Source organism: Lissotriton vulgaris, chromosome 9, assembly GCF_964263255.1.
Source record: "Lissotriton vulgaris chromosome 9, aLisVul1.2, whole genome shotgun sequence".
Lineage (NCBI taxonomy): Eukaryota > Metazoa > Chordata > Amphibia > Caudata > Salamandridae > Lissotriton > Lissotriton vulgaris.
Genome location: NC_141697.1, coordinates 27,698,856 through 28,674,030, shown reverse-complemented (window position 1 = coordinate 28,674,030; position 975,175 = coordinate 27,698,856). Strand labels below are relative to the sequence as shown.

Here is a 975,175-nt window from a genome sequence, read left to right as displayed (position 1 = left end):
GCGCCATACAAGCTGTAGTTAACAATTAACTTCCAAAGACTTTCCAGGACAAAAACAACTGCAAAAATCAGGCCCAACACTAGGTGGCGACTTATTCACAGTGTGTAATCTGCAGCTCATATGCCTCGAACAAAATATTTTCTTGAGGAAGACAGCACTGTCCGCTTTGGAGCAGTGTCAGCAGGCGAGGAAAGAAAGGAGCTGATGTCAGCACACAGGGTATTGCATATATTTGAGCCCCACGTCACATCTGCGGCACAGAGCAGCACGTCACCCACCGACGAGCAAGAGAATTGATGTGAGGTTTCCGAATGCAGTCTGGCACCTGGGGACATTCACAAGGTGAGGAATCTGCGGTTACAAGTCTCCATCACAAATAACAGTACTTTTATAACTAGATTTGTACATTGTACACAGAAGTACATTAAGCCTTAACCTAACCCACCAGTACTCCCTTCCTCATCCCTAATTCTAAACTCCCTCTATACATTGTTATCCATACATCGGCTGCCCCCATATCATCTCTCGTACCACCCTTTTCCCACATCTTTCACTTACATCATCACTTACACCTTCTATTACTCTATTTCCATTAACCCCATTACTTACTCCAAACCCAACCCTACCGTCCCATGTTTTATTACTCTAACCCTTACACAAGCCTTAAAGTGGACTTAAACCTACACAATACATTACCTCATGCCCAACTCTGGCCCAAACCATACATTCTACCCTGTATTATACCTCACACCATATCTTTCTTAAACTCTATATCTAATCCCTGGATTTAAACTAGAAGTAACCCTAAACTCTTCCCTGATCCGTCCCTCAACCCAAATAGAACCAATGCATTTTCATCAAGTCTTGAAGTCTTGTATATCGCTGGGTTTGAAGTAATTTTTTTTTTTACTTTACTACATTTTTGTTTCTAGTTTATTCTATCTTTTTATTTCTTTTCCCCTGAAATAAAAGGCTGACGAAGCACCACCTATCACAAAAAGCACAACCAGCTGAATGTCCAGAAATAAGATTTTAATTTTAGGCACATTAGAAAAAAACATACTTTTGTTAGAATTTTGGTCAAATTGTTATTTTACAGTTTTATGTACATATAGTACAGTTAGTAAGACACAATACGGACTAAGACTTGACACTTTCTTCCTTTCCCTGGTTTTTGATGCCTCTCCAGAGGGCAGGGCCATCACCAACACGCCACAGTGTGCGGCTTTTGCAGAATTAACACTAGTGTAACCAAATGAAAAGAAAGCTTTTGGGGCACAAACCACACGAATGCACAGCTTGAATACATGTAAGAAGTGTGCTGACACATAAGAGGTATTCCTGGAAGCATAGTAGGCGTCTCACTCAGAATCCTACATTGTTTTGCATTATCAGTGCGGTTAAACATGCCATGATTGTTAGTTCATGGCAAAATGGTATCCTACGCACAGGTGCCCGCTTGTGACATCAAGTAAAGGTCTGACATCAAGGGAAGCTTGAACCCTAAGTGAATAGTTCATCAAGTTAGACATACTTTGAGTTTCTTTTGGGCCATAGTCGGGATAATGAGTTGAAGGCAATGATGAACTGTCCTAGGGTGGTCAGGCTGCCAAACTGAGGAACAGTACGCACTTGCTGCTGCTAGGACTGATGAGTAGGATCCCCAAGCAGCCTCCCTGGTTAGGGTCAATACCCCAAGCTGCCAAGACCTGCTAATTTTGGTGTGAATCTTGCAAACCCCATCCTTGCAACCCAGTTAATCCCATTATATGAATCAAACCTACTAGTAAACACTAATTGGGTGGAAATAGTCACTGTAATAGGTTAGTGTAACTGGATACTCTTGCAGTCCAGTTGTTAAACACATCCTAACAAAACCCCCCTCACCAACGCCCTACGCCTCAGACACTCTCCTCCAGCATTCCCATCCCCTATACGGGGTTTAAGGATAATCTGTGCTTCCAGGAGACAGGAAAACAGAGGTTTGGGTGTATCTTTTGCAATGTTCATCTAAAGGAATATTAAACCATAAAGCTGTTGCCACATTCCAATCTGGAGTTATTCTGATAGTGAGAGTGTGGTTCAATTCAAGATGGTTTTAGGACTGGGGTGAGGGATAGGGGGTGCAGTCAGGACTTGTTTGTGGAATAGCGACATGGGAGTTAAGAGGGTTTCAAGTTTGGAAAAAGCCAACTCCTTGGGCCTTCGAAAGATCAAGGGAGCGAGGTTTGTCTGGTGGGTTTCATTAGGCACTTGCTATCTCGGCCCTCCAGCTGCCACGGGTGCTGCTGATGTTCGTGCCTCTGGTGGTCAGATGGATGGGGGTGGAGCGCGGGTACCTGGACCTCATTTCATTCTCAGATCATATCCCTATCAACTGATGAGTGATTAATTAATGGCAACATGATGCCAAATCAGCCTTATTATGTTAGGGTTTATCAATTAATGTTGAAATAAATGTTTGAGACAATAAAAAATTAAAGTTAAGATTTGATGATAATTTCAAATGTTTAAAAACGTTAAAAACTGTGGGTGGCTGTCCCCTCCCCGATTACTTCCACACAACTACGACTGACCATCACATCCAGCTGCAGTTGGGGTAGTTCACCTGGCATCCATATAAATATGATGCTATCCAACTGCTGTAACACTGAGAACGTGATAACACCTCCTTAAGAGAATAGAAGCTTCACCAAGGGCACATGGGTGAACACACATACAACAAAGAGCTAAGTCAACCATAACAAGGGTGCAGCTTAGAACAGATAAAAGACCAGAGTGACCTGTGCAGCAAGTTGGTTGGGTACTGTAGAGGGAGTTTCTCTTCCCTAGAACAGAAGAAAAGTCCAAAGGTTTTGCAAATATCGCGTTTGTGTAAGCGTGTCACTAAAGGGTAAGCAGAAAATGGAGCTCACATAGTCCCCATAGTTGTCCCATTGGGATAAGGCAAGAGCAGGCCGTACCGAGCCTGGCAGAGGGGTGTGGAAGGAGGTGTGGAGAGAGAGATGGGCAAGCCCACCCCAAGGAAAAATGTGTCAAGGCCTTTGCAGCTCCAAACTAAGACAGTGCTTTGTTCGAGTGGCGTACAGTCTTCCCTTCATTTCATAATCTGTTGCCTAGTGGGCTACAGTGAGAGCTCATCTGAAGACACTGATATCTCAATTGTGCAAATACATTCAAAGAGAAATTATTTTCCTTTTCTGACAAAAACAGATTTTACCAGAAATGCCCAACACTGGAACAAGTTTGAAAAAAGGCAGGTCCTTCGGTTTTCACTGAACTATCTCAGTTTATACTTCTTGTGCTTCATGGTTTAGGTTCCTCCATGTCGAAGAATAAAAAAAGCCCTTTTTGGGTGTAGCCTGATGAAGGCTTTAGAGTTTGGGTTTATAGTCTGTGCTCTTGGTAGACAGTTAATGGTATCCTTTCCTCATGCTTGGATCAGTGCAAGGAATCTATAGAAGAAAGGGCCGGCTATAGTCCAGGGACCCTTCACGAGTACTGCTCGGGACACGGACAACAGTCAATGATCAGTGTACTCAGATTTACCCTGGAACAGAAGGAACACCAGTTATTGCAGCTCATACTGTTAGCGTTCATCCATCCAGCAGAAAGGGTTGCAGGCCATGGTTGTAAGCTACCTAACCAAAAGCATGTTTACATCTTGAATCAGTGAATGGAATCGTCCTATTGAGGTTGAAAGTATTTTTACTTCCACATGAAAATGTTTCTGCCATGGTCTTAATTCTTCACCATAAAAGCATTTAGCTATTTGTTCATGTACAGAATAAATTGGTAGATTAATTGAACTGAACCCCAAATATCCCAGAATTATTAGTTGCTGAATCTCTGAATTACTCGCAAAGCAGTTCTCCACCTCTCTAGTATTTACCATAGAATCCACTGTCCCAGGATGCAATAGAACAGTTCTTGAATCTGCAAAAGCGAAGCATGGTCTGTAGAATTGTTTCTTCTTTAATTATCTGAGCATGTACCCCATTCAAGGCATGTTCTGTAGACTGGTTTCTCTCCTTTTAATGTGAAGATGTACCAATCCAGGGTGTGATTTGTGACACTGATGCATGTTCTGTAGACTGGTTTCTCTCCTTTTACCAATCCAGGGTGTGATTTGTGACACTGATGCATGGTCTGTAGAAGTATGTCCCTTCTTGTGGGGTGACGGTAACCCCACACAGACCTCTCGGTGTGTGGCGTTAAAAAGTAAAGAGGAGTCTACAGACTGTTCTGTCCTCTGATGGGCTGAGGGTGATCCCACCCAGACCCTCCTGAGCGTTGTGTATCCTGACCAAAGCGGCTTCACTACAACATAAAGTACAAGTACAATCTACCTAAGACGCTAAGGTCTAACACAAACAGAACTTCAAACTGTGCCACAGCCGGGTGTATGATACGCAGTATACAGTGTGTAAACAAAACTCATGATTTTACTTTTTCCGAGGAAACAAAAAAGAAGGAAAATCATTCTTTGTTCATTTCGGAGGATGTCTGATAGCCTGTTGAAGGTCCCTCAATCACAGTGACATCAGCCGACCGGGAGAGTGACCTCCTCCAACTTTATGATCAGTCAAGGTTGCATCAACTCCTGACAAGGACCACTCCAATCACAGTGACATCGTAATACCAAGACACGAGAGCCCGGCCACAGTGATATCTTAAGAAAGCAATGAGAGTCACAGTGAGATTACAATAAGACCATCTTTGACTCGGTCACAATGACATCATCATCATGAGACAATGACTTCAAAAGCCCAGTGAGCTCCACATACCGTGGCAATGACTCCCCCGGATGCTTAAACATTAGGCAATGATAACTTCATCTGCTTGGACATCTCAGGTGGATACCAATGGCAGCCATGTAAGCTGACAGGCGGTGACTGATGTGCTGCCCAACAACAGAGGATTACAAGAGCAATCAAAGGGAGGAGCCTCAAGGGCGCATTTTTTAGATATTTTTTTTTTACCATAAAGTAGTCCCCTTTAAGCCCTCTCCTCACATAAAAAGGCATGTCTTGGTATCTCTGGCTGTTGACTGCACAGCACAGTGCAACACTTGTTTATATGATCACAGATTCTCTCCTGTGTCTAGTGACCTCTCACAGGAAGTTGGTCTTGAGTTGAATGCTGGGGGAACTCTTCCCTGGAGCTTGAGGATGTCTGGGAGTTGCTTTGGAGCGCAAGCTTTCCTGGTTTCCTTTCACAGCTGCCTCCAGTCGCGCTTTCATGGTTGGGGAAGAGGCCATCAAGCTCTTGAAGACTGAGGAATATTGAGGTCCAATTTGCATCAGGTTATGGAGAGCAAACTCGTGCAGGCTCCGGGCTGGGTGTGAAGCAGATCCTAGTGTGTTCTCATCCAGGAGGAAGGAAATCAGCACCGGAAGCAGCAAGGTCACTAACTGCGATCCTGTACAAAGATAAAAGGAGGAGAACTGAAATCTTATAATGAGCTTCAGCAGAGAGATAAAGACCAACTGAGCAATAAGACAGAATAACAACTGAGCTGAAATGAGGGAAAACAAATAATGAAAATCAAAATTTTATACAGAAACAAAAAAGACAAATGAGCTCCTTGGGAAACAAGGATAGTTATGCAAATACAGAAGTGAGCAACAATAGTGATTAAAAGGTTTACAACTAAAGTTCTAAAGTAAAAGCTATTAAGCTTGCACGTAGAGTAGAACAACCGAACAACAATCTAGCCCCCACTGGCGCACACTGATAAGAATGCAAAAGATGGCAACTACACTTCTACCGAGTGTCTTAAGAAAGACAATCTCTTAAACGGAAACCAAATAGCTGATCTAGTACATGGAGTAGGGAGACAAATGAGTGAACAAAGCAAGTCAGATGTTGACAACTGAGATTCTACAGAGACAAGGAGAACAATAACCAAACAACTAAGCTAGCAAGAACAAATTAGTAAATGAGTGAACCCAAAAGAGCAAAGGACAACTAAAGTCCCAAATTGAGACAAAGAATCACATATAGAATAGTAAGTGGACAAAGTCAGAAGGATAAATGATGGAACCAAACTTTTAGGAGTCAAAAGGCAGCAAACAAGCTCCCACAAGGGGATGCGTGACAATGTAATAACAGGTGGCCAGAGACTAATTTGTGCGTATACAGGGAACAGAGGGAGAAGACTAAACTTTAATTGTGAGAAAAAATAATCTACTACAAAAAACATAAAATACAAGGAAACATACCAACCGCAGCTATCCCTAGGGAAATGAACAGCTATGAAGCTCATGTAGGGGGGCTAAGGGGAACTGAGCAGGGACAAAGTGGTTGACAACTAATTTTGTACGGTAAGATAAACAACTGATCTGACATGACTACTCGGCTGCAGTGTGGCAGAGGTTAGTAACATTGGCGATCAGGAGGGCCTCATTTCATAGGGAGTTGTCACTGTGGGTCTTGGGGTTGTTCCACCAGATGGAGGAAGCCATTTAATTTCAGCATTGACTCGAGGGAGGCAGTGAGTTGGTCAGAGGCCTGTATCCTAATGAGGTCTTTATATCCTTTGTGGAGGGGCAGACTCTGTTAGGGCTGGGAACCTGGCAATTTTGCCTGGTGCATCGGATACAGTCAGGGAGGTTTGGACATCTTATCAGGTGGCGCCACCTGCATCGGCCACACGTGGGGCGCTATTGACACTGGGGTCAGGCAACACCTTATTGCGTATGTTTACAAGAATCGATATGATCAGTGACATTTTAAGAGTTCGGAATGTTTGGTAGGCAGATCTTGGGGCCCCATTTTCGAACATGGACTGGGCTCGACTATGCGCGTTAATAAAGTCTGTTTCCAGTAATGCCCAGTTCCAATTGATAGCACTTTAATTTTGAGCACCACACTTATATGCCCCCTGTAGATATATATAGAACCAATCCGAGCGCCCTGCTGCGTGTCCCTGATGCAGAGCGGAAGGGGCAGACTTCATGCACTTAAAATGGAGCTGCCTGTTGGTGAGAGACTTCTGGGCGAGAGTTATCGAGAGGGTGACCCGCACCACAATGCTGACTTGCAAGCTCACACTGCAGCTCTTACTCCTGGGCAACTTGGGGTGCCCCAGGAGATGCAAAGTGACGTACAGGCTCTTGCAGTAGGCACTGGTGCTGGCGAGGGGGCGGGTGGACATCACTTGGATGGCGGTTAGGGCCCCTGCAGAGGGTGTTTGGGTCTGGGATGCCACTGAATGTTTGGTGGCAGAGGAAAGTCAAATGCAACGATGCTAAACTCCCAGTTGATGGATGCAGCCGTTGGTTGCGGTGCAACATTGGTTCATGTTGTTCTTTGTTTATAAAACAATAAAGGTTTAGAAAAAAAACCTGACAAAGGACTGTGGACAAGCGGAGTCCTACAAGGAGACACACAGCAGTTGTGTTTCTATAGTCACATGAATTAAGGAGCAGTAGCAAGGAGACTAAAGACAACAGACCACCGGCAGTTAAACATAGAAATAAAAGTAATAATACAGCAGGACATAGGAGGCACAGACAAGTAAAAATAAGCGATTACAGGCAAACAGAAAATGCTGGCTGAAGTAATAGAGGCAGATAAACCATACCAGCTGATCTCATACTGGGAAATGAGCACATGCACCCTACACGCCACTGCATGTCTCATCCACGGTCTAAAGAAATATAACCTCACCCCTTCCCGGATGGAACTCCACTGGCTCCTCTTGCCGCCTCCAATTTTCTCCAAGCCATCTTCCAAGGCATCTCAAGCCGCGCCCCTGTCTCGCTGACAAGCTCACCATCCCCGGTGGCTGTCAGCAGACAGACCGCCAGGACACCATCAGACTGGAGGCAAGTAAGTGTAGCAAAAACAGAATGAAGGCAACATGCCTTTTCTATCTATGCACATAGGAACTGGAAAAACACTGCTGTATCCTTTAGGAGGGTCACAACATCGCTCCAAATGAGGTAGCAGTTGAAGCGACACTATTTCGAGAACCCTACATCACGATGCAGTAACAGTAAAGTACACCCCTGCTCCCTGAAACCAGCTCCCTTGCCAATCACTTGTTGACTGTTTCTGGAGGGTTTTGTTGCCTTTGAGCCTGTACAGCACGTCACTGTATTTTGGCTAAGTTTGGGTTATAGAAATATGACACATACATGTGTACCCGCGGGTACACACAATAGCCTAACTAACAGAAGGTGACAAACGAATGCAACCAAACGTATGCATGTAGACGAGGAAGATGAGGGGCGACAATAAGACAGCCAGTGAAAGAGCAAAAACTTAATTAATGTAGGCAGATAACGGGTCACATCTACACTTCAGCAGGGAAAAGAACAACTGAACAGGCAGAAAAGAATAATGCATAATAACAGAAGACAAATGCCAACTGAGCTACACAGAACAACTAACATGTTTTGAGTGTTGTGTATGATTCACAAGAAAGGGGTGATATTTCAAGCTGAAAAAGTAAATGTCAGCTGGGCCTCCAATATATAAAACAGACAAAATAAACATATTCGTAGATTGAGATTATATTTGTAACGGTTCTCAAGCCAACCTCTCGCTGTGATTTTGCGAGTTGCCACTTCAGCCATTTAGCAGTTAGCTGTATATTTGAAGATGAAAAGCTCTCAAGATGCAAAACCAGCGTTGCAAGCAAGTCACTAAGCAGTTTCTGACTTCTGTAGCGGTACTTCTGGTAGATACTATAGTTGTCAATTCCACACATTAGGAATATTCTCTAGCATGGATTCCGAAACTTCGGGCTCTAGCAATGGCTCTCCTGTGCTGCTAAGGGAGTCCTCACTGGACTTCAATGGTGGTTCCAACCTTCCATGAAGTGATGACATTATCTTTACTTTTGTTTTCCCCATGCAGAATCGATGCATAAGGAAAGGAAACAAAAGATCGTGCCAACAGCAAACTCACCAAGTTCAATGCCTTAGAACATTCTCATGAAGAACACTACCCGAAAGGCAGGAGGGAGTGTGGGGAGGCATCCACAGTAAGGTACATTATCCATCAAAAGGAAAACTGGTCCTTTCCTTTTTTTTTTTTAAAAAAAAAAAAGACCTTTATTGATAGCAAAGCCATTGACATCACCAAGTGTAACACATGGGCACAGTGTACTTCCTCATACATTATGAATATCACAAGAGCAGCAAAGTACTAGACCGTACACAGCCTTATTGCCGGCATCCCATGGGCCCGGCGGCGTGGTAATGCTTTGATTGTATAACAGTGCCATTAGAAGTGTTATGTCGCAAGCTACGTGTTGGTGCGGTGTGGCAACTGGCAATCTACTACTGCAATCGCGGTCAACAGATCTAACACCGAAACAAGGTCAAGAAAACAATCCCAACTAAACTCCCATCCCACCCTCTAGAGTGTGTCTGTGTGTCTGCCAACCCAGCCCCAACTATCATGTCCCCATGTGTACCTACTCTGTGTCCGGTGTCTATCCTCCCTCCGGGAATGGTCCCCCCCGGCAGCCCCCATTCTCCCCTCAGCTCAGAATCCTCACAGCAGCCCCCACTCAACTCGGAGCACCCCCAGCTCTCCCCCCTACTATATAGCGATGATCACAGTCAGAACCTTACTCCCCCACCCTATCCTGTAGTTCAACCGCCTCGGATGTGTCAGAGCCTTCCTCCTCCCCCTTCTGTAGGTGCTCTTTATAAAGATCCCAGAAATTCTTGGGCCTACTCCTGGGCGGTAACAGGTCGCTGTATAGTTCTGTCTGGGTGCAGCAATACTGTAGGTCTCGCATCCATCTCGTTTTGGTTGGCAGGGGCCCTCGCATCCAGCAAGCCGCCACCACCCTCCTCGCCAACAGCAGCGCCATGTCCACCAGACGACGCTGAGAAGGGGCCAGTGGGTTAGAATAATCAATAAGCGCTAGCGCCGGAGTGCGGGGAAGAGTCTCCCCCAGAATCTGGTCTAGTTCGTCAAACACCTCCCCCCAGAATGCCTGCACCCCAGGACATAACCACGCCAAATGGAAAAAGTCCGCCACCATTGTCCGGCAGCGCTCGCATTCAGCTGTGGGGCGAAGGCCATAGCGGTGCAAACGCTCAGGCGTATAGTACACCCGCTGCAGGTATTTGAAATGCACCAACCGGTGCCTGCCATTCAAGGAAATCTTACGCGTGCTGGAGCAGCAGTATCGCCACATAACATCATCTATGGGGGATTGAAAATCAACCTGCCAGGCCTCCCTGGCCTTAGAAGGCTGTAGGCGCTGATGCACTACACCCAACTTGTTAACCTGCGAAATGAGCTTCGCCGACGAGGTGGATTTAATTACATAGGTCAGTTCCGGGACCTCCTCCGGTTCCTCCAAGTCTGGGCATAAAATTTCACGGAACGCAGAACTGAGTTTTTTATATTGGAATTTCTGTAGCAGGGTGGGGCCTGACTCCGTGGCAGTCAACTGGTCCCAGGTTTTAAGTGAGCCATCCGCGAACAGGTCCTCCATTCTCACTATGCCAAGGGTCCGCAGGGCTTTAATCACTCCTTTTTCACCCAACGGGTCAAGCCAAAGGGCCCACTCGACAGGCAGCAAAGGGGAGTATAGTAATGTGCAGCCACGAGAACTCATCAAGTAGTTCCAGGCATGGTTGGTCGCTTTAAGTGAGTCCATCTGGCCAACCGTGCGGTCCGTGGGCAGGCAGACAGTGGCAGGCAGAGGGAGCGGGTCCGCAAACAGCCGCTCCAATATGAGGTGCGGGGTCCGAGCATCACCATGAATCCACGAGTGTAAATGCGATGCCTGTGCTACCCTATAATAGCGTTCTAGGTCCGGTGCTCCCAGGCCCCCCATCTCGCAGGGGAGTATCAGGGTCGTCCATCGGACTCTGGGCTGCTTGCCACCCCAAGCCAGCCGGATCATGACTTTGGTAAGTTGCCTAAAGAATACCTTCGACAATACCACAGGCAAATTCAGGAAGAGAAACAGGAATCGGGGAAGCACCACCATTTTCATTAAAGCGATTCTACCCGAAAGGGAGAGCGGAAGCCTGATCCAGGTATCGACGTCGTCGACCAATTTATTATATGCCACCCCGTAGTTGTCCCGAATTAGGATCTCAGGATCTGTATGAAGGCGAATGCCCAGGTAACGGACAGAGTCGGAGGACCACTGCAGCGGGTACTCCATAGCGAACGGTCGTGTCACCGGGGTGAGCGGAATGTAATCGACTTATCCCAGTTCACCATCAGGCCCGACAGTGAGCCGAAGCGAACCACCTCACGGAGAACCGCGGCCAAGTTAGCCTCCGGGTCTCTGACATACAATAACGTATCATCTGCATAAGTCGATATCCCTATTTTATAGGTGGGGAAGCTAATACCCTCCAGGCTGTGGTATTCCCGTATGGCACATGCCAGGGGTTCCGCCACCAGAGCATAGAGCAACGGCGACAGGGGGCAACCCTGTCGCGTGCCCCTTCCAATGTAGATCGGCTCCGTCACCCTATCACCCAGACGTAGCCTGGCAGTGGGCCGATGGTACAGCGCCCCAATCCGCTGCATGAACGGCTCGCCCAGACCCAACTTTCGCAGTACACGTACCATGAAGGGCCACTCAACCGAGTCGAACGCTTTTTCCATGTCAAGGAAGATTGCCAGCGCGCTGTTCTCCTGCTTGACATGTTGCATAGTGCCCAGTACCGTGCGTATGTTGTAGGTCAAATTTCTGCACGGGACAAACCCGGATTGCTCCGGAGCGACCAGTCCAGGGACCAGTAAGGCCAGCCGAGTGGCTATGAACTTTGCATAAATCTTAGCATCGACATTCAGCAGGCTGAGTGGTCTGTACGAGCCGCAGAGGTCAGGCGGTTTCCCCGGTTTAGGGATAGCGATGAGCAGCGCTTCGCGCATAGTAGTCGGCATTTCACCAATCTCACAAACGGCATCAAAGAGGGCGACCAAGTGTGGCAGCAGTAAGTCCTTAAAGGCTTTATAAAAGCTAACCGTGAGGCCATCCGTACCCGGGGCACTGCCCGATCTCATACTCGCTAGAGCCTCCAGTATTTCGTCCTGGTGGAAGGGGGCCATCAAGAATTCCCTATTCGAGTTCTTGAGGAACGGCATAGCAATATGATCTAGATAGTCCTCCATTTCGTCCTCTACTCCCTGCGTCTTGGACTGATATAGCCCTGCGTAATATCTTCTGAAGGTCTCCAGTACCTGCTCCTCATCTGTGACTGTGTCTCCCTCCGGAGTCCTCAGCTCCTCAACGACCAGTGGGCGTCTAGAGCTTCGGACCATGCGCGCTAGTAACGCGCCAGGCCTTTCCCCTTCCCCGTACACTCTGGCGGTGGCATATTTGCCCATGTAAAGGATCTCCCTGTCCGCCAGAGCCTGAAACTCGGACAGAAGTTGGGTGAGCGCCGGTCCCTCAGTATCACCGCCTGACTTCAGTCGCCTAGCCTCCAGCTCCGCTATCCTATTCTCCAAAATGGTGAGGTCCCGTCTGATGGAGCGTAACACACTCGAGTGCTTTGACATAGCCACCCCCCTGATGTACACCTTAAAAGCTTCCCAGACCGTAAAGAAGTCGTCGACTGTGCTTATGTTTGTCGCAAAGTATTGTTCAATGTCTTCCGCGCTCTCCCCCCTAAAGGCGTCATCCAGCAACGCGAAAGGGGGGAACCTCCAAGTGAAGGCCGGGATCCCCTTCCTGGCCGTTAAGAGGTGTAGGAGGATAGGGGAGTGGTCCGAGAGTGTGCGTGGAAGGACCTCGCATGCGCTAATGTTACCAAGTACCTGGGGGGACGCCAACCAGTAATCTATCCTAGTGTGGACATCGTGGAAGGCCGAGTAATGTGTAAAGCCGCCCTTCGAGGGGTGCCTTTCCCTCCAAACATCCACCAAGTCTGATTTAGTCATTTCAGCTTTCATATATGAGGCCGAAGCCACCGGGCGCCGAACAATGCCCGCGGAACGGTCCACAGTCGGGTCAAATACAAAGTTAAAGTCCCCGCCCCATAACGTCCAAGGCTGTGCATGTGACCTGGCAAGAGCAGATAGAGTCGCGTAGAATTCAGGGTGGTCATAATTGGGGCCATAAACATTCACCACCAGTAGATCTAGGCCCTTACCCACACATCTAGCCAGTACGTACCTGCCCTCCGGATCAGAGTGCACTGGTATGAGCTTCAGCTGTGATGAGGGATTGGCCCAAATTAACACCCCACGGGCGTGTGTTGTGAAGCCCGCAGCGACTATGTTCCCAGCCAAACCCCTAGATTGTAACATCCTACTGGAGTGTGGTAAGTGCGTTTCCTGTAACAGGGCTAGGTCCACGTGATGTCTACTAAGATAGCTAAGGACCTTCCTTACTTTACGGAAGTCGTTCAGACCCCTCACATTCCAGGTCATCAGTTTCAGTTTATCCGGGGCATTTGTAAGCAAAGTCGGTGCAGCATTAGACATTACAAAGGTTCACTTGTGCATAATTAGCAAGGATGGGCGAAGCAGGACAAAGCAGTTCACATAATCTCAAAATCCCCAGCCGGTGCCTCCGAACAGGTACAGCACCACACGGCAGTTCACACTCCGAACAACCAAACCCCAAAAACAACCCCAGGCAACAACTTTCCCCAACAAACCAGATCCTAGTCCCCACCCCTCGAGCACCAACCCACCCACAGCCGACCGCCCCCAACCAGGTCAGACAGGTCCCAAGAACCCCTCCCATCAACCCACAATCAGTATAGTGTTCAACAGTTCAACACTAACCCCTCAGTGAGTAGCACAACCAAAGGCGCCAGGGCAGAGCGCGCCAAAATAGTGCACCAACAACTGTTCCGAAGGAATGTCTGATCAGCGCCTCAGTCCGGCCCCACTTACATGACAGTGCCCCTCGAATTGCAAGTGTAACAGCCCTCTCTCACCCATACTGGCCCCCCCAATTCTGCAGCATTTGTCTAGGATACCCTCCCACGCTGCAACTACTACCTTACCAGCAGTGCGTGAGACCTGTGTCCGATCAGCATCTCCACCCCCTCACAAAACAACCCTAGTGCAGCGAATGTGGGCCCCTCGCGCCTCTGCAAACATGGAGTCCTCGTGGTGCCAGGGTCAGGTGACTACCTTCATTGAAGAGTTCCAAACCATGCTACAGTAACCTCTAGTCCTGTTCGTCCAGGTTCGATGTCGAGCCGGCTTCATCCTCCTGGCCTCGCCGAGCCTCCTTCCGCTCCCGCGTCCAAGTCTTCAGGGACTTTTGAAGTTCTTTAGGGTCTGTGAAGTAATACGACCTCCCACCGGTGTTTATGCGGAGCTTGGCGGGGTACAACATCGCGTAGTCCAGGCCCAGAGTTCGGAGTTGTTTCTTATATGGCGCAAACTGTCGCCTTTCTTCCTGCACCCTGGCTGTGAAGTCCGGGTAGATGGAGATATCCATACCTTCAAGTTGTAGTTTGCCCTTCTCTCTCGCTACTCGTAAAGCTGTGTCTTTGTCGCGATAGTTAAGTAGCTTCGCAATAATGGGGCGAGGAGGCGCGCCAGGCTGAGGTTGTGGGCCCAACGTGCGGTGCGCTCGTTCCACAATGAACATGGGGGAAAACACCTCCTCACCCAGCAGCAGCTTCAGCAGTTTCTCCACGTACAACTCCATCTTCCCCGTTTGTGTAGTTTCTGCTACGCCTGTGATACGGAGGTTGGATCTGCGTGAGCGCGCCTCCAAGTCCTCTGTCCTGTCTCGGATAACATGTAAAAGTCTATCGAACTGCTTTCTTTCTTTGTCCCACTCTGTTTGGGCCTCCTCAGCTTCGGTGAGACGGCGTTCCGCCATGTCTAGGCGCTCCGCATGTTTGTCCACTCGCTCCGCCATGCGGTCCATGCGGTAGGACAGCGCGTCTATCTTGGTGCCCACAGATGCAATGCTATCCTGAATGCCCTTCTCCATTGCAGCCAACATTTCTCGGAGCTCCGTGGGTGCCGGGGCCGCCGCCGCGGCTCCCTTCGGCGATGTTTCCGGCACCGCCACCTCCGACCCTTTTGGCCGGCGCCGTTCAAAGGAGAGCTTCCCCTGGGCCGTGTCGTTCTTCCCCATCGCAGTCCCCAATGTGTAGAAGTTCAGAGCAGGGGAGCCCCTCTTCGGCAGCAGGCCGCGTATGCAACCCCAGGGTCCTCTTAAGCAAGCGAAGTACTGCCACCAGTCTCCGGGTGTCCGACGCGACCAAGATGGCGTCTGCAATGGCAGGCGAAGCCCTTCCCTTCACTGCAGCAAGTCTCGCACCATCATAGCCCAGGAGGCAGTCAGGACCACAGTTCCTGCCCCGGTCAACCTTGCTCCACCGTGACCAGTGGGCGTCGGGATAGCGGTTCGCCGCAGAGGGGAACCTGAACGGCAGTGTTACCAAGTTAACGGGCGCTCCAACTCGTGGCGCATGAGTTCAGTGTTGTTCGCTTCCCTCCGCTGCCGGGCCTCCAGGCCCTTCACTCATGGGGCAGTCGCCGACTAGGAAGGAGAGGACGCCTCAATCAGTGACAAATCCAAGCTATGGTTCGGACCGCGCTCGGCCCGACCATTCCCAGCGCTGAAGCCGCACGTCCGGTATAGTCGCCCGGCCACCTCTCCAGGATAGTGCGCGGCTGCCGGCCTAGTTCTCCATTGCCGCGCCGCCGGGGGCAGCACCCTCGAAAAGTTGGGAAGGCTCGCCCGCAATCGGTCCAAAAGGTCCCCAAAGGCAGCTGGGGGTGCCAACAGATGTTCGAGAGCCCGCAAAGGCTTGTTTGGCACGATTAAGGATAGTTTAACAGGATTATTCCGGGGCTATGCGAGGAGCCGAAGGCTCACGCGTCCGCCATCGACGCCGGCTAGCTCCGCCCCCCAACTGGTCCTTTCCTTTTATCTGCTGGTAGCGCGTACTGCTGTAGATTCATACGCTTTACACACTCCTGCCATCTTTTGTGGGTGCTGACACTGCGAGTTTTTCTTCCTAGTAAAGTTTTGGTTTTGAGATAACTTGTGGCCCCTCCCCGAAACCCACAATGCTCCGGGATTATTCACCTCACTCAGATTGTGTTTCTTTCCCAAAGGATAAGTGAAAGGTAAGGTGAGTATAGTGTAACAGGACAATAAACATCTAAAGGTGCACAGTGTCTGAGAGTATAATGTGTGGTTAATGTGAAGCTGCTGAAGCACCTGCGTGGAGGTGGGAGGGCGCATGTGAATCCTCAGCACTACAATTTACAGTTACAAAGTAAGTAATCCTTTTTAATTCGTAGCATGTGTAGTGGAAGACCACATGCTTTGCATATACTAGAAACCACACTAAAGCGGTGGCTTGGGAGCAGATGACTCAGATGTGTGAAATAACATTTTAAGGACAGTTCATACGACTTCTAGCTCTGGTCAGGCTTAAATGTCCACACAGAAGAAGTTACTTACCTTTGTTAACACCTTATATGCTAGAGACTATCTTGCTGCAGATTCCTTACCTTAGAATTATCCCCAGGCATCAGACTGGATCCAGAAGTTTTCTTGAGCAGTACTCCTGCACACCCGTAGGTGGCCTCGTTCTGCTCCTCCTGACATGAAATAGCCGCTCCAGAAGTGACGTGCATGGAATCCTATACAGGAGTCACCCCAGTGCACTGACTTTCCACACCAGAAGTGCGGAGCCACAAAGTACTCTAACCCTGGGAAACTAGGGCCCTGAAAGGGGAAAGCCTTGCCCCAGAAATCAGTTAGCAGAGTGGGGAGAATGGGCGAGTCGGTAAGGAAGCTGTGGCTAGATAGTCTCTACCAGATAAGGAGTTACTGTAGGTAAGTAACTTGTTCATCCGATAGAGATTTCTAGCCGCAGATTCCTTAGCTTACCATAGATATCCAAGCAATGCCTCCCCAGGGGTGGGTCTGTGGACACAAAGAAGTCCTGCAGGACTGAAAAGGCAAAGAGCCCATCCCTACGGACATGACTGTTCAGGCAGTAGTGGTTGGTAAATGTGTGCAGGGATGCCCATGTCACTTCCTGGCAGATGTCGAGGAACGGAACTCCGCTGCTAACACAGTGGTTGCACTTTTAGCTCTAGTGGAATTAGCCAAATTTGATACAGAGCACAATCAATTGTGAAATGGTCCTCTTCTGTTCGGCCTGTCCTTTCTATGCTCAGACATACCACACAAAGAGTTGGCTGTCCACCCAGAACTCTGGTGTGCCAACATGGTAGAACGACAACGCACTTTTTGGGTCCAGACAGTGAAGTTGCTCCTCTTCATTGGAGGGATGACGCAGAGCGTAAACAATAGGCAGACTGATGGACTGTCCTACGTGAAATGGAGTGAGCACTTTCAGGAGAAAGGAAGCTCTCGTACAAAGCTCCCATTTGTCTGTGTAGATGTTCAGATAAGGATGCTTGGATGATGACTCCGGGCAGAATATTTTACCACCAGGAAGGCAGTCTTGACAAAGAGCCTGAGAGGGCAGTTGTACAAGGACTAAGGGAGCACATATAAGGAAAGTGTGGACAAGATTTAGGTCACATTGCTGCATGAGAGGAGAAAGTGGAAACATATTGTAACCCCTTCAGAAACCTATTTTCAACAGGAGATTTGAAGAGGGATGACTGATCAGGCAACTGCGAAAAGGCTAAAATAAAGGAGAGCTAACCCTTCAGAGTGCCTAGAGCAGAGCCCTGCTGGACAACAGAAAGGATGAAAAGGAGAACCTGAGAAAGGAGATCTATTTATCTTTCTACACCATGCTACAAATTCTGCCCAACGGCAGGCATAAACCACCTTAGTGGAGGGATACCTGGCTGACAAGATAATGTCACAGACTTTGGGAGAAAGGTATGAAGCTGTCAACTTCTGCAACAAAATATCCATGCAAAAAGACAGAGCATTGATAGGTTCGAGTGGCGAACCCTCCATGGCTGCTGTGATAGAATATCTTCCCGAAGAGGCAGCCTGATTGGAAGACCAATGGCCATGCTCAACAGCTCAGGATACCAGACTCTTTGTGCCCAGTCAGGAGCCACAAGGAGGACATGGGCCTGGTCGTTCCTGATGTTCTTGAGAACTCTGGGCAGGACTGATCGGGCGGAAAGGCATACAGGAGGCCTGAGCTCCAATTGAGACAAAAAGGATCACCGCGCGAGAGCCGCCTTGGAAACTCCAGTGCGTAGAATTGCTGACATTGACCGTGCTTGTAGGTGGCTAACAGATCTAACGAAGGCTCTCCCCATTGCTGAAAGAGACTTTGTACCACCTCCACATGATGAGGCCAGTTGTGATCCTCTAGGTTTTTCCGTCTGAGTTCATCCGCTCTGGCTGTCAGAGAGCCCGCCAGATTTTGAACCACCAGAGAAATGCCCTGATGTTTCAGCCATGTACGGAGATGCAAAGCCGCTTGAAAAAAGGGGCCATGACCCCTCCCCAGCCTGTTTGTTTGGTGCAGTGGTGTTATCTGTGAACAGCTGCACTAACCTTGCTGGAGGGTAGAAAGACTTAATGCCAGCTGGATCGTCCGGAGCTCCAACAGGTTGATGTGGAGTCCAGATTCTGCAGGAGACCAGAGACTTCTGATCTTCACCTCTTCCAGATGGCCAACCCATTCCACAAATGCAGCATCGGTCACCACTGTCAGATCTGGTAGGGGAAAGGAGAGGGTTTTGCTGCTGACCCAATCGTGGTTTGTTAACCACCACTGCAGATCTTGTGCATCCTTATCTGAACACCTACCCAGACAAATTGGTGCTTTGTTCCCTCAAAGATCTGGGTCATGTCGGAGAGATTCCCCTGATGCTGCGCCCGCTGGAACTTCAGGCTCCACTGGAGAGCCTGCATATGCCAACAGGCAAGAGTCACCAGCAGGATGCCATGAGGCCTACCAGCCTCAGAGTCAATCTCACCAAAATCCAGGATAGCGACAAACATCGTTATCACAACCTGAATATCCTGGACTCAACATCCAGGAGGATAGGCACGAAATTGCACCGTGTCCAGAACAGCTCTGATGAAGGGCCCTTCTTGAGAGGGAGTCAGGTGCGACTTCGGCACGTTGATATTGAAACCCAATGAAGTTCCGCGGTAGTCTGGAGGTGGAAGGGGACAGCCTGGGGCGAACCCTCCTTCAACTGCGAGTCATCCAGATAGGGGAAGACTGGAAACCCTGATCACTGCAGATGAGCTGCAATCACAGACATCACCTTGCTGAACACCTGAGTGGGTGCTGGTGAGGCCAAAGGGCAGTACAGAACGGAAAGTGCTGGTGGCCTACTGTGAAGGGAAAGAAGTAGTCCCTTAGGACGATCTGCAAAACCCACCTGTCTAATGTTATGGACTGCCAGTGGGGCAGGTGAGGGCGAATCCTGCTGTCCACTGGGTGCCCATGATAAGCAGGCAGACTAGGAGGGTTTGGAGGCTTCGGCTGCCGGGAGATGGTGGACTGACCCGACCGCTGGCTACCTGACCCACGCAGAGACTAGGAAGCTTGCGTGTCACCATGGCTGGACAGGTAAGAATGCGGCTGGAAGCCCCTTCTGTGGTCACAAAAGGAGTGAAAGGTGCATTAATGGTGACGAGGGGCCATGGAAAGGCCCAAGGCCCTGCCCGGAGCCATGCTGACCTTAAGTCGCACAATCGCTGAATCCGCCTTGTCTCTGAAGAGACAGGAGTCATCAAAAGTTGTGTCAACGAAAGATGTTTAGATATCCTCAGAAAAACGAGTAGTCCTCAAACAGGCGTGGCATCACAGGGCCACTGTTGAAACTGCTCTGCCTAGTGGGTCGGTGGTGTCCAGTCCTCATTTAACAGTGAACTTGGCTGCATCCCTCCCATCAGCAACAATCTGGGAGAGCATGGCCCAAGCCTCTTCCAGCACCGTTGTCATCCTCTGCACAACCATATCCCACAGAATGTGGGAATAGTGGCCCAAAAGGCACGCAGTGTTTACCGACCGTAGTGCCAGGCTAATGGAAGAAAAAATGTCTTGCCTAAGTTGTCCAGCCTCTTGGATTCCCGATCTGGCGGTGCAGTTGGGATTGAGCCAGGATTTCCATGGGAAGTGGAGACTTGGACCACCAAGTTCTCCAGAGTAAGGTGTTCAGTGAGGAATTTGGGGTCCCTGAAGCACAGTGGCGATTGTCCTGTTCACAAGAGCGCTTGTGTTGGGCTTGGATGAAGTCCCAAGCAGGAGATCAGTAAAAGCTTTGTTAAATGGGAGAAGCGGTTCTGTACGAGACACTCGCGGCTGAAGCACTTCTGTCAAGACAGTCTGAAATGCCACCAAGGACAAGCTAAGGTCCAGGACCCCAGCCGCCCTCCACGCTACCACTGCGACTGAAGCCACATTGGGGGGGGTGGGAAGAAAGCATGCCAGTATCTGGAGAGGTATCCAGCCCGCTGACATCCGCCAAAAACTTGCACCAACCCATGTTGGTATCATAAGGCTGGTATTCTTCAGAGTCTAGTGACCCCTCCCAATCCTCCCCGAGTCCTAGCACATGAGAAAAGGGCTCAAGCGCTAGCCTGGAAGGCATGTCTCAAGTCAGCATCAGGCGACACCCCTCCGGCTCAGTGGCAGGTATGTAAATGGGAAAGGTGGCGCAGGGAATGTCGGCCTCAGGACCGACACTAGGGAAGGTCGACATCAATCAATCAATCAATCAATTAAGGGTTGTTAAAGCACAACTACTCACCCATGAGGGTCTCAAGGTGCTGGGTGCCAATCCGAATCCATCTGTGGATCGCTGGGGCCAGACTGGCCCGGAGTCGCTGGCATGGAGAGGAGGGGAGTTGGCCTAATGGCTAGGGCGGTCGACCTTGAATCTGTGGAACTGGGTTCGAGTCTCAGCAAGGACGCTGAACATCCTGTGATTCTGGGCAAAAATGAATGTGTCCTCATGTAATGCAACTGGTGCTATGTAAAGCGCTCCAATACCTGATTCGGTTCAAGTTTGCGCTATATAAAAGTCTGTAAAAAAACAAACAAATGGATCTAGTAGGTACCACTCCTGAACTTGTGGGCCTGGAGGTCCATAGACTCCTAAAATTCTCTCATTGGGTGGGGGATGCTCTGGCTCCCAGAAAATCGGGGAGGCGCAGAGACAGCCCAGGTTAAACAGCGGAGCCAGGCATTGAGTGACGCTTCCTCGCCTCGTTGGCCAATGGACATGGTGAATCTGAAGCACGCTTCGACGGCGACTTCTTGTGGCGGGACTTACCCATATGGCCTGACTTAAAGTGCGACAAGCTTCTCGCACTCCGCAACCCAGGACCTTTCTCTCGACTGGAATCTGGATCATCATTGAGTCACATGTCAAGCCGCCAGAAGCTTGAGGGATCGCTTCCTCAAGGCCTTCTGGTGCATGGCACAGCAATCGGAACAGGTCTTTGGTTTGTGGTCGTGCTCGAGGTACCAGAGGCATACAAGGTGTGGGTCACTCACCAACATTGAGCAGTGACGGGAGCCACAGGGCTTGAAGCCGGCCATTTTGGATGAGATACCTCCCACATTAGATGGGAAAAAACTCAAAAGGTTGAAAAATGTTAGTCAAAAATAGACTGGGGGCAGCTTTTCCCAGATCTGTGTTGACTGGCACAGAAAGAAAAGAACTGACAACAGTGTGATCGAGTGGCGCCTATATAGGCACCGCCCACGTAATTTTCGGCACGGACGTCATACAGAGCCAAACGACGCCACCTATCGGACGCCTGGTGATAATTCTAAGGTAAGGAATCTGTGGCTAAAAGTCTCTATCAGATAGTGTGTGGTGTGGACCATGTTGCAGCCTTACATACGTCTGTAAGTGGTATGTTTCTCAGGGAAGTTATTGTGGCTCTCTTTTGTCAGGCAGATTGTGCTTTGGGCACAGTATGAAGAGTATGTTTCTCTTTGGCATAGCATACCTGAACACACGATTCACCATCTTGTAAGACCCTGCTTGCAGATTGGATTTACCAAGTGGGGTTTTGTAGATGTAACAAGAGTTGCTTCGTCTTGCAAATGGATTTGGTACGGTCAATGTAATACATTAGCACCAACAACTAATGTTTGCAGGGCTCTTTAAACTACTGTTGGAGGTTGCAGAAAGAAAATAGGCAAGTCAATTATTTGATTGAGGTGGAATGGGAGGACAACCTTTGGTTGGAGAAACTGATTCGGCCTCAGGATGATACTACTATCATGAATCTGGATAAAAGGCTCCTCCACTGGCAAGGCATGCAATTCACTAACACTTTACAAGGTCAACACCAGCTCTCCCTACGAATCAGTGCCAGTTCTCCCTAATAGTCAGTGATATGTGAGAGTGCCATTTCTCCCTTCAGATCGCTGTCAGCTTCCCTCTGCAGGACCACCGGACTGCTCCTACTTCAGGAGCCAGCCCCACAGCCAGCAGACTCTGTCGCAGCTCCTGCGCCCCTGCACTCCAGGCACCACCTTGCCTTCCTCACTGCTGCTCCCCGTGCTGCTTTCCCACTCTTCTCACCTCCCCAGCACTCCTCCTCTCTCCTGACCAAGTTATTGCAACCACAACGCGGCTTTAGTGAGCAGGTCAGCACCATGGTTGGACTGGCTACATCGGGCGTTTTCCTGGGAAGCTGGAAGTGTGGGGCTGGTTTTGTTACTGGGGGAAGAGGGGGGAAAGATTTGTAGCACAAACGTTTTCAGATAACTGTGGTGAAAAATGTACCGTACGGGGCTGGTCTGAAAAAAATTACCAAGACTGCTTTGGGTTCCCAGTCCGGCCCTGGTCATTGCCAGCTCTCCCTACAGGTCAGTGCCAGCTCTACCTTCAGGTTACTGCCAGACCACCAGACAGCTCCTACTTCAGGAGCCAGCCGCCCAGTCAACAGCTCCTGCACTCCAGGCCCAGGCCCAGTGCCCCAGGCGCCACCTTGCCCACATCACTGTTACTCCCCTGTGCCGTTTTCCTGCTCTTCTCGCCTCCCTAGCCTTCTTCCCCCGCTCTGACCTATTTAATGCAAGCCACAGTGCAGCTGGCTCGTCAAAGGCACTCCCACAGGTACTCAGCCGCAGACCTCCGTGCACTGGAACGACAACATCTACTGCCAGTGATCACCCCACTCCACAGTGGGACCGTTCAACTTCATCCCAGGACTGACCATCCTCACTGAAACCCACACTCCAGCTGTTACTTCCCTGGAACCACTCTGATATCTCCTGATCAATACCAGATCACTCTGCAAACAGACATCTGGGACACCTTCTCCACCCTCGCCCCGACGTGAACTTCATCACAGAGACCTGGCTCACTCCAGCTTCAGCAATGGGCATTGCCACCACAACACCCTACGGCTACAAGAATAAACACAGAGACCGCACCAACAAACACGAAGGTAGCATTGCAATCGTACACAAGAAATCAATCACCTGCACCACCAGTGAAGATGACACCATGCCAATCATGGAACACCTAAACTTCCGACTCTACACAGACTACAAAACCACCATGAAGGGCATCCTCACATATAGACCCCCAGGACCACACACAGGCCTCATTGACACCATCACAGAATTCAACACCCGCTCGCCATTGAATCCGAATAATAAGTCTCCTTGGGAGATCTCAACTTCGCCCTCGACAACCCCACAGACATCAACTTTACTGACCTCCTGGAACGAATGGAGACCATCGGCCTCATGCAACTAGTCCGGGCTCCCACTACACAGAGTAACACACACGCTGGGCCCTATCTTCATGTCCAGCAACAGCGTCAGATCTAGCCACACCATAGAACTCAAGTTGTCCGACCATTTCATCGTACACTTCATTCACCATCACTGGCCCACATTGCATCCACCCCAATTGCCACAGAGCCCCCTTCTGCAGCTAGGCCAAATTCATACAGTATCAATGGACCAACGCCCTCAGCATCGTCCGGCCAGACGTCTCCACCAGCCTGAATCAGGCAGTACAGAACTTCAACGCCTGGATCACCAGCGCCACCGACCAAGTCGCCCCCACCAGAACAGCCAAAATGCACAGATCCAATAAACAAGCCTGCTGGAACTCAGTGTAGCGAAACGCACATGCAAACAATTTGAAGGAAAACAGCGCCTAAGACGACATGACACAGATCGAAAAACCTTCAAGTCCGCCCTCAACAACTACCACCAACTCGAAGACGCCAAAAAGGCTCTGGCAAACTGCACTGAGGCAAGTGCCAACAAGACCAAGGAACTCTTTGCCATCGTCAGAGTTCACCTGCCCATCAGCCACCGAAAACTCAATCCCCTCCTCATAGGGACTCTAACGCTCTAGCAGACCACTTTCTCAACACGATAGCCACAATATACAGGAACTTTGACTCCCCAACCAACCGATGGGCCTCTCCAGTCTCCCCACTCCCACGAACTGCCACCAACCACCCGCACACCACATGGGAACAGCTCAGCACACCCAACACTTATGCCTTAATGAACTCTATCCACTCTGGAGCACCCTCCGACTCATGCCACCATTATCTCTTCAACCTCGGAAGCGAAGAGATCAGCCATCAACTCACCACCAATGCCTTTATCGCCACAACCACCTTCCCCGACGCCTGGAAACACTTGGAGGTCAGATTCCCCTTCTCAAGAAACCTTCCGCAGACCCCAGAGATATCCAGAACTACCACTCCATCTCGCTACTCCTGCTTCCTGCAAAAGTCCCAGAGAAGGCCATCAACCACCAACTCACAGATCACATGGAAAGAAACAACCTGCTGGGGCCCTCCCAATAAGGAGTCCGAGCCAACCACAGCACCAAGATGGCCTTGATTGCCACGACATACTCACCCTACTCGACAGAGAAGAATCGACCGTCCTGATCCTGCTCGACCTCTCAGCAGCCTTCGACAGTCTCCCACCACACACTCATTAAACGTCTACACCAGATCGGAATCAGAGAGGATGCTCTCAGATGGATGGCATCATTCCTTACGGGGTGTACCCAGAGTATCTGCCTCCCTCACTTCACCTCACAACCCAAGCGCATCACGTGTGGCATCCCTCAAGGTTTGTCCCTCAGTCCAACCCACTTCAATATCCCCATGACGCTGCTAGCAGATATCATCGGAACCCACAACATCAACATCATCTCCTATGCCAGCGACACCCAGCTCGTCCTCTTGCTCTCAACGGACCCCTACACCACAAAGTTCAACTTACACGACTGCACGAAGAACATCTCAACCTGGACGAAGGACCTCTGCATGAAGTTCAACATGGCCAAACCTAAGTGCTGATTTTTGGCAGCCCACCACCCACTGGAGTCTAGGAGCTTACTTCAGGGGTCAACATTGGTGCTGAAGACAGTATTTTTTTGGTGTGTATGAGCCATGAAAGCATAGTCTGGCATCGAGGCTCAGTACCCTTAGCTTGAAATGCTTGCGTAGCCGAAATTGGCTGTCTGTGCCAAGTAAGCTTGGGTAAGAGGCTGGAACAAACTCACGAGGTCTCTTTGGCATAGTCCTAGGACTAAAAAGTCCTGGTCCCTTTCGAGACTGGTACTTGTTCTAGCTTTGAGACTCTTGCCGATGTCGAAACTCTCAGTGGGGTGATCCTTGGATAGTGTCTTGGTATCATTAAAGCAGACTGTGTCCTGAGGGCAGGTTTCTCTGCGGCCCCTGAAGACTGTTTCTCTTCATAATCGGAGCCCTCTGAGGAGAGGATTTCTGCATTCCAGTTTGGTTTACCTTCCAGGATACCAAATGGATCTTCCACTTCTGAGTATGTTCGCTCAATGTCTTTGGGTTCAAAGACCACCAATGGCCCTGTAGTGTCCTGGTGAACAAGTTACTTACCTTTTGTAAAGCTCTTTCTGATAGAGGCTATCTAGCAGCATATTGTTCACCTTTTGTATCCCCGGGCCCGAGACTAGATCGGGAAAATTTTGAGCTGTACCTCTGAATACCGGTAATTAACACTGTGCGGCTCTGCACCTATGCTGTTTGTAATATGGCTGGCCGATGGCTGGAGCAGCCGAGGAATCCAAGATGGCGCCCGGCTGGGCGCCCTCCGAAACAACAGCGAGCGGTCTAATTTCGCGGCACAGGGAAGGAGAGAACTCGCGGGAGGAACAGAGAGTCGACAGTTGGCCCAGCTGTGGAAAGTCGGATGATTAAAGGGAGACACAGGAGGAGCAATAGACAACGAGGAGGTAGGAGGAACTGAAGAGCGGAGCAACGGAGGGAGCCAGAGGAGACCAGAGGGAGAACAGAGGAAGAAAGGGCGACGCTTCAGAGGGAGAGTTCCCCACCAGATACTGTGTTAGTATCTGGTAGTTCCCTGAGGCAACAGGACACCGAGATACCCAAGGGGGGACCGTAGCTCCAGGCAAGTGGAGTGGAGGGAAGGGTGGAGGAGGAGGTTGGTGGGAAAGGGCTTCTGGGGACTGTGGCACAAATAAGAGCACTTACCAGTGAATGAGTGTTAAACCCTACACAGACCCCTACACTTTCCCCGCCCTGCAACCAGTCTCTCGGTGACCTAGGAATGTTGGTGATGGGGAGCACACTGTAGAGTATAGATATACCAGACAAACAGTGACAGTAGTGTCCTTTTCTGTTTGCCTTTTGGGGAGCGCCGGCCCTGGTCGCACTACAGAAGGATTAAAGCTTGAAGATGAAGCCCTTCCACTGAAAGACTATAGTCCAGGACTGCGTAGTTCCTCTTTGTGTTGTGGTGCACTCAAACTGTCAGGACTGTTGTTATTGATAAATATTGCTACCTTGTGGTATTCTCACAGGCCACGTGTATTCTACTAATTGGAAGACTGATATTTCAGGGTTCACCCTACGTGAGAGAGGGGTAAAAACCATCACACTGCTCCACTCTGGAAATGATGTGTGCAGCCTATATAGGCACTACTTCTGTGCTCTGACATCAAATGCTTTCAAGAGAGTCCGCACACCCAGACACAGAGTTCCAAAAGCAAATTGATGTGACCAGTGTGCAGATTCCTAAACTTGGGGTCTTATTAATGGATAGTCAAGGGTAGAGGGATACTCTGCCTCCTTGTTAGTAGGAATCCCCCATTCGGGGAGGACTAGGGGCAAAAATAAAACAGATACACTGTGGAGTTTTACAAGAGGGATGAGGGGCAAGCAGTACAATACAATATCAATGGAAGATGACTGTCCTGATGTGTGTAAGACATGTAAGTTGGGAACATATGCTGATTGAATCGCTTGTTATTGTCTCTTGCCCGAACTGCAATAAAAAGATTTTAAAAAAAATTAATGGATAGATCCCAACCACAGAATGTTGAGGATGGGAGGAATAGAATCTCCACCGCAAAGAACTTTACCGAAGGTTAGTTACTTGTTTGTCGGATAAGACACTTTTAGCAGTAGATTCCTCACCTTATGAATGGATACCAAAGTAGTACCTATTCCGAGGTGGGTCAATGGGAGGACTCAAACCAGAAAGTCCTGCAGGACAGAGAGGGCAAAATGCGCCTCGGAGAACCATTCTGCCCAGACAATAGTGTTTTGTGACCGTATGGAGGGACACTCACACAGGCATTATTTATTATTTAAAGAGTTTTATATAGCGCAAACAAGATCTTCACAGATATCAGAGCGCTTTACATAGACGGGTACATGAGGGAGCAAAGTCAAGCAGGTGAATCAAGCTTTACATAGAAGGGTGCATGGGGGAGCATATTCAAACAAGTAAATCAATAAATCACAGTATAAATAGTACAACTAAGTGACAAAGCCAAGCAAGACTAGCCAAGCAAGTCTGGGCAAGACTAGTATTCCACGCAGTCCTTCTGGTGGCTTTTTTTTAGCCAATGCTAATCAGATTCAAATGCACGTTCTTGACTTTTTTCGCTACAGAGAACCCCTAAAAGATTGGATCATCCACTCGGGTGTTCTTTGGTACGATCTATGTAAAAGCTCAAGGCTCTCTTGGGGTCCAAGTGATGGAGTCTCTCCTCCTCCTCCTTAGAGAGGTGAGGTGAAGCACAGAACATGGCAAGGTGATGTTCTGTTCGACATGGACAGCGTCACTACTTTATAAGCAAGAAAGATGCCGGTATCAGCAAAACCAGCTGGTTTGGGAATAAGGTGGTGTACAACGGGTTGACACAGAGAGCCGGAAGCTAACTCACATGCTACACCAATGTTTTGGTGACAAGGAACACTATCTGGAGGGTGAGAAGCCGCAAGAAACTGCTTTGGAACTGCTCCAAGAGAGTGCACATCAGAATCAAAAGGACCACGATAAGGTCCCACTGTGGCATGACAAAGGGAGAGGGAGAAAACAGATTATGTAAACCTTTCAAAAAGCGCATAACAACTGGGGACCTGAACAATGAGAACGAATTCAACAATTGCAAAAAAGCTGAAAGGTACCCCTTAAATGTGCCCATAGCAAAATCTTGCCGGGTCAAAGACAAAACAAATAACAAAAAGTCAGTTGACTTTGCCTGGAGGGGGTTTATCTGCCAAATACTGCACCAGCCACACATTTGTCCTAACAGGTATACACAGTTTTTATTGATGAACGGCTGCCTGCCAAGATGTCATCAACCACTTCCGGAGGAAGGTCGAAGGTGTTCAGCTGTTGCTATTTAATCTCCAAGCATGACGTTGGAAATTGCACAGGCCTGGGTGCAGATCCCCGCCCTGCTGCTGTAACAGCAGATCCTCCCGAGGGGGCAGCCTGATAGGAGGACAGATGCTCAACCCCCAGGAGTTCTGGGTCCCAGAACCTCCATACCAAATCTGGGAGCGCTATAAGGACTTGGTGCGTACTGAGTGGCGAAAAGGCATACAGGAGTCCTGAGTTCCACACGAGAAGGGACGCCTCTCCAAGCGAGAGATGCCTTGGAAACTCCAACACACAGAAGACCTGACATTGTGCGTTCTTGGTGACGGTGAACAGATCAATCCAAAGTTCCCCCCATTCGGGAAATAGACCTTGCACCGGCTCCGAGTGCAGCGGTCACTCGTGATCCTCTCAGTGCCGATGGCGGAGCTTGTCCACCCTGGCATTCTGTAATCCTGCCAGGTGGTTCACAGCCAGGAAAACTCCTAGGTGGCCCAACTATTGTCAGAGCTGCAGAGCTTCCCTGCACAGGGTCCGTGACCCCTAACCTGGTCTGCTTGTTGCAGAACCACATGACAGTGGAGTTCTCCTTGAGCAGCTGCACCAGCAGCCCTTTGATGGAAGGAAGGAAGGCTCTCAACATCATGTGGGTGGCCCTCATCTCCAGAGGGTTAAAATGGAGCCGGGACTCTGCTGAAGACTAGAGCCCTCTGTCCACCTGTGAGAAAGTGCCACCTTTCTTGCCTTGGTATGCCCCCACTTTTTTCTGAATTGCTGATGTGCTTTGACTGAGTGTGCCCTGGGCTCCTGCCAACCAGGTACTCAGGGCCTGTGTTCCTTCCCCAAAACTGTACTGAAACAAAACCCAATTGGCATCTATGGCCACCTGTCAGCCTCTAGCAGTTGGTACCCTAGGTACCCAGGGCCTGGTGACCAGAGAAGACCCCCGAGGGCTGCAGCACTTATTGTGCCACCCTCGGGGGCCCTTTACCCTGGCACCCACACACTGCCTTTGCAGGCTGAGTGCCTAAGTACAGAACTAAAACCAGAGTCGACATGGCACACATCCCCGTGTGCCATGCCCACAGAACCCACTTCCCTGGCATACTTCAGTCACCCCTCTAGCTGTGTGCCCTATGCCAGAGGTGTGGGCAAAAGTGCATGAGCCCTGTGCCCCTACATTACCCAGGGCCATTCCTGGGCACTGTGCAGTGATGCCATTAAGAGTATATGGTGCTGGGAGGTTGGCATTACGAACTCCACAGCATTATAATGGCTACACTGAAGACTGACAAGTTTGGTACCAAACTTCTCAGCATATTAAACCCGCACTGATGCCAGTGTGGGATTGAATGTAAAATGCACCAGAGGGCATCTTAGACATGCCCTCTGAAACCCTAACCTACAATCCACGTCTGGCTGAGTGGCTGCAGAGGCTGCCACACAACAGACATGTTGCTGGACCCCTGGGTGGAGAGCCCCCCACTCTCATGGGCCTGCAACAATGCACATCCTGGGCGAGGTGCTAGGTCTCCTCCCCCAGGATGGGCAGGGGGAAGCTTCAAAGGCATGCGGCCTCTGTGAGCTTCTCCAGACAATTTGCTGTACCCAGCAACCAGCCCTGCCCCCAACCCTGGCGGGAAGACTGGCGGGAAAAACTACGTCAGGAAGGGGGGTGGGGGAGGGGGTGCCAGCCTGTGCCAACCTCACCCCTCAGATGAGGGAGACTAGGTGAAGCACGACCCCGGGCTCCGGCCAGCTAGGCTCCTGCCCCCCTCCCACAGGAGAGGAGCAGGTTAGGGGGTGTACCCACCCCAGGGCAGGAACCCATTGGTCTCTGACCTTGCCCTACCTGTAACGCCCCTAAATTCAGTATTTAGGGGCTCCCTGAACCTTCCTTCCTTCAGATTCCGATACCAAAAAGAAGAAAGAAGATCAAGAAGAAGACCCACCGTGCAGCTGCTAACAGGACAACAACTGACTTGGCCCCAGCCCTATCGGCCTGTTGATCCTGGAACCTGCTCCTGCCTAAACCCAGGGAAGGCATGGCTTGGCAGTTCGGGCTCGACTGTTCCCATGAGGCACAGGGTCAGACTGATTTGCATATAGCCATGTCTGTACTGGGGTGGCAGAGTGGGCTAAAGAACGGTGATGGATCAAACCCAGATCTTTTGACTGGGTGTGAGTATTTGATTGGTTCAGATGCTCCGTCCATCACCACCCCCTTTTGTACCGCCTGCCTAAACCCGGCGACCCCCGCGGACAGCAACCTTGGGACACCCAGAGGACCAGCCTGCCTTGACCCTCTTGAAGATTGGGACTGCCCATCAGCAGAGGCTCTGATGCAACAACCCACCTGGTGCCTACCAGGAAGCTCCGGACCAGCCCACTCTGCACCAGCCGAGCCCGGGCCGGGCCAACCTGAACCAAGACCACGAGGACGTCCCCCGGCGACTGGGATCCGAAGTCCAGTGCCCAAAGACCCTCCTCGACGAACCAGCCGACGCCAGCAAACTCAGAACCAGGGGCCACCCCAACCGCGAGCAGCAGAAGGTAAGCTTTTCCGACACCCAAAGACACCCCTGCACACGGCGCCCTACAGCCCCCTGTGCCGCCCTTTGGGGTACCTACCTGTGCTCCAAGATCCCAACTTACCTCTCGAAGTGCTTGTCGCCTCTGGAGAGTCTCCGTCTCCGAGCCTGCAGCCTTTGTTCCTTTTTGACCTTTCCCATTGGATAACATTGAGCGCCCGACGGCTCAAAAGCACCCTGCACCTAGCCGCCCGAGTGCCTCTAGCTGTGACCCCTGTGTCCTATCCTACTTCCCCCCTTGCCCTGAGCAAGTGACCAGGAGCCCAGCACCCACAGCCGCGTGGCCTGCTAGCCAGCAGCTACCAACCGAAGGCCCCCCTTCCCTCATTGGGCCTACCCACCTCTGCACCCGGCCGCCCCTGTGCCGCTGGGAGTGAACTAACTGTACTTACCTGACCTTGGGGGACCCTTGAGTCTTTGCCCAGAACCTTAACTTTACCAACCAGGTACTCACCTGGAAATATTCACATAAAATCAGCCATAGTCCGAATTCCGAAGTACTCACCTGTGATCAGGGGAGAAGCCAGTGCTGCACCTTTCAGCCCAGTACTGAACCGCAAAAGTAATCCCTAGCGGGGTTACTAGCAATCTGTATTTTCTCCATAGGAACCCATTATCTGCTTTTCTATGAAATTTCTTCTGTCTACTTTTGAAAACTTGAAATATTCTTTAAAAATCACACGAAATACTGAAACACAATTATCTACCTGTTTTGAGTTAAGCCCCCAGTGCTGGGGTACAAAAGTAACGCGATCGTACTTTACCTGACACCGGAATTTTCTCCCATTAATTAACATTGACAGTTTCTAAGTGTGAACTTTTAAAACAGCTTTATATTCATGAAAATTCACTACAGTAACTAAAACGTTTTTGCTAACCTGGTTTCAGCTTAGACCCCAGGACTGAATCTCAGATCTAGTCCTGGGACTACTAAAGTAATCTATATAGTAATGAACTGTACTTACATGTGGAAAACCCATTGAGCTCAATGCTATAGTGGGCTTTAGGATTGTGTTGCTTACTGTCAATACTGTATTAATTGTGTGCACAAACTTTATTGCTGCTTTGCAAAGTAATTACATGAGAGAACTCATAACAAGAAAAGTATATTTTTATAACTGTTGGTTCTAAAAATAAAACACCTATATCTGTGGATATAAAAACAATTGGCATGGAGTTCAGTCCTTGAGTGTGTGAAACCTTTTGCTGACTGAGTGTGTACTAAAAATGCTTTACACTGTCCTCTGGTACTGCCTTACTGCTCGACCAAGCTACCACTTTGGAAAGTAAGGTCAGTTCTGACTTTAACCTCTGTTATACCTCTGGGGTTGGTGAACTCTATACACACTGTACTTCATTCTAGTCCAGAATATATAGAGCCACTTTCTCACACCACCTTTCCCAGATGTCCACCCCACTCCAGATGCATAGCATCGGGCACCCCTGTCTGCTCCAGGTGGTGAAGGAAGAGGGGTCTACTGCGGACGCACTCGCAGCCAAGTAACCACCACTACAAATCTTATGCAGTCTCATGCAAAATCTGCCCGTGTTCGGAGAGGTCCAGTGCTTAATTTGAACCGGTTGTTTCCGGTAGTCGGCACTGGCGCTTAATTGTCAACACCGGCGCTTGTGACAGTCCGTCACAAGGTGGCGCTGTCTCAGATGACCACAGCAGTCAATTATTAATTCAATATTCATTAAAATGACTATGACATGCCTCCCAAGCCATTCTTATATCTTTGGGGGCCTGGAATAGTCTGAATTGGCACACTTGTAGGGGTGTAATGGTTCGTAGTTTTGTTGTTACTAGCACTGGTAGCATGGCAGGGGCAATGTGTGGTGCGAGCTGTAGTGGTTTCCTGAGTGCCCTGGCACTTATTTATTTGCAAATTATGCGCTGGAGCGGTCCCTTTGATGTTGGACCCACTGAGACTTAGGATCCCACTGCAGAGGCTGCGTATTGTAATTGCATTTATATAGCGCTTACTACCCCTGACGAGGCATCCAAGCGCTTTTTCGGCGAGAAGCACACTAATCCGGAACTCATATTGAATTAGTGTTGATTTAGTTAGGTGAAACATGAGTGTAATTTTAGTGGTGGATTTGTTAGTCAGTTATTTGGATTGAGAAGGGGAGGGATAGAAGAGGGAAGGAATATGCTACTTACCAGTATGCATCTGTTCTTGGCATGTAGGGCTGCTGACATTCTTATCTGTGCATAGATCGCCGCCTAGTGTTGGGTCCGGATGATTGCACTTTGTTGTCTTGGAAGAGTCTTCGAAGTATCACGAGATAGGTTACTCCCCCCCCCCTGGACTACAGTGCGCATGGGCATCCTCTCCATCCTCAGATTGTTTTTCGCCATTGTGGCAGAGATGGAGATAGTAAAGTAAGAGATGGCCATGCAAAAGATAATGCTGCAGCTGCGACAGGCACCGGGGAGGAGGGCGGGTGATATGAATGTCAGAAGCCCTACATGCAAAGAACAGATGCATACTGGTAAGTAGCATATTCCGTTCGAGGCATGTGGGCTGCTGAATTCATATCCGTGCATAGACTGTATAGCAGTATCTCCTCTAGCGGTGGTTACCTGTGCCAGCTGCAGCAGTTTGAAAGAGTTTTGAGGACAGCCTGGCCTACAGCAGCTTGCTGCTTTGCTTGCACATCTACACAGTAGTGTTTTGTGAATGTGTGTATAGTAGACCATGTGGCTGCTCTACATATGTCTTCAAGAGGAATATTCCCTAGGAAAGCCATGGATGCCCCCATTTTGCGCGTAGAGTGTGCTCTTGGGGGGACAGTTAACGTGCGTTTAGCTTTTTGATAACATATTTGAATGCATTTAACTATCCATCTGGCTATTCCTGACTTTGACAAGGGATTTCCTTTATGTTGTGGTGAAAAAGCAACAAATAATTGCTTTGTCTTTCAAAATGATTTTGTTCTGTCTACATAATAAAGCAGAGTTCTCTTGACATCCAGTGTGTGTAGGGCTCTTTCAGGTACTGACTGGATTTTGAAAGAACACTGGTAGTTCTATCGATTGATTAATATAGAAATTTGATACGACTTTTGGCATAAACTGAGGGGTTGTTCTAAGAACTACCCTGTTAGCATGTACTTGCATGAAAGGTTCTTGAATTGTTAGTGCTTGCAATACGCTAACTCGCCTGAGTGAGGTAATGGCAATCAAGAAAGCTACCTTCCACATTAAGAATTGTAGTTTGCATGAGTGTAGAGGTTCGAAAGGAGGTCCCATAAGTCTGGTAAGTATTATATTTAAATTCTAGACTGGGGAAGGAGGGTGTCTTGGAGGGATCACCCTTTAAAGACCCTCCATAAAAGCCTTGATTGCTGGTACTCTAAACAGTGAAAGGTGTTGACTGTCTTGAAGGTATGCTGCTAAAGCAGCTAGGTGCAGCCTTATTGAAGAGTATGCTAGGTTGCATCTTTGAAGATGCAGCAGGTAACATATAATGTTTTGTATGGAAGCATCTAATGGGTTGATTTGGTTATTGTTGCAGTAAATAACAAATCTTTTTCATTTAGCTGCATAGCATGCTCTAGTAGTTGACCGTCTTGCCTCCTTGATAATGTTCATGCAATCTGGAAGCAAGTTAAGGTATCCGAACTCTAAGACTTCAGGAGCCAAATCGCTAGGTTCATCTGATTGGGATCGGGATGCCTGATTTCTCCATGGTTCTTAGTTAGAAGATGGGGTGCGAGGCACAGCCTTTGATGAGGAACTACTGAAAGCTCCATGAAAGTTGTGTACCATGGTTGCCTCACCCATGTGGGAGCAACTAGGATTAGCGTGAGTGACTGTTGCCGCAGTTTGCGTGCCACCAGCGGAATCAGCGGTGCTGGGGGAAAAGCGTACGCAAATCTGCCTGACCAGTTCATCCATATCGCATTGCCCTGTGACAATGGATGTGGGAACCTGGCGGCAAAGTACTGGCATTTCGAGTTTTCTTTTGTGGCAAACAGGTCTATTTCTGGGTGACCCCACTCTTTGAAGAATGGCTGGAGAACTTGGGGGTGAATCTCCCATTCGTGTAGTTGTTGGCTGTGCCTGCTGAGCAGGTCTGCTATTTGTTTGTCTTTCCCTGGAAGGTGTTCTGCTAGGAGAAAGATGTCTTTTGGAATTGCCCACTTCTATATGCTTTGTGCCAAGTGGGACAGTTGTGGGGAGAGTGTTCCTCCTTGTTTTTGGATATAGTACATTGCTGTCATGTTGTCCGTCCCGATCAACACAGTCTTGCTGTACAAGTATTTTTGGAATGCTTTCGGGGCTAGGAATATCGCTAGCAACTCTAGTTGGTTGATATGCAGTGTTTTTTGTTTGTTTGTCCAGAGCCCTTGTACTGAGTAGTGAAGGAGGTTGGCTCCTCAGCCTGTCAGTGATGCGTCCGCTGTTAGTACTAGTTGTGGAATCGGCTCTTGGAACAGTCGCCCCTTGGAAAGGTTTTGTGGGTTCCACCACTGCAGAGAGTTGTGAGCGCGACTGTCTACCAACAATAGGTCTTTTAGTTGTCCTTGAGCCTGGTTCCACTGCCGTGCTAGGCATTCTTGCAATGGATGCATTTGAAGTCAGGCATGGGGGACAATGAATATGCAGGAGGCCATCATGCCTATGAGCTGCATGAAAACTCGAGCTGGCAGAGTGTTGTGGCTGAAATTTGCAAATGAGCATCTGCATGCTGGCTATCCTCGCTGAATTTGGGTATGCCTTTGCCACTGAGGTATCTATAGTGGCTTCCAGATATTGTTGTATGTGGGATGGTTGCAGATGCGATTTTGGGTAGTTTATCGAGAAGCCTAGGCTGTGTAGCAGCTGGAGTGTTTGGGACGTGTTTTCTGCAGATTGTTGGTACGATTTTGCTTACATTAGCCAATCGTCCAGGTATGGAAACACATGAATATGTTGCCTCCTGAGATGTGCTGCTACTGTCGCTAGGCATTTTGTAAACACTCTTGGAGCCGTGGTTACCCCGAAGACCTTGAATTGGTAGTGTTGACCTTCTATTGTGAACCTGAGATATTTCTTGTGAGCTGGATGGATGGGTATGTGAAAATACGCGTCCTTGAGGTCCAATGTTGCTAGGAAGTCTCCTTGCTGTAGTAGCGGGAGCACTTGCTGTAGTGTGATCATGTGGAAGTGCTCCAACAGTATGTATTGATTTAGGGGTCTGAGGTCTAATATTGGTCTGAGGGAACAGTCCTTCTTGGGAATAAGGAAGTATAGGGAGTATACCCCTGTCCCTTGGTGTTGGAAAGGGACTGGCTCTATGGCCCCCTTTTCCTGCATGCATTTCACCTCTTGTTGTAGCAGGGTGATGTGTTCTTTGGACATAGGACAGTGTCTGGGTGGTATGTCTGAGGGGGTAAAAGTGATTTCCAGACAATAACCATACTGGATAATTTGCCTCACCCACCTGTCCGTGGTAATTACGTTCCAGACAGGTAGGAATTGTTGGAGTCTGCCTCCGACTGGTGTTAGGTGGTCCGGAGGTAGCGTGATGAAGTCACTGTTTTGTGGCAGTAGAGGCTCTGGTATAATTGCCTCCACGTCCTCTTCCCTTATTGTTGTTTCCCCAATAACCACCTCTGTTGGAGTTTTTTGTAAAGGAACTTTGTGTTGCCTTTGTATGATGATGTTTGGGAAGAAATGCGTTACTTACCTGTAACAGCAGTTATCCAGTGTTGGTGTCTTTCATAGATTCACATGCCTGAATCATTCCCCGTCGCCGAGACGGGAGCCTCCGGTACATAGAAAAGTAATGTCGTAAGGACATACATAGAGAACATAGGCCGAAGGGCCTCCCCTTTGGGGCCTTTCCACGTCCTTATGTAAAAAGGACCGAACTCTCATCGTTAGCCAATCAGCTCCGACCTCCCTCTAGAACCTTCCCGGGAGGAGCCTCCGTCCCTCAGATTTTCGTACGCACCCAGCTAGGGTGTCGCAATGTAGACATAGAGGTACGTGAGACCTTACCGGGGAGGCGGGAGGGTTGCATGTGAATCTATGAAAGACACCAACACTGGATAACTGCTGTTACAGGTAAGTAACGCATTTCTTATCCAGTATTTGGGTGTCTTTCATAGATTCACATGCCTGAATCAGAGTAGCCAGCAGTTATACATGCATAGTGGTAAAGCACATTCTCACTTCCAGCAGACCTGCATAAGGTACAGACAACATGAGAGAAACATGGTAATATACAGTCATGCATATAGCAGAAAAAACCATGAAGAATGTGCATACCTGGATGGCGGGACGAGGTAAGGCTCACCTTATTGGAAGAGATGGCGTAGCACCGCTTGTCCCACTGCAGCATCCTTCTGCAGCTCGATGTCCAGGCAGTAATGCCTGGAAAAGGTGTGCGGGGACTTCCAGGTCGCCGCTCTGCAGATGTCTAGGACCGTCACTCCAGCGAAGAGCGCCGCCGACGCGGACATCGCCCTGGTAGAGTGGGCAGCCACTCGGTCCGTTAAAGGCCGTCCGGCCTGATCATGGCAAAACGCAATCGCTGATGAAATCCAGCGGGAGATGCTCTGTTTCGTTAGGGGCAAACCCATTCGCGGGTTGCTGTAGGCTACAAACAGTTGAGAAGACTTTCTGACCTCTTTGGTTCTGTCCAAGTAGAATTTGAGACATCTTTTTAGGTCCAAGGAATGCAGCGCCCTTTCTGCCGCTGTGGAAGGGTTCGCAAAAAAGGACTTGAGGACAATTGGTTCGTTCAGATGAAAGTCTGAAGGCACTTTAGGTATGAATTTAGGGTTGGGCCTGAGTACCACTCGGTCGTGCCTGAATTGGAGATACGGTTCCTGAATGGACAGCGCCTGAAGTTCGCTGACCCTTCTGGCTGACGTCAGGGCGAGCAGGAGTGCCGTTTGCCAGGAGAGATGTTTGAGAGAGGCCCGGTGTATGGGCTCGAATGGGTGTTTCATGAGTTGGTTGAGCACCAAGTTCAACTGCCAGGTTGGAGGGACTTTCCGAGGCCTCGGAAAGGATCTGTAGAGCCCCTTCAGAAATTGCTTTATCAGTCGACTGGACCACAGTGAAGGCCCTGATGAGGTCCTGGTGAATCTAGAGATCGCAGCCAGATGGACCTTAATGGAGGCGTGAGCCAGCCCCGATTGAGCCAGGTGGAGGAGGTACGGTAGCAGCTGCACTGGGGTAACCCGTAGAGGGTGTAAGCCCTGTTCCGAACACCACAAGCAGAACCTCTTCCACTTCAGCGAGTAGGTCTTGTTCGTACTGCCCGCCCTTGCTTTGGCTAGGACGTCCCTGCAGTCCTGCGGGATCTCTAGGTCTCCGAAATCTCGGTGCTCAGGAGCCAGGCCGATAAGTTGAGCGAGCGGAGGTTCGGGTGGTGTACCTGGCCTCCGGACATCGTTAAGAGGTTCGGGTGTTGTCGCAGGTGAATCGGGGGCCTGATGGAGAGGCGAAGCAGGTCCGAGAACCAGTGTTGTCTCGGCCAGTACGGAGCAATCAGGATCAGGGTGCACGGCTCCGTCTTCATTTTCCGGAGGAGCCTCGGTATCATCGGGAACGGAGGAAAAGCGTACGCAAACACGCTGAACCAGCCGATGGAAAAAGCATTTCCCAACGACCCCTGTTGGGGATGCCAGCTTGCGTAGCTTGGGCATTTGGCGTTCCCTGCCGTCGCGAAGAGATCGATCCTCGGGGCTCCCCATTGCGAGAAGATGTGGGCCACTGTGTCGCCGTTCAGCTCCCATTCGTGGGAGAGAGAGGTCTGCCTGCTGAGGGCGTCCGCGATGGTATTGTCTTTCCCGGGAACGTACTCCGCCTTGAGGGAGAGCCCGCGTGCCACCAACCAGTTCCAGATCTTCTGCGATTCTCGTGAGAGAGAGAGAGATCGCGTTCCCCCTTGCTTGTTCAGGTAGTGCATCGTCGTGGTGTTGTCCGTTTTGACGAGCACCGGGGAAGTTCCGATACGTGGCAGGAATGCCTGCAGAGCCAGATACACCGCCCTCAGCTCCAAGAGGTTGATGTGTAGTAGTTTCTCTTGGGCCTCCCATTTGCCGCTGACTCGAAGGTCTAATAGCACAGCGCCCCAGCCTTCCAGGGAGGCATCTGTCATGATGACCAGAGGTGCCGGCGGCAGGAGGAACTGCAAGCCGGCCGTCAGGTGTTCCCGCCTTCTCCACCACAGAAGGGCCTTTGTGATGGCCGGTGTGATCGTGATAATGTCCTCGAACGAGCCGGAACTCTGTTTCCATTGCCTCGCCAGAGCCTCCTGCAGGGGACGCATGCGGAGCCTGCAGTGCGGTATGAGGAGAATGCAGGAGGACATCATCCCTAGCAGGGAGGTGAATGTCCCGACTTTGATGCGAGATTTCTTGGCCACCGCCGCGGCCAGAGACAGTATTTTGTTGGTCCTGTCCTCCGAGGGGAAGGCCTTTGCGCAATGCGTGTCTAAGGTAGCCCCTAGGAAGGTGATCCTCGTTGATGGAGTAGTGCAGGATTTTTTGAGGTTGATCGTCAGACCCAGCTGTTGAAAAAGTGCGCTGCAGGCGTTGGAGGAAGCGGTCGCGCTCCCCGGAGAGGGCGCCTTCACCAGCCAGTCGTCCAGGTAGGGGAATACCTGGTGACCCCTTTGCCGCAGGAAGGCTGCCACCGGTGCCAGGCACTTCGTGAAGATACGTGGCGCGGATTTGAGGCCGAAAGGCAAGACCTTGAACTGATAATGCCTGCCTGCTACCTCGAACCGCAGGAACCTCCTGTGCCTCATGAGGATGGGGATATGGTAGTAGGCGTCCTGTAAGTCCAGGGAGACCATGGAGTCTCCCCTCTCCAGCGCTCCCAGTATCTCCTGGATTGTTACCATCCGGAAGGATTGACTCCGAAGGAAGGCGTTGAGCGCCCGGAGGTCCAAGATCGGTCGCCATTTGTCCCCTTTTTGTTGGACCAGGAAGAAGTGGGAATAAAATCCTGTCCCCTTCTGGGACGCTGGGACCCTTTCGATGGCTCCTTTGACCAACATGGCGGATACTTCCTTGAGAAGGAGGTGCAGGTGTTTGTGAGCACGCTTCAGCAGAGGAGTGTTGGGAGGGGCGTTGACAAGTTCTAGGGAATGTCCAAATTGAATTATCTGTAGTACCCACCGATCCGTAGTGATTTTTCGCCAATTGGGGAGGAAGTGGGTCAGTTTTCCTCCAATTTGAAAGGATTGAGACGGTGGTGGGACTGGCTGGAGTAAATGGTCACTGGCGGCCGCCAGTGCCCTTCTTGGCGGATTTGCCTCTGAAGGACGACCTCCCATAGGACGACTGTCGGTTCTGTTGTTTGTGCTGGGGCTGGTTTCTGTTGCCGTAGGAGTAGGACGACCTATTTTGGTAGGAACCTCTGTAGGAGTACTGGCCTCTGGAGCGGCCACCCCGAAAGGACTGGTTCCGGGACTGGAGGGAGCCCAGAGCCCTTGCCGTGTCGGTATCCTTCTTAATGGCCTGGAGTGCCTCGTCGATCTTCTCTCCAAAAAGAAACTGACCATCGAATGGCATGTCCAGCACCTTAGATTGGACCTCTTGTCGAAAGGACGTTGCTTTGAGCCAGCCTTGGCGGCGGAGCACGGCAGCCCCGGCCAACTGGCGGAATCCCGTCATGGCTGCGTCGATGGCGCAGTCGATGATCTCAGCAGCCGAATTTTGTCCTTCCGCCAGGAGAGCTTTCACTTCGTCCTGGACCGTGTCTGGCAGGTCTTGCAGGTAGGGGGCAATGTCTTCCCATAGCTGGCGGTTGTAGCGCCCTAGCAGGGCGATGGAGTTTGCCACTTTGATGGCCATGGCGGATGTGGTAGAGAACCGTTTGCCTATGGTGTCCAATTTTCTGCCTTCCTTGTCGGGGGGTGCGGACAGCGGCGAGGATGGGTTGCGGGATTGCTTTTGGGCCGCCTGAGTCACTACCGAATCCGGTTTGGGGTGGCCGGTCAGGCAGGCTGGCGCGGTAGTCGGGGCCTTATATTTTTTGTCTAGGCGCGGAACCACCGCAGGCACCGAGGCAGGCGTAAGCATCAACTTCTTGCCTTGTTCCCACAGAAAGTCTATAAGTGGAATAGACTTGGCCGACTTCTGGCTGTGCTCCTTGAAATCATGGAGGAAGCATTCTGTTTCCGTGGATTCCACCGCCATGTGAAACCTCTTAGCCGCCCTGTCCACCAGCTTGTGGAAACCTCCAACGTCCGTCGCTTCAGTTTGGCGCGGTTGTGGGGATGCCGGGGTTGACGAATGGTGGGATGACACAGCATCGGCCTCGTCGTCTCTCTGGTCCGAGTCGACGTCTTGCACTTCACCTTCCTCCAAGTCCGCCTCCTCCTCCTCGTCCTCAGAGGAGTCCTCTACCTGAGGTTGGGGCCGAGCACGAGGCTGGGGTTGGTTCCGAGGTCGGGCCGGGAGAGCGGAAGGGCGCGAGGCAGACGGTTGCGCCTGGGTGACCGGTACCTGGGTTCCGCTGTCGGCATCCGGGAACCGTTGCTTATAGTCCTGTACTAGGCAGCGCAAATCGTTGACCAGAGATACGGGCAAACATATCATCGGGGTGCGGACGCTTGAGTGTACGGAACGTTCCTGATACATGACTTCCTCCTGGTCCTCGTGAACGTCCGATAGGGAGGTGGCCGGATCGGGCTGGTTTTCCTCCTCGGAATCCTCACTCTGCAGAGCTACCTGCTCCTGCTCGGGTGGCAACCCCTTCGTTGGGGGAACCGAGGAAGGCGGAATTGAGTGAATGGAGACCTCGACCAATCTGGATTCCTTCCAAGATGGCGCCGGGGTCCCTTCCGACGACGTGCTTGAAGATGGCGCGCCCGCCGTTTGGGTTGGCGACTGTAACGATTCCGATATTGTCGATGGCACCAAAGTCTGCGGGGACAATTGAACCGTGGACTTACTGGTGGTAGAGCCTTCAACTTGAGATTTCTTGGGCGAAGGCGGGCCTTTTGAACTTGACCTTGACTGTTTAGGTGACGATCCTTCGGTTTGAGATTTCTTCGGCGAAGGCGGACCTTTTGAACTTGACTTGGATCTCTTAGGCGACGATGACGCAGACAGAGGGGACACCGTCGATGGTCCTGTTTTGGTCTTGGACGAAGACTTTAGAGGAATGGTAGAGGAGACCGGTGCGCCTGAGGACGCAGTGGTGGTATTGTGGCCGTCGCGGAGGGCGATGAGGCCGTAGTGGTCGACACGGTGGTCGAGACCGAGGTGGTCCGCTTAGTAGATGGAGCGGGTTTCTTGAACCTCTGGTCGTCTCGAACAGACACGGAGGAGGTGGTGGAACGTGCCTCCGAAGGCTTCCTGTGCGCCTTCTTGGGAGGAGTGTCTGTCTCTCCAGGGGACTGCTCCCTGGGTCTCTTCTTGGAGACTTTTGAGGACACGGAGACACTACCCTCGGAAGATTCCAGAGTGTCTCGGTCCTTAAGCCTGTCGAGCCATTCGAGAAGGCGAGCCTCTCTTTCCTTTACAGTCTTCTTTGGGAAGGCTCTACACACCCTACACTTGTCAGAGACGTGGTCAGGGTACAGGCAATACAAGCACAGATCGTGCTTATCCTCCGCTTGAATCCGCTTCTTGCCGCAGGAGGAACAGGCCCTGAGAAGGGCTTTCTTTTGCGAGTCTGCCATGGATGAAGCCTTTTTATTGGATTCCGACATGGGAGACGGCAGTCGAAGATAGGATAATTATTCCTTTGAACAAAGGGATTTCCAGAGAAGGTTGAGACTTCGAAGCAAAAAAACCTGAAGAGCTCAGGTTGGAGACTCCCTAGCACAACGTGCGGTAGAAAATCTGAGGGGACGGAGGCTCCTCCCGGGAAGGTTCTAGAGGGAGGTCGGAGCTGATTGGCTAACGATGAGAGTTCGGTCCTTTTTACATAAGGACGTGGAAAGGCCCCAAAGGGGAGGCCCTTCGGCCTATGTTCTCTATGTATGTCCTTACGACATTACTTTTCTATGTACCGGAGGCTCCCGTCTCGGCGACGGGGAATGATTCAGGCATGTGAATCTATGAAAGACACCCAAATACTGGATAAGTATTGCCTCTTGTAGCCGCCCTGTATGAGGAGCGACAAAACGAACTTCTGTGTTGCTGAAACTGCAATGCACCCATTAATTTTGCAGTTTCTGTGTCCTTCTTCATTTTATCTAAAATGGTGTCAACAGCAGGGCCAAAAAGGAAGTCTGGGTTGACTGGCTGATTAAGGATGGTGGACTGCACCTAGTTTTTAAAGCCTGAAATACGCAGCCAAGCATGTCGTCGTAGTAAAACGCTAATGTTAATAGACCTGGCTGCGGTGTCAGCTGCGTCAAGCGCACATTTGATGGAGGCGTTTGTGATGAACTTTCCCTCCTGTATGAGGTCATCAGCTTGGGCTTTAAAAGGCTCGGGTAGGTGTTGCATTAAGCTTTCAAGCTGGTCATAGTGCGCCCTGTCGTAACGAGCTAGCAGAGCTTGTGTATTGGTAATCCTCCATGAATTGGAGGCCTGTGATGCTACCCTTTTACCTGAGGCTGCTAGTATCTTTGATTCCTTATCGGGGGAGGGATTTCCCACGTTGTCTGAGTTAGCCCTTTTTCGTGCATTAGCCACTACTAGGGAGTCTAATGGTAGTTGCCCTCTGATGTATGTAGGGTCTATTCTATACTTTTTTTCAATCCTGGGATTGATTACCCTTGCCCTGGCTGTATCCTTAAATATGTCAGGTGCGTGTTTTAATACTCCTTTTAGCATAGGAAGTGTTTTGACACTTTTTTCTGAAGTGGGGAAGGTGTCAAATAAGAAGTCTTCATCTACATGGTCATTGTGCATATCAACATTGTGGTACTGTGCAGCCCTGTCTATTAATTGGTTGAAGACTATGGAGTCATCAGTAGGTGGAGGCTTAGTCGGATAAGAGGAGACATCAGGGATGGGATGGGTGTTATAAGGGTCAGTTGGCTCCTCCCATGGTTCATTTCGGGGCTCAGGATCCTGTGGATAATCATAATCAGGCTGAGGATCCTCCCCTGTGTACCCCTCATTGTCCCCATAGTAAGAAGGAGAGTAAGGAGGAAAAGGTGCAGTAGGCATAATGGGATAGAATGAAATGAAGGGTCTAGAGGGAGAAGTCCCAAAGTCCTTCTTTTGTAGTGGAATAGGGGAATGAGAGTCAGTGTCCAGTGGCCTCTTCTTCCTGTGCAGGATCGTCACTTTACCAGTCTCTGGATAAATATAAATTTTTGCCTGGTCGTCTGCTGGATCAGGATGGAAGAGTTCTTCCTCCACTGTTTTTGGTTGTGACTTTTTTGGGTCGACAACACCTTCTGCCTCAACGACTTTTGGTGCCTTAGTGCTTTTCTTCGGTGTAGGAAGGTGGATATCGGACTATGGTTGCCCCCAACGTTTTGCCTGGTGTTTTGCTGGTTTTTCGACTTAGTTGACCTGGGACCCTGCTATTCAGGGCCCCAGGCCCACTGCTCTCTCTGTAAAACTGATTCCATGTACCTTAGGTACATATCTAATTGGATACTGAGTCACCTTATCAGTCCCTGTACAGTGTACCTTAGGTACCCAGGGCAAAGGTGTACCCAGGGCCTACCAGGGGCTGCAGCATGTATTATGCCACCCCTGGCTGGCCATCCAAATCTGACACAACTGGCTGCACGACAGCTGGGGCAAGGTGGTGTAATCACCCTTTGCTTTAGATATAGTATTCCTATATCTAACCTTAAAATGGACACATGTATTCCTATCAGTCACTCCTATGGCAGGCCTTATCAATCCTGAAGGCAGAGTGCTTGGAATTATGTGAGATGGTGCTCTGGCATGAGCTGAGCCCGTTTGCAGCTTGCGGAACCAAGTCCTAATAGCGGTTCCATGATAACGCGTACCATATACTCTTAAGTGCCTTATAATCCTCGCGGTTATTTGCCAACTTTGGTATCGCTTTATCAAAACATGTCGAGTAAGGTGTCAAACGAATTGGAATACTAACCCCTCGCCGATTCTGGCGACGGGGTTAGCATTCCACCCTTTTAGAGGGACACGACATGTATGTAACTGTGAACCCCAGTTAAAGCTAACTCGAGCCTCAGCATCACAAAATGGATGCTGCCACCACAGACACAAGTCTGACCCCCTGCAGCTGGGAGTCCTTCCAGCGAGGGGAGCTTGGACAAAGGGTTTCATGTCAGGGGCGGTGCTAGCACCATCCCAGACAGGGTTTTGTGTATCCCAGGTAGGCAGGGCTGAGAGGAAGGTGACTGCAAGTGGCACCCCAGTGCTCACTGTGCATATGCCGGCTTAAACCAGTTCCAGGGGCACACCAGCCCCTGAGCTGGGGAAAGTCCGGACAAGGGAGAGGGGTGTAACCACCCCCCACCTGGTCCCACCCATGGGCAGGACCTAGTCGCGTGCCAGCCCCTTTTCTTAGAATAAAGGTAGGAGCGGGCCCCCTTCCCAAATTAGATAATTCTGAATCTTGACTACTTTCCACGAAAGAACTCTTGAACATTTCTGAAGACTCTCCCTTGTGGCTAAGGAGTAGCCACCCTGCACCAGCGGGCACCATCTAAGCGCTTGCGGTTTGCTGTAAGTCCATCCTCCGGATCAAGACTGCCCAACTCGACGAGACCCGGATTCCCTGGCATCTCTGACCTCTACCTGCATCATCAGCCCAGCTGAGATTCGTGGGTGTGACGAGACCTGAAGGGACCGGCCATCTTCAAGACTGCACGACGCTTATCCAGCACGACCGCCGAGGGATCCTCGAGTGAGTGCTTTGGGGTTTGAGAAGCCCTAACCCTGAGCAGCTCCAGCACCGAAGTCCAGGCCCCCAGCATCCACGAGATCTGCGTGGGGCCCTTCTGCTCTTTGCTGCTCACCGCGTTGTCCGGTCACTTGCCTGCTGGCTAGTGGCCCTTCTGACGACGAACCACGACGATTACACCGCTGGTCTGGTTGCGCCAAGAGAGGAGCACCCCGGACCCTACTGGTCCACTCCAGACGTCACCTTGAGTCCACCGCGTGGGCTTGCCTTTGCCAAGGTTTGTTGCCCCAATCCTAGGTACAGCATCGCCGACAGCAGACACCTTCGTGGGACAGCTCGCACCTCCATCCTGGTCGCCGACAACGCCTCCTGGTCCGAGAGACTGCAGAGCCCAGCGTCGCCCACTCACCTGGTCGAGGTGACTTCATCCGGTGCCATCCTGGTGCCCACACAATCACTGGCTAGTGATTAAGAACTGAGTCCCCTCTGCTTTCAGGTCGTCTCCATCACCGATCCAGGCTTGGATCCCATCGAACATCATCACTGGTCGCCTGCCAGCAACTTCTTCTTTCAGGCTCCATAGACTGTAACGAGGATTCCAGACGTCTTTTGAACCATATGCAGCCACAGCCCTTGGGCTAGGTAACCTGAGCATTTCGGTGCTCCAACGTAGGTTCACTATCTAAGTGTCCAGATCCTTTTTTGTTTTTAGCCTAGCTAGTCGGATTCGTCCGATAACACTAACTTTACGAATACTAGCATCCATAGACTTTGTCCCGTATCCCGCGTGAGAGTGCACACTCTGCACCCGATCTCCCTAGGCCTCCTGCTCCTAACCTGAAGGTTCAGTAGTGTAGTCCTAGCGATCCTGAAGCCTCTGGATCTTGTTACTTACCTGCTAGTATTTCGCATTCCACTTTTGTAGTATATGGTTTTTCGTGCCCCTCGGGCATTTGTGTAAATTGTGCAACTTAAAGTATTTTCTTAAGAGTTTTGTTGTGTGCTTAACTCCCTGACTCATAAAGAGTTCAGGGTAGACTTGTTATAAATAAATATCCTTTTATTTTCATAACAACTTGTGTGGTGTCCTTTCACTTGGTGTTCAAGGGGTATATGTGATGGTATAACAGCTGGCTTAACACGCCCTCTAGAGTTTAGCCTAAAGACTGCTCTTGTCCATGCTACTAGGATAGCTGGTCTATAAGGTTGACTTACAACCAATCATCAATAAGGGTCGTTTGGAATGATACACAGTGATCACTAGAATAGTGAGCACTATATATCAGGCCAACTTCTCACATTCGGCTCAGGCCCTTTTTGGGTCGACCGGGTCTTTCGGTTTGACACCTTTCTTGTGCTCGACAAGTTTTTTTGGGTGACTGTCCTTTCCTGAGTCGATGGACTTTGTAGGATCGATTGGTGTTTTTGGAGCACTGGTCTTCGAGTCGATATCCTTCTCCGGCCGGATTATAGGCTTCGATACAGCACCCTTCCCGTCGGCGACCTTCTTTGGTTCGGCTAATTTTGGCACAGCCGGCCTTTTCGGGTCGACGTCCTTTTTTGTGTCGGCGCTCTTTAGCTTGGCGTCCTTTTTGGGCTCGACGGCCTGTTTCGGGTCGACGCCCTTCGGCTCGACGGCCTTTTTCGGGTCGACTGTTTTCTTGGGGTCGACGCTTTTAGGCTGCACGGCCTTCTTTGGTTCGACGTTGTGTTTTGGATCGACGCCTTTGTGCTGTACGATTTTCTTTGGGTCGACGGCCTTCGGGTCGACAACCTTTTTAGGCTCTGGAACCTTCTTTGGGATCGAGGTACTTGGCCCAGGGGTCTTTGAAGGTTTCGGTGCCGAGCCGGATGGCGGGGCTGGCGAATATTTCTTTGGATCTTGGCTAAGCCTTTTGGCGATGCCTCGACCGGAGCCATCGGTAACGGGGTAATCGGTGTCGGGGGCAGTGTACTCACGATTTGCCCCGTGGGATCTCGTCATCGGAGTCAGAGTAGTCCTCGACGGTGACGATCTCTAGGTCCGAATCTGGAGCTTCTTGCAGTTCTTGGTCATCATCGAAGATGTTGTCCGGTTCCGGTGCCTGTCGCTGCATCTCTTGCCTAGCGGCCCGTCAATTCCGTATGGTTTTCTTCGACCGAAACTGGGCCCAGGCTGGGCAGGTTTCTTCCTTATGGTCTGGAGAAAGGCACTTGTTGCATACTTGATGCTTGTCAGTATGCGGAAACTTTGAGTGGCATTTTGGGCATCTTTTAAACTGGCTCAACAGCACGCGTCGACGACCGATTCGAGATGAAAAGGTTTATCGAGTCAAGAGGTACAGAGCGAGAACAATACCGTCGAATTCGAAGGCCTTTTGGCCTTTATAAAAGTTTTGTTTCGATTCCGAAGTTGGAGTGTAGGAATAACATCCGAGCCCAATGGCGGAGAAAAACAATCTGAGGATGGAGAGGATGCCCATGCGCACTGTAGTCCAGGGGAGGAGTCCCCTATCTCGTGATACTTCGAAGACTCTTCCAAGACAACAAAGTGCAATCATCCGGACCCAACACTAGGCGGCGATCTATGCACAGATATGAATTCAGCAGCCCACATGCCTCAAACATAGGTTTGTATTTATATAGTGCTTGCTACCCCTGATGAGGTGTTGAAGCGTTTTTTCGGCAAGAAGCACACTACTCTGGACCCCATAACGGATTAGCGGTGAATTTGTATAGTGAAATATGAAATTTGAGAAGTGGACATGTTAATCTGGTATTTTGATTGAAAATTATAGTGGAGGGATAGAAGAGTGAAGGATTCAGACTTTTTGTTCGTGGTCAGCATTAGGAGGCGGCTTGGGATGAGTAAAAAGGGATGTGGAGGGGAAGAGTCAGAGGTAGGAGTTTAGAAAGGCTTGTTTTGGGGGATCGTTATAGTAAAAGGTGTCATATGATGCAAGGAGGGGTAGAGTAGGGGAGAATCTAGAAAGGGTTATTTTGGGGGTCACAGTAGTGGTATGGGGTTTAGGATAAATGAGAGAGTGGGTGTACAGGATATAATGATAGCTGTATGGGGTGAGAAATAGTGTAGTGCATTGGAAAGAGTAGTAGAAAGAAGTTTAAGATGAGTCAGAGTTGAGGTAGAAGATTTATAGGGTGAGGAATAGGGTAGTGCATTGGATATGCTGAATTAGAAGAAAGTAATAAATATATAGATCCATAAGTACATGGAAAGTATATAGATACATAAAGGAGGTAAGTATATGTAGATTAAAGCTATTGATCGAGGTATAGGATGAGAAATAGGGTAGTGCATTGAATATGCTTTTTTAAGGAGAAACATAATAAATATATAGATCCAAGTACGTGGAAGGTACATAGATGCATAAAGGAAGCAAGTATATGTAGTTTAAAGATGCATTAGATAAACTCTGGTTTTCAAGTGTTGTACTCAAAAATGTATTTTTTTTTTAAAACAATTATTCTACATGTTTATACAAAGCAATACACATATATAGGTAATTATCTATAGTACAGATAAATGCTTTTAAACCGAGGGATATGCTGTACATTTCTGTATGCATGTGGTGCTCATGTGGGGAAGAGCCAATTCTTGAGTAGTTTTATGAAGATAAGGTGCCACCTGGAATGGAATGCTCAACGATAAAGGATGCAGGAGGCGATCAATCCCAGCAGTCTCACACTCTATCTCCCTGGAATCCAGGATAAACAGGCTTAAAGATTGCGATTATAGCCAGAATGTCTTGGACACTTTTTCCCCGGTGGAAAAGCATGAAACCGAACTGTGCCCGGAAAGGCTTTAAACGAAGAGTGTTTGAGATGGAGTCAGATGTGACTTCGGCATGCTGATAGTGAGCCCAGGTAACAGGAGGTTCACTGTAGTCTAGAGGTGGTTGACAACTGCCTGGGGGAGACCACATTCAACAGACTCGTTTGGGTAGGGGAAGACTGGCACCCTTGACATCCAAAGATGTGCTGCCACCACCGCAGTCACTTTCGTGAACACGGGGGGCGTGTGGGCACTGGTGGGAGCAAAGGGGAGCACTGCAAACTGAAAATTCTCCTGTCTCTCACGAACCCCAGGTAGCACCAACTGGCAAGCAGGACGGGTTTATTGAAACAGGTATCCTGCAGGTTGAACGCTACCATCCAGTCTCAAGGTTTGAGAGTAGACAAGACCTGGGCCATTTTGAGTATTCTGAATGTGTCCTTTTGGAAGATGTCAAGAGGGTGCAGTTCTAAAATAGGGCGAAGGCCTCCGTCCTTCTTGGGTATCAAAAGTAGCGGAACTCAAAACTACATTCTATTTCTGGCAGAGGTACCCTCTCAATAGTAACTTTGGCCAAAGGGGCTTCCATAGCCATCCACTAGATGGAAAGATGGCAAAAGGGCTTCCACATCCTGTCACAAGTTGGAGGTATGGCAAACGGGCATCCACAGCCTGCCGTAAGATGGAGAAATGGCAAAGGGACTTCCACATCCTGTCGCAAGATGGAGAGATAGCCTTCCCTAAGTAGTGGGGAAAAGAAGGAAGGTAAGGCAGTGAGAAAATTAAAGGTAAGGCATATGCTCGCCAAACAAAAACTTTGCAGGACCCACCAGTCCGATGTAATGGCCTGCCAACTTGGCAAGAATGGTCAGATCCTGCCTCCCAGAGGGTGACCTAAGGGCACTCTAAATGGGTTTGGCAGTGGACAAGGCAGCCCATTAAACTTGACCACAGGAGCGGCTGGCACCACTACCTTGACAGCAAAACTTTTGGGCAACTTGCTGAGGATGGATTGGCTAACAACTTGGGGCCCCTTCTGCCGAAGCCACGATAGAAGCAATAGGGCTGATGCAGGTGGCAAGAAGAGGAAGATAAGTTGTGCCATGGACCTGCACTCTTTGTCCCCAAACAGACTAGTTCCATCAACCAGCATGTCCTTGAGGAATGACTAGACATAACTTAAAAAACCAGTGGATCGCAGTGAAAATTGGCGGTGAATGGTGACACTGGTGCCAATGACCTTCTCGATGGAACCAGTGCTGTCCAAGCTACAATGAATTGTGAACTTGGGCGCGTCACGACCGTCCTGTATATAGCCTGGGCGAGGACAGGTGGAGATTTTCTGCAACACTTGGGATGGCCCAAGTTTTCAAATCCCAAACCGTGTGGCAATAGCGCCCAGGCTGGCATTTACAGATCAAAGTGCCAAGCTGGTGGACTGAAAGACCCTCTTTCCTGAATGTCTCCATAAATTTTGACCCCTATCGAGGGGAATAGTTTGGAAAATGTCCCACTTAGGGCGACACACTAAAGTATACAAAAAACTGATGGATAGAATGCTTGAATTAATTTCAGCCTCTGGTTATTACTTGGGACCACATTTCTTTACAATGTTATCTTGCTCACCATACCACCTTAGTTAGGACCCAGCCATATGAAAATCAGTCTTGACCCTGCGCTCAATGGGAACACTCCAGCACGAACTGCCAGGCCGGGTCCTCCCTGAATCGGAACACAAGCAACCTAGGACCCGGATGACCCTGAGGTAGGTCCGGATCCGTGTCTGGTGGTGTAGAAAGTAAGAAACTGACAACAACATGCGGGTGCAGCACCTATAAAATCTCACGGAGGTACTGCTGAAAAGATTTTGGGATACAGTCTGACCCCTGCGGAATATTCAAAAGGTGAGAAATTTGCAGCTAAAATGTTTGAACCCTGATACATTAGGCAGTCACATTTGACCTAGTCTTCTAAGAAGGCAATATAGTAGTTGAGAAAACTGCTGAAAGAGAAGAAGCACTCTGTTGCCTTGTTGGAAAGGTCCAAAGAAACAAGAATGGATGCCAGCATGCTAGATGGTGCTATGTATAATATTGCACAAATTCTTGAAACCATTCAACAAAGAAATAGACGGCACTCCAGGAAAATACTTCACCGATTAATTTATTCAACTGGCTGATGCATTTAACCTTACGGTCTTCGTCATAGCCATGAGTTGTGCGGTACCCCTGGATGGTGCCGAAGAGCCATTGCTAGAGGAAAAAGCTTCTGGATCCAGTCTGGCACCTGGAGATATTCTGGGTAATTTAGGGGGGAACACTCCCCATTACCTTCCCTGCACAGAGCACCGAACGTTTATAACATGCAGTTTGTCGGTCTGTTTACAAAACTTTCCTGTAGCTTATTTTTCGCTTTCCAATGTTCACGTCCCCTATGTATGCCTCGCACGTAATGTATTACGTCTTATGTTAATCCTGGCTCAGGAATATCTACATAACCAGCAGATTCCAACCCCTAATCAAACTTTCAATATTGCTCTCTGTCAGACTTTGAAGTCAAGACTTGATGCTAAGGCCCACAGTACCCACACAAAGTCTGTGATACATTACTTACGATGCTTTTCCTCCGCTACTGTCACCAGCGCTTTGAGGACCCGAACTCCTTCCTGTATGACCTGCAACTCAGCAATGCTCTGGGGCCTCCTCCTCTCTGCTTCCACCAGTCGGCTCATGATTGTGGGGGCCAAGGCGTGGATGTATGGGGATGAGACAGCACGGTCTGGGTGCTGGAAGAGTGAGAGCACAAGCTGGTAGCACTTCACCTGCACCTGAGAAGAGAGATCATCAAAACATTAATCACAAGCATACGGTCTGGCAAAGTGATTTTTCACGGACCAGTGAAACTATTATAGTGGAGTAAGGGTTTAAATAATTGTCTGTTGCCAAAGGGCCCTGTTCAGAACAGCTAGACTCGTCCTTTTTGTGACTACATTTCAAGCAGTGGTCTCCAGTTTTAATGGATCTGGACACAGGTTATTTTCAACACACAAGATTGTGATGCGTCAAACTGCAGATAATGTAACCAATAAATAACTTTGCCCAAAGCCACTGGGGCTCTGACCAGACTCCAGACCCCTTATCAAGTAGATAAGGACGGGCACAACTAAACCTCTAGATCCCCTAAACGTGTACACAAGCCCACACACTCTTCTGGTACAGTAGGTTTCTTAAATCCCCTTTCCTCTCCCTCCACTCAACTATCTGGTGAGCTGACTATATTCTTTTCAACCCTTATCATGTCCCACTAGCAGCAGACATAGGAGCCGGAACCTCCAGTTTATCAGGACTTAAATTACATCACACAAACCATGGCTGTGATCTTTCGCTTAACAGGGCTTAGAAAGGGGCCCTGAAAACCAATGGCGGCAAAACTAAATCAAATGGGAAGGACAGACTTGGACTTTGGAGAAGTATTCTAATTAAGAGACAATTCCAATCACTGTAATCACTTCCACAAGGAAGCAGGCGAGAGGAGCGGAGACAGGTGCTAATCAGGGGACTCTTCTGCTGTGGCTCTACAGAGATGTTCCTAACAGGAGAAAGGTCTTAAGTTATGTATTACATTATTTGAGGGACAGACAAGGGTTGTGGAGTGGTGTTCTACTTATCTTAGACATTACTTGAACAGAGAGCGCCATGCTTGAGGTGTGTACGTCGGAGGGGGGCGGGGGTGCGATGTGTATTGCACTCACTTCAGGATCCTTGGTCTCAAGGCCTGTCTGGAGCTTCTCGATGCACTGTTGTTGAAGGCACTGAACAGTGGATACCTCAGGATCCACCGATAAAATGAAGACAACTATGGCGGTGAGCAGACCGAGTTGTGCTGCTTCCTGCTGGTTTTCGCCTGTAACAAAAGTGCTTTTGTTTAAAATTAGGTCAACATAGCAGGGTACGCTGCTTTTTATCAGACCACCCCAAAAGAGGACTATACCTGCTGCTACCTGTGCAGACCCTGCCTCCACCCCTTTAACATAGACCAAGGGTAGTCCTGTCCAACCGCGGCCGAATATGCACATGTCATTACTGCTAAATGACTAACCAAGAGAAATCTCCTGCAGTATTAGGTAGAACGTGTTAATGAAACGGTGGAGAAAACCATGCTCTGAACAGCAGGCAGTCACTTAAATTGACATGTGAAGTGCTTAGACAGCACTACAGCATAATGAATAAATTCATATACTGTGAAAAAGACCAGGCTCGAACATCAGTCATTCACAGAAAGAGCAGAACAATGCTATTGAACAGAAGAGATACTTAAAAGGCACAGAACACCTTTTTTCCGATAGGCAAATAATGCTGCACAACACATTCAAGGCAATGACAACCATAAAACAAAGTGAACACCAACACACTCTGAACAGCCACATACACAAGGTGAAGTATGCAAACAAGGTAAAGAATACAAGAACAGACATACAGGCAAGGAGCAGATCAAACATCTGCAAATGGCAGCAGTACACAGCAGGTGTCATATATAACACAAGAACACAGGGGGTCTAACAGCCACTATAATATAGCTGAGCTGTCCTTCCGAGCAACCAGGATCTCGGAGTGCATAAGTCACATAAAGACAGCTTATTCAGACAAGGGTGAATACTATGTTATAGAAAACACCGACACTTTATAGGTCATTTAGAAATGGGTTAGCAAAATCCATACCTTTAAGCAATGGGTAACCATCAAATTGACTTTGTGATCAGTCCTATCATCTGGCCATACCCAGGTGTTAGTTGGGCTAGTCCCCTAATCATTGGGACATAGAGAGCCACACCATTCGTTGCTGGTTTAGGATTTGGTCCACCAACACAAATGAGCCGCCATCTGATTGCTAATCTTTGATGGTTTAGTGAATTCTAGTGCAACAAAAACAATATAGTGAATTAAAATAGGATGGTGTGTCCTCCTTTCATAAATTTTATTCTCCGGCCGAACAACATCTCCTAATTAAAAACTAGAATAGTGCAAGAAAGACAGTCAACAAATATCTGTCTGGTAATGGGCCAACATGTTTCTGCCTATCGGGCAACCTGTCCCCTGGCTTTCATCAGGGCCTCTGTTCTTTACGTCGTTGCACTCAATATTGAATAAACGGTAAAAAAAAAAAAAACGCCACCACCACAAAAGTGGATTAATTTAAGAAGCGGTTGAGTACGATACAACCTGTAACAACCGGAAACATTAACCCTCCATTTGACTTGGAAAGTAAAATTTCTATGAAGGAAATATACAATAATTAGTATGACCTAGCCATGTCTTTTTCCAAAACATGTTTTTCACCAAACTTATTAACACGTTGAATAAACAATTTTATGCTCACCCTTCATGGTAGGCGGATTGACCACGCCTCACCTGGACCTTGCTCAGGTTCTACGAGGCCCCGCACTGTATAGATAGAAGAGATAAAACAGAAAGAAGGAACACCATGAAGCCAAACTGCTAGCCTTTCAAGAATAGTGTCTCATGCTCCTTCGGTTATACATTCCCACTCCTATCTAGGTATCAACAAATAAAAAGACTCCAGTCCACCAACACTTGTGTAAACCCAGTCTCAAAGTATCTCAAAATAGTCATATTACTCTTAAAAAGTCTCTCCTCCATACTAGTCTTCTACTATTTATATGGAGAAAGTGGAGGTTCCAAATCAGTAATCCCTGGTTAATACAGTGTAAAGGGCCCCAGAAAAAGAAGTTATACATAAGTAGAAAAAGAGCCCAGACTGACCTCTCCGTCGGTGCCTCAAGCTCTCATCTGAGTCTTGGGGGAGGTACCGACCCGGAAGAGGCCAGTTCTTTTAAGCTTGATGTCGATCGAGCACTATGAATGTAGCCCTCCGCATTGTTTTGCGTGTCATATGTCAGATAGAGAGTATGTTGATAATCTTGACTTCTATGTGCACATCTACAGGAACAAACAACCGGGATTGAACCCTTACCGTTACTTCACTGTCATTCTCTGTATGCACTACTTTGCGTTCAAACTCGCGCAGGCAGATCTCGCGAGTTCGACTACAGAATGATGTCATCCCGCGGACATTAGTAGTTTAATGGCCAGCGTGCAACCGATCGTGTTGTTGAAATGATCAAATGTGCCCCAGCCCATATCTCGCGCTTGGGTGAAAGCAGTCTAAACGATTCTTGAATATAACAAGAATAAGTGTATTATATCGTTTCTTTCAAGATCCTGTATTTAGTATTTGTACTACAGGATGACGTCATTGCGGCCATCTTAGTAGTTTCCTAGCCCCATGTGTACATTCATATCGTTTTTTATATAAATCCAGAAGACTTAGGGATCTTCAAGTAGAGGCTCTTAGAACATAGTTAATTATATATAAATCAAACGTGAATGATAACAAGAATTATAGTGCAAATAATGAATGGGTCTCATTTAGAAAAAGTGCCACCAGGTAAAGTGCATTAGACTATTTCTTGCTCATCCACTTTGCCCTGTGTGAATATGTAAGTCAGGACTACGTAGTGCAGTGTGTAGGATTCGTGGTGGTTCGCCATAGAGTTTGTTCATCATTCTAACCCTACATTATTACTCTCATTCAAGGTCTTACTTTGCTAATTAAAGCCCGGCATTTCATTTGCGGCTAGACCTCTACAACAGGGTCCAAGGAATGTCGTCATTCAGTCCGTCTGAATCCGTACGGAGCTTATAAATCCATTTCTGTTCCTTTTGGAAAAGATATCTCAACACATCACTTATATGCCCAGGTATAAAGGGTTTTTCGAGAACAGTCCATTGAAAGTCAGTTTCACGATGTTGTTTCTCCAAGAAATGACTCGTAAGTTTAGTCAAAGCTTTCCGGCAACGAAAAGAGCTCTTATGCTCCAACATTCGGATGCGTACTTTTCGGGTTGTCATCCCCACATACCGAACGGAGCTAGGGCATGTTAGCAAGTAAATTAGGTTGTTACTACTGCAGTTGCTAAAGCTGCGCTGTACCCAAGGTCTGTTGGTACCTATATCTATTTCTTTGGAATGTTTGGTCTGTGGGCAAACGGAGCAGATACTACATGGGTGGTGCCCCACTACAGGACGTAGGTTCCACAGGGTTTCTCCGTTTTTTTTTAGAAAACTCTTTGGGGCGAGTGTGCACCAGACGGTCTCGGATATTGCTTCCCCGTTTCCTCGGTCCTGGGTACAGCGCAGCTTTAGCAACTGCAATAGTAACAACCTAATTTACTTGATAACATGCCCTTGCTCCATTCGGTATGTGGGGATGACAACCCGAAAAGTACGCATCCGAATGTTGGAGCATAAGAGCTCTTTTCGTTGCCGGAAAGCTATGACTAAACTTACGAGTCATTTCTTGGAGAAACAACATCGTGAAACTGACTTTCAATGGACTGTTTTCGAAAAACCCTTTATACCTGGGCATATAAGTGATGTGTCGAGATATATTTTCCAAAAGGAACAGAAATGGATTTATAAGCTCCGTACGGATTCAGACGGACTGAATGACGACATTCCTTGGACCCTGTTGTAGAGGTCTAGCCGCAAATGAAATGCCAGGCTTTAATTAGCAAAGTAAGACCTTGAATGAGAGTAATAATGTAGGGTTAGAATGATGAACAAACTCTATGGCGAACCACCACGAATCCTACACACTGCACTACGTAGTCCTGACTTACATATTCACACAGGGCAAAGTGGATGAGCAAGAAATAGTCTAATGCACTTGACCTGGTGGCGCTTTTTCTAAATGAGACCCATTCATTATTTGCACTATAATTCTTGTTATCATTCACGTTTGATTTATATATAATTAACTATGTTCTAAGAGCTTCTACTTGAAGATCTCTAAGTCTTCTGGATATATATAAAAAACGATATGAATGTACACATGGGGCTAGGAAACTACTAAGATGGCCGCGATGACGTCATCCTGTAGTTCAAATACTAAATACAGGATCTTGAAAGAAACGATATAATACACTTATTCTTGTTATATTCAAGAATCGTTTAGACTGCTTTCACCCAAGCGCGAGATATGGGCTGGGGCACTTTTGATCATTTCAACAACACGATCGGTTGCACGCTGGCCATTAAACTACTAATGTCCGCGGGATGACATCATTCTGTAGTCGAACTCGCGAGATCTGCCTGCGCGAGTTTGAACGCAAAGTAGTGCATACAGAGAATGACAGTGAAGTAACGGTAAGGGTTCAATCCCGGTTGTTTGTTCCTGTAGATGTGCACATAGAAGTCAAGATTATCAACATACTCTATCTGACATATGACACGCAAAACAATGCGGAGGGCTACATTCATAGTGCTCGATCGACATCAAGCTTAAAAGAACTGGCCTCTTCCGGGTCGGTACCTCCCCCAAGACTCAGATGAGAGCTTGAGGCACCGACGGAGAGGTCAGTCTGGGCTCTTTTTCTACTTATGTATAACTTCTTTTTCTGGGGCCCTTTACACTGTATTAACCAGGGATTACTGATTTGGAACCTCCACTTTCTCCATATAAATAGTAGAAGACTAGTATGGAGGAGAGACTTTTTAAGAGTAATATGACTATTTTGAGATACTTTGAGACTGGGTTTACACAAGTGTTGGTGGACTGGAGTCTTTTTATTTGTTGATACCTAGATAGGAGTGGGAATGTATAACCGAAGGAGCATGAGACACTATTCTTGAAAGGCTAGCAGTTTGGCTTCATGGTGTTCCTTCTTTCTGTTTTATCTCTTCTATCTATACAGTGCGGGGCCTCGTAGAACCTGAGCAAGGTCCAGGTGAGGCGTGGTCAATCCACCTACCATGAAGGGTGAGCATAAAATTGTTTATTCAACGTGTTAATAAGTTTGGTGAAAAACATGTTTTGGAAAAAGACATGGCTAGGTCATACTAATTATTGTATATTCCCTTCATAGAAATTTTACTTTCCAAGTCACATGGAGGGTTAATGTTTCCGGTTGTTACAGGTTGTATCGTACTCAACCGCTTCTTAAATTAATCCACTTTTGTGGTGGTGGCGTTTTTTTTTTTTTCACCGTTTATTCAATATTGAGTGCAACGACGTAAAGAACAGAGGCCCTGATGAAAGCCAGGGGACAGGTTGCCCGATAGGCAGAAACATGTTGGCCCATTACCAGACAGATATTTGTTGACTGTCTTTCTTGCACTATTCTAGTTTTTAATTAGGAGATGTTGTTCGGCCGGAGAATAAAATTTATGAAAGGAGGACACACCATCCTATTTTAATTCACTATATTGTTTTTGTTGCACTAGAATTCACTAAACCATCAAAGATTAGCAATCAGATGGCGGCTCATTTGTGTTGGTGGACCAAATCCTAAACCAGCAACGAATGGTGTGGCTCTCTATGTCCCAATGATTAGGGGACTAGCCCAACTCACACCTGGGTATGGCCAGATGATAGGACTGATCACAAAGTCAATTTGATGGTAACCCATTGCTTAAAGGTATGGATTTTGCTAACCAATTTCTAAATGACCTATAAAGTGTCGGTGTTTCCTATAACATAGTATTCACCCTTGTCTGAATAAGCTGTCTTTATGTGACTTATGCACTCCGAGATCCTGGTTGCTCGGAAGGACAGCTCAGCTATATTATAGTGGCTGTTAGACCCCCTGTGTTCTTGTGTTATATATGTAGCAGTAGCTGGGGATATTAACCAGGCTTGGGTCTTCAAACTTTGAATCCCTTTGACCCTCTCTCACCGGTTGGTTTTTATATTTTTACACAGCAGGCGTCAGACAAAACTATGTAGAAAGCATTACACTGGTTGGCATTTCCTCGTCTGAGGACTGAATGGCAAATTAGTGCTCTTCACTTTATCATGATGCAAAAGTTGGACAAATTGCCCTCATTTATTCTTCTTCGGAAAGAAGATATGCTAAGAACTAGGCAGCATTTGGTTTTCCTCAAAGAGGATGAACAGCTCAGCCTTACCGGCATGGATTTGATCAAGTGACCATCAGGTTACCGGAGCTCAACCACTCATCACTGCAGTGTCATCTGTCCAGGTTTGTCCTTAAGAACTGGTGTATCAGTGTACAAACTCCCCACCACACATTGGCCATCTCTCCCCACCCACTTCCCGAGCTTCTGTTTGGAATGTAATGCCAACAAGGGGGCAGCAGTCTACAAACAGGAATATCACCCAAGTTACCTGGATTCCAGGCATTCAGAAGCGTGGCTAAGGCACTACGAAGCAAACTAGTCCATGCGGAGCGGCTCTTCTCAACACGGGCCATTGGAGAGGAGACAACTCCTCGGAGCGCCTGCAGGGCAGCAGAGACCGTCCCAGAGAGCTGGCCTGCAGGTGGGTGTACAGAGGTTTCACGCAGGATCCCGATAATCAGGTACAGTATCGTGGGAAGTATTGATACGCTTCCTAGAACACAAAGCACATGCACAAAGTGAAGGTGTACATAAGATAGAAATCACTACAGACAACATATGAAGCTCTGTGCTCAAGAAAATACTCTAAATATTCCAATGCTACCTGTGTGCTGCAATAGGAGTGTGACCTATTTCTTTGAAGGTACCAGTAAAGCAAGTGTGGTCTCCTATTTAGCTCAACATGAACTCTGAGCAAGTCCTCCCAACTCACAAAATTATCAGTGTGATCGCAAATGGTGTTTTCCGGTTTCACAGGGCTAGAACCCCTTTCACAAGGGGTAGTGGGCACAACTGTGGTGGGTGAGGCCTTTTACTCCTGATGTCCCAGGGTCCGACCTACTATGGATCCTGAGCAACCAGGCCTAGTGCCTCGTCGGCACTTGTCTCAGTGGTATCTGTAGACGGGCAGCCAAAGGCTCCCTCGGGGAAGGAAGTGTAGATGCAGTAAGTGAACACGACCCATAAGTCAAAGAGCACACAGCAATATCAATAAATCAAAGTCCGGTCAAATACATATTTTTATAATAAAAATAATTTTATTTTGAACTCTACACATTAAAATGCAGGTTATTACATTTATAAACAACAACACATTTCCCTCTTGAGGTCAGGACTCTAATGTTTCTCTGGCACATCCCTGTCCTACCCGCTCTTTGCAATCTGGTAGGGGTTATTCCCCATTCACTGGTGGCTGCATACAAGGAATGCTCACTAGTAAGACTCAACTCATGAGTCCACTAAGACTCTTAGAAAATAGTCACAAGTGTCTTGGAGCAGCGGCGTTCTTAGCAGCGAGTCCCTCGGGGTCCAGTAGGCCAGTTCCCAGTCTTACATGCTCCATAAGAGAGGAAACTTGCAGCGCCTCACCAGGTGCCCCCTCCACGGGAACTCGCAAGGCTCCGGTCTTACTCGGTGAGTTGGCTGCACGCAAGAGGAGCGGCAGCACTTGCCAAGCTCAGGCTCTCCTCTGAGCCTATGCAGTCATCTCCCACAGTGGTCGGAGGTGTTCATGTGCTCCTCCTGCATGGGGAGTCCTGCGCTGTCCAGCAGGATGGGCTGTATTCTATTGAAGTACATACTTATTCTCTTCCTCTTGAAAGGCCATGTCACAGCAGGAGAGATTCTGAAGCAGACAGCACACAACACAGGTCAAGGAAGTGACTAGAGTTCACACCTGGATGTCATCCAAAGTGATATATGCTGGAAACCCGCCGAACTCAGTGCCCTCCTGAAGAAACCCACAGCTGACCCCTCTGAACTTAAAAACTACCGCCCCATTTCCCTCCTCTCCCTGCCAAAGTCATTGAGAAAGCCGTTAATAGCCAGCTCGCCGCCTTCCTTGAATCCAACAACTCCCTCGACCCCTCACAGTCCGGCTTTAGAGCCAAACACAGCACCGAAACCGCCCTCATTGCAGCAACAGATGACATCCGAACGGTTCTGGACAACGGAGAAACAGTTGCCCTCATCCTACTCGACCTCTCCGCCGCCTTCGACACAGTCTGTCATACATCCTCATACAACGCCTCAGCAACGTCGGAATACATGGAAAAGCCTTGGACTGGATCATCTCGTTCCTTGCCGGGAGAACCCAGAGAGTCCGACTCCCCCCATTCAAATCAGAGGCCACCGAAGTCATCTGCGGAGTCCCACAAGGATCATCACTCAGTCCCACCGTCTTCAACGTTTACATTAGTCCCCTCGCATCCATCGCTCGACAACACAACCTCAACATCATTTCCTTCGCCGACGACACCCAGCTGATCCTTTCCCTCACCAAAGACCCTAACACCGCCAAAACCAATCTTCATGAAGGCATGAAAGAAGTAGCCGAATGGATGAAAAACCGCCGCCTAAAACTTAACTCAGACAAAACAGAAGTTCTCATCCTAGGATCCTCACCCTCTGCCTGGGACGACTCTTGGTGGCCATCGGCCCTGGGCACAGCACCCATGCCTACAGACCACGCACGCAACCTGGGCTTCATCCTAGACTCCTCCCTCTCGATGACCAGACAAGTTAACGCCGTCTCATCCTCTTGCTTCAACGTACTCCGCATGCTCAAAAAAATCTTCCGTTGGATCCCCACCGAAACAAGAAAGACCGTCACCCACGCACTGGTCACTAGCCGACTGGACTATGGAAACACCCTCTACGCCGGAACCACAACCAAATTACAGAAAAAACTCCAACGTATCCAAAACGCATCTGCCAGACTCATATTGGACATCCCTCGCCAAGCATACCGGCCACCTGAAAGACCTCCACTGGCTTCCCGTCAACAAGAGAATAACGTTCCGTCTCCTCACCCACGCTCAAAAAGCCCTCTACAAACTAGGACCCGAATGCCTCAACACACGACTGTCCTTCTACACACCCACTCGCCAACTAAGATCCTCCAACCAAGCACTTGCCGCAGTTCCGCGCATCCACAGATCCCCCATGGGAGGAAGATCCTTCTACCTGGCGGCCAAGACCTGGAACTCTCTCCCCATTCACCTCCGCCTCACACAGAACCACATTTCCTTCAGAAAGGAACTTAAAACCTGGCTATTCGATAAATAATACACCCCCTCACACAAGCGCCTTGAGACCCTATGGGTGAGTAGTGCGCTATACAAATTTCTGAACTTGAACTTGTGCAGCACTTTACATCTAACTGATGTGGGCCAAGGGTGAGTTAAGCACACAGCAGCGAAACCATATGAAGGTGAGTGAGCCTGTAGACCTCACTCCAGAGACACAGGTTAAAAGGGACCATTTCACTCCTACTGTCACTATGCTGCCACCACCGCGCTTGTGATGCTAAACTCCTGGTGAAGGTGGTAGCCTTCCACCGCTATGACGGCAGTGCTTTGGGCGCCACCTGCACCTCCCATACTCCTCAGTCCAACCCCTTACCCCCCCACCTCCAACCAGGCCAAGACCTCAAGACACGAGACAGGACTAGGTCATGGCACACACACATGAACTGTGTTTGCCTACAGCAAACACAAATCAGCATTAGGGATCCAGACAACAGTATAGTTGGGCAGTCAGGGCAGAGGTACAAGTCCATTACCATGCAGAGGACTTTTCAGTCACCACAACAGGATACTCAGTCTTCACCAGCATACTCATACCACAAGATGCCAACCCTTTGCTCCCATGGTAAGTAGAAATTCTCAGCGTTTACAAACTCGCGTGCCATGGGCTCATTGCTGCAGAGGCCTTCTCTTCGGATTCTGAGGTATTATGAAGCATCCTGTCGAAGGACTGATGCTTACCGTTGACATTCAGGGCTTGCACCAGGAGCTTGAGGGGGTTAAAACTCACAATGTGCCACTGACGCAGTAAATATGCATTTAAGTCAAGTACATTGTATATCTCAATTTAAAAAAATCATTGCATTGTAACAGAAGTACAACTGGAAAATACTAAAGCACAACTGAACCTGCCCAACAATCTAGAACCTAAAACAAAATGTAATTGCAGCGTGCTTCAGACATACGTTAAATTCTACACAAAATGTCCAGTAACATTAAGTGGTCTAAAATACAACTTAAATCTACAGGATATTAATTTATTAAAAACATACATCTTGCCGACAAAATACTTTGAGCAAAGTCATATATTCACTTCCATTACTCCTATGAATATGTGATTCATAAACTTCACCACTGACCGAGTGCACTGTTTTTTCTCCAAGCAAATAATGCAGAGTGGCCTATTTGCAGGTGCAAACCCAAGTCAGAAACAACTTTTAAAATGTGTCCCTGGTGCACTTACAGATGTTTAAAACAGGACTCAAAGATTCTCCTGCAAAGCCTGCAGGTATTATTCCGTCCAAAGCGTAGGTTATAGGCACCTTGGTCAACTGGCTGCCCAGAGTTAGTTCTGTATCTTCTGAGATATAGCCAAAAATTTGAGTTCAAATGTTTTTGACTGGGCTATAGAAGTCAAGGTAGATTTAAATATTGCAAAGATAGCTGCGCTATCCACAAAGTGGACACATATATGTTAACTAAGATTTCGAAGAAAGAAATGACCCACAGTTTGGCACAATAATGGCCTTACATTTATTTTCAAAGGAGGCTTCAGACAGAATATTGTCCAGCATTCTTTGTCCTGAAATAAAATTTCAGAAAATGTGCCTTCAATACAATGCACCTGCCTATCAGATAATATTCAAGGTGCAAGCAGTAAAAACCTTTACAGCAATTGTTGACTTGGGTAAGTTGGTAGATTGTTCCACTGGCTGGCTGCGGCTCCTGTAAATGATGCGCTCTGTACTTGTTTGGGCGTGAACTTGGTGGACTTTGAGCATTAGGATGCTTTGCTTCTTGAGTTTCTAGGGCCACCAGAGAATTTCAAGAGGTTGGACAGGTAGTGGCATCTTTTCTGGTGGATGGCTTTTATGTTAAACAGTAAATTGTGAAGTTTATACTGGCCTCCCATGGGAAGTAATGGAGAACAAGTACAACTGATGTAACAATGTGATTCTGTCTTTACTTAACCTCACTCTAGTGTATGTTTAGGATGGCAGTCAGGTGACTAGCTGGAATATCCACGAACATCTTGTTGATGTAATCGATTCTCAATGCGTTATCTGCAGTTTTGACCTGGGTGGACAAAAAAAAGGATTTTTATTTTCATGCGTGGAAGTAGAAGTCAGTTTTCTAATTTTTCGTTTTCCAAGGATATGTTAATTCAGAAATAGATTAGGTCAATTGTGAAGTCTTGTGATTTAACAATAGATGTAACAATAGGTGTGAAACTGTCCAGTTTGAGTTCTAGAGTAGCTCTTGGCTTCCTTTGCTTTGGATTTTGGCGACAGGACATGGTCTCAGTTTTTCTGGAACTTTGACAATCGACATTCTCTTCAACCATTTTTGTAAATACTTGAGACAATGCTGAAGAAATGTGAGGTCCTGGATAGAGGAATGATTTAAATTTAACTGCATTTTGTCCACATAATGATACATCCGGACACTCATGTCAAAGAGGTATGGGCTTAATGATTCCACATATAGGATTAATAATGTCGGGATAATAAAGAACCTAATGGGACTCCCGTAGGCATTTCCTTTATTTCTGATGTATATTTGCCAAGTTTTACCACGTGGTCATAAAGGTGAGAAAGGGTGCACGCATTTTGAGAATGTGAGTCTATGAGTCAAAAAGGCAGCCTTAAGTTAAATACAACCAGATTCGTTTTACTTACAATTACTGCTGATTCACTATTATAATCCCTAAAGCAGGGATGGATCTCTACAGTCCATTCTTGGTAGTAACTACAAACATATACTATATCATTTTGTTTGGAGAGGGGACGACGACCTAACGCCTGACAATGTGCGCCTCCGGTTGGTCATCTTCAGATTCATAAATAGGGAGGAGAGGTCGCACGCCGCTTCAAACAATGATTTTCACAGAATTTTTCCAAGAGGTTTTTCCATCCCCGAGCTTGATGCAAACCCATGTATCAGTGTACCGTTCCACAACTGCAGGCAGTACAGTACCTGCTATGGCTCATATTCCTAATTTATACCATGAAAGTCCTCGATTGACTTGGTCCAGTGCCATTTCTTCATCAATGAAGCAAGCATGAAGCTACCCCTTTGGGCTAACACATACTTCTGAATAGGAATGGTGAAAGCCATTCTATTATCCACTGTTGAGCAACTTGAGAGGAAACGGTTTGATATTGTGGAATTCAATATCGTGCCATGCCCCAATCTTCCAGTACTTGTAGGAGTGCTCTTGCATATCATTTTACTTAGGCTGGGCACTCCTCCAGGTTATTTTCTATATCAAAGAGTGAGGATGGCCTCACTCCAGTTATTTGGTATTCCCTGCTTGACCGAGCTGTGGCCTGTAGTAAGCAGAGTTCATTCCAGCATCCTTAAATATACCTGATGGAGTGCAGCATCAGCCCTTGCATCGCTAATTATTCTTACAAATGCTGCAATGCTTCGCGCCTCTGCCCCACAGAGTTCCTACTAATTTGAACGTTGTTATAGATACTTTCAGAGTTTATTACAGAAAGCCCTTCACACATCTCCAAAATTTCTTTACATCCTTATTCCTAAAATAAACACACAATAATATGAGACAGAGGCAGTGTTTTACTTCCGGAAAAGAAAGGGACTTTATTAGATGCTTAAGTAAACAGGCGAGGCCTAAAATATGCCTCAAACTTATTAACAATTCCTTACTGATAGATGTTTGTTAACATTAGTTCTGTAGGGTAATGTCCTCCCACAGGTCTTAGGTCAGGTTGATTCTGGTATCTCCAGAGGCATCTAGCTTCAATACTTAGAGGCCAACAAGTAGGTAAAGGACATGGATATCCATCCATGGGCTGTAAGGAAAAGTCTCTTTTTGTATGATCACCCCCAACGTTTCGGACTGATGCTGCTGATTTTTCGACTCAAAGTGCACAGAGGCCTGCTGTTAGATCTGGGGGTCTCTAATTGGCAGAGGTAAGTACCTTAGACCAAGTAGGGACCCTTGCTTCTAGTCAGGGAGAAGGAATACACACAGTAGATAACCCCTGCTCTCCCTCTAGGTAGCTTGGCGCGAGCAGGCAGGCTTATCTCCAAGGCAATGTGTATAATAAATGCACTTAACACAACAGTAATCCCCAATCCACCACAAACTGAGACCACTCAGGTAAGTCTATTTATAAAAAATATATCTTTATCTAGTTTCAGCAAGGAGAATAAAACAGTTGCACGATATTCATCACATTAGAAGAATGTAGCACTTTATCTTAATGGTTGTACTTAATTTCAGGAAGTTCGTATATCAAAAATTGTCTCCAGTCACTTAAATCAGCCTTTAAAAATAAGGTCACTGATTTATGTCCAATGGGGTCTAAAAACGAGCAGACCAAGCTATGCCAGCGGTGAATTATCAGAAAAGAATCAACCCACTAAGCCAGGGGACCCAAGCGCGGCAAGCGCGGCTCACCGATATGCTGGGGACTCTTTTCTTCCGATCGGCACTTCCTTATGGCCTCAGGCGCACCGCGCCAAATAGAGCACACTCGCTCTCAGCCCCGGCGGGTCCCCTCTGCTCTCCCGCCCGCTCTCGACAATCCAACGAGCGGCGGGGGAGTTGGCGTAGCACACCTCGGGGGACGACCGGCCAGGGATGCGGGACACAACTGGGCTCCCTCGGCGAGGACTGGTCGGACGGCTGATTCGGCTGTTGGCTCCTCGCTGGGGTTTGCTTCGGTCACGGCTCGCAGCGTGTCCTCCAGAGGTCCAGATGACGGGGACCAATCCTGTTGCGGCGTTCGGCTCGAGCCTCCTTGCACACCCGGGAGTCAGCCAGTGGCAGTGCGGCTCCCGGGACAGGCCTGCGATGACGCTCCTCTCTTCAGCCAACCACAGCACAGCAACAATAATGACGCTGCGGCGCGTGGGCCAATCCCGTTGCGGCGTTAGTGAGGGGGCTCGGCTCCTTCAGCTAATAGAAGCGCGGCGGCTTCGATCTTCGCCGCGGCAGCCTCCGCTTACGAACGGCAACTTCTCAGGGTATTCCTGGCCCCGGGCAGCGGCGGTGAACAGGCGGCAGATGGTTTTTGAGGGCGCAGGTCAGGGACAGACCGCCCTCTCGGCCTCACAACCTCTCTGGAGCAGAATTCACGAGGGGAGGCACCACAGACCTCCGACCCTCGCTAGGAATGTGCCGATGAGCACACCGATCTTCCTCCACGGACACAATTGCAAGCCACGCTCTCAGCAGTAATCAGAGCATGATCTTTCTGGCGTAGTTCAGTTACAGGGGAACCTTTTGATCCTGGGTTCCCAGACAGGAGGCCAGCTCTTCTCAGGCCCTTGGAGATACAGTAAGCAGACAAAGCACACAGCAAAGTCTTTGTAGGTCAAGCAGGCAGGGTCACAGCACACAGCAAAGTCCCTTTCTCCTCCTCAGCTTTCAGTTGAAACAGCAGAACAGGTCAGCCCTTAAAGCACACAGCAAGGCAATCTTCCTTCAGTTCTCCAGCAGTCCTTCTTCCAGCAGAGGTTCCTCTTGATTGTAGAATCTGATTTTCTGTTGTCAGGGGTCCTTCTCTTATACCCCAAAAAGTCTTTGAAGTCCTTTGAAGTCTTCGTGCAAGTGGGCCCTGAGCCCGGTCCAAACCAGTTCTGGGTGTTGCTGGGGCTCTGGGGGTTTCCTGGCTTCCTTCTTTCTTTCAGTATCAGGGACAGAGGTGACAGTCGCCCAGCGGGAGGTGGAGCCAGCATTGTGGTCAGGCAGGCACAGCCCTAGTCACTCCCAGGCGCTATCTCCTCCCACTTCCTTGGCAGCAGATGTAGCCTTTCATCCAAGGGCTGGCTCAGATACCCCCCTGGGGGCTCTGCAGCCCCTGTCACCCTCAACCCAGACAGTCAATCCACAAACAGTCCCAGGCACACAGAAAGGTTAGACAAGAGAACAGCCACTTTCTAAAAGCACTATTCTCAAACACAGAATTTAAAAACAACCTTTCCTAAAAGATTTGTTATTAAATTCTGAGTTCAAGGATATCAATCACTTATGTCCCATCTTGTTCCTATGGGAAGGTAGGCTGGGATCCAATGGGACCAGCCTCCCCCATGCTACTCTATGGAGCAAGATAACCTTGCAGCAGTGAGCACACAAAATGGCTGCTGCTCACTACCAGAGCATGTTACCTGCACTAGTACATGCTCTACCTGACCCATAAACTGCACCCTGCCCAGGGGGGTACCTTGAGCCTTCCATAGGGGTGACTGGTGTGCACAGACAGGGAAGGGTTAGGCCCAGCCAGTGGGGACACTGGCTAGGCGGACATGGCAGTCCACTGACTGCACACAGGTCCTGCGCTGGCAGGCCTGGGATCCCATTTTAGGGCTACTCATGCGGGTGGCGCAATCTGTGCTGCAGGCCCACTAGTAGCATCTGTCATCACCAGCCCTGGCACACACAGTGCACTTTACTAGGGACTTCATGGTGATACAGATATGCCAATCAGGTATACCCAATCAATATGACAATTTACATAGAAAGCACTTACACTCTGGCACTGATCAGCAGTGGCAGAGTGTCCAAAGCATCTAAACCAGCAAAAACGAAATCCAGCACAGCATCAAAAATACAGGAGGCAGAGGCAAAAAGATGGGGGAAAACCACGCCAAGGGTGTCAGGTCTAACACCTGCTAACCACACCTCAGTGCTGGTGCCCTGACTCGAAGTTGTGTATGTGTGATTGGCTTACACCCAATTGGTGTAAGCCAACTTACCGTTTAGTATATGATACCAGGGTACCCAGGGCCTGTGTTAGGTCACTCCAGGGACTGTAGCTCTGCTTGTGCCACCCTGGGTGTGACCAGGGTAAAACATGGCTCCCCATCTGCCACTGCAGACTGGAAGGGCAGTTTCAAAACTGCTAACTTGACTTTGCTATTTAAAGCAATGAAAAGGCCCAATTGTCCCTTTTTAATATATGTTTAAGTCACCCATATAGCACGCCTAAAGAGCCCTAAGGCAGGGTCTTTTCTATATTAGAAAGTTGAACATTTACTTTTTCATGTTCCAGCAATAAAAACCTGTAATTGTAGTTTCTGTGGACAAAGCTCGTAGCCCCATTGGCGAGTGCAGAGTTACAAGCTGACACTTCAGCCCTGCTAGCTTCTGGCTGAGAATACTAAAGTTGATATTGTAAGGTATCTTAACTACTGATTATATTCATTTTGACTTAGGCATCAAACCGGGCTTAATGTAAACTGTTGCAGCATGTAAGGAATATGCTACTTACCAGTATGCATCTGTTCTTGGTATGTAGGGCTGCTGACATTCATATCTGTTCATAGATCGCCGCCTAGTGTTGGGTCCGGATGATCGCACATTGTTGTCCTGGAAGAGTCTTCGAAGTATCACAAGATAGGTGGCTCCTCCCCTGGACTACAGTGCGCATGGGCATCCTCAGATTGTTTTTCGCCATTGTGGCAGAGATGGAGTGTAACACAGTAAGTGATGACCATGCCTGAGAATGATTCTGAGTGCTACAGCTGCGACAGGCACCGGGGAGGAGGGCGGGCGATACGAATGTCAGCAGCCCTACATGCCAAGAACAGATGCATACTGGTAAGTAGCATATTCCGTTCGAGGCATGTGGGCTGCTGAATTCATATCTGTGCATAGAATGAATAGCAGTTTCCTCCTTAGTGGTGGTTGCCCGTGCCAGCTGTAGCAGTCTGAAAAAGGGTTTTGAGAACAGCCTGTCCTACAGCAGCTTGCTGTTTAGAGTGTACATCTACGCAGTAGTGTTTGGTAAATGTATGTATGGTGGTCCATGTGGCTGCTCTACATATATCCTCTAGGGGAATGTTACCTAGGAAAACCATGGATGCCCCTAACCTGCGTGTGGAATGCGCTCTTGGGGGAACTGTTAATGTGCGTTTAGCTTTTTGATAACAGATTTGTATGCACTTAACATTCCATCTGGCTATACCTGATTTGGAAATGGGGTTGCCTTTGTGTTGTGGAGAGAAGGCAACAAACAGTTGTTTAGTCTTTCTAAAATCTTTTGTCCTGTCAATGTAATACAGGAGAGCTCTTAACATCTAAGGTGTGCAGTGCTCGCTCTGCCACAGAATCTGGATTGGGGAAAAAAACTGGCAGTTCTATGGTTTGATTAATGTGGAACTGCGACACCACTTTAGGCATGAATTTAGGGTTGGTACGTAGCACTACCCTATTAGCATGAATCTGTATGAAAGGCTCTTGAATAGTTAGGGCTTGAAGCTCACTAACTCTTCTTAGCAATGTGATGGCTACCAGAAAAGCCACTTTCCATGTAAGAAACTGTATTTCACAGGAGTGAAGAGGTTCAAAGGGTGATCCCATTAGTCTGGTGAGAACTACATTTAGATTCCAGACAGGTGAAGGAGGGTGCCTGGGAGGGATCACTCTTTTGAGTCCTTCCATAAAGGCTTTAATGGCAGGCACCCTGAAAAGGGAAAGATGCTGCCTGTTTTGAAGATATGCTGCAATGGCGGCCAGGTGTATCCTGATGGAACTATATGCCAGATTGCATCTGTATAGATGCAACAAATAACATATGATGTTCTGCGTGGGCGGATTAATGTCATTATTGGAACAGTAAATAACAAACCGTTTCCATTTGGCCGCATAGCATGCCCTAGTTGTAGGTCGCCTTGCCTCCTTGATGATGTTCATACAGTCAGGGGGCAGGTTCAGGTAGCCAAACTATGACCTCAGGAGCCATATCGCAAGGCTCAACTGTTGTGGATCTGGGTGCTGAATGTCTCCATGGCTCTGAGCGAGGAGACTGGGTGTGAGGCGCAGCCTTTCGTGAGGCACCACTGAAAGTTCTAGGAACGTGGTGTACCAGGCCTGCCGTGCCGACGTTGGAGCAAACAGGATGAGCGTCATTGAGTGCTGGCGCAGTTTGCGTGCCACTAGTGGTATGAGTGGTGCTGGGGGAAAAGCGTACGCAAATCTGCCTGACCAGTTCATCCATATCGCATTGCCCGGAGACTGCGGGTGTGGGAACCTGGTGGCGAAGGTTTGGCATTTTGTGTTTTCCTTTGTGGCGAATAGGTCTATCTCTGGATGACCCCACTGCTGGAAGTACGGTTGTAGCACCGAGGGGTGTATCTCCCACTCGTGCATCTGATGGCTGTGCCTGCTGAGCAGGTCCGCCATCTGGTTGTCTTTGCCCGGGAGATGTTAAGCCATGAGGAACATGTTCCTCTGAATGGCCCACTTCCACATGCTCTGGACTAGTTGAGACAATTGTGGAGAGTGTGTGCCTCCCTGCTTCTGGATGTAATACATGGCAGTCATGTTGTCCGTCCGGATCAGCACAACTTTGTTGCACAAATGCAATTTGAACGCCTTCATCGCCATGAAGATTGCCATCAGCTCCAGCAGGTTGATGTGCATCTTCTGCTGCTGTGTCGTCCATAGTCCCTGCACTGTATAATGGAGGACATGCGCTCCCTAGCCCTGGAGAGACGCGTCCGTCGTCAGCACTACTTGTGGTACAAGCTCTTGGAACGGTCGTCCCCTGCAAAGGTTTTGTGTGTTCCACCAATGCAGAGAGTTGTAAGCACGACCGGTCACCAACACTAGGTCTTTCGGATGTCCACGAGCCTGGTTCCACCGTCGTGCTAAGCACTCCTGGAGGGGACGCATGTGCAGCCTTGCGTGTGGGACTATGAAGATGCAGGAGGCCATCATACCTATCAGTTGCATGAACACCTGCGCCGGGAACAAGTGTTGGGGTATGAATTTCTGAATTAGCAATTGCATGCTGTTGACTGGTTGGGTTTGGCTGCGCTGTTGCGGTCATAGTGTTTAATGTTGCCCCTAGGTACTGTTGTACATGTGCGGGCTGAAGGTGTGATTTTGGGTAATTTAGTGAAAATCCTAGACTGTGTAGGAGTTGAATCGCGCGGGACATGTGGCTGGCACATTGCTGGGCTGACTTTGCTTGAACAAGCCAGTCGTCCAGGTAAGGATAGACATGGATGTGTGGTCTCTGAAGGTGCGCAGCCACTGTAGCTAAGCACTTGGTGAACATCCTGGGGGCTGTAGTGACCCCGAAAGGCAGGACCTTGAACTGGTAATGCTGGTTGTTGACGGTGAACCTGAGATACTTCCTGTGACCTGGGTGAATGGGAATGTGAAAATAGGCATCCTTCAGGTCTAGTGTTGCCAGGAAGTCCTCCCGCCTGAGCAATGGTAGAACTTGCTGTAAAGTTAGCATATGAAAATGTTCTGACAAGATGTACTGGTTCAGGGGTCTGAGGTCTAGAATGGGCCGCAGGGATCCGTCCTTTTTTGGGATCAAGAAATACAGTGAGTACACCCCTGTACCTTGCTGTTCTAAAGGCACGAGTTCTATGGCTCCTTTTTGCAGCATGCAGATTACTTCTTGCTGCAATAAGTGCATGTACTCTGCGGACATAGGACGGTGCCTTGGGGGAATGTTGGGAGGAGTGGAGGTTAGTTCCAGACAAGAGCCGTATTGGATAAGTTGTCTCACCCACCTGTCTGTGGTAATGCCTTCCCAGACTGGCAGGAACTGCTGGAGTTTTCCCCCGACCGGTGTTATATGGTCGGGGGACAGTGACAAGGCGTCACTGTTTATTGGTGGCAGAGGATCTGGCATTGTTATTTCCACGTCCTCTGCCTTTGGTGCTGTTCCCACGATATCCACCCCTGTTATTCTTGTTGTAGGTGGTCTGCGTGCTCCCCTTGTTGTATTGGGCTTGCTGCAATGCCTGACCTCTAGAAGCTCCCCTGTTACCGGAGCGACGAAAGGAACTGCCCCTGAACTGCTGTGACTGCAGAGCCCCCATGGATTTTGCTGTCTCAGTGTCTTTTTTAATTTTTTCAAGGGTCGTGTCTACATCAGGACCAAAAAGAAAGTCAGGGTTAACTGGCTGATTGCGCAAAGTTGTTTGGATCTCTGGTTTGAAACCAGAGATGCGGAGCCAGGCATGACGTCTCAGCATTACACTAGTGTTGATGGCTCTAGCTGCTGTGTCTGCTGCATCTAGTGCACACTTAATGGATGCATTTGAAATTAACTTTCCTTCCTGTATTAGCATTTCTGCTCCCTCTTTATAAGCATCAGGCAGGTGTTGCATCAGCTGTTCTAACGTGTCGTAGTGAGCCCTATCATATCTGGCTGATAGGGCTTGTGTATTTGAAATTCTCCAAATATTCGCCGCTTGAGCTGCTACCCATTTGCCAGAATCTTCCAAGATTTTGAATTCTTTGTCCGGAATAGGAGCATCACCACTAGTTTGAGAGTTTGCTCTCTTGCGAGCATTAGCCACTACTAGGGAGTCCAATGGGAGCTGGCCCTTGATGTACGTAGGGTCCACAGGTGCAGGCCTATATTTTCTTTCAATCCTTGGGTTTACAACCCTTGCCCTTGTGGTTGTAAATGTCAGATGCATGTTTGAGGACACCCTTTAGCATAGGCAATGTTTTGACTGATCTTTCTGAGGTGGAGAAAGTATCGAATAGAAAGTCCTCCTCCACTGGCTCAGCGGGCATTACAACGTCCTGGTTAATGGCCGCCCTTTCAATTAAAGCGTTAAACGCCGCCATGTCTTTAGTAGGCAAGGTAGTCTTGACGTTATAAGACTGAGTATCAGGCGTAGTGTGTGGATCATCAGGGTCAACAGGGTCAGTCCAGTGTTGAGGTTCCCCTTGATCTGTGTCAGCATGATAAATAAATCCCATATGACTGTAGTCATCTCCTACATCCTCATCGCTGCGTGTGGGAGAATCGGCATCGTGCTGTGTATATGACTCAACATGTTCAAAGAGAACAGGTGAGGTGGCTGAATCCTTCTTCCTTTTGAGAGGGAGTTTGTATGACTCTAAAGGATGTTCTGGAGCGATTTTCCGTTTGTGGATGGTGAGTCTGCCAGAATCCGAGTCGATGAAGAGCTTCGACTGATTGTCATACGAGGGTGCCTCGAGACATTACCTACTTCGGAATGGACTGAGACTTGGAAGGTCCCGATACCTTCTTGGAGGTTTCGGCGCTCTTTTGTGTCTCGAACGCTTTGGGTCAAGCGGTCGGGGGCAGTCCGTATTTAATTGGTGGAGGGAGCACCGTAGACGAACCAACCTTCTTAGAGATTGACGTCTTCTTCGATTCGATTTGCTTCGGTAGATCACCAGCATGCTTGCGGCCTTGCGTCGACTCGAGCTCATGGCGCGCAGCAGGTAAGGCCTAGGGCTTCGACGCGATATGCTTTTTCGGGTCGGGTTTGGTCTTCGACTCGAGGGCCTTGCTTAACATGGTCTTCGAGTCAGCAAGCGTCGGTTCGACAGTCTTTTTTAGTCTGGAGTCCATTGGCAGTGTCGCCATGTTTGGAGAGTGACGTGCTTGACTGTCGAGACTGGCTTCGGCGCCCCGCTCTTCGGGTCGACGGGCCCTTGTGACCTCGAAGGGTCGACGACACTATTAGGCGTGAAATGAGCCGAGGAGTCTGAGGGCGTCGATCCTAGGACTGTCTTCAACAGTTTCGGTTTCGCTTTCGCCTCTGTTGGTTTCGGTTTCGATTCTGAGGGATCGACCGATGGCTCATTTGAAGTATTCTTAGCCGGGCCTTGACACGGGGCTATAGAATGTGGAGTAAGATCTCGGCTAAGGCCTTCCGGCGATGCCTCGACCTGAGCCTTAGAGAGCACAGTGTCAATATTAGGCTCCGCGACTGCGGGTGGGCCTTGCTCATCGCTCGAGTCGTCACCGACGACTCCGATGGCCTCTGCGTCGTCTCCTACCTAGACGACGTCTTCTTCATGGACGTAGTCTTCGTCCACATCGAAGTTAGAGTCTTGCTCCGACGCAGGGTCCGACTGCTGGTCAGGATCCTCTTCATCGACGCCTTCATCGTCATCGGCCTCGAAGATGTTCTCCGGGTCGGGCGCCGCTTTCTGCGCCTACTGTCGCGCTGCGCGTCGAAGTGTCTTCTTCGACCGGACCTTTGAACAGGCCATACAGCTGGCCTCGTCGCTGTCCGGGGATAAACATTTATTGCACACTGGGTGCACATCAATGTGAGGGTATTTTGAGTTGCAGACGGGGCATCTCTTGAACGGGCTCCGTTCCATCGTTGTCGTAGTTGGGGCCTGTGGTGTCGAAAAGGCAAACGGCCTTTGACGTCCTGTTCGAAGAACTGGATGAAGTATAGGCACCGAACGAGACAATACCGACGCCCCGAAGGCCTTTTGGCCTTGCGCAAAGAGTTTTATATTGATTCCGAACTTCAGTCAAGAAAGTACATCCGAACCCTATGGCGGAAAAAAACAATCTGAGGATGGAGAGGATGCCCATGCGTACTGTAGTCCAGGGGAGGAGCCACCCATCTCGTGATACTTCGAAGACTCTTCCAGGACAACAATGTGCAATCATCCGGACCCAACACTAGGCGGCGATCTATGCACAGATATGAATTCAGCAGCCCACATGCCTCGAACCTTTTGCTACCCAAAGTCACCTGTGCCTGTTGCACAAGTTACTTACCTTCGGTAACGATATATCTCCAGGGTGTCTAGAAGAGCTGCAAAGGTGTCAGGACAGCTGAGAACTGAGAAGACCTCAACGCTCCCGCAGCACTCAAAGGAGGGAAACGCTGCCTCACTGCAAGCTGCATGTTTGGGATCTGCCCATGCAGCAATACTACAAGCACTGGAAAAGCCAAGAGGAAAGAGTTGCTTACCTTCATTAACGATATATCTGTAAGAAACAGTAGCTAGTATTAGATTCCTTACCTTGAAATATCCCCAGGCGTCGGACTGGATCCGGAAAATTTTGCGTAGCAGTACCCCAGCGCGTCGGTAGGCATCGTCTGCGGCTCCGCGTCTGTCCTCGGGATAACGTCGCCGGAGTACTTAGACGCCGCCCTCGCGCGCGGACGTCAGTTCTTATACACAGCTTTACCGCGCCGGAAGAGCAGAGCCATGATAAAAACCAACACTGTGCCATGAAACTAGGGCCCTGAAAGGGGATGACCTTACCCTAGATATTGGTTTGCAGAACGGGGAGGATGGGTGGGGCGGTAAGGAAGCTAATACTAACTACTGTTTCTTACAGATATATTGTTACCGAAGGTAAGTAACTTGTGCATCTGAAAGAAACAGGTTAGTATTAGATTCCTTACCTTAGAATAGATACCCCAGCAATACCAACCCCGGTGGTGGGTTTGCAAACCAATGATCACACCAGAAAGTCCTGGAGAACGGAACGGCCGAAAAAGTCATCTCTCAGGACTTGGCTGTCCAGGCAGTAGTGCCTTGCGAACGTGTGGAGCGAAGCCCATGTAGCTGCCTGACAGATGTCTTGCAAGGGGACTCCACGACCCAGGGCAGTAGTAGCCGCCGTGGCCCGAGTGGAATGGGCACGTAGCCCCACAGGAGGCTCCTTTTTAGCCAGTGAATAACAAGTCTTGATGCACAAGACAACCCATCGGGAAATGGTCTGTTTGTGCACCGCCCATCCCTTCTTAGCGCCCATGTAACCAACAAAGAGTTGGTCATCCACCCGGAACTGGGGTGTGCGATCCAGATAGTAGGATGGTGCAATGAGCTAAATAACGGTGATGGATCAAGCACATCGTATTGAATTCCGCGCTGCGTCTCTTCCCTCCGCGAGGGTTTGAGCGGGCTTCACCCGGGCTACCTCCGGGCACTCAGGCAGCACTTCCGCGACCGTATCCCACAGAGAGTGGGTGTAATGGCCTAAGAGGCACGCGGTGTTGACTGACCGCAATCCCAAACTAAGGGAGGAGAACATCATCTTGCCGAATTGTTCATACCTCTTGGATTCCCGATCTGGTGGTGCAGTCGGGAATGCGGACTGGGATGTAGAGGCCTGGATAACCAGGCTCTCGGGGGTGGGTGGGTGGACAAACTAGGGTCGCCCGGAGCAGGGCGGTGGCGCCTAGCGACGTTCCTATCTACAGGGGGACCTGTAGCAGGCTTGGAGCAGGTGCCCAACAGGACGTCCGTTAGAGCCTCATTAAACGACAGTAGAGGCTCTGGGGAGATTACCTGCTGTTTAAGGACCTCTGTGAGGATGTTAGACCTCACCTTTGCGACGGGGAGCTCAAGAGCCTTGGCCGCCCTCGTCAGCACCACACTATAAGCAGCCCCCTCCTCCGTAGCCATGGTAGGAGGGGAGACAAAACCAGTGTCTGGGGAGGTATCCAGGCCACTGGCTTCCCCTAGTTCCTGTGTCCAGTCCTGATATGACTGGCACTCACATGCTAGAGGGACCTCAGAACCCTCCCAGCCTCCCTCGTCGTCCATCTCCTGGTATTCAGGGGTAAAGGATGGACCCAGTTTGGAGACAACAGGATGAGTTGGATGCAGTCCTTTATCTTCTTCAGAACTTGGGCAGGAGAGGCATTGGAGACAAAACTCACAGAAGTCCATTCCAGTCAGAATGACTTTCCTAAAGTGTGTTCTTGTGGAAACTCAAACACACAAAACTGTTGACACTGCACATTCTTGATTGTGGCAAAAAGATCTACTTATCAGACAACTGCACACACAATATGGGGAGGAAGGAACAAGGAGGAGTCGGGCTCCAAGTCACTAATTGGAGTCACTAAGTGGAGAAGTGTGGCTCAGGGGTTAGAGGCGGCAGACCTGGAAGCTGAGATCGGTCCTGGACCAGGGTTCAATTCCCCGCCTCGGTGGGTCTTGGGCTGAAAAATTCCACGGACTCGATAATTCTCGTTCCGGTGCCTACTCGACTCACAGGTTCACACTCTGCAACTCTGGGTAATAGCTTGCTTAATCTCCACTACGGCCCCTCGCGGCGGGATGCCTGGCTTTCACCTTGTGGATACCCTGCTGGGTTTATCTCACAGGGGAATACCCGGATGGGTTCCCAAGGCAAGCGCCTAGATGCCTTCGGGTGATACGTGCGCTATATAAATCGCAATACAATAACCAACACAAAATAGGCCAAATGAATGTCCAGAAATGTGTGTCAACACAGGCAATTTGTCTCTTCTTACTATCTTCTGAATTGCCTGTGTTGAGACAAATTTCTGTACATTCACTGGGGAACCTAGAATTCGCTAACTTCCATGGTGACTCCATGCATATATTTTTCAAACCAGATTTGATATTCTGGTGTTGGCGAAAAGGTTCCCCCAACCCCACTGGTGGAAGATGCCTTCCGTCACCCGAGGATGCAGATGCCACTTGTGATCTGCATGTGACATCCTCTTAGTTAGTACGCTCTGGCATTCAGGGACTCGGCTAAGTGGTTGACTATCCGAAAGATGACCTGGCATGCTACGCACCTCCAGAGGACCAAAGCCCCTTGGCACAGGCCAGTGAACCCTCCTCGACCCTGCGTGTTGCAGTACCAGATGGCAATAGTTTTGTCCATGAGAACCTTCACCAGCCTGCACTTGGTGGATGGAAAGGCCTTCTGGACCAGACAAATGGCCAAAAGCTCTAGCCCGTTGTTGTGAAGGTGGCCCTCTACTGGGGACCATAAGCCTCCATTCTCTACTTCACCGTAGGTGACCCCCCCCAGTCTAGCAACTATGCATCATTCACCACTGTGAGCTCAAGGTGGGCATGGGAAAGTGGCCTGCCGCAGGACTGAATGCGATCAGGCAGCTACCACCGCAGATCTTGATCAGTTTCCTCCAAGACCTGGAAGTTGTTAGAAAAGCAGTTCTGATGCTGGACCCGGTGTCATTTTAGGTTCATGTCCGACTTGGGCAAGCCCGCCTTCAGCAGGCAGTCGTCGAGGTTTGGGAATACATGAACTTCCATCATCCAAAGATGGACAGCAACCATTAATTTTGCAAAAACACACGGGGTGTTGGTGAAACTGAAGGGGAGCATGGGAACTGAAAATGCTACTGGTCCACCTTGAATCATAGGTTACACCAGTGGAACTGCATGACGTAGATACAAAAATAAACATCCTGCAAGTCAAAGGACATAATTTAGTCTCCCGGATACAAAGCAGATACGATCTGAGCCAATGCAATCATTCTGAATTTGTACTTACGCAAAATGAACATTCAGGGGTTGGAGATCCAAAATAGGCCCGAGGCCCCTGTCTTTTTTTGGAAGGAGGAAATATCATGCACAACAAGCCCAGCCGTCCTCGGAGTTCCCTATCCTCACTATGGCACACTTGACAACCAATAGTGCAGTTTCTTTAAGCAAGAGCAACAGGCATTCTGCTGAAATTTGTTGTCTGGGAGGAGTATTGAGTGCAGAACAGAGATAAGATAGGTCATTGCCTGCTTGCCCAATTTTTAACACCCATCTTTTGAACGAGGTAGATCACCAACCAGGGAGGTAGTCCAGATCCTGCTTCCAAATGGGTGGGCATGCACCACTAAGGGCAAAGTAAAGGGGTTTGTTGGCTGGTGTAGCAGAAGAGGACAGACCCACCCGCCTGATGGCATGCAGGTTGTCTGCGCCGCAGCTCCAAAAAGGACTGGGATGTCGCTGCATCACTGGCTGGCAACACAGCCTATATGCCATAGCCATGGACTAGCCCCTAAATTTCCTGAAGTGGTGCAGGAAAGTGTATAGCCGGGATGAACAAATCCTACAAGTGGAGAGGTGTGGTGCAGCGACCAGGGCAGCTTACTCCGTAACCCAGGGGCTCACGGTTCGATCCCTGGTGCCGGCGGCAGATCAGCTCAGCACCATGTGTCTCTGGGCAATAGCTCACTTAACTTCCACGGCGGCCCCCAGTGCCTTGAGACCCGTAAGGGTGAGTAGTTTGCACTTTACAAATGCTGGATTTATTTATTTATTTACAATTTCACTGTAACTCTTGGCTTTAAAGCATTCCAAAGCAAAGTCCACCTTCTCTCCGAGCAGATGAGACCCATCAAAGGGTATTTTCATTAGTGAAGCCTGATGGCCGTAAAATCCAGCAGCCCTCGTTCAGACATGCCTCCGAAGTACAACACGGTTACCGACCGACCTGTCAAGGCAATCTGTGTTATCCATACTGATGTGGATAATATACTAGGCCCCAACCTGCCCATCATGTGTCTTTTGAGACTGGAAGGCCCTATGGAACTGCTGACAAGAGCTTGTTGGCCATGTCCAAAAGGGAGTGTATATCAGCCCAACAGACAGACCTCGTTTATGGATAGCAGTGCCAAGAGGCAGAGGGAAACTTACATTTGCCGGACGTGCCAATCCTTTTGAATTTTCTGTCCGGAGGATTGGTTGGAAATGAGTTAGAATTTACATTACTGTCTGATGCCTGCACAATAAGGATCATTGGAGTGGGTTGCTTGGTGAAAAAATCCAAGCCACCAGGGCGGGCCTATTACACAGTACACAGGCGGCAAGACAATGGTTTCGACAAATTAGCCACTAAAGCATCTGTGAGGGCATCATTAAATGCAAGTAAGGGTTCAAACATTTGTCTTAGTGAATGGCAAGTGTAATGCTGCTACTTCAGCAACCCTATGAACCAGAACTGAAAATGAGGCACTTGCTTGTTGATGGCCCATGTGGCGAGTCAAGCTCCATCTTGGTGGTGGTGGTTGGGGGGGAGGGGGGTCTCCCTATTATCATCAATATCCGGGGTGCACCTTGCTCCGGCACAGGGTCAGAATCAGAGCCAAAAATAGAGCCTCTACTAGAAGTAAATGGTAGAGCCATGGTGCACGACAACAGGTCACAGTTTCAGAATCACATAGCACTACACTGGTCATGCTTAAGCAGACGTGCTCAGGACCAGATATGGGTGTCTGCACCAGTGGTATCAGCACCGGTGTTGGGGTGTCAGAAAGCAGCATGGGTATAGGGGCCGGAGTGGAAGTCTGTACAGGAATCCGTAAGGGCCCGGTTATGGGTCCAGAGGGGCAGAATGTGCTCAGTAGGGTAAAACTGGCAGAAACTCAACAGAAGGCCCCGGAAAGCGAGCTAAAAATTTGCAGCATGGACTCTCCTGAAGAGCTTCATCTACTGTGGGGCTGGTGATGGCCTGGAAAGCTCTAGGTGCCTCAGAATCAACTGAGGGGTTGCTCTGTGGCTGTAGACCACGATGGAATGCAGGTCTCGAAAAATCATAAAAACGTTACTAGACCAGCAGGTAGAGTAACTTGAATAATGTAAAATGGTCTCAAATTGTATGATCATTGGTAAATATTTTATTTTCCAGAGTCACCTTTTTCTTCATTCTCACATATCCGTGCACCTTCAAATATGTGAGTTCAGCATTTCTGCTGTACAAAAAAAAAACTTTTATTTGATTAACCAGACCAAACATTTGATCTGTGTGTAATAAGAACCTAGCCCACATATAGGCTAGACGTGATCCATGGCTTACCTCTCAGTTTAGCATTGCCATTAGGGCGGGGGCAAGAGTGTTACTCAGTTCATGTTTAAACACTCACTTTTAATAAATATATCATTAAGGCATGAAGTGATTGCGCACTGTCATTTACAGAGTACATTTTCAAGAAATGCCCAAAAACATTGCCACTACCTTGCAGCTTTACTGATAAAACTATACAGTGTATTAACAATAAGCTGTGAAAATTGGGGTTAAGAAAACATTTATCATTTGCACATCACCAATGAAAGTGTTCTGATTTGTTTTTCATCCTATTAAAAAAAAACAATCATACAGAAGTACTAGAAAATGGGCTTTCAAAACGACTGAAATATAATTTGAAATGTTTATACAGTTGACTTATTAGCTATTTAAATATGTATTAGGGAACACCCGATACCCTCCAGCCTTTCATTTCATACTTTGTACAGGAGGTCAGACAGTTCACTTTACAAAATCCTGGAACTTTGCATTCAGATAAGGAAAAGTCATTGTAAACAGACTTCTGACCGGTCTCTGAACACAGAGCAAATGTGACAAGATAAAATCAAGATTTAAAGGCATCTTTATTGCTCCTTCACTTTTCTGACTGAACAGAGCATGTGTTCTTGGTCAACTCGCCAGACAGGCAAGTAGGTCCAAAGAACAAGTTACTTACTTGTGTAACTATATCTCTGTCAGAGACATTAGTTAGTGATAGATTCCTTACCGTAGAATATTCCCAGGCGTCAGACTGGATCCGAAAAAGTTTTTCTGCTTAGCAGTACCCCTGCGTGCCAGTAGGTGGTATCCTGTGGCTCCGCGTCTGTCACTGGCGTTGTAGGCCCTGACTCCCCACCCTTCTACAAGCGCCTTGAGACCCTCTGGGTATGTAGCGCGCTATATAAATCTTTTGACTTGACTTGAGGTGACATCACGGAGGCTACTTAAGTGCCACCCATGCGCGCTGACATCTGTTCTGTACACAACTATTCCGCGCCGAAACGCAGAACCATGCAAGAAACTGACAATGATGCATAAAACTAGGACCCTAAAAGGGGATGACCTTAACCCTAGTAACCAGTTTGCAGAACGGGGAGGATGGGCGATGCAGTAAGGAATCTATCACTAACTAATGTCTCTTACAGATATATCGTTACACAAGTAAGTAACTTGTGCATCTGAAAGAGACACTTTAGTGATAGATTCCTTACCTTACAATAGATATCCCAGCAATACCAACCCCGGTGGAGGGTCCACGAACAAGATTACACTAAAAAGTCACGGAGCACAGAACGGCCAAAAAAGCTGTCTCTCCGGACAGGACTGTCAAGGCAGTAGTGTTTGGTAAACGTGTGCAGTGAGGCCCACGCAGCTGCCTGACAAACGTCCTGCAAGGGAACGCCTCGTCTCAAGGTAGTAGTGGCTGCCGTTGCCCTGGTTGAATGGGCACACAGCCCCACAGGAGGCTCTTTCTTGGCCAAGGAGTAACATGCTTTTATGCACAGAACGAACCATCGGCAGATGGTCCGCTTGAGCACCGCCCAACCTTTTTTGGCGCCCACTGAGCCAACAGAGAGTTGATCATCCACGCAGAACTGTTGTGTACGCTGCAGATAGAATGTGACAGCAACTTCTGGGTCCAAACAATGGAGTCTCTCCTCTTACCTTGAAGGAGGCGGAAAGAAGGTGGGCAAAGAGATGGTCGGCCCGATGTGGAAGGGCATGATAACCTTTGGCAAGAAAGAAGGACGGGTCCTCAGAACCACCTTGTCCGGATGAATAGAAAGGAAAGGAGGTTTGGAAGAAAGAGCCTGGAGCGCACTCACTCTTCTGGCAGAGGTGATAGCTACCAGGAAAGCCGTCTTGAGAGTAAGAAGATGTAAAGGGAAGTTATGAAGGTGCTCAAAGGGAGCGCACATCAGCAAAGTCAAGACAAGGTTCAAGTCCCACTGAGGCATGATGAAGGGCACAGGTGGAAACGTGTACGTAATGCCTTTAAGAAAACGGTTAACAACCGGGGACTTAAAAAGTGAAGGCTGATCTGGAAGCCGTAGGAAGGCAGAGATGGCCGAAAGATAACCTTTGATTGTGCCCAGAGCAGAGCCCTGTTGGCCCAAGAGGGAAGGAACAGAAGAACTTCAGAAAGAGGGGCAGAAAGGGGATCCACAGTCTTAGCTCTTCACCATACCACAAATCTGTTCCACCTGCAGGCGTACACCGTCTTAGTGAAGGGCCTCCTGACCGCCAGAATGACATCACAGACTTCGGGAAGAAGATCAAAAGGTGTCAACTGTCGCTGCTCAATAGGAGGTGGAGACTGGACAGGTTCGGGTGGAGGAACGTCCCCTCCTGCGACAGGAGATCCTGCCGAAGAGGCAGACCGATCAGGAGATTGAAGCTCATATTGAGTAGCTCGGGATACCAGACTCTCCGAGTCCAGTCCGGGGCCACAAAAATGACTTGGGCCTGGTCGTGCCTGATGTCAGTCAGTCAATCACTTTTATTCGATTTTTGAAAATCATAAAAAGACACAGGATAAAGTTCATAAAATACACAAAATATAAAAAGACAATCTCAAAAATATGTACATAATGTATTTACATAATGAATCATAAATCATATCATCAAGGAGAATATTTTTAAAGTGACATGTGCATAAACAATATATACAATCCAAATGTTTAAAAAGACTATTAAAACATCATAATATCTGATATCTGTTATAGATACACTTAAGGTATTTCGTTTATAATTAATCCATTGTTACCTTTACTGCGCATTTTGTTGATACGTACTCCTGCTACTAAAAAATTAGCAACATGAAAAGTGATTTGTGCATTGTGCAAAAGTTGCAGAAATAGGAGTGCCGGCCTAACCTGTAAAAAGCCAGCCTCTCTAAGGATGGGAACAAGATATTTTCTTCTTATTTTAGCGTAGTGATCGCAAAACATAATAAAATGTAATGTATCCTGAGATGAAAAGTGATCACAGTCGCATGGCTTATTGTTATCAGGAGTATCCCATCTGTAGTATGTGCCCAACAGAAAATTTATTAAATTCAAACGAAATCTAATGAAAAGAAAGCGGTAAAATGGTTTATTAACAAATACCAGATATGGTTCTGGACCTGGGACAGTTTTAAGCGCAAAATTTCTTCTCACCGTTGTTTTATTTAATTCTATTTCCTCCCGCTTTACTGTAAAAAAAATTATCAGTGATGCCTTTATCGTTTTGACATCCTCCTTTTGGATGCCCTCAGGGGAGTTAAAAAGATCAATACGACCCACCTTGGTTAACATTGTTTTTACGTACGTCAACCATGGGATCTTTAAGGCTCCATCCATACTTAAGCAATCTTCAAGGATTTTATGATTTAATGAAATCTCATCGTTTAGCCAAGTTTTTAGCCAGGAAATGACAGGGGCGGATTTTATAACGTCTGAGACATACCCAACACCCAGCTCTGAATGGATAGTAAAGGTGGGGGTAGACTGGGGGACAGTGAGTAATGATCTGAGAAACCTGTTTTCTGCCCTCTGAATGGGGACTTGACTTGTATATCCCCAAATCGAGGCCCATAGGTGGCGATCACCATGCTTTTAGCGTTATACACTTTAAGAATGGCGTTCGTTGGTCGTGACCCCAATTTCTTAGCGAAATTCAAGATGGCTCCAGCAGATCTATTCACTGCATTCGATTTGACCTTATGGTGAACACCCCAAGTACCTTTATCATCGAATAAGACACCCAAATAAGTAAAAGAAGGGACCCTATGTACCTCCTTTCCTGTACAAACAAAAGTTATGGGTTTCTTTTTTCTGCCATTGAGTCCCATAATCATAACATGTGATTTTTGCGTGTTTATTTTTAAATCTAAGGAGCTCATGAAGTCCCCGAAAGAGGCCAGTAACTTGTTAAGGGCAACACCTGTTCGTGCCAAGAGGACCGCGTCGTCCGCGTACAGGAGGACCGGAATGTTAATCTCTCCTGCACGCGGAACATCGGCCCCCAAGGCAGAAAGCACCGGCTCAAGTGTGTTTATATACAGTGTGAAGAGGAGAGGGGGAAGGATACACCCTTGCCTCACTCCACTCTCAGAGTTAAAGGGTTTAGTGCATCTTCCATCCCTGGTAACTCTGACCGATGCCTCCAATCCTTGGTGCAGATCAGCCAAGAAGCCTACTAATGAACTCTCTATGCCTATTTCCAAAAGGACCCCCACAGCCTTGACCTGTTAACCAGGTCAAAGGCTGAGGAGAGATCCATAAATGCCATATATAAGGCCCCTTTTTTAACAACGGTATATTTGCTGATGATCAAATGCAAATTAAGGCACTGATCCAATGTGCTTCTTTTGGGCCTAAAACCATATTGTGCGTTAGATAAAATTCCCCTGCCTTCCAACCAAGATGTTAACCTCCCCAAAATGACTCTGCCCAAAATTTTAACCGCAGAGTCAATGAGGGAGATAGGTCTATAGCAGGCAGGGTCACTCTTTAGGCCTTTTTTAAAAATCGTTACGATAATAGATGTAGCCCAGGACTGTGGGATCGTACCTGTCCTGGCGGAGTTAAACACATTCGTCAGGATCCTAGCCCAGAATTTAGGTGCCGCCTTTTACAGATCCGCCGGGACCCCCATCAGGGCCCGGAGCCTTATTTTTGGATGTCTCATGTATAGCTTCTTCAATTTCCTCTGGTTGGAAAGCCTCAATTATATCGACATTGGGATGAGTCGGGTTATCCTGTGGTTGGTCAGATAGAGGATGTCTATAAATATTGCCAAAGTGGGATAACCACAGGTCGTCAGGTATGACACACTCCACGGGATGACTATCTACTCCTGAGAAGTATGGATGGTTAATCACTTCCCAAAATTTGGAGCTATCCCGGAGGACCTCTGGTGATTGAAGATCCAACCATGCCTGTTCCTTAATGTCCTTCCTAATGTAAATGGCCTGTTTGTACTCCTTCCTAAGTTGTATTATGGTGGATGTATTTCTTGGTGACTCTTTTAGTGCCTTTAAAAGGGCAGAGTGAGCCCTTGAGCAGTTAGAATCAAACCACCGTCTAACTTTCTGTCCCCCAGTTTTTGTTTTCAGGGTTAGGTCATTATTAACTTGTTGACATAGTCGATTAAAGGCCTGTACCATAGTAACATTGGGAGAAAGGGGGTCCAGACAAATGCCTACCTCCTTTTCAACTTTTGTTAGGACTTCTTTTAAAAAGCTAATCGGTGTATCATTAGACCATTTTAACCTTCTCCCCTTATCTTTGGTTATTAAATTTATCACTGTTTGTACACAAGATTCTTTAGAATCTTTAAAATCAATCAATCCGTCCTGTGAGACCTCTAGTACCACAGGATTGTGATCACTAAAAATAGAGTCTACAACTCTATAGCTTAGAATAAAAATCAAAATAAATGAAGAAATAAAAATAAAATCTATGACTGAGCCTGTGTCTTTCCCCTTATATGTTATTGGTCTTGGTCCTAATGGACAGCAACTAGATTCATAGAGATAATGGGTGGCCAAAAAGTTCTCCAAACCCTCCCCGCCTTTTGTATGTTCAAAATGTGTAAGAAGCGCGAGGGGTGGGCCATCCTTATCATTAACCATACAGTTCCTACTACAAAGGTGAGTGTTAAAGTCGCCCAGCAAAATAATCTCAAAAACACATTTACATAATTTATAATTTTCCAAAAATTCCTGAAGTAATAACAAAAGTTGGTTAGTGCTGACAAATTCAGGAGAGTTATAAAAATTAATCAACAGGATAGTAATCAAATTTGACATTGACAATTCTACAACCAAGAAGTGTGGTGAGCAAGTCTGTAGCGGTTTGGCTTTCCCTTTCAGATTGAGTGAGATTGATGTAGATAAGCCGCCTTTTGCTCTACCCGACGCACTTGGTGTAGCCAAAATATTAAAATGAGCAAATCCATCTAATTCAAAGTTGTTATCTATATCCCAGGTTTCCTGTAGTGTAATAATATCAAAATATGAGATAAAACTCAACCAATTCTCATCCTCAGCCTTAGATCTTAGTCCTGCGATGTTCCAACTGAGGATCCTACAGGTCTTCCCACTCGCCAATAGGGGGGTCTGGTTAATGTCATTTATCTTCTCTAGTCAAACCAGATTATCTGTGGGTGAAAGTGGGGAATAACGATTAGATAAAGGGACACCCTTTGTGTATTTGTTATTCAACTGCGATGTCATTGTCGTGAGTCGTGGAGCATGCTGAGTGGTAGGTACTGAAGGCCCAGCCTTAGATTGCATTGCAAAATCACATGGCCCTAGAGTAGGACTGCTTTTGTTCCCAACTAACTTTTGTGTGGATAAAGTAGCTTTTGGGCCCCCCCGCGGTGGGTAGAAATATCCCAGCGGGAGTGGCCTGATTGCATTATTTGTTATCGGTGATCCATCCCAAAATAATTTATCTGCCACTTATTTGTCCGAGAAATTAATGACTATACAGTCTCCCATGATGTTCTTATTTCCATGTCCAACCCACCCCACCCTTCTAGCCATAATGATATAGGGGGTAATATCAAGTTCACCACTGGAATATTGCTTACACCATTCCTTAGATTTGTCTAGGAGATCTCTGGTAGACTCTCTCTCATTATGGGACAAGGGTGGAACACCACCTATTACTGCTACATAGGGAGCTGCTGGGGTGGTAAATGCAGTCTAACAGTGCTAGTTAAATTATGGTTAGGTAAGTTGTGGGCGTTATTAAGGCCTAACACGGTGTTTTCCTGTGTGGTGGATTGGGTACTAGCGCCACAAATAGGCACATGAGATGAAGTTGACAATTGAGTTGATGGAACAAGTATTTGTTGTAATTGTGCGTTAGATGGAATAGTTTTAATTGTAGTGCATTCCATTAACTCCACGGTATGGGTAACATTAGACTTAGTTACATCATTTGATATTTGCTCTTTAGCTCGAAAATCATTAATGAATGTATCGATTCTCTCACACCTCTTTAGCAATCCCGCCAAGCAGCTATTCAGGCAGTCCACAATGTCTTTACCAATTTCTTCCAGTATTGGCTTGAGGCGAGCGGTAACCAAGTCTTCCAGTTTGTCCCCCATAATTAAACAAATGTCTTTAACAAGGTCCTGATGATGGGAAGTGGGAACACCTTTCCTCCCACTTTTCTTGGATTTCTTTCTGAAACTATTGGGGGACATATTCTGTCCCAAACCCACATTCTCAGTGTGCTGCTCCGGTAAATTGGTGATGTCGAGGTTACTGGCAGGCAACTCCTCAGCCGAGGGGATTACCACCGTGGGGTGTAAGGGTTCAGTATCAGCGGGGCTAGAAACTTTGCCCAGTTCCAATTCCTTCTCGGCATTGGCAATTTTCTGATTAATGGCTCCTACCGCTGATGTAAGGTATGAGATAATTGTATCTGCCTTGCGGGGGACTTTAGCATCTTTAGCCCCCTGTCCCTCAGGACCCAAGTTTTTTCACTTACCCATTTGTCCGGCCAAGGGGGGTGGCCCGGCCTGGCCTCTTCTGGCCCCTGACGGCCACAGACGGCCCGCCCTCTGCCCGGGCTCAGCCCGGCGCTGCCCGCGCGCGTCCCGCGGGGCGGGAGAAGCTCCGCGGTGTTATGGCGCCAGCCGGCGCTGCAGGAGCGTCACGGGAGCGCCGTGGGTCCGGGGCTGCTGGGGGATGTAGTCCCTGGCCCTCGATGTTGTGGATATGCTGGCCGTTTCCCTCACGGCAGGTCTCCTTCGTGCGCTGGCCGTTTCCCTCACGGCTGAATGGCAAGGTAAGTTGATTAGCAAGGTCCCCACCGCCCCGCTCGAGCTCCGCGGTGTTATAGCGCCAGCCGGCGCTGCAGGAGCGTCACGGGAGCGCCGTGGGTCCGGGGCTGCTGGGGGATGTAGTCCCTGGCCCTCTATGTTGGGGATATGCTGGCCGTTTCCCTCACGGCAGGTCTCCTTCGTGCGCTGGCCGTTTCCCTCACGGCTGAATGGCAAGGTAAGTTGATTAGCAAGGTCGTGCCTGATGATCTTCAGCACTCTGGGCAGAAGTGGTATAGGCGGAAAGGCGTACAACAGACCGCATCTCCACTCGCGACGAAAAGCGCCTGAGCGAGTGCGGTCTTGGAAATTCCTACGCGCAGAACTGATGATGTTGCGCATTCTCTTTGTGGCGAATAGATCTAACCAAGGTTCTCCCCACTGCAGAAAGAGACCTTGCGCTACGTCCGAGTTCAGATGCCATTCGTGATCCATCAAGCACCAGCGGCTGAATTTGTCCGCCCTGGCGTTCAGAGAACCTGCCAGGTGTTGTACCACCAAAGTAATGCCTTGACGTTCCAGCCATTTCCAGAGGCGCAGAGGCTCCTGACAAAGCGTCCAGGACCCCACCCGCCCTGCTTGTTGCAATACCACACCACATGGCGTTGGTGTTGTCCATGAACACCTGCACCACACTTCCCTGGACCGAGGGAAGGAATGCCTTCAGTGCAAGTCGGATCGCCCGCAGCTCCAGAAGGTTGATATTGAGCCGGGACTCCTCCGGAGACCAGAGGCCTCTGATCTCCGCCGCTCCCATGTGGCCTCCCCATCCCAGGAAGGACGCATCTGTCACCACTGTGTGCTCCAGGTGGGGAATGGAGAGGGATCTGCCACTGACCCAATCGCCGTCCGTGAGCCACCACTGCAATTGCCGTGCAGCGCCCTCCGAGATCTGGACGTGATCGGGCAGGTTACCCTGATGCTGTGCCCACAGGAACTTTAGATCGCACTGAGGAGCCCACATATGCCGACTGGCATGCATCACAAGCAGGATGCAGGAGGCCATCAGGGCCAGCAGCCGGAGGGTCATCCTGACTGAAACCCGGGACAGAGGCTTAAAGATCGGAATCATAGCCTGAATATCCCGGACTCGCTGCGATGAAGAGGAGCTTCTGATAGGGACTCAGGTACGACTTCGGCACGTTGATGCAGAACCCCAGCAAATGCAGGAGATCGGCCGTAGTCTGGAGGTGGGTGACGACTGCCTGGGGCGAGCCCGCCTTTAACAGCCAGTCGTCGAGGTAGGGGAAAACTAACCCCCCGGACCTACGCAGATGAGCTGCGACCACCGCCATCCCCTTCATAAACATCCGAGGGGCATTGGTAAGGCCAAAGGGGAGCACGGCAAACTGAAAATGCTTGCGGCCTACCGTGAACCACAGGTAACGACGGTGGGCTGGCAGGACGAGGATATGAAAATACACGTCCTGCAAGTCCAACGCTACCATCCAGACTCCAGGGTCCAAGGCAGCCAGGACCAGAGCCAGAGTTAGCATCTTGAACTTCTCCTCTAGGAGGAAGCGACTGACATCCCGGAGGTCCAAGATGGAGCGCAAGACCCCTTGTCCTTCTTGGGGACCAGAAAGTAGTGGGAATAACAACCACTCTCTACTTCCTGATCGGGAACGCACTCGATGGCCCACTTGGCCAGGAGGGCCCTGACTTCCTGACGGAGAAAAGCCAAATGATCCCCCGACAGGCGGTGGAACCGAAGCGGCATGGCCGAACACAAAGGGGAGCGAGTAACCTTGGCAGATAATCTGCAGCACCCACTTGTCCGATGTAACCCCACGCCAGTGGTGGAGGTGGTGGCGGACCCTGCCACCCACTGGCGTGGGGTGCTCCCTGAAGCTCGAATTTGGAAGATTTGGAAGCGGTAGCAGCAGGGGTGGAGGTGGACTGACCCACGCGCTGGTTCCTAGACCCGCCCCTGCGGAATCCATGTCCGCGGCCACGCTGAGGCTGGTTTTGCACCAGCTTGTTGTTAGAGTAGCGTGCTTGGATGCCTCTGCCCTGACCACGAAAGGAACGAAACCCAGTAGTGGCAGGGTTCTTAGTATAAAGGCCCAAGGACTTGGCCATGGCCCGCAAATCTTCCAAAACGCTCCAGGGCATTGTCGGCTTTATCGTAAAAGAGGCGGGAGCCATCAAAAGGCATGTCCATGAGTGAGCTCTGGACATCGGGCGATAACCCAGTTGAACGCAACCAGGCATGGCGCCGCAAAGCTACAATAGTGGAAATCGCCCTGCCGAAGGAATCCGCCGTGTCCAGACCACACCTGATGGCAAACTTCGCTGCATCCTTGCCCTCCACAATCGCCTGGGAAAGGACAACCTGGACCTCCTCAGAGAACTGAGGGAGGACCTCCGTGACCGAATCCCACACCGTTTGAGTGTAACTGCCCAACAAGCAGGCGGTATTTACCAAGCGCAACCCCGCGCTGGTCGAGGAGAACAACCTCTGGGCATATTGATCCAGCTTCTTAGAGTCCTTATTCGGCGGAGCCGTGGGAAAGGCACTCTGCGACGTAGAGGCCTGAATGACCAGGCTCTCAGGTGTGGGGTGAGTGGTTAAGAAGTCTGGAACACCGGGCACTGGGCGCTGGCGTCCAGCTGCGTTCTCATCCACCGGAGCCCCTGAAGCCGGCCGCAACCAAGTGCCCAAAAGGACTAAGGTAAGGGCCTCATTGAAGGGGAGCAGCGTCTCCGACGACGTAGATGCCGTCTGGAGCACCTCCGTAAGGAGGTTGGTCTTGAGGGCCAACGTAGGGAGGTCGAGGTGGAGAGCCTCCGTGGCTTGACGCAGCACCATAGTGTAGGAAGGGCCCTCCTCCATAGTAGGCAGGGGTGATGCAAACTCTGGGTCAGAGGAGACATCAAGCTCACCCGCATCGTGGAGATCATCCACCCAATCCTGCTCGGAGTCACACTGCCGCGCAAGGGTGTCCTCGGAACCGTCCCAATCCTCATCCGGCTCCGGAGTAGAAGGAGCCAGCCGTGGCACCGGCCAGGGCCGGAGAGGCGGTAAGCGGCACCAGGAGCGGCGCCGGCCAAGGCCAAACTGGAGCCGCCTCCTAATGCGGATCCCAGGTCGGAACGAAATGGTCCGAGAACCGGGGCAGGCACGGGATAAACGGCATCCAGTGCAGCGCCTGTGGCAGAACCAAGGACGACCCTGGGGCTGGAATCAAGGTGCAGCGCCGGAGTCGGAGCCAGCGAAATTGCACCTTGTGGCGCCGGAGCCGAGGGCGCTGGATCCAGTGGCACGGAGGCTGGCGCCAGAGGCGGTGCCGCCGGGCCAGGATCTGGATATGGGACCGGGGGTCCGTAGGTGCGCCGGCAGGAGCCCAAGGCCTAAACAGGCGGTCCATGGCAGCAAGAAACTCTTGCAGCTGTTCGGGAGTCAAGTCAAGTCAAGTCAGATCATTTATATAGCGCGCTACATACCCAGAGGGTCTCAAGGCGCTTGAAGAAGGGTAGACCTGAGTAAAGTGGGTAGGCTTTGCCCCTGCGGCTCCAGAAGAGTCGCAGGGGCAGAGCCCCTGTCCCCCGCATCAACCTCCATGGAGTCACGGGGGGGGGAGGGGGACGTCAGAGAGCGAACACGCTTCTTTGATTTCTTACCGGATTCCGAAGGGGAAGACTTTGAATCCGAGTTGCGACGGCTCCGGTCCCGCGAATGGTCCCGCAAAGGGACCCTAGACCCATAGCGGCAGTGAGAGGCGCCGGACCTCCAGCAACTTCCGGCGCCTCTCCCGTAAAGCCTTCGGCCCATAGCCCGGCAGTCCCAACAATCCCTGGAGTCGTGATCATTATCCAGGCAATTGAGGCAGATGTCACGGGGGTCCGCCAACGACATATTACGGTGGCACGACCCACAAGACTTAAAACCGGGCATCCCTACGTGCACCAGGAGACAAGAGAAGATGACAAAAAGTCTAAAAAAAAGTGGTAAAAAGCGACCGAGGTACGTGCTCAATCCAGATCTGCGCTTTTGGCGTGGAAAAAGAAAGAACTGACATCAGCGCGCATGGGTGGCGCCTAAGTACTCTCCGTGACGTCACCTCGGCGCCTACGACGCCAGTGACGGACGCGGAGCCGCAGGACGCCACCTACTGGCACGCAGGGGTACTGCTAAGCACAAAAACTTTCCGGATCCAGTCTGACGCCTAGGGAATATTCTAAGGTAAGGAATCTATCACCAACGTGTCTCTTTCAGATCTATAGCTCCACTAGAAAAAATCTAACTCGCCATACTGAGTGGGCGAATAGATTTTTTGGAGGCCTGGAATATGACCGACAGCACCTTTTTCTCACTTGGATTCAAAGTGACAGGATAGGGTTGAATCACAGTGCCCCATTTACTAAAGGACTCAAAACGGGAAACTGGAGCAGTCACAGGAGCAGTTTAGTTATCAGAACCAAGACAGGCATGAGATTTGCAGCTCAATTTATGTGAAGGCAGCAACTGTTCAGTGACATACAACTAAGCACCTCATATGTGTCTGTGACTGAGATCTGCTTCCTGCACTCACAGGATGTCATGCATCCAGTTGTTTTTAGTGGACATTCTTTCCTAGCACAGTCAAAACAGTTTGTAGACATCGAAAAACTGAAATATGGGAGTCTTGGTTTGATCTGCATCAAATGGCGCAGAAATGAGAAACCAATGTCAGTGAGTAGGGGAGGCACTTCTGTCCGGCTCTGCTCTCTCTCTTCTGGGCCAGTCTGGAGTCAGCGTGGAGCCGCATAACGCCACCTAGCAGCTCCAGGGCACTGCTTTGTAAAAACTCTGGATTCAGACTGCTACCTGAGGAATAATGTAAGGTGAAGAATCTGTAGTTGGAAGTATCAACCAGAAACCTTATCTTTGTAAGATATACCGCCTAGGAGCCCAGACATCAAATAGACTGTACATAAGTATGGACACAGAATCTTTTATAGTACATACGACATAGATGAAGAGATCTTACCTTCAGGAGAACAGATGGATGGCAGATCGGTGAGGATGACCAGTGCTGCCTCAACCAACCGGCTACCATCCTCCAAGAGAGGCTGCGGGCTTGTTGCTTTTCCCTTAGGGCCACCAGCCAGCTTAGGATTCAGCTGTGGTAACTGCCGGATAAGAATACAGAGGCACAACTCCAAAGCAGCAAAGACAAGAGAATGGCCTGGCACGAGCCCACCTGTATCTCGACCCTCCCCAAACTCCGGCAACGTCTCCTTCTCCTCAGCACCATCATCCACTGTAGGAGAAAAAGAGTGAACGTTTTAGGAGGGTGAAAGATGAGTGAGTAGAAGTGCAGGGGATAAAGGGATATCTGAAGAGGAGTAAGCAGTTGAGTGAACAATAGTATGTAAGAGACGAGGGGAACAGAAAGGTGGTTGGGTGGAAGAACATGATCAGAGAGGGAAAAGCCAAGAGAAGGAAGAACAGAGGAGCGTGAGGAAGCGAAGTAAGAGCTGACAAACATGGAGGTCAGAAGTATGGGAATGCTTTGTTCATCATTCAGCCCTGTTGGCATTGTAACCTGCAGTTGTCTACAAGCAAGATCTCTAGGAGAAACAGCTCTTATAACTGGTAGAATGTATGTAACATAGTAGCTCAGCAGCCTAAGGAAGGACCAGGTCAAAGATGAGTAACCAACACATCCCATTCCAACTGGGCATCTCCTCTCCATCACTACTGAGAGACTGGACAGCTTCCCCTCCTGTGCTGCAGCTTTTGTTCTATATTACTGTGACCAGCCAGGTGGCCTTTCCTCCTCCCCTGGTCAACATTTGCACATGTAGGTTAGCCTGATCTCTCCAAAGAAATGGTCCCAATGCCTACAACCCGGCATCCCCAGATAAGCGTTTTCTCCTTGACTGGGCAGTCCCTATGACTACAGATCTGCCTCCTCATCCACAAAGCAGCCCCTATGTCCAAAGAACAGCCCTTACTCCTCTACTGGGAGCCCCTACTGCCACAGGACAGCCTGGTCATGGCAGGCCTTGCACTGACAAATGGGTGCGTTTCACAATGCGATTGAGGAACAGTTTAAGTCATCCAACCCAAGTCAGTGGTATGAAGTACCTGTTCATCTCAGTGGGGAGAGGTGTGGCGCCGCAGCCAGAGCGACTGACGCTGGAATCTGGGGATCACAATTCGATTCCCGGCGCTGGCGTGAGATTAGCCCAGCACCGTGTGACTCTGGGCAATAGCTTGCTTAATCTTCCCAACGGCCCCCAGCGCCTGGAGACCCTTACGGGTGATTGTTCGCGCTTTACAAATGTGGATTAATAGTGTTGTGTTGTTCATGAGTAACTGAATGTAGGCAAGAAGCTCTCCCCTGGGAAACTTCTACAAAATAGCAGCCTGCTGCTGGTAAGTAGTCTCTCCTCACTTAAATAATAAAATGTTTCTATCCCCCACCAGTGAATCAGTTTGTCTCCTTTCTTATAAAAGCTCATTTTTTTGCAGAGAAGTGTTTCCTCACACATCAGATTGCACCCCTCCCCTCACAGACTCTGAAGCGCCCAACCTGCTGCACTCCTGCGCCGCTCCTTGACATGCTCCTGCGTGGCTCCCAGCACCTGCTGAGCTACTTCCAGGGCAGCGAGCTGGATGTCTGGGTATTCGCGTGTCAGAAGAAGTCTGTGTAGCACACTCAGTAGCTCAATGGCCAGATTCTGAAAGGGAAGGGACATGCAAACTCAGACCAGCATTGGAACAACAGATCACAGTCCAAGCACAAACCTTCCAACTTCAGACTGAACTTTTATCAGCAAATCACACACATGAAAACATTAATGAAGCAAGAAAAACTCAGAACAGACCATGAAACAGCAAATCATACAGTCATTATCAAACCCTTCCAAAGCTCCCTAAAGAACGAACATTAACAAAGGCAAATCTGTCACTCTACTTATTTTTATGTGAGATCTATCCACTCAGTCATGTGCTTAGTGCCAAGGGGCACACAGGTTATTAACAAGGACACATAGTCCATCCACCTCTTAGATAAAAGCCTAGATAAAATGTTCTTAGTTACGTGTCAGATCTTTGATTCAGCAAAAATGAATAAGCATTGATTGTGCTGCTTAACCTGGTCTGTTAAACTTGGAGTGCGGTCCGCTCCATCTACTAGTTTGTCTACGAGTCTCAATAGTTACCCTAGTATTCTTATACCAGCAGTTGTACCAACAACCAGCTATATTCCACCCAACAAAGCCTCTCTGCAGGTAGTAAACCGGGTCCATTCCTTTTCATACTATTGCTTCTTGTACTAACCTTTCTGATGGATACTTTGAACCACACATTCTTCACTGTAGAACATTCCCCAGGCAGCAGGCTGGATCCAGAACATTTAGTAACAGTGATCCTGAGGGCCGCTAGGTGACATCATGCTGCCCCGAGCTGCCTCAATGCTGCCTGAAGTCGATCAAGGGGAGCTGTATATAAGCTCCACAAAAATGGGCGCTGAAGTCAGTTCCTGTCTTTTCATTCCTTCCAACGTGGATCCAGAGCTCTGGTCCCGAACTGTTGGTTTTTGGACACATTCCAATTTTTTTTGCAGTAAGCTGGGGAAAGATGCCCCTTTGGAATGCAACACGATTCACGCATTGCCATGAAAGCAGATACTGGTGATGGACCTGCATGACGTGTGGCTTTGGGGCCTGGGTTTGGAAAATGACTACGCATAACAACCGTAGCAGCATGAAATACAATATAAGGTTCCTGGCAACACAACGCCTGAATTTCACTCACCCTGCGGGCCGATGTGATGGCCACGAGGAACGCCGCCTTCCAGGACAGGTCCTTCATCAATCTGGACAGCACCACATTCAATTCCCATGAAGGTGAAGGGAGCCGGACAGGAGGGAACACTTTCTTCAAGCCTTCCAAAAAATTCTTGATCACAGGGATCTGGAAGAAGGAAGTCTGAAGGGCATTTCCTGTAGGCAGTCAGCGCAGCGAGATGCACCTTAATGGAATGGAAATTAAGGCCAGACTGCGCCAAATGCAGAAGATACGGAAGGATGAAATCTTCCTTACATGTCGTTGGATCATAGTTCTTGGACTTGATCCAGATGCAGAATCTCTTGAACTTGTAAGCATAGGAAGTCCTAGTGGAAGGTCTCTTAGCCCCCTTCAGTAGGTCCATACAATCTTCTGGTAGATTCAAATGGCCATATTGCACTATCTCAGGAGCCATGCCGCCAAACTCAAAGACGAGAGGTTGGGGTGTGCCATCTGCCCCCCGAACTTCGTGAGAAGGCCCGGCCGGCACGGCAGCCGTATGTGAGGAAGGAGGGACCGGTGAAGCATGTCAGTGAGCCACCAATGCCTGGGCCATTCCGGGGCAATCAGGATCATCCGCGCCCTGGACTGGGACAGCTTGATGAGCACCCCCGGAATCAGGGGAATGGGTGGAAAAGCGTACAGAAAGCTGTTCGAGCAGTTGATCCTGGCCTGGCCTTACTATTTGACACAACTGGCTGATCACTCAGCTGGGGCAAGGTGGTGTAATCACCCTTTGCTTTAGATATAGTATTCCTATATCTAACCCTAAAATGGACACATATCCTCCTATCAGTCACTCCTATGGCAGGCCTTATCAATCCTGAAGGCAGAGTGCTTGGAAATATGTGCGATGGTGCTCTAGCATGAGCTGAGCCTGTCTGCAGCTTTCGGAACCATGCCCTTTAGATGTTTCCATGATAGTGCCATACCGTATACTCTTAAGTGCATTATAATCCTCGTGGTTAATGCTAACTTTGGTTTGGCATTATCAAAAACATGTCGAGTAAGGTGTCATACGATTTGGAATATTACCCCCTCGCCAGTTCTGGCGACAGGGGTAGCATTCCACCCTTTTAGAGGGACACGACATGTACAGAACTAGAACCCCGTTTAAAGTGAACCAGAGCCTCAGCATCACAAAATGGATGCTGCTGCCACAGACAAGTCTGACCTTCTGTTGCTGGAAGTCCTTCCAGCAAGGTAGGCCTGGACCAAGGGTTTCCTGCCTGGGGAGGTGCCAACACCTCCCCAGACAGGACTTTGTGTATCCAGATAGGCAGGGCTGAAAGGAATGAGACATGCCTGGGGCACACAAGGTGTCCCTGTGCATACCCAGCTTCAAACCAGTTGCTGGGGAACTCCAGCCCCAGCTCTGGCGCGAAACCTGACCAGGATAAGGAGTGTAACCACCCTCCTTCCTGGTCCCACCCATGGGAGCGACCTAGTCGCTAGTACAGCCCCCTTTAACAGGATAAAGGTAGGAGCTGTTCCCATTCCAAATTAGATTATCCTGAACAACTCTACAAAGAAGAAACTCTGGACTTCGACGTTCTGCTCGACAGAAGACTGAGAAATGTCCCTTGTGGCCATGGAGTGACCACCCTGCATCCGCAAGCAACCTAGTGATTCACTTTGTCGTCCTTCCTGGCGGAACCAGACTTCAGAGCCCGATGAGACCCGGACTTCCAGACCTCTCTGAGTGCTTTGGGGATTGAGAAGCCCCAGCCCCGAGCAGCTCCTGCAGCGAAGACCAGCCCTCCAGCATCCACGAGATCTACGTGGGGCCCTTCTGCTTGATTGCTACTCGACGTGTTGTCTGGTCACTTGCCGGCTGGCTAGTGGCCTCCTAGACGACGAAATCTTGAAACTACATCGCTGGTCTGGTTGTTCCAGACTGGTCCTTGCTTCCCTGCAGAGGAGAAGTACCCCGGACCCTCCTGGTCCGCACCAGACGCCATCTTCACTTGCCGCGTGGGTTACATTTGCCAAGGCCTGTTGACTCAGATCCTGGAACCGACACCGCCGACAGCGAGAGCCTGCGTGGGACAGCTCCTGCCTCCATCCTGGTAGTTGACGATGCCTCCTGGTTCACGTGGCTGCAGAGTCAAGCGTCACCTATTCCCTTGATCGCGACAACATCATCTGGTTCCTTCCTAGTTCCACTCTGGTCACTGGCTAGTGACTTTTAACACTGTCCCCCTCTGCTTTCAGGTCTCCATCTTCTTCGATCCGCCCTTGGATCACTCTGGACATCTTCCTCCTGGTCGCCTGCAGCATCTTTTCTCCAAGGCTCCATTGACTTCAACAAGGAAACCAGACACACTTTCACACCTATGCACCCGCAGCCCGTGGGTGAGGTAACAAGAGCATTTCGGTGCTCATAGGTAGATTGACTCTCCTAGTGTCCAGGTATCCTGTAGTTTTGGTCTCAACCAGTCGGAAGGAGTAGTTTCTGTCCTGTAACTCCAGTTCTGTAGTAGGGGTATCTCTGTTATAGTCATAATCTAGTGAATAGTCCCGCCCATGTGCGTGGAACCCGGCAATCCAAAATAATCTCTTAAGTTGTCAAAATAATGCAGAAACTGCAAAGACACTTAAGAGAGAATTTAAAGACAAATAATGCAGCCTATATCCACAGGCTACACTGTCCAGTACTTCAACTAGAAATTCCACCAAAATTCACCACACACAGTACAGCCTGCAAGTTTCTACCATAGAGAAACCTGCCTCCCCCAGTCAAAGACTCAGGAATGATAGAGAGGAAGGCAGGGACAGACAAGCCCCATAGGCTGCCATTATGTGGCTTAAATAGGATACTGTGCCTTTAAGAGAACTTTCCAGAACTTCTCCCAGTATCCCAGAATGCATAGCAGGTCCCTCTTACTTCAGTTCTTTTTGAAGGCGAAGCACGCCAGACCTGTCGCATTCTTGTATGATGAAAAAATCTCCACCGGGGAGGAGGGCGGGCGCTTATGACTATAACAGAGATACCCCTACTACAGAACTGGAGTTACAGGACAGAAACTACTCCTTCTGTAGTAGGGGATCTCTGTGTATAGTCATAATCTAGTGAATAGAATGGCAAGCCCATCCCCACACCAAAGCGGCGGTGGAGAATAAATACATAACGCCACTACTGTGCGAACAAATTTCGCAGCGAAGCCTGGCCAACCTGAGCATCTGCCCTGGCGTCAGTGTCCAGGCAGTAATGCTTAGCAAAGGTATGAACCGACTTCCAAGTGGCTGCCTTGCAGATTTCAGCAATCGGCACGTTACGGAGCAGAGCCGTCGTGGCAGCTTTGCCCCTGGTGGAATGAGCCTTAGGCTTACCTCCTAAGGTCTTATTAGCCTTTTGGTAACACAATTGTATGCAGGACACAATCCACCTAGAGATGGACTGCTTCGAGGTCGCAAGACCCGTCCTGACCGACCCATAATTGATAAACAACTGGTCAGACCTACGAATATCCTTGGTTTTATCCAGATAAAATTTCAACACCCTCCTAACATCCAGGGAATGGAGAGACCTCTCCGCTGGGGATGAAGGGTTCTGAAAAAACGTAGGCAAAGTTATAGTCTGGTTGACATGAAAATCAGAAATAACCTTGGGAAGAAATTTAGGGTGAGTACGCATAACAACCTTAGCAGCATGAAATACAGTATAAGGTTCATTACAACACAACGCCTGAATTTCACTCACCCTGCGGGCCGATGTAATGGCCACGAGGAACGCCGCCTTCCAGGACAGGTGCTGCAACGAAGCCTTATGAATAGGTTCAAAAGGCTCCTTCATCAATCTGGACAGCACCACATTCAATTCCCATGAAGGCGAGGGAAGCCTGACAGGAGGGAATACTTTCTTCAAGCCTTCCAAAAAGTCTTTGATCACAGGGATCTGGAAAAAGGAAGTCTGTGAAGGGCATTTCCTGTAGGCAGTCAATGCAGCCAGATGAACCTTAATGGAATGGACATTAAGGCCAGACTGCGCCAAATGTAAAAGGTAAGGAAGGATGACATCTTCCTTGCAGGTCGTAGGATCATGGTTCTTAGACTGGCACCAGATACAAAACCTCTTCCACTTGTAAGCATATGAAGTCCGAGTGGAAGGTCTCTTAGACTCCTTCAGTAGGTCCATGCAATCATCGGGCAGATTCAGATGGCCATACTGCACTATCTCAGGAGCCATGCCGCCAAACTCAAAGACGAGAGGTTGGGGTGCAACATCCGTCCCCCGAACTTCGTGAGAAGGTCCGGCCTGCACGGCAACCGAATGTGAGGAAGGAGAGACCGATGAAGTAGGTCCGTGAACCACCACTGCCTGGGCCACTCCGGGGCGATGAGTATCATCCGAGCTCTGGACCGGGCCAGCTTGATGAGCACCGCCGGAATCAGGGGAATGGGAGGAAAGGCGTACAGAAAGCTGTTCGTCCAGTTGATCCATAACGCATTCCCCAGAGTCCCTTGTTGGAAGTATCTGGAGGCGAAGTCTCTGCACTTGCTGTTTTCGGCGGTGGCGAACAAATCTACGTCTGGAGTTCCCCACCTTGCGAAGACTTCTCCTAGTACTTCGTCGTTTATGACCCATTCGTGGTTTTCCTGCAGCTGTCTGCTCAGTGCGTCTGCCTGAACATTCTGCACACCTGGTAGATGGGTGGCCGTTATCGTCAGTCCTCTGGCCAGGAGCCAGTGCCAGATCGTCTGCGTCTCCTGCGACAGGGTGCGCGATCTCTAGCCCCCCTGCTTGTTGAGGTAATACATCGTGGTGGTATTGTCCGTCTGTACAAGCAGAGAGTTGGTCTGGAAGGACGGAAGAAAGGCCTTCAGCGCCAAGTGAACAGCCCTGAGTTCCAGGAAATTGATGTGATACGTGGTCTCCATCGGTGACCACGTGCCCTGAATCTGTAGAGTCCCGGAGTGCGCTCCCCATCCCAGAAGAGACGCATCCGTCACGACAGTCTGCGTGGGAATGTCCTTGTGAAAGGGAATCCCTCTGAGGAGATTCTCCGCCGAACACCACCACTTCAGAGACTGAAGAGCATGCAGCGACAGTCGAATCTTGTCGTCCCAAGATACTTTCCTCTGATCCCACTGGTCCTCCAAGCACTCCTGCAACGGTCTCATGTGCAGCCGTGCGTGTGGCGTCAGGAAGATACAAGAGGCCATCGATCCCAGTAGAGAAGACACCGTCCTCACTGTAGTAGATGGAGTCGTCATAAGAGCCTGAGCCTTCCGAAGGAGTGATAATCGTCGCTCTTCCGAAGGAGACACGCTTGCTGACAGCGTATTGATGGAGGCTCCCAAGTACTGTATGCATTGGACCGGAGTCGGGACAGACTTGGCCATGTTGATGTGCAGCCCCAGCTTGTTCAGGAGAACGCACGTCTTCTGGAAGTGTGCTCGTGCTTCCGAGAAGGAGGATGCCTTGATCAACCAATCGTCCAGGTAAGGGTAGACGAACACCTTGGAACCGCAGGAACTTCCTGTGTTTGCGTGCAATGGGCACATGGAAGTAAGCATCCTGTAGGTCTATAGCTCAAAGCCAGTCTCCCTGTTACAACTGAGGATAAATCTGATGCAACGACAGCATGCGGAACTTTTCTCTGCGAATCCATTTGCTTGCCTGCCGCAAATCCAGAATGGGCCTGAACTCGTTCTTGTCCTTCTTGCGAACCAGAAAGAACCGGGAGTACAGACCTCTTCCTCTCTGAGACAGAGGTACATCTTCTATCGCCCTTTTCCTTAACAGGACATCCGCTTCCGCCTGAAGCTCGCGCAGCTGAAACTGCGAGCCGACCGGGGGAATAGCCGGAGGAGGGCTGGTGAATCGAAGACTGTATCCATTGCAAACAATATTCAGCACCCACTTGTCCTGAGTAATTTTTCTCCACTCTGCCAGAAAAAGTTGTATGCTTCCCCCTACCGGAGTGGGTAACGGATCCGGGGGAAGTAAGTTCCTAGGGCCTAGACCCCGCCTGGCCCTTGGGCGCTGGAGCCGACTGCTGGCCTCCCCTGCCCTTCTGCCGCTTCTGGAACGGCTTACGGAACGGCTGCTGCTGTTGTGAGTGCCCCGAAGCCTGTCCTCGTCCACGGCCTTGTCCGCCGAACCGCCGTTGGAAGGGGCGGTACTGCTTTTTGGTCTCTTTGGGCTTCTCCAGGCCCACAGCCGTCAGCGTTTCTGACTCTGCCTTCATGCGGGCCATTTCATCATCCGCATGCTTCCCGAAGAGGGTCTCACCGGAGAACGGTAGATTGGCCACCCTCTGCTGTGCGTCCGGTTTCAGGGACGTAAGCCGGAGCCAAGCGTGGCGCCGCTGGTTGATTCCGTGGCAAAATCCATGAGCCGCCAACAGGGAAGAGTCCGCAGCCGCGCTGATTATCTGGTTGGCCACCAGCATCCCCTCACTCAGGACTTCCATGAAGTCTTCACGCTGCTCCCGGGGCAAATGCTCCGCAAAGCGCTCAAGGGAGTCCCAGAGGGCGCGGTCGTAGCGTCCCAACAAAGCCGTGGCACTTGCCGCCTTCATGGAGGTAGCGGAAGTTCCACAGACTTTCCTCCCCGCCGAATCCATCCACCGAGATTCCTTGTCCGGGGGGACCGTGGAGGTCGGGGTGGTGGCATGCTGCTTGCGGGCCGCCGTGACGATGACGGAGTCAGGCGGGGGCTCAGCTCTCAAAAAGGCCGGATCCGAGTCGGGAGCCCGGTACTTCTTTAGTAATCTCGACGGAGCCGCCCTCGTCACCGCCGGGGTGAGAAACAGAGCCATAGCCGGTTCTTCCAGGCCCGGCACCAGAGGCAGGAGAGGACGAGACAGATGCTTCTGATGTAGAGTCTCGAAAATGACCGATGTCTTTGGCGTAGGCACTGTCAGGGATATGCCTAGCTTCGCCGCGCCCCTCAACAGGACGTCCTGAAAGGCAACCAGGTCATCTATCGGGGAGACACTGGTGTCCGGTGACCCCGATAGGGTAGGTGAATAATCCCTGGTCCCAGACGACCTCGTGTGTGAGCGCGATTCGCGCCTCCTATGGCGGTGCCGCGATCGCGTGGATGATCTGTGCCGCGATCTCTCCTTCCGCCCAGAGCGAGAGCGAGACCTGCCAGCTCGTGGGCGCTCCTTTGGTTTCCTCGGGGGGGTCTTCCGTGGTTCATCACAGGGTTTCTTCGGTTCCTCCCGGGGTTTTGGTTTCGGAGTCCCTTTAGGAGGAACAGGCAGGGACGGCAAGGAAGTGGACCTCGGAGGAGGAACCTTCGGCTGCGGTGTGGGCCCATGCGGAGGGATCGGAGGTGGAGAGGGATCTCCTGAAGGCAGTGGTGGTTTGGGTGGAGGGTCCTCCTTAGGCACGGGGGGAGGAGTAGGAGTCCTGGGCCGAGACGGAGTGTACACTTCCTCGTACACCGAGCCCGGTGATCCCTTAGGCGAGGGGTGCGGAGAGCCATCCCCATCAGCAGGCGACCTCTTCCTCTTGCGACCTCCACTGGACGCCGCGTGACTCCTGGGACTAGAGTCCCTTTTCCGCAGTTTTGGAGAGGGTGACCTACTCCTCGACGCGGACCGCTGTCTGCTGGACGCAGAACGACACTTCTCCGGCGTCGAATGACGTCTCCTGGACTCCGGCGTCGAACGCCGTCGACCCTCTTCTCCTCGGCGTCGAACGCAGACTCCTCGACGTCGACCTCCTCTTTCGCGACCTCTCCCGTCGTCCTCTCGACGAGCGCCGCCGTCTTGATGATCCCGACGTCGAGGAGCCCCTCGACGTCGATCGGCGGTGTCGCCTCGACGGCGATCGACGGTGTCGCCTCGACGACGACCGACGGTGTCGCCTCGACGGCGAGCGTCGGCGCCGCTTCGACGGCGAGCGTCGATACACGTCACTGTGCCTTCGTCGACGGTAGGAAGATCTCGACGTCGACGACGACGATGACGTCGGCGGCTTCTCCTTCGCCGTCGAGCCATCACGCCGTCTCGACCCGGAGCCCCGGGGAGAAGGGGAGCACGCCGTCGTCATCCCTCTCGACGCCGTCGTCGATGCCATCGACGTCGACGGAGAATGGGACCGATTGCTGGACTTCCTGCCCCCGGGGAGCCCCCCGGGGGCCTCAGCAGAGGCAGAGGGAACCTTCCCAGGCTGCCTAGACCCACCTGCAGCCCGCAGACGCCTATCCTCCAGGCCAGCCAGCCTGATCTTCAATCTGTCCCTCAAGGTCCGAGCAGAAAGCTGCTGGCAGATTACACACTCCTCAGGGACATGATCTTCCGGAAGGCACACGATGCAGACCTCATGGGGATCACTCTTGGCCTTCTTCCTCTCACATGCTGGGCACTTCACAAAAAGGCCAGGCATCTTGGAGCCCCAAAACACCTAAAAACAGCACAAAAGGGAGAGGAGAGCACCAAGAAATAAACTGTAACACTTTTAAAATTCAAAAGTGCAAAAACAATTCCAATAAACCCTTGAGAAAGGGAGAGCTCAATGCCAGGGTCCTGTAAGCAGGAGCCGGAAAAAAGAACTGAAGTAAGAGGGACCTGCTATGCATTCTGGGATACTGGGAGAAGTTCTGGAAAGTTCTCTTAAAGGCACAGTATCCTATTTAAGCCACATAATGGCAGCCTATGGGGCTTGTCTGTCCCTGCCTTCCTCTCTATCATTCCCGAGTCTTTGACTGGGGGAGGCAGGTTTCTCTATGGTAGAAACTTGCAGGCTGTACTGTGTGTGGTGAATTTTGGTGGAATTTCTAGTTGAAGTACTGGACAATGTAGCCTGTGGATATAGGCTGCATTATTTGTCTTTAAATTCTCTCTTAAGTGTCTTTGCAGTTTCTGCATTATTTTGACAACTTAAGAGATTATTTTGGATTGCCGGGGTTCACGCACATGGGCGGGACTATTCACTAGATTATGACTATACACAGAGATCCCCTACTACAGAACTGTCCTTACTTACCTATTTTGTAAATTGTTCGTGCCCTTTGACTTTGCATTGAAACCCGGGTGTGTGTTCTAGCAATGCACACGCGTTCCGTGGGCATCCTGCTCCTTCCCTAAGGTTAGGGTAGTGTAGCCCCAGCGATTCTACAGCCTCTGGGCATACTCATTTCTTCTATCGTTCTATATAACCCATTTACTTAGTATATGGTTTGTCGTGCCCCTAGGTCACCATTGTAATTGTGTGACTTACTGCAAATGCTACTTACCAGTATGCATCTGTTCTTGGCATGTAGGGCTGCTGACATTCATATCTGTGCATAGATCGCCGCCTAGTGTTGGGTCCGGATGATTGCACATTGTTGTCCTGGAAGAGTCTTCGAAGTATCACGAGATAGGTGGCTCCTCCCCTGGACTACAGTGCGCATGGGCATCGACTCCATCCCCAGATTGTTTTTAGCCATTGTGGCCAAGATGGAGTGAAACGTAGTGAGTGATGACCATGCTATGAGTATATATGTGAATACTGCAGCTGCTACAGGCGCCGGGGAGGAGGGCGGGCGATATGAATGTCAGCAGCCCTACATGCCAAGAACAGATGCATACTGGTAAGTAGCATTTGCAGTTCGAGGCATGTGGGCTGCTGAATTCATATCTGTGCATAGAATACATAGCAGTCCCTCCATTAGCGGCGGCCGCCCGTGCCAGCTGCAGCAGTTTGGAAAAGTGTCTTGAGAACAGCCTGCCCTACAGCTGCCTGCTGTTTGGAGTGCACGTCTACGCAGTAATGCTTAGTAAATGTATGTGTGGTAGACCATGTGGCTGCTCTACATATGTCCTCTAAGGGAATGTTTCCAAGGAAAGCCATAGAGGCCCCCAACTTTCTGGTGGAGTGGGCTCTTGGTGGAATGGTAAGAGTGCGTTTTGCCTTTGCATAGCAGATTTGAATACATTTCACGATCCACCTAGCAATACCAGCCTTGGAAATAGGGTTACCTTTGTGATGTGGCGCAAAGGCGACAAAAAGCTGCTTAGTCTTTCTAAAATCCTTGGTCCTATCAATGTAATACATGAGGGCCCGTTTAACGTCAAGGGTGTGGAGCATCTGCTCCGCCAGTGACTCGGGATTTTGAAAGAAAACCGGCAACTCAATGGTTTGGTTGATGTAGAACTGAGACACAACCTTGGGTAGAAATTTAGGGTTAGTGCGGAGCACTACCCAGTTTGAATGAATTTGGAAGAAAGGCTCTTGGATTGTGAGGGCTTGCAGTTCACTAACCCTCCGTAGCGATGTAATTGCTACAAGGAAAGCCACTTTCCACGTCAAGAACTGAATCTCGCAGGAATGTAGTGTCTCAAATGGAGGACCCATCAGTCTTGTAAGAACCACATTCAGGTTCCATTCAGGAGCTGGTGGAGTCCGTGGCGGAATGACTCTTTTGAGGACTTCCAGAAATGCTTTGATGGCAGGCACCTTGAAAAGTGAAAGGTGCTGTCTATTTTGGAGGTATGCGGCCATCGCAGACAGGTGAATGCGAATGGAAGTATAGGCCAGATTACACTTGTATAGATGGAACAGGTAACAGATGATGTTCTGAATAGAAGCATCCAGCGGATCAATGTTGTGGTTTGCACAATAGATGACAAACCGCTTCCATTTTGCCGCATAGCAGGCTCTAGTAGTGGGCTTCCTAGCCTCCCGAATGATGTCCATGCAATTGGGAGGAAGGTTGAGGTAGCCAAACTCTAGGACTTCAGGAGCCAGATCGCCAGGTTGAGCTGTTGCGGATCTGGGTGCTGAATGTCGCCATGGCTCTGAGTCAGAAGGCTGGGTGTGAGATGTAGCCTTTGATGCGGTACCACGGACAGTTCCAGAAACGTGGTGTACCATGGTTGGCGAGCCCATGTTGGAGCAACTAGGATGAGAGTCATCGAGTGTTGCCTGAGTTTGCGTGCCACCAGCGGAATCAGAGGTGCTGGGGGAAAGCGTACGCAAATTTGCCTGACCAGTTCATCCATATCGCATTGCCCTGCGACTGTGGGTGTGGGAACCTGGCGGCGAAGCTTTGGCATTTTGCGTTCTCCCTTGTGGCGAACAGGTCTATCTCCGGATGACCCCACCTTTGGAAGTACGGTTGGAGTACAGATGGATGTATCTCCCACTCGTGCATTTGGTGGCTGTGCCTGCTGAGCAGGTCCGCCATCTGGTTGTCCTTGCCTGGGAGATGCTCTGCCATGAGGAAGATGTTCCTCTGAATGGCCCACTTCCACATGCTCTGAGCCAGATGAGACAGCTGCGGAGAGTGTGTGCCTCCCTGCTTCTGAATGTAGTACATCGCCGTCATGTTGTCCGTCCGAATCAACACGACCTTGTTGCACAGATGTACTTTGAAGGCTTTTAGTGCCATGAAGATCGCCATCAGTTCTAGAACATTGATGTGCATCTTCTTCTGTTGCTGCGTCCATAGTCCTTGCACAGTGTATTGGAGTACATGCGCTCCCCCATCCCTGGAGAGAAGGGTCCGTTGTCAGGATAATCTGTGGCACAGGCTCTTGAAACGGTCGGCCCTTGCAAAGGTTTTGTGGATTCTGTGAGAAGGTGGCCTGATATGCAGTGCTCACTATTCTAGTGAACACTATGTATTAGTCCAGCAACCCTTATGGATGATTGGTTGAAAGTCAACCTTATAGACCAGCTATCCTAGTAGCGTGGATACGAGCAGTCTAAGGCTAAAGACTCGAGAGGGCGTGTTAAGCCAGCTGTTATACCACATATACCCCTTGAACACCAAGTGAAAGGACACCACACAAGTGTTATGAAAATAAACAGTTATTTATTAAAGATCACAACAGCCCTGTACTCTTTATGAGGACAGGGTACTAAGCACAAACCAAAACTCTTACAAAAATACTTAAGTTAGCACAGTATATACAAATGCCCGAGGGGCACGGAAAACCATATACTTGAAAAGTGGAATGCGAAATTACTAGCAGGTAAGTACAGTACTAATAGCCTTTGGAATCGCTAGGACTTGACTATAGAATCGTTAGATTACTTCTAGGAGACCCAGGGGACTCGGGTGCAGTGTGTGCACTCTCACGCGAGATGCGGGACAAAGTCTATGGTAGCTAGGAATTGCAAAGTTAGTGTTCTCGGGCGAACCCGACCTGGTAGGGAGAAAACGAAAGTAGATTCTGACCCTTGGATAGTGAGGCTATGCTGGGGCACCGAAATGCCGAAGTTACCTAGCCCAGGGGCTGCAGCTGCGTAGGACTCAAAAGACGTCGGGAATCCTCGTTGACGGACCAGGAGCCTGGAAGAAAGAAGTTGCTGGCAGGCGACCAGTGAAGAAAGTTCGGTGGATCCAAGCCTGGATCGATGGAAGATGACACCTGAAAGCAGAGGGGACCAAGTTCGAGACTACTAGCCAGTAGTCAGTGGGCACCAGGAGGGCACCGGATGGTAGCCACCTCGACAAGGCGTGTGGGTGACGCTGGGCTCGGAGATCTCACGGACCAGGAGGCGTTGTCGGCGACCAGGAAGGAGGATCGAGCTGTCTCACGAAGATAGAAGCTGTCGGCGTCGCTGGACCCAGGATTGGGCAACAAAGCCTTGGCAAATTCAAGCCCACGCGGTGGACCTAAAATGGCGTCTGGAGTGGACCAGGAGGGTCCGGGGCGCCTCTCTTAAAGAAGGAAGCAAGGGCCAGTCTGGAGCAACCAGACCAGCAGCAGTGATGTCATCGGGCGTCGTTCAGAAGGCCACAAGCCAGCCGGCTAGTAGCCAAACAACGCGGTGCACAGCAAACAGCAGAAGGGCCCCACGCAGATCGTGGAGATGCAGGGAGGCTGATCTTGGATGCTGGAGCTGTGCAGGGTCGGGGCTTCTCGGACCCCAAAGCACTCACCCGTGGAGGACACGGTGGGCTTGCAGTAAAGATGTCGTGCAGTCTTGGCGATCGTCGGTCCCTCGAGGTCTCGTCGCACTCACGGTTCTCAGCTTGGCTGTAGAGGTGAGTAGAGGTCAGAGGTGCCAGGGAAGCCGGGTCTCGTTGAGCTGGGTCGTCGGATTCGTGATGAAGGACTTGCAGCAGACCGCAGTGTTCTTTAGGATGGTGCCTGCGGATGCAGGGTGACTACTCCTTAGCCACAAGGGAGAATCTTGATGAAGAAATCGTGAAGTCCTTTCGCAGAAAGTCGTGTCTTGATTTCAAAGATGATCTAATTTGAACAGGGGGCCCGCTCCCATCTTTATACTAAAAAAGGGGGCTGACCCGGTGACCAGGTCCTGCCTATGGGTGGGACTAGGTGGGGGGTGGTTACACCCCTCAGCCATGCCGGACTTCCCCAGGCCAGGGGCTGGTGTGCCCCTGGAACTGGTTCAGACCGGCCTATGCGTAGTGAGCACCGGGGTGCCACTCAGCAGTCACCTTCCTGTAAAGCCCTGCCTACCCAGGATACACAAAACCATGTCTGGGACGGTGCTAGCACCGCCCCTGACAGGAAACCCTTTGTCCAGGCTCCCCTCGCTGGAAGGACTCCCAGCTGCAGGGGGTCAGACTCGTGTCTGTGGTGGCAGCATCCATTTTGTGGAGCTGAGGCTTCAGTTAACTTTAACCGGGGTTCACAGTTACGGACATGTCGTGTCCCTCTAGAAGGGTGGAATGCTAACCCCGTCGCCAGAATTGGCGAGGGGTTAGTATTCCAATTCGTATGACACCTTACTCGACATGTTTTGATAAAGCAATACCAAAGTTAGCATTTAACCGCAAGGATTATAATGCACTTAAGAGTATATGGTATGCGATATCATGGAACAGCTATTAGGACTTGGTTCCGCAAGCTGCAGACAGGCTCAGCTCATGCCAGAGCACCATCTCACACGATTCCAAGCACTCTGCCTTCAGGATTGTCAAGGCCTGCCATAGGAGTGACTGATCGGAATCTGTGTGTCCATTTTAGGGTTAGGTATAGGTATACTACACCTACAGCAAAAGGTGATTACACGACTTTGCCCCAGCTGTCATGCAGCCAGTTGTGTCAAATTTAGGAGGCCAGCCAGGGGTGCACCTATGCCCTGAGTTACAGGGTCTGATAAGGTGGCCCAGTACCAATTGGAAATGTACCTAGGGTACATGGAATCCATTTTAAAGAGAGAGCAGTAGGCCTGGGGTCCTGATTGGCAGGGTCCCAGGTCGACTATGTCCAAAACCAGCTAAAACACAGGGCAAAAAGTTGGGGGCAACCATAGTCAGGATGTACCTTCCTACAGATTCCACCAATGCAGAGAGTTGTATGCCCGACCGCTCACCAACACTAGGTCTTTCAACTGGTTGTGAGCCTGCGTCCACTGACGTGCTAAGCACTCCTGAAGCGGACGCATATGTAGTCTCGCGTGCGGGACAATGGAGATGCAGGAGGCCATTATGCCTATCAACTGCATGAACACTCTTGCTGGAAGCGAGTGTTGAGGTCTGAATTTTTGGATCAGCGATTGAATGCTGTCGATTCTCACTGAATTCGGCTGTGCTGTAGCCGCCAGAGTGTTTATGGTCGCACCCAGATACTGTTGTATGTGAGCGGGCTGGAGATGGGACTTTGGGTAATTCAGTGAGAACCCCAGATTGTGCAGAAGCTGAATTGTTTGGGACACGTGGTCGGCGCACTGCTGGGCCGACTTCGCTTGAATGAGCCAGTCGTCCAGATAGGGGTAGACGTGAATGTTCTGACGTCTGAGATGCGCCGCCACCGTCGCTAGGCACTTTTTGAAAACCCTGGGTGCCGTGGAGACCCCAAAAGGCAAAACCTTGAACTGGTAGTGTTGGTTTTGTATGGTGAACCGGAGGTATTTTCGGTGTGAAGGATGTAGTGGAATGTGGAAGTACGCATCCTTCAGATCCAGAGTTGCTAGGTAGTCCCCCTGTTGGAGCAGTGGAAGCACCTGCTGCAGCGTGAGCATATGGAAATGCTCCGATAGGATGTAAAAATTGAGTGGCCTGAGGTCTAGGATGGGCCTGAGGGATCCGTCCTTCTTTGGAATCAGAAAGTACAGGGAGTAAACTCCCGCTCCTCTTTCCTGCAAGGGCACGAGCTCTATTGCCCCTTTTTGCAGCATGACGTTGACTTCTTGCTGCAATAAGTGCAAGTGCTCGCCGGACATAGGACGGCTTTTTGGGGGTATGTTGGGTGGAGTGGATGTGAGCTCCAGACAATAACCGTATTGGATAAGTGTTCTGACCCACCTGTCCGTGGTGATGGACTTCCACATGGGCAGGAACTGCTGGAGTCTCCCCCCGACCGGTGTTGCGTGGTCGGGGGGCAGTGACAAGGCGTCACTGTTTGTTAGTGGTGGAGGACCTGGAGCTGTTCCCATGTCCTCTGCCTTTGACGTTGTTGCCACGGTATCCACCCCGACCTTTGTTGGTATAAGAAGTTTGGGTGTTGCTTTTGTAGAATTGCGTTGACTGTGCAAGTTGACCCCTTGAGGTGCTTCTAGTATTGGAGCGACGAGAGGACCCACCTCGCAACTGCTGGGATTGCAAGGCACCCATAGACTTTGCAGTGTCGGTGTCCTTTTTCATCTTCTCGAGGGTGGTATCAACCTCGGGGCCAAACAGGTGGTCTGGGTTGACCGTCTGGTTCAAGATGGTAGTTTGAATGTCCGGCTTGAACCCAGATATCCTCAGCCATGCATGTCTACGAAGCATAACGCTAGTGTTAATTGCTCGCAAGGCGGTGTCAGCCACGTCTAGAGCACACTTAATGGAAGCATTGGTGATAAGCTTCCCCTCTAGTATCAACATCTCGGCCGCTTCCTTATATTGATCGGGTAAGTGCTGTAAAAGGGTCTCTAGAGTATCATAGTGTGCCCTGTCATAACGCGCTAGTAGCGCCTGTGTGTTGGATATGCACCATATGTTGACTGCCTGCACCGCCACCCTCTTTCCAGAAGCCTCAAAGACCTTTGATTCCTTGTCTGGGGGAGGAGCATCACCCGTAGTCTGCGAGTTGGCTCTTTTGCGTGCATTGGAGACAACCAGAGAATCCAGAGGCAACTGTCCTTTAATATAAGTAGGATCAGTGGGCGCTGCCTTGTACTTCTTGTCGATTCGTGGGTTGATGACCCTTGCCCGGGTGGGCTCCTTGAACACCTCAGCCGCATGTTTCAACACCCCTTTGAGCATTGGCAGAGTTTTTACAGTCTTTTCAGAGACTGAAAAGGTGTCAAAGAGGAAGTCGACGTCCACTGGGTCAGCATGGAGCTCGACGTCGTGATTGGCTGCTGCCCTCTCGATGAGTGCATTGAAAACCGCAGAGTCCTCTGTTGGGGAAGTTTTGGCTGAGAAAAGCTGAGGCTCCTGCCCCGAATGCGGGACCCCAGGATCGCCACCTGCGGACAATGGTTCAGTCACATCCTCTGAGTCAGTGTAGACGGGATAGGTATACTCATCCTCGTCGTCGCCGTCACCTGCCTCGACATGGGAATGAGTGGGTGAAAGTTCCTGTGCTTGTGGTGAAACGGGCTCTATAAAGGAAGAGGCACCAGCAGAGTCCATCTTTCTTTTGAGTGGAATCTTGGAAGGCTCCAATTGTGGTTCAGGGGTGATCTTCCTTTTGAGGAGGGAGAGCCTGCCTGTGTCGGCATCGATGAAAACTTCTTGACGCTCCTCTTCGGTCAGTTGTCGTTGCCGTGGGCCTGGGACCACCAACGACGGTTTCGGCGTCGAAGACACCTTCACGGGCACTCCGGTTCCTGATTTTGCTGCGAAAGCCTTCGGCGCAGTCTTTGGCGGCAAGGTGAAAAGTATCGGCGTCGGCGCCTTCGCCGGTTTCTTTAGGGGCTTGGGCGGCACAGGGTCCTTTGGTTTGACTGCTGCGGCCCCCTCCCTAATACGTTGAAGGGACTCCGTAACCTTTTTAGTGAACGAGGCGGAGGGACGCACCGGCTCGAGAGAGTCTTTTGCAGCTGGTTTCGGGGTGGCAATCGACGATGCGCTCTTCGGAGTCGATGCCGTTGCCCCCTTGGCTTTGTCGAGTGGAAGCGAGGCAGTGAGGGACTTGGGGTCGTCCTGCCGCTTCTTCGGGTCGAGAGTGGACTTCTTATGGTCGTCGACCTGCTTCTTGTGATCGAGTCGACCCTTACTTGCGTCGACCGTCTTCGGTGCCGATGCAGCTGCGTCGGTCCCCTTAACCTTTGGCTTCGATGCAGTAGCCTTCGGGTCGGCCATTTTGGCGTGGCTCTTGAGCTCGATGGCCATTTTAGATTTCTTTGGCGCCGAGGCCTCCGAAGTCTTCGACCCGACCAGCGGAATCCGCGCTTTTGGTTTCGATACGTCTGGCGTCGAGACCGTGGGTTTCACTTTCGGTTTTGGCTGTACCGGGAGTGGCGCTGTATCAATGTCCGTGGCCGGGCCGGAAGGCGGAGCCGTGGGACGGCCATCAAGGTTTTGGGTAAGGCCCGAAGGCGATCCCTCGACCTGGGCCTCATAATGGGGGATGGCCCCGGAGTCAGTCTGAGGAAGCTCCTCGTCCGAGCTATCCTCTACGGTGGCAAGGGCCCCGTCGTCGTCCCCTACCTCCTCGACGACTTCATCGAAATCCTCTTCCTCCGCGTCGTAGTCGTCCTCGAATTCCGACGCTGGATTAGATTCCGTGATCTCCTGGATAGCATCGTCCCCGACATCCCCAGCATCGAAGATGTCCGTAGGAGGTGGTGCAGAACGCTGGGCCTCCAGGCGCGCAGCTCGGCGGAGCTTGAGTGTTTTCTTGGATCGGAACTTGGAACAGGCCATACATTTGGCCTCGTCGTGGTCCGGCGACAAGCACTTGTTGCACACCGGGTGTACATCGATATGCGGGTACTTCGAGGCACACACCGGGCACCGTTTAAATGGACTTCGTTCCATGATGGAAGAGGTTGGAGCGTCAAGTAGGCCCGTCCGCGCCGAAAGCACGCGGAAGGACATTGTTGGTTCGGAGCCGAGGAAATTACGAACCCGAACGAGAGACAATACCGACGCAAGTCCTAAAGACCTTTTGGTCTTAAGCAAAGTAAAGTTAACAACTATCGATTCCGACAGAGGGAACCAAACACATCCGAACCCAATGGCGGAAAAAAACAATCTGGGGATGGAGTCGATGCCCATGCGCACTGTAGTCCAGGGGAGGAGCCACCTATCTCGTGATACTTCGAATACTCTTCCAGGACAACAATGTGCAATCATCCGGACCCAACACTAGGCGGCGATCTATGCACAGATATGAATTCAGCAGCCCACATGCCTCGAACTGTATTTTTCTGAAGAGTATTGTTATGTGCTTAGCCCTCTGATCGCATAAAGAGTTCAGAGGTGCTTGTTAGTAATAAATATATTGTTTATTTTCATAACAACCTGTGTGGTGTCCTTTCATCTGGTATTCAAGGGGTTATTGGTGGTAAAACAGCTGGCTTCACATGCCAAAAGAGTTTAGCCTAAGACTGCTTTGTCCATGCTACCATTAGGATAGCTGGTCTGTAAGGTTGACTTACAACCAATCACCATAAGGGTTATTTGGACTGATACAAGGTGATCACTAGAACTAGTGAGCATCATATATCAGGCCAACTTCTCACACCCCTGACCTGCGCAGGTGAGCTGCGACCACCCCCATCACTTTCGTGAACACCCGAGGGTTGATGTTAAGGCCGAAGGGGAGCACGTCAAACTGAAAATGCTCCCAGCCTACCTTGAACCGCAGGTAACGCCGGTGGGCCGGCAGGACGGGGATGTGAAAATATGCGTCCTGAAAGTCCAACGCTACCATCCCGTCTCCAGGGTCGAGGGCAGCCAAGACCTGAGCCAGAGTCAACATCATGAACTTCTCCTTCCGGAGGAAGCGATTGACGTTCCTGAGGTCCAAGATGGGGCGCAAGCCCCCTTTGTCCTTCTTGGGGACCAGGAAGTAGTGGGAACAACAACCACGCCCTACTTCTGGCCCAGGAACGAGCTTGATGGCCCCCTTGGCCAAGAGGGCCACAACTTCCTGTTGGAGAAGCGCAAAGTGATCCCCCGACATGCGGTGGAACTGAGGTGGCATGGCTGGGGGGGGTAGACTCGAAAGGGAGGGAGTAACCCCTGTGTACGAGTTGCAGCACCCACTTGTCGAAGGTGACAGAATGCCAGTGGGGAAGGTGAAGTCAAATCCTACCGCCCACTGGCGTAGGGTGAGGCCCAAAGCTCAGACCAGGAAGGCTTTGAGGCAGATGTCGCAAGTACGGAGGTGGACGCCGGCCCCTCGAACCACCACGGCGGCCTTCACGCCCACGCGGAGTCTGGTTCTGCGCAGGCTTTTGACTGAATAAGCAGGCAGGGGCGCCCTTCCCATGGCAACGAAAGGAATGAAAAGGAGACATGGCCGGGCGCGTGGCAGAAGGGCCCAAGGACTTGGCCGTAGCCAGAGAGTCCTTAAAACGCTCCAGCGCACTGTCGGCTTGATCACGAAACAGACGAGTGCCGTCAAAGGGCATGTCCATGAGCGAGCTCTGGACGTCCGGAGAGATCCCGGTAAATCCCAACCAGGTGTGGCGACGAAGCGCCACAGTCGTTGAAATTGCCCTACCGAGGGAGTCCGCGGTGTCTAAGCCACAACGAATGGTGAATTTAGTTGCATCCTTACCCTCTGCCACAGCCTGGACAGCACAGCCTGGACCACTTCCGGGCAACACCTGAGCAATGGTATCCCACACTGCGTGGGAATAGCGGCCTACAGACATGCTTTGTTTACCGAACGCAGCCCCAAGCTGGCAGAGTTGAACAACCGCTTGCCGAACTGCTCCAGCCTTTTAGAGTCCTTATCCGGCGGAGCCGTGGGAAAGGCACTCTGGGATGTCGAAGCTTGAATGACCAGACCCTCGGGCGACGGATGAGTGGTCAGAAAGGCAGGGTCACCCGGCGATGACGCCTGGCGAAGTTCTTATCCATAGGGGCCTAAGTGCCCAACAAGATGTCAGTGAGGGCGTCATTAAAGGGCAGCAGTGGCTCCTATTAAGTGGACGCCGACTGGAGCACCTCAGTGAGGAAATTAGTCTTTAGGGCCACCATAGGGAGATCAAGGTTAAGTGCCCGACGGAGCCCCAGAGTGTACGAGGCACCTTCCTCCATAGTGGACGGGGGAGAGGCGAACCCCGGATCAGAGGAGGCGTCGAGGCCGCCAGCCTCCTCCAAGTCATCTGCCCAATCCTGCTCAGTCATACTGACGAGCAAGACGGTCCTCTGACCCCTCCCAGTCGTCCTCCACCTCCACCGTGTGCGGCGCAGACCGCGGCGGCGGGGCAGGGACCAGGAAAGGAACAAACAGCGTCGAAAACGGCGCCGGGGTCAAACCGGCGCCGTGTCCCAATTCAGATCCCAGGCGGGGACAAAACCGTCCGGGAACCGAGGCGGAACAAATGGCATCCACTGCGGCACCGCAGGCGGAGCTGAAGGGGCCACTGGGGCCAGAGCCGGCAGCATGGGACCTCGTGGCGCCAAGGCCGGAGCCGCTGGCGGTGCCGGGGCTGCAGGTGGAGTCAACGGTCCGGCAGGATCCTGACACAGGACCGTGGGGCCCAAAGGCGCACCGGAGGGAGCCTGATCCCTAAACAGGCGGTCCATGGCAGCAAGAAACTCTTGCACCTGTGCGCGGGAGTCGAAGACGGACCCTGGTAAGGCGGGTAGGCCACATGACTCCTAGGCTCCGAAGGAGCGGCAGGGGTGAAACCCCTATCCGCATCCGGGCACTGACTGGGGACGTCGGAGAGCGACAACGCTTCTTCGACTTCTTTTTGTGTTGTCTCTTACCCGAATCCGAGGGTGAAGACTTGGAGCCCGAGGAGCAGTGATGGTGGCCCGCAAGCGTTCTCTAGAATGGCCCCTGGACTGCGAACGGCGCTGGTACAAATGCCGAACTTCAAGCAACTTCCGGCGCTGCTCCCTCAAGGCTTTCAGACCATGGCCTGACAGTCCAGACAGGACCGGGAGTCGTGGTCGCGCTCCAGGCAGTAGAGACAGACGCCGTGAGGGTCCGCCACCGAAATATTTCGACGGCAGGCCCCACAGGACCTAAAACCAGGCATCCCTACATGCATCAGAGAAGACTAACAAGAGACAAAAAGTCCCAAAAAAGATAGTCAAAAAGCTATGTGCTCTAACCGGATCTGCGCTTACTGGCGCAGAAAAAGAAAGAACCGACGTCAGCGCGCATGGGTGGCGCCGAAGTAGTCTCTGTGACTGTGAGAAGGTGGCCTGATATGCAGTGCTCACTATTCTAGTGAACACTATGTATCAGTCCAGCAACCCTTATTGATGATTGGTTGTAAGTCAACCTTATAGACCAGCTATCCTAGTAGCGTGGATACGAGCAGTCTAAGGCTAAAGACTCGAGAGGGCGTGTTAAGCCAGCTGTTATACCACACACATACCCCTTGAACACCAAGTGAAAGGACACCACACAAGTGTTATGAAAATAAACAGTATATTTATTAAGAATCACAACAGCCCTGTACTCTTTATGAGGACAGGGTACTAAGCACAAAACAAAACTCTTACGAAAATACTTAAGTTAGCACAGTATATACAAATGCCCGAGGGGCACGGAAAACCATATACTCTGAAAGTGGAATGCGAAATTACTAGCAGGTAAGTACAGTACTAATAGGCTTTGGAATCGCTAGGACTTGACTATAGAATCGTTAGATTACTTCTAGGAGACCCAGGGGACTCGGGTGCAGAGTGTGCACTCTCACGCGTGATGCGGGACAAAGTCTATGGTAGCTAGATTTCACAGAGTTTTGTTCTTGGGCGAACCCGACCTGGTAGGAGGAAAACGAAAGTGGATTCTGACCCTTGGATAGTGAGGCTATGCTGGGGCACCGAAATGCCGAAGTTACCTAGCCCAGGGGCTGCAGCTGCATATGTCTCAAAAGACGTCGGGAATCCTCGTAGACGGACCAGGAGCCTGGAAGGAAGATGCTGGCAGGCGACCAGTTGAAGAGAGTTCGAAGTGATCCAAGCCTGGATCTTGAAGATAGATGACACCTGAAAGCAGAGGGGACCAAGTTTGTGACTACTAGCCAGTAGTCAGGTGGCACCAGGAGGGCACCGGATGGTAGTCACCTCGACTAGGTGAGTGGGTGACGCTGTGCTCTGCAGATCTCACGAACCAGGAGGCGTTGTCGGCGACCAGGATGGAGGAGCGAGCTGTCCCACGATGGATGAAGCTGTCGGCGTCGCTGGACCCAGGATTGGGCAACAAAGCCTTGGCAAATTCAAGCCCACGCGGTGGACCTAAAATGGCGTCTGGAGTGGACCAGGAGGGTCCGGGGTGCTCCTCTCTTGGAAGGGAGCAAGGGCCAGTCTGGAGCAACCAGACCAGCAGCAGTGATGTCGTCGGGCGTCGCTCAGAAGGCCACAAGCCAGCGGGCTAGTAGCCAAACAATGCGGTGAGCAGCAAAAAGCAGAAGGGCCCCACGCAGATCGTGGAGATGCTGGAGGGCTGATCTTCGGTGCTGGAGCTGCTCAGGGTCGGGGCTTCTCGGACCCCAAAGCACTCACCAGAGGGACACTCGGCGGGCTTGTTGTGAAGAAGTCGTGCAGTCTTGGCGATCGTCGGTCCCTCGAGGTCTCGTCGCACTCACGGTTCTCAGCTTGGCTGTAGAGGTGAGTAGAGGTCAGAGGTGCCAGGGAAGCCGGGTCTCGTCGAGCTGTGTCGTCGGATTCCTGAGGAAGGACTTGCAGCAGACCGCAGTGTTCTTGATGGTGCCTGCGGATGCAGGGTGACTACTCCTTAGCCACAAGGGAGAATCTTGAAGAAGAAATCTTGATGTCCTTTCGCAGAAAGTCGTGTCTTGATTCCAAAGATGATCTAAATTGAACAGGGGGCCCGCTCCTATCTTTATACTAAGAAAAGGGGCTGACCCGGTGACTAGGTCCTGCCTATGGGTGGGACTAGGAGGGGGGTGGTTACACCCCTCTCCCATGCCGGACTTCCCCCAGGCCAGGGGCTGGTGTGCCCCTGGAACTGGTTCTGACCGGGCTATGCGTAGTGAGCACCGGGGTGCCACTCAGCAGTCACCTTCCTGTAAAGCCCTGCCTACCCAGGATACACAAAACCCTGTCTGGGATGGTGCTAGCACCGCCCCGGACAGAAAACCCTTTGTCCAGGCTCCCCTCGCTGGAAGGACTCCCAGCTGCAGGGGGTCAGACTCGTGTCTGTGGTGGCAGCATCCATTTTGTGGAGCTGAGGCTTCGTTTAACTTTAACCGGGGTTCACAGTTACATACATGTCGTGTCCCTCTAGAAGGGTGGAATGCTAACCCCGTCGCCAGAATTGGCGAGGGGTTAGTATTCCAATTCGTATGACACCTTACTCGACATGTTTTGATAAAGCAATACCAAAGATAGCATTTAACCGCGAGGATTATAATGCACTTAAGAGTATATGGTATGCGTTATCATGGAACAGCTATTAGGACTTGGTTCCGCAAGCTGCAGACAGGCTCAGCTCATGCCAGAGCACCATCTCACACGATTCCAAGCACTCTGCCTTCAGGATTGTCAAGGCCTGCCATAGGAGTGACTGATAGGAATCTGTGTGTCCATTTTAGGGTTAGATATAGGTATACTATATCTATAGCAAAGGGTGATTACACGACTTTGCCCCAGCTGTCATGCAGCCAGTTGTGTCAAATTTAGGAGGCCAGCCAGGGGTGGCATAATACATGCTTCAGCCCCTGGTAGGCCCTGTGTACACCTATGCCCTGAGTTACAGGGTCTGATAAGGTGGCCCAGTACCAATTGGAAATGTACCTAAGGTACATGGAATCCATTTTACAGAGAGAGCAGTAGGCCTGGGGTCCTGATTGGCAGGGCCCCAGGTCGACTATGTCAAAAACCAGCTAAAACACAGGGCAAAAAGTTGGGGGCAACCATAGTCAGGAGGTACCTTCCTACAGTGACGTCATCTCAGCACTTACGATGCCAGCGACGGATGCGGAGCCGCACAACGCCACTTACTGACGCACAGAGGTACTGCTAGCAAAACATTCCAGATCCAGTCTGACTCCTGGGGATATTCTAAGGTAAGGAATCTATCACTAACGTGTCTCTTTCAGATTAATATTGTATGTAATGTTTACTTACTTATCACACTGATATAGGCTTGCATTTTGCCCAATCTTGCAGTGTGATAAGTACATACTGAAAAGTACATAGCCCGTGGGTCTACATAACGTATAGGTCTTATTTACTGTACAAATGGAAAACTAATTCTCAATTTACTCATCTGGCAAGCATCTGTATTATGTGGACAAAACCTAGCATTCTGCAACTTTTAGCGCATATTGCTATTCCTAAAGAAAAGGTGTCCAAATCTCGCAGAATATGCAACTATCAAATTTCCTGGTCTACACAATCCTGATTCCTCTTACCTGGTCACTGCCGATCCTGGCCCTTGGCCAGGGGATATCTAGAAGGACTTGCAAGGCACGCAGGCAGGCGGTGACATCCTCCCGGGGGGCATCTGAACGGGGAGAGCAGAGGAACTCCACACTGATGCCTGCAAACAGCAATGAACACTATGAATTCATGAAAACGCACACTACATTACAAAACAATACAAAGGTTACTGCAAGCACCAATGTAATACAAGGCATAGTCATGTGGCGTTTGTGCTGGGGGGACCTATACTATACAAAAGGACAAATGGCATGCTTGGTGCCAGTATCATCACACAGTACATGGGAGGATAGCAGGCTTGCTGAGGATGAACATCCGGCAGAGCACAAACAGCAGGCTCCAATGAGATACAGATGACAACGACAGCATGCCTGCCGCAACCACTGATGTCCAACACATTTGACACGTGTTATGTCTACTCCAGGTACCAATATAATACAGAGCAATGCTCTAAGTGCACCTGCGATGCATCTTGACCACAGACGGTTCTGGTCAACTTCTTTGTGTTTTAATGTTTTAACTACTTGTAGAAAGATATAGCAATGACAGGACACGGAGTTGTTTACTGGCATGTTTTGTCTGCTTTTCCAACTGCTACCTACCACCTGCTAAAGAACAATTGTTACTTACCTGTAAACAGGTGGTTCTCCAGTATTGGTGTCTTTCATAGATTCACATGCTTGAATATTCCCCGTCGTCGGAGTGGGAGTCCCACGGTAAATAAAATAGCAATAAATACTAATATATATATATATATATACACATATATACCAAATATAATTAGAAGAAAAAACCCAGAAATAAGTAAAGAAGAGGCATAGAGTGCCTGTCCAAAATTCTACATAGGACTGCATGGGAATAGAAAAGACCCAATGCAGCCTACCTTGTCATTATGTTGGTCCAAACTACAGCCAATCAGGCGACAGCAGCCCTCTAGAACCTTCTCCTCAGATCTCAGCTCCTCAGATTTTCGTAGCACAGAGTGACCCAAAGAGTCTATGAGGAGAAGAGAGCCTCTGAGGGGAGGAGGGAGGGTCGCATGTGAATCTATGAAAGACACCAATACTGGAGAACCACCTGTTTACAGGTAAGTAACAATTGTTCTTCTCCAGTATTGGGGTGTCTTTCATAGATTCACATGCTTGAATATAGAATAGTTAGCAGTCCGTACTATAACACAAAGTTTCCATAATACAATGCATAAGCAAAGATGGCAAACAATAAGGTGTAAGAACACATGCAATAGAAAATATACATACATATGTATACATAATAAATCGAATAAATCATATGGAAACTAATAGGAGGAGGGTAGAACAGAGGCTCACCTTATTGAAAAAGATTACGGAGCACAGCTTGTCCTACTGCGGTATCCCCTTCAGCCATGGCACCCAGACAGTAGTGCTTCGTGAACGTGTGCCTGCTGGACCACGTGGCTGCTCTGCAAATCTGATGCAATGGGACACCGGCAAAGAGTGCAGTAGAAGACGCCATAGATCTGGTGGACTGGGCCCGTACTGCAGTCTGTAAAGGCTTTCCCGCTTTCTGATGGCAGAAAGCAATAGCCGAAGCCACCCAACGGGCTATTGTAGGTTTGGTGACTCGTCGTCCCTTCTGAAAGCGGCCATAGGCCACGAAGAGCTGATCCGATTTTCGGAACTGGGCTGTTTTGCTGATGTAGAACTTCAAACACCGTCTAATGTCTAAGGAGTGCAAGCGTTGTTGCGCAGGAGACTGCGGGTTAGCAAAGAAAGACTTCAGGATAACAGGTTCATTAATATGGAAGTCTGAAGGCACTTTTGGAAGAAAAGAAGGGTTAGTGCGTAATAGCAAAGAATCCGGTTTAAACTGAAGAAAAGGTGGTTTTATCGTGAATGCATGCATGTCACTCACTCGACGAGAAGACGTCAAGGCAAGAAGGAGCGCAACTTTCCAGGTGATATACTTGAGGTCTGCTCTATGGATTGGTTCAAATGGTGCATTCATTAACTGTGTTAAGACAATGTTGAGGCGCCACTCGGGAGGGGGACGCCGAACTGGAGGAAAAGTTCGAAAGAGTCCCTTGAAAAATTGGCGTATTAACCTGGAGGAACATAGGGAGATGGAGCCATCATGGCGGAAGCGTGAAATTGCTGTCAGAAAAACTCTTAAAGTAGCATGAGACAAACCAGACTGAGCTAGTTGAAAAAAGAAAGGGAGGAGCTCAGCGGGCGTGGCACGCAAGGGATGCACCCCGGCGTCAGCACACCAATGGCAGAAGCGTTTCCATTTTAACTTGTACGCTTTTATAGTTGATGGAGCTCTGGCCTGAGCAAGGATGTCACGACACTCTTGAGGAATGGTTAGATGTGCAAATTCACAGTGCTCAGGTTCCAGGCTGATAAGCTCAGAGAAGAGGGGTCCGGATGGTAGATCAGACCCCTGTCCATGGAAAGAAGATCCATCCGAGGATGAAGAAGGATGGGCTTGCATTGAGACAGGAGGAGCAGCTCCGAGAACCACGCCTGCCGTGGCCACCTGGGAGCAATAAGAAGGATGTGGCAGGGCTCTCTCCGCATTTTCCAAAGCACTCTCGGCACTAGAGGGACTGGAGGAAAGGCGTAAGCAAAGAGATTCGACCAATTCATCAAAGGGGCATTGCCTTGCGACCCTTTGTGGGGATGCCAACTTGCGTAAGCAGGGCATTTGCGGTTCCCTGGAGTTGCGAAGAGGTCCAGTGCTGGGTGACCCCAGTGACGAAAGATCATCTCGAGTGTTGGTTGATGCAGTTCCCACTCGTGGGTGGACGGTCAGGATCTGCTTAGGGAATCTGCCAGGAGGTTGGATAACCCCGGAAAATGAACTGCCGTGATTGTGATTTGATGATTGATGGACCAGTCCCAAATCGCCTGTACTAGGCGGGATAACACTGGAGACTTCGTTCCGCCCTGCTTGTTTATGTAGTGCATGCAGGTTGTGTTGTCTGTCTGTATGAGGACAGACTCTCCCTGCAGCACGGGTTGAAACGATTTTAGGGCTAAAAAGATAGCCATGAGCTCCAATTTGTTGATGTGCCAGGCCTTCTGGTGCTGAGTCCATTTCCCCTTGATGGACAGGTCTTGGAGGTGCGCTCCCCAACCCTCCAGAGATGCGTCCGTAGTTAGCGTCAGATCTGGGGGGTTGAACAGGAAGGACATCCCTGCTGCAAGATGACGTGGCTGTGCCCACCATCTGAGCGCTTTCTTCATGGGAATGGTGATGGCGATCTGATCGTTGAAGGAACCGGTGACTTGACGCCACTGTCCGTCCAGTCCCACTTGAATAGGTCGTGCTCGTAGTCTGCAATGAGGGATAAGAGCGATGCACGAAGAAGCCATCCCTAGAAAGGACTTCAACAGACGGACTGAAATGCACCTCTTTATCAGTAGAAGCAAGACTAGCCGTAGAATCCTTTGCTGACGTTCCAGGGAAACAAACGCCTTTGCCACCTTTGTGTCCAGCATGGCCCCTAGGAAATCCTTGCAAGTTGTTGGCTGCAATTTAGATTTTTCCAGGTTGATGGACAGACCCAAGGAACGAAATACTGTCTGACAAATGGAGGTATGGTACAGCAGCTGTGAGTGGGACTGCGATTTCAGGAGGCAGTCGTCGAGATATGGGAATATCTGGATACCTTGGAGGCGAAGAAAGGCCATGACCGGAGCCAATATCTTGGTAAAGACTCGGGGGCCGACCGGAGGCCAAATGGAAGGACCTTGAACTGGAAATGAAGGTGCCCCACCTTGAAGCGCAGGAACTTCCGATGACCTGCGAGTATAGGGACATGGAAGTAGGCGTCTCGGAGGTCGATGGTTGTCATGAAATCTCCGACCGAGAGCAAGCGCAAGATTTCTGCAAGCGTCAGCATACGGAAGGATTGATCCTTGAGATTGTGATTGAGCGCTCTCAAGTCCAATATGGGTCTCCATTCTCCGTTTTTCTTGACAATAAGGAAACAAGCATTTGCAATGCAATAGGTCTTGCAGCATTAAAGTTTGAGTTATTGGCATTCCCCTCTCTTGTTCAATCTTTATATCTATCCTCTGATTTTCGCACTTCAGCAACTGGAGGTCACTGTCTACAATTATGCAGACGACCTCCAGCTCATCTTCAATCTGTCCTCTTCCTCTCACTCTATTTCCAATTTTCAGTCTATTATGATATTTATCAGGGACTGGATGAACCACAACCATCTGAAGTTGAACCCTGACAAAACAGAATTGGTCCTTACGGGTGGTTCCTCCAGTCCCTGGAATTCTTCCTTTGGCCTTCTTCTCTTGGATCCTTTCCCACACCCTCTCCCTCAGTTAAGACTCTGGGCATCAAACTCAATCATCAGCTCAACCTTCACTCACAAATCAGTTCTGTTGTTTCTTCCTGCTTTCTTGTTCTTCGAACTATTCGCTCTGTCTCTCGTTTTTTCTCTCTTCCTGCACTTAAGCTAATCATGTCCGCTCTGGTTGTTTCCCGGCTGGACTATGCCAACGCCCTCTACAACGGCATCCCAGCGTATAGTCTGCGGAAGCTCCAGCTGGTTCAAAACCAGGCGGCCAGACTGGTGCATGGCCTCTCTCGTTCCCACCACTCTACCCCTCTATTGAAGGCACTACACTGGCTACCTGTTAGGGAGCGATCCCTTTTTAAAACAGGCTGCATGGTCTTTCAGGCCCGCCAGGGCACTGCCCCGGCCTTCATCTCTTCATTGTTAAAAGAATATACCCCTGCTCGTGAGCTTCGCTCATCTACTCAAGCTCTTCTTCAGGTTCCCCGGTACAGACGTAAGAAATGGGGTGGAACCAATTTTTCATTCCTAGCACCATCCTTCTGGAATTCCCTCCCCGACCACTTACGTCTGGCCACACAATATTCCACTTTTAGAAAAGATCTCAAGACCTTTCTATTCACTCAGGCTTTCTGCAATGTAAACTGACCCCCCTTCTTTTTTCTTTTTGCCAGTTCTCGTCCCTACTGCTAAAGTTGCTTCCACAGCGCCAAGAAACCGCCTGGTGAATGATGCGCTATATAAATATTTTAAATTCAAATTCAAATTCAATGGGTTGCATTAAATTTTTAGCAAAGTCTGTATTGGTGTTACTAAAGTTTCTCGCCCACAAGGCCTAGTACCTCCAAACAACAAGCAGCCATCTTTTTTTCCAAGCCACACTTGCAGCTTAATGCACTGCCTTCAGTTTCCCAAAACATAATCGGTGCGTTATTTTGTGTGAATGCTGTATGTCTAAATGATAGGAGTGTATGCGTGTGTGTGTGTACGGTGAGTTTTTGTGTAAGTGATCGGAGTGTGTGTGTGCTGTATGTATAAGTGAAAGGAGTGTGTTATATGTGTGATAGGAGAGTAAGTGTGTGTGTGTGTGTGTGTGTGTGTGTGTGTGTGTGTGTGTGTGTGTGTGAGAGAGTGTGTGTGTGTGTGTGTGTGTGTGTGTGTGTGTGTGAGTGTGTGGGGGTGTGTGAGGAGAACAAATAAAGAATTGGTAGTAAAGTAAATGTATTCTAAACAAGCAATGCTAAAGAGCAAGTGAGATTAGGTTCAAGAGAACTCCCACCGCACAATGCAGGTCTCTTTGCACAAAAATACACAAATCACTGCCATGATGTAGAGGAAACAGGTGATTATGCAGGCAGTGAAGTATGCGGGCTGGGGACTCCTGACATAGTGTGGAAGATCAGCTACCTAGGTAGGAGCGGTACAAAAAGGGGGGGGTGACAAAAGGGGATGGTAGGAGCAGCAGTCCTGGACCCAAACCCTCCCAGGGCCTCTCACAGAAGGTGCGCCTCTTTTGGAAGGGCAGATCGGACGACACAGCTTGGGTTCTGAGCTCACTGGATTAGCCTCTACACACTCGTGCTGACGTCACTCCAAGTTCCCTTAAAATGAAGGAGAGTCACAACATCTTTCTTAAAGGGGAGTGCATGCATGCATACATCCTCAAAACAAGTCAGATTTACTCTCTGCACTCTGTCGTAATTAATCATTCTTGCTCAACACGGTTCGAGTGGCCTCTTCTCACCATTGAAAAATAAACAGTTTAAGGTCCAGAATTCACTGGCAATAGGTTACATTGGCCTCAAGGTGCATTCTATACCGGAAGAATTGTAAAGAAAGCAATGCAAACTGGGCGAACAGTCCATCTGAAAACCCAATCTATCCAAGGCGGACTGACATCTTGTGTACTAGGCTGCCCTGCCCACAACACAGATGCCGGCCCGAGTTTCCTGCGGCTGTGGTAAGCCCCCCTCATCCCCTTAACAACTTTATGTAAACTTACTGTTCCAAGAGACCGCCCATGCCCTCTGACAGCTGCCGCGGGGAGCTGATAAGAGCCCTGACACCACCCCACCTCCCACCACTCGGCAAGTCGCACGAAACAGGCCCAAAAACACAGCTGTTCGTAAGTCCGAGAACTACATACAGGAGAGGAGTATCACATGCTCAGGATTCATGCTAGGCAGCACCTGGGAGGCCACAAACAATAAACATTCCCGGATGAACTCCTTCAGCTCCTAAGGGCTTTGGGCCTCAGCGCCTGTCGAACCGAGACACACACTGCATTTGTAGGGAATGAAGGCGGCAGCAAGAGAACAGGCAGTGCGGACGGGAAAGGGGGCGAATAGCCCACTGTTTCCCCCCCCCTCCTGCTCGGCCACCATCTTGCTCAGGCACCGCTGATACCATGCACAGCATGTGGCCAATAAGCGTGCGCAAATAAGTTGTGCAAATACGTAGCTTTATCTTCCGATTTAAAAGTTGATTCTGCACAGAAAACACGTTGCTTGATTGTGAAAGCTTACCGAAAAGCACATTCAGTAATGTCGGCTTGCCGGAGTCACAGACGGAAGCACTTCACGGTAAAGCAGCAGGAGTGCACGCCGTATGATTGCCTCCGTTCTCAAGTTGCCCAGATGTTAGAAGGTAGCGAAAGCAACCAGCCGCCCGGCCGGCCAGCCAATTGCATTGCGGCCCGGCCGGAAGTCCCGCCTCCTCGAGCACCCGAGAAAGGAGAGGAAAAGTCTTCCCGCGGCCTGGGGCTCCCGTGAGCTGCGGAGAGCCCCGGAGCCGCCTGCGCAGAGGAGTAGCTTTTGTCCCGCGGCCCCGCAGAAGAGCTGCAGAGCTGAGGAGTCACACCGGGAGCAAAGAGAAGTGCTGCGGAAAGAGCCCCGAGGAGCGGGAGCTCTCGTGTAGCCCCCGCCAGCAGAGCCCGGTGAGTGTTGTCAGGTGGGGGGGAGGGGAGAGCTGCGGCGGGGGAGGGGGGGGAGGTGTCTCTGTATGTATGCGGCGGCCGGGGGCGCTTCTGTGTATGCGGCGGGGGGGGGAGTGTCTCTGTGTGTGTGCGTGCGTGTAGGTGCGCTCCTGCGTGTGTGCGGCGGGGGGGGGGGGGGGGGGTGCGCGCGTGTGTCTGTGTGTGTGTGTGTGGCCCTTCCTGCCTGCGTGTGCATTTGTGTGTCTGTGGCAGGCGACGTGCACCGCGCCGGGCTGGGCGTGCGCGCTCACGAGGTAGAATCTCAGGCAGGAGACGCTCGTGACAGTCTGCTGTCCACATTGCCCTGAAAGCGATTACATAAGTTGTCGACCTAGACAGCAAAGCTTCGCTTTGCTTTCGTCTAGGCTCGACCTAAAAACAGGAATAAAACCCCTTTCCTCTCTGAGACTTTGGCACTACTTCTACCGCACTCTTCTGAATGAGAAGGCAAACTTGATGAAATAGTTCCTTGAGGTGCGGAGGTGGTGGTCCGGAAGGTGGCGTTGGAGGAGGTATTTCGACAAATTCCAATGCATGGCCTTGTTCCACAATGCCGAGTACCCAACGGTCTGTTGTAATGGAGGACCATTGAGAACCAAACAGAGATTTGACCTCCAATTCTTAGATTGACAGGCAAGTCATTGACGTTTGTTGGAAGCTCCCCTGAAAGTGGACTTTCCTCGATAGTTTCTGACAGGCTGCTGACGGGAAGACTGTTGTCAGTTTCCGGAGAAACGTTGGTTGCCTTGGTTATAGGACCGATATTGACTGTTTCCTCCTTGAAAAGTGGAGGTAGTGCCACGTCCTCGAGCACCCCGAAAGGGCTGCTTCTTTATGGATTGCAACGCTTCGTCAATATGCACTTCAAAAAGTGATTCGCCGTCATATGGCTTATCTAGAATCCTTGTTTGAACTTCCTGCCGAAAAGAAGTCGAGCGTAGCCAACCTGGTCGACGTAGGACGGCCGCTCCAGCGAGTTGTCGAAAACCAGTGCAGGCCACATCCACTGCACAATCAATTAGCTCTTCGGAAGTTCTCACCTTCTTGCAGAAGCTGCTGCGCTTCTGCCTTGGAAGCATCTGGAAGTAACGCCACACAGGCGGACATATCCGCCCAAACCTGACGGTCATAACGACCTAAAATGGCCATAGCGTTAGCCACTCGTACAGTGGTAGAGGACATGGAGGAAAACTTACGCCCTATTGCATCCAGGCGTCGGCCCTCTCGGTCTGGAGGAGTGGTGATAGTAGATGCTGGATTTCTCGATCCTCTCTGAGCTGCCTGTGTAACGACAGAATCAGGTTTAGGCTGGCCGGTAAGGCATGTCGGAGATCCCAACAGCGCCTTATATTTCTTTTCAACCTTGGCAATTGTGCTGGTAAAGAGTTTGGGGTCTTCATGAGTTTTACCCCTTCAGCCCAGATGAAATCTATAATTGGGACAGTGTGAATCTGTTTGAACGGTTGGTTCTTGAAATCAGAGGAAGCAATCTTCCTCTCTCTGGACTCGTGGTAACTTGAATCGTTGCACCGCCCTGTCCATCAATTGGTGGAAGCTGGCAATATCTACCGGAGGAGAATCCCCTGGCGTCACCTGAGATGGGAATGGTGTCTGAGCACGATAGTCATCCCACTCCGCCAAATGTTCATCACCATCCACATCCGAAACCTCTCCATCCTCACGCTCTGGAGGATTCTCATCATCATCATCGGGATAAAGAGTTGCGTGAACTTGAACTGATGTGCTTCTATGAATGGTAACAGGCGGTGCTGGTTGTGAAGGAGCAGGTGACGGCTCCGTAATCGGGTTCAAAACCGATGGGACATTAGTTACTTGTGGAGATGGCGGGAATCGCCGATTGTAATCGTCCAACATGTTTTGGAGGCTTGAAATCATAGATAAAGGCAACATCGCAGCTGGTAATTGAGAGTGAACTTCTTGATGTTGGCCATACTGCTCATCTTCATCATTACTGAAGTCCTGACACTTTATATTCAAGTCCGAAATACTTTGAGCTTGGCCGTCAGACTCCTGATCTGAATCAGTAGCAAACAAAGGAGAGGGTGGAGTAGCCATTTCCCTTTCTGTGAGAGTTCCGAAATGGTCCGATTTGCTGGACTGCAGAGGCAACAAAGGCAGTGAGGCAAAAGAAGAGGCTGTCGTTGAAACGGTGTCCTGCGACTGTGTCGACGGCGCTCTATCGGTCGTATTCTTTAATGGAACTGTCTTTGAAATCGTCGTCGACGAGGACATCGTCGACGGAGACGTTAGCAGTGGGGCCGTCGACGGAATCTTCATGGACATAGTCGACAACGGGCCCTTCAATTTTAACTTTTTCGTTGACGAGATAGTCGTCGACGGAACAGTCGTCGACGGAGTAGCCGTCGACGGAGCAGACGTCGAAGGAGCAGACGTCGAAGGAGCAGTGCTCCGTCGACGGGACAGAGGAACCAGACACTCTCGTTGACGGGGGAACCGTCGACGGTACACTCGTCGTCGAGGGCGTCGACGAGATCAACACCTTCGAGTCTTTCGTTGACGACGAACGGGCTGTCGACGACTGAAGTTTCTTCGTCGACGAGAACGAAATAGGAATAATGGAAGAAATAGTCTTGGAGCTGTGAACAACCCTCATCGACGACGAGGACGTAGACGCAGAGGCGGACGACGATCCAGAGGCCAGCGTCGTCGTGACTGTCGTCGTCGACTTTGATCCAGAGACAGCCATTCTCGTCGACTGAGTAGAAGCCACCGTCGTCGACGGAAAATCAGATTTCTTCACAGAACAACTGGAAGTCGAAGCAGAAGGAGCCTGAGAGCCATGTCACGTGGGCCCAGAAGTGGTAGGCAAAGGTGAAGACACCGCAGGGGCTAAAGAGAGAGATTTTCCTCTTCTTTAAGAAGGGGGAAGGCACCTCCTGCACACTACCACGCTTTGAAGTTGCTTTTGACTGGCCTGAAATGACACTTTCAGCATCAGAAAGTATATTGTCCTTATCCTTCAGCTTTTGAAGCCAGAGTAGTAAGCGGCCTTCTCTATCTTTAAGAGTCTTAGTGGAGAAAGTTCTACAGAACTTACAGCTTCCCACCTCATGGTCAGGGTAAAGGCAGTAAATACACTTACTGTGTGGGTCCTCATGAAACAGTTTTAGCTTTCCACAGGAGGAACAGGCTCTGAAAAGAGACTTCTTACTAGAAGACATGGTAGAGAACAGGAAAAAACCTGAAGAGAAAGAAAACGGAGCAGAGCTCAGCGAGACTCCCTTACACACGACGTGCGGTAGAAAATCTGAGGAGCTGAGCTCGGAGGAGAAGGTTCTAGAGGGCTGCTGTCGCCTGATTGGCTGTAGTTTGGACCAACATAATGACAAGGATAGGCTGCATTGGGTCTTTTCTATTCCCATGCATTCCTATGTAGAATTTTGGACAGGCACTCTATGCCTCTTCTTTACTTATTTCTGGGTTTTTTCTCCCAATTAGATTTGGTATATATGTATATATAATAATACTAATGAAGGTGACTTTGACACGCCGGAGGCCCACTGGGGGCCTTAACATGACAGTGAGGGCGAGATAAATCACTGTTTATCCTGACAATTGGGAAGCGATACTGAAGCACCCACTGGGGGTCATTTACATAATACAAGTCCCACAATGCACGCTACCAAGCAAAGCAAAATAAAAGCTGTGAAAAAACGTGAGACTTTTATCAGAAGCTTCCATACCCATGAAGAAAGAGCGCCATGCTCTGAAACGCGTTGGGAAAAGGTTTGAAATGACAGATGAGAATTCACCTTCACATGCAATATTAAAGGTGCTGAAACCTTACTGCTGCGGAGTGCTACTTCAATGCAGAGCGCTTTGTTTTACAAATATTTTACACGATAGCTACGTCGTGGAAGATGCACCACCCTGGTTAAGGAGGAAGAAGCCGTGGGGAGAAAGGGGCCGTCTGCAGGAGAACCTTCCAATGCGAGATGGCGCAGCAGTGCTAACAACTAATGAAGGTGACTTTGACACGCCGGGGGCCCACTGGGGGCCTTAACATGACAGTGAGGGTGAGATAAATCACTGTTTATCCTGACAATTGGGAAGCGATACTGAAGCACCCACTGGGGGTCATTTACATAATACAAGTCCCACAATGCACGCTACCAAGCAAAGCAAAATAAAAGCTGTGAAAAAACGTGAGACTTGTATCAGAAGCTTCCATACCCATGAAGAATGAGCGCCATGCTCTGAAACGCGTTGGGAAAAGGATTGAAATGACGGATGAGAATTCACCTTCACATGCAATATTAAAGGTGTTGAAACCTTACTGCTGCGGAGTGCTACTTCAATGCAGAGCGCTTTGTTTTACAAATATATATATATATATATATATATATATATATATATTTGTAAAACATATACATATATATATATACATATACATATATACATATATATATATATATACATATATATATATATATATATATATATATATATATATATATATATATATATATATATATATATATATATATATATATATATATATATATATATATATATATATATCACGCTCTGGAGGTCACCACACAAGCAGGAAAGCACACGAACAGCAGGAAGGTTCACCTCTTAACCTTTAATCTTCGGTACAGGCGAGTATGGCAAGCAGGTAAGTTTAAACAGTTCCAGCGCTCTGCTGTATGGGGGTGCGTCCACCACTGCACGTTCTCCACGCCACGCCTCTGATGAAGAGACATTCGAAACGCGTCAGGCAGAGCGCTGGAACTGTTTAAACTTACCTGCTTGCCATACTCGCCTGTACCGAAGATTAAAGGTTAAGAGGTGAACCTTCCTGCTGTTCGTGTGCTTTCCTGCTTGTGTGGTGACCTCCAGAGCGTGATATTTAGCGGCAGCCCAGCCGTTGGGAGAGCACCACCCCGTGAACACCGGGGGCCGCTGAGGATTCGGATACACCCGCCCCATGAAGGAACAGCAGGCACAGGATCAAGACGAGCAGGCTAGCGGGGTGGCTCATGCAGAGCCTTGAACACAACTGATATAAAAGTGCTTAGATTATAAGGAATAACGGACTATATCTCCCATAAAGCACCAATATGATGCGAGCATATCTATGGGGGTGCGTCCACCACTGCACGTTCTCCACGCCACGCCTCTGATGAAGAGACATTCGAAACGCGTCAGGCAGAGCGCTGGAACTGTTTAAACTTACCTGCTTGCCATACTCGCCTGTACCGAAGATTAAAGGTTAAGAGGTGAACCTTCCTGCTGTTCGTGTGCTTTCCTGCTTGTGTGGTGACCTCCAGAGCGTGATATTTAGCGGCAGCCCAGCCGTTGGGAGAGCACCACCCCGTGAACACCGGGGGCCGCTGAGGATTCGGATACACCCGCCCCATGAAGGAACAGCAGGCACAGGATCAAGACGAGCAGGCTAGCGGGGGGGCTCATGCAGAGCCTTGAACACAACTGATATAAAAGTGCTTAGATTATAAGGAATAACGGACTATATCTCCCATAAAGCACCAATATGATGCGAGCATATCTATGGGGGTGCGTCCACCACTGCACGTTCTCCACGCCACGCCTCTGATGAAGAGACATTCGAAACGCGTCAGGCAGAGCGCTGGAACTGTTTAAACTTACCTGCTTGCCATACTCGCCTGTACCGAAGATTAAAGGTTAAGAGGTGAACCTTCCTGCTGTTCGTGTGCTTTCCTGCTTGTGTGGTGACCTCCAAAGCGTGATATATATATATATATATATATATATATTAGTATTTATTGCTATTTTATTTACCGTGGGACTCCCACTCCGACGACGGGGAATATTCAAGCATGTGAATCTATGAAAGACACCCCAATACTGGAGAAGTAAGCCTTAACAGCTGGGCTTTGCTAATCCAGAATGTCAAAAAAAGGAGCAACCTGGTTGCTCAGTTGGAGTAAACTATTCTTGCCCGGGGCGCGAAAGGTAAACACCACAGACCGCCAGAGTGTCAGAAGGTAAGCGATGACTTGCAGAATACAACAGTCTACCAACAGCATAAGAGTAGGAACACCAGAGAAAGGATGAACAGAGTGATGAAAAGAAAGGAGGAGCTTGAGAACGCTCCTACAATTAAAGAATTTTACCTGGAGGAAGTTAGATTGCACACTACACGTATTGCTAACTTCCAATCCTTATAAATGAATATTCTCAAAACAATTTGTCCGCATTCCCAAATATGTACCAGTACAGTTGGTCAGGCATTTCAATATTGAGCTTCCTATGCCGTTGATGCCCCCTCGTGGGATCTTTGAAAAACTTCCCTTTTCATGAACTAAGTAACAAAGTGGACGAATTTCACGGTTCCATTAAAACTGTTGTTCTTGAAAGGTTTTCACTGGGAACTACCAACAAACTGTTATAACCCAAAAAACTAGATCTAAATTGAAATTATTACAAAAAGTTATACAGATGAGAAGCCTAGAATAACATATCAAAGCAGAGAGACAACATTAAAAGGCAAATTCCTATTTGTCAATTCTTAGTGATGTTTGTAATGATATCCTTTTTTGAGGGCACACTTGGATTTGGAAATATGCTGCTTTCATTAAACATACAGAATGCCTGGCCTGCCAATAACAGATCATGTCTAGAACCAGACTGGTACCTCTGCAAAACATACTTCCAGTGACTACTGACTGTCCAGTACAAAAATTAGTTCATGTAGTATTCATTGGCTTCTTTCGGCTGTTCCCACGCCAGCCTGTGCAATGTCAAGTAAGGTAGTGTAAAAGGATATGTATAGCACAAACTAATCACCTGTGAGGGTCTCTGGCCGCTGAGTAGGTGCGAAAGGTCTGGAGCATCGGTCGCAGAGCCAGGTCTTCAGTTTCTTGCAGAATGTTGTGAGCGACGTGGCTGTTCTGTTGTCCTGGGGAGGGCGTTCCAGGTCTTTGCTGTAAGACAAGTGAATGAGCAGCCTCCTGCCCTGCTTCTGTGAATGTGGGGAATGTGCATGAGTGAAAGCGAGGTGGATTGGAGGTTGTGGGTTGGTGGGAATGCAAATGGCGGTTGAGGGTCCATTCTGACAAAGAACTTTGTAGCCGAGGGTGAGTATCTTGAAGTGGCAGAATTTCTGGATGGGGAGCAAGTTGGTGTGATGTGGGTGCGGTCGGTAGGTTGAGAACCAGTCTTGCAGCGGCGTTTTGGGTCGTTTGGAGTTTGTGTGTGAGGTGGGCGGGCGTTCCGTAGCAGAGGGCGTTGAATAGTCTGACCTGCTTGTGATCAGTCTGGGCGACGGTCTTTCTGGTGTCCAGGGAGAGCAATGTGAAGATCTTGCTGAGCATGTGGAAGATGCTGAAGCAGGTGGATGCAACGTCATTGATTTGGGGTCTCATGGACAGTTCGGTGTCCAGGATATTGCCCAGGTTTCGAGCCATGTCAGTAGGAGTTGGGGTGGGTCCCAATTCAGTGGGCCACCAGGTTGTGTCCCAGTGGGAGTTGTAGGGTCCGAAACTCAGGCATGCCATTTTCTCAACATACAATTTGAGGCAGTTGGTGCTCATCCAGGTGCCAATTTCCGTCATGAGGCATTTAAAGTTTTTTTGGTGTTTGGATCTTCATTGGCGTATGAGATGATGCCGAGTCCATGGGAGCTGGTGTTCTTTGCAAGGGGTGAAAGGTAAAGGTTGAAGAGGGCGGAGCTGGGGGATGACCCCTATGGGACTCCAAAAATGTTGTCTTTGGATTCAGAGGGGAACGACTGCAGCCTGACACGTTGTGTTCCTCCGGACAGGAAGGAGTGCATCTCTTGGAGGGCTGGTGCTTGGATTCTTGCATCGTAGAGTCTAGTTATGAGTGTGTGGTAGGGACCGTGGTCAAAGTGGTGGAGAGGTCAGGCAGAGGAGTGTCCTCGGTCCATGATGGTGCAAATGTTGTCCGATGCAGCGATGAGTGCCGTCTCAGTGCTATGGGGGCTGTAAAATCCTTATTGTGAGGTGTCAAGAAGTTTGTGTTGTTCGATGTAGCGGTAAAGCTGGCTGTTGATAGCTTTTTCCAAGATTTTTCCTGGGAAGGGATGCAGAGAAATGGGTCGATAGTTGCGGAGGACTTCCATGTCTGCGGATGGTCTTTTGCGGACAGGGGTAACATATGCACGTTTCCAGGCATTCGGAAATGTGGCTGTGGCGATGGATGGGTTGATGAACTGTAGTACCAAGCTTAATGTGATGCTGCCAAGGCTGAAGACTCCAGTCTATGCAACAGTAGGAAATTCGCTGGGCTTCGGAGGGATTACATTTACTTTTCCCACTCCAGTCTGTGCAACAGTTGGGAAAGTACTTCACTTCAAGCACATAACATTTGAATGAGCCTATTAATTTACAACAAATAAACACTTTATATGAACATTATAAATTAACCCAACAATATCCATCTATATCGGATCTGTGAGCAAGGGCGGATGCCCGAAACGCGTCGGATCTAGTGGCTCTGTTGGATTAAAAAGAACGTATGCCAAATTTGCACGTTGGAGTTGCGTGATTTTTCTTTCACTCGCGCGAGCGGATGTGGTATAGATTGCACCTTTGTGGATATATAACAATTTAATCATTCAGAATTTTAAAAATTGGTATTCTTATTCCTTAACTTCCCACGCTATACCCCACAAACCTAGCAGCCCACACATAAAATATTATTAAAATAAGTACAACACAAGTAACAATTAATAACCAAGTAGAGTACTCCTAGGAATATCTAAATTTGACTCTGGGACCAAAGCCCTATTACATTTTCTCTGGTCGCCGGTAGCAAAACGGATCCAGTTCAAATCTCTTTGCATTGCTTTCAAATCTCTGAACAATCTGGGGCCAATGCAGCTGGCAAAGCATCTTAAACCATATATCCCAGCAAGGTCCCTCCGGTCAGCTGAACTTGGGAATCTTGTTGTCCTTAGAGTAAGAAGGGCCAGGTGGGGTGGCAAGAGCTCCACCACTACAACAGCTAAACTGTGGAACGCTCTACCAACGTCACTCAAAAGAGACCAACATGCTAAAATTTAGAAAGGGCATAAGAAACTAGCCCTTTAAGACATAATTCCAAATCCACTTGAGTCAGATACGCATGTTCTTAGGTTAGCGCCTAGAGACCTTAGGGTATTGTTGCGCTCAATAAATATATCATCATCATCATCAATAAATTGATCATCAATTACTTAATTAACTTCCCAACCTATACACTTACAAACCCAGCAGCCCGGACCTAATATACAACTAAAAAAATGTAATTATTATACAATTTACATAACTGATCAATTAAATAATTAATACATTAATAATCATTAATTATACTGAATTAACTTCCCACCCTATACCTTACAAACCGACCAAACCGCTATGACACTATAAACTACTATTCGAAATTAAAGTAAAAATTATAAATCACTTAAAATTACTAACTAGATGTACAATTATTATTACCAATTATACAGAAAATAACACATAAAATGAATATATGAACTAATGCACCCAAACAATTAAAAAAAGATTTTTACAAATATATTACGGAAAACTATTTAAACGATATTCTTGACAACAATATTTCTGCATCACAATATTTTTATATCACTATTTTTTACCCTTTGATATTCCAGTAACTTTAATATAAAAATAGATATTTTGTCCAAATATTGCCACCAGGTCATCCGTGCAAGCAGATTGATCCTTCTCTACTGCAACGGATAACGGACTAATCTCACACGTGGCTCTGATTGGATGGACCAGACATTCAGACAAGTGTGTCTGGAAATCTGCTGCACAGAGAGGGCTGTGTAGGAAAGACAGATACCTAAATATCCCACTGGACATGAGATTAACTTGGACGTCTCTGTGCCCCTTTGGGCCGGAGGACCATCCGATCGCTATAGATTATTGTATCTCTCCTAGCTCCAGGCAAGCAGTGCCAGCAGATAAGACATTTCAACGCCCTGTTGATTGCTCTTTAAACCTGCGCTTTAGCCTTCGATGGTTCTAATGCACTTTCCCTTTCCATCTTTTTTAATGGAGAAGTTTCCTTCTCTTGAAAAGAACTCTACAGCCACCTTCCGTTTGAATGAACAGTCTAAACTTCTATAGAGGATCCAGACGCAGGTTCCCAAAGGGCAGCCCTTCCCGCACTAACCGAGGATCAGGTGGAAGCGGTCAGCATTGACTTCTTCTGGAGCCTTCACTCCTCCGCGGGAGGTCAACTCTTGTCCCATGGATGTGGGAGTGACGGGGCGGGAGAGGTTGGAGCCGCCTTCATCCTGGTCCACCGTGAGGAAGCCAGTGTTGTTCAGCCAGAGAGCTGTGGCATACAGCAGCGGGGCCCATGCGCTGCAGTAGTGTGGCCTAGCAGCGTCCCCTGTGTCAGCTGTGTAGAAGGCACCACCTGCAGGACAAAGAAGAACAAGTGTGAGCTCCTGAAGGTTGCACGCAGAGGCCAAACACTTTTGCAAAGAGCTGCTCCACCATAAAATGCTCTGCTCAATACGCAATGAACTTGAGAAAGCTATCTACCTTCTCCATAAATGGTCAGAAAAGACTACTTACCAGCTACTTTATACCTAGATCATGGAGTTACCTGCACTTAATTCGGACAAACAGTTGTGGGATTCAGAATATTTTAAGAAGATATGGGAAAGAAAGCAATATAAGTGAAATGAAGGTCATGTACATCATGTGCAGAGTTGGGCAAAACTCCACAACGGCCCTTGATTTGGCATCATCCTAGGATTAACTTGCTGCGCCATTGTGTGGGATCAGTTTAATTACACGCCACGTTCTATACTCATGTGGAAGATAAGGTCTGTATGTGTACTGAAGTTACCTTTAGTAATGCTCTTTCTGGTGGATGCTCTAACTGCAGATTCCTCACTGCCCTCCTTGCTCTCAGGTCTGTGAAGTGGAAATCTGCTAGGCCTTAAGATCCCCGTTTAGATATCAGCACACTACCAATGTGTCAATCGCTCTGCACTGAGGTTGTCCACCCATCCACCCTGTGCTCAAGGATGTCATTTTTAGGTCACAGCTGCAACCCCTGGCTTGCTCCTTGAAACCCCTGCCAGTGCACATGTGAACCCCTGGCTTTAGATCAGCATCCAGAAAAAGCTTGCCAACTAAGGGAAATGCTACTTACCAGTATGCATCTGTTCTCGGCATGTAGAGCTGCAGAGTTGCACACTGTGCATAGATCGCCACCTAGTGTTGGGCTTGGATGTTTGCAGTTTTGTCCTGAAAAGTTCTTTGGAAGTCATGGGATAGGTGACTCCTCCTTTGGATCATATTGCGCAAGGGCATCGACTCCATCCTTAGACTGTTTTTTGCTATTAGGGAAATGATGGAGCTTTGCAAGAAAAGAAGGATGTCCATGTAAGGTGTATCTAATTAAGATAATACTGGAACAAACAAGGGTAGCTGGGGAGGCGGGTGGGTCTGTGCAACTCTGCAGCTCTACATGCCAAGAACAGATGCATACTGGAAAGTAGCATTTTCCGTTCGAGGCATATGAGCTGCAGATTGCACACTGCGCATAGATTATATAGCAGTACCCGCCGTTAGCGGCGACCACCCCTATCTGTTGCAGTAGTTTGAAATAGTGTTTTGAGAAAAGCCTGGTCCACATTAGCTTGTTGTTTGGTTTGCACATCTACACAATAGTGCTTTGTGAATGTGTGCGGTGTGGACCATGTAGCTGCTCTGCAGATGTCATCTAGGAGAATGTTACCTAAAAATGCCATTGAGGCCCCTATCTTTCTTGTAGAGTGGGCTTTAGGAGGAACAGATAACGTACGTTTAGCTTTGTGGTAACAAATCTGTATGCATTTGACAATCCATCTAGCGATCCCAGATTTTGATATGGGATTACCTTTGTGTGGTGGTGAGAAAAACACAAAAAGTTGTTTGGTCTTACGAAAATGTTGTGTTCTCTCAATGTAGTAGAGCAACGCTCTTTTGACATCTAGTTTATGAAGAGCTCTTTCTGCTACTGTCTGTGGCTGCGAGAAGAAAACTGGCAGTTTCACAGATTGATTGAGGTGGAAGGGAGAAATGACTTTGGGTAGGAATTTTGGATTAGTACGGAGAATGACCTTATTCTGATGCATTTGCAAGAAAGAACAGTTGTTACTTACCTGTAAACAGGTGGTTCTTCAGTATTGGTGTCTTTCATAGATTCAGATGCTTGAATATTCCTCGTCGTAGTGGGAGTCCCACGGTAAATAAAATAGCAATAAATGCTAAATATATATATATATATATACACACACAGTTCAAACCTTGCTCGTCCAGATAAAAGAAAAGGCACCGACTCCGTGGGCTTCACGAAAGGGATTTATTCACCCTGTACGTATGGCTTAACGCGTTTCGACGGACAAAACCGCCTTGGTCACAACACCTTTGCATTTAAAAAAAGACAGTTTATATACAAAAGCACCACTCGAAGGTCGGAGCAGTCTGATGACGTTTTTTGTTTACCTTGGCTTTTGAATAGACATAGAAAAAATCTTTTCTCACGTTTCTAAAGCAAGATTTGATCGTAAATGGGCATTGCTTTGCAATTTTAGATTCTGATCCACTGCAAGTGCAGTTTGCAACCTTAAACATAATTATGATTATAAATTCATTCAAAATATTTCAATGCAATACGTCGCAAACTCCTTAATAATCTATGCCCAATTCAATGGTAGAACATTCATTCATATATATACACATGACAATATAAATGCCTATATACACGCAGCCAACAAAAAGAAGACATTGTAAAAGTGCAAAAAATAAACACTAACTATAAGTGAGTACCTAAATAAAACATAGTCAAACCACATTTTGATTTCATTTCATACTGTCACATAATATGCCTTAACCCCATTGCGCCTATGCAATTCATTTTTACACTTCAAACAATCATTTTGAAATGGCAAAAAGGGTTTTTACAATGGAATTGAGCCCCAGTGGGCATTCTGGTAATTCTATGCTCACACATAAACACCACAATTTATAATAGTTTGAGGCCATTCAGTACTGGATTGGTGGTTTCATTACTCGTGATTTTCCTATTTTTATTGCTTTGTGTGCTCCTAACTAAGAGAAAGTAAATAAAAAAGTGCCACATATTTTTTAATAAACACGTGTGGATGCTTTGATATTACATTAGTATCCTCACTGTTAAGGTTCAGAGGAGTGGGATACGTGGAATTAGCATGGAGCCAATCTATTCTTATTTATGAATTACAGGTCCCTGGTTGTTTTCTGAAAGGATATGATGTTACATGTGTACACTTAAAGCTTCGTCAGAGTTTAATCCATTTGGAGTCTTGGTGTCGAGGAGAATTATATATCTCGACTCTAGCCTCCTAAGTGCCAAGAGCCTATTGCCTCCTCTGACATTTTTGCTAATACTATCGATGACAAAGTATTGCAAATCTTCTGTTCTCCCCTTATGAAAGGCGTTAATGTGGCGAGCCACCGGGTAGCTTTGATCGTCATTGGTCACTGCCCTCAAATGCTGTAAAATTCTTACATGGACCGGATGTAAGGTGCTACCAACATAACGTTTTTTACAGGTACACTGAAGTACATAAATTGCATAATCTGTTTTGCAATTATAGGCCCCCCTCAACTCTAATGGTGTTCTCCTTAGAGGAAGGTGTACTTTCCTGACATTGACTCCATATTGACAAGCTTTACATTTTGTACCCTTAGAAAATCCTTTCTTATTAGAGAACCAATTGGTGTTTTTTGGTTGGCTCGGAATATTGGTTACCAATTCCTGTTTCATCGATTTTGCCCTTCTATAGGTAATCTGCGGCAACTTGGTACATATTGTTCCTAAAGCAGGATCACTACGTACTATGGGCCAGTGCCTGTACAAGATTTTTCGTACTTGAGTATGGTAGGCATTGTACCCAGTGATGATTCTAGGCGTCTCATTCTTATCTGTGGATGTTACACTAGATTTATTCTGAAACAACAAGCTCTCTCTACTTTTCGTCAGGCATTTATCCTCTGCTGTTTTTAGCATTTTGTCTGAGTAGCCTCTTGTACTCAATCTTTTAAATAACTGGTTTTTAGATGTTTCAAAACCTTCTTGCGTACTGCAATTCCGTTTCATTCTGAGACACTCAGCGTAGGGGATGCTGGAAATCAGGCTGTGTGGGTGAAAGCTTCCGGCATGTAAGATGGTATTGCCGGAAGTGGGTTTTCTATAAGTTCTTGTTTGAATCTTGTTCTCAGAGATAAAAAGTTCTAAGTCCAAGAAAACAATGGAAGATTTGCTGGTGTTACAAGTGAACTTTAAGTTCACAGAATTCTCATTTAGTTTCTCAGCAAATGATCTAGCACTCTCTTCACTGCCTTTCCACAGCAAAAAAATGTCGTCAATGTAACGACTGTATTTTAACACATTGTTGGACATTTCTGTGCCGTGTTATATATATAAAAAATCAGGAGAAAAAACCTGAAATACATATTAGAGAAGGTATAAACTGCCTAACCAAAATTCTACATAGGAATGCATGGGGAAGGAAAAGACCATATGCAGCCTATCCTTGTCATTATGTTGGTCCAAACTGCAGCCAATCAGGCGACAGAAGCCCTCTAGAAGCTTCTCCTCAGAGCACCTCAGATTTTCTACTGCACGTCGTGTGTAAGGGAGTCTCCCTGAACTCTGCTCAGTTTTTCTCATCTCTTCAGGTTTTTTCCTGTTTCTCAACATGTCTACAAGTAAGAAGTCTCTTTTCAGAGCTTGTTCATCCTGTGGAAAGCTAAGACTTTTTTCTGAGGACCCACACAGTAGGCTGCATATGGTCTTTTCCTTCCCCATGCATTCCTATGTAGAATTTTGGTTAGGCAGTTTCTACCTTCTCTAATATATATTTCAGGTTTTTTCTCCTGATTATATATATATGTATATATATTTGATATATATATTTATATATATATCAAATATATATATATATTTAGTATTTATTGCTATTTTATTTACCGTGGGACTCCCACTCCGACGACGGGGAATATTCAAGCATGTGAATTATGAAAGACACCTCAATACTGGAGAAGGTTCTTGAATGGTTAGTGCTTGTATTTCACTAACTCTCCGTAGAGAAGTAATAGCTAGGAACGCAACCTTCCGTGTTAAAAATTGTAGTTCACATTTATGCAATGGTTCGAAGAGAGGTCCCATTATCCGCGTGAGAACAATGTTCAAATTCCACACTGGTGAAGGTGGTACTCTGGGTGGAATTATTCTTTTCAAGCCTTCCATAAAAGCTTTAATGGCAGGCACTCTAAACAGAGATAGATGCTGTCTGTTTTGAAGATATACTGCTATGGCAGCAAGATGCAGTCTAATAGAAGTGTAGGCTAAGTTACATCTTTGGAGGTGTAGTAGGTATCCTATGATGTGTTGAATAGACACGTCTAGAGGATTAATATTGTTGTGACAATATATTACAAAACGTTTCCACTTAGCTGCATAGCATGCTCTAGTGGTTGGGTGTCTAGCTTCTTTTATAACATTGATGCAGTCTGGAGGAAGGTTAAGATATCCGAACTCTAGGACTTCAGGAGCCAGATCGCAAGGTTGAGCTGAGCTGGGTCCGGGTGCCTGATCTCTCCACGGTTCTGTGTTAAAAGGTGTGGAGATAGGTATTTTTCTTGGTGTGGTACTACAGACAGTTGTAGCAGTGTGGTGTACCACGGCTGTCTGGCCTACATTGGAGCAAATAGGAGGAGGGTTAGAGGGCGGCTGTAGTTTACGTACTACTAGTGGCATGAGTGGTAGAGGTGGAACAGCGTATGCAAATCTGCCGGACCAGTTCATCCTTATCGCATTGCCTTTGGACAGTGGGTGTGGATATTTGGCGGCGAAGCTTGGGCATTTGGCGTTTTCGTGGGTGGCAAATAGGTCTATGTGAGTTTGTCCCCTCATCTGAAAGAATGGTTAAAGAACTTGCGGATGAAGTTCCCACTCGTGGATCTGTTGTGTTTGACGACTTAACAGATCTGCTTTGGTATTTTGTACTCCTGGAACATGCTGGGCAAACAGGAATATGTTTTGAGGTATAGCCCACCGCCATGTGTCCTGTGCTGGTTGAGAGAATTGCAGGGAGTGTGTTACGCCCTGCTTCTGTATGTAATACATGGCTGTCATGTTGTCCATGCGGACTAACACAGCTTTGTTTGATATTTGCTTTTGGAAAGCTTTCAGTGCTAGGAATATGGGTAGTAACTCCAGGTGATTGATATGGAGTAACTTTTGTTGTGGCGTCCACCTGCCTTGCTTCGTGTGTTGCAGTAGGTGGGCTCCCCAGCCGGAGAGTGATGCATCCGCTGTTAAGACTATTTGGGGAACTGGCTCTAGGAACGGGCGCCCTTTTGGAAAGGTTTTTGGTGTTCCACCACTGCAGAGAGCGATGAGTTCGACCGTCCACCAACACTAGGTCTGTTATTTGGCCTTGAGCCTGGTTCCATTGACGTGATAAGCACTCTTGAAGAGGACGCATTTGTAGTCTTGCATGGGGCACTGTAATGATGCAAGAGGCCATTGTCCCTATGAGCTGCATGAACACTCGTGCTGGCAGGGAGTGTTGTGGCTGAAACTTTGTAAAAAGAGTTTGCATGCTGGCTATCCTTACTGGAGTGGGATAAGCTAGCACTGTTGAGGTGTTTATTGTGGCACCGAGGTACTGTTGTACTTTGGATGGTCGCAGATGGGACTTGGTGTGGTTTATTGTGAACCCCAAGTTCTGAAGCAGTTGGATAGTGGCATGTGTGTGTTCCACACACTGATTGTGTGAGCTGGCTTTAATGAGCCAGTCGTCGAGGTATAAGAAGACATGATGTGCTGTCTTCTTAAATGCGCTGTCACTACTGCTAAGCACTTGGTGAATACTCTTGGTGCTATTGTGACTCCGAATGGGAGTACTTTGAATTGATAGTGCTGCCCGTCTATCACAAACCTGAGATACTTCCTGTGAGCTTTGTGAATGAGAATGTGGAAGTATGCATCCTTGACATCTAGAGTAGCCAGGAAGTAGTCTTATAACAAAAGGGGAAGGACTTGCTGGATTGTGAGCATGTGAAAATGGTCTGACTGTATGTATATGTTTAGAGGTCTGAGGTCTAGAATAGGGCTTAGAGAACCGTCCTTGTTTGGGATAAGAAAGTATAGGGAGTAAACTCCCTTGTTTTGTTGGTGCAGAGGAACAAGTTCTATTGCACTTTTTTCCAGCAAAGATATCACCTCTTGCTTTAGCAGTGATAGATGCTCTTGTGACATTGGACGCTGTTTGGGTGGGTAGATGTTACTTCTAGACAGTAACCTGACTGAATAATTTGTCGCACCCACCTGTCTGATGTGATGTTGATCCAGGCAGGAAGGAATTGTTGTAGTCTTCCCCCAACAGGAGTGGAATGGTGGGGGGGGAGGTGGGGAGGCTGTGGGGAGTGGAGGAAAGTCATTGGGTAGGGGTGGAGGCAGAGCGGGAGTTGTTGGTTTTGCCTCTGCCTTTGTTGTTGTTACCCCTATAACCCCCTCTTTGGTAGCCCTTAGTGAATGTAGATTGGCTAGGGGCCTTATAGGAAGTGGAGGGGCTGTCGAAGGAGTAGCCTCTTGTGTTACCTCTATATGATGAGCGACGAAAAGAACGTCGTGGAGGAAAGTCATTGGGTAGGGGTGGAGGCAGAGCGGGAGTTGTTGGTTTTGCCTCTGCCTTTGTTGTTGTTACCCCTATAACCCCCTCTTTGGTAGCCCTTAGCGAATGTAGATTGGCTAGGGGCCTTATAGGAAGTGGAGGGGCTGTCGAAGGAGTAGCCTCTTGTGTTACCTCTATATGATGAGCGACGAAAAGAAAGTCTGGGAGCCTGTGGTTGTAGGGCTCCCATAGATTTCGCTGTGTCTGTGTCTTTTTTCATTTTCTCTAAAGATACATCTACATTAGGGCCAAATTGGTGTTGCTCATCAAATGGCTGATAGAGGATGGAATTTTTGCATTTCAGGTTTAAAACCTGAAATACGTAGCCAGGCATGCCTACGGAGAAGGACACTGGTGTTGATTGCCCTTGAGGCAGTATCTGCGGCATCTAGGGCACAACGAATGGAAGTGTTGGTAATATTTTTACCTTCCTGTATGAGTTCAATGGCCCTATTTTTGTATTTCTCAGGAAGATGCTGAATGATGGATTCTAGTTCATCATAATGTGCCCCGTCCTTTCTTGCCAATAGTGCTTGAGTATTGGCAATGCGCCATACGTTAGCTGCTTGTGAAGCTGTACACTTACCAGAGGCGTCAAGGAGTTTAGATTCCTTATCAGGTGGTGAGGCCTCACCTGATGTTTGTGAATTAGCACGTTTACGTGCATTAGATACTACTAAGGAATCTAGTGGTGCTGGACCTCTAATGTAAACTTGATGTGTAGGAGAGGCTTTGTATTTTTTCTCAATGCGAGGGTTGAGAACCCTAGCCCTGACAGGATCTTTAAAAATCTCTGTTGCATGCTTAATGGCTCCTTTAAGCATTGGTAAACTGGCAGTGGACCTTTGTGTAGTGTCAAAAGTGTCCAATAAGAAATCTTCCTCCACAGCATCTGTGTGAAAGTCAACCCCATAGTATTGGGCCGCTCTCTGGACTAATAAGTTAAAACCTATATTGTCTTCTGGTGGGGAGGGCCTGGAAGGATATACATCGTCTTGAGGGGCGTAAGGAACATCAGGGATGTTATAATAATCCCATGGATTAGGTGACTGGGGGGGACTATTTGTCCCTGTTAGGTTATGTGCACCCCCACCTATGTCATCAGAGTCTGTATCTACAATATCATCTGGATCAGTGGATGGTGTAGGTGAATGATGAGGTGGAGGAGTTTTAGGAGGAGGAATATTATGGGGAGTTGGTGGAGAAGGGACCCTTAATGGAGAAGTTGCAATGCCTCTCTTCTTCTTTGGATGAGGAGGGGTTGCAGGCGCCCTAGTGGTCTCTTCTTAGAACTAAAAGTTAGTTGGCCAGTCTTAGGATACCTTACAAGAGTTTTTTGAGTGGGATCTGGTGTAGAAAGCTCTTTTGAGGAAGATAGTTCCTTCGATGTCGAAGATTTTTCGGCGCCGGCTCGGCAGCTGCTTTAGGGTCTTTTGGCTTGCAGCTGTGAGCTTTTGGAATGTCTTTAACAGGAAGGAAAATGTACACTGTGCATTAGATCGCCACCTTGTGTTGGGCTCGGATGATTGTTGTCTTCTTGGAAGAAGTCTTTGCTAGTCCCGATAGGTGACTCCTCTCTTGGACAATACTGCGCATGGGCATCAGCTCCATCCTCAGATTTTTTTTCGCCATGATGGGAAATGATGGAGTTAGTAGAAGTAAAGAAAAGAAGGATGTCCATGCGTATGCATCTAAGTAAGATGAAAACTGGAACGTATACAAGTCCCGGGGAGGCGGGAGGGCGTGTACTACTCTGCAGCTCTACATGCCAAGACCAGATGCATACTGGTAAGTAGCATTTTCCGTTCGAGGCAATTGAGCTGCAGATAGTACACTATGTATCGATTGTGCAGCAGTTTCTCCCTTAGCGGTGGTCACCTGTATCCGTTGCAGTAGTTTGAAAGAGTTCTAAGGACAGCTTGGCCTACCTCAGCTTGCTGCTTGGCTTGCACGTCAACACAATAGTGTTTAGTGAAGGTGTGTGGTGTAGACCATGTTGCTGCCTTGCATATGTCCTCTAGAGGTATGTTTCCTAAGAAAGCCATAGAGGCTCCTATTTTATATGTGGAGTGGAGTGGTGTGGCTCACTGGTTAGAGGCGGCAGACCCAGAAGCAGAGAACGGCCCGGGACCAGGGTTCAATTCCCGACGCGGCAGGGTCATGGACCAGGGTCAACGGACTCGATAATTCTCGCCTCGGTGCCTACTCTAACCAGGGATCACACTCGGCAACTCTGGGCATTAAGCTTGCCTCATCTCTACAACGGCCCCCCACAGACGCCGGGGATGCGTGGTTTCACCTTGGAGATACCCAGAAGGGACCATCTCACAGGGAAAGCCAGGACGGATTCCCCAGCGGACTTCAGCGCCAGGACGCTCAAGGGCAACAGTGCACTTTACAAGTCCCACGCATACATTTACATTTTGGAGTGCGCTCTAGGAGGAACTGTTAGTGTGAGTTTAGCTTTTATATAGCATATTTGTATACACTTTACAATCCACCGTGCAATCCCGCCTTTGGAGATGGGGTTGCCTTTGTGCGGAGGAGAGAAAGCGACAAACAGTTGTTTAGTTTTTAGAAATGATTTAGTCCTGTCGTTATAGTATAGTAGAGCTCTTTTAACATCTAGGATGTGTAAAGCCCTTTCTGCTACTGAGCCTGGGTTTTGGAAAAACACAGGTAGCTCAACAGACTGATTGAGGTGAAAAGGAGTGACGACTTTTGGGAGAAATGTTGGATTAGGCCTAAGAACCACTTTGTTGGGATGTATTTGAAAAAATGGTTCTTGTATAGTGAAAGCTTGTATTTCACTTACTCTTATGAGAGAGGTGATAGCAACAAGAAAAGCAGTTTTCCATGTTAGGAATTGCAGCTCGCATCTATGTAGGGGCTCGAAAGGGGGTCCCATAAGGCTGGTAAGGACAAGATTTAGGTTCCACACAGGAGAAGGAGGCAACCTGGGTGTGATTATCCTTTTTAAGCCTTCCATGAACGCTTTAATTGCGGGAACTGTGAAGATAGACAGATGTTGTCTGTTCTGTAAATAAGCTGCAATTGCTGTAAGGTGCAGGCGTGTGGAAGAATATGCCAAATTAGATCTTGGTAGATGTAGAAGGTAACAAATGATATTCTGGATGGAAGCATCCAGGGGGTCAATTTGATTATTTGTGCAATAAATTGCGAATCTCTTCCATTTAGCAGCGTAACACGCTCTGGTAGTGGGTTTCCTGGCTTCTTTAATAATGGCCATACAGTCTGGTGGTAGGTTTAAGAAACCAAACTCTAGGACTTCAGGAGCCAGATCGCTAGATTCAGTTGGTGCGGGTCTGTGTGCCAGATTTCGCCATGGTTCTGTGTTAACAGAGATGGAGTGAGCCGCAGCTTTTGGTGTGGAACTAGAGAGAGTTCCAACAGTGTGGTGAACCATGGTTGGCGTGCCCACGTGGGAGCTACAAGGATTAGTTTGAGAGACTGTTGTCTGAGCTTGCGCACAACTAATGGAATTAGTGGGAGAGGCGGAAAAGCGTACGCAAATCTGCCTGACCAGTTCATCCATATAGCATTGCCTTCGGACAGTGGGTGTGGAAACCTGGAGGCGAAGGCTGGGCATTTTGTATTTTCGTGGGTTGCAAACAGGTCTATGTTATGTTATGTTATGTTAGTGCTATTTGTATTGCGCACGGCTGCTCCAGCGAAGGAGCGTCCCGGCGCACCGACAAGGTGGCGAGCACAACACAACTGGGGAACAGAAATAATTATTAAGAAATTGGGGAGTGAAGGATTTAACAAAGCTCAGAAAATAAATGAGTTTTAGCGGCCTTGCGGAAGGAGAGCAGGTCACCAAAGGTCCGGAGTTTCAAAGGGAGAGCGTTCCAGAGTGCGGCTGCCCGCACCTTAAAAGAGCGACCCCCCCACCCGACTGAGTTTGAACCGAGGGGCTACCGCTAATTCTTGGTCTAGCGAGCGCAGAGTGCGGCCCGGGATGTAAGGGCGCAAGAGTTGGTGCAGTAAGGGAGGTGATAGGCCCTTCAGAATTTTGAAGGAAAGGCACAAAACTTTAAAGTGGATCCGCTGCCTAACGGGTAATCAATGCAAGGCTCGCAAAGATGGACCAGCCGAGCAAAACCTAGGAAGACCTACGATCGCTCTGGCCGCAGCGTTCTGCACTCTTTGAAGTCGGGTTAACTCAGCCTGGTTTAATCCTATAAAAAGGGAGCTGGCATAGTCCAACCGCGCCAAAACCGTTGCTTGCACCACCAATTGACGAGTTGCGGCATCGAAGTATTTAAGGGCAGGGCGCAGATTGCACAGGATGCCGAAGCAGCAAGCCGCCGTCCTTTTGGTGTGGCCAACGAAGTTGAGGGAAGGGTTCAACCAAACACCAAGGTTTTTGATCTCCGCAACCGGAGTGGGGGTCGGCCCCAGCTCAGAGGGCCACCAAGTATCTCCCCATAGGTCCGTCCGCTTCCCAAAGATCATCACCTCTGCTTTTTTGGCGTTTAGTTGGAGACAGTTGGACGTCATCCAACCAGCCACCGCCCTGAGTCCTTCTCTGAATCTTGGGGCATCCACCCCAGAGTCCCCGCTGATCGTGACCGCTAGCTGGGTGTCATCTGCGTACGACACCATGGTCATACCACAGAGCTTCACAACCTCAGCCAGCGGCCTCACGTAGATGTTAAACAACGTGGGGCTCAGTGGGGAACCCTGTGGGACCCCAAGAGACAGAGGATGACATTTGGACTGGTAGGGCGGGGACGCCACACAGAAGGAACGATCCCTGAGAAACGAACGGAACCACTGGTGTGCAGTGCCGATCACCCCTATCTCCTCAAGACGTTGCAGGAGAATGTCATGGGAGACCGTGTCAAAGGCGGCGCTTAGGTCTAACAAAACAAGCGCCGCCGTTTGACCTGCATCCAGAACTACCCGAAGGTGCTCGACCATAGATAACAGTGCTGTCTCCGTACTGTGGCCAGCCCGAAAACCATTCTGGGTGTCGTCCAGAATGTTGGCACGCGACAGATGACCAGTGAGGGCGGTGTTGACATGCGCCTCCGCGAGTTTGGCTGGCCACGGGACAAGCGAAATCGGGCGGTAGTTCTCCGATTTTGTAGGGTCGAGAGATGGTTTTTTCAAAATGGGCATTACTACCGCATGCTTCCATTTCAAAGGCACCTGGCCTGATGATAGCGACGTGTTGATTAAGTCGCAAACCGGGCGAGCAAATACCTGGTCTCTGAACATAGGTGGCTTGAGCGGGTCGTCCGGCGACCCCGACTTAACTCGGAGAGCCAAGGCCGTGTAAGACTCCAAAGAGAGAGGGGAGAGAGTCTAGCACCACCTGATCCAACCGGATGGGAGGCCCCATACTGGTTTGTGCAGTGGAGGAGGGGAAGGCCCTATATATGGTCTGGACCTTCTCCAGGAAGAAAGCCGCCAGCGCTTCACAATGAGTATTGGAGCTGATGGAGTTACCGGCCGGCTTCCTTGCAACAAGGTCTTTAAGGGCCTTAAAGATGGTTTTAACAGGATTCCCACTATTGCGAAACTCCAGAGCGTAGTATTCAGCCCGGGTTCTACAAACCGCGCGGTGATAAGACTTGACCGCAGCCATATACAGGGTTTTTTTGCTGCTTATGTGTGGATGACCCCACTGTTGGAAGAATGGCTGAAGAACTTGTGGATGCAGTTCCCATTCGTGAATCTGTTGTGACTGTCAACTCAACAGATCCGCTATCTGATTGCGAACTCCTGGAAGGTGTTCTGCTAACAGATGTATGTTTTGAGGCATGGCCCATCTCCAAATGTCTTGTGCAAGCTGGGACAGTTGCAGAGAGTGTGTCCCCCCTGTTTTTGAATGTAGTACATGGCTGTCATATTGTCTGTCCGGATGAGGACAGCCTTGCACGTGAAGTTGGAAGGACTTGAGTGCTAGGAATATTGCTAGCAGCTCGAGATGGTGGATATGGAGCAGCCGCTGTTGAGCGGTCCATTGACCCTGAGTGGTATGTCGTAGGAGATGGGCTCCCCATCCTGTGAGGGATGTGTCTGTTGTGAGCACTACTTGTGAACAGGCTTGAGGAACGGCCGCCCCTTTGTCAAGTTTTTTGTGTGCCACCACTGCAGAGAGCGATGCGTGCGGCTGTCGACCAACACCAGGTCTTTTAGTTGACCTTGAGCTTGAGTTCCACTGTTGTGCTAGGCACTCTTGTAGTGGACGCATTTGCAATCTTACGTGTGGTACTATGAAGATGCAAGATGCCATCATGCCTATTAGTCTCATGAACATCCTGGCTTGCAGAGACTGATTGGTGTTGAAAAGTGTCGACTAAGGCTTGAATGCTTTGTATCTTGGCTGGACTGGGATACGCTAGGGCTGTAGACGTGTTTAGTGTAGCCCCTAGATACTGATGTACATGTGAAGGCTGCAGGTGGGACTTGGTGTAGTTTATTGTAAACCCTAAGTCGTGCAACGTTTGAACTGTTTGATGTTTGTGTTGGAAACACTGATTGAATGACTTGGCTTTTATGAGCCAGTCGTCCAGATAAGGGAAGACATGTATTTGTTGTCTTCGGAGAAGTGCTGCTACCACCGCCAGGCACTTTGTGAATACTTGTGGTGCCGTTGTCACTCCGAATGGAAGGACTTTGAACTGATAGTGTTGTACTTTCAGTACAAACCTGAGATACTTTCTGTGAACAGGATGTATGGGGATATGGAAGTAGGCGTCCTTTGAATCTAGTGTTGTAAGGAAGTCACCTTGTTGCAGCAGTGGAAGCACTTGTTGTAGAGTGATCATATGAAAATGATCTGATTGTATTTAATGGTTGAGGGGCCTGAGGTCGAGAATTGGCCTCAGTGTTCCGTGCTTCTTGGGAATTAGAAAGTACAGCGATTAAAACCCTGTTCCTTGTTCTTCTAAAGGAACTATTTGAATAGCATCTTTTTGTAGAAGTGATAAGTTTAAGTTTAAAATATTTCTAAAGCGCGACATACACCGAGCGGTTTCTTGGCGCTGAGATAGCAAACTACCAGAGGGGCTGGAGTCAACCACTAGGACGTAGACTGAAACAGGGGGGGAATTTTAAGGCAGAAAGGCCTGGGTAAACAAGAACGTTTTCAGGGATTTACGGAAGAGGGAATACTGGGTAAGGGATCTGAGGTGGAAGGGAAGAGAATTCCAAAACACAGGGGCCAGAGTAGCAAATTTAGAACCGCCCTGTTTTTTTCCCTGAAACGTGGGGCTACTAGTAGATGCTGAGCCGAGGAACGGAGGTCTCTGCTGGGAACGTAAGTTTTGATGGCTGAGGATATAAAGATAGGGGCCAGACCAGACCTGGCCTGAAAGGCCATGCAGCCTAATTTGAACAAGGCGCGTTCCCGAATTGGAAGCCAGTGAAGAGTCTTCAACAGAGGAGAGGTGTGGTGGAATCTGGGGAGACCGAATGCAAGGCGGGCCGCCTGGTTCTGAACCAGTTGGAGCTTGCGCAGGCTGTACTGTAGGATGCCGTTGAACAGGGCATTCCCGTAGTCCAGGCGGGATAGGACCAGTGCGGATATGATCAGTTTGAGTGCAGGGAAAGAAGAAACGAGAGATGGAGCGGATAGTACGGAGAGTAAGAAAGCAAGAAGATACCACAGAGCCTATCTGGGAGTGCATGGTGAGTTTATCGTTAAGCTTGATACCTAAAGTCTTAACTGAGGAAGCAGGAGTGTGGGGAGAGCCGAAGGAGGGGGGCCAAAATAGAGAGTTCCAGGGACTGGAGCAACCACCTGTAAGCACAAGTTCCGTCTTATCTGGGTTGAGCTTCAGGTGGTTGAAGTTCATCCAGTCCCTGATAAAAGACAGGATGGATTGGAAGTTAGATATAGAGTCAGGGGAAGAGAAAAGATTAAAGATGAGCTGGAGGTCATCGGCGTAGTTATATACCGTGACCTCCAGCTGCTGAAGAGCAAAGATGAGAGGAGAGATGTACAGATTGAATAATAGAGGAGACAGAGAGGAATCCTGAGGCACCCCGCACTGGACTTTACAGGGGGTAGCTGAAAACTCCCCAAGACGAACCGCCTGGGTCCGGTCCCTCAGGAAGGATGAAAGCCAAATGAGGGCCGATCCTCCGATACCCGCCGCCCTGACACGGGAGAGTAAGATGGAATGATCCACCGTGTCAAAAGGGGCGGACAAATCAAGGAGGACCAGCGCCTGGGGTTGACCATTATCCATGCCCTCCCTGAGGGTATCCAGCACAGACACCACCACTGACTCTGTCGAATGCCTTGGCCGAAACCCCGCCTGGCAGGGGGCCAGCACCCCATTCTCCTCGACAAAGGAGCTGAGCACAGAGGTGACGTGTCGCTCAAGCACCTTACCCAAAAAGGGTAGCAAGGAGATGGGGCGGTAGTTAACTAAGGCAGAGGGATCGGCTCCTGGTTTTTTCAAAATGGGAACAATGGTGGCGGATTTCAGTGACGGGGTCACGACACCCTGGGCCAAGGAGTTATTAAGAAACATAAGAGGGGGCAGGGTGCACGCTGAATAAATCTGCCGTAGGATGTGTGCAGGGCAGATATCAGCTGGGGAGCCAGATTTGATTTTAGGGAGAAGAGAAAGGAAAATTTCCTCAGAAAGAGGGGGGAGAGAGATGAGAGAAGCTTGGGCAGGGGGCAACTGGGGGTCAACAAAGAGGGGGGACGGGGGGGGGGGGGGGGGATATTGGTTTTGATGGTCGCAATTTTTTCCACAAAGTTGGAGTTCAAAGAGTCACAGAGATTTTGAGAGGGGAGAGGCTTCAATGAGGTCCTGTCGGAGAAGGCCAGGTCGTGAGTGATGGAAAAGATCTCCTTAGGTTGGTTCTCTGCTGCTAAAATTTTGGCTGAGAAATAAGCCTTCTTGGTCTCTAGAATGCTTTTTTTATAAGTCCCTAGAAGGAGGACGTAAGGGGACTTAGAGATGGGACAGTAGTCCTGTCTCCATCTGCGTTCTGCCTGTCGGACCGTTAGTTTCTGCTCTTTTAGTTCTTTACTGAACCACCGGTTAGAGTCTTTAGGGCGCCTAATCGAGGTACGCCGAAGGGGAGCCATACTGTCACTTCCATTCGTAAGCCAGGAATCGATGGCCTTAGCTTGGGCAGCAGACGACAAGCCCGACAGGGAAGGAGAAGAGGCCAGGAGTGAGGAGGTTAGGTCCGACAGGTTAACTTTGCCCCAGTTGCGAGCCCACGAGTTTTTGGCGTGGACGGGCATCTTGGTCAGACAGAGGCGAAGAGAGAAGGAGATTAGAAAATGATCTGACCAAGTGCAAGGGGAAACGGTGAGTGAGGAAAGGGGACAGTTGAGAGACCAAACTTGGTCTAAGATGTGACCTAGAATATGAGTGGGAATGTGAACCAGGGAGGAGAAATTGAGTGACAATAGAGTTTCAGAAAATTCCTTGGAAGAAGAGCATTCCTTGGGGTCGGAAGGCCAATAGTTAAAGTCCCCGAGTGTAGGAAGGTACCTCCTGACTATGGTTGCCCCCAACTTTTTGCCCTGTGTTTTAGCTGGTTTTGGACATAGTCGACCTGGGACCCTGCCAATCAGGACCCCAGGCCTACTGCTCTCTCTTTAAAATGGATTCCATGTACCCTAGGTACATTTCCAATTGGTACTGGGCCACCCTATCAGACCCTGTAACTCAGGGCATAGGTGTACCCAGGGCTGCCAGGGGCTGCAGCACGTATTGTGCCACCCCTGGCTGGCCTCCTAAATTTGACACAACTGGCTGCATGACAGCTGGGGCAAAGTCGTGTAATCACCCTTTGCTGTAGGTGTAGTATACCTATACCTAACCCTAAAATGGACACACAGATTCCTATCAGTCACTCCTATGGCAGGCCTTGACAATCCTGAAGGCAGAGTGCTTGGAATCATGTGAGATGGTGCTCTGGCATGAGCTGAGCCTGTCTGCAGCTTGCGGAATCAAGTCCTAATAGCTGTTCCATGATATCGCATACCATATACTCTTAAGTGCATTATAATCCTCGCGGTTAAATGCTATCTTTGGTATTGCTTTATCAAAACATGTCGAGTAAGGTGTCATACGAATTGGAATACTAACCCCTCGCCAATTCTGGCGACGGGGTTAGCATTCCACCCTTCTAGAGGGACACGACATGTATGTAACTGTGAACCCCGGTTAAAGTTAACTGAAGCCTCAGCTCCACAAAATGGATGCTGCCACCACAGACACGAGTCTGACCCCCTGCAGCTGGGAGTCCTTCCAGCGAGGGGAGCCTGGACAAAGGGTTTCCTGTCAGGGGCGGTGCTAGCACCGTCCCAGACATGGTTTTGTGTATCCTGGGTAGGCAGGGCTTTACAGGAAGGTGACTGCTGAGTGGCACCCCGGTGCTCACTACGCATAGGCCGGTCTGAACCAGTTCCAGGGGCACACCAGCCCCTGGCCTGGGGAAGTCCGGCATGGCTGAGGGGTGTAACCACCCCCCACCTAGTCCCACCCATAGGCAGGACCTAGTCACCGGGTCAGCCCCCTTTTTTTAGTATAAAGATGGGAGCGGGCCCCCTGTTAAAATTAGATCATCTTTGGAATCAAGATACCACTTTCTTCGAAAGGACTTCACGATTTCTTCTTCAAGATTCTCCCTTGTGGCTAAGGAGTAGTCACCCTGCATCCGCAGGCACCATCCTAAAGAACACTGCGGTCTGCTGCAAGTCCTTCATCACGAATCCGACGACCCAGCTCGACGAGACCCGGCTTCCCTGGCACCTCTGACCTCTACTCACCTCTACAGCCCAGCTGAGAACCGTGAGTGCGACGAGACCTCAAGGGACCGACGATCGCCAAGACTGCACGACATCTTTACTGCAAGCCCACCGTGTCCTCCACTGGTGAGTGCTTTGGGGTCCGAGAAGCCCCGACCCTGCGCAGCTCCAGCACCCAAGGCCAGCCTCCCTGCATCTCCACGATCGGCGTGGGGCCCTTCTGCTGTTTGCTGTGCACCGCGTTGTTTGGCTACTAGCCGGCTGGCTTGTGGCCTTCTGAACGACGCCCGACGACATCTCTTCGGCTGGTCTGGTTGCTCCAGGCTGGCCCTTGCTTCCTTTTTCAAGAGAGGCACCCCGGACCCTCCTGGTCCACTCCAGACGCCATTTTAGGTCCACCGCGTGGGCTTGAATTTGCCAAGGCTTTGTTGCCCAATCCTGGGTCCAGCGACGCCGACAGCTTCTATCTTCGTGGGACAGCTCGATCCTCCATCCTGGTCGCCGACAACGCCTCCTGGTCCGTGAGATCTTCGAGTCAAGCGTCACCCACTCACCTAGTCGAGGTGGCTACCATCCGGTGCCCTCCTGGTGCCCACTGACTACTGGCTAGTAGTCTCGAACTTGGTCCCCTCTGCTTTCAGGTGTCATCTATCTTCAAGATCCAGGCTTGGATCCAACTGAACTTTCTTCACTGGTCACCGGCCAGCATCTTTTCTTCCGGCTCCTGGTCCGTCTACGAGGATTCCCGACGTCTTTTTCAGACCTATGCAGCTGCAGCCCCTGGGCTAGGTAACTTCGGCATTTCGGTGCCCCAGCATAGCCTCACTATCCAAGGGTCAGAATCTACTTTCGTTTTCTCCCTACCAGGTCGGGTTCGCCCGAGAACACTAACTTTCTAATTCCTAGCTACCATAGACTTTTGTCCCGCATCTCGCGTGAGAGTGCACACACCGCACCCGAGTCCCCTAGGCCTCCTAGACATAATCTAACGATTCCCTAGTCAAGTCCTAGCGATTCCAAAAGCTATTAGTACTGTACTTACCTGCTAGGAATTTCGCATTCCACTTTCAGAGTATATGGTTTTCCGTGCCCCTCGGGCATTTGTATATACTGTGCTAACTTAAGTATTTTTGTAAGAGTTTTGGTTTGTGCTTAGTACCCTGTCCTCATAAAGAGTACAGGGCTGTTGTGATCTTTAAATAAATAACTGTTTATTTTCATAACACTTGTGTGGTGTCCTTTCACTTGGTATTCAAGGGGTATATGTGTGGTAAACAGCTGGCTTAACGCGCCCTCTCGAGTCTTTAGCCTTAGACTGCTCGTATCCACGCTACTAGGATAGCTGGTCTATAAGGTTGACTTACAACCAATCATCAATAAGGGTTGCTGGACTGATACATAGTGTTCACTAGAATAGTGAGCACTGCATATCAGGCCACCTTCTCACATTGGTGAGCAGCGGTTGGGATTTGAGCTTGCTGTTGTTTTACCACACGTATCCTAAGAATATCTTGTTGAAAGATCACATAAGTACTGTTAGGTACACATAACTAAAGCTTAGAATACTCTGAGTTCTACTGAACCAGCTGTTGTAGCTCCTCAAGGCTTAGCACACCTTGGCTGCAACTCTTAGCAAGGGATCAGTAGGTAAACACATAGTGTAGGTAGGTGCATCACTTACACCACACTAGAAACAGTATGTCGGACAAAGGAGGAAACACTGAGGTTCCCCTTGTGTCAGTTGACCCTCCACAGGTCATCCCTTCAAGATATACTGCGCTTAGCTTCCATGAGTTACGACAAGTGTGTACCTCTAGGAAGATTAAGCAGGGGTCTAACCCCACAACTGCCTTTCTGATTGGTCTCTTAGAGACTCATGATGCAAGGAGGGCTGGTAACCCAGACCCTTCTAATTCAGATGGCAACATGCCCTCCTTACAGGGTCCCTTTGATGCCCAGGACCATCCTCTTCAGGAAGCAGATGATGCTGATGATGAGGATGATGATTTGGTATCAGGGGATGAGGCAGAAAAGGAACAGGTAGAAGTCAGCAGACTAACCAGGTCCAACTTAAGCAGACATGAGATGGGCACTAGGGGACCCTTGGGGCCACTCTCAGGTCAGCTTAACATTGGGAATGGACGAGATAGATCTCTATCAAGAGGCTCTATCAGATCCCTTCATACCAATGGCTCTCAACGTTCCTCTCAAAGGGGAATGACATCTCCCCAGAGGAGAATGTATGAAGCTAAGGAAAAGGCAGTCAAACTGAGGATTGAAAGGGAAGAACTTGCCCTGGCCAAAGAGAGACTTGCCTTTGCTAGAGAGCAACAATTGAGTGGGACAGTTCCCACTGGTGGCAGCAATAAACCTAGCAATAGGGAAAGGAGTTTTGATACAAAGCACCTGAATAAGATAGTGCCCCCCTTTAAAGAAGGGGATGACATCCACAAATGGATTACTGCTTTGGAGAGAGCCTGCACTGTGCAGGGTGTTCCCCAAAGTCAGTGGGCAGCTATCTTGTGGCTCTCCTTTGATGGTAAAGGTAGAGATAAGCTCCTCACCACAAGGGTGGAGGATGCTAACAATTACCAAGTCTTGAAGAATGTACTGGTTGATGGGTTTGGTTTAACCACTGAACAATACAGGATGCTGTTCAGAGACACCCAGAAAACTCAGTCTCAAGATTGGACTGACTTTGTTGATTGTGCCACTAAGGCTTTTGAAGGCTGGCTACTGGGTAGTAAGGTTACTGATTTTAAAGGATTGTATAATCTAATTATGAGGGAGCAAATCTTAAATAATTGTCAGAACCAGCTATTACATCAGCACCTGGTAGACTCTGAGTTGACCTCTCCACAGGAATTGGGTAAGAGGGCAGACAAATGGGTCAGAACCAGGGTTAGGCCTAAAAACCAGGGTGGTGACCAGAAAAAGGAATCAACCAAGCCTCAAGAGAAGGGTGGGGATAAATCCACAGAGAAGACTTCCCAAGGGCCCCAAAACTCCAACAAGGGTGGTGGGTCCCAGAACACTCCTTCTGAACAAAAGAAACCTTATTGCCATACCTGTAAACAGGTGGGCCATTACAAAAGTGATGCCAGTTGCCCTAAAAATGGTAATAAGGGAAATACACCCCCAGGTAATACTCCTAAACCTCCTGTTACCACTAGTGGTAATCCCCCAGGTGGTGGGAGTGCCCCCAAGAATGTGGTGGGCATTACTCTGGGCCAACAGGAGGACTATGGCTTAGCCAGGTTCCCTGACCACACTCTTGTCTGTGAGACTGGCATGGGGTTTGCCAACTTCACTACTGGACCCCACGTTTTGGGCAAGTATAGACAAGAAGTTTTAGTGAATGGTCAGAAAGTTGAGGCATTCAGAGACACAGGGGCCAGCCTCACCATGGTGAGTGACCATCTGGTCCCCTCTGCTCAACTGACCCCTGGTTTTACTTATCAGGTGACAGACATTCATGGAATGAAGAGAAGGCATCCCATGGCAGTAGTCAAGCTCAGCTGGGGTAATGTCACAGGGCCCATGAGAGTGGCAGTGACAGATAACCTACCTGTAGATTGCTTACTGGGGAATGACCTGGAACTCTCAGCATGGGCTGAGGTGGAACAAGAAACTCATTCCAGAATGATAGGCCTATCCAGACAGGTTAGTGGGGCAGTAATAGCTACAACCCCAGTCCCAGCACCATTCCTCCCTGAAAAGGTTGGAAGGGCAGTGGTAGCCACTGCCCAGGCTCAGACAGACTTTCCAGAACAGGATAGGAGGGCTGTGACAGTCACAGCCCAAACACAAACTGAGTGCCCTCCTGAAAAGGTTGGCAAGGCTGAAATGGTCTCAGCCTCTACTCAGACAGATAGTGAGGTTGTGAAGCCTGAAACAATGGATCACTCCACTCAAACAGAGAGCATTGAGGAGGAAGAAGAGTCCTCCCCCTCCCAGACACTAGGTGAGAGCCAGCCTCCTCAGGGAACTGACTCTACCCCTGTTGAAGGAACTGCCCCAGAGGTAGTCAGGCCTAGCCTGGCAGAGCCCCTGATGGCAGGGGACCCTTCCCAGGTGGGACCCAGTCTGGAGCAGGTAACCTGCACCTCTCTACCCTGCCTCAGTCAGCCCAGGGCTGAAGAGACCAGGGAGGCCAGTGGTGGACCCCAAAGGGCCCCCTGTCCAAAAGAACCCCTTAATCAACAGATTAGGATCACTGAAGCTAGTAAACCTAGCCAAGTGAAAATAGAACAGACTCCTGAGGGATCCCCCTTAAAAGCAGTTAGGGAACTCCCACAGCTGGACACTGTTGGGCACAGCCAAACATGGGGCCTAAAAACCCCAGACCTGACCTGTCCCTCCAGTGAGCCAAACAGAGGGACTCAGCCTCCAGCTTTAGGTAGCCAGAGGCTGACCCTGAGAGCTCAGTGCATCTCAGCTAAAGAAAGAAAGGCACACATGATGGATGGTGATTGGAGGAAGTTGAGCCCAAAGGTAGAGGAGCCTCACTTCAGTACTCCATCCCAGCATCAGCCTTCTTCTTTCCCAAGACACACCAGAGACAGAGATTCCCTATGGTGGAGACCCTCAGATACCCTTAGGGTGAGGGGTTGCCTAGTGGACCATGACACAGGGGGAAACCAAGCCAGAGCTGGTCCTTCCTTATATGGCCACTTAGGTAATAGAGGCTTACCTGGACAAGGATAGCCTTATCTCCTTTCGTTTGGGGGGGGGTTGTGTAGGAAGGTACCTCCTGACTATGGTTGCCCCCAACTTTTTGCCCTGTGTTTTAGCTGGTTTTGGACATAGTCGACCTGGGACCCTGCCAATCAGGACCCCAGGCCTACTGCTCTCTCTTTAAAATGGATTCCATGTACCCTAGGTACATTTCCAATTGGTACTGGGCCACCCTATCAGACCCTGTAACTCAGGGCATAGGTGTACCCAGGGCTGCCAGGGGCTGCAGCACGTATTGTGCCACCCCTGGCTGGCCTCCTAAATTTGACACAACTGGCTGCATGACAGCTGGGGCAAAGTCGTGTAATCACCCTTTGCTGTAGGTGTAGTATACCTATACCTAACCCTAAAATGGACACACAGATTCCTATCAGTCACTCCTATGGCAGGCCTTGACAATCCTGAAGGCAGAGTGCTTGGAATCATGTGAGATGGTGCTCTGGCATGAGCTGAGCCTGTCTGCAGCTTGCGGAATCAAGTCCTAATAGCTGTTCCATGATATCGCATACCATATACTCTTAAGTGCATTATAATCCTCGCGGTTAAATGCTATCTTTGGTATTGCTTTATCAAAACATGTCGAGTAAGGTGTCATACGAATTGGAATACTAACCCCTCGCCAATTCTGGCGACGGGGTTAGCATTCCACCCTTCTAGAGGGACACGACATGTATGTAACTGTGAACCCCGGTTAAAGTTAACTGAAGCCTCAGCTCCACAAAATGGATGCTGCCACCACAGACACGAGTCTGACCCCCTGCAGCTGGGAGTCCTTCCAGCGAGGGGAGCCTGGACAAAGGGTTTCCTGTCAGGGGCGGTGCTAGCACCGTCCCAGACATGGTTTTGTGTATCCTGGGTAGGCAGGGCTTTACAGGAAGGTGACTGCTGAGTGGCACCCCGGTGCTCACTACGCATAGGCCGGTCTGAACCAGTTCCAGGGGCACACCAGCCCCTGGCCTGGGGAAGTCCGGCATGGCTGAGGGGTGTAACCACCCCCCACCTAGTCCCACCCATAGGCAGGACCTAGTCACCGGGTCAGCCCCCTTTTTTAGTATAAAGATGGGAGCGGGCCCCCTGTTAAAATTAGATCATCTTTGGAATCAAGATACCACTTTCTTCGAAAGGACTTCACGATTTCTTCTTCAAGATTCTCCCTTGTGGCTAAGGAGTAGTCACCCTGCATCCGCAGGCACCATCCTAAAGAACACTGCGGTCTGCTGCAAGTCCTTCATCACGAATCCGACGACCCAGCTCGACGAGACCCGGCTTCCCTGGCACCTCTGACCTCTACTCACCTCTACAGCCCAGCTGAGAACCGTGAGTGCGACGAGACCTCAAGGGACCGACGATCGCCAAGACTGCACGACATCTTTACTGCAAGCCCACCGTGTCCTCCACTGGTGAGTGCTTTGGGGTCCGAGAAGCCCCGACCCTGCGCAGCTCCAGCACCCAAGGCCAGCCTCCCTGCATCTCCACGATCGGCGTGGGGCCCTTCTGCTGTTTGCTGTGCACCGCGTTGTTTGGCTACTAGCCGGCTGGCTTGTGGCCTTCTGAACGACGCCCGACGACATCTCTTCGGCTGGTCTGGTTGCTCCAGGCTGGCCCTTGCTTCCTTTTTCAAGAGAGGCACCCCGGACCCTCCTGGTCCACTCCAGACGCCATTTTAGGTCCACCGCGTGGGCTTGAATTTGCCAAGGCTTTGTTGCCCAATCCTGGGTCCAGCGACGCCGACAGCTTCTATCTTCGTGGGACAGCTCGATCCTCCATCCTGGTCGCCGACAACGCCTCCTGGTCCGTGAGATCTTCGAGTCAAGCGTCACCCACTCACCTAGTCGAGGTGGCTACCATCCGGTGCCCTCCTGGTGCCCACTGACTACTGGCTAGTAGTCTCGAACTTGGTCCCCTCTGCTTTCAGGTGTCATCTATCTTCAAGATCCAGGCTTGGATCCAACTGAACTTTCTTCACTGGTCACCGGCCAGCATCTTTTCTTCCGGCTCCTGGTCCGTCTACGAGGATTCCCGACGTCTTTTTCAGACCTATGCAGCTGCAGCCCCTGGGCTAGGTAACTTCGGCATTTCGGTGCCCCAGCATAGCCTCACTATCCAAGGGTCAGAATCTACTTTCGTTTTCTCCCTACCAGGTCGGGTTCGCCCGAGAACACTAACTTTCTAATTCCTAGCTACCATAGACTTTTGTCCCGCATCTCGCGTGAGAGTGCACACACCGCACCCGAGTCCCCTAGGCCTCCTAGACATAATCTAACGATTCCCTAGTCAAGTCCTAGCGATTCCAAAAGCTATTAGTACTGTACTTACCTGCTAGGAATTTCGCATTCCACTTTCAGAGTATATGGTTTTCCGTGCCCCTCGGGCATTTGTATATACTGTGCTAACTTAAGTATTTTTGTAAGAGTTTTGGTTTGTGCTTAGTACCCTGTCCTCATAAAGAGTACAGGGCTGTTGTGATCTTTAAATAAATAACTGTTTATTTTCATAACACTTGTGTGGTGTCCTTTCACTTGGTATTCAAGGGGTATATGTGTGGTAAACAGCTGGCTTAACGCGCCCTCTCGAGTCTTTAGCCTTAGACTGCTCGTATCCACGCTACTAGGATAGCTGGTCTATAAGGTTGACTTACAACCAATCATCAATAAGGGTTGCTGGACTGATACATAGTGTTCACTAGAATAGTGAGCACTGCATATCAGGCCACCTTCTCACACCGAGGACCAGCACCAAAGCATAATTAACAGCCAGTGTGCCAAGTAGATCTTGAAAGGCGGGGAGAAAGGACGGGATGGGTTGAGGTGGACGATATACCAGCACACAGGCTAGGTGAGGGGAGAAAGAGGTAGAACGGACCACTAAGTGGTCGATTCCTCCCATAGGGGGTGAGGGGAGAATCTGGAACTGAAAATCCGTACGGGCGATAAGGGCAACGCCTCCACCCATTTTCCCTACTGGGCGGTCGGCGCGGATAGAATAATATGTCGAAGGGAGGGCAGCCAGTAGAGACGGGAGGGAAGACTCACAAAACCACGTCTCGGTTAGGAATAAAAGATCGGGTTTATCCGTAGCTAAGAGTATGAATAGTTCCTGATGGTGTCTAATGGCTGACCTAGTGTTTAATAAAATAATAGATAATGGGGGAGAGAGAGTGTCAGGAGCGGGCGTTGACTGAAGTGCTAACGGAGAAACAGAAGGAAGGGGGCAGCCCTGTGGGCAGGCTTGGCAGGGAGAGAAACAGCCCATGTTGGTAATCCGGTGAGTAGTGCGGGGGTCGAGGGGCCAATGACCTTGTAAGTGAATGAGATCAGTTGAGGAGTAGCGAATGAAGTGGCCAGGGGAAGAAGCCCCTAGCCCCTGCCGGCCGCGGACGGGCGCAGACGGGCTTAACTCAGGCGCAACTCCGGCGCGCCTTCGTCGCGCCCGCTGCGCTGCCGCATATGGCCTATTTAAATAGGGAGTAGCGTGGGGGGAGTGGCTAAGATGTTGATTCGGCTGGGCAGCCCAAGCCAAGATGGCGCCCGCGTCCGCGGGAGCCCGCCACACAACGCTCGGCCCACGGCGATCCTCTGAGCCCCTAGAAGCAATCAAGTTAAGCAACCTGTCCACTTTGAATCACAGGTAGGTTAGAGAAAACACAATAAATTGTAAGATAAAAATTGTGGCTGCTCGCAATCAGCAGCACAATAAAGTTAGAATGGGGAAACTGTGTCAGCAGCTCATCGGCAGTCACGGGTGGGACCCTCTGCCACCGGGTCGTTCGCTATCACCCGCCGAGAGCCGGAATTGCTCCTAAATAGGGAGTAGCGTGGGGGGAGTGGCTAAGATGTAGATTCGGCTGGGCAGCCCAAGCCAAGATGGCGCCCGCGGGAGCCCACCACACAACGCTCGGCCCACGGCGATCCTCTGAGCCCCTAGAAGCAATCAAGTTAAGCAACCTGTCAACTTTGAATCACAGGTAGGTTAGAGAAAACACAATAAATTGTAAGATAAAAATTGCGGCTGCTCGCAATCAGCAGCACAATAAAGTTAAAATGGGGAAACTGTGTCAGCAGCTCATCGGCAGTCACGGGTGAGACCCTCTGCCACCGGCTCGTTCGCTATCACCCGCAGAGAGCCGGAATTGCTCCTAAATAGGGAGTAGCGTGGGGGGAGTGGCTAAGATGTATATTCGGCTGGGCAGCCCAAGCCAAGATGGCGCCTGCGTCCGCGGGAGCCCGCCACACAACGCTCGGCCCACGGCGATCCTCTGAGCCCCTAGAAGCAATCAAGATAGAACTTCCTGTTGAAGCAGAGTCAGATGGTCTGTAGACATTGGACGCTGCCTGGGAGATATGGTTGGTGGGGTTGCTGCAAGTTCTAGGCAGTAGCCATGTTGAATATTCTGTTTTACCCACTTGTCTGTTGTAATGGAGTTCCAGACACGCAGGAACCGTGTTAATCTGCCCCCTACAGGAGTGGAATGCTGTGGGAGGAGCAGAGGGAAGTCACTATTTTGTGGTGGAAGAAGATCGGTTGCTATTGTTACCGCGACCTCTTCCTTTGTTACAATTGCCTCTGTATCCTCCTCTAAAGTATCGCTTGTTAGAGGACGTCTGTGATTTGAAAGATGTTGTAGTGTCTGCTCCAGTTTGTTTGGAGCCTCCTCTGTAGAAGGAGCGACGAACGGAGCTTCTAGCTGGTGTGGACTGTAAAGCGCCCATAGACTTTGCAGTGTCCGTATCTTTCTTTATTTTTTCCAGGGCTGTGTCTACTTCTGGGACAAATAACTGGTTCTGGTTAAATGGTTGGTTTAAAATGGTGGTTTGCACTTCTTGTTTGAACCCTGAAATGCGTAACCACCTAGACCTGTCTTTGGGTCTATGTAGATTATCTTTTGTCGAGGATCTGGTCGAAAAAAGTCCTCCTTCTCTACAACCTTCTTGGGCGTCGATTTTTTCCGTACCAGGGGAGGTTGTCGTGGGGGAACAGCGTTTACAACACAACTTTTACCACACAGTACCTTTACCATGCAATTTTTACAACGCAAGTCATTACAATGACTTGCGCTGGGGGCGCTGTAGTCTAGGGAATAGTTTAATTTACTATCCAAAACCTTCCCTACTATCCACGGGGACTGGAGTTGGAATAGTAAATTAAACTATTCACTATCCAGCGCCCCTCAAAACAAGACGTTGTAACGACTTGGGTTGTAAAACCTGCGTGGAAAAGGCATGCGTTGTAAAAGCATGCGTAGTAACGACATACATCCGTTGTCGTGTGTCTTTAGCCTTGGGAGGTGTTATAACGTCCTGTGGCATAGTTTTCAGCTTCGTAGGCATGTTCGAGGATTTGGGCACCTCGGAATCAGGCTTTGTGTTCTTCGGCGCCGAAGATGTAGAAGTGGACGGCTTCAGAGCCGGTGCTTCTTTCGGTTTCGGTACGTCTTTATGTTTTGGTGCCGGTACTATTTTAGGCTTTGGTGCCGAAGGGTCTTTTGGCTTCGGTGCAGAGGCATCTTTATTTTTCAGTGCCGATGGAAGAGGCTTGCTTGGTGTCGAGGCACTAGAAGGCTTAGTTGGTGTCTTCAAAGCCGGGCTGGAAGGCGGGGCTTTCGAAGCAGGTATTCGGTCTCGACTGGGCGGAGTGCTGACCTTTGCCTTCAGTTTGGGCAGAATATGTGGTGCACGGGCATTAGTACTCACGTGCTGACCTAATGGAATGGAGCCATCTGAGTCGTCTGCCTCTGATACGATCTGGAGATCAGGTGAGTCTTCTTCGGGAACGAGGGGAACCTCTTAGTTGAAGAGGTCTTCCGGTGCTGGAGCTGATCTCATTTCTGTCGACGGGCCCTCGGATCCCGGATGGTTTTCTTCGATCGGAAGGATGTACAAGCTGTGCAGGTCGACTCGTCGTGTTCCGGTGATAGACGGAGGTTGCAGACCTAGTGATGGACGCTATGTGGAAACTTTGCTCGACATACCGGGCATCTTTTGAACGGAGTTCTTTCCATGTGGTGTAGGCCGCACGGCGTCGGTAGGCCCAACGGCCGTGTCGATGACCGGAATGGAACGGATGGCGTAGAAAGTATTGTAGTCTATGTCGAGGGTAGTTTTTAGAAGTTTGAGGAAGTTCTGCGCTTCGAAGTTGCGGAAAAGTATTTTTCTAGCCGGAGCGGAGAAACTTTAATCCGAACCCAGTGGCGGAAAAAAAACAATCTAAGGATGGAGCCGATGCCCATGCGCAGTATTGTCCAAGGGAGGAGTCACCTATCTCGTGCCTACAAAGACTTCTTCCAAGAAGACAACAACCTGAAATCATCAGAGCCCAACACCAGGTGGCGATCTAATGCATAGTGTACAATCTGCAGCTCATATGCCTCGAACATATTTTTCAAGTCTGAACCTCTTCATGTTTCGAAGTAGGCTTCCAAATATCCTCATGAGGCCGGAGTCAAGACAAGAAGTGAGCATGGTTGCTCCCTTTAACTTCAAGCTTGTGTTCCGATTGGCCCTCTTTTGATGGTGCAGGTTTTGTTTGACCCAAGGTGCAGTAAAAGTACTGCAATGATACAATTTACTGGTCAGACCCCATAACATCTTAACATTGTGTTTGTTCTCCAGGTTCATAAACCTGAAGGACTGGAAGTTTCCTTGCTGGTATTAATGTCGGTTTACAAAGTGAAGCACAGATGTAAAGCTCTCAACTCCACAGCAGCGTTATAAACCCACCTCGGAATCACAACGTTTATTGACAGCTCATCAACACTTTAAATTCTTACATGCTGAACAGCTTTTCTCTGTTGTGATCTTGAGGAGAGCTTATAATGATTAAAACAGATTATAAACCCAATGCTGATCCGAATGAATCAAATTTGTATGACAAAGCACAGAAGCATTAAGGCATATTATCCATCCCGAGTCATTCTCATATGAAGAGGAGTATGCAGGATTCGAAGATTGTCGACTCGATTGGGATTTCGATTTTTGTATCGGACAGGTGGTGGAAGTCATCAATGTTATCCAGTACAGCCCGTTCTTGTTGCAACCCATTGCTGGAAAAATAATCCTCTAATGTAGAGTCTGTGTGCTGATGCATTATAGGGTTTGATACGCGATCAGGGGTAATTTATGAAACAAAACTAAAATCTAGAAGTAAACTATTTGTAAAATTCATAACCAAACACCAGGTTGCAGTATAAAGCACCGCTGGCTATCAACAATACATTCTGCAAACAGATCTTGCTCTTCAACAGCACGGAACGGATGAAAAAACACAATAGCTGAGCAGAATAAAACGTTATCCATTTATAAAGTGTGCGACTGATTTATTCTGAAGTAGTAGTGATAAGTACAATACGTGTAAACTTCCAGGGGAGACGTTTAGAGGTGGATCTGAAGCATTAGATGGTTAGTTTACTGGAGGAAGGTGTGTGTAAACTTTCAAGAAACTCAACAACTGGATATTTAAATAAAGTTCCAAACACATTGCTCTAGCCTATGCAGTTAACACTGACAAGAGACAGGTATATGATAAACTGCCTACAAGACCATATTACCAGCCGTGATAGTATGAACAAATATGCTTTAGATGTGTATTCGCTTGTTGTGGGTCTTAATGCATCGGCTTAAGTTTTTTCCTCAAAAGAGGTTATGTTATGTTAATTTCGATTTATATAGCGCCAAATCACCGACAGGTCTCTTAGCGCTTGCTTTGGGAACCCGTCCTGGCTTTCCCTGCGAGATAGCCCCTACTGGGCATCCCCAAGGTGAAGACCAGGCATCCCATCGCGGTGGGGCCACAGTGGAGATTAAGCAAGCTATTGTCCAGAGTTGCAGAGTGTGAACTGTTATTTCCTTTCCAAACTATTACACCTGCAGTCATGCAATCCTTTCAAAATGGCATGAGAGCTGTGGCAGGTTGGATGGCCCAGAACTTCCTCCAGTGCAACGTGACTAAAACCGAAGTCATGTTGTTTGGAGGGGCCACCCTGCTCTGGTCTCCGGATTGGTGGCCACTTGAGCTAGGACCTGTTCCTGCGCCTAAACAAACCATCAAAAATCTTGGAGTACGCCTGGACCAAAAACTGATTCTAAATGACCATGTCAGTCAAGTCACGGGAATATGTTTCCGAATAATTGGTCTCTTACGGCGCATTTTCCCTTTCCTGCCAGACATCCACAGGAAAACGCTGGTACAGGCACTAGTACTCGGGCGGGTAGACTATTGTAATGGTCTACTCATTTCTGCCAATCAAGAGCAACTATGCAGACTGCAGGTGGTACAGAACACCGCTGCCAGACTCATCTTGAATGCCCCCCCCCCGTACCCCGTCACGCCCTCTCCTTTTTCACCTTCACTGGCTTCCTGTGCAACAAAGGGTCAATTTTAAACTTTGCATAAATGGATTCATGGGTCCGGTCCCAAATACTTAAAAGACATTTTTGTCCCCTACTCTCCTGGACGCACTTTACGCTCCAGCAACACCATGTTGTTGCATGTACCTAAAGTCACCAGAGCGAGACAGGGTGGCCGAGCACCCTCTCTCAAAGGCCCCCTGCTATGGAACTCTCTCCCACCTCATCTGAGACACATCTCTAATCTACTTTCTTTCAGGAAAGAATTAAAAACATACCTATTTACCCAAGACTAACCTACCATGCTCCTACACTGCCACTCCCCTCAATAAGTAATTCTACTCAAGCGGAAGCTACGCGCGGAGATACCTCTTCGGGGCTGATTCAGGCGCGCTACAAGCATATAAATAAATAAAATAAATAAACCCATGTTTCGAGTAGGCACTGAGGCGAGAATTATCAAGTCCGTGGACATTTTGAGCTTGAGACCCTGCCGCGTCGGGAATTGAACCCTGGTCTGACCTTTGCATCAGGGTCTGCCTCCTCTAACCAGTGAGCCACACTTCTCCACAAAGATCTTGCTCTGTGTCAGGGGTCGGCCTCTGCACAGTACAGAATCCTAGACTGTTTACTGACTCACTGTTATGTTTGCTTCCTGGTTATGGGTAGGCTTCTGTGACATTATGGATAGACCTCACCTTACAATGTGTTGTGAGCTGTTGTGGTTCTTCGCTTCCTACCTCTGCACACCATTTCTAGTTTTCCCTTGATTCCTACTGCAGGTACACAAACCACCTATCGTGCCTGCAATGGTGTTCAGGGATGGATGGGGCTTTCAGTGTGTCTGCTCATCAGAAACCATGACGGATCGCCAGACTTATTTTGATGAGCATGACAAGTATATTCGGAGATGCTTGAATAAAGTTCTCTGACCAATGAGTCAGGAAGATCTTGCGTGGCCTGGAATCTGTTGCAACATCTCTTTGTGAAACAGATGGAAGGGGAAAGCCTCATTGTATGTAAAGTATCTCATGATGTGCCCTCAATGAGTGTGTAGACTACTCCCCCACCAGGTTTCACCCAGGTTAAGCTCATTTAGAAAGGTTGAGATCAAATCTTGTCTGCATCCTCCTCTGCTTCAAGAGAAAATTTCATAATGTTCTGCCTACTGAACACTACGCATTGAGTCTGTGAAAGGTCAGGAGGTCAAGCGTCATCGCCTTAGTGTCCAATGGTTTTGCTGATGAGCATCTTTCAATGTCGGGAAAGGTTTAGCAACTAAAATCAAATGTGTGTTATGGAACATCAAAGGAAATGAAGCTCAAATCTTCAGACGGTAGTTGATTCCTCAGGTAAACCCCTTCTCAACTCTCAGAATCAGACCTGCGGTAACATAAACTCAAAGTGTTAACCCCTTATAAAAATAAACGGATGATCATTGGGTTCAACCAAGACCTGCGGATCTAAGGCAGCAAAGTAATGGTAGAGTGAGGGGCGGTGATTACCTTCAGCAGGCAGCCGATGGGCATACTCCAGGGGCAGCGTGATCAGGGCATAATCCTGGAGAGCAGCCAGCCAAAGACTGCTGAGAACTGGAAGCTCGGCCTGCACTAGACTCAGCAGCCCATCTGTAACAGAAGTAAGTTGCTCTTGGCCCTCGGAGCTCTCAAAAGACTTCTGTTTGCAGCTCTGTTTCTTCTGTCTTTCCACAGTAACTATGTAAACCTGAAAGGACAGGAAACGGAACAGGTCAAGTGCCATCTTGCTACAATCCATACATTCTAGAAACACACCACATTTACTGGAATGAAAGTGCCTAGGAGTTCGCACAACACATCAGCAAAGGAGATCATTAACTACCACTTGGACGAGTCAGCAGAAATCCCAGCGACTGCACCAGACCCTTCACACTAAGAGTGTACAAGATTCCACAGACCCTTTGCCCTAGGAAGTCAAGCGTTGCAAACGACCCTTCGGCGTGGGCACCAACTCCATCTTAGACGGCTTTTCATACAGTGGGTGAGTGAACAGAGCCACATGCCTTTGGAGAGGAGGGTGGGCTCATGTGAATCTACAGCACTACATGCTACAAACAGATACTTACAGTGTAACATTTTACATTCAATGCATGTGTTGCTGTAAATGAACATGCTCTGCATAGACTGTAAAGCAGTTCCCTCCACAAGCAGTTGATAGCGTACGAATGAGGCAGAAGTATGAAATAAAATCCTTAGGACTGTCTGGCCAACTATAGCCTGCTGGCGGGTGTGATAAAGTGGCATCTTTCTTGCATTGGTATGCCCCCACTTTTTGCTGAACTGCTGGAGTGTGTTGACCGAGTGTGGCCTGGGCTCCTGCCAGATGGGTGGCTGATGTATGCCAGGGCAGTGGGTTTGAGGGCATGGCACACAGGGATGAGTGCCATGTCGTTCTGCAGCCCGCACTCAGCATGCAAAGGCAGTGTGTGGGTGTCATGGTGAAGGGCCCCTAAGGGTGGCACAATAAGTGCTGCAGCCCTTAGGGGTCTTCTCTGGTCACAATGCCCTGGGTACCTAGGGTACCATTTACTAATTTACTAGGGGCTGACATGTGGCCAGAGATGCCAATTGGGTTTAGGCTTTGGTACAGTTTTAGGGAAGGAACACATGCCATGGGTACCTGATATGCAGGGACCCAGGGCACACCAAGGAAAAGTGCATCAGGTATCAGGCAAAAAGTGGGTGGGGGGTTGTGGGGGAGTACTGCAACAGAAACTCACTTTCTCACAGGCCCCATGTGAAACTCCCCCAAAAGGCCAGATCAGGCACCCAGACCCCAGGCGCTGTCAGTCTAGCAATGTGGCACATGAGGTCTTAGAATTCTGTGGCATACATCTACCACAGGAATGCACAGATATTCTGCAAATCTCGCAGGATACTAGTCAGGCCTGCTATGCTGCAAAATGGAAGTGGTTCGTTCACAATTATTATTATTATTATGCTGTTATGTTACGCGCTCAATTACTGCCGGAGTATCCTGGCGCGAAGATAAAAAAGAAGGAACAGAATAAAAAGGAAACTATGAAGAAGACACCTAAAAAGCCAACCTAAACAGATGTGTTTTCAGCGCTTTTTTAAATGAACCAAAGTTCGGGGTAGCTCGCAGGAATAAGGGAAGGACATTCCAGGCAGAGGCAGCCTTCACCGCAACCGACTGCCCTCCCAGTCGGGAACGCCTGAACCGTGGGACCTGCAGCAGGTGTTGCGATGCAGAACGCAGGGGTCTGTTGGGAGAGCAGCGACTAAATCGTTTCATCAAATATGCAGGAGCATGTCCATTTATGGCTTTATGAGCCAGTGTAAGAATTTTAAAAATAATCTGTTGTGGCACTGGCAACCAGTGCAGTCTCTGCAAATGGTTCCTTACACTCACCCGACTGGGAATATTGCATAGAAGTCTGGCGGTAGCATTTTGGATTACTTGGAGACTCCCCACCAGATAGGCCGGGGAGCCGCTCAGCAAGGCATTGGCATAGTCGAGACACGAGAGAATTAAAGCTCTCGCTACTGACTCTCTTGCTGAGGAAGGAAGATAAGGAAAAAACTTCCGAAGCGCTTTAAGGGTCCCAAAGCAGCCCCCCGTCAGTTTCTTAATGTGCGCATCGAACCGGAGGTCTTCTCTGAACCAGACCCCCAAGTTCTTAGCGGAGGTGTTAACTGAACAGGGCATCAGAAAGCCAGCCGGCCAAAGTACTTCTCTAAAACTAGGGAGAAAATGACCATAAAATTGAATCTCCAGTCACCTGAATCCTCTTAAGGCTAGTATCCAGGACACCATTTGTTATATTCTCCATTTACAAAAGTCAGTCCTTAAGTACACACATGCATCTAGCTGCAAAGGCCGCATACATGTAAACCATGGAACACTCATCGCTTTCTCACATCCCAGTAATTAAAGCCTTTATGGAGGGCCTCTAGAGGATGAATGGAACCTCAGCGTGTCCTTACCTCCCCCTTGAGTGCCCTCTTTGAGCCCTTGCATTCTTGCCTCTTGCAAATCTTCTTGTGGAAAGGAGCTCTCCTTGTAGCCATAACATCTCTCAGATGCATTTTTGATTTGCAGATGCTTACTCTTCAAGAACCCTTCACTCAGGTCCATGGGGACATGGCTGGTCTCTGAACCAACTCAGAATTCCTCCCCAGAGTAGTTTGCCCCATCTACCTCAACCATACTATAGAGCTGTCAGTCTTTTTCCCTCAGACAGACTCTGTAGTGGGGAGAACCCATCATACCTTTGATGTTAAACACACTCTCGCGTATTACATTGACAAGACTAAGCCTGTCCTCTGTTTGTAGCCTTTGCAAAACCTCACAAAGTTCTGATCATTTTCAAAGCCGGTATTGCTAGATGGATAGTCAAGTGCATCCAAACCTCCAACCATAAGCTTTAAAAAGTCCTCCTTGTTACCTGCAGGGTGCACTCTGCATGCGAGAAAGGAGCAACCATGTCCTTCATTGGTAATATTTTTCTAGCTGACATATGTACGGCAGCCATTAGATCAGCCAGACATACATTAACCAAGCACTGTTGTGTGGCTATCTAAGCCCGCTGTGAGAAAGTGGCTCTATATATACTGGACCAAAGTAAGGTACAAGGTGTATAGAGACCACCAACCCCAGAGGTATTGCAGAGGTTAAAGTCAGGGCTGACCTTACTCTCAAAAGTGGTAGCTTGGTCAAGTAGTAAGGCAGTACCAGAGAGCAGTGCAAAGCATTTGTTGTACACACTAAGTCAGCAAATGGTTTCACACACTCAAGGACTGAACTCCAGGCCAATTGTTTTTATATCAACAGATATAGTTGTTTTATTTTTAGAACCAACAAGTGTCAAAATATACTTTTCTCAATATGAGAACTCTCATGTAATTACTTAGCAAAAAAGCAATAAAGTTTGTGAGCACAATAGATACAGGGGTTGCAGTGAGCAACACAATTCTAAACACACTATAGCATTGAGCTCAATGGTTTTTCATCATATAAGCACAGTTGATTACTATATAGATTACTTTAGTAGTTCCAGGACTGGATCCCAGATTCAGTCCTATGGTCTAAACTGAAACTAATATAGTGAAAAAGTTTTAGTTTTCATGACTAGAAAGCGGTTTTAAAAGTTCACACTTAGAAACTTTTCAATGAAAATCTGGCAATGTTATCCAATAGGAGAAAATTCAGGTTGCATGTAAAGTACGATCTCGTTACTTTTGTAATCCTGTACTGGGCTCCTATGTCCAGCACTGGGGTCTAAACTTAAAACACAGGTAGGTAATTGCGTTTCAGTATTTTGTATGTTTTTTAAAGAATATTTCAAGTTTTCAAAAGTAGAAGAAATTTCATAGAAAAGCAGACAATGGATTCATATGGAGAAAATACAGATTACTAGTAAAACCGGTAAGGATTACTTTGCGGTTCAGTACTGGACTACAAGGTACAGTACTGGCGCTCCCCTGATCACAGGTGAGTACTACGGAATTCGGGTGATTTTATATGAATATTTTTAGTTTCCAAAACTTCACACTTAGAAGATTTTTCGAGTCAAACCAGTCAATGTTATCCAATGGCAGGTGAGTAAGTTACCGTTTTCCAGGTAAGTACTTGGCTGGTGAAGTTAGGGTTCTGGGCATAGACTCAGGGGTCCCCCAGGGTCAGGTAGGTACAGTTGGTTCACCCTCAGCGGCAAAGGGGCGGCCGGGTGCAGAGGTAGTCAGGCCCAATGATATCCAATGAGGGAAAGGGGTCCTGCGGTTGGTGGCTGCTGGCTAGCAGGCCACGCAGCTGTAGGAGCGGGGCTCTTGGTCACTTGCTCAGGGCAAAGGGGGAAGTAGGATAGGACAAAGGTGGTACAGCCAGCGGCACTCGGGCGGCTGGGTGCAGGGTGCTTTTGAGCCGTCGGGCGCTCAATGTTATCCAACGGGAAAGGTCAAAAAGGAACAAAGGCTGCAGGCTCGGGGACGGAGACTCTCCAGGGACGACCAAAACTTCGAGAAGTAAGATGGGATCTTGGAGCACAGGTAGGTACCCCAAAAGGAGGCATAGGGGGCTGTAGGTCGCCAGGTGCAGGGGTGTCTTTGGGTGTCAGAAAAGCTTACCCTCAGCTGGTCGCGGTTGGGGTGGCCCCTGGTTCTGAGTCTGCAGGAGTCATCTGGTTCGTAGAGGAGGGTCTTTTGGGCACTGGACTACGGGTCCCAGTCGCCGGGGGGATGTCCTTGTGGTCTTGGTTCGCTTGGACACGGCCCGGGCTCGGCGGGTGCAGAGTGGGCTGGTCCGGAGCTTCCTGGTTGGCATCAGGGGGGAGTTGTTGCAGCAGAGCCTCTGCTGATGGGAGTCCCAATCTTTAGGAGGATGTTGGAAATCGAGGCAGCATCTGTGAGGCCTGCACAAATAACATGACTACCTTTGTCCTTCACTAGGAACCAAACACCCAATTGTTGCGCCTGACTCTCAGAGGGTTGGGTTGCAGAGCAGTCTGAGGCTTACTCAAGGGAGGTGGTGTGGGCTTTTAACCACCATTTGCAGGTGTGGAAAAATAACACTCAATAATTAATTGTCCAGTCTGTACTTTGCTTGATAAAATTTAGAGTACATTTATTAAACACAAACACTACTCGATACTATGCACCAATTTACAAATATACAAAGCTGTTGGAATGACTTTGTGACATTGCAGAACATCTCCACCCCTCCCGTGGGGGGTGGGGTCTAGTACCACCACTCCCATGTTTGCACATCATCTTGCCCCAATGCAGTGAACTGGACTTAACCTGAAGCGAGGGCCCTGCGCACCGGCACCCTCCCAGTGGCGACCCCCCCCCCCCCCCCCCATTAGCTCAACGAGCATTAAACAGGGGTACACCTGCCTTGGTGACACATGACCCTGACTGAGCATCTCCTACTGACCCTAAAGTATGCACCTCTTCATCCTAAGGGCTAACAGTCTGGTGTCTTCACCTAAGCTCAGCAGCAAGAATACATGTTTACGCACACTAGAATGACAGTACTCGGGGCGTGGCTTGGATGCCGAGGAGGTAGGCAGCGTGAGCTCGGAGCTCCGTGCCCGATCCCGGAAAATATCCTGAAAATTCATTCGAACCCCGAGATAAAGGACATTATCCGGTACTAGACGGTACTGCGGAGGGTCCGGGACCCGCGGAAGACGACACCGAGCCTTCCCGCAGCAGTAACTTAACTTCGAAAGCTGAACTCAGCCGAGAAGTCGCGGACCCCAAAATGGCGGCGATGGCATGAGATCGCTTGTGACGGAGACATCTGCCCGGAGACCCACTGAAGGCCGCTCCCGGACACGCTAGAGGTGCTGGTGGCCGCGTCGCGCCTCTCCCCAGGTGTTGGTAGAACTTTGGGCGCGCCCTTGGGCGGTGGTTGAGGACCGTCTCCTGATTGGGGCGACAACGGTGCGACAGTGACTCGGAGACGAGAACCCCGGATCTCAGGCGCAGCTGGCGCTGGCCGAGCCACGACCGCTCGGTGCTTCCTGCCTCTTGGTGACATTTCTGGACCTGAGAACCCGGCCGGAGGACGGTGCCCGGCGACGCTCGGAGGGCGACCAGGAACATATTTGAGGACCACCGCCCATCCCGGCCCAGATGGGGAAACCGAAGGGGAAGGGGGATGGCGCGACCGACACTGAGGCGGCGGAAGGAGCAGAGAGAGACCAGGCGGCGTTACAGCGGATGCAGGATCGCATCCTGGAAGCCATCGCCACCACAAAGGATGCCCTACAGCAAGATATAGCTCAGGTGGCAACGGGCTTGGGCCTCCTGAAGGCCGACCACGACAAACTTAAGGACAGGGTGAAATCCGTGGAGACCACGGTTAAGGACTTAGCCCCGGCCCAGGCAACGGTGAAGGCCCAGATGGCCGACGTGATGGACCGTCTGAAGGTACTGGAAAGGAGGGCCGAGGATGCAGAAAATAGGAACAGGCGCAACAACGTACGCCTAGTGGGCCTGCCGGAGAAAATTGAAGGCGACGACATGGTGGGCTACTTGGATAACTGGCTACGGACGGAGGTGGCACCTGAAGGCCTGTCCCCCTTCTTCTCCCTGGAGCGGGCACATAGAGTTCCGGCGCGTCCGCCAGCCTTGGGCCTTCCTCCTCGCCCGGTGGTGTTCAAGTTGCTCCATTACCGGGACAGAGACTGGCTTTTACAGAGGGCGAGAGAGGCAGGGCCCTTTCAAGTGGAAAACAACAGAGTCACCATGTTCCCGGACTACACGTTTGAGACTCAGCGACTTCGGGCAAACTTCTTGTCCCTCAAGCGCGAGCTCCGCCAGGAAGGCATCAAGTACTCCCTGTTGTTTCCAGCCAAGCTAAGAGTGGTGGTGGACGAAAAGTCTTTATTCTTTACGACTTCCGCGGATGCATGGGACTGGTGGGATACTTATAAGGCAGGAACGGACGGTGCTAAGGCTAGGGAGGAAGAGGCCAAGATGGAAAAGCCGATCAGACAGTCCCAACGGATCAGAAAGAATCGCAAGAGGACCGGGAAACCCTCGATATCGCAGACGGAGGCGGAGAGGCAGGCGGCCCTACAGGCGGTGGTGGACCTATCTAGAGCCGCCAGGACTCAGTCTGGGAAGGGCACGGATTCGGAGGCCCCGGGAACGGGCTCAGAGACAGGACAATCGGAATTTGGTGGAGCCCGGGGCCCTATTGTGACGCCGCAGACCTCGGGAGAGATACTGGAGGCGTGTTGAACTGGTCTGGCGGAATGGACTCGTTGGTTGGACACCGGGGCGATGGACCCGCAGCAGTGGAAAGACATTGATTGAGGTTTTGGGGATCTGTAATGTGGGGATTGTGGGGTGGAGCGCGCGGGGCTGATTTGTTGGAGGTTTTATAGCATTGAGCCGCGCCTTACTGGCCCCTAAGGTCATCGCAGTGGGGACTGCGAATATTACCACCTTTCCTTGAGGGGTGATCGGGAGTGTTGGTTTGGATGGGGGTACTTCCAGTTGTGGGGGGGCCTGTCCTGGGGGGGTGGGAGTTGCGAGCAGTTGGGGTTGCTCAAGGGGTTGTAGTTGTTGGAGAGGTTTGGATTCCTGTTTGGAGAGGGTGGGGGGGAGGGCCCGTGGTCGCGGGACTTAGGCGAACACTGTTCTTTGTTGTATGGTCCGGTTGTGTAGGGGGGAATGGCTAATACTGGAGCGTTGAAATGTGTGACCTGGAATGTGCGGGGCTTGCAGTCCATGACGCGCAGACATAAGGTTCAGGCGTACCTCAAGCGTAGGGGGGTTCACATAGCGTTCCTGCAGGAGACGCACCTAAATAAGCAGGAAGGGGCGGCTCTACAAAGGCGCTGGAGGGGGCAGTTATTCTACACGACATTTTCAGCATTTGCGAGGGGGACATTGATTTGGATACGGGCGGGGGTCCCCTTCCAAGTCTCGAAGTCATCGATAGACCCAGAGGGCAGATATGTGGCGGTGGAAGGAAGGCTGAGAGGCAGGATGATATCGCTCTGCAATGTGTATGCTCCTAATGTAGACCTGCCCGCTTTCTTGTCTAACGTCTCGGGCAAATTGGCGGGTTACTTGGCGGGGCCGGTCCTCCTGGGGGGGGACTTCAACTCGGTTGAGGATGTGCTACTAGATAGGTCCCATCCCCCGCTACGCGCGTCCCCAGCACATAGGATCGCCAAGCGTAGATTAGAATGGCAGGAGAGCTGGGCCCTCACGGATGCATGGAGGGCGTTGCACCCCACCACTAGGGATTACTCCTTTCACTCGCACCTGCATGATTTACATGTGAGGCTGGATGCGTTTCTTTGTTCGGAATGTGTGCTCCCTGCGGTGGGAGGGGCGGAATACTTGGCAAGGACGATATCGGACCACAACCCCTTGTTGATGTCTCTGGAATGGATGGTGACTGTTAACTGCGTGCCAACATGGCGCCTGCAACCTGACACCCTGGACGACTTGTTGTTCAGGGAGGCCCTGAGTGACCGTATTGAGAGGTATTTTGAGGAGAACAGTGGTTCGGCTTCCACGAGGGCGGTTGAATGGGATGCTTTCAAGGTAGTGGTGCGGGGACACTGTATTGGGCACACGGCAGGGGCACGGAAGACTTTGTTGGATGACTTAGACAAGGCTGAGACACGGCTGAGGGATCTTGAGAAGAGGCGCCCGAATCACCCAGAATTGCAGGAGGGGCTTAGCGGGGCGCGGGAGGGGCTGGCGGTAGAGCTAGAGCGGCTGCGTAGCTTCGACCACAAGGCGTACGTGACGAGGGCGCATGCGGAAGGTGATAAGGCGGGGGCGATGTTGGCTTGGCTTGCTAACCCTATCCGGGGGGGAGGGCCGATCATGAGGATACAGGAGCCAGGGGAGGAGCCTTGCCACACCCAACCCGGGATCCTGAACAAGTTCCGAGCTTATTATGAGGGGCTCTATCTGAGTGGTGGTACGGGAGGGACGGAGGAGCTTGAGGAGTTCTTGGACGGGCTAGAGTTGCCGCGAGTGGAAGACTCGGAGGCTGAAGAGTTAGGGCGGCCAATCTCCCTCGGAGAAATAGGTTGCGCTGTAAAACAGATGGCTAGAAACAAGACCCCGGGCCTTGACGGTCTACCGATCGAATTTTATGGCAAATACCTAGAGCATCTTGCTCCACGGCTGCGCGAGGTATACAATGAGGCGCAGGAGAAGGGCCGACTCCCGGGCTTTATGTGCGAGGCCCTTATGATCCCACTCTTGAAGCCGGGCAGAGAGGGTGCGGCGCTGTCCTCGTACCGTCCGTTATCTATGTTGACGACGGATTACAAAATCCTCAGTAAAATTCTGGCCAACAGATTGCTGGTGCACATGACGAGCCTGGTTCATGGTGACCAGTGCGGTTTCATACCGACACGCAACACCACCCATAACATCCGCCGACTCACAAGACTGATGGGTGTGGACTGGCCAGACACCGTTTCCCCATTTGTCCTGTCCATCGACATTGAGAAGGCATTTGACAGCCTCGAATGGGGATACCTGTATGAGGTGATGCGCCGCTTCGGGTTGGGAGACGGATATATACAGTGGACCAAGGTCCTCTATACTGAGGCGGTGGCGAGGGTCCGGGTGGGTGCGCTGATCTCGAGACAATACCCGATCAGGCGTGGCACTAGACAGGGTTGTTCCCTGTCCCCGCTACTGTTTGCGTTAGCAATGGAACCCTTCGCTGCGGTAGCCAGACTGGGCCGCCACTACGCAGGTTTGCCTTTTAGGGGGAGGCCGCACCTCATCTCCCTTTACGCGGATGACTTGTTGATGTTTTTGGCCAATGCCGGCGCCGAACTTCAGGGGGCGCGGAGGCTACTGGAGCAGTTCGGTAGGTTATCGGGCCTGAGGGTCAACTGGCCTAAATCCTGTCTGTTTCCCCTGAGGCCGGGAGAGCCGTGCCCACTCACTGCTCAGGAACTCCGGTGGGAGCCGCGCTGCCTACATTATCTAGGGGTTTATGTTTACCACACCCCGTCCGACCTGCTGGATGGCAACGTAACTCGCTGTATTAACGCCCTGCGTGGATCTATGGGCTTCTGGGCGACTCTACCGCTCTCTCTGGCTGGTAGAATTTCCTTGCTTAAAATGATAGCCCTGCCCAGGCTTTTGTACTATTTTAGGACACTGCCGGTATGGATCCCGAGTTCGGTTTTCAAACGCCTGAGGTCACTGATTATAGTGTTCCTGTGGGGCACGGGTAGGAGACGCATAGCGCTCGACACGCTGCTACGCCCCAAAGATGAGGGAGGCATGGCAGTGCCGGACTTCGAAGGATATTACCTTGCTGCCCAGCTGCAGACTTTTACTCAGGAGGTGGCAAGAGTCTATAGAGGTCCCGAGGACGCGAGAATCGAAGGCACCCCGCGACACGTTCTGGCTTATATCACGCTGCACCAGAAACTCCGAGTGGGAGACCTAACGGTCGAGGAGCAGACTTTCCGTCTATGTTGGGACCGGGCCCGTAAGCGGGCGGGTGTCCGCCTTATGTACGCCCCCGAAATACCGTTGGGAATGGTTACTGCCCTCCCACATGGAGGTGACTGGTCACGCTTGCTCGGGTGGGAGGAGGCGGGAGTACACGTGCTGGGTGACCTCTACGAAGATGGGGTGTTGCTGCCGTTTCGGGACCTGCAAGAGAGATTTGACCTACCGAGGGGCGACTATCTGCTGCACGCGGCAGTCACAGGCGCCATGCGAGCCCACTGGGGAGAAGGGCTGCAGGAACCAGGTACCTCAATGGCCTGCCAGTACGCCATGATGGCGGCGGGAACCTTTAAGGCCGTCACATGCCTGTACTCGCGGATGCAGCGGGAGGCCTTGCAACCTCTGACAGCCCTGAAGGCCAAGTGGGAGCTGGACCTCCAGGTGGAGATACCAGACACGACCTGGGGCCAACTGCTGAGGAGGGCGCGGAAGAGCTCGAGGAATGCCAGGTTCCAATTAATCCACTTCTATGTTATCCACAGGGCATACCTCACGCCCGGGAAAATCCAACAGTACTTTGGGGCGACCGACGCTGCTTGCCCCAGATGTAATACAGCGGGGGCGGATTTCTGTCATATGCTGTGGGATTGCCCCTCTTTAGGCGACTACTGGCAGGAAGTTGGACGGGCCCTTAACGGGGCGACGGACAGGGATATCCAATACACTAAGGCAGTTGGCATCCTTCACTGGTTCCCACACACACCTAGAAATACGATGTCAAGTAAATTTATAGATTTAGGGCTTATCCTGGCCAAGCGGGAGATCACACGAAATTGGAAGTCCAGAGTGGGGCCCACGTATAAAAGATGGTATGGGGAGTGTCTGAGATGGGCCGCGTGTGATAGTACCCTACGATACCAGATGGCCTGGAGGTCGAATGATGAGAAAGCACTGGAAAGGGCGACTGCATGGGAGGTGATGGTGCAGGCGCTCAGGGATGTGGACGATGAGGGGCAGGAAGGCGAGAGCGAACTAGCCGGAGCAGACCCTAACACTATACAGGAGAACACACCTTAGCGATTGTTTGCTTCCTCCTGCAACACACCAGGCACTGATACATGGTTACTCAAGCTCAGCGCGACCACGGGGGAGGGCGGGTAGGAAGCTGGTTTGGAGGGATGTTGGGGTACCGAAAATTGGGGAGGGGGAGGGGCGTAAATCACAAAAGCATTCCAGGGTTATGTGCACAATGAAGCGGTCAGACAATGTAAGAAGTATGAGACCTAGACAGAGATGAAGCCGCCCACATCGCAAGCGGGGAGAGCTCCCCGGACGAAAAACGAATGTATTCAACTGAACTGGTCCATGTTATACGCATTTTGCTGAATATCTTGTCTGTACTTTTATATTGGCGATGCAATAAAAATGATGTTAAAAAAAAAAAAATAGAATGACAGTACTCAGCATATTTGGATATCATTAAAAATGCAATGCAATTACAGCCCGTAAAGGCATCACAGATGATCACAGGATTAAGTTGTAAATACTGTCAGACACTCTAGCAAGAGTGTCTAGTCACTTAAATCCACCTTGTTTATGACACCAATACTTCACATTGAACATCAGTTCCTCGAACAGAAATAACCATTAATAACTGCATTTTAGTGCAATTACACCTCTTCACCTCCAGGGGATGCCCTTCTGCAGACATCCCCAACTCAGCCCTTCACTCCTTGATGCAATTATCAAAGCACCGTCAGCTGAAAAACAAAAGTTCCAAACCCAGAAGGTATTAACTGCAATTTGAGCCCTGGAGGGGTTGATTCATTTGAATCCCCAAGACACTTGGGGTGGGACTTTGCTCTTCGTGCAGTGGGGAGACTGCGCTTCTCCAGCAGCTCCCCAGCACCTTTGCACATGTAGGGTGGTGATCCCGTTCTCCTGGGGCCACCACAAGCCAAGAAAACCCCAGGTTGCCCTTGCAGTCCGGTCCTGGCCTGCAAGGCATTATGGGCCTAGCCGCATAAATGATGAGCAGCTCTCCCGCTGCTTCGGGGAGGGCCGCGTTTTGGGCCTCGGTGGGGGGCCTGGTCCCACCCGCACCTCCAGGTGAGAGGATGTGGCTTGGGGAGCCCACCCCCGGCCGCTCTGCCAGTTGTTGGGGGTCCGGGACCCTCGCGCGTCACCAGGGTTGGAGGGCAGCCCAGGGAGTTCAAGTTCCAAAATTTGTATAGCGCACTACTCACCCAGAGGGTCTCAAGGCGCTTGAGGGAGGGAGGTGCTTTACTTATCGAATATCCAAGTTTTTAGTTGCTTTCTGAAGGAGAGGTGGTTCTGTGTAAGGCGGAGGTGAGTGGGGAGAGAATTCCAGGTTTTGGCCACTAAGTAGGAGAAGGATCTTCCCCCCCATGGTGGATCTGTGGATGCGCGGAATTGCGGCGAGGGCTTGATTGGACGATCGTAGTTGGCGGGAGGGGGTGTAGAAGGATAGTCGCATGTTAAGGCATTCGGGTCCAAGGTCGTAGAGGGCTTTGTGTGCGTGGGTGAGGAGACGGAACGTTATTCTCTGGTTGACAGGGAGCCAATGGAGGTCTTTCAGGTGGCCGGAAATGTGAGCTTGCCGAGGGATGTCCAATACGAGTCTGGCTGCCCCCGCCGGCTCCCTGAGCAGCTAGCACTCTTCTGTGCTGCCGCAGGAGACGGTCAACCACTTCTGGTCTGCCTGCTCCGGCGGGCAGACGAGGCCTCAGCGGCTGCACTCCCCCGTCCTTCTCCCCATAGTCGGGGCCTGGGGATGGAGTCCCGGGCCCCTGGATACCTTCGGGGGAATGCGCCGGCACTCCCCCACCTCCACCTGAGTTCGGGGCCCAGGGATGGGGTGCCGGGCCCCCTCCATGACTTCGGGGCCTGGGGATGGGGCCCGGACATCTTCGGCGGGGGAAGGGGGGGCGCCGGCGCCCCCCTCATTGGCGGGGGGCCAGCGCTTCCCCGCCCCCCTCCTTCACATCACCGGGAGCCAGGGGGGCTCCTGGCCCCTTGCTGGCATCTTCACGGGGAGCCCGACGGCGCCCCTCAGCTTTGCTTCCTCCTGGGGCAGCCACCGCGACCTGACCCACCCCGGAGGCATCTCTGGTACCGGCGGTGGAGCCCCATGTGCTTCATCGTCAGTCTTCTTAGGGGTCAAAGGTCGCCTACCTTCCGGGGCCATATCTCAGACCATGGGGGACCGATCTGCCCCATTTTCGCGTCTTCTCGCTCCTGGTGGCGTCCCCCAGCCACTGGGAGCACTCTCCTTCGCCCGCGGGGTCTCCAAGAGGGTGCATTCTGCAGGGAGCAGTCTTCACTGGCTCCCTGCGCAGAGGCCTCTTTTTCTGCGAACCCGTCCTGGGCTCTTCTGGCGCTGTTAGGGGCCTGGGGGGCAGTCAGGGGTGTCCTCCTTATAACTGCCCATTGCACCAGGCTCCAGCACCTTTAGCCTCAGCAGACCACACCCCAGAGAGCTTCTCTTCCTGTGCAAGTACTTTTTAAAAGTTGAGTAGGGGGCTGGCAGGAAGTCTGTGTGTCCTATCAAACAGCGACATCACTTCCCTGCCCCCTTCCTCCTTGTCCAGCCTCTGGGTTGTTCAAAATGGAGTCGTCCAGTGTCTCTGGCCACATGGCCTCTGAAACCCAACTCCTTCCCCCCTCACTGCCTTTACCGTGGTTCTGCTTGGTGCCTGGCACCCAGCGACAGCAGTTGATGGTTTGGCTTGTAGCTCCACCAATCTCCCTTCCTTGGAGGGAAGATCTTTGCTCAGGGAAGAAAGGGCATTATTCTAACCTGCCAGGGCCAGACCCCAGCCAGGGACTCTGAGAAATATGACATTTCTGGACGACCCAAAAGCAGTACAAATAGGACTTTGGACCCTGCAGAATACTCATGTTCACATCCGCTACACTGGACATTAGTGCATGTCTGGAATCTGTAGGCTTTGTGGAAGTCATTTTAGCCATGGGCCCCACATTCCCATAGGGGAATAATGAAGGGAAAACACAGTAAAACGCACTGACTTTCCCTGGCATGTTCCTTCCCAGGGTATAAAGCCTATTCCATGTCACCACCCAATTTTGCATAAGCCCTGCCACACCATTCACTCGGTAGCTGCTCCTGGACTGCGCACACTAGGAATCTCCCCTGCGCAGCCCCTACACGTGTGCACACGCATGTACACTCGTGTCTGCATGTAACCAGCACGGTGTCCCCTACTCCAGCTGCTGCGCAGCGGCCTAGTCAAGCCAGGGGGACACCAGTAAAATATCCATGTAGTCTCCTTCATTATGAGTTCACTGTGGGCGAGTCCCAGATTATGAGGCTCCCCCACAGTAAAAGCTCAACAATTAGGTGCTCAAAAAGCGAAAAATCCGGGCGGCCCCTAGTGTCAGAACCACCTTCTAACAGATAATCAAGGCAGGCAGGGCCTCTGGGTGTCCAGAGGTTGCTGTCCGCAGGAGTCGCCGGGATTAGGCAGGAGCAGGTTCCGGGTCCACAGTCAGTAGGGCTGTGGCCAAGTCAGTTGTTGTCGTCCTGTTAGCAGCTGCACGGCGGGTGGTCTTCCCCTTGATCTTCTTTCTTCTTTTTTTCTTTCGGGATCTGAGAAAGGAAGGTTCAGGGAGCCCCTAAAAACTCAATTTAGGGGCGTTACAGGTAGGGAAAGGACAGGGACCAATAGGACTGTTATGTGGATTGGGTTTGCCTTCGCACTGTGTTATGTTAGCATGAGCTTAATAGAAGTTTAAACGCCATTTTCCTTTGCTGCAGCCTCTGCACACAACACATTTTGTTATTAAAGCTTTTCGCCTAGTAGAACGTTTTGCTTCACACAAGAATAATATGTTTGCTTATAATATCAGCCTTGCTTGGTAAGCTATGTCTGTACAGTGAGTGCCGAGGCCTTCAAGGTTATTTCAACACAGCGCTTGTTGTTTGGATTGATCAGCGCCCGGTCTAGACATAATACATATGCAGCTGTGGCCAACTCTGGGTTTTAGGCGCAATTAATATTGCACTGCACGGAGCATGAAAGACACACTTGATGACTATTCGCATGCAGAGAGTTGGTGCAGGAGATGATGGGATCCCTATCTTCTAAAACCAGAGGTATGGGCCCGCCCTTCTAAACCCAAAGAGACCTTCTGTAGATAGAATATAATATACTAGCTAGGGAGGGTAAACTGAGGTTCTATTCAGACCTTTTCTCTTTAGCATTTTAACATGCTTTCACCCTTTGTATTTTATGGAATAGTAACCATGCTGTTAACCTTGTTCCTTATAATATGTTTGCTTGTATTAGCTAAGATACTGAGCTTGAGAACACTGCATTAGAAATAAACCTTTCAAACTTGCACGTGTCATCATTTACTCCTCGTTCTGGACTGATATGTTAGTATAACGAAAGAGTGTTCATGTGTTCCACGTTACCTGAGGTGTTCTAAGTCCATGATCTGGGTTGTCTAAATCATTGGGGGTGTGTAAGGACCAATGAGACACGGATTGCTAGTCTGGTAGGGGATTTTGGGTACTAAGGTGAGTTTTGGCACACCCTAATTCACTGAGGTTCCAAGTCTCTATGCACAGTTCTGTGTAGGAGCAGGATCCCTGCTACAGGTCCCTGTCCTGGGGTGGGTACACCCCCTAGCCTGTTCCTCTCCTGTGGGAGGGGGGCAGGAGCCTAGCTGTGATTGGGCAGGGCTCCCTATCTACAAGATGGCCGGATCTCAGGGGCATGCTTCACCTCGTCTCCCCCACCGGAGGGCTGGAGTTGGGGTTGGCACAGGCTGGCACACCCCCCTCCCTGACGTAGTTTTTCCCACCAGTCTTCTGCCAGAGTGGGGGTCAGGACTGGTGGGGGCCAGTTGCTGGGTACAGCAAATGGTCTGGAGAGGCTCACAGAGGCGGCTTGCCTTTGAAGCTTTCCCCTGCCTATCCTGGGGGAGGAGACATAGCACCTCGCCCAGGATGTGCATTGTTGCAGGCCCAGGAGTGCGGGGGGCTCTCCACCCAGGGGTCCAGCGACATGTCTGCTGTGTGGCAGCCACTCAGCCCAGACGTGCATTGTAGGTTAGGTTTTCAGGGGGCATCTCTAAGATGCCCTCTGGTGCAGTTTACATTAAATCCCACGCTGGCATCAGTACTGGTTTAATGTGCTTAGAAGTTTGATAACAAACTTGTCAGTCTTCAGTGTAGCCATTATGGTGCTGTGGAGTTCGTAATGACAACCATATACTCTTAATGGCATCACTACACTTACAGTGCCCAGGAATGGCCCTGGGTACTGTAGGGGCACAGGGTTTGTGCACCTGTGCCCACACCTCTGGCACAGGGCACCCAGCTAGAGGGGTGACTGAAGTATGCCAAAGCAGTGGGTTCAGTGGGCATGGCACACAGGGATGTGTGCCATGTCGACTCTTTGTTTAGTTCTGTACTTAGACACTCAACCTGCAAAGGCAGTGTGTGGGGGTCAGGGTACAGGGCCCCTGAGGGTGGCACAATAAGTGCTGCAGCCCTCAGGGGTCTTCTCTGGTCACCATGCCCGGGGTACCTAGGGTATCATTTACTAGGGGCTGACAGATGGCCAGGGATGCCAATTGGGTTTTAGTTTCAACACAGTTTTAGGGAAGGAACACAGGCCCTGGGTACCTGGTTGGGAGGAGCCCAGGGCACACTCCGTCAAAGCACATCAGCAATTCAGCAAAAAGTGCGGGCATACCAATGCAAGAAAGATGGCACTTTCTCACAAAAGCCTCCTCAGATCAATCTGGGAAGCCTCTCCTCCACCTTCAAGGAAAGCGGCGGGAAGTATAAAAGCAGGAAGGGTGATGGACTGACAAGTGGAAAAACAAAAAACCTTTGGCAGTAAAGAAGCCCGGGTTTCTTAGCATCAATTTCACAAGAAAGAAAATGGTGTACTGAAGGTGCACTGACAGTGCCTGCAGCTCACTGACAAGGGGGTGGAAGTGATTGAGTCTTCTGTGGAGTGCACAACAAACACTCAAGAACCTAGGGAAGGTCAGAAAGCAAGCCATAGAGGGGGGTGCCTAGACTGTGCACTCCTGTGAAAAAGACTCCCATAGAAGGAGATCCAAAGAGAGAAAGATCAGGAGGAAGGATCATAATCATGCCTGGCACTCCCGCCATAGCCAGGAGCAACCGTCGACACAGAAGCAGGGTTTGGCACGACCGGTTTGCTGCATTAGATTGACGACACTGCTGATGTTTACTCTAATACCACAGGCACCGACCATCTTACCTCTGGCACCAGCTAGACCGACACCAACACTAGCAACATTGAGGCCTTTGCCAAATTACTGTCACTCAACGTCAAAGTACAGGAAGCTGGATCTGTTGAGTCCAGAGACTTACTAATGGTTGACAACGAGAAGATCTCACTCTACGTTGTCGAAGCTGCCTTCGAGGTCAATGTCATAGTTTTATTTACATAAGAAATATGCAATAAAAGCTATTCTATCTCGCTATTCATTGAGGTTATCACCAGACTGTAAACATTGGCGTGCCTACCTCCAACTACAGACTGACTCCTACATGCGAAAAGAAGTGTTCCAGGGTGGATGGGAATATTCTAGGTTAATGGCAATCAGTGAGGATCCTAAAATACCAAACTTGGACTGCAGACGAAGCTGACAGTTTTACATCCCTTACCTCAGCACACAGATTGCAACTGCTCAGTTTTCGCCATTCAATCTCCATGCATGGATGTGTATTTTGGTACAAAAGGACAGCAGCGGACCATACAATGCCGCACCTAAGACCCAGTTCCAAATTAAGTCCTATTTTTTTATATATGTTATTTTGTGCTGCCAACCCCAACGCCAGCTGCTGTTTGGCGTTGCTGTGCTCTCCAGATCAGTTAGATGGTTTGTTTAGTGTTCATGGGGGCACACCAAAAAGAAGTCCAAAGAGATAGTGTTGGACCCGGCCCATTAGGCAGGTTCACCCCTAGACTTTTTGCGTTTTCCTAGCCTATTTATGGAACCTGGTATTGGTGATTTTAGGCCTCTGCGCACTTTTTCACTGTGGTACATTGTAAAGTGCTTGAGCTCTCTGTGGATGAATGGTGAGTGACCTGCCCTCCCATAGGAATGAATGGGGAATATGTATGCCCATGGTAGTTCCTGATGCATGGGGAGTGCAGGGGCGAGTTTGGTATGAGAGAACTCGTGAGAATGAATGCTGCAAAATGATGTATGCAGCATGACTGTGTCTAGTCTAGAAGTACTACTTTTGGAAGTTGGAATATTTGTGTAAGTTGGTGCTAGCGTGTGATTGGCTGGTGAGCCTGGCCCAGAGTGCATGGGCCTGCTTGTGGATTGACTGTCTGGTTTGAGGATGACAGGGGCTGGAGAGCCCAGGAGGTTGTCTGAAGTCAGCCCATGGATGAAAGGCAGCATCTGCTGCCAAGGAAGTGGGAGGAGATTAGCACCTGATAGTGAAGGGCTGTTCCTGTGTAACTACAAAGCTGGCTCCACCTCCCGCTGGGCGACTGACACCTCTGTCCCTGATACTGAAGGGGACTTCCCTCTAAACCAGTCCAGCTGGTTCTCACACTGCCTGCTTCAAAGGACTTCAAAGGTTTTGCACTGTATAAGAAGGGGTTGTATCCCCTTCCAAAATGTTCTTGTTTTCAACTTGAATCTGCCAGGGGCATGCTGCTGCTGGGGCTCAGGGGAATCCCTGGGCTCTGCCCAGCTCCTGGACATCTGATGGACTGCTGGGGGACTCTTCCTGGCTGTCCCCCTGTCTGGCTGCATCTTTAAGGACTTTTGCTGGACTTCTTGAGCATTCTGTGGACCCTTCTGGCTGTAGGGGTCTGCTCTGGGGACCTTTGGCGCCTGGGAGCGCTGTGCTGGGATCCTAGCGCTTGAGAGCGCTCCTGGCTGCATTTCGAGCATTTCGTTGCACGCATTTTGCGTGAGGATTGGCGGGTGCCACCCCGCTTATTGGATTATTTACATTGCGAGTGCCCACCTCTCTTATTTGTACTTTTATTTTATTTCGGTATTACCGATATTTTAAATGCCTCCCCGCCTGCCTGCCTAAAGGAGAAGGGCCGCTGCGCTGCCCGCAGCGACCCGGAAGTGGATGGCCGGCCGGCCAATCCCAGCGCGGCCGGCCGGAAGTCCCGCCCCCGCAGCCCGGGTGCCGAGGAATGGCGACCGCGAGGCGAGGGGAGAGAGAGGAGAAGAGTGATGGCGGCCGGCTTACAGGGCTCCCGTGAGCGGAGGGAGCCCTGCAGCGAGAGGAGAGCAGCCCAGAACGTCTGAGCGGGCCGGCGGGGCTCCGTGGTGGAAGAGGAGCCCCGCGCTGGCCAGAAGAAGGAGCCGCCGCCCGGATGAGCCCCGCAGAGGAGAGCCCGGTGAGTCTGGGCTGGGGCTGGGCAGAATGGAGCAGGGGAGGGGCGCCGGGACACATTGTCGGTGTCCGCCCCCCCCCCCCCGCAGTAGCGCGAGTTCGCGCTGCTTGTTGTCTGAAGCCATGAGGGCTTCAAGGGCAGCCCCGGTTGGCAGTGGGTCGCCCCAACGCGAGTAGGAAGCCAAGGCAGGCTTCATGGGCGGCCCCGGTTGGCAGTGGGTCGCCCCAACGTGCACGGAGCCCGGAGAGGCTCCCCGCCCCATTTTTCGTATTTAGAGCCCTGAGAGGCTCTGGGTGCAGTTTGAGAAATTAGAGTCCCCCGTAGGGGACTCCAACGTGAACGGCGCAGAGTCAGGGCGGCCCCAGTTGGCAGCGGGTCGCCCCAACGTTGTCCAGAGCCAGGAGAAGGCTCGAAGGGGCATTGTTTGCAGAGCCTGAGGGCTCCAACGTTTGGCCACAGTGTTTGTTTTAGAGCCTGTGTGGCTCCAGCATGGCGCAGTTTGCGCCCAAGGGTCAGTGAGGACCCTGTCGCAGTTTATTTTATTGCGATGCCCAGGTGCCCAGCACTTTGTGGGCACCTGCCACGTTTAGGCTTTTGTACTTTGGACTGGCGCTGCATGGCAGCGCGCCCTGACATTGGACCCAGGGCATCTTTGCCCCATCAAGGCCGGTTGGCCTAGGGACTGCCACAGGTGGTGGCTTATGTAGTGTTGGCGCAATGTGCTTTCTATGCTTTTAATAGAAATTGCCTACTGTGTGTTTTTGCGCTATTGACTTATGTTATGGCACCTCTGAATGTTTATGCATTATGTGTCTTCCTTTCCATGCGCTGCACCTCTGAATGGTTAGTCATCATGTGTCTTCTTGCGCTGCACCCCTGAATGTATTTTATTGCATCATGTGCTCTATTCTTACTCCTCTGAATGTAGGTTATTGCATCATGGGTAATGTGTCCTTTTCCTAGACCCCTAAATGCTGAGTGATACTTAGGTGGTTGTCTTTTCTACTCCTCTGAATGTAGGTTTATTGCATCATGAGTAATGTATTCTTTCTTAGACCTAAATGCTGTGTGATACTTAGGTGGTTCTTCTTTTCTTAGTACAGGTGGTCCTAGTAAGGTCCTGGTTCCTGTTACCAGTGGTTACTGGTTGTTATCTTTGATTATTATTTTATATTCTACATTTTATCTAGAAGTGCTATATCTGAATATGACAGTGGCCCTTGTGGCCCTGTCTTGTGTACATAATCCCTGTGAATATTGCCCGTGCCAGTTGGCACCATGTATATGTGTGATTTTATCTGATGTGTTTTTACAATACAAAAGTTATTTTTATAATAACCTTGTGTGGAGTCTCTTTTGTGGAGTGCCTAGTATGTGGTTGCTGTTGTGCACTGGCGCAAATGCTTTACACATTGCCTCCGAGTTTAGCCTTACTGCTTGTGCCAAGCTACCAAGGGGGTGAGCAGAGGTTATCTTGGCGTGTGACTTCCTTGCCCTGACTAGAATGGTGGTTTCTGCCTGGCTTTGGCGTCAGCCTTAGCCTACCAGAAATAGCCAGTTCTAACATTGTTGGTCAGCGGTACGGATTTGGACATGTGTTTGCGCAGTGCCATAGCGACAACTGGCTACATTACAAAACTCTGCAATTGTTTTTTTTTCAGATAGTCACATGTTTGGGATTATTGTTTTTGATTTTTTTTTTCCTCAAGAGTGTCATTTTCAAATGTGTTTCTGCGCTTTATGTTTAGTGGCAGATGAGAGAAAGTGACAGGGCGGGACGCCAGTAGAGGGGGAGGTTCCCATAGATTAGGAATCCCTTGCTGGGTCCAGCGTCCAATCCCAAAATCCTGTCCCTGTGTGGGTAGATGGAAGAGAGGGAGTGTGAGGAGAAATGACGTCCATTTTGTCCATTTTGTTTGTGTTGTTGGTCAGAGCCCTTCCTCCTCGCAACGCTCCCGCCTCCCTGCTGCCCCTCCCACGCCCCTCCCCCCCTCAAAGTGTATGAATGTCAGATGGTTCCACGCGCAGCGTCCACGCGCTACGGACACGCCGAAGGCGCGCCAAAGGTAAGCCCGTCTACGCCCGTCCGCGCCTGGACCGCGCCCAGCGCCAGTCCCCCTGCCCCTCGCGCAGCCCAGCCCCCCCGCATTACCTACGATGCCGCCGCCCTCCTAGCCCTTAACCCCGGTCGCGCCCCCAACTGCGTCCAAGCCGCTCCTGGACGCACCCATGGACCGTTCTCCTGCCTCTCCTGCAAATTCTGCGGCACCAACAACGTCTCCACTCCGACCACACCACAGACTCCCGACCCCAACCACCTAGAATGCATCCTTCTCAACACCCGCTCGGTCCACAGGCACGCCATTGACCTTTGGAACCTACTAGACACCATCTCTCCAGACGTCGCATTCCTAACGGAAACATGGATGAACGCCTCCTCCGCCCCTGACATCGCCATCGCTATCCCTGATGACTATAAGATTACACGCAAAGACCGCACCGACCATTCAGGAGGAGGAATCGCTATCGTCCACAAGAAATCAATCCGCATCTCAACCAGCTCTGACGCCAACCTCGCCAACTCCGAACACCTTCACTTCCAGATCCACATCGACCCCAAGACCACACTCAGAGGCACCCTCCTCTACAGACCACCAGGACCCCGCGCAAAATTCAGTGAAGACATCACGGACTTCATCACCCCACACGCGCTCCTCTCCAAAGACTACATCCTTCTGGGAGACCTCAACTTCCACCTTGAGAAAATCAACGACCGCAACACCGCCACCCTCTTGGACAACCTCGCCAACCTCGGACTTAAACAACTGGTCACTTCCCCCACCCACATCGCAGGTCACACACTCGACCCCATCTTCACCTCCAGCAACCACGTCACTTTCAACCACACTACGGATCTCCTCTGGACTGACCACAGCTGCGTCCACTTCTCCTACAACAAGCCGAAACCCATCATCCACCTCCAACCAACTCTACAAAGAAACTGGAACAAAATCACCACGGAGCAGATCTCCACTTCGCTCCTTCAAACCTCCCCAGCCCTCTCTTCTAACGCCAACGAAGCCGCCTCCAACCTCACCCTTTGGTTATCCAACACCGCCGACACCTTAGCACCACTGAAAAAACGCCACCACAAACTTGGCATCAAGAAGGCCTCATGGTTCAACGAAGACCTCAAGAAATCCAAGAAACTATGCCGCTCCCTTGAAAAGGCCTGGAAAAAAGACCCATCCACCAGCAACAAGGACGCCTACAAAAGCGCCATCCGTACTCACCACCAACTGATCCGAAAAGCCAAGAAAACAGCATTTAAGGATCGACTCGACAACAACGCCCACAACAGCAAGGAACTTTTCAACATCGTCAATGAATTTTCCAACCCCTCGGCCAACTCCAACGACATCACCCCCTCTCAAACCCTCTGCGACTCCCTAGCCTCTTTCTTCCACAACAAAATTGCTGACATCCACAACAGCTTTGACAACCAACCCGGAAGCCAACCCACCCTACCATCAGCTGACTATCTTCCCCCCGTTAACACCCTTAACGCCTGGAACCCAATCTCCACTGAGGACACCATCCGCCTGATGAATTCCATCCACTCTGGATCCCCTACAGACCCATGCCCTCACCACATCTTCAACAAAGCAGACTCCGTCATAGCTCCGCACCTCCGAGACGTCATCAACTGCTCCTTCACCTCCGCTACCTTCCCAGAAGACTGGAAACACGCTGAACTCACCGCCCTTCTGAAAAAACCAACAGCAGACCCCACCGAACTCAAAAACTACCGCCCCATCTCGCTTCTTCCATTCCCGGCCAAAGTCATCGAGAAAGCTGTCAACAACCAGCTCGCCGCCTTCCTCGAAGCCAACAAATCCCTCGACTCCTCACAGTCCGGCTTCCGAGCAAAACACAGCACTGAGATCGCCCTCATCGCAGCAACAGACGACATTCGAACTCTACTGGACAATGGAGACACAGTCGCCCTCATCCTCCTCGACCTCTCTGCAGCCTTCGACACAGTCTGCCACAGCATCCTTTTACAACGCCTCAGAAACATCGGTATCCAAGGAAAGGCACTGGAATGGATCACCTCGTTCCTCTCCGGAAGAACCCAGAGAGTCCGCCTCCCACCATTCAAGTCCGAAGCCTCTGAAATCATCTGCGGCGTACCACAAGGATCCTCACTCAGCCCCACCCTCTTCAACGTATACATGAGCCCCCTCGCGGCCATCGCCCGCCAACACAACCTCAACATCATCTCTTACGCGGATGACACTCAACTGATCCTATCTCTCACCAAGGACCCCAGCACCGCCAAAACTAACCTACACGAAGGAATGAAAGAAGTCGCCGAATGGATGAAACAAAGCCGTCTGAAACTGAACTCAGACAAAACAGAAGTCCTCATCTTAGGTAAATCCCCCTCTGCATGGGACGACTCCTGGTGGCCGGAAGCCCTCGGAAATGCACCCATCCCGACAGACCACGCACGGAACCTTGGCGTCATCCTGGATTCTTCACTCTCAATGAACAGACAAGTCAGCGCCGTATCCTCTTCCTGCTTTAACATCCTTCGCATGCTCAGAAAAACATTTCGCTGGATCCCCTCCGAAACAAGGAAAACAGTCACCCACGCTCTAGTCACGAGCCGACTGGACTACGGAAACACCCTCTACGCAGGTACCACCGCTAAACTCCAGAAGAAACTACAACGAATCCAAAACGCCTCAGCCAGGCTCATATTAGACATCCCACGCAACTAACACATCTCTGGTCACCTTAAAGACCTCCACTGGCTACCCGTCAATAAGAGGATTACTTTCCGACTGCTTACCCACGCACACAAATCACTCTACGACATCGGACCAGATTGCCTCAACTCTCGACTGTCCTTCTACACCCCCTCCCGCCAACTTCGCTCTTCCAGCCAAGCATTTGCCACTGTCCCTCGCATCAACAAAACCACCATGGGAGGCAGATCCTTCTCATACCTGGCTGCCAAAACATGGAACTCACTCCCCGCTTACCTTCGCCTCACCCAGAATCACCTAGCGTTCAGAAAGCAACTTAAAACGTGGATATTTGACAAATAATCCTCCTCCCCTCCCTAAGCGCCTTGAAACCCTCTGGGTATGTAGTGCACTATATAAATTTTATGACTTGACTTGACTTGGTTGTTCCCTGAGTGTAGTGTGTGTGTCTGGATTCCCTAGTGTGGTAGGATCCAGTGGTGGCAGCTTTAATGTGTCCAGTGTGTTAATTCCCATTCCCCGCTCCCAGAGTTTGGTACCTGTGTCACGTGTGGTCAGGTTGAGTGATCAGGGGTGGTGGAAACTGCCTTACCAGTCCGAGGGGGGGGGGGGGGGGGAGTGTGCGAATGAGTGATGTGCTGAACTGGAGGAGTTGGTGTGAGTTTTCTTTTTGTTAAAAAGCTTGCATGAGAGGTGTACCTCTGGTGGTGTGCAGGAGGTCCTGCAGAGGCACTGGATAAGAAGGTGGATGTCTGGCGGTGTGCTAGATGTCTTGCAGAGGCATTAGGGAGTGGTTCCAAAAGGAGTGGCTTGTGTATCTGATGATCCTGTAAAGGGGAAGAGGTTTATGTGTAACCCAGCTTGGTCCCAGTAGTATGGTAGGGGTGTAGGGGCTCACGCCCTGTCTCAGTGGAGGCGAGTGAGTGTGGGACGGTGTGTCCCACGTTGGCCTGAAACCCTATCTCAGGGCCTGGAGGGTTCCTTAAGGGAGCGCCAGGTCAGGGGCCTAAGCTGTACATAGGTCATTTGAGGAGGATCTTCCTGTGTCTAGAGGACGGGGAGTGTCTGTAACCAGAACTCCGGCGGTCCTAGTGTTGGGCAGTACCGCTCCTAAGTGGAGGGTGCAGAAGTCCTGGCTCGCTGAGCATTTGACCGTCTAGAGTGCTTGACCATTTGTGGGGCCTCTGGAGGTCGTTCCCCGAGGAGGGGGGAAAGCCAGGTTGGGGTGTGGCCTGACCTGGAAGGAGTACTGGAGGAGAGTGTGTCGCTGATACGCCGCTGGCGTGTGCTCTGTCTAGCCTGAGACATACTGGAACTGGAAGGGGGTGCAGAGGGACGGTGTCCTTACTTCTGACCCCGGTGTAACCTGAGGGTTTAGATCTTAGGTTGGGAGATTAGGAAACTTCTAGGTCAAGAGGAATCTCTACCAAAGTAGATCAGCTGAAGAGACTGAGGGGGCTGCCCTAGCTGTGTGGTCTGGGGCCCACCTGCAGTTTGTTGTTTACACTAAGGTAGAGGAAAGGGGACTTTGCTGTGTGCTGTGTCCCCCCACCTGCTTGAAGAGGGACTGTGCTGTGTGCTTTGTACCTCAGAAGTGAAATAGTTTCCAGGTGGTAGACCAGTGATGGAGTGAGGTCCTGATCTGGTAGGAGAATTGTGTTCTGGTGAATGCTTCTCTGTGAGGGTGCGGAAACCCAGAAGTAGAGGTAGGGTGGGGCATTCTTGCCCGTGACCTCTGGTCAGCCTGAGGGTATGGTCCCTAGGTTGTTGGATCAGTGGTGGTTGTAGCTACACTGAGAGAGAGAGTGGAGCATGGCTATTGTGTGCCAGGGGTTACTACCCCCCACTCTGTGGATTAGTTAGGACCTGTGATTTGGATGGCCTATGGCCTGGTCTTGGCTGTGGATGACTAGTGTGTACCAGTGGGGTACCCTAGTTGAGTCAGAGAGTTATTATTTGGAGGAAACCATGTAGGTTCAGAGTGGCGAAAAACTGGACGGTGTCCCTGCTGTGCGAGGCCGTGTCCGTGGTTTTGTCGCCCAAAGCAGTGAAGCCCATCAGTGGTGTGATTGGTCTACCCTGCGTTTTGGCTGGAAGGGGGTTGTGTTGGACCCGGCCCATTAGGCAGGTTCACCCCTAGACTTTTTGCGTTTTCCTAGCCTATTTATGGAACCTGGTATTGGTGATTTTAGGCCTCTGCGCACTTTTTCACTGTGGTACATTGTAAAGTGCTTGAGCTCTCTGTGGATGAATGGTGAGTGACCTGCCCTCCCATAGGAATGAATGGGGAATATGTATGCCCATGGTAGTTCCTGATGCGTGGGGAGTGCAGGGGCGAGTTTGGTATGAGAGAACTCGTGAGAATGAATGCTGCAAAATGATGTATGCAGCATGACTGTGTCTAGTCTAGAAGTACTACTTTTGGAAGTTGGAATATTTGTGTAAGTTGGTGCTAGCGTGTGATTGGCTGGTGAGCCTGGCCCAGAGTGCATGGGCCTGCTTGTGGATTGACTGTCTGGTTTGAGGATGACAGGGGCTGGAGAGCCCAGGAGGTTGTCTGAAGTCAGCCCATGGATGAAAGGCAGCATCTGCTGCCAAGGAAGTGGGAGGAGATTAGCACCTGATAGGGAAGGGCTGTTCCTGTGTAACTACAAAGCTGGCTCCACCTCCCGCTGGGCGACTGACACATCTGTCCCTGATACTGAAGGGGACTTCCCTCTAAACCAGTCCAGCTGGTTCTCACACTGCCTGCTTCAAAGGACTTCAAAGGTTTTGCACTGTATAAGAAGGGGTTGTATCCCCTTCCAAAATGTTCTTGTTTTCAACTTGAATCTGCCAGGGGCATGCTGCTGCTGGGGCTCAGGGGAATCCCTGGGCTCTGCCCAGCTCCTGGACATCTGATGGACTGCTGGGGGACTCTTCCTGGCTGTCCCCCTGTCTGGCTGCATCTTTAAGGACTTTTGCTGGACTTCTTGAGCGTTCTGTGGACCCTTCTGGCTGTAGGGGTCTGCTCTGGGGACCTTTGGCGCCTGGGAGCGCTGTGCTGGGATCCTAGCGCTTGAGAGCGCTCCTGGCTGCATTTCGAGCATTTCGTTGCACGCATTTTGCGTGAGGATTGGCGGGTGCCACCCCGCTTATTGGATTATTTACATAGCGAGTGCCCACCTCGCTTATTTGTACTTTTATTTTATTTCGGTATTACCGATATTTTAAATGCCTCCCCGCCTGCCTGCCTAAAGGAGAAGTGCCGCTGCGCTGCCCGCAGCGACCCGGAAGTGGATGGCCGGCCGGCCAATCCCAGCGCGGCCGGCCGGAAGTCCCGCCCCCGCAGCCCGGGTGCCGAGGAATGGCGACCGCGAGGCGAGGGGAGAGAGAGGAGAAGAGTGATGGCGGCCGGCTTACAGGGCTCCCGTGAGCGGAGGGAGCCCTGCAGCGAGAGGAGAGCAGCCGAGAACGTCTGAGCGGGCCGGCAGGGCTCCGTGGTGGAAGAGGAGCCCCGCGCTGGCCAGAAGAAGGAGCCGCCGCCCGGATGAGCCCCGCAGAGGAGAGCCCGGTGAGTCTGGGCTGGGGCTGGGCAGAATGGAGCAGGGGAGGGGCGCCGGGACACATTGTCGGTGTCCGCCCCCCCCCCCCGCAGTAGCGCGAGTTCGCGCTGCTTGTTGTCTGAAGCCATGAGGGCTTCAAGGGCGGCCCCGGTTGGCAGTGGGTCGCCCCAACGCGAGTAGGAAGCCATGAAGGCTTCATGGGCGGCCCCGGTTGGCAGTGGGTCGCCCCAACGTGCACGGAGCCCGGAGAGGCTCCCCGCCCCATTTTTCGTATTTAGAGCCCTGAGAGGCTCTGGGGGCAGTTTGAGAAATTAGAGTCCCCCATAGGGGACTCCAACGTGAACGGCGCAGAGTCAGGGCGGCCCCAGTTGGCAGCGGGTCGCCCCAACGTTGTCCAGAGCCAGGAGAAGGCTCGAAGGGGCATTGTTTGCAGAGCCTGAGGGCTCCAACGTTTGGCCACAGTGTTTGTTTTAGAGCCTGTGTGGCTCCAGCATGGCGCAGTTTGCGCCCAAGGGTCAGTGAGGACCCTGTCGCAGTTTATTTTATTGCGATGCCCAGGTGCCCAGCACTTTGTGGGCACCTGCCACGTTTAGGCTTTTGTACTTTGGACTGGCGCTGCATGGCAGCGCGCCCTGACATTGGACCCAGGGCATCTTTGCCCCATCAAGGCCGGTTGGCCTAGGGACTGCCACAGGTGGTGGCTTATGTAGTGTTGGCGCAATGTGCTTTCTATGCTTTTAATAGAAATTGCCTACTGTGTGTTTTTGCGCTATTGACTTATGTTATGGCACCTCTGAATGTTTATGCATTATGTGTCTTCCTTTCCATGCGCTGCACCTCTGAATGGTTAGTCATCATGTGTCTTCTTGCGCTGCACCCCTGAATGTATTTTATTGCATCATGTGCTCTATTCTTACTCCTCTGAATGTAGGTTATTGCATCATGGGTAATGTGTCCTTTTCCTAGACCCCTAAATGCTGAGTGATACTTAGGTGGTTGTCTTTTCTACTCCTCTGAATGTAGGTTTATTGCATCATGAGTAATGTATTCTTTCTTAGACCCCTAAATGCTGTGTGATACTTAGGTGGTTCTTCTTTTCTTAGTACAGGTGGTCCTAGTAAGGTCCTGGTTCCTGTTACCAGTGGTTACTGGTTGTTATCTTTGATTATTATTTTATATTCTACATTTTATCTAGAAGTGCTATATCTGAATATGACAGTGGCCCTTGTGGCCCTGTCTTGTGTACATAATCCCTGTGAATATTGCCCGTGCCAGTTGGCACCATGTATATGTGTGATTTTATCTGATGTGTTTTTACAATACAAAAGTTATTTTTATAATAACCTTGTGTGGAGTCTCTTCTGTGGTGTGCCTAGTATGTGGTTGCTGTTGTGCACTGGCGCAAATGCTTTACACATTGCCTCCGAGTTTAGCCTTACTGCTTGTGCCAAGCTACCAAGGGGGTGAGCAGAGGTTATCTTGGCGTGTGACTTCCTTGCCCTGACTAGAATGGTGGTTTCTGCCTGGCTTTGGCGTCAGCCTTAGCCTACCAGAAATAGCCAGTTCTAACAGATAGTAAGTAGAAAAGTTCTTTATTTATCTTTATCCATTGTTAAAATACAGGTCATCAATTAGTATGCAACGAATTCAGCCAGGCTAATTTCACTGCAGGCAGCATGCATCCCCAGAGGGCCTCCTGTTGTGGAACTCCAGCCTCCAGTAATCGCAACACTGCATGTTCTCCGTGGTGACAAAAAGATCCAGTCAGGGCACGTACCAACTGGTGAAGAAGTCCTGATTCACTGAGAGATGAAGATGGGATTCAATGTCTGCCAGTTAGTGTCTATGGAGCTTGCCTACCCTAGTGTTAAGGGATCTTACCAGGTGGTAGACCAACAGAGATATCACTTGCGGGTGCAGGAATCTCCTAAGGCACAGTGTCTCTTGCCACAAAATCTAAGGCCCCAAGCTGCCCTGCTTAACAGTACCACGTGGCAGTCATGGTCAGGACCTGCCCCAGCCTTTCTCTGAAGGATGAGAGAAATGCTTTCAGAGCCAGCTGGATGTCATGAAGCTCCAGAACTTGATATGGAGCTTTCATTCCCCTGGGGACCACAGACCCCTGATCTTCACCCCTCACAGGAAACCAGAGAATGCTTTCAGATGGGGCAGGGAGAACTGCCTGCTGCATGATCACCTGCTGTAGGAAGCTGACTCTGAATATACTATACCAAAGTGAGGTTGGGTCTGCACAGAGCCCAGTGGAACCCCAAAGGTAGGCGGAGGTAAAAGTAGATAGCACCTTACTCTCTATTTGTGGTAGTGTTGTCACAGAACAGGTATAGATAAGCAATACATACTTAACAGTAGTAATGCAGTTTGTAATCAATGTGATTTGCAATTGTATATATACACATTGATTTGAGTGTAGTACAGCTTCTAGTAATGCAATGCTTTTGAAATACTGAACACATACTTTGAAGAACAAGTTACTTACCTTCGGTAACGATATATCTGTAAGAAACAGTAGCTAGTATTAGATTCCTTACCTTCGAATATCCCCAGGCGCCAGACTGGATCCAGAAATTTTTGCGTAGCAGTACCCTTGCGCGTCGGTAGGCGTCGTCTGCGGCTCCGCGTCCGTCGTCTGCGCCGTGATGACGTCGTCGGAGTACTTAGACGCGGCCTGCGCAAGCGGACGCCAGCTCTTAGACAAAGCTTTTCCGCGCCAGAAACCCAGTGCCATGTTAAAAACCAACACTGGTGCCATTGAAAATAGGGCCCTGAAAGGGGATGACCTTAACCCTAGATATCGGTTTGTAGAACAGGGAGGATGGGTGGGGCGGTAAGGAATCTAATACTAACTACTGTTTCTTACAGATATATTGTTACCGAAGGTAAGTAACTTGTTCATCTGAAAGAAACAGGTTAGTATTAGATTCCTTACCTTAGAATTGATACCCATGCAATACCAACCCCGGTGGTGGGTCTGCGAACCAATAATCACACCAGAAAGTCCTGGAGGACGGAACGGCCAAAGAAGCCATCCCTCCGGACTTGGCTGTCCAGGCAGTAGTGTCTTGCAAACGTGTGCAGCGAGGCCCACGTAGCTGCCTGACAGATGTCCTGCAAGGGGACTCACGGCCCAGGGCAGTGGTAGCCGCCGTGGCCCGAGTGGAATGGGCCCTCAGCCCGACAGGAGGCTCCTTCTTCGCCAAGGAGTAACAAGCCTTGATACACAAGACGACCCACCGAGAGATGGTCAGCTTGTGCACCGCACGTCCCTTCTTAGCACCCACGTAACCAACAAAGAGTTGGTCATCCACCCGGAACTGGCGAGTTCGATCCAGATAAAACGAGAGCGCACGTTTTGGGTCCAGACGGTGGAGCCGCTCTTCCTCCTTTGAGGGATGCAGAGGCGGAAAGAAGGTGGGCAAGGTGATAGACTGGTTGATGTGGAAGGCCATGACAACCTTGGGCAGGAAAGAGGGTCTAGTCCGCAACACAACCTTGTCCGGATGGACAGAAAGGAAAGGAGGTTTGGATGAAAGAGCCTGGAGCTCACTCACTCTCCTGGCAGAGGTGATGGCAACCAGGAAAGCAGTCTTCAGAGTAAGAAGGCGGCGAGGACAGTTGTGAAGTGGCTGAAAGAGAGCGCACATCAGAAAGGTAAGAACCAGGTTCAAGTCCCACTGAGGCATCACAAATGGAACAGGTGGAAACACGTGTGTGATGTCTTTCAGAAAACGAGTTACAATAGGGGACTTGAACAAAGATGGTTGATCAGGCAGCCTTAGAAAGGCTGAAAGGGCAGAAAGGTAGCCCTGGATAGTGCCCAGAGCAGAGCTCTGCTGGGCAAGATAAAGAAGGAAGAGAAGAAACTCAGAAAGAGGGGCAGAGAGAGGATCCACAGCCTTTGCTGTGCACCATGCCACAAATCTGTTCCATCTGCAGGCATATACCGACTTTGTGGAGGGACGCCTGGCTGCCAGAATGACATTACAGACTTCAGGAGGCAAATCAAATGGCCTCAACTGTCGCCGCTCAATCTACAAGCATGGAGGTGGAGACTGGACAGGTTCGGGTGGATGACCATCCCCTGCTGCTGCGACAGAAGGTCCTCCTGAAGAGGCTGACGAACCGGGGGATCGACTGACATACTGAGTAGCTCGGGATACCAGTACCTTCGTGCCCAGTCCGGAGCCACAAGGATGACTTGGGCCCGGTCACATTTGATCTTCTTCAGCACTCTGGGCAGAAGTGGTATAGGCGGGAAGGCGTACAACAGACCGCAACTCCACTCGTGACGAAAAGCGTCTCCGAGCGAGTGGTGCCTTGGAAATTCCAACGCGCAGAACTGATGACATTGCGCGTTCTCTTCGGTGGCGAATTGATCTAACCAAGGCTCTCCCCACTGCAGAAAGAGACCTTGCGCCACGTCAGAGTTCAGACGCCATTCGTGATCATCACGCCCTGATGTTCCACCCATTGCCAGAGGCGCAGAGCCTCCTGGCAGAAGGTCCACGACCCCCCCCGCCCTGTTTGTTGCAGTACCACATGGCGGTGTTGTTGTCCGTGAACACCTGCACTACACTTCCTGGGACAGAGGGGAGGAATGCCTTCAGTGCTAGACGAATCGCCCGTAGCTCCAAAAGGTTGATATGGAGCCGGGATTCCGCCGGAGACCGGAGGCCTCTGATCTCCGCCTCTCGCATGTGGCCTCCCCAGCCCTGGAGGGACGCGTCCGTCACAACCACGTGCTCCGGTTGGGGAAGGGAGAGGGATCTGCCGCTGACCCAATCGCGGTCTGTGAGCCACCAATGCAGCTGTCTCGCAGTGCCCTCCGAGATCAGGACATGGTCGAACAGGTTGCCCTGATGCTGGGCCCACTGAAACTTCAGGTCCCACTGCAGAGCCCGCATCCGCCATCAGGCGTGATGCACCAGAAGGATGCAGGAGGCCATCAGCCCCAGAAGCTGGAGGAAGTCGTTGACGTTTCGTAGGTCCAAGATAGGGCGTAGGCCCCCTTTGCCCTTCTTGGGTGCCGGAAAGTAGTGGGAGTAGCAACCACACCCTACTTCTGGCCCAGGAACGCGCTCGATGGCCCCCTTGGCCAAGAGGGCCGTAACTTCCTCCTGCAGAAGTCGTGAGTGATCCCAGACACGCGGTGGTATTGCGGTGGCATGGCTGGAGGGGTCGCCTTGAAGGGGAGGGAGTAGCCCCTTCGGACGATTTGTAGCACCCACCTGTCTGATGTGACAGTGCGCCTGTGGAGGAGGTGATGGCGAACCCTGCCCCCCTGGCGTCACATGGGCCTGAAAGCACAGACTAGGAGGGTTTTAAGGTGGATGCTGCAGGGGTAGGTGTGGACTGGCCTCGCCGTTGTCCCCGACCGCCGCCACGGCGGTTTCCACAGACGGCACCGCGTTGGAAATTAGTCTGCAGTGCGTGGCTGGCAGCACATGTGGGGCGCCCCTTCCTTGGCCACGAAAGGAGCGAAAGGAACCAGTTTGCTGGCGTGGGGCGAGAGGCCCAAGGACTTGGCTGTAGCCCTGGAGTCCTTAAAGCGCTCAAGCGCATGGTCTGCCTTGTCGCCAAAAAGGCGACGGCCATCAAACGGCATGTCCATGAGAGTATTCTGGACATAGGCCGAAAAGTTGGCGGACTTCAACCAGGCGTGGCGACGAATCGCCACCGTCGTTGCAATCGCTCTGCCCAGTGAGTCGGTGGTATCCAGCCCACACCGGATGGAACAGCGTGCTGCATCTCGATCCTCCGCAAGGGCTTGGGTGAGTTTAGCATTGACCTCCGCCGGGCATTGTGGCAGCACGTCCGTGAACGTGTCCCACAGAGAGTTGGTGTAGCGGCCCAAGAGGCATGCGTTGTTGGAAGACCGCAGTCCTAAACTCAGGGAGGACATTACCTTCTTGCCATATTGCTCATACCTCTTGGATTCCCGATCGGGTGGAGCCGACGGGAATGCGGTCTGGGAGTTGGAGGCCTGGATGACCAGGCTCTCGGGGGTGGCATGGGTGGACAGGCAACGAGGGTCTTCCGGGCCGGGCGGTAGCGTCTGGCCACTTTCCTATCTACAGGCGGACCTGTAGCGGGCCTGGACCAAGTGCCCAAAAGAACGTTAGTCAAGTCCTCATTAAAAGGCAGCAGCGGCTCGGCCCAGCTTGACTGCGGTTTAAGGACCTCAGTGAGGAGGTTAGTCCTCACGGCCGCGACGGGGAGCTCAAGGCCCAAGGCCTTGGCCGCCCGCGTCAACACCACACTGAAGGCTGCCCCCTCCTCCGTAGCCACGGTAGGGGTGAGACAAAACCAGTGTTTGGCGAAGTGTCCAGACTACTAGCATCCCCAAGGTCACCTGTCCAGTCCTGCTGGGACCGACACTAACGTGTCAGAGGGTCCTCAGACCCCTCCCAATACTCCTCATTACCCATGTCCTGAAAATCAGGGTTGTCAAAGGATGGGGCCGGTTCATTGAAGTAAAACTCTCCAAGCGAAGCGGCGCCCAGCGGTGCCGTTCCAACGCCTGAACTGGATCGAGGGGGGCATCGGGGACGGCGTCTCCCAAAGGCGGTGCCAGAGGTGACACCCTAGGGACCGGCGCGGTCGTTAGGTCAACCGGCGACGACCCGGATCCGGAAGCGGATCCAACCGGGCCTTGCGGCGCCGGGCCCTAAGGCGTTGGCGGCGTCGGGCCGAAGCACCCGCCGGCGTCAGGGCCGAAGCACCTGACCCGCTAGGGTCCCTAGACTGGTCCGCTGGGCCCGAAGGCGCCGCGGAGCCCGGAGGAGGAGAGAGGGACCTCATGGCCATGAGAAGCGCTCGATCTCCTCCGGCGTCGCTTGCTGCCCAGGGACCAGAGGGTATGGGGCAGGTCGCGACGCCCGCGACTCCGACGGAGCCGCGTGGGCGGTGTCACCCGAACCCCCGGCCGTGTCGCGCGAGCGTCGGAGGGGGGGAGTCGGAAGAGCGATGACGTCTCTTCGACTTATTGTGCTTACCTGACGACTTCGAGCCTGAAGAGTGATGTTGACTCCCGGAACTATGATGGCTCCGACCCCGCGACCGGTCCCTTGATCTACGTCTGAACCGGGACCTCATGCGGCGCGGGGCTGACTGCCGAAGCTCAAGCCGCTGTCGGGACCGCCTTCCCCTAGCTTGCGAAGTCAGGGCTCGGCAGTCAGGGCAGGCCTGGTCGTCGTGGTCGACGCCAAGACAGTGAAGACACCGGCGGTGAGGGTCGGTTACCGACATCAGTCGGTCGCAGTCCTCACAGGGTTTAACACCTGGCATCCCTAATGGCACCGTTCGGAGTTGAAGACTCGAAAAGGATCAAAAGGGATCGTAAAAAGTTTAGTCAAAAAGTGACCAAGGTACCACTTTTTCCGGATCTGCGCTGCTGGCGCAGAAAAAAGAAGAACTGAAGTCAGCGCGCGGAGGCGGCGTCTAAGTACTTCGACGACGTCATCATGGCGCCCACGACGCAGATGACAGACGCCGAGCCGCAGACGACGCCTACCGATGCGCAAGGGTACTGCTAAGCAAACATTTCTGGATCCAGACTGACGCCTGGGGATATTCTAAGGTAAGGAATCTAATACTAACCTGTTTCTTTCAGATATAGCATATATGTATACACTTCACAATCCACCTTGCAATCGGGTTGCCTTTGTGTTAAGGGGAAAAAGATACAAACAGTTGTTTTGTCTTTCGAAAGGATTTAGTTCTATCAATATAGTATAAGAGAGCCCTCTTAACATCTAATGTGTGTAAAGCCCTTTCCGCTACAAGGTCTGGGTTTTGGAAAAACACAGGTAACTCTACGGATTGTTTTAGGTGAAAAGGAGTGATGACCTTTGGAAGAAATGTTCGATTAGATCGAAGAAACACTTTGTTAGGATGTATTTGAAAAAATGGTTCTTGTATAGTGAAAGCTTGTATCTCACTTACTCTTCTGAGAGAAGTAATGGCAACAAGGACAACTGGTTTCCATGTTAGGAATTGCAGTTCACATTTATGTAGAGGCTCGAAAGGGGGCCCCATGAGTCTTGTAAGGACAAGATTCAGGTTCCATACAGGAGAAGGTGGGAATCTGGGTGGGATTATTCTTTTTAATCCTTCCATGAATGCTTTGATTGCAGGTACTCTGAAGAGAGACAGATGTTGCCTGTTTTGTAAATAGGCAGCAATTGCTGCAAGGTGCAGGCTTATAAAAGAATATGCCAAATTAGACTTTTGTAAATGTAAAAGGTAGCAAATGATATTCTGGATGGAAGCATCCAGGGGATCAATTTGGTTATTGTTGCAATAAATGGCAAATCATTTCCATTTAGCGACATAACACGCTCTGGTAGTGGGTCTCCTAACCTCTTTAATGATGTTCATACACTCTGGTGGTAGGTTTAGATAACCAAACTCTAAGACTTCAGGAGCCAGATCGCCAAATTCAGTTGGTTTGGGTCTGGGTGTCTGATTTCTCCATGGTTCTGTGTTAACAGGGAGGGTGTGAGCTGAAGCTTTTGATGTGGAATTAGAGAGAGATCTAGTAGTGTGGTGAACCACGGCTGGCGGGCCCATGTGGGAGCTACTAGGATCAACGTGAGAGACTGTTGTCTGAGCTTGCACACTACTAATGGAATTAGTGGGAGAGGCGGAAAAGCGTACACAAATCTGCCTGACCAGTTCATCCATATCGCATTGCCTTCGGACAATGGGTGTGGAAACCTGGCGGCGAAGGATGGGCATTTTGCATTTTCGTGGGTGGCAAACAGATCTATCCCATTCGTTAATCTGTTGTGACTGACGACTTAACAGATCTGCTATCTGTTTGTGAACTTCTGGAAGGTGTTCCGCTAACAGATGTATGTTTTGAGGAATGGCCCATCTCCAAATGTTCTGTGCAAGCTGGGACAGTTGCAGAGAGTGTGTCCCCCCTGTTTTTGTATATAGTACAAGGCTGTCATATTGTCTGTCCGTATTAGGACAGCTTTGTTTTGTACTTTAAGTTGAAAAGTCTTGAGTGCTAAAAATATTGCCAGCAACTCTAGATGGTTGATAAGAACAGTTTTTGTTGATTGTTCCATTGACCCCGAGATGTGTGATGTAAGATGGGCTCCCCATCCTGTGAGAGATGCGTCTGTTGTGAGCACTACTTGTGAACAGGCTCGAGGAACGGCCGCCCCTTTGTCAAGTTTTTGGTGCAGAGAGCGATGCGTGCGGCTGTCGACCAACACCAGGTCTTTTAGTTGACTTGAGCTTGGTTCCACTGTTGTGCTAGGCACTCCTGTAGTGGACACATTTGCAATCTTGCATGTGGTACTATGAAGATGCAAGATGCCATCATGCCTATTAGTCTCATGAACATCCTGGCTTGCAGAGACTGTTGGTGTTAATAAGTGGCGACTAAGGCTTGAATGCTTTGTATCCTGGCTGGACTGGGATACGCTAGGGCTGTAGAGGTATTTAGTGTAGCCCCTAGATACTGATGTACATGCAAAGGCTGCAGGTGTAACTTGGTGTAGTTTATTGTAAACCCTAAGTCGTGCAACGTTTGAACTGTCTGATGTGTGTGTTGGAAACACTGATTGAATGACTTGGCTTTTATGAGCCAGTCGTCCAGATAAGGGAAGACATGTATTTGTTGTCTTCTGAGATGTGCTGCTACCACTGCTAGGCACTTTGTGAATATCCGTGGTGCAGTTGTCACTCCGAATGGAAGGACTTTGAACTGATAGTGTTGTCCTTCCAGTACAAACCTGAGATACTTTCTGTGAGCAGGATGTATGGGGATATGGAAGTAGGCGTCCTTTGAATCTAGTATTATAAGGAAGTCACCTTATTGCAGCAGTAGAAGCACTTGTTGTAGAGTGATCATATGAAAATGATCTGATTGTTTGTAATGGTTGAGGGGCCGGAGGTCGAGAATTGGCCTTAGTGTTCTGTCCTTCTTGGGAATTAGAAAGTACAGCGAGTAAACCCCTGTTCCTTGTTCTTCTAATGGAACTATTTGAATAGCATATTTTTGTATAAGTGATAGAACTTCCTGTTGAAGCAGAGTCAGATGGTCTGTAGATATTGGACGCTGCCTGGGAGATATGGTTGGAGGGGTTGGTGTAAGTTCTGGGCAGTAGCCATGTTGGATAATCTGTCTTACCCACTTGTCTGTTGTAATGGAGTTCCAGACAGGCAGGAACTGTGTTAATCTGCCCCCAACAGGAGTGGAATGCTGTGGGGGGAGCAGAGGGAAGTCACTGTTTTGTGGTGGAAGAGGATCGGTTGCTATTGTTACCTCGACCACTTCCTTTGTTATTATTGCCTCTGTATCCTCCTCTAAAGTATCCCTTGTTAGAGGACGTCAGTGATTTGAAAGATGTTGTAGTGTCTGCTCCAGTTTGTTTGGAGCCTCCTCTGTAGAAGGAGCGACGAAAGGAGCTTCTAGCTGGTGTGGACTGTAAAGCCCCCATAGACTTTGCGGTGTCTGTATCTTTCTTCATTTTTTCCAGTGCTGTGTCTACTTCTGGGCCAAATAACTGGTTCTGGTTAAATGGTTGGTTTAAAATGGTGGTTTGCACTTCTTGTTTAAACCCTGAAATGCGTAACCACGCATGTCTCCTAAGTAGGACACTGGAATTTACAGCTCTAGATGCTGTTTCTGCGACATCCAGCGCACATTTTATAGAGGCATTGGATATTAGCTTGCCTTCCTGTATAAGGTCATTTGCTTGATCTTTGTACTGATCTGGTAGGTGCTCAAGTAGTTTTTCTAATTGATCATAATGAGCCCTATCTTAGCGAGAGAGGAGGGCTTGGGTATTTGCTATACGCCAAATGTTTGTAGCTTCTGCAGCTATTCTTTTACCTGACGCATCAATAACTTTTGATTCCTTGTCAGGTGGGGGTGCTTCTCCAGAAGATTGAGTCTCTGCCCTCTTTCTAGCATTGGCCACAACTAATGAGTCTAGTGGTAGGTGGTCTTTAATGTAGACTGGATCTGTGGGTGCCGGTCTATATTTTTTCTCGATTCTAGGGTTTAATATTCTAGTGCGTACAGGGTCTTTAAATACCTCTGGAGCGTGTTTGATGACCCCCTTGATCATGGGAAGAATTTGAGCAGACCGCTGATACTGCTCAAAGGTATCTAGGAGAAAATCTTCCTCATTGTCATCGGAATGTATAGGGACTCCATGGTAAACAGCAGCTCTGTTTAACAGATGACCAAAGCCAATGGTATCCCCTGGAGGGGAAGGTTTTGATGGGTATGACTGCGGTTCAGGAATGTCAGGCCCATTTTGTGGGTTTGTAAAGTCCCATATAGGCACATTTTGTGGGTTTAAAAAGTCCCATATACCCTCATCTACATGGTATGAATCAGGTTCTTGCATGTCCTCCCCTCCACCCAAATTGTATTCATCATCATTCTGCTGTGGGGGATGTGATGATAATGGAGAATGTACAGGAGAGATATGAAGTGATATGTGAGGAGGAACAGGAGAAGAAGGAAGAGGAGGTATAGGAGAGGAAGGGTGCATAGGAGATGTTGCACAGTCCATTTTCTTGGCAGGAACCACAGGTGTGGGTGGTGCATCTGCTGGTCTATCCTTGTGAGGTGTAGCACCTACATGACCGGTCTTTGGGTCTATGTAGATTTTCTTTTGTCGAGGATCTGGTCGAAAAATGTTCCTCCTCCTCTACAACCTTCTTGGGCGTTGATTTTTTCAGTACCAGGGGATGTTGTCGTGTGTCTTTAGCCTTGTGAGGTGTTAACGTCCTGTGGCATAGTTTTCGGTGCCGAAGGTGTCATTTTCGGCTTCGTAGGCATGTTCGTGGATTTGGACACCTCGGAATCAGGCTTTGTGTTCTTTGGTGCCGAAGATGTAGAAGTGGATGGCTTCGGAGCCGGTGGTTCTTTCGGTTTCGGTACCGGTACGTCTTTATGTTTCGGTGCCGGTACTATTTCAGGCTTTGGTGCCGAAGGGCCTTTTGGCTTCGGCGCCGAGGCATCTTTATTTTTCGGTGCCAATGGAAGAGGCTTGCTCGGTGTCGAGGCACTAGAAGGCTTAGTTCTTTTCTATGGAGCCAGGCTGGAAGGCGGGGCTTTCACAGCAGGTATTCGGTCTCGACTGGGCCCTTTGGGCGGAGTGCAGACCTTTGTCTTCAGTTTGAACAGAATATGTGGTGCTGGGGCAGTAGTACTCACGCGCTGATCCGATGGAATGGAATCATCTGAGTCGTCTGCCTCTGATACGATCTGAAGATCAGGTGAGTCTTCTTCGGGAACGAGGGGAACCTCTTCGTCGAAGCGGTCTTCCGGTGCTGGAGCTCATCTCCTTTCGTGTCGACGGGTTCTCCGATCCTGGATGTTTTTCTTCGATCATAAGGATGCACAAGCTGTGCAGGTCGACTCATCGTGTTCCGGCGATAGACAGAGGTTGCAGACCTCGTGGTGGTAGCTATATGGAAACTTTGCTCGACATACCGGGCATCTTTTGAACAGAGTTCTTTCCATGTGGTGTAGGCTGCACGGCGCCGGTAGGCCCAATGGCCCGCATCGATAACCGGAATGGAACTGATGGTGTCGAAAGTATTGTAGTCTATGTCGAGGGTAGTTTGTAGAAGTTTGAGGAAGTTCTGCGCTTCGAAGTTGCTGAAAAGTGTTTTCCTAGCCGGAGCGAAGAACCTTTCATCCGAACCCAGTGGCGGAAAAAAACAATCTAAGGATGGAGCCGATGCCCATGCGCAGTATTGTCCAAGGGAGGAGTCACCTATCTCGCGACTACAAAGTCTTCTTCCAAGAAGACAACAACCTGCAATCATCCGAGCCCAACACCAGGTGGCGATCTAATGCATAGTGTACAATCTGCAGCTCATATGCCTCGAACCTGATGTTCACATGCAGGACAAGCGCCTGTATAAGCTCTGCACATAATTTCTGTCGCTAAACGGCATCAGTGTGGTGCAACACGATGCCGTTTACCGGCGTGCAGGGGAACTGCTCAAAACCGTCCAGATTCAGTCTAACGCCTAAGCAATCTTCAAAAGGTGGGAATCTGGGGTAGAAGTCTGTCAGACAGAGAAAAAATACACAGTTTGCAAAACGTTGCAGCAGATGAGGTCGGGTGGGGGCAGGGGTGGAAGATTGCTGTGTGAAGCTTGAGGTGTCTGCAACTTTCACCACCACTATGCACCCTGGAGCCAAGACGTCCAGGTCAACTATGGATTTGACTGGGGTCTGCTGCGGACGACAGGCTTGACCCTGCAGGTAGCCTCTGAATTTTCTGTTTTGTTGGTGAAACTGACAAACCGTTACAGGAAAAAGGCCTATGAGTGGGCGGCAACAGGGCTGTACTCAAAAAGCATAAGCCTATAGTTAGCCTTTTCTCCTAAAATTCTGTATGGATCAGGTATTCCTGAATGTTAAGATGATAACCCAGTAGCTCACATCCAGGCACAACGTCTGATTAAGACAGTGGTGCCTATAGACCAGCCTATAGTCGGATGTGCCAAGGTGCAACATCAAAACATATTTTGTAGCGTATTGCCCGCCCTAAACTGTTTGGGCAACAGTGTTTCTGAACTCGCTGAGGACTGGTGGAAAGATCACGCTAGCCATGTCCCAAAGGGTGGATGTATAACTCCCCAAGAGAAAGACAGCATTTAGAGACTGACGAGATAAGATGGTGTTCGAAAATACTCTTTTGCCAAATGTGTAGATGCACCTTAGCCGATGGCATAGAAGGGAGTGCGTTTCGATTAATCTTGCTTGTGGACAAACTATACAGGGCATTTGCTGGGGGATAAAGGCCAGGTCTCCAACGCTCCACTGGCAATACTTTGAAAGCAAATGATCTGCCTCAAACTGATTATCTCATTTATGCAAAACTTCTTCCAAGCAGTTTTACTCACTTGAACATTCTGCTATAGTTTGCTTTACTGGCAACTCAACCCAAATATTGCCATGGTTCAAAAACAGGCCCCACTTATACAAGCACTGGCTCTTACTTACCTCAGCCCATGCTTTCAATACTGCTAGGGTCTCCATGGTGGACGTGCTCTCGTTGTACAGCTGGTTCTGACCTTCTTTGCCAGCTTGCACTTTGATCAGGGAGGATACCAGGAGCTGATGCACCCTGCGAAGGTCATTGAGGTCGCTCACTACACCGCTGGTGATCCAGGCACTACACACCTAACAGGGAGACACGTGATCCTTCAATTTCATTTATTCACAATATCGACACATGGGTATAAAAACATTCCTGGTGCTCTTAGCTAGTCACTGATGCAAGATTTCTAACCATAATCCTCTTTCAGTTACATCAATTTATTACAATAAGAGAACAACAGTGTATTCAACAGAACAGTCTCACTTACAGATTCCTCATTTGTCTGAACCCCCTTTATAGACGAAAGTGAATAAAGATCCCTGTGTTAAGGCTTTTGACTTCGAACCTCGTAAGTCTGAAATAACATCTTGACAAGACTCAGGCGACCTCTAATTTATTTTTTCAGGGCATCAGATCTAAAGCGATAGTAATATGCTCTTGCTTTTCCCTAACGCTATTTCAATAGCCTTACTAGAGTATTTTTTTCCATATTGGGTTGAATATTAACATATAAAAATAGCAACACAACAGAATGTATGGGATGGATATGAATGTACTTTTAATGAGTAAAATAGCAAGAAAAATTGGATGTCAAAATGTACACCTGCAAAGACACTACAACCGTTTCGAAAATAACGTAAAGTTTCTAAAGAAGTCTGCCAAGGAATTGTGTTTCACTTTAAAAAGCATTGCATCAGACATAATTTTGTTTTTATTGCAGCTACGGGTTTTTAAAATCTTCATAAGATGTTGACTGTGGAATACAGGAGTTTTACGCTGCGGCAATACAGGGATCCTGTTGAGTTTCGGTGAGGCCTGAATAGATTAACACCTTTCAGCAAAATAGGGATTCTTTCAGCAGTATCTCAACATGATGAGTAGGAGGACGCTGCTTGCAGACTCAAGAAATCAGCACGGGGGATTCAATCATTGACTAAATGATTACATTTTGTCAAATACATTAGATAACGTTAGTGGACTACTGTAATCGGTCATAAGGACACGTATATCCAACCAGAAAGAACAGGGGGGAACAAAGACAGAATTTGGACCACCATCTCGCCGGATGAGTTCAGATACTAATCAGTCATAAATATAGGTCAATGTGTCATAAACCATAAAATATCAATGAAAAGTCACTTTCAATGCAAAAAAGCCCATTAGGTGACTAAGAAAAGCTCAATCCAAATGGCTTTGACGGGGTAGATCGTTTGAGGCTCAGTAACTCTCCTCTAATTGAGCATTCGTGTTTGTCAAGGACAACATTTACCTCAAAAAGCCAACTAGGACATTAATTAGTAGCAATGGAGACGATTCTTGCAACGTAGGCTTTCCTCACTAGGAGCAAGAATTAACCTCCACAACACAGCTCGTACAGAGTCAGTGATCCTATAGCATTTATGTGGAGTCTTCTGCCATACCTACAAAAAAAGAAGCTCTGACGATTCATGTGCAAGACCTCTTCTTGAGGTCCTCGGGCAGTCAAGGTTTGCTGGATCGTAACAGGGTAGTAACCTGTGTGTGTGTGCATGATCCAAGCTTTATGAACAGAGCTTTCTAATAATTAGACCAGTCCCTGAACATAAATCATTTAGTCGGTTGCCCTGGCTTTAGTACAGTACTGCGATTAACATCCACTCGGTAATTGCCAAGTGACTGCAGTTGAGGATAACCTCTTAAGTAGCGAGATTCACCATCTAATACTACTACTATTAATAGAGTTCTGGGTATGGTACTGAAAACATTTGACAGCTTATAGGGAAATATACATATGAATACATTTAGATAGTGTATACAACTGCCCTTATATTTTTACAAAATAATAAAAAATCATCATGGCAAATAAGAAATTACCATCCCAAAATAACTGTGTACAATCATGCAAAATTGTACATACTCCGAAACTAAAAGCTATTATGAGGAAGCCCTACTTAGACTACATAAAAAACGTCAAAACACATTGATGTGCCATTTTTAGGTCAGCTGGTGTAAGCAGTGCAAAGTACTGTGTCCAGCGAAGCATCTTTCGTTACTCACTCCCAGGGAATGTGAGACAGGGGATGGGCACGCGCTGGGCTGTCTGAGATTTCACTATGTTTGCGCGCTTTTGCTTTTGTCCTTCGCATCACGTGTACTGGTGGGCGCTGGTGTTCTGCTGTTGTGAGCGCGCTTCACAAGCTGCCAAATACGTTAATACGACATTAATCTGTCCCAACATAAAACGGCGTGTGTCAAACTAATGTTAGGCTTCATGCCAATGTATTTAACATTCGCCTATTCACGTTGCAGCACACACAGACACATGCGCGCACACACGCACAACCCCCGCCCTCCCAGCCATGGGCCAACTAAGTTAGCCTTCTCCAATCGCTCGCGAACTTCCGGTTTTCGGGCCAGCGGTAGTACAGACGAAGTCAGCAACAAAAATCAATAGATAAAAACAGAGTGATAGACGAAAGGCAGCGCAATTGAAACCGCACTGCCCACTAAACAACACGCACACTAAAAGTGCGATCGGTAGAGTATATTAGACAGCGTGTTTACTTTGGCACCGCATGTCTTCATGTTCATGCCAATAAAGCAATCTGCATTGTGCTTGTTTAGGACTTGTGCCCTGGCGCTGGCCCTTGTAGCCTAGATGTGCGCTTGCCACACTTGTACAATCCTGCACAGCCTCTCCTGTGGGGCGCAAGGGTGACTCACCTTGTACTCCTGGGCAGCCTCGCCAAAGGTGCGCGTCGAGTGAGCCTTGTGGCCCTTGCACTCTCGACAGATGGGACAGATGGGCTCCTGGTCGTCGTCACAGAACAGGTTCAGCCTCTCCTCGTGCTCTGTGCACAGGCTCAGCCTCTCCCCGTGCTCTGTGCACAGGCTCAGCCTCTCCCTGTGCTCTGTGCACAGGCTCAGCCTCTTCCCGTGCACAGGCTCAGCCTCTCCCTGTGCTCTGTGCACTACTCCACTCCCTGGGCAGCCCTGGTCCGGGTCTGAAGCTCTTTTATCTTTTCGACCACGTTCACCAGCTGCTTGTTAGAGAGGAGGATTTTATTCGGAAATGTCCCTCTGCTCTTTGGGCAGGTGAAGTCTGTCTGCAGCCCCTCCCAGACCTTGGAGATACAGGACAGACAGAAGGCATGGCCACACTGCACAGACACAGGCTCGGTGAAATACTCCAGGCAGATGGAGCAGGTCGCCTCCTCCTGCAGGCTCAGGAGCTGGTCTGCTGCAGCCATGATGCTGCCGAGGAGGAAGACGTGAGTTAGTTTCACTTTCGCTTCCGAGAAGAGTCTGCGAAGTGGGCGGTGTCCAGGCGTCAACGCCATAGGGCTGCAGGGGCCTCAGCTACAGGAAGAGGTGACCGGCCAAAAACTCGCATTGTGGCGTTAGACAACAATCTGGGATGAAGGGTTATAAAAAGTGGAAGTGCCGAGAGTCACACAACAACACAGGCCGGTTTAAAGTGCTCACACTGGGCGCGAAACCGGGCAAGACGTCTATGCATGTTGTGACCCAGCCTTCTTGACTTTGGAGGTGAGTGATAGCTGTAAGAAGACCCCAGCGCCCTCCTACGTAAAACATTCAATACCCTAGAAAGCAAGAAATGGGGAAGCTGCCAAGTGGGCTCATGCAGTGGATGACATTTGGAGCCAGGCGTTGCTTTTTAGCCAGTACAATTTGCATTCTGGGATTTGTAGTTTTGCTTGAAGAACGAGTGTGCTCACAAATCCTAGTACGTTGAACACTTTTGCATTTGTTGACAGTGCGACATGGGGTCACAGGGGCCCAAGTGTGAAAACACGAGGCCCATCACCTTTCACCCTTGTTTGCACATACAGATACCAGTATTTACATACCCATTGACAGCCGATGCGCTCTGTCCGTCCTGGCACTTACATGTGAGCTACCTTTTTCTGGGGCACAATGTCTACTTATAGTGTGGTGCAGGGCTTTAAGTGAGCCGGGTCTTGCCGGTGCTCAGTTTTAAAAATCAGGTGCTGAGATGGCGCCCCTATCGGGCTAACCATTTTTGCCCTCACTCACCCTCAGGATGGAGAAAAAGATATATCTTACCTGCAGCAGTACACCCTTCACTGCCTTTGATGTAACTTCAAAGAGGCCCCTTATAGTTATTTTAGTCTCATCATTCCAAAACTGAAGCATTTTCAATATGCTAAACAATGAAGCTATCATTGTTGCTTATGTATAGTATGCAGGAAACAAGCATTGGCGAAGCCAATAGTACTGGCTTCTTGTAGGAGTAATGTTACTTTTTAGGTCGAGCCTAGCAGCTGCGCGCATACGCTGCTCGCCCTGCGAGGCATGCTGTGTTAGGGTATGCACTGGCAGCCCCGCCCACTCCACCCATATTTGTCATTGGCTTTGTGTCATTGTCCTTCTTAAATGGTGGCTTCCGATTCCTAAATATGCTTGTTAGTCCCGCCATGTTACGGCCCACAATGACTGGACCGTTTACTTGTTATGAATCAGTTTGCCGGCTCACTTCAGTTCATCTTGAACATCATATTCCGGAACAAATTTCCTACCTACTCAAATCTTGAATTTGAATCCAAATATTTAATTTGAGGTAGCCTTTTGCTACACTAACTACTCTGTTTGCAATGAGTAGGGAAATGAAAGTCCGCCCTGAACTGATGACGTGGACTAAGTTGATGACTTTACTAGTAGGCCTAGTTGCCTCCGCTGGTCTGTCTCTGGACTGCCTTCACTTGGCATTTAGACTTGCGAAGACGCATGGCAGGTAGACAATGAACAGAGACAACACATAACATGTTGTCAAGTGACCCTATAATATGTATGACGTCATCGTTGTGGGTCATTTGGATCCATAAGCGTGTATAAAAAGTTTGTCATTTACAATACTAAAAGCTCAAACTTTCCTAATGCGAGACCTATTGCATTGCAAATGCTTGTTTAACTTGTAGTTTGCGGTATCAAGCCACTAATAAGTTGGACGTGCACTCATCTTTCAATATCTTTCTCTAGGAATAGCACTGCATAAATATATACATGTATATGTGCCAACATGAAATATACTGCGAAAGTTTGTAGTAAATTCAGCTATCTGTTCATTATGTGTTCCTTATTAATGCATAAATGTTTTCACTGACATGTTAAAAAGTGACCCCTTTTGGATGGTCAGCCCCAGTTAATTTTGTTTTTGGGGACTCGTCCATTGATAATCTTGAAGTCCAACATTCGGACATAGCTATCCAATGCCAGTGTATGTGCTCCGACTCCTAAAACATGTCGAAATTCGCTTAAAACCTGACTGGCACGTTTACCTTTCCTATAAGGCCATAGATATATAGTGCTGAAGTACATCTGTGGCTTGGAAAGTTAAATGTTACAAGTGGAGGGCAGCATTCCCTTTCAGCGACAGCGTACATTGGCTTTACACCTGCTCCTGTGTAGCCGGACATCTGCAGCTTGAACCCTGCTGCACTGTCCTGTCAAATGTTCCTTTTGATAGGTAGGAACACATGACTTTAAATATTAAATAAGTCACCCCTGTGAGTAAGTGCCATCTTTGTCGAATTGGTAGGCCCCCACTTGTTGCTGAATTGGTGATGTCGTTTGACTGAGTGTGCCCTGGGCTCCTGCCAACCAGGCGCCCAGGGCCTGTGTACCTTCCCTAAACCTGTGTTGAAACTAAAACCCAATTGGCATCTCTGGCCTCCTGTCAGCCCCTATGTAAATGGTACCCTAGGTACCCAGGGCATGGTGACCAGAGGAGGCCCTTAAGGGCTGCAGCACTTATTGTGCCACCCTTAGGGGCCCTGTACTTTGGCACCCACACACTGCCTGTGCAGGCTGAGTGTCTAAGTACAGAACTAACAAAGAGTCAACATGGCACACATCCCGGGGTACTCTCTGTGCTCCCAACTGGATTTGGTTGCATCCCCCTGTGGGCACACTCCTGATGCCTCCAATGAGGTTTATAAGCTTAAAAATAATGCCTTCAGATTCAAACGTTTACTTTATACATTTCTTTTTATTGAAATTATTAGCATTTCAATGTTGCTCCTTTTTTCACATTAGTTTTTATTAATATGTTCATGAATCTTCACTGCATTTCGAGCCAATTAGCTCTTCATCAGGGCGGGAGCAATTCTATAATGAAAAGGATTATACACTTACTTATTAGCGTTTGTGCTGTTTTCATTGTGTAAACTGAGTAAATACCATTAGTTTATCAAATAATGCGCTAACAAACAAATATGCCCGTTATTAAAAGTGCTCAAAGTATTGGTGCTACGTGTGACTTGTGTCTCGAGTGCCCGTGTGTTTCAATCAAACTACTGAGTGAAGATATGTACTCACAGGTATATAGTCCTTGCATTCACGTTCGAAAAAAATTCTGTTAAAATGAACAACAAACACTTAATGTCATGGTCTGTTGAAAAAAACGTTATGTCTCGGTTCGCGCCCGATATTTATCATAAATCAATAAATTCATAAACACGCAATTTCATACTCTCGTTTAATCGAATATTGCCGGCAATGACTTACTTTGGCTATGTTCTTGGAGAACTGTGGGGCAGCCTCCAGCGGCGTGTTCGTGCGGATGTGTCTCACTCGGATTGTTTGTACGAGCGTAGTGTTGCACTCTCGTTGTGCTTATCGGACGCGTGGCGTTATGAAATTGAAAACGGACTGAAGTGTGTGTGTCAGCCATGTTGGGTGTAGGTGCCGACTTACGCGGAAATAAATAAAATAAAAGTTAACATAAAAGATAAATCCAATAGATAAATGAATCAGTACAAAAAGAGTAAATAAGCAAAATATTAAATGTGTTACAGCATCATTATCAACTAATAGCGCAATATTGTTGTTGTGTACGCCCTTGCTGTTTTTGTCATTCCTGCTGCCCTTGGATTGCCTCCTCTGTCCCTGGTGCTCCAGAGGGGGATTTCACTGACCTGCTGCTGTTACCTCCGCCGACCTCAGGATCGCGGGCCGCTTCTGCCTAGAGATTACATCTCCCACCTGGCAGTGCGGTCCCGCGAGAGGCGCGTCATGATTCCTCGTGACCCAGCTAGCTAACTCAAGGGGATAAAATCGTCAGAGGGCTCAAGCGGCGCGGGACGCGCGCAGGCTCGCCCGGGCCAAGGGCGGGCCTGTCCTTGCCCGTCTGTGACCGGGCTGGGCCCACTCTCTTGGCTTTTACCTTTTGAACTTATACATCTGTTCTTGGTAATACGCGTTCTGTGGAACCTAGTTATTCTTAGGAGGTAGGATAATCTTGGCCTTTATCATGGGAAAAAGGAAATTAATAAGCCCTAAACCTTTTAAGTGCAATAAGATGATTGTGGATTCTCAGCAAACCCTATTGAGTTATTTAACTGGGGCGGTAGGAGTGTTGGATAAACAGATTTTATCAGTTGAGGAGTCAATTGAAGGGACTTCCTCTAGGTCAAGTCAGGATTCCGTACATCAAGATGAAAAAGATGAATCAGATCGAGGGAAATTAGTGGAACATCAACCTAATGGTTGTATTCAATCGAGCCCCGATGAGATTCTATCAGTTGCAAGTGACTCTCCATCGCAGCTGCCCCAAAAAAAGGTAAAAAAATCCCTGCATACTTTAAAGTCAAAGTATCGAGAAAGGCAAAGTTACAGCTCAAGTTGTTATCCACCCCCGCCTGATCTTAAAAAACCAGCAAAATGTACCCGCAAGGGAAAAAGCGACCAGGGCAGAAAAAAGGCCAATCCACTCGAAAGTCTGTATCTAATAATAGCCGTACAATGCAAACTGACATTAAGAGTCTGGTTTCCCTGGTAACGCAATTAGACCTCTTCGTGAGGGTCAGGCTGGATCAGTGAACATCCAGAATGACCAACATTGAGGATCTTCTCAGTACTAAGTTAAATCAACCAGCAGTAGTGACCCAAAATTTGAAAGGTGGCGATAATATCAGTACGCTTAATAATAATCATGTGGGGAACGCACATTTTCCATCAACTCTGGCCACTGCTAACCGGGGGGTAGCAAATGCAGTAGACAATAGAGCCTTCAATGATAATAGACCTATAACAAACAAAGATAAACGGGCACAGTATAGGTCTACTGTTCCGGCTAATGATTTTAATATAGGGTCCACAAGTCCCCTGGTTGTTACATCTCAGGTGCAAGTAACTTCTTCTGATCTTGTGCAACAACAAGTCCTACAACAAGTCCATCCAAACGCATTCCTTTCTGGAAAATCATTCGCTGCAGACTCCCACTTAGATCTCCCCCTGGAAGTCACTCCCAACATTATTGTTTTGGGTAATGTACCAAAAAAGCACACTCTTGAAGAGGAATCATGGATAGCGCTCAAAAATAAATCACTACATTGGTTGAGTACGAGGGTAGGCTTGAATAGACAGCTATTCCACGAGTTTAAGATGGTTAGAAGAGTCCAGTGGGTGGGACCAAGGGAAAAAATGTTAATAGTAGACTGTATAGTTATGACATTTGCCTCACCGCTGTTAGTGAATGAAATCCTGAGGAAAGGTGCAAATTACATCATAGATCCTGTTGGGATTAATATTCTACTGTTAGGATTCTTCTATCCCCCTCGAAGAAACTACTTGAGTATTCCCAGTTGGAGAAACCCATTTAGCAATCAAAATCAATTACAGTCCATTCCTATTCAGAATAGATTTAATGTCCTTTCAGGTTTGGACGATAATGAAGGACTGAAAGACATGGACATCTCAATAGGGGGTCCGTCATCAGCTGCTCTCAACCTGGTTTTCAGCCAATCTGTAACGCAAACATTAGATAACTCTGTTGGTAGTCTTAATGTAGCTTACCGCCCAGACTTGAACCTGCAACCTCGGCTGGCAATCGAAGTGCCAGAGACTGTGGGAATCCATTTAAGTGTGGCAGAGAATGAAGCAGAGTTGATAACACCTATCGCAAACTGGGAGTCAATTCCCTACGCACCAATTGATCAGACTGAATTAAAAGGCCTAAATTTGGACATTGTCTTATGGAACGTAGCGGGGCTTCGTTCCAAAATGACAATCGTTTCCTGGCTAGAATTGGTGAGGAAACATAATATCGTGTGTCTCCAAGAGACCTGGTTAAGCACCCCAATTCACCTTGAGGGCTATAAGAGCTATTTTTTAATGCCCTGCCTTCTGTATCGGGAAGGCCCAAGGGGGGTCTAATAACGTATATTTCAAATAATATTGCACTCAAGGACATAGTAGAGTTGCGGTTAGAGAATATCTATCAAATTTTTAAGCGAACTGCAAATAAGTCGTCCATCTACTTCTTGATAAATGTTTATAACAATCTTAATCTAGTTGATTTAATTGTTTTAAATAATATTTTTTCTTTTTTACAAGAAATGCGAAATAAGTATTTGAACAAATCGTTCAATCTGATTTGGGGTGGGGATTTTAATTTATCACGTTGCAAAGATAATAGCAAAAAGTGCGGAATCCAGGACAAGTGCAAGAATAACATAACACATTTTTCTCACACTAAAACTGGGAACCGCATGAATGAGATCCTGTTTGCCCCAGAGCTGGGCTTCGCCAATTAATTGGTAGCCCCTTTAGTCCCTTTTCTCCTACATTCAACGGGAGGTGGCATTCCAGCACAATCGATTTTATACTTGCATCTCAAGCTATGGAACGCATTATGCGTAAGTTCTCCACAATTAATAACCCCATCAGTGATCATTTCCCCAATAGCTTTACACTGTTTTTGGCAACAGTTTTGGAGAAGCCCAATTCATTGAGTCTTCTGGAACAACAAACCTTGAGTTTAGATAGACTGAATGGTTTCTCCATAAAATGGTCAAAAACAGACCCAGCTTTATTAACAGCAAAAGTGGTTAAATGAGCGTTGCCCCTGCTTGAAATATGCCTTAATCTAGATTCTCCCCATGAAAAAATATTGTCCATCTATATAAATATTACTAGTATTATACAAGAAGAGTTATTTTACAGACAAAATAAAAAAGGGAACTGTAAAAAAAGGTGGTTCAACACAGAGTGCACAAAAGCTTACACTAGATTAAACACTGCACTCCATAAGGCTAAACGGGAGAAAGAAGAAATCACCAGACTTAGAAAGGCCTATAATGTGGCCTTAAAAAGGTGTAAAATTGAACTAAGAAATGGGTTATGGGACCAACTCCATAAGAGTTGTTCTATGAACGACAGTGCTACTTTTTGGAGAGTAGTTAAATCCCCCTTTCTCTCAGATACGAATGCAGCCCCCAAGATAGATGTAGCAGTGGATGCTAAAACCATTTCTCCCAAATTTTTGGCATAGCCACAGATGTAAATTCTGAGCAAATCGAGAATGATGGGAGGGAATCTTTCTCTAATTGGTCAGTATACCCGATCCCATTAACATTCACACACTCTGAGGTGATTAACGCCCTGATGGCCTCCAAATGTGGGAAAGCACCGGGCCCCGACGGAGTCCCGGTGGACCTCTTTAAATACAATCTGGACTTATGGTCCCCCATCCTTACTAGAGTTCTCGAAGCTGCTAACACCACAGGCTTAGTCAAATCATGGTCTACCTCAATCTTGGTACCTATCTTTAAAAAGGGTAATCGAAATAGTCCAACGTGTTGCCGACTCATTTCCCTCTTAGACTCCCTTGGTAAGGTCGCTGGCCGCATCCTTTTAGAACGTTTACAGGATTTAGCCAACGACAATACTATAATCTCTGATTTATAGTACGGGTTCCGAGAGGGTCTTGGAACTGTGGAGCAAGCCCTAAATCTGTCCCTCTTACTGGGGAAACACGTCCGAGCCAAAGGAGGGCATCTACACATGGCCTATGTTGATCTGACTGCGGTGTTCGATTGTGTTGGCCACACGAAACTGTGGTCGATCCTCTCGGCAATGGGTGTAGACCCCCTGTGGTAAATTTACTCAGAGAACTCTACTCGGACGCATCAGCAAGAGTCAGGTACGGACCGTGGGGGGACAGAGGGGGGGGGGAGGGGGGCTTACTGAATCATTTGGAGGGGAGAAGGGGATCAGACTAGGTTGTGTCCTGGCTCCCTTCTTATTCAACCTTTACACCAACGGGCTGGAAGAGGCACTGTTGGAAGGGAGTCAGGAACTGCCAACCATCGGCCGTCGCTTAATTACAGCACTACTATATGCCGACGACGCCGTGATTATGGCAAGAACCCCCCTGCAGCTCCCACGTCTTTTAGATAAATATCGCATTTTTATGGCAAGTCTGGACCTTATAGTTAATATAAGAAAAACCTATGTAATGCAGGTAACAGACCAAAAAAGATAAAAGATATTTTTATCGAGAATGTCAAGTTCGAGTGCACTAATTCTTACCCCTATTTAGGAATTTTAATTGATAATAAGTCACTATGGACGCAGGCCATAAACGTGAGAAAACTATTATTTCTGAGGGCTACCACCGCTCTTGTAGCTTTTGCTCAGAAGCTTGACAAGAGGTCCCCCCCAGAAATGCTTAAGATCTATCAAGCAAAATGTATTAGTGTAGCCATTTATGGCGCTGGGGTGTGGGGCCACGCAAATGTGGACGTATTACAGAAGACTGAGAATAGCTTCTTGAGATATTTATTGGCAGTCCCTCAAAGCTCCTCGACATATTGCTGTCACCTAGAGTTAGGATTGGAATTTATATCTGACACTATTAGAATCTAACCAATCCTTCTGTGGCATCGTGTCTGGACATCGGAACACTTTGAATTGTCACAACGTCTTATCAACGACTGCCTTGTGCTAGATAAAATGCCCGAGATCAGTTGGCTTGTCTATGTGAATTTTTTTTTAATGATTTAGACTTACTGTGATTTTTTAACCATCCACTCACCATTTCTGAAATTACGAGGAAAGATTTTAAACAGCTATGCCTATTCCATCTAGGGAAGCTACGATTATCTAGAGAGATTGGTAAAAGCTCAGTCCAGCACATCTTAGCTATTCAGACCACGCTTACGGTGCAACCATATTTAATGTACCATCTGAATATGTATGAGAAATTTTTACTGACTCGTTTTAGATTAAACATCTTTCATTGTTTAGTAACTTTCCCTCAACAGAATGACTGGTCCAAGAATCTCTCTGTGTGTCCCTGTGACGATGTCTCTATACAATCCTTAATTCACACAGTGCTATTTTGTAGATTTTATGAACATCCTCGAAGAAGATGGATTGTTCCTATATTGAGACTGATGGGTCTACGATGTTGCCGCCCAGCTTTCCTCGCGCTCCAACTTTTGGAAAATGGAAAGTATGCTAAATCTATAGCCTGTTACTTGAAGGTCTGTGTCAAATATCGATTAAATCTTGGTTAATTCCTGATGCACTCGCACTTTAAATCGAAACATTCTGTTTTAATTCCCCCCTCTTTTAAATAATTATTGAACTCGCAATTTACTGAGTGTACTGATTGCTTTTATTGTTAGTATATGTTTTTATCTGTACTTTTATGGTTGCCTAAAAATTATGGAAATTGAATAAAGAAATTTGAATTTGTTGTTGTGTATTACACCACTGTATCGGTCCTCAGAACAAAGTAATGCAGTCACTATTTACAAATAACACGCATAATCAATGCGTTCGTTAAGCTCATGCGGGTTACATGATTGCAATTTCATAATCCAGTAATTCTCCCGTGTTTGTAGATATTTTCTGTTATCTCTTCCTTCAGTTCGTTCGATAACTTCCAATATGAGGTATCGCAGTTGAGATATATTGTGTTTTGCTTCCAAAAAATAGGTGGTACAAAAGGGGGTGGTGATGGACGGAGCATCTGAATCAATCAAACACTCACACCCAGTCAAAAGATCTGGGTTTAATCCATCACTGTTCTTTAGCCCACTCTGCCACCCCAGTTCATACATGGCTATATGCAAATCAGTCTGACCCTGTGCCTCATGGGAACAGTCCAGCCCGAACTGCCAAGCCATGTCTTCCCTGGACCGGAAACAAGCTTCCGAGGACCAAAAAATGGGTTGCAACCGTGGATTTCAAATTTGTGGTTCTTATGTTTGTCTTGAATTTTATTTCGGGCTTACCGACGTAAACCTTACCACAAGGGAACTTTAACATGTAAATTACGTTTTCAGTACCACATGTGGCTGTTGTATAAATTTTGATGGGATATCCTTTCATTGGGTGATTTATTTTGACTCCTCGTATGATACCCTTGCAGTTGCTGCAATTCAAGCCGGGTATAGTGCCCCTTGGATTCGTAGTGGTTCTTGGCTGTAGTTTTAATATTTCACCAAAGTTTTTACTCCTTGTATAAGCGAAGTTTGGTGGTTCCAAAAAGGAGTTCCTGAAATCGGGTTCATTTGCTAGCAGAGGCCAATGTTTAGTGATAATATTTTTTAACCTTTTGCTGGCTGTTGAAAATCGTGAAACTATCATCGTTCTGGTGTTCTCAGGTTTTTGTCTGGTCTTCAGTAGTTCGTCCCGTGTCTTGGAGCCACATCTTTTTTTTGCATTCTCCAAGATTGTAGGAGGGTACCCTCTTTGTTTGAACCGGTCTTCCATTTCCATTATTCTTTGTTGTGATGTTATCGGGTCTGATACAATCCTTTTCACTCTCATGATTTGTGATGTGGGTAAATGTGTTTTAAAAGAGGATTGGTGATAACTGTTAAAATGTAACATATTGTTCCTTTCTGTTTTTTCCCAGTAGATATCGGTTTGTAGTCCGTTTTCAGTTCTGGTGACAAGTACAACCAAGAAAGTTATGTGTGTTTCTGAAATTTCACTGGTAAATTGTATTCGCCAATTATTGAATTCCAACTCGACAAGGCTGTTTCTACTTCTTTGCGAGTGCCTGTCCACACCATAAATATATCGTCGATGTACCTCAAGTACACTTTACTATGAGGCTTCCATTGTGGATTCGATAATATATATACCTCTTCAAATCGTTGCATAACCTGATTAGCGTACGCCGGCGCTGCACAATTGCCCATGGAAGTTCCTGTGAGCTGAAGGTACCATTCTTTTTTCCATTGAAAATAACTCTGATAGAGGGTGAAATTAATTAATTCCATGAGGAAAATCTGCATCGATGTTTCAAGTTCTGATCGTTTAAGCACGTGTTCCATCGCTTCTATACCCATTGAATGTGGGATGGAAGTATATAATGATTTTATAACCGCTGTGCGTAATAGTATAACTTCGTGTTTAGTCAAAGTTATGTTCTGTAGTTTACACAAAAAGTCAGTCGTGCCCTTGACATAGGAGTTCATCTTTTTCACTATTGGTTGAAGATATTTATCAATGAATTGACCTATTGGTTCATGTATTCTGCAACGAGTGGACACAATTGGTCTAAAAGGTGGATCTTTTTGGTCCTTCTGGATTTTTGGAACCATATATAAAGTAGGACTCCTTGGATTTTGTTTAATCAAAAATGTCATAGTTTTTTCTTTTACAACGCTTGTATTGAATGCTTTGTTAATTATTTCTTTGAGTACGTTAACAAATTCTCCTGTGGGATTATTTTCCAATTTCATATAGGTGGTATGGTCTGAAACGTGCTCGTCTACTCGGTTTACATAGTGTGTTTTGTTGATAACCACTAAAGCACCTCCTTTATCGGCTTTTAAACAGATGAAGTTTGATGGTTTGATAATTTTTTTATAGTGTCCATTTCCTTCTGTGTGAGGTTCTTGGTGGTTTTATTGTTATGGTTTATTTGTGACAGATCCTTTTTTATTAAGTTCTCAAATAGATCCAACGTCACCAATCATCTTTAAGAAAACAAGTTACTTACCTGTAACTTTGGTTCCCCAGTTTTGGTAACCTTCATAGATTTCCATGCTTTGTATCATTCCCCGTCGTCGGAATGGGAGCCTCTGTAAATAGAAAATACCTTAGTAGTAAGCACAAAGTGAAAAAATAGGCCTAGGCCTCATCTCATTTTGTAGCTTATCCACCTCTTTTTGTAAAAGAGACCAAATTCTTGCAGTAGCCAATCAGAGCAGCCTCACCCCATAGAACTTTCCTGAGAGAGCCTCAGATTTTCGTAGACGTTGTTAACAGCAACATCATAAGACAATAAGGCTGAGCTTTCCCAGGGGAGGCGGGTGGGCGCATGGGAATCTATGAAAGTTACCAATACTGGGGAACCAAAGTTACAGGTAAGTAACTTGTTTTCTTGCCCCAGTATTGGAACTTTCATAGATTCCCATGCTTTGTATCAGAATAGCTAGCAGTAAAGAGAAAAGCATATTTTGTAATATGTGTCCCTGTAAATGTCATACATAATTCTGATAACACCAGATACAAATTTGCATCACAAAGCCAAATAATAACAAGTAATAGAAAATATGCAAACAGGAAGGCGGGATAGTAAGGAAAGCTCACCGACTTATTGGAAAAGGTTCCTCAAAACCCCCTGGCCATCTGCCGCATCCTCTTTCACAGAAGAATCCAAGCAGTAGTGGTGTGTGAAGGTGTGGACACTGCTCCATGTCGCCGCTCTACATATGTCCTTGATCGGGACACCTGAGAATAGAGCCACCGATGAAGCCATTGGTCTCGTAGAATGAGCACGAACTGCTCAATGAAGTGGTTTCCCCGCTGCTTGATGGCAAAAGTGTATTGCACTGGATATCCAGCGGGAAATGCAGGGTTTAGAAACTGGACACCCCTTCCGAGGAGCACTGAATGAAACAAAAAGCTGGGAAGATTTTCTGAATAGTCTTCTTCGCTCCAAGTAGAACTTGAGACATCTGTGAATGTCCAAAGAGTGCAAAGCCCTTTCCGCTGGCGTGGAGGGCCGCGGGAAGAAGGATTTTAAGACCACCGGCTCATTCAGATGAAATTCTGATGGTACCTTCGGAATAAATTTAGGATTTGTCCTTAGGATGAGAACATCATTTTTGAATTGTAGAAAAGGTTCCTCAATTGTGAAAGCCTGGAGCTCACTAACTCTTCTAGCGGATGTCAGGGCCAAGAGAAGAGCCAGTTTCCGTGAGAGAAACTTCAGGTCGGCCCTATGAATAGGTTCAAATGGGGCCTTCATTAGATGTGACCGGATCAAATTAAGATGCCAGGCTGGTGGTGGAGGCCAGACTGGTGGAAAAACCCTGAACAAACCCTTCAGGAATTGTTTAATGATCCTTGCAGACCAAAGGGAAGGACCTGATGATGATCGTCTAAATCTAGAAATGGCCGCTAGATGTACCTTTACAGAAGAAGGAGCCAATCCAGATTTCGCAAGAGAAAGGATGCAAGTCAAGAGTTGGTGCGGTGCAGAAACAGGATCTCTTCCACTTAGCCCGATAGGTTTTGTTCGTACTAGGCGCCCAGGTCTGGGCCAAAATGTCTTTACATTCTCCTGAAAGATTTAAACCCTGGAACTCTCTGAACTCAGGATCCACGCTGTCAATCGTAGTGACTTCAGGTCTGGATGCCGAACCTGTCCGTAAGCCATTGTCAACAGTGACGGAACAGGACGCAGGAGAATGGGTTCATCTTGGGAGAGGAGAAGAAGTTCTGTGTACCAAAACTGCCTGGGCCATGCTGGTGCGATCAGAATCATTCTGCACGGTTCCGACTTGAGCTTGCGGATCAGTCTCGGGATCAGCGGAATAGGAGGAAAGGCGTAAACAAATGCTCTGTACCAGGCAATCAAAAGCACATTCCCCAAGGATTCCCGATGGTGAACCCTGCTTGCGTAGGACTGGCATTTGGCGTTTTGGGGAGTTGCAAACAGATCGATAGTTGGGGTCCCCCAACGTGCAAACAGTTCCTCTAGAATGGTATGATTTAGTTCCCATTCGTGATAGTCTTTTGGCGACTCAAAGCTTCCTCTGTGGCATTGAGTGTTCCCGCCAGATGTTCCGCTGAAAGGGTGATTTGTTGGATCACCCAATTCCAAAGCATCTTTGCTTCCTTCGAAAGGGTGCAAGATCTCGTTCCGCCTTGCTTGTTTATGTAGTGCATGGCTGTGGTGTTGTCTGTACGAACCAGCACTGAACGGTTGCGGATCCTTGGAAGGAAAGGCTGTATGTTCCAGTAGATTGATGTGGAACGTGACTTGGACTGGGCTCCAATGACCACTGACCTTTAGTTCTTGGAGGACCGCTCCCCATCCCTCCATGGAAGCATCTGTCATCAATACCATAGGAGATGGTGGAAGTTGGAATGGTAAACCTATTGAAAGATTGTCTTTTAGCAACCACCAGCTGCTTGCTTTCCGCATTTCCGGAGTGATGACAATCCTGTCGTCGAAGGAGCCTGTCACCTGACGTCATGGTTTGTCCAACTGTTCCTGCAGTGGACGCATTCGCAGCCTGCAGTGTGGTACCAATGGTATGCAGGATGATATCGATCCGAGAAGCGATTTGTATTTGCGAACTGACAGAAAATTCCGTGTTTGTAGAAGGCGAGCTGAAAGAATTAGCTTGGTTTGGCGCTCTTCCGAAGGAAAAGCCCGGCAGTACTCAGTGTCTAGGATCGCACCCAAAAACTTCGCTGTTTTGGAGGGGCGCAAAATCGATTTTTCTCTGTTGAGCTGAAGGCCCAGTTGCTCGAACAGCTGTCTGCAGCTCGTGACTGCCCTGGACGCCTCTTGGAACGAAGGAGCCTTTAGCAGCCAATCGTCCAGATATGGGAAGACTTCGAAAGACTGCTTTCTGAGAAAGGCTGCCACCGGAGCCAGTACCTTTGTAAAGATCCACGGAGCGGACCGGAGAGCAAAAGGCAGTACTTTGAATTGAAAATTGCTCTTGCCTACTGTATATCGAAGATATTGCCTGTGAGCTGGATGAATGGGTACATGGAAGTAAGCGTCTTCCAAATCTAGGGTCGCCATGTAGTCCCCTGGATTGAGAAAGCGGAGGATGTCCTGAAGAGTGATCATCCTTAAGGACAACTTGATGAGATAAGTGTTGAGCTGCCTTATATCTAAGATCGGACGCCACTTGTCCTTTGTCTTCCGAACCAGGAAGAACCTGGAATAGAACCCTTTCCACTTTTGGGAGAGAGGTACAGGTTCTATTGCCCCCTTGGTGAAGAGTTGGTGGGCCTCGAGATGAAGGAGTTTCAGATGTTTGGGTGTAAAGGCGTCTGGAGCTCTCGTTGGAGGAAGATCTTGGAACTCCAACGTGTGTCCTTTCTTGATGATGTTTAGGACCCACTGGTCTGTTATGACCATCCAGTTGTTGAGGCAATGGGCAATCCTGCCCCCCACTGGTGTTAATGAGGGCACAGGAACAGAAGAAAGAGCCACCTGGCCGCTATTGTCTCTTGGTATTATCTCTCCTCTGCTGCCCTTGTCGTCCTCTCGGCGGCTGGCGAGAGAAAGAACGCCTCTGAGAATACTGGGGTTTGTATGTTTGGCCAGGTTGTGAGCTGGAAGAGTAGCGGTGCTGATTGCCGCCTCTATAGGAGGAGAATCCTCTGCCTCTTGCTCCTTTGAAGGGCACTTTGCGGTATTGTAAAGTTCCTAAGGACTTGGCTGTATCCTTATCTTTCTTTATGCCCTGTAGGGCGTCATCCACGTGTTTGCCAAATAACATCTCCCCATCGTATGGCAGATCTAGAATTTTATTTTGTACCTCCTGCCTGAACCACGTGGCTCTCAACCAACCCTGGCGTCTCAAAACTGCCGAGCCGGCTAGCGCTCGGAATGCCGTAGTTGCTATATCCATAGCGCAGTCGATTACCTCAGAAGAGGCTCGCTCTCCTTCCATTAAGATCTTTTTGACCTCGTCCTTAGATGCATCCTGAAGTTCTTCCACGAACGGGGAGAGGTCACACCACATCTGGCGATCGTATCTCCCCAGAATCGCCAAAGCATTTGCCGCCCTAATGAGGAGGCTGGCCATTGTGGAGAATCTTTTTCCAACATTGTCCAAACGCCTGCCCTCTTTATCCGGTGGCGTCGTTAGCGGCGTGGATGGGTTTTTAGATTTACTCTGTGCGGCCTGGGAAATGACCGAGTCCGGTTTTGGTTGACCTAGTAGACATGCCGGGCTGCCCTCTGGCGCCTTATATTTTTTCTCCAGTCTGGGGAGCACCGGGAGGACCGTGGCCAGATTCTGCATAGCTTTTAGGCCTTCAGACCAAACATGTTCAATGATGGGGATTGAACGTACGGATTTCCGGAATGGTTCTTTGAAATCGTACAAAAAACATTCGGACTGAACTGTGGTAACCGGAAGACCAAATCTCTTGGAAGCTCGTTCCATCAAGTTGTGAAAGCCTCCGATATCTGCTGGAGGAGAGATTGCTGTATCAGGCCCTGTGACATCTGGATCTCAAAGGTCATCCTGATTCCAGTCTACATTCTGGTCTTGGTCAGGGTCCACTTGCAGATCTACATCCGATGAGGCATTATCATCATCTGTATCGTCCCAAATGGGCACCACCTCTTGTGGATGTTCTACGGGCTCTGTGTCACGCCCTCTTGAAGGCATAGAGTGTCCTGCCACAGGCTGTGATAACTGAGGCGGAGGTGTAGGAGGGCGTACCTGTTTAACCTCCTGAGGAGTAGGAAATCGCCTCCGATAGTCCTGCAACATTAGTTGTAGATCAGAGATGAGAGTGGATGGCATCGCCACCATCTCCCGCTGAGATTGACGTGGAGGTTTTTGCAAAGGAACCTGTATGCTTGGCATTTCCTGTTGTTCATAATAATCCTGTGGAACATATTGTTGTTGCTCCATTTCCCCTTCCTCAGAACCTATGTCTTGTATTTTTACTTGTAAGTCAGAAGGGCTATAAGCCTGGCCAAAATCGCTCTCAGCCTCTTCTTCAGAATCCTCATCCAGCAATAGGGTAGGAGGAAACCGTTGGACCCGTCATGGAGATGTCATTTCCGGTGTTATTAGTCTCTTTCTGTGTGAAAAAACAATTTTTCCAGTCGTCGTCGATGGAATCGTCGTCGACGGTAGTACCTTCAGAGACTGTTTCGTGGACGTTGGCGCCGACGAACAAACTGCGCTCGTCGTCGAGGATTGAGTCGTCGACGGGGAGATGGTCATCGTCTACGATGGTTGGATCGTCGACGGGATCGTCGTCAGCAGCAAGGTGACAGGTGTCATCGACATGGTCGTCCTCGACGTTGTCCTCGTCGAAGCGACTCTCGTTATCGTTGTCGACGTGGAGAAAGTCATTTTCGTCGACGACGAACAGGCATCAGGCGTCTTAAACTTAGTCGATGGCGCACGTGCCGTCGTCGCAGCCGTTGTCAACGAGCCCGTTGACGAGGCCAATTTTACAGACAAGTCTTTGATCGAAATCGTCGACGTACCTGTGGTTTTCACCATTGACGAACGCTGTTTCTTGTCTGAAACAACCTCCTGAGTCGCAGTAGAAGGCTTTTTCACCCCTCTATCCTTGTCAGAGGGTGGTGAAGTCACAGGGACGATCTTCTAAGCCTTCTTTGAAGGTTGCGACTCCTCAAGCTTTCCCTGCCTCTCCTTTTCACCGTGGTGAGGAGATTTTTGGGAAGCAGGCCTATCAGACCTATCAGAGGTCCCAGGTAAGGCCTTGACATGGGGCTCCTCAGATGTAGTAGGGGGAGACCTACCCCTCTTCTTTGATTTTCCTGATGACACCATCGAAGAGGAGCCCTCACTGTCAGAAGACAGAAGTTCCTTGCGGTCTTTTATTTTCTGTAGCCAAGTGAGGAGACGTCCCTCTCTGTCCCTCAAGGTCTTGGTGGAGAAGGTTCTGCAAATCTTGCAGTCTGTGGCCCTATGATCCGGATATAAGCAGTATATGCAGTCTTCATGTTTGTCCTCAACAAACAACCTCTTTTTTGAGCAAGTAGCACAGGCTCTAAAAAGTGCTTTCTTCTCCTTGTCAGACATGACGAAAAAATAGGCAAAAGTTGAAGAAAAATCCTCAGAAGTGAAGAAAATTGAACAGAGCTCAATGGAGACTCCCTTGCACAACGTGCGGTAGAAAATTTGAGGCTCTGAGGCTCTCTCAGGAAGGTTCTATGGGGTGAGGCTGCTCTGATTGGCTACTGCAAGAATTTGGTCTCTTTTACAAAAAGAGGTGGATAAGCTACAAAATGAGATGAGGCCTAGGCCTATTTTTTCACTTTGTGCTTACTACTAAGGTATTTTCTATTTACAGAGGCTTCCATTCCGACGACGGGGAATGATACAACGCATGGGAATCTATGAAAGTTCCAATTCTGGGGCAAAAACACATTTACCCACATCGCAAATCATGAGAGTGAAAAGGATTGTATCAGACCTGATAACATCACAACAAAGAATAATGGAAATAAAAGACAGGTTCAAACAAAGAGGGTACCCTCCTACAATCTTGGAAAATGCAATAAAAAGATGCGAATCAAAGACACGGGACGAACTACTGAAGACCAAACAAAAACCTGAGAACAGCAGAACGATGATAGTTTCACGATTTTCAACAGCCAGCAAAAGGTTAAAAAATATTATCACCAAACATTGGCCTATGCTAGCAAATGAACCCGATTTCAGGAACTCCTTTTTGGAACCACCAAACTTCGCTTATACAAGGAGTAAAAACATTGGTGAACTATTAAAACTACAGCCCAGAACAACTACGAATCCAAGGGGCACTATACCCGGTTTGAATTGCAGCAACTGCAATGGTATCATACGAGGAGTCAAAATAAATCACCCAATGAATGGGTATCCCATCAAAATGTATACAACAGCCATATGTGATACTGAAAACGTAATTTACATGTTAAAGTGCCCTTGTGGTAAGGTTTACGTTGGTAAGACCGAAAGGAAATTCAAGACAAGGATTAACTAGCTCAAGTCAAACTTAAGAACCAAAAATTTCAAATCCACGGTTGCAACCCATTTTTTGGAGGCCAAACACAATTTATCTCAACTGCGATACCTCATATTGGAAGTTATCGAACGAACTGAAGGAAAAGATAACAGAAAATATCTACAAACACGGGAGAATTACTGAATTATGAAATTGCAATCATGTAACCCGCATGGGCTTAACGAACGCATTGAATACGCGTGTTATTTGTAAATAGTGACTGCATTACTTTGTTCGGAGGACCGATACAGTGCACAACAAAAATATAGCGTTATTAGTTGATAATGATGCTGTAACACATTTACTATTTTGCTTTTGTAATCGTTTTGTACTGATTCATTTATCTATTGGATTTATCTTTTATGTTAACTTATTTTTTTCCGCGTAAGTCGGCACCTACACCCAACATGGCTGACACAAACACTTCAGTCCGTTTTCAATTGTAATTTCACAACGCCACGCGTCAGATAAAGACAACGAGAGAGCAACACTACGCTCGTACAAACAATCAGAGTAAGACGCATCCGCTCAAACACGCCGCTGGAGACTGCCCAATTGTTCTCCAAGAACATACCGAAGTAAGTAATTGCCGGCAATATTCAATTAAAGGCGAGTATGAAATAGTGTGTTTATTTATTCATAGATTTATGATAAATATCGGGCGCAAACCGAGGCATAAAGTTTTTTCAACAAACCATGACATTAAGTGTTTGTTGTTTTTTTTGAGTGTGAATGCAAGAATTATATACCTGTGAGTACGTATCTTCACTCAGTAGTTTGATTGAAACACACAGGCACTCGAGACACAAGTCTCACGTACCACCAACACTTTGAGCACTTTTAATAACGCGCATATATGTTTATTTGTTCGCGCATTATTTGATAAACTAATGGTATTTACTCAGATGACACAATGAAAACAGCACAAACGCTGTTAAATAAGTGTATAATCCTTTTCATTATAGAATTGCTCCCTGATGAAGAGCTAACTGGCTCGAAATGCATTGGAGATTCATGAACATATCAATGAATAATAATGTGAAAAAAGGAGCAACATTGAAATGCTAATAATTTCAATAAAAAGAAATGGATAAAGTAAACGTTTGAATCTGAAGGCGTTATTTTTAAGCTTATAAACCTCATTGGCGGCATCAGGAGTGTGCCCACAGGGGGATGCAACCAAATCCAGTTGGGAGCACAGAGAGTACAATGATATATTGACGTAACACAGGACGGTAACGTCACCCCAGGAGCAGCCCCAAAAAGTAACAAATTCTAAAAGTCCTACCAATCCCAAGGTTGTGCACGGAGCCATTACAGTTATAGATTTACACATCCCTGTGTGCCATGCCCACAAAACCCACTGCCCTGGCATACATCAGCCACCCCTCTAGCTGGGTGCCCTATGCCAGTTGTGTGAGCACAGGTGCATGAGCCCTGTGCCCCTACAGTACCCAGGGCCATTCCTGGGCACTGTAAGTGCAGTGATGCCATTAAGAGTATAGGGTGCTGGGAGGTAGTCATTACAAACTCCACAGCACCATATTGGCTTCACTGAAGACTAAGAAGTTTGGTATCAAACTTCTCAGCACATTAAACCTGCACTGATGCCAGTGTGGGATCTAATGTAAAATGCACCAGAGGGCATCTTAGAAATGCCCCCTGAAACCTAACCTACAATCCACGTCTGGTCTGAGAGGCTGCCTAGGCTGCCACACAGCAGTCATGTTGCTGGACCCCTGGGTGGTGAGCCCCCCCGCTCTCCTGGGCCGGCAACCAGGCACATCCTGGGCGAGGTGCTAGGTCTTCTCCCCCAGGATGGGCAGGGGAAACTTCAAAGGCATGCCGCCTTTGTGAGCTTCTCCAGACTACTTGCTGTACTCAGCAACTTGGCCCACCAGTTCTGACCCCCACTCTGGCGGGAAGACCGGCGGGAAACCCTACGTCAGGAAGGGGGATTTGCCAGCCTGTGCCAACGCCACCCCTCAGGTGGGAGAGGCGAGGTGAAGCACGACCCCGGGCTCCGGCCATCTTTAAGATGGGGAGCCCTGCCCAATCACAGCTAGGCTCATACCCCCCTCCCACAGGAGAGGAGCAGACTAGGGGGTGTACCCACCCCAGGACAGGGACCTGTTGGTCCCTTCCCTGCCCTACCTGTAACACCCCTAAATTTAGTATTTAGTGGCATATGGAATCTTCCTTATTGAGATCCCATTTTGAAAAAACAGATAAAGAAGGAAGCTCTGCCGTGCAGCTGCTAACAAAAGGACGACGACAACTGACTTGGCCCCAGCCCTACCGGCCTGTTGATCCTTGAACCTGCTCCTGCTTAATCCAGGCGTCTCCTGCGAACAGCAACCTCAGGAACCCCGGAGGACCTGCTTGCCTTGACCCTCTTAGAGACTGGGACTCCCATGAGCAGAGGCTCTGCTCCAACAACAATACCCCTGGCGTCAGCCAGGAACCACAAACCCAGCCCACTCTGCACACACCGAGCTCGGCCTGTGACCGAGTGAACCAAGACCACGAGGACATGCCCTGGTGACTAGGACCCAAAGTCCAGTGCCCCAAGACCCTCCTCGACGACCCAGACGACGCCTGCAGCCTCAGAACTAGTGGCCCCTCCAACCGCGACCAGCTGAGGGTAAGATTTCCCGATGCCAAAAGACACCCCTGCACCCGGCGCCCCACGGTCCCCTGTGCCATCCTTTGGGGTACCTACCTCTTCTCCAAGATCCCAACTTCGCTCTGGAAGTGGTGGTCACACCTGAAGAATCTCCGTCCCGAGCCTGCAGCCTTTGTTCACTTTTGACCTTTCCCATTGGATAACATTAAGCGCCCGACTGCTCAAAAGCACCCTGCACCCAGCCACCCGAGTGCCGCTGGAAGTGCAACTACAATCCTACTCTACTTGCCTACTTTTCCTGAGTAAGTGACCAGGAGCTCAGCTCCCACAGCCGCGTGGCCTGCCTGCTTGCAGCCACCAACCAAAGGCCCCCTACCCTCCATCTCTCTGCAACCGGCTGCCCCTGTGCCGCTGAGGGTGTAACAACTGTACCTTTCCGACCCTGGGAGACCCCTGAGTCTATGCCCAGAACCTTAACCTCATCAGTCGAGTACTTTCCTGAAAGCCAATAACTCACTTTCCTTCGATAGGCTAACATTGACTGGTTTTCACTGAAATTTCTTCTAAGTGTGGAGTTTTGAAACTTTAAAATATTCCTCTAAAATCAGCCACATAACAATTTCCGAAATACTCACCTGGGATCAGGAGAGAAGCCAGTGCTGTACTTTCTAGCTCAGTACTGAACCGCAAAAGTAATCCTAACTGTACCCACCAGTTACCTGCATTTTCTTCCATAGGAAACCATTGACTGTTTCTCTGAAATTTCTTTTAAGTGTCAATTTTTGCAAATTACAAATATTCTTTAAAAATCGTACCAACTACTGAAACGTAAATACTTACCTGTCTTAGGTAGAGGTCCCAGTGCTGAACCTAGGAGTCCAGTACTGGATTACAAAAGTAACGAGAACCTACTTTACCTGTGACTTGAATTTCCTTCCATAGGATAACATTGCTAGTTTTTCACTGAAAAGTTTCCAAGTGTCAACTTTGAAAATACATTCATATTCTTTAAAATTACAACTGTAATCAAAACGATTTTACTGAACTGTTTACAGCTTAGGTCCCGGGACTGAATCCAGGATCCAGTCCTGTGGTTAGAAAAGTAATCCTGAAAGTAATCAACTGCTTTTATGTAAAAGACCCCACTGAGCTCAATGTTAAATTGTGATTAGAATTGTATTGCCTATTGCAACCCCAGTAAGGAATATGCTACTTACCAGTATGCATCTGTTCTTGGCATGAAGGGCTGCTGACATTCATATCTGTGCATAGATCGCCGCCTAGTGTTGGGTCCGGATGATTGCACATTGTTGTCCTGGAAGAGTCTTCGAAGTATCACGAGATAGGTGGCTCCTCCCCTGGACTACAGTGCGCATGGGCATCCTCTCCATCCCCAGATTGTTTTTCGCCATTGTGGCAGAGATGGAGTGTAATACTGAAAGTGATGATCATGCCTGAAAATGTTTCTGAGAGCTGCAGCTGCGACAGGCACCGGGGAGGAGGGCGGGCGATATGAATATCAGCAGCCCTTTATGCCAAGAACAGATGCATACTGGTAAGTAGCATATTCCGTTCGAGGCATGAGGGCTGCTGAATTCATATCTGTGCATAGAATAAATAGCAGTTTCCTCCTTACTTGCGGGTGCCCGTGCCAGCTGCAGCAGTCTGAAAGAGTCCTGAGAACAGCCTGACCTACAGCAGCTTGCTGTTTGGAGTGTACATCTACGCAGTAGTGTTTGGTAAATGTATGTATAGTGGTCCATGTGGCTGCTCTACATATGTCCTCTAGAGGAATATTACCCAGGAAAGCCATGGAGGCCCCCAATTTGCGTGTGGAATGCGCTCTAGGGGGGAACAGTTAGTGTGCGTTTAGCTTTTTGATAACAGATCTGGATACATTTAACAATCCACCTGGCTATACCTGATTTGGAGATAGGGTTGCCTTTATGTTGTGGAGAGAATGCAACGAATAACTGTTTAGTCTTTCGAAAGTCTTTTGTCCTGTCGATGTAATACAGGAGAGCTCTTTTGACATCTAAGGTGTGCAGTGCTCGTTCTGCCACCGAATCTGGGTTAGGAAAGAAAACGGGCAGTTCTATATTTTGATTGATGTGGAACTGCGAAACCACTTTTGGCATGAATTTAGGGTTGGTGCGAAGCACCACTCTATTCGCATGGATTTGCAGGTAGGGTTCCTGAATCGTGAGGGCTTGCAGCTCACTGACCCTCCGCAGGGATGTAATAGCTATGAGGAAGGCCACCTTCCAGGTGAGGAACTGTATGTCACAGGAATGGAGTGGCTCAAAGGGTGGCCCCATGAGTCTGGGGAGAACGATATTTAAGTTCCAGACTGGTGAAGGGGGGTGTCTGGGAGGGATCACTCTTTTAAGCCCTTCCAAAAAGGCTTTAATGGCAGGAACCCTAAAAACGGAAAGGTGTTGCCTGTTTTGAAGGTAAGCGGCTATGGCCGCCAGATGGATCCTGATAGAACTGTACGCCAGGTTGCATCGGCACAGATGCAACAAGTAACATATGATGTTTTGCATAGATGCGTCCAACGGGTTAACGTTATTGTTGGAGCAGTAAATAACAAACCTCTTCCATTTGGCCGCATAGCAGGCCCTGGTAGTTGGCCGCCTTGCCTCCTTGATGATGTCCATACACTCAGGAGGCAAGTTCAGGTATCCAAACTCTATGACCTCAGGAGCCAAATCGCAAGGTTCAGCTGTTGTGGATCTGGGTGCTGAATGTCGCCATGGCTCTGCGTGAGGAGGCTGGGAGTGAGGTGCAGCCGCTGGTGAGGCACCACTGAAAGTTCCAGGAACGTGGTGTACCAAGCTTGCCGTGCCCACGTTGGAGCAACCAGGATGAGTGTCATGGAGTGCTGTCGCAGTTTGCGCGCCACCAGGGGTATGAGGGGGGCTGGCGGAAAAGCGTACGAAAATCTGCCTGACCAGTTCATCCATATCGCATTGCCCTGAGACTGCGGGTGTGGGAACCTGGCGGCGAAGTTTGGGCATTTTGCGTTCTCGCTTGTGGCGAACAGGTCGATGTCTGGATGACCCCACTGCTGGAAGTACGATTGGAGAACCGACGGGTGGATCTCCCACTCGTGCATCTGATGGCTGTGCCTGCTGAGCAGGTCCGCCATCTGGTTGTCGACACCTGGGAGATGCTCCGCCATGAGGAAGATGTTCCTCTGAATGGCCCACTTCCATATGCTCTGGGCTAGGTGAGACAGCTGCGGGGAGTGCGTGCCCTCCTGCTTCTGGATGTAATACATGGCGGTCATGTTGTCCGTCCGGACTAACACGACCTTGTTGCACAGGTGCAATTTGAATGCTCTCAGTGCCATGAAGATTGCCATGAGTTCCAACACATTGATATGCATCCTCTGCTGTTGTGCAGTCCATAGCCCCTGCACCGTGTAGTGGAGGACATGCGCCCCCCAACCCTGGAGAGATGCGTCCGTCGTTAGCACTATTTGTGGGACAGGCTCTTGGAACGGTCGTCCCCTGCAAAGGTTTTGTGGGTTCCACCAATGCAGAGAGTTGTAAGCACGACCGGTCACCAACACTAGGTCCTTTAGATGCCCAAGAGCCTGGTTCCACTGACGTGCTAAGCATTCTTGAAGGGGATGCATGTGCAGCCTCGCGTGCAGGACTATGAATATGCAGGATGCCATCATACCGATCAGCTGCATGAACACCTGCGCTGGGAGGGATCGCTGAGGTCGGAACCTCCGGATGAGCAGCTGCATGCTGTTGACCCTGGCTGCGGCCGGCTGCGCCGTGGCCGACTGGGTGTTTATTGACGCCCCCAGGTACTGTTGCACATGGGCTGGCTGCAGGTGAGACTTCGCGTAGTTGAGCGAGAACCCCAGACTGTGAAGGAGGTGAATGGTCCGTGACATGTCGTGGCCGCACTGTACGGCAGACCTTGCCTGGACGAGCCAGTCGTCCAGGTAGGGATACACGTGAATACCTTCCCTGCGCAAGTGCGCTGCCACAGTTGCCAAGCACTTGGTGAAAACCCTGGGAGCGGTAGTGACCCCGAATGGCAGGACTTTGAATTGGTAATGCCGACCGTTGACTGTGAACCTGAGATACTTTTTGTGACTTGGGTGAATGGGAATGTGGAAATACGCATCCTTGAGGTCCAGGGTGGCTAGGAAGTCGCCCTGACGGAGCAGCGGCAGGACTTGTTGTAAAGTTAGCATGTGAAAGTGCTCCGAGAGGATGTATTGGTTGAGGGGTCTGAGGTCTAGAATGGGCCTTAGGGGCCCGTCCTTTTTTGGAATCAAGAAGTACAGGGAGTATACCCCTGCACCCCTTTCTTCGGCAGGCACCAGTTCTATGGCTCCTTTTTGCAGCATGGAGAGAACTTCTTGCTGCAATAAGTGCGAGTGCTCTGCGGACATAGGACGGTTTCTTGGGGGCATGTTGGGGGGGGGGTGGAGGTCAGTTCTAGACAATAGCCATAACGGATAAGTTGTCTCACCCACCTGTCTGTTGTGATGTTTTCCCTGAGTGGCAGGAACTGCTGAAGTCTCCCCCTGACAGGTGTTAGATGGTCGGGGGGCAGTGACAAGAAGTCACTGTTTGTTGGGAGCGGAGGACCTGGCGTTGTTATTGCCGCGGCCTCTCCCTTTGGCGCTGTTCCCACGGTATCCACCTCTGGTGTTTTTAGTGTATGCAGACTGCGTGTTGCCCTTGGCGTACTGGGAGTGCTGTAGAGCTTGTCCTCTTGTTGCTCCCCTGTTACCGGAGCGACGAAAGAAACCGCTCCGAAACTGCTGTGACTGGAGAGCCCCCATGGACTTTGCCGTCTCAGTGTCTTTTTTCATTTTTTCGAGTTTTGTGTCAACATCGGGTCCAAACAGGAAGTCCGGATTAACCGGCTGATTGAGAAGAGTAGTTTGGATTTCGGGTTTAAACCCAGAGATGCGCAGCCATGCGTGGCGTCGCAGCATCACACTAGTATTGATTGCCCTTGCTGCAGTGTCCGCTGCGTCCAGTGCGCACTTGGACGCATTGGAGATCAGTTTACCCTCTTGTATAACCATTTCCGCAGCCTCTCTGTACATATCAGGCATGTGCTGCATTAATTGTTCTAGGGTGTCGTAGTGCGCCCTGTCGTACCTAGCCAACAGGGCCTGTGTATTGGCTATTCTCCAAGTGTTAGCGGCCTGCGCTGCTACCCGCTTCCCAGACGCCTCAAAGATTTTGGACTCTTTGTCCGGAGGGGGAGCATCTCCCGTTGATTGAGAGTTAGCCCTTTTGCGTGCGTTAGCCACCACAAGGGAGTCCAAGGGGAGTTGGCCTTTGATGTAGGTGGGATCCACTGGAGCAGGCCTGTATTTTTTGTCGATCCGTGGATTGATAACCCTGGCTTTCGGTGGCTCCTTGAAGATGGCTGGGCATGTTTGAGGACCCCCTTAAGCATGGGCAGTGTCTTGGTGGAGCGTTCAGATGTGGAGAAGGTGTCGAATAAGAAATCCTCATCCACTGACTCAGCATGCATTTCAACGTCATGATTGAGGGCTGCACGCTCTATCAATGCATTGAACGCTGCAGTGTCCTCAGTTGGAGATTGTTTGACATTGTAGGACTGAGAGTCTGGGGCGGTATGGGGGTCACCAGGGTCATCGCCTTGATCCGCTGCCCCGGACCATTGATTTCAGACATCCTGATCAGTGTCAGTATTGTAAGAGAAGCCCATATGGCTATAGTCCGCAGTTAAGTCCTCCTCACCTTGCGTTGGAGAATGAACAGTATGGTGCGAGTAGTCCTGCAGAGGTTCAACAAGAACCTGAGAGGTGCTGGAGGCCATCTTCTTCTTGAGAGGAATTTTGTAACCCTCCAAAGGATGCTCAGGCGCTATCTCCCGCTTGTGGACGGTAAGCCTGCCCGACTCCGAGTCAATAAACAGTTTCATTTGGTTGTCGTAAGAAGGTTCATGATAGACTACCTGTGCATGTGAGGACACCGTCGCCACCTTGAAAGCCTCTTGAGTCTTTGGACGTGCAGTGGGCGGAAGGCCAAACTTAAGTGGCGTCGATTCAGCCTGCTTCGAACCGGAAGCGCCGGCTTCATGTTTCTTCGAGGCCTGAGTAGGCCGCTCGCTGGAGCGCGTCGAATCGACCTCCTTGCGCGCGGCGCCTCCGTCTTTGGGCGTCGACGATAATTTCAGGGCGTCCTTGGCCGTGGCTTCGACCCTCTTCGCCAGCCCAGCCTTGAGTCCCGAGAGGGGTGGCTGGAGACCTTTCTCGAACGGAAGACCCTTGCCCTTCTCGCTATGTTTGGTAGCGGACGCAGCCACCGGCGCCGAGGCCTTCGAGGCGACTGTCTTGGTGGCAGAGCCCTGCTTCGGAGTCCCAGTCTTGGCGCCAACGGGTATCTTCGGCGTCGAAGGATCGATGACAACCTTCGAGGCGGGCGTCGACGTCGAACCGACCACCATTTTGAGGAGTTTGGTTTCGTCTCCATCTGTTTCGGTTTTGATTTCACGGAATCGACTGAGGGCTCCTTTGGAAGGTTCTTAGCCTAGCTATGTCGCTGGGCTGTAGACCGAAAGGATGGATCTTGGTTAAGGCCTTTCGGCGATGCCTCGACCGGAGCCGGAGCGGGCTGAATGTCAATGATAGGCCCTGGAACTGCGGGCGGACTCGGTTCACCACCGGAGTCGTCATTAACAGCCGCAAGGGCCTGATCGTCGTCCCCTACCTCGACAACATCCTGGTCGTGGCCGAACTCCTCGTCCGGCTCGTCCACTTCGAAATTGGAGTCTTGTTCCGACGCCGGTTCCGACATTTCTTCGGGAACGTCATCTTCCGCCTCATCCTCATCTTGGATGAGTTCCTCGTCCCCGGCATCGAAGATGTTTGCAGGTGCTGGAGCCGACTGCTGGGCCGACTGCCTCGCCGCGCCTCGAGCAGGCGAAACATTTTGACTCGTCGTGGTCAGGGGACAAGCAGGTGTTGCACACTGGGTGCACATTTAAGTTTGAATATTTTGAATTACACACAGGACACCGCTTAAACGGGGTCCATTCCATCGTCGATGTAGTCTGGGCCTGAATCGTCGAGAGAATCTTATTTTGACGCCGATCGAAGAACCGAAAGGGCCAGGCACCGAACGATACAAAACCGACGCTAAGAAGGCCTTTTGGCCTTAGGAATAGAAAGAGTACAAGTTAAGTAACTGGAGTAAGAGATTAGACATCCGAACCCAATGGCGGAAAAAAACAATCTGGGGATGGAGAGGATGCCCATGCGCACTGTAGTCCAGGGGAGGAGCCACCTATCTCGTGATACTTCGAAGACTCTTCCAGGACAACAATGTGCAATCATCCGGACCCAACACTAGGCGGCGATCTATGCACAGATATGAATTCAGCAGCCCTCATGCCTCGAACCTATTGTACTTACAAAGTCTATTGCCTTTCTGCAAAGTAATTACCTAAAGTCACTCATATTGAAAAAAGTATATTTTGATAACTGTTGGTTCTATAATAAAACAACTATATATTTTGATATCAAAACAATTGGCCTAGAGTTCAGCTCTTGTGTGTGAAACCTTTTGCTGACTGATTGTGTACAACAAATGCTTTACACTGCCCTCTGATACTGCCTCAAGCTTGGCCACGCTACCACTTTGGAGAGTAAGGTCAGATCTGACTTTAACCTCTGTTATACCTCTGGAGATTGGGGACTCTATACACACTGTACCTTACTTTGATCCAGTATATATAGAGCCTCTTTCTAACAGTCCGGATCAATGGGCCCCTTCCTGGGGGTGGGTACGCCCGTACTATGCCACCCTCCAGTAGGAGGCAGGCATAAGCCTCATTCTGGCGGGCTGAGTCCCCCAATCTTCAAGATAGCGGGGACTAAAAGTTGTGCTTCACCTCGTCTCCCCCACCTGAGGGGTGGGCTTGGCACAGGTAGGTACACCTCCCCTCCTGTCTTGGCCCCCCCCACCCCCGATTCTCCAGTCCAAAGTGTGGGACAGTTGCTGGGAGCAGCAAATGGCTGGGGTAGCTCACAATGGCGGCAAGCCTTTGAAGCTTCCCCTTCGTGGACCCTGCCCATCCTGGGGGAGGAGGCTTGGCACCTCGACTCAGTATGTGCTTTGTTTCAGGACCCCAACAGCGACAGGCTCTTGACCCAAGGGTCCACAAACATGTCTCCAGGTGGCAGCTGGCAAGCAGCCGCTCAGCCAGGTCACTGGAGTTAGGTCGTTTTTCAGGGGGCATCTATAAAATACCCTCCAAGTGCATTTTCCATTAAATCTCACACTGGCATTAGTGTTGGATTAATGTGCTGAGAAGTTTGATACCAAACTTCCCAGTTTTCAGTAAAGCCATCATGGTAATGTGGAGTTCATAATGATAAACTCCCAGACCATATACTCTTTATGGCATTACTGCACTTACAACGTCTAAGAACTGGCTGAGACACTAAGGGTACAGGGCTCATGCACCTGTACCCTCACCACTGGCATCGTGCACCCAGCTAGAGGGGTGACTGATCTGTGCCAGGGCTTTGGGTTGTAGGCATGGTACACAGAGATGTGTGCCATGTACACTCTTCATTTTGCTCTGCACCAAAACACACAGAATGCAAAGGCAGTGTGTGATTGTATAGGGTGACGCAATAAGTGCTGCAGCCTTTAGAGGCCTTTCCTGGTCACAGTGCCCTTGGTACCTAGGGCACCTCTTACAAGGGATTCGCATATGACCAGAAACCTGCCAATTGGGTTTTACAATAGTATAGTTTAGGGAAAGAACATAGGACCTGGTACCTGGTTGGAAGGAACCCAGGGTACACTCAGTGAAAGTAAATCAACAATAGGTCAAAAGTGGGGGGCATCCTTGCAAAAAGGAGCACTTTCCTACAAGTATGCATGCAGATTAACCACTATGACCCAGCACACAGTGGCGTGACGACTAACAGTGGCACTATTTAGCGTCTGTTGTCTCTCTTGTCCCATTACCCTGTCCCCAGATTACTGCTTACCATCATATTCCTATTGTGGCATGTTGACCGTGGATCAGGTTAAGGCATTCTAACAGTACATCTCGTACTGGAAGGCTGGCTGAGTGCACTTAGTGAACACCGAGCCACACCTTCATGTACAGTTTATTTTCTTTGAAGACATTTCTCCCAATTAATCAACATGAGCGTTTTTGGTTTTCTATTTTTGATAGACCTAATCAAAAAAGCTCAAAAGCTGCTCAGAATGCCAACCCCTCCCTCGACAATTAATGTAATCAACAGAATAAGTTGCCCTCACCTGGCAGGCCTTTGCTGTGACATCAGGTGGAGTCTCTGGGGTGAACGCAGGGCGTAGAGCAGCTCCCACCTAAAACAGAACAAGATTTGGCATTACAGAGAGTGCCAGAAGAGTCAAACCAAGTCAGGCTTCCCCAAACATTTACGGGACAAGCAAAACACTTCTATGTAATAAGGAAAATGCTACTTCTCCAGTATGTATCTGTTCTTGGCATATAGAGCTGTAGAGCTATATGCGTTAGCATAGATCGCCATCTAGTGTTGGGTTTGGATGTTTTCACTTTGGTTTTCTTCGAAGAATCCTTTGCAGTCACGAGGTAGGTGACTCCTCCTTCCGGTGATAGGGCGCATGGGCATCGACTTCATCCCCCATATTGTTTTGCCATAAGGGTGATGATGGAGTTAGTAAAAGTAGTAAATGGATGTCCATGAATAGTGTATCGAAGTTCATACTGCAACAAATAAAGGTACCCGGGAGGTGGGTGGGCGCATATGGCTCTACAGCTCTGTATGCCAAGAACAGATGCATACTGTGTAAGTAGCATTTTCCGTTCGAGGCATATCAGCTGTAGATCATATACTTTAGCATAGACTATAAAGCAGTTATCTCCCAAGGTGTGGCTAAGCTGTATCTGTTGCAGTGGTTTGAAATAGTGTTCTGAAAACTGCTTGGCCCACACTAGCTTGCTGTCTTGCCAACACATCTACACAATAGTGTTTTGTGAATGTGTGTGGTGTAGACCATGTTGCAGCTTTGCAGATGTCATCTAAGGGTATGTTCCCCAAGAATGCCATAGAAGCCCCTAGTTTGCGTGTAGAGGGCACCCTGGGGGGAATTGTTCGTGTGCGCTTAGCTTTAATGTAGCATATTTGGATGCACTTAACTATCCACCGTGCAATATCTGCTTTCGATATGGGATTGCCTTTATGCGGTGGTGAAAAAGCAACAAACAGTTGTTTAGTTTTCCTAAAAGATTTAGTTCTTTCAATGTAATATAGTATGGCTCTTTCTACATCCAATGTGTGAAGAGCACGTTCTGCCACTGTGTCTGGTTGAGGGGGAAAAAAGGTAACTCAACAGATTGGTTGAGATGAAATGCAGACACTACTTTAGGTAAAAATTTGGGGTTAGTCCTAAGAACCATTTTATTTTGTAGAAATGGTTCTTGTATAGTTAGTGCCTGGAGCTCACCAACTCTAAGAGATGTGATGGCTAAGAGGAAGGCTACCTTCCAGGTGAAAAATTGTAGTTCGCATTTGTGAAATGGCTCAAAGGGTGGACCCGTGAGTCTTGTAAGGACTATATTAAGACTTCACACTGGAGAGGGTGGAAGTGTAGGAGGAATGATTCTTTGGAGTCCTTCCATGAAGGCTTTGATAGCGGGCACTCTAAACAGAGACAAGTGTAGTCTGTTTTGTAGGTACGCAGCCATTGCAGCAAGGTGTAAGCGTATAGCTGTATATGCTAAGTTAGAACGCTGTCGGTATAACAGATAGCAAATGATGTTTTGTATGGAAGCATTTAGTGGCTTGATTTTATTGTTTGTACAGTAAATTACAAATTGTTTCCACTTTGCTGTATAGCATGCACTTGTTGTAGGGCGTCTAGCCTCTCTTGAAGACGTTCATGCAGTCTGGCGGACGATTAAGGTAGCCAAACGTATGATTTCAGGTGCCAGATCACAAGGTTGAGTTGACTGGGATCTGGATGTCTCCATGGTTCTGAGTGAGAAGCTTGCGGAGAGGTGTGGTTTTTGGTGAGGAACTACTGATAGTTCCAACAGGGCTGTGAACCATGGTTGTCGAGCCCATGTGGGAGCAACCAGGATCATTGTCAGGGAATGTTGTTTGAGCTTCCAACCGACTAATGGAATTAGCAGGAGAGGAGGAAAAGCATAAGCAAATTATACGGACCAATTTATCCATAGCGCATTGCCTTTGCACAATGGGTGAGGATACCTGGACGCAAAGCTTGGACATTTTGCATTGAGGTGTGAGATCTATTTCTGGGTAGCCCCACATCTGGAAGAATGAGAGGAGCACTGGAGGTTGTAGTTCCCATTAGTGAATCTGTTGGCTTTGACGACTGAGCAGATCTACGATCTGGTCGTTTACTCCTGCGAGGTGTTCTGCAAGGAGATATATGTTCTGAAGTATGGCCTATCTCCATATGCTTTAAGCTAGTTGTGAAAGCTGTAGAGAGTGTGTCCCCCCCCTGTTTTGTATGTAGTACATTGCGGTCATGTAGTCTTCCTATTAGAAGCTGTTAAAAAGCTTTGAATGCTAGAAAAACTGCTAGTAGTTCTTGATAGTTTGTGTAGTTTTTGTTGTGGGGTCCACATGCCCTGAATGGTATGTTTTTGAAGATGAGATCCCCCAACCGTCTGCTGTTAGCACTATCTCTGGAACCGGGTCGATGAATGGCAGTCCATTGGAAAGGTTTTGTATGTTCCACTACTGCAGAGAGCGATAAGTGCAGCCATCCACCAACACTAGATCTGTTAACTGATCTTGAGCCTGGTTCCACTGTTGTGCCGAGCATTCCTGTGGGGGACGCATTTGAAGGCTTGCGTAAGGAACGATTAGAATGCAAGAAGCCATCATCTCGATCAACTGCATGAACACTGTTGAGGCTGAAATTGTGATATGATATTTTGCATGTTGCGTATTCTGACTGGGTTGGGGTATGCTAGAGCTTTGCAAGTGTCTATTGTGGCTCCTAGGTACGCTGTGTGTTGGACGTCTAGAGGTGAGACTTGGTGAGGTTTACAGTGAATCCCAAGTCGTGAAGCAGCTGAACTGTTTTGTGAGTGTGGTATATGCAGCTGTGTTGTGATCTGGCTTTTATTAGCCAGTCGTCCAGGTAAGGGAAGACGTGAAGCACAAGTTACTACTTGTGTAACGATATATCTGTATGAGACATTAGTTAGTGATAGATTCCTTACCTTAGAATATCCCCAGGCGTCAGACTGGATCCGGAAAGTTTTGCGTAGCAGTACTCTTGCGCGTCGGTAGGCGTCGTCTGCGGCTCCGCGTCCGTCGTCGGCGCCGTGATGACGTCGTCGGAGTACTTAGACGCCGCCTCCGCGTGCTGACGTCAGTTCTTAACCACAGCTTTTCCACGCCAGAAACGCAGAGCCATGAAAAAAACCGACACTGGTGCCAAGAAACTAGGGCCCTGAAAGGGGATGACAACCCTAGATATCGGTTCGCAGAATGGGGAGGATGGGTGGGTCGGTAAGGAATCTATCACTAACTAATGTCTCTTACAGATATATCGTTACACAAGTAGTAACTTGTGCATCTGAAAGAGACACGTTAGTGATAGATTCCTTACCTTAGAATAGATACCCCAGCAATACCATCCCCGTGGTGGTGGGTCTGCGAACCAATAATCACACCAGAAAGTCCTGGAGGACGGAACGGCCGAAGTAGCCGTCCCTCCGGACTTGACTGTCCAGGCAGTAGTGCCTTGCAAACGTGTGCAGCGAGGCCCACGTAGCTGCCTGGCAAATGTCCTGCAAGGGCACACCCCGGCCCAAGGCAGTAGTAGTGGCCGTGGCTCGAGTGGAATGAGCCCTCAGCCCAACAGGGGGTTCCTTCTTACCCAAGGAGTAACACGCCTGGATGCACAAGATAATGCACCGGGAGATGGTCGGCTTGTGCACCACTTTCCCTTTTTTAGCGCCCGCGTACCCAACAAAGAGTTGATCATCCACCCGGAACTGTTGTGTGCGGTTCAGATAAAATGAGAGTGCACGTTTTGGGTCCAGACGGTGGAGCCTCTCCTCCTCTCTCGAGGGGTGCGGAGGCGGAAAGAAGGTGTGTAACGTGATGGATTGCCCAATGTGGAATGCTGTGACTACCTTGGGAAGGAAGGAGGGCCTTGTCCGCAATACAACCTTGTCCGGATGGACTGAAAGGAAAGGAGGCTTACAAGACAGAGCCTGGAGCTCACTCACTCTCCTGGCAGAGGTGATGGCTACCAGGAAGGCAGTCTTCAAAGAAAGAAGGCGAAGAGGACAGTTGTGAAGTGGCTCAAAGGGAGCGCACATCAGAAACTTTAGAACCAGGTTCAAGTCCCACTGAGGCATCACAAAGGGAACAGGAGGAAAGGTATGAGTGATGCCCTTCAGGAATCGATTTACGATAGGGGACTTGAACAAAGAAGGTTGGTCAGGCAGCCTCAGAAAGGCTGAAAGAGCCGAAAGATAGCCCTTGACAGTGCCCAGAGCAGAGCCCTGCTGGGCAAGAGAAAGAAGGAAGAGGAGAACCTCAGAGAGAGGGGCATTGAAGGGATCCACAGCCTTTGCTGTGCACCATGCCACAAATCTGTTCCACCTGCAGGCGTATACCGTCTTTGAGGAGGGACGCCTGGCTGCCAGAATGATGTTGCAAACTTCAGGAGGCACGTCAAATGGCCTCAACTGTCTCCACTCAATCTCCAAGCATGGAGGTGGAGACTGGACAGGTTCGGGTGGAGGACCGTCCCCTGCTGCTGCGACAGAAGGTCCTCCTGAAGAGGCAGACGAACCGGGGGATCGACTGACATACTGAGTAGCTCGGGATACCAGAACCTTCGTGCCCAGTCCGGAGCCACAAGGATGACTTGTGCCCGGTCGCGCTTGATCTTCTTCAGCACTCTGGGCAGAAGTGGTATAGGCGGAAAGGCGTACAACAGACCACAGCTCCCCTCGCGACGAAAAGCGTCTCCGAGCGAGTGCCGCCTTGGATATTCCAACGCGCAGAACTGATGACATTGCGCGTTCTCTTCGGTGGCGAAAAGATCTAACCAAGGCTCTCCCCATCGCAGAAAGAGGCCTTGCGCCACGTCCGAGTTCAGACGCCATTCATGATCCATCGAGCACCGACTGCTGAGTTCGTCCGCCCTGGCGTTCAGAGAACCTGCCAGGTGTTGAACCACCAGAGTCACGCCCTGATGTTACAGCCATTGCCAGAGGCGCAGAGCCTCCTGGCAAAGGGTCCACGACCCCACTCCGCCCTGTTTGTTGCAGTACCACATGGCGGTGGAGTTGTCCGTGAACACTTGCACTGCACTCCCTCGGACAGACGGGAGGAATGCCTTCAATGCCAGACGAATCGCCCGCAGCTCCAACAAGTTGATATGGAGCCGGGACTCTGCCGGAGACCAGAGTCCTCTGATCTCCGCCTCTCCCAAGTGGCCTCCCCAGCCCTGGAGGGACGCGTCCGTCACAACTACGTGCTCCGGTTGGGGAAGGGAGAGGGATCTGCCGTTGACCCAATCGCGGTCCGTGAGCCACCACTGCAGCTGTCTCTCAGTGCCCTCCGAGATCAGGACATGGTCGGACAGGTTGCCCCGGTGCTGGGCCCACTGAAACTTCAGGTCCCACTGCAGAGCCCGCATCCGCCACCGTGCGTGATGCACCAGAAGGATGCAGGAGGCCATCAGCCCCAGAAGCCGCAGCGTCAACCTTACCGAAAACCGGGATAACGGCCCGAAGATCGGAATCAGAGCCTGTATATCCCGAACCCGCTGTTCGGGCGGGTAAACCCGAAACTGCGCCGAGTCCAGAACCGCTCCGATGAAAAGGAGCTTCTGAGAGGGGCACAGGTGTGACTTCGGCACATTGATGGAAAATCCTAGCTGATGCAGGAGATCCGCCGTAGTCCGGAGGTGGCTGACGACTGCCTGGGGCGAGCCCGCCTTCAACAACCAGTCGTCTAGGTAGGGGAAGACTGAGACCCCCAACCTGCGCAGATGAGCTGCGACCACCGCCATCACTTTCGTGAACACCCGTGGGGCGCTGGTAAGGCCGAAGGGGAGCACCGTAAACTGAAAGTGCTCGAGGCCTACCGTGAACCGCAGGTAACGCCGGTGGGCCGGCAGGACGGGGATGTGGAAATATGTGTCCTGCAAGTCCAACGCTACCATCCAGTCTCCTGGGTCTAGGGCAGTCGAGACCTGAGCCAGTGTCAGCATTTTGAACTTCGCCTTCCGGAGGAAGCCGTTGACGTTCCTCAGATCCAAGATAGGGCGTAGGCCCCCTTTGCCCTTCTTGGGTACCAGGAAGTAGTGAGAGTAGCAACCACGTCCTACTTCTGGCCCAGGAACGCGCTCGATGGCCCCCTTGGCCAAGAGGGCCGAAACTTCCTCCTGCAGGAGCCGCAAATGATCCCCCGATACGCGGTGGTGTTGCAGTGGCATGGCTTGAGGGGTCGTCTCGAAGGGGAGGGAGTAGCCCCTTCGGACGATCTGCAGTACCCTCCTGTCCGAAGTGACTGTGCGCCAGTGAGAGTGGTGATGGTGAACCCTGCCTTCCACTGGCGTCACATGGGCCGGAAAGCACGGACTAGGAGGGTTTAGAGGCGGATGCTGCGGGGGCAGGTGTGGATTGACTCCGCTTGTTTCCCCGTCCGCCTCCACGGAGGTTTCCACGGCCGCCGCCGCGCTGGATGACAGTTTGCGGCGAGTGGCTGGCGGCGCGTGTGGGGACGCCCCTTCCTTGGCCACGAAAGGAGCGAAAGGCACCCATTTGCTGGCGCGGGGCCGAGAGGCCCAAGGACTTGGCCGTAGCCCTGGAGTCCTTAAAGCGCTCAAGCGCGTGGTCTGCCTTGTCGCCAAAGAGGCGACGGCCATCAAACGGCATCTCCATCAGTGTGTTTTGGACATCGGCCGAAAAATTGGCGGATCTCAGCCAGGAGTGGCGTCGTACCGCCACCGTCGTAGCCATCGCTCTGCCCAGCGAGTCAGTAGTATCCAGTCCGCACCTGATTGAATACTTGGCTGCGTCCCGGCCCTCCACCAGGGCTTGGCCGAGTTTGGCACGTACCTCCAACGGACACTCTGGCAGCACTTCCGCCACCGTTTCCCACAGAGAGTGGGTGTAACGGCCCAAGAGGCATGCGGTGTTGGAAGACCGCAGTCCCAAACTAAGGGACGAGAAGATCTTACCATAGTTCTCGTACCTCTTGGACTCCCTGGCCGGCGGGGCCGACGGGAAGGCGGTCTGGGAGTTAGAGGCCTGGATAACCAGACTCTCGGGGGTGGGGTGGGTGGACAGGAAACATGGGTCGCCCGGAGCCGGGCGGTGGCGTCTGGCCACGTTCCTATCTACAGGCGAACCTGTAGCGGGCCTAGACCAAGTGCCCAAAAGAACGTCCGTCAAGGCCTCATTAAATGGCAGCAGAGGCTCCATGGAGCATGACTGCGGCTTAAGGACCTCAGTGAGGAGATTAGTCCTCACGGCCGCGACGGGGAGCTCAAGGCCCAAGGCCTTGGCAGCCCTCATCAACACCACAAGTAGCACCCTCCTCCGAAGCCACGGTAGGAGGAGAGGCAAATCCAGTGTCTGGAGAGGTGTCCAGGCCACAGGCCTCCCCAAGGTCTCCTGACCAGTCCATGTTAGACTGGCACTCTCTGGCCAGAGGGTCCTCAGACCCCTCCCAATCCTCCTCATCCCTCATCTCCTGAGATTCAGGGTCGTAACTGAATGAGGTCGGTGTAGGAGAGTAGGGTCTGCAATCCTATGATCACCCAGATTTTTTGCTTTTGTTTCACTGGTTTACGACTTTCTCTGGCTGCGGGCCTGCCAATCAGACCCACAGCCTGGCTGTTCTCTTTCTAAATTACGAGATGTACCCTAGGTGCATTTACCAATTGGTACTGGGCCACCTTATCAGACCCTGTAACTCAGGGCATAGGTGTACCCAGGGCCGCCAGGGGCTGCAGCATGTATTATGCCACCCCTGGCTGGCCTCCTAAATTTGACACAACTGGCTGCATGACAGCTGGGGCGAAGTCGTGTAATCACCCTTTGCTTTAGATATAGTAGCCCTATATCTAACCCTCCAATGGACACCCGAGTTCCTATCAGTCACTCCTATGGCAGGCCTTGACAATCCTGAAGGCAGAGTGCATGGGCTCGTGTGAACTAAGCTCTGGCCCGAGCCGAGCCCGGTTGCAGCTTGCGGAATCAAGACCCAATGGCTGTTCCATGATAACGCGTACCATATCGGTAACTTCGGTGTCGCGTTATCAAGACATGTCGAGTAAGGTGTCATACGAATCGGGATGCTGCCCTCTCACCAACTCTGGCGACGAGGTTAGCATTCCGCCCTTCTAGAGGGACGCGACATGTACGTAACTGTGAACCCCGGTTAAAGTTAACTAAAGCCTCAGCTCCACAAAATGGATGCTGCCACCACAGACACGAGTCTGACCTCCTGCTGCTGGGAGTCCTTCCAGCGAGGAGAGCTTGGACAAAGGGTTTCCTGTCGAGGGCGGTGTTCGCACCGTCCCAGACAGGGTTTGTGTATTCTGGGTAGGTAGGGCTTTTGCGAGAAGGTGACTGCGGAGTGGCACCCCGGTGCTCACTACGCATCTGCCGGTTAGAACCAGTTCCAGGGGCGACGGCCCTGGCCTGGGGAAAGTCCGGCAGGGGAGAGGGGTGTAACTACCCCCCTTCCTGGTCCCACCCTTAGGGCAGGACCTAGTCATGTACCCACCCCTTTCTTTAGGATAAAGGCCGGAGCGGGGACCCTTCCAAATTAGATCATCTTTGAATCAAGAATACTTTCTACGAAAGGACTTCAAGACTCTTCTCAAGATTTCTCCCTTGTGGCTAAGGAGTAGTCACCCTGCATCAGCGGGCACCATCTAAGAACTCTGCGGTTTGCTGTAAGTCCTTCCTCAAGGAATCCGACGGCCCAGCTCGACGAGAACCGGCTTCCCTGGCACCTCTGACCTCTACCCACGTCATCTGCTCAGCTGTGATCTGTGGGTGCGACGAGACCTCGAGGGACCGGCCATCATCAGAACCTGCACGCTCTTAAAAACCAGCACGACCATCGAGGTAACTCTCTGGTGAGTGCTCTGGGGTCCGAGAAGCCCCGACCCTGAGCCGCTCCAGCACCGAAGTGCAGTCTCCCAGCATCTCCACGATCTGCGTGGGGCCCTTCTGCTCGCTGCTCAGCACGTTGTCTGGTCACTAGCCGCTGGCTTGTGTCCTTCTGTGACGACATCCGAAAATCAACACTGCCGGTCTGGTTGCTCCAGACTGGCCCTTGCTTCCATCTTTTCGAGAAGCACCCCGGACCCTCCTGGTCCACTCAAGACGCCGACAGCGACATCCGTCGTGGGACAGCTCGCACCTCCACCGTGGTCGCCGACAACGCCTCCTGGTCCGTGAGACTGCAGAGCCTAGCGTCGCCCACTCCCCTGGTCGAGGTGACGGCCAACCGGTGCCTTCCTGGTACCCTCTGACTACTGGCTAGTAGTACGAACTTGGTCCCCTCTGCTTTCAGGTTTCATCAATCTCCGATCCAGGCTTGGATCCCTACGAACTATTCATCACTGGTCGCCGGCCAGCAACTCCTTTTCTTCCGGCTCCTGGCTCGTCAGCGAAGACCCCGACACCTGTAAGACTTGCAGCCGCAGCCCTCGTGGCTAGGTAACTCGGCATTTCGGTGCCTGCATAGCCCCCTTACTCTAGGGTCCCGAGTCCCTCGCTTCCGACTTGCCTTAACCTTTCCGTGTCCCCGGACACTTGTTTTAAACTGTGCACTTGAAGTATTTGCTAAAGAGATTTGGTTTGTGCTTAGTACCCTGTCCTCATAAAGAGTACAGGGCTGTTGTGATTCTTAATAAATATACTGTTTATTTTCATAACACTTGTGTGGTGTCCTTTCACTGGGTGTTCAAGGGGTACATGTGTGGTAAACAGCTGGCTTAACGCGCCCTCTCGAGTCTTTAGCCTTAGACTGCTCGTATCCACGCTACTAGGATAGCTGGTCTATAGGTTGACTTACAACCAAACACCATAAGGGTCGTTGGAACGATACATAGCGGTCGCTAGAATAGCGAACGTTGCATATCGGGCCAACTTCTCACATTGGTGAGCAGCGGTTGGGATTTGAGCTTGCTGTTGTTTTACCACACGTATCCTAAGAATATCTTGTTGAAAGATCACACAAGTACTGTTAGTACATATAACTAAAGCTTAGAATACTCTGAGTTCTACTGAACCAGCTGTTGTAGCTCCTCAAGGCTTAGCACACCTTGGCTACAACTCTTAGCAAGGGAAAAGTAGGTAAACACATAGTGTAGGTAGGTGCATCACTTACACCACACTAGAAACAGTATGTCGGACAAAGGAGGAAACTCTGAGTCTCCCCTTGTGTCAGTTGACCCTCCACAGGTCATCACGTCAAGATATACTGCGCTTAACTTCCATGAGTTACGACAAGTATGTACCTCTAGGAAGATTAAGCAAGGGGCTAACCCCACCACCTCCTTTCTGATTGGTCTCCTAGAGACTTATGATGCCAGAAAGGCTGAGAAGCTTCTTAGCCCTTCTAATCCAGAAGGAGGCATGCCTCCCCTCGAGGGAACCCGGGACGATCCTGACCTCATTCACCTCGCGACTGAGAACGAAGATGGCGAGGAGGATGAGGATGAGGATCTCTCTGGGGACGAGGCAGATAAGGGACAGGTAGAAGTCGTCAGACTGACACGGTCCAACTTAAGCAAGCATGATAGTGGTACTGGGGGACCCCCGGCGCTACTGTCAGGTGCGCTTAACATTGGGAATGGACGAGTTAGGTCTCTATCAAGAGGCTCTAACAGATCCGTTCGAACCAATGGCTCTCGCAACTCTTCTCAGAGAGGGATGACGTCCCCTCAGAGGAGAGTGTACGAAGCTAAGGAAAGGGCAGCTAATCTGAGGATCGAAAGGGAAGAACTTGCCCTGGCCAAAGAAAAGCTTGCTTTTGCTAGAGAGCAACAGTTAAGTGGGGCAGTCCCCACTGGTGGCATCAATGTACCTAGTAATAGGGAAAAGAGTTTCGATACGAAACACCTTGGGAAGATAGTGCCCCCCTTTAAACAAGGGGACGACATCCACAAATGGATTACTGCTTTGGAGAGGGCCTGCACTGTGCAAGGTGTTCCCCAGAGTCAGTGGGCAGCTATCTTGTGGCTCTCCTTTGAAGGTAAAGGAAGAGACAAGCTCCTCACCACAAGGGTAGAGGACGCTAACAATTACCAAGTCTTGAAGAATACACTCGTTGAAGGGTTCGGCCTAACCACTGAGCAGTACAGGGTGCTGTTCAGGGATACCCAGAAAACGCAGGCTCAAGACTGGTCTGATTTTGTCGATTGTGCCACTAAGGCTTTTGAGGGCTGGTTGCTGGGCAGTAAGGTTACTGATTACAAAGGATTGTACAATTTGATGATGAGAGAACAAATTTTAAACAATTGTCAGAACCAGTTGTTGCATCAGCATCTTGTCGACTCGGATCTGACCTCTCCCCAAGAATTGGGTCAGAAGGCAGACAAATGGGTTCGTACGAGAGTTAAACAGAACCAGGGCCAGAATCAAGGTGGTCAGAAGAAAGCAGACCAGAAGGGTAAAGATTCTAAGGGGGAACAAAATGACCAGAAGTCTTCGACAGGTCCCCAACAACCCAAAGAGGGTGGGGGTCAGGCTCCCCAAAAGAAGAAAGAAGGCCAATCCAAACGATGGTGCCAGTACTGTAAAAGTAAATCTCACTGGTTTAGTGAGTGCACCAAGAAAGGAGGAGGGCAGACTCCTGCCACTGCAGCCCCTAAGGCACCTGTGCCCCCTAGTACAGTCAGCAGTGGTAGTGCGCCTCCCAAGGGTTTAGTAGGGTTAACCCTGGGTTCTGAGGGGCGTGACAACTTAGTTGGCACCCTCACTCAGGCTGTCCTTGTCAGTACAGGGGACGTGGACGTGTCCCCTGACGTAAGCCCCAATACTTTGGGCAAATACAGACAGACGCCTTTCATAAATGGAAAGATGGCTCAGGCCTATAGGGACACTTGTGCCAGCGTCACCATGGTGACGCCTAACTTTGTGGACCCTGGACAGATCATGCCAGGTACAGAATTCCTGGTGACCAATGCAAGCAATGTCACTACCAATCACAGTATGGCAATTGTAGCTTTCTCCTGGGGAGGGGTAACTGGCCAAAAGAAGGTTGTAGTTAGTCCAGACCTCCCAGTGGATTGTTTGTTGGGCAATGATTTGGAGTCGTCACAATGGTCAGAAGTGGAGCACCGGACTCACATGGAAATGTTAGGTTTGCCAGCACATGTGTTCGCTGTGACCAGGTCACAGGTCAGGAAATGCCCCACTGAACAGGTGCTGGATCCTGGAACAACGGACCAGACACCTCCCAAGAAAAAGAGCGGTAGGGTTAAGGCGGCGCCTTCCCCCTTGCCCCAGGTCGAGGATCAAGTCTCAGAGGAGGCTGACCTACAGGAATTGAGGGAAACTGAGCCGAGAGAGTTCGAACTTGATCAAGTTGAATTCTTGGGCTCAGGGGGACCCTCAAGGGAAGATCTGGGGAAGGACCAGTTAGACTGCCCTTCTCTTGAACCCCTCAGACAGCAGGCTGCTGCTGAGGCTGCTGGGAACGCCACAGGTACCCACAAGGTATACTGGGAAGATGGACTCCTGTACACTGAGTCAAGAGACCCCAAGCCTGGCATGACCAGGAGGCTGGTCGTCCCCTTGTCTCAGCGTGGTTTCCTACTTACCTTGGCCCACGAGATTCCCTTAGCAGGTCACTTAGGCCAGACGAAAACGTGGGACAGGCTTGTCTCGCACTTTCACTGGCCTCACATGAACGAAGATACCAAGGAGTTTTGCCGCTCCTGTGTCACTTGCCAAGCCAGTGGTAAGTCAGGTGGCACGACAAAGGCCCCCCTTATACCAATGCCTGTGGTGGGGGTGCCCTTTGAACGGGTGGGGATAGACATCGTCGGTCCCATGGAACCACCGACAGCATCAGGGCACAAGTTTATACTGGTGGTAGTGGATCATGCCACCAGGTATCCTGAAGCTATTCCCCTTAGGACCACTACAGCACCTGTTGTGGCAAGAGCCCTAGTTGGAGTATTCTCCAGAGTGGGCTTCCCTAAGGAGGTCGTCTCCGACAGAGGTGCAAACTTTATGTCGAGCTACTTAACTGCTATGTGGAAGGAATGTGGTGTCAACTACAAGTTCACTACACCCTATCATCCACAATGCAATGGGCTTGTTGAGAGATTCAACAGGACCCTAAAAGGGATGATTCATGGACTACCGGAAAAGCTTCGGCGTAGATGGGACGTCCTGATCCCCTGCCTCTTGTTCGCCTACAGAGAAGTCCCACAGAAGGGGGTTGGCTACAGCCCTTTTGAACTTTTGTACGGGCATCCTGTAAGAGGACCCCTGTGTTTGGTGAAGGAAGGATGGGAGAGACCTCTCAAAAAGCCTGCAACCAACATAGTGGACTATGTGCTCGGCCTCCGCTCGCGGATGGCTGAATACATGGAGAAGGCATCCGAAAACCTTAAGGCCAGCCAAGAACTCCAAAAAGCTTGGCATGACCAAAAGGCTGTCTTGACTGTTTACCAGCCCGGACAGAAGGTGTGGGTGTTGGAGCCAGTGGCCCCAGCAGCACTCAAGGACAAATGGTCCGGGCCCCACACCATCCTGGAGAAAAAGGGAGAGGTCACCTACCTGGTCGACCTGGGAACTCCCCGGAGCCCCCACAGGGTGCTTCATGTCAACAGGCTAAAAGCATATGTCGACAGGAAGGACATGAGTTTGCTCATGGCCCTAGATGAGGGACAGGAAGAGGAGAGTGACCCTCTCCCCGACCTGCTCTCTCAGAATCCTGACGATGGCTCGGTAGATGGTGTTGTCTTTTGTGGCAGCCTCTCCGAACATCAACAGAGCGACTGTAAACAGGTTCTTCAGTCGTTCCGACATCTGTTTTCTCTGACACCCAGTCAGACCGATTGGTGCACCCATGAGGTCGACACTGGTGACAGCTTGCCCGTAAAGAGTAAAATCTACAGGCAGCCTGATCACGTTAGAGACTGCATCAAAAGTGAAGTGCAGAAAATGTTGGAGCTGGGAGTCATTGAACCCTCGGATAGCCCTTGGGCTAGTCCTGTAGTTCTAGTGCCGAAACCTCACACCCAGGGTGGTAAGAGAGAGATGAGGTTTTGCGTAGACTACAGGGGTCTCAATGCAGTCACTAAGACTGACGCCCACCCAATACCAAGGGCAGACGAGCTTATCGATAGATTGGCTTCGGCCAACTACTTAAGTACGTTTGACCTGACAGCTGGGTATTGGCAAATCAGGTTAGCTGAGGACGCCAAGCCTAAAACCGCATTTTCAACCCCTGGTGGGCATTATCAGTTCGTGGTGATGCCCTTTGGTCTGAAAAATGCACCTGCCACCTTCCAACGGTTGGTGAATCACGTCCTTACTGGGCTGGATGACTTCTGTGCGGCGTATCTTGACGATATTGCTGTCTTTAGCTCCACCTGGGAGGATCACCTGGTCCACCTGCGGAAGACGTTAGAGGCACTGCAAGCAGCAGGTCTCACTATCAAGGCCACCAAGTGCCAGATAGGGCAGACACAGGTTGTATACCTGGGCCACCTTGTAGGTGGAGGTCAGGTTCAGCCACTGGAGAGCAAGATACAGTCAATCAGGGACTGGGCTCCTCCAACCACCCAGACTCAGGTTCGAGCTTTCTTGGGCCTGACTGGTTACTACAGGAAGTTTGTCAGGAACTATGGTTCCATCGTGACACCATTAAATGAACTGACAAGTAAGAAAATGCCAAAAAAGGTTCAGTGGACAGCGAGCTGTCAAAAAGCATTCGATGACCTAAAGCAGGCCATGTGCACGGCGCCTATCCTCAAGAGTCCGGACTACTCCAAACCATTCATTGTCCAAACAGATGCTTCTGAGTTGGGTGTGGGAGCTGTTCTTTCTCAACTGAATTTTGATGGTCAAGACCAGCCCATTGCTTTTATAAGCAGACGGCTGACCCCTAGAGAGAAGAATTGGTCAGCTATTGAGAGGGAGGCCTTTGCTGTGGTTTGGGCCCTGAAGAAGCTGAGGCCATACTTGTTTGGCACTCACTTCAAGATTCAGACCGACCATAAGCCCCTCTTGTGGCTAAATCAGATGAAGGGTGAAAACCCCAAACTGCTTAGGTGGTCCATTTCCCTACAGGGGATGGACTTCACAGTGGAACATAGACCTGGTACTGATCATGGCAATGCCGATGGGCTCTCCAGATATTTCCACTTAGAACAAGAAGACTCACCTGGTCAAGGTTAGCTAGTTGTTCCGACGTTTGGGGGGGGGGTCATGTAGGAGAGTAGGGTCTGCAATCCTATGATCACCCAGATTTTTTGCTTTTGTTTCACTGGTTTACGACTTTCTCTGGCTGCGGGCCTGCCAATCAGACCCACAGCCTGGCTGTTCTCTTTCTAAATTACGAGATGTACCCTAGGTGCATTTACCAATTGGTACTGGGCCACCTTATCAGACCCTGTAACTCAGGGCATAGGTGTACCCAGGGCCGCCAGGGGCTGCAGCATGTATTATGCCACCCCTGGCTGGCCTCCTAAATTTGACACAACTGGCTGCATGACAGCTGGGGCGAAGTCGTGTAATCACCCTTTGCTTTAGATATAGTAGCCCTATATCTAACCCTCCAATGGACACCCGAGTTCCTATCAGTCACTCCTATGGCAGGCCTTGACAATCCTGAAGGCAGAGTGCATGGGCTCGTGTGAACTAAGCTCTGGCCCGAGCCGAGCCCGGTTGCAGCTTGCGGAATCAAGACCCAATGGCTGTTCCATGATAACGCGTACCATATCGGTAACTTCGGTGTCGCGTTATCAAGACATGTCGAGTAAGGTGTCATACGAATCGGGATGCTGCCCTCTCACCAACTCTGGCGACGAGGTTAGCATTCCGCCCTTCTAGAGGGACGCGACATGTACGTAACTGTGAACCCCGGTTAAAGTTAACTAAAGCCTCAGCTCCACAAAATGGATGCTGCCACCACAGACACGAGTCTGACCTCCTGCTGCTGGGAGTCCTTCCAGCGAGGAGAGCTTGGACAAAGGGTTTCCTGTCGAGGGCAGTGTTCGCACCGTCCCAGACAGGGTTTGTGTATTCTGGGTAGGTAGGGCTTTTGCGAGAAGGTGACTGCGGAGTGGCACCCCGGTGCTCACTACGCATCTGCCGGTTAGAACCAGTTCCAGGGGCGACGGCCCTGGCCTGGGGAAAGTCCGGCAGGGGAGAGGGGTGTAACTACCCCCCTTCCTGGTCCCACCCTTAGGGCAGGACCTAGTCATGTACCCACCCCTTTCTTTAGGATAAAGGCCGGAGCGGGGACCCTTCCAAATTAGATCATCTTTGAATCAAGAATACTTTCTACGAAAGGACTTCAAGACTCTTCTCAAGATTTCTCCCTTGTGGCTAAGGAGTAGTCACCCTGCATCAGCTGGCACCATCTAAGAACTCTGCGGTTTGCTGTAAGTCCTTCCTCAAGGAATCCGACGGCCCAGCTCGACGAGAACCGGCTTCCCTGGCACCTCTGACCTCTACCCACGTCATCAGCTCAGCTGTGATCTGTGGGTGCGACGAGACCTCGAGGGACCGGCCATCATCAGAACCTGCACGCTCTTAAAAACCAGCACGACCATCGAGGTAACTCTCTGGTGAGTGCTCTGGGGTCCGAGAAGCCCCGACCCTGAGCCGCTCCAGCACCGAAGTGCAGTCTCCCAGCATCTCCACGATCTGCGTGGGGCCCTTCTGCTCGCTGCTCAGCACGTTGTCTGGTCACTAGCCGCTGGCTTGTGTCCTTCTGTGACGACATCCGAAAATCAACACTGCCGGTCTGGTTGCTCCAGACTGGCCCTTGCTTCCATCTTTTCGAGAAGCACCCCGGACCCTCCTGGTCCACTCAAGACGCCGACAGCGACATCCGTCGTGGGACAGCTCGCACCTCCACCGTGGTCGCCGACAACGCCTCCTGGTCCGTGAGACTGCAGAGCCTAGCGTCGCCCACTCCCCTGGTCGAGGTGACGGCCAACCGGTGCCTTCCTGGTACCCTCTGACTACTGGCTAGTAGTACGAACTTGGTCCCCTCTGCTTTCAGGTTTCATCAATCTCCGATCCAGGCTTGGATCCCTACGAACTATTCATCACTGGTCGCCGGCCAGCAACTCCTTTTCTTCCGGCTCCTGGCTCGTCAGCGAAGACCCCGACACCTGTAAGACTTGCAGCCGCAGCCCTCGTGGCTAGGTAACTCGGCATTTCGGTGCCTGCATAGCCCCCTTACTCTAGGGTCCCGAGTCCCTCGCTTCCGACTTGCCTTAACCTTTCCGTGTCCCCGGACACTTGTTTTAAACTGTGCACTTGAAGTATTTGCTAAAGAGATTTGGTTTGTGCTTAGTACCCTGTCCTCATAAAGAGTACAGGGCTGTTGTGATTCTTAATAAATATATTGTTTATTTTCATAACACTTGTGTGGTGTCCTTTCACTGGGTGTTCAAGGGGTACATGTGTGGTAAACAGCTGGCTTAACGCGCCCTCTCGAGTCTTTAGCCTTAGACTGCTCGTATCCACGCTACTAGGATAGCTGGTCTATAGGTTGACTTACAACCAAACACCATAAGGGTCGTTGGAACGATACATAGCGGTCGCTAGAATAGCGAACGTTGCATATCGGGCCAACTTCTCACAGTCGGTTCATAGAAACTAAAAGCTCCAAACGGCGTCGAGATCGGCGCTGATAGGCGTCGTCCCGACGTCGGAACCGATTGAAAGGAGGCATCGGGGACGGCGCCGCCCGAGGACGACGCCGGAGGAGACACCACACAGACCGACGCCGGGGGGGTCGTAAGGTCCACCGGTGACGATCCACCGCCTGAGGAGGGTCCAGCGGCGCCGGGCCCGAAGGCGCCGACGACGCCGGGGCCGCTGTACCCTGCGGCGCCGGGCCCGAGGGCACCGGCGGTGTCGGGATCGTGGGGCCCTGCGGCGCCGGGCCCGAAGGCGCCGGCGGCGTCGAGGCCGAAGCACCCGACGGCGTCGGGGTCGAAGCCCCCGACCCACTAGGGCCCCCAGACGGGTTCGCTGGGCCCGAAGGCGCCGCGGAATCAGTCGGAGGAGAAAGGGACCTCATGGCCATGAGGAAACGCTCGATCTCCTCCAGCGTCGCGTTCAGCCCAGGGACCGGGGGGTATGGGGCCGAACGCGGCGCCCGCGACTCCTGAGGAGCCGCGTGGGCGGTGTCACCCGAACACCCGGCCGCATCGTGCGAGCTTCAGGGGGAGTCAGAAGAGCGATGATGTCTCTTCGACTTTTTATGCTTCTTACCTGACGACTTGGACCCGGAGGAGTGGCGCCGACTCCCGGAGCTGTGACTGCTCCGTCCCCGCGACCTGTCCCTCGACCTCCCGTGGGACCGGGACCTCACACGGCGCGGGGCCGACTGGCGGATTTCGAGTCGCCTGCGGGACCGCTCCCGCCTGGCCTTCCTCGAAAGGGCCCGACAGTCGGAGCAGGCCTCGTCGTCATGGTCGACGCCCAAACACATCAGGCACTGGCGGTGGGGATCCGTGACCGACATGGTACGGTCGCACTTGTCGCAATGCTTGAATCCGGGCATCCCTAACGGCACCGTCAGAGTCGTACAGACTTCGAAATGGATCAAAAGATCACAACAAGTTTAGTCAAAAAGTGACTAGGGAACTGCTCTTTCCTGATCTGCGCTGGCTGGCGCGGAAAAAAGAAGAACTGACGTCAGCATGCGGAGGCGGCGTCTAAGTACCCCGACGACGTCATCACGGCGCACACGACGCCGACGACGGACGTGGAGCCGCAGACGACGCCTACCGACGCGCAAGGGTACTGCTACGCAAAACTTTCCGGATCCAGTCTGACGCCTGGGGATATTCTAAGGTAAGGAATCTATCACTAACGTGTTTCTTTCAGATTGTGTTGTCTTCTTAAATGAGCTGCATCTACTGCCAGATACTTGGTAAAGACTCTGGGTGCTGTAGTTACCCCAAATGGGAGAACTTTGAATTGGTAATGTTGTCCGTCCACCACGAATCTGAGATATATTCTGAGCCGGGTGAATAGGAATATGAAAGTAGGCGTCCTTTAAATCTAGGGTGGATATAAAGTCGCCTTGCTGAAGCAATGGGAGCACCTGTTGGAGGGTGACCATGTGGAAGTGGTCTGACAATGTAGAGATTTAGCTGTCTGAGGTCTAGTTTAGGACTGAGAGAGCCATCCTTTTTTGGAATTAAGAAATACAGGGAGTACACTCCGGTCCCTTAATGAAGTAATGGGACTGGTTCTTTCGCGTGTTTTTGTAACAGAAAGAGAACCTCTTGTTTTAAGAGGGCGAGATGTTCTGGAGACATTGCACATTCTCTAGGAAGAATAGTTGGGGGAGGGCAGGTAAGTTCCAGGCAGTAACCATACTGGATCATTTGAATTACCCACACGTCTGAGTTGATTGAGTTCCAGACAGGTAGGAACTGTGAGAGACTTCCTCTGTAGTCTCATCGAAAATAACCCTTTGGAGGAGATAGATTGGTGGTTACCCTTATAAGAGGAGGCGGGATTCTCTGTGGACACTGTTTTTGAGCCACCCCTGTAAAAGGAGCAGTGAAAAGAACCCCTGCTAGAAGGTAATCGTAAGGCCCCCATGGACTATAGCAGTTTCCGTGTCTTTCTTCATCTTTTCTAGGGAAGTATCAACAGCTGTCCCGAAAAGATGCTCCTTATCAAAAGGCTGATCAATTGTGGAGGACTGTACCTTCTGCTTGAATCCAGACATTTTAAGCCAAGCGTGTCTGCACAATAGTATGCTAGTGTTGATGGCACGAGATGCTGTGTCTGCCGCATCTAGTGCGCATTTGATGGAAGTGCTGGTAATGAGCTTCCCTTCCTGAATAAGGTCGATAGCTTTGGTTTTATACTCATCTGGCAAATGTTGCATGAGTTTTTCCAAATCATCATAGTGAGCCCTATCGCAGCGTGCTAAGAGAGCCTGAGCATTGGCAATACACCGATGGTTAGCCGCCGGCGGAGCCACTCTTTTGGCTGAGGCATCAATGAGTTCAGACTCCTTATCAGGAGGAGGGGCTTTCGCTGTGGTTTGAGTGTTAGCGCTCTTGCAGGCGTTAGATACCACAAGAGAGTCTAAGGGCAGCTGATCTTTCATATACACAGGGTCTGTAGGAGCGGGCTTGTATTTTTTATCTACTCTAGGTGCGAGTATTCTGGATCGAACGGGGTCTTTGAATACTTTATCCGTGTGTTTGAACATGCCCTTGAGCAGTGGCATGGTATTAGTAGACCTTTGTGAGCGGGCTGGTGTCTCAACAAGGAAATCCTCTTCTAGCGGGTCTGTGTGAAGCTCCACCCCGTGATATTGAGCAGCCCTGTTGATAAGCTGAACATAGCCAATGTTGTAGTTGGGTGGAGAGGGTCTGGAGGGATAAAGGTCAGGATCACAGTCTTGATCTGGTTCCCTATTATAAGATCTCGTGGCATATCCTGCTCCTCATTCCCATCATCTTCATCCTGTGGGTTAGGTGATAGTGGAGGTGGTGTTGAATTTGATGGTGTAATGACTAAATTTGGGTTCGAAGGAGAGAGAGGTATGTAAGGGGGAGAAGGGTTAGTACTCAAGTCCTTTTTCTTCAGTGGTATAGGGCAATCCTCTTAGAGATCCAGCTTGGGGTTTTTAGGAAGACTGGCCAGGAGGTCTCCAGTTTTATGGTCAATACTTAGTCTCTTTTGTTTTGGATCCAAAGGTGAGGCTCATCCATTGCACTTCGGATGTGCTGACCCCTGCGATGTCCCCAAATGCGGGATACTCTACTGCATAATTTCTGGTAGTGGAGGGCTGCGTTAGCGCTTTCCCCTGGGAAAAAAAAGAGTATCTTTTTCTTTAGGAGTTGATTTCGGCAACGAAGATTTGGGCTGAGAGTCTTTGGGCGTCAAATGTTTGGAATCAGAGTGCTTGGTTTTTCCGGTTTGGGCTCTGAAGCTTTTGGAATGGGAGGTTTTGGCTCCGAACTTTTCGTTGCAGAGGATCTTGGATCAGAGCCTTCAGATGTTGATGATTTTGTCTCCGAAGCTTTAAGTTTTGAAGATTTTGGCTCCGAATCTTTAGATTTGGAGGATTTCGGCTCCGAGGCCTTCGGTGTCGAAGGTGTCTTCGGTGCTGGCAGTGTGGAGACTGGCAAGTGCTTCTTCTTATGTTTCGTTGCCGAGGGTTTTAGTTCGGCACTGGAATGGGGCGGGCTCGAGCCCGAAGGCTTGTGTTTCATAGCCGGGCTGGACGGCGGGGCATCTGAAACTTTTTCTCAGTGCCGACCTCAGCCCGAGGGCAAAGGTAATACTGGAGCCTTCGATTTTGATTGAGTGGGCACATGGGGATCTCACAGTACGTTGACCCGGAGTGATGTTCAGTTCTTCTGCCATGTCAGAGTTGGCTTCCTACACGGAGACCAGTTCTTGATCCTCTGCTTCTGCAGCTGGACGATGGAAGTCTGAATCTTCGCCGAAGATGTCTGGTATGGAGCCGCTCCAGCATCGCATCTCACGGCGTCGACCCAGACGATCACGAATGGTCTTCTTCGACCGGAACGATCGACGCGCTTCACAGTCCTTTTCATCATGTTCCGGAGGTAAGCAGAGGTTGCAAACCTCGTGCAAGTCGGTGAGTGGAAATTTAGCATGACAACCGTGACATAGCTTAAATGGAGTCTGTTCCATCGACTGCTGGCGTGGTCGGCACAGGTAGGCCCGACGGCCTGCCCCAAAATGCCCGATCAAAGTTCTCTGTTTAAACGATATGGGTCGAATGGGAAACAACGATTAAAAGACAGTACCGTTGAGGGTAGAGGATTGCGCGTCAAAGGGGTTCGAGAACGATACCGAACCAGAGCGCAGCAATACACATCCGAACCCGATGACGGAAAAAAATAATCTGGGGATGTAGTCGATGCCCATGCGCACTATCACCTAAAGGAGGAGTCACCTACCTCGTGACTGCAAAGACTTCTTCGAACAAAGACAGAGTGCAAACATCCGGACCCAACAATAGATGACGATCTATGCTAAAGCATATGATCTACAGTTCATATGCCACGAATGAATAGTTACCTACAACTGAATTATGACCACAAGTACAACTTCACTGTATTTCACCCTTAGCATTTGTAGGAGGCACTACTCCAACGTACGGTGTAAACATTTCTATAGTTGGTGAGCGGCCCATCTCTTGGTGTCAGTGTCTCAAGGTCAGTACATAATGGTCAATAAGAGATACTACTTACAGTATTGGTTTCTTATTTGCGACTGTTCAGGTCGCGTTATATGTCAATAGTGTTGTGATAGGGTGAGGGGAGTGGAGAACCTGGGCTCCCACTGCCATCCCCACCTGTACCTGGCAGCACCTTAGAAGTCACTCTTTGACAGGAGAGGATGCTCACATTGGCTTGATATTGCTCCAGAATGACGTGGCCTGGAAACTCTGGCTCAGGGACACTTGCAAACCTTCGTATGACCACGAGCAGGGTCTGCAGGCCCGAAAGGCGCAGCTGGTCACTATGGTCTGTGGCAGCCATAAAAGCCATGCGTATCAGATCCAGGAGGTGCAGGACCAGGAAGTCATCTAAGAAAGACAAAAACATGAAGTCAAAGGAAAGGAAGCAGAACAAGGACAACAACATGCACCAGGGCAGGAGGTACTGTCATTATCGAGCGAACATGCAGTAGTGTATATATAGGCATCATTATGGGCAGGCAAGAGATGCTAGAGAAATAATAGACAGTACTGAGAACAGGCACCATACACAGAAAAAAAGACACTTCAAATAGGCTTTTTAATAGATTCATAAGTAGACCAAAAGAAGAAGGTACTTAAGAAGAAGGTACTTAATTTTATGGCAAGAACAGTGGCTAGTATTATCTATTAACCTCCTCCATGCTAGCCCTTCTTAGGGTAGGTAAGCATTTCTGCCATCTTTGTGATCGTGAACACACCGTTTGAATCTCCTTAGGGGGCACAAAAAAATAGTAATTTGTACTAACCGCAGTAAGAACCACTATATAATTAATTATTAAAAGCTCAAACAAAACCAAATTAAATTTGGAAGTAACAGTGGGTGCCGAAGCTCAAGATCAAGGTGTGTTGACCAAGAAGTACAGGGCCAGTTTAAGAATAAAAGGGTCAATAACAAAAGGGGAGAGAGAGAAATTAAATCGAAATGGATTTGTTCTCCCTGGACATATGTAAATAAACATATAGAATCCACTCCTCGTGTTTGTGGGATTGGTCTCCGCAGTGGGGAGCACCCTCTTTGTTTTTAGGTCCCCTCACACACCAACAGGCCCCTTGGTGTCATGCTTCATCATGTTTCGGTGTAAAAACACCTTCAGGACGGGGTACACAAATCCCCACCTTACTCACGTTTCTCTAACTCTTTTTCAGGTAGGTTGCAGCACGCCGTACCCCGTAGAGGGGTACGATGACCCCGATGATGAAGCATGACACCAAGGGGCCTGTTGGTGTGTGAGGGGACCTAAAAACAAAGAGGGTGCTCCCCACTACGGAGACCAATCCCACAAACACGAGGAGTGGATTCTATTTGTTTAAGAATAAAAGGCAGCTGCAGATGGTATTGAGAAAGTGGTCCCATGTTACGGAGCATTGGTGTGCGCTGCAAGTTAGGGTCACTAATAAAGCTGCTTCTTCAACTTCTGAGGTAGCAACATTTGTGGCAGGTCAGGAAGGAGATGCAGTGAAAAAAGTACTGGAGTACCTCACTGAAACAGCAGGCTAGGAATCATGTACACTGACTGAGCTGTGTGCAATCCACCCCTAGAAAGACAGAGTGTTGCAGTGGGGTACTTGTGTTTCATTAAGAGGAACAGAAGGTGCAGTTGGTCAGTGTTTAGGTGAACTGCCCCCTGTTCATGGTAGAACAAAATGAGAATGTATTTGGAGTAATCAGTACTTTAAGACAGGTATCAAGGATCAGCTGTCGGCCAGAATATTTCACCTCACCACTAAACTCCTCCCTCTCTCTACATCTCATCATTAACCCCAGGGGTGAATTTTCTCTGTGGTCACCTACTCAATGGTTCCTTCTGCTTCATCTCCTGAGCTTTTGCAATGTCAAAATGTGTATGACCGGCGCTCTCGCACAGTGCCACGATGCGGCAGACGCACTCAGCAGCAAAGACTCTTGTTCGCCAACGAGGGTTCACGAAGGGATGGGACTTCTCATCCTTCCTGGAGGTCAGCACAGAGCCATCATCCCCCCGATCACCTTCCTCTTCCTGGGTGGTGTCCACTGAGGAGGCAGCTGCGAAATCTGCAGTTGGACAGCACAAAAGTGCATCAGAGATGCCATAAACACTTGTCAAGCCACGCACTCACACCCTACTTTAAAGGCATTGACACACCATAACGTAAAGGTGAAAACAACATTTTCCTTGCAAAGCAAGATAGTTGCATGCCTCACCCTGCAACTAGCTTAGGAGGCACCAACAGGCACCTCCATCAAGAACAGGCACCAGGCAAGCTGATCCAGCTAGAGACGCCAACACACACTGCCTGCGAAGAGAGGACACAGAACACCCAGTCTGTTTGCAAGAGACAACCACATGCACTGAGGCAAAGGGGGACTCACCGGCGATTGGGCTGCAGAATATGTGGGCGAAACTCAGACTTGCTGATGTACATCTGCCTACATCATCACAAAATAGCATTCAACACTGGTGTTTCATCTAGGAATAGGCTTCTATTGTAAGCCTAGGAAACGTTATACACGGCATTAGAAAACACAGACTTTTAATATGAAGATGCTTGTGGCCCTTCCCAGTGCTTCAAATGGAAAAATAGAAGTGGAGGTACTCTGGTACAGAGTCCCTGCTTGTTTCTGAGAAGTGCTGGTACTCTCTCTCTTCAAATAAAGCATTGGCCTTTCCCTTCCATACAGTCTGAACTATTACACTAAGTTTCAAAACACCTTATTGTTTTATTACCTCCTTCATGCTGTGGCCAATCCTGGACACCCACTGTCTTTTGCTGCTCATACCAGACAAGAAAAAGATGAGATGAACCGAGACAGGAAGCGAAAGCAACATGTCTAAGTCGACGAGTGACAGAAACACTCTCCCCTTCATCTTTAGGAAGCCATCACCATTCCAGACTCAACCCATAACCTGGTGCTGCCTTTTTCAGTCAGAGAAAGACAGAGGTGTATACATCACACCCCTGCCACTGGGACATACATAGGGTGCAACAAATCACACAGCTTAATGGAACAGCTGGACCTTCAACAGGGACGTCCAAAACCGGTGAAGACACAGGTGACCCAGGCATGACTCTTTTAGTTATAAATAACCATATGTAAAAGCCACCGCAGTTTTAGATATACCGGATTCTCACCGTGGAGGCTGACCGACTGCGGTTTGTGTCCCAAAATCACAAACTGAGAAGCAGACTGGGTCCCTGTAGGAAAACGGCCTTGAAATGAGCTGCATCAGAAAATATTAAAAATATGAAGAGTTCTATACTTGTAACCAAGCAATGCTCTCCACTAATTTGAATTTTAAAGAGAGCAGCTTTAATAAAATGCAATACTTTATAACAATTTAAAAAAACACAGGCAGAAGTATATCTCCAAGATTAAATAAATTGCCACTGAAATCAGAGGGCCCTTTACAGCACAGAATATTCTATGTAAACGTCCTAGTTTTAAAAGCAGCTTATGAATAATCCCAAATCTGGGCTCTAATGGTGAAAACTATTTAAAACACTCATAATGGAAAATGAGATTGTACCACGTGAACAGTCTTGCTTTAACTGACTCAATGACAAAACATACAGGTAGTGGCAGCAGTTGTGTCGAAGGTTAAGGTTGCAAGGTTTTTTCCAATAAGCAAACTTCCATTTTGTGCTCACAGTTAACAATTACTCCTCATTTAGTCAATCAGAATGCTCAGAGTTTAATTCCCATGGACTACACCATCAAATAAATGACGGTCCCCTTTATTATAGAGAAAATGTATATATTTATTACAATGATTCAAGCACATCATTCTACACACATTGTATAGACCAGTATATATATACACATTACAATAAAAACAATATAATTTCAAATATAAAAAAACATTCAAGCTCATAGTCAATATAAAGAAATCACCTGTTTAGCAATTTCAGTAATTAATACTCCTTAAAAAAATCCTCAATTTGTATACACCCTTTATGAATCGTCCGTTCTGAGTATATGCCAATAGGGTCAATCAATTACTATATCAAGGTAAAAAATGCTCTTTCTTTATTTGGATTCTGTCAATTACAATATATCATAGTAAAACACATTTTTCTTTGTATGGATTATGTCAACATGGCGTTTCAGCCGTTCTTAGAATCAAATCCCTGTCTTCTTCAGGACAAATTCACAATAAATATTTTGATTTCAAAGACGGTTGTTTACTTATTCTCCACTTAGTTCACTGTTCTGTTATCCTGGGAGACGCTCCAAAGTTAGAGATGTAAGTACCTCCAGAGTAATATTATCATCAGACGGTAGGCAATTTCTGTTTGGTGTATCTTTATTTCAGATCCACTTGTTTCTATAACTTCCCCCTTCTCAAATGCCCATACTCTTCTTTATTGGGTAATCGGGGCTTCACGTGGTGGTTTTAAATTTACGCATTACGTTTTTTTCCAATCCCTGGTCGTGTGCGATCCAGAGTTCACTTGGCAATATTGTAGCCATCCTCTTCTCCTTATATCGTAACCCACTAGGATACTCAGTGCATTCTGATTGACTAAATGAGGAATAGTTGTTAACAAAAAAGAGAAGTTTGTTGTTTATTGGTTTAGATACCCTGTCTCTTTTGGCTTGAAAGGGCTACTCTCTGATTTTCTAGAGTGCAATGTTTTCTCTACAGGTCAGAATTAAGTTACTTCCCTGGAACCAGCGTTGCGCCTTTCATGAATTAATACACTTGATGTATTCGCCTTCGTCCAGGTAAGAGCAGTGAGAAGTTGGCCTGATCTATAGTGCTCACTATTCTAGTGATCACTGTGTAGCATACCAAACGACCCTTATTGATGATTGGTTGTAAGTCAACCTTATAGACCAGCTATCCTAGTACCGTGGACAAAAGCAGTCTTTAGGGCTAAACTCTAGAGGGCGTGTTAAGCCAGCTGTTTTACCATCACATATACCCCTTGAACACCAAGTGAAAGGACACCACACAAGTTGTTATGATGAGGAAAATCGAATTTTATATGACCAGGTATGTCCCCTATCGTGTACCCCAACGTCCCATGTATGTGCATGACCTCCATGCATTTTCCCTCCATGGCCGAAAATGAAGACGCAAATGCATTTGCGTCCAACGTTAACATGTTATCTACCAAGTTCTCTGAGAAAGCAACATTAATTTAGTTTCTAAACCTATGTTGCCAACGTCTTTACATGGTGCACTTTTAACGTGAAGCCATGTTTTCCTGGCTCTGCCGAGCTAGGCCCTGAATTGAGGCTCCGAAGTCTCTTCTGTCTCTGAAAGCTGCCGTTCAAGGTATGCATCCCTGACCTCTGCCTTACTTCCTGCCCAGCGAAGCGGTGCTCGGCCTAGGCTGGCCTGCCTGCCTGCCAAGACAGTATTTTGCCTACAGTTATCTCCTCAGCCTCCTCGAAAACACATTCCAGTCTAGTGAAATAGGTAAACATATTCCCGGCTACAGAGTAAAGGGCCCGGCCTTCCTGTCTCCTTGCAAGCGATTTACAGCACCCGTTACCATGGTAGGCCTATGGCCCCCGCGCATTGTACCAAGACACGTATGCACTCCCTAGCATTCAGTGATGTATGGCCCCTGCCCGAGAGACCTTTTACTTCAGACAACACATCCTCCAAACATGAGATATCAGATAGGTTATAGGTATAGGTCGTTCTGACATCCCAGACACCAGACTCTTCTACTAGAGCTAAAGCCAAGTCCCCCAGCTCTCCCCAGTTACACGTCCTTTCCACGTCATGCCAGTTGCGCGCACATATAGAATAAAGGTTTCTGCTGACCCTGCAGAATCCTCCTATGCATCCACCCACTTATGACACTTCTTGTGACGTTTTCTAGCACACACCTCCGTGTACGCCTATTACACGCCTTCTTTTACGCCCATATGTTCTTATCTCCTTCTTTTCACTTGTCACGCCTACTGTATTCAATGCAATTATACTGTTTTACTATATATAATGTGTGATGTTAATAAAATGTTGAATGTCCCTTCCTGAACCTTAGTGGTGATGGAACCCGATGTCCCATGCCTCGAGGCATTTCATTAAAGCCCGTATGACTCAGATACCACGGACTCTGCCTCTCATTTTATTGAGCTATCCTTTATTGTCATTTAACGTATAGAAAAATAGTCCGGTAAATTTTATTTACCACATAATCTGGCGCCCGAATAGGGACCCCCCCCCCCTTCCCCACTCGCCGGCGATGTAACGCAGGCCTTGACCCCTTCTACAGCCGTGACGGATCCAGTGCACACCTGAGGGTTTTCCTGCTATCTCCCTCAGGCCCACGGAGGAGACGGAGACTGCGGTCCGGCATCCAGACGAGGCGGTGAGGAATGCGGAGGATCCCGACCAGAGCCCCAAGTCGAGAGAGCAAGGTCCGAGGTATCCAGAGGCCCACCTGTTCCGAAGCGCATGCGTGGTAGACGTCGTAGCTGTCCAGTCCAGTCCAGTTTCCGAGGCCTTCAGTTTCTGCTTCCCGGTGAGTACCGTTGTTGGGAACGCATCTAGACGGGTTCATTAAATTGTGCCCGGTCAAGACAGGTCTGGGTACACAGACCTGGTCCAGACTTGTCCACTTAGGTGGATGCGGTATGACGTGTCTCTTATTGGGACCGGTATTGTCTGTACTGTTTTAGCAGTGCATCTAGTGATTCAGTGTTCTAGTATTGTTTCTCGAAATTTTCAGAATTTGTGTCTTCTATGTACCAGGTAAAACAGTCTGAAATGTTTTCAATGTGTTTAATGTCGTGGTATGAATGATTGTTTGCTATTCATTACTGTGTTTATTGTGCTAAGTTCAAGTAAGCGCCAAGATGCCACTGTTCTCGAAATTACGTCAGATAGGAACTAGGAAAGGGATACTCGAAGAAGCAGTTCCCGTCCCGCCTAGGGACACTCCCGGACATTTTATGTACCATAAACACGGCTTAGATGACATACTGTACCTAGATTTGTGGGTGGATTACACAAAAGATTTGGAAGAGAAATATAGATGGCCCGTCTCAGGGACATGGGATGCGGATTGCATCATGAGAGTAGAAGAAGCATTATGGAAAAAGAAAGCCAGACAATCCCAGAAAGATGCCATAGAATTATGGCGTAAAGAAGCGCATAGAAGAACAGAGAAAGAAATTAGGAGAGCAGAGAGAAGTAGAGAAGAATCTGAAAAAGCCAGAGAAAGAGAGTTACTAGAAGAAGGAGAACGAGTCAGAATAGAACAACAAGACAGACAAAGAAATGCCCTTATTACAGGTCTGTTGGAATTAGGTAGCCTGGCCTAGGGCAAGACTAACATTTAGAGGCACAGTGTAAAGGTTGCAGACCACCCAAAAGTAACTTCACGCAATAGCACTCAAAAAGAAAAACACTACACCAAAATTATATGAAAATACGTGCTGCTTTATGTAAAAATAATATTCTCTCTGTGGTCAAATTTCAGTAACTCACATATAAATAATTCAAAGCAGTTTAAATCACTTTCAGGGTCAACAATTACGCTTTTTAAATTATTAGCAGATTATCACTTAATACATTTCAGGTTGACTTAGTAATAGTAAACACTTCTAACCGGATAAGCAAGACTCTAGATAGATCTAACATTACAGTACATTTGTCATTTAGTCAATATTAACACTCTCAGGTCTATTAATGTAAGTTAAGCCTCAACAGTGCACTTGCTTAGACTCCAGAAATACTGTGTATGGGTACTATGCAATGTACTATATGCGTCTCCCCCAGCACCAGTATTCCCTCCTTCTTCTTATTACATAAACTCTGAGGGTTCAAATATACCAACTTTACATAGCAAGGATTACCCCAGAACTCAACTCCAGTAGAAGAAGGGGGGGGCAAACTGTCATAAGTTACCAAGAGCCAAGGGGTTCTATATCGACTTTATGCTCCTGGAACCCCCACTGGTGATCAGGCTTCTTGAGTCAGCCAGTATTTTAACTGATAAGGCTTTCGTTTCTAGGCTCTCCTCCTCTTGGTCTCAATTAGGGTCAGTGGAAGGCAGAAGCTGAACGCGTAGGAGGCCTGACCAGCTCTCCCACGCTACCCCACACTCCTCCCTGCTTACTTGAAAAGGGGGGCCGGCAGACGGATCTTCCGCCCACCCCCTGGACCTTGGGACTGCTTCTCACACAGCCTCGATCTCTCCGCCTCCGGAGAGAACAGAACCGGAGCGCTGCACACAGCGCATCAGCCGCTTGCCAGGCTGCTCCTCACACCCGGATCTGTCCCTCGGCGCGCAGCTCACACACGAACACTCGCCGAAGCCGCCTCCTCACAGCGCTCCTCACCCGAAAGTGACGTCGTCGATTTCCACTGCCCCGGCCTCCACTGCGCATGCGCGGGGGAAAAGCGACTCCGCTCCGGGCCTGCTCAATCCTCGGCCCCTTCTCTCACCACAGTTCTACAATTTCACGGGGGAATTAGCGCGCTGGCGCCGGGAAGGAGCACTGCGCTCACACTTATCTCCGGATCCACACAAAGCGCGACAGGTGCCCCCGGGGTCCCGTTTTCGGCGCTGGCCTCACAAGGTTGCCCAGGCTCAAGGGAATCTTCCACCAGGCTCCAACCACTGGTCCATCAACACAGGGTCGGCTCCTTGCCAGTTCTGACCCAGGTAAGAGGTGCCCAGTGCCACCCAGGACAACAGTTATCTTCTTGTTTCTAACAGGAAAAGGGGGGGTCGAAGGGGTTCCACAGAATGAAGCTTCAGGGTGCTTTCTCCTCACTAGGACCCCAGCCCTCTTCCCTAGACAGTTAATAGGAACCCTCTCAGTTCAGTTTCCAATGCTGGGCAGAGGACTGCGCTCCACTGCGCTGCAGTCTCCTTACCCTACCTACACCCTACTATTTTGAAGTTAGGGGTCAGTCAGGCGCCCAGGGTCTCCCTTAACTTTCCCAGCGGGGACAGGACAAGGAACCCACAGGAGGAATAGAGAAGTGGAATTATTAGGCTGCTTCCCAGTCTAGAAGTTCAACCCTTACACTAGTCTCCTCCCACCTGCCAGGATAGCCTGTCCTCCAGCTGACTCTCACAGGTAGACAAAATGGCTGCCCCGCATTCCGCCTTATATAGGCTGCCCTTCCATGGTCCAGAATGGACCAGAAGGTTCTGGAATGCCCTATGTTGGGCTATGGCCAGGTTCTGTTGGTGACAGTTGGGACAGTTGGTGGCCACCATTTTAGGTGGTGCCAACTTTCCTGTCAGAACAGGCCTCTGGGCCTAAGGTAAAAGATTATGAGGGGGAGAGGGAACACCTATCCCCCTGGCCAACACCTATAAAAAGTCAGTAGACACAAAAATTAATAAGGGTATGAGGGGCAAAAAGGGGACAAAATAAATAAAAATTAGGAGGGACTTCGCCAAAAAGTCAGACAGGTCTAACAAGGTCTGTATCCTGTTCTCGCCGAGGGCCTGCCCAAGGCGACCCCGGAAGTACCCCGTAACTTGCCACCACCATTGGTCCCGACTAAACTCCGTCACAAACAGACCGCAGCTGACATTTTCCTTTCTTCCTATTTAGATGATGTTGCTCCAGAATATACCCATGTACGCGTGCCACCTGGTAATAATATGCATCAGCCTATTCAGCCTGTTCAAGATACGTTACCCCCACTCCCTTAAGACTCGACTCCCCCACCCATTGTCACTTCCCATCCTGTCATTACTACTGTTACTGTCCCTCCTGCTATCGGTCCTACCAATCCTTTTTCTACACTTACAACCCAGAGTCTGCCTACATTACCTACACCTACTTTTCAAGCTATGACACCAGTAGTAACAGCACAGCTAGTTGATGGTTATGCTTCCGCTTCAGGAGGCGCCGTAGGAGGTCTCCCTGTCACCCCGCCTCAAGTAAAACGAATGACGCTTAGAGAAGCAGCATTACAACGTACACCCAAAGCTGCGACATTCGCAGCCCTTAAACAGTTCCTTACTGATTGCAGATACGATCCAGTACCAGGCGAAGACGAGATGATACTATACTCGATACGTTTACGACGAGTCACAAACTATTTGTCCATCCTACCACATATGAGACAACATTTGGATAACATATACAATTTCATTAGAACAGGGGAGAAACCAGAATGCATTCACGAGGCCATGGTACACAATAAGGTTGAGACACAAAGAATGATCTTACAGTTTTTGATAAATTGTTTGATAAGGGAACGAGATCGGCCAGGTACAAGCAAAGAGGAGATGGACATCCTGATAAATTGGAGTAACAATATAGCTGATGGTAAACATAATAGACAAGGTTGTATAGAATCGATGTACAGAAAGATCCGTAAAGAAATTGTAGTAATACACGAAAAAGCAGCTAGGGAAACCGAGAAAGAGGAGAATGAAACCACAGAGGATGAAGATATAGATGATACAGAAGAAGATCCAGATAGAATAGCGTACGTAGGTAGAGCAAGACCTTTTGACAGACCCATTCGCCTAGAAAACAGGAAACGTTTTCTTTCTCCCATACCAGAACAATGTTCCCTTGAACATTTATTCCAAGCCACTGATAAAATACTGAAAGAAAGAATAGGTTACAGTGAACTTAGTACCATGCATGATCAGGAACTAGCACGGTCAGCAGTACAATGGGCTGGAAATAATAACATATATAAAGATGATTCAGTAGCGCAAACATTTTTTAATCTTTCCCCAGACGAACAGCGCTTAGCTGGTATGTACATGATCCAGCATCTCATTACACTATATGAAAGTCAGCATTCTGATCCAGGTCCCCTATATAGTATACTGGAAGAATTACTCCTAAAAAGATGGAGAGGCCTAGGTACCGATTTAATTAATATCATTCTAGAACAACGCCACAAATACAGAACTTTCCTGACTCCACATTTCGTTCCTGTCCCACCCCCAGTAAGACAACCATTTTACATAGGCAGACAGAATCCCTTGCGAGAAGTTCATCCCGTCCAGACCACAGGGGGTGAGCTTCAACGCGTATTCGTATATACACCCCTGACCAAAATGGAATTATTGGAAATGAAGAAATTAGTGCCCTGTCATTATAAAGATCCAGCAGGATTCCACCGTGAATTAAAAGACATGTTACTCATGGGGGATTATACGTATCCCGATATTCTTACAATGTTAAAGGTATTGTTGCCGGCAGGCATTTACGAAAAACTTAAAGAAAAGGAATGGGAGGTGGGAGATACAAAGATTATTTGGACTGAATTAGAAACAGAAGAAAATGGGCGAGTCCCAGGTACTGGTCTCGGGGACAAAGCTAAAGCATTACCAGGATTATTAGTACAGGTCTTGCCTAGGTTATTGGCAGTTAAAAAAAGAAGACTGGGATGCAATCTCAGCCTGCAAACAGAAACCAGATGAAGACACTAGTGATTTTTATTCCAGATTTGAGAAATGTTTCATTATTAATAGTGGCCTGAAAACAAGTAGTGAATCATATCCACATCTTTTTGTGACCAAATTAGTAGAGAATTCCTTACCACAAGTTAAAAATAGAGTTCTGAAAGTCGAAAGTGCATGGCAAGCTAATACTCCTTCCCAAATGTTACAAATGTTACAGTATCACCAGAACCGAATTAGAGAGGAACATGAACAGAGGCGTATGAAAGACACGAAAATGAAAGCATTAGTTGCCCAGTCTGTTCCAGCTGACTGTCAGAAAAAGGGTACAGCACCGCCAGGTCCTTCTGCAGCTCCCATTAAAGGGAATTGCAACTATTGTAAACGGCCAGGTCACTACATCAATGAATGTACCGTTCTGAAATATAATATTGCTACAGGTAGGACGAAAGAAAGACCGCGTCCTCCTAGACAAGATCAGGTTCCGCAAAATATTCCACAGAACACACGATCTCCACAGAACACACAACAGACAGTAGCTGTACCCCAACCCCAGCCCATAGCTGCAACTCAACATGTCACACAGCAAATGTACCAGTATGAACAGTCAGATTATCCCGAATATCAGCAGTACTCATGAAACAGCCTAGAGAGGGAGGTTGGCTTGCCTCTTTTTGAGGTTCCTGTAGATCAAGAGGGTTCCTATGTACATAGTCAGGTATTAGGGAAAGACAGAAAAATTTTGATTGACACAGGGGCGAGCAGAACTACCATCAGTCATGACGAGGTTCCAGGGGCACCCCTCTCAGGCTCACAGAATGTTTCCCTGGGATTTTCAGGAAAGCCTATTGTTAACGAAGTGTCAAAGCCAGTTTCCCTAGAAGTTGGTCCATTATCCCGTACTACAGACTTGTTACTTACGAAATCATGTCCTGAAAACTTGCTTGGTATTAAAACGTTGAAAGCACTAGGAGCAGTGATTTGTTGTTCTCCTGAAGGAGTGAGATTATTTTTACGTGATTTTAAAGGTCATTATGTGTTAAGAGATTTTGATCCACGATTACAGAATGTACCACAGCATTTATGGGCACAAGGTCCAACTGATGTAGGTTGCATGCACATTACACCATATCGTGTCACTCTCAAACAAGGTGTTGTTCTGCCCCGAATCCGACAATACAAGTTGCCACCTGAGGCTGTAGCAGCCTTATTGAAAATCATTGACGAGCTCATTGCTCAAGGAGTGGTTGTAGAAACTGACTCCAATGTATGTAATTCTCCAATCATTCCGATTCTTAAACGAACTGACCCAAATGCACCTCCAGTCTACAGACTGGTGATCGGCCTTCGAGAATTAAATAAATGCATCATACCCCAGTACCCAGTAGTGCCAGACATTTCTTCCCTATTGACTTCCATTGATTCCGAAGCAGCGTTCTTCACTGTAATCGATCTTAAGAACGCCTTCTTTAGTGTCCCCATTCATCCGGAAAGCCAGTACCTTTTCGGATTCTGTTTAAATGGCCGAAGCTTCAAATTTGCACGTGCACCTCAAGGGTTCACAGAAAGTCCTAGTATTTACAGTCAAGCCCTGAAACGACAACTAGACAGTATTCACATGCCTACTGACACTGCCCTACTGCAATATGTTGATGACTTGTTAATTACAGCACGGACCGAACGTGACTGCGAACGCGCATCACTGACAGTCTTGTATTTTCTAGCCGAAAAGGGGCATAAAGTGTCCCCTTCGAAGCTCCAATTCTGTGCCCAGCAAGTGGTTTACTTAGGTCACTTGCTGTCCAAGAGGGGGCAGAATCCTCCTATGCATCCACCCACTTATGACACTTCTTGTAACGTTTTCTAGCACACACCTCCGTGTACGCCTATTACACGCCTTCTTTTACGCCCATATGTTCTTATCTCCTTCTTTTCACTTGTCACGCCTACTGTATTCAATGCAATTATACTGTTTTACTATATATAATGTGTGACGTTAATAAAATGTTGAATGTCCCTTCCTGAACCTTAGTGGTGATGGAACCCGATGTCCCATGCCTCGAGGCATTTCCTTAAAGCCCGTATGACTCAGATACCACGGACTCTGCCTCTCATTTTATTGAGCTATCCTTTATTGTCATTTAATGTATAGAAAAATAGTCCGGTAAATTTTATTTACCACATAAATAAAGGATATTTATTTATAACAAGTCTACCCTGAACTCTTTATGAGTCAGGGAGCTAAGCACAATACAAAACTCTTACGAAAATACTTTAAGTTGCACAATTTACACAAATGCCCGAGGGGCACGAAAACCCATATACTCTAAAAGTGGAATGCGAAATACTAGCAGGTGAGAAACAAGATCCAGAGGCTTCAGGATCGCTAGGACTACACTACTGAACCCTAAGGTTAGGAGCAGGAGGCCTAGGGAGATCGGGTGCAGAGTGTGCTCTCTCACGCGGGATGCGGGACAAAGCCTATGGAGGCTAGTATTTCTAAAGTTACTGTTTTCGGACGAATCCGACTAGGTAGACTTAAAACGAAAAAGGATCTGGACACTTGGATAGTGAAACTGTGTTGGAGCACTGAAATGCTCGGGTTACCTAGCCCTGGGGCTGCAGCTGCATAGGGTTCAAAAGACGTCGGGAATCCTCGTTGTAGTCTATGAAGCCTGAAAGAAGAAGATGCTGGCAGGCGACCAGTGAAGAAGTTCGGTGTGATCCAAGCCTGGATCAGTGATGGAGACGACCTGAAAGCAGAGGGGACTCAGTTCTTAATCACTAGCCAGTGATTGTGTGGGCACCAGGATGGCACCGGATGAAGTCACCTCGATCAGGTGAGTGGGCGACGCTGGACTCTGCAGTCACACGGGCCAGGAGGCGTTGTCGGCGACCAGGCTGGAGGTGCGAGCTGTCCCACGAGGGTCTCTGCTGATGGCGATGCTGGAACCAGGATTGGAGCAACAAGCCTTGGCAAAGGCAAGCCCACGCGGTGGAGTCAAGATGGCATCTGGAGTGGACCAGGAGGGTCCGGGGTGCTCCTCTTTTGGAAGGGAGCAAGGGCCAGTCTGGAGCAACCAGACCAGCGGTGAAATTGTCGTGGTGCGTCGTCAGGAGGGCCACTAGCCAACAGGCAAGTGACTGGACAACGCGGTGAGCAGCAAAGAGCAGAAGGGCCCCACGCAGATCTCGTGGATGCTGGGGGGCTGGACTTCGGTGCTGGAGCTGCTCAGGGTTGGGGCTTCTCAAACCCCAGTGCACTCACTCGAGGATCCCTCGGCGGTCGTGCTGGTTAAGCGTCGTGCTGGTTTTGAAGATGGTCGGTCCCTCAGGTCTCGTCACACCCACGAATCTCAGCTGGGCTGATGATGCAGGTAGAGGTCAGAGATGCCAGGGAATCCGGGTCTAGTCGAGCTGGTCATTCTTGATCCGGAGGATGGACGTGCAGCAAACCGCAATGCTTAGGTGGTGCCTGCGGGTGCAGGGTGGCTACTCCTTAGCCACAAGGGAGAGTCTTCAGAAATTGTCAAGAGTTCCTTTCGTGGAAAGTAGTTCAAGATTCAGAATTATCTAATTTGGGAAGGGGGCCTGCTCCTACCTTTATCCTAAGAAAAGGGGCTGACACGTGACTAGGTCCTGCCCATGGGTGGGACCAGGAGGGGGGTGGTTACACCCCTCTCCCTTGTCCGGACTTTCCCCAGCTCAGGGGCTGGTGTGCCCCTGGAACTGGTTTGAGCCGGCATATGCACAGTGAGCACCGGGGTGCCACTTGCAGTCACCTTCCTCTCAGCCCTGCCTACCTGGGATACACAAAACCCTGTCTGGGATGGTGCTAGCACCGCCCCTGACAGGCAACCCTTTGTCCGAGCTCTCCTCGCTGGAAGGACTCCCAGCAGCAGGAGGTCAGACTTGTGTCTGTGGTGGCAGCATCCATTTTGTGATGCTGAGGCTCGAGTTACCTTTAACCGGGGTTCACAGTTACATACATGTCGTGTCCCTCTGGAAGGGTGGAATGCTAACCCCGCCGCCAGAATTGGCGAGGGGTTAGTATTCCAATTCGTATGACACCTTACTCGACATGTTTTGATAAAGCGATACCAAAGTTGGCAAGTAACCGCGAGGATTATAATGCACTTAAGAGTATATGGTACGTGTTATCATGGAACAGCTATTAGGACTTGGTTCCGCAAGCTGCAAACGGGCTCAGCTCATGCCAGAGCACCATCTCACATAATTCCAAGCACTCTGCCTTCAGGATTGATAAGGCCTGCCATAGGAGTGACTGATAGGAATATATGTGTCCATTTTAGGGTTAGATATAGGAATACTATATCTAAAGCAAAAGGGTGTTTACACCACCTTGCCCCAGCTGTCGTGCAGCCAGTTGTGTCAGATTTGGGTGGCCAGCCAGGGGTGGCATAATACATGCTGCAGTGTTGGTAGGCACTGGGCACACCTATGCCCTGGATACCTAAGGTATGCTGTACAGGGACTGATAAGGTGGCCCAGTACCAATCGGTAAATGCACCTAAGGTACATGTGTGTCAATTTAGAGAGAGAACAGCTAGGCTGTGGGTCTGATTAGCAGGCCCACAGCCAGGGAAAGTCGTAAACCAGTGAATCAAAAAGCAAAAAAATCAGGGGTGACCATAGGATTGCAGACCCCACTCTCCTACAAGTGCTTCCAGTTATCTGTTACAGTAGTCCAAGACATCAACTTGCCACAGAAACAAGATAAGGAAAATGCTACTTACCAGTATGCATCTGTTCTTGGCATGTAGGGCTGCATAACCACACACTATTGCATTAGATCACCATCTGGTGGTGGGCCCGGATGATTACACTTTGTTGTTGTCTTGGAAGAGTCTTTGTCTGTTGGATGACTCCCCCCTTAGACTGTAGTGCGCATGGGCATCGACTCCATCTTCAGATTGTTTTCGCCATTGGGCAAATTATGGAGTTGAGTACATATAGAGATGACCATGTGTTGTGTATCTAAATAAGATAATACTGGAACAGACACAGGTAGCCGGGGAGGCGGGTGGGCGTGTGTGGTTCTGAAGCCCTACATGCCAAGAACAGATGCATACTGGTAAGTAGTATTTTCCGTTCGAGGCATATGGGCTGCAGACCACACACTATTGCATAGATTGCACAGCAGTTTCTACCTTAGCAGCGACCACCCGTGTCTGCTGCAGTAGTTTAATAATGCTTGTTGTTTTGCTTGCGCATCTACACAGTAGTGTTTTGTAAATGTGTGCGGAGTAGACCATGTAGCTGCTTTACAGATGTCATCTAGGAATGCCATAGATGCCCCTAATTTACGGGTAGAATGTGCCCTAGGGGGAATGGATAGAGTGCGTTTTGTTTTTTGATAACAAATTTGAATGCACTTAACAATCCATCTTGCAATGTCTGATTTTAAAATGGGATTTCCCTTATGTGGAGGAGAAAAAGAAACAAACAGTTGTTTAGTTTTACGAAAAGGTTTCGTCCTATCAATGTAGTAGAGAAGTGCTCTTTTTACATCTAATGTATGTAGAGCTCTTTCTGCCACTGTTTGTGGTTGGGGAAAAATACTGGCAACTCAATAGATTGATTGAGGTGAAAAGCTGAAATGACCTTTGGCAGAAACTTTGGATTTGTTTTAAGAACCACTTTATTGTGATGAAGTTGTATAAATGGTTCTTGAATTCTTAATGCTTGGATTTCACTTACTCTTCTAAGTGAAGTAACTGCTACTAATAAAGCAACTTTCCATGTAAGGAACTGTAATGCAAATGCTACTTACCAGTATGCATCTGTTCTTGGCATGTAGGGCTGCTGACATTCATATCTGTGCATAGATCTCCGCCTAGTGTTGGGTCCGGATGATTGCACATTGTTGTCCTGGAAGAGTCTTCGAAGTATCACGAGATAGGTGGCTCCTCCCCTGGACTACAGTGCGCATGGGCATCGCCTCCATCCCCAGATTGTTTTTAGCCATTGGCAGAGATGGAGTGAAGTATGTGAGTGATGCCCATGCTATGAGCATATGTATACATATATATATATATGAATACTGCAGCTGCTACAGGCGCCGGGGAGGAGGGTGGGCGATATGAATGTCAGCAGCCCTACATGCCAAGAACAGATGCATACTGGTAAGTAGCATTTGCAGGTCGAGGCATGTGGGCTGCTGAATTCATATCTGTGCATAGAATACATAGCAGTCCTCCCATTATTGGCGGCCGCCCGTGCCAGCTGCAGCAGTCTGAAAAAGTGTTTTGAGAACAGCCTGACCAACAGCAGCCTGCTGTTTGGAGTGCACGTCTACACAGTAATGTTTAGTGAAAGTATGTGTGGTAGACCATGTGGCTGCTCTACAAATATCTTCTAAGGGAATGTTACCTAGGAAAGCCATAGAGGCCCCCAACTTTCTGGTGGAGTGGGCTCTCGGTGGAATTGTGAGAGTGCGTTTAGCTTTAGCATAACAGATCTGAATGCATTTCACGATCCACCTAGCGATCCCAGCTTTGGAGATAGCGTTTCCCTTGTGGTGTGAGGCAAATGCAACGAAAAGTTGCTTGGTCTTATGAAAATCTTTTGTCCTGTCAATGTAGTACATTAAGGCCCTTTTAACGTCAAGGGTGTGGAGCATCCGCTCTGCCAGCGACTCTGGGTTTTGAAAAAACACTGGCAACTCAATTGTCTGGTTCATGTGGAATTGAGATACAACCTTGGGTAAGAATTTAGGGTTAGTGCGGAGCACCACCCTGTTAGCGTGTACTTGGAAGAAAGGTTCTTGGATGGTGAGCGCCTGCAACTCACTAACCCTCCGTAGCGATGTAATTGCTACTAAGAAAGCCACCTTCCAAGTCAGAAACTGAAGCTCACAAGAGTGCAGTGGCTCAAAGGGAGGACCCATCAGCCTTGTAAGAACCACATTGAGGTTCCATTCCGGAGCTGGTGGTGTCCCTGGTGGAATGACCCTTTTGAGTCCTTCCAGAAAAGCCTTGATAGCAGGGACCTTAAAAAGTGATAGGTGTTGCCTATTCTGGAGGTATGCTGCCATTGCAGACAAGTGAATGCGGATGGAAGAATACGCCAAATTGCATTGGTACAGGTGGAACAGGTAACAAATGATGTTCTGAATGGAAGTATCTAGCGGGTCAATGTCATGGTTTACACAGTAAATGACAAACCGCTTCCATTTAGCCGCATAACAAGCTCTAGTAGTGGGCTTCCTTGCCTCCCGAATGATGTCCATGCAATCGGGGGGAAGATTGAGGTAGCCAAACTCTAGGACTTCAGGAGCCAGATCGCCAGGTTGAGCAGTTGCGGATCTGGGTGCTGAATGTCGCCATGGTTTTGCGTCAGAAGGCTGGGAGTGAGATGAAGCCTTTGATGCGGTACCACGGAGAGTTCCAGAAACGTGGTGTACCATGGTTGGCGAGCCCACGTTGGAGCAACCAGGATGAGAGTCATCGAGTGCTGCCTGAGTTTGCGTGCCACCAGCGGTATCAGAGGTGCTGCGGGAAAAGCGTACGCAAATCTGCCTGACCAGTTCATCCACATCGCATTGCCCTGCGATTGCGGGTGTGGGAACCTGGCGGCGAAGCTTTGGCATTTTGCGTTCTCCTTTGTGGCGAACAGGTCTATCTCTGGATGACCCCACCTTTGGAAGTACGGTTGGAGTACTGATGGATGTATCTCCCACTCGTGCATCTGGTGGCTGTGCCTGCTGAGCAGGTCCGCCATCTGGTTGTCCTTGCCCGGGAGATGCTCTGCCATGAGGAAGATGTTCCTCTGAATGGCCCACTTCCACATGCTCTGAGCCAGATGAGACAGCTGCGGAGAGTGTGTGCCCCCCTGCTTCTGAATATAGTACATGGCCGTCATGTTGTCCGTCCGGATCAACACGACCTTGTTGCACAGATGTACTTTGAATCCAGACAGTAACCGTACTGGATAAGAGACTTGACCCACCTGTCCGTGGTGATTTATTTATTTATTTATTTATGTGCTTCTATAGCGCCTGAATAAATCCCCGAAGGGGTATCTCCGCGCTCATGTTGGGGGGGAGATTGGACCTGTGTCTGATCATTACAGAGGTAAGAAATCATAAACTAAATTAATTGGTGCTGAAAAGATGGGTCTTGAGAGCCTTACGAAAGGATAGGTGATTGGTGATAAGTTTAAGTTCAAGGGGAAGGGAATTCCAGAGAACAGGGCCTGTATGTGCCAGAGCACGACCTCCTTGACGGGATTTTTTTATTTTGGGGACCTGAAGTAAATGCAAATTACTTGATCGAAGTGATCGGCCTGGCACATAAGGTTGAAAAGCTCTGGTCAGATATTTAGGGCCCTTTCCTGTCAGGCATCTATGAATAGTACAGAGGATTTTGAACTTTGTGCGTTGCCGCACAGGCAACCAATGAAGCTTGGCTAGCAGAGGGCGGGAGGGAGTTCTAGATGGAACATTGAGGACCAACCTTTCCACGCGGGCAGGAACTGCTGGAGTCTCCCCCCGACCGGTGTTGTGTGGTCGGGGGGCAGTGACAAGACGTCACTGTTTGTTGGCGGTGGAGGACCTGGAGCTGTTGTTCCCATGTCCTCTGCCTTTGACGTTGTTGCCCCTGTAACCACCTCTACCTTTGTTGGTGTATGAGGTTTGGGTGTTGCTCTTGTAGTACTGTGTGGATTGTGACGCCTGACCCCTTGAGGTGCCTCTGTTATTGGAGCGGCGAAAGGAACCACCCCGAAACTGCTGAGACTGGAGGGCCCCCATAGACTTAGCAGTGTCCGTGTCTTTCTTCATCTTTTCAAGGGTTGCATCCACCTCGGGGCCAAACAGATGGTCAGGATTAACTGTTTGGTTCAAGATGGTTGTCTATATATCTGGTTTGAACCCTGATATTCTAAGCCATGCATGTCTCCTCAGCAACACGCTAGTGTTGATGGCCCTGGAGGCGGTATCAGCCACGTCCAGCGCACATTTGATGGAAGCGTTGGTGATCAGCTTCCCTTCCTGAATCAACATTTCACCTGCCTCCTTGTACTGATCAGGTAAGTGCTGCAGAAGTGTTTCTAGGGTGTCGTAATGCGCCCTATCGTAGCGTGCAAGTAGGGCCTGCGTGTTTGAGATGCGCCAAATGTTAGCTGCCTGCGCAGCAATCCGTTTCCCTGAGGCTTCAAATATTTTTGACTCTGTCGGGGGGAGGAGCATCACCCGTGGTCTGCGAGTTCGCCCGCTTACGAGCGTTGGATACAACCAAAGAATCCAGTGGCAAGTGTCCCTTGATGTGCGTTGGATCCGAGGGCTCTGCCTTGTATTTTTTATCAATACGAGGATTGATGACTCGCGCCCGAGTGGGCTCCCTGAAAACCTCTGGCGCGTGCTTCAGCACTCCCTTGAGCATAGGCAATGTCTTGACTGACTTTTCAGCCACTGAGAAAGTGTCAAACAAAAAATCGACATCCACAGGATCTGAATGCAGGTCGACATCATGATTAGCTGCAGCTCGCTCAATGAGAGCGTTGAAGGCTGCAGAGTCCTCCGTTGGAGAAGTCTTTGCTGCAAAAAGCTGCGGTTCATGACCCGACTGAGGGTCCTCAGGGTCGCCTCCGGCAGACCAAGGCTCATGTACCTCCTCTGGATCTGAGTATGCTGGATAATTGTACTCGTCCTCCTCATCTCCGTCACCTTCCCCAGCGTTTGAATGCGTCGGTGAAAGTTCCAAATTATGTGGAGATGCAGGCTCTATAGGGGCAGAAGTACCCGCAGAGTCCTTTTTGTTTTTGAGTGGAATATGATAATGCTCCAACACCGGCTCCGTGGTGATTTTCCGTTTGAGGAGAGAGAGCCTCCCGGTGTTGGCGTCGATGATAACTTCACGACGTTCCTCATCTGTGAGTGGCTGGAGCCGAGGCTTCGTCACCACTAAGGACACCTTGGGCGTTGACACCACCTTCAAAGGCACCCCGGCCCCATGTTTCGGAGCGAAAGCCTTCGGCGTCGACTTCGGCGGCAGCGTGTAGCGGATAGGCGTCTGCGCCTTTGCCGGCTTTGGTGTAGGCTTCGGCACCACATCCTTCGGTTCGGGAGCCACAGCGTCCTTCCGAATCCGTTGCAGGGACTCCACGACCTTTTTTGCCAAGGCCGGGGAGGGCTGGACTGGCTCGAGCGATTTCCCCGAGTCCGGAGTCGGGTCTGCGGAAGGCACGGTCTTCGGAGCCGACACATCACCATCCTTGGCCTTGACGGCCGGAGTCGGCGCAGCCAGAGCTTCGTCGTCGTCTCGACGCTTCTTTGGAGCCTTTTTCGGGTCATCGACCTCGACCACCTTCGGCGCCGACGCGGCCGCGTCGGTCGTCTTCGCCTTCGGCTTCGACAGCGGGGTCTTCGGGTCGGCCATCTTGGCGTGGCTCTTGCTGTCGGCCATTTTGAATTTCTTGGACTTCGAGGCCTCTGGGGCCGTCTGTCCCACCAGTGCGCCTTTCACTTTCGGTTTCGAAACCGTTGGTGTGGACCCCGATGGTTTCACTTTCGTTTTCTTCAACGGGAGTGGCACATCAGAAATGTCCGTGGCCGGGCCCGGAGGCGAGGCCGTGGGACGAGTAACGAGGTCTTGGGTAAGGCCCGAAGGCGATCCCTCGACCTGGGCCGTATAACGGGGGTTGACCCCTGAGTCAGTCTGAGGATGCTCCTCCTCTGAGCTATCCTCCCCGGTGGCAATGGCCCCATCGTCATCCCCTACCTCACCGACGACTTCATCAAACTCCTCGTCTCCCGCGTCGTAGTTTTCTTCCTCCGACGCCGGGCTAGAGTCCGAAACTTGAAAGACATTGTCGTCTCCAACGTCTTCTTCGAAGATGTTGTCTGGCGGGGGCGCCGACAGCTGGGCCTGGAGTCTCGCGGCCCGACGAAGCTTGAGGGTCTTCTTACACCGGAACTTTGAGCAGGCCATACAGCTGGCCTCCTCATGGTCCAGCGACAGACACTTGTTGCACACTGGGTGCACGTCGAGGTGCGAATACTTTGAGGTGCACACCGGGCACCTTTTAAACGGAGTTCGTTCCATGTCTGGAGCGTCGTGTAGGCCCGTCCGCGCCGACAGCACGCGGAAGGGCAGCAAGAGTTCGGAGCTGAAGAACAGTTAAACCCGAACGAAAAACGATACCGGCGCCAAGCCTAAAGACCTTTTTCTCGAGTTAGAAAAGTTAAACAACTCTCGATTCCGACAGAGGGAACCGAAACACATCCGAACCCAATGGCGGAAAAAAACAATCTGGGGATGGAGGCGATGCCCATGCGCACTGTAGTCCAGGGGAGGAGCCACCTATCTCGTGATACTTCGAAGACTCTTCCAGGACAACAATTTGCTATCATCCGGACCCAACACTAGGCGGCGATCTATGCACAGATATGAATTCAGCAGCCCACATGCCTCGAACTTCACACTTATGTAATGGTTCGAAAGGAGGACCCATAAGTTGTAGATTAGTTCCTATTTTCCCCAATAGGCTCTGCACATTCGAATAACAAACAGCAGTGTAGACGTAGGACTGAGGTCATCTAGGTCTCTAATGATTATGTTAAACTTAATTTAGGTTTGCGCCAGCTAGCTCAGAGGTCACTAGAAACTTTCTTGAATGAATAGGGAGGGATGAACTTCCCTGATTCAGACAAGAAGGGATTCAGTTTCTGACAACCGCATAAACATGACAACTTTGCTCCCTCAGAATAAGAGTATATCTCTAGAGTCGTGTGAAAACAATAGGCAGCTATTTCACTCAGTCAACCGTGCATACTTAGTTTCACCAGAGTGCAGAGAAGAGAGAGACGGGCGTTGTCAATAAAAGTGAAAGTGGAAAGTGGCTGCTCTATGAATGAGCTGTGTAAACCCAATAGTGTTATCTGGGGGAGATGGTCTAGATGGGTATACATCATCTTGTGGCAGATCAGGTGCATTTTAATCATCCCATGGGTCCCCTGATGGCCCAGGAATATCATCTGGGCCGTTAATGTCATCCATGTGATGTTCACTCTCTATGTCTTGTGAGTAGCTATCTCCATCATCCTCATCTTGTGGTTTAAGACTATGTGTATTAGATGGTGAATGTACAGGAGAAATATCTACTGGTACTTCTACTTCTGGTGAAGGAATCCTCATTGGTGAAGTTTGAGCATGCTTTTTTAGAGGAACTGGCGGTGGTTTAGGATATTCCCTTTTCCTCTTCTCAAGCACTGAAATGATATGTCCAGTCTTTGGATTAATATGAAGAGTCTTTTGCTTTGGATGTGGTTTAAAAAGCTCTTTACTGGCAAATCTTTTTTCAGCGCCGATTTATCTGGCTTGGGGCCGAAATGCCTAGCTTTATCAGTGTCTATTGTCTTTGGAGCAGGTTTTGGTTCCGAAGACTTTTTCCTAGGATCCGTGCTCTCTGGATCCGGAGTTTTTGTTCCCGGAGTAAGTTTAGACTCATGTACCCTCGGAGCCGAAGTATGTTTCGGTACCGAAACCGTTTCGGAACCGGGGTGGTTTTTGGTTCGGCAGCTTTGAGAACCTCTTTAGGTGCCGAACTTGCTTTCGGTTCAATCACTTTCGGTACCGAAGGATGCTTTGGTGTCGCTGTTCATTTTGGCTTAAGGACCTTCTGCTTTTCGGGACCGACAACCTGACTCGAGCCAGAGTCGACTGGAGGCTTTTTTATATTCTTCGCTGCCGAGCCAGAAGGCTGGGACTCGGAAGGTTTTGGTCGGTGTGCACCTGGACCCGAAGGTGGAGGTGTAACCGAAGCCTGTCCCGGTATGGTGGGGTGAACAGGGTCGACGTCAGTACTCACGACCGGTTGACCAGCTGGATGATCGTAATCTTCGGATTGATCCTCGGCTCAAGAAGCTGAATCCTCTGCTTCGGAAGCGAGGTATTCGTGCTGCTGTTCTTCGGTGTCTACTTCAATTGGAGCCTTGTCTATGATGAGGTCTGGTGTCGACGAAGATGACTGTGCCATTACCCTTCGAGCTAGACAGTCCCCGATTGTTTTCTTGGACCGGAACGAAGCGCAGGCTTCGCAGTCTCGACTCTCGTGCTCTGGAGATAAGCAGAGATTGCAAACCTCATGAAGATCGGTGTGAGGGAATTTGTGTCCACACCGAGGGCACTTCTTGAAGGGTGTTCTTTCCATGAGCCAATGGCGCAGTTGGGCCCGACTGCTGTGACGAACGCTGGAATCGAGAAGTGAAGCCTCTCTTCGACGCTGGTAACCGGAATCAATGTCAACGACGATGCCGATGGTATTATGATTGATTTATGGATTCGAAAAGAGATCGGTAACGAAACCGAACGATTAACACATCCGAGCCAGATGGCGAAAAAAAACTACTTGAAGATGGAGCCGATGCCCATGTACACTACAGTCTAAGGGAGGAGTCATCCAACAGACAAAGACTCTTCCAAGACAACAACAAAGTGTAATCATCCGGGCCCACCACCAGATGGTGATCTAATGCAATAGTGTGTGGTCTGCAGCCCACATGCCTCGAACAAACCATTACCTTTGTGATCTCTCCACCCCACTGGATAAGACCTGAACTCAAGAAAAAAAAGGCAAGGGTGTTTTTTTTTGTTACTCCATCCTCCACAGAGTCCACCATATTTCAGACTTCAACGCACTTATGTAAGCAAGATTAAGTAACTGGGCACATTCACGGGCATGAGGGGGGGCAGTTAACATTCGTTTTGCATAACATATTTGAATGCACTTGACTATCCACCTTGAAAAGGAGTTGCTGGCCGGCGACCAGTGATGAATAGTTCGTAGAGATCCAAGCCTGGATCAGAGATCGATGATACCTGAAAGCAGAGGGGACCAAGTTCGTACTACTAGCCAGTAGTCAGAGGGTACCAGGAGGGCACCGGTTGGCCGTCACCTCGACCAGGTGAGTGGGCAACGCTAGGCTCTGCAGTCTCACGGACCAGGAGGCGTTGTCGGCGACCAGGATGGAGGTGCGAGCTGTCCCACGAAGGATGATGCTGTCGGCGTCGCTGGGCCCAGGATTGGGGCAACAAGCCTTGGCAGATCTCGGGCCACGTGGTGGGCCTAAGATGGCATCTTGGATGGACCAGGAGGGTCCGGGGTGCTCCTCTCGAAAAAGGGGGCAAGGGCCGGTCTGGAGCAACCAGACCAGCAGTGTTGGTTGTCGGATGTCGTCAAGGAAGAGCACAAGCCAGCGGCTAGTGACCAGACAACGTGCTGAGCAGCGAGCAGAAGGGCCCCACGCAGATCGTGGAGATGCTGGGAGACTGCACTTCGGTGCTGGAGCTGCTCAGGGTCGGGGATTCTCGGACCCCAGAGCACTCACCAGAGAATTGCTTCGATGGTCGTGCTGGTTAAGAAAGCGTGCAGGTTTTGATGATGGCCGGTCCCTCGAGGTCTCGTCGCACCCACAGATCACAGCTGAGCTGATGACGTGGGTAGAGGTCAGAGGTGCCAGGGAAGTCGGTTCTCGTCGAGCTGGGCCGTCGGATCCTTGAGGAAGGACTTGCAGCAAACCTCAGGGTTCTTAGATGGTGCCCGCTGATGCAGGGTGACTACTCCTTAGTCACAAGGGAGAAATCTTGAGAAGAGTCTCAAGTCCTTTCGTAGAAAGTATTCTTGATTCAAAGATGATCTAATTTGGAAGGGTCCCCGCTCCGGCCTTTATTCTAAAGAAAGGGGTGGGTACATGACTAGGTCCTGCCCTAAGGGTGGGACCAGGTAGGGGGGTAGTTACACCCCTCTCCCCTGCCGGACTTTCCCCAGGCCAGGGCTGGCGCCCCTGGAACTGGTTCTGACCGGCAGATGCGTAGTGAGCACCGGGGTGCCACTCCGCAGTCACCTTCTCGCAAAAGCCCTACCTACCCAGAATACACAGACCCTGTCTGGGACGGTGCGAACACCGCCCTCGACAGGAAACCCTTTGTCCAAGCGCTCCTCGCTGGAAGGACTCCCAGCAGCAGGAGGTCAGACTCGTGTCTGTGGTGGCAGCATCCATTTTGTGGAGCTGAGGCTTTAGTTAACTTTAACCGGGGTTCACAGTTACGTACATGTCGTGTCCCTCTAGAAGGGCGGAATGCTAACCTCGTCGCCAGAATTGGTGAGAGGGCAGCATCCTGATTCGTATGACACCTTACTCGACATGCCTTGATAACGCGACACCGAAGTTACCGGTGTGGTACGCGTTATCATGGAACAGCCATTGGGTCTTGATTCCGCAAGCTGCAACCGGGCTCGGCTCGGGCCAGAACCTAGTTCATACGAGCCCACGCACTCTGCCTTCAGGATTGTCAAGGCCTGCCATAGGAGTGACTGATAGGAACTCGGGTGTCCATCGTATGGTTAGATATAGAACTACTATACCTATAGCGAAGGGTGATTACACGACTTCGCCCCAGCTGTCGTGCAGCCAGTTGTGTCAAATTTAGGAGGCCAGCCAGGGGTGGCATAATACTTGCTGCAGCCCCTGGCGGCCCTGGGTACACCTATGCCCTGAGTTACAGGGTCTGATAAGGTGGCCCAGTACCAATTGGTAAATGCACCTAGGGTACATATCGTAATTTAGAAAGAGAACAGCCAGGCTGTGGGTCTGATTGGCAGGCCCACAGCCAGAGAAAGTCGTAAACCAGTGAAACAAAAGCAAAAAATCTGGGTGATCATAGGATTGCAGACCCTACTCTCCTACAGTATGCACGACCGGTTACCAACACTAGGTCTTTCAGCTGTCCGTGAGCCTGATTCCACTGACGTGCTACGCACTCCTGAAGCGGACGCATATGTAGTCTTGCGTGCGGGACTATGAAGATGCAGGAGGCCATCATATCCTATCAACTGCATGAACACTCGTGCCTGAAGCTAGTGTTGAGGTCTGAATCTTTGTATCAGCGATTGAATGCTGCTGATCCTCATTGAATTTGGCTGTGCTGTGGCTGCCAGAGTGTCTATTGTCGCGCCCAGATACTGCTGTATGTGGGCGGGTTGAAGGTGGGACTTTGGGTAATTCAGTGAGAATCCCAGATCGCGAAGAAGGTGAATGGTGTGGGACATGTGGGCGGCACACTGCTGGGCCGACTTTGCCTGGATAAGCCAGTTGTCCAGATAAGGGTAGACGTGAATGTTTCGGCTCCGTAGGTGTGCAGCCACTGTTGCCAGACACTTTGTAAACACCCCGGGTGCCGTCGTTACTCCGAAAGTGAGGACCTTGAATTGGTAATGCTGATTTTGAATGGTGAATCCGAGGTATTTTCTGTGTGACGGGTGTAGCGGAATATGAAAGTATGCATCCTTCAGATCTAATGTGGCACCTGAAAAACCTCCACTGGCTTCCCATCAATAAGAGGATAACATTCCGCCTTCTAACCCACGTACACAAAGCACTTTACGAACTTGGACCCGAATGCCTCAACACACGACTTTCCTTCTACACCCCCTCCCGCCAGCTACGCTCCTCCCACCAAGCCCTTGCTGCTGTACCTCGCATCAACAAAACCACCATGGGAGGAAGATCCTTCTCCTACCTGGCGGCTAAAACCTGGAACTCACTTCCCACTCACCTTCGCCTCACCCAGAACCACCTAGCATTCAGAAAATAACTTAAAACCTGGATATTCGACAAGTAACTCCCCACCCTCTCCAAGCGCCTTGAGACCCTCTGGGTATGTAGCGCGCTATATAAATCACTGAATTGAATTGAATTGACTGAGCAACGGTAGAACCTGCTGCAATGTTAGCATGTGAAAGTGTTCTGATAGAATGTACAGATTAAGGGGTCTGAGGTCCAGTATGGGTCTGAGGGACCCGTCCTTTTTTGGGATCAAGAAGTACAGTGAGTACACTCCTGTGCCTCTTTCTTCCACAGGCACGAGCTCGATTGCACCTTTTTGCAGCATGACGAATACCTCCTGCTGCAATAAGTGCAAATGCTCTGCGGACATAGGACGGGGTCTTGGGGGTATGTTGGGTGGAGTGGATGTTAACTCCAGACAATAACCGTACTGGATAAGCTTTGTGACCCACCTGTCTGTGGTGATGGACTTCCAGACCGGCAAGAACTGTTGGAGTCTCCCCCCGACCGGTGTTGTTGGGTCGGGGGGCAGTGACAAGACGTCACTGTTTGTTAGTGGCGGAGGATCTGGAGCTGTTGTTTCCACGACCTCTGCCCTTGGTGCTGTTTCCACGATAGCCACCTCTACTTTGTTTTGTGTATGTGGTTTGCGCGCCACCTTTATTGTACTGTGTTTGCTGGGACAGCTGGCCTCTGGAAACACCTCTATTGCTTGAGCGACGAAAAGAACCACCCCTGAACTGCTGCGACTGGAGAGCCCCCATAGACTTTGCAGTTTGTGTCCTTTTTTGATTTTTTCCAAGGTGGTGTCCACCTCTGGGCCAAATAAATGATCAGGGTTTACTGGCTGATTTAGAATGGTGGTCTGTATCTCTGGCTTGAACCCGGAGATTCTGAGCCAGGCATGTCGCCTCAACATGACACTAGTGTTAACGGCTCTGGCCGCGGTGTCTGCTGCGTCCAGTGCACATTTGATAGAAGCATTTGATATGAGCTTCCCCTCCTGTATGAGCATCTCAGCTGCCTCCTTATATTCATCTGGCAAGTGCTGTAACAGGGTCTCAAGTGTGTCGTAATGGGCCTTGTCATATCTGGCTTAGAGTGCGTGAGTGTTTGAAATGCGACAGATATTGGCCGCTTGAGCTGCCACCCTTTTCCCCGATGCTTCTAGCACCTTAGATTCTTTATCAGGGGGACGAGCATCACCCGTTGTTTGTGAGTTAGCCCTGTTCCGGGCATTAGAAACAACCAGAGAGTCCAACGGCAACTGGCCCTTGATGTAGGTAGGGTCCCCAGGCGCCGGTTTGTACTTCTTTTCAATCCTGGGGTTAATCACCCTGGCCCTTTTAGGCTCCTTAAATATCTCCCCAGCATGTTTTAAGACACCCTTCAGCATAGGCAGAGTCTTGACAGTCCTCTCTGAGGTGGAAAAGGTGTCAAACAAAAAATCCACTTCAATAGAGTCAGCATGGAGCTGGACATCATGATTTTTGGCTGCCCTTTCAATAAGTACATTAAACGCCGCTGAATCCTCAGTAGGCGATGTCTTTACAGCATACACATGAGTGTCTGGGGCAGTGTGTGAATCCCCTGAGTCAGCAGCATCTGCCCAGGGTTCATTATGATCTTCTGCATCAGTGTCCACAGGATAGCTGTACTCCTCATCGTCACCTTCTCCTGTTTCCACATCCGAATAAGTGGGCGAGACATTTTGGCCACGTAGAGATATAGGTTCTACAAGAACTGGTGTTGTAGTAGAATCCTTCTTCTTTTTCAGTGGGATTCTATACGACTCCATAGGCTGTTCCAGGGCGATCTTTTGTTTATAAATAGAAAGTCTGCCTGTGTCGGCATCGATGAATTGTTCCTGTTGCTCTTCAAGCGAGGGTTGTCGATGCCTTGTGGCCGGGACCACAGTTGTGGGCTTCGGCTCAGTTGACACCTTCCTGGGCGCTTCGACGGCCATCTTAGGGACGAAGGCCTTCGGTACCACTTTCGGCGGCAGCGTGAAGTGGATGGGCGCCGACACCTTTTGAGGTTTACCGGCAGTCTTTGGAGGTGGAGTATCCTTTGGTCCGACAGCCGAAGCCTTCTCCTTAATGCGCTTTAGCGAGTCCGCTACCTGCTTCGAGAAGGAAGCAGACGGCTGCGTTGACTCAACAGAATCCTTCGAGCCACCGCCAGGCGTGGACTCTATGGCTGCACCACTTTTAGCCTTGTCCGGTCGACGCGTAGGTTCGAGAACCTTCTGAGCTCCGAGTCCTTTGTCGGTGTCGACGGTCTTCGGCACCGATTTCTTCGGGTCGACGTCCTTGACCGGTGCTTTCGGTGTGCCAGTCTTTGGCTCGACGCCCTTTAACGGCCTCTTCGGGTCGATAACACCTTTATGCTTCGACGGTGCCAATAGTTCAGAGGACTTCAAGCCGACCAAAGCAATACGCACTTTCGGTTTCGATTTCGCCTCTAGTGCTTTGGGTTGCGTAGACACCGAAGCTTTGTCTTTCGGTTTGGATTTGGCAACTTGCGGCTCATTAGAAATGTCCGAAGCCGGGCCCGAAGGCGGGGCTGTAGAACCCATTGGAAGATCTTGGGTAAGGTCATGTGGCGATCCCTCGACCTGAGCCTTTTGAAATGTTTTGGCCCCAGTATCAGTTTCTGGGGCTAGCTCCTCGCTTGAGCTATCTTCCATGGCCCCAAAGTCCCCATCGTCGTCTCCTACCTCGTCGGCGACGTCTTCAGCATCGAGCATCTCAACATCCGCGTTGTAGCTGGAGTCGACCTGCGATGCGGGATTAGACAGGTTCTCTCGAACCTCCCTCTCTGCTTCCTCATCATCCTCGGCATCGAAGATGTTCACCGGGTCAGGTGCCGTCTGCTGGGCTTCCTTGAGTGCTGCGCGTCGAAGTCGAATCGTCTTCTTGGATCGGAAACGGGAACAAGCCATACAGCTGGCTTCATCGTGATCTGGCGACAGGCACTTGTTGCACACCGGGTGGACGTCGATGTGAGGATATTTTGAGTTGCACACAGGACATCTTTTGAATGGGCTCCGTTCCATGATGGTTCGTCGATAAGGCCTCTGGCGTCGACCGGGCCTTCAGTGGCAAAAAGCCACGCGGCTCCTCTGGATGTCCGGCTCGGGAACTGAGCTGGAACAGAACTGGGCACCGATCGCAAGATAATACCGACGATAAACTAAAGGCCTTTTGGCCAAAAGAAAGTTTTATATTGATTCCGAACTTGAGTGAACCAATATGCATCCGAACCCAATGACGGAAAAAAACAATCTGGGGATGGAGTCGATGCCCATGCGCACTGTAGTCCATGGGAGGAGCCACCTGTCACGTGATACTTCGAAGACTCTCCCAGGACAACAATGTGCGATCATCCGGACCCAACACTAGGCAGCAATCTATGCACAGATATGAATTTCATTAGCCCACATGCCTCGAACATTATAATTATCCCATGGATCAGCATCCTGTGGTATATAGTCATTAATATCCCCAATCCCAAGTATCCTGTGTGTCAGGTGATGGTGGTGTAGGGGAATGTATAGGTGTAATAAACAATTCTTCATGAATGGGTGAAGGTGGTGAAATATAAGGAAGAGAAGAGTTAGTGGCCACATTTTTCTCCTTTGAAGTGGTAGTCCGCTGGTAAACAACCAAAAAAGTATCACCATTGGACCAAATCAATGGTCCTAAATGGGATGTAGAGAGATGGAGAAGTAACAAAAGAAAAATATTCTTTTGTTAGAAAAGACCCCTCACTCACCAACCTGGTTGGGGAGATGCTTCATCATAGGGGTCCCACCCGGACAGCCGAGTGCCATCGGGGTGTGCTGCGACACCGGACTACAGTGGAGCAGGTTTTTTTTGTGTGAATGAGGTGCAAAAAAGTGATGTTAAAAATTGTCCGAGTATAACTTCCTGAAAAAAACTTAATTCTAAAGCTACTGGACAATGTTAAAATTAGTTGTGGGATACTTCTGTTGGCTTAAATGACCAACAGTATCTATGTGAATGTAAAATTAAGGTCTACATGTTTCAACCTGTGTTGGTATCCACCAGGTTTTCGTCAGGACCAAGTGCGCGGAACCTGGGTGGTATACACACTCTAACGTGTATCCAGTTCTTAGAAATCGAGGGTTGGATAGACGTTAGAGTGTTAAACACTACTTGTCTTTATCGGTGTGCTGACATCATCTTGGCATTTGACACTGAAAGAATCTCATTGTATGCACATCAGATAGGACCATCCTCCCCATCAACAGGTTTTTTTCATTACCTCCTTTGAAATCAAAGATGTGTGCAGATAGTTTGGTGCTTGATTATGTCTGAGAAAGCAATAAAGAAGACGGTATGTCCAAAGTAAACCTGGGCACAGCTAAAACCGGCATAGTTTTTGATATTAATGAAATTGATGTAATTGAGGGTGTTGTTGCCTCATCGACAAGGTTACTGGTGTCACATTAGTAAAGGACAATAAGGAGGCTTTTGATGATGGTGGTGCCAACAGGGACTTCAACAGGCTGGCCTGTACACAGTACAAAGCAAGACTGGCAGCGCCCGCTCTGCTCGGTGCTGCACTGTGGACCTACTGGTCCCAGATGAATGCAATCTTGTCAATCCGTTTGGCAGTATATAGAAAAAAAAACTGTACCAGTGAACACCACTCTGTGGTTCACAGAGCCGACATCTGAACAATGCTTCCCCGTTCCCCCCATCCCAAGGATTAAAACTACAGTTTAATTTATTCAATAAACAAACCACTCTTTCCCAGGAGACCTGATTTACAGTGCTGAGACTCATTCATATTTAATGTATGGGAGGAAAAGTGTAAGCAATAAAAGCCTTAAACCACAAATTAATTTTCCCACATGCACTGTCCACACATCAAGCACAAACATCTGACACAAACCAGCCCTGTGTACATACACTACACATTGGTTTATGCTACCATCAGTTAGTAACACAACTGATATGACCCTCAAACTCAAATGTACCACCAACACACATTAGCACACCAACCACAACACTACAGTATGTGCCACCAAAACCAACATGCACTGTAAACTCACTGCCAAGACCAATAAAACAATAATGACCAGATGCACAAACCACACCAGCAAACATTATCACAGCGACTACACATTACTGATGACCACTCCTAGATTCCTCACTAAGTCACACAAACATTATTGACTGAAGCCCACGCAAACTCTTTGCCCACACATAGCCACCGCACTCACCTGCTGAGGCAGAAAGCACATCTTTGCAAAGCTTGAGCCAGAATGGGAGTTTCTGCAAGCCCATGGAAGTCAGCATGTGGCACAGCGTCTCCTTGATGTCCTGCCGCAGTCTAGGATCGGACTCTCCATCCAAAAGGATTAGCAGTGCACCCTCCAGGCCAATTTCCCGGAGGTTCACCTCTGCAGAGAGAGAGAGCGACAAGACATTTACTTGGATCTATAGCGAAACAAACATTTTCGGGGAATTTGGGATATTAAATGCAATATTCAAAAGGGTACAATACTGTAGGTAAATCAGTTATAAATGTGTAGACATGCTGCAAACTATTAAACAGGAAGTGATCCCGAGCATTCTAGAAGTGCAAATGTAAGAAAGGTAATAAGATAGGTATAAAACATTGCACACGCACAAATGCTTTATGTGTCGTAGTCAAGTATACCCAGTGCACTAATTTGAAAAAAAAATGGTGTCTCATTTTTAGGCCACAAAGAAGGTAAAAGGTAGTAGGGCAGAATGAGAAAAAACGTTTAATGGTGTAGTGAAACATTGTAGGAAAGGGGATGTGCAACTGCACAATGCATCCTTAAAAAAAATATACAGCTGCAAAGACAGAAAATCAAAGACTCCGAGCATCAAAAGCCAGAAAAGAACAGATCACTCAGTCACATGTTCACCATGAACAAGGAGTTACATACTGCAGCTGAATCTGCAGTGAACTGGCCTATGCACTGGACTAGAGAATAACGAACAAATAATGAGCAAGCAAAAGTGGGAGTTCCACAAAATGATGGGACTAAAGAGGGAGGTGGGGTTAATAAAGTCTGGAAAAAAACCTGGATCCTCTTTACAAAAGGCCTCGGAAATGGTCTGATATTTACCCGCCCATGGTCTTACCAATACCAAGGGTACCAATAGCTGCAGGAGGTTTGAACATCAGCCTCATTATGAGTTCAACCCTAAGGGTCCAATAAGAAATGAGGGGTTACTGGAGAAACGGATATTCAAAGGGTCATTTCCTCAGTACTTCACTTTGCCTCAGACTTTAACCTGGAAATTTTAGCTGCTTTCAGCAGAGGAAATATTAGGTCAAAATCTCTTTATTCGACTGTGTGAGTCAAACTCTAATAAGGCCTGCATTTCTCACCCAGGAAAGGAAGTGGTGGTGCCCAGCTCATGGCTCTCATTTAGTGCACCAGAGAACAGCTTCATTCCCCTGTTTAAGCTCAACTGCCAGGCCAAGGCCTGAGGAGTAAAAAGAAACAGCCGCAGCAATTCACAACAAAAACAACTGCCTTACCGAGGATAATATCATCTTCTCCATCCTTGGCCAAAGCAATCGCATGATCCGAGACCTCGGCCGCTTCCCGTTGAACCAGCTGACACAGACAAGCTAGCACTGCCCGTCTCAGCAGCAGGTAGGAACTGCATAGGTTCACCTACAGGTAAAAAGAAAACATGTGAGGGCAGTGGCTTGTCAAAGGGGCGACAGACAGCAAGTGCCATATCAAATACAAGACCCTCCGGGAACGTGGCACTCGCCTACAGAATATAAACCCAAATAGAGAGGAAAATCAAACGGGTACTTTTAATCCAGGTGCACAGAATTATCACCGAGAAGGCAGTGTGAGGGACCCTTGAAGGCAAAAGACACGCCCCAGGGCAGCCAAGGTCACCTTTCACCCAAGGAAGTAGGTTATTTGCACACAATCTGGAGGGCCCAGGGAAGGTGACTCACTCGTCAACAGAGGAGAAGCATTTGACATGCTCTGGGATTCCATGCCATGTGGGATGTCCGTGAATAAAGGAGGAAATGAGATGACCATGCTTCGAGCACCTGGAGCTGTGGCTGAAGTTTAGTAACTTAGGTTGTGAGAAAACAAAAAGGAGCTGGGTGGAATCCTTGATTAATCTCAGCCATTGATCATTATTCAGGTCTGCTTCTAGTCCATTGTTGGGCCCTTTAGCCCCACTATAAACAGAGAACAGCCATGTGCCTATCAAATCTGGTTCTGATTCAATGGTAACAGCCCAGACTTAATTGCCAGGCCCTCTCCAGACGAGATAAACCCTAGACTGGTATTGGCTTTTTAGGTCTTGTCAGCAAGGACCAGTTTGAGTCCATTGACGAAAACCATATCTGAGCATAATCGTCACAATTTGGCCATCTTACCTATAAAAACAAGAAAGCGATTACTATAGAGCTTGAATTAATTTCAGCCACTGGTAATTAATCGGGTCGCATTCTAGTTTCAAATTTAGTTTTCCACAGCGCCATGCTAGACAGGGACCAGCCATATACAAATCAATCTTGGACAAGCCAAAATAAAACAGTCCAGCCTTAACTGCCAAACACTGACTTGCAAGCGGTTTCATCATGTACACTTGGTGGTTGAGAATCTATTAAAGCCTGCATTGGAATGTGATAGCTTAACATCTCAGGGCCTTCACTAATCTGCGAGCGCTTATCTGCATACCGGTGCATCCGCTGCCAGGGAACTTATTACTAGAATTACCTGCTGAGGGACGGGCAAGTAATAGGGAGACATTCCTGTTGGGGAGACTGCAGGGAATTGAAGAGATGATCACCCTCTAGTCTACCCATAGTGTATCCCCAACTTGTATGGCCTGTCACAAAATAATATCTGCAGAGGAAGGGTAGGGGGTCAGTTCAATAGAGTCCACATACACCAGCAGGAACCTTCCTAGGTGCTTGACGACCATGGCCGGGCTACCTAAACTACAAACAGGCAGAAGGGTGATCTAGCCTGCATTGATGGCTGGGAAACAGACAAAGTACAGCTCAGCTAGGTTAGGAGTTCTTCTGAAGTGAGGTGCAAGGGACACATTAGGTATTTCCAGGAACAACAGTCTCTAAGGCAATTAATGGACACGAATGCTCAGGAGACCAGAATAACATCCGGGTAGTAATCACCTTTGTGGATATAACGGATGGTCATTTAATGTTTCGTGCCCATTTGTTTTCATGTTTTTAACACCCGTTGAATATTATCCCAGGGGACTTATCTTCCATGTACACATGTTTGAGTGAAAGTGTACTACAGATCCATTTTGATTACTCCTGGATATTATTCTGGTCTCCAGAGCATTAGTGTCTATTAATTGTCTGAGGGACTGTTGTTCCTCAAAATACGTACTACCCTGGGTCTCTATCCATACTCATTCTTGGGTTTGCTTGTACTTATTTACCAGAGACACTTAAGGGGCAGCAAGATGCAGGAATGTAGAAGTGTCCAGAAAGCTGCCTAGCCAGCCGCAGCGAGGCAGTGAACAAGCAATGCATCTCTCCCTTTGGTGTTACAATAAGGCATTGAAATGCAGAGCAAGGGGACAACAGGAAGCTCATCTCATGCTACTGTGGCTAAGCAAAGCACAACAACACCCTTGCTCCCTGCCCTCGACTGGAAGAAAACAAGATATATTATAAGCAAGAAGTTCACAACTTGATTCCAAAGCCTGTGGTGGGTAGAAATATAAGCAGCAAAGAACCAGTGCTTGATTGTGGTGTATTCACCATTTGGAATTACAGCGGGCGGCCAGCCGATGCGTGGTGGGAGCTGAAGGAAAAGGAAAAGTGAATACAGAGTAACTACCCAGATAGAGCCAAAAACTCTAGATCGCCAAGAGGCCCCAAGCAAGATTTGAGAGAAATAAGCAGCGTGTCTTCAATATACAGCATGCTAGTATAAGATGCTGCGTGCGTCCTGCAGGAAGCCATCAGCGCAGACATGTCAACATAAGGCATTGCAGGCATGGGGAGCGCCATTCAATTACACCACACACCTGTGCATGCCACAGCAGGCATATGGAGTGCCATTCGAGTACACCACACACCTGTGCATGCCACGGCACGCAGGATATGGCAATGGGATTATAATGTAAATGTAACAGCAGGATGGAAGAGGAGCTAGGGAAGGAACACCACACGCTGCTCGAGGTTCCAAGGACCTACCAATACTGAGTTATCCAACAAGAGATCCTGCATAGAGAAGATGAAAACAGTAGAGCAGTGAGATAAAGGCTGAAGGAGTGCATGCATAACAGGAAGTCAAACACTGGCACTTAACCCCATGGTGGTAGGTGAGCGGATAGGATTGGTCTTTGTGGACCAAGCACTGCTAGACGAGTGAATGCAGCTCTGCCAATATTGCAGCAGTTAATTATTGCAAGACGGCACTGCGTGTCTAATACTAATAGATGTGCATGGCTAGACTGCAGTGAAGAATGTAACTGAGCTCCTTGGCCTTTGACACCAAGCCCAAGACCCGTCTACTTCAACCATGATCCCGCTGGCCTGGTAGCAAGGCGGCTCATTGCAAGGAGGCCTACGGTCTTTTATCTGGGACTGTGTGGAAGCTGTGGGAACTTTAGATACTCAGAATTGCTTCAGATTGTGAAAGTCACTGTTTGGACAGCACAAGCATCTATCATGTGAATGAGAAAAGAGTTCATTTATTAACTGACCGCCTGTGCTTCCAGGACCCCACAGACACTACACCTCTTCTGGGGCCAGGAGCAGCCACATTTGAGCGCTGAAAAGATCCAAGTACCTCACAAAAGTGAGTGTTAAGATTCTTTGGCTTGGCCTTGCTCCTTTTCCTTAAATATTCTGCCTGGATTTCGAAAGCTGTGTGTGAGTTCAGTGCTAACTGTACTGTATGTTACTGAAGTACAAGAATGCAGATATCAATGTCCACTGCAGCGACTTCCTTCATGCACTCCAGCATATTCAGACTGCCTGCATGAGTCTTTTGTTGAGAACAACTGCCCCACTCCCCCATCAGGAGCTTGAGCATGCAGTGCCCACCTAAACACTCCTGGTCACTTATGACCGACACACCCGCCTGTTTTAGGCACTTAGAAAAGCAGGGTTCTAGCCACAAATGACACCGCCAGCCCCAAATAGTACATTTAAGTTACAGGTAGAACAGGTTTGTTAGAGGCACTCTACAGACTAGAGGAAGATTGATAAGAGTGACATAGGGCTCAGAATTGCGATTCAAGAGCTTATATGTATAACAAGTCTGAATTCTTAACACAGGTGATTTCCATAGCAAGGTTACTTACACACAGGCTTGGCACTAGGCTGGAGAGGTTGACATGACGTGGGGCGAACATGTGAAGCTGCTGAAGGCACGAGATCGCTTGGGCCTGCACCAGACCGTCTGGATTTTCCTGCATGATCGAGCAGCCCAGCAGACAGGAGGCTCTCAGGGCAGACATGGAGGTGCCACTACCTGCAGAAGAAAGGAAGTGAACGTCGGTGCACTCATACCGGAGGCACAACACCCCCAGCAATGGAAAGGTTTGCAGCACCAACACTGAATACAGGTCTAAGCACGGGCACTGGGCAAAACATGCAACCTGCATATAAGTTTCAGTTAGTCACTAAACGTTTTAGGAAAATACTACACAGAACCTAAAATTAGTATTCTTTTGGTGATAAATGTCCTTTAACTTGCGTAGAAAGCTGAAACTTTGTGCTCTTTATTTGTGGGACCAGTCGTGTGTGTTGCAACCGGATGAACTTGACAACCCACAACTACTATGGAGCTGCCCCCTGTGTTTGCTTATTTGTTGGTCAGCAGAACTAGAGCCGGTTGACTGTAGGAAACTGAAATTGTTCCCCATTTTGAGTGAAGCTAAAGCGGCATGGGTGAATGGTGGCCTCTAGTGCGATACTGTGCGTGTGGAGGTTAGTGTGGGGGTTCATCTCTCCACAGTGTTTATTGCTACCTGCACTTCCCCTTGGGTCTGGACTAATCCCTGGAAATGGATCTACCTGTTGGAAGGGTCATGGGTCCGATTGCACTCCCTTCTGTTCAGATGGATGTCCCTCCTCAGGTGAAACTGGCCCTGTTCTCTGCATTGCTTAAGCAATGGTGGCCTTCTGCTTATGTCCCTCCTTGACCAGTTCAAACTGGCCTAATTATCTATTATGGAACTACGTGGAAGATGATCGGTCTCCATAACCGGCTGAGGTGCTGGGATTTGTGAACAGCCGCCCGGTCTGCTGGCTCAGGCTTCCTGACACTACCCCAAAACTGGCAGAAATACTTACCACAGGGGTCCAGTTACATATTGTTTATGGACTAACTTCAAGCCAACCCATCACAAGGAACTGGACCGCTACAGAGACGTGAACATGTCGATGACCATCCTACCCCCAAATCTACCCCCACACCAGGCCTCTCATTCCAGTCGGCTGAGCTGGAAGAATAATCAAGCACCTCAAGCGTACAGAGGCTGAGATCACTAAAGGAAAACAAAGCAGGATGGAAAACACATGCAGGGCAGCACAGCTTTTTCAAGACCTGCACAGAACTTCTGTTTCCCTAACACGCTGAAGGATGTCACTGCTACATCGCCAAGACTGGAAGAACCCAGAGTCCCACTGGTTCTATAACATTTCCCTACAAAACCTGGACTGTGTCTTTCCAAGGCTGTGCTAGCCCTTGAACTGGTCAGCGATTCTATCCCCATCAGAAATTCCACCACTTATTCTACAGGGCAATAGATCTAGAAATCAAACTCGGATATTGTTTAAATCACCAGCATATTAACCCAAGGTCAACATAAAGTAAGAATTCCGGTTGCATCCAGGTGGCAGTAGGAAATAAAACCAAAGAACTACAGTGTTTTAATTCTTGGATCCAACAAAAACCTCATTTGAAGCAGGTCTCATGTGGGACGTAGTTGTATAGAAAAATACAGAAACTAACAAACACAAAATGTCAAGTTGGTGGTTTGAACATCACATTCCATATTCTTTAACTGTTTATAATGTTGCACAATGGGTGACCCTAAACATTGCCCAAGATTGAACTGTGTCCCTCAGCTAATGTCAATAAAAGGAGAGATACTTTTACTCCATCTTTGCTGCCTGTGAGAAGGTGGCCTGATATGCAGTGCTCACTATTCTAGTGAACACTATGTATCAGTCCAGCAACCCTTATTGATGATTGGTTGTAAGTCAACCTTATAGACCAGCTATCCTAGTAGCGTGGATACGAGCAGTCTAAGGCTAAAGACTCGAGAGGGCGTGTTAAGCCAGCTGTTTACCACACATATACCCCTTGAATACCAAGTGAAAGGACACCACACAAGTGTTATGAAAATAAACAGTTATTTATTTAAAGATCACAACAGCCCTGTACTCTTTATGAGGACAGGGTACTAAGCACAAACCAAAACTCTTACAAAAATACTTAAGTTAGCACAGTATATACAAATGCCCGAGGGGCACGGAAAACCATATACTCTGAAAGTGGAATGCGAAATTCCTAGCAGGTAAGTACAGTACTAATAGCTTTTGGAATCGCTAGGACTTGACTAGGGAATCGTTAGATTACTTCTAGGAGGCCTAGGGTACTCGGGTGCAGTGTGTGCACTCTCACGCGAGATGCGGACAAAAGTCTATGGTAGCTAGGAAATAGAAAGTTAGTGTTCTCGGGCGAACCCGACCTGGTAGGGAGAAAACGAAAGTAGATTCTGACCCTTGGATAGTGAGGCTATGCTGGGGCACCGAAATGCCGAAGTTACCTAGCCCAGGGGCTGCAGCTGCATAGGTCTGAAAAGACGTCGGGAATCCTCGTAGACGGACCAGGAGCCGGAAGAAAAGATGCTGGCCGGTGACCAGTGAAGAAAGTTCAGTTGGATCCAAGCCTGGATCTCGAAGATAGATGACACCTGAAAGCAGAGGGGACCAAGTTCGAGACTACTAGCCAGTAGTCAGTGGGCACCAGGAGGGCACCGGATGGTAGCCACCTCGACAAGGTGAGTGGGTGACGCTTGACTCGAAGATCTCACGGACCAGGAGGCGTTGTCGGCGACCAGGATGGAGGATCGAGCTGTCCCACGAAGATAGAAGCTGTCGGCGTCGCTGGACCCAGGATTGGGCAACAAAGCCTTGGCAAATTCAAGCCCACGCGGTGGACCTAAAATGGCGTCTGGAGTGGACCAGGAGGGTCCGGGGTGCCTCTCTTGAACAAGGAAGCAATCAATCAATCAATCAAAGACATTTCTAGAGCGCGCTACATACCCGTAGGGTCTCAAGGCGCTGGGGGGGGGGGGGTGCCGCTACTGCTCGAACAGCCAGGTCTTCAGCTTCTTCCTGAAGGAGAGGTGGTCTTGGGTCAGGCGCAGGTCGGTCGGGAGGGAGTTCCAGGTCTTGGCGGCCAGGTAGGAGAAGGACCTTCCTCCTGTAGTCGCTCTTCGGATGCGGGGGACGGCGGCGAGGGCGTGGCTGGCAGATCGGAGGTGGCGTTTGGGAGCGTAGAAGTTGACTCGGCTGTTGAGGTAGCTCGGGCCTTGGTCGTGTAGGGCTTTGTGTGCGTGGGTGAGGAGGCGGAAGGTGACTCTCTTGCTGACGGGGAGCCAGTGGAGGTCTCTCAGATGTCCGGAGATGTGGCTGGTTCGTGGGATGTCGAGGATGAGTCTGGCTGAGGCGTTTTGGATCCGCTGGAGTCTCTTCTGGAGCTTGGCGGTGGTGCCGGCGTAGAGGGCGTTGCCGTAGTCCAGTCGGCTGGTGACGAGGGCCTGGGTGACGGTCTTCCTGGTCTCTGTGGGGATCCACCAGAAGATCTTCCGTAGCATGCGTAGGATGTTGAAGCATGACGAGGAGACGGCGTTGACTTGCCTGGTCATGGAGAGGGAGGAGTCCAGGATGAAGCCCAGGTTGCGTGCATGGTCTGTCGGTTTGGGTGCGGTGCCCAGGGCGGGAGGCCACCAGGAGTCGTCCCAGGCGGAGGGTGAGGAGCCCAGGATGAGGACCTCCGTCTTGTCTGAGTTCAGCTTCAGGCGGCTGGTCGTCATCCACTCGGCTACCTCTTTCATCCCTTCTTGTAGGTTGGCTTTGGCGGCGGCGGGGTCGTTGGTCAGGGAGAGGATCAGCTGGGTGTCGTCGGCGTAGGAGATTATGCTGAGGTTGTGTTTGCGTACGATGGCCGCGAGGGGGCTCATGTAGACGTTGAAGAGGGTGGGGCTCAGAGAAGATCCTTGGGGGACGCCGCAGATGACTTCGGAGGCCTCTGACTTGTATGGTGGTAGGCGGACTCTCTGTGTTCTACCGCCGAGGAAGGAGATGATCCATTCTAGCGCCTTGTCCTGGATTCCGACGTTGCTGAGGCGCCGTACTAGGGTGCGGTGGCAGACCGTGTCGAAAGCCGCGGAGAGGTCTAGGAGGATGAGGGCCGCTGTTTCTCCATTGTCCATCAGGGCTCGGATGTCATCGGTGGCGGCGATGAGGGCGGTCTCGGTGCTGTGATTGGCTCGGAAGCCGGACTGTGAGGGGTCGAGGGATCCGTTTGTCTCGAGGAAGGCGGCCATCTGCTTGTTGACGGTCTTCTCGATGACTTTGGCTGGAAACGGGAGAAGCGAGATGGGGCGGTAATTCTTGAGGTCGGTGGGGTCCGCTGTTGGTTTCTTGAGTAGGGCGCTGAGTTCGGCGTGCTTCCAGCTCTCCGGGAAGGTGGCGGTGTTGAAGGATGTGTTGATGATGTCTCGCAGGTGGGGTGCGATGACAGCGTCGGCCTTGTTGAAGACGTGGTGAGGGCAGGGGTCAGTCGGTGATCCGGAGTGGATGGAGTTCATCGTGCGGATGGTGTCTTCGGTACTGATCGGGGTCCAGGCGTGGAGGGTGGTGGTGGGGGGTGGTTGTTCGGTCATGCTGTGCGTTGGTTGGTTGTCGAAGCTGCTGTGTATGTCTGTGATCTTGTTGTGGAAGTATGAGGCGAGGGAGTTGCAGAGGTCTTGCGATGGGGTGATGTCGTTGTTTCCTGCGCTGGGGTTGGAAAGCTCTTTCACGATGTTGAAGAGTTCCTTGCAGTTGTGTGCGTTGTTGTCCAACCGGTCCTTGAATGCTGTTTTCTTGGCGGCGCGGATCAGCTGGTGGTGCTTCCGGGTAGCAAGCTTGAAGGAGGTCCTGTTGTCCGGTGTCGGTTCCCTTTTCCAGACTTTCTCGAGGGCTCGGCAGTTCTTCTTGGAGCTCTTGAGTTCGTCGGTGAACCATGGGGCCTTCTTGCTGCCGGGTCTGCTGGGCGCGGTCCTCAGTGGGGCGAGTTCGTCCGCGCAGTTGCTGATCCACTTCGTGAGGTTGTCGGCGGCCTGGCTGGGGTTCGCTGAGCTGGCAGGAGGGTGCTGGCTCAGGGAGGTGGCGAGCTGGTCTGCTGTGATCTTGTTCCAGCTTCTGCGGGCGGCCTGTTGTTGGTGATGGTGGGTCGGCGTTCTCTTGAAGGTGAAGTGGACGCAGCTGTGGTCCGTCCAGTGAAGCTCTGTGGCGTGGCTGAAGTCGATGTCTGTGCTGGATGAGAAGACGGCGTCGAGAGTGTGTCCGGCAAGGTGGGTGGGGGTGGACACCAGTTGCTTGAGTCCCAGGTTGGCGAGGTTGTCGAGCAGGGTGCTGGTGTTGCGGTCGTTGTTGTTCTCCAGGTGGAAGTTGAGGTCTCCCAGGAGGATGTAGTCAGCGGAGGGGAGGGCAAGCGGGCTGACGAAGTCGGCGATGTCCTCGCTGAATTGGGTGCGTGGTCCAGGGGGTCGGTAGATCAGGGTGCCTCTGAGGGTGGTGGTCGGGTTGGTGTGGATCTGGAAGTGCAGGTGTTCGGCGCTGGTCAGGGTGTTGTCGGTGCTGGTCGTGAGACGGATGGTGTTCTTGTGGATGATGGCGATGCCTCCTCCCATCTGGTTGGCGTTTCGGTCCCTCCGGACGATCTTGTAGCCCTCTGGGATGGCGATGGCGATGTCGGGAGCTGAAGAGGCGTTCATCCAGGTCTCCGTGAGGAAGGCAACGTCAGGGGCTGTGGCGTCGAGGAGGTTCCAGAGTTCGATGGCGTGTCTGTGGACGGAGCGGGTGTTGAGCAGGATGCACTTGAGGTGGGTACTGCTGGTGTTCGGCTTGGTGGGTGCGGGGCAGGATCTGATGCATGAGAACTTGCAGGCGTGGCAGCTGAAAGGTCCGTTGGTACGTCCAGGAGTGGCTTGATGGCAATCTGGGTGTCGGCCGGTGTTGAGAGCGCTGAGGGTGGCGGCTGAGTACGTCAGGCGTGTAGGTCGGGGTCTTCGAGGTCCAGGGGTCCTGGCACTGGGCGCGGTCCAGCCTGGAGCAACCAGACCAGCAGTCGTGAAGTCGTTGGGCGTCGTTCAGAAGGCCACAAGCCAGCCGGCTAGTAGCCACACAACGCGGTGCACAGCAAACAGCAGAAGGGCCCCACGCCGATCGTGGAGATGCAGGGAGGCTGATCTTGGGTGCTGGAGCTGCGCAGGGTTGGGGCTTCTCGGACCCCAAAGCACTCACCAGTGGAGGACACGGTGGGCTTGCAGTAAAGATGTCGTGCAGTCTTGGCGATCGTCGGTCCCTCGAGGTCTCGTCGCACTCACGGTTCTCAGCTTGGCTGTAGAGGTGAGTAGAGGTCAGAGGTGCCAGGGAAGCCGGGTCTCGTCGAGCTGGGTCGTCGGATTCGTGAAGAAGGACTTGCAGCAGACCGCAGTGTTCTTTAGGATGGTGCCCGCTTGATGCAGGGTGACTACTCCTTAGCCACAAGGGAGAATCTTGAAGAAGAAATCGTGAAGTCCTTTCGAAGAAAGTGGTATCTTGATTCCAAAGATGATCTAATTTTAACAGGGGGCCCGCTCTCATCTTTATACTAAAAAAGGGGGCTGACCCGGTGACTAGGTCCTGCCTATGGGTGGGACTAGGTGGGGGGTGGTTACACCCCTCAGCCATGCCGGACTTCCCCAGGCCAGGGGCTGGTGTGCCCCTGGAACTGGTTCAGACCGGCCTATGCGTAGTGAGCACCGGGGTGCCACTCAGCAGTCACCTTCCTGTAAAGCCCTGCCTACCCAGGATACACAAAACCATGTCTGGGACGGTGCTAGCACCGCCCCGGACAGGAAACCCTTTGTCCAGGCTCCCCTCGCTGGAAGGACTCCCAGCTGCAGGGGGTCAGACTCGTGTCTGTGGTGGCAGCGTCCATTTTGTGGAGCTGAGGCTTCAGTTAACTTTAACCGGGGTTCACAGTTACATACATGTCGTGTCCCTCTAGAAGGGTGGAATGCTAACCCCGTCGCCAGAATTGGCGAGGGGTTAGTATTCCAATTCGTATGACACCTTACTCGACATGTTTTGATAAAGCAATACCAAAGATAGCATTTAACCGCGAGGATTATAATGCACTTAAGAGTATATGGTATGCGATATCATGGAACAGCTATTAGGACTTGATTCCGCAAGCTGCAGACAGGCTCAGCTCATGCCAGAGCACCATCTCACACGATTCCAAGCACTCTGCCTTCAGGATTGTCAAGGCCTGCCATAGGAGTGACTGATAGGAATCTGTGTGTCCATTTTAGGGTTAGGTATAGGTATACTACACCTACAGCAAAGGGTGATTACACGACTTTGCCCCAGCTGTCATGCAGCCAGTTGTGTCAAATTTAGGAGGCCAGCCAGGGGTGGCATAATACATGCTGCAGCCCCTGGCAGCCCTGGGTACACCCATGCCCTGAGTTACAGGGTCTGATAGGGTGGCCCAGTACCAATTGGAAATGTACCTAGGGTACATGGAATCCATTTTAAAGAGAGAGCAGTAGGCCTGGGGTCCTGATTGGCAGGGTCCCAGGTCGACTATGTCCAAAACCAGCTAAAACACAGGGCAAAAAGTTGGGGGCAACCATAGTCAGGATGTACCTTCCTACACAACCCCCCCCCAAACGAAAGGAGATAAGGCTATCCTTGTCCAGGTAAGCCTCTATTACCTAAGTGGCCATATAAGGAAGTACCAGCTCTGGCTTGGTTTCCCCCTGTGTCATGGTCCACTAGGCAACCCCTCACCCTAAGGGTATCTGAGGGTCTCCACCATAGGGAATCTCTGTCTCTGGTGTGTCTTGGGAAAGAAGAAGGCTGATGCTGGGATGGAGTGCTGAAGTGAGGCTCCTCTACCTTTGGGCTCAACTTCCTCCAATAACCATTCATCATGTGTGCCTTTCTTTCTTTAGCTGAGATGCACTGAGCTCTCAGGGTCAGCCTCTGGCTACCTAAAGCTGGAGGTTGAGTCCCTCTGTTTGGCTCACTGGAGGGACAGGTCAGGTCTGGGGTTTTTAGGCCCCATGTTTGGCTGTGCCCAACAGTGTCCAGCTGTGGGAGTTCCCTAACTACTTTTAAGGGGGATCCCTCAGGAGTCTGTTCTATTTTCACTTGGCTAGGTTTACCAGCTTCAGTGATCCTAATCTGCTGATTAGGGGGTTCTTTTGGACAGGGGGCCCTTTGGGGTCCACCACTGGCCTCCCTGGTCTCTGCAGCCCTGGGCTGACTGAGGCAGGGTAGAGAGGTGCAGGTTACCTGCTCCAGACTGGGTCCCACCTGGGAAGGGTCCACTGACATCAGGGGCTCTGCCAGGCTAGGCCTGACTACCTCTGGGGCAGTTCCTTCAACAGGGGTAGAGTCAGTTCCCTGAGGAGGCTGGCTCTCACCTAGTGTCTGGGAGGGGGAAGACTCTTCTTCCTCCTCAATGCTCTCTGTTTGAGTGGAGTGATCCATTGTTTCAGGCTTCACAACCTCACTATCTGTCTGAGTAGAGGCTGAGACCATTTCAACCTTGCCAACCTTTTCAGGAGGGCACTCCGTTTGTGTTTGGGCTGTGACTGTCACAGCCCTCCTATCCTGTTCTGGAAAGTCTGTCTGAGCCTGGGCAGTGGCTACCACTGCCCTTCCAACCTTTTCAGGGAGGACTGGTGCTTGGACTGGGGCTGTAGCTATTACTGCCCCACTAACCTGTCTGGATAGGCCTATCATTCTGGAATGAGTTTCTTGTTCCACCTCAGCCCATGCTGAGAGTTCCAGGTCATTCCCCAGTAAGCAATCTACAGGTAGGTTATCTGTCACTGCCACTCTCATGGGCCCTGTGACATTACCCCAGCTGAGCTTGACTACTGCCATGGGATGCCTTCTCTTCATTCCATGAATGTCTGTCACCTGATAAGTAAAACCAGGGGCCAGTTGAGCAGAGGGGACCAGATGGTCACTCACCATGGTGAGGCTGGCCCCTGTGTCTCTGAATGCCTCAACTTTCTGACCATTCACTAAAACTTCTTGTCTATACTTGCCCAAAATGTGGGGTCCAGTAGTGAAGTTGGCAAACCCCATGCCAGTCTCACAGACAAGAGTGTGGTCAGGGAACCTGGCTAAGCCATAGTCCTCCTGATTGCCCAAAGTAATGCCCACCACATTCTTGGGGGCACTCCCACCACCTGGGGGATTACCACTAGTGGTAACAGGAGGTTTAGGAGTATTACCTGGGGGCATATTTCCCTTATTGCCATTTTTAGGGCAACTGGCATCACTTTTGTAATGGCCCACCTGTTTACAGGTATGACAATAAGGTTTCTTTTGCTCTGAAGGAGTGTTCTGGGACCCACCACCCTTGTTGGAGTTTTGGGGCCCTTGGGAAGTCTTCTCTGTGGATTTATCCCCACCCTTCTCTTGAGGCTTGGTTGATTCCTTTTTCTGGTCACCACCCTGGTTTTTAGGCCTAACCCTGGTTCTGACCCATTTGTCTGCCCTCTTACCCAATTCCTGTGGAGAGGTCAACTCAGAGTCTACCAGGTGCTGATGTAATAGCTGGTTCTGACAATTATTTAAGATTTGCTCCCTCATAATTAGATTATACAATCCTTTAAAATCAGTAACTTTACTACCCAGTAGCCAGCCTTCAAAAGCCTTAGTGGCACAATCAACAAAGTCAGTCCAATCTTGAGACTGAGTTTTCTGGGTGTCTCTGAACAGCATCCTGTATTGTTCAGTGGTTAAACCAAACCCATCAACCAGTACATTCTTCAAGACTTGGTAATTGTTAGCATCCTCCACCCTTGTGGTGAGGAGCTTATCTCTACCTTTACCATCAAAGGAGAGCCACAAGATAGCTGCCCACTGACTTTGGGGAACACCCTGCACAGTGCAGGCTCTCTCCAAAGCAGTAATCCATTTGTGGATGTCATCCCCTTCCCTAAAGGGGGGCACTATCTTATTCAGGTGCTTTTTATCAAAACTCCTTTCCCTATTGCTAGGTTTATTGCTGCCACCAGTGGGAACTAGCCCACATAATTCTTGCTCTCTAGCAAGGGCAAGTCTCTCTTTGGCCAGGGCAAGTTCTTCCCTTTCAATCCTCAGATTGGCTGCCTTTTCCTTAGCTTCATACATTCTCCTCTGGGGAGATGTCATTCCCCTTTGAGAGGAACGTTGAGAGCCATTGGTATGAAGGGATCTGATAGAGCCTCTTGATAGAGATCTAACTCGTCCATTCCCCACGTTAAGCTGACCTGAGAGTGGCCCCAGGGCTCCCCTAGAGTCCCTCTCATGTCTGCTTAAGTTGGTCCTAGTTAGTCTGACGACTTCTACCGGTCCCTGGTCTGCCTCACCCCTAGACTCCAAGTCATCATCCTCATCATCAGCATCATCTGCTTCTTGAAGGGGATGGTCCTGGTTATCAAAGGGTCCCTGTAGGGAGGGCATATTGCCTTCTGAAGTAGAAGGGTCTGGGTTACCAGCCCTCCTTGCATCATGAGTCTCTAAGAGACCAATCAGAAAAGCAGTTGTGGGGTTAGACCCCTGCTTAATCTTCCTAGAGGTACATACTTGTCGTAACTCATGGAAGCTAAGCGCAGTATATCTTGAAGGGATGACCTGTGGAGGGTCAACTGACACAAGGGGAGACTCAATGTTTCCTCCTGTGACCGACATACTGCTTCTAGTGTGGTGTAAGTGATGCACCTACCTACACTATGTGTTACCTACTGGTCCCTTGCTAGAGTTGCAGCCAAGGTGTGCTAAGCCTTGAGGAGCTACAACAGCTGGTTCAGTAGAACTCAGAGTATTCTAAGCTTTAGTTATATGTACCTAACAGTACTTATGTGATCTTTCAACAAGATATTCTTAGGATACGTGTGGTAAAACAACAGCAAGCTCAAATCCCAACCGCTGCTCACCAATGTGAGAAGGTGGCCTGATATGCAGTGCTCACTATTCTAGTGAACACTATGTATCAGTCCAGCAACCCTTATTGATGATTGGTTGTAAGTCAACCTTATAGACCAGCTATCCTAGTAGCGTGGATACGAGCAGTCTAAGGCTAAAGACTCGAGAGGGCGTGTTAAGCCAGCTGTTTACCACACATATACCCCTTGAATACCAAGTGAAAGGACACCACACAAGTGTTATGAAAATAAACAGTTATTTATTTAAAGATCACAACAGCCCTGTACTCTTTATGAGGACAGGGTACTAAGCACAAACCAAAACTCTTACAAAAATACTTAAGTTAGCACAGTATATACAAATGCCCGAGGGGCACGGAAAACCATATACTCTGAAAGTGGAATGCGAAATTCCTAGCAGGTAAGTACAGTACTAATAGCTTTTGGAATCGCTAGGACTTGACTAGGGAATCGTTAGATTACTTCTAGGAGGCCTAGGGGACTCGGGTGCAGTGTGTGCACTCTCACGCGAGATGCGGACAAAAGTCTATGGTAGCTAGGAAATAGAAAGTTAGTGTTCTCGGGCGAACCCGACCTGGTAGGGAGAAAACGAAAGTAGATTCTGACCCTTGGATAGTGAGGCTATGCTGGGGCACCGAAATGCCGAAGTTACCTAGCCCAGGGGCTGCAGCTGCATAGGTCTGAAAAGACGTCGGGAATCCTCGTAGACGGACCAGGAGCCGGAAGAAAAGATGCTGGCCGGTGACCAGTGAAGAAAGTTCAGTTGGATCCAAGCCTGGATCTCGAAGATAGATGACACCTGAAAGCAGAGGGGACCAAGTTCGAGACTACTAGCCAGTAGTCAGTGGGCACCAGGAGGGCACCGGATGGTAGCCACCTCGACAAGGTGAGTGGGTGACGCTTGACTCGAAGATCTCACGGACCAGGAGGCGTTGTCGGCGACCAGGATGGAGGATCGAGCTGTCCCACGAAGATAGAAGCTGTCGGCGTCGCTGGACCCAGGATTGGGCAACAAAGCCTTGGCAAATTCAAGCCCACGCGGTGGACCTAAAATGGCGTCTGGAGTGGACCAGGAGGGTCCGGGGTGCCTCTCTTGAACAAGGAAGCAAGGGCCAGCCTGGAGCAACCAGACCAGCAGTCGTGAAGTCGTTGGGCGTCGTTCAGAAGGCCACAAGCCAGCCGGCTAGTAGCCACACAACGCGGTGCACAGCAAACAGCAGAAGGGCCCCACGCCGATCGTGGAGATGCAGGGAGGCTGATCTTGGGTGCTGGAGCTGCGCAGGGTTGGGGCTTCTCGGACCCCAAAGCACTCACCAGTGGAGGACACGGTGGGCTTGCAGTAAAGATGTCGTGCAGTCTTGGCGATCGTCGGTCCCTCGAGGTCTCGTCGCACTCACGGTTCTCAGCTTGGCTGTAGAGGTGAGTAGAGGTCAGAGGTGCCAGGGAAGCCGGGTCTCGTCGAGCTGGGTCGTCGGATTCGTGAAGAAGGACTTGCAGCAGACCGCAGTGTTCTTTAGGATGGTGCCCGCTTGATGCAGGGTGACTACTCCTTAGCCACAAGGGAGAATCTTGAAGAAGAAATCGTGAAGTCCTTTCGAAGAAAGTGGTATCTTGATTCCAAAGATGATCTAATTTTAACAGGGGGCCCGCTCCCATCTTTATACTAAAAAAGGGGGCTGACCCGGTGACTAGGTCCTGCCTATGGGTGGGACTAGGTGGGGGGTGGTTACACCCCTCAGCCATGCCGGACTTCCCCAGGCCAGGGGCTGGTGTGCCCCTGGAACTGGTTCAGACCGGCCTATGCGTAGTGAGCACCGGGGTGCCACTCAGCAGTCACCTTCCTGTAAAGCCCTGCCTACCCAGGATACACAAAACCATGTCTGGGACGGTGCTAGCACCGCCCCGGACAGGAAACCCTTTGTCCAGGCTCCCCTCGCTGGAAGGACTCCCAGCTGCAGGGGGTCAGACTCGTGTCTGTGGTGGCAGCGTCCATTTTGTGGAGCTGAGGCTTCAGTTAACTTTAACCGGGGTTCACAGTTACATACATGTCGTGTCCCTCTAGAAGGGTGGAATGCTAACCCCGTCGCCAGAATTGGCGAGGGGTTAGTATTCCAATTCGTATGACACCTTACTCGACATGTTTTGATAAAGCAATACCAAAGATAGCATTTAACCGCGAGGATTATAATGCACTTAAGAGTATATGGTATGCGATATCATGGAACAGCTATTAGGACTTGATTCCGCAAGCTGCAGACAGGCTCAGCTCATGCCAGAGCACCATCTCACACGATTCCAAGCACTCTGCCTTCAGGATTGTCAAGGCCTGCCATAGGAGTGACTGATAGGAATCTGTGTGTCCATTTTAGGGTTAGGTATAGGTATACTACACCTACAGCAAAGGGTGATTACACGACTTTGCCCCAGCTGTCATGCAGCCAGTTGTGTCAAATTTAGGAGGCCAGCCAGGGGTGGCATAATACATGCTGCAGCCCCTGGCAGCCCTGGGTACACCCATGCCCTGAGTTACAGGGTCTGATAGGGTGGCCCAGTACCAATTGGAAATGTACCTAGGGTACACGGAATCCATTTTAAAGAGAGAGCAGTAGGCCTGGGGTCCTGATTGGCAGGGTCCCAGGTCGACTATGTCCAAAACCAGCTAAAACACAGGGCAAAAAGTTGGGGGCAACCATAGTCAGGATGTACCTTCCTACACTGCCCCTCCAGGTTGTCTCCTCAACCAGCATATACTGGACTTTAGACCTTGGCTTTTCAAGCTTCTGATGTCCTCCACGGCCCCTTAACCTTTCAGGTCAATTTCTAACTGGTTTACAGTTCTTATGTGATGTAACTGTCTCATCATGGATAGGAAGTGCTGTGATACCTTGCAGTTCTGGCCCCAAAGTAGTAATGAGGGCGTTGAGGCAGCGGCCCAGGCTTTGGTGAACCTCAGCGTAAGCAGGCGGCACGGACAACAGTAACCGGAGGAGGAGTGACATGGATGGTTCCACATGCACTAGGTAGAGTGCACTGGCAGAGTCGATGACCAATGACAGGGCGTGCAGTGACCAGGCCTGAAAGACAAAATGGGAAGAAATTCAGAACACTGCAAGCTGGAGGAGAAGGGTTATGGTGTAAAACAAAGCAGCAGCCCTTCCATGGGCAGGATATGGCTACAATAGGTTATGGTGCGAACTGAACACTGCAGCCCTTCCAGAGACACGTGATGGGCACAATAGATTACAGTGTGTCTACCTGTACACTGCAGCTCTTCCACAGACATGAGATTGGCACAATAGGTTATGGTGTGCCTAACCTTAGCTAGCAGCCCTTCCGAAGACACGAGATGGGTGCAATATGTTATGGTGCGCCTACCCTTAGCTAGCAGCCCTTCCGAAGACACGAGATGGGTGCAATAGGTTATGGTGCGCCTACCCTTAGCTAGCAGCCCTTCCGAAGACACGAGATGGGTGCAATAGGTTATGGTGTGTGTATCCATACACAGCATCAGCTGCCAAATATGAGGGGAGTACAATAAGTTAAGGTGTAAGTAACTACCTGTGTACAGCAGGATCTCTTCCACGGACATGAGATGGGTACAATAGGTTAAGGTGTGTCTACCCTTAACTAGCAGCCCTTCTACAGACACAAATCAGGTTATGGACCAGTAGGCAGCAGAAGCCCTGCACCAACATGAGACGGGCCCTTTATTTAATGGTGTAACTATCAGATCAGGACAGGCGCCCTCTTCAAAGGTCTGGTCTGGCTGTGGTGTAGCCTCCAGAACAGAGTATTATCCAGTGTTGTGGGATTTGGGGAACAAGTCTCTATTGGACATAATTAAAAGGGTGAAAAATTAATGTAACTATTTGTGTGTGTGGGAACGGTAGCAAAGAGGCATTTGGTGGAAGCAGGTGTCCAATATTGACAACTACCTATAAAGTTTGTCAAAAACATCAGAATGCAAAAATATATTTTATTACATTGAGAGTACTCGTTAAATTAATGATTGTCCAAAGCCTGATTCACTTTTCTCATGAATGAAGTAAAGAGCCGGGAGGAGGCATTAAACCAGCCATAACTTCTTGAAACACAAGCACTGAATACTACATTTGTATTTCAAAGGTTTCCAGAAAAAATCACAGCAGGCTGACAAAGGATTCATGAAAAGAATCACAACTACTTCCCCACCAACCCAGGTTAACCCTTACCAATCATGTTGCAAAGCTTTCAGGAAGACTAGTTGTCAGTGCCGCAAAAGGAGTGTCTGGATTCCCTCCATTACGTCTGGATTCCCTCCATTACGGTCGCTCCCACAGCTCTCCTCTCGCAAAACGGAAGCCTTCTCCTCGCTGCCTGCATTGCCTGCCCTGATACCTGCTGCCTGCCGCCCTGTTACAGCGCATAGCTCATTCCACTGCGCTTGGTATCGTTTTTTGCTCGCATTGCTTAATTGTAATTCACTGTGCATAGCGGCTGATGTAACTGTCAGTGAAGCGTCTCTTTGTGTACTTAGTATCTGTATTCATTGACTCTAGCTCCGGCTGTGCCCCAGTTTCGTTTTCTCACCGGGCGGCCATTTCAGATTGTTTTTACTTTTCCCGTGTCTCCTCCCAGACCCCGCCTCCCAGCTGACCCTCCCACGCTCCGCCCCCTCCAGATTTCATTTATGCCTGATGTCCCAACGCGCAACGTCCACGAGCTACGGCCGCGCCGAAGGTGCGCCAAAGGTAAGCCCGTCTACGCCCGTCCGCGCCTGGACCGCGCCCAGCGCCAGAGCCCCTGGTTCCCGCAATGCCCAGCCCACTCGCATCACTTACGATGCCACCACCCTCCTAGCCCTTAACCCCGGCCGTGCCCCCATCTGCGTCCAAGCCGCTCCTGGACACACCCATGGACCCTTCTCTTGCAACTCCTGCAAGTTCGACGGCACCAAAACCAACTCCTCATCCACCAACACCAAACAGAGACCTGACACCAACCACCTAAATTGCATCCTGCTCAACACCCGCTCGGTCCACAGACACGCCATCGACCTCTGGAATCTACTAGACACCATCTCACCGGACGTCGCCTTCCTAACAAAAACATGGATGAATGCCTCTTCAGCCCCAGACATCACCATTGCCATCCCGGAAGGATACAAGATCATCCGTAAGGACCGCATCAAACAAACAGGAGGAGGCATCGCTATTGTCCATAAGAACTTCATCCGCATCTCAACCAGCTCAGACGTCAACCTTGCCAGCGCCGAACACCTCCACTTCCAGATCCACACCGACCCCAAGAGCACACTCAGAGGCACCCTCCTCTACCGGGCCTCCAGGACCCCGTGCACAATTCAGTGACGACATCACTGACTATCACCCCACACGCCCTCCCCTCCGAGGACTACATTCTATTGGGAGACCTCAATTTTCACCTGGAAAAGAGCAATGACAGCAGCGCCACCACCCTTCTGGACAATCTCGCCAACCTCGGACTCAAACAACTTGTCACTACGCCCACCCACATTGCAGGTCACACACTCGACCCTATCTTCACCTCCAGCAAACACGTCTCATTCAGTCACACCACAGCTCTTCATTGGACGGACCACAGCTGCGTTCACTTTCTCTACAATAAGACCACAATCCACAACCATCCTCAACCCACCCTGCGAAGAAACTGGAACAAAATCACCATCGACCAGATCTCCTCATCGCTTCTTCTAAACCCCCCCGCCCACTCCTCAAACCCCGACCAAGCAGCCATTAACCTCACCCAATGGCTATCCAACAGCGACGACATCCTAGCACCGTTGAAAAAACGTCAAATCAAACTAGGCAGCAAAAACGCCTCCTGGTTCAACGATGATCTTAAGAAATCGAAGAAACTCTGTCGCTCCCTCGAGAAGGCCTGGAAAAAAGACCCAAATACCAGCACCAGGGACGCCTTCAAAAGCGCCACCCGCATACACCACCAACTAATCCGGTCTGCCAAGAAAGCCGCATTCAATGACCGACTAGATAACAACGCCCACAACAGCAAGGAATTATTCAACATCGTCAAAGAATTTACCAACCCATCAGCCAACTCCAACGACATCACCCCCTCCCAAGCCCTCTGCGACTCCCTAGCTTCCTTCTTCCACAACAAAATCGCAGACATCCACAACAGCTTCGACAACCGACCCGGAGACCAACCCACCCAACCTTCTGCAGAACCTTCACCTCCCTTGAACATCCTTAACGACTGGAACCCAATCTCCACTGAGGACACCATCCGCCTGATTAACTCCATCCACTCAGGATCCCCAACTGACCCATGCCCTCACCACATCTTCAACAAAGCAGACTCCATCATAGCACCACACCTCCGAGATGTCATCAACTGCTCCCTCAACTCCGCCACCTTCCCGGAAAGCTGGAAACACGCCGAACTTAGCGCCCTTCTGAAAAAACCCACAGCTGACCCCACCCAACTCAAAAACTACCGCCCCATCTCGCTCCTTCCATTCCCGGCCAAAGTCATCGAGAAAGCGGTCAACAACCAGCTCGCCACCTTCCTCGAAACCAACAAATCCCTCTACTCCTCACAGTCCGGCTTCCGAGCCAAACACAGCACTGAGACCGCACTTATCGCAGCAACAGATGACATTCGAACTCTACTGGACAATGGAGACACAGTCGCCCTCATCCTCCTCGACCTCTCAGCTGCCTTCGACACAGTCTGTCATAGCACCCTTCTACAGCGCCTCAGAAACGTCGGAATCCAAGGAAAAGCACTGGAATGGATCACCGGAAGAACCCAGATAGTCCGCCTCCCACCATTCAAGTCAGAGGCCTCTGAAGTCATCTGCGGCGTGCCACAAGGATCGTCACTCAGCCCCACCCTCTTCAACGTATACATGAGCCCCCTTGCGGCCATCGCTCGCCAACACAATCTCAACATCATCTCCTACGCTGATGACACTCAACTAATCCTCTCACTAACCAAAGACCCTAACACCGCCAAAACCAACTTACACGAAGGAATGAAAGAAGTAGCCGAGTGGATGAAGCACAGCCGTCTGAAACTGAACTCAGACAAAACAGAAGTCCTCATCTTAGGCACCTCCCCCTCCGCCTGGGATGACTCTTGGTGGCCAGAGGCCCTTGGAAAAGCACCCATCCCGACGGACCACGCACGGAACCTGGGCGTCATCCTGGACTCCTCACTCTCGATGACCAGACAAGTCAACGCCGTTTCATCATCTTGCTTCAACATTCTTCGCATGCTCAAAAAAACATTTCGCTGGATCCCCACCGAAACTAGAAAAACTGTCACCCACGCACTGGTCACGAGCCGCCTGGAATACGGAAACACCCTATACGCCGGTACCACCTCAAAACTCCAGAAAAAACTACAACGCATCCAGAACGCTTCAGCCAGACTCATACTAGACATCCCGCGTAAAGAACACATCTCTGGTCACCTGAAAAACCTCCACTGGCTCCCCGTAAATAAGAGGATTACTTTCCGCCTCCTAACCCACGCACACAAAGCACTTTACGAACTTGGACCCGAATGCCTCAACACACGACTGTCCTTCTACACCCCCTCCCGTCAGCTACGATCCTCCAACCAAGCCCTTGCCACTGTACCTCACATCAACAAAACCACCATGGGAGGTAGATCCTTCTCCTACCTGGCAGCTAAAACTTGGAACTCACTTCCCACTCACCTTCGCCTTACTCAGAACCACCTAGCATTCAGAAAGCAACTTAAAACTTGGATTTTCGACAAGTAATTCCCCACCCTTCCTCAAGCGCCTTGAGACCCTATGGGTATGTAGCGCGCTATATAAATCTCTTGACTTGACTTGACTACGTTCACGGTTCTCAAATCTACTGCTCTGCACAAATGCTCTAAACCCCCATATGTTTCTACTATTTAGTTATTTTACAACAAGCCATTTTGTAAGGGAACTCCCCTTATCAAAAAATTCAGTTTAACATGTGACCTTCAAATAGTTCTACAGCATGCTAGAGAGAGGTAAAAGGCAGGGAAATGTGTTTATGTCTTTAATTGCACTGAAGACACAACATACTCCCTAAATACTTGCCCCTCGTATTGTGGGCCATGACTGAAGTGGTTAATACTTCTGTTCAGGAAGTTGGTACCTCTGGCATAAAATCTATGCCACCTGAGAAGACCTGTCAGGGTACAATAGGCTGTATCACATTTCGCAGGAGTTCATTGGAAAATGTGAAGGACTCCGATGACCAGATGTTTTTATAATGCCACTGATGCCACGATGTATTCGATGCGGTACAAAAGGGGGTGGTGATGGACGGATGTATGTATTCGATGACAGAAAATATTTTGCAACATTTTGCCTTGTAACAAAAGCTGACTGGAATGTTTCATTTAAAAAGCAAGGGAAATATCTGAAGAAATGAATTGTTATTTTTCATGAATTTTTTATGAATCTATGCTTGTAAGAACTAATTGAACTGCATTCAATTTAGGAACTTCCAAGTTCATAAGTACATAAAAAGGGAAATACATGGTATTTACATATACATATTTGGCAATAAAAAAAATTTAAATCATCATCCAACTTAACTAAAACATGTCGAATAGTTGGATTTTCGGTGCTTATGCCGAAGTAGGCTATCTCCATGAACAATTTTTCAACCTTTTCACTGCATGTCTGTGTGAGCAAGCACACCCCTCTTTGCCAAGCTCATAAACCTCTTACAGGCATCCCAGAGAGTATTCTGAAAGACCTGCACCCCCAAACATTTACCAGACTGCTGGGATAGGAGTGACTCCAAGCTAACACTCCTTCCATGGGTTATCCAAGACTCAGGCCTTTGGTAACTTTCACTCATTCCTTTGCCTCCGCGCACACAACAATCGTCTACACCGACGAGCAGGCGTGTCATGGATCACGACTCCGAGATTTGCCTACTGGTCTCCCCTTTTAATGAACTCTGCCAGTCCTCTGAAACTGGGTGCGGTGTTGAATCCAGCTGTGTGCAGGTGTCGCGGGGGGTGGGGAGGGCAGAATGAGGAAGCAGTATATTTGTCATGACTGACTGAACACAGCGGAATCCATTTTCGGCGGTCAGAGTAGCCAGACAGATGTGCATTTCATACTGCTGGGCTCCCTTCACACATTCCTGAAGCCTTTGTGATAGGTCAGATTCTACGGTGGGGGGCAGGAGACAGTGGTTCCCTCTAAAGTGTAGAGATAATCTTTGCCTATGACCTGCTCTACTATTCCCTGAGGTGTCCCCCCCCCCCCCTCCCATTCATGAGGACAGCTATGGAATTAGAGGCTTTTCTCTTTCATGCCCATTTTTGCCTTTCTCTGGGCCAGAAACTTCCAGCCCGCACCCTCCTTCCTTCGGACACTCGAGGACGCAGACTAGGGCTGGCCGGTCTGGAATGAGTAGGCATTGGAGCGGAATAACCTGGAATCACTCACTTGAGCTTTTAGAACCTACATAGTCTGTCTGCAAACACAGCATAAAAACGGGTCTCAATACTCAAGTCCAAGTTCTAGGACTTCCCAAAGCCCAGTGAACTCCTGCAAAAGTTGGAGAAACTGTTGTGATGAGGGATTGTTGCTTTCGACAGCCAGATCTGCTGCTAGGTGGGGTCCAAGGATTCCTGCTGGAAGCATGGAGGATCTGCCTTGATAGGACGAGCCGCCCCTGCAAGAAAAGCAATGCAGGGGTTTCTGCAAAAGGGCGGCCTTAGGAGGGGCCTATCCAGCTGCTTGAAAGAAGAGAAGCTGACCAGAGCAAGGGTGACAAAGCTCAACAAGCGGTACCTGCACTGCGAAGCCCAGTGGGAGATCGGTGAAGTATTGTCCTGTGGTGGCACCGGCTTACTTAGTGTGTGCCTCCAGCTACGCCCAACTGGGTCTCGAGATAAGCTCACCAAGTCTCCACAGCCTCGGAGATTCCAAAGTTATCAATACACTAGGCCTGAGGAGCTGATCATGTTGCTTTGCTATTCCATATGGTGAAGTGGTTTGTCAATAAACCACTCCTGCTACATGGGGAGGAGGCGGGTATCCATCACCATGGTGGCAAAGCATGGTTAAGGTTAAAGGTGGACACTCACCCGATAAATCTACCAATGGCCTATTTCAGATATAAAGATAGCTGCTATCCTTAATATGTCAACAAATGCTCAGGTGGCAGATTTCTAAACTCCAATGCTTGTAAAGTGGCACCTGCTAGACAACATTGCACAAGACAAATCTCTCCTCCAGGGCCTGGTGGCAAGGTTTATTCAAGGTGCCTTCCTACGTCTTGGATATTGAGTCCAATTAGAGCCAATAATCCATGGAGTGAATTCTCTTATTCAAAACTATTAGAGGACGTGCAGGTCCTGGCATTAAGGATACAGCGGACTTTTCCATTCATGGAGGTTTGGAGTGACGCTAGCAGATAGAGAGACTCTTGAAGGTTAGGCTCATTTTCAAAGCTCAATTTGTCAATGATTTTGGTGGTGAAAAGGAACTTGTCCGGGGTTGAACGGATTGCTGGGGATGGTTTCAAAGTTGGCAAAAGGTATGAAGAACCTCAAAGGATGTTGACTAAGCCCTCCGTCTCTCCACTGGTGTTTAATCCTCACAGGAGTCACAGTATTAAACTTTGGGGCCGCCACACATTGGCACACGTTACGTAGGTAAATGGCATTTTGAAATGCTCCTGCACAATCTATCCGGGAATTGTGCAGACCACGGCACGATCCTAGGACCGGTGAACACTAGTGAATCTGAAGGATGGCGCAGCTCGCACCAGTATGTGGCTCTCTGAAATAAGCAGCTTGCCATGGACAGGGGTGTCACTTTGTACTGCTCTGTTAACGCAAATACTTTACCCTGACATCCAAAAACACGTGCCCTCACTCCAACAACCAGATCTAGGTGTGTGCGCACAGTAGGCATGGCACGGAATGTGAGTAAATGTTTACTATGTGAATGACTACAATGACAACGAAGCACAGAGACATCAGCAAAGCTGGCTGCGCCTTAGCGCTGAGACACACTGAGTAAGCGCTCTTCCAGATAAGTGCATCTATCAGTTTGGGGTTCGATATTGACATCAATGCAGTCTGTGCAATAGGCATGGTAGGAGGAAAATCCACTCATCATGGAACCATTACTTCCAAGTGGAGGAAAGCAGGGGGCATTTCTGCTGACAGAGCCAAGAGAGGAGTTGTCAGCCAGGAGAAGGTTAGGCACAACTTGGCCCAATGAATACATGCGTTTTCAAAATTTATAGTTCGCAAACTGGCATTTAACATTCTTTTTTGTTACTTTGACCATGAATATGCACACATCTCCCTTCAGTTTTTTACCTAATTTATGGACTAACAGAGTGTTGTGAATCTAAAATGTGCTCTGGGCCAACATCAAGGTCACTTTTAAGGACAGCCATCTTTCACTCGGGTCTGGCCTGTGCTATGGTCCGGTACCCTCTCACACTGTGCAGCCTCTGTTGAAGAGATATTCAGAGCACAATCGTCAGGGAATTGGACACAGCTGCAGTTACAATCCTGAGGGAACAGGACTCCACTGTGGTTAAGATTGGTGCTGTGCTCGAGGCATGGCCAAGATACACTGGGATTTGGTTGGCAGTGGTGGCAAAATGCAGCCTAGCCAGGTACTGGGAATCCGAGCTTTACCAAAGGTAGAGGACTGCAAAACGGATCTAGACTGGGGCGGGTTGGTAGAACGTACTATGTATCATAACAGCAGATGTCCAGAGGAATGAGAAAGGATCTGGGCAGAGACGAGGTGGACGGTCGCTTTCATAAACCCATAACAAGAAGCACCGGTGCAGTCTCTTTTACTCTGAAGCAACTTTTTCATAGGTGATTATGAGAATCTGAATATCAGGGCATTTTGAACCTCACCCCTACTTCAGCACCTACATTCACATCGAACTGTAAATGTTTATTTCCTGCAGATATGAAGAGCCCACCTGTACTTCAGGAGATGTTCTGTCCTGGGCGAGTGTGTACAGGATTCCCACACAGGCGCTGAGGTGCTGAGAGGAACCAATGCCACCCAGATATCGGTACAGGGAGCCGAGGGCCAGCGCGTGCCCAGTTCGGGATACCACATCCCTTGCAGACTTCAACCTAGAACCAGAGAGAAACATGCCTCATGAAAGTGATAATGTGCAGTTTGTATACATGAAAAAAGGCAAATACACACAGACAGGTGATACTGTACAGTTCCCACAAAAGATGCCCAGCACAGCCAAGGGTGATCCTATACAGACACAAAACATGGCCAACCGTGCCACAGAGACTCTCGGCTGTGCACACAGCGTTAGTAGCGATAACCAATGTCAAACGTGCTTTTGTTTTGTATACACTGCAGAATATGTCGACTTAAGTGGTCTTGTTTTGTTCATACAGAGGAAGAGACAACACTGATACTTGAAGGAAGGTGGAGTATTATCTGGTCACGCTTATTAGGCTTCACCATACAATATTCTCACAATACCTCAAAGATGGTCCTTGGACTCACAATAATAAGTCCTTAGCTCAGTTCTGGTGGAGTGGCAAAGACCAATCGGATTTACAAGAGGAAAATGTGGTAAGCATTCCAGAGTAACAACATGGACAATAAGTAATTGACACAACCCTCAGAAATCCGACACCAATGTATAAAAATAAAGTGTAATTGTATATAAATTTAGACACCAAAATGAACGAGGTCAGATACATATAATCAGAGTTATGAATTTTATAAGAAAACATAAATCACAGCAATTCACTACTGCAGAACTTTAGCATTGTGGTTAATGGGGAAAAGTGGTAGAGATAATCTATCACAACAAAGCCAATGCTGATGATGAACGAAGGTTTTGTAGAGTTCCCTCGAGGTGCAGTGTCAAGTAAAGGGGGTGGTTGCCAGACTGGGGACCAACCAGCCTTGGCAGAGGTAAGCACTGCAGAAAGTTAATTAGACAAACGCAGGTCATGGGGAACATGGTAGCTGCATGAAGCTTCCTGGAAGTCAGGACTAAATTTCCCACAATGCAGTGGACAATCTACTTGTGGGCGATCCAGCGGAGGGCCTGATGGGCAGCAATTCTTCAGTTCCATTACGTAGTTTTTACCTGCGGTTGCAGGGGACTAGTACCACTAGTCGAGAAGAGACTGGTGATGCATTTTGCTCTCTAAGGGATACCACTGTCTGGGGAAAGAGAGCTTTGGTCCAGGAAGGGGAAAAAGATCTGTTGACTTACTTGCCACTTCCAAGAGCTAAAAGTACATTTATGCCTCACACCATGCCCATGTGCAGACAACGCATGGCCTTCGAGCTTGTTGACACAATCAACTAATAAAAGACTTTACTCAGCTCTCCTTAGCCATAAAAGGTTCCAAAACACGGTTACAATAAGCATAAAAACATTTCATAACTACAATAAATACAAGACATCTTGAGGTGGAGACATCTTAAAGTGTACAAAAAGCTCAATTGACGTCCTCTAAAACAAACTATTCATTATAGTGCTCAAAATAAGGTTTTCTTATTTTTAGGTGGACTCTGTAAAATGTTTACGACAGCCATACATAAGATATCAGGGGCATGGTTTTTTAAGAATAGAGATTACTGTACAATTACTCATATCTAGGGAATGCAATATGGGTAACCGTGTTTCCAAGCACTTGCATAAAATTTGTGAAACAGCGTAAAGGGCAGCGTGCTTTAACCCCTTGTAAGCTCATGATAAGCTGAGCTCGTCATGGCATAGTCGCGCTGTGCTCATGACAAGCTTAGCTAGTCATGAGACCCAACCACGGGGGAAGCGCTGGTGCTCCCCCCATGGGTGTGCGATCAAAGATTTTACGGGGAATGCAGGGGAAGACCTTTCCCCCCCCTCCGCGTCAACGACGTCAGTGTGCGAGGTGCTCTGACGTCATTGGAGGTTCCCTTTGTTTACCAGTGCGAAGGGAAGCGTTTTGCTTCCTGCGCGTCAATAGACAAGGAGTAGTTTCTGTCCTGTAACTCCAGTTCTGTAGTAGGGGTATCTCTGTTACCCTCATGCATTTGGTGACTTTTTGCACCCTGCATTAGGAACAGTGTCCCTTTATCGAAATCAGTATCTCGGTTATAGTCATAATCTAGTGAATAGTCCCGCCCATGTGCGTGGACACTGGCAATCAAAAATAATCTCTTAAATTGTCAAAAAATGCAGAACTGCAAATACACTTAAGAGAGAATTTAAAGACAAATAATGCAGCCTATATCCACAGGCTACACTGTCCAGTACTTCAACTAGAAATTCCACCAAAAAAACCACACACACATCACAGCCTGCCCAGTTTCTTCCATAGAGAAACTTGCCTCTACCAGTAAAAGCCTCTGGAATGATAGAGAGGAAGGCTTGGACAGACAAGCCCCATAGGCTGCCAATATGTGGCTTAAATAGGATACTGTGCCTTTAAGAGAACTTTCCAGAACTTCTCCCAGTATCCCAGAATGTACAACAGGTCCCTCTTACTTTCAGTTCTTTTTGAAGGCGTAACACGCCAGACTTGTAGCATTCCCTACATGAATATATTTCTCCACCGGGGAGGAGGAAGGGCGCTTATGACTATAACAGAGATACCCCTACTACAGAACTGGAGTTACAGGACAGAAACTACTCCTTCTGTAGTAGTGGATCTCTGTGTATAGTCATAATCTAGTGAATAGAATGGCAAGCCCATCCCCACACCAAAGCGGCGGTGGAGAGAAGAAAATTAACACCACTACTGTGTGAAAAGATTTTGCAGCAAAGCCTGCCCAACCTGAGTGTCTGCTCTGGCATCAGTGTCCAGACAGTAATGCTTAGTAAAGGTATGGACCGACTTCCAAGTGGCTGTCTTGCAGATTTCTGCAATTGGAACGTTACGGAGCAAAGCTGTTGTGGCAGCTTTTCCCCTGGTGGAATGAGCCTTAGGTTTACCCCCCAAGGTCTTATTAGCTTTTAGGTAACAACTGTATGCAGGACACAATCCACCTAGAAATGGACTGTTTAGAGGTAGCAAGACCAGTACTGACTGATCCATAATTGATAAACAATTGGTCCGACCTACGAATATCTTTGGTTTTATCCAGATAAAATGTCAACACCCTCCTCCCATCCAGGGAATGGAGAGACCTTTCCGCCAGAGATGAAGAGTTCGGAAAAAACGTAGGCAAAGTTTTGGTCTGGTTGATATGAAAATCAGAAACAACCTTGGGAAGAAATTTAGGGTGAGTATGGATAACCACCTTAGCAGCATGAAATACATTATAAGGTTCTTGGCAACAACGCCTGAATTTCACTCACCCTGCGGGCCGATGTAATGGCCACGGGGAACGCCGCCTTCCAGGATAGGTGCTGCAACAAAGCCTTATGAATAGGTTCAAAAGGCTCCTTCATCTATCTGGACAGCACCACATTCAATTCCCATGAAGGCGAAAGGAGCCTGACAGGAGGGAATACTTTCTTCAAGCCTTCCAGAAAATCTTTGATCACAGGGATCTGGAAGAAGGAAGTCTGTGAAGGGCATTTCCTGTAGGCAGTCAATGCAGCGAGATGAACCTTAATGGAATGAACATTAAGGCCAGACAGCGATAAATGTAGAAGGTAAGGAAGGATGACATCTTCCTTGCACGTCGTCGGGTCATAGTTCTTGGACTTGCACCAGATACAGAACCTTTTCCACTTGTAAGCATAGGAAGTCCGAGTGGAAGGTCTCTTAGACTCCTTCAGTATGTCCATGCAATCTTCGGGCAGATTCAAATGGCCATATTGCACTATCTCAGGAGCCATGCCGCCAAACTCAAAGAAGAGAGGTTGGGGTGCAACATCTGCCACCCCGAACGTCGTGAGAAGGTCCGGCCTGCACGGCAGCCGTATGTGAGGAAGGAGAGACCGGTGAAGCAGGTCTGTGAACCACCACTGCCTGGGCCATTCTGGAGCAATGAGTATGAATATGCTACTTACCAGTATGCATCTGTTCTTGGCATGTAGGGCTGCTAACATTCATATCTTAGCATTAGATCGCCACCTAGTGTTGGGTCCGGATGATCGCACATTGTTGTCCTGGAAGAGTCTTCGAAGTATCCTGAGATGGGTGGCTCCTCCCCTGGACTACAGTGCGCATGGGCATCGGCTCCATCCCCAGATTGTTTTTCGCCATTGTGGCAGAGGATGGAGTGAAAAGTGTAAAGGATGTCCATGCTAATGATTGAATACAATAGTATATCTGCAGCTGCGACAGGCACCGGGGAGGAGGGTGGGCGATATGAATGTTAGCAGCCCTACATGCCAAGAACAGATGCATACTGGTAAGTAGCATATTCAGTTCGAGGCATGTGGGCTGCTAAATTCATATCTTAGCATAGAATACATAGCAGTCCCTCCATCAGCGGCGGTTGCCCGTGCCAGCTGCAGAAACCTGAAAAAGTGTCTTGAGAACAGCCTGCCCTACAGCCGCTTGCTGTTTGGAATGTACATCAACACAGTAGTGTTTTGTAAAGGTATGTGGTGTAATCCACGTGGCTGCTCTGCAAATGTCCTCTAGAGGAATGTTTCCTAGGAAAGCCATGGATGCCCCCAACTTGCGTGTGGAGTGTGCTTTTGGGGGTATTGTTAAAGTGCGCTTGGCTTTATGATAACAGATTTGAATGCACTTAACAATCCATCTGGCTATTCCAGCTTTGGAAATTGGGTTGCCTTTGTGTTGTGGTGAGAAGGCAACAAAGAGTTGTTTCGTCTTCCTAAAGTGTTGTGTCCTGTCTATGTAGTACATCAATGCCCTCCGTACGTCTAACGTATGGAGCATTCTTTCTGCCACCGTTTGTGGGTTCTGGAAGAATGCCGGCAAATCGATAGTTTGGTTGAGATGAAAATGTGACACCACCTTTGGAAGGAATTTGGGGTTAGTACGTAGCACTACCCTATTTGGATGAATCTGAATGAAAGGCTCTTGTATTGTGAGCGCTTGCAGCTCACTAACACGCCTTAGTGACGTAATAGCAATTAGGAAAGCAACTTTCCACGTTAGGAACTGCAGTTCACACGAGTGCATTGGCTCAAATGGTGGTCCCATCAGTCTGGTGAGGACCACATTGAGGTTCCACACCGGAGCTGGCGGTGTTCTTGGGGGAATGACTCGTTTCAGACCTTCAAGAAACGCTTTAATGGCAGGCACCCTGAAGACCGAGAGGTGCTGCCTATTTTGAAGGTAAGCTGCGATGGCGGATAGATGTATCCGAATAGAAGTGAACGCTAGCTTGCACTTATAAATGTGTAACAGATAGCAAATGATGTTAGGGATAGATGCATCTAGCGGGTTTATGTCATTGTCTGCACAGTAAATGACAAAACGTTTCCATTTTGCGGCATAGCATGCCCTGGTTGACGGCTTCCTCGCCTCCTTGATGATGTTCATGCATTCAGGAGGTAGGTTGAGGTATCCAAACTCTAAGACTTCAGGAGCCAGATCGCTAGGTTGAGCTGTTGCGGATCTGGATGCTGAATTTCTCCATGGTTCTGCGTCAGAAGTCTGGGCGTGAGGCGCAGTCTTTGATGCGGCACCACTGAGAGTTCGAGGAACGTGGTGTACCAGGCTTGGCGCGCCCACGTTGGAGCAACTAGGATGAGTGTCATCGAGTGTTGCCTTAGTTTTCTCGCCACCAGTGGTATCAGAGGTGTCGGGGGAAAAGCGTAAGCAAATTTGCCTGACCAGTTCATCCATATCGCATTGCCCTGCGATTGGGGGTGTGGGAACCTGGCGGCGAAGCTTTGGCATTTTGCGTTCTCCCTTGTGGCGAACAGGTCTATGTCTGGACGACCCCACCTTTGGAAGTACGGCTGGAGTACCGATGGATGTATCTCCCACTCGTGCATTTGATGACTGTATCTGCTGAGCAGATCCGCCATCTGATTGTCCTTCCCTGGGAGGTGTTCTGCCATGAGGAAGATGTTCCTCTGAATGGCCCACTTCCACATGCTCTGAGCCAGGTGAGACAGCTGTGGTGAGTGGGTGCCTCCCTGCTTTTGGATGTAGTACATCGCGGTCATGTTGTCCGTCCGGACTAACACCACCTTGTTGCACAGATGTACAATGAAGGACTTGAGTGCCATGAAGATCGCCATCAGTTCTAGATAGTTGATGTGCATCTTCTGCTGCTGCGTCGTCCATAGTCCCTGCACTGTGTAAGTGAGCAGATGAGCTCCCCATCCCTGGAGAGATGCGTCCGTTGTCAGGATAACCTGTGGCACTGGCTCCTGGAACAGTCGGCCCTTGCAAAGGTTGTGTGGAGTCCACCAATGCAGAGAGTTGTATGCCCGACTGGTAACCAACACTAGGTCTGTTAATTGTCCCTGAGCCTGTGTCCACTGATATGCTAAGCACTCCTGGAGCGGGCGCATATGCAACCGTGCGTGAGGGACTATGAAGATGCAGGAGGCCATCATGCCTATCAACTGCATGAACACTCTTGCTGGAAGTGAGTGTCCCGGTCTGAACTTTTGGATTAAAGACTGTATGCCGTCTATCCTGACCTGGTTTGGTTGCGCCTTGGCCGTCAGGGTATTGATTGTTGCACCCAGAAACTGCCGGACATGTGCCGGCTGAAGGTGTGATTTTGGGTAATTCAACGAGAAACCCAGGTCGTGAAGGAGGTGAATGGTAGTCGACATGTCCGCGGCGCACTGCTGTTCCGACCTGGCTTGAACGAGCCAGTCGTCGAGGTAGGGGTAGACATGGATGTTCTGCCTCCTGAGGTGCGCTGCTACTGTCGCCAGACACTTGGTAAACACCCTTGGGGCAGTTGTGACTCCGAAGGGTAGGACTTTGAACTGATAATGCGTGCCCTGGATAGTGAACCTGAGGTACTTTCTGTGGGACGGATGTAGCGGAATGTGGAAATAAGCATCCTTGAGATCTAAGGTTGCTAAGAAGTCTCCTTTGTTTAACATAGGAAGAATCTGTTGCAGTGTAAGCATGTGGAAATGCTCTGACAGTATGTACAGATTGAGGGGACGGAGATCCAGAATTGGTCTGAGAGATCCGTCCTTCTTTGGAATGAGGAAGTACAGGGAATAAACCCCTGTGCCTTCCTCCCCCACTGGCACGAGCTCGATTGCCCCTTTTTGCAGCATCACCAACACTTCCTGCTGCAATAAGTGCAAGTGCTCTGCGGACATAGGTCTTTGCCTTGGTGGAATGTTGGGTGGAGTGGATTTTAACTCTAGACAATAACCGTACTGGATAAGCTGTCGCACCCACCTGTCTGTGGTGATGTTGATCCAGACGGGCAGGAACTGCTGTATTCTCCCCCCGACAGGTGTTAAGTGGTCGGGGGGCAGTGACAGAGAGTCACTGGCTGCTTGTGGCAGAGGAGCGTGAATTGTTGCCTCCTTTGCCGCGTCCTTTGTTGCTGTTTCCCCTGTAGCCCCTCTTGTTTTGTTTGGGGTACGAGGATTGTGCTCCACCTCTAGGGAACTGTGACTGTTGACCCAACTGTCCTCTGGTGACTCCACGGGCACCTGAGCGACGAAAATTATTGCCACGAAACTGCTGTGATTGTAGGGCCCCCATAGATTTAGCAGTTTGTGTCTTTTTTAATTTTTTCCAGGGTGGTGTCAACATCTGGACCAAACAGTCTATCCGGATTGACTGGCTGATTAAGTATGGTTGTTTGAATGTCAGGTTTGAACCCCGATATGCGGAGCCAAGCCTGTCTTCTGAGCATGACACTGGTGTTAATGGCCCTAGCGGCCGTGTCCGCGGCATCAAGTGCACACTTTATGGCCGCGTTGGAGATCAGTTGTCCTTCTTGTATAATCATTTTGGTGCCCTCTTGAAACTGCGGAGGCAGGTGTTCCACAATCTGCTCTAGTGTGTCGTAATGTGATCTATCATAACGTGCCAGTAGTGCCTGTGTATTTGCAATACGCCAGAAATTGGCGGCCTGCGCAGCCACTCTTTTGCCTCCTGCCTCTAGCACTTTGGACTCCTTATCCGGGGGAGGAGCTTCACCCGTTGTTTGGGAGTTGGCCCTTTTGCGTGCGTTTGCTACCACCAGGGAGTCAAGCGGCAACTGTCCTCGAATGTATGCAGGGTCTGCAGGCGCTGGTCTGTACTTTTTTTCAATACGTGGGTTGACCACCCTCGCCCTGGTAGGCTCTTTAAAGATGTCCGCAGCATGCTTGAGGACCCCTTTGAGCATAGGCAGTGTCTTTACAGTTCTTTCCGAAACTGAAAAGGTGTCGAATAGAAAGTCTTCCTCAACTGGGTCAGCATGCATGTCCACATCATGATTAGCAGCTGCCCTCTCAATGAGTGCATGAAAACCTGCAGAATCCTCTGTAGGGGATGCACGTGTACTGAAAGTCTGTGGGTCTTGTCCCACATCTTGGGTGCCTTGGTCCCCAATGGCATCATATGAATCTGGCTGTGCATCAGGTTCATTGACTGGGAACGTGTATTGTTCGTCTTCACCATAGCCCTCACTTTCAGAATGGTCTGGAGACGGTGTTGGGCTCCTTCCCAGAGGAGGCTGAATAGGTTCCATGAGGCCTGAGGCGTCCTGTGGAAACTTTTTCTTCTTTAGGGGGATGACATAGGATTCCACTGGCTGCGAAGTGATTTTCCTTTTGTAAAGGGTTAACTTCCCTGTGTCCGCGTCTATGAAACACTCCGAATCCTCTTCTGGGTCGAGCACCTGACCCGAAGATGCCCCTGCCGTCGAAGATTCCGACTTCTTTGGCGTCGATTTCGATGAAAAGGCCTTCGGCACCACTTTTGGCGGTAGAAGGAAGAGGAGTTTACTAGCGGGCTTGACCGGGACGTCTGCCACCTTCTGCGTCGATGGCGTTGGCGTCGACGAAGAAAAAGCCTTCTCCCTAATTCTTTGTAGTGAAGAAGCAACGAGAGATGCGTCGGTGACCGATGTCTTTGGCACCGACGAGGTGGCCTTGCCTTCGGATGCGACGTTCCGTTGGTCTTTTGGAGGGATGGACGGCGCCGACCCCGAGTCCTTGGAGCGATGCGCAGATGTCCCCGTTGGAGCCGGGGCTGTGTCGCTTGCTTTGGCTGGCTTTGCCGGCGCCGGCGCGCTTGTCTTGTGCGTGCCACCCTTTTTAGAGGATCTCTCCTCCGAAGCCGATTTTGACCCTGTGGAATCGCCGTGTTTCTTCGACTTCTGCGGACCTGAGGTCGACGGAGTCGATGAGGCTGCCGGTTTATTTGTTTTTGCTGTTACGACCGCCATCTTAGGGACGATTGAGTCCTTAACTTTCGGTTTCGGGTCGGCCATTTTAGGTGCTGTCGAGACCGTTGCTTTCAGTTTCGGTTTCGAAACCCTCGGCGCAGCAAGTATGTCCGTGGCCGGGCCATCAGGCGGGGCCGTGGCTTGTGCTACAGGGTCTTGGGTAAGGCCGACAGGCGATCCCGCGACCCTCTCCTGATGTCCGTCAACTTCGGGGCATAGCTCGTCCCCTGAGCTATCTTCCGCGGCCCCATAAACCATATCGTCGTCTCCTACCTCGTCGACGTATTCAAGGCCTTGACCCACGACTCCGTCGTCGTCATATTCCGGATCAGCCTCGACCTCCGTCTCAGGCGGGGAGATTTGAAGATGATGGCTCTGGTCCTCCTCTTCTTGGTCGTCGAATATGTTTTCTGGATCCGGGGCCGCCTGTTTGGCCACAAGGCGCACCGCGCGCCGAATCGTGAGAGTCTTCTTCGACCTGAAACTCGCACAGGCCCTGCAACTTCCTTCGTCATGGTCTGGCGAAAGGCATTTATTACAGACCGGGTGCACGTCTATATGTGGGTATTTGGACCCACAGAGCGGACAAAGCTTAAACGGACTCCGCTCCATGTTGGGAACTTGGTGTCGAGTCGCGATGAGAAGGCCTCGATGTCCGAAGAGTAGTAAAAACTCCGCTGATTCCGGCTCCGAGAGACGGAAGAACTCGAGACCGTACGCAAACAATACCGACGTAAAGAACCCAAAGCCTTTTGGCCGTTAAGATTGATGTTTATTCGGTTCCGACGGAGAGACGTCGAGACCGCATCCGAACCCAATGGCGGAAAAAAACAATCTGGGGATGGAGCCGATGCCCATGCGCACTGTAGTCCAGGGGAGGAGCCACCCATCTCAGGATACTTCGAAGACTCTTCCAGGACAACAATGTGCGATCATCCGGACCCAACACTAGGTGGCGATCTAATGCTAAGATATGAATTTAGCAGCCCACATGCCTCGAACTCATCCGCGCCCTCGACCGGGCCAGCTTGACGAGTACCGCTGGAATCAGGGGAATGGGTGGAAAAGCGTACAGAAAGCTGTTCGACCAGTTGATCCATAGCGCATTCCCCAGCGTCCCCTGCTGGTAGTACCTGGAGGCGAAGTCTCGGCATTTGCTGTTTTCGGCGGTGGCGAACAGATCTACGTCTGGAGTCCCCCACCTTGCGAAGACTTCTCCTAGTACTTCGTCGTTTATGACCCATTCGTGGTTTTCCTGAATCAGTCTGCTCAGTGCGTTCGCCTGAACATTCTGCACACCTGGCAGATGGGTAGCCGTTATCGTCAGGCCTCTGGCCAGAAGCCAGTGCCAGATCGCCTGCGCCTCCTGCGACAGAGTGCGCGATCTCGAACCCCCCTGCTTGTTGAGGTAATACATCGTGGTCGTATTGTCCGTCTGTACAAGCAGAGAGTTGGTCTGAAAGGACGGATGAAAGGCCTTCAGTGCCAAGTGAACAGCTCTGAGTTCCAGGAAATTGATGTGATACGTGGCCTCCATCGGGGACCACGTTCCTTGAATCTGTAAGTCTCCGGAGTGCGCCCCCCAACCGTGGAGAGAAGCATCCGTCACGACGGTCTGCGTGGGAATGTCCTTGTGGAAGGGAACCCCTCTGAGGAGATTCTCCGCTGAACACCACCACTTCAGAGACTGAAGAGCATGCAGAGACAGTCTTATCTTGTCATCCCAAGATCCTTTCCTCTGATCCCACTGGTCCTCCAAGCACTCTTGCAACGGTCTCATGTGCAGGTGTGCGTGTGGCGTTAGAAAGATACAAGAGGCCATCGATCCCAGTAGAGAAGACACCGTCCTCACTGTTGTAGATGGAGTGGTCATAAGAGCCTGAGCCTTCCGAAGGAGTGATAATCGTCGCTCCTCCGAAGGAGACACCCTTGCTGATAGCGTATTGATGGAGGCTCCCAAGTACTGTATGCATTGGACCGGAGTCGGGACAGACTTGGACATGTTGATGTGCAACCCCAGCTTGTTCAAGAGAACGCAGGTCTTCTGGAAGTGTGCTCGAGCTTCCGAGAAGGAGGAGGCCTTGATCAACCAATTGTCCAGGTACGGGTAGACGAACACCTTGTTCTTCCTCCGGTGTGCTGCTACCACCGCCATGCACTTCGAGAATGTTCTCGATGCAGATTTCAGCCCGAATGGGAGTACTGTGTATTGATAATGATTGGCACCGACTTGGAATAGCAGGAACTTCCTGTGTTTGTGTGCAATGGGCACATGGAAGTACGCATCCTGTAGGTCTATAGCACATAGCCAGTCTCCCTGTTGCAACTGAGGATAAACCTGATACAATGACAGCATGCGAAACTTCTCTCTGCGAATCCACTTGTTTGCCTGTCGCAAGTCCAGAATGGGCCTGAACTCGTTCTTGTCCTTCTTGCGAACCAGGAAGAACCAGGAGTACAGACCTCTTCCTCTTTGAGACAGAGGTACATCTTCTATCGTCCATTTCCTAAACAGGATATCGGCCTCCGCCTGGAGCTCGCGCAGCTGAAACTGCAAGCTGACCGGTGGAATTGCTGGAGGCGGGTTGGTGAACCGAAGACTGTATCCATTGCAAACAATATTCAGCACCTACTTGTCCTGAGTAATTTTTCTCCACTCTGCCAGAAAAAATTGAAAGCTTTCCCCCACCGGAGTGGGTAACGGATGCAGGGGAAGTAAGCGCTCAGGGCCTAGACCCGGCCGGGCCTTTGGTCGCTGGTGCCGACTGTTGGCCGCCTCTGCCTTTCTGGCGCTTCTGGAACGGCCTTCGGAACTGCTGCTGTTGTTGCTGCTGCTGTCCCGAAGCTTGGCCACGCCCTCTGCCCTGTCCACCAAACCGTCTCTGGAACGGGCGGTACGATTTCTTTGTCTCCTTGGGCTTTTCCAGACGCACAGCCATGAGTGTTTCGGCCTCCGCCTTCATGCGGGCCATTTCGTCATCCGCATGTTTTCCAAACAGTGTTTCGCCAGAGAATGGTAGATTGGCAACCCTTTGTTGTGCGTCAGGTTTCAGCGACGTGAGGCGGAGCCAGGCGTGTCGTCGCTGGTTAATCCCATGGCAGAAGCCATGCGCCGCCAGGAGGGAAGAATCGGCTGCAGCACTGATGACCTGATTCGCCACCAACATCCCCTCATTTAACACCTCCTGGAAATCTTCTCTCTTGTCACGAGGCAGGTGTTCTACAAACTGCTGGAGGGATTCCCAGAGGGCACGGTCATAGCGCCCCAACAAGACTGTGGCACTCGCAGCCTTCATGAAGTCGCCGACGTCCCACAAACCTTCCTCCCGGCCGAATCTAGCCATCTAAATTCTTTATCTGGTGGGACTGTGGATGACGGAGTGGTGGCATGCTGTTTACGAGCCGCCGTCACTATCACAGAGTCTGGAGGGGGTTCCACTCTTAGAGAAGCCGGATCAGAATCGGGAGCCCGGTATTTTTTCTGTAGTCTCGAGGGGGCCGCCTTAGTCACTGCCGGGGTGAGAAAAAGGTCCATGGCCGGATCCTCCAGGCCCGGTACCAGTGGCAATAATGGACGAGACAGATGTTTCTGATGCAGCGTCTCGAAGATTACCGATGTCTTGGGCGTGGGCACCGTCAACGAGATGCCCAATTTTGCTGCACCTCTTAACAGGACATCGTGAAAGGACACCAGATCGTCAACCGGTGACACCCTTGTCTCCATTGATTCCGACAAAGTCGGAGAGCAGTCCCTGGTCCCTGAGGACCTTGTATGGGAATGAGACCTGCGCCTCCTGTGGCGTCGTCTCGACCCCGTGGATGACCTGTTGCGCGATCGTTCCCTCCTCCTGGAACGAGAAGGCGATCTCCCAGCTCGTGGGCACTCCGCAGGTTTCCGTGGAGGCGTCTTCCATGGCCTATCCTGGGGTTTCGGTTTAGGAAGACCCCTTAGGCAGTGTAGAAAGTGGAGGCAGTGACACTGACCTTTGCGGAGGAACAGGATGTAGGAAGGTGGATACCGGACTATGGTTGCCCCCAACTTTTTGCCTGGTGTTTTGCTGGTTTTCCGACTTAGTTGGCCTGGGACACTGCCAATCAGGACCCCAGGCCTACTGCTCTCTCTGTAAAATGGATTCCATGTACCTTAGGTACATATCCAATTGGTACTGGGCCACCTTATCAGACCCTGTAACTCAGGGCATAGGTGTACCCAGGGCCTACCAGGGGCTGCAGCATGTATTATGCCACCCCTGGCTGGCCATCTGAATCTGACACAACTGGCTGCACAACAGCTGGGGCAAGGTGGTGTAATCACCCTTTGCTTTAGATATAGTATACCTATATCTAACCCTAAAATGGACACACAGATTCCTATCAGTCACTCCTAGGGCAGGCCTTGACAATCCTGAAGGCAGAGTGCTTGGAATCGTGTGAGATGGTGCTCTGGCATGAGCTGAGGCCGTTTGCAGCTTGCGGAACCAAGTCCTAATAGCTGTTCCATGATAACGCATACCATATACTCTTAAGTGCATTATAATCCTCGCGGTTATATGCTATCTTTGGTATCGCTTTATCAAAACATGTCGAGTAAGGTGTCATACGAATTGGAATACTAACCCCTCGCCAATTCTGGCGACGGGGTTAGCATTCCACCCTTCTAGAGGGACACGACACGTATGTAACTGTGAACCCAGGTTAAAGTTAACTCGAGCCTCAGCATCACAAAATGGATGCTGCCACCACAGACATAAGTCTGACCCCCTGCAGCTGGGAGTCCTTCCAGCGAGGGGAGCTTGGACAAAGGGTTTCCTGTCAGGGGCGGTGCTAGCACCATCCCAGACAGGGTTTTGTGTATCTTGGGTAGGTAGGGCTTTAGAGGAAGGTGACTGCAAGTGGCACCCCGGTGCTCACTATGCATCTGCCGGCTAGAACCAGTTCCAGGGGCACACCAGCCCCTGAGCTGGGGAAAGTCCGGCATGGGAGAGGGGTGTAACCACCCCCCTTCCTGGTCCCACCCATGGGCAGGACCTAGTCGCGTGCTAGCCCCTTTTTCCTAGAATAAAGATAGGAGCGGGCCCCCTTCCAAATTAGATCATCTTTGAATCCTGAAACTACTTTCTACGAAAGGAACTCTCGACTTCTTCTCAAGATTTCTCCCTTGTGACTAAGGAGTAGTCACCCTGCACCCGCAGGCACCATCCAAGAACACTGCGGTTTGCTGCACGTCCTTCCTCCGGAATCCGACTGACCAGCACGACAAGACCTGGCTTCCCTGGCACCTCTGACCTCTACCCACATCGTCAGCTCAGCTGAGATCCGTGGGTGCGACAAGACCTCGAGGGACCGGCCATCTTCAAGACTGCACGACTCTTGCCCAGCACGACCGCCGAGGGATCCTCGAGTGAGTGCTTTGGGGTCCGAGAAGCCCCAACCCCGAGCAGCTCCAGCACCGAAGTTCAGCTCTCCAGCATCCACCAGATCTGCGTGGGGCCCTTCTGCTTGTTGCTGCTCACCGCGTTGTCTGGCTACTAGCCCGCTGGCTTGTGGCCTTCCCGACGACGAATGACGACATCAACACTGCTGGTCTGGTTGCTCCAGACTGGCCCTTGCTCCCCTCCCAAAAGAGGAGCACCCCAGACCCTCCTGGTCCACTCCAGACGCCATTTTAAGTCCACCGCGTGGGCTTGAATTTGCCAAGACTTGTTGCCCCAATCCTGGGTCCAGCGACGTCGACAGCAGCAACCATCGTGGGACAGCTCGCACCTCCATCCTGGTCGCCGACAACGCCTCCTGGTCCGTGAGACTGGAGAGCCCAGCGTCGCTCACTCACCTGGTCGAGGTGACTCCATCCGGTGCCATCCTGGTACCCATCTAATCACTGGCTAGTGATTCAGAACTTGGTCCCCTCTGCTTACAGGTGTCTTCCATCTTCGATCCAGGCTTGGATCACTTCGAACTTCTTCACTGGTCGCCTGCCAGCAACTTCTTCTTTCAGGCTCCATAGACTGCAACGAGGATTCCCGACGTCTTTCCAGACCTATGCAGCCGCAGCCCCTGGGCTAGGTAACTTCGGCATTTCGGTGCCCCAGCATAGCCTCACTATCCAAGGGTCCAGATCCTTTTTCGTTTCAGCTCTACCTAGTCGGATTCGTCCGATATCACTAACTTTGTAATTCCTAGCAACCATAGACTTTGTCCCGCATCCCGCGTGAGAGTGCACACTCTGCACCCGAGTCCCCTAGGCCTCCTGCTAGTAATCTGAAGGTTCAGTAGTCCAGTCCTAGCGATTCCAAAGCCTATTAGTACAGTACTTACCTGCTAGTAATTTCGCATTCCACTTTTGTAGTATATGGTTTTTCGTGCCCCTCGGGCATTTGTGTAAATTGTGCAACTTGAAGTATTTTTTATAAGAGTTTTGTTGTGTGCTTAGTACCCTGTCCTCAAAGAGTACAGGGCTGTTGTGATCTAAATAAATACACTGTTTATTTTCATAACAACTTGTGTGGTGTCCTTTCACTTGGTGTTCAAGGGGTATATGTGATGGTATAACAGCTGGCTTAACACGCCCTCTAGAGTTTAGCCCGAAGACTGCTCATATCCATGCTACTAGGATAGCTGGTCGATAAGGTTGACATACAACCAATCATCAATATGGGTTGTTTGGACTGATACAAAGTACTCACTAGAATAGTGAACATTATATATAAGGCCAACTTCTCACACAGGAGGTATCTCCGACCGAGGCGCGGGCCCATGAGGCGGAAGCGGTGGTGGTGGCGGTCCTGATGGAAGCGGAGGGTTGATGGGAGGATCCTCCTTAGGTACAGGAGGCGGGGTCGACTTCGGCCGAGGTGGTGTATAAACCACAGAATACACCGAGCCCGGTGACTTCTTCGAGGGAGGGGACTGCGAACCAGCCCCTCCAGTAGGTGACCGCCGTCTCCGGCGCCCTCCACCAGACCCAGCGTGACTTCTGGCGCCAGAACTCCTTCTGCACCGCTTAGGCGAGTTGGGACAACTCCGAGACGCCGATCTCTTTCTTCTCGACGCTGAACGTCGTTTTTCCGGCGTCGAACGTCACCTCCGCGACTCGGCGTCGAACGCCGCCTCCGCGACGTCGAACGCTTAGTCTTCGACGCCGAACTCTGCCACGTTGAACGTTAAGTTCTCGACGGTGAGCGTCAAATCCTCCTTGACGCCGACCGCTTTCTTGAGGTCCTCGACGTCGAGGATCCCCTCGACGCCGACCGTCTTCGACGGCGACCGGCGGTGTCGAATCGACGGCGAGCGCCGACGCCTGTCGCTCCTTCTTAGACGCCGATAGCTCGACGCTGACAACGACGAAGAAGCCGTCGACGGTGGTCTGAACAGCGGCCTACCCAGGCCCTTCGACGTCGATCCTTCACGCCGTCTCGACCCGGTGCCCCGGGGAGATGGGGAACACACCGTCGTCATCCCTCTCGACGTCGCCGTCGATGCAATCGACGCCGAAGGAGACCGGGATCATTTGCTGGGCTTCCTGCCTCTGGGGAGCCCCCCAGAGGCTTCAGCAGAGGGAGCCTTCCCAGCCTGCCCAGACCCACCTGCAGCCTGCAGTCGTCTCTTCTCTAGGCCTTGAAGCCTAATCTTCAGCCTTTCCCTCAGGGTCCTTGCTGAAAGGTTCTGACAGATGTCCCATTCTTCAGGGACATGTGCTTCAGGGAGACAGATAATGCAGACGTTGTGTGGATCAGTCTTGGACTTCTTCCTTTCACATGCTGGGCACTTGTCGAAAAGAGCAGGCATTTTAGAGCCCTAAAAAGCCTTGATCAAATTCACAGGAGTGAAGGGAAACACCAGGAACAGCAACTGAAAACACTTTTAGCCAAAAAGTGCACAAAAATCCAATAAACCCTTGAAAAAGGGAGAGCTCAATGCACCAGGGTCCTGTTAGCAGGAGCCGGAAAAAAGAACTGAAAGTAAGAGGGGCCTGCTGTGCATTCTGGGATACTGGGCGAAGTTGTGGAAAGTTCTCTTAAAGGCACAGTATCCTATTTAAGCCACATAACGGCAGCCTATGGGGCTTGTCTGTCCATGCCTTCCTCTCTATCGTTCCAGAGGCTTTTACTGGTAGAGGCAAGTTTCTCTATGGAAGAAACTGGGCAGGCTGTGATGGGTGTGTGGTTTTTTTGTGGAATTTCTAGTTGAAGTACTGGACAGTGTAGCCTGTGGATATAGGCTGCATTATTTGTCTTTAAATTCTCTCTGAAGTGTCTTTGCAGTTCTGCATTTTTTGACAACTTAAGAGATAATTTTTGATTGCCGGGGTCCACGCACATGGGCGGGACTATTCACTAGATTATGACTATACACAGAGATCTCCCTACTACAGAAAGAGGTAAGTTTTGGGGCTGGGGAGGGGGGATTTCAATGACTGAGGCATCGGGGGAAAGGAAAGGGTTTTCGTTTCCCTCGATGCCTCTTTTGAGCATTCCTGCTGCACGATCGTGCAGCAGGAATGCCCACTAGACCCCAGGGATTTTCTTTTAAAAAAAACTTTTGGCACTGTTTGTTTCTTCGGGGAGTAGCCCCTTGGGCAATCGTTTGTGTGAACCCGTTGATGCCACACTTTCCCACACAAAAGTGTGAAAAAACTGGGTTCTCAGCTAAAATTGAGGTTTGCCAAGGGATTCAGGGTAAGGTAACGTTTAGGGGATCCATGCAAGCCATACCTTTATAGGTTTGATAGGTTTCCCTAGGTGTCGGCAGAGCTAGGGTTCAAAAACTACAGCTAGGCACTTTGCCAAAAAAGGGTAATTTTTCACTGCGAAATTGTGGTGTGACCACATTGCGTTTTGCGCCATTTCCTGTCGCAGGCACTAGGCCGACCCACACAAGTGGGATACCATTTTTCTCTGAAGACTTTGGGGAATGCGGGGTGGAAGGAAATTTGTGGATACATGCAGATTCCAGAACTTTCCACCACAGAAATGTGGAGAAAATGTGTTTTATTTTTTTACAATTTGTTAGGTTTGCACGGGTTTCTGGGTATCAGAACCTGGTGGGAAGCAGTCAAGTCACCCCATCCTAGATTCCCCTGGGTGTCTAGTTTTCAAAAATGTATAGGTATGCTAGGTTTCCCTAGGTGCCGACAGAGCTAGGGTTCAAAAATGACAGCTACACTCTTTGCAAAAAAAGGGTACATTTTCATTGGGAAAATGTGGTGTGTTCACGCTGGGTTTTGAGCCCTTTCCGGTCGTCGACACTATGCCTACCCACACAAGTGAGGTACCGTTTTTATCGGGAGACTTGGGGTAATTCAGATTTGTAAAGCAACTGTTATTACCTATTGAGTTTTGATGCATTTCTGCCTTCCAAATGAAAGACATTGTGTAAAAAAGAAGTCATTTTGAAAAATGACCAATAATTCTCATGCTAGTATGAGTATTAAAAATGTTGAAAATGTGCAAATATGTACTGTTTCCAAACTCTATAATTTGTACCCATTTCAGAAATACATAGGTGTCTTTCATACGGATTTTTCCAAGTATACATTTTCACACAATAATTGCTATATACCCGGTACATAATTAAAAGCCATTGCAAGTTGCTACTCAGTTTTTGACTCTGGGTTCGTCTGGTTCTTGGTGAACCTACAAGTCCTATATATCCCAACAACCAGGAAGGTCCAGCGGATGTAACTGTATATTGCTTTCAAAGAGCTGTCATAATTACAAGAAGATACAGGTGAAAACGTTGACACAAAAGGATGGTTTTTTTCAACTCATTTTCAATTTTTCCAATATTTAACTGTTAGTTTCTATAAAAAAAACTTTCATGGATCTACACAAATGACCCCTTTCTGAATTCAGAATTTTGTCTAATTTTCTAGGATGTATAGCTTTCGTACTCATTTTTACCATTAACTGGAAGGAGGTTGAAAGCACTAAAAATAGCAAAAATAGGCTATGTCCCAGAAAAATGCCAAAACTGATTAAAAAATGTTGGTTCTCTGACAAAAGACTGTCATTTGCAGGGAAAAACAAAAAACCCAGACGCTTTCATTTGTAGCTCGTTTTTCTGATAAAACTGTATTTTAGCTATTTTCTGGGACCCCTCCAAGGGAATCTACAAACCCTGGGTACCTTTAGAATCCCCATGATGTTGGAAGAAAAGGACGCAAAATTGGCGTGGATACCTTATCTGCTCTAAAAGTTACAGGTGCCTAAGCGCGCACTACCCCAAATAGCCAAAAAAAGTCTTAGCACAGGAGGGTAAAAGGCCTAGCAGCGAAGGGGTTTACACAACGGTTCCTTACAAGGGAAAATAAAAAAAGGTCAAACAACACTTGACTCAATACTACTTACTTTTCAAAACTGGCCTGTGCTATCCCGGTGGTGAAGGTGCTGTCCGCTACCACCTGCGCCAGTCTGGCCAGCCCCTCTGCGGCCGCACACCTCAACAGTGGGCTCGAGCTTTCCAAGGCCCCAAGTATCAAGTTCAACGCTGGCTTCCTGAGCTCCTCTGGGCCAAAACTTCCCTTACTGTTCGCCAGGTGCTGAAATTAATACAAGATGGTGTGTCAATAGAGAGGCTGAGCAAAGCTTTCCGAGCCCATTCACGTACAAGAAGAAAATGTAAATCAATATTGTTTCACAAGTCTACAGGCAGTCTACCACACGCTTCTTGGGTAGAAGTGCTGGTTTTAGGAGATTATGCTTGCAAGTGAGATGCTGCGCAGTGACCGGTACACTCTATAGTGCATGGGGATAGTATGGTTTATTATTGTGTGTGGCTGTGGGAGTGGGTACCCTAGTCAGTGACCAACACCACAACAGAGCTAGGGTTCATCAGTGCACAGGCAAGGGACCGCAAGGATTCAGCAGGTAGGCTGTGTGCACAGATTACTTGAGCCTCACTCCAAGCATGAAGCCTCATCCGCCCCAGACATGGAATCGCACCTTCAAAAAGCTGAAGAAGGCCGATGCCACATTCATCTGCACCACCTGCTGCCGTGACCCCTTCATCTGTTTCATTGACTCCAACTGCTGCTCCATGAACTGGGACCTAAGGAGAAAGGAGAGAAAATCATATCACATATCTATCACCAGAGATGCCCAGTAGACAGTCTCCTCAACCTACCTAAAGGGAGCACAGACTGAAATAACTCTCAGGTTTAAATATTAAACCTCCCAAAATCAACTTAGAAACACTCTTTTCCAAGACCTTCCGCTCTGCCTCAACTAAACGACCAGGAAGTCACACAGAAAGATTCTACTCTTAGGTGCACGACTTTTAGTCTGCCTTTTACAACTCACCGGAAGTGATTAGAGGCATGCGCTACGGCCAGGAAAATGCTAAATATTCCAAGTGTAGTGTAATCCCGAAGAAAACCTTCTAATCCTGGGGAAAAGCCCACCTTTATCGGTCATGTGGACTTTTAGGAATCAAGAGAGAGTTGTGATCTCTATTCACTGCAAGTACATCACAGAATATTGTAGGTGGTGCTCTTAGCAAATGTGGAAATAACTGAGCGGTCCTAAATGGATTACCCCTATTAACTCCTCAACTATCCCAGTGAGGCCTCTACCCTTGATGTGCCTTAGCTGGGGTATCAGTTTCTTCAGCGCAGCTCACTGTGAAGCTCAGTAGATCCTACAGAAGTCTTATCTAGATTTTTAGTGCAAACTGTGGCATATAAAAGACAAGGCTTAGTCTTAACAGTTCAGATTCAGAGCTGTACCCAACAGTGTCCAATGACCCATCTAATAAATAAGCAATCATCAGTCCAGGTAGTATGGTTGGCCTCTGTATTAGAAAGCCTGCCTACTACAACCCACTCTCTTTGGCATACTTTGCCGTTTCTGGTCAACCAAATGACCCGGAAAAACACTGTAGTCAATCTGCCACAGCTGCAGGAATATGTCAGGACATTCAATTTCCATGCAGAGTGCGGCATCTAGTAGTGGAGAAACAACAATTTTGCATATGATTCGGATTACATACAACATAATACAAGTCCATGGGTGCGTTTAAAGCATACCTCTGGGATTCAGGCACGTGACCAAAAATCACACCGAACAAGCAGGCAGCAGCACGAATAACTGCCAGCGCTGGAGGTAGGGGTTTTGGCACGGAGTCTCCTTCTGCCACACGGTCATAAATGGAGTAAGGATCGTACTCCAGGGAACCTGCTGCCATTCCACTCCCAAGGCGGAGCTGAAAGATAAGCAATGAGGCAGAACATGAGCAACATGCGGGTCAAGGCCACAATCTGAAACACAAGAACAAACATGATGCTACTCAGATTGCAAGCACGACATATGTACAAGACTGTAGGGGGCTTCATGACTTCCTGAACCTTTCCCCTGGAGTTGCTACTTTCCTTCCAACCTTATGGTAAATTCACTGCCAATGCATGACCGGTTCTTGGGGCCCAGGGCCATTTCCTAGCGCTGGTTGTTGAAACCATTCAAAGGATCTTCCAACCACTATCTACATGAAAATTCTATGCATTCAAAGGCATGGTTGGCCGCAGACCCTAAAGTCCAGTTCTCATGTGAACTTGGTTGAGCTGGTGGTCCTAGCGAGTACCAAAGAAACTAAAATCTTGACTACAACCATCCAACTCACACAAGGAGCCTGAATTTTTGGTCTTGGGACCCAGCACATCAGACCCTCGGACTACTACATATAAAACTGTCACATTCATTGGTTTCTTGGGGTCTATTATGGACCTGCCACTGGCATTGTGTACTGTTTTCAGGACCTGGCCTGTTCCATATTAATGGCGAGTTACTTGGTTCACTAGATTTGGATTGTTTTTGCAGGAAACTCAAATGCTCAAACTCCATGCATTGTTCCAAAAGACTAGGGCACATAAAGAAACAATCTCATGGGAAATGATTGATGTCCAACACCTGTGCTTGGCTGGGTGGGAGTAAAGCAAAAGTATAGCTGAGGACTTACAAAAGATGAGGGAAAGATGCAACGCGTTCGTCCCGTAAGTCTATATTGACCCATGTGTACAATGTTCCAAAATCTAATGTCTACGGTGCAAACACTTCAGAAGGGTTTGTAGTCCGACGTCTGCCTCTCATGGTGCTAGCACTATGTCGATGTTTGTGTAGATCTTTTAATGATCCTATTTTGTCCACATTTGCATTAAGATCTATTGTGCGTAGAAGTGACTGCGCTGACAGTACATTCAGCTTACCTTATGTTTACAGTATGATGCTGCTTTCAAGTTTCGAAGCCTCGCAAGCTCCTCGAATAAGCGCTCACTGTTCAACTTTGTTAGCCACTGACAGGTTTTCTGGATTTTTTTCTCCCAGAACAAGGCCCAGAAATGTTTTTTTAAGACTCTCTTGTACTGAGAACTTAGTCAATGTACCAACCTGAAACAGAAACCTTATAGACTGCAACCTGAACATTACTTGAGTGAGAGGAGTTCCAGGTAACGGTAGATCCTGTGAGATTTCACAGAGATAGTTAGCAAAACCTAGACCCTCATTCATCCTGGAAAGGCACAGTCAAGAACATAAGGAAACCAGAAGGAAAACGTGACGTACACTGTAAGCATCTTTTAGTAGCGTGCAGTTCTCTAATTTCACCTGCTTTGCATACTCCTGTCATCTAGAGTTGGGCTTGGATGTTTGCAGCTTGTTTTTCCACCAAAGTCGTCCTTTGAGTCACAAATGTACTGTGATTCCTCTCTTAGTGGACAATGTGCACAGGAACAGACTTCATGTTAGATCGTTTCTTGCACAGTGGATGAGAGTATTATGGAGTGGCGAGTGACCAGAGCTTGGGGTACCATGTGAACTGTGCAGATAAGAGAACACGGACTCCTGGGAGGAGGATGCACACTTTAGAATCTGCAGCACTACATGTGAGGATCATATGCTTACAGGATAAGTAACGGAATATGCTACTTACCAGTATGCATCTGTTCTTGGCATGCAGGGCTGCTGACATTCATATCTTGTGCATAGATCGCCACCTAGTGTTGGGTCCGGATGATTGCACTTGTTGTCTTGGAAGAGTCTTCAAAGTATCACAAGATAGGTGACGCCCCCCCCGGACTACAGTGCGCATGGGCATCTTCTCCATCCTCAGATTGTTTTTTACCATTGTGGCAGAGATGGAGATAGTAAAGTAAGAGATGGCTATGCCAGAGAGAATGCTGCAGCTGCTACAGGCACCGGGGAGGAGGGGAGGCGATATGAATGTCAGCAGCCCTACATGCCGAGAACAGATGCATACTGGTAAGTAGCATATTCCGTTCGAGGCATGTGGGCTGCTGAATTCATATTTTGTGCATAGACTGTATAGCAGTATTTCCTCTAGCGGTGGCTACCTGTGCCAGCTGCAGCAGTTTGAAAAAGAGTTTTGAGGACAGCCTGGCCTACAGCAGCTTGCTGTTTTGTTTACACATCTACACAGTAGTGTTTTGTGAAAGTGTGTATGGTGGTCCAGGTGGCTGCCTTACAGATATCTTCAAGAGGAATATTTCCTAGGAAAGCCATGGATGCCCCCATTTTCCTTGTGGTGTGTGCTCTTGGGGGGACGGTTAAAGTGTGTTTTGCCTTTTGATAGCATATCTGAATGCATTTAACTATCCATCTGGCTATTCCTGATTTTGAAATTGGATTCCCCTTGTGTTGTGGTGCAAAGGCAACAAACAGTTGTTTTGTTTTCCTAAAGGATTTAGTTCTGTCCACATAATAAAGTAGAGCTCTCTTTACGTCTAGTGTGTGCAGGGCTCTCAGCTACTGACTGTGGATTTCGAAAGAACACTGGCAGTTCTATAGATTGGTTGATATGGAAATTGGATACAACCTTAGGCATGAATTTAGGGTTTGTTCTAAGAACCACCCTGTTGGTATGTACCTGCATGAAAGAATCCTGAATTGTCAGTGCTTGTAATTCGCTCACTCTTCTGAGTGAGGTGATGGCCACCAAGAATGCAACTTTCCACATTAGGAATTGTAGTGCATGAATGTAAAAGTTCGAAAGGAGGGCCCATGAGTCTGGTAAGAACTATATTGATATTCCAGACTGGGGAAGGGGGGTGCCTAGGAGGAATCACCCTTTTCAAACACTCCATGAAGGCTTTGATTGCTGGTATTTTCAATAGTGAAAAGGGTTGCCTGTTTTGAAGGTATGCTGCTATGGCAGCAAGATGTAGTCGTATTGAAGAGTATGCCAAGTTATATCTTTGTAGGTGCAGCAGGTAACATATAATGTTTTGTATTGAAGCATCTAAGGGGTTGATTTGGTTATTGTTGCAGTAAATAACAAATCTCTTCCATTTAGCTGCATAGCACGCTCGTGTGGTTGGTCTTCTTGCCTCCCTAATGATATTCATGCAATCTGGGGGCAAGTTAAGGTATCCAAACTCTAAGACCTCAGGAGCCAGATCGCTAGGTTCATTTGATTGGAATCTGGGTGTCTGATTTCTCCATGGTTATAAGTTAGAAGATGAGGTACAAGGCGTAGTCTTTAATGGAGAACTACTGAGAGTTCCAGGAACGTTGTGTACCACGGTTGTCTCGCCCATGTGGGAGCAACTAGGATTAGTGTGAGGGAGTGTTGCCGCAGTTTGTGTGCCACCAGCGGGGTCAGTGGTGCTGGGAGAAAAGCGTACGCATATCTGCCTGACCAGTTCATCCATATCGCATTGCCCTGTGACAACTGATGTGGGAACCTTGCGGCAAAGTATTGGCATTTCGAGTTTTCTTTTGTGGCGAACAGGTCTATTTCTGGGTAACCCCACTCCTCGAAGAATGGCTGAAGGACCTGGGGGTGAATCTCCCATTCGTGTAGTTGCTGGCTGTGCCTGCTGAGCAGGTTGGCAACTTGATTGTCCTTCCCTGGAAGGTGTTCTGCTAGGTGAAAAATGTTTTTGGATCGCCCACTTCCAGATGCTTTGTGCCAGATGGGACAACTGTGGAGAGTGCGTTCCTCCCTGTTTCTGGATATAGTACATTGCGGTCATGTTGTCCGTCCGGATCAACACCGTCTTGCTGTAGAAGTATTTCTAAAATGCTTTTAGGGCTAGTTATTGCTAGCAATTCTAGTTGGTTGATATGCAGCCTTCTCTGCTTGTTTGTCCAGAGGCCCTGTACTGTGTATTGAAGGAGATGGGCTCCCCAGCCTGTCAGTAATGCGTCCGCTGTTAGTACTAGTTGTGGAACCGGCTCTTGGAACAGTCGCCCCTTGGAAAGGTTTTGTGGGTTCCATCACTGCAGAGAGTTGTGAGCGCGACTGTCTACCAACACTAGGTCTTTTAGTTGTCCTTGAGCCTGGTTCCATTGCCGTGCTAGGCATTCCTGTAATGAGCGCATTTGAAGTCTGGCAAGGGGGACAATGAATATGCAGGAGGTCATCATGCCTATGAGCTGCATAACGACTTGAGCTGGCAAAGAGTGTTTTGGCAGGAATTTGCGAATGAGTGTCTGCATACTGGCTATCCTCGCCGAGTTTGGATATGCGTTTGCCACTGAGGTGTTGATGGTGGCTCCCAGGTACTGCTGTGTGTGGGACGGTTGCAGATGTGATTTTGTGTAGTTGATTGAGAAGCCTAAGCTGTGTAGCAGCTGGATTGTCTGAGACGTGTGTGCTGCACATTGTTGGTATGATTTTGCTTGTATTAGCCAATCGTCCAGGTAAGGGTACACATGGACGTGCTGCCTCCTGAGATGTGCTGCCACTGTCGCTAAGCATTTTGTAAACACTCTTGGAGCAGTGGTAACCCCGAAGGGCAAAACCTTGAATTGGTAGAGTTGACCTTCTATTGTGAATCTGAGGTATTTTCTGTGGGCTGGATGGATGGGTATGTGGAAATACGCATCTTTGAGGTCCAGTGCTGCTAGGAAATCTCCTTGTTGTAGCAACGGGAGCACTTGTTGTAGTGTTATCATATAAAAGTGCTCCGACGGTATGTATTGATTTAGGGGTCTGAGGTCCAATATAGGTCTGAGAGAGCCGTCCTTCTATGGCCCCCTTTTCTAGCATGCAGCTCACCACTTGTTGTAACAGGGTGATTTGTTATCTGGACATTGGACGATGTCTGGGTGGTATGTTTGGTGGTGTAGAAGTCAGTTCTAGGCAGTAGCCAGACTGGATAATTTCTCTCACCCACCAGTCTGTGGTAATTGCGTTCCAGACCGGTAGGAACTGTTGGAGTCTGCCTCCGACCGGTGTTAAGTGGTCTGGAGGTAGCGTAATAGAGTCACTGCTTTGAGGCAGTGGAGGCTCTGGTGTTATTGCCTCCACGTCCTCTTCCCTTGGTATTGTTACCTCTGTAGCCTCCTCTGGTTGTGTTTTTGGTAAAGGAACCTTGTGTGTTACCTTTATATGAGGCCGTTGTTTGTGAGGTATTTCCTCGTGTATTCGCTCTGTACGAGGAGCGGCGAAAGGAGCCTCTATGTTGCTGAAATTGCAATGCCCCCATTGATTTTGCCGTCTGTGTCCTTTTTCATTTTATCCAAAATGGTGTCGACAGCAGGGCCAAACAGAAAATCCTGATTAACAGGCTGGTTAAGAATGGTGGACTGCACCTCATTTTTAAAACCAGATATACGCAGCCATGCAGGTCTGCGGAGTAGAACGCTAGTGTTGATTGACCTAGCTGCAGTGTCTGCTGCGTCAAGCGCGCATTTGATGGAGGCGTTTGTTATGAATCTTCCCTCCTGTATGAGATCTTGGGCTTGTGCTTTGAACGGCTCAGGTAGGTGTTGCATTAGGGTCTCTAGCTGGTCGGAATGCGCCCTGTCGTAACGAGCCAGTAGGGCTTGAGTATTAGCGATCCTCCACGTGTTGGAGGCTTGCGCCGCTACTCTTTTCCCTGATACCTCTAGTATTTTTGACTCCTTGTCTGGGGGAGGTGCTTCCCCAGTGGTTTGGGAGTTGGCTCTTTTACGTGAGTTGGCCACTACCAGGGAATCAAGTGGTAACTGCCCTTTGATGTAAGTAGGGTCTGTAGGAGCTGCCCTATACTTTTTTCCTATTCTTGGATTGAACACCCGTGCCCTGGCTGTGTCCTTAAATATGTCAGGTGCATGTTTCAGAACTCCCTTTAACATGGGAAGTGTTTTGACACTTTTTTCTGATGTAGGGAAGGTGTCAAACAAGACGTCTTCCTCAACAGGGTCGTTATGCATATCCACGTTGTGGAACTGTGCAGCCCTGTCTATGAGTTGATTAAAAACTACGGTGTCATCAGTAGGTGACGGCTTAGTAGGATAAGAGGACATATCAGGGATGGGATGGGTGTGGTAAGAGTCAGTTGGCTCTTCACATGGTTCCTCTTGTGGTTCAGGATCCTGTGGGAAGTCATATTGAGGCTGTGGCTCATCCCCTGTGTTACCTTCATTGTCCCCGTGTTGTGAAGGAGAATAAGGAGTGTATGGATTATAAGGAGTAGTAGGCATGATAGGTTGAAAAGGAATGAAGGGTCTAGAGGAAGAAGTCCCAAAGTCCTTTTTCTTCGATGGAATAGGGGACTGAGGTTCAAAGTCCAAAGGCCTCTTTTTCCTATGCAGGATGGTAACTTTACCAGTCTCTGGGTTGATATAAATGTTTGCTTGGTCGTCAGAGGGATCTGGGTGGAAGAGTTCTTCCTCAACAGTCCTGGGTTGAGTGTTCGACTTTGGTTTGTCGACGAGTTTTGTCTTAGTAGCCTATTTTATCGGCTCGGGGCCTTTTTTCGGGTCGACCGTGACTTTCGGTTGGACGCGTTTTTTGTGCTCTGTAGGCTTCTTCGGAGGAGTGTCCTCTTCCGAGTCGATGTTCCTGTTCGGATCGACTGGTGACTTCGGCTTTTTTGGATGAGTGTCCTTTCCCGAGTCGATTGTATTTTTTGGATGTGTGCAAGACCTAGATGCTTAGCGCAGGATAGTCATGCACTCCTGTAGGAGATGAAGATTGCCCAACTCTAAGATCTCAGGAGACAGATAGCTACGTTAAGTTGTCTGGGTGCCTAATCTGATCTTGGGTCTGTGAGATGGTCCGGCCTGGCTGGGCGTTTCCCATGGGGGCTGAGGGGCATCTTGAGAACTATCAAGTACCGAGGCTATCTAGCCTAAAAGGTTACCTCGAATGAGTGTGAAGGTTGTCTGCCACATCTTCCTTACTACGTACAGAAGGAATGGGAGAGGAGGAAAAGTGTAGGCAAAAATCACTCACCACTTCATCCATAGTGTAGTGCCCATGGACTATGGGTACCTGGAGGGGAAGATTGGTCATTTTGCGTTTTTGGGGGTGGGGAACAGGTCTATCTGTGGAGTGCCCAGTGTCAGAAGTAACTGAGAAGAATTGGAATTGTTAAGGCGCCCTGCTGAGCAGGTCTACAAGGTCGTTGCCCACCTCGAAGGGTACCATGGTGGCAGATGACCCGGTGCCATATCACCAGAGCGATGGCTAACAGTGGGGAGTGTGTGTGTTCTGTCTTGTTTCTGGAACCAATACATGGCGGGCATGTTGTCTGGTTTGATGAGAAGCACATTTCCCAAAATTAACTAAAAAAAATCTTTGACAGCTCGGTTAATGGCCAGAAGATCGAGGTAGTTGATGTGCTCGAGATCTAAATCCGTCATGTAGTTGCCTTGTTGGAGCTGAGGGACTATGTTGTGCATGGTGGTTATGCGAAAAATGTTCCAGCACGATGTATTTGTTGAGGGGATGGAGGCCCAGGATCGGTATGGGGGAGATGTTCTTCTTAGAAAGAGAATAGCCGCTCTTGCCCTGGAGTCAAGGAGGCACTTTATTGCCTTTTGTGAAGGTGCGCTTGCAGCTCTTCCTCTAGGAGGCGAAGATGTTCTCTGCTGAGGATGTGTGAAAAATAGGATGCTGGCAGGGGTTGTGAGGAGTTCTAGAGAAGTGGTAAATCACCACTAAAAGTCACTGATCAGATGCAATATCCTCCCAATTGGAGAGGAAATGTAGTCTCCGCTTGACAGGTGATGATGGGGAGGAGGGGGAAATCTGTGTTTGGAGGCAGAGGCCCTGATAAGGGAGCCATCCCCCTAAACCTTCTGGTTGTTAACCCTGTAGGCAGTTGTGATGTAACCCCTTCCTGTCTGCTGATGAAAGAACTGCTGCACTATGATAAGAGTGTGACTGATGGGGGTGGGGTGGGAGGGGAATGGTGGTAAATCAGGCCGGTAGGGCTGGGGCCAAATCAGTTGGTGTCTTCTTATTAGCAGCTGCACGTCAGGTCTTCTTGTTTCTTGTTCTTCTTTCTTGTTTCCGTATCTGGATCTAAGGAAGGAAGGTTCAGGGAGCCCCTAAATACTGAATTTAGGGGTGTTACAGGTAGGGCACGGGCAGGGACCAATAGGTCCCTGTCCTGGGGTGGGTACACCCACTAGCCTGCTCCTCTTCTGGGGGAGGGGGGTAGGAGCCTAGCTGTGATAGGGCAGGGCTCCCCATCTTCAAGATGGCCGGAGCCCGGGGTCCTGCTTCACCTCGTCTCCCCCACCTGAGGAGTGGGGTTGGCACAGGCTGGCACACACCCTTCCTGATGTAGTTTTTCCCACCAGTCTTCCTGCCAGAGTGGGGGTCAGGACTGGTGGGGGCCAGTTGCTGGGTACAGCAAATGGTCTGGAGGAGCTCACAGAGGTGGCAATGCCTTTGAAGCTTCCCCCTGCCCATCCTGGGGGAGGAGATCTAGCACCTCCCCAGGATGTGCATTGTTGCAGGCCCAGGAGAGCGGGCCACTCCACCCAGGGGTCTAGCAACATGTCTGCTGTGTGGCAGCCTCTGCAGCCACTCAGTCCAGACGTGGATTGTAGGTTAGGTTTCAGCGGGCATCTCTAAGATGCCATCTGTAGTGCATTTTACATTAAATCCCACACTGGTATCAAACTTGTCAAGTCTTCAGTGTAGCCACTATGGTGCTGTAGAGTTCGTAATGACAACCTCCCAGCACCATATACTCTTAATGGCATCACTGTTCTTACAGTGCCCAGGAATGGCCCTGGGTACTGTAGGGGCACAGGGCTCATGCACCTGTGCCCACACCACTGGCATAGGGCACCCAGCTAGAGGGGTGGCTGATGTATGCCAGGGAAGTGGGGTTCTGGGCATGGCACACAGGGATGTTTGCCATGTCAACTCTTTGTTTAGTTCTGCACCTAGACACTCAGCCTGCAAAGGCAGTGTGTGGGTGTCAAGGTACAGGGCCCCAAAGGGTGGCACAATAAGTGCTCCAGTCCTTAGGGGTCTTCTCTGGTCATAATGCCCTGGGTACCACTTACCAAGGGCTGACATGTGGCCAGAGATGCCAATTGGGTTTAGGCTTTAGTATAGTTTTTAGGGAAGGAACACAGGCCCTTAGTTCCTTGATTTGCAGGGACCCAGGGCACAGCTAAGAAAAGCGCTTCAGGTATCAGGCAAAAAGTGTGTGTGTGTGTGGGGGGGGTGAGGTTATGCAAAAGAAACTCACTTTCTCACAGTCCCCCTAGCATTTGGAGTTTTTAAAGCACCCACTGAGTTTGCAATCTCGGTGTCCTTGTGTTTTTCAGCATCTCATCAACATCCGACACAAAGAGGTGTATCCCATCGAATGGGAGGTTGCGGAGATGTTGCTGGGCCTCTAGTTTAAACCCCGAGATGCAGAGCCAGGCGTGACGTCTGAGGAGGACTCTAGTGTTTGTGCATCTCTAGGGTCTGTCCACGGTATTGGGGCACAGTGAATGTTGGCGCTGGAGATGGTCTTGCCCTCGGACACAATTTCCTCCGCCCTCTTCCTGAACACCTCTGGAAGGTGTTTCTATATGCTCCTCCATCTCCTCCCACTGGAACCGGTCACAGCAGGAGAGGAGCAGGACCGAGCTGGCTATACACCAGTGGGTAACTGCTCCTACAGCCACCCTTTTGCTCACTGCATTTATCTTCTTGATCTCCTGGTCAGGTGGTGCAGCATCACCTGAGCAGAGGCCCCTCTGCAGGTGGTATGGACCACCAGGGAGTGGGGGGGTTGGAGGGGGGGGAGGGGGGGGGGGGGGGGGGTCCATTAATGTACAAAGGGTTGCTGGGTGAGGGTTTGTATTTTTCTCCACTCAAGGTGTTACTACCCTGGACTTTAAGGGCCCTTTAAAAGGTCTCTTAGGCAGACAGAAGAGTGCCCTTGAGCACCGGTAAGAACTGCACTGTCTGCTCGGATTTCCAGAGAGTTTCTACAAGAAAGCCCTCTTCTTCGTCCACTATATGAAAGGCCATGCCCATTGGATGATTTCATGGTAGGACATTGTATCATCAGATGCCCTGCTGGGATTATGGTCCAAATCTCGGTCACGGGGCGGGTGTGATGCGGGGGGTGGGGGCGGGGGGAAATAGTCATTGCAGCAGTTCCATGGGTCATCTGTGGGCCCTGGCACAAAGAGCTGGCCACATCAATCAGAAGGATCAAAGGGAATGCCTGGATCTGAAAAGGTGTAAGGAGATCCCTCAAGAGACTCTAGTTGAGGCAGGCGGGTGGTGTGCGTGAGTGTGACAATGGAAGAGGTGGTAGAGATGGAGAAGGTAGTGATGGAGGAGTAGGTGGAACATAGTGGGAAGTAAGTGTCCCTGTCTCTAGGACTATTTGGTATTGTCTTGGAGGGGCTTTGGAAGCAGTTTCTTCCTCGAAGGGAGGCCCCCTCTTGTGAGGCAAAGTATCTACTGGCTAGAGAAGAAGTGGTTTTGTGGAGCTTTTCCCAGAGACAAAATGAATAAGGAAGTGCAACTGACTGACTTCAAGCTCTTCTTAGAGTCTCTACATGATAGACTGCTCAGATTCCTCAGATTCGACTGTGCCTTCGGCATGAACAGGATCTTCGATATGAATGACATTTTGGGCACTGATGCAGTCTTCAAAGGTGCCTTTGGCGCTAGCTTTGGGCCTGTGTGAGACTGTCTCTCACCCTAGGGCCATTTATAGCTCGATGGCTGAGAAGGGTCGACACTTTTGGGTGAGTTCTTCTTCGGCTCTGAAGCCTACTCTTAGTGCTGAACAGAGCCCAAAGGAAGTGAAGGCCCAGGGGGCGGCAATTTTTTGGTGCATGGGGCTGGATGCCAGACTGCCCGTAAGCTGTGCACTCTCTCTGCATGAGTACTCTTGTGAGGCTCTGAATGAGTGTTGAAGCAGAGTGTGCTTACGACTCAGCGTTTTCTGAGGACAAAGGGTCTTGGGAGCCTGCACAACATCCTTCTCGTGTTCGGAGGCGCTGAGGGAAACAGACTTCGGACTAGGCATGGCTTGACCTGGGAGGAGATGCTGGAGGGGCCGGCGTATTCTACCACTGGCACTGAAGGGATCCTGCTCGGCGAAAATATCACAGGTCTCGGCAGACAACTGTTTTGATGGTGCGACCACACGTACTTGGCATGGCACCAGGGCATTTTTTTGATGGGTGTCCATTCCATCACCCTTTTACAATCCACATTCTACGGCCATGACACTCAATTGGGTGGTTGGGAGGAAAGTGCACTCCTCAAAGTGCACAGGGCCCCGGTGTATAGAAGCTAGATCGCTGAATATCGGTCTTCGGAGGTTATACAATAAAGAAGACAAAGGGAGTTGTCGATCACGAATGGCTACTTCTGGATAGTCCGTGTTGAAGTCTAACTGTATACACCTGGAAAATGTGTGTGACGAGCCGACTCTCTAAGCCCTGTTGGCATACGTCCAAACTCGATGGCAGAAAAAAGCTATCAACTTGGAGTCAATGCCCACGCCTATTGTCCATTAAGGGAGGAGTCACAGTACATCTTGTGATTTGAATATCTTCTTCAAAGAAAAAACAACTACATAGGTCTTAGGTTAATACCATATGGCAGGAGTATGCAGAGTATTTTTATCTGCATTCACACAGGCTCTAAACATATATTTTTAAGATTTATTTGAAATAAAAATCCTACCTTAGTGCATACATATGAAAAGTAACTATATAAGAACAAGGAAAATAGTGGCAACAATACTTATCAGGAGAGTGAATAATAAAAATATATTGTAACATTGTGATGCTATCCTAAATCTTCTTTATAGCAATACTAGCAGCCCATCCCGACCTTGTCCGGGAGCAATCAGGCTTCAGGGCCCCCGCCCGCCACGGCCCCCACCCACACAGACATTGTCCGTGGGTCCCCCGGAGTAGCAGCTCGTCCCGACCTTGTTTTCAGGGCCCCCGCCTGCCCCGACATTGTCCGTGGGTCACCCGGAGCCTTACCTCACCCGCCGCACCTCCCCGCGCTCCTGAGTTCACCGGTCCGCCGCTCCTCGCCGCTCCTCGCCGCTCCTCCCTGCCTGTCCGCAGCACCTCTCCGCTCCCCCCAGCCTGTCCGCCGCTCCTCACCGCTCCTCCATGCCTGTCCGCCGCTCCTCCCCGCTTATGTCCGGCGCTGTCTGGCGCTCCTCCTCGCGCTCCTGGACGCCGCTCCTCCCCGCGCTCCTGATGTCAGCACATACGTCGCGGCCGGCGCTACTTCCATGTGACTACTTTTTTTTTTTCCTTGTACATTTTTTAAATAACATTTTTTAAATTTATATAGCCTATGTCCATCTGCACAACCTGACAATTACAATGATGTATCGGGTGTGTGGATTGGCGCTGTGGTTCCCGAGTTTACCCACCTCAAAGGTTCAAAGTTCTTCCTTTATAATAGTAGTATAGATCTCCAATACCACCTCTCTTCTCAGCTAACTAAGATAAACTTAGCACCAAAAGTGGCCTACATCCAGTTTCATATATGGTTTACACCTGCATACCTCGTCTGACCAACAGAACCAATGTTCTGCAAAGAAACATCTGCTATTCCTGCGCAGGCAGGCAGATAAGCTCACTGAGTGAAAGCTGGATATACTTTCCCTGTAGCCTTCAGCACAGAAAGCCAATTATAGTTCTGTATGACCCTTGGGCTAGAGCCTTTTTTTTCGTATTTTTTTTTTTTTTTTTATATAGCGCAAACTCACCTGAAGATATTGGGTATTGTTACCGATAGACATTTTTTATGTTGAGTATCAAAATGGAGTCATATGGTTATACAACTGAAGAGTATAGCATTTGTGGCCCATGGGCACCAGATGTAAACAGCACCTACTATGGATACAGTTCAGAAACAACGACTTACTGGAGATCCAAAGTTCAGGCCCCACAGCTAACAATGTCAAGGTCTGAATTCAATCCTCCTGAAGGTATAACTCCCAGAAGAAGACAACACTCCAAATATGATTTCACCAACTGCACTATCCTTGAGCATTCCGCCGATATGCTTGTTCTTCCTGTACATTTATCAGTGGATCAGCAGCTGGTGACATACCAAGAAATGGAGAAAGAGGGCCAGCTGGTGAACAGAGAAGAAGCGTGATGGGCAAGACAATACCTGCTCTTCTATGAAGCCATGATCCGTTTCCTGCAGTAGAGACCCCATCAACAGCAAGTCGTCCTGGTGGCAGAGTGGCGGCAGGAGAGATGTAGAGGCTGCCAACTGGTTATCTGGTGCGGTCAGGTCAGCAAACAACTCTTTCATGATAACACAGACGTTCCCTGCAGGTGAAAGGGAAGGGGTCATTAGATATATGACAGTGTATGGAGTTCCTAGGTCAATCAAACGCAAGGCGAGCCATAGGGGTCTTTAGTTTTCCAGATCTAACTTGAGGGAGCAGACCCTACCTGTCATTTAACACTGTGTTTGGACAAATGTTCTCCTCATGGCTTGGAAAAGCTGTACCGCTTTACCCGGTTTGTTGGCTTGTTTTTCTATCCTATCAGTTGTTTCCATCCTCTGCACTTGACAATCTGCGAGTGGAGGCGTACCACATTTACTGTAATGTTAGCAGAACATTTTTTTGCTGACAGCAGTGTCACACAAAGGGACCCCTCAACTTAAGTGGGGGTGACTACTGCCGGGCTACTCTGTGACTGGTGGTGGTAGCAGCAATATTTTAATCCAAGGTGCAGGCATTCTTACAGGACTGCTGAGGAGAGGATGTCTGCTGAATATCCCTGGTAAAGGTCCATCCAGTCACCCATTACTAGGTCCTTTGAGACAAGTGAAGGAACTGTGCATGTTTTGTGCACTTGACAATATGTACATGGGTGTGCAAGCAGATGGGATTTCTCGTGATGCACTTGAGATGACAGATAAAACTGCCCTGTACTTAAAAGCAGCACTGCAAAACCAGTGCAATCAGTAGGGGAGAGAAAGTCGTACAATCCCCTGCCTTGTTTCAGGGTAGGTATCGCCAGCTAAAGCGAAACCTGCTCTTGCCCTTCATACTCTAGTGGAAATGGGAGAAGGGGGAAGCGTCAGTCTAAGGTCAGTACACATCAGACCTAGGACTAGTCAAAATACGTCTGATTGAGGGCTTTGACCTCAGGAAGTTACTCAACGATTGGTTAAACTGTTTAAGGATATAGAAAAGCTGTGTTATCTTATGCCTTCATTTGAGCTTTTATCTGCCCTTTAACTTATGATAATAAAAAGAGGCTCGGTGAAATTAAAGGGTGATCTATTTCAACTTAAGCATCCTATGACGTTGTCACTAAAGAGTAGGTTGACATGTCGGGTACCTCAGTAAAAAGGAGCCTGAAGGACTCTGCAAAATTGCAGTCTCTAACAGGGTACAGTTCTGCTAGCCATAAATTATAGGGGAGGATCAAATTGCATTTAGACTATGTTACCAACAATGTTTTTGGTGAGACCCCCGCCGTCATCGCCAAATGACCAATACAACCGTGTCCATGCAGAAGGCGTGTGTAAAGGCTAGACCAGGTAGGTTGCATCTGTGAAACATCAAAAGGGAGCATGCAGAATGCCGGCAAAAGTGTCAGCTACAACTGATCTGGGCTTGCTTAATTGCTGTTCAGTGGAGATGCAGCCTTCTGGAGTGAGGAAAAACAATGGACTGGAATGTGGCCCGGGCGATGGCCAGACCTTTGCATGCATACCATTCATCATCATTTGTTTTCATAAAAGGTATGTAAGTCAGTGCAGACTGTGTGTGAGCTTGCCTGCTTGGTGTCAGTATTAATGGCATAAATGGTAGCCCACCTTCATAGGTCTGCGGGGGCAGCAGGGCCAGCAGCTCGTACAATCTCTGACGGTACATCACAGATACCATCTTCAGGGGATTTCCATAGATCTTCTGTAGCAATGGCAGCCTAGAAAGGAAAACAGAGGGAATAACGTGGAGTCACTCCAATGCACCCCAAGAAATGATCACCTACAGGACGTGGGGCAACTCACTAGACTGACGCCATGGCAAAAATGCGCAAAAAAAAAGCAAACTTCCGATTCACCCTAACCAGAGTCATAACTGCCTCATACGCCAAGACCAGTGCTTTCTCTGAAAGAAGAATTGTATGCAATAACCCTCATGCTAGGATACTTCCCTTCCTTAGAAAGCAGAGGCACCCAGTTAACTTCCTGTTTTTTTTTTATCAAACCCATAAATCTGAAGAGAGCTTCCTTTTACACTATCCCCAGGTGATAGGCTGGATCCGTGAATTTTCTGTAGCTTTATGATGTTGCTAGTGGGCATTGGCTCCACCTCAGCTAGGGACGCGCCACAGGTGTTACTTCACGGGAGCCATATACTTCCCACCCCAGCACACAGACATCAGTCTCCCGTCCTTTTGCCCCCCCATGACGTTTCTGGCATGTAGGAAGCTGGGTTTCTGTTGCCGTAACCACCACACACACATTTTGCCAGACTTCTGATGCACTCGGACTTGATGTGGAGTATGGGGTGATTATACAGTGTGGCGCATCTAGGGCGACAGAAGGCGGAGGGAATACATACAATGCACCACACAATGCGGATGAATGGCCAGCGCACATCCACATATTGAATGTTGCATTAAGCGTACCTGTAATTTACACACATCTTATGCATGGTCCTGAACACTGTCAGAATCCGTGCACCATTCAACATGAAGTGGACCTCTTATAGTGCATTTGGTGTTTTTTTTTCTTACTTGTTAGGAAGTCATAATGAACAGGTCCCAGCAAGGTTGCAGTAGAGTCAATGTATTATTTAGTGATTAAATACATTTTACAGTACTGGCTGGATTCAGTAACAGAATCTTTGTGGACAATTATGAGCAAAAAGGGGGAGGAAAAAGGCACTAAGGTTAGTTTTATTCTGCTGGGGAGTTCAATTCTCAAGGTCTCAGTTAATGTGGCTGTTCTGTTTCAAGGCATGTTTTCTCATTATGTGGCTTTGATGTCATTCTATGTGTACAGACCTATGGATAAATGTACATAGATGTACTGTTCGAGTGTTAAACGCTTACCCTACTAGGGCCCAGATTACAATGTTGTATCTTTTTGGTACAGGGTTACTGGACGGCAGATTCCTGTTGGCATCGCTGCACCAAACACTTTCTCCTCGCAATGGGGATTAACCACACCCACTCAGTTAGCAGGTCCTTATCCGTGTGGTTCCCTCCTATTCACTGACATATTCCAACTGTTCAAAGCCTGTGGAAAACATCAATGAGAAGTGAATTGTGCATTGGTGGGAGGACGGGGTCAGAGCAGAATGCAGTCGGTCTACTCAGAGCTGTCTCCTCCATGGTGCTTCACTGATGGGCAGGAGCCAGAATGAGTTTCTGTCTGCAGCCTGCCCCCACCTCTGTACAGGTTTAAACGGGTGCGGACCCACAACTGTGGACACTGTGGCAAATGTTACATGGTTTAGAAATACTGTCACTGGGGACACCTGGCTACTTGTTACAATTCCAGGTGAGATAGGACTACTCATAATTACGGCCTACATTGTTTAAATCGGAGCTGTGGGCATGATGCTGCTAGGAGTTGTGTTCAATGTGTTCTGAATGAGACTGTGCTGAATGCTATTTCTGTAAGGTTCAAAACAACCAAAAAACGACAATGAGGAGGATTCATCGCACTCAAACTCTAAAGAAAGAAATATTTTTTTAAACTTCTGTCGAAAAGCGGCATCTCTTCAAGTAGATGAGCTGCGGCAGCGCGGACCATGAGTGTGAGGAGCGGCTGATATGGCTGCCATGAGTACGTGCCTTGCAAGGACACAGATACTGGTAGGGCTTGGAGTGGAAAGAGTCTGAAGTCCTGAGGTACTGACATTCCACAACTTTAACTGTAAGATATATATATCAAACAGGAAACATGGCTAACACGGCCCTAGATGCCTATTCTTAACAAGAGATAACCCTTAAAAAAAGTATAAAGGTATTCTGAATATATTAAAGACCTAATTCGGTCCAAACAAAACTGAACCACATGAGAAACACCCATATAATTCAAGGCCTCTCCTAATCAATAATCAGAAAAAAACACCTGTAACTCAGAAAAGATGTCCCAGTTAAAATGGAAATTTGGCAATGGCTTGTGAAGAAGGATGCAACAATATTTAGTCAAACCTTATTCATGCAGAATATACTACTTTGTTCAAATTGTGTGGGTACCTTAGGCCTTTTACATCGGCCCCCACTGGCAGTACTGCCCGCCAGCTCGCCCCAGTTAAATATCTACTAAGATCCAATGATGGAGGCAGTTTGCTTACATGTTGAGGCACAGAAGGATGTGTAAGGTTTGCTAGTTATATGGGTCTATCAATCATGCGGTCTCGGGAGACTTTGCCTGGATTCTACCCTTGTGGCATGTGCTTAAAAATCAAACGCAATCCTAGTCGACCTACTGGATTCAGGTTTTGAGCACAGTCCTCACAGCGAATCCAGATGAAGGATTGATAGAATGTCACCTCGAACTAGACATCGAGGCAACAGCTGTTATCTATTTCTGGTGGAACGTAGGAGAAGGAAACGCCCACCTCCCCAAACAAGCATTGGCATTGCCAATAGGTCTCGCCTTTGGGACCTTATACGTTTTTAGCCATGCAACAGTTGAGGTTGTTGCACTAAGGATAATGTGCTGCATAACTAGATACTTATAAGGTCCCAAAAGCGAGACCTATTGGCTATACCAATGCTTGTTTCTTATTACAGCTGGTCTTGCAGACTGCGCATTCGCGCTGAAGCTCGACCTAAAAAGGTCATAATATAAGTTCTTAAAATGGTCAAACCAATCCGGAGGCGAAACCAACAGTTATTAGGTTCCAGGGCAGCAGAATTGCCAGCCCTGGAAACAAGGGACCAAAATGTATTAGAATCCTTATATAATGCTGCTTCCCCAAGGTCATGCCACCTTTGGGCTTTCCACGCCCTTTTGGTTTTAGTCAAACACAGTTATAACCCAACCTAATGGTTCGGGTTAGCCCTACATCTGTGGTAAATATTTAATTACCGTCCTAATTTCTATGCAGGTAAGTACTAAGAATAAAATAACTCAATCGGAAAGAAAGACGCAGAGTCTGTGGTGTTAGAGTTCTTAGGGGTTTTATTCCTTAAAAAGGAATGGTTCATGAACCGGATATCGGGTACCTGACACCACTGGGGTTCAGGAAGGGATAGAGCAATGCTTTATTGACAATACATAACTTTTATACTCAAATCATATAATGGAAACCAATACAGTAGGCGTAACAGCTGAGAGAAACAAGATAAGAGCACACACGTGTTAGCAATACGTAATCAGAAGACGTGAACTAGGCGTGAACACAGAGGTGTGTGCTAGAAACGTCACATGAAAGTGTCACAAGTGGGTGGGTACATAGCAGAATCTTTGCAATGTCAGCAGAAATCTGAGATCTGGATGCGCGCGCAGCTGCATGACGTGTGATTGACGTGAAGCTGGAGGGTGCAGGGGACTTGACATTTACACTAGAGGAAAGAGACAGAAGTCTGGCATGTCAGATCAACTCGTTCCTATATCATATCTGATATCTGATGTTTGGGAACCATATTACCTAGAGGGAAAGGTCTTTTGGGCAGAGGCTATTCTATACTGACTGTGAGTGCGTGTATAAGCGTCTACGTGTCTGCATGAGATGCGAGGGGGCATGGGCCTACCATGGTAACAGGAGCTATGAATTACTTGCACGGAGACAGTGAGGCCGGGCCCTTTGCTCTGCAGCTGGAAGGATGTTTACTTGAACTAGTAGGCAGGAATGTATTTTTGAGGAGCGGAGCAGATAATTCGAAGGTTGAATACAGTCTTGGCAGGCAACAGGCTGAGCTAAGCGCCGTTAGCCGCGCAGGGAGTAAGGCAGAGGTCACGGGTACAGAGGCAGGCCCAGGCTGAGGCATTCAGAGTCAGAAGGCAGGAAAAGGCTCGATGGCAGAATTCAGGGCCTACTTCGCCTGGGCTGAAAAACGTGTAAAGTACACCACATAAAGACGTTGGCAAGGCATACTTAGGAACGGAATATTCAACCCGTTCAGGGTGGATCTGAAAGAGGACATGTTAACGTTGGACGCAAATGTATTTGCGTCTTCATAGCTGGCACAGGAGGGAAGTTACATGCACTTTAAGCTCGTACATGGAGACGGTGGGGTACACGTTAGGGAACATTTCTTGACTATAAAATTGATATTTCCTCATTCCCTCCTTGTTCCCTACGGACCCTTCATGATATATCGATCCTCATGAATCGATCAGTCTGTTCATGTAACATCATTTGCTCTTCTTTCTTCTTTTTGCGTTTTGAGTGGAAACTTGAATGCGGAATACATGATGTGGCGCACAGACCACAAATCGCTGGCACACATTGTAGGCACAGGCAGCAACTGAATACTATGAGAAGGGCAATGCCTAGGAAGGATAGGATCTTCCATCCCCAAGCGGTCAACGTTGTCCAGAACCAACCGGACCAAGTCCAGGTGCCTGGATTCTGATGTATCAAACTTGCAATTTTATGAAGACGTGTGATAGCCTTATATACTGTTGGCGCGTTTTCTGGAATGAAAACACAGCAACTCGACCCGATGACCTTACAGGCTCCGCCCCTATCTGCTAGGATGACGTCAATAACAAGACGATTTTGAAGAACAACAACCCGCATGGCAGATTGCTCCTCTGTTAAGTTGCCTAGAGCGGAAGTAGTTTCATTCACTACTGCTTCGAGGGTTCTAGTTAATTTTCGTATCAGTTTACTATTAAAGACAGTACCTAAGTAGGGGAAGAAACCTTTATTGAAGTCTGTATATTGCTCCCATGCCGTTTCAGTATAGTCGACAATCGGGAGATCTCTTCGGAGTCTATTGTTTACTAGATTTGTATTTCTGTGATAATCAGGAGGGGCTAGGAAAACAGGTGGCAGAAGGAATGCAATGTAACAGGTACCATCCCAATCTGGAGGTAAGCGTATGTATGCGGTATGGCCACAAACAAAGTAGGAATGACGAGTAGCTCTAAATGTAGACCTGCCTTGATCACTGAATTCGACCACAGTAGTACATTTACTATGACCTAAGTGTCCTGAACCCTTCTTTCTGACACATAAGTCACCCGTGACTGGTAATACTGACATAGCAGGGAGAACTGGTGCAGCTTCGGATTCAACAGTAAGAATCATGAGGTTAATTGTATAATTACCTAATCCATATACTTCATTTTCTAGATCAGTTCCTGTCCTAGTGGGAAGTCCCTTCTTGTCAGGGTAACAGGCTTTAAGCAGAACTAAGTTCAGGTTTCCCCAAACCCAATTTCCTTCGAAAACAGCAATATCAGAATCTAAAGAATTAATTAATCTAAACCATGCTCCACATGAGCCATTGTGAGTGAACGGGTATGGAAAGAGAGGCAGAACTCCCTTGTATTTCTGATAGGGAGGGAGTCGGCCACATATCCAACAGTTTGTAGCATTATTAGTCTGATGGGAGTGATGTAACATACTAATGAATGTGTTGTTGCGCAGCGCAAGTCTGTAAGATAACTCGTGTGGGGGTAGTTCACTAAAAGAATGTTCGGCAGTGACATTGTAAGCAGATTGGGCACGCTTGAAGATAGGGTAATATATATGCAACAATATACTGGCAGCAATCGTCAGAAGGCTTAGAAAAAACATAACCAATAATGTCACTATACAGTGACTACGAAGTGATTTACAATATGCACGTTTCTTGAGTTGTCTCTCTCTCTCTCTATCTCGGTCTAGGGGATACATGTCAGAAACTAATTTAACCGATTCACCTAGGGGAGGACTTAAACAATTAAACTGTCTGACTTGCTAGACCGCAACTTTGATTTATACTCCTCTTGCGGAGTTTTCTCTCTCTTGGGAACTTTAAAGTCACTAGAATCGGGGCAGTCCTTTGAGGGGATGGAAGAGTCAGTCTCTGGCAACAGTTCATTACACTTTTTAATATGACTCGTATGAATCCACCCCTTTCGGCCCTCAACCTTGATTGCAGTCCTCGTGGTCAGAAGGACGAGCTTCGGCTCCTGCCAACGGGGCTCCAGCGGACTCCTGCTATCGAATTTTCGTATCAGGACAGTATCTCCAGTACGGACATCGTGTGGCTTCACATCAGTGTTGTCGGGAAAGGCTGCGGCAACCTGTGAACGACATGATTGGAGTGCAGACATCAAGGAGGCAAGGTAATCTGTCAGCATATTACAGTCAACATCGGTTATTTTCTTAGGCATGGGTGTCCCCCACATATTTGGTGGTCGGCCAAAGACCACCTCATACGGGGACAGTCCTGATCTCGAATGTGGGACCATTCTCATGTAGAATAGTGCAACTGGCAGGGCGACTATCCAGTCGACCCCTTTCTCTTTACATATTTTGGCAAGACGTGTTTTCAGTGTCTGATTGTGCCTTTCTACAAGGCCAGCTGCCTCGGGATGTCGGACGCAATGGAATTTCCACTGGTATCCTAGCAGAAGTGAAACCTGCTTCATGAGCTCGGATGAGAATGGCTGTCCGTTATCTGAGTACACGATACGAGGCAAGCCGTACCGTGGGAAGAATTCTCGAACCAGCTGCTTGGCAGTGGTCGGGGCAGTGTAATCTGGGACTGGATATGCTTCGGTCCAACGGGAAAGTGCACAAACAACTACGAGGACGTACTTGAATCCTCGACAACGTTCCATCTGGATATAATCCATCTGGAGGACTTCAAAAGGGTGATCGGGAGGATGAAATCCACCTTGCTCTACAGGGACGCTTTTACCTGGATTGAACTGACAACAGATCATGCAAGTACGCACTTTCTGTTTTGCTGCTGCTCGTAAATGTTTGTTGTACCAGAGATTCTGTAAACTGTCTAACATAGCTTTTTCTCCTAGGTGTGCTGGACTATGTGCTGTATTTATTATGACTTGAACCATAGAGTCGGGAAGAAACCATGTAGATTTTCCCTTCGTCATCCATCCCTGATCTGTCTGGATCCCTCCTAGTTCAGTCCATTTCTTGATTTCATCTGGAGTAGCATGTGTCTGAATATCGATTACATCTAGTGTGGGATCCTTAACTGTCATACAATGTGTCGGCACTATGATCTTTGTTACATCAGTTGTCTGGGTGTGAGTCAATGCTGTATGTTTTGCTGTTTGGTCTGCCAGGTCGTTACCCTGGGAAATAGAGTCTGTAACTTTAGTATGTGCTTTACACTTCATGATAGATATGCCTGAGGGCAGATGTATTGCTTCTAACAGTGCTTGAATGAGGGGACCGTGTTGAATCTTGGCACCGTGAGAGGTCAAGAAACCTCGTTCTTGCCATAACACTCCGAAGTCGTGTACGACTCCGAAAGCATAACGTGAATCGGTGTATATGTTAACATTTCTGTTCTTGGCTAGTATACAGGCTCGGGTCAGAGCGATAAGCTCTGCTGCTTGAGCGGACAGTGTATCTATACGATGTGTTTCTTTGACTTCAGTTTCAGTGGTCACTGCATACGCGGTCACCAATTCTCCTGTGTTTGTTCTCATACATGAACCGTCCACGTAAAGTGTCAGGTCTGGATTTGTCAGTGGAACATCTGTTAAGTCTCGTCGGGGCTTTGTTACTGCATTAATGATCTCTATACAATCATGCGGGGCTGAATCTGTCATAATCGAAGGTAACAATGTTGCAGGATTTAGAATGTTACAGCGTCTGATTTCTATGTGTGGCTGGAATAGCGTTAATTCATAACCTGTCAGTCGTGCTATAGTCAGGTGTTGAGTCTGTGTTCGGTTTAGAAGGACCTCTACAGAATGTGGAACTTGTACTGTCAATGGATGTCCTAATACTATTGAGTCGCTTTGTCTGATTGCTAGGGCTGTCGCTGCAACTGATTTTAAGCACGCAGGCAGAGCCTGGGCCACTGAATCCAATGTACTTGAAAAATAAGCACAAGGCTTATGTGAACCTGCTTGATCTTGTGTGAGGACCGACAACGCTGTACCATCACGTTCTGTAACAAAAAGTGTAAAAGGTTTGCTGTAACATGGTGTCGCTAAAACTGGTGCTTGACATAAAGCTTTCTTTAATTCCTCAAAAGCCTGTGTATGTTCCTGAGTCCAAGGGAGGGCAGTCGAAGTCGCTGCCTCCTGTGTTGTCAACTGAATGAGTGGTTTAGCTAGAAATGCATACTGAGGAATCCATTGTCTGCAGTACGAGGTGAGGCCTATAAAGGCCCGCACTTCCTTTTGTGTCTGGGGTTGTGGCATGTTTACAATTAACTGGATGCGGTCAGGAGTGAGCGGTCTCCCCACTTTGGACAGCAAGTGACCCAGGTACACAACTTGCTGAACACAGAATTGTAGTTTTGAAGGAGACACCTTGTGTCCCTTGTCGGCCAGAAAATGTAAAACTGTCAGTGATGCTTGTTCACATTCGGGTTCACTTCGTGCGGTGATCAGCAGATCATCGACGTACTGTAGTAAGGCAGTGTTAACTGGCATTTGGATACAGTCAAGTTGTCTTTTCAGTGCTTGGCTATAGATGCTGGGGCTTTCTGTGAATCCTTGAGGTACGCGTGAAAATTTGAAACTTCGTCCATTTAAACTGAATCCGAAGAGATATTGGCTCTCTGGATCAATGGGTACACTGAAGAAGGCGTTCTTGAGGTCAATTACAGTAAAGAACGTCGCTTCTGAATCAATAGCAGTCAATAAGGATGAGATGTCGGGAACCACAGGATACTGTGGAACAATGCATTTATTCAGTTCTCGTAAATCAATCACCAGCCGATATACTGGCGGTGCATTGGGATCAGTACGTTTAAGAATCGGAATGATAGGGGAATTACAGATATTGGAGTCGGTTTCTACGACCACTCCTTGGGCAATGAGCTCTTCAATGATTTCCAGTAAAGCCACTACAGCATCGGGTGGTAACTTGTATTGTCTGATTCGTGGTAAAACAACTCCTGGTTTGAGTGTAACACGGTATGGTGTGATGTGCATACAACCTACATCGGTTGGGCCTTGTGCCCACAGGTGTTTCGGTACATTTTTCAATCTGACATCAAACTCTCGTAATACATAGTGACCCTTAAAGTCACGTAGAAAAAGTCTAACTCCTTCCGGAGAACAACATATCACAGCTCCTAGAGCCTTCAATGTTTTGATACCTAGCAAGTTTTCTGGACATGATTTCGTGAGTAACAAGTCTGTAACGCGTGATAATGGACCTACTGCTAGGGGGACTGGTTTCGATACTTCATTTACAATAGGCTGTCCTGAAAAACCAAGGGAAACATTCTGTGAGCCTGAGAGGGGTGCCCCTGGAACTTCATCATGGCTGATTGTTGTGCGGCTTGCCCCTGTGTCAATTAGAAACTTTCTGTCTTTTCCCAATACTTGACTGTGTACATAAGGACCCTCTTGATCTACAGGAATCTCAATAAGAGGCAAGCCAACCTCCCTCTCTAGGCTGTTTCATGTGCATCGCTGATAATCGGGGTAATCGGATTGGGCATACTGGTACATCTGCTGTGAAACTTGCTGCGTCGCGGCAATGGGCTGTGATACCGCTGCGGTCTGTACTGTATGTGGTGGAGCATGCATAGGCTGTATATTCTGTGAAGTCTGTTGCTGGGCCTGGTCTTGTCTAGGCTGACGCGGTCTTTCTTTAGTTTTACCTGTTGATATATTGTGTTTCAGGACTGGACATTCATGTACGTAGTGACCTGGCTGTTTGCAATAGTTGCATGTCCCTTTAACGGGAGCTGCTGAATTACCTGTCTGGGTCGCACCCTTTCTCTGACCGTCTGCTGGAACCGACTGGGCCACTAACATTTTCATTTTCGTGTCTTTCATACGTCTCTGTTCGTGATCCTGTTCTTCTCTAATTCTGTTCTGGTGATATTGTAACATTTGTAACATCTGGGATGGCGTGTTTGCTTGCCATGTACTTTCAACTTTATATACACGGTTCTTAACTTGTGTCAGGGAATTCTCGACTAATTTTGTTACAAAAAGATGTGGGTATGACTCGCTACCTGGTTTCAGGCCACTATTAATAATGAAACATTTCTCGAATCTTGAATAGAAGTCACTAGTATCTTCATCGTGTTTCTGTTTACAGGCTGAGATTGCGTCCCAGTCTTCCTTTTTAGTTGTCAATAATCTTGACAAAACCTGTACTATTAAACCTGGTAATGCTTTAGCTTTGTCCCCAAGGCCTAGCCCTGGAGTACGAGCTTTTTCCTCGTCTTCTATTTCAGTCCAAATAATCTTTTTATCTCCCACCTCCCATTCTTTTTCCTTGAGTTTCTCGTAAATGCCGGTGGGCAGCAGTACTTTTAACAATTTCATAATATCCGTATACGTGTAATCTCCCATGAGTAACATGTCCTTAAGTTCTCGGTGGAAACCTGCAGGGTCTTTATCATGACAGGGTACTAGTTTCTTCATTTCTAACAATTCCAACTTTGTTAAAGGTGTGTACACAAACACACGTTCCAAGGCATTATCAGCATTCATAACTGGGTGTACTTCTCGTAAAGGATTCTGCCTGTCAAAATGAAACATTTTTCTTTCTGGGGGCGGAGCTGAAACATATTGTGGGCCTAAGAAAGCGTTATATCTGCGCCGTTGTTCTAGAATTATTTGAATTAACTTGGTACTTAGGCCTCTCCATCTATTCATAAGTAGTGCTTCTAATGTATCAGGTAAGGGACCTGGATCAGAATGTTGTTGTCTGTATAACGTGATGAGATGCTGAATCATGTACACACCAGCTAGTTTCTGCTCGTCTGGGGAAAGGTTCAGAAATGTCTGTGCTACTGTATCATCATTGTATGTGCTAGGATTGTCAGCCAATAGTACTGCTGACCGGGCTAGTTCTTGTTCATCCATAGAATTGAGTACATGGTACCCCATTCGTTCTTGAAGAATTTTATCGGTACCTTGAAACAGATATTCAGGAGAACTCGGTTTTGATATGCCAGAGAGAAAAACTCTCTTGCTTTCTGGACGAATGCCTTTCTTAAGGTAATTTCCCTTACCCACATACGCTATCATTTCTTTAGCCGTGTCATGTTCTTCAGGTCCGTCCTCCTCGGAGGAGTCATTCCTGTCACTTTCTTTTTCTTTTTCTTGTTCTTTTTCGTGTATTTCTATTACTGCTTTTCTGATTTTCTTGTACATACTTGCTATACAATTCAGTTTATCATGGTTTCCCTCGGCTATATTTTGACCCCACCTGTTTAGTGCTTCCATCTCTTCCTGGTCTACTCCAGGCCTGTCTCGTTCTCTTATTAAGCAATTTATGAAGAAACGTAATATACAACCTTGAGTGTCAACTTTCTGGTGAGCCAGGGCCTCTTTAATACTTTCAGGATTTTCCCCAGTCTGGATAAAATGATATATTCTATCTAGGTGTTCAGTCATTCCTGGAAATAGCACTAGGTAATCTGCAACTTTTCGTAAGCGTAGTGATGCTAACAACATTCTATCGTCTTTACCGGGTACTGGATCATATCTGCAAATTGGAAGGGGTTCTTTAAGCATGTCGAAACGTGGTGTTTGGGGTGTACGTTGCTTCATTATGTCCCTAAGGTTTAATCTGTGTGTTGATGGCGGGGTCTGGAGACCTCCTGTCGCACCTCCTGTGGCGGAGGCTTGAAAATTGTGTGTCTGTGGAGTCGGTATCTGTACCTGAACTTGTCTCTTATTAGGATCAGGCGCAAACGGATTTAGTATATTAATCTTAGATGTGGGAAGTGGTGGAGGTGGAGGAGCAGGTGGAGCAGGCTGTCGAACGGGTGAACTTTGTTGCGGTAATGGCTGGACATTGTCTTGGAGCGGGTTGCCACCTCCGTCACCGTCAGTAGGCGGTACGTGGGCACGTGGATTGGTGTAAGCGGGAGCTACATCATCTAGATAGGAAGCAAGGGATATGTCTTTGGTGGTCCTGTGACTTACTTTAGTTGGAACCAATGGTGGCGGCAGATCTTTCGGTATTTCTGAAGTGGCTTTAGGCAAACCCTCGGCCACAAAGTACATGCCATTTACAAGAGTGTTTCGCATGCGGTCTACTTGTTCTGCTTTTACTCGGATCCCTTCATTAACTAATTCGTTTTCTCGGACTTCATCCGACTCTTCTCTATGTTTATCTTCTTTTCGGAGTGCTTTTTCGGCACGTTTATGTGATTCTTTACGCCACAATTCTATGGCATCTTTCTGGGATTGTCTGGCTTTCTTTTTCCATAGCGCTTCTTCTACTCTCAGGATGCACTCGGCATCCCATGTTCCTGTAACGGGCCACCTGTGTCTCTCTTCTAGGTGCTTGGTATAATCAGCCCATAAATCTAGGTACAGTATGGCATCTAAGCCATGCTTATGGTACATAAAATTTCCAGGAGTGTCCCTAGGGGGGACAGGAATTTCTTCCTCTAGTATCCCTTTCCTAGTTCCTATCTGTCTTAATTTATTGAAAAACGGCATCTTGTTACTTAGTACTGGATACTCGATACTTGTTACTTACTCTGAACACAGCTAATTACACAAAAACACAGTAATGTACATCAAACAGTCACTCATACCACGACATTAATCACATGAAAACATTTTGAACACATATGACTACCCTTGATACTAGATGTACTGCTAAACAGTACAGATACACTGTTGAGAACAGTGCAAGAACTTGAATGCCTGATGTACTGCTAAACAGTACAGATACACTGTCTAAAACAGTGCAGACCGTGTTTGTGTACCCAAACCCGTCTTTACCGGATACATAATAATGCACCCGTCTAGATGCGTCCCCAGCAATGGTACTCACCGGGAAGCACGGAACAGAAGGCCTCGGAAAACTCGACTGGACTGGACCGGACTGGACTCGACTCGACTCGATACGTGAATACTTCGGAACTGGTGGGCCTCTTGACACCTCGGACCTTGCTTCTTTCGGCTAGGCTCTGGTCGGGATCCTCCGCACTCCTCACCGCCTCGTCTGGGTGCTGATCGCAGTCTCCGTCACCTCCGTAGGCCTGAGGGAGATACAGGAAATCCTGCGGGTACGCGTAATTGTCCGTCTTGACTTATGGCAGGGGGCAAAGGTTGCAACGCACCAACCGGCGCGTGGGGTGGGGGAGGGGTCCCTATTCGGGCGCCAAAATAATGTGGTAAATATTTAATTACCGTCCTAATTTCTATGCAGGTAAGTACTAAGAATAAAATAACTCAATCGGAAAGAAAGACGCAGAGTCCGTGGTGTTAGAGTTCTTAGGGGTTTTATTCCTTAAAAAGGAATGGTTCTTGAACCGGATATCGGGTTCCTGACACCACTGGGGTTCAGGAAGGGATAGAGCAATGCTTTATTGACAATACATAACTTTTATACTCAAATCATATAATGGAAACCAATACAGTAGGCGTAACAGCTGAGAGAAACAAGATAAGAGCACACACGTGTTAGCAATACGTAATCAGAAGGCGTGAACTAGGCGTGAACACAGAGGTGTGTGCTAGAAACGTCACATGAAAGTGTCACAAGTGGGTGGGTACATAGCAGAATGTTTGCAATGTCAGCAGAAATCTGAGATCTGGATGCGTGCGCAGCTGCATGACGTGTGATTGACGTGAAGCTGGAGGGTGCAGGGGACTTGACATTTACACTAGAGGAAAGAGACAGAAGTCTGGCATGTCAGATCAACTCGTTCCTATATCATATCTGATATCTGATGTTTGGGAACCATATTATCTAGAGGGAAAGGTCTCTTGGGCAGAGGCTATTCTATACTGACTGTGAGTGCGTGTATAAGCGTCTACGTGTCTGCATGAGATGCGAGGGGGCATGGGCCTACCATGGTAACAGGAGCTATGAATTACTTGCACGGAGACAGTGAGGCCGGGCCCTTTGCTCTGCAGCTGGAAGGATGTTTACTTGAACTAGTAGGCAGGAATGTATTTTTGAGGAGCAGAGCAGATAATTCGAAGGTTGAATACAGTCTTGGCAGGCAACAGGCTGAGCTAAGCGCCGTTAGCCGCGCAGGGAGTAAGGCAGAGGTCACGGGTACAGAGGCAGGCCCAGGCTGAGGCATTCAGAGTCAGAAGGCAGGAAAAGGCTCGATGGCAGAATTCAGGGCCTACTTCGCCTGGGCTGAAAAACGTGTAAAGTACACCACATAAAGATGTTGGCAAGGCATACTTAGGAACGGAATATTCAACCCGTTCAGGGTGGATCTGAAAGAGGACATGTTAACGTTGGACGCAAATGTATTTGCGTCTTCATAGCTGGCACAGGAGGGAAGTTACATGCACTTTAAGCTCATACATGGAGACGGTGGGGTACACGTTAGGGAACATTTCTTGACCATAAAATTTATATTTCCTCACATCCTTGGCCTTAATGGCCTGCACTAATGCACATTTGAGCAGTCGGCACTCCCCAATATAGTAGGAACCTGGCTTGTAATCTAATATTTCAGTTTTAGTAACAGGGATAGTAAAGTATGCTTTTTGCACCTTACAAGTAGCTGGAGGGCTTGGGTCTGGATTCATTGCAGTTTTCCAAGCAAATGACAGAATGCGGTTTTAGTAGTCTAGCCGAGACAAAATCATGGCAGACCTGAAGTTGGAATGCTTGTCAGATGGCAGAAAATGGAGCATCTTCCTTAAGGGGTGCCAGGGATGTCCAAAGGACACCCTGCAGCACCCCTGAAATGAAAATGTAGACTGATGTTGTATGTGTAACATACAACTTAGAAAAATGCACTAAAGTGCATTTTTCTAAGTTTGCTATTTACCACGAAGTCAGACTTCGCGGTAAATAGCGGCCAAAAATTGTGAATTCGCAATTCTGAAATGGTTCATGAATTGCATTTAAGGAATCTCAAATAGAGATTCCTTAAATGCAATTTCTCGCAATATAGGTATTTAGCATTTTGCGATTTTTGCATTTGGGATGATGAATCCCAAATGCAAAAATTGTGCTCGCAAAGGGCCGGATTCTCAGAATCCGGCCCTTTGCGAGCCGGATTTCCTTTCATGAATCTGGCTGTATGTTCCATGCATGATTGTCCATCCAATGCAGGTTCGATTTATCTTAGATCTCATGTCTTCTTATAGACCCAGTCGATCTCTGTGCTGAAGTAATCTTGACCTCGCTTTGGCACCCACAATCAAAAGATCTCGGCAAGGAGGCCGAGCCTTCTATTTTTTTTTTTCTCAAAATATTTTATTAGTTTTTTATAAACAGATCCATTAGCATTTCTGTCACAGGGTTAGCCAAACGTAGTATGTATTGCAGTGATGACAGGTACTTGAGACATTCCGGCCCCCTCCTCCCCTCTCGGGAGGGGGGGTGGGGTGGGGGGGGGGGGGGTGTAGGAAGGTACCTCCTGACTATGGTTGCCCCCAACTTTTTGCCCTGTGTTTTAGCTGGTTTTTGACATAGTCGACCTGGGGCCCTGCCAATCAGGACCCCAGGCCTACTGCTCTCTCTGTAAAATGGATTCTATGTACCCTAGGTACATTTCCAATTGGTACTGGGCCACCTTATCAGACCCTGTAACTCAGGGCATAGGTGTACCCAGGGCTGCCAGGGGCTGCAGCATGTATTATGCCACCCCTGGCTGGCCTCCTAAATTTGACACAACTGGCTGCATGACAGCTGGGGCAAAGTCGTGTAATCACCCTTTGCTGTAGGTGTAGTATACCTATACCGAACCCTAAAATGGACACACAGATTCCTATCAGTCACTCCTATGGCAGGCCTTGACAATCCTGAAGGCAGAGTGCTTGGAATCGTGTGAGATGGTGCTCTGGCATGAGCCGAGCCTGTCTGCAGCTTGCGGAACCAAGTCCTAATAGCTGTTCCATGATATCGCATACCATATACTCTTAAGTGCATTATAATCCTCGCGGTTAAATGCTATCTTTGGTATTGCTTTATCAAAACATGTCGAGTAAGGTGTCATACGAATTGGAATACTAACCCCTTGCCAATTCTGGCGACGGGTTAGCATTCCACCCTTCTAGAGGGACACGACATGTATGCAACTGTGAACCCCGGTTAAAGTTAAACGAAGCCTCAGCTACACAAAATGGATGCTGCCACCACAGACACGAGTCTGACCCCCTGCAGCTGGGAGTCCTTCCAGCGAGGGGAGCCTGGACAAAGGGTTTCCTGTCAGGGGCGGTGCTAGCACCGTCCCAGACATGGTTTTGTGTATCCTGGGTAGGCAGGGCTTTTCAGGAAGGTGACTGCTGAGTGGCACCCCGGTACTCACTACGCATAGGCCGGTCAGAACCAGTTCCAGGGGCACACCAGCCCCTGGCCTGGGGAAAGTCCGGCATGGCAGAGGGGTGTAACCACCCCCCTCCTAGTCCCACCCATAGGCAGGACCTAGTCACCGGGTCAGCCCCCTTTTTTAGTATAAAGATGGGAGCGGGCCCCCTGTTCAAATTAGATCATCTTTGGAATCAAGACCCGACTTTCTGCGAAAGGCATCAAGATTTCCTTCTTCAAGATTCTCCCTTGTGGCTAAGGAGTAGTCACCCTGCATCCGCAGGCACCATCCTAAGAACACTGCGGTCTGCTGCAAGTCCTTCTTCACGAATCCGACGACCCAGCTCGACGAGACCCGGCTTCCCTGGCACCTCTGACCTCTACTCACCTCTACAGCAAAGCTGAGAACCGTGAGTGCGACGAGACCTCGAGGGACCGACGATCGCCAAGACTGCACGACTTCTTTGCAACAAGCCCACCGTGTGCTCCACTGGTGAGTGCTTTGGGGTCCGAGAAGCCCCAACCCTGAGCAGCTCCAGCACCGAAGATCAGCCCTCCAGCATCTCCACGATCTGCGTGGGGCCCTTCTGCTTTTGCGTGCTCACCGCGCTGTGTGGCTACTAGCCGGCTGGCTTGTGGCCTTCTTCACGACGCCCGACGACATCACTGCTGCTGGTCTGGTTGCTCCAGACTGGCCCTTGCTTCCTTCTTCAAGAGAGGCACCCCGGACCCTCCTGGTCCACTCCAGACGCCATTTTGAGTCCACCGCGTGGGCTTGAATTTGCCAAGGCTTTGTTGCCCAATCCTGGGTCCAGCGACGCCGACAGCTTCATCCATCGTGGGACAGCTCGCTCCTCCATCCTGGTCGCCGACAACGCTTCCTGGTCCGTGAGATCTTCGAGTCAAGCGTCACCCACTCACCTAGTCGAGGTGGCTACCATCCGGTGCCCTCCTGGTGCCCACTGACTACTGGCTAGTAGTCTCGAACTTGGTCCCCTCTGCTTTCAGGTGTCATCTTCCTTCGATCCAGGCTTGGATCCATCGAACTTTCTTCACTGGTCGCGTGCCAACAACTTCTTTCTTCCAGGCTCCTGGTCCGTCTACGAGGATTCCCGACGTCTTTTGAGACCTATGCAGCTGCAGACCCTGGGCTAGGTAACTTCGGCATTTCGGTGCCCCAGCATAGCCTCACTATCCAAGGGTCAGGATCTACTTTCGTTTTCCTCCTACCAGGTCGGATTCGCCAGAGAACACTAACTTTGTCATTACTAGCTACCATAGACTTTGTCCCGCATCACGCGTGAGAGTGCACACTCTGCACCCGAGTCCCCTAGGCCTCCTAGAAGTAATCTGAAGATTCTATAGTCAAGTCCTAGCGATTCCTAAGCCTATTAGTACTGTACTTACCTGCTAGTAATTTCGCATTCCACTTTCAGAGTATATGGTTTTCCGTGCCCCTCGGGCATTTGTATATACTGTGCTAACTTAAGTCTTTTCGTAAGAGTTTTGGTTTGTGCTTAGTACCCTGTCCTCATAAAGAGTACAGGGCTGTTGTGATTCTTAATAAATATCTTGTTTATTTTCATAACACTTGTGTGGTGTCCTTTCACTTGGTATTCAAGGGGTATATGTGTGGTAAACAGCTGGCTTAACACGCCCTCTCGAGTCTTTAGCCTTAGACTGCTCGTATCCATGCTACTAGGATAGCTGGGCTATAAGGTTGACTTACAACCAATCATCAATAAGGGTTGCTGGACTGATACATAGTGTTCACTAGAATAGTGAGCACTGCATATCAGGCTACCTTCTCACAGGGGGGATATAAGGAATAAGAATAAAAGTAAAAGGCACAAATGAGAGAACATCACGAGTGCCAGAATTGCATACACTGTGATCAATCAACCAATCAAAACGATGTATGTACCATGAAAGGAAAAGAATGCTAATGACATGAGTAATAATCAATTCTGAAAGGAAAGGCGCGTCACTGGGCTCCAGAGGGCAGCGTTCCTAGAGAGGGGGGGGGGAGCTGAGACAGGCAGCAGGCTGGTGGAACGACACATTCCTAAAATAGCTGAAATGTGAAGGGGAAAAAAGGGGTGAGGTACAAAACTACTAATGACGTGGGATCTTCGAAAGAACGATTTTCAAAAAAACGTGCACATTGGGAATTGTAAAAAAAAACTAGTTCTTGTAATAACCTCGCCTAACTCATTGTGTGGCGAGGATACTCGGACAGAGTCCTTCATATTTCCTAATTGAAAATTGAGCAAGTCTCGTGAGTATTTACCGCATGCAGAGAGGCGTCGCATGCGTTATTTACCCGCACCGAATTTTAAAGTTTTGCCTCCGAAGAATTTTTCGTCGACATTTCCGAAGATTTGATAGAGAACCCAGTACCAGCTTAGATTGGTTCTTAAGTGCCTGAACACATATTTGCCGTAAAGAACATTCTACTTAAACACTCTATATAGCTATATATTTATTAATAGAATAGAATGAGCCTTTCTCCTGAACGATTAATACTCACCAAAGGGGTTTTCGCATGTGTTTGAATACCGAAATCAAAGGGCGATGGCAGGTAGTCCGTCAAGAACTCAAAAAGCCCCCTCCACGTGCCTGAACTTTGCCATAGATTAATTAGGAGCATAGGTGGTTGGGTTTACAAACAGTGCAAGAAAGTAGGGGGAACTTCTGCAACGGGGAGAAGTTAGTTATTCATGGAGCCAGAATTACAAAATGATGGTTTCAAATTAGACAAAGCAGCTCCGCATCACATGAATAATTCTGAAGGTAAGCTTGGGCAATCCTGGCGCTGCTGTAGCTGCAGAAATAATTGCACGTTCCGGTTTACGCTTCTACCGGTCTACCGGTGAGTTTGGGGGGGGGAGTTTGGGGGGGGGGGGGGGGGGGGGGGGGAGATGTGTGTGCGTGCGTCTGTCTGTGTGTGTGTTGTGTGTGCCTGCGTGTGTGCCTGCCTATGCCTGCGTGTGTGCCTGCCTATGCCTGCGTGTGCCTGCCTGCGTGTGCATGTGTTGTGAACAGCCGGCCGGGATCGGAGCGCGTGGCCTGATCCGATAACATTGACAATGGGCGATACGCAGCCGTATCCATACCTTCCCGGGCCGGTTTTAGCAGTGGAATAAAGAGTGCCTCTCGCATCGACATCAGCAGTTGGCCCAACTCTCCGGCTTCACTATAAACCTCCAACAGTTTTGGTGCCAGTAAGTCTATATACTGCGAGTAAAACTCTATTGGCAATCAGTCTACCCCTGGGGTCATTACGTGCCATATGTTTGACTGCACTCCGAACCTCCTCGACCGTTATATCTCTTCCTAGGTGCTTCGTCTGTTCCTCCTCCAGATGTGGCAATGGAAGACTTCCCAAAAAGGAGTAGATATCCTCCCCTCCTGCCTCCAACCTACAGCGTCTCATAGTACTCCTGAAACAGAGTCATAATCTCTCTCTGCGCCCTTATCCCCCATGCCAGAATCGGAGAACCCCTCAGATTCGGGTTAGCCAGCCTTGCCAACAGCGTGCCTGTTTTATCCCCTTCCACATGGGTCTTCTCGACATAACTCCCATAATCAAAACAGCATAATCTTTCGACTTCCTTGGCCACTGCTTCCTTAGCTTCCTCCACTTCTGATTGCACTTCTGGCCGTTCGGGTCTCGCCCGTTCTGCCGACTGTAATCTAAGTTCTGCTCTGTCTACGTCCTGCAACAGGACCCTCCGCACCCCAGCTCATTTGCTAATACAGAGTCCCCTTACCACCACCTTATATGCATCCCACTCCAGTGCTCTGGTAGAAGCCGTGAGTGCATTTTCAGTAAAATAGTGCATTATCCCTTCCCCTATTTCTCTCGGGAACACTGGGTCCTCTAGTGTTTCAGGACTCAGTCTCCAAGTTGGGATGTCAGACCTCTTCCTCGTCCAGTGCATAGTGACCAACAACGGGTTGTGGTCAGATAGTGTCCTAGTAAGGTACTCTGAGTGGGTTATGGCGGACACTACCGTCTTGGAGCATAATATTGAGTCCAGCCGAACATGAAGTTTGTGTAGGGCTGAAAAATAGGAGTAATCCCTGTCTTGCGGATGGTGCGACCTCCACACATCCACCAGGTGCCATCTGGTCTGCTAATCCGACCTATATTTGGATAGCCTGTGTACAGGGGAATCCAGCAAGGGAGGGTGTGACCTATCTCAAGAGGGATCTGCTATTGAGTTAAAGTTTCCCCCCAGCACTATCGGGCCTGCCAAATAATGCGCCAATGCGCCACACATCCGATCTAGGAAGCTCGCCTGGTCCACATTCGGTGCGTAAATACTATAGAACGCTACATCCCTGCCATATGAACGCCCTTGAACCGCCACCTCTTCCAGATTCTATCGTCTGCCTAGTCACCTGAAATGGAACCCCCGCCCTGATCCAGACCAGTGCCCCCTCGCAAATGTTGAATATGAGGTACTGAAAACCTGCCGTCTCCATCTACGCTGCAATGCCAGTCCCTCTGCTTTAGTAAGGTGCGTTTCTTGAAGCAATGCTACATGTTACCTCTCCTAACTAAATATGCATGGACATCAGAAAAATGCCTATGCACACACAAATAGTGAAAAAAACACATTGGTGAAAAAATTAGGTAAACATAATTAAACTGAGTCCAACACAACATAAGAAATCCGAAATAACAAGCGTTTGATGTTTTTTGTGTCGTGAATATTTTATTGGTTCCACAACCAGCCAACACGTGTTTCGTCGCGTTGGAACAATTCTCACGCGACTCCTCAGGGCTGAAGCGTGCGTATAAGAGATTGAAAGGTCGCTCCACCGGTGATAATTCCGCCCCGGCAGGGCACTTGACCAGATCAGGTTGTATTAATAGTTGTAGATATCATCATAGTTAATGTGGTTCAGAGTTAATGACTGTTGTCTAAAAGTAGATGCAGCAAAAAGGCGACACGAGTATGGATCGCTCAGTTCTGGCGTAGCAAAAGGAGGTCCACACTTTGGAACAAGACGACCCGGGAGACAGGACTGCTGTTCACGCTCACTTATCACCTTATATCGCACTGCGAGTGATGCCCTCCAGTGTCTGAGCACGGCTACTCCCGGGCTTTGTCCTTTGGATTTCGCACTAGAAGTGCGACAAATCCCCTAATTGTTCTTATCCAGCGCATACCTTGAAGGATTACCGCCTGAGGTTATAATAACCTTTGGCTACGGCAGAACTGAGCGATCCATACTCGTGTCGCCTTTTTGCTGCATCTACTTTTAGACAACAGTCATTAACTCTAATTCACTCTGAACCACATTAACTATGATGATATCTACAACTATTAATACAACCTGATCTGGTCAAGTGCCCCGCCGGGGCGGAATTATCACTGGTGGAGCGACCTTTTAATCTCTTATACGCACGCTTCAGCCCTGAGGAGTCGCGTGAGTATTGTTCCAACGCGACGAAACACGTGTCGGCTGGTTGTGGAACCAATAAAATATTCAGGACACAAAAAACATCAAACACTTGTTAATTCGGATTTCTTATGTTGTCTTGGACTCAGTTTAATTATGTTTACCTAATTTTTTCACCAATGTGTGTTTCACTGTTTGTGTGTGCATAGGCATTTTTCTGATTTACATTGTTGCATGTCAGTTTCTTCTGATATTCTTTTTGAGTGGTTAAAGGGTGTGTTGACTCGCCAGTTGCACCACCTCCAAGATTTCCATTCCCACACTAATTGCGCACACTCCTGGCAGAGCGCCCTTAATTATACTCTGTGCTTCAAAAACCCTGATCTAGCCATTGGTTAAATATACATGGACCTTGTGGCGCCTTGTCATCGTGTGTAGTCCCCGTACATTCCATGTGATGCAACGCAAATGAGGTACTGCCCTCATCGCCATACCACAATCGATCCTCCCCTCCTTGCAAAAAGCTGGCCAGAGAACAACCATCAAGATTTATATTGGAAAAGAGACTCATTTCAATTCACCCATGGGTTTCTGGTCAAACAAATCCTACATTCAGTTTCCAAGACAGGCTGTATTTCTCCCTTCCTACTTCTCAGGACCAAATGCCTGTTATTCTGTCTGGTGTTATAATTGTGAAAATTCAGTGGAAATAAAGGTTTTGCTTGGAAAGACAGATCTACATCTGGCACAGTGTTCAAAGCCACTCTGGAAAGAGCACCTTGGGCAACTGGCATTCAAGGAGGTCCAGATGTCTTGGCACCGAACCAATGGCCTCTAACTAATAATGAACCCATGAACAGAAATAATGCCTTCATCACAGAAGCCCCAACCTTACAACTATGTGTTTTTATACAAAAAAATTAGGATATGCCTAATTGAGTGTTCTCCTAAAATGGACTAGGAGCGCCCATAAGATGAGACAGAGTCTCCCCCCCCCCCCCCCCCATGCCAATTGTACATTATGAATGGTACCAAACCACACTTGCAAATGAAATGCTGGACAATAATTATCAAAACAATAGCAGTAACATCACTGGTATATGGACAGGAGCCAGAACCTTAAGTGAACTCAATGCAAATTGGGATGGAATCACGTGCAGGGGAGCTTTACTACAGCCCACGACAGCAGAAGTTACCACTCAAGTGAGATGGCGGGAAAAGCAAAACACCAAAGTAAGAGACACTCCTCTAGCTGCTAACCTCAACTCAAGGACTGAACCCTCAAGTTAAAGAGATCTGCACCTTCTCCAACCAAGAGCTCTGGCCCAGGATGAAGGCGAAGAGCTCAAAGTAGCAAGTTTGACATTTTAATGGTAAACAAAAATAACATACCCCTAGATAAAACTACTGACCAATTATAAAAAAGGTACCCACGAGGTTTCACAGTTTGTTAAATTAGACCGTTACAAATAGGCGTCCGTTCCGTGACTTCGCATGCATTTTCCAATCTTGGATAATGTTTTTAATTATTAATTATTTATTCCTGTCTGTACCTAAATCAACTTGATTTACAGAACACCACCAAACGCTGGATGCAGCACTGGGATCAATGGGAAGAAAAAAGTAAGCAAATAAAGTTAAATAAATAAGGATAGATCCTTACAAAACCTCTAGCACTTAAATGAAGAATCAATATCCTGCAATGTTCTCAGGAGCCCCCTTTAACCAGGCAGCCATTTCACAATCCGCAAGACTATTCTGTATCATCCCTCCTTTTGAAGAGGGACAATGTACATAAGCAGCACTTTGTCAAAATCCTACGGTTCTTAACTCCACTGCAAGCTCGCAGCCTTCCGATTACTGTCACCTGGGGATTTAAAAACGCACTTAAGGTGCAAGTCTCACCCAAGAGATCAAACGGGGAATTCTCAAGACCTCTAGAGAGTAAAAGCGAACTGACACCCGGTTGCCCATTTACTTTTGTGAAGCCCGAGGTCTTCCTATTTCTCTGTTGGTCAGTGTACAGAGTGGGTCAGCTATATTAAATAACTTTTCTTAATCAGACCATCGGACTGATATATTGCCTCATGGTTCATATTTTCCCTCTTGAAAGACTTTCAATGCCTCCTTTGCATCCATCCAAGCAAGGACAAAAGAGGCCAAGAGTCGAAATCAACAAGGGACATGTAGACAGGCATATAACTTCATGACCCAGAACTTACTGTGTTAGTATATCAATGGCAGAGGGCAGGGGAGGTAACAGTTTCTGGAGCACATTGTCATTAAGAAGATCTCCACAGTAGAGCAGGAAGCTTCTGATTGCTGAAAACAAATGGAAACCTGTTTAGAAGAGCAGCAAGGGAGGCGGAGGGTTTAACTTTGGGGCAGCATTTCAAGTGAAGAGAACTGAGAGACTGACGCAAAGCACAAGTTAATTCCATGGAAAGTCTCAAACACTCACAGTAAATTGCACTGACGATATTTCTGACTTGTGACACCTTATTTTAACCTAGAAATCATTTACAGGTCCTTCAATAAGTCTTGTTTTAGCAAATAAAGCAGCCAAATAAAACAAAACCCTACCACCACAGGTAATTATTAACATTAAATACATCTATTTTTACAAATACCCGTATTTAAGAACATCTTATCCTGTTGTTTAACACCCCATGCTGTTGATCTGCTCCGCTCTTGCCCTGGAACTCATGAAGGACACTATGTAAAGACACTTTAAAAGAAGAAGAATTTTTCTGTATTTTTCCACTTTGAAAAATAAATACAGACAGGGAAACAAATTGTTTTCTATATGTATTAATCTGTAAAAATCAGTAAAAAGGGAAATCTGGGATCCTTTGTCTTAATATTTCCTCTAACCATCCACTATTGCTCATCTTCGACTGCTCTTGCCAACTGAGAAGGGACTGGGGATGTGGGGGTCACTCTCAGGGTCCCTATGACTCTCTTTGACTCTCTTTGAGCAGGACTTTCTCCTCCACTTCTGCCTCATCTCGCTCAAACTCACAGAAAGGGGGATCCCGTGCCAGTCCCCCGTCTTTCACTACTGGCTGAACCCCTACTTAGCCCAAAAAAGGATGTCTCTTACCCCCGGCTCATCTCCTACCTGCTCATGACAAAGGAGATCCATTAGTACTGACTGAGCCTCATCTATTTAGGAGTGGTTTTCCATTTCTTCATTTCAGTCGTCAATCAGATGATAAGGATTGTATGCAACTGACATACCAATATAGAATGAACACCAACATAGAGAGTCACCCCCGACACTCACCACAAAGCGCTCCAGCACGCCCTTCCAGCGTCACCTGCCAGGTAAAGGAGTCTCCACGGCTTCTCTCGGTCTCCAGGTCCTTGGCAGACTGTGGAAAGACGCACCGCCAAAGAAGCAGCACCCTCCCGAGATGGTGCTGAACCACAGGAGAACCTGTAACATTGCATGGAAATGGTAAGTCTGTTAGACACATTTAGCCATAAATTGTACAATCTAAGTGCAGCGAGACGTCAGAAGCTACACAGTATTCAGACAAGAGTCTTCAACAATAAACGAGAACTTCAGCAACCACAGCTGGTCCAGGCACTAGCACCTGATCACTGGCCACTTCTGACAGTCAAATGTTTAAGGACTGAAGGACCAGCAGGCCTTCAACCAGCGTCTTCTGTTAACTACAAAATGGCACCTGGTTGGTCCCTGTGATGCACAGTGAACAAATGAATGTTGGAACGCACTGAACACAGACCAACTGCCAGAATTCCGGATTAATTCAAGCATTTTAATCTATCACATGTTGTCTCTCCAAAACACAAACAGAGCAGGTTCACAGTGGGTCAATTTCTCAATGAAAAGTTGATTAAACCAACAATAGATGCAGCTAACTAATAGAGCAAGGTTCAGCTAAAATCAAGTGCAGCTATTAGATCCATGGACCGAAGTGTGGAAGTCATGTCTGTGGAACCTGGCAGGTCCTCCATCTGTGGGATCCAAACGGTCAACATCAGTGTTTTCCAGACCTCTAAATCACACGTGTGTGCCTGAGAGCATAAATCCGCTTGGCCCAAGGGCTTCAACCAGCCAGTTCTCAATTTTAAAAGGATAGAAGCATCAACCTTCAGGGTTATGAGTAATCCAAGAGCTTGTATCACACCAACTGGGTGACCCCCAGAGCTTCAAATGTCTATGGTCCCAGAGTGCAAGATGGATGGTACCCAGTGTGTCAGCCAATCAGGCCCCAGGTTGTCAACTGGGTGGGCTCTGCAGCCTCGTACAACCAATGTCAGCTGATGTTGCGGGAGATCACCGGACAGGGCCAAAAAATTCAACTGCAAACCCCAGATCATAAGCAAGTCAGGGCCACCTGTGTCAGGAACCTGGAACCACCAAAAGCCTCATGGAAAGGAGTCAGAATCCTATAGTCGCAGTCACCCAGCGAAGACCCTTGAATTGCAAGAGAATAGGGGCCCTGGATCGCCAAAGGGCTGGGGGGCCCTGGATCGCCAAAGGGCTGGGGGGCCCTGGATCGCCAAAGGGCTGGGGGCCTTAGAGCCCTAAAGGGCTGGGGGCCTTAGAGCCCTAAAGGGCTAGGGGCCTTAGAGCCCTAAAGGGCTAGGGGCCTTAGAGCCCTAAAGGGCTAGGGGCCTTAGAGCCCTAAAGGGCTAGGGGCCTTAGAGCCCTAAAGGGCTAGGGGCCTTAGAGCCCTAAAGGGCTAGAGGCCTTAGAGCCCTAAAGGGCTAGGGGCCTTAGAGCCCTAAAGGGCTAGGGGCCTTAGAGCCCTAAAGGGCTAGGGGCCTTAGAGCCCTAAAGGGCTAGGGGCCTTAGAGCCCTAAAGGGCTAGGGGCCTTAGAGCCCTAAAGGGCTGGGGGCCTTAGAGCCCTAAAGGGCTAGGGGCCTTAGAGCCCTAAAGGGCTAGGGGCCTTAGAGCCCTAAAGGGCTAGGGGCCTTAGAGCCCTAAAGGGCTAGGGGCCTTAGAGCCCTAAAGGGCTAGGGGCCTTAGAGCCCTAAAGGGCTAGGGGCCTTAGAGCCCTAAAGGGCTAGGGGCCTTAGAGCCCTAAAGGGCTAGGGGCCTTAGAGCCCTAAAGGGCTAGGGGCCTTAGAGCCCTAAAGGGCTAGGGGCCTTAGAGCCCTAAAGGGCTAGGGGCCTTAGAGCCCTAAAGGGCTAGGGGCCTTAGAGCCCTAAAGGGCTAGGGGCCTTAGAGCCATAAAGGGCTAGGGGCCTTAGAGCCATAAAGGGCTAGGGGCCTTAGAGCCATAAAGGGCTAGGGGCCTTAGAGCCATAAAGGGCTAGGGGCCTTAGAGCCATAAAGGGCTAGGGGCCTTAGAGCCATAAAGGGCTAGGGGCCTTAGAGCCCTAAAGGGCTAGGGGCCTGTAACGGGGTGTACAGGAAGATTGCAGACTTTACACATGTATCTCAGTCTATACGTGCATGTCCCCCACTAGCCGGAAGCCCTACCGAGGGGAGGCTCGACCTAACGCTTGTCCCCCCCCCCCCCCCCCCCCCCCTCTATCTCTTTCCTCATCGCAGGACCCGGGCACAAGCTTGAGTGAAGCGGACGCCATGGACTGGCCCTTTAATTCCGGAGAAGACGTAGAATGGGATGAGCCAAGTTATCAGAGCTGTCCGTCAAAAGGAAAGCCCGCCGATTCACAGGTGTGCTTGTTCACCTGGAGGTCGGAGGAGAGGAGTGTGCAGAGAGGAGATTGGCGTACGGAGAAAGCAGAGGACGTAACGACAAACACCGGAGGAGAAAGCGGGAAACGACGAAGGAGGAACCGAGTCCCAGTGGAGGATTGTGAGAGAAGGAGCTCGGCGTCGGACGGCAGACCCACCTCGGCCAGAGGAGACGAGACCCCGAACAGAAGCAGACTCAGCGCCTGCAACGGACGGAGGAAAGCCAGGAGGCCACCGTTCCTACGAGCCGCCCAGCCACTCACCCAGGGGAGGTGCGTGGCTCAGCCAGGTGCGTGACCGGTTACGGGGCTGGGTGGGAGGTAACCGTACCTTAAGTACAACTCCTCGGGACACCTGAATTCCCGGTACCCTTTCCTGTGCACTTACCCTTACCCCATCTCACGTTAGTGTACTGAATGTAGAGCACCGGTGTAAAGTCCCTCACTTCCTTCCCCTATAAGAACTTTAGCGGACAGACGCCTGATACTTTCCTTCTCTTCTCGTTTTGGTTGGCTGGAGAGCTACTCCGCACGCCGGGACGGACTCCGAAGAGGAAGACCCTCCCCCCAGAGGACCGGAAAGGGACTCGGAAGTCGGAGAACGTCCACCATCGGAGAAGAAGCCGAAGCCGATCACCCCGGAGACAACCTAGCCAAAAAAGTTGTACAGATCAACTGTTTGCCTCAATAAAACCACAGTTACCCCGAGTACGGCTCTTGGACATATCTCCTGCGCAGCTTCCCGCCAAAAGCATAACAGGGCCTTAGAGCCCTAAAGGGCTGGGGGCCTTAGAGCCCTAAAGGGCTGGGGGCCTTAGAGCCCTAAAGGGCTGGGGGCCTTAGAGCCCTAAAGGGCTGGGGGCCTTGGAGCCCTAAAGGGCTGGGGGCCTTGGAGCCCTAAAGGGCTAGGGGCCTTGGAGCCCTAAAGGGCTAAGGGCCTTGGAGCCCTAAAGGGCTAGGGGCCTTGGAGCCCTAAAGGGCTAGGGGCCTTAGAGCCCTAAAGGGCTAGGGGCCTTAGAGCCCTAAAGGGCTAGAGGCCTTGGAGCCCTAAAGGGGTACCAGACCAGAGTCACACAGTACCAGACATTTATTTATATTTATTTATTTATTTGCATACTTGTAGAGCGCAACCTATCACCCAGAGGGCATCCTGGCGCTTTGAACTTCGGCGGAAACACCACTCACTGCTCAGACAATTTTCGGAAACAGATGCGTTTTCAACGCTTTCCTAAATGGTAGGTAATCCTTGTGGCTTCTCAGAGAGAGAGGCAGGGAGTTCCAGAGTCTGGCCGCCGCAACACTAAATGAGCGGCCACCCATCCTGACTCTCTGGAACCTCGGAACCACCAACAAGTTGGCCGAAGATGAGCGAAGGGGCCGAGAGGCAGAGTACCAAGCAAACATGTCACGAAGTGGTACTGGGCCCTGTTGGTGTACTGCCTTAAACACCAAACACGCAGCCTTATACACCACTCGCAAATGCACCGGGAGCCAATGCAGGTCTCTTAAAGCAAGAGTGGAGGAGCTAGACCTGGCACGCGAGAGAGCCAACTTGGCAGCCATGTTCTGCACCCGTTGTAGCTTCCCCACCAGATTTTTTGGGGCCTCCAGAAGCAGCGCATTGCAGTAATCTAAGCGACTTAGAATAGTGCTGAGAACTACCTCTGGCCTGGCCTGGGCGGGGAGAAGGGGCAGAACTTTGCGCAACATGCGTAACAGCATCATGCACGTAGAAATGGTTTTGTTTACGTGCAAGTCAAGCTGTAGGTTAGGGCCAAAAATAACCCCCAAGTTGCGGGCTGATTCCGCCGCCGCTACTGGTTCCGGAAAGGCAGTGGGCCAGAAGTTCTCTGGAAGAGCCCGCGGAATTCGATCACTGGAGCAGTGGAGCACCTCCGTTTTAGAGCTGTTAAATTGGAGGGAGTTGGCCCGAAGCCAATCCGCTGTGGCTGCCATACAGCGATGAAAAGTCTCCAGCGAGACCCCGTTGTTTCCTTCCAGAGAAAAGACCAGCTGGGTGTCATCGGCATAGTTAAAAGCCGAGACACCAAAAGATTTTATAAGCTGGACCAGGGGGCGAAGATACAGATTGAAAAGTATAGGGCTGATGGCCGAGCCCTGTGGGACCCCCTGACCCACTTTCCTTGACTCAGAGCGGAATGGAGGAAGCGAAACTAGCTGTTGCCGGCTACCCAAATAAGAAGCCAGCCAATCTCTTGCACTCCCTGTGACCCCGCACTCCTCCAGTCTTCTGATGAGGGTTTGATGGCAAACCGTATCGAACGCGGCCGACATGTCGAGCAGCACTAAAGAGGCTGCCCGACCACTGTCGACACGCGTCCGAAGGTTGTCCAGTACGGTAACGAGTGCTGACTCCGTCCCGTGCCCGGGGCGGAAGCCAAACTGTGCCTCGTCAAACCAACCGATGTTCTCTAGAAAGCCTGAGAGCGAGCGGGTCACCCATTTTTCTATGATCTTAATAGGAAATGGAAGCAGGGCGATTGGCCTGTAGTTGGAAAGACAGGCAGGGTCTAACGTTGGCTTCTTAAGCAGTGGAGAGACTACTGCTAGCTTCCAGCAGTCAGGAACCCAGGCCGACTCCAAAGACTGGAGGCAGATGGCATGCAGCGGCGGAAAGAGTTCTGCGTGGAAGACCTTCCAAAATTTGGGAGGTAGTGGGTCGAGCGGAGAGCCCGAGGCAACCGTGTGTGCCAAGCTGCAGAATTCCTCATAAGAGGGACAGGGAAACTGTCTTAGTTGGGGTCGACTGGATAGGATATCCGGAGCTCCCAACCAAAGACCTAGGTCACTCGAATGGGGTCGACTGGGTGTTCCGTCCGGAGCTATCAGAATGGGACCAGGTGTGCCCATCTGGGGTCGACTGGATGGACCACCTGGAGCTCCCACTCCAAGCGTACCCTGTGAAAGAGCTGCATCAGTCGGCTGGGGTGGACTGGGTGACCCGTTCGGAGCTCCCGCGCCAGGACAAAGCCCGACTGACCGGGGTCGACTGAGCGGGCTAACCGGAGCTCCCAGGCCGGGGGCCGCGGGCAGAGGGTTTTTTAAGCCCTCTAGGATCTTAGCAGTCTTCTCCTCAAGAGCACCGCCAGTGCGTCGCACAGGGCCTGTGACGCCACGACCGTGTTGGCCACACAGGCTGGATGAGACAAGTCCCTGACAATTTTGAACAGGGCTTGAGATTTATTGGGCACCTTATTCAAGGTGGATTCCAAAAAGGTCGCCTTTGCCAACTTGATCTGCACCTTATAGCCCTGCAGTGCGAGCCTAAACGAGGCCTTTGCCGATGGCAAATACTGCTTCCTCCACGCCCGCTCAGCACGTTTGCAGCTCAGTTTAAGCAGTCGTAACTCTTCCGTGTACCAGGGGAAGGCACGGTTCACTCTCCCTCGAGACCTACGAAGAGGCACCAGCTTATCCAATCTCCACAGCCAAGAGCATCAAGCGCCTCAGATAAGGACAGGCTAGCAAGGAAGATGGATCGGCAGTTGGGCACTATATGCAGGATCTTGAATCGATTAGGGTTACAGCATGGATGTAAAGTATGAATCATCATAGCTAGTTGCTGCTTCCCCTGGCTTCCCGTTGGTACCACTGGAACAGCATGTGCTACCCCCGATATCAAGGATCATGAAGGCAGGGACAGGAACAGAAAGTAAACAGGGCTGCAAGTGCCCACTTCATTCTCTGTAGTTTCTACCCTGCCCTTTCCTTCGCCCCACAGACACAAAGAGGATGAGGCTGATGGGTTAGAATGGGGCAAGCAATCATGGCTAAGACACTGATGCGGTCTAAAGGTGCACGATGCTCCTTTGCTACTGCTTCAATTTTGAGGAGTTAACACCCATGGGCCAGAGAACAACACTTAATTCTCACAGTTTTTAAAAAGGGCTGCTATCAGGCCAGCCCCGTCCCATGCCCTTGTATGAAGGTCTAACCCAGCAAATTAAAACTGCAATTTATGCAAGAAAGGCAGGCCTTCCTAAAGTTTAAGATTCTACATTTACAGAGTAGATATTAACTCTAAGTCACTTACCCAATGTCATCAGAGCAGATATGAGGAGCCATCCAGCCTGCGTCCGTTGTATGGATATGCGATTATTTTGAGCCGCACTCCGCAATAAATCTTCTGCTAATGCCAAGACCTCCTGTTAGAAAACATAAGAATATCCGAACACTTTAAACAGTCAACAAATCCCAGTTTTGCTTATCTCAAGGTATGGGAGGACTAGGATGTCCAGTGTTTCTTGTTGTGCACATTTTTTTAAAGTATATTTTACCCTCTTCTCTTACTAGGATCTCTTGTGTGGAAGGCAATCTGTCACCAAGCCCTGAATGCAAGGCAAGCATATAGATGCAGATGAAAGTAGAACAAGATGGCACACACCTTCACACTGCTGTGAGGGTCTTCTAAGCACAGGGATTATCCCGGTTTGTTGCTCGTTCCATCTTGATTCAAGTGGGGTCGCCATACAGCAGTGCGTTACAATGATCTACCCTGGTAGATACAGTCAGTGAGTGAGAAGGGGCTCTAGCATATGGCTGGGTTCAAACTGGAATGGCATGGTGAGCCAAAAAAAAAAAAAAAAAAAAAAAAAATCGATGGATTTAGGCCCAGATCTCTGTACTGGCTGTGAATGTATGACATTGTTCTGCATTCTGTCCATCAATTGTTGTTTTTGCATTTGTCACCCCCCGAGTGGGACGGGTTTGCCCAGACGTGAGTCTCTTGTTCACTTTGCCACTGGATTCAAACTATCCCGGCTGATGAGGGGTGAATGCCCGAAACAGGTCCTACCATGCCTGTTTTCAATTCAGGGAGGACCTGGCCGCAGTTCGGTCTGGACTGTTCCTATTGGGCGCAGGGTCAAGACTGATTTGTATATGGCTGGGTACAAACTAGAATGGCATGGTGAGAAAAAAACGATGGATTTAGGCCCAGATCTCTGTACTGGGGTGAATGTTTGACATCATTCTGCATTCTGTCCATCAATTGTTCTTTTTGCTCTAGCAAATACTTCCAAGCCCCTGGCTCAAAACCTGTGAGTAGGGAATCCAAACACCTAGGCAAAAGACTAACACAAATCAGTTCACATAGGAGAAAAGGAGCAACGTCCACACACTCAGGGATTTTAATCAAGATGGTTGCAATCTGTGCTGCGACTATGTTTACTTGTAAAGCAAAGGGTACGTGCGTAAATGTAGGTGGCTGATGCTTTGAGAACGACGCAAAGTCAAATGTGACAATTATACCTTTTGATCTGACAGATGAATTTAAGGTGCGTTATGCAATCAATGAAAATTATTTAAAAATATTTTTAGTGCAAATGTTATCAGTGTGGTTTGTTGTATGTTGTATTGAGAACCAAAATAAAAATAAGTACGTGAAATACATTTAAGAGCAAAAACGGATGAAGATTTAGAAGGCAGGGAGACATAGAAAGAATTGTCGTATATGGAAGGAAACACAGCACAGGTAATTGTATTATGATTGGATACATTTTCCCCCCAAACATAAGCTAGAGAGAGGTTCTCCTCTTTGGAGAACTAAAGGTTTTCCTTGTTTAGTTGTATTAAGCATACAAACCTGTACACAGAAAGAGTCAACAAAAGCACAGCAGTTCACATTTGATGCATGAGAACATTCCAACATATTAAAGGTGTATTTAGATCTGCATAGTGAAAGGTACATTAGAGAAGGTTTATGATACTTACCCTAACAGCTGTACAAGATATACTTCCACAATGCTGGACAGACTATTTTTTGGTCCTCTTCTCCTTGAAGGTAGCCAACCGCCGTCAACAAGATGGCTACTTGTCAGCTACTCGAGTTAGTAGAGAGTGGTCTAAAATACTCAGGTTAGCAGACCTCCCCCAGCTTGTTAATGACAGTTTTGTCATGCACGACTCAGCGGAGGTGAAGTACCTGAATCTACGTCATCAGATTTGCAACTCGCTGGATCAACTAGCGCCATTGAGGAAAGCTAAAAATTGTAAAAAGCCTGGTATAACGAAGAGCTGAGATTGATGAAGACTAGCTGTAAACAAGCTGAAAGGAAGTGGAGGAAGAACTATTTAGAGGCAGATAAGGTAGCCTTAAAAAATCTGATCTGATCCATACCTATAAAGCATTAATAGGCAAAGCCAAGGCCAAGTACCTTGAGGAGATCATTCTTCACTCCTCTAACAAATCACAAACTTTATTTAGTTTAGTTCGAGGCCGGTCTAACCCAGACTGTGCCAAATCTACTATACCGGCTTCACAAGAATTGTGTGATAACCTGGCAATTTCTTTCAAGGAAAAAAATCAGTAAAATCTTAACAGGACTTAAATCCCCGGCTGAGGAGGATGGGTACCTACATACAGATAACGTTACCTCATTAAGCAATGGTATAATTGAGAAGGAACACATGACAGTCCTGGATCACTTCCCGATGCCCTCACAAGAGGATTTTCATGTAATTGCTGCTGGCGTTTCCTCAGGTTCTCCAAGGGACCCACTCCCTCATTTTGGAAGTTGTTTGGAGGCAAACTTTTCCTGCTTTTGTATCATATCTGCAGTCAATCCCTAGCCACAGCTGTAGTTCTGGACTGCTTGAAAAAGGCAGTGCTCTCTCCTTTACTGGATCCCCATAGTCCCTCCAACTATAGACCCATTTCCTTGTTACCCTACCCTATTAAGATTTTAGAAAGGGTAGTAACCAAATCCCTCTCAAAGTATGTTGAGGATAATCAGCTGCTGGACGAAGTCCAATTTGTGTTTCGCCCCGCACATGGGACAGAGAATGCCTTGGTGGCAGTCCTGGAAGACATGAGAATGCGCGCAGATAGTGGTCAGACAGCCTTTTTAGTGCTACTTAACATGTCGGCCGCGTTCGACACGCTTAACCACCGGATCCTGATTAGAAGGCTGGAGGAACTGGGCATTGTGGGCAAGGCACGAAACTGGTTACATTCCTATCTCTCCAATACGCAGCAGGCAGGGACTCTGCCACCTTTTTTTTCTCAATACAGAGATGTTAAACAGGGGGTACCTCAGTGCTCGGCTATCAGCCCTATCCTGTTTAATTGATACTTTCGCCCTCTCATTGTCTTAATAAAATCGTTTGGAATCAATGTCATCAATTATGCGAATGACACTCAGCTTGCCTTCACTTTTGAGGGCAACAATGCAGTGTCTCTGGAAAAGTTCCATAACTATTTGCATCAAACGGCAGATTGGCGGAAAACAAATTCCTTACAATTTAATGTGGAAAAAACTGAAGTCTTGTGGTGTACGGCAGGTCGTATTCAGGGTCCCCTTCCAACAGACTTCTGACCTGGCTAATAACTCCTTAATGCCCACTAATACAGTGCGCAATTTAGGAGTACTGACGAACAGCAATCTCCAGCTGGACTCCCAGGTGAATGAAACAGTGTGCACCTGTCTGTCCCTACTACGAGCCTTGCGTAAGATTCTTCCATTTCTGCCCACTGCCACTAGATCTCAAGTGGTTCGGAGCATCGTCTTAAGCAGAATAGACTATTGTAATGCACTGCTTTTGGGCGCCACAGCCTCTCGGACCAACAAAATTACAGAGAGTGCAGACAATAGCGGCAAAGTTAGCACTAAACCGGCCACGGGAAGCCTCGTCCTCTTTGGCCCTTAAGGTTCTACACTGGCTGCCTGTTGTACAAAGGGTACAATTTAAGGCACTTTGTATTGTCTACAGGGCAGTACACAAAATCGGGCCTAAGGTACTTCAAAGGAAATTTGTATGGTTCTCGCCTGCTAGATCCCTACGCTCATCCTCTGCATATTTGGTCTGTGTTCCCCATGTGCGAATGGGAGGCAGATCCTTTAGCTTCACAGCATCTAGACTCTGGAACACACTTCCCCTGGAGCTTAGACAATTGAACACCTTGTCCTGCTTCAGGAAGGAACTGAAAATCAGGCTGTTCCCTAGAGAGTAGATCGTGCCTTCTCGGTTTGTTTCTCGCTGCTCAGCAATCTAAGCGCCAGGATACCCTTTGGGTGACAGCCGCGCGATATAAGTGCACCTTACATCTCATTACACCCTGTAAGCATCTGTTCTTGGCATGTAGAGCTGTAGATGCACATGCTTTGCGCAAGTCCGCCATCTAGTGTTCGGCTCGGATGACTACAAGTGGTTATTGTTCCAAGAAGTTTTCTTCAAGTCACAAGGCTGTGTGACTCCTCATCTTGGGAATACTGTGCATGGTCATATAAACCATCTTCAGATTGTTTTGCCATGGATAGATGAGAATTTAAAGAATGCGGTGTATTTAAGCACTGAGATGGCCATGTGTTGGTATGAGATAAAGTACATAAACAGAAATATACAGTAACATTTGGGGAGAAAGGACGGCGCATATGAATCTACAGCACTACATGCCACAAACATATGCTTACAGGGTCAATAAAAATGCTTTCGAGGCATGTGTACTGTAGATACCCATGCTTTGCATAGACGGTAAAGCAGTCCCTCTCCCTCGGTCGTGGTTGACTTGTTGGAGTTGTGTGAGAAAGTGAGTTTCTGTTGCAGTACCCCCCCCCCACTTTTTGCATGATACCTGATGCACTATTCCTTGGTGTGCCCTGGGTCCCTGCCAATCAGGTACTCAGGGACTGTGTTTCTTCCCTAAAAACTGGACAAAGCCTAAACCCAATTGGCATCTCTGGTCACATGTCAGCCCCTAGTAAATGGTACCCTAGTTACCCAGGGCATTGTGACCAGAGAAGACCCCTAAGGGCTGCAGCACTTATTGTGCCACCCTTAGGAGACCGGCACCCTGACACCCACACACTGCCTTTGCAGGCTGAGTGTCCTGGTGCGGAACTAAACAAAGAGTCGACATGGCACACATCCCTGTGTGCCATGCCCACAAACTCACTGCCCTGGCATACATCAGCCACCCCTTTAGCTGGGTGCCGTATGCCAGTGGTGTGGGCACAGGTTCATGAGCCCTGTGCCCCTAAAGTACCCAGAGCCATTCCTGGGCACTTTAAGTGCAGTGGTGCCACTAGGAGTATAAGGTGCTGGGAGGTTGTCATTACGAACGCCATAGCACCATAATGGCTACACTGAAGACCGACAAGTTTGATATCAAACTTATCAGCACATTAAACCCACACTGATGCCAGTGTGGGATTTAATGTAAAATGCACTACAGAGGGCATCTTAGGATGCCCCCTGAAACCTAACCTACAATCCACGTCTTGTCTGAGAGGTTGACTAGGCTGCCACACAGCAGACATGTTGCTGGTCCCCTGGGTGGAGAGCTCCCGCTCTCCTGGACCTGCAACAATGCACATCCTGGGACGAGGTGCCAAGTCTCCTCCCCCAGGATGGGCAGGGGAAGCGTCAAAGGCATTCCACCTTTGTGAGCTTCTCCAGACCACTTGCTGTACTCAGCACTGGCCCCCACCAGTTCTGACCCCACTCTGGTGGGAATCCCTATGTCAGAAAGGGGAGGGTGCCAGCCTGTGCCAACTCCACCCCTCAGGTGGTAGAGGCGAGGATGAGCGACCCCGGGCTCCGGCCATCTTGAAGATGGGGAGCCCTGCCTAATCACAGCTAGGCTCCTGCCCCCTCCCACAGGAGAGGAGCAGGCTAGGGGGTGTACCCACCCCAGGACAGGGACCCATTGGTCCCTGCCCTACCTATAATGCCCCTACATTTAGTATTTAGGGGCACCCTGAACCTTCTTCCACAGAACCAGATTCCGAAACAATAAAGAACAAGAAGACCTGCCATGCAGCTGCCAAAAAGAGGAAGACATCAACTTATTTGGCCCAAGCCCTACCGGCCTGTCGACCCTTGAACCTGCTCCTGCTAAACCCCGGCGTCGCCAGTTGTCAGCAACCTCAAAAACCCCGGAGGACCGACTGCCTTGTGACTCTGACTATCTGGGTCTCCCACGAACAGTGGTACTGCTCAAAGCAAGTAACGAGCCCTGAACCCTGCACACTCTGCACCCGCCAAGCCTGGCCTGTGCTGGAGTGAATCAAGACCCTGAGGACGTCCTCCCAGCGATTCTGACCTAGAATCCCGTGCCCAAGGACCCTCCTCGACGACCCAGACGACGCCTGCAGCCTCAGGACAAGGGACCCTCCACCCGCAACCAGCAGGGGATAAGATTTCCCGACCTCAAAAGACATCCCTGCACCCGGCGCCACACGGCCCCCTGTGCCCAACTCCTGGGTGCCTACCTATCCTCCAAGATCCCAACTTACCCCTCGAAGTGTTGGTCGCTCCAGAAGATCCTCCGTACCCGCGCCTGCAGCCTTTGTTCCCTTCTCAAGATCCTCATTGAATAACATTGAGCGCCCGACGGCTCAAAAGCACCCTGCACCCAGCCGGCCGAGTGCCCCTGGCAGTGCAACCTGTACCATATCCTACTTCCCCATTTGCCCTGAGCAAGTGACCAGGAGCCCAGCTCCCACAGCCGCGTGGCCTGCTAGCCAGCAGCCACCAACCGAAGGCCCCCTGCCTCTCATTGGATAACATTGGGCCTAACTACCTCTGCACCCGGCTGCCCCAGTGCCGCTGAGGGTGTACCATCTGTACCTACCTGACCCTGGGGGACCCCCCCCCCGAGTCTATGCCCAGAACCTTAACTTCACCAGTCGAGTACTCACCTTAAAACCGATGACTCACTTTCCTGCCATAGGATAACATTGACTGGTTTGACTCGAAAAATCTTCCAAGTGTGAAGTTTGAAACTTTAAAATATTCCTATAAAATCAGCCGAATAACAAATTCCGAAGTACTCACCTGTGATCAGGAGAAAAGCCAGTACTGTACCTTGTAGCCCAGTACTGAACCGCAAAAGTAATCCTAACCTGGTTTACTAGTAACCTGAATTTTCTCCATAGGAATCCATTGTCTGCTTTTCTATGAAATTTCTAGTCTACTTTTGAAAACTTGAAATATATCTTAAAAATTGTAACAACTACTGAAACGTAATTGCTTACCTGTTTTGCGTAGAGACCCCAGTGCTGGACCTAGGAGCTTAGTCCTGGATTACAAAAGTAACAAGAACGTACATTACCTGTAACCTGAAATTTCTCCCATTGGATAACATTGCCAGATTTTCATTGAAAAGTTTCTAAGTGTGAACTTTTAAAATAGCTTTATATTTCTTAAAAATCAATGCAATAGCCAAATCGTTTTTGCTAAATCGTTTTCAGCTTCGACCCAAAGACTGAATCTAGGATCCAGTCCTGAGATTACAAAAGTAATCGATAAAGTAACCAGCTGCATTTATGTAGAAAAACCATTGAGCTCAATGCTAAATTGTGTTTAGAATTGTGTTGCCTACTGCAACCCCCGTACCTATTGTGTTTACCAAGATTATTGCCTTTCTGCAAGGTACTCAACTGAGACCTCTCATATTGTGAAAAGTATATTTTGATACCTGTTGGCTCTAAAAATAAAAACACCTATATCTTTTGATATAAAAAAAATTGGCCTGGAGTTCAGTCCTCGAGTGTGTGAAACCTTTTGCTGACTGAGTGTGTACAACAAATGCTTTACACTGTCCTCTGGTACTGCCTTACTGCTCGACCAAGCTACCACTTTAGAGAGTAAGGTCACACCTGGCTTTAACCTCTGCAATACCTCTGGGGTTTGTGGCCTCTATACACACTGTACCTTACTTTGGTCCAGTGTATATAGAGCCACTTTCTCACAGGTTGCAGTGGTTAGTCTTAAGTACTGCCTGGCCAACATTGGCTTGTTGGCATGCAAATACATCCTCACAATAATGTTTTGTGAAGGTGTGTGGAGTGGACCATGTTGTTGCTTCGCAAATATCAGCAATAGGAATATTCCCTAAAAAATATATAGAAGCTCCAATTTTCCCAGTGGAGTGAGCTTTAGGAGGAACAGGCAAAAGTCGGTTCGCTTTGCATAACTTATTTGGATACATTTAACTATCCATCTTGAAATGCCCCATTTACAAATTGCTTCTTCTAAACAAGGAAGTGCAAAGGCAAGGAACAATTGTTTAGTTTTTCTAAACAATTTAGTCCTGTCAATGTAATACATTAATGTTCTTTTTACATCCAAAGTGTGTAATGCCTTTCTGCAACAGTGTCTGTTTGTGGGAAAAACACTGGTAAATCAATGTACCGATTAATATGAAAACTACTTTGGTAGAAATTTAGGGTTAGTTCTAAGCATCACACTAGCTTTGTGTAGTTGAAAGAAAGGGTCTTCTAGGGTTAACACCTAAATTTCACTGACTCTTCTAAGATAAGTAATAGCAATTAAAAAGACAAGTTTCCGTGAAAGATATTGGAACTGACAAGAACGTAATGGCTCAAAAGGAAGACCCATTAACCTTGTTAGTACAATGTGAGAAAGTGCAATCTTTCTTGCCTTTGTATGCGCCCACTTTTTTCTGAATTGCTGATGTGCTTTGACGGAGTGTGCCCTGGGCTCCTGCCAACCAGGTACCCAGGGCCTGTGTTCCTTCCCTAAAAACTGTGTTGAAACAAAACCCAATTGGTATCTCTGGCCACCTACCAGCCCCTAGTAAATGGTACCCTAGGTACCCAGGGCATGGTGACCAGAGAAGACCCCTAAGGGCTGTAGAACTTATTGTGCCACCCTTAGGGGACCTGTACCTGGGTACCCACACACAGCCTTTGGCAGGGTGAGTGCCTAGGTACAGAACTAAACAAAGAGTCGACATGGCACACAACCCTTTATGCCATGCCCACAAACCCACTGCCCTGGCATACATCAGTCACCCCTCTAGGTGGGTGCCCTATGCCAGTGGTGTGGGCCCAGGTGCAAGAGCCCTGGGCCCCTACAGTACCCAGGGCCATTCCTGGGCACTGTAAGTGCAGTGATGCCATTAAGAGTATATGGTGCTGGGAGGTTGTCATTACGAACTCCACAGTACCATAATGGCTACACTGAAGACTGACAAGTTTGGTACCAAACTTCTCAGCACATTCAACCTGCACTGATGCCAGTGTAAGATTTAATGTAAAATGCACCAGAGCGCATCTTAGAGATGCCCCCTGAAAACCTACCTTACAATCCACGTCTGGACTTAAAGGGTGCCTAGGCTGCCACACTGCTGACATGTTGCTGGATCCCTGGGTAGGAGAGCCCCCGCTCTCTTGGGCCTGAAACAGTGCACATCCTGGGTGAGGTGCTAGGTCTCCTCCCCCAGGATAGGCATGGGGAAGCTTCAAAGGCAAGCCGCCTCGGTGAGCTTCTCCAGACAATTTGCTGTACCCAGCAACCAACCCCCACCAGTCCTGTCCCCACTCTGGCGGGAAGACTGGCGGGAAAAACTACGTCATGAAGGGGGGTGGGGAGGTGCCAGCCTGTGCCAACCCCACCCCTCAGGTGGGGGAGAGGAGGTGAAGCACGACACCGGGTTCCGGCCATTTTGAAGATGGGGAGCCCTGCCCAATCACCGCTAGGCTCCTGCCCCCTCCCACCGGAGAGTGCTGGTCGCCCCTGGAGAGTCTCCGTCCCCGAGCCTGCAGCCTTTGTTCCCTTTTCAAGATCATCATTGGATAACATTGAGCGCCCGACTGCTCAAAAGCTCCCTGCACCCAGCCACCCGAGTGCCCCTGGCAGTGCAACCTGGGTCCTATCCTACTTGCCCTGAGCAAGTGACCAGGAGCCCAGCTCCCACAGCCGCATAGCCTGCTAGCCAGCAGCCACCAACCGAAGGCCCCCCTTCCCTCATTAGATACCAATGGGTCTACCTACCTCTGCACCTGGCCACCCCTGTGCCGCTGGGAGTGAACCAACTGTATTTACCTGACCCTTGTGGAACCCCTGAGTGTATGCCCAGAACCTTAACTTCACCAACCAAGTACTCACCTGGAAACCGGTAATTTACTTACCTGCCATTGGATAACATTGATGCATTTTGACTCGAAAATGTTTTAAGTGCAAAATTCCGAAATCTAAGAATATTCACATAAAATCAGCCAAAGTCCGAATTCCGAAGTACTCGCCTGTGATCAGGGGAGAAGCCAGTGCTGTACCTTTCAGCCCAGTACTGAACTACAAAAGTAATCCCTAGAGGGGTTACTAGAAATCTGTATTTACTCCATAGGAACCCATTGTCTGCTTTTCTATGAAATTTCTTCTAAGGGTCTACTTTTGAAAACTTGAAATATTATTTAAAAATCACACGAAATACTGAAACGCAATGACCTACCTGTTTTGAGTTAAGACCCCAGTGCTGGCCCTAGGAGACCAGTACTGGATTACAAAAGTAACGCGATCGTAATTTACCTGCAACCTGAATGTTCTCCCATTGAATAACATTGTCAGATTTCTATTGAAAAGTGTGAACTTTTAAAACAGCTTTATATTCATGAAAATTCACTACAGTAACTAAAACGTTTTTGCTTATCTGGTTTCAGTTTAGACCCCAGGACTGAATCTAAGATCTAGTCCTGGGACTACTAAAGTAATCTATATAGTAATCAACTGTGGAAAACCCATTGAGCTCAATGCTATAGTGTGTTTTAGGAGTGTATTTGCTTACTGTCAATACTGTATTAATTGTGTGCACAAACTGTATTGTTCCTTTGCAAAGTAATTACATGAGAGAACTCGTAACAAGAAAAGTATATTTTGATACCTGTTGGTTCTAAAAATAAAACACCTATATCTTTTGGTATAAAAACAATTGGCCTGGAGTTCAGTCCTTGAGTGTGTGAAACCTTTTGCTGACTGAGTGTGTACAACAACGGGTTCTGTGGGTGGTCCGGGGGCTGGTAGCTGATCGGCGACCAGCGCCATCTTGGTTTGGGGCCAGGCTTTTTTCGGCGGGCGCCATCTTGGAGCGTCCACGCGCTCCTCCCTCCATTCCGGCGCCTACTTAAGGCACTTTCAGGCATTTGCCGGCCTGACAAGGTGGCATATCACCGCGCTGCGGTTTGTAAGCGCTTAAAATTTTAATCATTATTTGTTGACGCATTTAGCGCGTTTTTGCATCGTTTTCTTTGCTTCAGCATTTTTTAATTGTGCACTGCTTGGGCTCTCCCCCCCCCTCATACCTGCATTTAATTTGGAATATCCACCACCGTTTTCGGTGGGCCCGGGTTCTGTGGGTGGTCCGGGGGCTGGTAGCTGATCGGCGACCAGCGCCATCTTGGTTTGGGGCCAGGCTTTTTTCGGCGGGCGCCATCTTGGAGCGTCCACGCGCTCCTCCCTCCATTCCGGCGCCTACTTAAGGCACTTTCAGGCATTTGCCGGCCTGACAAGGTGGCATATCACCGCGCTGCGGTTTGTAAGCGCTTAAAATTTTAATCATTATTTGTTGACGCATTTAGCGCGTTTTTGCATCGTTTTCTTTGCTTCAGCATTTTTTAATTGTGCACTGCTTGGGCTCTCCCCCCCCCTCATACCTGCATTTAATTTGGAATATCCACCACCGTTTTCGGTGGGCCCGGGTTCTGTGGGTGGTCCGGGGGCTGGTAGCTGATCGGCGACCAGCGCCATCTTGGTTTGGGGCCAGGCTTTTTTCGGCGGGCGCCATCTTGGAGCGTCCACGCGCTCCTCCCTCCATTCCGGCGCCTACTTAAAGTCGCTCTCTCCCGCGCAGCGGGAACGCGCAGCTGGGACGCCGTCGCATGCCGGAGTCGTGCCAGAGTCCTGCCCGTCTGCGCCCGTCCGCGACAGGACGCGCTGGTCGTGGCTGGACTCTGGCCCCCCTCCTGGTCGGTCTATTCTACATCATGCGGTGCTATACTAGAGATAGTCTGGTTGCCATTGAGAGGACGCAGCCACCCTGCTCTACACCTAGGGTGGATCCCTTATGCGGCCCGTTATCGTGTGGCTGCGGATGCTTTACGCTGGCTGCCCCCGTAAGCAGGAGCTGCGGGGACGTCCTGCGCACGCCCCTAAGCCCGTCACCAGGTATTAGCATTTGGAATCTTAACGCTAGGTCGCTTGTCAAGCACCATCTTGACATTAATGACCTGCTAGGCAGGGAGTTGCCTGACCTATTCTGTGTAACAGAGACCTGGCTGCAGGATGCTGACACGGCCATTGTCAATCTGGCCTTCCCGCCGGAATACTCGGTATTCACCTTGAATAGGACCTCAAGAGGCGGGGGTATTGCTCTTGCCGTCAAGTCCTGTTACCCTACCACATGGCATGGGCAAAAGATCTCGGGGTGCGAAAGCGCCCTGTTTAAGGTCGCTATTTCATCCAACTTCACCCTGTCGGGACTTGTAATTTATCGGCCCCCGGGGAGTGAAGTGGCCTTTAGAGCAGCGTTACCTGAGGCTATTAGCAATCTGGCTACGGGGTGCTCCAATTTTACCATCATTGGAGATTTAAATCTGCACTTTAACAACTCCAGTAGTCCCTCAGTATCCAGTTTCCTGGCAGACCTTGAGGCGTTACAGCTGAATCAGTTGGTGACGCAGCCCACACACTCAGGGGGTCACACCCTTGACCCGTTCTTTACCAATCTGACGGAAGTCTGTGTCACCAGCTACACACCTCTGGCATGGACTGATCACTATTTGATACAGTTCCACTGCCCTATCGTGGCTAGTCCATCTAAGCCAATGGTGTGTTCTGTTCCAAGAAGACGCTGGAACAAACTTAAGCTGGATGAGTTCTTTCATCTCTTATCAGCTGACCCGCTTGACGTCTCAGGTCCACCGGATCAGATGTACGACAGGTTTAGCGACTGGGTCTCCAGGGCCTTGGACACCCTCATCCCCTTGGTGACCTGTAAAACTGGATCTGGCAAGGCCAGCCCCTGGTACGACGACTCTCTGCGGGCTCTGAAGGTGTCTTGCAGGCGCGCAGAGCGGGCATGGCGCAAAGCCTATTCCAGCTCTAAGAAAGTCTTATATCAGGCAACAGTGAAGGTGTACCATCGGGCGGTGTGTAGAACCCGTGCCGCTTTTTATGCGACACAATTCAGGAACAGTTCGAACCCGGCAAAGGCTATCTTTAAGGTATTGAAAGACCTTACTGCCAAAAAAGTTACAACATCACACCAGAGCTCTGTGGAGCACTGTGAAAAGTTGGCAGAGTTTTTCCTGGAAAAGGTGAATGCCATCTATCGAGCCTTTCCTGTGGTCGTTCCCTCGGCGATTACATCTCCTAAGCCACCACCATCTGAGGGATTATGTTCTCTACCTTTGTTAAACTCTGATAGCCTAGGCACTTTGGCTCGCAGAGTGAAGTCTGGGTCCCCTGAGGATCCACTTTGCCCTGAAGTGTTCAAGGACCTGGCGGCACACGACATCTCTCCGCTTTGTCCCTTGGTCAATGCGTCACTTACATCTGGCGTAGTTCCACTGAAGTGGAAGCGAGCCATGGTTCGTCCGATCCTGAAGAAACCTAGCCTGGATGGGAGCAAGCCGGAGAGCTATCGGCCTATTTCACTCTTGCCGTGGCCGGCTAAGGTGATGGAGGCACACGTAAATGCCGCTCTCTCGGAACATCTCCGTCGAGCTGATATACTCGACGCCACGCAGAATGGGTTTAGGGCAGGTCATAGCACGGAGACGGCTCTGCTTTATATGGTGGAGCATCTTCGCTCCGTGCTTGACGCGGGACAAACGGCAGCGCTGGTGCTATTAGATCTAAGCGCTGCCTTTGACACCGTCTCGCACCCTATCCTCCTGCAGCGTTTAGAGGAGGCTGGTGTTACCGGCACTGCTCTCGACTGGTTCCGGTCGTTCTTATCCAACCGGGCCTTTAGCGTGACCGTCCCACCTTATCAGTCAAAATTCCATCCGTTGAACCTGGGCGTCCCCCAAGGCTCCTCGCTGAGTCCTACGCTGTTCAATCTGTACGTAAGGCCGCTAGCTGAGGTTGTCAAACAATGGGGTATGACCATGGTGTCATATGCCGATGACACCCAGCTAGCGGTCACGATCTGCGGGGATGCGGAAGTCGACGCTCCTAGGTTTCAACAAGGACTGAGGGCGGTCGCTAGCTGGATGACGCTCAATTGTCTCCAGCTAAACGCTAGTAAGACCGAGGTGATGGTATTTGGTAGGCAACCGGAACTGTGGGGAGAGAGATGGTGGCCGGAGGAGTTGGGTTCTGCTCCCATCCCAGTCGCCGAGCTTAAAAACCTCGGGGTCTGGTTGGACCCTTCCCTTACGTTTGCATGCCACACTAAACGCACGGCTGCTTGTTGCTTCGGCATCTTGCGTGGGCTCCGTCCTGTGCTAAAGTTCTTCGATGCCCCCACTCGGCAACTCATAATCCAAGCTACCGTCATCTCCAGGCTGGATTATGCTAGTTCTTTGCTGGCCGGATTGAACGTAGCTGAGATCGGGCGCCTGCAACGGATCCAGAATGCAGCAGCGAGAGCGGTGGTAGGCCTTCCAAGATTCTGTCCTACCTCCAGCACCATACGAGCGCTGCATTGGCTCCCGGTGGCGCAGCGGATTCAGTTTAAGGTCCTCTGCGTCGCCTATAAGATCTTGAAGGGGTCCCCGGCAACGATCCTCACGACCCTCATGGCCAACTACATCCCAGCACGACCCTTAAGATCGGCAGACCTCGAATTGGCCGTGGTACCGCGCTTTAAGCGAAGCAGGGCCGGTGGACGCTCATTTCGAGTGCGGGCCGCTGCTTTGTGGAACTCCTTGCCCCCGGCAATCCGCGCTATGAGCGATTTGCTTTCTTTTCGTCGCGCCGTGAAAACATTTTTATTCCCTTAGTCATTTTGTTTGTGCTGTTTTTTATTTAGTTGTGTTGTGTAGCTGCCTTGTCGGGCGCCAGGACGCTCCTTAGCTGGAGCATCTGTGCGCCTAATAAAAACCACATAACATAACATAACATAACAAATGCTTTACACTGTCCTCTGGTACTGCCTTACTGCTCGACCAAGCTTCCAATTTGGAGAGTAAGGTCAGTCCTGACTTTAACCTCTGTTATACCTCTGGGGTTGGTGGACTCTATACACACTGTACTTCATTCTAGTCCAGTACATATAGAGCCACTTTCTCACAGACCATGTTTAAATTCCATAGTGGGACAGGGGAAAGTCTAGGTGGAATTATTATCTTAAGTCCCTCCATTAAAGCTTTTATAACAGAAGTTTTAAACACGGATATGTGTTGTCTATTTTAGAGATATGCGGCAATAACTGCAAGATGCAATCTTCTAGAAGTATATGCTTATCCTGCAGATTGTAAATGCAATAGGTATAACATAAGAGTTTGTACCTTTGCCTGAAGAGGGTTAACTTTGTGTTTGTGATAGAAACATAACAAATTGTTTCCATGTTGTTGCATAACATTGCAATGTAGTTGGTTTACACGCCTCTTTAAGAAGGTCTGTCTTTACATCTTACCCCTAAGATGGTGGAACAATAACTTAACACAAAATCGGGGTCACCCCTCGAAGCCAGCCCACCGGCAGTTCTTCACATGGAAGCTAGTACCGTAGCTCAAACTCTCTCCAATTTAATGAACCAAGTAATTGAAGGAGGCAACTATTAGACCCCTCCTAACGAAAACCAACCTGGATAGTATGGACTGGAAAAACGATCGCCCAATTTCACTGCTTCCGTGTCCAGCAAAGATTCTAGAGAAACATCTTAATTTCTACTTGATGGAATTTGCAGAACAGCAGGGTTGGCTGGACAACTCTCAGTTCGGTTTCAGGTAACACATGGAACTGAAACCACGCTGATTTCAGCCACAGGCGCTTTGTGGATGAAGGACAGGGTGCAGCATTGATACTCCTAATCTATCAGCAGCATTTAATAACACCTCGCCTCTGCTGCTGATAGAGCGCCTCCAAGACCAGGGTATCACACATCAAGCAATGCCCTTCTGTCCTCCTTCCTTACGGATCATTCACAGAGGGTGAAGCTACAGCAATTCTACTCTGAGGTTTTCTCTCTGGGATGTGGAGTGCCGTAGGGTTCCTCGTTAAGCCCTACGCTCTTTAACCTTTGTGCCCTCTACCCTTGCTGCCGTAATCCAGGCATTTGGGATGAAGATATTGTCATATGCTGACGATACAAAGATCATTATGTCAATCCCCTAGAACTCATGCTCCATTGCAGAAAATCTCAAGCTATGCATGTCGGCAGTGGAAAACTGGATGGATCGAACCTTTCTAAAATGCAATGGTGAAAAAACCGAGGTGCTGCTGTTTGGCACAGGATCATCGAGGTGGAAATGTAAATGTTTTTTGTACTTGTATAACGCACAGCTACCCACAGTGGGTTTCCCGGCGCTTGTACGAATACCGCAAGGAAACCCTTCCTGGCTTTCCCTGTGAAGTGTCCACTCCTGGGCACCCCCATGGTGCAGACCAGGCATCCCTCGCGGTGTGGGGGCCGTTGTGGAGACTAAGCAAGCTATTGCCCAGAGTTGCAGCGTGGGACCCATGATCAGAATAGGCACTAAGGCGAGAATATCCGGTCAGGGGAATTAATGAGCCCGAGAACCGCCGGGGCAGGAATCGAACCCTGGTCCCTGGCTAGAGCTCTGCATCGAGGTCTGCCTGCTCTAACCATTGAGCCACACTTCTCCACAGAATAGCAGCTGGGGGCTAGACACACTAGGTACTTGCCCCACCCCAGCGAAGAAGGATAAAAATCTCACAGTACTCCTAGACACTGAAATTAATCTTAACGCCCAGGCTAGTCGTACCGTGGCAACCTGCATCTGGCTCATAAGGATGCTCCGGAAAATCATCCTGCTCATCCCTCAGTCAGCATATAAGCAAGTTGCCCTCGCCCTGGTTATGTCCAGACTGGACTACTGTCACTCTCTATACCTAGACTCAGCACAAACTCCAAGTGATACAGAATGCGCCAGCCAGATTAATTCTGGATATTCCCAGGCGCCAGTCGGCTGGGAGGGGACTACCGGCCTTACATTGGCATCCTATCATAAAGTGCATTACGTTTAAATCACTCTGCACAGTGCATAAGGCCCTTTTCCTCCCCAGTCCATCAAGAATTAAATGTGTTTCACTGGCAGTCTCCAGGGAAAAACGGGTGCTCAGCACATCAAACTCTGCTCATGGTCGCCCACAACCAAAATGAAGAAATGGGGTGATCGAGCATTCTCAATCGTGGCAAGCAGACTTTGGAACTCACTCCTGCAAAGCCCGAGGGCTATCCCAGAGTTGTTGCCTTCCAGGAAAGTACTTAAGACCTGGCTCTATACGCTATAGACCATTCTTCCTCGACAATTTATAGACTGAGCATGGTTCTCTGGATGGTCGGCTACAGCGCTTTGATGCCTAAGGGCGATTGATGCGCTTTAAAAGTTTTTAATCTAATCAAAACAAAAATCAAGTACTGTGCAAACCACAGCCTGCTTATGAAGAACCAAGACCGCTCACAACTCCCAGGGCTGCAACCCTGCATAGCAGAGGCAGCTGATGCGAGTAAAAAGAGAGGACATTTGGAAGCCTCCTTAAGACTGGCTAAGCAAAACCTTTGCCGAGGAATTGGCGGTAATTGACTGAGTTAAATAGTGTCTCAGACAAGAAAAGCTCAGGCTACCAGGCAGGTATTGGATTTTCGAACCAACAATAATGGTCCTTTTAGTTTATGCAGAATGTCAAAGAGTAAGTGCAACAGAGACATAAGAGGTGTGTTTGCAGATAAACTAGAAGGGCAGATTTCGACAATACTGCTGAGGGGCCCCACATCCCCATTTACTGTGGTCAAGCCATGGCTTGGAGATTTCAATGTTTTACAATAGAAATATGCAGAGGGCTGTCAAATAAATATTTAACGTTGTTTTGTCCAGCTTGGACTGTTCTGAACTGATTTATCTACAACTGCATATCTGGGCGTGGCTGATGCTTAGCATAGCTAACAGCTGGGGTTTTTGAAGTTCATACGCACAGTAATGTCTAAATCCTTGCTCATGGTCACCTCTGAAATACCCAAGTTATTGAAAGGACCATGGTCCGTGGGTTACCGTCCTCCGAGTCACAGAGTCCATGCTATTTTCAAGACACTGTGGTAGCCCAGATCTGATCTCTTATTGTAGTATGCTGGAGTGCGCAGACAATGGCATTTAAACAGCACCAAAAATCTAAAATATGGAAAAACAAATAGGGCAAAATTTAAAGTTCCAAATTTTCCCAATACATTACATGCAAACAGCGGAATCTTAACAGGGAGAGTAGCATGTCTATCTCTGGCCTCTGCTAAGTAGGTCATGAGCAACAGTCATTTTGTGCCAAGACACCCAGTATTCCTTAGCTACATGAGGATATTTGATTCGAGTAAATGGAAGGGAATTTCTATACTCTTCCATGCTTCCAGATTACAAATGGTGGAATCAAACCAGGGAAAGTTCAGGATGAGTCTAGAAATTGCTTTTGGTAATAAATACTAAATCAATGTTCTTGGGGGAGACGGTTATTCAAGACACACTAACTTTACACAGCTGCTAGTAAATGATCCATTAACCTCAGTTCACACACATCAAACTACCAGGCAAAGATGCAATACTACAGGACACACTTTGAGAGGGTGCTGGACTTTAAAAGTTAGGATGTATTTGAGAATGCCATTTGGTGTGGAGGAACTCTGCATGGGTGGTGGCCACAAGTATTTACAAGGGTGACCTGAAATATTCTTTGCACAATAAAGCATCCCACGGAGTCCACTGATCTAATTCTGGCCTGTCATAGACCTTTTAAACTGCTTGAGATCAGGGGAAAAACCAGCAATGGAGGTGAAAAAGCAAGCAAGCTGGGCATGCAGAAAGGTGCCATCCTGAGCTGCAAGCTGGCTTAAAAAGTAAAGTGGTTGCTGTAAGATACCTTTTGATGGCAAGGCATGCATGTGTCTCAGTAAACAATGCTTAAAGATAACAAGCATTTGTAATGCAATAGGTTTCGCATTTATGCAGTTTGAGCTATTGGCATTGTAAATGAAAGTGCCCTTTATTTATGGTTTGGTTTTAAAAACCGAAATAAAAGGCATTGCCATTTACAATGCCAATTACTTAAACCAGAGTAAATGCGAGACCCACTGCATTGCAAATGTTTGTTTAACCTCGCCACCTCTCCAGTTTCTGTACAGTGTCAGCACCTTATCGTCATCTTTGTTTGTGTGATTCTTTAAAGGCGGGCTTCCTGCTGGAAGGGGGTGGGAAAACAGCACAGCACACAAGAACGGACCTGTCCGTGGCAGGTACATGAAAACAATGTATAACACCATGTGTGCTTGCCAGGTTATGCGGTGTCTATGACGGCAGGACTGAACCACCGCACTCCACACGGGACTCCCAAAAGCCGAAATGTGTCTGCGGGCGAGTCTGCCCCATGGATGGGGAAAGGGAGTGAATATGTAATGATCATTGGAGAGAAGTAAGGTTTAGTGAGGGGCCTGAGTTGGAGAAAAATTGGGAATGGAATGAGGACGGAGAGAGGCTAGTGAAGTGGGGAGGGGTTGTTAGAGGGCCTAGGACTGGAGTATGTCAAGCAACAAATGTGGCGTTAGCTGAAATCTACCCGGAGGACACAGGTGCAATAGATGGCCAAGGCGGAAATATCACAAGCACCAGCCACTTCCTGATCCATCACACCACCGACAGTTGCGTAACTGCACCTTGGTGGCCATCACACACGACATGGAAAGACATCACAAAGGATCAAAACATAAGACAATACCTTCCAACCGCACACCTTACACTCTGCAGCGTACTACCCATGTAAGCAAACACTTCAGTGCTCCACACAGAGTTAGTAAGTGCTATATAGATGTTACAATCCAATAATAAAGCTAGCATGGAGAAAACTTTTAGCGGCTAGAATATGGCATTAAAAGATGCCTTGGAAGGACCAGAGACAGGCACCAGTACTGCACCATCTCTTAGCGACTAGTCAAAGTCTTGCATTAGATGGTGTTCAATGGACACAGATGTGATGCAGTGCCTCCCAGTGGCTGTGGGCAGCAGTGACACTCCATAGCAGCCACAGCAAAGCACTGAGTGACTGCGCACTGAGAAATAACTTCTGCCTTTTGGTCGCAAGTGTATTAAGGACAACGAGACATATTAATGTAGGAAATGGCCGAAATGTGCTACACATGGCTAATATAAAATAATGTAACCTAACATAACGCAACATAAGTATTTTGGTAGCCGCAAGTGTCGCACCTCTGTTCTTGAATCTGTGAGGGGCTGCAGAGGCACAGATACAAGGTTACCGCAGTAGCTAATTTCCGGTAGACGCAACTCATACAAGTAATACTGGTACTGTCGGTGCAGCCTGGGTGTGAGGCCCTCGTTCACCGCGAGAGATCACTTACAATATTATGGACTGCCCCAGGCCTGGCGTTCGTAGCGAACAAACACAGTAGCAGCGCGGTCACTCCTTACCGGTCCCACCAGCACGGCACAGACATGCTGCCGGTGTACAGCGCAACCCAGCTCTACTGAAGCGGCCACGGAGCCTTCCCGACGTGCAGCCCTGCTGACTAGCTTACCAAAGCCATTGCAGTCAATGGCTGTGACCGCGCGCCTTACGAGACCCGCGCTGTGAAAGTGTAGGAGAGTGCGAGAAGAGACACGCGCGTTCACATCGCTTGTCTCCTAAAGCGCGCGTATTCACAGCACGTGTCTCCTAAAGCGCAGGTCACAGCCATTGACTGCAATGGCTTTGGTAAGCTCGTGCACCTCTCCTGTCCCAATTCGCTAAGCAGTCAGCGACAATAGTATTCGCTTAGCGAGCAGCTTCGCTGCATCGCTAGGCGAGATCTAAAAAGTGACAAATGGAAAAGAGAAGTATCTTTCTTGCAGATCAGCACACAGCGAGACTTACCTTCCCTTTGCCATGAGGTATTCCCAGTGGACAGTGCCTCACAGCCCCAAGCAGTGCAGCCACTGCACAACTGTAGCCAGCTACAGCCTCGGGCGAAGACTTCAATGCACCCAGACGCTCGATGCAGCGATCCAGAAGCGGGGAGATGTATGACGGCAGCGCCACAGCAATGCAGCGCAAACACCAGGCTGCAGACAATCGGGCTGAGGCACTGGGGTGTAGGAGGACAGAAGTGATTGTGTCCAAAACTCCTGAAATAAAGAGGAGGACAATGGGCACTCAGCAGGAGGATATCTACATCAACCTCCTACAAAGGTTTTAAGTGAAGTCATTTATCAGACTGGAAAGGCAAAGGTACAAAATGAAGACAAGAAAATAAGCATTTTCATGCTAGAACAACATCCCTTCACAGATTCAACTCAAACTTTTGCTCCTTCACTTAAGATAGGAGCCATAATCCGCCATTCAGTTGCAGCAAATCGTTCCTTGCGGTCGAGCTGTACATTTTTTTATTTGTTTTTAAATAACATCTGCATCGCTCTATTGCCCCGTCGCTAGATTTGTGCTATGCAAGCATTAATGCCCAAATATCAAAATGGGAGCCATCCACTCCAGAGATTCGCCATTTCACCAAACATCCACACGGACACCACCTCTATAGCAATATCAAGAACATACTCAGCATAAAAAGTAACAATTCAATTTTAAGATCAGAGCACCAATGACATGCAGACTAGCTTTCAAGTGATACCTCCCTATGAAGTATACTGGTATGCCAGTGGGTAAACAGCTGCTCTGAACTCGCTTGTAGTTACCTGAGCTGGAATCCTTCAGCAGTGGTGCAGCCGTGGTGCCCAGACCCTGCACAAGCACCCCCAGCTCGTGAAGAGTGCAGACCAGAACGTGCTGACTGGCAGCTACATCTGTGGTGCCAACATGCGTCTCCACATTACCATCGTTCATTTCAGCATCTGGGACACAAAGAAAGCAACTGTTAGAGGCACTTTACATGCAAGGTCATCCTTTTTTGTGCCATCTTACCTTCAACTTGACTAGCATTGCTTTACAGACACTGAACACCTTTCAGGTTCTTTGCATGTAGGAAACATTGGTTTATGCCAGGCCTTGTATAGCCACAGCAGCGGGCAGAAATATCATGCAGTTTGGCAGTGCCTCCCATGTCTACTCACAAGACCAAACAAATCACAGAACAACAATGCACAATCATATTACTGTGTTCTAATCAACTTCACAGCAAGTGCCATCACAATGTGTAAAGGATTTCAGAAGAGCACTGCACTTTTTAGATATAATTTTAACTGAGCTGTAATGATAAAGTCTATATGCTTTGGAGAGGTTAGTACCTTCAACACAGAGAAGCCCTTTGTATCAGGGTAGTTTTATCCTCTCGCCACTCAGTTGTCAAGTCTCACATTGAGCAAATCACATGTAAAGGTCTGAAAAGGCATTCCACGTACATGGCAGGGGTGCACCATTCCTGCTGCTTTCCCACTCTACTGCTACCAAATGGACAACTGAGACCAGTACCTTTAGGAAAAGTATCTGCTCCTCCAACTCTGGACCACTGGTCTCATCGAAGGTGAGGTTGAGGTAGCCAATGTGTCATTTGACCTACAAAATTATCCCCAAGTCAGCAAAGGTCTGGAACTAGGGATGGAGGTGTCCTGGGGGTGTATAATGTCAGAAGAACTGAATCACTGCGGCACTGAGGAGCAATCAGACGGTAAGTGCTGCTGGCCCAACTTGTAATGGAGGGAGGTTAAACACGAGAGACATCATTTCTGATGTGGCAACTAATTCCTGGCACAAATTAACAGTGAGGGGATATTAAAAGTAATGCTCTTTGTGATGGATACTCTAACTGCAGATTCCTCACCTTTAGAATCTCTCTAAGAGCCACATATATGTACCATTAAAGCGCATTGACGTCAGTTTCTTTCATTATAATTTCCGCACTCTCAGATGTGGAGCTAATATATATATTTGTGCCAGCATACAAATATCCAGTTGAAGCTTCAAAGCCGAGGCTTTGCTCTGGTCCATTGTTTCCAGTGAGGCATTTTTCCATCAATCTATTCGCCTCTCGTCTCAGTGCACATCTTCCCAAATTCTTCAATGGGAAGCCGGACCCCAAAGCACTGGCCTTGGATGCATTCCTCCCTTACGCCTTTTCCCTCCCCAGTTCTCATGATATCCAGATGCCTGGAAAAAATGAAGACAATTAGGAATCCTGATCATAGTGTCACCATTCTGGAGTGTTCAAGCTTGACAGATCTCGGTTTCACGTCAGTAGATTTTCCAATTCTTTTTCAGGTATCTTCTGACTAACTGTAGGGGCCAATATCCCCACCCAGTGGTTTCAGGCCACCTCTTGGTAACAAGAAAATGTGTAGTCCCACGGAACCAGCTGGTGTCTCGAATCCAGTGTTAATCTGTTATCGGCCAATGTCTCAGAAGGGACTCATTTTCTAGCATCTCTTCCTTCTGACGTTGTGTTACACAATAGTCAAGCTTAGTTGGACAATATTGCAGACAATAAACTGGGGAAACACTCATTAATACGGAAAATTCTCAGAGGACTAAGGACAAGTATACATCCTCTTACTAGATATTGGAATTTGTGTGATGTAAACCTGGGGTGAGAAATGTCTGAAACTCGTCAGATACTCAAATCTTTGTTTAAAAGTTCTATCCAAACTAACTAGGTTTGTTTGATCTCTATCAAAAATGTTTCTGACGTCAGAGCTCAGGACGTTATCTGCTGAACAATTTTCTCCCACTGGAGTGTTATTTTCCAGAAGGACTAAGACTCATTTTCTGTGGAGTAACCCAGTTTCCCAGATGGTGCAAAATGAAAAGGTTACTTACTTGTAAGAAGTTTGCCTGCTTGAAGAATTTTCTGGATTCACAGGTCTGACTGCTCCGCCACCTAGATTTCCTTTCTCTTTTTATTTTTTTCCTGTTTTTGTGGGCATCGACCACAGTTCTAAGACCGAAATAATGTTGCTAGGGCATAAGACTCCCTCACTCCCTTCGACCATCTGGCCCAGCTGCCTGGGCGAGCTCCCCAGCCCCAAGCAGGAGATCAAGAGCTTGGGGGTTTGGCTAGAGCAAGACCTCTCTTTCAAGACTCAGGCTAAGAAAACGGCAGGGGTCTGTTTTGGGCTCCTCCGGTCAGCTCGAAAAGTCTTGCCTCTCCTCCCTTTGACATCGAGGAAGCTACTCATTCAGGGCCTGATTATTTCAAGGCTCGACTATTGTAACGCTATTTTCCTTGGCGCCCCTGAAGCAACTTTCAGCAAGCTTCAGTGGGTCCAAAACGCCGCGGCTAGGATGCTGACGAACGTGCCAAGGAGACAGTCAGCTAAACCTGCCCTGAAGTCACTGCATTGGCTTCCAGTGCGGGAGAGGGTTAAATTTAAAGCTCTCTGTACAGCACATAGAATCCTCCAGGGGAAAGGACCTTCCATTCTAAGGAAGTTAGTGGTGCCTTATAAAGCTAACAGAGCTTTGCGCTCCGATCAGAAACATCTGCTTCAGGTTCCCAGGGTTCATAAGGCCCGTACTGGTGGTAGAAGATTTTCAGTCCATACAGCCACTCTCTGGAACGCGCTTCCGCTGAAGATGCGCTTAGAGTCTGGCACTCTTCGTTTTCGGAAGCTTCTGAAAACACACCTATTCCCAATGTGATGCATCTGACCTGGCTCTGCGGATATTGTTGTTGCCTGGACAAGCGCTGGGATGCCCGAGGGTAACTACGCGCTATATAAAACTCTAAATAAATAAAAATAAATAAATTTGGTGGTATGTCCGACGTCCGTGACATAAGACGTGTTACCCGAAGTTCCTGTGCATGGTCACCTTCTTCATAACCTTTTTTTCCACTGGCAACTTTCATTTCTTTAAACTTCGATAACGGTGTGTTCCTTCCTCAGCTGTATACAGGACTCTCCCCTTCATTTCCAAAAGAAGCGGGAGAGCCACATGTGAATCCAGAAAATGTTTGATGCTACAAAACTAATCCTAGAGGGATGTACCATTTTTTTGAAGCGTGAATCAGTTCTGGATTCACATGCAGAGTATTTATTTTGTTGCAGAACAGGTCTCCTTAGGGAGGCTAGGTAGAAACTAATAGGTGTTTGCAAACATGTGTTTAGCACTTTTTGTCCGACTTGAACTTCTTTGTTGATTTGAATGTCTACACAGTAATGTTCTGTGAAGGTGTGTCTGAACGACCAGGTAGCTGCCATACAGATATCATGGGATGCATCTTCCAGGTTAGGGGCGCAACCTTCTTTCTCCTGGAGTGTGCCTTGGTTTCTCCTCGGTCACTGCTGCCTTCTTGTAGCATGTTTGAATTGTTTGCATGATGCATCTGGTCTACTCCACAGTGTCTAAGGGGACAGGTAGTCCCTGTAGACACTGGTGTCCCGTTGCCTGATGGTGCAAATGAAACCAAGAACTGTTCTCCCATTCTGAAATGCTTGGTTTTCTGGTGGTCTTACATCACCGTTCTCTGGACGCTTCGAATGTGCAAGGCTCTTTCAGGGTGCGCCTTTGGGTATTGAAGGAACGCTGCTAGATGTATAGTTAGATTTACATAAAATTATGACCCCATCTTTGGCAGATATTGTGGGTGGGTTTTCTCTCAATGACCCTTTCTCTTCCTTATGTATCTGTAAGTATGGTTCCTCAGTGGGGAGTGCTCGTAGCTGCGGACTCTATGCAGTGATGTTATGGCAACTAGGAAGCTTATCTTTAGAGTTAGAAATTTTAGCTCTGACTTGTACATTTGTTCAAAAGGTTCCTTTGTTAGCTGAGTGAGCACTATGGTAAGATTCCACGTGGGCTTGAGTGCGGTCCCTGGAGGTGCCACTATTTTTGCCCCTTCTATGAATCTCTGGATGACTGGTGTGCTAAAGAAGCTTTTGCACTAGTCCCCTTGTGTACCCGAAAATGGAGGAAAGGTGAACCTTGAGTGATGTGCAAGTTAAGTTCTCACCCAGCAACTGAGTTAGGCCTGTGATGACTGCGATGTCCATATTTCTACTATCAATGAGTTCCCGCTTATCACACCAGTGGCTTTACCTTTTTCACTTTGCGGCGTAGCACCTCTGGTGTTTCGCCTCTTTGCATCTCAGAGGATCTCCATAATTCTCTGCAGGAGGTCAAGGTTCACAAATTCAAAGTACTCAGGAGATAGGCTGCCAGGTTGAGGCTTGTCAGCTCTGGGTGACATACTTGTCCTTCCTGTACTGTGAGTTAGTCTTGAACCACTGGAAGCTTTATTATTGTTCCCCTGGAGATCTCAATTAGGTCTTAGAACTAGGTCTGTGTCGCCCATTGGGGAGCAATTAGGATGAGCATCATGGCGGACTGGATTTATATTTTGATAAAAGCTCGGTTTATTTCAAATTTTGGTCTAGGTCCCCTTCACTCTAGGAAAAGGACAGCTTTGGTAAATGCACAGTTTTGGCAATGCTGTAAAGAGAAAACTGCATACTTTATCGACTATGGGCAGATTGACAAATCTGTTTTGACAGTGAAATGGCATTACAAGTACAAGGATTTTACGGTTTACACACTCAGACTTTGCCAAAGCTCTTTACCCTGAGCTGCGGTAAGGCATTCTCCTGCTATAATCACTTATGATATGAGTTCTTGGGTGTAGGCAAACCAAACTAGCAAGTTATGCCCATTTTGCAAGCAGGCAAACAAAACTAAGGCCCATTTTCTCTTAATTGTAGTGCTTTAAAAGACATAAGAATAAAATAGATTAAACCATTGTGGTTGCTATTGGGAGTAAGGAGGTAGCGGATTCTTTAAGCATTTGTAAATATGACACTAGTCCTTGCGTGATGTTTCGTATTTCCAGGTACCCACATGCTGCGCGGTACCTGAGAAATAAACTGTGTAATTGTTTATTAGCAAAGTGTAAATTGATGATGAATTTGTAAATGTTTTAGCAATTAAAATTTTAATCTCATAAAATTGTGATTTTATGGCTGTAGTATCAATGCATTGTTAAGACTATTTTTGACAATTACTATATGACCTAATGGTATTGGGAGAAAAAGCATATGTGAATTTCTCTAACCAGTTTATCAACAGGGCATTCACCTTGGATCAATGGTGTCTGAACCGGGAAGTAAAGTCTTGGCATTTTGCATTTTCTACGGTTCAATATAATTCTATGTCTGATGTGCCCCACATGTGAAAATTACATTTAGTTGCTTTGGCTCCAATTCGTGGGTTGCATTTGCTGGTCTGCTTAGTTTGTGGGCCTGTACATTTGGTTTACCCGGCAGGAGTATTGTCACAAGGGTCGTGCCTCTTTGGATGGCCCACTTCCATATGACCTGGACCAGCTTGGAGAGAGGGTATGATCTTCTTCCTCCCGCTTGTTTACATAACATTGTGGTAATGTTGTCTGTTTGGATCAGCACCATTTTTACCTTAACCAAGGCATGAAAGGCCTTCATTGCTACAAGAATAGCCTTGGGCGCCAACACGTTTATGTACTTGACTGCCTGAGTCGGGCTCCATAGGCCTCCAATATTGAGGCTTCCTATGTGTGTCCTTCTTCCCATGCAGTACGCATCTGTATAGTTGGTAATTCGAAGTGTTTCCCCACAATAATGTGACCTGTGTTGCACCATTGCATCTCTCTGAACCCTCTGTGACAACCACCAAATCCTCCAACTCTCTTGTTCTGCAATCACTCCTGAACTGGGTGCATGTGCAGTGTGCGTGTGAAACGAGTGGCATGCAGGAGGCCATTGTTCCCATCAGTTTAATTATCGTTCTACCGTTCAGTGGCTGCCCATTCTGGTGAGGCGAGTTTGAGCCTGCAATGCCGGTATCGTCGTGTTTACCTTGTTTGGTACTGCCATTTTGTTGTGCCCCCAGCCCGTCCCTCCCCCCACGCTACCGCCTCCCTGCTGCCCCTCCCACCCACTGGATAACTGAATATCGGTCCGGCGCTCCTCTGTGACCAGCCTGTCTTCGACAGAGGTGGTCGCTCCCTCCTGGCCCCTGGCATCTCCTCGCTGCTGAAGTTGCGATCCAGTGCCTGTGCCCCCTGGTATCGTAGCGCTGTGCTCCACGTTGCTGCTTTTTTTAATTCTGTGCCGAGTTTATATCGCCTGCGCTGACCTGCGCTTTGCATTGTTAGAACTTCTGACTGTTGTTGTTGACCCCGGTATCGTCGTGTTTACCTTGTTTGTTACTGCCATTTTGTTGTGCCCCCAGCCCGTCCCTCCCCCCACGCTACCGCCTCCCTGCTGCCCCTCCCACGCTCCGCCCCCTCCACTCTCCATTCATGACAGATGTCTCAACGCGCAGCGTCCACGCGCAGCGGTCGTGCCAAAAGATAAGCCCGTCTACACCCGTCCGCGCCTGGACCGCGTACAGCGCCAGACCCCCTGGCCCCCGCAATCCCCAGCCCACCCGCATTACATACGACGCTGCAACCCTCACTGCCCTCAACTCCGGCCGCCCACCAAACTGCCACCAAGCTGCACCGGGACACACCCATGGACCCTTCACTTGCCTCTCCTGCAAGTTCGACTGCACCAAGACCCACACCTAATCCACAAACACCAAACAGAGATCCGACACTAACCACCTTAAATGCATCCTGCTCAACACCCGCTCGGTCCACAGACACGCCATCGGCCTATGGAATCTACTAGACACCATTTCTCCGGACGTCGCCTTCCTAACAGAAACATGGATGAACGCCTCATCAGCTCCAGACATCACCATAGCCATCCCGGACGGCTACAAGATCATCCGAAAAGACCGCACCATCCAAACAGGAGGAGGCATCGCCATCGTCCATAAGAACTCCATCCGCGTCTCAACCAGCTCAGACGACAACCTCGCTATCGCCGAACATCTTCACTTCCAGATCCACACCGACCCCAAGACCACACTCAGAGGCACCCTCCTCTACAGGCCACCAGGACCCCGTACACAATTCAGTGAAGACATCACGGATTTCATCACCCCACACGCCCTCCCCTCCAAGGACTACATTCTACTGGGAGACCTCAATTTCCACCTGGAAAAGAGCAACGACAGGAACACCACCACCCTTCTGGACAATCTTGCCAACCTCGGACTCAAACAACTTGTAAACACCCCCACCCACTACGCAGGACACACACACTCGACCCTATCTTCACCTCCAGCAAGCACATCTCCTTCAATCACACCACAGCTCTCCATTGGACGGACCACAGCTGCGTTCACTTTAACTACAAAAAGACCAAAATCCACAACCACCCCCAACCAACTCTGCGAAGAAACTGGAACAAAATCACCATTGACCAGATCTCCACATCGCTTCTTCAAAACCCCCCTGCCTATTCGTCGAACCCTAACCAAGCAGCCATCAACCTCACACAATGGCTAACCCACAGCGCCGACAACCTAGCACCCTTGAAAAAATGTCAAAACAAGCTAGGCAGCAAAAACGCCCCCTGGTTCAACGATGACCTTAAGAAATCCAAGAAACTCTGCCGTTCCCTTGAGAAAGCCAGGAAAAAAGACCCAAACACTAGCACCAGAGACGCCTTCAAAAACGCCACCCGTAAACACCACCAACTGATCCGGTCAGCCAAGAAATCCGCATTCAAAGACCGACTAGACAACAACGCCCACAACAGCAAGGAACTATTCAACATCGTCAAAGAATTTACCAACCCCATTGCCAACTCCAACGACATCACTCCCTCTCAAATCCTTTGCGACTCCCTAGCTTCATTCTTCCACGACAAAATCGCCAACATCCATAACAGCTTCGACAACCAACCCGGAGACCAACCCACCCAACCTACCTCCGAACCTAAACCCCCCTCGAACATCCTTTATGACTGGAACCCAATCTCCACTGAGGACACCATTCGCCTGATAACTCCATCCACTCAGGATCCCCCACAGACCCATGTCCTCACCACATCTTCAACAAAGCAGACTCCATCATCGCACCCCCACCTCCGAGACGTCATCAACTGCTCCCTCAACTCCGCCACCTTCCCGGAAAGCTGGAAACACGCCGAACTCAGCGCCCTTCTCAAAAAACCCACAGCAGACCCCACCGAACTCAAAAACTACCGCCCCATCTCGCTCCTACCATTCCCGGCCAAAGTCATTGAGAAAGCAGTCAACAACCAGCTCGCCGCCTTCCTCGAAACCAACAAATCCTTCGACTCCTCACAGTCCGGCTTCCGAGCCAAACACAGCACCGAAACCGCCCTCATCGCAGCAACAGACGACATTCGAACACTACTGGACAACGGAGACACAGTCGCCCTCATCCTCCTTGTCCTCTCCGCAGCCTTCGACACAGTCTGTCACAGCACCCTTATACAACACCTCAACAAGATCGGAATCCAAGGAAAAGCACTGGACTGGATCACCTCGTTCCTTGCCGGAAGAACTCAGAGAGTCCGCCTCCCACCGTTTAAGTCAGAGGCCACCGAAGTCATCTGCGGCGTGCCACAAGGATCATCACTCAGTCCTACCCTCTTCAACGTATACATGAGCCCCCTCGCGGCCATCACACGCCAACACAACCTCAACATCATCTCCTACGCTGATGACACTCAACTGATCCTCTCACTCACCAAAGACCCTACCACCGCCAAAACTAACCTACATGAAGGGATGCAAGAAGTAGCCGAATGGATGAAGCACAGCCGTCTAAAACTGAACTCGGACAAGACAGAAGTCCTCATCGTAGGTACTTCCCCTTCCGCCTGGGACTACTCTTGGTGGCCAGCGGCCCTAGGAAAAGCACCCATCCCAACGGACCACGCACGTAACATGGGCGCCATCCTGGACTCCTCCCTCTCGATGACCAGACAAGTCAACGCAGTCTCATCATCATGCTTCAACATTCTTCGCATGCTCAAAAAAACATTTCGCTGGATCCCCACCAAAACTAGAAAAACGGTCACCCACGCACTGGTTACAAGCCGCCTGGACTACGGAAACACCCTGTACGCCGGTACCACCGCAAAACTTCAGAAAAAACTCCAACGCATCCAAAACGCTTCAGCCAGACTCATACTAGACATTCCGCGCAAAGACCACATTTCCGGTCACCTGAAAGACCTCCACTGGCTCCCCGTCAATAAGAGGATAACGTTCCGCCTCCTCACCCACGCACACAAAGCCCTATACGAACTTGGACCCGAATGCCTCAACACGCGACTATCCTTCTACACCCCCTCCCGCCAGCTTCGTTCTTCCAACCAAGCCCTCGCTGCTGTTCCACGCATCAACAAAACCACCATAGGGGGGGAAGATCCTTCTCCTACTTAGCGGCTAAAACCTGGAACTCCATTCCCATTCACCTCCGCCTTACTCAAAACCACCTAGCCTTCAGAAAACAGCTTAAAACCTGGATATTCGACAAGTAATTCTCCACCCTTCCTCTAGCGCCTTGAGACCCTCTGGGTATGTAGTGCGCTATATAAATCACTTGACTTGACTTGAATGCCAAGATTCTCCTGGGAATTGTGAATGCCCTTGCCGTTCTTTAATTCAGTGCAACTCCCAAGAATACCTTCTCCTGTTGGGGGGGAAAAGGGAGCACTAGTCTTTACTGGGAACCTCAAGTTGTGAAGCGTTAACATTACAATGCAAACATTCTCTTGACATTGGTGCCTTCACTAGCCAATTGCCTTGATCGGGTTGAATGTGTACTCCCTATCTGCATAGGTGTGTGGGCAGTGCTGTCAGGAACTGTGTGAAAACCCTTGGTGCAGACTTTGTCAATAGACAGCACTATGAGTTGAAAATATACCTGACCCACGATGAACTGGAAGTACTTCTTGCGATTGTGATCGATTGGTATGTGAAGGTAAGCAATGTTTTGGTCCATGGTGGCCATGTAGTCCCCTCTTCTAGTTAGAGGAATGACTTCCCGTAGTATAGTAGTTTTAAAATGTTGAGTTTTTATACATTTTTATTTGTTGTTTGAGGTCCAACATTGGTCTTAACAACCAGTCTGGCTGTGGTTCGGTGACGTAACCGGAGTAGACTCCGTGTTGGGAGTTTATTTTTTGGGAAACTTTCTATCATCTGTTTTCCTACAAGTTACTTCACTTCCTGATGCAGATGAATTACCTTCCCTCTGGAATAATACATCTTTGCACTGTGGGTGTTTTTGAGCGGCTTGATGCAATACCCAGGCACTGTTATAATCAGTATCCATAAGGTCAGAGGTGACCGACCTCCATTCGTGGAAGAACGCCACTATCCTGCTATGTACGGTGGGGGGTGCAAGTCACTCGGTTGCAGACCAGAGGTCTTGGGGGCTTGTTCTCTTCCCCCGTTTCTTCCACAAAAGGGCCTTTGTGCAAGGCATTGCCACTGCAGTAGAGTACCTTGTGGGCATGATGGCTGGCTAAGGCATGGTTGTGGTGTGCTGTGTTGGAGGCCCCCCATGCCAGATGGCCTACTGATCATTACAGGCCTCCTTTTGAAAGCTCTTCGAAACCAAAGACACCCATTGCCTTCGCTGTTTCACTGTCTTTTTTTAAAAATTGCTGTAGGCCCTTGTCCACCGTCGGTCCAGAGAAGGTGTTACCTGTGAAAGACATGTTGATGACTGAGGCTTGTACCTCAGGCTTGAACCTAGAGACTTGCGCCAGGCATGCCTTTCAAGGTTGTTCCTATGCACGTTGGTCTGCTCGCCATATCCGCCGAGTCGACCCAAGACAGGTATTGGGAAAAGTTTTTCCTTCCTGCGTGATTGCTTTTGCCCTTGTATTGTACTCATCAGGAAGGTACTGCATCATCTGTTGAATCGCCTTCCACTGCGGAGGACTATAGTGGATGAGGAGCGCATGGAGTTGGAGATTCTCCTTTGGGCGGCCGCCATTCTATCCAACTTGCTGCCCACCATCGCCACCTGTTTCGTTGATGCGGAGTTATTACCTCTCATTCTGGCTGTAGCTGTATAGGGTGGTTCTGTTGATGCGGGACATTACCTCTCATTCTACTGTAGTGACTACAATAGAGTCTGCAGCCACATTCCACCTATTGTGGCAATGCTTTTTGGCTCTAGGGGTTTTTCATTCTGACTCCTCCTCTAAAAAAAAAAATCAGTCAGACATTACTTCACATTCCACGGCTTCCTGATATTTTACAACACAGTTTTTAAATCGGATGCATTTACACTTTTGTATATTTAGTGATGAAAATACAATTACTTTACTGGTTACTACCTTGCTTTTTTGTTTACAGCACATATAGCAAAGTATGTTTTGTTAATTACATTAAGATTACAGTGACTTTTTTTTGCTAAAGGGCATTAATGATATTTTATGATGTCAAGAGTCTGTAGTCTCCTTTATATCTACTACCGACATGGAGTCATTTTCCTTCAGTCAAACACTCAAATTAAAAGATTTTATTTTTTTGCTAAACAATTACATTTAAGTTACAGACCCAGAAAAAAGTAAACAAAACTATGTGGAATGCACTTTTAGACCAACAAACCAGCAACCACCACATTGTGGTCATTCATGAGGAAATCACTATCTTGACAGGATTTGTCCTATTGAGCAGCTCAATAATAACCCCAGTGCCATGTATGAAGCATCAGAAGCAATCCCAATTGTAAACCTAAATTTATATAATTATACGCCAATATTAATCAAAACGTCTGTCGAAAGAATACTAGCTAGCTGCTACTTAAGCAGTACTGTTCAACATGCAAACTTCTGCGCCCGGGAAAAAATGGAGTCAAACATAGAAAAACAAAATCTTCTGATGAGAGAGGAGAAAGAGAGGCAGGAGGGTACATGAAGGTCACAGAAAGACACAGATGGAGTGGTTGTATTATGCCCCAAGATCAAAAGCATGATTCAAAAGGCTTTCTCCTGAAACGCAACGCCATACCTACAACTTTCTTCAGCTTCCAAGTGGCCTGGCAGATATCCTTGGCAGCGGCGATCTGCGCTCTCTCCCCCAGGAGCCCTCCGACTGTTGCCCGCAGGATGAAGGAGACGCAGCGGCGGCAGCACACAGCATCCGCCTGGCTCTGGGTGGCTTTGGGGTGAGACACCAGATCCAGAATGTGGGCAAGCAAGGTAGGGAAGTTCCTCTCCAGCCACTGAGCTCCCAGGGTGTGGACAAGCACCACATATGCCTAGGAGACAAGTGTAAATGAAATCAGAGATTGCATTAGTTTGTCTAAACGTATTTACCTGCTTGAAAGGTGCTCTATGCAGTGTCTACAATAAGCATGCCACTCTACCATTGCACCCCAGTGACCCCAGAGCTTCCCATAAATAGAGAAAGTGTAAACCCTGCACTTGCTTCCATTTCAGAGCTCACAACACCCAGAGGCACCAATGAGATCCTCATGTCCACAAGACCTTGCATGGACCCCTTCCAAGATGGGAGTTCTGAAATAGTATCACAAGGATCCTCTTGGATGGAGGGTTAAGTACAGTCTTTTGGCACAAAGTGGAAAACCTGCTCATTTAACTCAGTGGCAGACTATCAGTCTGTCCGCACCAGCCCACTGCCATCTTGGAAGAAGAGGCAGTCGCTTTATGGAGGTAGGTGATCACCAGTCTTCTGCTCCATGTCATATCCTCCAAGGGCTCCAGTAAACAATCACGTACCTGGGTGACCCCCACACGCACGTTTCGACTGATGGAACTACCGCCGGTCAGCATATCTCCACTAGAGCGCAGGAAGCCAGAATTACCACGAAGGAAACCAGTGGCCAGCAGCTCCAAGGCTTCCTCAAGAGAGGTTTTGCGGAAGCTTTGCCGGGACGAGGCAGCCACTACTGGAATAATAAGCAAAGAGAGAAAATAAAGAAATAAATCGGGAATCCCCTTACCAGGAGCATGTTGTAGAAACGATCACTGGACAGATTAACTACAAAATAATCTGAATGTCTCGAACTTACCCCAATCTCTATTCACATAGAATGGACGCATTTCGATTTTCACACTTTTTTCATAAATTGGGCTTTAAACCATTCACTGTTTTGGGAATTAAGCTCTCTCGGACTTATCAGAGTCTACAAAAGTATAACACCACATCACCTTTTCTGCTGCTTTTATCTATCCACAGCTGTGTCATACAGTTTGGCCACTGAAAGTCAGTCACTTAACCCCAAGACTCCAACTTAGTGCCCTTCAATGCCTCTCCTCCCCTCCTTTGCTGATGCGAAGGTTTTCTGCATCCCAAGTGGGCAGTCTACATTCAGCTGCATGGCCTAGAGGTTTACCTCGCCTGCCTGCATAAAGGCTGTCCGGTTTTCATCATTTATTGTTTGTGGATTGCAGTGGTGTTTTCATAGTGTTTTCCAAACCTTTTGAAATCAGTGCTTATTCAGCTGCCTAACCCCAAAAATAACAAAAACTGTGTTTTCCATGGTTTACAAAATATCTTGTTATAAAGCACATATTTAATTTAAAGATGAAGCAATGCAGGATACGCAGTGTCTTACCATTGGCCGAGTGTCCATTATATTATACTGTTTTATGCATAAAAAGTCTCCATATTCCACTCTCACTCATTGCATTACCCACTCTCACATCGCATGACCTCTCACACTCACTGCGTTAGGACATGATTATTAATAGATTAAACAGGTAAAAGAGCCATATTGAAATGTATTAACAACTTCCTGAAAACTGTTGGGTCATTTACCTACTCCTTACAGAATATTATGATATTTTAGAAGTGGTTAACCCTGCCACCAGTATAGTACAGTGGGAAATATTTGAAATGTTAAATTACGCAAGATTAATTTGTAGTCCTTCATTCTAGGGGACCTGAAACATGATGTTTTAAGCATGATGGACAATGCTTTTCTGCTCTCTTGGCCTGACTACATTAAGGTGGTTGCCGCATTTCACTGAATGTTAAATGCTTGGGGCGTTCATCTGCCATCAATACGGACTCGCTAGAATAAGGGGCCGAGGTATCAAAGGGTTTTACCCATTCTGTGTCTCTGGGTAAATACATCAATCAGTCGAAAAATTCAACAATGACAAAAGATCAAATATGATTTTAATATTTCCAGACTCTCTGCAGTGTATAGAGCATTTGCAAACTCTACACCTTTAATCAAATCACACAAACGTGGAAGAAACACCAGGGAGACAAAACAATATTTGAATAATATATCCCCAAACAACAAAACTCAATCGGAATCATATTAGAGCAGTCTTTCTTGCAGATACCTTCTGTAAAAAAGTTGCAATGTGTCCGTCCCTTCAGCAAGGATAAAAATAATGGAATGTTGGGATGGCACTCCTGCAGCAGCTGGACTCCGCTCGTCACCTGGGGTGTGTCGGTGGTGAGGAGTGGCCAGTGTGGCTTGCTGCACGAGGGCAGTTTGAGTGATCGGGCAAGTTGGACTTGTGCTTGCTTGCTCTGTTGCCCCCCAACTTTGCAACGGCCAATCAGGACGGCAGGTAGTGGAAACTGTCCTTTCAGGTCTGCAAGACAGCGACTGTGGTGAGGCACCTTCGGAGACCCTAAGGCGTGAGGCTGCCAGAGAGGACTACTCCCTGCCCAACCAGGAATCAAGGGTATTATCATGGACCTCGAGCATAGCATCAGTACTATAGACAACAAAATCGATACGCTAACCATGAGCCTGGTCCATATGAAGGAGATTGGACAAGCCTTGACCAGATAGAAACACATGTCTCAGAGTTGGAGGATGCCCACACAGCCACTGAGCATCTTTTGGGAACTGAAAACGTCCTGAAGGTAATAAAAAACAACAAGGACTTTGAGGTTTGATCTCGGCGGAATAATCTCGGCATCCTTGGGGTCCCAGAATCAACCACCATGGACAGAATGAACACCTATATTGAGGAGCTGCTCCGCTCCATGTTTGGAGACGCCCCACCGCCACTGTTCGCCATCGAGTGTATTTACCACTCACTAGGTCCTCGCCCGCCTCTGGCAAAGCTTATTGTGGCATGCCTCCTCAACTAAAAAGATAGAGAAAGTGTCCTGCGGCTGGCCAGGGAACATCGAACTATCCAGTATAAAGGTAATGAACTTTAGTTATACTAGGATTTCCCATTAACTGTCCAATTGACCCGCTGTGAATTCCTACCAGCCAGGCGTACAGTTCGGGTGTCTGCATTGCCAAGTAGGCGGAGGAGCAGAGAGCGTTTTGAAACCAATTTACTAAGCTTGAACCTGAAATTTGAACCCTCAAGCTTGTCTTCTTCCTCTCAGGGGATCTGGGAATTATCTCCCAATCAAGCAGAAGCTTGTCAAGCAGGAGGAGGCTTTGCAAGAGATGTATTATATTGGCACAGTGGCTACGGCTGCTGAGCTAGTCCTGGGCTAGTGCCTATATTAAAGAACTGTTTGACGACCAGCAAGCTCCCCATTCAGATCAAGACAGCCTTAAGCACACTATGCCGACCTTTTATCTTGAGGAATTACTGCCTTGGGATTCCCGCCCAGTAGTCATTTCCACCACTGTCCTGCCTCCTCTCACCCCACCCCATCACTTGACCTGCTTCCTGCGAGAGTCCTATGGGAGTCAACAGAGCCCCCAATACATGAAAGGCACCCCTTCATGGCTAACCCCACCCACTACACAACCAGTCGCCCGACTGAGCCAACCTAGCGATTAGAGGGAGTTCCATTGATTAAGGTGGCACATGCCTCACAGCCCTTGCAGCTCCTGAGTCTGTTAAGTGATATTTTGTGGACTGATGATCGGAAGGGGGTCTGTGGTGCTGTCACTTATGCTCTTTTTAACTTTTACGCTGAAATTGTGCTTTGGCGCTGCTGGTTTTCTCTTGCGATTATATATATCTATATCCATACTAATATAATAAAGAGAGAGCCCAAACCTTTGAGGCGGGTAATCTCCGGAACCACAGCACCAATCAACACCCAATAAAGCGTTGGAAAGGGCAGTTGCAGCAGAAGGACATAGGCTATGCAGACGCCCACCTTATACATTTAAAAGGTAAAAGAACCGTGCCAGCAAAGTAGTCCCTTGTGGGCGTGCCTGCTGTGGGCATGTGCTGGGGGCGTGACAAACGCTGGGGGCATGTGGTACGTTCCGCCCTTCATGCCATGTCTCATATTGTGTGCTAATCCCACCCTGCTCCCTTTAAATACTCCTGCACCCCATAATCATAACCCACTGTGCTCCTTAAAATACCCCAACAACCTTAAACACTAACCCATCTTAACCCTATAAATATACCCTGTACCCCAAAACTCAAACCTATCCCTAAACCCTAAAAATACCCCTGTACCCCAAAACCTAAACCTAGCCCTGAACCCTATAAATACCCCTGTACCCCAAAACCCAATCCTAGCCCTGAACCCTAAAAATACCACTGTACCCCAAAATTACCAATGAACCCTAAAATACCCCTGTACCCCAAAACCCAAACCTAGCTCTGAACCCTTAAAATACCCCTGTACCCTAAAACCCAAACCTACCACTGAACACTAAAAATACCCCTGTACCCCAAAACCCAAACCCAGCCCTGAACCCTAAAAATAACCCTGTACCCCAAAACCCAAACCTACCCCTGAACCCTAAAATACCCCTGTACCCCAAACCCCAAACCTAGCCCTGAACCCTAAAAATACCCCTGTACCCCAAAACTCAAACCTAGCCCTGAACCCTTAAAATACCCCTGTACCCCCAAACCTACCCCTGAAAATACCCCTATACCCCAAACCCAAACCTAGCCCTGAACCCTAAAAATACCCCTGTACCCCAAAACCCATACCTATCCCTAAACTCTAAAACTACCCCTGTACACCATATCCCAAAACTATTTCTGAACCCTTAAAATATCCAAACACCCCAAAACATATACCTCAGTACCCCAAAACATATACCCCTATACCCATACTTACCTTATCCAAACATTTAAAAAAAACATGCTTTTACCATTCATGCATTTACAACGAATTTCGTTGTAAATGGATGCGAGGTAAAAGCATATAAAATGTAATGCCATGCGTTATAATGGCATTGTGGAGTCATGGTACTTTCGTACTGAAAGTATGCAGAGTGATGGTATGCGGAAAGAATGTTGCGGAATAATGGGCGTTTACCCTCCCCGGTAAGTACATTGGTGACACGTGGCCCACATCTCCAGCAACATACTCATATTTTTTCACCACCCATTTGAAAAATGGGCAGGTCTCTCTCATTGATGGCCAGCACTGACATACACTTTTAGACACACCTCCCGCTACAAGTTCTAGAATTGCAAACTTTAGAGCTGGGGAGCTAGCTCCACATTCTGCGATTCCAGGCAAATCGCTTTGTCTCCCTGTGCCTACCACAAATGAATGTGTTCTTCTGTAATGTAAATTGTGCTCATGCCATGTTGTTGAGTTTGCGCTATATAATATTGCAAGGAAAAATAAAGTAGGGAAACGTGAGTTCACACACTACTAAACACACACTCTTAAGTGCATCAGCAGTGCACTGTGAATCGGAGCGTTTCACAGGCCTGTCACAGATAAGAAATGCTATCAAAACGAAATCCTACAAAGCAATATACTACTGGCCGGCAGCAATTCATACCCGGACAACGTCGGGACGGGCTGCTAGTATATAGATACACGCTAGCCGAAACGCGTCATCTTGCCCGACATCTCGCACTATTTTGTAATGAAATAAAGTCATTGCAACCAGCAGTGTAAACTGATTCGTGAGTCTGTGTTTCTCTCCATTGGTGGTCGCAGGCGCCGGAGCGGTAATTGTATTATATATATATATATATATATATATATATATATATATATATATGCTCCAACAAGTCAGGAAACCCAATTTGAAGAAAGCCACTGGAGGTATTACAATTTCACATGGTTTAATGGCAGCATGCTGACAATTCACAAAACGAAAGTCACATCAAACGTATTCCCTCGCCAGACGCGTTTCAGGAATCAAAAGTTCCCTTCTTCAGTGGCGTTGTGCTGTGCCCGAGTAAAAGCGCTGTTGTAAATGTAAATGTATAGGCATTTATATAGCGCACTACTTACCCGTAGGGTCCCAAGGCGCTTCGACCGCTGCGAAACCCTTCCTGGCTTCCCTGAGAGATGGTCCCTTAATGGGTATCTCCAGGGTGAGACCAGGCATCCCCGGCGGTCTGGTGGGGCCGTTAGTGAAGATGAGGCAAGCTAATGCCCAGAGTTGCAGAGTGTGATCGCTGATCAGAGTGGGCACCGAGGCGAGAGAATTATCGAGTCCGCTGACCCTGGTCCAGAAACCTGCCGCGCCGGGAATCGAACCCTGGTCCCGGGCCGTCCTCTGCTCTCGGGTCTGCCGCCTCTAACCAGTGAGCCACACTACTTCACTGTTGATCTCACACAGTTCATTTAAACCACCTGTCGACCAGGGCGTGGCCAGCAGCACGGCATTCTGGATATGCTAGTCATTCACTTGATCCCCAGTGGGTAGCGCTTTTAAACAAAAATAAAACACATTTATTCCCCATGGTAGATGTGAAAAAGACGTCTGTTCAATGTCTTGCTTTGCTGTTGCCATTGTGCAAAAACACAGCACTCGCGGAGTTCCTTTATCCATTTATTTCAGCGAGGACGCGTTTCGTCGTTCTGCCTTCATCAGCTCGCATTTGGAAATAAAACAGCATATCCATGGCAATACTTGAACTGACAAATGGCTTTTCATTGGGAGCAGCAGATGAGAGGGAGGAGATATACCGACCCCTACGCTGGATGCCATAGAGCCCAGGGTTTGACGAAGGGGCTCCCTTACAAAGGTCAACATAACAAGCAAGGCACTCTTGAATTGACTGTGGCAAAGGGAGGTGATATATATAACTGGACACTTTGGGGGCGCCATACCAGCCTAATATGAAAGACAAACATCTGAACTTTCCCGAGTGTGTCCTGATCATAACAACAAGAGTGGAGAAATGTAATTGGTATACTATCAGCCAATCCCCTCCATCATCTGGATTGAAGCGGGGCATTCCATTGGAATTCACAATTCCAGCATACTCGTGGTAAGAAGCCATTTGAACACAGAAACTTAGTAGTAGTGCGTACTGGTGTCCTGGTAGCTCACAATACCAGGCCTTATACATTTGGTTCATGTAACAGTGCCACATATGACGAGAGGTATTCCAGTGCCACAAGTATGTGACACAGGCTGTCAGTAACCCATACACGTTTAGTCTATTCATACGGACACATGTTCATACATCCCGAAAGGTTTCTTTATTGACGCACATGGCAGTCCTATCGTAGTCCCCCTAGACAAAGTGTTTTGTTCACACCACAGTATCTGGTTCAATGGAAATTCGGTTTAAAGTCATTGGAGCTGGGTGTGAGGATGTCGGGTAACAATGCGGCAGTTGCTTCGCTTCAGTTCCTCTGGATGAATTTCACAAATCAGAAGTAGCTCTCACTAGAGAAAAGGTTAGAGACCCCTAGGTATAACCAATGAGAATCACTCGGGGTAACATTCCAATCCATTGTTTTACACCCACTGTGCCAAAAGCCTGCCTTTTGCAATTCAGTACAAAGCCTGTGAACCCGTGTCCATAGTGGCACAGGGTGTGAGAAATGATGGATTGGAATGCTTAGTGGTACGACTATTTGCCAGCATTCTTCCCAACTCCTTTTGTGTGACTGGTGCATCTTTGTGCAGCCTTCACCCTGAAGCCAACGCCCATCAACACCGCCCTTCCTCCTTCCAAGCACAGTCAAAGGTTTTAGGTCTTTCAGCCAAGGATTTGGCAAAGCGCCCCTTCTTTTGCGATTTTGTGCCTTTCTTCAAGCTGGAGATCTACAGGCTGACTGCTGCACTCACCATTTTGCTATCTCTCACGTACCATGTTTTAGTCTTTTTTCCACTTGCCTAGTATAAATGTTTGCAGGCTCTGTAATGGCTCTCTTTAGCTGCCAGTCATATCTCATATCCAGCACTAAGATACTGTAGGAAGTTGGGCTTCTGTTGCAGTAACCCCCTTCCGACCTTTTGCCAGATTTATGATGCACTTTGACTTGATGTGCCCAGGGTTCCTGCCATTCAGGTTCCCAAGGCCTGAGTTCTTTCCCATAACTGTACCTATGTACCTCCATGTGGCACCTCTCAGGCCACATGCCAGCAGCAGCTCTGTTCAATAGAAATAGTCAAGATAGACTTCGAGCCTGCTGAGAACAAAGAAACCCAACGCCTAGACCCACCACTGCACCCGACCCCACGGCCTGAGTCCAAGTGGGCCACCGGTCCCTGTGAGGTCCCCAACGCTCCAGAATCCAGGTCCTTCGTGGGTTGACCCCTCCAGGACTTCGACATCACCTGCAGCCTGTGCACGGAGACTCCCCAATAGCGAGTGGCCCGGTAAGGTGAAATTCGACCTCAAACGACATCCCTGCATCCAACTGCCCTGGAGACGAGAACCAGAAGTGCACCTACGTCTCAAAGCCCTCCAACTTACCTGCCCAGCTGTTGGTTCCTCCGGAAGACTTCCTGGACCGGGCCTGCAGCCAAAACCAGCAACTCCCATTGAAAACAACAGGGCACCCAACGTCAAAACAGCACCCTGCTCCTGGCCGCCCAGTGACACTGTGGGTGCACCTTGTGTGCTACCTCGGATCCCCCTTTGCGCTGAGCTTAAGTCCAAGAGCTTTGCTCCCTCAACCTAGTGGCCTGCTCGTGAGCAGCCACCAACCGGAGGTCACCTATCCCCCACTGGAAAACATCACTCTGCACCTGGCCACCCAAGTGCCGCAGAGGGTGGTCTAAGAGTGCATCCTCGACCCTGGGGAAACCTGGGCTCTAACCCCAGAAACCCAACTCCCACAACTAAATACTTAACTATAAGCCTATAACTTCCTTTCCTCCCATAGGATTGCATCAACTGATTTTCTTTGAAAATTCTTTCAAGTGTGGAGCTGGTTTGTATGAAGCCTTGAAAACCTACAAATATACAGAAACTGTATTACTTACCTTTTGTCAAGGAAACGTCACAGTGCGATATCTAGGCATATCACACAGATCAGCAAAAGTAACTTAAAAAGCAATCCAAGAAGTAAAGTGTACAGTAATCTACAAAGTAACTGAAAAGTAATTTTGACTGTTGACTTACCTGTAAATCAACCAACTGCATTTTAACCTGCATTCAACTGTAATTAACTGCATAAATCTTGCAAAGTAGTATTTCTCCTACCTGCACCAGGCCTGGCCTGGCTCTAGAAATAAAATAACTAAATATTTTTATACAAACACAATTGGTCTGAGTTCAGTCTTTGAGTGAGTGACATCATTTCTTGTGTGTACAAAATATGCTTAACATTACCCTCTGATAAAGGCTTACTGCTCGACCACACTACCACAAATAGAGAGTAAGGTATTATCTGCTTTTACCTCTGCCTATCTTTGGGGTGCCACTGGACTCTGGGCACACTATACCTCACTTTGGGATTGTATATACAGAGCCAGCTTCCTACAGATACTCCTGTTTCAAGCTTGACACTCAGTATTTAGGAGAAGTCACCTTGATTCTCAGGAAACTGGCACTCTATGTAACTACCCCATACATAGGCTGTTTTACTAACGGGAAAGCACTTCCATTTGAAGTGTGAATCATTAATATGGACACAGATTTTAACATATCTAGGGAAACGAGACAAATGTTAATATACTGATTAAAAGAAACCTCTGATAGGACTGTGAATCCCCTCCTTGCCCCGTCCCATTACAGCATCATAGGTGACGGATACAGGACTATGGGGGTGTCTAGGCTCTCTGTAAGTAGTTACCTCCGGTCCCAGGCTTCGGCACCACCGCTCTAGCCAGCAAGGACCCCAGGAGCCTGGAAACTGCAATGCGGACATCGTAGTTAGACCCTTCAAAGGCTTTGAAGCACAGTGTGGCCATATTCTCCAGCTCAGATGTCCACATGAACGAGGCCTCGGCCTGAAGCACCACCAGACACTGAGGAAGAAAAGGCAGCATTTAATGAGACTTCCAGAGTGCATAAGGCCATGGGTGAGGTAGGTGTGTGTGTGTATGGGGGAGGGGAGGCGGGTGCGGAGGGGTGGAGAAGGAAGAGTGAAGAGTATCAAAGTCAGTGATGCAATGAATTTTCTCTAATGGGCATCAGTCAGGGCCATACAATACTGCAGTTTTGCCACTATTGGATGGTTTTTTGACTCCACGATCTCAGCCAATGCCAGACTTCTTTCGGTAAGTGTTACTCTGGTGCAAGTATACATTCAGTAGGGAGCACATGTTTCAGACCATGGATATAGTTGAGACCCGTTTGAAGAATTCCTGCACATGGGACTACAAGAAAACAAGCATTCGTCGAAATTCCCAGATGATGCAGAATGGTCTACATTTTCTGCCACGCTAGGTACCTGCTCTTGAAATCTCTCCTTGCCTCCACTACTGTGACCTCTTCAGATGCATCCCTGTGCCACGTGCAGCCCATGCTTCAGATCACTATAGCGGGTTGGCGCGGGATATCATTGAAGCGGAGTAGGATGCTGGCACAGTAGTTTGACAGAAAGACAAGACAGCAGCTATGTCGAACACTTGTTATTTAGAACTCAAGGACTCCAAACATGCCAATCCCAAATAACGGAGGTTTCCTTTAGTGGGGCATTTCGTTTAACACTGATGATGGCTAAAGACTCATAAACCCAGTTTAAGACTAAAAGTGCCAACTGTTGCACATTGAAAACAAAAAGAAGAGAAAAAGATATACAAAAATGGGATGGAATGAAGGATTGAGTATGGTCAAGATAGAGTAAAAAGTTGGGTCAGAAGCATGGAGCAAAAAAAAAAAAAAAAGGAGGACATGAAAATAAAAATACAGGTAATTTAAGACACTGCTGTGTGCAAAGGAAGGCAACAGATGCCAAAGAAAGGAGAACAGTGCCTTCTGGTTTACAGTGTGAGAGTGTGTCAGCCTAATACCTTCGCAGCAGCACATCGCACTATCATGGAGCGGTCTGTCAAGCAGGAGCGAGCAGCTTTGTAGACATCTCGGTGACAAGGCGCTGCCAAAGCACCCAGCCCACTCAAGATCCTTTCCAGGCTCAGCATGATCTCATATCGACCCTGAGACTGAAGAAAAGAAAATATGGAACACGTTACAAGAGATGCAATGAAAAGAGACATAGGAAAAGCAATAGAAGTTTCCAGAAAAAACTGGCAGAGCGGCCCAGCATTTACACAAAGCTGCAGACAACAGCACTAGAATATGGGGCATGGTTTGCAATGTGGGTGACTGATTCAGCCAAAGTCCCAAACTAAGTAGAGAATTGAGATCTTGTATATGGCCCACGGTGCCCCATGCACTCAGAGGGCACTCTCTTCTGAGGCGGACATTGACTCCCTGCAAGAAAGCAGACATCAATAGAAATACAGTATAATGCAATCTAATATATTACTTGATGGGTTCCATTGTGGGAGCTCTCATTTCACACCTGGTTCAAGAGCTTCCAGGTAGTGGAAGAGGGCCAAATCACAAATAGGACGTTTTAGGTCATCCAAATGGGACTCAATAGGATACTATTAACTGTCTGAGGTAACCAGGTTTAGCTTTAGCTGAGAAGAGAGACAACACAGCATAGGTTTAGTCTCTGGAAAAATCACTGACTCTAGGAGGACACAGATTCTCCTCGAAAACAGACCATTTTCAAGTTTCTATCTCGAAAGTGACCACAGCAGGAATACAGAGACAAACTGAAATTCAAGTGGAGGAAAAGCTTATGAAACGGAAGGAATTTAGGTTGGTGCAATAAACCAAAAGAAAGTTATTTACCCTTGGTAACAGTCTTCCTGGTGGATACTCCATACACTCACAGATTCCTCACCTTTTGAATAATCCCATGCGTCAGACTGGATCCAGGAACTTCAAAGTTCTACTATTCCAGTAGGGGTGCTGGCTTCGTGTCGGCACCTGAAGTGACATTGGGTGATGTCACAGATGCCAAATAGCGCTCTCCATGGCACAACAATGTCCGTTTCCGTGCATTATTTAGTGCTTCGGAGACAAAGAAAGATTGATCAGATACAGTGCAATGCTAAACTCTAAATGGAACCTCATGAATACTCTCCCTGCACATTCCTTCATCAGAAAGGCAGGTGGGTGGGATTGGTGAGTAATCTGAAGGTAGAGAAAACTATCCACCCGAAAGGCCACTCCCAAAGGCAACAACCCTGGTCTTCTGATGGATCCATCCACCTGTAGATACCTCACATGTTGAATAGAGTTCTAAGAAGGACCCTCCCAGTAGGACGGTTGATGGATAGTTAGATGAGAAAATCTTGCAGCACAGAACTAGCTGAGTGCCGGTCACTACTCATCTCAGAATATGAGGAGTAGTTTTTAGTGAACTTGTGTAGGGACGCCCGTGTCGCTACCAAACTTTGTGATGGGAATACATCTCGCAAGGGCAAAAGACGATGACTTGTCCCAGGAGGAAGGGGCCACCATTCCCAAAGCTGGTTCCTTTTTGCAAGGGCACGGCACATTTTGCCTCAGAGGATGATCCAGAGGGATAAAATATGCTTCTGGGCAGCTTCGCTCTTTCTACTGATAAAGAAGCCAACATAAAGTTGATTGTCCGATCCGATGTTCCTTGTACGGCTGAGATGAAAACTAACCACACACCTAGGGTTCAGGCGATGCAGCCACTGCTCCTACTTCATCGGATGGGGCGGGTGATAGAAGAATGGGAGGGCGATGGACTGACCTACAGGAAGCGGAGTAATCACTTTTAGAAGGAATCCAGCCCTGGCTGGCAAAACCAGATTGTCAGAAAAAAGGAAAATATGAGCATTCAGAGCTGGAGCTCATTGACCCATCTTGAAGTAGTGATGGTAACCAAAAAATACAGTCTTTATCGACAACAATCATAACTGAAGGGCTTCAAACAGGGACCCTATCAAAAAGTGAGAACACAGTTTAGGTCCCAATGGTGCAAACAAGAAGAGTTGGGAATATAAATTAGTCAACCCTTTTAGGAATCTCATCACAATAGAGGACTTGAAATGGGAAGGTTGGTCTGGGAGAGATAAGAACTCTAGTCACTCTGATGCCCTGACCAGGCTCGTGGGGGTAGGTTGTTTCGGCTGTGACCGCGCACGTATCCGGTATCTGACCATTGACGCAGGTCCCACGAGAGCAGACTACGAGGCGCCTTAGGGAATCACTTAGGGTCGTCTTTCAATAGCAGGACCTGTCGGCCTGCCTCCCTATTGACCTCCTGAAATAAGGTTGTAAATCACTTTTATTCACTGTGTAGTACTGAACACTTAGGTCCTGACGAATTGCCATTGGAGCAAGAAACATGTTCTAGAGGGTCGCAGATGTCCTACTGAGTACTTTCTCAGCACATATCTCCCCTCCCACTCTTTTTAACCAAGGGCATCAGCCACGTTAATAAAGTCCTTGCGGACTGACCCACCTTTTTTATCCACCACCACTTCACGACTACACCTTCACTTGCCCCCTCACCCACATGCACCATATGGCCGGAACAAAAGATCTCCGATAAAGAGCCCCTTTACGCTTGCCCGTCAGACATTGCAGCACCAGTCTGACGAGGAGCAGAACCCATATGATGAAGCATGACATCTAGCTTGCTAGGTGTGTGAGGGTTTTAGTTTCAAAGAGGGAAACGCCCTTTTCCCCTTTCTTCTTTTCTCGATGCTGCACGCACTTTTGGTTTGTTACACTCACACCGGGGAACTTTGTACCCTTCTTGTGCTACTAGAGATAAGAACTCTAGCAATGATGCCTAAGACCCTTTCACTGTGCATCACATATTCTCTCCGAACCAGAGATAGTGCAACCCATAGGATCTCTGACAGTCAGTCTCGCAACGAATCTACGGTGTTGCCTGCGCATCACAAGACAAAGCTGTTCCACCTCCCACAATGCACATATTTTCTGGAGAGACAGTGAACTGATAAAATGATGTCTCCCACCTCCAGTGGCAGGTGATAGGAGCTTGGAGGTCCCCACTCAATCTTGCAGGCATGAAGGTGGAAGCTCTGAAGAGAAGGGTGAATACTCATCCCCCAGACTGGGAGAGAAGATCAGCCCTGAGAAGACATTAAAGCGGAAGACAAAGGGAGAGGTTTAGCTGGTCTGTGTGCCACACCCTTCTCGGCTAGTTTTGTGGATAAGAAGGCCTTGGGCCAGGTCTTGGCTAATCTTCCTCAGAAATCAAGGGTATGAGGGGAGGAACATGTAGTGCCGTTGAAAGTTCATCCTCAACTGAAACATGTCCCCCAAGGCTCTCCTCAACGGATCCTGGAGGGGGAGTACTCCTGGCACTGAACATTTTCTGATGCAGGGAGCGAGTCTACCTAAGAAGTACCTCACAGGGCGAGGTTACCCAGGACTGCCTCTGGTAGAAGTCACAACTTGTGATCTGCAAACAAAGCTGGATCATGCAGTCTGCTCAGATATTCAGAGACCTCGCCAGGTGACTGTCAGTCAATTGGATAGATCCCTTGACAGTGTACCCAGACCCACAGCCTCATTAACTCGTGACAAAGTAGGTGAGACCCTACTTCAGCTTGCTTTTTTATATAGCATCAAGATCTGGACAGACCAGGCGTGAATGGAAGGGAGGAAGGCCTTGAGAGAAGGCTGAATTGCACACATCTCTAACAAGTTGATACAAAGCACCTGTTACTCCAGAGACTAGAGGCCCCTGATCTGCAGATCAGGTATACGGCCTCTCAACCCTAGTGTGGAGGATTCAGACACAAGGAGACGATAGACAGAGCGCTGAAACTTTTCAGACACTCACCCCCAGTCACAGATCTGGGTTGAATTCATCATCACCAACCCAGTTCAGACCCAGCCGTATGCAAATCAGTCTTGACCCTGTGCCTCATGGGAAAAGTCCATCTTGAACTGCTGAGCCAGGTCTACCCTGGATCGGAAACAAGCATCCCGGGACCGGTTTTGGGGTAACACCTCTCTTCAGCCAGGCTAGCTTGAAACCAATGGCAAAGGAAGCAATGGTCCTACGTCTGGGCATACCCTGCCAATTAGGCGAATACGGGACACCAGGAGACCTGCCAGGCATAAAACCCTCAGGACTGCACACCTTCCAGGATGCGTGGAAACATCTTCCACCTCATCTTCGGTCCTGTGAGGAGTACTGTCCAGAAACGCCCTATAGACAGGACACATTGGCAGGGTTCCAGGTTAGACTTGGCTTACTGATGGAAAAGCCCGGATCAAATAGCAGAGATGCAGTCAACTCCAACGGCAGGTCACCACCTCTGGCAATTCTGCGTTGATTAGCCAGTCGTCGAGGCATGGAAAGTCTGGAAAATGAGGTAGTCCGAGATGTGTTATGACCACTACCATCGCCTTGATGAAGACCTGAGGTGCTGATGTCAAGCTGAACTGGAGTATGGCGATTTGGCAAGGGTTGGAGCCCACCACAAAAAACGGGAACTTACAGGTGTGACCGAAGAATCGGAATGGGAAAGTAACGCATCCTGCAAGTTAAGTCACACTAACCACTCTTCCAGTTCCAATACCAACACAACTGGAGCTACGGTCAGCATCTTCAACAAGGACTACAGCACCCTTGCACAGTTTACTGCTCTGATGCTAACTCCACTGATCCTCAAAGAAGCAGCACTGCCGCCTCCTGCTGCAAGATGCAAAGATCTTCAAACAGGAGAAGTTAGGAGAGGCGTCGGAGGACCCTTAGGAGGGATAGGGTACACCCTCTTTCTCTTACCTTGGAGCCCACTGGTCCTAAAGAAATAGCCCTACATGCTGGTAGAAAGAAGGACACCCAGCCTCCTAGAAGCTCCAGATGAGAGGGCAAGAGCAAACTAGGCCAGCTTTCCTTGTGGTGCAGAGAAGGAGAATGGGTGGATGCTGGGATCCTTTGTCATTGCCTAGGCCTCTGCACTGTTGCTTAAACTGAGTCTCTGGCTGAGCCCTACATGGTTTGTTTTCACACCCACGAGTGACAAGTGATCTCAGCTTAATGCACCAACACTTGAATGCAAAAGACAGGCTTTTGTAACCCATCAGAACCCCACACAATGCATAGTTGAAGTGGCGTCCATGCTCTTCTGTAACTAAGAGTCCCTAAAACAGGGATCCAGGGACACCGTGGTGAGCAGAAACAAACATTTTTCACTATCTTCAATAACAGACATTGAATTGAATTGAATGTGGGTTTATAGAGCGTATAGTAACCCAGAAGCATCCCAGCGCTAAAACCAAGACAGCGATACCAGAGGGGGTGACAGGGAGGATAGGTGGGAGGGGTCAAGGGAAAAGGTGGATTTTCAGGAGTTTCCGAAATCGGAGATGGCAAGGTTCGCTCCAGAGTTTGAAGGGAAGGGAGTTCCACAATTTGGCTGTGTTAACCGAGAATCGCCGTCCTCCTGTACGTGCCTTTTTTACTCTGGGCACTGTGACTAGGCGTTCGTGATCTGAGCGGAGTGGTCTGTTGGCTTTGTAGGGCAAGACTAGGTTTTTAAGGATGGGGGGGGGGGGCCTTGTGCTGTAGTAGTTTGTGTGCCAAACAAAGGGATTTAAACTTTATCCTCTCTCGTATTGGGAGCCAGTGCAGCAGTTTAAGTGCTGGTTTGGCTGATGTTCTAGCTGAGGTGTCCGTGAGAAGCCGTGCTGCGGCGTTCTGGATCTGTTGGAGCTTGTTGAGGGTGGATTCCGGCGCTCCAAGGAAGATGGCGTTGCTGTGATCCAGTCTGGACAGGATCAGTCCTTGGATGAGCAGCTTGCGGGAGGTCTGCGGGAGGAGGGGCAGGACTTTCCAAGCCGATCGGAGGAGGCCGAAGCAGGCTCCCGCTATTTTTTTGGCTTGGGTCTTAACCTCTTGGCTGCTAGGCGTTTTCCCGCTGTGTGCTGGAAAATGCCATTTTAGTGGCACTATGACGAGCTCAGCTCGTCATCAGCACACGACACCCGTGGGTGATGACGAGCTGAGCTCGTCATCAGCATCGAAAGGGTTAAAGGATAGGTCCTTTTCCATCCATACCCCCAGACTTTTGATCTCCTTTTTTGGAGATGGGTGTTCCCCCAGACAGGTGGGCCAGATGTTCGGAGGGAGGGTGGATCCTTTATGCCCTAGTAGCATAATCTCGGTCTTGGACCCGTTTAGTTTTAGGGAGGATTCACCCATCCAAGTGAATATTTTTGATAGGCAGGTGTGGAGGGTGCCCGGCCCTTGGTCAGGTTGGGATAGGGAAACGACAAGTTGGGTGTCGTCGGCGTAGCTCACGATTTTGACTCCGAACGGGGCGACCACCTCCTCCAGTGGGGACATGTACACATTGGATTATGTTGGGCTAAGGGAGGAGCCCTGTGGTACCCCGCACTGGAGGGGAATTGCCGCTGATCGGTGTTACTCTCCCAAACCTGGAAGGTGCGATTGCTCCGAAATGACTTGAGCCAGGACAGGGCCGTTCCGTTCCTACCACCCCTATGTCAGTCAGTCGCTAGATGAGGACCTGGTGGTTAACAGTGTCGAAGGCCGCACTTAGGTCCAGGAGGATCACTGCCACTGATCCTCCTGAGTCCAGAATGCATCTGGCCTCCTCAACTACTGCCAAAAGGGCGGTGTCCGTATCCCTGTCCAGGGCGAAAGCCAGTCTGCGAGTTCCGGAGAAGGCCGTTAGATTCCAGAAGTGGGAGAGTTTTTTTATTGACTAGCCTTTCCGTGACCTTGCTAAGTCCGGGGAGTAGAGAGATTGGCCTATAATTGGCCAAATCCGCTGGGTCTAGGAGCGGCTTTTTAAGAAGGGCTTTAACAATGGCTCTCTTCCATCCAGGAGGAACCACTCCCTGAAGCAGCGAGGTGTTAATAAGGTCAGTAACATGTGTGGCGATGGTGGGTGCAATCATTTTTAGGATACACATGGGTACCGGGTCGCTAGGGGAGCCACTTTTAATGATGGCCAAAGTTTTGAGTACTTCGTCCACTGACACAGGACCAAAAGTATCCAGGTGGATGGCTGGTTTGGCTGGTTGACAGTTTGGGTCTGTTCTGTGATTGACTTGGGGCAGGGTGGTTAAAATACTTTGAATTTTTTCGTCAAAATAGTTTGCCAATTTGTTACATTTGTCCTCAGAGGTGTCCTGAGCTAAAGGAGGGTCCGGCACTTTGAGCAGTTCCTTCATGATGAGGAAGGTTTCTCTAGCGGAGTTGGAGGACTTTTTGATTCTTTCGTCGAAGAACTGCCTCTTGGTATTACGCAGGGCCGTTTTGTATGTAATCATGGCGGTGCGATATTCATCTTTTCTGGATCTTGTCCCGTCTTTCCTCCAGGAACGCTCCAGTTTTTTACATTCTTTCCGTAATAATTTTAGCTCGGGTGTGTACCAAGGGGTGGGGTTAGCTCTCTTCTCCTTTTTCTGGGTGCTTTTTTTGGGAAGAATAGAGTCGAGTGAGTGGGTGAACCATTTTTCAAATTTTGTATCTGCAATCACTGGGTCGAGTGCAGGGGGGTGTAGGACTGTTCTAGTATGGAGGTCCAGTCTTCAACAGAGAGTTTGGACCAGGCTCTATCCATGGCACGCGTCTTGAGGGGTTGGGGTGGCAGGGCACTAATTTGCCAGGATAGAGGGACCAAAAAGTGGTCCATCCACGGGAGTGGGTCGGGAGGTGTTGTTTTCAGCACGTGGATGTTGGTGAAAATAGGGTCAAGCAAATGACCTTTGTTGTGCGTCGCCTCAGAATTGACTAGTTTCAGTTCATATGAAGTAAGGTCGAGGAGGAGATCAGACGCCACAGAGTCCTGGGGGTCATTGAAGTGGAGATTGAGATCTCCCAGGATCATGAAGTTGGGGTGGAGGCTGCTAGTATAGTAACGGTTTCTATTAGGGCACTAGAGAACAGATTCAGGCCTCCCGGTGGGTGGTATACGAGTAGGAGACTGTGGGTGATTTGTATAGCGAAATGGCAGCTCTTACAGTCTTCGATGCCACTATCTTTTGCTCTGCATACAAATTTTTCCCTGTATATTATGGCAAGGCCACCTCCTCTGCCGAGGGGTCTGTTCTGGAAATGGATTAGGAATCCTTGGGGGAGGGCACTTACGATGTCTGCTTCCGAATTGAGTGTCAGCCACGTTTCCGTAAAGAACAGTATATCTATCTTGTGGTCCTGGATTAGGAGATTTATCTCTAGGGAGTGTTTCGGGAGGGATCTACAGTTCAGGAGGCACAATTGAAGGGCGTAGTGTCCAACAGTGGTGTGGTGTGGGCTGCATAGGTCGCAGTTGATGAAGGTCTTTTCCCCTTTATGAATATAGTGGCAGTTAGCGTTTTTTGTGGATTTGAGGGACAAAAGGTCTCCTTGAGTATAGCTATAGCGATCCCATGTGGAATCTGGCATAGGTTCTGGGCCTGGGGCCGGCCGGGCCCGGACGGGCACAGACGGGCTTACCTTTGGCACCCGCTGCGCGTCCGGTTCAGGCACATTTTAAAGGGAAGATGGGGGGCGTGCCCTTAGGAATGTGGGCGTGGCCTCACTTCCCTCGGTAATGGCGGCAGAAACTTTCTGAGCCCCGCGGCTGCGTTAATATCGGCTGCGCGGTGCTGAGTCGGCAATTAAGAGGAGGGGGAGTGCTCTGGGCAAGGTGAATCACACAGGTAAAATGCAGTTTTAAAATTACAGTGCTTATGTTTTTTGTCGCTCGTGTCTCTCGGCTTGCGCCTCAGGAGCTGTCTGTGGCTAATGCGTGCTGGGTCAATAGCGCGGCTTATGTAGCGATCGTGTGGGGGGTGTGGCCTCAGGAATGTGGGCGTGGCCTCACTTCCCTCGGTAATGGCGGCAGAAACTTTTCTGAGCCCCGCTGCAGCGTTAATAACGGCTGCGTGATGCTGAGTCGGCGATTAAGAGGAGGGGGAGTGCTCTGGGCAAGGTGAATCACACAGGTAAAAATGCAGTTTTAAATTACAGTGATTAAGTTTTTTGGTCGCTCATGTCTCCCGGCTTCCGCCTCAGGAGCTGTCTATGACTGCACGAAGAAAAAGACACTTTAATTAAAAAGCATGTTTATTTCAACATGGATACCATGGTTAAAAGGTCATAAAAACCTAACATTCTGAAACCTACTTCTATCGCTACACTAGGAGACCATGGAATAACATAACTTTCATGTACAGTTTCTTAGGGATAATGAGGGCATTGCATACCCGTTTAGGGCCAATCTATGTAATTATCAGTCAGGGAGGTTGTGTTCCCTCCAAAAGGCAAACGCCCGTTACATCAGCATCAGCTCCTCCTGGATTCAGGGTCTAGATCAGCTTTCAGTAGAAAGTGTTCTACTGCAGCATCGCTGGCAGGCAGGGTCTTCTCTGGCAGCGTCTTGTGTGATATTCCGGGGTGAAGGGCCTCGCCTGACAAGTAGTCAAGTGGCAGTCCTTTTGTATTATATCTTTCCTGATATGGAATTTCCATCACCACCTTAGGAATGTTTGGTATAGCCAATGGGCATCAAGATGCTAGACTAAGACGCATTCTTTTAAACAAATAAGGTAAAAATATGACATTTCCGACTAGATTGTTTTGATTACTGTTCTGACCTTGAAACTGCGAGAATGAGGCACTTGTTCCAGACTTAGGTCGTATAAGGAGTCTTGTTGATGTCCATAATCCGAGTGGCTGGACACTTGCACAGGTTCTTGGAAAGATAACAACAGACCACATACGTGTTAAGAGCAGATATGATTTTGCAAAAATACAGAAAATGGAGCGTAGGCCTACTTAAAATGCGAGTTGGGCCTTACGATCTCTACATCAGCACAAACACTGTCTGACTGAAGTATGTTGGAGCTGTTGCAACTGTGACTGAGCGGAAATCTATTGACAAGCTCGGAAAGCAGGAGAATTGCTTGTAGTCCCGCTAAGGCTGTTGGTGTTGAAGGCCTAGGGACGCAGCCATCGCTTTACTAGCCTTAGCCCTTATGGGCGAGGTGTCCAGGACACAGGCCAATGTGATGACTGCAAATGCAGCCATTTGATCTAAAGGGCACCGGACAGGCTCCCGATTTATATAGACTGATGAGGTCGGAATAGGAGCTGAAGAGGTTGTGGGTTGTCTGCCCATACGATGGGGCCTCTTCCTCCTTTCTTTGGGCCTCTCTCCCCTATTTGTGTTCTGCCACTGGGTAGAAGGGTTTTGAGTGCAGGCTCTGTGGGGTGGCAGTTTGCTGGATATGATGGCACCACGACGACAAACTCCAGCTCCGATGATGAAGATTCTGTAGGCTACGTGCCATCTGAAGCGTGCTTCTTCGGTTAAATGTTTGCTTTTGCCAGAAGAGTGGGAGGAAGGTGAATTCAAATGGGCCCAGCAGTGACTTCTGCCTCTTGGCCACAAACTGTTCTACCTCCCATTCATCTATTTCGTTAGGGTTCATAACAAGGCTCAATTCACAGGATTTGGAATCCTAGTGTGACCCCCAAGAACCAGAGACGGATTGAGCGTGGGTTGGTGATGGTACTTTCCTTGCAGCCCCTTTTGGGGGGGTGGGGGGAGGGGGGGTTGGTGCAATCTCTAGCACTGCATTATTTTAGACTTTGTTTTTGGAAAATTGTGAAAACGCTATGTGAGAGAGTGAGCTGCGGATCTGCTTTGAAAGCATGTAATAAAGGGAACTGACTTTGTTGCGTCGGGGTCCGAGCTATATGGCTTCTGTGACCTCATCAGGTGCCACTCGAAGCCAGGGCACCCTACCGGCATTGTAGAGCTTTGACGTTTCCAGGGCAACTCTAATGCCTGGGTTTCTTCAACTGCTGAGGAATCTGCAGGGAGAAGTATCATTGGAAAAGAAAAGTTAAGAAGTGCCCCAGCGACCACAAATTGATAGTATTTCGCAAACCGATATGTAAACTCGTAACTCATCAGAAAGAAGGTATTTACTTATTCATGCTTGCATATTTTTGAACAATGAAATAGATGCCAATGACCATACACATCAACATCAGCAAAAATACAAGAAACACAATACTTAGTCAGTTCCTAAGCATGCAACATGCAAGGAGCATTTTATTAACTTTGTTTCTCGTTATTGCAAGCTACCTGAATTAGAAGTCCAAGATCAGACTAGCTTGAACTGGTTAAGGAAATGGATTTATAGTCGCTACAGACAGAGGTCAAAAGAAGGGCGTTTTGCTAGGCACCAGCCAGCAGGAAAGGACATTTATTTAAATTGTCGCACATGACATTGGTGGCTTAGTAGATTAATGCATCCACTGTAGAGGCCTGTGTTCCTTCTCAAAGTCTCTACTCTCAGGAGCCTCAGGGGGAATGGGAAACAGGCCGCCCTCCACTCAAACCTCAATCCTCAACAATGGCCTGCCCCTTTTGTGCTCTGTGGTTGTAAAACCCAGATTACTTAGTTTGGTCAGATAGAGGGTATACTTCCGCCTTCTGTCTGAGTGTGCTGAACACTGTCACTGACTAAACCAACTCTCAAAACTGTATATGTGTGTCTATGTGATCCACCACCGACCTAACACCTCCCTATACCTTCCAGCTGTGAAGAAAAAGGGGAGGGGAGATTGACAGTGCCTGGGTGAGCAGAGACCACATCAGCGCGCGGTGACGATACCGACCAATAGGCGGTTGACGGCACCCACTAATGGTGTAGGGGCGTCCAACAGTCATACATTCTTCCACGGGGGCCAGGTAGGCGCAACAGTGGAGGCCACCTGGTACAATAAGGGAAGAATTCAAAACGTGCAATTTATATGCGGACCCAAAACCCAAAAGAAATCACCGGTAAAGTAAATAACGGTGATGAAACATGTTAGTTAATTTTTAATAGAGTGAGCCAACAGCACAGAGGTTGTAGTTGCCAGTTTTGCTCAGCTCTTTTTAATTGGTGGTATGTCTGTATCTCATTTTGGTAGGGGTATTGACACACTACAATGGGTTATGTAACACGTGTAACACATAATAGTTTTTCGGTTTGATTGCACTTTCTTTATCCCCTCTTTCTTTTGGATTGACAGTAGCTGATGATGAGAAGTGAGAATCAGGCGAGTACCAGTCTGGCAGATCCTCCCCTTGGTGTTGCTTCCGTGAGGCACTGTCAACCTCCCCTCCCCTTTTTTCTTCACAGCTGGAAGGTATAGGGAGGTGTTAGGTCGGTTGTGGATCACATAGACACACATATAGAGTTTTGAGAGTTGGTTTAGTCAGTGACAGTGTTCAGCACACTCAGACAGAAGGCGGAAGTATACCCTCTATCTGACCAAACTAAGTAATCTGGGTTTTCCTTCTCATAGTCACAGGTTCAAATCCTGGCGGGTTCGCTCAGCCTTTCATCCTTCTGAGGTCTATAAAATGAGTACTGTTGAGTTGAGCAACAGTAAACATCTGTTATTCTGCACCAAGATACTCTTGGGTGACCATGCGCTTTACAAATACATGCGTTATGTTACACTTAAGAAACAATAAGGAAGGCAACCTACCCCCACCCAACCCGTCTTACGGTCATATAGCTGAGCACAGGGGAGAACAGAGTCTGCAATTTCCACAATGAACAAAGGTCAGTCTACAGGGAACCTGCAATCTCATACAATACATCCCCGGGAGCCCCTCAAACCACCCAAGCACACACTGTTCCCATAATCCCCAGGTTGCCCCAATTGTTACAATCCCAATTTCAAGTTCTTTAAAACAGATGCTAGTACTGGGTCTTGTGAGGAAACTCCTTCCTTTGCTTGGCTTTCTGAAGCCATTCTGCATTGTTCTTGAATAGTTCTGAACATTACTTGTGTTAGTTCCTACAGTGAGTTTATCAATAATGCGAGCTAACCGTTCTAAGCGGTTGGGGTGGGTGAGTTTTATTTGTGTGCCTGGAAGGGTGAGAGGGAGTTCACTAGACTCCACATGTGCGTGCTGCACAAGATGGTGGTCACTAGGTGTTCGGCGGCCAACGTCCATCTTGGACACTGGAATCTGAACGCATGTCAAAGCGCCATGCCAGTTAACTCTGCCGGATAAGGGCAGACAGCTGGACAGATTACTTTGAAGATTCCCTGCCAGAGAGAAACCTACCTCCTCCCCTCACCTGTGATCATCTCCCTGTAAAGCGGCCTCCATGGATGTAGCCATTCCACATCCGCATGCATCAACCTAAACCGGATGGACAGTCTGGGCTGTGTATCCACTGTCCGAGCAAATCTCACCAGAAAAACACGCCTCCATTAATGGAAGAGCATCCTGAAGCACACAGGGTGTTACCCTGCATGACTGGCTATTGGGAGAAGATCCGCTTCATCTTTATCAATCTTTTTCAATATTTCATCTTGCCACAAAGAAAGTCCTGTGCAGCAGCAACAGGAAAGAGCATGAAATAACCAAGCCTGGGACTGCTGCTGTGTCACTACTCTCTCTGCAGACTACGCCAAAGTTTGGGATGTCTGCTGGATGTGTGGTCAGAGGTAAAGCCATACTTACCTCCAAAAAGAAGCACAATGCAAAAAGAAGGGGTCTGATCCACTAACGACAGCTGCATGGGAGGACCTCGCTGGAAGACAACATGACAAGGAGCTACACAGTCACCAGGCACAGGAGCCATCCAATTCAAGGAGCTGCTTGATCGTCTTCACAACAGAAATGGGTGAGCGTGCTGCCCAACCCCCCATACCCAGATGACTGGAGCTTACCTCTGCCGCCAAACATGGAGTGCATGTAGTGCAGGGAGTATATGGTGACGTGCAACAGGTTTGCGGCTCCACAGCACCAGCAGTAAAGTCCAAAAAAGGCACCCCTATTAATCTCCGACTACCATGGAACCCCAAGAAACGTTCGCTTGGGCAGTCCGTCAAATATTATAGGCCACTGTCGCTTACCATAGGAACGCAAGTCATTCAAATGCACTTCAACCAGCAGCTACCTTGTGGTCTCAGTAGGTCACAGGGTCACAAGTTTGCTTTGCATAGGCATGCCAGCTTGGACTCATCGCGAGGCACAGTAAGCCAGAAATTAGTATGGGGAGATTAGCCTTAGCCTGGTAAATCAACATGTTCTCCTCCTCTCAACCTGGACCAAGGCAGTGACTTGAATATTTTTGCCTTCTGCTGTAATGGCAATGAAAAGCAATGGAATGTTATGCAAAGGAGTTCCCAATGATTAAGAAGTTTATATTTGGGCACTGCCACCGATCACTAGGTCAGGGGCCTCAAATCGCTCCAATGTACTTCAAACAAGAGCCCTGAGAATGAAACTATGTGCTTCTAGTTGTGCACCTGGATGGGCACCAGCAGCTAGCTCTTACCTCTGCACTTTTCATGGCCTTCAGCAGGTTCCCCACGGTGTCCATGAAGGAGTTCCCCAGTAACCTGCCCAACTTCTTGTACAGGACGCCCAGGCAGGTCACAGCCGCACTGCAAATGGGACAAGAAAGCACAGACCAGGGTTGGAATGAGAACTCTGGAAAAAGGGGTGTTCAAAAAAAGAAGATTTCGGGACTGGGAAAGTTTTACCCGGCAGGCGAGAGCGTCCGAAAGGCCACTAAGCTGGAGGCAGCCCCTCAAACTCTGACACATGCTTCCTATTTTAACTTGTCTTATGAAGAGAAGAGAACCATCTCACTGTAAATGAACTATTAAGGCAAAGGTTTAAAAAATCCCTAAACCATGAGCCTGAGTGAAGAAACACTAGGGACACACTCACAGTTTGGTTGGCAGGTAGCTGGGGGAGTCGTCTTTGCTACGGATGAGCTCATTGCACTTGTCGATGGTCTGGAAGGCTGAGAAGGTGTCACCAACGCTGTACACGAGGCCCAGATTCTTGGCGATCAGTCTTCGGGAGGGAGGGCCGGGAGAATCACTCAGCAAAGTAGTTAGTTGCTCGACCAGCCTTTTCTGATTTTGTTTCACCTCCACCTGAAAACAGATGCACAGATATCCAGTTAGCCAATAAACAAAATGGAAAGCACAGAGAAGACGAAACGGAGACTCCCTTAACTATCACAGCGAAGATTTAAAATCAAAAACATCAAAAGAGCCATCACTGAGAGCCCTAGACCGGACACCTGGTGAGCCACTGAGAGGAGAATGGACCTCTCACTGCCTGGAAGGCGAGCACTGGAACCAAGATGAAGAATCCTGGGGATGACCCATGCGTAGGGTATTGGAACTAACTGGGGGTGAAATATGTGGAATGAACTGCAGAAAAGAGCCTTCTCCCCCTCCTCCAGAGCCACAGTACAGGCTTTTTGACAATATTTCACACTGGATGTTCTTATCTTTACAAGCACAGGCACTCGCCCTCACCAACACAAGCGGCCACATTGGCTTTGCCATCGTGCTCAAATAGAACAGCAGTCAGAGTGTTTAACACCTACTCGCCCTTCTGTGGCTGCATCTTACAGGGTAGATGATCGTCCACAAAGGGATCACAGTCCTTCGGCAAAAGGATGCCTCCTGCAGACACACAGTGGTACTGCACTTTTACTAAGTTTAACTTCCACCCCTCTGGTGTGCACAGGAGCACACGGCTCAGAGGAGAAAGAAAGACGAGTCTGGGGGTCCTGGGACTCTATTGTTGCAGGGCAACATCCTGTATCTATCAATTCCAATAGACACCAAATGAATAACTTCCTTGCTCCCTGTAGGCACCGGACTCCACTGGGGAAATAAAGTTGAGCACCCTGGGTTACTGTGAGAAGCAGTAGGGGTTAGAAAGCAAAGGGAAAAGAGCAGTTACGAAAAGGATACACGAAGAAAACCAGGAGGTGATGGCATCCTTTGGAGCGAAGACACAATCCCATCCAGAAGACACGGTTCAAGAAAAGCCCCTATCAATAAAGAATGGTCCGAGAAATCAGAATTAATGCCCTTTTACCCTCTTCACACATTTGATAAATTATCGATGCCAGGGGAACAGACCAGTATTTACAATCCAAAGCACTTGCAACAGCCTTATGAAATATCAGCCGCCGCAGGCGTCAAAGGAAATTGCCACTGTCCTTCAAAGTCGGGTTGAATCCAGACTACTGCACCGGGAGGGACAGCAGAGGTTATACTGTCAGGCTCCCTTTGCCTGGGAGCAGAACATCTACCCAAGCTGGTAACGAAGCTGCAAGAAGGAGTGGTGGCCGCTCCCTAGGAGATTGTGGTTATTTATTTCGGAAGTCAAAGAGATCTTTGGAGAACAGTTAAAAATGTATACTGCTTTTAAAATAAATTATAGGACAAATGCCAAGGATTTATCTTTGTGCATATTAACATAACCCCAGAATCTTATATTCAAAACATTAGGTGTGCTCTTCCCTTGGTTTATTTTTATTTATTTTTTAAACAGAAATAAAAAGTCACTCGACCCCATAAAAGTCGTGAAAACCATAAAACTAACAAAAGCAGATTAACTGCAATGAGAAACTGAGTGGCTATAACGGTAAACATTGGGGCTAGTGTCCTTGGAAACCAGTGGACCTCAGTGCACCAGCAAATGGAATGCTGCCATGTACAAGACCCCGACACAACACATATAACTAACAGGAGCGAGGCAAGGAAGAGTCCTTACCTCCAGAGGCCGACAGGAATCCCTTGGCCTGAAGATAGTTAGATCCTAACAAGGGCATTTGGTCCTACAATGGCCGTGAACGCTCACCAGCGCAAGGAAACTAACCACAGTATCCAGTTTCTGATGGATTTCGTTCAGATCTGCAGAGCTACTTTCGTCCTCGGAGCAGTTCGACCTGCCAAATAAACCTTAACTGCATGTGCCAAGTTTGGGCCAAATTTACTGACATAATTGAACTTTTTGGTAGGAAGCTGCACGGTGCTCACACAGAGAAAGAGTTGCCTAGATGTTAAATGCTCCTGGAGGGAAAGTTTCATCACTTACATATGGCACAGACCATGCAACATGCAATTAAGAACAGCGAGGTCACACCACAGTCTAGTGTGTCAAATGACAACAAAGATGCTTTCCCTTTTTCACTTACAAAGTGATCTGTAAATGTGCATTTAGAAGTCAGACACCGCTATTGGCCGTACTCCTTGCAACCAAAAATATAATATTGGTTTGGAGGACTGTGTGCGCCAGTAGCTGCAGCACAGCGGCATTGACTTTTTAAAGAGCATTTCTTCATAACTTCAGTAAAGAAAGGACTATAAATGTAATTATTGCAGGATATAATTAATAAAAGGACAAAAAAACACACACAATAGTCACATTGAGTTTTTATTTTAGTTTCAAAGTTGTCTTGTAGAAATCAGTCTTTTTTCTGTCTTCAAACTAACCAGTCTGTTACCTCTTCTTCAATTGATAACCCTGGGGCCCACAGGCAATTGGTGTCATAAACAACTCCTCAAACAAGCATTTGCAATGCAATAGGACTTGTATTTACGAGAGACCTATGGCCTTGCAAATGGTAGTGAGTGATTACGGACAAAGGAGGGAGGGAGGGGGGCAGCACGGACAAGGTGACTGCGATAACACGGTAGGCATGACCACAACGGGAGGGACAGCGGGGCAGGAAGGGGTACTTGAAGGCACGAACAGTGGGAGGGGTGATTAAAGAAGGCACCAAAGCACGTCAATGTAGGACAGCCGCCATTGTCAATAAAGTAAATAGTGCTCACCAACTAGATCAAGCATGTCGTGTAAGGAGCGAAGTAAGGGTCAATGAGCACCAACAAATGGAAACAGGGTGGAACCGAGGCGGGACTAACAAGCCTCATAACGAATTAGAAGCCAGCGTTTACCAAGGACATGGACACCAGCCAATTACAAATATGGGCAGAGAGTGGGCCAGGCTTCCACAACATACCCTACTTCAGCATGCCTCGCAGAGTGAGCAGTGCATGCGCACTAAGCTCGGCATAAAAAGCCCCCACTGAAAGAAAGCCTTTCAGCGGCATTTGCCCAACAAGCAGGATTCACAAACTGGCCTCTTGCCAGGAAGAGAAGGCTTTCATGACAGGCGGTGAAAGCTATTTTGCCCAAGAGAGAGTCGAGGCCTTTGTTTGATCTTTTGGGGACGGGACATAAAGCGAGACTAATTTCAGTGAGGCTCAGACCTAACATTTTGGAATTCTGAGCACTCTGAACTAAAGTATACGGTTTACTGTAAAGTGCCTAGCTCAGTGTTAAACACCTACAATCCAAGGCAGATTTGACAATCACAGTATCTAAACTGTTGCAAGCACTCTGAAGGCAGGGGACTGGCTCGAAGAGAAGTTAGACGACCTGCTGGAAGAATTTTGATATAGCAGATGAAGAGTGGAGGACAGCAACTCCTTTTATACCCTGAATCCTTTATTGGAAAGCTCATTTGAGCTAGTGAAGGCAGTTTCTTGCTGATCTACAAAACTCAGCGGGCCCAGTTCATCGAGAAAAGGCCCGCCTGCCCTCGACCTTTGTAGCCTGGGCTTGCAAGTGAAGAAAGTCCAGGAAATGGGAGGGCTGTTCCAGTCTGGGAGAAAACGAGCAATGCGAGTGAAGACTGGACTTTTGGCTGTGAACCTAAAGGTATTCCTTTATCCCACATTAACCCGTGGCATTGTATCCAATGCCCTTCACTGGAAGCTTGGAGCCCTAGGGGGAAAGTTATAAAACTGTTAACTGCAGACCAGTGTTTGGAGAATCAGTATGAAGAGGAGCACATTAGCTTTCACTTTGATCTTCTGAAACAGCCAAGTAAAGACCTTTTTCTGGAATATTTCCTTTGAAAAGCGAACTTTTTTTCTAAACATTTTATCTTGGGTCATTACTTTGTTTCAGTGCTAGAAGTGAATGCATTGCAGCTCCATAGAAGATATGTTTGAAGAGCACAGCCAGGGCGCGGTTCTAGTCCTTCTTTACTGTCGCCAACAGCTTTAAAAGCAAAAAAAAAATGTAATCTTTGGTGTCATTTTTAAATAAATAAGTTGTTTTCTTTGTAAGTGAATAGGTTTGGGCATGTTAATGTGTTTATTTCTCCACTATAACACTGTTTCAGTGCTACTCTGTACTGAGAGGCACTTTCACTGAAGGAAACAGGATTTTTCACAGAGATCTGCTTTTACTTCTAGGTACCATAACTTTGTGGGTGGTAAGACATTTTCCACAAAGATTGAGGCCTCCGCTCTTCATCAATCACGTTTACTAAAACCTGAACCAAAGTTATGGGGTACAATACCGCTAAAAAACTAATGAAAGGGATAGAGAAAATAAAAAAAACAAATTCAATAACAATTTAAAAAAACAGAAAATGTAGCCAATCAGTTTTGACAGAAGGTTTATGCCACAGGCTAGCAAGAAACTTCCCGTATTTCATTTCACAAAAATTTGTCTGACACATTTAGGTGTATTTATCATGGATGTTGCTAGGTTATTCCTATGTTCCTTGGTCATCTCCAATTCACAATAATTAACTCAATAACATCTTCCCCTGGTGCAACTGCTCCCCTTTCGATTTCTATTTGCAACAGATTGATTGCTCTGCTTCCCCCGCTCCCCACCCCACGCCCCCAAATGTTTTTGTAATGTTGGATCACAATCACAGACCCTCACGAGGTGGCTGCCATTTCAGTGATGTGGCTAGCACATAATCGAAACGATACAAAAGGGGATGATGGACGGAGCATTTGAGCAAATCAAACACTCACCCCAGTCAACGGATCTGGGTTGGCTGAGGGAGCTAAAGAATGATGATGGATTAAGCCCAGATCAGTTGACTGGGGGTGAGTGTTTGATTTGCTCAAACGCTCCGTCCATCATCCCCTTTTGTATCGCTTTGTTCGCCCTAAGTTGGCAGGGTATGCTCAGACTTGAGTCCCTTGCTCACTTGGCCACTGGATTTAAGATAGCCTGGCTGATGAGTGTTATGAACCCGAAACCGGTCCCAGGATGCTTGTTTCCGGTCCTGGGAAGACATGGCTTGGCAGTTCAGGCTGGACTGTTCCCATGAGGCACAAGGTCAGACTGATTTGCATATGGCCATGTCTGAACTGGGGTGGCGGAGTGAGCTAAAGAATAGTGATGGATTAAACCCAGATCAGTTGATTGGGGGTGAGCGTTTGATTTGCTCAAACGCTCAGTCCATTATCCCCTTTTGTATCGCTTAGCACATAATCTAGCCACTGAATCCTATTAGTTAACACCACATCAGACAGCAAGAGAGCAGAGAATAATGACAGCTTCGAAGCAAGACACTTGCCCGGTTGGTCGCAGTGAGAACTTTCTCCAGAAACCTCAGCCATTCCAGCAGGAACTCGGCCTTCTGAAGTTCCCCAAGCTGATTATAAGCCTCCTCGCTCAGCAGCATGCTGTGGGCCAACTCCATGATGTAGCCGAGGCCCCTTCACTGCCTCCTCAACCGGTCCGAGCTCTGTGCTTCAGAGGTAGCATGGGCAGGGATGCCGCCTGAAAACAAATGAAAACAAATTTCAAATACCTATTATAATGCTAGATAGATAAAGCAGTGTTGAAAGAAACCTTAATAGACTTTATAGAACATTTTCAAAATGTTTAACTGCATAAAAAAAGAAAAACTGAGAAGGCACAGCCGAATGACATCAAACATTATAAAGGAGTTTCAAGTGTGAGCCTCAAGGAAGGCACAGTTTAGTCTTATTTTCTTCATTAGGGTATCTAGTTTCATTGATCTACACCCATTATTTATTGCAGGCAGAAGGTCTTTGGTAACAGGTTACACTGAAAGTCACTTGAAGCTGCCACCTCCAAGGACATGAGCACCTCCTAGTCGTTCGAAGCATGAAAGCGAAGTGCCTTCCTCAAGATAAACCTGCCCCTGATGTATTTCATCCTCAATGTCACCAGGTAACCTCGAGTCAAGTCTGGCTGAGCTCGCTCTTTGTTGATTGGACACTTCTGCCAAGCTTGGGCTGACCGTGCAATATTTCCCATGGAAGAGGCCAGGACATACTTGGGAGCCGGATTCAAAGTTTGATTGCCCAGTCAGGTCTGTGCTCTGCTAAACAGGTTATATGTTCATCTGAGGTAAACTTGTATTTTTTATGCTGATGTTTCCCCCAGTAGATCAGATTTATTAACAGTATTGCTATCTTGAGGGCTTTATTTGTGTCATTTGAAATATCTACTCTCAGTGGTAACGGAGGTTCCCACACCGCAATATAGCTTCGTATATCACTTTGGGGAGCGTGTGACACCTTTGTAAATCACCTGAATATATTACAAGTCCCTCGTTTAATACTTGACCTATCTTGAATGTGCCTCTGCTAATCTGCGATTGCCACAGCAGACTTACTTGGAAAGCAAATTTTCTGTGTTGTCCAAAATGAAAGATAACATGACTAACAAATTATTTCATTGTGTATTTATAGAGCACTTGTATGCAGAGACTTCTCGGCACTTTCCAAAGACACAACCTAAAAACCTAACAGCGACCAGGGAAGAAGACTGGGAGACGCTTAATTATTAAAGCCAGGTTTTCAGCTGGGGTCTAAATCAGATGAAATGTGTTCCTGCCCCACGCTCAAAGGCAGAGAGTGTCACAGTTTGGCAGGTGAGGTAGGGAAAGCTTGGCCAATCATAAGTTAATGGTCTGGCCTAGAGGTGGCGAGCAAGAACTGGCTTGCCGATCGAAGTGAGTGAACGTGGCTGATGATAAAGACTACCAGAGATCGAATGGACAGAGTAAAGACCGCAGTGCCAACAACATCATATGCGATCTGCTGCAGTTTTTGTAAGCACTTACATCGCAGTATCAGATTTTGTCTGGAGATTGATGGTAGATTGCACTGGCGATAGGAGGAGACTCAATCACCCCGTTCACTAACTGCATATGTAAAGAGAGGTTAATAAAGGGGCGAATATTTAGGAGACAAAAGCGGGGAAACGGACACAGGTCAGATTTACGGATAAAGCTTCCAGGGAGAGGAGGCTGTCCAAAAGCACTCATTAATTGTCCACCACTGTCAAAGGATCAGAGGGCTGCCCACCACATCTGGCCACAGGTTAGTGCACCACTATTGCACAGATGAAGCAGAGGTAATTAAGATTTGGGCTGATCTTGAGAAAGGCGGCCATCCATCCCAGACGATGGCGAGGCCTCCATTAAAGGCCTTGTCTTTTGACCAGCAGACTCTTGAGCACTACAAAATTTAAAGATAAGCAGAATATTGCTAGAATACTTGTAAAAGTATAGGCCTGCTCGATGGAGCACCTGGGCAAGGGGCCACATGTGCATATTAAACAGAAAGGGATAGAGGATTGACCCTTGCAGGACCCACAGTCGATATAGTCTACCTTTGAAAAGTACAGGACAAGAGTGACTACTTTTGATCTCGGGTATACGAAAGATTTTACCCACTGCTGGACAATATCAGTGATACCGCCTGATTCCTGATCATTAGGAAGAACTTTGTGGTCCATGGATGCCGCCGACAAGTCTAAGAAGACTAGCAGGCCTGTTTCTCCTTCAACAATGCAACAGTGCAGCTCATCACAGGCCAACAGAACTACAAGCTCGGGGTATGTCCATGATGGAAGCCCGCTTGTTGCCTTACATAATGTCATTACATTCTGCACAGTCCTGAAGAGGATGCAGAGTCTATTTGGAGTCATCTGACCATTCAAGGAAGGAACGAGATGGATTTAAGATTGTTCAAATTATTTCCTCTCAGAGTGGGCTTCTTGAGCAGAAATCTTCCGCCACCTTACAGAGATGAACATGGGGTACACAATCGATTCTGCACAAACAGAGGATAATGAAGAGTGTGTGGGCTTAACTATGGACGGCAGGTGTGGGTAAATCTTCACCCTCTCTGCCGTTAGAGTTATTTGCATTTAGTACCCCAAACGAAACCTAGGAGGATTACGTCCCAGGATTTATAAACGAAGTTGCAAGGTACACACTCGATACATAACTCATAGTAACTCATAAAACTTCCTTTATATGGGATTTATTTTCACTGCCTTAAGTTGTCCGTTTGCTCAGGCCCAGTTTTGTTGCATCTTTCAATGGTGGAAGCAATTTGGACTTTTGGTCTCTCGGGTGCCTTGGACGTGTTGCACATGTCCTCAGCAGAGCCTTTAGTGTTCAAAGGACAGTCCAGTACATACTAGCACATGGGGCTGGGAATCCCCACATCATAACGACTGGTGAGCGAGAGGCCTGCTTCCCCTCGCTGCCTTAGGTCTGCAGACAAAGTATTGTTAAAAACTCTCAAGATTAAATACACGACGTTCAGTAGAAAAGCATTTTTGAACATCTAGCCTCAAAATGGAACACTACTCCCGCTGAAATTCAGCTGGACACAGATCTGCTAAAATTCTGAAAAGCTTTGATATCCTTGCTGTTTGCTCAAGCCTGATTTTACTTTTGGAATATTTGACCTTATAAAGTCTTCAGTCCCTTTTGTCAGGATCAGGTCTTCTGGCCTGGATATGGCTTTACCTCCTCTTATAGTAAGGTTCATATAGTGTCATACTGCCCTCTGGGTGAATGCTGCACTTGAACACAAACCAGACATACAGAACTATACATGGAGCATTCTAAGTCAAAGTAAGCAATTGTAAAACTCCATTACTACACTGTTAATAGTATTTTCCTTGCATGAAAAGTAAGTTATCTTAGGCTGGAAGATCTAGAAAAATTCTTAGCAACTATTTTGTATAAATGGAAAAGAAGTCCTCCAAATTCCACTGAAAAGCAGTACTTTATTTTTCAATTTGGGAGTTAAGCTTGCCACAGTGAAGAGATTGTGTCCTCCCATTAGAAGGTTGTTTCTTTGAACGTTTCTACATATGTGGAACTTTGTATGGTGAATGACAAACACCAAAGACTAAAAAGCCTGGGCCCCAACAGCAGCACATTACACTGCTGTACTAAAAAAAAAAAAAAAAAAAAGACACCCTCAGTGGAAATAACACATCACAAGAACCAAGATCCACAATGGCAATTCAAAAACTGCTCTCATGCTTATGTCAAGAGGATGTTGGCATGCATCTACAGCAAAGCAACATCACCATCATTGGTGCATAAGGGAGAAGGTGGGAAGACCATTTTCTTCTTCACAGTCCGAGGTTCCTAGTGGTGCCACTACACCAAGGAAGCCAGTATGTACAAAAATAAAACCAGCTTTATAACAAGATTAGGAAAATGAAACGAAAACAAAAGGGGCATCGTTAGAGCTCAATTCAGGGCCACAGAGTTAACATTAACTCCTTAAATGCAGGCACATACAGAAAGCAGCTCATAGCCCCCCTACATTCTTTAGTATCAACAACAATCTAATCGACCAATTTCAGCTTTCAGGTTTTACTCCAAAGAGAGCACACAAATATTCTGTGCAGACAGAATGTGGGGGTTAGAACTTACTTGTGGGCCACATTAGTGGGCCAGAATCTCAATAGGAATACAGACAGGCAACACTCCACTGTAGCCTTAAGTTTCAAACATTTTATTAAGTTTTGGGCTCAATACAAAATAACCCCCTTGATTCAGAAGGCAAATCATTCCAACATCCCCTCGCTTGACATCGCTTTGAATAGTAAGGTGGCTCTCATATTCTTTGCACAAGGCATTATGGTGGTAAATGCCTCAATATAAAAAAAAATGTATAACCAATTTTATTGAAGTTTTACGGCATGACAGCTTATCACAGTCGAAAATACGAGAGAACTACATGAGTGACATTGTAGGGGACATGGGCACAAGAGATGTACAACCGTACCATTTCAAATTCACAGGCCATAATAATTACACCATTTGCCTCATATCTAAGCATGCTTCTGAGGACAGCCACACGATTTGAAAACAGGCATTTCTTAATGGGCACACCAGTCCACCCCTGCTCGCCAACTCCCAATCGTTGGTGGCCTTTCCAGTTTCCATGCGCGTGCCACATCCCGCTTAGCAACTAAAAAAGCCACCCCCAGTTAATGCATGTTCAGCACAGGGGCCCCCCAAATCCTCCATCAGCCCAAGCCAGTCCACATTGGAGCTGAACTCTAGTGGGCGGCCTCAGACATGTGAGAGTATGCGACCCACCTCATTCCAAAACAGTCTCAGTGCTGGGCATTCCCAGGCAACATGGTCCGCCCTCGAAAGGGAGCATTGCGCACCTGCTGCAAGGGTATCCAAAGGCATGCGTTGCGAGTGTTCCGGTCTGAGAGATACGCTGCATGCAAATAATTGAACTGAATCATATGCAGCCACGTCAAAATCACCAATTCCCTAGGCGCCATGCAAGCCTCTCCCTAGTCTTCCCCATCCAACACTCCAACCCAGGCTTCCCGTCACTGCCAAGCCCGGTCAAGGGCACCAGGAGCGTGAATCACAAGCTACCGATAAAATCACGGACATGGCCCCTTTACCCAATTTCCCTTACAAGATCTTCACCTCTACCGGACTCAAATCAGGTAAAGAGTCCTCTGGAAGGTCAAGGGCTAACAGAGCACGGCGTAGCCGAAGGTACCGAAGAAACTGAGTTATACAAACAGTACTTGCTTCTCAGTCCCTGAAAGGATATAATATTCCTCTTTTTATAAAGATCAACAAGATAGGAAATCCCAAGAAGGTCCCAAGGCAGGAAGCCCTCCAGAGCAGACACCTGACCCAGCTTCGTTCCATGCCATAGGGGAGTCATCCCAGTGAGGCGCAGAGCCGCCTTCCAGCAGGCAAGGGATACCAGTGTACATGAATACAAGGTGGTCGCTGCGCATGCTCCATATAAGAGGTCAAGCATGCCATCCATTCCCAATGCATGGACCTCCAGTCGTCCCACCCCCAGTGAATCAGTTGTTGATCAGGACCAGATGTGCCGCCAAGTAATATAAATAGATATCCGAGAAGCCCAGAACTCCATCAAATGGTGATTTACGCAGGGAGTGGAACGCCACTTATGTCGCCTCAGCCCACACAAATCTGGTAATTTTCGCAGTTAAGGAGTGAAACCATTTGCTCGTGGGATGCTGTATGGGTATTTTCTCAGCATGTACAGGGAGTGTGGCAGGCACAACATTTTAAAGAGGGCCGTGCCCCATGAAGGTCAGGGGGAGTGTGGACCACCAACTTTGGTCGTGATGAAACCACAGATCTGAATCTCTGAAGTTAAGGGCCCAGGCAAGGTCCGGCTTGGGAGAAACGTGGACCGCCAGATATTTAAATGAATTATGCAGAGAGGGAATGTTTGGACACCAAACTCGCCTCAAGCATTGCCCCGGACGTCTACTAGGCAGGATTTGCCCTCGTTAATCTAGAGCCCTGAAACCTCACCATAGAGCTGGAGAAGTCTAAAGCACCGGGGCCGCAGCGCAGTGATTTACCCAGGAACAGGAGCATATGGTCTGTGTAAAATGATAGGCGATCCTCGAGACCAATTCCCTAATGCCAGCCCCACACCTGAGCGTCGTACTGAATGAGCCGCGCCAGAGGCTCCATCACCAGGGCAAAAAGTGTGGACAGGGAACACCCCTGGGGTCACCTCTCTGCAACAACCCGAGAAGTCTCGAATCACAGGTACCACTCGGTTCAGACCCACCTATATACAAATCAGTCTTGACCCTGTGCCTCTTGGGAACAGTCCAGCCCAAACTGCCAAGCCATGTCTTCCCTGAACCGGAAAATAGCATCCTGGGACCGGTTTCTGGGTAACACCCTTCATCAGTCAGGCTAGCTTGAATCCAGTGAAAAAGTGAGCAAGGAACCCACGTCTGGGCATACCCTGCCAACTTAGGGTGAACAAAGCAAACACAAGGAGATGATGCCGGAGCGCTTAAACTTTTCAGACACTCACCTCCAGTCACAGATCTGGGTTGAATCCATCATCATTCTTAGGCTCACTTCACCACCTCAGTTCAGACCCAGCTATATGCAAATTAGTCTTGACCCTGTGCCTCATGGGAACAGTCCAGCCCAAACTGCCAAGCCAGGTCTTCCCTGGTCTGTTAGTCCATAACCGGTCCCAGAATGCTTGTTTCCGGTAGATGTATAGGGCAACAGCAAAAGCTTCATAAAAAAAAGAGAGAAGGTAAAAGGGAAGGACCACAACTGCCCTTTAAACTAAGAGCATCTGGTTAAGGCACCTTTGTGGTTAGATCTTCAGCTTAGAAGCAATGAAGCACTCAGTTATGAATGAGGTCCCATGCAAATTAGCGCTCAAAGTTTGCAGGGCTCTTTACAGTCAGATTTCCCGACAGGTAAACCAGCAGAATCTGGTGTTTCTTACTAATGCAACCTCTTGGAAATGTTTGCAACCAGGCACCTGTTCAAAGCACCAATGAAGGAACACTAAAGATGGCAAACAAGTGTCATTTTATTAAAGCACCAAGCTGCACTGTTCTGGGCGCGTTGCTTTGTTGCATCTGTAGCTTGGCCCAGAAAAAGCATCCCCACACATAGCTGCAAGGAGAAAGAAACCAGACAGGGCCACATGGAGATATGCATGATTTCAGCAGTATACAGAAATGTTAATACTCTGCAAAGATTTACTGCCTCAGTAGGTCTGACTAGGCTTCAAACTGCTACACACCGGAACCAGGATAAAGAGGCTGAACTGGAAGACCACACTAGTGATAGGGGGTGGGTGACTTGTTCTACTAGAGCAGGGATTTGCAGCACTGGACGTACATTGTAAACTCCTTAACTGAACCCAGACCAGAGACAGAGTTCTCTAGGCTCCGGATGGAGCTGTTCTGTAGGAGCCACTGCTGAGGATACGGGTTGTTCCTTAAAGGGGCTCACTGGGGGAGCTCTGAATATCTTCTTGGCACCCCTTATATGTAGCCCACATGCCACCTCTGAGAAGCTGGCATCAAGGGCACGATCTGGTCCTCTGGGAAGCTGTACAAGCTCACCAGGCAGAGGCCTCCAAGGTGGGCAGTGATTTATGGCGCAGATGGGAGAAAAGGAAGGCACCCTGCCATTTGCCCACCTGCCCCTGGAGCTCCACAGTCCTCGAGCACGAAGTGTGTAGCACCTTCTTGGAAAACCCATGGCCACAAAATTAAAACAATCATGCAGTCTGCATCAGTATATTTAGGATGGAACTTGAATCCTTGATGGCAAACTGTCTCCACACAGCTAGCCATCGCGCATGTATGCACAATACATTGGGAAAAGTAGTGGATGGAAATAACTGAAGCACTCTGGGCCAAACAATGAAGTGGATCCGCTGCTCTCTGGGTCCAGATAAAAGAACAGTCATTCACATTGCGTTACTGAGCAGTAGCAAAGACGGCCCACGCACGGTCAACCTAAAAATCCAATGCCCGCACAAGTCCAACACCATGGCTCAGAGTAGGACAACAGGAGATACCATGGAAGCCAGCATGAAAGGACCCATATGTCTTTCACACACAAAACACGGAACCACTAAATAATTCAGTGTGCTGGTCATGTATGCTGCAGGCACTGCACCAGGTGAGCGCAACAAAGTGAAGAGATCTGAGATTGGTTTCCAGGTTTGTGGCGGGGAGAAAAGTCAACTCCCCAGCTCTGCCAAGCCCCAGCAGGAGTACCGTGGAGCAGGAGTGAATTTGAACAGTCAGTCTTTGCAGATCCACAATATAGCCAACATGTCCAAGCGACTGCTCTGCTAGCGCCTTGAGACCCTCCGGGTGAGTAGTGCGCTATATAAATGCTGTGATTGATTGATTGATTGATCAGGAGAGACATGGGAAGTGAGACTGGAAGGGGGCGCTCGAGGGAAATGGAGCAGAAATACTAAAGACAAAGCATGCACGTGGTCACGCCCAGCGACTGCAGCTGTGCAAAAGGTACACTAACAAACACCAGAAGATGGACCCATGCAGTGAGATACACGCCCGTGAACTAGAACAGCGCAAAGAGACCATGAGAACACCCGCTCAAGCAAAGTATACCACAGCTGGACCATTAAGGGTCTATGTCAACACAGTCAACAAGCATTGGGAAAGCCAAGTGGTCATACTTTAATGTCCTAACACATGCAATATTAGCGAGTGACTGAAGGTTGGAAGTCAGCAGGAGTAGACAGAAAACTAACCCCTCAGGCAGTTCACTGCAAACACAAGTGGAGACGGAAGGAAGCAATCTAACAGCCAATAACATTAGGTTAAAGATCCATACTCCCCTGGGTTGAGTCAAAACTTGAATGACAAACTCTCAAGCCAATGGATAAAAGGGTGGGTCCAAAGTCCACTTCACGAGTGTTATTAGCAATACAGGTGAGGTTGACAGCTCTGGAGGACAACAGAAAACCACAGCGCCAGCAAACAAGCATTTGCAATGCAATAGGTCTCGCATTATTTAAGTTTGAGCTATTAGCATTGTAAATGGCAATTGTTTTTTGCTTTATGCTATATTTTTTTTTTACATAAAAAGCTTCATATAAAATATGTTTTATTAAAGTTATTTATGCAGTATCTAAATTTTGTTTGCATAAAACAGTATAATAATATCTTAGTAAAAAAGTCAAATATTTTAATGGAAATTCACCAAACGTTCATTTATGTGTTGGTTTTGAAAATAGCTAAATTAATAGCTTTGTCATTTACAATGCCAGTAGTTATAACTTTCGCAAATGTGACACCTATAGCATTTGTAATGCAACATTTGTATTTACGTGACTTAGATGTATTGATATTACAAATAACAATGGCTTTTAATTTTTTTTAATACTTAATAAAAGTGATTGTAATTTATAATGGCAATAGCTTAAACTTTTGTAAATAACTTTTGTGAAGATTATGTTCAGTGTATTTTATTGTAACAAAATCCAAGAACAGAAGTGAAATATTAACATCTTTTTGTGACATTTGTAATAAAGCTTGAAACATTGAGAGAACATATTTGTGCTGTGGTGGTGCTGAGTGATGCTGTGGTGGTGCTGAATGGGGCTGTGGTGATGCTGAGTGATGCAGTGGTGGTGCTGAGTGGTGCTATGGTGGTGCTGTGGTGGTGCTGAGTGATGCTGAGTGATGCTGTGGTGGTGCTGAGTGGTGCTGTGGTGGTTCTGAGTGATGCTGTGGTGGTTCTGACTGATAATGTGGTGGTGCTGAGTGACTGTACTCACTGTCACTCTGCACGCACTGTCACTCTGCACGCACTGTCACTCTGCACGCACTGTCACTCTGCACGCACTGTCACTCTGCACGCACTGTCACTCTGCACGCACTGTCACTCTGCACGCACTCTGCACTCACTGTCACTCTGCACTCACTGTCACTCTGCACTCACTGTCACTCTGCACTCACTGTCACTCTGCACGCACTCTGCACTCACTGTCACTCTGCACTCACTGTCACTCTGCACTCACTGTCACTCTGCACTCACTCTGCACTCACTGTCACTCTGCACTCACTCTGCACTCACTGTCACTCTGCACTCACTCTGCACTCACTGTCACTCTGCACTCACTGTCACTCTGCACTCACTGTCACTCTGCACTCACTGTCACTCTGCACTCACTGTCACTCTGCACGCACTGTCACTCTGCACGCACTCTGCACTCACTGTCACTCTGCACTCACTGTCACTCTGCACTCACTGTCACTCTGCACTCACTGTCACTCTGCACTCACTGTCACTCTGCACTCACTCTGCACTCACTGTCACTCTGCACTCACTCTGCACTCACTGTCACTCTGCACTCACTGTCACTCTGCACTCACTGTCACTCTGCACTCACTGTCACTCTGCACTCACTGTCACTCTGCACTCACTGTCACTCTGCACGCACTCTGCACTCACTGTCACTCTGCACTCACTCTGCACTCACTGTCACTCTGCACTCACTGTCACTCTGCACTCACTGTCACTCTGCACTCACTGTCACTCTGCACGCACTCTGCACTCACTGTCACTCTGCACTCACTGTCACTCTGCACTCACTGTCACTCTGCACTCACTGTCACTCTGCACTCACTGTCACTCTGCACTCACTGTCACTCTGCACGCACTCTGCACTCACTGTCACTCTGCACTCACTGTCACTCTGCACTCACTGTCACTCTGCACGCACTCTGCACTCACTGTCACTCTGCACTCACTGTCACTCTGCACTCACTGTCACTCTGCACTCACTGTCACTCTGCACTCACTGTCACTCTGCACTCACTGTCACTCCGCACTCACTGTCACTTCGCACTCACTGTCACTCTGCACTCACTGTCACTCCGCACTCACTGTCACTCCGCACTCACTGTCACTCCGCACTCACTGTCACTCTGCACTCACTGTCACTCCGCACTCACTGTCACTCCGCACTCACTGTCACTCTGCACTCACTGTCACTCTGCACGCACTCTGCACTCACTGTTTCTGCACGCACTCTGCACTCACTGTCACTCTGCACTCACTGTCACTCTGCACTCACTCTGCACTCACTGTCACTCTGCACTCACTGTCACTCTGCACGCACTCTGCACTCACTGTCACTCTGCACTCACTGTCACTCTGCACTCACTGTCACTCTGCACTCACTGTCACTCTGCACTCACTGTCACTCTGCACGCACTCTGCACTCACTGTTTCTGCACGCACTCTGCACTCACTGTCACTCCGCACTCACTGTCACTCTGCACTCACTGTCACTCTGCACTCACTGTCACTCTGCACTCACTGTCACTCTGCACTCACTGTCACTCTGCACTCACTCTGCACTCACTGTCACTCTGCACGCACTCTGCACTCACTGTCACTCTGCACTCACTGTCACTTTGCACTCACTGTCACTCTGCACTCACTGTCACTCTGCACTCACTGTCACTCTGCACTCACTGTCACTCTGCACGCACTCTGCACTCACTGTCACTCTGCACTCACTGTCACTCTGCACTCACTGTCACTCTGCACTCACTGTCACTCTGCACTCACTGTCACTCTGCACTCACTGTCACTCTGCACTCACTGTCACTCCGCACTCACTGTCACTTCGCACTCACTGTCACTCCGTGTGTGTGTGTTTGGGTGTCTACATAGAGCCTCTGAACCCCGGCACCAATGCTCCTGCTGCGCTAATGGAGGCTACGGCTCTGGTCGGTGCATCTGATTAACGAAGGAACTGAGATTAGAGAAGGTTTAAACCTAGTTCATGGCTCTGGGCCCACGGCAATGGAGTACTGTAATGTTGCTGCAGCACCTGGCCTCGCGCTTGTTACATTAGGGACAAGCGTACGTTTTCCGGTCCAAGGTGCTTGAATGTGCAGAAATGGAAGCGAGTGACAACGAACTTCTGCTGCATGTCTAGCTGCCACAATCTGATCCGAGGATGCATGTCCATTTTTCTGTACTACACCGGACACTCAACACTCCTCACTGGAAAGCACAGGGAGCACATTTCCTTAAATAATGTAAGAGCAGAAAGGTATTCCATCATCAAACCTGCACCATTAAAGGCCCTTCCATGATGTTAGCGTTTCTGACTCCCCTAGCTCCGATACCCCTGTGTCACATCCTGTTCGGTGACACACTAGCTCCTCCGAGAAGAACAGATTTTCCGGGAAGTATTAAGGAATATCTGGTTCTAGACAAGAAAATATACAAAGGTACCATGTGCAGCAGACAGCCGCCTTGTGCCCTACAGCACATTACACTCTATGACGCAATGCAAAATGGAGGGGGCCCACAGGCAGAATTTGAAGAGGGCCCCTGAGTCTCCCGTATCTCACAGACAAATCTTGGCCTTCAGTGTGGGCTCACTGGAGGATTTGCAGTCACTCTGCACCAGAATTACGGCAGGGTGTACTTTATGCCCTTTTTACATTAACATAGTCCCTCATATTCAAAACTCCCTCTCCGCCATTCTTCATGTCTCTACATGAAGGAAATGATGTCTGGTGAATGTTGGAGCTGTTCAACAGGGCCTCAAATCACAGCAGCGCGTATATTGTAAAAGCGGTGCCAATTCTGGAGGATTGCATGCAATACGTGTCCCCTCTTTTTGTTGAACACGGTCCTCTGCCTACCTCCTTTAATCCCACTTGTAAAAGAAATATGTGCTGTTAACAGTGAAAACGAAAGCCGGTTGTGACAGTGACTGTAAGTGCTCAGAGAAAACCTGCATTGCAGCATCAGTGTTCTGATGCACCGAGTCCTCTCAGCACCTCAGCCGTCCCCGCTGCTCCAGCCGGATCGTGTTGTTAGAAAGATGAGCTCCGGAGCTCATCCCTTGAAAGGCCTTGCCTGATAATGCGCAGGTAACACCTAGCGTTACTGAAATCCGGAAGTGAGTTTGATCGCAACACAAGGCAATCCGCAAGTCCTTTGGAGAGGCAGTAGTGGCTGGCCACTGAAGCACACATAGAGAGAGGACATTTCTGCTCTTGCCCGCATCCAGAGATAGATGCACACGTATGCATGCACACCTCCGCGCCAGTCAGACGTGCGTACATTCACAACTACAGGTGCAACGTCATATACACACATTAACACACACACGGGCCACCTGTGAGGGAATTAAACTGTGTCAATGTCCTGAAGAATAGGCTCAGGGAGCAACTCTAACGTGTGTTATATAATGAGTTGCGAACTTACAATACAAACCAAATGGGCACCAGGGGCATAGTACAGGCCCCTTCAAGCGGGGGAGGGGGCACGGTTGAGGGAGGCAGGGGGCTCTACTCGAAACTAAATTAAGCGAGATCACGTCCCTCGCCTCACACCCCCACCACCTCCTTGCGAGCCGCTTACCTTGTGCATTCCCTCTGCTGGTCAGCACCGCGATGACTTTACCGGCGCACGAAAGATTCTTAAGACACTTTTTGTCTGTCTGTTTGCCATGAACATTCCGTGTCTTCTACCAGGAAGTCAGGCAGGCCGGGCGGGACAACCGGAAGTAGGAGGGCGGGAGCCTACCCCGCCTCCCACGGAAGAGCCGCGATTGTTTGGCGCACCGGAGCAGGCAGGAGCCTACCCTGCGCCCCGGTGCCGAAGAAGGGAAGAAGAGTCTTGCTGCCGGTGGGAGCCGCTGCACTGAGGATGCCGGTGAGTGGGGCGTCGCCTTGTTGGGGGGGGGCGGGGGGCATCTGTGTGCGCGCGCGCGGCGGCGGACTGTGTATGTGTGTGAGCGTGCATGTGTGTGTGTATGTGTATGTGTCCTGGAGTCTGTGTGTATGCGTGTGTGTGAGGGGGGGGGGGTTGCCTGTCTGGGTGCCTGCGTGTCTGTGTAAGTGTAAATGCGTGTGCGTGTGTGTGGAGCCGAGAGGAGAGGGGCTGGTGTGTGTGGAGGGGTCTCTGTGTATGCGTGTAGGTGACGGGGGTGTGCCTGTGTATGCGTGTGTATGTGCGCATGCGTGAGTGCTGTGTATGCGTGTGGCTGTGATGTGCGCATGCGTGAATGTTGACGCGCGTGCACGCAGCTCAATCCACGCTCGTCACAGTTTTGTGTCCCTCATTCCCCCGTGTCAGCCGACTATAAGTCTCCGCCCTGGACGCATCCTTCGGATGCGAATTCCAGGGCGAGACCTAAAAACATCTCTCAGCAACATCGATGCGAGGACAGGGCAGGAGCAAGAAAACCCACACACAGGAAACTGCTGCCAACAGAAAACAGTTACACGGTGTTTATTAACATCTTTAACCAGTCGACCCACAGAGTTATAAAAGTTTGATGAACTCGTATTACTGCCGAGCTTGTAGCGAGATGGGAAATCGATGCTGGCAGCACAATGCTGTCTGAACAAGATGCATGAGGAAGGGAGGAAGGGAGGGCGGGGGGGAAGAACGCAGCCTCCCCAGGGGCGCCTCGGCGGACTAAAGAAAAGAGAATTACTGAAGCGCATTGGAAACGAGGAAAAGCTATTATTCACGAGAACCCTAACCACTCACGCCGCGAACACGCTGATGCAGAGGACGATAGAGACCCGCGGATGGACGGCTGCCCAAGGGCATGCTTCTTGCTTTAAATCCTGCAGCCCTTTTTTTTTTATATAATTCCACACACGTACTGCTGTGAAATTCTGCACGAGTGCCCTACTGCAACTTCTAATAAGAAAACTGCACTACTTGTCCAGTTTCACTCTTTTAGCGAATAGCGCCAGGATACCAGTTGGTGACAGGGCGTTTTTTTATAAATGCTTTAAATAAAATATATTTACGGAGTCGGCTATTTGTCGGTAAAATTCGCAGATGGCGTTTCTTTCTGCCCAAGATTCTATGCAGAAGGCAGCTCCGATCCTGAACTGAGAAGGGCCGCAGCATCCTTGCAGGACAACACGCACAGAGATGGACTGCACAGGGCTTCTCATCTTCCTCGTGTGCTACTGTCGGCGCTGGGATGCCTCAGGGTAACCGTGCGCGGTATAAAATTCAATAATAATAATAACTGTCCAAGATTGGGACCATCCAAGCGTGGTCCTGCTACCACGCTTCACTTAGGGAGGTGGTTCATCTGATCCAGGACTCTCGCCCTCAACAAGCACCCCACAACATCTTGGGGTGCCTCCGCACGCCCTGCCACTGGCATCAAAGCTTTAGCATAAATGGTAGATACCCTGGAAGACCACTGCCTTTCATGAAGCCCGGACGCCTCACCTACTGGGCGACCCTTGTGCGTGTGGTTCAGAGGTCTGTGCGAGACCGGCAGCCACAGAAGCTCTGGACACCCACCTACCGTGTCACTCATGTGAATAACAAAGATCACATCTTTCAGGTGTAGGTAGCCTCACCACTCTACTAGATAGATAGCTGCTATCCATCCTGCTTTGTGTGTCTTATGCCTCTCCAGGTCCATGCTGCCACCCCATCAACCTGCCCACCGCGTGACTAGCAGGAGGAACCCCTCTCAATCACTTTGCTGCTCATCGGAGGCGTTTCTGGTCATAATGTACTTCAACGGTGCAGTGTAGCCCCGGGCGCTAACATCCTACCTCGGGGTTTCTCCAGGGTGCCCTATAGTAACAACAGGACATGGACACTTAGGTCAGCTCTTGAGATCCCTTTCTGCAACCGCTGGAGGCAGCTGCATTAGAAAACAAGTATTGACAAAGCCAATAAGTTTTGGCTATGCAAAAGCTGTTGGCTTTGATAATGTGTGTTAGCCTTTTTGTACACCAGCACGGCTAAAAGTTAGTGGCATAGAGGAGAGTGTTGCAGAGTGGAATGGCAGACAGTGTTGTATATTGGAGTGGCATAGTGTGGAGTCGCGTAGAGTGGACTGGTGTAGAGTGCATTGGCATAGAGTATTGCAGAGCGCAGTGGCATAGAATTCAGCGACACACAACGCAGAGTCCTAGAATGCAGTGGCATAGATTAGAGTGGTGCATAGTAAAGTGGAGAGACAATAGAGTGACACAGAGTATAGAGTGGCGCAGAGTAGAGTCAAGTTTCATAGAGTAAAGTGGCATAGAGTGGAGCAGTGCAGAGTTCAGTGGCAGAGTGCAGTGGTGTGGCGTAGAGTAAAGTGATGTAGAGTGCACTGGGCACAGAGTGCACCAGCACAGTGGTTTAGCATAGAGTGCAGTGGCAGAGTGGAGTAGTCTAGAGTGCAGTGGCATACAGTAGAGTGGTGCAGAGCAGAGTGCAGTTTGTAAAGTGGAATAGAATATAATGGAGTAGAGTAAAGTGGATTAGAGTGCAGTGGTGCATAGTAGATTAGAGTGGCGTACAGTAGATTGGTGTCAAATGCAGGGGCGCGGAGTGTTACAGAGCAAAATGCTCTGGTGTAGAGTGTACTGGTATACAGTGCATTGGCAGATAGTGAAGTGATGCAGAATGGAGTACAGTAAAGTGGCATAGAGTGGAGTTGTGCAGAGTAGATAGGTGTGGCCTAGACAGGTGGTGTATAGTGCAGTGGTGAAAGAGTAGCGAAGAATGCACTGGCATACAGTAGAGCGGTACAGGGTATCGCTGGATCGCCTCTCATACGGGATCACCCCGGGACCTTATTTGAGTTCACAGACAGCAAATGGACACTACTCGCCTTGGACGTTTATATTTGTTATTTTAAAGCAAATTGGAATGTGTAAATGTATCTTTTGACTCAATGACTGCTGAATACAGTGACTAGCCTTGACAAAGCCCTGGCTTAACTTGCCACAAACGGCAAAACACGCGTCAGCCGTTCCTTTTCTAAAAGAGTGAAATTTTGCACAACGGTATTACAAAGTGGTTGATGCCAATAAAACAACCACTTCTACTTAAACCATTTTTGACTATTGTCCTATGTTACAAAAAGGAATTATCCTATTGGTTGAACTCGATAACTTGGAAGGGAGGAACAAATGCTCACACCCCCACCTTTACTTAACAATACGAGGCTGGAAAGGTCCAGAGCCTCGAGCACAGCTTCTCCATCATCATAGGAATTAATATCCAGAATGAGGATCTCTGGACCCTCTTCTACTGTTCTGAACTAGAGAGGCATAGCGTGAAGTGGCATAGAGTGCAGTGGTGTGGAGTGAAGTGGAGCAGAGTGGCGTAGAGTGGAGTATGTATGGTATGGTACTGTACTGCCATTTCAGACAACACATTTTCAATTCAAATGACCATTACATTTGAACAGATATATACTTATTAATAAAACTAACCAGTGCACAAACGAAAATGTGTGGAAATTGCATCACCTAGTGTAATGATTTGTTTTGACCCTATTAAAAGTATTTGTTTCCAACACACTTCAGAAATAACAAAAATTTGCTTAATTTCAATTTCCCAATTCTGAAATGTCTCGAAATCTTACACAGTTCATTTAAATGTTGCTGTGTGCTATAAAAAAAACTCTACATACCTCCAGGATACAGCAAGATTTTCACAAAAACCCTCTCACTTTTAAGTCAGAGAAAGAAAAGCAAACAAGCGCCTCGGAAGACACAGTCTGACATTTGACCTTGGTCTTTGAATGTACAGCAGACGTGATAAGATGAGCGCAAGATTTTAAGGCCCGTTTACAGAGAGGGAGTTTGTGGAAAAATACAGTAAACACGCTTTAGGCAATGGGAGGGATGAACTGAACCTCGAGAGTCTAAAGCAAATAAAGTCAGCAAATAGAAAGCCAGAAAATGTGAGTTAAAAACCGAAAAGCCAATTGTAATCAACGGGCGGAATGCATTCCTAGGTCAACTTTCTGAAAGTCCCTAAGTTGTCTTTAGCAAACCAAACAGCTGTGCTGTCTGGTAGGCTGCAACCTAAAAAAGTCTTCTTAGAACATGCTGGCGTGACTAAGTGGAGTGGTCACTGATTGATTGTACTTTTAAGCTGACTCGCTCATGCTGTCCGACTGCCAAATTGCCGACACCCTTATGAATTTGGAGTGTAATGTAGCCATTCTATCCCATACATAAAGAAATAAGTGAACTCTTATTTTCCTGTGTCCCGGAATATCGGCCAGCTCAGGGTTATATCCATAGATGGCTACTTGATAGTTTGGTGAAGAGACATTCCAGTATCCTATTCCGGTGTTCAAGTGATGTCACGTGTGTCCAGGCCATTCAAATGACAGCAGGAAGGTGTAAAGGTCATTATACGTGGTTCCTGCATTTGGCACATGCCAAGGATTGGCTGTTTGTTCCCATCAGCCATTACTCATTCTCCCACCTCTTTTTCTAACTGTAAAACAGGTGTGTGTTGGAGTCAACTACACAAACCAAGGGGGATTTCTGTAATTGTGTTCCAATCATGCTAACATCATGTATTAATCACTGAACATGCCACCGTTCCTAAGCCAGATTAAGCCTTTTCAGGCATTTGTATCCAAAGTCAAAGGAACAGTTCATTCCCAGCATTGGTATACTACCAGATCTCCTGTGGGTCAGAAGGCTCTCAAGAGGCAGGGAGACGACTGCCGGAGGCGTCACAGGGCCATATGCTCTTCATTGCTTCACTCAGTGGTAGTAAAAGTGTGGATCAATGTCGATCATTCCTCTATGTGTCTATGGATACCTGGTCAGGCATGTCCGAAAGGTTCCTGTGTTTAAACCTCTTTTCTTGGGTCTCTGGAGACCCAGCTGAGGCAGCCAAAGAGGAGGGATAAGGTCGTTTTTGTGCCCCATCACCATTTACTGCTTTGTCATTACAAAACAAGACGGGTATTAAAATCCGATATCTTTGCAGACTGCTTATCAATACCAAACACATTAGTGTTATTGTTGGCATTTCTTCAGAGGAGAGAACTGTCAGAAGAGAGAGCATGTGCAAGTGATTGAAATACAATTATAGGGTGGGCGAGCCCAGTTGTATTTTAAAAATCCTAAGCATGAGAAATGGGGTGGCTGAGGTGATTCAGAAGTCAAAAGAGGCATGAGCTTTTTAAGGTTGTCGATTAAAGAGAACACATACGAGGCGCAGTGAGGAGTAAAGGTTGCATTTTAGGGAGAGTCTGAGATTGAGGTGTAGAAGGGGCTTGTGCTGAAGGCTAGTTTGAATTTAACAACTAGGTCCCCACCTCAAAATCAGTCCAACTCTTTTGTAAACTAGCTGATAGTGGGGTACTCCAATTAGCCTTTTAAATGTAATTGCTGTTTTGTATACCAATAAATGGGTGCAAACTAAATTAGCCCAGAATACATACACTTCTGACAATATCAGAAGTAAAAGAGGGGCGAAACAGTGATGTATGTATATTGGACAGGAGGAGAGTTATCGATGGGCAGTTCCTTCCCATCAAAACTTGGTAGTGGCCTTTTTATTATTTCACAGTATGTGGATCACCACCATATTATTAGAAAGCAAACAGATAAGAATGCAATAAATGGACACTAGCTTAAACCACTACAACTTTAAAACCTTTTCCAAGTTAATAAATCCAGCTCAGCAGTGACTGTCTTGTGTCGTGGAATCAGGTGCAAGGGTAACAGAACGATAGGCGAGTTGATGACTGATCAATCAGACCCTACCCACGTGCTACTTAGAACTAGACCTGGGCCAAAATAGGATTGCGCACAAGAAATTTGCTTTACACAAAACGTATAATTAAACATTTGACATCATTTTTATGCACAGAAGAGACTCATTTACACCAACAACTTTTCCTGTTCAAACTAGTCATCTCCTAGGATTTTGCAAGACCTTTTCAGGTCGAAGCCAACCAGACAGCAAAGTTGTCTAGTTTGCAAAGACTTCTAGGGGACATCCGAAACGCTTCCATGGGAAGACATTTCACCCATTGCTTACCACTGGCTTTGTGTTCTTTAACTCATATTTGCGTGCTTTCTTTTTGCTGGCTTTATTTGTTGTAGCCAGACCAGTAGGTCTCCGTCGCTCCTGTGAAGCATAGCCTTTTTACTGTATTCTTCCATAAGTGCGTGCTTTCTGTAAAATGGCCTTAAAATGGTTTGTTTTACTTATGTTGTCATATTTTATGAGCATTCAAAGACAGAGGTCAAATGTTGGGCGCTGTCTACTGAGGGATCTTGGTGTTTACTTTTTTTTCTCTGACTTCTAAGTGAGAGGGTTTATGTGACAATCATGCTGGTTCCTGGGGGAGTGCCAGAGGAAGGCTGTACAATGTTATTTTTTTCTACCACACAACAACATTTAAAAGTTTGTAAAATAAGCTTTGCAAATATTTCAGAATATATAAAAATTAGGAAAGCACTTTTTGGTAACTCTGAAATGCAGCGGAAACATTTTAATAGGATCAAAACAAAATCGATACACTACGTGATGCTATTTCCACACATTATCATTTTTGCACTGTATAGTTATATAAATAAAACTGCATGTCTGTGCAAAGGTAACGGTAAAGGCAGTGCGCTTCAACACCTTCTACTCCACGATACTCTACTCCACTATGCTAAACCACTCTACGTCACTCAACTCTACCACACTCTACGCTACTTCACTCAAGGCCGTTCCATCTTAAGACACTCCATGTCACTCAACTTTAAGACACACCACTCTACACTACAACTGTCTACTCCACTCTACGTCTTTCTACTCAACGAGACCCCACGCAACAACTTGCTCCTGTACGCCACTAACTTAAAGTTGCACTGGTTTCCTTTGCTTTTTTCCCTCCAAAGTGCTAAATTCCTTCGCTTTCTCCCCCCTAATGTGCGTGCTCATGTAAGGAAAGTCATGCATTTTATCATTGTTTACTCTGAAAACAAAACTTCCTGAATTTTTTAAAGGAATTTCACAAAGTTCATGAGATTCGCATTTAAGTTGACTTAAAACAATGTGCACCCAGACAACATTGCATCAGAGCTAGATGCAAGACTAATGAATGTGCTTAGAAAACAATCTTCACAGTCTAGACGGCGGACAATCAATCACGCAAATAAAAAGAAATTAACAGTCCTTTAACATACCGATCTATTTACAAAGGACACTAGAAAGAGCTATAGCTGGAGGAAGCGTGCTTCGTTTTCACATGAATACTATACACAAAGTGGGAGACCCAATATACCCTTGAGGGCTTGGGCTATGTAAATGATAGCAAGGGTTTTTTTTATATACACCGGTTTCTGTGCTCTCTCATTCTTTATGTATTTGCTTTATGTAATGTTTAGTGCTTTATTCAAATCAAAAAGTCACTGCAAATTTATATAGTGATTTGCTATTGTTTAGCTTGGGCCAAAAGTATTCGGGCCTGTGATTTATTTCTTATAAATAACTTGTGAAATATTTCGGCTAAAAAAATCCCTTGAAGGCAACCTTACCCTATCGTTTTCACATGAAGCATTAAAAACCCGCAACTAAATCAGACACACTAAGGGACATATTATCAAGAGATATATTGCCGCTTTTTCGGCACATAGCGCAGAAAAAGCAGTGATTTTTTTATCTCATTTTTATCAAGGCATCGCTTACGTGCATTAGTGCATGTTAGCAAGCGATTTTTTAACGCATCTCCTGACAGCAATAGCTATTGCTAATGAGATGCAAAGTTGGCGTTCCCTCCGAAGAAAACATGAGAAACGATCGCAAAACCAACATCGCAGTATTAACAATGCGGTCCCTGAACAGCGAAGCGATAACAAAAGGCGCGCTAAGCCCCCATTATCGCATGATTTTAACGCCTGCAAAAAACCTGGACTTAGCCTTCTTGCCTATGGGAGGTGTATTGTATGGTTAAGTACACACTATCGTATCAGCAAGCTTTTCTTTTATCGCTGCTCAGTTATCTCTGGATTTCTCGCGATAATGGGTGATTTCGCCGCTCTCTCTGGATTTCTTATCGCCTTTGAGATGAGAGTTGATAATAACGCGCTATCACGGCAATGAAATCCAGAGATAGCCGGCGATAAGAAAAACAGAGCTAAGCACGCTTTCCGATAATTATCGCAACTCATTGGTAATATACCCCTAAATCTTTTGCAACCAAATACAACCAACAACGGAATTCCCAGAAAATAAAACGGATAACAAAACTGGTGTCAGATGGAAGGCAAAAAAGGTGCTTAACATAAGCTGACAACATCACATAAGTATGTCCCCTCCTTTTTTTTTATTTTTATTTATTGAGAGTTCATACAAATACAATGCAATACACAGTAAAACGAATTTTCCCCATTTTAAATACATAAATACATATATATATATATATATATATATATATATATATATACACCATCAATGATAAAAATTTCCAGAAGCCACTAAACTCTTGCCACCCTCCAGGCCGCAACTGGAGCCCAGAGTCGCAGACCCATTTCCCTGGTCTTAGCTCCCTTTAATTCATAAAGTGCTTCCTCGATATTATGTATACCCAACATTCTACACATCCACATTTGAAAAGTCGGTGCTTCTGTATCCTTCCATGCAGCGCTAATTAAAATCCTCAGTATTGCTACAAAGATAAAAACTAGAGCTTCAGCCTCAGTGCACATATTCAATTTCGCATCACACCCAGTAATTATCAGGGTTGGGGATAGATTAATTTTAACATCTAGCAGCCCCTCTAAAAACAGCTCTATCTCAGTTTTAATAATATTCAATTTTTCGCAACCATAAAACATGTGTATAATGTCAGCTGGTCCATTTCCACATCTAGGACAATTGCTGTCCGCCGTTTTCCCCCAGGAAAATAATTTTGCCGGCGTGTAATACAAGTTGAATAAAGTTATATAATGTTGGGCCCTGAGATTCGAGGATCGAAGAAATCTTTTATCCATCGCTAGGGCCTTATCCAGATCTACTTCCGGATCTCCCAACTTTATGGACCAAGCTGATTCCATTTTAACCATATCGTCCGTTGACCCTTCAATAAATATTTTGTATATGTCCTTAATTCTACGCCCCCCGACTTCAAATACTCCAATAGTTCACATCTCTTCGTCAGGGTAATACGTGGCCTTATTGATTTAATTCCGTTAACAAGCTGTAAGCACTTAAACTCTTGACAACCTTGTAACGAATACCGCTGCACGAGTTCTTCCAAAGATCAACACTCATCCTTAACCATTATTTGCCCCAACGTGACAATACCCCGACTCTCCCAGTACCGCCAGGGTCCATCCCTACTCATGTTTGGGAATAGAGTTGAATTTCAAAGTGGTGTGAGATGGTGATACCTGGGTATAACTAGGGTTTTCTTAACAATTGACCACATAAGCCATACATCTTCCAACGTTTTATACCCAAGTTTCTTATAATAACTCTTCTGGGTTCTCCTCAGCAACACACCTACTGCTTCACTACCCAGTGTTAGCTGAAAGATTGATGGTATATCCTCCTGTCTAAAGGTTGGACCAAATGGATGAAATAGGATTGTCATATCAATAAGAAGACATGCCCAGTGGTAGCTCCTTAGATCTGGGAGTCCCAACCCACCTCTTTCCTGTGGCAGTGACATATATCTATTTGACCTTATTTTACCATAATGCCACAGGAATTTCATAAATATGGCTTCAATTTCCTTAATGACCTTCTCATCAATTTTAAATGGAATTGCCCTGAATTTATATAAAACCTTGGGAAACATGGTCATTTTTATGACATTAGCCCTACCAATTATTGACAACTGGAGTGAGTCCATCCTTTTTAGGTCTTTTTCCATTGATTGCATGAGTGGTGAAAAGTTATCATTAATTATGTTTCTGGGTTCTGCATCTATTGTTATACCCAAGTAGGTGACAGAGTCAACATATCTGGCATCCTGCTTGGCTACCTTTTTAGAACATAATACTTGTGTTTTATCCACATTTAATCGGTAGCCCGACAAACCACCAAACTGCCCGGTTATATTAACTAGTTCCCTCATAGCTGACTCTGGGTCATTAGTGATAACGGCTAGGTCCTCTGCATATGCAAGAAGTTTCGTCTGGAACCCATTGGTGACTACCGGATTGATGGCAGCGCTATTCATTATTTGGGCAATTAAAGGATCTATATAAAGCGCAAACAGGATTGGTGAGCACGGACACCCCTGTCACGTACCCCTTGTTATATTTATCTTCCCAGATCTTTCTCCCATCAACTGGATTCTTGTCGTAGGTGTGGAGTACATTGCCTGGATAGCTTGACAGAATCTTGGGCCAAACCCCCTTGCCTCCAAAACCTTCCACAGAAAGCTCCATCTGGCGCGATCAAATGCCTTCTCCGCATCCAGGAGGATCCTTGCCACCCTTTCACCCCTAGCAGCCCCGATGTCAAATAGGGTTATAGCTCTCCTAATATGGTCGGTAGTACCCATGCCTGGGATAAACCCATGCTGCCAGGGGGAAGCCAGGTCGCAACAATCCTCCCCATGCGAGCGGCCATGATCTTTGCATACAGCTTATTGTCACTATTTATCAAAGATATTGGTCTGTAGGAGCCGGGGTTAGTCTTTGGTTTCCCTTTTTTATGGAAAATCACTATGTTGGTTTCTTTCCAAGACTCGGGTATTACACCTGTATTCATGACACCTTTGAACAAATCTAAGAGCATCTGAGTTGTTTCGTCCCTTAAACTCTTATACATCTCTAGCGGTATAGCATCAGGACCCGCAGCCTTCCCACTTGCCAGATCTTGCAGGGCCTCTGATACTTCAGACATGGTGATATCTTGTTCCAAGGAATCTATATGGGCCTGTTGTAACTTAATACCCATGTCTAGCCAACTTGTTTTTAGAACCTCTGCTCCCGCCTCCTCCCGATACAATTCTTGATAAAATTTTCTAAAGGCATCTAGAATTTCACCTGATTTATCATATGTTTGACCCTCATATTCTATTTGTGTCACTGTATTCTTAGAAGCCACCTGCCTAATTCGTAGTGCCAGTGCTCTTCCTGCTTGCTCCCCTGTTTCGTATAGCCTTGATCTCTGCGACTGATATTCAGCTGCCGCCTTTTTAGCTAGCTGTTTCTGGATCTCTGCTTTTAAAGAATTTACTCTTTGTAGACTCTCAGTGGATTGAGCCCCTAAAATTATATCCTGTCTATGTTGTGCCTCAGCCTCAATTAACTTGCCCATCAAAAGTTCTCTTTCCTGATTGATCCTTTTCCAAACCAGAGTAGTGTAACTAATGGTCTCACCTCTAAGTCCTGCCTTGAAACTGTCCCAAACTACACCCCTAGATGCACTATACCTATTAGCATCAAAAAAGGCCTGGGACCAAATCTTCATATGTTTTAGATAATCCATATCCGCTAATAGTTTTTTACCAAAAGGTCCATGGCCCAGGGGCTTTTCGTGGTTTGTTAATATCCATGGTTAAGACTAAAGGATTGTGGTCTGACAGAACTTTTGGAAGTTTGGTTATTTGGACCCTATTTAACTGGGTGGTCGAGATCATAAAGTAATCCAATTTCGTGTATTTATTGAAAGGATGCGAGAAGTACGTGTACCCTGGGTCGCCTGTCTCTAAGTTCCCCCACACGTCAGTTAATCCATGTGACTGCATCATTGATGTTACTGCTCTGTATACTCTCGGCTTCCTACCTGCGTAGGGTCTATCATCCGAGAAATTAGCTGAGATATTGAAGTCCCCACACAATACTATAGGGGTTGGCCAGTCAATTAATTCATTTTCTATACGACTGAAGACCTCAGACTCATCTATGTTAGACCCGTATACCGAGCATATAGTAAACCCCAAGTTCATTTCATAGATAGCCCATGTACCCATAGCATCCGCCTTGCACCTTTTAGCCCCCCCTAGCCCGACCTTACTGATAATAGCCACCCCTCTTATCGTAGAAGTCTGGGTTGAACAAGACAGCAGTTCATATCCTTTTAGGTTTAACCAATGTTTTTTCTTCCAGGGTAGGTGGGTCTCCTATAGACATATGATATCTAGGCCCAACACATTAAGATATTGTTCAAACCTACCCCTCTTTTTCCAATCATTTAATCCTCCTATATTAAGAGATCCAATACCTGAGCTTAGGCATAACTATACATCAAACATTGCCAACTCATCAACCTGTCCAGATAACTTGTAGATACATGATGGAAATATGTCCTTTGTTTCGAAATTACTCTTGCGTTTATGAACACATTGACGGTACAAACTCTCTTCATTTTTATGTTTTCGCCCCCCTCACCCCTCTCTTCATTGTAAATAGTCCTCATGTGTCCCTGAGTGGGAGCAGGACACTAAGTGGTCATGTAAGGGCCCAGGATGTTCTTCATCAAACACTCCTAGGGGCTCTGCGTGGCTGTCCGTAAGCTGATTGACATCACGGGCTTACAGCGGCCGCGGCCGCCATCTTGGCTTGGGCTGGATTGGCAAACCCCACCCACGCCACTCGCCCCATGCTACTCCTCCATTTAGGAGTATTCCTGGCACCTCCCCAGTGATTGCGAGCAGCCCGGTGGCAGTGGGCTCGCTGGCAGGAGCTGGACGGTTGCTCTCTTGTTTTAATTAGCGCATTTTGTCATGCTGACTGCGAGCGGTGACACGCTTCTATTAACGCTGTTCTTGATCATTTTTTAACTGTGCACTAACCTGACCTGAAAATCAACAGGTTATTAACCTTTTCCTTGGATCCTGGGGGCTCTGCGTGGCTGTCTGTAAGCTGATTGGCATCACGGGCTTACAGCGGCCGCGGCCGCCATCTTGGCTTGGGCTGGATTGGCAAACCCCACCCACGCTACTCCTCCATTTAAACGGCCCACATGTGTCAGCGCAGCGGACGAGCGCAGCGTAGGCGTGCCGGAGCCACGCCAGAGTCGAGCCCGTCCGCAGCCGGCCGGGGCAAGGGGCACCTCATAAGGTCCCTTTACTTACATATTCTTCTTCCCTTCTCTGTTCGCACTGGAACCCCGGCTCGATTGAACCCGCTGTTACCGACCTCCTGACCCATCTTAGCCTACTCTCCCTCCCCTCCCGCACTCCTCCCGCGATTATATCACAACTGATCTCCTCCCCGCCCACCCTTCCGCCTATTCCCTCCTACCCCCACACTCTGGTATTTAATACCGCGGCAACGCTTCTGAACACCAGGTCGGCGGTCAATCATCAGTACGAGATATTTGACACACACAAACCTGATCTCCTGGTTCAAGGCCGACTCCCTGCCTAACGTTCTAGCTGCACTGCCCCCCTCATACTCTGCCATTCGAGCGGACCGACCGGAGGGCAGAAGAGGCCGCGGAGTGGCCTTGATAGCTCGCACTGACCTCCACTTCCAGATCCTCCCTTCCCCTCCCATTCCCGAAGTAGACTACTTGGTAACCCGGTCGACATCTCATCAGGCTCCCTTGACCTCTGTTCTTATTTACCGTCCCCCTCACTCCACCCCTTCTTTTGTTTCCAGCCTCCAAGATCTCCTGGCCACACTGGTAATAAATAACTCGTCAGTGTTAGTCCTAGGCGACCTCAACTTCTGGCCGAGTGACCCTGCTGAAAGCTCCCTTTCTAAGGAGTTCACCGATCTCATGATTAGCCTCAACTTTACACCTCACATTCACAGCCCCACTCGCACACAGGGCCACACGTTGGATCAGATCTGGACCCTGAACATCCCCACCACACCCCCCTCCATTAACCCTTGTTCCTGGTCTGACCATTCGCTAATTTCATTTTCCCTTGCCCTAGCCCCTGAGACTAAGCCCCCGCTCCCTAAGAACACCTGGGTTAGGAAATGGGGCAAAGCCGACATGCCATCCCTCTGCTCATCTCTAGCCAACTCCAGCCCTGACCTTACTGGCCTTGCAGCTCCTGTTCAGCTGGCTACCATCAATAACTGGCTGACCCAAGCGGGCGACGAATTCGCCCCCTTGAGGCGAATCACGGTCAAACGAGCCCACGCCGCCAACCGCTGGTTCACCTTAGACCTTAAGGAGAAGAAATTGGCCGCACGGAGAGCCGAGCGAGCATGGAGAAAAGCGTATTGCCCTGCTCTAAAAACCACTTACTTAACTGTCCTCAAGACATACATACAAGGCATTCAGGACGCCAAAACTGAATTCTACTCCAATAGGATTCTGGCAGCGGAGTCCCAGTCAAAAGAAATTTTTGCCACTGTGCATGAACTGGCCTCATCGGATAGAGCCACGGCTACGATTCCCCCCTCCCAACCCCTCTGCGACTCGCTCAACGATTTCTTCATTGAAAAGGTCGCAAAGATTAAAACCAACTTTCCTCCCCCATCCTCCACATTCATCAATCCCTCCCCCCCTTCCACCACTTCTAAACTAACCACCATTGCCCCCTGACCAAAGCCACTCTCCTCCCCTTGCTTCAAAGGGTGAAGTCGGGCTCCCCCCTGGACTTCGCCCCTGCCCACATCCTTAAAGAAATCTTTCTAGCCTGTCCCACCCGCCCCTCACACTCCTTAATGATTCACTTAGCAATGGGGTCGTCCCTACTCCCCATAAATCCGCGGTCGTCATCCCTATCTTAAACAAGCATTTACAATGCAATGGTCTCGGCATTGTTAAAGTTAGAGCTATTGGCATTGCTTCTGACATTATTTTTCTATGTTTTTGCTTTTAAAAAGAATGCGCTTGCATGTCTGATGTCTGTGCTGCTGTCTAAACATAGGAATGTGTACTGGAGGATGTACAGCGAGTATACGCTAGGTACGACTGGCTCACTTTTGTGCCATAGTGCGAAGCTGAACACAATGCAGAACATGAATTATTAAGAGGACCAAGAGGCCTTTATGTGGGATCACACCACTTCCACAAATGTATACTAGAATCATGAAATGGGTTTCCGAAGAGTGACATGGATGGTCACCTCCTCTGCTGTAAAATATAGGCATGTGCAGTGCTAAACCCCTGTCCCACTGGCTGGGTGCGCAATCAGACACATACACATTATGTGTAGAGACAGGGTAGTGCAAAATCAGAGACAAACTTGTAATGCAGGCATGGTGTAATACAGCACCTAGAGCTTGTAAGTATATCAGCAGTGTGCACCCATGTGAACCACCAACTGTATGAAACTCAGTGCTGCTCTTAGCCCGGGCAGACCCGCCTGCACACGGCAGCGCAGCCTCTGCGTGGACCGCCGAGCACTCTCGCTCGGGAGCCCTGGGGCGGAGGAAGGCGTGCTGAGGATGGCCTCGGACGAGCTCCCACGAGCGGGCATGCCCTCCTCGCGGGGCGTGGCCGGCCGGGCGTGTCCACTTACATGCATGCAGAACAACGACATCTCAAGCTTTTGGTAACCCAGGTGTTGGTCACTACTGGAAAGATGTTTTCTGTGACTCTGCTAACACCAAAACTCTCCATTCATGTGCTGGGTTGGAGAAATTTCTACAACATATCTACATCTTATATGCATGCAGAACAACGACATCTCAAGCTTTTGGTAACCCAGGTGTTGGTCACTACTGGAAAGATGTTTTCTGTGAATCTGCTAACACCAAAACTCTCCATTCATGTGCTGGGTTGGAGAAATTTCTACAACAGCGTTGTAGAATATTATCCTGCATTCAATCAGTCACAGGAGTGGACCTACCGCCGCCAGACTCTGCCAACACAGTCTACAGGGCCCCGGGTAATTTATTTATATAGCGCTTACCACCCCTGACGAGGCGTCAAAGCACTTTTTGGTGAGTAGCATGCTACTCCGGAACCCAAAAAGTATTAGTGGTGGTTTAGTATAGTTACACCTGTTTTGGAAGGCAATTTAGTATTAACCCCTTCCACGCTGATGACGAGCTGGGCTCGTCATGGCGCAGCCTCCTCGCACGCTGATGACGAGCCCAGCTCGTCACGTAACATGCGTTTTAGAAAATCTCAGCGTAGGAGCGGAATTCCGCTAGCGCGCATGAGGTTAAAGAAGCAGCTGCAAATATGTATGTTCCTGTTTTTTTTTTAATTCCTAGAGCCTGAGTGCACAGATTGGGTCTGAGCAATGCATGGTGGGTTTTCCCTCATTTGCATTGGGGCTATGACAATGCAAAAGAAGTATTGCCTTTGCTCATGAAACACATTCTGGGGCACCCACCAAAGGCTCCTGCACTGAGTACTCCCAGGAAGTGATCCAGTAAGTCCATCCTCCAGTTATCCCTTGAGAAGGTGAAAAGAGGCTCGCACAGACAGCAGTCACCCAGGAGGGTGCATTGCCTTACCTCCTCTGGAGGTAGTCATGGATTGCCATTGTAGACACACAAAATAGTGCAACAACTGTTGCACTACCTAGATCTGTTCAGCGCCCTGAAGGCTGCCCATGAGAAGGGTCCAGAATGCTCCCACCTGGGTAGATGCTTTGTAAGCTGTGGCCCAATAGTTGTGGAGGGCCAGTGGGACAGAAAGAAGTGAGTGAGCTGCTGCTAAATGTTGGCGTGGTGTGTGCAGCACATACAATTAATTACTGAGATAGTGCATTCACAGTTGAAATGTGTGGGCTTGATTGGTGCCTGCAAGCTCTGTGGGTACACACTGTTGTAAATTGTTCAGTGCCCTGTGTTTCTATCTTAATCCATCCTGTGGTGTTCTAGAATGCACTGAGTAATAATGTACTCTCTTGCAACCTCTGAAATGTTTAACCAGTTCCGTGCTCGTGTCGGCCGTTGGCCGATACGAGCACTACCTCCCTGGTGCAGTGCACGACCGTTGGCTGATGCAGCCACCCCACCGAATAGAACGCACGGACAGCGGCGGATTTTGCACTGCGGTAAACGTGTTAATATGTTCCCTCATCCTTGTTTAATAAAGGTGGGCGAGCCACTGAAGCCTCAAGCCTGAGACTTAGATCTGGCTGACGTCAAGGTCCTCTTGCACCCATGAAGTGAGGACTCATGTGCCTCCTGCCTGCCACTCACGTTCTAACTTTATGAACCAAGAATTAAAGACAAAGCATTGACCTTTCATGTAAAACAGAAGAGGCAAATAGACACCCACCTAGTGGACAAATTTCTCAATGTGAACCAGAAAACCTAGGATCAGTCCTGGTTTCCCAGGGTGAACAAAGTGTTTGGTCCTAGACAAATATTTTATTTCATCATGCCTGAGTTCAGGATCTGCGCTGTACAAAAACCTCTTGTATTTGATTTATTAACCTATAAACTTGCTCCATGTATTATAAGATTGTAGGTCATATATAGGTGCATGTCTCGTCAGGGGTCATAGGTGCTATAGAAATGTAATTACAATACAATGCCTGACCGCATGCTTGTCTATCATTTCACCAAATGGCATTTCCCTATGAGTTGGGAGGCCTAAAGTTTTCTAAGTTTATGTTTAAAAATAGTGATACAATCTGATGTTCTAAGGTGAAGTGCTTCCGAATGTTAAAGAAAGACACTTTTTGGGATTTTAGAAAGACTTTATCATATTTCAACGTGAAATGTGTTGCACAATTTACAAGTCAACTGCAGCAAGCATCGGGATGGGCTTTCATGGTGCTGACCCAAGCAACTGTTTTATGCGCCTGCTGTCCGTAAAGGGAATTCATATTTCCTGATATTTTTCTAGGTTACTGCTTTATAGACAACACATGGCAGAAACAGGAAGAGACAATTCTTACTCAGTGTTTCAGAGGTGTACTATCTGGAGAAAAAAGCAATAACTGAGAAATATTGGGAGAAATAAATTCGCTTTACACCCCGAAGGCACATAAAAGAATTGCTTAGCTCTACCCTGCGCCAGAAAAGCCCATAATGCAAAGTCCCAGGCATGTTCATGGCTCGGATCTCAGGGGCATTTAGAGTCAAGCCAGACCCCTGGCTCAACTTTTTAGAGCCAATCCGGCCCTTACCTCGCTCTGCTAATTTGCTGGCTCTCCCGCTTAGTACTTAATTTGAATCGGTGGTGCCGTTATTTTTCCTGATCATGAGTGCCCGAGAGAGCGAGAAGGGAAAACAAACAAATAAGAAAGAAGGAAAAAGAGACGGAACCCAGTCACAAGGGGAGGATAAGAAGAAAACTGCAAAGATAAGATAAAAGGACAGGGTGCGCTTGGTAGTGGATTAAAAATGTGTGAGGTGGTTTCCAGACAACGCAGTCTTGGTATTCGGCGCGCTGACGTGTAATGGCACCGGCCGCGGGATTGTAAACGGAGCTTCGGGCAGCAGCACTCACTATTTTACACATTAAGCACTTTTCCACCTGTTTTATTCATTAGTAAATCTAGCGTGTGCATTCCTCAGACAGCACCCACCTGTGGGTGACTGGAGTTTGTTTTGACTCTTGTTCTATTCACAATTGTAAAGTCATTCAGAATCACTAATGTTCTGCTGCTTCCGTCAACTGTTATTGTATCAGTCACAGCTCCCGCTTTCCGCTTTGATTTTCCACCGTGATATCTTTAGCAGGTTGTATTTGGCCGCCTGATTCATAGAGCTCTGTCCCAAGCCCAGGCAGGCTGCCATGGCGGGCGCGGGATGAGACACCGGCAGGAGAGGAATAAAACTGCGCAGCCCCGACGGGCAGCTCAGAGAGGGAGAGCGCCGCCGGCCCTGAGACACCGCCGACAGACAGCACCTACTTCCGGTTTGGCCGGCAATGCTTCCGGGTCGCCGCAGCGGCCCGCCCTGCACGGGGAAGGGAGGCAGCTTCCCAGGAGGACAGCACCTGGCCGCGAGCGCGTTCTCGTGCGCGTGGCCTTAACAAATCGCCGCGCGCGGCCAGTGCTGTCCTCCTGGGAAGCTGAGTCGCTAACAATAAGGTCTCTGGCGAGAGCGAGCTTCGCTCGCTTCTAGCCGAGACCTAAAAAGGACCTGTTCACTCCTACTGATCACTATACATTATACTGCCACCACTGCACTCATGCTGCTTAGCTCCTGATAAAGACAAAAGCCTTTCACCACTATGAGGGCAGTACTTTAGGTGCCCCTCCTGGTTCAATGAGACTGCAATCCGTGAGTCAGGTCTATGTCATAGGCTACATGCATGATCTGTGTTTCCTATGACAACAAAAGTCAGCATTAGGGATTCAGACATCAACACAGTTGGGCACTCACAGTAGGTGTGCAAGTCAGTTACCATACAGAGGCTTTTTCCATCCCAGCTACAAGAAAGAAGAAAACTTTACTGTTAGAGATGCGAAAGATACGATTTTTCTGGACCCTATTCTGGTGGTTCAGCACTGCAGGGCTAATTTCATGGAGGTTAAGTGAAAGTTGAAAGCATTGGACTTTCCCCAGGTTTGTTTTTTGAGATGCAGAGACCTCTTATCTGAGATGCTGCACTATAGGGAGCTGCAGACGCATGGCTACTTTCAGGCTCTATTGAAGAGGACTCTGGTGGGAGTCTTATAATATGGCTTTATAAATCCTTATTGGACACGAGTGGTGTGTCCCAACTGCAGCTGAAGGACAAAAGGGAAACAGACTTAGTCGAACCAATCTGGGAGAAGGGCTTGAAGAAAATCTTAGAGAACCCAAAGAAAGTCTCTTGGAACGCTAAACTTCAGCAAATCCAATATTATTAATCACTCAGAGCTTACCTTTCCCGGCACACTTTTAGTAAATTACAGGTATACTGACTGATTAATTGCTCTGCTGCCTTGTAGACGCAGGGAGTTTCCTCCACATGACCTGGGACTGCCCTTTTATCACACAGTTCAAGAACAGGGTTGGGTAATACATTGAGAAGATGGCAGAGAGGAGGCACTATATGATGCTTGATGCCTGTATTCAGTGTCTGCCCTCACTCCACCCCCAAATCGGGCAAGTCAGGGACAAGATCTACAGATTTAATGCTAATTGTAGGTAAAATATCCACAACGATGCAATTGAAATCCACTATTAGTCCGCATATTAGACAATGGAAGTCATCAGAAGTGAAATGTCGGATAGTAAAAGTACAGAGCCACACAGAGAAGAGGCCAGGGGCCTACAAAAACACCTTATCACGAGAGAATGAGGTGAATTGTCCCTGTCCTTCTACCAAAAAATAAAAGATGATGGAAAACACCCATAGAGTGGGTGTAGATATTTGTATTACTTCTATTTTAATTTCCATGAGGGATGTGCGGAAGTATATCCCAGGTTTCATATCATGCGCCTGAGCCATCCCTTGATCTTTGTTCCTGCTGATGGGACACCTTACCTATGCACAACTTCATTAACATCACAAGGCTAGTATGTAATAACTTGATTAGGATGGTTGTTGTGATCTTGTGAACAGATGAACTCAGCTCATTTACTCTGTTACGGCTCTTTGGATAAGCCATGCTGTATGTATTGCTGTTATTGCACTTCAATTATGTATTTTGTATTACAAAGAAATGCAAATATAAAATGGTTTCTAAAATGTCAGTTGATTGTTGGATTTCTGAAGTGAGGCCACACTTTGCTCTTATACTGCAAATATAAGAAATTGTCTTCTCCCTGTCTTCCACATTATAATCAGAGCCACACAAGAGTGAACCTCGCCCAAGAGACAGGGAATTTCAGTTCTCATACCTACAAAAGTGAATCCTAGAAGAAACGCACACAAATAGGAAACTAGGCGGGCATGAAAGGAGTTAGACACAAACATATGAAAAAGCACACATATAAACACATAATTCAACATGAGCACAAACAGGCACTCTGGATACAAGCATGCATACAAACACACCCATTAGGGGGGACTCAAAATATACTCAGGACGGAGCACTGCAAAGGGTACAGCCGCCCGGCGGGCTCTCCAAAGGATTCCCAGAGTGGTAATTGTAAGTGAAAAGGCGTCATTGTCCCTTTAAGAGCCGGGCCTGAAAGGAATGCACTATTTCAAGTGGCCCAAATTAATTTGATCGCGACATTATGATGCACTTGGAAAAGATGAAAGCCGAGGCAGGCCGTCTCCTCCAAGATCTCTCTAATTATAGATAATATATCCTATTTCAAAGCAATTAGCCCAATCAGGCGGAGCGTGGCACTTTGCTGCCAGGGAGTAACAATGCCTCACGGTTATTTAAGCTTCAAGATGTCAGGCAGACTCTGGGCTGCGCCCAAGAAGGACTTGGCTGGCCTGGGAAGAGCCCGGCGCTGGCGGTGCCACCCCTCGCAGACAGCGCTGCAGACGGACGAGAGCGCCTCAGAAACCCACTTGTCAGGATTCAAGGGGGGTAAACCAGGATGAACATTCATCACATACCGCAGGGCGTATCGTCCCAAGTTTACAGCTTGCTGTACTCGCTGGCTCTCCCGTCTCATGAAGACTTATCCCTGCAGTCTGTCATTAGCTCTATTGTTGGCGATGACAACGTTTATAAGCCCAGGCAGGCTGCCATGGCGGGCCCGGGATGAGACACCGGCAGGAGAGGAATAAAACTGCGCAGCCCCGACGGGCAGCTCAGAGAGGGAGAGCGCCGCCGGCCCCGAGACACCGCCGACAGACAGCACCTACTTCCGGTTTGGCCGGCAATGCTTCCGGGTCGCCGCAGGCAGCGCGGCGGCCCGCCCTGCACGGGGAAGGGAGGCAGCTTCCCAGGAGGACAGCACCTGGCCGCGAGCGCGTTCTCGTGCGCGTGGCCTTAACAAATCGCCGCACGCGGCCAGTGCTGTCCTCCTGGGAAGCTGAGTCGCTAACAATAAGGTCTCTGGCGAGAGCGAGCTTCGCTCGCTTCTAGCCGAGACCTAAAAAGGCCGGCGCCGACCCATCATCCCCTTCTAACTACCACCCCATCTCTCTTTTACCTTACTTGGGAAAGGTTTTAGAAACCCACGTGACTAGCACCCTGAGCGCCCACGTGGAGACTAATCACTGCCTCTCCCCTTGCCAGGCGGGCTTTCGGCCCCTTCACTCCACGGAGAAGGTGGTGATCTCAGTGATAGACGGGCTACGTGAAGGCATTGACACCAACCTCCCACAAGCCCTCACCCGCTTAGATCTGTCCGCCGCTTTTGACACGGTGGACCATTCCATCCTTCTCACCCGTGTCAGGGCGGCGGGCATAGAGGGCTTAGCCTTCTCGTGGCTCGAGTCTTTCCTGAGCGAGAGGGCTCAGGCGTTCCATCTTGCTGGTTTCACCGCTGCCTCCCGCAAGGTAGTGTGTGGTGTTCCCCAGGGCTCTTCACTCTCCCCTCTTTTGTTTAATTTATACATCGACCCCCTCATTTTTATGTTGCAGCAGCTTGAGGTCACAGTGTTTAATTACGCCGACGACCTCCAGCTAATTTTCAACCTTTCCCACTCTCCCTCATCCGCACAGAATGTCCAAACTGTCATGCTGTTCATTCAGGACTGGATGAACTGCAACCACCTCAAACTCAATCCGGACAAGACAGAGTTGGTCTTGACCGGAGGTGGTTGCAGCCCCTGGTCCCCGTCCCATTAGCCCCTTCCACTTGGTGCTCCCCCACTCCCAGTTCCCAAAGTCAAAACTCTAGGTATTCTTCTCAATCCCCAACTTTCTGTTCACTCTCAGGTTAGTTCTGTTGTGTCCTCTTGTTTCTTTTCCCTCAGGACAGTCAGGACGATTTCCCGCTTCTTTTCCCGCCCGGCTCTAAAAATCATCGTGATGGCAATGGTGCTCTCACGCCTTGATTATGGCAACATAATCTACAATGGCGCGCCGGCCTATGCTATTCATCGCCTGCAACTAGTGCAGAACCAGGCTGCTCGCCTGATTCATGGCCTGCCTAAATTTCACCGTGCCACCCCCCTTCTGCAGGCGCTGCACTGGTTGCCTGTGAGAGAGCGAGCCTTATTCAAACTCGGATGCCTCACCTTCCAGGCCAGAATGGGCACCGCCCCTGAGTTTATATGCTCTGCCATTAAACCCTACATACCAGGAAGAGAACTTCGCTCCACTCACATGGCACTCCTGACCACCCCGTGCTTCAAAAAGAAAAAGGCTGGTGGAACAAAATTTGCTGTCCTCGCCCCAGCTTTTTGGAACTCCCTCCCCGTGGGACTTCGCACTTCATCTTCCTACACAGAGTTCCGAAAAAACCTTAAAACCCTACTCTTCTCCCGAGCTTTTGCTGCCTAATCCACCTTGCCACAGACGTTGGTCGCAATCTGTAAAGCGCCATGAAACCGCTTGGTAAAAGCGCGCTAAATAAATATTTTTAAATTCAAATTCAAATTCAAATCCTGGCCCAAGCGGTGCAATATTCACCTCACAAACAAAACCCAAGCCCTGAGCAGCAGGACTTCGGTACATGAGTAATACTAAAGCAGACAGCACTCTGACTCCATACAAATGGTGGTAACAAGATGGCTCAGTGAGCTAAGCTTCCATCACTGAGCACACAAGTTGTCCACAGCGGACTCAGTGAGCTAAGCTCGCCTCACTGAGGCCCACTGATCATACAAGCTGTCCAAGGCGTACTCCATGAGCAAAGCTCCCATCACTAAGCCCCACTGAGCATGCAAGCTGTCCAAGGCGGACTCAGTGAGCTAAGGTCCCATCACGGAGTATGCAAGCTGTCCAAGGCGCACTCAGTGAGCTAAAATCCCATCAATGAGTATGCAAGCTGTCCAAGGCGCACTCAGTGAGCTAAAATCCCATCAATGAGTATGCAAGCTGTCAAAGGCGCACTCAGTGAGCTAAAATCCCATCACTGAGCATGCAAACTGTCCAAAGCGGACTCAGCCTGCCACCCACCGGAGACCACCAACAGAGCACCACCGAAAGGGGTAAAAGCAAGGCGGGATGTAGTATAGAAGAGATCAATGACAAGCAAGGTATTGCTAAAGAAAAAGAAGATTACATTCAGTTGGGTGCAATACGAATAACACATATCAGAACACCTGAAGGCACACATAGGGCCCCCACAGCTGGGGGGGCGGTTGGGGGGGAGTCTCAAAGTGCACCCCCCATCTTGGGGGGGTGAGTCACACAAAGCGCCCCCACAGCTGGGGTGGTCACACAAAGGCCCCCACAACTAGGGGGTCACACAAAACGGCCCCCACCCCCACAGCTGTGGGGGGGGGGATCACAAAAAGGGCCCCGCATCTAGGGGGTGGGGGAGTCACTCAAAGGGCCCCCACAGCTGGGGGGTCACACAAAGGGCCCCACAACTTGGGGGTGGGGGGGTTGAGTCACACAAAGGGGCCCCACAGCTGGGGTGGTCACACAAAAGGGCCCCATATCTTGGGGGGGTCACACTAAGGGCCCCCACAGCTGGGGAGTCACACAAAGGGCCCCCACAGCTGGGGGGTCACACAAAAGGGCCCCCACCCCCATAGCCGGGGGAGGGGGGTCACACAAAAGGGCCCCCCACAACTTGGGGGCAGTGGCATAACGCAAAACCGTGGGGCCCCCTGCAAATGTGAGGGGCCCCCCGAGTCTCCCAGGTATTCCCTGTCCTTGGGCTGACATGTGTCCCTTGAAGGATCAAGGGCCCCAGGAGGGGGTGCAGGGTGGGAAGGAAGAAGGCTGGGCCCCCACCTAGGTGAAGGGGGGCTCCGCCCTCACCCAGGTGAAGGGGGCGCGGCCCCGCCCTCACCCAGGTGAAGGGGGCGTGGCCCCGCCCACGAGCAGCCTTCAGTGAGCGTCAGAGGCCCCGCCCCCGCGGAGCCCCGTGTTGGGGTGCGAGGGCTGGGGGGTACCCCGTCCCTCGTGCGCGCGCGCACTCACCGCCCCCGCCTGGCCCCTGCGCGGGCAGCTCCGCGGGTCTGCAGCAGCCGAGGGGCGCGGAGCCGCGGTCCCCCAGAGGGTGGGGCGCCGGACGTGACGCATTCCTGAACCCACAGCGCGCATACCTGCCGGATGGCTCTCGGCAGCGGAAAGTACCTCTTACGCTGCGGTGTCGGAGTCCGTTTACTTACTAGCACCGGTCAGCTTCCAGCGGGTCACGGGCTCCTCTGGCCGCTCCAGGAAGGCCGTCGGCACACTGACGGGGCAGACACCCAGAGCCCCGGACCGGCCCCTGCAGGAAGGCGGACACTGGGAATGGGCACATTCCCTGCCAGGGGGACGGGGGAGCCCATTGACTCCACAGCCAATCACACGCCGCCGTATACTAGCCGACCCACATCAGCCAATAAACAACTTGACAGAAACTCTGACAGCCAATCCAATTACAAAGACCCTTGAGTCACTGTAGTCTGAGCACGCCCACTCACCGTCAATGGTTATGGTTTCTGCGATCTGATTGGCCGCGGAGGGGCACAGGAGCTGCCTATCAGAGTGTCATTAACTAGTGTCAGATGCAGGGCTGTGGAAGGCAGCCGTCCCACCCCGCCTGGCCTAGGGGAGTAACTGGGACTTTGGAGAGCTCTGCTGTTACTTTTTCATTATTTGGAACTTCAGAGCTGCAACGTGGCTGTAATTGTATTGAGCTAATATCTGACAGCCCTGTGTCATATGAGTGATAATTAACATGTGCTGAATATTACCATTACAGACATCCTAACATTTCAATCAATCATTTAATTTGTAAAGCGCACTACTTACCAGTGAGGGCTTCAAGGCGCTGGGGGGGAGTGCTGCTGATACTGGTCGAAGAGCCAGGTCTTGAATTGTCACCTGAAAGTCAGCAGGTCTTCAGTTTGTCGTAGGTAGAGGGGGAGGGTGTTCCAGGTCTTGGCGGGAGAAGGACCTGCCTCCGGAAGTGGTTCTGCAGATGCGCGGGACCGTGGCCAGGGCGTGGTCAGCAGAGCGGAGTTTCCTGTTGGGTACGTAGAAGGAGAGTCGGCTGTGGAGATAGGCTGGTCCGGTCTTGTGGAGTGCCTTGTGTCATTGTTTGCTGTGCAATGATTCAAATATTGCCGTAGAGAAGACATGGATGTCCGCGCTCACCGTTGTTATTCGCCATCTCTATGGAGCCTCTCGCAACACATCTTTGCCAACATAACGCGGAATGAGGCATTGGCTTCTCATCCCGTGGCCTCATAATATCGCTCTATGCAGATGATAGCACCGTATACAAGGCTGACCCCAGGCCAACCCAGCCCCACTGATTGGAGAAGTAGTGAGATTTGGCGGTTACTCTGGTATACAGATGAACAGGGCCAAATCAGTCCTCTTCCCCTTGACGGACAATACCATACAGTTCTCCACAGAATACTCGTTAACATGGACCATTGGCCCAACCAAATACTTAGGTATTTGGATTAGCAGTGACCCAGAGGAGTTATGGTGAGCCAACTACGGACAAGAAGTCTGGCTTGAAGATCGAACCCCAGTGTATACTAGATTGCTCTGTCCTTGGCAGGCCTCGTCACTCTGGCTAAGATGATCATATTATCTAAATTCCTATACTTATTTGCGAATATTACAGCCCCCTCGCTGTTTGTTTCTATAAGCGCCTACGATCCAACCTGATCTCGCTGATATGGGCTGGCCGTCAACATTGGATTACTTATGAACTATCCACGCTGCCACAATAGCATGGGGGGATGGGAGCCCCGGACATGCAATTATATGCACTATGTGCTCAAACCAGTACTTATACTACTGGATACACCCCACACCTTTCTAACCGCATGTGGCAATTGAACCAAACAGAGCCAGCCCTCCCCCCCCCCGCCGCTCACCACAGCTTTATTTCTCCCATACAAACCATTAGGGGCTACAATTGACACCAACGCACTGGCAACCCACTATTGTATGCCCCTTCCGTCCATACAGCTAACCACCCCTTCTTACCCCCACTACATGATAAGGGCGCAATAGGACATGCAGGCAGACCAGGCATCAATACTTTTGTGGATCTACACCCCGATGGTCACTCCCCTCACCCCCGTTGCTACCACTATACCTTCCCCAGCGCTATTAGACACCCTGTTATATTTCCAGCTGCGGGCCACCTGCTGTGCGCTCCCCGCCTCCTTCTCCGCTCCACCACAGACGCTCACAGCACTAGAATATGTTTGCTCTGCTAGGTCCCAACGTTAGTTGATAACACGCCTGTACATCCACATGCAACAGTCCACTCTGGGGCCGACTATGAAAGCCGGAGCAGCCTGAACTCTGATCTTGATCCCCCCTGACTGACACCCAGTGGGCTTTCTGCTGTAGCCAACTTCCACTACTATCCCCCTATTACCACCGCCACCTCATACGCTTTACATTTCTGCATCACTTCTATATCACACCGCTACATCTATCATGGATGGGACTGATTTCTGATCTCATTGTCAGCCTGTTACGCAACTCACGCCAATTTCATGCACTTAGCTTGGCATTGTCCCAAGATTGCTGCCTTCTGCTCTGAGATTTTCCACATACTAGGAGACATGACTGGCACACCAAACCTTCATTCTCCCCTCCTTGGACTGCTTGGCTATGTGAAATACATGCCCGATACCCGCAGATTGGTAGCTATAATGCGCCTAACGGCCAAACGTAGATACACTGGAGTAGGTCGATGGCTCCTACAGTCCGAATATGGTTCACCGACCTCATGTACTGTCATGAACAACTATCTGCATTCTGGGACTTAATGCTGTTGAGACCTAGACCCCGTGACATTTGGGATCCCTTTACTTCATTTCTCCTCCTCAGAAATTCGACCCCACACACCATAGCGGGACATTCCCTATCTGTCGCGGGAACCACAGATGACTCATAATGTGCAATTCAATGGACAAAGGGTTCATGGATGGTTAGCCACCTTGTTGGTAATGTTCTATGTATACATAGGTAGAATGTATGGATGTCAACTCACAAAATATAAAATGTTTCCCATAAATGTGAGTGATATGACCACTAAATTATTCTAAGCAATGTGTGCTCATTGTACAACTACGTTCTCTGTGCAGGTCTTCTACTATCTGGAATGATGTAATTTCTATATGTGTTGCCAACTGTTAATAAGTATATAAACAAAAGTATTGCCATAGAGAACGCTGTCCGAATAAACTGCACTACAAAGAAAGCACCCTCCCAACCTAGCAAACCATTATGGTTCAAGTACCCGTATGGTAATGCACTTTAGTTCCTGGTGGAGGGAGTGTGGCCTTCAATCCTTCGTGCAGCACAACTGTGTATAGCGCCTAAAAGTGTAGCCACAACGTGTACTGCCTGGGACCCTAGCCACCTGAAGTAGTTCAATGCAGCAATCCAAGCTATATTTTATAGCGTGAATTTACCCGAAGGTGTCAAAGCGCTTTACAGTAGAACCTGTTACATTACATAAGGACATCAGAGTACATGAATTACATAAAAAAATAAAAGCAGATAAACTCTAAATTCACTTAAGAATGGTAGTAAGTATATATGAGTTACATATATACAAGTTGCAAATTCACTCAAGATTACATTAGTGTAGGTACCTGTAGTGCATGGGACTGTAGCCATCTATCGTGTCTGCGAGTGTAACCATCCGCAGTGACAGGCTGTATCTTCATTGCTCTGTAATGCTTTGGAGAGTGGCCATCTGTAGTGCCTGGAGACACTGTCAGATGTAGTGTCTGTTAGATTGCCATCTGTAGTGTCTGAGGGTGGAGACCTCTAGAGCGCCCTTAGGTTCAGCTCAGTACCTAGATTGGGCTTTGATGAGCCCCTTGGTCATGACTGGAAGACTCTGCAGTCCGCACATGGCCCTAGTGCGGATTCATGGCTTTTCACCTTGTACTTGCTTCGGTCCCATCCAGGAGCATTGATGTCTCACAGTCTTACGACTGGATGGGTTGTATCTTTCAAATGTATGCTTGAGGGGACTATTTTAGTTTAAGCACTCCATTAAAGTTCATGCGTTTCCTTGGTCTGCACCTCTATCCTCTATCTCTCCCCCCTCTGCCATCTCTTGTCACTCTCCCCCTTCATTTGAATGATGAGGGACCAGGAACTGCAATGTGCTGCCTGGCCACTCACTTTTTCTTTTCTACTCTCCTATAACTCAATGCTGGATTTCCCACATTATTTTTTAATGATTTGTTTTTTAAAATGGCCCCATCGCTGGAAAGTGCTGCTGGGCTGGTCGCTCAATTTTTTGGCCTTTGTCCAGCTTGTTTTATATTTTTCAACCTTAATTTAGTGAGTTAACATGGCTCTCTGCCATGATAAATTGGTAAATAAAAAATGGGCTCCTGAATTGCACTGTTTGCATCACATGTACGTCATAAGCATGCCTGCACATTGGAGGCCTTCTTGGAAAGGGTTTTCTCTGATAGAAACCACATTTCAAGATTGCAACCCGTGAACGCATGTGCATTAACCCATATGCATGCATGTAATTGGTAAAAAATCATAGACAAAACCAACCACTTAGGATTTTAGAGCCAATACTTATTGACTTTGCCAATGCTTGTTTATTTATTGAGAGCCTAACCATATTAGCTGTGTAGGGCGGGTGCATCCTTGTTAGTTTCTGAGGGTACTACCATCTCTTGTGCTTGATTGTTCTATGTTTTCTCCTGCCTTGGATTGCAGTCAAGTGCATGGGAGTTACGCCATCTTTGACGCATGTGACCTGGAAGTCCTGTAGCTTCTGGAGCCTGGGAGTGCAGCCGTCTCTAGTGCATGAGAATGCTGCAGTTGCTACTGCTTTTGGACCCTACTATTTCTTGAGCTGGGAGTCCCATATTTTGTTTGTGCGTAGGAGTGCAGCTATTTCTTGAGTCGGCTTCCCACCTGAGCTATGGTCAGAACATTCCTCCTGACTTGGTGGGGGTGTAAGGGAAGGGCTTGCTCCTCAGGAAAAAAAATGTTTCCCCCATCTAGTAAATAATAAAAAGGAAGAAAATGTATGCATATTCACCTGCCCTTCCCATTGTGCCAAATTGTACACTTTGTACAATTCCATACGAGGGGTATAGGCAGCCTAAACAAAGTCTCAAGGCGCGTCCAGTAGTGTGCCCGGAAACCTACCCCTGGCATGATTTTCTAGGTATACTATTGCACCTGCTTTGTGAATTGAGTAAAAAAAGTGTTAAAGGATGTTCAGGCAGAGTTGTAGAACTAAGCCCATATTTTTACACTTTTCTTTGTGAATACGGTCCACAGGTTTTGCAGATTTGTTTCAAGGACTGTACGGAGGCAGGTAATTCCAGGGGATTGCACCTTCCAGGCTGAAGACATCCCCCATTTGAAAAAGAGAGGAGATCTCGAAAAGGGGAGTGTAGAACTCTTGTTGGTCGTAACTCACATTTTGTCCTCAGGAAGACCAGATATGCGTCATAAAAATCCAATGCACGATGCAGGAGTATTCATATAAGGAATCTGGGCATCTGAGAGCTGAGATCTGGGTGCAGCTGGAAAAACACCTGAAAAGAGTTTGTGACATGGAAGCTAGAGATGCCAGTTGCACTTCACGCCATGTTGGAAAGACACAGTTATTCCAACCAAGTGACTTAAGCCAAATAATGTCATTTTAACATAAAAAAGCTACAACACCATGAAGACGATGATCGGTTAAGGGAAACCCAGAACTGGAAAAGTAGTGTTCTATCGACATTGAGTGGCCTGGCAACCATATTGACAACTTACCCCGTGGTGGTAGGGTTGCCAAGGCTTCTTCTGTGGTCCTTATGCAATAGTGGTCACCAGGCAGGAGTCTTGGTGCATAGTGCCTTTACACCTGCTGTCACTGGATCACCAGACTGGTGGACTCCAATTTGATAACCAGGCTACTCTCTTGGGGCACTTGGCGCCCACGCATACTGAGGCTGAGAGGCCAATTACTCTAAAAAGTGATTTGAGTTATACATTCATACAGCATGAAACAGTGAATAACACACAATGAACTGAGGGTGCTCTCCGTGCTATAACCTGAGAGAAGAACAGGACTTTATGTACAGGTGCAGGGGGTGAATTTTTTAAAAATAATCTACTTGTCCAAAGTCCAAAATGACACAGAAATCTATGTGTTGAGCACAATTAGCCACTCTTGCAAACAGAGTGACTGAGAAGCTAAGAGAAAGTGTAGGTCCATGTTACTGCTCTTGGCACTTTGTACCATTGCTTCGGGCACTTTTGTGCCAGTGTCTGGGTCTGTAAACAAATCCAGACCAGGGCAGGAAGACCTAAAGGTTTCCTAGGTCAGCAGAGAACTCACAATATTTCCCCATAGGACAGCCTTGACCATAGATACCCCATAACTGTAGTGCCGAACCATGTAAGCGCTATAAACCTGTTTCGGCTCAAATCTCAGGCCCAGAGGTCGTTAACATTTTTGATTGTTCATTAGTTTAGTTGCCTACTATTTCTGTTATGTAAATGGAGATCTGTTCTTCATAACACATATAAGCATGACTTCTTGTTGAATTTACTGCTTGTGATTACTGCCCGATACCCAACCGGAGTCCCAACCTTATTACCACCCCTGTAGAAAGCAGGATCGCTCGTCATTGGCCGCGTTACATGTACAAAGGAAGTAACTTGGTTTTATCAATGGAGGGCAGTTGTCGCTGAGAGCTGACTACACTAGTAGTAGACGCTGATGTCCATCATGCATATTGGCCACTAACTCATGACTGCCCCAGGACCCCAAGAAAAGGCCTCATAGCACCTCTGTCTCAGAAACCTCTGTGGATACATATTTGAGGTTTGCCCGCTCCATCTCCCTTTAATACTTTTCTAGGTGGGCCTGAATACATTTTAGGTTTAACACAGCAGGGCTTGTTTTGTGGAGAGGGAGTGCTTGGGCTGTCACCCCAGGTTCTGAGAATGTGCTGCTTGTGTAAACAGGACACAGTCTATATTTAACTAATCAATACCCTTGCAGCATCCGTCTATTCCAGTTCTCGATCAGCTCTCTTTTCTTCCAACATCACCTTTCATCTAGGTTTTATATCCCAAAGTTTGAATCTCTTTTTCGTCTGCATTTGTGTAAAAGAGTATTAAAAACAAATTATCCATCCATAGACTGTATGGAACATACACAGTAAAAACGTGCAACACGCGCAGTGCTTTATGGTAAAGTGCTTCTCCCAAATTATAGGTAAGTTATTTTAAGAAATCAGAAGCACTTGCACATTATATGGCACAGTTGTCAAATCCCAATTATGTACATTTTATATAGTTCTTAGGTCTGCTTAGAAACTTGCCAGAGAGCAAGCAATCACCATAAAAGAGCTTAAAAGCCCTGGTACACGGTGAGAGAGAGAGAGAGAGAGAGAGAGAGAGAGAGAGCGGGAGAGGGAGAGAGAGAGAGAGAGAGAGAGAGAAAGAGAGAGAGAGAGAGAGAGAGGGGGAGAGAGAGAGAGAGAGAGAGGGAGAGAGAGAGAGAGAGGAGAGAGGGAGAGAGAGAGAGGAGAGAGGGAGGGTGAGAGAGAGACCGAGAGAGAGAGAGGCAGAGAGACAGAGACTTTGGCTCCGCCCCTTTGTTGGTCTTCTCTGGATGCACGTGATTGGTCAGCAGTTTAATCATTCCACCTATGAAGTAGTTCCATAGTTCATAAGTGACACGAGACACAGCAGCAAGGGCCTTTGCATTGAACCCCATGACAGACAGAGTAGGAAGGGGTCTTGAGCTGGGGAGCGCGTAGGGGGTGGGGCTCTAACAAAATTAACAGGAAAGGGTTTTACATTGTGAACTTTCGCTGGCAAGCCAAACAGGAAGGGAATCGACAAGGCACCTTTTCGTTACAAATGCCATATGAGGAGCCTTGCTTAGGGAACCCTTTGATAAATACAGTAGGAAGGGGTTTTACATTGTGAACTCCTTGACAAACACCATAGGAAGGGGCTTGACACAGTTTAACACTGAGAGACCTTCTTACGCAGACCTCTAGTATAGGAGGGGCTCGAGAGCCCGGGGTTTCACTGTGCACATTTGTAATGTTATGCATAGTATATACTTGTGTATGAATAAAAGTAACATTTCTTTCTCAAAGTTAAGTACTGGCAAGACATTGATTCAGTAAGAGTTACTGCGTACTTTGTGCAGTTTTGAGTTTCTCGGCGTCGCCTCCATGAGTAAACCTTGGCCCCTTTGCCTCGCTTCTCTAAGGGTCTGTCGTGTCGTGGCTCAATGATGACAGACAAATATATTATCTTTATAGGAGCTTTATTAACCCCTTTAGTGCTAAGGTACAATTACTCTTTAGCTGCAATTTCCATTGAAATCAATGGAAAGTCCATGACGAGTTACCCTTGTCATTAGCGGCGAAGAGGTTAAGTGCCTCCTTCTGTGTCCCTGTCCCTACTCTAACTAACTCTTTCCTGCCTACGCTCCTCCTCTTCCCCTGGTTCCCCTCCTAGCTCCACCCACCTAACTACTAGACTGCTGACTACATAACATCTCCCCCTTGCTTAACAAATTGAAATTAACTTCTACCAAGTTCGCACTTGTCCACTCAGCCTCATGAGTCGGCAGACAGTCTGTTTGGGCCACAGGAAGGTGTCCCCATGCATGAGTTCAGATTCAGCCTGTCTTTGGTCGATCTTGCTGTTGTCTCAACACAAACGTCTTTGACCACGGGAGCGCCTTCTTGAAGATGTGAGACATCGTGCGTGAATTGCTTGTTCTCAGATTCCACAGTTATCACGATTTCTTTTTGCTGTGTGACTACAGATATCTCGGCGTGGCAGTGGCGGTCTGTTCTCCATTGTGGCACTTGTTTTTCTAAGCATCCGCTTGTGAGTTCACTTCTTTTACCCATTCGGTCAGGGGCATCAATGCTCTCGTGCTCACGACCCTGCATATTGGACAATAGAGCACTGAGTGTCCTGGTTCGGTTTTGGGACTCATACGCAGGCTCTATTGGTCCTCTCTGCTCCCACTCGCGTTTGTAAGTGTTGAACTCTTTGAGCATTGGGGCATGGGCACGTTCCGTTCTCGTTCCCTCTTGTCTTCGTGATGCGGGTCCATCTTTGCCAACACACCTTGTCTTCTTGACAGAGTGATGAGACAGTCCTTTCCCACGCCAATGTATAGTGTCCCATATGGTTGTCTTTCTTCTGAAAACCCTTGGAGTCAGCCTCGCAAACCCCGTCAGGGGTGACGGTACCCTCCTTAGGTCCGGATATGACTGCAGCAGACGGGACAAGTTGCTCGACGGGGTAATCAAGTGTTCAGAGACATCTGCGTGAGATATGTTGTTTTGGATGGGTAGAGCAGTCTCTGAGTCCAAAGTCCGTTTAGGTGATCGGTGCCATGGATGTTGTCGTGAACTTGATTCTGTTGACCCCAATGATCGTACCGATATGTCTTCTGAATCAGAGAGGTCTATTGTTGCTTTTCTACGGGACCCTTCTTTCAAATGTGTTTGGACTGATACACTTCTTGAACTGGTAGGCTGTGACAAACTGCTCTTAGATTTAGAGTTGGCTTTGGGACACTTCTTGGGGTATGTGTCTCGACATGTCTTCCATGCTGTTTCAGTGGAATGATTGTCTGACAACCACGCGTGTATTTCTTTTGTTCGATCCCAAGACCTCTTGTTGCTGCCCTTCTCGTATGATGTTACTGGTCTCCACTCAGTTCCCTCATTTTCACGGGTGTCCTGAGTGTACTTGCCTAATACTTCCTGGTGTTGGAGTGAATCACCCGGTTTTGTGAGATCTCTTTCGTCTTCTTGCTTGCTGGGGGCCCTGGTGTCTGTGCCCTGGGAGTGGTGTTTTCTCCGGCTGCATGTTTCTTCTGACTTGTCTGTGAAGATTGGTGACCCGCGTGAGGTTCCGTGACAATTGTAAGTGGTGTTTTCGACTCGCACGAATATGGTCGAGTCTGGTATCTATGAACCGCAAATGACGAGTTTAGTGGATGTACGCGTTTTTCGCTGTGCTAGCCTAAACCGTTCGTTTGTTTAGTGGGTTTCTTCATCTGAACCCACGGGTTCCATTTTAGATATGGCATCCATTTTGTTTCTTGCCCTCAAGTAGCCAGCGAACGGACGCTGTCCGCTTCGCGACCCTGGGATTCCCAAACTCTTGCGGAAGACACGTGTTCCTTTGAGGGTGTCTTTATGATGAGGGGGATGACACTGTAAGGCAGATGGCCTCGCTCGAGGCTCATCTTGCCGTGCCGGTCTATTGTCTCAGTTGTGCATTCATTAGGCACGTCTTCTTTGATGCCTGCAACTCGTGTTTCCTGATACCACCCCTTTTACACCCTCTTCGATCTGTTCGCTATCCTCGTCTTCCTCTGCACCTGTTTCTGTCTCTTCCTTGATTCGTTTACAGCCGAACGGAATGTACTAATGGTGGAAAGATGTACTTTTACAGTAGGGAACTGCCAAATGCTACTGTAATCATGTTCCGGGCCCTGAATACATGAAAGCAACCCCCTATGACATTTACTGTGGGAACCGGGTTGTAATCTTTTGCCCATCATGTTATCCTATGACGGGGAACTGCATAAAAAGAGCGATCCACAGATACAATTCGAAGCAGTCTCCTCGAACCTACACGTGTTGTACTTCTTGTGACTTCTGTGTTCCCTGCAGTAATAAACCTCGAATCTTTGACGCCGAAGGAAGTGTCCCGTGTCTCTGTCATTTGTACGCCGGAACAGGTTACCCACAAAGGTTTTAGGTGTTATCCCTGGCACCGCTGGGTCTTAGAAAAACCCAGTCCTTCAGTTGGCGCCCACGTGGGGCTGCATCAGCGGTACCGGTCCAAAGCCCGACGATCGTGAGGAACTTCGTGTGAAATCTCCGAGGGAAGGTGCACCCCGCTTCATCGATCCTGTTGTCGAAACAAGTGGCCTGACGACTTTTCCCGTGAAGATCCCCGCCTCCTGACGGCTGCGACGGACTGCTGCCCTGACTGTAGACCTGTTTTGGCGCCTGGCGTAGACCTTGGTACAGCGAGACGATTGATGGGCCTTCCTGGTGACGCCACTGATCTTTGAGTTAAGTATTTGTGGGTCGCTCCCAGAGTGCTTTGTTGTTGTGGGTGCTTAGTTGTTGTATGGTTCCATTGCATTTGTGGTTCTTGGTATTTTGTTCTTTGTTGTGCTATTTGACGTCTGCAGTCGCCAAAAACCGAGGGTTTTTGCTCTTTTGCAGGGACATTGTCATCCTATAACCCTTGACGTTTGTGAAACTTGGTTAGTGTGCACGATGCCTGGCCGTAGTACTTTGTTCAGTTGCTTTCGAGGTTGTGGTGCGGATTCCCGACTGGAGGACTTGTGTCCGATACCTCCGGTTGGAACTCCAACTTACGAATTATATAGTCGACATGGTTTGGGTCCGATCGCATTCAATGAGTGTTGGGTTCGCTACACGAAAAAAGACGGTGTCCTTAGTTGGCCACCTCATGGTAGTTTTGAGGCCCCGATTTTAGATAATCTTGAAGCTAAATTGTTCCAAAGAAAAGCAAGGCCCGCCATGTTTGATTCCTTTCGGTTGTGGCGTAAAGAAGCCAAGCAGAAAGAAATCAAGCAGCTTAAATGTAATAAGAGAGAAGGGATCGTTACGACGGTAAGGAATGCAGAGCAGTTTCAGCGAGATAAGGAGGAGAAGGAAAAGGAAGTTTTTGATAGATTGCAGCGTATGACTGTGGATAAGTGTTACCCCGCTTTACCGACGGGTACGGATAAGAAGGGAGAGGAAGTAGTAGGGGACCCTTTGTTGTCCTATCTCTTGAAGTCACCACCTCCGTATGCACAGGATACCGCAGTTCCTGTGGTTCCTCCTGTTCCTCAACCTGTTCCTGTTCCTCAACCTGTTCCTGCTCCTCTACCTGCTCCTGTCCCTACTGCTCCCCCGCCTATACCTCCTCATACTCCTGTTCCCGCTACTTCTACTGTTTTGGTTACTCCTGCTGTCCCTTCTGTTTCTGACACTTCTCTCTTTACCCCGTTGCTTTACTCTTCTACACCGTCTGCTCGACGTCGTGTCCCTTCTGTTGCTGCTAACTTCTTCACCTCTCTTGGACCGATTCTTGGGTCCGCTGGTTCTGGTGCTCCCCAAAGACGAAGTCAGCTACCTGATGGTAGGGAACGCGATACGCTATATAATATGGCGACAAATTGGATTAGATATCCCCTTAGGAATCCTCCACGTGTGGTGGTTGATACGTTTTCTCAATTCAATGAGCCGACACAAAGATTTGTGTTTGAAGAAATGTGTAAGCTTTTACGTGATCAGATATCAGTTGATGCAGCTGATGATGTACTGGCTGCTCTAACTAACCTTCAGCTTCAGTTTGCGAAGGGAATAATGGTGGGTAGCATTGTTCGACGTGCTGTCGAGCAGTTGCTATCTTTTCGTCCTGCCATAATGCCTCGAGCATTGTTTACAGATGACACTGAGGAACCGACAGCAGCGCCTGGTCAGTATCCCATGCGCGAGGTTCCACCAGTGTACATGCCAGGTAACCCTGGTGCTAACCCTCCGGTCTTACCATTCTTCCAGAGAGTGTGGATACACCTTCCATGGAAGCGATCGGAAGTTTTGCAGATGAAGCAATCTTTGCCTGACCCTCAAAAGAATCCTGCCGGGTACTATAAAGAGTTGTCTCAGCTAGTGGATGCGACGGTGATGAATCTTGCCGACATTGATATGTTGTTTGGCAATGTCATACCGCAACCGGTATGGGCAAAGATTCGTCAGGAAGATCATGCAGCAGAATTAGGTGGTGACTGGGCTGCACTTCTTGCCGCGGATGCCTTGCAAGTTGGTGGGGCTAAGCCTGAACAGTTGATTACGGCTTTGCCTCAGAGAATAATCACTCTTATGAAAACACTTATGCCAGCTATGAAAGTAAACTGGGACAAATTGTCCGCTTGCAAGCAAAAGAAGGATGAGAGTGTCTCTGATTTCTTTACAAGATTTGAGGAGGCATTCATTGATCACAGTGGTCAAGATATGGGTACTGAGGGAGGTCAGAGATTGTTCGTGGACAAATTTGTGTCGAATTTGTTGCCGGACCTAAGCAACAAATTAAGGAATTCAGAGAGTGCGTGGGCTGTTTCCACCTCTGCTCAGATATTGGCTACGGCCCAATATTATGAGAATAGAGAGAAAGAGGAAAGTGATCGTGCGGACAAAAAGACGAAAGAGCTCAAAACTAAAGTGTTGTTGCAACAAGCGTATCCTCCGCGTTCGAATCAAAATGATTCGCAGCAGCGGAACCGATCGCAGTCTCAGTCAAACAGGTCGCAATCACGAAATGACTCTTCTTCACAGAGATCTATGCTGGGGTACAATCAGTGTGCCTATTGTAGGGGTGAGGGTCATCTGAAATTCGATTGTCCAGTTTTGCGTGATCGAAATAGTGGTAATTCATCTAGAGGAGGCCGTAGTGGTCCTCAACAGGCCTCACGAGGTAGAGGTCGCGGTGTTCAAAATGATCGTTCTAACAATTCTTCTGATTCTAATAATTGTTTCGATCAGCGTGGCTCGTCGCAAGGCAGATCCGCACAGTACAATGTGGACGATTATTACGTCGATCAGGGCACTGACGACGGTAATTACTAGGACAGCCATAGACTAGGAGAGGGAGTAGTATCAGTTCCGGTTGATCAGAGAGGGCCTTACGTCGCAGTTGCCACCTCGGGCGTAGTTGAGCCTTTTCTGTTGGACACTGGTGCAGCGAAATGTTCCATCATGCATTCGAAACTCCCTGGCGCACCTTTGTCTGGCTTAACAAATGTTTCCGTTGGATTCTCTGGCGACCCTGTTAGCAATCCAGTTTCACGCCCTTTGCCCCTTACAATCGGGCCTCGTGAGCTGCAAGCTCCTTTGATTTTGACTACTGGTTGTGGTGAAAATCTTTTGGGCCTGGATTTGCTGACACGTCTGTATGCGACTTTGTATTGTTCTCCTGCTGGAGTAAAACTTACATTGGGTGAGAGAGTGATCTCTCCTATGTACTTGTCCATCGATAAGCTTCCACCGTAATTGAGTTCTCTTCCTGCATCTTTGTGGGCAACAGGTCCCAATGACGTGGGCCTGCTTGACATCTCCCCTTATGTTGTTCACTTGAAATCTAATGTGCGTTTGCCACGTATTCCCCAGTATCTTATCTCCCTTGATGGTGAGCGAGCGCTGTTAGCGATCATCTACGATTTGATCGAAAAAGATGTTATCGAGGAGACTCGGGGAAACGTGTGTAATAGCCCTGTGCTGCCCATTCTGAAACGCACTGATCCATCTAAGCCTCCTGTTTATCGTTTTGTCATCGATTTACGGGAGGTAAATAAAATTGTGATTCCTCAGTTCCCTGTGGTGCCCGACATTACGGCTTTACTGACTCTGATTCCAGCCTCTGCATCCTGGTTCTCAGTGATCGATCTGAAGAATGCTTTCTTTAGCATTCCGATTGCTGAGGAGAGTAGGGACCTTTTCGGTTTCTCTCTATAGGTGGCCGCAGCTTTAGGTTTAAACGTGCTCCTCAGGGCTACTGTGAGAGTCCATCGATATACAGCCAAGCCTTGAAGAGCCAACTTGACGCGTTTGTGTTGCCGGCCGGTGCGGCCTTGACCCAATATGTCGATGACTTATTGGTGGCTGCGGATACTCAGGACATTTGCAAACTTGCTACGGTGTCGTTGTTGCATCATCTCTGTGACCTACATCACAAGGTGTCACCTTCTAAACTGCAATATTGTTGCCAAGAAGTAACCTATCAAGGTCACTTATTGTCAAAGGAGGGGAGAAGGTTGACCCCAGAGAGAATTGCAGCGATTGCTCGAATGACTGTGCCAACTACTCAGAGAGATGTGCGTGCCTTTTTAGGTATCACGTCATACTGCAGGCAATGGATCCCAAATTTTTCATTACTAGCGAAACCATTGGTGGCTCTTACGTGCAAGGATGTTCCAACTCCTTTACCATGGACGGAAGAATGTCAGAAAAGTTTTTCTGAACTGCGTGATGCGTTGTGTTCGGCCCCTGTGTTAGGTACTCCTGACTACAGTAAGCCGTTTACACTATACGTTCACGAGAGGGAAGGTTGTGCGTTGAGTGTCTTGACGCAACAATTCGGTGGTAAGCAGCGTCCATGTGCATATTTTTCCTCGACCTTGGACCCAGTAGCTAGAGCATTGCCGAGTTGTTTGAGAGCAACAGCGGCAGCTGCGGTGTCCATCCGACAATCTGCAGGACTGGTCATGGATAATATGCTTACAGTGATGGTTCCGCATGCAGTTGACACTCTCTTGAATCGTACAAAAACTCAACACTTGACGAGTGCAAGGTTGTCTGGGTATGAGCTGACGCTTCTGGCAAGTCACATTCAAATAAAGCGCTGTAATGTCCTGAACCCGGCGACTTTGTTGCCAATCAATATGGAATCAGATGAGGTAGCACCCCATGACTGCTACTTACGAACTGAGGAGGAAACAAAAGGTCGTGTGGACCTGAAAAACACTCCATTGGAAGACCCCGATGGTACCTTGTATGTGGATGGTTCATGTTTTAAGTTGCCGAATGGTGATGTGACGACTGCGTATGCTGTGGTGACGTTGAGTACGGTTGTGGAAACTGCGAGATTAAATCAGAATTCTGCACAGGCGGCAGAGCTGATTGCCTTGACTAGAGCGTGTGTTTTGTCAAAAGGGAAACGGGTGAATGTGTTTACAGACAGCCAGTATGCGTTTGGTGTTGCGCACAGCTTTGGACGATTGTGGAGAGAGAGAGGTTTTATGACATCGCATGGTACAAAGATTCAGCATGGACAGCTTGTGAATGATCTTTTGGATGCACTTACATTGCCCGAGCAGATGGCAATTATTAAATGTAGTGCACACCGTAAGGTGACGGATGATGTTGGTCGTGGCAATGCGTTCGCTGATGAGATTGCTAAGGAGACTGCCAGGAACCTTACAACTAGAATGTATGTGACGAGTTCGGTAAGGTGGCCTGCAGAAACTGGTATGTGTGAGGACACTATCGAGAGTGTGAAAACGATTCAGAATGAGGCCACCGAGACTGAAAAGACGAAGTGGAAAGAGAGTACGGGAAAGCTGGATGCGAGTGGCTGATGGATTGATTTGTCGGAGAATAAGAGGTGGATGTTGCCGGATGCGTATGTGCTAGCTGTTGTGACGATGGCACACGGCTTGTCACATATTAGCGCGAAAGGTATCTGTAAGTTGTTGTCCCCTGTGTGGAAGAATGATGGTATCGCTAAGTGTGCTGAGAGATTGGTCAAGAATTGTATGATATTGTGAGAGTTTGCCTACCAGACCTCTCCGACTACGACATCCAGACTCCTCTCGTCTATCTTCGCAGGGCTACGAACGGAGATACGACCCGGAAGCTCTTCCCTCGACGACCGGAAACAGTTCCTCAGGACCAATAATAGGGGAGTGGAATAACCGTTACGGGAGAGAAGGAGGTGGGACCAGGACAACGTGGAAGGAAGACGCGGGACCCAAATTCAAGCAGGAAAACGCGGGACCCGGTTTCAAGCAGGAAGACGCGGGACCCGAACTCAAGCAGGAAAACGCGGGACCCGGTGCAAAGCAGGAAGAAGACACGGAACACGACCGAAGGAAGAATTGGACAACCGGAACCAACGAGGACGAAGACGAGACGTGGTCCGAAGATTGGTGGTGTCCGGAGGTGGCTGGAGAGCGGCCGTGACTCAGGAGAGTTACGGCGGAGCCAGCCTCCGGGGAACACATCACGATCACGGACACAACGAAGATCGAACTTCAACATCCTCGTCGGACTCGGATGACGCCGTACAATCTCAAAAGCCTATAACTCAATAACCTTCAACTTCTTTACCAATCCTTAATAAACCTTCCTTTAAACCTATTCTTCAGCCTCCTCGCCTGTTTATCAAGCCTGCCCTCCCACAAGTGGTGTCAGAAGTGGGATTTGAAGGCGTAATGGAGGCCGCTCTAGCCAAAATGGCTGAAAACCAAGAACATTTGGGAAAAGTAATGGAACGGTTCCTAATGGTCGTAGAGGAAGACCGAGGGAAGCTACAAAAAGTACTCACCGACCAGGAACAAACACAGGGAACCGTTGTAGACAAATTAACCGCAGCACTCAGTCAACAAAGAGGGCCTACCACCTTACCCTCGGTACTGTTACAACTTCGAACGCATGGCCAACGCGGCCTCATGGCCCCCGGAAAAATGGGGTCAATATTTGGGTCCCCTGTTGTCAGGTGACTTACAGGCTGCTTACCAAGCTGCAACCCTTCAGGGAACGGTTCCCTACGCAGACATAAAAAAGTGTATTTTGGAAAGACTAGGAATAGATGATGAAACATATCGAATCAAGGTACGACAAATGAAAGAGGGTCCACAAGAAACTCCACGTGCACTCTATTTTAGGGTAAAGGACATGGCCGATCGTTGGTTGAAACCAACTACTACAACTAAAGATGGGATTATGGCAAAAATATATTTAGAACAATATTTAACATCTCTACATCCACCCATTCAACGATGGGTGCGGCAACAGGCAAACCTCACTCTAGAAACGGCGGTTGAAATAGCCAGTGCATATAGTAGAGCCCAGGACTTTCAAAAAGGGAAAGAGGACGTAGGAAAACCAGTGGGTCATTCCCTTCATAGATCGACCAGACCCCTTTTACCCAAGAAACCTGAACCTCTTGCTCTGGTCCCCGGTACGCCTACAGTACCTATACCCAGTATTCCACTTAACAGACCTCCTCAGACTGGGCCTCAATGTTTTCAATGTGGAGGGTTCGGTCACATAGCCCGGTTTTGCCCACAAAGAGAAGAACCCATGGAAATTGGGTTGGCACGCAATTATTATTGTTCTCCCCCCTCAAAGAAACTACCCCCATACAAATGTACAGTTTCAGTAAACGGACAACCCCTGACCGCATTAGCTGATACAGGCTGCTTACATAGTGTGGTTCGGCCGCAAGACTTGGGAGATCGCATAGGACCCATTGACGGGATGGTGGCTATCAAGTGTGTACACGGCGATACCAAACCATATCCGACTGCCAAGGTCTTAATTCAACATCCCCAAGACCAGGGTACATCCTTGACGGTGGGTTTGATACCGCGACTTCCCGAACAGGCTATTCTTGGTAACGATTATGCGAAATTACCCCCAGTTATTACATGAGACAGGCACGGAAGAAACCAGAGAGTGGCTGGCTACAGCCCCTTTCTCCACAGATGTTGAAAAAGAGTGGCCGCCTTCCAAACCACGGAAAAGTCGAAATCAAAGGAGGGCAGAAAAAGGAAAGCCACCTGTGGTGATGCCGTCCATTCCTGTGGAAAATCCATGGGAAACAGATCGTAATTTTCATGCTGCCCAACGGGAAGACCCGGTACTACAAGAGGCCTGGAAGAACGCCCTCGATGAAGAAGATCCACATCATGTAGGTCCTTATTTTTTCATTAACAAGGGATTGTTGTATAGAAAGAGTCATGATCAAAAAGCACAGTTGTTAGTATCAGAACCTTTTCGGGAAAAAGTGTTATATTTAGCCCATAGTCACTTATTGGGTGGTCATTTTGGGGCAGATAAGACGGAAAAGACAATACTTGACAATTTTTATTGGCCAGGTATTTATCAGCATGTAAAGAAATATTGCAAGGAATGTCCCATTTGTCAGCGGCATAGTCGATACCATCCTCCTCGGGCACCATTGTTTTCATTACCCATTATTAATGATCCCTTCAGTCGAGTGGGCATGGATATAATCGGGCCTCTCTTACCCTCTCGAAGTGGTTATAGATATGTCCTGGTGATTGTTGACTATGCCACAAGATTCCCTGAAGCTTTACCTCTTCGTCGTCCTGACACAACCAATGTAGCTAAAGCCATGATTGGAGTGTTTTCCCGAGTAGGATTTCCCAAAGAGATCCTAACGGATCAGGGAACTCCTTTCGTTTCCAAACTAATGAGAGATGTGTGCAAAGAATTAGGGATACATCAGATCCGAACATCGGCCTACCATCCACAGACAGATGGTCTGGTAGAAAGATATAATGCTACTATCAAAACCACTCTGAAAAAACTGTTAGATCTAGAAAGTAGGAAATGGGAGGACATCCTACCTTTGGCTCTTTTTGCTATCCGGTGCAAGGAACAAAAGAGTACTGGGTATTCTCCCTTTGAGTTGCTCTATGGCCATAAACCTCGCACTTTCTTGGATATGGCTCGAGAGCACTGGGAGGCTGAACATGATAATAGCAAGCCTTTACCCGAGTATGTCACGAATCTAAAAACGCATTTGAGTCAAATGCGAGAAATTGTCCGTAACAATTTAGAGGAGGCACAGAACGCACAAAAGACACAATATGACAAGAAAGCCAAACTCAGAACCTTCCAGGTGGGAGACCTGGTACTGCTTATGATGTCCTCCTCGTATCAGAAGTTATTAGGACAATGGCAGGGTCCCTATCCTATATTACAACAAGTTACACCCGTAACTTATCGCATTGAGGTAGACAGGAACAAAAAAATCTCTCAGATATACCATGTAAACTTGCTTAAGAAATGGGAGGGACCAGCACCGGCAGCAGTTCACTCTGTTGAGCTTCAAGAGCCCCTTTTCAAACAGTGTATCGATCCAGACTTGCCAGGGTCTTTAACCAGCGAGCTAGTGAAAAAATTACAGTCTCACGAATCCGTCTTTTCCAATACCCCAGGTGTGACCAATCTAACTGAACATGCTATAAGGACCACCCCGGGGAAAAAGGTTAGATTACGACCCTATCGGATACCCGAAGCCAGGAGACAGACGATAAGAGAAGAGGTACAAAAGATGTTACAGATGGGTATTATAGAAACATCAAACAGTGAATGGAATTCTCCCATTGTACTTGTGCCAAAGCCTGATGGATCCATTCGATTTTGTATAGACTTTAGAGAAGTGAATAAAATTTCAGAATTCGATACCTACCCGCTCCCTCGAGTGGATGAAATGGTTGAAAGAATAGGAAAAGCCAAATACATTAGCACTTTGGACTTATGCAAAGGATATTGGCAAATTCCATTGAAAAAAGAAGACAGGGAAAAAACAGCCTTTTCCACACCGGATGGGTTGTACCAATTTCGGATGTTACCTTTTGGGTTACATGGAGCCCCTGCCACGTTTCAGCGGGCCATGAATACAATACTAAGGCCCTATGAAAGATTCGCTGGAGCCTATATTGATGATATCATCATATATAATGATACGTGGGAACAGCATTTAGAACATCTTGCCGCAGTAGTACACACACTGGGTTCACAAGGACTAAAGATTAACCCCGCCAAAAGTCATTTGGCAGCTCAGACTGTTAAGTATTTAGGTTATCTGTTGGGAGAAGGGGTTATACGACCCCAACCTTCAAAATTGTCAGCCATCTCCCATATTCCTTTCCCCAAGACAAAGAAAGATCTACGGGCCTTCTTGGGATTACTGGGATACTATAGAAGGTTCATCCCACAATTTTCACAGTTGGCAGCCCCACTGACTGATTTGTTGCAAAAACAATGCAACACCGAACAAGTTCTACAAAGTCCTCCCAAGCCCGTTCAACAGTCCTTCGAAGCCCTAAAAGAATCTTTAACGTCGGACACTGTTTTGATTAGTCCCGACTACTCACGACCGTTTATTTTACAAACGGACGCTTCAGATCAAGGACTAGGGGCTGTGCTATCGCAAGAAACACCACAAGGAGAAAAACCTATTTTGTATATTAGCCGCAAGCTTTTTCCTCGAGAAAAAAACTATGCCACGATCGAAAAAGAAGCCCTTGCCATCAAATGGGCTATCGAGACATTACGGTATTATTTAGAGGGAAGAGAATTTACTTTGTTCACAGACCATGCTCCCTTAGAATGGCTAGCACGAAACAAAGGACATAACGAGAGAGTGCTGAGGTGGTTCCTCTCTTTACAACCTTACCGATTTCAGACACGACATAGGAAAGGCCAAGAACAAGGAAATGCGGACTACTTGTCCAGATACCCACAAGAAAGGCTTCCCCTTAGAAGAAAGACAGCAAGGGAAAGGGGATGTGAGAGTTTGCCTACCAGACCTCTCCGACTACGACATCCAGACTCCTCTCGTCTATCTTCGCAGGGCTACGAACGGAGATACGACCCGGAAGCTCCTCCCTCGACGACCGGAAACAGTTCCTCAGGACCAATAAGAGGGGAGTGGAATAACCGTTACGGGAGAGAAGGAGGTGGGACCAGGACAACGTGGAAGGAAGACGCGGGACCCGAATTCAAGCAGGAAAACGCGGGACCCGGTTTCAAGCAGGAAGACGCGGGACCCGAACTCAAGCAGGAAAACGCGGGACCCGGTGCAAAGCAGGAAGAAGACGCGGAACACGACCGAAGGAAGAATTGGACAACCGGAACCAACGAGGACGAAGACGAGACGTGGTCCGAAGATTGGTGGTGTCCGGAGGTGGCTGGAGAGCGGCCGTGACTCAGGAGAGTTACGGCGGAGCCAGCCTCCGGGGAACACATCACGATCACGGACACAACGAAGATCGAACTTCAACATCCTCGTCGGACTCGGATGACGCCGTACAATCTCAAAAGCCTATAACTCAACAACCTTCAACTTCTTTACCAATCCTTAATAAACCTTCCTTTAAACCTATTCTTCAGCCTCCTCGCCTGTTTATCAAGCCTGCCCTCCCACAGATATGTATGATGTACAATCCTGGTAAAGGAACCCCTACACCTCCTGGCCATTTTGCTCCTCCTTCATGTCCCTTTGAGGTGATCCAGTTAGACTTCATCCATATGGAGCGATACAATAACCTAAAGTATGTTTTAGTTGTGGTTTGCGCATTCTCCCGATGGATCGAAGCCTACCCTCTTAAAGACAATACTGCCCTGTCCACTGTAAAAGTCCTACTGAAGGAATACTTTCCTCGGTATGGAATGCTACGGATTGTATGGTCTGATAACGGAAGTGAGTTTGTGGGCAGTGTGATGAAGAATGTGTGTAAGGGCCTTGGAATTACACAAAAATTCCACAGTGCCAATCATCCCCAGTCAGCAGGTTTGGTTGAAGGGTACAATGGCACTCTTAAATTAAAACTCGCGAAGATTCAGGCTACGACTGGTCTCTCGTGGCCTGACGCTTTGCCCTTAGCTCTTCTGTCAACCAGGGCGACTGTACACTCTTGAGTAGGGCTCAGTCCCTATGAGATTGTGTTCGGCCTTCCTGCCAATGTTTGGGGGGTCCCTAGACCCAGTGTGTTTTCTGATCTTGAGTACCCAATGTTGATCGATTATCTTCATGATCTGACTGCTAAACTGAGGTTAATTCACCAACAGGTCTTTGAAGCACTGCCGACGCAGACGAAGGGTCCAGGCCACCAGCTCCAGCCCGGAGACTGGGCGGTGACGAGGAATTTTGGCCGAAAGCGCAATCTTGAGCCAAGATTCACCGGACCCTACCAGGTGCTCCTTGCCACGAGGACTGCTGTTCGTTTGGAGGGGTGCAAGCATTGGGTGCATGCCACCCACACCAAGAAGGTACCTATACCTTTGCCAGCGGACTCGTGGTGAGGAAGGGCATCGCCTCGTCTGAAGCTGAGGTGGTACCGAACTTTGTCCCTTTCAGCGACGCTCAGCCTGTTGGAGATACCTCAGTGCAGTCGGACGATACTGTTGAACATTTGTCATCAAAGAACTCAAGATCTGAACAATTGTCTGGTCAACAGGATTCTGATTCATCATCGGACCAACTGTTTGACGATCAGACTCGTCCTGGGAGAAGCAGATATTTTCTTCGTTCCAATACCAGAGACAAATAAAAAATATTTTTGCTTCCCCCCCCTGACATCCACGTCACCCCATTATCACTCTTCAGTCTGAACACTTTTGAATAACTGTGATTTTGTAAATTTTGAGTCTTTTTCCACATATGTGTAATTGTTTCCACAGCTAGGAGATTTTGTATATATTGTTGATTAAAGTACCTCACATCCGGGTAGACCGTAGGGCCGCGCGGGTACTTCCTTCTGGTTAGTACGTCCTGACACTAGGTCGGAGACCGTCGATTCCTAGGAATTCCTGGGGATTGACTATTGCTACACAGAACGAAGTGCGTCAAGAACGTTGCGGACGGTTTTAGAGGATGGCTTTCTCGAAGCTGTCGGAATTGGAAAAGGCTCAAGCCCAAAGATTCGAGCTACGTAGACTTGCACGTACTAAATGCTTCATGTTTCAGGTGTTCCTTCTATTCCTAACTGTTTCTTCGTTATTGGTGGGTGGGGTGTATTACATGATACAGTCATTGTTGCCTTCTGCCTCGCCTACCCCTTCTTCTGAACCTAAACTTACCTCCACTGTCTCTCCTCACTCCTTCCACATCTTACCCCAACACGAGCAGGTTAGACGTGCGGAATTCATGAACAATTCCTTCGTTCAGCTCCTTCATCAGCATCAGTTGGTGATGAACACTACCAATTGTTGGGTGTGTGGGTTAATGCCACATACCACCGATAAGGGAATTCCGTACTTGGTCCTTCCTTACTGTTCCCAGGGTTCAGCTCGAGCATTCCAAACAATGTTTCGAAGCGCACTAGATTCTTACCCCAATCGAGAGCCACGTTCTCCACACTTTGGTCCCGGTCCGTACCATAAGCCTTTGGCAATAGCGATTGCTGATTTAGATAGGGATATCTATGAACCATCGCTCATCCCAGAGGAAGAGGTGCGAGCCTATAGGCATCTGAGTGAGGCTGAGTATAGTGTGCTCGTGGGTGAAAGACAGCTCAAAAGTTCATCTCCAATATGGATCGTACCCCACCTTGGTAATTTCTGTTTGAAAGGCCGTGGCCGAAGCCCGAGAGCTCACCTTGGGGAGAGTGCTTGCACTGAAACGTATGTTTTACCAATGCCCTCTTCCCCTGTTCTCCTGACTGCCAAGGGTACGTACTTTGTCTGTTACAACCGTGCATATACGTGGTTGCCCCTTGACTTCTCGGGCACCTGTTATATTGCAAATTTGCTGCCACCGACTTTTACAGTTGCCTCCGATTATCACAAGACCAGAGTTGTGAGAGGTGTGATTAGCAAAGAGGACACTGCCGGTCAAGAGGCAGGAGACTTTTTCAAGGGTTTCTTGCCGTTTTGGGGACCTATGATCAACAGTAGGAGCCTGAGACAGTTGACTCGAGTGGTGGAATCGACCGCTATTATCACTGCAAGTGCTCTTGGTAACATCACAGCAGAGCTTCAGGCGGATAGGCTTATGACGTTACAAAATCGTATGGTTTTAGACGTCGTCTTAGCAGATCGAGGTGGAGTATGTAAGGTGATCCATTCGAGCTGTTGTATTTTCATTCCAAACAACGCTCCGACTGTCTATCAAGCCATTTCGAAGTTGCATAAGATCTCCGAGTCCATACACGTGGACGTAGGGGATTGGACGCTACTAGGGTGGTTTTGGGGCCTAATGTCGACTTGGGGTTGGAAAATTCTGATGATCATTGGGGTTGTTGTAGCATTCCTGTTCACGTGTTGTCTTTGAGTGCAGTGTGGTCCTGCCTTATGTGGCCTCTGTGCTACGACGTGTATAAGGCAGCCGCCTGTTACCAAAGGAACGCTGATGGACAGAATTATGTTGCAGCAGCATCTGGATGGTCTGATGAATATCGAGATCGATTCTGAATCCGACTAGTGCTTGCCTACATGAGGGCAAAAGGAGCGTCTGAGGTTCCGTGACAATTGTAAGTGGTGTTTTCGACTCGCACGAATATGGTCGAGTCTGGTATCTATGAACCGCAAATGACGAGTTTAGTGGATGTACGCGTTTTTCGCTGTGCTAGCCTAAACCGTTCGTTTGTTTCGTGGGTTTCTTCATCTGAACCCATGAGTTCCATTTTAGATATGGCATCCATTTTGTTTCTTGCCCTCAAGTAGCCAGCGAACGGACGCCGTCCTCTTCACGACCCTGGGATTCCCAAACTCTTGCGGAAGACACGTGTTCCTTTGAGGGTGTCTTTATGATGAGGGGGATGACACTGTAAGGCAGATGGCCTCGCTCGAGGCTCATCTTGCCGTGCCGGTCTATTGTCTCAGTTGTGCATTCATTAGGCACGTCTTCTTTGATGCCTGCAACTCGTGTTTCCTGATACCACCCCTTTTACACCCTCTTCGATCTGTTCGCTATCCTCGTCTTCCTCTGCACCTGTTTCTGTCTCTTCCTTGATTCGTTTACAGCCGAACGGAATGTACTAATGGTGGGAAGATGTACTTTTAAGTAGGGAACTGCCAAATGCTACTGTAATCATGTTCCGGGCCCTGAATACATGAAAGCAACCCCCTATGACATTTACTGTGGGAACCGGGTTGTAATCTTTTGTCCATCATGTTATCCTATGACGGGGAACTGCATAAAAAGAGCGATCCACAGATACAATTCGAAGCAGTCTCCTCGAACCTACACGTGTTGTACTTCTTGTGACTTCTGTGTTCCCTGCAGTAATAAACCTCGAATCTTTGACGCCGAAGGAAGTGTCCCGTGTCTCTGTCATTTGTACGCCGGAACAGGTTACCCACAAAGGTTTTAGGTGTTATCCCTGGCACCGCTGGGTCTTAGAAAAACCCAGTCCTTCACGCGGGTTGCTCGGGTGTGTTTGTGTATCGGCGCCCAGAGTTGACATGACTGGTCCGGTGTTCTGTAGCTTCTCTTTCCTTCATACTTGTTAAGTAGGCTAACATCGGTTCCATCCATGTGGTCTGTCTCACTTGACTCTTCTTCAGAATAGTTGGTACCATTGTGGAAAATAAATACAAACTTGGTGAACATTATCGGCGCCATCTTGCCCCTTTTCACGCCCATTCATGCGCGTAAGCGGCAGCCATTTTGAATACCATGGCCTCCCTGCCCCTCGCTGATAGCCAGTGCGTCTCTCTCTCTCTCTTAACCTCGCAAGCATCCCCCCCGCACATTGGCAACCCCCGCTCTCTCATGCCTTGGGTCATAAACCCCCCTTCAGCGCAGCTTCAACACAGAATCCCATCCTGTTCCCAGCGCGACACCTCCCCTCATTCCTTTCATGGCCGCAGATCCTTTTGATGCAAACCCCCTTTTCCTGTGTCCCCGTTTGTCTTCCTTGTTCCCAGGCCACCACCTGGCCCTGCGGATACTGTTTATTACCCCGTACAGTAGGAAGCTTCCCCCTCCCCATCAAAAGACCCTCGAACCGATCAAAGCCCCCACCCTATGAGATCCGATCAACCCCATGCATTCCGTGAATCGGCGGAATGCCCTGCTGTGCGGCAACCATCACCTGTTGTGACCGGGGTGGGGAATCCAACTGTAAATGTATGTGGGAACGGGCCTGAAGGGGAGATTCCGAGGATGTTCTTTCAACTATCAACGTGTTGCGAGAATGTGTTATGTGCAATAAAGGTCATAAACCCTAGTATAAGAGGCCAGGCCTCAGAGATGTGGTTAGAGCACCTCGTGACGATACTTGCTGTCTGAATTGATGTGTTCTCCTCCGGAGAGAATAAAATCCTCGTTTCCTGCCTTCCAGTCTCCAGCGCCTGCTTCTTCATTGATTAACATTGGTGGGTCATAGAGGCGATACCGCCGGGCAACATAAAAGGGTCTTTGGTTACTGGTTGTCTTTGGAAACCCTTTTTAACAATTGGCGTCCCAAACGTGGGGCCCATCAGCGACTCGTGGATCCAGTGGGAGAGGTCCTGACGACAGAGTGAACGACTGCAACGATCGGAAGGTACCCTGTCCGATAGACCCTCGTCTGACAGCCGATCATCCGAACTTCACTGGTTCCGAACAGACCTCTCTCGAGTGATCTGCGGTCCTGACTGGGAACCATCAGGAGTGCCACGAGAAGTACGAAGAGAAGAGGACGATCGGGCGCTGGATTCGGAAGACAAGAAACTGTCCATGCGGTCCGGGTAAGGTCGTGTAAACACGACGAATTGCGAAAGTGATTGATAATTGAAAGTGATTGATAATTGTTGAGAAAATACTAGTATTACTTTTTGTTAATTTATTTGGAGATTCACTGTCTGCAAACGGAGAAACAACAGGCTCTCCCTTTATAAACAGCGAAGGATAGGTACGCACCCGTCGGACCTATCTTTCTCCCCCATTGAACAATTGCCCCCCCCCCCCCCCCATTGATTAACTGTTATAGATTGATTTCTGGAGATTCTCTGTCTGCAAACAGGGAAGAATAGGTCCCCTCTTTGCAGATAGTGAAAGGGTAGGTGACGCGAACCTTTGCAAGCCTACTTATTCTTCCCATTGACCATATTGATTTTTTATTTTTGACCTAACATTGATTGCTCAAGATTGGTTCATGAGGTATTCACTACGTGCAAACAACGTAGAATAGAAATATTCTGTCTAGTCTTTGCACGCAGCGATAAGATAGGTAGTGCTGACTATTATCCCATTGTGATCCGTCATGCCTGTCTTCTCCCCACTGGTTAGTAGCCTGTTTAGCCCGGACCGCTTATTAGCCCCTTTACTGCTAAGGCTATTTTACTTCTTTTATGTAATTTCCATTGAAATCAATGGAAAGTCCATGACGAGTTACCCTTGTCATTAGCGGCGAAGAGGTTAAAGATGAACCATCCGGCTCCGCTGGAAGGCACCCCTAATAAGGACATGTTCATGAAGCATGGATTAATCGCTATAGCCTATAGTGAGCTGTGGCATAAATATACGAAAAAGGATCGAGAAAGTCAGTGGCCACTGAGAGGATCCTTTGATCTTGACAAAATAGAAACGGTAGAAATAGCCCTTCGTAGGAATGAAACAACACCTATTATGCTCGATAGTCTCGGTATGTGGCGCAAAGAAGCCACACGACGAAGGGAAGGCGACGAATTTAGAAAAGGTGAAGGGACACGACGGACAACCCTCCAAACGTCTAGTAGGCAAAGGGAAGGGCCAGCGATGGCACAGTCCCGAGGAGTAGACATGAAAAGAGAACGGTGTAAAGGGGTGTGCCGACAAGTCAACCCCGGGACACAACGACCCGAAGGTAATCCCCCGACACTGCGCATAGGACGAATAGATTTAAAACAGAACCAATGTGCTTTCTGTAAATGCCTCGGGCACTGGAAAGCCCAATGCCCGACTCTGCAGAGCATAGGTAAGAACGGAGGGTCGACAGAAAGGACAGGCCGACAGAAAGGAAAAAGGCGCGAGATAAAAACAAATCAGACTAGTGCAGACAGAACAGACAGGACCACCCCGTTTGATTATGCTCGATGGCACAGATTTCGTCAGACCAATTTTAACGACATGTTAGAGTTCTGGGACTGATTGCTCTCTGTTGCTCCCCCACTCTGAAAAACAAACACAACTGCAGGCCAGTGTAAACAACCCCCCGTTAGAGAAAAGACTCAAGAAAGCCAAGCGTCTATTATATAACTTAGGATTTAATTACGGTAAAACACACAACCAACAGTAAATAGAATAACTAGTAGAACTCTCTCTAAAACAAACTTTACTAATAGGAAAAATACAAAACATGTTACGCTCACTCCGGAAGGCCTCGAAATGTAACAGTTCGATGATCCCGCCCATCCGAAACACATAACACGTGTGGGGCGGGGCCTGCCAGCAACCATGGCCAAAAAGAGATCGCTGGCGAGAAGGTACTGGAGGCTCCACAAAGCAGGCAATGAAATGGTCTTCCCATACTACCCTTCCAGGGATGGCGTCCCCCGGGCCGCGAGTAGGGAGGGGGCGACTGCAAATGACCCCCTCCCTCGTATCTCCTGGTCCGGCCATCACGAATTCCTCCATCGAACGGATGCAGGGTGGGCAGGGAGGGAGAGGCGACGCGGACGAGCCTCTCCCGCCTCCACAGGTAGGAGGCTCCCCTGCCCTGGCCCGGCGCCGATGTCCTCCAGCCGGGCGACGGCCATATACCTTCGCTACACAGGAAATATAATGCCCGACTGGTATATTTCCGCAACACAGGACATACAATGCCCGACTGGTATACTTGCATAGTACAGGACATACAATGTCCGACGGGCATATTTACGGAGCACCGGATGTACAGTGGTCCCCCAAGAGTCGGAATCAGGGGTGTAGGGTGGTCATCATGTGCACCCCTGATTCAAAAGGGACGGCGTGGGATGCGCCGGGAGAGGGAGACGGCACGGGCGAGCCTCCCTCACCTCCCCAGATGAAGGCTCCACTACTGCACCCTGGCGTCCCGAACCAAAATGTCCTGCTCCAGCAGCATGATGCTCTGTCCTTCGCCATCACAAGAAGTTTCTTCCACTCCTGATGGATACGACAAAGGGTGGCTGCCGCAGGGTCTCGAAATGGCGTCTGGGCCCTCGAAAGGCGGGTCTAGGCCGCTGGAGTAACTTTGTCCGAAATTGCAACTCGGGCACTTGCCCACCTGGGCGCAAGCCCCCACCATCGACAAACGTCCCCTCGACTTTGAAGATTCTACCAAAGTCCCAAGAGCCCTCAGCCCCTTCAGGCTTCCGGTGAGGAACAGCTGCATTGATCTCAAATGAAATAACCACGGCACAGCAACAAGATGGCGGTGCTCTCGTGTCTGCATCAGCTTCCGTCTGAACCACCCAGGAACATTATGGGCTAACGAACTCGAGTAAGTTCCGGCTGAGCATCAACATGACCCGGTAAGAAAGACTCTACCCCCTCCCTCTCTTGATTGACGGTCCACGCCACCAGCCCCTCTGTTAGCACAGTTTCTTTTTGAACTGCCGAAAAGGACCCTGGTCCAACCGCCAATCGTCGGGGACATTTTTTGCCCCTGATGCTACTTCCGGACTAAACCGGCCTCGCCCAAAATGGCGCCGGTATCAATGGAAACTAACGGATGCCTCGTGGTATTCCTTAGCTAATGAAACTTGATGTACTAAGATATATATACGAACCATTGTGCACTCGATGAGAAAGGGAGGAGGGTTCACTTGGCGAACATGTGAGAGGGGTTCCGTAAAAATGTTGATTTCAATGAACGATTTATTTTTGATATTTATTGTAACTGGTACATAACGTCGCTTATGATGCACACCCACGGTTTACACCTAGGAAATGTGATTCCGATGAGCTTGACTGTGTTTCCATTTATGAACTGAAATGCCCCTGATTCCCTCGTCACGCAATGAAATGTTTTCAGTTACTTGCAAATAATAACTTAGGCCCTTTTTTACATGTTCTTGTGCTACAAAATAACCCCCTACTGTATGTGCTTCCATCGACGACATGTCAGGCCAAAATATGATTGCACTCTCACATTTTACGTACTGAATAATTATACAAATAAAGGTCTTAAAACTATGAACAGGCATCGCATACTTTTGTAAATACGGGTATCGGTGGGAGGGTTTTTCTGTGCGCAACTGTTCTGCTCCTTTTTTAAGGTTATCTGAGAAATGGTTGTTCGGCCCTGGATTAATGATCGAATCGAAGGTATGATACGTTGCCTCCAAAATATGCGACTGAACTCAGGAACTTACGTATGAAGAAGGACCTCGACTTCTGAGAATGGGTAAAGTAAAGCGGTGTGATTGATAAAATGCTATAAAGTTATGGTGGTTGAAGGTACTCAGGTACAGGGTTGAACGAAGAACTGATATGCCTTAGAACATCACAGCTTTAGGGAATGATTTAAGGATCCCGATGGCCGGATACATCTACAAAACCGGGTACCTCACGCTAGGCACCTCTGATCTTTTTAGCGTTTCCCTACACACGATCCTTAATGCCATCCTTGAACCTCCCCATGGACCACCTATCACATTGCCCGCCCCCTTAACTTCGGAGACCAAGACCCTAAGGATTATATCCCGAAGAGATAAGTACGAGTATGCGGTAAGTAAAAGACTTTCGTGCCCGTACATTTGATGTGTTCGAATGTTGTCCCCCCACCTCCCCTTTCCCTCCTTTTTCCCTCTGCAGGTTACATTAGAATCCCGATTAGAGTATCGTAAGGGATCTGGAGCCGCGTCACACCTGATGCATGAAAACGGACTAACGCTGCAAGACGACACAAAAAGACGCCCTACCCAATGCACGACCTTTTTTTGTACCTGATCTAATGCTCTTCTGTCCCAAAACTGCATGCTTTCTACATCCTAACACAGACCCGAAACGTCTAACGTTGGGTAACGCACTGAATAGCCCAAACAATACACGGTCATTCTCCATGTCCCACGTGTACTGTTTGGCCTATTGTCTCTCTCTCTCTCTCTCTCTCTCTCTCTCTCTCTCTCTCTCTCTCTCTCTCTTTCTCTCTCTCTCTCTCTCTCACTCTTTCACCCCTCCACACTTTCCCTCTTCCTAGCGACTGGCACCTAATTGACGAACCTGGTGCACCTCCTGATTGGCCCCAAATACCACAAGTATTTGCACAAATTTGTCCTAAATAAAATTGTATCGGTACCACGTTACTACCTCTCCTTTTCTACTAAAATATGGATGAAATTTAAATTGACCAAAAGGAAAAGGACAGGTAAGACAACTAAGGTTCTCCAAATTTGACCCACAACCAGGGAACTATTTGTCAGTGGCTTCTATGATAAAATATGTCTGTGGTAATGCGACCATCCCCATTCCAAATTGTCCCCATACCCCAAACAGTAAGAAATGATCGAGACACCCCCATCTTCCCAAAATGCCCCCAGTTTGGTATCAGCTGCCCTGAACGAGAGCCTGAAAAACGCCCCCTGCTCCAATTCACTGTGTTCCTAATTGTTTTCCATAAGATCCCACCTTCCCCGAGGATAAGTTTACTAATTATCGCAAACCACCCCCCCCCCCGAGTTTTTGTAGTAACCAGGTTGCGAGGATTTATATAGAAAGTTAGAAAAATGTGTGCAAAGTTAAAATTAGATCGAAAATCGAAAGAACTTGGTGCAGTAAGCCTTGTTGAAAATAAGATGTTTTGATGTATGAAGACTTGTTTAGCCTATGTTCACCCCTCAGAAGGATGCCTATCAGACTGTAGTGAATAGCACGTTGTACTTTTTCGTAAAATACAAGGCCCTGAAGACCAGCCTAGCCTTGCAAGACTCGTACTAGGGAAATGGGTCTCTACCAGAAGAACTGACATCTACTATAATAGACGTATGCAATAAATGAGTACCAGACCTCGTACCTATTACAAATGAACGTAATAATCATCAAAGCGCCAAAGAATTAGCCAACAAAAGGAGGTTGTAAGGAATCCAGCAAACCCATCATCAGTTGTTTATACGTTAGCCGCAAAAATCTCAAATGTAGCGAGTGCTTACCCCAGTTGCTTGGTGTTGGGAGAGAAATAGATTTATGTAATTACCTTCTTCTGCAAAATCTCTAAAGACTGTCTTTTCAACACTCATTTAAGGGTATCACTGTCGGAGGAGAAAGAGACCGGATGTGGGAGCACGCGGCCTGACTGCGGATTGTGGAACATCAGCGACGGAGGCCGAGGCGAGACCACAGCAGTAAGGAGTCGCAGGACGGGGCACTGTTTCAGACAAAGCTAAGGAAAGGGCTGACCTGAAGCCCCTGCTCTATGATCAACGTGTGCCAAAAAGTCCCCGCTCTCTGAACATGGTTACGGACCCGCCTGTCGCAAACTCTCCGTCCCCCTGATCTGTTCCCGACTGGGCCTTGCTCCATCCCCTCCTCCTCCGACCTACCATAAGGACTGTTCACACCCGCACCTTTCCACCCGAACTCCCAAGTTCCTCCAAAATCCTACTGAGCTACCCAGAGAAGAGTACTCCCTGCGTCAGAAGGGAGGGAGCTCCGACTAAGTAGACCACGAACTATGTTAATCCCAGAACGGTGACCTAGAACTCCACCAAGGGTCGCCCCCGAAGAAAAGATAAACAAAGTCTGTGGTTCTGCCCGCTACCGAGCACCTTGAAGATGATGGAAACGCCAGATAAGAAGATGATGGAGGCAACAGGAAATACCCATCACAGAGACTCAAGAAACAAACAGACCCCACCACTCAAAGACAAATTGCACTTTCTTATCACCATCCTTTCTGCCTCCTACTAACTATGCTCTGGGTTACGGAAGAAAATGCACCTGCTCCAAAACCGTAACGCATTTCTCCTACGAGGTCTGACGAAAACCAAACAAAATGCACCCCTCCCCGCAGACCCCCAACGACTCAATCCACATGAACATTTCTGTTGATAGGTAATCCAGGTGCTCAACAGTGCCAACAGAAGACGGCATAGACACTGAAAACTCTGATTTTTATCTTTATTATATCTCATTTCTCTCCCAACCACCATTGGACTGACTATGCTCCCGCCGAGTACAAAAAGGACTTACTTATATGATAACTTACCAGTTCTTATTCCAAATGACTATAAGTATCTATGATCTGTACCCAACGCCCTCGCTACGTACTTCTAGTCTGATATTGCATTACTATGACTTTTTCTGCAACCAACTTAACAATGAACCCGCCTACTAGATGATGAGATTTTTCAATATGATGTTTATAATGTGATGTTTATGTACAGTTCTTTTGCATAAATCCCCTCTCCCTTACTTATGATCGCTGCATATAGGTGTAGATAGGAAATAGGCCAGCAAGATGTCTTGGAAATGTTAAAGGGAGGACTGTGGAAAATAAATACAAACTTGGTGAACATTATCGGCGCCATCTTGCCCCTTTTCACGCCCATTCATGCGCGTAAGCGGCAGCCATTTTGAACACCATGGCCTCCCTGCCCCTCGCTGATAGCCAGTGCGTCTCTCTCTCTCTCTTAACCTCGCAAGCATCCCCCCCGCACATTGGCAACCCCCGCTCTCTCATGCCTTGGGTCATAAACCCCCCTTCAGCGCAGCTTCAACACAGAATCCCATCCTGTTCCCAGCGCGACACCTCCCCTCATTCCTTTCATGGCCGCAGATCCTTTTGATGCAAACCCCCTTTTCCTGTGTCCCCGTTTGTCTTCCTTGTTCCCAGGCCACCACCTGGCCCTGCGGATACTGTTTATTACCCCGTACAGTAGGAAGCTTCCCCCTCCCCATCAAAAGACCCTCGAACCGATCAAAGCCCCCACCCTATGAGATCCGATCAACCCCATGCATTCCGTGAATCGGCGGAATGCCCTGCTGTGCGGCAACCATCACCTGTTGTGACCGGGGTGGGGAATCCAACTGTAAATGTATGTGGGAACGGGCCTGAAGGGGAGATTCCGAGGATGTTCTTTCAACTATCAACGTGTTGCGAGAATGTGTTATGTGCAATAAAGGTCATAAACCCTAGTATAAGAGGCCAGGCCTCAGAGATGTGGTTAGAGCACCTCGTGACGATACTTGCTGTCTGAATTGATGTGTTCTCCTCCGGAGAGAATAAAATCCTCGTTTCCTGCCTTCCAGTCTCCAGCGCCTGCTTCTTCATTGATTAACATTGGTGGGTCATAGAGGCGATACCGCCGGGCAACATAAAAGGGTCTTTGGTTACTGGTTGTCTTTGGAAACCCTTTTTAACACCATTTGTGGAGTGACTCCTTGAAGTTGAATAATTTCCTGAGGTTATGCCCTGTTCCCATCATGCACTGGGACAGGAACAGACTAATTTGCATGTAGCCAGGTTCTGAGCTGGGATGGTGCAGTGAGCTAAAAAACGGTGATGGATCAAGCCCTGATCTCTTGACTGGGTAGGAGTATTCTGCATCATTCAGAAACTCTGTCCATCACCTTTTCCAAAATCGATTATGTCCGTGAGGTTGTCATAATCCTGGATCATCCCAGTCTTTTGTCTTCGCGTTGTTGACTCAGAGTCTTTCATGTCATTTTGTCTCTCCCGCTGTCGTGTCTCTAGTCTACCTTCGCCCTTCCTCTTTCTGGTTTCGGTTGCCTCTTGAGGTTTATGCTCTGACATGAGGGAGGTCTCCTTTCGCTTATCTTCTCTTCTTGCATTGATATGCAATTCCCTTGACAACTCTCTTGTTTCGGCTCGCTCTCCAGCTTTAGCCCTCCTGACGATTTCCTTTAACGAGAATTGCCTTTGAAGTATCTTGCGCTGTGCGTCCGGTTTTGAACAGCTCTCAATCGCCCGAAGGCGGATCGCTTCCTCATTTGTGAATGTATTGAATTGACAGTATTGTGCCAACTTTTGTAACCGAGTTATGAAGTTTGATAATGATTCCCCTGGTTCCCGCCGTGCTGCATTGAAAACTATGCGTTGATGATCGACATCTTCCTTTGTGGTGAAATGAGCGCACAACGTCTTTTTGAGTTTTCTATATGTCCCGGTATCCTTTGCTGAAAAGGTTCTGATTAGGCGTCGGCCTTCGTGACCCACCAATTGAAGTAATAATAGTAGACGTTTGCTATCTCTTTGCTCTCCGGTAACGTCAAGAAATGCATCCAGTGATTCCAGCCACCGGTTCCATTCTGGACCCAGACTCTGGTTGCCGGTCTGTGTCACTGGGGGTGGCACTCCAATTCAGGGGCTACATGTATGTGTTTCTTCTCTCACCGACATGATGGTGGAATGTACTGGTATGACAATGTCTCAGGACTATTTCCCTCTTCCTGTCTTCTTTTGCTGACCCTCCTCGGCCGCTAGTCTTTGTTTGGTCGTTTCCTTTGCATTTTGGTAATATTCGCCGCTCCCAGGTGACTATTGTATGTTGTCCGCCCCTGGCGCGACTGTCTCGGTATGCTTCAGTGAGCTAAGCTTGGATTTCTTGAGTTCAGACTGGCCACCACTCAGCTACACTGTGCGTGACTCGTGACTCCCGTTCTTTAGAGTCGAATGCTAGCTGCAGTTGGTTGATGGCTCTTCCGTGATGATGTCTTACACATTTGACATCTTTGTTCATTCATGCGTCTCCTCTGGACTAGTACGGGTCCTTCAATCGCTTTGTTGTTGAGGGAAGTCTTCCTCAATATTCATCTACTCATACTTCTGGATCATTTATTTTATTCGCCTCTGTTACTTTTGAATTGTTTGTCTCCGTGTGGTGCTGAACGTTTACTTTGGTACTTGCCTTTGCTTGTGTTTGTCGCATTCGAGGTTTGTCCGGGCTTGTGCTTGTTTCAGTGCATACCTTGCACTTGCCAGTGTTTGCTGTGTTCATTGGCCCTTTGCTCCTTTCACTTCATGTTTCTTATGCTCGTGCTTGTTTACATTCAGTGCGATCTTCGCTGGTTTCTGATACTGCCTTCTTCTGGGTCTTCTGCAATTCTGCACTCTTCGGTTAGTGCTCACGGTTATCTTTATCCGTCTCTTGCATTAGCTTGTGCTCGGTCTCTTACGCCTCTTGCGTTTGTTTATGTTTGTTTGACTACGTTTCTTGCATCTGCTTAGGCTTGTTTCATCACACTTCTTGTATCGGCCAGTGCTTGTTTTCTTGCACCACTTCTGTTTGCATGTGCTTGTCTTCGCCACTGTTTGTTTGGTCTTTGCCAACTCTTGTTCGCTCCCTGCTTGCCTTTGCCAATGCTTGTTTTGCATTCATCAAAGCTTGTTTATTGTCTCCTGTCTTCACCAATGCTTGTTTCTACCAATGCCAATGCTTGTTTTGCAGTTTTCCAATGCTGCCTGACTTCAAAATGGCCGCCTCTGTTTTCCACAGGGAACTGTCATCATGGCCGCCTGACTTCAAAATGGCCGCCGTCATTGAAGTCTCGGTTCACACAAGACTTCCTCACAGTCCATTCACCCGGATCAATTCAAGCAGGACTCACCGGCAGCTGGTCTCAGGGGCAGCACTCTCCAGATCTCCACACCTGTGCTACAGCTAGCATGTTCAGGTAAGGTTGGGGTGGGCTCCCACCTTGCTTCTTCGGGTCCTGCGCTCACTCGGCGACACCTTTCCGAATTTCACGCATCAGGGGTGAGATCCCGAGGTCATGTGCCACTCGAGCTCCGTTTCGTGCAACGCTCGATGGCACTGGTCAGCAGGCCCGCTTGGGGCAGTGCCCACTAGCAGGGGGCAATTCTTTACAACTTGAGGTGGCAGGCAGAGTCAGAGTTGGCTCCCGACTTCTGCTTCTTCAGCGCGTGCCAACTTGCACGCATCAGGCGTGAGTCGCGTTTTTTGGGCGAACGAGCTCTTCCTTTCTCGAGTGTCTCGGCGCTTGTTACTTCGGCTCCTCTTGGCCTCCTCACAGTCGCTTGACTGGGGAATAGGGTCACCTGCTGCTGGCCTCTCGCATCAGGTGGCAGCTTCACTCTTCACAGCAGCACTTCTCTTTCTAGACGCTGCTCGGGACGGGACGCTCCTGCAGGGTTCTGTGGGTGGTAGGCACACCTATCCCACTCTCGTCGCCAGTTGTCGTGTCGTGGCTCAATGATGACAGACAAATATATTATCTTTATAGGAGCTTTATTAAGTGCCTCCTTCTGTGTCCCTGTCCCTACTCTAACTAACTCTTTCCTGCCTACGCTCCTCCTCTTCCCCTGGTTCCCCTCCTAGCTCCACCCACCTAACTACTAGACTGCTGACTACATAACAGGGTCAAGTGCTGAATCCGTACGGTTGGGGTTCAGTTTGGCCTGATAGTAAGCTGGCCCAGTGTTCAGGTTCCACCATTGTGGTGATCCTTTCCATGGGCATTTAATTACAAAGCACTTATGGGAAGTGTGCCTTTGTTGTTCCACTGCTCATAACTAATAGCAACATTGTTTACACAGGCGCTTGTCAGATACAGCAGAGGCGCTTTGCTTGGTGTAACCCCGTGACAAGTACAAAAGGAAGGGTTTATATGGTGGACTCTGACAAGTACAAAAGGAAGGGTTTATATGGTGGACTCTGACAAGCGCAAAAGGAAGGGTTTATTGGTGGACTCTGACAAGTGCAAAAGGAAGGGTTTATATGGTGGACTCAGGAAGGGTTTATGTGGTGGACTCTGACAAGTGCAAAAGGAAGGGTTTATTGGTGGACTCTTACAAGTGCAAAAGGAAGGGTTTATATGGTGGACTCTGACAAGCGCAAAAGGAAGGGTTTATATGGTGGACTCTGACAAGCGCAAAAGGAAGGGTTTATTGGTGGAGTCTGACAAGTGCAAAAGGAAGGGTTTATATGGTGGACTCTGACAAGCGCAAAAGGAAGGGTTTATATGTTGGACTCTGACAAGCGCAAAAGGAAGGGTTTATTGGTGGACTCTGACAAGTGCAAAAGGAAGGGTTTATATGGTGGACTCTGACAAGCGCAAAAGGAAGGGTTTATATGGTGGACTCTGACAAGCGCAAAAGGAAGGGTTTATTGGTGGACTCTGACAAGTGCAAAATGAAGGGTTTATAAGGGATCTGACAAGCGCAAAAGGAAGGGGTTTATATGGTGGACTCTGACCAGTGCAAAAGGAAGGGTTTATATGGTGGACTCTGACAAGTACAAAAGGAAGGGTTTGTATGGTGGACTCTGACAAGTACAAAAGGAAGGGTTTATATGGTGGACTCTGACAAGTACAAAAGGAAGGGTTTATTGGTGGACTCTGACAAGTGCAAAAGGAAGGGTTTATATGGTGGACTCTGACAAGTACAAAAGGAAGGGTTTATATGGTGGACTCTGACAAGCGCAAAATGAAGGGTTTATTGGTGGACTCTGACAAGTGCAAAAGGAAGGGTTTATATGGTGGACTCTGACAAGCGCAAAAGGAAGGGTTTATTGGTGGACTCTGACAAGCGCAAAAGGAAGGGTTTATATGGTGGACTCTGACAAGCGCAAAAGGAAGGGTTTATTGGTGGACTCTCACAAGTGCAAAATGAAGGGTTTATAAGGGATCTGACAAGCGCAAAAGGAAGGGGTTTATATGGTGGACTCTGACCAGTGCAAAAGGAAGGGTTTATATGGTGGACTCTGACAAGTACAAAAGGAAGGGTTTATATGGTGGACTCTGACAAGTACAAAAGGAAGGGTTTATTGGTGGACTCTGACAAGTGCAAAAGGAAGGGTTTATATGGTGGACTCTGACAAGTACAAAAGGAAGGGTTTATATGGTGGACTCTGACAAGCGCAAAAGGAAGGGTTTATTGGTGGACTCTGACAAGTGCAAAAGGAAGGGTTTATATGGTGGACTCTGACAAGCGCAAAAGGAAGGGTTTATTGGTGGACTCTGACAAGTACAAAAGGAAGGGTGTATATGGTGGACTCTGACAAGTGCAAAATGAAGGGTTTATAAGGGATCTGACAAGTGCAAAAGGAAGGGTTTATTGGTGGACTCTGACAAGTACAAAAGGAAGGGTTTATATGGTGGACTCTGACAAGCGCAAAAGGAAGGGTTTATATGGTGGACTCTGACAAGTGCAAAAGGAAGGGTTTATATGGTGGACTCTGACAAGCGCAAAAGGAAGGGTTTATTGGTGGACTCTGACAAGCGCAAAAGGAAGGGTTTATATGGTGGACTCTGACAAGCACAAAAGGAAGGGTTTATTGGTGGACTCTGACAAGTGCAAAATGAAGGGTTTATAAGGGATCTGACAAGCGCAAAAGGAAGGGGTTTATATGGTGGACTCTGACCAGTGCAAAAGGAAGGGTTTATATGGTGGACTCTGACAAGTACAAAAGGAAGGGTTTATATGGTGGACTCTGACAAGTACAAAAGGAAGGGTTTATTGGTGGACTCTGACAAGTGCAAAAGGAAGGGTTTATAGGGTGGACTCTGACAAGTACAAAAGGAAGGGTTTATATGGTGGACTCTGACAAGCGCAAAAGGAAGGGTTTATTGGTGGACTCTGACAAGTACAAAAGGAAGGGTTTATTGGTGGACTCTGACAAGCGCAAAAGGAAGGGTTTATTGGTGGACTCTGACAAGTGCAAAAGGAAGGGTTTATATGGTGGACTCTGACAAGCGCAAAAGGAAGGGTTTATATGGTGGACTCTGACAAGCGCAAAAGGAAGGGTTTATTGGTGGACTCTGACAAGTGCAAAAGGAAGGGTTTATTGGTGGACTCTGACAAGTGCAAAAGGAAGGGTTTATATGGTGGACTCTGACAAGTGCAAAATGAAGGGTTTATAAGGGATCTGACAAGTGCAAAAGGAAGGGTTTATATGGTGGACTCTGACAAGTACAAAAGGAAGGGTTTATATGGTGGACTCTGACAAGTGCAAAATGAAGGGTTTATAAGGGATCTGACAAGCGCAAAAGGAAGGGGTTTATTGGTGGACACTGACAAGTACAAAAGGAAGGGTTTATATGGTGGACTCTGACAAGCGCAAAAGGAAGGGTTTATATGGTGGACTCTGACAAGTACAAAAGGAAGGGTTTATATGGTGGACTCTGACAAGTACAAAAGGAAGGGTTTATATGGTGGACTCTGACAAGTGCAAAAGGAAGGGTTTATTGGTGGACTCTGACAAGTGCAAAAGGAAGGGTTTATAAGGTGGACTCTGACAAGCGCAAAAGGAAGGGTTTATATGGTGGACTCTGACAAGCGCAAAAGGAAGGGTTTATATGGTGGACTCTGACAAGCGCAAAAGGAAGGGTTTATATGGTGGACTCTGACAAGTACAAAAGGGAGGGTTTATATGGTGGACTCTGACAAGCGCAAAAGGAAGGGTTTATTGGTGGACTCTGACAAGTGCAAAAGGAAGGGTTTATATGGTGGACTCTGACAAGCGCAAAAGGAAGGGTTTATTGGTGGACTCTGACAAGTACAAAAGGAAGGGTTTATATGGTGGACTCTGACAAGTGCAAAATGAAGGGTTTATAAGGGATCTGACAAGTGCAAAAGGAAGGGTTTATATGGTGGACTCTGACAAGTACAAAAGGAAGGGTTTATATGGTGGACTCTGACAAGTGCAAAATGAAGGGTTTATAAGGGATCTGACAAGTGCAAAAGGAAGGGGTTTATTGGTGGACTCTGACAAGCGCAAAAGGAAGGGTTTATTGGTGGACTCTGACAAGTGCAAAAGGAAGGGTTTATATGGTGGACTCTGACAAGCGCAAAAGGAAGGGTTTATATGTTGGACTCTGACAAGCGCAAAAGGAAGGGTTTATTGGTGGACTCTGACAAGTGCAAAAGGAAAGGTTTATATGGTGGACTCTGACAAGCGCAAAAGGAAGGGTTTATATGGTGGACTCTGACAAGCTCAAAAGGAAGGGTTTATTGGTGGACTCTGACAAGTGCAAAAGGAAGGGTTTATTGGTGGACTCTGACAAGTGCAAAAGGAAGGGTTTATATGGTGGACTCTGACAAGTGCAAAAGGAAGGGTTTATATGGTGGACTCTGACAAGCGCAAAAGGAAGGGTTTATATGGTGGACTCTGACAAGTACAAAAGGAAGGGTTTATATGGTGGACTCTGACAAGCGCAAAAGGAAGGGTTTATATGGTGGACTCTGACAAGCGCAAAAGGAAGTGTTTATATGCTGGACTCTGACCAGTGCAAAAGGAAGGGTTTATATGGTGGACTCTGACAAGCACAAAAGGAAGGGTTTATAAGGTGGACTCTGACAAGCGCAAAAGGAAGTGTTTATATGGTGGACTCTGACAAGCGCAAAAGTAAGGGTTTATATGGTGGACTCTGACAAGCGCAAAAGGAAGGGTTTATTGGTGGACTCTGACAAGTGCAAAAGGAAGGGTTTATTGGTGGACTCTGACAAGTGCAAAATGAAGGGTTTATAAGGGATCTGACCAGTGCTAAAGGAAGGGTTTATATGGTGGACTCTGACCAGTGCAAAAGGAAGGGTTTATATGGTGGACTCTGACAAGTACAAAAGGAAGGGTTTGTATGGTGGACTCTGACAAGTACAAAAGGAAGGGTTTATATGGTGGACTCTGACAAGTACAAAAGGAAGGGTTTATATGGTGGACTCTGACAAGTACAAAAGGAAGGGTTTATATGGTGGACTCTGACAAGTACAAAAGGAAGGGTTTATTGGTGGACTCAGACAAGTGCAAAAGGAAGGGTTTATATGGTGGACTCTGACAAGTACAAAAGGAAGGGTTTATATGGTGGACTCTGACAAGCGCAAAAGGAAGGGTTTATTGGTGGACTCTGACAAGTGCAAAAGGAAGGGTTTATATGGTGGACTCTGACAAGTGCAAAATGAAGGGTTTATAAGGGATCTGACAAGTGCAAAAGGAAGGGTTTATATGGTGGACTCTGACAAGTACAAAAGGAAGGGTTTATATGGTGGACTCTGACAAGTGCAAAATGAAGGGTTTATAAGGGATCTGACAAGCGCAAAAGGAAGGGGTTTATTGGTGGACACTGACAAGTACAAAAGGAAGGGTTTATATGGTGGACTCTGACAAGCGCAAAAGGAAGGGTTTATATGGTGGACTCTGACAAGCGCAAAAGGAAGGGATTATATGGTGGACTCTGACAAGCGCAAAAGGAAGGGTTTATATGGTGGACTCTGACAAGCGCAAAAGGAAGGGTTTATATGGTGGACTCTGACAAGTACAAAAGGGAGGGTTTATATGGTGGACTCTGACAAGCGCAAAAGGAAGGGTTTATTGGTGGACTCTGACAAGTGCAAAAGGAAGGGTTTATATGGTGGACTCTGACAAGCGCAAAAGGAAGGGTTTATTGGTGGACTCTGACAAGTACAAAAGGAAGGGTTTATATGGTGGACTCTGACAAGTGCAAAATGAAGGGTTTATAAGGGATCTGACAAGTGCAAAAGGAAGGGTTTATATGGTGGATTCTGACAAGTACAAAAGGAAGGGTTTATATGGTGGACTCTGACAAGTGCAAAATGAAGGGTTTATAAGGGATCTGACAAGTGCAAAAGGAAGGGGTTTATTGGTGGACTCTGACAAGTACAAAAGGAAGGGTTTATATGGTGGACTCTGACAAGCGCAAAAGGAAGGGTTTATATGGTGGACTCTGACAAGTACAAAGGAAGGGTTTATATGGTGGACTCTGACCAGTGCAAAAGGAAGGGTTTATATGGTGGACTCTGACAAGTGCAAAAGGAAGGGTTTATTGGTGGACTCTGACAAGTGCAAAAGGAAGGGTTTATAAGGTGGACTCTGACAAGTACAAAAGGAAGGGTTTATATGGTGGACTCTGACCAGTGCAAAAGGAAGGGTTTATATGGTGGACTCTGACAAGTGCAAAAGGAAGGGTTTATTGGTGGACTCTGACAAGTGCAAAAGGAAGGGTTTATTGGTGGACTCTGACAAGTGCAAAAGGAAGGGTTTATAAGGTGGACTCTGACAAGCACAAAAGGAAGGGTTTATATGGTGGACTCTGACCAGTGCAAAAGGAAGGGTTTATATGGTGGACTCTGACAAGTACAAAAGGAAGGGTTTATAAGGGATCTGACAAGTGCAAAAGGAAGGGTTTATATGGTGGACTCTGACAAGTACAAAAGGAAGGGTTTATATGGTGGACTCTGACAAGTGCAAAATGAAGGGTTTATAAGGGATCTGACAAGTGCAAAAGGAAGGGGTTTATTGGTGGACTCTGACAAGTACAAAAGGAAGGGTTTATATGGTGGACTCTGACAAGCGCAAAAGGAAGGGTTTATAAGGGATCTGACAAGTGCAAAAGGAAGGGGTTTATTGCTGGACTCTGACAAGTACAAAAGGAAGGGTTTATATGGTGGACTCTGACAAGCGCAAAAGGAAGGGTTTATATGGTGGACTCTGACAAGTACAAAAGGAAGGGTTTATATGGTGGACTCTGACAAGCGCAAAAGGAAGGGTTTATATGGTGGACTCTGACAAGTACAAAAGGAAGGGTTTATATGGTGGACTCTGACAAGTACAAAAGGAAGGGTTTATATGGTGGACTCTGACAAGTGCAAAAGGAAGGGTTTATTGGTGGACTCTGACAAGTGCAAAAGGAAGGGTTTATAAGGTGGACTCTGACAAGCGCAAAAGGAAGGGTTTATATGGTGGACTCTGACAAGCGCAAAAGGAAGGGTTTATATGGTGGACTTTGACAAGTACAAAAGGGAGGGTTTATATGGTGGACTCTGACAAGCGCAAACGGAAGGGTTTATTGGTGGACTCTGACAAGTGCAAAAGGAAGGGTTTATATGGTGGACTCTGACAAGCGCAAAAGGAAGGGTTTATTGGTGGACTCTGACAAGTACAAAAGGAAGGGTTTATATGGTGGACTCTGACAAGTGCAAAATGAAGGGTTTATAAGGGATCTGACAAGTGCAAAAGGAAGGGTTTATATGGTGGACTCTGACAAGTACAAAAGGAAGGGTTTATATGGTGGACTCTGACAAGTGCAAAATGAAGGGTTTATAAGGGATCTGACAAGTGCAAAAGGAAGGGGTTTATTGGTGGACTCTGACAAGCGCAAAAGGAAGGGTTTATTGGTGGACTCTGACAAGTGCAAAAGGAAGGGTTTATATGGTGGACTCTGACAAGCGCAAAAGGAAGGGTTTATATGTTGGACTCTGACAAGCGCAAAAGGAAGGGTTTATTGGTGGACTCTGACAAGTGCAAAAGGAAGGGTTTATATGGTGGACTCTGACAAGCGCAAAAGGAAGGGTTTATATGGTGGACTCTGACAAGCGCAAAAGGAAGGGTTTATTGGTGGACTCTGACAAGTGCAAAAGGAAGGGTTTATTGGTGGACTCTGACAAGTGCAAAAGGAAGGGTTTATATGGTGGACTCTGACAAGTGCAAAAGGAAGGGTTTATATGGTGGACTCTGACAAGTGCAAAAGGAAGGGTTTATATGGTGGACTCTGACAAGTACAAAAGGAAGGGTTTATATGGTGGACTCTGACAAGCGCAAAAGGAAGGGTTTATATGGTGGACTCTGACAAGCGCAAAAGGAAGGGTTTATATGGTGGACTCTGACAAGCGCAAAAGGAAGTGTTTATATGCTGGACTCTGACCAGTGCAAAAGGAAGGGTTTATATGGTGGACTCTGACAAGCACAAAAGGAAGGGTTTATAAGGTAGACTCTGACAAGCGCAAAAGGAAGTGTTTATATGGTGGACTCTGACAAACGCAAAAGTAAGGGTTTATATGGTGGACTCTGACAAGCGCAAAAGGAAGGGTTTATTGGTGGACTCTGACAAGTGCAAAAGGAAGGGTTTATTGGTGGACTCTGACAAGTGCAAAATGAAGGGTTTATAAGGGATCTGACCAGTGCAAAAGGAAGGGTTTATATGGTGGACTCTGACCAGTGCAAAAGGAAGGGTTTATATGGTGGACTCTGACAAGTACAAAAGGAAGGGTTTGTATGGTGGACTCTGACAAGTACAAAAGGAAGGGTTTATATGGTGGACTCTGACAAGTACAAAAGGAAGGGTTTATATGGTGGACTCTGACAAGTACAAAAGGAAGGGTTTATATGGTGGACTCTGACAAGTACAAAAGGAAGGGTTTATTGGTGGACTCTGACAAGTGCAAAAGGAAGGGTTTATATGGTGGACTCTGACAAGTACAAAAGGAAGGGTTTATATGGTGGACTCTGACAAGCGCAAAAGGAAGGGTTTATTGGTGGACTCTGACAAGTGCAAAAGGAAGGGTTTATATGGTGGACTCTGACAAGTGCAAAATGAAGGGTTTATAAGGGATCTGACAAGTGCAAAAGGAAGGGTTTATATGGTGGACTCTCACAAGTACAAAAGGAAGGGTTTATATGGTGGACTCTGACAAGTGCAAAATGAAGGGTTTATAAGGGATCTGACAAGCGCAAAAGGAAGGGGTTTATTGGTGGACACTGACAAGCACAAAAGGAAGGGTTTATATGGTGGACTCTGACAAGCGCAAAAGGAAGGGTTTATATGGTGGACTCTGACAAGCGCAAAAGGAAGGGTTTATATGGTGGACTCTGACAAGCGCAAAAGGAAGGGTTTATATGGTGGACTCTGACAAGCGCAAAAGGAAGGGTTTATATGGTGGACTCTGACAAGTACAAAAGGGAGGGTTTATATGGTGGACTCTGACAAGCGCAAAAGGAAGGGTTTATTGGTGGACTCTGACAAGTGCAAAAGGAAGGGTTTATATGGTGGACTCTGACAAGCGCAAAAGGAAGGGTTTATTGGTGGACTCTGACAAGTACAAAAGGAAGGGTTTATATGGTGGACTCTGACAAGTGCAAAATGAAGGGTTTATAAGGGATCTGACAAGTGCAAAAGGAAGGGTTTATATGGTGGATTCTGACAAGTACAAAAGGAAGGGTTTATATGGTGGACTCTGACAAGTGCAAAATGAAGGGTTTATAAGGGATCTGACAAGTGCAAAAGGAAGGGGTTTATTGGTGGACTCTGACAAGTACAAAAGGAAGGGTTTATATGGTGGACTCTGACAAGCGCAAAAGGAAGGGTTTATATGGTGGACTCTGACAAGTACAAAGGAAGGGTTTATATGGTGGACTCTGACCAGTGCAAAAGGAAGGGTTTATATGGTGGACTCTGACAAGTGCAAAAGGAAGGGTTTATTGGTGGACTCTGACAAGTGCAAAAGGAAGGGTTTATAAGGTGGACTCTGACAAGTACAAAAGGAAGGGTTTATATGGTGGACTCTGACCAGTGCAAAAGGAAGGGTTTATATGGTGGACTCTGTCTGACAAGTGCAAAAGGAAGGGTTTATTGGTGGACTCTGACAAGTGCAAAAGGAAGGGTTTATTGGTGGACTCTGACAAGTGCAAAAGGAAGGGTTTATAAGGTGGACTCTGACAAGCACAAAAGGAAGGGTTTATATGGTGGACTCTGACCAGTGCAAAAGGAAGGGTTTATATGGTGGACTCTGACAAGTACAAAAGGAAGGGTTTATAAGGGATCTGACAAGTGCAAAAGGAAGGGTTTATATGGTGGACTCTGACAAGTACAAAAGGAAGGGTTTATATGGTGGACTCTGACAAGTACAAAAGGAAGGGTTTATATGGTGGACTCTGACAAGTACAAAAGGAAGGGTTTATATGGTGGACTCTGACAAGTACAAAAGGAAGGGTTTATTGGTGGACTCTGACAAGTGCAAAAGGAAGGGTTTATATGGTGGACTCTGACAAGTACAAAAGGAAGGGTTTATATGGTGGACTCTGACAAGCGCAAAAGGAAGGGTTTATTGGTGGACTCTGACAAGTGCAAAAGGAAGGGTTTATATGGTGGACTCTGACAAGTGCAAAATGAAGGGTTTATAAGGGATCTGACAAGTGCAAAAGGAAGGGTTTATATGGTGGACTCTCACAAGTACAAAAGGAAGGGTTTATATGGTGGACTCTGACAAGTGCAAAATGAAGGGTTTATAAGGGATCTGACAAGCGCAAAAGGAAGGGGTTTATTGGTGGACACTGACAAGCACAAAAGGAAGGGTTTATATGGTGGACTCTGACAAGCGCAAAAGGAAGGGTTTATATGGTGGACTCTGACAAGCGCAAAAGGAAGGGTTTATATGGTGGACTCTGACAAGCGCAAAAGGAAGGGTTTATATGGTGGACTCTGACAAGCGCAAAAGGAAGGGTTTATATGGTGGACTCTGACAAGTACAAAAGGGAGGGTTTATATGGTGGACTCTGACAAGCGCAAAAGGAAGGGTTTATTGGTGGACTCTGACAAGTGCAAAAGGAAGGGTTTATATGGTGGACTCTGACAAGCGCAAAAGGAAGGGTTTATTGGTGGACTCTGACAAGTACAAAAGGAAGGGTTTATATGGTGGACTCTGACAAGTGCAAAATGAAGGGTTTATAAGGGATCTGACAAGTGCAAAAGGAAGGGTTTATATGGTGGATTCTGACAAGTACAAAAGGAAGGGTTTATATGGTGGACTCTGACAAGTGCAAAATGAAGGGTTTATAAGGGATCTGACAAGTGCAAAAGGAAGGGGTTTATTGGTGGACTCTGACAAGTACAAAAGGAAGGGTTTATATGGTGGACTCTGACAAGCGCAAAAGGAAGGGTTTATATGGTGGACTCTGACAAGTACAAAGGAAGGGTTTATATGGTGGACTCTGACCAGTGCAAAAGGAAGGGTTTATATGGTGGACTCTGACAAGTGCAAAAGGAAGGGTTTATTGGTGGACTCTGACAAGTGCAAAAGGAAGGGTTTATAAGGTGGACTCTGACAAGTACAAAAGGAAGGGTTTATATGGTGGACTCTGACCAGTGCAAAAGGAAGGGTTTATATGGTGGACTCTGACAAGTGCAAAAGGAAGGGTTTATTGGTGGACTCTGACAAGTGCAAAAGGAAGGGTTTATTGGTGGACTCTGACAAGTGCAAAAGGAAGGGTTTATAAGGTGGACTCTGACAAGCACAAAAGGAAGGGTTTATATGGTGGACTCTGACCAGTGCAAAAGGAAGGGTTTATATGGTGGACTCTGACAAGTACAAAAGGAAGGGTTTATAAGGGATCTGACAAGTGCAAAAGGAAGGGTTTATATGGTGGACTCTGACAAGTACAAAAGGAAGGGTTTATATGGTGGACTCTGACAAGTGCAAAATGAAGGGTTTATATGGGATCTGACAAGTGCAAAAGGAAGGGGTTTATTGGTGGACTCTGACAAGTACAAAAGGAAGGGTTTATATGGTGGACTCTGACAAGCGCAAAAGGAAGGGTTTATAAGGGATCTGACAAGTGCAAAAGGAAGGGGTTTATTGCTGGACTCTGACAAGTACAAAAGGAAGGGTTTATATGGTGGACTCTGACAAGCGCAAAAGGAAGGGTTTATATGGTGGACTCTGACAAGTACAAAAGGAAGGGTTTATATGGTGGACTCTGACCAGTGCAAAAGGAAGGGTTTATATGGTGGACTCTGACAAGTGCAAAAGGAAGGGTTTATTGGTGGACTCTGACAAGTGCAAAAGGAAGGGTTTATAAGGTGGACTCTGACAAGTACAAAAGGAAGGGTTTATATGGTGGACTCTGACCAGTGCAAAAGGAAGGGTTTATATGGTGGACTCTGACAAGTGCAAAAGGAAGGGTTTATTGGTGGACTCTGACAAGTGCAAAAGGAAGGGTTTATTGGTGGATTCTGACAAGTGCAAAAGGAAGGGTTTATAAGGGATCTGACCAGTGCAAAAGGAAGGGTTTATATGGTGGACTCTGACCAGTGCAAAAGGAAGGGTTTATATGGTGGACTCTGACAAGTACAAAAGGAAGGGTTTGTATGGTGGACTCTGACAAGTACAAAAGGAAGGGTTTATATGGTGGACTCTGACAAGTACAAAAGGAAGGGTTTATATGGTGGACTCTGACAAGTACAAAAGGAAGGGTTTATATGGTGGACTCTGACAAGTACAAAAGGAAGGGTTTATTGGTGGACTCTGACAAGTGCAAAAGGAAGGGTTTATATGGTGGAGTCTGACAAGTACAAAAGGAAGGGTTTATATGGTGGACTCTGACAAGCGCAAAAGGAAGGGTTTATTGGTGGACTCTGACAAGTGCAAAAGGAAGGGTTTATATGGTGGACTCTGACAAGTGCAAAATGAAGGGTTTATAAGGGATCTGACAAGTGCAAAAGGAAGGGTTTATATGGCGGACTCTGACAAGTACAAAAGGAAGGGTTTATATGGTGGACTCTGACAAGTGCAAAATGAAGGGTTTATAAGGGATCTGACAAGCGCAAAAGGAAGGGGTTTATTGGTGGACACTGACAAGTACAAAAGGAAGGGTTTATATGGTGGACTCTGACAAGCGCAAAAGGAAGGGTTTATATGGTGGACTCTGACAAGCGCAAAAGGAAGGGTTTATATGGTGGACTCTGACAAGCGCAAAAGGAAGGGTTTATATGGTGGACTCTGACAAGCGCAAAAGGAAGGGTTTATATGGTGGACTCTGACAAGTACAAAAGGGAGGGTTTATATGGTGGACTCTGACAAGCGCAAAAGGAAGGGTTTATTGGTGGACTCTGACAAGTGCAAAAGGAAGGGTTTATATGGTGGACTCTGACAAGCGCAAAAGGAAGGGTTTATTGGTGGACTCTGACAAGTACAAAAGGAAGGGTTTATATGGTGGACTCTGACAAGTGCAAAATGAAGGGTTTATAAGGGATCTGACAAGTGCAAAAGGAAGGGTTTATATGGTGGATTCTGACAAGTACAAAAGGAAGGGTTTATATGGTGGACTCTGACAAGTGCAAAATGAAGGGTTTATAAGGGATCTGACAAGTGCAAAAGGAAGGGGTTTATTGGTGGACTCTGACAAGTACAAAAGGAAGGGTTTATATGGTGGACTCTGACAAGCGCAAAAGGAAGGGTTTATATGGTGGACTCTGACAAGTACAAAGGAAGGGTTTATATGGTGGACTCTGACCAGTGCAAAAGGAAGGGTTTATATGGTGGACTCTGACAAGTGCAAAAGGAAGGGTTTATTGGTGGACTCTGACAAGTGCAAAAGGAAGGGTTTATAAGGTGGACTCTGACAAGTACAAAAGGAAGGGTTTATATGGTGGACTCTGACCAGTGCAAAAGGAAGGGTTTATATGGTGGACTCTGACAAGTGCAAAAGGAAGGGTTTATTGGTGGACTCTGACAAGTGCAAAAGGAAGGGTTTATTGGTGGACTCTGACAAGTGCAAAAGGAAGGGTTTATAAGGTGGACTCTGACAAGCACAAAAGGAAGGGTTTATATGGTGGACTCTGACCAGTGCAAAAGGAAGGGTTTATATGGTGGACTCTGACAAGTACAAAAGGAAGGGTTTATAAGGGATCTGACAAGTGCAAAAGGAAGGGTTTATATGGTGGACTCTGACAAGTACAAAAGGAAGGGTTTATTGGTGGACTCTGACAAGTACAAAAGGAAGGGTTTATTGGTGGACTCTGACAAGTGCAAAAGGAAGGGTTTATATGGTGGACTCTGACAAGTACAAAAGGAAGGGTTTATATGGTGGACTCTGACAAGCGCAAAAGGAAGGGTTTATTGGTGGACTCTGACAAGTGCAAAAGGAAGGGTTTATATGGTGGACTCTGACAAGTGCAAAATGAAGGGTTTATAAGGGATCTGACAAGTGCAAAAGGAAGGGTTTATATGGTGGACTCTGACAAGTACAAAAGGAAGGGTTTATATGGTGGACTCTGACAAGTGCAAAATGAAGGGTTTATAAGGGATCTGACAAGCGCAAAAGGAAGGGGTTTATTGGTGGACACTGACAAGTACAAAAGGAAGGGTTTATATGGTGGACTCTGACAAGCGCAAAAGGAAGGGTTTATATGGTGGACTCTGACAAGCGCAAAAGGAAGGGTTTATATGGTGGACTCTGACAAGCGCAAAAGGAAGGGTTTATATGGTGGACTCTGACAAGCGCAAAAGGAAGGGTTTATATGGTGGACTCTGACAAGTACAAAAGGGAGGGTTTATATGGTGGACTCTGACAAGCGCAAAAGGAAGGGTTTATTGGTGGACTCTGACAAGTGCAAAAGGAAGGGTTTATATGGTGGACTCTGACAAGCGCCAAAGGAAGGGTTTATTGGTGGACTCTGACAAGTACAAAAGGAAGACTTTATATGGTGGACTCTGACAAGTGCAAAATGAAGGGTTTATAAGGGATCTGACAAGTGCAAAAGGAAGGGTTTATATGGTGGATTCTGACAAGTACAAAAGGAAGGGTTTATATGGTGGACTCTGACAAGTGCAAAATGAAGGGTTTATAAGGGATCTGACAAGTGCAAAAGGAAGGGGTTTACTGGTGGACTCTGACAAGTACAAAAGGAAGGGTTTATATGGTGGACTCTGACAAGCGCAAAAGGAAGGGTTTATATGGTGGACTCTGACAAGTACAAAGGAAGGGTTTATATGGTGGACTCTGACCAGTGCAAAAGGAAGGGTTTATATGGTGGACTCTGACAAGTGCAAAAGGAAGGGTTTATTGGTGGACTCTGACAAGTGCAAAAGGAAGGGTTTATAAGGTGGACTCTGACAAGTACAAAAGGAAGGGTTTATATGGTGGACTCTGACCAGTGCAAAAGGAAGGGTTTATATGGTGGACTCTGACAAGTGCAAAAGGAAGGGTTTATTGGTGGACTCTGACAAGTGCAAAAGGAAGGGTTTATTGGTGGACTCTGACAAGTGCAAAAGGAAGGGTTTATAAGGTGGACTCTGACAAGCACAAAAGGAAGGGTTTATATGGTGGACTCTGACCAGTGCAAAAGGAAGGGTTTATATGGTGGACTCTGACAAGTACAAAAGGAAGGGTTTATAAGGGATCTGACAAGTGCAAAAGGAAGGGTTTATATGGTGGACTCTGACAAGTACAAAAGGAAGGGTTTATATGGTGGACTCTGACAAGTGCAAAATGAAGGGTTTATAAGGGATCTGACAAGTGCAAAAGGAAGGGGTTTATTGGTGGACTCTGACAAGTACAAAAGGAAGGGTTTATATGGTGGACTCTGACAAGCGCAAAAGGAAGGGTTTATAAGGGATCTGACAAGTGCAAAAGGAAGGGGTTTATTGCTGGACTCTGACAAGTACAAAAGGAAGGGTTTATATGGTGGACTCTGACAAGCGCAAAAGGAAGGGTTTATATGGTGGACTCTGACAAGTACAAAAGGAAGGGTTTATATGGTGGACTCTGACAAGCGCAAAAGGAAGGGTTTATATGGTGGACTCTGACAAGTACAAAAGGAAGGGTTTATATGGTGGACTCTGACAAGTACAAAAGGAAGGGTTTATATGGTGGACTCTGACAAGTGCAAAAGGAAGGGTTTATTGGTGGACTCTGACAAGTGCAAAAGGAAGGGTTTATAAGGTGGACTCTGACAAGCGCAAAAGTAAGGGTTTATATGGTGGACTCTGACAAACGCAAAAGGAAGGGTTTATATGGTGGACTCTGACAAGTACAAAAGGGAGGGTTTATATGGTGGACTCTGACAAGCGCAAAAGGAAGGGTTTATTGGTGGACTCTGACAAGTGCAAAAGGAAGGGTTTATATGGTGGACTCTGACAAGCGCAAAAGGAAGGGTTTATTGGTGGACTCTGACAAGTACAAAAGGAAGGGTTTATATGGTGGACTCTGACAAGTGCAAAATGAAGGGTTTATAAGGGATCTGACAAGTGCAAAAGGAAGGGTTTATATGGTGGACTCTGACAAGTACAAAAGGAAGGGTTTATATGGTGGACTCTGACAAGTGCAAAATGAAGGGTTTATAAGGGATCTGACAAGTGCAAAAGGAAGGGGTTTATTGGTGGACTCTGACAAGCGCAAAAGGAAGGGTTTATTGGTGGACTCTGACAAGTGCAAAAGGAAGGGTTTATATGGTGGACTCTGACAAGCGCAAAAGGAAGGGTTTATATGTTGGACTCTGACAAGCGCAAAAGGAAGGGTTTATTGGTGGACTCTGACAAGTGCAAAAGGAAGGGTTTATATGGTGGACTCTGACAAGCGCAAAAGGAAGGATTTATATGGTGGACTCTGACAAGCGCAAAAGGAAGGGTTTATTGATGGACTCTGACAAGTGCAAAAGGAATGGTTTATTGGTGGACTCTGACAAGTGCAAAAGGAAGGGTTTATATGGTGGACTCTGACAAGTGCAAAAGGAAGGGTTTATATGGTGGACTCTGACAAGCGCAAAAGGAAGGGTTTATATGGTGGACTCTGACAAGTACAAAAGGAAGGGTTTATATGGTGGACTCTGACAAGCGCAAAAGGAAGGGTTTATATGGTGGACTCTGACAAGCGCAAAAGGAAGGGTTTATATGGTGGACTCTGACAAGCGCAAAAGGAAGTGTTTATATGCTGGACTCTGACCAGTGCAAAAGGAAGGGTTTATATGGTGGACTCTGACAAGCACAAAAGGAAGGGTTTATAAGGTGGACTCTGACAAGCGCAAAAGGAAGTGTTTATATGGTGGACTCTGACAAGCGCAAAAGTAAGGGTTTATATGGTGGACTCTGACAAGCGCAAAAGGAAGGGTTTATTGGTGGACTCTGACAAGTGCAAAAGGAAGGGTTTATTGGTGGACTCTGACAAGTGCAAAATGAAGGGGTTATAAGGGATCTGACCAGTGCAAAAGGAAGGGTTTATATGGTGGACTCTGACCAGTGCAAAAGGAAGGGTTTATATGGTGGACTCTGACAAGTACAAAAGGAAGGGTTTGTATGGTGGACTCTGACAAGTACAAAAGGAAGGGTTTATATGGTGGACTCTGACAAGTACAAAAGGAAGGGTTTATATGGTGGACTCTGACAAGTACAAAAGGAAGGGTTTATATGGTGGACTCTGACAAGTACAAAAGGAAGGGTTTATTGGTGGACTCTGACAAGTGCAAAAGGAAGGGTTTATATGGTGGACTCTGACAAGCGCAAAAGGAAGGGTTTATTGGTGGACTCTGACAAGTACAAAAGGAAGGGTTTATATGGTGGACTCTGACAAGTGCAAAATGAAGGGTTTATAAGGGATCTGACAAGTGCAAAAGGAAGGGTTTATATGGTGGATTCTGACAAGTACAAAAGGAAGGGTTTATATGGTGGACTCTGACAAGTGCAAAATGAAGGGTTTATAAGGGATCTGACAAGTGCAAAAGGAAGGGGTTTATTGGTGGACTCTGACAAGTACAAAAGGAAGGGTTTATATGGTGGACTCTGACAAGCGCAAAAGGAAGGGTTTATATGGTGGACTCTGACAAGTACAAAGGAAGGGTTTATATGGTGGACTCTGACCAGTGCAAAAGGAAGGGTTTATATGGTGGACTCTGACAAGTGCAAAAGGAAGGGTTTATTGGTGGACTCTGACAAGTGCAAAAGGAAGGGTTTATAAGGTGGACTCTGACAAGTACAAATGGAAGGGTTTATATGGTGGACTCTGACCAGTGCAAAAGGAAGGGTTTATATGGTGGACTCTGACAAGTGCAAAAGGAAGGGTTTATTGGTGGACTCTGACAAGTGCAAAAGGAAGGGTTTATTGGTGGACTCTGACAAGTGCAAAAGGAAGGGTTTATAAGGTGGACTCTGACAAGCACAAAAGGAAGGGTTTATATGGTGGACTCTGACCAGTGCAAAAGGAAGGGTTTATATGGTGGACTCTGACAAGTACAAAAGGAAGGGTTTATAAGGGATCTGACAAGTGCAAAAGGAAGGGTTTATATGGTGGACTCTGACAAGTACAAAAGGAAGGGTTTATATGGTGGACTCTGCCAAGTGCAAAATGAAGGGTTTATGAGGGATCTGACAAGTGCAAAAGGAAGGGGTTTATTGGTGGACTCTGACAAGTACAAAAGGAAGGGTTTATATGGTGGACTCTGACAAGCGCAAAAGGAAGGGTTTATAAGGGATCTGACAAGTGCAAAAGGAAGGGGTTTATTGCTGGACTCTGACAAGTACAAAAGGAAGGGTTTATATGGTGGACTCTGACAAGCGCAAAAGGAAGGGTTTATATGGTGGACTCTGACAAGTACAAAAGGAAGGGTTTATATGGTGGACTCTGACCAGTGCAAAAGGAAGGGTTTATATGGTGGACTCTGACAAGTGCAAAAGGAAGGGTTTATTGGTGGACTCTGACAAGTGCAAAAGGAAGGGTTTATAAGGTGGACTCTGACAAGTACAAAAGGAAGGGTTTATATGGTGGACTCTGACCAGTGCAAAAGGAAGGGTTTATATGGTGGACTCTGACAAGTGCAAAAGGAAGGGTTTATTGGTGGACTCTGACAAGTGCAAAAGGAAGGGTTTATTGGTGGACTCTGACAAGTGCAAAAGGAAGGGTTTATAAGGTGGACTCTGACAAGCACAAAAGGAAGGGTTTATATGGTGGACTCTGACCAGTGCAAAAGGAAGGGTTTATATGGTGGACTCTGACAAGTGCAAAAGGAAGGGTTTATATGGTGGACTCTGACAAGCGCAAAAGGAAGGGTTTATATGGTGGACTCTGACAAGTGCAAAAGGAAGGGTTTATTGGTGGACTCTGACAAGTGCAAAAGGAAGGGTTTATATGGTGGACTCTGACAAGCGCAAAAGGAAGGGTTTATATGGTGGACTCTGACAAGTGCAAAAGGAAGGGTTTATTGGTGGACTCTGACAAGTGCAAAAGGAAGGGTTTATATGGTGGACTCTGACAAGTACAAAAGGAAGGGTTTATATGGGATCTGACAAGTGCAAAAGGAAGGGTTTATATGGTGGACTCTGACAAGTACAAAAGGAAGGGTTTATATGGTGGACTCTGACAAGCACAAAAGGAAGGGTTTATATGGTGGACTCTGACAAGCGTAAAAGGAAGGGTTTATATGGTGGACTCTGACAAGCGCAAAAGGAAGGGTTTATATGGTGGACTCTGACAAATGCAAAAGGAAGGGTTTATATGGTGGACTCTGACAAGCGCAAAAGGAAGGGTTTATATGGTGGACTCTGACAAATGCAAAAGGAAGGGTTTATATGGTGGACTCTGACAAGTACAAAAGGAAGGGTTTATATGGGATCTGACAAGTGCAAAAGGAAGGGTTTATATGGTGGACTCTGACAAGTACAAAAGGAAGGGTTTATATGGTGGACTCTGACAAGTGCAAAATGAAGGGTTTATAAGGGATCTGACAAGTGCAAAAGGAAGGGGTTTATTGGTGGACTCTGACAAGTACAAAAGGAAGGGTTTATATGGTGGACTCTGACAAGTACAAAAGGAAGGGTTTATATGGTGGACTCTGACAAATACAAAAGGAAGGGTTTATATGGTGGACTCTGACAAGCGCAAAAGGAAGGGTTTATATGGTGGACTCTGACAAGTACAAAAGGAAGGGTTTATATGGTGGACTCTGACCAGTGCAAAAGGAAGGGTTTATATGGTGGACTCTGACAAGTGCAAAAGGAAGGGTTTATTGGTGGACTCTGACAAGTGCAAAAGGAAGGGTTTATAAGGTGGACTCTGACAAGTACAAAAGGAAGGGTTTATATGGTGGACTCTGACCAGTGCAAAAGGAAGGGTTTATATGGTGGACTCTGACAAGTGCAAAAGGAAGGGTTTATTGGTGGACTCTGACAAGTGCAAAAGGAAGGGTTTAATGGTGGACTCTGACAAGTGCAAAAGGAAGGGTTTATAAGGTGGACTCTGACAAGCACAAAAGGAAGGGTTTATATGGTGGACTCTGACCTGTGCAAAAGGAAGGGTTTATATGGTGGACTCTGACAAGTGCAAAAGGAAGGGTTTATATGGTGGACTCTGACAAGCGCAAAAGGAAGGGTTTATATGGTGGACTCTGACAAGTGCAAAAGCAAGGGTTTATTGGTGGACTCTGACAAGTGCAAAAGGAAGGGTTTATATGGTGGACTCTGACAAGCGCAAAAGGAAGTGTTTATATGGTGGACTCTGACAAGCGCAAAAGTAAGGGTTTATATGGTGGACTCTGACAAGCGCAAAAGGAAGGGTTTATTGGTGGACTCTGACAAGTGCAAAAGGAAGGGTTTATTGGTGGACTCTGACAAGTGCAAAATGAAGGGTTTATAAGGGATCTGACCAGTGCAAAAGGAAGGGTTTATATGGTGGACTCTGACCAGTGCAAAAGGAAGGGTTTATATGGTGGACTCTGACAAGTACAAAAGGAAGGGTTTGTATGGTGGACTCTGACAAGTACAAAAGGAAGGGTTTATATGGTGGACTCTGACAAGTACAAAAGGAAGGGTTTATATGGTGGACTCTGACAAGTACAAAAGGAAGGGTTTATATGGTGGACTCTGACAAGTACAAAAGGAAGGGTTTATTGGTGGACTCTGACAAGTGCAAAAGGAAGGGTTTATATGGTGGACTCTGACAAGTACAAAAGGAAGGGTTTATATGGTGGACTCTGACAAGCGCAAAAGGAAGGGTTTATTGGTGGACTCTGACAAGTGCAAAAGGAAGGGTTTATATGGTGGACTCTGACAAGTGCAAAATGAAGGGTTTATAAGGGATCTGACAAGTGCAAAAGGAAGGGTTTATATGGTGGACTCTGACAAGTACAAAAGGAAGGGTTTATATGGTGGACTCTGACAAGTGCAAAATGAAGGGTTTATAAGGGATCTGACAAGCGCAAAAGGAAGGGGTTTATTGGTGGACACTGACAAGTACAAAAGGAAGGGTTTATATGGTGGACTCTGACAAGCGCAAAAGGAAGGGTTTATATGGTGGACTCTGACAAGCGCAAAAGGAAGGGTTTATATGGTGGACTCTGACAAGCGCAAAAGGAAGGGTTTATATGGTGGACTCTGACAAGCGCAAAAGGAAGGGTTTATATGGTGGACTCTGACAAGTACAAAAGGGAGGGTTTATATGGTGGACTCTGACAAGTGCAAAAGGAAGGGTTTATATGGTGGACTCTGACAAGCGCAAAAGGAAGGGTTTATTGGTGGACTCTGACAAGTACAAAAGGAAGGGTTTATATGGTGGACTCTGACAAGTGCAAAATGAAGGGTTTATAAGGGATCTGACAAGTGCAAAAGGAAGGGTTTATATGGTGGATTCTGACAAGTACAAAAGGAAGGGTTTATATGGTGGACTCTGACAAGTGCAAAATGAAGGGTTTATAAGGGATCTGACAAGTGCAAAAGGAAGGGGTTTATTGGTGGACTCTGACAAGTACAAAAGGAAGGGTTTATATGGTGGACTCTGACAAGCGCAAAAGGAAGGGTTTATATGGTGGACTCTGACAAGTACAAAGGAAGGGTTTATATGGTGGACTCTGACCAGTGCAAAAGGAAGGGTTTATATGGTGGACTCTGACAAGTGCAAAAGGAAGGGTTTATTGGTGGACTCTGACAAGTGCAAAAGGAAGGGTTTATAAGGTGGACTCTGACAAGTACAAATGGAAGGGTTTATATGGTGGACTCTGACCAGTGCAAAAGGAAGGGTTTATATGGTGGACTCTGACAAGTGCAAAAGGAAGGGTTTATTGGTGGACTCTGGCAAGTGCAAAAGGAAGGGTTTATTGGTGGACTCTGACAAGTGCAGAAGGAAGGGTTTATAAGGTGGACTCTGACAAGCACAAAAGGAAGGGTTTATATGGTGGACTCTGACCAGTGCAAAAGGAAGGGTTTATATGGTGGACTCTGACAAGTACAAAAGGAAGGGTTTATAAGGGATCTGACAAGTGCAAAAGGAAGGGTTTATATGGTGGACTCTGACAAGTACAAAAGGAAGGGTTTATATGGTGGACTCTGACAAGTGCAAAATGAAGGGTTTATAAGGGATCTGACAAGTGCAAAAGGAAGGGGTTTATTGGTGGACTCTGACAAGTACAAAAGGAAGGGTTTATATGGTGGACTCTGACAAGCGCAAAAGGAAGGGTTTATAAGGGATCTGACAAGTGCAAAAGGAAGGGGTTTATTGCTGGACTCTGACAAGTACAAAAGGAAGGGTTTATATGGTGGACTCTGACAAGCGCAAAAGGAAGGGTTTATATGGTGGACTCTGACAAGTACAAAAGGAAGGGTTTATATGGTGGACTCTGACCAGTGCAAAAGGAAGGGTTTATATGGTGGACTCTGACAAGTGCAAAAGGAAGGGTTTATTGGTGGACTCTGACAAGTGCAAAAGGAAGGGTTTATAAGGTGGACTCTGACAAGTACAAAAGGAAGGGTTTATATGGTGGACTCTGACCAGTGCAAAAGGAAGGGTTTATATGGTGGACTCTGACAAGTGCAAAAGGAAGGGTTTATTGGTGGACTCTGACAAGTGCAAAAGGAAGGGTTTATTGGTGGACTCTGACAAGTGCAAAAGGAAGGGTTTATAAGGTGGACTCTGACAAGCACAAAAGGAAGGGTTTATATGGTGGACTCTGACCAGTGCAAAAGGAAGGGTTTATATGGTGGACTCTGACAAGTGCAAAAGGAAGGGTTTATATGGTGGACTCTGACAAGCGCAAAAGGAAGGGTTTATATGGTGGACTCTGACAAGTGCAAAAGGAAGGGTTTATTGGTGGACTCTGACAAGTGCAAAAGGAAGGGTTTATATGGTGGACTCTGACAAGCGCAAAAGGAAGGGTTTATATGGTGGACTCTGACAAGTGCAAAAGGAAGGGTTTATTGGTGGACTCTGACAAGTGCAAAAGGAAGGGTTTATATGGTGGACTCTGACAAGTACAAAAGGAAGGGTTTATATGGGATCTGACAAGTGCAAAAGGAAGGGTTTATATGGTGGACTCTGACAAGTACAAAAGGAAGGGTTTATATGGTGGACTCTGACAAGCACAAAAGGAAGGGTTTATATGGTGGACTCTGACAAGCGCAAAAGGAAGGGTTTATATGGTGGACTCTGACAAGCGCAAAAGGAAGGGTTTATATGGTGGACTCTGACAAATGCAAAAGGAAGGGTTTATATGGTGGACTCTGACAAGCGCAAAAGGAAGGGTTTATATGGTGGACTCTGACAAATGCAAAAGGAAGGGTTTATATGGTGGACTCTGACAAGTACAAAAGGAAGGGTTTATATGGGATCTGACAAGTGCAAAAGGAAGGATTTATATGGTGGACTCTGACAAGTACAAAAGGAAGGGTTTATATGGTGGACTCTGACAAGTGCAAAATGAAGGGTTTATAAGGGATCTGACAAGTGCAAAAGGAAGGGGTTTATTGGTGGACTCTGACAAGTACAAAAGGAAGGGTTTATATGGTGGACTCTGACAAGTACAAAAGGAAGGGTTTATATGGTGGACTCTGACAAATACAAAAGGAAGGGTTTATATGGTGGACTCTGACAAGCGCAAAAGGAAGGGTTTATATGGTGGACTCTGACAAGTACAAAAGGAAGGGTTTATATGGTGGACTCTGACCAGTGCAAAAGGAAGGGTTTATATGGTGGACTCTGACAAGTGCAAAAGGAAGGGTTTATTGGTGGACTCTGACAAGTGCAAAAGGAAGGGTTTATAAGGTGGACTCTGACAAGTACAAAAGGAAGGGTTTATATGGTGGACTCTGACCAGTGCAAAAGGAAGGGTTTATATGGTGGACTCTGACAAGTGCAAAAGGAAGGGTTTATTGGTGGACTCTGACAAGTGCAAAAGGAAGGGTTTAATGGTGGACTCTGACAAGTGCAAAAGGAAGGGTTTATAAGGTGGACTCTGACAAGCACAAAAGGAAGGGTTTATATGGTGGACTCTGACCAGTGCAAAAGGAAGGGTTTATATGGTGGACTCTGACAAGTGCAAAAGGAAGGGTTTATATGGTGGACTCTGACAAGCGCAAAAGGAAGGGTTTATATGGTGGACTCTGACAAGTGCAAAAGCAAGGGTTTATTGGTGGACTCTGACAAGTGCAAAAGGAAGGGTTTATATGGTGGACTCTGACAAGCGCAAAAGGAAGGGTTTATATGGTGGACTCTGACAAGTGCAAAAGGAAGGGTTTATTGGTGGACTCTGACAAGTGCAAAAGGAAGGGTTTATATGGTGGACTCTGACAAGTACAAAAGGAAGGGTTTATATGGGATCTGACAAGTGCAAAAGGAAGGGTTTATATGGTGGACTCTGACAAGTACAAAAGGAAGGGTTTATATGGTGGACTCTGACAAGCACAAAAGGAAGGGTTTATATGGTGGACTCTGACAAGCGCAAAAGGAAGGGTTTATATGGTGGACTCTGACAAGCGCAAAAGGAAGGGTTTATATGGTGGACTCTGACAAATGCAAAAGGAAGGGTTTATATGGTGGACTCTGACAAGCGCAAAAGGAAGGGTTTATATGGTGGACTCTGACAAATGCAAAAGGAAGGGTTTATATGGTGGACTCTGACAAGTACAAAAGGAAGGGTTTATATGGGATCTGACAAGTGCAAAAGGAAGGGTTTATATGGTGGACTCTGACAAGTACAAAAGGAAGGGTTTATATGGTGGACTCTGACAAGTGCAAAATGAAGGGTTTATAAGGGATCTGACAAGTGCAAAAGGAAGGGGTTTATTGGTGGACTCTGACAAGTACAAAAGGAAGGGTTTATATGGTGGACTCTGACAAGTACAAAAGGAAGGGTTTATATGGTGGACTCTGACAAATACAAAAGGAAGGGTTTATATGGTGGACTCTGACAAGCGCAAAAGGAAGGGTTTATATGGTGGACTCTGACAAGCGCAAAAGGAAGGGTTTATATGGTGGACTCTGACAAATGCAAAAGGAAGGGTTTATATGGTGGACTCTCACAAGTACAAAAGGAAGGGTTTATATGGGATCTGACAAGTGCAAAAGGAAGGGTTTATATGGTGGACTCTGACAAGCGCAAAAGGAAGGGTTTATTGGTGGACTCTGACAAGTGCAAAAGGAAGGGTTTATATGGTGGACTCTGACAAGTGCAAAATGAAGGGTTTATAAGGGATCTGACAAGTGCAAAAGGAAGGGTTTATATGGCGGACTCTGACAAGTACAAAAGGAAGGGTTTATATGGTGGACTCTGACAAGTGCAAAATGAAGGGTTTATAAGGGATCTGACAAGCGCAAAAGGAAGGGGTTTATTGGTGGACACTGACAAGTACAAAAGGAAGGGTTTATATGGTGGACTCTGACAAGCGCAAAAGGAAGGGTTTATATGGTGGACTCTGACAAGCGCAAAAGGAAGGGTTTATATGGTGGACTCTGACAAGCGCAAAAGGAAGGGTTTATATGGTGGACTCTGACAAGCGCAAAAGGAAGGGTTTATATGGTGGACTCTGACAAGCGCAAAAGGAAGGGTTTATATGGTGGACTCTGACAAGTACAAAAGGGAGGGTTTATATGGTGGACTCTGACAAGCGCAAAAGGAAGGGTTTATTGGTGGACTCTGACAAGTGCAAAAGGAAGGGTTTATATGGTGGACTCTGACAAGCGCAAAAGGAAGGGTTTATTGGTGGACTCTGACAAGTACAAAAGGAAGGGTTTATATGGTGGACTCTGACAAGTGCAAAATGAAGGGTTTATAAGGGATCTGACAAGTGCAAAAGGAAGGGTTTATATGGTGGATTCTGACAAGTACAAAAGGAAGGGTTTATATGGTGGACTCTGACAAGTGCAAAATGAAGGGTTTATAAGGGATCTGACAAGTGCAAAAGGAAGGGGTTTATTGGTGGACTCTGACAAGTACAAAAGGAAGGGTTTATATGGTGGACTCTGACAAGCGCAAAAGGAAGGGTTTATATGGTGGACTCTGACAAGTACAAAGGAAGGGTTTATATGGTGGACTCTGACCAGTGCAAAAGGAAGGGTTTATATGGTGGACTCTGACAAGTGCAAAAGGAAGGGTTTATTGGTGGACTCTGACAAGTGCAAAAGGAAGGGTTTATAAGGTGGACTCTGACAAGTACAAAAGGAAGGGTTTATATGGTGGACTCTGACCAGTGCAAAAGGAAGGGTTTATATGGTGGACTCTGACAAGTGCAAAAGGAAGGGTTTATTGGTGGACTCTGACAAGTGCAAAAGGAAGGGTTTATTGGTGGACTCTGACAAGTGCAAAAGGAAGGGTTTATAAGGTGGACTCTGACAAGCACAAAAGGAAGGGTTTATATGGTGGACTCTGACCAGTGCAAAAGGAAGGGTTTATATGGTGGACTCTGACAAGTACAAAAGGAAGGGTTTATAAGGGATCTGACAAGTGCAAAAGGAAGGGTTTATATGGTGGACTCTGACAAGTACAAAAGGAAGGGTTTATTGGTGGACTCTGACAAGTGCAAAAGGAAGGGTTTATATGGTGGACTCTGACAAGTACAAAAGGAAGGGTTTATATGGTGGACTCTGACAAGCGCAAAAGGAAGGGTTTATTGGTGGACTCTGACAAGTGCAAAAGGAAGGGTTTATATGGTGGACTCTGACAAGTGCAAAATGAAGGGTTTATAAGGGATCTGACAAGTGCAAAAGGAAGGGTTTATATGGTGGACTCTGACAAGTACAAAAGGAAGGGTTTATATGGTGGACTCTGACAAGTGCAAAATGAAGGGTTTATAAGGGATCTGACAAGCGCAAAAGGAAGGGGTTTATTGGTGGACACTGACAAGTACAAAAGGAAGGGTTTATATGGTGGACTCTGACAAGCGCAAAAGGAAGGGTTTATATGGTGGACTCTGACAAGCGCAAAAGGAAGGGTTTATATGGTGGACTCTGACAAGCGCAAAAGGAAGGGTTTATATGGTGGACTCTGACAAGCGCAAAAGGAAGGGTTTATATGGTGGACTCTGACAAGTACAAAAGGGAGGGTTTATATGGTGGACTCTGACAAGCGCAAAAGGAAGGGTTTATTGGTGGACTCTGACAAGTGCAAAAGGAAGGGTTTATATGGTGGACTCTGACAAGCGCCAAAGGAAGGGTTTATTGGTGGACTCTGACAAGTACAAAAGGAAGGGTTTATATGGTGGACTCTGACAAGTGCAAAATGAAGGGTTTATAAGGGATCTGACAAGTGCAAAAGGAAGGGTTTATATGGTGGATTCTGACAAGTACAAAAGGAAGGGTTTATATGGTGGACTCTGACAAGTGCAAAATGAAGGGTTTATAAGGGATCTGACAAGTGCAAAAGGAAGGGGTTTATTGGTGGACTCTGACAAGTACAAAAGGAAGGGTTTATATGGTGGACTCTGACAAGCGCAAAAGGAAGGGTTTATATGGTGGACTCTGACAAGTACAAAGGAAGGGTTTATATGGTGGACTCTGACCAGTGCAAAAGGAAGGGTTTATATGGTGGACTCTGACAAGTGCAAAAGGAAGGGTTTATTGGTGGACTCTGACAAGTGCAAAAGGAAGGGTTTATAAGGTGGACTCTGACAAGTACAAAAGGAAGGGTTTATATGGTGGACTCTGACCAGTGCAAAAGGAAGGGTTTATATGGTGGACTCTGACAAGTGCAAAAGGAAGGGTTTATTGGTGGACTCTGACAAGTGCAAAAGGAAGGGTTTATTGGTGGACTCTGACAAGTGCAAAAGGAAGGGTTTATAAGGTGGACTCTGACAAGCACAAAAGGAAGGGTTTATATGGTGGACTCTGACCAGTGCAAAAGGAAGGGTTTATATGGTGGACTCTGACAAGTACAAAAGGAAGGGTTTATAAGGGATCTGACAAGTGCAAAAGGAAGGGTTTATATGGTGGACTCTGACAAGTACAAAAGGAAGGGTTTATTGGTGGACTCTGACAAGTACAAAAGGAAGGGTTTATTGGTGGACTCTGACAAGTGCAAAAGGAAGGGTTTATATGGTGGACTCTGACAAGTACAAAAGGAAGGGTTTATATGGTGGACTCTGACAAGCGCAAAAGGAAGGGTTTATTGGTGGACTCTGACAAGTGCAAAAGGAAGGGTTTATATGGTGGACTCTGACAAGTGCAAAATGAAGGGTTTATAAGGGATCTGACAAGTGCAAAAGGAAGGGTTTATATGGTGGACTCTGACAAGTACAAAAGGAAGGGTTTATATGGTGGACTCTGACAAGTGCAAAATGAAGGGTTTATAAGGGATCTGACAAGCGCAAAAGGAAGGGGTTTATTGGTGGACACTGACAAGTACAAAAGGAAGGGTTTATATGGTGGACTCTGACAAGCGCAAAAGGAAGGGTTTATATGGTGGACTCTGACAAGCGCAAAAGGAAGGGTTTATATGGTGGACTCTGACAAGCGCAAAAGGAAGGGTTTATATGGTGGACTCTGACAAGCGCAAAAGGAAGGGTTTATATGGTGGACTCTGACAAGTACAAAAGGGAGGGTTTATATGGTGGACTCTGACAAGCGCAAAAGGAAGGGTTTATTGGTGGACTCTGACAAGTGCAAAAGGAAGGGTTTATATGGTGGACTCTGACAAGCGCCAAAGGAAGGGTTTATTGGTGGACTCTGACAAGTACAAAAGGAAGACTTTATATGGTGGACTCTGACAAGTGCAAAATGAAGGGTTTATAAGGGATCTGACAAGTGCAAAAGGAAGGGTTTATATGGTGGATTCTGACAAGTACAAAAGGAAGGGTTTATATGGTGGACTCTGACAAGTGCAAAATGAAGGGTTTATAAGGGATCTGACAAGTGCAAAAGGAAGGGGTTTACTGGTGGACTCTGACAAGTACAAAAGGAAGGGTTTATATGGTGGACTCTGACAAGCGCAAAAGGAAGGGTTTATATGGTGGACTCTGACAAGTACAAAGGAAGGGTTTATATGGTGGACTCTGACCAGTGCAAAAGGAAGGGTTTATATGGTGGACTCTGACAAGTGCAAAAGGAAGGGTTTATTGGTGGACTCTGACAAGTGCAAAAGGAAGGGTTTATAAGGTGGACTCTGACAAGTACAAAAGGAAGGGTTTATATGGTGGACTCTGACCAGTGCAAAAGGAAGGGTTTATATGGTGGACTCTGACAAGTGCAAAAGGAAGGGTTTATTGGTGGACTCTGACAAGTGCAAAAGGAAGGGTTTATTGGTGGACTCTGACAAGTGCAAAAGGAAGGGTTTATAAGGTGGACTCTGACAAGCACAAAAGGAAGGGTTTATATGGTGGACTCTGACCAGTGCAAAAGGAAGGGTTTATATGGTGGACTCTGACAAGTACAAAAGGAAGGGTTTATAAGGGATCTGACAAGTGCAAAAGGAAGGGTTTATATGGTGGACTCTGACAAGTACAAAAGGAAGGGTTTATATGGTGGACTCTGACAAGTGCAAAATGAAGGGTTTATAAGGGATCTGACAAGTGCAAAAGGAAGGGGTTTATTGGTGGACTCTGACAAGTACAAAAGGAAGGGTTTATATGGTGGACTCTGACAAGCGCAAAAGGAAGGGTTTATAAGGGATCTGACAAGTGCAAAAGGAAGGGGTTTATTGCTGGACTCTGACAAGTACAAAAGGAAGGGTTTATATGGTGGACTCTGACAAGCGCAAAAGGAAGGGTTTATATGGTGGACTCTGACAAGTACAAAAGGAAGGGTTTATATGGTGGACTCTGACAAGCGCAAAAGGAAGGGTTTATATGGTGGACTCTGACAAGTACAAAAGGAAGGGTTTATATGGTGGACTCTGACAAGTACAAAAGGAAGGGTTTATATGGTGGACTCTGACAAGTGCAAAAGGAAGGGTTTATTGGTGGACTCTGACAAGTGCAAAAGGAAGGGTTTATAAGGTGGACTCTGACAAGCGCAAAAGTAAGGGTTTATATGGTGGACTCTGACAAGCGCAAAAGGAAGGGTTTATATGGTGGACTCTGACAAGTACAAAAGGGAGGGTTTATATGGTGGACTCTGACAAGCGCAAAAGGAAGGGTTTATTGGTGGACTCTGACAAGTGCAAAAGGAAGGGTTTATATGGTGGACTCTGACAAGCGCAAAAGGAAGGGTTTATTGGTGGACTCTGACAAGTACAAAAGGAAGGGTTTATATGGTGGACTCTGACAAGTGCAAAATGAAGGGTTTATAAGGGATCTGACAAGTGCAAAAGGAAGGGTTTATATGGTGGACTCTGACAAGTACAAAAGGAAGGGTTTATATGGTGGACTCTGACAAGTGCAAAATGAAGGGTTTATAAGGGATCTGACAAGTGCAAAAGGAAGGGGTTTATTGGTGGACTCTGACAAGCGCAAAAGGAAGGGTTTATTGGTGGACTCTGACAAGTGCAAAAGGAAGGGTTTATATGGTGGACTCTGACAAGCGCAAAAGGAAGGGTTTATATGTTGGACTCTGACAAGCGCAAAAGGAAGGGTTTATTGGTGGACTCTGACAAGTGCAAAAGGAAGGGTTTATATGGTGGACTCTGACAAGCGCAAAAGGAAGGATTTATATGGTGGACTCTGACAAGCGCAAAAGGAAGGGTTTATTGATGGACTCTGACAAGTGCAAAAGGAATGGTTTATTGGTGGACTCTGACAAGTGCAAAAGGAAGGGTTTATATGGTGGACTCTGACAAGTGCAAAAGGAAGGGTTTATATGGTGGACTCTGACAAGCGCAAAAGGAAGGGTTTATATGGTGGACTCTGACAAGTACAAAAGGAAGGGTTTATATGGTGGACTCTGACAAGCGCAAAAGGAAGGGTTTATATGGTGGACTCTGACAAGCGCAAAAGGAAGGGTTTATATGGTGGACTCTGACAAGCGCAAAAGGAAGTGTTTATATGCTGGACTCTGACCAGTGCAAAAGGAAGGGTTTATATGGTGGACTCTGACAAGCACAAAAGGAAGGGTTTATAAGGTGGACTCTGACAAGCGCAAAAGGAAGTGTTTATATGGTGGACTCTGACAAGCGCAAAAGTAAGGGTTTATATGGTGGACTCTGACAAGCGCAAAAGGAAGGGTTTATTGGTGGACTCTGACAAGTGCAAAAGGAAGGGTTTATTGGTGGACTCTGACAAGTGCAAAATGAAGGGGTTATAAGGGATCTGACCAGTGCAAAAGGAAGGGTTTATATGGTGGACTCTGACCAGTGCAAAAGGAAGGGTTTATATGGTGGACTCTGACAAGTACAAAAGGAAGGGTTTGTATGGTGGACTCTGACAAGTACAAAAGGAAGGGTTTATATGGTGGACTCTGACAAGTACAAAAGGAAGGGTTTATATGGTGGACTCTGACAAGTACAAAAGGAAGGGTTTATATGGTGGACTCTGACAAGTACAAAAGGAAGGGTTTATTGGTGGACTCTGACAAGTGCAAAAGGAAGGGTTTATATGGTGGACTCTGACAAGCGCAAAAGGAAGGGTTTATTGGTGGACTCTGACAAGTACAAAAGGAAGGGTTTATATGGTGGACTCTGACAAGTGCAAAATGAAGGGTTTATAAGGGATCTGACAAGTGCAAAAGGAAGGGTTTATATGGTGGATTCTGACAAGTACAAAAGGAAGGGTTTATATGGTGGACTCTGACAAGTGCAAAATGAAGGGTTTATAAGGGATCTGACAAGTGCAAAAGGAAGGGGTTTATTGGTGGACTCTGACAAGTACAAAAGGAAGGGTTTATATGGTGGACTCTGACAAGCGCAAAAGGAAGGGTTTATATGGTGGACTCTGACAAGTACAAAGGAAGGGTTTATATGGTGGACTCTGACCAGTGCAAAAGGAAGGGTTTATATGGTGGACTCTGACAAGTGCAAAAGGAAGGGTTTATTGGTGGACTCTGACAAGTGCAAAAGGAAGGGTTTATAAGGTGGACTCTGACAAGTACAAATGGAAGGGTTTATATGGTGGACTCTGACCAGTGCAAAAGGAAGGGTTTATATGGTGGACTCTGACAAGTGCAAAAGGAAGGGTTTATTGGTGGACTCTGACAAGTGCAAAAGGAAGGGTTTATTGGTGGACTCTGACAAGTGCAAAAGGAAGGGTTTATAAGGTGGACTCTGACAAGCACAAAAGGAAGGGTTTATATGGTGGACTCTGACCAGTGCAAAAGGAAGGGTTTATATGGTGGACTCTGACAAGTACAAAAGGAAGGGTTTATAAGGGATCTGACAAGTGCAAAAGGAAGGGTTTATATGGTGGACTCTGACAAGTACAAAAGGAAGGGTTTATATGGTGGACTCTGACAAGTGCAAAATGAAGGGTTTATGAGGGATCTGACAAGTGCAAAAGGAAGGGGTTTATTGGTGGACTCTGACAAGTACAAAAGGAAGGGTTTATATAGTGGACTCTGACAAGCGCAAAAGGAAGGGTTTATAAGGGATCTGACAAGTGCAAAAGGAAGGGGTTTATTGCTGGACTCTGACAAGTACAAAAGGAAGGGTTTATATGGTGGACTCTGACAAGCGCAAAAGGAAGGGTTTATATGGTGGACTCTGACAAGTACAAAAGGAAGGGTTTATATGGTGGACTCTGACCAGTGCAAAAGGAAGGGTTTATATGGTGGACTCTGACAAGTGCAAAAGGAAGGGTTTATTGGTGGACTCTGACAAGTGCAAAAGGAAGGGTTTATAAGGTGGACTCTGACAAGTACAAAAGGAAGGGTTTATATGGTGGACTCTGACCAGTGCAAAAGGAAGGGTTTATATGGTGGACTCTGACAAGTGCAAAAGGAAGGGTTTATTGGTGGACTCTGACAAGTGCAAAAGGAAGGGTTTATTGGTGGACTCTGACAAGTGCAAAAGGAAGGGTTTATAAGGTGGACTCTGACAAGCACAAAAGGAAGGGTTTATATGGTGGACTCTGACCAGTGCAAAAGGAAGGGTTTATATGGTGGACTCTGACAAGTGCAAAAGGAAGGGTTTATATGGTGGACTCTGACAAGCGCAAAAGGAAGGGTTTATATGGTGGACTCTGACAAGTGCAAAAGGAAGGGTTTATTGGTGGACTCTGACAAGTGCAAAAGGAAGGGTTTATATGGTGGACTCTGACAAGCGCAAAAGGAAGGGTTTATATGGTGGACTCTGACAAGTGCAAAAGGAAGGGTTTATTGGTGGACTCTGACAAGTGCAAAAGGAAGGGTTTATATGGTGGACTCTGACAAGTACAAAAGGAAGGGTTTATATGGGATCTGACAAGTGCAAAAGGAAGGGTTTATATGGTGGACTCTGACAAGTACAAAAGGAAGGGTTTATATGGTGGACTCTGACAAGCACAAAAGGAAGGGTTTATATGGTGGACTCTGACAAGCGTAAAAGGAAGGGTTTATATGGTGGACTCTGACAAGCGCAAAAGGAAGGGTTTATATGGTGGACTCTGACAAATGCAAAAGGAAGGGTTTATATGGTGGACTCTGACAAGCGCAAAAGGAAGGGTTTATATGGTGGACTCTGACAAATGCAAAAGGAAGGGTTTATATGGTGGACTCTGACAAGTACAAAAGGAAGGGTTTATATGGGATCTGACAAGTGCAAAAGGAAGGGTTTATATGGTGGACTCTGACAAGTACAAAAGGAAGGGTTTATATGGTGGACTCTGACAAGTGCAAAATGAAGGGTTTATAAGGGATCTGACAAGTGCAAAAGGAAGGGGTTTATTGGTGGACTCTGACAAGTACAAAAGGAAGGGTTTATATGGTGGACTCTGACAAGTACAAAAGGAAGGGTTTATATGGTGGACTCTGACAAATACAAAAGGAAGGGTTTATATGGTGGACTCTGACAAGCGCAAAAGGAAGGGTTTATATGGTGGACTCTGACAAGTACAAAAGGAAGGGTTTATATGGTGGACTCTGACCAGTGCAAAAGGAAGGGTTTATATGGTGGACTCTGACAAGTGCAAAAGGAAGGGTTTATTGGTGGACTCTGACAAGTGCAAAAGGAAGGGTTTATAAGGTGGACTCTGACAAGTACAAAAGGAAGGGTTTATATGGTGGACTCTGACCAGTGCAAAAGGAAGGGTTTATATGGTGGACTCTGACAAGTGCAAAAGGAAGGGTTTATTGGTGGACTCTGACAAGTGCAAAAGGAAGGGTTTAATGGTGGACTCTGACAAGTGCAAAAGGAAGGGTTTATAAGGTGGACTCTGACAAGCACAAAAGGAAGGGTTTATATGGTGGACTCTGACCTGTGCAAAAGGAAGGGTTTATATGGTGGACTCTGACAAGTGCAAAAGGAAGGGTTTATATGGTGGACTCTGACAAGCGCAAAAGGAAGGGTTTATATGGTGGACTCTGACAAGTGCAAAAGCAAGGGTTTATTGGTGGACTCTGACAAGTGCAAAAGGAAGGGTTTATATGGTGGACTCTGACAAGCGCAAAAGGAAGTGTTTATATGGTGGACTCTGACAAGCGCAAAAGTAAGGGTTTATATGGTGGACTCTGACAAGCGCAAAAGGAAGGGTTTATTGGTGGACTCTGACAAGTGCAAAAGGAAGGGTTTATTGGTGGACTCTGACAAGTGCAAAATGAAGGGTTTATAAGGGATCTGACCAGTGCAAAAGGAAGGGTTTATATGGTGGACTCTGACCAGTGCAAAAGGAAGGGTTTATATGGTGGACTCTGACAAGTACAAAAGGAAGGGTTTGTATGGTGGACTCTGACAAGTACAAAAGGAAGGGTTTATATGGTGGACTCTGACAAGTACAAAAGGAAGGGTTTATATGGTGGACTCTGACAAGTACAAAAGGAAGGGTTTATATGGTGGACTCTGACAAGTACAAAAGGAAGGGTTTATTGGTGGACTCTGACAAGTGCAAAAGGAAGGGTTTATATGGTGGACTCTGACAAGTACAAAAGGAAGGGTTTATATGGTGGGGTTTATTGGTGGTCTCTGACAAGTGCAAAAGGAAGGGTTTATATGGTGGACTCTGACAAGTGCAAAATGAAGGGTTTATAAGGGATCTGACAAGTGCAAAAGGAAGGGTTTATATGGTGGACTCTGACAAGTACAAAAGGAAGGGTTTATATGGTGGACTCTGACAAGTGCAAAATGAAGGGTTTATAAGGGATCTGACAAGCGCAAAAGGAAGGGGTTTATTGGTGGACACTGACAAGTACAAAAGGAAGGGTTTATATGGTGGACTCTGACAAGCGCAAAAGGAAGGGTTTATATGGTGGACTCTGACAAGCGCAAAAGGAAGGGTTTATATGGTGGACTCTGACAAGCGCAAAAGGAAGGGTTTATATGGTGGACTCTGACAAGCGCAAAAGGAAGGGTTTATATGGTGGACTCTGACAAGTACAAAAGGGAGGGTTTATATGGTGGACTCTGACAAGTGCAAAAGGAAGGGTTTATATGGTGGACTCTGACAAGCGCAAAAGGAAGGGTTTATTGGTGGACTCTGACAAGTACAAAAGGAAGGGTTTATATGGTGGACTCTGACAAGTGCAAAATGAAGGGTTTATAAGGGATCTGACAAGTGCAAAAGGAAGGGTTTATATGGTGGATTCTGACAAGTACAAAAGGAAGGGTTTATATGGTGGACTCTGACAAGTGCAAAATGAAGGGTTTATAAGGGATCTGACAAGTGCAAAAGGAAGGGGTTTATTGGTGGACTCTGACAAGTACAAAAGGAAGGGTTTATATGGTGGACTCTGACAAGCGCAAAAGGAAGGGTTTATATGGTGGACTCTGACAAGTACAAAGGAAGGGTTTATATGGTGGACTCTGACCAGTGCAAAAGGAAGGGTTTATATGGTGGACTCTGACAAGTGCAAAAGGAAGGGTTTATTGGTGGACTCTGACAAGTGCAAAAGGAAGGGTTTATAAGGTGGACTCTGACAAGTACAAATGGAAGGGTTTATATGGTGGACTCTGACCAGTGCAAAAGGAAGGGTTTATATGGTGGACTCTGACAAGTGCAAAAGGAAGGGTTTATTGGTGGACTCTGGCAAGTGCAAAAGGAAGGGTTTATTGGTGGACTCTGACAAGTGCAAAAGGAAGGGTTTATAAGGTGGACTCTGACAAGCACAAAAGGAAGGGTTTATATGGTGGACTCTGACCAGTGCAAAAGGAAGGGTTTATATGGTGGACTCTGACAAGTACAAAAGGAAGGGTTTATAAGGGATCTGACAAGTGCAAAAGGAAGGGTTTATATGGTGGACTCTGACAAGTACAAAAGGAAGGGTTTATATGGTGGACTCTGACAAGTGCAAAATTAAGGGTTTATAAGGGATCTGACAAGTGCAAAAGGAAGGGGTTTATTGGTGGACTCTGACAAGTACAAAAGGAAGGGTTTATATGGTGGACTCTGACAAGCGCAAAAGGAAGGGTTTATAAGGGATCTGACAAGTGCAAAAGGAAGGGGTTTATTGCTGGACTCTGACAAGTACAAAAGGAAGGGTTTATATGGTGGACTCTGACAAGCGCAAAAGGAAGGGTTTATATGGTGGACTCTGACAAGTACAAAAGGAAGGGTTTATATGGTGGACTCTGACCAGTGCAAAAGGAAGGGTTTATATGGTGGACTCTGACAAGTGCAAAAGGAAGGGTTTATTGGTGGACTCTGACAAGTGCAAAAGGAAGGGTTTATAAGGTGGACTCTGACAAGTACAAAAGGAAGGGTTTATATGGTGGACTCTGACCAGTGCAAAAGGAAGGGTTTATATGGTGGACTCTGACAAGTGCAAAAGGAAGGGTTTATTGGTGGACTCTGACAAGTGCAAACGGAAGGGTTTATTGGTGGACTCTGACAAGTGCAAAAGGAAGGGTTTATAAGGTGGACTCTGACAAGCACAAAAGGAAGGGTTTATATGGTGGACTCTGACCAGTGCAAAAGGAAGGGTTTATATGGTGGACTCTGACAAGTGCAAAAGGAAGGGTTTATATGGTGGACTCTGACAAGCGCAAAAGGAAGGGTTTATATGGTGGACTCTGGCAAGTGCAAAAGGAAGGGTTTATTGGTGGACTCTGACAAGTGCAAAAGGAAGGGTTTATATGGTGGACTCTGACAAGCGCAAAAGGAAGGGTTTATATGGTGGACTCTGACAAGTGCAAAAGGAAGGGTTTATTGGTGGACTCTGACAAGTGCAAAAGGAAGGGTTTATATGGTGGACTCTGACAAGTACAAAAGGAAGGGTTTATATGGGATCTGACAAGTGCAAAAGGAAGGGTTTATATGGTGGACTCTGACAAGTACAAAAGGAAGGGTTTATATGGTGGACTCTGACAAGCACAAAAGGAAGGGTTTATATGGTGGACTCTGACAAGCGCAAAAGGAAGGGTTTATATGGTGGACTCTGACAAGCGCAAAAGGAAGGGTTTATATGGTGGACTCTGACAAATGCAAAAGGAAGGGTTTATATGGTGGACTCTGACAAGCGCAAAAGGAAGGGTTTATATGGTGGACTCTGACAAATGCAAAAGGAAGGGTTTATATGGTGGACTCTGACAAGTACAAAAGGAAGGGTTTATATGGGATCTGACAAGTGCAAAAGGAAGGGTTTATATGGTGGACTCTGACAAGTACAAAAGGAAGGGTTTATATGGTGGACTCTGACAAGTGCAAAATGAAGGGTTTATAAGGGATCTGACAAGTGCAAAAGGAAGGGGTTTATTGGTGGACTCTGACAAGTACAAAAGGAAGGGTTTATATGGTGGACTCTGACAAGTACAAAAGGAAGGGTTTATATGGTGGACTCTGACAAATACAAAAGGAAGGGTTTATATGGTGGACTCTGACAAGCGCAAAAGGAAGGGTTTATATGGTGGACTCTGACAAGTACAAAAGGAAGGGTTTATATGGTGGACTCTGACCAGTGCAAAAGGAAGGGTTTATATGGTGGACTCTGACAAGTGCAAAAGGAAGGGTTTATTGGTGGACTCTGACAAGTGCAAAAGGAAGGGTTTATAAGGTGGACTCTGACAAGTACAAAAGGAAGGGTTTATATGGTGGACTCTGACCAGTGCAAAAGGAAGGGTTTATATGGTGGACTCTGACAAGTGCAAAAGGAAGGGTTTATTGGTGGACTCTGACAAGTGCAAAAGGAAGGGTTTAATGGTGGACTCTGACAAGTGCAAAAGGAAGGGTTTATAAGGTGGACTCTGACAAGCACAAAAGGAAGGGTTTATATGGTGGACTCTGACCAGTGCAAAAGGAAGGGTTTATATGGTGGACTCTGACAAGTGCAAAAGGAAGGGTTTATATGGTGGACTCTGACAAGCGCAAAAGGAAGGGTTTATATGGTGGACTCTGACAAGTGCAAAAGCAAGGGTTTATTGGTGGACTCTGACAAGTGCAAAAGGAAGGGTTTATATGGTGGACTCTGACAAGCGCAAAAGGAAGGGTTTATATGGTGGACTCTGACAAGTGCAAAAGGAAGGGTTTATTGGTGGACTCTGACAAGTGCAAAAGGAAGGGTTTATATGGTGGACTCTGACAAGTACAAAAGGAAGGGTTTATATGGGATCTGACAAGTGCAAAAGGAAGGGTTTATATGGTGGACTCTGACAAGTACAAAAGGAAGGGTTTATATGGTGGACTCTGACAAGCACAAAAGGAAGGGTTTATATGGTGGACTCTGACAAGCGCAAAAGGAAGGGTTTATATGGTGGACTCTGACAAGCGCAAAAGGAAGGGTTTATATGGTGGACTCTGACAAATGCAAAAGGAAGGGTTTATATGGTGGACTCTGACAAGCGCAAAAGGAAGGGTTTATATGGTGGACTCTGACAAATGCAAAAGGAAGGGTTTATATGGTGGACTCTGACAAGTACAAAAGGAAGGGTTTATATGGGATCTGACAAGTGCAAAAGGAAGGGTTTATATGGTGGACTCTGACAAGTACAAAAGGAAGGGTTTATATGGTGGACTCTGACAAGTGCAAAATGAAGGGTTTATAAGGGATCTGACAAGTGCAAAAGGAAGGGGTTTATTGGTGGACTCTGACAAGTACAAAAGGAAGGGTTTATATGGTGGACTCTGACAAGTACAAAAGGAAGGGTTTATATGGTGGACTCTGACAAATACAAAAGGAAGGGTTTATATGGTGGACTCTGACAAGCGCAAAAGGAAGGGTTTATATGGTGGACTCTGACAAGCGCAAAAGGAAGGGTTTATATGGTGGACTCTGACAAATGCAAAAGGAAGGGTTTATATGGTGGACTCTCACAAGTACAAAAGGAAGGGTTTATATGGGATCTGACAAGTGCAAAAGGAAGGGTTTATATGGTGGACTCTGACAAGCGCAAAAGGAAGGGTTTATTGGTGGACTCTGACAAGTGCAAAAGGAAGGGTTTATATGGTGGACTCTGACAAGTGCAAAATGAAGGGTTTATAAGGGATCTGACAAGTGCAAAAGGAAGGGTTTATATGGCGGACTCTGACAAGTACAAAAGGAAGGGTTTATATGGTGGACTCTGACAAGTGCAAAATGAAGGGTTTATAAGGGATCTGACAAGCGCAAAAGGAAGGGGTTTATTGGTGGACACTGACAAGTACAAAAGGAAGGGTTTATATGGTGGACTCTGACAAGCGCAAAAGGAAGGGTTTATATGGTGGACTCTGACAAGCGCAAAAGGAAGGGTTTATATGGTGGACTCTGACAAGCGCAAAAGGAAGGGTTTATATGGTGGACTCTGACAAGCGCAAAAGGAAGGGTTTATATGGTGGACTCTGACAAGCGCAAAAGGAAGGGTTTATATGGTGGACTCTGACAAGTACAAAAGGGAGGGTTTATATGGTGGACTCTGACAAGCGCAAAAGGAAGGGTTTATTGGTGGACTCTGACAAGTGCAAAAGGAAGGGTTTATATGGTGGACTCTGACAAGCGCAAAAGGAAGGGTTTATTGGTGGACTCTGACAAGTACAAAAGGAAGGGTTTATATGGTGGACTCTGACAAGTGCAAAATGAAGGGTTTATAAGGGATCTGACAAGTGCAAAAGGAAGGGTTTATATGGTGGATTCTGACAAGTACAAAAGGAAGGGTTTATATGGTGGACTCTGACAAGTGCAAAATGAAGGGTTTATAAGGGATCTGACAAGTGCAAAAGGAAGGGGTTTATTGGTGGACTCTGACAAGTACAAAAGGAAGGGTTTATATGGTGGACTCTGACAAGCGCAAAAGGAAGGGTTTATATGGTGGACTCTGACAAGTACAAAGGAAGGGTTTATATGGTGGACTCTGACCAGTGCAAAAGGAAGGGTTTATATGGTGGACTCTGACAAGTGCAAAAGGAAGGGTTTATTGGTGGACTCTGACAAGCGCAAAAGGAAGGGTTTATTGGTGGACTCTGACAAGTGCAAAAGGAAGGGTTTATATGGTGGACTCTGACAAGCGCAAAAGGAAGGGTTTATTGGTGGACTCTGACAAGTACAAAAGGAAGGGTTTATATGGTGGACTCTGACCAGTGCAAAAGGAAGGGTTTATATGGTGGACTCTGACAAGTGCAAAAGGAAGGGTTTATTGGTGGACTCTGACAAGTGCAAAAGGAAGGGTTTATTGGTGGACTCTGACAAGTGCAAAAGGAAGGGTTTATAAGGTGGACTCTGACAAGCACAAAAGGAAGGGTTTATATGGTGGACTCTGACCAGTGCAAAAGGAAGGGTTTATATGGTGGACTCTGACAAGTACAAAAGGAAGGGTTTATAAGGGATCTGACAAGTGCAAAAGGAAGGGTTTATATGGTGGACTCTGACAAGTACAAAAGGAAGGGTTTATTGGTGGACTCTGACAAGTGCAAAAGGAAGGGTTTATATGGTGGACTCTGACAAGTACAAAAGGAAGGGTTTATATGGTGGACTCTGACAAGCGCAAAAGGAAGGGTTTATTGGTGGACTCTGACAAGTGCAAAAGGAAGGGTTTATATGGTGGACTCTGACAAGTGCAAAATGAAGGGTTTATAAGGGATCTGACAAGTGCAAAAGGAAGGGTTTATATGGTGGACTCTGACAAGTACAAAAGGAAGGGTTTATATGGTGGACTCTGACAAGTGCAAAATGAAGGGTTTATAAGGGATCTGACAAGCGCAAAAGGAAGGGGTTTATTGGTGGACACTGACAAGTACAAAAGGAAGGGTTTATATGGTGGACTCTGACAAGCGCAAAAGGAAGGGTTTATATGGTGGACTCTGACAAGCGCAAAAGGAAGGGTTTATATGGTGGACTCTGACAAGCGCAAAAGGAAGGGTTTATATGGTGGACTCTGACAAGCGCAAAAGGAAGGGTTTATATGGTGGACTCTGACAAGTACAAAAGGGAGGGTTTATATGGTGGACTCTGACAAGCGCAAAAGGAAGGGTTTATTGGTGGACTCTGACAAGTGCAAAAGGAAGGGTTTATATGGTGGACTCTGACAAGCGCCAAAGGAAGGGTTTATTGGTGGACTCTGACAAGTACAAAAGGAAGGGTTTATATGGTGGACTCTGACAAGTGCAAAATGAAGGGTTTATAAGGGATCTGACAAGTGCAAAAGGAAGGGTTTATATGGTGGATTCTGACAAGTACAAAAGGAAGGGTTTATATGGTGGACTCTGACAAGTGCAAAATGAAGGGTTTATAAGGGATCTGACAAGTGCAAAAGGAAGGGGTTTATTGGTGGACTCTGACAAGTACAAAAGGAAGGGTTTATATGGTGGACTCTGACAAGCGCAAAAGGAAGGGTTTATATGGTGGACTCTGACAAGTACAAAGGAAGGGTTTATATGGTGGACTCTGACCAGTGCAAAAGGAAGGGTTTATATGGTGGACTCTGACAAGTGCAAAAGGAAGGGTTTATTGGTGGACTCTGACAAGTGCAAAAGGAAGGGTTTATAAGGTGGACTCTGACAAGTACAAAAGGAAGGGTTTATATGGTGGACTCTGACCAGTGCAAAAGGAAGGGTTTATATGGTGGACTCTGACAAGTGCAAAAGGAAGGGTTTATTGGTGGACTCTGACAAGTGCAAAAGGAAGGGTTTATTGGTGGACTCTGACAAGTGCAAAAGGAAGGGTTTATAAGGTGGACTCTGACAAGCACAAAAGGAAGGGTTTATATGGTGGACTCTGACCAGTGCAAAAGGAAGGGTTTATATGGTGGACTCTGACAAGTACAAAAGGAAGGGTTTATAAGGGATCTGACAAGTGCAAAAGGAAGGGTTTATATGGTGGACTCTGACAAGTACAAAAGGAAGGGTTTATATGGTGGACTCTGACAAGTGCAAAATGAAGGGTTTATAAGGGATCTGACAAGTGCAAAAGGAAGGGGTTTATTGGTGGACTCTGACAAGTACAAAAGGAAGGGTTTATATGGTGGACTCTGACAAGCGCAAAAGGAAGGGTTTATAAGGGATCTGACAAGTGCAAAAGGAAGGGGTTTATTGCTGGACTCTGACAAGTACAAAAGGAAGGGTTTATATGGTGGACTCTGACAAGCGCAAAAGGAAGGGTTTATATGGTGGACTCTGACAAGTACAAAAGGAAGGGTTTATATGGTGGACTCTGACAAGCGCAAAAGGAAGGGTTTATATGGTGGACTCTGACAAGTACAAAAGGAAGGGTTTATATGGTGGACTCTGACAAGTACAAAAGGAAGGGTTTATATGGTGGACTCTGACAAGTGCAAAAGGAAGGGTTTATTGGTGGACTCTGACAAGTGCAAAAGGAAGGGTTTATAAGGTGGACTCTGACAAGCGCAAAAGTAAGGGTTTATATGGTGGACTCTGACAAGCGCAAAAGGAAGGGTTTATATGGTGGACTCTGACAAGTACAAAAGGGAGGGTTTATATGGTGGACTCTGACAAGCGCAAAAGGAAGGGTTTATTGGTGGACTCTGACAAGTGCAAAAGGAAGGGTTTATATGGTGGACTCTGACAAGCGCAAAAGGAAGGGTTTATTGGTGGACTCTGACAAGTACAAAAGGAAGGGTTTATATGGTGGACTCTGACAAGTGCAAAATGAAGGGTTTATAAGGGATCTGACACGTGCAAAAGGAAGGGTTTATATGGTGGACTCTGACAAGTACAAAAGGAAGGGTTTATATGGTGGACTCTGACAAGTGCAAAATGAAGGGTTTATAAGGGATCTGACAAGTGCAAAAGGAAGGGGTTTATTGGTGGACTCTGACAAGCGCAAAAGGAAGGGTTTATTGGTGGACTCTGACAAGTGCAAAAGGAAGGGTTTATATGGTGGACTCTGACAAGCGCAAAAGGAAGGGTTTATATGTTGGACTCTGACAAGCGCAAAAGGAAGGGTTTATTGGTGGACTCTGACAAGTGCAAAAGGAAGGGTTTATATGGTGGACTCTGACAAGCGCAAAAGGAAGGATTTATATGGTGGACTCTGACAAGCGCAAAAGGAAGGGTTTATTGGTGGACTCTGACAAGTGCAAAAGGAATGGTTTATTGGTGGACTCTGACAAGTGCAAAAGGAAGGGTTTATATGGTGGACTCTGACAAGTGCAAAAGGAAGGGTTTATATGGTGGACTCTGACAAGCGCAAAAGGAAGGGTTTATATGGTGGACTCTGACAAGTACAAAAGGAAGGGTTTATATGGTGGACTCTGACAAGCGCAAAAGGAAGGGTTTATATGGTGGACTCTGACAAGCGCAAAAGGAAGGGTTTATATGGTGGACTCTGACAAGCGCAAAAGGAAGTGTTTATATGCTGGACTCTGACCAGTGCAAAAGGAAGGGTTTATATGGTGGACTCTGACAAGCACAAAAGGAAGGGTTTATAAGGTGGACTCTGACAAGCGCAAAAGGAAGGGTTTATATGGTGGACTCTGACAAGCGCAAAAGGAAGGGTTTATATGGTGGACTCTGACAAGTGCAAAATGAAGGGTTTATAAGGGATCTGACAAGTGCAAAAGGAAGGGTTTATATGGTGGATTCTGACAAGTACAAAAGGAAGGGTTTATATGGTGGACTCTGACAAGTGCAAAATGAAGGGTTTATAAGGGATCTGACAAGTGCAAAAGGAAGGGGTTTATTGGTGGACTCTGACAAGTACAAAAGGAAGGGTTTATATGGTGGACTCTGACAAGCGCAAAAGGAAGGGTTTATATGGTGGACTCTGACAAGTACAAAGGAAGGGTTTATATGGTGGACTCTGACCAGTGCAAAAGGAAGGGTTTATATGGTGGACTCTGACAAGTGCAAAAGGAAGGGTTTATTGGTGGACTCTGACAAGTGCAAAAGGAAGGGTTTATAAGGTGGACTCTGACAAGTACAAAAGGAAGGGTTTATATGGTGGACTCTGACCAGTGCAAAAGGAAGGGTTTATATGGTGGACTCTGACAAGTGCAAAAGGAAGGGTTTATTGGTGGACTCTGACAAGTGCAAAAGGAAGGGTTTATTGGTGGACTCTGACAAGTGCAAAAGGAAGGGTTTATAAGGTGGACTCTGACAAGCACAAAAGGAAGGGTTTATATGGTGGACTCTGACCAGTGCAAAAGGAAGGGTTTATATGGTGGACTCTGACAAGTACAAAAGGAAGGGTTTATAAGGGATCTGACAAGTGCAAAAGGAAGGGTTTATATGGTGGACTCTGACAAGTACAAAAGGAAGGGTTTATATGGTGGACTCTGACAAGTGCAAAATGAAGGGTTTATAAGGGATCTGACAAGTGCAAAAGGAAGGGGTTTATTGGTGGACTCTGACAAGTACAAAAGGAAGGGTTTATATGGTGGACTCTGACAAGCGCAAAAGGAAGGGTTTATAAGGGATCTGACAAGTGCAAAAGGAAGGGGTTTATTGCTGGACTCTGACAAGTACAAAAGGAAGGGTTTATATGGTGGACTCTGACAAGCGCAAAAGGAAGGGTTTATATGGTGGACTCTGACAAGTACAAAAGGAAGGGTTTATATGGTGGACTCTGACAAGCGCAAAAGGAAGGGTTTATATGGTGGACTCTGACAAGTACAAAAGGAAGGGTTTATATGGTGGACTCTGACAAGTACAAAAGGAAGGGTTTATATGGTGGACTCTGACAAGTGCAAAAGGAAGGGTTTATTGGTGGACTCTGACAAGTGCAAAAGGAAGGGTTTATAAGGTGGACTCTGACAAGCGCAAAAGTAAGGGTTTATATGGTGGACTCTGACAAGCGCAAAAGGAAGGGTTTATATGGTGGACTCTGACAAGTACAAAAGGGAGGGTTTATATGGTGGACTCTGACAAGCGCAAAAGGAAGGGTTTATTGGTGGACTCTGACAAGTGCAAAAGGAAGGGTTTATATGGTGGACTCTGACAAGCGCAAAAGGAAGGGTTTATTGGTGGACTCTGACAAGTACAAAAGGAAGGGTTTATATGGTGGACTCTGACAAGTGCAAAATGAAGGGTTTATAAGGGATCTGACACGTGCAAAAGGAAGGGTTTATATGGTGGACTCTGACAAGTACAAAAGGAAGGGTTTATATGGTGGACTCTGACAAGTGCAAAATGAAGGGTTTATAAGGGATCTGACAAGTGCAAAAGGAAGGGGTTTATTGGTGGACTCTGACAAGCGCAAAAGGAAGGGTTTATTGGTGGACTCTGACAAGTGCAAAAGGAAGGGTTTATATGGTGGACTCTGACAAGCGCAAAAGGAAGGGTTTATATGTTGGACTCTGACAAGCGCAAAAGGAAGGGTTTATTGGTGGACTCTGACAAGTGCAAAAGGAAGGGTTTATATGGTGGACTCTGACAAGCGCAAAAGGAAGGATTTATATGGTGGACTCTGACAAGCGCAAAAGGAAGGGTTTATTGGTGGACTCTGACAAGTGCAAAAGGAATGGTTTATTGGTGGACTCTGACAAGTGCAAAAGGAAGGGTTTATATGGTGGACTCTGACAAGTGCAAAAGGAAGGGTTTATATGGTGGACTCTGACAAGCGCAAAAGGAAGGGTTTATATGGTGGACTCTGACAAGTACAAAAGGAAGGGTTTATATGGTGGACTCTGACAAGCGCAAAAGGAAGGGTTTATATGGTGGACTCTGACAAGCGCAAAAGGAAGGGTTTATATGGTGGACTCTGACAAGCGCAAAAGGAAGTGTTTATATGCTGGACTCTGACCAGTGCAAAAGGAAGGGTTTATATGGTGGACTCTGACAAGCACAAAAGGAAGGGTTTATAAGGTGGACTCTGACAAGCGCAAAAGGAAGTGTTTATATGGTGGACTCTGACAAGCGCAAAAGTAAGGGTTTATATGGTGGACTCTGACAAGCGCAAAAGGAAGGGTTTATTGGTGGACTCTGACAAGTGCAAAAGGAAGGGTTTATTGGTGGACTCTGACAAGTGCAAAATGAAGGGTTTATAAGGGATCTGACCAGTGCAAAAGGAAGGGTTTATATGGTGGACTCTGACCAGTGCAAAAGGAAGGGTTTATATGGTGGACTCTGACAAGTACAAAAGGAAGGGTTTGTATGGAGGACTCTGACAAGTACAAAAGGAAGGGTTTATATGGTGGACTCTGACAAGTACAAAAGGAAGGGTTTATATGGTGGACTCTGACAAGTACAAAAGGAAGGGTTTATATGGTGGACTCTGACAAGTACAAAAGGAAGGGTTTATTGGTGGACTCTGACAAGTGCAAAAGGAAGGGTTTATATGGTGGACTCTGACAAGCGCAAAAGGAAGGGTTTATTGGTGGACTCTGACAAGTACAAAAGGAAGGGTTTATATGGTGGACTCTGACAAGTGCAAAATGAAGGGTTTATAAGGGATCTGACAAGTGCAAAAGGAAGGGTTTATATGGTGGATTCTGACAAGTACAAAAGGAAGGGTTTATATGGTGGACTCTGACAAGTGCAAAATGAAGGGTTTATAAGGGATCTGACAAGTGCAAAAGGAAGGGGTTTATTGGTGGACTCTGACAAGTACAAAAGGAAGGGTTTATATGGTGGACTCTGACAAGCGCAAAAGGAAGGGTTTATATGGTGGACTCTGACAAGTACAAAGGAAGGGTTTATATGGTGGACTCTGACCAGTGCAAAAGGAAGGGTTTATATGGTGGACTCTGACAAGTGCAAAAGGAAGGGTTTATTGGTGGACTCTGACAAGTGCAAAAGGAAGGGTTTATAAGGTGGACTCTGACAAGTACAAATGGAAGGGTTTATATGGTGGACTCTGACCAGTGCAAAAGGAAGGGTTTATATGGTGGACTCTGACAAGTGCAAAAGGAAGGGTTTATTGGTGGACTCTGACAAGTGCAAAAGGAAGGGTTTATTGGTGGACTCTGACAAGTGCAAAAGGAAGGGTTTATAAGGTGGACTCTGACAAGCACAAAAGGAAGGGTTTATATGGTGGACTCTGACCAGTGCAAAAGGAAGGGTTTATATGGTGGACTCTGACAAGTACAAAAGGAAGGGTTTATAAGGGATCTGACAAGTGCAAAAGGAAGGGTTTATATGGTGGACTCTGACAAGTACAAAAGGAAGGGTTTATATGGTGGACTCTGACAAGTGCAAAATGAAGGGTTTATAAGGGATCTGACAAGTGCAAAAGGAAGGGGTTTATTGGTGGACTCTGACAAGTACAAAAGGAAGGGTTTATATGGTGGACTCTGACAAGCGCAAAAGGAAGGGTTTATAAGGGATCTGACAAGTGCAAAAGGAAGGGGTTTATTGCTGGACTCTGACAAGTACAAAAGGAAGGGTTTATATGGTGGACTCTGACAAGCGCAAAAGGAAGGGTTTATATGGTGGACTCTGACAAGTACAAAAGGAAGGGTTTATATGGTGGACTCTGACCAGTGCAAAAGGAAGGGTTTATATGGTGGACTCTGACAAGTGCAAAATGAAGGGTTTATTGGTGGACTCTGACAAGTGCAAAAGGAAGGGTTTATAAGGTGGACTCTGACAAGTACAAAAGGAAGGGTTTATATGGTGGACTCTGACCAGTGCAAAAGGAAGGGTTTATATGGTGGACTCTGACAAGTGCAAAAGGAAGGGTTTATTGGTGGACTCTGACAAGTGCAAAAGGAAGGGTTTATTGGTGGACTCTGACAAGTGCAAAAGGAAGGGTTTATAAGGTGGACTCTGACAAGCACAAAAGGAAGGGTTTATATGGTGGACTCTGACCAGTGCAAAAGGAAGGGTTTATATGGTGGACTCTGACAAGTGCAAAAGGAAGGGTTTATATGGTGGACTCTGACAAGCGCAAAAGGAAGGGTTTATATGGTGGACTCTGACAAGTGCAAAAGGAAGGGTTTATTGGTGGACTCTGACAAGTGCAAAAGGAAGGGTTTATATGGTGGACTCTGACAAGCGCAAAAGGAAGGGTTTATATGGTGGACTCTGACAAGTGCAAAAGGAAGGGTTTATTGGTGGACTCTGACAAGTGCAAAAGGAAGGGTTTATATGGTGGACTCTGACAAGTACAAAAGGAAGGGTTTATATGGGATCTGACAAGTGCGTAAGGAAGGGTTTATATGGTGGACTCTGACAAGTACAAAAGGAAGGGTTTATATGGTGGACTCTGACAAGCACAAAAGGAAGGGTTTATATGGTGGACTCTGACAAGCGCAAAAGGAAGGGTTTATATGGTGGACTCTGACAAGCGCAAAAGGAAGGGTTTATATGGTGGACTCTGACAAATGCAAAAGGAAGGGTTTATATGGTGGACTCTGACAAGCGCAAAAGGAAGGGTTTATATGGTGGACTCTGACAAATGCAAAAGGAAGGGTTTATATGGTGGACTCTGACAAGTACAAAAGGAAGGGTTTATATGGGATCTGACAAGTGCAAAAGGAAGGGTTTATATGGTGGACTCTGACAAGTACAAAAGGAAGGGTTTATATGGTGGACTCTGACAAGTGCAAAATGAAGGGTTTATAAGGGATCTGACAAGTGCAAAAGGAAGGGGTTTATTGGTGGACTCTGACAAGTACAAAAGGAAGGGTTTATATGGTGGACTCTGACAAGTACAAAAGGAAGGGTTTATATGGTGGACTCTGACAAATACAAAAGGAAGGGTTTATATGGTGGACTCTGACAAGCGCAAAAGGAAGGGTTTATATGGTGGACTCTGACAAGTACAAAAGGAAGGGTTTATATGGTGGACTCTGACCAGTGCAAAAGGAAGGGTTTATATGGTGGACTCTGACAAGTGCAAAAGGAAGGGTTTATTGGTGGACTCTGACAAGTGCAAAAGGAAGGGTTTATAAGGTGGACTCTGACAAGTACAAAAGGAAGGGTTTATATGGTGGACTCTGACCAGTGCAAAAGGAAGGGTTTATATGGTGGACTCTGACAAGTGCAAAAGGAAGGGTTTATTGGTGGACTCTGACAAGTGCAAAAGGAAGGGTTTAATGGTGGACTCTGACAAGTGCAAAAGGAAGGGTTCATAAGGTGGACTCTGACAAGCACAAAAGGAAGGGTTTATATGGTGGACTCTGACCAGTGCAAAAGGAAGGGTTTATATGGTGGACTCTGACAAGTGCAAAAGGAAGGGTTTATATGGTGGACTCTGACAAGCGCAAAAGGAAGGGTTTATATGGTGGACTCTGACAAGTGCAAAAGCAAGGGTTTATTGGTGGACTCTGACAAGTGCAAAAGGAAGGGTTTATATGGTGGACTCTGACAAGCGCAAAAGGAAGTGTTTATATGGTGGACTCTGACAAGCGCAAAAGTAAGGGTTTATATGGTGGACTCTGACAAGCGCAAAAGGAAGGGTTTATTGGTGGACTCTGACAAGTGCAAAAGGAAGGGTTTATTGGTGGACTCTGACGAGTGCAAAATGAAGGGTTTATAAGGGATCTGACCAGTGCAAAAGGAAGGGTTTATATGGTGGACTCTGACCAGTGCAAAAGGAAGGGTTTATATGGTGGACTCTGACAAGTACAAAAGGAAGGGTTTGTATGGTGGACTCTGACAAGTACAAAAGGAAGGGTTTATATGGTGGACTCTGACAAGTACAAAAGGAAGGGTTTATATGGTGGACTCTGACAAGTACAAAAGGAAGGGTTTATATGGTGGACTCTGACAAGTACAAAAGGAAGGGTTTATTGGTGGACTCTGACAAGTGCAAAAGGAAGGGTTTATATGGTGGACTCTGACAAGTACAAAAGGAAGGGTTTATATGGTGGACTCTGACAAGCGCAAAAGGAAGGGTTTATTGGTGGACTCTGACAAGTGCAAAAGGAAGGGTTTATATGGTGGACTCTGACAAGTGCAAAATGAAGGGTTTATAAGGGATCTGACAAGTGCAAAAGGAAGGGTTTATATGGTGGACTCTGACAAGTACAAAAGGAAGGGTTTATATGGTGGACTCTGACAAGTGCAAAATGAAGGGTTTATAAGGGATCTGACAAGCGCAAAAGGAAGGGGTTTATTGGTGGACACTGACAAGTACAAAAGGAAGGGTTTATATGGTGGACTCTGACAAGCGCAAAAGGAAGGGTTTATATGGTGGACTCTGACAAGCGCAAAAGGAAGGGTTTATATGGTGGACTCTGACAAGCGCAAAAGGAAGGGTTTATATGGTGGACTCTGACAAGCGCAAAAGGAAGGGTTTATATGGTGGACTCTGACAAGTACAAAAGGGAGGGTTTATATGGTGGACTCTGACAAGTGCAAAAGGAAGGGTTTATATGGTGGACTCTGACAAGCGCAAAAGGAAGGGTTTATTGGTGGACTCTGACAAGTACAAAAGGAAGGGTTTATATGGTGGACTCTGACAAGTGCAAAATGAAGGGTTTATAAGGGATCTGACAAGTGCAAAAGGAAGGGTTTATATGGTGGATTCTGACAAGTACAAAAGGAAGGGTTTATATGGTGGACTCTGACAAGTGCAAAATGAAGGGTTTATAAGGGATCTGACAAGTGCAAAAGGAAGGGGTTTATTGGTGGACTCTGACAAGTACAAAAGGAAGGGTTTATATGGTGGACTCTGACAAGCGCAAAAGGAAGGGTTTATATGGTGGACTCTGACAAGTACAAAGGAAGGGTTTATATGGTGGACTCTGACCAGTGCAAAAGGAAGGGTTTATATGGTGGACTCTGACAAGTGCAAAAGGAAGGGTTTATTGGTGGACTCTGACAAGTGCAAAAGGAAGGGTTTATAAGGTGGACTCTGACAAGTACAAATGGAAGGGTTTATATGGTGGACTCTGACCAGTGCAAAAGGAAGGGTTTATATGGTGGACTCTGACAAGTGCAAAAGGAAGGGTTTATTGGTGGACTCTGACAAGTGCAAAAGGAAGGGTTTATTGGTGGACTCTGACAAGTGCAAAAGGAAGGGTTTATAAGGTGGACTCTGACAAGCACAAAAGGAAGGGTTTATATGGTGGACTCTGACCAGTGCAAAAGGAAGGGTTTATATGGTGGACTCTGACAAGTACAAAAGGAAGGGTTTATAAGGGATCTGACAAGTGCAAAAGGAAGGGTTTATATGGTGGACTCTGACAAGTACAAAAGGAAGGGTTTATATGGTGGACTCTGACAAGTGCAAAATGAAGGGTTTATAAGGGATCTGACAAGTGCAAAAGGAAGGGGTTTATTGGTGGACTCTGACAAGTACAAAAGGAAGGGTTTATATGGTGGACTCTGACAAGCGCAAAAGGAAGGGTTTATAAGGGATCTGACAAGTGCAAAAGGAAGGGGTTTATTGCTGGACTCTGACAAGTACAAAAGGAAGGGTTTATATGGTGGACTCTGACAAGCGCAAAAGGAAGGGTTTATATGGTGGACTCTGACAAGTACAAAAGGAAGGGTTTATATGGTGGACTCTGACCAGTGCAAAAGGAAGGGTTTATATGGTGGACTCTGACAAGTGCAAAAGGAAGGGTTTATTGGTGGACTCTGACAAGTGCAAAAGGAAGGGTTTATAAGGTGGACTCTGACAAGTACAAAAGGAAGGGTTTATATGGTGGACTCTGACCAGTGCAAAAGGAAGGGTTTATATGGTGGACTCTGACAAGTGCAAAAGGAAGGGTTTATTGGTGGACTCTGACAAGTGCAAAAGGAAGGGTTTATTGGTGGACTCTGACAAGTGCAAAAGGAAGGGTTTATAAGGTGGACTCTGACAAGCACAAAAGGAAGGGTTTATATGGTGGACTCTGACCAGTGCAAAAGGAAGGGTTTATATGGTGGACTCTGACAAGTGCAAAAGGAAGGGTTTATATGGTGGACTCTGACAAGCGCAAAAGGAAGGGTTTATATGGTGGACTCTGACAAGTGCAAAAGGAAGGGTTTATTGGTGGACTCTGACAAGTGCAAAAGGAAGGGTTTATATGGTGGACTCTGACAAGCGCAAAAGGAAGGGTTTATATGGTGGACTCTGACAAGTGCAAAAGGAAGGGTTTATTGGTGGACTCTGACAAGTGCAAAAGGAAGGGTTTATATGGTGGACTCTGACAAGTACAAAAGGAAGGGTTTATGTGGGATCTGACAAGTGCAAAAGGAAGGGTTTATATGGTGGACTCTGACAAGTACAAAAGGAAGGGTTTATATGGTGGACTCTGACAAGCACAAAAGGAAGGGTTTATATGGTGGACTCTGACAAGCGCAAAAGGAAGGGTTTATATGGTGGACTCTGACAAGCGCAAAAGGAAGGGTTTATATGGTGGACTCTGACAAATGCAAAAGGAAGGGTTTATATGGTGGACTCTGACAAGCGCAAAAGGAAGGGTTTATATGGTGGACTCTGACAAATGCAAAAGGAAGGGTTTATATGGTGGACTCTGACAAGTACAAAAGGAAGGGTTTATATGGGATCTGACAAGTGCAAAAGGAAGGGTTTATATGGTGGACTCTGACAAGTACAAAAGGAAGGGTTTATATGGTGGACTCTGACAAGTGCAAAATGAAGGGTTTATAAGGGATCTGACAAGTGCAAAATGAAGGGGTTTATTGGTGGACTCTGACAAGTACAAAAGGAAGGGTTTATATGGTGGACTCTGACAAGTACAAAAGGAAGGGTTTATATGGTGGACTCTGACAAATACAAAAGGAAGGGTTTATATGGTGGACTCTGACAAGCGCAAAAGGAAGGGTTTATATGGTGGACTCTGACAAGTACAAAAGGAAGGGTTTATATGGTGGACTCTGACCAGTGCAAAAGGAAGGGTTTATATGGTGGACTCTGACAAGTGCAAAAGGAAGGGTTTATTGGTGGACTCTGACAAGTGCAAAAGGAAGGGTTTATAAGGTGGACTCTGACAAGTACAAAAGGAAGGGTTTATATGGTGGACTCTGACCAGTGCAAAAGGAAGGGTTTATATGGTGGACTCTGACAAGTGCAAAAGGAAGGGTTTATTGGTGGACTCTGACAAGTGCAAAAGGAAGGGTTTAATGGTGGACTCTGACAAGTGCAAAAGGAAGGGTTTATAAGGTGGACTCTGACAAGCACAAAAGGAAGGGTTTATATGGTGGACTCTGACCAGTGCAAAAGGAAGGGTTTATATGGTGGACTCTGACAAGTGCAAAAGGAAGGGTTTATATGGTGGACTCTGACAAGCGCAAAAGGAAGGGTTTATATGGTGGACTCTGACAAGTGCAAAAGCAAGGGTTTATTGGTGGACTCTGACAAGTGCAAAAGGAAGGGTTTATATGGTGGACTCTGACAAGCGCAAAAGGAAGGGTTTATATGGTGGACTCTGACAAGTGCAAAAGGAAGGGTTTATTGGTGGACTCTGACAAGTGCAAAAGGAAGGGTTTATATGGTGGACTCTGACAAGTACAAAAGGAAGGGTTTATATGGGATCTGACAAGTGCAAAAGGAAGGGTTTATATGGTGGACTCTGACAAGTACAAAAGGAAGGGTTTATATGGTGGACTCTGACAAGCACAAAAGGAAGGGTTTATATGGTGGACTCTGACAAGCGCAAAAGGAAGGGTTTATATGGTGGACTCTGACAAGCGCAAAAGGAAGGGTTTATATGGTGGACTCTGACAAATGCAAAAGGAAGGGTTTATATGGTGGACTCTGACAAGCGCAAAAGGAAGGGTTTATATGGTGGACTCTGACAAATGCAAAAGGAAGGGTTTATATGGTGGACTCTGACAAGTACAAAAGGAAGGGTTTATATGGGATCTGACAAGTGCAAAAGGAAGGGTTTATATGGTGGACTCTGACAAGTACAAAAGGAAGGGTTTATATGGTGGACTCTGACAAGTGCAAAATGAAGGGTTTATAAGGGATCTGACAAGTGCAAAAGGAAGGGGTTTATTGGTGGACTCTGACAAGTACAAAAGGAAGGGTTTATATGGTGGACTCTGACAAGTACAAAAGGAAGGGTTTATATGGTGGACTCTGACAAATACAAAAGGAAGGGTTTATATGGTGGACTCTGACAAGCGCAAAAGGAAGGGTTTATATGGTGGACTCTGACAAGCGCAAAAGGAAGGGTTTATATGGTGGACTCTGACAAATGCAAAAGGAAGGGTTTATATGGTGGACTCTCACAAGTACAAAAGGAAGGGTTTATATGGGATCTGACATGTGCAAAAGGAAGGGTTTATATGGTGGACTCTGACAAGTACAAAAGGAAGGGTTTATATGGTGGACTCTGACAAGTGCAAAATGAAGGGTTTATAAGGGATCTGACAATTGCAAAAGGAAGGGGTTTATTGGTGGACTCTGACAAGTACAAAAGGAAGGGTTTATATGGTGGACTCTGACAAGTACAAAAGGAAGGGTTTATATGGTGGACTCTGACAAATACAAAAGGAAGGGTTTATATGGTGGATTCTGACAAGTGCAAAAGGAAGGGGTTTATTGGTGGACTCTGACAAGTACAAAAGGAAGGGTTTATATGGGATCTGACAAGTGCAAAAGGAAGGGTTTATATGGTGGACTCTGACAAGTACAAAAGGAAGGGTTTATATGGTGGACTCTGACAAGTGCAAAAGCAAGGGTTTATATGGTGGACTCTGACACGCGCAAAAGGAAGGGTTTATTGGTGGACTCTGACACGCGCAAAAGGAAGGGTTTATTGGTGGACTCTGACAAGTGCAAAAGGAAGGGTTTATGTGGTGGACTCTGACAAGTGCAAAAGGAAGGGTTTATATGGTGGACTCTGACAAGTACAAAAGGAAGGGTTTATATGGTGGACTCTGACAAGTACAAAAGGAAGGGTTTATATGGTGGACTCTGACAAGTGCAAAAGGAAGGGGTTTATTGGTGGACTCTGACAAGTGCAAAAGGAAGGGTTTATATGGTGGACTCTGACAAGTACAAAAGGAAGGGTTTATATGGTGGACTCTGACAAGTACAAAAGGAAGGGTTTATATGGTGGACTCTGACAAGCACAAAAGGAAGGCGTTGGGCCTGCTCTGTGTCACTTCCCTGAGACACAGTTGAAAAAAGCACAAAATTACTTTTTTGACGGTTGAGTAGAGTGAAGTGGACAAAGTGGTATCATTTGTGATTGAGCAACAAGGTCTTATCCCATACAGGGTTTGTAATGCAAGCTCAAGAACACATTTCCCAGCCGCTCAGCTGATGACTCAGATGTACTTTTAAACGTTTAACAATTATGTCTCGCTTATGACTGGGTGGCAGGACAGGAGTCGGCAGCATTTTATTACATAGCAGGATATGTTGCATTTATTGTCCTTCAAAAGAGTTAAAGTGAGATAGATGGCTAAGCGTGTTAAGTGCATCAAAAGCAGCTCCTCCGCTATGGCGGAAGACCGTTGCCCCACCCGCCAGCAGCCGAAAAATAAACATTATCGTTTTCTTTTTCTTTTGGCGCAGAGGTTTTGGAGACGGGAGTGGGCTGGTGACAGGCTGGAGGGGGGAGTGTTGGGCACTGCCTTCACCGCGCATTAGGTTTGGCCAGCCGAGCTGCATTGCTGGGTTGGCGAGAGCAGGCGCAGGCTCCCAGTCTGTGTGGGAGCGGAAATCATCGGCGCTCAGGCCAATCCTGATGCTGCTTTCAGCAGCATGAATGAAGGGTCAGGATTGTCCGTAGTGCACTCTGGGAACCTGTGCCTGGAGGAGCGAGAAGTGCAATGTGGCTAGCAGGTAAGTTAAAAAAAACATTTTTTTTTCATTTGTCTTTCCTCCACACCCGTCCAACGCTGCCCGCTCTGCCCTTCTGTCAACTCGCCGGCCGCTACTGAAATGATTGCTGTTGAGAAATGCAGTAAACTGAAGGTCCTTATTTCAAATCTTAGCAACGAAGTGTCAGACCTCCATGCTTCAGAGTCGATAAACTTGGTACCATTAAAGTGGTTAATAATAACAACTGTTACTTACAGTGCTTAGAAATTGCAGACCTGAAGTATGTTGCTATGGAGCTATACATTTTTTTAGAGAGGGCATTTACAGTAATGCAAGGCACATTTGGCCATTATCTTTAACATGTAAAAGTCTTGGCCTACAGGCTGTATCAAAGATGAGGCCGGCGTTAGGGCAGTGCATACGGTACAGCCGCATCTGGTTATGACCTCGGGGGTGATGCTGTGTGCATAAATAACATGCATTTAAAAACACCTGATGCAGAGTTCCTTGAGTGCCCCGCAGTTTTCAGGAACAGTAAAAATGTCAAGATAACTTTGGTGATTAAGGTGCCTGCAGGAGAGAGATTGGAGTTTTGTCTAGTGGGAGTTTTGGCTCGTCATAAGGTAGCATAGAGTGTTAATGTGCCTGCTGCAAATGTAAATGTAATTGTGTTTGTTATAGCGCCTTCTACCCAGAGGTCTCGTAGCGCTGTATTCATACCGATGTGGAACCCCATCCTGGCTTTCCTGTGAGATGTCCACTCCTGGGCACCCCCAAGGTGAAGCCAGGCATCCTTAGCGATTAGGGCCGGTGTGGAGATCAAGCAAGCTACTGTCCAGAGTTGCAGAGTGGGACTCCATGATTGGAACAGGCACCGAGGCGAGAATGATCAGGTCCGGGGAGATTGAGTCCAAGAGCTGCCGAGGCGGGAATTGAACCCTGGTCCGGGCCACGCTTCTCCACAGTGGCTCCTGACCCTGCTGCAAAGCATGTGTACCAAGCATATCAGAGAACAGTATTTTATGTGGGTAGCAGAGCAGGTCACTGGCTTTGTCACAAAGAATTCTCATTGCAGAGATTCCGCCCCAAGTACGGAGACTCCCCCATGACTGTGGGGCCTTCACCACGAGTGCAGAGACTACCCCATGACTGTGGGGCCTTCGCCCTGAGTGCAGAGACTCCCCCATGACTGCGAGGCCTTCGCTATAAGTGCGGAGACTCCCCCATGACTGCGAGGCCTTCGCCCCGAGTGCAGAGACTACCCCATGACTGCGAGGCCTTCGCCCTGAGTGCGGAGACTCCCCCATGACTGCGAGGCCTTTGCTCTAAGTGCGGAGACTCCCCCATGACTGCGAGGCCTTTGCCCCGTGTGCAGAGACTACCCCATGACTGCGAGGCCTTCGCCCTGAGTGCGGAGACTCCCCCATGACTGCGAGGCCTTCGCTCTAAGTCCGGAGACTCCCCCATGAGTGCGAGGCCTTCGCCCCGAGTGCGGAGACTCCCCCATGACTGCGAGGCTTTCGCCCTGAGTGCGGAGACTCCCCCATGACTGCGAGGCCTTCGCCCCAAGTACAAAGACTCCCCCATGACTGCGAGGCCTTCGCTCTGAGTGCGGAGACTCCCCCATGACTGCGAGGCCTTCGCTCTGAGTGCGGAGACTCCCCCATGACTGCGAGGCCTTCGCCCTGAGTGCGGAGACTCCCCCATGACTGCGAGGCCTTCGCCCTAACTGCGGAGACTCCTCCATGACTGCGAGGCCTTCGCCCTGAGTGCGGAGACTTCCCCATGACTGCAAAGGCTTTGTGAATACCTAAACCTGTAGGAGAAGAAAGTGTCAAAAGGCGCAAACTCAAACAAAATAAACTTTGCAGGTGCTGCTGTCGGTGTATTTACACCTGCTAAAGATCCATGTAGGAAGAAGGACTGGACCCTTATCACGGGGTGGGATTTAAAGATGGGTTCCGATGCTCGTATGTTCGATATTAAAGAAACCCTGGCTCATGTTTCATCTAAAATCACAAAGTGGTATTTTATTATTTTTGCTGTGGCAAATGGTCCAGGGGATTAGTATTTTAATGTTGTGTTTGGCTGTAGCTACAAATGCAGAGATGTGGTTGAGCGCCATTCTGAAGCCAAGGCCCCCCAGCAACACTGACAACAGACTAACCCCACATCATGGATGTCATGGAGTCTGAACATGTGCCACAACATCACTAGGTGGCAGACTAGCACCACAGCAGGAGAAGGTCAGGGATCTATGAAAACCCTGCGGCGGTGTTAGTCTGGCCCTGGTGAGGTTGTAGCAGCAGTCGCACATCTTTAGACTCCGTGACATCCCTGCTGTGGTGTTAGTCTGGCCCTGGTGAGGTTGTGGCAGCAGTGACTCATCTTCAGACTCCGTGACATCCCTGCTGTGGTGTTAGTCTGGCCCTGGTGAGGTTGTGGCAGCAGTGGCACATCTTTAGACTCCGTGACATCCCTGCTGTGGTGTTAGTCTGGCCCTATTGAGGTTGTGACAGCAGTGATTCATCTTCAGACTCCGTGACATCCCTGCTGTGGTGTTAGTCTGGTCCTGTTGAGGTTGTGGCAGCAGTGATTCATCTTCAGACTCCGTGACATCTATGCTGTGGTGTTAGTCTGGCCCTGGTGAGGTTGTTGCAGCAGTGATTCATCTTTAGACTCCGTGACATCCCTGCTGTGGTGTTAGTCTGGCCCTATTGAGGTTGTGGCAGCAGTCACACATCTTCAGACTCCGTGACATCTATGCTGTGGTGTTAGTCTGGTCCTGTTGAGGTTGTGGCAGCAGTGATTCATCTTCAGACTCCGTGACATCTATGCTGTGGTGTTAGTCTGGTCCCGGTGAGGTTGTGGCAGCAGTGATTCATCTTCAGACTCCGTGACATCCCGGGATTGGTGTTAGTCTGGCCCTGGTGTGGTGTGGCAGCAGTGGCTCATCTTCAGACTCCGTGACATCCCTGCTGTGGTGTTAGTCTGGCCCTGGTGAGGTTGTAGCAGCAGTGATTCATCTTCAGACACCGTGACATCCCGGGATTGGTGTTAGTCTGGCCCTGGTGTGGTGTGGCAGCAGTGGCTCATCTTCAGACTCCGTGACATCCCTTCTGTGGTGTTAGTCTGGCCCTGGTGAGGTTGTGGCAGCAGTGATTCATCTTCAGACTCCGTGACATCCCGGCATTGGTGTTAGTCTGGCCCTATTGAGGTTGTGACAGCGGTGATTCATCTTCAGAGTCTGTGACATCACTGCTGTGGTGTTAGTCTGGCCCCTGGTGAGGTTGTAGTAGCAGTCACACATCTTCAGACTCCATGACATCCCTGCTGTGGTGTTAGTCTGGCCCTATTGAGGTTGTGGCAGCAGTGATTCATCTTCAGACTCCGTGACATCCCTTCTGTGGTGTTAGTCTGGCCCTGGTGAGGTTGTGGCAGCAGTGGCTCATCTTCAGACTCCTTGACATCCCTGCTGTGGTGTTAGTCTGGCCCTGGTGAGGTTGTGGCAGCAGTGGCTCATCTTCAGACTCCATGACATCCCTGCTGTGGTGTTAGTCTGGTCCCGGTTAGGTTGTGGCAGCAGTGATTCATCTTCAGGCTCCGTGACATCCCTGCTGTGGTGTTAGTCTGGCCCTGGTGAGGTTGTGGCAGCAGTGGCACATCTTCAGACTCCGTGACATCCCTGCTGTGGTGTTAGTCTGGCCCTGCTGAGGTTGTTGCAGCAGTGGCACATCTTCAGACTCCGTGACATCCCTTCTGTGGTGTTAGTCTGGTCCCGGTGAGGTTGTGGCAGCAGTGATTCATCTTCAGGCTCCGTGACATCCCTGCTGAGGTGTTAGTCTGGCCCCTGGTGAGGTTGTGGCAGCAGTGTTTCATCTTCAGACTCCGTGACATCCCTTCTGTGGTGTTAGTCTGGCCCTGGTGAGGTTGTGGCAGCAGTGATTCATCTTCAGACTCAGTGACATCCCTGCTGTGGTGTTAGTCTGGTCCCGGTGAGGTTGTGGCAGCAGTGATTCATCTTCAGGCTCCGTGACATCCCTGCTGAGGTGTTAGTCTGGCCCCTGGTGAGGTTGTGGCAGCAGTGTTTCATCTTCAGACTCCGTGACATCCCTGCTGTGGTGTTAGTCTGGCCCTGGTGAGGTTGTGGCAGCAGTGATTCATCTTCAGACTCAGTGACATCCTTGCTGTGGTGTTAGCCTGGCCCCTGGTGAGGTTGTGGCAGCAGTGGCTCATCTTCAGACTCCATGAAATCCCTGCGGTGGTGTTAGTCTGGTCCGGGTGAGGTTGTAGTAGCAGTGGCTCATCTTCAGACTCCATGACATCCCTGCTGTTGTGTTAGTCTGGCCCTGGTGAGGTTTCGGCTTCAGTTGCACATCTTCAGACTCCATGACATCCCTGCTGTGGTGTTAGTCTGGCCCTGGTGAGGTTGTGGCAGCAGTGGCACATCTTCAGACTTTGTGACATCCCTGCTGTGGTGTTAGTCTGGTCTGGGTGAGGTTTTAGTAGCAGTCACACATCTTCAGACTCCGTGACATCCCTGCTGTGGTGTTAGCCTGGCCCCTGGTGAGGTTGTGGCAGCAGTGGCTCATCTTCAGACTCCGTGACTTCCCTGCTGTGGTGTTAGCCTGGCCCCTGGTGAGGTTGTGACAGCAGTGATTCATCTTCAGACTCCATGAAATCCCTGCGGTGGTGTTAGTCTGGTCCGGGTGAGGTTGTAGTAGCAGTGGCTCATCTTCAGACTCCATGACATCCCTGCTGTTGTGTTAGTCTGGCCCTAGTGAGGTTTCGGCTTCAGTTGCACATCTTCAGACTCCATGACATCCCTGCTGTGGTGTTAGTCTGGTCCCGGTGAGGTTGTGGCAGCAGTTGCACATCTTCAGACTCCATGATATCCCTGCTGTGGTGTTAGTCTGGTCCCGGTTAGGTTGTGGCAGCAGTGATTCATCTTCAGGCTCCGTGACATCCCTGCTGAGGTGTTAGTCTGGCCCTGGTGAGGTTGTGGCAGCAGTGGCACATCTTCAGACTCTGTGACATCCTTGCTGTGGTTTTAGCCTGGCCCCTGGTGAGGTTGTGGCAGCAGTGGCACATCTTCAGAGTCTGCGACATCCCTGCTGTAGTGTTAGTCTGGCCCTGGTGAGGTTGTGGCAGCAGTCACACATCTTCAGACTCTGTGACATCCCTGCTGTGGTGTTAGTCTGGCCCTGGTTCAAGTTCAAGTTCAAGTTCGGGCATTTATATAGCGCACTGCTCACCCAGAGGGTCTCAAGGCGCTAGGGGAAGGGGTTCATTATTTGTCGAATAGCCAGGTTTTAAGTTCTTTTCTGAAGGAGATGTGGTTTTGAGTGAGGCGGAGGTGAGTGGGGAGTGAGTTCCAGGTCTTGGCAGCAAGGAAGGAGAAGGATCTGCCACCCATGGTGGATTTTCGGATGTGCGGGACTGCGGCGAGGGCTTGATTGGCCGATCATAGTTGGTGGGTGGGTTTGTAGAAGGACAGTCGAGTGTTGAGGCATTCGGGTCCTAGATTGTAGAGGGCCTTGTGTGCGTGGGTGAGAAGGCGAAAAGTAATTCTTTTGTTGACGGGAAGCCAGTGGAGGTCTTTTAGGTGTCCGGTGATGTGATCTTGGCGAGGGATGTCTAATATGAGTCTCGCTGATGCGTTTTGGATGCGTTGGAGTTTTTTTCTGTAATTTGGCTGTGATTCCGGCGTATAGTGTGTTACCATAATCCAGTCGACTCGTGACCAGTGCGTGGGTGACAGTCTTTCTTGTCTCGAGGGGGATCCAGCGGAAGATCTTTTTGAGAATGCGAAGTACGTTGAAGCAGGAGGATGAGACTGCGTTGACTTGTCTGGACATCGAGAGAGAGGAGTCTAGCATGAAGCCAAGGTTACGTGCATGGTCAGTGGGTGTGGGTGCTGTGCCCAGAGAGGAAGGCCAGCAAGAGTCGTCCCAGGCGGAGGGGGAAGATCCTAGGATGAGCACCTCAGTTTTGTCTGAGTTGAGTTTTAGGCGGCTATGTTTCATCTATTCGGCTACTTCTTTCATGCCTTCGTGAAGATTGGTTTTGGCGGTGTTGGGGTCTTTGGTGAGGGAAAGGATTAACTGGGTGTCGTCTGCGTAAGAGATGATGTTGAGGTTGTGTTGACGCGCGATGGAAGCGAGTGGACTCATTTAAACGTTGAAGAGGGTGGGACTGAGTGAAGATCCTTGTGGTACACCGCAGATGACTTCGGTGGCCTCTGATTTGAATGGGGGGAGGCGGACTCTCTGGGTTCTTCCGGCGAGGAACGAGATGATCCAGTCCAAGGCTTTACCTTTTATGCCGATGTTGCTGAGGCGTTGTATAAGGGTGCTGTGGCAGACTGTGTCGAAAGCGGCGGAGAGGTCGAGTAGAATGAGGGCCACTGTTTCTCCGTTGTCCAGTAGTGTTCGGATGTCGTCAGTCGCTGCAATGAGGGCGGTTTCGGTGCTGTGTTTGGCTCGAAACCCGGATTGAGATGGATCGAGGGAGTTGCAGGATTCAAGGAAGGCGGCGAGCTGGCTGTTGACGGCTTTCTCAATGACTTTGCCGGGGAAAGGGAGGAGGGATATGGGTCGGTAGTTTTTGAGTTCAGAGGGGTCTGCTGTGGGTTTCTTCAGGAGGGCGCTGAGATCGGCGTGTTTCCAGCTTTCTGGAAAGGTGGCAGAGTTGAACGAGCAGTTGATGACATCACGGAGATGGGGTGCGATGATGGAGTCAGCTTTGTTGAAGATGTGGTGGGGGCAGGGGTCGGTTGGCGAGCCAGAGTGGATTGAGTTCATTAGGCGGATGGTGTTATCAGTGGTGATTGGGTTCCAGGCGCTAAGGTTGTTAGTTGGCGGAGTAGGATCTGAGGGGGGTGGGGAGGGTTGATCGCTGGGAGTATTTTCGAAGCTGTTGTGGATATCGGTAATTTTGTTGAGAAGAAGGAGGATAACGCATCACAGAGGTCTTGGGAGGGAGTGATGTCGTTAGATGCTGCGGTAGGGTTGGTGAATTCTATGACGATGTTGAAGAGTTCCTTGCTGTTGTGGGCGTTGTTGTCGAGGCGATCCTTGAATGCTGATTTCTTGGCAGATCGAATCAGTTGGTGGTGTTTGCGGGTGGCTGCCTTGAGGGTGGCCATGTTGTCGGTGGTTGGGTTTTTTCTCCATGTTTTCTCCAGGGTGCGGCATAGTTTCTTGGATTTTTTAAGGTCATCATTGAACCAGGGAGCCTTTTTGCTGGTTGATTTGATCTGGTGTTTTTTCAGGGGTGCTAATTCGTCAGCACTGTGGGTGATCCATTGGTGGCCGCTTGATTTGGGTCCAGTGAGAGGGTGGGAGGGTTTTGGTTGAGTGATGTGAGGAGTTGGTCGGAGGTGATTTTGTTCCAGTTTCTCCGAGGAATAGGTTGTGGGCGGTTGTGGTTCAGGGTGGTTTTGTAGCTGAAGTGAACACAGCTGTGATCCGCTCCGTGACATCCCTGCATTGGTGTTAGTCTGGCCCTGGTATGGTGTGGCAGCAGTGATTCATCTTCAGACTCCGTGACATCCCTGCTGTGGTGTTAGTCTGGGCCTAGTGAGGTTGTGGCAGCAGTGGCACATCTTCAGACTCTGTGACATCCCTGCTGTGGTGTTAGTGTGCCCCTGGTGAAGTTGTGGTAGGAGCTGCTCATCTTCAGACTCCATGACATCCCTGCTGTGGTGTTAGTCTGGCCCTATTGAGGTTGTGGCAGCAGTGATTCATCTTCAGACTCCGTGACATCCCTGCTGTGGTGTTAGTCTGGCCCTATTGAGGTTGTGGCAGCAGTGATTCATCTTCAGACTCCGTGACATCCCTGCTGTGGTGTAAGTCTGGCCCTGGTGAGGTTGTGGCAGCAGTGGCACATCTTCAGACTCCATGACTTCCCTGCGGTGGTGTAAGTCTGGCCCTGGTGAGGTTGTGGCAGCAGTGATTCATCTTCAGACTCCATGACATCCCTGCTGTGGTGTTAGTCTGGCCCTGGTGAGGTTGTGGCAGCAGTGGCACATCTTCAGACTCCATGACTTCCCTGCGGTGGTGTAAGTCTGGCCCTGGTGAGGTTGTGGCAGCAGTGATTCATCTTCAGACTCCATGACATCCCTGCTGTGGTGTTAGTCTGACCCTGCTGAGGTTGTGGTAGCAGTTATTCATCTTCAGACTCCATGACATCCCTGCTGTGGTGTTAGTCTGGCCCTGGTGAGGTTGTAGCAGCAGTGGCTCATCTTCAGACTCCGTGACATCCCTGCTGTGGTGTTAGTCTGGGCCTAGTGAGGTTGTGGCAGCAGTGGCACATCTTCAGACTCTGTGACATCCCTGCTGTGGTGTTAGTGTGCCCCTGGTGAAGTTGTGGTAGCAGCTGCTCATCTTCAGACTCCATGACATCCCTGCTGTGGTGTTAGTCTGGCCCTATTGAGGTTGTGGCAGCAGTGATTCATCTTCAGACTCCGTGACATCCCTGCTGTGGTGTTAGTCTGGCCCTATTGAGGTTGTGGCAGCAGTGATTCATCTTCAGACTCCGTGACATCCCTGCTGTGGTGCAAGTCTGGCACTGGTGAGGTTGTGGCAGCAGTGGCACATCTTCAGACTCCATGACTTCCCTGCGGTGGTGTAAGTCTGGCCCTGGTGAGGTTGTGGCAGCAGTGATTCATCTTCAGACTCCATGACATCCCTGCTGTGGTGTTAGTCTGGCCCTGGTGAGGTTGTGGCAGCAGTGGCACATCTTCAGACTCCATGACTTCCATGCGGTGGTGTAAGTCTGGCCCTGGTGAGGTTGTGGCAGCAGTGATTCATCTTCAGACTCCATGACATCCCTGCTGTGGTGTTAGTCTGACCCTGCTGAGGTTGTGGTAGCAGTGGCACATCTTCAGACTCCATGACTTCCCTGCGGTGGTGTAAGTCTGGCCCTGGTGAGGTTGTGGCAGCAGTGATTCATCTTCAGACTCCGTGACATCCCGGAATTGGTGTTAGTCTGGCCCTGACGAGGTTGTGGCAGCAGTGGCACATCTTAAGAGTCTGTGACATCCCTGCAGCGGTGTTAATGTTTTTAATTTTTTTGTTTCTGTTTAACTCACAATATTTATTTATAAAACCTATACAGCACAGCTCTATCTGCGTGCAAATCGGGTCTACTTAAAACGTAAGTAGTAAAATCTAAAGCGTAGCAAAGTCTACCTAGACAACGCGCCTATCCGGTTCCTCTTCCGGTTCACACCATTTAACTACCGGGTGACCGTGAGTGTGGGAACCGCCGGGATTCAACCCGAGGACCGCCCTGACGCTGAAGGACTCGGAGCAGGACTGCTCAAATACATTTAAATTTACAAGAGGGCATTAGCCAAACTAGTAAGTCTTTGGGGAATGTAGACGCTTTTGGCGCGTGTAACTCATCTGCATGCCGGCTCTCACTCATGAGACGGTTAGTTTCCCATAGCGCTTACGCCCATTAAGATACTCTGAAAGATCGTGTCCCGGCTTGCTTAAAACTCCGTTAAAACCTGCGTGCTTGATGTCGGCCCTCCGCATTACATAAACAATTTGTAGTTTGTGATTTGCCCAAGTAACAAAACGAACGCACTGCGAAGGGAAAATACCTACATTTAATTGCACGCCAGCTTTAAATGCATTATTAGAACACCACAAGCGGTACAGTCGCCTGTACATTACCGGCTCTCCTTATTACCAATCACATCTACCTGTGCAAAAGTGCTCGGTTTTAAAAACAGTGTCGTTTTTGAAATATGGTTTAGCTGAATACATGGGGCACTTTTTAATGCTGTTCTGACAATAAGTTAAGGCACATGGTATAATACCCGCATAATTACGGAAATAATACCCAAACTGTTAAACAATTAAAAACAGGAATCAGTGTTCCGTTAAATGTAACAAATGTGCACAACTCTGCATTTTTTAACTTAGTGTCCCTGACCATAGAAACTAAGAAAAAGCCAACAAGCCATAGGCTACACTGCTTTTGACTATTTATTATGTATGTTTAAATGTTAATGGCTATTTCTTTAACACAGCCTGAGCCATTCCCCAATATATGTTCTTCACCTAGGTAACCCGTGATATGCAGGCATACTAGCTAGGTTTAACTGTCATGAGTAGAGGTGCTATCTATGCAGGTTTAGAGGAAACTTGATGCAATGATTAAAATAGCAATGTCTACAAAATGTAATGTTACAATATATAATCTGTGAACCAATGTGAACCATTTTGACCTTTTGCTATCATAGATAGATGGCACTAATATTGAACGTACTGTCTGTAATTCTCACTTGCCAAAAGCGTTTACCTTAAATAACATGCGGAAGCACCAGACCTGGTTATTGGTTACTAAAAATTAATAATTGTGTTTTGATTGGACAGAAGAACCTTGTTCCTGAAAAACTGTATTTTTGATATTTTGGACATTGACACTATTTGGATATTTAAATACTCTGCATCAGAAAAGAATAACTAGGTATATCTATTATACACTGTTTTCTACACTGTGAATTCTCTGTCTGTCCATCTGCTCTTTTCTTCTTCTCTCTGATCTGTTACCTTGGTATACCTTTTGGGTTGCCCAAAGAAATCTGAATACTGAGAAACCACTCTCATATATTTTGCTGTTTTTAAAAATATCACACCTGTCTCACTTCCCTTTTCATTTTGCACTTTTCAGTTTGCGCTATCCCAGCATAATTCTAGTCACAATAACTATATCTACTTCACGTTTCACCACTACCTGAAAAAGTAGATAAGCCTTTGATGCCATGACACTATAAATCTTCACAATCACCTCTGCACCGTGGTGATCTTCTGTTCCTCTTGGGGTCAACTGTTATCATTTCGCACACCTTAAACAATTCATTCCGTCTTTCTCTACAGCCTTGAGAAAGCCCCGGCGCAAATCGCCATGAGGGGGCGAAACACGTGTCGGCTGTCCATGTTCTATGCAAAACAATAAAGTTACCTTTCTGCAATGAAAAACAGCTCTGTCCTTTGTACTACAATTCCTAGGAACGGATATTAATTCTGAAAAACTCTCGAGATCTTCTTTGGAGTACACACTCATCTTTCTCTAAAACTTGCTTTGCTACATGAAGCCCAAGAGGTCCAGAGCTTCGAGTGTGTCTCCATTCAACAAAAATCATAGCTTACTTAAGCGTTGTTAAAGCCTTGGAATTCTTGGACCTTTGTTACTCTATCCACAAGCGGTGTTAGTCTGGCCCTGGTGAGGTTTTGCAGCAGTCGCACATCTTTAGACTCCGTGACATCCCTGCTGTGGTGTTAGTCTGGCCCTGGTGAGGTTGTGGCAGCAGTGATTCATCTTCAGACTCCGTGACATCCCTGCTGTGGTGTTAGTCTGGTCCCGGTGAGGTTGTGGCAGCAGTTGCTCATCTTCAGACTCTGTGACATCCCTGCTGTGGTGTTAGTCTGGCCCTGGTGAGGTTGTGGCAGCAGTGGCACATCTTCAGATTCTGTGACATCCCTGTGGTGGTGTTAGTCTGGCCCTGGTGAGGTTGTGGCAGCAATGGCACATCTTTAGACTCTGTGACATCCCTGCTGTGGTGTTAGTCTGGCCCTGGTGAGGTTGTGGCGGCAGTGGCACATCTTTATTTATTTATTTTATTTATTTTTGACACTTGTAAAGCGCTACTTATACCCTTAGGCGTCAAGGCGCTGAAAACCATTATTGAAAAAGTGGGAGAGCAGAGTGAACAGAATGACAGTTGAACATGGTTAATGAGAGAACAGCCAGGTTTTCAAGAGTTTACGAAACTGAAACAGCGTAGCACTTCGTCTGATGTTGAGAGGCAAGGTGTTCCAAAGTCTGGGGGCCGCCACCAGAAAACGACGGTCTCCCCAGGACACTGTTTTGGTGCGTGAGACAGACAGTTGATTAAGAGTGGCTGAGCGTAAAGCTCTTGTCGGTTTGTAAAATTGAAGTTTGTCCCTCAAAAAATGTGGTCCTCGATTATTAACTGATTTAAAAACTATACAGAGAACCTTGAAGTGGATCCTTTTTTGTACAGTCAGCCAGTGAAGGTCTTTTATATTTTGGGCAATAGGTTCGAACTTTGTTTTGCCGGTAATGAGACGGGCTGCTGCATTCTGTATAGTTTGAAGTTTTGTGGTGACTCGAGATTGCGCATTGAGAAATAGGCCATTACAATAATCCAGGGATGAGAGGACAAGAGCCGAGACCAGTGTCTTTATCGCAGAATCGGGTAGAAAAGGACGAATTTTGCGAATCATTTTTAGTTTTAGGTGCGCTGTGGATGCTGTCTGATTGGCATGATCCATGAAATTCAGTCCGTCATCGAAGATAATCCCCAGGTTAGACTCCGTGACATCCCTGCAGCGGTGTTAGTCTGGCCCTGGTGAGGTTGTGGCAGCAGTGATTCATCTTCAGGCTCCGTGACATCCCTGCGGTGGTGTTAGTCTGGCCCTGGTGAGGTTGTGGCAGCAATGGCACATCTTTAGACTCTGTGACATCCCTGCTGTGGTGTTAGTCTGGCCCTGGTGAGGTTGTGGCAGCAGTGGCACATCTTCAGACTCCGTGACATCCCTGCTGTGGTGTTAGTCTGGCCCTGGTGAGGTTGTGGCAGCAGTGATTCATCTTCAGACTCAGTGACATCCCTGCTGTGGTGTTAGTCTGGCCCTGGTGAGGTTGTGGCAGCAGTGATTCATCTTCAGACTCCATGACATCCCTGCTGTGGTGTTAGTCTGACCCTGCTGAGGTTGTGGTAGCAGTTATTCATCTTCAGACTCCATGACATCCCTGCTGTGGTGTTAGTCTGGCCCTGGTGAGGTTGTGGCAGCAGTGATTCATCTTCAGACTCCGTGACATCCCGGAATTGGTGTTAGTCTGGCCCTGGTAAGGTTGTGGCAGCAGTGGCTCATCTTTAGACTCCGTGACATCCCTGCTGTGGTGTTAGTCTGGCCCTGCTGAGGTTGTGGTAGCAGGGATTCATCTTCAGACTCTGTGACATCCCTGCTGTGGCGTAAGTCTGGCCTCGGTGAGGTTGTGGCAGCAGTGATTCATCTTCAGACTCTGTGACATCCCTGCTGTGGTGTTAGTCTGGCTCTGCTGAGGTTGTAGTAGCAGTGATTCATCTTCAGACTCTGTGACATCCCTGCTGTGGTGTTAGTCTGGCCCTGCTGAGGTTGTAGTGGCAGTGATTCATCTTCAGACTCTGACATCCCTGCTGTGGTGTTAGTCTGGCTCTGCTGAGGTTGTAGTAGCAGTGATTCATCTTCAGACTCTGTGACATCCCTGCTGTGGTGTTAGTCTGGCCCTGCTGAGGTTGTAGTAGCAGTGATTCATCTTCAGACTCTGTGACATCCCTGCTGTGGTGTTAGTCTGGTTCTGCTGAGGTTGTAGTAGCAGTGATTCATCTTCAGACTCTGTGACATCCCTGCTGTGGTGTTAGCCTGGCCCCTGGTGAGGTTGTGGTAGCAGTGATTCATCTTCAGACTCCGTGACGTCCCTGCTGTGGTGTTAGTCTGGCCCTGGTGAGGTTGTGGCAGCAGTGGCTCATCTACAGGCTCCGTGACGTCCCTGCTGTGGTGTTAGTCTGGCCCCTGGTGAGGTTGTGGCAGCAGTGATTCATCTTCAGACTCTGTGACATCCCTGCTGTGGTGTTAGCCTGCCCCTGGTGAGGTTGCGGCAGCTTCATCACATGAAGATGTACTGCAATCTTGTATTAACAGATACTGCATTTGTAACACAAAACATTGTAGAAATCCATGAGCAGTTACAGATGTTATAGCACAGAATCAGGACCTATACCTGAGAAGGAGGACCTATATATCAATAGCAGGACCTATACCTTAGAAGTAGGACTTATAGCTCAGAAGGAAAGTCATGTACCATTGGCGTCACAGGTACCTCCTGCAGTTACAGGATCACACAAGGGTAACAGATTTATCCCACAGTCTGACACCAGTTTGTTACCCTTAGTAGATATTTCTGCCTCAAAGTAGATATCACCTGAGGGCGATTGCAAGAATGACTTGCCTGCTTGCTGGATAGTAAAAAACATAAATGGTCACGTCACAGGAATATGATGAAAATCCCTTGTCAGCATTTTTTCGAAAGGAAGTTTAAGAGGTGTGTCACGTTTTTTACGCAGTTTGAATACCAGGAGACAAAATCATACTTCAACTTTTTGACCCATTTATCGGACATGTGCAGCTTTTATCATCATAGTGACTACAATTATACCACATTCTAAACATGGAAAACAACCAATAGGTTTATGCCTTTGTTTTAGTTTTTTAAAAACTTTTTTTATTAAGAATTTTTTAATTTCAAGCATAGAAACTTATATATCATGTCCATGTCCAAAACCAAAAGACCACCGTGCATGCAGGAACTAGTACAAACTTCTCTTAATTCAGTTCATTAATTCAGTGGGGCATTAATCATAATGAACAGCCGCTCTCAGTTATAGTCCAGCACCACTGATCAAGGGGGGCGTTCACTGGAGGATATGTCTATTTCAGTCATTCATTGTCACAGGTTAACATTCTTCTCAAGGTTCTGGCATCTTCTAGTCTGCATCGTCTGGATCTCTTCGGCCACACACCATTCTCCCACATCTTTTTACCAAGTATTCACACTTGGGGATTTAGGGCTCAGCCATAGAATAGCCAAATGACTTAGCACTAAAAGCATTGTGTATTGTAAATAAACGTCCTTTATTTTTTTGGGAGCAGGAAGCTGCAATCCCCAAAAGGCGCATATACAGGTGAAGTGGTATTGCTAGATGTAGCCCATTCCAATAACAATCTATCACTTGTTCCCAGTATGAGCGCATTTTCAGGCAGTCCCAGCCAGATGTAGGTATGTGGCCTGAACCTGTTGACAATCAGGAGAGCTTCGTGATTTAGAGGAATTGCATTGCAGGCGTGACATGAGTTCTGTGCACAAAGTTGAATTTCATCAGCTGGATTGCGCTGCTAGTGGCCGCGTGTACACGCATGAATGCCTCTTCCCATTGTTTGGTTGTAAACGCGGAGTCTCACAGCTTTAGTGGATGGAGAATCATGATTTCATTCAAGACAAGGAGGCTAGCATTACACATTAACCTTTATTCACTACTTCCAGGCAGCAAACACTTCAAAGTTCCAAGAACATTGCAAGACTCAAAATAAGCAATCCAGAACACACAGTCTATGACACCCCACAACATTCCATCTTCTCCCTCTTTTAGCACAGCTCAATTTTTATTTAGTCCTCCTCAGCGTCCTTCGAATATAAAATTGTTTCTACTGCATCTGCAACAAAATTAATCCAGTAACATATCTTTCTGGAAAATTCAATTATATATATCTTTTAAATGCTATATTAATAATTATTATAAATATTCGAATTCACCCACATTAAAACTTAATTTCAATTGAATTTCCCAACTGCTTCTCTTGTTTACAAATTCCATCCATTCCCTCCCAATCTTTTCTTATATTTCTGGGAAGGGAGGGAAGGATAATGCTTGCCTCCTTGTGTTTAATAAAATCACGATTCTCCTTCCACTAAAGCTATGACAATCGGCATTTTATGGCAAGACAGGAGGCTGCATTATGCATGTTCAAAGTCTCTGAATGCGAAATTTGAAACATGTTCCACAGGTTTAAAATAGAATTTTCAGAAAACTTCAGCAATTGACCAATCTGCCGCTTGCATCACCTTCTCCAAATGCACTTCTGCTGTAAAGATTCTAAAGCCATCGCGCCTCTCACCAAATATGCTCTAAATCTTTCAATGTTCACACCAGATTCCTTCATGACATCCTTTAACCATCTTGCAATTATTGCTACTGACACTGCTTTGGAAGTGAGAATGACAATTGACGTACATCATCAGTCCTTGGTCCCTTTACCCGTGACTTATACTCTTTCAAACAGTCTACCACACAACATTTCAAACCTTGGATAGAAAACTGATTCTGATGTAGTCTTTGTCCTTCTCCATGCCTCAAAATATACTCCTTCCAGCTAGTAAAGTCTACTTGAAATATCCAATGCCTGAACATCAGATACTCTACTAAAAGAAACTAAACAAAACAGAGTTGGTACCTTCCATATTAGTTCCCTTAAAGCTAAATATCTATTTAATATCCTAGACTCAAACATCTTTAAAACAACAATAACATCCCAAACACTTTCATAACAAGACCTAGGAGGTCTCTTCAGATACATTCCGTTCAAAATTCTGGAAATCAAAGGACTTTTCCCAATAGATGAACCATGCACCAAAGAGTGACCTGCTTCAATATCCGATCAGTAACAACCCTTCCAAAAGAATTGCCACTTCTACCTCATCAGCTTTCACAGGATCCAAGTCCCTGTCCATGCACCAACGTATCCAGACATTTCATGCCCCCTGTATCTCTTCTTTGTTCCAGGTGACCATGACTCATTGAAGTCTTAAGCCTCTCCAGGAAGTCCATCGAATCTTTCTCATCTCTCAACATGTTCCAGACTAGAACGTTGAGCAAACCTGACTCTACCAGAGAAGGCTTCTCTCCTTCTATACCTACCAACATATCTTTGCATGACTGAATCACAAGAGATCTGGATGCTAGCTGAACTATTCCTCCTTCTAAAATGTTAAATGGGAAGCAAACAAATCCACTTCTACTGGTCATAGACATAACTCTATCTTCAGAAAAAATTCTCTCCTCAACATCAACTCACTGCAATCTCTCAAACTGACCTCCACCACTTTATTCTCCTTCCCCAGTAAATACTGTGCTAACACATGAATTTTGTTCTACAGTCAAAACTCCCTTAACTCCTTTGTAATCTCTGATAACTTTTTTGACCTGCTTCCTCCTCCCTTGTGTATAGTAGGTTACCGCTGTTATATTGGCCATTTTCAATAAAGTGGACCTTTCTTTCAGCCTGACTTTGAAACTGCAAAGAGCAAACAGTCCTGCAGTAATTTTCAATTAGTTTATATGCTTTTCCTTCTCTTCCTCACTCGATTTCCCTCCAGTTTCCTGACCCATACATATTTCTCCCCATCTGAAACTGCTTGCATCCGATTCCACTACAAAATCTGGAACTGTTCCAAAAACTGCTCGATCATTCCAAGCATTCAAATTTTCTTACCACCACGTCAACTCTAACTTGTTTGTGAACCACAGAACCTGTGCAAACACAACATTTTTAAAGCGCTGCAGAGCCCTGTAGTGCAACGGAACTGGAAAAACTGCTTATACTGAAGATGAAAGAAGACCAATGACACGAGCAAGATCCCTAACTGTCACCTCCTTCCTTTCCTTAATTGACGTACCACTCTTTTTATCATACTTCTCTTCATCTCGGGCAACTGCAAATGGACTTTCGCTGTATCTATAACAAAACCCTAAGACTCCATCCTTGAGAAGGTTGAAGAATCGATTTGTCCTGATTGACAATAAAACTCAATCTTTCCAATAGCTCCTTCACCATAGACAAATGCGCTTCTAACATCTAAACATTCTGATATATAATAAAAATGTCGTCCAAATATATGATCATTCTCACACCTTGATCCTGTAAAAATCCAACAACCGGTTTTAAAACGTCTGTGAAAGACAACAGTGATGACGAAAGCCAAACAAAAGACACTGGAACAACTGATTTTCCCACAAGAACTGAAGAAAACACTGACTCCTTCTGTCGATTGGTACTGAAAAAAGGCATCTTTCAGATCCAACTTCACCATCCAATCTAACTCCTGCAAAATGTCTCTCAACATATGCACACCCTCCATTTTGAACTGCCAGTAAGTTACAAAACGATTCAGATATCTCACATTTATTACTGGTCTCTGTAGGAAGGTGGATACCTGACTATGGTTGCCCCCAACTTTTTGCCTGGTGTTTGGCTGGTTTTCCGACTTAGTTGACCTGGGACCCTGCTATTCAGGGCCCCAGGCCTACTGCTTTCTCTGTAAAATGGATTCCATGTACCTTAGGTACATATCTAATTGATACTGGACCACCTTATCAGACCCTGTAACTCAGGGCATAGGTGTACCCAGGGCCTACCAGGGGCTGCAGCATGTATTATGACACCCCTGGCTGGCCATCTAAATCTGACACAACTGGCTGCACGACAGCTGGGGCAAGGTGGTGTAATCACCCCTTGCTGTAGATATAGTATACCTATATCTAACCCTAAAAATGGACACTCGTATTCCTATCAGTCACTCCTATGGCAGGCCTTGACAATCCTGAAGGCAGAGTGCTTGGAATCGTGTGAGATGGTGCTCTTGCATGAGTTGAGCCCGTTTGCAGCTTGTGGAACCAAGTCCTAATAGCTGTTCCATGATAACGCATACCATATACTCTTAAGTGCATTATAATCCTCGCGGTTATATGCCAACTCTGGTATCGCTTTATCAAAACATGTCGAGTAAGGTGTCATACGAATTGGAATACTAACCCCTCGCCAATTCTGGCGACGGGGTTAGCATTCCACCCTTCTAGAGGGACACAACATGTATGTAACTGTGAACCCCGGTTGAAGTTAACTCGAGCCTCAGCATCACAAAATGGATGCTGCCACCACAGACACAAGTCTGACCTCCTGCTGCTGGGAGTCCTTCCAGCGAGGGAGGCTTGGACAAAGGGTTTCCTGTCAGGGGCGGTGCTAGCACCATCCCAGACAGGGTTTTGTGTATCCTGGGTAGGCAGGGCTCTAGAGGAAGGTGACTGCAAGTGGCACCCCGGTGCTCACGCTGCATCTGCTGGCTAGAACCAATTCCAGGGGCACACCAGCCCCTGAGCTGGGGAAAGTCCGGCATGGGAGAGGGGTGTAACCACCCCTCTTCCTGGTCCCACCCATGGGCAGGACCTAGCCACGCGCCAGCCCCTTTTCCTAGTATAAAGATAGGAGCGGGCCCCCTTCCAAATTAGATCATCTTTGAATCCTGAAACTACTTTCTACGAAAGGAACTCTCGACTTCTTCTCAAGATTTCTCCCTTGTGACTAAGGAGTAGTCACCCTGCACCCGCAGGCACCATCCAAGCATCGCGGTTTGCTGTAAGTCTCTCCTCCGGATAAAGACTGCCCAGCTCGACGAGAACCGGCTTCCCTGGCACCTCTGACCTCTACCTGCATCATCAGCCCAGCTGAGATTCGTGGGTGTGACGAGACCTTGAGGGACCGGCCATCTTCAAGACTGCACGACGCTTGCCCAGCACGACCGCCGAGGGATCCTCGAGTGAGTGCTTTGGGGTGTGAGAAGCCCCAACCCTGAGCAGCTCCAGCACCGAAGTTCAGCCTCCCAGCCTCCACGAGATCTGCGTGGGGCCCTTCTGCTCTTTGCTGCTCACCGCGTTGTCTGGCTACTAGCCTGCTGGCTTGTGGCCTTCCCGACGACGAACGACGACATCAACACCGCTGGTCTGGTTGCTCCAGACTGGCCCTTGCTCCCCTCCAAAAGAGGAGCACCCCGGACCCTCCTGGTCCACTCCAGACGCCATTTTAAGCCCACTGTGTGGGCTTGCATTTGCCAAGACTTGTTGCCCCAATCCTGGGTCCAGCGACGTCGACAGCAGATACCATCATGGGACAGCTCGCACCTCCATCCTGGTCGCCGACAACGCCTCCTGGTCCGTGAGACTGCAGAGCCCAGCGTCGCCCACTCACCTGGTCGAGGTGACTCCATCCGGTGCCATCCTGGTGCCCATCTAATCACTGGCTAGTGATTCAGAACTTGGTCCCCTCTGCTTACAGGTGTCTTCCATCTTCGATCCAGGCTTGGATCCCTCCGAACCTCTTCACTGGTCACCTGCCAGCAACTTCTTCTTTCAGGCTCCATAGACTGCAACGAGGATTCCCGACGTCTTTCCAGACCTATGCATCCGCAGCCCCTGGGCTAGGTAAACTCAGCATTTCGGTGCTCCAGCATAGCTTTGCTATCCAAGGGTCCAGATCCTTTTTCGTTTCAGCTCTACCTAGTCGGATTCGTCCGATAACACTAACTTTACGAAATCTAGCATCCATAGACTTTGTCCCGCATCCCGCGTGAGAGTGCACACTCTGCACCCAATCTCCCTAGGCCTCCTGCTAGTAATCTGAAGGTTCAGTAGTCCAGTCTTAGCGATCCCAAAGCCTATTAGCGTAGTACTTACCCGCTAGTAATTTCGCATTCCACTTTTAGAGTATATGGTTTTTCGTGCCCCTCGGGCATTTGTGTAAATTGTGCAACTTTGCGTATTTTCCTAAGAGCTTTGTATTGTGCTTAGCGCCCTGTCCTCATAAACAGTCCAGGGCTGTTGTGTTCTAAATAAATACACTTTTATTTTCATAACTTGTGTGGTGTCCTTTCACTTGGTGTTCAAGGGGTATATGTGATGGTATAACAGCTGGCTTAACACGCCCTCTAGAGTCTAGCCTAAAGACTGATCTTGTCCATGCTACTAGGATAGCTGGTCTATGGTTGACTTACAACCAATCATCAATAAGGGTCGTTTGGAATGATACAAAGTGATCACTAGAATAGTGAGCACTACATATCAGGCCAACTTCTCACAGTCTCCAGCCCTTGTCCTTCATTACAGCCAAAAAAGTATACTTACAAAACTCTTTTCCTGTAACGCTATTCTTATAATGGCCTCCTTCTCTCGTAATAGATTTATTTCCTTTGCAACAATTTATTTCTGATGTTAAATAAACACCCATTTTTTTCGTTTACTTTCTTTAAACGGTTCTTTTTCGAAATGATATTGCATATACATTTATCACAGCAACAACCCAAGGATCTTGAGTAATTAAGTTCCGTTCCTCTGGGAAATGTCTCAACCTTCCTCCTACCTTATCCTGGACAGAACCAGGAATACTCCTCATACTCCTCTTGTGGTGCTGAGGTTTGTTGACCTCTTCTGCTTGAGGTCCTTGTTCATCCACCTCTATCACTTTGTGGAAAACAATCTCCAACTGACTGGTAACCTCTATAAACCCCTCTTCCTTGATTATATTGGGGCCTGAAATTATCTCGGCCGAACGTCTACCCTCTCCTTCCGACCCTACCATATAAATTCCTTCCACTAAAAACTTTCCTTATCAATGTCTGAGCTTTATCCAAAGCTATAAAAGTGAAGACATATTTGCTAAGGGACTTAACCATGCCTTCACCAAACAATAGACCTTTAACCTTCTGCCAGGATTCATTCCGCGCTAAATCACCCAACTTATGGCTTATGTGCTTTCAAACGGCCTTTCTCCTATCTGCAATCAGACCAGCGTTTGCTTTCCCCAGGAAGCTAATAGCCCTCTGACTCCATTCTCTCAGGATCTCAATATTCATGTAACTTCCATTGACATAGCCCTCTTCCACCAGATCCCAAATACGTGCCAACAGACTCAAAATATCCAGTTAACTATCTTCAAATCGCTTTAAAGCATGCTCTAAACCTTTCCTTGGATACTTTCCAAGTTTAAATAAATATGTCATTAATTCAGGATCCAGATTTGGAGTCGTATTCCCCTTTTCACCAATAAAAAGTCTTGAGCATTCCGCCCTCATAACATTTCTTTCTTCTCGCTCTAGAGGTCTTCTGATTGTTTGTTTATGTATTAGCCACATGTTTTATTGCCCACAAATCTTAACTTCTCGGATGTCTCTCATCCTTCGGGTGAAATAATGTTTGACCCAATGGGTCCTTGACGGACATTCCTGTGTCAACCTAACTGCCATTTAATTCTCAAAACTAATTTCCTGACAAATTATCAGTCTCCAAGTCAAATATATATTCATCACAATATCTATTCCTTTCTTCTGTATTGGTATGTTCAGATACTCCTTCATTGGCATGGATATCCTGCCTTCTCGCTGTGCTGTTAAAGACACCTTTAATATGCAAGTTGCTTAGGACTCCATTTCCTGATACTCCAGCCTCCTCTTCCACTGACATGTGTCTCTTTTCCTTAAGACACTTACACCCTAGTCTTTTAAAATATATAATTTACAGTTTCATGCAGAGTCCTTAATCTCCTGTCTCACACTCTCCCGTAGCTTATCCTCCTCATGTGTTCCTTGCTCCGCAGCCTTTAGGACTAAAATCCACTTGAATATCTAAATTCGCCCAAAAACTTTAAAAAATAACTTTAATCTTACTACCAACTTTCTTTACTTTTAATTAAACTGCAGCCTCTCCAACTGTCCATTGTGTGTAAAATGCATTACTCAGAGCCTTTGTTACTGATCTCTTAACGTTTTCCTCAAATCATGACAGTTTAAGCTTCTTTCCACTAAGGCGTTTGAAAAACAAGGCCAAATTCCTTTAAAAAACCGCACTCAATGCAGAGCCTGCCCTTAGTAAAGCTGGCCGCCCGTTTTGTTGCTTCTATTGAAACGTTTATGGACAGATGTGCCCTCACTTAATTATGCAAGTAGATACAGTGTAAAATGCACATTTCAAATCAGATTTGGTTTCCTTAAGCAATTGTGAAATTACAAGTCCCCAGGTATTTTAAACATAAAATGTTATGGTAATACTTCAAAATATGACAGTTTTCCCACAAAAGATGTCCATCTTAATACTTACCTTAAATGCATTTGTCTGCTAACACCAGAAACAATTTAAGAAACTAATTTCCTATATCAATTCATTTAGAACTTAATCAACCAAACCTTAACTCTCTCTCCAAAATCCATAAATTGAATTTACTATGTAATAAAAACCAATATATATCACTCAACCTAAGACAAATATAAATGAACATACATATCTGCTTAGAAGCAGCAAACAAAAGAGGGAGAAGATGGAATCGTTATGGGGTTTTATAGACTGAGTGGTCTGAATTTCTTATTAGGAGTCATGCAATGTTCTAATTTTGTAATTTGGAAGCAGTGAATAAAAGTTAATGCAGAACGCCAGCCACACATCTTGCCATAAAATTTGATTCCACAGTATATTCTCCATTTTTCTCTAGCTTTCAAATGTGGTTTCTAAACGTCTGCTCACAGTGCTGTGTATAACCTTGTTAGGATTCCCTTTCCTTGAGTGTGCAATAACCAATTATTTTATATGTCGTCCGGGATATCTCTACTCTCTTTCTTGCTATCCTTTGCATGGTGTTGTAATGTATAAACTTCCTCTCCCCAACCCAAACATTTCTGTAGCCTGTTCTGTGGTGATCAGCTTTCCCAGTCTATACCCTACTAGCTTTCATATAACCAAGGGTCGTGGCTTTGTTAACAGGTGCCATGCTGTGTGTTTTGTATGTGCAGCACAAGGGAGATGTAGGCACTTATGTAAATGTCGGTAGGCCTTTCTCTGGAGTGCTCTACAGTTTTTTGTGGCGCCGTACAGGGAATTGTGGGGAGCACTGTTGGCGGACAAACATTGAATGTAAGATTTTGCTAGGAGCTTTGTGGGAAACAAAGCAGGGTTTTTCAGGATAGAACTGCATGATTTTGCTTAAAAATTAAAAGGTTTAACACCCAGGACTGTGAGATGTTGTGAGGAGCAGTGTAAAGATCTGCATGGGGGACTATATGCTTTTGCAATTAGAACTATAGAATTTAGATTTTACCCTCTTTGATAAATGTGTACCCTATGTCCTACAGTTCCATTCTGTTTCTCTGGCTGCCTTCTGCACCTCCCTTCAAATCTTCAGCATCGGTATTTACTTGTAGGTACAAAATAAAAACACAATGAACACAACGGCTCTTTTTAGAGCCAACTAACATCTAAACCAGTGGTTCCCAAACTTTTTTTTACCTGTGGCTCCCTTGACCTAATTGGTAGTTGGCCGTGGCTCCCCACCATTTTTTTACCGGTGGGGGGGATGTAAAGCCGACGTCGGGAGTACTTCCAGTTTTCTCCCTAAAATTAATTGGGATGAAGGAATGTAAAAAAGACAAAATACAAGCACAAGAATGCACTATTAACAGCAAAGAAAGAGCCAAAGAGCAGCTATATGTGTGCCTGTCCTATGCATAAAAGAAGCTTGCATTGTTGCAACCTCTGTTATATCTGTTTTATGGTCAGTTAATGATGCTTTGTGAAACATTCAATTATGAAAAACCTGCTAAAAAAAGCATGTTCTATTGATTCCCTCATCCGTTTGGTTTCTTCTCCTGCTTTGCTTCTCTTCCCCCTTTGATTCTTTCACACTTTGTTTTACCCAGTGTATTCCTTCTTCCACCTGCTGCTTGCCCTACTGTTCTCAGACTGAAAGTCTTGGTGTCACTTTTAGTTTCCTGCATGTCTCATCCCTCTGCCGCACTCCTCTTCCCAGAAATAAAACACATGTGGGCCAGTCTAGGGTGATTTAACAGCCTCTGTGATGCCCAGTTGCTGCAGTCTAAGCTAAACTTATATCAGCGCTGCGATGTCTCGTCCAAGGTAGTAAGGAAGCGATAGCAAGTTTAAGAAATAGGGTAGTACTAGTTCCAGATAAGGTACTGATACTCATTTAATTTGGGAGGCCTCTTGTACCATACCTGCACCAAGAATGTGTTGCAGTATAAGACTGCCACAAGAGAACTGCTACTTTTTGCAACTATTTTAAGATAAATGAATATGCGTGCAATATGTTAATGTTTTATGCTAACAATAAAGATCAATAAGTATATATTGACATGAGCAGCACAATCTCTCTGAATAATGTATTGAACCACACAGCTAATGAGAGTAAACAGCTTCAAGCATCACAGAGTTTTGAGATATAAAATAGAGATTTGAAGATCAGCCTTCCTTAAGCAATGAAGAGGGAATAGAAAATAATTTTCTTTGACTGAAGATTTGCAAGGAGGAGCAGTCTCGTTTTGGAGCTAGTGACTACAGTCTCCTATTGTCACTAATATGGTTTATGAAATCCAGCGTCGTTTCTTCACAATAACAAAGTGCGAGAACAGCAGCCAGCATAAATAACTAAAGTGCTGTGTGAAGTTGTATCTGTATCAGTTTTTTTTAAATCTCTCTATTTATTGGAAATGTCACGAGTCTGTGTTTATCCCCCCACATAACTCTCGTTCCTCAGGAAGCTTTACTGCACCAGAAATTACATATATATGCACCTGTTTGCATCATTTGTTCTGCGAGCTGCCGTGCTCATTAAGAATGCTGTCCTGTTGTCCGACAAGACTGCGGGCCACTGCAGATTGTTAAACAGTAACTGTTTATTTTTGTCCCTTTCAAAATCGGCATGCCAAAATAAATGTAGTCAATGAGAGAGCAGTGTCAGCCCTCTTACCTACTTGTAGTGAAGAGGGTCTCCAGAGGCGCGGCAGAACATGGGCAGCAATAACTCTTGTCAATAATAGCTGTAAATGCTGAAGCTACGTTAAAGCACGTACGCGCGTATTGTGGCTCTGCACTCCCGGGCCAAACCATGTTCCCGGATTATAAAGGAGGCATTTGTAACTCCACGCTGTTTTTTGGTTTTACTGGAATAAGCTTCACTTTCAGCCTTCAGGCTGAAAGGTAGAGTGTTAAAAGATGCACACTTTTTTACAAGCCCACATTCTCACTGAGCTTCCTTAGCACACGGCCTCATGGTATCTTTCCCACACTGTGCGCGGCGCCCCTGGCTGCTACTAACGGCGCACCAGGGCGCCGCGGCGCACAGTTTGGGAACCACAGATCTAAACACTCAAATTTGATTTTTAACTGTCTTTTTTAATTAATTTGTAGGGAGGTCCGCGCACCCCGCGAAGATTTTTTTATAAAAAACAATTTTTTTTTACCCTTTGGGATCCTTCAGGGACCCCCTGAGAAGGTCTAGGGGGTCAGGGAGTCTCTACCCTGCCCCCATTTCAAGTTCTCAACTTTCATTTTTCACTCTCCTACGAAACTACACAAAATGGCGGCTATAGGGTGCGCACACCGAGCATTCACCATGCACTCACCGTGCACGCACCTACTAATTTTATTATTATTATTATTATTATTATTATTTTTAAAACTTTTTTTTACCCTTTGGAGTCCTTCAGAGACCCCCTGAGAAGGCCTAGGGGGTCAGGAACACTACTATCTCATAAATTACAATTAAAAATAGAAACATTTCTCAAATACATTTTTAATTTCTAAATATAAATGTATTCTTCTGAATTTTCATAATGTAAAAGCACTTTCAACATCAAATCATCTGCAATTTCTTCTTCGTAAGTCTGCAAACATGATTCTTGGAACTCCATCATCTCCAAACATTCCAGAAATTCACTGTCCAAAGACTGATAAAAAAAAAATCACTTGTGGGGGGCGTGGCTAGCAGCCAACGATGGCGGCCGCAGCTTAGGGAGGCTCCCGGGTAAAGGCGGCTTTCCGCATCAATCCGTACAATTATCCTGATCTACTCCGGCTACAAAGGGTGGACCGGACCCGGAGTCCGTGCAGCGAGCGTCTCCAGAACTTTTCGGGGCGGCGACAGACCGAACAAGCACATTCCTGCTGGCCGGAGACGGAGGAGGAGCCGGGCCTGCACTCAACCGCGAAGCCGCGGAGCCGCAGTTTGGTCGGACCCGGCCGAAAGCGAACTGAGGCCGGGGTCGAGGGACAGGAAGTGTCGGCTCATCAATTGCATCACTCCGAAGACCCACGGAAACTCCCCACAGCGACCCAAGCTCAAGAGCACACTCTGCAGTCGCCTGTTGACCCTCTCCGGGCATGCAAAATTCTGCCGGAGGCGCGGAAGACGTCGCGCACATTTGGCTCATCGCCGCCATTACCCGGCGAAGACGACCGGGAAGGCCGCTGAGCCGCCTCAACAGTAACTGCGCCATGTCGCACAGGGGCCCCAAAAACACAATAACCCAGGCCAAGTTGGACAAATTTGCATATGAGAGACGCTCAACCTCCCAGGACCAGCGCAAAACCGTTGGGGGGAAAATGGCGGAAGCCGAGGTGGTGAGAAAGGCCACGCTGGACGATGTCCTGGCGGCGCTGGCGCAAGTACAAGAGACTGTGGGGGCCACGGCGACTGAAGTCACCTTAATCAGGGCGGATCTTCAAAAAATGAACGAACGGGTCAAACAGGTCGAAGTGGTCACTAAATCGCTGGTCGAAGATGTGTCCGAACTGCAGATAGCTATGGAACGCCTGCAAACTGACAATAAACTACTCAGGGACAAACTGGACGACCAGGAAGGTCGCTCACGACGCAATAATGTCCGCATTCTAGGTGTACCGGAATCGGAAGACACTGGGGCCCTGGACTTATATGTGGAAGATTTGGTGAAAACTCGACTCTAGCCAAAAGGCCTGTCAAACTTTTTCTCGGTTGAAAGGGCCCACCGTGTTCCGGGAGGGAAACCCAGGACGGGAGGCACGCCACGACCAATACTGGCGAGATTGTTCAATTTCCGAGATCGAGACGCCATTTTACAGGCCGCAAGAGTGGCGCCGGCCATTCAGATTCAGAACTCAAAAATTGCCTTCGTCCCGGACTATACAGCGGAGGTGTCTAGGAAGAGGAGAACATTCCTGGAAGTCAAGAAAACCTTGAGAGAGAAAGAACTACCATATTTGATGGTATTCCCGGCCAAACTACGAGTGGTAGCGGACAAAAAAGTATGGTTTTTCGATTCTCCTGACACGGCCCGGGACTGGCTAGAGGGCTGGCACACCGTTGGACGACTATTTACAACAAGGGGTGGTGAGGGACAGCGCAGGACGAATAGACCGGATCAAGATCGCAGAGGAGGCAGCAGAAATGGCTCGCAGGCGTCTGGTCGTGTGGAGGGTGCAGAACGCTCGCCTTCCCATGGATTTGAAGGGGGAGGCGGAAATGAATGACTCCGGCTACGGACACTGAACTGAACGAGCTCGCCGATCACCGACCTAACTTGGTGTTTCATAGCTGCACGTTGACTCTGGCATGGCAACCCCGAGAGCCTACAGGGGAGCCGCGAACCCGGGGAGACGCTCTCCCCCCTACACGCAAGTACTCTGGTTTTGGGATGGGTAAAGCACTCTGCTCAGTTGGGGTGGCGGGCAGTTGGAGGTCCGTTAAGCAGGGGGGCAGGGAGGGGGGTTTGTTCTGAACTGTTTATGTTAGGAATGTGCACAAAGGGTCACGGACAATGTTTCAGTACTTATGGGATTCAGGACACATTGCTGGGAACGGACAGTGACACTATGCCCCCATGATGCTTCTGAACGCCTTGCTGCGCGACGACGCAGCCGATAGACCGGTTACATCTCTGGGGCAATACAACACGTACCTAATACTCCCCGATGGCTAACAATTCCCTACCAACAGGGGGAGTGAATCCCTCTGACACACAATGCCCACCATGACCTTGATGTCCTGGAATGTGAGAGGCTTGGGGGACAAGGTAAAGCGGGATTGGTATTGACTGCTATTAAGCGTCTGCGGCCTACTGTGGCCCTGTTGCAAGAAACCCACCTGGTGGGGGGAGCTACGAAGGCCTTGGATAGGCGAGGTTACAAAATGTGGGCCCACTCAGCTTTCACGTCCGGCTCCAGGGGGTCCGGCATTTTAGTACAGAAAAACTCACGATTCATGCCCCTATCAATTAAAACCGACGACCAGGGCTGCTTCGCGGCCGTGCAGGGACAATGGGAGGGGAAACTCTTCAATCTAGTGTCAGTGTATATTCCACCGGCTTTGCATTCGGTCCACCTCCCAAGACTAGGGGACTTCCCTTTTAACTCTCCCCGAGGGTGAGACCATTCTAGGGGGGGGACTTCAACGCTGTCATAGACCCACAACTAGATAAACACCCCTCCCCAAACCAGACAGGGGGGGAAACATATTTCCGACGATTTACCACGGCCATGGGCCTGACGGACATCTGGAGGCACTTACACCCGGGCATGAATCAATACACATTTCACTCCACGGTGCATGGCAGCCTGTCTCGCATCGATTATTTCCTGTCGCTGGGGGATGCCCTTTGCCATGTAGATACCCTGGTGATTCACCCTCGAGGTATTTCAGACCATTCACCGCTCACACTGACGCTTTCCCTACAGACGAGAGCACGTAAGCGCATTTACCTCATGCACGCATCATATTTTAAAGTTCCACAGGTTCGCAAAGCACTCAAACACGCCACGAAACAATACTTTCTTGAAAACACACATTCAGTGCGTTCCCCAGCAACGCTTTGGGAGGCCTATAAAACGGTTCTGCGGGGCCAAGCCATTAACACCATAACCGGACATAAGAGACAGCAGTCACAGGAACTGGCCGACCTAGAGGTTACTTTGCAGGAACGGACCGCGGCACATGAGTCTCACCCTTCTCCCTCTGCCCTGCACGCACTCACTCTCCAACAACAGCTTTAGAATGATCACCTACGTTTGGTAGTTAAGGGTCACATAACCGACACTCAGAACAGGCTTTATGAAGTGGGGGACAAAGCAGGGAAAATGCTGGCGTGGCTCGATAAACGTGAGGGCAGCTCCAGGGGGATTCAGCGTCTAAAAGACGAGCAGGGGGTGCCACACACTGATCCGAGGCGTATAACAGAACTGCTTGCGACCCATTTTGAACAAGTGTACACCCCGGCACGTAAGATTACACCTGAGAGTGCCAGGGCGCTCTTAGCACCGATTGAGGTCCAGACCCTATCGCCAGAGGCGTCGAGCGAGCTGGAGGCGGACATTACAGCCGATGAAATTCAGCTGGCCATTAAGGCTCTGAACCCGGGCAAGGCATTGGGACCGAATGGGATACCCATAGAATGGTATCAAATGATGCCGGACACCCTCAGCACACATTTGTTGGGGATGTTCAAGGACTGTTTGGAGAGGGGTTCCCTTCCACTGGACCAGCGTGTGGCTACTATTGTAACGATCCCCAAGCCGGGTAAACCACCAGAGGATTGTTCCTCTTATCGACCCATTTCCTTATTGAACGCGGAAGTGAAAATCTTGGCCAAGCTTCTGGCACACAGGATCCTGCCCCATCTGTCCTCGATTATACACCCGGATCAGTCCGGGTTTATGCCGCACAGGAACACAGCGCTGAATTTGCGGCGACTGCATGGTATCCTGGCCAGAGCTGACACCATCAACACGCCGGCAGTAATCCTAGCACTTGATGCCAAAATGGCATTTGACCTGGTGGAGTGGGAGTACCTTTTCGAAACGCTGACGCGTATGGGGCTTGGGCCTCGCTTTCTAGCGTGGGTCAAACTGCTGTACACAGCCCCAGTGGCTCACGTAGTGGCGAATGGCCACATTTCACGCACTTTCCCGCTGGGAAGGGGCACGCGACAGGGATGCCCTCTGTCACCCCTGCTGTTTGCCATCTTGCTGGAGCCCCTTGCGACTCTCATACGAGTCTCTCCCCTCCTCAAAGGTATACCAGGGACCGGGGGTTGGGAAGACCGTCTGTCCCTATACGCAGACGACCTGCTGCTGTATCTAACAGACCCCGAGGAAGGTATACCGGCCTTATTACGCATTTGCGACACGTACGGCAGGATCTCCGGCTACACGCTAAACTGGTCCAAGTCAGAGTTATATGTCTTGCAAGGCCCGGCTCCGGATCTCGACAATAATTGCCCGCTACGACTGGCGGGATCATCTTTTAAATACCTAGGCATACATGTCACTAAGGACCCGACAGAATTCATAGATAAGAATCTGAAGTCGCCCTTGGAAAGGCTCAAGCGGGATGTTGAGTTCTGGTCCGGCCTGCCGTTAACACTCCTAGGTAGGGCGGCGCTTTACAAGATGATGGCGTTACCACGCTTCTTGTACGTCCTTGATAATTCGCCCTATCCTGTGCCTCCCAAGTTTTTCCAGAAAGTAGCAGCACTGGTCTCCAACCTACTATGGGGCAACCTCCCGGGGCGAGTGGCACAATCCAAGTTACACAGAGACTGTTATAGCGGGGGCATTGCGCTACCAAATTTAAAACTGTACTATTGGGCAGCACACCTCAAACCCATTAATCAATGGATCCACGTACCACATACCGAGCCAGCATTTCATTCGGACAGGGTGCAGTTGGGCGCTGATAGTCTGTTGGGTCCACTGTATGATCACCGCAGGATGCGAACTCTAGTCGGCCCCACCAAATTAACTGTGCAGATATGGCACGCGGCTACGGCAGCTCTGGGCTGGAAAGGGAGGATCACTAGGATGACTCCGCTGTGGGACTCTCGCACACTGGGCAACCTGAGGAACACCAAGGGGTTCGCACAATGGGACACAATAGGTATCTCCACGGTGGGTGACCTGTGGGAGAGGAATGAGGTGATCCCCTTTGCCCGACTAAAAGAACTCTATGAGCTCAACGACAGGGAACTCTATAGATACATTCAGGTCCGACACGCACTGCTTGCAGCCATCCCAGCCGACACACCACTGCCGGAATCCTCACCCTTGGAGGATCGCCTACTCACTGATTGCATGTTAGAACGGGCGACATCCCTCACTTATCGTAAGTTACTCAATAACTCCCCTGAGCCCACATCACACCTGAAAGAGAAATGGGAAGGGGAGATTAACGACATGGATGAACATGAGTGGAACGAGGCACTTGGGTCCCCTAAAGAAGTAGGCATCTCGGCACGCATGCGGCTGGTGCAATTTAAGATCTTGCACAGGGTTTATTATACAAGGACAATGCTACATCGCATACACATGTCTGCGAGGGTGCGGGGAGGAGGGCACGTTCTTCCATACCATATGGGACTGCCCCAAGATCCAGGAATATTGGAAACAGGTACTCCGCACACTTTCACAAGCATTAGATCACTCCATACTTCCTGACCCGAGAAGGTGCTTGCTAAATATTTGGGAGCCTACCGACTTGACCCGTTACGAGCAACTTTGGGTCACGGCGGGGCTAATGGTAGCGAAACGTGACATAGCACAGCGCTGGGGGGCGGCAGAACTTCCAACAAAGTCCCAGTGGTGCTTGAACATGGATCGAGTAATGTTAACCGAACGAGCAGTGTACTCCAACCGAGCCTGCCCGGGGAAATGGAATAAGATATGGCTGAAATGGAACGAATACAGAGGGGACATCTGCGAACCCTTACGAGAGGATGATCAGGATGATTCCGACGATGAGGGCGAGAAGGGCTAAACCTAGGCGGGATGGAGGAGTGGGGTGGAGGCCTGGGCTGCTGCAGGAGGCCTCTTCTTAGAGCTTAGACTGGTGAGTCAAGGGGGGTGGGGACGTGTGTTGTAAGTAGAGGCATGCATGTGCTGTGCGGGGATGTCGGATTTCCATACTCCAAGAGACACTTGTAGCTTGAAATGCACTGATTCGTGCCAGACCGTACTGTCATTCCTAACTGTTGATGTTATGAGTTTGTTATTTTTCAAAAACGAAAAAACTCCATCAAAACCTCATTTCCTGCATTGAACACTTGCTCGACTGGCACTTTTATTTTTTCAGTACGCTCCGTCACGCTTTTAATGTAACTGTGACTTTAATATCCGTTTTGCTGAAAAACATTGTATACAATGATCCTCTGATAGCGGCCGGCCCACAGGGTTGTAGGCATTCCGCTGTGTGCTATGCAAAGTGCAATAAAGGTTTTGGAAAAAAAAAAAAATCACTTGTGCCATCTCCTTCACTAAGTTCTTCTTCATTAGTGCTGTCATAAAATGGAACATTCAAATCTTCTAATAAAGTAGCTGAAACTTCTAACATGATTTCTACCGCCTCCTCATTGCGATCCATATTTTTAACAAATTTGTTGCTGCAACTTGCAAAAAAAAACACTTTAATTTATCGTTTTTAGTAATAGATAATATAAAACTAGCTTTAACAACTATTCTGTCACAATATTCCCTAAAACACTAACTCACATTATAATTATTTCAGGGTTTACGGCAGTGCAGTGGTATTTTTCTTATTAACTTAAAGTGTACAACATAGTTCCCCTTACAAATTAACAACTCACCTTTTAAAATACTGTTGAAAATGTACTACAGTGTCAATCACACACCCGCTATTGTAAGCCAAATTCTCTCAAATGTACCTCATAAACTGCAATCACAAAATGGCCGTGATTACCACGCCTAAGGTACGAGCTGCAGATTAAATATTTTTTTCTGTGGAATTTTCAGGCAGCCCATGGTGCCATCTGTTCACAAAAATAACACAATTCCTTAAGGTAGCTCCTCAAAGATCTTTATATGACTATATTCTCAAGAAAGGCCTCTTGTTTAGCGCCTCAAGGGTATTATGAGCTCCATTTACACGAGAAAGGGATGCTGTCAGTAGTTTTATTCTCTCATTCAGTTTTAACACAGCAAAAGTAGTCCACTGTCAGAACTCCACCAGGTGCGTGTATGGTCCATTGGTATCCAGCTGCAGCACCTGACGGTTCCCGTAGGTGCCGTGATGCAGGACGGCCCCCGCTTCAGCCCAGGTGGGACAGCCCGAGAGCTGCTGCTGGCACTGGGTGACTAGCTGCATGTACAGGTCCAGTCCCTGGTCCTTACTCACATTCGCATGGTACTGCACTCCACGGCCCTTCACCTTCCCACCAAGTGTGGCTTGAGGAATGATCAACACATCTCCAGGGAGGTCCAGCACCGAGACATGCTTCCCCTCCATTGCCTCGCACAGTTTCACATTCAGCAGGGTGGTCACTGGAAAAACAAAGGAAGATTCAGAAAAACTGATGGGGCAGACAAAAAGCATGTGTGCCACCCAACGCCATGACAAGCATAGCCTGTAGAAGCATTCAACGTGACCATACACAGACAGACACACACATACCTACACTGACAGACAGACAGACACAGACAGACACCCCTCCCCCCACACACTAGACAGACAGACACACTTGTAATTCTCAAACAGAATACAAGCTGTAAATAAAATAAACCCACATACCCATTTTTGGGATTATTTCTTCTTGTGCACCTCTGAAAAAGCAGACATAGATGACCATTCCTCTGTGAATCTGGAAGGATACAATCAAAGTTTAAAGATCATGTATGTGCCAAGGACCCCGAAATCACGAGCATGGATAAATTGAAGCAAGCAACATACAAAACCGAGGCAAGCAGAAAAACCAAAGTAGGCCAAGAGTCCCTGAACGTTAGTCTGTTGAGCCAACAAGCTCCAGAGGAAGGACAATAACTCAAACTGATACAAATCTGATGAAAACATCAGGTGTTTGCAGGGACATTACACTCTGCAGAAGTGCCCCAGCTCTGGTAGATTCCCATCAGATTCTCTACTCACAATGCACGCTCTTCTTTATTTAATTTTAGCAATGGATCTCTCTCGTGTTCGGGGGAGAGGGAAGAGGGAGACAGAGGTAGGAGTTGCAGAGCCTGGCTGTAGTAGTGGACTCCACAAAAATGTATTGGCAGGTGGCTTCAAGATCAGAGCTGTGGGGATCAATGTCGAACACCACTGCTCTAATCAAACATTCACTGGAAGCACAAAGGGGGCGTGGACTCAGCCCAACACGGCTACTTAGATACAATGTCCATTTCTGGACCACTAACAAAAGGCTCTTGGCTCATACTTCCATAGATGTCTGGCTCAGAGTGGAAAGGGGCTTGCTCATCTGAGGAACACACTGCCCCTTTTCTTTGTTTTGATAACCAATTTTTTAGATTTTATAGGAAACCAACAAAAAATAACAATACCAGCTGTTCGTACATTTGGTCGTGCAAGGCCAATACAAGAGGACATTATATCAGAGGAACTGGCAGACAAGGCAGAAGTAAAGACAGTGTTGCACCCAATCCCAACCACAAATGTTCATTGAGGGTATTAGTCTTCCCCTACCCCAACCCATTTGCCCCACAATCTACGAAATTTCTTCGGGCAGCCTCTTGCCTCATACAGGGGTCGCTCCGAGCAGCGCACCAGTCCACCCCTCTGCACCAGAGCGTCATGGTGGGGACAGCCGAACTCAGCCAGTTGGCCGCAATGTCCCTTTTGACCACCATCAATGCCGTGTTGAGAAAGCGCTTTTCAGCTTTGGAACCATCAGCCCCTCAGTGACACCTAGCAGAACATTCATAGGGTCAAGAGGAACCTCCCAACCTAGAACCTCAGTGAGTTCCCCAGTTACTGACTCCCAATAGCACGTAATTGCGGAGCAGCGCCACACCATATGATAACAAGCATTTACAATGCAATAGGTCTCGCAATTACATTGTTTTGAGCTATAGGCATTGTAAATGTTTTTGTGTTTTTTTCCCTTCATGAAGCATTAATCAAATGGTGTAATGCAAAATGAGTTTAGAAGAAAGAAAACAAGAAGCTCATACCTCGTAGGTTTGCTGTGGGCAGGAATTCACTGTTGTCAGAGGGGTGAAGTGGTGTGAAGAAGGGCACTGGGACATTAACATCGACACTTCGAGTGCGGAAAAATGAGGCATACACAGGTTTTTTAGTGTACAAGAGCATTTGCCAATACAAAAGCAGCACACATTTCAGATGCTGACTGCTGGTATCAGCACAGAGCCTGCACCATTAACTGCTGCATTTGAGCAGTAAACCTGCAGCCTTACACCCTGAGAACAATAATTTGCTCTTGCCATTTTCAGTTTAAGGAAGAAAGTTAGTTTAAGGCGCTGGGAATGGTTTGTTTGTTCGTTCAAGCCTAGAACTGCATGGAGGTATCATGATGTGAAGAACTGTAGTTATATGGATTGATTTGCTTTCATTCTTTGGTTTGCTATATGTTCTCTTCCCAGAATCTCGTGACTGAAAACGTAGGCATTGAGTGGCATAGAGTAAGGTACCTCCATGATCTCACACTTACTACCATAGGAACAAACGACAACATGCCACCGGGACTCCACTTTGCCATTCCTGACCTTATCACTTATGAATTATTGTGACGTGCTTTCTCAGATTAATTTAACCTAAGTGAACCAAGAAGGCAAATCTCAGAATGTTCTCATTTGTGAAACTAAAAGACGGTACAGTAAAGGTTGGGTCCTGATGACATGGAGCTATCTAGTCACCATATCTCAAAACTAGAAGGTACTTGCACAACATGGGAATGGCGTCCCATGAACCTACGCAAAAACATGAAGACACTAGGAATACATTTGCTCTTTGGAGGGCGAGTAAAAAAAAGAATTAGAACGCTTTTGCGGTTTCAAAATATTTGGTTAACGATAAAACGGATTCTCTTTTCGATGTAATTTACCTTTGATTCCAGTTATATGCAGGGAAGTGAAATATGAACCTGTTTCATGTTTCATTCCTCACATAACTGGTACACTTAGTCCTTAGGGCCACACATCACTGGGGATCTCAGTCCTTAGGGCCGCACAGCAACGGCGCACTCAATCCTCAGGACCACACGTCATCGGAGCTCTCTTCTCACACCAGCTGCTGACAGCTCGCACTGTTCCAGTGCAAACTGGCACATTCCTGCCTCGGATGAGCGATCCACCTCAGATTCTTTGGCTGGAGGGGCCGGAGCCGCCCTTCATGCTGCACTGGTTGGTGTCAGTAGGATGCTTGGTGAGGACTGTGCCACACCTTTTACACAGGGTTTCGGGCGCAGCCAGGGGGCCCTCACAAGGTGTTTACCGCCCTGGGTGTGAGCAGAATACTTTTTAGCGCCCCCCTCCCCACTTCAGAAGCAGCCGTGACACCCTGTGTCGGGAAGCGGGCTGCAGTGCACAATCATGTATCTGGAATCGCACCCTCATGACGTCATTTCCTGCCAGCTGGGCACTCTGGCACACAAGGCCCGGGAATGACATGACTCCCTCTGGGTATGAACCAGTGGCGCGTCAAGGCGCAGAGAGAGCTACCAGCAAACATGTGTTGTCACAAACTTGAGAAGCTTCACAACTTTGCAAACCTAAAGTTAAACCAGCAGGAGAGGGTCCAGGACCAGTCCTGGGAGGAGAGGAGCCGTGATACGTACCAGGAGAAGCCTCGTGAAAGAGACCGCTACTGGGACGAGCAGGACCAGTCTTTTTCTGACGCCGTGCAGGGTCCCTGGGAGCTTCCGATAGGATCTGGAGCCGATGGGGAGGGGAGAGGGAAAGTGAAAGCGCGATATGCATGTGCTGAGTTCACGTGGGAACTGGAGATGTGCACGCGTGCGGAGTGCACATCTCCTGTCCCCCTTTAGGGGAGACGCCATGCGCGTGCACATCTGTTGTCCGTGCGCACACATGGTTTGTCTCCCTTCGCTAGCAAAAGCCACAACAATAGACTCGCCAAGGCGAAGCAACACATGCGCTGCATTCGCTAGGCGAGACCTAAAAATCAGGTTGTGGATGGGTGCAGCGGGGACCTGATGCATCAGATCTGAGCCCAGCGCAAAGGAGACGCAGCGGCGTAAGATAAGCGGTGTGAAGATAATATACTTGAACCAGGCGAAGCCTTGCTGAGGCCGTGACTGTTTTGGGAGCCATCAATGCATCCCTCGAGTCGGCGTTATCTAAAGATCCAAGCCAACCCACCCATCTGTCCCTGAGGTGTGAGTGTGTGTTAGGGGTGTTATTTATCAGGGAACGATAAATACGAGAGATTTCCCCCCTTCCCCAGATTACCGGTCATGGTCTGGGCTTCGGGCGGGCTACATTCGGGTAGGGAGGTGCCATCTGAAATGAGAGAATAGAGGGCATGGCGTATTTGAAGGTATCTGTAGAACTGGGAAGCGTGAAGGGAGAAACGAGTTTTCAGTTCTTGGAAGGTGCGTATGTGACTCCCACCCCGGATGTCACGCAGCAGGGAAATACCAATGAAGTTCCACGTTCTAAAGCCCGAGAGGTTGGGGACCTCCCGGAACCATGTGCCGCACCACAGTGGGGTATGTTGGGTCAGTTTATCCGACCATTGGGGGTGGCGTAAAGACGCTCGCCAGGCCAAAAGCACCCCGCAGGTGATCTTCGGTAGAGTTTGGGGGATAGCGCTCCCATACAGCATCCCTTATTGCTGTCTTGGCAACAACCATCAACATTTTTTGGTCTTGCCCATTCTATTTGAGACGTTAAATGCTGTTAATTTATGAGTGGTGTAAAAAAGTTACTGGTGGGTAGAGCTGAGGTCCACCAACAAGAAGAAATGATGTGTGTGCTGTAATGCTAGCCTGGAAAATATTGACCCCACTCCTTCACAAGATACAGGCAGTTGACTACCGCAGAATGCAGTGCAGAAAGAGTTAGGGGCCTGACCCTTGAGGAAGATTAGAGCAAGGATCTAGTTCACCGGCACCCTGCTGTGCTGCTGGGGCAAAGGGCAGAAGGAAGGAGAGAGGTTTATAAATCCAAAGGAAATAACCATGATGGATAACTACCCCTCAACAAATCCCACACAGACCCCTTCTTGCCCACAGCACCCTAACCACTCCTAAATTCAGCCCATTTGTACAGGTTCACCACCTATTCCAATACAACAGGATACTCAAGCATTAGAAGAAAGTAACAAGTTCATGCCTCAACTCTGCAGGAGGTAACCCAGGAGACTAGGGCGAAAACAGTATTGTCAATGATTTATCCGGGCTCCTAATTTCATCCCACAAAGAACACATTTTTGCTCCTATGTAAACGCACTTGCTTCTTATATATACATACTTGAAGTGGTTTGATTGTGGTGTGATCAGGCACTGAATCCAAATTTATATTGAGGAACATTTCAATCTGCTCCTTCACCTCAGTCTTGGACTTACCTCTTTTGAAGCACCACCCTTGAAACAGCAGATTTCGGGTCTTGAGGTTTCTAGTGGGAGTGTCACACCACCCCACAATGAAGGAAGGTGAGATATTGCCCTCTGCAATATCTTCACCTGTTCCATTCTATGCCATAATTCTGTGGCTATGAGTGTATCAGTACTTAACAGAGCATCACCCAGTTAGCCGGTGCATTATTGCTTTAGCAGACTCTGAGACTTAGGCACACTTATTTGTGTTAGGAGGAGCTAAGGAAGAAATTTATATGAAAGAGGACTTTTTCCCACATTCACTCAGTTCCCTCACAGTTACCATGATTCACTATTAAATTGTTCTGCATTTATATAGCGCCCACTACTCCTATGTGCAGCACTGCAGTGTTTACCTCCATGGGCAGCAGGCTACGCAATGTAGTGGGTGTGGCTGGAAAGTTATTGTCTTCGTGTTGATCCTATGTGTGAAGTGTGTCCAAGGTTTGGTCAATCAATCAGGCGTATGTTAAGCGCGACTACTAACCCTTAAGGGTCTCAAGGCGCTGGCGGTAGGGTGGGGGGGGGCTGAGCAGGCTCCAGTCCATCATGGGGGGGGGCGGGGTCTGTTGAAGAGCCAGGTTTTGAGGTTTCCTGCGAAGATGGGGAGCGATGTTGTCTGTCTGAGGGGGAGCGGAAGGGCGTTCCAGGCTCGGGCCGGGAGGAAGGAGAAGGAGCGGCCTCCAGATCTGGTCATTCTGGTGCGGGGGACCACGGCGTAGGAGAGCTGGGCTAATTATAAGGTACTCTGGGGTGCATGGAATTTGAGTCGGCTGTTCAGGTATGCTGGTCCGGTGTCGTGGAGGGCCTTGTGGGCGTGGTTGAGTATATTGAAGGAGACTCTAGCTTCGATAGGGAGCTAGTGGAGTGTGTGCAGGTGCTGGGAGATGTGGCAGGGTCTTGGCAGGTCGAGGACTAATCTTGCAGCGGCGTTCTGGATGTTCTAAGCTTGCGGGTGAGATTTTTGTTTATTCAGGCATAGAGTGCGTTGCCGTAGTAGAGTCTGCTGGTGACAAGGGTGTGAGTGACGGTCTTTCTGTGTTCGAGGGGGGTCCATTTGAAGATCTTATGTATGAGGCGGAGGTTGTGGAAGCAGGAAGACGAGACAGAGTTGATCTGACGGTCCATTTTGAGCTCGGAGTCCAACATGATTCCCAGGTTGCGTGCGTGGTCCTTGGGGGTGACCGGGCTTCCAAGGGCGGGGGCCACCAGATGTCGTTCCAGGCATTGGGGTTTGAGCCTATGATGAGTACTTCTGTTTTGTTGGTGCTTAGTTGTAGGCAGCTGTTTTTCATCCATTTGGCGACGGCTTCCATGCCTTCTCGAAAATTGTGTCTGGCCGTATTGGGTTTGTTGGATAGGGAGATGATGAGTTGGGTGTCGTCTGCGTATGACACAATGTTGAGTCCATAGGTTCTGACGATGGGGCGAGCGGAGCCATGTAGATGTTGAAGAGTGTAGGGCTGGGGACTCTGCAGGTGGTAGGTGTAGGGTCCGAGAGGAAAGGGGTGGGGGGAGACTGACCCGCTGCGTTTTGCCGGAGAGGAAGGACCGGATCCCGTTGAGGGCCATTTCTTGGATTTCAAAAAAACACTTGATGGCAGTGGTACACAACAGCCAACACCTCTATATTTGTTTGCCACAGAAGTTATAGGATACAGAGGATATTCTCCAACGTGCTCAATGTCCAGCACTGTGCCATCCACAGTGCTACTCTATATGCAGGATACCTCCATATAAACAAGACAATAAATTGATAGACAGAGCACAATCTAATAAAGTAACAGCAATGACTCTAGTGAGTCGGCAATTAGAAAAGTAACAGTAGCTCCACTCCAGTTAATTGTACAGCAAGATTTTTATTCTTAGATCTTCTCAAATGCTGACACGTAGGGACAACACAAGAACAGCCAACACATGTTTCGTCTTTAAACAACTTTTTCAAGGCTAAGTTGACTACATAGTGTCAGAAGATGATGAGGCTTCTTAAAATCTCAAAATAATGTGCAGAACATTCATGAAAATGCACTGGCTCCTATTTTGTCGCCAATTTGTATGAAGGATATTGTTAATTAAGAGTTGGTATACTCAGCCACGTTAAAATACCAGTTTCCAAAAAGACAAACCCACTTGATAACGGAGTACTTGTCTCGCTCCCATGCACAGGCAACCTGCTCGGGATGTAATCTGTCCGATTACTCCGATTGCGGCCGGAGTAATTTGCGAAAAAATAGGAGCCAGTGCATTTTCATGAATGTTCTGCACATTATTTTGAGATTGCTGTTACTTTATTAGATTGTGCTCTGTCTATCAATTTATGGCCATTTATTGGATCCCTGTATCGTGGAGTCTGCGTATTAGGGTGCGGTGAGAGCTTTGTCGAACGCCGCTGAGAGGTTGAGGAGGATGAGGGCTGCTGTTCTTCCTTTGTCCAGTAGGGTGCAGATGTCGTCTGTTGCAGACAGGAGGGCGTTTCCCGTCTGTGGTTTTCTCTGAAGCCGGATTGGGAGGAGTGAAGGATGTTGTGCTTTTCGATGAATGTGGCGAGTTGGCTGTTGATGGCTTTCTTGATGACTTTAGCTGGGAAAGGGAGCAGGGAGATGGGTCTGTAGTTTTTGAGGTCAGTGGGGTCCGCCAAGGGTTTCTTCAGGAGGGGGTTAACCTCGGAGTGTTTCCAGTTGTCGGGGAACGTGGCAGTTGCCAGGGAGCGGTTGATGGTGTGGCAGAACATTGGTGCAATGGTGTCAGTGGTTCTGTTGAAAATATGCTGGGGGCAGGGGTCCGTGGGGGCCATGAGGTGGATTGACTTCATCGTTTTCAGTGTGTCTTCGGTGGTGAGGGCTGTCCAGTTGTCGATCGCTGGCTTCAGGGTGTCGGGGTTGGTTGGTGAGGGTTCAGTGTGTTGGTCGTCTTCGTCGAAGTTGTCATAGATGTTCTTGATTTTGTGGTAGAAAAAGGTGATGAGTTTGTTGCAGAGGTCTTGTGAGGGAGGGATGTCGGAGGACTCGCTGGTGGGGTTGGGCGAACTCCTTGATGATGTTGAAGAGTTCTTTGTTGTTGTGTGCGTGAGTGGAGATTCTGTCTGCAATCGCTTTTTTTCTCCTTTTTATGAGTTGGTGGTGGGCGTTGGTGGCGGCTCTGAAATTGTTGTGGGCTTCTGTGGATTTAGTGTTCCTCCAGGCCTTTTCGAGGCAGCGACAAGTGAGTCTGGACTCTCGAAGTTCGTTTGTAAACCAACTGGCTTACTTGGTGTGGGTGTTGTTCGGGAGGTGTGGTTATAATGTTCTGGCACGCAGCGCTTAGCAGTGCCGTAGATGATGACGTATGCATGACATATGAGTGACAGACCAGCAGTTTATGGTTTTTGATAAAGTTGCCAGTTCTGCAAGTCCCTTTATATTATTTATTATGATCTGCTGTGATGGACTTTGTTATTATCATCCGATATCAGAGTATAACTGCGAGTTGTATCGACACAGTCACAGTGTAAAGTTATTTGGGAACTGCAGTGGTGGACTAGATTAAAGTCCTCTTATTGACCAGCAGAACATATCTCTTCAGTTTTTCCATGCCTGCTCATTTGTTGATGGCTGAATATTAGCTGATACAGTACTGACGATGGACAAGCCCCGTAGCAGATCTGGCTTAAGTCAGCTTAAGGGCTTCTGACTGCTTAGTGTTATGGTATTAATATTATATGGGCCAGAAATGTTATATATGAATGGACATAACTATATAATACCCAGGCAAACCAGAGGTCAGCCCTTCTTAGCTTACCCTGCTATAGAAAGTAGTGTGCTGGTTGGTTCATTCCCTATATGTGGGTTAGAAGCTAAAGATTGGACTTGAAGGTGTGATTGTTTTTCAAGGTTCTATCCCAGGGATGTGGGATGATGTAGTTGTCTTGGAAATAGCCAGGTTTCAATTGTCTTCCGTAGTATATATGCTTCTGGATGCTTCAAGTGTTGGCTGGTAGCAAGGTCCAGAGCTTGGTGGTGCCTCAGAAAACAGTGCCGCCTTTGGATTTCTTATGGTAAGGTGGTGGGAGACTTGAGTACAATTTCTGTCTTGTTTGTCTCGCTTAAATTTAACTTGTAGGTATAGCTGTCCTTTTCCTTCGGAGGCTCTTTGGACAATGCAGAGTGCCTTGAACATTGCCCTTCTCGCTATAGGTAGGAAGTGCAGCGATTGCACGACTGGAATCACACGTTCTCTTGGATGAAGGTGGGGCAGAGGTTTTGCAGCAGCATTCTGGACGAGTTGTATTTTGTGTCTGATAAATCTGGGTGTAACTAGGTATAAGCCGTTAACATAGACTAATTTGGAGGAAACAACTGTGAGAATGGTTTGCAGTGTCTGTTGGTATCCATGGAATGGGAAGATGAGACGCAGTGTTTTCAGCGCCAGGATACCTGCAAGGTGACAGCTGCGCTATATAAATGTTTTAAATAAATAAATTAAATAAATAAATGTATTTTTTGGGACATTGTTAATATGTTGTATCGAGGATAGCTCTGCATCCATGGTTAGTCCTAGGTTTCTTGATGTTGTTGGAGGGGGCTCGAGTAAGTGGGCCATATGGCACTAGGCTGGTATTTTTGCCAAGTCCACTGGTCATAATCTCGGTCTTTGCAGTGTTTAGCTTTAGATGGTTATTCACCATCCATGTGTTTATTACATGAAGGCAGTAACCAAATTTCAAGTTGTTAAGGTCTTCATTTTTAGAATGATTTGGGTGTCATCTGCATAGTTGTAACAGGTGAGGTTGAATGACTTAATAAGGTTTGGTAAGGGGCTTAAGTAGATGTTGAATAACAGATGACATGGTGGACCCCTTCGGGATGCCATGATGTAAGGAGCGGATGTGAAAAGTGGCAGGTAAACTACACTTTGTCTGTCTCTGGGATAAGAAGCATGTTCATGTCTTCTGTGATGATGGTGTCTTTGCAGTGATGTGTGATGGTGGACAGTGTCAAATGCAGCTGATCACTCCAGAAGCAATAGGGTGGCCGCTCCGTTCTTGTCCATGTGAGTTTCAGATCATCCCAAATGGACTGCCTGGTCTGAAACGGGACTGTTGGTGTGACTTTAAAGTCATTCATTTCCATGAAATGTGAAAGTTGGGTAATCATTGCTCTTCAAAATATTTTTCTTAAGAATGATCCATTTGATATGTGCCTGTAGTTTGCTGGGTCGGATGGTTCGAGATTTTTCTTAATAAGGAGTGATGTAAAACAGGAGTTTACTCTTGGTAATTTGTGCAGATTCATAAAGGTGGGAGGGGCAATTATAAAGGAGGCGGAGAACTGAGGCATAACACTGAATGTTATATTTATCACGAACTCTGCACTGAATTCTTAAAGTGGTTTCAAGCTAAACTGACTGCCTTCACATGGGGCGGGGGAGAACCCAGGGTTGCTAAAATCAGATTGTACAAGGGAAAATTAGATTAGGGATTGGCATTCCATATGCAGAAGGTTGTATACAAACTAGGCAATTGATACCGCTAATTGACCTCACTACACCCAAAGCCAAAAACTCTGAGTAGAAGTGGAACAAGAATATTCTGCCACACCTCTGCACGTTGTACCACAGTGACCCCCTTGAATGAGGCAAAGGGAAAACCTACAACAATCCACTCACATAACACTACAATATTGGAACACGGAAGTTAGTAGAGGGGGAGTGGCCAGGTTTCCCTCACCACTGTAGCACCGTGCAGATGAGATGCCAGTCCAAGCTACTAACCCATGCATATAAAGTCCTTCACAACTGCTGCCCCCTCTACATCAACCACCCCCTGAACTTCCAGCAGTCCATTAGCCACCTCCACTCAGCTTCTCTCGCCTTCACCCCATCCGCACATCTGCAGATGCAGAAGCAGTGGTTCTCCTTTTCCTACTTTGCAGCAAAGATGTTAACCTCCTTCTACACCTACAGACCTCCCCCATCCTTACCAGAGTTCTGAAAATCATTGAAGACCTCACCAGAGGCTGGATACCCTAACGGGTGACAAGCAGCGCTCTAAGAAATCGACTGATTGGTGTGGCAATCAATCACACACGCTACAGCCAACCCCCTGCTGTGCATGGCAAAAGGCAATGTGCTTAGGGGAGTTGGTTTTACGCATGGAAATAAAATATTTCTTTACGTTACAAATAAGCCTAAAAATTCACTGAAAAAACACTGGTTAAAGTAACGTTATTGTTAAGTCTGATGAAAAGAATATATATATATATATATCACAACCAATCCACTTCTCCCTTGACAGAAGAGGCCGACACATGCTCGGTGCGGTGTAGAGACTTTATTTTGCCAGTTCCATCAGCGCACAGCGTGAATATTTACAGCAGTGAAACGCTGGGCAGACGCGTTTCAGGCATTGGCCTTTCTTCAGTGCCGGTTTCACTTCCGCTTACAGTCACACCTGGGGGCCTGATTAAATACACAGTAGTCCACTCCCATCGGAGTTAGTTGTAACGCCCACTCCCCATGTTCGCAGAACGCGCAGGTCCCAGATCCTGTCCTCTCCGGGTTTTGCAGAAGCCGCTGCAGGACCCTACATACAGTGATTAGGCTCCCGAACACCATGTGGTGCCCCACATTACTAGCCACGGACCCAAAACTCGGAGGACAGTTTCATTCAATATATATATATATATATTATTTTTTTTCCAAACAGAAATTCACCAGACTAAACAAATGTTAAAGTAAAATTATACTTAGGTGAATAGGTTAGTGATTACATGAACATTTTGAACAAAAAAAACAACCTGAAATTCACCAGTTATAGTTAGTAGCGTTGACGACAACCTGCACCCCCGTCATGCACTGCTTATGACCTAACATATTACATCACTCGTGACATGATTTATGACACCCAGTGACCTCTGTTGGGGACCGAGGTGGGAGACTCAGTGAATCTTTGCGGTGGGTCCCCTCCGCTGGGCCCATTTTGGCCCTAGGGACCCCGTCCCACGGGACCCGGCCAACAAATGATGGGTGCCCTGGTGCCCACCAAGGGCACCCACCACACTTTCATTGGGGGCAGCGGGGGTTCAAAGCCCCTGAGGCCCAAGCTTGCTCCTCGCATCCAGCGGGAGGCGGCATAGGTCCCTGGGGGCAGGAGCAATCAGTGAACAGATGAAAAGTCCGCTACTAGCAGTCAGGATAATTTTTTAAGCTCCTGCCTCCTGGGAGTGGAATTCATGTTTGATCTTGCTGAACAGAAGAAAAGTCCACTCACAGCAGGCAGGAGCATTTTTCAAGCTCCCGCCCGCTGGGAGCAGATTTCGTCTTTGCTCTCGCTTAGTGGGAAAGTTCAATTGCTCCTGCCAAGCGAGAGCAAACACAGGTTTCCCTGCCAGTATGGGCAGGAAAAATGCTATGTCCCGGGAGTGGGCACTCCCGAAGAGAGCCAGATCAGCCCTGGGGAATGGGGTACTCAGGACCATTAATTGTTCAGAGAGAGAGTCTGTGCAGCTCCCTCCCCTATGCATAAACGACCCTCCTCACCCTTTCCAATACTGCAGGGCCCCAGAAATGACCCACAAAGTTGGCCCAAGGAGGGGGGCCGCGTGCCCCATCCCTCTTAATTAAACAGTGTGCCCTGGGGAAATGGGTACCCGGGGCCAAAATTAGCCATGGGGGGAGCCCCTGGTATCTTTTTTTGTTTTAACTTTAGGCTCGGTCTGAGTCCTACGATGGTTGTCAACACTTCCTGGTTGATGTGGTAGCAGCCAATCAGATCTCACTTTGAGATCTGTCGGGATATGCGGAGCCTCCGCGTCCCTATATTTATAAAGTTGTGTTTTCACTAATTATTTAAAAAACAACTATCTTTTTTCCCAAAGTAAGGGGTAGAAAAGGCTATACTCCATAAAGTACAAATTAAAATCTATAATGCAATAGAACAACGGAGACTACTATGTTAATGAGAAGCACAAGAGAAAGTAGTATGTACCATGCGCTACACACTTGCATACCGAATATGAATTTCTATTTCTTCTTTTAACATAGAATTGGGTCAGATTAAACTACTTCGATACAATTGTATTAGGTTCCCTTTAGGGCCCGCTATGGTTTTCCTTTATTTTAGTCTAGCTACATGTTTTAGGCTGCATTCGTTTTGCACAAGTATATTTATGTATAGTAGGGGTCTTGCCCAAATTACCCTCATATACCTGAGCAATAACATCAAGGATGTTGAATCAAAAAATGAATGGTAAGGAGGGATCAATCAAAAATATTTTTTTTTAGCCAGAGTACAATTAGTTACCCTGCTGGTCTCTATTCTTATTAAAGACAAATGAATTTCTGCTATTACAGCTTGTGTACGTTTCAAGTGACGGGAAAGAAGACACAATATAGTCACAACAAACTAATACATGTACAGTTTTCATATATACACAATGTACACTTCATTAGACAAACAATTAAATCACACCATATATATGATACACTACATACATACAATATATACAACATATATCAAACATATACACATATTGAAAAAACCATTAGATCAATAATTGATTCCCCTAGTGAGAACAAAACAAACAGTGTGTACACTCTTAAATCAGAGCAATACACTACAAGGTAGTCCCTATTGCACCTGAGGAATAACACCTCCAAAACTATACACGGGGCGCTTTACTTTCTTCACACAACTCTACTTGATGGGACTCCCTTAAAAATGTCGACGCTGGCACGGTCGCGTTTCAGCCAGAGATTCCTTTTGGCATCATCAGGACAGGGGATTCATTATTTCTGAATGGGTTATTAGCCCTCTTAGGCAAAACACACGGCTGGCAGGGACCGAGCCCACTATCGCCTCGCCAACAATGGCCCTTAAACCCTTATGTAGCTGTATTACACTCTCAAGATGTAAAAGAAGCGTCACCAGTCCACTGAGTTTTTCAAATAGCGAGATGAACCAGGCACTCAATACCTGCAATCACGCGGTCCCGTCACTAACATCAAACTGCCAACGACTTGGAGCAGCAAGTTTCCCAAACGGCCTTTCAGCATTCGTTTTGCACAGCCACACACAACACATGTAATTTTGTTGACACAATATTATTTTAGAAATATACTGTACAAGTTATTATTCAGATCTTCTTTTTGGGACTCAGTCTGAACATTTCATACAAGGTTGAATAACATAGTGCCCTGTTTTTCTGTACTCAGTCAAGCAACATCTCCCATCGTTACACACACCACAAACACAGCTGCTGTTTTCAAACATAGCATGTTTGCTCTTATAAACCGAGACGTGGCCTTTGAAAAACAAAGAGGAGGATTCTTGCAGTGGGTCAGGTCTTGGAATGGGCACTCTAGCTTTGCGTAAACTGAGTTTACACATACAATGCGGACCACCTAACTACAATACCAGGTATGGGGTCTGGTGCTAATCCCAGAGATCACTTCTCTATCATTGTGCTCACATAACGAGAGGAGGCTCAGATAGGTATATCATTTACCATGTTAGTGCTTTTATTGTATACAGTTTGCTAGTAATGTTGATTAATTTGCTCATTTCTATGTTTTCTAATTGCAACAAAAATGCTTCATGATAGACTACAGTGGTTTCAATACATTTTGTAAACTTTTCTTGACTCTGTCATCTATTACAGACGTGCATGCGTGAGAGTGAAAAGTGATGATCTGTTTCCGTGTTTCCTTGGAACTTCAGTGTTGTGTTCTAGGTTGGACACTACCAGTTACTCTGGAAGGTTAGGAGTTTCAGGTAAGGCACCATAAACTAGTCGGATTTGGGCCCATGGCCCATGGGCACTGGCATAGTAAGGAGACTCAGTCCCTAGATACGGACATCCTGTTATCCCAAGGCACAGATCTGTTTTCAAACAAATTCCCTACAACCAAATCTGTAACATGCCACATAATAGCACATTCCAAGCAAGGTGCTACATTTTCTGATTTACTTTACTCTTTAAATTGAATTACAGTCATCTTATTTTTCCATAAGGTTAGAAATTCGTATAAGGTTTTCATTATTTACCTTTAATTTTGCAATGTAAAGAAAAAAAATATTTGTGCAACACAATCCACTAACTAAACATATGTAACAAATTATATGACATCTTACATCAAGTACATATATTTTAAAAGTGAAAGGACATCAGAGACAAGAGATGGTGCAACATTTCCTGACCATAAATAAGGTCTTGAACCACTACTGAACCAGGGTCTCTTTTCTATGTGGCTAATGTAGAGACCTAAACCATGATTTAAGATCTTGAACTAAATCTTAAAATTCTATATATTTCATGTACTTTTCTTAGAGGTAATCCTTATAAAACCTTTCCTGTTTGAGTGTTGCCCTAAAATAAACACATTTCTGTAGATTTTTAAAATGTGCGTTTGTCACTATTTTCTTTTATGGGGGTTAACTCTCAAAACAGCTTTTTTGTTTCAAACGTGGGCTATTGTAAACCCGAAACTATTTTTCCTATATCTGTATATGTGTGTTCTTATTTTCTTTTACGTTTTAAAGGTATGCAAGACTTAACCGTTGACCTTACACACACACCAACATATATATTTACATCAAGAGTGGGAAGAGCCCTTTTCGCTATGGAGTCCAGTTGTAGGAAGAACACCAGAAGCTCAATGGTTTCATCGAGATGAAATGGCGATACCACCTTTGGAAGAAATTTGGGATTGGTTCAAAGGACAACTCTGTCATTGTGAACCTGAAAGAAAAGCTCCTTAAGAGTGAGGGCTTGCAACTCCCGAATGCGAGGAATGTCACCTTTCAGGAGATTAACTGCAAAGGGCAATAATGTAGAGGTTCAAAGGGGCGGCCCATAATTCTGGTAAGGATAATATTAATGTTCAAGACTGGGGCAGGGGCAACCTTGAGTAGAATAACACTTTGAGAACCTCCATGAAGGCCTTGACCACAGGTATTCTGAATAAGAAAGTGTTCAATATGTAGGCACCTATTGTAGCCAGGTGTAGCCGTACGATGTATAGGCAAGGCCCGATTTTTGCTGGTGAAGGATGGAGCAAATTAGTTCTTGTACTGGAGGGTTAAGCGGGCCTGTATTCTTAGACATGTAGTAGTGCACAAACCTTTTCCACTTGGCAGTGTAGCAGGTCCGTGTAGTGGGTCTACAAAATTCTTTGAAGTTGGACCCAAACTCTAAGACCTCAGAAGCCAGATCGCTTAATTGAGCTGCTTGGGATTGCGGTGTCTGATCTTGAAACGATCTTGCAGTGGTCTTGCATTAGAAGGTCCAGCCTGCTAGACAGCTTTTCATGGGGAACCACTAACATTTCCAGGAGGGTTGAGGAACAGGGTTGTCTAGCCCAAGTGGGAATGACCAGGATGAAAGTGAGAGACGTTTGCTGCACCTTCCACACCAAAGAAGTGAGAGAGGTGGACACGCATAGGCAAATAGCCAGACGGCATTGTCCATGGCCGGTGGGAATCTGGGACGAAGCTCTGCCATTTGGAGTTTTGGGAGGTGGCGAACAGATCAACATGGAGTACTCCCCATCGTGGGAAGTACAAGAGGAGATTTTAGGGGCTGGAGCTCCCACTCAAGAACTTGTAGCTGCATCCTGCTGAGCAGGTCTGCAAAATTGTTGTCCAGTCTCCCGAAAGTTACTCTGCCAGGAGGTGTACCCGAGGATGAATAGCCCAGTGCCAAATACCAGCAGCCTTGGTGAGCGAGTGCTGCCTTGTTTTTGTAGGTAATACATGGCAGTCATGTTCCCTTTTTTTATGAGGACTACCTTGTGCTGAATTTCTTGTAAGAAGGCCTTGGGTCTACGAAGGGTTGTGAGGCAACAGGTTGTTACTGTTTCACCACTGAAGAGAGCGGAAAGTGCTGGCCCGTATCAACAGCAGATTCGCACAATGGCCCCCAGCTTGGGATCATTGCTTTGAGAGGCAATGCTGCAGTGGGCACATGTAGAGGCAGGCGTGAGGAACAATTGCTATGCATGAGGCCATCATACCTAGAAGGCACATGACTGTTCTACCAGTTGAGTATTTGGATTAAAAAGAGCCAGTACTGGCCTGAGATTGAGGATTGGCCTTAGAAAGCCTGTTTTAGGGATGAGAAAATAGAGGGAGTAAACTCCAATGTCTTGGTGCTTCAATGGCACTGGTTTTATTGCACCCTTGAGGATAGGCACCTGGACCTCTTCTTGCAGAAGGAGCTTTGGGGAGGGTGTGTGTGTCTTTTGAGATGTTTGGTGGGCTGCAGTGGGTTCACAGCTGTAGCTGTGTTGAATAATGGAAATATACCCACTAGCCGGAAGTGAGCTCTTCTCAATAGAGAAAAAAACCCTGTAGCCCCAGCACCAAATAATTGTAGTGGGGGTGGGGTGGGAGGGAGTCGCTTCTTGGTAAAGGAGGTCCCTTTAGCAGTGCCTCATTTGTTTCTGCCTCTAGTGATATTGAACTTGTAACCAACCCTTGAACACCCCCTTGTGTGATGTGACCACTGTGGTGAGGCTAGTGGAGGTGGCACGTATGATGGTGACACTGAGGCTGAAGGAGTAGACAGAGGACAAGGAGGAGGAGGAGGGGAAGCACGGATATGGCATGTACCCCTGTCACTGTATTTCTTGTGCCTTGGAGAAGGTGTAGGCTCCAGGGCAATCTGGCACTTGAAGAACAGCTTTTGCTTCTTTGGTAGTGTCCTGTGGCTTTGGCGGACGATTGGTGGTAGTTTTTCCCATCTGTGGGTGTATGAAGAGCCTCCTTTAGTGAGTTTCTAGCTCTTCTTGGGTACCCTGGACAAAGGGTTGTTCCAAGTCCTCAGAGCTCATTACCACTGGTGTTCTTTGGCGTCAAGAGCATTTTCGACACTGAGTTTTGTTTCGGCATTGAAGGTGTTTTCGGCATCAATGGTTTCTGTGCTGTGGTTGTCTTCAGCAGCGCTTTTGTCTTTGCTGCTGGTGGGTCTTCCAGTGCTTGGGTGGAGGCCTGAGGTTTTCTATCAAGGCACAATTTTATGCAAGGCCTTTTTGGCCGGAGAAGGGAGCATTGTCGGCTCCGAGAGCTTTGGCTCCAAGGCCTTTGGTCAGTGCCGGCCATGGCTAGAAGGCAGTGATGAATCTGCAGCCACTGTTCAGTCTATGGGCTTGATAGCCCGACCCAGAGAAGGGCGGTGCTCGCCAGGAACATGTGACAGTTGTGCAGCCAACAGTTGCAACTAGACCATACTCACGATTGGAGTCTTTGAATCTGGAATCATTTCACAATCTAAATCGTCCGGTGGACTAGCCTCCGGGCTGAATTGCAGTGATTCTGTCCCAAAGGGTCCGGCATCATCCTGGTTGTGAACTTTGCGCTCCCCGAAGATGTCAGGAATATTTTCTGCCTTTCACCTCTGTAATCTCTGAGGGGTCTCCCTCCCCTCATGTTGGTACTGAAGGGGGAACACCACTAAAACTGCAAGTAAACCTACCGCAGCGCCGTGAGGGAAACGGCAGGACCGACGGGCACAGGGGAAGCGCCGAGAGACATCCCAACTCGGCACCAGGCACTACAAGCCCCAGAAGCACCAGGGGCGGCGCGCACGTGACGCGCTCGGAGCGCCAGGAGGCGGCTCCTCAAAAGGCTGACACCCCTATCGCCCCGCGAGTCGCGCCCGGGGCTAAGCCCGGGCAAAGGGCGGGCCCTCTGTGGCCCTCAGTGGACAGCAGTGGTCGGGCGGGCAACCCCCCTTGACTTTAGTTTACTTTATTTCGTGAGTACTTTTTCAATTTAATTAGTTTTTAACTTTACCGGCTCTTACAAACCCCACTACCATTGGCATAATGCCTCCAAAGGAAAGTAAAGGGAAGAGCGACAATGTTGCTTTTACGGGAGCTATGGATCAATTTATCAAAAGAATGAACTGCGTGGTGGATGAAAGTATATATATTATGGAAAGGAGGGTTTCGCAGAAATTGGCCATCGCAAGGAGATCTTCCCTTGGGCCAATGGCACATGTTCAAACACCTACTCCCAAAGACAGAATTAAAATAGCAGGAGAGACTAATGGTTCCCTAAGTTATGAAATCATTGTGGATACAAATACTAATAATGATACACTGAATGTCTCTGAGGGTAGTTCTCTAAATGTCTCAATCTATATTGCAATCACCTAATAATTTACCAAATGCTCGTACTGCACCGGTACCCGTTGAGCCAGCTAAAGTATACAATACTAGGCAGCAGAAAGGGGTGAACGCAGGGGCAATTCCAAAAAATAAGCAAGGGCCTACCACTAATATTGGTGGTAAGAGGAAGAAGGGTCCTAAGCATCCTGCGTCACCTAATACTAGTTTGGACATAGCGGCTGTTGGTAAAAATAAGGATATAGCAGACCATGGGCCCCTGGTACAGATTCCAGGGGGATTGCTGCCAGCAGGGATTGGCGCAGAAGGGGGGGGATTCTGCTTCTACTGTCATACTTGAAGCACTAAGGCACCTACTTCGCCCACTAGAGGAGAGATTGAGTAAAGTAGAGATATTTTTAAAACGTATAGAAAGGGACATAAAGGGGATAATAGACAACCCACAGAAGAAGTCTAGTATTAATCAGCAACTAACATTGTCAAAAGCTATGTCTGCAAAAACCCCAGATGTAATACTAGTGCCAAATAAAAAAGCAGCACCTAAATCAAATGTGGGGGACCCCATGACATCTAGAGAGGTATCCACCAACAAACCACAAAAGCAATGTGCACCAAGCACAACAATAGGTAGTAAGGGGGTGGTAAATGGAAATAGACCAAGTAAAGACCAGGCAAAGGATGTATTTAATCTTCCCCCGGAGGTCTGTCCATTTGTGGTAATCCTGACTGGAGTTCCAGAGTTAGGCAAACAGGAGTTGGAAAGCTCAACTTTCCTCTGGAAAAGGGTGACTCAATGGCTAAACATTAATAGGCTGTTACCCCCTGGCCTGATGGGTAACATTCTAAGCATCAGGAGAGTACCCTAGGTGGGCTACTTGGCGAAAGACATAGAAGGGGATAGCATAGTTATTCATTTTGACAATCCAAGAATAGTTAACTACATCTGTAATTGGAAGTATCCCAACCCAGACCCAGTCACCACCATACAACCATTCAAACTAACTTACTTTTACCCACCCGGTCACTTTCACTCTAGGACGGATGGGTGGACCATGGTAAGACACCGTGGCAGGAGGCACCAAGGAGGAGGTTGGTTAGGACAAACACATCATCTTCATAATTTCTTCTCCCATAACCAATTTGATTGTCTTGAGTCTGTCGATTGACTACAGGTAATTCCATCGACCATCACACCTGAGGTATCTTCATTATATTATGTAATCCCCAAACTTAGTGTAGCATTTTCTAAGGAGAGTGGGGGTGTCAATATACCACTTAATCACCAGGAGATTGGCTGCGAAAAAGTCTGCAATAGCAATAACTTGGTAGGGAATGGGCACGAAGAAACCATGAGGCCATGTGATTTGAAGAAAGGAGATAGTGAAAATAGCGAGTTATTAGTGGATAGGTACGTGAATATCTGTACTATCGTTGATGAAAATCTACTCCCCATTATTAAATCTAGTACCCATTGTTTAAAAGAGGGACCCCCATTGATAACATTAGTTTCGTGGAATATCGCTGGAGTTGGAACAAAAATGTGTGACCCTGACTGGAACAGCTATATGAACACATTTGATATCTGTGTGCTACAGGAAACCCGGGCCACGGACCAGGTCCATAGAATAGGATATAGAACCTACCAAGTGGCGGCCGTCCCTTCAGTAAGAGGGTGAGCCTCAGGAGGGTTGGTAATATGGATCAGTACAACCATTGATGTGGGGGTAAAAATGTTAAATACCGATTCCTTAGATTTACTTGGACTGAAACTAACAACAAGAGATAAGAGGGTGATAAACCTCATAGATGTGTACAACAGACCATGTCCCGCCAATAGGGAATCACCATGTATTGAGAAATTGGAAATGTTTATGGACACTCTAGACCAAGATGGAAGTATCATTTTATGTGGTGATCTGCATTGCAATTTTGAGCCAATTGTGGGGATGGTTAAATTGTACGAGGATGAGGATGTTGCTAATGGGATACCAGTACTGAATAATGGAACTGTTCCTGGGACCACATTAGCCCTCCAGATCACAAGGATGCTCACAGGCCATGGTTTAAGGGCTTGCAATGGGCGCATGCCATCAGACTCCCCGAAAGCATTTACCTTTAGTAGGGGGAATTGTAGGAGCAAGATAGATTATGTTTCTGTTTCTTTTAATCTGTGGCCATGTACAAATGATTTAAAGGTTAGAGAACGCTTTGAGAGCGATCACTTTCCGTTGGAAATGAGTTTTTTGTCTAGCATGCTGAATGAACAAGGTGTTACTGAGGGTATACTTAGCCCAGTAGCCCCGTTAACTTGCGACAATGTCGTATTAAGCAATAATCGAAGGGCCGTCAAATGGGCATACATTCTTGAAAGAGAAGATCTGTTGGCTAACATTTATTCCACACTTGTGAATACATTCGAATCTTATAATGTGGATGAATGTACACCTGGTGAATTCATTGGATTACACAATTCCTTTTGTAAAAAACTGTTAGACCGTATCACTAAAAAACCTAGGAAAGGGAGCGGGTTGGTGAATGCAAAACCTGTAGGCAATCCCTGGTTTAACAGGGAATGCCGAGCTGCCAAAACCGACCTGATTAATGCAGTAAAAAGTAAAGGCTCTGTAGAACTTAAAGCAAAAAGGAAAATCTACAATAAGACAATAGCTGCAGCCAAATCATCCTGGGATGAGGATTCATGGTCCAGTATGTTATTAGCTGCAAAAACAAAAGATCACAGGCAGTTCTGGGAGTTAGTAGCCAAAGGGAACAAACCAGATAAAGGTTCGAGGGAGGTTTTCTTAAACAACGCCATATGGGTTGATCACTTTACATCATTATATGCAGCCCAAATTACAGAGGAAAAGCTCCCGGAAAAACCCAAATCAAATACTAACCCAGGTAGAGAATGAGGAATACCCATTGGTAATCTTTGATATACAAGAGACTGAAACAGCAATTGCTTCTGTTAAGCAAGGGAAGGCCCCTGGTCTGGATAAGATCCCTGGTGATCTTTATAAGCATAATACTGAGATATGGGCACCTTACTTAAATCATTTGTTCAATGTCATCGCAGCTGACGACCAAATCCCTGATACATGGGACGGGGCAGAAATTATCACTATTTTTAAAAAGGGGGATAGAGATGAGCCAGCGAACTATCGCCCCATCAGTCTTTTAGATATAACACAGAAAATTTATGCCAGGCACATTCTAAACCGCATAAATACGTGGCTGGAGGAAAACTCGGTTTTATCCAAGTATCAGGCAGGGTTCAGGGAAAAGACAGGGACCATCGATCAGGTATTAAGGCTATGCTGCCTGTATTGGAAATATTAGTGAAGAAAAAAGGGCGCCAGGGCTCGAATTTGAAACACCAAAACTTATTTATTCAGCTGGTGTAAACCTTCCTTTCAATGATTCAGGAGGGTGTGTATTTATCATTTTTTAACTTGTTCAAAATATGCTCAATCTTTATACAATTTTCAGAGTGAGAAAACATTCCTTAAGCTGTGGAAACAGTTTAAACACATTTTTACATCCATTACAATGCTTTCATTATATTTAAACACAAAACAAAACAGAAAAGATTTTTCATCAATTTTTACATTCAAAACTTTTTGATACATGAAATAAAGAACTGTGAATCATGTACACCTAGGCTCATTCGGGTACATTTGATTGTGAGTACATTGCCCTATTTTATTTATGCGTCTCTTTTAGACAGCCAGATAGCCGACGCGTTTCCAAACCCTTCTCTCTAATCAATGGGGTTCTTCATCAGGGCTGGGCTGTGTACCTGTGGTGTAAGATTTAAGGGACATTTAGTATCTCCTTCTCTCTAAATTTATGTCATCTAATCAATAAACAGGCAGAGCCTTTACATTGATTTTACCTGGTTTCGCAATAATGTTGGGCGATGTTTTCTAGGCGGGGCATCAAGTAAAACTTAAGTTTTCACCACTACCTGGAAGAATTGAAGGTAGGTAAAAGTTGTAAGTTTTTGGGCTTCTATCTTCACTTGTTGCCTTCAACATACTTATAGAGCACTGACACTTACTTGTATGCCTGTTCGTGTGATCCTTCACTACATCAGTATCACCATGTTTAACAATTTAGGTGCGCGTTCCGCGGTGATTATTGGTCTGTAAGGTCAGAAGTTAAATATCAATTCATGTCCGAAAATGCTGTTGTGATTGTGAATGCGTTTATTATCTGTTCTGCTTACTTGTGCGCATTGCGGTGGGAGACCCAAGCGTTGCTATATTTGTGCCTGGTTGCGCGATTGACCACTCGACGATAATTCAAGTTTCTATGAGAAAAGAGAGGGGGGGCACAACAATAGTTGCCGTTACTCCGCGATCATATTTCTTTTAGTTTAAAGCTTCGGTTCAGTGACCGGGGAGAAGCTTACCCTGGTCCGTATCTTTGGACGCCGCAAATTGGGGTCTGCACGCCGCGTGACTCTCACTCCGTTTGTCAGTCTTCGGGGCGGGTTACAACGCTCAGCGGGACGCGGTTTCCCATTTAAATATGCTGCTCAGCATTGTGGGATATGTAGTTTTACGGGTTTTCGGCATTTTTTTAAAACAAATGGTGTTTCTAAAGGTTGTCATTGTTATAAGTGCAGTGCTCTGGTTCTGATCTCCTCAAAGTGTACGGTTTTTGGGATAGGTGGGGGTTCACAGGGGGCTCAGTAATTAGATCTTTGTAGTTCGGACATTTCGTTCAGGCCATCCATCACACAATTAAACTTTAAAATTAGATATGCTTCTTTTTGAAGTAGCATGGCATCGATGTTTCCTCCTCTTGGGGGGATTTTCATGGCTTGCAGGATTGTCCATTTAAAATCTGTCTCATTATGGTTTTGTTCCACAAAGTGCTGGACCATGGGCGCGGACAGCACTTTGTTTTTGATTCTCGATCTGTGTTGAGCTATTCGTTGATTAGCTCTCTGTGTGGTTTTCCCTATGTACAACTTGGGACAAGGGCACATGACTGCGTATATGACGTTGGTCGTTTTACAGTTTGAGAATCCTTTGTGTATCCATTTTATGTTATTGAATAGGAATTCTTCACCTTCTATTGTATTGGGGCAAGAAACACACGAGCCACATTTATGGTGGCCTGTTACGGGAGGTAGTCTCCATAGCGTGCGTAGATCAGTTTTAGCTTGACTGATGCCCAGGTCGGCTCTAACTATGTGTTGTGCAATACTTCTGTTCTTTTTTAGGGCAAACAATGGCTCCTCCATTGGGACTTCTGAGTTCTTGATTAAATGCCAGTTTTTTCGAATAATTGATTTCAACTTGTTCGTATAGGGCCCAAACGTGGTGACACATATCGGCCTTTCGAGAGGTTTGATTTCTTTCTTTGAGTTCAATAATTCCTCCCTTGGGGTGTTCCATGCCCGTGTGGTGGAGTGTTTCAAAAGTTTATGAGGATAGCCTCTCTGTTGCAATTGATCACTTAGTATCTGAGAGTGGATCAGAAAATCTTCCTTCCTAGAACAATTCCTTCGGATTCTCAACATTTGTCCGTACGGCAAGTTGGATTTTAGGCTTTTGGGATGGTAGCTTGCATAATGCAAGATCGTGTTCTTATCTGTCTCTTTGCGATGCAAGGTAGTTGTCAATTTGTTTTCATAGGGAAAAACCACCACATCAAGGAAAGTCAAGGATGTTTTACTGGATGTTACTGTAAATTTTATATCCGGATGTCTGGTGTTTAACCACTGATGGAATTGGGCAAGCATTTCTTCAGACCCTTTCCATTGGCACCAGATATCATCAATGAAACGATACCATTTAGTGATGTTCTGTTGAAAGGGATTGTTCCGGTAGATGTAACGCTCCTCGTACAGGGCAATGAAGAGCACCGCCATTTCTGGTGCATAAGGACACCCCATGGCGGTGCCCTTCACCTGCACGTAGAACGTGTCCAAGAACCGGAAGTAGTTCCTTTTGAGTGCTATTCTCGCCAAGTCGATAATAAAGTCTGTGGGGACTCTATGTGGTCTGGGTCGTGTCTCGAGGTAATACTCCATTACTTCGAGTCCCTCCTGCTGGGGTATTTGAGTGTATAGGCTGGTGACATCAAAGGATATCATCAGTTCTTGATCTCCATCAAATGGGGTCCCTTCTATCTTATTGATAAAGTCCCTTGTGTCTTTCAAATATGATTTAACTTCGGGTAAAAAAGGTTTTAGGAATACATCCACATACTTCGCCAGCGGTTCCAATAATGAATCGCACCCGGAGACAATGGGTCTCCCGGGAGGTTCAGTCAAGTTTTTGTGAATTTTCGGGAGAAAATAAATCACTGGGATGCGTGGGCTCTTTTTGTCTAAGTATTGGAACTCTTTCGTTCCTAGTATCCCCATGTCTCGACCCTCCACTATTTTATTCTGGATCTCAGCTTTAATTTGTGGAGTTGGATCCTCTTTAACTTCTCTGTACCACTCAGCGTTTTGGATCTGGCTGTTAGCCTCTGCAATATATATTGTCCCAGACCACGAGTGCACCCCCTTTGTCAGCGGGTTTTAACACTATCGAATCGTCTTTACATAAGTTGTTTAGAGCCATGTGTTGATCTCTGCTGATGTTCCTCTTGAGGAACATTTTTTGTTTACTTAATTGTGTGATGGAGGATAGAACGGCTTGCTCGAAGGCTATTATTTCCTTGGGAATTGTATATGATGGGGGCACGAATGTGGATTTGTTGGATAGATTAGAGGGTTCATTGACTCTATTGTCTTCTCTGTGGTAAAAGAATGCCTTTAGTCTTAATTTGCGACAAAACTCCAAGGCCTCAATCTTTAAATTAGTAAGGTCAGTGTGTACTGATGGCACAAATTTAAGTCCTAGTTCCAATACAGATTTTTCATGTACCGTTAATTCTTTATTGGAAATGTTTACTATTGAGGTCAGGTCGATGAAGAACCCCATTGATTAGAGAGAAGGATTTGGAAACGCGTCGGCTATCTGGCTGTCTAAAAGAGACGCATAAATAAAATAGGGCAATGTACTCACAATCAAATGTACCCGAATGAGCCTAGGTGTACATGATTCACAGTTCTTTATTTCATGTATCAAAAAGTTTTGAATGTAAAAATTGATGAAAAATCTTTTCTGTTTTGTTTTGTGTTTAAATATAATGAAAGCATTGTAATGGATGTAAAAATGTGTTTAAACTGTTTCCACAGCTTAAGGAATGTTTTCTCACTCTGAAAATTGTATAAAGATTGAGCATATTTTGAACAAGTTAAAAAATGATAAATACACACCCTCCTGAATCATTGAAAGGAAGGTTTACACCAGCTGAATAAATAAGTTTTGGTGTTTCAAATTCGAGCCCTGGCGCCCTTTTTTCTTCACTAATGTTATTGTCCAGCCAGGACCCGTAGGACAAACCCCCCCCCCATTTACATATGTATTGGAAATATGTCATCATCCGCAGAGGTAATTTATATGTTACCTTTGTAGATCTACGAGCAGCATTTGACCTTATTCCTCGTGATTTACTGTGGAAATCACTGAAAAAGCAGGGGTTCCCAGGTGAACTATTGAAACTAGTGATTGGGTTACACCAGAATAACTATGCTAGGGTAAGATGGGGCCCAAATGGTGAACTCACAGATGCAATCCCTATCAAGAGAGGAGTGCGCCAAGGGTGCGTGCTGGCACCTACACTTTTCTCCCTTTATGTCAACAATATTGCAGTTTATATGGAGAATTGTGACAACGACTCACCTCGTCTGGGGGGGGGAACGAGTTCCGTCCCTCCTCTTTGCGGATGACACGATTCTCATTTCACAAACCCCACGGGGCCTAAAGATCCTATTAGATAGGTTCCAGCAGTATTGTATTACAAAAGGGTTAGAAATTAATGTAAAAAAGACTAAATATATGGCTCTTAATCCTCATAAAAGTTTCAAAAAAAACCTAACGCTGAATGGAGAAAAGCTTGATTATGAACAAGGTTTTACTTATTTAGGGGTACTATTAGATTCATCTTTAAATTGGAGACCCCAAGTAGAAAAATCAAAAATTGTGTTCAAACAAAATTGTCATCCGATACTGAAAAGACATAATAAATGTGCAAATAAGGCAGTTACCCCAGCATTAGAGCTCTTTAGATGCAAGGTCCAGTCAGCAGTTTTGTACGGGGCAGAACTCTAGGGACCAGTGTGTAGAAAGACCTTTGAAATTTTGGAGAACAAGTTCATAAGGGGATTACTAAAGGTTCCTAATAACACTCCATTACTACCCCTACTCCTCGATATGAACATACGACGCACCGATCTACATGCAATATTAAGACCGTTATTGTTATGGGTCAGGTTGTGGACTACCCCTGATTTAATTGAATATAAAAATGGACTGGTTGAAGTTTTGAAACTAGATACTGGCAATAAGATTTCTTGGTTTAAACATGTCAAAACATGGTTAACAAAATTGGGTTTATCCCATTTTTGGAATTTTCTCCCTGAGTGTACTGGGGTAGCTCAGACGTGGGTCCCAGAGCCTCCACACCACTGGAGTCAAGCTAGCCGGGCTGATGAGAGGTGTTACCTCGAAACCGGTCCGGTCCTCGGATGCTTGATTCCGGTCTGGGAAAGATATGGCTGTTGTAGTTCGGACTGGACTGTTCCCATGGGGCACAGGGTCAGAGCTGATTTGCATAAAGCCATTATCTGACCCAGGGTGGTGTGGAGTGCAAAAAACGATGGATTTAGGCCCAGATCCTTGTACTGGGGTGAATGTAAGACATTGATCTACATTCTGTCCATCAAATTGTTTTTTGTAATTTTCTCCCTGAGTGTACTGGGGTAGCTCAGACGTGGGTCCCAGAGCCTCCACACCACTGGAGTCAAGCTAGCCGGGCTGATGGGGTGTTACCTCGAAACCGGTCCGGTCCTCGGATGCTTGATTCCGGTCTGGGAAAGATATGGCGGTTGTAGTTCGGACTGGACTGTTCCCATGGGGCACAGGGTCAGAGCTGATTTGCATAAAGCCATTATCTGACCCAGGGTGGTGTGGAGTGCAAAAAACGATGGATTTAGGCCCAGATCCTTGTACTGCGGTGAATGTAAGACATTGATCTACATTCTGTCCATCAAATTGTTTTTTGTAATTTTCTCCCTGAGTGTACTGGGGTAGCTCAGACGTGGGTCCCAGAGCCTCCACACCACTGGAGTCAAGCTAGCCGGGCTGATGAGAGGTGTTACCTCGAAACCGGTCCAGTCCTCGGATGCTTGATTCCGGTCTGGGAAAGATATGGCTGTTGTAGTTCGGACTGGACTGTTCCCATGGGGCACAGGGTCAGAGCTGATTTGCATAAAGCCATTATCTGACCCAGGGTGGTGTGGAGTGCAAAAAACGATGGATTTAGGCCCAGATCCTTGTACTGGGGTGAATGTAAGACATTGATCTACATTCTGTCCATCAAATTGTTTTTTTGTAATTTTCTCCCTGAGTGTACTGGGGTAGCTCAGACGTGGGTCCCAGAGCCTCCACACCACTGGAGTCAAGCTAGCCGGGCTGATGAGAGGTGTTACCTCGAAACCGGTCCGCTCCTCGGATGCTTGATTCCGGTCTGGGAAAGATATGGCTGTTGTAGTTCGGACTGGACTGTTCCCATGGGGCACAGGGTCAGAGCTGATTTGCATAAAGCCATTATCTGACCCAGGGTGGTGTGGAGTGCAAAAAACGATGGATTTAGGCCCAGATCCTTGTACTGGGGTGAATGTAAGACATTGATCTACATTTTGTCCATCAAATTGTTTTTTGTAATTTTCTCCCTGCAGTATACGTTGGAGCGCATGGCCCCATAACTGAAAAAAATTTTATGGTAAAAAATGTGGCCCAGTTTGAAATGTTTCTTGATGAGATTCAGCCACCATTGGCGAAAACCTTGTATCTAAAATATAGGTATGGCATACTAAGAACTCGGGAAACCGAAACAAAATGGGGGAAAATTAGCAACGACAAATGCACTTTATGCACAAATAATGTAAGAGAAGACATTTTTCACATTCTATTTTTCTGTTCAAGCTATGTAGAAACAAGAAGGAAATGGATAGTGCCATTGTGCCGTAATATCGGATCAACTTTGCATAAGGAAGCTGGTAGAATATTAATTACGGACACTAGTCAAGTAATTGTGTTTGGCATCAGTAGATTTCTCTTGGCTGTAAAATTCATTAGACAAAAATTGTCTCTGCCATTTTAAGCGTATGTAGCGAGAATTGTTAACTGGCAGTTATAATTCAATTTAATGCTTTTTTAACATTGTAAATATTTTAATAATCTTTTTAACTATATTAATTGATGTGTGTTTCAAGCCCCAACTCATGATTTATCTGCGAAGGGTTATGGTAATTATTTGGTCACGCACCAGCACTTTTCTTGACTGTATATTTTTTGTACATCTGTCGATAATAATGTGATCATGTATATTATGTATTTTGTATATCTTTTATGATGCAATTGCAATGAAATAAAGATTATTGAATAGTACTGAAGGGTATCGTCGAGCTCGGAGGAGAGGCAGAGGTTACTACACCTGGTGATGGTCAGTCTCAGGAACTTGGAATGACACTGGGGGGCAAGATTGGAAGGGCATCCTTTCCATCCCTGACCTGGCATGTTGAGTGGAATAGAGACGAGGTATGGGGAGGAAGCCCCAAGAAGAGGCCGAGTCCCCAGTTGAAGGCATCGAAGCTGGCATGGTTGTTGGTTGACTGTCAGCAACAACGAAGGGTAAAGATTGTTACCAAATGGATAAGGAGTGATGAGGAGGCCTGACAAAAGGCATTCTTAAGCGCAGGACATAGATCCCGATCTATACACGTCCGAACCCAATGGTGGAAAAAAAACAATATAACAATGGAGCGGGTGCCCGTGCGCATTACTAAGCAAAGAAGAATCACTACAATTCGTGGCTCAAGGCACTTCCTCGAAGAAAAGCAACTTGCAAGCATCCTAGCCCAACACTACAAGGCTGGAGTATGCAGAGCATGTGTATCTACAACCACACAATCCACAAACATTATATTTTTCTAAATATACAGCTTTTCCCTTTTTACATTTTATGTTTATTTCTTTGTGCATTATTCTTTGATATTTTTTTAATTACTTCTTTTTAAAAGGTTTTGACCTGCTTCTGTATATAAGAACATAAAACATGTTTTATATATGTAATATTTATAATAATAATAGTAATAGATCTGCACCAATGAAACATGTAGATGAAGGTAACACATACTGGCACACTTCTATAAAGGTATGTTAGGGATTCACATGCACAGTTTTAGTTATCGTGTTTAGTCGTGTAAGTCTTGTATTGAAACTCAGCTAATGTGGGGGATGCATGGCAAGAAAAAACATTACAAGGCAGCAACACCAATGTTCTCTGCTGATGCAGGGGACAGAGCGAGGAGGCAGCTCTAGGGAAGGGAAATACTGTATTCGTAGTTCTCTTGTCCATTTAATTTGTTCTCAGTGGGACATAACAATAATGAGAATTTGAAACTCTAAATTGTTTACAGTTCTCTCTGTGGCGCACATGTGAGGGGATCTCAATGTTTATGGAGTATTCACTCCAATTTTGAATACCGACACTTAATGCTGCAGAATAGAAGACTGGCTAACAGTATGATATTTATTGCACCACTTGCGCAGTTCCTTAAAGTGGATTCTTCGAGGATTAAAAGAAGCGTTTCAAATGAGTGACAAGTCTTAGCTGTCAGGGCTTTTGTTTGTTCCTATTGTGTGGTGAGGGCAGCCTGAGCAGATTTCCCTCTGACTCAAGTGTGAGCTTCTCTTTGGAATCTGCCTTGGAAGGTGAGCGTCCTCCGCATTAAGCAGAATCACCCGGCATTAAAACGAAAGATAAATGCGCCCTGGGTTCACTCCACCTGACATGCATGTTTATTAGTTTGAGTGCTCTTAGGCATCTAAAGCGAGACCATCTGAAGTGGACAATCATAAAATGAATACGGTTATTATAATTGCAATATTTCCCACATGCTTTATCCTTCTAGAATCCACGCGTCTAGCGTGGTCTAGTGGAACTTCTGGACATGCTTGATTAAAGCACAAGCTGAACTACTTAGGGTTGAGCGGAAGGTGCCAAGAGGGGCAAAGTTGGCAGCATCTGGAGCTTGGGCTTCTTGTAGGCTGATGCTCTCGCAGGAGTTCCTCCAGCTGTAGAGAGGCAAAGGGATAGGAAAGCGGAGATTTTAGGGAGTGGTCGCGACAGTGGGCTGCTTGCCTCTTCAGTGGTCACACCTTACCTCTACCCACTCAGCCGGGGACTCTTCAGAGCTCGGCTTCACTTGCAGCTTGGCATAGAGACACTGCTGGACCACAGCGCGGGCGACGACCAACTTGTCCTTCTCCGCCATGGTATTCTTCTGCATGGTGACCGGTACGATATTCTCCTTCCAGGAGCTGGAACCAGCCAATTCCTGCAAAAATATAAAAACACTGCTTATAAGGTGCACCACAGGTACATGCATGCTAGTAGAAGTCTATAGGATCCGTCGATAAACAGCATGACCTACCCCAAGCAGTACGGTATACAAAGCTGCAAATACACTGAGCATTGGTAATAACACTCATGGTAGCGAACTGTCTACAGGCCTGCCACTTACCAGCATCGAGCCAATGCACATCTGCAACCACTTACTCCTCCAAGAACAAGGCGTGAGTTCAGAGTTCAGCTACAAAACAGGGAGCTGTGGTGACACCTTGAAGCGACGCCTGCTGCAGCCTTGGCCACAGATGCATGATTGAACCACACCTAGAGGGGCCTGCCACTAAAGAGACTTCAAAAATCAGCGCCTGGCAGCAGAATCCTGGCCTTTAGTACACCGGCTGCAGACTACGGCATGACTAGGGTCACTTCAGGACTATCACTTACTAAAGCAAAAACAGAACGGATGGAAATGTGCAAACTGATGTAACAATCAGGAAATACGTTATTTTTGTTTGTGCATTTAAGGACTGGCCCCAACCACATGCAATATGTTTTGTTCTACCCCGAGATGGTCAATCCAAACAGCTTGATCTATTAGTTAAGATTGATTAAAGCAAATCGATTATCAGGGCATTTGGTAGAAGGAAACTTTCCTCCTGAGAGACGAGCCAACAGATGAGACTTAGCCTGAAGGCGCAGGGATCAGAAGTCTTGTGATCTATATTTGCACAGATGCGGATGGGTCACAGGTATGGTCAGTGCTCCCTGTGCAGCTCCTGCTGATGTACAACACAGGTGTCAATTAGCAGGACCAACAGAAGGGTGTGTACGTCTGTGTCTGGCCTTAGTTTAAAACTGTAACAGCACCTGTAATACCAATTACAAACAGGAAATATGCGGCATGAAGCGAAATGTAAGACAGGGGTTGTTGCAGTGCATCCGTATTTCCAAAGCTCCCACTGTGCAGCTGTGTGTCTTCAGCCTGTGCTCTTTATCAGGGTTTACCACGTTAGCAAAGAACCCGGAGCACGCTTGCTTCCAAAGCTCCCACTGGGCAGATGTGTCTTCAGCCCGCGCTCTTTAGCAGGGTTTACCACGTTAGCAAAGACCGCAGAGCACGCTTGCTTCCAAAGCTCCCACTGTGCAGCTGTCTCTTCAGCCCGCGCTCTTTAGCAGGGTTTACCACGTTAGCAAAGAACCCAGAGCACGCTTGCTTCCAAAGCTCCCACTGGGCAGATGTGTCTTCAGCCCGCGCTCTTTAGCAGGGTTTACCACGTTAGCAAAGACCGCAGAGCACGCTTGCTTCCAAAGCTCCCACTGGGCAGATATGTCTTCAGCCCGCGCTCTTTAGCAGGGTTTACCACGTTAGCAAAGACCGCAGAGCACGGTTGCTCCCAAAGCTCCCACTGTGCAGCTGTGTGTCTTCCGCCCGCGCTCTTTAGCAGGGTTTACCACGTTAGCAAAGACCCCAGAGCACACTTGCTTCCAAAGCTCCCACTGTGCAGTTGTGTCTTCAGCCCGCGCTCTTTAGCAGGGTTTACCAAGTTAGCAAAGATCTGCAGAGCACGCTTGCTTCCAAAGCTCCCACTGTGCAGCTGTGTCTTCAGCCCGCGCTCTTTAGCAGGGTTTACCACGTTAGCAAAGACCCCAGAGCACGCTTGCTTCCAAAGCTCCCACTGTGCAGCTGTGTCTTCAGCCCGCGCTCTTTAGCAGGGTTTACCACGTTAGCAAAGACCCCAGAGCACGCTTGCTTCCAAAGCTCCCACTGTGCAGCTGTGTCTTCAGCCCGCGCTCTTTAGCAGGGTTTACCACGTTAGCAAAGACCCCAGAGCACACCTGCTTCCAAAGCTCCCACTGTGCAGTTGTGTCTTCAGCCCGCGCTCTTTAGCAGGGTTTACCAAGTTAGCAAAGATCTGCAGAGCACGCTTGCTTCCAAAGCTCCCACTGTGCAGCTGTGTCTTCAGCCTGCGCTCTTTAGCAGGGTTTACCAAGTTAGCAAAGATCTGCAGAGCACGCTTGCTTCCAAAGCTCCCACTGTGCAGCTGTGTGTCTTCAGCCCGCGCTCTTTAGCAGGGTTTACCACGTTAGCAAAGACCCCAGAGCACACTTGCTTCCAAAGCTCCCACTGTGCAGTTGTGTCTTCAGCCCGCGCTCTTTAGCAGGGTTTACCAAGTTAGCAAAGATCTGCAGAGCACGCTTGCTTCCAAAGCTCCCACTGTGCAGCTGTGTCTTCAGCCTGCGCTCTTTAGCAGGGTTTACCACGTTAGCAAAGACCTGCAGAGCACGCTTGTTTCCAAAGCTCCCACTGTGCAGCTGTGTCTTCAGCCTGCGCTCTTTAGCAGGGTTTATCACGTTAGCAAAGACCGCAGAGCACGCTTTCTCCCACTGTGCAGCTGTCTCTTCAGCCCGCGCTCTTTAGCAGGGTTTATCACGTTAGCAAAGATCTGCAGAGCACGCTTGCTTCCAAAGCTCCCACTGTGCAGCTGTGTGTCTTCAGCCCGCGCTCTTTAGCAGGGTTTATCACGTTAGCAAAGACCGCAGAGCACGCTTGCTCCCACTGTGCAGCTGTCTCTTCAGCCCGCGCTCTTTAGCAGGGTTTATCACGTTAGCAAAGACCGCAGAGCACGCTTGCTCCCACTGTGCAGCTGTCTCTTCAGCCCGCGCTCTTTAGCAGGGTTTATCACGTTAGCAAAGACCCCAGAGCACGCTTGCTTCCAAAGCTCCCACTGTGCAGCTGTGTGTCTTCAGCCCGCGCTCTTTAGCAGGGTTTATCACGTTAGCAAAGACCGCAGAGCACGCTTGCTCCCACTGTGCAGCTGTCTCTTCAGCCCGCGCTCTTTAGCAGGGTTTATCACGTTAGCAAAGACCCCAGAGCACGCTTGCTTCCAAAGCTCCCACTGTGCAGCTGTGTGTCTTCAGCCCGCGCTCTTTAGCAGGGTTTACCACGTTAGCAAAGACCCCAGAGCACGCTTGCTTCCAAAGCTCCCACTGTGCAGCTGTGTCTTCAGCCCGCGCTCTTTAGCAGAGTTTACCACGTTAGCAAAGACCCCAGAGCACGCTTGCTTCCAAAGCTCCCACTGTGCAGCTGTGTCTTTAGCCCGCGCTCTTTAGCAGGGTTTACCAAGTTAGCAAAGACCTGCAGAGCACGCTTGTTTCCAAAGCTCCCACTGTGCAGCTGTGTCTTCATCCCGCGCTCTTTAGAAGGGTTTACCGCGTTAGCAACGACCCCAGAGCACGCTTGCTTCCAAAGCTCCCACTGTCCAGCTGTGTCTTCAGCCTGCGCTCTTTAGCAGGGTTTATCACGTTAGCAAAGACCGCAGAGCACGCTTGCTCCCACTGTGCAGCTGTCTCTTCAGCCCGCGCTCTTTAGCAGGGTTTATCACGTTAGCAAAGACCTGCAGAGCACGCTTGCTTCCAAAGCTCCCACTGTGCAGCTGTGTCTTTAGCCCGCGCTCTTTAGCAGGGTTTACCAAGTTAGCAAAGACCGCAGAGCACGCTTGCTCCCACTGTGCAGCTGTCTCTTCAGCCCGCGCTCTTTAGCAGGGTTTATCACGTTAGCAAAGACCTGCAGAGCACGCTTGCTCCCACTGTGCAGCTGTCTCTTCAGCCCGCGCTCTTTAGCAGGGTTTATCACGTTAGCAAAGACCTGCAGAGCACGCTTGCTTCCAAAGCTCCCACTGTGCAGCTGTGTGTCTTCAGCCCGCGCTCTTTAGCAGGGTTTACCACGTTAGCAAAGACCCCAGAGCACGCTTGCTTCCAAAGCTCCCACTGTGCAGCTGTGTCTTCAGCCCGCGCTCTTTAGCAGGGTTTACCACGTTAGCAAAGACCCCAGAGCACGCTTGCTTCCAAAGCTCCCACTGTGCAGCTGTGTCTTTAGCCCGCGCTCTTTAGCAGGGTTTACCAAGTTAGCAAAGACCTGCAGAGCACGCTTGTTTCCAAAGCTCCCACTGTGCAGCTGTGTCTTCAGCCCGCGCTCTTTAGAAGGGTTTACCGCGTTAGCAACGACCCCAGAGCACGCTTGCTTCCAAAGCTCCCACTGTCCAGCTGTGTCTTCAGCCTGCGCTCTTTAGCAGGGTTTATCACGTTAGCAAAGACCGCAGAGCACGCTTGCTCCCACTGTGCAGCGGTCTCTTCAGCCCGCGCTCTTTAGCAGGGTTTATCACGTTAGCAAAGACCTGCAGAGCACGCTTGCTTCCAAAGCTCCCACTGTGCAGCTGTGTCTTTAGCCCGCGCTCTTTAGCAGGGTTTACCAAGTTAGCAAAGACCTGCAGAGCACGCTTGTTTCCAAAGCTCCCACTGTGCAGCTGTGTCTTCAGCCCGCACTCTTTAGAAGGGTTTACCGCGTTAGCAACGACCCCAGAGCACGCTTGCTTCCAAAGCTCCCACTGTGCAGCTGTGTCTTCAGCCTGCGCTCTTTAGCAGGGTTTACCACGTTAGCAAAGACCGCAGAGCACGCTTGCTTCCAAAGCTCCCACTGTGCAGCTGTGTGTCTTCAGCCTGCGCTCTTTATCAGGGTTTACCACGTTAGCAAAGAACCCAGAGCACGCTTGCTTCCAAAGCTCCCACTGGGCAGTTGTGTCTTCAGCCCGCGCTCTTTAGCAGGGTTTACCAAGTTAGCAAAGATCTGCAGAGCACGCTTGCTTCCAAAGCTCCCACTGTGCAGCTGTGTCTTCAGCCTGCGCTCTTTAGCAGTTTTTACCACGTTAGCAAAGATCTGCAGAGCACGCTTGCTTCCAAAGCTCCCACTGTGCAGCTGTGTCTTCAGCCCGCGCTCTTTAGCAGGGTTTACCACGTTAGCAAAGACCCCAGAGCACACTTGCTTCCAAAGCTCCCACTGTGCAGTTGTGTCTTCAGCCCGCGTTCTTTAGCAGGGTTTACCAAGTTAGCAAAGATCTGCAGAGCACGCTTGCTTCCAAAGCTCCCACTGTGCAGCTGTGTGTCTTCAGTCTGCTCTCTTTAGCAGGGTTTATCACGTTAGCAAAGATCCGCAGAGCACGCTTGCTTCCAAAGCTCCCACTGTGCAGCTGTGTGTCTTCAGCCTGCGCTCTTTAGCAGGGTTTACCACGTTAGCAAAGATCTGCGGAGCACGCTTGTTTCCAAAGCTCCCACTGTGCAGCTGTGTGTCTTTAGCCTGCGCTCTTTAGCAGGGTTTATCACGTTAGCAAAGATCCGCAGAGCACGCTTGATCACAAAGTGTCAGGTCCCCACAAGTCTCACCTGTTACTAGTGGAGCTATCTCGCAGGGACGACCTGAGCAACCTCCTCTGTCCCCCTCCCTACCTGATCCGATGTAGAATGTCCAGACCTAGGCAAGGATGGGACATGGGGAAGCTGTCATAGGTAGGGTAGGGATGTCGTCAGGGAAAACCGGGATGGAAGACCTATCAGTCAGAGGACTCTTTCTGGGTGTCGCCAGCTACATAGGGATAAGCAAAAGGATTAGTGAGGCTGCACCCCTTCTGCTTAGGTCATACACACAATCATGCAAGAGAACCAGAGTGTAAACAAGAACGGCATTCACCTGGATTGTGGACGCGTGCTCTTGATAGGAAACATTCCGGGCTAGCATAGGAAGATCAGGTAACGTCAGCTTCTGTGGCTCCCCATGAAGGAAAGATAGATGCCAGTACTTCCAGGAGTACTGATGCTTTTCAAAACAGCAGTCAGAACGCGATCACGCTTCCCTGTGCGTGTCGCTATTCTGGAACACAAGGCGCTCCTGCGCTGTTCCAGACAGTATGAAGCAATAGAAAAATCACGACAACGCTTTCCTGTGCGTGCCGTGTAGAGGAAAGACAAAGAAAGGCGCTCCTGCGCTGTGAACCAAAGGAAAGCCGTGCCCACGCTATCCCAGCGTGGCACGGTACATAAGGTGGCAAGGCGCTCCTGCGCTGTGAACAAAAGGAAGGCCATGTCCACGCTATCCCAGCGTGACACGGTGTATAAGGGGGCAAGGCGCTCTTGCACCGAAAAGTGAAGCCTCGTCCACGCTCTAAGCGTGGCGCGGTTAATGGTGGCAAGACGCTCCTGCGCTGGAGACAAGGTGAGCCGCGTCCACGCTATCCAGCGTGACGCGGTAGAAGGCAAGGTGCTCCTGCGCCTGATTTAAGCAATGTCGCGTCCACGCTAATCCAGCGTGACGCGGAAGATCGCAGGTCAGCAGGTGCTCCTGCGGGGGATCACGGCAGTCCGTACGGGTCCTGAGCTGCTGGACACACGAGGCGAAGCAGCTGCGCGGACAAGGTAACCAGTACTAGAAGCACCGACGGGTCAATGCGCCGCGGCTATATGCGGGTCACCCGGAAGTGCTTTTTCGAGTTCTGGTGCACTGCCTGTTCCGAAAGCTAGACCGCTCACTTGCCTAGCGGCGTGCTGCTTCCTGAAGACCGGAACCCACTGCAGACACGCCATAGCTCCAGGCAGAACCATGACACAAAGCTCCCACTGTGCAGCTGTGTCTTCAGCCCGCGCTCTTTAGCAGGGTTTACCAAGTTAGCAAAGACCTGCAGAGCACGCTTGTTTCCAAAGCTCCCACTGTGCAGCTGTGTCTTCAGCTCGCGCTCTTTAGCAGGGTTTACCAAGTTAGCAAAGATCTGCAGAGCACGCTTGTTTCCAAAGTTCCCACTGTGCAGCTGTGTCTTCAGCCCGCGCTCTTTAGCAGGGTTTACCAAGTTAGCAAAGATCTGCAGAGCACGCTTGCTCCCAAAGCTCCCACTGTGCAGCTGTGTCTTCAGCCCGCACTCTTTAGCAGGGTTTAACACGTTAGCAAAGACCTGCAGAGCACGCTTGCTTCCAAAGCTCCCACTGTGCAGCGGTGTCTTCAGTCCGCGCTCTTTAGCAGGGTTTACCAAGTTAGCAAAGATCTGCAGAGCACGCTTGCTCCCAAAGCTCCCACTGTGCAGCTGTGTCTTCAGCCCGCGCTCTTTAGCAGGGTTTACCACGTTAGCAAAGACCCCAGAGCACGCTTGCTTCCAAAGCTCCCACTGTGCAGCTGTGTCTTCAGCCCGCGCTCTTTAGCAGGGTTTACCACGTTAGCAAAGACCTGCAGTGCACGCTTGTTTCCAAAGCTCCCACTGTGCAGCTGTGTGTCTTCAGCCCGCACTCTTTAGAAGGGTTTCCTGCTTTAATGATTTGCAGAGCACCCTCGTTTCAAAAGCCAGCCCTGTTTAAAACACCATCAAAACGGCGAAAATAGTTTCAATGATCAATTGTACAACTCAGTTCAATGCCTTACATTCATGAAGTTTGAGCAGCAGAAGTCTTAAGCCTACTCAACAGGCACGTCTGCCTGTGTGTGTCTCTTGGCCCAAGTGCAGGCCAAACCCACAATTTCCTGTTGGTGGTCACTGCTGCCAGAGAAGGGGGAGGCGTCCTGTCCTGACCTAGCGGTGGCAAGTCTTCTTGTGGCCACACTACCAGCCTTACGTATGGCATCAGGTCCTCTGCAACTGCAGGCCCAAGGCCAATCAGGACTTCCTGCGTCAAATGCAACACAACACACCTTCACTTCCAGAGGTCTGTTGTCTCCCAACTCCACAGCGGAATGCCGGGCAACACAGTAGTACTTGCTCTTTGAAATCCAGAAGATGGATCACATGGGAACCACTCAGCTGCCAGGAAGAGCCTTTCGTAGGAGAAGTCACTCCTAGTTTTGTTCTTTGTGACCGACCGCTTTCTCTGGGTGTTCCTCATGCTGGGAAAATGTTGAACGTCTCCTCTTGGACAGTCTCTCAGGATGCAAGGCCAGGCACACTCCTTCCCTCTCTCGGCAGGCAGGCGGGCTTCTAGACACTTCAGACAAAGCCCGAGCTCCTCCAGTAGAAAGTGCAGATTCCAGAAGAGCATCGGGGATTGGCTGTCAGGCAGACTTCTTCCCTTGCTACACAGCAGATCTTCAAGCACTCTGCAGAACACCCTTCCTAGTCAAGAAGAACATAGAACTGGAACAAACTGGGGTGAATTAGACCCCACTTTTATACATATTTTCAAAACAGGGGCTATGGATTCACTGTCTAAGGTTACAAAACAGGTTTGGATTGGTTCACTTTCAAATATAATTTTCTGCCTTCTTCTCAAACAGCCTTAGTGAAAGGGGATTGCTGTCGCAGCAGATAGCAATGAAGCTGGTTGGCCCCAGGGAAAAGTAACCAAAGCAGGGGCACAATGTAGGCTGTGATCTCTTCACTTCGCAGTCATGAGACTTCCTGAAGCAGGAATCAGAGACAAACACAAATTCACAGCAGCCAAAAAAGAGTAACCTTGAAACTAAACTACAAATTTAATCAACCATGAGAAATGAACTACATACAGTCCACCAATCAAAATCCTCCTCAGTGTCCATATAGCGTTAACATCATCTTGACTGCCTCTAATTTTGCAGCATTTTCCAAGCATCCAACCCTAGACGCTCCAACTATGTCAATCAACTCATCCAATGAGCCATTACTCCAGATCCTCCTCGCTTCCGTTCGAGTCCTATAACTAAACCAGAGGTAGAAACCATAATACTAGGAACATCCAATAAACATCAACCCTATGGGTAGGGAAAGAAAAAAAAGCAGAATATTGCATATCAAGTTATCGCAAGATCGTCATTGCGTTTCAGGACAAAACAACATTACTCATAAACCCATTTGACCATTATTCAGGTGCGATAAGCCTTACTGCTGTATCATTAATAGAATTGAAAATTCTTAACATGATATCTAGAAAATAATTCATTCAACGTCACATCGAAAAACTAAGATTATGCTTTCAAAGCTTCCTAACCACTACAGAGGCAACATCAACAATCTACTAAAAATAAAATAATATTACTTAAAATTAGAGCCAGAAGACAAATCTGTGGCCTTCATGATGTCCTCCAACTTGGAACCTAGGATTCAGAAGTCACTGCCTCCCTAGCAGAATGGGTCTCAAAAGCACCATGAGTCCGCTTACCCACCTGGAAAGTGTAGCCGAGGACACCGGATAAAATAACTTCTCCTGCGTAAAGGCCAATTGTGCACACCTGCCCCCAAGGGATCTCCACTCTGTTGATTATGCCAATGTCCCCATCTCTGCCAGGAAGAAGTATATATTCAATGCATATTGTTGGACCAGGCCTACCTAATATAGTATGCAGACTGTTCCAAAATGCCTGGCATTTGCCAACCACCCTCCGGAATTCTCCATGCAGTCAGGTGAAGTTCGCCTGTCCACACTGGTGGTTGGAATTGGCCCACTGGATTCATCAGAATCAACCCCTTTCATTGGTTATTGATGTTGAGCCCCCACAGAGTATATGCAACATCCCAAATATTCTATCTGCTGTGTTAGGATGAGAACATACTTCCTGTTGATAGTGAAACCCAATTCCTATAAGAGATGTACTACCCATTAAAGGTAAGTCTTGAGCTACAGAGTAGCCTGAGCCATGGAAAATCATGTTATCTAAATAAACTACGAGACAACCTCTTTGGCTCACAGTATCTCGACTTCCAGCTTCATTATCTTGGAGAAACACTAGGGGGCAGATGACTGAATGAATGGTTGGACTGAGGGTGTGTATCATTGTCCTCCACTGCAACTTAAGAAAGCATCTCTGTAAGGACAATATTGGAATTGTCAAGTATGCACTTGAGTTCCAAACAGAGCATCCAGCAATTCTGGCTGGTTCCGCAGCAGAAGAGACTTCTATACGTAGCTTTGGAGCGATGAGAAATCTGCAAGTCCAGATTTTGACTGTTCTTGTCTGCCAAAGGTAAGGGCAACCCCTTCTGGTAGCCACAATGCTACCAACAATGGAAAGTCTAAGCAGATAGTGCCCTCCAGAAGGAGCCCCCAAGAGGAAAAGCCCCAAAGGGACAAAAACCTCTTACGGTGATTGGCACCCAGGAGACTGATGAGGGATGTTAGATTTGGGTTGGCACAGGTAAGTACTTTTGACAAGCAGGGGCCCTCTCCTCTAGTCAGGGCAAGGGACTTACTCTTAAAAATAACCCTTGCTCACCCTCTAGGTTGCGTGGCGCGAGCAGACAAGGCTAATCCTCAGAGCGTTATTGGTAAAGCATTTAGGACCATATACAGTAATGAAAAAATACACCACAAATGGACACCAGCCTAGTTTTATATCAAAAATAGGTTTCTTTATATATATACATATATATATATAGATATATATATCAAGCAGACTTAATACAAGACCCAGATAACGTTTTTAAATCAGGCCACGATACTGTTCAGCAAAGCATTCTTAAAGAAATGCGTGTTTCTAGGGTTCGGTGCGCTTCGTGCACCCTGCGCGACTCGTACTGCGCTGTGACAGAGTCTTGATGCCTAAAACAACGTTGCGGACTCTCTGATCCAAGGCGTACACCACCGGGGGTGCGAGTCGGTACAGTACCTTGCTTAAAGTGTGGAGTCGTGGACGCGGAAGAGGCGGAAGAGGCGTGCGTAGACGAGGCGTCCTAGGAGCAAGCTGGCCCCCCCCGCCCCCCTAAATGCGTGTCCAGCTCGTGCAGGCGTCTCGTTACGAGACGTACGATGCCCTGGGGGTTAGGTGAGTCGTCCTAGGCATAGAGCCTTCGGCATACACGGCGTTTGTCCGTGTCTTTGCCTTCGAGGGGGGATACCTTAGTTTTTCTCCCAGCAGCACGATGTCCAGAGCTGGTATGCTTCGGCGTACAAGTCGCCGTTGTCAGCGCAGGACTGCTGTTTGGTCTCTGGGGCGCGGTGCAAGGAGGCTGGTAGGCTTCGTGCGTACGGGCCGAACCTTCCTTGTGATGCGCTTCAGTGATAGGAATTTCCACAGCTGGGACGCGGCGAGCAGAGCGGATCTCGGGGGAGGGTGAAGCGGGTGCGGGCGGCCCTTCGGGGCGGTGTGAGTGCAGCTCGTAGGCAGAGCAGGCTCACACGGTGATGGCGGTCACGGGTCCGGCTTCACGGCTGTCCAGAGGTACGGGGCGCACTTGGCTGGCGGCTCCAGCAGCAGGGGGAGATAGGCAACTTCCAGCGGCTCGGCTCTCAGGCAGGGGCAGTCCAATGGTCCTGGGACTCCGTTCAGGGGGCAAGCTCACACACAAGCCCTTGGAGATTGTTGAGAAATGCACAAGTAGACAAAAGTTCTGTCAATCTTCTCCTCTCCTCTCGTAGCAAGGTACCCACTGCAGGCCAGTCTCCCAGTTTAGAGACAGAACTCCTCCTTCAGCTTTTCCAGGTCCTTCTCGTCGGGCATAGGTTTTTCTTGGCTCAAACAGGATCTAATTTCTTAGGAGCAGGGCTCCTACATTTATACTACATTTCTTTTGTTCTTGCATGCCAGGGGGCCTGAGCCTAGTTCATCCCAGTTTTGGAGCACTTTTTTTTTTAGACTCTTGCTTCTTCTTTCAGTGTGCAGGGCAGAGACATCAGACGCTCCACAGGAGGTAGAGCCAGCATTGTGGTGGCAGAGCACAGCCCTATTCAGAGCCAAGGGGCACTCCTTCCACCCATCCTGCTGTAATCTCACTATTCACCATCTGTCATCCCCAGCCCTGTCACACACAGAAACCAGACAGCAGATACACATCCTAGCAGAGGCGGGCTGAAATGGTTAGGCAAGCAAATACTAACTTTCTAAAAGTAGTATTTGCAAACACAGGATATTAAAATAAACTTTACTAGAAGATGTATTGTATTATTCTGAGTTCAGGCATACTAAACTTGACTTTCTACCATGTTCTCTGAGTCGGTTAGGATTATAGGGTGTAATAAATCCAGCAGCCCATTCTGGCCTATGGAGAACAGGTAGCCTTACAATAGTAAAAAATGAAAATGGTTGTAATTCACTATTAGGACATGCCACACACATCGGGCGTGTCCTACCTTATGCTTACAATGCACCCTACCCTTGGGCCTACCATAGGGGTGACTAATATGAAGTTATGGTAAGGTTTAGGGGCTGGCGAGTGGGTGTACTTGCTGAGTCAGCTTGACAGTACCAGACTGCACACAGGTTCTGCAATGGCAGACCTTAGACACATTTTACAGGGCTGCTCCTGTGGGTGGCACAACCAGTGCTGCAGGCCCACCAGCAGTAGTTGTATTCAAAAGCCCTGGGCACACCTGGTGCACTGTATTAGGGACTGACAGTAAATAAAAAACAAGCCAATCATGGAAACCAATCAATGTATACATTTTTATATAGGGAGCACTTGCACTGTGGCACTGATTGGCAGTGGCACAGTGCCCTGAGCAGCTAACTCCAGCAGAAACACATGAGGCAACAGCAGGAGTGAAAATACACCAGCAGGAGTGAAAATACGCCAGCAGGGGCGAAGATACGCCAGCAGGGGCAAAGATACGCCAGCAGGGGCAAAGATACGCCAGCAGGGGCAAAGATACGCCAGCAGGGGCAAAGATACGCCAGCAGGGGCAAAGATACGCCAGCAGGGGCAAAGATACGCCAGCAGGGGCAAAGATACGCCAGCAGGGGCAAAGATACGCCAGCAGGGGCAAAGATACGCCAGCAGGGGCAAAGATACGCCAGCAGGGGCGAAGATACGCCATCAGGGGCGAAGATACGCCAGCAGGGGCGAAGATACGCCAGCAGGAGTGAAGATACACCAGCAGGAGTGAAAATACACCAGCAGGGGCGAAGATACGCCAGCAGGGAGGGGCAAAGATACGCCAGCAGGGGCGAAGATACGCCATCAGGGGCGAAGATACGCCAGCAGGGGCGAAGATACGCCATCAGGGGCGAAGATACGCCAGCAGGGGCGAAGATACGCCAGCAGGGGCGAAGATACGCCAGCAGGGGCGAAGATACGCCAGCAGGAGTGAAGATACACCAGCAGGAGTGAAAATACACCAGCAGGAGTGAAAATACACCAGCAGGGGCGAAGATACGCCAGCAGGGGCGAAGATACGCCAGCAGGGGCGAAGATACGCCAGCAAGAGTAGAGATACACTAGCAGGAGTGAAGATACACGAGCAGAAGTGAAGATACACCAGCAGGAGTGAAAATACACCAGCAGGAGTGAAAATACACCAGCAGGAGTGAAAATACACCAGCAGGAGTGAAAATACACCAGCAGGAGTGAAAATACACCAGCAGGAGTGAAAATACACCAGCGGGAGTGAAAATACGCCAGCAGGGGCAAAGATACGCCAGCAGGGGCAAAGATACGCCAGCAGGGGCAAAGATACGCCAGCAGGGGCGAAGATACGCCAGCAGGAGCGAAGATACGCCAGCAGGGGAGAAGATACGCCAGCAGGAGCGAAGATACGCCAGCAGGAGTGAAGATACGCCAGCAGGAGCGAAGATGCACCAGCAGGAGCAAAGATGCACCAGCAGGAGCGAGGATACACCTGCAGCATCATAGAAACACCAGCAGGAGTAAAGAAACACCAGCAGGAGCAAAGAAACAACAGGAGTGAGGAGTATTGAAACACAAGGAGAAAGACAGCTCTGCTCCTTATATACACAAAAACAGGAAGTGACAGAGGAAGACGCAAGACCACCATGATGGATTGGGAAATGCTGTCTGGAATACATGATAGAGTCAATCTGCAAAAAGAGGACAGAGGGCCGTTTAAGGTCCAGCACACACGCCCACAGGAAAGTATGTCTACACAGAAGTATGCTGAAAAAAGTTGGAGGTGCCTGAAGGATCAAGTAGGGGGATCTGATCCTTCAGGTGCCAGGGTCCCATGCTTCATCATAGGGCAGCTCCTTGTTGGGCAGGAGCAGCAATGCCCAACGGGCCCCACAGGCGGGTTCTTTGCTGGAGTTCTTTTGAGCTGCCGTAGTGAAGTGTGAGGTGTGTGGAGAAGTGTGGCTCACTGGTTAGAGCAGGCAGACCCTGAAGCAGAGGTCAGACCGGGGACCAGGGTTCAATTCCCGACGCGGCAGGGTCTTGAGCTCAAATGTCCATGGACTCGATAATTCTCGCTTTAGTGCCTGACCTAATCATGGGTTCACACTCTGCAACTCTGGGCATTAAGCTTGCTTAATCTCCACAACGGCCCCCCGCGGCGGGATGCCTGGCTTTCACCTTGGAGATGCCCTGTAGGGGGTATCTCACAGGGAAAAGCCAGGACGGGTTCCCAAGGCAAGCGCGGAGATACCCCTTCGGGGGTCGATTCAGGCGCTATATAAGAAATATAATAATAATAATAATAATAAGTGTCATAAGTGAATAGGGTGATGGATTAAAAATAGCTTGAGGTATTGACAAAGCAGAAATGTAATGATTGGAACCCTCGGTTATGCTAAAAACAAGTATAGTCCAGAGTGGATATAATGATCCAAGTTGGTTCTAGACACAGGTGTAGGTCAACATGTTTCCTGCCATCAAAGTGTCAAAAAATAAATCGGGGCATTTGACCTTGGTCTTTAGACCCATAGCAAATGTGACAAGAAGAAAACAAGATTTACAGACATCTTTACTTCCAATTCACTTTCCGAATGAACAGAACACCTGTTTTTACCCGCTAGCCAGAAGGGGTCAGTAGGTCCTAATATCGACCTGATAAATTCTGACTCACCGTAGCGAGTGGGTGAGAACATTTCGAGGCCCCCCACTGCTTGATGAACTGAATCAAACTTACAAGGAGGGTGTAGTAACTGTCTGAGTCCATATAATATAACCCCCATCATAGTCATTTCTCTTTCTTCACTGCTTTGCGTTATGTAAGTCACGTCTTTTCCTTATCCTTACTAAAGTTTCACGGGGAGATTTGGGCTCATTGGCGCTGAGTTTTGTGAATGTTTACAAGCAGTTTAGTATCACTTTCAGCAAAGCTCTCATTGACAGCATTACTCCACACGGGGTAGACAACCCCCCGAGCGCGTCTTCTTGATACCGCTTTGTGGTAGGTTTTCAGGGGCCTGGCCCACTTAGTCTAAGAACGTTTGAAGAATTGTCATCAGTTCAGAGCACCAGCAAGGGGGCTGCCCTTATTAACAGTATTGTAGAGCATATGATTGGTGCTCTCATCCTATTATCATGAAGTCCCAACGGGACCACGACTAATCACAGTCATTAACCTCCGAGGAGCAATGGCCCCCCGGCAGCGCCTTCCTGCAGCGCCGGACAAGTTCCTCACCCAGGTCAATTCTTAGGAGTTTGCTCCTCTGCAAGAGAGTGTTACTAAGCTGTTGTCCCTGGTTTCCAGGGGTTCAGGAATCCACCTACTGGGAGAAGGAAACACTCTGGCTAATGTGCGGCGACGTTGCAATGGACTTTGACCCTGAGGAGGGGTTCCCCGATCAGGGGAGGGGGATCTGGAGGATGATGTTGTTTCATCCAATGAGGCCCAGGCTTCTGGTAGGTTCTGGTGCCCAAATTCAGCCAGCTTGAACCATATGAGGGGAACGCTGCCCCTAGTGAGATGTTTGACTCTGAGGGTATATATCGACTACGCTCCGCTGATTGGGTCCCTGACAGAAAGGTCGCGGAATATGAGGCAAGTGAGATCCACCAGGCCCTTAACAAGGAGGTGCGAGTCCGGCTCTGGGCGGAGTGTCCCAGACCATCCCAAAGGGATAGGGTCACAGCTACCCCGGATATCGAGCCCCAGCTGTATACCTTTTTCGCAAAATATATGGAGGATCTCAAGAAGGGGACTGACCGCTCCTGAAGGGTTTCAGGATAAAAATTCTTGACATGGTGGGGCCCATAACAAAGATTATTGAACTGGCAGAGCAGGCAAAGCCGACAGGGAGACCCCTCCCCACAGATGATGAAGCGGAATGGGCGCAGAGGGCGGTCTGCCTCCTCAGCAATGACAACTATGCCCTCTCCGCGGAAGGACACTGCTCTTCTGATAACAATAGACCCCAAGCTTGGAGAGCTATTATCGTCTGAGGCAGGACCTATACCGCAGGGCAACCTGTTTGGTGAGCCTTTCGTCAAGGAGTTGGGGAAGTTCATCTTGACCTTTTCGGCCCTTGACAAAGACCATATGTCAATGGAGATGATCTTCCCAGGGAAGGTTTTTGGAGGGGCCTGAAAAGGCAGGGGTTGCTCCTCGGGCCACCATTCCCATCAAGGCCCTAACAGAGCCCAGGCCAGGAGAAACACTGGCTGACACGATGGCTGTCAGGGAACATCCTACCCACCCTCTGCGGTGGGTGAGGAAAGAACAACCAGGCCCGCCGAGGGACCAACAACAGCAGAAGTTACAATGGTAAGCCCCATCCTTTTTTTTCTGCTCCGGCCGAAGGGGGGAGACTGCGTTTGTTCATGCACAAGTGGGCGGAAATTATATCAGATCAATGGATGCTTGAGGACTGTGCAGGGGTACCACAGAGTTTTATGGAACTCTAGTCCAGTCATTAACGGCTTAACAGCGGAGAAAATTCTGCCGCGGGGCGTTCCATTGAGTGGGCAGGGCCACGTCAGCCAACGGACGTGCGCAGCACTGCGGAGGTAGTGTTTGCCATGGCCGTTGGCCGACGGGCGCAAGGAAAGGGTGATGGCCCCACCCACTGTTTTTCTCTGCACAGGATTAGCTTCTGATCGGCCAAGAGGTACAGGACCTACTGATCAAGGGAGCAATAAGAGCAATCTGGTTCTGGTGGGCAAAAAAGACAAGGGCTTCTGCCCTGTGATCAACATCAGATCCTTCAACGAATGGCTGGTTTACCACCATTTCAAAACAGAGGGGCTCCATCTCCTCAGGGACCTGCTGCTCCAGGGCGATTTGCTAAGATGTCTAGACCTCAAGGACGCCTACCTACCTTTCCACCCTTTCTTCTAATTCAGAGAGTGCCGGCTCAAGTCAGGCGTCAGCAAGCGTCTCTTTTACCGATCACACCAGTATGGAGATCACAAGCATGGTTTCCTTCTCTCCTGGAGCTGGTGTGAGCTGCTCTGGTGCTCCTGCATTCCTTACAGAGATTCTGACCAATACCCTGAGTCTTCCACATCCTAGGGTTCTTCAGGGCCATCTTCCTCTCATGACGTGGAGGATTTAAGGTGATGTTGGAAAAAAGCCAGGTTTTGGCAGGGAGCGGAGTTCCTCATCCAACTGGTGCGGGCTCCAGGAACTACCAAGAGGTACAGATCGGCATGGAGGAGATGGGTTCGTTGTTGTGTGGAGAGACACCTGGATTCCGTGGGCATCAGTGTTACTGGCATTTTGAATTTCCTTGCAGAGATCTTAGAGGAGGGAACGGCACACTGCACCATTAACTCATTCAGATCAGCTATTTCAGTGGGCCATGTGCTGGTGAACAATACTCCAGTGGGTAAACAGCCTTGGGTGAGTAGACTTCTCAAAGGCATCAGGATTACTCGTCCCCCTGAGCCTAAGTACTCAGGCCTCCAGGACGTCAATTTGGTCTTAAGCCTGTTATCCTCCTGGCAAGAGAACCAGTACCTTTCTAGGAAGGAGATCTCAGCAAAGCTGGCTATGCTCCTCTGTCTTATTTCTTGTAAGAGAGATTTGGACGTGCGAGCCTTAGATCTATCAGCTAGGATCTTTACCCCGGAGGGGGTCAGTTTCACCATCTCCAGAAGGACAAAGACGAGTACCAAGTCGCTATCTTATCCAGCTTTTCCAGAGGCCCCCAAGTTGTGTCTGGCCAGGTGTCTAATGGCCTATGAGGACATGACGATGGAGTACAACCTCCAGGGTAACGGCAAGTATTAATTGCCACCAAGAAACGATTCAAAGCAGTGGTCTCTCTGACCACTGCCTGGTGGGTAAGATGGGTAATGGCTGAGGCCGGCATCAATACCACTGCTTTCAGGGCTCACTCAAATAAGGGGGCTTTGGCTTCCAAGGCTGTCCAGGTAGATGGCAGGCTTGAGGATATCATGAATGTGGCCGATTGGTCATCCCAGCGAGGCCTTCCTGCAGAGGTGGACCAGCTCCTCACCCAGGCTATTTCTCAGGCCCTTTCACCTCTGCAGGAGAGAGTCAGCAAACTATCAGCCCAAGTATACAAGGTCAAAGGGATACTGGGGGACAGGGAGGCTGGGCCTAGTGGGGTGACCTTGGTCCCCACATACAAGGCATGCAAGCGTGACGCAGGGCAGATCTATAAATTACGGGCTCCCCCGTACAACCTATTTTTGGCACCTTGGTGCTTCACGAAGCTCCTCAAACCAGTGGTGGAAAACCTCCGGACTCTGGGCATCAGTTTAATCATCTACCTAGATGGCATCCTGTTGATGGACCAATCACGGAACCTCCTAGTAGCCCAACTGAACACCACCATATCTCTCCTTCAGAACCTTGGGTTTGTCATAAACCAACAGAAGTCAGATCTGCCCCCTCAAAAGACCATGACCTTTCTAGGTTTCCATATAGACTCCAGGGCGACGACCTTGAGCTTGCCAGGCCAGAAAATATACAACATCAAAAAAAGAACTGAAGAAGGTTCTCCGCAGGGTTAGGATTTCTCAGCGACAACGGCCCAGGGTCGTTGGCTTATTGTCCTCAATAAAAGCCATTTTCTTGGGACCACTACACTACAGAGCTCCCCAGAGGCTGAAGGCAGCTCATCTTCGTAGGGGCCTTACTTATTCGGAGCTGGTGACATTGACGTCAAAGGCCAGGACGGAGATGCAGTGGTGGATACACCACATGGAGCTAGGAACGGGTGGGCAATCTTCGGCTCCTATATGAACCTGGTGATATATTCGGATGCCAGCTGCCTGGGTTAGGGAGCTAGATGCGGCTCGATCTCCATGGGAGGTAGGTGGACAGAGGAGGAACTGACCCTCCACATCAATTGACTCGAGCTTTTGGCGGGCTTGCTTGCTATTCAATACCTCACGAGGGACAAGATATCGTTCGGTGTACTCTTGAGGATGGACAACACGACGACAGTGCAATATATCAATCGGCTAGGTAGTACCCATTCACGTCCTCTGGCGTAACTAGCCAAGGAATTCTGCCATTTTTGCCTCGAACTGCAGATCTCGGTGATGACAGAATACCTCCAAGGAGCGATTAATTTGGTGGCAGACTAGAACTCCAGGCACCTCAAGGACCCCAGCGACTTTAGCCCGGGAGTATTTCAAGCTCTCATGTGACTCTTGGGTCCTTGCCAGGTGAACCTTTTTGCCTCCAGATGGAACAGTCAGCTTCCGCTAAATGGCAGCTGGAGACCGGATCTGGGGACGGAGGCAGTGGACACCTTCCTGCAAGATTGGTCAATAGCTCAGGACGATGCCTTTCCTCCCTTCCTGTTCATCCAGCGAGTGACGGCTCAGGTCAGGCGTCAGCGGGCCTCTCTGGCGTTGACCACTCCAGTCTGCCACTCATAAGCATTCTCTTCTGGAGCTGGCATGGGCTGCGCCGCTACCATTCTTTGCTGGGATCTTGACGGATCCCCTGGGCCATCCACATCCTCTGGTTCTCCCGGGCCGCCTTCATCTCATGGCATGGCGGATTTCAGGCGACGCTGGAAAGACGTCAGGTGCCCTCGGTGGGCTAGTTGCGTCACGTGGTTGTGGAGGGCTGCTGGAATCACGATATGTGACCCCCCCAGTAGGATTCCATCATGGGCCACACTTAGTTTGTTGTGCACTCTCCACATTTTGGTGAGATATTCCTTGTCTTGCCCTGACCACTCGTTGGCGGTTTGTAGGAAACACTGCCAGTTGCCTCCCTGGACGGCACTGCGTACCTTGGCTATGACTGGATCTCCTTTGGCTGCGGCTGTGATGTCTACCAGGGTCAGGGCGTTAAGGCATGTGGCCGTGGAGATCATGTTGATGTGTGCTTCCAATTCCTCGACCTCCTGTGTCTCCCCTTGGAGCTGGGTGTCGAGAGAGAAAGTCTGCCGGGTTCTTCGCATCTGGCCGGTTTACTACCTCCATTTCATATTGCTTCAGCCCGATGGCTCAGCGCTCAATCCTTTGGAGGTGGATGGGGTGCTGATCCTTTGAATGACGTGATGACCTTGAACTGGTGGCCGCAGATGTGCAGGTGAAAATGCCGGCAAGCCCACCAGATAGCCAAGGCCTCACGTTTGATTTGTGCATAACGTGCCTTGGTGAGGGAAGAGTGATTTGCTGGCATACGCGAGTGCGGCCCATCTCCCGGGTTCTTGCGCCTGGGTGAGCACCGTCCCTAAGCCCACTGGGCTTGCGTCCACGATGAGCTCAGTGCATTTTGCGGGGTCAAAGTATACTAAGGTGGTGTGGTCGAGGAGGGTGTTCTTGATCTCCTGGAATGCCGTCTCTTCTCTCTTTCCCACTTCCACTTGGTGTCGGAGCGAGTGAGGCTCCTGAGGGGTTCTGCCAGGGTTGCCAGATCTGGGATGTATCAACCACAGTATGTGGCCATCCCGAGGAGGCTCCTTACTTCCGACACCGTCATGGGGCGTGGCGCCTCCTTGATAGTTTTGGACTTCCAGGGGTCTACCTGGATCCTTTTCTTGGTTGGAGATGTATCCAAAGAATGCTATCTCCCTCTGAAAGAAGAGGCACTTTTCCCGGTGCAGGGTGACTCCATGCTCCTGGAGGCGCTTCAGCATGGCTCTGAGCTGTCTGTAGTGTTTGTCTGCAGTAGTGGAATGGATGAGGATGTCGTCACCAGCACCCCTGGCAGACCCGACAGGATCTCACGTTCTGTGTCCTGAAATATTTCTGCTGCTGAAGATATTCCAAAGTTGAGGCGTTTGTAGCGCCGCAGCCCCAGGTGTGTGTTGAACATGGTGATGTACCTGCTCTCCTTGGCCAAGACCAACTGAGTTTAAATCAAAAACCACTGGGACCCGTTGAAGTCAGCCACTATGTCGTCCATCGTTGGCGTGATGTGGCGCTCCCGCCGGATGGCCTAGTTGGGGAGCTGCATGTCAATGCACAATCTGATCTTTCCTGGTTGCCATGGTTACTCTGCTATGACCATGGGGGACACCCATGGGGTTGGCCCGGATACCTTTTCTATCACCCCTTGGTCCTCCAGCTTCTGCAGATCCTGATCCACTAGAGGCCTCAGGAGAAAGGGATTTTCTGGTGGAGGAGTGCTGTCTGGGTCACCGCTGGGTCGATGTGGAGCTTCACAGGGGCTCTCTTGATGCGCCCCAGTCCCTTAAAAAGTCTTGCGAAGTGGCTCAGCAGCTCTTTTGTTTGCTTCACTTGTATGCTCCTCGCGATGTCCCCAGGCCCAGGTCCTCGGCGGCATGACTGCTGAGTAAGGTATCGGCTTCTTGGTCAATTACGTAGACCGTTGTGGTAATTTCGTTATCTTCTGACCTGATTGGCACAGTCATTTTCCCACGTTGAGGCAGAGGCAATTGGTTTCCATACGTAAATATTTTAGTCTTGGATGGTGCAAGTTCGGGTCGAGGTTGTAGCCCATTATACTGCTGTATCCCCATGATGGTCACAGAGGCCCCAGTGTCGATGACTGCCTCTGCTTCCGAGCCGGCTATCTTCACGGTGCATGTGGGTTGTGGCCTCCTCCGTTTCTTTAGCTCTCGAGTGAATGAGACGAGGTATGTCTCAACTTCTTCATGCTCTGTGTATGTGTCTTCTACCCTGTAGGTGGCCTGATCGGTCTTCTTGGTGCTGCTCATAGTTGTCAGGGAGGCACTCGACAGTTGGCGCACCATCCTCCTCATTGGCTTTCCGCCCCTGGTGTCTTTCCGTTGAATCTTCTTTCTGCATATGGAGGTAAAATGGTTCGAGATTACACAGTGGGAGCACGTCCGTCCCTGGGCGGTGCACGCTTGGACAAGATGTTACTCATGTCCACAATATTCACATTGGTCCTTCGGGTAGACGGTTTCGCTGCCCGCTCCCTCTGTCTCGGGTCCTCACGGCGTCAATGCGCTCCGTCTTGATGGCTGTCTTTGTCTGTTGACCGTGTTAGGGCTAAGTCCATCTCATCGGCTCTTGCTGCAGATAGGTCATGTGTCCTGGCCAGGACCAGTATGTCCTTTAGGGGTATGTTCGGCTGCCTCAGGATCAGCCCTTGTAGCGTCTTGCTGCAGCAACCTTAAATGACTTGGGCGCAAATCACTTCCGTGACCCTGTCGTCCATTGCGTAGGTGCTGGCCAGCTCTCGCAACCATGCGTAAAAAGCATTGAGTGATTCCCAACTGTGCTGGCGGGCTTGACTCACCTTAAATCTCTCAAAATCTAGATTCAGCTGCGGGTAGAAGTGTGCAATCAGAGCTGTCACGGCGTCATCGTAGTCGGAATACGCTCCTTTATTGGGGAGGTGTTTGATAGGAGGTATACTTCTTCCCCAGCATAGTGGAGGAACAATGATTGTTTTACTGCTCCGCCTGTTTTTTTTTTTTTTTTACGTTTTTATTGGTGATTGAGAGTATTAACACAGCTCTATGCCTACAACCACGAGGTGGCCGGCAGCGCTCAAGCCATCATCAGACAGCAATCAATAGGAATATCACTCAGAACGTGTTAACACAGCAAGCCGCCTACAAACACTTCGGGCCGTCGGTCTCTCTTGTTGCCCAAAAGTAGTTTCCTATGGGGGCATGCTGTGTGACTACATACCTTAGTGGCTGATTTGCATTCGGATCATCCCCCATCTTGTGTCTCAGTGCGCCTTCAAGTTCAGCTGACTCTGAGGTGTCATACCTGTGGTCTTGTGTTTACTTTGTGCTTGCTCCCTGAATTCCCCCTGGTTTCCTCTCACCAGTGTTTTTTTTTACCCTCTATATTCCTTATTCTTTCTTTATTGTGCCTCCTAGGATCTGGAGCTGCGCGTAACCGTAGGGCTGTCCTCATCCTGGCACGCTGTGGTGTCAGGTGTGCAGCCTGCGATGCTCCCTAGTTCCGGAGGTGGATGCTGGCCTGGGCACATGTGATTCTATTACAGGACTGGAGGCTTCGTATTATACTTTTCTTTCTTTTAATGCTACACACAGCAGCCAATAAAAAACGTTGTATATGTAAACAAAACTACATTTCCCATGATGCTAACACACATCACTTCCTGTAATAGCCCATAAGAACCAGGCAACACTGGATATTGTCCTCTTTCTCTGCTGTTCACGCAGCCAGTTAAGTGCCTTTTACTGATATTCTTATTCTGTATATTGTCTTATTGCCTTGTATTTCGGCACGATTGTCCCTTTGGGTGTTCTGTTTATGCTCGCGCTGCGGCGCTCTGTATTGGTGCCTTATGTGTAGCTTTGGGCAGCACTGTCACCGTCTGCCGGGTGCGATCGCGTTTGCCTTCCCTGCGGGGGACGCGAGTGTACCCGGACGCCGCGCGCGTGTTTCAGGAGCGGCGCTTACTTGCACTGACTCCCGAGGGGCTTTTATTTTCATCTGACTCGCGCTGGGAGCGCGGCGGTCGCGGCAGGTGCCGCTTGTGTGTGACTCTGCTTTCTCGACTGGGCACGGTACCGACTCGCCGACGGCGAGGTTTTTTCTAATATTGAGAGCGCGTGGCCCCCCTCATTGGCCTTAGACGCTCTGAGCCTTTAGGTAGTTTCGGTTTCGATAGTTTCGACGTGTGTAGCCCAATTGGGCTTGTTTTTGGTAGGATTGGGCTACACACGTCGCTACTGCCCGTTTTTTGGTAGTTTTAGGGTCTTTGGTGCTGCCTTCCACCGGGGGAAGTTCATTGACGCCTTGCTGGCTGAAATAACTGCTGGGCCTAGAGGGTGCACACCTCTTTGGACTTTGTTATTCTATTCAAGAGACTTTGGCTCCATTTTACGCCTGTGGGCTGCAACAACTTTATACAGCCTTTGGCTGAGGAGCTAGGTACCTGATTGCCCATATTTATGTATGTATGTATGTATGTATGTATGTATGTATGTATGTATATATATATAGAGAGAGAGAGAGAGAGAGATATTACTTGTGCTGTGGGTTGGCTCCCCCCTTTTACTCCTCTGATTTATTCTTTGTTCTTGCCTTCTCTATGAGCAATTCTATGTACAAGTTTGGTGCCACCATGGAGGACTGGGCGACATATGATGAGGAGAATCTCTATGCCGAGGAAGTGGTTTCCCCTTCTGTTGAAGAAAAGATTGTTGAGGCTCTGGACGCCTCCGTCCAAGATTCCGTCAACAAGGCCCTGGAGAAGGCAGTTCCGGGAACTGTTCAGCAGGCTTTGGCTAGTGCCCTGAAGCCAATCACTAGGCAACTGGAGAAGTTTGCAAAATGCGTGGTTTTACCTCCGCTGATTCCGCAAAGAAGGACGCTGCTGCCTCTCAGGCGCCTTCGGAGATGTGGCCTCATTCCTATTTTATGTCCTCTCTGCCTGCTCCAGACTCGGGTAAGAAGTCCCAGGTACAGGACACGGATACCGACATGGACACTACTACTAATACTGATACTTCTGATGAATCTCCCCCCAGGAAACGGACAAAGAAGTCCAAGAATGTAGAGTCTTCTCAGTCTCTGTCCACCCCCTTTACCTTTGATCCGGCAGATATTGTCCACCCACGATATTCTGACTGGCTTCCAGCGCCAGAGGTCGCAGCCTATTTTCAAGATAATCTCCGCAAGAGCTTCGACAAGGAGGTCAGAAATAGATTGCGCTCGGAGTGCCTGCGTCCAGACATATCAGACAAGGTGGCGGAAACTCCTGATATTGATCCTAGTATGTTAACTTTCCTTAAGAAGTTCACGAAGGACCCTAAGAAGGGTATAGACCGCGCATAGAGGGGCTGCCAGGACAAACTCCTGGATGTGGTCGGCCCTCTGGCCAAGATCCTGGAAATGGCTTCAGAGGCCCAGGAATCCAACTGGGCCATGGACCCGCATGTGTTGGCGGGCTGGACCCAGAGGGCCATTTGCATTCTGGGCAATGCGAACTGTGCAATTTCAACTGAACGGCGCAAGTCCCTTGTCATGAGGATGGACACTAATCTCACTGAACTTGCCACCGCAGAACCAGGACCCTTGGCGGAGGGCAACCTGTTCGGCGAACGTTTTGTGAAGGACGTGGTGAAGTACGTCGGTACTTTTACCACTTTGGATAAGGCTCAATCCGGTATCAAGCGTGCCCTGCAATCTGGTGTTTTTCACAGGGCCAGACGAGGCCGGGGACGCTTGTTTGGCCGTCAGCAATTCCAAGGCCCCCACAGAGGTGATTTTGGACGTGGTAGAGGAGAGTGGGATTCCACCAGAGGAGGAACCTTCTACCCTACCAGACAGCGGTTCAACAAGCGATGGTTCAACAAGGGTTATTACCATGGCGGCTTCCAGGCCTCAGAATCAGGAGGTGAGTGCTCCAGATCCTTACCCGTTGCCTTTGGGGGGTCGTACTTATCATTTCTTTCACAATTGGGTTCAGTTATCTCAGGACGCCTGGGTCCTAGAGACTGTTCGAGGTTTTCATCTGCATTTCTTTCAGGTCCCCGTTCAGGATGTTTTTCATGGTGGAGGTTACAGGTTGGTACTCCATTTAAAAACCTTCAACCAGTTCTTAGTTTACAAGCACTTCAAGATGGAGGGCATCCATCTTTTGACGGATCTGTTTGAAACAGGGGGACTGGATGGTCCGTTTGGACCTGAAGGACGCCTACCTATCCGTTCCGATTTTTCCTCCCCATCGGAGGTTTCTTCAGTTTCAGTGGAGAGACCAGTGGTACGAGTATTTGGTCCTGCCTTTCAGTCTCTCATCGGCTCCTTGGTGCTTCACCAAGGTGTTAAAACTGGTGATTGCATATCTCTGGGAGCAGGGGCTCCGTATGATAGTGTACTTAGACGACATCCTGATCATGGCACAGACGCAGGATACAGCTTCTCAGCACCTGCACTTGACCATTGCTACGCTGCAAAATCTAGGTTTTGTCGTCAACGAGAAGAAGTCGGTTCTCTGCTCAACCCAGAAGATAGAATTTCTGGGCTTTGTCATAGACTCACAAAGGACTCAGTTGAGTCTCCCGCGGTCGAAACTGCGCGACATTCAGAAGGAATTGCGCGTCCTGTTGTCCAGACAGACGGTGACGTTGCGAGCAATTGCCAGAGTAGTGGGTCTCCTGGCATCTTCTGTGCAAGCAATATTTCCGGGGCCCCTAGATTATCGGGCCCTTCAGAGGTTGAAGATTCGGCACCTGCAGGAGTGTCTCTCCTATACGGATCTAGTTCCTCTGTCGTCGGAGGTTCGGCAGGAACTCCAGTGGTGGTTAGGCCACGTGGAGGCTTGGAACGGTCGGGCCGTCTTCGGCCACGTTCCCGAAGTGATCATAGAGTCCGATGCCAGCCGTTGGGGCTGGGGGGCGCAGTGTGGAAGTATTTCCACCGGCGGCAGGTGGTCTCTGCAGGAGCTAGAGCTGCACATAAATTGTCTCGAGCTGCTCGCCGGTTCATTCGCAGTCAGAACCCTAGCACCCAAGAAGGTGTCTTGTTGCATCCTACTAAGGATGGACAACATATCGGCGGTGCGCTACATCAACAAACTAGGGGGTACAAGATCCTCCATGTTGGTCGAAATAGCGAAGGATTTCTGGCATTACTGTCTGACCCACCAGATTTCTGTCACGGCGGAGTACATCCCGGGTCAGTCGAATGTGGTGGCGGATTGGCACTCACGCCACCTGAAAGATTACAGCGATTGGCAACTCAACCCGAAAGTGGTGCACTGGTTACAAAAGATTTGGGGAACGTGTCTGATCGATCTTTTCGCGTCCCGCCTGAATCGTCAGATGTCTCTGTTCTTCAGTTGGAGACCGGATCCGTTGGCTCTAGCGACTGATGCTTTTTCTCAGGACTGGTGTCAGTCACTGAATTATGTGTTTCCCCCCTTCATTCTGATTCCCCGATTGTACTCTCGGGTTCTGCGTCAGAAGGCGGAGTTGATTTTAGTGACTCCCCTTTGGAAGTCGCAGCCGTGGTTCCCGAGCCTTCTGGAGCTGTGCTGCGACCTTCCCAGGAGGATCCCGGATTCTCCGACGCTGCTCCTGGGCCCTCAGGGAGAGATGCACCCGATGGTACTGTCAGGGCATCTAACACTGTTGGCCTGGAGACTTTCACGACACGTTGGCAAATGCCAGAGTTTTCGGAACTAGCTTCAGCCTTCATTGATCAAGTCTGGGCTCCCTCCACCAGAAAGCGGTATTCTTCCGCTTGGAAAGGCTGGGTTCGTTGGTGCATGGAACAACACGTGGATCCCTTGGGGGCAGGACTACCCTGTATCATAAATTTTTTTTCCTCGAAAGCGTCGGAGGGGTTAGCTTATCGTTCTGTGAATAACTTCCGCTCCGCAATTTCGGCGGGCCATTCTCAAATCGATAGTAAACCGGTAGGTATGCATCCTATCAGTCAGTCATAAGCTTTTATTCGATATGCAAGATATCTTATAAGCACATTTATAATACAATCAATATAATGTACAAAAAAATCATTGCCACAAGAAGTCAGTGTAAAATATTAAAAGAGATAAAAGGACATAAAAGACCGTTGATAAATTAACTAAAAAGAGAATTAAACAGCTACTGACAATCTCTTACATCGAATAAGCCAAAACTGCTTTAAAAATTTAGCTGTTCCGCACACAATAGGGGGGGGAAGTGTCCGTGCTTAGGATACGCAAGGCTACTAAATAACTACGAGTGCCCATATTTCGGCAGAGTGGTTTCAGCCAGAGACTCCTAGGCCTTGCGTAATCCGGGCATTCAAATAAGACATGCGCAATGGACTCAACCTTACTCGGGCAACATGCACAGTTAGGAGAAGTACGGGCCGCTAGTGACCATTTCGATACCAGAGCACCTAGCGGGAGGGAACCAACTCTAAATTTAAAATAAAGAGCTCGGTCAAAGGGGAGAGTGATCAAGTCCAGGTAGGGTTCAAAGGCCACAGTGTCTTTAATTTGTAGAAAGGCGGCCGTGGACCTGCAGTGGTTGGAGTTTGTAATTAGACGCTCCGCAGTCCATTTCCAATAAAGCGCCTTGACAACTTCTTTTGGAGGGGCTGAACGAGATGACCAGCAATCTCCTAGGCCGATATTCTCCAAAAGCTTTTTGGTGTCGCTTAACCATCTTATCTTAGCCCAACCCCCCTGGCTCATTATATCTCCCAGGGCATCAGCATAGGATTTTAATTCTTCGCTCCTCCAAATCCGTGTCCACAACAGGAGCGGGCGAAGCTGGGCCTGGTCTTTGATGTTTTTACATCCCGTGTCCATCCACACTGGTACTGATGGTGTGCTCAGTGGAACAGAGATGAAAGATTTTAAAAGCTTGCTCTCCGCTGTCACTAGGGCATCCAATCGGCAGTGACCCCACAGTTCTGCCCCATACAAGGCTGATGTCGCTACTTTGGCCTTGTAGATGTCGAGTACTGGGGTAAGTGATCTCCTAGTTGAGGCCCTGTATTCCCTCATGAGAGCTCCTCCTACTCTCCTATGATTAAGAACCATTTTATCAATATGGTTTGCCCAAGTCATCCTATCCGTAATCCGGATACCAAGGTAGTCGAATTCGGCTACTTTCTCTAGGGGGATAGATTTAAGTGTAGGTGAGCGGCCCAATTTTTTAGGTGGATTTACAGCTAAGTATTTCGTTTTGTCCACATTTATTATTAACCCTTTTGCAGCACAGAACTCCTGGAATCGTGTTAGTAATTTCTGCAGGCCTTGTGGGGTCTTCGAGATCAGGAGCGTGTCATCCGCAAAAAGCAGGGTTGGGATGCGGACACCTCCAAGACAGGGGGCGTCGGCTGGTTCTTGTTGAAGATGTTTTACCACCCCATTCAGATATAGTGAGAATAGGGTGGGCGCCAAGACGCAGCCCTGTCTTACGCCCCTGGACACTGGTATCTTCTCAGTAAGCTCTCCGTTTTTACCCCATGCATCCTATGGTCTGTAAACTCTTGAAGGGGATTCGAGTTGCGAATCCGCCTAAGCCTAAGTATACGTCCTTCTGGGATGTCTCTAAAGGTGCTCGATTTTCTCGCCAATTGGCCTCATAATGATCTTATGTCCGGAAAGCAACTTTCAGCTAAACTCACTATGTTACTCTGTCTTTCGGCTTGTCGACGTTCTTCAGACGTGAAGGCCCTGGATATTACGGGTAGAGTATTCACCCCTGAAGGGGTTTCCTTTAATATAACGGCTAGAACTAAGACTATGTCTCGATGTGTTGATTATTATGCCTTTCCTAGCAATGCTAAACTTTGTGTGGTTCAATGCCTTAAAGCATACGAAGAATGTACAAAAAATGTAAGACCTCTGGGTGTTTCGCAATTATTGATTGAATTACAGAAGCCTTTCAGACCTGTTACTGCGGCTACTATAGCCAGGTGGTTGAAATTTATCATGCAGGAAGCTGGCATTGATACTCAGGTGTTTGGTGCACATTCTGTTCGGGGCGCCATGGCGTCTAAAAGTTTTATGTTGGGATGTACCATTCAGGATATAATGCATTCAGCTGATTGGTCTTCTGAATCCACTTTCAAACAGTTTTACTATAAACCGGTGGGTGATATTTCCTCTGTGGTGTTTCAAGAGCGTTAAACTAGCATAATACGAAGCCTCCGGTCTTGTAATAGAATAAAAAATTAGCTAGCTATCGCGCCAAGAATTTTCAATTCTATTAAGGACACGGAGGCGAGGATTATCCCACCCGGTTATTACATGTGTTGTAATATTATGCCCACCCTGATATGTTCTGTTTGACAGACTTTATGGGCGTGTTTCTCATTCTTTCAGGTTCTGAAAAGAAGATGGACTGAATGTCTGGCGGTTTGATGGAATTCTTTCCAGTTGACTGTTCTTCCACGTTGGAGGCGATTCATGTTGGATCAAAGTTATTAATGGACTCATGTTCGTAGCAAAGAAAGAGGAAAATATCCGATGTTGCCTGGTTCTTATGGGCTATTACAAGAAGTGATATGTGTTAGCATCATGGGAAATGTAGTTTTGTTTACATATACGTTTTTCATTGGCTGCTGTGTGTAGCATTAAAAGAAAGAGAAGCATAATCCTCGCCTCCGTGTCCTTAATAGAATTAAAATTATTGGCGCGATAGCTATCTAATTTTTTACTCACGTTTGGCCTTGCTGCGCGCATATAGCGCGGGCCGGGACATGCGAGCGGTAGTGTTAGGACTACACTCTTACCGTCCGTCTTCGGTGTGTGTTGCCGTCTGTTCAGGCACTTCCCCCACTTGGACGGTGGCAGTGGCCAGGGTGGGTAGAGAAAAAGTCTGGGGAGTCGTGGACAACGCCTCAGTCCGCAGGCCTGATTAGCAACGGCTTGTACGGGTCACGTCATCGGCAGCTGCAGGCACTGGAGCGCGGGCTCCGCTCTGGTCACCAGTGTAAACTGGGTGGCTTGCGACACTAATAAGGACTATGGGCAGCACGGAAATAACACACACAATACTCAGTTGGATAGTTGGGTGGAATCCTTCGTGCTGCTACTACCCCGTTTATTTATTGGCTCGGGTCACGCCTGGCCCAAGTGCGTGGGTGCGACCTACCCGGCTCACGCTGGGTTAACAGCAAGACCACTTACTTGCTTCAGTTACCATGGAGCCTACTCCCCTATGGTTCAGCGGATGTGTAGCCTGTAATGTTACTGTTTTTTTAATTTATGTTCTTTAAATAATGCTATACAAATAAAGTGAAGAAAGATATGCATAATCAGCGCCTCCTAGTGCTTAATAGAACTGAAACTTTCCTTCTTCTTAGCTAGTAAATGTTTCATTTTCCTTCTTGTTAGCTAGGTGATTTTTCATTTCTCTTGTAACTCTGGTGCTATAGTCCCCTTTTGATCTATTAATTGCATACACAACGTGAACCCGCCCGGATGGCTCCCGGCAGTGCATCGGAACACAGAAACCGCCGATTGGAGGAGTCGATTCAATGCGAGGCCCCGTCGGGGTCGAGTCTACTCACCAGCCCCGATGCTGTCACTTCCGGTTGCCAGCAGTGCGGGCTCCAGGGAACGGGTTAGTTTCCCTCCGGGAACACAGACTTTGACACAAAAAAACTCCTTCAACACCAACACAAATGCGGCTAAACACCCGGCATCTCTGCACGCGCGTCATAGAAGTAATCAGCCAATAAGGATCTGGCAAGCGCTCCTCCCAAGATCTCCTAGCCAATGTAGAGTAACTGGACATTGGCGAGAGTTTAAAGTACCAATAGACAAATGACAAGAGGCCAGGAGCCAATCAAGGGACAAGATGTTCACCAAATGAAGCCGCGGCTTTCAGACTAAACTCCAAACAAATATGTTGTTCCGCCTCGCTGATTGGCTGTAAGCCCTTGACGCCTACCCCGGAAGTACACATGTTTATATTATCCACTGTTAGGGGACAGAGGGTTTATGGAAGCGTGGGTGCAAACACGAGGTTTAATATCAGAAGGGAATGATAGAGCAGCGTTCAGAGCAGGACAAGGGGCTCACATAGGGCGTTTCTAGTAGTGATAGCGAAGGAGCGCGTGTGCCCAGAGCCCCAGGTAGAGTGACCTCCAGCCACTGAGGTCGTGTGCGTGCCCGGGCCTGTGCCAGCAGCAGAGTGACGGTCTGGGGCATTCACTCTGCGCTGCCAGTCACCCCTGGGCCGTTTACCAGACTCTCGTTTCTCGGGGTCTGAGGTCGTGTGCGTGCCCGGGCCTGTGCCAGCAGCAGAGGGACGGTCTGGGGCATTCACTCTGCGCTGCCAGTCACTCCTGGGCCGTTTACCAGACTCTCGTTTCTCGGGGTCCCTGGTTGCATACAGACAGTCCGAGGGTGACAGTGACTGGGGTGTGCCAGTCACTCCCTCCTCAGGGTCATTGTCTGTTTACAGGCTAGAATCAGACTGGCTGAGGGTGACAACCACTCTGGTCCATCAGTCATTCACTCTCCAGGGTTACTAACATTGTGTGCGTGCACAGGAATCTGTCAGAAGACTGATGACAGATTCTACTCAGTCACTCTGAGTCAGAAGCTTCTGACAGACTGAGCTGAGCATTCACTCTGGTCTGACTATCAGCGACAGTGCAATCAGAAATGGAGATCTAGGAGTCCGAGGACGTTCACTCACGCCTGCCAGCCTTTCACCTGAGATCTGTCAGTCTTACGGCGACAGTCCCTCTGGCCTCTCACTTACTTACAGATTCAGTAATTGTCTAAAGCTATAATGACCTCACAGTCTTAGGGTGGACATTTATTTTACTGCTGCCTACTCTCTCCGATCACTAATACTTGGTACATTTTATTTAGCGTTTCAAAGGGATCTTCAACCACGGTTGTGCAATTTTCCAAGAATACAATTCTAGGTGCAAACCGCTCTGAAATGTGCACAGCTTTCTGACAGTGTAGGGACTTCTACAGGGTCAGTCTTATATCTTCCATGTAGTGGGGTGTAGTTGGGTGAGGGATGGCAGCAAGACATTTTTCCCAGTTTCTTCAGATTGGACTGGCTCACTTCCAAACACAAATTTCATTTCCCCGGGGGTTACTGTCCTTCAACAAATGTGCTCTTCAGACCCAAACTCTGAGGCAGTGTCGTCTCAAGGTAAGTAAGAGTTGCACGTGGTATATTAGTGATGTTCCACAGCTGTCACATGGCATGTTTCTGCACAGCATGGCTTAAATCACTGTTCAAATGTGCAGTCAAAAACTTAGCTGACAGTCGATAAACTATAGTTAACTGTTGTTTGTTTATGAACTAAGATGCGGGAGCGCATCTCTATAGTCAACCCATACGTCAACCTTTAGCGCAGACCAAGGCTACCATGTTCAGATTCTGGCAAAATCAATGTCTGGGCGATGTGGCCCTGCTACAGAGGTGCTTGTGTGATTCCTTTTCACCCACCATTGTTGGGCTTGCCGCTTAGAGTATTTGTATGTATGGAATATTTAGGGATAGATTGTGATGGAGTGGGTGATCATGTTGACAGAGTTGTCAGTTGGAGTGGAGAAGAGTGTGAAGAGTGACCAGGAACGCTCCTGTTTACCTGTAAGGTTTTAACTTCGTGTGAGAAGTTGTGAGATTAGTTAAGGGGTATTAGTTCCCACCTCAAATAATAACCACAGTACTTGTCATAGTGACTCACTAAAGTCACTGAATTAATCTGAGCTCAATCCCTGGTAGTTCTGTATTGGACTTGGCCCTTTTTGCAGGGTCATCCCTGAACTTTTTACCTTCCTCCGGTATTTTGTCTGACCTGTTTTTGTTGGTTTTATCACTCTGGGCACTTTACCACTGCTGATCAGTGCTAAAGTACTTATGCCCTCCCTAAGGTAAATTGATGTATGGATTAGTCATTCCATAATTGGCTGGTTTGGTTTACCTGTCAGACCCTAGTACAGTGCACCAGGGGTGCCCAGGGCTTGTAAACCAAATGCTGCTGGTGGGCTTGCAGCACTGATTGTACCACCCACAGAAGCAGCCTGTAAAAGTGTTTCTCAGGTCTGCCATTGCAGAGCCTGTGTTTAGTCTGGTATTGCCATGCTGACTGGGCAAGTGCACCCACTTGCCAGTCCCTAAACCTTCCCTTTTCTTCATATCAGACATCCCTATGGTAGGCCATACGGCAGGGTGCATTGTAGGTAAAAGGCAGGACAAGTCCTGATGTGTGTGGCATGTCCTAATAGTGAATTACAGCCATTTTCGTTTTTCACTATTAAAAGGCTACCTTTTCCCCATATGCCAGAATAGGCAGTTTGATTATTACATTTTATAATCCTAACTGACTCAGGGAACCAGGTAGAAATTCAAGTGTAGTATACCTGAACTCAGAATGATAAAATGCATCTTTTAGTGAAGTTGGTTTTAACATTCTGTGTTTGAAAATACCATTTTTAGAAAGTAGTTATTTTCTTGTCTAACCATCCAAGCCTGCCTCTGCTAGGTTGTGTATTTCTTGTCTGGAGTGACAGGGGCTGGGGGATTCCAGGAGACAGGGTGAGTCAGCCCAGGGCTGAATAGAGAGATCTGCATGTAGATGGGTGGGAGGAGTTGCACCTGGTACATGAATAGGGCTGTGCCTTCCCTCCACAATGCTGGCTCCACCTCCTGTGGTGCGTCTGATGTCCTGCCCTGCACTGTGAAAGGAAGAGAGTACATTTTAATCAAATTAAATCAGAACAACAAAAATGTTCTACGTCTGCCCACTTCCCTAGTTCCCTTCTCCAATTCTCTATTCGTGGGCCTTTCACGGATTTCCATTTTTTCGTGATTTCCCTTTTCACTAGTACAAATGCTGTCTTGAAACCTCCCAGTGACCTTTGTCTTAGCCGTGTGTGGAAACCAATGTAGTATGCAGCAACTTGGTGTGCGCGTGACTTCCCTTACTATTACGTTCTCAACTGTCGTTATTACCTCCTCCCAGAATCCCCCCAGGCCTGGACAGTCCCACAGCATGTGGAGGATGTGTGCCTCTTTGTCTCTGCATCAGGGGCAGCCCGCGCCCTCCGTTTGGAAGTAGCGCCAGATTCTGGCTGGCGTGAGGTACGCCCTATGAAGTATGTAATAGTTTATGAGCTTGACCCTCGCATTTCTAGAGACCTTCAAGGTGTGCTCTACAATGGCAACCCAGTATTTTTCTGTGATTGGTGCCCCTAAATCCTCTTCCCATTGTACTCTGTCACTCCTAGGGTTTTTGTACATCTTCTGTAGATCCCTTCTGATGGCTCCATATATGCAGGAGACCATTTGTATCCTACCTGCAGAAAGGACCACTTATCTGCAGCAGTCCAATGCTCTAGGTTCTGTCGCTCCTGTAGTCCAGTGCTTTCGGAATGACCCTGCGGGAGGTAAAACTCCACGCGGAAGTCTCGAATGGGAGCATTTGGGATTCTCGAAAGAGGTCCCCGACCACTCGTAGCCCCGCTTCCTTCCAGTCATCCAGTCCAGCCCAATTTTCCCCATGCGGTACCTGTCGGAGCATTTCAAAAGGTATGTCTGGGGAGTAAGGGATCTTGCAACCCGCCCGATGTAGACACCTCGCTCAGCACCTCGTGATTACTGTCTCCTCGTCCGTCTTCCTGCGTGGTCCCTGCTTCAAACTTAATAGTATTTTCGTTAGGATTGGGTGTTCAGGGGCAAATGGTGACTGTACCCTGTCTGGGTGCTGTCTGCCAGCCATCTCACAAACCACTGCAGCTGTGCTGCCAGGTAGTATGCCTCAAGGTCAGGGACCTCCAGCCCTCCTGTGGAGGTGGAGCGTTGCATCGTACCCAGGGCCACTCGTCTGTGTCCTGTCCCCCACAAGAATGCTGTAATCTGCGAGTTTAGGTTGCGGAATGTCGCACAAGGTAGCCACACCGGAAGTGTTCCGAATATGTATAGCAGGCGTGGAAGCGCCACCATTTTCAGCGGGCCCCTCTGTCTGCGACCGACAGCGGGAGGGATCCCCAAAAGTCTATGGAGGAACGGAGAGCACGTATCCCCCTGCCCACATTGCCCTCCACCAAGTTCGCCATGTCATGGTATATTGTCACTCCCAAGTACTCTAGGCAGGTGGGTTCCCATTACAGGGTCCCCAACCCCTATGGAGGGTGTCTATTGTGCATCACGGGGAATACCTTAGATTTCTGCCAGCTTACCCATAGCCCCGAAAGAGCGCCAAATTCTTCCAACATAACCCTAACCCCCTGCAAGTCTCCATCTATATTTTGTAGGAAGAGGAGTAGGTCGTCGGCATAGTGTGCTACGCTATGATAAGTGTCCTTGATTGCCATCCCCACGTAATCACGTCCCGCTCTGGCCCGGCATGCCAGCAGCTCCATGGCCAGTGCGAACAACAGAGGAGACAAAGGGTATCCCTGCCTAGTACCCCTTTCTACTCTAATGCTCAGGAAAATAACTCTCCCCGTCCGCACCCTGGCTCTGGGGTCCGCGTATAGCAGTTTTACTCATTCCACAAACCCAGTGCCTAGACCCATCGTCTCTAGGACTCTATGGAGGTACTGCCATTCTAGGCTGTCAAAGGCCTTTTCGATAACTGCAGAAATTGCAGCCTCATCTTTGGCATAATCCTTTCTGCACTTTCCCTTAGCATTATAATTTCTAATCAGGGTCTGTAAGTGGCGTTGTGTATTTGGTTACCGATTCAGCGAAAGCAGATTGTTGGGATTACCACTTGTGGTCGTGGGCTGTGTGCGGACCGGAATAACAGGCGTGGAGGCCGTATATAGTGGGCTATTTCTGAGCCGGTTTTTATTACTAGTGTACAGAGATTGCAGTTCGTGAGGAAAGAAATGGACAGGGGTGGCTCCGGGTTGATGTTGGGTCGTCCGACGTCCCAGTAGTTCCTTGGAAGGGTTGGTTCTTGGGTAGGCGTTGGTTGGGGTCGTCCAGCAGGTCCAGTTGGCCGTTCGTTGGGATGGGGGTTCCTAAGAGGTATGGGAAGGAGAGAAAGAGAAAGGGCCATTAGTTTGACTGTTGTAGGTTGCCTTGGTACCGAATACCGTCACCAGGTGTGTGGGATAAGAACGGACCGTGAGTAGAGTGGGGAATGGGACAAGATGGAGAGGAAAAGAGTATCTGGGAGAAAGAGGGGTTGGTGCTGCCGTGAACAAGTGCGGGGATTCTGTACAGTGACGTCCGTGACGGAACGTGAACTAAACAATATATACAGTGGTAAGTGCAAACGTGCAGTCGTGACTGTTTTAAGCTACGGCTATTTACACTCTTCAATCTACAAAGGGTTCGTTACTCACGTGCCCCGCCGCAACTCTCCCGTGAGTTGTGGCCGCTCTCCAACGTCCTCCACCGAACTCCACCAGTCCTCGGTCCAGACTTCCTCGTCTTCACCGATGCTCTTCTTAGGTTCACCGTCAGCTGTCTCCTGCCAAGAGTCCAACTCCTTGAAAGAACTGCCGTCTTCGCTTCCGGCTTTTCCGTGTTCCAGCTCCGAGTAGAGGGATGGACTTCTGGGGTTGCTCGGGAGTCCTTCCGGTTTTCCGCTTGTTGTGATTGGGTCCTGCAAAGAAGGAGAGAAGGGTGGAGTCCGAGATGCTTGAGAGGCCGGAGGATCGGTCGGAGATGTCCGGGATCTTGAGCGACATGGCGACCAAGGCGAGGTAGGGGGCGTGTCCCGTTCACATCCCCTTCCCCTAGCTGTCCTTTTTGATCTGGGTGGAGGGGGAGGATAACGGGAGAGGTAGTCGGCATTTCCCTGATCAATGCCTTTTCTATGCAAAGTCTTGAACCTATATGGTTATAGGGACAAAAACCAACGAAGGACGCGATCATTGTGTCCTTTGTTGCGGGCCATCCATTCCTGCGGGGCGTGGTCGGTGTACAAAACAAATTCTCGCCCCTCTAGATAGTATCGGAGACTTTCAACCGCCCATTTGATGGCCCGGGCCTCTTTTTCAACTACGATTCAGAAAAGGGGGTGGTGATGAACAGAGTGTCTGAATAAAGCAGACCACTCTTACCCAGTCCAAAGATCAGGGCTTGATCCATCACCGTTTTTTAGCTCACTGCACCATCCCAGCTCAGAACTTGGCTATATGCAAATTAGTCTGACCCTGGTCCAGTGCATCATGGGAACAGGGCAGACCAAACTACCAAGCCAATTCTTGTACTGGGAAGGAAACAAGCTTCCGGGGACCGGTTTCTGGCATTTCAGCCGTCTTCGGCCTGGCTTGCTTGAATCCTGATGGTGCAATGAGCAAGGGACTCACATCTGAGTATACCCTTCCACGCTTATGGTGGACAAAAATGATTCAGAAAAGGGGGTGGTGATGAACAGAGTGTCTGAATTAAGCAGACCACTCTTACCCAGTCCAAAGATCAGGGCTTGATCCATCACCGTTTTTTAGCTCACTGCACCATCCCAGCTCAGAACTTGGCTATATGCAAATTAGTCTGACCCTGGCCCAGTGCATCATGGGAACAGGGCAGACCAAACTACCAAGCCAATTCTTCACCAGAGAGGAGACAAGCTACCGGGGAAGGAGAGAAGGTTGGAGTCAGAGATGCTTGAGAGGCCGGAGGATCGGTCGGAGATGTCCGGGATCTTGAGCGACATGGCGACCTAGGCGAGGTAGGGGGCGTGTCCCGTTCACATCACTCTTGTTTATTTTGATCATTTTATAGAGCACCATATGTGAAACTAGCTTTGTAATGACAAGTTATATCAAACAGACCATAGAGACTGATACTGGAAAGAAAGCATATGATGGAGAAGATGATAAATGCAGTTTCAATGATGTGCCCGTCTCTGTCTATTCACAAATATAATCACAGTGATGACATCACATTGGCTGCCTAGTATAGCCAATGTGACCTACGCCTATGTACGTCAAGTTTCAAAACCCCAGTGGCCTCTCTGTGCCTACGTCCTACAGTGCAGCTACATCAGCTGACTGCCGAAGGTCTCCTTTCATCAAGTATTCCTGAAGAGGACTGCCAATGTCTAGAATGATATGATTGAGGTATAAGCAGTCCACAACTTCACGCAGTGGCTGACCGCCTGCGCCGACGACCTCGCGCCACTAAAGAAACCTTCCAGCAGACTCAGAAGCAAGAAGGCCTCCTGGTTCACCGACGAACTCAAGGACTCCAAGAAGAACTGCCGCACCCTTGAGAAAGCCTGGCTCCGCGACCAGACCACAGACAACATGACCGCCCTCAAACACGCCACCCGCAAGCACCACCAGCTTATTCGCACCACCAAGAAGAAATTTCTGAAGGAACGACTGGACAACAACTCCCACGACAGCAAGGAACTCTTCAACATCGTCAAGGAGTTCTCCAACCCCAGCACCGGCAACAACGACATCACTCCTTCACAAGATCTCTGCGACTCTCTCGCCTCGTTCTTCCACCGCAAGATCGCCGACATCCACAACAGCTTCGACGCACCATCCACGCACCCTACCGTCGAACCAACGCCCCCACCGCCACCCTCCACACCTGGACCACGGTGACCACCGAAGACACAGCCCGCACGATGAGCACCATCCACTCCGGATCTCCAACTGACCCCTGCCCCACCACGTCTTCAACAAGGCCGAATTCACCATCGCACCCCAACTCTGGACCATCGCACCCCAACTCCGGAACATCATCAGCACCTCCTTCAACACCGCCACCTTCCCGGAGAGCTGGAAGCATGCCGAGCTCAGCGCCCTACTGAAGAAACCAACAGCGGACTCCACCGACCTCAAGAACCTCTGCTCCATCTCGCTCCTCCCTTTTCCTGCCAAAGTCATCGAGAAGACCGTCAACAGACAGCTTGCCCCCTTCCTCGAGACGAACGGATCCCTTGACCACTCGCAGTCCGGCTTCAGAGCCAACCACAGCACCGAGACCGCCCTCATCGCAGCCACCGACGACATCCGAGCCCTGCTCGAGAACGGGGAAACAGCGGCACTCATCCTCCTGGACCTCTCCGCAGCATTCAACACTGTCTGTCACCGCACCCTAGTTCAACGCCTAAGCAACATCGGTATCCAAGGGAAGGCGCTGGAGTGGATCACCTCGTTCCTGGCCAGAAGAACACAGAGAGTCCGCCTCCCCCATTTCGATCCGAGGCCACCGAAGTCATCTGCGGCGTCCCGCAAGGATCATCACTCAGCCCCACCCTCTTCAACGTCTACATGAGACCTCTTGCAGCCATCGCACGCCAGCACAAACTCAACATCATCTCCTACGCTGACGACACACAGCTGATCCTCTCCCTCACCAGAGACCCCGACCCCGACACCGCCAGAACTAGCCTACACTAAGGGATGATAGACGTCGCCGAATGGATGAAGAACAGCCGCCTGAAACTAAACTCAGACAAGACGGAAGTCCTCATCCTGGGACAATCGCCCTCCGCCTGGGACGACTCCTGGTGGCCCCCCGCCCTGGGCACCACTCCCAAGCCAACAGACCACGCACGCAACCTGGGCTTCATCCTGGACTCCTCCCTCTAAATGACCAGACAAGTCAACGCCGTCTCCTCATCGTGCTTCAACACCCTACGCATGCTCCGCAAGATCTTCCGCTGGATCCCGACCGAAACCAAGAAGACGGTCACCCAGGCACTCATCACCAGCTGACTGGACTATGGAAACACCCTCTACGCCGGAACCACAGCCAAGCTACAGAAAAGACTCCAACAAATCCAGAACGTCTCCGCCCTACTCATCCTGGACATCCCCTGACGCAGCCACATCTCCGGCCACCTGAGGGACCTGCACTGGCTCCCCATTAACAAGAGGATCACGTTCATGCTCCTCACCCACGCACACAAGTCTCTCCACGACCTGGGCCCCAAGTACCTCAACGACCGCCTGACCTTCTACACGCCCACCCGGCAGCTGCGTTCTACTAGCCCCGCCCTCGCCGCCGTACCACGCATCCGAAGAGCCAACGCCGGAGGCAGATCCTTATCCTACCTTGCGGCCAAGACATGGAACTCCCTCCCCATCCACCTTCGGCTGTCCCAGGACCATCTCGCCTTCAGGAGACAACTCAAGACCTGGCTGTTCAAGCAATAGCAGACCCCTTCCCCCAAGCGCCTTGAGACCCTTCCGGGTGAGTAGTGCGCTATACAAATGGTATGATTGATTGATTGATTGAATGGTTGTATATATGTCTGGACTATCAGTACAATATTCTAAGTTTCAAAACCACTCTTTGACAGTTGGAAGTGGGCGTCACGCCTATTCATGGCACATAAAGTTGGGTGGAGCTGATCCTCATCGACAAGGGGTCCCAGGCCCAAACAGTTCTTGCCATTGTATTCACCTGTGTAAAGGGTCTTTTCTTCAGTTTGTCCAATATTGGGTTGAGCGGACATTGAAGATAAGCTCACCCTCAGTTGCTAGATGGGGTTTTGGGGGGGGGTCAGCCTATACCCAAAAAAATGGAAAGTGGACCTGTGCCACCCATTTTTATGTCCTCTCTTAATGATATTTCCAGAGGGCACATGCAAGTACCACAACAAATAGAAGCTGTGGGTAGCAGTCACCCCTTTCTGGTACCCCTAGTAATACTGAAATAAGGTGAAGTATGACAAGTAATTATAAACCAAGCTTGCAGGGACATATATAACAAAGAGATCCATTTAATTATTTCTTCACCAACCAGCAAAGAGTTGTGCTCATTAAAGGCTATTTGAGCGAACCAAACGCCTACTCTGCATTCAGAAAAACTAGACATGTTAGGAAGCTCTGGATCTACTTGAGGCAAAATGCCAAATGTACTCTCTAAATTAGATGTCATGTTATGGACCGTCCAGGGCTGAAACACAGCTGGTTTGAGAGGCCAATGCCTTACAAAAATGGTTGAAGCCTTTGTTTCTAGTACTGTGACCAGGATGTTTGTGTTAGTGTTGATGAGTGAGAGTAGTGTATACAACAGACAGAGGTAATATTGGTTGCCGGACTTCCGCAAGGTGATTGTCATTTCTTTATGTAGGTTTAGAAGGAGGAGTCTCCTCTTGGGTGCCTCTTCAGTAATGCTCAGGTGTTAGCAAGCCACTACAACGATGTATTCTTTTTTTATAGGAGTGTGCTGTGAAAATATCCCCTGCCAGGCATCCTACCTTGGGGGTGCTCGGTCTCTATGTTGTCCTTCATTTTGTCTTGTGCCATTAGGTGTAGCAGTGAATCTTTCTTAAGCTCCTTTGACCATACCATTGTGAGTTCATCCAAGTAGTCAATGATGTAATCTTTGGAGTTACTCACAGGAGAATAATATAATTGTGTCCATACATCTAAGACCTTGGGGGTGTTACTATGCCTCAACCCATTGTCATCTTCAATTTCTAGTATGCTAAGACCTTTGGAGTTTGATCAATCTGGCAAGTTTCTGACCTGGGCGATCTCCCTCCCTACATTGCCTAGCTGATACCTATTTGAGCATGTATTTTTATTTCATGATCCATCATTTTCCTGAGTTTCAGTAAAAATGTATTCAAGGCTGCCATGTGTCTGGCGTGTGAGACTGGTGGTACTTCCCTTCTAGAGTGCATACGTTGTTGTGTGGCTTATGCTTTCCCTAGTAAAACTGTGCCAATTCACTTTAAAAAGGTGCGCTACTCGTGCAGTATCCGACCTGTTAAAAGATGTGGTGCAGAAGCTCTCCAAAATGGTGTGGGAAATTAGTGCAGCGTAGCAACTGTATCTCAGAAGAGGACCTTGCAATTTGAAGATCAAACGTCTCCCTTGCAGATGTTAAGGCAACATCTTTCTGGAAAAATAAAGCTTTCAGTCTGCTCAAAGTGCAAATTTGAAAACGTTATCCAAAGCATTTCATCCCTAACTGTGTGGGGTAGGTGAAAGCAGTACTTGAGTGCAACAGGTCATGACCACAGAAACTGTCACAAGATAGGCAACCCCCAGTTTCATGCCACAGCAACCCTGATCGTTCAACATCAAATAACTCCCATTAGAGAGTAATCTGAAAGCTGGACGGATCACAGCGCTGGAGAACCCTTCAGATTGCAATTTGCATTGCATGCGTCATGAAGCAAAATTTCCCTGCACACTCATGAATGCCCTAAAGTCCTCTCACAATCAGCCCGCTAAGAAAATTGTCAGTGCCTTCATTCCTACAGTGGTATTTGAACGGTTAGACCATGACTCATGCACATACCCCTCTCCTAGCGTTTCATATCTGTCCATTTTATGGTGTTGTAAGCAGTTTTGGAAGTGAAAAGTCAAAATTGACAGAGAAATAAACCTGTGGATTATCAAATCCACTGAAGGTATTTCTGCAACAGTGATTGGTATTTTCTCTAACTTCTCAATGTGTACCATAGTGTATGTTGCGTCCTTCCTAGCCATGCTAGTTTGCTGTTTTGTAAGATTGTAAGGTAAAAACAACCTTGTAGCACTAAGGTGTCTCCATGGAATGTGGCCAGCATGAAGTGTAAGCAGAGTCAAATTCAGTAACATGATAGTTCTAAACCGTGACTACCAATATTGTAAATAAGACATGTCACTCAGTATGATGTCAGTAACTGATGATACAATGTCACATAAGGAGTATATCCTAGTGGATAATATATTTATACCACTGGCAACTATTTCCAAAGACCTTTCTAAATTTGCCCTGTCAATCTTGCACAGTCTCTCAGCAGCCTCCTGCTGTGACACCTTCCACACTGCATACAGCAAGCGCTTTTGATGTGGTTTTTGAGGACCTGGTAAAAAGTCCTGTATTCCAAGGTCATCAGAAATAAGGGGAAAATGTTGTTTCACCTGGGATATTGTGGAGGATTTTAGCCAATCTAGGTATAACTTTGCAACACTGTAAGTTGTTACCACAGAGTGTTGTGTGTGCGCATAACTGCTGATCTTAAATCCATTGGTGTCATCCAGAAAACATGCCTCACATCTGTTAGTATCTAACGGGCACACTAACCATCCCTCTTAGGTACGTGCCGAATTGTATGTGCCCTTGCGGAGCATGCTGCCTAAAGTTTCCTCCATGTAATTTGTGAATTGTTGCCAATTCACAAATTGTGGGACTTTTGGTGTGTCGAAATATTTTACCTTAGCCAGGCCAGGCCACGATGTTTGCTGCACCGTTTTGTTAAGAAAAATCATTTGTTATGGTATAAGGCATGCTCTAAATAAAGCCTCATTTTCCTGAACTTACCAATCTTTAAATCCCTATATAGATTTTAAATTAACATTGGCTTTTCAAAAGTCAAACCCGTGTAGAGACAGTTGGGAAATAAAAGATGCAAAATAAATCATCTTAGTATCAGTGAACATAGTTTTCTCGTCCCTGGAAGGTGTTAATTTATAACAGGACACTGGGTCCGCTGTATTATGACTAGAAAAATATGCAAACACCTGTGCAAACACTTTGGAACTAGCCTGTGGTGGTGTAGGGTAGTGTTCCCATTGTGGGTAATTAAATGGTGACCATAATGTTGAAAACAAAACGTTTCAACCTAATTAGTCATTCTATCATACATTTCATTTGGGTTAAAACAGTTGAATGCTCTAGATCTACTAGCATTTCATACACTGCATCAATGCCCCAATCATCAGAAATGGTACTGAGGGTGATAATGTCATTCAAAGAAATGCAGAATACATATGGTATTTACAAATTTTCAGTTGGTCCGAATATATCATACGATACCCTATCCCAAACAATTCCATCAAGAACCGGAACAGCAGAAATGTTCACCAGGGAAAATTCTCTTCGCACTTTGTGTTATTAAAAATGGGTTGTTAAAACCAAGTTCACCAGTTCATAACCAGAGCGTACCGGGAGGTAATGTCCATTCAGAAACTGACATAAAACAGTCCCCAGCACACACTATTCAAGTCGTTCATATATATATCACAATTAGGGTACACAGTAAAACAGTCCTCTGCGTTATATCTTTTTCTATCTTTATTTTCTTTTTTCATTCTTTCTTTATGGTGAATGTTTAGCCAACATGTGTTTCATTGCCTGGTGGGCACACTGTCCCGCAACTTTTTCAAGGCTCAATATTTTAATTGTAAAGCTTCTCCTTTGGTGTTAATTCCGTCCAAATGATATTCTTATACAATTATTTCAAAATAAGGTACATCTGTATGTTCTCCACCAATCAAAGTGTCATATATAACAGCCTTCCCAGAGTACGGGTGGTCACAAGTTTACAGAGTGACTAACCAAGAGACTGTCTAAGACAGGCGTACTGAAGCTCCTATGGGCCCATTAGCCGATCAGCATTGGCCCGACCTGCCCACTAATACGGGCAAGTTTGACAGTCAGGTTTCTTAACTGCAAGTAGAGAGGCTGTATTTTCTCTCTGTGGTCTTCTAAACACCACCAACTTTCAAGGTATCTAAACACCACCAACTTTCAAGGTTTATCTAAACACCACCAACTTTCAAGGAAACACTGTCCATTCAGAAGTAGGAAAGAACTGTCAAAAAACTAATCCAAAGGAAGAGGGAAAGTAATGCAATTGTAATTCAAAAGATATATCCAATGCGGAACAGAGTACGTCTTTTTAGCCAAATGTAGAATTCATGCAAGCTACCTCGAGGTGGTAGTGGATCAGATGAATCTGACGAGAAGTCGTCAAAGTCGATGAAGTAGCCGTAGGCTTTTCGATCTATTTGTGGCATTCATGGTGGCTGTCTACAACTGGGAGATACACAAAAAACCATACGGTAGTATAGGGCTCGAGGGATGTTTAGAGACCTGCCTAAGTATTATCCCCCAGGGAAACTACAGCTATAACCAAAAAACTTAGGGGTCTAAATTAGAAATCCTTTGGTGATTCTTTATTATTGTACCTATGCCAACTAATGTGCATAGGAACAGAAGACAAGCTAAACTAACAAACCATATCAATAGAATGAGAAACACCAGCAACTGTCAGTCAAACTTAGTTGAGGATTCCCATCAAAGTCTTGTATTAATCAATATTCTAATCTGGTTATCCTTCCAGGGTATTATGTCTCTTGATTATTGAGACATTCTATTGATATGGTTTGTTAGTTTAGCTTGTCTTCTGTTCCTACGCACATTAGTTGGCATAGGTACAATAATAAAGAATCACCAAAGGATTTCTAATATAGACCCCTAAGTTTTTTGGTTATAGCTACAACTGGGAGATGACTGAAAGGGTGGTACATTATGGTAGAGACCCTCTTTGTCAGTTTGCAGAAGTGAAATCTGTGTTTCCATGAAAGTTGATTGTATTGTAGTTTTTGATTCAACAGTAGAAGGGATACTTCACTGTTAGTTAGGGAGAATAAGCTTCTTCGTTGGTCAGAGCTTCCACAGGGACTTCCTGTAGGGTAGTGAGAGTAGATAGGTAACTTCCCAGGGTCCCTTTCGGCCTACTGTGTAGAACCTGCCACATAATGTGGTTTGATGAAATCTATTGACACAATAGATTGACACAAATCTCTTGTTTTTGCAATCAGCAAGGGGTAGTAGAAGTACAGTTCTGGTACCTTCAACAGTCAGAACAGTTACTTGCACTCTGTAGGATTGCCCAAATTACTTTTCTGTCCACAATTTTCTCCTGGACTAGATCCCCTATTCTCAGATTCCAGCCAGGAGTTGCTGGCACTTCCTTCACTTCTACAGTGGCAGTACGTTTCACTTGGACGTTGCTCTGTGTTCCGGAAAGTTATTCAGTTCCTGTAAAACATCCAAACGTTCATTGATGTCAAATGGTGTTTCTGACGCTATTGTGCTGGGCCTGTTGAGGTCTGGAACCCACACCTTAACCCCAAGCAGTGTTTCATAGGGAGTCTGATCACCCAGGGATTTTGTAGGCAGATTGATTAGGGTTCTCTGAACCTCATATAGGTGATGGCCCCAACTTCGACCCGGGCATCTGACACTGATCGAAGATTCTGGTATTGCATAGCAGGAGAAAAAATCTGTTAAATCGCTGCTAATATCCGGCGTTATCATACGTCACCAATCCCAGTAAATGAATGCCCATACATTTATATACTGTCCACACAACTGTCTTTAACAGTTTAATCTGGTAGTTGTATCTGTCGGAGAATATTCAAAGCATCCCCATACCATGCCATTCATACCTGGGTTTCTCCCAGACCACTCATACCACAAATTGTACCACTTTTTTCAAGTAAACCTTGTCTCGCTTCAGTGAACCAAACAACCCCCTCAGCACGGGCAGGGGTCCGAACACACGTCAGGTCACAGCAAGCCACATACATGGGCTCAGTTAAGTTCCAGGCAGGCCCACCCTCCTTGTCAGCACAGGCCTCTCAGGGCATCCTTTCTCCCTGGATCGCTGGTTATTACTCCCCCTCTGCACACTTCCTCGCTACTTTGTTAGACTGTTTGGAAACTTACATTTTAATATTTTCACTATTGGACAGACCACTTCTTGGTGTCCATCCTATGCCCTGTCTCGGCCACTCCTTCCATCTCTACGGCTAGACGGGTTCAGAAGAGGGCTTGGAAAAAGCTTAGGTTAGAAGACTTTCATCGTCTTCTATTAGAGGAGCCGCTGGGCCCTTTGACGGATGTAGAAAAGGGGTATGACCTCTTCTGTTCTTGGATCACTAGGGCCTTGGACTCTCTGATACCTATTGTATCAACTAAAATCAACTCCAGAGAGTCGAGTCCCTGGTACGATGGCGCACTTCGGGCCCTAAAGGGTGCCTGCAGACGAGCTGAGAGGGCTTGGAGGAAAACCTATGGGGCTGATCTAAAAGCTGCATATGCCAGGTCCGTCAAGCTCTACCATCGAGCCATCTGCCGAGCTCGTGCGGCTTTTTACGCCACTGAATTCCGGAACAGTTCTAATCCGTCGAAAGCCATTTTTAAGGCCGTAAAAGATCTTATGACGAAGCGGACTACCTCTACGACCGTAAGCTCTCTTTCCCACTGTGAATCCCTTGCATTCTACTTCTTGGGGAAGGTCCAAGCTATTTATCGGACATTCCCTAGCATAGGGTCCAGTGGGGAAAGTACTAATGGGGCCCACCATCAGACTACTCTGCTTGTCTTCCCCCCCCTTACCTTGGACGGCTTTGACAAACTTGCGTTGCAAGTCAAATCTGGATCTCCATCCGATCCAGTAAGGCCTGCTCTCTTCCGAGATTAGGCTTTTATGGGGCATCCAGCTGTATGTTCCCTCGTCAACCTTTCCTTGGAAACGGGAGTTGTTCCAGCTAAGTGGAAACAAGCCGTGGTGTCCCCAATTATTAAAAAGCCCACCCTGGACCCATCCAAGCCTGAAAGTTATCGCCCCATCTCGTTGCTACCCTGGCCAGCCAAGATCACTGAGGCCCATGTCAATCTGGCCCTGTCTGAACATCTGGTACGGACCAATGCCCTCGACCCCACACAAAACGGATTCCGTGCTGGTCACAGTACGGAAACCGCGTTACTTGTGATGGTGGAACATCTCCGGGCAAGGTTGGATGCTGGTCAAACGGCGGCGCTTATTTTGTTAGACCTTAGCGCCGCCTTTGACACGGTAGACCACAGCATCCTCCTGCATCGGCTCGAGGAGACTGGCATTGGCGGTCAGGCGCTGCAATGGTTCCCCTCCTTCTTAGATGACCGCTCCTTCTGTGTTGCCATCCCTCCCTTCAAGTCCAATTACCAACCGCTGGCCATGGGGGTTCCGCAAGGGTCCTCGCTGAGCCCCACGTTGTTCAACCTTTACGTGAGACCGCTGGCTGATGTCGCTAGGCAGTGGGGCCTAACTTTGGTCTCATATGCCGACGACACACAGCTGGCGGTTACTCTCAGCGGGGATGCGGAGATTGAGGCCCCCGGGTTTCAGTCTGGACTGAAGGCGGTGGCTAGCTGGCTGACAGGCAATTGCCTTCAGCTAAATGCCACAAAAACAGAGGTGATGGTCGTCGGTAAGGGAGTGGAGCTGTGGGGTGACCACTGGTGGCCCTCAGAGTTGGGACCTACTCCGATCCCGGTATCGGAGGTGAAAAACCTGGGGGTATGGCTGGATGCGGGCCTCTACTTTGTAGGGCACACAAAAAAAACTGCGGCCTGCTGCTTTGGACTCCTGAGGGGCTTGAGACCTGTTCTCAAGTTCTTTGACGCCCCAACCAGGCAGCTGGTGATCCAGGCTACTATCATCTCTCGCCTGGACTATGCCAGCTCTCTCCTGGCTGGGGCTAACCAGGCCGAGCTAACCCGCTTGCAACGGGTTCAGAATGCTGCGGCGAGGGCGATTGTTGGCCTGCCCAGATTCAGCTCGGTGACGGGTGTCCTTCGCTCCCTACATTGGCTTCCGGTTAGGAAGCGCATCCTCTTTAAGGTTCTGTGTCTTGCCTTTAAGATCTTGAGAGGTATTGGCCCGGAAATCCTGTCGAGCTGTCTTTCCTTTTATGTTCCCACCCGTAGCCTCCGTTCCCAGGGTTTGGCCCTCGCGGTGGTCCCCAGATTCAGGCTCAGTCGCATGGGAGGCCGCTCGTTTAGGGTAATGGCCGCGTCAGCATGGAACTCCCTGCCTGTTGAAATCCGTCTGATGGAGGACCTTTTGACCTTCCGGAGGGCTATAAAAACCTTCTTGTTTTAGCTGTTTTGTTTTTATTCTCCTGTTGTGTTACGTTCTACCTTGTCTCTGCGCCGGGACGCTCCTTGGCTGGAGTATCTGTGCGCATAATAAATAACCGTAACATAACATAACATAACTTATTGTGGATACACCTGAATATAAAGCAAACCACTCACCGGGAGCCCAGAAAGAAACATAATTTCTTCTTATTAAAATGCCAACAAACTCTGGAATGTCTCTAATGTTTACTTCTAAACCCACCACTCCCCCCCCACAAGCAGAGAGGGGAATAGGACAGGAGAGTAAGAGGGAGAAATAGACAAAACAAAACTATTTTCAACTCTCCTTGATTAATCAGTATTGAAACTGCTCCTCCAAAGGGTCCCACAGGCTTGCAAAGCGGCCAAACTGTAATGCAAGACAAATTAACTGCAACAGACGATTCCCTATGAACGTGCCAAATTCCAGTCTCTGTTCACCCGCAACCCTTCTTGCTTCAGGGAGCAATGCATCTGCTTCTGCTGCATAAATACATACTGCTTATACATCTCACCGACAGGGGGAGGTGCCGCAAACATGCTTCACAGCCTGATGCGAAAGAGCAGTGCTTAATTTGTGCCGGTGCTTCCCGGTGCTTAGCACCGGCACTTAATTATCAGGGCCGGGTCTACACGCATTTAGTGCACCACACGTAATTGATTGATTGATAGTAATTAGTTGACTGACTGCTGCTCTACCGCTTAAGTTAGACTGTTACGTACTGGTTGTGTTGTTGATGACTGATGTGAAGTACTGATGATTCTGTTTCTTCACGAGTCACACAGTTAGTAAGTTACTTATTCTCTCTCACGTTCGTTCTCAATCAATGTTCCCAATGCAGTGTGGCAGGCACGGGTGGCCACGGCTCAGTGTTGCCGGCCCAGTGGGCGGGACACAGAGTTAAGCAGGGCAGGGTTAAGCCTTTGGTTGGTCTCTCGCGGGAGTTGACTTGGGTTGGGGCTGTGCGCGGCAGCAACAGGCAGCATGCGCAGATTTTTTTCAAGATTGAAATGCGCGCACATTCACTGCTTTTTATCACGCCCCAGCATACCCGCACCCACTGCACCTCACCGAGTCTTTGTAGTTCAACTGCCGCTGCCGCTCTTCAAAGTCTCTGAGCGAGAGGCTGACCCGATCTGGACGACGTTGACCGCGTTGAGGAGTAGAGGAGAGTACACTCAGTACATAGTTACAACAGCATCAGGTGAGGCACGGCCCCTAGGCTAAGCATCATTATTTAAAATAAAGCTGCGCAATAAGGAGGTGAGACGGGCCTGGCAGGCGCCGTGGCCTAATCAGTTAATGAAGCTGCAGCCTAACAGTGACAGAGTCCCGAGTGAGTCAACTCCCATCCCAGATGACTCTCACACAGTACTGCTCCTCCCACCGTCCCATTCAACTTACTGGTCTGGGTCCCGTCCAACAGTAGAGTGTTGCGGGCACAGTGCACACTGTCAGCCAAGAGAGCAGTGAGTAGGGAGATTAATTAATGTATTTTAATATCTCCGACTGTTTATGATTATTCGAATGATTATTTGGTGATGGTGTGGCGATTATGCTTATAATTCGATTCGACTGATTATGATTGATGATGATGACGTGGTGGCTGGCGGCCGGCCGGCCCGGGCTGGATGGATTCAGTTACTTTTGGTTTTGGTTTTGGTTTTGGTTTCAGTTCCACAAATGACAAATCCATTCTGCAGGGGTTGGGGCTGTGCGCTGCAAGCGGGGTGCGCTGATTTTTTTTATGGTAATGCATGCGCATTCACTGCTTAACCACACCCTCACCTCGTCAACTCGCTCTCTCACCACCACTGAGTCATCATGGCCATTGTTCAAGGGTACAAGAACCAGTCAGCAGCATCGGTTCACTTCTAACTTAAGTGTGAAAAGTATGCCAGCAGCAAGCGCGAACGGCCAGGCCAGACGACATTGTTGCAGTGTGACGACATGCATTGGCGACTTATTGCCATTTAGGACTCAGAGTAGCACCCAGTGGCATAGCCGCTGCCAGCAGTGAGTGAGTACTATTACTGGCCATGGCCAGTCTGACTCTGGGTATTGCCGCGGCTGCCGCCCGCCAGTAACCACACTAGCCACCAGTTGAGGCAAGGCCTAATCAGTTAAAATAAAGCTGCGCAGCAGCCTAAGTAAGGCTGCAGCCTGTGCACTACTGCAGTAGTTGGTGTGTGTGTCCCTGTCCCGAACCGACCAGTAATTTAAGTTTTAATTGATACACACCGTGACTGGCTGGCTGCACTGTTACTGTAAACTAAGGTAGCGGCCGTAGCCGCCTTGTGATGCCACCATGTTCATGCCGCCCGTGGGTGGCAGTGGCATGGTGGTGACCCATGCCAATTGCTTGCTTGCCCAACCAACCAACGTTGCTTTTTATTTGGGTGCGCACAGTCGTGCGTGCCAGGTGCCTCCCTCCACCCTCGGAATCCTCATCAGCCAAAACACACAGACTAAGAGGACAGGGTCCAGTCACAATTATACTGTGTGCATTTTAACTCGACGACCTTAGTGGGGCTTGGACTTGTGACCGGGCCGGGGTGGTGGGCCCAGTAGTCCCAAAGGTAAGCAGAGGCCGAGTTAACCCCCAGCACTTGCATGGAACTTGGAAGTGAGTTAACGTTGACACGATCCAACGCTATATTCTCAGACAATCCGAGGAAAGAATGAGCAGCTTTGCAATGTATATTGTTGTTTTAAAAGCACCTGCTGCTGCCTGGTTCCTTCCTGGCCTCCAGTAATATTTAGGAATAAATTAAAATGTCAAGATAACTCTGATGATTAATTGTCTTCCTGGAGAGAGACAGGAGTTTTGTCTAGGGGAAGTTGTGACTGCTTGTAAGGTAGTACAGATGGTTAATCTACCTGCTGCAAAGAACGTTTACCATGCAGATCAAAAAGTGCATATAATGTAAAGTAGGTCAGTGTGTTACTGCTTCTGTCAGAGAGATACTTTTGTTACTTGCAGTTTGTAAGTTAATATCCTATCCTAGAACAGCAAGCTATTAACTGTCATCAAAGAGCTGCTGCAAACCGCAAGTTCTATATTAGAGCTATATGGTTTCTATTGCCCAATCTGATATTATCCTAATCTTGCAAAAAGGTTCATTTGGGTAGAAATCAATTCTTATTGGAGAGAACCCCTAACAATAGCTATGTAAAAGGTGTACCTTTTGTACTCATAGACTCTGTTCAAAACGACATACCCTACCCCAGTATTGTGCTTTCCCAAATCAGCACATACAGCACTGAAATTGTCCCTTTTCAATGCATTAGTGATTTTAGCTAATTTAATCTTTTTCAAAATGTTCACTGGGCAGGGGAACCTCCTATCAAAACCTTACTATGAGGAAGACTCCCTTGCAGAAATTCAGATTGGGTATATATTACATCTGACTTTCAGCAGTGCCAGTTGACGATGTGGGTGGAGCTAATATAGTAAGCGGGTGGAGCGAGTGGACAAAGTCGGTGGAGCCAGAGAAAAGTAGGTGTGGCCTCCGACAAACATTTGAGCACCTGCACTTCATATTTTACAAATTAAGCACTGAAAGAGTTGTGTCTTACTCCGACTCCAGAGATGCTCACCTTGACGATATTGTCCTGGGGGATCTTTGGATTCAGTATTGTTGCAGATCAGTGTTTAAAATTATTTGATACTGTGATAATATCAGGAAATGTAACACTTTTCCTTTCCTTACAAAGCAAGCAATAAAACAAACAAAACGGCGAGTACGTTAGAACAGAAACATTTGGGACAAGAAACGGCACTTAAACCAAGCAAGAACAAAGCAAGAAATGAATATACCCTTTAAATATCATCTCTAAAAATGTCTTTTTTTTATTATTATGTTACTTTTTCTTACATTGAGATTGCTATTACTTTCAACTGCATGATCCACAGGAAAATGACTATTACACTCATATGCTCCATTCAGTCATGAAAAAGTACTCATCTCTAGCTGTTAAATAATCAAAATCTTTTATATCCTGAGAACTATTTGATAAAGTCTGTCTGCCGAGACTTCACAGTTTTTCATCATCCACCAAAACAGAAGATTGTATTATCTTCACAAAGTGTGTGGAAGTATGAATTTTAAACTACCTTGTGTTCTAAATTGAGGATTCTTGACCCTAACAAAATTTACACTAATACCTCAAAGTTTAGCTCAATATTCCTTGTCATAACATTTTTTCATTTCTTTTGTTTTGTCAGACCTTTTGTTTCGCACCCTAAATGCATTTTTTAAAAATCATTTTCTTGAGTTTTATACATAAATGGCCAGTTCGTATTCCTGCAAGAACAAGGAATTCTATTCCTGAGGAGACCAAAAGGTGAGTAACCTCAAGTGTGTAACGGCGTTTGGGGTCAAATGATGACTCTGCCTTTTATTTCAAAGGAACTTTTTGACATCTTTGCCACTTGAAAGAGTGCTTTGAATTCCCCCATTAAATACCCTATTGATTATTTCTAATAAATCATTCGATTTTGGCGAGTATAGAGGTGAATACTTTAGCTGAATATTGTGTTTCAACAAAAAGTCTTTATTTTATGAGAAACAAATTGTACACTATTCTGTGAAATAATCCCTTTGTGTACCTCTTCTCTGTAAAAACATTGCTTAAAGAATTTCAACACCCCTTCACTTTGGTTATTTCTCACATTTCCAATCCATCCATTTAGAACAATTATCCACTGAAACAACTTTGTGTGCTTGTCATTTTTCAAGCAATGAAACAACCCCAAGCAATCAACTCCAACCACTTCTCAAGGCTTGTTGGGGTTCACTACTGGGTGGAATGGAGTCTGGCTGATCATGTACACGGCTCTGCTGCTTCGGACTAGATTTCCGCTATAGAAAAGCTGTACACATACATACGTTACCAATTTGTAAGGATTTGTCAGAAATTGAACAAATCCTAAATATTTTCGACAACATTGTTCATCATAGCTTCCATATATGGTCACCAAAATCTAATTATTACTAATTTTTTAGTAAATGTTTCACCTAGAGTTCCACTATGCACTACTTTAATGATTTTAGACTTAAAATCTGGGGGAACAGAACTGTCATCTCTAATAACAAACGCTCCCTTAATACGCAGTTAATATTTTATCTTCTGAAAAACTTGAACCTCACTAGTAAGTCAGCTACTTTTTGACAATCTGTCCCTTAACTGCTGATAAAACATGCGTCATCCTATTTTTTTGTTGATCAACATATGTTATCCTACATTACTTATATACAATCATCCTTAGAAACCTGAACTTAATCAGGCTCAAGAATGTCAGATAACAGTGGCTGCAGCACCCTGTCCTAGAGCCTACTTCATACTCTCTGTCTTCCAGGGGTGATGTAAATAGGCAGTAAGCTCTACAAATGTCCTTACCTGAAACCCGTTTCATATCAAAATGTAACTCCTAAAGTTTTGAAAGAATCCGAATTAGTCTGGAGTTGCCTGCCCAGTGCCATCCCCTGAGAGTTATGAAATAAGACCAGTTGTAAGTGTGAAACGTCTCACTGTCAGGAATGATCCTGCTTTATCTGCTAGACCTCCTCTTTAATCCGACTCAACCATATCCTGCAGGTGGAGACCGAGGACAGCGTATCTTGAGCAATGTGGGTAAAAAATCCTAGGCCATCAGCTGAGTGCGTGAACAATTAGTCTAGGACCAGTGGAGAAAAGGAATGTCGAAAAATGAAATGTATATTAAAAAATATATATTTAATTAACATAGATAAAAATCATATAGAGACTCAAACATATAAGTCAAAAACTCGACGCGCGTTTCGGCAGAAAAAAACGCCTTCCTCAGGAGTCACCTCAGATGATTTTTTGACTAATTGTCTTCTGTCTAGTTAAGTACTGCACTTATCCCTTATGAATACCTGTCTATCATATGACAATAAGTGACCAAATTCAAAGTCTGGACCTGTTAGGTAGTAAAAGTTCTTCGAATTTTGATTTGTGCAAACATTTTAAGTATAGTTGGTAATATGTATTAGTCATGCTAAATAAAACCTGTGATCTGATATATATATTTTTAATAATGTTCTTTCAGAGTTTCATCTGTGACTCCTGAGGAAGGCGTTTTTTTCTGCCGAAACGCGCGTCGAGTTTAACAAATAATTCTTCAGCATTTCCTATGTCATTTCAAATATTGGATGTGTTATTACTTGTAACTTGTTTGATCTATATGCTAGTATGATTTATATGCTTTGTAATTACTGTCTTTGAAGTCTGTTGATGATTTTTTATGTACAATATTTTTACTGTATCATATAGTTTGACTTAAATGTTTGAGTCTCTATATGATTTTTATCTATGTTAATTAAATATATATTTTTTAATATACATTTCATTTTTCGACATTCCTTTTCTCCACTGGTCCTAGACTAATTGTTCACGCACTCAGCTGATGGCCTAGGATTTTTTTACCCACATTGGTTATTACCCTGCCCTAGGAGTCTGTGTATTACTGATACCCAGGGGGTCCTTGTTTTCTCTCATCAGCGTATCTTGAGCGCCATGGCATCTATTGCTGGAAAATACATTGTGGACCTCTAGGGGCTGTTCCATACAGACAGTCTCACAGGGAATGGCACATTCTCATCTCTGTCGATAGACCTGAGAGCCGTCTGGTCCATCCTTTCCATCTGACACCACTTTTGCTCTGGCCAGCCTTCCCTTAGAGAGCTCGCTAGCTACTAGGGCAAGGTATTCCTCTTGGGTGATGATGGAAGTGTGTAATCATCAGAGGCCTACACCTCTGGGTTACCTTGCGGCCCCTCACCCACCTCACACCGGGTGCCTGATCTCTAATCACTTTCAGAAGCCTTGTCTATGCACTAAGAATGTACCTTTCAGACCACACACCCACACAGGTCTAGGTACCGGGCTGCACTGCATTCCATAATCCCCGGAGGTTTAGTGGCCCAATCATACTCCCGTTTATTGTCAGTCTTCAAGATCCACCGCTGCATGAGGCTCTAGGGCTGCTTGATTCTTACTAGTGGGGGCTGTGAGGGTGGATGGGCAGAACTACCATGGCTCAGTCACCATGGCACAGGGAAGTCTCTTGCTCCCATGTCCATCTTTTCCTGGATGCTGTGGTACCTGCCCCAGACTGGGAATCCCTTCAAGTAGAGTCTGTCAGGATGACTCTCACTAGACATGTGTTGTTCCAGCTACTAATTCTCCCAGCAGTTCTTCTCTTACCAGACTCTAAACTCATTGAACTCTTCTATCTGGATCATTCCCTTCCCAGCCACTGGCTCAGGCATGGTGAAGCAGCACTCTTACAGCCAACCGCGCACAGGCAGTCGACATCCTGTGGGAGAGGAATGTCACTGCAGTTCTGCCATCCCTTCTAGGTTGTGTACATTGAATGGCCTCCGTAAGGGCCATCATAGAATGTGGCCATGGGGCACGCGCACTCTGTTAGTGCACACACGTGTGTGATGTAGTTTAGCATGCTTTCTGCCACTCACCCTTCCATTCAACCACTAAGAAAGGGGGCTCCAGGCACACAGCCCACACTAGTCCTTCTGTACTGTAGCTCCTAAAGGCCTAAAAGGAAAGGGGCCCTTGTGATGACCCTATGAATGCACTGTATTGAATGTAGTGCCTTGACTTCTGCTCCTAGTGTACTACATGATGAATGAATAAACCCAGGAGCAATGCAAATGATAATATAGCACCTACGATATGTTGATGTTATCCTTGTTTTTTTGCCAGTCTTCAGGCTCCGCGGCCACAGCCGTCAAGGAGAGGCAAGCGCAGATGATGGCTCGAGGCTTGCCCCGGCAGAAGCCAATCTCCGGCGTCAGTCATGTTGTCCTGGTAGCTTCTGGCAAAGGAGGCGTTGGGAAGTCCACAACAGCAGGTAAAGCTCTGTGAATCATTCTTTTATTATCAGATACAATCCTTTGGTAAGGTATGTTTCCTAGCTGAAGCTGGACCTCATGTTATCGATTCCTAAATGGATGAAAAGCTGAGTTCGCTCCACCGGTGGTTCTGAGGTTTTCATCATAGCTGTTTCCTCAGCTTCGAAATTCAGGTTTGCAGCGACACAAGGACGCTGTTTTGGGCCTATTCCAATACCGCAATGATTTGTGTTCTATAAAATAAGTTAGTAGTTCCCGAAGCTGGAGCCTTTTACTGACTTTTTTTTTTACTGGGGAGCAAACATATATTTGAAATGTAACACAATGAATTTTGTTGCAATGTACACTTTCTTGGTAGTCAGTAATGCTTGTAAATTAAAATACATATTTTAGTTTCAAGTGCCCTGGTTCTCTGTCCCCTGGTGTGCCAGTAGGTGCCTTCTATTGCATGGACTGTCTACTACCTTGTTACTGCGACAGAAAGTTGTATCATGGTTGGATGAGAACCGTGCGAGGTGGTTGACATGCCATGGACCCTGTGCGTCGTAATCTCCCTCCCCCCTCTGCTCTGTATGAGCCTGACTTTGTGGGACTGGTAACTATGTTGAATTCATCTTTTAATGCATGTACCTGAAATAACGCACTATTCATGAATGTGTATTTTTGTATTCTTACAGTAAACCTGGCCCTGGGCATCGCAGCCAACGATTCAGTGAGTGATCGCCAACTATATGTCTTATAATTAGGGCTCTCGGTTGTATGTTTTTTTTTTTTTACATTTCCGTCTGTATTTATCCATATTTATTTTTTTGGTCAACTTTATCTGTATTTATCCATATTTATTAGGGATTTTGTGAAAAAGATAAAGCTAAAACTTGTATATTTCCACATTTAATTAACCATAAATATGCACTCCTGCTTGAATGCCTGCCAGGTTTCAGTGATATGAACACCTGCAGAAGATAAATCAATCCAAGTATAAAAAAATATGCACATTTCAGTATCCGCCTTGTGTTTATCTACTGCTGTTTAAACCTCTTTACTAAAATTAAATTTTTTAACACCCCTACCTTCTAATCCACACAGTTATTGGCCTGGCAGTCATGGCAAAGTGTATTTAGAATCACTCAAAAAGCACCCCATTTCCGTTTTTATCCACATTTAAAAATAAACACATATAAGAAAATACATGGTTATCTGTCTGTATTTAACTGTAAAAATCAGTAAAAACGGAAAACAGGGAGCCCTACCTATAATACACTCACATATAATAACATGACATCCCTACTCAGTTGTACTCATTGATTACAGTTGAGATATGATGTCACACTGCCTGGTGCAGTGGCTTGCAGACCCCCTCCACCCCCTCACCCCCTTCCGGAACTCCCAGGCTGATAAACCTCTTGTCACCTAAACATTAACTGGGACACTCAGGTTTCGGCTCTGCCCCTTCTAAACTTTGTTCCCTGTAGAATCACAGTCCCTATCCAAGTATGGAGGTTTGTGTAGCCATCCTGCGCCTGAGGCGGGAGTTGTGGGCTGACGAGGAGACGTTGTTGGCTCTGTCTGTGTATTTATTGCACTGCGGGAGTGTGGCTCTGTCTGTGTATTTATTTCACTGCTGGAGTGTGGCTCGGTCTGTGTATTTATTGCACTGCTGGAGTGTGACTCTGTCTGTGTATTTATTGCACTGCTGGAGTGTGGCTCTCTCTTTGTATATATTGCATTGCTGGAGTGTGGCTCTGTGTATTTATTGCACTGCTGGAGTGTGGCTCTGTCTGTGTATTTATTGCACTGCTGGAGTGTGGCTCTGTCTGTGTATTTATTGCACTTCTGGAGTGTGGCTCTGTCTTTGTATTTATTGCACTGCTGGAGTGTGGCTCTGTCTGTGTATTTATTGCACTGCTGGAGTGTGATTCTGTTTGTGTATTTATTGCACTGCTGGAGTGTGACTCTGTCTGTGTATTTATTGCACTGCTGGAGTGTGGCTCTCTCTGTGTATTTATTGCACTGCTGGAGTGTGGCTCTATCTGTGTATTTATTGCACTGCTGGAGTGTGGCTCTGTCTGTGTATTTATTGCACTGCTCGAGTGCGACTCTGTCTGTGTATGTATTGCACTGCTGGAGTGTGGCTCTGTTTGTGTATTTATTGCACTGCTGGAGTGTGGCTCTGAATGTGTATTTATTGCTCTGCTGGAGTGTGGCTCTGTTTGTGTATGTATCGCACTGCTGGAGTGTGGCTCTGTTTGTGTATTTATTGCTCTGCTGGAGTGTGGCTCTGTTTGTATTTATTGCATTGCTGGAGTGTGGCTCTGATTGTGTATTTATTGCACTGCTGGAGTGTGACTCTGTCTGTGTATTTATTGCACTGCTGGAGTGTGGCTCTGTCTGTGTATTTATTGCACTGTTGGAGTGTGATTCTGTTTGTGTATTTATTGCACTGCTGGAGTGTGACTCTGTCTGTGTATTTATTGCACTGCTGGAGTGTGGCTCTATCTGTGTATTTATTGCACTGCTGGAGTGTGGCTCTGTCTGTGTATTTATTGCACTGCTGGAGTGTGGCTCTATCTGTGTATTTATTGCACTGCTGGAGTGTGGCTCTGTCTGTGTATTTATTGCACTGCTCGAGTGTGACTCTGTCTGTGTATGTATTGCACTGCTGGAGTGTGGCTCTGTTTGTGTATTTCTTGCATTGCTGGAGTGTGGCTCTGAATGTGTATTTATTGCTCTGCTGGAGTGTGGCTCTGTTTGTGTATTTATTGCACTGCTGGAGTGTGGCTCTGATTGTGTATTTATTACACTGCTGGAGTGTGACTCTGTCTGTGTATTTATTGCACTGCTGGAGTGTGGCTCTCTGTGTATTTATTGCACTGCTGGAGTGTGGCTCTGTCTGTGTATTTATTGCACTGCTGGAGTGTGGCTCTGTCTGTGTATTTATTGCACTGCTGGAGTGTGACTCTGTCTGTGCATTTATTGCACTGCTGGAGTGTGGCTCTGTCTGTGTATTGCTGGAGTGTGGCTCTGTCTGTGTATTTATTGCACTGCTGGAGTGTGGCTCTGTCTGTGTATTTATTGCACTGCTGGAGTGTGGCTCTGTCTGTATTTATTGCACTGCTGGAGTGTGACTCTGTGTATTTATTGCACTTCTGGAGTGTGGCTCTGTCTGTGTATTTATTGCACTTCTGGAGCGTGGCTCTGTCTGTGTATTTATTGCACTGCTGGAGTGTGGCTCTGTCTGTGTATTTATTGTACTGCTGGAGTGTGGCTCTGTCTGTGTATTTATTGCACTGCTGGAGTGTGACTCTGTGTATTTATTGCACTGCTGGAGTGTGACTCTGTCTGTGTATTTATTGCACTGCTGGAGTGTGGCTCTCTGTGTATTTATTGCACTGCTGGAGTGTGGCTCTGTCTGTGTATTTATTGCACTTCTGGAGTGTGGCTCTGTCTGTGTATTTATTGCACTGCTGGAGTGTGGCTCTGTCTGTGTATTTATTGCACTGCTGGAGTGTGGCTCTGTCTGTGTATTTATTGCACTGCTGGAGTGTGACTCTGTCTGTGTATTTATTGCACTGCTGGAGTGTGGCTCTGTTTGTGTATTTATTGCTCTGCTGGAGTGTGGCTCTGTTTTTGTATTTATTGCACTGCTGGAGTGTGGCTCTGTCTGTGTATTTATTGCTCTGCTGGAGTGTGGCTCTGTTTGTGTATTTATTGCACTGCTGGAGTAAGGCTCTGCCTGCACGTCATCACTCATCACATGTTGCATCAGAGGGAGGGAGGGACAGAACCAGTGATTGACGAGAAGGAGCTGATGATGTGGACATCTCCTGCTTTACATGAACAGATCACTGCAGGGCATGGTGGTGTACTGTGCCCGCATACGTGCACTCACCATGCAACCTCATCAGCAACTTCTGGGGTGTCTAACATAGGTATGAGGATCCAGGCCACACTTTCAGCCCAGCCAGTGACCATGGAAATGAGTTCCATTAAAATTCCCTGCTTGTGCACAACTGCTCTCTTTGCTCACTGAACGCCTCAGAGACTTGAAATATCCTTATGATATTGTAAGGAGGGGCTTTGCCCCATATAAAACACCCCCCAAAAGTCTAAGGTCATTTAAGGGACGCTGCCACTGCTCGAGGATTCAGGCATTAGCTGCACGTGGTCACCAACTCCCCCACCCCCATGCCACAGGATCCCCCCCTGCCAGTCCCACCTCTTTGCTGATTTCTTGCTCCTACCCAAGAGAACCTTGGCATTCATTCAACCAATCAATCCGTATTTGTAAAGCGCAGTATTCACCATGGGGGTATCCAGGCGCTGTCAAAGGCGCTGGATTGCCTTCCACATATTCATACAGTGGTACATTAATGGCGAGAGGCTGGAGGGATGGGCCTGAGAAAAGTAAAGACTTCAGATGAGGTTTGAATGTTTTCAGTGTGGAACAGTAGCCAATACTAGAGAGAAGTGAGGCCAAAACCTTAAGGGCACCATGACTGAAAAGTGGCTGGTGGCACAAAGGGCAAGTGGACTAGAGAATAGGAGCAAAGAGGCCCACCAGAGAGAAAAAAGAGACCAGAGAACAACTCCGGGAAGAGCTAAGGCACTATAGTGTGTATGTAGATGGTATGTTTGTAGTGCAAACTTAGCGAAAAGGCAGCGAAGTGATGTACTCGGTCATAGATGAGCATAAAGTCAAAGAGAGGTAGATGGGTTGTGGATGGTTAATGCACTGTGATGTAGCGGAATTCCGCTCGCACGCTGGGTTTTTAAAAAACGCACTTTACGTGACGAGCTGGGCTCGTCATCAGCGTGCGAGGAGGCTACGCCATGACGAGCCCATCTCGTCATCAGCGTCGAATGGGTTAAAGAGGTGCGTCTTAAACTGTATCCTAAATCGGAGTTAGGTTTGGGACGGTCTTGATGGATGCAAGGATGTTTTTCCAGATCCCAGGCACATAGATGGAAAAGGCCTGCGGCCTTGTATTTTTTCTTTTTTACCCTTCTTAGTCTGCAGTCCGATTGGGTCCTGGCTGCAGGTGTGCAGAGAACCACCAGAGACGGTGAACCTTTCTGCACGATAAGCGGGTGCTGGTCATGACGGCTTTGTAAATGATGCCGCTGGTTCTGGAGATGGTGCTGGTCATGATGTCTCTGTAAATGATGCCGCTGGTTCTGGAGATGGTGCTGGTCATGATGTCTCTGTAAATGATGCCGCTGGTTCTGGAGATGGTGCTGGTCATGATGGCTTTGTAAATCATGCCGCTGGTTCTGGAGATGGTGCTGGTCATGACGGCTTTGTAAATGATGCTGCTGGTTCTGGAGATGGTGCTGGTCATGATGGCTTTGTAAATGATGCCGCTGGTTCTGGAGATGGTGCTGGTCATGATGTCTCTGTAAATGATGCCGCTGGTTCTGGAGATGGTGCTGGTCATGATGTCTCTGTAAATGATGCCGCTGGTTCTGGAGATGGTGCTGGTCATGACGGCTTTGTAAATGATGCCGCTGGTTCTGGAGATGGTGCTGGTCATGATGGCTTTGTAAATGATGCCGCTGGTTCTGGAGATGGTGCTGGTCATGACGGCTTTGTAAATGATGCCGCTGGTTCTGGAGATGGTGCTGGTCATGACGGCTTTGTAAATGATGCTGCTGGTTCTGGAGATGGTGCTGGTCATGACGGCTTTGTAAATGATTCCGCTGGTTCTGGAGATGGTGCTGGTCATGACGGCTTTGTAAATGATGCCGCTGGTTCTGGAGATGGTGCTGGTCGGGATGGCTTTGTAAATGATGCCTCTGGTTCTGACGATGGTGCTGGTCATGATGGCTTTGTAAATGATGCCGCTGGTTCTGGAGATGGTGCTGGTCGGGATGGCTTTGTAAATGATGCCGCTGGTTCTGGAGATGGTGTTGGTCGGGATGGCTTTGTAAATGATGCAGCTGGTTCTGGCGATGGTGCTGGCCGGGATGGATTTGTAAATGACGCCGCTGGTTCTGGAGATGGTGCTGGTCATGATGGCTTTTTAAATGATGCCGCTGGTTCTGGAGATGGTGCTGGTCATGATGGGTTTGTAAATGATGCCGCTGGTTCTGGAGATGGTGCTGGTCATGACGGCTTTGTAAATGATGCTGCTGGTTCTGGAGATGGTGCTGGTCATGACGACTTTGTAAATGATGCCGCTGGTTCTGGAGATGGTGCTGGTGGGGATGGCTTTGTAAATGATGCCGCTGGTTCTGACGATGGTGCTGGTCATGACGGCTTTGTAAATGATGCCGCTGGTTCTGGAGATGGTGCTGGTCATGACGGCTTTGTAAATGATGCCGCTGCTTCTATAGATGGTGCTGGTCGGGATGGCTTTGTAAATTATGCAGCTGGTTCTGGAGATGGTGCTGGTCGGGATGGATTTGTAAATGATGCCGCTGGTTCTGGAGATGGTGCTGGTCATGATGGCTTTGTAAATGATGCCGTTGGTTCTGGAGATGGTGCTGGTCGGGATGGCTTTGTAAATGATGCCGCTGGTTCTGGAGATGGTGCTGGTCATGACGGCTTTGTAAATGATGCTGCTGGTTCTGGAGATGGTGCTGGTCATGACGACTTTGTAAATGATGCCGCTGGTTCTGGAGATGGTGCTGGTGGGGATGGCTTTGTAAATGATGCCGCTGGTTCTGACGATGGTGCTGGTCATGACGGCTTTGTAAATGATGCCGCTGGTTCTGGAGATGGTGCTGGTCATGACGGCTTTGTAAATGATGCCGCTGCTTCTATAGATGGTGCTGGTCGGGATGGCTTTGTAAATTATGCAGCTGGTTCTGGAGATGGTGCTGGTCGGGATGGATTTGTAAATGATGCCGCTGGTTCTGGAGATGGTGCTGGTCATGATGGCTTTGTAAATGATGCCGTTGGTTCTGGAGATGGTGCTGGTCGGGATGGCTTTGTAAATGATGCCGCTGGTTCTGGAGATGGTGCTGGTCATGATGGCTTTGTAAATCATGCCGCTGGTTCTGGAGATGGTGCTGGTCATGACGGCTTTGTAAATGATGCTGCTGGTTCTGGAGATGGTGCTGGTCATGATGGCTTTGTAAATGATGCCGCTGGTTCTGGAGATGGTGCTGGTCGGGATGGCTTTGTAAATGATGCAGCTGGTTCTGGAGATGGTGCTGGTCGGGATGGCTTTGTAAATGATGCTGCTGGTTCTGGAGATGGTGCTGGTCATGATGGCTTTGTAAATGATGCCGCTGGTTCTGGAGATGGTGCTGGTCGGGATGGCTTTGTAAATGATGCCGCTGGTTCTGGAGATGGTGCTAGTCGGGATGGCTTTGCAAATAATGCCGCTGGTTCTGGAGATGGTGCTGGTCATGATGGCTTTGTAAATGATGCCGCTGGTTCTGGAGATGGTGCGGGCCTGCAGGGGCCACCACTGGAGCCCCATTAAGATGCTGGGTTTGAAAATGAAGCGTCAGGACTTTGGTTAATTCAGGCCCATCACTGAATTAACATGTCAGACTCTGATGCAACAGGCAGCGCACGCGTGTGTGTGAAGTAAAGCTGTGTTCTATGGATGAACCATTTGCAACAATAAAAGAAGTGTTGGTTTTGCTGTGATACATTCATGTCTTCTCTTTGTTTCTTTGGTCAGACGAAGGCTGTCGGCCTCCTTGATGCTGACGTGTTCGGCCCCTCCATCCCCAAGATGATGAATCTGAGCGGAAACCCAGAGCTGTCAGAAAGTATGTTAAGTAAGAGTTCTATAACCTGAAGTAGGATAGATCTTAAGAGTGTGTGACCATGCTTACAGCAGAAGGGACGATAGAGAAGGTGTGAAAGACTGCCTGCAGGGCAAGAGGCAGACCTTACAGCATAAGAGAAGCCTTGGATGGAAGACCAGGTGGATCTCACAGCAGGGGACAGGCAGACCTTACAGCGGAAGAGAAGCCTTGATGGGAGCCGAGATGGATCTCACAGAGCAGGGGACAGGCAGACCTTACAGCAGAAGAGAAACCTTGATGGGAGTCCAGGTGGATCTCACAGCAGGGGACAGGCAGACCTTACAGCAGAGCAGGGGACAGGCAGACCTTACAGCAGAAGAGAAGCCTTGAATGGTTGACCAGATGGATCTCACAGCAGGGCACAGGCAGACCTTACAGCGGAAGAGAAGCCTTGATGGATCTCACAGAGCAGGGGACAGGCAGACCTTACAGCAGAGCAGGGGACAGGTAGACCTTAGAGCAGAGCAGGGACAGGCAGACCTTACAGCAGAGCAGGGGACAGGCAGACCTTACAGCAGAAGAGAAGCCTTGAATGGAAGACTAGATGGATATCACAGCAGGGGACAGACAGACCTTACAGCGGAAGAGAAGCCTTGATAGATCTCACAGAGCAGGAGACAGGCAGACCTTACAGCAGAGCAGGGGACAGGCAGACCTTACAGCAGAGCAGGGGACAGGCAGACCTTACAGCAGAGCAGGGACGGGCAGACCTTACAGCAGAATAGGGACAGGCAGACCTTACAGCAGAGCAGGGGACAGGCAGACCTTACAGCAGAGCAGGGACGGGCAGACCTTACAGCAGAGCAAGGGACAGGCAGACCTTACAGCAGAAGAGAAGCCTTGAATGGAAGACCAGATGGATCTCACAGCAAGGGACCAGGCAGACCTTACAGCGGAAGAGAAACCTTGATGGCCCTCACAGAGCAGGGGACAGGCAGACTTTACAACAGAGCAGGGACAGGCAGACCTTACAGCAGAGCAGGGGACAGGCAGACCTTACAGCAGAGCAGGGAACAGGCAGACCTTACAGCAGAGCAGGGGACAGGCAGACCTTACAGCAGAGCAGGGGACAGGCAGACCTTACAGCAGAAGAGAAGCCTTGATAAGAGACCAGGGGGATCTCACAGAGCAGGGGACAGGCAGACCTCGTAGCAGAAGAGAAGCCTTGGATGGGAGACCATGGAGATCTCACAGAGCAGGGGACAGGCAGACCTCACAGCAGAAGAGAAGCCTTGGATGGGAGACCAGGGAGATCTCACAGAGCAGGGGACAGGCAGACCTCACAGCAGAAGAGAAGCCTTGATAAGAGACCAGGGGGATCTCACAGAGCAGGGGACAGGCAGACCTCACAGCAGAGCAGGGGACAGGCAGAGCTTACAGCAGAGCAGGGACATGCAGACCTTACAGCAGAGCAGGGACATGCAGACCTTACAGCAGAAGAGAAGCCTTGGATGGAAGACCAGATGGATCTCACAGCAGGGGACAGGCAGACCTTACAGCAGAAGAGAAGCCTTGATGAGAGACCAGGGGGATCTCACAGAGCAGGGGACAGGCAGACCTCACAGCAGAAGAGAAGCCTTCGATGGGAGGCCAGGTGGATCTTACAGAGTAGGGGATATGAATGAGCTCTTACTGGGAACCATGCATGCTTTACAAATACTGACCGAAGCGTCCCACGACATTGGAGAATTCACCATTTTAAGGGGAGGGGAGCGGCCTTGCAGAAGATGATGAATGCTTTTAATGGGACGGTGCAGATTTTCTGGGGAGAATGAAACTTTCTTACAAATTAGTAAATAGGCGTTACAAAAGAGGATGGAAATCAAGACTTTATAGAGAGCGAGGGAGGTCCTAATGGGGTTCAAAGAGTGTTGTAATTGTTCTCGGCAGATCGTGCACTGGTGAGCAGTGGTTTTCTGACTCTGAAGGCACAAAGTGTACAACAGCAGGATTGAAGCCCATTGATTTTGGGTGGTTTCTTTTAGTTTCCATTCTCTCTCTGTTCATTCTTTTCGAGCTAATGTAGTAGGGGATTTGAGCATTAGAAGAGCATACAATTGAGTGACAGCTGTATGATGATCACAGTCAGGCATTGAGTTTATATTCTTTATTTTTCAGAGAACCTAATGAGACCTCTTGTGAACTATGGGATTGCTTGGTGAGTATACGTCTTTCCCTTTGGGGTTTCCGGCTAGTAGTCCCTTTGCACGGTTGAAAGAGAACATTCATGGGCTGAGGATCTCTTGCTTGGGGGAGGTGACTTTTTACATGATGTCATCTCCTTTGGATAATATACTGTGCTGTAGCTAGGTGAGTTTCTCAGCCCTTTCTCACTGTGTGTAAGTAATCCATCAGGTCGCGCTGCAAGGTACACGGCTGATACTCCTTTGCTTCTCTCAAATTTCCTAGCAGGCTCTTCACATGCATTCCTGCCTTTAAACCACGGGTGATGTTTAATTTTGTTTTCTGAAGCACATTTATTACTTTATTTTTACTTCCTTCGCCACCTTCTGCTTGCAGGAAAGTAACTCTTTGGCTTATCTTTCTCCTCAGCATGTCAATAGGTTTCCTGGTTGAAGAATCAGCCCCAATTGTATGGCGAGGCCTGATGGTTATGTCAGCCATGGAAAAGCTGCTGCGGCAGGTAAGGCCGGCCTTCGTCCGAATATGCTGCCTGTACATAATGAGAGATTCCTGCTAACTGTAAATAGTGAGAGGTTCCTGCTATCTGTTTATATAGAGTGAGAGATTCCTGCTGTCTGTATCATGAGCGGTTCCTGCTATTGGTAGCCTGAAAGGTTCCTGCTGTCTGTATATAGTGAGGGATTCCTACTATCTGTATCATGAGAGGTTCCTGCTGTCTGTATATAGTGAGAGGTTCCTGCTGCCTTTATGTGGTGAGAGATTCCTGCTATCTGTATCCTGAGATGTTTCTGCTATTGGTAGCCTGAGAGGTTCCTGCTGTCTGTATATAGTGAGGGATTCCTACTATCTGTATCATGAGAGGTTCCTGCTGTCTGTATATAGTGAGAGGTTCCTGCTGTCTTTATATGGTGAGAGATTCCTGCTATCTGTATCCTGAGATGTTTCTGCTATTGGTAGCCTGAGAGGTTCCTGCTGTCTGTATATAGTGAGGGATTCCTACTATCTGTATCATGAGAGGTTCCTGCTGTCTGTATATAGTGAGAGGTTCCTGCTGTCTTTATATGGTGAGAGATTCCTGCTATCTGTATCCTGAGATGTTTCTGCTATTGGTAGTCTGAGAGATCCCTGCTGTCTGTGTCATGAGAAAATCCTGCTGTCTGTATATTGTGAGAGGTTCCTGCTGTCTGTATATGGTGAGAGATTCATGCTGTCTGTATTTGGTGAGAGATCCATGCTGTCTGTATACAGTGAGAGATTCCTGCTATCTGTATCTTGAGAGGTTCCTGCTGTCTGTATCTTGAGAGGTTCCTGCAGTCTGTATCCTGAGAGGTTCTTGCAATCTGTATATGGTGAGAGATTCCTGCTGTCTGTATCCGGAGATGTTCCTGCTATCTGTATCGTGAGAGGTTCCTGCTGTCTGCGTGTTGTAGGAGGTTTTTGCTGTGTGTACATCGTGAAAGGTTCCTGCTGTCTGTATATTGTGAGGGGTTCTCATTCTCTTGAAATCGTGAGAGGTTCCTGATGTCTGCATACAGTGAGAGGTTCTTGCTGTCTGTATATTGTGAGAGGTTCCTGCTGTCTGTATATTGTGAGAGTTTACTGCTGTCTGTATATCGTGAGAGGTGCCTGATGTCAGTATATCCTGAGAGGTTCTTGCTGTCTGCGTGTTGTATGAAGTTCTTGCTGTCTGTATATCATGAAAGGTTCCTTCTGTCTATATATCGTAAGAGTTTCCTGCTGTGTGGATATTGTGATAGGTGATTGTTGTCTATATATCGTGAGGGCTTCTTGCTGTCTGTATATCGTGAGAGGTTCCTGCTGTCTGTATACAGTGAGAGGTTCCTACTGTCTGTAATATGAGGGGTTCCTGCTGTCTGTATTATGAGAGGTTCCTGCTGTCTGTATTATGAGGGGTTCCTGCGGGGTTCCTGCTGTCTGCATATCGTGAGAGGTTCCTGCTGTAGGTTCCTGCTGTCTGTATACAGTGAGAGGTTCCTGCTGTCTGTATACAGTGAGAGGTTCCTGCTGTCTGTATACAGTGAGAGGTTCCTGCTGTCTGTATGGCGAGAGAATCCTACTGTTTTATATATATTTTTTTATTTTTTATTTTTTCATAAACATAACAAACAATGATTGCATTTAAATAAACCATATTGGGCTTTCAGTGGTGAGGGCAAAACAAATGACGTACAAAAGACAAATATAGTGACACATGACGAAAAACAAATCACGATCATGGCAGTACATCATCCCCTTTCCTCCTTTCCCAGAACCTCCCCGCCCCCACCTCCCCTCTAATCAGAGTCAGTGCCACTATCCAGCTGCGGAGGGTCACAAATGAATCCTCTATACTCGTTCCAAGCCCCCCAAATCCTGGCCCACTTCCGTGGGCATTTTCGATTCAAGTACACTGCTTTTTCTGCTACCATTGCATAGTCCAGATCCGCACACCAGTCCCTGAGCGTTGGTACCTGGGGGGATCCCCACGCCTTAGCCACGTTTCGTTTGTCATACATAATACCTAGCGTGGCCCAATCTTGCATGGGGTGACTCAAGTCGTTGGGCTCCCAAATGTTAAGCAGACAACAAAGCGGCTCTGGAACCAGTGTGACCTTTGCCACTTGTGATATGGTACGCATGACCCTGGACCAATATCCAGCGATTAATGTGCAGTCCCAAATGGTATGGAAGAAAGTCCCCGCATCCCCGCAAGCCATACTGATGTGCAATTCTCCCTATCTTGTGAAGAGTGACCCTAGTATAATACACTTGGTGCAAAATTTTTAGCTGCACCAATCGGAGCCTAGACGGCACAGCCACCTCTTTGGGGGAGGACAGCGCGGTCTGCCAGTCGGACTCATCCATTTCACCTATCTCCACCACCCATGCTTCCTTTAGTTTCGCAGTGAGGTCAGGCAAATTATTGACCCGCTTACGGTACACTAACGAGGTTGCTTTTGTGGGCATATGCTCCGTAAGTAGTCTGTCCTCTAGCGGCGTGGATTCAGGCAACTCTTCACCAATAGGAATCACCGACCGGAGGGTATGGCTAATCTGTAAGTATCTAAAGCGCTCTGTAGGCGCCAGATCATATTGTTCCACCAGTTGAAGGGCCGCGCCCCGTCGCCAAAGATCCCCCACCGTTGAGATACCGATCAAATCCCAGGCCTCGAATCACTTACTATTGCGGAGTTGGCCGAGCCGGCGCGATGACCAAAGTGGTGTCATCGGCGTGATCTTACATTTACATTAAAGGTGAGCCGATGCCAAGTACCACAGCCGTACCGTATGGGCAGTAGGTCCCACCAAGGCCGCCGCATTCTTAACATCATAGAGCGCTGCCAGAACCCCTCCGACACCCAGATCGTATCTATCCGCCTTGTACGCCGGTTCAGTCTGTGGAGCATGAAGCCAGTGATTTATGATCTTCAACTGAGCCGCCCAATAATACAGTTGAATATCCGGAAGCACAATGTCCCATCATACCAGCCCCTAACTAACTTTTGCCTGGAAACGCACGCCGGTTTATCCCCCCAAAGGAGACCCGAAACCAGTGTATTTATTGGTGCAAAATATTTCAAAGGCACAAGATACGGAGTGTTTTCAAGAATATATAGTAGCCGCGGTAAAGTCATCATTTTGAATAATGCCGCTTTCCCCAAAAGGGTCAGCGGTAGGGTGTGCCAGTGCTTCACATCCGTACGGAAACGGTCAAGCGGGGTAATAGGTTACGTTGGAAAAAGGTGTCCAGGTTAGGCGTCACCTAGACCCCCAGGTACCTAAAGGGCCCATCAGTGATCACCAAGGGACAATCAGCCGGAAGTGATGGTGGGGGACCCTTAAGAAACATACAAGACCGATTTAGAGCAGTTGATGGTATATCCCGAAGCCCTGCCGAAAATTTCACAAATATTAAGAAGTACTATTATTGACCGTCTGGGCATGGTCAAATTAAGAAGGATATCGTCAGCGTAGAGGGATATACGATCCTCCCATGTCTCTGTCCAGCTAAGGCCCTTAATCATGGGGTCCCACCTTATCCACGCCGCCAGGGGCTCCAGGATTAGGGCGAAAAGCAGAGGCGACAAAGGACACCCCTGACGCGTGCCACGGCCCAGTTGAAAATCTCTGGAAATGTGACCGTTAGCCACCACATGCGCAAGAGGCTTGATATACAATAGTCTTACCCAAGCACAGAATTTGGGGCCGAAGCCCAGATGCCGAAGAACCGCAAATAGATACGGCCATTCGACCATGTCGAAGGCCATTCGGGCATCTAATGACAAAACCATTACCACGTGGACGCGCCTCAAATTCAACGCAGTGTTCCTGTTTGGCATGAATCCGGATTGATCGGGGTGGATGAGCGTTGTCAAGTGGGGGTTAGGAGACTAGCTATCATTTTTGCCAATATCTTTGCTTCCGCGTTTAGCAGCGATATGGACGATAAGAAGTACACTCGTCTGGAGGCTTGCCAGGTTTCGGTATAGCAATGATCGTGGCTGTCCGTTGATCTTGCGGCAATTCCCCCGCATCTAGGCTATCGACAAACATCCTCAAAAGAGGCAAAGCCGCGAGATCTGAGACGCGCTTATAAAGCTCTACAGGAATACTGTTCGGTCCCATGGCCTTACCCGACTGCAAGGAGTGTATTGCGAGCAGGACCTCGTCCTTCGTAAAAGGCCGAGTCCAAGAGCAATGTGTCAGCGTCTGTTAATGAGGGCATTCTTATATCTTTGATATATGTCTGTGCTTCCTCTGTTGTCATATGGGCGGTGGGGGTATAAACCTTTTCATAGTAGTCGGCTAGGGTATCAGCGATATCGGCAGGTGTAGAAACAACCGAGCCGGACGGGGTGCGGAGTTGCGCTATTGTCCTCTGTGCCCGTTCCTTTCTGTCCAGCCAGGCCAAGAGCCTCCTCGCTTTACCCCCAATCTCATAGACAGTATGTTGCGATCGTAAAAGCCGGTATCGGACCTGGGCCCATTGATATTCGGTTTATTCCCCCTGTTTAAGGCGTAACTGCTGCTTAAGCTCCTCTGTAAGGTTTTCCTCATGCCTAGACTGTATCAGTGCCAGGTCACCCTCGATCACCTGAAGGTCAGCATGTAAAGCCCGCTTGTGACCTGTTATGGTGGCCATCGCCTGGCCCCTCAGCACTGTTTTGTACGCTTCCCAGAGGACCCCCGGCGAGCGGACCGAGTCCGCATTCTCCTGGAAGTAATTTTTCAAAACCGTGACCAACTCTTTCCAAATTTGGGGAACCTGCAAATAACCCGGGGAAATCGGGAAAATACGTCTACGCGCTGTCAAATAGGTGGAGTATGTCATGAAAACCGGCGAATGATCGGAAATACCTCTGGGGCCTACCACTGCCTCCGTCAAATGGGGCAGATTATCAGCGGAGAGGAAGAAGCAATCTATACGTGAAAAACTATTGTGTACCCCGAGTAGAAGGTGTAGCAGCGCTCCCTAGGATGTTTAAACCTCCACCCATCCATGAGGCCTAGGGCTTCTGTGAAACCAGACAATCTCGACCTTCCTGCTGTCTACAGGGATGGCGGTCTAGCCCCTCATCCAAAACCGCATTAAAATCTCCTCCTATTATAAGCTCCCCTTCCGGCAGTGTCAACAGAAAAGCACTAAGGGAGGGGAATGCAACAGCATGAAGGGCCGGTGGAATGTATACTGTCACCACATAAAATTTTCTCCCTTCCCACAAACAAGAAACAGCCGCAAAGCGACCCTGCGCATCTGTCCATACCTGCTGTACAATCAAAGGGAAGCGCTTGTGCAGCAATATGCCGACTCCTCTGGACCCAGTGGAGAATTCAGAATGTACCACCATCGTGTACCCCCAGCGATCCAGGGCCTTACAAGTCGCCCCTACCAAGTGCGTCTCCTGTAGCAAATCAAGCGCTGGGGCAGCACGGCAGATATATTGCAGTACTAATCCTCGCTTAATCTTGTCCCCCAACCCGCGCACGTTCCAAGTAAGGAGGGTCATGGGAGGCACCAGGGTCTGGACCGGGGCAGTAACTTCAATCTCCGTGTAACCCATTTTCTCGTCTGACATCATAATCAACATCGCCCTGAAATCTCATCATTGTCACATGCCCCCTACCATAAGCGAAGCTAAAATGCAACCTAAAACTAAAAAAAATAAAGAAACATAACAATCCCCACCCCTCTTCCGTCAATGAAAATGCAAGCTGTTCAGTGTTTCTGCAATCAACATCGTCAACCTCCCCACCATCCCCCCTCCAACTCCCCCCCGCCCCCCTGCCTGTGGACCTCAAACTGCCCACCCCCCAACGAGGCAGAGTGCACGTACTACCCCAAACCATGCTAAATACGCGGAGGAGAAGCAGATCTCTCCAACCCGTGGCTTAAGACTGTAAACACAAAAACTCAGTGCTTATCTTCTAAGGACACAACCTTCAGAATAACATCATAACATGTCTATAAAGAACGCAGATTAGGCCTGTTACACATTCACTACATCAAACTAAAACGCACCCCGCTGATCCCCCCCCCCCTGGCCAGGCCATTACCCCCCCCCCAAGGGACACACCCCCCCATTACTTGTTAATGTCACCACATGTTAGACCATCAGGTGGACAATGTCACTACTCATTCCTGTTCATCTAGTCCGCTGGCCTACATCTCAGCCTCTGCCACTGGAACAGTAGATTCTTCACCCTCCTGTCGCTTAGACCTTTTGCGTTGGGCTACTCTCGCGTCACCAACCTTTGTCCACCCTTCCAGCCAGTCACAGGCAACATCCGGAGAGTCAAAAAACCACTCTCAATTTGGCCGGAAAAAGCATGGCGTACTTGATTTCCCTGTTGCGAAGTTCCTGTTTAACTGCCTGAAAACTGCGTCTCTGCGCCTGGACCCGCGCAGTGAAATCAGGAAAGAAGGAGACCTCATAGTTGTTAATCCTCAACGGCGGGCCAGTTCTAGAGGCCTGTAGGATAATGTCCCTGAAATTAAAAACTCTCGCAATTATGGGTCTCGGCGGGGCCCCAGGCTTGGGTCGCCCGCCTGGCACTCTATGAGCGCGCTCGACAGAGAAAAAGGCGGAGAGGGCCTTAGACTTCAGATGTTTCACGACCAGCTCCTCTACGAAAAGGTCCGCAGTAGGCCCTTCTGTTTTTTCGTACATTGTTCCGGCGGGCCCTCCCTTCGTAGTCATCCAGCTGCTGCGCCATGCGGGTTTGTTTCTTTTCCAGGTCCAGCACTTGCCGTTGTAGCTCCGAGGTATCCTCTTGTAGCGCTGCCGTCACAACTTTAAGCTCCTTCACTTTTTCGTTCGTTTGCTTAAAATCTGCACGAAGGAGGGCGACTTAATTAGTGACAGAGTCCATGGATGTGCGCATGTCCCCAATGGCCGCCAGAACATCATGGAGTGTTGGTTCCTTTGTCGGGGTTGGTGGCGTCCCTGCTCCTATCTTATCCGCTTTAGGCGAGTCTCCCTTGTCCGTCCCTTTGGTCCAGGTGAACTTGGACAACTGCGCCTGCGGGTTACCCCTCGAACCTCTGCCCCCCGTCGCCATCTTCTTCGTCGGCATATAGGGCAAACTAGGTGGCGCGCAATAGTAGCAGGTCCAATCTATCAGCAATGTCCACCGGTCCCACACAGTCCCAGGTAGGTGGAGTAAACCCCCAAGCAGTCCGACGACGGAAAGGATGCGTATCTGGCAGCACCCCAACTCCAGGCCTCACCCCCCAACCACGATCGTTCGTTGGGGACACTCTAGGATCACACGGCAATGATCACATACACCCGTCGGGAATGGGCGTCGCCGGCTAGTCCCTCAAGGCCAGTCCAGGCCTTGAAACCATCATGGTCCCCGAAGGTGTCGACAGCAATCGAGGGGTCAGCTGCGCCCTTCCGCGAAATTTCCACTACAGTCGGGGGGGGGGGGAAGCAGAGGCACCAACTGTCCCCCCAATCACCACGACGCGGCCCAGGGGGTCCGGGAGCCCGTCACACCTCTCGCGGATCAGCACAGGGTCATCCAGCTCCAAGCCCTGCGTCCAAGGGACGGGGCACAGTGTATTGCAGCTACCATCAGCTCCCCTGCAAAATCCCCTGGGAGCAGCAAGCCCCCTGCAGCGTTATGTCCAACACGTGGGGGGGGGGGGGCCCGGGGACAGCCTCCACAATGCTGCTGGCCCAGTACTCAATCCAAGCCGCTCCCCTCCAAAAAGGGCGCTCCCTGTATATGCGTGCTGCCTCTTACCAGCATCGATTTGCACCAGCCCTCAAAGCCGGGGCCTCAAGTGGCGTTGCACCCCAGTTGGTGCTCGCGAATTTGTCCAGCACCGTAGAAAGGCTCCACAGGAGGAGCCCGCCGCCTCAGCTCCTCGATGTAGTACCCCCGCACCCAGAGGTCAAGTCCAGCATGTCAGGAAATCAGAGGCGGAGGGAAGCGGGGAGGTAGGAGAGAGGGCTCACACCAACCCGGCCGGTCACCTCCCCGGCGCCGACCAGGACCAGGCCCCAAAGCCGGGGCCTCAATTGCGGCCGCCTCCCGGGCTGACCAAGTCCCCGCACCGCACCTCCGGATCCACGGAGGAGGGCTGCGCTATTTATTTCAGGTGCCGTAAACATCATGCTCCCCCGTCCGGGGAGCTAGATCTGCTCAGACCTGCCACCTGGGACCATGGGACGTCCCTCCTGAAGCCCGGCACGTCGCAGCTCGACTCTCATGCCCACATCGCCATTTTGCTTATCGCGGTCCCCGGGCCAGGCACACACACTCCTGGCGCGTTCCAAGGGTCCTGGCCCCACAATCCTTACATCAGAGCCCTCTGCATGTTCCTGGGCTCCCGATCCGTCGTTCTTTCTCGGAGCGGCCCCGATATATCGGCTGTGTCCCAGTCGGCAGCCACGGGTCGACGAGAGCTCGCTCAGGCTGTGGCCATCATGCTCGGCCGCTAGGCACGCCCCAACTGTTTTATATTTTGAGAGGTTCCTGCTGTCTGTATCTTAAGAGGTTCCTGCTGTCTGCGTGATGTAGGAGGTTCTTGCTGTCTGTATATAGTGAGAGGTTCCTGTTGTCTGTATATCATGAGAGGTTCCTGCTGTCTGTATATCGTGAGAGGTTCCTGCTGTCTGTATACAGTGAGAGGTTCCTGCTGTCTGTATACAGTGAGAGGTTCCTGCTGTCTGTATGGTGAGAGGATCCTGCTGTTTTATATTTTGAGAGGTTCCTGCTGTCTGGGTGTTGTAGGAGGTTCTTGCTGTCTGTATATCGTGAGCGGTTCCTGCTGTCTGTATATCGTGAGCGGTTCCTGCTGTCTGTATACAGGGAGAGGTTCCTGCTGTCTGTGTACAGGGAGAGGTTCCTGCTGTCTGTGTACAGTGAGTGCTTCCTTGTGTCTGCATTGTGAGAGGTTCCTGCTATCTCTGTATGTCAAGAGAGTCCTGCGGTCTGTATATTTTGAGAGGTCCTGCTGTCTGCGTGTTGTAGGAGGTTCCTTGCTACCTGTGTATCCCGAGAGGTCCTGCTATATATGCGTGTGAGGTTCCTGCTGTGTGTGTATTATTAGATGTTTCTGTTACCAGTGAGGGCTTGAGTTTGGGGTAGAGAAAAAACGGACACCAGAGAAGCCAAAGTGCTCTCCACGGGAGTCTGCAGGAAAATGGGAATTACAGAAACTAAAACTAAAATATCTCAAACGTTACCTTTAAAAGCACAGAAGTGCAAAAGGGGGAAACAATGCAATGAAATGCCTCCTGTAATCTGAAAAGTTGGTAGGTTTAAATGAACAATTAAAGGATCCCATTCTTGTCTTCCTTTTAAACATGGCCGCCTGTGTTCTCTGGGTCAGTGAGGCCTCCTGAACCTAGTCCAGTCCTGGTAATAGTGGAGTCCTTCGGACAGCTCTGGTTCCTTGGGTTAGAGATGCCCTTTGCATCCTCTCTACTCATCGCATGTTCTCTACTCATCGCATGTTGTATAATTGTGACCTTCTGTGCACACCCTTGTGTTTCCGCAACAGGTGAGGCTTCATAGACATGCATGCTGATATATTTGATGTCCTCTGGTTGGGAGTCTCCGGGAAACTGTTCAACACAGCAGAATTACAAGTACACACACATTATAAAGGTGTTTAGTAGCCCTTCCGCCTCATTTTAACGTCTGCTCAGCAGCCACTGTGTAGGATGAGCTCTGAACTGCTCCCTTCTGGAGGCCTCTTTACCTCACATCTTCTACAACACACCTTGTGTGAAGGAATCCTGTGTGTAAGCTGTTACCACAGGATTAAATGTCATTTTAAGATATTACACTGCAGCAGATTGTCCGCATCTGCTGAAGACTATTAACAAACACTGTTGGTTTATCTCCTGGACCTTCCTACTGGTAGCTGCAGCTCTCTCTGCTTGCCAAGGCCTGGTGAGCTGGGCCTGGGTCACAATTTACATCTGCTGTTTGCGCTCCTTCGAGCTGAAAAAATCCTGTTTATCACCGCCCCAGACCTGTGGTTTAACATAAAACGTATGCAGATGGCCCCTGGCATCCGCACGCTTATCACATTACTAAGGATTAGCCTATCGGCCAATCCTCACTGCATTCTGCAGCTCAGGAAGAGATGCTGTTTTGCCCTAAGAGAGTCCCTGTCCTCTGGAAAGCAGTCCAGTAGAAACACTCCACCCTCCACTTCTTATGGACCATTCTGCTAAAGATGATACCAAAGTGAACGTTTAACACTTGTCCTGGGTCTCTACTGAGGATATATGTCCTCCCCTTCAGAAAAACATCCTCTCAGCTTAAGAAAAATGAAGAAATCCACCCCTGGCGCCTATATTCTCATTGACGCAACCTGTGCTTGTGACCCCTCCATCAACCCCATCATCCCTCCTTGATGATACAATCCTCATTAAAAGCCCCCTCGACACCTGCTGTTCACTTTTTGGTACACCGCTTGTGGACTATATGCTGGCAATAGATCATCGACACGTTGTAGACCAATGCTGTTCAATTCTTGACAGATCCCTTTTCGATGGTCTGCTGGATCCATCATTGGCGATAGATCATCGACAAATTCTAGACTAACGATGTTCACTTCTTGGCACACCTCTTGTCGACAGTCTGCTGGATCCATCATTGGCAATCGATCATCGACAAATTCTAGACTAGCGCTGTTCACTTCTTGACATATTCCTTGTTGACGGTCTGCTAGACCCAACATTGGTGATTGGTCATCAACAAATTCTAGACTAGCGCTGTTCATTTCTTGAGAGACCCGTTGTTGACAGTCTGCTGGTTCCATTGCCGGCAATAGATCAGTGATAAGTTCCAGACTAACGCTATTCACTTTTTGACAGACTCCTGATCGAGGGTCACCTGGATCCATCATTGGCAATAGATCGACAAATTCTAGACTAACGCTGTTCACTTCTTGAGAGACCCCTTGTCAATGGTCTACTGGATCCATCATTGGCAATAAATTCTAGACATATTCTAGACTAACGCTGTTCACTTCTTGACAGACCCCTTGTCGACAGTGTGCTGGATCCATAATTGGCTGTAGATCATCGACAAATTCTAGACTAACGACCAGTGAGAAGCTCAGTAATGTCCCTGATTCTGTGCCACCAGCAGTACCACTGGCTACTATTGTTACTATTGTTTCACAGTAGCTTCCAAAGTAGAGTGCGCAAACAGAAAATGGTGTCAATGTGCAGAAGATTTAAAGTTTTAGGAGGAGCGAAAGGAAAAAGAGCACAGGAAAGAAGGGCCATTTTTGCCTTCACAGCCAGTAGCCAACACATTTCTTTCCTGAATGTGAAGTTTTTAAATCTGAATTTCTGTCCATCCTATATCACCATAGCCTGTCTGTGCGACCACAACCACATATTCATGGGCTGTGGAGCTCTCCTACTTCTGACCCGAATGGTGCAAGTGCCACTGAACATCAGAGGCTCTTTACAAGGAACGGTGCATGATTAGTGCACTGAAGACACGGGAACTCAATTGAAGGCGCTGCACGGTGTTGAGATGTCAGGCAGGGCTGCTTCTGTCAGTGGTTTCTCAGCTTCACTCAGTGTCTTCGCATCCTTCTGTCCAGCAGCCACATAACCCGTCAGCCGGTGCTGGGCTTGCAAGGGTCAGCCCCATATTTTGTAGGTTAATGCCCGCCAGCATTGGCTGCTGGCTCGTAGCCGCCTCCATTGCAGCGGCTTAGTTGATCCGGATAAGCTCCTCGACATTGGGCAGGGACGTCCTTCAGGTCTAGTCCCAGCCTCTGGTAGACCACAAACATGGTATTGTACCTAGAACCTCTTCTTATAACCAGTGTGTAGAGTCTTGTGGTGAGTACAAGGATAGTTTGACGTAATGGCTCATCCAGGCACTCTGGACTCTGTTACCAAGGCTTTGTGGTCTTGTTGGGGTCATATTTGAAGGGGCTCTCTCCAGGTACGCAACATTTTGAAAGTCAGACAGGCTGCACACCACTTGTCGCAACAATTGTTAAAAAGTTCCGAGCCACCTCCTCTTTTCTTACCCCACCTTCAATGTGCTCTGAAGCCACCCAATGGTTGCTAGTAGCACTTTATAAAAACCTCAACAAAATGTAGAAGGTTTGGGGCGATATCAGGAAGTCTATGCCTCGTGAGTGTAAATCATCATCTTTGACTTTTAGAAGTGCTGCCAACCAGGACGTGCTCCTCCTTCATGGACTTTTCTTCCACATGGTGGGGTAGAACAAGACAGGTCTGGGTTGGACTGCCCAGATGTGTACTAAGCACCTGGACCCAAACATGATCAAAACAAGGGCTTGTAAGGGTCCAAGCGAGGGCTTCTCACTAATGGTGAACACTGACAGCTGATCCCTTGACCCTTACTTGAGGCTCCAGCCAGGCACAGACCATGCTTCCTAGGCAAAGCCCCCTTGCTGCCCACACAGTCGAACATGTTATCAGAAGGCACTGTTTTGGGCATTAATGGGGGACCAAATCTGTTGACAGACTTTTCGATTTGGGTAGAGGTAAAAGGGCCTCTGGGATTATGGCAACGTCGTTTACCTTGGAGCCGACCTGACAACCATAAAAAAACTCCAGGTTGTTCAGAATGCGGCTGCCTGGCTCCTCCGCAATGTTCCTAGAAGACCATCCGCCTCTCTTGCACTTTGTGATCTCTACTGGCTCAAAATCCCGAGCCGAATTAAATTCAAAGCCCTTTGTCACGTTTTTAAAATCAAACAAGGCTCAGCCCCCAAATATCTTCAGGACCTCATCCAGGCCTACAAGCCAAGTCGAACTCTGCAATCCTCAGGGAATGGTGATTTTTCCGTTCCCAGATTTAGGCTAGCAAAAATGGGAGGCCGCTCTTTTGCCCATCTGGGTCCTAAATTCTGGAATGCTCTTCCTGTGACCCTGAAGACGGAAACCAATCTTTTTCGTTTCCGTAAGGGACTTAAAACTTGGCTTTTTCTGCAGTGAGTAGAAGCTTCTTATCAGCAAAATCAGCATGTTAGTTTTTCTTCTTTAGTCTGTTCCTGAGCTCCGGGAAACCCACTGCGGGTAGCTGTGCACTTTATAAGTTTAAATAAATAAATAAAAATAAATAAATAAAATCCTATGTATACCCATGGCATCTTCTGTATAACATTGGCATCCTATATATACCTGTGGCATCATCTGTGTGACCGTATCATCATCTGTATGCCCTTGGCATCATCTGTATACCCATGGCAGGTGGATAACCTTTGCGCAGTCAATCACCCCGTGCCACATGGAACCTTAACTCCTTGTATTACCTCATTGCCAACACTTTCATCAGTCAAGACTGTGGCAAATAGTACCTTTTACAGAATACTGGTGTTCAATAGAGAAAATCTGCACTTACTACTTAAACAAAACCAGTGTTTTAAAGAACACTGTAAGAAAGCAAAATACACTATAAAAGACAAATGATCAGATAACAAACAAAAGAAACCAATATGAAACAGATTAAAATTAGCAGCTTAAGACAAAAGTTTTTTAGACTTTTCAAATAGACACTGTATCCAAAGAGAGTCTGTTATGAAAACGAAGGGCTTTCCAACAGCGGGCAACATTGGCAGAGGATGTCTGATTGAAACGTGCACTCCTGGCGTGCTCATGCCACATTTCACTCAGATGACCTCTCTCTGTAGAGGTTTGAGTTGCCCAAAGGCGGTCTGTAACTTGCAGATCGACTCCGTCGTGGGCACAGAAATGTCTTTGGTCATTGGGACATTTGGACTTGTAGAGAAGCAAGTCCCTGCTGTGGACTGGGTCTGTGCTTCAGTCTCTGTTTGCAGACGTTGGTGCCAGCCTGGCTCATAACATTGGTTTGTGGGCAGGGAAGCTGCCGCTGTGGAAGAGGACCACTGCCAGACGTTTGATGTGGGGTTTAAAGGGCGCCATCTGCTCTTAATCTAGTGTCTGCAGCATCAACCACAGCACATGGTGTAGACTAGGATGCTGGATGAGTGCCAGGCGTTTGATGTTGAGTTTAGAGGGTGTCTTCTGACCATCTGCACCTAGTCCAGTGTCTGCAGCATCAGCCGACAGCGCATGGTGCAGACTAGGACCCTGGACGAGTTGTCTTCCCTAAATTTGTGTGATCCTTCGATGCTTGTGTCACTAGGTTCTACAGCAGGTACAAGCTGCTGAGACATGCTATTGTTCCTCCTACATTCTAGAAACACACACGAGATCAATGTCCCATTCATGGCTAAAACGGTTCCCAGATGTGTAACAAATTGTATGGGGTCTTGTAGCTTCCTTCTTCTTGCTCTCTGGACTGCCTTGGTCACTTCTCTGTTTGAAGTTCTTTCGTACTTGCATCTTGGCCCCCGCTTGTATCCACTGGGAGGGTCAACTGTTTGCATGCACAGCCCTGCATCTGATCAGTCGCTTGTTCCTTTCTCAGGTGGAATAGGGTTTCCCCCTAGATTGGCTTTTCATGCAGAACTCACCATACCCTGTCCATAAATCATATTTCAGGGAAATTGAGGGCAGGATCACGGCGTTGTTCTGGGATGAAGCCTCTGCGCGGATAGCACAACACAAATTGACGAGGGGATGATATGATGGGGGAGTGGCCCTACCCGACCTTCAAAAATATTATTGGGCAGCCCAGCCAACTTCTATTAATGGCTGGATCTTTCGCTCCACAGAGGAACCAGCCGTCCAGATGGGTAGGCTGGTGATGCAGCGGGGGGGAAATCTTAGGGCTCTCGATGATGCCCCAAAGCACCTTAACCTTCATGGCCAAACTGCACCGTGGTTGACCTCTGGCATACAGCAACGCGGACCTTGGGCTGGAAGCGGAGGATCACACAGCCTACCCCCCAGTAGGACACAGCGGCATTGGGTACATTGGGATGGTTACCAGACTTTGATAAAAGGGACCATATTGGTCTCTCCTGGGTGAGCAACTTGTGCAACCAAGGAGATGTTATCTCCCTCACAGACCATCACCATGACTACCAGTTTGCGCCTACTGAAACATATCGCTCCATGCAGGTGCGCCACACCCTGAGGGCAGCACAGCCAAAGGGAACGGTGCTCCCGCAGTCTTCACCCCTGGAGGACAGATTATTAGATGAGTACAAGTCGCGAAGAGCCATGTCCGTGACATACCAGAAGTTACTCAACAATATCCAGGATGCCCTGACACAATTCAAAGAGGGCTGGGTCCAAGATTTGTGGGGCCTGGAAGACGACAAATGGGTGGCGGCCTTGGCACCCCTAGAGCAGTGGCTATATGATCATGTATTTGCCTAGTCCAACTGAAGATCCTGCATGCTTCTATTACTGCACTGATTGAAATGGGTAGGGAACGGAAGAGGCTGTGGCCATACTGGTACCTTTTATCATATGATTTGGGACAGACCAGCACTCGGTGGGGGTGATTGCCTGTTTGAGTGATGTGTGTGGGGCACCCCTCACCACCTCGGCAAAGTGGTGTCTCTTAAATGTCTGGAAGGAAGCAGAGTTGCTCCGTATGGAATGTGTATGGATGACCCTGGGGTTGGCTGTGGCTAAAAGGAGGAATGTGGTGTATGAAGGCAGAGGTTGCCCCCACAAATGGGTGAAAAGTTGGGGACAGTGGAATGAATATAGAGGTAACATATGTGAGGTCCCAGCCCCCATCACCTTTGGCGATCAGTCGTCAAAGACAATGACATTGGGCCATGTTGTGGGTTTTGATGAGGGACGGCGGGAGACGGAGTGGTTTGACACGGCTATGAAAATGAGGATAAGGAACTTCCCAGTGCACAGCTGTGTTTTGTACGTTTCTATTGTTAAAAAAAAGATCTGAAAAATAAAATAGATAGGTTGTTTATTGTACATCCTTCAGCCCTCCCAGTGAATGAGTAACTCAGAGTTGCAACCCTTTGTCCTTATGTTCTCAGGTCTGTTGGTGTATCCCCTCTGAAGGCCTTGGGAGTGTGACCTGCATGGACAGTTAATCCTTTGTCTGTCTGTCACTCCTTACCTTCTCAGGTCTAATGGTGTATCCCCTCTGAAGGCACTGGGAGGTGTGACGTGCATGGAGAGTTAAGCCTTTGTCTGTCTGTCGCTCTTTACCTTCTCAGTGTCACGGTGTATCCCCTCTGAAGGCCCTGGGAGGTTGACGTGCATGGACAGCTAACCCTTTGTCTGTATGTCGCTCCTTACCTTCTCAGGTCTAATGGTGTATCCCCTCTGAAGGCCTTGTGAGTGTGACCTGCATGGACAGTTAACCCTTTGTCTGTCTGTCGCTCTTTACCTTCTCAGTCTCATGGTGTATCCCCTCCGAAGGCCTTGGGAGGGTGACCTGCATGGACAGTTAACCCTTTGTGTGTCTGTCGCTCCTTACCTTCTCCGGTCTCATCGTGTATCCCCTCCGAAGGCCTTGGGAGTGTGACCTGCATGGACAGTTAACCCTTTGTGTGTCTGTCGCTCCTTACCTTCTCCGGTCTCATCGTGTATCCCCTCCGAAGGCCTTGGGAGTGTGACCTGCATGGACAGTTAACCCTTTGTGTGTCTGTCGCTCCTTACCTTCTCCGGTCTCATTGTGTATCCCCTCCGAAGGCCTTGGGAGTGTGACCTGCATGGACAGTTAACCCTTTGTCTGTCTGTCGCTCTTTACCTTCTCAGGTCTCATGGTGTATCCCCTCCGAAGTTACTTGGGGGAGGGGTGTGACCTGCATGGACAGTTAACCCTTTGTGTGTCTGTCGCTCTTTACCTTCTCAGGCGTCGAGCTTGTATCCACTCTGAAGGCCTTGGGAGTGTGACCTGCATGGACAGTTAACCCTTTGTCTGTCTTTCGCGCCTTACCTTCTCAGTGTCACGGTGTATCCCCTCTGAAGGCACTGGGAGGGTGACCTGCATGGACAGTTAACCCTTTGTTTGACTGCTGTTTCCTTTCGCAGGTGGAGTAGGGCTGCCTCCGAGCTGGCCATCCTGTGTCTGGCCCTGTGCAGGCATTTTTGAGGGCGACCTGCTTGGACGCCAACATTTGTTTATTGGGCTGCTCTTTCCTTTGTCACGTGGAATGGTCCCACCCCAAAGGCTGGCTATTTCGTGTGTCCCTTGGCCCTCCCCTATGGAGTTGGTAGGAAGACATCTTGTTTTGGACCCACAACTCTTTGTTTGACTGATGCCCCTTTATTTCCGCAGGTGGAGTGGGGTGAACTGGACTACTTGGTGATTGACATGCCCCCGGGCACCGGAGACGTCCAGTTGTCGGTGTCCCAGAACATCCCCGTGTCAGGTATGGTGGCAGCTGGCTGACCCCTCCCAGCCCCAGTAACTTATAGAGAGACCTGTCCACAAGTCTCCACTTTTCCCCTCAAGGCATCTACCTCTGTGTAATCCTTTCTGATCACAAGCCTATCCTAAATCTAATGTCCTCTGCTGTAAAACCAACGATCTAAACCTGGGGCCACTGTGTGCTCTCCGTCACCGTCACCTACGGCAAGGCGACACACTTGCTACAAATGTACTCATTAAAGACACAACATGCCATGTGTGGCCGAAACATGTCTGTCTAACTTTGTTTTAATCAATAATGTATCTTTGGTTTAAAATATACACACAGTATCATCCCTGAACACGACAGGAATAGATGTATCTTGTAGGGACACCATGAAAGTACTCCTAACATGTACCAGTTCTTTACAGAACATGTATGTACTAACTGAAACATGTCTGCGTGAGATCCTGGCAGCCACGTCTACCACTTTGAATGGCACTTTATCGCAGGCAGAAAAGTGGTCCTGTTTTTTCCATCCGTTCTTGGTCATATAGGTTCATTTCATAAAGCTTTATTCGGATCATTTAAAAAACATGTCCATAAAAGCACATATAATACAGACATTTTATACAATTTCATAGAAGAAAACACATAATATAAAATATAGAATAATTAATTACAGACAATACATTAAACAATACATATCTCCAATTAAAACCACAAGTTACAAAATATCCAGAGGGGGATGGAATAAATATTTAAAAATGTACATATATTTTAAAAACACATACTTTTCCTGGCGCTAATAGCTTTAAGCAAAAAAGAAGCGGTAAAAAAGCAAATGTCCGGATGGTTCAGATTAAAGAGCATTTTCATAGCCTCCGTAGTGTTTCTCACTCCAAATCTATTGAATAATGGCTTCAAGTAGAATTTCCGTAACTCTCTGTACAATTCACATGTTAACAAAAAGTGCCTAGTGCTTTGTTCAGTTTTATTGTCACATTTACAGGGACCAATAGGGCGCATTTTAATGTTAGGGCACGCAACCAGATAATGTACTATGCCCATCCTCATTCTGGTTAGTACAAACTGGTGCGTTGTTCTTGTCACCTGTGATAGATATGGGCTGAAACCAGTAAATTAATTCATGCTATTGTACAGTACACATGTAATTAGCTTAGAATCCTCTAAGAGATGCCTTTCATTGCAATGATTTAAAAAGATTGTTTTCACATTAGATTTGGGGATTTCCGAGAGCCTATAGGGGTCCGTTAACACATTGATCCCATAAAATTTTTGTACACCTTCAATAATATTTTTGATCCAGGGGATCTTCAAGTGTTGGTCCAATAAAAGGCAGTCCTTAATAATTGCTCTGTTCAATGAGGTACCTTCACTGAGCCAGATAGAGCGCCACAGTAGTATGGGCCTTAGCATGATCAGATCATTTAGGGCTTGGATCCCTGTCTCGTTATGAACCAAGGAATTGGAAGTAGACTTGGGTAAACATAAGAGCTTTTTCAGGAAGAGGTTCTCCTCTACCTGAAGGCTCTTGGCAGATGACACACCCCATACTCCTGCCCCATAGAGGGCCGCAGAGAGACATTTAGCTTGGTAAATATTTAACATGTCTTTAATACGTCTATTCCCCAGCTTCTTGGCAAACAGAAAGACTCCATTAGCACTCCTAATCATCTTAGTTCTGACCACCTTATGTTCAGTGGCCCAACTCCCATTATTAGAAAAGGTAATTCCCAAATAACAAAAGTTTTCAACTTTTTTAACTGGTTCACCATCAATAACATAATGGGTTTTACCTTTTCTTTTTACTTTTCCCGAACCGCATTCCATTACATAAGTCTTAGACTTGTTAATCACCAGTTTCCTATTCTTGATGAAGGATACAAAACAATCCATCAAACGTTGGAGACCCAAGGGTGTCCTAGACAGTAACACTGCGTCGTCCGCATAGAGTAATACCGGGATGTTAAAGTTATTAACTCTAGGGGCGTCTGCAGCGACTGCCTGCAGGGCAAATTCGACCTCATTAATAAAGAGGGTAAAAAGCAGGGGTGCTAAAACGCACCCCTGTCTGATACCCCTTCCTATCCCAAACTTTGTAGTACATTCCCCATTGGGTCCATAGCGGACGCTGGTGCGAAGTTTTTCATACAGTCGGGCTAAGAAATAAATAATTCCTTCAGGGGCACCCATTTCCAATAATTTGGCCCATAATATTGCATGGTCTACCAAATCAAAGGCACTACTAAGGTCAGCGAAACAAAGGTAAAGTGACCCTTTTTTCGCCTGGGTATATTTTCCCACTAATAGCTCTAAATTCAGACACTGTTCTATAGTACCACGGCCTTTCCTAAAGCCAAACTGACAGTTACTAAGTATCTCGTTAGATTCTGCCCACTCTTCTAATCTTACAAGAAGGACCCTACTCATAATTTTAACTGATGAATCCAATAAGGATATGGGTCGATAATTTTAGCATCCCCCGATCTCCTTTCTTATAGATAGGGATGATTATTGACTCTTCTCAGGTAGACGGTATTTTACAGCATATAGCTGTGTTAAAGATTTTGGTAAGCAGTGGGCCCCAAATATCTGGCGCGGTCTTGTACACGTCTATGGGAACGCCATCCGGCCCCTGGGCCTTACCTCCTTTACTAGATCTTATACTAGCCATAGTTTCACTGATTGTAATATCTAAGGCTAGGATGGGCCATCTATCACCTTTGGGATCTATTAAATTGCTAGAGTCAAAGATGTTAGAAAAATGCTGGATCCATGAATCCATACTCACATTAGATGTGAGTTCTGGGACCTTGTCATCTTTTAGGAATGGGCTATTCACCGTGCTCCAGAACAGGGTACAATTATTCGTGTCCGCAGCTTGGGTAAGATTATCCCAGGCTTCTTGCTGTAATTCAGCTTTTCTACGATTTAGGGTCATGTTATATCCCTGTCTAAGTTGGACCACCAAATCTTTGTCCCTTGGTTTTACTGCAAGGGCCTCTTTAAGTTCTTTCCGGGCTATAGAGCAAGCATGGTCAAACCAACCCCTTGGACACCTAGCTTTAGACCCAGCCTCTTTAGTAAACTTTTTATTGATGGTAGAATTAATACTGTTAAAGTGATCAATACTGACAGACGAGGTGTCTTCTTGTTCTAGAATTGCCGTGATATCCATCAGACAACTAGAAATAATGGAGTCTGATGTTATGGCAGCTTTTTCTCCTTTCCACCTTAGTCTATAACCATTCTGTCTATGGGGTTCAATATTAGCGATGATATTCTGTTCGCAGACATGATCTTTTTCCCAGAAAGTTAATTCAGTAGTCAAACAGTTATGGTCACTTAACATAATATCTATCACCTTGGGCATTGGGCATAGCGGGGCAATGGTTGACGACATGCATATAAAATCAATAACAGTATTAGCGCCCCTTCCTTTAAAAGTTGGTATATTTTCACCCATATCATTTTTAGCATTGTCCATAATTTCCATGTCATACTGTATCATAAGATTATTCAGAGTTTCCCCGTAGGTGTGATGGGGAAAATGGACTTCAGCTTCCCCCAGTCGGTTGTACACACCACAAACCTTCTGGGTGGATAATGGGCACACAGAAACATTAAAATCCCCCACAAAAATAAATTCGAATGTACCATTAAAATTCTTTACGAAGTTATTCACTGCCGTATCTAAGTCATTAATTGCTACATGTCTAGTGTTGTCAAAAACATTATTATAGAAATTTATCAATATAATATTTCTGCCAGTTTCTTGTGCAAGCCATAAAATTTGCGAATGCGCCCCCACATTAACAAACTTTTTCACTAAGATGGGTAATTTGACAGAAATTAACACCAACAACCCACCTTTAGCTCTACCATGGGTTGAGGGCGATGCTGGGAGCTCATAGGACACATACCCCTCAATGCCCTTGAAATTTTTGCTCCAGGTTTCCTGTAAACACAGGATGTCAAACAAATACACAAAATCCTTCCAGCCTAAGGCATCCTCCTTGGCCGCAATTCCCGCAATGTTCCAGCTAGCAATGTAACAAGTTACCTTCTCTCTCTCTTTGCTAGCATTTGGCTGTTCAACACTAGATATGGACATGTTATTCTCTGTAATAAAAGGCTCTATGTTAGGTATAAATTTTGGGATATCTCCCCCATTCAACGTACAGTTCAAGCACACATCATTACCCATTTCCTCAATTAACAAAAAAACTTCTTCATTAGGAGTACTACATCCTAGATCCCTAGGAGGGTCAATCTCATGTCAGTCGTTCTGGTCTAAATGACTCAAAGACTGAAACCTGTTCTGGGTGGGGACCTGGTAAACCATTCCGTTATCAAAAAAAGGGGTACTACCAAACGGCACAAATGGGTTGGGGGTATGCATTAGGGGAACATTCCCCCCAAACATGGGATTCCCCATGTGCAGCGGTGGGGTGAATAAACTATTTTGTGGGCCAAAAAAGAAGTTAGGCATCAATGGTCTATTTACCATAGATGGATAGGTAGGATTGCTCGGTACCCTCTCCTTACAGTTAGGTGGAGGTTGCCCACCGAGGTGATTATAAAAGTAGCCCAATGGTCTAGCAATTACTTCAGTCTCCGACTGTGTAATTGCGGCCGCTCTAAGCAAGACAGTCGCCACATGTTGTGGGTGCTTAAAATTTATTATCACACAATCCCCCCCGCCGATTTTTTTGGTGTTACCTATCCAGTTGACTCTTCTGATGGAGATGATTTGGTCAGAATAGCCCACTGGATAGCCGCAATGACGATTTAACCAGGAAATAGTCTTATTTCTCAGAGAATCCGGTGTCTCGTATTCGTTTGGGGGCTGAGTGAGAATGGGGACGTTAGTTAATACCACAATGTATGGTACACAGTCGGGTGGTAGATCAACTGGGCGTCTACATATCCTAGTGGGCACCCCATTAGATCCTCCCGTCGTATCAGATGGAGCTGGCACCGTAGGTGCTGATACTTGCATGGGGGCTGATAATTTAACACCCGACAAAGTACTTGTAACCCCATTGTTAGATTGTTTTGAAGAAGATCTTCCTGCCACCTGAGTCGATGTGGGTAGTGGTTTCAGTGGTTCCTTAGAGCAGTGTTTCCTAGTGACAATGGGAGGGGCACTAGTAGAGGCTTGTGGCTGCTCCTTATCCATAGTGGGGGCAGTGGCAGGGCAAGTTGACTTTTTAATGTCGGCTAAAGACTTTTCTAAGTTGTCTGCATGCTTACCCACCAAGCCCCTTAACCTAGCTACTTCCTCCTGGAGATCTCCAATCTTGGTGAGCAGTGGCTCTACCACCATACTAAGTTGACTGAGAATAGTACTCGTTAGTGAGTCAATTTGGTCAGGCTTAATGAAAACATATTTATCTGGGTTCGAGGTTACTAAATCCTCGGTATGTTCCAGTTGGGTCGTATCTTTTTTCCTTATTGAGATGTGACTACCTCGCTTGGAAACAGGTTTTCTACAGGCTCGCATAAATTTGGAAGCCCTCCCAGATTGCTGAGGTGTCCCCCCAACATTATCACATTGGTCATCTTCCCCCATTATTGACTTGTCTGGAACCTTGGTCGCTTCGACATTTATACTAATAATGCTATTATCACGCTCTACAGGAGCGACCATCTCATTAGCAATATTATCTGAGTTGACATAATTAATTGCATCAACGGACATAGTCAAAGGGGGGTCTGCATTAGTGCTTTTTCCTAGTGACTTCCTTCTGTCGCTGTTGATTTTGGACACCACTTTCAGTAAGTAATTATCCGGTAATGTACTTTGGACTGACATTTCAGGGGTTGCTTTGACAGTATCCGGTAAAGTTTTGATTAAAATAAACAAGGGGGAACAAGTGGGTTTTCCACGAAATGTCCTTCAATGGTACTCACAGTTCGAGCCATGGGGGGTGGCCCTGCCCGGCCTCTTCTGGCCCCTGATGGCCACAGACGGCCCCGCCCTTGTCCCGGGCTTCTCCCGGTCGCTCTTGCGCGCGACTCGCGGGGCGAGTGGGGGTGTCAGCCTTTATCTGGCGCCTCCGGCGCTCTCTGCGCGTCACGGGCGCGCTGCTGGCAGAGGGAATGCTGGGGAGTGTGGTCCGGTCTCTCGGGACGCCTCCCTCGCCTCCCGGCGTGTGCCGCTGCGTTCGCTGCTCCCGCCGTTCCCCTCACGGCAATGCCCGATGGCAACAAGGTCAGGTAAGCGTGGTGTTCCCCCACTGGGCTCCCGGGGGGTCAGCCTTTATCTGGCGCCTCCGGCGCTCTCTGCGCGTCACGGGCGCGCTGCTGGCAGAGGGAATGCTGGGGAGTGTGGTCCGGTCTCTCGGGACGCCTCCCTCGCCTCCCGGCGTGTGCCGCTGCGTTCGCTGCTCCCGCCGTTCCCCTCACGGCAATGCCCGATGGCAACAAGGTCAGGTAAGCGTGGTGTTCCCCCACTGGGCTCCCGGGGGGTCAGCCTTTATCTGGCGCCTCCGGCGCTCTCTGCGCGTCACGGGCGCGCTGCTGGCAGAGGGAATGCTGGGGAGTGTGGTCCGGTCTCTCGGGACGCCTCCCGGCGTGTGCCGCTGCGTTCGCTGCTCCCGCCGTTCCCCTCACGGCAATGCCCGATGGCAACAAGGTCAGGTAAGCGTGGTGTTCCCCCACTGGGCTCCCGGGGGGTCAGCCTTTATCTGGCGCCTCCGGCGCTCTCTGCGCGTCACGGGCGCGCTGCTGGCAGAGGGAATGCTGGGGAGTGTGGTCCGGTCTCTCGGGACGCCTCCCTCGCCTCCCGGCGTGTGCCGCTGCGTTCGCTGCTCCCGCCGTTCCCCTCACGGCAATGCCCGATGGCAACAAGGTCAGGTAAGCGTGGTGTTCCCCCACTGGGCTCCCGGGGGGTCAGCCTTTATCTGGCGCCTCCGGCGCTCTCTGCGCGTCACGGGCGCGCTGCTGGCAGAGGGAATGCTGGGGAGTGTGGTCCGGTCTCTCGGGACGCCTCCCTCGCCTCCCGGCGTGTGCCGCTGCGTTCGCTGCTCCCGCCGTTCCCCTCACGGCAATGCCCGATGGCAACAAGGTCAGGTAAGCGTGGTGTTCCCCCACTGGGCTCCCGGGGGGTCAGCCTTTATCTGGCGCCTCCGGCGCTCTCTGCGCGTCACGGGCGCGCTGCTGGCAGAGGGAATGCTGGGGAGTGTGGTCCTGTCTCTCGGGACGCCTCCCTCGCCTCCCGGCGTGTGCCGCTGCGTTCGCTGCTCCCGCCGTTCCCCTCACGGCAATGCCCGATGGCAACAAGGTCAGGTAAGCGTGGTGTTCCCCCACTGGGCTCCCGGGGGGTCAGCCTTTATCTGGCGCCTCCGGCGCTCTCTGCGCTTCACGGGCGCGCTGCTGGCAGAGGGAATGCTGGGGAGTGTGGTCCGGTCTCTCGGGATGCCTCCCTCGCCTCCCGGCGTGTGCCGCTGCGTTCGCTGCTCCCGCCGTTCCCCTCACGGCAATGCCCGATGGCAACAAGGTCAGGTAAGCGTGGTGTTCCCCCACTGGGCTCCCGGGGGGTCAGCCTTTATCTGGCGCCTCCGGCGCTCTCTGCGCATCACGGGCGCGCTGCTGGCAGAGGGAATGCTGGGGAGTGTGGTCCGGTCTCTCGGGACGCCTCCCTCGCCTCCCGGCGTGTGCCGCTGCGTTCGCTGCTCCCGCCGTTCCCCTCACGGCAATGCCCGATGGCAACAAGGTCAGGTAAGCGTGGTGTTCCCCCACTGGGCTCCCGGGGGTCAGCCTTTATCTGGCGCCTCCGGCGCTCTCTGCGCGTCACGGGCGCGCTGCTGGCAGAGGGAATGCTGGGAGTGTGGTCCGGTCTCTCGGGACGCCTCCCTCGCCTCCCGGCGTGTGCCGCTGCGTTCGCTGCTCCCGCCGTTCCCCTCACGGCAATGCCCGATGGCAACAAGGTCAGGTAAGCGTGGTGTTCCCCCACTGGGCTCCCGGGGGGTCAGCCTTTATCTGGCGCCTCCGGCGCTCTCTGCGCGTCATGGGCGCGCTGCTGGCAGAGGGAATGCTGGGGAGTGTGGTCCGGTCTCTCGGGACGCCTCCCGGCGTGTGCCGCTGCGTTCGCTGCTCCCGCCGTTCCCCTCACGGCAATGCCCGATGGCAACAAGGTCAGGTAAGCGTGGTGGTCATATAGGTGTTTTAACCTCATAGTGCACTGGAAAGAGAAGTGAGTTCAGCTGCTCACGTCTAACCTGGTAGAACTGCACATGCCAAGTGGGGGCTCTGAAGTTGTCCCAGGCCAAGCTCCAGCCTTCTTTCATCTTCGTGTCAAAGACCCCTTTTAGTTTGAGAGACTGAGTAGTGTGTGTTTAGATCAGAAGAAGGCGCCCTGTGGGAGTCTGATGCAGCGCCAGCTGTGAGGAGATTGGGTTTTTCCTTTGCATTCTGAAACTTATTGTGATGTTCTCATTACGATCGAGAACTACCAGTGCCAAGAAGCAAAGTCTAAAACAAAACGTGGTGATCTACTTAAAACAACAATGGCCAAATAAAGCTCTGCATTTATCAACAATCCCGGTTTTTGCATCCTTGTGTATCTATTTTGTGTTTCTCCAAACACCTTGTGAAACCCACTGTTGTTAGTTTATTCAGTTACATTATTTTCAACTGATATATGAATAATCTAGTTAAATGATCCACCTTTTTAAATGAAAGATGTAGTTTAATATACCTGTTCATAGCCAAAGTATTTAAAATACAATCTACAGTTTGGTGAAAATGAGACATTGCCTAAGTCTTTAGCAGTGGTGTTTAGAAACACACAAACGTGACGCAAGAAGTGTGAATATTCATATCATTGGCACCTCAATTCGAAAGCAACAGTTACAGTAGCCTTGTCTGAAATAAGTGGAAACTTTCAGAAACCTGTGCAAGCAGGAACTCATTTTGTTTATCTGCAACCCCTGCAAATAGCAAGTGCTGCCTGTCTGTTTGTATCTTCATCTTTGTGGCTCTGCCTTTGAATATCCGCTGCCCCGTGGAAGCTTGACTCTGGGCTCGATTCACAAAGGTGAACGAGACCTGACGTCAAACTTCATACCTGAAGTCTAAGTTTATACCTGACGTCTAAGTTTATACCTGAAGTCTAAGTTTATACCTGAAGTCTAAGTTTCGGCCTGAAGTCTAAGGGCCCAATTCACAAAGGTAGACGTAGACTTGACGTCTAAGTTTAGACCTGAAGTTGAAGTTTAGACCTGAAGTCTAAAGGCCCAGTTCACAAAGGTGAACATAGACCTTAAATCTAAGTTTAGACCTTAAGCCTAAGGGCCCGATTCACAAAGGTAAACTTAGACCTGAAGTTGAAGTTTAGACTTAAACTCTAAGGGCCCGATTTACAAAGGTAAATGTAGACCTGAAGTCGAAGTTAACACCTGAAGTCTAAGGGCCCAATTCACAAAGGTCAACGTAGACCTGAAGTCGAAGTTAACACCTGAAGTCTAAGGGCCCAATTCACAAAGGTCAACGTAGACCTGAATTCGAAGGGCCCAATTCACAAAGGTCAACGTAGACCTGAATTCGAAGGGCCCAATTCACAAAGGTCAACGTAGACCTAAAGCCTGAGGGCCAGATTCACAAAGGTCAATGTAAATCTGAAGTCTAAGTTTAGACCTGAAATCTAAGTTTACCTTTGTGAATTGGACACCTAGATTTCAAGTCTAAACATAGACTTCATGTCTAAGTTCACCTTTGTGTTTTAGGGCCTCTGATTCTACATGAAAAGCAAGAGACGAGTTCAAAGGCAGCCTGCAAAACGTTCTCTGCAGGAACAAACTTCCGTCTGAAAGATTTATTGTTTCAGGCAAACTTTCTTCCAACAGAGAGTCAAATATAAATGTGGCAACCGTATTTCTAACCAAGCTACATGTCTGTAGAGATGTCGGGATAAGTCCAGCTTGTGTGAGTGTCACATTCAATGCGTGACACTTGTCAGGCCTGACTCTGTCATTGTCTTTTGTCGCAGGAGCTGTGATTGTCTCCACACCGCAAGACGTGGCTCTCATCGATGCCCGCAGAGGAGTGGAGATGTTCCGCAAAGTCAATGTGCCGGTTAGTGTCCACCTGGCCCTCTCTTCTGGTCAGCAGGGGGGAATCGGAGTCCCTGCGTTCCACTCTGTTGGTGAAGCGCTTCAGAAACCCTAATGCCCCATGATACTCTCCTCCCCTGCACTCCTGCTAGGACCGAGATGACCCGCTCTTTTCCTTGGCTCTGCAGGTTCTGGGGCTTGTGCAGAACATGAGTGTCTTCCAGTGCCCGAAGTGTAGTCACGAGACGCATATCTTTGGAGCCGGGGGTGCAGAGAAGCTGGCGCAGACCATCGGCGTGGACTTCCTAGGTGAGATTAGGACTTCTTTGGTATTCATGATCCGTTTGTTCCATTGTCTGTGTGCCATATCTTAGAATGATTCTGACTTGTTCCTCCATATGCTTATGAGATCCTTATAATGTGCCCTTTATAACTGGATTACAAATGCACGCACGCATTACTAAAGCCCAATAAAAAACATTCAAGCATTATTTTATAGTGAATAGAAAACATTTTTTGTTTTTAACAACCTACATCTAGTAAACATAAGACTTACAATGATGTATTATTTGTACCTGAGCAGAAAGGTGTACACCTACCTAAATGATAAGATGTACATTAAGCAGGGCACATAATATGTACAGAAATGTACACGAGGTCCCTTCCGTTGTACAGGACAGGTGTTTTATTAAGGAAATTCTAGGCAGCTTGTGGCACCAGTTATGCGCCCATTGCCAGCGAAGGGGAGGGGCGACAAGATGTTTTCCTGTAGCGCCAGCCCTGCTTTCATGCATGTTAGACACGTCTAGACTGTTGCACTAGTGTTCACTTAGCTGTTCACAGAGATCGAGATAGCCACTCTTCCAGCCGCTTCCAGTATAAGCCAGTCTCCATAGAGCCTTGTCATGTACTTGGACGGGTAGAGAGAAACAGAATGCAGCTAGTCTTTTCTTGCCTTCACTTTGCTTAGCCTTCAAATCTGAGAAGAAATCGTGTTGTTTGTGACAGTGGTACCTACTGGGGGGTAGTTTGAAGTATTAATCAACAACTGATGAGACCCAGTAGGTGTTAGTATGAGGTTTTATCCGACCACCAAAGAATGACCAAAGGTGACACCAAATAGGTGTCAGTATGAGGCTTTAATCCACCACCAAAGAATGATGTAAGCTGACTCCCAGTAGGTGTAAGTATGAGGTTTTAATCGACCACCAAAGATTGATCCAAGCTGAGAATCAGTAGGTTTTAGTATGAGGTTTGAAGTGACTACCAACAAATGAACAAAGACGCAGGGCTTCTGCAAAGATGTGGTGTGTTTTTAAAAATGCCGAATTAAATGCAAGTGAAGAAAGTTCCACGCGGAGGATATTGACCCAAATTCCAAACATTATTCTGAAAGCACCCCAAGCCCTCCTGCGACCTCCAGCAAGCCCACCTGAAGGAGGAGTGGCTAGCCTGGCAGGTGGCCTGAGGGGTGTCTGCTTTGAATATCCTGGTCTGGGCTGAGGAGCGGTTCAGAGACGGCTTCTTTCTGTGAAATGGAAAAAGCCCATGAAGCTGCATGATTGAAAAGTCTTTCGTTATTGACATCCGACTGTGTGATGCTGTACAGTACAGGGTTCAATTACTCTTGCATTGCTGATGTGCTCAGCCTTGGGTTTTGCTTGGTGGTATCTTTTTCTCGTTTTCTTTTATATTTTATGTTCTTCAACTGAAGCTCGCTACTGAACACAGGGGTGAAGTCTAAAGGGAGCTTAGTGAGGAGACACGGGCAACTTTTAAGGTCCAGCAGACGTCATTTCCTGCCACGGAACCTATGTATTCTCTCTGCTCCCAACTCTGGTCACATCAGGTGCATTATACAAAGAAGACATTTACTAACACAGAGAGGCGAGACCTCGCCACCCCTGAGTATGAGAGAGAAGCAGGAAGGTGACTGGCAATCAGTGCATGGCACAGGCAGCTTACACGTCAGCTATCCATAGCAAACAAATGCACCAGCGCACGTCATTTCCAGTACCTATAGTCCCTGTGCATTCAGCACCATTTTTCAGTGTACGTCAGTCCAATAGAGCCTCGTGATGTAGACAAGTTTAAGATTTTATTTCTTTTAAAATCAAGTACTTCACAGCCGACGCGCGATTCGCCCCCAACGGGCTTCCTCAAGGCTGTAAATCATATACAAAAGAATTAATTACAGTCTATTTTCTATTATCATAATCACTTATAAACAATTTACAATCAAAGTGATTTGTGTCTCCATCACCATCATAGAATCCTGTGTGTAACAAATAACACAACCACCAAGAATAAATACATACAAAATATAAAATATATTTCATGCTTTTAATCTTGTCTCAGATGCCTACGCCCACATATCACCTGCAACACTATAGAGAGGACAGCCACCACGTGAAACCACCAATAAAATACCAAACAAGTGCCTTATAGATTCCAGTGCGTGACCCCAACGTAAAACCTAATGCCAACCTAATGTTCAAACACCACCTCGCCTCACATCATGCTATGTGAGCCGTCAAAAACATCCCGGTATTCTACATATATGTCTTGGATGCGCTCACCGGATTTCCAATATGCTCAGTGCTGCGTCTACCAACACTTGTTAAATTCAAAAGTCCTGTAAAACGAATCCTCATTTTATGACACAATGCAGTATTAAAAGCAGAATGCATCGCTCCCCCATGCCGCAGGCCTGTGTTCAGTGGCAGCACGCGGCGGCACGTGGTAGTAATGCAGCCGCCACTTGTGTCCTGTGCCTTCCTGACCGTGGCATGCCTGATCTGAGGTTCCTAAACTCACCCCCCAACCCTTGTGCTTGCAGGAGACATCCCTCTGCACCTCACCATAAGGGAGACGTCGGACCAGGGCCGGCCTGTGGTGGTGTCCCAGCCTGACAGCAATGAGGTAAGAAACTTGCACCACCGTCCACAGTGTGTCTGTCTGTTTGGTGAGTGTCTGATGTCCCTTAATGAGGGCCTATCTGACTGCTTGATGATTATAACAGATGACAGCGCCCCCTGAGGGTAGGATGTGGAGTTTTCAACTTAGCACCCTCTCTGTGGTTGCGCGAGTTGAGCGCCTAAGCAATGAGTAGACAAAGATGTATAGGACGGGTAGCCTTTCCCCTGCCAACCTAATGTGAGGTCAGGGGCTCCCTAAAACTCAATGGTACCCCCTCATTGAGGTAAACTGGTAGCAGAATTAAGAAGTCTTCAGCTAGTACTGGAGGCTGAACACAGCCTTCAAACTGGAGCACAGAGGGCGACAGATGGCACAGTCCAGTGGAGGGGGCTTCATCTGGCTGCTCCCCTCCCCTTCTGTTTCAGGGTGGCACCCTGGTGTGAAGTCCATGGTCTAGGATGGGCGCCTCAGGGGGAAACCAGAGCTCTGCAGGTGTTAGAAGAGGCCTGGATAGTCTGACCTGGGCTGGGGGGCACACTGGGGCTGCTGTCCTAGGCCTCCAGCCTCCCAGGACTCAAAGGCCTCACTCCCAGCCTTATACTGAGGATTAAAGCAGGTGGAACAGAACAAGTAGATTATGTAAGTGTGGTGATTGCTGTTATCCTGCTGTATTTACAGTGGTGCAGAGACAAGGAAGAACAGTGCTAGTCTCAGGTCGTGCTGGGGGCTAGGGCTCTGGTCGTGCTTGGGGGCTGGAGTTATGGTTGTGCTGAGGGTCTGGTGGTACTTGGGGGGCTGGGCATCTGGTCGTGCTTGGGGGCTGGGGTTCTGGTCGAGCTCGGGGGCTCTGATCATCCTTGAGGGTCGGGACTCTTGTGCTGGGGGTGGGGTGGGGGGGGGGGCTTGCGTTCTAATCGTGCTTGGAAACTGGGGCTGTGGTCATGCTCGGGATAGGGCAGTCGACTACCTTTACACACTTTCTAGCCAAAAAAGGCCCAGCTTTCATCAAGAGTATCTTGATGGCTCCAACGCTCTTAAACCTTTAAGTGGAATTTCCAAATGAAACATTGAGGGGCATTGATTTGAGTTTCAATACACTCATGAGAGACTGCTATATTTAAAAATAAGTTATGAACAAAACCTGAGCATACTGAAAAAGACATCGCAAGTACTCATTCTTAGCTCTGAAATCAATTCCTAAAACGAAATCCAGACAAAATAGACCCTATTCTTCACACCTAATAAGAACATCACTCCTGTTTACATTCTGATCGTGGACTCAAACACTCTTCTTAACAAGCCATTGAGTATAGAAACATGTGACCTCTCTGGGGTTTGCTGTTGAGTTAAAATCCTTCTTGATGGTCAGAAAAGGTACATAGCCAAGAATGCTCAGTGGTAACTCCATACTTCACACAACCAAAAGTACCTGGTCCCAACTCAAGACCGTAAGACCGTTTTGCTGTCACGTCCCTCAGCGCCAGTTTATACTGCAATAGCCTCATATTGGTGTAGCAGAGTCTTTATATTACAAGGACTTTATCCTCTATCAAGGGGTGTCCATTGCATCGCCACCAGATGTAGGTGTGCCAACTTGAAAGACAATATTTTCCTAAGTTCTCATATTGAACAACATGAGAATCTGGCAGTATTGGACATCATCACAGTGGGACGGGCCTGTATTGGATGCTAATTATTTGTTGCCCAGATATATACAGTGCACCGCTTTTAACGTTATACTATACTAGATGGGGAACAGCTCTCAGAAGGGAACCCTTTATCTCAAAAAACTTATGGAGGGGCTTCACTCCATCCCAACTTAGTGCCCTGAAGAAGTCCTTTATAAGGACGAAACGCGTCTGTTGTTCGTTGTGTTGAATGCCGTGTTTTATACGAAATGAAAATGAAATAATAAAAGAGAAAGAAAAAAGAGAATACTGAAGAACTCTCTGTTTTCTGGATATGGACAATTGATTTGTTCTTGTTGATAAAGTGTTTTGGGTGGTGCACCTTTGTTTCTTTTGTAAATTGCTAAGTCCCTGTTGGGAACAAGTACTGTGACGGTGGGTACTAAACAGTGTGCACACATTTCCCACCCAATTTAGTGGGTACATTACTTATAGAGCATAAAAATCGGGTTAAGTGCTGGTAGCCAGAAGGCTCCACTGTCAGTTCTTTGTTTGTTTAAGATCTTGGTAAAGGCCTTGGTTCTTTCTTGACTCAAATTCAGAATTGCACTGCTCACTCGTAAGTCTGAACAAAACTTTCTCCGAAGGCAGTCCTGAATGTAGCAGCAAGATCTCTAGTATATAGAAGACTGATTACATCTTACCTATTCTGAAACCTCTGCACTGGCTTCCAGTGGGCTGACAATGTATCCTTAGGTCTACACGCATTAGATGTAAAGCCCTTCAAAGTAACTCTCCTAATAACCTGCACAGAAATGAAAGACCCCAGGCAAAGACTGTTCAAGGAACACAGAAGTGCTGACTCTAGAAATTAAGACATTTTAGAAACATGCAGGGGTGACATTTGTTCCCGGGTTCTGTCTCAAGAATATGGACCTTCTTTCCCACAGCACTTTGAACAGCACCTTCTGGCATCCAATAAAGGGATGAAAGAACTCATTCGTAGCCGTGCATTCATTCACACAGGAGCATTCCCCTGCTTTGAGAACATCCTATTGAACTCTGAACTAGAACAAAGAGCAAAGGTTACTTGAAATAACTCTTCCCTTCATACAGTAATCTGAAAGGTACCCAACATTTAAAGGAAATGCTCTGAAGAAGCCTGATTTACCACTCCTATCTTTGTACCGGGCACCAGCATGTGAAGTCAGTTGAATCTTCTTCAGTTGTTAGTATGTCTGCAACTACCCATGTCAGAACCCCTTCCAGAGGGCCACAGGGCAAGCAGAGGTTACTGGGCCCAACTGTGGGAATTGAAGTCTTACACTTCTGATGTCTGGGCCAAGTACTCGTTAAACATTTGACTCTCAGGAATAGCTTGGTCTGGGCAGTCCAAAGCTCCCTCGGGGGAGGTGGATACAGGGGAGTGAACACTGGCACACAACTCAAAATGCACACAGCAGCACACACCTATAAATCATTGTCCAGCCAAATACTCACTTTCATGGAAAAAGAAAAGTAATTTATTTCTACCGGTATTAACACAAAGTTAAAATACGACATTCACAAACAGCTGAGGCCAGGGCTCTAGTGTTTTATTAGGCTGTATCCTGGGGCCCACTCCCTCCTCGCAATAGTGGTTATTCTCCATTCACTATAGGCAAGATCCAGGACAATCCCCACCCATAGTCCGAGTCTTTTGAAGTCAACAGTGTTCCAGCGCCACAATGCTAACTAGCATGCAAGATCCCCCAAGGCAGACTGGCCTGAAATCAATCTTACCCGCACCTGCAGGCTGGGAGCGTCTGGAGATACTGAGTGCGCCCCATCCACGGGCACTTGGAGTGGAGGCGGTGATGCAGCGATCCTGAAGCAGGTCCCTGGCCTTGATGACAGTGATGTTGTTCCCACAGTGACCTCACTTCTCTGGTGGGGGTGGTAGATCAGTTGGCGTGTATTATTTCTCCCGGTGACTCCTTTTGGCAGACAGGGTCACTATATCTTTCCTGTGCAAGGTCTCCGGCCCACTCGGCACAGCGAAGTCCTCAGTGGCGGCGGCTCCACACTACGGATGGTCTCTGACCTGATCTGGGCAATGATGCATACGACTAAGTTCACGGCAACCCTCCTCTTAACATATGATCGGTGGAGCAGTGGTTTCCTCTAACATATGATCAGTGCAGCAGGGGTTTCCTCTAACATACGATGGGTGGAGCAGCGGTTTCCTCTAACATACAATCGGTGCAGCAGGGGTTTCCTCTCACATACGATCGGTGCAGCAGGGGTTTCCTCTAACATTCGATCGGTGGAGCAGCGGTTACCTCTAACATATGATCAGTGCAGCAGGGGTTTACGACCACCTCGCAGTGGGAATCCACTCAACACAGCTCCCCACTGGACCTCACTCCCTCCAATGCTTTCCTCTTCCTCACAGGGCACACTGGTCTTGGCAAGCAGGCAGGCTATGGTGCTCCAGGCTCTGGGCAGGTGGTCATGGATTCCCTGGGAGATGACCCCTCACCCAGGTGGGAGACTGGCATGCCTGGGCCTCCAGTCCTGGTCATGGGCAGAAGCCTTTTAGAGCTTCCCCTCCTCACACAACCCATCTGGCTGCTCTGCAAATGACAATTTTGGAGCATGCATGTTCCACCATAAGCGTGGAAGGGTATACTCAGATGTGAGTCCCTTGCTTATTGCACCATCAGGATTCAAGCAAGCCGGGCCGAAGACGGCTGAAATGCCAGAAACCGGTCCCCGGAAGCTTGTTTCCTTCCCAGTATAAGAATTGGCTTGGTAGTTTGGTTTGCCCTGTTCCCATCATGCACTGGGACAGGAACAGACTAATTTGCATGTAGCCAGGTTCTGAGCTGGGATGGTGCAGTGAGCTAAAAAACGGTGATGGATCAAGCCCTGATCTTTGGACTGGGTAAGAGTGGTCTGCCTAATTCAGACACTCTGTTCATCACCACCCCCTTTTCTGAATCGTTTTTGTCCACCATAAGCGTCCAAGGGTATACTCAGATGTGAGTCCCTTGCTCATTGCACCATCAGGATTCAAGCAAGCCGGGCCGAAGACGGCTGAAATGCCAGAAACCGGTCCCCGGAAGCTTGTTTCCTTCCCAGTATAAGAATTGGCTTGGTAGTTTGGTTTGCCCTGTTCCCATCATGCACTGGGACAGGAACAGACTAATTTGCATGTAGCCAGGTTCTGAGCTGGGATGGTGCAGTGAGCTAAAAAACGGTGATGGATCAAGCCCTGATCTTTGGACTGGGTAAGAGTGGTCTGCTTAATTTAGACACTCTGTTCATCACCACCCCCTTTTCTGAATCGTTTTTGTCCACCATAAGCGTGGAAGGGTATACTCAGATGTGAGTCCCTTGCTCATTGCACCATCAGGATTCAAGCAAGCCGTGCCGAAGACGGCTGAAATGCCAGAAACCGGTCCCCGGAAGCTTGTTTCCTTCCCAGTATAAGAATTGGCTTGGTAGTTTGGTTTGCCCTGTTCCCATGATGCACTGGGCTAGGGACAGACTAATTTGCATATAGCCAGGTTCTGAGCTGGGATGGTGCAGTGAGCTAAAAAACGGTGATGGATCAAGCCCTGATCTTTGGACTGGGTAAGAGTGGTCTGCTTAATTCAGACACTCTGTTCATCACCACCCCCTTTTCTGAATCGTTATCTCCAGGTAAAGGCAGTAGCCTTTCACTACTATGAGGGTAGTGCTTTGAGCGCCCCTCCCGGTCCAGCAAGACGGCAATCCGTGAGACTGGCCTATGTCATGGTGCACACGTATGATCCATGTTCGCCTATGACAAAACAATCAGCATTAGGGATCCAGACATCAGTACAGTTGTCGCACTCGGGCAGGGGTACACATCATTTACCATACAGGGGACCTTTTCATTCCAGCAACTGTACCATGTGCTGTTAGTTTTCTTGTTACCTGTGGGTGCTGCTGTTTAATCCTATTCAGTGTGCGTGGGCATTGTTCTGTGTAAAGCACTCTGACATCGACAATGGCATAGTCCACAGTATAAAAAACATAAATAAATAATGGTTGGCACATGGAGCGCTTTCCAATGAGGATGGCCTGAGTTTGCGCCTCCTCTGACTGCAAAGCACCGAGCTCGCGCTCCCTGGTTGATCTTGGAGTCCAGCTGAGGGCCTGATCAGGCTGGTTGGAGCATCATCGGAGAAGGGCCACAATGGACTGGACATGGACTCCTATGGTAAAGGCCTTTGCCACTCTGTTCACTGGCTGCTGTTGGCCCTTGGAAGCCCCCTCCAAAGAGACTGCTGCTTACACCAGCCTGTGCTGCGGCCATGCTACACTGAGTGATAGGAGGGAGGGAGGGAGCGCCGTGTGAGCACGAGACGATGAGTCTGGAAGCAGACTTGTGTGACCGCCTACCACGCATGCAGAGCCCTAGGTGCATTATTTCAAAGTAAAGTTGTGGTAATTTGTGCGATGAACAACCGGTCTTGTTCAGAGCCGTCAAGGTTCAGCCATGACACAGCTTAAAGGCCTCCTCCCATCTCGTCAATCTTTATTTACAGCATTGGTAAGGGACTGGAAAGGTGATGTGATTTCGTGGTAAGTCATTATCTGTAGAACCAGGCGATAAACTAGCCTACATCCTTTTTAGCAGCCATGGCAGACTATCCTCGGTATAGGCCGCTGTTACTTGCAGGGTGCTTCCACTGGACACCCGGCTCTCCCCTACACTCAGTCTTTGGTGCAAAGCTACTGACTAGTGGTTTTGGGTAGGCCCTTTTAAGACTTGTACCAAGGGACGCTGCCAGGTAATGTGAGCAACGCGTGTGCTGGCACCCAGGAGACAGAGCTAGGATCCTGGCTTCTCCACTAGGCCACCTCTGTTACACTCAGAATTGTTGATTATCTTATTGATGACGTCTGTGCAAGTTTATTTGTATCAAGTGTGTTAATGATGGGGACCCTCCGGTTCTAGTGGCGGTGAGTTGGGACTCGATGTTGTAACACGCCCTCTAGATGCTGGTCACACCTACTCTTCACACAACGAAAGTGAGCGCTCCTTTAGCTACTGAATTCTGCCTTTTTTACAACATTTGTTTGATAGTGTTCCATTGCCATCATATCTCTCTGCCACTCTAACCCTAACTCTCAAATTGGAATTAGCTGCTTCTAGAAGGGTGCTGAACCCCAGTATTCAGCCCTGTATGTAATGTATCATATTTACTTTCTGAGGAGCTGCATATCAGAAGGTGATGTCAAGCAAAGGGGAAATACATCAATAGAAAACAAAATAAGACTAAAATGAAAGACAACAGGAACAGTGTAAAATAAAGTAAATCAATATAAAAAACAAAGAAAGGAAAAAAAGTACAAAATGAAGGTAAAATTGTAGATAGCGGGGGATATCGAAATGCACTATTAAATAATTATGCAGACAAAAGAAGCATAAGGGAATTTGAATAAAATGTGGGAAATTACCAGGGCAATAAAAATGGTAATACAACAACATGAACAAAAATAGAAGTAGTAAAACCATATATGAACAAGGCAAAGAAAAAGACAATAAAAGAAAGTAAAACCTGAAAGTGAAGCTTGAGTAAAACAGAGGAAAACAACTAGGGAACGGAAAGGAGAAAATGTAAACATACACAAAATGTAAAACAAGCACTGGCAAAGCCAATAGTTCTCGTCAGTGCCCAAGCTATTGGCCTTGTCAATGTGACTGTCTTTTAGCCATGTTATCTAGCAGCACGTCTGCATGCGCTTTCTAGTTGAGACCTAAAAAGAGACAGATTTTTTTGTGATAGAAAGTGTACTTCTGTCATCTGGTTGTGCTGTGTGGATCCACTTGTCTCAGTAATAATACTTAAGTAAATAACATTGAGCAAAAGTTCACACTCAGCCGTTTCCCCCCCATTGTTTTGTATTTCCAGGCCAGAGCTTACCTGAAGATTGCTGCCGAGGTCGTACGGAGATTATCCTGAGCGCCGCGCTATCCTGTGCTTCCAGATGGATGGGGTAGCCGGGCTCCCCATGAAGCGCATTGAAGCCACAGCACCCTGCTGGCTGGGAGACTCCTTTGTGAATCTGAAACATGAAGGGGGCTTGTGTGGGGTATAGATCTGTGGGACAAGCTCATGTCTGGTGTAACCAAGACTGAATTAAGGCTTTTGTTTCGCCTTGTTGATGACCTAGAGTAAGAGGCCTGCAGAGTGGGTTGGAAGCCAGGCATGAGAGATCTCAACCGGTTGGACAGCATGAGAGGTTGGTCACTGAAAGAGCGCATTTGGTTGGTTGACCAGCGCATTGAGCATTATCAGTAGAAAAGACGGAGTGTACCTTTATATGTCCTTGAACGGTCAGGCCTGAAAAGTCTTCTGGTTGGAGTGACTGTCCTGTCACTGGAGAGCCCGCTGGGGACCCCTGGGAGTCACCGGTCACAGGTTCGAATCTTTAGATTCACTAGTTCAAGTTTCTGATGCATAAACTGATGAGGTTCCATTTGTTTGTTCAAATTCTTTATATAAAAATTGCCAGATTGTAATTGTTATAAAATGTCCGTTACCTACATAGAGAAAGCGCATTTGTAGAGCTGTTGTTCTCTTGCCGGGGTGGTGTGTGTGGCAGGGACAATGGGGCATGTTTGAAACACGGTGCATCGGAGCATGGAAGGGGGCTGGCCAGGGTGGGCCAGTGTGACTGGAATCATGGCAAAATGGCTTGTCCACCCGCAGCGATCCAGTGCTGGCCATGGAATAACCATGGATGCCGGGATCAAGATTTGTCAATAAATATATCTGAGCAGTGTAGGCCTTTGATTATTTGCATGAAGCAGTTCTGCTTAGTAATATCAGGAAGTCTGAGGGCCACAGTAAGGGGAACAAAGATGCTGTAAGGAAGTGCTGGCCACTCTCAGGGCAATGAAGAGGGCCAGAGACACAAGGAACAGGAGCACTCACAGGGGTGTCACAGGTGCAGAGACGAAGTAAGCAGACCCTCACTACAGCATAACTTGCAGGGGCAGCGGTGGGAGGTTCCAGATCTCAGCAGTGTCCTAATATGAGGGAGCCGGGTCGCAGGACTGGAGAAGGCAGATCCTTTACACCCCAGGCGTCTACCTACTTCTCCTCTCGAGGTCGCAGCAGTAGAACCGTACCCATAGTCCTGGGGTCTACCTACTTTTCCTCTCGAGGTCGCAGCAGCAGAACCGTACCCATAGTCCTGGGGTCTACCTACTTCTCCTCTCCAGGTCGCAGCAGCAGAACCGTACCCATAGTCCTGGGGTCTACCTACTTCTCCTCTCCAGGTCGCAGCAGCAGCACCGTCCCCATAGGCCTGGGGTCTACCTACTTCTCCTCTTGAGGTCGCAGCAGTTCAACCGTGCTCATAGTCCTGGGGTCTACCTACTTCTCCTCTCGAGGTCGCAGCAGCAGAACCGTACCCATAGTCCTGGCGTCTACCTACTTCTCTCGAGGTCGCAGCAGCAGAACCGTACCCATAGTCCTGGGGTCTACCTACTTCTCCTCTCCAGGTCGCAGCAGTAGAACCGTACCCATAGTCCTGGCGTCTACCTACTTCTCCTCTCCAGGTCGCAGCAGTAGAACCGTACCCATAGTCCTGGCGTCTACCTACTTCTCCTCTCGAGGTCGCAGCAGCAGAACCGTACCCATAGTCCTGGCGTCTACCTACTTCTCTCCAGGTCGCAGCAGTAGAACCGTACCCATAGTCCTAGGGTCTACCTATTTCTCCTCTCCAGGTCGCAGTAGTAGAACCGTGCCCATAGTCCTGGGGTCTACCTACTTCTCCTCTCGAGGTCGCAGCAGTAGAACCGTCCCTATAGTCCTGGGGTCTACCTACTTCTCCTCTCGAGGTCGCAGCAGTAGAACCGTACCCATAGTCCTGGGGTCTACCTACTTCTCCTCTCGAGGTCGCAGCAGTAGAACCGTACCCATAGTCCTGGCGTCTACCTACTTCTCATCTCAAGGTCGCAGCAGTAGAACCGTACCCATAGTCCTGGGGTCTACCTACTTCTCCTCTCGAGGTCGCAGCAGTAGAACCGTACCCATAGTCCTGGGGTCTACCTACTTCTCCTCTGCAGGTCGCACCAGTAGAACTGTGCCCATAGTCCTGGGGTCTACCTACTTCTCCTCTCGAGGTCGCAGCAGTAGAACCGTACCCATAGTCCTGGGGTCTACCTACTTCTCCTCTCGAGGTCGCAGCAGCAGAACCGTACCCATAGTCCTGGCGTCTACCTACTTCTCCTCTCGAGGTCGCAGCAGTAGAACCGTACCCATAGTCCTGGGGTCTATCTACTTCTCCTCTCCAGGTCGCAGCAGCAGAACCGTACCCATAGTCCTGGGGTCTACCTACTTCTCCTCTTGAGGTCGCAGCAGTAGAACCGTACCCATAGTTCTGGGGTCTACCTACTTCTCCTCTCGAGGTTGCAGCAGTAGAACCGTACCCATAGTCCTGGGGTCTACCTACTTCTCCTCTCCAGGTCGCAGCAGCAGAACCGTACCCATAGTCCTGGGGTCTACCTACTTCTCCTCTCGAGGTCGCAGCAGCAGAACCGTACCCATAGTTCTGGGGTCTACCTACTTCTCCTCTGGAGGTCGCAGCAGTAGAACCGTACCCATAGTCCTGGGGTCTACCTACTTCTCCTCTCGAGGTCGCAGCAATAGAACCGTACCCATAGTTCTGGGGTCTACCTACTTCTCCTCTCGAGGTTGCAGCAGCAGAACCGTACCCATAGTCCTGGGGTCTACCTACTTCTCCTTTCGAGGTCGCAGCAGTGGAACCGTGCCCATAGTCCTGGGGTCTACCTACTTCTCCTCTCCAGGTCGCAGCAGCAGAACCGTACCCATAGTCCTGGGGTCTACCTACTTCTCCTCTCCAGGTCGCAGCAGCAGAACCGTACCCATAGTCCTGGCGTCTACCTACTTCTCCTCTCGAGGTCGCAGCAGTAGAACCGTACCCATAGTCCTGGGGTCTACCTACTTTTCCTCTCGAGGTCGCAGCAGCAGAACCGTACCCATAGTCCTGGCGTCTACCTACTTCTCCTCTCCAGGTCGCAGCAGCAGAACCGTACCCAGAGTCCTGGGGTCTACCTACCTCTGCTCTCGAGGTCGCAGCAGTAGAACCGTACCCATAGCCCTGGGGTCTACCTACCTCTGCTCTCGAGGTCGCAGCAGTAGAACCGTACCCATAGCCCTGGGGTCTACCTACTTCTCCTCTCCAGGTCGCAGCAGTAGAACGGTACCCATAGTCCTGGGGTCTACCTACTTCTCCTCTCCAGGTCGCAGCAGTAGAACCGTACCCATAGTCCTGGGGTCTACCTACTTCTCTCCAGGTCGCAGCAGTAGAACCGTACCCATAGTCCTGGGGTCTACCTACTTCTCCTCTCGAGGTCGCAGCAATAGAACCGTACCCATAGTTCTGGGGTCTACCTACTTCTCCTCTCGAGGTTGCAGCAGCAGAACCGTACCCATAGTCCTGGGGTCTACCTACTTCTCCTTTCGAGGTCGCAGCAGTGGAACCGTGCCCATAGTCCTGGGGTCTACCTACTTCTCCTCTCCAGGTCGCAGCAGCAGAACCGTACCCATAGTCCTGGGGTCTACCTACTTCTCCTCTCCAGGTCGCAGCAGCAGAACCGTACCCATAGTCCTGGCGTCTACCTACTTCTCCTCTCGAGGTCGCAGCAGTAGAACCGTACCCATAGTCCTGGGGTCTACCTACTTTTCCTCTCGAGGTCGCAGCAGCAGAACCGTACCCATAGTCCTGGCGTCTACCTACTTCTCCTCTCCAGGTCGCAGCAGCAGAACCGTACCCAGAGTCCTGGGGTCTACCTACCTCTGCTCTCGAGGTCGCAGCAGTAGAACCGTACCCATAGCCCTGGGGTCTACCTACTTCTCCTCTCCAGGTCGCAGCAGCAGAACCGTACCCATAGTCCTGGCGTCTACCTACTTCTCCTCTCGAGGTCGCAGCAGCAGAACCGTACCCATAGTCCTGGGGTCTACCTACTTCTCCTCTCGAGGTCGCAGCAGTAGAACGGTACCCATAGTCCTGGGGTCTACCTACTTCTCCTCTCCAGGTCGCAGCAGTAGAACCGTACCCATAGTCCTGGGGTCTACCTACTTCTCTCCAGGTCGCAGCAGCAGAACCGTACCCATAGTCCTGGGGTACTTCTGCTACCCCATCGCCGGCAGCTGACGTTTCTACATCTGATCCCAGCTTTACTCTCAATTATCCAGAGCTCTTCCATGTTAAAGGTGAACCTGTCTGTGCCAAAGGGATCAGTTTAGGTCCAGTGCAGTGGAAGTTGCCCTCCAGCCTCAGCCAACTGGGCACTGAGATTCAAAGTTGGCCCCAAGTTTTGTGGGCAGCAGGTTTCCTCAGATGAGCCACAGCTCTCTGCCAACCAGCTCCTAAGGCAGTTGTCACTCTGGGATTGTGGACAGGGGACCAGGCGGCCTCTGCCCCCCTGTGATGCTGCTGGGCTCTTCTCCAGGCACTCGCGTCAGAGGATGGTGGCCACAGGCAGGCCCTCAGGTGTGCCCATGGCCACGGGACGGTCTTCAGTGTGGCTCCTCCGAAGCCACAGGCTTGTCATCTGGAACTGGGCTAGTCCAGCAGAAATAAACCCAACCGACTGTTCCGGCTCCATTGAATGGATGTCATTTCAAACCACACATGCACTTGGCTTTACAATGATGTCTGGGGGTAGGGAGGCGAAGAGGGCAACAATGCAGGGGGACAGGAAGGAAAAATCCTATGGAGAAACCACAGTCTTATGTGTTACATGCATAGAGGGGTATATCCAACCTAAAGGTACTGTGTCGCATGTACTTTCACATAGTGGCATTTACAATTAGGGTGAGTTATCGCCGCAGTCAGGACAGACAGTCTAGATTTATGCAGGGAGAGCCAGTACGCAGTCTTCATGCTGGGGCACAGGTAAAAAAACAAACCGATACCCCACATCTATCAATCAGCTGCTTTCAAGTGTTAGTTGTCTCATGGCCTGGACATGGGATCGTCGGTCACCCATGTTACAACGGGTACCACTGTCAGCCGCATAGAGCAGTCAACTCTGTTGGTGAGGATACCACAGTAATGTAGAATACTTGTTGGGGACCTCAGTACGTCGGTGTTCTGCACCCAGAAGTACTGTGGTGTCACAGAAAGGGCCAGAGACGCTTGCACGACCAATTTGATGACACAGGTCATGCCTGAGCACATGTAGGCTTACCACAGGTGAGATCTCAAGAGGGCGTTCCTTCATTTGCATGGGGGGGGGATCTCAATCCAAATGAAGAAACACTTCGACCCTGTGCTCCCGCCTGTTATGTTAGTTTATAACACGCACAAATCACCCAGGAAGGGTTTTCTAGGCCCAGCCCAGCCCAGACGTGGGTGCAGATGGAAAGGAGCTGTAGGGAGGCATACTGACTGTGACCGTTAGTGCACCCCCTTGGGTGTCCCGTGAAAGAGAGCCTAAGGGACCCCACGGGCATCTCTCTGCAGGCTGGTTGTAGTTACTCAATGCTCCTGCCTGTAGGTGAAATTTGTAGCAGGGGTTCCAGCTCCTCTCAGGCTATCTAAGGTAGATGAGCACCAGTATGGCGAGCTCCAGTAGTGTTGTGCTCAGACCCCAGCCAGAGTGGCACCCTGCACATGTGAGGGGGAAGAGATGCCGCGTTTGGTCGGTTGATGCCCTCACAGGACAAGAGCAGATCAGCCTCCCTCGTGTTATCCTGCTGTCGTCACCCCCCACCCATGGGAGCCCAATACTGTTCTTAGATCCCAGAAACCCTTGTTCTTTTAATTCTCTGTAAGGAGGCATGTGCCTGACCTAGAATTTCCTCCCAAAACACTACCACTTTCATTATTAGTAGTGAATGACATTCCAAGTAAAAAAAGATACAATGTGGAGAAAGGAGGCTCACCCTGCTTCCATCATTTGGGTAGGATAACAGCATGGCACCGATGCCTTCCTATAGGCTCGCTCTGATTCATTGGCACCACTGGTCAACAGCTCGGGACCCAGACGGGATGATGGACTCAGGTGGGCCCTTCACCTGTCTGTGAAAGGGCATGTGGGTGCCCTAGCCGCCGGAGACTGCCGCTGCTCACCTCGCTCATCAGTAGGCTAGCCCTTGCTCATTGGGTCTCCTTCATGCCATACTGTTTAATTTGGAAGTTGCCATCGTGCAACTGGAGCTGTGGCAGGGATCATACAGAGCAGCTGTGATGTGGCCAGGGACCCGGATACATTTTTGAGTTTGTGGGATGCATGAGGGTTTATCCACTGGGTGTTTGCTGCAAACTTGCCATCATGGCAGCCCTGAGAAGGTGGACCAGCTTAAGAGCTCACACAGACCACTGATGAACGCCCCTCTGCTCCGCTCAACAGGGTCATGATTTCTTGGTTGCCCCCGCAGTGGCACGAATACAGTTTATAAATCTGCTGTAAATGAATCTGCACACCTTTTGTGGAAGTAGGTTCCTCTTGGAGTAACTAATCTGTAGAGATGGGTCTCACTCCTCCTTCAGGGTATCACACAACCATTGGTGAAAGCAGAGAAGGGTCTCACTCCTCCTTCAGGGTATCACACAACCATTGGTGAAAGCAGAGAAGGGCCTCACTCCTTCAGGGTATCACACAACCATTGGTGAAAGCAGATAAGGATCTCACTCCTCCTTCAGGGTATCACACAACCATTGGTGAAAGCAGAGAAGGGTCTCACTCCTCCTTCAGGGTATCACACAACCATTGGTGAAAGCAGAGAAGGTGTCAGGGATCAGCCTATCTTGTCATCAAGACGCAGCAAATGTTTTCGCTCCACAAACCAATGTAGATCTTGCAATCAGACAACAAACAGGACAGACACCATATATGTACTACCAGCTCCACAGTCCTGCACTGCGTTCTACCCAACATACACCGCATCAGACCAAGCCGGGGAGCAGTGATGATTTGAATGAAACCTGTGTTGTGTTGCGATTGGGTTATTTTGGACTGTGAGGACCTCTACCTCTTCCTTTCCAAATACCCACATTGCTTTGTGCTATTCTTGAAGCGGTTACTCTTTGAATCCTGGATGCACGTGTTTCTGAAGCAAGTGTGAGATCTGTTGCAGCTACAACATGAGCAGTCGCTCTTGTTAGGGTTCCTGTGAAAGGCCAGGGCCAGGAATGATTGAATAAATAAAGTACTTGTTAAATGCAGAGGATTGCCCGGAAGCTCTGTGGCACTAGGAACTGAATTCACTAAAGCCAAGAGAATATTCGAAAGAACAGGTGGGCTTTGAGTGCCCCTGAAGAGGGCTGTGGTTCTCGATGGGCGTAGTTGGGGAGATGATTCTTCCATGGAGTAGGTGGGATAACAGAAGAGGAGCGACATCCACACGGAGCTCGAAGGAATCTCAGAACAGAGAGTGGAGCGGAGGGGGCTGTTCAGGACACATCTGATCAATTTACCTTGAGAGATGTCACGGCCAGTTCCATGAAAGGCTCTGTTCATGGAAAGAAGGGCTCCTTAACATGGATATGTTGGACGCCCAGAAGCCAGCGGAGCTTCTTATGTGTTTCAGAGACGTCATCAAATTTCAGGAAATTATGGAAAAGTAAAGCCATATTCTGACCTCCATGAAGTTTTTTGATCGATCAGGCAAATCCAGATGGCAAGAATTTGCATAATCAAAACTAGATCTAATGCTGCTGGGCCAGAGAATAAGGAGTCTGTAAGGACTCATTTCTATTTCTATTTTCTATTTAGGGGGTTTTGTAAAGCGCTTGGTGACGCACAGCGGCGTGTCCCCGCGCTGAGGAGCAGATACTTACTGGAACCTACAGGAGCGGAATACCTTACTGTACGAATAGTGCAGTTTTAAGCTTGGCTCTAAAGATTAGTTCTGATGGTTCTAGTCGCAATGCCATGGGTAGTTTGTTCCATCTAGAAGCTGCAAGGTACCTAAAGGATCTTCCGCCCATCCGTGCTCTAGACACCTTGGGGATAGCCAGGAGTCCTGAGCCAGAAGATCTCAGGGTGCGGGACGGCTCGTAAGACGTCAGCAGTCCTTTCAAAGGGAGAGGAGACCTCCCATTGATGATCCGATGGCACGTGCATAGTGCTTTGAATTCTACCCTGCTTCTGATCGGGAGCCAATGCAAAGACCGGAGGGCCGCTGAAGATGCGGCTCTTCTGGGTAGTCTAAGCACTAGTCGGGCAGCGGCATTATGTAAGACCGTAGGCGGCTCAAATTCTTCTCCAAGGTCCCTAAATAGAGAAGATTGCCATAGTCCATCTTTGATGTAACTAGTGCGTGCACCAGAGTTTGACGGGCTCTCACAGGTAAAAACTTCAATGCCTTCCTGAGACTTTTGAGGGTCCCGAAGCATGATCCGACCACCCGATTGATCTGGGGGCCATTAAAGGTCAGGTCAGTATCAAACCAGATGCCCAAGTTCTTTGCTTTCTGGCACGGGATGGGTGTTGGACCTAGGCAAGACGGCCACCATGCCGACGTCCATGCCGATTGGCATCCCCCCACGACCAGCACCTCGGTCTTGCCTCCGTTGAGCTTGAGACAATTGGCGGACATCCAGGCAGCTAGATTTTGCATGCAAGCTCTGAAGATGTCCGCCGAAAGACCGGGTGCACGCGACAGGGAGATGACCAACTGCGTGCCGTCGGCATACGACACCATTCGGAGGCCGTAACTCTCTACTAAGGTGGCAATCGGGGCAACATAAAGATTAAAAAGTGTTGGACACAGGGACGAGCACTGCGGCACCCCCTGGTCCAAAGAGATTCGCTCAGAGTAATGGTCACCTTGCCTCACTTGAAAACCTCGGCCTGCAAGAAATGAATAAATCCATTTCAGCGCTGCCCCTCTCACCCCACCTTTGTTCCGACACTGTAGCAAGATGGAGTGTGCTCCAGTGTCGAACGCCGCGCTGAGGTCTAAGAGGATACAAGCCATGGTTTGTCCCTCGTCAGCACCTTGCCTGAGGGTTTCGGTAGCCCTGAGAAGGGCAGACTCCGTAGAATGACGGGGCCGAAATCCGAATTGGGTAGGGTGAAGAAGGTTGCTTTCCTCCACATATTTCATTAGCTGTTTGTTTACCACCTTCTCCGCTACCTTAGAAAAATAAGGCAGCAGAGAAATGGGGCGTAGATTGTCCAGCTTCTCAAAGCTAATGTTGGGCTTCTTGCGGAGGGGAAGCACCACAGCCTGTTTCCAATCCTCAGGTATAGAACTAGATCGGAAGGAGACATATAGCAAGTGCCTGATGTAGGGTTCAAGTGTCTCCAGACTGTCACTCAACCTTTTTGGGGATGCGGGATCTCGAGGGGAGCCAGATTTAACAGATCTGCAAATTTTAACTAAATCCTCCGGTAAGGGGATAGTAAAATTGAGTAGCAGATTTTGATCGGCTTCATCTCCTACTGGGTCTGCAGGCTCTTCCGCTACAGGTGGTATATCGGGAAAAGCAGAATAAATCTTAGACACTTTGTCTCCAAAGTAGTTGGCAATGCGATTGCATGCTGCTACTGAGTGGTCTTCATCTTGAGTAAAGGTTTTTGGGGTGGCTAGGGACTTATATATGCTGAACAGTTCCCTGGCAGAATTCTCTGCCCCGTGGATTCTGTCTGCATAGTATGTGGCTTTCTCTATCCGGATTTTGTTATGATAGGTACGTCTCTTAGTGAGATAGGCCTCTTTCATCCGGTCATCATATGCCACTCTCCATTGTCTTTCTGCTCGTTTACAGTCCCTTTTGGCGCAGCGCAGCACCTCGCTGAACCAGGGAGCAGTTCTTTGTCTGTGGACACCTTCGGTTGACCGGCCCAATGGGGCTGTGCAGTCCAGAGCAGCCGTGATGCGGTCATTGAGCAATTTATTTGCCGTTGCCACGTCATTGCCTCCTGGGGGCCCTTCCGCGGTAAGAGCCTTATTAAACTCTAGCAGGGAGAATCTTGCCCACCTGCGTCGAGGGTAGTTGAGAGGGGTGGGAGCGATAGCTTTATGCTTGGGCAAGTGAATAACGAATGGAACAAAAAAGTGATCTGTCCAGGGCAGGGGCACTGGGGGAGCAACTAAGACATCCTCCCAATTGGCAAATATAGGGTCTAGCAGATGCCCACGATTACGTGTTGGAAGCTGCCCCTTTAGCTCTCGCTGTAGGGTGTGAAGTTCTTCCCGGAACTCCACCGCTCCTTTGTCTAGTGTGTCTTCCAGGTGTGTGTTTAAGTCTCCCAACAACAGAAACTTGTCCCTCCTTATCGCTGTTTCTGTGACACACTCTAAAAGATTGCCTTTAAATCTGGACATAGGTCCCGGTTGGCGATAAACTAGCAGACCCTTTACAGTCATGCTCCCGTCGATTGTTATGGTGAAAACACCCGCCTCACATCCTGCCAGATTAACTGGTTCTAGTTTGCAGGCCCATTGCTGTTTAAAGGCGATTGCAAGTCCGCCTCCTCTGCCTACCGGTCTGTCCAGGCACACCATCTGATAGTCATCTGGTAAGGCCTGAATGATATCGGGATCAGAGTTGGCATCAAGCCAAGTTTCTGTAATAAACAGCAGATCAGGATGTTTATCAATGAGAAGGTCATATACATCGTGTTTATGACAGCTAAGCGACCTCACATTAATGAGGACGCAGGACAGCGAGGAGTTCGTAGCCCTGATGTCTGCTAGCGCTGTGCTGAAGCGGAATTGGCAGTGACTACACCCTTCATTCTCCCCTACCCTTACGCTGTGGTGGCCAGGAGTGCACACATTAGAGGAAAAACGTACTAATTCACTCCTGCTCCAGGTGAATCTACAATCCGGGCCAGGGGTTGGGGCCCTGGGCCGTGTCCGGTCGCGGACGGGCGCAGACGGGCTTGGCTTAGGCGCGGCTTCGGCGCGCATCCGGCGCGCCCGCTGCGCCAGCCCGCTGCGCCGTCTGGTCGGGATACACATTATATAGGGTGTGAGGAGGGTGGGAGGGCGGCGCGACTAGAGCGCACCCCCAGCCCTACCTAAAATGGCGCCCACCGCCGCCAACAGCAAATCACACAAGACGGCTGGGCGAGGCAGAGAAAAGGAAAATCAGCGTGTTAGAGAGATGTTAGTGTGCCTAGATAAATTCCCCAATTAAAAATTCTATTTAGAACCCCCAAGTAAAAATCAGAAAAAACGCTGTCTTTGCAGCTTAAAAACACAGTTTCACTAGTAAATATGCCAGCAAGTAGGTTCCAGATAAAAACGCTTGCAGCCCTAGTGTCTCTCGCTAGGGAGAGCTCTAAAATAGGCAGCGAGGGCTTCAATGAGCAGCTCTAAATAGCCTGGGAGGGCGGGAGGGCGGCGCGACTAGAGCACACCCCCAGCCCTACCTAAAATGGCGCCCACCGCCGCCAACAGCAAATCACACAAGACGGCAAATGACCCATAAACAGATCTTCCATTGTGGAGGGATGAAGCTCTATGAAATTTCCATTCATACAGCGTTAGATGACGGAAAGACAGAAAATAAGGGTGTCCAGAATTTTGGAAACCGGGTTACTGCTGGAACAGGCAATTTCTGGTTGGCTGAGGCAATGCCCCAGCCAGGCAGAACCTACCAGTTTCGTCTAAGGCGGGTGATAATACTCACTGTATAACCTGTGCTCACCCTTGGGTAGCTTGGCACTGAGCAGTCAGAATTATCACAGAGGCAATGTGTAAAGCATTGGCACAGCACTCACGATAAATACTCTGAGCATCACAAAAGAGACTAACGTTTGTAATCAACACACAATAATCAACACAACATGAACATCATGTATTTCTGGACATAAATCACACTTGGAAATATGACTAGCAGTACTAGGACCAAGCGTGTTGACATGACATCAGTAGTTTGCAGACAGACTTGGGCAAGATCCTATTCTACCCCCCCTCCCCCCCGCACCCTTATGGGGTGCAACACGTTGTCAAACCTAGGCCTACCCCGGCAATTCTTATAAGTCAATACCACACAGTAATAGGATGCTCCCCAAGTGGCAACGATATCCGAAATATGTATATACAAAGAATTATAACACGTTTAAGCAGCACCGCGGGCTGAGGCGCATGAGTAAAACTAATGTCAAATTTAGTGTTCTTCTGACAAGATATGAACATATAAAGGCACACTGCCGGCCAGTGTTGTTGCTCATAGGCGGTCTGCTGACTCTCACTCACACACAGACTCCCTCAGCACTGATACATGGTGCAATGGGTATCAGGCACGTCCGTATGGAACGCGCCCGTACACATATGCACCAGCACTTTAATGCGGTGCCCCTGATATCCAGCAGGTCAATTGATAGCACACTGCTGATCCCGTCACCCAAGCCTCCCTCCACCATCCTACTTACCCGACCACCCTATTCCCACGGATTAGAGTTAACCCGCCCTCCCCCCGGATACTAGGCCAGACTCAGCCAAATTCACACTTAGTCAGAGTCCCAGGGAAGAAGGTGGGGGTAGATAACAGAACTAATTAGGAGGCAGTCGTATAATGAGGGTTTGGCCATCACTCTGGAAGTTCACCCACAGGATGCGGAGCAGAAGCTGGCTAAGGGCAATAGTCAGTCATCCAAAAGGGTTCCACAAGGGGCCTTCTGGCACCAGCCAGGTTCTGCAAAGCATAGGGGTGGTCACGCAATCTCTTGAACCTCTTCTGATGTCTTCTTGGAAGCATTAATTCGACCCAGTTAATCACTCTGACCGGATCCTGGCAATACTACCTGGCACACTATGTTGTCAGGGGCCGGGTGCAGAGAGGGCAGTTAGCCTGCTGCACTAGGGAACCCAAAAGGAACAATCAATGAATGAGGAATGAAGCAGAGGGGGCCTCTCGGAAGAAGGAGGTACCCGTCACACACACACGTTGATCAGCGTGCACCCAGGCAATCCTGACACAACGTCTGGTGCGCTGTGATACGAGTCACACCAGACAATTCCGGTCACACCCAACGATGAGTTGCAAATGTGGAACTTCCCTGGAAATGAAGCACAGCGTCTGATCCGCGTTTCTCCGAATCGCATCAGACAGTTCCAGTCACACACAACAAAGAGTTGCAAACTTCCGTACCTCCCTGGAAAAGAGGCACCATGCCTAGTGCATGTTGGTATGGGTCACGCCAGGCAATTACAGTCACACACACACACGCAGGTCTAGCAATGCAACACGAGGTAGAATGAGGCACTACTATAGGTATGCCCTCACCTTCTAGGGTCGCAACCTGAATTGGACACTGCATGCAATGAGCGTGCAGTCGGCATGTCCCACGAGAGAGATGTGGCACGATTGACGAAGCGGGCCACGCTGGATACCGCAAACGGTGAATCCGCTCACCACTAACACGGTGCTTATGCGTGTTGAGGACTTTACAATGCAGGGGCTCCTCTCCTTAGATACGGGCAGTACTTTTGGGGCTCTGCACAAGGCAATCTGGTCTCCAGGCTCAGTTCTTAGTTCCAAGCTCATGCCGCGCTACCAGTTGAGATTCAGCAGCCGATGTGGGCACTTAAGAGGGCACCGCTCTCCAGATGTCGCAGGTAGAGGGTGTAGGTCCCTCACGGGAGGTCTTTGATGTTCCTGAGACCTGCACTAGAGAACAGGGGGCAAGCCAACAAGCCCTTGGAGAGCACACTTCAGGTTGCCACACAGCAGCAGGTAGTCAGCCCAGGCCAGCCACTATTCAGGAAGGGCACACGGTCCCTTCCAATGGCAGTAATACTCCTTGTGCACAACATATTCCTCTGGCTGTGTGCACCACGCAGTTCCAGGTTCTCCGGTCCTACGTCCCCACAAGTGTATCTCTGCCCATCTGAAGTATGGCACCAGTAGTTATGCTGTAGTGTGCCTTTGAAGTGGGGGGTGGTTCAGAGGGTTCCCATTTGAACCTCAGATGTCTCCCCTAAATTTCATTCCTGCCTGCCATGAGGCCATGGAATGCATATCTTCTTAATCTTTATTGGGCCATGATCTGCTCCCAGAGGCCAAGTCTCAAAACCTCTCCCTCCGATCTATCCAGCTCAGCCCTCAAATGGTAGAGGTCTGTAGGTCCATTTGCATAGCCAAGGTTTTGTAGCTGTCAGTGAATTCACAAATGTGCTCTCCCAGTCTCAGAAGAGACGGGGATCAAGCTAAAAGGCACACAAACAGTTTTAGAGCAGAGAAATCCCCACTTTCTAGTGGTGACATTTCTAAGCTCTTAATGGAAAAACCACCATTACCACAAGGGAGGATCTGTCATTGTGAATTCAATAATAGGAAATATGATTAGGCTGCTCCACTGCAACCTACCATTGCAGCCTGACGTCATTTCAACCAGTCCCTGATGTTAACCTATGGGAAGAGCAAACCTCATAAGTAGGGAAAATACACGTGTATTCTTCACTACCTGGGCAAAGCACACCCTTGTGGACCTGCCCTGCCTTTCACCTACTGCATGCTTTACCCCTCAGGACTTACTGTAGGGGTGCTCCAGTGGTAGCGGAAGGTCCCCTTAGGATTGGCCAGTGGCTTAGAATGGCCAACCTGAGCATACGTGCAATTGTGCACACAGACCTGCAACGGCAGGCTTGATACATGATTGAAAGCGCCATAGGTGCAAGCGAACACACACACACCGGCCTGCAACGGCAGGCTTGATACATGATTGAAAGCGCCATAGGTGCAAGCGCACACACACACCGGCCTGCAACGGCAGGCTTGATACTTGATTGAAAGCGCCATAGGTGCAAGCGACACACACACCGGCCTGCAATGGCAGGCTTGATACATGATTGAAAGCGCCATAGGTGCAAGCGCACACACACCGGCCTGCAACGGCAGGCTTGATACATGATTGAAAGCGCCATAGGTGCAAGCGAACACACACCGGCCTGCAACGGCAGGCTTGATACATGATTGAAAGCGCCATAGGTGCAAGCGAACACACACACACCGGCCTGCAATGGCAGGCTTGATACATGATTGAAAGCGCCGTAGGTGCAAGCGCACACACACCGACCTGCAATGGCAGGCTTGATACATGATTGAAAGCGCCATAGGTGCAAGCGAACACACACCGGCCTGCAACGGCAGGCTTGATACATGATTGAAAGCGCCATAGGTGCAAGCGAACACACACCGGCCTGCAACGGCAGGCTTGATACATGATTGAAAGCGCCATAGGTGCAAGCGAACACACACCGGCCTGCAACGGCAGGCTTGATACATGATTGAAAGCGCCATAGGTGCAAGCGAACACACACACACCGGCCTGCAACGGCAGGCTTGATACATGATTGAAAGCGCCATAGGTGCAAGCGCACACACACACCGGCCTGCAACGGCAGGCTTGATACTTGATTGAAAGCGCCATAGGTGCAAGCGACACACACACCGGCCTGCAATGGCAGGCTTGATACATGATTGAAAGCGCCATAGGTGCAAGCGCACACACACCGGCCTGCAACGGCAGGCTTGATACATGATTGAAAGCGCCATAGGTGCAAGCGAACACACACCGGCCTGCAACGGCAGGCTTGATACATGATTGAAAGCGCCATAGGTGCAAGCGAACACACACACACCGGCCTGCAACGGCAGGCTTGATACATGATTGAAAGCGCCATAGGTGCAAGCGAACACACACCGGCCTGCAACGGCAGGCTTGATACATGATTGAAAGCGCCATAGGTGCAAGCGAACACACACCGGCCTGCAACGGCAGGCTTGATACATGATTGAAAGCGCCATAGGTGCAAGCGAACACACACACACCGGCCTGCAACGGCAGGCTTGATACATGATTGAAAGCGCCATAGGTGCAAGCGAACACACACACACCGGCCTGCAACGGCAGGCTTGATACATGATTGAAAGCGCCATAGGTGCAAGCGAACACACACACCGGCCTGCAATGGCAGGCTGGACACATATTAAAAACATCGTAGGTGCCAGTGTGCACACACCCAGGTCTGCAATGGCGGACCTGACCTATGTTTAGGAACACCATGTCGGAACCGCTTCCTAACGTGTGTAGGAAAGGTTCTTGCACTTTCACACTGCATTTACAGTGGAAAAGTGCCCAGGGCCCTAAGGCCATGTCAGGAGCCAACCCCCAACCAGCACGAGCAGTTGTCGCCCACCCACTACACCATACCGGGCCGACCCTCTTTCTTCCTTGCAGCCACCGTTTGCGGATCGTTATTTGGAAGACCAGGGCGAGTATCAAGACCCGCAGGACTGGCCCTTTAATCCTCTTCAGCCGGATGGTTTCAGCCCCGCCCCTTGAGGGTGGGAACCTGCGACTCTGGCCTCGGATAAGGTCCTCAGGAGCCGTGAAGGGCGTGACGATCCCCGGAAGGAGGATGAGACCGAAACCGGAACTACTGAGACAGGACCAGGAAGCGCCTCTTAGGAACAGGGAGGAGGGTGAAGATAGCACCAGCCAGGGCCGTGCAGGCTTCTATGTCCTCGCAGCGTTCTGAGGCCTAGATCTAGAAAACCCTGACACGCCCCTGACCCACTCTCTCTTGGTGACGTTTTCCCCCCCCCTCCCGTACACCACCTCCGATAGATGGGTGAAGAGGTCCTCACTCCCTTTCCCCCACATACATGCCAAAGTAAGGCACTAACCTCCAAGCTTTTCTTTTCTCCCATCTATGCCTTGAAACACTGGAGGGAACAGGGGCGGCCTTAGTCATGTGCAAGCTGTGCACCTGCACTGGGCCACCAAACCCCAGGGTCCACCACACCAATATATATCCTTAATATAATAATCCTCTGAGGATGGATACATATTTGTGTGGCGGTCCCTGGCAGGGATTTGGCGGCCTCCGGCTCTGTTCCACTTCCAAACACCCTGACACCCCCGCCCCTCTTCACTGGCTTCCGCGCTTGCGTTTCTCCTGGTTCATGATTGGCTTCTTTTCTTCCCTACCCACTGCTGGCCTGCTGGTACCTTCCTGAGCTCCGGGGGGCTCAGCCCCACCCGGACCATCTCTTCCGGGGCCCCCACCTACGCTCCCTGCCCAGGTCCGCCATGAGCCTAAAGCTGCCCCTGGAGGGAAGCCAGAGATAAAGACGCCAAGGAGGGAGAAGAAGGAAACCCCTGTAGACTATGTCATTTTTGGATTCCTCTCCTTCTTTCCTGAACTCGATTGAGAGCTTGTTCCCCAGAAACTGAATACAAGTGTTTGCAGCATACCACAGTATCACACGTTGTTCCTGCCCCGCGCAATAGGCCACTACAAAAGAATCAACAAAACCCAGGTGTAAAAAGCTAAAAGTTTAAGGAAACACTACCTGACAAGCATCAGGACTAACAGTTATAAAATGCCAGAATCAGAATGATTGGTGCTTTCCCTGTGAAGATGTTGTGGTACCTGTTCGTTTTACGAGCAGAGATGGAGACTTGACATAGGGTACTTCGATGTACGCCTTTGTAGGATCAATTCAGGTTACATTGAAGATACACTGAGAAACCCTCACACTGAACTAAAGCAAACACTCTTCTCAGCCTAGATCTCTACTGCCACAGGAGGACCCCTTAGAGGTGACAGGACACTCCTCCGGGTCTCTCCTACAAGAAGACCCTCTCGTGGTGACAGGGCACTCCTCCAGATCTCTCCCACAGGAGGACCCTCTCATGGGGACAGGGCACTCCTCCAGATCTCTCCCACAGGAGGACTCTCTCATGGGGACAGGGCACTCCTCCAGATCTCTCCCACAGAAGGACCCTCTCATGGGGACAGGGCACTCCTCCAGATCTCTCCCACAGAAGGACCCTCTCATGGGGACAGGGCACTCCTCCAGATCTCTCCCACAGAAGGACCCTCTCATGGGGACACTGCACTCCTCCAGATCTCTCCCACAGAAGGACCCTCTCATGGGGACAGGGCACACCTTCAGATTGCTCTCACAGAGGACGCTTTCCTGGTGACCGGACACTCCTCCAGGTTTCTCTCAGAGGAGGACTTTCTCATGGTGACATGACACACCTCCACATCTCTCCCACAGGAGGGCGCTCTCATGGGGACAAGGCACTCCTCTGGAACTTTCCTACCAGAAGACCCTCTTTTGCTGACAGACATCTCCTCCAGATCTCTCCAATTCGAGGACCCTCTTTTGGTGACAAGACACCCCCTCAGGTCGCTGTCACAGGAAGACCGTCTCAAGGGGACACCTCCAGATCTCTCCCACAGGAGGACCCTCGTGTGATGACAGGCCACTCCTCAACTTTCCTAAAAGAATAAAATCTAGTGTTGACAGGAGACCCCTCTACATCTCTTACAAGCAAGACCCTCTTGTGGTGACAGGGCACTCTTGTAGTTCTCTGCCACAGGAGGACTCTTTGGTGGAGACCGGACACTCCTTCAGATCTCTGCCACAGGAGGAGCCTCTTGTGGTGTTTGAACACTCCTGACACACATGTTAAGGACAGAGTACAGATCTAACACACTGGCCTCCACCTAGATAGGTACCGACTGTGCTCATAGTCATCTGTTATCCCAAGAAGGGCAATTCAGGTGTCTACTTTTGGGCTTTAAATGTCTTCTTCCAGAGCACCTGTGAGCTTTATGCCTCCATAAAGTACAGAAAGCAGTCCTCATTTGTATATAATTATTTCACAGGATCTCAAGAAATGAGCTTCACGAGCCAGATAAAGTGACTGACCCTTGGTATGACTGTCTATCCAGTGTCTAGGATTGGCACCCTCCAACACTGGGAATAGCCCCACAGACTATTAATCTACTTCGACTATTACAATAACCCCCAGATCACAACCGCCCAATGTCAGACCATGGTGTCAACTACTCACGCTAATAAAAACCACACAGATCACAGCAACAACAACTTTAGCCTTCAACATCACAAAGAGCCGACCAAGCATGGCCACACCTGCCTCCCCCAGATCATAGGCCTCTTACCGAGGCTTGCAACCTGGAGCCGTGAGGATCTGCTGGCCCTTCGGGGCCTTCAATCCGAGACATGCCTGCATAAAATGAAGGCGGAAAATACTCTAGGCTGTGACCATTGCAATTTTATCTTCAATCAGGGCACTAAGACATCTAGGGGCCCTCAGGCCTTGGTGTGTGGTCTGCTAAATGTCCGATCATTGCGAAAACATTGTCTGGATTTGCATGATCTCCTTACTAATAAACATTGGGACTTGGTTTTTATCACGGAAACGTGGTTAGACCAATACTCCACGCCCGAGGTCCTTGACGCTATCCCAGAGGGCTACGCCCTGGTGAGGTTAGACCGGGAAACTGGGAGAGGCGGCGGGATAGCTATTGTGGCCAGACACGGCCTTCACTGCCACTTAGAACAGGCGAAGATCGTGGATGGTGAGGTTGGGGAATTTTCTATCTCTGTCAACGGGAGTTGCACTCTGAAGGGCCTTCTGATCTACAGGCCACCGGGCACTGCTGCTCGTTTCAGTGAGAGCCTTCTCGAAGTTATTACTGAGGCAGCACTGCGAGTGGAGAACTATTTGGTACTGGGGGATCTCAATCTCCATCTTGATGATCCCACTGACAGAGCAGCTAGGGAATTTCAACAAAGCATGGAAGCTCTACACTTTGTGCAGAAAGTTCTTCAGCCCACTCATCAACTAGGCCATACCCTGGATCCGGTTTTTGCGAACTGGGAACAGGTTGTTGTCTCCGACCCTATTCCCATTCCCTGGACAGATCACCACCTGGTACCCTTTCAGATCCAGATTCAGGGAGCTCGACCGGTGGTACCATCGGCCTCCAGGCACCATAGTCGACGCTGGTCTAACTTCTCCCAAATTAAATTTAATCAGGCCCTTATGGATAAAGGTCGCTTAGGGGGAGTGGGAGTGGAAGCCTTAAACACCAACTTGGACCTGCTCATTACGGAGTCTTTGGATCAAGTGGCCCCATTGGGCATATCAAGAAGGGGTGGTCGGTTGCAGGGTACGGCACCATGGTATGATGAGGAGGTACGGGCAGCCAAAGTGGTGTGTAAACGTGCAGAGCGACTATGGAGAAAGACCCTTACGGTGCTTGCGAAAACCGAATACAACGCTATTCGGCGAACCTACCATAGATTGATTAGGAAGGCCAAGACGACATACTTTGGCACCAGGATCTTGGAAGCTGAAAATTCCACTAAAGAACTGTTCCTAATCTATAAAACACTATCGGTAGGGAAACCTGTAGCAGTGCCGGAAGAACTCTGCACGGTGGAGGGTTGCGACCGAATAGCAGAATATTTTGCCAATAAGGTAGCAACAATCTACACCTCCTTCCCACACCAAATGGCTGCAATCCCGAGGTTTGGGACAACTACCAAGGGACTGGGGAAACAACGGCTGTCTAGCTTCACTACCCCCCCGACGGAGGAGCTTATCCGCATTTGCGGATCAATACGATCTGGCTCACCTAGGGACCCCACTACTCCCAGACGGCTGTTGGGAAGTTTGGATGTTCTCGAACCACACATCCGCCTTCTGCTCAACACCTCTTACGAGACGCAGACTGTCCCTGCTGCATGGAAACAAGCGATTGTTCTCCCGCTGCAAAAAAAGCCAATATTAGCTTTGATAAATTTGAGAACCTACGTCCCATCTCTCTCCTGCCTTATATGGCTAAAATTGCGGAAAAGATTGTTAATCTCCAGCTGATGAAGTACGTGGATGATGCCTGTTTGCTCCACGACTCTCAGTTTGGCTTCCGCCCCCGTCATTCGACGGAGTCAGCTCTTCTAATGGCGGTGGAAGCCTTGCGTCAGGGTGCGGATGAAGGCCAAACCATGGCTTTAATCCTGCTAGACCTCAGCGCTGCATTTGACACTGTAGCACACTCCATTCTGCTACAGTGTCTGGAGGAAGGGGGTATCTCAGGTGCAGCGCTGGGTTGGCTTGGATCTTTTCTATCTGACAGACGCTTTCAGGTCCATCTGGGCGATTGCTACTCTAGAGAGATCGGGTTGGGCCAGGGAGTGCCTCAGGGCTCCTCCCTGAGCCCCACCTTGTTTAATCTCTATGTTGCCCCTTTGGCGGGAATAGTGGAAAAATACGGGCTGCGTGTTGTGTCCTATGCCGACGACACGCAGCTGGCCATCTCCCTCTCACGTACCCCGGATCTTGCGGCGGACAACTTCAGGAACTGCATGAAAGATCTTGCAGCCTGGATGTCCGCCAACTGTTTAAAGTTAAACGGTAGCAAGACCGAGGTACTGATTGTGGGTGGGACTCCGGATGCCTGGTCGTCGGCATGGTGGCCTTCTTGCTTGGGCGAGGCGCCAGCTCCTTGCCAGGAGGCAAGGAACTTAGGGGTCTGGCTGAACTCTGGCCTGACCTTTGATACTCATGTGGGCCGTGTGGCTGGGGTATGCGTCGGCGTCCTGAGGACCTTAAAAAAGGTGTTAGATCTTCTCCCCCTTGCGGCCCGCAGAACATTGGTGCATGCCCTGGTGACTTCCCGCCTCGATTATGGCAACCTATTATATCTGGGTGCCTCTAGCAGGGCCATCGGGCGACTTCAGGTGCTGCAAAATGCGGCTGCCCGTTTGGTGTTGAGGCTCCCCAGGAGATCCCCCTCCAAACCCGCGCTCCACGCACTCCACTGGCTTCCAGTTGCCAGTCGGGTTGAATTTAAAACTCTCTCCACATGCCATCGTATTGTGAATGGCAAGGCTCCTGCGTTGCTCAGGAACTTGGTGACCGTGTATGAACCCACACGTAGCCTTCGATCCTCCTGCACAGGGCTCTTAACGATACCAAGAGTAAGGAAAGCCCGCATGGGGGGTAGATCTTTTAGGCATCTGGCGGCCAAACACTGGAATGCTCTTCCGTCAAGCCTGCGTTTGGAGCCATCAGAATTGATTTTCAGAAAAAAACTCAAGACCATTCTGTTTAGCAGGTAGTCGGCGGGGAGGGTGGGTGGAACCTCTGCTTCTCACTTATCACAGCGCGGGGACACGCCGGTGGGCGTACTTCCAAGCGCTTTATAAATGTCCAAAATGAAATGAAATGAAATAGTAGCAGCTCATTCCCACACAATAACAGACCCCAATAATATCCCAATAGCTCCTCAAAACCAGATAACTCATCAGACTCCAATAACAACTCCTCATTCCACGATAACAACTCTGACCAGAACAACAACTCAGCAGAACACGATAATATATCTTCAGACCATGATAACAGATCTTCAGACCACAATAGCAACTCCTCGGATCACGATAACATCTCAGAGCACAATAACTCCTCATGGCATGATAACAACTCCTTAGAGCATAATAAAATACTTTCAGACAACAATAACAACTACTCAGAGCATGATAACAGATCTTCGGACCACAATAACAACTCCTCAGACCACAATAACAACTCCTCAGATCACAATAACAACTCCTCAAATCACAATAGCAGCTCCTCCGACCACGATAACAGCTCCACAGACCACAATAACAAATCCTCAGACCACGATAACAACTCCTCAGATCACGATAACATCTCAGAGCACAATAACTCCTCATGGCATGATAACAACTCCTTAGAGCATAATAAAAGACTTTCAGACCACAATAACAACTCCTCAGAGCATGATAACAGATCTTCGGACCACAATAACAACTCCTCAGATCACAATAACAACTCCTCAAATCACAATAGCAGCTCCTCCGACCACGATAACAGCTCCACAGACCACAATAACAGATCCTCAGACCACGATAACAACTCCTCAGATCACAATAACATCTCAGAGCACAATAACTCCTCATGGCATGATAACAACTCCTTAGAGCATAATAAAAGACTTTCAGACCACAATAACAACTCCTCAGAGCATGATAACAGATCTTCGGACCACAATAACAACTCCTCAGATCACAATAACAACTCCTCAGACCACAATAACAACTCCTCAGACCACAATAACAACTCCTCAGATCACAATAACAACTCTTCAGACCACAATAACAACTCCTCAGAGCAACAATAACAATTCAGAGCGCAATAACTGCTGAGAGCACAATAGCAACTCCACAGAACACAATAACATCCTCAGAGCAAGATAACATATCCTCAGACCACAATAACAACTCCTCAGAGCACGATAACAACTCCTCAGACCACGATAACAACTCCTCAGATCATTATAACAGCTCCTCAGACCACGATAATGGATCCTCAGACCATGATTACAACTTCTCTGAGCACAATAATAACCGGCTAATGTCACCCTTGGCCGATATTGTTGAGTCCTTGGGAGTCAGAGTAGTCTCTTATGCGGATGACACTCAACTTCTTCTGGTTTTTCATGACAATGTCTCCTTCTCATTGAGTTCTTTTAACTCTTGTCTTAGATCTGTTTTGAACTGGATGAGAACCAATTGTTTTGTAGTTGAACTCAGACAAAACTGGGATTATTTTCTTTGGTACAAAATCTATTCCTTATTCCACCCTCTGGTGGCCATCAGAGATGAAAGCTCCCCCTTGTCCTTCCCTGGTGGTAAGGAACCGTGGGCTAAAATTTGATGCTGAGCTCACTTTTCAGCCTCCGATTAAAGCATTGTCCAATTCTTGTTTCTTGATCTTGAGATGTATGCTACACTTTATTCCTAAAACTATTGTGCATGCCTTCATCAACTCGATAACAAGTCATCAGCGACAGCGTCATTGGCTACTGATCAACAGAAGGGTCCAGTTCAAGGCACTCACTTTTGCCATTTGAATTTTTTATCTAAAGGGACCTCTTTATCTTAGGTGCCGTTGTAAGTTGTTCTTTCAGGCCCGCTCATACAGTTCTAACAACCTCAAGTTGTTTAAAACTACACATTTTTAAGTCTAGAAGAGGAGGCTGTTCTTTCGCCTACTTGAGGCCAGACTTTGGAATGCGCTGCCTCTGGCTTTTAGAAGTTGTGCTTCTGAAATGGTTTTCAGAAAAGGACTTAAAACGCTGCTCTTTAATTCTGCTCTAACCACTTCCTAACTTTGTTTTCTCGTATTCACACAAAGTGGCGATAATTTTTTTTTTTTTTTAAACACCTTTATTTGCGTACTTAGGTTTATACACGGCTTGCAGCCTACAACCCCCAGGGGGGCCGGCAGCGTAACATCCTCAATGAACAGGCTGTCCGTAGTTTGTAGAAACACAGCCATAGTGCCGACAACCCTGGGGTCCGGCGGCGTACATTACCCTATGAAAAAATAAAGGAAATTAACAATGCTGGGCATCGGAGTAGCCACGTAGGATCCGGTCACAGAGTGTCTAGGTAACCATATGCTAGTACGGAATGGGTCTTATACTGCAAGCAAGCAGCTGAGGTGTATTTTCTGGATTAGGACAATCCTCACTAGTGTGAAGGCCCCTAAGTACAACGCTCCCACCCTAAGTATTTAACCCCCCCGAACCCCCCCCAACATCGTGACTGGTTCCCAGGTCTACATGTTCCCTAACTCGCTCGCTACGTGGTGCATCTGTCCGTGTGAAGTACCGCTATGTGTGTGACTACCCCTGAATCTCCTGAGTGTACTGTTCCCTATCGAGCCTCTACACAGTGTCTCTGGTCAGCCCGCCAGCCAAGGCATTCGGGTGCGCCCCACTATTCGTTTGCGTATAAGCTTGGTGTGCATAGCTCTATTCTGCCTCCGCCTGTCCAGAAGGTTGGGTGTCAGCAGTGTCCTCGATGGCGCATCTAAAGGTATTGTATAGCCCCCAGAAGTTCTTTGGGCGGCTCGAGGAGGGGAGTAGTTCGCTGTAATGTTCCGCCTGGGTGCAGCAGTACAGCATGTCGCTAGCCCACCGTTTCTTCGTCGGGGAGGGGCCCCTCATCCAGCATCGTGCTACAGCACGTCGGGCCAACATCAAGCCCATGTCAGCCAAGCGTCGCATCGCCACTGGTAAGACCCTAGAGTGTCCCAGCAGTGCAAGGGCCGGGTCCATGGGTAGCTCATAGTCTAGTATTTCCCCCAATTCTGCTATTACTGCTTCCCAGAACTTGTGTATCCTGGAGCAAACCCAAGCCAGGTGGAAAAAGTCCGCGATGGCCGCGTGGCACCTCACGCACTCTGGAGATTGTCTGAGACCATATCGGTGCAACCGTTCTGGAGTGTAATACACTCTCTGCAGAAATTTAAAGTGGATCAGGCGGTGTCTCCCATTTAAGGACACCCTTCTGGTGTTCGTACAGCAGTATTTCCACATGGAGTCATCTATGCTCCGGTGGCTCCTCCATATCTGAGCCTAGAGCGTTCCTCAGAGCGCAACGGACTCTATGAAACTGAAACCTCTGTAGTTGCGAAGTAGCCTCCGCTGACTGTGTCACCTGTTCCAAAGTTCTTACCGCCCCATCTATAAATAACTCACCGGCGGTCTTTATTCCCAGCTTATGCAGCGACTGTACAACACTCTTCTCCGCCATCGGCGGTAGCCACAGAATCCATTCCACTGCCATCAGGGGGGAATATATCAAATTGCCTCCCCTTGCCCTCAGCAACGAGTACCACGCGTGTTTGGTAGCTGTAATAGAGTCCAGCACTCCTATCCGGCGGTCCACAGGGGTACATATTGTGGCCGGAAGTGGCAGGGGGTCAGCAAACAGCCGTTCCATTCTCACATGTGGAATGGTTTCTTCACCGTGCAACCACGTGTGCAAATGGGCAGCCTGTGCCACCCTATAATAACGCTCGATGTCCGGGGTACCCAGGCCACCCAGGGCGTACGGGAGCGTAAGCGTGTTCCATTGTACTCTCTGTTGTTTCCCGCCCCAGGCCAGACGCACCATAAGTCTCTTGTTTAACAAAGAGAGAGGTAGGGAGAGTAGAATGACACTCTTGTTCCCCGGTCAGTAATCAGTAATCAAAAAAAGAGTGTCTTGGGAGTAGGCTAGACCATGGTTTGGAGCACACAAAACAGCCACATTGGGATGTTAGAGAAAGCCCTCACTCACCACCTAGTGATGACTTGCTTCATCATCGGGCCCCACCGAATAGACCGAGTGTCTATTCGGTGTGCTGCAACGCCAGTTGTTACTGCGGAGCGGGATGGTGAGTTAAGGACGTGTTGAGTGCAATTAAATAAGTGAGTGGTGAAGGTAGTAAAAATGTCAGTAGTGTGTCTGAGGTAATAGTTTTATTCAGTGACCACTAAAGACAGAGATATTAAAATATGTTTGAGGAAACAGTCCACTGTAATTGAGTGGTGGGTTCCTATGCGTTTGTCAACATGTTTCTTGCCATCGAAACGGTGTGAATTTACCCGGCAATTCTTCAGGACTGTGTGTGATAAACCCTGGCGGTATGGGCGCGCTAAGGCCCACCCTCACCTAGGGGCGTGAAAGTGAAAATAAATTAAAGGTGAAAAAGTGCAAAAAAATTAGGAAGGAAACTCTTCCTAATTACTCCTGGTTTAGGAGGCTTCTACTTTTTGTAATCTGCACCTGTAAAATAAAAGGACAAAGACACACGAGTAGGACAGAACAGACACTTAGTACTGGTACTGATTGCTACTGTTGGTCAATGGTGCTCCAAAAGTGAAAACGAACTAGCTGTGGTAGGATAGCGCTATAGTTATCACCACCTCTTATCCCAGGGTTCCTAAGACTAGGAGAAGTGAGGTAATATGAATTTTTATGGTCAATTGTGTCCCCTAACGTGGACCCCAACGGCTCCATGTACGTGCTTCAAGTACATGTATGTTCCCTCCACTTCCAGCTATGAAGACGCAAATACATCTGCGTCCAACGTTAACATGTCCTCTTTCAGATCCACCATGAATGGGTCGAATATTCAGTTCCTAAGTATGCCTTGCCACCGTCTTTACATGGTGCACTTTTCACGTTTTCCTGGCTCTGGCGAGTTAGGCCCCGATTTCTGCCATCGAGCTTTTTCTGCCTTCTGCCTCTAGAAGCTGCAGCCTGGACCTGCATCTGTATCCCTGACCTTTGTCTTACTCCCTGCGCGGCTAACGGTGCCTGGCTCGGCCTGCTTGCCTGCCAAGACTGTATTCAGCCTTCAAGTTATCTGCTCCGCTCCTCGAAAATACATTCCTGTCTAGTAGTTTAGGTAAACATCCTTCCCAGCTGCAGAGCAAAGGGCCCGGCCTTTCTGTCTCCATGCAAGTAATTCATAGCTCCCGTTACCATGGTAGGCCCATGGCCCCTTTCTTTACACGTAGACACGTAGTCGCATATGCACGCACTAGCAGTCAGTATAGGATAGCCTTTGCCCGAGAGACCTTTCCTTCTAGATAATACAGTTCCTCAAACACAAGATATTAGATATAATTTGGGTTTAGGTTGTCCTGACACGCCAGACTTCTGTCTCCACGTATAGCGCGAATGTCAAGTCCCCTTCACCCTCCAGTTCCACGTCAATTACACGTCATGCTGCTGCGCGCGCATCTCTGCCACATATTTCTGCTGACTCTGCAGGATTCTTCTATGGATCCACCCACCTGTGACTCTTCTTCATGACGTTTCTAGCACACACCTCTGTGTACGCCCTTGTGCACGCCTTCTGTTACACATATGTGTTCTTATCTCATTTCTCTCAGCTGTTACGCCTTCTGCATTCATCACCACTATATGCATTGACTATATATATGATATCCTGTTAATAAAGCATTGTACATGTCCATGTCCATTCCCTTCCTAAACCCTTGTGGTGATGGAACATGATACCTGGTTCGAACCAATTCCTTTTTAAGGAATAAAACCTTTATAACCTCAGATGCCACGGACTCTGCCTCTCATTTTTGACTGAGTTATTCTTATTGAACTTTACCGCATAGAAATTAAGTATAGGTAATTTACTTTACCACATAATTGGCGCCCGAACAGGGACCCCTCCCCCACCTTACGCGCCGGCGGTGCGTTGCAGGCCTGGTCCCCTGCCACAGCCGTGAAGGACAACTACGCGTACCCGCAGGATTTCCTGTATCTCCCTCAGGCCAACGGAGGTGACTGAGGCTGCGATCGACACCCAGACGAGGCGGTGAGGAGTGCGGAGGATCCCGACCAGAGCCCAGCCGAGAGAGCAAGGTCCGAGGTGTTCAGAGGCCCACCAGTTCCGAAGTTCCGAAGTACCTAAGTCCAGAATCGAGGTCGAGTCAAGTCCAGTCCGGTCCAGTCCAGTGTCGAGTTTCCGAGGCCTTCCGTTCCGTGCTTCCCGGTGAGTACCGTTGCTGGGGACGCATCTAGACGGGTGCATTAATTTGTGTCCGGTCAAGACGAGTTTGGGTACACAAACCCGGTCTGCACTGTTTAGCAGTGTATCTGTACTGTTTAGCAGTATATCCAGTATTCCGCATTTTCCGAAGTGTTTCAATGTGTTTTAAATGTCGTGGTATGAGTGATTGTTTGATTTTCATTTACTGTGTTTATTGTATTAGTTGTGTCCAAATCCGAGTAAGTATTAAGTACCAAGTATCACGGCTCAACCATGCCGTTGTTTTCTAAACTGAAACAGATAGGAACTAGAAAAGGTATACTCGAGGAAGCTGTTCCCATCCCACCCAGGGACACTCCCGGATATTTTATGTACCACAAGCACGGCTTAGATGCTGTATTATATCTCGACTTATGGGTGGACTACACCAAAGATCTAGCAGAGAATCAGAGATGGCCCGTTACAGGGACATGGGATGCCGAGTGCATCATGAGAGTAGAAGAAGCATTATGGAAAAAGAAAGCCAGACAGTCACAGAAAGATGCCATTGAATTATGGCGTAAAGAATCACACAGACGGACAGAGAAAGCACTCAGAAAAGCAGAGAGAAGTAAAGAGGATTCCGAAAAAGCCAAGGAAAAAGAACTACTAGAAGAAGGAGAACGAGTTAGGATAGAGCAACACGATAGACGTAGTAATGCTATTATGACAGGATTGTATCCAGTCCTGGCCGAGGGCCTGCCCAAGGCGACCCCGGAAGTACCGAAAGATCAGCCCCCTCCATTGGTTCCGACTAAATTACGTCACAAGACCGCAGCAGAGATTTTCCTTTCTTCTTATTTAGACGATGTAGCACCCGCATACACCAATGTTCCACCTGCACCCACTAATAACCTTCCCCAACGACAGACCACTCCTCCACCACTTCCTGCACCCCCCATTAACCCTATTAATCCGTTACAACTGAAACAGATAGGAACTAGAAAAGGGATACTCGAGGAAGCTGTTCCCATCCCACCCAGGAACACTCCCGGATATTTTATGTACCACAAGCACGGCTTAGATGCTGTATTATATCTCGACTTATGGGTGGACTACACCAAAGATCTAGCAGAGAATCAGAGATGGCCCGTTACAGGGACATGGGATGCCGAGTGCATCATGAGAGTAGAAGAAGCATTATGGAAAAAGAAAGCCAGACAGTCACAGAAAGATGCCATTGAATTATGGCGTAAAGAATCACACAGACGGACAGAGAAAGCACTCAGAAAAGCAGAGAGAAGTAAAGAGGATTCCGAAAAAGCCAAGGAAAAAGAACTACTAGAAGAAGGAGAACGAGTTAGGATAGAGCAACACGATAGACGTAGTAATGCTATTATGACAGGATTGTATCCAGTCCTGGCCGAGGGCCTGCCCAAGGCGACCCCGGAAGTACCGAAAGATCAGCCCCCTCCATTGGTTCCGACTAAATTACGTCACAAGACCGCAGCAGAGATTTTCCTTTCTTCTTATTTAGACGATGTAGCACCCGCATACACCAATGTTCCACCTGCACCCACTAATAACCTTCCCCAACGACAGACCACTCCTCCACCACTTCCTGCACCCCCCATTAACCCTATTAATCCGCATAATCCTTTCGGCCCTGACACGACCCTACAGACAGATCATGCTCAAGCCTCCACCTCAGGAGGTGCATCAGGGGGTTACCACACCCCGCCACCAGTACAGCGATTAACTATTAGAGAACTAGCAAAGCAACGTACCCCGAGAGCAGTCCCAATTGAAAAGCTTAAAGAGTACCTTACAGACTGTAGATATGACCCAGTACCAGGCAAAGACGGTTGCATGATATTAGCATCAATACGCATAAGACGTGCTGCAAACTTTTTGGTTTTATTTCCGGGAATGCAAGATTACCTAGACAGGATATATCATTTTGTTCAGACAGGGGAGGGTCAGGAATGCATTCACGAGGCCATGGCACATCAGAAAGTAGACATCCAAAGTATGATTTTAAAATTCCTCATAAACTGTTTTATAAGAGAACGAGACCGGCCTGGTGTAGATAAAGATGAGATGGAGGTACTAACTACATGGGGTCAGAATATTGCAGACGGAAAACATGATAAACAGAAATGTATAGAAGCCATGTACAGAAAGATCCGTAAAGAAATAACAAAATTTCATGAAAGGGAGAAAGCTGAAAGTGAAGCAGATAATAACAAGAATGACTCCTCAGGGGAGGAGGAGCTAGAAGTAGAAGTAGACAAAGGTACGATAGCATATGTAGGAAAGGGTAGATCCTTTAATAAACCGATACGCCCAGAAAGCAAGAGACTTTTTCACTCCGCTATGTCAAACCCGAAGACTCCTGAACATTTATTTCAGGCTACCGATAAAATACTCCAAGAACGAATGGGGTACCATGTACTCGATTCCATGGATGAACAAGAATTAGCCAGGTCAGCAGTACAATGGGCTGACAATTCTGATAAATATAGTGATGACGCATTAGCGCAAACGTTTTTGAATCTTTCCCCAGACGAACAGCGACTAGCTAGTATGTATATGATACAACACCTCCTTATATTGTATAAGAGCCAACATTCTGATCCAGGTCCCCTACCTGACGTACTAATAGAGTTACTCATGAATAAATGGAGGGGCCTGGGTACCGATTTAATTAAGGTAATTCTAGAACATCGACACAGATATAGTGCTTTCCTGAATCCACAGTTTGTTTCAGCTCCACCCCCAGAAAGAAAAATGTTTTACATAGACAGACAAAATCCCTTGCGAGTAGTGCATCCAGTCAGGAATACTGATAATACCTTTAGACGTGTGTTTGTGTACACGCCCATAACTAAAATGGAATTATTGGAAATGAAGAAACTAGTGCCCAGTCACGATAAAGACCCTGCAGGTTTCCACCGTGAAATAAAAGACATGTTACTCATGGGTGATTATACCTATCCCGACATTATGAAAATATTGAAAGTATTACTGCCTGCCGGTATTTACGAGAAACTCAAAGAAAAAGAATGGGAGGTGGGAGACGCAAAGATTGATTGGGCTGCATTAGAGAACGAAGAAAATACTCGAACCCCAGGCCTAGGGCTTGGGGATAAAACTAAAGCATTACCAGGATTGTTAGTACAAGTATTGCCACGCTTATTAGCAACAAAAAAGGAGGACTGGGATGCAATCTCAGCCTGCAAACAGAAACCCGATGAAGACACTAGTGATTTTTATTCCCGATTTGAGAAATGTTTTATTATTAATAGTGGACTGAAAGCAAGTAGCGAGTCATATCCACACCTTTTTGTATCCAAGTTAGTCGAAAATTCTCTGCCCCAAGTTAAGAATCGTGTACTGAAAGTCGAGAGCACCTGGCAAGCAAACACGCCTTCCCAAATGTTACAAATGTTACAGTACCACCAGAACAGAATTAGAGAAGAACATGATCACGAACAAAGACGTATGAAAGACACGAAAATGAAAATGTTAGTAGCACAGTCAGTCCCAGCTGACGGTCAGAAAAAGGGTATGATACAGTCCAATAATTCAGCAACTCCTGTTAAAGGGACATGTAACTATTGTAAACAGCCAGGTCACTATATAAACGATTGTGCAGTTTTGAAACACAATATAGATACATGTAAAACTAAAGAAAGACCGCGTCAACCTAGACAGGACCAGGTCCAACAACAAGTACCACAGAATATCCAGCCTATGCATGCTCCACAACAGACAGTACAGACCGTAGCGATACCACAGCCACAACCAATTGCCGCAACACAACATGCAACACAGCAGATGTACCAGTATGCCCAAACTGATTATCCCGATTATCAGCGATACACATGAAACAGCCTAGAGAGGGAAGTTGGCTTGCCTCTTATTGAGGTTCCTGTAGATCAAGAGGGTCCCTACGTTCATAGTCAGGTATTAGGTAAAGATAGAAAGTTTTTGATTGACACAGGGGCAAGCAGAACAACAATAAGCCACGACGAGGTTCCAGGGGCACCCCTCTCAGGCTCCCAGAATGTTTCCCTTGGATTTTCAGGCAAGCCTATTGTAAATGAAGTATCGAAACCAGTACCACTTTTAGTTGGTCCGTTGTCTCGCACTACAGATTTGTTATTAACGAAATCATGTCCAGAAAACTTGTTAGGTATCAAGACACTGAAAGCTCTAGGAGCTGTGATTTGCTGTTCTCCGGAAGGAGTAAGACTGTTTTTGCGTGACTTCAAGGGTCACTATGTGTTGAGAGATATTGATCCCAGATTACAGAATGTTCCTGCACATTTATGGGCACAAGGCCCCACTGATGTAGGTTGTATGCACATTACACCATATCGAGTCACACTCAAGCCAGGGGTAGTACTACCACGAATCCGACAATACAAGTTACCCCCAGATGCTGTAGTGGCTTTACTGAAAATCATTGACGAGCTCATTGCACAAGGAGTGGTTGTAGAAACCGACGCGAATTTATGTAATTCCCCTATCATTCCGATTCTTAAACGCACTGATTCAAATGCACCTCCAGTTTATCGATTAGTTATTGATTTACGAGAATTGAACAAATGCATTGTACCACAGTATCCTGTGGTCCCAGATATCTCCTCACTACTGACAGCTATTGATTCCGAGGCAACGTTCTTTACTGTAATTGATCTGAAGAACGCCTTCTTTAGTGTCCCCATTGATCCGGAAAGCCAATATCTCTTCGGATTCTGTTTAAATGGCCGAAGCTTCAAATTTGCACGCGCACCTCAAGGATTCACAGAAAGCCCCAACATTTATAGCCAAGCACTGAAAAGACAACTTGACAGTATTCACATGCCTGATAACACTGCCCTACTTCAGTATGTCGATGATCTATTGATCACCGCCCGAAGTGAACCTGAATGTGAGCAAGCATCACTGACGGTTTTGCATTTCTTGGCCGACAAGGGACACAAGGTGTCTCCTTCGAAGCTGCAATTCTGTGTTCAGCAAGTGGTTTACCTTGGGCACTTGCTGTCCAAAGGGGGGAGACAGCTAACACCTGACCGTATCCAGTTAATTGTAAACATGTCACAACCCAAGACACAAAAGGAGGTACGAGCTTTTATAGGCCTCACTTCTTACTGTAGACAATGGATTCCTCAGTATGCATTTCTAGCCAAACCACTCATACAGCTGACAACCCAGGAGGCAGCGACATCGACTGTCCTCCCTTGGACTCAGGAACATACACAAGCTTTTGATGACTTAAAGAAAGCCTTATGTCAAGCACCAGCTTTAGCGACACCATGTTACAGCAAGCCTTTTACACTTTTTGTCACAGAACGCGAAGGTACTGCATTGTCAGTACTCACCCAAGATCAAGCAGGTTCACACAAACTGTGTGCTTATTTTTCTAGTACATTGGATCCAGTAGCCCAGGCGCTGCCTGCGTGCTTGAAATCAGTAGCAGCGACAGCTCTAGCAATCAGACAAAGCGATTCCATAGTGTTAGGACATCAATTGACAGTACAAGTTCCACACTCCGTGGAAGTTCTTTTAAACCGAACACAGACCCAGCACTTGACTATAGCACGACTGACAGGTTATGAATTGACATTGTTTCAGCCACACATAGAAATCAGACGTTGTAATACATTGAACCCTGCTACACTTCTGCCATTAAGTGAGACAGATCCATTGGCACATGATTGTATTGAAGTCATTACCATCACGACGAAACCCAGACAAGACTTGACAGATACCGCATTACCAAATCCAGACCTGACACTTTATGTGGATGGTTCATGCATGAGAACAAGTACAGGAGAGTTAGTGGCCGCATATGCAGTCACGACAGAAACTGAAGTCATAGAAACAAATTGTATTGACACCCTGTCCGCTCAAGCAGCAGAGCTCATCGCTCTGACACAAGCCTGTATTCGAGCAAAGAACAAGAGAGTTAACATATATACAGATTCACGTTATGCATTCGGAGTTGTACACGACTTCGGAGTACTCTGGCGAGAGAGAGGTTTTTTGACTTCTCACGGTGCCAAGATCCAACACGGTCCCCTCATTCAAGCTCTGTTAGACGCAATACATTTGCCTACAGCCATATCCATTATGAAGTGCAAGGCACATACGAAAGTTACAGATATCATTTCCCAGGGTAACGACCTGGCAGACCGAACAGCCAAGCATACAGCTCAGACTCAGACTTACACAACTGACCTGACAAAGACAATAGCCCAGACACCGACACATTGCATGACAGTTAAGGATCCCGCCCTAGATGTAATTGACATACAGACACATGCTACACCAGACGAAATCAAGAAATGGACTGAACTAGGAGGGATCCAGACAGAACAGGGATGGATGACGAAGGGAAAATCTACATGGTTTCTCCCCGACTCTATGGTTCAAGTTATCATTAACACAGTACACAGTCCAGCACATTTAGGAGAAAAAGCCATGTTAGATAGTATTCAAAACCTTTGGTTCAATAAACATTTACGAGCAGCAGCCAAACAGAAAGTGCGTACTTGCATGATCTGTTGTCAGTTCAACCCAGGTAAAGGCATTCCCGTAGAGCAAGGTGGATTTCATCCTCCCGATCACCCTTTTGAAGTCCTCCAGATGGATTATATCCAGATGGAACGTTGTCGAGGATTTAAGTATGTCCTCGTAGTTGTATGTGCACTTTCCCGTTGGACAGAAGCATATCCAGTCCCAGATTACACTGCTCCGACCACTGCCAAGCAGCTGGTTCGTGAATTCTTCCCCAGGTATGGTTTGCCCCGTATCGTATACTCCGATAACGGTCAGCCATTTTCGTCCGAGCTTATGAAGCAGGTATCACTCCTGCTAGGCTATCAATGGAAATTCCACTGTGTCCGACATCCCGAGGCAGCAGGTCTTGTGGAACGTCATAATCAAACTCTGAAAATTCGTCTTGCCAAGATCTGTAGAGAGAAAGGCGTCGACTGGATAGTAGCTTTACCAGTTGCACTCTTTTACATGAGAATGGTAGCACACTCCCGAACAGGGCTATCCCCGTACGAGGTGGTCTTTGGTAGGCCACCGAATATGTGGGGGACGCCTTTGCCGAGAAAAATTACTGATGTTGACTGTAACATGCTGACAGATTACCTTGCTTCCTTGATGTCTGCACTACAATCATGTCGTTCACAGGTTGCTGCAGCCTTTCCCGACAACACCGAGGTGAAGCCACATGAGGTTGTTCCGGGGGACCTGGTGTTCGTGAGGAACTTCGACAGGAGAAGTCCGCTGGAGCCCCGTTGGCAGGCGCCGAAGCTAGTACTATTGACTACAAGGACTGCGATCAAAGTGGAGGGCCGTAAGGGCTGGCTTCACTCGAGTCATGTTAAAAAATGCCATGGACTGCCGCCAGACTTAGACTCCCAGCCCTGCCCTCCTCCACAGACTGACTCAAAACTCCCCCTGGTAGAGAAAACTTCTTCTCAGGAGTATAAATTAAAGTTGAGGTCTAGCAAGTCAGACAGTTTAATTGTTTAAGTCCTCCCCTAGGTGAATCGGTTAGACAAGTTTCTGACATGTATCCCCTAGACCCCAATAGAGAGAGAGATAGACAGAAACAGCTCAAGAAACGTGAATATTGTAAAGCACTTCGTAGTCACTGTATTGTGACACTATTGATTATGTTTTTTCTGAGTCTTATGATTATTGCTGCAAGTATACTGTTACATGTATATTTTCCTATTTTCAAACGTGCACATTCTTCTCCAAACGACACTGCCGAGCACACTTTCAGTGAACTGCCCCCGCATGAGTTGTCCTACCGACTTGCGCTGCGCAACAATACATTCATTAGTATGTTACACCATTCCCATCAGACCAGCAATGCTACTAATTGTTGGATATGTGGCCGACTCCCTCCCTATCAGAAATATAAGGGAGTTCTGCCCCTCTTTCCGTACCCGTTCACACACAATGGTTCCTGTGGTGCATGGTTTAGTATAATGAACTCTCTAGACTCCAATTCCGTAGTTTACCAGGGCAACTGGGTGTGGGGAAATCTGAACACAGTTCTGCATAAAGTATGTTTCCCTGACAAGGAGGGTCTTCCCCAAAGGACAGGGACTGATCTAGAAAACGAAGTATATGGATTAGGTAACTTTACACTTAACCTCATGATTCTGAATGTTGAGTCCGAAACCGAACCAGTCTTGCCCGCTATGTCAGTATTACCAGTAAAAGGTGAATTATGTGTCAGAAAGAATGGTTCAGTACACCTAGGTCATAGCACATGTACTACTGTGATTGAATTCAGTGATAAAGGCAAGTCTACATTCAAAGCTTCCCGTCATTCTTATTTCGTTTGTGGACATACAGCATATATACGCTTACCTCTAGATTGGGATGGTACTTGTTACATTGCCTTCCTTCTGCCACCTGTTTTCCTAGCCCCTCCTGATTATCATAGGGACTCCCATCTAGTACACAATAGACCCCAGAGAGATCTCCCGATTGTCGATTACACTGAAACGGCATGGGAGCAGTATACAGATTTCAATAAAGGTTTCTTTCCCTACTTAGGTGCTGTCTTCAATAGTAAATTGATACGTAAATTAACCAGGACCCTTGAAGCAGTAGTGAATGAAACTACTTCCGCCCTAGGCAACTTAACAGAGGAGCAGTCTGCTATGCGGATTGTTGTTCTTCAAAATCGTCTTGTCCTTGACGTCATCCTGGCCGATAGGGGCGGAGCCTGTAGAGTCATCGGATCGAGTTGCTGTGTTTTCATTCCAGAAAACGCGCCATCAGTATATAGAGCCATAACCCGTCTTCACAAGATTGCAAGTCAGATACACCAGAATCCAGGCACCTGGACTTGGTCCGGTTGGTTCTGGAGCGTGTTATCAGCCTGGGGATGGAAAGTCCTATCCTTCCTAGGAATAGCCCTTCTCATAGTATTCAGTTGTTGCCTATGTCTGCAATGTGGACCAGCGATTTGCGGCTTGTGCGCCACATCATGTATTCCTCATTCAAGTCCACGTTCAAAATACCGTAAGAAGAAAGAAGAGCAAATGATGTTACATGAACAGATTGATAGATTAATGAGGATTGATATATCATGAAGGGTCCGTAGGGGACAAGGAGGGAATGAGGTAATATGAATTTTTATGGTCAATTGTGTCCCCTAACGTAGACCCCAACGGCTCCATGTACATGCTTCAAGTACATGTATGTTCCCTCCACTTCCAGCTATGAAGACGCAAATACATTTGCGTCCAACGTTAACATGTCCTCTTTCAGATCCACCATGAATGGGTCGAATATTCAGTTCCTAAGTATGCCTTGCCACCGTCTTTACATGGTGCACTTTTCACGTTTTCCTGGCTCTGGCGAGTTAGGCCCCGATTTCTGCCATCGAGCTTTTTCTGCCTTCTGCCTCTAGAAGCTGCAGCCTGGACCTGCATCTGTATCCCTGACCTTTGTCTTACTCCCTGCGCGGCTAACGGTGCCTGGCTCGGCCTGCTTGCCTGCCAAGACTGTATTCAGCCTTCAAGTTATCTGCTCCGCTCCTCGAAAATACATTCCTGTCTAGTAGTTTAGGTAAACATCCTTCCCAGCTGCAGAGCAAAGGGCCCGGCCTTTCTGTATCCATGCAAGTAATTCATAGCTCCCGTTACCATGGTAGGCCCATGGCCCCTTTCTTTACACGTAGACATGTAGTCGCATATGCACGCACTAGCAGTCAGTATAGGATAGCCTTTGCCCGAGAGACCTTTCCTTCTAGATAATACAGTTCCTCAAACACAAGATATTAGATATAATATGGGTTTAGGTTGTCCTGACACGCCAGACTTCTGTCTCCACGTATAGCGCGAATGTCAAGTCCCCTTCACCCTCCAGTTCCACGTCAATTACACGTCATGCTGCTGCGCGCGCATCTCTGCCACATATTTCTGCTGACTCTGCAGGATTCTTCTATGGATCCACCCACCTGTGACTCTTCTTCATGACGTTTCTAGCACACACCTCTGTGTACGCCCTTGTGCACGCCTTCTGTTACGCATATGTGTTCTTATCTCATTTCTCTCAGCTGTTACGCCTTCTGCATTCATCACCACTATATGCATTGACTATATATATGATATCCTGTTAATAAAGCATTGTACATGTCCATGTCCATTCCCTTCCTGAACCCTTGTGGTGATGGAACATGATACCTGGTTCGAACCAATTCCTTTTTAAGGAATAAAACCTTTATAACCTCAGATGCCACGGACTCTGCCTCTCATTTTTGACTGAGTTATTCTTATTGAACTTTACCGCATAGAAATTAAGTATAGGTAATTTACTTTACCACAGAAGTGCTGTGCACTATGCGTGAAATGAACTGGGAGTGGATGTGGATTAAAAAGTGAAGACCTTCAAAGAAAATCTTCAACTCAGCGATCAAAGTAAAAGCAATAGTCCGATCGCAAAATAAATTAAAAATGTCTCACTTTGTGGGTGTTGGAATCAAACACCATGGGTCTCAGGAGGGGGGTGGAAGCGTATTCGGCACACCCTGTAACATGTCAAAACATAAGGAGGAAGAAAAAGGAATGGAGTCACTATGGCACTTATCGGGATACAGAGTGTGATCGGTACTTAGCTCGGTAAAGTTGTATGGTTTCAACTCACGCCCTTGTCGCTTAGCACCCTCAGTCTGCCTACGTCGCCCTCGAACTGGACCCCGAAGATAGTGGAGCCGACTTGGTTCGCTGGTTAAAAGCAAACCGGCGAGGCGGCGAACACTTCCGGGTGGGCGTGGTGACTGGTCAGTATACGTCATTGGACGCGTGTGACCAATCAGGACGCCGGGTCGTGGATAGCGTGATAGTCACGTGGGTGTAGGACTAGGTTGCTACGCGACCCAGGGTAAACGTTGATCGCGCTGAACAAGGAAGTATTCGAATGACGTTCGCGCTTCAGGGTGACTTGTGTGAATATGCAAATAAAAATTAACAAATACAAGTCCTAAGATTTTGAAAAAAGAGATGTCTCTTTGTGGCATTAGTTAATTTGTGAGATTGTTGTATGAAAAACAGGAGAGTACCGTCTGTATATTTTAAAAGGTGTTCATAAAGTTTGAAACCTGTGGTGGAATATCTGTCATCAAAATATTAATGATGATAAAAAGGCTTCATAGATAAGTGCCAAGACAACGATGTTAGACTCACTACCTGTCTACTTCATAACAGTATTCCAAGGAATGTCATCACTCAGACCAAGCAGGTGGGTACCAAGCCTGTATACCCACCTTTGCTCTTTTTCAAAAAGGCGGTTGTTAATGTTCATGCCGCCGTCCAGATGCTCAATGACAGTCCAACGCATGTCATTAGGAGTGTGGTTCTGTTCCAAAAAGTGACGGCTCATTTTTGTGGTCAGTTTCTTACATCTGATGTTGGAGCGGTGCTCGCCTATCCTTTGCTTCACCTTGCGGGTCGTCATGCCTACGTACCGTAGGTCGCAGGGGCAGGTGATCAAATATATAACATTGTGGGTGTTGCAGTTAGTTAGATTTTTTTGTGTCCAGATTTTGCCTGGCTCGAGATCCAGAGTTTTGGAGTGTGTCGTGAGGTGGCAGACACTACAGTTTGCACATGGAAAGTGACCAATAACTCTTGGTAAGCCCCAAGTGTCTGTGATAGATCTCTCTGTAGTCGGTGCTTCAGTTCTTGGTCGAGTGTGCACCAATGTATCCCTCAAGCTGCGACCTTTTTTAAAAGAGAATAGCGGTTTCTCCCAGTCTGTTTTAATACTAGACACAATGCGACAATTCTTGTTGATCGATTTTTTCATATAATTGGACATGGTGCTGTATGTGGTTACACATGTTAGCGGTATTGTCTCATTGTTCGTAACCCTATCTTCTAGGAGTGACTCTCTTGGCTGGTTGCGGGCCCTCTTGTAACCTTTATCCAATATTTTAGCTGGATAGCGTCGTGACTTTAGTTTGTCTGTTAGATCTGCAGATTGGATTTTGAAATCTTGAAGATCCGAACAGTTGCGTCTTAACCGTAGGTATTGGCCATATGGTAGGTTTTCTTTGAGGGATCGAGGGTGAAAACTTATGAATTCAAGGAGATTGTTTCGAGCAGTCGGTTTTTGGTATGTTTTTGTGGTCAGCCTTGAGCCGGAGACTTGAATCGTCACATCCAGGAAAGTGACCTCTGTTTTGCTCAGTTCAAAAGTGAATTTTAGGTTAGGGACTAGTGTGTTAATCCAGCAAAGAAAGGTTTGTAGTTGTTGATCATTTCCTGTCCATATTATCAGGACGTCATCAATGTAACGTCTCCATACTTTGATGGAAGACGTATAGGGGCCATTGGGTTGTATGATGTGTTTGGCCTCAAAATCTGCGACATACAGTCCGGCTACGCTCGGGGCAAATGTGCTGCCCATAGATGTCCCGGTTGTTTGTAGGTAAAGGTTGTTTTTGTAGGCGAAAAAGTTCTCTTTTAGTGCTATGGTAGCACAGTTTAGGATGAAGGTCTTGGATGCCTGATAATTCCAGGTGATTGAGTCTAGGGCCGTCCCCAGGACCTTGATGGTATCGTCCTGGGGGATGCTGGTGTATAGACTCTCAATGTCTAATGTCACCAGTGTTACCATGTCTCCTGACAGATCAAGATTTTGAAGCAACTGCAGGAGGCTTTTCGTGTCCTTCAGGTAGGTTGGAGTGCTTTGTACTATAGGTTTGAGATAATGATTGCAAAACCTAGATAGGGGCTCTAACAGGGATCCTATGCCGGACACAATCGGCCTTCCTGGTGGTGGTAGCCGGTTCTTGTGTGTTTTCGGTAGAGTGTAAAAGTAAGGTGTGACACTTTCACTCCTGCTCAAGAAATCCGCCTCATTTTTGGAGATTTCCCCGTTCTCTTCAGCTCTTTTGATCAAGTTGTTGATCCGGGTTCTGAGGTCATGTGTAGGATCCCGCAATAGGGGGGTGCAGTTCTTCCTGTCATCCAGGAGGACTTCACATGCCTTCTCGTAATCAATAGTGTTTTGAATGACCAGTCCTCCGCCCTTGTCTGCTGGTTTTATCGTGATCTTTGGGTCATCTTGTAAGGATTTCAGTGCGTGGTATTCTTCCGTACTGAAATTGCTGTAGGATGGGGTATCCTGATAAGTTTCCAGGTCTAGGAATACTGCTTGTTCAAACGCAGTTATTGCTGCGGGCACTGTCTGGATCGGTGGGTTAAAGGTTGAGTTTAGTCTTAATCCAGTGTCACCTTTCCTTAGCATTTCGTTAGGGTCTTCCTTACCTTCGAAGAAGGCTTTCAGTTTAAGTATCATAAGTCTTGTCAGGTTTCTGAAGAAGGCCTTCGACAGTATGATGGGTAAGGTATTAAATAGTAAAAGGAACCGGGGTAGCACCGCCATCTTCTCAACGTCATCCTCGCATTTGCTGAAGGCAACACCATAGTTCTCACGGAACAGCACCTCCGAGTCAGAATGGATCATTATTCCTAGGTAACGTACCGGATCTGTAGACCAATGCAGCGGATACTCCATCTCAAACCGGTTTTTCACCGGAGTCAGCGGGAACACCACCGACTTGTTCCAGTTGGTCTTGAGTCCGGAAAGCGCCCCGAAACGGACCACCTCCCGCAGCACTGAAGCCAGGTTTGCCTCTGGGTTGCAGACATAGAGAAGAGTATCGTCCGCGTAGGTTGAGATTACAATTTTATATGTCGGAAAGCTAACTCCCCGATGCCAGTGATACTCCCGAAGTGCACAAGCCAGTGGCTCTGCGACCAGTGCATACAACAATGGAGAAAGGGGGCAGTCCTGTCTGGTTCCCCTGCTAATTTCAAATGGGTCAGATACGCGATCACCTATGCGAAGTCTGGCCATCGGTCTCCAGTATAAAGCTCCGATCATTTGCAAGAAGGCTCAACCGTCGCAGAACCCTCAGCATAAAAGGCCACTCCACGGAGTCAAAGGCCTTCTCCATGTCTAAAAAGATGGCAACAGCTTTCGTGTCCTGTCGAACGTGTTGGACGGTCCCCAGTACCGTGCGAATATTGTAGGCGAGGTTCCTACCAGGCATAAAGCCGGACTGCTCCGGAGCCACTATTTCCGGAGCTATTAGAGCAAGTCGTGTGGCTAGAACCTTAGCGTACAGCTTTGCATCTACATTCAGCAGCGATAATGGCCTATACGAGCTGCAAGCACTAGGGGGCCTTCCGGGTTTAAGAATGGTGACTATTAAGGCCTCTCTCATAGACTGTGGCATGTATCCTTCCTCGCACACCTCATCAAAGAGGGAGGAGAGATGCAGTATTAGTTTATCTTTGAACGCCTTATAGAACCCCACTGTTAGGCCATTCGCCCCAGGGGCGCTGTGTTCTCGCATGCTAGCTAACGCTTCCGATATTTCGTCTACCTGTATGTGGGACATTAAGAACTCCCGATCCGATTGTGACAAGAATGGCATTTGTATATGTTCCAGGTAATCATCCATATCCGACTACAGGTTCCCGGTTCTAGTAGTGTACAGATCCGAGTAGAAGTCTCTGAACTCACTCATGATCTCATCGTCCGATGTGAGAACGGCCCCCGCAGCTGTGACGAGTTCTGTTATTTTCGGAGACCGTTTGCTGTTGCGCAGCAGTCTGGCCAAGAGTGAACTTGGACGCTCGCCCTCCCCATAGGTTCTTGCTGTCGTGTATTTACCCATATGGCAAACTTCCCTGTCCGCCTCCTCGTTGAAGTCTGAAACTAGGGATCTGATCTGGGCCTCTATAGAGGGGTCTGAGTCAGACAGCTGCCGTTTCTCCAGATCTAACAGTTGTGTCTCCAGGTATCTCAAGCGTTGGCGTATAGCCTTTAGGACGCTGGAATGTTTGGCCATAGCTACCCCACGTATGAATACCTTAAACGCTTCCCACACTGTTTGAAAGCTAACGACTGAACCAATGTTTTTCTCAAAGAAAATATCAATTTCCTCTGCCAGTTCCCCTCTAAAGGCGTCGTCAAGCAATGAGTACGGGGGGAAGAGCCAAGTGAAGGGAGGAATCCTACGTATTGGTGTCTCCAAGACAGGCAGTATTGGTGAGTGATCAGAGAGGGTACGTGCTAAAACCGTGCAGGACAATATGTGATCAGAGACAGAATAGGAGGCTAGCCAATAATCAATCCTAGTATGAATGTCGTGATATGCCGAATAATGTGTGTACCCTCCCCTAGTAGCATTTCTCCCACTCCACACATCTACTAAATCCAGCGACAGTAGTTCGGCCTGAAGCGTCACAGCTGCCGCAGACGGTCTACGCTGTGGACCCGCAGATCTATCTAATTCCGGGTCCATCACTATGTTGAAGTCGCCTCCCCAAAGCATTTGCGCGGTAGAGTATTCTCGGCATCATCGCGCTCGCTTTTCAGAGAACTCAGGAGAGTCGTAGTTTGGACCATAAACGTTAACCACGATTAAATCGTGTCCTTTCCCAGTGCATCGAGAAATGAGATATCTGCCCTCTGGGTCCGCTAACACTAATATCAGGTCCAACTTTGCCCTCGGGTTCACCCATGTCAGGACTCCCCTTGAATGTGTAGTGAACCCCGATGCCGTGATATAGCCTGCCAAGCTCTTATTATGAAGCATTGCGCTAGTAACAGGGAGATGGGTTTCCTGTATGAGGGCTAAGTCAATGTGGTGTCTCTGCAAAAAGTGTAACACTTTCCGCAATTTCCTGTGATCATTCAACCCACGTACATTCCAGGTTATGGCCCTAAGGGTTACCATAGAGTCTACAGTGTGCGCTCCAGCAGTACTAGACATCTGAGCCACTGGATTAGGCTGCAGTAGCGAGTTGTCACGGTATAGCTTTTGTACTTTTTGCCCACTTGAGGAACCAGCGACCAGTCAATCAACATTAACTCCCATTCTCCAGTTCTCCAACCCCGCCCACAGCAGACCCACCCCAACCTGGTCCGACAGTAGTCTATCACCCACCCCACTCCCCAGCAACACCACCCCAACTTTAAACAACAACCACAGAAGTGTGCTTAATGAGCTGGGGCCTAGGTAGCCTGGAGTCATAGTCTCTACCTAAGTCTCAGAACTCTTGTGTAGCCCTCCACCCGCTCCCGCCATGCACTGTATCTGTAAATAGAGCAACATTTTCTCAGCCGTAAGATCGTCTGTTGTGTGCTCCGCCTCTGCGATCTGCGCGCAAATCACTGCCTGATAAATGTCCCCAGGTCAGAGTGAATCACCGTATAAGCTCAAAAGCGAAACTCATGTGATAGAGTGTAGTAAGAACGGGGATCAGCTGTGTACAGTTGTGCAACCAGATCGTTTAACTTTGCCATGTATCTCCCGCCTCTCAAACCACTTATCTGAATAGTTTGTAGTCTTCTTAAGCTGGGACGACTGTCCCCATCACTTCTCCGGGGGGATCTTTTAAAAGTCTTCCCAGAGCATCACAGCACAGACGCAAGGCGATCGTCCATGTGGTGAACTAAATCAGTCCTGGTCGTCCAGTCGACTATTACTCCCCTCATCCTCAGGATTCTCTTCATTGTTTGCTTTCTGCTCCCTCGACCAACGCTTCATCGCTTGCTGTAGTGCCTTGGGATCCGTGAAGATATGCGAGTGTCCTCCTCTGTTGACTCGCAGCTTGGCCGGGTACAGCAAAGCGTAGTCCAGGCCCATCTCTCTGAGGCGCTTTTTGTGCGGAATGAATTGTTTACGCTCTTCCTGCACCTTCGCAGTGAAATCTGGATATAGCGATATGGCGGACCCTTCATATTGCAATTGTTGTTTTGTCCTTGCCAATCTGAACGCAGTGTCCCTGTCCCTATAGTTAAGTAGCTTTTCTATTATGGGGCAAGGAGGCGCTCCAGGCTTCGGGCGTGGGGCCAGCGACCTGTGTGCTCTCTCCACCGTAAACATGGCAGAGAACGCTCCATCTCCCAGAAGCTTTGTGAGCAGTTGTTCCACAAAACGCTCCATAGGGCCCGTTGATGTGCTTTCCGGAAGGCCCCTGATGCGTAGGTTGCAACGTCTTGAGCGCGCCTCCAAATCCTCAGTCTTGTCCTATAGGGCCTGCATCAATCTCTCCATTTTTTTTTTGCGCAGAGTCTAGGTCCGTTTGCCCCTCTTCTACTTCGGTCATCCTCCTTTCGGCCATATCGTGTCGCTCAGCATGTTTATCTAGCCGTTCCGCCATCCGGTCCATTCTGTATGACATAGCGTCCATTTTAGTGCCCAGGGCGGAGATGCTGGTCTGTAGACTTTGCTCCATGGAGAGCAGCATGGCCTTAATGCCTGAGTCAGTCCCCCTAGCTTCCGCAGAGCGCGGCGCAGGACCTTCCTCTGTTAGCGGACTCTGCTGCAGCAATCGTTTCTGTGAAAAGGGCAGCTTGCTTTGAGTTCTATCGCCTTTGCCCATCTCGCCGCTGGTACCGCACTATACTTGCAAGGAAACGTTTGTTACGTAAGACAGGCCGCAGAGCATGCAGCTACAGCCCCTTGCACTTCTGCGTTTGTCGCTGCGCCTCAAGCTGTGTCACAAAAGCGTCAGAGGGGGGCAATGCCTGACCTGCCGTCCCCTCATGTAGCTGTTGCGACGGCTCAGGATCTAAGCGCGTCGTTGGCCCAGGGCAAATATGGCGTGAGCCACAGATCAGGAGTAGTTTAAGCTGCCACACAGAAGCTTCCTCAAGCTGCGGCCCGTCCCCAAGTGAATTCCCAGCCGGGGGGGACCCGAGCGCGGCCCTTACTCCAAACGTCTCTACGTTGCACTGTCCGGGGGCACACCGCGCGCCGGGCGCGATTCCGCTCCCCACCCCGAGAGCGCGATGCCTCACAGGTCCGCCAAGTGCGAGTGGAAAATGGCGCAAAACCTTTGTGAGCGGGGATTTGCCTCCTTACTTGAGTTTGCCCAGGATAGATGTCATCCAGGCAGGCATCCGTTGTGTTCAGTCCCCCAAGCAGCCCCCGGGGCAGCGGTGAGCAGACTTTCACTGGTCCGACGTCCTCGTAGGAGTCAGGGCTTTCCTCCGCCTGTCGGTGAGTTGGGGTGGGAGTAGTAGCAGTTTCAGGGGACCTGCGCGGAGAAGTAGTGGTGTGTTGAGCCCCACGGCCCGCCGTAGCCCTCTCGGCAAGTCACGCACTCCGGAGCAGGCTGTCGCTGGAGGGCAAGCACAGTGAGTTGTCCGCAGCCGCACGCCGCGTTACGACACCCAGGCACAGGGCGCGCTCGAGCCCGCGGCTTCCTGGCCTACCACCACGGGAACGCCGCCGGAGCTCCGCACCATCTTGTCTCCGCACCCTCGCTGCCGCTGGGGCGCCCGCCCGACCTCCTCGTCCTGGACAGTGTAGGGAAGCAAGAATCTGTCCGTAAACGTTGCTCTTCGGGTATTCAAGAAGGATATTTAATTAGTGCACGCCGGAGCCGCGGGTTCAGGCAGCCCATGCGCTTGCCGGCTAGCTCCGCCCCTAGTGGCGATCATTTCTATTAGAGCCGGAACACCTTTTTAGGTAGCTGTACACTTTTAAAATGCATTGTATTGTATTGTATAATAACAACTCCTCAGAGCACGATAACTCCTTGGAGCACAGTCACAACTCCCCAAGCCACGATAACTCCTCATTCCACAATAGCATATCTTCAGACCACGGTAACAGATCATCAGAGCTCAATAACGCCTTCCAGCACGATAACAACTCCTCAGAGCACGATAACAACTCCTCAGAGCACAATAACAACTCCTCAGAGCACGATAACAACTCCTCAGAGCACGATAACAACTCCTCAGAGCACGATAACAACTCCTCAGAACACGATAACAACTCCTCAGAACACGATAACTCCTCAGAACACGATAACAACTCCTCAGAGCACGATAACAACTCCTCAGAACACAATAACAACTCCTCAGAACACAATAACAACTCCTCAAACATGATAACAACTCCTCAGAACACGATAACAACTCCTCAGAACACAATAACAACTCCTCAGAACATGATAACAACTCCTCTGAGCACAATAACAACTCCTCAGAGCACGATAACAACTCCTCAGAGCACGATAACAACTCCTCAGAGCACGATAACAACTCCTCAGAGCACGATAACAACTCAGAACACGATAACAACTCCTCAGAACACGATAACGACTTCTCAGAACACGATAACATCTCCTCAGAACACGACAACAACTTCTCAGAGCACGATACGAGCTCTGACGATCCTAGCAACTTCTTACCACAATAACAACTCTGCAAATCACAATATAATCTGAGAGCACAATAATCGCTCCTCAGAGTACAATATATCCTTTTCCTCGCCTTTGCGGCCCAGGTGGTCGGTGAGAATGGTCGTCGCCGGCAGCCGTGCTGTAGAGCTCCCATCCAATCCCTGTTGGCAGAAAGAGACTTCGCTCACTTTTGTTTTCTCTCAGTCCTTATTGTGCGGTTGAACTTAGACCTCTATAACCTCACCAAATTGATAAAAGGCCCTAGCTTTCACCAACCCATCTTTATTCGGAAGGCATGGGAGCAGAATACTAGGCGCACCTCTAGAAGTATCTTTGAATTGCATTCATTCCACGGTCTTGCACCTCGTAATGTAGCCCACCTACCTCTCGATCTGGGCGAGATCAGCACATGGGACTCAAAACCTTCAAGCATTGGTCGACTCATCTTCAAAGGCTGTGTAGGCCCCAGTGCTCTTCTCATACCCGCAGACCCCATTGAGTGTATACACAGTAGCGACACTTTGATTCGGGGTGGATGGTGGTACCCAGTAGGCTGAGGAAGTCTAATTCAAGGTTTGTTTGCTGCTGAGGGCCTCAGCCCGAGTCGTACACTTGGGGCGCTGGTGCAAGGGCTGGCGTCACAGGCCGTGCCAGGCTACGGAGCGAGGATTATCCGTGTCCTGCATGGGCAATGGACTTGAGGGCACTCGGGTAACCTCTCGAAACAATGGTGCTGACTCAGCAGGGGGTTGCCATGGAGAGGATGCTTCAGTGAAGACCCCAGAATCCCCCTCTGTATGCTCCAGACTCCTGGAAAACCACACCCCTCCCACCCCCCACCAAGGGGATCTGGCTGCCATTGAGAGAGGACCCTACAGCAAAGCCCCCAGAATCCTCCATCGCGTGCTCCAGACTCCTGGGAGACCACAGGCCCCCCAGAGAGGGGATCTGGCTGCCTTTGATAGGATGCTACAGTGAAGCCCCCAGAATCCTCCTTCACGTGCTCCAGACTCCTGGGAGACCACAGGCCCACCAGAGAGGGGATCTGGCTGCCTTTGATAGGATGCTACAGTAAAGCCCCCAGAATCCTCCATCGCGTGCTCCAGACTCCTGGGAGACCACAGGCCCACCAGAGAGGGGATCTGGCTGCCTTTGATAGGATGCTACAGTGCCCCCAGAATCCTCCTTCGTGTGCTCCAGACTCCTGGGAGACCACAGGCCCCCCCAGAGAGGGGATCTGGCTGCCTTTGATAGGATGCTACAGTGAAGCCCCCAGAATCCTCCATCGCGTGCTCCAGACTCCTGGGAGACCACAGGCCCCCCAGAGAGGGGATCTGGCTGCCTTTGATAGGATGCTACAGTGAAGCCCCCAGAATCCTCCATCGCGTGCTCCAGACTCCTGGGAGACCACAGGCCCCCCAGAGAGGGGATCTGGCTGCCTTTGATAGGATGCTACAGCAAAGCCCCCAGAATCCTCCTTTGCATGCTCCACACTCCTGGGAGACCACAGGCCCCCAGAGAGGGGATCTGGCTGCCTTTGATAGGATGCTACAGTAAAGCCCCCAGAATCCTCCTTCGCGTGCTCCAGACTCCTGGGAGACCACAGGCCCCCCAGAGAGGGGATCTGGCTGCCTTTGATAGGATGCTACTGCGAAGCCCCCAGAATCCTCCTTCGCGTGCTCCAGACTCCTGGGAGACCACAGGCCCCCCAGAGAGGGGATCTGGCTGCCTTTGATAGGATGCTACAGCGAAGCCCCCAGAATCCTCCTTCGCGTGCTCCAGACTCCTGGGAGACCACAGGCCCCCCAGAGAGGGGATCTGGCTGCCTTTGATAGGATGCTACAGCGAAGCCCCCAGAATCCTCCTTCGCGTGCTCCAGACTCCTGGGAGACCACAGGCCCCCCAGAGAGGGGATCTGGCTGCCTTTGATAGGATGCTACAGCGAAGCCCCCAGAATCCTCCTTCGCGTGCTCCAGACTCCTGGGAGACCACAGGCCCCCCAGAGAGGGGATCTGGCTGCCTTTGATAGGATGCTACAGCGAAGCCCCCAGAATCCTCCTTCGCGTGCTCCAGACTCCTGGGAGACCACAAGCCCCGCAGAGAGGGGATCTGGCTGCCTTTGATAGGATGCTACAGTGAAGCCCCCAGAATCCTCCATCGCATGCTCCAGACTCCTGGGAGACCACAGGCCCCCAAGAGAGGGGATCTGGCTGCCTTTGATAGGATGCTACAGTGAAGCACTCAGAATCCTCCATCGCGTGCTCCAGACTCCTGGGAGACCACAGGCCCCCCAGAGAGGGGATCTGGCTGCCTTTGATAAGATGCTACAGCGAAGCCCCCAGAATCCTCCTTCGCGTGCTCCAGACTCCTGGGAGACCACAGGCCCCCCAGAGAGGGGATCTGGCTGCCTTTGATAGGATGCTACAGCGAAGCCCCCAGAATCCTCCATCGCGTGCTCCAGACTCCTGGGAGACCACAGGCGCCCCAGAGAGGGGATCGGGCTGCCTTTGATAGGATGCTACAGTGAAGCCCCCAGAATCCTCCTTCGCGTGCTCCAGACTCCTGGGAGACCACAGGCCCCCCAGAGAGGGGATCTGGCTGCCTTTGATAGGATGCTACAGTGAAGCCCCCAGAATCCTCCTTCGCGTGCTCCAGACTCCTGGGAGACCACAAGCCCCCCAGAGAGGGGATCTGGATGCCTTTGATAGGATGCTACAGTGAAGCCCCCAGAATCCTTCACTGCATGCTGCAGACTACTTGAAGACCACGGGCCCCACAGAGAGGGGATCTGACTGCTGTAGAGAGGGACCCCAGAATCCGCATCACGTGCTCCAGACTCCTGGGAGACCACAGGCCCCCCAGAGAGGGGATCTGGCTGCCTTTGATAGGATGCTACAGTGAAGGCCCCAGAATCCTCCTTCGCGTGCTCCAGACTCCTGGGAGACCAAAGGCCCCCCAGAGAGGGGATCTGGCTGCCTTTGATAGGATGCTACAGTGAAGCCCCCGGAATCCTCCATCGCGTGCTCCAGACTCCTGGGAGACCACAGGCCCCCCAGAGAGGGGATCTGGCTGCCTTTGATAGGATGCTGCAGCAAAGCCCCCAGAATCCTCCATCGCGTGCTCCAGACTCCTGGGAGACCACAGGCCCCCGATAGAGGGGATCTGGCTCCCTTTGATAGGATGCTACAGAGAAGCCCCCAGAATCCTCCATCGCGTGCTCCAGACTCCTGGGAGACCACAGGCCCCCTAGAGAGGGGATCTGGCTGCCTTTGATAGGATGCTGCAGCAAAGCCCCCAGAATCCTCCATCGCGTGCTCCAGACTCCTGGGAGACCACAGGCCCCCCAAAGAGGGGATCTGGCTGCCTTTGATAGGATGCTACAGTGAAGCCCCCAGAATCCTCCATCGTGTGCTCCAGACTCCTGGGAGACCACAGGCCCCCCAGAGAGGGGATCTGGCTGCCTTTGATAGGATGCTACAGCGAAGCCCCCAGAATCCTCCATTGCGTGCTCCAGACTCCTGGGAGACCACAGGCCCCCCAGAGAGGGGATCTGGCTGCCTTTGATAGGATGCTACAGCAAAGCCCCCAGAATCCTCCTTTGCGTGCTCCAGACTCCTGGGAGACCACAGGCCCCCCAGAGAGGGTATCTGGCTGCCTTTGATAGGATGCTACAGCGAAGCCCCCAGAATCCTCCTTCGCGTGCTCCAGACTCCTGGGAGACCACAGGCCCCCCAGAGAGGGGATCTGGCTGCCTTTGATAGGATGCTACTGCGAAGCCCCCAGAATCCTCCTTCGCGTGCTCCAGACTCCTGGGAGACCACAGGCCCCCCAGAGAGGGGATCTGGCTGCCTTTGATAGGATGCTACAGCGAAGCCCCCAGAATCCTCCTTCGCGTGCTCCAGACTCCTGGGAGACCACAGGCCCCCCAGAGAGGGGATCTGGCTGCCTTTGATAGGATGCTACAGCGAAGCCCCCAGAATCCTCCTTCGCGTGCTCCAGACTCCTGGGAGACCACAGGCCCCCCAGAGAGGGGATCTGGCAGCCTTTGATAGGATGCTACAGCGAAGCCCCCAGAATCCTCCTTCGCGTGCTCCAGACTCCTGGGAGACCACAAGCCCCGCAGAGAGGGGATCTGGCTGCCTTTGATAGGATGCTACAGCGAAGCCCCCAGAATCCTCCATCGCGTGCTCCAGACTCCTGGGAGACCACAGGCCCCCAAGAGAGGGGATCTGGCTGCCTTTGATAGGATGCTACAGTGAAGCACTCAGAATCCTCCATCGCGTGCTCCAGACTCCTGGGAGACCACAGGCCCCCCAGAGAGGGGATCTGGCTGCCTTTGATAAGATGCTACAGCGAAGCCCCCAGAATCCTCCTTCGCGTGCTCCAGACTCCTGGGAGACCACAGGCCCCCCAGAGAGGGGATCTGGCTGCCTTTGATAGGATGCTACAGCGAAGCCCCCAGAATCCTCCATCGCGTGCTCCAGACTCCTGGGAGACCACAGGCGCCCCAGAGAGGGGATCGGGCTGCCTTTGATAGGATGCTACAGCGAAGCCCCCAGAATCCTCCTTCGCGTGCCTCAGACTCCTGGGAGACCACAGGCCCCCCAGAGAGGGGATCGGGCTGCCTTTGATAGGATGCTACAGCAAAGCCCCCAGAATCCACCTTCGCGTGCTCCAAACTCCTGGGAGACCACAGGCCCCCCAGAGAGGGGATCTGGCTGCCTTTGATAGGATGCTACAGTGAAGCCCCCAGAATCTTTCACTGCATGCTGCAGACTACTTGAAGACCACAGGCCCCACAGAGAGGGGATCTGACTGCTGTAGAGAGGGACCCCAGAATCTGCCATCACGTGCTCCAGGCTCCGGGAAGACCAAAGGCCCCCCAGAGAGGGGATCTGGTTGCCTTTGATAGGATGCTACAGCAAAGCCCCCAGAATCCTCCTTCGCGTGCTCCAGACTCCTGGGAGACCACATGCCCCCAGAGAGGGGATCTGGCTGCCTTTGATAGGATGCTACAGTGAAGCCCCCAGAATCCTCCTTCGCGTGCTCCAGACTCCTGGGAGACCACAGGCCCCCCAGAGAGGGGATCTGGCTGCCTTTGATAGGATGCTACAGTGAAGCCCCCAGAATCCTCCATTGCGTGCTCCAGACTCCTGGGAGACCACAGGCCCCCCAGAGAGGGGATCTGGCTGCCTTTGATAGGATGCTACAGCAAAGCCCCCAGAATCCTCCATCGCGTGCTCCAGACTCCTGGGAGACCACAGGCCCCCCAGAGAGGGGATCTGGCTGCCTTTGATAGGATGCTACAGTGAAGCCCCCAGAATCCTCCATCGCGTGCTCCAGACTCCTGGGAGACCACAGGCCCCCCAGAGAGGGGATCTGGCTGCCTTTGATAGGATGCTACAGTGAAGCCCCCAGAATCCTCCTTTGCGTGCTCCAGACTCCTGGGAGACCACAGGCCCCCCAGAGAGGGGATCTGGCTGCCTTTGATAGGATGCTACAGTGAAGAGCCCCAGAATCCTCCATCGCGTGCTCCAGACTCCTGGGAGACCACAGGCCCCCCAGAGAGGGGATCTGGCTGCCTTTGATAGGATGCTACAGTGAAGCCCCCAGAATCCTTCACTGCATGCTGCAGACTACTTGAAGACCACAGGCCCCACAGAGAGGGGATCTGACTGCTGTAGAGAGGGACCCCAGAATCCGCCATCACGTGCTCCAGGCTCCTGGGAGACCACAGGCCCCCCAGAGAGGGGATCTGGCTGCCTTTGATAGGATGCTACAGTGAAGCCCCCAGAGTCCTCCATTGCGAGCTTCAGGCTCCTGGGAGACCACGGGCCACCAGTGAGGGGATCTGGCTGCCTTTGATAGGATGCTACAATGAAGCCCCCAGAATCCTCCATCGTGTGCTCCAGACTCCTGGGAGACCACAGGCCCCCCAGAGAGGGGATCTGGCTGCCTTTGATAGGATGCTACAGTGAAGCCCCCAGAATCCTCCATCGCGTGCTCCAGACTCCTGGGAGACCACAGGCCCCCCAGAGAGGGGATCTGGCTGCCTTTGATAGGATGCTACAGTGAAGCTCCCAGAATCCTCCTTCGCGTGCTCCAGACTCCTGGGAGACCACAGGCCCCCCAGAGAGGGGATCTGGCTGCCTTTGATAGGATGCTACAGTGAAGCCCCCAGAATCCTCCATCGCGTGCTCCAGACTCCTGGGAGACCACAGGCCCCCCAGAGAGGGGATCTGGCTGCCTTTGATAGGATGCTACAGTGAAGCCCCCAGAATCCTCCTTCGCGTGCTCCAGACTCCTGGGAGACCACAGGCCCCCCAGAGAGGGGATCTGGCTGCCTTTGATAGGATGCTACAGTGAAGCCCCCAGAATCCTCCATCGCGTGCTCCAGACTCCTGGGAGACCACAGGCCCCCCAGAGAGGGGATCTGGCTGCCTTTGATAGGATGCTACAGTGAAGCCCCCAGAATCCTCCTTCGCGTGCTCCAGACTCCTGGGAGACCACAGGCCCCCCAGAGAGGGGATCTGGCTGCCTTTGATAGGATGCTACAGTGAAGCCCCCAGAATCCTCCATCGCGTGCTCCAGACTCCTGGGAGACCACAGGCCCCCCAGAGAGGGGATCTGGCTGCCTTTGATAGGATGCTACAGTGAAGCCCCCAGAATCCTCCATCGCGTGCTCCAGACTCCTGGGAGACCACAGGCCCCCCAGAGAGGGGATCTGGCTGCCTTTGATAGGATGCTACAGTGAAGCCCCCAGAATCCTCCTTTGCGTGCTCCAGACTCCTGGGAGACCACAGGCCCCCCAGAGAGGGGATCTGGCTGCCTTTGATAGGATGCTACAGTGAAGCCCCCAGAATCCTCCATCGCGTGCTCCAGACTCCTGGGAGACCACACGCCCCCCAGAGAGGGGATCTGGCTGCCTTTGATAGGATGCTACAGTGAAGCCCCCAGAATCCTTCACTGCATGCTGCAGACTACTTGAAGACCACAGGCCCCACAGAGAGGGGATCTGACTGCTGTAGAGAGGGACCCCAGAATCCGCCATCACGTGCTCCAGGCTCCTGGGAGACCACAGGCCCCCCAGAGAGGGGATCTGGCTGCCTTTGATAGGATGCTACAGTGAAGCCCCCAGAGTCCTCCATTGCGAGCTTCAGGCTCCTGGGAGACCACGGGCCACCAGTGAGGGGATCTGGCTGCCTTTGATAGGATGCTACAATGAAGCCCCCAGAATCCTCCATCGTGTGCTCCAGACTCCTGGGAGACCACAGGCCCCCCAGAGAGGGGATCTGGCTGCCTTTGATAGGAAGCTACAGTGAAGCCCCCAGAATCCTCCATCGCGTGCTCCAGACTCCTGGGAGACCACAGGCCCCCCAGAGAGGGGATCTGGCTGCCTTTGATAGGATGCTACAGTGAAGCTCCCAGAATCCTCCTTCGCGTGCTCCAGACTCCTGGGAGACCACAGGCCCCCCAGAGAGGGGATCTGGCTGCCTTTGATAGGATGCTACAGTGAAGCCCCCAGAATCCTCCTTCGCGTGCTCCAGACTCCTTGGAGACCACACGCCCCCCAGAGAGGGGATCTGGCTGCCTTTGATAGGATGCTACAGTGAAGCCCCCAGAATCCTCCATCGCGTGCTCCAGACTCCTGGGAGACCACAGGCCCCCCAGAGAGGGGATCTGGCTGCCTTTGATAGGATGCTACAGTGAAGCCCCCAGAATCCTCCTTCGCGTGCTCCAGACTCCTGGGAGACCACAGGCCCCCCAGAGAGGGGATCTGGCTGCCTTTGATAGGATGCTACAGTGAAGCCCCCAGAATCCTCCATCGCGTGCTCCAGACTCATGGGAGACCACAGGCCCCCCAGAGAGGGGATCTGGCTGCCTTTGATAGGATGCTACAGTGAAGCCCCCAGAATCCTCCATCGCGTGCTCCAGACTCCTGGGAGACCACAGGCCCCCCAGAGAGGGGATCTGGCTGCCTTTGATAGGATGCTACAGTGAAGCCCCCAGAATCCTCCTTTGCGTGCTCCAGACTCCTGGGAGACCACAGGCCCCCCAGAGAGGGGATCTGGCTGCCTTTGATAGGATGCTACAGTGAAGCCCCCAGAATCCTCCATCGCGTGCTCCAGACTCCTGGGAGACCACACGCCCCCCAGAGAGGGGATCTGGCTGCCTTTGATAGGATGCTACAGTGAAGCCCCCAGAATCCTTCACTGCATGCTGCAGACTACTTGAAGACCACAGGCCCCACAGAGAGGGGATCTGACTGCTGTAGAGAGGGACCCCAGAATCCGCCATCACGTGCTCCAGGCTCCTGGGAGACCACAGGCCCCCCAGAGAGGGGATCTGGCTGCCTTTGATAGGATGCTACAGTGAAGCCCCCAGAGTCCTCCATTGCGAGCTTCAGGCTCCTGGGAGACCACGGGCCACCAGTGAGGGGATCTGGCTGCCTTTGATAGGATGCTACAATGAAGCCCCCAGAATCCTCCATCGCGTGCTCCTGGGAGACCACGGACCACCAGTGAGGGGATGGGCTGCTGTAAAGCGGGGGCGCTGCAGTGAAACCCTTAAAATCCTCCTTTTTGTGCTAAGACCATGCCCCCACCCCTCACCCCCCAGAGAGGGGATCTGGCTGCCGTACAGAGGGCCCCAGAATCCTCCATTGCCTGCTCCAGGCTCCCGGCTCCTGGAAGACCACATCCCCCTCCACAGATGGGATTTGGCTGCCTTAGGGAGGGCCCATAGAATCCTCCATTGTGAGCTGCAGACTCCTGGAGCACCACAGAACCCCCCAGAGTGGTGATCTGGCTGCCGTGAGAGGGCCCCCCGATTCCTCCATTGTTTTCCAAGACCACAGCTCCCAGCCCTCCCCCCCCAGAGATGGCATCTGGCTGCCTTTGAGAGGGTGTTACAGTGAAGTCATTTTTAACAAAGGAGGGATGGAGAGGGAAAAGTGGATTCTGTCTCCCCTGGCAACTATCATAAACAAAAGGAATCCACTAGGTGGACGGCGGTTGTTACCACAATGGTGGGGAGCAACCAGTGTTGTTAAAATACCCCTCACACACCAACAGGCCCCTTGGTGTCATGCTTCATCATCGGGGTCTTCGCAAACCTCTACGGAATGCGGCGTGCTACGACTTCACGACTACGCAGGAGCACTTTATGAGTGAACTATGTGTTTGGTGTGTGAAGGTACCAATAATGTGAGTGGTGAGGTGAAAAGTGAGGAATTAAAAAATACCTGGCACGTGAGTGCTGAAAAAAATTTTTATTTAGTCTCCGGCTGGTATTATTAAAAAAAGTGCTAGAGTGGTTGTGGTTTACTAATTAGGGTAACCCAACCAAATTAGTGCGTCAACAGTGAAGTCCCCAGAATCCTCCATCACTTGCTCCTGACTCCTGGAACGCCATAGCCCGCCCGGTGGGGACCAGGCCGCTGTAGCTGCCGGAGCCTGGACTAAACACAATGAGGCAGACCTAAGCATGGGCGGAAAATCCGTTACGCTCGCGGATTTTGCGGATTTTCGGGAAATTCGCAATCCGCGAGATTTGCGAATTTCTCGCAAAATCCGCAAATTCGCACGCAGCGGATTTTTTTGCGGCGCGCGGCGTTGGTGATACAATTTTTGCGGCGCGCGGCGTTTATCATCGTTTGCCGGGTTGTTTTTCTCGATAGTTTGCGAGTGCTGCGCCATTTTGGATCTTGCTGTGTGATCCCGCGGGATTTGGCGAGCGCGATTACGTCATCGCGGCTTGCGAGCGAGAGTTTGTCAACGCGAGTACAGCGAGATCACGTCTCGCGGTACTTCGCAATTGCGAGATTTGAGATGCGGCGAGCAGCAAGAATCTCGCACAAACGAAAATATAAAATTTGCAATTCTGCACAAGAAATCCACCAGCAAGCAGCATAAACCTTCTTTAAATGATGATTTTTATCTGAATAACTCCTTAGGTTGACATTTGTGAGAAGGTGGCCTGATATGCAGTGCTCACTATTCTAGTGAACACTATGTATCAGTCCAGCAACCCTTATTGATGATTGGTTGTAAGTCAACCTTATAGACCAGCTATCCTAGTAGCGTGGATACGAGCAGTCTAAGGCTAAAGACTCGAGAGGGCGTGTTAAGCCAGCTGTTTACCACACATATACCCCTTGAATACCAAGTGAAAGGACACCACACAAGTGTTATGAAAATAAACAGTTATTTATTAAGAATCACAACAGCCCTGTACTCTTTATGAGGACAGGGTACTAAGCACAAACCAAAACTCTTACAAAAATACTTAAGTTAGCACAGTATATACAAATGCCCGAGGGGCACGGAAAACCATATACTCTGAAAGTGGAATGCGAAATTCCTAGCAGGTAAGTACAGTACTAATAGCTTTTGGAATCGCTAGGACTTGACTAGGGAATCGTTAGATTACTTCTAGGAGGCCTAGGGGACTCGGGTGCAGTGTGTGCACTCTCACGCGAGATGCGGGACAAAAGTCTATGGTAGCTAGGAATTAGAAAGTTAGTGTTCTCGGGCGAACCCGACCTGGTAGGGAGAAAACGAAAGTAGATTCTGACCCTTGGATAGTGAGGCTATGCTGGGGCACCGAAATGCCGAAGTTACCTAGCCCAGGGGCTGCAGCTGCATAGGTCTGAAAAGACGTCGGGAATCCTCGTAGACGGACCAGGAGCCGGAAGAAAAGATGCTGGCCGGTGACCAGTGAAGAAAGTTCAGTCGGATCCAAGCCTGGATCTTGAAGATGGATGACACCTGAAAGCAGAGGGGACCAAGTTCGAGACTACTAGCCAGTAGTCAGTGGGCACCAGGAGGGCACCGGATGGTAGCCACCTCGACTAGGTGAGTGGGTGACGCTTGACTCGAAGATCTCGCGGACCAGGAGGCGTTGTCGGCGACCAGGATGGAGGATCGAGCTGTCCCACGAAGATGGAAGCTGTCGGCGTCGCTGGACCCAAGATTGGTCAACAAAGCCTTGGCAAATTCAAGCCCACGCGGTGGACCTAAAATGGCGTCTGGAGTGGACCAGGAGGGTCCGGGGTGCCTCTCTTGAAAAAGGAAGCAAGGGCCAGCCTGGAGCAACCAGACCAGCAGAAGAGTTGTCGTCGGGCGTCGTTCAGAAGGCCACAAGCCAGCCGGCTAGTAGCCAAACAACGCGGTGCACAGCAAACAGCAGAAGGGCCCCACGCCGATCGTGGAGATGCAGGGAGGCTGATCTTGGGTGCTGGAGCTGCGCAGGGTTGGGGCTTCTCGGACCCCAAAGCACTCACCAGTGGAGGACACGGTGGGCTTGCAGTAAAGATGTCGTGCAGTCTTGGCGATCGTCGGTCCCTCGAGGTCTCGTCGCACTCACGGTTCTCAGCTTGGCTGTAGAGGTGAGTAGAGGTCAGAGGTGCCAGGGAAGCCGGGTCTCGTCGAGCTGGGTCGTCGGATTCGTGATGAAGGACTTGCAGCAGACCGCAGTGTTCTTTAGGATGGTGCCCGCTTGATGCAGGGTGACTACTCCTTAGCCACAAGGGAGAATCTTGAAGAAGAAATCGTGAAGTCCTTTCGAAGAAAGTGGTATCTTGATTCCAAAGATGATCTAATTTGAACAGGGGGCCCGCTCCCATCTTTATACTAAAAAAGGGGGCTGACCCGGTGACTAGGTCCTGCCTATGGGTGGGACTAGGAGGGGGGTGGTTACACCCCTCTCCCATGCCGGACTTTCCCCAGGCCAGGGGCTGGTGTGCCCCTGGAACTGGTTCTAGCCGGCAGATGCGTAGTGAGCACCGGGGTGCCACTCAGCAGTCACCTTCCTGAAAAGCCCTGCCTACCCAGGATACACAAAACCATGTCTGGGACGGTGCTAGCACCGCCCCTGACAGGAAACCCTTTGTCCAGGCTCCCCTCACTGGAAGGACTCCCAGCTGTAGGGGGTCAGACTCGTGTCTGTGGTGGCAGCATCCATTTTGTGGAGCTGAGGCTTCAGTTAACTTTAACCGGGGTTCACAGTTACATACATGTCGTGTCCCTCTAGAAGGGTGGAATGCTAACCCCGTCGCCAGAATTGGCGAGGGGTTAGTATTCCAATTCGTATGACACCTTACTCGACATGTTTTGATAAAGCAATACCAAAGATAGCATTTAACCGCGAGGATTATAATGCACTTAAGAGTATATGGTATGCGATATCATGGAACAGCTATTAGGACTTGGTTCCGCAAGCTGCAGACAGGCTCAGCTCATGCCAGAGCACCATCTCACACGATTCCAAGCACTCTGCCTTCAGGATTGTCAAGGCCTGCCATAGGAGTGACTGATAGGAATCCGTGTGTCCATTTTAGGGTTAGGTATAGGTATACTACACCTACAGCAAAGCGTGATTACACGACTTTGCCCCAGCTGTCATGCAGCCAGTTGTGTCAAATTTAAGAGGCCAGCCAGGGGTGGCATAATACATGCTGCAGCCCCTGGCAGCCCTGGGTACACCTATGCCCTGAGTTACAGGGTCTGATAAGGTGGCCCAGTACCAATTGGTAAATGCACCTAGGGTACATGTCGTAATTTAGAAAGAGAACAGCCAGGCTGTGGGTCTGATTGGCAGGCCCACAGCCAGAGAAAGTCGTAAACCAGTGAAACAAAAGCAAAAAATCTGGGTGATCATAGGATTGCAGACCCTACTCTCCTACATGACCCCCCCCCAAACTTTGGGACAATAAGCTAACCTTGACCAGGTGAGTCTTCTTGTTCTAAGTGGAAATATCTGGAGAGCCCATCGGCATTGCCATGATCAGTACCAGGTCTATGTTCCACTGTAAAGTCCATCCCCTGTAGGGAAATGGACCACCTAAGCAGTTTGGGGTTTTCACCCTTCATCTGATTTAGCCACAAGAGGGGCTTATGGTCGGTCTGAATCTTGAAGTGAGTGCCAAACAAGTATGGCCTCAGCTTCTTCAGGGCCCAAACCACAGCAAAGGCCTCCCTCTCAATAGCTGACCAATTCTTCTCTCTGGGGGTCAGCCTTCTGCTTATAAAAGCAATGGGCTGATCCTGACCATCAAAATTCAGTTGAGAAAGAACAGCTCCCACACCCAACTCAGAAGCATCTGTTTGGACAATGAATGGTTTGGAGTAGTCTGGACTCTTAAGGATAGGTGCTGTGCACATGGCCTGCTTTAGGTCATCGAATGCTTTTTGACAGCCTGCTGTCCACTGAACCTTTTTTGGCATTTTCTTACTTGTCAGTTCGTTTAATGGTGTCACAATTGAACCATAGTTCCTGACAAACTTCCTATAGTAACCAGTCAGGCCCAAGAAAGCTCGAACCTGAGTCTGGGTGGTTGGAGGAGCCCAGTCCCTGATTGACTGTATTTTGCTCTCCAGTGGCTGAACCTGGCCTCCACCTACAAGGTGGCCCAGGTATACAACCTGTGTCTGCCCTATCTGGCACTTGGTGGCCTTGATAGTGAGGCCTGCTGCTTGCAGAGCCTCTAACACTTTCCTCAGGTGGACCAGGTGATCCTCCCAGGTGGAGCTAAAGACAGCAATATCATCTAGATATGCTGCACAGAAGTCATCCAGCCCAGTAAGGACTTGATTCACCAACCTTTGGAAGGTGACAGGTGCATTTTTCAGACCAAAGGGCATTACCACAAATTGATAATGCCCACCAGGGGTTGAAAATGCTGTTTTGGGTTTGGCATCCTCAGCTAACCTGATTTGCCAATACCCAGCTGTTAAGTCAAATGTACTTAAGTAGTTGGCAGAAGCCAATCTATCTATAAGTTCATCTGCCCTTGGTATTGGATGGGCATCAGTCTTAGTGACTGCATTGAGACCCCTGTAGTCTACGCAAAACCTCATCTCTCTCTTACCATCTTGGGTGTGAGGCTTTGGCACTAGAACTACTGGACTAGCCCAAGGGCTATCTGAGGGTTCAATGACTCCCAATTCCAACATTTTCTGCACTTCAGTTTTTATGCAGTCTCTAACATGATCAGGCTGCCTGTAGATTTTACTCTTGACTGGCAGGCTGTCACCAGTGTCAACCTCATGGGTGCACCAATTGGTCTGACTGGGTGTCAGAGAGAACATATGTCTGAAAGACTGAAGAACCTGTTTACAGTCTTTCTGCTGATGTTCAGAGAGGCTGCCACAAAAGACAACACCATCTACTGACCCATCATCAGGATTCTGAGTGAGCAGGTCTGGGAGAGGGTCACTCTCTTCCTCCTGTCCCTCATCTATGGCCATGAGCAAGCTCATGTCCTTCCTGTCGACATATGCTTTGAGCCTGTTGACATGGAGTACCCTGTGGGGACTCCTGGGAGTTCCAAGGTCTACCAGGTAGGTGACCTCTCCCTTTTGCTCAAGAATTGTGTGGGGCCCAGACCATTTGTCTTTGAGTGCTGCTGGGGCCACTGGCTCCAACACCCACACCTTCTGTCCAGGCTGGTAAACAGTCAGGACAGCCTTTTGGTCATGCCAAGCTTTTTGAAGTTCTTGACTGGCCTTAAGGTTTTCAGATGCCTTCTCCATATACTCAGCCATCCTGGAGCGGAGACCAAGTACATAGTCCATTATGTTGGTTGCAGGCTTTTTGAGAGGTCTCTCCCATCCTTCCTTCACCAAACACAAGGGGCCTCTCACAGGATGCCCATACAAAAGTTCAAAAGGGCTGTAGCCAACCCCCTTTTGTGGGACCTCTCTGTAAGCAAACAGAAGGCAGGGCATCAGGACATCCCATCTACGCCTGAGTGTTTCAGGTAGTCCATGAATCATCCCTTTTAGGGTCCTGTTGAACCTTTCAACAAGCCCATTGCATTGTGGGTGATAGGGTGTAGTGAATTTGTAATTGACACCACACTCCTTCCACATAGCAGTCAAATAGCTTGACATGAAGTTTGCACCTCTGTCAGAGACAACCTCCTTAGGGAAGCCCACTCTGGAGAATACTCCAACTAGGGCCCTTGCCACCACAGGTGCTGTGGTGGTCCTAAGTGGAATAGCTTCAGGATACCTGGTGGCATGATCCACTACCACCAGTATAAACTTGTGCCCTGATGCTGTCTGGGGTTCCATTGGACCAACAATGTCAATCCCCACTCTTTCAAAGGGCACCCCCACCACAGGCATTGGTATAAGGGGGGCCTTTGTTGTGCCACCTGACTTACCACTGGCTTGGCAAGTGACACAGGAGCGACAAAACTCCTTGGTATCCTCATTCATGTGAGGCCAGTGAAAGTGTGAGACAAGTCTGTCCCAAGTCTTTGTCTGGCCTAAGTGACCTGCTAAGGGAATCTCATGGGCCAAGGTAAGTAGGAAACCTCTCTGAGACAAGGGTACAACCAGCCTCCTGGTCATGCCAGGCTTGGGGTCTCTTGCCTCAGTGTACAGGAGTCCATCTTCCCAGTATACCTTGTGGGTACCTGTGGCGTTCCCAGCAGCCTCAGCAGCAGCCTGCTGTCTGAGGGGTTCAAGAGAAGGGCAGCCTAACTGGTCCTTCCCCAGGTCTTCCCTTGAGGGTCCCCCTGAACCCAAGAATTCAACTTGATCAAGTTCAAACTCTCTGGGCTCAGTTTCCCTCAATTCCTGTAGGTCAGCCTCCTCTGAGACTTGATCCTCAACCTGGGGCAAGGGGGAAGGCACAGCCTTAACCCTGCTGCTCTTTTTCTTGGAAGGTGTCTGGTCCATTGTTCCAGGATCCAGCACCTGTTCAGTGGGGCATTTTCTGGCCTGTGACCTGGTCACAGCAAACACATGTGCTGGCAAGCCTAACATTTCCAGATGAGTCCTCTGCTCCACTTCTGACCATTGTGATGACTCCAAATCATTGCCCAACAAACAATCCACTGGGAGGTCTGAACTAACTACAACCTTCTTTTGGCCAGTTACCCCTCCCCAGGAGAAAGCTACAATTGCCATACTATGATTGGTAGTGACATTGCTTGCATTGGTCACCAGGAATTCTGTACCTGGCATGATCTGTCCAGGGTCCACGAAGCTAGGTGTCACCATTGTGACACTGGCACAAGTGTCCCTATAGGCCTGAGCCATTTTTCCATTAATGAAAGGTGTCTGTCTGTATTTGCCCAAAGTATTGGGACTTATGTCAGGGGACATATCCATATCCCCTGTACTGACAAGGACAGCCTGAGTGAGTGTACCAACTAAGTTGTCACACCCCTCAGAACCCAGGGTTAACCCTACTAAACCCTTGGGAGGTGCACTACCACTGCTGGCTGTACTAGGGGGCACAGGTGCCTTAGGGGCTGCAGTGGCAGGAGTCTGCCCTCCTCCTTTCTTGGTGCACTCACTAAACCAGTGAGTTTTACTTTTACAGTACTGGCACCATCTTTTAGATTGGCCTTCTTGGTTTTTCTTCTTCTGGGGAGCCTGACCCCCACCCTCTTTGGGTTGTTGGGGACCTGTCGAAGACTTCTGGTCATTTTGTTCCCCCTTAGAATCTTTACCCTTCTGGTCTGCTTTCTTCTGACCACCTTGATTCTGGCCCTGGTTCTGTTTAACTCTTGTTCTAACCCATCTGTCTGCCTTCTTTCCCAATTCTTGGGGAGAGGTCAGATCTGAGTCAACAAGATGCTGATGCAACAACTGGTTCTGACAATTGTTTAAAATTTGTTCTCTCATCATCAAATTGTACAATCCTTTATAATCAGTAACCTTACTGCCCAGCAACCAGCCCTCAAAAGCCTTAGTGGCACAATCTACAAAGTCAGCCCAATCTTGAGACTGAGTTTTCTGGGTATCCCTGAACAGCACCCTGTACTGCTCAGTGGTTAGGCCAAACCCATCAACCAGTGCATTCTTCAAGACTTGGTAATCATTAGCATCCTCTACCCTTGTGGTGAGGAGCTTGTCTCTTCCTTTACCTTCAAAGGAGAGCCACAAGATAGCTGCCCACTGACTTGGGGGAACACCTTGCACAGTGCAGGCCCTCTCCAAAGCAGTAATCCATTTGTGGATGTCATCCCCTTGTTTAAAGGGGGGCACTATCTTACCAAGGTGTTTTGTATCAAAACTCCTTTCCCTATTGCTAGGTACTATGCTGCCACCAGTGGGGACTGCCCCACTCAACTGTTGCTCTCTAGCAAAGGCAAGCCTCTCTTTGGCCAGGGCAAGTTCTTCCCTTTCAATCCTCAGATTGGCTGCCTTTTCTTTAGCTATATACATTCTCCTCTGGGGAGATGTCATTCCCCTCTGAGAGGAATGTTGAGAGCCATTGGTATGAATGGATCTGCTAGAGCCTCTTGATAGAGATCTAACTCGTCCATTCCCAATGTTAAGCTGACCTGATAGTGGCCCCAGGGGTCCCCTAGTGCCCATCTCATGTCTGCTTAAGTTGGACCTGGTTAGTCTGCTGACTTCTACCTGTTCCTTGTCTGCCTCTTCCCCAGATACCAAGTCATCATCCTCATCATCAGCATCATCTGCTTCCTGAAGGGGATGGGCCTGGTTATCAAAGGGTCCCTGTAGGGAGGGCATGTTGCCTTCTGAAGTAGAAGGGTCTGGGTTACCAGCCCTCCTTGCATCATGAGTCTCTAAGAGACCAATCAGAAAAGCAGTTGTGGGGTTAGACCCCTGCTTAATCTTCCTAGAGGTACATACTTGTCGTAACTCCTGGAAGCTAAGCGCAGTATATCTTGAAGGGATGACCTGTGGAGGGTCAACTGACACAAGGGGAGACTCAGTGTTTCCTCCTGTGACCGACATACTGCTTCTAGTGTGGTGTAAGTGATGCACCTACCTACACTATGTGTTACCTACTGGTCCCTTGCTAGAGTTGTAGCCAAGGTGTGCTAAGCCTTGAGGAGCTACAACAGCTGGTTCAGTAGAACTCAGAGTATTCTAAGCTTTAGTTATATGTACCTAACAGTACTTATGTGATCTTTCAACAAGATATTCTTAGGATACGTGTGGTAAAACAACAGCAAGCTCAAATCCCACCCGCTGCTCACCAATGTGAGAAGGTGGCCTGATATGCAGTGCTCACTATTCTAGTGAACACTATGTATCAGTCCAGCAACCCTTATTGATGATTGGTTGTAAGTCAACCTTATAGACCAGCTATCCTAGTAGCGTGGATACGAGCAGTCTAAGGCTAAAGACTCGAGAGGGCGTGTTAAGCCAGCTGTTTACCACACATATACCCCTTGAATACCAAGTGAAAGGACACCACACAAGTGTTATGAAAATAAACAGTTATTTATTAAGAATCACAACAGCCCTGTACTCTTTATGAGGACAGGGTACTAAGCACAAACCAAAACTCTTACAAAAATACTTAAGTTAGCACAGTATATACAAATGCCCGAGGGGCACGGAAAACCATATACTCTGAAAGTGGAATGCGAAATTCCTAGCAGGTAAGTACAGTACTAATAGCTTTTGGAATCGCTAGGACTTGACTAGGGAATCGTTAGATTACTTCTAGGAGGCCTAGGGGACTCGGGTGCAGTGTGTGCACTCTCACGCGAGATGCGGGACAAAAGTCTATGGTAGCTAGGAATTAGAAAGTTAGTGTTCTCGGGCGAACCCGACCTGGTAGGGAGAAAACGAAAGTAGATTCTGACCCTTGGATAGTGAGGCTATGCTGGGGCACCGAAATGCCGAAGTTACCTAGCCCAGGGGCTGCAGCTGCATAGGTCTGAAAAGACGTCGGGAATCCTCGTAGACGGACCAGGAGCCGGAAGAAAAGATGCTGGCCGGTGACCAGTGAAGAAAGTTCAGTCGGATCCAAGCCTGGATCTTGAAGATGGATGACACCTGAAAGCAGAGGGGACCAAGTTCGAGACTACTAGCCAGTAGTCAGTGGGCACCAGGAGGGCACCGGATGGTAGCCACCTCGACTAGGTGAGTGGGTGACGCTTGACTCGAAGATCTCGCGGACCAGGAGGCGTTGTCGGCGACCAGGATGGAGGATCGAGCTGTCCCACGAAGATGGAAGCTGTCGGCGTCGCTGGACCCAAGATTGGGCAACAAAGCCTTGGCAAATTCAAGCCCACGCGGTGGACCTAAAATGGCGTCTGGAGTGGACCAGGAGGGTCCGGGGTGCCTCTCTTGAAAAAGGAAGCAAGGGCCAGCCTGGAGCAACCAGACCAGCAGAAGAGTTGTCGTCGGGCGTCGTTCAGAAGGCCACAAGCCAGCCGGCTAGTAGCCAAACAACGCGGTGCACAGCAAACAGCAGAAGGGCCCCACGCCGATCGTGGAGATGCAGGGAGGCTGATCTTGGGTGCTGGAGCTGCGCAGGGTTGGGGCTTCTCGGACCCCAAAGCACTCACCAGTGGAGGACACGGTGGGCTTGCAGTAAAGATGTCGTGCAGTCTTGGCGATCGTCGGTCCCTCGAGGTCTCGTCGCACTCACGGTTCTCAGCTTGGCTGTAGAGGTGAGTAGAGGTCAGAGGTGCCAGGGAAGCCGGGTCTCGTCGAGCTGGGTCGTCGGATTCGTGATGAAGGACTTGCAGCAGACCGCAGTGTTCTTTAGGATGGTGCCCGCTTGATGCAGGGTGACTACTCCTTAGCCACAAGGGAGAATCTTGAAGAAGAAATCGTGAAGTCCTTTCGAAGAAAGTGGTATCTTGATTCCAAAGATGATCTAATTTGAACAGGGGGCCCGCTCCCATCTTTATACTAAAAAAGGGGGCTGACCCGGTGACTAGGTCCTGCCTATGGGTGGGACTAGGAGGGGGGTGGTTACACCCCTCTCCCATGCCGGACTTTCCCCAGGCCAGGGGCTGGTGTGCCCCTGGAACTGGTTCTAGCCGGCAGATGCGTAGTGAGCACCGGGGTGCCACTCAGCAGTCACCTTCCTGAAAAGCCCTGCCTACCCAGGATACACAAAACCATGTCTGGGACGGTGCTAGCACCGCCCCTGACAGGAAACCCTTTGTCCAGGCTCCCCTCACTGGAAGGACTCCCAGCTGTAGGGGGTCAGACTCGTGTCTGTGGTGGCAGCATCCATTTTGTGGAGCTGAGGCTTCAGTTAACTTTAACCGGGGTTCACAGTTACATACATGTCGTGTCCCTCTAGAAGGGTGGAATGCTAACCCCGTCGCCAGAATTGGCGAGGGGTTAGTATTCCAATTCGTATGACACCTTACTCGACATGTTTTGATAAAGCAATACCAAAGATAGCATTTAACCGCGAGGATTATAATGCACTTAAGAGTATATGGTATGCGATATCATGGAACAGCTATTAGGACTTGGTTCCGCAAGCTGCAGACAGGCTCAGCTCATGCCAGAGCACCATCTCACACGATTCCAAGCACTCTGCCTTCAGGATTGTCAAGGCCTGCCATAGGAGTGACTGATAGGAATCCGTGTGTCCATTTTAGGGTTAGGTATAGGTATACTACACCTACAGCAAAGCGTGATTACACGACTTTGCCCCAGCTGTCATGCAGCCAGTTGTGTCAAATTTAAGAGGCCAGCCAGGGGTGGCATAATACATGCTGCAGCCCCTGGCAGCCCTGGGTACACCTATGCCCTGAGTTACAGGGTCTGATAAGGTGGCCCAGTACCAATTGGTAAATGCACCTAGGGTACATGTCGTAATTTAGAAAGAGAACAGCCAGGCTGTGGGTCTGATTGGCAGGCCCACAGCCAGAGAAAGTCGTAAACCAGTGAAACAAAAGCAAAAAATCTGGGTGATCATAGGATTGCAGACCCTACTCTCCTACAACATTTGCCTGCACTTTTTTAGCGAGGAGTCCATTTTGGGGAGGGGGGAGGGGGGTGGGAGGAAGGAAGTGCCCCACAGTCTTCAACTTCCTGTTCCTGTCCAGCAGGCTCCTCCCAGTGCTTTGTCCATCTCCTGGTCACTTTTCATTTGGGTCTGGAGCTGGAAGGAATACTTTTTGTGGATGCTGCTGGATATTTGGATTTGAGGCCTTTTTGACTTTCTTTGGATCATTGTTGGATTAGAAATTTTACAAGTAAGTTTGTTTGGGGCATTACAGTTGCTGCAACAAAAATGTTGGAATTTTCGATTTTTGGGCTGTTTTGGGGCCTTTTGCCCAGGGGTACTCTGTGGTGGGTGGACTGAGTCTTTCTGAGGGGTCTCTTTAATGTGAACATCATGGAGGGCATGGATGGCATGGGATTGTGCTGATTTTAGTGTGTTTTTCGATTTTTTTGGCTGCTGTTGGGGCCTTTTGCCCAGGGGTAGTGAGTGGTGCATGGACTGAGTCTTTCTGTGGGGTCTCTTTAATGTAAACATCATGGAGGGCATGGATGGCATTGGATTGTGGTGATTTTTTAGTGATTTTCGTTTTTTGGGGCTGTACTTGTGGCCTTTTCACCAGGGGTATTTGAGTCTAGCATGGGCCTAGTCTTTCTGTGGGCTGTCTTGAACTTAAACATCATGGAGGGCATGGATGGAATGGGATTGTGCTGATTTTGCAGTGTTTTTCGATTTTTGGGGGTGTTCATGGGGAGGGACAGGCCATGTGGCTGGTGGCCATTTTGAGTGCAGCTACAGGCACTGGCCATGTGCTGGCAGGCAAGTGGCCATTTTGAATGCAGGCTTTGTTGTTAGGCCTGCAACCATTTTGCCTACTTTTCAACCTTTATTTATGCCCAGGGGTAGTGAGTCTTGCATGGGCCTAGTCTTTCTGTGGGTTGTCTTGAATTTAAACATCATGGATGCCATGGATGGAATGGGATTGTGCTGATTTTTCAGTGATTTTCGTTTTTTGGGCCTGTACTTGTGGCCTTTTCACCAGGGGTATTTGAGTCTAGCATGGGCCTAGTCTTTCTGTGGGCTGTCTTGAACTTAAACATCATGGAGGGCATGGATGGAATGGGATTGTGCTGATTTTGCAGTGTTTTTCGATTTTTGGGGGTGTTCATGGGGAGGGACAGGCCATGTGGCTGGTGGCCATTTTGAGTGCAGCTACAGGCACTGGCCATGTGCTGGCAGGCAAGTGGCCATTTTGAATGCAGGCTTTGTTGTTAGGCCTGCAACCATTTTGCCTACTTTTCAACCTTTATTTATGCCCAGGGGTAGTGAGTCTTGCATGGGCCTAGTCTTTCTGTGGGTTGTCTTGAATTTAAACATCATGGAGGCCATGGATGGAATGGGATTGTGCTGATTTTTCAGTGATTTTCGTTTTTTGGGCCTGTACTTGTGGCCTTTTCACCAGGGGTATTTGAGTCTAGCATGGGCCTAGTCTTTCTGTGGGCTGTCTTGAACTTAAACATCATGGAGGGCATGGATGGAATGGGATTGTGCTGATTTTGCAGTGTTTTTCGATTTTTGGGGGTGTTCATGGGGAGGGACAGGCCATGTGGCTGGTGGCCATTTTGAGTGCAGCTACAGGCACTGGCCATGTGCTGGCAGGCAAGTGGCCATTTTGAATGCAGGCTTTGTTGTTAGGCCTCCAACCATTTTGGCTACTTTTCAACCTTTATTTATGCCCAGGGGTAGTGAGTCTTGCATGGGCCTAGTCTTTCTGTGGGTTGTCTTGAACTTAAACATCATGGAGGGCATGGATGGAATGGGATTGTGCTGATTTTGCAGTGTTTTTCGATTTTTGGGGGTGTTCATGGGGAGGGACAGGCCATGTGGCTGGTGGCCATTTTGAGTGCAGCTACAGGCACCGGCCATGTGCTGGCAGGCAAGTGGCCATTTTGAATGCAGGCTTTGTTGTTAGGCCTGCAACCATTTTGCCTACTTTTCAACCTTTATTTATGCCCAGGGGTAGTGAGTCTTGCATGGGCCTAGTCTTTCTGTGGGTTGTCTTGAATTTAAACATTATGGAGGGCATGGATGGATTGGGATTGTGCTGATTTTGCAGTGTTTTTCGATTTTTTTGTGCTGTATAACTGAACTGATGTTCCTCTGTCTTCCATTTTTTTTAGGTGCACAAGACTTAAGAGAACCACCAGTGCCAGGAAGAAGTCCTGCAGCGGTGTGTGTGTGCAGCATAACGTCACGCGACGTCACGTCTGGCCTCAGACAACTCTACAATTCGTGCAACTGCGGCCTGCTGTCTGACCTGCTCTGAAGAAGATGGCCCCAAAGAAAGGTCTCCGTAGCTCCTCTAGCAAGAAAGTTGCTAGTAAGGAGCAGAAGAAGCAAGTTACCAAGGAGGCTGGTGTGCCACCCGCCACGTTTTTTGGGAGAAAAAAAAAAAGTACGCCTGCAGCAGCAGGATCTGCTGGGGAACAAGCTGGGAGCAGCACCCCTGCTCCATTGGGTTCAGTGCCTCCACCACCACGCCAACTTAAGTCAAAGCCCTTGAGTGCTTCAGAGGCAGTCAGTGTACTTCTCCAATCACCATCGACCAGTGATGTTGGCTCATCGCAAGAAAGTAGCAGCAATGTCCCTGAATCAACACAGGTTGTTGTAACTCATCTGACAAGTGTTGAACAACCACAGCCGCAACAACAACACCATGTGCAAGTACACGCCCAAGTACATGTGGAAGGAGAGGCAGCAAAAGGAGATGCGCAAGCAAAGGTGCATGGAGGTTCACAAGTGCCCACAATAGTTGTTCCTCCCGAAGTAGGGGCACATCAGGAAATCGACAATGAAGCCGAGGTATCATTGGAAGCCACTCCTCCTGATGATCATTCATTGTCTTCCACATCCCTAGCAAGGAAAAGATCAAGGGGGGTGTCTACATCTTCTTCAAGCCCACCTCGTTCTGATGCAAGTGATCTGTCTTGGGAACCACAACTGCGGTCTGACAGTGAGGCACACCATGATCTGACACAGGTACCTAAGCGTAAAAGGAAGGTCGTCCAAAAACTCATACCTATGGAGTGTGATGAGGCTCAACAAGAAGTGACAGATACTGCTGGTGATGAAGCCTCTCACGATGACGACGAGCCAGTCATCACAAAGGTCACTGCAGCCCCACCGGGCATGCAGCAAAGAGACATTTTGACCCTATCCCGAGAAGCTGCTGAGCGTGATGATGATGTCGGCGAGGAGGCAATGGAAATGGAATCATTAGATTTGGAGTTAAGTAGTACACCAAAACCTACCGCTTCCATATTTCTTCCTCACAAGAAGGTACCCACCTCGTCCTCGACCTCAATTCGTGGTGGTGAAAGTGCAAAACGTACTGAAGTTCGGCAATCCACATCCTCCACTTCATCTGGCATTAGCAGCAGGACCACCACCACCAGTATCGCCGCCTCCTCCGGCCCCCAAAGACATTTCAAGTCTGCAGTTTGGGACTTCTTTAGTGTTTGCCCAAAAAATGAAACCATAGCCATTTGTAGCATGTGTAAGCTTCGAGTTAGTCGTGGTAAGTTGGGTTCCAACTATGGTACCGGAGGCCAGAGAGGTCATCTTGAAAGAAAGCACACTGTCAAATGGTTTGCGCACCTACAGGTGATCGAGGAAGCCGGAATTGCACGTAATGCTGTTTCATCTGATAATGACGAGGAGGAAGAAGACGATTCAAACACTTCACTTACACCCAGTACCCCTGTCAGCAGCACACCCCATGTGAGGCACACTAAGAGTGTGGGAGAGAGTGAGACATCAATGCGGAAAAGTTCATCAGCGAGCGTAACTGGGTCGAAGATATCATCATCATCCCGTAAATCCTTGGTCCAGGGCAACATTAAAAAGATGTTGTTTACAGAAGCGCAATATGAACGCAACCACCCAATGACGCGTCTGTATAACACTAAGCTGGCTAAAATGCTAGCTCTGGACCTTCTCCCTTTTTCTTTTGTAGAAGGGGTTGGTTTTCTAGAATTAGTGGCAGCGCTCTGCCCTAAATGGAAGGTTCCTAGCCGGTTCTATTTTGCCCGAGTTGCGGTTCCAGCACTACATGAAGATGTTCTGAAGGTGATTGGGGCAGCTTTGCAGAAGAGTGCTGTTCACACTATACATCTGACAACAGACATGTGGACCAGTGGCGCAGGCGCTGATTACATGTGCATCACTGCACACTGGGTCTCTTTTTCAGGGGCTAAAGCAAAGCTAAACACAGGTGTTGACACGAACATTGTTTTTAAAGCTGCTCGGAAACATGCAACACTAGCCATGTTTGGTTTGGAGAAACGTCACACAGCAGAAAACATTTTGGATGTCTTTAACACAAAGGTCCTTAACTGGCTGTCCCCACTAAAACGCCGGGTTGGTTATGTTTCCACGGACAATGGCGCCAATATAGTTAAGGCCATGAGGGACGGTTACTATTTCAGAGTGCCGTGTTTGGCGCACTGTATAAACCTGGTTGTCCAAAAATTCTTGGCTAATAAAGCCAGTGCAGCGTACAGTGTATTGGACAACTGCCGAAAAATGTGCAAGCATTTCAGCCATTCTTTTAAGGCCCGGAAGCAGCTGAGGAGCCTGCTATATCAACGTAAAATGCCAGTGAAAGCACTCATCCAGGAGGTGGTAACACGTTGGAACTCAACCTTCTACATGCTTGAGCGTCTGTATGAGCAGTATACGGAACTCGATCAATATTTCCTTACAGAGGGTACAGAGGAGCTGAGGATGGGTGGGCCGCAATGGAACATAGTTCAAGGCCTGACACGCATGCTTCGTCCTTTTGAGTTCTTCACGCGTGCAGTCAGCAAGGAGGACTCTAATTTGGGAAAAGCTATCCCATTGTTGTACATGCTGGAGGACCAACTGAAGGAGGTGTGTTCTGTGTTTGAAAAAGATGACAAAAACCAAGACTCTTTGCTTCTGGCTGAGCAATTATTAGAGCTCCTACAAGGTGATGAACGTCTTAAAAAGATCCACTCAGAACAGCATTACATTTGTGCTACTATTCTGGATCCACGCTACAAAAAGGCGCTGGCAGGCCAAGCATTCTTTCCTTTTGATGATGAACATGTTCCAAAGTACAAACGTTGGCTAGCCTTGTCAGCCAAGAGGTTTGAAACAGAACGGCTGGAAATTGAAGGAAATGGCAGTACATCAGCAGGCCATCCCCAGTCAAAACAATCCACTTCTGCACCTGTGGCTGTGGCACAAGTGACCTCTCAGCCGTTAAAGACACCGGCAACCGGATCATCTGCACGAAACACAACAGAAACATTGGAGGCTGAAGAGGATTGGCTAGCTCTGCGTGGGTTTGGTTCTCAAAAGGTCAGAGGCACAGCAAGAGCTAAGCAAAGTGGAGGAACCTTGGATGAGGACCTTGAGTCGATGGTGAAGGACTATCTGAATGACTCAACAGAGGTCTATGTTAATTCTGACCCATTGGCGTATTGGCATGGGAAAAAAGAATTGTGGCCACAGCTCACCAACCTGGCTTTAAACTACTTGTCTTGCCCACTCGCAAGCGTGTCTTCTGAACGGGTTTTCAGTGCTGCTGGTGGCATTGTAACTCCCAAACGGAGCCGCCTCTCACCCAAAAATGTGGAGAGGTTAACAATGATCAAGATGAATCAGCACCTTATACCACCAGATTTCAGAGTACGAGAGAGCGTGCCGGATGAAGAGGAGGTGGCCTGCAACATAGATGAGGGAATTTCTACTCTGTCAGGTGACACTGAGCTCACCCTGCCTGAATTCGCAGAGTATGATGACGAAGCCTTATTCTCATTCCTGGACCGTGATACCGAGCCCTGAAAATGAGACAACGAATCAATAACTTTCTTTTTCGTCCCTATTCACTTTTATTCCTGTGTGTCTGTCTTTCTTTGTTGTGCACAGTTAATATATTTCAAACTTTAATCAGATAATCACAAAATCAAGCCCATCAGCAGAACTGTCTTCGCTGGTTTGCTAATTGATTTGAAGTTGCCGCAGTCTGCATTCCTCAGGTTCACAAGTTCAGAAGAACATGCTCCTCTATCCTCCTCCTCCAGACTCCTATTTCCATCAAACCAGAGGGCTGGTTTACGCCCAATGAAGAAAGACTCAGCACTTGTGGGGGTGTTGTTGTACCTCTTTGCAGGTGAGTTGACGGCTCTGGGACCATTGTTGGGAAGCTCTAATACCGGATAAAAGTGTTTTGGACCAAATCCCAGGCAGAAATTTTTTTGTGTTTTTGATGACTTGCTTGCCTTTGAGGTGCTCTTAGGGGGGGTTCCGTCTGTTTGTGGGTGAGTTTCGTGGTCTGGGAGCACTGCTGGGACACTCTAATCTTGATTGCATTTGCTTTTCAGGAAATCCGTCGTGGCAACCCCGACTTATGGCCTAGCTACGCAGTGCGTTTGGACCGAAGGCCGAGAAATATTGCAAGTATGAGATTTTGCTTTTGGCCTGTTTGGGGGTGTTATGCTTCTTGGCGGGTGGGTTGGCGTGTCTTGGGGCATTCCTGGGAAGGTCTAATACCGGGTAGAAGTGGTTGGGACAAAATCCAGGCCGATTTTTTTTTTGGTTATTTCTGACATTTTGCTCAATGTAGCGTTTTCGGGGGCCTGTTTGGGGGGCTTCCTGGTGTTTGTGGGTGAGTTTCGTGGTCTGGGAGCACTGCTGGGACACTCTAATCTTGATTGCATTTGCTTTTCAGGAAATCCGTCGTGGCAACCCCGACTTATGGCCTAGCTACGCAGCGCGTTTGGACCGAAGGCCGAGAAATATTGCAAGTATGAGATTTTTTTTTTGGCCTGTTTGGGGGTGTTATGCTTCTTGGCGGGTGGGTTGGCGGGTCTTGGGGCATTCCTGGGAAGGTCTAATACCGGGTAGAAGTGGTTGGGACAAAATCCAGGCCGATTTTTTTTTTGGCTATTTCTGACATTTTGCTCAATGTAGCGTTTTCGGGGGCCTGTTTGGGGGGCTTCCTGGTGTTTGTGGGTGGGTTTCGGGGTCTGGTCGCACTTCTGGCTATATATACTTTACTTTGCAAGAGGTTTGAAGCAAATCCATGGTGGCAGAGGGGAGTTAGGGCCTAGCTGCAGAGCGCGCGCGGAGTGATTTGTGAAATTTGTGAAAAATTTACTAAGTCCCCATTTTTGTACTTTTGCTCTTTGGCTGTTTGGGGGTCTTCTACTCGTTTTCTCCTGGGTTGACGGCTCTGGGGCCATTGCTGGGAAGCTCTAATACCGGATAAAAGTGTTTTGGACCAAATCCCAGGCGGAAATTTTTTTGTGTTTTTGATGACTTGCTTGCCTTTGAGGTGCTCTTAGGGGGGGTTCCGTCTGTTTGTGGGTGAGTTTCGTGGTCTGGGAGCACTGCTGGGACACTCTAATCTTGATTGCATTTGCTTTTCAGGAAATCCGTTGTGGCAACCCCGACTTATGGCCTAGCTACGCAGTGCGTTTGGACCGAAGGCCGAGAAATATTGCAAGTATGAGATTTTGCTTTTGGCCTGTTTGGGGGTGTTATGCTTCTTGGCGGGTGGGTTGGCGTGTCTTGGGGCATTCCTGGGAAGGTCTAATACCGGGTAGAAGTGGTTGGGACAAAATCCAGGCCGATTTCTTTTGGGCTATTTCTGACATTTTGCTCAATGTAGCATTTTCGGGGGCCTGTTTGGGGGGCTTCCTGGTGTTTGTGGGTGGGTTTCGGGGTCTGGGCGCACTGCTGGCTATATATACTTTACTTTGCAAGAGGTTTGAAGCAAATCCATGGTGGCAGAGGGGAGTTAGGGCCTAGCTGCAGAGCGCGCGCGGAGTGATTTGTGAAATTTGTGAAAAATTTACTAAGTCCCCATTTTTGTACTTTTGCTCTTTGGCTGTTTGGGGGTCTTCTACTCGTTTTCTCCTGGGTTGACGGCTCTGGGGCCATTGCTGGGAAGCTCTAATACCGGATAAAAGTGTTTTGGACCAAATCCCAGGCGGAACTTTTTTTGTGTTTTTGATGACTTGCTTGCCTTTGAGGTGCTCTTAGGGGGGGTTCCGTCTGTTAGTGGGTGAGTTTCGTGGTCTGGGAGCACTGCTGGGACACTCTAATCTTGATTGCATTTGCTTTTCAGGAAATCCGTTGTGGCAACCCCGACTTATGGCCTAGCTACGCAGTGCGTTTGGACCGAAGGCCGAGAAATATTGCAAGTATGAGATTTTGCTTTTGGCCTGTTTGGGGGTGTTATGCTTCTTGGCGGGTGGGTTGGCATGTCTTGGGGCATTCCTGGGAAGGTCTAATACCGGGTAGAAGTGGTTGGGACAAAATCCAGGCCGATTTTTTTTGGCTATTTCTGACATTTTGCTCAATGTAGCGTTTTCGGGGGCCTGTTTGGGGGGCTTCCTGGTGTTTGTGGGTGAGTTTCGTGGTCTGGGAGCACTGCTGGGACACTCTAATCTTGATTGCATTTGCTTTTCAGGAAATCCGTCGTGGCAACCCCGACTTATGGCCTAGCTACGCAGTGCGTTTGGACCGAAGGCCGAGAAATATTGCAAGTATGAGATTTTGCTTTTGGCCTGTTTGGGGGTGTTATGCTTCTTGGCGGGTGGGTTGGCGTGTCTTGGGGCATTCCTGGGAAGGTCTAATACCGGGTAGAAGTGGTTGGGACAAAATCCAGGCCGATTTTTTTTGGGCTATTTCTGACATTTTGCTCAATGTAGCGTTTTCGGGGGCCTGTTTGGGGGGCTTCCTGGTGTTTGTGGGTGGGTTTCGGGGTCTGGGCGCACTGCTGGCTATATATACTTTACTTTGCAAGAGGTTTGAAGCAAATCCATGGTGGCAGAGGGGAGTTAGGGCCTAGCTGCAGAGCGCGCGCGGAGTGATTTGTGAAATTTGTGAAAAATTTACTAAGTCCCCATTTTTGTACTTTTGCTCTTTGGCTGTTTGGGGGTCTTCTACTCGTTTTCTCCTGGGTTGACGGCTCTGGGGCCATTGCTGGGAAGCTCTAATACCGGATAAAAGTGTTTTGGACCAAATCCCAGGCGGGAATTTTTTTGTGTTTTTGATGACTTGCTTGCCTTTGAGGTGCTCTTAGGGGGGGTTCCGTCTGTTTGTGGGTGAGTTTCGTGGTCTGGGAGCACTGCTGGGACACTCTAATCTTGATTGCATTTGCTTTTCAGGAAATCCGTCGTGGCAACCCCGACTTATGGCCTAGCTACGCAGCGCGTTTGGACCGAAGGCCGAGAAATATTGCAAGTATGAGATTATGCTTTTGGCCTGTTTGGGGGTGTTATGCTTCTTGGCGGGTGGGTTGGCGTGTCTTGGGGCATTCCTGGGAAGGTCTAATACCGGGTAGAAGTGGTTGGGACAAAATCCTCGCGGAAAAGCCTTTTGGCACTTTTTGTAACTTAGGGTCCGTTAGGGTTAGCCCTAGCAGCAGGATTGCATGTGTTTCGGGGTGTTCTAGATTTTTGCAACTGAGTTCTGGGGTCTTAGAGCACTCGTGAGAATGTGTAATTTTGGTTGCAAGTCATTTGAAGAAAATCCATGGTGGGAAAGGGGGGATTTGGCATAGTCAAAGAAAGCCTTTGCCACTATTCTTAACTTAGGGTTCGTTAGGGTTAGCAGTATTTCTATTGCATGTGTTTGAGTGGGGGGGATTTCGAGTCTTGGAGCGATGCTGGCTATGGCTACTTTTGCTTGGTTGCTTGCAAGTGGTTTGAATGCAATCCACGGTGGGTAAGGGGTAATTAGGAAGGGGGTACTTCGGCCTACTTTTACTTTCAAAGTAAGTTTTGTCACCAGTTTTCTGCTAGGCCTCGTTTTTTGAGATTTGATTGGGGGTCTTCTACATTTTTGCGACTGGCTTTAGTAAGGGTCTGGGTGGGAGCACTGCTAGGAAGATCTAATTTTGTTCTAAAACACAGTTTACAGTACACCTAGCTTGAGGGGCAAGATCCGCTACATTCATTTGCCCATACTTATTTATCCTTCAAAATGTGACTCAGAGTACGCACTTTCAAAAATATTGTACTGTCTACTAGGAAAATCAAATTGTGACTTTTTGCACTCCACAGCCTACATACCTTATATTTATTTATCAGTGGTGTTGTAATATTATATCACTTCCTGTTTTTCGTTGAATAATTACAGGCCGGGTTTCAGTCTCTGCAATGGGGAAAAAAGGATGGAGTCAGGCTTCACAGTAGCGAGCCACAATTCAGCATCAGGCAGGCAGTGGACAGGGTGTCTTCTGGTGACCAACATCGATGGACGAAGCGTCGGCTGCAATGGAGGAGTGCCGCTAATAGGAGGATTTTTTTTCTGCAGGCAACTTACTTACCACTTCCAACAGGACCACTACAACCACATAGATACAGTATCCCTTGCCTTTTTCTCTGACTGTGACTGCATTTCTTGGATCTCTCTCTGCTTCTAAATTGATCCCTTAACACATCACTTAGTCCACTCCACTATCACATCTGCACCACACATAGTCATTTGTAAGTGCTCCTACGTAATTCGCAAGTCGCAGCACGCCCCAGGCCGTAGAGGACTTGGATGGCCCCAATGATGAAGCATGTCACCAAGGGGCAACCCTGGTGAGTGAGGGGACACCTAGAAAACAAGCAATTTCTCCTTTTCTATCTACTATACCTTCCAGACCAACCCCACTGAGTGTTGTTGTGAATGGATTTATAGTGACCAGCAAGGCTCTCGGGTATCTGGCTAAGTACAGAGACCTTATGTTGAATATCGTTATCAATAATTCCACACAGGCCCTGTACTGTCGCATTCTTTCTTCCACAGTTGTCGAATGTACTACTTACTTTTCACTGACATGCATGCAGTAGTGCATGCACTTTCAAAGATTGATGGATAGGTTTGTACCCAAAGAATTGTTTATGTTCCATTGTTTGTCTATGCTGTGCTTTTTTTTACAGGGTGTCTTCTGGTGACCAACATCGATGGACGAAGCGTCGGCTGCAATGGAGGAGTGCCGCTAATAGGAGGATTTTTTTTCTGCAGGCAACTTACTTACCACTTCCAACAGGACCACTACAACCACATAGATACAGTATCCCTTGCCTTTTTCTCTGACTGTGACTGCATTTCTTGGATCTCTCTCTGCTTCTAAATTGATCCCTTAACACATCACTTAGTCCACTCCACTATCACATCTGCACCACACATAGTCATTTGTAAGTGCTCCTACGTAATTCGCAAGTCGCAGCACGCCCCAGGCCGTAGAGGACTGGGATGGCCCCAATGATGAAGCATGTCACCAAGGGGCAACCCTGGTGAGTGAGGGGACACCTAGAAAACAAGCAATTTCTCCTTTTCTATCTACTATACCTTCCAGACCAACCCCACTGAGTGTTGTTGTGAATGGATTTATAGTGACCAGCAAGGCTCTCGGGTATCTGGCTAAGTACAGAGACCTTATGTTGAATATCGTTATCAATAATTCCACACAGGCCCTGTACTGTCGCATTCTTTCTTCCACAGTTGTCGAATGTACTACTTACTTTTCACTGACATGCATGCAGTAGTGCATGCACTTTCAAAGATTGATGGATAGGTTTGTACCCAAAGAATTGTTTATGTTCCATTGTTTGTCTATGCTGTGCTTTTTTTTACAGGGTGTCTTCTGGTGACCAACATCGATGGACGAAGCGTCGGCTGCAATGGAGGAGTGCCGCTAAAAGGAGGATTTTTTTTCTGCAGGCAACTTACTTACCACTTCCAACAGGACCACTACAACCACATAGATACAGTATCCCTTGCCTTTTTCTCTGACTGTGACTGCATTTCTTGGATCTCTCTCTGCTTCTAAATTGATCCCTTAACACATCACTTAGTCCACTCCACTATCACATCTGCACCACACATAGTCATTTGTAAGTGCTCCTACGTAATTCGCAAGTCGCAGCACGCCCCAGGCCGTAGAGGACTGGGATGGCCCCAATGATGAAGCATGTCACCAAGGGGCAACCCTGGTGAGTGAGGGGACACCTAGAAAACAAGCAATTTCTCCTTTTCTATCTACTATACCTTCCAGACCAACCCCACTGAGTGTTGTTGTGAATGGATTTATAGTGACCAGCAAGGCTCTCGGGTATCTGGCTACAGAGACCTTATGTTGAATATCGTTATCAATAATTCCACACAGGCCCTGTACTGTCGCATTCTTTCTTCCACAGTTGTCGAATGTACTACTTACTTTTCACTGACATGTATGCAGTAGTGCATGCACTTTCAAAGATTGATGGATAGGTTTGTACCCAAAGATTTGTTTATGTTCACAATTGTTTGTCTATGCTGTGCTATTTTTTCTTGTCTCCCAAAACCTTTCCCAAAAACCCCCGTACCCATCCATTTTTCAAACCCTAACCCTCTTCCCCCGGGCTGTGTGGTTTTGATTGATGTGTGACTAAATGACAGCAATAAATCCACACACTTGCTGGGGAGGATAAGGTGATAGCAACAGGCTGGTGAAGAAATCCGAGGATATATTCTTACTCTGCTTGACAAAGAACCATTGCTAATGTGAAAGAACTTCAACCGAATTAGTAGTTATACTTTACCATTTGTTAGGCTACAATGTGGCACTGTTCTACTGTACTTCTGTCACCTGCTATATTCTCAGTTGAACCGTTGAATTGCTCAGGAGGACAAACCAGATTTCATTTTCTTTTTTTTCATAGGCATGCAACTGCCACTGTGTCACACCACTAGTACCACCGCTATGAGGAAATTTTATCCGACCAAGATTGCCAACCATATTCGCTGTTTCCCGTGGAGCCAGCCCTGGGTCTAGCCCTACTTTCAAACACAAATTACAGGTAAGATAAGCGTTTGGTGGTTTGGGGGTATAATGGAGTATTAGTACGAGAGACGAGAGACTGAAGGTAGTACTACTAAAGTCCTAGGACTCTTGGATTCACTTCGTCTGTGAGAGGCACTTAGTGTTGAAAACATTTGGGCATTTACACTTAAAGGAAGAAAATGGAACTAAACTTTCAGGAAAACAAAGTCAACGTTAAACCCCCACCCACCAGGCAAGCAGTAAGAAACGGGTATGCTCAGATAAAGTTTGAAAAAGTATATTTATATCCCTAACAAAATAATCTCCCGCAAGACCCTCCCTAACCCCAATGATTGTCCTTCAAAAGTCCCCAAAAACCCAACTCCCAATTCCCACCCCCCAAAAGTCTCTAAAAAAGGGGCAAGGGACACTATGGGTGGATGCTGTCAACTTTTTGGGCCAGGGCATCATGCTCCTGGCGGAGCAAGGCGTGCTCTACGCGGAGCCCCTCCAACTGGTTGGAAAAGTGGTGGAGCTCCTGCTGGAGGCGGGACACCATCAGGGTACTGCGGCGCAGGCGTGCCTTCAATGCCTTGTAGGTGCAACGGCTGTGAGAGGAAGCTGTAGCTGTTGTCCTTGCTACTCGGCGGTGGCGTTTGGCTTTGGCAGCCCGGCTCAGTCTGGGTGGACCACTGTGCTGGGTGGCACTGGCAGCCCGTGGGGGAACGGAGGCCGATGCAGACGACGTAGTTGTTGTGGTCGACTGCACACTTTCTTCGTCCTCCAGGGCCACCAGCCGCCGATATTCGGCCACAGTGGCATCGATCCTCCGTTGCCGGGCCGCTCTAGCCAGCTCCTTCCTCCTTGTTCGTTTGGAAGGAGAACCTATATGAAGAAAGAAAGACATAGTCTGTAACCAATGCTCCTTAAGATTAACTCAATCATTCAGCAGAAATTTGTGTTGCACTACAACTAGCAACTTGCAAACGCATTACATAACTATTGAGGCCAGTATCTATCTAACCTCACACTTCTTCATCCTTGCTCTAACATTAGTGGGAGTTTAAGGAACAAACTCTACGAGCACTATGGACTTCCATTGGAGTCGACTATGAAAGTACACCAGTCTTATTCTTCTTCTTGTCTCTTGTTTTGGAAAATTGGTACGTTATCTTCTGCAAGCCGGCATAATGCCAGCGCAGTAAACTTGCACCCGAGAAAAAGAGACGCACGCCATGAGGAGTGACCTAGACTTGCGTTGCGTTACTGTACCCGTCCAGTACATGCAGGTGGTGAAGCTCTTACTTTTCTATTACGGGTGGCACTGAGAATACTCTGTTACAACTCAAGGGCTACTGCTTAATTAATTTAACTTTCACCCTACAGTGGAAATGAGTACTAGAAATGGAAAATTGAAGAAGATAAATAATCTGATTATCTATCACTTCACATGGGATGTTTTTGCTTATATATGGGATGACTTTAGGTGCTTTGCTTTTTATTGAGTGACCAGTGATACATCCACACATGAATGACTGAGTACTACTAAACTTATTAAGAGAGGTAGGGAGTGGCCACCGTAATAACCAGATCTATGCAGTGCTTGCAATACAAACTACTGCTACTATTGATGGTAGTATTTGGACAAAATTAAAAGTTCTTTTCCTTGCCTTTCCTACACTGGAACGGACGTGCGGGTGCAGTGTTACATGCTCTTCAAGGTTACACTTAGTTCATCCACTGACCGTCTACTCTCTCTAGATCATGGGTACTCACAAACTTTCTCTCAGGGGCTACATTTACAGTGTAGTTTGGGGCCGAGGGCCGCACTGGTGGGGGCGGAGTCAGAGGGGGCGGGGCTAAAGCAAAACGATAACTTGTGACCATGAGGTTGCACACAGGTCCCTGCAGCAGATGCCCTCACCCACTGAGCCACCAGACCCAGCATTTACATACATCTCTCTCCCTCCTGCTCTCCCTCCTGCCCTCCCTCTCCATCTCTCTCTCCCTCCTGCCCTCCCTCTACCTCCCCCTCTGTCATCTCACTGTGTGTGTGTCTATCTGTGTCAGCCTTCAGCCCGGGTTGAGACCGCTTCCTCAACGCGCACACACAGACAACAACACCAAAGTACTTAACAGGTCTTTAAAAGACCATTAACATATTATTGAGGCTTTGTTTGTTGTAGCGCCCCTGCTTCTCCACCCTGACAATCACTGCTTGCCCGGCCCCACAGAGGCTTTGTTCTATTTCACCTCTTTGTGGCCTTGCATCTCCACTCTGCTCTGTGGGGGCCGGGGGAGCAGTGATTGTCAGAGTGGAGATGCAGGGGCGCTAACAGGTGAAATACAAAAAAGCCTCTGCTCTGTGGGGGCCGGGGGAGCAGTGATTGTCTGCAAGGTCTGCGCACCGCCAAGGAAGGCTTGCCGGGCCACCACCGGCCCGCGGGCCGTACTATGAGTACCCCTGCTCTAGATACACATATGCTATCTAAGAGTCAGATAGTAGCATGATCCAGGTATATGGACACATACAGTTTCTGTGTCACCCACCCAGGCTGTTGTCCTTCCACCCATCATTGCTTCATCATTCACCCAGCCATGCATCTCATATTCTTGCCTTCCCAGCTAGTCTTCAATCTCAATAAGTAAGGAATATATAAGAGCTTACCTCTGGCCGCCACCGCCACCGTCTCAACTCTCACAGCCGCCGCCTCCTCCCCTGAAGAATCGCCCTCCGCCTCCGTGTCGAGCACCACCACCTCCACACTGGCCCCGCCACCAGATGTTCCACCTACAAAGTACATTTAAGAATGTTAGAATAAAGCACTCACTAGTCTTTGGTCTAGGAATGAAGACATGTGAAAACAATGTAATTTGTGACTGTCTACGTTAAAGTTAAAAAAAATGTCCCTTTTTCCAGGGAAGGTTGTCTTGCTGCACTTTTTGGCACAACTGATGAAGGCTGTTTTTTTAACACGCACCATTTTTCTCCACACAGACAGAAGATGGACTTCTAACAACAAGATCAAGTTGAAACCAGGTGAGAGCTCGGCTCGACCACAAGAAATGTCTTCAATTAATCGTCAGCACTAACCACTTTTCCATTATCAGTTAAACGTTTAGTTTTATTATGACTTCATTTTAATAAATGTGTTTACTTTTAATAAAGCTTTTAAACTTAAATACAATCTGTGTATTTTGGTCCAGACTAGAGTGACTGAGCGAAAGGTTTTGCAATTTTTGCAAGCATGAGTCCAGATAGAACACTTCAAAAGACATTATGGACAATCCCAGAGGACTGCACTAAGTTGATAGAGCTATTGCTGACTAGAATCATGGGAGTTTCGCCAACCGTGCAATCTTAGTTAGCTACACAGACAGACTAATAAGAATAATCTAGTAATACCACAGGGAGTCATAGTAGAGGCAGGATAAGAATTTAGATACAGTCTACAAGAAGAGCAAAGACAATTTTGAAAAAAGTCAAATGAGGAACGCTAGGAAAAATAGGTACTAGTCTAAAATGAAAACTTACTGGGGCCAGCAGAGGAGCCCTCGCCTGCCCGATCCTGGCCCTGTTGAACAGCATCCGCCGCCTGCTGCTCCTGTGTCCTCCTCTCGCCCCGGGGGGAGCTGACGTACAACATGAAAGAAAGAACAGAAAACATGGATGATTGTTGCTTGTCAATGTCAACCAAATCAAACATTTCAAAAGAACAATAACAAAATATTTCCGCGAAATTATATTGATTAGGGTTAGTTTTCATTTATTTGCGGACCTGTGACTTCGAAAGTCACGTAACTCACTAAACAAAGTACTGAAACGTTCACCTAGGACTGGCAGGCAGCAGTCCGCAGGCAAGACGCAAAGTGACAGACAAACTCCATTGTGATTTCAGTCAGATCAGTGACAACACTAACAGTTGCCTGCTACATTACCAGTCATTTAAATAGTCAAACTATCAATCCACCGCCACTATTTTTCTTATTGTCAGGGGTACAAAGGAAGGGGCAGATTTAAGCCCCTTGCGGCTCTTTTGCGCCGTTCTTGCGTGACTTTTGTGACGCAGCAGCTAAACAAAAAAGGGCGCCATGGTGCGGCGTATAATATTATAACAACCTGACGCATTTGGGAGATGCATCCCGTTATAAAGCCCTGCGCCATCAGGGGGCGTTCCGGCGCAAGGGAGGGCATTCCTGCGCTGGAACACATCCTAATAGTGGCTGAGGGAAATCTACAAAATTTCAATCAGTCACCTTTAGGACAATGATGCGTCACACAAATCCTGCACCTGCTTGAAGCAGACGTACGGCTTGACCCAGCATTGGGGAGATAGGGTACCCCAGAGCATTGCTGGAGCTGCACCATCGTTGCGACACAACTCCAGCAGTAAAGCTTCGGTGACGTTTTGGGCCCATGGTGCACCGCATTGCAAATACGGCGCACCATGTTTGGTGGTGGTAGCGGGCCGCACAATTAATGGCGCATCCCTGCTACTTTGCAGGGATGCGACGGTAATTGCAATTCTGCCCCTTAGGGGCATACTTACTTACGCGTTCTGGCGCATCTCCAGAGATGCGCCAGATCAAATGCGTCACGCAAAACTACCCTTGCGACACGGCAGATGCGCCTCATTTACAATGCGGCGCACCCTGGCGCAAGGGTAGGCACTTGCGTGACGCATCTCGTCACGTAAGAGCGGCGCATCGCTGGAGTCACGTCGCCAACGCAATGCAACTCCAGTAATGCTCAGGGCCACCCAATACTTAACATGCTGTGTCAGTCCTTTCGCCTGCTTCGAGCAGACATAAGGAATTGAATTGACGTAGCAGCGTCGCAGAAGTGCCTGCGTTAAATCTTGTAGATTTCACGCAGGCAATTTTGCGAGGCGCACAGCCGCCGGACCGCCCACCCTGCGTACTAGGAACGCACCCATTGTGGTGCAGGCCCATGGCTTTATAACGTGACGCATATCCCTAGATGCGTCATGTCGTAAATGACTCGCAGGGATGCGGCACGTTTACGCCGCTGTTGCGTCACGCAAGGCAACGTAAACGTGGCGCAAGGGGCTTGTAAATGTAATCTGCCCCCTAGTGTCTAGCATTACGCAGTTCTGTAAAGTACACTCATACATAATAGTTACTCAGGCCAATGAGACCACGAAATAGAAAACAAATAAGCATAGTAGCAACGCCACTGAGAAGGAGAGCAGTGCTCTGAAATGCACAGAAGATTTTGAAATATAATTTAACTACAATGTAATCGTCATCAGCGGCATTATTGGCTTGCTCCATGTAAAAAACAACTATTTGCAATACAACAACACAGAGCAGGAGAAAACATCATAGTAGTGAGTGATTAAATGGCTACTACTACTCACCAAGCCCGGGGATCTCCAAGCCGAGCTGGTCCAGCAGGTCGCGCTCGCGCTCGCGGTCCAGGAGGTCCGTCCAGCGATGGGTGACCTGGCTGTAGGTGCGCTGGACCCCGTAGAGGTGGGATATGGCCCAGCACACCTTCTCCCACCGCTTCCGGCGCTCCCGCATGTTGTAGCCGCCGGCCGCGATCCTGCCGCCTCCCGCGATGGTCCTGGGCAGGCGGCGCTGGACGAAGTAGACCAGCGCGCCCACTTCCTCCGGACTGAATATCTCCCGTCGCGTCACCTGCTCCCCCCTCAATCTCCCGCATGCTGTCCTGGCACTGGGTCCAGCACTACTCCCCGCCGCCGCTGCGGCCCTCAAGTGCCTGGGCAGCTTCACGGCGCCTGGCTTGACCATGGTCTGGGCAGGTAAGGTAGGAAGAAGTAGAAAATTAAGAAAGAATAGGATAGGGAAGAAGAAAAGAAAAGAGTTTAAATAAGTAGTTTAAAAGTAAAGAAAAATAGCAGAAAAGACAAAAATATACAGCTAGGAAAAGAGAGGGATAGATAAGAAGCAAAATCGTAAAAAAAAAACTGAAAACAAGCAAAGGATGGCAAAGATACCAAGAGGATTAAACACCATGCCCAGACACAGGAAATGAATGAAAAACAAGATGGCCGGCGCCCGTTCACGAGCGCGAAAGTAAGTTCGCGCGAGATTTTCCTCGCGATCTCGTGCGAACCTCTAGATTTCCCGCGCGATCTCGTGCGAACCTCTACTCGCAATGCGCTTACTGCGCGAGATTATACATAGCGGGCGGAAACGGAAATACGTCACGCAAACAAAATGGCCGCGCCCGTACTCGACCTTGGGGTAAATTTGCGTGTTGCGCTGCAAGCGGCTCGCGAATACTGCAAAAAAACTCGCGAAACAACAAGCCGCAAAAAAATAAAATGCTCATTCGCACGAATTGGCGGCTTCCGCGGTCGGTTTCGCACGACGCCGCGCCCCGCGAATAGCGCGAAAAAACCGAAAAACGATTTCAGCAAAAGCAAAAGCAATGAGCAGGTGCAAAAGGTCAACCTCATGATTTGTAACGATTCTCTGTAGTGCTTCCTGAGGGGGCCCTCCAGAATTCGGTTGCCTGCTTGCAACTATTGTGTGACCCTGCTCTGACCTTAACTGTATGCCACAAAGGTCCTGATTTACAGCTAAAGGAGCAGACAAGCAGGTGCCAGGCTGGAACTTGAAATTCTTTCAGTGACACATTAATTAGCCCCTAATTCATTATTGTCAGTTGGGGCAGGGCAGGTGTTGTTAATAAACTAACCCCAAATTAATTCATGTCAGTTCAAGCAGGGCAGGTGGGCTTGCTTTCCCCCCCCCATCTTCTACAGTGATGATGAACCAGAGGGTGGCATTGATGTAACAGAGGGTGGCATGGGTCAAAGAGAGGGTGCCAGTGGTGAAACAGAGGGTGCTGGGAGGCTGTGATGATGAACCAGACGTAGAAACAACATAGTCGCGACCGTTGCGAGCCGACAAGTAAGTTCGCAATTGCGAACTAGTACCAAATCCTCGCGAACTGGTAGAAACACTTGCGAACACAAAAAAAAAAAAATCCGCAAATTCGCGAGAATTCGCGGATTTTGCGGATTGCCAATTCGCAAATCCGCAAAATTCGCAAACGCGAGATTCGCAAAATTCGCCCATGCTTAGGCAGACCGCTGCCACGCAGGGGGCCTCCCTACGAGGGCGGCCACCTTAGTTCCACATGAAGGCACATAGCCAGCCGGGCTAGTGTTTCGACCCTCTTGGGTCTGGCGTGTTTTGGGTCATTTCTGGTGTGTCAGGGGGCAGGGAGCAACTAATATCTACCTGACCCGCCCACCTGGCGATCCTTTTTTGCTGAGGTTGCATGCCGTTTCCCTCCCTACCGCTTACCTGGTGTGTCGGCTGGTAAGGTGGCTAGGGATGCGTGACAGGGTGAGCGGACAGGACATGAACACCCCTACGGACTGGTGGTCCGCCACCCCCTCTCACCTTGCCGCTTTTCCCCACAGCTACCAGAATGCCCGTGGACCGAAGACCAGGAAACGAGCTGGCCGGCCGATTCCAAAACACACAGCCCCTTTAACAGTCCGGACCACGATGAAGAGTCCCCACCCCTCGGCAGCGTCGGAATGTCAAAAGCCGGAACTGGGAGTAAGAGGACGAACGGCGTTTCCCTGGAGGAGCTCGGAGAAGCGGATGGAGAACGAGAAAGGCGAGACCAGAAGGACCCCGAGGAGGAAGAAAAGACCGGGACGGCGAAGCCAGGAGGCCAACGTTTCCACTCTGAGCCCCACCACGGTCCCACGGGAGGAGCGTGGCTCCAAGAGGTACGGGGTCGTATGGCAGGTTGGGTGGGGCGGAAAAGCCAGCCTAGAGTATAAACGTGTTAAGCCCTTGTACAGCTTCACCTTCCCTCCCCTCACGTGCACTCTACCCTTGGCTCACGGAACTTCAGTAAGGCTCGAGACGCACTATCACTGGTTTCACTCACTCCCGGCCCTACTTAGTACTAGTGGTCATCACCGTTACCTGACCCCCTTTTCCTTTCTTTTCTGCACCGGAGCGGAGGAGACTCGTGGTGAGAGACATCCCCCTCAGAAGACCCGGTACCAGTCGCCGTCCAAGGAAGAAGAAAGCCAAGCTGGAGCAAGCTACCTTTTCCTCGGATCCAGCGTCTCATTTCAGGGACCGAGTCGGACCCCTACTCAGAAAGACTTATATACCAATAAAGCCCTCTCTTAAACCCTTACTAAAGGCGCCAGTGTTTCTCTTTACCCCTAAACCTACTATCAGTCCAGGGATAGTATCGGAATCCCCGAGTATCCCAGCGCCTTTGGGACAACTGGTGTCAGAAGTGGGATCTCCTCCACCATCCATCCGCAATACCAAGATGGAGGCCCTGATTGAACACATTATCAAAGGCCAGGAAAAATTGGAGTGGGCCGTGGAGAGCCAACTAACCTCCGCTCAGGCAGACAGAGAACTTTTTACAACCACCATCACGGCCCAGCTCGAGAGCCTAAAGAATGTGCCGCCTCCCACCCAGGTCATCCCCGGAGAAGTGCGTCTGCATACCCCCCATTCTTCGGGAGTGGTCCTGCAAAAGTATGTGCACGGTGAGGATCCGGACGCATTTCTCCTGAATTTTGAAAGAGCCGCCCGTGCAATGGGGTGGCCCGAAGAGAAGTGGCCCTTCTTCCTAGCTCCACTCCTTACTGGAGAAGCCCAATCGGCCTATCAAGCCGCTAACCCTCTGGGAACCACGACGTATGCGATCATCAAGGGTGTAATCCTAGACCATCTTGGTCTAGACCAAGAAGCCTACCGCGTACGTTTCCGGAAGGAAAGAGGGGTGCCAGCCGAAAACCCAAAGACCCTATTCTTCAGACTAAGGATGGCCGCAGATAAATGGCTACGACCAGATCTCTGCAGCAAGGAAGAGATACTGAATAAAGTGTACTTGGAGCAGTTTATGGAAGCGCTGCCGTATGCCACTCAACGCTGGTTGCGCCAACACGCCGGGCTTAATGTTGAACAAGCCATAGAAATGGCGTCTCACTATGCTAGGGCTCAGCCCGAGACCAGCCCTTGGGAACCTGAAAAGGCACACAAAACCATACCTCTCCTAAAAGTGGAAAAGAAACCCAAAACAGAAAACGAGATTCCCAGATTACTTAGACCGACTGGAATGATGTCCCCCATGACAAGAGGTCCACAGTGCTTCGAGTGTGGGGAGTGGGGCCACATAGCGAGAATGTGCACCCGAAGAAAAACCCCGGAGGAGCCTATGGAGGTCGGGTATCTCCCGAAAACAGTGATGTACTCCGCGGAAATGGGCAGCACGTTCTATGTGAGTATGAGGATGAATGGTTTTAGGGTAAGGGCCTTCTGAATTCAGGGTTCCGACAATCGGTGATTCAGGCGGGCTTTGTCTCTCCTGACCAGATCACCCCTCAGACTCCCGTATACATCCGCTGTGTACACAGGGATGTGAAACCCTACCCTGTGGCCTCCATTACAATAGTCCTACCCGATAGAGATCCCTGTATGGTCAGGGTGGGGGTGGTGGATTCTCTGCCAGAGGACATGATTCTGGGGACGGACAACCCCGAATTCTTATCCCTCTTTAGGGAGACCCTGTCCAAACCTGTACGGGGAGGGGCCCTATCCACATACCTGTCTCCAGAACCTTGGGTAATTGATCGAAGTTTTCGCTTTGCTCAGGGAGAGGACAGGACCCTGTTCCATGCATGGGAAAGTGCCCATGCCTCAGATGGGACCAACCCCCAGACGTACCCCCGATTTATGGTGAAGAACGAATTGCTATACCGCCAAGCCCGGCAGGATGGAGTACTACAATTGCTCGTGCCCCGCTCATTCCGGGAGCAGGTACTCTTCTTTGCTCATGCCCATTTGACCGCAGGACATGCAGGCAAAGAAAAAACCACGGAGAGTATCGTTCGTCAATTCTTTTGGCCTGGGATATATCGGGATGTGCAAGATTTCTGTGCCAAATGTGAGGTGTGCCAAAGAAGAAACACCCATCGACCTAGTGCTGCGCCTCTACAAAGGATGCCCATCATAGGAGCCCCCTTCGAAAGGGTCGGAATGGATATAATCGGACCACTGCCGAAGACAGGGCGAGGACACCTGTATGCCCTCGTGATAGTCTACTACGCCACCCGGTTTGTGGAGGCCTTTCTGTTACGGACCACCACAACCTCTGCTATAGCCGAGAAGTTTGTGGAATTGTTCTCCCGCGTGGGGTTCCCCAAAGAGGTGCTCACCGATCAAGGGACCCCCTTCACCTCCAAGCTGATGAAGGAAGTATGTACCTCTCTAGACATCAAGCATCTGAAGACCTCGGTGTACCACCCGCAGACAGATGGCCTTGTTGAAAGGTACAACCAGACCCTCAAGTCAACCCTAAAGAAGATGCTGAGCGCGGAAGGGCCCACCTGGGACCGACTTCTACCCCTCGCCCTGTTATAACTGCAACTGGCTTTTGTTGTTGCTCTCTGTGGGTAATCTCACCTGTTTCCCTCGCTCCAGACCCCGTTCCGCCCCGGCTGAGTGCCGTTTGTGCGGAGGGTCGTACTCTAGAGCGCCATTGCCCGCCTTTCTCTTCTCCACTTCCGCCCTGACGCACCCAGCGCAGGTTAGCGGTCTAGTGGTTATTGACCATAGAGTATATCTGGGAAGTCAACGCGGGCCACAGTTGACAGACGCGGCGATCCAGGCTGCCAATGTGTTATTTACTTTTCGTGATTTGACTAGCTGACTAATAGCATTTTACCGCGGCTCCTCCGCATTTACCGCTGTACATGTTTTAATAATTACTGTGACTGTTATAACTGCAACTGGCTTTTGTTGTTGCTCTCTGTGGGTAATCTCACCTGTTTCCCTCGCTCCAGACCCCGTTCCGCCCCGGCTGAGTGCCGTTTGTGCGGAGGGTCGTACTCTAGAGCGCCATTGCCCGCCTTTCTCTTCTCCACTTCCGCCCTGACGCACCCAGCGCAGGTTAGCGGTCTAGTGGTTATTGACCATAGAGTATATCTGGGAAGTCAACGCGGGCCACAGTTGACAGACGCGGCGATCCAGGCTGCCAATGTGTTATTTACTTTTCGTGATTTGACTAGCTGACTAATAGCATTTTACCGCGGCTCCCCCGCATTTACCGCTGTACATGTTTTAATAATTACTGTGACTGTTATAACTGCAACTGGCTTTTGTTGTTGCTCTCTGTGGGTAATCTCACCTGTTTCCCTCGCTCCAGACCCCGTTCCGCCCCGGCTGAGTGCCGTTTGTGCGGAGGGTCGTACTCTAGAGCGCCATTGCCCGCCTTTCTCTTCTCCACTTCCGCCCTGACGCACCCAGCGCAGGTTAGCGGTCTAGTGGTTATTGACCATAGAGTATATCTGGGAAGTCAACGCGGGCCACAGTTGACAGACGCGGCGATCCAGGCTGCCAATGTGTTATTTACTTTTCGTGATTTGACTAGCTGACTAATAGCATTTTACAGCGGCTCCTCCGCATTTACCGCTGTACATGTTTTAATAATTACTGTGACTGTTATAACTGCAACTGGCTTTTGTTGTTGCTCTCTGTGGGTAATATAACCTGTTTCCCTCGCTCCAGACCCCGTTCCGCCCCGGCTGAGTGCCGTTTGTGCGGAGGGTCGTACTCTAGAGCGCCATTGCCCGCCTTTCTCTTCTCCACTTCTGCCCTGACGCACCCAGCGCAGGTTAGCGGTCTAGTGGTTTCACGCCCCTATCATATAAAATGACGATATGGCGGAAGCGCAGCGGACGAGCGCAGCGGGAGCGCCGACTTCGCGCCGAAGTCAAGCCAAAGTCCTGCCCGTCTGCGCCCGTCCGCGGCCGGCCGCGACCTGCGGCCATACTCCCTGCCCAAACTCTCCTGTACTCTTCTGCGGTTCTTCGCTCCCTCCAACATGCTGTTCCTCTGCCGCCTGAGGCTATTAGGAGGGCCCAGGAGTGTGGCATTTTACTCCCCCCGTTCACGATCTCTCCTCTCCTGCCCGGTCCTGCCTTCTCACCCGTACCCTCTAATCTTCCCCCCCCCACCCCTGCCTCCTGTGCCCTCACTATCCTCTATCTAAACACACGCTCCCTGGTGAAACACCAATTAGAGATTTACCGCCTTCTAGATGACACCAACATAGATATTCTTTTTCTGTCCGAGACCTGGCTAACAGAGGACTCTGTACCCGATATCCTAGCCGCTATCCCTAACGGCTACTATATCTTACATGTTAACCGCCCTAGGGGGCAAACTGGTGGTGGAGTTGCTGCCATAATTCGTAAAGAACATGTCTTTTCCATCTTAGACTGCACTCCCATCCCCAATACTCAAACCCTCGTTATACAGCTCCGCTCAGTCACTACCTCCCTCATCTGCGTGCTTATGTACAGACCCCCTCTTACATGCCTTCTTTCGCTCAATCAGTTGGGGAGCTGGTCTCCCAGCTTCTTATCAATCACTCCAGGATTATCATCTTGGGCGATTTTAATTACTGGCCTAATGACCCTCAAGAAAGCCGATTGTCTGAGCTGTTCTCAGAAACCCTTACCAGCTTGAACTGCCAGCAATTGATTTCCACTCCCACCCACTGCAAGGGCCACATTCTCGATCAGGTCTGGATGGCTAACCTTGACATCGACCCTCCTCTGATCACCCCTTGCACCTGGTCAGACCACTACCTTATTTCTTTTTCTGTTGACCTTCCTAGCTTCCCCCGCCCTCCGCGCCCGGCTAACATCAGGGCTCGCAATTGGAAAAATGCCAACTTGCCAAAACTTCACTCCCTTTTGGCAGCTTCAGCCCCTTCAGTTTCTGATTTTGTCTCTCTTCAAGCCTCCATTCTTGAGCATTGGCTGAAGGCAGCAGCCGACACTGTAGCTCCCTTAAAGACTATAAAAGTCCAGCGCCCCCACGACGCCCAGCGTTGGTTTAATGCCCAGCTTAAACTTGACAAATTAGCTCTTCGTCAAGCTGAACGTCGGTGGCGCCTCAAGTACGACCCATTACTCAAGGCAGAGTTTATCACTCTACTTCACAAATATAAATCCTCGATACTTGAGGCAAAGACTTCTTACTTTTCCTGTAAAATTTTGGAGTCGGCTTCAAAAGCCAAAGACATCTTTGCGATCGTCAATGAGCTCTCCCTTCCCGATCGCATCACTCTTCCGCCGGTGCCCACCCAGGCACTATGTGATGAGCTAAATACCGTCTTTCAAGATAAAATTTCCACTATTAAAAACAATATCGTTCCACCTTCCCCTTCCAAACCATTTCCCCTCCCCTCTGAAAACCCTCAGAAATGTCATACTTTCCCTCCTATTTCCATCACCGACTTCCACAGTCTTCTTCATAAAGTCTGCTCCGGTTCACCCAAGGACTGCTGCCCCCCACATATTCTTAAAGAAATCTTCATGGCCTGTCCTGATCCTGCCTTGGCCCTCCTCAACTCCTCTCTAACATCAGGAGTTGTTCCAGAAGCTTTCAAGCAGGCTGTGGTATTACCTATTCTGAAAAAGCCCAACGCAGACCCACTTGTGTTGAGCAATTACAGACCCATCTCCCTTCTTCCTTTTCTGGGAAAGATCCTAGAAACTTATGTTACTAGGTGTCTGAGCACGTTTGTGGAGACTTCTCTTTTCTTGGATCCCCAACAGGCTGGTTTTCGCCCCCTCCACTCCACAGAGATGGTAATCGCGGCAGTTATGGACACTCTTAGAGCTGGTGTCGACAATAACATTTCCCAAGCCCTTATACTGTTGGATCTCTCTGCGGCTTTTGACACGGTCGATCATACTATTCTGATCGACCGTGTCAGAAATGCCGGCATCCAGGGCATCGCCCTTGACTGGGTTCGATCCTTCCTGCAAAGCCGCTCCCAGGCAGTCCATCTTTCTACCTTTTCTGCCCCTTTTTCTCCCCTCACCTGTGGTGTCCCCCAGGGCTCAGCTCTTTCCCCGCTTCTTTTTAATTTGTATATGCAACCTCTTATGGCTTCCCTTCGTCATTCCCCTGCCACTATTTATAATTATGCAGACAACCTGCAGTTGGTCTTCCCTTTGGACACCTCACCTTCCTCTCGTTCCAACTTTCAAATAACGATGTTGTTCATCTCTGACTGGATGGCTCACAGTCAGCTCAAGCTGAATCCGTCTAAGACGGAACTTGTTCTGGTGGGTGGTCCTTCCAATCCTTGGGATGACAACTACTGGCCTCCTTCTCTTGGCATCCCCCCTCGCCCGGTCAGCTCTGTGAAAAGCCTAGGAGTGGTCATTTTTGAGGACTTATCTATGAAATCCCAGATCTCGGCTGTCATCTCATCCTGCTCTTTCCAACTGCGAAGGATTCGCAAGATCTGTCGATTTCTTACCAGAGAGGCACTCATATTAGTCATACTGGCTTTGGTCATCTCCAGGGTTGACTTTGCAAACATCTTGTATGTGGGGATTCCTGCCTATCAGCTCCAAAAACTCCAGCTAATTCAGAATCAGGCCGCCCGCTTGGTGTTCCACCAACCCAAACACCAGCATGTCTCACCCCTTCTGAGGAGCCTTCATTGGCTCCCAGTGGCTAAACGGTGCTCCTTCAAACTCGGCTGCACCATATTCAAAGCTCTCCATAACCGCGCCCCCGAATTCATCTCCTCCAAGCTAAAGAGATACCTCCCCACACGCAACCTAAGATCTTCTGCTGATAACCTTCTCTGCATCCCGTCTATCCGACGCAAAAAACACGGCGGAATGCGTTTTTCTTTCACAGGCCCTTCCTTTTGGAATTCCCTCCCTTCTTCTTTCCGTCACTGCCCCTCTTATGAGTTGTTTAGAAAAACTTTGAAAACTTTCCTTTTCAAAGCTGCCTCAGAATAACACCCTTGCCCTGATTCGTTATGTCTGTTATGAGCGCCAAGAAACCGTTTCGGTGTACGTGCGCGGTATAAACTTTTTAACATAACATAACATAACATGTCATAAGGGCCCAGAAACAGAGTAGTCTGGGGTGTTTGTCCTTCGAACTACTATATGGAAGGCTTCCCAGGTCACTCCTAGAGATGACGAAGGACATGTGGAAGAACGAAGAATCACAAGAACAGAAGAGCATGCTAGAATACACCACCCAGTTAAGAGCCAAATAGGGGAAGCTACGAGAACTAGCCCATTCCACTTTGGAGCAACAACAAGTGAGATACAAAAAGACATATGACAAGGGAAAGAGGCTGAGAAGGATCGACGTGGGGAAGTGGGCTCTGGTGCTGCTGCCATCCATAAGCAACAAAACCAAAAATGAATGGCAAGGTCCCTTCGAGGTTCTTGAAGCCATCGGTCAGACAACCTACAGGTTACGCCTGTCATCCACGAAAACTCAAACATACCATATAAATATGTTGAAAGAATGGTTAGGGCCCTTACCGCTGGCCGGTCATTTGGTCACACCCTCCACATCCATCGGCACCTCAACTTTGGATCAGTTGGTGATAAACCAGGATTTGACATCACGGGAGAAGGATGAGTTGGCCCGTGTCCTGGAGCCCTTCTCCGACGTTTTTTCTTTCAGACCTACCTGGGAGAACGAGTCTTGTTGAACACTGCATCGAAACCCTTCTGGGTAAAGTGGTAAAACAACGGCCCTACCGGATACCAGCAGCCAGAAGAGCCATAGTGAGAAGGGAAGTCCAAGAGATGCTTCAGTTGGGAGTGATCCAGCCCTCCCAGAGCCACTGGTCTTCCCCAATCGTCATGATACCCAAACCAGACGGTACCAAACGGTTCTGTATGGACTTCAGGGCCTTGAATGCTGTGTCACACTTCAATACCTACCCTATCCCTCGGGTGGACGAATTGATCGAAAAAATAGGCGACGTCTGGTACATTACCACCATAGATCTCACGAAGGGGTATTGGCAGGTGCCTCTTCGTGAGGAAGACAGGAAGAAGACAGCCTTCGTTACGGACGACGGTCTATATGAATTCACAGTCCTCCCCTTTGGACTCCATGGCGCCCCGGCGACTTTTCAGCGCCTGATGAACCAGGTGTTACGACCTTATGTCTCGTTCAGCTCGGCATACCTGGACGATATCATCATTTACAGCCAGGATTGGAATGAACATCTGCGTCATCTGCAAGTCATACTCTCCGCTCTACGAAGGGCCGGGTTACATATCAACGCCAAAAAGTCCAGAGCAGCATTCAACAGCGTGAACTACCTGGGTTACGTACTAGGGGAGGGCGCCATAGCTCCTCAAAGCGAGAAAGTGAGAGCGATAGATAAAGTTCCCTTTCCTGCTAACAAAAGAGATCTAAGGGCCTTCCTAGGACTGGTAGGTTACTACCGCCGGTTTATACCATGCTTTGCCGAGGTAGCTGCACCCCTAACTGATCTTCTAAAAAAGGACACAAAACTACGTGAATTTACACAACCCTCCCAAGTGTCCCTGAATGCTTTTCACCTCCTAAAAAGTACAATGACCACAGCCCCAGTCCTGGTATCCCCGGACTATACCAAGCCATTTATACTAGCCACTGACGCCTCTAACGTGGGAATAGGCGCCGTGCTGTCCCAGGTTGATGAAGAAGGGATAAAACACCCCGTGTTGTATGTGAGCAGAAAGCTCTTTCCCAGGGAGTGTAGATATTCCACCATCGAGAGGGAGGCCCTGGCCATCAAATGGGCAATAGAGAAATTAAGGTACTACCTGGAGGAAAAACAATTCATCCTTCATACGGACCATGCCCCCTTGAAATGGATACATCAGAATAGCAGTCAAAATCCCCGAGTGTTAAGATGGTTCCTATCTTTACAGCCCTACTCCTTCTCGGTGCACCATCGAAAAGGGAAGGACAATGGGAATGCGGACTTCCTTTCCCGCGTGTTTCCTCTCCCCGAACGGGAGAAGCCAGGGGGGGGAGGTATGTGACTGGGTGAGCGGACAGGACATGAACACCCCTACGGACTGGTGGTCCGCCACCCCCCTCTCACCTTGCCGCTTTTCCCCACAGCTACCAGAATGCCCGTGGACCGAAGACCAGGAAACGAGCTGGCCGGCCGATTCCAAAACACACGGCCCCTTTAACAGTCCGGACCACTAGGAAGAGTCCCCGCCCCTCGGCAGCGTCGGAACGTCAAAAGCCGGACCTGGGAGTAAGAGGACGAACAGCGTTTACCTGGAGGAGCTCGGAGAAGAGGACGGAGAACGAGACCAGAAGGACCCCGAGGAGGAAGAAAAGACCGGGACCACGAAGCCAGGAGGCCAACGTTTCCACTCTGCGCACCGCCACGTCCCACGGGAGGAGCGTGGCTCCAAGAGGTACGGGTCGTATGGCAGGTTGGGAGGGGCAGAAAAGCCAGCCTAGAGTATAAACGTGTAAAGCCCTTGTACAGCTTCACCTTCCCTCCCCTCACGTGCACTCTACCCTTAGCTCACGGAACTTCAGTAAGGCTCGAGACGCACTATCACTGGTTTCACTCACTCCCGGCCCTACTTAGTACTAGTGGTCATCACCGTTACCTGACCCCCTTTTCCTTTCTTTTCTGCACCGGAGCGGAGGAGACTCGTGGTGAGAGACGTCCCCCTCAGAAGCCCCGGTACCAGTCGCCATCCAAGGAAGAAGAAAGCCAAGCTGGAGCAAGCTACCTTTCCCTTGGATCCAGCGTCTCATTTCAGGGACCGAGTCGGACCCCTACTCAGAAAGACTTATATACCAATAAAGCCCTCTCTTAAACCCTTACTAAAGGCGCCAGTGTTTCTCTTTACCCCTAAACCTACTATCAGTCCAGGGATAGTACCGGAATCCCCGAGTATCCCAGCGCCTTTGGGACAGGATGGTAGGCTGTTAACGGGTTATTTTGTGTTGCAGGCAGAGTTACAGGGCAATCCAGAAGCTGAATGGTACATTAGGGTACCCTCTTCAGGAGCACAACAAGGGTGCAAATGCTAAACAACCCCAGGAAGTCCTTACGGCAGGACCCTGGAGGAAAGACGGCGCCCCGTTAGTTCTGCAGGTGGTTGTAAACCTGAGAAACTGGGGGCTTGCCTGAATACGCTCCGTCCCCTCAAGGGGCGTGAGTAAATGGGTGGACTGGTGGTCTACGTGATGTAAGGGGTAATTATTGTAAATAGCTTTTGTTCATTTAGTCTGTTTTCACTGTCTCCTACCTGGAGCTTTAACATGTTATGATTGTAATGATTCTACCTGTGAATTCCACCTGTGTCAGTTGCTGTCTGGCCAGATGGTGATCTGCTGTGTTTCTCTGTGCTGCGAATAAACCTGCATGTTACAACTCTCTACCTGCTTGGAACTACCTTTGTACTTTACTACAGTAATCCCCCTAAATGGTGAGCACCGATTGGTTAGGGCCACAGTGCAATTTGGCTCATCAGGTGGGCAGGGCAGCTTAGGGGTGTCACTGCTGCCTGCCCTTGGATCACCGGTAAGTTAACCCACCATGTTGGCATGTATTTTATTATGCAAATAAACCTGCAGCAATATTTTCTCCAACAACCACTGTGTCTTGTGTGCTCTTTATTATGAGATTGCTGTGTTTGCAGGAGGGGTATATTGCTGATATTGGTACTAAGGGGCAGGACCCTCCATTTTCGTGGATTTCGTGCTCGCCACAAAGGCTCTCGGGGGGAGTGCAGTCCCTAGCCTTGCACAGCTCCAGACCGGGGGGCGAGGGAGGGTCAGCAGCCCTTCCCAGCCTTGTCCAGCTCCAGACCGAGCACACAAGGGGCAGGCTGGTCCATCCAGACAAAGAGCCGGCATTTTATCCATTGGCCCGCCGTCGCCCATGGAGACCGTGCACGTGACGTCGGGTCCTGGGGGAGCCGGACCGTAGCAAACCCTGGGAGAAAAGGCCTGTGTGCAACCACCAAGAGCACACAAAGAGCTGCTGCCCGCCTCCCTGCTTTGGGTACAAGAGGGTTCTACAAGAGCCCCCCCAAGCCCATGTCACAGGCCAGGGCCGAGTGTCACCAAGAAAAATGAAATGAAACCAGCAAACAATACGTGCTCCTTGAAACAAGAAGCATTGACAGAGTCCATCCGTTGCAGTATTGTACAGTGAAAAGGTGTTCTCAAGCTTCCCACACACAGCCCACCTCCGGACTCCAGCACAGCAAGCTTCCCACACACAGCCCACCTCTGAACTCCAGCACAGCAAGCTTCCCACATGCAGCCCACCTCCAGACTCAAGCACAGCAAGCTTCCCACACGCAGCCCACCTCCAGACTTCAGCACAGAAAGCTTCCCACATGCAGCCCACCTCCAAACTCCAGCACAGCAAGCTACCCACACGCAGCCCAACTCCAGACTCCAGCACAGCAAGCTTCCCACATGCAGCCCACCTCCAGGACTCCAGCACAGCAAGCTTCCCACACGCAGCCCACCTCTATACTCCAGCACAGCAAGCTTCTCACACGCAGCCCACCTCCAGACTCCAGCACAGCAAGCTTCCCACACGCAGCCCACCTCCAGACTCCAGCACAGCAAGCTTCCCACATGCAGCCCACCTCCAAACTCCAGCACAGCAAGCTACCCACACGCAGCCCAACTCCAGACTCAAGCACAGCAAGCTTCCCACACGCAGCCCACCTCCAGACTTCAGCACAGAAAGCTTCCCACATGCAGCCCACCTCCAAACTCCAGCACAGCAAGCTTCCCACACGCAGCCCACCTCCAGACTCCAGCACAGCAAGCTTCCCACACGCAGCCCACCACCAGACTCCAGCACAGCAAGCTTCCCACACGCAGCCCACCTCCAGACTCCAGCCCAGCACGCTTCCCACACGCAGCCCACCTCCAGACTTCAGCACAGAAAGCTTCCCACATGCAGCCCACCTCCAGACTCCAGCACAGCAAGCTACCCACACGCAGCCCAACTCCAGACTCCAGCACAGCAAGCTTCCCACATGCAGCCCACCTCCAGGACTCCAGCACAGCAAGCTTCCCACACGCAGCCCACCTCTATACTCCAGCACAGCAAGCTTCTCACACGCAGCCCACCTCCAGACTCCAGCACGCAAGCTTCCCACACGCAGCCCACTTCCCACACGCAGCCCACCTCTATAATCCAGCACAGCACGCTTACCACATGCAGCCCACCTCCAGACTCCAGCACAGCAAGCTTCCCACACGCAGCCCACCTCCAGACTCCAGCACAGCAAGCTTCCCACATGCAGCCCACCTCCAGACTCCAGCCCAGCACGCTTCCCACACGCAGCCCACCTGCAGACTCCAGCACAGCAAGCTTCCCACACACAGCCCACCTCTGAACTCCAGCACAGCAAGCTTCCCACATGCAGCCCACCTCCAGACTCCAGCACAGCACGCTTCCCACACGCAGCCCACCTCCAGACTCCAGCACAGCAAGCTTCCCACACGCAGCCCACCTCCAGACTCCAGCACAGCAAGCTACCCACACGCAGCCCACCTCCAGACTCCAGCCCAGCACGCTTCCCACACGCAGCCCACCTGCAGACTCCAGCACAGCAAGCTTCCCACACACAGCCCACCTCCAGACTCCAGCACAGCAAGCTACCCACACGCAGCCCACCTCCAGACTCCAGCACAGCAAGCTACCCACACGCAGCCCACCTCCAGACTCCAGCCCAGCACGCTTCCCACACGCAGCCCACCTCCAGACTCCAGCACAGCAAGCTTCCCACACGCAGCCCACCTCCAGACTCCAGCACAGCAAGCTTCCCACACGCAGCCCACCTCCAGACTCCAGCCCAGCACGCTTCCCACACGCAGCCCACCTGCAGACTCCAGCACAGCAAGCTTCCCACACACAGCCCACCTCTGAACTCCAGCACAGCAAGCTTCCCACATGCAGCCCACCTCCAGACTCCAGCACAGCACGCTTCCCACACGCAGCCCACCTCCAGACACCAGCACAGCACGCTTCCCACACGCAGCCCACCTCCAGACTCCAGCACAGCAAGCTACCCACACGCAGCCCACCTCCAGACTCCAGCCCAGCACGCTTCCCACACGCAGCCCACCTGCAGACTCCAGCACAGCTAGCTTCCCACACACAGCCCACCTCCAGACTCCAGCACAGCAAGCTTCCCATACGCAGCACTTCTCTATACTCCAGCACAGCTAGCTTCCCACACACAGCCCACCTCCAGACTCCAGCACAGCAAGCTTCCCACATGCAGCCCACCTCCAGACTCCAGCACAGCAAGCTTCCCACACGCAGCCCACCTCCAGACTCCAGCACAGCAAGCTTCCCACACACAGCCCACCTCCAGACTCCAGCACAGCAAGCTTCCCATACGCAGCACTTCTCTACACTCCAGCACAGCAAGCTTCCCACACACAGCCCACCTTCAGACTCCAGCACAGCAAGCTTCCCATACGCAGCCCACCTCTATAATCCAGCACAGCACGCTTCCCATACGCAGCACTCCTCTATACTCCAGCACAGCAAGCTCCCCACACGCAGCCCACCTCTAGACTCCGGCAAAGCAAGCTTTTGTATGTGAGACAGCTTGGGCCGCATGACTGAGTCTGCCCCAAACCTGCTGCCATTTCAGAAGCGCTTTACTGGGCACGGGGCAGCCAAGCCTTCAAACTCAATTGAGAAAAAAACAAATGGCCAACGTTATTGAGAGACATAAGGGGCCGAAAGACTAAATTCTCACCCAAGGCAGTGCAGCAGCCAAGAAGGAGAGCTCCCTGTCCACAGCATATGGCTCTCTCCTCCCCTCTCCCAAGCACTGGCGCTGAAATGGGCTGCCGTGCGCCAGGCACGCAGCTTTGTACCACAGTGCAAGGGTGTCTGCGTGAGTCTAGCAGAGGTTTTGTACCGGAAGGACCCCGTTCCATGCTTAGACTAACTTTAAACCTGTTCCCACCTTGTAATTGTGCTGTACAGTGGGGCACACATGCTACGTCGGAAAAGAACGGAGAAATAAAAGCATCTCACCGCTGCGGCGCCGCCGATCTGAAATGGGCTCTATTTTTTGCCTCAAATCCCGGTCTACTTTTTCAAGTAAATAGGTTTTTGCGACAAAAACTTTGGGTGGTTGCATGGGAACGCCCATGCATCACCCATGGAGCCCCCCTTGGCGCTAATTAATGCGAAACAGCTCTAAGCGCTTCTTTGCGTTACTTTTATGTGACTTTCCAGTGCAAAATAAATAAAAAAAGATTTTGCATCAATTTGCATTACTTTTGTGACGCAAGCATGGCGCAAAATCTTAGTACACATACCCCAAAGAGTTAAAAAGATGGAGTGTCCTGTAGACAAACCTTCTTAAGCTGTCACAGGAGAGTGAACAGGCTCAGCATCCACGTATAGAAAGCACCCCAAAGAAATGTACAGGGCCAAGTAATCCCAAACCGCCTCTCCTCTGAAAACTGTGTTCATTAGAGGATTTGTAAGGCGCCCACGACGGGTCAGAGCAATCATGAAACAAAATATATCCACTTGCAGGAATTAAACATAAGAAGCAAAGAGCATTATCATTGCACAGGTCAGGTGTCAGATCCCTCACAAAGATGCTCCATACTGATCCCACACACAGATCACTCATATACAGATGCATCATACAGATCCCACACACAGATCACTCATATATAGATGCACCATACAGATCCCACACACAGATCACTCATATATAGATGCACCATACAGATCCCACACACAGATCACTCATATATAGATGCACCATACAGATCCCACACACAGATCCCTCATATATAGATGCATCATACAGATCCCACACACAGATCACTCATATATAGATGCACCATATAGATCCCACACACAGATCCCTCATATATAGATGCATCATACAGATCCCACACACAGATCACTCATATATAGATGCACCATATAGATCCCACACACAGATCCCTCATATATAGATGCACCTTACAGATCCCACACACAGATCCCTCATATATAGATGCATCATACAGATCCCACACACAGATCACTCATATATAGATGCACCATACAGATCCCACACACAGATCCCTCATATATAGATGCACCATACAGATCCCTCACACAAATCTGTCATATAGATGCATCCTACAAACCCCTTCAAAAGATCGATTACATAGATGCATCCTACAGATCCCTCACACAGATATGTCACATAACTGTGACATACAGATCTGTCAGACAGATCCATCATATGTATGCATCAGAGAGGCCCATCGCACACATCGGTCATATAGATGAATCATACAGATCCCTCACACAGATCTGTCACATAGATGCACCATACAGCTCCCACACACGGATCCCTCATATATAGATGCACCATATAGATCCCACACACAGATCCCTCATATATAGATGCACCATAAAGATCTCACACACAGATCCCTCATATATAGATGCACCATATAGATCCAACACACAGATCCCTCATATATAGATGCACCATACAGATCCCACACACAGATCCCTCATATATAGATGCACCATATAGATCCCACACACAGATCCCTCATATATAGAAGCACCATATAGATCCCACACACAGATCCCTCATATATAGATGCACCATACAGATCCCACACACAGATCCCTCATATATAGATGCACCATATAGATCCCGCACACAGATCCCTCATAAAAATCTGTCAGATAGATGCATCATACAGATCCCACACACAGATCCCTCATATATAGATGCACCATATAGATCCCACACACAGATCCCTCATATATAGATGCACCATATAGATCCCACACACAGATCCCTCATATATAGATGCACCATACAGATCCCACACACAGATCCCTCATATATAGATGCACCATACAGATCCCACACACAGATCCCTCATATATAGATGCATCATACAGATCCCACACACAGATCCCTCATATATAGATGCACCATACAGATCCCACACACAGATCCCTCATATATAGATGCACCATATAGATCCCACACACAGATCCCTCATATATAGATGCACCATACAGATCCCACACACAGATCCCTCATATATAGATGCACCATACAGATCCCACACACAGATCCCTCATATATAGATGCACCATACAGATCCCACACACAGATCCCTCATATATAGATGCATCATACAGATCCCACACACAGATCCCTCATATATAGATGCACCATATAGATCCCACACACAGATCCCTCATATATAGATGCACCTTACAGATCCCAAACACAGATCCCTCGTATATAGATGCACCATATAGATCCCCCACATATAGATGCATCATACAGATCCCACACACAGATCCCTCATATATAGATGCATCATACAGATCCCACACACAGATCCCTCATATATAGATGCACCATATAGATCCCGCACACAGATCCCTCATAAAAATCTGTCAGATAGGTGCAGCATACAGATCCAACACACAGATCCCTCATATATAGACGCACCATATTGATCCCACACACAGATCCCTCCCCCAACTATTCAGCGATTTCATCTCTCAACTTGCGATTAATCATGCTAAAATCATGATTATCGGCGACTTCAACTATTGGCCATCTGATGCCCGCGAAAGCCAATCCTCCACGGAATTTACTGATCTCTTAACTAGCATGAATTTTTACCAGCACGTTCACACCCCTACCCACCATAAAGGCCACATCCTGGACCAGGTCTGGACGTCCAATCTCGACATTTCTCCCCCCGCTGTCCTCCCCTGCTCATGGTCCGACCATTGCCTCATTTCCTTTCATCTTCATCTTCATACTTCTTGCCCCCCCCCCCCCCCCCCACGTAAAGAATCTCTCAGCTCGCAACTGGAAAAGGGCAAATCTGGCTGACTTCCATGCCATATTGGCCTCCACCTCACCTACCCCCTCGATCTCGTTAGCGGATCAGGCTGATCATCTCGATGAATGGCTACTTCTCGCAAGCGACAAAGTTGCCCCTTTCAAAACAATCAAAGCCAAGCGCCCTCACGACGCTCAACGATGGTTCTCTGACCAACTTAAAGCTGACAAACTTGCTCTTCGGCAAGCTGAACGTCGTTGGAGGCGCAACTACGACCCGCAGCTCAGACTCGTTTATGCTGACTCTCTAAAGTCTTACAAAAAATCGATCTTGACAGCTAAAACTGCCTACTTTTCCCAAAAGATAATGGACTCTAATAACAAAGCCAAGGATATCTTTTCAATCGTCAACGAGCTTTCCCTGCCTGATAGGGTCACTCCCCAACCCCAGCCAACCCAAACCCTGTGTGATTCTTTAAACTCTTATTTCATCGATAAAATCACAACCATAAAAAATAATATCCCTACCCCTTCATCCCCTCTTCCTCCTTCCCTCCCCCCCAGGAACACCAGCCTCTTGACAGAGTTTCCGCCAATTTCTTTAAAAGAATTTTCTTCACTACTTCTTGAAGTCAGCTCAGGTTCTCCTAACGACTGCTGCCCCCCTCAGATCTTGAGGAAGGCCTTTCCGGACCCCCCCACTAGCTTTGTTTAACAACTCTCTTGCCACTGGGGAGGTCCCTCGCTCCTTCAAACAAGCAGCCCTCCTACCCATCTTAAAAAAACCTACGCGGACCCCACAATCCTAAGTAATTATCGACCCATCTCCCTCCTCCCTTACTTAGGAAAGATCTTGGAGACTTATGTCACCCGCTGCCTGAGCTCCTTCATAGAGAAATCCTCCTTCCTGGATGCCCAACAAGCTGGATTCAGACCCCTCCATTCCACCGAGGCGGTCATAGTAGCAGTCATGGATGCCCTCAGGAAAGGTGCCGACAAAAACATCTCTCAGGCCCTTGTCCTTTTAGACCTTTCGGCAGCATTCGACACGGTCGATCATGCCATCTTGATCGACCGTGTCCACAATGCCGGCATCCAGGGGGTGGCCCTCGACTGGCTTAGATCATTCCTTGACCAGCGATCACAAGCAGTCCACCTGTCTACCTTTTCCGCACCCTACACATCCTTAACCTGCGGGGTCCCTCAGGGCTCTGCACTATCCCCCCTTCTATTTAATTTGTATTTGCAACCCCTCTTAGCTTCCCTCTGTAATACCCCGGTCACAATCTTCAACTACGCGGACGATCTTCAGTTAATTTTTCCCATTGATTCCCTTCCTTCCTCCTGTCTTAATTTTCAGTCCATCATGCTGGCCATCGCAGAGTGGATGTATCACAGCCAACTGAAATTGAACCCCACAAAAACTGAGCTAGTACTCGTGGGGGGCCCCACTAACCCGTGGAATACCACCTTTTGGCCATCATCCCTAGGGACGGCACCCACTCCAGTGAGCACAGTGAAGAGCCTGGGGGTGATTATTTCTGAAGACCTCTCGATGAGACCACAAATCAACTCAGTCACCTCATCCTGTTTTTTCCATCTTAGGCGGATCCGCAAAATCAGTAGGTTTCTCACTAGAGATGCCCTGACTCAAGTCATCATCGCTCTTATCACCTCCAGGCTCGACTACGCCAACATGCTGTATGTGGGGATCCCCGCATGCCACCTCCACCGGCTGCAACTGGTGCAGAATCAGGCTGCCCGCCTGATTTTCCGCCAGCCTAAACATCAGCACGTTACCCCCCTCCTTCGTAGTCTTCACTGGCTCCCTGTTTCCAAGCGCTGCACATTCAAGCTGGGATGTACAGTTTTCAAGGCCCTCTCTGATGCAGCCCCTGCCTTCATTTCATCTGTTCTAACACGCTACATCCCCCACAGAGCTCTCCGCTCAACATCTCTTAACTACCTTGTGGTCCCCAAATTCAAACGAAAAAAATACGGTGGTTTGAGTTTCTCTGTTCTGGCCCCCTCCACCTGGAACTCCCTGCCATCCACACTTCGTCTTTGTCCCAGTTACGACTGCTACCGCAGACTGTTAAAAACTCTGCTATTCCAGTCTGCATACGAGTAACTCCCTCACCCTTGATCACTGTACTTTGTCAAGAGCGCCATGAAACCGTTGGTGAAAGTGCGCGGTACAAATATTTTTAACGTAACATATATAGATGCACCATACAGATCCTGCACCCAGATCCCTCCTACAAATTTGTCATATAGATGCATCCACAAACCCTTCAACAGATCCATTACATAGATACATCATACAGATCCCTCACACAGATCCCTCAAAGAGATGCACCATATAGATCCCATACACAGATCTCTCATATATAGATGCACCATATAGATCCCACACACAGATCCCTCATATATAGATGCACCATATAGATCCCACACACACATCCCTCATATATAGATACATCATACAGATCCCACACACAGATCCCTCATATATAGATGCACCATATAGATCCCACACACAGATCCCTCATATATAGATGCACCATATAGATCCCACACACAGATCCCTTATATATAGATGCACCATATAGATCCCACACACAGATCCCTCATATATAGATGCACCATACAGATCCCACACACAGATCCCTCGTATATAGAGGCACCATATAGATCCCACACACTGATCCCTCATATATAGATGCATCATACAGATCCCACACACAGATCCCTCATATATAGATGCACCATATAGATCCCGCACACAGATCCCTCATAAAAATCTGTCAGATAGATACAGCATACAGATCCAACACACAGATCCCTCATATATAGACGCACCATACAGATCCCGCACCCAGATCCCTCCTAAAAATTTGTCATATAGGTGCATCCACAAACCCTTCAACAGATCCATTACATAGATACATCATACAGATCCCTCACACAGATCCCTCAACGAGATGCACCATATAGATCCCATACACAGATCTCTCATATATAGATGCACCATATAGATCCCACACACAGATCCCTCATATATAGATGCACCATATAGATCCCACACACAGATCCCTCATATATAGATGCATCATACAGATCCCACACACAGATCCCTAATATATAGATGCACCATATAGATCCCACACACAGATCCCTCATATATAGATGCACCATATAGATCCCACACACAGATCCCTCATATATAGATGCACCATACAGATCCCACACACAGATCCCTCATATATAGATGCACCATATAGATCCCACACACAGATCCCTCATATATAGATGCATCATACAGATCCCACACACAGATCCCTCATATATAGATGCACCATTTAGATCCCGCACACTGATCCCTCATAAAAATCTGTCAGATAGATGCATCATACAGATCCAACACACAGATCCCTCATATATAGATGCACCATATAGATCCCACACACAGATCCCTTATATATAGATGCACCATATAGATCCCACACACAGATCCCTTATATATAGATGCACCATACAGATCCCACACACAGATCCCTCATATATAGAGGCACCATATAGATCCCACACACTGATCCCTCATATATAGATGCATCATACAGATCCCACACACAGATCCCTAATATATAGATGCACCATATAGATCCCACACACAGATCCCTCATATATAGATGCACCATATAGATCCCACACACAGATCCCTCATATATAGATGCACCATACAGATCCCACACACAGATCCCTCATATATAGATGCACCATATAGATCCCACACACAGATCTCTCATATATAGATGCATCATACAGATCCCACACACAGATCCCTCATATATAGATGCACCATTTAGATCCCGCACACAGATCCCTCATAAAAATCTGTCAGATAGATGCATCATACAGATCCAACACACAGATCCCTCATATATAGATGCACCATACAGATCCCGCACCCAGATCCCTCCTACAAATTTGTCATATAGATGCATCCTACAAACCCTTCAACAGATCCATTACATAGATACATCATACAGATCCCTCACACAGATCCCTCAAAGAGATGCACCATATAGATCCCATACACAGATCTCTCATATATAGATGCACCATATAGATCCCACACACAGATCCCTCACATAGATTCACCATATAGATCCTGGATACAGACACCTCATATATAGATGTGACATATAGATCCCACATACAGATCCCTCATACAAATCTGTCACAAAGATGCATCCTACAAACCCCTTCAACAGATCCATTACATAGATGCACCATACAGATCCCACACACAGGTCCCTCATATATAGATGCACCATATAGATCCCGCACACAGATCCCTCATACAAATCTGTCAGATAGATGATTCATACAGATCCCACACAGATCCGGCAAATAGATGAATCATACAGATCCCTCACACAGATCGGTCACATAGATGCACCATACAGCTCCCACACACGGATCCCTCATATATAGATGCACCATATAGACCCCGCACATAGATCTCTCATAAAAATCTGTCAGATAGATGCATCATACAGATCCCACACACAGATCCCTCAACGAGATGCACCATATAGATCCCATACACAGATCTCTCATATATAGATGCACCATATAGATCCCACACACAGATCCCTCATATATAGATGCACCATATAGATCCCACACACAGATCCCTCATATATAGATGCATCATACAGATCCCACACACAGATCCCTAATATATAGATGCACCATATAGATCCCACACACAGATCCCTCATATATAGATGCACCATATAGATCCCACACACAGATCCCTCATATATAGATGCACCATACAGATCCCACACACAGATCCCTCATATATAGATGCACCATATAGATCCCACACACAGATCCCTCATATATAGATTCATCATACAGATCCCACACACAGATCCCTCATATATAGATGCACCATTTAGATCCCGCACACTGATCCCTCATAAAAATCTGTCAGATAGATGCATCATACAGATCCAACACACAGATCCCTCATATATAGATGCACCATATAGATCCCACACACTGATCCCTTATATATAGATGCACCATATAGATCCCACACACAGATCCCTTATATATAGATGCACCATACAGATCCCACACACAGATCCCTCATATATAGAGGCACCATATAGATCCCACACACTGATCCCTCATACATAGATGCATCATACAGATCCCACACACAGATCCCCCATATATAGATGCACCATATAGATCCCGCACACAGATCCCTCATAAAAATCTGTCAGATAGATGCAGCATACAAATCCAACACACAGATCCCTCATAGATAGACGCACCATACAGATCCCGCACCCAGATCCCTCCTAAAAATGTGTCATATAGATGCATCCACAAACCCTTCAACAGATCCATTACATAGATACATCATACAGATCCCTCACACAGATCCCTCAAAGAGATGCACCATATAGATCCCATACACAGATCTCTCATATATAGATGCACCATACAGATCCCACACACAGATCCCTCATATATAGATGCACCATATAGATCCCGCACACAGATCCCTCATATATAGATGCATCATACAGATCCCACACACAGATCCCTAATATATAGATGCACCATATAGATCCCACACACAGATCCCTCATATATAGATGCACCATATAGATCCCACACACAGATCCCTCATATATAGATGCACCATACAGATCCCACACACAGATCCCTCATATATAGATGCACCATATAGATCCCACACACAGATCTCTCATATATAGATGCATCATACAGATCCCACACACAGATCCCTCATATATAGATGCACCATTTAGATCCCGCACACAGATCCCTCATAAAAATCTGTCAGATAGATGCATCATACAGATCCAACACACAGATCCCTCATATATAGATGCACCATACAGATCCCGCACCCAGATCCCTCCTACAAATTTGTCATATAGATGCATCCTACAAACCCTTCAACAGATCCATTACATAGATACATCATACAGATCCCTCACACAGATCCCTCAAAGAGATGCACCATATAGATCCCATACACAGATCTCTCATATATAGATGCACCATATAGATCCCACACACAGATCCCTCACATAGATTCACCATATAGATCCTGGATACAGACACCTCATATATAGATGTGACATATAGATCCCACATACAGATCCCTCATACAAATCTGTCACAAAGATGCATCCTACAAACCCCTTCAACAGATCCATTACATAGATGCACCATACAGATCCCACACACAGGTCCCTCATATATAGATGCACCATATAGATCCCGCACACAGATCCCTCATACAAATCTGTCAGATAGATGATTCATACAGATCCCACACAGATCCGGCAAATAGATGAATCATACAGATCCCTCACACAGATCGGTCACATAGATGCACCATACAGCTCCCACACACGGATCCCTCATATATAGATGCACCATATAGACCCCGCACATAGATCTCTCATAAAAATCTGTCAGATAGATGCATCATACAGATCCCACACACAGATCCCTCATATATAGTTGCACCATATAGATCCCACACACAGATCCCTCATATATAGATGCACCATATAGATCCCACACACAGATCCCTCATATATAGATGCACCATACAGATCCCACACACAGATCCCTCATATACAGAGGCACCATATAGATCCCACATACAGATCCCTCATATATAGATGCATCATACAGATCCCACACACAGATCCCTCATATATAGATGCACCATATAGATCCCGCACACAGATCCCTCATAAAAATCTGTCAGATAGATGCATCATACAGATCCCACACACCGATCCCTCATATATAGATGCACCATATAGATCCCACACACAGATCCCTCTTATATAGATGCACCATATAGATCCCATACACAGATCCCTCATATATAGATGCATCATATAGATCCCACACACAGATCCCTCATATATAGATGCACCATACAGATCCCACACACAGATCCCTCATATATAGATGCACCATACAGATCCCGCACCAAGATCCCTCCTACAAATTTGTCATTTAGATGCATTCTACAAACCCTTCAACAGATCCATTACATAGATACATCACACAGATCCCTCAAAGAGATGCACCATTCAGATCCCTCACACAGATCCCTCATATACATGCAACATACAGATCCCTCACACAGATCCCTCACATAGATTCACCATATAGATCCCGGATACAGATCCCTCATATATAGATGTGACATATAGATCCCACATACAGATCTCTCATACAAATCTGTCACATAGATGCATCCTACAAACCCCTTCAACAGATCCATTACATAGATGCACCATACAGATCCCACACACAGGTCCCTCATATATAGATGCACCATATAGATCCCGCACACAGATCCCTCATACAAATCTGTCAGATAGATGCGTCATAAAGATCCCTCACATATCTGTCATATAGATGCATCCCACAGATGCCTCACACTGATGTCCCCTACAGATTCCTCACACAGATCCGTCACGTAGATGTGACATACAGATCCCTCAGTCAAATTCCTCAAAGATCAGTTATATATATATGTGTTGTACAGATCTCTCACACAGATCCATCACTCAGATGTGACATACAAATCCCTCACACACACCCGTCTCATAGATGAGATACAGGTCCCTTACATAGATGTGAGATACAGATCACTCACACAGATCCGTCACATAGATGTGGGATACAGATCCCTCACACAGATCCATCACATAGTTGAGTCATACAGATCCCTCACATAGATGCGTACTACAGATCCTTCATACAGATTTATCATAAACATGCATCCTACAGATACCCCAAATAGACCTGTCACAGAGATACGTTCTACAGATCCCTCTGACAGATGCATCATATAGATGACTCATAGAGTTCCCTAGCACACATCCATCCTAGAGAGCCATCCTACAAATCCTTCACACAGATCCATCACAGAGATGTAATGTACAAAACCCTTGCACAGACCCGTCACATAGTTGCGTCCTACAGATCCCTCACAAAGATCCTTCGTTTATATGTGTCATACAGAGCCCTCACACAGATCCATCATATATTTATTTATTTATTTATTTATTTTATGCAATTTGTTGAGCGCACGATTACCCAAGGGTGTCTTCTCGCTTGACAGAAAAAATTGAAGGTTATACCCAAGAAATGACGGACTCTAATAATTAAATAACCAGGTCTTCAACTGCTTTCTAAATGCTATTAATGTAGGGATGTTCTTAAGATCACCTGGCAAGGTGTTCCATAATTTAGCAGTGGCCACTGCAAAAGATCTGTCTCCCCAAGTGGCGTTATTGGTTTTGGCTACCTTCAAAAGGTTAGCATTAGCAGATCTGAGAGTGCGTGATGGTTGATAGGGAAAGAGGGCATCTTTAAGAAAAGAAGGAGATTTTCCATGAATGCTTTTAAAAGCAATACACAGGGCTTTGAATTTAATTCGCTGCCTGATCGGTAACCAATGCAGTTTGCGAATGATGTTTGAAGTGGGTTTAAATTTGGGTGTACCAGTAACGAGTCTTGCAGCTGCATTTTGGACCAGCTGACGTTTATTGACTACTTGTTCTTGAGCATTAAGCAAAAGAGCATTACAGTAGTCGACTCGAGATATCAATAGAGTTGAAATCAAAGTATTTATGGTGTTTAAAGGAAGGTAAGGTTGAAGTTAGTTTGTAAATCATTTTAAGTGTGAAAAAGGAGGCAGAAACTATAGAGTTGGCTTGATGAATGTATGAAAGTCTATTGTCAAAAATTACACCCAAGTTTCTAACCTCAGTGACCAGGTTAGGTGGGGGGCCAAGATCTTGAGGCCACCAGGTGGGAGACCATACAGGAATGAATTTTCCAAACACCATCACTTCGGTTTTCTCCGAATTAAGTTTCAGACAGTTTGAATTCATCCAATTACATATGGCAAGCATTCCTTTTTGGAAATTATCAGCAACTTCCATTCCATTGTTGTTAATGGCCAGGACAAGCTGTGTATCGTCCGTGTATGATGTTACTGCTAGACGAAGAGCTTTAATGACCCTCGCTAAGTCTGCCACATAAATGTTAAAAAGTGTTGGACTCAGCGAGGATCCCTGGGGGACTCCACAAGGTAGTGAGAAGGAGTCAGAGGAGAATGCGCCCATGGAAACCGATTGTTCTCGATCTGTCAAGAAGGAGGCAAGGAGTGAGACGGCACTTGATGAGACTCCAGCTTTTCCGACACGGTCGATCAGAATAGAATGATCGACCGTGTCGAATGCCGCGGAAAGATCAAGTAATATTAGCACCGCGACACCTCCTTTATCGAGGATCATTTTTATCTCATCTGAAGCTTTTATTAATGCCGTCTCCGTCCCATGTGCCTTCCTGAATCCGAATTGGGAAGCATCTAGGCAGTTGTTAGTATCTATGTATTCAGATAATTGAATATTCATAATTTTTTCAATTATCTTCGATGGATAAGGAATACATGATATCGGTCTGTAACTCGTGACCTTGGAAGGATCTAAGGTGCTTTTTTTGAGTAAAGGCTTAATTACTGTCTTTTTCCATATGGTAGGGTAGATGTTTGATGTGTCATAGCATTGAAGATATCTGCAAGAACAGTTGAGATCATTTCTGGAGCAGTTTTAAAACCAGAAGGTGGGCAGGGGTCGTTGGGTGAGCCAGAGTTGGTAGTCAATATAAGTTTATGAACTAGCTCAGACGAAATGTGATTAAAAGAGAAATTGGAAGGATTAGGGGGTATGAATTTAGGTATGGTCAAAATATGGGCCTGATATGTATCTTTAGTGAGTTTATTAAAGTTGGAATAGATATCACAGACCTTTTCTTGAAAATAAGTAGAGAGTGCATTGCACATAGGTTGAGAGGCTTCTGTAGTTGGGGATTTGTTTTGTCCGGATAGATGGGAGACCACCTGAAAAAGCTGTTTAATTGAGTCTTGGGCTGATTCAATTTGTTTGTTAAAAAAGATACTTTTCTGAGTGATAATTGATGATTTATAATTCTTTATCTTCTCTTTATAGCAGCTTTTTTAATAGGGGTCCTAGTTACTACGCCACTTGCGTTCCTGTCGTCTGCAACTTTGTTTTTCCAACCTAAGGGCTTCGGTAAACCATGGAGCAGAATTTAAAACTCTGTTGGTAGAGCGTTTTTTTTAGGAACAGAGATATCAATTGCAGTTTTGATACATGTGGTGCAATCAATGGCCGCGGCTTCTGGATCAGAAGTATCAATATCCTTTAAGGGACCTAAATCATTAATAAATTCAAGAACATTAATATTTTTCCAGGATTTAAAAGTGTTGGGTTTGCAAGGTTTTGTGAGGGTTGGGTTATAAGGGAGAATATTAAAACAGACAGCTGAGTGATCTGTCCATGTAAGGGGTATAGTTTGCTCTATAGTTAAGGAATCAAGATTGGAAAAAATTCCATCTAAGGTGTGTCCAGCTAAGTACGTAGAGGAATGAACAAGTTGGATAAGACCTGCTGCATTCATTTCAGTGAGGAGGGAGTAAGTGTCCGGGTCCTCATTCCTTTCTAATTGAAAGTTAAAATCACCCAAAATGGTGAAGTTGTTTTCTCCAGGTATTGGCTCCAGAAGATGACTCAAATAGGACAGAAAGGTGGAGCGTGGGCCTGGGGGGCGATAGAGCAGGATGCCTCTAAAAGAGGTAGAGTAAGGAGTAATAAAAGTAAAATTTAGAGCCTCGCATGATTTAATTCTTAAAGGTTCTGTGCGTAGGCGAAAGGTGTCGCGATATATGATTGCTACCCCCCCTCCTCTTTTAAGCGATCTATCAAGTCTGATATAAGAGAAACCCTCCGGGGTAGCTGAGGTAAAATCAGGGTCGGACGCCTGGTCTCCCCAAGTTTCGGTGAGTAACAAGATATCCAGGTTCCAACTTTCAATAAAGTCTCAATTTCATATCTATGTTTTGGGAGCGACCGCACATTTAAGAGGGCTAATTTAATAGACTTACGACCTTTATTAGAGAATGTAGCAACTGAATATAATAAATGAAGGTGAGCCATAATATGGAATGAGCAATGGGGGCAAGAGTGCGGAGCATAATTAAGAGTATGTAAATTAATTGGGGCACAATGAGTAGTATTAGTATTCAAAGATTTTAAATAATCAGCATCATAACAGATACCTACCGATGATAGACGAGATGTCTGTCCGGGGAAGAAGTATCATTTTATAGCAATCAGGGTGTAGATGCATCCTACAGATCCCTCACATATACGTGTCATACAGATTCCTCACATATATCCGTCACAAATCAGTCACATATATATGTGTCATACAGAGCCCTCACACAGATCTATCATATGTAGGGTATCTGGTTTTAGGTTTGAACCTATAATAACTGATAACCCCCACCAAAATGAAAATAGCCATCACCGGTGTAAACATATAAACACTGAATAAAAACCTTTGCAATCATAAACTAAGTGTCATTCAAAGAAAGGAAAAGATGAGTGAAAGAGTCATTTTTATTTCTTCCTGAAGGGGCCAATGCAATGTAACTTTGTTATACGAGGTAGCATCAAGAAAGACTGGACTAACATTATTCTGCTTGAGTTTTGTTGTTTAGGGCTGTCACTAAAACATTGTCTCTTCTTTCTTATGCTTTTTTCAGTTTGTGGTCTTTGGTCTAAAGATGCAGTGTTTAGAATCATGTTTTGGGTCTTATTTAGTTATTTTATAAACTGTCGAGAACCGGGAAATATCAAAATCCTGTTTGATAACTTGGCTACATTTGATTTCACTGATAGGTAAAATGGCTGGTTTCATAAGAATCTTTCCTAATATGTGCCATCACATTTACCCACAGACAAAAGGGGCGAAATCCTTTGATACATCAGCCCCCTTTTCTAGCGAGTCAGTATTTATTTTTTGTTAAACATTTTTTATTAAGAAGAAACAGACATCAACAATACAATGACATCACAGAGGAAGCATTACAGTAGGCATTGTTGGTACAGTAGGCAAATAGCAGAATATAATCATGCATGGTGGAAGGCCTAGGGTGATGGGGTCATCCACAGCAGGAACCAAGATTTCTCCACGGTAGGAGTTCCACGGGCCCCATACACAAGACCACTTTTTGGGACATCTGCGTGATACATACACAGTCTTCTCTCTGAATATTGCCCAGTCCAAGTCTTTTTCCCAATACTGAACTGTAGGCGGGAGCGGCGCTCCCCATCGCTGGGCAATATTTCTCTTGGCCAGCATCAGCCCCAACATAACCCACTGTGTCAAGCAAACATTTAAATCAGTTGGTTCCCAAATGTTTAAGAGACACCTACGGGCCTCCACACGGAGCTGCACAGACAAAACAGCATTTATGCCAGTAGGGTTGGATCTGTTCACACTCCCAGACTATGTGGAAAAAGGTTCCCAGCTGGCCACATCCCAGCCTACAGGCGCCCCCATCCGCCCTTCCCATTCGTACCAGTTGGGGCCCGTCACATAAATCCTGTGGAGAAATTTCAGTTGTCAAGTCGGAGACGAGCTGGTATCGCCACTACTTTGGGAGAGGAAACTGCTTCCTGCCAATCCTTGTCGTCCATATCTATGCCATCCTCTGTCTACTTCTCTTGGAGGGGTTCCGAGATATTGTTAACCAATTTTTTATATATCAGTGAAAAGGTGCTGTCAGGGAGATGTCCATCCAACACTCTATCTTCCAGTGGGGATGATTTCGGTAATGTGGACCCGGGCTGAAAGTGTGAGCGAAGAGCGTGACGAACCTGCATGTAACGGAAGCACTCTTCTAGTGAGGCAGTATTGATTGTAAGTGAATTGCTAAAAACCCCAGGCTTTAAACATTCAATGCAAGAAGAAGTGACAGGTATATGTGAAAAGAATGTTGTCACCAAGCATCTGAGATAGTGGTAAATACATGACAACAGACGTTTGGTAAACATGGAACGCAGTGTCACTTGGAATGCTGCTGAAAAAAGTTCCTACCAAGTTCAATAAAGATTGGAATGATATTGTTTGTATTTGCAGTAATTCAGCTACGTTTATGAAAAATATGTATGATGGCCTGTCAAAATCGATACCTGAGCTGAAGCGCTTCCCTGTAAGAGATCCTTGTCACTTGCTAGACGGTATGCTGAAAGCATCTTTACAATCTTCAGAGTTAATGAAGAATACTATTGACTTTTTTAGTCCATTCTGATGCAGTAAAATTTATTTTGACGTCATATACCCTGTGCTCACGCTATCTGGACACACGCACTATCAGTGCAGAAAGCAAGCAATAATTAAAATTGAATGAAAATTCCATAAACACTGGAAAAACTCTGTTTCCGTTGTTTTTAATGGTTTCGAAAATGTGTAACCACTGATAACAACTGTTTTTTTAAGGTAGCGAAAAAAATGAAAAAAACCCCACCAGAATTTTCCAAAAATAGAAACTGAAAACAGGACGGCCTAATCATATGTATGCACCATAGAGATCCATCATGTACATGTGTCATGGACATGCATCCTACAGATCCCTCACACAGATCCATCGTGTATATTTGTCATACAGATCCCTCACAGAGATCCATCACATAGATGCATTGTACAGATCCGTCATATAGCAGTGCCCTACAGATACTTCACACATCCATCATATATATATATATATATGTGTCATACAGGTCCCTCACACAGATCCATCGTATATATATATATATATATATATATATATATATATCATCCAAAGGTGCCCCGGATCATGAGAACGCCACTCCACAAGGATAGGAAACATTCCTTTTATTATTGCACTAAAACACGATCACAGCCCCAGTTCATTTTAAAGCTTCCCAATGCATTTCATTGCCTCGTGCAATTTCTTCAGGGGAAATGGGGAGACATAACCAAAACCCGGCACAGTACTTCAAACAATTTTATAGTTTTGTGCTTTTTCCCATAATGCACGATTTTTCAGTTGCAAACTGTTTCCTGGATTCAGAAGTACTAATTCAATCCCTTTTCACTTGGGTCCGGTTTTGCAGTCTATAATGTTTTTAACCCATATTTCTTACTGGTCATAGTCCTCCAGTGGATTCCAAGGCTGCTTTCATGTTTGTTTTCAGCAATCCTTCCTATCCTTGTGGAGTGGCGTTCTCATGATCCGGGGCACCTATGGATGATATATATATATGTGTATATATATATATATATATATATATATATATATATATATATATATATATACAAATGAAAAAAGGCACCTTGGATGCCCGTCCAAGCAGACGGGGCTCGCTTCAGGTGACGCTGCCACTTCTAAATATATATCACAATCCTTACCACATAGAGGCAAAGAACGAGCCACTCCAGTTGCTGTTTCGTTGTTCGGTTTATTTGGGCAAAAGACAGCGCATTTCACCTCTAGCGGTCTTGTTCACATAACTTGTAAGTCGAGTTCCATTGTTTTTTAAACATTACCACTTCATTGATGGCGGTCACTATAATCATAGTCATAAACAACAGACTAATAGTGCATAGTTACAAACCATTATTTACATTGCATGAAAACATAAAAATAAAAGGTGCAGTGTCAAACATCAGTGGACAATAAATTAAAGAAGTCATGTTAGCACATTTGCGACAAGTAAATAGATTTTACATGTTCGCGGGAACAACCAGAGGAGCTCCAAGGTCTCGGTAAGTACCCTCGTTTTGTGTTCGTTCCTCTGATTGTCTCCTCCCTCTATTCAATTTGGTGAAACTTTATCAAGCGGTGGTTTCTCAATTCAATAAGGATAAACTTTATCATTACGATCAAGATCGTACATCAGTTTCTTTAACATAATTAATACTTTCTGTGCAGCATTGTCAATGTGGCTCCTTTTGTCCATTTAGGGTATGGTACCCTTAATATCATCCTTCTTATGAATGTCAGTTCCACAAAACATAATCTATGTTCTTATCCTAGTGATTATTGAAGATCACGGTATTGTACCATAAATATCTAAGTACATAACAAACTCCCTCTTTCTTGACAGTATAGTACCCGATCCTCAACCAGCATTCGAATGCACTTGACTTATACGTGTGCTTTAGCTATTCATCTATAGCTCATTGATGTGTGTTCATGTTACCACCCGACATGACTACATTTGATAGGTTTCTAACTCACCTCAAAGAGGCATTATTGATAGTGAGAAAGCTTGTACCCCGGGCTCTTAACTTCTAAGACGGTGGCTGCTCTTTCAGCCATATCTGTCTCAAGTCTGGATATTCTGCTAAAAGAAGCACTAGAATTATTAATTAGTTACATAACTATGGTCAGTCAAAGGAACAAAAGATGGTACACATGCAAAAAACATCTCAAATTATAAGTTTGTATATACTAATAAAAAAACGTGGTTAAAATTCCGGAAATTCCTCTATTGGAGTGGGGTCTGGAAGGATTTCAGAAACTTATAAAAGAATCCTGGAACACTGGAGGGCAATAACGACCAGGGATTTTAGCAATAGGACAGAGAGACACTTTCACGAGGCACACAATGGAGATTGGACACAGGCAAAGAAGTACTTTGGCCTGGTTATGATCCCCAAGTATCCGAGAGGGGGGAACTGTACCCAGGCGTTTTGTAGATTAGAGTCAAAGCTCATCTTTAAGGCAGTAAGTGGGGAGAAGAGCTGGCCTAACGGCTCTGGCGATCGGCCTCTAATCTGGGGAACCGGGTTCGAGTCTTGGCAATGACGTTCAACATCCTGTGATTCTGGGCAAATCACTTAATCTCCCCATGCCTAACAAAAATGAATGTGTCCTCATGTAACATAACTGGTGCTATGTAAAGCGCTCTGACACCCGATACCGGGTCAAGTTTGCGCTATATAAAACTCTGCAAAATAAAAATGAAAAAATACGTGTTTTTCCCATAGGTATGAATAATGACGAAGAGTTGTATGTACATTTATACATTGCTGAAATCCTTCAAGACCCCACTCCAATAGAGGAGTTTCTGGATTTTTAACGACCCTTTTCCATCCCATAGATGTGTTCTACAGATGCATCCTACAGATCCCTCACAGAGATCCATCATATAGATGCATCTTACAGACCCTCATACAGATTTAGCATATAGATGTGTCATAAAGATCCCTTTCACAGATCAAAATACAGATCCCTCACACAGATCCATCATATAAATGCTTCCTACTGATCCCTCACACAGATCCATCATGAACATGCATCATACAGAGATCCCATAGAGATGCATCTTACAGATCCCTCACACAGATCCATCGTATATGTGTCCTACAGATCCCTCACAGATCTGTCAGATAGATGCATCCTATAGATCTCTCACACAGATCCATCATATATGTGTCATACAGATCCCTCACACAGATCCATCACATAGATGTACCATACAGATTTTGCAAAGAGATTGGTTGTATAGATGCCCCATACACATCCCTCACAGAACCATCATATATATGCTTCCTACAGATCCCTCATATACATGCAGCATACAGATCCCTCACACAGACCCATCATATAGATGGGCTTTACAGATGCCTCTTACAGAGGTGCCTTATAGATCCTTCATGCAGATTCCTCATACTTATGTGCCTCGCAGATCTGTTATAGATGCTTCATGCAGATGTGCCTCGCAGATCTGTTATAGATGCTTCATGCAGATGTGCCTCGCAGATCTGTTATAGATGCTTCATGCAGATGTGCCTCGCAGATCTGTTATAGATGCTGCATGCAGATGTGCCTCGCAGATCTGTTATAGATGCTTCATGCAGATGTGCCTCGCAGTTCTGTTATAGATGCTGCATGCAGATGTGCCTCGCAGATCTGTTATAGATGCTTCATGCAGATGTGCCTCGCAGATCTGTTATAGATGCTTCATGCAGATGTGCCTCGCAGATCTGTTATAGATGCTGCATGCAGATGTGCCTCGCAGATCTGTTATAGATGCTGCATGCAGATGTGCCTCGCAGATCTGTTATAGATGCTTCATGCAGATGTGCCTCGCAGATCTGTTATAGATGCTGCATGCAGATGTGCCTCGCAGATCTGTTATAGATGCTGCATGCAGATGTGCCTCGCAGATCTGTTATAGATGCTGCATGCAGATGTGCCTCGCAGATCTGTTATAGATGCTTCATGCAGATGTGCCTCGCAGATCTGTTATAGATGCTTCATGCAGATGTGCCTCGCAGATCTGTTATAGATGCTTCATGCAGATGTGCCTTGCAGATCTGTTATAGATGCTGCATGCAGATGTGCCTCGCAGATCTGTTATAGATGCTTCATGCAGATGTGCCTCGCAGATCTGTTATAGATGCTGCATGCAGATGTGCCTCGCAGATCTGTTATAGATGCTGCATGCAGATGTGCCTCGCAGATCTGTTATAGATGCTGCATGCAGATGTGCCTCGCAGATCTGTTATAGATGCTTCATGCAGATGTGCCTCGCAGATCTGTTATAGATGCTGCATGCAGATGTGCCTCGCAGATCTGTTATAGATGCTGCATGCAGATGTGCCTTGCAGATCTGTTATAGATGCTGCATGCAGATGTGCCTCGCAGATCTGTTATAGATGCTTCATGCAGATGTGCCTCGCAGATCTGTTATAGATGCTTCATGCAGATGTGCCTCGCAGATCTGTTATAGATGCTGCATGCAGATGTGCCTCGCAGATCTGTTATAGATGCTTCATGCAGATGTGCCTCGCAGATCTGTTATAGATGCTTCATGCAGATGTGCCTCGCAGATCTGTTATAGATGCTTCATGCAGATGTGCCTCGCAGATCTGTTATAGATGCTGCATGCAGATGTGCCTCGCAGATCTGTTATAGATGCTGCATGCAGATGTGCCTCGCAGATCTGTTATAGATGCTTCATGCAGATGTGCCTCGCAGATCTGTTATAGATGCTTCATGCAGATGTGCCTCGCAGATCTGTTATAGATGCTGCATGCAGATGTGCCTCGCAGATCTGTTATAGATGCTTCATGCAGATGTGCCTCGCAGATCTGTTATAGATGCTGCATGCAGATGTGCCTCGCAGATCTGTTATAGATGCTTCATGCAGATGTGCCTCGCAGATCTGTTATAGATGCTGCATGCAGATGTGCCTCGCAGATCTGTTATAGATGCTGCATGCAGATGTGCCTCGCAGATCTGTTATAGATGCTGCATGCAGATGTGCCTCGCAGATCTGTTATAGATGCTTCATGCAGATGTGCCTCGCAGATCTGTTATAGATGCTTCATGCAGATGTGCCTCGCAGATCTGTTATAGATGCTGCATGCAGATGTGCCTCGCAGATCTGTTATAGATGCTTCATGCAGATGTGCCTCGCAGATCTGTTATAGATGCTGCATGCAGATGTGCCTCGCAGATCTGTTATAGATGCTGCATGCAGATGTGCCTCGCAGATCTGTTATAGATGCTGCATGCAGATGTGCCTCGCAGATCTGTTATAGATGCTTCATGCAGATGTGCCTCGCAGATCTGTTATAGATGCTGCATGCAGATGTGCCTCGCAGATCTGTTATAGATGCTGCATGCAGATGTGCCTCGCAGATCTGTTATAGATGCTTCATGCAGATGTGCCTCGCAGATCTGTTATAGATGCTTCATGCAGATGTGCCTCGCAGATCTGTTATAGATGCTGCATGCAGATGTGCCTCGCAGATCTGTTATAGATGCTGCATGCAGATGTGCCTCGCAGATCTGTTATAGATGCTGCATGCAGATGTGCCTCGCAGATCTGTTATAGATGCTGCATGCAGATGTGCCTCGCAGATCTGTTATAGATGCTTCATGCAGATGTGCCTCGCAGATCTGTTATAGATGCTGCATGCAGATGTGCCTCGCAGATCTGTTATAGATGCTGCATGCAGATGTGCCTCGCAGATCTGTTATAGATGCTTCATGCAGATGTGCCTCGCAGATCTGTTATAGATGCTTCATGCAGATGTGCCTCGCAGATCTGTTATAGATGCTGCATGCAGATGTGCCTCGCAGATCTGTTATAGATGCTTCATGCAGATGTGCCTCGCAGATCTGTTATAGATGCTGCATGCAGATGTGCCTCGCAGATCTGTTATAGATGCTGCATGCAGATGTGCCTCGCAGATCTGTTATAGATGCTGCATGCAGATGTGCCTCGCAGATCTGTTATAGATGCTGCATGCAGATGTGCCTCGCAGATCTGTTATAGATGCTGCATGCAGATGTGCCTCGCAGATCTGTTATAGATGCTGCATGCAGATGTGCCTCGCAGATCTGTTATAGATGCTTCATGCAGATGTGCCTCGCAGATCTGTTATAGATGCTTCATGCAGATGTGCCTCGCAGATCTGTTATAGATGCTGCATGCAGATGTGCCTCGCAGATCTGTTATAGATGCTGCATGCAGATGTGCCTCGCAGATCTGTTATAGATGCTGCATGCAGATGTGCCTCGCAGATCTGTTATAGATGCTTCATGCAGATGTGCCTCGCAGATCTGTTATAGATGCTTCATGCAGATGTGCCTCGCAGATCTGTTATAGATGCTTCATGCAGATGTGCCTCGCAGATCTGTTATAGATGCTTCATGCAGATGTGCCTCGCAGATCTGTTATAGATGCTTCATGCAGATGTGCCTCGCAGATCTGTTATAGATGCTTCATGCAGATGTGCCTCGCAGATCTGTTATAGATGCTGCATGCAGATGTGCCTCGCAGATCTGTTATAGATGCTGCATGCAGATGTGCCTCGCAGATCTGTTATAGATGCTGCATGCAGATGTGCCTCGCAGATCTGTTATAGATGCTTCATGCAGATGTGCCTCGCAGATCTGTTATAGATGCTGCATGCAGATGTGCCTCGCAGATCTGTTATAGATGCTGCATGCAGATGTGCCTCGCAGATCTGTTATAGATGCTTCATGCAGATGTGCCTCGCAGATCTGTTATAGATGCTGCATGCAGATGTGCCTCGCAGATCTGTTATAGATGCTGCATGCAGATGTGCCTCGCAGATCTGTTATAGATGCTGCATGCAGATGTGCCTCGCAGATCTGTTATAGATGCTGCATGCAGATGTGCCTCGCAGATCTGTTATAGATGCTGCATGCAGATGTGCCTCGCAGATCTGTTATAGATGCTTCATGCAGATGTGCCTCGCAGATCTGTTATAGATGCTGCATGCAGATGTGCCTCGCAGATCTGTTATAGATGCTTCATGCAGATGTGCCTCGCAGATCTGTTATAGATGCTTCATGCAGATGTGCCTCGCAGATCTGTTATAGATGCTTCATGCAGATGTGCCTCGCAGATCTGTTATAGATGCTTCATGCAGATGTGCCTCGCAGATCTGTTATAGATGCTGCATGCAGATGTGCCTCGCAGATCTGTTATAGATGCTGCATGCAGATGTGCCTCGCAGATCTGTTATAGATGCTGCATGCAGATGTGCCTCGCAGATCTGTTATAGATGCTTCATGCAGATGTGCCTCGCAGATCTGTTATAGATGCTTCATGCAGATGTGCCTCGCAGATCTGTTATAGATGCTGCATGCAGATGTGCCTCGCAGATCTGTTATAGATGCTGCATGCAGATGTGCCTCGCAGATCTGTTATAGATGCTGCATGCAGATGTGCCTCGCAGATCTGTTATAGATGCTTCATGCAGATGTGCCTCGCAGATCTGTTATAGATGCTTCATGCAGATGTGCCTCGCAGATCTGTTATAGATGCTGCATGCAGATGTGCCTCGCAGATCTGTTATAGATGCTTCATGCAGATGTGCCTCGCAGATCTGTTATAGATGCTGCATGCAGATGTGCCTCGCAGATCTGTTATAGATGCTTCATGCAGATGTGCCTCGCAGATCTGTTATAGATGCTTCATGCAGATGTGCCTCGCAGATCTGTTATAGATGCTGCATGCAGATGTGCCTCGCAGATCTGTTATAGATGCTTCATGCAGATGTGCCTCGCAGATCTGTTATAGATGCTGCATGCAGATGTGCCTCGCAGATCTGTTATAGATGCTGCATGCAGATGTGCCTCGCAGATCTGTTATAGATGCTTCATGCAGATGTGCCTCACAGATCTGTTATAGATGCTTCATGCAGATGTGCCTCACAGATCTGTTATAGATGCTTCATGCAGATGTGCCTCACAGATCTGTTATAGATGCTTCAGGCAGATGTGCCTCACAGATCTGTTATAGATGCTTCATGCAGATGTACCTCACAGATCTGTTATAGATGCTTCATGCAGATGTGCCTCACAGATCTGTTACAAATGGCTCATACTGATGTGCCTTAGAGATGTGTTAGGTTTGCCTTTTACAGATGTGCCTTACTGATCTGTTACAGAATCCTCAAACAGATGTGCCTTACAGATCCATTACATATGCTTCATACAGATGTGACTTACATATCTGTTACAGATGCTTCATGCAGATGTGCCTTACAGATCCGTTACATATGCTTCATACAGATGTGCCTTACAGATCTGTTACAGATACCTCAAACAGATGTGCCTTACAGATCTGTTACAGCTGCCTCAAACAGATGGGCCTCACAGATCTGTTAGAGATGTGTCAACCAGATGTGCCTTACAGATCAGTTACAGATGCTTCATGCAGATGTGCCTTACAGATCTGTTACAGATGTGCCTTACAGATCCATTACAGATATTTCTTACAGATGTGCCTTACAGATCTGTTGCAGGTGCTTCAAACAGATGTGCCTTACAGATCTGTTACAGATGTTTCATACAGATGTGCCTTACACATCTGTTACAGATGTGCCTTACAGAACCATTACAGATGCTTCATACAGATGTGCCTTACAGATGTGTTACATATGCTTCATACAGATGTGCCTTACAGATCTGTTACAGATGCCTCACAAATGTGCCTTGCATATTTGTTACAGATGTCTCAAACAGATGTGCCTTACAGATCTGTTACAGCTGCCTCATACAGATGTGCCTAACAGATTTGCTACAGATGTCTCAAACAGATGTGCCTTACAGATCAGTTACAGATGCTTCATACAGATGTGCCTTACAGATCTGTTACAGATGCTTCATACAGATGTGCCTCACATATGAGTTACGGCTGCCTCATACTGGTTTGCTTTAAAGGTGCCTCATACAGAAGCCTCACACACACGTGCCTTCCAGATTCCTCATACTGATGCCTCATTCAGATGTGCCTTTCAAATCCGTCACACAGGCGTGCCTTCAAGAAGTCTCATACAGATGTTCGTTACAGATCTGTTGTAGATATCTCAAATATGTTTTACAGATGCCACATACACATGCCTCAAACAGATGTGCCATACAGATGTTACAGATGCTTCATACAGATGTGCCCTACAGATCTTTCACAGAAGCTTCATACAGATGGGCCTTACAGGTCTGTTACAGATGCTTCATACAGATGTGCCTTACAGATCCTTTAGCTGCCTCATACAGAGCTATGTTACAGGTGCCTCATACAGATGTGCCTTAAATATTTGTCATACAGATGCATGCCTCATACAGATCTCTTATACCAATGCAATGTGTTTTACAGATGTCATATAGATGCCTCACACATGTGTCTTATAGATGCTTAATGCAGATGTACCTTACAGATCCGCCAAATGCCACATACAGATCTATGTTATAGGTGCCTCATACAGATGTGCCTTAAATATCTGTCATACAAATGCATGATTCAAACAGATGTGCCTTACAAATCTCTTATAGATCTGATACAAACGTGTTTTACAGATGCCACATACAGATGCCTAGTTACATAGAAGGGTAAACCCAAAGACAGTCACTGGGACCTGGGTATCAAGTAGTACAAGGGAACATCGGTCCCAGTGGATAAATGAAGTTTCATGGAAAGAAACAATATTTATCAAAACAATGAATAAAAAGACTTTCTGTATTCAGTGTACAGTGTTATTTAATCACACTGGACTGCTAATGATTCGTACATCTGTTAACACAGTGTTAAAGAACAGTGCCCCAGGAGGGGAGAGGGAAGGTAGGAGTGTTGTGATTAGGTGAGGATAAGGGAGTGAATACATGGAAGTATGATTCATACAGTATATTATTTACACGACAGGTAGGCTAAAAAAATCCGCAAAGTTATTCAAACAATATTCATAATTGAAAAAGCCATGATCAAATACCAAAGAACACAGTGATTCATCGCTGTTGTTGTAACTTGCTAATATATCAGATGTCGACGTTTCAACCCCTGTAAAATTGTAGGTAAGTGCGTCCCTTACGCTGGGGTCTTCTTCAGTACAGCGGTGGTTAGTAGGGGGGCCCTGAGGAAAAATGGGTCCCGGATCCCTCACTGAACCTGCCCATTTCTCTGCAGGTTGTTTTTCTCTCGCTCGCCTCATTGGAGCACACGTGCCCATCTACCCCAGGCCCAGGCCCAGGCCCAGGAAGGCCTTATCAGGGTAAAGTAGTGTTTTTAGACCCTTGAACTTCTCCCTTTTCCCCGTTGGGAACACTTAGGTCTAAAGGATTGTCTCATTTTTCCCCAGGCCCCCCCTACTCACCACCACTGTCCTGAAGAAGACCCCGGGGTAAGGGACGCACTTACCTACATAAATAAAGAAAAGACTCACTGCGGTGAAGAAGGAAGTCCTAGGGAGCCCAGCAGCCAGCATGCTTCCCGGGAGGTGGCCATCTGAAGAGGTGCCCGCTCAGGAGGTGGTGAGTGCGAGACCATCAGGAGTCCGGGGGGGCAGCCCTGAAAGAGCCTGGTGCACAGCCGGTGACGCAGATGTGGCCTGCCTGAAAGTGAGAGTGCCCGAGGCCCGTAGCATTTGGGAAGTTTGCCGAGGACATTGAAAAGGAACTTGCTCCGGATGATGTTGAAAAAATTGAGACTAAATGGGCCAATAGATTAGAGAATGAAGATGCTGATACAGATGTGTCATTACGGTTAGTAAAAAAAACGCTCCTATCTGCTAATCTAAAGGCACAACATTATAAAACGATTTATAATTTGTATTTTCCTCTGGCCAAATTATTCAAATGGGGGGATGATGAATGCCCCAGATGTGGGATAGGACCAGCTGAAGAGATTCATATATTTTATGGGTGTCCACAACTTGATTTCATAAAAATTGATCTGGTAAAATTCTGGGAGAACATACTAGGAAAAACTGTGGTGTTAACCCCTTCACTCATGATGATTGGATAAGACAGCAGTGTTGAGCTAGATCAACCCCAGATCAGTATCATATTTATCTCAGTTGTGATATTAAGATTACCCATTGCAACCGGATAGAAGGATCCAATTCCCCCAAATGTTTATGAATTCTTAGCCCGCTTTATAGCTGTATATAAAGTTGAACAGGCTCTATATACTTGTAAGGGGTACCAGGCCAAAAGATGGGGTATAAAATTATGGGCTGAAGTGGGTAAAAGGGTAGGATAATGTACAAATGTTTTCTGCTGTATTGTATCTCCTCAGCCTTTTCCCTTTCATGTATTAGGATCAGTTTAAATCTGGATTAATAGGCAACTATTGACAATGTATTACAAATGAATTAATTTTCTTTTTTATATATGAATGTATGTATAAAGTCTCTGAATATAAAACAAGCATTTACAATGCAATAGGTCTCGCAGCATTAAAGTTTGAGTTACTGGCATTGTAAATGACAATGCTTTGCATTAATTGTTTTTTTATTTGCAATTGGTATATAAACATTATTTGTGAATGGTTAGCTGTTGCTGTTGCTGTTAGCTTATGCTAAGCAAAGTTGGCAGTAATATAGAGTGCTAGTCTTGCTTGTAATAAGCATGCTGATTTAAAGCGCTCCGATACCTGCGGGTAAAGTTTGCGCTATATAAAAGTAAAAACGAATAAATAAATGTTAAAAAGCCTACCTGTACCACGTTTGTTCTTATTCTGCGATGCCACATATCTTTGGGTCCCTGTACTTTTTAAAAAAAATTTTGGAAACCTTTATTGTGCAACAAAAGCTTACAGGTACGGGCCCACAACCATGCAGGCCGGCCGCGAAATCAAATGGTAGCACATAAGGCAAAATCAAAACAGCTCAGCAGTCCCTGAGACGAGGAGCAGCAATTATCCGATGCATCACATACTGGAGAAAAATGGGACCACTGAGTACAGGATAAGTGAGGTTATTTTTTAAAGTTATAGGTAAGAAGGATCAGACGCAGTTACTTCATCGAGAACACATGGCGGGCACTGATCCCAGCAAGTCAGCAACAAACCAGGCAATAATTAGGGGATCATCAGAAGAACTTGAGGATAAGAGCAAACAGTACAATACATACTGGTCAGTACCCGCCCCATGAACGTGGAACATCTTGACTGAAGGTAGTGGAGAGACCAACAGTCGAAACAATAAGCAACGCTACACCTAACCACCAAACTGACCCAAAGGAAAAAGGAAAAAGCAAGAAGAGTCAAGAGAGAAAGGAGAAAAAGAAGGCCCATAGAACCAAGACGAAACAAAAGACCCACCCCCAAACCCCCCACCCAGCACGCATGCAGAGGCTACGGCCTACCCCCCCCCCCCCTAGCAGTGTGCCTGTCGCCCAAAACCGAGTCCCGAAATATAGACTCAGAGAAGAGAAAAAGGAAGGAAAAAGAAGGAAAGGGAAGGGAGAAAAAGGAACTAAGAACTAATGGGAGAGGAGACATGCAATCAAAACGATCTGCTCCCACCACCCACCTGTGCACAATTTGAACCTACGAGAAGAAAAAGTCGCTACAAAGTCAAATACAGGAACATGATGAGGAAGCAATCATACTTGTACAATCGAAAGTACGCCATTTGTCCATGCACGAAGTAGTAGTCCGCCGATGTAAATTATCTCAACCCTGTCCCTGTCTGTCCAGGGCCATAGACACGGAGCGAACATTGAACCAAAAGCGGACGGGCCAGGAGAGAAAAGCAGGAACTCCAGGCCACAACACACGGCACCAGTCATGATGGCCTCGGAACGGGCCAGCAAGAAAAAGCAACAGTAACAGCAGGTACCACGAGCAACGCCCCGTTGACCAAGCAGGGGCACTCGCTCCGCTGGGACAGGCATCAGTTCCCGGCTCAGCAGGGCAAGGCGAACATTCGCCGGGAGTCACGGCAAGGCAGGCCCGGACGGACCCCGGCCGGAGTCCCTCCGTCATTTCCACTCCTTGGGAGCGCTCTCGACAAAGCAGAGCAACGGGCACGCAGACTTCCAGACAAGAGACGGCCGTAATCTCGTCAACCTCCGGGAAGGTCCGTGCAGCACAGTTCAGCGGTTGGTCCGCACACGTGGGGGGCGGCTCAGCGAGCCCGTCAAGAAAATTATCGTCCGGCCTGGCGGCATGCAACATCATGGACTCACGCCAGGAACTCAAGGCAGCGAGGACGTCGCCAATTGTAGGATCACCCCTACAGTATTCAGCAAACGTGCCGTGCGACAGGCCAGTGTCCCCGTCGACAACGGGTCTAAGATACCGGGCGCTGGCCGCCATCTTGTCAGCACGGCGGGGCCACTGTACACTCCAGCCCCGATCCGGTTGCCAGCGGGGTCCAGCGAGAGCCAGCCGGGGACAGTCAACGGCACCAGTGATGCAGGGAGGCGGGCCACCAAAACATTGGAGGTAGTCGGCGCCTCTGGCCCATGGGCGCCGACCACCGAGTCCGGGCGGAGGGTTTCAAAATGGCAACGGGGAGACGCGTCTCCCATGCGGTCAACCCCCGTCCGTGGGATGCGGCACCCCGCCACCAGGTCCCACCAGGCCCCGGGACCACCCAGCCGGGCCCGGTCAGTCGCCACCGGTCCAACCGCACAGTGGCCTCTTCGGTCGACCCCTCTCCTTCACCAGGGGCCGGCGCAGGAACTTCGTTCCAGTCGGGGAGCCGCAGGCAAGTCCGGGCCCGCCCTCCTCGCGGGCTCCGAAGCAAACAAGGGCACAGCTCAGGAACCGCAGCACCCAGGATCATCCGGAGCAGATGGTAAGAATCAGCAATCTGTCATGTTTCCATATTTCCACGAATACGTCTTCTCGGGGCAGGATACGGCACTGGATTAATAAAACAGGCGAGAAGTTCGATGGAGCCGAGCTACAACGCGGCCATCACGGTCGCGAGCTTGGCTCCTCCCCCGGTCCCTGTACTTTTTAACTGCACCCAGCTGTGGGAAACCCCCATTGCAGGAACAACGTGTTGCGGGGCAGACACAGGCAATGTAGCCACTGTCCTGTGGCTGCACCGCAGGGTAACAGTGTAGGGGCAGGAAGGCAGGCAGTTGGTAGTGCTGTGCCATAGCAGTGTAGTTCTCTGTGTATGTTGGGCATGGGGGTTGCTATTGGCTGACAAGAAGTGGTGAGGAGGTGCCGGTTCGGTGTGCCTGCTTCCTGATCTTGGGCAGGCGACAGGTGAAAAAAAGAAGGAGGCGGAGGACATGACACCCAGTGGAATTAAGGTACAGCATGCACACTAACCTCATTTTGAAGACTCTCTGGAAAGGCACTACATTGGAAACACCGACAGAGCATATTCATTTCCCAAGTCAGTTAAGTGGTCTGAAAAAGGCTCAGGAGCTATAGGTGCTTTACAAAAAGCATCACTTAAATAAATGCATGAATACACTAGAGAATGTGCTTGTACTGTGCTGTTTAAAAGAAAGAAAGGTATGAAGGAAGGAATACATCAAAGAAGACAGCAACAAATTCAGGCAGGAAGGTGAGTAATGGAATGAGGAATAAATGAGTAATGGATAAAGAAGGAGGAAATAAGAAAAGAATGTGAAAGGAAGAAATGAAGGGATAGAAGGAACGAGGGAGAAAGGGAGTGGATGATGTGTGATGGATGAATAGAAAGAAGAAAGGAAATGAGGAAGAAAAGCAGAAGGAAGGGTTGAAGGTAAGAAAAGAAGATATTAAAGAAGGGATAAAGGAAGGACCAGGATAAAAAGAAGTATGGAATGAAAGGAGGAAGAAGGAAGAAATGCACCAAGGAACGGGAGGATGGGAAATGGATGAGAGTGTAAGGAAGCAAGAATAGAAAGAGGAAAGGAGGCATGGCTGGAGGTGCTTCAGAGACACCTGAAGGCGGGCTGACGTTATTTGAGACACAGACAGACAGTGGAAACTAAAGAGGACCGTTTACTGACACTCCGAGACTCACGGTATGGTCAGACACTGACAGACAAAGGTAGCAAGATAGTTTACGGACACTCAGATACCCACAGCACAGTCAGACACAGAGTATAGTCAGACACAGACAGATCCCGGTAACTAGACAGCTTACAGACACTCTGAGATACACAGCAGGGGGAGACATAGGCAGGAAGACATTAATAGACCGTTTACAGATACTCTGAGACCCACAGTATGGTCGGACACAAACAGAGGTAAATGGACAGTTTGCAGACACTCCGAGACCCATGGCACGGTTATACAGGTAGACACTGTCAGTTTACTCACAGTCAGAGACCCACAGCACTGTCAGACACCGACAGACAGAGGTAAGTAGACTGGGTCCACTCAGCAATTCATCCTTCCGAGGTCGATAAAATGAGTCTCATTGAGTTGGGTAACCATAAACATCTGTTATCAGCGCCAAGATACCAAGGGTGAACGTGTGCTTAACAAATACGCATGTTATGTTAGGTTACGTTATGTTATTTGTGTTGGTGTGTTTGCAGGGTGCTTTAGCTCGAGGCACAGATAGTAAATAAGACCGCGAGACAGGGGGCGCCCGAGGTAGTGAGACACACAGAGGAGCCCACGGGGTGGAGAGGCAGAGACAGAGCGAGGCTCAGAGCGAGTTTCCAACAGAGACAAGAGGAGAGAGGGGGGCCCGAAGCACGATGTTTGATTGATGGGAGGTAAAGAAAAAGAGGTGACTGTAAGAGATAAGGCGATGGACACACGGACTGAGCTCCAGACAGACTGACAAAGGCTCCAACAGCTGCTCTAAAATCAGGTCTCACAGAGCCCAGAGATGCTAATGGCTGCGTGCCGCACACCCTATGTACCTTGCTGCACAGTGTACGTACCTCACCCGCTATTCCCTCTGTAACTCAGAGTGCTGCCTCTGTACACGACCCTGCTGCTCACAGCGCTGCTCCTGCTCGCCTCTTGGCGCTATCCTCCAAGTGTTACCCACCGTACCTCTCAGTGCTGCATCGTGTGCATCACAGCACAGGCTCCCTGTGCGCAGCCCACAGGACTATTGCATATACCTGATATCCGCTGTACCTCACAACGTGCTAATGCTGTGCTTCTTGGCTCCATCTTCTGCGTAATTTGTCTTTACACAACTCGGCCTCTATCATACACCTCCTTGGAGGTTGCCTCGTTACCATCTCTACCTCACGGTGCTACTCGCTTTCCACGCTTTGTGTGATCCAAAACCTCCTCCACTTACGTACCTCACAGGACAGCTTCCTGGACCTGGTCCTGCTGCTCCCGCTGTACCTCAAAGCACTCCTGCAGCGCCTCTCAACGTCGTCCTCTGAGTATATGTCCATGTGCAACTCAACCTCAAGCCTGTGCCTCACTGGAGGCCACAGTGCTACCCAGGTACCTCTCAGCGCTGCACCATGTATGACACAGGCCACCTCACAGGTGTATTGCATGTACCTCGCACCCGTGTTCCAGCAACCTGTACCTCACAGTGCGATACAGCTGCGCCTCTCGGCGCTATCATCTGCGCGCTTCTTCGAGGTATATCTTTGACACTTGCTGAAGGGTTTGATGCTTTTTCTGTACCTCACAGTGCAGCAACATCTACGCCACAGGCTGTTCTATGTACGTACCTCACAGGACTGTTAGCTGCACCTGGCACTGCTGCTCCCTCTGTACCTCACAGTGCGCTTCTGCTGTGCCTCCCAGCGCTATACTCTGGGCGCCTCCTCCATGAACCAGTTGACTCCCACTGGAGGGTGCGCTCCTCTCTCTGTACCTCACAGCACTGCTCACTGTACCTGACAGAGATTCTCCCGTACCGCAGATGACCGCTGCCGGTAGGTACAGAGCGGCCTGCGCTGCCTCGTAGCGCTATCCTGACAGCTCCTCCTACATATACAAATCTCATACAGCAGGGGAGCTTCATTTCTTTCTCTTCCTCACAGTGCTCCTGCGCCTGCCTCGCAGCGCTATCCTCTGAGTTACTTCCCTCAGATACAATCCTATCCCTCACCGGAAGCAGCAGTGCTTTCTCTGTACCTCACAGTGAGGTTTCATGTGCCTGAATGTTTACGAATGATTTATTCTGCCCAGCGTGCAGCCGCAGTCTCCGTCGTCGGAGGAAGGGGCGATGGAGGGCTGCTGTGATGTCAGCCTCGTTGTCGGAGTGCATTGGCCCGCACTCGGATGTTCCGCGCTCTGGAGAGCGGACATAATTCACGGTGACGCTGGGCTCCCATGCCCGAGGGAGATCCCCGCGGAGCCTACAGAACACCGGATTGGCGGTAAGTGGGACGGGGTGGGGGGGGGGGTGCGCTTGTGTGTGTGTGTGTGCGTGTGTGTGTGTGTGTGTGTGTGCGCGACGGTGGGGGGTGTCTCTGTATGTGTACGTGCGTGTGTGTATATGCGTTCGTGTGTGTGTGTGTGTCTGTGTGTGTGCGCATGCGTGCAGGGGGAGGTGTGGCTGTGTGTTACGGCTTTCCAGGAGACAGGAGCTGGCCACAGCGAGCGCGTTCTCGTGCGCGTGGCCCGCACAAATCGCCTTCTGGCAGAGGAAATGCGCGCGGCCAGCTCCTGTCCCCTGGAAAGCTGTGTCGCTGACTATTGGTCTCTGCGAGACCGCGCGTACGCGCGGTTACGCGAGACCTAAAAATATATATTTTGTTTTTTAAAGGAAAAGAAACCTGATTAAAGCAGCCCCGCCATCTAGTGGCCGTCCGGCAGTACTGCACCAGCAACACAAATGCCACAGTGATAGTAGGCTGAAACATAGTAAACGCTGCACGGGCATAGCTACAATACAAAGGGTGGATCACAGAAAGACAGCTTGCATGCAATATGGCACCAATCAGTAAACTCAGAGACTCGAGGCACAGTGAATGCACAGTAAAACCATCCTCCCTGCAGACAGACCTGAACAGGAGCTGTTAAGGTTGATAACAAGAGTGGTGGTTTTATTCTTACATCTGAGCAGGGGCACAGAGCCAATGCCCAGCTGCTCCAGAGTGGAGCAAGAGGAACACTATGCCCAGCTGCACCACGGATCCCCTACTTCCAGCACAAGAAACGATGACAGGCATGAGAACCAGTTCTTTCATGGACAGTGCAAGGCCGCGTAAGCAGGACAGCCAAGAGAGGAGCAGCCCCTACGTTCGATGAACCCTACAGGCTGAGCGTCTGCCCACAGCGATCCGGAGATGCAGCCGGAATACTCTGTCGAGGGGAAGAAGGTTATGGAAGGCACTACAGAACGGATCCATCAAGTACACCTACCACCACTGCCGTCCCTGAAAATGCCTGACGCACCTGAGAAGACGCCCAATCCTATTTGACAGGACCGGACCGGTGAGTGGTTCGGGACGGGAGGAGATGCGAAGTCCAAAGAACACGACGGACTGAGCAGGAAGTCCCTGTGAGATTGCGTGGCCTTTCGCCACATTTCAGAGCATGTACAGACAGAACATGCATTGCGTGGCATTTCGCCACTCTTCAGAGATAGAAGAAAAGGAGTGGAGAGATAGGAGGGTGACAATCCTATCCCAGGAAAGCAGACGACAACAGGTGTGCAGTAGAAGTCAACAAAAGGGGACCAGAACAAGTACTCGTACCATCACCTGAATGTACCTTCTAAGATACGACAGCCTCTGGGGCGTGGTGACGTCATTCTTTACAGTGACCATCCAGTCACCTGTCGCTGGGAGATGCGCATGGTGGACGCTGCTTACCTGAACTAGCTGTCCCTGGCTGCCCAGAGACGGTTGCCCACCGTGCAAACTGGTGGGGCTGTGAGCCTGGAGGAATCCTACTGCGGTAAAAGGCCCTGGACCCCCAAGTGGGCCCGGCAGGATTTCATGCTGCTGCAATTGTTCCTGGAGACAGAGGCCACCCTGGCTGAGTAAGGAACCAGGGCGGGGGCAGCTGAACTTGGTGCCTGGGGCCCCGTTTGGCTGAACAGAAAATCACCTGTCCGGTGGGAGCACAGGACGCCCGTTGGGAGGAGGGGTTCGGGTACGTTTGCCTGAGGAGGCAGCTGGGCTAGGTCCCGGTGCTGCTTGAGGGTGGGGGCCCTCTTCCCTGGCCCGGCCATTCAAAAAGATACCTGGCTGGGACCCGGGGGTGATGTGATATGTGCTACCCCTCCTGTGCCTGATACACTAGTGCAGCACGGAACAGGGTGCTTATTCACGGAGTGCATCGAACGCACATCAGTGGCTGCCAGTGTCCGGATCCGTGGGCTAAATTGGAGCCCCATGACGACGAAGGATAAGGTGCCAGGAGCCCCCTCAAACAGAGCACAATGAACCCCTACACAGCAGGGGGGCCCAGGCACTGGACCCTGGTGGCTCGGTTGGCCCCATGCCTGATAATGCAGCATTGATGGCTGCCATCACAAAAGCCAGAAACACATTGGACGCCAAAATAGGGGCGGTGGGCTCGGGTGTCATGCTCATTGGGCAGGCCCTTAGCAAAGTGGTGGATAGGATCGAGCAGAACAAGGTAAATACTCTAGAGACCCTCAGAAAAGGACTGGTGTCCCATGTAGAAGATGCAGAGGGCAGAGCCCGAAGGAACAATCTACGCTTTGTGCGTTTCCTGGAGGGATGCGAAGGCAACGATATGGAGAACTTCCTAACTAAGTGGCTCCCCACTGACTCGCTATCACAGTGTTTCGAAATAGAGATGGCCCACAGGACACTTTTGCAAAAGCCACCTCCGGGAGCCAGGCCGAGACCTGTCATTGCCAGGATTCTAAATTACCATGACAGAGATGTAATATTGAAACAGGCCAAACTGAAGGAGTCCCTTTCATATGCCTCTCACGGTATCCTGATTTTCCCAGACTACACCAGATCCTTCACTGAGGCCAAGGCCCTCCTGCACCATGGAAAACTTCCATATGCTCTGCTGTTCACGGCGAGGCTAAGAGTAATATTTCGATCATGTACATTCTCCTTTGAGTCTCCAGAGGAAGTATTCGCCTGGGCAGATGAGATAGTGAAGCTTCGGCCCCACACGCCGCCCCTGTAGTGAATCGGATTCATCTTCCAGTGATTTGGCCCGTAGACAGCCAAAACCTAAAGGGAAATGAAACAGACAATCCAGATCACGAAGACCTTCCAGGTCTCGCAGTGACTTAAACAGAGGAACTCAGGGGCCCCAAAGTGAAACGACAGCTTCTTAGATATATGTCACATGGGGGTCATTTGAATTACTAGCAAATGCCGTGGTGGAAAATTAGCGAAAGCTTCCCTTCTCTGGAACATACAGAGACTCTAGGGAACGCCCTAAGCCCTAAGTATATGGGCTGGTAATTGGGGATCCATTGGTGGGGTGGGGCGCTGGTGCCAGTTCCCGCCGCGACAGCTACTTCAACTGTTTTGAGGGATGGAGGAGGGTGAGGGGGGGACGTTGGGGGTGTTATGTTTGATTTTTGTGCTGCACCGATTCATTATGTTTCAAGTACCCCTTTAGCTGAGGCCATATACCGACTTACTATAGTACATCCATGCAGCCCAATGGTATGCCCACAGATAACAACAAAACACCCCAGGGAGTGGGCTCCAGATAGTCAGCTGGAATTTAAGGGGTGTTCTGGTCAAAATAAAAAGGGGTGCAATTCTCCGTCAGGCCAAACGTCCATAGGCTGATGTTCTGCTGCTCCAGGAGACCCACCTATTGGGCACAAAAACACCAGGCCTCTCCAGATTTGGATATAACCAGGTCTTCCACTCGGGATTTACCAGGGGCTCCCGGGAGCAGCTATCCTGATAAATCACAGGGTTCTGTTTGAACATAACAGGTCTTGGATAGACACACAGGGTAGGTATATACTTATAACAGGCACGCTGTATGGGGAACAAATTGTCCTGGGTAGTGAATATGCCCCACACCTCTTACTTGGACCCTTGTGGAGCGCCTGACGATGCTCTGGACCGAGCTGCCTAACGGACTGGCAGTTGTGGGTGGGCATTGGAATGATATGCTAGACCCGACCAAAGACAGATGGTGAGAGATGAGTGGCTCAGATACAGTGGCGGCTGGTGACATTTGAACGTGGTGGGCGGGAAATGATTTCTGCACTGTAGCTCACAAGCGCAGCGCGCATGCCCGAACACAGTAATGGTCAATCTTGGCATATATAGGGCATCCTTGGGTGAATCATAGCATAAGGGTCGCACGGCTATCCTCATCAGAGCATGAGCACGCAGGGCTAATTTTGGCCTTTATGTCACATAACAGTGGCTGTCATTAGAATATTAACGTCCGTGACTGACACTGTGTGGTGTTTATGCACGAGGGTAGGCAGCCGCTGCACACTTGTGGCGCTGGTACAATGTTGACATCCTTGGCACGTCCTGGTAACACCTGTTCTGACGGCGCAGAATCAGACAATGTGATGCAATTGTCTATGGAAATTGAAAGCTGACATTTGGGGGAAAATAGATGAAATCGGATTTTTGAAACAAAAATGTACTTATCTTTAGAAAAAGGAAAGATTTTTTTTTGTGCGTTCACCAAAAATGGAAAGTGCATAGTGGATAGAGCACGTGTATTTTGAGAATCTGTCATGCTGGTGTTTGAAACAGAATGATAAATGAGCAATCCCCATTTACAGCTGCTCTTTGAAGGGTAGTTGGGGGGATTTACAGCTGCTCGTGTTTCCTCTGTGCCAGGGGGCACTTGCTGCTGTCGTTGTTATTGCCTTGGTCGTGTGGGCGCATCCTAGCCCCGCCCCATTAGGAGACCGGGGGCTGCGGCATGAGGCAACCCCCGGTCTCCCAAGGGGGAGGCTAGTGCGCATGTCCGCGCCGGGCAGAAAAATGACCTGTCCGAAAGAGGACACGGCACTAGCGTGTCTGCACAGCCCCTCCTCCCCCTTTTCCTGATGGTTTCTGGTCCGGCACAGTAACCGGCCGGCCAGAAACTCGTTCCTGAATGTGTGATTTAGGCACACATTGGCAGTCCGGATGGCGGCGGTGTGCATTGGGAGGCCAACGCCCCAACGCCCCAATGGACGCACCGCCGCTGCTCAGATATGATGCAGGCCACAAGACTAGGCCTCTTACTGGAGGGGTTGGGTTGGACAGACACCTGGAGGGGACTTCACCCGACAGATCAGGAGTTTACGTATTACTCTGGGGAACATGATTCCTGCTCTCCCCTAGATTATATATCTGTACCCTCCAGTCACGCCCACAGGTTGAGGACCGCAGAAATCCTACCTAGGGGCTTATCAGATCACTACCCGGTAACACTTCAGATAGGCCCTGAAAGACCCCCCTTCCTTTGGCGCCTTTCACAATAGCGGTTACAGGACAAACAATATCAGACACATATGCACCTGGTGATTGAGCATTACCTAGATAGTAATGTGGGATCGGTGGAATTAGTCGAGACTTTGTGGGAGGCTATGAAGCCGACGCTCTGCGGTGTAGATTTTTCCTTTTGTGCAGCGTTGCGCAAGCGTCGTCGGGAATCATTACTGCGATCAGAGGCACACCTCATAGAACTGGAGCGGCGCGGCAGAGGGGAGGATGGTGGCTAGGCGTGTCATCAGCTGCTCCTCATGCAACAGATTCATGCAAGCGAATTACTTGTCGAGGCTAGGCAGGCATGGCTCGCTTCTCGTAGAAGGATTTATCAGTGGGGGGATAAATCTAGTAAATTGGTACACCGTTTGTGCCAGAGTGCGCTTCATCCCTCTATTTTCCCAGGTACTCTCGGCCCGGAGGGTGGGGTGCTTAATGAGCCTGCATTGATCGCCACTAGCTTTGCAGCTTACTTTGCAGAGCTATACGCCCCCAAGTAGACTCTACTCGAAGAAATGATACAACGTTTTATAGATGACCTGCCATCAATTGCTCTCTCAGATGCAGCAAGAGCGGAACTTGATGCCCCCCTCACAGCCGAAGAATTGGGTGGTGCATTGGGGGACCTGCATACGGGCAAGGCGCCGAGCCAAAATGGTTTCCCATGCGAGTTATTAATGACCTACTTCTCCCAGCTTGGCCCCCATTAGCTTGAGTTCGCAAACGCCACAGGAAAATTAGGACATCTCCCACAAGATTGGAGACATGCCGAGGTAGTGGTGTTTCTCAAACCCGGCCGACCCCCGGAACAACATGCTTTATACCGCCCCATCTCTTTATAATAATAAATAATAAATAATTAAAAAAATTATAAAGCGCCTGGTTACACTGAGGCCAGTGTGTCCCCCGCTGTGGCGTGGTTAACAACAGTTAAACGGGCAAGTCTTCCCCCCAACTCCTCAGCTGCGAAACCTCCTCACTCTCTACCCAGAGGGAAGAGGTAGGTTTTCAGTTGTTTCCAGAATAAGCGTTCCGAGGTCTCTGCTCGCATTTTGGGTGGGAGTCTGTTCCAGTGATGAGCAGCCTGCACTCGGAAGGAGCGCCCACCCATCCGAGCTCTTCTGTACTTGGGGACCTTAGTCAGCCCTGTCCCGGAAGATCTCAATTGGCGCACAGGGGTATACGGGGTCAGCAGGTCCAAAAGGTAGGAAGGCCCTTTACCCTGCATGATACGATGACTAATCAGCAGGGTTTTATAGAGCACCCGTTCTTTAATAAGCAGCCAGTGAAGGGATTCAAGGGCTTTCTCAGATGACGCTCTTTTGGGCAGCATCAGGATCATACGGGCAGCCGCATTTTGTATACGCTGTAGCCGAGTGATACACTTGACATTGGCTCCGAGGTACAGGACGTTCCCATAGTCCAGCCTAGAAGTGACAAGAGCATGGACAAGGGTTTTCCTGGCCGAAGTAGGGAGTAAATCAAGTGTCTTACGCATACTTCTCAGAATGCCAAAGCACTGTTCTGCCACGCGTCTGGTATGGTGTTCGAAAGAGATTTTATTGTCTAGCCAGATACCCAAATTTCTGGCTTGTTCGCTGGGAGAGGGTTGAGACCCCAGCTCCTGCAGCCACCATGCCGATGTCCACACAGACGGTGCATTCCCCACCACCAGCACTTCCGTCTTACTTCCATTTAATTTCAGACAATTGTTGGCCATCCAGGCCGCTATTTCTTGGAGGCACACCGAGAAGTTACTGGCTGCTGCCTCATCTGGTTGGGCAAGAGACACCACAAGTTGGGTGTCATCAGCGTAGGTTACCACTTAGATCCCAAACCTTTCAGTGATCTCTGCTATTGGAGTTACGTAGAGATTAAAAAGGGTGGGGCTCAAGCTTGACCCTTGAGGGACCCCCTCATTCAGCCTGGTACTCTTCGACTGGTACGGTCCCTGGGCTACTTGGAAGCTGCGATTTTGGAGGAATGATTCCAGCCACTCCAAGGCTCTGCCTGCCACTCCCCTTTTTTTAAGACACTGTAGCAAGATGTGGTGTGCTACAGTGTCGAAAGCAGCGCTTAAATCCAGAAGGATAAGCACTGTTGTCTGACCTTCATCTACCAACTTACGTATGGTTTCTGTTGATAGGAGTAAGGCAGACTCAGTAGAGTGGGACGCCCGAAAGCCTGATTGGGTGGGGTGGAGTAGTTTACATGTTTCAATGTGTTCTGTCAGTTGTAAGTTGACAACTTTCTCTGCAATTTTGGAAAAATATAGGAGAAGAGAAATTGGACGCAAGTTGTCCAATTGCTCCGTGCTAATGTTAGGTTTTTTCTTGAGCGGGAGCACCACCACCTCTTTCCAGGCTGATGGGACACTCCCCGACCCAAACGAGAGATCTAACAGATGTCGTATATGGGGTTCCAGGGTTTTTATACTTTCCTTGAGTATTCTTGCGGGCGCCGGGTCATTGGGGGAGCCCGATTTAATTTTAGACGCGATATCAATTAAGACATCTTGCTGGGGAGTACTAAAGGATACTAGTACCTCAGTTCCTTTATGTTTTACGTTGACCTCTTCTGTTTTACCATCTGTTCTAGCCTCCGCCGGAATTGAGGAATACATTTTTCCCACTTTATCCGCAAAGAACTGTGCCACCCGATCACAGGATTCCACAGAGCTTTTCAGAGATGCGGCGGAGCTGGACAGAGAGGATGCTTCCTTAAACACAGCAAACAATTCCTTAGCTGAGTTATCAGCTCCCTCTATTCTGTCCTTGTATTAGGAGGTCCGGTATTTCCTAATCAAAGCATGGTAGTTCTTGAGCTTCATTTTATAATCCGCCCTGTCGGCCATGGAGAAGCCTTGCCTCCAGCGTCTTTCGAGACGTTTGCACGCCGCCTTTTCCTTAACGAGCTTGGGCCCAAACCATAGAGCAGATTTAGTTTGCCTCCAGGGTCTATTTTTGGTCCTGGGTGCTGTGTTGTCCAGCGCTTGTGAAATGCGGCTATCAAGTGCTTCGCATGCCGTCTCAATCTCTAGACCCTCTGGGGGTCCACCCTGTCCAAGAAGATCGTCAAATGTATCTCTGAAGAAGCCTGCCCATTTCCTGCGTCTAGTTATATCCTCCGTCTTATCTACTCTCCCAGTCTGTGCCTCTATCTTAAAAGAGATCTGATAGTGATCCGACCACTCCACCGGCACTGGGGGATCGACAGCCATCTGATCCCAATTGGAGAAGATAGGATCTAATAAGTGGCCGCGACCATGGGTGGGGAGTTCTGATTTAAGCGTCATGTGCATCGCTGCCAGCTCATTACGGATCTCCAGTGCCTCTGTATTGGTGGGGTCATCAAAGTGGAGATTTAGGTCCCCCAAGAGTAACAATCTCTCATATCTTAGGGCTGGCTGTACCAAACAATCTATCAGGCTTTCTGTAAATCTGGCCCCTGGACCCGGAGGCCTATAGACTAGGAACCCTTTCAGGACCTGTCTATCCAGGCCTATGATGGAGAAGAAGCCAGCTTCACGTTCCTTAATGTCAGCTAACTCCAATGTCCATTTTATTTCTGATTTTAAAATTATGGCTAATCCACCTCCCCGCCCCATGGGTCTGTCTATTCTGTTGATGTCGTATCCCGGCGGTAATGCATCTATAATGTCAGGTGCAGAGTCTTCATTCAGCCACGTTTCTGTTAGGAACAGGGCATCCAACTGTCCATCTATTAGTAAGTCATGAACATCCATTTTATGCTTCCCTAAAGATCTACAATTATTAAGGGACTGTCTCAACTTTGGTACAGCATTCACCATTTTGGGCTGCTGAGCCAGAGAAAATGGGCAAAGTTTACATCTTTTTTGGTTGGAGGTCAGCTTTATACTGTGTACACACTTATTCCCAGCCCCCAGCCTTAGTTCCAACAGTTGTTTAGCAGTATATTCCCTTACAATGGAGGATCCGCCAGGGGTTCTGGCCCCTAGCCCCGTATGACCGCGGACGGGCGCAGACGGGCTTGTCTTTGGCTTGTCTTCGGCGGGCCCGCTGCGCACGTCCGCTGCGCGGCCGCCGAGGCATGGGTCTTTTATCCTAAATCACTCCCTCCAACTAGAGCGCTAACCGCTGTACCAGGAAGTGCCTGGCTCTACCAAGGGGGAGGACAGATCGCCGAGCTCAGGCCTCCAGGTGAGTACCGTCTGCCACACAGTACCCTCTCAGCCCTGCCTTAGTTTCTTTGTTTAAAATTCCCCGAAATTCCTGTGCAATAACTGCTTAAGCCACGTGCAGAATAAAACATTTTAAAACGAGTGATAGGTACTTGCAGGGTTAGCTAGCGTAGCATGCCACAAACAGCTCAGGGGGACACTGCCACCGCCCGCCTTTGCCGAAATGTCAAAGCCAAAACACTGGCTAAAGCGTTTGCCAATTGCTTACTGATGCATATAACTGAGTTGGTTCATCCAGACCAGGCAGGATTCATGCCCCATAGGGACACGCGTCACAACATTTGCCAAGCCCACAACGCCATAGCGGCAATTGACTGCTATGAGAGGCCAGCTGTATTGCTACTAGTGGACAGCGTTGGATTGGTAACGCGGGCATTCGGGCAATGCCCGAGGGGCCGGTGTCCGAGGGCTGCTGTGGGCTGTTTTTTTTAGCAGTCTGGGGGCTATTTGGGCTCTGTCTCTGTTCTTCTGATACAGTCAGTGGCCCAGTGGGAGTCTGAGTGGCCTTTCTAGAGGCGGATGGGCGCTCATTACCTCCGTTTAGCACAGGTATCACTCCCTTTGTCTCTCGGGCCGGCCCATGTCTGCACATAATGAGCGGGGGCAGGGGCCTGAGTAGAAGTGGCCTCACTTGTTTCACCAGTGCAAACTAACTCGTGCATTTTTTTGCCCCCCCCCCTCCTCCTAAAGTGTTTTTATAACATTACACCAACGCAGTGATATGAGGAGTGTTTATGCAAATGTGGGCCCATTTTTTTTTGTGTGCCCGGGCCGATTTTCATTCCCTATCCAACCCTGTTAGTGGATATTGAAAAAGCTTTCGATTCCCTGAGCTGGTCCTATCTGTTCGCACTTTCGCATCACCTTAACATGGACCCTTGCTTTTTATCATGCATCAGTTTACTGTACACTGGTCTCACGGATTCGGTGCGGGTGGCAGGATCAGTCTCACGTACGTTTCCTATCGGAAGAGGCACCCAGCAGGGCTGCCCCCTATCTCCATATCTATTTGCTTTAGTGATGAAGCCGCTGGCGGCGTGGGCCTAAAACTCAACACAGACAAAATGGACAACCTGATATTCAGAAGTAAGAGCTCTGACCGGGACTCCTGGTGGCCACCCGACCTGGGACCCACCCCCACCCCCACAGACCACGACAGAAACCTCAGCAGCGTCCTTGACGACAAACTCATGATGAACAAACAGGTGAAGCTGTGATCGCGTCCTGATGCCTCATCCTCAGAATGCTTCGCAAGATTTTTAAATGGCTCTCCACGCACACAAGAAGTCGGTTCACTTAGGCCCTCATAACTAGCAGAGTTGACTACGGCAAAGCACTCTACGTCGGCATCCCCAACCAACTCACGCAAAGACTCCAGACCATCCAAAACACTGCCGCCAGACTGCTCCTAGACGTCCCCAGGAACGCTCACCTCACTCCCTACCTCACTTACTACCCATTCAGAAATGTTGCAAATTCAAGCTGCTTGTTGACGCCCACACAGCCCTCCACAACACCGAACCAGCACACGTGAACGACAAACGCCAACTCTGCCATCCACCCAGACGCGTACGCTCAACCTCTCTCGCCCAGGCACGCGTCCCCGCAGCCACGGAAGCAGGGCAGGAGGGCGCGCCGCCTTCGTCGCCCCAAGACCTGGAGTGAACTCCAGAAACTCATCAGGACGGCGCCTTCGCGACTCAACTTCCGCAAGAAACTGAGGACTTGGCTGTTCAACTAGGCGCTACGCCCGGCCTATGTTCTTGTTCCAGCGCCTGGATACCCTCATGGGTGATAAGTTGCGTCATATAAATTGGCCTAACACCTTCATAACATAACAAAGCAAAACATACAATAACATAACAAAACAGAGTACTGGTCGTTGCGGAGACATCTCAGCCAGGTCACGGGATGGTCCCTCCCTGCTCTTACCGTCTGGATTGGGTCATACCTTTGTCAGGTGTAAGCCCTCCGGCCACGCCAAGGGTGGGCACGCGCCTTGAAAGGCTCTGATCCCCCCAAGCACGGAGGCAGGGGTCGGGAGCCGCCGGATGCGGAGCCCGGGTCCGAGGGGCCCTCCTTCCGCTTCATGGGCGCAGTCGGTCCGCGGGTGTGTTTATCCTCGTGGCCACCAGAGGGAGCCCGAGGACCGCTTGTAAATCACGAGATGCGGTTTTTTCTATGTAAAAATATACTTTCAGAATTGGTTTTAGTGCAGAGATCAGATCGGTGCTTCTGCCCGGGGCAACCACAGTCCACCGGGGGAGGTGGGTGGGAGGAAGGGCCTTTAATGCATCAACTACCGATGGCTCTACAAGCAGAGGGTTACTCTCCGATGTTAAAATAACTCATCTGCTGCCCTGGAGGTCCATGCTGGGGTGTGGGGTGGGGGGGCATATGGGGCTTATAAAGGGGGGTCAATCACAGTTCAGAAACTGAGGGGCATATTATCAAGAAACTGAGTTTTAAAACTTAAAAAAAAAATAATAATAATTATCGCCAGTTTAGCGGCAGAAAACTGCCGCTAAACCAACGATAACGGGCTTGATAATATGCCCTTGAGAATTCCCATAGAAGCCCAGGTTCTGGTGTTAACATGGGCTTCTATTGGAATTCTCTACGGCATATTATCAGTCCCATTATCGCCGCTTTAGCTGCAGTTTTCGCCGCTAAAGGGGCGATAATTTTTACCGCCGTCCTTGATAATATACCCCTAATCCTTTAACTTCACACAAACCTTTTCCACAAGGACGCAGGAACAAAAATACCGACTTTAATGTACTCTGAATGTGCATTATTTATAGACCCCCTGGCTCCAGAGTTACGTTCATTGATGATCTTCTTAGAATCCTGGAACCCTACTTTGGCAATTCCCATCTGTCCATTCTTGGGGACTTTAACTTTCATTTGGATAATACAAAAGACTCTGATACCATCAGGTTAGTGGACGCACTAGCTGCCTGTGAATGCATACAGCTGGTCAACAGCCCTACTCATTTGGCGGGCCACACCCTCAATGGAGTCTTTACCAACGACGACAGATTGTCTGTTGACACCCCGGTGCCTCTGGTCTGGTCGGACCATTCGGCGATCCCTCTTCTGATGGCCCTTCCTCTGGAAGGAACATCCGATTTGTACTCCTCTTCCAGAGGCCCAAAAAGGAGCTATAAGAACATCACTAATGACACTCTTGAACCTTACATAAAGAAGTTCACCTTCTCCTCCCGGGGAGATGTGGAGGATGCTGCGGTATTGCTCTCTGAATCTATCACCTTAGCGGTTGATGAGCTGGCTCCCCTGTCTTTTAGATACTCGGCTCGCCGTAAGCCCACGGCCCCGTGGTACACGGATGCACTTAGACTCCTTCGTCAAGGCTGCAGAAGACAGGAAAGAAAATGGAGGAAAACATGGGATCCCATTGAAAGGGAAGTACATAAGGGTCTGCTTGCCGATTACAAAACTAATGTTATCAGGGAAAAGCAGCAGTACTTCTCGAATCTTACTACCTCCCTTACTTCCTCCAGGGAGCTCTTTAAGATTGTAGACTCCCTCTGTTCCCTTCAGGTCCCGGATCCAGTTGTGGGTTCGCAGGAGCTTTGCAACAATATATCAGAGTTTTTCCACAAAAAAATTGAGGACATCTATCTTGCGCTGGAAACTCAGAGAAAGTCCTTAGCTGACTCCTCACTCCAAACCCTGAACAAATTACAAGCCTGGACTAGAGACCATCCGGTTAGTCTAACGGCCTTTCCACTATTGACCCGAGAAGAACTTGAGCTTCTACTCGATAGGATTAAATCCTCATCACCTCTAGATCCTTGTCCTTTGAGGATATTGAAGGAATGCAGAGCGATACTGCTCCCGCCACTCCTGGAAGTTATGAATGGTGCTATAACCCAAGGTACCTTCCCCCTAATATGGAAGAAAGCGATAGTGAAGCCTCTACTCAAGAAGCCCACGCTGGACCCGGAACAGTTGAAAAATTTTAGACCTATCTCACTGTTACCCGCTCCTGCTAAGATTCTTGAGACACACCTCAATGGCCATCTTACCGCCTTCCTGGACTCATCTGGGTATCTTGACATCTCCCAGCATGGGTTCCGAAAAGCGCATAGTACGGAGACAGCTCTGACTATGGTGGCAAATAACATCCGTAGGAAGGTGGACGCAGGCCAAACTACTGTGTTGGTTCTACTAGACCTCACAGCGGCATTTGACCCCCTGTCTCCCTCAACGCTTACATCTCGGTTGAGGGAGGCAGGGATCTCCGGCATGGCCCTGAACCTCCTGCACTCCTTTTTACAGCATAGGGAGCAAAGAGTCAAGCTTGGTGAGTTCCTTTCCCCTGCCATGTCCTTGCAGTGTGGGGTGCCACAAGGGTCGGCTCTCAGTCCGACCCTATTTAACATTTATGTCGCCCCCCTTGCAAGGCTAGTAAAATCTCAGGGGATGGAACTGGTGTCATACGCTGATGACACCCAGATTATGGTGTCACTGGCCCACTCAGTATCATCATCCGCCACCAACTTCAGGATCTGTATGCAGACAGTCTCTGATTGGATGCTTCAGAACTCCCTGAAGTTGAATGGTGACAAAACTGAGATCCTGGTCTTTGGCAAGGACCAGGATATCTGGTCGGATGAGTGGTGGCCGGCCTCACTGGGAACCTGTCCATCCCCTTCCCAGTCAGCAAGAAACCTTGGGGTAATCTTTGACACCTCCCTATCCATGACTCTGCAGGTCAACCGTACGGTGGCCACCTGTTGGGGAGTGCTAAAGATTCTCAGGAGGATCCTTCACTATCTCTCTCCCTCAGCACGTAAACAGGTGGCAGTAGCATTGATAGGTTCAAGGTTGGACTACTGTAATGCGCTCTATGTAGACTCCAACAAGGGGCTCATTCAGCGATTACAGGTAGTTCAAAATGCGGCTGCTCGCTTTGTTTTAGCACTTCCCAAAGCTTCATCTGCTACGATGGCCAGAAGGAGCCTTCATTGGTTGCCCATTCATCTCAGGATTTCGTTTAAGATCCTCTGTCTTGTCTATCGAGCTTTGGTAGAGGGCTCTTCTGACCCTCTTGGTGCCCTGCTGACCCGGTATCAGCCTGGTAGATCTTTAAGATCTTCTGAGATGAAGCTGTTGGTTGTCCCACGTACCAAAAGCGTTCGTTGGGGAAACAGAGCTTTTTCCGTTGCTGCCCCCAAACTATGGAACTTGTTACCTCTTGAGATTAAGATGCAACCTTCTCTGTCTTCCTTTAAAAAGGCGCTCAAGACCTGGTGTTTTGTTAGGGCTTATCCGTAATTAGGATCAGTCTCTGTTATCTGGTATTATTTGGTTAGGAGCCTTGACGCCCATCTGGGCTTAGTTGCGCGTTAAAAATTGTTTTTCATTTCATTTCATTTCATTTCATTTCATTTCATGACGTCACTCGTGTCCAACCGTGATGGGATTACCTTAGGGTGACCAGCGCTTCAAAGGGGATAACACCGGGGCAGGCCAAACATATAAGTAGGACTAAAGGGTGACCAGGGACTGGCAGAGAGGGGGCAGTGAGACCCTCTAAACACTCAAAGAAACCTGCTCTGAGGCTGCGGCTAAAGCTCGTCCCCGCACTGAGGCGGCGCTACTTTTAAACATGCTCCGGAGCAGATATATTGAAGTTACTTTTACCTATCAGTCAGGGCACAAGTCCAAAAAAAAGAAGTAGGGGGACGCTGACGGCACAACAGGAAGTGACGTCACAAAAGGTGGCCTGCACCACCAGACTCATTGCCACCCCTCGCTCACCCCTTAGATGCGATTACATCAGAGAAGCCAGCGCGTGAGCAGCGTTCTGAATGGGCTCCGATCTCACCCCAGAGAGGCCAAAGAGTGAATGTATTGTAATTGCATTTATATAGCGCTTACTACCCCTGACGAAGCGCCAAAGAGCTTTTTCTGCGGGTAGCACGCTATTCCGGAACCCATAGAGGATTAGTGTTGAATTAGTATAGTGAAACATGCAAGTACATTTTAAGTGGTGGATACCTTAGTCAGTTATTTGGATGTGGAATGATATCAGAAGGATAGAGGAGGACAACGGTTTGTATTTATACAGCGCTTGTTGACGCACGCTATTCAGGAAGCCCATAAAGGATTAGTGGTGAATTAGTATGGTGAAATATGAAAGTCATTTCAGTGGTGGATATTAGTCAGTTACTTGGAGTGAGAAGGATAGCGGAGGGATAGAAGGGGAAGAAAGGTTTGCATTAATTTAGCACTTGTTACCCCTGATGGATGTTGAAACGCTTTTCTGGCGAGTAGCACGCCACTCCAGAACCATTAAAGGATTAGTGTTGAAAATTAGTATAGTATAAATATGAAGTAATTTGAGTAGTGGATATGTTATTCAGTTATTTGGGTAGAGAAGGGTAGGTGGCGGGATAGTGAAAGAAAGAGGTTTGTATTTATATAGCGCTTGCTACCCCTGATAGGGGTTTGAAGCGCAAGTAGCACGCTACTCTAGAACCCATCAGGATTAGTGTTGAATTAGTATGGTGAAACACGAGAGTAATTTTAGTGGTGGATATGTTAGTCAGTTATTTGGATTGAGAAGGGTTGGGGAGGGGTAGAAAAGAGGGAAGAGTTTAGAAAGGTTTGTTTTTGGGGATCGGTATAGTACAAGAGGTGTAAGATGATGCAAGGAGGTGTTAAAATATAATACGATAACGTGTACATTGCCGGCGCCATCTTGCTTAACATAGGCCTCTGTGAGCGCGTAAGCAACAACCATTTTAGGCCATCTCGTACACTGCTGGTCACCTGTGTGTCACTCTGGCCTCGCTATCATCCCCCACGCGCTGGCTAAACCCGAGCACACATGCCAGGGTCGTAAAACCTCCTCAGCGCAACCATGCCCCGGAGTCACTTCCCGTGCCGAACCCACTTGTCCTTTCATCCTCCGCGCACGGACAGACCCCCTTGATAACCTCCTCCACTGCACCTGGCTACTCAACCCGGTCCCAGGCACTAACCGACCCCTGTGAACATAGTTTATTGCCTGCACATGGTAGGGCTTGTTTTATCAACAAAGGGGCCTGACTTAATTGATAACCCAAACCCTTAGATCTGACCGATCCCACGTGTTTTTAGATCCTGTCGGAATGTCCAGCTGCGAGATAGCGATCATCTGTTACATCTGGGTGGGGGACGATTGCTGCCGGGTTTGTGTGGGAACTAGCTGAAAGTGGGAATTCCAAGGATGTTTGAATATGCAATAAACTGGTGCCAGGAATGTTTAACCATGCAATAAACAAATGTAAAAGGGTATAAGAAGCGCTGCCACAGAGAGGCAGTTAGAGCACCTCCTGAAGACATTCTGTGTGTCCGAATTGACGTGCTCTCCTCTGCAGCAATAAACCTGTTCTTGGCTTTTCAGTTGCCAGCGCCTGCCTCTTTATTTGATAGATAACAACAAAGTGAATTAGAGGAGTTTTTGCGCCAGGCAGCTTTGGTATTTACAAGAGAATTGCTGCTATTTTCACAGAGGGGTAGAGTAGGAGAGAGTCTAAAAAGGGTTATTTTGGGGATCATAGTAGTGGTATGGGGTTTGGGGTTAAATGAGAGAGTGGATGTAGAGGATGTATTGAGCGAAGTATAGGCTGAGAATAGGGAAGTGCATTGGAAATGCTAAATTAGAAGAAAGTGATAAATATGTAGATCCATAAGTACATTGAAAGTATATAGATCCATAAAGAAGGTATATATATATTGGGCAGCATTTTTGGCCCTGGTCCTGGTCAGTCTCGGACAGGCTCAAACAGGCAACTGTCTTTGTCCTCTCCGCGCTTAGCATCGACGCCCGGGCTGAGACGACCTAAGCCTGGCCTTTTATAGGCCTAGTAATCAGGTGACCCCGTCAGCCAATGGGAACCCTAGCCCTAACACTATCCAAACACAACACCAGCTCTAAAAGTCTAAAACCAATAGGAGACCAGGACCTTACAGCCAATTTTAGCCCTAGTCCAAGCACCCAATCAGTTCAAAAACCCTAATCTCTACGTACAATAGAGACCCTAGCCCTACCAGTAGTCCCACCCCAAGTCCAAGCAACCAATGGCCCAGGGAGCCATTGTCCCTACTTCCAATAGAAAGCCTAACCCTACTCTTAGTCCCACAACCAGTCCAGCAACCAATCACACCAGAAGCCCTAATCGCTACGTCCAATTAAAAGTCTAATCCTAGCCCTAGTCCCAACAACCATTAACACAGGAAACCCTAGTCCCTCATCCTAACCCTAGCCCTAGTCCCAACCCTACATTGATTGAATCACAGACCCAGAAACCAATCAGAACACTCAGATACCCAACCAATGAGGACACTAACCCTAATCCAATAGACACACCAGATACAACGACCAATCAGTGTACACATGTACCAAACAATATCAGACCATATAAGGTCCCAGCGACCTCAGACAAGGTTTGCTGGCCAGGGAGTTGGAAGCTGCGCTTCCTGTTCGGAATCTCCTAGGAGACAGACAGGCTCAATCCCCACTTTGGACTTCTGCAGGTAAAGGCCTCACTAACTTGAAAGCTAACAATACTGTTTGAATAAAACTTTACTCCCTCTCCTAGCCAAAAAACGAAGTGCACAGTCCCTAGTGAACACAGTTTAAACAGCTCACAGAAGCACCCTCTGATGTAGAATATCCCTGTTGCTGGGGGTAGGCAGGGGGGCTGGTTTTACTGGCTTGTGAACACAAAAGGTGGCTGGGGGTACACTGTTTTAACATACAGGTCTTAGCACAGAGCAAAGGAGAAATTTGGAGGGAAAACTGAAAGTCATCAGCAATGAGAGGGAAAAACTACAGAGTTTGGACTGCAAATCCCACAATTCAACACGTTAAATGGAAGCAATCATGGGCAGGAAAAAACACAAGTTTAAAACACAAAACAGGTGATAAAATATCCAACCACAGGCTGGTCAAAACTACAATTTTAAACTGTAACAACCACAGACAAAGACAGAAATCACAGAAAGGGAATATTGTTTTTTTTTTTTTAAACTTTTGTTTTTAGGAAGAGACAGCATTAGTCTGCCTTCTTACCACTTCCTGGACCCTGCTCACTGCAATCTTAGGCACAGGGAGGCTGCAACTCACAAGGTGGAGGAGAATGATTTGGGGTGCACCCAGCAAGGCCTTATGGGGCCTGGGCTAGTGTGAGGGGACGGCTCAGAGTTGCCTCGTAGTTGAATAGCCAATCCCCAGTCCTGCGTCTCCTGGCTTGGGGGGAGGGCTGGGGGGCGGGGAGCTGCTTTTCCTTTCAGAATCTCCTAGGACACAGACAGGCTCAATCCACACTTTGGACTTCTGCAGGTAAAGGCCTCACTAATTTCAAATCTAACAATACTGTTTGAATAAAACTTTACTCCCTCTCCTGGCCAAAAAAAGAAGTGCACAGTCCCTAGTAAACACAGTTTAAACAGCTCACAGAAGCACCCTCTGATGTAGAATATCCCTGTTGCTGGGGGGGAGGCACGGGGGATGGTTTCACTGGCATACAGGTCTTAGCACAGAGCAAAGGAGAAATTTGGAGGGAAAACTGAAAGTCATCAGCAAAGAGAGGGAAAAAATACAGATTTTGGACTGCAAATCCCACAATTCAACACGTTAAATGGAAGCAATCATGGGCAGGAACAAACACAAGTTTAAAACACAAAACAGGTGATAAAATATCCAATCGCAGGCAGGTTAAAACTACAATTTTAAACTGTAACAACCACAGGCAAAGACAGAAATCACTGAAAGGTAAAATCGTTTTTTTAAAAACTTTTGTTTTGGGAAGAGACAGCCCTAGTCTGTCTCCTTACCACTTCCTGGACTCTGCTCACTGCAGTCTGGGGCACAGGGAGGCTGCAACTCATAAGACGGAGGAGAATGATTTGGGGTGCACCCAGCAAGGCCTTAAGGCATCTATTTGGATTTTTGCACGATTTGCCAAAGCTCATGCTGACCTAAATTTACTAGGCTGCTGCATTGCACCAGTTTGTTTTAGACTTTGTTTCAGGGCGTTTTAATTTACTTTTAGAAGTTCTGCGAGATTTCAAACCTGATAAGTTCCTGCAAACGGTGTCTTGAAAATGTTTTCTGTGAATAAACAAATAAAATTGTGCACAAAACACACAGTGGTGACCGTCTGCTCCCAAAAGGCAATTTCTGAATATTCAGCCGCTGTGATTACAGTGACGCGATTAAGCCGCGGTGCTTGCACTGCAGATGTAATCAGTCTTTCTTCCAGCTCAAGTGTCTGGCCAGGGACATTGCGCCAGTTCAACCGCTGTGATTACGGTGAAGCGATCAAGCTGCGGTGCTCGCAGTGCAGACGTTATCAGAGTCTAGACAGGCGTAACGTCGCAGAATCTCACAGAGTTTTTATGTTACTTTGATTTGATTTGATTTGATTTGATTTAAAATTATTTCTAGAGCGCACGTATACCAGCGGTTTCTTGGCGCTAACTCTAACTGGATCCAAAGCTAATAGGCGGGGAGGGGGGGGGGGGAAATTAATCAAAAGACTTCTTGAACAGGTAAGTCTTTAGGTGCCTACGGAATTGAGGGTACTGTGTAATGGTACGGAGTTCAAGGGGAAGGGAATTCCAAAGGGTCGGGGCAAGGGTGGCGAATTTAGATCCTCCCCACTTCTTTCTCCGAAAACGGGGAACAGTGAGGAGGGATTGAGAAGACGAGCGGAGCGCCCGAGTGGGAACGTATGGGGTAATCTCGGACGAGATAAAGGCCGGAGCCAAGCCAAGACGGGCCAGAAAGGTCATAGTTGCAAGCTTGAATTGGACCCTGGCACCCAGAGGGAGCCAGTGTAAAGATTTCAAGAGGGGGGTAGAATGGTGGAATTTAGGAAGTTTAAAGGCCAGGCGGGCCGCCTGGTTCTGAATCTGTTGTAGACGCCGCAAGCTGTAAGCGGGAATGCCGGCATATAAAGCATTGCCGTAATCCAGGCGGGACACCACCATGGCCAGGATTATAAGCTTGAGGGCAGGAAAGGTGAAGAAGCGAGACACTCTGCGAATAGTGCGCAGGGAGAGAAAAGAGGAAGATACCACAGAGCTAACCTGGGAGTGAAGGGTGAGTTGTGAGTTGATTTTTATACCTAGGGTCTTAACAGAGGAGGAGGGAGCAGGGGAGGAGCTAAGAGAGGGAGGCCAAAAGAGAGAGGACCAGGGGCTGGATGAACCACCCGTCAACACCAACTCGGTCTTATCAGGGTTGAGTTTAAGATGGTTGTGGTTCATCCAGTCCCTGATATGGAGCATAACAGATTGAAAGTTTAGCATAGAAGAGGAGGAAGAGGATAGGTTGAAAACAAGCTGGAGGTCATCCGCATAGTTAAATACGGCGACCTCCATCTGTTGAAGGGAAAAGATAAGAGGGGCAAGATAAAGATTGAACAAGAGGGGAGAAAGGGAAGAGCCCTGGGGAACCCCGCACCGAACTCTCCGGACGTCCGCCGTAAAATCACCCAGACGAACAGCCTGGGTGCGGTCACTCAGGAAGGAGGACAACCAGACCAGGGCAGTCCCCCGGATCCCCGCCGCCTCGACACGGGACAACAAGATGGTATGGTCTACCGTGTCAAAGGCGGCTGAGAGATCGAGGAGCACAAGGGCCTGGTGCTGATTGGTGTCCATACCCTCCCTGAGGTTGTCCAGGACCGAGATGACGACGGACTCCGTAGAGTGAGCGGAGCGGAAGCCGGCCTGGCGGGGGGCAAGGGCTCCATGCGTCTCCACAAAGGAGCTCAGAGCGCGGGTGACGTGACGCTCGAGCACCTTAGCCAGGAATGGTAAGAGGGAGATGGGGCGGAAATTGGCAGGGACAGAGGGATCAGCCCCAGGTTTTTTTAAAATGGGCACAATAACCGCTGATTTCAAGGAGTTGGGAACTACGCCTTGGGCGAGGGAACTGTTAAGAAGGTGAAGGGGGGGATCCGGGCAGGTAACAAAGATATGACGGAGGATGTGGGCCGGGCAAGGGTCAAGAGGAGAGCCAGACTTGACCACAGGCAGTAGAGCGAGCAGACTTTCTCTAGTGATGGGTGGGAGGGTGGTGAGTTCGCCCTGGGGAGGGGAACATTGAGGATCCACAAAGGAAAGGGAGGGGGGGGGGGGAATGTTGGCCTTGATGGTGGTGATTTTGTTAATAAAATAATTGTTTAGAGAAAGGCAGAGTTCTTCAGACGGGGCGGGCTTGAGGGTTGTTCTGTCTGAGAACGCCAGGCTGTGAACGATTGTGAATATTTCCTTGGACTGGTTTTCCGCGGCTAGAATTTTGGAGGAGAAGTATGCTGTTTTAGCCTCCAGGATGGCTTTTTTGTATTGGGCGAGAGTGTTGGTATACTCCAGTTTGAGAATGGGGCAATAGTTTCTTCTCCAAGCCCGTTCAGTGCGACGTACTTTTAGCTTGATGGTCTTAAGCTCGATGGTAAACCAACGGTTGGCGTCCTTCTCCCGTTTGGAGGTGATGCGTTTGAGCGGGGCGACAGAGTCGCGGCCAGAGGAAAGCCATTTATCTATGGCATCCACCTGGGAAAGAGTGGAGAGGCCGTGCAGAGAAGGGAGGGAGGAGCTAAGAAGGGAGGAAAAACTATCTAGGTTAACTCGACCCCATGATCGGACCCAGGTGTTTTTGGGGCAAGGGGGCTTAGTGGGGGAGTGGATAGGAAGGGAGAAAGAAATCAAGTGATGATCAGACCATGGACAAGGTGAAATTGAGAGAGATTCCACAGGGCAATTCAGGGACCAGATCTGATCGAGCGTGTGACCTTTAATGTGGGTGGGTGATTGAACAAAGGATGTGAAGTTAAGGGATTGAAGGGTTTCAGAAAATTCCTTGGAGGATGGACATTCAGCAGGATCAAATGGCCAGAAATTGAAGTCTCCAAGAAGCAGAATAGAAGAATTATTAATTGTGACTGTGGCCAGAACATCCAAGAAGTCAGAGAGAAACTGTAGCGGGGATTGAGGAGGACGATAGGTAAGAAAACAGGTCAAAGGAGGAGAAATGGAGGTGGTACGGATCACCAAAAATTCAGAGGTTGCGATGTTAGGCAAGGATAAGCTTTGGAAAGGTAGGTCGGTACGTACGATGACCGCTACACCGCCCCCGGCTTTGCCATGCGGGCGATCCGCCCTAAGGGCGTAGTAAGTGGCCGGTAGGGTGGATAATAGGGCGGGGAGGGAGTCGTCACAGAACCAAGTCTCCGTTAGAAAAAGGAGATCTGGGGCATGAAGATCTAACAGGACCGAAAGCTCATGCGCATGGGCGACAGCCGACCTTTATGGGATTCCGCAGAGTATATCTCAATGGGTTCCGCTAGCGCTAGCTGGACCCGAGGGTATCAGAGCGCTTCACATCAAGTAAATTATGTGCAAATAGGCAGTACAGAATATAGTAAAACATAGGGATTGAGCCAGGTATAGAGAGAACAAAGGCGCAGCCGTGCGGACCTGCTTGGAGGGTGCAGGTCAAACAAGACGAGCCTCCAAAAAGTTTCTTTGTTCACACAGGATGAGTTTCCAGAAAGTTTAATTTGATCCAGGTCAGTGTCACCGGTCAAAATTTAAAGTTAGAAAGAGTGCAGGCTAGGGTGAGTCCTTGGCTCCTATCGGTTCGTTCGAGAGCGGCCGAGGAAGAGGATTTTGAGCAGATTTTTGAATTTGGGAAATGAGGGGATCGTTCTGATGTGGGGGGGATGGAATTCCAGATTTTGGGGGCGTTTCCGGCAAACGATTTTGTTGCGGTTTTTTGCTTGTGAAATTTCAGCGGGATGAGTAGCAGAGTGTTGGAGCTCCTGAGGTTCCTGAACTGGCCGGCCCTTCCGAGTTTGGCAGCCAGGTATTCCGGTTTGCCTGTGTGCAGGGCTTTGTGCGTGAGGCAGGCTGTTCTGATGCTGGCTCGCAACTCAACTGGGAGCCATTTAAGTTCTCTGAGTGCAGGGGAGATGTGGTCAAATTTCTTAGTACCGGTGACCATTCTAGCTGCTGTGTTCAAGGTTGTTTTCAGGGGGGTGAGGTGGGATTTGGCTGTCCCATAATCAATCTGGAGAGCACCAGTGCTTGGGTGGCTTGTTGAAGGTCCTTGGGCGGGAGGAAGGGTTTTATTTTGTACAGTAATTTCAGATTGAGGAAGGCACTTTTTTGCGGATCTTGAGATATGTTTTTTCATGTCCAGTTTCGAGTCTAAAGTGATACCTAGAGATTTTACCGAATCCGCCCGGATGAGGTTACAATTTAGGGCGTCAATAGCTTTGAGCCATTCTGCGATTTGTGGGTTTTAGTCTTTGTTGGAGATGAGGAGTATTTCCGTTTTCTCTTGATTGAGTTTCAGGTGATTGCTTGAGAGCCAGAATTGTACCTCTCTGAGTGTGACGTTGAGTCTCTGGATGTCGTCAATGGAGGTGGTTTTCAGATATAGCTGTGTGTCATCGGCATATAGGTGGATAGGGATGTTGGATTTCCTGAGTACAGTGGTAAGTGGTTCAATGTAGATGTTGAAAAGCTGACGGGAGAGCATTGACCCTTGTGAAACAACCCTGTTGACGGGGTGAAGGTGGGACTCAAAGTTTTTAATTTTTATTCTTTGTGAGCGGTTGTGGAGAAAGGAAGAGAACCAGTGGAGGACCGTCTCTTCAAGACCGGCCCTTTTTTGTAGAACCTTGATGAGCAGTTTGTGATTGATTGTATCGAATGCAGCCGATAGGTCTAGGAGGATGAGAAGGCAGCATTGGTCCGAGTCAAGTGACTTGTGTAGATCGTCTATGACATTGAGGATTGCGGTTTTAGTGCTGCAGCCCTTTCTGAAACCCGATTGATGGGGATCTAGAAGACTGATGTTGTCCAAGTGTTGGGTCAGCTGAGGAAGTACACATCTTTCCAGGATTTTGGACAGAAGAGGTAAGTTCTATACAGGTCTGAAGTTATTCAGATCCTCGGTGTCTAGACCTGGCTTTTCCAGCAGCGGAGTGACTTGACCAACTTTGAGGCAGTCTGGAACGACTCCTGAGCTCAGTGAGCTGTTAATGATCGTGCACCATTGCGGGGCTAGGAGGAGCTTCAGGTCCTTGGTCAATTGAGGGGGTAGCTGATCCAGGGCGTGGGATGAGGGTTTAGAGTTGGGGATTAGTTTGACTATCTCTGCTTCCTGAATGGGAATGAAGGAAGACCAGTGTTTTGGGGGGTTCAAGGAAGCGCAATCGTTTTATTCAGATGCCTGTATCTCAGTGGAGGTGATAAGATTTGAGCCAAGTGAGAGATCGATCTTGGCGATTTTGTCGTTGAAAAAGAGGGCAAAGTTTTCAAAGCGTTCACTGGATGCCTGAGTTGAGGATGTCACTAGATTAGAGGTTTGATTCCTGATGATATTGAAGAGCTCTTTGGGTGTTTTTTTGTGGTGTCTAGTGCAGAGCAGAAGAAAGATGTCTTCTTGTTCTTAATGTGCTTTTTGTAATTCCTGCGGGGTGCTTGGAGTTGATCGCGATGAAGGGCGGTGGGATTGTTCCTCCAGATTCTTTCTGAAGCTCTTAGATGTCTTCTTTCTTCATTGATGTCTGTGGTGAACCATGACCTGGATATAATGTTCCTGGATTTATTTAGTTTCAGAGGTGCAAGGCTGTCTAGGGTGAGCGTCATATTAGAGTTGTAAAGAGAGGAGAGTTTGATAGTTGAGAGGTGATCAATAGTGCTGGGGAGGAGCGAGCTTATTCTTTCTTCTAGGTCAGCATGAGGGATCTGAGCTGTGTTCCTGACCCATTTGGGGAATCCTGTTGGGGTGTTGAGTTAGGACCACTTGGTTAATGCAGAAAAGGATGATGTGATGGTCAGACCAGTCTACGGGAAGGATGTGGTCGATGGTGATTGCATTGCTTTCGGCAATAACTGCGTTGAGGGTTGCTCCTCTGTGGTGTGTTTCTTCGGAGCAGTGTTGGGTCAGATTGTTTTCTAGTAGGAGGTTGTTTAGGGATTGAATAAGCAGGTTTTTTGTTTCATTCCATCCTGGATTGAGGTCGCCTAGAATTATATTGTTTGAGTTACAGAGTGCACAATGGGCAATCAAGTCAGAAAGGTGTTTCCCGCATTCGGAGGAGTTGCCTGGGGGTGGTAAAGGAGATGGCAAATTGATGGCCTGTTATCGCATGTCTTGATGTTAATTGACAGGCAGGCAGGATGCAATTACCGTGATGGAGATGATATTCTTGTGAATGATTGCTATGACCCCTCCCCTTTGCTCCTTTCGGTCTTTGTTGATCATTGTGAATCCAGGAGGCACCAGCATGTCCATGCTGGGGTAAGAGAGATTGTTGAGCCAGGTCTCCGTGATAAATGCTATGTCTATATCATGGGAGAGGATGTCTTCTGCTAGTTCGGTTGCATGTTTAGAGGCCGATCTGCAGTTCAGAAGCATGCAGTTAATGGTGGACCATTCTTTGCTCAGATTCTTAGTCAATGTGGCTCTAGGAAGATAAGCTAGGTGAGCTGAGGGTCTAAGGTCTCTCGGTGGAAGGTGTTCTCTTCCGACTCCCGTAGTTACTTGGATCATAGATTTGGGGGAGGAATTAGAGGGAGAGTCATAGGTTGAGGCTAGGTATGCCACTTCCCAAGATGATAGTGCGGCTTTAGCTCTTCTGGGTCTCACAGAGCGATTCTCAGCACCCATGCTGTTGGTTGAAGGCTAGGACCTGGGGTAGAAAGGGGCTCACTGGGGGGCGGTACCTTGGCAAGCTCGGGATGGGTGCGAGTAGGCGGTGCTGTGGGCGGCTGGGTGGGCTTTCGGATCGAGACCAGGTTGGATAAAGTTTCGTTCAAAGGAAAGCGTTTCCCATTTTGTATGCGTCGCGCACAGTGCAGCACGCATGCAAACTATAAAAAAGGGAAGGAGAAATTAAAGCATTTCTCCTTCCTTGTGCTTGCTTTAAAAAGGGGCATTTTCTAAACCCAATCTACTGCTTTTAGTAAATTGGGTTTAGCGTGAGAAACCTTGGGTGGTTGCATGGGAACGCCAATGCTCCAACCTTGGTACGCCTCCATGGTGAAAAGTAACCAATTATTTTTACGTTCTTTCCGCGCTAAACAGGTTTAGCGCTGGAAAGTTAATTACAGTAAATTGCAAAAAAAGATTTTGCATCTTGACTCAAACACGGTGCAAACGCTTAGTAAATTTTCCCCTTAGACTCCTGGACCCTGTTTCTTTTTTCATTTTTCTGAGTCCTGAGTCATTTGTTTGGGTTGCGATTAAGAGTCATGTTCAATGACAACAAGTGGCCTGAGGTCACGTCTTACGCCTCATATTCATTGACACCGAGTGGGTGAGGTCACCTCTTAAGCCTCATGTTCAGTGACACCGAGCGTGCTGAGGTCACCTCTTAAGCCTCATGTTCAGTGACACTCAGTGGGTGTGTTCACCTCTTACGCCTCATGTTCAGTGACTCAGAGTGGACTGAGGTCACCTCTTAAGCCTCATGTTCAGTGACACTGAGTGGTCTGAGGTCACCTCTTAAGGCTCATGTTCAGTGACACTAAGTGGGTGAGGTCAACTCTTAAGACTCATGTTCAGTGACACTGAGTGGGCTGAGGTCACCTCTTAAGGCTCATGTTCAGTGACACTGAGTGGGTTGAGGTCACCACTTAAGGCTCATGTTCAGTGAAGCTGAGTGGGTGAGGTCACCTCTTAAGACTCATGTTCAGTGACACTGAGTGGGCTGAGGTCACCTCTTAAGACTCATGTTCAGTGACACTGAGTGGGCTGAGGTCACCCCTTAAGCCTTATGTTCAGGGACACTGAGTGGCCTGAGGTCACCTCTTAAGGCTCATGTTCAGTGACACTGAGTGGGCTGAGGTCACCTCTTCAGGCTCATGTTCAGTGACACTGAGTGGCCTGAGGTCACCTCTTAAGCCTCATGTTCAGTGACACCGAGCGGGCTGAGGTCACCTCTTAAGCCTCATGTTCAGTGACACTCAGTGGATGTGTTCACCTCTTACGCCTCATGTTCAGTGACTCAGAGTGGACTGAGGTCACCTCTTAAGCCTCATGTTCAGTGACACTGAGTGGTCTGAGGTCACCTCTTAAGGCTCATGTTCAGTGACACTGAGTGGGTGAGGTCACCTCTTAAGACTCATGTTCAGTGACACTGAGTGGGCTGAGGTCACCCCTTAAGCCTTATGTTCAGGGACACTGAGTGGCCTGAGGTCACCTCTTAAGGCTCATGTTCAGTGACACTGAGTGGGTGAGGTCACCTCTTAAGACTCATGTTCAGTGACACTGAGTGGTGCTGAGGTCACCTCTTCAGGCTCATGTTCAGTGACACTGAGTGGCCTGAGGTCACCTCTTAAGCCTCATGTTCAGTGACACCGAGCGGGCTGAGGTCACCTCTTAAGCCTCATGTTCAGTGACACCGAGCAGGCTGAGGTCCCCTCTTAAGACTCATGTTCAGTGACACTGAGTGGGCTGAGGTCACCTCTTAAGACTCATGTTCATTGACATGAAGTGGGTGAGGTCACCTCTTAAGCCTCATGTTCAGGGACACCGAGTGGGCTGAGGTCACCACTTAAGACTCATGTTCAGTGACACTGAGTGGTTGAGGTCACCTCTTACACCTCATGTTCAGTGACTCAGAGTGGCCTAAGGTCACCTCTTAAGCCTCATGTTCAGTGACACCGAGCGGGCTGAGGTCACCTCTTAAGCCTCATGTTCAGTGACACCGAGCGGCCTGAGGTCACCTCTTACGCCTCATGTTCAGTGACACCGAGCGGGCTGAGGCCACCTCTTAAGCCTCATGCTCAGTGAAACCGAGCAGGCTGAGGTCACCTCTTAAGCCTCATGTTCAGTGACACCGAGCGGGCTGAGGTCACCTCTTAAGCCTCATGTTCAGTGACACGAAGTGGGCTGAGGTCACCTCTTAAGCCTCATGTTCAGTGACACTGAGCGGGCTGGGGTCGCATCTTAAGGCTCATGTTCAGTGACACTGAGTGGGTTGAGGTCACCACTTAAGGCTCATGTTCAGTGACACTGAGTGGGTGAGGTCACATCTTAAGACTCATGTTCAGTGACACTGAGTGGGTGAGGTCACCTCTTAAGGCTCATGTTCATTGACACTGAGTGGGTGAGGTCCCCTCTTAAGACTCATGTTCAGTGACACTGAGTGGGTGAGGTCACCTCTTAAGGCTCATGTTCAGTGACACTGAGTGGGTGAGGTCACCTCTTAAGCCTCATGTTCAGTGACACTGAGTGGGTGAGGTCACCTCTTGAAACTCATGTTCAGTGACACTGAGTGGGTGAGGTCACCTCTTAAGTCTCATGTTCAGTGAGATGGAGTGGGTGAGGTCACCTCTTAAGCCTCATGTTCAGTGACACTGAGTGGGTGAGGTCACCTCTTAAGCCTCATGTTCAGTGACACCGAGCGTGCTGAGGTCCCCTCTTAAGCCTCATGTTCAGTGACACTGAGTGGTCTGAGGTCAACTCTTAAGACTCATGTTCAGTGACACTGAGTGGGCTGAGGTCACCTCTTAAGCCTCATGTTCAGTGACACGGAGTGGGCTGAGGTCACCTCTTAAGCCTCATGTTCAGTGACACGGAGTGGGCTGAGGTCACCTCTTAAGACTCATGTTCAGTGACACTGAGTGGGCTGAGGTCACCCCTTAAGCCTTATGTTCAGGGACACTGAGTGGCCTGAGGTCACCTCTTAAGGCTCATGTTCAGTGACACTGAGTGGGTTGAGGTCACCACTTAAGGCTCATGTTCAGTGACGCTGAGTGGGTGAGGTCACCTCTTAAGACTCATGTTCAGTGACACTGAGTGGGCTGAGGTCACCTCTTCAGGCTCATGTTCAGTGACACTGAGTGGCCTGAGGTCACCTCTTAAGCCTCATGTTCAGTGACACTAAGTGGGCTGAGGTCACCTCTTAAGCCTCATGTTCAGTGACACCGAGCGGGCTGAGGTCACCTCTTAAGCCTCATGATCAGTGACACCGAGCAGGCTGAGGTCCCCTCTTAAGACTCATGTTCAGTGACACTGAGTGGGCTGAGGTCACCTCTTAAGACTCATGTTCATTGACATGGAGTGGGTGAGGTCACCTCTTAAGCCTCATGTTCAGGGACACCGAGTGGGCTGAGGTCACCACTTAAGACTCATGTTCAGTGACACTGAGTGGTTGAGGTCACCTCTTACACCTCATGTTCAGTGACTCAGAGTGGCCTACGGTCACCTCTTAAGCCTCATGTTCAGTGACACCGAGCGGGCTGAGGTCACCTCTTAAGCCTCATGTTCAGTGACACCGAGCGGCCTGAGGTCACCTCTTAAGCCTCATGTTCAGTGACACCGAGCGGGCTGAGGCCACCTCTTAAGCCTCATGTTCAGTGAAACCGAGCAGGCTGAGGTCACCTCTTAAGCCTCAGGTTCAGTGACACCGAGCGGGCTGAGGTCACCTCTTAAGCCTCATGTTCAGTGACACGAAGTGGGCTGAGGTCACCTCTTAAGCCTCATGTTCAGTGACACTGAGCGGGCTGGGGTCGCATCATAAGGCTCATGTTCAGTGACACTGAGTGGGTTGAGGTCACCACTTAAGGCTCATGTTCAGTGACACTGAGTGGGTGAGGTCACCTCTTAAGACTCATGTTCAGTGACACTGAGTGGGTGAGGTCACCTCTTAAGGCTCATGTTCATTGACACTGAGTGGGTGAGGTCCCCTCTTAAGACTCATGTTCAGTGACACTGAGTGGGCTGAGGTCACCTCTTGAAACTCATGTTCAGTGACACTGAGTGGGTGAGGTCACCTCTTAAGCCTCATGTTCAGTGACACTGAGTGGGTGAGGTCACCTCTTGAAACTCATGTTCAGTGACACTGAGTGGGTGAGGTCACCTCTTAAGTCTCATGTTCAGTGACACGGAGTGGGCTAGGTCACCTCTTAAGCCTCATGTTCAGTGACACTGAGTGGGTGAGGTCACCTCTTAAGCCTCATGTTCAGTGACACCGAGCGTGCTGAGGTCACCTCTTAAGCCTCATGTTCAGTGACACTCAGTGGGTGTGTTCACCTCTTACACCTCATGTTCAGTGACTCAGAGTGGACTGAGGTCACCTCTTAAGCCTCATTGTTCAGTGACACTGAGTGGTCTGAGGTCACCTCTTAAGGCTCATGTTCAGTGACACTGAGTGGGTGAGGTCAACTCTTAAGACTCATGTTCAGTGACACTGAGTGGGCTGAGGTCACCTCTTAAGCCTCATGTTCAGTGACACGGAGTGGGCTGAGGTCACCTCTTAAGACTCATGTTCAGTGACACTGAGTGGGCTGAGGTCACCTCTTAAGCCTCATGTTCAGTGACACGGAGTGGGCTGAGGTCACCTCTTAAGCCTCATGTTCAGTGACACGGAGTGGGCTGAGGTCACCTCTTAAGACTCATGTTCAGTGACACTGAGTGGCCTGAGGTCACCTCTTAAGGCTCATGTTCAGTGACACTGAGTGGGTTGAGGTCACCACTTAAGGCTCATGTTCAGTGACACTGAGTGGGTGAGGTCACCTCTTAAGACTCATGTTCAGTGACGCTGAGTGGGTGAGGTCACCTCTAAACACTCATGTTCAGTGACACTGAGTGGGCTGAGGTCACCTCTTCAGGCTCATGTTCAGTGACACTGAGTGGCCTGAGGTCACCTTTTAAGGCTCATGTTCAGTGACACTGAGTGGATTGAGGTCACCACTTAAGGCTCATGTTCAGTGACACTGAGTGGGTGAGGTCACCTCTTAAGACTCATGTTCAGTGACTCAGAGTGGCCTGAGGTCACCTCTTCAGGCTCATGTTCAGTGACACTGAGTGGCCTGAGGTCACCTCTTAAGGCTCATGTTCAGTGACACTGAGTGGCCTGAGGTCACCTCTTAAGTCTCATGTTCAATGACATGGAGTGGGTGAGGTCACCTCTTAAGGCTCATGTTCAGTGACTCAGAGTGGCCTGAGGTCACCTCTTAAGGCTCATGTTCAGGGACACGGAGTGGGTCAGGTCACCTCTTAAGGCTCATGTTCAGTGACACTGAGTGGGTGAGGTCACCTCTTAAGTCTCATGTTCAGTGACATAGAGTGGGTGAGGTCACCTCTTAAGGCTCATGTTCAGTGACACTGAGTGGGTGAGGTCACCTCTTAAGACTCATGTTCATTGACACTGAGAGGGTGAGGTCACCTCTTAAGCCTCATGTTCAGGGACACGGAGTGGGCTGAGGTCACCTCTTAAGCCTCATGTTCAGTGACACTGAGTGGGTCAGGTCACCTCTTAAGGCTCATGTTCAGTGACACTGAGTGGCCTGAGGTCACCTCTTAAGTCTCATGTTCAGTGACACTGAGTGGGTGTGTTCACCTCTTAAGGCTCCTGTTCAGTGACACCGAGCGGGCTGAGGTCACCTCTTAAGCCTCATGTTCAGTGACACCGAACGGGCTGAGGTCACCTCTTAAGGCTCATGTTCAGTGACACCGAGCAGGCTGAGGTCCCCTCTTAAGACTCATCTTCAGTGACACCGAGCGGGCTGAGGTCACCTCTTAAGCCTCATGTTCAGTGACACCTAGCAGGCTGCGGTCCCCTCTTAAGACTCATGTTCAGTGACACTGAGTGGGCTGAGGTCACCTCTTAAGACTCATGTTTATTGACACTGAGTGGCCTGAGGTCACCTCTTAAGACTCATGTTCAGTGACACTGAGTGGGCTGAGGTCACCTCTTAAGCCTCATGTTCAGTGACACCGAGCGGGCTGAGGTCACCTCTTAAGACTCATGTTCAGGGACACCGAGTGGGCTGAGGTCACCACTTAAGGCTCATGTTCATTGACACCGAGTGGGTGAGGTCACCTCTTACACCTCATGTTCAGTGACTCAGAGTGGCCTGAGGTCACCTCTTAAGCCTCATGTTCAGTGACACCGAGTGGGTGAGGTCACCTCTTCAGGCTCATGTTCAGTGACACTGAGTGGCCTGAGGTCACCTCTTAAGGCTCATGTTCAGTGACACTGAGTGGCCTGAGGTCACCTCTTAAGACTCATGTTCAGTGACACCGAGTGGGTGACCTCACCTCTTAAGCCTCATGTTCAGTGACACCGAGTGGGTGAGGTCACCTCTTCAGGCTCATGTTCAGTGACACTGAGTGGCCTGAGGTCACCTCTTAAGACTCATGTTTATTGACACTGAGTGGGTGAGGTCAGCTCTTAAGTCTCATGTTCAGTTACATGGAGTGGATGAGGTCACCTCTTAAGGCTCATGTTCAGTGACTCAGAGTGGGCTGAGGTCACCTCTTAAAGCTCATGTTCAGTGACACTGAGTGGCCTGAGGTCACCTCTTAAGTCTCATGTTCAGTGACATGGTGTGGGTGAGATCACCTCTTACGCCTCATGTTCAGTGACTCAGAGTGGCCTGAGGTCACCTCTTAAGCCTCATGCTCAGTGACACTGAGTGGGTCGGATCACCTCTTCAGGCTCATGTTCAGTGACACTGAGTGGGCGAGGTCACCACTTAAGACTCATGTTTAGTGACACTGAATGGGTCAGGTCACCTCTTAAGACTCATGTTCAGTGACACAGAGTGGCCTGAGGTCACCTCTTAAGCCTCGTGTCCAGTGACACTGAGTGGGTCAGGTCACCTCTTAAGACTCATGTTCAGTGACACTGAGTGGGTGAGGTCACCTCTTAAGACTCATGTTCAGTGACATGGAGTGGGTGAGGTCACCACTTAATGCTCATGTTCAGTGACAATGAGTGGGTGAGGTCACCTCTTAAGGCTCATGTTCAGTGACACTGAGTGGGTGAGGTCACCTCTTCAGGCTCATGTTCAGTGACACTGAGTGGGTGAGGTCACCACTTAAGACTCATGTTAGTGACACTGAATGGGTCAGGTCACCTCTTAAGACTCATGTTTAGTGACTCAGAGTGGCCTGAGGTCACCTCCTAAGCCTCATGTTCAGTGACACTGAGTGGGTCAGGTCACCTCTTAAGACTCATGTTCAGTGACACTGAGTGGGTGAGGTCACCTCTCAAGTCTCATGTATAGTGACTCAGAGTGGCCTGAGGTCACCTCTTAAGCCTCATGTTCAGTGACACTGAGTGGGTCAGGTCACCTCTTAAGACTCATGTTCAGTGACACTGAGTGGGTGAGGTCACCTCTTAAGACTCATGTTCAGTGACACTGAGTGGGTGAGGTCCCCTCTTAAGACTCATGTTCAGTGACACTGAGTGGGCTGAGGTCACCTCTTAAGCCTCATGTTTAGTGACACGGAGTGGGCTGAGGTCACCTCTTCAGGCTCATGTTCAGTGACATGGAGTGGGCTGAGGTCACCTCTTAAGACTCATGTTCAGTGACACGGAGTGGGCTGAGGTCACCTCTTCAGGCTCATGTTCAGTGACATGGAGTGGGTGAGGTCACCTCTTAAGCCTCATGTTCAGTGACACTGAGTGGGTGAGGTCCCCTCTTAAGTCTCATGTTCAGTGACACTGAGTGGGTGAGGTCCCCTCTTAAGACTCATGTTCAGTGACACGGAGTGGGTGAGGTCACCTCTTAAGCCTCATGTTTATTGACACTGAGCGGGCTGAGGTCACCTCTTAAGCCTCATGTTCAGTGACACTGAGCGGGATGAGGTCGCATCTTAAGCCTCATGTTCAGTGACACCGAGTGGCCTGAGGTCACCTCTTAAAGCTCATGTTCAGTGACACTGAGTGGCCTGAGGTCACCTCTTAAGTCTCATGTTCAGTGACATGGTGTGGGTGAGATCACCTCTTACGCCTCATGTTCAGTGACTCAGAGTGGCCTGAGGTCACCTCTTAAAGCTCATGTTCAGTGACACTGAGTGGCCTGAGGTCACCTCTTAAGTCTCATGTTCAGTGACATGGTGTGGGTGAGATCACCTCTTACGCCTCATGTTCAGTGACTCAGAGTGGCCTGAGGTCACCTCTTAAGCCTCATGTTCAGTGACACTGAGTGGGTCGGATCACCTCTTAAGGCTCATGTTCAGTGACACTGAGTGGCCTGAGGTCACCTCTTAAGTCTCATGTTCAGTGACATAGAGTGGGTGAGGTCACCTCTTAAGGCTCATGTTCAGTGACACTGAGTGGGTGAGGTCATCTCTTAAGACTCATGTTCAGTGACACTGAGTGGCCTGAGGTCACCTCTTAAGACTCATGTTTATTGACACTGAGTGGCCTGAGGTCACCCCTTAAGACTCATGTTCAGTGACACTGAGTGGGCTGAGGTCACCTCTTAATCCTCATGTTCAGTGACACGGAGTGGGCTGAGGTGCCCTCTTAAGGCTCATGTTCATTGACACTGAGTGGGTGAGGTCACCTCCTAAGCCTCATGTTCATTGACACCGAGAGGGTGAGGTCACCTCTTAAGCCTCATGTTCAGGGACACGGAGTGGGCTGAGGTCACCTCTTAAGACTCATGTTCAGTGACACTGAGTGGGTGAGGTCACCTCTTAAGACTCATGTTCAGTGACACTGAGTGGGTGAGGTCACCTCTTGAAACTCATGTTCAGTGACACTGAGTGGGTGAGGTCACCTCTTAAGCCTCATGTTCAGTGACACCGAGCGTGCTGAGGTCACCTCTTAAGCCTCATGTTCAGTGACACTCAGTGGATGTGTTCACCTCTTAAGCCTCATGTTCAGTGACACGGAGTGGGCTGAGGTCACCTCTTAAGACTCATGTTCAGTGACACTGAGTGGGCTGAGGTCACCTCTTAAGCCTCATGTTCAGTGACACTGAGTGGCCTGAGGTCACCTCTTCAGGCTCATGTTCAGTGACACTGAGTGGGCTGAGGTCACCTCTTAAGACTCATGTTCATTGACACGGAGTGGGTGAGGTCACCTCTTAAGCCTCATGTTCAGGGACACCGAGTGGGCTGAGGTCACCACTTAAGACTCATGTTCAGTGACACTGAGTGGTTGAGGTCACCTCTTACACCTCATGTTCAGTGACTCAGACTGGCCTGAGGTCACCTCTTAAGCCTCATGTTCAGTGACACCGAGCGGGCTGAGGTCACCTCTTAAGCCTCATGTTCAGTGACACCGAGCGGCCTGAGGCCACCTCTTAAGCCTCATGTTCAGTGACACCGAGCGGGCTGAGGTCACCTCTTAAGCCTCATGTTCAGTGAAACCGAGCAGGCTGAGGTCACATCTTAAGCCTCATGTTCAGTGACACCAAGCGGCTGAGGTCACCTCTTAAGCCTCATGTTCAGTGACACGAAGTGGGCTGAGGTCACCTCTTAAGCCTCATGTTCAGTGACACTGAGTGGGCTGGGGTCGCATCTTAAGGCTCATGTTCAGTGACACTGAGTGGGTTGAGGTCACCACTTAAGGCTCATGTTCAGTGACACTGAGTGGGTGAGGTCACCTCTTAAGACTCATGTTCAGTGACACTGAGTGGGTGAGGTCACCTCTTAAGGCTCATGTTCATTGACACTGAGTGGGTGAGGTCCCCTCTTAAGACTCATGTTCAGTGACACTGAGTGGGCTGAGGTCACCTCTTAAGCCTCATGTTTAGTGACACGGAGTGGGCTGAGGTCACCTCTTAAGGCTCATGTTCAGTGACACTGAGTGGGTGAGGTCACCTCTTCAGGCTCATGTTCAGTGACACTGAGTGGGCGAGGTCACCACTTAAGACTCATGTTTAGTGACACTGAATGGGTCAGGTCACCTCTTAAGACTCATGTTCAGTGACACAGAGTGGCCTGAGGTCACCTCTTAAGCCTCGTGTCCAGTGACACTGAGTGGGTCAGGTCACCTCTTAAGACTCATGTTCAGTGACACTGAGTGGGTGAGGTCACCTCTTAAGACTCATGTTCAGTGACATGGAGTGGGTGAGGTCACCACTTAATGCTCATGTTCAGTGACAATGAGTGGGTGAGGTCACCTCTTAAGGCTCATGTTCAGTGACACTGAGTGGGTGAGGTCACCTCTTCAGGCTCATGTTCAGTGACACTGAGTGGGTGAGGTCACCACTTAAGACTCATGTTAGTGACACTGAATGGGTCAGGTCACCTCTTAAGACTCATGTTTAGTGACTCAGAGTGGCCTGAGGTCACCTCCTAAGCCTCATGTTCAGTGACACTGAGTGGGTCAGGTCACCTCTTAAGACTCATGTTCAGTGACACTGAGTGGGTGAGGTCACCTCTCAAGTCTCATGTATAGTGACTCAGAGTGGCCTGAGGTCACCTCTTAAGCCTCATGTTCAGTGACACTGAGTGGGTCAGGTCACCTCTTAAGACTCATGTTCAGTGACACTGAGTGGGTGAGGTCACCTCTTAAGACTCATGTTCAGTGACACTGAGTGGGTGAGGTCACCTCTTAAGGCTCATGTTCAGTGACTCAGAGTGGCCTGAGGTCACCTCTTAAAGCTCATGTTCAGTGACACTGAGTGGCCTGAGGTCACCTCTTAAGTCTCATGTTCAGTGACATGGTGTGGGTGAGATCACCTCTTACGCCTCATGTTCAGTGACTCAGAGTGGCCTGAGGTCACCTCTTAAGCCTCATGTTCAGTGACACTGAGTGGGTCGGATCACCTCTTAAGGCTCATGTTCAGTGACACTGAGTGGCCTGAGGTCACCTCTTAAGTCTCATGTTCAGTGACATAGAGTGGGTGAGGTCACCTCTTAAGGCTCATGTTCAGTGACACTGAGTGGGTGAGGTCATCTCTTAAGACTCATGTTCAGTGACACTGAGTGGCCTGAGGTCACCTCTTAAGACTCATGTTTATTGACACTGAGTGGCCTGAGGTCACCCCTTAAGACTCATGTTCAGTGACACTGAGTGGGCTGAGGTCACCTCTTAATCCTCATGTTCAGTGACACGGAGTGGGCTGAGGTGCCCTCTTAAGGCTCATGTTCATTGACACTGAGTGGGTGAGGTCACCTCCTAAGCCTCATGTTCATTGACACCGAGAGGGTGAGGTCACCTCTTAAGACTCATGTTCAGTGACACTGAGTGGGTGAGGTCACCTCTTGAAACTCATGTTCAGTGACACTGAGTGGGTGAGGTCACCTCTTAAGCCTCATGTTCAGTGACACCGAGCGTGCTGAGGTCACCTCTTAAGCCTCATGTTCAGTGACACTCAGTGGATGTGTTCACCTCTTACGCCTCATGTTCAGTGACTCAGAGTGGACTGAGGTCACCTCTTAAGCCTCATGTTCAGTGACACTGAGTGGTCTGAGGTCACCTCTTAAGGCTCATGTTCAGTGACACTGAGTGGGTGAGGTCAACTCTTAAGACTCATGTTCAGTGACACTGAGTGGGCTGAGGTCACCTCTTAAGCCTCATGTTCAGTGACACGGAGTGGGCTGAGGTCACCTCTTAAGACTCATGTTCAGTGACACTGAGTGGGTGAGGTCACCTCTTAAGCCTCATGTTCAGTGACACTGAGTGGGTGAGGTCACCTCTAAAGACTCATGTTCAGTGACACTGAGTGGCCTGAGGTCACCTCTTAAGCCTCATGTTCAGTGACACTCAGTGGGTGTGTTCACCTCTTACGCCTCATGTTCAGTGACTCAGAGTGGACTGAGGTCACCTCTTAAGCCTCATGTTCAGTGACACTGAGTGGTCTGAGGTCACCTCTTAAGGCTCATGTTCAGTTACACTGAGTGGGTGAGGTCACCTCTTAAGACTCATGCTCAGTGACACTGAGTGGGTGAGGTCACCTCTTAAGACTCATGTTCAGTGACACTCAGTGGGTGAGGTCACCTCTTAAGCCTCATGTTCAGTGACACTGAGCGTGCTGAGGTCACCTCTTAAGCCTCATGTTCAGTCACACTCAGTGGGTGTGTTCACCTCTTACACCTCATGTTCAGTGACTCAGAGTGGACTGGGGTCACCTCTTAAGCCTCATGTTCAGTGACACTGAGTGGTCTGAGGTCACCTCTTAAGGCTCATGTTCAGTGACACTGAGTGGGTGAGGTCAACTCTTAAGACTCATGTTCAGTGACACTGAGTGGGCTGAGGTCACCTCTTAAGCCTCATGTTCAGTGACACGGAGTGGGCTGAGGTCACCTCTTAAGACTCATGTTCAGTGACACTGAGTGGGCTGAGGTCACCTCTTAAGCCTCATGTTCAGTGACACTGAGTGGCCTGAGGTCACCTCTTCAGGCTCATGTTCAGTGACACTGAGTGGGCTGAGGTCACCTCTTAAGACTCATGTTCATTGACACGGAGTGGGTGAGGTCACCTCTTAAGCCTCATGTTCAGGGACACCGAGTGGGCTGAGGTCACCACTTAAGACTCATGTTCAGTGACACTGAGTGGTTGAGGTCACCTCTTACACCTCATGTTCAGTGACTCAGACTGGCCTGAGGTCACCTCTTAAGCCTCATGTTCAGTGACACCGAGCGGGCTGAGGTCACCTCTTAAGCCTCATGTTCAGTGACACCGAGCGGCCTGAGGCCACCTCTTAAGCCTCATGTTCAGTGACACCGAGCGGGCTGAGGTCACCTCTTAAGCCTCATGTTCAGTGAAACCGAGCAGGCTGAGGTCACATCTTAAGCCTCATGTTCAGTGACACCAAGCGGCTGAGGTCACCTCTTAAGCCTCATGTTCAGTGACACGAAGTGGGCTGAGGTCACCTCTTAAGCCTCATGTTCAGTGACACTGAGTGGGCTGGGGTCGCATCTTAAGGCTCATGTTCAGTGACACTGAGTGGGTTGAGGTCACCACTTAAGGCTCATGTTCAGTGACACTGAGTGGGTGAGGTCACCTCTTAAGACTCATGTTCAGTGACACTGAGTGGGTGAGGTCACCTCTTAAGGCTCATGTTCATTGACACTGAGTGGGTGAGGTCCCCTCTTAAGACTCATGTTCAGTGACACTGAGTGGGCTGAGGTCACCTCTTAAGCCTCATGTTTAGTGACACGGAGTGGGCTGAGGTCACCTCTTCAGGCTCATGTTCAGTGACATGGAGTGGGCTGAGGTCACCTCTTAAGACTCATGTTCAGTGACACGGAGTGGGCTGAGGTCACCTCTTCAGGCTCATGTTCAGTGACATGGAGTGGGTGAGGTCACCTCTTAAGCCTCATGTTCAGTGACACTGAGTGGGTGAGGTCCCCTCTTAAGTCTCATGTTCAGTGACACTGAGTGGGTGAGGTCCCCTCTTAAGACTCATGTTCAGTGACACGGAGTGGGTGAGGTCACCTCTTAAGCCTCATGTTTATTGACACTGAGCGGGCTGAGGTCACCTCTTAAGCCTCATGTTCAGTGACACTGAGCGGGATGAGGTCGCATCTTAAGCCTCATGTTCAGTGACACCGAGAGGGCTGAGGTCGCCTCTTCAGTGTCATGTTCAGTAGCACCAAGCGGAGGTGTGCTCACTGGTTCCCAGCAAGTATTTCTTGAATCACATTTTCACACCTCAGCTTTGAACCCAGAGCTCGTCTTTCCCTCCCTGAGGTCGCCCCCTCAGCTCGAGAGGATGAGTGCACATCCTTTCCTCTTGGTCCTCGTCTTCCTGACTCTTCCTACCACCGCTCTCCACCACTCCCATCCATGGTTCTCCACCTTAGGTAGATACCATGGTTCTATACCTCACATTGCTTCCATGATTCCACACCTCACATTTCTTCCGAGGTTCCACACCTCACATTTCTTCCATGGATCCACACCTCATCTGTGTTACATGGTTCTCTGACTCTGACGTTGTACCATGACTTTGCACCTCAGATTTATACTCTGGTTCCCCACTTCACTTTTATACAAAGGTTTTCTGCCTCACGTCTATACTACTGCACTTTTGTATCTCGCTTTCACACCTCACATTTCTACCATGATTCCACTTCTCACGCTTGTACCATGGTTTCACGCCTCTCGCCTGTACCATGGTTCCACACCTCACGCCTGTACCATGGTTCCATGCCTCACGCATGAACCATAGTTCCATGCCTCACACCTGTACCATAGTTCCATGCCTCATGCATGAACCATAGTCCCACGCCTCCCGCCTGTACCATGGTTCCATGCCTCACGCATGAACCATAGTTCCATGACTCACACCTGTACCATGGTTCCATGCCTCATGCATGAACCATAGTCCCACGCCTCCCGCCTGTATCATGGTTCCATGCCTCACGCATGAACCATAGTTCCACGCCTTGCGCATGAACCGTAGTTGCACGCCTCACGCCTGTACCATGGTTCGCCATAGTTCCATGCCTCACGCATGAACCATAGTTCCATGCCTCACACCTGTACCATGGATCCACGCCTCACGCATAAACCCTAGTTCCACACCTCATGCATGAACCATAGTTCCACGCCTCACGCATGAACCGTAGTTGCACGCCTCACGCCTGTACCATGGTTCCACGCCTCACGCATGAACCATAGTTCCATACCTCATGCATGAACCACAGTTCAATGCCTCACGCATATACCATGCTTCCAGGCCTCATGCATGAACCATAGTTCCATGCCTCACGCATGAACCATAGTTCCATGCCTCACGCATGAACCATAGTTCCATGCCTCACACCTGTACCATGGTTCCACGCCTCCCGTATGAACCATATTTCCATGCCTCACACATGAACCATAGATCCATGCCTCACGCATGAACCATAGTTCCATGCCTCACACCTGTACCATGGTTCCACTCCTCACGCATGAACCATAGTTCCATGCCTCATGCATGAACCATAGTTCCACACCTCATACCTGTACCATGGTTCCATGCCTCACGCCTGTACCATGGTTGTCCAATTCAGGTTCGTAGCAATGGCTCTCCATTTTACGTCTGCACCATATTCAGGATCATGGGTTCTGTTGTGCAGCAGGTGCAGTAGCACCGGAGCCCTGAAACTTAAGAGGCTCACTGAACCGTTTTCATAATGTGCTGTACTATCTAGCCAGCTGTCTGGGACCCATGTCCCTTGATTGTACGGTTACTACGTCACTGACCACGGACGGTCCCACAGGTCACCTTTGGACCACGCCTGTCCACCCCTCCGTTATTTGCACAGAGAGGAAGTGAGCGTGAGCCACACGCCCGCCCAGCATTACTCAGAGAGATCAGAGGGCCGGGCCTCAGTGCACCTCCCTGGGGATGGACAGCCAGGCATCCCTTCCCTCGCCGCCCTGGGGTTGGACAGCAAGGCATCCCTTCCCTCGCCGCCCTGGGGATGGATAGCCAGGCTTCCCTTCCCTCGCCGCCCTGGGGATGGATAGCCAGGCATCCCTTCCCTCGCCGCCCCGGGGATGGACAGCCAGGCATCCCTTCCCTCACCGCCCTGGGGATGGACAGCCAGGCATTTCTTCCATCGCCGCCCTGGGGATGGACAGACAGGCATCCCTTTCCTCGCCGCCCCGAGGATGGACAGCAAGGCATCCCTTCCCTCACCTCCCTGGGGATGGACAGCCAGGCCTGGGGTTGGACAGCAAGGCATCCCTTCCCTCGCCGCCCTGGGGATGGATAGCCAGGCATCCCTTCCCTCGCCTCCCTGGGGATGGACAGCCAGGCATCCATTCCCTCGCCGCCCCGGGGATGAACAGCCAGGCATCCCTTCCCTCACCGCCCTGGGGATGGACAGCCAGGCATTTCTTCCATCGCCGCCCTGGAGATGGACAGCCAGGCATCCCTTCCCTCGCCGCCCCGGGGATGGACAGCAAGGCATCCCTTCCCTCACCTCCCTGGGGATGGACAGCCAGGCATCCCTTCCCTCACCTCCCTGGGGATGGACAGCCAGGCATCCCTTCCCTCACCTCCCTGGGGATGGACAGCCAGGCATCCCTTCCCTCACCTCCCTGGGGATGGACAGCCAGGCATCCCTTCCCTCACCTCCCTGGAGATGGACAGACAGGCGTCCCTTCCCTCGCTGCTCCGGGGATGGACAGCCAGGCATCCCTTCCCTCACCTCCCTGGGGATGGACAGCCAGGCATCCCTTCCCTCACCTCCCTGGGGATGGACAGCCAGGCATCCCTTCCCTCACCGCCCCGGGGAATGACACCCAGGCAGCCCTTCCCTCACCGCCCCGGGGATGGACAGCCAGGCATCCCTTCCCTCACTGCTCTGGGGATGGACAGCCAGGCATCCCTTCCCTCACCGCCCGGGGATGGACAGCCAGGCATTCCTTCCCTTACCTCCATGGGGATGGACAGCCAGGCATTCCTTACTTCACCGCCCTGGGGATGGACAGCCAAGCATCCCTTCCCTCACCTCCCTGGAATGGACAGACAGGCGTCCCTTCCCTCGCTGCTCCGGGGATGGACAGCCAGGCATCCTTCCCTCGCCGCCCCGGGGATGGACAGCCAGGCATCCCTTCCCTCGCCATCCTGGGGATGGACAGCCAGACATCCCTTCCCTTTGCGCCCTGGGGATGGACAGCCAGACATCCCTTCCCTTTGCGCCCTGGGGATGGACAGCCAGGCATCCCTTCCCTCACCGCCCTGGGGATGGACAGCCAGGCATTTCTTCCATCGCCGCCCTGGAGATGGACAGCCAGGCATCCCTTCCCTCGCCGCCCCGGGGATGGACAGCAAGGCATCCCTTCCCTCACCTCCCTGGGGATGGACAGCCAGGCATCCCTTCCCTCACCTCCCTGGGGATGGACAGCCAGGCATCCCTTCCCTCACCTCCCTGGGGATGGACAGCCAGGCATCCCTTCCCTCACCTCCCTGGGGATGGACAGCCAGGCATCCCTTCCCTCACCTCCCTGGAGATGGACAGACAGGCGTCCCTTCCCTCGCTGCTCCGGGGATGGACAGCCAGGCATCCCTTCCCTCACCTCCCTGGGGATGGACAGCCAGGCATCCCTTCCCTCACCTCCCTGGGGATGGACAGCCAGGCATCCCTTCCCTCACCGCCCCGGGGAATGACACCCAGGCAGCCCTTCCCTCACCGCCCCGGGGATGGACAGCCAGGCATCCCTTCCCTCACTGCTCTGGGGATGGACAGCCAGGCATCCCTTCCCTCACCGCCCGGGGATGGACAGCCAGGCATTCCTTCCCTTACCTCCATGGGGATGGACAGCCAGGCATTCCTTACTTCACCGCCCTGGGGATGGACAGCCAGGTATTCCTTCCCTTACCTCCATGGGGATGGACAGCCAGGCATCCCTTCCCTCACCGCCCGGGGATGGACAGCCAGGCATTCCTTCCCTTACCTCCATGGGGATGGACAGCCAGGCATCCCTTCCCTCACCTCCCTGGAATGGACAGCCAAGCATCCCTTCCCTCACCTCCCTGGAATGGACAGACAGGCGTCCCTTCCCTCGCTGCTCCGGGGATGGACAGCCAGGCATCCTTCCCTCGCCGCCCCGGGGATGGACAGCCAGGCATCCCTTCCCTCGCCATCCTGGGGATGGACAGCCAGACATCCCTTCCCTTTGCGCCCTGGGGATGGACAGCCAGGTGTTGTGTGGCGTTTTAGGCTCTGAGTGAATTTTCCTGATTTGTGCCTGTAATGGCTGCCCTTTTCTGGCTCCTTTAAGAGGGAGAATGGTGGAGAGTGACTCCAGCCTATCACCCCCATAGTATAGGGATTAGGACTATAGACAGGATCCCTGCCTTTTATATAGTAGAGTATTTTCGTGTCCCTTTCCTTAGAGTAGGGCTTATGAATTTAAGTTAGGGGATAGATACATAAGTATTAATCATGATTTGCCCATTTGCTAACGTGTTAGGATATTTTCCATGGAGTTACGCATATTGCGGGCCCTGTAGGCCTTAAATGAGACAGACTCCATCTTGCTCTCTGCCTGGTAGCTCGAGAGGCCTTCTAGGTCAAGTGTAATGTTTTAGTTTCAAGCTGTTGTTCGCTTGGAGAGAACCGGCTCAGGCTGGCCCTTATCGAAGGAATGTATTTTTCTCCACTCCGAAGACACAACTTCAGGCCGGCCGGCTGGGAACGTGTCCTTGGTACGGGGAGGTACAAGAATTTGGTGGGCGGCAGGTTGCTGGCCGTAGCTTTCCATGAAGGAACAGGCTTTGATATTAGCGAAGGTGTTAGTTAGTCAACAGTCAGTCCGTAGGCGGCATCTAGCCGTTAGCATCTCTGCCATTAATCATTTCATGGCGGACAGTCGCCATCTTTGAAGTCCGAGAAAGATTTAAGACCGAAACTCTCTGAGAAAGACTGAAGGAGAATTAGCGCGGAGCGCACTGAAACAGAGAGAGAAAGAGAGACGGTAGCTAATAATCAGCAAGGTTCCAGTGGCCTGGAGGGAAGCAGACGAGGTTGAGCCTAGCGGTGCAGACGTGTACTTGTGACGGCTGGGGTGTGGCTGCGAGACGAGCCAGGACACAGAGACGAGAAGGGAACCTAGATGACTGCTGAGTCCCGACTTCACATTAATAAGGTGACATCCGCCCTCTTTATAATAAGCGCGCATTCTAATCCTTACCTTTTCCTTTTCTTTGCATAATTCGTGTTGCATAGTATTGTGTTATATGTTATTGACAATAAATACCCTAGTTCTTAGTGAACGGATGTGTGCCGAGTATTCTTGTTCAATCTTGGTAAACGTGGCTTCTAGGTGGTCGGTGTTTATGTGAATGGATGAGTAACCCCAATCAGGTAAGTGGTGATCACATAAATAGGGAGCGAAGTGGACCTCTGATGCCAAGGATAAGGGGCACATTATACTATTTGGAAACCGTACTAAATTCTATTATTATAGTTTTATCCCAAGTAGACAAAGGAGAAATTGTTCCGATAGGTACTCATAGGAATGTGGTCGTCGTTGATATACGGCGTTAGTGAGAGCGCTGGGGTGGATTACCAGCGTGTATACCCACAGGATTGTGGCTTGTGTAAGTGAGAGCGTCAGGGGGGATACTGGCGTGTAGGTTTGCCGGATTGTAAACCGTTTGGAAAAGAGAGCATTGGGTTCTTCAGGCCCATGTGTAGACGCACCGGATTGTGTGTCATGTCTGCCCTGGGGTAGATCAGTCTGGGTCGGAGTGGCCGCGAGACTAACTGATGTGAATAAGATATAGTAGAAAACTTATGCATGTTTATTGCTATTTCCCCATCCTTAGGTACGACTTGTACATACATATATATATATATATATATCTATATCCATTGTGAATACGTTCTAAGGAGGGAGGTGAGTACGTTTTGGCTGGGTTATAGGGGCCCCTAGGGGCTGATTCCATCTAAGCGGAAAATCCGGCCATTACATCTGGCGTCACGAACTGTTTACGAAGCCTGTGTGGGCTGTATTGTTTTGATCTTGTTGATTTGCGCTCGGCTCGTACGTATAATATTTTGTGTATAATTGTGTATATAATTTTTGTGTGTCAATATGTTTGCGAAAAAATCTCTGTCGGTTTTTAAACTGCCTATTCAGATTCCCGGCTGGGAGTCTACGCCTTACGAGGCTTTGGCCCGTGAGTGGGCCGATTCTACTGGTTTGAGTGAAAATTGGTCTTCTTGTTTGGAGCAGGCGGAGCCTGCTGATGTAGTTTCGTGCTTGCAGAAAGCGCCAGTAGTGAAAGGTGATGAGCTTCCTATTTTAGGACGCAGAGGTTGGATTGTTCTTAATGCATACAGAATTCTTCATGAGAAGTTTGTTCAGCTGCAGAAGCAGTTCAAGGACATAGAAGGACAGTGTGTTGAGTTGCAAAATGCGCATACTCTTTTGCGCTGTCAAAATAAATTGCTTGCCGACAAACTTGAAACATATCAGACCATAGCCGAAAGAGCTGCGGTCCGCATTGCACGATATAAGTACAAACATCGCCGTGGTCGTGTGTCTACACGGAAAGTGCGTCTGGTTGTAGCAAAAGCCGGAATGGATTGGAACCCTGATGAGTGGGATGGTAATATCTGGGATTCAAATGCTTCAGACTCCTCGGCTGAGGAGGGTGATAGGCGTGAATCTTCTCGCTCCGGACGTGATTGTAAGTCTACTTCTTATACTGATACGGTTACTCATAGCGACCGTGCTCGTTCTTCCCATTCAGATGACGTATCTTGCCCCGATTGTTCTGCTAAATCTAAGATGCGGGCTTCCTCGGAAGCTCTTCCTGAGGTTTCTGCTCATCCCGTGTTTCGTCGTAAATTACAACAAGCTCCTGGTAATCCGGGTGGTGTTGCTCTGGATAGTATTGAAGACTTTACTCAACAGGAGGTTAGTGACATTTTACAACGATTTCGTCAACGGCCTGGTGAGGCCTTGCTTACTTGGATGGTGCGCCTTTATGAACTCGGCGCTGCCGGTATTATGCTTGATGCTGTTGATTGCTTACGCTTTTGCTCTTTGAGTTCTGATTCCACTATTCAAGATCATTTTCGGAACTATAATGGTGCTGGTCAAATGACTTTGCTCCAGCTTGCGTCTGACGGCTGTAATCATAAATATCCTACTGAATCGGATTGGCCTGTTAATGACAAGCCATGGTACACTTTGCGCGATGCGTCGCAACGTTTGAAGGAGGAAGTCATGAAAACTGCTATCTTTCTTAGTACTTCTGACAGATTGCTGGATGGTCTTTTAACATCTTCTGTGCGTAATCGCATTATCCGTTCTTCGCCTGTTGCTTATAAGCAGGTCATGATGACTTTGTTGATTAATCAAACTGGCAATCCTTTGTCTACTGTACTTGAATCTGTTCGTCAGCTTGGTGAGCTGGGTGAGTGGTTTACACCTGAAAGACAATCTCGACCTGAGGGTCGTACTGGTGGGGACTATAAGTTCTCTAGACGTGACATGTTTCTTGCTCTTATTGCTGATGGTGTCAAAAGGGAGGACATTGATGGTGAGCCTAACAATCGCTTATGGGATATGTTTCGTAAGCGTGGTTTGGATCGGAAGGAGGGTGCCCGTCGTGTGAGGAAGAATGAGTATGATCGTGGTTCTGATGACAGTGGTGATGAGAGACGCCGTGTGGATTCTGATCGCCGTGATGATCGGCGTTATGAACGTGATGTGTCCCCTCATCGTGATTACCAGAGAGGGAGAGAGGGGGAAAAAGAAAGGGGGAGAGATGATCGTGTTTCCAACCGACATAGAGAGGAGAGGAGTTATTCCCCTGAAATGAAAAGAAGGGAGGATCGTAACAGACTTTCTGACCGTAATTCACAGTATTTTGAAAATGACAAAAATCCGTTTCGTAATGGAGACGGATATGAACATGACATTTTGATACCTAAGAAGACAGAGAGCATTTACCCTGATTTGTCCTGGTTGACAGAACGCAGGAAAAATGACTAGGAAATAGGTCAAGCTCCAGTACACAAGTGGGCTCACAGAGACAATAGACCCTATGTAGATATTGAGATTTTTTGGAAACATCGTAATATCCAAAGGGCCCGAGCACTAGTTGATACAGGAGCGGAGGCCACTTTAATTCATGGAAAATCAAAGAAATTCAAAGGACAGTTTTTCACGATTACTGGTTTAGGTGGGAAAGAGACCCCCGCAGTACAAACTACACTTGAAATTAAAATTGGTAGGATTCCTCGTAGAGAATACTCTGTGTTGGTTGTACCACTTTTGGAATTCATAATTGGAATTGATATTTTAAAAGGAATGACTTTGCATCTGGATGATGGTTGTTATCAATTTGGAACTAGACAATACATTTCGACCAGACCCGTACGGGTTGGCCGTTTACGGATGCCCCCTATTAAAATTCCTTTAGCCACGAAGGTGGTTTCGCAGAAGCAGTATCATATCCCAGGTGGTCATGAAGAAATTAATGCTACAGGTGACATCGCTCCTGACGCACGGCACAGGCCCGGGGCTACCCAACACATGGGAGGCATGCGTTCTTGGGCTATACAAGAGAACTAAACAAAATAAAACACTAGCCCGGTTCTGGGACCTAGGCCTTATCACGGCCAAGCGCCTGCTCACCAGGCACTGGAAAAGTAGAGAACCACCAACCCCCACACACTGGTACACATCCTTTCTTAACTGGGCCAGAGCAGAGGGCACGGCACTGCGAAGTGAAGAGATAGCGGGTTTGAGGCAGTTCCCGATCGCACATGTTTGGAATGACATCCTGGGGTCCCTGCGGGAGGAAGGCGAGGCCAGGGGGCTCACGCAGAGACAGCTGAGAAGGATAGGCGCCCCACGAGCGGCGACACCATAGACAGGACCGCACGCCGCACTGGCCCCCCCCCCTCCATGTAGGTAGCACTGACTCCCCCCGACGTACAAGCCACGACCAACAATCAGCCACATACACGAGGACCCTCCACCACACAACAGCCCGACCACGGATCTTAGCAACTTCGCCCTGACCTAGCCCCCACGAGTACACTTTCCCCCCCCCTCCCCCCTCATATCTGACCCCCCCACGTAACCACAGGTTAAAGATTCCGCACTCCTGTTCTTACCAGTTGCGTGAACACCCACCGTCACACAGCGGCGGTCAAGCGCCACTGACTGGACACTCGACAAGGAACACAGGAAAGGGTGCCACCCACCGAATATGCAACAGGGGCGACACTTGTGTCTGCCACGCACGTCGTACACTGAACCGACGAACGGGGGGATGTCACCACCCACCGAACCTGTTCCACACCAGCTTCACAGCTACTCACACACGCGAGCTATAGACCCCGCATTTCACTGATGCGCCACCGGCGCATGCCTAACATGTTGATGGGACGTTGGTGCCGTGCGCACAGATGATATGTGGCACGGCACTGGCAGCACAGACACAATGGGACACGCTGATATGATCATCCCTGTTTTATGTTGGAAAGTTATTGGTTGAATTATAGAAAAAAAATGTAAAATGAGACGTCAATTATGGAACAGAACATGTGCGAAATGTGAAACGTATACATAATCCGCCAGTGAAGAAGCACGCCAAACAAAGAATGAGCTGATGCATAATGCCTACCCCTGTAACCCTATGCCCCTACAATTCACGGATTTCTTGCAGCCGGCCCGCAGGGTTGTAGGCTCTGCTATATGTACTGCACTTTTTCTTCTACAATAATAAACGTCTTCAAAAAAAAAAAAAAAAAAAAAAAATGAAGAAATTAATGCTACAATTCAGGATTTGGTTGACGCGGGAGTTATTACTCCGGTCACGTCCGCTTGGAATAACCCTGTCTGGCCCGTGCGCAAAAGTGATAATTCTTGGCGCATGACTGTTGATTATCGAGAGTTGAATAAACATACACCTAAATTGGCTGTTGCAGTACCAGACATTGTCACTTTGATTCAGAGAATTCAAAAGCATCCAGGTACATGGTATGCTTCTATTGATATTGCTAATGCTTTCTTTTCAATTCCGATTGCCCCCGAGTGTCAGGAACAATTCAGTTTTACATGGAATGGACGTCAAATGACGTTCCGGAGTCTTCCTCAAGGTTATGTACATAGTCCCACGATCTGTCACCGGCTGGTGGCAGAGCATTTGTCTGAAGTGCCCGCTAATCCACAAATACAGGTGTGTCATTATATTGATGACATTTTGATTCAAGGTGAAACGCAGGATCAGGTACAGTCCCATTTAGATCAGATCCTTGATTGTTTGCGAGCAAAAGGTTGGGAAATTAATCCTGATAAATTACAAGGTCCATCCCAAAATGTGAAATTTTTAGGAATTAATTGGCATGAAGGTCACAGAGAAGTAATCCCACAGGTGAAGCGAAAAATCCTAGATTTTGCAGTTCCAAGGAACAGGAAAGAGGCTCAATGTTTCATTGGTTTGTTTGGCTTTTGGCGTCAGCATATTCCCCATCTGAGTCAGATTTTGGCTCCATTATATCGAGTCACTCGTAAGAAGAATGCGTTTGAATGGGGTGAGTCTCAACAGAATGCTTTTAATTTGGCAAAAGAAGCTATTCAATATGCTTTGGATTTGTGGCCGGTGGGTGAAGGTGATGTGGACTTGAATGTGTCCGTGGAAGGTCTGTATGCCAATTGGAGTCTGTGGCAAAAGCAGGGCAGACAAAGGGTGCCATTAGGTTTTTGGACTAAAAAGTTACCTGAGGCTGGTGAGCGTTACTCACCTTTTGAGAAACAATTACTTGCTTGTTATTGGGCTCTGGTGGATACCGAGCAGTTGACCCTAGGCCATGCTGTGATTTTGAGGCCTGAAATTCCCATTATGCAGTGGGTTTTGAGTTCGCCGAAATCTCATCGAATTGGACATGCTCAAGAGGCGAGCGTGATTAAATGGAAATGGTACATTCAGGACAGGGCACGTGTGGGTCCGAAAGGTGTGGCAGTTTTACATGAGCGAGTGGCGCAGGCGCCCTCCAATGAGACTGGAAGTGATTGTTCTGTACCTGTTGTGCAGGAATCTCCCGTTAAGTGGGGTAAATCATTTGATGATCTGTCCGCGGAGGATAGAAAACATGTGTGGTTTACGGATGGTTCAGCAAAATTCATCGGTGAGAAAAGACATTGGAAAGCTGTCTCCTATAATCCAATCACGCAAAAATTATTGAGTACCACTGGTGATGGTAAGAGTAGTCAATATGCTGAACTCTATGCAGTTTACCAAGTTTTGAAACAAGAATTGCCCGGCACATGTCATATTTTTACTGATTCCTGGTCCACTGCTAATGGACTGGCGGTATGGTTACCAACATGGCATTCTCATAATTGGGAATTGCATGCAAAAGAATTGTGGGGAAAGGAATTATGGCAAGAAATTTGGGAGTTGCTCCCGCAGAGTACTGTAACAATCTTTCACGTGGATGCTCACACTCCAATTGACTCTCTTGATAAATTCTTTCATAACATTGCAGATGAGAAATCTAAAATTGCTGAGGCAGTGGTGGACATGCAAGATTCTGATTTGGCGGGATTGGCGAAATGGGCCCACCAAAAAGCGGGACATTTTGGAGAAAAGGCCACTAGCAGGTGGGCTGCCGATAGGGGTATTCATATTCCTTTTTCTTTAATTAAAGATGTCATTCTACATTGTCCCATTTGTCAGCATTCTAGAAAAAAGGAGGTGCCTCAAATTATTCGAGGCCAGTTACATCGAGGAAAATTTCCCGCTCAAATTTGGCAGATTGACTATATTGGTCCGCTCCCTATGAGCAGGAATTGTCAGTATATTTGTACAGTTGTTGACACTTATAGTGGCCTTCTGGTCGCTTTCCCTTGCAAGAACGCTACCCAAGTGAATACCATTAAAACCCTGGAGCTGCTTATTCTATACTATGGTGTCCCATTCCAAATTCAATCAGACAATGCATCCCACTTTCGTGGAAGATTAGTACAGGAATTCTGTGTGGAAAATAACATTGATTGGGTGTTTCACATTCCATATTATCCACAAGCTTCGGGATTGATTGAGAGAATGAACGGTTTGTTAAAAGAACAATTACGTAAATTGACAGATGATCGATATAAGAATTGGAAAGATGTTTTGTTTCAAGCATTATTGATTTTAAATAATCGCCCTTTGTTGCATGCTGAATCCCCTTTGATGCGTTTGTTTCCTCCAAATGTGGATGTAAAGCCTAATTCTCTGTCCGACACTGTCATGTATTGGGAAATTACCCCCGGTGCTTTGGCGCCATGTAGAGCGACCCCAGGTTCCGCAGGCCTAGACCTGCATGCTTTAAATGATGCAAACTTACTAGGAAAAGACCGAATCATTGTTGAAACTGGCATTGGTGTCTGTATACCTGCCGGTAGTTTTGGATTAATTGCCCCCAGATCAGGCCTTGCCCTGAAAGGTATTCAAGTGCTCGGAGGAGTAATTGACAGTGACTATCAGGGAGAGATCAAGGTTCTCCTGCTTAATAGCAGTGAGACTGATTTATTGATCAAAAAGTCTGACCGTGTTGCTCAGTTATTAATTATGCCTGTCTTCAGTGGTGAGATCAAGAAAGGCTCTGCCCCAACGTTACTAACTGTGCGAGGACAAAAAGGCTTCGGATCATCTGATCTTCCTGGAGCTAAAATATGGGTGCAATCGCCTAGAAATCCTCCTGAACAGGCTGATATTATTGCGACCGGTCATGACAACACCGTTTTGGTGATGAAGCCAGGGAAAGATGGCTGGGAAGCTGTCCCAGCTGATAAATGTTTCTTACGAGAATGATTAAGGCCTGTATTTGTATTTTTTCAGATCATTCTCTGGACTGCTGCTGCAGGATGTGTCGGCGTTGGACTCCTTTTGGCCTGCTGCGCCGGGAGAGGAGAGGATCCACCGACGTCGGTTGATGGGAAAATCCGAGTTCCGCGTTCCGCGTGGACTACGTCATCTAATTTCTGGATAACACTCGCAAAGAGAGTGACGAACTCTCCACATTTCTGTCTTACACCGATGAGGTCTGTGACTGACATTTTGGCGACCTGCTTGGTTGCCGTCCCTGCTTCTACCGAGACTTTACGACATATTTTTAATATCTCGAATGCCCGACCAAATGTTATTCTGGGCGATTTTGCGGCCCACGAATTTTGTCCCTTATGTACTGCTCTTCCAGACCTCGATATCCCTATTCATTCCCGGATTACTACTTTTAATATTACCCCTGGAGATCTGTGTTTTGTGATGACATGTGATCCTAAAGCTATCACCGAATGTATTAGGCTGAAGATACAAGCTGCAACTTCTTTTTCAGCTCATCAACGATTGCTGTGAGGGGGGCGTGGCTTGGGCGCCGATGGCGATGGTCGCCTGAGAGCTCGGCTCCGGGACTAAGCCCGAAATTATCCTGAACATCGGAGGCTGAGGGGCGCCCCAGACCCCGCATTCGGTTGTGCGAGGCGACGACACCCTGCCGGGGGCCTTGGTGGAGTTTGGACGGGGGTGGCTTCGAAGAAATGCCGAAGTTTGCGGAGTTGCGGAGTGCGACCCAACATGGCGCCCGGACCCCTTTGTCCCCTTGATTGAAAGTACGGAGTTGGGGAGGTCGCGCGGGTGTCGCTTGGCACCCGGCTTCACCATCCTCAGTTGTTTTAGACATTGGACATTGGCAGGTTCGGACCTTCTACAACGGGTTCATACTCGATTAGACGACCGGGCGGGTGCCCACGCACTAGAGGGCACCGGGCGCGGGTGCCCTCTGTTCCAGGCGGTGGTCTGCACCGCGACTCCGCAACTAGCTACGATTTCCTGGCCAGCCCAACTACATGGATGGCGCGACACTCTGGCGCCACAGGTCAACCGAGGGAGTTGGTAGCCCTCGCCCCGGAGCTATATTGGGTGAACGGGCCTGCCCGACTCGGCGACGGTTGTCTCCGCCCCCTTATCGGTGCCCCCGGACGCCGTGGCGGTGGCGTGAGCCGAAGCGGCGGAGTCTCCACAGGCTCTGGAGAAGGAGATCGCCCGTACCAGACTTGAGAACGAAATCCCGGGAAGGTCGTGCTGGACACTTGTACACGGAGACGCCCACTCCGGGACCCTCGCGGAGAGCCCCGGGCAGCATGGGGAAACCTAAAGGAGCCAAGGGATCCAGCCAGACCACCTCAGACTCTGAAGCCCAGGACAAGGAAGAGCATGGAGACCCTAAACGACCTGGTGGCGCACCACTCCAGCAACAATTCGACCGTGTACTGGAAGCGATAGAGGCAACTCGGTCGGCCCTCCAACAAGACATTGCCCAGGTGGCGACCGGCCTGGGCCTCCTTAGGGCAGACCATGGTAAACTCTCAGACCGGGTCAAGGAGGTGGAGGGCACGGTGAAGACTTTAGAACCGGCGCAGAGGACCCTGGCTGCGACGATAAAGGATGCCATGTCCCGAATCGAGACCCTCGAACGGAGGGCAGAGGATGCGGAAGGCCGCAACAGGAGGAATAACATTCGGGTGGTGGGCCTGCCGGAAAAAATCGAGGATGGCGATATGGTGAGATACTTGGAGACCTGGCTCCGAGACACGGTGGTCCCGGAGGGCCTGTCCTCCTTTTACACTCTGGAACGGGCCCACAGAGTCCCAGCACGGCCCCCACAGCAGGGACGAGCCCCAAGGCCAGTGGTGGCGCGGTTGCTACATTTCCGGGACAGAGACCTGATCCTAAATGCCGCCAGGCACAATGGCCCGTTCCAGGTTGCAAACAGTCAGGTGAATATCTTCCCTGACTACACCTACGAGACGCAGCGCAAGCGGTTCTCCTTCCTGGCGGTTAAGCGTGAACTCAGGAGTGAGGGCATCCAATATTCACTCCTATTTCCCGCAAGGCTCCGAGTCATTGTCGACGACAAAACCCAGTTCTTCGACACCCCAGAGGAGGTCTGTGACTGGCTCGAACTGTACCGGGCAGGGAAAGATGGTTATAGCGCCTCGACCCATCAGGCGGAGGAGCCGGAACAAAGGAGGCGATCTAAAAGGGTCAGGAACCGCCGCGGCCGTACAGGAGGACCCTCGACAGCGGAGACATCATCGGAGCGGAGGGGAGTGTTGGAAGTTCTGTCGGAACTGTCGGGAGCAAGAGGCGAAGTCATCGAGGAGGAGGAAGAAAACCCGGGTGCTCAGGGGGCACCATCGGACTCGGAAGACTCAGTGGCAGACAGTACCCATACACCGGTGATCACACCGAAATCGGTGGAGGACCTTTTGGACGGACAAGGGTAACGGGATATGCTGCCTTGTTTTGGGTGGGGGCCCGGCAGGGGGGAGGCGGTTGCCGTTCTTTATTGCTGACAACGAAGGAGGGAGGGTTGGGGGGCTGCTGCTCTTGCCCCGGAAGGTTTTGACACAGGGGGGGGCTTACTGTAGTCCTGGTAGCCTGGGCGACGAGGGCCCACTGCCTCCGCTCAGCCCGCACCTGGCCCATAAGGCCTTCCTACGGTGGCGACCGTAGGACTAGTGGGGATTTTGGGGTTGATCTCCGTAGAGGTTTGGATGGGATCTAGATGGTGTAGTTTGGGTCCTGTTCTGGGGTGGTTGGGGGGGGGCTTTGTTGGTTTTTGGGTGGTTTGGTTCTGGTTGGGGAAAATGGCCGCCGTCAGCACTGGGAGGATTGATGCTTTTTCTTTGTGGGGACCCGAACGGGGAGACTGTGCAAGAACACTCTGGGACAATGGCTGATGTTGCTAACTTGAAATGTATTACTTGGAACGTGAGGGGGCTTCACACTATGTCCAGGCATCACAAGGTCCATGCTTATTTAGTGCGTAGGGGAGTGCAAATGGCGCTGCTGCAGGAAACGCATCTGAACAAGGCGGAAGGGGCGGCGCTTCAGCGTAGGTGGCGAGGGCAGGTCTTTTCCACGGCGTACTCTGCTTATGCCAGGGGGGCGCTAATATGGATTAGGGCAGGAGTCCCCTTCCAGGTCACGAGGACAGTGTTGGACCCAGAGGGGCGTTTCGTGGCCATATCAGGCACGCTAGGAGGGAGGGACCTGAACGTTTGCTGTGTGTATGCTCCTAACGTGGACCAGACTGCCTTCCTTTCCAGGTTATCGGGCTCGCTGGCCCATTTTTTCGCCGGCCCCCTCCTGCTGGGGGGAGACTTTAACTCCGTAGTGGATGTAGACATGGACCGCTCGCATCCCCCGCTCCCCGATTCCCCGGTCCGGCGGGCGGCTAAGGGCCGTCAAGATTGGCAGACCCGCTGGGGTTTGACGGACATTTGGAGGGCACATCACCCCGCGTCTAGAGATTATTCATACTTTTCGAGCCTTCATGAGCTGCATGTCAGACTAGATAGCTTTCTTGGTTCGTCCGAATTAGTTTCGGCAGCGGTCCGATCGGAGTACTTATCGCGGACCATCTCGGACCATAACCCCCTCCTACTGGACATTCGCTGGTTCCCTGGGACACCGGCAGTACCCACCTGGAAGATGCGTCCCGAGATCCTCGAGGACAGTGTCTTCAAGGCGGACCTAGGGGAGAAAATCACGGATTATTTTGCGTCCAACGGCGGCTCCGCGAGTACTAGGGCGTTCGAATGGGACGCTTTCAAGGTGGTGGTGAGGGGCTACTGTATCTCTAAGAAGGTGGGCATGCGGCGTGTTATCCTGGCTGACTTAGACACAGCGGACCGAGCGCTCCGCGAGCTCGAAATTAGCCGCCCCGGACACCCGGAATTGCAAACACAAACGGTAGAGGCGAGGGAGAAGGTAGCGGTGGAGGTCGAGCGGCTCCGATGTTTCGATTATAAGGCCTATACGGTCCGGTCTATTGCGGAGGGCGACAGGTCGAGCGCGTTACTGGCATGGTTGGCCAACCCTACGCGCCAGTCCCAAACGACGACAAATATGCGTAGGGCGGATGGGACCGAGGTGTGCACCCAACCGGAGATTCTTAGTTGCTTCCGGCATTACTACGAAAGTTTATACCGCAGTCGCTCCGCACGTGACCCAGACCGGCTTGACGAATATCTTAGCCCACTGGAACTCCGCACAGTAGGACAGGAAGTGGCGGAAACCCTGGGTTCTGACATCGACTTAGGGGAGATCCGCGGGGCCATCAAACGGATGGCGAGGAACAAGACCCCGGGCCTAGATGGCCTTCCGGTGGAGTTCTACGCAGCTTACGCTGACCTCTTGGCCCCTCGGTTACTGGTGGTCTACAGGGAGGCGAAGAGATTGGGTCGTCTCCCTGGCTCGATGTGTGAGGCGTTGGTGGTTCCTCTCCTCAAACCAGGCCGAGACTCGTCTGACCCGGGGTCCTACCGCCCCCTTTCAATGCTGACGGTGGACTACAAAATATTGAGCAGCATCTTGGCCTCGAGGCTGCTGGGACATATGAGTTCCCTAGTGCATGAATATCAAGCCGGTTTCATCCCACGGCGAAATACGACTATGAACATCCGAAGGTTGTTCCGCTTGCTTGGGGAACCATTCGTGGATGCCCCGTCCCCGGTAGTCTTATCGGTGGACTTGGAGAAGGCTTTTGATAGCCTGGAGTGGGACTACCTATGCACGGTATTACGGAAATTCGGCCTCGGGGAGGGATTTGTCAAATGGACAGCAGTCCTCTACGCTTCCGCTTCGGCCAGGGTTAGATCGGGCCCTTTGATTTCATCGCGATATCCGGTGGAGCGTGGCACGCGGCAAGGGTGCTCCTTATCCCCGCTTCTTTTTGCACTAGCGGTGGAGCCACTAGCGATACATCTTCGCTCGGGAGCCCATTATACGGGCTTGTGGACAGCAGTGGGCCCACATTACGTCTCGCTCTATGCGGACGACCTGTTGCTCTTCCTGGAGGACCCGGTCGACGCATTACGGGGAGCGGAATTAGCGCTAACGGAGTTCGGGGCGGTCTCGGGCCTCCAAGTGAATTGGTCTAAGACCTGCCTCTTCCCGATGCGTAGGGGTACCCCCACTCCTGCGCTAAGTAAGGAGATCAGATGGGAGCCCGACTGCTTTAAATACCTTGGGGTGTTTGTGTACCATGACCAACCCGACCTCCTAGATGGAAACATTGCCCGTTGTATACGAGCACTCCGAGGTAGCATGGACTTTTGGGCCACGCTGCCGCTCTCCGTGGCGGGACGCATAGCCCTGCTTAAAATGGTGGCGCTCCCCCGACTATTGTATTACTTTCGGACTTTGCCGATCTGGGTCCCACCGGCTACGTTTCGTCGCTTGCGTTCTATGGTGGTCGGGTTCCTTTGGGGAACGGGCCGGCGGCGGGTGGCCCTCAATACCCTGATGAGGCCGAAAGACGAGGGGGGGCTCGCTGTGCCGGACTTCGAGAAGTATTACTTAGCGGCGCAGCTCCAGACCTACACCCAGGAGATAGCCAGGGAGTTCAGAGGCCCGGAGGACGGCAGAGGGACGGGTATGGCCAGGCACGTCCTCTCCTTTATCGCGCTGCGACAGCGCTTAGTTCTACGGGACCTGTCGATGGAGGAGCGGACTGTCCGACTCTGTTGGAATCGGGCTCATAACAGAGGTCGCCTACGGACGCCATATGCGCCTGAAATACCATTGGGGATGCTGACGGCCCTCCCACACGGAGGAGATTGGTCACGACTGGCGGACTGGGAGGTTTCCGGTTTACAGCTCGTCGGGGACCTGTACGAGGACGGAGCGCTCCTGTCCTTTCAGGATCTCATTGACCGCTTTGGGATCCCCCGGGGCGACTTTCTGCTGCACTCGGCCATTGTGCGAGCGATCCAGGCGCACTGGCAAAACGGGCTAGAGGAACCTCAATTGTCTCAGGTGTGCCAGTACGTCATGATGTCGGCGGGCACGGTGAAGGCGGTCACTTGCCTCTACGGCAGGTTGATTGCCGAGGGGTTGGTTCCTCTCGCCACACTGAAGTCCCGCTGGGAAGAGGACATTGGTAGGGAGATCCCGGAGACGACCTGGTCCCGGCTGGTGAGACGTGCCTGGAAGGGCACACGTGGCGCCCGTTTCCAACTGGTCCACTATTATGTTCTCCATAGGGCGTACCTGACCCCGGTAAAGATCAGGCGTTATTTTGCCACGGCTTCGGCGGAATGCCCTAGGTGCCCGGCTCAGGAGGCGGACCTCCTACACATGCTATGGGCCTGTCCAGGACTGACGTCCTACTGGCAGGAGGTGGCGGCGACTCTGGAAGAGGTGACGGGGAGGCACTTATCATTCGATGTGGCGGTAGGGCTATTGCACTGGTTCCCCCATACCCCCCGGAATAAAATCACCAGTAAATTTATCGACCTGGGGCTCCTACTTGCTAAGCGAGAGGTGACCAGGAATTGGAAGGCACGAGCTGGTCCTACAGGCAGCAGATGGCACAGTGAGCTTTTGAAATGGGCGGCGGGTGAGAGCGCGCTGCGGTATCAATTGGCTTGGAGACAGGGCAATGAGAAGGCGCAGGAAGCCGCGTTAGAATGGGAAACGCTGGTGCAGGCCCTCAGAGATTATTGTACCCCCAGCGACTCCGAAAGTGAAGAAGCAACTCGACCCGAGTCCCGTTAAACATTAGCATTGACAGCACTATTACCTTCCCCGTGGGTCAAGCAGTGGATCCTATGTTGATGAGCTCCCTGGCGCTGATGGTGGGGGAGGGGGGGAGGGGGGGGTTTCACAGTAACTGGGAATTTTGAGGGGGGGGTTTCCTTTTGGGGTTTGGGGTTTGTTTAGAAAAGCAGATGACGGACAGTGTGTTATCCGGACCAGCTCCAGCATCCTACTGACCCCAGCTGCACTTGCCGCCCAACCCCAGGGAAATGGGCTGATTGGCTATATAGCAACGTTATGGAAGGGGGTCGGTGGGCTATATCTTGTATAAGTTGTTTATAATACGATACTGGTCGTTACTGTATTGTTTTACTGATTCCTGCAATAAAAATATATTTAAAAAAAAAAAAAAAAAAAATCAACGATTGCTGTGTTTGAAGAGACTTCCGAATTCGTGTCTCTCTGTTAAGAATAATATGACATGTAAACGTTTATTGGTTGCCCCTAGTTATTATCGTTCCATGTTATTGCCATCTGGCTGGCTCTTTTCTTGCGGGAATTCATCCTGGCCTTATATTCCTGCAAATATTTCTGGTGGTCCATGTGCCATCACTAGATTGAGTTTATTAATGTTTTCCTCACATCCTAATTCACATTCCCGTATGGTACGTGATTCAATGTCATTGCATGAGGACTGTGATTCCTCTGTCCATCTTTACTCTAAATCGGAATATCTTGGTTTAGCTTTTTCTATTATTGGAGTCCCTGCGTTGGCCGTTTACAATGCCAAAACAATCGGCAAGATGGCCTGCTGGATGGTTAAGTCCATCAATCAAACCTCTACTGTTTTATCTGATCTGTTATTAGATGCCCAAGGTGAACGTAGAGCTATTTTACAGAATCGCGCTGCTATTGATTATCTTTTGTTAAAACATGGACATGAATGTTCTGATTTTGAGGGCCTATGCTGTTTTAATCTGTCCGATCATTCCAAATCAATCCAAGCCCATATTGACAAACTCCACGACTTGACTACAGAAATTAGACAACACATAGATCAGGGTTTCTTTGACTGGCTCTTTAATTGGTTACCTGACTTGCACTCTTTATGACAGATTTTAGGGGGAGTTATCGTTGCCATTTGTGTTTTAATAGCTATTTGTTGCTTTATTCAGTGCATTCCTTCCCTGCTCCAATTTTGTAGACTTAGCAAGAGACATAGGTCAGTTAATTTTGTTTCCTATTATTCTTCTACTGATGTGAGTTCTATTTAGTATGTGGTTAAATAGACTGGAGTCAAGGGGTGTAATGTAATGGCTGCCCTTTTCTGGCTCCTTTAAGAGGGAGAATGGTGGAGAGTGACTCCAGCCTATCACCCCCATAGTATAGGGATTAGGACTATAGACAGGATCCCTGCCTTTTATATAGTAGAGTATTTTCGTGTCCCTTTCCTTAGAGTAGGGCTTATGAATTTAAGTTAGGGGATAGATACATAAGTATTAATCATGATTTGCCCATTTGCTAACGTGTTAGGATATTTTCCATGGAGTTACGCATATTGCGGGCCCTGTAGGCCTTAAACGAGACAGACTCCATCTTGCTCTCTGCCTGGTAGCTCGAGAGGCCTTCTAGGTCAAGTGTAATGTTTTAGTTTCAAGCTGTTGTTCGCTTGGAGAGAACCGGCTCAGGCTGGCCCTTATCGAAGGAATGTATTTTTCTCCACTCCGAAGACACAACTTCAGGCCGGCCGGCTGGGAACGTGTCCTTGGTACGGGGAGGTACAAGAATTTGGTGGGCGGCAGGTTGCTGGCCGTAGCTTTCCATGAAGGAACAGGCTTTGATATTAGCGAAGGTGTTAGTTAGTCGACAGTCAGTCCGTAGGCGGCATCTAGCCGTTAGCATCTCTGCCATTAATCATTTCATGGCGGACAGTCGCCATCTTTGAAGTCCGAGAAAGATTTAAGACCGAAACTCTCTGAGAAAGACTGAAGGAGAATTAGCACGGAGCGCACTGAAACAGAGAGAGAAAGAGAGACGGTAGCTAATAATCAGCAAGGTTCCAGTGGCCTGGAGGGAAGCAGACGAGGTTGAGCCTAGCGGTGCAGACGTGTACTTGTGACGGCTGGGGTGTGGCTGCGAGACGAGCCAGGACACAGAGACGAGAAGGGAACCTAGATGACTGCCGAGTCCCGACTTCACATTAATAAGGTGACATCCGCCCTCTTTATAATAAGCGCGCATTCTAATCCTTACCTTTTCCTTTTCTTTGCATAATTCGTGTTGCATAGTATTGTGTTATATGTTATTGACAATAAATACCCTAGTTCTTAGTGAACGGATGTGTGCCGAGTATTCTTGTTCAATCTTGGTAAACGTGGCTTCTAGGTGGTCGGTGTTTATGTGAATGGATGAGTAACCCCAATCAGGTAAGTGGTGATCACATAAATAGGGAGCGAAGTGGACCTCTGATGCCAAGGATAAGGGGCACATTATACTATTTGGAAACCGTACTAAATTCTATTATTATAGTTTTATCCCAAGTAGACAAAGGAGAAATTGTTCCGATAGGTACTCATAGGAATGTGGTCGTCGTTGATATACGGCGTTAGTGAGAGCGCTGGGGTGGATTACCAGCGTGTATACCCACAGGATTGTGGCTTGTGTAAGTGAGAGCGTCAGGGGGGATACTGGCGTGTAGGTTTGCCGGATTGTAAACCGTTTGGAAAAGAGAGCATTGGGTTCTGCAGGCCCATGTGTAGACGCACCGGATTGTGTGTCATGTCTGCCCTGGGGTAGATCAGTCTGGGTCGGAGTGGCCGCGAGACTAACTGATGTGAATAAGATATAGTAGAAAACTTATGCATGTTTATTGCTATTTCCCCATCCTTAGGTACGACTTGTACATACATATATATATATATATATATATATATATATATATCTATATCCATTGTGAATACGTTCTAAGGAGGGAGGTGAGTACGTTTTGGCTGGGTTATAGGGGCCCCTAGGGGCTGATTCCATCTAAGCGGAAAATCCGGCCATTACAGTGCCCTTATAAAGGTACAATTCACATTGCCCTTATATAGGCATAGAAATCAAACCCTTATTTAGGCATAGCCCATGCAAACCAAATACAGGCATGGCTACTTCCACCCGTACCAAATGTCACAACAATTTCTTGGAAAATCAGCTTAAGCAGTTAGGGATCTTCCCCTTGCTTGAATATTGATTTCTCCAAGAACTCAGTTAGTTTTACAATGAATGACTATTCCCAAGGGGTTCATTATGACGTTTTTATGCCCGACTTTATGTCAAACTGTGCCATTCCTAAACACCTTGAAGGTATAAATACACCTTCACTTGCTATAGCAAACTACGGTGATTCGGAGCAGTGTGACTATCTACTTGCCCTACGGAGCTCGCTACAGCAAGTGCCGAAGGAACCCGACTCTCCAATTGACACACTGATCAGGAAACTGCCCTCCTCCTGCCGAGACCCCGCTCCAGTGTTTCCAAGCTCCCCTTGCGGGGTGTTGGGAAATCGAGTCCCGAGACTGAGATACCAGACCTCCTTCATTCTAACCAAGGTATGGAGCTGATTAGAACCTAGAGAAACCTTCGGTAGATTCTTGGAAAAGAAAACTAAAACCTATGCTACACAATACTTACTTCTTCCCGCGTACTAGACTTAGGTTAGGTACATTGGGGTAGGCGTATTTTAGAAGCACCAGTTGAGTATTTTAGTCAATGTTATTTATGTATGTATTTTTATATGGCTTAGAAACCATACAATGCTCTTACAGTATTATTTCATATTACTGTTTACGCTGTACTCATTATACTTTGCAGTCTGCCTAACGATTGTAGCAGTTCACTTCTCTTGCATGAGAAAGACAACCGTTCAATGAACCTTTTTATTGAAAACGCCCGTCTCACTATTTCTCTGCAACTCTGTGGAAACGAAGCATGTACGATTTACTGAGTGAAATACTTATCTATTGTTTCCGCGACTCTGAGAGATATATTCTTATTCGTGGGAAACAAAGTTGTCATGTTTATGCAGTTGTCAGAAACAAATCCCTTCTTGTGAATTCGAGAACGTTTCTAGTGACCTCTGAGCTAGCTGGCACTCACTATTAAGTTTAGTATATTCAATAGAGAGCTAGTTGGCCTCAGTCCTACGTCAAATCTATAGGATATATTATTTCAATGGGCAGAGCCTATTGGGAATATAGGAACTACACTACATGGCGCCCAACGTTTTGTAAGGCCCTAATTTAATGCTAGATACTAAAGTAACTTAGTCGTGCTTTTCTAAGAGACCCTTTTTTTTCGTAAATACTACAATAGACGTCAGGAGTGGGTAAAGGGATCAAATATCCACCATAGCTGAGTAGGACGAAAAATCCTATGTATTAGTTTTTGGTTTGATCAACGTTGAAGGATACAGTGTTCCAAAATATTGTGCACCTTATCTTTGTTTCCTTGAAACTTGCTATACAAACTTTCAGTCAACAAAATGGCTGACGAGGTTAACACCGCAACCGGTGGAGCTACAGGCAATAACGGCGTAGCAGCTTTTGACATAACAGGCTTTAATGAAGTCGACGATGATGCTACAAGCATTCCAGAAAATTTAAGGAAAGCCATCACTATAAAACTTATAAAAAATGGCCTATCATCAAGAGGTGGTAGGGTCATTTTTGTGATAGAGGCACATGAATATGGTATTCTATTCATGGATTATCTTCCCTGAAGCAAATCCAGTAACACATGTGTTTCACTTCTACAAAGAAGATGATCCACCAACGGAATACATTCCTTTCGAGGATACTGAAATCCCATTAACATACCAATAGCACGCGCTCTGGTTTGAAGGCGCCCTAAAACATATAAATAACACTACCAGGCTCTGTTCACTAGGTAGACCAGGAGCAACATGGCTAGCTTTAACAACTACAGACCGGATTCTGACATTGAAGCAATGTCAGACGATGAATTACTAAGTAATATACAAAAATTAGTAGAATTGCACAGTTAAAGGTCTTTATTAAAAACACTCCTACTACTCCTAAAAAGAAGTGGGAGAACACTAAACAAACTTCTAAAGAGAAGCGTTCTCAATCCAGAGGTAGGTGTCATGGAGTCCTCTGAAAAGAGGTATAACCTCAGTAATAGGGATATTTTGAGAAAACCTGATAGATATCAAGATACTGATACACGTTCCTCTCGTACCTTTCAGACTTCATCACAAAAATCCGAAAGAAGAGGACGATCAGAACACAAGGAAGAGCGCATGAAGTCCAAAGACGATCAACACGTTCCAAAAAACAGGAAAACTCAATTCACCAAAAAGAAGATAGCAGGTCTAAAAATCAGACATGCCGAGGATCTTGAGTACACAACCCAAGAACGGGGAATGGGCTCAAACGATATTGGACAGCGCAGCAGAAGTCACCATAGCTCGCAAGATCTTGAAGGATCATCTGGAGACAGTGGACTTGAATGAGTACATCCAAGCTGAAACTGTAGATACCAGGGTTACTGTATTTATGTATGTATGTATGTTCTTATATAGCGCTCGATGTACCCTTGGGCATCTCGGCGCTTGCCTTGGGAACCCGTCCTGGTTTTTCCCTGTGAGATCACTCGTGCTGGGCATCCCCAAGGTGAAAGCCAGGCATCCCGCCGCGGGGGGGCCGTTGTGGAGATTAAGCAAGCTTGTTGCCCAGAGCTGCATAGTGTGAACTCGTGCTTAGAGTGGGCACCGAAGCGAGAATTATCGAGTCCGTGGACAATTGGGTTCAGGACCCTGCCTCGTCAGTAATCGAACCCTGGTCCCGGGTCTGACCTCAGCTTCAGGGTATGCCTCCTCTAACCAGTGAGCCACACTTCTGTCACACATAAGTTATATGAAATAACACTCCGGATGGAGGGGGACATAACTAGAAAAATAAGAGCACTCTTTTGGGAGCGACTTTCCAAGGGTTATGACATTCTTCTAGCTGAACAAGACTGGCGCCTGAATTTGTCAGGGAGTGCCCACATGACAAAGACATTATTATGCCAGCCTTCTCCAATCATATTCCAATTCATAACAAATATACCTATGCCAGGAATTGGGCAGTAGCCCAGGCTCCAGCATTATACAAAAATCATGTAGGATGGTATGAGGATTCTCCTCAACATAAAATCCAGTTAAAAAATCAACTAACTGCACAAAGGCAGTACCCAGTTAAGCAAGAAGCTAAACAACAGGTCAGGGAGATCTTAGATCAACTTGAATACCAAGGGGTGATTGTAACATGCACCTCTTCCATGAAGAATCCTTTGTTTCCTGTCTCCAAACCAGACAATACATATCATCTAGTTTTGGATTACAGACATTTAAACTTGTGTTGCAAAACGTTTGCAGTACAAAATGCACACAGTGCAGCATTAATGAATAACATTGTGCGTAAAAAAATATGAAACCACATTAGATATTCTAACGGTTTGTTCTGTCAAAACATTGCACATGAAAGTAGGTATTTGACCGCTTTCTCAATTATGGGGACACAGGGTCAATTCTGTCGTCTCCCCCAGGGATTCAAGAATTGTCCAGGGTTATTTTCAGCCAGAGTTACTACAAACCTATGATGATGAAGCATTATCATATGTCGATGACATCTATCTAACAGACGATGACTTGGATAGGCACTTGAACAGGGTGAACACCATAATATTGGGCTTCGCCTCTGAAGGGTATAAATTCGATTTCAAGAAATCACGAATTGCCCACTCAAACGTCCTTTTCCTAGGATATGAGTTATCAAGTGAAGGCAAAAGCCTGGCAGCTAACTTTTTAGAAAAGTGTGCGCTGCTCCAACCTCCAAAAACGCTGAAAATCTTACAGTCGATTCTAGGTTTCCTGAATTTCGGACGAACTTACATTCTAAATTACACATAAGGGGTTAAACCTCTCTATGAATTAATCAAACCTGATTTTAAAACTGTTAATTAAACACAAAAACACGCTGAAATTTTGCGTTCAGTCCAAATGGACATGTTAGCAACAAAACATTTACAAACACCCGTAAACGTACGCAATTTAGTGATTCGAATCATTCCAGGACGATGCGGATTCACGTACTTAACCTTTACCGAAGGAGTAAAAGTACCAATAGCTTACAAATCACACTTGTACACACAAGCAGAAATGAAATTTACTTCTACAGAAAAAATTCTGACAGCTGTTTAAACTGCAGTAGCAAAAGAGAGAGCCCTCGCACAGGGAAAACGCATAATGGTTGTTACTCCTGTACCTGCCTTAGAGGCAGTGATGAAAGCGAGCATTCCGAATGCAAAAGCTTTACATCCGGGATGGATACAATAGGCCAATTCTCTTGCTGCAACAGACGTTGAATACGTTTTTGATCCATATCTGAAAACACAAGAATTTCTACAATACGAATAAGAATGTCCTCTGCCTACTGAAATTCTGCATCTAGAAAGTATGCATGTATAATTTATACTGACAGATCAGCATAACCCGCTACAGGAGGTAAACAAGCTTATAGTGCTGCAGGCGTAATCGTTAAAGCACACTGGCGCGATTGGAAATTTTGACCTTTGGTCACTAAAACTCAATCTTTAGGAGATTTTACAGCTCAGCAAGCTGAACTACAAGCATTCAAGATGGTGCTTGAAAATACTGATCACGAATTCCCCACACTCATAGTGTGTGATTCCTATTACTGCGTTCAATCTTACAATGAATACTTGCAGAACTGGATTCAAAACGGTTTCAAAGATGCAAAAGGTGGCACAATCAAGCATAAATTGCTTTGGGAACAAGTAGTTTAGTTATGACAAGAACTACAAAAAACTCACATGATACATACACTGAGTCATCAACGTGATGGCATTCATGTTGCAGGGAATTCATTGGCTGATGAAGCCGCAAAGGCAGCTGTGCAAACGGCTTCCGTAGCTGCAATCACTCGTTCAAAAACGAAAATAGACGGTGAAATAATGCTAGCTGTCAATGCCTCGTGCAAAGGCAGCGGTGCAGCGTTACCTCAAAACTATCCACTATGATACTCATACATAATTGACGCAAACTCCGTTCCTTTTGCTCGAATTCCTGGAGTGAGGGATAAAGTGATTCCAAACAGGAAACGTAGAGTAGCTTTGATACACGAAGCACATTTGGGAGACGGTCTGATACACCAGGGGATCTCTAAATCTATATTAGAATTAAAAGAGACGTACTGGTGGCCAGGGATGAATGGTCACATTCACACATTTGCAATAAACTGCCATAACTGCAACAGAGATCACAGCAGAAAAACCGCAGACAGATACCTGACTACAGTGTAGCCAGCCCAGTACAGACACCATTGTTAGACAGCATTAGACTTTCTGCACGCAGACGTCCCTATGGACAAATGCGTTCCCACAAATATTAAGACAAGATTCATTTGGATGGGGCCTCAGCGCTCGGCTGACGCACAAACTGTTATAAAAGATTTGTAAGTCTTTATCGGCAGATACGCAGTTGTCACGCTACATTCTGATCAGGGTCCTGCGTTTAGCTGTAGGGCTTACAAGGAGGTGATGGCCAATCTGGGCATTGCATTGAGGTACTCTAGTCCATTCCATCCTGAGGGAAATTTGGTAGTAGAGAGAAAAAAACGGGACATAAAGCAATCTATAACAGCTAGGGTATTAGGATCGGGTGATGGGTGGGTCAAACATCTAATAAGTGTCCAACGTAGTCTTAACAATCTGCCAAGAAGCTCTCTAGGGGGTATCACGCCATATGAAATCCTTTTTGGAACCAGAATGTTAATCTCGTACCTCGATTGTCACACTTCAGTGGTAGAACAAAAACCCTTTGATATCAAAGATCGTTTGGCTGTTTTGCAGGACTTAAATGATATAAGAAAAAGCCAAAGTAACGTGCTCCTGAAACCAACAACCACTGAAAAGAAACCGACTGTCCCAGCAAGGCCTGCCTGGATTCCAAAGATTGGGGATCTAGTCAGAGAAAAGATCGCGGACAAGAAGGAATTTGGGCCTTCTTACAGACAACCAGTACCTGTCCTAGCTATCCACAGATCAAGAACAGTTTTACTGCCGCCCCTTGCTGGTAAAAAGGAGAACAGGTTTGTGTCCATCGACCTGGTCAAACCACATCATGTGGCCGATCATAAGTAGTAGGCCAAGTGGACTCCAAAGATGTAGCAGACGCCTGAATCTGGCTACTATCCAATAGGTTCAAACTGAGAGACTCCTCATCTTTGAAGAATCTGCAGTGCGAAAAGAAGGACTATGCAACAAAGCCATGGAACTTGTACCTCTTTGTCAAGAAACGCCTGTCAACAATGAAATAGCATCTGACTATACAAATGTAACAAGTGATGAAGTGGTTCCAGCGATTTCAACGAATCCTGATGCAATCCCAACAATTAACAGAACTGCCTCTGGCTATTTAATTAACTTTGATACTTTTTCCGAGGATCCCAGCGAACCTAACAACGCCAGCAAAAAGAACTTTTAAAGAACAAGCAACAGAAATGTTTCATCAACTGGAAAATACTTTTCTGGTTTCACCATGGATTGAACTTTGGATTGTGTTTGGTGTACTTTTTCTTCTACTTTGGTTAACTCTTGTATTTACTTTGGGAATGCTGATAAATGGAAGATATGTTAAAAGGGACACCAACTTCAACTTACTACTCAAGCCACACAAATCATCTCATCGTGAACAAGGAGACTTGTCATCAGTGAACATCACAGCCGTTCCCATACCTGGTGGTATAGCATGGGACAGAACTGATTATGACATTTTTGGCCCTGCAGAGCTGTTGAAGATTCCACACCAAATCAAAATGTCCTTGAGTGACTTTGTTTCATCTAGTACCTTTGCTGATGATTGGGACTTCGAGACTGTTAACAATATGATGTCAGACTTAGAAATGTCTGCAAAATGTACAAATCATGAATACTTAGAAGGTTCATCAGATTATGAACAAATGTATTGTTATAATCATTATGGTCATCATTTCTTGCATAAATCTGCAAATCCTAGAAATATATTAACTTATAACCAATGGAAACATTGTCCTACGCCACCAAAGGGTAGCTCAAAAACATTGTATGGCAAATTTCCGTACTTTTCAGGTTTTAATGTTTCAAATCCAGAATCATTTTACTTTAAAAATGTTAATAAGACAGGAATGAAAAGTATGTTGACAATTACGAAGCAAATTCATTCTGCGGTCTTTTATGCTCAGCTGTCTTCACTAGGTTTTGACTTTTGGAAAGACAACATTGAGACGAAAACTGTCTGGGGCACGAAAGACTGGCAGGTGCAGGGATTAGAAACTTTATTTAGAGCCTGCATCATCCCAGAGCAAATAATGTTTTTGAATGACACTGTTCAGCAGACATCTTGTTTTGGGTACGACAGGATAAAAGATTTAATGTTTGAATATCTTTATTCGGCAAATTGATCACCATAAAAGAATACATATACATATACATTTCCAATTTACCAGTAAAAAAGATTATAAAATACAATAAAAAGCATGGGCACCTCATTCATTAGTTTGGTAACAGTGAATTCATCATCAGCCTGTAGGACCCCCCGGGTGCAGTTTCAGTAAGCGGGAGCGTGTCAACCACGCACTTCCCAAAAATGTAGCCACCCCACAAATCATAATGGCAGATGAAGAATCTGTAGAGAGGACGCGTAGTGCCTGGCTATGGCACCTCAACCCTAATTCCCTGCAGACGGGTTTCAACCAGAATTTCCGCGCCCCTTTGTAGGCTGGGCAGGCGAAAAACAAGTGAGCCACCGATTCCTTTGGTGCCGCACAGCCAGGGCATGCGCGCAAGAGGGCATCTGAATTCGACCACCTCACCGTAAAGTCATGCACCGGGAGCGTCCCATATCGCAGTTTTAGGTACAACGCTCGATCCAACGGTTTGGTTATCAAGTCGAGAAAGGGTTCCAATTTTCTCACACATTTAATTGACAAAAATTGATCAGTAAGTGAGCTCACATTCGTAACCCTCGTAGCGTTACTCTGTACCCAGTCCCAGTATAGTTTTTTAATCACATCTTTGGGTGGCGGTGATTGCGACTCCCATGCCTCTCTTAGACCCAAATTGAAAGCCAGTTCTTTCAGTTTGTTTAGCCATCCTATTTTTTTACCCGTGTCCAGTAAAAGTAGATCGTCCAACCCTTCTGCATACTTTGCGAGCTCCTCAGTTCTTCTTAAACGGGACCAGAAGAGCAACGGGCGTAGCCTCACCAAGTCCTTTAGTGTTCTTCTGCCCAGATCTAATCTTAGTGGGATCATTGGGGTGGAAGCGGGAAGAGCTACCACCTTCCTAAAGAAATTATTTTCCGCTGTCATCAGATCTGAAACCCCTTCAAACCCCCAAAGTTCGGAGCCATAAAGTGCCGCAGGAAGAATCTGTCCCTCATAGATGGCCATAGCTGGGGAGACCGGTTTACTACTTGATTCACGGAGCTCCTTCAGCGTCACCCCGGATACTCTTCGGTGACTGAGTAACATTTTGGAAAGATGGTCCTTCCAGGTCATGCGGCTGTTTATCCGGACACCAAGATAGTCAAAAGATTCGACCAGCTCGAGGGGAGCACTATTGAGCACAAAATTATTTTTAAATCTTTTTGAGGGGGCGAAAGCCATCAATTTGGTTTTCGATGTATTGATGGTTAAGCCTCGGATAGTGCAGAAGGAGCTAAACCGATTCAAGAGTTTTTGTAAGCCCACCGGGGATTTGGAAATTAATAGGGTGTCATCAGCGAAGAGAAGTGTGGGGATTCTCTCCCCCGCCAGGGATGGGGCATCCGTCTCCACCCCCTTCAGATGGTCCACCACTCCATTTACGAATAGGGAGAAGAGGGTCGGAGCCATGACACAGCCCTGACGTACTCCTCTCCGCACTGGGATCCTATCTGTTAGTTGTCCCTGGGATCCCCATCTAACCCTCGCATAATTCCCGTCCATACCTATTTATTTATTTATTTATTTATGGTCTTATAACGCGCCTGAATCAGCCCCGAAGGGGTATCTCCGCGCGTAGCTTCTGTAAGGGTTGAGACATATTAGGGGATGACAGTGTAGGAAGCAGAAATAAATTAACCTAAACCTACACCTGATAGTAACAACACTTCAGAGGGGGAGGTCGACGTACATACTATTTTGCATCACAACAGAACAGATTGGAAAAAATTGTTAATCTGGCCCACAGACACAACCAACTGTCAAGATAGATTCCTGAAAAAGACACAAGGGTTCACATTCACTAGGCCAGATCCAAGATATGTTCAGAGACAGCATCCAGGAACAGTAACATCATATAGTGTAGGCAAACTGTGCCTTGAGTGGCTACAAAAATCTACACTAAAGGAAGTAAAACAACACTTATCTTTACTTAAAGATGGCGCTGACCTGAGGGACTTCATACAAGGACCTACTAAACCGCGTCATAAACGTTTTATATATGTCGATATCTATGCCATGTATAATGAAGCATGGAAGATTACGCAGAGACTGCAGAACGAGTACGAGAAATTGATAGTATTAATTTAGAGAAATCTTTCTCTGTAGTTGACAATGGGTTAACAACTCTGTCATCCAGGATATATTCTTTCGACAGCATAGTATCCTCTGCCATAGTCATAATGGAACAGGACTTGGTCATGCTGCAACATGGTCAATCGCAATTACGTTCTATAATGCTATTAGGCACGACATTACAAAACCTACGTTCAGGCTATGTGCCTTGGCGTCTAATCAACACCACGTCACTGTTTTCTGAATTTAAGCTCCCTGATAAACAGATCAAACTGGCACAGAGGGGAGCAGACTATACGGTGCTGAGCATTGAAAACTGGAAAGTTTGCCATTAACTGTTTCTGAGAAACCAGCAACAGAATGGATAATACACGGTACAATCACTCTGCCTGTTACAATTTTCCACTTTCAGTATTGCCTAAAGCATATACCAGCAGGCCTATATGAAAGGTTGGGTAAAGAATACATCAAGACACCCTGGGAATTACTGTACACACACAGATGTTGGAGTGGGGGGAAAGAAGTGTTTCTTAGTGGTAAAAATTGTGAAAACGCACTAAGCGGTTCTCTCCTTTGTCAGTGTATTAACTTACACGGGGCCTGTGATGGTTCCTCCAACAACTTATCTGTCATGATTCCCTCCCCTCGTCTTGCTTTCGCCGTTGTCGCGCGCCGCTGGCAGAGGGGACTACAAAGCCCAGGAAGCCTAGCGCGACGAAATTACGCAACACCTATAGTAGGTGTTGCATAACATGAAGGACCGCCTATATAGGCGGAAAGGAACAGGACGCCGTGTCGGATATTCAGAATCCTAGGCCGACGAAAACCGAAGCAGAGCGCTCCGTGCACATTGCCTGTTGCATGTTCGTGGATTTCCCAGAGAACGGGCGTAGGAGCGCCCCGTGTCTCTGCTATCAGCTGATCTGGATTTGCAGCGCGATTAACTTTCTCTGACTTGAACGGGTCAGCGAGGCTAGGCTTTGATCCAGAGTAGAGGCTGGTAGTAGCGGCTGCTCCCAGCCCGGTCCGAGGGTCTTTAAGGAGACCAGGTAACGGTGGTTGGTGTGAGCCGTGGCTCCCAGCCCCTGTCCTTGTACCTGACAGGGATTAGTGTTGAGACGCACTCCAGGAAGAGGTTGCGGCGTCTCCACGGTCCTTGCATCAAAGGGTAGGTCTGATCGAGCGGCTGCTCTCGACCACATCCCGCTTTTGGTTCTGGGTGTAAGCTGAGAGAAACGCCTGACTGCGATACCGGTAGAGCGGCTGCTCCCCGTATCCCCAAGGAAGGAGTGGTGTAGAGCCC

The 975,175-nt window shown here is 48.4% G+C and overlaps 3 protein-coding genes and 2 pseudogenes across 9 annotated transcripts; 3 read left to right on the top strand and 2 right to left on the bottom strand.

The window, feature by feature from the left end:
- Window positions 1-1,017: 1,017 nt before the first annotated feature.
- On the bottom strand, window positions 1,018-503,357 carry HEATR5A (HEAT repeat containing 5A). Of its 4 annotated transcripts, XM_086936962.1 has the most exons (37): window positions 503,220-503,341; window positions 464,502-464,707; window positions 459,026-459,237; window positions 458,628-458,736; window positions 444,290-444,439; window positions 443,128-443,302; window positions 433,986-434,155; window positions 433,255-433,504; window positions 421,131-421,286; window positions 420,316-420,566; window positions 399,569-399,680; window positions 393,123-393,275; window positions 392,059-392,158; window positions 367,915-368,024; window positions 366,244-366,407; window positions 352,919-353,094; window positions 351,837-351,942; window positions 351,243-351,433; window positions 331,607-331,766; window positions 322,519-322,708; window positions 308,718-308,887; window positions 307,603-307,629; window positions 304,930-305,068; window positions 303,632-303,811; window positions 272,248-272,487; window positions 270,601-270,782; window positions 248,269-248,337; window positions 214,467-214,646; window positions 172,271-172,490; window positions 139,373-139,621; window positions 121,898-122,025; window positions 96,267-96,414; window positions 94,716-94,988; window positions 59,851-60,075; window positions 53,396-53,547; window positions 52,258-52,471; window positions 1,018-5,422 (listed from the first exon to the last, which is right to left on the bottom strand). In XM_086936962.1, the coding sequence occupies exons 2-37, from the start codon at window positions 464,625-464,627 to the stop codon at window positions 5,115-5,117; spliced, it is 6,165 nt and encodes a 2,054-aa protein (XP_086793088.1). In that variant the 5' UTR covers window positions 464,628-464,707; window positions 503,220-503,341; the 3' UTR covers window positions 1,018-5,114. The 4 variants fall into 4 exon arrangements, with proteins under 4 accessions (XP_086793088.1, XP_086793090.1, XP_086793092.1 ...); XM_086936964.1 differs by lacking the exon at window positions 307,603-307,629 and having other exon boundaries at window positions 503,220-503,357; XM_086936966.1 differs by lacking the exon at window positions 307,603-307,629 and having other exon boundaries at window positions 433,986-434,152.
- On the top strand, window positions 268,851-269,027 carry LOC147689563 (U1 spliceosomal RNA; annotated as a pseudogene).
- Window positions 503,358-621,991: 118,634 nt separating the features above from the next.
- Window positions 621,992-692,114, bottom strand: DTD2 (D-aminoacyl-tRNA deacylase 2). Of its 2 annotated transcripts, none has more exons than XM_086936959.1 (5): window positions 691,898-692,114; window positions 660,955-661,128; window positions 629,753-629,822; window positions 628,465-629,505; window positions 621,992-622,166 (listed from the first exon to the last, which is right to left on the bottom strand). In XM_086936959.1, exons 2-4 carry the CDS (start codon window positions 661,078-661,080, stop codon window positions 629,180-629,182), a joined length of 522 nt encoding a protein of 173 aa, XP_086793085.1. In that variant the 5' UTR covers window positions 661,081-661,128; window positions 691,898-692,114; the 3' UTR covers window positions 621,992-622,166; window positions 628,465-629,179. The 2 variants fall into 2 exon arrangements, with proteins under 2 accessions (XP_086793085.1, XP_086793086.1); XM_086936960.1 differs by having other exon boundaries at window positions 691,916-692,066.
- Window positions 692,115-692,314: 200 nt separating this feature from the next.
- On the top strand, window positions 692,315-766,932 carry NUBPL (NUBP iron-sulfur cluster assembly factor, mitochondrial). Of its 3 annotated transcripts, none has more exons than XM_086936956.1 (11): window positions 692,315-693,507; window positions 717,713-717,860; window positions 718,539-718,573; window positions 725,496-725,586; window positions 727,744-727,783; window positions 728,179-728,269; window positions 745,426-745,519; window positions 755,517-755,602; window positions 755,769-755,889; window positions 758,420-758,502; window positions 766,058-766,932. In XM_086936956.1, exons 1-11 carry the CDS (start codon window positions 693,370-693,372, stop codon window positions 766,106-766,108), a joined length of 978 nt encoding a protein of 325 aa, XP_086793082.1. In that variant the 5' UTR covers window positions 692,315-693,369; the 3' UTR covers window positions 766,109-766,932. The 3 variants fall into 3 exon arrangements, with proteins under 3 accessions (XP_086793082.1, XP_086793083.1, XP_086793084.1); XM_086936957.1 differs by lacking the exon at window positions 692,315-693,507 and adding an exon at window positions 698,674-698,992; XM_086936958.1 differs by lacking the exon at window positions 692,315-693,507 and adding an exon at window positions 710,808-711,164.
- An 88,714-nt stretch (window positions 766,933-855,646) lies between these two features.
- Window positions 855,647-857,065, top strand: LOC147689559 (uncharacterized; annotated as a pseudogene).
- Window positions 857,066-975,175: the final 118,110 nt, after the last annotated feature.

Bases quoted from the DNA above. Each gene is read 5' to 3' on its own strand.
- HEATR5A (XM_086936962.1), bottom strand. From the start codon at position 464,627: ATGGAGTTGGCCCACAGCATGCTGCTGAGCGAGGAGGCTTATAATCAG. The intron at 303,812-304,929 runs GTAAGGCAGTTG...CTCTCTCTGCAG, and splicing joins AGAAGATGATATTATCCTCG to AGGTGAACCTCCGGGAAATT. The intron at 172,491-214,466 runs GTAAGTAAGAGC...CTGTCCTTTCAG, and splicing joins TATTGAAAGCATGGGCTGAG to GTTTACATAGTTACTGTGGA.
- DTD2 (XM_086936959.1), bottom strand. From the start codon at position 661,080: ATGCAGAAGAATACCATGGCGGAGAAGGACAAGTTGGTCGTCGCCCGC. The intron at 629,823-660,954 runs GTAAGGTGTGAC...GTATCCTTCCAG, and splicing joins CCCCGGCTGAGTGGGTAGAG to ATTCACAGAGGAATGGTCAT. The intron at 629,506-629,752 runs GTATGTGGGTTT...TTGTTTTTCCAG, and splicing joins AGAAATAATCCCAAAAATGG to TGACCACCCTGCTGAATGTG.
- NUBPL (XM_086936956.1), top strand. From the start codon at position 693,370: ATGGCAGCAAGACATTTTTCCCAGTTTCTTCAGATTGGACTGGCTCAC. The intron at 718,574-725,495 runs GTGAGTGATCGC...TTCTTTGGTCAG, and splicing joins GCATCGCAGCCAACGATTCA to ACGAAGGCTGTCGGCCTCCT. The intron at 755,603-755,768 runs GTTAGTGTCCAC...TTGGCTCTGCAG, and splicing joins TCCGCAAAGTCAATGTGCCG to GTTCTGGGGCTTGTGCAGAA.